The 1,153,433-nt window shown below is 43.9% G+C and overlaps 10 protein-coding genes and 4 pseudogenes across 27 annotated transcripts; 12 read left to right on the top strand and 2 right to left on the bottom strand.

Annotated features, from left to right (window-relative positions):
- Positions 1-20,658: 20,658 nt before the first annotated feature.
- On the top strand, positions 20,659-21,548 carry LOC308503649 (small ribosomal subunit protein uS2-like; annotated as a pseudogene). The gene has a single exon. The product of its transcript is annotated as a small ribosomal subunit protein uS2-like (transcript).
- A 94,339-nt stretch (positions 21,549-115,887) lies between these two features.
- On the top strand, positions 115,888-136,983 carry API5 (apoptosis inhibitor 5). 2 transcript variants are annotated; one of them, XM_081061897.1, is made up of 14 exons: positions 115,888-116,119; positions 120,834-120,995; positions 122,073-122,166; positions 122,626-122,691; positions 123,211-123,362; positions 125,009-125,215; positions 125,915-126,019; positions 127,160-127,249; positions 128,170-128,351; positions 129,353-129,446; positions 130,674-130,730; positions 131,452-131,528; positions 132,047-132,183; positions 134,852-136,983. In XM_081061897.1, exons 1-14 carry the CDS (start codon positions 116,051-116,053, stop codon positions 134,932-134,934), a joined length of 1,575 nt encoding a protein of 524 aa, XP_080918023.1. In that variant the 5' UTR covers positions 115,888-116,050; the 3' UTR covers positions 134,935-136,983. The 2 variants fall into 2 exon arrangements, with proteins under 2 accessions (XP_080918023.1, XP_080918024.1); XM_081061898.1 differs by having other exon boundaries at positions 115,894-116,119; positions 134,857-136,983.
- Positions 136,984-144,407: 7,424 nt separating this feature from the next.
- On the top strand, positions 144,408-238,496 carry TTC17 (tetratricopeptide repeat domain 17). Of its 2 annotated transcripts, XM_081061896.1 has the most exons (25): positions 144,416-144,580; positions 164,864-164,953; positions 170,837-171,006; positions 171,660-171,771; positions 171,997-172,128; positions 175,133-175,242; positions 176,038-176,182; positions 176,660-176,799; positions 178,260-178,420; positions 180,361-180,473; positions 181,281-181,427; positions 183,248-183,363; positions 183,521-183,686; positions 184,852-184,929; positions 185,065-185,289; positions 192,001-192,187; positions 204,188-204,358; positions 214,349-214,608; positions 215,071-215,224; positions 221,673-221,793; positions 223,737-223,896; positions 224,795-224,878; positions 234,889-235,008; positions 236,591-236,734; positions 238,307-238,496. In XM_081061896.1, the coding sequence occupies exons 1-25, from the start codon at positions 144,422-144,424 to the stop codon at positions 238,436-238,438; spliced, it is 3,597 nt and encodes a 1,198-aa protein (XP_080918022.1). In that variant the 5' UTR covers positions 144,416-144,421; the 3' UTR covers positions 238,439-238,496. The 2 variants fall into 2 exon arrangements, with proteins under 2 accessions (XP_080918021.1, XP_080918022.1); XM_081061895.1 differs by lacking the exon at positions 204,188-204,358 and having other exon boundaries at positions 144,408-144,580.
- LOC308504140 (glutathione S-transferase A3-like) lies at positions 163,425-164,090 on the top strand (annotated as a pseudogene). Its single transcript has one exon. The product of its transcript is annotated as a glutathione S-transferase A3-like (transcript).
- LOC308504139 (large ribosomal subunit protein uL1-like) lies at positions 229,378-234,826 on the bottom strand (annotated as a pseudogene). Its single transcript has 2 exons — positions 234,817-234,826; positions 229,378-230,056 (listed from the first exon to the last, which is right to left on the bottom strand). The product of its transcript is annotated as a large ribosomal subunit protein uL1-like (transcript).
- A 19,987-nt stretch (positions 238,497-258,483) lies between the features above and the next one.
- LOC308503369 (large ribosomal subunit protein uL10-like) lies at positions 258,484-259,351 on the top strand (annotated as a pseudogene). The gene has a single exon. The product of its transcript is annotated as a large ribosomal subunit protein uL10-like (transcript).
- Positions 259,352-381,781: 122,430 nt separating this feature from the next.
- HSD17B12 (hydroxysteroid 17-beta dehydrogenase 12) lies at positions 381,782-519,400 on the top strand. Its single transcript, XM_081063862.1, has 11 exons — positions 381,782-382,084; positions 428,042-428,088; positions 430,431-430,506; positions 465,641-465,748; positions 482,052-482,116; positions 482,975-483,019; positions 499,418-499,452; positions 506,503-506,584; positions 508,176-508,241; positions 517,547-517,696; positions 517,954-519,400. Exons 1-11 carry the CDS (start codon positions 381,925-381,927, stop codon positions 518,056-518,058), a joined length of 939 nt encoding a protein of 312 aa, XP_080919988.1. The 5' UTR covers positions 381,782-381,924; the 3' UTR covers positions 518,059-519,400.
- Positions 519,401-530,778: 11,378 nt separating this feature from the next.
- ALKBH3 (alkB homolog 3, alpha-ketoglutarate dependent dioxygenase) lies at positions 530,779-668,920 on the top strand. 4 transcript variants are annotated; one of them, XM_081064396.1, is made up of 10 exons: positions 530,779-530,855; positions 531,941-532,088; positions 532,455-532,558; positions 533,549-533,583; positions 535,957-536,004; positions 536,908-537,011; positions 538,535-538,623; positions 543,734-543,943; positions 560,677-560,775; positions 561,717-562,041. In XM_081064396.1, exons 2-10 carry the CDS (start codon positions 532,010-532,012, stop codon positions 561,807-561,809), a joined length of 861 nt encoding a protein of 286 aa, XP_080920522.1. In that variant the 5' UTR covers positions 530,779-530,855; positions 531,941-532,009; the 3' UTR covers positions 561,810-562,041. The 4 variants fall into 4 exon arrangements, with proteins under 4 accessions (XP_080920522.1, XP_080920524.1, XP_080920525.1 ...); XM_081064398.1 differs by lacking the exon at positions 561,717-562,041 and adding an exon at positions 561,023-561,687; XM_081064397.1 differs by having other exon boundaries at positions 530,790-531,083.
- LOC308503720 (uncharacterized protein C11orf96) lies at positions 588,420-590,187 on the top strand. The gene has a single exon (XM_081063327.1). The coding sequence runs from the start codon at positions 588,831-588,833 to the stop codon at positions 589,551-589,553; it is 723 nt and encodes a 240-aa protein (XP_080919453.1). The 5' UTR covers positions 588,420-588,830; the 3' UTR covers positions 589,554-590,187.
- Positions 668,790-679,054, top strand: ACCSL (1-aminocyclopropane-1-carboxylate synthase homolog (inactive) like). Its single transcript, XM_081064395.1, has 14 exons — positions 668,790-669,307; positions 670,569-670,628; positions 671,082-671,152; positions 671,525-671,594; positions 671,843-671,909; positions 672,864-672,961; positions 673,218-673,295; positions 673,602-673,702; positions 674,796-674,885; positions 675,610-675,655; positions 675,755-675,896; positions 677,477-677,619; positions 677,705-677,858; positions 678,625-679,054. The coding sequence occupies exons 1-14, from the start codon at positions 668,825-668,827 to the stop codon at positions 678,780-678,782; spliced, it is 1,761 nt and encodes a 586-aa protein (XP_080920521.1). The 5' UTR covers positions 668,790-668,824; the 3' UTR covers positions 678,783-679,054.
- Positions 679,055-683,497: 4,443 nt separating this feature from the next.
- Positions 683,498-700,852, top strand: ACCS (1-aminocyclopropane-1-carboxylate synthase homolog (inactive)). The gene is made up of 15 exons (XM_081064946.1): positions 683,498-684,082; positions 685,143-685,433; positions 688,342-688,401; positions 690,288-690,358; positions 691,503-691,572; positions 692,065-692,131; positions 694,139-694,236; positions 694,743-694,820; positions 695,593-695,693; positions 696,321-696,410; positions 697,391-697,436; positions 697,551-697,692; positions 699,760-699,902; positions 700,013-700,166; positions 700,305-700,852. Exons 2-15 carry the CDS (start codon positions 685,143-685,145, stop codon positions 700,400-700,402), a joined length of 1,509 nt encoding a protein of 502 aa, XP_080921072.1. The 5' UTR covers positions 683,498-684,082; the 3' UTR covers positions 700,403-700,852.
- A 3,522-nt stretch (positions 700,853-704,374) lies between these two features.
- EXT2 (exostosin glycosyltransferase 2) lies at positions 704,375-830,918 on the top strand. The gene is made up of 14 exons (XM_081062596.1): positions 704,375-704,505; positions 714,094-714,659; positions 715,626-715,715; positions 719,794-719,910; positions 729,892-730,087; positions 731,885-732,024; positions 734,783-734,876; positions 766,054-766,185; positions 789,386-789,575; positions 797,833-797,999; positions 819,709-819,852; positions 821,599-821,727; positions 823,457-823,539; positions 830,197-830,918. The coding sequence occupies exons 2-14, from the start codon at positions 714,124-714,126 to the stop codon at positions 830,333-830,335; spliced, it is 2,157 nt and encodes a 718-aa protein (XP_080918722.1). The 5' UTR covers positions 704,375-704,505; positions 714,094-714,123; the 3' UTR covers positions 830,336-830,918.
- An 18,926-nt stretch (positions 830,919-849,844) lies between these two features.
- Positions 849,845-891,697, bottom strand: ALX4 (ALX homeobox 4; the record flags this gene model as incomplete). Its single annotated transcript, XM_081063326.1, has 4 exons — positions 849,845-850,361; positions 852,804-852,932; positions 858,904-859,214; positions 891,238-891,697. The coding sequence occupies 4 exons, from the start codon at positions 891,695-891,697 to the stop codon at positions 850,032-850,034; spliced, it is 1,230 nt and encodes a 409-aa protein (XP_080919452.1). The 3' UTR covers positions 849,845-850,031.
- A 204,617-nt stretch (positions 891,698-1,096,314) lies between these two features.
- On the top strand, positions 1,096,315-1,148,896 carry CD82 (CD82 molecule). Of its 9 annotated transcripts, none has more exons than XM_081063082.1 (10): positions 1,096,352-1,096,399; positions 1,117,845-1,117,914; positions 1,123,462-1,123,544; positions 1,128,302-1,128,374; positions 1,133,166-1,133,290; positions 1,133,403-1,133,477; positions 1,142,504-1,142,605; positions 1,145,356-1,145,559; positions 1,146,271-1,146,354; positions 1,146,652-1,148,751. In XM_081063082.1, exons 3-10 carry the CDS (start codon positions 1,123,482-1,123,484, stop codon positions 1,146,727-1,146,729), a joined length of 804 nt encoding a protein of 267 aa, XP_080919208.1. In that variant the 5' UTR covers positions 1,096,352-1,096,399; positions 1,117,845-1,117,914; positions 1,123,462-1,123,481; the 3' UTR covers positions 1,146,730-1,148,751. The 9 variants fall into 9 exon arrangements, with proteins under 9 accessions (XP_080919205.1, XP_080919210.1, XP_080919208.1 ...); XM_081063083.1 differs by lacking the exon at positions 1,096,352-1,096,399 and adding an exon at positions 1,096,862-1,096,971 and having other exon boundaries at positions 1,117,857-1,117,914; XM_081063081.1 differs by lacking the exon at positions 1,096,352-1,096,399 and adding an exon at positions 1,096,870-1,096,971.
- The last annotated feature ends 4,537 nt before the right edge of the window (positions 1,148,897-1,153,433 follow it).

Raw genomic sequence — 1,153,433 nt, 5'->3', positions numbered from 1 at the left:
CTCTGCCTGATTATACATCCAAGCAGCTCAGATACTTTGGAAATTCTGACTCCATCCCAGCCCCAATTTACTCAAATCAATCAGCATATTCCATTATCCTAGCCAAAATGATTGGATTGGGGGTGGGGGGTGAAGGGGGGCGACCTAAATAAGTCTATTAAGGCATATGTCACAATTCTCGCTTGGAATGCTAGTAGAGCCTGGTGTGCAGATGAAAATCTGGAACTGCTGCAGCCTTTTTATGATTAGGTGGGAAGCATAGTCTGAGATGAAGCGAACACAGTAAAGGGCAGAATGAAGAAAAGAAAGAAAAAAGCTGGATCCGCAATAACAGCATTAAATTGCTAGATCAGCCAAATTTGTGTCTGGATTTTGCTGTTGTGTTAGTAAATAGTCTTTATTATATAAGGCAGTGAGACTTTTGATATTGTTTCATGATATAGAATTTGGTGACAGAAGTGGAATAAACAAAGTAATAAACTTATAAATGTAAGATTGGCTGAGAAAAGAAGGTAACAAGAAGAGCAGTAACAACCCATTGATCTCGACCTGGAAATTTGGTGATCTTGGTAACCTGATTATGAAACAACTGGTTATACTGTATCCTATTAATGAAATGGTTAGATAGTTTATTGTCCAAATAAGAATGCATTTGAGAATGAACTAGAAGTGCCATTGTTAATTATGTCAACATAACCACTCACTGTTCAGATTTTAACCCACTTTTTTTTTTTAACCCTTACAGCCCAGCAATGCATTTACAATACATATTTGTTGTAATTTACCCAGGTCTATTTTACGCTCCCCCTCAAAGTATGCAGTGTACAGTAGAGACAGGACTGCGTCACTGTTCATTATGACTAGACTGAAGTCGCGTGTAGGGAAGGGGCAGGCCAGGAGAACAGAAAATTGGCAACAGACAAATCACAGCAAGCTTTTTTTGCGCGCAAGGGAAGCAGACTTGATGTGAAGGTGATGGGAAACCACTACGAGAGTTTAAGAAAAGTAGTAACCTATCAACCTTGAGTTGTTTTCTTTTAATCACTCTTTTACAATGAGGAAGACAGAGAAGGGGTGAGGAAGCCATGGGTAGACTATTATTGCTGTAAGAATAGCAACATGGATGAAAGAAGGAGACAAATTTGAGAGATTGAGAAGCAAGAAGGGAGAAGACCAAATCATCTGACACCATTCTCATAATGATACATTGGCCTAAAATTCTTAATAACAAACTAGCACTTCAAAACTGATATAACAGTTCCACCCCATTTTGAGAAAGCCCCTCTTCTTTCAGGTTGCTTTTTCTTCTTCTATGTTGTTCAAGGACCTTTTCCAATTTATCTGCGGGCATTTTCACATTTACCTCATATGGCTCCTTGGTGTTTAAGGAATGCAGTGCATTTTGTACACTAAACATTGGGTATAGCCTTCTTTGTGTGTCCTTTTCATTCTTTCAGCTGTCTTTTCCCGTTATGCCTACCACTGAGCTTTTCAAGGATTTTTGTTCAATCAGTCTAAGGACACATCTAAGTTTCATTTTTCTAATAAGTGTTGATCACATTTGTAGAATTCCATACGACTTCCCTAACTGATCCCTTTTGATGGTTCTTGCCTCTTTCTTGCTGGATTTAGGTGTACGCTTTGCATCTTCTGAGTGCTAAATGGATTTATTAAGCAAATTAGGTCATATCTAATATTTTCTCATGTTTAGCTAAATATGACCTTTTATACAGTAGCAATCAATGGATATATAAAAAGTATTTTTAGCTCCACTGAATGAGTCAATGTGTATAAAGTGCTTATAGCCTAGTATATACGCCCGGCATGGGTCTACATACTAACATGCTTACACATCAAGTCATTTAATCCTCACAATAACTCAATGAATTGTTCCTTTTATTGTCTTCATTTTACCAATCGAGACTCTGAAACACAAAAAGCTTGAGGAAATTACTACCCCAATCACACAGTAAGTAGTTTGGCCAGTGTTTGGACTCAATCTTGCTCCGAGTCCACCCAATGAATCCTACTATTCTGCCTCCACTGACAGTGGAAGGGACGTGACAAGTGGAACTGGAGTAAACTGGGGGACAGTCAGGACGCTGTAACAGCCTGGGGCTTCAAGGAGCTCACCGTTGTGTGTCCCGCTCCCCCACCTATAGTTGCTAACTCATAAAAAGACGCCTCTTGAAGAACCAGACGCTGTAAGACATTTTTCCAAAGGTGACAAAAGACAGCTGAGCTGGGTGTGGGATTGTTGAAAACGCAAAGTAGATAGAAGCCATTTTGAGCTGTGCTGGGCACTTCCTGGCCGTAAAGTTAATTTTGATTTTCCTGAAACAGACACCGCACCCGAACTCAAAGGACCTGGGTTTGCATCCCAACTCTGCCAACAAGCACTGGTCTCTTCACTTTTCTGAGCCTCAGTTTCCTCAAAGGAAGAGGATCAAATTCATAAAGGCCTTCAAATCCCAGCAGACCTTAAGTCTATTATGACTTTCTTTTTTACCAATTGGGAACAAAAAGAAAGTTGCAAAAAATTAAATTGTTTAATTCAATGGCTTTCAAAGTATGGTCCCCGGACCAGCAGCAGCTGCAGCAGCCCCCAGAAATGATTAGAAATGCAAATTATCAGGCCTCACTCCAGACCCCAAAATCAGAAACTCTGGAGGTAAGATCCAGAAGTCTGTTTTAATAAGCCCTCCAAGTGATTCCAATGCATGCTCAAGTTTGACAGCCACCGACTTCATCAATGTCACAGCAAAAAGTAAGGGGCTTAGCCAGGACGTGAACATAGCTCTACGACACCTTTCTAGTTGTCCTATGGACCTGGTGAAAAGAACCTGATAGGAACAAATACATTTGAAGACATGATAAGTCCAAAAAATACAAGCAAAAGAGCAAAACTAAATCCTGAGTAATATTCTTTAAAAAAAATCTCAGGGTTCCACAATTGAGAACCTTAGATCCCTTCACTTGAAGCTGACCTTTGTGCAATCTCTGACACAGCCATCAGAACTTTTCGTTGGGATATTTCACTGAGCTAGAACAACTGTCAGGTGGTAACCAAGGAGTCTGCAACTTGTAGGTGAGCACAGTGCCGCAGAGAAAGAGAGGGCATTCACTGCGCAAATTCAGCATCTGCTTTTTTTATCTCTGTTATTTCTTTTAACATATAAATATATGTATTCAAAACTGCATGAGCAAGATAAATTCATGTATGCTCCAAGTATTTTTAGATCCATATTTATTTCCCCTTCTCCTTTTATTTCCTTGATTCCTACATCCCTTCTTCTTCCCTACTCCCACTCAAATAATGCATGCTAATAACCTAGTATATTTTTTACCATGGTCATATAATCAAATACAAATACACACACTTTCACACACATATCTTGTTTTACTCACACTTTTTATAAGAGTTTAAGTGTTTATAAGAGTTCTTATAAACTCTTCCACAACAAGAGATATGGTACAGTTCTCATCCACACTTCTAAGAACTACGTAGTACTTCCAGGATGTGAGCCCACAATAATTTCTACGGGCAGTCCCTGACTAATGAAATTTCAACAAGTTTCCAATGTTTTACCACCTCAAGTGTTGTTGTAATAAATAACCTTCTACAGATGCGTTATGTGCCTGTGTAGTGGCGAGTTTATCTGTATAGGATAGATTTCCTAGTGTGGAATATTGAGCTCTACGTACTTTTAATTGAATAAATATTGTTACATGGCTCTTTGAAAAGGCCACAATTTACATTTCCAGCACAATGTATGGGAGTGCCCATTTCTGGCATTCCAACCAGCAATAAATCTTAACTTTCTTTTTAATTTTTTTTCATCTTTTAACATTGGGAATTGTCATCTCATTGGTATTTTAAATTGCAATTTTCTAATTTGAATTTGACCTTTTCAAGTGTTTGTTGAGTATTTGAACTTGTATTCTGTGTCCATGCATGTATTCATGATCTTCCCTCCCTTTTTTTCTCTTTTGGGCCTTTTGTCCCATTTTTATCAATTTTTACAAGCTCTAGATATATTAGAATATTAAACTCAAAATAACTTAGATCTGGCATTGCATTTCTCCTCCATCCTGTCCACCTGCCCCACTCACATGACGAAACCACTATCTTGAACCTTATAGCTCTTGACTTTTTAAATATAATGTTATAACATATACACATTTACATATAAATGTAAATAATTATACAGAGAGAGAGGTGTTAGATGAGGCCTTTTTGAGGTGATTAAGTCATGAGGACAGAGCCCTTATGAATGGGATTAGTGCCCTTATAAGAAGCTAAAGAGACCAGTATTCTTCCCTTCTACCATGTGAAAGCACAGCAAGAAGGTAGCCGTCTATGAACCAGGATGCAGGCTCTCGCTAGACATCTAATCTGCTGGTGCCTTGATTTTGGACTTCCCAGCCTTCAGAACCGTGAGGAATAATTTCTGTCATAAGCCACCCAGATTATGTTACTCTAGTCTAGCAGCCTGAATGGACTAAGACACACACACACACACACACACACACACACACACACACACACCTAAATTCTTTTCTGATCAGTGCTTCTGAACCTCTGTCACCCTTTCAGTCTGTAGATTCAGTCCTTCCTGATCTTAAGGAAATATTTATTGCATTATTTGCTTGCTTCCTGACTTCCCTTTTTCTACTAATCTAGAGCATCTATTATCCTCATGTTAGGTTTCATGGCTCTATCCTCTAAACTTTTTATATTTTTCCTCTGTTTTCCATCTCCTGACAGTATTTGTTCAGCACTTGAGGAGAAATGTCTTGCATTCACTCTTCCAAGTCAGCTATTTCCATCTTAATAGTAGTCATTCTGCCTCAAGGCAAATCATCTAAATATGTAGGAGTTATTTTTAGCTCCAAAATGTCCTTTCACGTTGCACTTGAATTTTTCTCTTTAAGTTCACTTATTTTTCTGTCCAAATTGTCACATCTCCTTCAAGAGCTATATTTATGGCTGTCTTCTGTGTGCTCTGCTACATCTTGTGATCTCTGGTGATTTTTCTTGGTCACTAGGACTCACGTGTTGTTGGTGGTGACATTCCCTAGCCGGTAGCAGTCCACACGTGGAGGAAAACAAAATGGTCTTCTGCGGGAACCACCCTGTTCCTCAAAGGCAGAAATGACTGAGCCCATACTTCTGGCTATTCCTTGGTATCTCAGATGTCATGGAAACCTGGAGCACACACACACACACACACACACACAGCCATCAAACTTCTTTCCCAAATCCAGAAATCTCTTTGGGCCAACCTCTTCTTAGCATCCCCATTTTGTAATCTCTGCTTCAGGGCTCTCTGTCACCAGCAGCTAGGCCAGGCCACAGAACAGAAAACCCTGCACCAGTACTCTCCACTAGGGCTCCCACACAGCCCAGGGTCTCATTTTCACTTAGTAACCTGCAGGCACCAACTAGTTGACTCAAAAGAGGAAAATAAAGTGCTGACAATTAAGTTCGCAAACTTGTTGCAACGATGCTGCTAATCGTTTTTTTTTTTTTTTTTGCATCAAAAGGATTATTCATTATGAATTTGTACCAACTGGACAAACAGTTAACCATGTTTACAATTTGGAAGTACTGAAAAGCCTGCATGAAAAACTTAGACAGAAACGACCTGAACTGTTCACCAACAATTCATGGCTCTTGCATCACGATAATGCACCAGCTCACACGGCACTGTCTATGAGGGAGTTTTTACCCAGTAAACAAATAATTGTATTGGAACACCCTCCCTACTCATCTGATCTGGCCCCCAATGACTTCTTTCTTTACCCGAAGATAAAGGAAATATTGAAAGGAAGATATTTTGATGACATTCAGGACATCAAAGGTAATACAATCACAGCTCTGATGGCCATTCCAGAAAAAAAGTTTGAAGGGTGACTTTGAAGGGTGGACTAGGCACTGGCATCAGTGCATAGCTTCCCAAGGGGAGTACTTCGAAGGTGACCGTAGTGATACTCAGCAATGAGGTATGTAGAACTTTTTCTAGGATGAGTACTTGAACTTAATTGTCAGAACTTAATTGGAGTTAGTTGATGTTGAATAGAAAAGAAAGTTGGGTTCATGTTGCTATCTTTCCAGAACCTCCTTCAGGATCAGCATCTCCATCCAACCTCACCCAGTGAGCCAGTTTCCCCCACCACAAGGCAGCAAGTCCTACTGAAAGATCATCAGCTTTGGAGACAGATCTGTGTCCAAATCTGCCCCTTACAAGTGCAATCTTGTACATGCTACATAACCAGTATTTCTGAGCCTCAAGTCCTTATTTATAAAATGGTACTAATCATGAGGAGTAAATGAAGTTACATATTTAAAGCACGTTGCCCAGTGTGTAGTACATGATAGGTTTTGCAAAAATGTTAGGCTCTTTTCCCTCTAGTTTGATTTTCAAGAAGTGATAGTTGACCAGTTGGCCTCTCTCTTGGTTTGACATTTTAGCAATAATTGTCCTCTTTAGTCACCGTTCCTTACACTTGTTCTTACTCAATCCGCACCTTGAAGTATCTAGGTTAATAGTCAATGTTTCAGGCATCTCTGTGTCCCAATGCCTTCCTGGAAGTAGCAATGATGCCTTACAAATTATGAAAACCACATATCACAAAGGGGGAATCACCACTGACCTCGGGCATAGCGTTAGAGGCCAACTGGGAGAGAATGTTCAGAAATCAGCTCTGACAACAAAGTTGACAGCATTAAGAACATAATTATCCTTTTAAAGGTTATCACGTAATTGAATCTCCATTTTTCTTGAATGTAGATTAATTCATTCCACTGAGATCCCCAAGGAAAAGCTATATCCCCAGAGCTCTGCAGGAAAGCCAAAAGAATTTTTAATTGCAACAAATTACATGAAGAGATTCTGCCATATGAAAGGGGAAAATATATAGCCAACCTTTTGGGGATAATTAAAGTGAAAAATATCAAAGACCTGTTAATAAGGGCCCTAAAACCCATGCATTGAAGAATAATGTCAGTGTCCACATTTTGGGAATATCCATCTCTCTACATGCATGTAGAAAGAGTTCTCTCCTTCTTTTACTCCCTGCACCTCCTAAAATTGGGCAATGTTTTATTTTCTATCAGGAAACTTCTGGGCAGACTGATCTTTAGGTTGCCCTAGCAACCTGAGAGTTCATTTCTAGTACTATTTTACACAGAGTAATTGATTTGCTTAAAATCTTGCAGTTAGTAAATGAGGGATCCAATACTCATAAGAGTCTTTCTGACTCCCAGGCCAGTCTTTTATAGGAATGGAAAGGATGGGGGCAAAACAAGCCCCCATTTGGCAAAATGTGAGAGATTAAAATAAAAAGTAAAAAGGGGCAAATCTGAAAAATGTCTTCTCGAAGCCCCAGAAAGAGTCAAACTCAAAAAGTTGATCATTTTAATTCACACTTTCGTGAATCAACAATACATCAAACAAAAAAGTATTTATTGAACTCTTATGGTACTCTGTGAAAGACACTATGTTGGTGACAATTAAAAATGGAAAAGAGTAACCACTAAACTATTGTCTGTGTCTATGAGTTTTATTTTCTCATTTGTTTGTCTTGTTCTTTTGTTGTTTTTGGTTTATGGTTACCAGAGGGTAAGGGGGATCAAATATATGGTGATGGAAGGAGAACTGACTCTGGGTGGTGAACACACAATGAGATTTATAAATGATGTAATACAGAATTGTACACCTGAAATCTATGTAATTTTACTAACAATTGTCACCCCAATAAATTTTTTAAAAAATGGAAAAGAGTAGTTCCCCTTCAGGTATATGCAATCTTCAATAGGGAGGACAATGCTCTTTTATTGATTCATACTGTCACCACTGGCCTTGAGAGGAACTCTGTATGGGGCTAAGTGAAAGGGGTGCTAAAGAAACAGGCAATAAGAACCCAAATGGAAAGGAGAGAAACAAACTAATTTAGAAAATCTCTTATTTGTGCACTCAAACCCACTTCCTTCCTTACCTCTACCCTAAACACATATACATGTACACACACACTCACACACACCTCTCTCTTTATTCGCTGTTTTGCTAATAAAATTGAATGGGAGGAGCAATTATGCGGGAAGTTATTTCCTGATGTCATTGGTAAGGTCATCCTAGAGAAGCTAGAGGATTCTCTTGGCAGTGCAGCCCAGGATGTGGCTCTGCCTGCCCAGAGGCAGCTGCTCACGACTGGCCAGAGCTTAACCCATCAAGCCTTTTCCTTGTGCTTGTACTAACTTGGGTCCTTCATGACTCTTCAAATGTTATGTGCAAACATACAATAGAACTTCTGCACCCGACAATGAAAACACTACCAATGGAAAATTATACAGAAGGAGAAATTTATAGATTTCCTTCTTCATTTTCTTAAAACTTAATTTGAATTGTTGGGGCCATGACAAATAAAGGGATAGAAAAGAAAGAAGCAAACATGGAAGACTACTGGGAGGCATCCCTTTGAAGATGACTAACATGCATTGACAGAGAGGAGGGAGAGAATAAAAGAAAGAGGTATTGGTAAAAAATAAATAAATAAATAAATAAATAAATAAATAAATAAATAAATAAATACAGGGGCCACATGTGAATACACACTGAGTGTTAATAAAAAGTGCTGAGAATGGGTGGTGCCTCGAACCTTGTAATACTCCTCAGCAATAAAAAGGGAACTACTGATACAACAATCTTCAGAGAATTATGTCAATTGAAAAGTGCCAAGCACGAAAGGTTACATGCTGTATAATTCCACTTATATAAAGTGCTTGAAATTACACAATTATAGAAATGAGCAATGGATTAGTGATTGCCAGAGATTAAGGAGAGGGTGGAGACATGAGAAAAGTGGGTGTGGCTATAAAAGGGCAACATGAAGGATTCTGTGGTGATGGAAATGGTCTGTATGTTGACCGGGTCAATGCCAACATCCCAGGACGTTGGTACAGTGCTATAGTTTTATAAGATGTTACTGTTGGGGGAAACTGGGTAAAGGGGATAAATGATTTCTCTGTATTGTTTATCACAGCTGCATGTGACTCCATCATTATCTCAAAATAAAAAAATTTAACTTAAAAGATAAGGAGGTAAAGTTCCAGAAAATAAGTAACTAATAGAATTAAAAGAGGTTGATGTTTAGAAGTGGATAGCAAGGGTGGAGAATGATGGGGAAAAGGAGTGTTCATTTTCATTAAAAGCTAGGAAGAACCACTGATATCTGTCGAGTCAGGTGAGAAAAATTAATTTGCTAAGAGTGCTGAGAGATACTATTTTGATGAGACTAAAATGGAATGGACTTAGGAGGCTTCACCTTTTTCTAATGAAAACAAAATTAACATTTATTGAGCACTTGCTATCTGCCCACCACTATGCTGGGCATTTTATATGCACAATTCTCATTTAGTCCTCAGGACTATCAGGACATAAGTGCTAGCTTTCTCTCCATTTCACTCATGTACAACTGAATTGCGAAGAGTTTGTGGGATTTTGACAAGATCACATAGCTAGTAAGTCACACAGTCTAGTCAGACATTCAGACTTCAGAGCCCGTATTCTTAATGACACCCCTTCGAGAGGGAAATGCAAGCTGCCAAAGTCTCTTGGTGCTCAGACCTACTCCTGGGTAAACAGAGGAGAATTTGGGGTAGGGACAAGACTGGCCTTGAATCAGACAGATCTTCATTTGAGAACAAATTCTACAGATTATAGTTATGTGAACTTAGGTGGGTGACTTAACGGTATGAGCCTCTCATCCACATCTACAATGCAGAACAATAATCCTACCCATCTCAGAGGCCTGTTGGGAGAATTAAATGAGATAATGTGTATTAAGTGCTTGGTGCAGTGCCTGAGAAATAGTCAGTTCCCAATAAGGGATGGGTATTATTGCTTTGGTTATTATACATTTTGACATTGTTATTTCTCATAACAGGTTTCAGGTAAAGCTCTTTCTCCAAACCATATACAGAGACTGTTGAACTTTCCTTTAAGATGACACTGAACTTTATGGTTTTTATCAGATGAGAGAGCAGGAAAGAAGAGTTGACTTTCATAAATGACCTTAGTGAGAAAAACACCAGGGATTCTGTGATTGCTGAATTCTCTTTTCGTATCCAGGAGACTCAGAGGGGAAAAAAAGCTGCCTGGATAAGTAGCCACTGCTTTTTGCTTTGTTTTGTTGTTTTTCAATGAATTACATCAAATATGCAGAAAAGGCAAAGACTATTATAACGCCCCATCTCTCAGATTTCACCAATACGAACATCTTTCCATATTTGCTTCATATCCTTTTGTTGAGAAATAAAACATTAGACATGCAGCTGAAGGTTCCTCTCAGCCCCATCTAGCTCATTCTTCTTGCTCCCCAAGTGCTAACTTTGCAAGGCAGTTGTGAATGGGTCTAGGTTACCAGGCCATGACTCAGGCAGCTCACTTCCTTGTCATAAGGGCAGACAACACATATAAATCCACCCACCAGGAAGTTATTTTTGAGCGTCTGCCCAATGTTAAATATGAGAGGACCAACACTATCCTCCCAATAAGAACTTACCATAAAAATACGGTAACAGATATTGGAATACACATGTGCCCTGATTTCTCTTTGGGGAACCCCCTGGCCACATGATTTGACTAGGGCTAACTCTACATTCTGTCTCCAAGGGCTGGACAATGAGGATTCCCCCAGGCTGTAGTCTTTGGTTCACAAGGAGACATGTGATCTGAGTTGGACTAATAAAAGCAAGCTCCAGAATTTTTTTTCTGGGGATAACAGGAAAGAGGTGTTATCTAACCGCTGGAGTGGGAAGATATAAAGCTAATGCTGGAGGGGGCACCACAGATAGAGCACCGACTGTGCTGGGAATCAAGCCAGCACAAAGAAAAAACATTGCTGAGTCACACCCCCAGGTCCCTGGACCTATCACTGCACTTCCCAGTTACCACTAAATTCCCTTGTGATGCTTAGATGTGTTTGAGTTGCATTTCTGTCCTGAATAATATAAAACAAAACAATTAATGAGCACGACAGAACATAACAGCAAGCACTTCTGTGGTACTTACTATGGACACTGCATTTTTCTAAGCATTTGACTTGTAGAAACTCTTACGTGTCACAAAAACGACCTAAGGTGCAAGGTCTCTGGTGGTCCAGGGAAGTAACTTGCTCAGGAACACGGAAGTATTAAATGGTAGAGCTCTGCTTCAAATCCAGGAAATCTGCCTCGGCATCATACTTGTTAACCACTATTGCACAATTCAAAAACAATGAATGGTTATTGGAATTCATGATAAAAGAAAAAAAAATGGGAGCTGTACTTATCCAAGAAAATATATTTTATAAAGGCTATTGTGCTTTTAACTGAGCTTTAAAGAATGAGAAGCATAAATGATAGATATAGAAAGGGAAGGAGACTTCCAGGGAGGATGAAGTCCTCAGCAAAGGGAAGAAATGAACACACAGTGCTGTATTAGGGGAAGATTTGATATATTTAATTCTAGGGAAACAGAGAAACTGTATGTAACATTTAATGTGTACCATCCTACCCCGATTCTACAATTATTATTTCAGAATACTAATGGGAAGAGAATGAGTTTAGCCAAATCCCTGAGAATGTTTGAGTTGGGGCAGCTGACAAGGCAAGCCCCGGTTACCTTCTCTATGAATCTCCCAGTCTCTCGAATCACATCAGAGCCTCACAGAGCATATTTTGGTATCTGGCTAATGGTTAAGAGCTTTAGAATCAGATAAATTGGGTTCAAAATGCAGCTCTGCAACGTACTAGTTACGTGACCATGGGCAGTATGTCTGTGGCTGTTCTGTCATCTGTAAAATGGGGTTAAGAATCTCTAAGTCACGGCGTTGCTTACAGTTTAAATGAAATCATTTACATACGCGCTTACAGAGTTCTTGGCACAAGTAAATCTCCAATAGATGGTAGACACTGCCAGTAATATTATTAATGTCAGAAGAGAGTAAGAATAGAGGGGCGTGCTGTTTCTTGGTGCTGCAAAGATCCAGGCCATCTGGCGGGATCATCTACGCTGTCTGTCCCCCTGGGAGGTGGGAAAAGGAGCCATCAAGGCCAAGAGAAACCACCTATCACTTCCCCTTTCCAAGCCAGCTGGAGTAATTTTTCAGCCACCGAAATAAAGAAGATGTTCAATCTGCTGATAATTTGATTCTAATTAGAACCTTCACCCACAATGCTGGAATTGCAAGGGGGTGGGGAAGAAACGGAAATGAAACAGCAATTAACCTTTGGTTCCGAGCTTTATTTGCTCCTACCCAACACAGGTCAGTTGCCATAGAGATTATACCTACGTGATCTGCAGGTGTGACCAAAGCTGCCTGGAGGCTCTGAACTGGCCTTCTCTCAATGCGGCTTCAGGATAATTAAAAATCTGCTAAAAAGAGAGTTAAAAGTTGATCCGAAACCCTAATCCAAAACTGAGTTGAATGGAAGTGCAAGGAAATGGTGGGGGTACCGGGGGGGGGGGGGGGGGGGGGGGAGGGGAGGAGGATCCTGAGTCAGAAAAAAAATTAAAGAATACTTATTACTTTGCCTAAGTTTGAAAGAAAGCCAGTCTCTTGCACCCACAACTTTCCAAAGTCTGACTGTGGCTTAGGAGGGACTGATATGATGAGGAGGAGGAAATGAGGGATGTGAAAAGTTTGTCACTTCTATTAGAAGGGGACTTTTTAGCTTCAGACATAGCCATGCCTCCCCTAGCCAGAGAAGCTAGAGGTTATCCCCAGGGAGCTTTCCAGTCTAGTCTCTAGAAAAGTGGGTGGGGATGAGGCAATCAAGCAAAAACAGTGGGTGGTATGCAGATTTCTTGGTCTGCCACATACCATCAATAGCATGGTAATAACTGCCTGGACCGTGATAGCTATTGTGAAAGAACGGGAGGCCAACAAGCCCAGAGCCTGGAATCTCACCTCCCTTCAGGGAATCCATTCCCCATTTGCCCACTGGATTCCTTCATAGCCAGATGGAGCTTCGTCTATATCTGTCTCCACTACCCAGCTAGATCCTGGCCTCTTTCGTTCTTTTTGACTCAGCACTCACAAAATCAAGGTCAGGCGGATAATTAAGTTATTTTCCCCTCCAAATCTATGAGCTGTTAATTACCCAAGACAGTGCTAATCACTATTAGGGAACAAACTAGTGCCTGACTTAAGTGGATTCTAATTAAAACTTGAGTAGTATCTCCTAGAGCAGTGACTTTGAAAGTTTTTCTTTCATACACACAAGATCTATGACATCCTTAGAAGAGGCCCCATTCCCTGGGGTCCCCTCCTCAGGAAGCCTTCTCTGACCACACTCTCCACAGTAGCCCCCCATCATTCTCAACCACATCATCCTGTGATGAATAAAGGGCTTCAGAGAACTTATTACTTGCTGGAATAATCTTGTTTATTTGTTTGCTAATATTTGCTATAAGTTTCCTAAGAGCAGGGAACTTGGTGCCTTGCTTTTAACTGTATTTCCATGGCCCCAAACAGTGTCCAGACACAGCAAATACGCGGTATGCTTTTGTTGACTGAATAAATGAATGCTCGCATAGGCTTGCTCAGTTTATGTGCAACTTACAGCAAACCAGTTATCATTCCACCCCTTTCTTTCCGTCTTTAGGAAGTATTTCAGAATGTGTGAATAAGAGTGACAGAATTATTGAACTATTATTCTTTCTCTCCACAACTACTTATTGAATGTTTACTCCATGTCAGGTACTGCGCTAGGTGCTAGCAGTAAAATGAGAAGTTAGACGAGGCCGTGGCCTTATTGCGGTTCCATTATAACAGTGACAGTAGATGCTGTACATTGATACACAAGTGAAAAGTAAGATTTCACTTGTGATTAATGATGGTGCACATTGCTATTGGGGGGAACCAACGGGGTGATGTGATGGAAAATGACTGTGGATGGCAAGTGTGGGAGGCTATTTCAGCTCAGGTGATCAGGGAAGGGGTCCCCCATGAGGTAACATTCAAGGGCCCATGATGTAAAGAACTGGGATGAAGGAATTCCAAAGAGAGGGAATAGAAAACACAAACTCCCAGAAGTGGGAAAGAAGTCAGCAATTTCTAGAGCTCAGGGGTCCTGATCCAAGGGGGAGAGGAAGAGATATCCGTGAAAAGGTGCGTTCATTGCATGCAGGGCGTTAAGGATTGGAAAGGAATTTGTATTTTATTTTTAGTACAAAGGGAAGGCACCAGCCGACTTAAGCAGGAGAATGACACGATGTGATTTACATGGTAAGAAAATTACTCTGGCTGCTGGGTGGAGAATGAAAGGAGGGGCCAGGATAGATGTGAAAGAACAATGTGCAGGCCTCTGCAGTGAGATGACGTCTAGTGCTTTGTCGTTGGCTGGTTGCAAAGGCAAAGAAAAAAAATCGAGATAACCTCATCTCACTCTAATATATATTTTTATTAAAATTTTAATAAGCCATTTGCAAATATGTGTTCTTCACTATAGAAATAAGTATCATACCAATTAGGACATACAAGCATGCCATGATGTAATGACTAGGAGTTGCTGTTCTGGAGAAATTTACCCAGTAGGACAGGCTGAGAGGAAGCCTAGGAAGCCCAGGGTTTATATACATGCACCTTTGGTCCTGTAGGTACAACTGCTTTGCCATTTCCTGCTGGCTAGTATTGGATTTGTCATCTCTCGCCAGCACATGTCAACCTTGAACCTGACCTCATTCCATATCCAGAATGATATGACCTCAGCAATGCCTCTCCGATCATGTCCGTTCAGGGTAGAGTCCATGGCTACTGGGTTTGTTGGTACCCTGACTCCACTGTCAGCACTCACAAGTGATCAGTTTTACCTAAATGAGTCACTAGAGACCCACTGGCTGGGAACCCAGTTACACTGAGACAGAGGTCGGGGTGGACAGTGCTTCACCGTCAAAGTCATCTGCCTCCTAGGATTGCAGGGTCCACTGATTCTCAACCTAGCGGCACAGTTACAATCACCATTAGCTTTTAAAAAAATGTTGCAGATGGGGTGGCCGATTAGCTCATTTGGTTAGAGCGTGGTGCTGATAACACCAAGGTTGCCAGTTCGATCCCCTCATGGGCCACTGTGAGTTACGCCCTCCTAAAAAAATTGCACAGATTAGAATCCCTGGGTTCAGAGATCATTATGCTTTTATATCTCCCCAAGTGACGTTAATGGTTTGAGAACCACAGGCCCTGACCCAACTGTTTTATCTATCACGGCCTACTTTATTTAGGATCCTATGCAACCTCCTCCTTCCCAGTCCTCATTCCTATGTTGGACTTTGACACAGGAATACACTCCAGCAGACGTTACCATGTGTTTGGTCCTCAGCGGAAGCCCAGGAAGGTGGTCAGAATTTTACCAATAGTGTATCATTTCACCCTCAAAACTACCCTCTAAAGTAGCAGCATCAAGAGAGGCTGAGAAAACTCTGGCCCCAAGAAGTCACGTAAACTGCCCAAAGTCAAGATCTAGTAAGAGACAGGTCAGGGTCCACACCCAGGTCTCACGGTTCCACAGCCCATGCTCTTCACCATGAAGCAATTGTAACATTGTCCCTGAGAGAAACCAAGGTATCAATCCCATTCGGGCCCCTTACTAGCTGTGTGATTTGGGGTGAGTTCTTTAACCTCTCTGAATTCCAGATCCCTCTCTATAAAGAGTTTTTTGCCCATGCCAGCCCTCCCCTCACCCATACTTTCTGTGCTAAGACTTATTAGTTCTCAAAAGCATTGCATCATCCTGCTACCTGCCTTGGTCTCTGTCTGTCACAGCCATCTCACCGTGGGACCCTTCAAGTCTTGGCAAGGACTCCTAGCACCTAGTAGAGATCTTGGCCCAAACTAAGCAGTCAATGTCCATTGAACTGAGTGATATAGCCTCCCATTGGGATATGACACATAATCTGGAGATTTGGGTTGTGCTCTGGCATTCGGCCAAAACCTCCCACAAAAGCTACATTGACCCCCATTGATCTCTCCTATCAGGTGACCACGGGCACTCAGTGGAAAACTGCAGAGGGCAAGTTGTCTGTGTGACCTCCGTGACTCATTTAGCAGGACCAGTTATATTTGCATAACTTTGCATATATTGTGACATATTTATTCAAGGCCAAGAAGCTGCAGCTGTAGAATACCAAAGATAAGAGTACTTTCCCATGACATACCACACAAGTGTGAGACCATCATGCAATTCTACAGCCCTCCTCCCCATCACAGCCAAAGTTGGGGCTTCCATGTTATCAAAAGGTGACCTTTGCCAGCATGAAAAGGAGGGTAAGCCTAGGTCAGAGGTAAAGATTACAAATCAAGGAATTTGATCAGCATCTTTACTCCTACCCTTTTACTGCTAAGAAACCTGACGGCTACAGGAGAGGAAGGTACAGAGCTCACTTTGGCATCCAAACCCCTTGCAAAGCACCAAGAGAGTAACAGCAGTTTGAGGACATTTGAATAAGAGAAAATCAACCATCCCTTCAATCTCAGAAGAGACTTTTCTTTAAAAGGTCTTTGTGAGATGCCAAGTGTTTACTATAATAGTTTTATAGTACTGATTCTTGTCTTTATTCATTTATTCATTCAGTAAACATTTATTGAGTACCCACTGAATACCTTTATCCCCTCCGCTGTGCATGGAAATTACAGGGGAGAATATGATGAGATCCCTATTGATACAGAATTCACAATCCAAAGAAACAAAAACAGTCAAACGCTACATGAACTTAAGCGACTTTATTTTTGAGCTTCAATTTCTTTATCTGGAATATGAAGAATAAAATGCCAATTTTTCATGATAGTCTCAGTGTGGCTTTTGGCACATAGTAGGCTCTCAATTAATGAGAATCATCACAATTATTATTTGTATAAGGGGATAGGATGAAAGTATCACGGAATCAATCACAGAGAAGAGAACACATAACTCTGTGGAACTATTCAGTGGGGGAATAAAGGCATCATGTCACCAAGTCAACACCATACGTCAGGGTTTTACAGCATCTCTGTTGTGTACCATTTAGCAACTCCTGAATGCCTATTAACTTGTCATTTGGAGACCTCAGCTCAGGACTTTGTATCTCTTTCTGTCCACAGTGACATGTGATGTCTAGCTCTTTACTTTCCTGATGGACCTGGGGGTCTGCTAAGGAGAAAAACACAGGGACATTGAGAGTTCATAACCATTAAAATTAATTGCTCACAAACATTAGAATCCAGACACCCATTACAGTCATGAAATATGGATAAGGACTTTCTGAAAGCCATTTATATTAAATTACTTTTATAATAGTATTTAACTTTTAAGCATTAAATATTTAGTGTTCCTCTTTGTCATTTGCAAAGAAGTTTCCAGCCGTTTTATAACTGAAGGAATCTATGCCCATCCTGTCTTGAGAGCCTAGAGAGCTGAACATCAGACCAGCAGCTTTGAGAGTTTAGACCAGTAGATGTCAGTGACTCAGCATCAACTCTCATTCATTCAACAAAAATTTATTGAAGCCTTTGGTGTCCCAGATATGGGGATATACACGTATATAAACCACGATCCCTGAACTAAATACTAATAAGACAGACACAAAAACCAGGCATTACGAAGTATTGTCTACATTTCCCCCACTCTCATCCCCAACAAAATTACTTAATAGTTTTGGAAATGCATGTTGCTCTTTCTCACTTCCATGTCTGCCCGTTCTATTTTCCCCTGCCTTACACAGCTCCCCCTCTGCCCAGCCGTCTCCCAGTTCTCCTTATAGATGTACTTAACTGATACTGGTGTCATCTCTGCCAGGAGGCTTTCCTGGGCACCACCTGCACTGAAATTTAGATGCCTCCATACAAACCCTCCATCCATCCACCCTGTGCACACTTTGCCATAACAACCATCACGTTGCTCTGCAAATGTTGATTCACTTCTGAGTCTCCCCTACCAGCCTGTGAGCGACTCGCACCAAATTCTTCATTTTATGCCTGATGTCCTCTGTGGTGTCTGACACAGAGTAGGTGCTCAACAAATTTCTGCCAAGCCAAGAATTAATTGAAGAATTAATTTCATATAAACGTTATAATAGATGTATTGACTCAGTGTAATGCAGGCATACACAACCAACAGCCTGTGGGGCATCAGTGAGAGGGATGCTATCAGGAAACACTTAGAGGTGATCGTGACAATAGAGCAAAGTGCTGGAAAACCTGGGTATAATTATGAACATTAAAAAACTGAAATTACTTAATTATCATTGTGCTTTCAAAAAACTACTTCAAATATTTTCACATCTAATTAGCATTGCATGGCCTCTGGTTTTCTCCTTAGCGTATCATCCATTACACCAACCACTATCACTTAACCACCATCAGCACCTTGAACACCGAAGGACAAGTATAAACAGAGGAAATAACAAATAGTCTTGTTTTCCATTTCCTACCTACTTTAGTTGGTGAAAAGTCCACTAACTGTTAGCCCTTCTTCTAAGGTCTACAGAAAGAATTCCAGCCATGCACCCGGCTGGAGCCTAAGTTGCCTCATAGGAAAGTCACCGTCCCAACTCTCTGATTCTGATCCACAAGCTCATTAAAACCCTCCCCTTTTCTGGGTAGAACTCTTAATCTCTGAGATACTATAGCAACAACAGGATTCACAGAGACACCAATTTTCCTCCTGACTCCATTTCAATACCTCAGAAAGTTCTTCAAAAGGCACAGGATTGAAAACGTTCTGGGATCCTCTAGCCCTAAATTCAGTGGAACTCTGTGATTATCATTTCCTAATATAACCTCAGTTCCAACCACCACAAAATAAAGTTGATGATTTGTTAAATAGGAATAGAAACCTAACTTTTACTATTTCTAGGAAAAGTATCTTACGTAAGAAAAAGATAGACTGATCTCTGAACAAAGGGGCAGGACCTTTATCTACCTGCTCTATACCTTTGAGTTCATTTGGCTTGGCAGTGCCCTTGAACCTCCATTAAGCATACCAAGGGAGAACACTCACCCCTTGCTATGTATGCAGGCCTTGCTTCAACTGCAAATCCCTTTGACCTCCACCCAACCTGTACTTGGAACAGCCCTGCTGGGTCCTCTGGAATTTTTAAGATAAAAGAGTTGGCATTTTGCATTATTTGGGTAGCCTAATACCTATAGAAATAGATCCAAAAATGGTGGCCAAAAACAAAAAAAAAGTTTACATGTAGTTTATGTAACCGTGTGGGCAGGTGACTGGATTGTCAGTGAGAATGAGAGGTGAGAATGCCCCACAATCATTTAGGGAACTAGACTGACAGACTGCCATCTTTCCCATGTGGGTTCTGTCACCTCAGGGAAAATCTCCATTACATTTAGCTTGAAAGAGAGGAACACCTGGAAGTGATACATATCTCATCTTCTGCTCATCTTCTATTGGATAGAACTCAGTCACATGGTCACATCTACTTGCAAGGGAGGCTGGGAATGTAGCCTGGCAGTGTGCTGCAGAGGGAGACAGGAACACAAACTTTGGTAAGGAGCAGCTGTTCATGGAAAACACCTTGGATTTTCTAAAGCATATTCATGCAACAATCAGCCTATCTTCAACAATAGCAAAGTTAGGGCTGCAAAGGCAAGAACACAGTAGACCTGAATTCAAACCCTGGCACTCCTCTTAGCTATAACTCTCTCTGAGCCTCAGGTTCTTCATCCCCCAAGCAGAGATAAATACTGATGTAGGATTAACTGAGCTAATGTGTGTAAAACACCTATCACAGTGCCTGGCACATAGTAGGTATTCAATAAATGTGGTGGTGTTGGTGGGAATTTGCAGGCAGTCACTATTCATGGGTAAGAGATTAACATTTGCAATATGGAAAACAACTACCAGGCTCTAGGTTGCGCTGGGGGAATTAGCCACCAGTTCAGTTCACACTTTCCTTCTCCCACTTCAGCACTTGCCTCTGTGGCCCCTACACCATCAGCATGGAAACTTTTAGCCCTTAACGGGGTCCAAATGGCCAGTCCCTATGCTGAGAGTGTTCCTGTTCGGCCTTTATCTGCAGCCCAGACAAACTACTTGGATCGTTCTGCCTGTCACAGCACAGAAAATTCCAACTGATGACATTACACTCACCAGTGGGTGCATAAATGCACACTGGCTGGAAGGAGGTCTGATTGCCCAGCAAGTCCATTTGTTCCTGGCTTTAAAGTGATCAATCATTTACTCAGGTTTCAGTGAAATACCCTGAAACAGAGAAGGAAAAAAGAACCCAGAGTTTGGACACAGGAGATTAGAGGCGAGTCTCAGCGGTGGTGCCCAGCAGGCAGCCACATCAGGAACTGCAAAGCCCTTGGGCTCTGGGTTTCTCAGCCAGGAGTTTGGGGCAGGGGGTGGAGCGTGTTTGAGTTTCAGCAGGGATCTGCAGCTCTGGCTCCTGCTAAGCTTAGGGTACAGTCACTTGCCAAGACAGTTAGAGCTTTCTCAGTTCAAGGTCATTCCTGGACTCCCACCCTCAACTTCTGGAGCACTGGCCCCTTCAGTTCATTTCAGGCAGCTCTCCTTCAGCAAGTGCCAAGAAATACATATCAAAAACCTTTAAGCTTTATCCACACTACCCTGAGCGGGTAGTTCTTTGTTCCCACATAACTTAAAGGGAGTCTTTCACAATGTCCGGAGCCCTTGATGTCCTGTAAATAAAGGAGGAGGATGGCCTCAAATTCCTTGCAACAGGAACCCACGTAGGTGGCACCAACCTTAACTTCCAAATGGAACAATATACCTACAAACAGAAAAGTGGTGGCATCTACATCACAGATCTGAAGAGAATCTGGGAGAAGCTTCTGCTGGCAGCTCGTGCCATTATTGCCATTGAAAACCCAGCGGATGTTGGTGTCATATCATCCAGAAATACCGGCCAGCAAGCTGTGCTGAAGTTTGCTGCTGCCACCGGAGATACTCCTATTGCTGGTCACTTCACTCCTGGGACCGTCACTAACCAGATCCAGGCAGCCTTCTGGGAGCCGAGACTCATGGTTACGGATACCAGAGCTGACCACCAGCCTCTCACAGAGGCATCTCACGTTAACCAACCGACCATTGCTCTGTGTAACACAAAGCAATGTGTTATGTCCTCTGTGCTATGTGGACATTGCCATCCTTTGCAACAACAAGGGAGCTTCACTCTGTGGGTCTGAGATGGTGGATGCTGGCCCGGGAATTTCTGGGCTCGCGTGGCACCAGCTCCTGCGAGCACCCATGGGAAGTCATGCCTGATCTCTACTTCTACAGAGACCCTGGAGAGATTGAAATGGAAGAGCAGACTGCTGCTGAAAAGGCTATGACCAAGAAGGAATTTCAGGGCGAAGGGACTGCTCCAGCTCCCAAGTTCACTGCTGCTCAGCCTGAGGTCGCAGACTGGTCTGAAGGCATACAGGTATTCTCTGTGCCTACTCAGGAGTTTTCTATAGAAGATTAGCGTGCTCAGCCCATCACTGAGGACTGGTGTGCAGCCCCCACTGCTCAGGCCATTGAATGTGTAGGAACAACCACTGAGTGATCCTAAGCTGTTCTGCCACAGACTCTTAAGAAAAATGGAAATAAGGTGGACGGAAAATAAAGTTTCTAAAAAAAAAAAAAATTCATCCATTAACCACCTCTGACCCAAGAACTGTACCTTTCGTAATCTATCCTAATGAAATAATAGTAAATATGGAAATAGCCGTAGGCACAAATATGCTCACCAGCAATATTACAATAACAAAACATTGGAAACAACCTATACCATTGGTTGGAATACTATTGCCAGTCCAACTGCAAGGAATTCATTTAGAATACAGACCATCAAGACATTAAAATACATGTTTACTATGAATTTCTGATAAAGGAAAGTGTGTCAACTATAATGTTAATTGAGAGGAGTAAGAAACAAGAGCAGTATGAGTACAGCTCTGTGAGAAATAAATAAACAACAGAATCATATCTTATACGATTATATAAGATATCATCATTGGATGAAAGGTAAACAGAAAATCTTTATCATTTTTGCAACTTCTTATGAGGCTATTTTAAAACAGAAATTGTTTTTTTTTTTTTAAAGCAGAAACAATTGTGCATGAGGAGGCAGCATAAAATAATGGCTAATAGCACATGCTTTAAAAAAAATAAGCGTAGGGGATCAGTTATGGAAGGACCTTTAAATCCAATCCATCGTTTCCATTTAATCTGTGCTTATAATAAAGATTCCATAAGAATCCTTTCTGAAAATCCCTTCTCCTGCAGCTACCATCCTATTACTTCTTAGCAGCGTAGTCCAGAAACCACTCCTAACACAAGAAGTTGGTGCCTTAAAACTTCACCAGAACAGTTGTAGCATTTTTTAATCATTTTCCACTATATGCCAGTCGTGTGCTAGGGGTTTTCCAAAAATTGATGTTTACAATCTTTAAAAGCTGGACATTATTAATTCCATTTTAAAAGTGAGAAAATGAGATTGAGAGAGTTCCAATGACTTCTAACAGCTAGGTTAGAAGCTGTTAGCTGTAATCTAAGCTAGGTTACTTATTACAGCTGGTAAGTAACCTAGGCAGGGTTTAAGTCAGAGCCATTTAACTTCAAATCCCAGGCTCTTTTCAACATAAAGTATTTATCAATTATCTAATTTTTTTTAAATTTCCTGATCTGATGTAACAGCAAATGTCCCTCCAGGACCTCAGCTCCCCATCTGTGAAATTGAGCTATTAGATGGAGTAAGGCCTATAGTCTCCCTGGCCCCAAGACACAAGGATTTCCTTGCAACTTCAGTTGTCTCCCTGAGATGTCTCCTAGCTCAGTAATGCCCAACCACTTAGGGAGCTTTTAATCCCAAGGCTGTGACCTCAGACCCGGAAATTCTGAATTGTCTAGTCTGGGATGAGCTTGGCCATAAGTATTGTAGCCAGGGTTGAGAACCACCGTTTTAACTTGTTGACCTTTCTCCTTCCCCACTCCCCGCCCCATCCCTTAACCCCCCACAAACCCTCTTGCCCACCTTTCTAAATCATGCTTCCCAGTGGAACCAGAACGATCTTCCTAAAACAGGTAGGACAGTGAGGTTCTCCTGTTTTTGCTAATTCGTCAGCTCCCCAGAGCTTCCTAGAGTCCTTAAGATGATTCTCAGGGCCATTCCCAACCTGGCTCTGGCACCCTCCAGCATCACACAGACCAGCATCCCCACAGATTACCTGACATTTCCCAAACACACCATGCACTACCACACCTGTTTCCCCTCATCTGGAAGGTTCTCCCAGCCCCTGTTATCTTCTTGATCCGTTCACTCAGCTTTCAAATCCACTGCCCACCTCCTCACCGGCTTTCACCTTCACACCTCACTGCGTCATCTGAGAATTCTTCGCTGATTCCCTCTGGCAGAGCTAAGAATTCTGTCATCCGTGTTCCTCTATGGGTCTTAGGCAGGTATTAAAACCCGAGCACTGGTTTTGCTCTCCTTTCTGTGAGTTCCTTGAGAGCTGTACCATGTTCACTCTGCACCCCTAGAGAATGATATATGTCTAGAATAGCCCCTCAATATTTGTTGAATAATTGAATGAATGAATGAACAAACGAACAGAATGAAAGAATGAATGGACAGAATGAAAGAACAAGCCAATGCTGTGCTCAGATTTCACTGAGAAAGGTCCAAATATTTCCCAAATGGCTTCTTCCTCAGACCAACTACAAGGTCTCCAGATTCACAGCCACTTCCATTGAAACCGAATAGGGCAGAGTGGCAAGGAGAAGTAAACAAAAAGTAGCCAGAGCCAGACTTCTCCTCACAGCTTAAGTAAGAGTTCACAAACTAGGAGCCCACATATTAGAAGAGCTCACAGAAGTGTTTTCTTTGGCCCAGAAAGTGTTTTAAAAATTGGGAAATTTCACAGAAAATCCAGCTTTACACTTTCTCCTGAACTATCAGAGAACTGGGCGACTCTTGACCTGTATTCCCACCAGGCTCCAATGACTGGATCTGGGTAGCTGTTGCCTACCTCTGAGAAAGCACAGTGTGCTCTTAAGTTTGCCATAAACCCCCCACCCCCCTTTCCCCCAGTCCCTACCGTCCTGACCCAGCTCACCTCTCCCACTAATGTTTCCAGCTTGGCCCCTATAGGCATTTGAGCTTGCAACCCCTGGTTTAAACAACCTGTTTGGTTTAAGGAATTAAAAAGCCTGTGTGTGCTCATTCTTTGCACCAAAGAATAAGAGAAAGGATTTCTTCAGCTTCATTTCTTTCCAGGCTAGGTTGTTTAATAAAGCCCCACTGGTGCTGCATCGATTTAGCCCTGAGAATGCCAAGGGCCAGGGCTGTGAAAGGAGAACAAGGCTGGGGAGTGGGCTAGGTGTGACAGAAAGAGGCTTTCTGGCAGTGTGACCTTGGGCTCCACCAGGCTGAGATAAGCTCCTCGGTGGGACTGTTCACGTGAGGTGATGAAGGAGCTGGGCACACACCAAAAGGAAGACTGATTAGGCAGGAATTCCCAGGCAGGTCTGCAGGACAAGCAGCTGTCTCATGAAGCTTTAGCTCCACTCACTGGCTGGTTATAAATCAAGCTCGGGGAGTCCACAAAGCTCTGCGAAGCTTCCAGGCAGCCCCAAGGCACCAGATGGAAAGGGAACTTCAGTCCATGCTTTAGCAGAGCCCCTTGAAGAGAGTCACAATCTGTGTCAGAAGGGGGTGGGCCAAAAAGGGCCCCCCTCTACTACCCATGCCCTGTGGTCCGTTTCTCACTTTATTTCCTCATCTTCTTTCTCCTTCTACTCCTGAGACTCCACCATCCCAGAGAGGGGACAGCTCACTTCTTTTGAGCACCCACTACAGTCAGGCTCATAGGCTGACCCAGGTTTGAAGATTATATGATTTCAGATGCCCTGCTTTTTAGAAAAAAATATCTATAAAATCATGAATACAAAGTAGACTCAATTCCTTGAAAGGGAACGTTCATGGTAAATCCCCCTCTGACTGGCCATTTTCTAGGTGCTAGCAGAGATGGGCTAAAATGCTGACTCGGCCCCCTCCTAGCTGGGAGACAAATAACCTCTCTATGCCTCAGTTTTCTCTTCTGTAAAAGGATAACGCTGGTAACTAGCTCATGTTCTTGTTGGCAGGATTGAGGTAATACCTGTAGATGATATTTGCTAAATGAATGTTAGTTATTATTTTTACTTCATTTTATCCTCATGACAGTCATGCTCCAAGATGAGTTTTTCAATGAAAACTAAGGTATTTTAATATATACCACTACCTCAGCATCCATACTAATTAAAAAAAAAAATAGAAACTTGTCCACCATATAAAGGTTCTTATTTAGAAAATAGAGCATAAATGATTCAGGTGAAGGTGCATCTGAACTAGAAAAATTACCCCAAAGGATACTACTGAATGCTGACAAGACTACAGTATCAGAGCCTTCTCTAACAAATGGTTGTTTAGATGTACACATTTCTTAAAAGCATGTAGTCAAGGAGAATAAAAGTAAAAACTTATCCTCATTAGTAGGGGATAGTGGGAAAAGCCTTACATCTGGAAAAAAGAAAAATGGGTTCAAGCTCTTAATTGCTGGGTAATTTGGGTCAAGAAAATGACCCTTTTGAAAACTCAGTTTGCTCATACGTAAATTGGGAATAATAATAATACCTACATCACAGGAGGCAATGTGAAGGCTGTTTGAAAAGTGCAAATCCCTATTGTACGTGAATTACCAATCCATAACGCATAAGAGAAAATCAATTGAAGAGCCTAGAACAGTTTCTGTCCCTAAGGGTATGTGCATTTTAAATGAGAAAGCCTGGAGAAGATGTCAGTTAAGGAAATGGATCACACACTGATTTTATGTTATTTCAGCATTTCACCTATCATGCAACGGCAGTATTTGGGGATTGTTCCAGCTGCATTTATGTCTTACTAGAGAAAAAGCCTCCTGATCGAGATAACACCTCTTTTAAACATATGCAGGTTCACCACTTATAGCCACCTAGCCAGGGGTATTACCCAAGAGCTGGGGTGTCAGTCACAGCAACTGTGATACACTTGGCACTTCTTAGGTTTAGGCAGTGTGCAACCTGCACACCAGTAAACCTCCGGTCTGGTTGGGTGTTAACAACAAGCTTATTTGATCAAAATGGATTTTCCCCACGAATTCCCAAAGGGAAACATGGGGAATAAAGATCACCTTCTACCCACTTGGATGTGAACCTCTCTCCTAAAGAGCAGCACAGAAAGCATCTGCTTCCATGCAAGGTTGGGTGGGAACCTGGTTTCCCCACTGTGTGAAATGAGGCCACATGGCTGTTACAAAAATCACTTCATGTGGATGTTATAAAAATCAAGTGACAAAGACAAGGAAAATCCTATGCACAGGTGAAGAACTGTCATTAGTGGGGAAAGGGGGCTCACATAGGGCCCCACGGAGGCTCAGGTTTAGGTTTCCAATTTTAACAGACAGATGATCTGCCTGGGAACGCAACCTCTCATCATCTCTACGTTCCAAGACAGTGTCACTGCTATAAAACAAGTGTGAGCTCACCAAGGCTATAGCTCTCAACCCTTCTATATTTCTGGACACCTGGGAAGCTTTCAAAATATATCAGTAAGGAGCTCCTCCCTCCAGAGTTTCTAATTTAATTGATCTGGGGATAGGGCCCCGATATCAGTTGTTTTGTTTGTTTGCTTTCGTTTGTTGTTATTTTAGCTCTGCAGGGGATTTCAAGGTGTAGCCAGAGTTGAGAACCACTGCACTAAAAAATTATTTCTTCAGGCGCTCAGCTGCCTCCTGAGTCCCAACTGTCTCAAATGAGGTTTATCTGAGAAGACAGAAATGACAGTGACAATCTCAAAAATATTCCAATATGTGTAGAATGGGTAACAATCACAAAGCATTTGCACCAACCCAGCTTCCTTTGGTTTTCACAAGAATGTGGGGAGGCAGGTATTAGCTCGGTGATCTATCTTCCTTTCGTAGTTGAGGAAGGAGGATGAGCGGCAGGACTGGAACCCAGGAGACCATGCCCACAAGCCAACAGCACAAATGTCACAGGGTTAAGAAGGAGAAGTCTATGAGGCACCAGAAAGAGCCCCGGAAGGCATCAGAAGATCTGCTGGCAGTTTGATCTTGGGCCAGTCATGTGCCCTCTCTGTGAGGCAGCACTTGTTGCATTTATAACACGAAGGGTCTGACCCTCTGAGCTCTAAGCTCCCTTCCACTGGCATGCTGTGAGATAGGATCTCAAGAGTCTAGCCCCAGGTTTCTCATTAAAGTGTGACTTTCAAAACTTTAACTTCTCTGAACATGAAACTCTACACCTGTCAAATCAGGAGAGGGCAGTGGAATAAAAGAATGAGATCAAGGAGTAGTGGAAACCATATGCTCGCTCTCCCTATGATTTTGTCAGCCAGTAAAACAGCTTTGGGGCATATTTGGTAGAAATTGTTGCTCTCTACACTTTTCATTGGTTTCTCCTCCCAGGAATAGGAATGATTCATCTAACAGGTGAAGTGGTAAGAGGCAGACATCCAGTCATCCACATTTCTCCGCTGGGGGAAGGTGAACATGTTCCAGGTCCCTCGCGTGAAAAACCTTCCTCTCCTGGGCTCCCTGCGTTCACATGGTGAGAGGCAGCTACATTCCTCTGCTCAGCAGGCTACAAGCCCAACCCTTCCCTTCTTGGGAAATGCAGATCCCCAGGTCCAGCTGCAGCAGGAATGGGGTGGGCAGGGTATAAGGGAGGGCATCTGTCCATAAATCCAAGACTTGAGATCCAACCCAAGCAACAAACATGAAATTTGAATCCTGAGTGTTGTATATATTTTGCAAAAGATCCAGGATTCAAAAGAATGGGAGATCTTATTAATTGGCCACTAAAATCACAAAACAAATCCCCCCCCCCCATATATCGCCAAAGGGTCATTATAAGGAGCTGAAGAGATAACGAGTAAAACAGTTTTTGCTTCTCCATCACAGTAGAAGAAGGGGCATGTCTTAGACAGTGATCACCCAGGCTCCCAGGCAAAATGAAGACCACCACTTACTCCAGGGCTTCTCTTAGAAAGTCAACCTCATGTTTTAATCATGGGCTTCACTAATTGCTTAATTAGCATGGCATTTTTACCTCCCTAGTGCTACTGCTGTACACTGAGCCGCAGAATTCTAATGGGAATTACTCCTCCAGCCCAGTTCACGCCTCGCCTTTCAAGAAAATGCTCAAAATGGTTTGGGCATTCACTCTATATTTTGGTAAAGGGAGGAGGAAAGCAGAGCCATAGTGAAGCTGTCAACTGGACAGCACAGGAGGGAGAAGGGTCACATAGTGGTTAAAGACTATCAGCTTTGGAGCCAAGGGGACTGGGCCTGAATCCTTGCTCTATACTAACTGACCGCCTTAGTTCAGGCTGCTAAAATAGAGCACCATAATTCTGGAGGCTGGGGAGCTGAGCGCTTTTGCTGATTCACAGGTGGCTGACGTCATGCTGCATCTTCTCATGGCAAGAAAGGGCAAGGGAGCGATGGGGGGGGGGGGCTCCTTTATAAAGCAGGCATAAGGGTCCACCCTCATATGCTAATCACCTCCCAAACACCTACTTTTTAATACCATCACATTTGGGATTGGGATTTCAACATATGAATCTGGGGAAGACACAAACATTCAGTCCATGACACTGACTGCATGACTCTGGGCAATTTGTTTCATTTGACTGGGCCTCTATCTCATGACCATGAAATAGTAAAAATAGTGGTATCTTTTCTCTCCAGTGGTATGAAGTTTCCATAAGATGCTGTGTGCCCAGCATCCATGACAATTCCATCAATTTAGTGACTGTTTGACTTTTTGATTAGCCTCTTACTAATAGCTGGGCAATATACTTGGTCTCTCCAAGCTTTAATTTCCTCCTTGGAAAACAGAAATAATAAAATGTCTACATGGAAGGGTTGTCACGAGAACTGGAAAGAGACTAGCATCGTATCTAGCACTTAGAAGGTACTCAATAAATATAGCTATTATTAAAATGATCATAAAACTTGGAGGAAATTAAATATAGGTCTTCATCAGGGAACACTTTAGGATGAGCTTTTTAAAAGCTTCTGCTCGACAATCAGCTATTCAAAAGAAGAAACTGTGTCTCTTTCATCTCTGCACCCCCAGCGCCTAATGCCTACCACACAGTACGCACTCAGCAAAATCTTAAGTGAACTGGATGAACTCCGTAGCCTATCCCTCAGGCTTGACTTCTTGGGTTAGCTATTCCAAATGTTCAGCCAGCAAAGAAACATTCATTAAAATATCGTTTCTAAACTCTGTAACCTTCTTCCAAATGTAGTGAGAGTTCATGCAGTTTCCCCTTGTAATATATGAACAAGAAAAGGCCCCAGACCTTTCATTAATCTCACCTGAGTTCCCTCCTCCCTGCCACCTTTTCCCCACATTTGCTCCTTTCACACCTCACCCTCAGTATATTCTTTCCTGGTCATTCCATGAGCCCATGCAGGTGCACTGTGCTTGAGACTCACAGAATCAAGGCAACATAAAGTCATATGTGTATTTGTCAACTAGAGGCAATAATGCCCTCTACAAACACTCCTGCTAAGTACTCACCCAGACTGGCTTAAACACCTCAGAAGATAAGAAACGTACCTCCCCAGAAAGCAGTCTAACCCACTTTTGGTCAGCTCTGCTTGAAACTTACATTTAGCAAAGACTTTTCTCTACCACTTCCTTGGCTAAGGTGTGCCTTTTACAGTCTTACAATATGGGGTGACACTGCCTTCAATATTACAAACTTTGAATTTAACTTATGGTGCATATATATCCTACCCTCGCAACCAGATTAAAAGTTTCTAGCAGGCAGTCACCATGTTTTATGTTCTTTGTGCCCAATAGGTGCTTAATAAATAAATGTTGGGAACACTTCTTTGCTATGTTGCCTCCTTTCTCTTGGTCAGATTCATTTCATCGGGGCCACCGTAAACAATTTTTTTCCCTCTTCGGGTGTTTTAACAGCAGAGTCACGTAATGCTGAGTAAATGGAAAGAGAAAAGGAAGGAGGAAGAAACATTTTTTAGAATTCCATCTTCAGGTGCACCAGGAGGCAATTTTCTTTTCCAGGCACATTATTTGCAACTCTGACAGTCACATATCAAAGTAAGGAACCATCTAAGTGCTGTCTGTTTCCCTCCCAATATGCATGAGAGCTCACATTATATCCTGATGAGCTATGAACAAATGGAAAGAAGTAGAATGTATTTCTGATTGCTGTTTGCTTGGATTATTTTGAAAGTGGTCAGAGGGCTTTGAACTTCGCTGAGTACTTTATACGATACATGCAAATTTCCACTGAATATTTAAATGTTTGGTCCACATTCAAGCATTTGACAACTGGTTGAGGTTTTAGTAAACCAAAAGAAGATAAAAAACCCACACTTCCTGTAGAATATTGAAGAAGGCATTGTTTGACTAATTTAATACCACCTAGGGCAAAGGAACTCAAGGTCAGATTTAGAAAATATTCTAATTTTTTTTTATAAAAGAATGATCAGTGTTGTGTTTTGTATGGGGGTCTGGGGAAGTAATGCATTATACAAATAATGGATATCTGACCATATCACTTTGTAAGAGAATATTAAAATGGCACTGTCTCAGTTTGGACTGAAGCCCCAGGGTTAAGAATAATAGTTACCAATTACACCCACACAACAGAACAGGTGCTAGGCTTGCAAAGAAGACAGTCCAAAATGGGGCTTAAAAATCTCAGCCCAACAAACTTGATCAGCCAGTTGAGTATTGATCAGGAAACCTTTGGTGGATCCCAGGGAATTTCCAGGTACGGAGGAGCTTCAAAATGAACATTTGGAGAGCTTCACACTGGCCCCGGCAGTTTGGGATAACACAAAGAGAGTTAAGTGAAGTATTCCTGAAAAAGTCTAAAAATTAGAGTTTGGTCATAATGGCAGATTGAAGAGTAGTTGAGGTTGTTTGAGAAACAACTGCACTTTGGGCGTTTAGTGAGACAGGAAGCCTGCCTCCCCCTGCAGGCTGCCTGCTGACTCCTCCAGCCCTGAGTCTCCTTGGAAAGATATTTATCCAAAATGACCATGTGGGGTGAAAGGTGAGCCCAGCAGAAAGAGGCTAAATATAAACCGACAGAAGTTAAGGTTTGGAAGTAGGTGGGGGAGATCATTAGTGCCCAGCAAGAGAGGCACTGTTGGCGATAAGGAAACTGCAGGTGCATTAGAGACATTTTCCTGGAAAGGGATAGCCTCGTCCCTCCCCAACCTCCAACCCTGGAGGAGCCAGAGATAGCACATTCTGTGGGCAAGAGGGAGGAGAAAAGCAATGCGGGGAAGCTGCTGACCACACCAGTACTCGAAAGCAAATCTGAAGGCTGCCCTAGGCCTTGGCTGGAGGAAAGAGAATTTTATAATTGGATGAAAATACGGAGTTTTGATATTAGACTGAACCAGATCGTTCATCACCTAAACAAGACAGACAATTTATGTCTAAGAGGGATCTGAAAAGTAATGCTACATAGCCAAGATCTCATCCAGAATCTAGGAAAAAAATGACAATATAGCAAGTTTAACAGAAAGTGGTAAGAAAGAAAAACGTTGCTTTCTGCTTGTATCACTGAGTCCAGCTGGCAAAATATGTTAGTGATGAGTGTCTTATTCAAAAAACAACAACAAAATATTACTTTTAGGGGAGAGCCCCAAATCCTCACATGGCATGTGCTTGTCTATAACGGCCCCTACCAAGCTTTTGAACTTCATTTCGTGCCATTCTCTGCCTTTCTCATTACCTTCAACTACCTGGCTTTCTCAGAGCTCCAGAAATACAAGCAGCTTGTCACCTCAGGTACACACTCTTCCCTCTACCTTGGAACTGCTTGCCTCCTCTCAGCCTCTCCTGGCTAATTCCTCCTTGTTCTTAGAATACTCTGGTTGTAAGCAACAGAAACCAGCAGGAAATGCATGTATGGTAAAGCTAGGAAGTAGCGCACACAAACATTACAAAACACAATAGTTTAAAAAAACAGGTGCAAAAGAATAGAAGCCAAGAAAGTCTAAGGGGCTAAAATGGCAGGAAATGATAGGCAGACGATTCTGGCAGGTGGATCATCCACAGCTATTTGTTGTGTTGTTTTGTTTTGTTTTGTTTTGTTTTGTTTTGTTTTGTTTTGTTGGTGAATCAGTCCTAGGTCAGGGCAGGGGAGAGCAGAGTATTTATGTACAATAAGAGAACATAAATCCCTCCAGAGAAAATGAAGACACAATTAACACAATAATGGTAGACAGGTAAAACAAACAAAATTCATTCCATTTAAGGACCACTTTAAATGTTTCTTCTCTGCCAGGTACCAGTCGCAGACTCTTGAGCAGGTTACTTAATAGTATCTGTGTCTCAGTTTATTCATCTCAAGGGAGTAAAAGTACCTACCTCATAGATTACTGGTGAAGTTAATGAACATATGTAACCTCCTGAGCACAGTGTCTGCACGTAATGTTAGCTAAAGCAACTTTTTAGCAAAATTTTCCATGACCTCCCCAGACTCTGATATGTCAGTCAGTTCGTTATATTCTCCCATCCCTTCTTATAGTTCTCCTTCAATCATGTATTATAAATGAACTTGCAGAATTATTTCTGTAATTTTCATTTAGATGTGTGTGCCCCGTAACCCCACAAGGGCAGAAGAAATGTTTATTTTTTCACCTTGCATTTCCAATGCGTAGTACACAGCAGCGTGTAGTAGGCTAAATAATAGACCCCCAAAACTATCCGGGTCCTACTCTCTGGAAACCGTAAATGCTAAATTATATGGTAAAAGCAACTTTGAAGACCAGATTAAGTTAAGGATCTTGCAATGGGAAGATTATCTTGGATTTTCCAGGTGGGCCCCAAATGTAATGACAAATGTCCTTATAAAAGGAAGGCAAAGGGAGATTTGACTACAGACAAGTAGAAGGCAATGTGACATCCAAAGCAAGAGGTTAGAATAATGGGAGAAAGGGCTCACAAGCCAAGGATTGCAAGCAGCTCTCAGAAACTACAAACAACAAGGAAACACATTCTCCCCAGAGCCTCTAGGAGGAACCAGCCCCATCAACACTTTGACTTTAGCCCAGTGAAACTGAGTCTGGACTTCCGGCTTCCAGAAATTTAAGAGAATAAATCTGTGTTGCATTAGCCACCACGTTTAATTTGTTACAGCAGCCATAGGAAACTAATGCACAGGCACTGAAGAAATATTTATCAAACAAATAAGTGAGATTTAGAAAATGACTGGAAAAGAGTGTAAATCAAAGCCATCGAAGAAGCTGAAGTACAGGACTAATTTTCATGAGATACATGGTACTGAGTAATTTATTTTAGTCTGTACATCTAAAATTTCTTTGTAGGTGGATCAGTTAAATACTGCACATCCCAGTATTGTCAAGATTCCAAGTTGAAAATTGAAGAAGTCATCATTGGCTGACTGAAGCAAGGAAAGACATTTATTTAAAGGATAGTGTGTGTCTCCGACTCACCGGGATGACAGAACTAGGTTCAAAGTTAGCCATGTATGTTGTGCATTGCAATATGGTAGCTGTGTTGAAGCTATACAGCCAGGAGCAATATACAAAGTATGCCACAGCGTTGGTCTGGGGAAGACCCCATTGGCTCTGCCTCCAAACACAGCACTGCAGCACAAGCATAGTTTGCACCAAATATAAGGCAGCACCACGATCACTACAGCTTCTGGTCTTCCTGTAGCACTACAGCCAGCGAGTTTCTGAAGAGTCCTAACCTGCAGTAAAGGCTAGGATTGAGCATCTTCAGCTACCGTCACTGGGCAGCTCAGCCTCCTAACAAGATTCGAAATGGGGACAGAGGAGAGTCCCCAAATATTGGAATAAAGGGTTCAGGTGATGAGAAACCACAACGGAAAGATAAATATGAACTAGACCTTCATATTCAAACCTTACAGTGACCTTATTTTCAAGTATCAGACTTTACTATGAATTCACAAAATCAGAATATAGAGTCACGCTTCTAGTGACCGCCTATGTTCAATCACTTCTAAATTCAAAATAAAGCAGGTGAAAGAAACCAAAATTTTGCCACTCTGAAGCTGACTTTTGCGATATTGGTTTTAAGCTGTTTATTAAGAAACAAAAAGACTCAGAAAGAACCTTTGACCCTCCCCACCTTTCCTGCCCAAGACAGAAAAACCTGCCTTGTGAAGGGAGCCTTGGCTTAATCACTTTAAGAATCTTCACCGCAGCATTAGTCAGGAAGACTCCAAGCCTGTTAGCTAGATACCCCCTGTGTCCCATTGTTTCTGAGTTGCCCAAGAAGGATTTGCCTGCCACATATGTTCCGCTTTTCCTCAACTACCTGTTACATGTAAACCACCCATTCTCACTTCTGAAATCTAATACCCCATCCCCCACTTTTCTCCTGTGTCCAAAAATGTCTTATATACCTCTATGTCGCCTCAGTGCCTTTGGGATCTTCATGCCTATGTAAGCTCCCCATGTGTATATATTAAATATTTGACTTTCTCTTGTTAATCTGTCTCTGTTATTTTGATTATTAACCCAGCTAGAAGAATTTAGAAGATGGGAGGGAAAGTATTAAATTTTTTAGCCCCACACAGTTAACAGAATATGGAAGCTGCTTAGATCCTCTTCAATTTGTAATTGGATCCTTAAATGAAAATGCCTTAAGGAATTTAAAAAAACTGATTTCCTTGTTCAGATCACCAAATAACATGATCAACAAAGACATTCCTGGTTTTATTTCTCTATCACATTTTCCCATTAGATTAAATGAAAGCCATGCCAACGACCTGTCAAAAACATATGAGGTATCTTATTGGGGGCAACCAAATACCTAGAGTTTGGGGTAAATATTAGATGTCATTATAATAAAAGGAGAATAAAAATCCCAGACCTTGGGTTACAAAAGTCTACCCCTTAAAAGATCCATGCAACTAATAATTGCCTTCTGTATCAGGCATAAGCTAAGCACTGAGTGTTTTTTTTATTATTAAATTTATTGTTTAGTAAAATTATATAGGTTTCAAGTGGAGATTTTTTTTAATGATTAAAAAGGAATCCCTGAAGGAATTTCTCCAGAGACATATAGATAAACTAATTATAATAATAATAAAATGTAACAGGTGCTCTAACAGATGTGTTATGGGTTGAACTGAGTTCCCAAAAAAAATCATATGTTGAAGCCCTAATTCCCAGTACTTCAGAATGTGACCTATTTTGGATATATGATCATTGCTGATGTAATTACTTAAGATGAGGTCGTACTAGAGTGTTATGGGCCCCTAATCCAATATGGCTGTTGTCCTGATAAAAAGAACATCATGTGAAAAGACAGACAAACACACAGGAGAAAGCCACGGGAAAATTGGAGTTAAGCTACCACAAGTCAAAGAACTATGAGAAGCTAGGAGAGACGCCTGGAACAGATCCTTCCCTAAAGCCTTCAGAGGCAGCGAGTCCCAAAGCAGCATGTCCCTGCCAACACCTTGATCTCGGACTTCTCACCTCCAGTACTGTGAGACAATATACTTCTATTGCACCCAGGTTTGGGGACTTTGTTATGGCAGCCTAGGCAGTAAAGCTGCAGGATAGGAACTCAATATGCAAAAATCAGATGTGTTTCTATATCCTAACAATGAACTATTGGAAGGAGAAATTAAGAAAACAATCTCATTTACAATACCATCAACAGAATAAAATACTTAAGAATAAATTTAACCAAGGTGGTGAAAGATCTGTGCACAGAAGAAGCCCTCAAACTCCTAGAAGAAAACGGGCAGTAAGCCCCTTTGCATTGGTCTTGGCAATGATTTGTGTGTCGGGGGGGGGGGGAGGGAGGATGTTAATTGGTACAGACTTTATGAATAATAGTATGGCAGTTCTCAAAAAAATTAAAAACAGAGCTACCGTACGATCCAGCAATCCCACTTCTGCGTACATATCCAAAGGAAATGTAAACAAGCTCTCAAAAGGATAGCTGCACCGCCATGTTCACTGCCTCACTATTTGCAATAGATAAGGGGTGGAAACAACCTAAATGTCCACCAATGGACTAAGAAAATATGGTATGTAGTTTCAATTAGGATATTATTCAGCCTTAAAAATGAAAACAAAAAAGGAAGGAAATCCTTTTTCATCCATTTACAACATGGATAAACCTTGAGGACATTATGCGGAGCAAAATAAGCCAGACACAGGAGGACAAATAAATACTATATCATACCACTTCGATAAGGATTCTAAAACAGTCAAACTTTTAGAAGCAGAGAGTAGAATGGCGGTTGCCCAGGGCTGGTGGGAAAGAGAAATGGGGAAGTATTAGTCAAAGTGTACACAGTTCCAGTTATGCAGGACGAGTAAGTCCTAGGAATCTTCTGTAGCATGGTACCTATAGCTAACAGTGCTGTATTGTATACTTGAAAATTTTCTGGGAGGGTGGACCGTACGTTGTGTTCTTTTTACAACATAATAATAATTATTGTCATAAATAAAGAAGGCAGGAGGAAACTTTTGGAGGTGATGACATGTTTATGGCATAGATTGTGGTCATGGTTTCATGAATGTATACTTATCTCCACACTCATCAGATTGTATACATTAAATATGTATAGATTTTCTATGTCAATCAGACTTCAATAAAGTGGTTTAAAAAAATAAAATCTGAAGATATACCTCACACCACCATGCTCAATAAATAAGCAGAAATGATATAATTATCATTAACATAGGACCATATGAAATGCAAAATGTTGCCTTAGTGTAGTTTTAATCATTACAAATTAGGCATTCTTGCTGAACGACTAGACTCACACTAAATCACGAAGAACATTTTTGTAATTTGGAAATTTACAGCTAATGGTGTAGAGTTCCCAAACACATTCTGTCTAAGTTAAAAAATGGCTAGCACAAATGTCTACAGATGGTCCATTCGTTAATTCCACAAATATATTGAGAGAAGCTTTGTACAAGGCATTGACCATGACAACAGATAAAGCTTTACCTAAAATAGTGCTCAGTAAGGAAGATAAATTAATTATATACTAAATGGAAATATTTGTGATTTAGACAGCTGGACAACTACCTAATTCAGTTTTTTTACATTAAATAGTTCACATCCAAATTAATCAATAAGTCCAATGCATTGCTAATCAAAATCCCAACATAGTTTTTTATAGAACTGATAGGCCAATTTTGAAATTCATATGTAAGAGTAAAGCACCAAGAATAATAAAATTATTCTGGGAGAAAAGATGGGAGACTTGCCTCACTAGATATTAAAATATGTAAAGCCATAGTAGTTAAGACAGTATAGTTTTGCTTCAAAGAGGAATAATACACTAAGGAAACAGAATGCAGATACCAGAAACAGGACTGTGCACATGTGGAAATGTGATAGAAGACAAAACTGGCATATCTGATTTCTGGGGGAAGGACAGACTATTCAGTAAGTTATTTTTGGAACTTTGCATATACAATAAATTATATCCACTTATGGTCATATAAAAATTTCTTTAAGTTCCAGATAGATGAGAGACATAATGTAAAGAGCAAAATTTTACAACTATTAGCAAAAATATATAGGAGAATATCTTTGACTTTAGAGTAGGGAAGGATGTTTTTAGATGTTATGGCATCTAAACTTGATCATGTCAAAGTTAAAACTTCTGCAATGGGCCAAAGCCACCATAAACAAAATTAAAATCCAACCAATAATTTGGGAATAGACTTTTGCATCATATATAACAAAGAATTAATTATATGAAAGGATGCTGTCAGGAAAACCAAGGCCTGGCTGATCCAAGATCTACATATTCAAGGCCAGAAACCTCTACAAACTGTTGGGACTAGTCACTCCTTTCAGACCTTGCTGAGAGGTGTAGTTTCAACAGAACTGACACTACCATAACCCCTAAACTCTAATTTAGATCGTTGGAAGGAAGTTATAAGTTGTCTTTTGTTTGTAAATAGAAGCTATTCTCCCTGCCCCCTCTTTCTCAGGGAAAGCAAGGGGTGGGGTTCCCTCTCACCAAAACCAAGCGTACACTCAAGACAATTATTAGTAAACTTTAAGGATGCCTGCAAGAGGTCATACTGCTTCTACTTTGCACATAACTTGCTTATCTGCCTTGCACTAAGGGAGTAGGAGAAGAGAGGTTTGGGAGCAATGGCACCCTGGGAGAAAGCAGGGCAAAGGGAAGGAGGGCAGGCCTCTCCCATCCCTACCTTGAGTTCAGGTTTCCAAAAGGAATCAGATTTCGGGCTATTGTCTTTCTGGCAAGAGTTACATCAAAAGGCATAGAGGCACTCAATGCAAAGAAAGGCCCTGCAAAGCTGCCAATTCAGAATCAGTGGAAGATGTAGCCAATCGTGTAAGGAACCCCAGTACTTTTAGAAGCAGACTGAGAAGGAGGTCATCATCAGTTGAATCTGTCGCAGCCATTATCATGCCCTATGGAGCCCATAGACATCAAGCTCAAACACCATTTAGAGCCAACCAAGGAAAGAACTAAGACTCAACACCTGAAGAGCAGTGGAGCAGGACAGAATGTGCCTCACTTACACTCCGGCCTGCCCAACAGCCCATGGTGTGTGAGAGGAGACATGTTTCTCACACCCCCACACACCACTCCAAAATCCTAGCACTGTAAGACTCACCTATTCAGAAAGGACATCTAGAGGCTTTTTGAATCAAATAAGAGGTTTAGGTTTAAAATACACAGGGATAGATATTAGAAACTGTTATTAGTCTGTTAATAATGGAGTGTGGCTGAAAAGTAATGAAGATGATAAGATACTGTCCTAGCGGAAAAGGAGAGTTCAACATAATACAATTGGTAGCAGTTATCAGAATGAATAAAAGTATTTGGGTTTATACCTTGATGAGTTGAGATTCCTCACTTAAACACTAGTAATTAGTATCCATAATATAGAAAGCATGCTTTCTAATTGATACCAAAAAAAAAAGAAATACCTTGGTGAAAAAGGGATGTTTTGATTATCTAAATTTAGTGGTTTAAAACAACAATTATCATGTTTTTGCTTTTGATTCTGCAATTTTGGCAGGGCCAAAATTTGGCAGGGCTCCACTGGGGACAGCTCATCCATTCTCAATGTGACATTTGCCTACCATCCCCACTGCCAGAGCCATTACAAATATGTAGCCTTAGAGAGAAAGGTGTTATTGAGACCATTTGGACTGAATACGTGACTGAACCTAGTTAAGGTCTCCATATAAACTTTTAAGGTTCTAGCTGGTGAGTACAGAGATCTACGCATCTCACAGACACCCAAAACAAGTCTTATAAGTAAGCTCCCTTGTTTATTAAAACTGCCACCGATGAATGGATAAAGAAGATGTGGTATATATACACAATGGAATACTATTCTGCCATAAGAAAAGATGAAATGGTGCCATTTGCGACAACATGGATGGATCTTGAGATTATTATGCTAAGTGAAATAAGTCAGACAGAAAAAGTCGAAAACCATATGATTTCATTGATATGTGGGATATAAAACTGAAAGCAACAAAGGAACAAGACATACAAATAAAGAAACAAAAACTCCGAGACATAGATAATAGTTTAATGGTTACCAGAGGGTAAGGGCGTAAGAGGGTTGGGGGGTAGTAGATAAGGGTAAATGGGATCAAACATATGGTGATGGAAAGAGAACTGACTCTGGGTCGTGAACACACAATGTGATATATAGATGACGCAATACAGAATTATACACTTGAAACCTATGTAACTTCACTAACCATTGCCACCCCAATAAACTTTAATAAAATAAAAAAACTGCCACATACCAATCTAGAGAGGTCTGCTTCTTTCTTCGGTCTCTCCTTGCCCTTCATTTACAGAGGGTCAGTTTGCAAACCAACACCCTACACAAGCTAAAAACCATAAAATCAGAAGAATTCATATTTAAACCAAGCCAGGTTCGTAAGATACTAATGATTATGAAAAAAAGCTAACTTATAACAATAAAACAGCTTTGTACCTCAAGTACAATGTTTCTTAAAACACTAAATGTCATATTTAAATTTTTATCACAAAGAAAAAAAACAACTACCTAAGACCAGAATATTTAAAAGTATTCTAACCCATAAATATCCTATACTATAAACAAAGTGCCATGGCATGAAATAAAATGAGCTATAGATATTCTTTAGAATTAACTTCAATACAAATTATGAAGCATAATAGCTGCTAGAATCTTTAAACAACTCATAATGTATGTTTTATTTCCTCATGTGAATACAAAAAAATTCAAGATACCATAAAAAAGGTTTTTTTAAAAGGCCTATGTTGAAACTGCAAGAATGTCAACCTGAATTCTGACATAAGGATAATGATAATGGATAGTTACATTAAACTACTCGGCCTATAATACACATAAAGCATTTTTACATGCAAAATATTAAAATTCTCAAACAACTTAGAAGTCAAAAATTATTCAGACATGTACTATGTCCCTGTCTAACTACAAAGGACTTCTTAGTACACAGTGACTGCTCATTAAATATGATTATTGGCGCATCCCAATTTTGGGTACCCCCTTCTCGAAAGTACCCCCGTCATACATATATATATATGATTATTATGGTGTCTGAGCACTAGACAGGAGTGTGAGATAGAGGGAAAAGCACAAGTTTTGAAGTCCAACTTCACCAGATTTGAATCTCACCTCTGCCACTTTATAGCTTGATGATTTTTAGCAAATCACAACTTCTATATACCTCAGTTTCCTCACTGGCAAAATGAAGGTAATAATATCTAAATTAAATTTTAAGTGGCGAACACTATGTCTGGCACATAACAGAGTCTGGCACATAATGAGTCTCAATATTAATTCTTTAAGTCCTGAAGAGTTTCTACTTCATATTTAATAATCCTAACAAGTAGATAAAACAATACAGATTAGTGCAGCTTTGACCTGCAGTTTATTACATGCCAATAATCTTACTCCATAATTGTTGGTCCTCCAAAGAAGGCCATGGTTGATTGAAGCCAAGGCCATGGTTATAAGAGGAAAACATTTAAGTGTGCTATCTCTTACCTAAGTTCCAGGAGAAACATTTATCTTGTGTCAGTTAGGCCATTATAGCAAACATCTAACAAATAGAAAGGAAATATGTTACAATAACTTTTCTATAAGTAATAAGACAAAAGCTAGGTTGTGGCTTTGATAATAGGAAGAACTCCAGGCCAGAAGTTAGCACAGGTAAGTTATAGTTCCACTAATAGTTGTGTGACCTTAGGAAAGTCATATACCTTCTATTAATACTATCTAGGTCTCAGTTTATCTGTCAAAGAGAGTTTCATTTATTCTAATATTTATTCATTTTTGTGTGTCTGTGTGTGTGTGTGTGTGTGTGTGTGTGTTTGTCAGGCTCAGGTATTTTTATAAAATGAATCAGGGACAATTCTTGCCTGTGGCCGACGCTATTAGTTTTCTTTCCTATGGCCATTGGCCCTTCTGTACCACAGTCTTTCCAGACTTCAGGTAGGGAGGAAGGAAGGAAAGAAAGAAGGGAGGGACGGAGGGAAGGAATGAGGGAGAGAGGAAGGGAAGGAAAGAGGGAGGGAGAGAAGGAGGGTAGGAGAGAGGGAGGGAGGGAGGAAGGAAAAGGAAGGACCCTATTTTTTTCAGGCTTCAAGGTGCTCAGCTCCAAGAGATAAATTATAATTTTTTCCCTTTACCAAATGTTCTCTTTTCCAGCCTCCCTTGTAACTAGAGTGGCTACATGGTCTAGTTCTGGTAAATAAGGCATAGGAGAACATCAAGTGAGCTACTGGAATAACTTATATTTACTAATAAAAGGAGACCTTTTCCCACATATTCTCCCTCCTTCCTGCTTTGGATGCTAGGGACACAGTGTCTGGAAGTGTGGCAACCATCTTGTGATCATGAGATTACAAACACAAGGAAGATGAGTCAGTGCACTCAGGCTGATGGGAAAATCTTGGGTCTTTAAAACTATCATTGAGCTACTGAATATTACCTCAGAACTTTTACTAAATGAATAATATACGTCATTATGATTTAAGCTACTGTTACTTGGGTATTTGTTACTCACAGCTAATTGTATTTCTAACTGATACACTCCACTCATCAGAGTTTTCCATCTGGTAGAGGAAATCATTATAAAAGTGCTGTAGGGTTCAATAATTACTATAATAGAAGTACAGATACAGTGGTACCTTGGTTTTCTAACGTAATCCGTTCTGGAAGTCTGTTCTAGTTCTGAAAAGTTCGAAAACTAAGGTGCAGTTTTCCCATAGAAAGTAATGCAAAATGGATTAATCCATTCCAGATCGTTAAAATCAAACCCTAAAACTGCAAATTTAGCATGAATTTTACTATCTAATGATACGATAGATCCATAAAATTTATGGGATACCAAAATGTTCATCAATGGAGATGTTCAAAAACCGAGGTACCACTGTAATTATTTCCATTTTTACCTAACTGACAGGTTACTGTAAGGACAAAGAAGAAAATAGATATGAAAATGCCACTGAAAAAAAAAAGCAGCAGTTCAATGTAAAAAGTCATGTTGGTTTTAAAATATGAACTGCATCAAATATCCAGAAATGCCAAAATTCTAAGAGAGAAGTGTTATAATAACGATGATCACAGCTAACTCTTTTGTTTAAAGAATATCTCTATGTATTTATTAAAACAAAAGTAATGAGTTGAAGTTAAATGATCATCAGACATTTTGAAAATGCTTTATGGAAATTATTTTCTCTCTCTGCAATGGAGGATATCAACATTTTTTTTTTTTTTGGTGGAGTGTTTTTTAAAAATAAGTCCACTTAATGGCTCTGTGTCCTTTCCCTTAAGTGTTTGTTACTATATTTGACAAGTAGGTTTTGGGGTAACTTTTATTCGTGTGTGTGTGTGTGTGTGTGTGTGTGTGTGAAGAACACTTCACATGAGATCTAGCCTCTTAACAAATTTTACGTGTGTAATACCTTATTGTTGACTATACATACAATGTTGTATGACAGATCTCTAGAGCTTATTCATCTTACTTAATTAAAACTTTATGCCTGTTAATTAATAATTCCCCATGTCCCTCTCCCCTCCAACCCTGGTAATTCCGATTCCAATCTTTGATTTTATGAGTTTTACAATTTTAGATACCTTATGAATGGAATTTTGTAGTACTTGTCTTTATGTGTCTGGCTTATTTCCCTTAGTATAATGTCCTCAAGTTCCATCCATGTCACTTTTGGCAACATGGACAGACCTTGAGAATGCCTTTTTTAAGGCTGCATAGTATCCCATTTTATGTATATAGGACATTTTCTTTATCCATTCATCTGTTGATGGACATTTAGGTTGTTTCCACATCTTTGCTATTGTAAATAGTGCTGCAATGAACATTGGAGTCCTGCTATCCCTTAGAGACCCTAATTTTAATTCTTTTGGACATAGACCAGACATGGGATTGCTGGATCAAATGGTAGTTCTATTTTTAATTCTTTGAGAAACTTCCATGCTGTTTTCCATCGCAGCTGTGCCACTTTACAATCCCACTAAAAATGTACAGACTTCCAGTCTCCGTATCTTTGCCAACATTTGATCACGACTAACTCTTATGGAGTGCTTCCCTTGGCCCAGGACCTGATCTACGGTCTCTACATATATTAATTCATTTAATTTTCCAAACAACCCCCTGAGATCAGCTCTATGATTATCTCCATTTTACTGCGGAGAAAAGGGATACGCAGGGGCCACCGTTCACATTGTAGCTTGTGTGAATGGCACTGCCTAGTAGAGTATGGCAGCCCTGATGACATCCACCATGCTTAATCTTCCCTTCTCACCATATTCCTCATACTTTACTGGTACTTTAAAAATAATTGAAGTATTCAGCCAAGTCGTTTTGAACCAAAGTAACAACTAAACATATTCATACATACACAGACACACAAACACACACACACACTCAGGTTCAAATGACCACAGTGGCACATGGATTGTGTTTAGGAATTTTCCCACTCATTACTGAGAACTCAGTTTATCTTATTAAAAAAATGGACTCAAGGCCATCTTCTGTGACATTACCATCTGGATTCAACCCTCCAAAGGAGAGTCATTAAAATACTTTATCTAGACTCTCAAGATTTATTCTGGTGTCTCAACCAGTCAGGACAAGTTCAGAAAGTTTCTCAGGAACAAGGCAGTAAAAGCTTTGAGTCAATCTTGTAGTCAACAAATGTGGTTTCTCAGTTTCCGAGTATATTTTTCACTGTACTAAATGTTTACTCTGTGACAGGCATTGTGCTGAGTGCTCTACATACATTATTTTATTTAATATCCTCTGGGTAAGTGACACATGTACATGATACGCATGGAAAATTTGAAGCTCAAAGGAGTTAGCAAGCTGCAGCATATACTATTGATTTTCTATCCCTTGTTCTTTTCTAACAGAGCTCCAATGTTTTTCGGGTATCCATTCCTCCCTCAAATTATTCAGTGTGGTCCTCATCTCAAGCTCCCAGAGATCTTTTTTAGCCTAAATTAATCATAATAATATTATCCCTCTTGTGATTGATTTAGAAATGGGCCTGTAGGCTTCACTGGCCAATGAAAAGTGAGGAAAAGTGTGCTGTAGGGCTTTTAGTAGGAAAGGTTTTATAACTCCTACGGAAGAGCCACAGAAATAAACTCATCTCTCTTCTTCTTCTGGAGACTTCCATGCCTGAAAGTGGTACCCAGAATTGCTGCTCCATTACTTGAAAATTAAGCCAACTACCTAAAAGGGCAAAACCAAGAGGATCACAGAGAGGTTGGCTAGCAACCTACCTTGCCTCAGTATTTCCTGAAGTGTTAGACAATAAATATTCTTATCCTTAAATCCAATCTGAGTTGGATTTCCTATTAGGTGCATTTGACAAAACAAGTAGAAGTTCTGGGATTTGAACGCTAACCTGTCCATCACCAATGCTGGAGCCCTTCACGATGACATTCACTTCCTGTGAGAGCTGAACGCCTCTATAATGTCTGAAGCATAGGCATAGCATTTCCTCATATCCTCCCAACATACACCTACAACTTTGTCTACATCTATGAAGCTTAGCTTTTGACTCTCCCCTTATCCCCAACGCCCATCATTCATATTTCCAACTACTAGAATGCCTTCAGAAACTAGCTTATGTGATGCAAACAAATTTATTTAGCTCTTAATAACCAGGTCCAGTTCAAGGTACAAGCCCCATCTCGACTCTCAATCACTGGAATGGCTACTTCTTCGAACCACCATCACCAGTACCACCCCCAAGGGCTGATCACTACAGTCTGAGATGTACTTACATTTTTGAGTACATGCAGATGTCATTCCGCTTGTATCTGCCACCATGTTTGAATGATCTGCTGTTTCCTGCATTGTCTCTCATCCCAGATGATCTAGAGTATTTTTCTCAAATAAAATGTTTCCCTGCACTGCTATATGCTCTCTTTAGAAAACCAAAATATCAGATCTTAGAGGTACTGTCACTTGAAAGAAAATGACAAAAAGTAATACAAGAAAAGAACTAAGAATCATACTTTGTCGTTAAGAATTACCGCTGCCTTCTGGAGCATGAAGACAGAATCCACTGCTATTCAAAGAAGGAAAGGAAAGTAGCATTAATTGACCATCAATGCCAGGCTCTGTGTTAAACGTTTTATATTATCTCATATTATACTCATAATAATCCTATGAGATAGATATTGCTAGTTGCTCAATTGACAGATGAGCAAACAAAAGTAGCATGAAGTAACTGCCTTTAGTCAATACAACTGGTAAATTTAGAGTGAGAGCTGGAACATATGTCTCATGGAGACTGATCTCTGCAAAAAAAGAAGGCCACCCATGAGTACTCTGAACCACCCTGGCATACTTCTCTGATTGCATAAATACATTTACTGGGTCTTAGCTCCAGCTTTTGAAGTTATTTTAGCCTGAGCTGGTGCCTGTGTTCTTCTTATCAGACACTTTGCCGAGTGCATTGGAGAGGGGGAAGCATAATAAGAAATTAGGTATGACTGTTGTAAAAGATTTAATAATAGTCATGATTGCAGAGAAAGAAGTAATCTGCGTCATTTTCTACCTTAAAAGAAAATGCAGGTCAGGAAATAGCTAAAGTTAAACTAAGTCTGGGACTCATCATAATTCAGCACCACGGGCAGCAAAAGAGGGGCAATAAAATTGAAATATGAGACAGACAAGAGATAAAGGGAGAAGAAAGAAAATGCTTAACTCCCAGGTTCCTCCAGTGGAAATTCAAACTGTGGAGGGTTTTATTCACCCTTTCATTCAGAGCTATTTATCTTTCTTATGCTATCCAAGCTCTTCCCTACAGGAAAGCCATTCTCCCTCATACCTTTGACAGGGCAAATTACTTCCTCTAAGGGGTCCAAACCAGTTTGTTTTAGTTCTTAAGTGGCTTTACTGGCACAGGTGTCAACCAACTTTCTAAGAAGCATTTTGAAGAGCAGAAGCTGGGGGATGATCGCTGCCTCTTCTGGGAGAGGTCAAACAGCACCTAGCACCAGGAAGAATGAGGCAACAGGCTAGTCTGTATTAGTTATGCAAGCAAACATTGTTTCCATTTGACTAATACCACAGGGAGTACGTGAAACCTAGGGAAGTGGAAACTATGATAAAAAGCTCAATATGACTCTACATTCTTCACTAAACTACAGAAACAGCCCTGGAGCTACATCAGGCCTAAGGAAGGGATATTGGGAACAAAGTAGAGTGAAATAGGAGTATATTGTAAAGGCAGGCAATGATGGAGCTTATCCAGGAATGCACATTAAAGACAAAAATGAAATTTTCTGGAATAGAATAGTGCATTCACCAAATGATTTGTAAAGACATTCAACCTATTGTGAGGCCAGACTGAAAATTTCTAAGAATATACTCAGACCAGTCTTAAACAGTTTCTCTAGTGTTCACGTGCTAACGGATCCCCAATGCCACTAAGATCAGCCCCATGCCACAATCCTCAAAGGGATCACCCTGCCCTGTGCTTACACTGTTCTTTGAGGATTATGCTATTTGTATACGATATTATTATATACTTGCTATTATAATATTATATTATATCATTACACTACATATATTATTACATTATACTATTATACACACTACTATATAAATTATTATAGTATACATATTATATTATACTATTTTTTGAGGATTATACTATTATACGATATCATTATACATGCTATTATAATATTATATAATACCATTACACTACATATATTATCATACTATAGTATTATAGTATATGCTACTTTACTATATATATATATATACATATATATATATATATACACACATTATTATACTATCATACTACATTATACTATTCTTCGAACTTTATTGAGCAAGGGTACCACAACTTTCACATTCCTAACAAGTTTATAAACAAATGTGAGAATCAAAGTTTCATGTTCCCCCAAAAATGAACCTAATAGTAACAGCACATTTGGATTTTAGCAGAAAAAGAGAACTAGTTTTAAACTCTTTTCCAAAGAAAAGTTTTCTTCCTCCTCAGGAGAAAATTGTCCTCCTCAGTGAAGTAGAAAATTGTACCTGAAGCATGGTAGAAAGAATAGAATTCCTACCTAAGCTATCAGATCAGCCAAACAAACCACAGTGATAGCTATCCAGAGGGTGACATATATCATGAGCTGACATATACCTTCAGTCCCAGAATTAAATCCCAAGCTGATTTATGAATGTAAGGAGAATTTACATTCAACAGTTTGGACTAAAAGAGCAACTTCCCATAGTGGGATACTAATTGATATTATTGAAAGGGCACTAAGTTTAGGAAACCATGGGTTAAAAAAATAAGAAAGCAATTTGTTACTGCAGCACCTCTGAGAGACTTTAACCTGCTCGTCTGTGTTGTGCATTTCTGAGTGTGATGGTAAATTATGCAGAATTTTCCAAATAAAAAATAGTGTGTTTGGAAATTCATTTAACATGGGACAACTTTCTAGACTCGTGTTCTGAGGAAACACTGGGAAATGCTTGTGCATGAGCCAAAGAAAACATTATTATTTTGAAGTTTGCACTTAACCATAGATGTAATAACCAGATAATAAAAGGCATCTTCACTGATCAAAACAAAAAAAAAAAAGACAAGGAAGAGTTAAGAGGATTTTCTTATTTTTTTTTTTAGTTTTATTTTATTTTATTTTATTAGAGGATTTTCATACCTCTGATTTCTATGACTCTGATGTTTGTTGATGTATCACGTGGAGATGGTGTAATAGTTAAACAGAAGATAATTTAACTGAGAGAACAGCTTCAAAGCCTGTGACTATGATATGAGATTATCTGAGATTGACTGAAAGGTGCAGGCAATTATAATTCTTAGTACAGATGAGGAACATGGGCTTCTTTATGTAAAACTAGCCAGAACGAAAACCTCTTTGAGGAGATACTGCTATGTGCTGTCCAATAATTAGACAAAAGAGGTGGTTTATCAGAGAGCTACTTTTATGCAAATTATCCTCTTTTGGAAAAAATAATCATGCCCTGAGTCCTACTTTTCTTCCCTAAAATTTCAAAACGCTACTTCCATATTGAAGTTCTAAAGTGTTAAGTCTGGTGCAAGAGCCATGTACCAATGTACTGCTTTCAACTTAAATCACTGAGGCATTTTTATTACTATTCTGTTAAAATCAGGATTTTAGTGCTTGCCATCACCCAATGAGAAGTTAAGAAGCAGCCTTTCTGTGGAGAGTAAGAATAATCGTGTACAAAGTAGAAAAATATCCAATTATGTGACAACCTTTGTGTAATAAAAATTTGTTTAAAAAAAATAAAAAAATAAAGTGTTAAGTCTGGTTTGACATAGTACCCAATGTGAAAGACAAACCCTGTGACAATTCAGTACCATTATTACCAAAAACAAAATCCCTGCACATTCCAGATAATCACACTCAAATTAATTGTATTATAGAAAAAAATAAAGAAGTAAATCAAACAGCACATACACAGAGGGTGCCATAAAAATGCATACACATTCTAAGAAAGGAAAACTGCATTAAAATTGTAATGCTCAATATATACCCATAACAAAAGATGAATACAAGTCATTGTTGACTTCTGGACCATCAGCGTCCAGACACTTCTGATTATGACAAACTACTGCTTGAGCAATGTTGACCAAAGTGTCCACTTGTATACATTTTTTTGGCACCCCCAGTATATGCATACCATTCCTCTAAATATTTATCTGTTGCATAAACATGCTGTTAACAGAAAAAGAGGGAATTAAAACTGTCCCTAATGCTGTGGATGCCTGGTCATGGCATTGTACACCAGAGACTGGACATTAATGAATGCCAACTATAATTTTATGTGTATAATGTGATGGGGTGGTGATGGATGGGGGGAGGGGGGTTCACGGTGTGAGGGATGTAAAAATAAATAACTAAATAAATAAAATAAAACTAAAAAATAAATAAATAAATAAATAACTACTTTAGACATAAAAAAAAAACTGTCCCTAAAAGTCAATATGCATCGTCATGCAACAGATACACATTTCCTACGAATCCAAAGGAAACATTAAATTTTTCTTCGATGATAATTCCTCTATAAAAGTTGATCAGTTCTAATTTAGCTTCTTCCTAATACCCTTCCTCTCTATTACACAAAACTCTCTCTAGAAAAGATAGAAATTCTGCCACTATTGGTCAAAGTTTTGAACACTTGTGTACCTCCTTTTTAAAATGACATAATAAGGCACTTAATGCCTTCAGACCAAGAACAGGCTTAGAGAACAGCCAGGATCTCATTCCTGTCATACCCAGTTAAGGGGCAGGAAATGAGTCAATATAGCCTCAGGTCTCTTCACTTATGAACCTCAAGGTAGCAAAGACATACGCATCTCCTCATGTCACTCTTCAGACATAACTAGTGGCTGACATTAATGTCTTCCTCTTGGAAAGAACACTGTGTTTCACTTCTGTTTCTAAAGCATTTCTGCCTCGCTGGAGAGTAAATCTGCGGTCTAGTCTAAAAGGAGCAAAAAGGTAGAACTTTACAGTTGTACTCTCCACCATTCCTGCATATCTAAGGTCTCCAAACATACTAGGATTGTAACCTACCCTGAGAGGCCACCTTTGATTCTCAACAGCTCAGTTATTATACATTGGAATTGTTATTTAGCACAGCGTCTGGCACATAGTAAGTACTCAATATGTATTTGTAGAATGAAGGACAATACCAGAAATGGGGGTAGTTTTACCAAAACTAACTAGAATAGCACCAACATTTCCTTCACTCCTTTCATTTATTCATGATCGAAACATATTGCATAGTGCTAGACACTAGAAATACGTGTAGCTCATATAGACGGGGGTAAAAGGGATCAACTATATGGTGATAGAAAGAGAACTGAGTCTGGGTGGTGACCACACAATGGGAGATATAGATGATGGATTACAGAATGGTACACCTGAAACTATGTAACTATACAAACTGGAGTTTTCAAAGAATTAAAACAAGGCCAGTGTTTCTGTACCACAAAGATTAGGGAGAAGTACAAAGAGGCCATATTATTATAGTGTCTCTTAAGCCATGTTACAACCCTCTGTATTGTTCCTAAGAATAAAGGAAATCATTGACATGCTTTAAAATAGGTGAGAGAATTAGATATGACTTGTATTTTTTTTAAAAGAATCCCTCCAAGTCACGGTGTAAAATGGATTGTTGGAAGGCAATAGAGGGTGCAAAATTCCAGTCATTACTAGATTTTCCTACAGAGGATGAGCTCAGAAAGTCCTATGTCGTAACTGAAATGCTCCTAGCAAGTCCAGGGTGATTTTATGGGCACCAAGATAATCCTCTTGCCTAGGAAACCCCCAATCTGCAGTTTCTGTAATTGTATTAAACACAAAAAGGCTTCTAATTCTGTAATTCAAGAAAATCTTTCAAATTCAAACATCCTTGGGAGGCCTGTTTTGATAAAGTAGAGTAAAGGGAATTGAGGGGGATGATAGTGCTCCACAGGTAGGGAAAGGGGGTGAATAAAGTAGAAGTATTGGGAGTGGCCGGATGGCTCAGTTGGTTAGAGTGCGAGCTCTGAGCAGCAGGGTTGCTGGTTTAATTCCCACATGGGATGGTGGACTGCTCCCTCCACAACTAGATTGAAGACAACGAACTGCCACTGAGCTTCCAGAGGGACGAACAGATAGCTCAATTGGTTAGAGTGCGAACTCTCAACAAGGTTGCCGGTTTGATTCCCACATGGGATGGTGGGCTGTGCCCCCTGCAACTAAAGATTGAAAACGGCAACTGGACTTGCAGCTGAGCTGCGCCCTCCACAACTAGATTGAAGGACAACGACTTGGAGCTGATGAGCCCTGGAGAAATACACTGTTTCCCAATATTCCCCCTCCAAAAAAATTAAAAAGATTTAAAAAGTAGTGGTATTAAACCACACTTCTACTACTGCCCAGTTTTACCTAAGACCCACCCTGGTGCCTTTAACCATAGGCATTTCTTTGGTCTGAGAACCAAAATCAAGCACCTTGATGTGAAAAGTCCCCCATCTCTTCGAAGGCTCAGAATATGCTTTCTCTGATCCCATTTCTGCTCGCTTCCTTTTTATGAGTTAAGACACTTTCACTGCTTCTGAAATTACATTGTTCTAAACACCATAAAACACATTTCTACATTAAGGGAAAATTAATAAGCCAACTTTCATGTAAGTTAATTTCCTATTTTTCCTTCGGCTTTTCAATGTTTCGATTGTATTCATAAAAATAATATAGAGAGCCCTCCAAAGGATAATTAAATAAATTACTTTAGTTTTTACCCAGTGACTATGTAGTCTGCAAAATAATTTCTCTTTAGTAGCCATGAATTACGCTGGTCTGTTCACCACAGTCTGTATATGGAGCATTACTGATAGTCTCTCTTGCAAATCTTAAACTACAAAAACATTCTCTCTATGCAAGATGATCTATTTGATACAGGCTCAATTAAACCTGGAATTTGTTTTAAATGAGCTAGGGGCACTTCAGGCAATTGATCACTGGGTTTTGTTACAACTTAGCAGGTGGCCTCTGCTCTTGGCTACAGAACAAGATCGCCTCAGTTCCATAGATACAGCCTGGCTCCCACCTCAGTCTGTACAGCATATATGTATTTTCAACTTTTGTAGGTCTCCACAATTCCTAGCAAATACAGAAACTCAATGCTAAGTGTAAGAATTATACTGTTTAGATGTGAGTGAGCAGTTAAGAATCAAGAGAGTACCTGATTTGCCTTTTTAAATAACAAATGCAACTTGTCCAGAAAAGTAACTAAAATGTTCAAGAAGTCAAGCATAGAAAAGCCCTGCGGGAATTGTACTTTCTTGAAAAGATGTCCAGTTGAAGGATCTTCTTAGAAGCTGAGAACCAGTTACATTTCATTCCTCCATCTACTCTCATGCTATCCTAAGGTACATGCATTATTTCTTGGGATTTCAACTCTTCTCAACAGATATTTATTAGAGTGTAAAAGAGCCTCTTTGAACTCTGTCAAACTAAACCAGAGTTTGAAATATTTTTTATCTTATTGTAAGACCCACCGTTTCCTAGGTCTTAAGATATTGGTCAAGTCTGAACTCTAAGGTAGTTACCAGGTTGTAATCATAAACCTTAGTTGAGACAATGTGAAAATATCCCTTCTAAAAAACAGGAAAAAAAATCCTAAAGATTATTTTATCAAAATGACCAGATGTGATATAAACTAGTATAAGCCAATACAAAAAAAAAAAAAATTCTGCATTTTCATTCATTCTGAAAGCAGGAAAGAATATAGGCTTAAAATCCCTTATCAGAAATACCTGGGGCCATGTATGTTTCAGAATTCAGGAATTTTTACATTACGTAAAGATATTAAATTGCACACTATGTAACTCCTCTAGCAGGATCTTAGCACAAATATTCAAACACATATTTATACCTACGTAAAACCTATGAATATTCATATTGAGTAGGATAAAGGCTATAAATAACTTCACATGATCAGTTAAAACTTTTCTGCCAAGTGAGCTATGATCAGACAGTTGAGGCTTGTCAAGAAGGCTTCGAGAAAACAATTTTCTTAACATTTGGATTCCAAAATTTTGGATATAAGATTGTGGACCCAGATTTATTGAGCAGTAGGCATTACAGATGCAGTAAAAATTAATACTTACAATAAACCACTGAGGAACATTTATTATTTCCATTTTATAGACAAGAAAATATAGGCTCAAAGATGTTAAATAACATGATTAAGGTCACACATCAGTAAGACAGGTAACCAAGAATGAAAGGAAGTCTTCCTGCTCCTAACACCAGTGCACTTCCTGTTGTACCCAGCATGCTACAGCCCCTCCAAGAAGCACCACCATGACATGTAATTGGATGTCATTGGACGTAATTGGAGAGTCATTCCTTCTGTTGCCATTCCATTCAGGCTCAGAGCGTAGAGGCAGTAATTGCAATATTATTTTTATAAGCCACAAATTGTAACGAGATTTCTCACACTTCACCGAACATGTTTGTAGCAGAGAACTTTATTCCACTTTATCCCACTTCAAGCATGAGAAATGGGTCCAGTTCCTAACATTGTCTCGTTTCAACACCTTTGCTAAAAATCAGCTTCCCTTCTGATTTCAAGTGTGTAGTGAATATTATTTGATAGTCAGCAATTGCTGAAGATCATAAAGTTCTGCTTTCTGCAACTGGTGAGAAATGAATTAGCGACATTTCCTGGAATCCACCCAATTTTGCCCCCCCTAAAAAAAATTGTTAACATGATCCCAGGTCCCGAAATTTCTCTCAGTGTTGTGACTAATGGAAAGTTTTAAAGAACCTGAGAGATGGCAAAGTCTTTAGTTATCATCTAGCCTAACCCTTAATGTTATGGATGAACAGTCTGAGACTCTGATATGTATTTTCTCTATCACTTTATAGGGTTTACACTGAATTTAATTATGGCTATTAAAGAGAAGTAAACCAATATTTACCAAGAAAACTAAATGTGATGATGTATTTATCCAGCATCATCTTAAAGTATTATTCTCAAAAAAAAAACAAGCAAACAAAGAAACAAGCAAATGAACACCCCCCACACACACACTCAGAAGGAATAGAGTTTGGGAAACTACAAGCAGAAGGGGAAGTGACCCCTAGCCAAACAGTTCCCAAAAAATTTACCAACATGCATATAATGTGACAGCATTGCTATCAGGCTAGACATGACTTCACAGATCACTACATATTTTTTAAAAGGAGCCAATTTCTCATGTACGGACATCGATTCCATTTGCATCACTGGCTTTTCCAGTTACATTTGCTATCATGAGGATGTTACTATCCCCCAAACTGGCTGCCTATTTGGCCAAGAGAAGTTCCATACTGTTAACCTATGCTCAAGACAGATGGAACTGCGCAAAACCAAACAAATGCCATGAACTGAGATGTACCCGTATGTTAAATAATACTGGACTTGACCTGGTGTGTGCGTCAGCCAAAGGACAGCGACATAGAGAAATGGTTTCATACAAAAATGTCACTGAGAACACAGATTCCCAGCGAAGGCCAAGCCTAGACCCCCACTTCTCAGATCAGCATGACCTTAGGCAAGTTACTTATCTATTGTTGGAGAATTTTGTATGTTGATTTTGTATTACTTTCATGTAAGAAAATAATTAGGTCTATTACCTGAAAAATGCTGTCTTTACCATCTATGACTGAGTTATACTTCATATACACATTTAGGGCAGCCAGAGGTCAGGAAACGTGATCAAACCAATATAGGGGAGAAAATTGTGTCTGAGAAAGAGTATGAGCTAGCACTGCCCTTCAGAATCTGTCATTACTGTGCCTTTCAGTTTCCTCATATTTCCTCATCAGAATATCTATCTCACAGGATTGCTAAGATATTTGTATTTTTACACATCCAACCTTGTACCTAGTGCATAGTATATTTTCCAAAAAATGATAGCTATCATTTTTATGGTGCACATAAGGCCTATATATTTTCTTTAAACCTTAATCCTAGTAAGTTCACACAAAGATTGTGAGGAGTGATACTTCTTTTTGTCCAATTTATTTTTCTGAACACATTAAACCCCTAACTCTGTCCTCCTGTAGGGAACACAGTCTGTTAACTTTGGATCCCTCTGAACCGAAACAGCCTGTATCCAGGTGATATCCAGGATGTCTACTCAGGAGGAACCCAGACGAGGAGGAAAGCCCAATCTGGTGCTTGGGAAGAAGTTGGCAGGCACAATAATATACAGGGAGCAAAAGAACTACACACAAGAAGCACAGTGTCCTGCTGTAGGGGAAAGCCACTGAAGGTACAGCGGCCACAGTCAGATGACGATGATGATGATGATAAAGAAGATGTCAACGATGGTGATGAGAAAACTGAATCACAGAGCAGTTAAGGGAATTGGTCAATTTATACAGCAGGGAAGGGGTGGAATTTAAATTCAAATCTTAGAAATCTGGCTCCAAAGCCCTGCTTTTAACCCCAAAACAATGAGGTAAGGACAATTCCTAGTCTCATTAAAGTGGAACGTCAGCCCACTTCACTGCTGTGGGAACAGGTCCAGCCATTTCTGTAACAAACCTGCCTTGTGCCCAACCCCTCGGAAGTTGGTTTTCAGACTCAACCACTCCAAACCATTTTTTCTGACCCTGTGCAAAGTAACCAATCCCGTCTGTAACGATTTAGGTAAAGCACTTCCAACAGGAAGGATACCCTGGCAAGGCCCTCTCTATCCCTATAATCCTAAAATGTAATCAAACATTAAAAGGTGAATATAAACCAAGCCTGATTTTATGTCCCTGATAGCTAATCGCTCATTCTGAAGTGCGTAGGTGGACAATAACCTTGACTTGTTCCCAGTATAATTACAGCCTGCCGCTTGGATGAAACAGAATTTGAGGAACAAAATGAGTTTTTCTGAACGACAGACAAGGAATGTACGTGTGCATGGAACCATACAAACGCACAGGATCTGATGGACATTTCTGCTCGTGCATGTGGAAAGATAGAGAGAAAGAGGGTTTCTTTGAAAATGTGCCACTAAAAACTGGAATGGGGCCAGCGCTAGCCCCCCCACGTTTCTGTTGTACAATTAGAAAAGATGCCCCTTTGGGGTGACGGCAGCCACCAGGGAACGCAGCTTGACCAACATAGGTTACTTCTGGGTGAATTAGAAAAAGACACCTCTTTATCCAGACGGATACGACTTTATGACAGGGTACATGCCTTGGCAAGCAAACCATAGAGCACAGTTTAGCTCCCACTTTCACCTTTGGTTAGTTGCCCTTGTGTATGGCTCGATCTGCACAGCTTACACGCTGACCCACCTAATTGCCCTGGAGATTAAATGAAGAAAGAGTCAACTATGCAAATGATGTGGCAGTCTGGGGAACCAGTGATGTTCAGACAGAGTATTGACAGACAGACATAACATACATGCACTGCATAGGACATACATGCACTCCAGCCCTAAATACCTCACCTTCATGTCAGAGACATAATTGCCCAGAGTTCGTGAAGAAAAGGCTCAAGATCCAGACGTAAGGACATCACATCAGAAATATTAGAAAGCACTCCCGATTCCTTCTCACTTTTTCTACCAACCCAGATAAATCTCCTCAGTTATACCTCTAACATTTATCATCCAAGTTGACTCCTAGGATCATTAGACCTACAGAGAACCAAAGAACACCCACCTAGACCCAGAAGAGATTCAGAGGTCAAAAGAGACATTGCTGATGGAAGCCAATTAAGGGTTAGAAAAATGACAATTAAAAAAAACAAGTCCCTGTGGGTTTTTTTTTTTTTTCCTTTCTTGCGATGTTGAAATGTCTTCTGGCATCCTATCATGTTCCTGGGAGGCTTCAACTTTTCACAACAGATCAATTCATTGGCTATCATAGTACAGCCTTCACCTTTGTAAGGAATGGCTCCAAACGCCTCTCCTGAGTTGGCCTTTCCCGTTGGCAGTGTGGGCTGGGCCTGGCGTGGCATGATTTGCAGGACTCCAGAAAGGTCTTCGCACTAAAACTATCTCCCTCATTGTCATCTGAAATGCCATTATTAACATTTTATTTCTCTGAGTGGAGCATTTCTTCCCCCCAGTTTTCTAGCAGTGATAAGAGAGCACATTCCCTCGCGTACCTACTCAGCTCTCTTCTTCACCTCCTGATCTTTGCTCTGATGGTACCTTCTCTGATGACCCTACTTAAAATTCAACTCCACTACAACCCCACCCCTTTCTTGCTTTATACTTTTCCATAGCATTTATCACCATCTGTTTTATGCGTGCTTTATTTTTACTATATTTACTAATTTACTAACTCCTTCTCCCTTCCAACTTGAATATAAACTCCATGAAGGCAGAAATTTTTATTTATTTTGTGTACACCTATAAACAAACAGTGCCTAGCACATAGTAAGTGTTCAATAAGTATTTGTTGAATTAACAAATTAATCATCAATGAATAAATAAATAATATACTTGATGTAAATTGGTCTAAGGGTTTTTTTCTTTAATAGAGAGGACCAGGCAGACTGAGAGCCCAGAAACCTGGAAGAAATAATTTTAAAAATAAAGTGAAAAATAGAGAAAAGAACTAAAAATCCCTACTCACATCTTTTGGTGAGATTTTTTTCCCCAACATTGTATAGGAGTGCCTAAAAACCACAGGTTTTATAAATCAGGGGAAAGATAAGATTATCTTCAACAGATGTGACCCATTAAAATTGAATTATCCCCCATCAATTGTAGGTCCCAAGGAAAATATTTTAACATTGCTTCCTTCAATGATGCATGTATTAATTCTTGTATCTTCCCACTGCTTCCTCTATATCTGTATATGTGACAATTGATGTGTCCCCTTGCTCATTTAAGGTTCCATTTTTTAATTCCTGTCCCATATCTTTCCTTCAACCTCTCAAGCCAAAGCCACGCATCCAGATCTAAAATTCTGGGGGTTCTACCAAGAGCATAACATGAAGACCCATAAATAAAAGAGGCCTATGCAGTCCCTCTTATGGACTGTGAGAATGGGATCTATTAGAAACATAAAAACCATTTAATCCAAGACATTATTTTCTCAACTGTCACTGTTTTGAAATTGTTAGGTCCAAAATTATAAAGCACTGAATACTTTGCAAGGTTTTATGTACATTAACCTTACTTAGGTCAATTTTCATGCTCTTTAATTATAATTAATGTATTCCCTTTATGTGTATTTTTTAAAGTTCTCTGTTTTGTTTAATGTGATTTTATTACATCTTGGAGCCATGTATTTCCCATAAGTGTTCCAGGTTCCAGGCTCAGCCCTCTTCTCCTTTCTCTTCATATTAGGGAGGAGCCTATTGAAATAAAAAGCATCTAAAAAAAAAGGCATCTATATGCTAAAATCACAGACTGGAATGGTAGTTTGCAGGGGCCGAGGGGGAGGAAAGAGGTGTGGGGAATTATTCATTTGAATGAGACAAATAAGCTCTAGAGATCTGTTATATAACATTGTACCTATAGTCAACAATAATGTCTTGTACAGTTCATATTTGTTAGAGGATAGATCCCATGGTAAGTGTTTTCATCACAATTTAAAAAAATGTTAAAAGAAAGTATCTCTATGTTGATTAGTTCCCTAACATTTATCTCTAAATCTCTCTCCCTGAGTGCCTAGCTCATGGATCCACTTATTCCCTGGACATCTCCCCTCAGATATGTAAGAAGCACCTCAAAGGTAGCAGGTCCAAATAGAGCTCTTGATTTCTGCCCAGCATTAAACAGTTAACCAGGTATGTTAAGTGCAACGTTTTTCTGAACCATTCATAAACTAAAGTTGTAGTTCATTTCCAAGGATTTTCCAGACTTGGAAACACACTTGAGAAATGCTGTTCTGAAACCAAACAGCTGTGAAGTAAAACCTATGGTTTTCAATTAGAATCAGCCAAATACACTGCCTGGAGTGAAGGTATTCCTAGAAGCATAACATGGCAAAAGGAGGCTGGACTGCCTACACAGGGCTGATAATTTGATTTACAGGAGCCACTGTGGTATAATCAACTTCCATTTACAATAATAATTAATAATAATGAGATGTGTTAAGAAGAGTAAGTTGGGATCTGATCTGATGCCTTCATTCCCAAACATCGCCAAGGACTTACAAGACCATCAAGATTCAATTCTGGGTTAAGAGAAAAGAGGCAGACAGCCTCACCCACCCTCTATGCTGAGAGTGTATTAAAGACACTGCTGCTGGGCAACCTTATAGTAACGTGCATTCTGACATCTTGGACTTCAGGTTTAAGATGCACACTTTCAAGATTTACCGAGGAGCAACTTGATGAATCTCCCCACCCACTTCATAGCCCCCACTCTGTCAGTGCCTTTCCCCTAGGCTTGTGAAATGTCTACCATTCCAATCTCCTATGAGTTTTTAAATGAGGACTTCTGTCTTGTAGCTACACCGTGAAATCATAAAAATGGGGAGGTGAGGGCATCCATGCCCTTGCTTCTTCCAGGAAAAAGTAAGAATATTCTTACAAAATGACGGTAGCAGTGACTCAGCAGTCAAAGGCCACTATCACATTAAGAATCTCATTGTAGATGAAAAGAACTGGCCCTGGAATCAGGCCGACCTTGGTTCCCACTCTGGTTTAGTGACATACGGATTCTGTGCCCTTCTAAGTAAGTTACTGCTATGAGTCTTAGTTTTCTCATATAGAAAATAAGGATGTCCAAACCTACATGAAAGGGTTACTGTGAGAGCTATTAATTTATGTATTCCTGTATTTAAAGTGCCTAGGCAGCACCTGTCCCATCACAGACCCTTATTATTAGATTAACGTGTAAGCCCCATGGTATACTTTTAAGGCATTACTGTTTTCATATTTACTACATGTTGGGTCCTACAGGAAGCCACCTCCAAAAAGGAGAAGGGGAGATTTATCACCTGAATAGATTCGAGTTTCTCATAAAGCACAATGAAGCATGCAAGGGGCTCTACCATAAACCATAAATAAGCCACATGTATATATTATGCACTCAAATCTAAATTTATTCATGTGAGAAAGGAAATCAGATGGGGACAGTCCAAAAGAATGAGTAATCTTGAAAAACACCTCTTAGATTTCTCTTGATGTTTGCTTCGAATTCATTTATATGTGACATCTAGGAAAAGGGAACTATAATATATGTTCCATACAAAATTCTGACTCAGGACAATCAGTATGACCATAGCACTTTCCTACATCTCCACATAAGAACTAAGCACATCCTCAGTGAGGCCAATTCAAAAACAGCAGAGTAAGCCGAGCTTTACTCACTCAAACTTCCCCAGCAACAGAGCTAGCTTCATCTCTTGGATAAAATCTGCATGCATGGCAAGTGCAAATAAAGTGAATATGGAAATACCAACAGAGCGAGTGTTTGAGTCACGTCAGTTAAATCAAAACATGTGTCATTGAGACATAGATAATGAAGAGGTGAGTGTGTTGTTGTTTGGCAATATTTCATGGTATTAGTCTTGCAATGACAGAAGGCCTAGTGATGACGCTAGTGTGGTCTAAGAACCAAAGAGAACATGCATGAAAACACAGCCCCATACAGCACTTGCACTGGGCATCGATTGTATCAGGGACTGGCGACAAAGAAGGCACTTCATTCAGTCCCATAGAAACTGCTCAACTTTAGACCTAGATTTTAAAATTCCTTTAAAAAAAAAAAAAAGCAGTCTAGCATTTTCCTCAGACTTGCAGAAAGTAAACCTCAATTGACAAAAAAAAAAAAAAAAAAACCTATCCCAAGTGAAACATAAGTCTTCTCCAGGCTGTCAAATATTGCTTGTAAAACAGGGTCTCAAGTATCCCCCTCCCTATATCCACACTGTGATTTTGTAATTCCTCCCACTTGGGAGGAGTTTTTTCCCCATCCTCCAATAAGAACGGGCCTCGTGACTTGCTTTGACCAATAGAATGTGGCAAAAGAGACTATGTGCAAGTTCCAGAATCTAAACTTTCAGAAGTCTTGCAGCTTCCACACTCTCTGAGAATCTTGTGGTCTGTCTTGTGAACAGCCTGGGCTAGCCTGTTCTAGGATGACAGTCACACAGAGCAGAGATAAGTATCCCTGCTGAGACTATACTAAGTAACCGGCCACAGGACAGTCTGGCAGTTGACTAAGATAAATGAGTGAGCCCAGTAAAGAACAGCGAGGCCACCTAGCTACACCTGGCCCAAATTTCCAACCAACAGAATTAGAAGGTAAATAAATGGTTGCTCTTTTAAGCCACCATGTTTTGGGGTGATTTGTCACACAGCACAAGCTAACTGATACACCACACCAGGAAGAGGTATTTGAAAAACAAGCTTCATTCAAAACATAACACGAATGACCATGGGTCTGAGAGAAGGATTTCTGACTGACTGGTCAGGGTGAAGGACTGACTATTGAGATTAGAGCTAGGGGTTTCTGAAGATGGGGTGAATAACACCAAGGCCTGGCATCACTTCATGAGCCTCTGCATAGCATTTCACCTCAGAACATGGTCATCACTAGAGGGGGCCAGATTTTATAGTTTTCCTAAAGGGCTACCATACGCAACAACTGTATTTTTACTAAGAGGTAAAGTCCAAAATCTGTAATCTCCTGCAAAGTGGCTTCTCCCCGTTCAATACACTTCATGGGCTCATAGAAGTTTCCCAGAGAAAGACCTGACTGGAGGCCTCTGAGTCTCTCTCACATTGAGACTAATTTCCTCACTTCTTAGATGTGATGGCAACAACTGCTGGGAAATATCCGAGGACCCAAAATTGGTCTTAAATGACCAAATTGCTTTCATCTTTACTTAAATCTTCATCTGTAGATTCCCTCAAGAGAATGAAATTAGTTTGACAGTAGTGGCACTTCACAAAACCATTTGTTAAAGCAACTCATTTCAGTCTTACAAGTTACAATTTAAAAAGAACCGTCAGAGGCCAACATAAGCCTTTAAAATCTTTTATAGGCAACAGACGACAAAAAAATCACAGCACATTGTTTCTGTTTCTTTAAAAAGCAAATTACTCTGGACCCAGAGAGAATGCTGGGCCTCAAGTTCAGGAATAGAGGACATGGGCAAAAACAAAGTGATCAGTGATACCTGCAAAGTAGGTACCTGTTATCAAGCTGGGAATAAAGAGAAATTCACTTTGGTTTAGAACTCAACTATGGGGATGGGGGACAGAAGTTTGGGGGTAAGTTTTGAATGCCGCAAATCCCGAAGAGGATCAGCTTAGAGAAGACCAAAAAAAAGACAGGAATATGTAGAAGGAAACATAATTCTTGAAACATAAGTCAGTTCAGACAGAGGCCCTGGGTTGGTCATTTCTGCTCTGTGGACTAAGAAGAGAAAGAAAAAATTGGTAACTGAAGAAAGAGGTAAAAATCTTATTCCTTTAGTCCTAAAAAAAAAAAAAAGAAAAAGAAAAAGAAAAACAAAGAAAAAGGACACCATATCCTTTTCCCCTCATGTACAACAATATTTAGGGCTTTACTCCCCTTTCTCTGCTCCTCACTCCAGACTGACAAAAGCCATGATTTCCAAGGGTACCTGCCACCTGCCAGACCACTCTAATCCTGGCCAGCCAGGAGAGGAAGAGCTTAGAGCTAATGGTTCTTGGATAAAAGCAATTTGATAGAAAGAAGGAAATGACAAGAGAGCTGTGTAGTCCATATCAGGCTCGCCACGACACAAGGACAATGAGCATTTGACCTTTTGGGTGGCTGCCTCACAGCTCATCTCTTGTCTGAGCGCCAGGTCTCAGCTGCTCTCTCAGAGTTAATACATCAGAACAGCTCTCTGTTCAGGCAGACAGAAGAAACACAGTTCTCTCTTGACGGTGCCCTCCCTACCTTGTGCTCTTCTGATGCTGTTCTCGCTCCTGCTGCTCCCTCTGATGCTCAAGTGTCATTTCTAGGGCCTGATGGAAAAGCTGCCATTTTATGGAAACATCCACACAAGACCCCAGGACAATACAGTATAGATCATGGCCAGTTAATTCTGCCGGCTAGCATAGTTCAGTGGTTAGATCCCACAGATAATGAGGCTCAGAGGAGGAGGGTGGTTCCCCAGACAGGCTGTCACACAGCATCATCCCAGCACCACCTTGGGTGTGTCAGGGTGAGAGACTCAGTGCTGATCCAACACAACAGTGAGGAAATGAATCAACCAGCGTGTCCGAGGAACAGCAGGCCAGGAGTGCCATCAACTCAAACAAGAAACAGCTCGTTGTTACAAAGTATTATAGTTCCTTTCCCCATTCAGATAGCATGCCCTTCTCCACCTACGAGAAAGGTGTAAGACTTCACCCACCTGGAGTCTGGATTTGTTTCTGCTCATTAATTTCTGAAAATTTTTCCTAGAAACCCCGAGAATGTGTCACCACAAAGAGCAAACTTTCAAAATAGTCGAAGAGGTACTGATCTCGTTTGCAAGTTTTTCCAAACCCAACATGAACGGTCCGTGGAAACAGGTCTCCTTGGAGACAGTCTCACGGCTATGAAGTTGAAGAAACTGTCTTAGGTCCGTTTCTTCCAAAGGAAGCCACATGGGCAAGGCAACGGCATTAAGTGCTCCGGTGTGTGGATGTGGATGAGTTTGGACAAAAAATTCTGTCCATATTTTGGCAGACACATCTTTTTTAAAAATCTACCGTTCTATGTCCACCCGTCACTTCTAAACTTTCCTCTCTGTGACTTCATATTGGAAAAGTCATCGGCAGTTTTCTTAGATACTACTCCCTCTTTGTTGCTTAATGCCAGACCTCCCTGCTGCTCTCTCTTCATCCATCTAACAGCTCCAATTATGCAGCACTTGCTGTATACCTGGTAGTGCACTAAGACTTTATTCACAGTGTCTCACTTAATCCACAGATCTATATAGCATACATAATTATCTACTTTTAACAGATCGTTAAAGAGCTCAAAGAGCTAAGATCGTAAGAGTAAGAAATAACAGAGGTCAGGACTCAGAACCTTGTCTAACTGGCTCCAGAACCAAGTTCTCAAGGACTGTCCTCTATCATCCTTTAACTCATTCACCCGCTGAATCTACCATATCCCCAAAGTCTTCCTGGGCCCACTGCCAGCCTCTGTCACACTGGCTATTGTCATCCTAGGAAATCACAATAGGCGAACTGGCTGAAAGGCACTGCCTCTTGCTCAAGGTCCCATAAACTATTCTGACCACAAAGTCCAGGAACAGAATTCAAATGTGTCCTGTCTTCTTAATGCCCTCGACTCACCTGTGAGACCACTACCAGTGGGTACTTCAACTGAAATCTAGATCATTTCGTGGTCACGTTTGCCTGTGTAGAGGCAGTCACCTCTGGATTAGAACAGCTATCCCAACATTTACTAATGGCAGGCTCCTTTATTTCACTAATCTCAGTTTCCTCACATGTGAAAGGAGAAGTCCACAGACCCACCTCCCATAGGACAGTTTAGATAATTAAAGGAAACGATACAGATGAAGTGCTTAACTGGGATTTCACCTGACACTAAGGGTTAGCAGATGGAACTCAGGTATGGTGTTAAAGGTCAACATTTTTCCACAGAGCAAATCAGATGTTCAGAACAAAACATTCATTTGCTTTTTTATTGGATATTAAGTAGCCCCATCTCAGGTGACACCATGCCATTGATGACTGAGGAAGCAGTGGAGTGGAGGAGTTTCTGTCTCCTCTGCTCTCTAATCTCTACAAGAAGGGCTTCTACTTCCCCTTCCTGTTGGGTAGAATTACCTATACATCATACCTTCCTTCATCCTTACTTTGTGGACAATGCTGCTTGAGGCAATCCTCCCCTCTTCTCTCAGGTGACAATAACTTTTATGGCAACCTCAATGGCAGACAGGATGTAGGGAGAGAAGTGGACTAATCAGTAAGGCTCTCGAAATCAAAGGGTATTTCATAAACCACCTTCTTAATTTAAAAAATTCTATATAGAACAGAAATGAGATCCATTTTATATTTGTCAGATTTGCAAATTTACAAAGTCTGGGGGAACACCAACATTATGGAATATGTGGGAAAATAAAAATTCACTTAAATGGCTGAAAAAAGTACAAATTGGTATAATCACCTCAAAAAGGTATTGTTATAACCCTCTACTGTATGATTCCAATTCACCTCTTCCCCATCTGTTTGAGAATCACTGATCTTTAATACTTAGAATGTACCTGGAGCTATTCTATACTTGTATGTACATATATTCATGCATATATACACACATACATATATACACAGATACATACATAATATATATACAGGTTGATAGTTTTATGGTAAAAAGTACATTCTTGAGAAAAATCAATTCTGCATTCTTAGGCCCCAAATCGGTCCGAGATCGTAATCCTCAGGTGTCCCATTGGTCTAGATAATGGAACATTTTCTTCTTGAGGTAATTCAGATGGCTAATTGAAAATTTGATGTGTGTCCAGGCATTAAGGCACAACAACTGATGTGCATCCAGATATTGATGAAGAATTGGGAAGTTCAAAAGTATAAGTTCCTAAGTCAGTTAAAATAAGAGTAATCGTTTCCTTATACATCAGCCCACTTGAAGTTAATAATTCAACAGCCTCACCATAGTGACTCCATTTTATTTCTTCACTCCCTGCCTCAAGTTCATTAGAAATTTGATGTTTAATTTTTAAATCTAAGAATGAGTGGCCTTTTAGAAATAACTTCTAATACACAATTAATGAGGTTTCAAAATAGGTGAACTAATTTCTTAATACAATGTCTACATTTTCTCATAAACTCATATACCATTGCCTGCAAGAGACTCGAGACATATGAGCAACTTCTCCAATAACCCTCCTCTTTGGATCTTTGTTAAATGTTAGTATTATAGGCAGAGTGATAACTTCGATATAGCCATAACTTGCTATATGTTGTAAAACAAAGTTAATGGAGTGGGTTCTGGCAGAAGAGATAGTCTCTCACCACCGTCTCCCACACTCAGGGGAACTGGGCAGTAGAGTTATCATTTAATATAAAATGAAAAATGAGCAATTTAAATCCACTTCTTCACCCAGGCAGTGTAGAACAATGTTTAAAAGAGTGAGTTCTGGAGTCAGCCTGACTTCAAGTGCTGGTTGCACAGATTACTAGCTGTGTGGTCCTGGGTAAATTATTTAACTTCTCTGTGCTTCTGTATCTCAAAATGTAGGTATTATTGATGCCTCACGGGATTTTTCAGGATTAATCAGGATAACAGTGGAAAGCATGTAGAGCAGTATTGACTCTCAATAAATGGTAACTATATTTACTATCATACCTTCCCTCCCACTATTTTACTGAGGTGGGAGGGGCTGCTTATGAAGCAGGCTGGCCTCAAATCAGACCCAGCAGAAGTGAGAGAAATGAACACTTGCTTAAGGAAAGCTTCAGGAAATATATTACCACATTTACATAGGCACGTTAAGTTATTTGAATGATTAATTTCAACACGTACCGTGTACTTTAATAGACTGATCATTGAAGTCCATTAGAAGTAAAATTCTAGAATACTGCTCCAGTTTGCAAAATTCTAGGCAAGTGGTTCCAGGACTCTGAATGTGGCCAATGTAGAAAGAACACTGGACTAAGAGCTCAAAAACCAATAGTCTTGTTCTAGCTCCACTGTTACCTTCCGTATGCCCTTGAGCACACTGCTTCACCTCTTAAAATCTCTGCTATCTCATCTAGGACATGAAAATCATAGGTATCTATGTAGTACATACTGTATTATGTATATGTACTTGTATGTATAACCGGTGCTTATGCAGAGAAAGGGGGTATTGTGCGCAAAAGCTTACTACATTGTACAACACCATGCAAATTTGACTTTTTCACTAATATTACTCTCAGAATCTTTCTTTGCCTGAGTTGCCCCCTAAAAAAGCCTGAAGGAAAGGTTCATTATGTGTGCCTAGTTCATTTGGAAACATTATCTGCAGGAGCATGAAGAAAAAAGGGACAGGGGAAGTAGAATAGAAGGAGAGGGAAATAGAAGAAAAGATCAACACAAGGCTGTGTTACTGAGTTGACCACCAGTTACTACCAGTTACTGGGTCCCCCAAAACCTCCCTGGACACCTACCAAAGTGCATCTCAGAACCCTCCACCAGGAAAATAAGGGGGGGCATTTTATTGATCAGTTTCTGCCTCCCATTGCTCATGAGAGGGACCATAGGACATTAACTCCTTTACATTTGAGGGTTGCATCTATTCCCAGAGGTAGCCTCAGTCGGGATACCAGAGAGGTCCATGGTGAGAAGTGTGAGAGGAGAAAGCTCAGGGGGCCTCTGCATGGAGCTAGTCTAAGCCTGCCCAGAACTCATTGCTACACAGTGGCTAGAACGAAAGGCTTGAGATGATTTGAAGTAGTTAGTATACAAGGAATGTCGTGCAGAGCCCTACCGAAAGGTCCTAACCTTTATTATCCTTCTCTGGGCATAACAAAGACAGGCAAGCACGCAGTCATTGCAGTTGGAAGGACAGAGCTCTAAATTACTTCTGTCTCTTGTCTTGTCAAACAGATAGTCGCCTGATCCTCTTTTGCCAAACCTCTGCTGATCTTCCTTACTCCTTCTGCTTCCCACTGCCCCACCCTAAAGCTACAAGATGTAGCTTCAATGTAAAATCCACAGTTCGAAGATGTTTCAGAACTCAAAGCTGGCTGGCTTTGTGTGTGTGTGTGTGTGTGTGTGTGTGTGTGTGTGTGTAAAATGAAGTAAAAAAAAAAATACATAATTGGAAGGCCTGATGGCAGCATGGGCACGATTTCTTGTCTTCCCAACTGTGGTGGAGAGGTAATTCAGCCATTCTGAACTGGCACTCTGATGCAGTCAGTCCTGATCTGTAATCAGGTTAAGTGGTGCACAAATTAGTAGTTCGATGGTTTTGTTAGCCACATTTGAGGGAGAAAGGTCATTGCATCGTGTTGTGCAGTGGGACGTACACAAGGTGTCATGCACAAAGATTCCTTTTCTTGATGTGGTACAGATAGCTGAGTGATCTTAACACCTCAACGTCGGTCTATATTTTCTCATCTGTAAAAAGAGAGCACTGAAACCTATGTCATACAGTCACACGGTGAAGATTAGAAATTAGAAATGATGTGTGTTCTCACCTAAAACAATGCCTAGAAAATAGGAAACAGTCAATAAATAGCCATTGTTACTATAATCATCACAACACTATTATTACTATTAATCTTTACATTTCTGATGCGTCTTACAGAAAATGTAAGCTAATGTTCTCAGCTCCAAATTTGAGACCAGCAGCAAGCCAGAGAGAAAATTCGTATCTGCCAAAGAGACACTCCAGCTCAGGGGTGTTTACCAGGGATAGGAACTCAATCCATTTAAGAAACATTCGTTGGGCACCTACTGTGTGCCAGGCACTGTGTTAGGTGCTGTGGAGTGTACAAATGTGGCGAAGGCTCACAAGCTGATGGACAGACACCCAGTCTCATCTCTACTACTGTTCACTTAATTGTTTTTAAATTTACCATCTTTGAGTTCTCTATTTTAGCTACATTCTATAACAAGAAAGTATAATCATGAAGTTATGAGTTTGATATAATAGTTGTACATGGTTCTAACTCAGTTAATACCCTGTTAATAAATAATGTTTCAGCCTTGCACTATGTTCAAAACAGAGAGAAAATTACAAGAACCACATAGTTGGAAACATGCACCGAGTACATTGCTAAGTACAAAAACTTGCCAATTGGAAAAACAGGTGAATAAATGAATGAGAAAATCAGTCAATCACCCCTGACTCTAATAAGAACCCCGCTGGGAGATGGGAGGGTCTCAGATTGACTTCTGAAATTCCTTGCTGAGGTAATTCATTACTGCTCATTAAATGAATCAATTAATCAATCAACCCCATGCCTAAATCTGGATCGAGCTAAAGAAAAGCTTGACTTGATCACATGGACAGAGTGTGTTTTAAAAGAGAGGCATTTGTACTCCCCAGGCAGCAGTTTAAAAGCACCTTCTTTGGCTGCATCTAAAGTTGTATGAACATCCTTCCTCTCATGGTCCATTAGTTTCCAGGAAACTAGTGAAGGCAACTGTCTTTTACTTGATCTTTGCTTCCCTCAAAGGGAGGAAAGTGCTTTTAGGCTGAACTCTGGTAGAAGTGGAATCCATCTCTGCTTTGGTCATGTTAGTCAACACCCTTAACCCTCCCAAAACCAGCCACTGCCTGAGCTCTGTCTGAGCTGAGCATTCATAAGAGAGGAACAGGGAGCATTCAGGAACAAAGAGGGGATTCAGACTTACTTTTTCCTGCACAGCTGCCATGTGCTGTATACTGCAAGTCTCCCCGTTAAATTTAAATGGCCTTTCTTTTTTTCTTTTGCTCACAATGTATACTTACTAGTTAGGGCCCACCTAACTAATATACACATATGCTCTGGTACAGTGGAAATACCATGACTGTTAGAATCAGAAAAAAAACCAGTTTTAATCCTTATTTTGCCACTTACTCCTTATGGGATCTTGGGTAAACAATGAACCTCAGTGAACTTCCATTTTACTCCCATAGACGAAACTTAGCAGGATATGATCACCCAATCTGTTTCATTATGAAAACCCAACTTTAAGGATTTTCCCACCTTTATTTTCATTTCATTAATAATGGCACAGATAAAAAAGCAATTTAAGATAAAAGAGCAGTTTACTCACTCAGTCCCTAACTCCCCCCTATCGTCCCCAGAAGGAAATACTTATTTGCCTCCTGGGCAGACGAGAATGGTCCTAGGTTTTTGTTTTGTTTTAAGATTGAGAGGGATTTCCCTCCAGATGCTAATGATTTGGGATGTTCACTCTCTCTCTTACTCAACAGAGAACTTCTCATTGTATGCACGTGAGTCCCACCATTAAAGCCAGTCTCTAAGTGGGAGGAAACTTTGTTGCACCTAACACCCAACAAGAATGATGGTTGGCCATTTCCACAAGGATTTACTCTATACAGGTACGTGGCTCCCTACAAAGTTCTAATACAGCCAACCTGTTTAGGAAGGAAACTTGCTTGCGTTGTGAGAATGGTTAGTAAATGATACTGTTACAGGAGGATAATCCCCCCTGCCCCTAAAAGGGTCTTTTTCTAAAGCCTCCCTTAAAGATTCCCTTAAAAGGGTCTTTTTAACATTTAAATCAGATAATGGACAAAGAGCACAAGATCTGTTTGATTATTCACATCTTCTTCCTTTATCTGTACGTCACCTACCCTGAGTTTTGCCATGGCCAAGAAAACTATTAAATTCAACACACCTACCCTCCAACATTAAGTAATGTCATCTATAATTAAACCAACACCTTTTTCTCTTTGAGCTGGAGAAAAGCCAACCCCAGTAATTCCAGGAGTGAAGCTCCACCATAGTTTGCTTACAAATTGAAAATGAAGTATGTCCAAAGAAATTTGTTTTCTATTTTTTTCATTCTTTTGTTAAGATATATTAGCAACACTTGAAACTGGGTTGGTGTAAACACAGAGTATCCTTAAGGAGGGGAAAATGGAACTATGTTTCAGAAGTCATTGAAATCTTCTGAACTTGACTGTGAAGGGGGAGGAGGAAACATAGGAGTCTGGGGGATGGCTCAAATGAGAAAAATTGCCCAGTAGATTCTGGACATTTCTAAATTTAATATTTGAGAGCAATAGAGAAGGTCCAGAATGTGGAATACACCTAAGGCCATTCAGCAAGAATTTGAAACATGGGCCAGTGGTGTTCTTTCTGGGCCAAGTCATTCAGTGGGTGAGCTTTCTGATCATTTAGCCTCTGCATTTCAAGGCCACCACTTCTCTGTATTCAATGACTTTCATGGAATGATAAAAGAAAAATATTGCTTGGTGACAAGGAAGCCAACTACTAGTGCTGATGTTGGAAATACAGAGGTTTATGAAAGCAGGGACTAAGTCAGAAAATAGAGCTAGTGGATAACTGAAAGAGTAGGGAAAGCTGGTATCAGCTGCAAACCAGCAACTCAGGTATGCTAGAAATGTGATTTTAAACTTACTTTCTCTTTCAATACACCATTCCAATCAGTAGTAAAAACAGTCTCATAATATTTTGAATATGTTGGGTTAAGTTAAACTGTATCATTAAAATTAACTTCATCTGTCTCTTTTTTACATTTTTTTAGTGTGGCCATTAGAAAAGGTAAAATTACACCTGTGGCTCATATATTTCTATTGGATAGTGCTGGTCTTTATTATTTGGATACTTAGTTGCAGGAGTACTCAAAAGAATTATTCAGTGAGCTTTAAAAACTGATGATATATAAGATATTTTAGTATATGTCAATTAACAAAAAAAAGCTTTATATCAGCCAGTGTTGGATTCACTCCCCCCACCACCACCTAATACACATAAATCCTCTTTTCTAGACATCATGTCTAGGTTTCAGAAAGTTTTCATGGTGTCAAGAAGGCTTTGGAGCAAGAAGGCAATCAGTCTTTGGTTGCCCTATAGTCAGACAGGCATGCACTATGACTCTCCATCGTTTTGTGTGGTCCTCAGCCTGTAATTTAGTGGGTAATTGTCAGGTTATAATAATTTGAGGATCCTTTCAAGTCCATCTCTTGGTGTTACCTCTATGTGATGACCAACATCACGGGAAATACAGAGGGTGCCAAAAAAAATGTTTATACATTTTAAGAAAGGAAAAAACTGTTAAAATTGTTGTACAATGAATGACGCTCGCATTCATTTGATTAATGCCATCTTTTGAGCGAACATCATACTACACAGTGCTACCTAATTCAATTCAATTTCAAAAAGTAATACATAGATAACATCTCTTAAAATGTGTATACATTATTTTGACACCCCTGGTATTCCTATGAGATATGGGTAAATTGGCAGACTAGTTGAAGCTTTGCTGTCTTCCAGACAAACAATACAACTCTTTGCTGCTATGGCAAGCTGAGGTCTTGCCCTCTCTTTGGGTTCTACTCAGAAAAGGGGAGCATGATCAGTTGCATGATTGGCCCAATTCTTTCTGTCTCCCTGTAGTCACACCTTCTGCTGTGTCTTTGCAGTTCCTCCAGTAGACTATACTTCTCTGTCCCTTGATTATGATTTGGTCACATGACTTTCCTTGAATAATCGAATACGATAAAAGATAGTGTGCCAATCCAATTTCCAACATTCCAGGCTTTAAGAGACTTTGCATGTTTCCACTCACTCTCTTATGTCTCTACTATGTCCCTGAGAACGATATACCCAGGCTAGACCACTGATCTGTGGAGGATAAGAAACATGAGAGCAGAGCCAAGCTTCTCTAGTGATTCCAGGCTAGATGACCTGATCCCAGCCAGCATCCAGACGTGAGGAAATAAGCCCAGCTGAGATCAGCAGAACCACTAAGCTCTGAACAATCAATTTCAGCCTGCTCCCAGCCAACCCACAGATGAATGAGCTAAGTAAATGCTCATTTTTTGCGGTGCTTTGTTATACAACATTAATTAACCAACGTAACACCACAGTTCCTCTCTCCAGACAGTGCTCCAAACTTATCTACAGCAGTTTTGTTTGTTTGTTTGTTTGTTTGTTTGCCTCCAGAGCTCAGCAAAGGGTAGACAAGATACAGAGTCCAAACAAATGCCTCTTTCTAAATTTTCCTCTCTCCTCTCCAACTCTCTTCCTCTCTCCAGTCCCAGACATCTTGTCCCGGCTGTGGCTAGACATTTTTGTCCTCACTCATTATTTAATCCCTTTGAGACCTAGATTCTTTAACTACATTCTGTTGTGTCAGCCCTTCACCAAGGCCGTACGCATGACATGCGTTATCTGAGTGAATGGGGATGGGGAGGCCCTAGGAATATAAGGAATGGAAGATGAAGGGGGAAATCTCCCTTAATATTTCATACTAGTCCCCAATCATATTTGCTGTGGTAGAATTAGCTAATATGGGACTTTTATAATAGCTCAAGACCTTCAAAGTGTCAGTGCATACCAAACTTCTGAAATGATGGCCCCACTTGCACAACAGGTAGATTTGGAGGCTCTCTCATTTTAAAAAATCTCTCTCTCTCTCTCTCTCTCTCTCTCTCTCTCTCTCTCTCTCTCTCTCTCTCTCTCACACACACACACACACACACACACACACACACACACGAAGACAGCAGACACAGCTTAAGTGAGAGACATTGAAAGTCTCCTTAGTCCACAAATGTCTTCCCTGCTTGCTTATCTTTGAAAACTGAAATCTTTTTAACTTTTTATTTAAGTGTGTTTTTCCTGGACTCATCAGCTCCACATCAAGTAGTTGTTTCAATCTAGTTGTGGAGGGCGCAGCTCACACTGGCCCATGCGGGGATCGAACCAGCAACCCTGGTGTTACAAGCGTCACGCTCTGACCAACTGAGCTAACCGGCTGCCCAAAAAACCCTGAAATCTTTTTATTATACTTTCCTCCTTTTACATCTCTATTATTTTTTTCTTCAAGAGTCTTAGGGTGATGATACTATCTCAAGCCTTTATCAGAGATTAATTTTCACTTGTGTACAGCATCATCTGTGGTCAAGAGACCCAGTCCTGGATCAGCGACTGACCAACTGGAAAATATACTTGAAGTCCGTCCACGTTGGGGTCTGAGATTCCCTATCTATAAATGAGGGATCTGAAATGCTGCTCCTTATTTGTAACTCTAACGTACCATCAAGTCCTAAAATACTGTGACTTATAAGACAACTGATCGAGCAATGTCTTTGAAAGAAGAAAATAGGATAGATTGTAACTTGATGGGGATGGAGTGAGTACAGGAGCAAGAGAAGACAGGATGCAGGAAGGCTTTGTAAAAAGTCAGGCCAGAGAGCCTCCACATTCAAGCTTTGCCTATTTCCTAATTTCATCCCTAGCTACTTCACCTCTCCTCTCTCTATCCCCTTGTCTTCAGCTGCAAACACAGGTATGGGAGCCAGAGATGCAGATGGAGGGGTTGACACGTGCCACCTATTCTGATGGCTGCTTCTACTCCCCTGCTCCCACCTTTTCACAGTACTCTGGCCACTCTGAATCCTCTGTGGCCTGTATGTCATGTTTATAGGCTCAGGTACTAAAAAGCAGGAAATTATTAAAGGCCAGGTCTGGCAATTCCACTGAACTTGACAGATCATTAAGAAGATTCATTCTAAATACATTCACATCATCTCTGGCACCTTCCCTGAAAGATAGGCTCTAGTCACACAGGGCAGAGGAAAGCTGGCTTTGTCATATCAGCCCCCTTTGTCTCTAAGACTGTCAGGGACTCCTGATGGGTTTCTTTGGCATACAATTCCCAGAGCAAAAACTGGAATTGTAAATGCTGGGATCCAGTCCTCCTGGCATGGGGCAGCTCTCCTGCAAAAAATCGTTTTCACATGTCTTTAGTTGCATATGGTTTGCTTAATTTTTGCACATAATTGATGTTAATTTATTGTCAGTTTTTGGTCACTTCTCAAACTGATGTTTCAGTACTATTTTTCCTTTGAGAGTATGTGTCTTAATTGTATTTCTTATAGAATATATATTATAAATAACCATAAACCCCTTTATATCAAATGTAAAGAGCAGAAGTCTGGAAGACGAGCAAAGCCAACAGATTTTTAAAGCTACCTATTCCATTGGTGTTCTGCCTGGTACTATATAGATAGCTCTCAATATTCTTTGAATGAATGAATGAATGAATGAATGAATGAATGAATGAATGAACAAATGAATACACTCTTAGTCCAAATGAGATCTTAGCTAAATGTATCCCTCACTTGCTGCTGTCTTATAAACAACCACAAAAAATAGTGTTATAAAATAATTAGTGTTGATTATTAACATGTATCTGACTTTGCCTCGTGTGTCTCACTCTGGGGATCAAGCTGGAGGAGCAAAAGCTAATTTGGGGCATATTATTCTCGTGACTGAACTTGGAAGCTCCCAGTGGGGTGAGTAGAAAGAGCAATGCCTCTTTAAGGCCTCGGCTCAGAAACAGCCCTTTGTCATTTCTACTCACATTCCATCAGCCAAAGCAAATGACACAGCCAAGCCCAACACCAAAGTGTGGGTAAATTTCTTCTCCCACGAAAGCAGAAGGAGGAAAGGAATGAATATTTGCCCACATAATGATCTAATCTATCAGAGACTCCAAATATAAAATAGGAGCTTCCCTGGTTGATGGTTGGGACAAGCCAGCCCAGAATCTTCTCTAGAAACCTGCTGTCTATCTCCTGTTTTCTCTAGGGATTCCTGGGGCACTTCGTCAGAAACCAGGACCCTACAGGACCAATTTTAAAATAAAAGCAAGCACTTTTACTTGCCCTGGATATGATATCAAAGTACCCGGTTTACGAGTGGGGCTGAGAAAATGAATGGGATAAACAAAAGATGCATTTTTTAAAAAACATGTTATCCCTAGCACCAAGTACCATCCTTAGCACCTTGTAGGCACTCATTAATTCATCTTTGACAAAAATGAATAAAAATCACAGTGACGACACAGACTCAACCTAGCTGAACAGAACTGTGTATACAATTTCCAGCTGGGTCTCCAATTTAAATTTAGCATCAAACACCCTTGATACTTCACCCCAAGGCTGTCAATGGGAGTCCATGTAACTAGGACTCTCAAGATGCAGATAGACTAAAGCTTGTCCGGGAACCATGACCTTAAAAGCAAGAACCTCACACCTGCTTTGTTGGGGAAGATCAGAGCTGATTTCTAGGATCCTAAAATACACTGAGTGATTACTAAAGAGGTATTTAGGCACAAGTAAAAAGCTTAATTATACCCATTACGCATTTCATCCTTATGGAGCAACCAGACCCAGATTCAAAACCTTAGTCCAACTATTGAGCCATTCCAGATCTTGCCTCTTGACCTCAGGGCCCCTGGGCTGGTTGATCCACTTTCCAAACTATTTAGCAACTACTCAGAAAATTGTTCATGCACGAAGACCATAGGGCCATACACTTCATGACCGGCTCACTCTTCCTAGGTATAATAACTAGTAACAATGAGGTTGGCTGCATTTATTACTATTGAGATGATTTCCAGGTAAGTGAAGCCACTGCGGTAGAAGTTCCCTCCCAGTTAGCTCAGTGCAGCTTTTAAAATCTGGACAATTGCCCCGCATCCAAATGGGGCCACTTACAGTTTATCATCCACTGATAGGAAAAGTTATCTGCACAGCTGTGGATCCACATTAGTTATGCTCTGTGCAGGACAACACTGTAAATTATTTGCAATATGCTGGGACTCAATACAGGCTGAGTTTATAAATATGATATTAAACTCTTAAAAGGGAGTTGCAGACCTTTTACAAAGCCATTAATTTTTAAAGTGGTTTAGAAGTCCAAATTAGCAGTCGGGTGTGGGTGCCAGCTTCCAAAAACAGATGGCATTGGCTTTTCTAAAAGCAACAACAAGATCCTGAGATCAAATGGGAAGATCAGGACACAGATTCCTTTTGAAAATGTATTTCAAAGCCCTGGATAATGAGTAAGATTCAAAGTCCTTTCTCCTAGATGCTTCCCTGAGCACCCCAGTTCACAGTCTGAATTTCTCTCTGGTCTCCTATTATGCTGGCTGCACGCTGTACTCATTTTAAAACCAATTACATACAACTTTGTATTTTATTTTATTTATATTTATATATAAATAAATTTGTATTTATATTATATATAAATATATATATATTGTATTTATATACAGTATGTCATTTATATATAGTATATTTATATATATAGGATGTCATATATTATGTCACTATATATATAGTATGCCATTTCTTTCATTTATATCTTATTATTTCCCCTGACTAAATACTAACTACTAAATAAATACTTCAGTTTACTTCTAGATGTGTAGCACACCAAAAGAAAAAGTCTCCCATAATTTGACCTCACAAAGGTAACCACTATTAACCATTTGAGGCAGAGTTCTTCAGGTATTATTTTTGGTCCATGTACTGATGTATATGTATCTTTAAATAGAAATTACACCATTCATTTATTTTATAGCTTTCTTTTTTCATGTTTTCCCAATGGACAAGTGTAAATTCCTTGAAGGCAAGGATCCTAGTTCAATAATTATTTCTTCCGCATTTATTAACTATCTGCTATGTATTAGGTGCTACCCGACATAAAAAGGAATAAAGCAAAAAGCCTCAGATTGAAGGCACTTACTTACATGGCAAGAAAAAAACCACGAGAAATAATTATTATACAACAATGTGACCCAGGCTGTAACACAGGTCTCTGTAAAGTGCCATGAAGGAAACTTTCAGCCTGTGAGAAGAGAGGACACATATCTAATTCAACCAACAACAAAAAGATTCGTTTGGAATGGGACTCAGCTCCGGACTCTCCTCTCCACATGCCTAAACCTCAAAAATATTGGCTCTAAATAATTTCTTGGAGACAGTTGACGTGTGGTGTGTGTTAAAAACTCTTGTTCTCTCCTGCTTAGCCGACCACACTGACATGGAAATGTAATATATTGCTACACACCTGAATCTAACGTTGGGGATGCCTGCACTCTCTCTGTAGGAGACGTGATTCTGAAATGTTTCCACCAGCTAGATCTCACTGAGACCACCTCCTACACTTTCCCAGCCCTGGTGTCACCAAGCCACCTTTTTTTGATGTGCCATCTGGTCAAGTCACTTCACGTCTCTAAGCCCCCCTATAAAGTGAAAATAAACATTCTGCTTCCAACACTAAGAGAAAAATATTGCTCTCCTCAATTCTGGTGATTTAATGAGATAATATATATGACCACTCCCAGCTTTTACAGTGTCTATTCAGTAACTGGTCAGGTGAGAGGTATATAAAACAGGCAGAACACAGGGAATGTAATCAAAAACTTTATTGTATTTTATTCATCCCAATATCCCTTTAGAATACACTTGATAAAATTTCAAATAGATCCCAAGTCGTTTCTGCTCTCCAGAGTCCTAGGGTTACATTAAGATGTAAACGTGGTCTCAACTCATTAATTCTAATGTCCAGTCCTGTGACATATTCTGATATCCAAACCCAATTTAACAACAAATCTCCCCTTGCCCAACTGGGGCCTGCTGCCAAACCGCCACTGTCAGTGAAAAGGGGGCTGTTGTCTTTCTTATCACCTTCTCCACACTGCACTTCCATCCTACTTCCTCTTCTTGATATTCAAGGTTTCTGACTCCATCCCAATGGTGCTGGTGGGTTGGGAGGTGGAAGGTGGAAACAGGGCAGCTAGGAAGTGTTAGAGGGTTAGGAATATTCTTACATGACTGGCATACACCGCGGACAGTTCTGTGCAGTCTGAGCCTGACACATGTTTAAAGCTGACTTTCCCTCATAGCGTTTTGTTCATCCTTCAGAGACCCCTTACATCACCTTGACCTATCAACTTTAGCACTATCAACATTTGGAGTGAATACTTCTTTGTTGTGAAGAACTCTCTTATGACTTTGACGATGTTTAGCGGCATGCTTGTCCTCTACCCATTTGATGCCCATAGCATCTCCCCAGGCTACAACCAAAATTGTCTCCAGACATTGCTAACTCTGCTGGAGGGAAAAATCACCCATGGTTGGGAATCACTGTCTTAGGCCAATACATTCTATTTCAGAGTTGCTTCCCCCCTTGCTAGCCCACAAACCCAGCATCCATTTCCAGCATCCTTTCTATCGAGGTACAGTTGCCTTCTAGAGAGCCCCTTTGTACTAGATCTAAGGTGACCCTAATACTGGCTGTTTTGCGTGTGAAATTCACATTCAGTCCATGGAGGGAAATAAAAACACTCTCACATGTGTTTCTTTAAAACCTTTTTAAGGATTATATGCCAGTTACAAAATACAGCAAGTTTCCAGACTACTGTATCAAAGACTCACCACTTACCCCTTTCACTCTGGATTTCCTGGGGAAGATTGAGGCAGACACCAACCCACTGTGCCCTACAACTTCAGAGAACATGGATCGATCTCTCCAAATCATCCAGTTGAAGATTCTTGCACTAAACCTGAGGGAAGAGGCAGGTACCTCAGTACAGTCTCTCCCTTGGAGAATAAGCTCTAAGAAAAGGATCTTTGCAAATTATTTCCCTATCTCTATTCAATATGCTTTTATGCTCTCAGTCTGGTAATATCGAAGTAATTTCTAGGACCTCTGCTTTGAACTTTTTGCTGGTTGGTTTATATCACAACTTCTGTTGGTAACCAAGGGCTATCCTATTTCTTCAATCAAAACGTCCAATTTAACATCCTTTTATATTGGTATCATGCCCTTTATCTTTCCTTTCTAACCAATTCCAGAGGCTACATAAAGATAGTAAGAAAACAACTAAAACCAAACCACCCATAACCCAGTGGCTTAAACAGTAAACATTTATTATTGCTCATGGGTCTGTGGGTCAGCTGAGTAGCTCTTTTGGTCTCATTTGAACACACGGGAGCACCCCTGGTCAGCCATGGGCTGGGTAGGCAGCCCTGCAGATCTTGGAGTCAAACTTCTATCACAGCTTGTCTAGGATGGCCTTTGTGATGGAAATGGTGGTCAAGGAGAGGGCACAAGCTCTCTTAAGGCCCATACTTGGACTGGCACACAGCCACTTCTACGATATTCTACTGACTAAAACAAACACCAGCCCAGCCCAAATTCAGGGGATGGAAAACCAGACTTGATCTCCTGATGGGAGGAACTTCAATATCACATTACAAAGAATATGAACACAGGGAGAGGTGAAGAATCAGAGCCATTTTGCAAATAATCTACCACACTGTGTGGGGTGGAGAATCATAGCTGTCCATGAAAATCCACTCTCCCTTTTTCCATCGTAATAGAACTGCAGCCAGCCACCTTTGCAATTAGGTATAATTATGGGAGAGTAAGTTCTCATCATGAACTAAGTTTTCACCAATAGAATATGAACAGTGAGGCACACCAGTTAAGTTACCAGGGAATGTCTTCTAGGAGGCTCTATTCGACCTTCTCACCAGCTGGAATCTTGATGTAGCAACCACCTAGCCTCATACATGCAGCTGATAACCCTCTCCCAGAGGAAGGAGGAGTTATGACTTGTGAGGAACTTGGCATCTCAAGTGAACAAGATAAGCAGAGCTTTCCCTTGACCTGAATTGCTTACATCACAAATGTTATGAGGAGGAGAAATGGGTCTTTTTGTTCTTTACACTGCTCTGTGGTTGGGTCTCTTTGTTGCAGCAAACTACTCTCTCCTAACCAACACACTGGGGCAATTGAAAACATAGTCTCCATTTAGAAAACTGAGTCAACAGGTATTTCACTCTGGACTTTTGTAGAAAGAACCCAAAGATAGTCTTAAGGTGCCCGCATCCCCACAGACCAAGGCTTACGGGAAGAAAATAAAGCAATGGTCTGAGTACTCTCTCGGTAGATTTGGGTTAAGAAGACAGAGAAGGGAAAATAGCACTCTGCCAACACTTTGTAAATACATTCATTCACACAGAACCTGGTAATTTTTTCATCTGATGAATTCACATCATGTATCTTTAACCTTTGCCTGAAGTACTTTTGATTATGATTGCTAGGGTTTCATAGCACTGGAGCATTGAAATTCTGACATCACAACTCCCTCATGGAGGATCTGCCACTGGCTTTACTTCCCTCCCAGCTGGGATCTCTGAAAATGAGGTGAGATGGTAGAAACTGACTTAAAGAGTGAACAAATAGAATTTCCAAATTAAGAGGTACACCGTTATTGGACTTTAGGGGAGCCTAGCAACTAAAGGGTAGGATATTTCTCCTCCATTTTTAAAATCTTCAAAGAACTTCTAACCTAGAACCTTGCACAAGGGCTGGAAGGCCCTGAATGATCTGGCCCTTCATTCTACACAGCCTCAGTTTCCTCCTGGCTTGTTTCCTTCCTTTGTTCCTGCCTCACTTGTATTTTCCCTATTTCTCTATTGCACTAAATTTCTTTCTGCATTTCTCTCTGCCGGTTTGGTTTTCTCTAAATCCTCTGCCGAAGTCCTGTTTATATTTCCGATCAAAGTGGCACACAATTCCTCAGGGAAATCTTGACCCCTCAGCCCTAATCTTGACCCTAAGACAGCCCTCGTGTCACACTCTCATAGGACCCTCCCTAGTAGAACAACAATTATGTGAATTAGTATGTCTTTAATGTGGGATGTTAGACTAACCGTCCTTTGAGGACAGGAACTGTAGTCTGCTTTCACCACGGCTATATCCCAGAACCTAATACGTTATAGTAGACCCTCAATAAATATTGAATGAATGAACACATAAGCAAATAAATGAAGGGGCAGTGTCTAGGAGGTAAAGAAGCAGAAGAGATACAGACAGAAAAAGGACAAGCAGAGGATCAGCATGCCTCCTGATAGAGTGATTCATATGCCAATCACTCCTGGGGGCACACCTTCCACTCCCTGTCCCCAGGAGAGCCACACAACAGAAATGGGTATTGCGTGGGTCAGCTGAGTAGCTCTTTTGAGGGACATTTCCATGTCCCACTAGAAATTTCAGATGTGAGCGAACTCACTTCATTCTCCATAGAGCCACACAGCCCTGAGGAATTGGAATACACCTCACCCCACCCCACCCCCCATTCCCTTGGAATAGTAAACACAGTGAGTTAAATCAGCAGCCCGGGGTTTAGGGACAAATTGCATTTGGAAATTGTAGATTTATATATCAAAAACCTAATTACTTCCAAGTTCTACCTCAGTAGTACTGGATGATTTCATTATTGGATCTAACTGCACTTCTATTCAGGATAAGAGTTTACTGTCTTTTCATTGATAATGGAAATTGAAGATACAGATATATGAATGGCTACAAGGCCACTTTCTTTAGCTGATTTCTGGCCCATGGAAAACAAAATAGTCTTCACCAATACAAATATTTGTTTTCCATATATCTGTTTTCTATGTGTTTGGTGAGTTTTGGGGGTCTGCTGGCCTTGAAAGATTAGACACAACAGTTTATGCCCACTTTTAGGAATACACCCAAATGGCATAAGCTTTCAAACAGAAGTGCTCATTTCCACAAAACCACAAATAGCTTATTCCTACAAACATCCACCATTCTTCCTCTGACATAAGACGTGGGGCAATGGAAAATACATTTTTTCATAACCAGTTGGTGTGTGGGTTGGTGCCACCGTGCCTAGACTCAGGGCAGCTCCATTTCCAGCTGGAATGGAAGAAGCTGCAGGCGAGTCTTATAGAGTCACCAGCAAGAGAACTGAGGCAGGATATTTTGCCCACTCACCAAACGCGGGAGTAGCAGGGTCATCCATCCCACTGGGTCCTGCCCCATTTTAATGAAGTAGAGTTCTGGATTTTTCCTGTTTATGTTGTTTCTAATTTGTAACTTTACTGAGTGGTGAAGAAGGCAGATAATTAGTAATTGAAGCATGAGAAAGAATCTAAACTCCCAAAATCTAGCAGGAAGATCCCTATAATGCAGGGACTCAGCTCCTGCTCCCCACACAAGAACACAGGAAATGGTGAGGCCAAAAAGGAACAATAATGGAGCCATAGGTAAGGGAGTCATACCACTATATTCTCGATGGCAGCTGGTCGAGACAAAAAAGCAAATATCCCCCAGTACCCCAACGAGGGGTCTTCCTGCACCCCAGTCTTGCTGGCGGCCGGGCGAGACACAAGAAGTAGGATCCACACGATCTACAATGTAATCCACTTGCTAACTCCACTTGTAGCTGCAATCTGCCATCCACTTCTCTGCCAACCAACCAACCATGTCCCTAGCATAGCCACGACAGTTATATCAGTGGCTAATGGCTAACCGGTAACAGCTGATGGCCATGCAGCCACAGCGGACGGCCATCTGATCACAGCTGATGGCCATCTAATAACTAAGCCAGCATCTTTCCACATGAGGCTGAGAGACTGGAAACTGCTCTCTGGGACTGCCCATCTTGACCTAAACACAGAAAGAAGGAACCTCTCTGCTTTAACAATGGTTTTTTATTTCCAAACTATGACAAAAAACAAAAGACCCAGGACAACATCACACAGGGTTCTGGGGGTATTTTCAAAGCGGCGGCCTTCCTGCCATCTCCATCAAAGGAACAAATAGCTGACTGGGTTGCCTGTTTCCCTCTTAGGACCAAGGCCTTAGCTCCCTGGCTTCTCACACCTTTACGTATTTCAAGTGCCTCTATTTGGCTTGTCTCTTTAGGCTGAGGTCTCTGCAGTCAGTCATTTGGAGAATCAGGGTATGTAACCACATTATGTACAGAGCCAAAGCCAACAGGAAGCCGGAGGCCAAGAACACACACTCCTCTTCACACGATGATAAGGCAGGACTTCCACTCTTTACTCAAGTTCTTCACAGGTGTCACTTTCTGGCTCCCTCAAGAGGGCTGAAACCGGTGGTTTAAGCCCTCACTGCCGAGCGGAGATCGGAAGCCTTAGGCACAGAGACTAGCCGCCCCCTCCCTACCCTCCCAGAGCTCGCCCCGCCCCCACCTGCCCGGTGCTAGAAGCGATAAAGTAGCAGTGTCGGATCAAAGGACAGAATATTTGCTGCTCTGAGAACTGTGGACCGCAGACACAGATTCGCAGCTCAACTAGTTCCGGCAAAGGGGAGGGAGCTGTGGAAGCAGGACTGGCTGTGGTGGTGGTCGCCGCCATTGCTCTGGGCCACCTCTCACAAATCACCCCACCCCTGGCCCCACCTATCTGGGCGGATCCCTGCAGGAGTAAACAGAACTGCTGAAACAAACGGGCTCTGAATCTGGTGCAGAAAGAGTTTTGGAACTCCTAAAGCTCTTCGCATACCTATCAACCTGTTGCAGAAGACACTCCTGTAGATGTCTAGGAAGAGAAATAGTAAATCAGTGATTGCCATGAATAACCAAGGCAACAAGATAGCTCAGAAAGAAAGTGAAAAGTCTCCAGAAAAGGAACTTAGAGATATGGACCTTTGTGATTTAAATGACAGAGAATTCAAGATCACAATTCTGAAAAAACTGAACGAGATGCAAGAAAACACAGAAAGGCAGTTTAATGAACTCAGAAACACAATCAAAGAACACCATGAGCATTTTACAAAAGAGATTGAAATCTTGAAAAAGAACCAAATAGAATTTCTGGAGATTAAGAACTCAATAGAAGAAATTAACAATAAAATATCCAGCTTAGGTAGTAGAGTTGACCAGATGGAGGAAAGAATCAGTGACATCGAAGATAGGAACCTGGAATTTACACAGAGGGAAGAAGAAAGAGACTTGAGACTTAAAAGAAATGAAAGAACTCTACAAGAACTTTCTGACTCCATCAGAAAGAGCAATATAAGAATAATGGGCATACCAGAAGGAGAAGAAAGAGGGAAGGGAACAGAGAATATATTCAAACAAATCGTCGATGAGAACTTCCCAAACTTGTGGACAGAACTGGATCCTCGAATCCAAGAAGCAAATAGAACACCTAATTACCTCAATCCCAACAGGCCTTCACCAAGGCACATTGTATTGAAGCTGTCTAAAATCAATGACAAAGAAAGAATCCTCAAGGCAGCCAGGGAAAAGAAGACGGTAACTTACAAAGGAAAGGCCATTAGATTATCATCAGATTTTTCAGCAGAAACTCTACAAGCTAGGAGGGAATGGAACCAAATATTCAAACTATTGAAAGAGAGAAATCATGAGCCAAGAATAATATATCCAGCAAAGATCTCCTTTAGATATGAAGGAGGAATAAAGACCTTTCCAGACATCCAGAAGCTGAGGGAATTTTCTAATACACGACTTTCTGGCTCCCTCACTTCCTTGTCTCATCAGAGCAGTTGAAGTACTCTCTCCTTCTGTGTCTCTTTGTCTCAATCTTTGTTGTTTTCTGTTTCTTCTTTAGTCTTTCTTTTATTCTCATTCTCTCTCCCTCCCTCTCTCCTTCCCTCCTTCTCTCTTCCTCGCCACTCCTTCTGTCTCTCTCTCTTTTTTGCTGTCTCTTGGTTGTGTATCTCTAATCTCTTTATGTCTCCATGCCTCTTTATGTCTCTGTCTCTCTGTGCCTTGCTATTTTCCTCTCTCTCCACTTCTCTTTCTCATGAGAAAAGCAAAGCCCAGAACTTGCTGCCTGTTGAGGCTGAACCACCTTTCCACCAGCACCCTGACATCTCCACAAGCTGATGCTTTCTCCCCACCTTCTCCTCCCTAGAAATCTCCCAGAACCAGCTCCTCTCTTCCCTAGACACACCAACCCCTTTCTCCAGCTGTGCATCTCCATGCAGGCTCCACACTTTCCACTTGCTCCCTACAACCTTGATCATTTCCTCCCAATGGCTCTTCTCCAGCATCTCATGCTTCCTCCACTCCTCTGGCTCTCCAATCACTCCAATATTCTGTCTTCTGCCTGCTTTATGGAGTAACCCATCTAGGGACCCAATGCTTATGCTTTCCCAAAAATCCTGAGCAAACCACAGAGCAACATTAAATCATTATAGTGCAAAGCAAGTATGAACATTTCTAACCTCCATTTTTAATAAGATTGCTCCACTGCTTTTGGCCAGTTCAAGTAAGGAAATGCCCAAAGCTATGTCCATTTTGAAAATGAGAGATGTTACTACACAATCCCTGCAATGTCTGTGTAAAAATATCTCCCCTGCAGTTTTAAAAAGACCATTTTCCTATTCATTCTGCAAACTTTGACTGAGGGCCTACTACAAGCTGGTGTAGAATGCCATTGATATAAAAGTGAAAAGGCATGGTTCCTGATCTCACCAGGCCATGATTCAGCATCCCTGTCTGTTGCTTAATGACTCTAATTCACTCCTGAAAATCCTGCCACTACATGAAAAGTCATTAAAAAAAATAATATTTTCTTTCACTTTAATGGCAAAAATTAGAAATGTAACTTCATTCTGACCAATGATAGCCAAATAATTTACACAGATAGAGTAATATATCAGTTGAACAGGGAGGCCAAACGTCTACAAGTCATAAACAATCATTGGAAAGTAACCACCATCAGTACATGAGGTACAGTGCCATGGAGGTTTACGGCACGCCACACGGATGAAGAGCAGGTGGTAACGGGCAGAGGAGGGTGAGTGGGAGCGTAGTCTGACAGAGCTGCATTCCGCTTTCCACACCATCTGCTTCATCAAGGAGCACTCAAAGCTGTAGTCCAGAAGAATACATTTAGAGTAAAATGAAGTCCAAACGCAAGAAGGCTTCTTAACATGAGGAAATGATGCTCTTACCTAACACACTAAGAGACCTAGCAGATGTGACCTCCTCCTCTCTCTCGCTGGGCCCATATGTGCAAAGGAAAACATTTGGGGGTCACCCAAACATGGTGTATGAGTCAAACAGTCCCATATATTCTCTGACCAGAAACTGATGGTGTATCCAGTAAATTGGTGTATCTTTGCCTGCAAACGTAATGCTGGACTATCACTCCTTTTAGCATTCATTAGTGTGTTTTGAGATTATTTTAAAGTCATTATACCAAAAACAGAAACCAATGTCCATAAAGTAGAATAACATTTCAAGAGCTGTTGTGGTGAAGCGTCTTTAGCTGAACAGTTGTCGTGTGACATGTGTCTGTGGACTAGTAGCTCAGAGTCAGAGCAGGGAACATGTGGGGAAACAGGTAGCAAAGGGTGTGTAGATCCAACCTACAACTTCTCTGAAAAGGAGGCTTATCCCAAGAAGGCAGCAACATCATTAGCTCCAGAAGGTTGTGGTTAGCTTCAAATCTCTAAGAAATGAAGACTACCTCCTGCCCGTGAGAGACCACTCTGTCAGCAACACTATAACCCATAACTGTGGGCGGCAGCTCTAATCCCAAATAGCTGTCTATCAAATGCAAGCTATCAATCCTAAAGAGAAGAGAAGGCATAAATAACACTGGAACTCTCTTTCCACTAATTTGAATGGTATTGCATAAGACGCAATAAGCTGCATTACGATTGGTCTAGAGTCAAATATATTTATCCCAGAAATGAACACTTTTGCCAGCCTGCACAATGCCTTCAGGCAATTTTGAGAAAGATGTTTAGTCTGGTAAAGTCGCTTAGATGCAGCACTGAGGCCCTACTCAGGGCGTAGCAAGTACATCCCACTCTGGATTACAGCCCTCACTCACCTCTTAATCTGGGTTCTCTTGTGCAGTGCACAACACGGACATCCAGAGACAGCACTACCCACAGAAAACTGGCTCATGGAAGAGTGGCCAACCTAGCCTATGAACTCTTTCAAGGAATATTCAATAGTCACTTTTATTTAAATTCCAGGACACAGAAAATTCTGGAGTGAAGAGATAAGGATCATATACATGGCTAACCCATAATAGAATGTATAATCCTGAGAAAGTCACTTCTCTTCTTTGTCTGATCTTAATTTTCTCACCTGTAAATGGAGGACCTTGAACTTGCTCATCTCTAAAGATACTTCTGGTGTTCAGGTTTCTAAAATGGACTGATACAAAGAGTATGCAGGCTAGCATTGTTTGTAATGACAACGACAATTTTTTAATTGATAAAGAAAAGAAAAATAACCCTGACCATCACCCAAATGTCTACCAATAAAAACTGGAAGTAAACAATGGTACATCTAGGCACTGGAATAATTTGCAATCATTTTAAAATGAACAAAGTAAATGTATAGTTGATGATATGGAACAATGGCCAAGACATATTGTTAAATGAAAAAAAAAACTGTGGAAATTTATGAAGAGTGTGATTTATACACACAAAAATATCATTGTTTTTATTTCAAGTGATCTTAAATGGATAACACAGGAAACTATTTACAGTTGTTAGTCCTAAAGGATATGATGGAGGCTAAGAGATTGGGAGGGGGTCTTCTATTTTACATCCCTGTGACTGTTTGAATTTCATCATAACCCTGTTTACTTGTAATACTAAAAGTAGGATTAAAAGGAACATGCCCATAGGGGTCACTTTTACGTTTATCTGGATTTTCCTGAAATGCTCTCTTCTCCAGGTTCCAGCTCAGCCCCTCCCTCCTCAGCTTCTCCTGGTGGAAGAATAGGCACCCGAGAGCACCCTGACTTACCCTGTCTGTGAAATAGCTTGAGGGTTTTCCAAAGTAACAGCTTTATCTTCCGGATATTAATTAAGAAGCCCAGTTGCAAGTTACTATCACAAGTTCCAAACAGAAAAGTCTAATTTCTCTGACTCCCCAGAGACCTATAAAAGCATCTCTGAGGAGACTTAATACAAGCAAAGAAAATTCCTTTGAAAAGGTGAGGCCCATCCATCAGCGGGAAGCTCCAAATCCTGCCGCTGGTACATGTCAGTGGCTGACCTCACTGTAATAACACCTGTTTATGTTGAGGGTGAACTGAATTCCATCAGGCTGGTCTCAAAGCCTCGATGGCCTGTGCCAATGCCTCTCAATGTAAATCTGTTTTTTAATCATCTTCTCCGCTCCTGATTCCCCCAGCTCTGAAATGGGAGTGCCTATTCTTGTCTCTGCTGCGTTTAGGGTAAAAAGAAGTCAATCAGGGATGACCAACACACTAGGTTGTCTATAAAATGCAACAAAATAATCACAGCTATTATAACTTTAGAACCCCACGGGGACCTCCAAATCACTTGGGAAAAGCATTTTATACGTGAATATAAATCACACCATCTGTTGCTCTCCCCTCATGTTTAAATCAGATCACTGACAACTCCAGACATCAAAGAAAGAAGAAAAATAAGACCATTTTTAGCTTTATCTTACCTTTGGGTCTTTTCACCTCACAGCAGCTCAGTTTTTACTTCTAATACCTGAGTCTTCCCCCAGGATATTCATTCAGATCAACTTCACAATTGATTGGCTTTTTTAAAAATGTCTACCTCACACACACATACACATACACACACACACACACACACACACACACACACACACACACCAACCACTCACTGGGGGGTGCTTTCCCAATACTATGGGGGGGAATGGATTTCGGCTGCCAGGTAAGAAGGAAAAATGTTTTTAGAAATTAAACTAGAGATCTAATTCTGAAAACATTGATAAAACAGACCAGAAGTAAAGGACCATCCCCATATACATATATGTGTAGCCTCCTCCATCTTTATTTAATAAATATTTATTCGTCCCCTACTGGGAAGGTGTGGAACGAGCACCACCTTTGAAAAAAGAATGAATCTGGCTCTACTACTTGTTGGTTCTATGGCGTTGGGCAAGGTTCTTCATCTCTCTGACCCTTAGTTCTCTCTGCTATTACAGTGGGGATTTTAATATCTCCTTTATAGAACTGCCTTGAGAAATAATAGTAAAAGCCATGTGAGGTACCTAGCACAGTTTCTGGCATATGGGAGACTCTCCGGACAAGTTAGCTCTTCTCATTCTCTGTCCCGTACGATGGTGAGAGAAGAAGAGAATCAAGACACTTCTGGCCCTCCAAGGGTTCACCATCTATAAGAGAAACTTGCCTCCCAAATCCTTTCTTGTTTAGGGAAATACTAAGTCACACCTGGATTGGGGAGCTAAGCATCTCATCTGCTTCCAGAGCACAAACACAGCTGAGTCACACACACACACACACACACACACACACACACACACACACACACGGGAGGATCAGAAAGGAAGAAAACCTTTCCTGAGGAAAACTGGGACCAAGGCTGAAATGCAAAACTGCATTACACCAATTATTCCTGATCCAGGCTGAGGTGTCTGGGTGCAGCAGATAATTAGAGGCTGCCCCAGTCTTTGCACTGACATGACTGGTGCTATTTAATGTAATTACATTACGGTAAAATGATGAGTTTTCCCATAATTGGTAGGTACAGCATAATTGTGACTGCACAGAATATTAACACCCTAATTGCCAGAGTCTTGATAAAATATTAGCTAAGGAAATGTTTCTCTTCTTTCTGGGCAGAAAAATGAGAGAACTAGAACTTTCTAAAATAGCCTCTCACAGCTGCCCTTTTCTTCATATTCCAATCCCCTCAGACCGTTCAAGGGATCCCACTTTTACTCCTCCAAAAATATAATGTCATGCACTTTCCACCTTCTTTCCCTATTAAAACCTGCTCTGCTAACCAGCAAACATCTGACAGATTTATTTCATTTGCTAGTATTATAGAGAGTGCTAGGATTGCAGTGAGACAGACCTGGTTCAAATCCTGGCTTGCCCACTATATTTCCATGTGTCTTTGGCAATCGATGTAAACCTAGCTAAGTCTTAGTTTCCTCGCCTGTAAAATGGAGACTATACCCCTCACCTCATGGTACTAAAGCAGCAAGTAAATGAGATAGAGCACATAGTAGGCACTTAAGACATGTTAGTTGAATTTGAGGGTAACTTACTAATCAAAATTAAAAGAATGTTGTTCCCAGGATTATTTCTATTTTTAAAAATAAAACTGATACTTTGGATAAATCAACCTAGGCCATTATTCATCAGGTAGGTAAAGTATTTGAGGAAGTAGGGCAGGCTTCTCCAAAACTCTTTAAGTCCCACATAGTGTCTATCCACTTCATAGGTGTGGATGATTTAATGTACATACCACAAGTCCAGAAGGCCCAGGTTCAAGTCCTAACTCTGCCATTTTCTAGCTATGTGACCTTGGACAAGTGTCTTAACCTGTCTGTGTTATTAATACCATCTACAAAGGAGAAATAATGTTTTATTAAACCCCTGGGATTATTATGAGGATCTAGGAAGTTAAAACATGCAAACCTAACAGTAATTGGTATATTGTAAGCACGCGATAACCATTGGTGTTACTATGATTATTATTCTGAGTGCTAATCTAATTGTGCCTTCACCGATGAAAGGGATAAAATAATCACTAGAACCAGAAGACATCCCCTTGCATCATGAAAGCTACAAATGTAAACCTGGAGAAGAAATGGAAGGTTTATAGTCTCATTGCAACAATAACTCATATTCACTTTATGATAAATGCTATACTCTAGGAGTCATTATGAAACGAAAAAAACAAGCTTTCCAAATCCCACCAGTAATGTAATGGTGTTAATGTCACTCTGAGACCTCAGGCTACTCTAGGATAGACCAATGGACCGGCTCATAACCTACTGAGGGGTGTGGCCACAAACTATGAACAAACTCATCAGTAAAGAATATATTGTTATTTTCAAATTCAGTAAACTGTAGCAGGGTATAAATTTATGTTTCTCCCTTTCATATTTGACCAGTCCAATGAGATGCTTTCAACTAGCTTTTTCTTTCTTTCTTTTTTCTTTTTTTTTACCCTTATATTTTTGCCAACTTCTATTGCCTTAGCTTTGGAAAGGTAGTTGGGAATACTGAAAAACCCAGAGATTTGCCTCTTAAATTAAATGTCATCTCAGAATCTACACAGAGGTGAACGTCAAGGTGAAATAGAATTCATTTAATTAGAAGAGACAGGGTTACCCCTTATAGTGGGATTGTTGTCATTTTTCAACCCAGCACCTATGCTCTGGTGGAAATGTCACTCTTTGTCCACTCTCCCCATATGCAAACTCAAACCATGAGGTTTCAAAGGAGTAGCCACCTTCTAATAGATCCCAACCCCATGACCACTGGATTGATTGGTTCCCAGACTCAAGTAGAGCCAATAGTATCCCATCTACCTGACTACAATTGATTGGCTCAGGGGAGGCCACCTGACTCCTCCCATCCCCTCCAGCCAATCAGACACTGTCCCAGGACTGAGGCCATAGATGTGTAATTAAGTCCTCTCCAATGGTAGGAGCTATGAGACGTACAACTTAGAGTTACTGATAATGATGTTTCTCCTTTACATAAAAGAAAGAAAAGAAAAAGAAGCAGTCTCCAGCAACACAGTGAAAAACAAAGAAAGAGGGTTAGTGATGCTCCAGTCCTTATTCTAGCCTTTCCTGTATCCCAGATTTCTATGGTTTGGTTAGCCAACCTCCCTTAGATTCCATGGGCTAATAAATTCTCCTTCCTAGCAAGTTGTATTTGTGTCTCTTGCAACCAAAAACAGCTCTGAATGATATGCCCCTAAATCCTGGAAAGAAGCAGAATGGCATCATTAAAAATCATAGTAGTGACCTTTGACACCTTCACCAAAAACCTTCTCAATCGCTTTCACAAAGGGAAAGAAGAGACAGGCTGTGTGGTGTGGTCCAGAGAGCAGGAAACAGGAAGTGTGTCAGGTTTTGGGCAGAAGACATTTCTCTACCATCCACTAGTGAGTTACTTGCGCAGACCTTTTCATCTCTGTAGGTCAGAGTTTCCCCATTCATAAAATAAAAGGATTACAAGACTTTCAGACCCCTCCAAACCCAAAGATCCTGGTTTTCAGTTTCATTTCTCTAAGGCAATTGCTGCTGAGCTATCAGGGTTCACTGGTATCTGTCTAGCACAAGCCAGTTTTCAAAACTTCTCCTTCCCATTCTCCTTTTGTTAGTCCGGAAGCTGATTTTCTCATTCTCGTCCTTTCTTCAATTAAATCCAACACTTCATGAAAACTGGCTGGAAGCCTACAGCTTGGTGGGCAGAGAAAGCGGATTAACAAGAGTAGCTTATTGGCATGATACAACTAATGAAGAAAGAGTGTGTGCTGAGCACTTCTCTGGAGAGGAGTTTAACCTTGGAGAGGCTTTCACCAGGAGTGGCTGAAGACAGTGGTGCCTTTGAGAAAGGGTTGCAGACCTCAGCCAAGGGTTGTACTCACCGAGAAAGAGGGACGGAAGTAAAGTCACTTGGAATTTGCTCAGGCCAATCTGTGGGGAGCAGATGTCACCAGAAGCTTGGGGCTGGGATGTGAGCCAAGGTCGAGGAAGAAGTCAGGAAAACACTAGTGACGGGTCTGCAGAGCCGGTGGCCATGTCTGTTATAAAAATGAAACACTTGCTTCCAACATTTGCAGCCAGCTTTGCTGGATCTGAGAAGAGTTGGAAGGAAGATGAAAAGATGAAAAGCACCTGCCAAGAAGATAGCAGCCTTGTCTGTGACATCTGAAATGGCATGTTTAATCACTGCAGCACACTTTCTCCAGCCGACTAATGACAGGAAGAATTTCCTAATGAAGTGATTGCTCTGCTGACTGAATTAATGATTTTCAGTTACAGCGCTTGTGAACACACCACATTAAGTGCTCATCTATGAACTGAGCCAGCACTTCGGAGAGACAGACTCTCCTCAGCTAACTCATCGCAGGGACCAAAGTGTTGGGAGAACACAGGGCTAACCGAGGGGAACGGGCTGTGGTTGCCCAAACATTCTGAGCCTGATAAAGTATTGTGATTAGGAAAAAGAGAAAGGGAGAGAAGAGGATGAGAGCTGTGTGAAAACAGGAAGGAAGGCATCAGATGACCCATAAGGCCACTCATGTCCCTGCTCAGCAGTGGCCTCTGCCATCTACTACACCCAACTTCATACCACTCTCTTGAAGCGTTCACCCTCCCCACCTTCAACCCCATTCTCTCATCACAAACCCCAAATTTTGAACCTACGTTGTTTGCCCAATAGTGAGCTTTATACTGTGATCAAATACGTTGGACAGAAAATAATTCTCTTTTCCGAAAGTGTTTTTTAAAGTCATCAAAAGGGCATGCACCTTTAGAGGTGACAAGCTCACCTGTGGCCTCACAGGGTCCACAGCGAGGATGACACACACAAGCCAGTCTCAGAGGCGACAGGCTGCATCCCACTTCCTGTGGCTGCCACTGTTGCCATCTGTGTCTGAGTCAGTCAGAGACTGAGCACACAGCAGGCTGGCACAGTGGCTGCCAAATTACAGAGCTAGGAGCACTTAGGGCAGTGGGAAGGGGAGGGGAGGAGGAACCTAACTAACAGCTTGCAAGCATGTCTTCTAAAAAACGTGTTAACCAAACAAGCTGCCATCCTTTAATCCCTCCCACTCCTGCCTGAATGTACACTAATTGAAAATTAAGTTTTCAATTTGAAGCCATTTTCTAATTCCGACTCATTCAGGAGCAGTGAGAGCCCCAGTGTTTTGTTGAATTCCCCAAGTTCTTTTCATGAGCTCCCCAGGAAGCTGACAAAAGAGCCTTGTCAACAAGTTAGTGAGGCAGCAGGAGGGAAGGTGTACAAGGAGAAGCCAAAGAAAGGCAGGCCAGGAACAGACTAAAGATTCTGCAGATCTTGACTAGAAATGGAAGACATTTCCATGTACCTTTTCCCACCCCCTTCTTGCTATTAAACTCTAGTTGCAGCCTGGCAAATAGGATCCTGTCACTTGTCACTGTCCTGTCCCCAGTGTGTTAGGAAAGACCATAAGCTTCTTGTGGGCAGGTTCTCTCTGATCTCCAAGTCTAATCGATCTGGACCTCCAGCGAATGAACCTACTTAAAAGGAGAGCAAGACTTCCCCATAAATAGTGACAAGCAGGTTTATTGGGGACCCTCTATTAAAAACTGAAATGAAAAGTTATAAAAACTGATGCATTTTTGCTTATATCTAACCAAATTTCAGTCATGATTATTCCAGAACAAAGGTAAACCATAGATTGATTCCTTTGGCATAATTTTCCACACAATTATGTGATTGCACAACAGGGCATTCTTGGATTTCATATTTAACTTACACAGCAAGAGCAAAGAGGAGAGTCAGTTTTGGAATTCAGTCTTCCTCAGTTTTCCCAAGGGACTCTCTTAAGCATTTGACATTCAAACTATTGTCTCTTGAAGAAACTCAGACATCCTCATCCTTGGCTACTGCTTCAACTTTTTAGGGTTCTTTGCGATCCTGTTTTGCCAAACAGCATGTACGGACTCCAGACAGGCTTCTCACATCAATTCCATTGACTTCATGAAATCCTACGCCTTTTGCAGGATACCTAGGTTTGCTTTGCAATGGGCTTACATTGAATTTGTCTTGCATTTATCAGATGTTGACTCTTCACAAATCATCAAGAGCCTGACACCCACTCCCAAAGACACCAGTTGATACAAAGGAATAGAGGCTAGGACTGATCAGGGAAGGATGTCTGACTGGGAACCTCTGTGAATGGTGAATATTCATAGTGAATATTTTCTTTTGCAAAGCCTTTACCTATGCAATTTCATAGAACCCCTGTGATTTGTTAAGTGACTCAGATCTCTGCCACAGGTTGCTACCAAATGGTGATTTCAGAGTAATCTAATCTTACTGAATCGTTGAGCTATAAGGAAGGACAAAGAAGTTGGCTTTGTTTGGGAGCTCAAGTAATGAAGTCTTTCCAAGAAATCATTATAAATAAACTATGATAAATGATGTGAGCACTACATCCCGTTCTCAATGTTTATGACAGGCAAGAATTTCATATACCTTGACTTAAATCTAGGTCTGAAAATGCAAATTCTATGATTCATTGGAACTTGAGTGACATAAATGGAATACTAAAGAAACTGAAATCTTGGGGACAAAAGGAAATGGCTGAACAATATATATGAATTTGCCTGGAACTTAAGGAATGGAGGAGGGGAGTAGGGACGGTAGTGCAGAAGCTCAAGAAGCATCAGATGGCAGGTAGATATGAAAGAATTTGAGGAAACTTTAAGCCCAGCCCTGAGAGGAAAGGAAAAGAGATACAACGAGTTACCAATTCAGCTTGCTGGGAAGGGACCAGAACACCAGCTATTGAAAGTGCTGTTCACATGGAGAAAATCAGTGGTTAGTGGTTTGGGTGCTTTAGAGAATGCAATTTCAATAAGGAACTTTCGAGTTACACTTGGTTCCCCATCAGATGATGTGGTTCAAAGTCTGACACAACCTTTGCATGACCACAAGTGACCTAACTTCTCTGACCTTCTGCACCTCGTTAATAAAATGAGGCTGTCACTCTGTATTTCAGAGTTTTGGAGGGTTAGAACTAATATCCATCTTATCATTATAGACACTATATACTCTCTGTCTGCCACACATTAGTCATTCGCTAAGTGGTAGCTGCAGTGACGATGATAATTGGAAGCTGCTAAGGCATGCCCAGCCAACCTGAAGACAGACAGGTGGAACAGTGTTCAGTTCAGCCAAAAACAGTTTCTACTCCCTGATTCTGTTACACAACCGACTCTGTGCTCTACACAAATGACTAAGGAGCAAGCACGAAGATATGGGATGTCAAAGTAAAGCAGGGAAGAGCCCATAGCCGCCTATACCTCAGCAGAGTGGAGGCAGAGGCATAGTGAAGAGAAATGCTCCAGGTCTGCACACACGCTCCCAGGTGGCCAGTAGCAGAGAAGGAGAAGCTTCCTGGGGTGTGGCCTGGCCAGTCTCAGCCCAGAAATGAGTCAATGTGTGTGGGAAATCTTTGCCATTCTTGACATTGCAAAATTAATCGCAGGAAAAATAAAACATAGTTGCAGTACTGAATCATGGGAAAGGCAGGAAGCTTGGTAAGTTAATTCCTGGTTCCCTAAAAATGATAATAAGATCAACCTCATGTTTTCATCTGTGAGTCAGGTCTTCCAGAAGCAGAGCCTGAAGCAGGGATTCAGATGCACGTAACTGATGGAGGCCACACTTTCAGGAGGGGCCTGGAAGGGAGTGAGGCAATAGGAAAGAATTGAGCAAGAATGTAGCCTCAAATCAAGTCTATCCTTCGGTCAGTAAGCCAGGTGGGGAGGTCGACCTCCCAAGTATCTCCCACAAAGTGGCTCTTGTCAGTTAAGGACAATTATCCACAGAAGGTCTCCGGAATGATCTGTTAGCCATGGATCGGAAGGGGTACACCAGCTGATACAGGCGTCTGGAAGAGGTACCAGCCGTTTCTACTACACCATTGTTCCAGATAGGAGCTTTAGCTGTATTACTTCATGGCAATCCTATGAAATTCTCCTCATGTACAGCGGAGAAAAGTGAAGCTCAGGTAGGCTAAGCAACGTGCTCAAAGTCACACAGCTTATATGGCAGAGCCAGGATTTGACCCTGGCACCGTTTCTGGAACCCACATACCTAGCCATTTTTCTACCTTATGAGATATTGTTATTGGGTGAATTGTGTGCCCTGCCCCAAAAAGAAATGTTAAAGTACTAATCCCCAGGTCACAGTGCGAACTTACTTGGAAATAGAGTCATTGCAGATTAATTAGTTAAGTTGAGGTCACACTACAGTAGAGTGAGGCCGTAATCCAACATGACTGGTGTTCCGACAAGAGAAAACACAGATACGTGAGGGAAGAATGCCATGTGAAGACAGGGGCAGAGATCCAATGTATACAGCTACTAGCCAAGGCACGTCAAGGATGACAAACGAGCAAACCACCAGAAGCTAGGAAAAAGCGAGGAAGAATTCTCTCCTACAGATTTCAGAGGGAGCATGGCCCTGATTTCATACTTCCAGGCTCCAGAACTAACTGGGGAAGAGTAAATCTCTGTTGTTTTAAGCCAGTCAGTTCGTGGTACTTTGTTACAGCTGCCCTAGGATACTAATACAGGTACTAAGGGAAGGTATTAAACATTGGAGAAGAAGAGACGGGTATAATTATTAATTTTAAGCTCAAAAATAATGATTTACTCAAAAGTAGATTATAATCATAGGGAAGTGTTTTCAAATGACATGTATACAAGGAATTTATCAGCCCTCAGAGAGAGCTTAAGGTGTCGTGGCTTGGAGTCATACTGGCTTGAATTACAACTGTAGATCAATCATTTATTTAGCAGCAGCACGGCCCTGGGCAAGTGTATTGACCCCTCTGCTCTTTAATTTTCTCGTTTGTAAAATGGTGACAATAAGAGTATCCTCTCTTTAGAATTGCAAGGAGGATTATATGAAGAAACGTATTCAGGATACGGCCTGGTAGATAGCGTGCCCTGAAAGTTAGCTATCATTTCTATTACCTGAGCTCATGTCTCAGTTCTACTCCTGGATACTCCCGCAACTCCAAGCCTCCTTTCCTCAGCTATAAATGAAAAGGAGCTGAAGTATTGTTGGAAAGGGATAGCGATCAAATACATAGGACAACATGTAAATATCCTTTAGGAATAATAACACTCTTTGCCAATATGACAACACATGATGACAATGCTAGCTTATTATTCCCCATTGAATTAAAGAGAACAATGTATGGGCTGGCGGAAGGAATCATTTCCTTCTGAGACCCTGTAGGCCAAACTTGTCAAACTTTAATGAGTACATGAGTCACCTGGGTTTCTCGTTAAACTACAGATTTTGATTCCACAGGTCTGTGAGGAGGCCTGACAGTCGGCATTGCTAGGAAGCTCCCAGGTGATGCCGTACTGTGGGTCCAAAATTCACTGAGACATGTCGATGTCACGAGATTTACCAGTGAGATGGGGTTCATCTGTTAACCATTAAGAGTGAGTCCCCTCAGGAATTTCGCAAGCTAATGTATCCTTGTTCTGGGAACAAAAGAAAAGGCCTTTTGTTACAAATATAAAGTCTATATCTGTGCTTGCTGTGTTAGGGATAAACACCATTAAAAGAGCTCTAGAGAAGTCCTGCTGGGTGGAGATGGATGCCTATTTGTGCCTTGAGGGGTCCTTAATGCTTCCCAAAGGAGACCCCTCAATATGAATTGTTTCTACCACTCCAAATGGCCTCCTCTCACTACACAGCCTGTACTACTGCTGAAGAGGAAATGCTGGATCAACAGCATGGAGATGTATCGCCCCCTACTGGATTAAGAAAGAAAAATAAAGGTATAGTAAAATATTTCACGTATTCCAGCTCTTAAATCTGAGAAGGGCCAGAAAGGGGAGGCGGGGAGGGGGTATGTAGTCTAGAATGGCAAAAGACCATAGAGACTGTAGGTTCACCCCTCTGATCACCAAGTTCAGCCCTGAAACCTAAACCAGCCAGGCCTGATGCCATCTCTTCCCTCAATCTCTGCCAATTCCCAGAAGAACAACAGCTACAATAATTTGCACTTACTTATTTGAATCATATTTCTCCAGCACTTTCCAAGGGCACACTTTATGCCAGGTCTGAGTATGCAGCAGGGAACACTAGGCCACCTAAAGCTTTGCTGTCCAATAAGGTCGCACTAGCTACATGTGCTATTTCCGTTTATAAAGTCATTGAAACCAAATAAAATTTGAAATGTAGACCCTTTTTTTCCTAGCCACATTTCACGTACAATAAGTCCTCACTGAACGTCGTCAAGAGGTTCTGCAACTTTAAACCAACCGAGAGAGATAACCAAACCAGTTTTACCACAGGCTGATCTATATAAAAGAGTTATGTTCCTACTGCATCTCATCAACATTATAACAAGACAAAGTTATTCGAGGACCCGCTGTACTCAAAAGCCACATGTGAGTCTTGGCTACCATATTGGACAGTGCAGATACAGAATATTTCCGTCACTGCAAAAGTTCCCTTGGAGGATGCTGGTCTAGAAGGAGAGCAAGGCATTGAGCAAATCCACAAATAAATGGATTAAATAATTGCTTCTTTCAGTATCTCCAGAAATGGTGGCATCAGTCTTAAAAGGCCTGTGGACCCTGAGAAAGAATTTACCTTCTGAGATAGATTCCCCATGGTCAACCCAAAGCCCAAATTTTATAAATAATGGGAGTCTAGAGGCCATCTGCTGGCAGGGGCTTCTCAGGTACTCTCTTTGCCAGGTAGAATCTGTGACTGAGCTCTCGACTTCTAGTATTAGGCCCTGCTCATTATATTTCATCTGCAGTCAACTATTTTTAACAAGTTCCTGGTTTTGTCTTTCAACCAATGGACTGAGACCTGCCCCGTCCAATCAGAATTGTACCATAATAACCAATCAGGGCGCTAATACCGACTAATCAGAACTGCTCTATTGGGACCTAATTAGGAACCTGGGTGGGAATTTTCTGTATTAAAAAAAAAAAAAAAAAAGAAAAGAAAGAAACCTCCCCTTTGTCTCCATGGAGCTCACTGGGTTTCTTGCCAGAGGCTGAATCCCCTAGTCCCCAAACTGCTTACCTGAATAGAGTATCTCTTTTTTCCGCTCCAATGCCATTTGGATTTGTTTACAGGCCTCTGACCCATATATGAAAAGTTGTGCCCAAGGCTCCTTCTTACCCAATGGATTTGAACCTGGACGTGACTCACAGTCTGGGCTGCCTCCAGCAGGTTAAACCCACTGGGAAGAGCTCTCTTTCTTGAGGCAGAAGGTGCCTACTGAGAGAATCTTAGGGGGTTCCCAAATCCTAGAATTCCAATGAATCCGACTGGACCAGTATTCCCATTTTTGTCATCCCTCAGAAGGTAAACTTTCCTGGGCTTCACAGCCTGGGAAATCTAGACTCCAGTCTGGGTCCCACTATTTAGCTGTAACTTGGCAGTTATTTAGCCTTTCCATTCCTCAATCTTCTCACTTTTAAAATGATATAGAGTAGTAGTAATTATCCCATAGGGTCTTATGAGGTTTGTTTATTTTTAATCGAGGTATAATGACAAATAAAATAGTAAGATATTTAAAGTGCAAAAAGTGATAATATACATATATATTGTGAAAGGGTTCCTGCATGGAGTTAATTAACACATCCATCACTTTTTTTTTTTCTTTTTGGTGAGAACAAAATGATTTTGAAAAGGAAGCGAACTTTACAAACCACTTAGCACAATGTCTGCCACATAATAAGCATGCAATTGTCATAACAGGATGATTGGGGAGACAGTAGAATGTAGAGGTCAAAGCAGTAAGTCAGACCACCTGGTTTAAATCCTGGTTTGGCTCAGCCAGAACTAGCTTTATTACTATAGTAGGCAAGTTACCTATGCTCATTTGTAAATTAGTACCTACCTTAAAAGGTTGTGGTAAGGATTAAACGAGATAATTTATGTACAAATAATTTATGTAAACTATGCTAAACTTATAATTTATGTAAACTTAGCATAGTAACCTGCCAAGCACATAGTAACTTCTCAGTAACTGTTAGCTGTTAATACTATTAACAGAGGACGGAGTGAAGGGAGGAAGGCAACCAAGCACCCCAGCAAACAGGTGCCTCGGGGATGGAGAGTGAGCGCCATCTAGTGGCCCTCGGGTGCAGCAAACAGTACAGCCAAAGAGACCAAACTTCATTCTGAACTTAATATTCCCAAATAAGATCTTCTGTCCGCCCCACCTCCCACCTCCTCAAAGTCGCAGCCAAGTTCTAGAGGTTGATATAGGAGAAGAGGAGTGGGGGACAGCAAATCAGAGACGTAGTTTTCTAAAGCCTTCTGGGCCAGCCGTAGTGAACTACTCAAAGCCCATAAACTGTGGCTGTCAGGAAAGTCTTGAAAACTTTTGAAATGCAGAGATGAAACGAACAGAGTTCAGAGAAGTTAAGCTGCATCTTAGCCATGTTTTGTTTTGTTTTATTTTGTTTTCCCCACCATTGGGGTCTTACTCCCCTTCCCCAATGTATAACTTTCTCACTTTGGCAAAGCAACATGGAGCCTGGGAAAGGGCATCCCGCAGAGCTGAGTTCAAGCCCCAACTCTGCCCTGAGTAGCTCTGAACTTCGGGAAAGTCATTTCATCTCACTAAACCTCAAGTTCCTTATCTGTAAAATGGATCAGTACTGCCCAGTGGGAGTGGCTCCCTCTCCGATGTGAGACAGGGCTGGGTTCATGTCCTGAGCACCAACTTGGCTTTTCTGAACTGCCCATTTCTCTTCTACCTGATGCGACCAGTAATTCCAACCATGATGAGTTAAGAAAATTAAATGAACTAAAGTTTGTAAACCCCCGGACTTACAGAAGGCACTAAAAATATATCCCTCTTCATTGGTTATTCCACACGTTTGTTGTGAGGTTGAAATGAAATGATGTACATGAAAGTTTATTACAATGCCTGGCACACAGTAGAAGCTGTATGTTGTGGATGATGTGGGCACCACCCAAACCCCCCAGAAACCCTCAGTGATGATAACTGAGAGCTCACAGCTGAGACCTCCTCTGGGAATTGTTCTCAACTAAAGACAGCAGGCTTGCCCAGGGTCAAATCATCTGAGTCTGCTTCCTGGGAAATCATCCTGCAACACTTAAATATGAGTTCTTTCTTGCACTCCCGAGTCCCTGCCTCTTTTTTCCCCACCTGAAAATTGAGTATATGGAACAAGTATACTTGTCTCTTATCAGCTTCATTGGACAAGAATTAAGATTACCCAGGAGAACGATCCAAGATGGTGGAGGAGACACACCCTGTATTTGCCTCATCCCATGAACACATCAAAATTACCACTAAATTATACAACAACCAATCTGGAGACTCATCTGAAGTCTAGCTAAACAGAAGTTTTATGACTAAGTGTCGTGCTGAGTGTCCGGCAGGGCGGCCTGCGGGGTCTCTGTCCCGCTCCCCACATAAGAACGCAGGACATGGTGAGGCCAAAAAGGAACACTCACAGAGCCATAGGTAGGGAAGTCATACCACTATGGTCTCACTGGAGGCTGGGTTTACACGACGTGCGACCTGCTGTCCGCTTTGCTGCCAACCGACCGACTCTCCTCGACTCTCCTTACTCTCCTTCAGTCTCCTCCTTCACTCTCTTCGGCTCCCCTCCGTACCCGCGGCAGTTATATCAGTGACCAATGGCTTAATGGCTACAGCTGACGGCCAACCAGCCACAGCTGACGGCCATCCACTATCTGAGCCAGCACCTCTCCACATGAGGCCGAGAGCCTGGAAACTGCTTTTTGGGGCTCTGTCCCCACACTAAGAATATAAAGAAGAAGCTGCACTGAGACTTGTACGAGGGGCAGAGATGCAAAATGAACAAGCCCCAAACATCTGTATGGTGGATAAAAATTGGAAGGGATATCTCGGCCACGGAGTTTCCCCATGGAATAGCAAGGGACTCCAGCCACACACCAGGCTCCACATCCAGGAGTACTGATGTCAGGAAAGGAGCACCCACACATGTGAAAAACAGTGGGGATTCCAACTGTTAGGATGGGACAGAAGGCTGTGGGAAACCCAGACATCCTCTTAAAGGGCCCACACACAGACTCGTTTGCAGGCACTCGCTCTGGCTTCGGTGGAGGAACAGTGACCCGGGGGGGCATCAGATGCATATGGGAGGCAGACTGAGGTGAGTGGCCTTGGGGGGAAGCGTGGGGGACAGTCAGCAATTTCCCTGTGTGGGGTCACCCTCCGGTGCAGCTGGCAGGTGGATGTCATTTTTCCTGTGTTGAGCCCTCCGCCTATGCTTACGATCAAATCTGAATCAGATTGGCCTAGTGAGCTCAGAAACTCTGCCCTGCTGACTCACTAAGACCCCACCACACCCAACTTCATATCTCAGGAGGCTTTATCAGCAGCTGAATTTTACTGGAGTTGGCAACCAGCAGCAGGTCTCAGTGTTTCCTGGCTTTTTGCAGAGCTACCCCAGGCCCGGTACTGGTGGCAGCAATTCTCAGTTTGCAGCATGGCCTTTCCCACATGACTCCAGGTCCAGCACAGGTAGTGACCAACTGTGGATTGCTTTGTAGCTTCTACCAGGTAGTCCCTGACCAGTCATAGGCAGTGGCTGACCTGGGCCTGTACCAGAGACCCTCCCAGGAGGCCCCAGAACCAACATATTTGGAGGTTGGCTTCAGGCCACAGCAGAGCACTGCCCAACTAACCCCATAAGTGTCACACCCAAAGGGCGGTCCCAACAGGCACCAGAGCCCACTGGAGTGAATCCCGCTCCATGTAGTAAACCCACAGCACTGTAGCCCATAAGCTGTGGATGTGGCCAAACCCCACAGCCAGTCAGCTTGAGGATCAATCCCACCCAATTACATGCCAATAGCAATATAGACTCACATATAACAAGAGGGCACACACAACCCACACAAGGAACACTCCTGGAGCTCCCAACTCAGGGGACCAGGGAGACTGTGCCAGGGCCCCCACAGGTCCCCTACTACAGAAGGCCACCCAGCAAGAGACCTAGCAGTTCTACCTAATACATAGAAACAGAGAGGCAGCTAAAATAAAGAAGCAAAGAAATATGTCTCAAATGAAAGAACAGGAGAAAACTCCAGAAAAATAACTAAACAAATGGAGGCAAGCAACTTATCAGAGCCAGAGTTCAAAACATTGGTTATAAGGATGCTCAAGGAACTTAGTGAGAACTTCAACAAAGCGATAACAAGCATAGAAAAAGCCATGAAAATCATAAAAAAGAACCAGTCAGAAGTGAAGAATACAATAACTGAAATGAAGAATGCACTAGAAGGGATCACCAGCAGACTAGATGAAGCAGAGGATCAAATCAACGCTTTGGAAGACAATAGAGCAGAAAACACCCAATTGGAACAGCAAAAGGTTAAAAAGAATTTTTTAAAATGAGGATAGTTTAAGAGACCTCTGGGACAACATGAAGTGCAATAACAGTCACATCATAGGGGTACCAAAAGGAGAAGAGAGAAAGCAAGGGATTAACTATATAATTGAAGAAGTACTGACTGAAAACTTCCCTAACCTGGCAAAGAAAACAGACATACAAGTCCAGGAAGCTCAGAGAGTCCCAAACAAGATAAACCCAAACAGGCCCACACCAAGACACATTATAATTAAAATGGCAAAGGTTTAAGACAAAGAGAGAATCTTAAAAGCAGCAAGAGAAAGGCAACTGGTAACTTATAAGGGAGCTCCCATAAGATAGTCAGCTGACTTCTCAACAGAAACTTTGCAGGCCAGAAGGGATTGGCAGGAAATATTCAAAGTGATTCAAAGTAATTCAAATAGTCAAAGATCTATGACCAAGACTACTCTGCCCAGCAAGGCTCATTTAAAACTGAAGGACAGATGGAGAGCTTCCCAGACAAGAAAAAGCTAAAGTAGTTCATCACCACCAAACCAGTATTATAAGAAATGTTAGAGGAACTTCTCCAAGATGGAAAAAAAATAAGATCAAAATTATGAAGAATAAAATGGCAATAGCTACATATCTATCAACAATTAATTGCAATGTAAATGGATTAAATGCTTCAACAAAAAACACAGGGTGGCTGACTAGATAAGAAATCAAAACACATATGCTGTCGAGAAGAGACTCACTTCGTATTGAAAGACATGCAGACTGAAAGTAAAGGGATGGAAAAAAGATATTTCATGAAAATGGAAATGGAAAAACAAAAAGAAAAAGAAAAAAAGCTGGGGTAGCAATACTTATACCAGACAAAACAGACTTTAAAACAAAATCTATAACAAGAGGCAAAGAAGAACCCAGTAATCCCACTTCCAGGTATTTATCTGAAGAAACCCAAAATTCTACTTCGAGGGGCTGTGTGCACCCATATGTTCATTGCAGCGTTGGTTACAATGGCCAAGATGCGGAGGCAGCCTGGGTGTCTATCGATGGAACAATGGATAAAGACGAGGTGACATATATATATATGTATGTATGTATATATAATGGACTATTGCTCAGCCATGGATGGGAATGGTTCTTCCCATCTTTGGCGGCATGAATGGACCTGGAGGGTATTGTGCTGAATGGAGTGTGTCAGACAGAGAAAGACAGATGCAATGTGATTTCACTTATATGTGGAACCTAAAGAACATAAACAAACAAAACAGAAACTCATTCATAGATACAGAGAACACTTTGATGATTGCCAGATGGGAGGGGTTGAGAGGGTGGGTGAAAAATAGGAAGGGATTAAGAAGTACAAATTAGTTGTTACAAAGTAGTCATGGGATGTAGGGTATAGTAGAAGGAATATAATAAATAGTATTTTAATAGCTATGGTGTCAGATGGGTCCTAGATTTATTGGGATGATAGATGGGAGAAGGGTTGGGGGACAAGGTGAAAAAGGTGAAGGGATTAAGAAGTACAAATTTGTAGTTACAAAATAGTCACGGGGATGTAAAGTACAGCACAGAGAATATAGTCAATAATATGGTAATAGCTATGTATGGTGCCAGGTGGGTACTAGACTAGTCAGGGGGGTCACTTTTTAAATCATACAAAAGTCTAACCACTAGGCTGTATCCCTAAAATTAATACAAAATAATATCAAATGTTAAATGTAATTGAAAACTTTTTAAAGGGGGTAAAAATGTGAAGGGGAATAAGAGGTCCAAATTTCTTTTTTTTTTTTATTAGTTTCAGGTGTACAAGACAAGGTAATACTTAGACGTTCATCATTTATATCCCTCACACTGTGAACCCCCCTCCCCCCATCCACTATCCCTCTGACCTCGCACGGAGCCATCACATTATATATATAAAATTATAGTTGGCATTCATTAATGTTTAGCTTCTGGTATACAGTGCCATGATCAGGCATCTACAGTATCCCTGAGGTGGTCTCCCAAATGGGACACGTGTCCATCAGATACCCTACAAAATCTTTACAACATTATTGATTACGTTCCCCAAATTAATTTTCAAAAACCCTGAGGCCATCTTGTGGTTACCGACTGTTTTCTAATCCCTTCACCTTCCTAGGTATAAAACAAATAAGTCATTGGGATGTAACATACAGCACGGGGAATATAGTCAATAGTATTGTGATAGCAGAGTGTGGTGTCCGATGGGTGCTGGACTTACGGTGATCACTTCTTTAGGGATATAAATGTTGAACAACTACAGTGTACACCTGAAACTGACATAATATTGTATCTTAGTTATATTTTTAATAAAAAACATTTTAAAAGAAGAATTAAGATATTGAAACGGTAAAAAAAACCCTAACACTTCAACCTCACTTTCTTCCCCCTTTAAATTAAGATTATTTACTCCATGCTTCATATTTCCAGAATTTTTAAAGCAAAATCAATGAGACGTGGAGGTGAGAACACTTAAGGAAATAATATGAATATTCTATAAAAATCTAAGGAATTAGGAAACTATTGAATTGATTGCTAGTGAGTTAATTATTATAATAGCCACATTTATGGAATATTTAGTATATGTCAGGCACAGTGATAAATACATGGATGATGTCATTTAATCGTCACAAAAATCGTAAAGGAAAATACTGTCATTATCACCATTTTATAACCAAGGAATCATATGACTTAGAGTATTATGTGATTTGCCCAAGGTCATGTAGTGATTAAGTGGATGGGAGATGAATTTGCTTCCAGAATCAGCCCTGTTATCCACCAGGTCTACTGACAACTAGAACTGAAATAATTACAGGGAGGGACTCTGGTTTCTTGATGATGAACCCTTCATTATGCAAAAATTCTGATTTTTGAAGACCATTACTTAGAGGTGTAGCAATTCTAGTAGAAATTCCAGGAAATCTGAGGCTTCTGGGTAATATGTGGATTGGTGGGTCAGAAGCTACCATTTTATGGGGACAGCTGACAAAACATAATGACATAACAAGACTATCAGGCTAAATGACTTCCAGTACACTAACGTCAACTGCCTCTTACACAGCTTGAAGTCATCCTGCTCAGACTTCACGGAGCCTTGGAGTCCCAAGGCAGGAGGACAGAGACTCCACCATTCATTTGGAACTTAGGAGCTGGCACCTTCTGCTTCCAGTGAAAGGAGCATTTCCACAACCATTTCTTTTTGCCCACCTAGAACCTTTCCACAGGACGCTAAAAACACATGCTACTGATTTTTCAATTTTCCTAGTGCCAGGCCTGAGAAATGAGGGCATTCCACCCCAGGGAGCAGTCAGGAATGAAGTCATAGCAGTGGAATGTTCTCAAGAATGAGGACACCTGGAAAAATGAAAAAAATATGGCAGACTGTTTCTGTTATTTACAGCAGCAAAACAAATTGTCCCAAAACTTAGTGGCCTAAAATAAAACAGAGCCAGTAAACTACAGTCCATGTGCCAAATTCTGCTCGCCACCTGTTTTTGAAAATAAAGTTTTCTTGGAAGACAGCCACATCTATTTGTTTATGTATCGTCTATGGCTGCTGTCACACTATGATGGCAGAGTTGAGTCACTGTGACAGAAATTGTCTGACCCAACAAGCCTAACATATTTACTATCTTGGCCCTTTCCAGAGAAATTTTGCTGACGAACAGCCTACAACAATCGTTTTTGTGTCTCACAGTTATATGGCTTGACTGTGTTGTTTTACTACAGGTTTGTCCTGGGCTCACTCAGGCAACCTCATTCAGCTGTAGGGTGAGGTGGGGATGGGCTCAGTGGAGACAGCTGGGATGCCTGAGCCTCTCTCTCCCTGTGGTCTTTCATCCTCAAGGTGGCTAGACCACGTTTCTCCACATGGTCACATGGTGGTGTCACAACCCCCCATAAGTAAGCTTATCAAGCTTCTTCTTGTATCATGCTTGTTGATGTTCCATCTGCCAAAGGAAATCACATGAGCAAGCCCAACGGTTAATGTGAAAGGTCACTACACAGGTTATGAATACTGTGTGGGATGGTGTGTTAGGAGCCACCCGGACTCTAGCAAACGGCCTTCAGACTGGACCTGCAACATCGGCTCTCCTGGGTCTCCACCGGCTGGCCCACACTTCAGATTTGAACTTGCCAGCCTCCATATCGAATGAGCCAATTCCTTACAATAAATCTTTTTCTATTTAGTGTACATATTCTATTGGTTTTATTTCTCTGGAAAACCCTAAACCAAGCCCATTGCAGTTTTAGAGAAAAGGCGTCAGCTTTGGTTGTCATCTTTTCAACATTAGGACACAGAAAAGAGGAACCACTATCCTTTGATTTGCAAGAAAAAAATTTTGAAAACCTTTCACAGACCATCACCTTGAGAATCGCTTAGCCATTGAGTAAGCATCACAGCCAGAAGCAGGGGTGTCTGACTCCCAGGAACCTGTTCTTAACCCCTTATAGTCGGTTGAGTGGTATTCCCCAAAACAACATATCCACTTTCTAATCCTCAGAACCTGGAAATGTGACCTTAAGTGGGGGGAAATGGGGAGGTCTTTGTAGATGCAATTAAGTTAAGGATCTCCTGAAGAGACCACCCTTGATTATCTGAAGGACCCTCAATCCCATAACAAGTGTCCTTATAAGAGACACAGAGGATAGATTTAATAGACACCATGTCTGTTGTTTCACGCCACCAAGTGTGTGGTAATTTGTTATGACCTCCACAGAAAACTAATATACCCCTGTTTCCAATATAGGGGATACATTCAGAGGGAACAAATTGATCTCTAGAGAGTAACTTGCAGTGATGAAGGATCATTCATTCTTAAAATATATATGAATAAGACCTTAACATGGTACAAACGTAGAGAGCTAACCTTGATTGGGCACTTACTATGGGCCAGGCACTGTCCTAGGCTCTGACCTATATTATTTTGCTTAAGCTTCAAAACAACCTTATAAAGTAGGTTCCACTAAGTATGTAAAGCCCTTCTTGTAAGGCCAAAATTGTATTAGGAGTTTGGATGTGCCTGAATAAAGAACTGTGAGACTCCAGACATGACTTAACACATCTAAGAAATAAACACATTGAACCAAGAGGCAGTTATGTGTAGTTGTCAGGAGTGCAGCCATCCAACCCAGACTGCCTGGATATGAACCCCAAAACTTCTACTCACCAGCTGTGTGACCCTGGGCAGGTACTTAATGTTTCTGTGTCTTGATTTTTCCATCTCTTAAATGGGGATAATATTGGAAGTTGCCTCGTGTAAGGTTGTTGTGAGTAAGAGCATGTAAAGCATTTAGGACCAAGCCTGGCAGATAGCAGCAGTCCATAAGGCTTAGCTATTATTCTAACACAACGCTTTTAGGCACACAGTAAACACTCAATGGATATTTGCTATTATTATTATCATTAGTTCAATTAAGACCCAGCTAGACCTTAATCTTTCTCTGATTTTTCTAAAGAGTCGTGATCTTTTTTCTGCTAGAATTAAACAGACCTCCTTGGGAAAACAGAAATTGCATTAAAATAAAAGTTCTCAGGGTGTAGGCTGGCAGATTGATCCAAAGTACAAGACATATAAAGTAATGGCAGGGGAGGGGGGCAGTCCTTTAAGCCTTTCACCATATATTTAATAGAGAATTAAACCCAATTTCATAATTACAAAATAAATAGATTCAAAGATAGTCACAGCACTTGAAATGTCACAATTTTCTAGGGCAAAAGCCACTGATTATTAGGTCGATGGGGGAAAGGGATATAAGGGAAAAGAGGGAATGGTTTTCCTGAAAGTAAAGTAATAATAAAAATAAAAACAAAGTGAACACTTCCTACTGCCAAGAAATTTGTAGGAGGTTTTGCCATATTCTAATAAGCTGGTCAGAAAAGTTTGAATTCATTTGTTTATTCCTTAGTTCATTCCTTCATTTATTTAACATTTACTGACCATTATTAAGTAATTTCTAATCACCAAGTCTTAGGTCTGACAATTAAGTTCGCGAACTCATCCTAGAAAGAGTGCTGCATACCTCATTGCTGAATATCACTACAGTCACCTTCGAAGTACTCCCCTTGGGAAGCTATGCACCGATGCCAGTGCCTAGTTCACCCTTCAAAGCAAGTTGGGAACTCTTTTTCTGGAATGGCCATCACAGCAAAGTACAAGACATATAAAGTAATGGCAGGGGAGGGAGGCAGTCCTTTAAGCCTTTCACCATATATTTAATAGAGAATTAAACCCAATTTCATAATTACAAAATAAATAGATTACCCTTGATGTCCTGAATGTCATCAAAATGTCTTCCTTTCAATATTTCTTTTATCTTAAAGAAAAGAAAGAAGTCATTGGAGGCCAGATCAGATGAGTAAAGAGGGTGTTCCAATACAGTTATTTGTTTACTGGCTAAAAATTCCCTCACAGACAGTGCCATGGGAGCTGGTGCATTGTCGTGATGCAAGAGCCATGGATTGTTGGCAGAAAGCTCAGGTTGTCTAACTTTTCATGTAGCCTTTTCAGCTCTTCCAAATAGTAAACTTGGTTAACTGTCCAGATAGTACAAATTCATAATGAATAATCCCTCTGATATCCAAATAGGTTAGCAACATCAGTGCCATCAAATTTGCGAACTTAATTGTCAGACCTCATAACATCTAGTGGTGGGGTATACAAATAACTGCACTATAGGCTAGAAAGACTCGAGTGCCACAGAGAGCAAATAAAAGGGAAAAGATGTTCACAGCAGATTAAGTGCTAAACCAGATCTTTCATGTTCCTGTGAGGCTGATTCCAGACCAAGACATTGGTCACATACCACATGACCAAGTTGCCAGTATATGAAAGCTTTCTACAGCCTGATAATACTGTATATTGATATTATTGCTTTACTTTTATAAACCAAATATATTTTACTTGTGCATTTCGTTTCTTGTTTCTCTCTGTCTCCCCGAATGTAAGCTTCATGCCTGCTTGGCTTGGCTGCATTCTAAAACAGTACCTGACCCTGAGGTATTCAAAAAAACCTTGCTGAATGATAAGCCAAAACATAGCCTCTACCCAAGCATGCAGCTTGAGAGAATGGAATCTCGATGATCTTTAAATGTTCCCAGTGAGAAAGGATGCTATACCACTCCCAGAAGGGAAACAACACCTTCCTCACCGCTCCATTCTCTGGTACCAATCCCACTCTCCTCCATCTGCTCACATGGGTCCCCAACAGCCATATTTACTTTGTATGACCTTACTTTCCTGGTCTTCACTGATTGGACCACAGCAGACATAGGACCTAAGCTGAGCCAATCCAATTTCCTTTTCTGGGACTTAATTTCACCCTTGTAAGAATGAAGGGAGTTTGACAAAATGACCTCTGAACTCCTTCACACATCCAATGGCAACGAGAAAGAATATATATAAAGGTACTAAAGTCCCTGTAGAAAAGCTGGACACTATAGAAAAGCACAAAGAAGGAAAATAAAAGCACCTATTTATCAGAGTTTGTAATAATAAAAATAGGAAACACCTTATATATCCAAAGAGAAATGCATAAACTATGGTACATCAATACTAGGCAGTACTGTCATAGAAATATCTACAAAACATATTGTTAGGAAACAAAAAGGCACAATACAGAATGTGCAATCTGCTACTATGTGTTGTATAGAAAGGTCTATCAGAGTATAAACTATACTGGTAGCCATAGGTACTTCTGGGAAAGAGAGATGTGAAGAGAAACTTTTGCTTTTTACATGAAGTATTTTTATAGCATTTGAATGTATTAGGATGACACTGTATTCTTACGTAACTTGTTAAATTAAAGGAAAAAACTCAAAATTATAAAACGATACTGAATAAGAAGTACAGTCGAGTGAGACCAGAGACAAGGAAACCATTTAGGAAGCCATGGACATCGCTCAAATGGGAGGGAATGGAGGCCGTAGCTGGGGCAGAAGGCATGGAGAGGAAGATATAAATGTGTGATAGATTTAAGGTGTGGAAGAGAGACTTGTGATTTATTAGAGTGGTGAGGAGGAGGGAGTGCTCGGGGACGAGAGGCGATATACTTTCATAGTAAAGAGCATGGGCTTTGAAACTCAGCTGCAAGATTCAAAGTTCAACTCAACCATTTACCAGTAAGGACATTGGGCAAGTTAGTTCACATCTCTGTGTCAGTGGAGATGATACTCTCATGTCCTACCTCATAGAGCTTCTGTGAATCAATTCATATAAAGTCCTTAGAATTTTGTCATTGCTCAACACGTGTTGGTTATCTTTGGAATGACTCCTATTTTTATTACCATCAGCAGCAGCAGCATCATGGTCACCAACATTAGGACCAATCCCAGTCCCTCAGGTTGGATGACCAGCTGGAAGTGGAGAAAAATATAAAATGATTTGAAGAATTCTCCAGGACTGAGATTCAGAGAAGAACAAGGAAACCAGAAAGAATTCACAAGCCTGGATATTGCAGTTAACTAATAGACTGTATTGGGAAGGGAAAGAAATAGTGCTGCATGACACCGCCTGGCAAATTACGGATTAGGTTTGAAGGAACTTGTATAAATAGCTGTATCTTAGAATAGAGAAACACTGGTTGAGTCTTTTTTCGTCTTTTTAAATTTATGTTTAAAATTTTAGCTATGTAAAATTATATAGAAACATGTAAATATTAGCATACTCTTATTGTAATGAATTAAAACATTAAGTCAAATATCCCCTGAACAAACACAGCTTCACTTCCTATCCCAGATCTCTTTCTCTACTTTTACACATATACCCAATGCTACACTTAACTTTGGGAGTGTGATTAAAATACACCTTTATTATTGTCTTCTACTACCTCTTTAAAATTTATTCAGGTGACGTAATCTCATTCCAGCCCTAAAGAGAAATTCTAGCAAACCCATGACTTTTCTGCTTGCATTTAGTTAAAAGACAGTCTCCAATTCAGAAATTAAAATGTCTATTCCATGGTTATTATCAATAAAACAAGAAATAAGTTTTGGAGAGGATGTGGAGAAAAGGGAACCCTGGTATACTGCTGGTGGGAATATAAATTGGTATGGCCTCTATGGAGAACAGTATGGAGATTCCTCAAAAAAATGAAGAATAGAACTACCTTGTGACCCAGCAATCCATCTTCTGGGTATCTAGAAGAAAAGTTTGAAAACATTTATTTGTAAAGATATATGTACTTCTATGTTCATTACAACATTGTCCACACCAAGACATGAAAACAACCTAAGTGTCCTTCAATGGACGACTGGGTAAAGAAATGTGGTACATATACACAATGAAATATTACTCAGCCATAAAAAATGATAAATATTGTTATTTGCAACAATATGGATGGATCTTGAGAGTATCATCCTGAATGAAATAAGACAAAAGTGGAAGGATGAGAACCACATGATTTCACTTATATGTAGCATATAAAACAGAAATGATCAAACAAAACAAATAAACTCACTCATGAACACAGACAATGGTATGATGGTTATGAGATTGGAGGAGGATGGAGAGGATAAAGGGAGTCAAATATATGGTGACAGAAGGAGACTAGACTTTGAGTAGTGAGCACACAATACAATATACAGACGATGTATTATAGAATTGTACACCTGAAACTTATATATTAACCAATGCTACCTCAATAAATTTAATTTTTTAAACTGTTTGTTCCAACATGTGAACCCAAACTCCAAACTTGAGGTATAATCAGATCTTCTCTGCTCCAGCTGGTGCCTGCCTCCTATCATGGTCTCCGTTCCTTATTGCCTATTCAGTTTGGTAGGCAGTTTCTGAGCACTCATGGGCATACGCATTGAGAGGGGAGGTGAAAAGAGAGGAAAAATGAGTGTACATGGAAAAGGCCTTGAACTGTGAAGTACTACAGGCATTCTCTGGTCTGACAGAGACCAAGTCTTTCACATGAGCCACTCTGTGGGATCTTCAGACGTCACCCCCACCTTTAACTCCCATAAGGTACTAATGTGCTGCTCTCAAGCTGCCATTGATTCTTGTCTTGGGGGCTTTGTCCACCTCAGGCAGAAGCCCCTGGAGCAGGACTCAGAATGGATCCAGAATCTCTCTCTCTCTCTTTTACATGGGCCACCTCTGGTACCAGGGAATCCCTCTGATCTCCCTACTCCAGCAACATCAAGGAATGCAGGTCGATTTCCACATGGCCACCTCCTCTCTCATTAGTGTTTCTCAGCTACAGGGATCACGTTTCAGGCTCCTCAGAATGGTCCCAGACTTGAGGGAAGGAGGTAGTAATTGCCTCAAGCTACTCACAAGCACAGCGTCTCTTTCTCTTTAAAAAGAAAAAAAAAAAGTCATGCATTCCTCTCCTTCTACTCCCTAATCATTTTTAATATCTTTAATCTGAGGAATACAAGAGTCAGGGCACTGCTTTGTAACTATTTCATGAGGACATTCTGCACAAGCGGATCTGGCTGTGAAATTGACCATCTAGTATAGCTTGGTGTGTCAATCCTGCAACTTCAATTTTAACATCCGTTTTACACACTCGCACATAACTTTGTTTCGTATGTTTTCGTGTAAATGAAAAAAGGGAAACGTCATTTAAAATGGAGATGGGAGGTCAGAAGGGGAAGCACTACTTCTCCAACACAGCCCAATAGGAATAATCAACAGGACAAAAATGTACCTATCGTCCCTTACTACCCCAGCGAGAGGAAGGAAGATTTCCTTCCTTGCCCCGCAAGTTGGCTAATGAGAAACCATCACCACTCAAACTTCTTGCTTCCCTCCAGCGGACTTTCCTTTAAAACAACCCCTCCCAATTTCCTCCTTTTTCTCTATCATGATTCTCTCCTTTGCTTGTTAACTTGCCTATGGTTTTTGCTATAGCTTGCTTGTCCTCAATTACCATTCCTCTGCTGTCACCATGTAAACCCGATTTGCTCATGAAATAACTAGCTGTTTTATTTTTAAGGTTGGCATTTTTGTACATACATGTGATTATTTTATACCTGTTTTGCAACTTCCACTTTTCTTCATCTAAGCTTACATTTTACAGACTCTTATCAGTAATATGGTTTCATTTATTTATTATCGTCTTAAAATTAGACACAATCAGGCAGCAAGCAAAGATAAATGAACTTTTCCAGCAGGCTAAACTTCACCCCGAGACTTGTTTAGTTTGGTTGACATCGTTTTTCTTAAATGACGTTTGAATGTTTTTTTTGTTAAAAACAAAACAAAACAAAATACTGCCCCCTACTGTCAGTGATTTGTTACCTTCCTTGAGTCAGAAGGAAATAGTTTTTGACTTCTCATACAGCTTGAACTCCCACCCCTCATTCTATTTTATTCCCTTTAAGATCACTTTTCCGGTCAATGTGAGATCTTTTAAGGACAGAAACGTAGTCATCTTTGCATGTTCCTCCTCGCCTCCCAACCCCTAACCAAGAGCTCCTAGCGAAGCATATCATTCCAAAAAAAAAAAAAAGAGTTAATTCAATCTTTCTTGCAGCCTTTTGTACCTCCCAGCGTTAGAGGGCGATAAAACCCCGGGCGACGCATTGGCTGTCAGTAAAGGCCGCTCCCGACGCGCGCGTCTTTACGTAGACGTTGTGGGCGGAGCCGTCCTGTGCGCGGTGACTGGCGGCGGCACTGGCGGCAGCTCGGGGCGTTAATAGTAGCGCGGCTCGCGGCTTCGGGGAACTTCAGAGGCGGCGGTGGCGCCGGCTGGGACCACGACGACAGCAGGAGCGAGCCCTGGGCTTGTCGCTCACCATGCCGAGCGTGGAGGAGCTTTACCGCAATTACGGCATCCTTGCCGATGCCACGGAGCAAGTGGGCCAGGTAAGTCCCCGAGCGGCCTGCAGGGCCCGGCGCTCCGCGGCCTCGGGGAAGCGCGCCGAGCCAGGCGGGGGCTGCCCTTCGCCCGCCCGCGGGGTGCCTCGCCCCCGGGTTCTGTGGTCCGGGAAGGCCCCGGCCTGGGAGTGCAGACTCGGGCGTCGGCGGGGCGAGCGCGGTCCCTGGGTCCCGGGCGCCTCCGCTGCCCGCGGCAGCCTTTTCTCGCCGGGGCGTTTCCTCCCTCAGCCTCCCGTTAATCCCTTCCCTCGCCCTGCCGTCGAGATTTCGAAGGCGTTCTCCTCCTTTTCGGGGGAGCTCCGTCCCTCAGAAGAGTAGACTGAGCGTTCGCAAGAGACCCCCAGGGTGTCTTTCTTGAAGTAAAAAAAATAAAATAAAACAAAATAAATCTGTTCCGTTAGGAAGAGAGCTTAGGAGAGAGCAGTCGGGGAAAAACAGAGGAGGGGGCCGCCCGTGCAGACCTGAGTGCGGCTCGGAGTCCACTTCTCCTGGGCGTGTGCGGGGCGCGGGGGCTCCGGGGTGGAGACGCCGGGCTCTCCCGGGGCGCGGTGCTCCTGAGGGACACGGGTGGCCAAGGAGAAAGAGGGTCCTTCTGTGTGTGTGTGTGTGTGTGTTGTTTTAATGAGAGGGGTGTGGACAGCGTAGCAGGGCGGTGCGGTGGCGACGCGGGGAGGGAGCGCAGCTTTCGGTAGTTTGTCTGCAGGGTTGGCCCCGGACGCGGCTGGAGCGCGTTGTCCCGACGAGCCCTCGCGTCGGCGGGAGTCTTCAGGTCCCGGAGCGCGCGGGACTTGCGTGGACCGGTGTGCGTGCGTGTGCGTGTGCGTGGGGAAGAGCACGGGGCTCCCCGGGACGGCGTGTTCTTGCTCGTTGTGAGAACCCCGAGGCCGTGCGTTTTCGGTGCTGAGCACTTCTTCTGCGTGGGCCGTCCCGCGGGGTAGGACGGGGAAGGTCCTAGACGCGAAGGACGGCGGCAGCGCTGGGGCGCGGCCCCTTTGCTGGGCGTGTGTCATTCAGCCGGGGCCTTTCCGGCTCGTCCGGGAAAAAAAAAAACAAAACAATGTTGGTATTGGGACCTTATTGTAGCTTAATGCCGAATCGCGCGTACCCGGTTTCAAGTGTCAGGGGAGTGTCCCCTCCCTGCCTCTGTCCACAGCGAGAGCTTTCGTACAGGGAGTCTCCGTGTGAATGAAGAAGGGAACTTGATACACACACACACGTATGTATTAGATCACGAGCGTGGGTTTTCTAATTTTATTATTATTTTCAGTAATTTGTTTCTTATTTTCAACTGCAAACCGCAGTAGATAAGGTCTCAGTGAAGCATTATTTAATACCCCAAGCCTTCCAGCCCCGCCGTCACCTTCCTCGGTAACAGCTGGTTCCGCCTCCCTCGTCCGGCCTCCGGCTCCCGAACTCGGCCTCGCGCTCCGTCCTGTCCCCCCCTCTGCTGAGTGCTGTTCCTGTATCTCGCCAACCCCCGTTGCCATTGACCTCGGCCCAGGACTCCCAGCTGGCCAAAGTAGAGCAAGCCGTGGCTTACCATGATTTTACCGAAATTTTGTGAATTTACTTAAAGTTAAGATGCAGATGCTGAATTGGTTATCGTCAAAAAGGTATTAGGCTTAGCAACACCCGTTAAAGGGACCTAAAATTAGTTGGATATAACGCGTAAACTCTGATTTCTCCTGCGTCCTCTTATACAGGAGAACTCTGGCTTTTCAGGGTGGAAGAGCATACACTTCACTGACTTGTGTTCATGAAATAGCACTATTTTGGTACCTTTTTTTGTATGATTAAGGTACAGCCACAGCTCGACCAACTTGATAATCTCTCAAAAATGTTTGCTTTAGTATTAAATACAAACTAGATTTATTGAGTCTGAAGAAGAAAGGAATAATATTGCTTAGCTTATCCATTTTCTTTTTATGGCATATTTGAGAAATGTTTGTTGAGATGATATCCTTTCTTCTCTGAAATAATGATTTGTTTCTTAGAGGCTGCATCCTGGTCCCAAACATAGCTTTACGTGTCACGCTTCTGACCACTTAAGCAGATTGGTTGTGTTTTGACAATCAGCATCACTAATTTTTTCTTTTAGAATGCATCTGCTGAGTGTGGATCAAATTGTAGTTGACTTTTTACTTAAAACTATCTTGGGGATTTTTTAAAGTTTGCTTTTTAATTAAAAGCACATACAAGTACACAGTTTTAGAAATGCATTAAAAGTATCTATAATTAAAGCTTCTTAAGCGCACAAGTTTATCTACCTGACACTTGGAGTGGTGTTGGAAGAAAAAAGTAACCTGTGCTGTGTAGTTTTGGGAAAATTGTATTGCGATTGCAGTCCTACCTGTCACTAAATCACTGGGATCACCAAAAATATCACTTATATCTTGTGTCTTACTTTGAAAAGCAGAGTAATAACTACTTTCGGAAGATTCTGTAAAAAAAAAAATCTTGTCCCTGTGCTAAAGTCAGAAGTCAAATTATTCAAAGAGCTGCCAAGGAAGACTATCATTTTATTTTGCATTATTTAAAGAGTAATTAGTTGAAGTCTATTAATATTGTCTGTGAAATTATTTGATAAAATCTGATGCCTACCAATGCGAGAAACTTTGATTTTTAGTTTGAATATGTTCAAATGTCTTCACTTTCCACTTGCTGTATCTGGGTTGCTGCATTCCCAGTTTATTTTCCTGTGTGGAGCCTGTACTGCGGACTCAAATTTTACCTTTGACAGTCCTAGATCTGTCAAGCTCTTTTTTTCTCTTCTCCTTTGTTAATTAAGATCTCAGAACTTAAAGAAGCTTGGTGTTAGGTGCAGATCTTGACTTTAGAGCTCATCAGAACTATGTTCAGGTCCTGGATCTGCTCCTTAACGTAGCTTCGGACAAATTATTTTGCTTCTCTGAGACTTGGTTTTCTCATCTGAAAAACAGGGATAGTAGGAACACCTAACTCACAGGATTACTATGAGGTGTGTACACAAGGCATTACTCAGTTCATGGTAGGCTTTCAAGAAATGTTGCTAATGTTTCCTTTTTATTCTCTTCCAGATTTTTTTTTTTCTTGGCAGGGGGATGAATTGTTTCAAGTAGGGATTCTTCATTTAATTTTAGATAACGGAAGGAGCTTCTGCAAAGGGCTTTATAAGTAAATCTTTGCTTGGAGTTATAGGAAATTGGATTGTGATACCCTTCAAAACAAGGGTGTCAGAACTATTCAAGACTTTGATTTTATTAAGTCTGTCTAGGAGCTGTGAGGTAAACCACAGGAATGTAAAGTGGTAGAGAAGTCAGCCAGTGAGTTTTTGAGCCTTTGCACTGGAAAGTACATAATATACTTTAAAAGTAGTAACTTCTGAAGACTCATTTTTATGTCAGCATTTCAGGAGGAAGCAAACCTTACAGAATTTTTTTAAATGTAGGAGGTTGTGTTATGTTTAAGATAGCAAAAGGAGTTTTTATTAATCAGTTGATGGACTTTAGAACTAAATTTTAGAATTTGTTTTTTAGATAGGTTGGCAGTATATGAACTTCTAAAGTAATCTAGTAATTATGCAAATTATATTAAAATCTGTACCTTTAAAAGATCTAATTGTGTCCATAGCCTTTCATACATAGAACACTTTATTTCTGATTATTTAAAAAAAAATGAATGTCCTTAATTGTGATCGTCCTGTACCCAAATAACGTCACATCCTGCTTTACTTTTTTTCCCTTAACATAGTAATGTCCATGAAAAGAATTATTAAATTTTTGATCATTCTATAATCCGTTGGATGTTTATTAGTCATTTTATTCTTGATGGCCTGAAGTAAGCTCATGTATCTGAAGCACTTAGAGCATGGCCTTATACAGAGTAAACACTGTTATGTACACATTTGGTATCATTTCTATGCTGTTTAAGATTTTACAGTAATTCAAAGTTTTGTCCATAGGTCCAAACAGAAGATGTATCTGCACTCTCTGTGTATTTATTACTATTCTTAGCCAAATTAATTGTTGTCATTTAATGAAAGGACTGGTTTGAAGGCAGGTGTATAAGGGGGATTGGTAGCTTGTTGACTCTTCACATTGTGAGTGTCAGAGGAAGAGCACTTCGGAATTTTTTAAAGAAGGAAACATGACCTTTGGATGTATTATTCTGATAAAAAGTTAAATATGTCACCTTACAATCTGTCTTAATCCAAAATTGGCTGGCTATATAGAATGAATTATTGTTTTCATATTCTAAAGTATGAGGCAAAATAAAGAGTCCTAACCTTCCTGGTATTGCACAATTTGAGGAATGCATTCTCTTCACCTCTTTCAAGATGCTCATTGGAAACAAATATATTTAAGTAATGTAACACAATTCTTTGAGAATTCTACAACAGTCACCACTGTTTTTTAAATTGGGACATACAGTCACAAGGCGAGGGTCAGTAATCACTAGAATGAAGAAGTGTTGGTATATCAACAAACTTATTTGCTTTTTTCTCTTAAAATTATAGTCAGCCTTGTCTCTTCCCAAACCCCCAGATAACTTGCTGGGGACAGGGGAGCAGATGGTAGGAAGGTAGGTGTCCAATTTAAGCAGTAAAACTCCGAAACTAAGCCCTATTTCTTAGCCTGTATAAAGTTTTACTAATTTAGATTCAAACAAGTTTGTTTAGCTTCTCATCCTTCAAAACTGTTCCTCTTCTGCTTTTTTCTTTCAGCATAAAGACGCCTATCAAGTGATACTGGATGGTGTGAAAGGTGGTATGAAGGAAAAAAGATTAGCAGCTCAGTTTATTCCAAAATTCTTCAAGCATTTTCCAGAATTGGCTGATTCTGCTATCAATGCACAGTTAGACCTCTGTGAGGATGAAGATGTATCAGTAAGTTTATGATTGACACTTTTCAACAAGCTTTCACATGTTTCCCTTACCATTTCCAGACATTTTCTATGTGTAGCTAATATAACTAAAGTACCAATCATATCATTGCCCAGTAAAATACTGCAGTATGGTCTGGCACGATGCCATACCAAGGCTCAAATCCTCATTTGAGAAAATAGCTCTTTCACCACCTTTCAACTGTTAAAAATTCATAGGCTCACAAAATACGTTTTTTTATCTGTTACCCATTGGTTAAAAACAGGTTGTAGTTCACCATCTTTTTCATACATTGTTATATGCTGTGCATATGAAATTAGACTATTAGTTTGCAATCTGCGCTTGCCTTGGATATTAAAAATATTAGTAGTATACATCATAAAACAGTTTCAATAACCCTGAATATTTTGCATAGCAGAAAAGTAATTGGTTTGTGTAATAACTGTATGTGATTACTAGAAAAGGAAGAGATAGCTTTTCCTTCAAACAGAATTAGCTGTTAGCATTTCTGACTGCTGACACAGGTTCCTAAGAATTTTCAACTATTATTTCCTAGCTTTTCAAATGAAATTAGCAAATTATTATCAACATTTCATGGAGAATTTTATAGATATTACTCCTCTACATTTTTATGTTAAACTAAATAAGCCAAGGCCATGTATTTGGCGTCAAGTACACAATATATTCACAAATACGTATAAAGTAGTCAATACTGAAAATTCTAAAGTAAATAGTTACTAGATATGACATTGCCACTATAGGCTTTCTTAAGGTAGTAAAGTGAGTAAAACCCAATAGTTGTGTATAAGCATCGTATAAACCACTGCTTATAATCTCAAATCTGTCTACTCCAGTCAGATATAATTATATTTGATGTCCCTTTCCACCACATTTTATTTCTGTTACTTTGTGAATCTTGAATGTGAGATTGGAGCAATTTATTTCTAAAACTGCTAGAAATCTCATGTTTTATATTTTTGTGACTGTGGTTTTTCTGTGGTTTCAGTTTTCTTTAAAGGTTGGGTTTGTTGTTTTTATTGATGGTATTTGGTTAATTTTTTTGTCTGAAATCATATCTAGATTCGACGGCAAGCGATTAAAGAGCTTCCTCAATTTGCCACTGGAGAAAATCTTCCCCGAGTGGCAGATATTCTAACCCAACTTTTACAGACAGGTAAGAAATTTATTATTACCCTTTTACCTAAATGTAACTTCTCTCTGAAATAGTGACTCTGTATTTAGCTTTCTTATTTTTAATTAAAATTCTTTTTTTATTCAGTAGTTTGAAGCTTAATGACTTTTGATTACCTAATTCCTAGTTTTGTTTTATTTTTGATTCTATAAAGGCAAAATGACTGCATCGCTTTGGGAATTTTGATGCATCCTGATTTTCCCCAATTTCCTGTAGTTTCATAATTGTATTTTCCTAACATAAGAGCTTTCAAGGTATGCGAGGTCAAATTCTCTACCTTTTTAAGGAAAATGTATTTTCCTGGTACTTGAAAGAAATACTTAGTTATATGTCTCCTCCCAATGTAATCTGTGAGAAACTATGTTGAACTTAAGGTTTAAAAAGGAAGCAGATGATGTTTTTCATTTATTTTATATATTTTACCACTTTTTCTCTATCCAGATGACTCTGCGGAATTTAACTTAGTGAACAATGCCCTGTTAAGTATATTTAAGATGGATGCGAAAGGTAAGGCCACTTCTTCTGAATTGTGTTTGGTGTCTTAAAAAATTGGGGAGCTTGGCAATACTGTTTAAGGATAAAGTCTAGGATTCACCCAGAGATCTATTTTCATAAAAATTTTAAGAGTTCTTTTAAAAAAAGGAAAGCTGCTTAGTTAAATAGGTTTGTGACTCAAAACCCAGCAGAAATAATTGCAAAAACACATTGAACTTTTCCATTAGAAATCTGCTGGGGAAACTCCCTTTGCCACATAAAAGAAATTCTCCAAAAATACCTGAGTTTTATTTATCATTAATAATGATTTAAAAAAAGGAAAAATCATGTTCAACCTGATTCTGAATCCATGAACAAAGCATGTGATGACTCTTATGGTTGGAGCTGTAGAAATTTCAAACTAATTTAATTAGTATCTGATATTCAGGATTTTTATTAACTCACTTGAAAAGAAGTATAAATTGAGTTAAACTGAAAAACTTCATTACAATATAGAATTAACTTGCTGCACATGGCTATTTTGTTTTGCAGGAACTTTAGGTGGCTTATTCAGCCAAATCCTTCAAGGAGAGGACATTGTTAGAGAACGAGCAATCAAATTCCTTTCTACAAAACTTAAGACTTTGCCAGATGAAGTCTTAACAAAGGAAGTAGAGGAACTTATACTAACTGAATCCAAAAAGGTAAGCTTCATTCATCATTTAGAACTTCTCTAAAGCAAAAGAACATAGTTGAAATTAGCAGTATTCATCAGTGCTGTATGTAGCTTGTGCATAAAATGATATATCCTGTTAGAACCACTACAGAACTTTAAGCGTGTTTTGCACTTTGGTTACTTGTAATGATGAATCAGTATGTTAATTTAAAAGGATGTGATCACATTAAAGGATGTGATGAAATTCTGAGGATACGTGTTTTAGGACCCCATACAAATCACCTCTTTCAAGAAATTTTACCTAATTCCCACCCTTCTCTCCCTTCTCTTCATATTCTCTCATATTATTCTGGATAATTTCAAAATGGAAATGCAATCTCATTGCAATGACCTATTTTTTCATCCTACCTCTTCAAGAGTGAGAGACCATGCTTATTTGTCTGTGCTCCCAGATCTAGCATAGTTGCGGACACTGAGATTCTCAAGGTATATCACAATTAACTTGCACTTACAAAGTGCTAAAGCTTGGGAATAATTTACTTTTTTTATGTTTAGAAGAATTCAAAAATTTCTCTAATAGCACTGCTTACTGGTAAGATTTCTTCAGTGAGAGAGAAAGGAGCAGCTCCCCAGCTGGGAATGTCCACATATTTTCCTTATGCCCAGCTAATAATCTGGTGGAATATGTCATGATTGATTGCTCCTTTGGCCAGTGAACAGAAGGGCTTAGACCCACTGATACGGAGCACTTGCATTAAGACTTGCATGGTCTCCTATTTTGTATACAATGACCTTATTAATGTGGATGAGGCTGCTTTTTTAAATACAGGAAACCGAATTTGACTTTTAACAGCTACAGAATTTCTCAGTCTTTTTTTTTTTTTTTTTTTTTTTTTTTTTGCTGTCATCCCCCCAAAAACCTTTTTAGACATTTTTTTGTTTTGTTTTATTTTTGTGGGGGAGGGGAACAGGCCTTTTATTGGGGAACAGTGTGTACTTCCAGGACTTTTCCAAGTCAAGTTGTTGTCCTTTCAATGTTATTTGTGGAGGGCGCAGCTCAGCTCCTGGTCCAGTTGCCGTTGTTAGTTGCAGGGGGCACAGCCCACCATCCCTTGCGGAAATCGAGGAGTCAAACCCACAACCTTGTGGTTGAGAGCCTGCACTCCAACCAACTGAGCCATCTGGCCACCCGGGAGCTCAGCGGCAGCTCATTGACTTGATTCTATTTGCGGAGGGCGCAGCTCACTGGCCCATGTGGGAATCGAACTGGCTGCCCCATTACCCAGAGCTTGCGCTCTAACCAACTGAGCCACCCATCTGCCCCTTTCAACAGTTTTTTCCTTAGCTACTCTCCCATGAAATTTTAATGCCACAGGTATACTGTATGTCTGTTTAAGTACTGTATGTATATCTGAGCTTTATACATAAAAAAAGTAGAATTTTCCAAGAATCAAATTTTGCCCCATTGGAGACAATATAGCACTCCATATTGAAAATGACCGTTTATTCTGAAGCTAAATTGACTTAAGCTAGAAGTTATCCTTCATCAGTATTTCAGAAATATTAATTGCAAACTGACTTCAGTAACTGAAATAAATTTGCTCTACTCTCAGTATTGATCTTTCATTCGCATTCAAGTGATAAAGATACTTTTTCTTACTTGTCTCTTTCCAGGTCCTAGAAGATGTGACTGGTGAAGAATTTGTCCTGTTCATGAAGATACTATCTGGGTTAAAAAGCTTACAGACAGTGAGTGGAAGACAGCAACTTGTAGAGTTGGTGGCTGAACAGGCTGACCTGGAACAAACCTTCAACCCGTCAGATCCTGACTGTGTGGACCGGCTCTTACAGTGCACTCGGCAGGCGGTACCCCTCTTCTCTGTGAGCTCTATGTTTTATGTCGCTGGTATTTGGAGTACTTTGTTAGCTTGTATTTCCGTAGATATTCACTTGAGCATTCTCCTCAAACCTTTGCATAAAAGTAGCAACACAGTGAAGTCAATGTTTACTTTATGGAGCCTGAGTGTGGTTGGTGAAAGGCCAGAGCAGCAAGACATTTCTTTAAAGTCTTCGTTAGACTTTTTTAAAGTCTTGAGAATTTTGCATCGTACTTTACAGTTTGGCTGAGTTTCTAAAACACTTGTTTTAGTAATTTAACTTTTTTTCCTTAAATTTTCTAACAGATTATTCTAGGTAAATATGCTCTTTATCTGGCTTTGTGCTATCTTCTCTGGCCAGGAGTGTTCTGAGATGTACATACTGTAGTTTGAAAACCAGTTTAAAGGACCTACCTATCCTTTTTGAGAAATGTACAGTCTGAAATTCAACACTGAAATTTCCCCCAAAATTTGACCCGAGAACGGAACACTTCCAAGATGTGTAGATGTCCCAAAGCTCCAGGTTACCTTGCAACAAAGGTACATTGTCTAGTGAGGTTATTTCTGGGGTGCTCTGGGGTATGCACCATAGTGTATTTGTAGATGCTGTGGTGCTGTTAGCATTTGTTAAATGACATTCTATTATATTTAAGAGAATATGTCTCCCTTTTTTGACAACTCAATGTTCTTTGGATTTTTATAGAAAAATGTGCATTCTACAAGGTTTGTGACTTATTTCTGTGAGCATGTTCTCCCTAACCTCAGCTCCTTGACTACCCCAGTGGAAGGTCTTGATATACAGTTGGAGGTAAGAGAAAATTTCAACTTTCAGTACTGAAAAGGTATTCTCATATTTTAAGAAACCGCTAACTTAGATCTGATTTCTAAGAGAGTAAAGGCCTGATGATGGCTAGCTAGTAATCTCTCCCAGGATTAATTACATAGGAATGCTTTATGGATTCAATTAAAGGTTACTGCAATAGCAAAGCACTGCTTGTAGTTTTAATTATAGTCAGTCTCCACCTTTGTAGCCTTAATACTTTTAAATAAGTATTTAATTCATGACAGTTCCCATATCTGTCCACAATGGATGGAGCTAGATTTAAGCTGGATTAACACAAAACATCCTTTATCCATTCTCCAAGAGAATTATATCTCAGCTGTAACGTACATGTACATGTTTTACATTTACTTATCTTCCCACATTTAACCAGATTCATCTCTGTCTCCAGAATCTAGTGCAGAGCCTGATTCTGAAAGGCACTTGATTGTTGAATTGAACTGAAATATGGAAATGTGTGTGCCACTTCCCTCATAGGTCTTTGGGACAGGGAAGGTCTCACTGTGCACTAACACGAGTTTGCTTCACGTGTTCTGGGTGTGGCTCATCAGACTGGGATTGAATAGAACGGAGATGAACCTCAAAAATAACGGCAATGACCAATACTTTGAATTAGTATCCAGAGACTTAATTTAATAGCAAACGAGGCCCACTGTAAATGTTAGTAAACACTTATCTGCTGTAAAGAGTTCTTCCTCAGTGTCTCTTCAAAGTACAAACTGCCAAGTTAACGTATTTATCAGTTTTGCACTGTTATTTTGCACTATCATTATTAACCTGTAACAGAAAGTATCACGTAGATTCTTTTCCTTACTTCTACTCACAGCTATGTTAAGAGTCATGAGATTTGATTTCTAAGAGAGTATGCCTTGCCACTGACACATTTTGTGACTTTCCCAAGTCACATCAAATTTTTGACCTTCAGTCTCCTCAACAATAAAGTATAGGGCTGCATCTCTAAATATTATTCCAGTTCACACATTCTGCTTCCATAAAAGCATAATTGAAAAAATAAGCAGTCTTAAATAGTTATCTAGAATCATTTTTATTTTACAGCCCTTGCTCATTCAAAAAATAATACTAATCACAGTGAATTGTGTGTTTTAGGTATTGAAACTACTGGCGGAGATGAGTTCATTTTGTGGTGACATGGAAAAGCTAGAAACAAATTTAAGGAAACTGTTCGATAAGTTATTGGTAAGAACTTTTTTCTTTCTTTATGGTATAGTCAGTATTTAGCTCCGTAGTCTATAGTATAATAATTCTAGCAAGTGTTAGCTTGCTCAGACCACATGTTGTCTACTTCTTTAAAAAATCTGTTTTAATCTTTGGCATTCCTTCTGTTGTTGATGCTTTGCGTATGGTACAGGATTTATATAGAAGGTTTGCTATTCCTTTATCAAAATATTTTTTGCTGCAGTTCACCATTCAGGTTGCTGCCCAAAGCCAACCAGCTTTAGCAACCAGGAAATAAAGTCATTTAAGTCATAACTGTGGGGAAAATAGGGCATCTGATAAAGTCATTATTAGCATCAGCAAATGATTTTCTTGTTGGATGTGAGCAGTTATATAACTAACATAGTGATAAGCATTAGACCCATCGCAGAATTGAGACACCTAGCATCTGGTGCTCTTCCAGACCTGGAATACCTATTAGGGTGTTACAACACTGATATTGAATGCCTCTGGCAGTACTTTGAAAGAAAAGAGAGCCGATATTTAAATAACATGGTCTAATATTCAGAGATTTTTAGTGTTAGCATAACGTAGTGGTTAAGAGCATCAACTTCTGATGTCAAACCTAGATGAAATCCTGACTCTTCAGCTTACTGATTTTTTTCCCCAGAGAAAAGATACCTAAGCTCTCAGAACTCTGTCTACATTAAGTGCTAATAAATGTTAGCTACTTTTATTGCCATTGTTAGAAGTAGCAGCTATAACATAGGTTAATATGGAGAATTGACAGACTAGATTGTTGATCCAGTAGGTCTAAAAGATATCTTACCTAAATTTCTGATCTTAGTAGTTTTTAATGCTTCATGTTCTACAATTAGTTGAGTATATGTTTATAATTATTTAGAGCAGATTGCAAGCTTCTCTATATTTTCATTTCTTAGGAGTACATGCCTCTCCCTCCAGAAGAAGCAGAAAATGGGGAGAATGCTGGTAATGAAGAACCCAAGCTACAGTTCAGTTATGTGGAATGTTTGTTGTACAGCTTCCACCAGTTGGGCCGAAAACTTCCAGATTTCTTAACAGCCAAACTGAATGCAGAAAAGCTCAAAGATTTTAAAATCAGGTGATGTATGATTGAAGTAGTCCAATCCTTGGCAAAAGTACTTTGATGGCTATCTGATGCTCCCTGGGTTTTATTTTCATTTTTACGAGGGTTTTATTTTCATTTTTACGAGAGCCCTCTTTCCACCCTACCTTACCCCAGTGGAACAAAACAGAAGAGCCACAAAACAGGAATGCATGTAAAATATACAACACCTGTGGCATAACAAATCCATAGAGGAGAATGAACTTATTCAAAAATGGACTCTGGCTCTCCCCTCTTGCTTTATGATTTAGGCAGATTCCCTAACCTCTCTTAACACCCCAAATTTTCCTCAGCTGTTAAATGATAATAGCACCTGCCTCATAGAGTTGTGAAAATTACACGAGACAAAGAATGGAGCTTTGAGCACAGTGCCTAGCACATAATGGGTACGCAGCCAACTGTAGCTACTATTGTTATTAGTATCTTAGAGTGTAACTGAGGGGCAGCACTGGAAAAATCCTAAGTCATTTTCACAAAGACACTTAGTACTGAATCATTTCATTAATAGAGTCACATCTTAAAGTTTGAAATGCTTGGCCACTGTCAGCTGTCACTGTCCTCGTCTACTCTCTGGTAGGCAGAGGTGTAATGATTGGTGAAATATTTGATCAGAAGCAGGCAAGTTAAGAAATTACTCTAAAAATGAAAACAAATAAAATAAATGATGCCTGTTGTTAAGCAGAGTGCCTAGCAGTCTACAGGATGGAGTTACGGTACCACCTCTTTGTTCACATAGTACCTAGGAACAAAATTAAGAAAAAGATTACGTGGAACACTTTGAGATTTATATGAGTTTATAGTAGTAAATTCTCAACTCTGCAATTTTGTTTATTTTTAACTAGACCTTGAGGTGCAAACAGGTCAGACACTGTCCCTTGTTAGCAGATAAACACAGAGATTGACTTGTCTAAGTCAAAGTTGAAGTAGGACAAAGTTGAAGTGATGATTTGCTGATTAACAAATACTTCTTCATTTAGGTTGCAGTACTTCGCCCGGGGCCTGCAGGTTTACATCAGACAACTCCGTTTGGCTCTCCAGGGTAAAACAGGCGAGGCCTTAAAAACAGAAGAGGTAAGAACACTGGGTCACATCTGACAAGCAAATTTTTATAATAGCCCCCAGTTATTCAAATTCATGCATTGAAATGTAACATTCGACTTTATTTGAACTGGTAAAACAAGTCTATATTAAAGATATAATACGATCATAGAAAATTGTCTACATATTTAGTTATTTGCTAAGTTATATTTTTATCATTGTTGAAATATCTTGAATGTTTCCAATGTTTGTAAACAGTGTTACCAAACTTAGATACACACTGGTCTTGTACTGGGGCCTCATTAGCAGCACATGTTTAAATATTTGATTGATGGTTGTCAAATTTTTAATTTCACCATTTTGAAACCTAAATACTTTACATTAGAAAAAAGATTAAATTGCCCATTATGTACCAAACTATATGCATATTTGTGTTGGGATTTTGGTTCCCTGATCTCACCTACAGGTAACCCCCGTATAACATGCTTGTTAGGTTCCTAAAAAAATGCCGTATTATGTAAATCCATGTTATACGAAACAAAGAGCTAGTACAAAAAAGGGGGTTAGGTTCCAAAAAATTAAAAAAACATACTATTATATTTTTATAATTAAGAGAACTATCCTTATTAAAGCAATTTTCACCAAAAGTATAACATTAATATGTATTAAATAATGTTTTTTTCATCATCACTGCTAGTAAGCACCATTAACCGAGGGCATTTTCTTTTTGACAAGATATCTTCATCCTCTGAATTTAATACTCCACGAACAAAATAGATTTAAAATTCTAATAAATTTTAAAATTCTGCAGTCAAATCTGATATGACATCCACGGTCAAATGAAAAATTTCAAATGAGATGTCTTTTGCTCTTAAAAGCTCTAACGTGTCTTTTGGAGCAAAAATTAATATAAGACCCACTATTATAATTATTATAATAATAATTATTATAATTATTATTCTATTCTATTCTACCCAGTCTTATATTAATTTTTGCTCCAAAAGACACGTTAGAGCTGATTGTCCGGCTAGGTCTTATTTTCGGGGAAACGGCAACACTTTCATGTTCTAACCTATCAAGGGAACACAAAGATTTATTTGCTTTTTCTGCCATCTCTACACTATGTAGTTTAGAGTCAGAGAACAGGAATAAGCAGAAATGATTCTGAAAGAGAAGTATAATTACTCTAATTCTATATGGTAATGGAATATGCATCATAAGTTACTGGCATTTTAATTTAATTTTGTTTACCTTTTGCAGAACAAGATTAAAGTTGTTGCATTGAAAATAACAAATAATATCAATGTTTTAATCAAGGTAAGTCTTCCTTTCTTACCCAGTCTACCCAGCTAGCTGGAAAGGTAGTGTAAGAGGTTATTCCATGCACTTTGAGGTCTGTAATGTTACTATTTAAGGGGAGATGCCATTGCATTCCCAATGTTTGGCCTTTTAAAACTTAATGCTTTTTACTATATCAAGTGACATGTCTATAGTTATTACAAAATCATATGTTGTTTTATTTTTTTTTAAACTTATTGCAGAAGATACTGCAAGCAAAGGGAGGCATACAGATTTCCTCTGGCCCAAAGCATTAGAGCAGATACATTTGGATTCAAAAATTTCACTGACTTAAGTTCTGGTGGTTGTAGTGCTACTGAGTCCTTTCAAATTGCCAATAAAATCCTGCTTTGCTTATACTAAGAATGGACGAGGGCCGGCCCGGTGGCGCAGGCGGTTAGAGCTCCATGCTTCTAACTCCGAAGGCTGCCGGTTCGATTCCCACATGGGCCAGTGGGCTCTCAACAACCAAAAAAAAAAATAAATAAATAAAGCAGTATACCTTAAAAAAAAAAAAAAAAAAAAAAAGAATGGACGAAGTCCTGTGTAACACATTGAGAGCTTTCTGTACTCTAGGAAAGCTTCCTTTCCCAAAATGAATCTTTAAGATGTCTCCCTGTTTTTCACCCTCAACACCACTCCCCACACCACCAAATACATTTCAAAATACAGAAATCTTATCTAATTTTTGTCTCTTCAGGATCTCTTCCACATTCCTCCTTCTTATAAGAGCACAGTAACATTATCCTGGAAACCTGTACAGAAGGTTGAAATTGGGTAAGAAATATATTTAAAAGAGATTTACGTGTTCTAATGTTTATGATTTATAAATATGAAAATCTGAATTCAGATGTTATATTTACTGTACAAAAGATACATTGTTAGTTAAATGATTCTTAATAAGATGTTAAAATATGACTATTAGAAGCACGACTTAAAATATAAAATCTAATTCTAGTAATTTATAAAATGATAAACTGGTGGAATACAACCTTGGAATTTTCAGACTTGTTTGTACTCCTGTGACATAACTAGGCTCTCGACAAGTTTTACAGGAGTCACTTGCATGTAGTCTTGGAAGCTACATACTCTAGATTATTTTAAAGCCCTGCAAATGCCCTCTGACAATGTCTGCATAACAGGCAGTTAATCTGATGACATCAAAATGTTATTTACTTTTTTCAAGTGTGACTATCACCTTTAGAATGTCTTTCATAACTGATATGCTAAATTACCAGTGTATTGACAGCCTCTGGTATAATAGAATTTTATTGCTGGTCTTCCTACTGTTATAGGCAAAAGAGGGCCAATGAAGATGCAACTTCCGGTTCACCACCGAAGAAATCTCCAGCAGGACCAAAAAGGGATGCCAGGCAGATTTATAATCCTCCTAGTGGGAAGTATAGCAGCAATTTGGGCAACTTTAATTATGGTGAGCGTTTCCGTTTAGGAACAAGCAATATAAGAGATTAAGCAGAAATTGTGTTGTACTTGATTTGCATTATCAATTATATATAGTATCAGAGCTCCTTCATGTGATTTTTCTGACTTGATGTGGGAACTAGAGCTGTTGGGGAAAACAACTCATTCCATTCCTCTCTGACACACTCTCGTGGGCTTGCTGAATTGAGCATGCAACTCTAAGAACTTAAAAAAGAAAAATATGTTCTTGTATTCAGAGGAGCCAACAGAACAAAAAAGAAAGGAAGTTGGCATGAACCATTCTTGGTTTTCCCTTTTCTAGCTTCAAGGCAAAATACTGCATTCTCCCTCGGGGATGGAGCTGGGGGAGAGATGTGGCTTCTGGCAGATTCATGATCCTTCATGGACTTTGTCACCCTACTGCGTGTCCTCTGTCTTCTGTACTGCATCCAAAGTGAGCTCATAGAAATGGAGTCAGATGTGGAAGCATTATCTGGCAAGGAAGATGTGTCCCATGGCGGTCTCTCCCGCCGCCCAGAGCGTAGTCCATACAGCATATTAATACACTTAGTAGATGTAGATGAACATTTAAGGGTAACCCAGTTCTTCATATTAAAATTGACTCAACAACAGTTGAAAGAGTGGCTTTTAGTAGTCTGTTCGCTTATAGCTAATAATATCTATAAAGATGTTAATTTGTTGAGAGTGTTGATACTAAATTTATTGAGAAGTGAGAGTTGTATAATGAGTATGGTAGGGGGGAAATGTGCAGACGTGCAGTAGATGAGGCCAAGCCATAAGTAGTAAAAAATTGCAGGAGTTGTAGCCGACATAAAGGTTGGGACACGACCTGAAGGCCTCCAGGGTCACAGCCTCTATCACTGGGAGCATCTTGCCCTCAGACCACCTCTGCTTTTCTGAATGCGTTCACTGGGGTAATAAACGTGATGGTTTCATTTAACTGGTTTGCACACCGATCAACTTCGAAAAATGTGTCATGACGTGAGAGGTGACTATGAATGAGGTCCCATTCTATTACACAGATAAATATTGGCTAAGCCAGGGAAAGATCTAGTCAGTTTTCTAACTCGAGTTTCTGGAAAGGGAAAAAGCATCAAAATATCATCCAGATAAGGTAACAATGTTTCTAGCCACAGTGGCAAAAAAATGGATTGCAGTAGTGACTTAATAGGAATTTTCCAAGTGTCCATCATTATCGATTGAAGATAGCAACACCAGGTTCTTTTTATGGCTCCTAACAAGATTGCTGCAATAAGGAAGTTGAAAAGTTCAGTGAAGAGACTTACTCTTTGGAATTAAAAGTTTAAGACTCTTAATTCATTTACGTATGATGAAAAGTCCAGTCTTACTGATAAATTTCAATCAGTTTTCTTCACTGGAAAGACTCCTTTAAGGAATATTTCTCTGGAGCTATAAGAGAATCACAGACTGATTCTACAGTATGACTCAAGTGACTTGATTTTTCAGGAACAGATAAGTTTAATTTACATCAGTAACCCAAATACCATGTGTATTCATATCACCTTTTCAACACCACTTCTGAGTAGCTCATGTAGCTGATAAAGCAGTTAGAAAAAAACTGTCATTTTTGTGAGTCCAGGTGCTTGATATATTATGGTCAAAACAAATTGACTATCCATTGCAATTGAAAGGAAAATTTCAGTCTAGCCCAATATTTCAAAATTGATCATTGACAGCTTACAATATTTGCATTTATGTCACCAACTTTTAAAGGCCAAAAGTTTTTGTTAATTCCAGAATAAGTATAAAAATTTTGATAGTTTCATTATCTTTGGTAGTGATAGGCACAAAACAAAGAGCTAAGCAATGTAGTTATAACACTGTCACCTTGAAACATCTTTGTTAATGGGACACATTAACTGAGTACCTACTATGAGTGTATTTGGCACCTTGCCTGTGCTTTGGTACATATGAGGTCTGACCATTAAGTTCACGAACTTGTCGGAACGATGTTGCTAACCTTTTTGATATCAGAGGGATTATTCATTATGAATTTGTACCAACTGGACAGTTAACCAAGTTTACTATTTGGAAGAGCTGAAAAGGCTGCATGAAAAAGTTAGACAACCTGAACTTTTCGCCAACAATTCATGGCTCTTACATCACGACAATGCACCAGCTCACACGGCACTGTCTGTGAGGGAATTTTTAGCCAGTAAACAAAAGCTGTATTGGAACACCCTCCCTACTCACCTGATCTGGCCCCCAATGACTTCTTTCTTTACCTGAAGATAAAGGAAATACTGAAAGGAATGCATTTTGATGACATTCAGGAGATGAAGGGTAATACAACAACAGTTCTGATGGCCATTCCAGAAAAAGAGTTCCAAAATCGCCTGGAAGGGTGGGTGTCGGTGCATAGCTTCCCAAGGGGAGTACTTCGAAGGTGACCGTAGTGATATTCAGCAGTGAGGTATGCAGCACTTTTTCTAGGGTGAGTTCATGAACTTAATTGTCAGACCTCGTATATTATCCTGGTTTTACATACAAATTGAATTTGTAGATGGTGCAGCAGAATAAAAGCGCTGCTTTTACAGAATCCAGGCTACATTCAGAGCTACATGCTACATTTCTTCTGTGTTTGCTGTTTCGTGAAGTCTTGAGCAAGACCTAAACCCTTGTTCGCTTTTTCGTAGAGCAGAGAGGAGCCTTCAGGGGAAGTAGAGGTGGCCGAGGTTGGGGAGCACGAGGAAATCGTAGTCGGGGACGACTCTACTGAACAAGACATCGCATTCGTCAGCATTGTCACGAGCTTAATATACTTAAATTCTACTACTCATTGGATTGCCGGGGATGTCCCTTTAAAAGGACTGCTGCCTTCAGCTAAAAACTTAATGTTCTTTATACCTTTGTATGTATGATCTACTTTTGTATCAGACCATGGTCGTGTCCAAGGTAAAACCACAGCGATATTTTTGGATGCTCTGTGCACAGTCTTGACTTGTTTTTGCAATATCATCATTATTAAGACTTCATTTTGTGAATCTTTTAAACATCTTAATTTGTTACTGAGAGCTGTTCAAGTCTAAAATGTAATGAAATTCAGTCCATTTCTGATAACTGGCAAAGATCATCAGTTTTGAAAGGTTATTTTCCTCTCCCGTCTTATTTTTTTATTTTTAATTTTTGCCCAATATATGGAGAAGAGTAACAGTCGATCTTAACATTTTATTTTCATTGTTTTTTAATAAAGCTGCTAGGCAATGGTTCATTCCTACCTAGTGTCATAAGAGCAAAATACTTACCAACTTTTTTTTTTTTTTTTTTTACCAACTTTCTTAAAATGTAGAAATGACATTACATTTTTAGGAGAAAGTAAGTTGCTTTCCACTGCTTACTCAATTAACTCTTCTCCATATGTTGTGATAAAACTTTTGAATATGGGCTCTTACTATTTGAATAGAAATGTGTATGTATAACATACATACATGCATAAGCATATGTGTGCGCACATGTGTATATGCGTGCTGTGAAACTTGACTCCGCAACATAAATCATTTTTTTAAATTCCAGGAATGGGTAATCTTTGACATGGTGATCACCCTTTTGAGGCTGAATCCATTATTAACTTGTTATCTGTGTTTTCCTCCCAGTAGAGAGGGATTTTGAGTCAGATGTACTTACATGATTATTGTTATTTAAAACTGAAAATAAACAAAGGCTGCGTTTTCAAAGATAAGTGTGGAGGTTCTGGTTGGATAAATACAGCCAAAATATTGAATCTGATGTACATATAGGTTTCTACAGGATGACATAGAATAATTTAGAATTGGGGGATTTAATAACCAGGGCAACCCAGGAAAAGTGACTTGATAACATGGTGTACCAATAATAAGGGATGCCCCTCAGTTTGCTTTTGCCACTTTGAAGATTTTAACTTCTCAGGTTATTAATCAAAATTATTGTATAAGTTAGCTAATAGAATCTTTAGGTGAAAACAACAGATGGGGGGTTTGTGGAGTGTTGAATGTCATGGGCATTTTTAGTAGCATAGGACCTTTGCTCTGCATTTGAATGTTTCATATATTTTTGTTCCGCAGTTAATCTTCCCTCCCCAAGTTTGCTGTTCAAATCCAATTCCCTGAATGACATTTTCTAGTAGTTTGACAAATATTTTGAGGAATAGTTTGTGATTCCAATGCAGGTGTCTTCATTACTGTTACCTCTACATTGGGGAAAAAGTAAAACCCCTTTGTTAGAATTACTGCACATGTTTAAGTACTAGAATGATACCAGTGAGCAAAAAAGTTGGATCAGCTTGACTATGGAGTGGTGGCAATAATCTAAACATTCCAAAAGACTGAGCTGAACCTAAACTCCCTTGGAATCAGAACAGACATAGCAACATGGAATTGCCATTTGAAAACTGTGACCAGGTAGTCTGGGCCTCAGAGGCAGATCAGCCAGTGGCCCAAAGCCATTTCAAGTACAGAAACTATATTGGGACTACAGTTATATAAATTTGAACATTAAGTGTAACTTTTCCTCTTTTTCTTTTTTTAAGAATATTTGTAAACTCAAAGCTGAGCAGAAGTGACTTGACTTTCTTGACGTTGATACTGAGTTGACTGTGTTTCTTCCTTTACCACCTCATTGTACCCTTCCCTTTCCTAAGGCAATAGTGCACAACTTAGGTTATTTCTGCTTCAAAAATTTGAATGAAAAACGTCATGCCATGATTTTTTTTTTTGCAAGACACCTGTTTATCACCTTGTTCAAAAGTAAATGTTCCCTTATGCTTTTGAAATAAATTTCCTTTTGTAATTTTGTTTTGTGTTTTGATGTGTTATGATTATGATAACCTCAGATTCTTGGATATTCATTAAACATTTATTGGCCACTTCTCATGTGCCAAGCAGTGTGTTAGACCATAAAAATACAAAGATGGACAAGCTACTGCTGTGCCTTCAGAGAGTTCAGTCTTGCAAAAAAATATCTTTCATTTTCATCCTTTGGATTTATTTTTAGAAGCTAATACACGCCTCTGAAAAAAGAATCTGGTTTTTTTTATCAAAGCAAAACATGAGATACTTGCCAAATCATTATGAAATAAATAATTTCCATCCTCAAGTTAATATGCAAAGCAAGTTGGAACTTCTTAATTTGACTATCAGCCTATATTAAAGTCTACGTGATGTAGCACCAAAGATGGTTACGAGTATTCTACAGCCAAAGTTTAAACGGAGCAGAACAAGATAACTAAGTTCCCTTGGTGATCATATCCTGTGGCTTTGATACCATCTATACGCTAAGGACTGCCAAATTCCTATGTCCATTATTTCTTGTCTGGAGTTTCACAACAACCTCCTAATTGATGTCCCTGCTATTACACTTGACTCTACAGCCTGTTCTAAACACAGCAGCAGACATCCACTGTTCTATCTGAAGCTATTCAGTGGCTCCTCAATTCAGAATAACGAGCAAACACATTGCCATGGCTTTTAATTTTTGACCTCAGCTGCTACTCTTCCCCTCCATCACTCTGCCTGAGTCAGTTGGCTTCATGCAGGCCAGGGGAAAACACTCCTGCCTTACCATGTTTCCCCGAAAATAAGACCTAGCTGAACCACCAGCTCTAATGCATCTTTAGGAGCAAAAATTAAGACGTGGTCGCTAGGTCTTTTCGGGGAAACATGGTAGAATCTTTGCACTAGCCATTCCCTCCAGCCACTTGTTCCCTTATATCTTGCTTGCCTAACTCCATCTTCAAATCCTCAAAGATCACCTTCTCAAGGAATCCTATTTAATACTGCAATGCCCCTTTTTACCCTACCATATGTTCTCTGGCACATTTGCCAACTTCTAACGTACTATATAATTTGCTTGTATGTTTACTCTGTCTCCCCCAGTGTAATGTAATGTGGCCTAAATGCCACAAAGGTAAGGATTTTTGCATGGTGTTCACTGGTAATCACACGTATCTAAAGCAGTACATGGTACACAGTAAACTTTCAATAAGTGAAAGGCAGAGTTTGGGGCTCGGGATGTAGTGAACAAGACAGGCAAACTCATGGAGTTTACATTCTATTCTCCAGAGCCTGATAAGCTGACTTCAGAGAGCATTCTAATAGGATAAATGTGTAAGGGAGCTAGCATAGAAAGAATGGTTAGAAACAGCGTCTGAGGAATTCATCTGAGCTGAGACCTGGGTGAATATTTGGAGCCAACCTAGTGAAGATTTCAAGGAAAAGTATTTGAGATCGAGGCAACAGAACCTCCAGAACATTTGGCTTTAAGAATGCCAGACGGTGCTCAAGAATGTGCTATCTCAAAGCTTGTAGTTTCCTAACCTCGACCCGAGAACTTCTAAACTCCTCTACTAAGACAGTGAACCACTTTCAGTAACTCAAAGGGCACCATGTTCCTTCTGATGTTGAAGCATGTTTCCTCTGCCTGTAAAATTGTTCCAAGCAACCCCCACTCCACTTCATCTGGCTGACTCATCCTACAGGCAGGTCAGACGAGATCTGACCATTCACCTGTGCTCCCTCAGCTCACTATCCTCCCTCCCTCCCCATTTTAGAAACTATAAGAGGAACTCAAATTTTCAGTTCTGGGTGGGTAGAAAAACAGCAAGTGAGATTTAGTTCGAGCAAATGTAATGGAAACTGAAACTTAAACTAATTAAATCTAATTTATCAAAAATCTAAGAAATTGTAGATTTGTTCCTAGAGGTGGTACCTTTATTCCCCAAAACTAATGTAACCATAAATAAGAAAATCCAGTAAAATTCTGGTCATCATAAAGAGTTGATACTAGAAATGGGATCTGAGACAAAGCCTAGACAGAATACTAAATACAGTTCCAGTCTATTACTCAAATACTAAGTAAAAAAGGAACAGAGACGAGCAAATAAAAGATGAGGGAATGGTATTCCTATGAGGAAAAACTAAAATGTAGCATGCCATGATGGACATCAAAAAGCACAAATTCATGAAAGGTTTTAATAGAACAAACTTGGACTTAATCATAAAATCCAGATATTGAAACTTAGTGGTATGTAAGGGAGTAAAATAGTTTAAACTTTAGCTACTTATAGAATGAGTAGTCACAATACAAATACTCCACAGAACCTGTCCCCAAATATATAAACAGCTGCAAAGATTTGGATAAATTAATGGCTGGTGAGTATCTGGAAAATTCTTTGGAGGCTGACCATCATGCTATCCTCCTGAGCTCACTGAGCCCTTGGTTTCACCCACAGTAGTCCTCATGCTTCAGACTGCCTGATGTATTTGGCAAACTATTTCTAAATGGAATTCCTATGTATTATGTATCTTCTGCCTCCCCTTTGAGAATCCTCTTCACTTTGCATATGGCTGTTGGAGAGAGATACCTGTACAGCCCTTCCCGCCATAACCAGCTTTCCTCCCTACACTCCCTCTCAACCCCCATCAATTTAAAATTGCTCTAAAGGAATTAACTATATGTAGTAGGTTTCTAATAATTCCTTCCATTCCTGCTCGAACTTGCTGCTTCACTTCTCAGGATGAGTCCCTTTCAGTTTCCCCTTGAATCTGGGCCTGCCTTGTTACTTTCTTTGACCAACAGAATGCAGAAGTGAAACTGCCAGATCTGGGCCTGGTTCCCCAGGAGCCTGGCAGCTTCTACTTGAGCCCTGAACCACCATGTCAGAAGCCTATTCACTACCCTGACACAAAGAGAGACCCAGCCACCCCAGCTAAAGCACTATGCATGTGAGTGAAGCCAATTTAAGACACTCCAGCCCCACCCCAAGGTCCCAGCTGAATGCAGCTTTGAGTGATCCCCAGCCAACAGCAGGAAGAGAAGAACCACCCAGCTGAGTCCAGCCAACAAACTAAGAAAAAACAATCATGTTTTAAAACTTAAAATTTAAGCCACTAAGATTTAAGTTGATTGACTATGAAGCAAAAGATAGTCAATTAACAGAATTTAAACCAGTGTTAACTTTTTCACGTATTTATATCTTAAGTATTTTCTCTAAGGAATAAACAGAGATATTTGCAACTTTCAGATAAAATGGCCCAAGGGAGGAAATTAATAATCCAGAAAGATCATTTTATCATTGTCCAATTCCAAGCTTCAAAAATTCTGTAATTCATAGTGAGTAAATAAAGGACCTATTTGCTAAAATACTCCACGTTGAAAGACCAAATTATACGCAGTTACAGGTTTTCCCATCATTTGTTCAACTGAAAATTGAATCACAATTCAGAAAGATCAGAGATTTTGTCAACTACCATCCTATATTTCTATAGATTTTATCTAAGAATCTAAAAAATTATAATTAAAATGAAAACAGAAATATCAAGTCTTACAACAGAATAAAAGAAGAGTAACAAGTGATCTATCTGGATATAGAAAATAAGTAGCAACAATAATATTTACGTTAAATTTTTTAATTATTTCATTCACATAAAATGGGAAAGCTACCTTTTTGAGAAGGCTAAAGAACTAAGTCAGCAAATTAACCACTTAGGTATGAAAGATAAAAATATATTTGTATGCGAAATGCTTCCTGCCCTCAGATGCTAATGGTCTAAATGAACAAAGAATTAAGTTTAGCTGTTCAAAATTTACAAAGTAATATCACAAAGTAACATGGTATTAATTGTCATCTTAGTGTTATAGAAATCAGAGGGAGCAAACAGAAGTTGACAGACTTTTTCACAATCTGGGAATTTGAAATGTACTTTAAATAATAGATTTGAAAAGAGAGCAAGAAAGGGATTTCAGGCAGGGAACAGGACGAGCAATAGCACTTCTAAGTGTTACTGTAGATCTAAGTGTAGACTTTGGCAGTCAGGACCTGTGCAGGCATAATTCTAAGACCCCCAATGATCTTTGCCCTCATAATATCTTCTCCCTTGAATGTGGGGAGAACATGTGAGTAATTCCTGTGATTTATCATGTTATGTGGCAAAAGGAATTTTTACAGATGCCATTAAGGTTGGTAATCAGTTGATTTGGGGTTAATCAAAAGATTATCCAGGTGGGTCTTATCTAATGACATGAGCCCTTTAAATCTGAGCCTAGAAACCAGAGATGGAGGAAGTCAAGATATTCAAGCAGTAAAGGTTTTCCTGCATGCCTTTGAAGGAACAGATGCCATATCGAGAGGGCCACGTGGAAAGGGATGGTGGGTGGCTGTCATGCAGGGTCTCAGCTCCTGCTCCACGCACAAGAACACAGGATATGGTGAGGCTGAAAAGAAACAAGGGAGCCACAGATAGGGGGTTCGTACCACTATATTCTCGATGGTGGCTGGCTGAGACACTAAAGCAAACATCTGCCAGTACCCCAACGAGGCATCTTCTGCACCCCAGTCTCGCTAGCAGCCAGGCAAGACACAGGAAGTAGGATCCACATGATCCACAATCTGCCATCCGCTTGCTAACCGCACTCACTAGCCGCAATCCGCTTTGCTTGTCTGCCAATCAATCTGCCCCCCCCTTGCCACCGTAGCCACGGCAGTTATATTAGTGGCTAATGGCTAACCGGCAACAGCTGAAGGCCACCCAGCCACAGCGGATGGCCATCTGATTACAGCTCATGGCCATCTAATAACCGAGCCAGCACGTTTCCACGTGAGGCCAAGAGCTTGGAAAGTGCTCTCTGGGACTCTGTCCCTACAATGGCCTTGGAGTTGAGAATGCACACAGTCAGCAGCTAGCAAAAAAACTGGGACCTCAGTCCTCCAACGACAAAGATTTGAATTCAGCCAAGAACTTTAAAGAGCTTGGAAGAGGCCACCAAGCCTCAGATGAGATTGCAGCCTTGGTATCAGTCATGTAAGATACCAAGCAGAGAACCTAGCCACACCATGCCAGATGCTTGACCCACGGAAACTGAGAAGTACGTTAAGCTGCTAAATTTGCGGTAATTTATTACACAGCAATAGAAAGCTAATACAGGATCCCAAAGGACAAGTATTGTCATTTAGGGAAAATAGAGGTAGGTGGTAGATTAATGTTACAGAAGCTATGATTCTACCCCTTTATAGGTTAACTTGTGAGTGTCAAAGAAATTGCTGATGGCCGAAATATGTGATGTTGAGGCTTCTCTCAAACTCCATCCTTCATCCAGAGTCAGGTATTAATATATCTGAGTATAAATCTGAGTTCTGCTGCTTATTAGCTGTCTTATCTCGGCCAAATTACTTAACCAGCCTACACCTGGTGAATTAGCAAACATTAATAAGAACTATGCATGTACAGTGCTGAATATGATTAAACACTCAACACGTTAGATGATGATGATTGCCATTATTTAGCAGCTTTATACACAGGTAAGAGTTGACTTCTATGCCTTAAAATAAGATGCTGAGGGGTTGCCAGATGGCTCCGGTGGTAAGAGTGCGAGCTCTCAACAACAAGGTTGCCAGTTCAATTCCCACATGGGATGGTGGGTTGCACCCCCTGCAACTAAAGACTGAAAACAGCAACTGGACTTGGAGCTGAGCTGCACCCTCCACAGCTAGACTGAAGGACAACGACTTGGAGCTGATGAGCCCTGGAGAGACACACTGTTCCCCAATATTCCCCAATAAAATATTTTAAAAATAAAATAAAAATAAAGATGCTGAGGACAAACGGACTCCATCACTTGCCACTTCTCTATTTCAAAACTTTGGAACATTTCTACTGCCTATGTTTAAACTCCTTGGTATGACATAGAAGAAACCCTTACACCTGCCATCAGTTTCACCTTTTGCCTCTTATTGTTTATTCTGCCTGAATCAGCACCTTTGCTCCAAGCCTTTCACCTGGTTGGTTGCTCTCCCTTCTACACAGGAGCCCTATTAGCCTACATTTCAATTGCTAAGCTGCGAATATCCTACTTGATTGCACACTGATCAGTGGATAGATTTCCATACCCAGTGTCTAGCACAGTACTAAGCAAAAGCAGATAAGCCATACATTTTTAATGAAATGAATGTTCATTACTTCAGTCCTCAAGGAAAGCTGCTCTCGGAAAGAACAAAAACCCAATGCTGTGCATGGCTTCCAGAGCATGAATTGGTGTTTAAACACTTGGCAATTTTTTTTTTTTTTTTCCTGCAATACACCAGTGTAGGGAAGTGGTCAGGCAAAATTCTCACCCTCCTCTTCTCAGAAAGAAAACCAAAAGCATAACGAACCTAAATACAAATGACACACCAAGCTAGAAAGCAGCCCGAGATACCTAAGACAACACATCTGAACTGGAAGCTAGAGGCCGGGCTATCACTTGGCCCGCGAGTTGGTTTACGAATGGGAAGTGCTTCTCAACTTTGAATATGCGTACGAGTCACGTGGGACTCCAGTTAAAAGGTAGAATCTGCCGTGCAGGGGAAAGGAGCCAAGAATGTGGTTTTCTCACCAGCTCGCACAGGACGCCAATGCTTCTGGTCTCCAGACCTCGACCTGCCGCCGAGACCTGTGCTGCCCGATCAGGTAGCCGCAGGTGGCCAGGAAGTCCCTGAAATCCGGACAGTTTGAATTTAGACGCGCTGTAAATGTAAAATACATACCGCTTTTGAAGACTTACTACCAAAAAAAAAAAAAAAAATCTTACTAATTTGTACGGAATTAGGTCCGTAATTAGTTCATATTGAACTAATATTTTGTACATAACGGGTTAAAAGCGTTAGTGATTTCGCGCTTGTCTTTTAAAGCACGCAGGTGGTTCCTGGCTCCCAATGTATTTCTCCGGGACGGCGCGGCCTTAGACCAACACAACCGTCCAGATTCTGAAGCTTCCGCGACCGCGAGGCTTTAAGAATAAAAGATAACGCATCTCTTCCCTTGGGTGGTCCGAAAGCATACCTTTTATTTCCCAACTATTTTACACACCCAGAAATAATAAGACAACAGCTAGGGCTCTGTGTGATACGAGTAGACGGAGAAATAGTTAGATCTACTCTGAGTCCTCTCGCGTAGGGGTCGGCTCCGCCTCGCGCACGAGGTACTGTCATCTCCCTCCGGTTCCCACGCTCCGAGATCGCCTCACACACACACACACAGGAACGATAACAAGAAAGCGGTCTCCGACCCGACACCAGGATGGGCCAGCCGCCGGAGACCACGCTCCCCGGCCGCCCACACCGCGGTCGAGGAAGCCGGTCGTCAGAGGACAGCGTCCCTTCGACTCCTCCTCCTCCTCCAGCGCCGACCTCCCCAAGATGGCGGACGGCGGGGGCCCGCTTCCGCTTCCGGTGTCAGCGGCCGGGCCGGGGGGGCAAGATGGCGGCTGCAGTCGGGGTTCGCGGCCGATGCGAGCTGCCGCCTTGCTCTGGCCCAGGCTGGCTCTTCAGCCTTTCCGCCTTGCTAAGTATGGCGGCTCGAGGGGCCTTCGCCACCACCCACTGGGTCGTCACGGAGGACGGGAAGATCCAGCAGCAGGTAGTGGCCAGGACGTCCCTCTGCGCCCGCGCCCGCCCTCGCCTCAGAGGGATTCCCCGGCCCGACCCCTGCCTGTGGGGCTCCGCGTGGCCCCGCCCCCCCCGACCTTCCCACGGTCCCTGCGCCGCGGCCCGGGTGACCCCGGCGTCGCCCCCTGCCCGCGGTGCCCTGGCCCCTGCCTGGGCCACCTGCGGGGTTTCGGGCTTCCACCCTGGGAGCCGCGCGCCGCGTGGGAGCGTCGCCGGGCGGCGGGGGGTCGGGCCCCGGGGACATCTTCTCGTGCTCGGGCTCTAGCAACCCCACGTTCGTTATTTGTCGCTGCCTCTGGGGCCCCTCGGGCCCGCGCGTCACCAGCTGTCCCCGAGGAAGGAGAAGGCAGGTGGCGGCGCCGCGATGTGCGCGAGTCCCGGGGTGGCGACGGCGGCGGCATCCCAGACCCTGGCCCCCGTAATGCCCCTTCCCGCGGCCTCCGCTCCCACCCGCCGGCCTGCGAGTCCGGCCGCGGTGGTTCTGCGCGTCCCGTTACCCGGGTTAGCGACGGGGGCTCATGAGACACGGCACAGGCGCCTTAGGAAGGAATTACTTAAAGACGCCTGTGGTGGCGTTGCCAGCGTCTCCTCAGCGGTGACGGCCCGCGTTTCCCGGTGCGCTTGGCATTGTCTCTGTACCCAGTCCCCGCGACCCAGCCCCGCGAGGAGGATGTGCGATGCCCCGGGCTCTGGGCGCCTGGACCGAGGTCTCCGACGGGAGCCGGCTTTTCTCGCGTCCCTTGGTGGCGGCTGGTGCCTGCAGAGCCCGGGTGTGTGCGCCAGCGACCGGGAAGCCCAATGGTTTTCTGCACTGGAGAGCAGTCCCGAAAAGTCCCGCCGGCATTTAGAGGGTGAAGTGGGTCTGTAGCCCACGCAGGTTAGCCCACTGATGTCACTCAAATGTCCTCACCATTTTGTGACATTCCTGCGCCTTAGGGTTGTGTGTAACGGACGGTGATAAGAAACGTGAACCTCGCCCTGTGGGAAGGGAGGTGCACGTGTAGCAGTGCCCTGTGATGCCAATTTCACCCCAAGTGCAATGACTTACACCAAATGTTTAAAAATCAGCGTCGGCATTGGTGAGCGGCCGTCGGTATATCTGAGAAAAGACTGACTTTCGGGAGGGGTGGCATTTTCTCTACGCCCAACGTATATGAGAAAACAATTTCCTTTTCGTGGCCACACCAGCTGCGATTTAAACTAGATGTGCTCCCCAAACCCTGGAAAACACTGCAAGTTCATCTCGCAAAAGACTGGCGATGTTATCTGAGTCCTAGTGGCTTCTCCCTTCTTTCGTTTCTTGGTGATGGTTTTCCCCGAGGCCCCCACGAAGGCAGCCGTGGAAGTAAGTTGCTCCTGCTGCAATTTGGGGGAGCCCTTCTCTTACTCACCGGCTCTTCTGCAATATTGTTTTTGGCCACAGCTCGTTCCGCTCTGTGACATTGATGTCTCCTTCCCATTTTGGTCTCCTGCCACTCAGCTGAGAAAGTAGCCCATCTGAAAAGTGAAAGCTGGTAGAAATTGAGTACTTACATGCTGAACAAGGCAGTGGGAAACTAGAATCTGATTTGGTTTTTGTTTTTTAACAAATTCCTCTTCTTTTTCACATTGGATATGTATGTTTTACTGGGCCGACGGGTTGCTGGTAACTTGCCTCAGAAAAGGGAGAAATCAGAAGAATTTTCTGGATCTCTGCCAAGGCACCCCGACAGTAAGTAGTTAGGCTTAAAGTTAGGGAAGCAAGGTTTCTTTATCACGTGCCTTTCTTAAGGATCCTTTTCAGTGAATTTTCCAATGTTTTGCTACGTAACGTTTACTTAAGTTCAGGCAACCAAAAACATTTATACGAGGAGAAATAAAGTTGATGACTACATTGTAACGAGAGGCTAGGCAAGGAAAGTTGGATTTAATCCCAGGAAAATGCAGTACGTATAAATAAAGTAAGAGTTGGTTACCGTGGTCAGTGTCTGAGTTCCACTGTGATAGCTGTGCCTGCCTTACCCATGCTGCCCTTCCAGCAGTAATTTGAATGTAGGCAGAATCCCAATCTGTTTAAACCTGTTTAAATTAGATATGATAGGTCAGAGTTTCCATAGTGAACCTGGAGAAGTACTTATGAATTAAGAATCTGAACTGCCCAATCTGCAGACTTAAATAGGGACATTTTCCCATCCTTATAGTTACAGTTTTAAGTACAGTAAGCAGCTCTTCCCAGGAGAAGAGAGCATTCATCTGGTTTTTCTATTTCTAGCCTTAGCAGATGATAAAGATAGGCACCCACGAGTTACAGACGACAGGCTCGCGAACGTGCGGATATAGGCGACGCTTCCGTCAGAGCCAAGAAGCGGACATTCCCTCCAAGCAGCCTCCTCACAGTCCAGTGGGGGCCGCTTCTGGCAGTACGCCGCAGGTACTGCGGTGAGCACTTGGCGTGGCAGCTCAGGACATTGTTCCTTTCCTCAGTCCCTGCTCCAGCTAGGAAGCCTGTCTTCTGTGTTTTTAGGCTTCGTGCTTACTGAGCTGCCGGTGAACTCCCAGGAGCATTGTCCAGGAAATCCCGGGGCTGGGATGTGAAGAGAGTGCTCCATCGCTAAGTTCATTTGCCACTGCCATCTGGGGATGTGTAAGCAAAGGCCCCTCCTCTCCTCATCCTATCCAGCCCTGTGCTGTTCTCCCAGCTGTGGGCTTTGGCGTACTTCTGAACACCAAGTGTCCCTGTACCTGAAAACCCTCTCACTTTATTGAAGCAGAGGTCCTTAACTTGGCGTCCATGGACTTAAGGAGTAGGCTCCTAAAACCTAGGCACTAAGAGGACCTAAATGTGTATAATCAGGCGAATGTATCTTCTGGTTGACTTCATTGTCAACCAAGAGGAGGCTTCAAGATAAACATTTTTTGTTTCATTTTGGTGTTCTTTTTCCTTAATTACTAGTGTGGCAACATCTGGTTTCAATTTTTATTAAAAGTGTGTAGCAATTCACTTACATTGAAGGTTAAATAAACTTTTGTGAATTCGCCCAAGAACATAGCTACTCTATATCACATCATTTCTGTGGGAAAATTAATGCTTCCTGTTCTGAATTACCAGCTAACAGATGAACTCTTGAACCGTTACCAGTTTGTTAGTTAGTTACAGACTTGCTGAATTGAGAAGTTGTACGTCTAACACTGGGTTTACTGCCTCTGGATATTCTCTTCCGAAGTGGAGATCTAAAAATTTAAATAGAGTACCATCTTTACCAACTCTCCTATAACATTGTAACATTTATTTTCTTGCCTACTGTTTCACTCTCCTCCAATCTTAGCATAGAATTTTAGATTTGGAAAAATTCTTTAAGAATATGTTACAGCTCATAGGAGAGAAAGTCACCCAAAGTCACACAACTAATGAATGGCATTTAGTTGTAACTAATGAATGGCACTAGTAGTGAAGACACTACTAGTACGTGTCTTCTTATAAATGACCCAGGTATTGATTTTGTTTATACCGTAGAGTAGTAATAGGAACTTGGAGATATATAGAGATAAATTATAACTTTAAATACTCTTCCCAATTATTTATTGAACAAGTATGTTTTGACTACTTACTTTTCGCCACCCACTTAGCTTGGATGGATATGCGCTTTTCCATTGGCGACAGTACTTCCAGCTTCATATGACCAAATCTAAACTCATTTTCACCCCTACAATTGTGTCATGCTCTGTTTTCCCAAATTTAATGAAAGACATCACCATTCACCATCCACCCGTTGGCCCACATCAGAAACCTAATTGTCTTCTTTAATTTCTCCCTCTCCCCTGCTCCTTACCAACATCTTTCAATTGTACTTTCTAATTATTATCTTACTTCTCCCCACACCACTACCATTACTCTTGAACTAAAGTAATTCAAGAACTGTAATGAAAATTTGAATTATAAAAGTAATGCATGGCATTATAAAAATAAATATCTAACATGAGAGTATTGAAAGTCATCAAGTGAAGTCCTCTCACCTCTACCCATTCTCACTCCCCAAGGAAAACTACCTTTAACAGTTTGGTACATATTCCAGGATATGGTCCAAATTCTTTAACATGTCATCTGATCTGACCCTTCCTGCTTTCTAAGTCTTATCTCTGCTAATCCTTGAGTACCCCACCCTAACCCCAAAGTATACACACTTAACCATACTTAACTTTTGTCAACATCCCCAAATATTCTCTGTTCTCACTTGCTTCTGGGCCTTCGCACACATTCTTCCCCCGAGATGTCCCAATCTGGCTCAGTAATGCTCTTCACAACTTAAATGTCACTTTCTCAGGGAAGCTTCTGTAACGCCCAGATTTGAATAAGCCGTTCTTTCTATGTGCTTTCAGAGCATCCTGTATTCCTTTGTGAAAGCGTTTACCATACCGTGTCGTGTCTGTTTACTTACGCAAAAGCCCTGCTACCATGTTTCCCTGAAAATAAGACCTATCTGGACAATCAGCATTAATGCGTCTTTTGGAGCAAAAATTAATATAAGACCCAGTCTTATTTTACTATAATATAAGATCAGGTATAATATATAATATAATATAATGTAATATAATTAATATAAGACCGGGTCTTATATTAATTTTTGCTCCAAATGACGCCTTAGAGCTGAGGGTCGACTAGGTCTTATTTTCAGGGAAACACGGTAGATGGCTGCATGCTGCATGAAAATAGTGGCGATAGCCCTCCTCTCTGCGACGCCAGTGTCTCTCCTACTGGTTGATCACATAGGCTGCGATAGTATCTGCTGAATGGATGATATAAGGAAATGTGAGAAGAGGTTCCCGCCTTTTAGGACTTGACCGTTGTCTGCACGAAGCCTTACAATACTGATTATGCGGTAGTCATTGGAGACCAGCCGAAAGGAAGCCTCAGACTTCCAGATCTTTAAAGCTCTCAGGAACCCATCAGTGAATTAGCCCGTAAGCCTTCAGAAACGGCACTGTGCACAGGTGAGAAGAGCCATAATTTCAGCGATTACGCTTGCCCATCTACTGTGATCAGGTTGTGTGTGCACGGCAAGTCATTTGCTTTGATGCCAATGTTATATCTAAAAGGTCAACTTTACTGTTCAGACATCATAAAATATAGAGAAGCAACAAGAGACAAGAAAAAAGTGACAAACAAGAAAAGCAGAAAAAAAAATTGCAAAGGACAGAGGTGAGATGATGAGAAGTGGCAGATGCGCTGTTGAGGAGGGATTAGGACCGGCTGTTGGGTCCAGCAGTTGCTGCAGTGAACAGAAGGCAACCTGACAGTGAGGCAGAAGGGGGCTTGCCGGCCCATCAGGTCAAAAATGAGAACAACTTTGCACTCTGAAATGTAGGGGGCAGGGTGTGAACCGTACCTGTACCTCAGCTATATTCCATGATGGCGAAAGCAAGACGAATTCTGCTGCGGAGTGTCTCTTTTGTAGCCACATACCCCAAAAGAGTCGTTTGTGCTCACAGGTTCTCCTCCCTCTCTTTGTATAGGCCTCTTATTAAACCCACTCTAATCAGTCCTTCATCCCTACAGTTCTTGTCAAGATACCTGGGACGTTCCATATTGCCAAATTCAGTACTTCGTTCTGAGTCATCTTAACTGGTACTTAGCAACCCAGCATTTGTCCTCATACCTTAGTGAGCTAATTTTGTACGTGGCTTCCAGGACATACGCATTCTTCCCCCGAGATGTCCCAATCTGGCTCACTCATGCTCTTTACAACTTAAATGTCACTTTCTCAGGGAAGCTTCTGTAACGCCCAGATTTGAATAAGCTGTTCCTTCTAAATCCCTGGCCATGACTTCTCATTCTCTTGTGCTGAATTCTTGTTCTTGAATCTTAAATACTGGTGTGCCCCTTTTCTTCCCCTCATACATGTGCTCACCATATGATCTTATGCAGTCTCAAGCATAAAATACCATATACTTTCTGAGGACTCCCAAATCATATCTGCAGTCTTTCTCTGAACTCCAGACTTATATATCCAACTGCCTACTCAACATCTTAGGTCCATCCATCTGGACTTAGCTGTCCAATAGACATCACGGATACATCATGTCCTAAACTGAACTCCTGATTTCCCACCCCACCCCACCGCAACTGAATTGCTCAGGTCCAAAATCTTGGTTTCTTCCTTAATTCTTCTTTTTCTCACATCTCATATCCAGTCTACCAGTAATGTCAACTTTACATCCAAAATATATCCAGGATCAAGCTGTGTCTTTCCACCTCTATTTCTGCAATCCTAGTCCAGACTCTTTTCATCTCTCTGCTGAACCTGAGCTCTAGCCTCCGAACTGCTCTCCTTGCTTTTTGCCCCGTGGAGTCTATTCTCCCCAGGGCAGCTTAAGTGATCTTTTAAAAACCGTGAGTCTGGTCATGTCACTCCCTCAGGGGTTGTGGGGGAATGGAAGCAAGGAGCATCGACAACCTTCAGTGGTTTCCCATCACACTTAATAAAACTTAAGAGATTTCACCAGGGCCTGTATGGCCCTTCAAGACCTGGGACCTGGCCCGTGGCCACGTATCTGCCCCAGATACCACTTTCCTTCTTGTATGCTGTGCTTCAGCCACACTAGTCTTTGGGATGTTTTTCAAAGCACCAAGTTCGCTTGTTCTCGCTCCTTCCTCTCTGCCTGAAACAGGCTGCTGCAGATATCATGGCTCTTCCCCTCTCTTCTTTCATGTCACCTCTTTTCTAAAAACAGCACCTAAAACAGCATCTCCTTCCATCACTCTATCTTCTTGCTCTGCTTCATTTTTCTTCACAGCATTTATTATTGACACTACATTGTAATGTAGATTTCATTGCCTGTCTACAAGAAAGTAACCTCTATGAAGGCTACAGCTTTGTTTTGGTAACCCCAAGGCCTAAAACAGTGCCTGACATATGGTGCACACTCAGGAAATACTGAGTCAGTGAGAGGAAGAGAGAGGATGTGCATAACTGTGTACGTAATGACTTACACTTGTAATGGCTCTCATATGTCATATCAGCGTACTGAAGGGCCGCCGTCATTGTATAGTCTGGAGGAGGGACAGTGAGTCCCCTTCCTCCATTCCCTCTGTCGTGAATAAAAGGTCTAGGCAACCTGGGACTCCTCTAAGAACACAGTGTTTCTGAACCAGAGTTGCAAAATGATGCCGCAGATAATCTGCATTCCTGGTGCCTGTTTGAACATATGCCTCTCCAACATCCCTTTTGTGATATGCTCAAAGAACTCACATCTGAGATTGTGGCATTATTAAATTAATTGAATAATACATACATTTCGGTAAGTCACTTACTATTAAGAAATTTCTTTATTATAAACATGTGCAAAAGCATTTATTATAAATCTATAAGGTCATGACAATTTTATATAAGCTAAGTATATATTTGCTTTCAAGACACACCGTTAGGAGTTGACACTGGACATCACGTTGTGCCTCCCGTATTTGTTTAGTTAATAGTAACTACTTCATGCTAACTTGCAAAGAACTCATTATGCTTTTATTATTATTATTATTATTATTATTAACATCTTCAGATCTTCACTTTCTCTCTGTGGCACTCAGTTATTTTTTAATAATTAAAATCAGGTGACTGGCAAGAGGAAACCACCTCACTCCCCACCCCAAACCCCAATGGTCAATCTTTTCCACCTTGGTGGAGAGTAGCTTGGTGGGGAGTTGAGATGGGTAATTTATCTTTAGTAAAACTCAAGGGAATAGTACCTGCTAAAAGTGCCCAAAAGGAGTCAGGGATGTTTTTGCTTGAGCAAGTATTTGATGAGTGCTTTTTGTTGCCTCTTGTTACATTTGGCAGACTCAGCTCAACTCATTCAACACATATTTGAATGATTTCTTGGTTAGGTACTTGGAATTCAGCAGTGAGGGAGATAGTCCCTGTCTTCATAGAGTTTGCATTTGATACGGTCATACATGGAAGTGACTCTAATTTAGGATGTAACTTTTATTGTAATAAAAACAATTCAGTGTCTATATTTCACTGAACATTTTACCAAGTGTTTTCATATTATCTAACTTGATCCTCATACAAAACCAGTGGAATGTGGGTGTTGATCTCAGCACTGAGTAAAGAAATGTAGGCTGGGTGTGATTCAATTCTTTGTCAAGGCCATGCAGGTAGGAAGTGGCAGAAGATGAACTTAAGCTCAGTTTTGATTCTAAACTCTTCTGTTTTCTGCAGTGCTAAACACTGTTACCAACAAGAACAAAAATTCTGTAGTTCTATTTGTAAAACAAATATCAAAAGTTTTTTAAATTTTTTTCTATTTTATAATTGAACTTAATTATAAAATATATGATCATTATTCAAAAGTGTTTTTTTTTAAGTTTCCTAGTATCTTATAAAATGAAAAGTAAAAGTTTCATAAGTACTCACAATCCTTCTTCCTGGAAGCAATCACAGAATTATTTGTGTATTCTTCCAGAAAGTTCCTATGCATTTGCAAACGCATGTATAGATTTGTTTTAAACACACAGCTGGAAATATTTTGCCTCACAACTAACTTATTCACTTAATAAGACTTAAACATCTGTCCACGTCAAAAATAAAAAGCTATCCCCTTCTACCCTAAGACTGCATAATATTCAGTTCTATGGATATTCTGTAATTTATTTACCCAGTTCCCTAATGAGGGACATTTAGATAGTGTGCAGGTTTTTATTATTATAAGCAATGTTGCAGTGGTGTTCGTACATATATCTCTGAATGCTTCATGAGTATGTTGAGTGTATCCATCTGTAAGATGAATTCTTTGAAATGTAATTTCCTGGTTCTAAGGATACATTATATTTAATTTTCTTAGATATTTCCAAATTGTCCTCCTAAGGGACTGCATCCAGAGTGTTTGAAAATGCTCAGCAGTATTTGGAATATGTAAAACCTTTGTTCATAATCCAATTCTAGTGAAAAACCAGTTATTCTATCTACCGCCCTTCATTAAATTGTGTTGTGGCCATGAATAGAAGTATGAACAAAAGGGAACCTTCAGTTCGGTTTTGTCTTCATAGAAAAATTAAACCTTTGTCGCTAATGCTTATTTCACACTTGTTGGGATTGCAATAAAAGAAATTAGTCAAACCAATTTCCTTTTTTTCTCACAGTTGATACTACTAATGTTTTGATGAGTAATCAAGTTGAGCTTTATACAGTTCTCTCTTTTAGAGCAGCAATTTCCAGCATGAATACCAAATAATTTCCTGGCTGTTGAGTTTGCCATTACCTGAGTAATGATATCAAGTTAACTAAGGTTCACTTTCTGGCACTGATTTTAATGTCCCACTTCCAATATTTGATTAACATATCTGACTTAGCTTGGGCTGCCATAACAAAATACCATGAACTGGGCAGCTTACGCAACAGAAGTGTATTTCCTCACAGTTCTGAGGCTGGAAGTCCAAGATCAGTGTCAGCACAGCCAGGTTCTGATGAGGCTCTCTTTTCTGGCTGCAGACAGCTGCATTCTTGCTGTGCCCTCACATGGCAGAGAGAAAGAAAGTAAGCTCTCTGGTGTTTCCTCTTAGGAGGTCATGAAGCCCATCATGAGGGTCCCCACTTCATTACCTCATCTAAACCAAATTATCTCCCATAGACCTATTCTCTAATTACCATGACATTGGGGGTTAGGGCTTCAACATGTATTTTGGGAAGACACAGTTCAGTCCTCAGCACCCGTCTAACTAAGAATTCTCAGGCTCTCACCTGTTTTATTAATCACCATTATTTCTGTTGCTTCATACATGCTTGATTGCTATTAAAAATCTCCACAAATTGAGTGGCTTAAAACAACACAGATTTATTATCTTACTGTTCTATAGATTAGAAGTCCAACCCATATTTCACTGGGCTAAAGTCAAGGAGACAGCAGCACTACATATCTTTCTGGCAGTTCTAGGGGAGAATCCATTTCCTTTCCCTTTCCAGTTTCTGGAGGCCACTCACATTCCTTGCCTCGTGGCCCCTCTTTTTTTCACCTTCAAAGCCAGTAACATTGCGTCTCTCTGACCGTTTTTCCTTAGTCACGTCTCTCTCTTTGACCTCTCCATTCCACTTTTGTCGTGATTGAGCTGACTGCTTTTATTTTTTGTATAAAAAAAGTTTTAATTTTTTAATCATAGTTGACATAGCTATTCCACTTTTAAGAACCCCGTGATTACATTGGGCTCAGCTGGATAATTCAGGTTATAGTCTCTATCTTAATTAAGGTAATTTGAATAACAACCCTAACTTCATCAGTTACCTTAATTCCCCTTTGCCATGTAACTTAACATATTCAAAGGTTCTGGGGATTGGGACGTGGATATCTTTATTATACCCTCATTCTGTGTTCAATAAATATCTGTTGCTGGAATGAGAGTCACTTCTGAGTTACATACAGCTCTAACTATGCAGGTACATAGTTTCTGTATATTTTTACCAAAAAAAATGTTATAAGTATTCATATGCTACATATCCATGACTCTTGTGTCCTGATCCAGTGTTTCATTCTTTCCTTGTAAAATTGTAAATTGTCCACTTTATTATCTTATTTGTGTAGCTCTTGGTTACATGATTCAGAAAATGTAGACTAATAGCACTTTTATAAGAAGTTGTTCGTGTTGAAAATGAAAAATTAACTTGCTTATCAATTAGAAAAATGGTGATTGTTCAATATGAATGTTCTCATGAAATTGGCTGCAATGCTGTACACGTTTAAATCTAGATTATAGCTATAGAATACACTTCAAATACCTAGATTATTTTAGGCATTTTAGACATGACTTTAGGCATTCACAATTGCATCTCTCAGGAACTGTGAAAATAAGAAGGTAAAATCTAATTGAAGGTAAAATTTTCAAAAATAGGGATATAAGGCCATAAAAATTCATGTGATAGTCAGGACTTTTTGTTTATTTAAAGTTTATTTTTAGTTTTGATAACTTGATATCTTACAAAATTGAGACTGGTTCTTAATTCCTGACAGTTCACATTAATCGTGTTTTGTTGATCTTATACAATTAAATGTTTCAAGTAAAAGATCTGTTTAATAGTAAAGTTGCTTATTAAATTTATTTTATTTATTTTTCTTATTGGTTTCAGATGTATAAAACTAATAGTTGGACATTTACACACCTCACAAAGTGACAACCCTCCCACCCCCAATCTACCCCCAATCTACCACCCCTCCAACATCGCACATAGCTGCCACACTTCCACTGACGCCATTCTCTGCGCTGCAGTCCACATCCCGTGAATATATATGTATGTATATATATATAAAATATATATGTATACATATTATATATGTGTGTGTATATATATCTATATATAGATATATAGATATATTAAACCACAGTCAACACCCATCACTATTGAGCTTCAGCTTCAGGTGTACACTGCAGTGGTCAGGCACCTACACCGTCCATGAAGTGGTCTCCCCAATAAGACAAGTGTCCATCGGATACCCTACAAAATCTTTACAACATTACTGATTATACTCCCCAAACTGTCTTTCGTATCCCCGTGGCAATTTTGTGGTTACCGACTGTGCCTTCTAATCCCCTCCCCCTCCCCCCATCCCCACTCCCCTCCCGTCGAGCAACCCTCAATGTTTTCTTGGTATCTCTGAGATGTTTCTGATTAGCCTGTTCACTTTGATAATTATACCCAGGAGCCCCTGTAAGTCCTTCTGAAGGGTTGAGGCTGAACTGGTATTTTGTAAACTTGTACTTCACTAGACCTGGAAGAAAGTGCAAATCCATGATGATTAGCCTTCAATCCTGAAAAGAGAGTTGCATGCAAAGTGGGGCAACAGATTTTTCTGCCTCAGATTTTTCTGCCTATCCCTCTAAAACTCATCTTGCTTGCCTCTATATTAGCGCGACGGGGGTCACTTTTAAAAATGAGTCTTTCTTAGGCAATCATTTGAAAATGGCAGTGAACTAGATTTGAGATAAGGGTAAAAATCTGAGGGGAGGGTAAGGAACAAGAAAATATAATAGATGTTGCCTTTTTGAGGTGCTTTGCCTGGCCCCACATCTGTGAGAGGAACTTTTCTCTATGAATAGATAAGGAAAAGCTACAAAATTTTTCCTCAGACCTGAGTTTGTACTTGTCATTACAGTTTGTTTTTTAATGTATCATAATGCTCTAATGTTTCATTTTAACGAGCTGACCCATAGATAACATTTAAGAAATACTTTATATATTTAAGTAATATGTGTTCACTGTGGAAAAAGTCAGAAAACCCAAGAAGAGACTAACAGCTAGAGTCCCACCAATTAGAAACCACCATTCATAAAATATGATGTATCAACTGTCAGATGGATTTAAAGAGAAGCAGTAAGAAAGATTCTTTATCAGTACACAAGAAAAGAACTACATGTGGCCAACAAAGATATTACAATGTATTTACCCTTATTCCTGCTTCTCAGAGTGGGTAGCAACTCAGTGACTGTTGTTAGGAATTTAAGTTGATTCAGCTATTCTGGAGAAAAACTAGCAAAAAATATAAATTTCAAGTGCAGTCCCTTTACTTCTCAATTCTCTTTCTGGGAAGGAAATAATTAGACACCTATCCAAAAAATTTAAGTGTAAAGATATTAATAACAATATTGTCAAAAAGAGAATAACTAAAAACCCAAATTTTAGTTAGTAGGAACATGGGTAAATAACTTGAATGTAATATTAGCCACTAAATACCCTGTTTCCCTAAAAATAAGACCTAGCCAGACAATCAGCTCTAATGCGTCTTTTGGAGCAAAAATTAATGTAAGACCCAGGATTATATTATATTGTTTTATATTATATTATACCATGTCTTATAGTAAAATAAGACCGTACATTATATCATATTATATTATATTATATTATATTATATTATATTATATTATACCGTGTCTTATAGTAAAATAAGACCCAGTATTATATTATATTATATTATATTATATTATATTATATTATATTATATTATACCGTGTCTTATAGTAAAATAAGACCCAGTATTATATTATATTATATTATATTATATTATATTATATTATATCATTATACCTGGTCTTATAGTAAAATAAGACTGGGTCTTACATTAATTTTTGCTCCAAAAGACACATTAGAGCTGATTATCCGGCTAGGTCTTATTTTCGGGGAAACATAGTATGATGAACTAGATCTATATTAATTGGCAGAGAAATCTGATGAAATGTAGAGAAGAGGGAAGAAGGGAAGGATATAGTATAGTAAATATATTATGATTCCATTTTTATAAAAATGTCTACATTGCTATATGTGTATATATGCATAAAAGTTATCCTGACATGAGATATATAGATACAGATACCTATATCTGTATCTGTCTATAAAACAGCAGATATCTCTGAAGGTGAGATATCAAGTAATTTTAATTTTCTTGTTCATGTTGTCTATAATGCCTTTGTTTTTTCAGTAACATACACTTAGCTTACAATCAGAAAAAAAGTTTTTTAACGTTGAACGTTGTTAGAATGAAGTGACATAAGAACAGAGAGGGCTAACTTTGCCTGTGACACAGTGAGCAAGTTCTCAGAAATAAATAGCCACTAATTGGAGCCTTGGTTTAATAGGACAGACTGACAGTGTACAAGAAGCTGTTAACTGCAGCTTTGGAAATTGTCTCTGCCTAGAACAAGTACAAATTTATATGGGCAAATTGAAAAAATGATAATTTCATTCATTTGAATATCAGATTTCTTCAGTGGTGTAGATTAGTCTGGTAAAAATGTGCTACTTTTATGACAGTCTTTTACAGAGATAGAATTTGAAAATATAAGGAACTTTAGAAGTCAGTAGTTTGTGTCCTCTGAGTTTATAGTTGAGGAAATGGAAGCTCAGGCAGGGAAGGTTGGGCAGCCAGTCATAGACCTGTCAAGGACTCATTTTTCTCCAAATTCCTGGTGGTTTGGCCCCTTTGCCTCCTCTTCAGATAGTCATCAGTTGAGTGATAATGCCATAGGAAACGGATATGGAGCCTCCAACAGATGTGACATCAGAGCTTCATCAAACAATCAATGGTGCATTAAGTGCCTAACATGTACCTGAAAGCATACCGTGTTTCCCCGAAAAATAAGACCTAGCTGGACAATCAGCTCTAATGCACCTTTTGGAGCAAAAATTAATATAAGACCTGGTCTTATTTTAATATAATATAGGATCGGGTCTTATATAAGACCGGGCATAATATAATAGAATAGAATACTGGATCATATATATGTATATGGTCATATATATGGTCATATATATATGTGTATATATATAATATAAGACTGGGTATAATATAATATAATACCAGGTCTTATATAAATATATAATATAATATAATATAATATAATATAATATAATATAACATAATACTGGATCTTATATTAATTTTTGCTCCAAAAGACGCATTAGAGCTGATGGTACGTCTAGGCCTTATTTTTCGGGGAAACACGGTATTAAGTACTGAGGTTTAAAATTGCAATAAAAAACATTTTTGTGGCGAGACAGACATACAATAATTACACAGTGTAATAAATGCTATTAAGGAAGTGTGTATAAAGTACTAAGGGAGCTCAAGAAAAGGATGGCCTCACAAAAGAAATGCCATTTGAGCCAAGTCATTTGGCCTTTCCCAAAAGTGTAGGATAGAAATGTATTCAAGTAGAGGAATTAGCATGTGGCTCTTAAAAGAGCCACAAGGATAAGAAGATACCCTAGGAAGAGGACCCTAAGAAATGGCATCAAAAATTTTTTGTATTGAAAACTTTCTTTGTAATATTTGGACAAATTCTAAGTGCTACAGGTGTAGTTTGATCTAGGGCTCAAACACTGTAACTAAAATAGGTTTTTCTGTCTTCATTTCTCTGCTTTTTTAACCCCATTCTCAGGCCCCCTGTGAATACGAATTGGACAGTTCCCCCAAAGCTCACTTATAGTCATTTTAGTACCACCTGACCCCCTAGTTAATGTCCTGTCTCAGAAATAACCACCATGACCAAGGGAAAGGAATTACTCACTGACCAGGGCTTCCCCTGGGGAGAAGGATGTGTCCAGCCAATCGACGCAGGTGCTTTGGCCACAAGAAGGGGATTGCAGCTCCTGGATAACGAAACTAAATACTCGCTAAGTGGGGTTATTTAAAGTCCAGGTGAGATCTTGGTTGCTCTGAAGATTTTTATTTAAGTTTTCTGTCATGTTGTCTCAATATTTAAATCTAAAATTCTGAATAAAAGATTTAAAATATTCCATCTCTGGTTTCTAACTGAAGGGGAAATTTTTTTGAGATTTCACTCATCAGTTTCCATCTGCTGTTGGGAAATGAGAGAGTTCCCTGATTAACGTTGCTTTTGTGTACTCATTTAAATACCATTTTAAAACATGGTAAAAATGTGCATCATATGTGAAGAATAAGTTGCGTATAAGGGTTAGAACTAACCTCACAATAGAAATGTTCAATTTTTTTTCATAAAGGGCCGATGGAAAGTGATTGACTCAAACTTGCTTTTGTAGAACTCAAATATGTTTATACCCTTAGATTGGTTATTTTAAGTTTAAAATATTCACCCTTTATCTAATTTGGCAGTGAAATAATTACCCTCATCTAGTGATATTTCCATCCATTACCATGTGAATTTACTGAACTCACAGAAATAGGGATCCAGATTAGAGATGTAGATATTAACAGTATCTTGGTTAGAAACAACAGCAAATGAAATATCTGAAAATAAACTTAAAATGAGTAAGATATTTACTGCTATTATATGTAATTGGATACATGTACTTCCGTAATGTATTCAAAGGAAAATAAATTTGAATTGCCTTACATGATTTGTCATTTTCTTTGTTAAAATAAATTGCTACAATAACAGTAAAACTTTGTTTACCTAGAACTCTTACAGAATGAATCATTTTGGATCGTAGAATTCCATAGAGCTAATTTCCAAATACTTAGTTTTTCCCTGTAGTTTAAATTTTGCTCTAAAATATATTTCATACTTCCTCACCTTCTAAAGTAGAAGAAACTGAAAATAATTCCACTTTTTCTTTATGATTTGGGTCATTACAAGCATCATTTACTGTGCTGTGCAGTAGTGGAAGTTTGTGTGGTTGTGTGTGCCCTGTGAAAAATCCATAAAGTGATATGAGGCCTCGTGTATGCATTATGGCCTTTTTAACCTCTTTCTAGTTTCTGTCACTCTTTGCATTGGGGCATATAGCAGCCTCTTCTAAACGCTAACAATTTTGAAGGCATGTTAAAATTCCTTTTGTACATAAAATAGGAGTACATAGGCTCCAAATGTTGACTCATAGTAGGCCTGGTTCAGAGTCCTAATGAACCTTTACTGGTTGAATGGATGTTGTAGTGTTTACAGAGTTGTCAAACATACCTTCTTTGTAATCTTTTAAGGAAGAGAGGTATTTGAAAGGAGATATGTTCAAGCTAAGTGGCATTTGCCAAGGATAATTATCATAAAGTCTTAAAATTTAAGAACGTGAAGGTACCTCAGTAAAAATATATGTCAGGCTATAAATCATCTGCAGCCAACCCTTACCTGGTGAATATCCGTGCCATTTGCTGCCGTGTAAAAAGAGAAGCACAGCAGTCAGTGGACTCCTTTTCTTCTGCTAATTAACTTTATACCTCCTCTAGCTGCTCTATGTTTGTTGTACTGAAAGCTTCAGGAAATGAAAAGTATTTCCTTATATTTGAATGCTGACCAAACCCATGCTATTCAAACATGGTAAAGCCCTGGTTATCTAGTATCTTCTTAATGTAAAACTAAGATTATACTTTAAATATTTCTTTAATGTAAACCTTCATTTGTCTCATTCTTTCATGCCTCTTGCAGTTCTCCAAATATCAGGTAATCAGACTGGTTAGGTATTTTGGAATGGGAATGTCATACTCCTACATTCATTCCCCTTCCCCCAATTTTTCTTGAGAAACACCTCACTTAAAAATACTTATATAGAGTCATAGCTACCTCTTGAGGTCTGGACAAAGTTGCAAAGTAACTGGATTTTCTTTAGCTTCCTTATGTAAAGGTCTTCTGTACTTTGGCTACTGGCAGTAGCTTTTACCTTTTCTCCTGTAAAAATTTGGTTGCTGTATCACAAATAATATCACATTGTTATAAAAAACATTGATAGGCTTTCAATTTAAATTGGTCCATATTCAATCCATTATAGTAGCTTTCTCTATCCTTATATGACTCTTGGGAATATGTTAAACTACTGTGAAAAGAGAAGCAAAATTTTCCACCTCTTGTTGAGATACACCTAGCATTTTGCTTATAGGCTTTTGCTAGGTTTGATTGTTTAATAGAGAAGAGTTACAGCTCAGGTGGCCAAGTATAGGCCTTGCTCTTATATTTTTAGTGCCTCTTAAATTCAGAGTCCAGTTTTAATGTAAATTCCAGTATAGTGGAAAAGCCAGGGAGCAGTGAAGTGATCTCGTGTTAAAAGGGAGACCATGAGAGATGATAATTATGTAACTGCATAATAATAATTGTGTAGTTCAGATAATTGCAATGATGTAGGAATGGAAGTTGCTCAGGGCCAGCCTCTCTTTCCTCTGGCATCTCTGAGATGGTAGAATGAGGAGAGGCAGATGAGTTTTATCTGTAGTCACCCAACATTGTCCAGTTGTCATAGTGCATATTACTAAAGCAACCACCCATCTTTATTTCCTGTTGTTCTTATTCCCTGTTTTTGAAATAATGTTCTTTTAAAGCCTCTCATATTCACCAAGGTCTACGCAATTCTATCTTCTGCATTTAAAAAGCTAGCTCTAAAATCAGTCAGTTGAGCTAATGCCAATTTCTTAGAGGTTACAAAGAAATAGTTCGTTCTCACAGTCGAACTTCTTGAAGAGCTGGTACTGTGTTTACCCGAAAATAAGACCTGGCCAGACAATCAGCTCTAATGTGTAATATTATATAAAACCTAGTCTTATTTTACTATAATATAATATAATGTAATACACTATAATACTATATTATACTATACTATATTATACTATACTATATTATATACTATACTATATACTAATAATATACTATACTATAATAATATAGTATAATATAATATGTAATATCGGGTCCAGCTGATGGCCCAGCTAGGTCTTTTTTTCGGAGAAACGCGGTATATAATTTGACAATCTAATACTGTGAGGTAGCAGGAACTTCATCTCATCTCTTAGGTACCAAGGCCATTGTCTTAGATTTTTTTCTGAAATTCAAAAGCCGTGTGTTTGTATTGTTTTCTCCTTATAAATGTGTACATTACAAACAATTAAAAAATAATACAAGTGTACAAAGTAAAAGTGTGAATGTACCTCTCCTCTTTATCCCACTTCCCAAAAGATACCACTTTAAACCAACCAAAATAGTTTTGTGCATGATACAGACATGTATATATCTATAAAAATATATACATATAATTTCTTTTTTAAAATCATAGTATACTTACTATCCTTGTTTTAGTTATCTATACATTGTGAACACCTTTCTATGACCATAGATCTAATTTTCTGTATCCCCTTCTACTGGATAATGGATTTCCCTATTTCCTTATCAATGGACTTAGGTTATTTTGCTTTTCTTTTTTTCCAGCTGAAAGTGTTATAGTAAACACCCTTGTATGTATCTGCGTACTTATTTAAGAATGTCTATAGGGATTTGGACCCCACCCCTTTCAGAGGGAGAGGGTTGTCACAATAGTAAAGCCTCTATGCAAACATCAGAATGTGACGTGGAGGAGCTGAGCAGAGAGACAGCCTGGGCTTTAAATAGAGAAACCAGGGGCTGTATCATGGTGGGGAAGCCCAAGTTTCACTACTTCAATGGACGAGGCAGAGTGGAGTCTCTCGAGTGGCTCTTGGCCGCAGCTGGAGTAGAGTTTGAAGAGAAATTTACAGAAACTCCAGAAGACTTGGGAAAGTTAAAAAACGATGGCAGTTTGATGTTCCAGCAAGCGCCAATGGTCAAAATTGATGGGATGAGGCTGGTACAGATCAGAGCCATTCTCAACGACATTGCCACCAAATACAACCTCTGTGGGAGAGAACTGTGGTTGACATGTATGCAGGAGGTATGACAGAGTTGAATGAAATGATTCTGCTTTTTCAGGATGCCCACCTAGTCAAAAAGATGGCAGGATCACCCTGATCAAAGAACAGCAAATGTTTATTTCCCTGCCTTTGGAAAAGTGTTGAAGAGCCACGGACGAGACTACCTGGTTGGCAGTAGACTGAGCAGGGCTGACATTCACCTGGTTGAACTTCTCTGCTATGTCGAAGAGCATGACCCCAGTCTTCTGGTCAACTTCCCTCTGCTGAAGGCCCTGAAAACCGTAATCAACAACCTGCCTACTATGAAGAAGTTTCTACAGTGTGGCAGAAAATTTTTGAGTTTAAATAAAGCAGGCATGGACACCCAGCATATGCAAGACCAATATTCTGAAGTTTTCCACCAGTGAAGTTCCCTACCTAAATTTAGACCTTGACTCTTGTGAGACTAAGAAGCTTTTCCAAAGTAATTAAATAATCATCTCCTGTGAGCAGGGGCAAAAAAAGAATATCTATGGGATAGTTTACAAGAGTGTATATTGCCAGATCAAAGGGCATACACTTTTAACATTTAATGTTGTCAAATGACCCTCCAAACAATAAAAATAAATTTATAAGCATGCTACCAGCATATGAGGGTTCATTTTTGCTGCATCTTTAACATGGTCGCTTACTTATAATCCAGAGAACATGAGTTATAAATAATCTGAAAATTATTTATATTATCTTTCATTTATGGCTTCCATAAATAGCTTTCAGAAATAGCTCCTTTTAGTATTTTCCTTTTATTCCTTCCAAACCTGTTCAGCTATGGAATGTGCTATCAAGACAAGACAATCCCTTTTTATTATTACAGGTGTGAAGTATCTTTTAAGGAATTTATCATTCATTGCCAAACATTTCTCTTCTTGAATATTTCTTATATGACCAGTCAAGTTAGAATAGTCACATCAAAACCTTGCTCTTTCAAGGTGGAGTTCAAGGGACAGCTATTGAACCTGTCGTTCTCTTTGCTGAAATTTATATATGATCATTTTTGAAATACCCCTTGAGTTTTACTGAGCACCTAACACTGATTATAATGGTGATTGAACAATAGTTCAATGCATATTAAAGGAAACTTTGTTAATCCAAACAAATGTTAATGAAATCTAAGCTTTATTTATTGCTTTCTTGCTTGCAGGTGGATTCACCAATGAACTTGAAGCACCCCCATGACTTAGTCATATTAATGAGACAAGAAACAACAGTTAACTACCTCAAAGAATTAGAGGTGAGGCACCTGGGCACACAATATGCAGCTGAAACTTGTATTTCACAGAAACTGTTGTATTAAAAAAAAAATTAAACATTATTTCTTAAGCCGAATTCTTTGACTTTTACAAGAATTTACTGCTTTTAAATCATGTTTTTAAAAATAACATCTAATTAGAGTAGCCTTTGAGCAATAGTAAGAGAATCAGACTACCCTAGCCTGGGCTTTATGCCTGATTCTTGACTCACTGTATCCTCGAACAGAGTTTCCATGCAGAAGTTTTTCCATTAAGTATGAAGAGGAATAACCTCTGGGAAGATTTTTGGAAGGAGAGTTTGGGTAAAATATGAAAGGAAGAATGGTTTTAACACCCTATAAAAATACAACTTTTGTTAATTCCCAAGCAGTAAAAACTAAGGTCTTGCCATTGTGTTCTTATGATTGAGGTGAAAAGCGTTAATCACTTTGCACCTCGAAAACTTGAAATGTATTAGTGCTAATGAAATCTGACCTTTTTGTTTCTGTCATTTATTTCCATAAACTGATTTTGCTTGATAACAAACAATATTAGTTTTTTGAAAAACTAATTTTTTTTCTCATTAAATCTGCTTAAAAGTTACAGAGTAAATTGAATCCAAATTTTAAGGGAACTATAAATTGTGAAAAAAGTGGGACCAATTTGCAAAATCAAATTTAGAAAATTATTGGGAATAATAAGAATGGTAAGAGTCGGATTCGAGTCTTGAGAGGTAGAAGCAATCATAACAATCATCCTCATTTTAAAGGCGAGGAAACAGACCCAAAGAGAGTGAATTGCCTGATTTCACATACCAGTAGCAAGTTGTAGCAGAACCAGAGGCAACCACCTGTTAAACCAGGTAGCCATTCATTTTCTAGTTATGTAAAAATCCCGAAATTCACTTGTATCAATTCAAACTAGTACATCTATCAATGGAAATATTTATCATTATATACATTAGTAATTCCTGTGAATTAAGAAGGAGGAGCTTTTAGAACATATTAACCAGCTCTGCATAGGTAGTATTACTTTTACCGTATTTATAAATCTCATCATTTTTTAAATAGTCTCTCACCTGTTCCTACTAGTTTCATCACTTACATATTTGGATTGTTGATTTTTTTGATACTAGAAATAAGACAATAAGTGTATAGATAGATAGATAGATAGATAGATATAGATGGCTTCATTCTTGGAAACTTGATCTGTTTTTATTTAAGCACAGTGTTCAAAAGATGCAGTGGTGCAGAAAATAGTTTTTATTTTCAGATGCATAGGCATGTTGTGTATGTTTAATGCTATCCGTTTTTTAGGGGGCAGTGTGGTATAAAGAGAAGGAGACTTAAATTAAAGTATATATAGGGGGGAAAAGCCATTCACCAAGTCAGTGAAAATGCAAATAAAAAAAGTTAAGTCCTTCAATTTTTGGTTAAGATAGTGTAATGACTGTATACTTAGTACGCCCCTTCTGCTTCATATACACATTAATGACAGGTAACATGCAAAATCAAAATCAAATGGAGCCAGGCCTAAAAGCAACATAAACATCCCCATGGACCAGAAATGGACCGGAAACACTAAGTTGAGAAAGTGCCTGAAGCTACAAACCTGCTGACCGTGAAGGCCAGACCAGGCTGTGTCTGCTGGTTCAGCTCTGTGGAGTAAAGGGGACTGATAATACTCATGCAAGACAAAATAAAGGAAGAGAACTAGGCTTACTGCTTGAAGCCTGGGATGGAGCCATTCTGCTCATGAAAAAAATCTGGGTGAGGGGGTGAGGGTGGAGGCAGGGGAGGAGCCGATAAGACAAAACAAAACCTGATGACCTAAAAAGGAACTGAGCCATTCAGTGGTTCAATAATTGCATCTTCAACTTCCTGAATACCATTTCAGGGCAGAATATTACCTTGGGGTAGAAACCCCAAACCAAAATTTTAAGATCTGTTTCTAGACTGCAGAACCAGATAGCACCTGGAAGCAACCACAAAACTGCTAGACACAGGAAATTGTCATGGAGTGGTTGGGAAGAGAGAGACAGACTAAGATGGAGAGGGATGATGGATGGATGACTCCAGGGTTTTTGATCCAAGAGATTGAAAGGATGGTGTTGACATTAGCTGAGATAGAGAAGATTAACGGAGGTGTAGGATTGGGGAACTTATGGAAATCAATGATAGTTTGTTTGGCTTTGGTATGTTGAGTTTGACATACCTATTAGACATCTAAGTGGACATTGAGTAGGGGGTTGGTTCTTCAAGTGTGGACTCGGGTAAAGGTCTGGCTGGTAAATTTGTCAATCATTGATATACAGACTTAAAGCCATGAGACTAGATAATACAACTTATTTACAAAATAGTGACAGCTGGATAGACTTCCTAGATATCAGAAGACAATGGAGGAATAACCAAAAGTACTAGGAAAATCAGTCAAACTAGAATTTTATATTTTTTTAAACCATTTAAGAGTGAGGGCAAAGCAAAGATGTTTTCTGACGTACAAAGAGTTTACTAAACACAGACTCTCACTTAAAAGATTAAATTAAACATGTACATTTGCAAGAAGAAAAGTAAACCCAGTCAATGCTGCATAGAATGTATAATGGTGTGTAAAAACATTGATGAAAAAGTTACTAAAGTTATTTAACTATTTTTTGTGTTTTAAAAGGTAAAACTAGATAAAATTAACTATATGGGGTTGGGTTGAGGCATGATCAGTGATTAAACTGATTGTGTTAGACTCTTGTGTTCAGGTGAAAGTAAAAGTAACTGAATTAATTAAAATCCTGTTGAAATATTTACGGGCAAACATTAAAAATTTAGGGATATTGCCACATTTTAAGTATTCTTGCCAAAAGAAATATGAATCCATTCAAACCACAGTATAATTTGTTTTTCAATATAATTGGTTTCCTTTGTCATTTTAATATTTAATTTTTGTTTTACAAGATTATCCTTAAAAAGAGTCCGTAGGCGTCATTAGATTGCCAAAGAAGTCCATGACACAAAAAGTTAAGAACTTGTGGATCCTGCTGTCAATATTCAGGAAATACGGAGGATACAGGAACACATTAAACGAACCGAGGAGATACAATTAACAAAATCTCAATTTCTTTAACAAATAAAAGGGTGTTTTTTTAAAAAAAAAAAAGGAACTAGAGAAATAGCCAGTAGATTAAAAAATAGTTAGAGACAAATTAACCAAGTGTGTGCTGACCTCACCAGATTTTGATCCAAACAAACTGTATTTTAAAAAAAGGGAAAAAACAATTGGGAATTTGAGCACAGACTAGATATTTAATATTGAGGAATTAATATTTTTTAGATGTAATAATGGTGTTGTATTTTTTTAAAAAGAGTACCTTCAGAAACATACTGAAATATTTGCTATGAAAATTTTAACCAAATGTGCAGTAAGGACAAGCACTAAAATAACAGAAATGCAATCTATAGTTTACAAACCTACCAATTAAGAGAAGGTACAGGAGGAGGGGAGGGAATGTAAGAAGTGTTATCACACACATGACAGGCAAGAAAAGGGAAAAAGGTAGCAAAGCAAAAGAATAATAATCCCAAAGTAATATGGTTGCAATAAATCCAAATAGATCAGCAATTACAATAAATAAATTAAACTTACTGATTAAAACTGAGACTGTCAGATTGGATTTCTTATTTAGACCAGTTGTATGGTACATGTAAGAAACATGCCTTAAATAACACGAAGTGTAAACATTAAAAAAACAGTTGATAAAGTTGACCATTTCAATATTAAAAGCTTCTCTTTAGCAAATGACACCATGAGCAAAATTAAAAGATAAGCTACAAGCTGGGAGAAGATATTTATAATGCGCATAACTGATAGCAAATGAAGTCACAGAAGTACTCTTTTTCATAAATTTCTACAACTTGATTTTTTAATAACTTACTGGGGAAAATGGGCAGACTTGAGCAATCCAAAAAATATCTCATAAACATACTGAAAATATATTCAATTTTATTAGTGATTGATAAGATAGTCTACATTTTGTTGCTGAATAAATCAACATTTATATTGGCAGTAAACAGCCCCCAAAATCTCAGTGCTATTCTCATGAAAGAAGGTGGAAGCTCAAAGAAAAACAACTAAACAATATAAACCTGTTTAAAATTTCTGCTTAGAAGTGACATACGTCATCTCTACTCACACTCCATTGGCCAAAGCAGGTCACACAGCCACGCCTGGAGTCAGCAGGGGCAATACGCTGTAGTTTGCGTGCAGGAAAAGAGTGGGGTTGGAACAAATGATTGGAAACATTACTTAGTGACATCCTGATAATGGCTTAAAACAATAAGGCCATACCAAATGTCACTCTGATTCTTATGCCAGGACCCAGGCTGACGAACTCGTCACTGTCTGGAATAGTGCCATTCTTAGTACCTCAGGGAAAAGAAAGAACGTGGTGAAGCATACACTGGCTCTAAAAGTGCTTCCCTCTACAAGGATCAAATGGCACTTGTCACGTTCCATTGGCCAAAGCAAGTCATATTGGCCACCTCTGAGTCCAGCACAACAGTGATGTACGTTCCTCTTATAAGGAGGGGCAGCCAAATCATTAATAGCAATACAGTCTGCTGCAATAATATAGTCTCCCCCAATAATTGTAACAAGATAACATTCCATGCCCATCAGATTGGCATAAATTTAAAAAGTGTGACAAAACCAAATGTTGGTAAGTTTGAGGGAATATGGGTATTACCATAATCTGTTGGTAGAATTCTGGTTATAACCACTTTGAAGAGCAAATTGACAGTGTCTCAATAAAACTGAAAAGTGCCATCTTATATGACTCCATATTTTTACCCTGCTGGAACTTTCACACGTGCACAGGGAAACTTTTATAAGAATATAGTAGCATTTTTAGTGGAAAAAAAAATTTGAGAGGCAGCCTAAATGTTTACAGGAAGATGGATAATACATTTTTTATACATCCATTAAAATGAAGAATTTAGAGTTATACTGACCAATGTAGATAAATCTCAAAAACATAATGTTTTTAAAAAGTTGTAGAATGATACATGCAGTATGATACCATTTATATAAAAAAAATTTTAACTTTCAAAATAATGCTATATCTTGATATTGGAGATACATATGTGTGTGTGTATATATATATATATATATATATATATATATATATATATATATACACATACATATATGAAGTAATACATAGTAGAAGAGAATAGGGTAATATATAGTAATATTTTATAAGAATATACATAGAAATGATACCTTAAATAAATTCAGGATAGTGGTAACTTTGGGAAGAGAGAGGGATTTCCAAAACAGTAAATAGGGGCTTCGACTACTTTATTTTCCTTTAAAAAAAAAAAATCTGAAGTGACTATGGCGAAACATTATATGATAGACATGGGTAGTAGAAACAGGATCTTTATGTAATTCCTCTGTATGTTTGAAGAAAGAAAATTACGAGTGGTAGGAATTCACCTGGGACACAGAGCATTAGGGGAAGTTATTCCAGGTAGCAGTATCAATATGCTGGATGTCTTGAAGGACTGAAATATGACGTGTTTAGCCGATGTAAAATAGTTTCAATTGTGGAGCCATTCTGTTCCAGGGAAGTTGACAGACGCAGCTTTGTAGGTAGTCAGAGGTCATACTACGAAAGCACTAGTGTGCCAATATTGTGTTGTTACTTTCTGTGTGTGGACACCTGTTTTGAGAAGCTTATTTACGTCAATTACATTACGAGGGTGTATTCAGAATCCTTGTCTTCCCTCAGGATTCTCTGACTTCTTCAATACGTTAAATTCTCTTTTCCCTTGCTGGGTATCTAGACTGAAATATTAGAAAAATCCGTTGTGTTCTTATTTTCTTCTCAACAGAAGCAATTAGTTGCTCAAAAAATTCACATAGAAGAGAACGAGGACAGAGATACAGGACTGGAACAAAGACATAATAAAGAGGATCCAGACTGCATCAAAGCCAAGGTGCCCTTGGGGGACCTGGATCTGTATGATGGCACATACATAACTTTGGAGAGCAAAGACATCAGGTGAAGAGATGACCTTCTCCTCCCACTTCACCCCCCCCAAAATTACGTTTTCCTGAACCTTTCACAAAGCAGTAAGAAATTATTTCTCTGACAATAAGCTTCAATCACAGATAAGTTTATTGAAATTTGAAAGTTCAGAGTACATATAGAATTCTTACAAATCAATTAAAAATATTTAATACCGCCATAGAAAATTGAACAAGTTATAGTAAAAGACATACAAATGGCTAACAAACATGTAGAAAACATACTTCTCAATAATGATCAAGTAAGTACAAATGAAAACATTTAGTTTTCATCAATCAAATTGAAAAAAAGTGTTTAAAAATCAGTAACTGGTAGAAATGTGGAGAGGCTGTCAACAGAAGTATAAATTGAACAATTCTAGAAATAATTTAGCCATGTTATATTAGCTTTTAAGAAGTCCCTGATCTTAGCATTCTGTAACCAACCTATTTTCTCGGTCACCCTTGTTTTATGTTGAACTCCCAAAATGTTTGACTCTAACAACAGCTATGTGAAAAAGGTATGAATGTTGACTAATGTTGGTTATAAAGCTGAAATGTTTTGAGAATATGGTTCAGTTAGGGAAAAATTAGATATTTCTTCACCATTCATTCATTCATTCATTGCTTCTTGCTTCTTGATTTTAGCCCAGAAGATTATATAGACACAGAATCTCCTGTCCCTCCAGACCCTGAGCAACCTGATTGCACTAAAATTCTAGAACTTCCCTATAGTATACATGCTTTTCAACACTTGCGAGTAAGTAGAGATTTGGGACTTTTTTTTTTTTTTTTGGCATTTTTTAAAAATTTAGTCTCTTGCTTATAAATATCTTTTTCTTCTCTCCTTCCAGACAGCTTTATAATTTTACAAATATCTTGTATTTCTTGAGATTCCTGGAAAATAAATGCTATGAGATAACGAATTACTTGTGATCTTTTATAATCTCCTTTTTCTGTTTTTTAATGTTTTCCTTCTCTTCAGGGTGTACAAGAGAGAGTTAATCTTTCTGCACCCCTACAACCTAAAGAAGATCCAGTCTTCACATACTTATCTAAACGATTAGGAAGGAATATAGACGACATAGGGCACCTCATCCATGAAGGCCTACAGAAGGTAAGTCAACCGTGACTTGAAGAGCCAGGAGACTGTGTGAACAGAAGATATATTTCTCTCAGAAATTACCTGCCTTGCTTGTTTTTGTCTAGAGAGTGATTTTCAATCATGATTACATTAATGTAAACTGTACAGTTCAAAGCTAGGGAGAAACATTGGTAGTCCATCCCCTTCACCATGAAGGGATGCTGCAAAGTTTTACTTAAACTAAGTTATGAATAAACAAATTACAAACTAATCTAAGCAACAGAGGTTATAGACTAGATTGTATATTTTGAGTGTGAAAGAAAAGTTAATTTTAGTGTCTTAGCTGTATATACACATAATGCATAGATTATCACCATTCTCTAGACAAGGAAAAGAAGCACCACTAACAATAAAATCTTCTTGTAATTTTCTTTGAAGGGGACATCTACTTTAAAAAAATAAAATAGGGAATAATGCAACAGGACCCCAAGATTTCAATGTATCATTCAGGATAACTGGAAATTAGAAAATGGCTTTAGCTGTTCTCTGTGACTAAGGGGTGTCATGATGTAAGCTAGTTTCTAAGCAGTATTACAGTGTATGAAGTAAAATGTATAATTGCAACATTTATATACATACAGTTTATTGAACTACATTATACATTTTATATAAATATATGATTATTTTTGTAGCTAAGTTACCATCTTCATCTTGTTTTTCTGAAGGTAATGTAAAACATTGCATTCCCAGAAGTTGATGAGTAATAAGGGGAAACTGGCCTAGGATTTAAAATATCCTTCAGTAGTTCAAGAGAACGATGAAGATGGTTTGGACTAGAATGGTTAGTATTGGAAATGGAGGGACTTAAAACTATTTCAGGAAACGTTTAGAAGCTGATGAATTAGATATGGGGAATGAGGGGAAAAGAGGAATCAAGGATAATTCCTCAGTTTTTTGGCTTGAACAACATGAAGGAAGAGCAGGATTGGGTGGGAGAAGAGAAGAGGGAGTTCTGTTTTGGCCACATTAAATTTGAAATACCTGTATGATTCTGGAATTCCAGGAAGGGTCAGAGCTGGATATATAGATAGAGAATAATTGTTAAGTAGGGAGTAATTACAATCATAGGACTGGATAAGGTCACCTAGAGGACAGTGCAGTTTGAGAAGATGCCACCGAATCCTGGGTCCTCCCACAAGTAGCTGTCATCCAGAGAGGGGAGGGCCAGCAAGAGACCAAAAGGGTGTCCAGAAAAATGTGGTGTCCTAAGAGCAAAGGGGAAAAGTGCTCCAAAGGAGGAGGGAGTCATTAACAGTAACATTCGGACATTTATAGATTTGGGGGAGACTTTATGAGACATCTTACAGAAAGATTTTTTTTTTTATAGATTAATTTTTCTCTTCTAATATAGTATGATGTGTAGAGTATTCTGCTTATCCTGATGTTTTCAGTAGTTCATGTAGAGTTTTAATTCATCTTTTTGTTCCAATTCACAGTATGAAGTCTGAAAATAAGAGATAAAAATGAAAGCATTTGTTGATTTGAAGGAAACTTTCTCAAAAGGTTATCAAAAAGGAGACTGAATCCCAAGTCCTAAGTCATTTGTGAAAGAACGTAGTATTTCTTAACCAGCTGTACATAGTGCTAAAATCTTTAATTACATTGCTCAAAAATCTTATACTTTCCTTGAAGATGGAGTATATAAGGCTGATTAACAGAACTAGACCGTTTTAATCTTAAAAATAACTATTTTGAAAATAAAATAATTGGTCATTGTAAAAAATTCAGATTATTAATTAAAAAGTCTATATAAGGGAAAGTAAAAATTATAATAAAACTCACAGATAGTTACTATTTTATAATATAGTCTTTTGGATTTTTATTTTTATACATCTTTAGAGCTAAAACTTAATTATTGTCCTAGGATAAATTTTTTGTAGTGGAATTGTCGGGGTCAAAGGATAATCATATTTTTAAGGCCTTTGACATACATGTTGTCAAATTGTCCCCCAGAAACACTATACTGTACTAACCTAACATTTCTACAGTTATTATCTGAAGTTAATATACAGTGTAGCCAGTATTGGCACTCTTTTTCATGTTTACCAATTTGTAAAGGGAAACTTGTATCTTTTTTACTTCTTTTTCTTTTTTAAGTTTTATGTCATTTCACCAGCTAATTAGCCGTTGTTTCACATTTTTTGAATTATCTGTGTTTTTGTCTGTTTAGATTTTTTTTATGAGGTCCTTACGTAGTAAAGATATTAAATGTTGGCTATCATATGTTTTTCCCAGTGTATCTCAAACATGATGACTTTTTTTTCCATGCCGAGTTTGGGTTTAAATTTACATTGAGTTTTTGATATGATCCAGGTCAGTGTGATGACCTCTATTTTGAAATGTGGTTGAAATTCAGTATATGTTACGAGGCAAAAAATTCAGGCCACAAGAGAAGCAAATCTATATGAACTTGTTTAACTTAACTAAATAATGCACTTATTTACTATATTCTCAAGACTTAGTTTTTAGCAATGTAAAGGTTTGAATGAGATTCTAAACACAGATAATGAGAAAGGTTAATCTTTCACATAAGCATAAGCCTGTCATTTGCTTATGTATGTACCTCCATCCAGATATTAAATACATAGGAAACTTTGAAATATGTTAATTTCAGGAATTTCACATTGAGAGCACCTGGTATTTCCAAGTCAGTTAGGTTCTGACTTCTTAAGTTCTGAAATAAGGCCCAACAGGTTGTAGCTACTTGGTGGGCTTTTCAGCTTTGTTTGCCCCTTGGAATGATAGTGGTCGTAGGGTCACTGTGGGGATCGCACCTCAGTGCACTTGCACTTGCTCACCTGCTGATCAGGAGGCACTTTTGACAGGTGTCCTCTGCTTTATCGCTGCTATAGTAAGTCTGGCTCTTCTTTATCTTAAATTTCAGAAGAGAAAAAGTAGTCAAGATGCTCATTTTGAACATTCTGAGTTGAAGAAACTGCCTTGAGTTTGATTGTTGTTTTATTTGTTGACTCTCTAGAACTCTTCCTCATGGGTACTGTATAACATGGCTTCATTTTACTGGAGAATAAAGAATGAACCGTATCAGGTAGTGGAATGTGCCATGCGAGCACTTCACTTCTCTTCCAGGTAAGTTTCCGACTCTTCTGGACCTTCTGATTTTCCACATAACTCAGGGCTGCTAACGAAATCATACATAAGAAGCATCGTGTTGTACTTACTTTCTCCTTCATTCCTGTTCAAAGAAATTAGTCCCATCACAAAAAATGACAAATGACAAAGACGTCATAATAGCATAAAAGTGATAATAGCATAATATACATCTGATTTCCATTAGGAAAAAAATACATCATGTAAGTGCCCTATGATCCACTTGAGGCTTGAATGCAAGGGCCTTGGCTGAAGAAATTACCATAAATTAATTTTTTCTTAAAACAAATATAAGCCCTAAATACATTTTAAAACCATAAAATATTTTCAAGACCTTATTTTTGTGGTAAAACTTATGGCTACAAGCACCGTCAATTATATAAAAATGAAACGTGATTTTCTTCAATTATTTTCTCCATCTGTAAGTATACTCCAAGTTATTTCCCTAAGCTCTGTAACTTGGAGTGTAACTTTCCCTTGCTGGGTAGTTATACATACCGTGTTTCCCCAAAAATAAGACTTAGCCAGTTTTAATGCATCTTTTGGAGCAAAAATTAATATAAGACCGGGTCTTATACTAATATAATATAATTAGTACAATATAATAATATAATGTAATGTAATATAATATAATATACACCAGGTCTTATGTTAATTTTTGCTCCAAAAGACGCATTAGAGCTGATTGTCTGCCTAGGTCTTATTTTCAGGGAAACGGTAATTGTAGAACACATGCTTCTTTCCTAATATACAGCTCTGCTCCTTCTCTTTTAGGCACAATAAGGACATTGCCCTGGTGAACTTGGCAAACGTCCTGCACAGAGCGCACTTCTCTGCTGATGCCGCCGTGGTGGTCCACGCAGCTCTGGACGACAGTGACTTCTTCACCAGCTACTACACTTTGGGAAACATATATGCAGTAAATACAACTTCCTGTTTTCATACAACTTCCTGTTTTCATGAGCCAAACCAGCTGCTATTTTTTTCTTTTTTTTTTCAGTCACTAAAGAATACCTTTTTTATTCCTGTTTTGGTGTGAACAAAGGAAAGCGGTGGAAATCATTAGGAGGGAAAACAAAAAACCTCAACACAATAATGTATCATAATTGTCCCAGCCACTTACCCAAAAAAAGAAAAATAATGAAGTTGATAGGAATATTCAATTTCTGCAGAGTACCCCTCTTAAGATATTAATACCTTCCAATGAAGCGCTCCTCTAGCATGTTTTCTTGTGGTGGAGATTTAGCCATAGATCAAAATAACATTCACTGAGATACAGTCCAATGAGATATAGGTGTGATCTCATAAATCATTGGGGGTTTGGACAGACGCATATGGGCTGTGGCTAATGTTTTCTCCCATGTGTGTACGTGTGTGTTTGTTTTTGTCTCTTCAGATGCTTGGGGAATATAACCACTCAGTGCTCTGTTACGACCATGCTTTGCAGGCCAAACCTGGGTTTGAGCAAGCTATAAAGAGGAAGCATGCTGTCCTGTGTCAGCAAAAACTTGAGCAGAAATTGGAAGCTCAACATAGGTAATTGGGAGGAAAAATTTCACTGAAGCATTGGCACCATAAAACCTTAGCTTAGACCTGTGAAGGGTACTGTCAGTATTCATTTGATCATTAGAATTAAGAAAAACTTGACCGCTGCTAGTCCTGTCCCTTTTCTCCAAAGCCAGGAGGTTTAGCACAGTTTAGTGATTGTGTAGAGGAATCGCTTCAATAACATAGATTCCAGGACCTAGAGAATGTTGGCAGTAAATGCTGTCATTTAGAACTTTGCAATGTAACCGTTAATTATTTTTATGAAGTCAGATGGAGGCGGGAATGCTGTTGGATACTCATTCTGTTGATTCCATTTTATTTCCATGGAATACACTGTCATTAAAATCACTTGCATGTGCTATATTTGATCTTTCTCCCCTCAGGCTCCTAGGGTTCGGCTATTATTACGTTAGTCAAGTGAGATTGAGAGACATTATTTGGCCCACATTTGAATCAGATTTGTGTAAGTTATACAGTAATGGGATTCTATTGTGCTTGGTCCTTGCAGTATACTTAATAAAAAAATAAAATAAAAAATGATCCCATAAGTTAGGGATAACTCAGAAGTGAATTGTTCATCTCAAAGAATTAGTCTTAATGTTTTGAGTCTACTACTTTGAGTATTAGAGAATTAAATGGCGATTTGGAACTCATTAAATTTCTGTATTTGCCCTTATTTTCCAGTCTGTTTAAAGCATAAAAGTAGTGAAAAGGAAAGAATGACAGATTGTTGTTTATACCTGGCTTCTGTTATACCTGATCAGAACTTTCCCTGGTGGAGCTTCTTCCAATATCATGCTCTTAAGAATCGAATTGATTCTCTCGTATATAATCTGTACAGCTCCTAAATCTCTATATGTCACAGTGTAATAAGCAGTAAAACTTTTGTGACCAGATATAATCAGGCAGCTGATTTGACACCAAGTGGTAGAAAATAATCCTCTCTAAAGCAGTTTCTGTAGTTTCTCCCAAAATCTGTAAACCAAGGAGCTAGAGTGTGAGAACAAGGTACTGTGGCCCTTGCTTTTAACCTCTTTAGGCAAGAGTCAAAGGCAAAGGTAAAAAGGAGGATTCTAGAAAGACTTGGACTGTTAGTGGAACTAACACCAACTTTGTGGAGGGAAATAGAGTTGTTAAATATGTAAAGCTTTATAGTAGATTGTTATGTATCTTTTTTGACACGTGAAAAGTAGTTCAACACACCATTTACTCTCAGGCTAGTTATATTTAAGGGAAGAATTTCGCATCCATCTTTTTGCCCCCAAGTTTTAAAACAATAATATTTCTCTAGCCCCATTATTCTTGAACTTGTGCTACAGTGATTGTATGTTAAAAGTAAAAAACCTGGCAATTATTACTGAGAACCATAAAATCAATGCGTGTAAGTGGGTTTCAAATTCACAATTTTGAATTTCTGTAACTTTTCCCTGGTATTAAAAAATATTAAGATCCCTCCAGCGAACACTGAATGAGTTGAAAGAATATCAAAAGCAGCATGACCACTACCTGAGACAGCAGGAGATTCTAGAAAAGCATAAGCTGATTCAGGAGGAGCAAATCTTAAGAAATATCATCCATGAGACACAGATGGCAAAAGAGGCACAATTAGGTAAGTACTGATTCCAAATAATTGCAGACAGGTTAGGAAATACACTTCTAGTGTGTTTTACTTTCATAACTTTGATGTAGCCATAAAGCAGTACAAAGTTGTCTTTGTGACATCCTTTGATCTTAAAATCAAGAGTCGTCACAGTGGGTGGAAATGTAATGGCTCGGTGCGATGTCAGAGGGATAGTGGATGGGGTTAGGGGGGTCCACACAGTGTGAGGGATATAAATGATAAACGTCTAAGTATTACTTTGTCTTGTGCACCTGAAACTAATAAATAAATAAATACATAAATAAATAAATAAAATGGATGTTGTATCCATTTCAATATATAGTATATTCAATGCATCAAATATTGTATGGTTCCACTTATATGAGATACCTAGAATAGGCAGATTCGTAGAGACAAATTAGAATTATGGTTGCCAAGGGCTAGAAAGAAAGAGGAATGGGGAGTTACTGTTTAATGGATACAGAGTTTCTGTTTGGGATGATGAAAAATTTTGGAAATGGAAGCAGTGATGGTTGTCCAACATTGTGAATGTACTTAATGCCACTGAATTGTATACTTAAAAGTGGTTAAAATGGTAACTTTTATGTAATATATATTTTACATAATACAAAAAATGGGTGGGGAAAAAAAAGAGTCATCACAGTGGGTATACCAGCAGGTCTGGGGAGTTGGTTTGGTCCCTGTAGCTTTTTTTTAAATTCACATTTTAAAGTAAAAGTTAAATCTTTTTGATCCTAGTCTTAACAGTGGTTGTTTGCCCTCTGTGGTCTACATTGAGCTCCTCCAATTTTAACATGCATGTCAGTCTCCTGGGGATCTTGTTAAAATGCAGATTATGATTTAGTAGGTCTGAAGTGGGGCCTGAGATTCTATATTTCTAACAAGCTCCCATTTGTTTCCTGTTGCTGCTGGTCTGAAAAAACACTGTAACTGGACCCTACACCAAGTAAAACAAGCCAGACACACCCTAGAAAAAAAGCATCTGCCCTCTTTAGTCAACACTGGCAATAAGGCTGAATAGCCTTTCTTTCTTGCTCTCTTAAAAACAGAAGTTTTATTTTAGAAGTAAGATTTTAGATTAGAATTTATCTCAAGCAGAAATCCTTAACCAAGGTCAGTGGATTAGTTTCAGGGAATTCTGAAATCCTCCCCAAAATTACATGCACAATTGTATATGTGCACAATTTTTTTTCTGGGAAGAGGGTATATAGCGCTTATTAAAATCTCTTACTGTCTGTGATCTAAAAGTAGAACCAGCAGTCTAAAGGAGTTTGGATTGACAGGAGATCAGTGATTTGGTTATAACCAGAATGTTTCATTTCTAATTAAAGGGAGCAGATCTGGCACAAAAGAATAAATTAATAAAATCCTTTATATTATACCTTTTTTTCTTGATAAATATATTGATCTGGAAAGCCTCTTAACCTTTTAACCTTAGCTGTGACCATTCACAGTTCATTTTATGATCCACCTAACAAGTTTTCTTTGCTATTTTGAGTGTAAGGAGTATGTTGAGTCCTTGGGATTATTTAGTGCTCCATCTGTTCTGAAATGCAACCAGAGCTCTTGTATATAAATTTGAAACAGGATTATGAAGTACATAAAGCAAAATCTCTCCAGACAGATGGCTAGAAGTCTCTTAAAAAAGTGTGATCAATAGATTTTTACAATCACAGAATGTAATTGTCAGAAGATATCTTAGCGATTATTTCGTGGAGCACCTTTGTATTATAGGTAGAGAAACCAAGGCTTTTTTAGAATGATTTAGTTTAATCATTAATGAGTGTTCCCTTGTATAAATGCCCCCTGTATAATTACTCTGCCAGGCTCTGAAGAATACAGGGTTAAAAGTAAATGCTGTAGATTAAGAAAATCATCTTGGCATTGCTGATCTTTCTCATCAGTTGTAATTTCCTTTCTTGTGCCAGGCAATCATCAGATATGCCGTCTGGTCAACCAGCAGCATAGTTTACATTGCCAGTGGGACCAACCTGTGCGTTACCATCGTGGAGATATCTTTGAAAATGTGGACTATGTTCAGGTTCTTTTTCTCAGTTTCTTGTAGATCTTACAAACTTTTGCATATCTAAGAGTAATATTGTTTCCCTCCCTCCCCCACCCTTGTTGTTCCTTGTATGTTTGATCCCTAAAATTTGTGACTGTCATTTAAGGTTTTGAGTATCTTATGTTTATAAAGTCATATTTTATAGAAAGTACCCAATTCCTCCATGAATGATATTTCTATTTCCCAAAGAATAATCATCATGTTCATTCCTCTTTCTCATGTCTTTCCTACCATGTCCCGTCCTGGTCCCATTCTTTTATCTAACAACATTTCAGAAATATTTAAGAACTATGGTATCTCATGAGACTATCAAACACTGTTTTACTTGGTTTGGAGGAAGACTATGTATATTTGGAATTAATTGTTAAATAGTCTATAATGCCTAAATGATAGCTATGTTAAACTCTTAACACTTTCTTAAGTCCCCTTGCTTCTGTCGACAACACACTAATTTTATAGAGTAGTGATTATTTTAGGGGAGTGAAGTAATGAGCCAAACCTCTAAATCAGCTAATCATTAAACCTAAAAGAGACTAAATCATAGAAAGGAAAACAGTCCAATAGCATAGTTGATTGAAAATTGCTGACTATGCATTATCTGTGAGAAAATGCTATTGGGCATAGTTCTGAGAATTAAAAGATCTGATTGTTTTATTACTGACATGCTCTCTTATTTCCTACTATTTTGAGTATTCGCTAAATGTTTTCGGGGTAAGTTAAATTTTAGTCACAACTCCTTTCCCACTTCCAGATTGATTGTAAACTTTTCTTTTCATTTTCTAGTTTGGTGAGGATTCATCAACTTCCAGTATGATGTCTGTGAACTTTGAGGTTCAGGCAAATCAGAGTGATATTAGTGACTTGGTCAAGTCTTCTCCAGTAGCGCATTCTATTCTCTGGATCTGGGGCAGGGACTCTGATGCATATAGGGTAAGTTAATAGATGGAATTTTCTCAAACAGACAAGCTCTTTTAAAGCAGTAGCCCTCAACCTCACTGATTAATATGGCCCCTATCAGTGTTCAGCTTAGTTCAGCACACTTATTAAACGTCTATTACTGGAAGTCATTCTGCTAGGTAGTAAATAAGTAAGGCCCAGGATCTGCCTTGAGTTCTTCCCAATCACGAAGAGCAGCTAGCCTTCCTGATTTCAATTCAAGCTCTGAGCTCTGAGTATAATTACCATCCCTAACAAGTTCCTCAACTTGACCTCAGTGTATGCTTGTATATACGTCTGTTTAATCAGCATTTTTTTATTGAGCTCCCAACTGTGGACCAGGCTGGGTCAATGAATATAGCACACACAAATTCCTGCTCTGCTGGGGCTTACATTCTAGCGGAAGATACAGACAGTAAACAAGTTAATAAAGATGTATTTCTCAGCTAGCTAAGCACTAATTGTGTATTGGCCAATGGAAATACCAAGGTATGAGGACAGAGACCAGGTATTTTTTATTCACTGGTAAATTTTCAGAATGCAATTGTTTTTATTCTAACAGAATTAATGTAGCCACTTAGATTTAATTATGTGTACTGTAAATTCCCCAGAGTTGATAGCTTCAGGATATGTTTAGTGGGGCCAGCCCGGTGGCTCAGGCGATTGGAGCTCTGTGCTCCTAACTCCGAAGGCTGCCGGTTCGATTCCCACATGGGCCAGTGGGCTCACAACCACAAAGTTGCCAGTTCAATTCCTTGAGTCCCACAAGGGATAGTGGGCAGCACCCCCTGCAACTAAAATTGAACACAGCACCTTGAGCTGAGCTGCCGCTGAGCTCCCGGATGGCTCAGTCAGTTGGAGCGCGTCCTCTCAACCACAAGGCTGCCGGTTTGACTCCCGCAAGGGATGGTGGGCTGCGCCCCCTGCAACTAGGAACGGCAACTGGACCTGGAGCTGAGCTGCGCCCTCCACAACTAAGACTGAAAGGACTTTGTTTGACTTGGAAAAAAGGCCTGGAAGTACACACTGCTCCCCAATAAAGTCCTGTTCCCCTTCCCCAATAAAATCTTTAAAAAAAAAAAAAAAAAGATATAAGTTTACTAAGCCTCTGGTACGTGTTATTTATATTTAGGAAAAATGAACAGTTTACAAATCAAAAACAAGTGTTAAACTTTGGCATTGGCAAAGAAAAGGTCTTAGTTCGGGGAAAAATCATTTTCTGTGCCAGTTTTAAAAGCTTATGTTCAGGTACAATTAATTCATAGACTTCACCTTAAATTGGCTTAAACCAAAGAAAATTCGCCTTATATTAGAAGAGGTCCAGAGATAGGGCATGCTTTAGGCTTGGTTGATTCAGTGGCCTATGGATGTCATTAGTCACCCATTTCTTTCCTTTCCTTAAATTTGCCATCATGGTATCAGTTTCATCTTAAAGCTTGTCTTACTCATGGTCATGAGATGACAGCTCGCAGCAACTAGAGCAGCACGGTTTCGGTCCCTTAGTGGCATAAGAAACTAAGACTGGCTTTTCTTTCCCAGATGTCCCAAGCCAGCCTCCCCTCGTGTCTCATTGGCTCACCCGACCTTGGCCTGCCCAGCCCTGAACCAGTCTATGATAAAGCGGGTGCAGTTACTGACTTAGACTCAAACTCTGCAGTAGAAGGAACATTATAGAATCAACCAGTGTCTACATTTATCTTAAAATACTAAATTGTTTAATTACCCCAGTATATTTATGTTCTTGTAGAAGTGCATGTAGCATGTTGAAATACTGACTCCAACGACATTTATGAGACACTTTCTTCCTTTATTAGGACAAGCAGGATATTCTGTGGCCTAAAAGAGCAGACTGTGTGGAAAGCTACCCGAGGGTCCCCACTGGCGGAGAATTGCCCACGTATTTTCTACCCCCGGAAAACAAAGGACTCAGGCAAGTGCTGGTGGATTTGACAAAGCACTTGATTCTGCCTGATTGGCGTCTGACGGTTCTTTGAGAGCACCAGCCTTGGACTTGAAAGGTTTAAGTCTTTATCTTGACATCACCCAAACTTTGAAAATATGAATCTTGTTCCTTTTTCTTGTGCCAGGATCCACGAACTCAACAGTGATGATTATTCTTCCGAAGAGGAGGCCCAAACCCCTGACTGTTCCGTAACTGACTTCAGAAAAAGCCAGACTCTGTCCTACTTAGTCAAAGAATTAGAGGTCCGCATGGATTTGAAAGCCAAAATGCCAGATGACCATGCACGAAAAGTAAGGCTCCCTTAGGCTGGTGTTTATTGCCGTCCGTTCCGGGTGACTTCACAAGCCCCTTAGGTGGAACAAAAATCTGGTAGAAGGCAGTGGTTGAGCTTTAAGTTTATAAAACTGAAGAATAGAGTTAAAGAATTGGTGAACACCTTAAGAAGTCAGTCACGCCATTGAAAGAGTGCTTGGAAAGTGTTCCCTGGGGCTGTGGTTCACTTAGGCCCAAGTGCTGTTCGTCTCTCTCACTAAGAAGGTGACAAAGCTGAGTAACACAGAATTCTCCACTTACCTAACGGAGGCCATTCTGACCACTTGCGGTCGCATCCTCCAAACCTCCAGAAGGTCCTATTTGAAAGCTTGAAGATTCTTTCACTGGCCTTATCAACCCTGCTTTGGACTTATATGAGGTGCTCATGAAATTTGTATTGATTTGCTAACCACTTTGCAAACATTATAAATAAGTTCTGTTATGTTGTTTACTTTAATCCTGTTAGTTATGTATAACTAGGAGTGCTTTATTATAAGCATAAATTCTATATTTCATGCCATTCCAAAGACACAAATGAAAAAAATTACCTTTTTATAAAGAAAACAGACCATCACAACAAACTTTTTTTAAATTTAATTTAAAAACTGTAAACAGTTACTACTTTCACTCAACAAACATTTACTGAGGCAGAAAAACATGTGCCAGGGAGTGTTTTGCATGCTGGGAATACAAAGATAAATAGATTGGGGTCCCTGCCTGAGAGTTGTTCTCAGTTACATGCATGCTGCAAGAACGTGAAGTAGATTCATTGAGGATTTGGTGCTTTTCCAGCTAAGAAAGATAGCAGGTATTTTTATTGCATCAGGTATTGCATGCTGTGGTTTTCTGAACAGTTTCTCCATTGGTTCTGGACACTTAGGTTGACTCTAATGGGGTGTGGTAGATCACCTTAGTATGTATATGGGGTATGTGTCTTTTCATGGTTATAGGAAACTAGGGCATACATGTGAGCAGGTCAACACCTGTTGGTATATCAATGACCTCGTGTTACATGATTATAAATATCTATTCAAAATAGCTGTTCCTGAGGAGCTCACGTAGAGACTGCTGTCTGTAGAAATTCTTTTCAAATGTCTTCCCTATTATTTTCAATTGAGTCAGTCTTCCTTTTGATATTTTCAGATTTTGCTTTCCCGTATTAATAACTATACTATCCCAGAAGAAGAAATTGGGTCTTTCTTATTTCACGCTATTAATAAGGTGAGCCATACCTCAGACATCTGAAATTTAAATGCTTAGTAACTGCAATTAAAAATTAAAATGCACATATTAAAAATCCTTTTCTGAACAAGTACTGTATTCTTCTGTTAACGGAAGTGTTTTGGGGTTTTTCAGCCCAACGCTCCTATCTGGCTGATACTCAATGAAGCCGGACTCTACTGGAGAGCGGTGGGAAATAGCACTTTTGCTATTGCTTGTCTTCAGAGGGCTTTGAATTTGGCTCCACTTCAATACCAGGACATCCCTCTTGTGAACTTGGCCAATCTTTTGATCCACTATGGCCTTCATCTGGATGCCACTAAGCTGCTACTTCAGGCTTTGGCCATCAATAGCTCTGAGGTGAGCTTTTATGTTTCTTTGTAGCCACACACACCATGTGGGCGGAACTCAAATTCAGAGTAGAATTGGCATATTTTGAGAGGGCATAAAACAGATTTTGTTTTGTTTTCTTTTTGATGTGTTCATTGCTTTATTTTTAAATGAGTGAAATTTATAATTATACGGTTAATTTTTCAGAAACTTAACGTACATTTAAATAAGAATCACATAGCTGCTAAAGATATACAGCCACGTTTTTATGTCAGTCTGATCTGGTTTATACTTTATCCTACTCATTGCAACATGCACACTACTTAATATTATGCTATTTTACAACTTTAATTTATAGATATTTGTCTACCAACCAGGCCAGATCACAGTTCAAAGGTTGTGCTGATAAGAATAGACAGGTAGATTGATATTTAAGCCCTGAACCTCCCCCATGCAGTCCGTGGAGTTAGCGTCGCTGCTTTTCTGTTAATTAGTCTATTTCATAGTTGCTAAGGTACCACTTTTCTTTTCATATATTAACATCTCTGAAATAAGAATGCATGTCCCAATTGATGACATCTTAGGGTTGATGAAATACAGTTATAATAAATACAAAATTAAATTACTTCTGTACCTACTGTCTAAATGTTTGTAAGTTTTATATCCAGAGAAACTTTCAGAAAGAGTGTGCAGGAATGGTTTCAGTTTTATTTGATGTAATGAGAAGAAAATATTGCCTGTTAAGAGTGTCCTTTGGGGAAAAAAAAAAGTGTCCTTTGAAATATACAAATTCACACCTGGCTTTTAAGCAAAAGTTTACAATCGCTATGCTATACCATAGGTCAAGTTACTAAAGACGTACCTCAAATATGTCTCACATTTACTGTCTGCCAGGTGTGGGTACAGTGGGAACAGATGCTATCTATGTAAGGGATGCGATGAAGCAGGCACCCGGATGGAATGCTCAGTGCAGCTGTATTTGCTTTCTGTTGCCACCAGCCAAGGCAATTAGGCAGTGTTCTTCTGAAGGAAAAAAAGTTCCTTTACAGAGTAGTTGCCTCTCTATATTTGAATGTTAAACTCAAATTTCAGTTGTTAAAAACTGTGGTACTACAACAAGCATAAAAAGATAAATCAATGGATCAGGGTAAATACCCCCCAAATAAACTTTAATCAGCACTCCACCCCCCAACTGTCAACATTTGGAGGTATTTTCTTGTAAGCTTTTCTTCTATGTAAGTATTTCATAGTGTTGCAACTCTACTGTATTGCTGATCTTTAAAACTTATTATATAAAAATAATTTATTACTACATAGTTTTTACAGCCATCAAGGTAAGTGGTTGTATAAAGGTTCAATTAACTGGTAGATCACAGCTTACTCTAATGTTGGGTATTTAGGTTACTGATAGTGCGTAGCTATCACCAATATGGTTTCCTGCATAAGACCTTTTCTGTATTCCAGATAATTTTCTTAGTAAAGATTGCTAGCACTGGAATTACTAAGTCAGTAAGAGAATGAACATTTTGATGGCAGTGATACAAAATGCAAATAGTCCACCAAAAGATTTGGACTAATGTATATTGCTATAAGATCTAAAAATATTATTTTCACTTGTATCTTCACCAGAATTAAAATAACTGCTAACTTTTATTGATTGTTTGCTAGAGCCAGGTATCGTACTGAGCACTGTACATGTAATAATTCATTTGATCCTCACAACAACCCTATAAGCTAAAATCTACCCAGTTGATAGATTAAAAAAAAGACTCAGAGATGTACCAAAAGTCAGAATTTGGATTTGAACTCAGGGAGATGGACCACAGAGCTCACACCTTTAGTCGTGTCTCACTGCCTCTGAATTTACATTTGTAAAACAAGTTTACTTTAGAAAAATTTACTTCTCTATTGCAACATAAATTTATCTTTTAATTGTATTTTAAACGTAAAATTTCATATGTGCATTTTGCTCATTTTGTTAGAATTTCGTTTTTTTATTTTATATGAACTCTTTATACAATAAAGTCTTTAACTCCATCTGTCATATGTTAAAAATATTTTCTCTCTTTGCCTTTGTATCATAGCTTTTTAAAATTACCTTTAAATTTGTCTATCTTTTCTCTTTTGATTTCTATTGTTAGATGTAAGATGTCCTCATGAGAAAAAAAATCAGTTCTAATTTGTGTTTTCTATGACTTGTCTTTAAATATTAATAGTTAACTCTCAAACATACAAAGATCTTTTCCTATGTTGTCTTCTAGATGTTTTATAGTTTTGTGTTTTACGTTTAGGTTTATGATCCATTTCAAGTTAAATTTTCTTTATGATGTGAGGTAGGGATCAAAGTTCATTCATCAAACTTCCTGTCCATAATAGATACCCAGTTGTTCCAGCACCGTATCTTGAGAGCACTATTATTTCCTGTTCTATTACGTATCACCTTTGCTCTGAACTCAGATTCCTTTATTCAGGAGTTTACTTGACAGCTCTACTTGGATATTTAAAGCACACTCTAAAGCTAAAGGCCAAAACTAAGCTCCTTAACATTGTTCTAATTTGTCCTTCTCTGGCTTCCCCATTTGAGAAAATGCTGGTAACTCAGGTCAAAAACTTAGAGCCATTCTTTATACCTTTCTTCTTCTCTCAGGGCAAATTCAGTTGATTAGCTAACCTGCTGATTCTATTTTCAAAATATACCTAGAATTTTAGAATTTCACTATTTATCATCATCTCCACTGCTGTCTGATCCAGACCACCATTATCTTTTATCAGAATTATTCCAGTAGCCTCCTAACTAGCTTCTCTATTTTTGGCCTGTGTCTCCTTACGGTCTATTCACAATACAGCAACCAGTGAGAATCTTAAAAAAAATCAGATGTCATCTCTGTTCACATCCCTCAGTGGTTCTCCATGTGACTCACAGTAAAAGACATCCCTCATTGGTTCTCCATGTGACTCACAGTAAAAGATAAGAATTGACACAACCACCTCAATCTGGTCCTGTAGCATGATTCGGACATGTGTAACAGTATTCTGATTGTTAGAGCATAATGTTATTCCTCTGTGGGGAAAAAAAGTTTAAGGAAAACTAATAAAAATCTATTTAAAGCAAAGAAAAAGAAAAAAAAGAATTGATAATGGCGTAGAAGGTCCTTCATGACCTTGTTTCTTTTTTGGCCTCATCTCCATGGGATCATTCCTTTGCTTATTCTATTCTAGCCTCACATGCCTCTTTCAGTTCTTTGAACATGCTAGCCAAGCTCCCACCTCAGGGCCTTTGCACTTTCTCTTCTCTCTGCATGGAATACTTCACCCCGCCAAGAGTCTTCATAGCTTGCTCCTAATCTTCTTAAAATCTTTTACAAACGCTAACTTCTCAGTACATCCTTCCATTACTACTCTATTTAAAATGGTACTCCCTTCCCCACTGTAGGACTCCTGATATCTATTCCCTGCCGTACTTTTCTCTATCACATCTTCACAATTGTGTGACACTAGACTATAAGGTCCACAAAAGTGGGAATTTATCTCTTATTTTCTGCTATATCCCCAGTGTTTAAAACAGTGTCTGAAACATTCGTGAATATTCAGTAATTATTTTCTGGATGAATTGATGAAAATTCATCTTTGTTTTCAAAATGCATACTAGTTTGTCTCAATACAAGATATTTGCACAGCCATCATTCTGATCATAGGGATAGTTATAACATTTTGTTTCTGTATGCAAAATATAAGGACACTTTTGAATACAAAATATAGGATTTAATTTTGTATTTGGATGTAAACCACTAAATAATCCTTTCAATGTAATCTGAGAGCTACCTGGATCAGGCCTCTTTAATCTGGAATATTTTGTACACCGTGGCTTATTTATAGTGAGACATTTTGGATGACCTAATAGCCTGAATCAAAAGCAAGTAGTCGGATAAATTATAGGCGTTGCTTTTTATAGATATATGTTGTGAATTTGAGAATAAAACGTTCTTAGATCTTTTAAAATATTTTTAATGATAAAGTAAGTGTGGAATAAATGTAAGTGGAATAAACAAGCAAATACAAAATACTATGTATTTCCACTAAAACAATCTAAACTCAATACTTTGGGCTGTTTATTTAAAAAAGCTTCAACAAACAATTGGAAAATAGAATACAAAAACTATAATAGCATCAAAAAAATCTGATATGTAGAAATAAATCTAAAGGAAAATGTTCAAGATTTCTAAACTGATTACAAAGCATTGCTAAGAGGAAGATGGCCTAAATAAGTGGAGATCCACATCGTGTTAATGCACTGGAAGATTCAATATTAAGATGTAAGTTCTCTCCAAATTGATTTAGAGATTCAATTCAGTCCCAAACTCCCAGCATTTGCATGTATGTGTGTGTATAAATCGGTAAGATGATTCTAAAATCTACATAGAAGTGCATCTAGAAAAACCAAAAATTTGGGGGATGAGGAGGAAAAATAAAAGAGTTGGAAGGCTTACATTACTAGATTTCAGGAGTTGGTGTAATTAAGTCAGTATGATATTGGCACAAGGATGCTCAAATATATCAACGGAACAATAATAGAGAAATAGAAGTAGGCCCGTACGTATGTGTTCACCTAATTTATGACAAAGGCACACCTGTAGTTTCGTTGGTGGTGGAAGGACGTTTTGGTTTTTCAATGAGTAGTGCTGGTGTACTTGGATAGCCACGGTGGAAAAGGAACTGAACCTTGACTCCTACCTCACGTCATACACAAAGTTAATTTGAGATGAATCATGTACCAAAATGTGAAAGATAAAGCAATAAAGCTTCTTGATGAAAACAGGGAAAAGTCTTCATCAGCTTACAGTAGGCAAAGATTTCAAAAAACACTATAATTTTTTTTGGCTCTACTTAAGTTTAATACTTCAGAAAATATTAGAAGCAGTGAAAACAATTCTATTTCCTAAAAATACTTTTAATTTTCTTTCATTATGAATTTCTGTATTTTTTTTATTAGTTTCATGTGTACAAAACAACATAGTGATTAGACATTTATACCCCTCACAAAGTGATAACCTACAAGTCCACTACCATCTGACACCGTACATAGCTATTACAATACTACTGACTATTCCCTGTACTGTACGTACCATTCCATGACTATATGTTTTTTTAATTATAATTGACATTCGGTATTATTTTATATTAGTTTCAGATATACAGTATAGTAGCTAGGCATTTATATAATTTATGAAGTGATTCCCCCATTAAGTCTAGTCCTCATTTGACACTATACATAGTTTTTACAGTATTATTGACTATATTCCCCATATTGTATTTCACATCCCCGTGACTGTTTTGTAACGACCAGTTTATACTTCCTAATGCCTTCACCTTTCTCACCCATTCCCCCACACACCCTCCCTTATAGCAGCCAACACTAACTATAATTAAAGAAAAAATATATAAACTGAACTTCATTAAAATTAAGAATTTCTATTTATTGAAAAATACCATTAAGAGAGTAAAAATACAAGTGATAGAATAGACTGGGAGAAAATACTTGCAATAAATATTTCTAACAAAGCACATATATATATGTGTGTGTGTGTATATATATATATATATGTATGTGTGTGTGTGTGTGTGTGTGTATATATATATATATATATATATATATACATATATATATAAAATGAACTCCTTCAAATCAGTAAGGAAAAGACAATCCAATTTTTTAAATGGGGAAAACAACAGGCACTTCAGAAATGAGGATATCCAAATGGCCAATAAATACATGAAAAAATGTTCACCCTCAATACTAATTAGGGAAATGTAAATTAAAGCCACAGTGAGATGCCACTTCAGCGTCTCACTAAAACAGCTAAGTTAAAAAGACTGACACTATCAAGTAAGTGAATGCTCTCATACTTGATTGTAGGAGTGTTGGTTTGTACATCCACTTTGGAAAACTATTTGGTTGTGTCTCCTAAAACTAAATATATGCCCACGTTAAGACCCACTGTTAACTATATACCCAAGGAAAATGAGTACATATGCCTATCAAAAGACATTTATAAGAATGTTGATAGTAGCTTTATTTATAATGGCCCAAAACTGGAGACAGTCCAGATCGCTGTCAGTAGGAGAATGGATGAAGAAACTGTAGTATATTCACATGTTAAAACATTACACATCAATTTAAAAAAAGAATGAACTACTGATACACAAAAAATACTCAATTCCTTGAATCTTAGTTATTGTGTTGTGTGAAAGAAGCTACAGAAGGGTACCTATTGTATATACACATAGGAGAACATGCTGTTTAATTCCATGTATATGAAGTTCATGAACAGGCAAAGCTAATCAATGGTGAAAGAAGTCACATCCTCACAACAGTGGTTACCTCTGGGGTTGGGGTTGAGTTGCCCAAGGGAACTCCTGGAGTACTAGAAATGTTTTTAAACGTTTTATATCTCGAGATGAGTGGTGTTTACAGAGATATACATAGATAAAAATTCATAGACCTGTGCACTTTAGTGTATATTACACACTATGTATTTTCTATTTCAGTAAAAAGGTAAAAGATAAATTTATATTTGTGTTATGCAATTTAGAATTGGCCAATGTAAATAAAATGGACAGTTAGCCATTAATTTTTATGTGGTAACCAAAAGAAAAAAAAAGCCAAAACACCTGCACTGTAAAGGTTTTGTAACTCAGAAAATACTAATTTATTAACATTTTGCTGATTTTTTTCTTTTCCAGCCCCTGACCTTTCTGAGCCTGGGAAATGCTTACCTTGCTCTGAAGAATATCAGTGGGGCACTTGAGGCCTTTAGACAGGCTTTGAAATTAACTACCAAATGCCCAGAGTGTGAAAGCAGCCTGAAGTTGATTCGCTGTATGCAGTTTTATCCTTTTCTGTACAACATCACGTCTTCTGTTTGCAGTGGTAAGCAGCTGTTCAGTGCTGGCAAAATGATGAGTTCAACCAGAATTCCTATTCTGATCAACAGAATACAGAAAATGATTTTCTTAATTTTTCTCAAGGATTTTTACATAACTAGTATAATTCTAGATACAGAGGAAGGAAGTTACTCATTACTTACTCTGTAGATGCCTCCGGGTGTTAGGCTTGATTCTCTCCCGGTACCCTAGTTGAGAAAAGCTGGCTGAAGTATGTTCATCTGGGATTGGTAGGCTGTGAGATTTTCTTTTCTCTCCGCCAAGTCTCAGACATTTTATAATGACCGATATTTGTGGTAAAGGATATTATTTCTGTCCATGAATTCTGACTGTGTAATGAGAGTTGAAGCAGTTTTTCTAACCTCATTCACTAAAATACAGTCCCTTACATTTCTGGTGAAGGTGATGCAGACCTTTAATGCACCTTTAAAATAGTCACCGGACATTAAGTGGTATCTGCATTCTTCCACTTTCTCCCACAGCTACAGTGCATATATATATATGCATGTCAATCCACTGGGGTCAGAAATGTTTGAGTTAATATCTAAACTATTATAAACTCATCAGTTAGAACTCTTTTTCTAAGATTTCCATGATGTCTGGTTATTGTTTAACCTTCACTACAAGACAAAAAATGAGTTGGACTTGAATTACGTACGAGAGGCGAGGTTTACATACGAGTATGTGCGGATCCTCGGTAGCTAGCCGCTGCCGAGCGCATAGTGAGTGACCATTCGTGTTCGGATTTGATTGTAATGTTCAAGCAGGGGCCTATCCAGTCAGCTCCTTCACTTTCACTTCTGATATTTAAAAAAACAAAACAACACCCACTTGGCTAAGTGACTTGTCTAAAAGATAGCAATAATTACTAGTAGATTTGGCACCCAAAACTGATTTTCCTGATCCCTATACTAGACGGCCTTAGGATTTCAATGCAATGACAAGCAGTAATATGTAGTGCTTACATTTTTTTTTTTAATATCAGAGCCCAGTTTTTCAGTGAAGAAACCAAAACTCTCTCAGCATCATAATTCCATAGCTCACTTGTGGATCAGTGCTGAGCACAGTGTCACCTAGTCTTGCATGAATGGTGAAGGTCAAAGACAGTGCTTTAGCAAGGCGGTATGTGGAGCGGCTAGTGCTAGTCACCCAGATTCATGAGTGAGTCCTAGCTCTGCCGTGACTGTCTTTCCTCTCCCAGTAAAGTAACTTGTGTCCTCATCTAGAAAATGAAAGAATAAAATTTCTCATATACTTGTGGGGAGGATTCAGTGAGATCCTTATAACGTAGTAGGTGTTGGGTAAAAGTAAGTAGAAATCCATAATGTTTACAGAGTAGTCAGAACTTGAACAGTGTGGGTATGGATCTTCATCATATTCTTATTTAATCCTAGAAAATAAATATGTTGTGGTCTTTTAAATTCTGTAGGTTACCTGAGGACAGCCTTGTAAACAGGATTTGACATTTTTCAATGAGCTGCTTATATGTTAATAGAATCTCTTGTTTTCTTTACCTACTGTTATCTCCCTTCTCTCTTGGTTTCTTTCTATTATTAGGAAGAAGATTTTTGTGGGCATATAGTGACCCTTTTCTAAAAAGCCTTTCCTTAACATTAGTTTTATATGCTTTTGCTTAGTATTTCAGTTTCTTGAAATTTTATGTCACTCATGTCAAAAGAAGGAATTCAACTGTCTTAAACTTTTTCCCCAGTACATAACTTCAGCTATCCCAGGAAACTAATAACTTGAAACAGACCTTTTTAAAGTTGTAGTAGCTGATAGTCCAGATTATCCGAAGAATATTATTGGATCCAATACAATAACATTAAAAGAAGATAATTTGACTTGGGAAGAGGGAATACTTTTTTTAGTTCTTAAAGAGAGAGTTCATTAATAAAAAATAATTTTTAAAATGTATCTCTTTTTACATTGTAATTAACTAGTTTAGAAAAGAATCTAACATTTGCTAGCCCCTAAATAAATACTGATACCCCCTATTGGAAATGTATGCTATATGCATTTTGTTGGTTTAATAACTCATTGATTTAATTAACTCACTGAATTTCAGTTTTCAATTTTTCTTTGACAGTATTTTTTGGATTGCTTGTTTCCACAGTAATCCTGCTCATTCACAGTTTCTCTACTGAGTTCCAGCTTTGAAAAGCTGAAACTTGAAAGAAACAAACATGTCTATACAAACCATGAACTTAGAGTATTTGAAAACCTAAGTAATTGCACCTGCTCCAATTATCTCTGAGCTTTACTAAATGGCTGGTTAAAAAAAAAAAAGACCAAAAAAACACTTCTGAATAATGATTAGCATTTCTGTACCCTCAGATGATCCTGTCTGCTTTTGCTTTTTCATTTTTGCAATATGGAAATAAGCTTCATAAGTTATGTTATTTGTCTGACATTATCTGTCTGAAGTTTTTATTATGACAGTATAAAGGTTTCAAAAGATTGACAAGGCTCATGATTCGTTTTCCATATAATAATCAAGGAATGCATATTGGTTTTTATTAGACAAGAATTTAAGTTGCCTTTAACCACTCTTTTCCCAACCCAAATAATTCTCTTATGAAAGTCTATTTGAAAAACTACCCATTTAAAAGTTTTTCAAATAAGCTTTTCAAGATTAAAAATACTTAAGTACTCTTGGTAAACCTTTTTAAATTTTTCTGACCACTGTTGTTAATCTTAAAATAATCAAATTATTTTCTTTGAAGATTCATGTTAGTAACTATTTTTACAGCAACTGTAGTATAATATAATTTCGTGGGTAGTATGAACTTAATGGGAAAATTGTAGTCAGTATGTCATCAAGTATTTTATTACTTTTCATATATAATCATAGAATTTTTCATACAGATTTTCAGTTTAAATTTCTTAGAATATCTGCACATGTAATGTATTCTGTTATCTTTGAATACTGATTCATTCAACTGAAAAATAAATAATCACTATGCTCACAAAATTTTCCTAACTTATAGAGACTTTATAGCTAAAAAATGTATCAATACAGAATTATTTACCTGACAGTTTTCCATGTTTTTATTAATAGAAATCATTTTATTAACTGCCATTTATTAGGTGTATATGTTCTTATAGGAACAGCTTATCATTCTCATCATCATTTCTCTCTCCCTTGAATACCATTTAATACAGCTTCTTTTTTATAGGTAGCTTTCTTTATATTGCCACTGCACTTTCAAGGATACTGGGGAGGAAAACTTAATAGATTTTTTTAATTGTCCACTCTCAAGTTGACTGCAAAAGAAAAGCTGGTGTTTCTAATTTTGATAAAAATATTTCATTTTGGCAGTTTTGAAATATGTACTGTTTCTCCACATTAGTTGGTTTTATTTTATAATTTGATTTAACCTAAATAGAACTGAATGGGTTATTTTAACAAACTCATTCTTCAATAATGACATAATTGGCCCTTTTTAAAGTAAAATGGAATCTGTTAAATAGACATCCTTTTAAGTCTAAGTAAGGTCTCTGAAGTGCTCAACACTGAAAAATTCACTTCTTTTAATTAGGAAAAACAAAGGTGTCAGAGAATGAAACTTCATGAAGCAATAATGAATATCTTCTCTAGTGACTAAAAATGGAAAATAATTTTTAATAACAATATAAGCAGAAAAGCAAAATATATGAGGTATGGGCAAATAATACGGTGAATGTTTAAATACAAATATTATTATTATAAAAAACACATTGCCATTAATCCCCCTCAAAATACTCCCCTTGCTTCTAACACACTTATCCTCTTGTTCTTGCCACTTCCTGAAGCAGTTCTGAAAGTCCTCTTCCATGAGTATCTTTAGTTGTGCTGTCGTGGCTGCCTCGATGTCCTGAATCGATTCAAAGCGTTTCAAAGCCATGATCATTTTGACTTTAGGGAAGAGCCAGAAGTCACACCGTGCCAGATCCAATGCATAAGGTAAATGAGAACACACCGTAATATTTCTGTTTGACAGAAATTGCTGTACCAGAAGTGATGTGTGACACGGAGCGTTGTCACGATGGAGGATGAAACTGTTTGCCCATTTCTTAGACTGGGACACTTCAAAACACACCTTCTCTCAACCGTAGCTCACATCTGACTGACTGCACCAAATAAGTAGAAACTTGTCACACACTGTTACTAAGGTTCAATGCACCAGTTCCCTAATTCAAGACCTGGCCTTTCCAGTTGGATGGCACTTGGCAGCAGCATTCACCATATTTTGTGATCACAACGAGAAAGGCTCCATGTCACACATCGCTTCCGGTATGGCCATTTCTGTGGAATGAAAACATTACGGTGTGTCCTCATCCACCTTATTCATTGGATCTGGCACCATGTGACTTCTGACTCTTCCCCAAAGTCAAAATGACCATGGAAGGTAAACGTTTTGAATCAATTCAGGACATTGAGGCAGCCATGGCAGCGCAACTAAAGATACTCATGAGAGAGGACTTCCAGAACTGCTTCAGGAAGTGCCAAGAACGAGAGGATACGTGTGTTTGAAGCAAGGAGGAGTATTTTGAGGGGAACTAATGGCAATGTATCTTTTACTATAATAATTGTTTTTCTTATTTAAACATTCACCGTATTGTTTGATTACAGATACTGAATCTGTAATATTCATGATAGTGGATTTTCCTAGCATTTGTTACTCTAAAATGTTTTCTAAATACCTTCGTCTTTCAACTTCACTAATTTGCAAATTAGAAAGTTACATGTAGCAAAGATATTTTCTACTACTTAAGCAATCTAGATTATTCTATTATTATGTCTGTTGTGTAATTTTACTTTAGTATTCTTCACTCGTTTTTCTTACTTTAGAAAACATAAAATCAGCAGTAGGTCGTATATATTAGACTTCATTTACATGACCTGTTTACAGGTATGCCATTAACAATGGCATTGGATATTTACTGAATATAATTAAGCATCAAACCCAGGATTTCTGAATCCTGGCCTTTTCTAATTCACAGAAACACGTGCCCACTTAAAATTATTGGCCCAGATCTTTAGAAATTATGAATGAATGTTATACAGAAGTTAGACTTTAATATCTAGGTATGCTTCAAATGTTATACAAAGGTTTCCCTGTAATATGTATTTGAAAGTTTTTCCCACTGTAGAAAAAAAAAAGGATTTCCAAACCATGTACACGAGCTTCAATATTTTTCAATGTGGAGATTTAGCCTGTGTGTGTTCTCAATGTTTCCGTATTTATGGCATCTATTTACCTAATTCTTACTTCCTTTTATAATTTGTTTCATTGCCTGCAGTTTTAGTCTGTGTTCTTCAACCTAAATTTCTGTAGATTTATAACTTGTAGCTTAAAGTAGTTTTACATGGAGTTCAGATTTTGAAGGAAAAGAAATCCTGCATTTTGCTGCCCTCCTGTGGACTATCCAGCATATGATACCTGCAATTAAGGACCTTTGCTTTATCACATTCTTCATAAGAATTAGTGAAGATACCTGCTTTTAAAAAAAAAATTATAGTCTTACAGACCCAGTTTTTATAGCATTTTTGATATGCTACTAGGTAGCTTACCTCCATTTATTTTTGTAAGAAGAAGTAAAACTGGGTAATTTATTACAGATTTAAAAATCCTGAAATGCAGGTGTATCCTGCAGCAAAGTATTAAGAATTGAGTGAAGTTGATTCCCTGCAAGAGTGTGTGGTTGACTCAAAGATGTGCTGAATTTAAGCTCACTGACTACATAAGAACTTTAATATCATTCTGCCCTTTGCAAAGTCCATGGAAATTGTTCCAAATCGTGATACGTATATGATGATGGTATTGTGAATAGCCTGTTTCCTACTACGTACATCCTGCATTCCTGGGTCCATGTGTTTGTTCATGTTGTTTTCTGCAGCCCTTCCGCATAACATTCGCCCTGCAAAATCCTAATCTTACCCATCCTTCGAGGCCCTCTCCTGCCATATGCCCCACCTGATCCCTAAATTATAAGTATGTGTAACCATCAGTCTACCTGTGTCTCTCCTTCAGCTCCTGTGACATGCCATTATAGTTATCTGTGTACAAGACACAACTCTCCTACGAGACTTCTCTAGCGCGTTGAGAGGAGGGACCAATCCTTTTTTTTTCATCTTCATACCCTGGCCCCAATGTTTAGCACATCAACTGTACCCAAATGACAAATGAGCTGATGATATTTCAAGTTTGAACTACTGAAAATACTTAGTATTAAAGAGTAATTAACTCATATCCACCCACTGTTTACCCGGAATACTTCTACCGTACCCCCACTCAACATGCATATATAGCTACTGATCTTCTTTTAAGTTCTGCATCTCCCACGCCATAGGGAGAAGATAAAACCAGTGCAGCTCTGAACTCTTAGGCAAAACAGATTCTCCACCATGTGTGAGTACAGTGTTCCCAGGATAGGATGCAACTCCAGAATATGTAGTAAAAGGGAAACACACACACACACACACACACACACACACACACACACACACTTATTTGTATTTGAGGTCACATGCTTTTCTTTCAGTTTTTCTTTCTTAAACTTGCTCTGACTCATTCACCTCACTAGGAGAAAATTTCTGTGTAATCCCAAGGTTGTGATTTCACTTCTTTAATATGATCTGTGTCCTAACTGGCATTGCACTCTTAAGGTCACTTAGTACATAACCGTTGCTTTAAAACCTGCAAAGGATTTCATTCAGCAGTTACTGCTGAATGAGAACAAGTCTTAGGAGCCATTCTTGCTATTGAAATTATTTCTCTTGTCTTTCCCAAGTAGAGGACAACACAGGGCAAGAGTGAGACAGCCTTGTTTGTCTCTCAGATGCAGTCATCAGCAACCCAGTTTCACCCAAGTTCAAGGTACTCTGTGTGCTTATGTTCGCAGTGGTTTCATGAGTGGTGTTTCCTCTTATAGTAGGACAGTAGTTTCTCTCTCCATCAAGATTTCAGATAAAGAACCTAGACACAGAGAAGTAAATTGATTTGCCCAAGTTCATATGGTAAGGCTGCAGAAGCCGCAATTACTTTTGCACCAACCAAGTAACGTGTTTTCCCTGAAAATAAGACCTAGCCGGACAATCAGCCCTAATGTGTCTTCTAGAGCAAAAATTAATACAAGACCCAGTCTTATATAAGACCGGGTATAATATAATATAATACCGGGTCTTATATTAATTTTTGCTCCAAAAGACGCATTAGAGCTGATTGTCCAGCTGGGTCTTATTTTGGGGAAAACAGGGAAATAGGAAGCACAGGAGTATCACACTTATTTGTTGTGTGGGGGGAAAGTATGGTGGAGGGAGTAAGATATGGGAGAAGACGAGCAAAAGTAGCAACCTAATGAGGGTTGCTGAGCAACAGAGGTAAGTGCTGATTTAACTTACATATGGAGGCTGTTTTCATATTGTGAGACTGAATTTACTCTGTCTACTAAGAATGTCCTTTAGAGAGCACAGAGCTGAGTATGAGGCTAATTTCAAAATGTACTAAAATATTTTAGAATTTAGATATGCTGAGCAGTTTCACCTGAATTAATTTCTATTTTCTTCTAAAAAAAAAAAAAAAAACTTGGTAGAAATTAAATCTGGATGCCTCCAGCATCTCCTACACACACACACACACACACACACACACACACACACACACACACACAAGAAGTTGAAATTAGACAAATACCTCGATAACTTCTAAGAGCCAGTGGCTCCTACTCGAGATTCTGAGTTGCCTATAGCTAAAAGGCCTGTGTTAAAAGAGGTGATGTTGGGATAACTTCTCATTTCTTTACAACTTTTCAGGGAGACAACAACAATAATAGCAACTTGCCATGTATGTGCCAGGCAATGGTGAAGTTCTTTACATTTAATCTCAACAACCCAATGAAATGGGTACCATTATGGAAATCAATTTGCAAATGAGGAAACTGATACACAAAGAGGTTAAAAAAAACTTGCCCTGCTTTACACAGCTAGAAAGTAGTAGGAACAGGATTCGAACTCACTTAGTCTGGCTCCAGTCTGTGCCCTTCCCCGCTGTGCTATAATGAGAAAAGAATGACATGAGTTTTATTTGGCCAACTCTAGTTACTTGGCTCTCACAAAGTTCTGATGCCTCTCAATTTATTTGTAGCATTTCTTTAGTGTAACTAACCCTTAAGGATCTTAAGGTACCCAACGAGGAATCTCTCACAACTTACAAGATTCAGAAGGTAAGTATGCTTTTTTAAATAAGTAAGTGGTTACCCTAATCTAGTTAGAAAATAAGTGTTCTTCTAGGACCTTTGCAAACAGAATTAATATGAGACGATAGGAGATTTCTTTAACCTTAGTAATGCTAGGAGTTTCTGAGAACTCAGTTTACTCTGAAAACCTATTTAGCCACAAGATAAATTGTGCCTTTATCTCTTCGGAGACTTATGCCTTGACAAGGTATATTAAATATTTAGTTGTTTTCGAGACACCCTTTTAGGATAAGTTAATATTATTAACCCAATTTATGCAGGTGATACTTTAACCACGGAAAAGGATGTCGAGATGCCTAAGATTTCATAGGCAGTTCCAGAATCAGAAATAACCGCCTTGGAGTTCTATGCTTAGTTGGTATTACCTTGTAGTGTCTTACTTCTAAGAAAAACCAAACTGCCAGGATTTGAATTAGCTGCTAAATGCTTTGCAAGCAAGTACAGAGTATCAAGCCCAGAAAACTGTTCCCATTTTCACTTGGGACCTTGTTATCCAAAGCATTTCATTTAAATGACACAATTCCTTAAAAAAACAATTTGTACCTCTCAAGGTTAGTCTAAGCCATCAAATCTCATTTTTGCATTAGCAAAAAAATAATAGTCATTTGCATGGAAGATGATTTCTTATTTTATAGATGTCTTTCCATTTTTCCTTCTCCAACATTTTCTTGAGTTTCTCTAATGAAAACGTCATCTCCATCTCTGTGGGGAAGACAAGTAATATTTTTCCACCTAGCCAAGCTTTTTCTAGTCCCCTGTGAACTGGAGCAGGCCTATACTGCCATCCAAAGACTGGAAACTTCGTTCTTTCTGAATTAGTTCAGTTCTTCCTCAGACAACTGGAAAGAGTAATTTCAAAATGAGGCAATTAGGCTTTCAGTTATTAGCCTAGGTAATTATGTCCATCATACCAGAATGCGAAAGCAGTCTGTTAACTGTTGGCCTTAAAAAATTAATATTAACAGTTCCAATCTTAAAGTGTATAGTTTTTACTTGATCGTTTTGATTCTGCCTACTTCCAAGAAATAACCTAACAGAAACTTCTTATTCTCCCTTCTATTCCCTCAATGCTCCCTGATCCCCTCTTCTGCCCTCTTTCTCAGAGACGTTGGCCCCAATTTCCCGAGGTGGAGGACAAGACTTGCTTCAAGAGGGTGGCTGGGTTTCAAGTTCATGCAGGAGGACCAATTTTAGCTTCTGGATCTTACGCACATCGTAGTTTATAAATGATTTTAAAATAGTGCAGGTATTTAAAAAGATGAAACCAGTTAAATTTTTATAATGGGAAGAAGGTGGGAGAGAAAAATGAGACACAAAGGTTGGAGGAGGAAGTCAACTGCAGAAAACACAGCTAGAATTTTACCCGGTTCCAGTGTTAAATGTTTATCCTTTGTGTTTGTAGCATTGTTTTACTCCACCTGTGACAATGTGAAAAAGCTTTAGAGGCAAATTGACCAAAGCTGAAGGCAGAGAATATTCAGTAGGAATAATATGTTTCGAAATTATCAGCCTCATTGTCATCATTATTTTCTTTCTGCTTTTAATAGTGATGCTATTTATATCCCAATAAAGAATTGTCCCTGAGAAGTGCAGTGTTCTACATAGTAGACTTACTGTAATTGGGTGTGTAGAGTTGTTTGCAGCCATTGCTCTGTTTTATTTCAATATTCTTTGGCTTGGTTTCCCCATCCCCACACTTAGTTGTACATATTAGATGGTGAAGACACCTGGAGGCAAATCAGCAACCTCCGTCCTCTCACTTAAAGAATCTGGAGAAATCAGTTTCTATTGCTCATGGGTTCTTTTCATTTAGCCGTCCACAGGTGTGTGCACGCGCACACACACACACACTCCTTCCCTCTCATTGTCTCCCAAACACAAATGAGAATTTCTGTTGCTTTGTGCAGCACCTTGTTTCTTCCTGCATAGAATGGCGCCTTCTCTATTTTTCTGCTAAAGTGGTAGCATTGGCTGCTGGAAACCCAAAAATCTTTGTAGTAAGATAGAACTAATTGAAATCCCACCTGTACCACTTACTGGCTGTTAAGTTACTTAATTTCACTGAGAATCAGTTTTCGAATCTGTAAAATGAAGATTAATAACATTTCAAACAAGGTGTTTTTAAAGGGTAAGTGGAAGAAAAAATACAAAGCACTCAACAAATATTGTCTCTTTTTCTTGTAGTGTTCCCTTTTTTAAGTCCTCCATATTCGCAATTCAAGTTCTGTCTACTCAAAGCTTGTTCTCTGAAGGACTTATTTGGCACAGTATGCTACCTCCTTAGTGTCTGTTTTTTTGTGTTTACTGTCTCCCCAAGTTGCTTGCAAGTTTCTTAAGAGCTAAAACTCTCCTGAAACAAAGACTCCTCAGTTTCAACATATAGCGTTGTTCAATATGGTAGCCTCAGATTTGTGATAAAACTGATTCCAATCCCACATCTGCCACTTACCGGGTAATAGTGAAGAATGGGAATATGGAAAATGACTCCCTACACATGCAGTCCCCTTCTTCCCAACACAAGAAGTTGGGAAAGTTTTTGCGACCATTATGTTTCCCTGGCACAATAGGGAAATGGCCTGAGAAGTACTTTCCTAAATCGTGGACTCGAAGGGAGTCATCCAATCCAGAAAGAGACTTCTCGTACTTCCACTGCTGCAGAGAGCTTGATTGGGAACATACATCTCTGAGACAACATTCTCTAAAAAATAAACTTTTATGAGACTGACGCGCTACCTACTGCGCTAACGAGGCACCTTTAAAAATAAACTTTTAGAGCATGCTTGAACGTTCCGGTAAAGGAGGGAAGCTACTTACACACTCTTTCCCAGAGAATTATCCTGTGAAAGGAAAGTTGTAGGCTTCCACTGACCATGCTTCTCAGCGACTGCACGTGGAACATAAGCGAGGAAGAGGAGCCATGTTCAACTAGCAGAGCACTGCCACAGCAGATGGAACAGCAAGCGAGTTAGCTCCTGACCTCCGTCATGGCTCTTTATTCATAGTAACACACAATCCCTGTAGGGTCAAAGGTCTTCAAATCACTGGCAAAATTGTAGTAAGAGGTCAGGCTCACTATACACATCAGAAAATACCGAAGAGTTCTATGATTACATTCAAGATGTGACATTTATGCTTAGGTAAATCTTTTAGCTACGTGACAAGTACTTGTTTTCCAAAAGAAGCAGTCACCTTTGTGATGTTGCAATCTTAAATGTGGATTGTCTGCTACCATCACCCCCCTTTAAGTCCTTGGTTTTAATTTGTAATCCCTTATCTTTTAGTATATCTTTCATTTTTAAGCGATGATGCAAAAATGGTGTATTTCTCTGCTATAATTCATCTAGAGATTTATTCAGATATTAATCGGTCATTTCTCACCTTTGAATGGCCAATAGAAGGAAAACTTTTTTTCATGATGTTTTTGACTTTCAAGGAAGTGTTTCACATTCATTATAAATGGAATGAGATCTTGGAACTTGATCTTTGTTGCTATAGTTTTTTTCCCCAAAATATTTGGTTCTCACAATAGTCTAGCAGGTGAAACTTAAACTTCAGTACAAAGTCTTGACTCATAATAATGATCTGGCTTTGGGCTCCCCAGCTCACTGATTTTTTTGTGTGTTCTGCTGGAGAAAAACTGACACTGTCACCTTTCTGCTCTTCTTGATATTTGGGGACCCTGAGCCATGGGACTTCAGAAGAGAGATGTTTCTAATGCGCTGTATCTGTGTCTCTTGTCATTGAGGTGATTGTCATGAGAAAACCCTGGACAACAGCCATGACAAACAGAAATATTTTGACAACCCACTGTCACTGGAAGCCGCTGAAGAAGAGCCCTTTGAGACAGGAACAGAGGAGGACCCAATATTCTCTGTTGAGAATTCAGGGAAGGACTCAAATGTCCTTAGACTTGAAAGTAAGTTGATTTGACCTGAGCTGTGCTTCCGGGGTAAAATCAACTCTCAAGCTTTAAGTTTAGGCTTTTCTCTACTCTCAAGAGTTTGTTTCCTTCTTTTAACAGTCACTCATGTATTACATTGTAGAATCATGAGGGTAACCCTCAAATGGTGAGGCAGAAAAGATCATGCTCTTCACACTTCTTCTTTTCTCCCCCTCTGCCTCAATGTCTTCTTTTACTAGAACAAATTTGACTCATTTACGTACCAGTCTTTCTTCTTAATGTCACTATTGAGTAACTCATCGAAAAAAAGCAAGATAAGGTGTATTTGTACTACAATACAATTGAAAGATTTGATCAGTCATTTCCATAATTGCCAAAAAGAGCATTTTAGTACTAATCCTACTACACTGCTTCACTGCATTTGGAACTATGCACAACTCCCCACTTCTGGAAATTCCTCCTCTTGGCTTCTGGGGTATCACTTGCTCTTGGCTCTCTTCCTGTCTTCAGAACATCTTTTTCAATTTCCTTCAACTTCTTTTTTACTTTGCCCCTTATTTGTTGGATTACCTAGGATCTTAACTTTGGCCTTCTTTTCTTACCTCCTGTATGTGTTACCTGTTGGTGTCCCACATACCTTTCAGTATACCAGTGACTCCAAATCTTTGTTTTCAGCTAAGATATTCTCTACAACTCCAGATATCATTTCCACCTTTTTGGTGCTCTTTTTATCTAGAACTGGCACATGCACTTCAAATTTAACATATCCAGACTTGAACTTGTCTTCATTCTCACTGTATTTCCTGAACTGCTTCTAATTTTTGTACTCTGCTTTCTGGTAATGGCTTTGCAACTCTATATCCAGTCACCACTATATCCAGTCAGTCCGTAATGCCTTTTGAATCTATTATCTCCGTCTATTCCTCCTGCTCCTGCCTAAATTCAGACCGTCTTTGTTTCTGCCTGGGCTATAGCAATGGCCTCATAATAGGGTTGCCTATTATCTAGTCTTTTTCTTCAATCTGTATGGAGAGTGAGATACGGAGGGAGAGAGGGAGAGGGAGGGAAAGAGCGAATCAGAATGAGTAGGCAAGAGAGAGATATAATACATGTAATAGTACAAAATTTTAAAAGTAGAAGCAATCAGCAATTTCTTGTGTGTCCAGAGAGTTGTTACCTGATCTGTTCAGGTAAGTTGCCTACATTTAAAAGTTTCAATGGCTCTCTATTACTTATAGGAAGAGTTCAAACTTCTTGGTGTGGGGTATGTGATGGTTTGCCCCTCAGTTTCATCTTCAACTGAACTCCATACTAGTACTCTACATAGCAGGAAGTACAAATTTTCACCATTCGCCTCACATGTCGTGCTGCTTTGAGCCTCCATGTTTTTACACAGGCTGGGAATGACAACTCCTGTACAGCTCCAAGATCCAGCTCAAGTGTCACCTCCTCTGTGAAGCATTCACAAAGGTCTCCAAGCATGTAGTTGCTCCATCTGCTGTCTTGTTTCCACTTTCTGTTAAGGCACATTTCATACAATATTAATTACTTGTATGTCTTACCTCCCATCAGACAATGAGCTTCTTATATACCATGTCCTATATAACTTTATATTCCTGTGTACAGTAAATATTTGTAAAAGTAAGGAAATGTGGTATTTGCCTTCCTGTGTGGGTTGGATTAACATATTTAGCAAGTACAAAATCTTATGTTTCCTTCTCAGTGGAATTATGTATAAAAAATGATGTCTAAGAGAAGCAAGCTAGACCTCAAAGGGAAGTTGTGACCTTCACCTTTGCAGGTTTAGAAAACTAGTGTCATCAGTTGTACCAGAAATTACTGGGCTTTAAGGAAACGAATTCCCATTTACCAACTCAAAAGAGATTGCGTCTTAACCTAGATGGCCAATTTGTTCATTTACAAGGAAGCTACTCCTCTCTGGTGCCTGACAGACACATTTCTCTTTCTGGCATCAGGCATCCACACAACCAAATGGACATCATGAGGTTGCCTGATAAATTCAGAACCAACACAAATGAAGCTGAGTGATGTTAAGGGATAATTTATTCAGTTCACAGAAACTGCCCCTGTTCCAGTACAGCTTCCTAGGGACCAGAAGACTTGTGACTACCAAATGAGAGTCTTCGTTTCCGAGGACAACTCAGAATAAAACCCAACCAAAATCTTGTTCTTTGTTTCTGAAGACATTGTGGCTTGAGACAAATTATAACCTACTGCTTCAGTTAAGTTCTTTAGTTCCATGTCCCCCACGTAGTTCCGTTCTATCCCCATACTGAGGATATAGACAATATGGCTCCCTCCCTGGCTAAGACTAGGTGTTGTCCATCTCCCTTCAGCATCATGCAAACTGTCTCTTAGGGTGGATTCTGTTTCAGGTTGCTAATTTCATCCATGACACGATGATGACACTTACTAGTTTCACTCTCAGGCACTAACTTGCGTTTCCCCTATGTCTAAATTCTGGGAATACCTTCTTGTGAAATTTACCCGGACACTGACAAGTGCATGAGGACGGCAGCCGTGGTGTGAGCTAGCATGTTCCTACCAGCAGACTTCCTATGGTGCAGTTACCAGAGTCAGGAAAACGTCATTTTTTAAATACAAATAGTGTTATAATAAAAGCCAAACATAGACATAGAATTTTTGAAAACTATAGTTTTGGAGGAAAGTTTTAAAGCTATAAATAGTTTAGTCTTCTCTAGTAGAAGACTTAAACTATTGTGACGATCACTACCTTGTTTTAGTACTTAGACAATTCACAAAGTACCCTGAATTATGTACTAACCTTGTGAATTTCATTACTAAGCCTATGTTATAGACGAGAAAATTGAAACTCAGCGAAGCTAGGTACGTTGCCTAAGATCTTCAGTAGGTGGCATAATTCAAAGAATCCTCAAGCCTTCTGACTCCATAAACTGTATCCTTTTGCCTGTGGTTCTCAGAAATAGGAATTTGATGGATTAGAATTTTATTTTTTTAATTGGTACGGTCATTTTTAAAGAAAACTAGCATCTGCTATCACCATTTTATAAAGCAAAGAACATGTTAATGTCAAAAAAGTACAAAGACAATCCTAGAATAAAGGTTAGTCTTTCTCAAAACTGGATAGTTGGCAAGTTTACACCAAGAAATGTGTATCTGGTGTGTGTGTGTGTGTGTGTGTGTGTGTGTGTGTGTGTGTGTGAGAGAGAGAGAGAGAGAGAACTTTATATACATGTCTTTTTTTTCTTTCTCATTTTGTTAAGGATGGGTGAAAATTGTGTCTCTGATTAACACTTGAAAACTACTGTTTTGATACATCATTATCTCATACAAAACTCCTCCCCGGTAGACTGTACATGTGGAAGGATTAGCGGAGGTTTTGTAGTCAGAGATTTTGTTATTGTGTCCTGGCTCCACCACATACTAGTGGTTAAATCTTGTGCAAGTTACTTAATTTTGCTGAGCTTTTTTTACCTCATTAATTTAAAAATAATCAAAAAAATATCTGAGAGTGGTTTTGAGTACTTCAATGAAATAACTTGGGATAACACTTATTTTAGTGTCTGGTACACAGTTGAAACGTAGTTAATTATTCATGTCTACAAATATAGGCATGGTTCTGCTGCATCCGAACTTAGAGGCTGCTTATGAGCCAAAGTCCTCACAAGCCGGTACACACATAGTACCTGCTCAGTAAACATCTGTTCATCGCCCTCAAAGGGAGCCCCACCGTATTTGCACGAGTTGTTACAGGAAAGAGTCCCCATTGGCTTTTCTAGGTTATTGTAATTCTGTTTTCTTTTCCAATGCTGGCCTATTTTAGATAGAGAAAAAGCACCACTGGTGCAAATGAAAACTCATGATTGTTCTCGGAAGTGAATTATTTCCCTGCCTACCTTAGTCTGAATGATTTAATCTAAACCTTTTGAGCTTTCTCATTGCTGGCGTGACATTTTATGCCATTGTTCATGCATTAATTCTTAAGCAAGTTGATAAGCTTTACACTCTGACTTCAAAAACAGATCACTGCCTTGTAAAGAAGACTCTAGAACTCAAGACAGAATTGCCCAAGGTCCTATGGTGGTGGAGTCCTAATTTGAAACCAAATTTGTCTAATTCCATACATAGTATACTCTTTCTGTTCTGTGAGACAAAGGAGCACATTCCTCTGTGGTACCATTCATAAAGGTAGAATGTGTCTGCTTGCTTTCAGAAACCACAGTCTAGTCCTCAAACCTGTTGACATTAATCATGTAAGACTTTGTGGAGGAGATGTTTCGAGTCACATTTCAAAGGCAGGACTTCTTTTGCTGATCATTTCTTTGAATGTATGATATTTACCCCTGTTTATTGACCCACTGCTTTGTTTTGAATGTAGCACTCATCTCTTCATCCTCTGTTCCCTAAAAACTCTTCTCAAAATCTCTCTTCCAAGATGATTAATACTGCTTCTTATCAGACATAGTCACCTGCTCTCAATCACCTTCTTATGCTCTGCTCCCTCTCGGGAGTGTCCCCAAGTCATGGCCTGGTTTCCGCTTCTGCTCCAGGCATCAGGATGTCTGTCTCTCCCTGGGTAGCCCGTTCCATTTTCCAACCATTCAAAAGTTTCCTAATATTTAGCTCAAGTATGACTTCTTGTTTCTAGTCCTGCCCTCTGAGGATAACAAAGTCAGACTTGTAGCTCATAAATAATCACACTGCCTTAGATATTTGCAGATTATTACTGCTCCTACCCACCCCCGCCCCCAATGTTTTTACTTCCTTTAGGGCTTCTAGTAATATCTCTGGAATTCTACAAAATCATTCTAGCAAAATATTTTTTAAGCCTGATTTTTTTTGTGTGCAGTAGGTGAGCTACTCTTCCTGCCATGGGGTCACCCCTGGTTTCTTCAACCCTTCTTAATTTAACATGGTTTTGAGTACTTTCGCCAACTTACTTTTTGATGACTGTGCTCTGCTTTGAAAATCTCTTAAACTGAGGTGCCCAGACTTACAACTATGCATCTCCAGGTGTGTCTGGAACATTGCAAGATGGTACTGAACTTCTTTTTTCTCTTTTTTCAATTTCCTTTGCACCCTGCCCCCCAGCTTTTTGTTTTTTAATCAGTACTACACACACTTCTCTCTGTCTCTCAGTACTTCTCCCTCTGATTCTTGACAGATTACCAGACATGGCTCAGACTCAACTGTAGGTTTTTCCAGAACCCTGGGATAGGATTCATTCATGTGAAAAACCATGAACTCGTATCAGCCTCACTATAGATGCTCAGTTTCTTTACATGTTGAAAATTAAAGAACAGAGATATGGGTCTCAGTCTCTGGGGTTTCCATTTACATACGATTGGTCCCACAAGCAGCAAGCCTAATATTTACTTTTTCTTCTTGCTTCAGGCACAATTTAAGATCCTTCTGCAGTCCAGACTACTCACCAAACCTGAGTTCTGTATTTCCAACTGCTTATTGAATGTCTGGAGATGTGTTCCTCCGTGCATTCTAGCCTAGACTGTAAGCTCCATGGGTTGTTGTATTCCGAGACCTCGGTAGGGAGGTCTCGGAATACAAATGCTGAAATGAACTCATGAATAAGTGTCTGAAATCCCATCACTTTATCCTAGCACCCTTTCCTAAGTCCATTGTCTTTGTAAATAGCATTCTGTTTTCATCGTCACAGATTCCAAAACAACATTCACATAGTAAAAAGCCCACTGTTTCACCTTAGGCTTTAAAATCTTGAAATTATCTTTAAACTTACCTTATTCATGGCTATTAGATCCATTTAATCACCAAATTCTATCAGTTTTTCTCCATTGAAATTTCGTCACATACCTCTTTCCCCTCCCTTTTTAAAAATTCCCTTTACCCTCACCCTAAGTCAGCCCCCCTTTACATAACTCTTATATAGATTATTGAAATACCTTTCTTGTTGGTTTCTATCCACTGTCTTCTCCTCCACCCCGCCCCCCACTCCCAAATACACCCACTGATTTACTGCTCTAAACTTCATAAATATTATGGCTCTCATCTTGTTATTCTGCTTAACAAACAAGAGGCTCCCTTTGCAATGAATCTGCTTCCTGACTTTCCCAGACATTCTCAGTAACACCCACTTTCCCTAAGTATCTTATTTGCTGATGTCATCTCTCTATTTTTTTCTAGTTAATTTGAATTTAGTAGTGCCTTCACACATACCTTCCTCATGCCTGTATCAATATGTATGTATGTGGCTATGTGAGCATGTACCTACCTGCTTTTTTAGTGTTGTCACACTGGGAGTACCCTCCCCGGCCCTCAATTCTATCTAAATCCTGCCTCACATAGTCTGTCTTCCTTTAGGAAGCATTTTGTGACTGCACTCAAATATATTTTCTCTAGAAAAAAAAATAAATGGACTCGTTTTCTCACTGTTGAATGCTTATAGTTTTGTGTCTTCAACTTGATTATAAATTAACGTAATTGCTCAGGGTCAAATTCCTGAGGTTCATATTCTTTTTTTGTTCTGCCTGTGTGGCTTATAGCATGTAGATGGGCACGTAGTAGGCTCTAAACAAGTAAAGACTGGTTTATTTGTCTTCTCACTCATAGCACATTTATGATATCCCTGTTCCTCACCTTTATTTAGTGTTGTTTTTGTGGGGATTGCTGTCACCTTAACCCCAGCAGCCTTTTAAAAGACCTAATGGCTGCCAGCAGCGGAAGCCTACAGCAAGTTCCACAGTCTCTCTGGATTTGAATATTGATTTCCATCAAGGAAAGCCCCTTTCTCTAAGAACTTTTTAGTACTCTTATATTACCCAATGGTCAGGACACAGGGAAGCATTAACCTTTGGGGACTCTTGGCAGCTAAACAACATGACTGCTTTCTAAATAATGGCAGTTACTGAAAGGAACTAAGGCTTCCAAAATGTATCCATAAGCAGTTCTAACTATACACTGGCGAATTAGTTACCTGCAATCTCCCTTTGGTCAAAAGCCAGTTTTCTTTAAGCCCATATTCTTGCTGTGGCCAATTCTGTCAAAAAAAAACAAAAAAACCTTTCGTGTCTCAGGAACGAGGTGCAAGGAATCCAGTGGTGTCCATGAGAGAAGGAAGGAGAGGCAGCTAAAATAACGTGGGGAACAGTAGGGACAACAGTGTCACTACAAGTTAGGTGCCAGGCAGTTCCTCCAATTAAGTTGCTGTGTGGGGTCCCTAGAGCAGCCCTGTCGAGCTGCTCTCCTGGGTTAGCGACTGAGAAATTTGTGAATGACGTAGAATGCAAGTCACTATGCTAAAAGACAGACCTGCCTTTCTGACGCTGACCATTCTGCTGGGTTGACAGTACCTTAACACGTGGCAAGGTCAATCTTAGAGTTTCAGAAAGTCTCGAATTACTAGCAGGACAAGGCAAAGATAGGAGTAGCAGATTCTCAAGAACCTCACAAACCAAATTATTTCTGAGCTCTCATTAATTCATTCTGTGCCTTCTGTGTGCCAGGTACGATGTTGGACAATCGGAAGATAGTAACAGACAAGATAGAAACTGAAAATTAAACCTTTTGTCAACCCTACATTTGTATTACTGGCCACATAATATAAGCAAGTAACCAAACCATTTTTGTCTGAACAGCTGTTGCAAACCCCCATTTTACTTGATGCTTGTTTGTTGTTAATAATAAGCAATAGAAACAAACAGATTGGTTCAGAAAATCTAAAAGAAACTTACTTGAAAGGACAGTAGCACATTTTGTAGTCATTTGTCACAAATAGAAGACCCCTGCAGCTTTTTCAAGAAAGATTTCCGTTGGTAGTCTGGGCCCGACAACAGAGCTTCCCATTTTCTGGAATAGAATGAGGGATGGAAGATAGCGATGCCACCAGAGCATCTTTCCTGTGAATCTTCTGTGCGTAGGGCTCAAAGCTTTAAGTTACTTTTAGCCGTGGTAGTGAGCCATCTTACTCACGCCCAGCTTCCTCAGAGACTAATACTGTGCATTTCCAAAATGGGTTACCACTGTGGCTGTAGGTCTAGTTGATAAGGAAATGAGATTCCTGACCTTAGTATTAGCCTTTGTTATACCATGTTCTGAATCACTGAACAAGCCAGAATTACCAATTGAAGATTATGGGGATAACTTAACCAGGATGATGTAGAGTAGCATTTTGTAAGCAATCAACCTGAAGCTCTCAGGTTGTCCACTGGGTACCTATTACAAATGAAGGCATTCCATTTTGTTACTTGTTTTTGTACCCCATCTACTTCCAAAAAGGTTTGGAGGTAATGTTCATGGAACATACAATATGAGATTCAACCATCAGCTCAAACTTTAAAAAAAAGTTAAGTAATAAAAATTAAAAAAAAAAAATAGGACAGCACTCTATTAAGAAACTCAGACTAATTTTTCCCTAAGTGTCCTAGTTACATAAGCATAGAGGGAACTTGTAGGGCTGTGTAACCATTAGCACATAATAATGGAAACATACTTCTCAGGAGGGAGATACTTTTTTAGTTTTTGGGGGGATTATTGGGGAATAGTGTGTCTCTCCAGGGCTCATCAGCTCCAAGTCGTTGTCCTTCAATCTAGTTGTGGAGGGCGCAGCTCAGCTCCAAGTCCAGTCGCAGTTTTCAATCTTTAGTTGCAGGGGGCATAACCCACCATCCCATGTGGGAATTGAACCAGCAACTTTGTTGTTGAGAGCTCCTGCTGTAACCAACTGTGCCATCAGGCTACCCTCTGGAAGCTCAGCAGCAGCTCCTTGTCTTCAGTCTAGTTGTGGAGGGCGCAGCTCACTGGCTCATGTGGGAATCAAATCGGAGCTTGTGCTCTAACCAGAGCCGTCTGGTCGCCCCAGAAGAGAGAATTTTTACTAGGCCATTGTTCTGGGAAACATCCATGGGAGTTTTTACATAGGAAACGTGAGCAATATAACAAAAAATATCTTGATAACCATTTTCGGAAGAAGATTATACTAGTATATTGCCATTTCTTATTAGTGAAAATGGGAGCCTTCATGTGGAATTAGGATAATTTCCCATTAAACAAATCATTGTTCACTTAAAGCAATCAAACTATATGGTCTGGACATGCAACTCTGATATTTCATGTGCTATTTGAATAAAGCTTGAATAATCCCACATATTAAATAAGTAACATATCATAATAAACTTCATCTTTGCCATCTATGTCCTGTGTCTAGAGCAAGTTGATCTTTTCAAACAAGTACATGTATAAAATAGCCATCTTCCTGCTCACTAGGGTCGGATGATTACCTGCTGTCTAACTGCTGCCATTGTTTTCAGCCAGGCTTTTGACAAAAGCCACTTGACAAAGATGATATTTTATTATGACTTTCAAAGATGCTGAATGGTATTTTTATGAAAGTGGGCTAGAGAAGTGCCTCTAAGCAGAGCCAAAGCTTTTCTCAAGCAACATTGGAGTCACTCAAATGCTTGCATGAATACTATGCAATTTCCTTTGGGGTGGGGGCGGTAACTAGAGAAAAAAATCTTTCCCCAAAATTTGATCTACAGTTAAAGGTAAAACCTTTCTTTAAATTTTTTCAATTACAGTTGACACTCATTATTTTATATTGGTTTCAGGTGTACAGCATAGTAGTTAGACATATTTATATTATTTACTAAGTAATCCCCCCCAGTTAGTCTAATACCCACCTGGCACTGTCCATAGTTATTACCATATGATTAACTACATTCCCTATGCTGTGCTTTACATCCCATGACTATCTGTAACTACCAATTTGCACTTCATAACCCTTTCACCTTTTTCACCCAGGCCCTCATCCCCACTTCCTGTCTGGCAACTATCAGTTTCTTCTCTGTATCTATATGCACCTTTATGTTTATTGCAGCACTAAAGTAGCCAAGATATGGAAGCAACCTAAGTGCCCACCAATAGACCATTGGATAAAGAAGATGTGGTATACATATACAATGGAATGTCACTCAGCCATAAAAAAAAATAAGACTAATTTTTAATAACATGCTGGCACTTGAATTTCAGGTACAGTGGTTGAGGAAAGCAATGGTTCTGATGAGATGGAGAATTCAGATGAAACAAAAATGTCAGAAGAGATCTTGGCTTTGGTGGATGAATTTCAACAAGCATGGCCTCTGGACGGCTTTGGGGGAGCACTAGAGATGAAAGGACGGCGTCTGGACTTGCAGGGAATACGGGTACTGAAGAAAGGTCCCCAGGATGGAGTGGCCAAAAGCTCTTGCTATGGAGACTGCAGAAGTGAAGATGACGAAGCAACAGAGTGGGTAAGAGTTGCCAATTTAATTCTTAGGAAATTGTAGCCCAGGTCTTGCAGGGGTAGGGGTTTCTTAGTTTACAAAGGGTAATGTTTCTGCTGGGTATGTAGCAGTATTTTACTCCATACTCCAGTCAGCCTTCATGTTGGAATTTCATGCTCCTTCTGTATTGCTAGCTCTTCTGGGAAGCAGAGGAAATGGGATAGGAGTGAAGCCACACTCAAAACCTGGAGATTTGGAACGGCCCACTTGAGACATCTTAATTTTCAGTTTCCTCTATATACTCTTCAGGGCTAGGTTATTATGTTTATTTCACTAAGCATTTTTTCATTTAGACCCTTAAGAATTAAACTGAAGGACAGAACTTAACCTTAGCACAGGACTGGCTATTCTTAAAGCCACCAATTTCCACAGCCATTGACAGATTTGATCATTGGTCTCACTTGTCACTAACATGTTTCCATTTCCCAGATCACATTCCAGGTCAAACGTGTAAAGAAACCCAAAGGAGATCATAAAAAACCTCCTGGGAAAAAGATAGAATCAAATCAAGCAGAAAATGCACATCGTTACCAAGCAAACCTGGAGATCACTGGCCCAAAGGTGGCATCTCCTGGGCCACAAGGTAAATTCGAATGTTTTAAGAATATGCCAGGTTATTCTTTCAGTTTCCACCATCTCCTTTCTCACAAAGGATGTGTTTGTGACTTGTGTTTCTGTTCATTTGGGCTAAGTGAACAAGAAGCCAGTCTTTGGTATAAAAAGTTTGATAGTTACTTCGCTTTTTTACCATTGGCTGTTTGGCTCATATTCTTATTATCCTATTGATTCTTAACTTAAAAGTCTAGGTTATTGTTTAAAACTGTGGGTTTGAGACAGGCTTCCTGGGTTCAAAACCAGTTTTGCCATTTAGTTCCGTATGCCTCGTTTTCCTTATTTATAAAATGGAATAACGGCATCTATCTTATAGAGTGGTTATGAGTTTATATGAGTTTATACATGTAAACTGTTTTAAATGAACTGGGCACGTAGGGCTCAATACATATTAACTATCTAGTAATATCTTGTGTGTCCGATGTCTCTTTAGTTATTGAAAAAATGCTTTAGAACTACTCCCCAGAAAGAATGCATATACATCAAAACTTGACATGTGCTTTCAGGGTTCATAGCTGTTCCAAAGTCCATCTCTGGACTCCAGGTTCAGGGCCATTGCTATAGGTCCAGTTGACTTTCTTTTCCATCAATGAAACAGTGGTGGTAGAATTTCTTTTTAAAAAAGTCTTTTGAAATAAAAAGATATTTTTACCATCTTGGACTTCAAAAACTCAAGGTCCCTTCCTGAAAATGTGTCTTATTTAATTTGGTGTGAGTACTTACCAAAGCTCAAAGCAGAGGGCACACAATCAAATAGCTAAATCCCAGAATGAACTGTGACTTGTGAAAAACAGTAAGGACACCAAAAAGGACATTTTGTCATGACTGGAGCTAAAAGCGTGAAGTAGCTTTACTGTTTAAGGAACATAGCATGTGTTAACAGGTCACAAAAGAAACTTCCTCTGTTAGGTGTGTCTTCTGTAGCAAGGAAAAAAATGTTCAAACTGTAAAACACCATTATGGAAATGAACACTGCAATGGATTAAATAGTAAATGTAATACAATCATAAAAGAAGAAAATTTTGATGGTTATTTATATACATTTAAGGGGGAAAGGACTTTCTAAGGCTGAGAGAAAAAAAAGATAATTGTAGCACCAGAAAATACCACAAAATAGAAAGACAAAGGACTAACACAAAGTATTTTTTGCAGAATATTTGTATATATGTACAGACTATATAATAAGCAAAGGATATCAATATCATTTTAAAGAGCACCTACAAATCAATAAGAAAAAATACAGCACTTCAATAAAATATGTACAAGTACAGGGACAGTTCATCAAATACATACACACACACACACACACACACACTCACAAACAAATGGCTGCTAAACATGTGAGACAGTGTTCAGCCATCACTGGCAACAAAATGCAAACATAAACAGTGATGTACCACTTTTGCTTATCAAATTGTCTTTAAATGCGTAATAAACCATGAGACTTAATAAAATGAATTATGCATTTGGGGATAGTTTGAGTAGATATATCAGAAAATTAAAAAATATACCAACAATTCTACTTCTAGTAATTTACCCCAAGTAAATCATCTTCCAAACCAAAGATAGAAGTACAAAGTTATTGATCACAGGCTTGCTTATAATAAAAGTTTGTAAACAACCTAAATGTTGTTAATTGCCTAAATAAATTACAACTGTACTGCACAGACAAGATGTTTGTAAATTTGTAAGTAAACAAAGCAGTTTACAAAACATTATACAGGCATACCTCTTTTTTATTGTGCTTCACTTTATTGCACTTTGCAGATACTGTGTTTTTTTAACAAATTGAAGGTTTGTGGCAACCCTGCATTGAGCAAGTGTACCGTCGCCATTTTTCCAACAGCATTTGCTCACTTTGTCTCTGTGTCACATTTTGGTAATTCTCTCAGTGTTTCCAACTTTTTCATTATTATTATATTTGTTATTGCAATCGGTGATCAGTGATCTTTGATGTTGCTATTGTAATTGCTGGGGGGAGGGTGACATGAGCCCCCAAATAAGATGGCAAACTTAATCAATAAATGTTGTGTGTGTTCTGATTGCTCCACCACCTGGTCGTTCGTTTCCCCATCTCTCTCCCTCTTCCTCTCCCTCTCCTCAGGCCTCTATTCCCTGAGACACAACAATATGAAATTAGGTAAATTAATAACCCTACAGTGGCCTCTAAGTGTTCGAGGGAAAGGAAGAGCCCTATGCCTCTCACTTTAAATCAAAAGCTAGAAATGATTAAGTTTAGTGAGGAAGACGTGGAAAGCCAAGATAGGCGAAAAGCTAGGCCTCTTATACTAAACAGATTGTTGATGCAAAGGAAAAGTTCTTGAAGGAAATTAAAAATGCTACTTCAGTGAACACAGGAATGATAAGAAAGCGAAGCAGCCTTATTCCTGATATGGAGAAAGTTTCAGTGGTCTGGATAGAATCAAAACAGCCATAACATTCCCTTAATCCAAAATCTAATCCAGAACAAGGCCCTAACTCACTTCAATTCTATGAAGGCTGAAAGAGGTGACGAGGCTGCAGGAGGAGAATTTGACGCTAACAGAGGCTGGTTGAGGTTTAAGGAGAGAATTCACTTCCATAACATAAAAGTACAAGGTGAAGCAGCCAGTGCTAAGGGAGAAGCTGCAGCAAGTTGTCCAGAAGCTCCAGCTAAGATAGTAATGAAGGTGGCTACACTCAACAACAGATGAAACAGCCTTATATGGGAAGAAGATGCCATCCGGGACTTTCATAGCTAAAGAGGAGAAGTCAATGCCTGGCTTCAAACCTTCAAAGGACAGGCTGACTCTCCTATTAGGAGCTAATGCAACTGATGACTTTCATTTGAAGCCAATGCTTATTTACCACTCCAAAAATCCTAGGGCCCTTAAGAATTATGCTAAATGTTATCTTGTGCTCTATAAATGGAACAAGAAAACCTGGGTAACAACGCATCTGTTTACAACATGATTTACTGAATTAAGTCCACTGCTGAGACCTGCTGCTTTTAAAATTCTTACTTCTCATTGACAATGCACATAGTCACCAAAGAGTTTTGATGGAGACATACAAGATTAATGTTTTTTTTCACACATGCTTACACAGCATCTATTCTGCAGCCCATTAATCAAGGAGTAATTTCAACTTTCTCATCTTATTTAAGAAATACGTTTTGTAAGGCTACAGCTGCCATTGATAGTGATTATTCTGATGGATCTGGGCAAAGTAAATTGAAAACCTTCTGGAAATGATTCACCATTTTAGATGCTATTAAGAACATTTGTTATGTTCTTAATACATGGGAAGAGGTGAAAATATCAGCATTAACAAGTGTGGAAGAAGCTGATTCCAACCCTCATCGATGACTTTGAGGGATTCAAGACGTCAGTGGAGGAACTAACTGCAGCTGTGGTGGAAATAGGAAGAAAACTAGAATTAGAAGTAGAGCCTAAAGTAGAGACTGAATTGCTGCAATCTCATGATAAAACTTTAATGGATGAGGAGTTGCTTCTTACAGATGAGCAAAGAAAGTGGTTTCTTGAGATGGAATCTACTCCTGGTGAAGATGCTGTGAAGATTGTTGAAATGACCACAAAGGGTTTAGAATATTACACAAACTTAGTTGAGAAAGCAGCAGCAGGGTTCGAGAGGATTGACTCCAGTTTTGAAAGAAGTTCTACTATGGGTAAAATGCTGTCAAACAGCATCACATGCTGCAGAGAAATTGTTCATGAAAGGAAGAGTCAATCAATGTGGCAAAACTTCATTGTTGTCTTAATTTTTTAAATTGCCACAGCCACCCCAAACTTCAGCAACCACCACCCTGATAAGTCAGCAGCCATCAACATCGAGGCAAGACCCTCCACCAGCAAAAAAGGTTATGACCTGCTGAAGCCTCAGATGATGCTTAGCATTTTTTGGCAATAAAGCATTTTTTAATTGAGGTATGTATGTGGGTTTTTTAGACATAATGCCACTGCCTTAACTATACATTTAATAACCTACAGTGTGATGTAAACCTAACTTTTATGTGCGCTGGGAAACAACAAAAATTGTGTGATTCACTTTCTTGCAGCATTTGCATTACTGTGGTGGTCTGGAACCAAATCTACAGTCTCTGCGAGCTGTGCCTGTTTGTAGAGAATAGATCTATTTTTGTAAAATAATAAATATACTGTATTTTGACTACATTTTGTTTCACATTTCAGTATCTCTGCAATTGAGATTAATCTTAAAATTGATGGTGTCTTAAATAATAATTGGCAGTGTTTTTCTTTCTTAAATCATTATTGCTTGCACCTTAAAGTTTATGACATCTTAAATTTGGTGAAATATACTAAAGTAGACAATCACATAGGAACCCAAGTGTAGAAGAGAATATGCGACAGTGTTGTAAGTGGTCATCACTGAGTGCTGATCGGGAAATAGGTGATTTTTTATTTTCTTCTAATGCTTTTCCATTTTCTAAATACTTTATAATAAGCCTATATTACTTTCACAAACTACACATTTCTTGTAAAAGTGAAAAGTAAAGCTCAGTATGATTGAGAAGATAGGAGAGCACTTAAGCAGTTTTAATTGGATTCAAGTAGGTGGGCCCAGGTGGGGCACTGACTATACTTCAAATGAGAACATGGAACTACTTCCTGTCACTGAAGTGAAGCGTTCTAAAGCATGGAAGCATGAGAGAAGAATGGAGAGGGGCAGTGTCCCAACTTTCATGTAAATATGGATTCTGTCCACTCCAAGCAATAAATCCTGACAAAGTTCTCAAGCACATTAAAGTCCAAACTTCCTAGTGTGGTGTGCAAGACCCTTTATCACCCAGCCTCTCTCTGCCCTTCAGCACCATTCTCTGAACCAACCTTGCTCTTATGTCATCTCCTTGCCTTTGCACACACTATTCCCTCTGCCCAGAATGCCCTTATGCCGCTTCCGAGGTGCTAAAATGTTGCTCATCCTTAAACTTCAAATCAAGTGCCATTTCCTCCTTGGTACTTTCAGGCAGAATTAGCTCCATCCTCTGTTCAATTATTCTATACCTTCACACTAGCACTTATCCTATTGTATTCTAATTACTTGTTTATGCTTAACGTTCCTCATTAGACTGTGAGCTCAAGGTCAGGCCCTCCTATTATTTCTCTCTATGTCCATGTTGTCTTAATACAGCCATTTATAGCTTATAGTAGATGCTCAATATTTGTCAAGTGAGTTTCTTAAGCATAAAAGAAAAATAAGCTTTATTGTAAAACTTACGGTTTAATTCTTGAAGTTATTTATTTAAACAGGGTTCATTTGAAATTCTTTCTACCATCTATTTTATTAAAGTCTAAAGCCCTGCCTTTATCTCAAACAATTTTCTGTTTGGTGAATTTTGGTAAATTCCTATAGTACAAAAAGAGCTATATTGAACCAAAGTTCTCCTTCCTGTCCATTCCATTGTAATTCCTTCAGAAGAACCACTCCCAGACAAGACTTGCATCTGCTCTTTTCTTGAGGACTCAATCAAGTGAAGGGCCTACACCAAAAGGTAGTACCTGTGAAGGGTATCAATAAACAGCTCCAAAAGCCCTATTTCGCTTTAAGTAGCATGGTGATTGGAGCCATGCACGTTAGTCAACAGGCCCGATCCTAGCTCTGCCACCTGCTAGCCAGGTGACCTTGAGCGAGTCACTCGATCTGAGTCTCCATTTCCTCACCTGAGAAATGAGGATTAAAACCTGCCTCATGAGGTTATGAATGTAAAGCACTTAGCACAGGACCTGAATACATAGGAATAGAAATAAATGATGACCTTTCATTATCATTATTACTCCCCATCCCGCAGCTTTTCTTTGTAGCCGTGGTTCTCTCTGTCAGGAGTGATTTTGCCTCCACCAGGGGACACTGGCAATGTCTGCAGACGTTTTTTTGTTTGGCACACCTGGGGAAGGGGTGCTACTGGCATCTAGTGGGCAGAGGTCAGGAATGCAGCTAAACATCGGGCGGGGCACAGGACAGCCCCACAACACAGGATTAGCCAGCCCACCGTGTCAGTGGTGCCAGGCTGAGAAACCCTGCATTGGAGATACGTTTCTCCTAAGTTAGAGCTGCCTTTATAAAATCAAAAGGCAGAGGGGTGAAAATTCTGTTTGGTACAAATGTTAACATTGAAGAATACCTTACCCTTATCTCATGTTGATCAGTCTTAAACCCAGCGAAGGACTCATTCATTTTTTTCATCATCTGTCTTTGAGAACAAGGCTTTACTCAAAGACGATCTTTATTCCGGTTGCTACGAATGACAAGATTTTAATTAGTTCTCAATATGGTAGAAATTCTGAAAACGAGAAAATGATTAACACCCTTAAATACACCAATCTAGGTGAAACAGTCACCAGAGCAGAAGTCACTGTTCCTTTGCAGTTGTGTCAACTGATGACATACTTTCGTTCCAGGGAAAAAGCGTGACTACCAGAGTCTGGGATGGCCCAGCCCAGACGAGTGCGTCAAACTCCGCTGGGTAGAGCTGACTGCCATCGTGAGTACCTGGCTTGCAGTTTCTTCAAAAAATATTGAGTGAGTATCCTAAACCTCTCCCTCCTTGATGGCATCTGTGTCCTGGTGACCACACTGGGCCTCCACTGACTTCAGGGATGCCTTTCCTGTCAGCAGCTATTAGGAGACTCGTCCTTTTTAGGGTTGGCGGGTCCGAGGATAACCATTGGTGACCACAGCCCACAGACGAACTCAGACCATTGCCCTGAACAGCGCATGTGCCCCCTTCTCAGTGCTTTCAGCCACTTCGTCAGCTGTCCAGAGTCATGGATCATTTACTTAGTTTGAATCTAAGACTGGATCCCTCTGTTTAGAAGCATAAAACCTGTGGTCTCTCACTGACTTCGAGGGCTGGCAAAGGGAGCAAGAGCAAATGCGGATTTACAGAGCTTTCAAAGCACAAGCCAAGCCAGGTCGCCTCTCTGAGAACTGCTTTTTCCTCCTTGGACACTCATTCTCTTTTGTTGGCCCCTTTTCTACCCTTTTAGTGCTGGAGTTCCCCAAGATTTACCACTAAGTCTTATTTTATAATCACTCTTAGTCAGGCTGATCTACTCCCAGAACTTTGGTCACCATTGACGTATTGACAATTCCCAAATTTGAATCTCCAGACCAAGCTTTCTTCAAATTCCTGAACCCATCTCTTCTGTCCAGTTATCTACCTGGCCTCTCTGCCTGTATCTCTCAGGCATCCCACATTCAGGAAAATTAAAGTCATCATTTTCTTGCCTGCTCTCCTTCCAAAAAAGCATTGGGTTTTTTTTGTTTGTTTTTTGTTTTTGGTTTTGTTTTCTATTTATTATTCTCAGTAAATAGCTCCAGCGGTGCTGAGCCCAGAAGCCTGGGAGTCATCTTTAACAGTCCCTCTCACTTACCCCTTGAATCCAGTGTGTTGCCAATTCCTATCACGCTTACCCTCTGAGTATTTTGCAAAACCATCTACTTTTTTCCATCTCCATTGCTGCCTCCTTAAACTAGATCACTATCATCTGTACTTAGATTCATTCAGAAGCCTCCTAGCTGGTCCTCTTGCTTTTTTCACTCTTGGTTCTATTCAGTTCATTCTCTCCACAGTACTCAGAATTCTTCTTCAAACATAATCAAATAATTCTTAAAATGCTGTAATAACTTCACTGCTACTTACAGTGATCCATAAAGCCCTTCACGCTCTGTTCCTGCAGTGTACTGACATTGTACCATGTTTTTGTCTTGCATAAGTTAATAATTCAGTCCCTTAATAGCAGGGACTGGGCATGTTTTGTTAATTATTATAGCCCTGGCAATAAATTGGGCAATGCCAGTTTGCCATGTCAGTATATATGATAGTGCATAATAACACTTAGCCTGTATATAGCAGGGAAATGACCATTGGGACCATTGTATCTATATATAAGATGTAAGGGAAATTCTTACATCTTACATATAGATACAATGAACAGCTGTTTCTGTATAAAATTTACTATCTAAATTTCAGGTGACTTTTTCTGTGGGAGCAAGTGTGTTTCTGTGCATAAAATGAAAGTAAAAGATAGGAGCCAATTGTGGGAATGTATCGCTATCTATACCCTGGAAAAAGAAGTCCAAAAAGAAAACCTACCTGGTTTGAAACCTCCTCAGTAAGAAAAGGTGGCCAGAAGCAGTGAGCCAATCAGACATCATGATGCATAGAAAGGAGGTAGCTTGTGTAGATGGGGAAAGACATGGAGTTCCGGACTCAGAGCCCAACACTGCTGCTTTGACCTGGGGTGTAATCCTGATTCACACATTCAACAAATAGTCATGGCCAGGCCCCAGAGTCCTCGCGCCTGTAACATGAGAGTTCAGACCAAATCGCTTCTGAGCTCTGAGATTCTGTGCTTGCAGACAATGCTAATAACGTAGTGACGCCATCACCGGCTGATTATCAGGACTCTGTCGCCACCCACTCAGTTTCCCCGGCTCATGTGGTCATCTCCGTCTTTCAGCATCACAGAACACATAGACTTTGCCACTCCAATCCAGCAGCCTGCGATGGAGCCTCTCTGCAACGGTAATCTCCCCACGAGCATGCACACCCTGGACCACTTGCATGGGGTTTCCAACCGAGCCAGCCTGCACTACACAGGCGAGAGTCAGCTAACAGAGGTGCGTGCCCCGCTTTACTCAGCCTGTCTGTAGTTTTTAACCCCACAGTTAGGGTGCCGTTAATAGCAGAATGCACAGTGGTCAGGCCATATTTTTTTGCCTTTATTTTTGGTTGGCTGTCATCTAGGTGGCTTTAGGCTAAACCTAACTTCTTTCAGTCCCTGAGACTAAGCTTATGCTTCTTTGTGTGGACAGGAAATTTTCATTCTGATTCACTCCTCTAGGTGGGTAGCGTTCTGCTTGCCAGACAGAGGCTCTTGCAAGAAATATTTGGGGCAGTTAATTCTCCCGTTGGCATCTAAAGTAGGAAGGGAAGGAGGGCAGACCCAGCATACATACCAAGAATATCAATAATATTGCAAGAAGAATTGGGAAAACATGCCACAAATGTCTAGCAATAGGGGGTTTGTTAAACAAATGTCAGTGTAGATGTAAGATACTAGTATACAGTGGAGCCATCAAGAAAGATGTAGTAGAAATACACTTTCCGGCATGAAGAAATGTGAAGAATATATTATGTGAAAATGTAGGTGACAGTATACAGTGTGATCCCGTATTCTGTGAGAAAATTAATATGTGTATACATAGAAAAAAGATAGATATATAGAAAGATATTCAAGTAGTTGTGTCTGGGTGACAGGATTATAAATGGCTTTTTCTTTATTTCCTATAATGAATGTGTTTTCCATGTCTATAATTTTTGTTAACTGCGAGAGGACTAAAGGGATGGTATAATGGCCTTAAATGTGTCTTCCACAAAATGCCTTACCAACAGGACCTCAGCGTGTTCCCAGAGAGATGATTTGCTTGTGAGGTATAGTGCCCAGCTCAGCATCAGCAGTGTCATCTAGATCCTGCCTCGTTTTCATTGCTCTAATCTACCATCTTCCTACACCAGGTATTGCAAAATCTCGGCAAAGACCAATATCCACAACAGTCACTTGAGCAAATTGGCACCCGAATTGCCAAAGTTTTGGAAAAGGTAAGTCATCCTGTAGTGAAGCTGGAAGCTAGTGCCACCCTTCTAACTTTTCCAGATTATTTGCCACTAAGTGGCTCTAACCGCTTCTAATAGTTACTTAGCATTTGGTAACTTACGGGATAACTTGAAATAACCCCACACAGAATGTTTCAGTCACTTTTCCATTCACTTTTCCATCACTTGGTTAGTATTTTTGCTGCTTTACTTACCTTCTATGATGAAACCTACCTAATGCATTTTCTCGTCCTTGCTCCAGCCTGGGTGTATGTAGGTGGTGGTACTGGGAACATGGAATCTAGGTACCTGAAATAAGTCAGGTATTCTTCTAGTGGTGAAGAATATTTGGTATTTCAGATTGTGGGTGGGAACTACGTCTTTAAATATCTTTTTCTCTTGAAATCATGAAACAAAATATTTGCAAAACTGCATCTTCATACAGCCTACAGAAAATGTAACTGAGAGTCTCTAAGACTACTCTTCTACCTCTATGTGATACTTATGTAGAGCGGGGTTTTTTTGATTAATTACTCTGTGGTTAAGTTTCTCTCTACTTTATTACTACATAAAATTGAAGAGGTAACATAACATAGTTCTTAAGAGAATCAGCTCAACTTCCAATATGACATGAAAGGATGGTAGGGATGAGATAATAAGTTTAAAAGAAGACATGGAAAGCACATAGCAATCGCTTTCCACATCAGTTCTGAAATCTATCTGACATATTCTGAAATATGTCACCAGTTCCCCCAATTTCAGAGTAGGGGATATTTCTAGCAATTGAGAAAGTTTCATTTTCTAACGCTGTAAATCCAAGCTTGGAAGCATTTTCTCTAAATTCTGTTCGAAAACTACACAGTTCCTTGTTTAGTTCTTCTCTTTCTTTTAATACCTTATTATACGTGATATTTAAAAAAACCATTTGTCATTTTCAGCATTCTCCTAGGAAGTGTTCCTAGCCAGGTGCATACCTTTGTTCGGTATTTTGTCTATATTCCACTTTACAGCCTCACCATTTGTTTTGTAAGAGATAACAGTGCCTCTTCTGCAGCCTCCAACAGCAATTTCCTCAGTGCCCTGCCAGCCTCTGTTAATAGTCTCATTGCTGCTCAGCCAACCCTTCCCAAAACTGATGCCACATGTTTTAAGTTTCTATCATGGCAACACTCCATCTTGATACCAAATATTATTTCAGTTATCTATTTCTGCCTAACAGAGCACCTCAAAATTTACTCACTCAAAACAAAGCTATTATTTGCTCAAGGTTCTGCAATCTGAGTTGGACTGAGTTGGGCATTTCTTCCAGTCTCACTTGGTGTCATTCATGCAACTGCAGACATGTGGAGACTCGTCTGGGGCTGGCCAAAAAGAAGGCTTTACTCACATTTCTCGTGCCTCAGCTAGAGTGGCCAGAATCACTTGGGGCACAGCTGGAAATGTTCACTCCCCATGTAATCTCTCCAGCAGAGTAGCTGGACCTTTTCACATGGTGGCTCAGGGATCTGCGAGGGTGAAAACAGAAGCATCCAGACCTAGAGCCTATGCACAGAACTGGAGCAGCACGACTTCTGTCCAAGCAAGTGCCAGCATCTGTTCAAAATCAAGGGCAGGGGAAATGTCTTCCACCTGCTAGTAGTGACAGAATGTGGGGCACATCTTTACTCTATCACAGTTCCCTTCAAAGGAGCAATGCGGCTCTCAGCAGAAATGATAGAAACCAGAAGCCAATGTAACAACATCTTTAAAGCTGAAGAAAACTATAACCCTCGAATTCTATACCAGCAAAAATATCCCTCAAATACTAAAGTGAAATAAAGATGTCTTCAAACAAACAAAAATTCAGAGAATTTGGCACCACTAGGCCTGCATTGAAATAATAATTAAAGGGAGTTCTTTGAGAAAATGGTCCCAGATAGAAATATGAACATGTTAAGAGGGCATGAAGAACACTGAACAGAAAAATAGAAATGAACAGAAACTGTACAAAATAGTAACTGTAGTACCCTGTGGAGCTTCAGTTTTATATACACTAAAATTCATAGTAATAGTAACATAAATGATGGGGAGAAAATAAGTGGAGTTTAAAAGTCCTAAAGTTTAATTGGTATCAACCAAATAGTAAAAGTAATAATTCGCATTGGACTGTAATAAGTAAGAATGCATGTTTTGAGGTCTAAGCTAACTACTAAAAATGGTTTTAAAATTGTAGTTTAATAGAAGGAAAGTGGAATAATGTAAATCATTTGATTAATCCAAAGAAAGCCAAGAAACATAAAGGCACATAAAAATAGAACACAAATAATAGATATAAACCCAAGTATATCAGTAGTTAAGTACAAAAAGATTACATAATTTAAGCATTTAATATGGAATACATTTTTTTTAATCCAACTGTATGCTAGTTATAAGAGAAACACTTTAAATATTAGGGTACAGAGGGTTTAAATTACAAAGATGGAAAATAATATACCATGCAAACAATGGTATAGCTACACTCTTAGAAAGAATAAACTTGAAAGCAGGAAGCATTACTAGAGGTAGAAGGGCTAAAATGAAAGATTGATAATGAAAAATGTTGGAGATGATAATGGAGCAACCAGAACTCTCATAATTGCTAGTTGGAGTATAACATGGTACAATCATTTTGGAAAACAGCTTGGTAGTCTTATTAAAAATTAAGCATATATGACCCAGTAATTTTATTGCTAGAGATATGAAAACATATGTCCACAAAAATCTTGTTTAAAAAATTCACAACAGATTTATTCATAATAGCCAAAAGACCTGGAAAGTGAGATGCCCATCAATAGAAGAATTGATAAACAATGGTATATTTATACAGTTGGTGCTATTCAGCAAGAAAGATCCAAGATCCCGTATTGATGAATCTCAAAAGTATGCTAATAAAAGACATTGGACACACAAAAAAGTGCATAGCGAATGATCCCAACTATATGAAATTCTACTACAGGCGACACTAACGTAGGGTGATAGGAATCATATTAGTGAATGCTTTGTGGGAGGAAGGAGTTGACTGGGAAGCAGCTTGAAAGGACTTTCTGCAGTATTAGAAATGTTGTCTTAAATAGTCAAAACTGAATGTTACACGTAAGATCTGAGCAGTTCTTTAAATGAAGGTTACATAAAGATTTTAGACCACCAAAAACTGAAAAATGTATGTTACCAAGAGACTTGCAGTAAAAATCACTAAAAGGCCTTTTCACGAAGATGGCACCAAAAGTGAAGAAGGAAGCTCCACCCCTCCCAAAGCCAAAACAAAGGCTTCGAAGGCAAAGAAAGCAGAGCTGGAAGGCATCCACAGCCACAAACAAAAGATGATCCACAGGTCAATCACCTTCCGAAAGGCCCAAGATACTGCGGCACCCCAGGCAGCCTAAGTATCCTCAGAAGAGCGCCCCCTGGATAAACAAGCTTGACCACTGTGCCATCAAATGCCCGCTAAGTACTGAGTCAGCCACGAAGAAGATAGAAGCCAACAATACACTTGTGTTCATTGTGGATGTCAAGGCCAACAAACACCAGAGCTAACAGGCTGGGAAGAAGCTCTATGACAGCGACGTGTGGCCTATGTTAACACCCTGATCAGGCCTGATGGAGAGAAGAAGGCATATGTTCTGACTAGCTGCTGGTTATGATGCTTTGGATGTTGCCAACAAAATTGGAATCATCTAAACTGAATCCAGCTGGCTAACTCTAAATATAAATTTTTTTCACTAAAAAAAAAAACAAAAAACAAAAAATAAACTAAACTAAATAAACTAAAGGGATTTTTTTTAGGCAGAAAGAAAACTATCCCAGATGGAAACTCAGAAACACAGGAAAGAGTGAAAAGCAACAGAAAGGGTAAATATTAGAGTAAATATAAAAGAGTATGACTATACAAAGTAATAACAGTAGTGTCTTCTGAAGTTAAATTTGTGACAACAGTCATACAACAGGCAGAAGGGAGTTGCATTGACCTCTGTAAATAGTCTTAGGTCCAGTTAGGTACTTCACACTCACTTGGCTCGGGCTACACTCAGAAGGATAGTGGGAAGGAAACCACAACAGTGTCCAGGCGCGTATCTCCCTAGACTAGTGTAACCTTGAAAACAAAATTAGGCAAAGACATTATGAGAAAGAAAAATTATAGGTTAATCTCGCTCATGAATTTAAGTATCAAACCCATAAGCAGAATATTAACAAGATGAATCCAATGGCACCTTTTTTTTAATGCATCTTGACCGAGTTGGTTTTATACCAGAAATAGAAAAATTGTTTAACTTTGGGAAAACCTTAAATTTCATTCACCAAATTAAAGAAGAAAAATTATGAAATCATTACATCATTTCAGTATTTTGCATTTGACAAAATTCAATACAATATAAAGCTAATGGAAATTAAAAATAAACAAGAACTTCCTTAATCTGATGAGAAGAATCAACAAAACATCTACATAAAAGATGATTTTTTAATGGTAGCACGGTGGTTTAAGTTCTGCCTTAGTACAGGCACTGGGGCTTTCCCGTGACCTCTTGCTAAATAAAAGCCCGACATTCTGTCAGTTGTTTTTCAACAATGACAGCAGGAAGTTGTCAACTAAGTGGATGTTGTACACAAGCTCATCATCTGTCATCTTCACGTGGCCAACAGCCACTGCCAGACACAGCACCTTCTTCCTCTGGAACCTGACTGTGGACTTCACTTAATCAATGTTGACCACCATGTTCTCATTGTGGGTCAGCAAGGAAAGGAACTTGCCAGTCTTACTCAGGCCTGGGCCCAAGATGTGTGGGATCTGCTTGGTCAGAGCTTCTGAAGCCAAAAAGGCATCATACATCTTGGCCAGCTTCTTGACCAGCTTCTTGGCCAGCTTCTTATCGAGTTTCTTCAGCACTTCACTGACCATGTGGGGGATATCCACAGCCTGGGCCTCGTCACAGTGCTGCTGGTCTCCCAGAACACATACGGAGAACTGGGGGGCAGGGAGTGGACTTAAGCCTGCCTGTGCCGGAGAAGCGTTTGTCCTTCTGAGGGTCATAGTTCTTCAAGCTGATCTGCAGCCCCACCGGCTCCAATACCTTCCCGCGCATGCGCTGGTTTCCGTGCAGGGCTTCCTGCCCCCCTCAGAGAGGGTGTCGCGGGAGACTTTGCTGCTCTTGTTGCCTTGCGCTGCAAAAACTGGGAAAGAGCAAAGATGATTCTTAATGGGGGAAATAGTTAAAATAATTATTTGCAATCAGGAAAAAGAAAGCCCCCCATCGCCACTTCTTTTCAACCTTACACTGAAAGTCCTAGCAAGTACAGTAAAATCAAGGGGTAAAAATTAATAGCATAAATATTAGGAAGAAAAAATATTCAGAAATGATATAATTACATAGCATAGCAAACCCAAAAGAATCTACAAATTTTTAGAAATAATAACATTTTTATCAGGGTGGCTGCCTGTAAAGTCAGTAAATAAAAATAAATTGCACTTCTATATAGCAGCAAAAAAATAGTAGAAAATATAATTTTAAAAATACATTTACATTGATACAAAAATGTAAAGTTCCCAATAATAAATCTAACAAAAAATTTGTAAGACCTGTGTGCAGAAAGTGATAAAAACTTATTTAAAAGCATTTTAAAAGACCACCTAACTAAACAGAGAGATGTATAATGTTCATGGATAAGAAGACACACATCATAAATATGTCAGTTTCCCCCAATTTGATTTATAGAGTCATTGCTACTGTAATTAAACTACCAATAGGTATTTTTATGACACTTGAAAAGCTGATCTTTACATATACTATATATGGAAAAGTAAAAAATAGACATGATACTCTTGAAAAGAAAAATAAGATTGTAAGAATTGTCTTTTATAAAAAATTATAAAACACGATATTATGCCATTTACTCAAGAATAAACAAAAATCACGATGGGAACTAAATAGAAGGAAGCCCAGAACAGACTGTAATGTACATAGAACTGCAGGAGGTCAGTGGGCAGAGGAGGACTCTTCCGAAAGCTGTGCTGGGGCAACTGCTTCGTTAACGTCAGTCCTCCGCTCACATCTGACACCAGAAATCAATTCCATGTGAGTTAAGGACTCAGGTATCAAAAAACTGAGCTTTAAAAATTAGAGTAAGATGTGGTAAATGTTCTTTTCTGTTTTTGGAGTACAGAAAGTTTTCTTAAAGAAGATATAAACACACTAGCTACAAAAGAAAATGTTAATAAGTTCAACTACAGTCAAGATTAAATTTCTGTAATTAAAGACATTTTTAAATTAAAGATAAGCTAGAATGAGAAAATATGTATGACACATTTAACGTATAAGGATTAATATTCAGAACGTATAAATAAATTGATGAGAAAGATAATAAAACAAACATGCATAGGAGATATGTCTGACCAATAAACACAGGAAACAATTCTCAACTTCATTAATAATCAGGATATGCAAACTAAGACGTCAGTAAGATACTGTTTTACCTCTATTGATAATACCGAGGATTAGAAAGGAAATTGATTAAGGGGTATTTTTCAGCAGTGGTGGTGGGATTGTGAATCATCATAACATCTTTAGGAAGCATTTGACATTCTCTTGTTAGGTTGGATATTTGCATATCCTGTGACCCAGCAATTTCACCTCTAGACAGCTACTCCAGACTAGAGAAACTCTGCACATTTATTTGCAAGAGGAGACTTAAAAACAGGAAATAACTCAACCCCCCCATCTCCTCTACAGAAAATAAATAAAGACATTATAGTATAGTCCCTTAATGGACATTTAATTGTGCAATAAGGAAATTGAATGGACTAAGGCTACATACAACAACATGGATGAATCTCTGAAAGAGCACTGAGTGAAAACCCCAAGTCCCAGAAGACTTCTTAAGGAATTATACCATTTTTACAATGCACAGGAAGAAGTAAACTACATATTATATTGTTGAAGCAAATTATGTATGTGAGTGATAGAACAGTGTTTACAAAGAGCAATGGAATAGTAGATATAACATGGAGGATAGTGCGTGCCCCTGGAGAAGAGGCCAGGAGCTGGAATAGTGTACAAACATAGGTAGACGCAAGTTCCTTCCTTGGTAGGGTGGCAGTTTCTGTGATGTTCATTGTTTGGGGCGTTACAGCATAAGTGTATATTTTATATAATGTTTATTGTATATGTAATTGTGTAAATATGTTCTCTTGTATGTGTCAAATATTGGCATTAAAGAAAGATTATTTTTTTAAAAAGAATCCTTTGTGGGAAGCCAGTCAAAAGGATCAAGTCACTAAGAAAAAAGAACAAATCAGGCTGGCTTCAGACTTGTCTGCGCAGCCTTCCACACCAAGAGGCGATGGAGCAATGCCAACAGATTATACAAGGAAAGAAAGAATGAGACGATTTTATATCCAGCAAGCTGTCCTTCCAGTTGGAAAGCTGCAGACAGAAAGTTTTGAACATATATGATTGTATTTGTTTGCTAGGGGTGCCATAACAAATGCCACAGATTTGTGGGCTTAAACAATAGAAATTTAGTTTCTTATAATGCTGGAGGCGAGAAGACCGAGATCCAGATGCCTCTGCGTTGGTTTCCTCTGAGTCCTCTCTCCTGGGCTTCCAAATGGCAGTCATCTTGCTGCATCTTCACATGGAGTCCCTTGTACTCGTGACCTTGATGCTTTTCTTCCTATTCTAGAAATCCTTCATACAAATCCAGTCAGGTTGGATTAGGGCCCCATACTAATGGCCTCATTTTAACTTAATCCCCTCTTTAAAAAGGGCCTTATCTCCAAATACAAGTTACATTCTGAGGTATTAGAGGTTAAGACTTCAACATAAGAATTTCAGGACAACAAAAAGACTTTGACAACTATCTCAAAGACTATTGTTCCCATGAATTCTTTCTGAGGAAACTACTAGATGAACTTCAGCCAACCAGGAGGTGATTGGGAAGACCACACAAAATCAATGTCAGTGATAAACGAATACATTTAACTGTAGAACCCATACAAAAACAAAGGTGAGAAATAGGGTGATAGAACCAAATATAAATACTATATTTCCCAACCATGAAGAATGACAAAATAAGCAAAAAATTAGACTGGAAGAAAGAAATAAGATAGGAAGCATGGTAAGTGTTCTGACAGTCACATCTGTAATTGCTGGGAGTTAGAAACCATCCCTCAAAAGTGGCAAATGAAATAGATAGGAAACTCCAGAATTACACCTAAATTAATACAAAAATTATACCTAAATTAAATGCTAGAATTTTGTATATGGTAAAAGTAGCATCTCAGAGGGAGAGATGAATCATTCACTAAATATTATTGGGGCAACTTAGTAGACATCTGGAAAAAAATAAAATTGGAACTATATCTTTTACTTTACACCAAGTTAAATTTCAAATGGATCAATAATTTAAATGTGAAAAATGAAACTATAAAAGTTCTGGGGAAAAAACAAGGTAAAATTTCTTGATAACCTTGAAGTAAGCAAGACCTTCCTAACTACAAATGAAAACCCAGAAGTCATCGGAGATAAATTAATAAACTGAACTATGTACGAGTAGAAACCAAAACCTGTGTTGCACCATGTAACCCAAAGGTGGACTTCAGAAAACCGAGGAAATGTATCTGTAATTCACATAACAGGCAAGGACTAATCTCCCTAATATGTAAAGAGCTTATTCAAATAGATGAGATAAAGACCTCACAGAAAAATTAACAAAATGTAAGAACAGATACTTGGGCTGGCCCGGTGGCTCAGGCAGTTGGAGCTCCATGCTCGATTCCCACGTGGGCCAGTGGGCTCTCAACCACAAGGTTGCTGGTTCCATTCCTCGACTCCCACAAGGGATGGTGGGCTGCGCCCCCTGCAACTAACAATGGCAACTGGACCTGGAGCTGAGCTGCGCCCTCCACACACACAAAAAAAAAGTGAAATAAAAGAAGAAATACTTTACAGAAAAATACAAAAGGATGTCAAACATGAAAGGACAATAATTTCTGCTCATAGGAAGGGAAATGCAGATTTATACCACATTTTTCACCTATCAGAAGTTCCAAGAGTTTAATAACAGAGGCTATAAGGAAACAGGGACATTCATATATTTTTGGTAGGAGATTAAATTGTTATAATCCTGTGGATGGCAATGTGATTTCTATTAAAATGACAATTGTGTATCCCCTTGATGTAGCATGTCCACACCTGGAAATGTATCCTACAAATGCACATGCACAAATGCAAAATTACACCTATACAGGGTATATTTGCAGCATTGTTTGTAATAGTAAAAATTGGGGGAGAGAGGGATATTGATCAATAAGGATCTAGTTTAATAAATAATGGTATATCCATACAATGAAATACTATGCAGTTGATAAAACAATGAGGTTTTCCATGCAATGATGTCGAAAGATCTCCAAGGTATATTGTTTAGTAAAAAAAGCAAAGTGCAGGTGACTGTTACCTCTTATATAAGTAATAGCTTACCTTATAAAAAAAAAAAAAGAAGAAGACTGGGAGTGTAAGTTTGTATTCATATTTGTTTTTATAAAGCAGAAAATCCTAGAAGGTTACATAAGAAACTAAAAATAGTGTTTACTTATATATGCTTAAGAGACAAGGATGGGAGGGAGACTTCTCCAGTATAATTTCCAGTTTTTGAAACATGTGAATGATTTACCTGTTCAAAAAGTTAAATAAATTGAAATTAAAAAGAACATACCCATGAAATACAGTTCTGCTATTTAGTAGTTGAGTGGCTTTGGACAAGACATTTAACCTCTCTAAATCATAGTTTTTTGAAAACTCTGTAAAAAGGCTGAAGTAGTGGAATCGAGCTCGCAAGATTGTTTTTAGGATTAATGAGAGGATGAACAGGAGGTAACTTGACAGAATGCCAGCACCAAGTAAATGCTCAGTTAAATGGTCATTGACATGTGTTACTGTCCTTCATCTTGGTAGTAAATTGGTGTGTTATTTAAGAGACTTCAGCTTCAGTCGCCCCTTCCCTTGTAGAACCAGACATCCTGGGTGCTTTCCAGCATGGCAGCCCTCTACTGGAGAGTCAGAGGCCAAGGGAAGAAGGCAATTGACTGCCTGCGGCAGGCCCTCCACTACGCTCCACACCAGATGAAGGTGAGCGGGACCGTGAGACGGGATTTCTGTCCCTTGGTCCTTTCCATTACCCAGTGGTTTATTCTGAGGTTTCAACTCGCTTTCCTCACAGTCGGCCAGTAAGAAAGCCTCAAAACGCTAAGACAGGGCAGAGAACCTGCGACCCTGCTTGTGCCCTCTCAAGCCTGAGAGTTGTACCCACTCTAGCGCCTTCTCTCAGCAAGCTGGAACACAGGAAGGGCTTCAAGATCACTGGAAGAGATTACGTCATTTAATAGGCCCGCCCCCAACTGTAGTCGGCGCCCGGATGTGGACAGGTAGCAAATACCCTGGCCTAGGCGGGCCGTCTGCTGGGAGGCGCTCTGGATTTAGCAGCCCCTGGGCCTGCAGGCCTGTTACACTCGTTCTGTGTGTGTGTGTGTGTGTGTGTGTATATATATATATATTCCTGACCTAAGCTTGCTTCTACACACAGACGCAAGAGCAAATTTCCATTTCTTCGTGTGCATCAGCCCATTTCTGTTATTTGACTTCACCTTGAAACACACACACACACAAAAAACCAGACCAGTAAGTGTTATGATGACAGAGAACGTACAGTTTCTTAACAGGGCATTTGTCACATATGCCTAGCTCTGCATTAATCTCCAGATCTCACACTTCCTAAAGACACGGCGGATGTCATCTTTGTTCATAAGGGCAATATATGGGATGGTGGAGGGGCACCAGCTCAGAACCCTTGCTGAGTTCTAAATGCACCTCTGCCTCTTACTAGCTTTGTGATTTTAGGCAAGTTATTAGATTTCTCTGACCTCATAATGACATGCACACTAATGGGTGTCCAGTTAGGATAAAGATGGGTCCTTTTTTTTCTCTGTTTCTTCTGAACCTGGTATAGTGTGATAGATAGCAATTGCTTGGATAACACATTTAAAGGGAATAAATATTTGTGATGATGATTTGCTACTTGTCCAACCCATCATTCTGTGCCCTATATGGCCAACTGATAGGGAAAGGCCAAGTTTTTAGATCAGGGCCAGAGAACTTTTTCTGCAATGAGCCAGATTACAGTTTAGGCTCGGCAGGCCATACAGCGTCTGTTACAACCACTCAGTTCTGCCATGGTAGCGTGAAACAGCCACAGAAATACGGCAAGGAATAGGAATGGTTGTATTCCAATAAGATGTTACAAAAACAGGCAGCTTTGGCCTATGGATTTAGCACTTCCGATGTGCAGTGGTCCCTGAAGAAAATACTTCCGTTCTGTGACAGCACTACTCAGAGTGTGGTCTGTGGACAGGGGTCAGCCTATTAGCTATTTATTACCAATCTGAAATGAGGGGAGAATGTAAACCCACAACTCCCTCAGCTGGGTTATTTACTCAGCTGACATTTTTGTTTTGTCTGTTTTTTGAGGCAAGATTTTCTCAGTGAAAGGAGTAATGCATTGGTTTGTATTCTGGTGCAAGCTCATCTATCACAGACCAGTCGCAAACAGCAGACTAGCAAAGCAAGTTGCATTACTCCACCATTTCCCAGGAAACTCCAGCTGCATTGTTTAGGATCACAAAAACGTATTTCTTCCCTCTCCCTCGTCTCCCAGGACGTGCCCCTCATCAGCCTGGCCAACATCTTGCACAACGCCAAGCTCTGGAACGACGCCGTCATAGTCGCCACCATGGCAGTGGAGATTGCACCACACTTTGCCGTGAACCACTTCACGCTGGGCAATGTCTACGTGGCAATGGTAAGGTTAGCATGTGAGCAGAGCATATACCATCTGCCACTTCCTCTCAGTGGCACATCTTTGGTTTCAAAACTTACTTGACTATGTCAGTATCCTCCAGTTTCCTGTAAGTTTGGTGTCCAAAACTGCTAGCTCCACCAAAGGTAAATTTTCAGGATAAGGGGTTTGTGAGTTTTCTAAAATAATACATGAACTTCATTGAAGTATTTGCAACTGTGTAGTTCCTCACCATGCGTTTAACACTAACAGTAGAATCAGATTTACTTACAGTTTTCTGGAGACTCCATCTGTTCCAGAAAACCTGACCTAACACCCTGTGTGGACATACTCGTGCCCTTGTATCTCTGGCTTGGGCTAGGTACCTATCATGGCTCTCATGATGCCCTGTGCATATTTTTGTTGCTGTATTTTCACCTTGTTTTATAATTTTTTGTTTAAATATTTGTCTCTCCCCCAGACTAGTAGCTCCTTAGGGAAAACACTGCTCTTCATCTCCCTATTCCTAGCACTTCACATGTTTGGCACATAGTAGGTGCTCACCAAATGTTTAATGAATGAGGAAATGCCACTAGTTTCATGGGGTATCCCATTTACAGAGAACATGACAAACCCATCATCCAGGATCCTCATTCTGGTCAGAAGCAAGGACTGATTTCAGAATTTAAAATTCCAGCGGGCCCCCGGAAGCTGTCAGCGAATTTCACAGGAGAATCATGTCATCCACTTTCATCTAAAGCTCAGTGTCCCAACGTGGGGCTATTCCCAGGGTACTCCCAGTAAAGGTTCATAGGATGAGTGGCTTCAGGCTATGAGTTTTATGTGTCATCTTTGACTTCAAAGGCAGAAAGTATAATTTGGCCGGATAAGTATTGCTGAATATGTGGATTTCCCTCTCTGCTTCTTAAAACTGAAGAATCTGTCTTCATCCCCAGTAAATACAAAATTTTCTGCTGTAAATGAGGAATTCTTCCTCTCATTTCACTAGAAGGAGCCATTTAACCAATTGGTGTGGGCTCTTCCTAGTCTAAGTAAAAGATTAACACCTTCACTGTTGCAGTGTTCATTTCCAAACCATGTTCATAGTTCTAAATGTTAGGGAGAATGTAAAACAGTTTCAAAATTTACACGTCTAACTGAGATACCTGACTTGACTTCCATAGTTCCAGCTACCGTAGAAAATTCAGGCAGATGCATGATCAGCATTTGCCAGGCATAGTTCTAGAGGTTTCTGTGAGGGCTACATGGAAGCATTCCGCAAGCCGGGAGCCCAGTGCCTGGCGCACAGCAGCTGCTCGGGCAGGTAGTTCTCACTCCCACAGTCCCTCCCGTCGCTCAAACCTCTGTGAAGTTCATCTGCCATAGTTTTCTTTGTGACGTTGTGGTTGGAGATGAGGTGGTGGTTTCCTCACAGACCTCAGAGTTTTCCTCGGCGATTTACGTCCACCGAGAACATACTGGAGGATTGTCACCAGCACAGAGGTGCTTTTTGAGAGGGGAGGAGGACGAAAGTCCCAGTATATATTTAGCCCCGTGGCTGTGCCCCTCTCACAGTTGTCCCTTTGCCCCTCACAGGAGGAATTTGAAAAGGCGCTGGTGTGGTACGAATCAACACTGAAGCTGCAGCCCGAGTTCGTCCCTGCCAAGAACCGGATCCAAACCATCCAGTGCCACTTAATGCTGAAGAAGGGGCGGCGGTCTCCTTAGCGTGCCCCTCCTCTCTCTCTCGCTCTCTTTTCTCATGCTCCTAAAAAGAAAAAAAGAATCAGAAAGGAAACCAATCATTGTCAGTATCTACTTTTAATGATGTGTGTGAAAATAACTGAGTAAGACTTATCACAGGACGTTACATATGTGGGAATTCGTTTGTTTTTGTTCCTACGCGCCTTCTTTTCCCCCAGCCAACCTCAGAAACACAAATTTCTTAAAAGGAAAATGCAGCTTAAAGAGATTGTGTAAATACTGAGCCAAGACATTTCCAGAGCTGTGCTCTGGCTCCAAAACCTCCAGGCCTTTAGGGCTTTCCTCAGTGGTCCAGCCTCCTCCTCTGGGCGGGGGAGGAGGCGCTCGCGCACATTCCCTGCTTCCCGTCGCAGAAAAGCCCACCCGGTGCCCGCCGGTGAGGGGCAGTGGTCAGCGCAGCCCCCATCCCATCTCCGAGCTGTCCCAGCCTTGTCCGTTCCATGCTGCTCCGTTACAAACTCTCAGAGGTAGTTTGCAGGGGAGGAAGGGGGGGGATGATTTTAAACACAACATATTTACAACAGCAAAAACTCTTAGGATCACCTGACCTTTGTAATGTTATTTATGTTGGGGAGGGAGGGGGGCTGAGAAGGGGAAATCAGCAGTGTACAACCTCTGTATCATCTGTACTTTAATTACAAATCACAAGGAAACCAATAAGTTGAAATCCTATATAACAGGTTTATATATATAGAATATGTATATTTGAAGCCCTCTACAGACCGAGTCTGTGTTTTACTAATTCTTTGTTCGCTGTATTTCCCATCTTGGAATAAGGAGTGAGTGTCAGCTCCCTCTCCCTGAGGCCTTCAGACTTAGCTCCTCAGGAGAGAGCCATGAGCGAAGGTTGAGTGTTTCTGTACAATGCTGTTACCTCTGGTCCCAGGAGAATCAGAAACTCCAGACATTTTGGAATCTTCAAGGGCACATACTGAGAACAAAAATAAAAGTTGTTTATGAGCAAAATAGGTCTGTGGCGTGGTTTTTCTTTCGAGCCAGGCTAACTCGAGCAACTGCAAAGCCTACCTAGAACGCTGCTCTTTTCACGTCCTAGGTTGTCGTTACCGTTCTTTCCACACCAGCAAGGTGAGGGGGAAAACCATCCAGCCCTGGGCTTTGTGGATGATGAATTTATTAGTGTGATACGTTCGACCAGGAAAGATGCACACCAGCAGATGATCCGAGTTGGGTATATAATTGACCTTCCTGGTAAAGGAGCCGTAATGGAAGTCCCAAAGTCACGTCCCCTCCGGTGAGCACTGATTCTGAAGTTCATCTCAGTAAGCTCCATGGAGGACCTCGGTGCGAGGTACACCAGTACAAAACGGAGCATTCCCCGGGGAACGGGGCTCCACTGAAGACAGGCTTCCTGTGGAGCTTCATAGAACGCAAGCTGACTTTTCAAATGCTGGGCCACTGGTCCTGCAGCAGCTGGCTCTAGCACAGACTATGTCAGTAACTAGAAGCAGGGGAGCAATCAGAATGGTGCACTCCATCCTCGATGCAGCTAGAGTCCAGCTAATTCCAACCAATTTTATCAGCTGTATTTTGAGAACAAGCTCTTTTGTTGCTGAATAAAGCGAGCTTTCTAAGTTAACGTGTGTCTAAGTGTATTCCTTGCTTCCCCACCTCTCCACAATTTGACGTTCAGGGTTTCCTGAAACAATCAACAGTTGCTTTTTGGTGTTAGTTTTTTTTATTTTAATTTATATACAATGAAATTCACTCTCTGGTGTACAATTTTTGATAAATGCATAGTCACACAGCCACTAAAACATCAAGATACAAAACTTCCATCACACCCAAAAGACTTCCTCATGCTGCCCCTTTGTTGTCAAATACCACCCTTGACCCTTGGCGATGGCTGGTCTGTTCTGCCTGTAGTTTTCCCTTTTCCATGTTGTCATGATGGAATTCTGTAGTGTACTCGTATCGCCTTTTGAGTCTGATTCCTTTCATTTAACGAGGCGCTTGAGATTCCTCCTTGTGGTTGCATGAATCAGTTCATTACCCTCTATGGTTGAATAGTGTTCCATCGTTTAGTCACCTGTTGGAGAACATTGGCATGTTCCCAGCTTTTGGAGATTATGAATAAAGCCACAATAAACATCCACATACAGCTTTTTGTGTGTGCATAGGTTTTCATTTCTCGTGTAAATAATTCAGTGGTCGTTTCTCTGTTGTAGATGTATTATGTTCCTGCATTTTCCATGGGATAAAACTCATTGAAGCCTCATGCCACACCAAAAGTATAGGTACTGTTATTTGGATTTTCAGAACAGGAAAATTTAAGTGACATTACATAACTTGCCCAAGACCACACCTGGGAAGTGACAGAGTTCAGGTGTGAGTGAGCCCAAGCAGTCTGACGCTAGAGCCAGCACTCCCACACACCGTGTTGTCCACATCCATTATCTCATTTAATCCTCACAACTCCAAAATGGTCCTCCAGGTGGTACTACCATGTTTCCCTGAACATAAGACCGGGTCGTATATTAAGGTTTGCTCCAAAAGACACATTAGGGCTCGTGTTGAGGGGATGTCATCCAGAAAAATCATGCCAGAGCTTATTTTCCAGTTAGGTCTTATTTTGGGGGAAACATGGTATCCCTATCTTACAGAGAGAACCAGGGCTTACAGGTGTTCATACTATGTTCATCATCACATAGTATGTGGTGGAATTCAGATTCAAACCAAGCTCAGATGTGCCTAAAGTAGTGTGCCAACTGAGTGCTCTTAACTGCTCTATAATACTTCTTCCGTGTATAAACTATTTCTAGTGAGTACTTTATTTTTAATTGTTCCCAGTTGGCTTTCAGGTGTGTTGATCTTGTCTCTCATATGTGTTCATATGTCACGTGTCTGTGTCTCCTAGCACTGACTGCACTATGTTATATAGTAAATACTTAAGAAATGCTGAATGATTGACAAACAGTGCAATTAATATGTTCCTCTTCTTCCTGCTGCTGGAGTTCTGAGGGCTTTCCACCCACATCTCACAATTTTTTAAGAAACCAATCAAAGGGAAATGAAATATCTTGCTTCTCTACAACGAAACTTGAAAACGCACACACACACACACACACACAGACACACACACACTGCCTCAGGCTCCCTTCTGCCTCAGGCTCCCTGCTCTCAATCCAGCTAAGAGCCTAATAGAGGGAACTAATGTACCCTTCCCTGCACCACTGGTTAAGAAGGTGGGGCCAGCCTGGTGGGGCCAGCTTTGTGCAGAGTTAGTTCCCCCTTTGCTGGGCTTCCAGCAACTCCACTTTGATGCCTCTGCCTGCTGTCATCTCCCAACCAGTGGTTAAGCCAGAAGCTGGAAAGACTGGCTTCTAGCTTCAGCTTTTGTGGTTATTCTAATGGTCAGACACGTCTTGCCTAGATCCACTGCCATGTTTTTCCTCCCTGTGGAGAATGCAACCGGGTATCCAACACTGTGAATGAAACATGAGATGTAGTTTCTGTCCTCAGAGAATCACAATCTAGTTATAGACAGAAAACTGAAAGAATTAGAGGACAGAGTCCATGCCAGCAGAAGCTGAATGTTGAAGACCCCAAACCAGAGTTCTCTGAGGGATCCCCTGGGACAGTGTAGACTTTCCTAGGTGCACATACCTCGAAAAGTTTGGACACTCCACGCAGAGCCCTCCATGGCTCAGCCCCTGCCCATCTTTCCGTACTTCCCTTCTGCCACTCATTTTTTCATTCAACAGACATGGCTCGAATATTTCCTGTGTGCCAATCACTGAGCTGCCCACTGCAGGCAATTCTACACAGCAGAGAGTAGAGTGGGTGGGAGAGGGATGGAGACGAGGCTGGGACGGGGTCGTGCACGCCATAAGCAGAGCTGAGGCGTTTGGGCTTTGGCCTGAGGGACCTGGAGAGCCACTCCCCAGCTTGTACTTGAGACTGCAGTGTAGTGTTTCCCACAGGCATCAAACCTCCACATTCCGTGCCTGGCATCATGCTATTCCCACAACTGAACGCCAGCTCCTCTCACTCTCCCCCTTTTCTTCAGTTATTTAATTACCCTGGTTTTCTGAGGCATTGTCCATGTGTTACCAGGTGTCACGCTCCAACAGCCCCTGTGATAAGCCCTTTAGTGACACTCAGCACACCGGATGGAAATGAGCGACGTATCTTGTCTCCAACCAGAGCTTAGATCCATGTCTAATGTCTATATCCCCTTCTCCAACAACATATGGGCCTGGCACAAAACATCTGCTTGACTGAAAAAAAGGTTACTGAACTATTGAACGATTGGTGAACAGACCCAGAAATACCCTAGAGAAGTTATAGCAACGTCAGGGAGAAGAGACTAGAAATAGGTAGCTATTGAAAGAGAGAGGGAAGCCTCAGTCAGGGACAAGTCCAGGGGATGGTGGAGCTGTTCTCCTCTCACCTACAGAGGTGCTGCCAGGTCTCTCAGCCCCGCCCTGGACCACCCACTGCTCCGGGTCCTTGTAAAGCCCTTTAAACAGGGACAGGCACACACTAGGCAACCAATGAATGTTACCTCTTCTTATTAGCAGAGGTCTTCACTCCTGCCACAAAATCTTTTTCTAATTCCAAAATAAATTACCTTTTCCTTTTTGTTAAGGGTTTTGTTCCATTTCTGAACCCTGATTCCAAAGATTGAGTGCATAGGAGAGTGATTCCTAGCCTGGAAGGTAAGGAGTTTGCCCATGACAGCATTCAATAAAACTACCTGAGGAAATTTTTATCTTTCTATTTTTCACTTTGGTGGCTTTCTTCTAGTCTATCTTCCATGTCACTATTGGAAAACAGAGCCCAGACCTCTGTTGAAACTAAGGCCCAGCCAGACGCTTACCTCCTGCTGACTTCCTAAAAATGGCAGACAGGAGCCTGGGGCTTCTCCACTGAGGCCTCTCCCAGAGTTCGAGACTGTGTCCAGAGTCCTTCTCACCAGTCATCCTCGCTACAGCCAGGTGCCTTGGGGTGAGGCAGTAAGGATCAAGGGCCCAGGGATAAGGGATCGGGCCAGCTTCTGCCCATTGCTCCCCAAATCCTGCAGGTGGCAGCTGGACACAAGGCTGAGCCTGTGAGGACCAAGCTCTGCAACTGAGGGGCGGAGACCTGCGCTGTCCAGCACGGCCGCCGCTGACCATTCTGCCTGTTGACATGTGACTTTAAATTCATTAAATGAAATAAAGTTAAAAATTCGGTTCTTCTAGTGCAGTAGGCACATGGGGCTACCGTAAGACAGCGCAGAGAGGAAACAGTTCCAGCGTCAGAAAGTCCCATGGGACAGCGGGGCTGTACACCATGAGCAGCACCCCCAGACCCCAGATGGAGTCTGAAATGGAACTCACCCCCAGAGCTCGCCCATGCAGAAGACCCCAAAGCATGGGTCCCTTGAAGCAAGTGTCTTCTCCTCTCCTTGGGAAATCAGTATTGCTCCTGGAGGCTTGATGGGACTTGCGGTTTAGGGCTCTGGATGAAATCAGGGTGCAATGGGACAGCACCTGGTTCTTTTGGGTAAGAGAGTACTTGGAAGTGTTTTGAGGGCCAACCACAGGTCCCACCCCTCCGTGCTCCTTCGAGACCCAGTGCCTTTGAATACAAGGTCACCTCTGCCTGGGGTGCCCTTTCCATCACATCTACTTATCAAACAGAGGATACTGTGTCAGGGCTGTCTGTGCTGTATGCCCTCAGCGCTCACCTCTACGTGCCCAAAGCTGCTGGCCACGCCCGCTGGGACTCTGCCTGGGGCTTTGTTCTGGCTGTGGGAACACATGTGGCCCTTACAGTATCACCTGGCCAGAACTGGAGAGGTAATGCCCCCAGCAGATGGGGTGTTGATGGATAGATACTTGAGCGAGATACTCAGGCCTGTTCTATGCTTTCTCCCAGAGTCCCCCAGGGGATTGAGTTTCAGTGGCCCCCAGGGACACCTGACTGATAGGACCCCCTTCATTGGCTTTCTCCACACCCCTTGTCGAACTCCCCCCACTTTCCTACTGGTGTTTCCTCAGATCACTTGCCAAATAAATAATTTTCATTAGAATTTTTAGAGTCTTCATCTGGGCAACTCAAGCCAGGACAAGGGCCTACCCTATGCCAGACACAGCAGTAAGCACAGAGGAAAAGAGATTTTAAAAAAACCAACTCAGTTCCTCCCTCAGGAGTTTGCAGTGACATGGGTGAGACAGGCAGGTAAAGAGGCAATTAGGAGGCGGTGGGATAAGCAGAAGGTGTGAGGAGCCCCAAGGAGAGACATCTGCCCAGCCTGTCTGGCCTTGGGAGAGGCTTGGGAGTGGTGTCTGGAGGGAGGAGGGTGGAGTTCAGCTGAGGGCAGAAGGGTGAGGGAGGGATGGGAACTCCAGACAGAAGCATTCCTGAAGACAATGAATGGAGAGCCATTGACACTTTTCAGGCTGAGAATAATATGATGGGCTTGACCTCTGTGGTGTGAGAATGGACCAGAGCTGGTGAGGATGCAAGCCAGGTGACCACCAGGAGGGTTGCTGTGAGAATGACAAGGAGAGATGGAGCACCAATTAGGCAGGGCCCAGGCCCTAGGGAGGGGCAGAAGGTGAAGGATCAGAGGAGGGTTGAAGGATCAGAGAGTTGCCAGGACCTGGACCTGGTGATCACTTAGCCGCAGAGGCTGAGGGAGACTTCAGGCTTCTTGAGGGTATTTCACCTGTCATTGCCCTTTGAGCATGGTAAATGGCAGATGCTCAGTAATATTTATTGAATGATGAATGAATTTCCTTTATGAGCAGTGCCTGACCGTTCATATAGCTAAACAAGGGAAAATTTACTGAACTCTCTGACAAAAGGAACTTTGTGTCAGTCAGCTATCACTGTGTGACAAACTACCCTGAAAATACAGTGGCTTAAAACAAGTAATTTATTATTATATCTTACCTGTCTTTGGGTTGACTAGGAGTAGGCTGATCAAGGCTGGGTCAGGGGTTCTGCTGACCTCATTGGGGTCACTTCTGCATCTGGAGGTTGGTTAGGGTGTTCTTCCGTAGACAGGGTTTGGCTGGATACCTTCATTGGGAAACTGTGCCCCACAAATCTCTCACCCTCTTCCTGGAACCAGCAAGCTAGCCCAGAATTCTCTTGGCTACCTCAGAGGCACTAGAGAATAAGCCCAATCATTGGAGCAAGCACTTTTAGACACCGTGCTTGTGTCATAGCTGCTAATATCCATTTTCCAGGGGCTGCAAATTACGACTTACCCTCAGTGGGTGTAGCACTGCAAAGTCACATGACAATGGGCTTGCTGGGGCTATCCGCCCAATCTACCACAGCCTTCTTTCAAATTATGCCTTCTGTGGGGCAGACAGACCGAATATTTGCTTTGTGCTCTCTGTCCATTCCATGGTCCTGGAAGGACTTATTACTTTGGGGTGAACTTTGGGTGAACTTCTGGGGGTTCACTTCCCCAGTTGTGCCTCTATTATAACATGGTCTATACTGTTCTATCGCTGGTTCTTTGTGTGTCTGACTCCTGGGAGCTCCTGTCTTATTAATCTAAGGCCCAGAGTGGATGTCAATAAATACCTCTTCAATGCTGTATGAATGATGGCACAGGCCTGGCCACCACCACCTCTCCATTCGCTCACTTTCCACTCATATTCCTGTGACCCTTTATCTCATCTTCTGGGTATTGCTAATTCATCTGTTCTGCTTACAATTCATTATTATAAAACCACATAGCTATCCTTTTACTGATCTATCAGACATTTCAAAGTAGTCACCTCCAAAACTGTACTTTTATCTCCTCTCTTCCCACTCTGAGTTCTGAAGGAAGTTTCAGGAATTCCTGCAGTAATGCTGCCCTGCTCGTTTGAATACTCCTGAGGGTGACAAATCTTTGCCTTGTTAGGGTGGATGGAATTTTTGGAAACAGCTAATAGTCAACAGCTTTGGATCCAAAGCTGGTGACTAAGATGGGTGATCAAGCTGGGTCATTCTGGGGACAAAAACAAGATGTAGTCAGAAACAAATGAGCCTGAGATTCTCCCATACTTTAAAGTTATCCCTGAGGACAGCCCAAAGGAGCCCCTGATGGAAGCCGACGGTATCATTTGAGCATATTTACCCGAAGTGACCTTTATGAAGGGGCCCATACAGCATTGGATGAGGAAGTCCTGCTTTCATTCACATTTGTTATGGTTCTTATTCTTTTCAATCCTTTCAGAATCTGATGAGAGCTCTGGACCCTCTGTCCAGAAAAATGCTCATGAGCCTATAGTTTGCATATAATTTCAGGGGGTAAGAACTTCCATTTGGAATGAACACACTAACTAGAATGAAGGCACTAGAGAGCACCACGTATGGTTTTCTTAGTTTCTGGCACACCCCAGAGTGAGCCCAGCCCAGAGCTACAACATAGCAGATTCTTCAGAAATAGTATGTGAACGACTTGTGCCATCTTCTTCGCTCTGATTACTATGGTGGGCGATATGTCGGAGGCTGCCTTGTCCCGTCAGCCCTCCCACCTCAGCTGGGCAGTGCAGCCCGAGTGTGGTGAGGTTCTTAGAATGGCTGCACTTCAACCTCCACAATGTTCTTGCTTGGGAAGAAGCAGGAAGGAGTCTTGCTGCTCCAAGTAGACTCGGGGGCCAGGCCAGGGAAGACTGTCCTTCAGGCGCAAATGGTTCAGGCCAGGCCAGCTCCCGCTGCAGTTTAGCAGCCAGGCCCCCTCAGTGCCTGGACCCAGCTCTCCTTGGTGCCCCTCCCTTCAGACACCTATTGGGTGCTCTGCATCTGTCAAGGGCACAGGGGTGCGAAACAGCGGCTATGAGGCTGTGCAGCCACAAGAGGGACCCATTTGTTCTGAAAGGACAAGGCGTCGGCTGGGATCGTGACTCCCGCCTTCATCCAACGCCCACGCAGGCTCCCGGGGGTGTTGGGTGCTGACTGCAGACTGGAGACAGAGCATGGGCACAGGGCCGGGCCTCAGCTCTGGGTCCTGACGCATGTGGGCCCCGGCTGAGGCAGGTTCTCCCTCAGCCACCTGCTTCTGCCCAGGTGGGTGCCATGGGCAGATGGCCCAGGACACTCCCTAGGCAGGCATAGCCACTCCCAATGCCTCTGAGCTCTCAGGCCTTTCAGAAGGTGTGCTTCGTCCCCTCTTAAGGTTTTCTTTTCTTTAAGGCAAAACAATCCAAATGCAAAGGGGGGAATAGGAAAATTTAGACATGCAGAGGACACCTGGTACCAGGCCATCTCAAGGACGACCCAAATCACTCTCACCGGGCCCATCCTACAAGGTACCCTCACACGCTAAGCTCCTCAGGAGGCTCTCAGGGGGGTGCATTTGTGTCTATGGGATATCTCAGCAGTTGTGTAGAGCCCGGGCAGATGCCTCTAGGATTTCAGATCACAGGTACACGGGGTGGGGGAAGGTATGCTAATCCACTCGGAGCTATGCTGTGCCCCCACCCCCCGTGCGTCACAGGGGCACAAGGGCCACCACCTCCATTCATTATGAACTTGCTAATCATTCCTGCTTAACAGCTAGGGAAACTGAGCCTCAGAGAGACAAAGTCACTTCTTCAGGGTCACGCAGCCAGTGAGGGACAGAGCCCAGATTTGAAGCCAGGACTGTCTTGCTCCAGAAGCTGACATGTTAAAAATCCCCAGGAGATTTTTATCTCTCAGGGGTCTGTGCTCAGGCTCAGAGAACGCGGCCCCATCCTTACAGCCCTAGCTCCCCATTCCCACCTGCACTGACAGCATCCACACACGTCCAGCCCCAAGTTAGAGGGCCTCCCGTGTGGTGGGACCCCAGGTCCTGATATAATAGCCCCTGCCCTAAAGCAGCCCTTAGGAAGCCTGAGAACAGGAGGGGTGGGCATTAGGGAAGTGTCCACTGCCCCCTCAGCAGGGTCTCACTCTGGGGTGAAAACTGTTCTCACTGGGTCTCCCTCAGCGACTCTGGAGAATGGGTCCACAGAGACTCTGACTCTCTTCCCCAGAAAGGAGCCCCTACTGCCCTTGGGGGGTCAGATGGCTCTGACAACAGGCACCCCACCCACCCCTTCTGTTCCTGACCTCCCTTTCTTAGGACACCTATTCCCAGACTCAGCCTTGAGGCCCAGGGAGAGGCCTCCCCTGGTTGCCAAGGCAACAGCTCCATTGTTCCCACTGCAGGAGTTTAGCAGCCAGGCCCCCTCAGTTCCAGGACCCAGCTCTCCCCACTATTCTTGAGGCAGTGGCGCCCGCAGGGCTCCATTCTACTCCTCAGGGCCTCTTTGTCACATCAGGATGCAGAGGAGGGGAGACAGGCTGACTGGTCACCATGCCAACATCACATTGCCCACATGGAGGAGGGGCTGGGGCAGCCCGACATGCAGCAGTCTAGTGAGCAGTTGGTCAGTCTCTTGGGTCACCTGTCCAAGGGTCCCTGCTACTGGCCCAGCCACAAGTCTTATGGACCAAGTCTTGTGGGAGAGGATTTTGCTAGCTCTCTGTTTTTTCACACAGTTTGCTCCATTTTTGCATGGTTAAACAAAGTTTGGGGTTTGGGTTTTCCTTTGCCAATACTCATTTTCAGGCAGCAGGCCAGGTCTCAGCTGTGGAAGAGGAGCCAGGCTGTACCCCACCACCCAGCCTGAGGGGGGCAATGGCCTCTCACCCATTCACTCATTCACTCCCTCTGGATCATTCACTGAACAACATTCACTGAGGCTGACTCAAGACCTTCCCACTAGTTGCACGTTATTAAAACCACTTTACAGAAGGAGAAACTCTTACTCAAAAAGTCAATGGCCCTAGGAGCTCAAAATATTGTCAGAGGCAAGATGCAATCGCAGGTCTGCCTGGCTCCAACATCACTGCTTTAAAGTCAAGAAATTACGTTCTCCGCGCCACTGACAGTATCTTGAGTATCTGTACACAATAAGTAGATTGTTTATCGACTAAAAGTAAAGTCATTACAAGGAAGTTAAGGGCAGGGTTCCTGAACATAGTATGCAATAATGGATGGATGGATGGATGGATGGATGGATGGATGGATGGATGGATGGACGGACATAGTGAGGGTAACTTCTCAGAGTATTAAGGGCAATAACCTGGGAGATTCCTTCACTAAATAAGTACTGAGAATGTGTATGTGCCAGGTACCACAGTGGGTACCAGGGACATGATGGGAACAAGACAGATACCTGGTTGCATGTATGGTGGGAGAAGCAGACAAGTAAACTGCCCATCACAATGCAGTGTGGTGAGATATGACAGTCCAGTCGAAGCTGACCTCGATGGCATTTCTTGTCTTTTCAATCACTAAGTCACAGACCCTTTGCACTGAAACATCGTACAATTCCTCTAGGACAGTTGTTAACTGCTTTGGTTACGTCATGTACTATCATCACCATTTTTCATCATATCTGTATACCATCTGCTGTTATTTCACTCATATGTTTCTTTAAACTGACTCACTTACTAAGCTCTTAAAAACTTATGTAAATCTAACATGGAAACTTTGTATCACTACCAGACATGGAAGATCAACATCATGGGTAAAATCAATTCATTGCAATCAAAACAATGTTATTAAATTCTGGGGAGATAGTGTTGCTGCAGTCTGATTCTAAGACCCACTCTCTTATTTAAAAGGGAAATTCACAAGCGTCAGTGAGGTGTCAGAACCACGGGTCCCAAGTGATTCCTTCTCTTGGAACTAAAAGGCTTGAAAGAGAATTAAAAAGGGAGGAACTGTTCTTAATGGGCGATTGAATGTTATTCAGGGGCGAGCAGGCTGTGATGAGCCATTTAATGTTATCTCAGGAGCCTGTCTGTGCTCCCACTTGGACAAACACTGATGAGCCCTGCCAGTTCCTGTACAGGTTACTATGTCCCCATGTCCCCATGTCCCCATGGAAGAGCTGTGTGGGTTAAAGGAGATGCAGGGGCTTGCCGATGGCCCCTCTATGCAGTTCTCTGGGGTAGTGCTATGGGCTCCACTATGGCGTCCCTGCTCTGCACCCCACCTGCCATCTCCACATCAGCAATGTCTGGTCTATTCCATCCACTTCTCCACACAAGCATCTGCTCTCCCCCTTGAGAGGGGAGCCCCAAGGACAGAGATTCCCCCCTTCCTTTGTGCAATGCTCAGCAGGGCCTCAGCCACGGCAGTGACTCACTGGCCTTCTCCAGGATTCTGCAGCTAATTGGCTTTTGACATTTTCCCTTCCAAGCATGTTATAAGAGAAAAAACACACGGGCTAGCATTACGCACAGAGGAGGCAGGATCAGAATCTCCACATCCTCCCTTTTCCCCTAATACACGCGCGCGCACACACACACACACACACACACACACACTCATCACTGTTGCTAGTCCCTGAGAGTCTACCATTAGTGCTTCATTCCTTTTCATTGAAGTACTATTCCAGTTAAAACAAAAACCAATTTAAGAAGACACTTTGCTTATCATGTGTTCTGATTCCATTTATATGAAATATTCAAAATAGGCAAACATAGAGGGACAGAAAGTAGATTAGTAGGTTTCCTAGGGCCAGAGGTGATGGAGGATTGGGGGTGATAGCCGAAGTAATGGGGTTCGTTTTTGAAGCAATGAAAATGTTCTGTAATTGATTGTAATGATGATTGTACAACTATGTAAACATACTAAAAATAATTGAAGTGTACAATTTAAGTGGGTGAATTGTAGGACATGTGTATTATATCTTGCTAAAGCTGAGAGAGAGAAACAGAAAGAGATCACACGGAATCCTTTTTCAAAAATGTGGCTTTGGCAGAACAAATGGCAGGTGCCACAGCACAGTGTGAGCGCCATGAAGAACACAAGGGCTACGAGGTAGACTGGCTGCTGATTACCATCCGGGAGAGTTTAAAGAACTAGAATAACAAGCTCTGGGCTTTAAATTAATGGCTCCAAGACACAGTCAGAGAACCAAGGACTTCCTATAACTGCCCTAAGAGAACGTCTTAGGATTGTCCTAAAATAAAACCTCTTACTGGGAGTGAGGTGATGGAGCAAAAAATCAGATATGGATTCTTATCCTGGAGGTTGCTGCCTGACAAAATAGATTGAATTCAGAGCCTCACCAGATTTCTTATGTGAAATTTAGGGCAATGATTAGGAAAGATCAGAGTCCCCCAAATTAGAATAGTGATAGTCAGGAGAACCCAGTTAAATCTGAAAACTTGAACCTCAGAACCCCACCAAGCATGTCTCACCAGTAGAAACAGCCCCCCCTGCTCTGCCCCAGGAGGCTGGCCCGGCTTGCTTGAGGCCTCTCTGACTTCCAGCCTCACACGTTCCCCAGACCCATGGCTAAAAACAATCCCCATGTGCGGGGGTGCCAATTATAAAGTTTGCCAAGTAGATGCTTAGATGCCAACATTTCCAAATTTATAGGTATATCAAGGAAACCCTGGGGAATGTTCACAGGGATAGGTTTTGACCATGCTAGAGAAGGGAGAAAAGAAGGTAGTTTTAAATCTGGCTGGGTTTTTCAGTCGGGCTGTGCTTATGAAGTTGGTGTGTCAGCTCAACAATCTGGTAAAAGTTCTACTGTTACTTCTTCAGTTGACAAACTGAAGCCCGAATTCAGTGATAGTCAAATGAAACTGAGAGGCAAAAAAATTCCCAGCTATGATGTAGAAGAAATCCAAAGATTTAGGAAGTTAGGTATGGTGAAGTGGATTTATCACATGCAACTGGCTCACTCATGCTTTAACTACTGGGGGCGTCCAAAAATTGTACACAAGTGGACACTTTGGTCAACGTTGCTCAAGCGGTAGTTTGCCGTAATAAGAAGTGTCTGGACACTGATGGTGACCACTGTGTAATTGCAGAAGTCAAACGTGACTTGTCATCTGTTGATATTGGCGTATATTGAGTATTACAATTTTAATACAGCTTTCCTTTCTTAAAATGTGTATGGATACATTTTGGGGGCACTCTCTGTATATCCCTTGAGAGGGACCAAAGGACTCTCCTGTCACCCAAATATAGAGATACATTGGTGAGAACAGCTAAGTGGTATAGTTGCAGTCCTCTGTACGTGGGGACAGTGAAGACACTTCCATTGAAATGCGTTCCTGGGTTTTAATGGGGATGAGATCCTAGCATTGGTTGTGTAGTAACACTTAGTGACCATAAGCAAAGTGGACAGAGGAGGCAGCTGGGCCAGAGTGAGTCAGAATAGACTGACTCATAGGGATCTTTGGTGATGGCTAATTGATTATGAATACCAAGGACTAAATATATATGGAGTATTGTGTTAAGGTCCCACCTGATCTTTATAATTTAAAAAAAACTGGAGATCTAGAGATCTGACAAAGTCTCAGGATATCAGAGGGTTATAGGTTTTCATAAATTCCCAGACCTGTAATTCCCAGATGTTCACCTGTAAGTCAGGTGAATAGAAAAACTGTGTACTCTGTACCATATGACATTGCAAATTTATACCATAAATCTTTGCCCCAGTTTTCCCCCAAGGGAATTGTGGTCATTTAGTAGAGTGAGTGTGCATTGGGAAAAGAGACACACCAGACTTTTCAGGGCTTATTCCTGCCTCTGAGAGAATTGCTATTCCTGGTCATGGGTTGAATGGGAATTAACGAGAGTTGGGAAATAGAGTTTGGGAGCAAACCATTTCATAGTGAGCCAAATTGAGCCATAACCATGTTGTCATTATTTCTCTAGGTCCTAAATGTATAGTTAAATGTATATACTCAGCAACCTGCCTGACCTATGGATTAATAAGGACTTTCATGATAGGAAGGAGCAAGTGAAAACACAGGGTGAGCGTCTCCCTAACAAAATAGTAAATCAAAATCAATGCCGCGTTTCTCAGAGAAGCACAGAGATTAGTGCCATCCCAGAAGATGAAAAACTCAAGGTTGGTGACGCAGTGCTGGGCTGTCCTGGAATCAGCTTGTCCAGGCTCATGGGAATTGTTATCACTTATCCACAACTGTTAGGAGAAGTTAACATTACCTCATCACTTCATCTTCAGTGACGTCACTTTGGTAGCTCGAAATTGGCCATGGTGGGACTATTTGAACCATGGAAATTGGCAAACACTACAAATTAGAGACTTTTGTTCCCTTCGGAGAGCCAGTTTAGCAGCAAAACACTGTTGTTCCCTATCACGTCCTCATTTAACTGACCTGGGCGGGTGTATCTTGGACTTTGAGAATGATGGCAGATTACGTAAGAGCAATCAGACTGTGATTTCAATTGTATACTTGAAATTTACTAAGGGGGTAGATCTTAAGTGTTCTCACACACAAAAAGGAAGAAAAGAAGGAAGGCAGGGAGGGACGGAGGAAGGAAAGGAAGGAAATTATAACTATGTGAGATGACCAATTACTTAGCTTGATCTTGGTGATCATTTCACAATGTGTACATATGTCGAACGTCATGTTGTACACCTTAAATAAATACAACTCTTATTTGTCACTTATACCTCAATAAAGTTGAAAAAGAAAATTATTAACAAGGCTGAAGTAATTACTTCCAGCCTCATATAGACAGATTAGCATACTGTCCAATGGAACTGAATTGACCCATAACCTGTATTGTTTATTGTGTATTATTATTGAATGTAATGTAAAACCCCATTCTCTCTGATGGACTGTAAATACATTTGGATACTAAAGTTCTTTGCAATTAACATAATAACTAAAATGTATATGCTACTGTACCAATGGAGACTTCTATGTCAGCTGTAAAATGAAAACAGTAACCCGTATGTATGTCCAGCTCACAAAATGATGATCGAATGAAATTGTATATATAAAGGAGCATTATACCGTGTTTCCCCGAAAATAAGACCTAGCCAGACAATCAGCTCTAATGCATCTTTTGGAGCAAAAATTAATATAAGACCCAGTCTTATTTTAATATAATATAAGACTGGGTCTTATATTACATAATGTAATGTAATATAATATAATATCATACCGGGTCTTATATTAATTTTTGCTCCAAAAGATGCATTAGAGCTGACGGTCCAACTAGGTCTTATTTTGGGGGAAACAAGGTAAACTTTAGTGTCCTGTCTGGCTAAACTTGGTGCCACTTCCTCAAAGAGGGTTTCTCTGATGGTCCACCCTTTATCAGCCTCCCGTTAGATGCCCTCAGAGAAACTTGTAGCTATTTTGCAAGGATTTGCCCTAGTTTCTACCTGCACATCTACATTTGTGGCTATGTGATTCATGCCTTTCTTCTCTACTAGATTAAAAACACTGTGAGAGTTGGACGTTCATCTGCTTTGCCCACCACTGACTCCCCAATCCATAACAGAATACATACATACAATAGAAACTCAATAAACATTTCTTTAAATAAATGAATGAACTGAGTTCTATTCCTTGATCCCTTGCAATTAGACCAATTTATCTAGATGAAGGGAATCTTTACTACCATAGAATTCATGTCATAAGTCTCATCCAATCAAGTCTTGATGACTGCTCTGAGCACATATTAACTTCATGTTACAGTTTCAACTGTATGTCATTTATTAAGATCATCCAACCTCTGGATGACTATCCAGAATGCTTCGTAGTGGTCAGGGTTCCAGCAACAAGTGGGTAGCCCTCAGATGGGGTGATTGAGATTTCAATAAAGGGGCTGGTTAAATAGCGTGGGCAGGATACCATCCCAAGCCCTGCATGGGCAAAGGGACGGGTAGACACCAGGATGTGGAGAGAGATGCTGTAGCAGATTGCCACCTGACAGTCTTTAGAAGAGGGAGGCAGTCAGCACATGGAGACTCGGCTGGGAGAGAGCCACAAAACACCCCAACTTCACTCTTCTCCCACCTTCCAGTCTCCTGTTGATTGACACTTGTTGGCTGAACCTAACAGAAGCCGAGAGGGCCTGAGGGCCTGAGAGCCCACAGATGCGTCCATAAAAATAGGCCTCCAAGCAGAATGGTGAACGGATGGAGAGAGGATCAAGAGGAAATAATAAGCTATCCAGCCCAAATCTGAGCCCCCCATAAACATCGTTACTTAACTGAGAACGTCTTTGCTTTTTCTGTTTTCCACTGATGCCAGGCCTGTTCTCCACAATATCCAGTAGTCATTGCAGATGGATGTTTTCCCTCCCTTTTTCCCTCAAATTTCAGTTTGAAGTTACGTTGATCAGGTGGGAGACTTTCCTGCCAAGCACTGTTGGCATGATCCCCTTCAGATGTGCTCCGCCCTTGGTAACAAGTCCATTTTAATGTAAGTCTTACTTCAGAAGACCCAGTTCTGATCTTTAACCCTACCTGAGCAGTCCCCAGGGCTTGCTTTCTCTGTCAGAATTACCACATGCAAGAGTAAGAGAGATGCAAACATCATTTGGTCTTGCCATTTGAGGTCCCACCTCACCCCCTGTGATTCCTGCAGCTTCCCAGGGCTTCCAAGAGCCAAGGTTCCACTGGGAAGTAGCCATTACCCATTCCCATCGTCTCCCTAAGGCCCAAAGTATACAAGCCAACTGTAAGCTTCCATCTCAGGGACGCAGGGCCAACAACACCTTTCTTGCTCTTGAGGACAGGTCCCCTACATACTCTCATGCATCCCCTTCCATCTCTGGAATTCAGGGTTCAAAGTCTCTGTCTCCTCATCTCTGCCTTTCTGGCCACAGCGCTACACCCAGGCCACCTGACCTTTCTCTCACCCGACCTCACTGCTCAGCACCTTTTGCCTCAGACCAACAACTCTGACATGAAGCCTTCTGGCTACAGAAGATTCTGACCCATATAGTCATAGGCTGAATATGTCCTCCCTATCCAAGTTTTAAGATTTCCTTTTATACACTTAGGATAAACGTCTAAGCCCTAAATTGTTATTGAGTAACTCATGCCACTTCTTTCCTCTTTTCTGGAACCTAACCTCCATTTTCCTCAGGGGCAGCGGCATTGCTCTTCCCTTGTTTTCAGAGAGACTGTCTTTTTCCTCTGCGCCCTTCCCCACTGGATGAGCAGAGGGAAAAGGATGCAGGGACCATGGGATCTCCTTGCCTTCCAGCCCAATAGAGGTTCCGACGCTGTCCAGGAGGATGGTGTGTCTGGGAGAAGGGCTGATGGCGGGGTGGTCCCTATCAGCAGCTGTCCTGAGTGACCAGTGCCTGAGTGGGTTTCCAAAGCCAGAAGCACATTTGCGGAGGTTTAGGTTTGGGGGTTCAGGGGAATGTACTGATGGGAGGGGGGCCAGGTAAGGAAGCCGGCCCTGATCTTGGTCTAAACCAGAGACACTCCATGGCCCCACCCAACACCCCAAATTCCTGCCTGCTGGGCTTTGGGAAGCCTCCCCATCCTCTCACTGGGATGAATTCTTTTCTCCCCCTAAATCTTTTAAACATTGAAAAGAAAAAGCCAAAGCCAGAACTCCAAATACAATAAAAAGCAAAGACATGAGGAAAAATAACTAGGGATAAAAGCCTTCAATCCCAGCTCCAGACAAGATGCCGCTCTGACGTCCTTGGGCGCCCTGAGGGATTAACCCTCCGCTGCCCGCGGGAAGCCACCTCCCTCCGGGCGGGGGGCTCCGCCCCGCCCCGTTTCAGCGGAGAAGGGTGGTTGTCGCCTTCAGTCGGTGTCTGGATACACGGCTTTAGTTCTCTATTTTTACCCAACCTGCCCGAGCTCATCTCCACCCCACCCCCACCACCAAACCTTTTGTCTCAGCTCCTCCTTCCTACACCAGAGTCAAAGAAATCTCCCCGGTGAGACTGAACCGTAAGCCAAACCCTTTGGGGGCATGAAATGGATGCCTCGTGTGTGCTTCTCACCGTCCCAGACCCTCCATTAGCGACACAGCCAGCGCGCCTTCGGCATCCCATCTTTGTGCCATTAATGACAGCTTTTGTTGTCGTGTGGGCAGAAAGCAGTGGACAAAGGACCCCAGATGACGTAAGCCACACCCCTTACCTCCTCCGAGAGCCCGAAGAGAGGCTCCTCTACGAAGGAGAGACCAGGGAATCCTTTTAGAGCCCCCATTTTCTAAAGCACATGCCAAGTCACAGTACAGTTTACCAAGAGCAGCATTTTTACCACTCCAGTAAAACTACATTTGTCTCCGTTTTTAAACAAAGGGGAACTTGGGTTGAGGTTCCTGAACCCCAGGACAGCACTGTGCGATAGCAGGACCTGCAATCACGCAGCAGACTAGAGATCTCTAGTGAAATCTGGCTTGAGGGTCCCCACCCCCAGGCCAGTGGCACCTCAGCGGGTCTCACACACCAGCCAGGAGCCAAGTGCTTCCAGAATTGCAGTGAACCCTGGGGTGAGTTCCAGTGGAGCCACACATGGGAGGTGGTGTATACTCCTGGGACTGTGGACAGAAACACTTGGGAAAGCAACCTTTCTCCGGCCTGACTGAGGCTGAAGTTGTTATCATTTAAGACACGGATGGAGACCAGCTTGTTTGTTCAAGTCCCTCGGATGGGGAGTGTCTAATAGATGGAGAGAGAGATTTGGGGAAGGAGAGAAATATGTATTAGACACCAGGAGCTTATTCGAGAGGCTCTGTTAAAGTGTAACACGAGCACAAACACACACACACACACATACATTCATTTATTCTTTCCAAACATAGTGACTACACCCTAGTCACTTATCCTGAGGAAATATTAGTGATGGAGACAGACCCGACCCCTATTCTCAGGAGTGTTAGTCTAGTGCAAAGGACCACACTCCAAGGATCTGGCTTCCAGCCCGTTTCCAGCCTTGACCTTCTGCTCAGTTGCTGCATCTGTAAAACGGAAGTACCAGGTGCTCTTTACTGCCTTATGGAGCATTCGGAAGAAGAACGAGCTGGAAGATGATTTGAATTAAAAATACGTAAATTTGCCTATTGTTTAATTTTAATTAAAATACAACAGGACTGTATATGCCCCGAAGAACTGGAAGCAGGGACTCCAACTCCTTTCACCAGGCGTCCTCGTGAGAGTGACATCGTCTTTAAACCCTGAGTGGCAACCCGTGACGCAGAGCTGGGACGTCCAGGGAGGCAGGGTGACCTGGAAGACCCACGACTCCCTCAAGATCATCCAACCTCTGGAGACCGATCCAAAACGCTTCGTTGTGGGAGCAGACAAGGTGGGCTCCAAGCAGATGCAGCAGGTCGGCGCGTCACTCTGCGGGAAGGTGGTGGTGGTGATAGGCGAGACCACCGTGACGCACAAGGCCATCCGAGGGCATCTGGAAAACAACCCAGCTCTGAGAAGCTGGTGCCTCATATCCAGGGGAATGTGGGCTTTGTGTTCATGAAGGAGGACCTCATTGAGATCAGGTACATGCTGCTGGCCAATAAAGTGCCAGCTGATACCCGTACTGGTGACATTGTGCTGTGTGAAGTCACTGCGCCATCCCGGAACACTGGTCTGGGGCCCACGAAGACCTTCTACCAGGCTTTAGGCATCACCACTAAAATCTCCAGGGCACCACTGAAATCCTGAGTGATGTGCAGCTGATTATGACTGGTGACAAAGTGAGAGCCGCAAAGCCACACTGCTGGAGATGCTGAACGTCTCCCCCTTCTCCTCTGGGCTGATCATCCACAGGTGTTTAACAACAGCTGCGTCTACAACCAAGGCGCCTGACATCACACAGGAAACTCTGCATTCTCACTTCCTGGAGGGTGTCTACAGTGTTGCCAGCATATGTCTGCAGATTGGTTACCCCTTCTATCATCGATGGGTACAAGTGGGTCCTGGCTTTGTCTGTGGGGACTGATTACACCTTCCCACTTGCTGAAAAGGTCAAGGCTTTCTTGGTTGATCCCTGTTCATTTGTGGCTGCTGCCCCTGTGGCTGCCACCACCACCACTGCTGCCGCAGTCCCAGTCAAGGCTGAAGCACAGGAAGAGTAGGAGGAGTTGGACGAGGATATGGGATTTGGTCTTTTTCACTAATCCCCACAGCGCAACCAGCTCAAACAGCTTTATTTGTGAAACAAGGAAATAAAGACTTATTTCTCTTTAAAAAAAAAAAAAAGCAGGGACTCCAACAGATACTCGTGCATCAATGTTCACAGCAGTATTACGCAGAACAGGCAAAGGGTGGAAGTGTCCATCAACAGATGAATGGATAAACAAAATGTCTATATGTACAATGGAATAGTATTCAGCCACGAAAAGGAGTGAAATTCTGATATATGCTAGAACATGAATGAACCTTGAAGACATTGTGCTAAATGAAATAAGTCGGACACAAAAAGGCGCTTTTGTATGATTGCTGCTATGTGAGGTTCTTAGGATAGGCAAATTCATGGAAACAGAAAGCAGAACGGAGGTTACCAGGGGCGGAAGGGGAGGTATTGTTTAATGGGTACAGAGTTTGTTTGGAATGAAAAAGTTCTGGAAATGGATAGTGATGATGGTTGTACAACAAAATGGTAAATTTTATGTGTATTTTACCACAAAAAATTCAAATATATGTATATATGATAATGTGATGTACAATAAGAAATGTATGTTCCATCCTGTCCCCTGGCACAGAGCTCCTAAAACTCTTGGAATTTCCTAAGTGATAAGAGAAATAAAGGTAAAAGAAACATCTTTTGTTATTCAGAACAAGTCCCTAGGAACCACTCCTGAGTTTGTTAATGAAGTGACTTTTGGGAAACCCCTCAGAATGGGAGCTGGTTGCCAGGGGAACCAACTTTGAGATTAGAGGGTTGGAACTTTCAGCCCCTGACCTGACTTCCTAGGAGAGGAGACGGGCTCCAGGTTGAGTTAATCACCAATGGCCAATGATTTAATCAATCACGCCTAAATAATGAAGCCTCCATAAAAAACCAATAGTATGTGATTCTGGAAACTTCTAGAGTGCTAAACATGTGAAGGTGGTGGGAGGATGGCATGCCTGGATTGGGCATGGAAGTACCAGGCTCTTACACATACATTGTCCTGTGCATCTCTGCCATCTGGCTATTCTGAGTTATATCTTTTTATAATTATCTAGTAAGTGAACTGATTGCCTGAGTTCTGTGAGCCATTCTAGCAAATTATCAAACCTGAGGAAGGAGTCATGGGAACCTCTGACTTATAGCAAGAAGGCGAGAAACACAGGTGACAACCTGGCTTTGCGATTGACATCTACAGGCGGTTGGGCAGTCTTGTGAGAACGAGCCCTTAACCTGTGGGGTCTGTGCTAATTACAAGCAGTTATTGTCAGAATTGAGTTGTATTGAGGGACACTCAGCTGGTGTCTGAAAAATCAGAGAATTGCCTGGTGGGGAAAACCCTCCACACATTTGGTGTAAGAAGTATTCAGTGACTAGTGAGTAAAGGAAAGAAGTGCTTTCCTTTCAATATTTAAACTTCTAGCGGAAGTTAGCGAGGAGGAAAGCACTTGTTATGTGATTTTCTCAGCAGGACCTTTTCACGTGAAGATGGGACAATTGTGAATAAAGCAATATAGGCCATTACTATTACTTACTAATCCTATTACTGATCTCACTTTTTGCAGCACTGGGATAAGCTGGATTATTTTTTTCAGTATATTTCTCTGCCCACTGATAGTGGACTTGGCCTTGTGACTTGTTTTGACGGAAGGAATGTGGGCGGAGCTAATAGCTAGCCAGTTCTGAGCCAAGGACTAACTATATAAGGTTTAACTCATATAGTCCAGGAATCAATAACACCTATTTGTTCTTGCTTAGCAGCATTTGAGGGGATGTTTGTCACTTAGGCATCTTGGTCAAGAGGTCTCCCTCTTTGAATACCTAAAACAGGATAGAAAGTGATAGAAGAAGAGGGCAGAAATGATGCCATTATTGACCAGGCTCACCAGGAAAAAGAGGCTGGGTTGCTGAGACTCTGGTGGCCATCAAAACCATCTAGAGACATCCCCTGAAACTGCTCCATGAACACAGGCTGAAATCTGAGATGTGACCTCTGCAGCCGCCACTCTAGCAGCCCCCATGCATAAACATAGCTGTCCAGTCTCTAAGGCGTCAAGAATGTCATGGCAATCTGCTGATTTTTTTGGTCTGTTTTCCAGTATTTATGGGGTAACTTGGGTCCATTCTCTTTGGGAAGACATTTAACAATCAATCAGTGTCCTTCCCCCGGTGACAACCCGTGAAACAGGGCAGGGGCAAGCCCCTAAAAAAAGATTCACATGTCAGAGGATAAGATGGAGAATGCTGCCCTACATTATGCAGATGCAAGGGAAATGATGTTAAATGGGAGGTGACTAGGTTTTCTTGACTACACCAGGCAGTTTTATGCCTCTTGACTGTGGCCCATGAAGCTGCAGGAATATTCTCCCTTCCTTGTAGGTCCACCTGCCCCACTTCTAAGCTGCTTTTGCAATCAGCCCAAGCAACACCAACTCTGGGAGGTTGTGGTAGGTGGTATTATGGGTCAAGATATTCACCACCCCTCTTCACTGGCCTGATCACGTGGAAAGATTATACTTCCTGCTCCATGTATGGCCAACTTAATCACATGACTTGCTTTGGCCAATGAAATGTGAGTGGGAGTGACATATGACACTTTGCAGCAGAAGCCATTACAGGGCTCTGCCATCTCTATTTTCACTCTAACATTGAGACCAGCCAGTCCCACACAGAGAATGCACCTTCACCTTTGGTCCAGAATGAAGAGAGCATGAAGCGGAACCACAGGAGACCTCTGGTAGACCTTGATTGTTTTTGCTACTTGAGATGTTGGAGTCACTAGTTATTGCAGCATAATGTAGCCCCAGCTGACTGATGACTCCCCAGGGCAGATTCCAGCAGCTTCTTCATTCATTACACCCCATGAGCAATCCAGTTATATCAATTATCTCACTGAGAGATAATAATCGTTCACTGTCTTCTCCATGGACCCCAAACTCCCCACCATCATAGCCCTGTATTATTTTACCTGGGTTCCCCCAATGCCTTGCACAAGGCATGGAACAACAGTAAGCCCTCAAAAAACAGGACTGAATAACTAGTTTGTCAAACGATCTCCACTGTCCTCTCCTCCTCAAGGAATGCAGCCCTCTTCTGAGACCCTTTGCACATAAATCCCTGTCTTCAAGATGATATCAGGTGACAAAATTAAATCAAAGAACTAGCGGCTGTTAAACTGTATGAAATTGCTATCCTGAGTAACAGGAATTCTGAGAAGTGAGGCCTGGAGGGTAGAGGACTTTCTAAAGGATGTCCTCAAGTTCCTAAAGTTAAAGGCAACCAGATTCAACACATCCATTAGGCTGCAGCACAGGAGGGACCAGGGGAAATTGAGCCATCTGCTCAGACTTCTGTTTTGGGGCCGATAGAGCTTGTCTGCAAGGCAGTTGTAAAGAGCCTATCCAGGTCAAGCTCTCAGATAATGGCTGTCGCTGGAACCTGGAATGTGAAACGCCCAACTCAGAAGTCCAGTCCTGTCCTCGCTCACCTGGTAAAACTTCAGCTCAGACAACTGCCACCTTGGAGAGAGGGCCTCAAATCTGTGTCTCAGGGGTTCATCCAGAATCAACCTCCAGATAGGGAGGGGCAACACAGCTCTCACACAGTCCCTCAGAATGAGCCCACACTCTCTAGTGCAGGGTGTTACCAACAGGAGGGCACCCAGTCTGATTTCCGAGTACCTCTTGCTTTTCATAATATTTATTTTCTCACCCTACCTCTCTGTGTGTCCAACAACACACTGCTTTATCTCAGACCCTGCGTCAGAAGCACTGCATCCCAGCAGGGAGAGCCCCAGGCCAGGCCTTGCTGCCCAGTTACCAGGGGCAGCAATTGCGTCTTCTGGGTGCTGAGCGGAACCAAACCACAATATTTACCCCGGGGGCGGACACACGTGCTGGGTGATCAACGCGAGGAAAGTGGAAATGAGCTGATGTTTTGGCTCCATCTCCTGCAGAGTTCGTGTTTGTTTTTCCAATGCCCTGTTCCAAGAGGGTGTACACTGAAGGGGCAGTGTGTACAGTCTGTGTTGCCCCACTTCTCTCACCATTCCCTGCCAGCACCCATGAGGACTCCAGAGGTGGAGTGTGGGGGCCCAAATTAAGTGATGGGCGCTTTCAATGCCCTTGGGAGCAACCAGGTGCTGGACGGAGACACAAGACAATGTCCTGTAGTGTGGACAGGGATACACAGTGGCTGGACCTGAGAATGACCTGGCGTGGGAGGCCACGGTCATTGTGAGTGGAGGCAGGTAGGTGGGATGCCCAGTGGCTTGACACGCCCGAGAATGGGCACGCACAAGGGGGCAACACTAGGAACCAACCCACCCCTTCCCCTCCCCCCTTCCCCTCCCCCCACCCCAAAGCGCACGCTGCGGAATTCTGCCAGCACGAAGCAGAGTCACGAGCAGAGCCAGAGCAGCGGAGCGGGCAGGACATCATCAGCGCTGGGAGAGCACGCGCGCGTGGGTGGATGGGGGGAGGTGCTCGCATTCGCCTGCACCCCGCGCCTCCACCAGCACCTAGCTCTATCCCGCATCCGTGCGTCTCCTCACCCCAAATCTACAAGAAACCCGGGGGGTCCCGGAGAGCCTTTGGAGGGGCTGGGGCAGGGGCTTCCTGGGGCGGAGCGCATCGCGCACCCCAGGGGTCCGCCCCCCCAGCCCGCGCCGCCTCCCCCTTCCCTCTCCTGGCCGCTCCCGCTCCCTGGTCTCCGCGGCCCGCCCCCGCGCGGGAGCTCTCAGGGCGGAGGCGGCGCGCGCAGCGGTGCGGGGGCGGTGGCGCCCCGCGGGGCGGAGCGGGAGGGGCGGGAGCCGCAGAGCGGGTGACGGGGCGCGCGGGCGGGGGCGGGCGCGGGCGCCAGGATCCTACGCAAGCAGCGCGAGAGGGGATCCTGGGCGCGGGCCCCGCCCCCTCACGTGCCCGCGGCGCAGGGCCGCGTGCCGCCCGCGTGACCGGCAAGCCCCGCCGGACCGCCGCCTCCGCGGCCGCGCGGTTTCCAAGCGTGGAAGGGAGGCCCGAGCGGTGGAGGCGGGCCGGCCTGGGGAGGCTGCAGGAAAGGCTGCCTCGTGCAGCCGCCCCTCTAGGCCTTGGGACCCCCGGCCCTACCGCCCAGGAGTTGGGTGGAGGGGCTGCTGAGCTTTGCGTGCCCGAATTTCGGGCAGGGGAATGGACCTCGGGAAAGGGAGGTCACCCTTGCCTAACCTGCATCTGCCCATGCACTTTAATAAGGGAAGTGAAGAGCAGGATCTAGACATTAAACCTAAGCTTGGCTTGGGAGAGAGGCGGGGAGGAGATTTTGAAGTGGGGGGTGGGATCTCCACAGCACCCTTAAGTCTCCATTGTGCTGCTGCCGTGGCGTCCCCTCTTGGATGGGTTTCCACCACCAGACTCTTGATTTCGTTTGGGTCAAGTGCTCTGCCTTACTGAGCCTAGGTCCAGTGCTGAGCTCAGTACACGAGCAAGAATCGGACATCTTCATGTGGGTCAGGGACCTCGCTGCCTCCCCGACCCCCAAACCCTCTCCCTAAAATGGTTGATGGGATATCTGTCAAGAACCAGTGAGCAATAGAGGCCAAGGACAGGCCAAGCACCAAATTGAGTGTCCACAGCAACAGAGAAGGAAACCCATCATCTGTGCCTTTGCAATGTGTCCTTAAGTGACCCATGTTCTGCAAGGTGTCAGGTGCTGAGAGCATCTCCACAGCCCTGCTGCTATCTTGAAACTTGTGTCTCACTGGTTGCTACTTCCAATGGCTGGTGAAATGGGGTGGGCACTGCCAGAGGGGAAGAACTCTAGAGTGGAGTCCCTCCCCTAAAGTTAGTAAAATGTCTCCGTGAAAAGTGTATATAGAATGTGTGGCAAGGAGCCTGGAAGGAAGGAGCCAGGGAAGCCACTTTTTTTCTGCTGAAAAAGGAATAGGGGTGTCAGGTGTGGAGGGGAGGACACTGAACCTGACCCAGGTCCACATTCCTGGTCTCCATGTGGGAAATCATGGGCTTGCTGTGTCCTCTCGAACATGGATTATTTTCCCTATATAATCCAAAAGTAATTTCCCAGGATGGTTGTCCTATGGAAGGCAAAACACAATATGTCCAGAACTTAGTGTGTTCGTGTCTGGAATGGCCAGGGAGTGGAAAGGGGTGGAGGCAGGAAGATGGGTCCCCTTTGACTATGTGTCAGTTTGTCTGGACAACTGCCTTTCTACCATTGGCTCTTCAGGAAGCCACTTGGCTCTGATCACTCATTTATTAGGTATGTATGAGTGTGGTCAATATAATTGAATGGCTATTGAGTGTCAAACACTATGGAGAAAACAAAGGAAATGCCAGATAGGATCCTTAACAGGAAAGAATTCATATCTCATGGGGAAAGTCCTACATTCTTGAAATACATACTTAAGGAAATACAAGTGGTTATATGAGGTTAAGAGCCAACATGAGTGGTGTAGACAAAGTGCTTTGCTAGAAGGGAGAGAGCAACAGAGGTCAAGAAGCCAGAAAAGAATGGGAGGGATTTGAATAAATGGACAAGAGCTGGGAAGGCGCCTAGGTGCTGAGAACTATGTGAACAGAGGGAGAGGGAAAGGGATGTTTGTGACCAGTTGTGGGGACAGAGTCCCAGAGAGCAGTTTCCAGGCTCTCGGCCTCACGTGGAAAGGTGTTGGCTCTGTTATTGGATGGCCATCAGCTGTGATCAGATGGCCCCATCCGCTGTGGCTGGGTGGCCATCAGCTGTTATCGGTTAGCCATTAGCTACTCATATAACTTCCGTGGCTACGCTAGGGGCTTGGTTGGTTGGTTGGCAGAGAAGCGGACCGCGGATTGTGGCTAGCAAGTGCGGTTAGCAAGCGGATTGTGGATTGCGGGTCGTATGGATCCTACTTTTTGTGTCTCGACCAGCTGCCAGCGAGAATATAGTGGCATGAACCCCCTATCTATGGCTCCGTTGTTGTTCCTTTTTGGCCTCACTATAGTCTGTGTCCACCCGCCGAGAGCGGGACCAGAGACCCTGCATGACACCAGTCCACGGGTCACAGAGAACGCTGGTCTGGCTGGAACAAAGGATTCAGGATCAGGGAACGTCAAAGATCTCCTTAATGAATGAATCAACCAAGCCCCAAAGCAGAAGCTTCTGGGTTCCCATGCAGCCCCAAGTTGCCCAGTGTTGTCAAGCTGAGCTCTGCTCTCCTTTGCCCATACAGCATCATGGCACTCCAGGCCCTTTGTGATTTATCCCAAATCTACCTGTTCAGCCTCACCTCCTATTTCACCCTTTCAAGCCGACCTTAAAGCACAGAATGACCCCTAGGCCCCAAACATGCCTTCTCCTTTCCTTCTTTTGTGCCTTCACTTTTATGCTTTTCCCTTTCTTTGAAATGCCCTTTCCTCCCTCACCATTTCTGCCCACTCAAAGACACAGCTCGAGTGCCAGCTCACCCCTCAGCCAGATGTAATTTTCATCTGAGTTCCCACAACGTCGTGTCTGTACTCTGTCTTGGCACCCCACATTCTACATCGTATTATGGATAGGTAGCAGCATCAGCTTTCCAAGTCGGTACCGCTAATTCAACCATTTTTCGTCCTCCCCATCCCTGACAGCCTGGTGCAAGCCACCGTCCTCTCTTGTCTGGACTGCTGTGCTGGCCTCCTGACCAGTCCCATTGTTTCCCTCTTGCTCTTGTCAGTAAGTTCTCCACACAACAGCAAGGGTGATCCTTTCAAAACATAGATCATGTCACCCTCCTGCTTAACCCCCTGCAGTGTTTTCCTATCACACTCAGATGTAATTCAAGATTTACCATGACATTCAGGAACCTATGTCATCTGGCCCCATCTACGTTTCACATGCTCACTAAGCTCTAGCCAACCTGGTTTTCTTTCTAGTTTTGAAATACTCCACCTCAGCCTCAGAGCCTTTGCTCTTGTTGGTCCCTCTTAATGGAGTGTATGTCTCTCAGAATTTACGTGGCTCACTCCCTCACTTGGTGCCTCTGGTCAAATACTTTCTCCTTAGAGAAGTGTTCTCTGACTACCTTATCTAGACCTTCTTACAAATCACTCTTCGTTTCCTTATTTTTTCTTAAGAGCCATCACCGCTATCTGAACCATATTACGTTTATTTGGTTATTTATTTACTGCCTGTCACTGTCATGAGAGGGTAAGCTTCATGAGGTCAGGAAATGGTCTTGTTCACTGATGTAGGAATAGTGCCTCCTCACACATGGTAGGTGCTCAGTTTGTTAAATGAATAAATGCGTGAAAGAATCTTAACTCTGCTATTCAACCATAAGCTCCTTGAGGGTAAGCGTCATGTTTTATACATTTGGGTTCCCATCCCCAACTCCTAGTTACTTACACATAAGTCCACTCAAATGCTTGTTGAGTAAGTTTCAGATTCTGTGGAGACTATCTCCAGCTGACCCCTCCTCTCCCCGCCCCCATTAATGTGACTACACCTGTTTAGAAGACCAGGAAATGGTCTTTACCTATTCTGTCACCTTTAAGGATATCCTCATTCCAGGGAACCCTGGAAAGTCCACAAGATCACTGTTCTTCCGTTCACTGGTTGTGACCCACGTTTTTTTTTTAATGAAATAGAACAAATGAAATATTGAAGTGTAAGGCTAAGTTCTGTTGTCTTTCAACGTATTTTGTGTGTGTGTTTATCTTTGGGTCATGATATAAAATCAATATCCCATTGTTGGCAATGGTTCAAAAACTTTGAAAGTTCTAGATGCCCTATTAGATGGCCATCTGTAGAATGTGTGCTTATAATCTTAATAGTTAAATAGCTAACATTTGTTGTGAGTGAACTCTGTTGCAGGCACTGTGTTATACACTTTCACACACATTGACTCACACAGTCTTTATAACAATTCTAAGAGTAGGGTGCTATTATCATTCCCATTGTACAGAGGCAGCAAGTGAGGCTTAGAGAAATTAAGTGACCCGTCCATAATCACAAAGCTGGTAAACAGCTAAGTTGATGGTCCACTTTCAGAGCTCTCCTTAACCATTACTCTGCAATATTTCCAGCAGCATCTATTTTTTAATTTCATGTACTTAACTGAAAAGCTCACCTTATTTATTTTTATTTATTTTTATTTTTTTTCCACCTTATTTTATGTACATAAAACAAGCATTCTGATGGGAGACTTTTTCAGGTAGCCAGTAAGAGCCAATGAGGCACGTGGATTCCGGGACTTGTGTCCTGTGTGACTTTTGTTACACACGTAGAGAGTCTGAGAATCGCCAGTCTAGATGCATTCATACACACACACACACACACACACAAACTTAGAGCTGTAAATGTAGGTGTTCAAGAGGGCCACCTGACAGGAGCTGTGACCTTCAGTAGAGGGACACAGCGACAGACAACCCATAATTTGGCCGGGAGGGAGATAAAGGAGTAAATACCTCCAATGTGCTCTCCTGTCCTCAGTTTCTCTGTCAGGGCCCATTGGCTGACCCAGAGATCAGGAGTCTGTTAAGGAAGTCCACGGATGTCAGCCTCTGGGGGCAGAGAACAGAGTGTAGAGAGTGCGGAGTGGATATGGAGGGCCAAGTGGAGAATGTGCAGCGCCCCATCCTGGGTGCGCAGACGACAAGGACGCCCAAGGCCTCGGAATGCTAAGTGTTGGCTGCTGCCGTACTTGACAGCTCTCCACACTCTCACCTCTCCCCAAAAGACAAGATCTGAACGGGCCAAGTGGGACATTATGGTCTTGGGCCACATTGCAAGCCCCTCCCTTGGCTGTCTCTTTATTCGCGGGGCTGCCAAGTGAGGAAAACCAGGCCAGGAAAAGAACTGGCCCCCCTCATCCACCGAGGCATGTGCAGCCTGGCCAGTATTTGGGCGTCTTTCCCATGACCTAATCATGGACGAGGTCAGTGGGATTTTATACTGGCTGAGGATTCGACCATCTGAATGGCAGAAATTTATTCCTGCCAGGATTTTGCACACTTCAGAGCTGAAAGCCCCTGGGGGAAGGAAACAAGGAAGCAGAGCAAATAGTGAGTGTGTGTGTAAGAGGGGAGGGGTAGAATGCAGCCTTATAAAGGCGTGTTCCTGCTGTGCACACTTGCCCAGCCTTTGCAGGCGAAGGCGTGGCCGCAGTTGTGGCTAAAATATGAATGAACGTGGTTGTGTGCAGGTGCATGAATGACTGGAAGTTTCTGTGAATGAATGCTTTTGTGACGAAGGGTGTATGGGAGCCCTTGCAAGCCGGGGTCATGGTTTGCAGGTGCCTGGCTGGCTGGAAGAATCAGTATCTTCACCAACATCTGTAAGTGCTGGGTAGGGGGGAGAGGAGGGAACACTACGTTTTTCTCAAAGCACCTTCCTTTTAGCAGCTGCTGCTGCTACTCCTGTGGCTACACGAACCACTGGCCATTGCCTTGTCCTCTCTAAACCCTCAGAGAAGAAAGGGGGGAGGAGATAAAGGAAACCACGTGGTCAGTCTGTCATCAGTTGAAGTTTCCTCCAAACACCACAATTGTCCTTAGATAAACTCTAGCCCCACAGCCTCCTGATTCACCCTCAATGCTCTTCCTTGGGACTGAGCAAGTGGCAGACGGGTAGGAGCTGGGGTATGATTTTCTCTGCCCTCCACTCCCCTGACCTACTAGCCTGGCATGGTAGAATTATGCATATTCTGTCCTTGTCTGAAATGTTGAGATCCAAAAGATCTTACCATCTCCCCCACCCCAACTCGATTTCAGGGAATGAAAGGAAGAGCCTCATTCTTTTAGGAAATAGTGATAAGCACAAATGATTGGGTGATTACGAACCTGACCTGGTGAGTGTGTCATAAAAACCCCAAAAAACCCCAGGCCCTCTTTTAAGTCACATGATTTAAATACATCTTGGGCTCTCCTTGCCTTCAACCAAGGCCCCCCATATCCCTTGTCATCTGAGTGGCCTCAGACAGGGGCCCTGAACACAATGGCCCTAATTAGTCCCCTCATTAACAGTCCCAGCAGAGGCCAAAGACTGGATGGGTCAGAGAAACCAAATTCTTTTATCACCTAGAAGCACAAGTGCAGCACATTTGAGGAGAGTGGGTCAGGGAGAGAGGGTTGCAAAGCAGGAAATGTGGGAAATGAAGACTATACAAAACTATTGTAAACTGCTTCCTCTGAAAATAGAAAAATCTAATATCCTTCCTTCCCAAACACTTTGAAAGTGGAGGGTATCATCACCCACCTGGCTTCCATGGGGGAGGCACTCTCCATTCATGTCTATAATTCACAGGTGTATATAAAAAACGTATGGTTGAAAAATTGAAGGGGGTAGTTGCTCCACCAGGAAAAGCAGGTTTTAAATAAATGCAGATGTTAACAATCCAATCTCAATATCAGATTGCATATTTAAATCCCCCAGATTGCTAATCCCAGGTTGGTGGGTTTCGGTGCTTTTTCTGTCAAGCAGCCAAGCGAGGAAGAAAGATCCAGAGCCTTTGCTTATGAATGTACTGTCTCTCATAAGTGTGAATGCACCGGTGTTTTGTGTTTGTATGAATGGGGGTTGCATGTGCTGGCCAGAGGCCACGTGAGACACGTGGGGTGGGAATTACATCCTAAAAAGATGAATTGGAAAAACATGAACGGGAGAAGTATGAATGGCATAGATCTCTCCCATGGCGCCCCTGTCCTTTATTACCCACCATCACAATAAGGCACACCTGTTTCATTAAAATTAATTTCTGGTTTTGCAAATATCAATAGCTCGATATCTGTACTTGTGTTTCAACCTTCACTGAGACCACACTGCTAAAAACAGAGAGCTGCAACACAAAAGATACCGCAGTCAGCTCAAGCAGGGGTTATTTTTAGATCAGAAAAAAGAAGGGAAAGAAAAAAAAAAGGAAGCAGTTCTGGGTTTTGCAATCTAATTTGGTCCCTTTTCTTAAGGAGGAAAAAAAAATCCCATCAATGGTATTTTCCATACAATCTGATTTCTATTTGGCTCCTAGAAGAAGAAATCTAGGGCTGAAAATTCTGGAGTTTTATGGCTGATTCCAGCTAGTAGCCTTTCTTCACCAGGCTCCAACTGAATTAATTTGATACTATTTTTGAAAGTCAGTGTTTCTAAGGGAGACCTAATGACGCGCTGACGTCAATGCAGGTCAATAGCACACACTGCTGGAACTGGGCGTGCTACACCGAGCCAGAGCTGGAGCCTTTTCAAACAGCCCCAACTCTGCAAATATCCCAGCTTTGCTGGGGGGGGTGGGGGGTGGGAGTGGAAAGCCAGGGTTTTGGAAGCTTTGAGACCCCCACCATTTTCCCCTAATACCTTAAAAATTGATGCATGTTTTCCTGATGCAAAAAAAATAAAATAAAATCCAAACACATATAATCAGAGGCACTGCAGTGCAAAAAACAAAATAAATAAATAAAAATCACACCTGTCAAAGAAACGGTATGTAATCGGCACACGCACATGTACGTTCAGAATGCGATGCATATCATTAGGGTCTGTCTATAAATAGACCCCGAGAGTGAGTGCCTCGGGACTTCGTCCCTAAACGGGGTTTTCGAACGTGGGTGAGGAGTTTTTTGGCTCTGATCTGTTACTCAGGAGGTGCCTGAATGTGTGGGGGTGGGAACGTGGGAGGGGGGCCTGCCTCCTCGCTCTCCTCCTTTCCTCTGTCTCTCCCCCTCCTTTCTTCTCTCTCTCCCCCTCCCTTCCCGCTCACCGCCCCTCTTCTCCCTCTATCCGTCCCTCATTTCCTCTTTCTCTCTTCTTCTATCTCTCTCCTACAGGCTCCCCCCACCCTCTTTCTTTCTCCCCACTCCCTCTCCCTCTGCCCCCCTCCCTCTCTCTTCTCCCTCTCCTTCCAAGTCTGGCACCGAACGCGAACTGTTTGCTTTGCTCCGGGAAGAGTGCAGACACAACGTGAAATCCCGAGCTTTTTGCGTGGTGCATTGAAAACGCTTCCTTATTTATATTACCCTCATTCCCTCACCTCTCCCACCCCCTCACGAGTCCTTCCAAATTTCCCTAGAAATCTATGTGAAGCGTGCGGAGGGGAAAACATTTGCACAAAAAGTGAAGGAGCTCGCCAAGGTAGGTTATACCATGCACTGTCTCGTGTTTGGCTTTTGCAAAGTTTATGATGTCAGTTGGTGAATGTTTGAAGGAGTAGATCGGTATGACTGGCCATGGTTACTGTCTTTTCATTGAACAATTATATTTGTACAAATTGCCTAGACTTCGTGAGCAGGCTTTCCTGTGGTTATGTGTGTGTGTGTGTGTGTGTGTGTGGTTTTTGCAGGAGTCACGCCAGCTGGAAGACAATCCTGTGGTGATAAACTGGGGAGCGGATGCTGTCTTGCCTTCCCCACCGTGATATCTGGGGTGTGGGGCCGGTGGGAGGTGGAAGTGGATTCTGTAGTGGGCAAATGCTTCTTCTACTTTGCCATGTTTTGGATTGATTCTCATTCACTAAGTGTCTTCATTTTTGTAATTAGTTTGCACATGACAATTTAGTTCCAAAAAGGCTTTATGAAGTCAAGGCAAAGTGGTGGGGGAAGAGAGTCAGAGCTTGGTGGTGGTGGTGGTGGTAGTGGTAACATTTCTTGCATGAAGAATTTAATCTCTCTTCCCACTATGTGGGGAAAATGCTAAGTCTTTCGTGGGTGCAAGCAAAACAATGTTTTTTTGAAAAAACCTATTAGTGGGTAAAATGAAATTTAAAAAGGAAAAAAAAAGAAAACCAACCACATTTCTGTTGCAAGAGCAAAAACTGCTACAGCTCACAACCACCTGTAGAGGGAAATCTTTATGCATGATTTCTTAGGGCCGTTTGTGTAGAGAAAACCGCCTGAACAAGCGCCTGGCAAACTTTGAAGCATGAAGAGAGGCTGAGCTCCGCAGGGTGGAGGGTTAAATCATGGGGGCGGCAGAGGAGGGGCTGGCACCCAGCCAGAGTCCCTCACGGTCTGGGAAGCTACAGGACTGGCATCCTTGCTTTAGGAGGCTGGTGCAAAGATGGCCCAGCTTGAAGTGGAGAAGCTAAATGGGAGCTGGAGCTTGCAGGGTATATGGTGGGGGAGTCTGGGGGGGGGGGCGTTCTATGAGGTCAGGAATTGTGTGATGCCTGGTGCCATGTGGAGTTCCGGAGGTCAGAGGCCCGTTTTTTCCAGCCGGGCCCTGTGTTCCCTGCTGCCTCACAAAGCAAGGTGGTTATCAACAAGTGTTTCTCCTGAGAAGATTAGTTTTGACAGAGACTTCAAGGGGTTCTTTAATCTGGGTAAATCCACCAGGGCTTTATTGTGTGAAGCAAAGAGAGTCCTTCTTTGTTAGCAAGGAGCTTGGGGAAAAGGGGTGGAGGCATGGACAGAGGAGACTTTTGAACATCAGCCATTTGACCTTGGGGGCCAGAGTTCAGATCCTCCAGAGGGTTGAAAAGGCTGAAAAGGTATGTCACCCCTTCTCCCACCCGTCCCGGCATCCTTCATCCTGAGCTTTATGTTTAATGGGAAAAACTGAGCTCCAGGTGTTGGTCAGACCTCAGTCAATGGGAATTCCTTGTCTGAGAGCAGGTTTTTTTTCTTTCTTTCTTTCTTTTTTTTTTTTTAAATCTAGGGACTCAGGCAGCACTCTCAGCTGTATGTAGTACTGTAGTTTTCTCCTGCAAATGATCTCGAGGAAAAGCTGAATCACCTCCACTCTGAAGAGCTGCCACTTCTGGGAGGTGGAACACAGGTCTCTTTGGAGGGGGAATACCTCCCCCAATGGTTTTGAAATATAAAGTGGGAGCATCATGTACATGTCTGGTTCAAATGCACTTGGAAATATGAAGGTAAAAGACAGTAGTTCTTTGATGGGGGCTGGTGGTAGTGAAGACCACCTAGATGGGGATGTGATTCGGAAGGAGTCAGTTACTGGCTTTTTTCTCTCAGAGTGGCTGGCTGGTTTACCAAATTCCCATGAGAAGTGAATCTCCTCAAGCTGGGGATTGGGAGATTTGGGGAGGGTGCTTAGAAATTAGAATCAGCTGCTGTTGTCATGGCTCCAGAGGTAAAATAACCCAAAGGCAAGGAGTGCAGACATAGAAATGGGATTGGAGGTGAGAGGGGCACAGACTGGCACAAAGCCTGCTGTAGGTATGGTATGAAGTGGCGTCCAGCTAAAGAAAGCAGAGTGGATGGCATGTCCATCCTTCGGGACCTGCTGGTGTGGCGGCAAAGCAGGTCAGCATTCCTGGCAGCCACTGTCTACCTCATGGAACGCCCTAGTCCAGGGGCATGCCCCCTCCCTTTTTGTCCAGTGGTGAAAGGAGGATAGTCTTTCACAGCCTAGGAGGCAGTAGGGTCACTTGTGTTACTCCCCTGAGAAGGAAGTTGTTTCTGTTCTTTACCTAAGTCAACAGGTGTCTGTCTCTTTTTTATATAAAAGGAGATAAAAGTGGTTTCAAGAAAAGTCTGGTCCTACAAATAGCGCCGTGTGTCTCGCATAGTTCCCCAAACCCGCCAGTATTGCTCTCCGCTCTTAGCTGTGGTCTCTTGTGGACTAAGTGCAAAAGGACACCATTTGCACCCTTGCCTTAAAGGCATTTCATGTCCGTCAGCCAACCCCAAGGTCCATGTGAAGACACCCCCTCAAGTTCCACCAGGTGCCCAAGCACACATCACATGCGAACACATATATGCAGTGTATGTGCACATACGTGTAGCAAGACCACAACAATATGCATATGTGTATGCACAGAAGTCTCTCCACATGTGAGCACATGCGTGAACACAAAAGAGCAGACCATCTTCATCTTCTATCAAGCAGGAAGATGCCAGTGGAGAAATGCCATATCCGGTTTTGGGGTGGATCTGACGTCCCTGAGTGTATGTGGTGAACCTGAATTTGCCTTGGGTTTCCTCATATTCATTCAGGAGTGTCAGTTTCCCCTTCACTCGACGTTGGAAAGCGTTACTGCAAGCGGCTGTCTATCCACTTATGAAAAGAATGAAGTCCAACTTGTCCCTTCATCACTTTGGACGAGCCCTGGTGCTGCCCCTTTGTTTCTCAAAAGAAAACTAAGGGCAAGAGCAGGGCCAGTTACATAATTCATGGCATCCAGTATAAAATGAAAATATAGGGCCCCTTGTTCAAAAAACAGGAAAAAGGACCGTTAAAGATACTAAAATATAAAACTTTTTTCTTTCTCCCAGATCTCTCTCAAGTTGTGATTTAAAAAATTTGTTTAATGTGCTAAATAAAAATAAAACATTTAAATTATTAGCTTGAATGGTACCATACCTCTGTATATTGTGCAATGATTGTTTTAAAGGCAAATATAAGAACATTTAATTGATTTGCAGAATCACAGAAATTACACAACTCGCATTTCTTAGGTGGTACACCCATATGTGTTTTGTTCTTACCAGTACAATGGGAACAGTGAACAAAATGAATGCAACTGCTTTTACAGTATTTCACTTCTTAACGTGCACACGTTCTACCACCACTGTCTGACCTCAGCTTGCTGATGAGTAAGGAAGGACTGAAAGGAAAAGGAACTATCTTCCCTTCTATGTCATCATTTTGGGCATAGGTGGTTGGCAAATACAGGGAAGGAAAACGAATAAGAAATGATATGATAGGGGTTTTTGTCATTAGTGTTCGATAGAACCCCACTGCCTCCTTTCTGCATTCAAAGCAAGTTCTGGTTCAAAGAGCATGATCTCTCGGTACTGCCAGTGTCCCCGCTTACTTAGTCATCGGCCTACCTTTTACTTGCTTTGAGTCTCACTGAGCTCCCACTGAAATTCTGTACTCTTAGGGGACTGCCAACACTGGGACAGCCAGCAACAGTGACCACGCATCGTGCCCATTATCTTTGCTGCTCAGGCATTCTCCATTGTCCCAAACTTTATGTGCAAAACCCAAGTTCAAAGCTAAAGTTATTAAGAATCTCAAGACAATGACGGCAGAGTATTAAACCGAGAACGAAGCCCTTCTGAGCCCAGGGCCATGTGTGACCACATAGGTCACACACCCATTCAGTCAACCTGGGCAGGAGGAGGTGAGAAGTAACCCAGATCCTAGACTGAGAAGCCTGCTGCTCATCTTCCTTCATCAAACAAATAGTCCCACCTGCAGCAAAAAATTTCAGCAAGCCTCCCTTTTTGATCCATTGGGATTTTCTTCTCCTTTAACCGAGTCCCACGCTGTGAAAAGTCCACCACTTTTTGGTGATGGTGTCACAGCTTTGAAGAGAGAATTCATCTGCTGATCCCTTTGAGGTCTGCTGAGGCCTTGAGTTGGAGCCCAGGCCTTGGAAATTAAGCATCCATCCACTCCCTCCCCATCACTTTTGAGCTTGGCTCCATGAAGAAGACCTTCTGCCTGATATGTACTTAAGTTCCACCATCTACAAATGAATAATATTTAGCTTGCTTCATGAATAACTGTATTAATTATTTAGTACTTATTTAGTTATTTATCTCTTCCCCTGAAGTCGGCCCAGGAATCTCTTGCTCCAGGATGACAAGTTCTTAGAAAAGACTTTGGCAGTAAATGCAATTGATGTTAATATGGAAGAAGTAGAACCTGAGGCTCAAAGGGTCCAGAAGAAGACAGCACTGTATTCCTGATAGACCCCAATGGAAAGCGAGTCTTTCCTTTCTTCATCAACTGCCTGCTTATTCTCTAAGGAGTAAAGCTAGAGGGCACCTCAGAAATGTGAGGTGGACTAGAGTGGAAATAGGATGGCATTAAAAACGCATCCAACATAGAGAACAAGGATAGTTCTGAACCTCCATCCTTGGTTCAGGGAGTTTAAATAAGAGTTGTTGCTTTTCAGTCTTAATCTAGTTTTTCTTTACTGCCTGGTCCTGTAGGTGACAGCACCATCTTTTTGCGAAATATTTAGGCTGAACTTAAGCTACCGAGAATACATAGAGAAAAGAGGGAAAGGAATTGCTCTTATTTATTCTTTTAATATAAGCTTTACTAGACTTGGAGGCTGCTTCAGTGACAGCCCAGTTAGTAGACGGGAGACCAATCCATGGAGAATTATTTACTGTTTGTGAATGAGCCTAGAACAGTGCTTGAGCCATGGTGGGTGTTTAATTAAGTGCTAGCTGAGTATGTCTCATTATTGTGGCAGTCTGTTATAGTGAAGAGCCATGGATTTGGTGTCGAACCAGATAGATTCAGGCAACCAAGGGGATGTATGATCTTAGGTAAATGATTCAGCTTCTTTGCAAACTGCTAACCTTCCCAGATCAATGGGAGTATTCACCTACCCCACTGAACATGACATGAGAAGTGAGATGGCTCATCCAAAAGCACTCGAGTGCTCTACATACATGATACATGTGTTTGTGCATTTTGTGTGTGCAGAAGCAGATATTAATTTTTTTTAATCCTGCCTTCCTCTTTCCCATCTTACATGGAAATAGAGGTAGACATAGGTCTCTGATAGTCTAGAGTCTCAGTTTCCTGAGTACAGTATGATGGTGAATAGTTCAGACCTTGTAATCAAACAGACCTGGGTTCAAATCTTGACTTCTGTATTTGACAAGTTATTTAAACTTGTCAAATAACTTTTGACAAGTTATTTAAACTCTCAAAACTTCAGTTTCTCAAAACTTGAGAGTAATAATAGTACCTACCTCAAAAGGTTGTGATTCATGGAGTTATTTGCAAAGGGCTTGGCACAGTGCCTAGCACATACCCAGTGTCTGATGTATTACTATTATTGTTTATTGTTGTTTTTATTATTATACCTCTGGCCATTGATGGGCCCAAGAAAGCATCAGAAAAGTGACTTGGGAGCATCTTCGAATGACATTTCTGTTATACCATATACCTTTCTTTCGTGGATAAATTTTCCCTTTTCTGAAGCTAGCAGAGTCATTCTTAGACCTTTCCACATACACAGGGACTCCTCTTGGGAGATGCTGGGTAAAATCTATTTCCCCACTCCTTACCATACTGAAAGCCAAAGGAACTGTTCTCCATTGACCCTGCCAAGTCAGGGACACTCCTGGGAAACTTCCCTGGAGCTTTCACTTCAGCTTGAAGCCCATAAACCCTTTTCCCCAGTCCCCAGTCCTGAAAGAGGAGGCATCTAGGTAAGGAGAAAGGGACCCAGTCAATGCATAGCACTGGTCTTGACCCCATGACTATGGGCAAGTAGATCATCTGCATTTGACTTGCTAGAGCCTAAAAGGCAAGACTCAAGTCTCCTCCTCTCCCCTGGGGCAGATGTTCCCAGCCCCCCTTGGGCATTGTGAGAGTTCCTCAGTGATTCCTTGGAGGCAAGTATGACTATATGTTCTTCATCCAGATCTTGAGTTCCAATGACCTCCTTCCTGAGTGGAGAACAGAGGAAAGTAATCCCTTACCTGGTCCTCATGGCCTCATTCAAATTGGGGACTCAAAAATTTATGGAGGATCCACCAGGTAACAGGCCACATACTAGGTTCTGAGGATCCAGGGATAACAAAGATAGAGATCCTGCTTGCCACCATGACATTCGTAGTCCAGAAGGTAAAAGAGGCCTTTAGCAGCCCACAGTCTTCTTATGTAAGACCCTTCCCAGCCCTAGGTTTTTATAAAGCCCTTGCCTGACCAATCAGTCACCGTAGACTTCCTTTCCTGTTCCAAATGTATCTGTCCTATGTCCCATTCTATCAGAAACCCTTTCATCCATGAGTTTATATGAGTGTGTTCATTGGTGTGGAGGTACCAGTTGGGAAAAGACAACAGATTCCATCCACAAAGATCCAGATTTTTCATTCCAGAGACTCTTGGTAATATTCGGCGAGGGGGCCAGGCTTTGATGGCAGTTCATCTTATTGGAAGCCCATGAGCTAACTGTTAGGGTTCACGGGTCCCAGAACTATAGGACCTACCCTGACCACCACATCTTGGGTACTGAGAACCACCAAGCTTTGCAGGTAGTAGCCTCAAACTAGCCTCAGTCTGGGGCAGGAGTCAGGATTCCTGTGAACAGGATTCACTATGGGCAATGTTTGCGTCAGTTTCCTTTTCTATATTGAATTCACACAGATTTGGAAAACAAATTGTTCAGGGACATGATGGAAGAGAAAAGGGAAGAGCAAAATAGCCACTCACTCCCTGAAAATTCCTTCTTTAGCCACTTCCACCAAGGCAAGACGCCTTCTCCTATTCTACATTAACCTACTGATCTAGATATAAGCTCTCAGATTTTTAAAAGCTTAACCACCTACATTGTGTTCAGGGAATCTGATGAACTGGGTATTTTGGGAACAGAAATCAATGAGTTCATTCCCTAACTTGGCCTGTGACCTGGGGCCAGCTGACTCTTCTTCCAGGCTTCAGTTCCCCTAAACCGATTAGAGAAATATCTCCTTTTCTTTTTCTAGATGGTAGGGTCTTGAATAGCAGTAGTCTCCCTCACCAGCAAATACTACGTTCTCTTATCTCTTCCCTCAGCCTTCAGAGACCCTGTGATCAGAGACGTTGACTGAACTAGAAGTCAAACCCAGGGGTCTAGTCCAGGCTCTGCTACCCTAACCCAGAGAATGTAGGTGATTCACTTGGCCTCATCCTGAAACAAGGGGATCAGAGTTAACCAACCCCACAGTGTGTGCAATCTCATGACTGTTGCATAGAGCAAGCTGAATAATTCTTGTCCTTAAGGAGCTCCTAAGGTGCTTGGAGGAGTGGACACGTTTGAGGTCAAGGTATTGTTATCATCACTGTTTTCACAGTCTTCTTCCTTGGCCCTGGGAGGGAGTGGTCAGTGTTGCTCAGGCCTCAGACAACAGGGTCCTCTGGGCCCATTAATCCTTGATGTCCGCATTCCTTAGATTATCCACAGCAAGCACAACATCAGACTGAATAAGGATCCCTTTTCATTCAGGGCCCATGTATAGGCCCAGCGTGAGAGAACCCTGGTGATTCTATCATCAAGAGGAGAGACTCTAATGTAGGACTCAGGGCAGGAGCCAGACAGCCTGGATGAAAGTCAGGCCTACTTAAATAGCTCCGAGACCTCAGACAAGTCCAGTGATAATCTGTTTTATCATCTGTAAGATGGGAACAATAATAGTACCTGCCTCCTAGGCTTATGATGAGGAATAAATTAATACATATAAAGGGCTTCAGACATTGCCTATTGTGCGACAAGTGCTCATTAAGTGCTTGCTATCGTTATGAGAGGTTCCCCATTCTGAAGGCATTTCTGTCCCGAATGTCCACCCTTCTGGGTCCCTCTTGGGAGACTGCCATGTGTTTGCAGGGGATTTCCAGAAAACCACACTCCGTAACTAGCTTGGCTCTGGAGGGCTGTAAGAGGGATGCAGAGGGAACAAGTTGCAGCATGATACAAGCATGTCCCTGCTGAGAGCTTGGTGCAGCCCTACAGGGCCTAGAAGTAAAATGGCCCACAAATCCCTGGTCGGAAGGGACTCCTCAAAGTTATGAGCCCCAGACCCCATCAAAACATGAGTAATTCTCCTGAGTCACAATCCAGACCAAAGTTGTGTTTGATTTGTAACCGAACATCCCATTTTGAACCAATTGGAACCTATATATTTGCCGATACTGGTGGCCCAGGGCAGCAAGTACTCTATGAATCAATACATTTGGTGTCCGCCCTAGAGATGAGGAGATGAGAGGACAGGCCTGGGTCTGAGTCCTCTATTCTTCCTGTAGCCAGTGGTTCCCTAGCTCTTTATGGCAGTAGCTCCTTCGTTTTTCCCCCTCCTTCTCACCGGACAGCTTTCTTCTCTTGACTTCAGGTAGTGAAGGATGAGTAGGAGCAGTTAAGCTCCTGGGGTGATTGAAGGCAGGGTCCTTGTCATTTACAGTTAAGGAAAAGTGCCACTTCTGATGTTAGCTGTGCCGCCTCTGCCTTCCCTACCTGGTCCAATCCCTTATGTCAAAGGAGCCATCACTGACTGTTAACCCAAGGTGGGTGAACAGAGCCCAGAAAAGTTACAAATCAGGGTAGATGGGGTCAGAACTTGAGAGCTGTTGATAAAATCCATTACCTACCTTCCTTCCCGCCTCCCCCCGATTATTTTTAATGGCAGTTCCCCAAGTCCTTCCTTTTCAGGTATGGGACCTAAAGAATTCTACTCTTGAATTAGGTCCCCAGCTGTCAGTCTTCTAGTTCATTCCCAAATTATGAAAGCCCAATGCATTTTTCAAAGACGTAATGAGTCCCTCTTGTTTATCCTTGGCTGAGTGTCTGAGGGATTATCTTAGAGAGGGAAAAGATGGTAAACTGCTTATCCTATGGTAATTTTTCCTCCTGAGGCAGGTCGTATTTGCCCTGTGAAAATGAGACAATGGAACGAGAAGGAATATCAGGTGTTTCCACGGTCCTGGTTGGGACTTAACAAGGTATGTCCCACTACCCAGGTTCCCCTTACCCTTGGAAACTTCTGCTAATGCTGAAGGGAACTCCACTATTGATTGTGTGTTCTGGAGAACCCAGTTAGAGCCTAGATTGGGGCTGTTCTGTATTTCAGAATACCAACTAATATACTTAGCAGCTTTTTGACTTAGGGCAGGTTATTTAGCCTCTCCAAGTCCTACCTTTTCAACTTGAAAATGGAAATTGTAATAGGAACAGTTTCATTGAGTTGCTGTAAATACTGAATGGAATAATGTATATATACCTCTTAGTACAGCACCTGAGGTTAGTAAATACTCAAATGCCAGCTATTGTTACTCTTGAAGTCATGCCAGCCGAAGATGAGGGAGAGGCACTCTTATATGTTTTTAACTTTCCTGGATGGCAAGCCTTCCCCTTATTTTGGGTTCCTCCTGAGATATGTATCCTCCTGTAAGTAGGTGAGGCACAGAGCCCCTTGGATGCCCTAAAAGAAACAAGGCCACTGTTAATCAAAATCAAACTGTGAGCACATGTTAATTATAAGAAAGACTGGAAAGATCTACCATCTCTTGAGGCTCCTATTATTGCATTGATTAACTATGAACCAGAAAATAAGTATGAGAAAAAAAGGTTTGTATTACCTGGTTGACCTGAGGAATATGAGAAACGAAGGAACTGTGGAAAAGCTTGGCTCAGAGCCTCAATAGTCCATCTTGCCACCTTTTGTCAGCCATTTTAGGTCCTTCATCTGAGAAAGAGTCCATGTCCGTCCTTTGGTTTCTCAGATGCTTGCGTTTAAAGGCTCCTAAGAGCAGGCAAGGACTATTTCCTTTACTCTGCTGCTAACAGTATCTAGGCTCCATGACTGCCTTATCTCAAGCTTATAATAAAGATCCTTTCAGTGACGACAAATCGAGATATTTGTGGGGAAAGGATGACTACAAAGCTAAAGCATATTCAAAATTCCAAGGGCCAAAGAAGTGTTGTTTCAAAGCCTCAGCCCCAGATCTCCTGGGATCAGCCCCATGTGGGAACTACCCTTTTTGTTCCAAGTTGCAACCAGAGTCCAAGAGTTGAACCTTGGCTTGGGACTCAAGCTATCTCTAAAGTTCAAGAACCCCTGGGTTCTCTGAAACCTGGATTGGGTCCAGGTCTTTTGCTCAGGGCTCTCATTCTCTGGTAGAGAAAAAGTCCGTGGCTTCTGGACAGAGATTGGTTTTAAAGAGAAATAAAGGAAATGTGGACCAGAGAAGAGAAGCTTTACTCAGGAGCTCCCTCTACTGGCTCTTTGATAGAAATTCCAAAGGAATCATTCTGCCCTGCCCGGTGGGTATGGCTTTGAGGCATTTGAGTACCTTGGTGCCTTGAACCAAGGAGAAAATAAGGTCTCCTGAGGCACCAAGGAAGATGAAACTCCAGAGGTGGGTTTCTTCTGCCTCCTTCATAATTTCATCTAACATTTATTGGTTGCCAACACAGTGCTAAACATCTTACTAGCATGTGGCAGGGTTTTACAAATGAGGCAGCCAATACCTGGAGAGATTAACTTCCTGGTGTCACCAGGGACTAGCAGACCACTTCAGACCACTCATTGTTCTTAGAATTCTCCTGCGAGAACTCAAGAGAAGCAAGTCCCAAAGGACAACATGAAATGGGAAGTGAAACTTATTCCCATCACCTAACATCCGAGGTTTGACAATTAAGTTCGCAAATTGTTGCAAAGATTTTGCTAATCTTTTTTGATATCAGAGTAATTATTCATTATGAATTTGTACCAACTGGACAAACAGTTAACCAAGTTAACTATTTGGAAGTGCTGAAAGGCTTCGTAAAAAAGTTAGACAACCTGAACTTTTCACCAACAATTCATAGTTCTTGCATCACACAATGCACCAGCTCACGGTCTGTGAGGGAGTTTTCAGCCAGTAAACAAATAGCTGTATTGGAACAATCTCCCTACTCACCTGATCTGGCCCCCAATGACTTCTTTCTTTACCTGAAGATAAAGGAAATATTGAAAGGAAGACATTTTGATGACATTCAGGACATCAAGGGAAATATGATGATAGCTCTGATGGCCATTTTAGAAAAAGAGTTCCCAAATTGCTTTGAAGGGTGGACTAGGCTGACGTCGGTGCATAGCTTCCCAAGAGGAGTCCTTCGAAGGTGACCGTAGTAATAATATTCAGCAGTGAGGTGTGTAGCCCTTTTTCTAGGATGAGTTTGTGGACTGAATTGTCAGATCTTTGTAAGTAGGTTGTGCTGGCTTTGGGATTGCTCCATAAACTTCCTGGGGCCTAGAACATTTCAACCTTGCTTTTTAAAAAAGGCTAGTCCATGAGGCAATTAATTCCATGGCAGTGCTTGTCCAATCTGTGCTCTCACTGTGATGCTCAGACTGAAGAAAGCAGCGTAACCAGCACAGCAGTGACTAAGAAGAATTGCCATTACAGAGGTGAGGCCTTATTTAAATTTGTTAAACATGTTCACACATATGTTTTTAAAATTAAAATCCTGTGAGGTAGGTAGGACAGGTAGCAGTACACCCCATTTATATGTTGGGAATTTAGAATGTTGAGGGACATGTTCCAGATTTTGGTTTGGAGCAAATGGCAGGGTCAAGACCAGAATCTTTACTCTCAGCTTACCTTCTGACATTCTGCTTGGTGTTGGTTGAAACCGAGGTGTAGACTGGGCCTTTTAACTGCAAAAAATAAAGATTGTGAAACCACCTCCTCGATTTATAGACAGATCTTGTCCTGAGTCACTCCTGTCTGTTTCAGGTTGGTTCATAATTGAATTCCCTTGATATTGAGTCATTTGGGAATTAGAAATTACACAAGCTACTTGTCTTTTTAAGGTTGGTCTCTCATTTTAAAAGCAACTAGGTCCCTGGGAGAATCCCAAGTACTATTTAAACTCTCCTGTACCATGCAAAGATTTCCACTTCATGCAGGAGAACCTCAAAGCATTTCCATATTGGTTCTTCCTGGGAATGTGAGATATGGGCAAGTCACAGGAGGATTCCCTGTCCTATTTGGGGTGAGTACTGGTCTCCAATTTCACTGCTGTGTCTCTGTGTCTATACAATGGGACAGCAGCCACACTAGATACCACCTAGCACGCTTCTACCCTGACTCAGGACCTCCTACTAACTTCCCCTTCCCCTATAGGCAGAGTGATGTCATAATGGGATCAGAATGGTACCTGCAGATAGTAACACAGCAGATATAAGAGCAGGCTTTCTGCAGCACCTCCTGGGCTATTGGGCTGTCAATGTCCTAAACAGAATGTTTGAGTTAAAAATATTTGTCCATGATGTAACCTCCTGGCCCTCAGCTACCAGTGGAAGCAGCTCTCTCTCTGGTTTGACTTGTTAATACCACAAACTCTACTTTGCCAGAAATGTGACTTCTTGATGAATAGTTGGTCCAGATCTGCCAATTTGGAATGAACTTGTATTTGGCCACCTGCTGGTAAGGCTGAGCATCTCTTTACCTAACTACAGCCATGAGTATCTCCCCCTCGTGTCCCTGACACGACTAAGGAAGCCAAAATGATATCACTGAAAGGGGAGGGGAAAGCCTGGAACTGGCTGCTCACGGGGAACTGTAAGTGATGGAATGTAGATTGCTGACACCATATCCCTTTCATTCTTACTTGTTGTAGGATCGCCAATGACCAGGAGGAGATCAGATGAGTTTTCAAAGCAGTCCTCAAACACCCAGGACACACCTCATCCTTTGCCTCGTGCTTCCTGCAATGTTGCTACACACGTTCATCTTCCTATTAACCCTTGCCATAATTACCCCTTCCTGATCTCCATCCTTTCTCCATTCACTACCCACTGAGCTCTTTCTCCGAGGTGACCCTGTCAGGGCCAGTGGCTTTGCTCTCTGTTTGGCAGGTTCCCCTCTGAGTTACATCCAGGTGGCCAACAGTAGTTTCCCTTTCTCCTACCTGTCTCATGCCAGACTCAGCCCAACACTTAGCCCCCAGGTCAGGAAAACGACAGCAAATCCTACCTTTTCCAAAATGAAGTCGCAAGACTCTCTGCCAGAACAGTCATACTCAATGCAGGTACCCAAGGTATCTGAGTGTGATATAATTGAAACCAGATGAAAAGACCAGAAATCCCTTAATCCCAGTCAGATACAGTGAAAGAGCTTACTCATGACTGTTCAGAGTGATTGAGAATGTGGAGGTAGAGAGGAGAGAGAGAGAAAGAACCTCAGAATTAGATTGCCCCTGAACATAGGATGGAATCATCTAGATTTTTTCCTCCAGTTAAATTTACATTTCATTCTACCACATTGCAATGGCTTCACTCTAGACATTTTCATGTGAGACCCAAGGCTTTTCTTCATGGTTTCTGAGCCACAGGTTCCTGGATGGTGAGGTAAGTGACATTTGTCAGCACTATCTAGAGTGATTTATAGTGATCTCAGAAACCCAGTGCTGATGAGCCAGACCCACCCTGTTAGGATGTATGATTTGTCCTCTATTGGTTCCTACTGACCTGAATGCCCTTCGGTGACCCCCAGCCCAGCCATGGGTGTTAGTCCAGCCTCACAATGTCAATCTAGACCTCTATGAAACAAAACAGCAGGATTAACCAAATAAGACATGTTGAGGTCATAGTGCTCTCTTTCTCAAAGACCATCACTATAAAACGTGTGGTTCTCAGAAAACCCACTATACCCAGAAAGTGTATATTCTCTCCCCCACTTTTATTTCCACTTTTAGGGGTAAGCTAGAAGATGGAAGATGCCAGGTTTTCATATGTGAGCTGAAGGTCTTTCTTCTCATGACAAGATTCAGACACAATTTGTTATGTTAACTCATAGCCTTGCTACTAAGAACAAAATAACAAACAAACAAAAAATCCTGGCCAACCCAGCAGATAGATTAGCCCATTCTTCTTCTTTTCCACAGCCTGTATTTATTGGACTAGGAATTAAAGAAATGGCAGTACCCGTGTTTTACTGTTGGCCGATGAGATACAGAGATCCAAGCCAGTAGACCAGCCCCTGCTTTCAGGGCTGTTTTAATAGTGAAAGGATACAAAGTTCAGCTAATTCAGACCAGCTAGCTCCTTCCCCATGAATTTGTGATTGGGCTCTCTCTCTGCCCACTGAAGTCAAGTGAGGTAGACAACTGTCCAGCAACCACAAGATTAAGGCCAAACTCATGTAGGTGTCTTGAAACACCCTTAGATTGTTCTTTTCTCCCCAGGGTCCATGCTTTTCAAGCTCTGATCCTTTTCTGTTTAGTGCTTGCTAAACTAAAACACACTGGCATCCTGAGCCCCACCCCACCCCGACCCCTCAACCTCTGCCCCCTATCATGTGCTTGCTCTGGCTTCCTTGTCTTTGCTTAGATCCTCACCATGAAACCCACTCTAGATATTCCTGGGTGGCTCCCTAAGTCCCCATTCTCCCAAATGTGGCTTCTGTTGGCAAGGCATGGGAAAACTTGTTATCTGGTTCTCCAAGGTGTTCAGTAGTTAGAGTGGTGTAGGGAGGGCATTTGACAGAACTTGCTCCTTTATAATAGAGGTTTACAAAGGGAAGACTTTGCCTTAATTGTTCTGAAGTTGAACGCCATGGTTGCTTTCAAGTAGATCGAGTTGAGACTGCTGAGTGCTGATTGCAAGCCAAAAGGGTGGTGATGGAATTCTAGTCACTTTTCTCCAGCATGCAAGGGGTCCTCAAACCTCCAAATATGCTGGCTTGTAAGAAATGTTTCCCAAGACTGAATGTACCTCCTGATCAGGGTAAGTGATGGAAACATGTTATTTAACAGGGCAAGGGGATCATGGAATAGCTTGTATTATACATGCTGTGACTCAACTCCCCCACTGTGCTAATGGCTGAGTCTCTAAAGTTTTCAGAATCAAGAAAATTGTCAGAGATGCCAGTTTCTAAAGGGGTGAAGGAGTACTCAGATGACTTGTCAAACCAAATTTGGATTTGCTGCTGTTCTCACCTTAAGACAGCTTTCTTAGAAGACTGGACTGGGGAATTCCTAACTCCTCCTTAGTGCTACCGAAGGGGTTTCCTCAATGGAGGTGAAAACATAGTTGGTTGGGTGTAGCAGTCTAAATGGGCATAAAGTTCGCTGCTTATTCATTCTACACTGGCTGACTTCAGACAAATCCTTTGAGTTTTAGATGAGCTGGGGGCTTTTCTTGATAGAGGATGGAGGGTGTCTCTTCTCAGGCAGGTAGCATTGTGATGGGGCCCGTGGTGGGTTGGGTGATGGTGTCTACTGGCTAACGGGCTCCTTAGGAGGAATACATTGGTTTCATTATTCAGGTCACTACTGAGAAAGTTGCAGACGTCTCGAATTCCAAATGAGGGAGCCTAGAACTGTAATATATAAGACCAGATATAGGAATAAAGACAACATGATAGAGAGGTATGGGCATAAATGTTGGAGCCATACAGACATGCACTTGATTGGATCCCTAATTGTACGACCTCAAGCTCTAAGACTTTTGGACAAGTCACGTAAGCGACCTGGTCTCCACTTCTTTAGCTTTAAAATGGGGAAAATAATAACTACTCTTTTTGAAGTGATTTCTGTGCTTTACAACCCAATGAGGTAGGTAACATCATTATGACACCCATAGTACTGCCTTAAGTATTATATCAGATGCATGTAAAAGTGCCTGGTACAGTGTCTGACACATAGTAGGTCTTCTCCTCCTACTCCATCCCTTACTGAGGCCAAAATAGTTCTTCTTTATGGAGACAACTTTAGGCAAAGAGGAATCTCTCTCCTCAACTTTCCTTCTTCCCTGTTCAACTATTGGTTCTCTTTCCTTCTTCCCTGCTCAACTATTGGTTCATTTCCTGGGAGCTGAGGTGCTTTTGTTGTTGTTGTTGTTGTTGTTTTCCCTCCTCCAACCCAGTACTTTACCTACTGGCATTTTTCTTGGTGCTTGGAGAAGAGACAAGAGACACAGGCGGGACATTTCTGGGCTTCATTGACCCTGAAAGAGAGGAGACTTAGTTCTTTTCAAGGGCTTTGTGACAGCAGCCTATCACCCACAGACTCCCTGGGGGAGTATTAAGAGAAACTAGTCTTCATGCTTGGGATGCCAAGGAATGGGTTGGCAATGCAGAAGGCAGTTTTCATCTTGGACAGGTTCCACGTCAGTCTATTTTTCCCTGGGTCCTTAGCTTGACTGCTCTGACAGGAATTGGGCACCACCACCCTTAGCAAAGAATGGCAGAACAGCTCGGAAAGCCAAGGTCACCAGCTCCAATCCAGGAATACAGCAGAGGACCTGACCGATATGTAAGGAAAATGGAGAAGCTGAACCTCCGGAGGCTTAACTTTCTGCAAATGTTCCTGCTGAGCTTCCTTCTCCCCACCCCAGCATCTAACCGGTCAGTTTGATTACAGTGGCCACATAGGGACAAGGCAGAGGCACGCCCTCTTCTGGGGGGGAGGAACAGAGACCCTGGGTCCAAGGTTAGATTAGTATAATTTTGGCTGCTGTCCTCAGAGTTTTGAGATGTAGAGTCTGAGCCCATTTCTTGTATTTTCAACTCTACTTCATTTGTTAGGGTTAGATTCAGGGTTTGCTGGAAGCTGTTAGGGGACCCCCAAAGTGGTCTTAAATGAATCTGCGTGGATCTCAATACCAGACACAGTAACACCCAACCACCATAGAAAACACAGAAATAGAAAGCAAGTCACATTATTTTAAATTGTCTCTTCTATACATATAGTTTATATACAAATGTATGGTTTCTGTGAATGTGAATTTATGCTTACCTATACCTAGTCTCATATCTCTAAAAACATTACCTACTCTGCCTTTAAAAACATGTTTAGCTTGACATTGTCATTAATCCAAGAAGACATCATTGAAACGCTGTCGAAACGTGATGGGAAAGCTTTCCTGTCTGTCGGGCCACATCTGATGATCCCAAGTGATAAGCCATCTTCAATGGAAGAACCAGGGCCACCTACCTCTCACTGATATTTCTTCTGACTGACGGCACACCTCCCCACTGCAGCAACATTCTCACATGCATACATACATGCATTCATGGAGCTAAAAATAAATAGCTGCTGATGGGCTGCCAGAGGGTGTCCTTCCAGCTGAGCAGCTGTCCTCTGTCTCCCTTTAGTGGGCAAGGCTGAAGCCACAGACAGGAACTGAGGGTACAGGACGGGCTTAAGGTTAACCTAGAATCTCTGAGGCAAGTTACAAAGAATAGGAGTGCTTAAGGAGGGAGATGGAAGGGTATTAAAAAATCACACTGATTAAATATCAGCCCCAGGATCACTGTCTCTCCCAGGCTTTATGCCCCAAATCCTAGTGGTAACCTCTGGAAAATTGTTTATTGGCATCAAGGAAAACCATTGTCAAGGAAAGCTGATAATTAGGATTAGTAAAGGAGACAAACCATGCATCAAGCCATGACTGTAAGTAGCTCTGTGCTTTCCCCTCACCCTTCAGGGCAGAGGTTATGTGAGGTGGATGTGGGAGGCTGTGTAGATTTGGGGAGGGTGATCTCTGTGCATGTGATTTTGTGCAGACCTTCCAAATCTGCAAGAATTCTTCCCACCTCCATCACTCCACCAATCAATAAACTCTTTGTCATGCTGAGGTGTAGCATGTCCTCTGCTGAAAACCTCAGATTCAGATACAACACTCCAAGACACTTACATTCACACACCTTTTGTCACCCTCATGAAGCAAGCTCCATTCAGATTGGTTTAAAAATAGCTCTAATGCATTGAGCTCATTTTTCAGGGGCATTATTTTAAAAAGAAAAAAGATCCCCTGGTCTTTGAAAGGGAGAAAAAAAGAGTACACTGTCACCTAGTCTTAAAAAGTCCCGCTAATGTCTCTAGAGACTTAAGCATTTGCAGTCTCTTGAATTTTCTCCTCTACCATTCAACAAAAGTTGTTTATTCGCTAAATATCCTGCTATCTGAGTATTTATAGAGGTGGGTGTCCTTTTCGGGTGCTGAGGAGAGGGAAAAGCTGCAGCAAGCCCCGTCTTATCCCTCTTCTCTGCACACCCACCCTCCCTCCCTACCCCCGTCCTCCCCCCCTTGCCAGCAACTGACTCCTTGAGGCAGGTGGATTTATGAACCCTATTCCCCTCCCCCACACACAGGGCAGCCCCTGAACGCCGCTGGCCACTTGCAAAGGGCTGTGTGTGTATATGTTTAATTGTAGGCTTATTTGTTCCTGCTCTGGGAGTCTGTCTGTAACTCGGATGATTGCTCTCTGGGAAGCTGTAGCTGGCTGATTCCGTGGGAGACCAAGCAGTATGCGTGGGCGCAGGAAACAGAAGAGGGGAAAGGAGGGAGCGAGAAAAAGGGAGCAGGACAGAGAGCGGGAGCCGTAGAATCTGTTATTTGCGTCACTCGAGGAACCCGGGCTATCAGCCCGACAAACACACAGAATTAATCTGTTTCTGCTACAGTGGCCAGTTGCGAAAGGGCGGGGAAAGGACGTTTGCGCGAATGTGAGGAGCCGAGTTTGCACTGGGCGGCGGAGGACGTTTGGGAAAGGGGCTGTCCTGCTGGGCACGCCCTCGGGGCCCCGCACGCCCAGTGCGGACGAGGCTGCAGCCTCCTCTGCAGCTGCCCAGCCCTCGCCTGGGGTGGCGCCCGCCTCGGCCGCCTCGCCTGCTTAGTGGCTGCGCCGAACACAAAGCTCTGTCTCCGAGCAGAAGCCTTTTCCCGGCTGAAGCAGACCCACCAAAGAGGAGAATCTGCACGTGACGTCAGTAGCTGATGACTGACGCAGGCTGGCAAAGGAGACTCAAGGCGGCTGCTCTGCACTGCCTTCTTGAGTCTGTTTTCTCCAGCCCCTCGTAGTGAATTACTAGAACGCAACACACACACACACACACACACACACACACACACACACACACACGCAGCTTTCAAAACATACATTTCCAAAGGCGGTGTGTTGCAAGCACAGCGCGATTTTGCAAAGCATGGGTGGGAAACGTGGGAAGGGTACGGAAGATTCTGTCCCCCCCCCCGACATTTGGGAATCTCCATCGTGGATAGCATTAGACTCTAGAGCTTTCTTGGGAAGCCCCTCTGAGAAAGAGGACTAAGCACCACCACCCCTTCCCCATCACGTAGGGAATCTGGTCAATGGAGGCTTGGAGCTCTAAAAGAATACAACCACTCCAAAGCCTTCTGCTCGGGGAGAATGCGAAGAGCTTGCAACAGGCAGAGGCAGACGGGAGTTAATGGGAGGGAGGGAGAATATAAGAAATATTTGGGTATTTTCCTGCTTTGAAAAACATCATCTGCAGTAATGCAAGTGAGGCTGATGGTGCAGAAAAAAGTGAGGAGGGGGCGCTTAATGCACATTTAATGTTTTGGACGTAACGTTCCAGCGAAATGCCTTTGTGTGTGGAGGTTTTTTCAGTACTTGCTAAAAATAGCATCAGGGTTTGATCGTGTTCCAGAAATAGACCGAGGGCTGCATTGGGATAAAAAGCCAGCGCGGGTGGAAGAAAACCTGGACATCACCGCATCCCCCCTCCCCACGATGTCTGGAAATTAATTGTTGGATTTTTCCTCTCCTCTTCTGTCTCCTTCTCTCTTTCCACTTTCTCTTCCCTCCCCCTACGTTTCTCTTTCTCTCTCTTAAGGAGTTCCCGTTTGGGTAAGTAATATTATGTCATGTGCATGCCGCAGACTGTGAGTATGAGCCGAGGCTTACTTTATGCATGATCTGAGGTTCTTTTTGGCTGCCTTTTTACCCCTTTCTAAAGAGGAGGGTGGGACTGAGTAGAGGGTGAGGGGTATAGCTGTGTGTGTGCATAATGAATTTTGGGATGCATGCAAAGGAACTGAAAGAGGAAATTCTTGCAGAACCGGGAATCACCCTTACGAATCTCTGAATCAATAGGTGCTGCAACTCCTTTTCTCTTTATGGGTCGGCGCTGTTGAGCCCGGTTCTCCCTACTGTCCCCCTCCCCTCCGCATTTTCTCTGTCTTAAAGGGTGCCCAGATACGACTTAATGGACCCTCTCTCTGCGAGATTAATGGAGACGATGCGATATAGATTAAAATTGCATGGATGGGGCTGGGAGGTAAAGGGCGGGGGGGAATCCCTATTCCTTTAACAAACTTCCCTGTGCGCTCCGGTTGGGGAGCCGGAGAACCGCGACCCTGGTCCCGGCCGGCGCAGGACGCGGTAGCTGTCCATGGAAGGCAGGTGCTGAAAATTCCTTCGTCCTCGGCGAGTTCAGCTCTGAGCGCCAGGGGGCGGGATTGGTGCCAGCTGCGGATAGCCCCGCCCTGGATGCAGAAGGAGGATGCGGAGAGGAGGGGGTTAAGGATGTTCAAAGGGGATAGTCGTGACTTCGGTGAGAGCTTTGGGGAAAAGGAGGGGTGAGTGGGAAGGAAAGGAAAAAAAAATTTAAGGAGGGGGAGCAAAGTGTTAGATTTGAGGATGAGCCAAGGCCCAGAGCTCCAGGAACCGAGAGCTGTGCCTCACTGGCTTTCTCCGCAGAGGCCAGGCACTATCTGGGTCTCCATTCCCAGGCGCCCGCACCTTCCCGCCAGTGGGTTTGAAAGATTTCTCTCCCGTGATGGTGACTCTCTAAGAAGCTATAGGTTGCTTTATTCGGACTCTCGTCCCCTCCCACTTCATGCCCCCCCCCACGCTCCCACATTCTGCAATTCTTGTGAGGTGTGTAAGGATGTCTGTGCAGTATGGCTTTTTCTCACTATTCACCCTTCGCGTCCTAGTCAGAGGAGACCCAAATGAGTTGCTGGTGGAAATATTGAATTAGAGGCCAAGGCACAGGAGTTTTGGTGCGATGTGCCGAGAATCCAGGCTTGGGAACACCTCAGGGCGCCTTAAAACCAAAAGCCAAAGGGTTTCTGAAAACCGGCTCCGAGGGAAACTGGGGATTGCGGAGGGGGTGGGGGGAGTTCTACTCCGAGTTGCCAGATGTTATTAGGGAAACTATCAGCTTCCTGGGATTATGGCCTCGACCTAGAGTGAGATTCACTGCAATTAGCTCCAGACATTTTGGCCAAACCTGTAGCCAGACAGGTGAGGAGGGAGGAAGGTTATCAGAGGCCAGAGAGGGGATGGATATCATGAGCACACAAAGACTGATTACCTCCAATTAAATTAATACTGATGAACTCCTCATAGAGGAATAATAAAATTTCATCTTCAAACTGGCCCATAAGGGTGGGCTGTAGATGGTGAGGGAAATGAGGCAATCTTGAGGACCTGCAGTAAGCTTATATGCATGCAGAGATATTTTCTATGTAAGTAAAAAATAATAATAAACTCGGGAAGGTGAGGTGAAATATCTGACGAGGCTAGCCTTCAGGCGAAAACGAAGAGCCCGGGTACTTTCTGTTCCCTCTGCCCCATCCTAAATCCAGCAACAGCCTCTGGTTTTAGTGACCTGACCCCCATGCAGGGCATCCGAGGCGCAGCCCTGGGAGTTGGGGGGAAGGAGGATGGGTCGAATTATTTTTAGCTCAGAAGCAGTCCCTCTCTGGGAAGATTCCCTGGCTGAAACAGTATTCCTCAACTCATAATAGTAACGGGCTGTTACTGATATTGTGGGGAATAACACAAATAACGCATCCCACACTTTGTCTTGACAATTCAGCTCAAACCAAAGCTGCTCGCAGCCTCTCGGCCCACCCCTCGGCCTCTTCGTCATTCATCCGGACCTACTCCTTCCCTTTCCCAAGCCTCTCCCCTCTCTGCTCCGCAAGTTGCGTGGTTGTGTTTACAAATTCTGCCACATTTGCAGAAGATACAAATGGGGATGGGGGGGGGAGTGGTCGGGTCGGGAGGGGTGGTAGCACAATAAAACACTTGCAACACGTGGAGTGGTGGTGGGGTGGGGGGTTGTCCAAGAGTCAATAAGGGGGAGGGGAGAAAGCCCTATGACCTCATTTCGCCCCCCTCCGTCTCCTCTTCCCCCCCATCGCTTGATACAATGCACAAGTTTACCCCCGAACTAGAACCTATTAAATAATTCAATGGTAGCGGTGTAATTTTGGTTGGAACCAGCACGGATTCCCAAGTCGTGACTGCAAAAAGTGAGTAATGCGCGCTGGCTGCGTCATGGCTCTAGTCACAGTTCATTCCGAACTGAGAAGGAATCGTGACTTCGCCTGGAAACGTCCCCTACTTGGGAGACTTGAGGGGGGGGCACCAAGTCTGGGGGGACGGGTGTGCGGGGGAAAGACCTATCCAATGAAAACCGCTGCCAAGGGGGCATTTGAACTCCGCCGCTCGCTGCCTCGCTCTCCCGTCGCTGCCCGGTGCACCTCTCTCCCCCTTCCAGCCGGCGCGCTCGCTGGCGCGCACGCTCGCTCTGTCCGCGACCCGACGAGCCCTCAACAAGTTGGAGCAAGGCAGGAACGCAGGGGTTAAGCTCGGAAAGCCGCAATTACCAAGATCGTGACCCTCCCACACAGTACAGTAACTTCTATACTTACCTGGAAGAGTCTGCTTTGCCGCTGGACGAATGCCCGTGGGGGCGGGGAGGGGCGCGAGAGGAGCGGGCCGGTTGGAGAGGGGCTCTCTCCAGCTGGCTGCAGTGCGGACGGGACCTGAGCGCTCCAGGGGCCTCCGGACCGAGGTAAGGAGGACGGGGGGTGTGCACTGGTCGGCCGGTGGTCGGTAGGCTCACTGGTCCTCTGAGCAGAACTTTTCCCCCCCCAGTTGCCCAGCGCCCGGCGGGCGCGGCCTGTGGAGCCCCCTTTGGCGCCGCGGGCGCGCAGACGCTCGGAGGGTGTGTGCGTGCGTCTGTCACTCTCCGAGCCGAGGGGAGGCGGTGGGAGAGTGGGTGGGCCGCAGAGCTGCGGGAGGGTGATGGATGGGCGGAGGGGTGGGTAGACATTGACTTGGAGACAGTGACTACTTCACGTAGCTGTCTTTTCTCCGGGCGTGCTGAGCAAGAGTGTGTGTGTGTGCGCCCGCCCCTGTCCGCACGTCGATTCCAGGGTGGCAAGGAACAAATATGGCAACTCCACCCTCCCCCCCCCACCCGCAAGTTCTTGCAGTGTTTGCAGCATCCCACCCTAGTTGTGTTTTTACCCACTGGGCGTGTACTGCTGGGGAGGGAGGCGGTCAGAGCGTTCTTCTGCCTACCCCATTCTCGGACACTGTTGTGACGAGGGTGGGGGGGGGGAGACAAGAGAGGCCAAGGGAAGGGTGGTGCTGCCCTGGGAAGTAGGAGTACAACCCCACAAAGTTTGAGTGAATAAGATAGTTAAGGGGGCCTAGAGGGAGAGAGGGAAGAGGGAAGGACGGTGAACGAAGGAAAAAGATTTTTCTCCTCCTCCTATCCTAGTCTCCCGTCGTCTCCCCTCTCCTTCCCCCGGCAGATGCTGGAATCTCCCGTGGTTGTGGGAGGCGGCGGTCTGTGAGGGGCTCGCGCCTTGCGCCTTGTTGTTCCCCGCAACATTCTGCAGAATGGGTAGGGAGTGGGGGGAGGGGCTGCAGCAATGAAAGGGCACCTGAGGCGAGTGGGCCGTTAGACACCCAGTATCTTGACGGGTTTGGGAAAGGGTGTTGAGGGAGGAGCTTCACCCTTTCTAATAAGCATTCAGAACTTTGTGTGTGTGTGTGTGGGGGAATTCAGATATTCCCATGTTTCTAGAAATAAGATGACTAGCGTGGACTTGGGGTTTATTTTATGTTCATCTGTGCCTGTCATTTTCTGTCTGAATCTTCTGGCTTGGGTCCCGTTGGGAGAGGTCGCTCTCTTGAACCCCGTTTGCCCAGTATCTCGCTCCCCTCCCCTTACCTGGGCTGGAATAGGGGTCCTGGCCAGCGTTTCTGCAACAACAATATTTTAACGTGTTCCAGTCTGGATTTTGTTGAATAATTAGAAATGGAAATATTTTTTTTCTCCCTCCTCCTTATGAAAAAAAAGAAAAAAAGAAAATGTGAGCTCTCTCCTGATTGGTGGGTGACGATTTTAGTCCTCACCAATGAGCTGGCGGCCTCGTCTGTATTTATTTAGTGCTCTGGGGGAGTTTTTCTCTTTACGCAGCGCCTGTAGTCACGGCTGGAACCTCGGTTGGGGGACTAGGAGGGACAAGAGGGGTTTTAGGGGGAACCCGAACTGTACCTGGTCAGGGATCCACGACCTTGCAGCCGGGGCTGCTGGAGCTCTCATAGAGGAATGGGGGATATAGGACAGATAGGCGGAGAGGTTCGGGGTGCTGGGGCTACGGGAGAGGGGTGGAGGCTGGGCAGCGGGATCCCTGGTGCCTGTCCGCACTCTTCTTCTCGCCCTCCACACACCTCGCTGGAGGCTGTGCGGGCTGAGTTGGGGGATCGCGGATGGTGCGGAGAAATCGAGGGATGGGTCGGGGGCGCGGAGAGGGGCGGAGAGGGCGGGTGGCGCGCGTGGTGGGAAGGCTGAGCCGCGTTGGAGCGCGCTGGGGAGACCCAGCCTGCTCGGCGCGGAGGTTCGGAGACATCCTGGGCTGAAGGCGGCGGCGGCGGCGGCGGAGGACCGAAGAAGCCAGCAGACTCTGCCCTTCGCGAATCTTTTTGCGGTCTGGGCTTGCTGTACCTAACTCAATAGCCGGAAGCCCTTACCCCAAAAAGCATTCGCGGAGGGCGCACTCGTCGAGAAGACGGCCAGCGGTCGCCGAAGCCCACACCTTCCCGAAGCGGCTCTGTCCAAGCCTTTCCCAGCCTTGTCCCCGTTTTCCACGGAAGAATTCATCCTTTCCCTCCCGTCCTTCCCGCGCTCGCCGAGGCTTTGGTCACCCGCCTGTCCTCTGCGCGGATTCCCCCGCCCCCAACTTTTTAGTCGACTTTGTATCACAGGGGGAATTGTAGCAGGCGGTGTGCATGTTTTCGGAGAAGTGGGAAGAAGCTAAAATACAATAAAAGTTTACAGAAGTTGTGTCTTCCCCCCACCCCCGCCCACACCTCGAATAACCGCATTCACCCGCTGGAAAAAAAAAAAAAAAAGGACCTGGTCTTAGGACCAAGTCAGTACCTGGAATACGAATCAGTTGAGGGCATTTGCTGGTCTTTTTTGACCCTAATAATCCAACTCTGCAATATGGGGGTGGGGGAAGCCCTAGAGGGAGGGGCGGGCGGGAGGCCCTCAGTGTCCTCTGCCCCAGCGCGAGGAACCTGGAGGTGAGGCGAGCCGCGGCGAATTGGGTGGCTCCGAAAAGAGGGAAAACACCCAGGCACCGCCTGCTCTCCGGAGTCCTTTCCCTCCGCACACGCTTCCAACCTAATTTGGGGCGTTTTGCAGCCTCGGGTCCTCCCCATCTGATCTTTTTTCAAAACTAAGTAGCACGGAAGGGGGTAAAACAGGAGAAAACCCAGGAAACCCCCGTAGAGAAGGAGCTTTTGAGAGATGCGGTTGCACCCGACTCAGAAGCTTAGCAGTAACAGCAGCAGCCCTGTCCTGGCCTCTCAAGGCATCCGGTCCTGGGGAGGGAGGCAGGGCTGCAGGACTGGGGACAGTCTGTGCGTCCCCCTCTTCCCCTTCCACTCCTTGCAGTCGTGACTTTAGTTACAAGTGGCACAAATCAGGCCTTCGCCATGCTCTGAGCCCAGTGCCCTTCGCCAGCTAGAAACACTGCTGGGCGCCCTTAGGGACTGGACCAGAAGGACACACAGACACACACGGGCGCACCCAGGGATGGACACGGGTAAAGGATGCGTGTGGGGATCTGAGAGTCTCAGGCCCGAGGGCTGCGAAGCTACCCATTTTAGGGGAGGGCCTGAACTCCCTCCTCCGCACCCCAATCACCGTTCTTCCAGCAAACTAAACGCCCACCATCATTCCCCTCTCGGTTAGCTGAGCACACAGACTCTACCTTCTTCTGAATAAGGGAAGGGCTGTGAAGTCGGAGAATGCTGGACAGAGTCACTCTTTCTAGCTCAGCCTGCGAGAAGGCACCCAAGGCGAGGACTCCAAGCTTTAGGGCTAAACCAGAGCCCCTCTCCCCAGATAAAGGAGATTTCTCCTCCCTGATTGCGTGTTCTGAAAGAGTAAAAGGGGCTCGAAGACCTGCAAAGAAGATGGAGTAAAAGCAAAAGCCCTGGGGGGGTTTCCTCCCTGCCTCTCACCTGGGGCCGTCTGTGGAGCGATAGCTTCTCCCACGGAGAGGTAGAAGAGCCACGTTAGATTAAAAATAGCTTCAGCCTGTGTCCCTTCAGCTTCTCTTTGTCTTTTGCTTCTTACACCCCCCTCCCTTCCCCACCCAGAAGAAAGCCCTCCTCTCTCCAAAAGCCTGATCCCTCCACCAGATTTGGGAGAGAGGTGACTTAAGAGAAGTGAACTTGCACTGAAGGGGTTCAGCAACTGGAGCGCAGGCGGCTGGGGGTTACCGTGTCCCTAGTCCCCTCACTTCTCCCACAGGGGCTCGCTTTGGGGCTAGGACTCCAGAGCCTGGGAGCACCCGGCCGAAGCCGGCGTCGTGCACGGCGGTGCGAGTCCTCGCCTCGCCTCAGCCAGACAACTGTTGCTGTCTTGAGGAAGCCACTGCTGCAGCAGCACAGCTGCTGGGGCGCATGCCGGAGCCAGGGCTGCCCCCTTTGAACCCGGGCGGGGGTGCTCGCCGAGAGGGGTGTCTCGTTCCGGGGGGGGGCAGTCAGAGGAAAGGACCCCCTCCCCTTCCCCTTCTCAAGTAAAAATCTGTGCGTTGTGCGTCTTTCCCTCCCTCCTCAGGGCGGTTGCGTCAGCCTGAGGCCAGTGGGAATTAATCTCCCCTTTCACCCCTCGGTGCTTCAACCGGGAAGGAGGGCAAGGGGAGGTAATCTCCTGGAACCCTCAGACTAATAATGCACACCCTTCTAGAAAAAAGCCATTCACCTCGTAAGCCAGGGGCCTGATGGAAACTTCCACGCACTTTCATCTGAAGTCAACCCCTAGAGCTTCCATAGGGAAGGGGGGAGCAGCTCTAGACCCTTCCCCACTCCAGTCCGCTTCTCCCTGGGGAGTGGGAAATGTTCAGGAAGCTGCTGAGGGAACTTGGTCCTTCCAGTTAACTAGCTTAGCTTTTGCCTGTGTTAGAAAATCAAGGCCAGGGGGTGCTTCTGGAGTGAAGGAAGGGGTGAAGGCACCACAGAGCCCTCTCCCCACCACCTGCCCTCTAGTGGCTGGACCAGGCTAGGGGCTTCTGCATGCTCTTACCCTCAGGCTCACTTTCGCAGCTCTGCATCTGCACCCCTCCGCCTCTGCCTCTCCTCCCCTGTCCTCAGCTAGAGCCAGGTTGCCTCCCTCTGTCTGGTCATTTTGCCCTTTCTGTCCTCTTTCCGAGACTTGTGGTTGCTTTGAATCCCTCTGCCTTACGTGCCTTAGGCTGGAGGCAAAGGAGGGGATTGCGTCGTCAAAGTTCTGAACACACTTGCTGCAAGGTCAGACCAGGAAACCTCTTTTCTGTCCCAGAGACTTCTCAAACCTGAGTGGCTTTGTGGGCACCTCTGAAAAGCTCTCTTCTCTTGCACCAGCATCCCTACCTCGTAGCCGGTGGCCCAGGCAAGCCCTTCTGCTCCTTTCCTTCCCTTCAGCCTCCCCACTCCTTGATTTCCTGCAAAATGTCCCAGCCCCTAATCTCTTCTAGTCTCCTTCTGGGCCAGCAAAGTAAATTTAGCCCTCTATTTGCTCTTTCAGGTGGTCAAACCTGTCCTGACACCCGGAGGTCTGCGTGAGGGTCGGCCACTGGAGGAGGGGGTCTCAGAGGCCACAGGAGATGAAGTGTTGAGACAAATGAGCTCCAGAATCCCAGGTGAGTGCACACACCTCAGCCCACCACCCCTTGGCCTGGGCAGGCCCAAGAGGCCTCCATACAGTTCCTCACTTGTTGATGAGACACAGGGGAGCTAGGGATCCAATGCTGGGGACAGTCCTTAAGGGCTTAGCCTTTGGCAAAGAAAGGCACCTATCTTAGCGGTCATAAGGAAGGACACAGTATCCCAGGAGGCACGCCCCCTTCCTGTCTTATTCTCTAGCAGGACTTGGGCCTAGTTGTTTGGAGGCTTGCAAGCGCCCAGTACTGAAGGGTGCAAGCCTTACTCATGGGCTCACAGTTCCCTTTCTACCCTGACTTCCTGGGCTACTTCAGGCCTCTCAGGGGCCCATTTGCTAAGGTCAGTTTCTCCAAGGAAACTAAAACATTGAGTTGTGTCTTCTTAACTGGAGTTCGGCATAGGATAGTTGGGAGTAGTTTTAGGTTATGGATTTTTTTTTCTTGAAGGATAAAGTGTTAAACTCTAAGTACATTTACTTTTTCTATTAACCAGCAAAATCCTTTGCCGCCGCAGAGCTTTTGTTTAGCTGCCTTTCTGAGCTTCAGTGTCATACTGTGTTTCTTATTGGGAAATTCGGTTCAGAGCTTGGCAGAGAATTTTGAAACCCCAGGGCTGTTAGGTTTGTGAGGAAGGGAGAAACGGAGCTACCTGGCTAATCCTTGGATGTTATGTGAGCAAAATGTAGGAAGCTGCTAGGAATCTTAGAGGGAAACTAAGGCAGAACAGAATCACGTTACATGGAAGACCTTCAGATCATTACAAAACAGACTTATTTGCTCTATTAATCAAATGACTGCTATGTGGGCCTTGTGAAATGTTTACATTTTGAGAATGGAAATCAATTAATAAATTAACTGGAATTCTCTATGATACCACTATATAAAGTGAAGGCAAAGTCTTCAAATCATTGGCGGAAGCTATCTTTTATAAAAATTCCCCTTTTGAATGTAAGGATCTGAAGTTTGCAGCATCTGGCTTAGAGCAATAGGGTTGTTCATTCTAAGAGATTAATATCTCTCCCTTCTCCCCTTTACTTGATATTTCAATTGCATTGTAGAGAAATCTGAGAAAATAATATGGGCTTTTTGTTGTTGTTTTGCTGAAGGATAACCTCTTCTGATCAGGTTTGAAAAAACTCTATTGATGGGTTAAACCTCAATCGTAGATATTATATGTAGCATGCAAAAGCTGGAAAGAGCTATAGAAGATTCGTATACCAACACCTTTACTTTATAAATCAAGAAACAAAGATTCAGAGAGGTTAAGTGATTTTACCAAGGTCACACAGCTGAGGCTTGAACCCAGGTTGTTTATTGTTTACTCTGGGTGTTTTTATTCTCACTAAATAGTTTCTACGGCTCCCAAATAACACAGATAATCAACAAACACAATCCAGGGCATTGTAACAGTTTCCGTTCTAAAATGCCTTGCATTTAGGATGCCAGGTTTGAAAGAAGAGTTTACCGAAAGTTTCTTCTGCTAATCAATTGGCATTCTGGGGTATCACAAGGTTAAGAACAGCTCTCGTCCCTTGCCTCTGACATGGCCTTGACTTCAGAGCCTCCATGTCGGCCTCAGTTTGTTGAGAGCATCACCAGCACAAGAAATTTGCTGTGTCACAGAATCCGAGTATTGGTCTGTTTCAAAATCTCTCCTCGCATGAAGGAGCTCCATGAGGACTAGGCCCCTCTCCCTATTTCTCTCCTCTGGGTGGCAGTTTGAGTCTCATGCCTCTTGCCTACTGGGCTGGATTGTGAACTGTTAGGAGGGTAGTCAGGCCTACTTTGAATTCTCCCAGGATCTGCGAATTCCTGTACAAGCAAGGAAGGCCATCAAAAGGAGCGTTCAAACCAAGCGGGAATCTGTTTGGTCTTTGTCCCTCGGATATCTTTTAGAATGCTGCAGATCACCTGCTTATAGGACAGCTGCTTAGCCCGGTCAATTTAAGCTTAAAACTTACTGCCACGCCCTTGATCTAACTTCACTACTTCCCCTTTATATATTTCCATCGATAACAGCCATTTCATGTCCTTAGCACATAGGAATGGTAGCCATGCTGTCTGTGCGATCACAAATAGATTATTCTGGTGGTTTTTTTCATAGACTCGCCCTTACTCTTTGCTCCCCCACCTCCCCTTGGGGACATGCTTGAGCTGGCAGCTTCTAACTACGAAATAAGATGCATTTCTCTGCTTAACAAGAAATGGATTGGGAGGAAGAAAAATGAAATGGAGTGAAAGACACAATTAGGTGAAGGCAAAACAAGACTAACTAGCAGTGGAAAGAGTTAAAAGAGCTAATTCTAAGTGATCTTGACTACTGAGGCTCATGACCTTGAAGAAGTAGTTATGTATCTTTTCAAGGCCTCCATTTCTCCATCTATAAAATTAGGAGCTTTAGAGCTCAGACCCCTTCAACCATTTATTTATTCAACAAATGTTGAATGCATTTTCGGTAAATGTTTATTGAGTCCCTACTATGTATCAGGCCTTATTCTAGGCTTTGGAGATACAAATAAATTATCCTCCCTTTGATAACCTATTGAAGCTATGGACCTTCTTCCCAGAAAACCAAAACAAAACAAGAAAAGAAAAACAAACGAAACCACAGCTACTTTACATACAATTTCAGGGAGTTTGTAACCTAGTCCCTAGACTCCATGGACCCCAACCTAAATTTTTTTCATCTAGTTAGTCTCTAAGGCCTACATTTTACAATATTTTACAAGGTTGCATTGTCAAATCTTGATTTCTAGCTGCTCCTTACTTTTTTTTCCCTCTAGTAGCATTTTGTTGCATTTTTATCATGCTTTTTGGTCCCGCTTTTTTGGAGAACAAGTATTTGGAACTTAGTTAATACGTAGCATATGGCTAGAATAAATGTTGAACAAAAAATAAGTACCTGAAAGGCAAGGCAGTCATGGAGCTGAGGGACAAAAGCAGATGGGAAGTTTTAATGACCAAACCTAACCTGGTCCTGTAGAACTTCAAAGAGATACTCTATCTTTTAGGCTAAAAGGTTCTTGGCCAAGTCTGGTGCTTCGGTGGCGGGGAGAGGTGTTTGTGCTGGAGCTGCATAGTGTAAGGTCTCGATGCCAGGGCTCTGAGCAAGGATGGACTTCCTCTGGGGCTTTAGACCAGTAGGGAAAATCACAGCTAGACAGGACAGGGATTCCTTGAGAAGAAAAGGAACAGTCCATTTGTTGGATTGTTAGTTTGGTGGACTGGCCCAGTTGGGTTGGCACACTGTCTGTAGCACAGCCAGGGGCTCTGTGGCAGGCAATTCTGCTGAGGTCTGCAGTGAAGGAGAACCTGGGTGTCTTTAAGGCCCAGAATGGACATTGAGAGGTCAGTGTGCAAAGGTTTCTTTCTAGACCCAGTCTTTCAGAGCCTCTTTCTTCCCTGCCCTCTGGACCCTCACAATTCCACATCACAATGAGGAAGGCCTAAGCGTTTTCGTTTAGGATAAAGGGCATTTACTAACTGTAGTACTGTAGTACTGATCAGACACTGATGCAGACTTTACTTTCAGGGAGAGCGAGATGCTCTTTTTTTTTCTGTGTTATTTTATTTATTATCCTTTGTTTGTTTGTTTTCTTTTCTTTTTCTCCAATCCGCCATCTTGGACCTTCTCCTAGATACTCTTATTCAGTACTTCCAGGGTGTACAGCCAGTGGAAGTCACTGCTGGGAGATGACCCTGGAAGTGACAGGCCTGGATTAAGATCTGAATTTGTAAAGACTTTGTGGTTTGATTGTGGGAATATAATATGAAGTGTGTGAATTTCTACTTAAACAAGAAAGCAACAGATTGCTGCTACTGAGGCTAAAATATACAAAAATCCATGTAATTACAAACTTGATCCTTTTCATTTTCTCAATTTCCTCATCTGTAAAATGGGAATAATAATAGCAAGCATAAGGTTCCGGTGAGGATTAAACGAGATTTTGCGTGGAAAGTGCTTTGTACCTAGTCTATGCTCAATAAATGTTAGTTATTATTATTATTTCTATTATTATTATTATAGAGTTTTTTTTCCTCCTTGACCACATAACAATGGCATATGAGGCTTAGATCACCGAATCAGTAGTTACAGGACCAGAGCTATTCCCCGAGTGACAGATAAAAGATAATCTTTTCTGGAAGCATCTGTCTGTTTGCTCCATAGCCTGTCAGTACCCAGGATTACTCGGCTGGGAGCAAATCAAAAGGACTGATAGGAAAATTTTTTTCTCTACTTCATGCGTCCCTACACAAAGATGATCTCTTTGTAGTTTCATTTCCCTATAATTCCTTCCTTTCAAGTTCTTTTTAAAATCTGTGAAATTTAATCACAATTGTTTTTGCAAATCACTTTCTTTACTTTTATTATTATTATTTTTTTAAATAAAAACACTTTTTTGATCAGGGAGAAAAAGCGATTCACCTAGGATACTTGCCATTTACCTTTTATTTTTCAGCTCATATCCAGTCCTGAATTTTCAGAGCTTAGGTGACTCCCACCAAGGAAAAGGTAAAGGAAAGATAGAAGGGCACTATTTGCTGTCACAAATGAGGTTTTCTCTTTCCTTTTTGTACATTTTTAATATTCATTCTTTCCTTCTTCCAGCTTCACTTTTCGCAGTCTTATAAATCTTTTTTTTTCTTCTCTTACCCCTAAAAAAACCAAAACAAAACAATCTTTGCTCTCCTCCCTTTGATCCACTTAACTTGTCCTATCAGGCATTTCTTTTAAGTCTTGGCTGCAAATTGCAGGGGTGATTATAGGAAGAATCTGATGCCTGTCTCTATGATTTAGGGGTAACAGTAGGGGAAAAAAAAGCCAGGGCAACCTTTGTGCCCCCCCCCCCCCACCTATCAAGCACGTTTGAGGCCATTCCAAAGAGAAAGGAAAAGACATTTTTTTTGTTTATTTATTTTATTTAATTTTCATAGAAACTGGAGCTTTTTCCACAGAACTTTTAACATTTGAACACAAAGCCTACCTACCTATTGCTTCTGTTCAGTGACTCTTCTCTTTCCTTTCTTTAAAAAAAAAAAACATAAAGAAACTCAGGGACGTGTCAAACACAGTCTGTACAGTGATCCTTGCCTTCTCTTCTTTGCAGCCTCTTAACAGGAGGATGAAAGCAGCGTAGTTTGAGGAAGCAGTAAAACCTAATGGTGGAGAACTGTGGGTTCTGAAGCCACGGAGACCTAGTTTTACTCCCCAGTTCTGCTCTTTTCAGCTGCATGTTCTTGAGCAAGTTCTATCTCTGAGTCAGTTTCCTCATCTGTAAAATGGGATATTAAAGTACCTCTTTCACAAGGCCGTTGGGAAGATGAAATGAGAGTGTCAGTAAACACTTCCTACATAGTTGAGGCATGTGGTATGGACTCAGCTGATTTTAACTGTAATTGTTAAGACGACTCCCTGCAGACCCAGGATAGATTTAGTCCTGGAATAGTTGCGAGAGTTGAAATAGGAATAAGGAAGCAGAAAGTAAAGTCACTAGGAGTCATAAGGTCAAAGATGAGTCTAAAGTTAAGGAATATCCGGATCATACCAAGATTTTTCCAGATGTGGAAAACCTACCTGGAGCTGAACAAATAGCACATAAGGGAGCTTGCTCAGGGCTTCCTGGCCCCTAAGGAGAGCTGGTCATTCAAACTTCGTTGACTTACACCACACTGACCCTTTGCTATCTCAAGAAACAAATTAACCCTGTAAGGAGTCATGATCCTCCGTGTCAACTCATCTTTAAGACTCAGATCTTAGGTTAGTAGAAAAAAAAATCAAGTAAAGAAATAGTTTTACTATTTGTTTCAAGATGGAATGAATTATTATTATTATTGTTTTGATTAAGGAGACTCCTCCACCCTTTGAATTTGGGGCAAGAGTACTGGGATAGGGATAAGAAAAAGAGCAGAAAACCTGCTTGCTAGAGGTGGGGGGTTCTATGAACCAAAATGAAACTATCTGGAAAATTCTATATTTCTCAAATGTTTAAGAGCAGTAAGTAAATTGGCAGCCTATAAATTAGTTAAAAAGAAAGAGTGAATCCAATCTAACCCTCCGAATTTTATCCTTTAGATTTCCACCACCTCTGAATGTTAACACCATGTTTAATTAATTAATATTTATATAAAAGAGGAATACAGTTTTTCCCTAGTGAATTTTCCTGTGCTAGCTTTCTTTTCTAATTTTAAAATACATATAGGTGAGAGAGCACAGCTGTCATTTATAACAAAAGTTTTAGAAGAAAGAAAAAATTTTATTGATAGCTTTCTGAATTAAAATTTGGTCATTAAAATGTTAAGAATTAAAATGAAACTGTTAAGGAAAAACACTATAGGCTGTAACACTAATCAACTATTTTCATATATTTGCAGGTTTATAAAACCCTCCGATTCATAGATATTTCCCTCTCCAAGTTATCCTTTAGGAAGTTTGTCCTAAAAAAACCTATTTTTTTTAGAAAAAAACCTATTTATAAGAAATACTTGCATTTAAATATAAAGCAGTCATGAAAGCAGTTGCTATCTTTTCAAATAACAAACAAATATTTAAAAAATACAAATACAGGCTTATTGCTGTTTTGAGGATTAGCTATTAGCTTTTAAATGTAGTTTTTCATGATTCTTTAGAATTCTGAGAGAAAGGAAAATATTTTTAAAAGAAGGGAAACATTAAAAAAGACATTTATTTTTAAATGTATACATTTTTTTCATTTTCTAACTGAAAATCTTCTTTCTCATTGAGCTACCCCTCAGCTACTTTGAGATTTAATATGAAATTTTCTTTTTTTGTTTGTTTTCTATATAGTCTACAACACTAACGACAATTTATACCAGTAAAGATTATCATTTAACCAAGCTTAAATATCTAAGATATTTTATTTATGAATATAAAACATTAATTTTTCATGTGGCGCAAAGGAAATATAACTTTCCACAGAGAGATATGTGATTTCATTAATATGCTGATTTTGGGGAGGTGTGCCACTTTATCCTACTATTCATAAATTCACTTCTTATTTTGAAAACAAAACCTCTTTTTGAGTTAATCTTCTTTAGTTAGAAATATAATTTTTAGTTAAAATATTTTTCCAGATACAATTTTAAACTGAGAGCATTTTTTTTTACTAACATAACTTTGAAGAGTTTATGTTTTAGCACTCAATTGATTTCATCTCTTTTTCCTTTCCATGTATGTTCAAGGATTAGAAAATTTTAGATCTTAATACAACACATCAAAATAGGTTGTTTTATTTATAATAGTTATAAAAGGATTATACATGTCACTAAGTAGGGACTTATTTATTTACTGCTTTGCTTTTTGTCAAAAATGTTTTCATTGTGTTGTGGTTTTTTTTTAATGTAGGAGAGCCTTATAATAAGTTAAAATAATAGATTCTGGCAGTTGCTTGAGGAGTCATAGTAGAGAATGAAATGGAGTTTATGGAAATTTCCAGAAATTATTATAATTGAAAAAATCATGTATCAAAAAGGCATGAAAACCCAGGTTACAGAATTGCTCCAAATTAAATTTTTTTTCAAAATTTCATGAATCTTTGTGTCTCATACCTTGCATGTGATCACCAACCTGTTGCATTTAAATGTACTATGTCTGCCATAGAAAAAAGAAGAGACATGAGGTGATTAAATGACTACACACACACACACACACACACACACACACACATCTCTACACACAAGTTTTTTTTCATTCTTCTTGTTGCCTGTTAATATGCACCTTATGGGCTAAAATATGGCTTATAAAGCTATCTTTTTTCAAAATGGAGGTCTTATGGTAGTCAGGAAGGGAAGTTGATGCCTGTTAATTCTTCTTTCTCTTCAAGGGGGTCAGAATTATATTTTTGATGTCATGTACTCTTCGAGGATAAGATATATTTACTAAAAGTAGGGAAGGGGAGATCCTCAGAGGATGAGAGAAAAATATGTCACCAGCTAGGAAGTGACTCGGAGAGGACAGGGTAAACAGAGATATAGAGAGTTTATTCCAACATTAGCTCTCTGGTGTCATGAAAACCCTGAAATTGTATACCTGACATCCATCCACATGTTGGTGATTTCATTATGGTGTTTTGTTTGTCCAGGCGTATGCATACACACGCACATTATATACTACCACAAGCAGAGCTGCTAGCCCATCTTTCTCACCCAGAAGGTAGAAGTTAACCATTTGTATCTGAAGGGACCCTAAGGTTCAAACATAGTCACAATAGCTTAGGCTGACTGGTATACTAGAAGCTATGAATTACTCTAAGTTTCATTTAGAATTAAAGTGGAGTCTACTGTATAAGCTAAATATTGACATTATTTTTGACATAAGATAGTCTGTTTTTTTCAAAAGCAAGTTATCCTCAACTCTGAAATAAACCTTAGAGCTCGTTTTGCCTTCTTAAAAAGACTGATTATGGAACTGTGGAGTTATCAGTGTCTGACAATGCTAAATCAAAACATCTTTAAGTAAATACAGTTTTAATCTCCAACTTTGAATATGGGGAAATCCCAGCTATGATGTAGGAAAGGAAAAATCTAGAATGGTTTAGCATCAGTATCATATATATAAAGGACATTGTCAAATTTCTAAATTCGGTGAACAGAAACAGAGAAACAACATTGATTTTATTTTCTCTTTGTAAGCTACCTTGAGATCCTTAGAAGGAAAGCCATAGCTAATATAATTATAACCTTCAATGTTGCTGTATTGCCATTATTTACTGATGATTTTGTTATTAAAATATTGCTAATGAGCAAAAATATACCAGGATAATTAGAGAAAGAAAAAGTGAAATGTAAAAAGAACAGGGAAAGAAAAGAATCTGACCACAGGAAATTAAATTTAGAGGACTATTAGAGGTAGGTTTAAACACAGTATAAATATCAAATGAAATTCTCTGTGCTACTCTCTTCATAGAGAAGCACACATACATAAACCTAAATTTTATACACAGGAAGTATTTTTTTAATTGCTATGTCAAGCTTATTTAAAACTTCACTGCTGTTAAATTTGGCCATCATATTTTGGTAAATATAGAAATCAGTATTCTGTGAAAGAGATTTCTTTTTTTCAAACTAGAATCAAGATTGAAAGGGGGAAAGGTCAGTTCATCCTTCACCCTAATAAATGGATTAAGGGCTTTCTGAGTCATAAAGATGGTTAACTTTTTAAAATGTTAATTACTCCATAATGACACAATCCTTGAAAAAGTAGTAATCATTTTGAAATATCCTGAATAAAAATAAAATACAACTTTGGGAAAGGATCTTTCAGGAAAAAAAAATGCTAGCAATTTATACAAAACCAAACAAAAAGGTTGAATTTATTTTATTAATAGATTGGAAATATAGAATTGGAGGGAAATGTTCTTTTGGGAGAAATCTTCAGTAAAGAAAATAAATATTTTATTTTAGGAAGGCATTCAATATAGTGAAAAAAATGCTCTTAAAAGGATACTAAAATAGAGGAGAAAGTTGAGTCTTAAAAATATTTTATTGAATTTTTTTGCTTAAAATTTTTTACTAAAATAGAGGAGAAAGTTGAGTCTTAAAAATATTTTATTGAATTTTTTTGCTTAAAATTTTAACTGATTTGCTTGTCTTTTTTTAAAATTGTGTTGATTTTAAAAAACTGATCTCTAAACTGTGCCCTTCCTTGTAAACTGGTTTGGTTTGGCTTTCTCAGAGCTAAGGAACTGACTGTATTTAGCTGGAAATTCCCTGTTTGACAAAGAGCCCTTCTGCATCTCCCATGTTTGCATTAAAAATGTGTTTTACTGTGGAATATACATCAGTCCTTGTTTGTCTTTTCCCCTTTCTTTCTGGATATTTGCTTTTTCTTTAGAATTTCACATCATACTATCCCTACCCTCCCCAAGAGTACCCAATCAAAACAAATTTTTTCGGTCTCCTCCCCTATTTTTTCCTTTTCTTTTTCTTATTTTTTTTAAAGATGTATTTTCCCTGCAGAGCAAATAAATACCTTTTACTTACATCAAACTAATGGTCCTTATATAGTGAGGGCCTTTTTATTGGGACCATTATGGCATTTCTACGTTTGAGACCCACTATTGTGCAGGTTTGGGTAAAACAATCTTGGTGGGAATATAACAAATGCACAAAGTAAATATTTGATGTAAACAAAGGTGTGAGTCTGACCCTGACCCTAGCAGTGTGGAAGCCCCGTGTGTATTGGTTTCCTTTGACATGTATTGGTTTCCTTTGACAGCAGAGGGGACAGAGGTCTCCGTGTGTCCTTGGAGAGAGAGAGAGAGATCTGTGATGGGCCCCACCAAAATCAAGCTGAAAGTTCTCAGGTTTATGTTGCTATTTGTATATGCACAGACTTTGTGTATAAGTTTCGTGTTTTCACCAAAACTTGCCAGAGGGGAGGTTTAATCCAGTCTAATAGATGGTTTTGAAAACAGTAGTTGAATTCGGATCAGCTGGTTATTAAGAAGTTAGTGATATGCTTTCATTGATTATCTGATGAAAATCAGTTGTTCCATGCTTCCTCTCCCCCCTGTAGAAGCTGATGCAACACTGTGGATTTATTCATTCATTTATCCAACAGAAGATCCTTTTGCATGATTAGTTAGATGTTAGTTGTAAATGAAAAGAACTTACTTGTTGATGTTGATCATTGAATTCTATTGGTCTGTGGATTTTTTAAGCAATCCTCAATTGTGAGACTAATGTATTTAAAATTAACTCTTATTAGTATCCTATTAACAAAAACAACAAAACAGTAACGCCTAGTGGGGAATATCCAACTGAAGTGTTTACTAGTTAGGTATTTATTAGAATAAATTTAAAAATTTCTTGAAAATATTCTTTCATGGATTGATAGCTTTCCACCTCTCCCCCAAATGCACACACAGAGAAAACGTTCAGAGAACACATGCATACACACACGGAGGGAGGGAGGGAGGAGAGAGAGAGAGAGAGAGAGAGAGAGAGAGAGAGAGAGATTGCCGTTTATATAATGTTCCATATATTTTGATGTTTGAAGGTTGGCCTGAGGAATGAGCCAGTTCCCAAGGCATTTTGTATAGAATTCTATGTTCGTTCAACATAGAATCTTAGGATTTTATGGAACTGATAGGGACCGTTGAGGTCATGCGGCCCAAAGCCCTCAAACTCCTCATTTTATACAAGTTAAAACTAAGGCAGTGTGAGGGGCACCGTTTTGCTTCAAGTCCACAGACAATTAGTGACGGGTCTAGCGTTAAAACCATCTAGTGGGATGAGGTCCAGTTCTGCAGAATAGATGGGATGCTGAGTTTCTGCAAGCAAAACACGCAGAAAAAAAGATGGTGTCTTTTTTTTTTTTTTTTTTGGCTAGGGTATTTTTCTAAGACAGACTTAACAAAGACTAAATATTGGTCACCCTGTTTCTAGGCCATCCAACTGAGTTGATCAGTCTAATTCTTTCTCATTTCTTTCAAGTCCCCTAAAGGAGACATAGTGACCTCTCATCTGAAGTTCAGAAATCAAACACCTTCTTTTCATAGAGTAACACAACAAACATTAATGAACACCTGAAATGTGTGAGCACTCCGCTACATATTAGCAACAGAAGGATAAATTAGATCACGTCTATGAAAGTGCCTGGCGCTCCTAGTAGATGTTCAATAAATGTTCCGTCACTTCCTTCCTGTAAGGATAGATTTAAATCCAGACAGACTGAAACAGCAACTAATACAAGAGAAAATGAAATGAGTCTAACTAGAGGTCAAAACAAATTGACGTGGCACTGAAAGGAAGGGCTGCTTAATTCTGATGGGAGTTCAGTGGGAGTGGGGAGCACGTGAGCTGTGCCTTGCAAAATGTGTAGGACTTTGATAGAAAGATAATGAATAAAGGCATGCCTGGCTGTGGGAGCTTCACAATAAAGGTCTGGAGTGGTGGGTGCATGGTGTATTCTGGAAATGTCAGGGAATACATTGGAGCACTGGGTGATTGGAATGATGAAGAGGAAACGAAAACTACAAAGATAGGGGCCAGATCGTAGAGAAAGTTAAGTACCAAGTAAGGGACTTTGTACTAAATTTAGAAGGCATTACAAAGCCATGCAAGGCTTTAGACTAGGGAGTTGATCCCTGGGTATAGTATTAGAGAGTGGTTTGGAAGAGCAAGAAAATGGAAACGGATCCTGCAGGTGGCTCAAATTAGTTCTGGTCATTTGGAAGGATCCCTGCCTTTTTGGTATTGCTTCAAAGGAAGTCGAGATATGGTGACAATGCTTGACAGAAACTCGATTAGGGAGACACCATGTATGTGATCACGGAGCTTGGTGGTCTGAGGAGTTCTGTGGGCCTTTGTTAGGTTCCCTTGTAGAACTCAGGGTACCCAGTACCAGTCAGTGCCCTCCAAGCAGCAGCCAAGTAATTGGGCATACTGCTGCGTGTGTGTGTGTGTGTGTGTGTGTGTGTGTGTGTGTGTGTGTGTGTGTGAGAGAGAGAGAGAGAGAGAGAGAGAGAGATGAAGTGTCCCTCTGAGGGTGGAAGAGGCTCGTGTCTTGGGTAAAAGAATGGCCTGCGCATATCCAATGTCTTTACCTAGAGTTATGTTATGTGCCTATGTGTCTAGTCTCCCGGGTCATTTACGCATGCTCCTTTTGAACTGCACGTAGAGGAGGCCCTACCTTCTCCCCCTGCAGAAGCTTCAGCTTCCTCTAGGAGAGGATCCGTTTTTTCCCCTCTAAACCTGATCTCAGTGAAGTTGATTGGCTCCCCTTACATCCCACGTTTCTGTTCGTGCCAGTCCATACCAGTTGGAAAAATGTCTTTGTGTGGGCCTCTGACCCTTCGTTTATTTCATGCCACCCTGCAGCTCTCTTCTTCCCTTCTTGCTCTGTTTGCTTGAACTCTGTGCCCACCTATTTTTCCCTTCTGTGCCTTAGTGCTCATCTCGTTATCCCGAAGCCCTCTTCCTCTTGTCCTCTTGGCTTTAACTGCCTTTCCTTTGGAAAATTTTCTCATACATGCGTCTCATGTCTCTGATGTCCCCCTCATGCCTTCCTTGTCAGAGGGGGGTGTGACAAGTCAGGCAAGGGAAACACTTTTTGTGGGTGCAGACAAGACTCAGCCAGACCTCGGAATGATGTAGGACCACCAGGCGAGTAGGCTGTATGGATGTGTGTGGGAGGCGGGACTGTGATGTCACATCCACACAGCTACCCCCCAGTGTATGTACCCAAAGAAGCAGGTATACCTCAAGGCATAGACCTGAAACCAGATGTTTAAAAATCTGGGTCTGATTTCTTACATCACTTTGGACAATATCATGGTTTAGGAATTAAGGGGAATCTTTTTGTTAGTAAACAACACATATAATCTCATTCCATTTTTATAATATTATTTCTATCGACTCAACTATCCATCCATCCACTAATTCTTATATCTGGATATTTCGGTAAAAATTCCCTGCAAAGAGGTTCACCTAGTGGTAATCATGGTTGTTTCTAGATAAGAGGACTTGGGGTGTTTGTTTTTTTTTAACTTTCCTTTTGATGCTTTTCTGCACTGCTTAAATTCGTAATAGGAAATCAGAATACAGGAATAGAATGAACTCTGGCTTAGATCACAACAGACTGTGTACTGTTAAATACCTTACTACTCAATCTTACTACTCAATCTTACCTTACTACTCAATCCTTTTCTGTTTTTGTTTTGTTTTGTCTTTTACCATGTAACAGAGGAGGAGATTTTAAAAGTCCCATCCAGGTCCTAAAATTCATGATTATCACTTTATTTCTCTCTATAAAAATCACTTTATTGTTTTTGATTTTAAAGGTAGTTTATGCTTTTAAAAAATAGTTTGTGATTTTAAAGATTTCCTAAGCACGTATAAATAGAACAATGGATGGATGGATGAAGATAGACACTCAGATATTATTACTCACGTATAAAATGAGATCATACTGCTACTTTTAAACAGAATTAATACATTTCATTTTACTTAAATTGAAAGAAGAAAAAAAGTGAAGGATTGCTAAACTTCGAATAAACATTTCTTCATCATAAGAAATATCATTTCTTAAAATATCCCTTCTAGCATTAAGAAGAGACTATGAAGTAGCTTAACAGGTTGTAGTCATTATTTTTTACCCTAAATATTCCATTTTAGGCAGTATTGATATATTCCCTGCCACGCAAGCACTCTTTTTATTCCTCCCACATCCTTCTCCCTTATTTTGATTTTTATTGTTATATCATTTACATTATTTTGTTATTGTCATTTAGTTATATTATTATTATTTGTACATTATCAAGTTTTGTATTAGTTCTATAGCCATAATTCATAGCTATTGTCTAGTATGTGTTCTTTTTATTATATTCTTTTACCCCAGCTTCTCCATTCTTGAGTTCTTTATTTGGATTTATTGTTTAATTGGCTGGATTTCATTGTAAACATTTTTTTTCTTCTGAAATAGCTCATTAGAGTTTCACTGAATTCCTTTATATATGTTTCCTTTATATTTGAATAAGCATACTATTCTGGGTCACACTTTATTTCTAAATAACTATGTGGTTATTTCTCAATTATCTTTTTGGCATTGAATATTATTGTGGATAAAGGTGTCAGCATGATAATTTCCCATTGTAAGTGATTTACATTATCTGACTGAATATTTGAAAACTTTTTTTATCCTTGATGCTATATTTTTGCGTTGTGAGTTTTACATTCAATTTCTAGAACCCTGTATGTACTTTTCAGTAGACATATATAGTTCTACCTGGCTGAATATTATTAACTGTAAGACCATATCCAGGTTACTTAATCTCTTTATGCCTCAATTTCTTTATCTGTAAAATGTAAGTAATTATATCTACCTCACAGAATTGTTGGGATAGTTGGAGTTAGTATATCTAAAGTGCATAGAACAGTGTGCCACATAATAAGCACTATTTTAAAGGTTGCTAATTTTTTAGGGATATTTTCTTGTGTTAGATCTTTTCATACTTTTTCCTGCTTTATTTGTTGAGTTTGCTCCTTTAAAGATATTTATTATTATTATCATTATTATTATTGATTATCTTTATCCTCCATGTCTATTGGCTTCTCCCTGATTTGCTTTTTAATGTATGTATACTTTGATTATTTCAATCCTTTACTCTGTCACTGTAATTTATTTTCAACTGTGTCAGTTCTGTCCTTTGGTACGTTTATTTATCTATTAATTTTTTTCAATGCTGTTGCTTTGGGATCCATTTGTTTCCTTATATCTGCTATTTCTTTTTTCATCTCGTTCTGTTGTTTTATCATCTTATGAACTCATGTTCTTATTAGGCTATTCTTTTTTTTCTTTTCCCCTCCCCCATCCCCAACTCCTGTTCAAGCCGTTATTCTCAGTCTAGTTGTGTAGGTAGTTGTATAGGACACAGCTCCCTGGCCCATGTTGGTATTATGAGCCTTGAGCTGCAGTCGTTCACAAGCAGCCCCTTGCTGGCTGTTGGTTGGCCGCCCACGGCTGCCCACGACTGCCCACGCTACCCCTGGCAGCCAAGCCAAGATTGTGAGTCGTTGTTCACAATCTTAGCTGTAGAGGGCGCAGCTCACTGGCCCATGTGGGAATCAAACCTGAGACCTGGGGTTAGGAGCACAGCTCTCTAACCACCTGAGCCACCGGGCCACTCTAGGCTATTCTTTAGTAAAAGCACATGTGATTTTTCTTCTTTCTTGAGTTGTATTTTCTAGGCTGGCTATTTGTGTATCTTTTGCATGGTGAGTGTGTGTGTGTGTGTGTGTGTGTGTGTGTGCGCGCACGCGCGTGTGTCTTATAAATACTTGCATTGGTGCCCTTCCTTTTATTTTCTTTAATTGAGATATAATTAACATAAAACATTATGTTAGTTTCATGTGTATAACATATGATCCGATATTTGTATGTTATTTCTTTTTTATCTTGAACATTCTTTGGTAGGTCTATCCATATTATACTTTCTATCTATTATAGTGTTAATATCTTGACTATCATCTCAGTATCATTTGTTTTTTCCTTAGGGGCTACCCTTTAAGAGCTATGCACTTTTTTCTATAGCCTGAGAACAAGGGGTCTGGGAGGATTCATCTAAGACAGGCTTTGTTAGACAGCTGGGGCTCTGCTCTCCCTTCAGAAATTTTGCTAGTTGTCTGTACCAGAGTTCACGGGATCTGGTTTGCATGGGGAATGGATCTCCTTTTGATGGAGAGATAAGCTCTGGCTTCATCCATGCCCCATTCAGGACATAGCCCTGAAGTCTTGACTTTGCCAGAGGCAGCCTCCTTGTCCACTTCCTCTGTTTCTCTCAGACAGCTGTTTGCAACCGTTTCCACTATTTGCCAGTGAAGAAGAAAAACACAGAGATGTCCTCAGTTTGCTTCCCACCAAGTTGGGAATTTTAAGTGAGAATTCTCCTGATTGGCTGGACTGATCACCAGAGCTTTTGAGAAGTCAGAATGCAGTTAGAAGCCTTGTCATTCTGCTGCCAACTCTGCCCCAGAATTGATGTCCTTTTTTTAGCTGCCACTTTTTAAGCCTTACTGAGAGTATTGGCTATGCGCCTTTCCTTGTTAGTTGCCACCAGACAACTTTGTTGTCATTTTATTAGGTATTGGGAGAGGGGTTTCTGTGAAATACTTTCCTTCCTCTTAACTCAGGGTCTTTCTCTGGACCTCACTCACTTTCACCTGTCTTGTTTCAGTACCTCAAGAATATTGAGGGGCTGATAGTACAATTGAAAAAAACTTTCATGGAATTATATTTAGTTACAAAATTAATACATGTTCATTGCAGCCAGTTAAATAATATAGAAGGATATATAGATGCTAAGTTCATATTTTCCTCCCAGCAAATGCCCCATTTTCATTTTTGTGAGGTAACACAAATGTGTGTAGATGTGGGAGGTAATGTCTTTAAAAACACAAGAATCTGTAGTATCAAGGTAGCGCGTGAAGCCATTGTACTATTGTCATTTTGTACAACTAGTTAATTTGGTGTGGTCTCCCAGTGTGGTCGTGGGAGACAATAACTTGAGGAAGAATGTAAGCTCCCTGAGAGCAGAGATTTGCCTTCCCCACACCCTCCTATCCTCAGTGCCTACAGCAGCGCACGGCATACAGCAGCACTCAGTACATTTTCGTTCAATAAATAATGAATGCTTCATTCAAAGCTAATGAATGAATGAAAGGCCTCGGGTGTTTTTGTTTTGAAATGCATTTGAACCGCTTGTCTTCATCAGCTCATGCTGCTATAACAAAATACCACAGATTGGGCGGTTTCAGAAGCAGACATTTATTTCTCCCAGTTCTGAAGGCTAGAAGTCCAAAATCAAGCTCCTGGCAAATTTAGTTCCTACCGGGAGCCAGCTTCCTGGCTTATAGACAGCCACCTTCTTGCTGTGTGACCCCATGGCCTTTTCTGAGTGTGTGTGAACATGGAGATATCCAGCTCTGGTCTCTCTTCCTCTTCTTATAAGGACACTAACCCCATTATGGAGCTCTACTCCCATGACCTCACTGAAACCGAATCACCTCCCAACGGCCCCACCTCCTAAAACCATCACATTAGGGGTTAGGGCTTCAGCATATGAATCTGGGGGGAATACATATATTCTTGGCCCATAACACCATTTGAGGGTGTTGGGTAAGGACTGGAAAATATGAATAACTCTAGGCTATTTGAGTTAGTGTTTGTAATCCAGTTGTATTATTTTGATTGTTATAATTGTGGGTTTGTGAAATGGATGGGAAGAAGCACAGGAACATGGATCGAGGTAGAGATGTGAGTCTGGGTCTGAATTTTTTTCCCCATCAAGCAGAGATCATTTCCTCTCTGGCCTAGCCTTTAGGTTCCTTGTGTTCCAGGACTCGTGTGTAGGGTCAGGATGACAGATGCAATCCTGGATAGGTTGTTTCATTTCCAAGACAAAATTTTCATCATCAAAGCCTTTAGGAAGCTCATTTGTCTGGGGGTGAGACTGTGGACGGCATTGTCCCCGCCTAGCTCTACTACCAGAAAAATGACGCAGAAAAGTTTCAAGATGGGCAAAATCCTAGTCTGGTCAATTTAAGGAGCGCAGCTTCAATCCACTTTAGTTTTTCTCCTAAAGATACATATTTTTTGAATTTCTTGGTTCAGGAGGACAGTAATATCTGAAGTATACGTTTGCTATTAATCAGATTCCATATTTTGTTTGTGGGAATGAACACATATATCAGTAATGAGTGAAGCAAATCTTAGTTTGGTGAACTTTGAAATCTTTTTTGAGTGAAAAATGCTATACAAATGTGATTTTATTTTTATTAACCTTACTACTAAAACTTAGGCTCTAATTTTTTTTTTTTAATGTGTGGTTTCCAAGCATCTTATCCTGTTAAAGTAGCATGTCTTTCGTTCTCTTTTTAAAAACATAAAAGAATTATGTTAATTTTGGGGGGAAATTCATTCCCAGTAGAACGGATACAGAAGGCAATGTATAAATCTGCTGGGATTCCCAAAGCACACATTTGTTGGCCAGCTTGAAGAAGAATATTAAAAGTGATGGCTTATAAAAACAAATTTGGAATAATTATTATTTATATTTTGATAGTCCATGGCTTAATCTTAAAAACAAAGGCTTATTTGGTTTTGATTTTGTTGCATTTTGTTTTCAGTTTTTGTTTTTTGAATCACATAAAATCTATGCCCCAATTATGCCACTTTAAGCTTATACAAAACTTTAATATGTTATTTCTAATAAAAAAATTCTTCAAAGATTCAATCCAATATTTTTCAGCCCAGTAGTAAAGAGATATAAGAATTTAATCCAAATTTGTCTCTTAAAATGTAGACACAATCTGTTAATACGGAGTAATACATATAACTGGTCTACTAACATGATAATTTGGTGGCCAACATTTAAAATTGTGACAGTGTTTTGAGAAATATTTGAAATAAATGAAATAACATGGAGCTTTTGTGTATAAAACTCATGATTATGTAACATAGACTTATTTTGAATTGCAATATTTCAACTACATCTTTCATTTCTCTTATCAATTTCCAGATATATCTTACCTTATAATATTCACTGGACATGAAAAAATACATGTCTATTATTTTTAAACAAACCACAATCATGAGTATTGAATAATTTCTTACTTTTTTTTCAAATTATTGAGATATTTATATAGATATTTATTTTGCCCTAGACTGGTTGAATTTTGCGATGCTCAAAATATTCTGAGGCAAATAATTTTAAATTAAGTTAGGTATTCTTTACCTAACTTAAAGAAGGGCACTGTTAAAACAGCAATAATGGGTTAATTTTACTAACAATTGTCACCCCAATAAATTTAAGAAAAACAGCATTAATGGGTTTATATGAGTAAAGGTTCATTTTATTTAGAGTTACTATTGTTGAAATTTTGCTATTTTGTCAGTGTAGACTTATCTGAAAATTGTGTACACTAGCTTGTTTTTGTGATTTTTAATGTGCTTTTATTTTTTAAGGGCCCCAGCTACTATTGTTAACAAAATGGTGTCAAAAAATTGACACACGAAATGGGAAAAATTGTTAAAACTAAGGTTTCCATATTCATCCATTACTGCATCAAATACTGGATTTTTCTATGAGTTAGTCTCTTGTCATGATTGCACAAGCCCCTGGATCTGGGATGTGTACCAGCTCACACTGGAATAAGAATCTCAACTTTCTATTTTGAATGTAGTTCTGTGACCTTTCTTCTACCTCCTAAATGTGACTTGAAAATGGTTTAAAATTGAAAACTTGTCAATAATGTTTTAGAAGTTATGATGGATGCTACAGGAATGCCATTTTATATTTTTTATCTATCAGAAATCAAGTTGCAACTGCCCTTCTGCATCCTTAGTGGACTAATTCTATGAGCATTAAGGCAGGATGGAAACTTGGGTTTCCTAGAGTTAGGTCTTCCGTCTAGGGGTAATCTTTGCAAGAAGATTCTGGGATTTGCTGTTGGGAACTTCTGTGTAGGGGAGATTCCCAGGTAGGGCAAGAGGAATACTTCGCCAGGTTTTCTCTGGTCAGAATGGGCAGAATGTCTTGTTACAAGAAAGCAGATCTAGCTTAGAGATAATTACCAAGGATTTGAGGGAACTGGAAGGGTAGATAGCCTTGTGAGCACTGGTCTGGAATTCCTTACCCCTTCTCATCCCGTTTCTGTCTTAGGTGGTCCATGGAATGAAAGTGAATTGTTTTTCAGTGACTGGTAGGAAACGCTCTGGATCCAGGGGTCAGCTCAGTTACTGCTTTGGCTGCGTTATCTCAGGCAGCTTGCTAAACCTCTTTGTCTCTGTTTCGTCTTTTGTAAAATATAGACCATAATAATTGCCTATTTGTATCACAATAGTGGTACTGAAATCTAATCAAATAGCGTCTGTTGGAGAGTATAAAGCACTATATAAATGTATTTATTATCATAAGTAATATGTAGACTTTTCTGGAGAAATTGAGTGCCACAGTCCCTTACATTCTGAGGTATATTAAAATAGACACGTATTCTTTGGAGGCTGTATCATTGAAAATACACCCCAAAAGTCAGACAGTCTTGATGAGTTGTCTTTGGTATTTTGAATGCAGCCAATCTACTGGACAAGGAGCCTAGAGCATCTATATGAGAGTGCTTGGCAACCCTGAGCAAAGAACTCTCATACTAGAACGTCATAGCAGTACGGAAGTGGGAAAGACCCTAGTAAGTCATTGCATCCAAGCCTCTGCCTCTGGTCAGGTCAATTCCTGAAGCATTTAAGGTGGAAGGACGTATTCTATTTTTAGATATCTCACAAAAGGACTTCTCAGAGTCTCTATTTAATTAATGGTACCCATTGTTGCTACAATTCAAGCACATTTCTGTAGACTGGGTGTTTTGATGGACAGTGAATGGAGGACAATTCGCTGCAGCCTGATGGAATCTGATTCTGAGCACTGATGTTCTCAGCCCAGACTCAGATGGCCAAGGCCGCTATTCGTGGAAGTGGACTCAACCATCGCTGTGAGATTACAGATGGGTTCATCAGGAGGGCATGTTTTTTCATTAAACAATAATTCTACCTCCTGTCTGTAAGGTTCATTAGGTTTTATAAGGTAGTTTCTCCAACATTAGTACATTTGACCCTCACAACAAACTCAATTGTCTCCCCACTTTGAGTAAGGAACCTGATGCATGAAGAGTTTAAATGAAATCACTGTGTTCACCCAGAAACCAAGGATCAGAAGGTAGAACTCAAACACAGGACTCTTGCCTCCAACTGCACAGCGCTAAGCAGGGGTCCCTGGAAAAGCTTCTTGTGTCCCCAGTGATTCCTCAACCAAATTAGGATAGCCAGTGCTCTATGTAAAAGGGAGAGGAAGTAAAACCAGGATCACCAGAGACTTCTCATTTGAGACCAAGCTATTCATACTCATTCTTCTAAGGAGTTACAGGCACCCACGTAACAATAGAATGACTTAAAAAACATACGCCTTCCAAGCATTGCATTGGGAGTCAGTGTGAACAGTGCTATCTGATCTTGGGCAAGTTATTTCGCTTCTCCAGGCCTTGTTTTCTGTGTCTGTAGAAAGGGAATCGCAGTAGTTTGTCCTTCAGGTGATGGTTATGGAAGTTAAATGAATTAATACATGTAAAGTGCTTAGCTCAGGCAGGAGTATGTTCCGTGCGTAGTACCGTATTCCCTGAAAATAAGACCTAGCCGGACAATCAGAGCTAATGCGTTTTTTGGAGCAAAAATTAATGTAAGACTCAGTCTTATTTTACTATAAGACCGGGTCTAATATAATATAATATAATATAATATAATATAATATAATATAATATAATATAATATAATATAATATAAAATACTGGGTCTTACATTAATTTTTTGCTCCAAAAGACATATTGGAGCTGATGTCCAGCTAGGTCTTATTTTCTGGGAAATACGGTATATATCTTATATATCTTTGTTATTGTATTGATTTTGCTTCATTATAAAAATGTTTTGGGTAGGATATCATTTCTAAGTCATATTTCTTCCTTTTGTGAATTTTTGACTAAGAGAATACAGGGGATCACAGAAGACACAGAAGAGGAAGGGTAATGGGTGTGCTGACACATATGCTGTGTGTGTGTCTGTGTGCGTGTGTGTATGTGTACACTGTGTAGCACCACCTGGATATAACAGGCCTGAGAACCATGAAGTAAACCAGAAAAGCGTCCAAGAAGAGAAGATAGAGGTCAGAGATCGTTCCATATTGCTTAAACACTTTACTTGTGTCAAAGCCCTTTAAGATTTGATTCAGAGCCTAAGTACTTTTTAAAATTTTACTCTAATAATTTATTTTCTTTAACAAGGTCTTACTCATTATTTAATATGTGCCAGACACTTTTCTGAGTGCCCTACAAATAATAACTCGTTTGATTGTTACAACTATGTGAGGCAGGTACTTCACAAATGAGGAAACGGTGCAATACTATAAATATAATGCATAAATAAAATAAGATAAAAAATCATGAAATAATAATTGGAGCTTATATATTTGTATAGTACTATATACTTTCTCAATGACTTTCACATACATTTCTTTTATAAATGATTCTAAATTTTGATGATCTAATTTCCCAAACCACTTCAGATGACAAGCTGTGAGCTCAAAGTTGGGGGGGGTGACATTGATGGTGACAAAATGGAAGAGCTGATTTTGAGATAGTAGATAGAAAAACTATCAAATACAGTCATCAGAAATCAAAGGGCACAGTGGTCCAAGATTGTTTAATGGAGGGGAAACAAGCCCTACACATTTCAGTACATCCTAAGTGCCTAGCTCCTGTCTGGGCAGTAATAGGTTCATGCCGATGACTGAACCATCAGGAAGATGCAGTGATGTTCCACTGAAGATGAGAGAAAGGGATGCGTATTTTTTAAAAATTGAGATATAATTGACTTATAACATTATATTAGTTTCAGGCGTACAAAATGATTCGATAACATGTATACATTGTGAAATGATCACCACAATAAGTATAATTAACATTCATCAATGCACATAGTTACAAATTTTTTTCTTGTGATGGGAACTTTTAAGATCTACTCTCTTAGCAACTTTCAAATATACTATACAGTATTATTTACTATAGTCACCGTGCTCTGTATCCCCAGGACTTATTTATTTTATAACTGGAAGTTTGTATCTTTTAACTACCTTCATCCACGTTGCCTACTTACCAACTCCCACCTCTATCTGTGAGTTGCTTTTTTTTTTTTCAGATTCTACAAATAAGTGAGATCATACAGTATGTCTTTCTCTATCTGATTTATATCATTAGCATAATGCCCTCAAGGTCCATCCATATTGTCACAATGGTAGGATTTGCTTCATTTTTATGGCTGAATAATATTCCAATATGCATGTATGTATGTGTGTGTGTGTGTGTGTGTGTGTGGATATCTTCATCCATTCACTCACTGATGGACACTTAGGTTGTTTCCATGTCTTGGCTATTGTAAATAATGCTACAATGAACATGGGGATGCAGATATTTTTTCAAGTTAATGTTTTCATTTCCTTTGGATAAATACCCAGAAGTGGAATTGCTGGATCATATGGTAGTTCAAGTTTTAATTTTTTGTTTTGTTTGTTTATTTTTTTTAAAAGTGTGTTTTTCCAGGACCCATCAGATCCAAGAAAGGTTGTTGTTTTAATCTAGTTGTGTAGGGCAAGTTTTAATTTTTTAGGACGCTCCATACTGTTTTCCATAGTATCTGAACCAATTTACCTTCCCACCAGCAATGCACAAGGATTCTTTTTTCTCCACATCTTTGCTAACACTTTTTATTTCTTGTCTCTTTGATAACAGCCATGCTAACAGGTGTGAGGTTAGCTCATGGTGGTTCTGATTCTCATTTCCCTGATGATTAGTGATGTCGAGCACTTTTCATGTACCTGTTGGGCATCTGTATGTCTTCTTTGGAAAAATGTCTATTCAGGTCCTCCGCCCATTTTTTAATTGTTTGGGGTTTCTTTGCTATTGAATTGTATGATGTATGCATTTTTAAAAAGTAAAAGTAGCATTTTCTTTGGAAAGAATTAGAAAGTACACTTAAGCAAAAAGAAGAAAAAAATCCCCCAAATCTTACCACTCAGACATAGCACCTTAATGTGTGCATTTGTGTATAGTTCTGTTTGTTTTACAAAACCAGTCTCATATGTGCATTTTTCACTTCATATATTGAGAACAGTTTTTCATGTAATATCTGTTCACTACAACATAATTTTAAATGGCTAAGTAGAACTATAATACATGCATGTGTCATCATAGAGTTAACCAATCCCTTATTGTTGGAAATTTTTCAACTTAAAAAAAAAATTTTGGCTATTGTAGATAATGCAGCAATGAAAATATTTGTAGCTAAATCTTCGCAGAGATCCCTAATTATTTCTTAGACTAAATCATTGCCAGATTGCTTTTCAGAAAAGTTGTTCCAAATAGTGAAGCACTTTGGAAGGCCTTGCATTAAAAGCAGTTGAAATAAGAGTTAAAGGAAGGGGGTAAGAGGATGAGGGCACAGCATAAATGGGTCTGCTTCAGTGAACTGACAAAGTCCCTCTACTGAGGAATATCTCATTTCCAAATGAAGCTGGGCGTGTAAGGTCCTGCTGTTCTCGAAGGCCTCAAAGAGCTGGTTTTTGTGTATTATTCCTTTTCTCTGCCTGCTCCAAACGCAATGTGTAGGAATTACGAGGGTAATGGTTGGAGTTAAAAACCTGGATCTACGTTCTGTCTCTGCTGCATGCTGTGTGTGAAGTTGGGAAAATCTTATGACTTCTCTGAGTCTCACTCTCCTCATCAGTAAAATGGGAATAAAGGTATCTACCCTTAGTGCCTCATAGGGGCCCGCTGAGGTGTAGAATCTCAGAATAGTAAAGATAATGAATGTGCAACTCCTTTATAGCACAGGGAAAGCTTTTACCCTGTAAGCTGTGATGAATACAATTCAGGATATATTTAACCGCCTACGGATTCTGCATTCCTGGTCAGGGAAGACAACCTCCAACCTGTCAAGGAGGCATGCGTTCTGATTCTACTAACGAGCCACGACAGTTTAAACAAGTCACTTTCTCTCTCCTGAACTATCTCCCCATTTATAAAATGAGATGGTTGCGCCGTATGGCTTCCATCAGCAAGATTTTGATATGGTCCTTATTAGCAACTCTGAGAGACTCAGAACTGGAATTATTAGCCCCATAAGGAAAACAAGATCTGGAAAGTTTAAGTCCATTACCTATGGTTGCATTGCTTGTGTTTTCATCTGCTCCTTTCTGCAAGGCTAGTAGCAAGGCATAAAATGAGGGTCCTGTTTCCTAATTGTTACTAGAAAGAAAATTTTGGAATATGGTTTTCCCACCCCTTTTCTTAAAGGATTCCTCTCTCAATGTATTTTTCTCTTTTAGCTACTTGGGTTGTTCCATTATTATTTGGGTAGATTGATTCAGATATGAAGGGATTAAAAAAATAATTTGGCATAATAGAGACCCAGCATAAATCTGAGTTCCTTACTACATGATGAAATATTTGAAACTAGGGGTACGTTTATGCGTCTGCAGTTCCCCAGTATCCAACACAACGTTTGGCACATAATTGGTGATTAATGATTGTTTTGATTAAAGACAGGGTGGTAAGCAGACAGGAGTCCACAGAGTATACGGTCTCTGACTTCTCCTCAATTCTTGGTTTCACGTAACCAGCTCAGTAGCTGTCTTAGGAAGTACTTAGAAGATACTGGTACTTAGGAGGAAGCCTAATGGAGACAGAAGATGTGGGTTGAAATTCTGGCTCTGACACTTACTAGCTGGGTGACCTGAGCCTCAGTTTCCTCATATGTAAAATGGAGATAATAATACCGAACTCGTTGTCATGGTTATATACATACGCGTATAATACTAGTATATGGTAGGGGCTCATTACAGAGGATTTCTTTTCCAGGAAATAAGACATTATGAGATGCTTTTGGTGGACCATGAGCAGCAGGGGAGCTCTTTGGAAATTTTTGTTCTTGGGCATCTTTAAATTAATGCTATCAAAAAGTGGCATTTTTTCCCCTCATTGCTGCATCCATCAGTGGAATGTGCACATGAACGTGCATGAATACACTGATGTGTGCACCCACTCTTAGGAACTCATTGATAAATAATCCCTGGGGAATATATAAGGTCTTCTAGAGGGACATGGTGTTTTTCCTTCTGTGGGCATCCTTTAGCACTTCAGAGATTGCCATTTGGCAGACAACGAGCACATTTTCTGGAAAATTCATTAGGAAAGTCCAGTGTTCCAAAATTTTAAAATTTGGTCCTTCCTAAAGCCCGTTTGATTTTCTGTTATCTGCATGCTTACTGCCTATTTGATCCATAATAATATCAGATTGTGAATCCAGCTTGTCTTCTTCCTGACACCTAAAATAAATCCCGAAAAATCTTCGATATCTTTAATTGACATGCTCAGGGAATGCGCAAGTTATTTTAATATCATTTTTTAATAAAAAAAAGAGCAATAGCTACAACATAGAAAACAGTACCAGAAAGGTAAATCTACTTTAAAAATATGTAGATGGAATACCAAATATTTCGTGTTATCCTGTGCTTTTGAATTACTCATCCCATGGGAGTAATCTCATTACCTATCCTTCCAGATCCAGCTCAAATGACATTTCTTTTATGAAGCCTGCCCTTCCCCCAACTCCAGATTGGTTCATGAGTTCTTGCTTAGGGCCAGTTTTTGTGGCATGTCAGCAACATTCATTTGTTTAACAAGTGGATAAAGCATTACAATTAAGAATTTACTGTATAAAATTTATGTTTAATGGAGTTGTGAGTGGTTTTATCTTGTTTTGTTTTAATCCTTTAGAACTGCCCACTCCCAGATTGGGCATGAAGCCTCACTGACTCTGGCATAGCAAGGATACCAGTCTCCCCAGTAGTCAACACAGCTCTGGTCAGGAGCAAGTGACATCTGGGCTGTGGCCACCACTTGAGTTTGTTGCCAACAGGCTCCTCTAAGGTAGCTGATTTCTGGTAACTTAAAAACTGTAATTAATATTTTTAATTCTTCCCATTTACCAACTACCCATTGTATATTATTTCAAACTCTGACAACTATGTAAATTTTCACCATTTTAGGAACAAGAAACTGAGATTTACAGAGGCTAGGTTACTTTCCCAAGGCCATCCATCATATACTGACTCTGAGTTAATTGTATGGTTTAACTTAGTCCTGCTTGGGCTCATAGTAGGTTCTTAATAAAAAGTTATTATTATTATTATATTTTAAAGTGATGAATTTTAAGTAAGTCTTCTAGAGAATTCCAAACCCCATGTTCCTTCCACTATGTCAGGGTCCCTTTGTCATCTTCTCTTTGAATGACTCCTTCCTGGTTGAAAATAATGATAGAAAAAGATGGCCACTCTCTTGGTTTCAAATTATATAATTCATGCGAAAGTACTTTGAAAACTGGAAAGTATTCATGAAATTTTAGCTATTAAAATTATGGTTGTTATTCTAATAATTATTACAATGTTATAATATTGTAATGATAATTATTATTATTTTTGATCTATCTTCATCATTAGATTGTGAGTCCTGCTGGGTAGGAATCTTACCCTTTGCATCCACAGAACAAGTATGAGTACTTAGGTGATGCTTAATAAACATATTATTGTGCATACATCATTGCATTTGTTGCTTTAAGAGGCAGACTGAAAAAAGTCTGGGTTTGGTCTGGGCTGACCCAGAGGCAGACTGGTCGAGTGGCAGCTCAAGCAAGATATAGTCTGAGAGGGTGGAGCTCATTCATTCATTCATTCATTCAAACAGGTCTATTGAGGATCTAATGTATGAAAGACACTGCTCCAGACAAAGGGAAATAGTTGTGAACAAGAGATAAAGTCTAGTGAAGGCAGCAGATAATGTGTAAGTAGGAAAATCACCAATTGAATTGAAAAATGGAGAAAATGAAAATGGCTAAAGTGAAGGAGAGTTTTTAGATAGGGTGGTTGAGAGAGGCCTCTCTGAAACCTGGGTGAAGAGAAGGAACCGGCCGTGTCCAGATCTGGCAGGAGAGTGTCCCAGGAAACATCAAGGCCATGAAGCAGAAACAGGATTGGCATACTGGAGGAACAGTCAGGCCAGTGCAGCTGGAGGGTAGTAAGCAAGATGAGACAAAAGCTCAACGGTCAAGTTAGAAAAGTAGCCAGGAGCCACATTTTATGCCTTATTTTCCTCAGTCAGGAATTTGTGTTTAATTCCAAGAGTAATGAGAAAGCCATTGGAGGGCTTTAAGCAGAAGAATGATATGCTCTGACCTAGTCTTAAAAATGTCTCTTTGGGTGATGGTGGAGGATGGATTGAAGAAAAGCAAAAGTGTAAACAAGGAGACCAATTAGAAAGCAATTGCAAGTGAGAGATGACAGTGGGAGATGGCGAGAAGCAGATGTGTCTTTGGTATATTTTTGAGATAGAGCTCATGGAGGCTAGGTTCTCTATAGTCTCAGGACCCTGGGAATGATGGAGCATTGTTCCTGCTACCCTAATTTTGTCTAGGGCTAGAAGCTTAATGAACAAATATTTGCCTATTCAGGACCAAAATTGGAATCTTATGGTTGGAAATGATTAACTTTCCCATTTTACAGATGAAATTATAGCGGCAAAGATGAGGTGAAGTGACCGATTAAAGTCACAGTTTCTTACTGGCAAATTTAGCAAAGGGTACTGCTAGCCCAGGTTTCTTTCCTTTGTGGAAAACAATTCCTTCATAGCAGTGTTCTTTGCCCTTGTTTTGGCCTGAATCGTGAAACGTCAGGCCCAGACTATGAGGGGGATTTCCTGACAGTTGTCTACATGGTTATGTGGTTTGGTGACTGGTAACACGGTCAGTAATATGACTGGATCTGACCCTTATTTCTAGTATAGATGTTATCCATGAATAAAGGGTTTGCCCTTTTTTTGTCTTAAACTGTGTGGTTTTTGTTTCTTCCCTCGCTTTTTGCCCTGACTAGGACATTCAATACAGTGTTGAGAAATGGTGAAAACAGACATTGTTGCTTGTCCCAGAACTTAGCAGTTAGTTGGGGGAAGTTAGTTGTAGGTGATTCATAAATGCTCTTTATCAGATTAAGGCAGTTCCCTTCATTCCTGGTTTACTGAAACTGGTGTTTTTTTTCCCCATGAATGATCATTGAATTTTGCTAAGTTCTTTTTCTGCATATTTTGAAATGATCATGTGACTGTTCCCCTATATTTTGTAAATGTAGGGAATTACATTGATTTTCAAATATAAAACCAATATTGCACTCAGGAATTAGCTCTGTTTAGTCCCAGTGTATTATCATTTTCATATATTGTTTTTTTGTTTGTTTTGTTTTGTTTTTAAACTATTATTTATTTAAGTGTGTTTTTCCAGGACTCATCAGCTCCAAGTCAAGTAGTTGTTTTAATCTAGTTGCGGAGGGCACAGCTCGCAGTGGCCCATGTGGGGACTGAATTGGCAATCTTGTTGTTAAGAGCACCTGGCTCTAACCAACTGCGCTAACCGGCCACCCCTCATTTTCATACATTGCTGAATTTAGTTTGCTAAAGTTGTGTTAAATATTTTTGACTATGTTCAAGGAAGTTATTAGTTATAATTTTCTTTTCTTGAAATTTCCTTGGCTATTATCGGGGTTATGCTAGCTTCATAAAGTAAATTGGGAAACATTCCTTCCTCTATTTTCTGAAGAAATGTATAGAAGATTGGTAGAATTTAAATGGTAGAATTCACCGGTGAAATCATCTAAGCCTGGAATTTTCTTTGGGGAAAGTTTTTAATTCTTCCCGTGGAGGTAAAGGATACAGGGTTATTTGGGTTTTCAATTTCTTCTTATATCAGTGTCTAGGACACAAATTCTATTTCAACTAAATTTTCCAATATATTGTCATAAAATTGTTCATAATAATCTTTTATTATCCTTTTAATGTTTGAAAGATCCATAGGGATGCCCATCTTTCATTTTTTATAATGTTAATTTGTATTTTCTGTTTTTTTCCTCGATCAGTCTACCAAAGAATACCTTTATTTTATTGATCTTTCTGAAATAACCAATATTTGATTTTCTTAATTTTATGTTTTCTGTTTTATTAATTTCTGTTCTTTATTATTATTTTTGTTTCTATGTATTTTGGCTTTAACTTTGTCTTCTTTTTCTAGCTTCCTACATTGTTTATTTTAAATCTTTTCCCTATTCTAATATAAGTTTTTAAAAAAAGCTCTAAATTTCCCTCTAAACACTGCTTTAGCTGCATCCCACAGCTTTTCATATGTGATTTTAAAAATTATTATTTATTTCAAATTTAATAAATTTGGGGATATTTTAGATCTCTTTTTGCTGGTGATTTATAATTCTTTTGTGGTCAGATAACATACTGTATGTGATTTTAATCCTGTGAAATTTTTTGAAACTTGTTTTATGTCTCCATATGCGTTCTACCTTTGTGAGCATTCCCTGGGCACTTGAAAAAAAATGTATTCTGAACCTGTTGGATTTAGTGTTCAGTAAGTGTTAATTAGATTAAGTTGGTTGATAGTACTGTTCCAATCTTATGATATTCTTACTAATTTTTTGTCTACTTGTTCTATTTATTACTGAGACAGGAGAGTTCAAATTTAACAATAATTGTGGAGTTGTCTAATTCTCCCTTTAGTTCTGTTTGTGCTTCATGTATTTTGAGGTACTGTGATTAGGTGCATGCTCATTTAGGATTATTATTTCTTCTTGATGAATAGATTGTTACCATTATGAAATATTATTTTTTATCTCTGTTCTATTGTCTGTATTAATCTTGTCTAATATTATATCATGCTCCAGCTTTTTATGATTAGTATTTATGCATTATATCTTTTCCCATTCTTCTTTCTTTTAACTAATCTGTTTATGTTTAAAGTAAAACTCTTTAGCATATAATTAGATCTTGCTTTCTTATCCAGTCTGACAATAACTGCCTTTTCACTGGAGTATGTAATCAATTTATATTTAACATAATTGTTAATACAGTTAGATTTAAGCCTACCATCTTGTTATTTGTTTTCGATATGTCCCATCAGTCTTTGTTTTTGTTCTCCTTCTTTTATAATAATTTAGAATTCTTTCTCACTGTTTTATGCCCTCTATTAGCTTTTAACTATATATTTAATTTTCATTTTTTCTAGTTGGTCAAGGAATTATTATTTCCATTCTTAACTTGGCATAGCCTCCCATGAATTATTAGGATGCCATTTCATATGTATTGCAAGAATGTTACAATGTGATATTTTATATATTTTATTTCTGCATATATAATAAACCAGACTTTTACACAATTACTTTTAAGGAAATTATGAAATTAATAAACAAAAATTCTTAGATTTGTCTATATACATATACTACGCTCTTTGCTCCTATGTGTATACAATTTTCCTTCATCCTGAAGGACTTTCTTTAATACTTCTTATAGTGCAGGTCTACTAGTAAATTAGCTCAGCTTTTCTTTATCTAAAAAAAGTTATTATTTTCCCTTCACTTTTTCAAACAGATTTTCACTGGACATAGAATTTTCAATTGGCAAGTTTTTCTTCTGTTCCTTCCAGCACTTTAAAAATGTGATTCCATTGGATTTTGTGTTTCATTGTTTGTGATGAGAAGTTGGCAATATTTAAAATTTTTGTTCCTTACTATGTGATTGTCTGGCTATTTTAGAGATTTTTCTATTTATCTTTGGCTTCAGCAATGTGACTACAATGTGTCTAAGTGTGGTTTTGTTTCTATCTTCGCTTCTTGAGGTTTGTTAACTTTCTGGTATACCTAGGTTGACATTTTTTATCAAATGTGGAGGGAAAATTGGTCATTGAGTCTTCAAAACCTTTTCTGACTCAATCTCTTTCCTCTCCTCTTGTTTCCTCTCCTCTGGACTCCAGTTACATCTGTATTAGGTCATTTTATATTGCCTCTAGGATCTCTTCATTTTTTCAGTCTTTTTTCTTTCTGTGCTTCAAGTTCTTTGGTTTCTTCTTCTGCAATGTCCAATCTACTGTTAAGCTCACTCAATAATTTTTTTTTATTTCAGATATAATAATTTTTACTTTTAGAATATTCATTTTGGGGCTGGCCGGGTTGCTCAGATGGTTGGAGCGCCTTGCTCTTAAAGCTGAGGTCACCAGTTGGATTCCCACATGGGCCAGTGAGCTGCGCCCTCTACAGCTAAGATTGTGAACAACAGCTCTCCTTGGAGCTGAGCTGCCATGAGCAACTGGGGTGAGTGGCTGGCAGCCAGCATGAGTGGCTGGCAACCATTGTGAGCTTTGTCCTACACAACTAGACTGAGAAACAACGGCTTGAATTGGAGTGGGGTGGGGGAGGCGAAAGAAGGGGGAGAAGGAATATTCATTTTGTACTTTTTATAGTTTCTATTTCTGCACTGAGGTTCCTCATCTGTTCACTTATTATGGCTAGTTAGCTTTAAGTTCTTGATATGTTTTAAAGTCCCTGTCTACTAATTCCAACATCTATGTTATCTCTGCATCTGTTTCTTTTGACTATTTCTTCCCCTCATGGCTATAGGATATATTTTTCTGTTTGTTTATATACCTAGTGATTTTTTTTTCATCCTATACTGGACATTGTGGGTTTTACATTGTTGCAAAACTGGATTTATTTGTCTTCCTTTGAAGAGTCTTGACTTTTGTTCTGTCAGATGGTTTATTTGCTCACAGATTAGCTTGACCTTCTTGAGGCTTGTTTCAAAAGATTTTAGGAAGAGAATAAAGTAACCCTTATTCTAGAGCTGGAATAGCTCTACTAAGATTTTGCTTTTCTAAGTTTGCAATTAAATTCCCGTACGCACAATGAGACCTCTCTATTCTGGCTGGTCAAATCTCCAGTGTCTCCAAGACATATGCAATCTCTGGGATCTTTGTTCAGCTCACAGTTTCTCAGTACTTGTTCTCTGCCATAACTCAGAGTCTTTCCCTATGCATGCATAATTTAATGCTCAGTGAGACTTTTATGTCTCAAAAGTTTCAGGGATACTTTTATTCATATTTCTGGAGCTCTCTCTCTCTTTGTCTGTGCGGCCTCTTTCTCTCTGGTAGCCAATGCACCTAAGGAACCCTGAACTCCAATCTGTACTCCAGCAGGTCAGTGAGATAATTCTGCTTTGCTTAAGCTACCCCTTTATGCACCACAGTATAGAATGTACTTCTAGGTAAAAAAATCACCAAAAAAAAAGAAAAAGAAAAGAGAGACAGAAAGAGAGAGAGAGACAGAGAGAGAGAGAGAGAGAGAGAGAGAGAGAGACAGAGAGAGAGAGAGACAGAGAGAGACAGAGAGAGAGAAAGAAAGAAAGAAAGAAAGAAAGAAAGAAAGAAAGAAAGAAAGAAAGAAAGAAAAAGAAAGAGAGAGAGAGAGAGAGAGAGAGAGAAAGAAAGGCAATTATGGGGCTGACATCATGTGTTTTCCTTTTCTCAGGGATCACATTGTTTCTCGGATTATTGTCTAAAGTGTGAAAACTTGTGTTTCGGTTCTATATTCATTTATAGCAGGAGGACTAGACTGGTACTATTACTCTATCACGGCTGAAGGTGTAAGTCTCTAGTACAATTGAGTGATTCACATTCAGTTGTTCATTACCCTCCATTTTAGGTGGCTATAGCTTTACCTTTGAGAAATGGGATATCTCTGAAAAGGCTTGTGAAAAAATGTATTTTTTAATAGACAAAGAGCATGGCCAACGTGATATGTAGAATTTAAGGTGTTGTTCAGAAACTCTGCTTTTCCTGTAAATGTGGTTGTGGGCTTTTGTGTGTGACTATAAGTGAGAGAAAATGAGTATCAGAAGAGGAAAAAGAGGGTCAAGCAAATGTAAAAGTAGGGAAGACACACCGGAACGGTCAAAAATCTTTATGTTTTTTAAAAAAATACTCAGTATGAAAGTAATTTAAAACTTAAAAGAATTAACTCTTCTTGCAATATTAGCTAAATTTCTGAATGTGTATCATGTGTTAGGCATTGTTTTAAGTGCTCTACATATTTTAACTTATTTAATCTTCACAACAACCCTATGTGGTCGGTGCCTATATTATCCCCATTTTACAAATTAGAAAACTGAGATATAAAGAGATGGTATAACTTGCCCAAGGTTACAATGTTAATAGTAGGAGTTGGGATTTGATCCCAGGTGGTCTATACCCAAAACTCTACATTTTTAACTTTTACACTGCCTTCATATCAGAGAAGGATTTTGTTATCGTCTCTCTTTTATTCCCTCCGTCACTCCCCTTTCCCCCAAACTCAAAAAGAAAAAAAAAGAAAAAGATAAATCCATGTTAAGTTTTGGAGAGCTATAAAAAAACTTTACTAGGATTTGGTGGTGGTGAGACATGCTTGACAATGAAAGAGACAGGCATTCCATTGGTCCATAGGTGTTTCACTCTGCACTACTTTAGCATCTTCCATCTCATCTGCTTCAGTTACCAATCTCTCTTTTGGTATTCAAGTGACCTTCAAGAATGGACAAAACTTGATGAGTGACTCGGAGATTTTCAGTGCCTAATCTAGACTGCTTAAGAAACCAGGTGACGATTATGATGACCCATGACTCTTGAGATACAGGAAACTGTAGATTAAAAAAAAAATCACTATCCTAAATTTTCACTAATTCTTAGCAGAAGACTTTCAGACTAGTTCCGCTACTGACTTGGGGGTGATGAGATTGGGAGGGTTGGTAGGGATCCTGACGCAGACTAGAAGCAGTGGGTCTCTCTAGGATTTTGTTTCCACTGCTCTACCTGAGAGTTAATCTCTCAGGAATGAGTTCTTCCTGTGATCTTTGAGATTTCAGGAAGGAAGGAGAAACAGATTGCAGGCTGTTATTATGGCAAGATCATTTCTCTTTGGCCACCAAACAGTTGTTCCCTGAGTCATGAACCACTCCATTCTGTGGCTGTCGAACTAAATAGCCTTTGAAATTCAGAGGAGGAAGTCTGTGTATGCCAAAACCAAGCCCCTGAGTCACCCAGCACCCAGCAGGAAAACAGCAATGAATAGGGTTGGAAGTAGAGTCAGGACCCGTGCTTTGCAGTTAGTGTGGACCATCAAGGGCCCATTCTACACACATCTTTCCAGGTCATGAAATCTCATGTCCTCATAGACAGGAGGTGCCATTGTCTATTCTCTCTGCTGTTTGCAAGGTTCCTGATTAGTGAATCATCTCCTTACGTATCTTTTTTACACGGATTGAGCCATGTACTCGGGAGATCATATTTTATTTGTAATATCTAAGGAAACTGCCTTAGACATTACAGTTTATGAAACCAAATAGGTGGACTTTGCGTTTGGAAAGGTAACATCTTATTTACTAGGAAGACCTGAATTTGGACGGATCTACCCGGGCCCATTTTAAAATCAGAAAACGAGTGTCCTTTTTCTCTTGTCAACTGGAGTTCTGTAATTATTCTGTATAATTGTTATTTTTCTTTTCTTTTTGGAAGGAGTCTCCTGCTGAAGAAAGAATCTAAAGAGATGCCTAAGTTCCAGGGAATTTTCCTCTAAGATAATAACATCAAGCTAGTTTTGATTTTATTAATTTATGTTCTTTTTTTTTTTCCACATGAAAAATATATGCCATCTTCAGAGATCCTGTGTTAGAATTTTTAATTTTCCTTGTACTGGTTGAAGAAGAATCTCAAGCCCTGGTGGCTGTTCTTTTTTGTTTTTCGTTTTTAATTTCGTGAAGAATTTCAGATGGTACTTGACAACTATGCCTCCTATAAAACCACAAAATATTTTTTACGCTGTGTATGTTAAAGATATATTCCCACTGACATTTCTCCAAACAAAGAAATTGAGCCATCTTGCACTATCTATTTTTGGTTAAATATTTGAAAGCTATTGTTTTGAAAGTCACCCATAGTAATAATAGCCAACTCAAAAAATGCCCTACTGATGGGTGACTTGAATTTTGGCTCTATTTCTACATTTATGTTCCATCTCTCTTCATCTTTTAACCCTTCCAGAAACAAAACAGAGTATCCCTCCCCGGGCAAACCACTTGCACAATTCCATGTAAGAAAACGCTGAACTTGACATTGTGAAACATCACTATCAGTTTCTGAGGATTCCAGGATTAGAATGTGACCTGAAACTATAATTTAGGGCTCAAGAGCCTAGAACATTAACTTCTGAGATGGAATGGCACTGGCTCCAAGGTTAAAATGAGAGGGCCACGGTTTTATTGCGTGTGATTATGACGTATTCCCCACAAACATTAGTGGGCTCAAACATGCATTGAAAGCAGCCAAAGGATAAATAAATTAAACTGAAGTGACTCAGAAAGCACATAGGGAGCAGAGATGTGCAGCAGTGACAAGGAACTTTGTTCTTGAGACCAGCCCCACTTAGAACTCAAAGGAGAGAGCCGCATTAGAGAACTCAAAGAACCGTAGTACCCAAATGAGTATCATTTATAAGCTTTCTCTACAGCGTTGGAAAAGAATACATGTATGATGATTTAATGGGACTGGTATCTATGTTTGGAAGTTCTGGACACCATACATACAAGCCAATGTACTTGTCCTTTGAAACCAACAGAATAGCTGGATCATGTGTACTAAGTATGTCTGTTTAAAAAGAGAAACTAAAATTTGTTCATGTAGAAACCTTGAGACTTTCTTCAGTCTCGCTTACCAGCTTGCTTCTTGGAGCAGCTTTCTGCTGGGGGCACTGAGCTACTCCTGAAGCTCATCATTTTGGCATATTTTTTCTCAGTGGTTTGCTTTTATCAGTTAATCTTGCTGCATTTTGCTGTACCAGGACAAGTTCCAGTTGTCCACTGACGTTCATGAAGGCATCTATGGATGGTTTTGACGTCCACTGGTTACAAGGAAAAAGTGCTTTTGTGTTTGATCAGTATATAGGCAGAAGGTAGTTAGGAACAATGCTGAGTCACACTTTAAAACAACTGCATTGCAAACAAAGTGAGAGAGCTTCATCCTTGGCTCTGAAGGCAGCTAACCTGGGGCCTGGCCTTCGCTACATCAAGGACGCACTTCTCAATGTCTCTAAGCTTTGTTTACCTTCTCTTTAAATACCAACATTTACTGAGCACTTACTTTGTGCCAGCCACTATACTCGGCACTTTGATGCATTTTAACCTCACAACAGGTTAAATTCTGTTTAATCCTGTGGAGTAAAACAACATTATCATCCCCATTTTACAGATATGTATACTGAGGCTCAGAAAGCCTGTGAAGCTTGTTCAAGATCAGACAGCTAAAAATTAAGGGGACCAAGATTCTAATTCTCATCAGTCTCATTTGAGAGTCTAGGTTTTTAATTTCCCTGAAATTGGGCTAATAATAATATTATTACTGACACATATCAAAAGAGATACTGTTTGTAAAAGCACTAAAGTTATATATACCTGTAAGCTGTTATAATTGTTAGAATGAGATCATTTAAGAAAAGGGAAAACTAAGAAATAGTTACGTGACATGGTCATGGAAAAGTACTCTCAAATGCTGATACACCAGTATTGTTCGGTGTAAATCAACTTAGTATTTCCTGAATACATTATTTTTCTTGACAGACCCATCAACATATTAAATACGTATGTTACATAAAACAGGTATGATGGATGACCGTTCCACTGTAGACTGTATCAGTTTTTCGAAGGCTGGGCAACCTAAAAGACAGAGAAGCAGCTGTGGTCCATTCGTTACCTCTGAGCCAAGCTACACTGGTTTACTTATTTGTTTAAGTTATCAAGACATTTGCACAGAAATTTAGCTCAGGAACCCCAGGAACAATAACATAGGTTACCAATAATCTAGAAAATGTTCTTTGTTTGCTGGTAGGACATAAGAGGATCAGAGTCTATGAAACAGACATAATGTTCCCTAAATCACGACCACAATAAAATAGACACAATTCCAGGTTATTTTCACTTTCAAGTAGAAATTTAAATGGACACTTACAAACAATTATTTAGAAACACAGTGATCAAATTGCTTTGTAGACTTACAGTTAAAAAAAAACAACCCAAGCAAACGACAACAACAACAATAAACAAAGATTTTCAAAAGATTTATTCAAGTTCCATATGCTCTTTCTCAGAAATGCATAAAACCCAAATGTTTGGGCCAAAAAACCAAAGTATACTTTCCCCCTCTACTGGATCTGTAGATTCCTCAGATCTGCAAGGGCCACCGTGAACACTCTATTTTTCGTGTTTGGGCCAGTCTTGTATAGTCAGAACTCTCTTACTAGGTGGTGTGTGAGGTGGTGAAGAAGACTGAGGTCCTTCCTTCCCTTCCTTCTGTTGGCTGTGTCAGGGAATCAACAGGAGCCCTTCAGGTCATGGCTACATGGGTCAACCAGATGGAATCTGTTGTGTGAACAGCTTCTGAACAGAATTCAACAACTGGCTTGCCTTGTTCTAGTCCCCATAGTATTGACAGAATTGATGAAACTGATTGGTTATTTTAGGGTTATATAGATGGAAATGAATATATAGTAATCGATCAAGAGTAAAGGGACTGGTCACCAGTGTGTCTCAAAATGAAAATGTGCTCATACCCTGGTTACCAGACAGTGTACCCCAGGGGAGCCTGAGGACTGAAAACTTAGAATTCATACTTCTATCCCTTATAAAGAAATATTTTCCAAATTCTTAGGCTTGATGACAACAATAGTTTCCCAACTGTTAGAAATGGGGATATTTTTATCTGAATGTCCTTTTCCCTGAATTATGAGTCTGTTGATAGGCAAAGTCTTTCAGTTATAAATTTGCATCACATTTAGTTCTTGTTTAATACTTTGTTTTTATTGATAAAAATAACATTTTCTGAAATTGGGACTGCACTAGAAAATCCACACTGAATGGTCTCCGTACTTATGGGTTATCTTAGCCCATATCCATCTACTGAGTTGTAAAGTCTTCCCTTCTGAAGACAAAAGGTGCCTCCTACTAAAGGAAGCATGTAGCTGGTTATGTAGCTGGTGCTGTGGTCTTCCCCATTTATTCCAAATAGAGAAGGGTTTGCACCCTGAACAATTTGAAGTGCTTTTGTAAAGTTGCATGGGCTCTGTCCTTGGAGACTGTAAACCAGAAGTTGATTATCTTAGGAAGGGAGATACAGGTTCAGGTAGGTGAACACACTGCACAACGTTTGGGGAATAGGGAGTTTTCTCTTTTGATCCCTATTGGAAAATTGAATCCTACTGGGAAAATTTTTGTGGGGAGAAAGGCCTATAAGAATTTCTCTAGGTGCACCCAAACCAAAATGATTTAAGAAAGGACCTTTTCAAAAGGCAATCTTATTAATTTTAACTTTGGGATGGGGTTTAACAGTTCTACAAGGTTTATGATCAAAATTTTTTTTGTTTTGAATTTCTGTTTACTCTTGGTTAGCTCAATTTGATTAATAATGAACGGGTCCCATTCGTGATGCCAAAGTGTATGATTTCCAGAAGCCATTCTGAGGGTCTCAACAAAAACTACAACAAGAAAAAATAATGTTGCTCGAGTAATGAGCAAGATTCAAGGATGTGTACAGTTTTTCTGGATTTTGTGGCTAAAGCTTTACTTTTCAGGTTTTTTATCTGGAGGGAGAATAATTTATTTAAAATGGTTGAAAAATGAAGGATTCTATGGAAGGTCTTGCTTTATCCATATAGCAAATTACTGGAGCAATAAGCTGACATTTATGAGAGATGATTTAATCATACATTTTGTTTGTTATTTTTCAGTTTTATAATTGATATGATTGATGGACAGCACTGTGTAAGTTTAAGGTGTACAGATAATGATTTGACATACATATATTACAAGATAATTGCCGCAGTAAGTTTAGTTAACATCCATTACCTCACATAGTTACAAAAAAAATTTTTTTCTTGTGATGAGAACTTCCAGAATTTGATCTCTTAGCAACTTTCAAACATACCATATAGCAGTGCTAACTATTGTCATTGTGTGCATTACATCCTCAGTAATTATTTGTCTTATAACTGGATGTTTGTACCTTTTGACCACCTTCGTTCAATCACATTTTTAACTCTTTCCAGTCTGCCATTAGTCATTTGAAAGAATGATGAATAAAGCTTTAGATTTCTTTTTGCATATTTCTTCAACAACATAATTTTTAAAGACAAAAGCCTGGTTTTTGACTTATGAAATGATCAATAACTTTTTTTAAAATGGGTTTTAGCAAAATGTAACTGAACAAATCTTATGATTAACAAATTAAACTATTCCTGGATCCCGTTTTCTTCTCTAAAGAGAGTTACCTTTAAGTATCACCTTTAAAGAGTTATAAACAGCAACGTTTATAAAACTACAAATACTTTTTCTTTGTGTATAAAAAGATAAAACTTTTATTTGTTCAGGAAAACTGGGTTTTGAGGGGAGATAATTCATATTTTGCTGCATATAAGTGCCAAATTAAGAAGATCTGTGGTGGGCTTTTAAGAGGAAAAGTAAAACAGACCCTGGTAAGTTTTAAAACATGTATACGTATTTCTGGATAATGACTGCTGAAAACATCACAAGATCTCTGGAAGGCCTCAGATACAAGCTGTCAGTAAGGTAACACATGGAAAAGAGTAAGAATTACAATTTAAAATGCAGTTCCAAAAAAAAAACAACAACAAAAAAAACCACGTTTTAGAAATCACAGTCCTCCCAAGCCTTATTCAGTCTAGTTTCCTGTCTAGACATGCAAATTGAACTGAAGAGTTGTAGCAGTTATTCAAATAATTCGAAGGGAAAAAAATGTTTTCCTCACTGAAAAAAGATTGGAGGAGCCTGAACTATGTGGATTGTTTGTCCTCACTGATCAATTCACCAGATAATAGAACTTCACCCTGAGAGTTTCAAGAGGACTGCAGGATTTGAGTCAGGAAGAAATTTTATGAATATTTCTATATTTCTTTTTTTTCCCTATGCATTCAATCTCAATGAAATGTATATAATTTAAAGGAAAAAGAATAAGATTCTCAGAGAATCCTCTTTCAAGAAAATCTAAAGTTATTTTTATGAGGGGTAGACAAATGTAGTAATGCCTCCTCTCTCCCCCCAAAAGAGTTTCCTCAAGACTAACCTTCTAAGTACCTTTCTTTTTCAGATGAGATGACAATTTTAACAGAAGATGAAAGGAAACTCATTAAGCTATCTGTCAGCTGGATGTGATGCCCTATGGTTCTGTTCACGTGGTATTTGTATATTCTTGTGAATTACATAATTTAAATAAAGGAAGGCATTATTACCTGTGTGTTTAGTACACACTAGGGTAGTTATTGATAGATGCTGAAATAACAACCAAGCTATGAAATTATAAAAGTTCAGAAATTCAAAAGTTATCACATAGATCCGGTCAGCTAAAGATACTTTTAAAAATATTTTAAAAACCCATTATGAATACATTTAAAATGTTTTAAAGTAAATATTCAAATAAAACCGAACTGGGCTGCAAATTTAAAGGTAAAAATTGGATAGATTAATAGTCTATGAACTATATCAGATATTTAAAACAAAATTTGAAACTCATTCATGCCAGAAATTACTACTGCCAAAGCCTGTCATATGTCCCATTAGAAAATTAGAAGCGTAATATTTAAACCAGCATTGGTTAAATGAATATAAAAAGGAAGCTTGTTATTTATCTCACGTGTTCTTCAAATATGGAATACATTTTATATTTGAATGTGGAATACATTCAACAGAATCACATTAATTCTAATACTGCTTTAAAGAAAGGTTCTGGTACACACAAAATCTAAAAGACAGTTCTACAAACTAAAATAGTATCAAAACAATGTTTTCAAATATCAGACATGAAATGGCTGTTATCTGTTTATAGAAAGCCTAGACTTTATGAAACTAGATTGACAAAATATAAAAAGAAAACAAAACCAAAAATTAAAATTTTTCCAAATTTAACTTTTAAGATCTTTCATTACAGTTTTGTTATTTTTGAAGATTTTTTTCAAGATGACATAATTAAATATTTTAAACTCTTAACATAAAGCTTTTATAAAGCCTGTGGCAAAACACTGGACTTAATCACTAAGTGCTAAACTAATAGCTACTGTTTAAAATTATGTAATTATACTTTTTTAACTTAATGTATTTTCAGAATTAAAGTAAAAATAGATGATTCTAAAATAATCTGAAAATCTAAGTTTAGATTATTAACAAGTAATCAATTTGGCAATTGATTTATAGTTCAGAAAAAAGGAAGATATGACTAAAATATGTTTTTTAAGGAATCATATCTTATAAATATGTGGTAAGCATGCAAGACATTTTATCATCTGTTTATCTGAACCTTATTTTTTAAAAAAACAACCAAATTATAAAAAGAGACTATTATCCCTACAAATTATGTTGTTTAAATTTTTGCCAAACAGGAACATTTTGATGAAAGCAAATTGACAACTATAGAAGTTCATTATCAATTTAGTCCTGAAATTTGTGTTTAATAATTCAAAAAATATTAAAAAGACCAAAATAAACAATTTTGGACTAATAGTTAACATATGATACTGTTAAAAACCAATATAATCCTTTATTTTCTCCCCTAAAGAATCATTGACAATTTCTAAATTTTAATATGAATTATTTCTAATTCACAAATATTTTTACTAGGGGTAAAATTGTTATAAATATTTTAAACTCTGCTTATGCTTTTAAAAACAGCTTAGATTCTTGATATTTGAAATAGTAAATGCAAGTGGAGCTAATTTCATTAGTTAAAAGTTTTATTTCCATGAAAAGCAAGGAATTACTAAGAAAATATTAAAGGCTTAGATTTTTTTAATTTAAATTTTTGAAAAATTGATAAAAGTACATTATATCTATTTGTAAAACAATGGAAACATTTACATTCTGGATAGAAATTTTATTTAAAAACATTTGCTAAAAATTAAAAGCAAACTTAATTAAATATAACAAATTTTAAATTATTTTAGTTAAGCTCTTTTTAGATTTGTAAAGCCGAATAACAAAATTTTACTTTGAATGCCAAATATTTAAATAAGTTAGCATTTTATTGCTCAGATTTTTGTATCCTTTAGTTGGAATATAAACCCTTTATTTACTTCAATTTGTTTATAAATTCTAAAGATAGAGTATACATTCTAGAACTAGTCACGTATTCATTTATTGGTTTTTAAAATGCATATAAAAATAATGCATTTTTGTTTTACATACAAATACATGAAGTAGTAGCAAGAAACAGAAACTATATGGCATATTGAACTTTTTTATTGTATTTTATTTTTTAAAAGCTGCTAAAACAATTATTTCAGAAAAAGGATTATTTTTATTTTATCTGAGACCTGTAGTATAAGTAACGTTTTCAAAGGAAAATAATAATACTCTTTTTAAACTTTCTATTTTGCCATCTCTTAGACTCAAATGAAACAGCTGCAGCAGGTTACAATTTTAATGCAAAATGTAACCCAAAACATGGTTTATAATTATATCATATTAAATTAACCATTTACATTGGTATAGGAATAAATATTGTATGTCTTATGGGGTAAAATAATATTGATAAAAGGTATTACACAGAACATAGGAACTACTGTAGAAAAAAATCAATAAAGAGCTAAATTTTAATACAATTTTAGAACCTTCAAATCCATGATTAACCAGCTGCATTTACTTTATTTTCTGAATTAATTAATCTCACAGTTTTGAAAGTTAAAGAGGGACGGCTCGGTTTTAGAGGGTGCTAAAAGGTTATATGACTCAGTTCTAGCTCTGATGTTTACAAACATTAGCTGTCAGACCTCACCCAGGCAACATAGCCCTCTGCAGATTTTTGGTTTTCATACAGATACATTGACATTATAAAAGCACAGTAATTGTTTTCATAGTTGATTACATAGAACTATACCAACATTAAGATAAATTTTAGGAATAAGCTCAGTAATCTCCTGAAATTCCTATCTAAATGTATAAGTACAAATCCTCAATTAAAAAAAAAATTAACCCAATTACAATGAACTGCATTTAAGAAAAAAAAAGTATATATTTCTGAGTTAAAATAAAATGACATAATTTAACAAAAAAATTTCTAGTGATAATTTAATAAATAGGAACCATAGGTGAAAACTAAAATGGCCATTTTTACTGTTTTAGTACTATTTATTATTATGCATTTTCTAGATATTTAAAAAACATTTTAAAATAGTGATAGTATATCTGTTAGCATGTAATTTTTAATTAACTTTTAAAATGTTTATAGTATTTAAAAATCTATATTCTGGTCTCTTACAATAGTTGCCAGAATTAAGAAAAGCTTAACAAGTAAATTGTGTTTATTTCTAAAATATATTTTTAGATATTCTAAATGATATTCTTTTCTTTAGATGTTGATTGAAGAATTTTGATATGCTAACCTTTAAAATCATGAGCATAATAAATAAAGCTTTAAGAAGTTTTGTTCTTGCCTAATGTTTTAAGATTTTTTATGTGTTTTTAAAAATTATTATTAGAAAAAATTAAACAGCACTGGCAAAATTTTCTTTCTGCTAATTTTAATGTAATAATAGTGTTTTAAAACTCTCAATATTGGCTCATAAGTTTTTGTCTTCATAACATTATTTTTTTTTACAAAATGCCATATTAATAAGAAATATATAATTATAGTTTAAAATGTTTGCAACATGCCACATAAAATAAATATTACAAAGTAATGATTTTTTAAAAATTAACAGAGCAATTGGACCTCATCTCAATGAAACTTTCTTTTCTCTTGTAAACAAAAATTTTTCTTTATCTTTTTTTCTGTCAGCTTCCCATATCTTGTTTTTATAGTAATATCCCATTTTGCTGAAAAGCTTTCTATTTGAAACTTACCCCAAATGAAAAAGATTTAAGCATTCTCAGTGACATCATTGTTGGTTTGTGCTTGGCAACTTTCGACTATATCTCTTTTGCTATCCAAATGATACAAAAAAAAAAAAGAAGAAAGAAAGAAGGAAAGAAAGGAAAAGAAACCACACACAATAACAACAAAACAAATATGGCATTAATCACTTTTCACTGTCACTATTGACTAGAATTTTAAAAGCATTTTTAATTCTCAAGATTTGTTAGGCATTCCGATGAGGAGCAGCTTACAACTTACAGATAGAAATCAGCTACCCGAAAAGATGTTGCTCAAGGTAAATGTCAATAAAAATGGACAAGAAGACCATTTCACCCCCTAGCAATTTTTCAGATTACTTTGATTTAAAAACATTGTGTCCTAATACAGATTTGGCTGGGTTAGAGCTAGTCTCTAGAACTGTGTTAACTTTGTAAACCCCTTTTTTAAAACCTCCATGACAGCCGTGGTGGAAGAAATGAGAAATAAATGAATGGATGGAAGCATACACTTATATTCTTTCGGTTTTGTACAATTGCTGTATTTATTGCTCAAACTAAACTGGGATACTGGAGTATGCTATTGGTAGAGGTATCCCAAACCTCTTTTATAAAGATGTGAGGTTCATCTAAGGAACTTTCAAGCAAGTATTATTGACTTTTGCAACAGTTTTTGACTGGCTTAATCAAAAATATTATGCGCTATAAAATACGAGCATTTAAGAATGTCGTCACATCTTTATTGATGATAATCCATACCATTAATCACGTAACCACTTTTCACCCAATGTCTGGGTCTATGTTTATAATTGATACTTGGCCAAACATGACCCTATCCCTACCCAATTTTTTTTCCCACATTGATGGATTTGGACCTTGGTTTACCCAGGGGTATTTTTCTGGGGAAATGAGGATGAAGGGTAGGAGGGGGAGAGGGTAAAAAAAAATCTTTATTCCTCTCTGTCCACAAACCTGGAAATATCTATTTAACTACCAGTTCTGTCAAAGCCTATTTGCAACCCCTTTGCATTGAACAAATTATGCAGACTTCTTGGCAAAATGTAATAATTTTTATAATATTGCAAATTCCCAAATGAGCAGTATCAAATTATTCTAATGGGCTCCTATAACGTCTTGGTATTCAAGTTGTGGTCACCTGTGGTAGTTTTGTTTGTAACAGGAGTATGTCTGGTTTATTATTTCTGAATGTATCTTGAGAAAGTTACTATTATATTTTTGTTGGTCCTTGGTATTTGTTCAATATTCTCTGCTTCTAAGCTTTAAATGTATGGGATGACTCTAGCCAACAGAGATTGCGGTATCTTTAGAAGAGCTTCATGGCAGATGGTTCAAACCCCTTGGTGGTTCCATTCGTGGAATTTATTGAGCCTGCTTGGCGATGTTTTCCTCCTCAGGTATCACTTCCGTCTAGGTGTGCATGGAAGGACGTACAGCCTTGGTCACAGGCTCAGTTTCTTTTGGTGAATTTCTAATGGCTGCCGCTTCTTTTCTGTACGGAATGATCACCTTGTAGCACCCTCTAAAACAAAGGTAGTCCTTAGCCTTTTACTTTATTCACCAAAATTTTCCAGAAAAATCAATAACTTAGTTGTTGGCCACCTCCCCTTACTACTCCCCTGAGTAAAGCCTTTAAAGCAAGAAAACTGGCAAATACATAAGACGTAAAGAGCTGTAAAGGATCTGCGGTGATGTAAAAACTTGGCAATCCATCGCTGACTAATGACGTTGGCTGCAGAGCCAGTCAGCATGTGTGCAGATGGACAGAAAGGCTGTGGACGTGTGATCATCCCTACTGATGCCTTTCTGCCCTCATTCTATGGGACGTTAAAGGAAACAACTCTTCTCTTCTGAAAAGTTGTCAGAAAGTACAATTCTTAATCTTTTAGTCGTGGTCATTGTCCTGTATCGTGTACCTGACTTTCTGTTTGGCAGTTCCTTTTTTTTTTTTTGAGCTCTTCGCTACATGTTGAAGAAGGTAAATAGTTCAGCAAGTCGTGTGGCCTTGGTGAGTCATTTTACCTCTCTTGTCTTTGCCTGTGGAACAAATAAATTGAATTAGATGATCTCTGAGGACCCTTCCAACTTTAAAGACCCATGTTTCTATTATCAGGGCATGTAGAGGTGATAAGTATTTAGTAGGTAAATGATGCCAAGATTCTGTTTCTTAGACAGTGCATGCCTATGAAAGATGGCATAATACAGAACTGTTTATACTGTGAACTTCATTTAGAAAGAAGTTCTTTAGAGGGGGAAAATAAAATCCCTTGTGTGTGTGTGTGTGTGTGTGTGTGTGTGTGTGTTTATTTTGAGGTTGTTTGGATTCTGCTTTCCCAAGCTGTCCTTTGGTCCCATTTTGGAAGCAATTCACTTTGACTTCCTCTACCTAAATGATCTCATCAAATGTAAACTTTTCTACACATATGTTTTTGTAAATGTACGCGTGGGCATATTGGCATGTCTTAGAATGAGGATCTTAAGGGGTATAGCTGATCTTAAGGCACATAGCTGAGTGATGATGGGCACGCCTTGCTCAATTCTGATACAATCAGTAAATATTTTCTGCTTCACACTTTTGTTATCATTTCCTTATTTAAAAAGAGGGGGAAAAAACAGAGAGAAAGCATAATGGAATATGCTTTGGTTACAATGGAAAAAGGGAGTATCTTTATCTTTCCCCATATAGTTTTACCTCAGTGAAAAAAACAAAACAAATTTTTTTTATTTCCTTAACTAGTTCAGTAACATGTAAACCAATAAAAATAACAATTAAAAAATAATAACATAGCACATATTTTTAAGGTGGATTCAGGGAGAAGGGGACATACAAAAGGTAAAGATTAAGAAAGGATGTTGTTTAGCCCCTTCAAGCTATGGTCTCACCCTAAATAGCAGGAACAATAGCTCTTGACTGTCTTCCCTTGTTTGCAATAGTTTTTGAAAGATTCATATATAGGAGACTTGATCATTTCTAGAGAAACAAGTAGCTTGCAGCTTGAAGAGAAAAGATGATCTCCGTTAGGTTACCTGTTTTCTCTATTCTTCTTATTTCCTACAAAGGGACAAGAGAGATCTCTGCCATAGTCTTTAAGACTGAGCATAACTTAAAATGTATGTCAGCTCAGTTTCTTGTCTTCTTCCCCTCCCCGCCCCAAACCTCTTGATTCCTTAGTGCTAGAAAATCTAAATAATCCAGTTATCCCACCCTCCCATGGATTATTATAATGTCACATTTACCGAATTAACTAAAGGATTGAAGGAAAAGTGAATTTTTTTCGCTGAGTTTCAGTGAAATTTGTTCTATAGAAAATTACCACGTTTGCTTCTTATATAGATTGAGCTACATAGACCTATACTGAATAATTAGGCAAAAGGACCTCATTTTAAACTATGACTATATTTAGGGTTTTGTGGTCCCTTGTCCCACACTCGTTGCTCCCCAGTGCACACTGATTATTGAGGGAAAATATCCATTGGAAATTCCACAGGAACTTTTTATCCAGTTCTGATCGGTGTTTGATTTAACGTGACATTTCCAATAAGCATAAGGGCAAGATTAGAAGGCATCCAATGGTCCGTGGAGGAGTTCAGGGAGGACATTGCTTCCTTAGCAAAACTGATTGTAGCTTTAGAGGTGGCTTTTATTTAAAAACACATGTCACTGACAACAGAATAGAGAATTAAGGATATAATCGAGAAAATTAGATTCCAAGGGGAGATATTGAAGTATGGCCTGAGTAGTGGGGAATTATTGTTTATTTTGTCAGAGTGATAATGGCATTCTGGTATGTAGGAAAATGTCCTTACTTTTTAGACAGGCACAATGAAGTATTTGGGAGTAAAATGCCATGATGTCTCTAATTTCCTTTAGACTACTTTCGCAAAGAAAAAAAGAGATTACGCAAATATGACCAAATGTTAATAACTATTATAATAAATAGATAACGTATGCATGACTGTTTGTTATAGTTTCTATTTTTCTTTGTTTGAAATTTTCCATAATAAATAGTAAAAATAACCAAAAAAATAAAAACCTAATTGAGATAACATTTTTTTGTGCTTTCACAAGAGAGAAGCATGGATTTAAAATTTCTCTGAACTGATAGGCAAATTTGATAGTCTGAAGTGGGGCTTTAGTTCTTAGAGTATGGTCAGTAACTCATACGCCAGTAGAAAACCTATGCAAAAATACCTGTGCATAAACCTGTGCAAAAATACTGTTTCTTTAATTTTTTAAAATGCATTTAAGATTTAAAAATTGAAACTACAATTAAATCATGATAGATATTTAAAAATAAAGACATACCCTTTTTTTTTTTAACATGAGCTAAATGCTGAAAAGTTTGGGGTTCTGACCTCAGGGCGAGGTGGAATGTTTCTTGACGCAGGTCACAAAAATACAGAACTTTAAAGACATTGATTCTTGGATAAGAACTTGAGAAGAAATTAGAGTAGCCAGTATCATGGTATCAGCTAACCGAATGGCTGAAGCTAATGACATGTTATGAAAATATAAACTGTACGGAGATTATTTGATTTTAATTGTCTTTGGAATTACCAGATTAATGTGCTTCTTAAAAATGCTTCTTTCGTCTTTTGAATAGTTATCGCTATAGTAGTTATGTTCTACCCAAGTAACGTAATACTTTTTTGATATGTTAGTATAGTTTACCACAAAATGTGTGTTTATTTACTTATTTATTGCCAAGAGGTCACGGAAAGAAAATACACCTTCCACAGTGAAAGGATTGTTTCTATTGTAAAATTCTGGGAGAACTCAGCTCCACCTGGGTTGACTTTCGGTGCTTTGATTCTTTCTGTACACAAACGCATGCCCAAGTCTACTGTTATCATGACATTTGATATATCACATTGATTTAAAAATATAAACATTACCTTCACAATCCTTGCCCCAGATTTGTTTATAAAGGGAAGAAAACCTTTCCTTTTAAACACCTATTTATTTTTCAATTAATACATATAAGATGGGCTCATTTTGCAGTATGGGGTCTCTGGTAAGAACTACGTTTCACCAAATCAGTATCACCATTGGAAAAGATTTTCAACCTATACTCAACAAGGAGGTGATTTTTAATAGACTTAAAGCCTCCAGTCAGCTTACTCTTCCAAAAACAGATGTTGTTGATTTACTGGTAGCAAAGCCCAGCTGAGTGCCAGAGGAGCAGGTGGGCAAATCCAGAGTCCTTGGTTCCTTGAAATTTGTCTTTCAACAAGAGAAGGAGTGAGGTTCAATAGATAAAGTCCTAGACTGAAAAACATAAGATGAGGACTATTTTAAAGTCTGAAATATAGATGTGTCTCTGAATTTAGCACTGCATTAATAAATGGTATTTTTAAAAAGTGTTAAGGGGCACTGCTTCTAGGTTACAGTCCTTGTTTTCCCCTAACTACTGACTCAGTGTCTTCACCTGCAAATTAAGAGATTTCTCATTAAATAATTGCTGACCTTTCTTCAAACTTTTTACTCTGTGGCAGGCACTGTTTTGAATGTTTTACAGTACATTTCCTTAATTCTCATCACAGCTCCATAAAGTAGATATTTTGATTATGCCTAATTCATCAATTAGGAGATTAAATATTCTGAGATAATCAAGTGCTGGGTAATCGGAGAATTTTAGAATTGGGAGGGCCCATGGAATTCATTTAATCAGAGAGGCAGTGAATCATGGTGGTTAAAGGTGCAAACTTTCTGCCCATAATGTGTGGCTTTCGGACTTGGATCCTTCACTCATCGGGAATACACCTTGGGAAACTGACTTAACCTTTGTTTGCCTCAATTTCTCCATCTGTAAAATGGGGGTGATTATAGAATCTGCATTATAAGGTTGTTCAGATTAAATGTGCAGTGTGCTTAGAACAGTGTCTGTCTACTAGGAAGTTCTCAGTAAATATTATAAATGAGGAGGAGAATGACGATAGTAGGGACTGGATAAGTAGACACTATTGTTTTACTTCGAAGAACGTGTTACAGTATTAAGAGATTAGGTCAGAAAAAGGCTGCTGGTGGTATGATGATTTTGATATAAAGAATGAAGTTACCATTATCGGTGATACAGAATGGCTTCTTAGAGAAAGAAAGGAATTAGGTTGAAAAGCAGAGCAAAGGGGATTGCTGGCCTCAAAAGTCATAAAAATGTGTGTTATATTATAATTCAGCAAAAAGTGTACAGAAACACAGTGACAGCCGTGACACATACAGAAATGAGGTCCAAATTTGGGTGCTTCCATGGAGTTATTCCAGTTTCTCTGGATCATCATAGACACACATAGAATGTTAGAGCTAAATGGGACTTTGGAGACAGTCCTGCACAACCCCCTCATTTTACATTTTACATTTTCTATGAGGATATAGACTTTGATGAAATTTGGCCGGTATAGTAGTACAGTGAAACCAAGGAAACGTGTGGGGTGCCTAAAGAGGGATTTCAAATAAGGATGAAGGGAAAGAGAAAGTTCCTTCAGTTTTAGAGTGATGACCAGGTAGGACAGCAGAGTAGAGAAGGCAGTGAATTTTCTCAAATTAATTAAAAGAGGGAGGGAAGGAGAGAGAGAGAGAGACAGAGAGAGAGAGAGAGAGAGAGAGAGAGAGAGAGAGAGAGAGAGAGGAGGAGAGAGAGGAGAGAGAGAGAGAGAGAGAGAGAGAGAGAGAGAGAGAGAGAGGCTAATTTTATGCTAAACATTGTTAGGCTGGATTTGTAGTTAATGTTTAAAAGAAAATTCTTTTTTTGTTTTTCATTATTTCTAGACATTTGATTTCCTAAGATGGAAAGGAAGTTGGGGGAAGAGTTTGGCAGCATTGATGGTTCCAGAAAATGAAGAATCAATCCAGCTGATGTTGAAACTGGTAAACTGTTTATCTGTTACTGTTAATCTGTTGACTACATCTTGGCAGAAAAAGAAAAAAAACTTTTAACTAAGTTTATGCTTAGTGCTCTCTTTTAAATAACGGAGTGTCTCAATAGGAACTAATGAGTCAGATTAATTTGGTGTGGCGTTCTAAGCAGGGAAGGGGGCAGGAATCCTCTTTTGGAACACTAAAAATGCCTTGCTGGGTTTCCTTTACAATTCTTGAAGCCAGGGTTGGGTTGGAGGGAGTTTCTCCAAGGGGTTTAAAGGTTCCCCAGTGTGCTTGCTCCCTGGTTACAATAGCATTGAGTTGCTGAATGAGGACTAGATTGTCTGTTTACATGGAGAAAAAGAAGCCAACAGCATGGAGGCTGAAGGAAAGATAAGGTTTAAATAGCTCTGAACCCACTTGTGTATTATTGTTTATAGAAAGCATTTACCTACCATGTCACTGTTTTAGAAAGAGACTTTTAGTTTGGCACTTCTTTTAATTAAAAAAAAATGCTGTTATTTCTGACCATATTATTGACTGCATTGTTGTAGGGTTTGGGGACATCGGAGGGTCTGCATATTGTACCCCTCAACCTTGTCCACTATCACAGGCCACCTCGATTGCTAGGAGAAAGGCTTCAGAGAAATGGGTACAGCTGAGGAATAGATGCCATGTTAGTTCAAGTCTTTCTTCTTTTTTGCCTTTTGATCTTGACTCCCCTGGCTGCTCCCAGGGGAGCACCACCTCTTCTTGTTGTGTTGGGTGATGGAATCAAGTTAGAGACGAAGAAACTGAGGCACAACATAGTTATGTGCTTATCTTCAGTCCTTCAGGAGAACATGACAAGGTGAAATGAGAGGCAGAACTTAAGCTTTGAGTCTGGATGAAAACCTCAGAGGTCACATTGCTTCGGCCCTAGAAATCGGTTGGGCCTGTTGAATAGCCAACTCTCCTACCTGCGAAAGAAACCTCCATTTTGCACTTGCAAAATTGTTGGTACCAGAAAAGGTCACATCCTTTGAAAAAATGGCTTAGAAAATGGAAAGTACCCAAGAGTGACCTAAGAAAAAGGAATTTTTTAGTGCTCATGCGTATGAATTTTATAGGCTCTAAGTTGTTCTAAAGCATCAAGGTTAGTTATCAGCAAGATATTTTCCATGATGTGAATGGTGATATCTGTGGTTGGCATTCTTCCTTGTGGTTCTAAGTCACCAAAGTCTCCAACTTTATTCATCCATATGCGAACCCCAAATGGGGTGTCCTGGTGAAGAACAGGAAATAGCTAGGGTCTGGGGAATGAAAGCCCATAGGTCCCTGGTGGGGAATGAAAATATTTGTTTGGAGTATGGAAAGGTAACATTAGCCAGACTCTGATATATGTATCAAAACATGCACACACACACAAAACAGAATATGCCTTCGAATGTTGGGGAGAGGAATGTTAGGCAACTCTTGGTGTGCTGAAAAAAAAAAACCTAAGTGAGGTATGCTGAAATCATATAGAGGGAAGAGTTAGAAAACAAGTCCAGAAAAATAAATTTGGGGGTAAAATCATATTTAATAACTCATTTCCTTCTTCTAGAGTTTGAAATAGTAGATCCTTCTGTGGAATTAGGGAAAATGTAAGGAATCTGACATTTTTCTAAGCAAAAGATAATTTTTCTGTGGAGAGATGGCATGTGAGTTAATGAATGTAAACCTGCTTTAAAATGGAGAGAAAATTATGAGCAGAAAGCGGGAGAGGGATGAGCAGGATATTTATTTTTAAAAATTCAGCCTATATCTTACTCTATCTCAAAGTATTTAGTGTTCCCATCTTAGAGTATGTAGTGTTTTAAATGTCTCTTTTTGAGGAAATTGATTTGAAGCTAGAAAAGCCTTGAAAGTTAGAAAGTTTAGGGTTTAGATTTTTTCTTTCACATGTTCATTGAAAATTAAGACTATAAAAAAAACTATAAAACAGGCATTATGTATTAGAATACATCTTAAAACAGATAAGGATTGTTAATGACTTAAATATAATGAAAGAGTGTTAAAGCTATCGAGTCATAAATAAGACCCACAAGATATGTCAATGGCAGAATAAAATGCAGAGCAACTGGATATAAGAAATGACTACCTGTCATGGTTCTGTGATGAAATTTAAAACAGGATGATTTTTTTTAATTGGCAGACTTGATTTAACTTAGTATATTTAAGCCTTGTTGTCTAAAATTAGAACTAAAAAAATTCAAATATCCATCATCCAATATTATGATTTTTTTTCAGAGATGTGATCATAATTATTAACCTGTATCTTTTTCATTTTTATAGGAATATGTCAAAACTTTTATCTCCTGAAGACTCTGGGAGATACTTTTAAAGGTGAAACTTCTCATCTTTAGGTAAGGAAATGTTTTCTGTTATTTATCCATCTATTGAAAAGAGAGCATTTCAGTTAGAGAAGAGAAGTAACATATACTTAAGTTTTATTTATCCTAACTGATGTAAAACATTATGAAGGTGACAGAAAGCCAGATTTTGAAATTAAATAAAATTAATTGGAAATTTTTCATTTAAAAAGATAAATTTCTTGGAGAAAAAAACAAGACCCTTTTTTTTACTAATAGACTGACATAATAATAGTATTCCCATCATCCATTTTTTCTAAGTGTTTAAGACATAACAAAATTAAAATTATATTTAGCAAAATCAAGAACTAGAGATTTTTCAGATGTGAGAATATTCTTAAACATAAACGTAAACATATGTGATAATAAAAAATAGACTATGCTGATAAATTTGAAAGATTGGTCACTGCTATAAAAACAGGCCCGTGAATTAAAGTGCATTAAAATTTGGGCAGTAACAGAGAAGCTTAAACTCTGGGATATAATTATATGCTAGGAAAATATTATTTTGGAGGGTCCTAATATAAATATAAACAATTTGCTTAATCAGGCAAGAAACTATCCTTTGTGTGTGACCTCTTTTCAGTTTTTGTTTGGGTCATCCTGGTAATGTAAGAAAAGAAAAGGAACTAACTTTTTCAGCATATTATAATATTAGCAACTCATTCTATTTTTGGCAGTAATTTAGTGCAGTTTACTTGCATGAACAGTATAAATTACATATATGAAAATCGGATGGTTTAAAGCAGATAAACTAAAAATGCAATTAAAACGTCTAAATATTTAGAGATGCTTTGAACTATTTTATGAAGTTAAAAGAAAGTAGTTACAGAAATTATACACAGAATCTGTTGTAAGATATGCAAATTTGTGCATTCTAGCTTTGTCACTAATACCACATTTGGAAAAAGAAATAGATTACAATATTTGTCTTCTATTAACATATATTCTCAAGAGTAAACAAGATTTCTCCTAATTTTAAAAACATTAATACAGGTACATATGAATACTTTTAAAAACCAAAATATAGAGGTTTAGGTTTTTAAGAAATACATGTAAAAATTCATGTGGTTAAATAGAATCTAAAAACTTTGCAAGAAAAATGCAAAGTTATTTTGTATGAATTTGAAGAATTTATTTCTAGAAGAATTTTGTTTTCTCCTTATACAGACATTCATATTTAATATTAAGCATATAGGTTAAGACTTACTTAAATTACTTAATTAAGATATAGTAAATTTCTAAGTTATTTTTAAAAGAATTATTCTAATCTGAAAAAAATTTTAAAATATTTCTAATGTAATCCTTAAATAAAGCCCTTCAATATATCAGTTTTTAAATGTTATATTTTGAAGGATAAAATAAAAGAAAAAATGGCTAACCTAATGGAAAATATAATCTCATAGCACTGAGAAGAGAGTTGTAAGCATGTAATAAATATATGAGGAGATCACTTTCATTTCTGACTTGTTTTTAAGCCTTTCTTATGAATCATATATTTTAACATCAGGAGAATAATATGTAAAACATACATTTAATTTTTATGATCGGACAGCTATTAAAAAATAGAGGGGGAAAATGGAACTTTGCCCAGCTAAATTATAACTAAAGTGTTAAGTGAAAATTAGAAAAATACAGAAGGTAAAATAGTATAATAAATTAAAATACAAAATATATGTGTATATATAATTTTTTGTGCCTTGGTATATAACATTTATTTTAATTGCTAATGAAACTACATACTATACAACATGAGTGAAAAAATAGATGATGGAGAAGTATTTTCTCATTGTAGGTTACTAGATCAAAAATTTATTAATAAGCTAAATGTAATATTAAGGGACACATTTAAAACAAAATTTTGCTTAAGATGTATCTTTCCAACAAGGCTTTGGGTTTTGTGTGTGTATTAGGATTTCTGAGTTTTATGATTTGAAATTCATGACACATTTTGAGTGCCCTTTCAAATGGCAAAATATTTCCGTGGAAAAATTAGACATTGTGTACATTTTATTTTATATTTGGATACGAGAAAAATAGCAGATATTTTGGGAGAATTCCAGTTGTTTTAATGCAAGCATCAAATACCAAACAATTATTTTGTCTGTCAATCGCTGATACATCTAAGCAAGTTACAGTTTGTGTAAGTACATTGTAGACATTTAACTTATATTGATGATACAGTGATCTCTAAATGTGATTGTCATTTTTTCCTGAAATTATGGGCAATGTATGTAAAAGAAACGCATTTTAAAACTTATTTTTAATTAAAATGAGAGAGACTTTAAAGGAATTCTTTCATGAGTAAACTATGTGATGGTGCAGTTTTCTGAAAGAATGGCCCTTAGTTTAATTTTCAAAATATATTAAAATGTTTCTTTCCTTGTTGTTTGCTGATATTTTAAAGTCAGAAATGAATAAAGCAGCATATGCTATTTCTGATCATCTATCAGTAGAGAGGGAGAAAGGGAAAGTAAAGTATGTTGGCACAACAGAGTTTTCCCTCTAAAAATTTGACTTGAAATTAAAAAGATATGTTGCCCATACCTAATTTTTCTCATTAGAACTTATTTGGAGTTGCATGAATTTTCCGAATCAATATGTTTGAGGAAATTTGTCTTATAAAATGGAGAGATGTAGGACATTGTCAGACACAGAATAGTCTTTCTCTCTTGCTGATTCCAAGAACTTAGAAAACAGATTTTAAATTAATAATATTGAGTACCAAACTCTCTGGGCTATAATCATCTACAAAAAATGCCAGGAAATTATAAAGGCGAAGGGGAAGATTAATTGAAGTTAAATGGACTCTTTAAATGCTAAACATTTGGGACTAGAAGGAGTGCTCTGCAGATAACAAATAGTACTGTGTCAGAGATAATTTTTCTGGGCAGCTGAGGTTCTTTGTGTGATAAAGGAAGGCGGCGAGATGACATAACTGTAAGTGTCTGACAAAATTTGCAAAGTTAGTTTCAGAGAGCGAGGGTGAAAGTAAAAGCAACAATTGGGCGTTGGGAGGGGGGAAAGGAGCAAGGCTTGCCAGGTCTGGCGCCACGACAGGGTTAATCGCGGCGGCGCCCGGTGCACTCTGGGAGTTGTAGGCCACGGGCATTGTGGGAGTTGTCGTAAAAGTTTGCTTTCTTGCTGTAATGGCCGCCGCCGGGACAGGAGGAGAGGGCTTCTTTCACTCCGACGGCTTTGGGGGGCTTTCTGCGCCGTTCGAAGGCCAGCCGCCCCCACGGTGTCGAGGACCTGTTCATTGCGTGCCTGGGAAGGGGTCGAGCGGCCTGATGGGTTAATGTTGGGGCCTGCTATCGCTAGGTTGGCAAGGGGGCCTCTCTGGCGCCCACGGGCTCGACGAGGGGACCCATCCTGATGGACCCTGGCCGTCTGGCCTTCTACTTTCGAAGGAGCTGGGTGGCCAGCACCTGAACGTTTTGCGGTGTGCTTTAGTTTTGTTTTAGTTTTTGGTCCTGCGCCCCTCCCCCCTTTTTTACAGCGTTCGATTCTGTCCCCGTAGTTGTTCGTGTTCACGACCCTACTTGGGCTTAGTTGGGCTCGTTTTCTTGGGTCTGGCGGGATTTATGCAAGAGCTGGGATTTTGGAAGCTGTCGATGGCAGTATCCTGGGTGTTGGTCTGTCTTGATTTAGGCTTAAGAAATTGCGTGAGTTACGAGCGTGTCGGTGAGTGTGATTTCGCTTTCTCTTGCCACGTGGTGACCCTTGCCCTTGTTTGCTAACGCTGAGAGGTGGTGTCAGGCAGTTGTGAGATGTTTTTCTGTTAACTTGGATGTGTGCTTAAAACTCGGGAGCCTCCCGAAGGCTGTTTTGCAGTTGTTTGTAGAAAGATGTGTGTGCAAAACTGCATTTAAAACAAATGCCAGCATCACAAGTACCTTTACTTCTAGGGAGCAAGGCCCTTGGGCTTCTCTGGTGCTGTGAAGTTGTTGGGGTACTTTTATGAAAATCAGGTTTCCTTTTCGCTGTGTCACCTTAGTCTTGGCTCACAGAGTTGCTCTGCATGTTGGGACACTTTGGTCTTTGTCCCAAAGTGGGAGTACCCTTGAGGGTGCTCTCAGGGTGAGGCAACGTGAGACACTGTACTGACATGTAACCACGTGCAGAATCTCAGGGTAACACCAGATTGCCAAGCAGGTCAGTACTTGTCTTACCTGCTTGTGCAAACGTGGACTTCACTTTTCTGACACCATCGACAACTGTATAAACTATGCTTTATTTCAACAGTGTGGTTGTCTGTAACTTGAGACCTTACTGCTCGTGAAAAGCCATGTCGCAGACAATACTATTTAAAGGCTTTTTTTCCCCTGCAAGTAGAACTGGTGTCTAGAAAGTGGTTTTTTTACTCAAGTTTGCTGAAGTAGGGGAGTTTAAATAAGGTACAAGAGTGGTTTTGGAAATCAACTATCATTGTTTAATTTGGGGCAGGCCATGTGATGATTGATTTATAGAGGGAGTGAAAAAATTGATATTCCATTTTTTTTCTTGGTACGTTAGAACATAGAAAACCTGTTTGTGTGTCATTGCATTGGACTGCGTTCACGTATCATTAAAAGGCCCTTTGATGTTTTGTGATGAACTAGGTTTTCATAATTCCCCTCCTGTCTGAGTTTGTGTGGTAATTGACTATTTGAAGGTATAGTAACAGTAGAAAAAGAAGCAAAGCTGGAAAAGGTGTATATGTGTGTTTCTGCTGAATGTGATTTCGCGTATAGTTTGATAGACTAATATTGCTGGCATGCTAGTCAGGTCTTAGGAAAGTGTTTCCTTCCCTCTGACCTGACCCCAATGTGTCTTAGAATGTTAACTAATTTGCCAATTGAAAAAAGGTTGGGAAACCTATTTTAAAGTGATCTATGTTGTCCATATTTGTTATTGTTTGGTGATGTGTTAAAATACTGTTGAGTTTGTTTTGTATCTTAGGAAAACTGGATGGCTAGAATTTGTAGATTTGTAGTCATTCAGAATCATTCAAAACCAACCATAACCACATTTCGCTTTGAAAGAAGATGTATAAATTTTTAATTGCCAAGTTATCTCTGACTTAAGTAGAACAAATCCTTCATTAGAAGGTGCTTTAAGCGGATGGATACTTAGTTGATAAGTTTAAAGATAAACTTACCTCTGTATTTGCAAATAACTTTTCTGGGCATTTATGAGTAAACACATCTCTCCAGGAAATGGTGAAGTTTTACACCCAAGAATCTTTAACGTTTACTTCCTGCAGCCTTTATTTGGTACTTTGCTTTCCACCTCCATCACTTCATTTCTGCTGGGGGTGTAAAATGTTTTTTGGAATACATAAAGTCAAATGTAGTTTCAGAAAAAAATGTGGTAAGATCCACTACCTTTTGGAGAAGATGATTCCTAAAGTTGTGTGTATATATATTTGATGGTTATGTCAAAGGCTGTCTTTTTGAAATTTAGGCTAAAAAGAAATTTATGCTGCATGGTTTCGATGAAAGAGAAATAACACGACAGGGTTACTCTCTTGTCCTAGGTGTTATAAATGAAAGCCTTTGGTGCTGGTGTTCATTCAAAAAAGAAACACAAATTTACCTCCAAATTATAGTTTGAAAGATAATAAAAAATTAAAGTTTTCATTTTAGATTATAGCCAAAATTTGGAAAAACTTGGGGGAGAGGGTTGAGTAGGAAGGTCTGTATGAGGCTTTTATTCAAGTCCTTTCTAATTTTGTTTCCCTATAGATAAATCTCCACATTGCTGAAAGTAAGCATTTCTTATTAATGCATTTCTGAATCTGTGAACATTTGTGAGTGGTAACACTGCATATGCAAAACAAAAAATCACCCGTTCAGAATTTGGCCCTTATTTTTCAATTTGAAGAGGAAGAATTATTGATTGTACCTTGTGTACTTGCTTATGTATTTTATTTTCTTAAATTTAATACATTTGTTTTTAGATTGCAATACTCTTAAACAGCAGATGTATCTCTACTCCTTCACCTCTACCTTCCTGAAGGATCAAGTTTCTGGGAGAAAGAGGAAAAGTCCTTAAAATTTTTCGATGCCTGTCAATGATGATTTTTATTTTCTGATTTTTCCTACATATATTTCTAGGACACAATACATTATATCTGCTCTGCTGGGCCCTATTTTTTAAATTAAGACTGTTAATGATTTTTATGGGCAAGACAGCAAACCAACAGTTACTTCAAAATACTGTATCTAAATTAAAATATATTAATTTCCATTAGAAATAAAACAAGATCATATGCATATATCCTGCCACCTAAAGGATTCTACCTATAGCTTAAGGGTGCAGAAAATCTTGAGATAATTTTGCTTTGTCCTCTGCCTTCCTTATTTTTCTTTTTGTTGAGTTTTTCCCCTCACTGTGTTTGTGTGGTTCTAGAACTTAAATTACATTTTTTGTTTATTTTGGAATTTTTGACCCATAAAATCATGAGCAAAATAAAGTAGTTTGTTTTAAACTTCGGAGGTTTTGGGTGCTTTGTTATGTATGTATCAACAGATAATGGGGAAAAAAACTGGGAAAAAATTTCATAATTTATAATAGATGGCAGTATAGGAGAATGTATTTGCATGCCTAAATCTGACAAGGGACTAGTATCCACAGTACAACAAGGAATGCCCAAATCATCAAACAAAAAATAAGAGCCCCAGTAGAAAAATGCACGAGGTTATGAACAGGCTAACAACATGGAAAGATGTGCTCAAACTTATTAGTAATCAGAGAGGTTCAGATTAAAGCCACAATAAAATATCTCTTTATACCCAGTAGACTAAGAAAAATTAGGAAAATAGACAATGTCAAGTTTTGATGGGGATGGCGGGCAGGTAGGAACCCTCATGTACTGTTGATGAATGTGTAAAGTGTTGGAGCCATTCTGGAGAGCAGTTTGGTAGAATTTAGTTTAAGAAATACAGATATTAAAGTATTTCTGGGTGTATGTCCTCAAGAAGTATTAGGTCTCTAAAGGAGCAAATATGAGGATACTGATCACATTGTTTTGGTAGCAGAAGCTTAGAGTCAACGTGGTGTTCTTAATCACTGAGTGGGGGGGCAGATAAGTAAAATATGGTGGAGGCATACATATGGTACTTATACATTAGTTAGAAGCAAAGGACTACATATATCTACCACACATGCATGTATTTAAAAAATGGTGTTTAGTGAAAGGAATAAAAAATGGAATCTATAATAAAACCATTTGTGTACATTTAAAGCACATGGACACAAAAATGTCTTGAAAGAAAATTTCAAAAACATGTTGAACACATTGGAACGGTTTCCTAAGGACAAGAAAAAAGTTGCCCATAAAGAGAAGGAGAGAGAAAAGTAGTGTGGAATGAGGTAAACTAAATTAAAAGGCCACTGATGATGGTGTACTATGAACCAAGGCATGTGATCAAACTTTTTGTGCCTAGGTCCCATAGTACTCCTTTGACCCAAGAAGAGAAAATTACAATTCTCCAATAATCAAAGAAAGTAAATTGAAAGAATAGAACTATTTTTAAAATCTGCCACACTTGGAAAAGAATGTTTAGATAAGATTAGTACTTAATAAAAGTGTGGTCAAACAGGTATTCTCACATTTTGTTGGATATGTAAATTGGTACGACCTTTAAAAAGAACATTTTCTTTTTACCAAGAGCCTTAAAATGCTCATGTGCTAGCAATAAACAATTTTAAGTTGCAGTTAAGAAAATAAAAACCATTTAAGTAGTATCACTATGGCATAAAAACAGGTGAAATAGAATAGAATAGATCAATGGAATAGAATAGAGAGCATAGAAATAAACCTTCACTTATATGGTCAATCTATGACAAAGAATGCAAGGATATACAATGGAGCAAAGACATTGTAGACATTGATAGATTGATAGACTAATATTGAAGTACATACATCTTTTTGAATGAGTGTTTTTGTTCAATTAGTGGTGCTGAGAAAATTGGACAGATAAATGCAACAACAAAAAAAATGAAATTGGACCTCTTTTTTACACCATGTACAAAAATAATGGATTAAAGACTTGAAACTAAAAAACTCCGAGAAGAAAACATATGCTGTAAACTCTGACATCGGTCTTAGCTATATCTTTTTGGATATGTCTCCTTGGGTCAGGGCAACAACAAAAATAAACATGGGACTACATTAAAATGTTTTGTGCAGTGAAGAAAACAAAATGAAAAGATAATCTACCAAATGGGAGAAGATAATCATAAATGATACATTTGGGTTAATATCCAAAATATATAAGTAATGCATATGACTTAACACCAAAAAAGTAATCCAATTAAAAAATGGACAGAAGACCTGAAGACATTTCTCCAAAAAGGACATACAGATGGACAACACACATACGAAAAGATGCTCAACATCACTAATCATCAGTGAAATGCAAATCAAAACTATAGTGAGCTGTCACCTCTCAGCTGTCAGAATGGCTATCATGAAAAAAAAATCAACAATAACAAGTGCTGGAAAGGATGTGGAGAAAAAGGAACCCTCATGCACTGTTGATGGGACTAAATTGGTGCAGCCACTATGGAAAACAGTATGGAGATTCCTCAAAAAAAATAAAAATAGAGCTACTGTACAATCCAGCAGTTCTACTTCTGGGTATTTATCTGAAAAAAATTATATATATATACACACACACATATATATATATTACATATATATATACTTTATATATATGCACAAATATATATACATGAAGGTTGAACAATTAAGTTCGCAAACTCCACCATGTGCTTACACATTGGAAAGTTCGTGAACTTAATTGTCCAACCTTTCATATATGTATATATACGTTTTATATATATGCACAAATATATATGTATATATATATAAAATGGAATATTTGCAATACAAATCTTGCCATTTGTGACAACATGGATGGGCTTAGAGAGTATTAATGCTAAGTGAATGTCAGACAGAAAGACAAATGCTGTATGATTTCACTTATATGTGGAATCTAAAAAAGCAAAGCGAATGGATAAACAAAATAGAAAGAGACCACAGATATAGGGAAGAAGTTGATGTTTGCCAAAGGGGTGGGGAGATTGGCAAAGGTGGGGGAAGAAAGAAGTTTCCTCCAAGGTTCAATTTCTGCACACTTGAACCCACCAGAATACTGAACTTTAGTTGTTCTGATTAGAAATAAGTAAATAGCACCAGTAAGCATGAAACACTTAGGGATATGATTAACAAAGTATGTGCAAGACCTGTATGTGGAAACTATAAAACATTGCTGAAAGAAACTAAAGAATACCTAAATAATGAGAGAGATACTATGTTCATGGATTGAAAGACTCAAGATTAAGATTTCATCTCTTCTCAATTGATCTATTGATTCAAAGAAACCCCAATTAAAACACTAGCAGCCTTTTAAAAAAGAATTACACAGTCTGTAGCTAAAATTTATATGGAAATGCAAAGGCTCTGGAGTAACCAAGACAAGAGGAACAAAGACGAGTTGCACTACCTGATATCAAGACTTACTTTAAAACTGCAGCAATAAAGACAGTGTAATTTTAATTGTATTTGTGTGTGTGTGTGTGTGTGTGTGTCAATATTGTATACATATATATGTCTTTTGGAGAAAAAATATAAGACATGGTCTTATTTTACTATAATATATTAATGGGTCTTATATAATAATATAATAATGGATCTTATATTAATATTTGCTCCAAAAGACACATTAGAGCTGATTATCCAGCTAGGTCTTATTTTCAGGGAAATACGGCATATATATATATATATATATATATATATATATATATATATATATATATATATGCGCACCTACCAGGGATGCCAAAAAAATGTATACACATGACTTGTATTCCTCTTTTGTTACCGGATTATATCAAGTATTACAATTTGAATACACTTTTTTCCTTAAAATTCATTATGAATTTGTACCAACTGGACAACAGTTAACCAAATTTACTATTTGGAAGTGCTGAAAAGGCTGCATGAAAAAGTTAAACGAAAACGACCTGAACTTGTCGCCAACAATTCATGGCTATTGCATCACGACAATGCACCAGCTCACACGGCACTGTCTGTGAGGAGTTTTTAGCCAGTAAACAAATAACTGTATTGGAACACCCTCCCTACTCACCTGATCTGGTCCCCAGTGACTTCTGTCTTTACCAGAAGATAGAGGAAATATTGAAAGGAAGACATTTTGATGACATTCAGGACATCAAGGGTAATATGATGACAGCTCTGATGGCCATAACAGAAAAAAGTTCCAAAATTGCATTGAAGGGTGGACTAGGCACTGGAGTCAGTGCATAGTTTCCCAAGGGGAGTACTTCGAAGGTGACCGTAATGATATTCAGCAATGAAGTATGTAGCACTTTTTCTAGGTTGAGTTCACGAACTTAATTGTCTGACCTTGTAAATAATTTTCAACAAAATTGCCTCAAAAAATTCAAAATAGAGCTGCCTACAACCCAGCAGTTCCACTTCTGGGTATTTGAAGGAAACAAAAACACTCATTCAAAAAGATGTATGCACTTCTATGTTCATTGCAGTGTTACTTACAATGGCTAAGTCAGTCAGCAGGGAAAAGACAATCTTTTCAACAAATGGTGCTGGAACAGTTGGATATACATATGCAAAATAATGAGCCTCTACCTGGCCTCGTGCTATATACAAAGATTAACCTGAAATAGGTCATAAATCTAAACATAAGAGATAAAACTTCAAGAAGAAAACAAGAGGAAAGTTTTTGTGATCTTGGGTAATGCAAAGATTTCTTAGATAAGACACAAAAGTAGGAAGCATAAAAGAAAATTGATAAATTCGACTTCATCAAAATTAAAAACTTCCTCATTGAAATACACTTAAGAAAATGAAAAGGTAAGCCATAAACTGAGAAAAAATAGTTTCAACACATTTCATGAAGGATTCCTCTTCAGGATATGTAGAGAACTCTTAGAACTCGATAAGCAGACTGAAAACCTAATTAAAAGAAGGAGCAAAAGCTTTGCTATATATAAATGTGCCAAAGATGGTCTCTGTTTTATTGGTTCCAAGTTTATTTCTTCACTACAGATTGAGACCTTTTAGCTCAAGATGCAAACTCAAGTTTTTATACTTCCCATTATTTTATAAATAGCCTAAACAACTGAATTTTTAGCCATTTAGAACCTGCCTGCTTTGTATACTCTGGGAAACCTAACCACACATCTACCGGGAATAGATAAAATAGGCCCTGGGCCATAAGGGCCCCAAGGCTTTGCTGCTGCCCTTCAAAGCCCAGATGCAGAGACTCTGCCCTGTTGCTTGAGCACGTCACCGAGACTTGTAGTCCTCTTTCCTCCAGCAGTTCCTTTTCCTTCCTCCTCATCACTGTAAGCCTCCAGACAGTCTCAGGCTGAGAGACCTCATGCAAACCTGAAGACTCATGCAACTCTTTTCAAGTGCTAAACTGTTGCAAAACTCAGCTCAAGGCATAAACACCCTGGAACAACAACTGTGAACATACGGACTTGACCTCCCTTGTTTGCATATTAGGACTAACCAAGCCCTGTAAACCTAGCCAGGGCAATCCCCTATTTGCACGAAAGAATTCCATTTTGTGCTTTTGCCTTTACAAACCTGCCTTTCTTTGCTCTCTCCAAAGCAGTTTGGATTGCCACCTGAATCGGCGTCTTCCAGGTTGCAACTCTTTTAGCGCAAATAGATGCTTTTTATTCTTTATTACAGCCCATCCCCTGCACCCTCACTTTTTTTGGTTCACATTACGTGGTAACATTTTTGTTTGACAACATGATCAAAAATCATTAAACCCTAAAATGAAAATTTGTGAATTTTACATTATCCCCAAAAAAGAAGACTAAGAAAAAGACAAAGTATTGATACCTTTTAACTCAGTATTGCATTTCTAAGAATTAAATATAAAGAAATAATCAGAAATGCGTGTAAAATATACTAGTGTTCATTTCAGCATTATTTAGACTAGCTAAATACTTAAAACAGCTAAAGTTTCAGGAATAGAATATTGTTTTGATCTATGACACATTCATACATGGAATCTATCGAGCCATTAAACCTATAGAAAAAATAACTTGGAAAAATGTTTACTATTTTAAGTAAAAGCAGGTTTGCAATATAGTATGTACTCTTTTTCTTTTGCTTTTGTTTTTATTTTGAAAAGAGCAGTGAATAGAATAAAAATTGTTCTCTATCTCACTGATAAATGAAGGGCAAGTGGGATTTTTTGTGGTATTATGCAAATGAGATCTGAAAATCTGTTACCTCCGTACGTATTTTTTTCTTCTCAATGGAAGTGGAAGAGATTAAAATTTTAGACCAACGTTCTTTAGAAACAAAGTAGGCCAACTCCTTCATTTCCTTTCGCTATAAAACAGAGATTATATATACCCTGTGGGATATTGACTAATATTTACAAATCCCTGAACTTGATGCCCTTAGCTTTGATTTATTATCTCCCTAAATTAGATGAGAGGACACTTGTGTGTTTGTATCTCAGATCAGAAGAGAGTTGAAATAAGGTTTCAACATGAGCAAAATTGTTCAACAGTCACAGTGTATTGTAATGTACCCTCAACACATTTCCTGGGATGTGGAAGCAGTCAGAATGTCTCATCCCACCTAGAGCCTACAGGTAAAATTTTGCATTTCCTGGCTGATCAGACCCAGAGCAGGAGTTCAGGAACACTTAGACTATTGCATATTCCCACCTTGAAGCAGGGAAGGTAAAAATGGTCATCTGAGTAGCGTGTGAACATAGATTCAATGGGGAATAAAAGGCCTGTGAAATCCTTGGATTCATCTCTATCTTTGTGTCCTGAAATTGTCATTTCATGATTAACAGAAAAATGGATTAACTTAGAGATCTCCAACTTTGTACCTCCGATTCTGACAGACTCTGAAATAGCAAGGAAGTGCCTAAACAGGAGAAAGAACTATTAAAATAGTCAGATATATTTTTCAGTATCAGTTAACGTTTTTAATATATATAAATTTTTATTGGGGAATGTTTGGGGACAGTATGTTTCTGCAGGGCCTATCAGCTCCAAGTTGTTGTCCTTCAAACTAGTGGTGGAGGGCGCAGCTCAGCTCCAAGTCCAGTCGCTGTTTTCAATCTTTAGTTGCAGGGGGCGCAGCCCACCATCCCATGTGGGAATCGAACCGGCAACCTTGTTGTTGAGAGCTCGTGCTCTAACCAACTGAGCCATTCAGGCACCCCTCCGGGGGCTTAGAGGCAGCTCGTTGTCTTCATTGCAGTTGTGGAGGGCGCAGCCCACCATCCCATGTGGGAATCGAACCGGCAACTCTGTTGTTCAGAGCTCACGCTCTAACCAACTGAGCCATCTAGCCACCCCTCCGGGGGCTTAGAGGCAGCTCATTGTCTTCATTGCAGTTGTGGAGGGTGCAGCCCACCATCCCATGTGGGAATCGAACCGGCAACTCTGTTGTTCAGAGCTCACGCTCTAACCAACTGAGCCATTTGCCATCCCAGTATCAGTTAACTTTTTGACAATTAAGTAGAAAAATGTTGTTGGTAATAGTATTCAAACATTTTAAACTATGTTTTATATATACTTGAAAACCTGTAGTTAAAAATTATAGTCTTGTCCACAAATTTTTTTGTTGTTGGTTTCACTACAAATGTGCAATTAACTGGGTTTCTATAAACAGGGTCTTTTATGTTTATTAAAGCCCAGTTTATTAAACATTTTGTATGAATAAGAAATATTCTCAGTTTTGGAAGGAAGTCTTTAAAATTCCCATTTTAATGATTAAAATATCTCATTCACGAAATGATGTATGAGCAGCTTATTTATGAAGAACTTATGGAAATTAAAACTGGGCTCTTTGGTCTCTCTACAAACCAGACTAAAAAGAGATCCATGTTAAAGAACTTACAGAGAGAGTGTTCATTCACATCCTCATTAACACATATACACATATTATAAAATGCAGAATATAGTTATAAATAAGACCATTCTAAAGGAGGAATATCTGAGAGAAAGTGGATGGATTGAGAATAGAAAACAGAACCCTATAACTACTTGTGTCATGTATATAGTTTGGTTCTCTCCAACTGAAACTAGAGTTTCCAAATTTTATTTCCAGATGATCGATGCCAAAGAACTATTGTCATTTGCACCCACATTTTGTTCTTTCCCTCTGAATTTCATCTACTACAGGTATTAGATGGAGCCATGAGCAGTTTTTTCCATTATGTCCAACTATAAATCAAGACCAGTTTGTTGTGTTATGCTCCAAGAAGGAAGCTATGTATTTCACCTTTAGGATAGTCACGTATTCTTTTTTTCTCCCTGTGGTATTCAGAAAGTGGAATGTTGTTTCCTAAATAGACTTGGTTTGTACATGTTCTGATGATTTCTTTATTTACAGTGTGTCTAATTACTGATTTTACATCTGTTTTCAGCAACTCACTTCCAGTAGTTCTTTTCATTGTTAGCTAGTTCTCTATTTTTGCGGCTGACTTAATCAAAGTAAACATATTTTTTCATGTAATCCTGCTTTCTTGTTCGCTTTTCCTGTTCATCAAAATGTTCTCTACTTGATGAGTCTTCTATGTATGTGTGCTTGAAAGTTTGAAAGAGAAAAAATATATGTGGTGTGTGATTGATTTAGAGGTGCTTCAAATGAAAGCACATTTGTCATATCAACAATTGCAAACAGACCCTTTTTTTAAAGGACATAAGAAAATTAAACATTTGGGAATATTTGACGGTATAAAGGAACTATTATTAATTTTTAGGTAGGATACTGGTACCGTGTTTCCCCGAAAATAAGACCTAGCTGGACCATCAACTCTAATGCATCTTTTGGGGCAAAAATTAATATAAGACCTGGTATTATATTATATTATATTATATTATATTATATTATATTTTATATTATATTTTATAATATATAAGATCCAATCTTATAGTAAAATAAGACCGGGTCTTACATTAATTTTTGCGCCAAAAGATGCATTAGAGCTGATTGTCCGGCTAGGTCTTATTTTGGGGGAAACAGTATTAAAGGAGGGTGCAGCTCACAGTGGCCCATGTGGGGATGGAACGGGCAACCTTGGTGTTATTAGCACCACACTCTAACCAACTGAGCTAACCGGCCACCCTAGTATTATGGTTTAAAAAGAGCCATTAGGAGTGGCCGGTTAGCTCAGTTGGTTAGAGCATGGTGCTAATAGCACCAAGGTTGCCCGTTCCATCCCCACATGGGCCACTGTGAGCTGCACCCTTCTTAAAAAAATATATTTAAAGAAAAAGCCATTATAATTTTAGAGATACACGCTAAAATATTTACAGATAAAATTACATGTTTTCTGGGATTTGCTTCAAAATAATTCAGGAGAGGAGAAGTGGATGTTAGTATAGCTGAGACAAGAGTGGACATGCATTGATAGTTATGGAAGTTTATTATTGGTGGGAGTTCATTATATTATTCTATGTATGTTTTTATATGCTTGAAATTGTCCATAATAAAAGGCTAAGTGCATTTTGAAAAGGGTTAATAACCTTATCCAAACCACCTTGTAATAACCTTTTACAAATCATTATGAAAAAGATAAATATACCAGTAAGCAAATGATACAGTGTGCAAAAGAATATATATACAAATGGCAAATAAGCATATGAAGAAAATTTCAGCCTCAAAAAATGCAAATTTAAAAAGTGCACGATGTTTTGACTTATAATAAGAAACATATATTTGTTCTTTGTCTGCTGTTCCTGGCTCACAGCTCCCCAAACCCTTGGAAATTCCTAAGTAAAAAGAGCAACGGGAGCGTCACGTGTTATAATATTTGCTCTTTTGTAATCAGTTCTTGAAATAGCTGGAGAGCCATAAAAGTGAAAGATGTTATTCACAACAAGCCCCTTGCAACCACATCTGAGTTTATGTTAATGAGGTGACTTTTAGAAAGCTCCTAAGGATGGGGTATCAACCATGATGGGAGGATTGGAACTTTCAGTCTCACCCCTCCCCACACCTCAGTAGAGGGGTGAGGGGTGGGAAGTTGAATCAATTGACAGTGGCCAATGATTTCATCAATTGTGCCTATGTAATTTGCCCTCCAGTAGTATGGGGTTCCAGGAGCTCCCAGGTTGATGAACATGTGGAAGTGCTGGGGGGATGGTGGTGTGCCTGGCAAGGGCACAAAAGTCCCACACTCTGTCCCACATACTTTACTATGGATCTCTTCCATCTGGTTGTCCCTGAATTGTGTCCTTTTATAATAAAATGGTAAGCGGGTAAGTAAACTTTTCCTGAATTCTGTGAGCCACTCTAGCCAATGAATAAAATGCAAGGGGGGAGTCGGGGGAACTTCCGCTTAAGACCCAGTTGGTCCAAAGCACAGGTAACAACGTGGACGTGTGGGACTGAGCCTGTGGGATTTGATGCTATCTTCTGGTAGGTAGTGTCAGATTTAATTTAATTGCTTGGTGGTGTTGGAAAACAAACAGTGGGAAATAAGATACTTTTTTCCACCTGAAGAACTAACTGACCAAGAAAAATGTTTAATGATAACTACTGTCCATGACAATGAAGTGAAGCAAACAATCCACTGGAAGTATAAATCCAATGGGTCCCTCAGGTTTCTTGGTGGTCATCTGTCTTCTTTGAAAGGTAGACATTATTTGCCATCCCTATTTTACGTGTGAGCTAACTAAATAGCAGAATTGTCCAAGGTCACACAACCGAACACTTCTTCTTTTCCTTACACTACCAAGAAAGAAGATTCTATCGATGAAATATTTTGCAATATATATGATAATGAGTTGCCTAGAGTTATTTTTCTGACTTGGGTGATCCCAGATGATTGAAAAGCAGAGCAGAGGAGCCCAGCCCATGGCCTGGATGAAAGCCCAGCGGATGCCACCCTATGTTGGCCAAACCCGGGTCAACACATGGAGGTGGGAGTGAGAAGTTAATGTAGTTTATTGTAGGTCAAGGAGGTGAGGGGGTTGTATGCAGCCACTAGCCACCTGAGACCTCACCTCCTTCGTTCCCTTTCCTCCCCTACTTCCCTTATACTCTGGTCGGGCTGCTCTTTCTTCTTTCCTCAACTCTTCAGCTTTACAGCACGCTCTTCTGTCAGTTCCCTCAATACCCTGGGGGCTAGGAAAGGGAGGCTATTTAGTTCTCTACTCTCTGTTATCTTGTTTCAAAGAACGTTTTGGGAAGGCTTATTAAAATTCTCATAATGCAAAATTAGAAGGGGGTTGGAGATAGGAAAATTTTAGATCCTCTATGTAGATAACATGAACATGGTTCACTAAATAGTATCTGTTTCACAGAGGTATAACCAGTATTCTGATTTTTCAACGCCTCCTGTAACTGAGTAACTTGAGGTAGTTTTCCTAAAATCCAATTACTCTTGAGTAAGAGGTAACAGTGAAGTTGGTAGGCCTCCTAGACAAGTCTGAATGGCATGACAAAGAGGAACCAACTAATCGTGCTTTAACACACTGTTTTTAACAGCTTGCTTTTTCCGCCTGTGAGTGGTAAAGAAATTGATCTGGGCTAAGTGAAACAATAAAGTGTGGCTTCTTTCCATTGTTATACAATTTCAATTCTTGGTACTATAAAGGAAAAATCCAGGAGTTATCATTTCAGAAAAAAGTAGACCCAACAGATATGCTATATAGTTTTAAAACTGTGAATGATTTTATTTTTCAACTGACAGTTGAAAAATAAGCCACTAACTTTTACGCTTTTCCTTCTCCAATAATAATCCATTAATTCACTTCATGAATGCTTATTGAGAGCCAACTCTGTGTACCAGGGCCACCCTGGTGAATAAGACAAACAGACCTTTACAGTGCTTAAAGTATGATTGGTGTAGGATGGACCTTGGTGTTTTTAAAGAGTATAGAGGAGGCCATTATGGCTTGAGTGTAGTGAAAAACGAGAGGAGAGTAGGGGCCAGAGCCAGGTGTGCTTTCTTACACACACACACACACACACACACACACACACACACACACACACCCCATTAGTATTAGTTTTGTTGCTATTACAAATTGTCACAAATTATTGGCTTAAAGCAACACACACTTATTTTCTGATAGTTCTATAGGTTAGAATTGCAACATGGGACTCACTGGACTAAAATCAAAGCGTTCCTTTTGGAGGTTCTAGAGAAGAGTTTGTTTCCTTGCTTTTTTCAGCTGCCTACGTCACTTGGCTCAGGGACCCCTTCCTCTGTCTTCAAAGCCGAAGCACTGCATCTCCTGACTATTCTTCCATAGTCACATCTCTCTTTCTGACTAAAGCTGGGAAAGGTTCGCCAATTTTAAGCACCCAAGCAATTAGATTAGGCTTACGTGGATAGTCTCCCCATCTCAAGGTCCTTAACTTAATCAGACCATCATATATGTTGTCATACGTATAAGGTAACATTCTCAGGTTCCAGTGGTTAGGATATGGATATCTTTTTGGGAGAGTCATTATTCTGCCTAACATACACATATACACGTACAAAGATACGTAATGAATTAAAATATTTATTAGGTCGGTGCACAAGTAATTGCGGTGTAAAAGGTTAAAGATAATTGCAAAAACCGCAATTACTTTTGCACCAACCTAATATAGAAAATTTTCTCAAAAAATCAGAAATAAAACAAATATAATAGGACTGTACCCCAAAACAAAGGCATAATTATTTAAAAAGAATAAAGTTTTTTTGTTTATATATTAATAAGTCTCTGAGGAGATATTGATATTAAAGAAAAAAGAAATGGAGAAACTGTAAACAACTTGATTTATTCTTAGAAATATGATGAGTAAAAAGAGCATGTCCCAGAAGACTACTTGAGTATGTGTCTTAGGTCCATGCATGCGTTCCTGAGTGTTGCTGTAATAGTTCTACAGGCTAGCGTCCAAAATCAAGGTATGGGCAGGGCCAGGCTCCCTCTGAAGGCTCGAGGGAAGAAGCCGTTCTTGCTTCTTCCTAGCTTTTGGTTGTTTTCAGCAATCCTTAGCACTCTTTGGCTTGTAGCTGCATCGCCATATTCTGCCCCTCATATGGCCTTATTTTGTCTCTCCGTCTGAGGCCCTCTCCTCATAAAGACACAGTAATTGGATTCAAAGCCCACCCGGATTAAGTATGACCTCGTTTTAACTTGATTACCTACATCTGCAGACTAGATTTCCAAGTAAGGCCACGTTCACATTCATAGGTGCCCGGGAATCGGGAGGTCAACATGTGTTTTGGAAGGGACACTACTCACCCCCAAACAGTCAGGTTTCCCAGGGAACAGATGCTGAGATTGAGATTTGCTTGGAAGGCACTTATTTATGATGTGCTCTGCGGAGCATCTGTAAGGGAGGGAAGGAAGCCGGGTTAAGCTGAGGGAGAAATTGAATTGCAATGCAGTTGTAATGAAGGCTCAGCATATCCCACGGGGAGCTCTGAGGCTAGGATGGCCTTTCAGAGAGGTCCATAATTGAGATAAATGGGCCAGCCTTTGTATTCCTGTATCAATGAGGCATTGGATTCAGGCTACTTGTGGAGAGTGGGCAAAGCAAGTCCCTTTGGCCAAGGACAATGCCCGAAGAGGGACGCAGCTGTGAGCCCTCAGTAACTAGCACTCTCCGCCAATGGGGGAATGAATGTCTTGGTCCTGGGGTTGGCTGGGTGGGGGGCGGGGAGTTTCATACTCCAGCATTGCTTTATTATGGTTATTGAGTTCAAAAATACGCAAAACTAACAATATGTTATTTCATTTAAATTTGTGATGACATATATGCTTAATATATATGTAGGGTATTTATATACTATATATACTTTATATATTTAAAAGCAGTAAACGATACATAACATTTAGCAGTAGAATGATACCTAACATCCCCCTCCAGAGGATGGGGTCGGTTAGGTTCTTGGTTTTTGTTTCTTGAGTTGGGTGGTGAGTTGTCAGTTTTCCATTACATGACTCTTTATAACTAACGAGTGTATTTTATATAATCTTTTGTACGTATCAAATATACTTCCAAATATAATAAAGGTAAGAAAGAAAAGAACTAAGCAAAAGCAATAGAAATTAAACTAGCTGGAAAGTTGAGGAAACAAATATGAGTTCATTGCTAAAGTAAGTATTCAGGGGAAGAAAAACTTCTGAAATTCCCCCTTTATTATTTACCTGAAGTTTGCTTGCATAACCACCCCAAAGGTTGGTTGTTTTTGGCTGGAAGTATGATGTTGCCAAAATATCAGTTTACTTTCCCTTCCACCTAGTTTTAAATTTGTTTGTTCACAATGGCACTTTTTTTTTTTAAGAGAGTATTTTGGGTAAGGCTGTTGGCATAATTATTACGTCAGCTGGTGAAATAAAGAAATCCAGCTAATATACAATATTGATATATAGAGATTTCACTATGGTGTTTTTAATGGTATATCGACAGGACAGAGAAAGTTGTTAGGTTATGTTTATATGATCACAGCTTTTATTTTTAAAAAAGTGTGTGCATGTATGTTGTATATATCATATAGTTTTACACTTACACAGAAAAAGAAATGGAAGAATATACTCCAAATTGCCAGGTGTGATTAGTGGGAAGAGGAAATGGGGATGGGATACTTTTTCATTTTATAAGCTTCTGTGAGCTTTTGCAAATAAAAAATAACATATTAAAATTAGAGTTTTAATCAGGTGTTTCAAAATGACCGGTTTCAATTTTATATGTTTACAGAAGATCCTATGAAATATGAGCTTAAGTTCTCTTACAAAGTAGAAAGAGCCCTGGATTTTGAGTGCAGACACCTTGGTTTTAAAACCAGGCCAACTGCACCAGAGGGGTTCTTAGGCAAGAAGTTCGTCTTAAAGAGTTTGTTTCCTTGTTGGAAAACTGGGGGTGTCATTGTGATGTTTGAATGGGATAATGTATGTGAAGTCACTTTGAAAATAATGTTGCAATATTTAAGCATAATAGATACTAATGTTCATTTTTATGGTAACATTGTTTGTTAAAGAAATTAAACATTAACCTTTTGGAAAACCTCACAATTTCTAATGCCAAAAATTTCAGTTTATTTTACATTGGTTTGTTCCTCATGGCACTATTTTTTTTTTTTAATGCAGGATTGAACACCTCAACTGAATTTAAAGAAGTGCAATATTTTGAGCTACGTTTAAATGAAGATGAGATAGAAGAAGACCAAATTGTTAAAAATATGTAAGTTTTATTGTACAGCCAAATGAAGGATTCAGCTCTATTCCACTGGTATTTTAAAAAAATTCTTCACTTCTGTCACATTCCCTATTTATGGAATTTTCTTTCATTACATTGAACTATTCCTGATTTCATCATGAAAGTATGACCTGGAAATCCATTTATAGAAGTACTGAAAGTGAATTTAAAATTACATAGGAATGTTTGTATACTAATACGATACAATATGGTTGATTCACATTTTTCCATATTAAAGGCTATTCTGAGCTAATCTTTTAAATAAATGAGACTGAAATCCAACGTGGTTGTTTCTGTGTATGTTATTTGTGTAACAAGCAGATGTATTTATAGAGACTCTTCTACTCTCCCTTAACCTTTTTATGCTGCCTTCTTTGGCTAGTTCTTGAGATATCATTCCATCACCACACCTTTTTAGTTGAAATCTCAATTCTGCTTCCTATTCTGTATGCGTCCATAGGAAAGTTACTTAAATGGTTTAAGCCTCAGTTTCTTCATCTTTAAAATGGGGATAAGAGTAGTACCTACCTCACTGACCACTTAAAACCTATCTGTCTGTCAGTCATTGCTAAATGCTTCAGTAATAATCTCCCACCTGACAGATGTAGAATTTGAATGTTTAGTACTAAAACCACACAAGATCATACATCTAATAAGAGGTAGAACTGGGATCTGGTCCCAGATTTACCTGACACCAAAGTCAAAAGTTTTAGTGTTGCTTCCTCTTTGGAGAGCAATTAATAGTTCCATATGTTTGGTTAGCATGGCTCTGTCGATTTGTAGGAACCCCGGTCTATATGTTAAGTTTTAGCGCAGAATAATGCTGAATCAGAGTAGGTCATCATTACCTACTACATTACCATCATGTACAGGTTCTTGTACACATTAGAGTTTTTAGTGGTTCATAAAATTTAACCAGAGACAAAGACTTGTTCAATTCCAGAAGTGTGTAACTATCTGAACCCCAAAAAGCTTATCTCTGGTTCATACCACTTCACTTTGTGAAGTCACTGTTGTTTTCTTTTAGTCAACAGAATAGTTATTATTCCTCAAAGAAGGCTGAGGTGATCAGAATAAAAGCATGCATTTTTAATAAAGATTATTCCTGTTAGTTGCATAGATAATACCCAACTTTATAGAAAAAGAATCTATACCAAAATGACATGGTTTAATTTTCAGTATTTCTTTAGTTAAAAATAACATTCGACATGAATTCTAACAGCAATGGAAAGTCCATTTCTAGGTTAGCTGTCCTTACTTATTTATTTATTTATTTATTGTCCTTATTTATTTAAAAAAAATCAGAATCAACAATTATTTTGTATGCTGTTTAATTTTATGTCAGACGCCGTAGGTGTTAGAGGTGCATATGTGCATTTTTCAAAATCAAAACAAAACTGTTGATGAGTACTTGCTGCTCTCTCCTCTCAACCCTACTCTACTCTTTGCCAGATTAATTTCTACTTATTCTTAGCTCCTAGCTCAAATGCCAGTTCCTAAGAAAGGCATTTCAGGGAAGTCTCCTCTTCCCATCCAATTAGGTCTTCCCTTTATATTCTTTCCTTAAGTCCTTTCTTTTCTTCTTTGTACTTATTACAATTTTTGTCATATAATTAGTTGGATGTCTCTCTCTCTCCCATTAGACTGTTTTTATTTATTCATTCATCCAACAGGTATTTATTGCACAGGTAACCTTTGTATAATATGGTTGTTAGGTTCCTAAAAATGCTGTGTTATGTGAATCTGTGTTAATACAAAACAAAGGACTAGTACAAAAAAAAAGGGGGTTAGGTTCCAAAAATTAAAAATACTATCATATTTTTATAATTAAGAGAACTTTATTAAAGCAATTTTCACCAAAAGTATAACATATTAATTATCAATATATAGTAAATGCTTTCTTTGTCATTGCTACTAAGAACCATTAAACCAAGGCCGTTTTCTTTTTGACAAGATATCTTCATCCTCTGAATTTAATACTCTATGAACAAAATAGATTTAAATTTTAAAATTCTGCAGTCAAATCTGATACATCCATGCTTGAATGAAAATTTTCAAATGAGATATCTTTTGCTCTTAAAAGCTCTTACTACGCTCCGTGTTGTTTGGAGATTTCTCGAATTCTCAAACTGTGTTACAGTGAAACCGTGTTCTGGGATGCTGTGTTGTACGAGGGTTTTCCCCAATTCTCGAACCATGGTACAGCAAAACCGTGGTACAGAAGTGCGTGTTACATGGGGGTTACCTGTACTTACTAAGTGTCAGGTAGTCTTAGGTGCACATCTTAGGTGAAGACACAGTGGTGAACAAGAAAAGGTCACTGGCCTCAGGAACTTACATTCTATTGGGAAGATGGACTAAAACCAAATAAACAATTCGAAAGCATTATGTGTTATAAGAAAAACAAATTAGGGGAAAAGGATAAGTAGTGACAGGGTAAAGGAGAAGAGGCTATTTGGGATATTTATGCAGGGCAGTCAAAGAAAACCGCTGAAGGGGACGGATCTGTGAGTAAAAGCCTAAATAATATGAAGGGGTGAGCCTTGTAAAATAGGGCGCAAGGGGTTCTAGGGAGAGGAATCAGGAAGTAGAACTGCTTTGAGACCGGAATAAACTTGACTTATTTGAGGAACTGCAGGAAGTGTGGATAAAATCAAGTGAGCACAGGCGAGGGGGCTCGATGCTGCTGGAGAGGTGAGGGCAGGTACACTAGGAGGACTTTCTTTTTTTTCTTGTTTTTTTAAATTTTATGTTGGGAACAGTGTGTTTCTCCAGGGCCCATCAGCTCCAAGTCATTGTCCCTCAATCTAGTTGTGGAGGGCGCAGCTCAGCTCCAAGTCCAGTCCCAATCTTCAGTTGCAGGGGGCGCAGCCCACCATCCCATGCGGGAATTAAACCAGCAACCTTGTTGCTGAGAGCTCCCGTTCTAACCAACTGAGCCATTTGTCCACCCCTCCGGAAGCTCAGGGGCAGCTCACTGTCTTCAATCTAGTTATGGAGGGTGCAGCTCACGGCCATGTGGGAATCAAAGAGGCAACCCTGTTGTTCAGAGCTCCCGCTCTAACCTACTGAACTATCCGGCTACCCCAGGACTTTCTTCTTAATGTGATAAATGTCTTTAAGGGATTTGAGCAGAAGAAATAATATCTAATTTACTTAAAGAATGAACACTGAAGTTCCTTCCTGGAGAGTCATCCCCAAGACAGCTTTCAGGGAAACCAGTTAGCAGGCTATTGGCGTACTCCACTCAAGAAATGCTTGTGGTTTGCATGAGGTTGATAGTAACAGGAGTTGGGAGAAGTGTTCAGTGAAGATATATTCTGGAGGGAGAGTGAACAAGACTTGCTGAAGGATTGGACATGGGAATGTAATGGAAAAAAAGAAAGTCAAGGTTGACCTCTAAATTTTAGGGCTTAGAAGAAAGTGGGTAAATAGTGGTGCTTTTAATAGAGATGGGAATAAGAGAGGTGTGTGTGTGGTGCTGGTAGAGTTCTGTTTTGAAAATGTTTAGTTTGAGATGTTTATGTTTATTTTATATCTGAGTGGAGATATTGAGTAGGTAGGTAGATACACACACACACACACACACACACACACACACACACCAACAGAATTTTGAGCCCGGCCACAGACATCTGGAAGTCATCAGCTTACAGCCGATATATAAAACCACGGGACTGGATAAAATCATGTAGGAAGACTGTAGAGAAGTAAAGAGAGCTGGGTTCTGAGCCCAAGGGTATTGCATCATTTAGAGGCCAGCAAAAGGAGGGAACAGCAAAAGACTCTAGGAAGGAGCAGCTGGTGAGGAAAACAGTGGCCACCCATGGTTGAACGGCAGAGTAGGATGAGGACGAAGAATTGACATTTGCTCACTATTGTATACCCAGGACCTAGCTCGTTACTGGTACATAATTAGAACACAATAATATTTGTTGAATGAATGAATCTTCACTTTTACTTACTTGTCAGACATTTATTGAGGGTCTCTAGGTCCTAGGCACTATTCTAGGTTCAATGGATTCATAGCATATTGCTCCCAATAATCATAAATTCTAATGGGGGGCATAGACATGCATACAAATGCAACAAAATATGTATTTTTAGTTTATAAGATCTCTCTTCCCCTCTTTCCACTTTATCCTAAGGAGAATGGGACTTAATATTTGGAGTGCCCTTTGTTGGTGAACAATAATGAAATGGATGTGTACATTTGGGGCTGTATGTAGGTAAAGACTTTGGCAAGAGGAAGAGGCTGAGGGAGAAGAATGGTAGGACTTTAGTCGAATTGGACAGGCAGCCTCAGCCAAAGGTATCAAATTCCATTGAAATAAAATATGGTGCCAGCTCAACTTACATGGCTGAATTATGCTGGACAGTTATCAGTTTATGAAGAACAGTACAGCCTCAGGGTTACACTTAATTAATTTGGTAAATGTCAAACAAACGCAAAAGGAGTCTGGAGGCTTTGGCTAGAAATAAATGACAAAGATCTATTTAATGGTCTGAGAGTTTGCAAACTGGAAACACAACTGGGCAATACCCACAATGTTCAAAGAAGAAAGAAAAACTAAGGGTTCTTACAGTAAACAGTACAGTCCTGCATTCGTCACCTCTGGATTGGTTGAAGATAACCATCCTCTAAATGACTGGTGGTCTGGATAGTAGATGCCAGATGGTCCGGATACATGAATATTCTTTCCTTAGCCCTTCAGGGGATAACCAGAGGGTTATCTGGAGGTTTGATGTATATCCAGGAATTGATACAGGACTGGAAAATTCAAAAGTTTAAGTTCCCAGGATAGTTAAAACAGGAATAGAACTGTTTCCTCATGCCTCAACCTACTTGATTTTAGTAATTTGTCATGTTGACTATAATGACTCCATCTTATTTCTTCACTCTATTCCTCAAAAGAGAGTGGAGAAAGAATGGGAGGTATCTCTCCCTAGCAATAAAGAAAAAATTTTAGGTACCTTATAAAAGGCCAAATCCATACCAGAAAAGGAAACAAAAATTGATGACAGAATAAGGGTGAAGCATTGTATTGCATTACACAATTCCTTAAACTTAACCTCGTGGTCTTTCTCCTCCGGAACTTGGGTGAAATAGTTCCCATACTTCTACTTAGACTGCACACTTTTGCGCCTCCTCTCATCTCAATCCCCCCACCCCAACAACAAAAAAAAGGACGTGAAAAAAGAAAGTAAAAGAAAAATCTGTCATCCTTTAAGGCCCAATTAAAACATGGCGTCCCTTTCCAGAACTAATTGCTCATCAAGCGGTTAATATATTTTTCATCCATCATACATCTCTTATGCCATTGTGTATTAGTTACTTGTCTCCATGCAATCATTTGCTTTGAACTGCAAGAGTTTGGGAACTATGTTGTTTAAATAATAAGTGACTATAACCGGAGTGAAGGTGCGCTGCGGAGAAGGCATAGAAACAGGACATGCAAGACTTCACCCGGAAAAGTTTACGGCAACAATAACAGCATATTTAACAATGATATAGAAGTATTTAATAAAGAGGTGAAAATAAAACCAGAGTTCCACGGCCATTGCTTACTACAATCTTGCTATTCACCAGTGGCTTCTCTGATCCCATTCCCCCTTCAAACCCGAGCTCACACCAGGCTGCGTCTCATTGGCCAATTGGAGTGCAGTCTTCCGCAGACGGCTGCAGCCAATGAGAGACCTGGGCTATTTCGTAAGGTGAGACGTGCCGAAATCCTAAGGGCGTGGCAGGTGAGCAATCAGTCTCCCTAGAACGGAAACACGGCCGGGCGCGCACGGGGGCGGGGGCATGGGCAGGGCCTTGAAACTGGAGTCAGCCAATCGCTGACGCAGTACGCGCGGAAGCAAAGATAGATCACCAATGGCGGCACGGATATGGCGTTCTGGGCGGGGTTTCAGCCAAAAGCGGTACCGGAGCAGCGCCTATTAGAGTTGTCCTCCCCGTCACGGCCGGTTCCTCTTCCAGGATCCATTCATTAGATTTTTTTTCATTCACGAAAGTAGTGAGGCCTGGTTGAAAGCCATGGAGAGCGCTCTCCCTGCCGCCGGTTTCCTGTACTGGGTGGGCGCGGGCACCGTGGCCTACCTGGCCCTGCGCATCTCGTGCTCGCTTTTCATGGCTCTTCGGGTCTGGGGTTTGGGTCACGAGCCTGGGGTCGGACCAGGGCTCGGTGAATGGGCAGGTGAGTCGGATCCAGCGCCGTCCGTCTTCTGGCTCCCGCGGCGGGTCGCGCGGCTCGCGGCCCCGCATGGCCTGCGCCGATCACTTCCGGGCCCAGCGCGTGGCCTTCCCTCTCCCTGCTCCCGTCTCCTTCGTGAGGCCCCTGCGTACCCGCCTAGCCCCTTCTCGCCATCTCCGGCTTGCCTAGACTTGTAGTTTCTAAATGCTAAATACTTGGCTGGCCCAACTCAAGCGCATCTAAAGAAGAAAGCTGGCCTGCACTCCCGGGGGCTTGTGTCCTTTGAGCCATTCCGGGTTCGGGGCTCGAAGTCAGTCTGTGCTGCCTCCTCAGTCACACGCTGCTCACCTTTGTTCACCCCTTCTGAGTGTTTTAAAAATATTTTCATTGGATTTGAGTAGTGGCCCTGTGTTAGAGATGAAAAGCATTCTGCTCGCTTTTTTGGGGTGAGGCTGAAGGAGGAGGACGTAGAATTTCCGAAGGCTTCCTGCTTTGTGGAAACTTACCCCTCCAGTTCCTCGCGTGCAGCCAATGTCATGTAATTTGCACAAGCTTGAAAAGAAAATGTTCGCTAAACTGTTGGGAGTCCTCGTGAACTATTGCTTCTGCTAAACGGTAACTCTTCATGGAAACATCAGAAATACTTTTGGTAGAAGGACATTTGTAGGAAAAAGTATCTCCACAAAGAGCGAGCTACACAAATGGCTCTTGTTCCATCCAGTCGGAGGATTTAAAAAAATGGAAGAGAGAGGTCAGATGGGAGAAGTTGAGAAAATTGCCTGCAGGGAAGTTTTGCGCTTGGTTTTATTTTTCCGCTTTATTGTTGCTTTTTTTCCCCCCTTTATTTTTCGTTTCTCTTACTTTTTTTTTTTTTTAAAGTTAAGTGATACGCTGTGGTCGTTCTCTGATGTGATTATTCTGCTGTTTTATAATTTGAATGCTCACTTCGAGCATTTTATTGAATTTTGGGGTGGTTTGGGGTTGTTTTCAGACTAGGCTCAAGTAAGGTGCACAAATAATATTACTCCATATTCTTTATTCATTCAGAAACATTTTAATACCCTTTTGGGTCAGCAGTATAAAGAAAAGAGACTCAAGTAGGGAATGGATATATAAGAGCTCTGTCCACGATGTGAAGCAGCTCTTAACAGAGTACGAATTAAAAAAAAAATAACCTTTTAAAAAATTATTCTTTGAGAAAGCAAGTGTTCAACTTGATTATAATCAGGATTATAATTTCACAATTGGCTTGCCCAAGTTCTTGGTTGTGAGGTTTGGAAAACTTGTTGTTGGACTTTTGAAATAGTTACACAAGACTCCAGTGTCTTGGGAAATCATACATCAAGATGAAGTTTTGTAATTTGTAAGCAAAGATGGATGTTAATAGCTTTTAAAAATGTATCGAAAATTGACCATAGTGGCTAATAACTAAAATGGTCCAAGTCATCTCTGTGAGTCCATAGAAAAAGTCAAGTATGTGACATTGTCATTTTGTAAGTAATACTTGTATTGAAAAGATTTGGTGCCAGAAGAAAGATTTTTGATTAACTAAGGGACATGTTTAAATGATTTAGAAACGAAATTGGAACTAGAACACTGGAATATAGCAGAGAGGATTATAGTGTCATAAAATGAAATATTGTTGAGTTCAGTTTACCCTGGATTGTTGGAAATTTTCTCTTGTTTAAGTACTTAAGCATAAGAAATGATCAAGTTATTTGTAACATTACTTACATGCTTGTATGTGGTAGCCTGGATCTTAAAATACTTCCATTATCCTTCAAAATTCAGGGAATCTTTGAAAAACAAAGAACATTAAGAATAGCTCATCTTAAACAGGTTCTTTGTGTCAGCTGGACAAGTGAACTGAAATACTTTGAAAAACAAACCAGCAGAGACGATACTTGAATAAATAGGATTAAATTGTGATTAAAAATAAGTGGGTAATTTGTTCAACAAAAGTTAGGAGTCCAGAATTAATTTTGTCAATAAACAGTACTAATAAGTTTTCTCGCCCTTAGAATTGCTTACTTAATCATGTGCAAACTTTGAATAAAAGCAAGTAGCAGACAGTACATATTATTAGGGAAGTATTGCCTACTTTCTAGTACTGTTGATTTGACATCTTCCTCTCCATATCAATTAAATATTTTATGTATTACATAGTCATTTGTGTTGAGTTAATAGTATATTTTGTATTCTTGTTTTTCTTAAGTCTCTTCATGTGACTATGTTTCGTTTTTCCTCCTCAGATTTCGGAATCTGAGAGGCAGGGACTGTAGGTCCACATTTTTTTGTCTTTTCCCACAGTGACTGGCACATTGATCAGATAAAACCTGTTCTAAACTTAAAAACAACAACTTGGAAAAACCCTGAAATACAGGCATACTTTGCAATCAGCAAAAATATTCCAGACCACAGATTCCTTAGTCTAGTTAGGTTTTTACGACCATCCATTACTTGCTCCATACTCTAGTTTATCTTCATCTCCTAATCAAGAGCGAGGTCGTCTCTTCCCAAGTACGCTCCAATAACATTCCCACTCCGTGAATTACAGTGGTTTCACCAGGTCCCTAGCAGATGGGTTTAGCCAGGTTAGTAGGGAAGACTGTTTGGCCTGTCATTGTTATGCGATACTTCCTGTATTTCTTAGGAGAACAAAGAGATCCTGTGAAAGTGGAGCTTCAGTTGTTTGAAGGTCACTGTGGCAAGTAATCAAAAGAAGCTGCTAACAAAGGTGGTCAGTTTGTACTAAATAGAGAACAGTCATTGCCGTGGAGCAATAAAAAATGATTTAGTTTGAGCATAGATAAAATTTGCATTTATTTATCCTTGCATAGATATTTTGCAATCATTGGCGTTTATCTAAAATGACTGATTCTGAAGTAAACTGGAGATGAAATATGCAAAGGCAAGTTAAGTATACTTCCAAAGCCAAGATATTTTGTAGCTTTTAACTCAAGTCAGCCCTCTGAGCTCTTATTTTTAGTTTTTAATGGAGAGGATATCTCTCTAGGTAGGAAAGGATAAAGGAGCCACTAATCAGTTAATGAGTTAGATTTTAAAAATAGCTATATTGAGATATAATTCATATAGCACACAGTTTACCCATTTAAAGTGTACAATTCAAGGTTTTTATATTTACAGGGCTGTGCAACCATCATTACAATCTAATTTTAGAATGTTTTCACCCTCCTTAAAAGAAAGACTGCACCCATTAGCTGTCACTCCCCAAACCCAACCTCAACCCCAACCCCTTTAAGTCCTACTCAACCACTGATCTACTTTCTATATGCGTATACCTATTATGGGTATTTCACGTGAATGGAATCCTACAATACAAAGTTTTTTGTGACTGGCTTTAGCACAATGTTTTCAAGGTTCATCCATGTTGCGGCATGTTTCAGTGCTTCGTTTCTTTTTATTGCTGAGTAATATTCTGTGGAGTGAGTTTAGATTTTTCCAAGGGTCTTCACCTCTGCATTTTGCCCTCTGCCCATCTGTATTAGCAGACCCGTAACATTTTGCAGCTTTGATGCTGCTGGAGCTCATTTGGCCCTGTACTATTCCAAAGATGAGGAGGATTTTAAAAGGGCGTGGGCTGATGGGGTCCTCCTATAGAAAAGCTATTCTTCAAAACTGGCAGTGCTTAGTTAAGCTCCAAAAAATCACAGGACTCTCTGGATCAGATGTGTGTAATTTCTCTTTTTACACTGCATAACTACACAGCATTGGTCTAGTTACCTCAGATGGTTGAAAGGTACTTGAGTAACCAGCGCCCATTGACAGTAGGTTCCTTTCTTTAACTAGATTTTGAGGTATCACATGATATAAGGAATTACGTATGAAATGTTAATTATTTAAATTGGCAAACCTAGAAGAATATTGATAACTACCATTTATTGAATGCTTGAAGTGTTCCAGGCACTAAACATAGATTTATCTTTTTAAAAGATTTAAAAATATTTTTTTTAAAAATCTTTTTTTAAAAGATTTAAAAATTTTTTTCTGTTCTTCTTTTCTGTAGAGGTCAAACCTGAGACAGTGGAGACTCAAACCTAGACTTGAATTCTAGCTGCTCTACTTACCAGCAGTGTAACACTGAGTAAGGTAGTAAACCTCTGAGCCTCTCTTTCCTCATCTATAAGATAAGGATAATACTGGCTCCTGTTTCATAGGATTGTTGTGAAGGGTAAATGTGAATACTTATTCGGTATCAAACAGATAGTACAGTGCCTGGCACATAAATGCTTGATAACTTATTACTATATATTATATATATTTATAAATGATAAATTATTAGTAATATTATTAGCCTTAGTAGCGTTATATACTAATCAGCTAATTGATGAGATAAGGCTTAGTAAAAAAGAGTTAATATCTAGGTGACTGCATCTTCAGAAAACAGATTACCATTGCTACTGCAACTGAGTATTGGGCTTCAAAACTAATTTTTTGTTTGTTTTGGTTGGTTGAATTGAGAATAATTTCAGTTTCAGAAAGAAAATGGTTGAAAGATTTAGATAATGAAATATATCAGTTCAGGATACATGGATAAGATCAGTTCCAATGCCATTAAATGTCATTTATAGATAAGGATAAGATAAACAATTTTTTTAATAGTGAGTCTTCGTTCTTTTGGGCCACAATACCAAAAACACTGTAGGCTAGGTGGCTTCAATAACTATTTCTCACAGCTCTGGAGGCTGGGAAGTCCAAAATCAAGGTGCTGGCAGATTCGATGTTTCTCACTGTGTCCTCACATGACAGAAGGTGCCTGGGAACTCTCTGTAGTCCCTTTTATACGGGCACTCATCCCATGGTTTCACTTTCATGACCTAATCACCTCCTAAAGTCTCCACCTCTTAATACTATTACACTGGGAGTTAAGATTTCAACATGTAAAATTTGTCTATAGCACATAAATCCAGTCTGTAGCACAGTGGATCCTTTATTTCATTTTTCTTTTAATCTTTAGTGAAAATTAGAATATGATAGTAATTTGCATCCATTTCTTCTGGGGTAGATTCATTTAAGACCGGGAGACAGGGTACTCAGTCTTTGCTGTGCTTGGTAGAGTGTGATACAACACTAACTCATTTGTCCATCTTCCACCAAAAATACTATTGAGTGCTGATCACCGACTTTATTTTATTTTTTAAAGTTTAGAGCGTATTTTTTTTTATTGGGGAAGGGGGACAGGACTTTATTGGGAACAGTGTGTACTTCCAGGATTTTTTTCCAAGTCAAGTTGTTGTCCTTTCAATCTTAGTTGTGGAGGGTGCAGCTCAGCTCAGCTCCAGGTCCAGTTGCCATGGCTAGTTGCAGGGGGCGCAGGCCACTATCCCTTGTGGGAGTCGAGGAGTCGAACCAGAAGTGTTGTAGTTGAGAGCCCACTGACCCAAGTGGGAATTGAACTGGCAGCCTTCGGCATTAGGAGCACTGAGCTCCAACCGCCTGAGCCACTGTGCCGGCCCCTGATCACAGACTTTAAAATAGACCAATGGGTTGGCCAACAGTAATCAAATAAATGAACTATGCCGTGTTAATGGTGGAAAGAAAACGTGCTTGGTTCTATGAGAACTTGTAAGCGAAGGTCAGAGAGGGATGCCCTGGGGAAGCAATGCCTGAGCTGAGGTCTGACAGGAAGTGAAGAGGAGGAGAAAGAGCAGAGGCAACAGCAGGTGCAAGGCTCCTAAGGCAGGACAGATCAGGGCCCTCATAGAATAAGGCCTAGTGACGAGAGCCAAAAAAGAGTGGGCATGATGTAAGATGGGGGTGGGAGGGAACAAGGGACCAGCAAGCAGGACTGTTTAATGTATCCTAAGAACATGGGAAACAATTGAGGGCATTTTAAGCAGAAGGGAAATGTCGAATTGCAACTTGAAACAGAATTCCTTGTTTCTGTGGTCTTCCTGAAGTTCTTGCGTTGCCACAGAGATATACCAGGGCAAGTTATTAATATAATCTCAGTTAAAATTGCCCCCTCCCTTTTTTTAAAGTGCATTCGTACTTTGTTATAAGGGAGGGCACTTTTGGGCATTTCCTAGTTATCATCTTTCAGAGACCATTTCTCCCTGAGGGAAAAATCTAATCTCTATGGCATGGGAAGTTCTACTCTTACCAGAGACTAGATGATAGGATGTGGTTGAATGGGCCCTGACACTGGGTAATTGCTTTCTCAAGGTCACTCGGTGAAACTCTGGTGTGATGGCTGTGAAGCCTGCCACAAATCCGAATCAGGGAATGCTTTGTTTTATTTTTTCATTTTGTCTAGTGAAACAATGCATTTGCCCTCTCACTGCCAATCCCAGGGAGACGATCCAGTTTCTGAAGTTATCTTTATCACCTTTAAGGGAAGTTATTTCTATTTAAATGATCTAGTCATTGGGGGAAGGGAGGGAAACCTAGAAAACTTAAGATTTTGAACAGTCACTGCCTCTCAAGAGTATTATCATATTGGGAAATGATAGAACTAGCGGAAAGATGGGCTTTGGAGTCAGTGCAGCATGGGTGAACTTTGCCACTTGTTAAGCTGTTTGACCTTGGGCAAAGATCCTTAGCCTCTGAGCATAATTGCCTGAAATATTAAATAGAACTGATTCTTTTCAGAATTATTGTGACAAGGAAATGAGATGTAAATGAGGTTCTAGTGTCCTCTGAGTGTTTTGATGGATACCAAGTAACATATATTTAAGAATATCTTTATTGGTACCAATTACTCTTATTTGGTGAAAAGAATTGTTGAAACCAAGAAATACTGTAGTTTACTTAGCAGACATTCTATTGGAAATCTGAAGTTGTGAACAGATCAATTGGCAGGTAATTAAGTGCTGCTGCAGCAGAATTCTTTGCTTTGTGAAAAGATATGCTAAGTGGTTCCATGAAATAAATGTTCTCCTTGGTGAACCTAAGGTATGATGGACTTAGAAAAATTTGGTTATGTGCAGCTTTTCAGTTATGTTTGTAAAAACCTTAGAGTTACCTTTGACCCTCTTCTCTCTCTCCATAGATAGTCTATTAGGGAATTCCATGGTTGCTAACTTGAAAATATACGGAGTCCAATCCTTTCTACCATTCTGCTGTAAGGCAGTGAAATTTCTTGCCTCGATATAACCGCCTCCTGTCTGTCTTTGATTCCACTATGGCTTTCCTGTAGTTGATTCTCACACAGTAGCCAGAGGGATTCTTGAAAAGTTCATGTCAGATCAAGTGATCCTCTGCCTGGAAATCTCCAAGGCTTCTCATCCTGTTCAAGTTAACATCCGTAATTCTTCATGTGGTTGACAAGGCTTTCAGCCACATGCCTTCTGCCTTCATTTACCTCTGCCCTCATCTCGGCCCACTTTTCTTCTCCCTTCTAGGCACACTCGTTTCTTGAACATGCTTCTGTGAACTGAACTTCCTTGAATGCATGGCATTGCTGCCTTGGGGCCTTTGGTTATTTCCTCTTCCTGAATGCTCTTCCCCACATATCCACATGGCTAACTCTTCTTACTTCCTTCAAGTCTTTGCTCAAATACAACCTTCTCAATGAAAGCTTCCCTGCTCCCTTGAAACTCACAATCCTTTCTTCTCTACCCACTTCTGATCCTCCTTACCCTGCTCTGCTTGTCCTTTTTGTCATAGCAGATGTCACCGTTTCCTATACCCTTGGCTCATTTATTTGTGTTTCTTATTCTATACCCTATTATTCTATACCCTATTAGAATGGAAGCCCTATAAAAGCAAAGATCTGTCTTTTTTGTTGACTTATGTTTCTGAAACACCTAGAACAGTGTCTGCACATAGTGTTAATATATATTTCTTAAATGAATGAAAATATCTATTTAAAGTAAGGTATTGCAGTATTTTTTTGAGATTAAGGGATAATGTATTGGGGGATTATCTTCTCTTTCTACATTCTCTTAAGGTATTAGTTGTAAATCTAGGAAATATTAGTGATAAATCTAGGAAATATTAGTCTTCCCACCTCAAAAAGTGAAATTATTTAGTCTAAAAACAAAATACAGATTAAAATCTCAGGAAGAAATTCTCATAGTACAGACTGTGGAACCAGACTTCCTGCTTTGAATTCCAGGTCTGCCAGTTAGAAGTTATATCACCTTAACTTCTGTGTGCCTCAGTTTCCTCATCTGTCAAATTTGGATAATAGGTTTGAAGTAAATTTAAATGAGTTAATGGGTGTGAGATGCCAGATATTGTTCTAAGTATCTGGCATTTAAATAGTACATGCTATATGAATGCTATCTGGTATCATTATTATATTTGCTATCATTTTTATTTGTGAGGTAATTCTTATTTCTATCTATCTATATACATCTTCTCTCTCGCAGACTTTTTTCTCAAATTTCTAATAACTTACTGCATATTCCCTTCTGGATGGTTATTAAAGATCTCAATCCTAGCTAGCATGTCTAAAATTCATCTTTTCTACTCTCCCCAACATGTTTCGGACTTCCTTATTTTTGCTAATTTTAGAGTCACCCAGCCTCTAAATCAGGATGGCAAATTCAGATGTCTCTGGCAGATAAAGTAAACGAGTGAAGTGGACTGTGTGTAATGCATGTCCAGATGTTATCTGGGTGATCAGTTGTGGTTGACATAGTGTGGTGACTACTTAGACAGTTGTCGCCCTTCAGTGATATGGGCCCTGTCCTCGAATTTTACCTAAAAAGCCCCAAATATAGATTTTCTTGTGTAAAGTTTCTTAATTTTTTAAGGTTGATGCACATTTCTCAATTTTATTCTGTGGGCCAAATAAATGATGCCAGTGGGCCAAAGGCAGCAAGTGGCCAGTTTGCTCCATTGTCTCTTGAGTCCTAGATCTTGCTTTTCTCTCCATATCTAGACAGGAAATTGCCGTATCTTACTGAAGCTAGCGTCACAGTCTCTCTCCCATCAGTACCTCTCTCTAAATTCCCCTGATATTTGGCCTCCCTACCAGAAGTTACACTCTGGTGCAAGTTACATCTTCTGAAAAAATCTCCAATTAAACTATCCCTTATAACCTTACACAAAAAACTTCAGTTTCCCAATGTGTATGCAAAACAGACATCAGACTGGCCCTTTGGATCACGTTTTTATGTTTATTTCTGGTCTCCTTTCCGAATGTGGCCCTTTAGGTATCCTCCCTTGGACATATAACTGCCTGACTTACTAGGTCCTAGACGTGCCTGTACTTTCCAGTTTCTTTCCAGTTCTGTGTGTTTTTGCCTATGAAGAAACATTTAGTAGTTTCAATGGTTGTCGAATGTTGATTTCACTCTGCTTGGAGTTCTCTTCTATTGCACACTCTTCCTCACTGTTTCATTTTGTTAAGTTCTACTCACTTTTCTGAGTCCAGCTTATGAATTTTTCCTTGCAGCTTTCAGATGGAAGCAATCGTGTGCTTATGGTACTCTGATAGTGCTTGTTTTGTTCTTTTTTGTTGGCTTTTTCTCACTTTATCCATTAGTGTGTGTGTGTGCATGTGCACCCATACATGTATGTAAGCATGCATGTGTATGCATGTATTACCTTGTTTGTTCTAAACTATAAGCCCTTTGAGAGTGCACAATAAATAATACATGTATATAATGAATGAATGTTTTTTTTCCTTCACGTTCCGGTATATTTCAGTTGGGGGTGGGGTGTTTTGGTTTTGTGTTGCAAAATAATTTGTACACCTTTTTCCTCTTTGTTTTAATAAAAAACTTCAAGTGACATACCTAAAAGGTTAGATTGAAGGCTGGTTAGATAAAGACTGGTTACAAAATTATTATAGCAGGGTTGGGATAACAGTTTTGAAAGTGTGAAATGCAGTGAGATAAAAAAGATGTCCTTGAGTAGCATTGGTAATAACCTTTCTTCATCTATGGTTTAGGAAATTGTTATAGGAAACTAACAACTCTGCCACATTTAATAAACATTTCAATATTAATTGAACTTTTGTTATTATATTTATTATTCATTCCAAATCTTTATAAAATTGTTGCAAATAGGTTTTTTTGTAGTAAGAAAGACTTTTCCAATTTGAAGTTTCAGCAAAACCTTGCTAATTGGTAAGGCCAAGATGTACTAGTGAAAAATTAATTTCTAGGCACTGTTGACCAAAATGTAGTTTTGTTATTTTGAAGGCCTGATAAAATGAACCCAAGCCTTCTAGAACCTTCAGACGTTTTGGATTGTTGGAGACATTAAACCGAATTCCCAAAGGTAAATGTAAGACATAATCGGAATCACTTCATAAATTATATAAATGTCTAACCATTATAATGTATGTCTGAAACGAATATAATATTGAATAAATGCATATATTTAATAAGTGCTAGAAAGTTGCACACAGAGCATTGAGTATATATAGTTTTTTACTTCATGGAAAAAAGGGAACACTACAGTTGGTTGACATTCTTTACAAAAGTTTAGTCCGCCATTTTGTGAGAAACTTGAAAAAACTGAAAAATCATTGGGAGGCCGAAGAGAATAATGATACAATAAGGAAACTGGAAAGGCTGTTGGTGACTTCTTCAGTCGAACTATTGGGGAAATATGATGGAAGAGACAATGACTTGCTCGAGATCATGCATCTAGGTAGAGAATGGCTGGGCCAGACAGGTCACTGGCAAAGGGTAGACAATGGGGCATGCATCTGTGGTAGACTGATTAAAAGCCGTGGTAGGAGTGTGAGCAGCAGGCTCTGACAGCAGAATGGAAGCGATTTGTTGGAGATGAATTAAGAGAGGAAAATCGGAGGAGAAGCAGACGTGATTGGTGGTAACAATGAGGACGCCAGCAGAACTAGACTTCGTCACATATTCTGCAAGTGCTACGGGGCCAAAACAACCCTCTTTGTCCAAGAGCCTGAACTCTCAAGGAAATGACATGTACCTCTGTAGCCCCTGAGGGTTCCATTATGCCATGCTCTTGGCACACTCTTACATGGACATTATGACTGGGGAACTTTTTCATTGTATATCGTGCTACAGGTTAAGTGGGTTGATCCAGTGTCTCTTACCTATAGTCTCAGCCTTGCCTGTACCCCAAACTACAGATTCTGTTGATGACACTGAATTGCCAAGGAAGTACTGTTTTGTTTTAGTATATGCTTCTCAAAGGGGCAGGGAAGGACAGTACCTTTGGGAGGTTTAAATGCCAGTTTTAAAGTTCCCTTAATATTCCTAGTGTGTAGAAAACTCTTTCTCCAGATTGGTTTTACTGCAATGATTGGCATTCACTTTAATGCCACCAAGCTAACTTGCAGTAGAAATATTGCCAAGCTTGCTTTAAAGGTAGCTGAAACTCCAGTCTTGTCACATAAACAGAGCTAATACAGTGAACAAGCTCCCCTAATCTTGCCTATTCAGTCTAATAATTTTGCTGTGGAACAGGAAGCTGCTGCTTATCTGTGTGTTCCAATACCTATCATTGCCTGTCACGTGAAAGGAGGTGATGATCTCTTTATAGATAAACTGAAAAAACCCACAGTGGGTTAGACAATGATGTTTACACATTCTGAATTAGAGGAGATTGAATTAATGAAATTTTACTGTAACGATGACATGACATCTTAATTCACAAATTTGCAAGTATTCTCAAATGATTTCCACAACAACCTCGCCAAGCAGGTTAGGGTTGGTTTTGTTCTTTCCACATAATATACCAGTACCAGAGGGAGATGCCTGATGTAAGAGTTACACAGCTAGTAAATGGCAGAAGAAATTGAATCTAGGTTTTCTGACTCCAAGCTCCATGTACTTTCCAGTTTCCTGCCCAAGTTTCCGATAACGATGACTTTAAGGTAATTTGGAATACCTGTACAAGGGCTGATAAATTGGAAAGTTCCTCAAATGTTGTCTGAAAGTGAAAGGTCTCTTTATGCCACAGCAATATCCAAACTCACGTGGATCATAAGAATCAACTGAAAGTGCTTGTTAAAAATGTAAGTCTAGGGCTTCACTACAGACCTACCAAATCAGAATCTCTTAAGAGAAGAACATGGGAAAATGTATTTTTAATAAGTAAGATAATTCTTAAGATCACACATTTCAGGAAACACTGGACTGTGGTCAAGCTAGCCCTAGAAGAAGACAGTGGACTGTACCTATCCAGCCTTTTTAGCTGGATGTCTTTCTCGGTACCAGGGCTTGGTTTCTAACAGTGCTAAAACTTCCAATGATTTCTGTGTTAAATGTTTACTCATAATACGACAGTTACATAGAGATTGTATTTTAGCTAGTTCTGTGTTTGTGCATTTGAAATCGATTAGGAAATAGAAAACTTTGAATATGAGTATGTTGCTATGCAATGAGAACCACAAGCATCTCCCAGTCTTTACTAATTGGAGATTGGGGGTGAGAGAGGGGAGTGAATAAAAATGGATTTTGGTAGATGCAAATAATAGAAAATTTCATTTGCTTTTGGTTTAAGTAGGACCATAGGAGGATAACTGGAGACTTAATTTTTATTACATTTAGAGAAAAGAAAGTTTTAAGTCTGCTTTTTTTTTATAGGTGGCTTTAAAATTTTTTTATCTTTATTGTGAAATTAATGTGATACTTATTCAAAGCCAATAGACTAAAGAGGATATTCTACTTAGCCTTTTTCTTTAAAAAAATATTTTTTTAAAGTCCTCCAAATGATGAGCAAGAAAGAAAATGGGCTTAAGTTTCACCAGGAGAAATTTAGATTTTAGTTGGCTCTCCCGATGATCTTTGTAGTGATTAAACAGTGGATTTAAGTCATTGATTCATTCAGCAGATAAATATTCATGATGTGCTATGTGCCAGATACAATATGGAGTATGGGAGCATAATGGTAAGCAAGAAAGCCATGGTCTCTGCCTCCATTAGTTTAGCAGAGGACACAGATCATGACATAAGCAGTTCCAAAAAGTGTAATAGGAGCCAGCTACGGGGGCCCTAACCTCATTCAAGGGCTTACAGAAGGTTTTCTGAAAGATGTAGCATTTAATCCAAGGTGTGGAAGAAAAGAAGTAGAGGACAGATGATGATGATGTTAATGCCAGTAAGATATAATGTTTATTAAAAAGGTTACCATGTCTCAGATACTTTTCTAACTACCTGAATTATTTACTCTTCACATAATCCAATAAGATAGGTCCTGTTAATATCCCATTTTGCTGAAAGCGCAGTTTTCCCAAAGTCACGTAGCTAGTAAGTGGAGCAGCACCTGGGATTTGAACTCCTGTTAACCAAGGTGCAAACTGTGCTGATGAATTAGAGATGGGCAGCGAGGGGAGTTGGAGGACGGGAATATTTCCAACAGAGGGAACTCTGGGTGAAGACCTTGAGGCAAGTGAGAACATTCAGGAACTTTGAGTTGAGAGTCCTTGGGAGGAGAGAGTTATGAAATAAGAGTGGGTAGAGAAATAAGCAGGGGGCCAGTCATAAACAACCTTGAGGCTATGGCGAGAGGTTTGTTTATAAAAACCTAAGGGAACTGGGAAGTCACTGAAAGATTTGAAGCAGCAGCAGATGTCGTGATCAAGTTTATATTTTGGACAGTTTACTCTGGCAGTTTGGAGAATGGATGAGGAGGGAAGCAACCCAGAAGATAGGGAGACCAGCCGGAGATTGGTGGTGGTGGTAAGCCAGGCATTTGATGATGGGGGGCATGGACTGAAGGAGGGAGTCAGATGAGAGGGAGGGAGCTGGAAGTCCTGGGCCTCGTCATGCATAGGTTGTGGGGGTGAAGGAGACACAAAGTCAGGGGAAGCTTTGGGCAGGTTCTGGCACTAGTCACTGACATTGGAAACACAGAGAGAAGGAGCAAGCTTTGGGAGGGAAATAAGGAGTTTGATTTCTGACAGGTTCTGTGTGAATGTCTGGCCAGCTTACTGTAGATTGGCACCAGGCTGTACCTCTGTTCTGAGTTCCTTCGGTTCAGCAGTCATGTATAGTTGTCATAAATTATGTGCTATATTTTATGTTCTTAGAAAAGTTTGAAGCCTCAGCATGTAATATTTTAGGAAAGGAAGAACTGTTTGAGTGTATCCTATGTAGCACTTTGTGCCTTGGTTTGGTAAACAGTTGTGATTTTCTTCTTAAACAGAAAAGCAGGGAAGTACAGTGGAAAGTGCATGGGACTATTAGAAGTCCTGCGTTCATGTTCCACCTTCCTACCTTTGACATGTTTTAGCTGTGGAACCTTTGGTCAGCCATTCTGTTCATTTGATCTATCAAATATGTCTAAAAATACCCACTTTGTCTATCTTCAGAGATGTTAAGAGTCTCTGAATGGTCTTTGGAAGCACTATAGAAAGTACAAAGCATTACAGAAACAAGACGTTGGGCCTTTCCCCCCTTCTGTTCTCAGCTAGAATCCTAAAATAGAATTGCCCTATGAGTTGATCAAATCATTTGTGTGAGGTTCAGATTGCTTCAGAGATTTATTTTGGGATCTGTTGCAGCTTTGTCGTGATCAACACGTAAGTCTCTTTTGATGTGATTATTTAATATATGTCAATTTTGGAATGTACTGAAAACTTTTTTTACAACTTTGTTAACATAAGCTGGATTTCTGAATTAAGAGTTAAACTAATTTAACCACTAATTGTGTTAATTTTAAAGAAATACTTTAAGCTTCAACTTCATTTTTAACATATACAAACACTATGGTTAGGTATACTGGATTAAGGATCTAGCTAAATTATTGGTAGTGACGTGTCATTTCAACTGTGATACAATTGAAAGACTTTCAAGCTTGACATAACTGTTTAAAGTCCCATTATTGTATTATAAGCATTGTTATAAGAGATGATAATAAGTTCCCATTGTTTCTCACTCACTGCCCCACAGTTCTTATCTCAGGTTTAAAGACTCTTATCTCAGGTTTAAAGACGTATGGTTCTTTTTCTTTAGTTAAAGATTGTGTATTGTTCTCTTCGTTAAGCTTGATGTTTGTGAACTATGACATTGATAAATAACAGTACCTTTTAGATCTCTATAGCAAAAGTATCGTCTTTGAAAGGAGGAAATATTTTCCAGAAGTACTTTGAATCAAATTTTTAAAAATATAGCAAAGATTAGAACTATATATAAACATCCAAGTCTAATAATATTTGCTTCTAAATATGAATTACCTTTTTTTTTTTTTGCAATTTGTTAATATTAGTACAAATAGAAACATTTTGTTTTCTCCTTTTGCATTCCTATCTTTGGCTTCTCCCAGAAGCAGATGTTGAGAGACAAAGATGCAAGTGCAGTCGGTTTATTTGGAAGATGATCCCAAGAAACACCAATAGGGAGGGATACAGGGAAGGGAACTCAGCCCATAATGGGGGCATCATCAAGCAGTGTGGTCCACTGGAGCCGAATCCCACTGCAGAACTCAGGAGCTGTGCTTGACGCAAGTTTCGGAGTTACTTCATCTGGGGCCAGGATGCTCCATCCAGTATTTACACAGCGACAGCCATCACTCACTGGTTGAGGGCTGCTACTGGGGAGGAGGAGCATTAATTTGATACCACTTCTGTCCTCTGTGCGATTGGGTGGTGCTGGTTTCAGCCAGCAGAGAAAATCTTGGGCCAAGAGTTGCGTCTGAAGGTACAGCCCAAATGGATATGGACAGGGCACCACCAGCTGAGCTGTAATTCCCGTCGCAATATTTGCCCTTGGTTTCATTTTCTTTAGACAAAACAACAAAATAAGACCAATGAGAGTGTAGAGAAGAGTTAATTTCTGGAAATCAAAGAAATACAGTAGATTTGAAGCATACATTGATGTACGTTGCAATCTTTAATTGTGGGTAGAGGTTTTGCCGGTTCTTAGGATGGTTGATGGATTGGCTTAATTCTAAGTATTTTAACATTTTTTTAATAGATACAGATGACTGACTAAATACGGAATGGACCTCACAGGTTAATGTTTCCGTTAAAAGTAGAAGTTAATGTCTTCCTTCTCAAAATTTAATTCTGCTCTACTGACTGGGAGATGATTTCCATAGTCAAGGTGTGGTTGCTTGCTTGTTGCCAGAATGCCAGATTTGTATAGGTATCGGATAACCATATGCTTCAGGGGAGCTTCACTCCCTCCTCAGCCCCAGGGGGCACATCTTGAGTAGTTGAAGCTTAATCAGGAATGAGACTTTCCCCTAACTAGAGTTTCATTTAGGACTGAGCCTGTATCAGTTCTGACCAATGAGATGTGAGAGGAGAGCTGCTGAAGGGTTTCTGAGAAGGTTCTCATCACCCTTAAAAAGATGGAGAATGAAGGGCATTGTTATGTGAGGATGCGATGCCTGCAGCCATCTTTGGGACCAAGGGAACAAACGAAGGAAAGAACCAGCACACTGAGGATTGCAGAGCAGAAAGATGGAAGGCACCTGGGCCTTTTGATGCTGTCCCTGAGGCACTGAATTCACCCACTCTGGAGATGCCTTACACTTCCTGTTATTTTGAGATGAAAAAAATCCCATTTTTCTTAAAGCTATTTCTGTTACTTATAGCTGAAAGCATTCCAACCTACAGACTCACTAGAAAGGAGGGGAATTTTCTCGTTTTGAATAAAGTTTTATAATTGATTTAAAGTGCTATAGATTTGGGTCAACTTAATATATTGTTGTTCATTTGAATACTGACATGGTATGGGAGATGACTGCAAATCTCACTAAAGAAAGTCTCGTTCCTGATTATGCTGGTCATTGAGTTCTTGTCTGTATTAGGCCGTTACATAATTGTAGTGACCAGGTCTGGAGTTTACAGCGTCAAAGAGAATAGTTGTGTGAGAATTGTCTTATTGCCAGTATTCTTTGAGAATTATTGCCAAATGATTCAGGAATATTGGGTTTTCAGTTAACTTGCAGTAAATTTCTTAGGATGGTCAACTTTTAAGTTACTCTAAGTTGCTATTTATTTTTAGGGAGTACCTGGTAATCTCCGGACCTTGACCCAAGGTAGTTCAACTGAATTAGAAAGGAATTAGGACTGGGTATGAAGAAATGAAGGTGGGGTGGGTATGTGTGTGTCTGTTACTGTCCTTCGTGCATATTTCTCTCTCCCATTCCAACACCAGTAAGAACTCAATTGTTCATTATCCTGGTGGTAGGTATAGTCTTGGCACTGCCATTCCTCCATATTAATGTATTATTAAATATAAAAATTGTGAAATCCATTTCAGATATTTCTGATTTGGGGAGATAATTAAGTATAGTTAGAGATTCAGTGTTATTTAAATTCCTTTAATTTTAAAGTCCAAATGGTAGGGAAATGTGTCATCTGGGTCACTGGAAAGCTAGAGAAAAGATACATGGAGCTTAGGGACATAGATTCTTCTTTGTATCCCAGGTTGGGGATATAGCCTTACTGATGCTGAGTTTGTGAGCCTGATGTGTGTGTATAAATACATTGTTTTAAAAAGAAGCTAGAGATTGTTTATCTTGAGTAGCAGTAATGTAAAGCCCAAGTCTAAAAGGAATGTGGTGCAATAAGAAATTAAGCCTCTTAGGTCTGTCCAGACTGATTGGCCATACTATTATTGGGGTTTGGGGCTCACAGGAAGCTGTGATTCTTTGTGTGGGAGTGTCCCTTCTAATAAGAGAGATTCAGTAACTCAGTCCAATTTTGCCCTGTGAATGTGTGTATGTACCCAGTGTATGTGTGTTTTGTGTGCATTCTTTTTCTGTTTTTCTCTTTTGTAGATGAAACACTCATTAGTTTTGGAAAGATGACTGTATTTAAGGAACAGGTAAGGTAAGGTGTTTTTGCTGATTAAAGAATTTGATTCTTTGATAAGATGAAAGGCAAGGACAAAAAGACTAGGACAGCTATTGTTACCAGTTTTGATTTTGGAGTTTTTATGCTTCATTTTCTTGTTTAGTTTTTTGTTGCATTTTTATTTCACTGCCATTTCTGCCCTTTATTTAGTATTTGTACCTCGTATCAGGCTTATGACATAGGTCATGGATATATCCTCAAGGATAAAATGTAATATCAGGGAGATTGTATCATTTATTCTTGAGCTTTCGCTATAGTCCCATAATTTTGCTTTCACTTAATTGATTCAACAAATATTTGATCACCTTTGGTGAACCAGATACTTTATTATGTGCTGGGGGGATAGCAGTGAACAAAGTGGACAAAGTCTTGGCTCTCATTTTAATAGGGAAGGATGGACAATAAGCAAACAAATATTTGGTAAGTCTGATAGTGAGATGTAGTAAAGAGAAATGGAGCAAGGTAGATGATAGAGAATAATGGGAGCATGGAGAAGCTGTTTCATCCCTGCTGTTTTACATAGGATGGTTAGGCAAGGTTTGTTTTCTCGTTAGGTGAAATTCGAACTCAGACAGGAATGGAATTTCCTCTCCACTACAACCATGCTGGCCTCTTCGCTGCTCCTTGTTATCAGACAAATGGAATTACTTCTCTTAGGACTGCAGAGGGTGGGTCCGGCTGCCACTAAATTATGTAGAAGACCCTAGCTGGGACTTTGGGGTTTCTTTGGTGAATCACTTTTAAAATAATATGAATAATTTATTTAAATATACATGATGTTTAGATGATCTTTTTAAAGACATAATCCCACCGAAGTTATTTTGCCCCATTTGCTACTTAAACAAAATCAACTTGGAGCATCTATAACAAAAAAACTAAGTTATAATATTTTGTCAGTTCACCTAATAAAACATGATGTCCTGGGTAATATCCATAGGGAAGGATTCCTATCATATTGCTTTCGACAATAAAAGCTTAGAAAACTTACTGGTAAGTTGAAGCCCAATAATAGTTTTTTCTTCAAAAGCAAGTTTTAAAACAACAAAAGATTGTTATTTTATAAGCTCCTCTGAAAACTGTACATTTACTGACTTTATCTAGGAGACACACTGTACCTGTGTCTCTTTACTAATGTATTCCCTAAACATACTGAAAACATTTTGCATTACATCTTTAGGATCGCTTAGGTTTATAAAGAAAAGGCAGCTATGAATGAATTGCTGAATAGCACCCCGTATTATTGGCTTATCTAAAATAATAATGCAAAAAATAGAAAATAAAAATAAATTTTTTGCAGAGCATATGATTCATGTCATTGCAAAAGAACTGAGTCATTCAGTACCATATTCTCGTGGAGATGCCTCGTTGGGACTGCAGGAGTGTGCATGCACATGTTGAAGAGGAGAATTTCTGTTTGCATATACTCAGGTTATTCTGTACCCAAAGTGGATCATTTCCACCATTTTTCTTTGTAAAAAAAAATCATTCTTTGTTTTCCACCTCATCTTTTATTTATACTTTATAGATAGTGATGTTTGGAACACTTTTTTTTTTTTTTTTGTCTTAGCTGTTAGCCAATTAGTGATTATCTTTTATAATAGTTTTCAGGGAGAACAGAGATAAGAGAAATGGAGAAATATTACTGCAACATCTTTTCTGATGGCAGCTTTCACCTCCTTTGTCACCCATCCTCTTTCTGGAACTGTAGAACAGACCCAGTTAGGTTTCACCAAATTTTCCTTTAGCTAACTGTGCCCTCCAGTGGAGAAAACACAGGGCAGTGAAATAGCCCAGGTAATGAGCAGCAGAGAGGAGAGGATGTGACACATCCAGGTAAGAGCCAAGCTGCGTAACTTCTTCTATGGAAAAGAAAGAGCTTGTTTTCACCCTTAGTAAACAAGAATATTAGGCGTAAGTTCTCCTCTTTATGAGTTTGTTGAAGATCCAAAGAGGGATTATTAGCAGTGCTTTGACTTAATTGCCTTTAGCAGGGTAGTTGATGTAACACTGAGGCATTTTGTCCCCTTTGGAATGACATATTCAGTTATGAAACATTAGGCATGTCTAGTAAGAGGAGAGTAGGGAGTAATTGGATTTTTTCCCCTAGAATGAACTCAGACGATGACTTTTTTTTTCTTTTTTTAATTATTGAAGAGACAAAAGAAAACCCGAAATTAATTTAGTGGATGTAAACAAGAAACATTTTGCTGCCACACCTGTGTATATTTAAAGCACTCGGAAAATTGTGAGGTGACCACTACTCCCTTCTTTTCTGAATAGAAAGGGCTGCTGTCTTGTGCCCTGACTGCTGGCCTGACCGTGGTGTCTTGGTGAACATGGGGCTTCCTCGGTGGGAATGGTGACTGCGTGTGCCTGAGCCCCCGAGAGTAGGGCAGAGGCGCATGCTCAGAACGCGCGCTGCTGGTACATCGGCCGCTCTGGGCCGGGAACCAGCCAGGGCTCCGAGGTGCTGAATTCTGCTGCAGGGTGAGATGAACACTGTGCCAGCAAAGTTCTGTGTCTCTGCCCTTCCAGGGAGGGAGGACTGGATCACCCAGTGAAAGGGGAAACACAGATTTGACAGTAGTTTCTGTGTTGGTGGAAATTTGGAGATATGTTTCACCAAAAGAATTTAGTGGGTCATATCTGAGAAATAGTAAACACAGGCTTCCTATTTCTTGGCTCTTAGAAAAACCAGGTCCAACTGTTCTTCCAATGAATTGTCATTTGAAGTTTTCTACATAATTCAAGAAATATAAGCTTCCATCTATATATTATTTTACTGGAGTATATGTTAGGTAAACCTTTGTACATTTAGAGTGATTCTTAAAATTTCTGCATATGGAGGACAATTGGAAATAAAAATACATGACTTACAAAACCTTAAAAATACAGGTTTTTCAGCAAGGATCTTTGCATAGTAAACTTTAAAAGGCATACTGTCTCATTTGAACCATCTTCTGCAAAACATCATAAATACCTTAGAAAGACACTGCCAAACTGGGCATATTAAAAAGAAGCACATGTGGCCTTTAGAGGGGGATTTTGAAATTTTTGAGGGAAAATTATAATATGTGATTTAACTTTCTTAAAAGCTCTTTACCTTTATCACTTTTATTTTAAATAATGAATTATGTTTTAAGATCTGGTTCATTTTGGACTGTAATAACTGACTCTAGAGGGTGCTGATGAGCACCAAAACACTAAAAAATTTATATCGACAATGATTTTTATTAAAATGATGTTTCCTTTGGCTTTTAATCTAGTACTTGAACATAAATACATATTTTGCTTTTCAAGGGAGCCCAAAGCAAAGCTAACTTAGGAGTTTTTTAAACTGGATAAATGCTTTACCATTGTACTTTGAAATTCTTTGAAAATTCCATTGAATTTGTGCAATTTCTGTAAACCATCTGTCAATCCGCTTTTGGAAGCTTGTTTGATATTTCAAAAGAAAAGAACCTATTCTATGGATATAAAATATAAAAGTTACTACTGGGTAAATTGGTTATCTTTTAAATTCTGATAAGTTTGCAAAGATACTTATTTTTAGGAAGAAGCTGTTTAAAAAGTGTATTCTAAAGTTAGATTTTATGGAATTAACATTTAGCTGTTAGAGTCTCAAATAACATATGCTTTATTATATATTTTAGCAGATAGAGTACTTTAGTGTGATGTGTCAATTTGAAGAAAATGATCATACTTTTAAGATGAGAAGGCTTTTAGAAAATTGCTCCTTTTACCCAAACTCCAAAACTGGTGACGACGATGTACATTAAAATAAAGGTGTTACAGGAAGAAAAGTTTGCTAAAACAAAATGAATTGTCATTAATGGGAATATTAGTCAGTTCAAAAATAGAATTTTCACATAAACCTTTGCATCCTATCAAACTATGAAAAAATGATGCATTTCTTGTTTCTCTGACGACCCCTCTATTGAACATTTCTTCTGAAGTATCACACTATTTTAAATAATCATTACTGCAGGCAGAAAGCCACATTGGAAGAACTCTAGTAATTTGATGTGAAACTGTGTTTAATTTGTTTAAGGCAACATGGTCCAGTAGAGCTTTCCATGATGATGGAAATATCCTCTATCCATGCTGTACACTTTGGTAGCTACCAGCCATGTGTGGCGACTGTGCGCGTAAAATGTGGCTAGTGTGACTGAAGAACTGAATTTTCAGTTTTGTCTAATTTTATGTGGCTTGTGACTGTGTTGGACAGCAGAGATTTAAAGTGCCTCTGCTAGGTGATAGTGTGTTAGGGATTGAATTATGACTGGCGGCATGGGTGCTTTCTCACTCAGTCCTCTGCGTTTTTATAATCTTGCCTGAGATACCATTATAGGTAAACATCTTGATTTCAGATAACCACGTTCACGTGAAAAGAAGAGGAATTGTATCCTGAAAACTAAGTTGGTAAGGTTTAATCTGTTTAGGTCTAGAATCCTGTTTGTGACTCTTAAAACCTACAAATTAAATTGTGTTTGCCCTTTTGGGTGTGTCTCAGACCGTGGAAGTTTTCTTTTGTGTTTTTGAGTTAAAATACAGGTACACAGGATATGACAAGTGACTGCAAGACAGAGTGACTGATTAAAACAAAACTAGAGAAACAACAGACTGGAACATGTACGGGCATAGGAACTTTATTTGGGAGTTGGTATCTTTTTCCTAAAAGTCTTAAGTGTCGCAAGTCTTCTACTGTGAAAGTAAAACTGAATATTGGAAAGAGGAAGTTTGTGCTCATGTCTGATAAGTAATGATAAAAGTTTGAATAATGCTTTATAGTTTCCCAGGCAGTTGCAATTCCATCTTGTATGATTAGCTCCATTTTACAGGTGAGGGAACCGTGATTTCTTTAAGGTTTTAAGGCCCATTCATTCAACAGACATTTATTGTTCATTTACTACTATATGTAGATTTCTATGTTAGGAATGAAAGGACAATTCCTTTCCTGGAGGAACTAACAATCTAGTGGGGGCAATTAAACAAATAAATAAGAAATAATATGTATACCCAGTATTATGCCATACAGATGCATAGGATGCAATGCAAGAGCTGGAGAAGCTCCTGGAGTGGGGTAGTTTGATGGCATCAAGAGTCCAGGTGAGATAGGTGGTGGGGGAAGGGCACTCCAGGAAGAGGAGACAGCAGGAGCAAAGGTGTGAAAAGTTCTAATTTTCTAAATCAGGCAATAAAGTTAGTACACTGAAGATACCTGAAAATTCAGGAGCACAAAATTTGGTCTTCTATCATCTTGACCTTGTTTTTCTTTTGGCTGTTTGAGGAAGGGCTGGGCTAAAAATAGCTCCTGGTACAGTGATAAAGCATCCAAGTAACAATTTCAAGGAGAAAGTTAAAACTAGATTTAGTTACAGCATTTGGCAGACACTAACTTACAATATTGATAGACTAATTAGAAATCATTTTGTTTATTACAGCAGATTCCTAAAGGCCTCTCCTTGTTCTCCTCACTAGAATATCAGCTCCACAGGTCTTTGATTCACTGATGTTTTCCCAGGGCCTAGAACAGTGCCTGCCACATACTAGGTGCTGAGTAAATATCATTTAGTGAATGAAGATAGGGATCCTAGGTTATTATTCTTAAAGTTCATGAATATGAAAGTATTTAATACTTTTAATAAAAGTATTAAAAAAATTTTTTTCTAAATTGAAAGATTTACACATTTCATTATTCAGACTGGTCTTTTCCTCAATGTTTCAGTTACCTATTGCTATATAACAAACTCAGTGGCTTAAGAAAACAGCCAAATATCTTATTGCTAATAATTTGTGGGTCAGGAATTTGAGCAGCGTTCGTGGAGACAGTTTTTTCTCTACTCCCTCTGGCATTGGCTGGGGTTTCTCCATTGGGGCCAGAGGGAGCCTCAATTTTCCACGTGGTCTCTCCGGATGGTCTCTCCTCATTCACCAGACTAGGTTGAGCTTCCTTACATGGCCCTGAGATTGTTCCAAGAACATAAAAACAGCTGCAAGGAATCTCGAAGCCTTGACCTGGAAGTCAGTGTCACATTTGCCACATTCTGTTGGCCCAAGCGAGTCACAGGACCACCCCAGAATCAAGCGGAAGGGAAAAGATTCCACCTTTTGATGGAAGAATGGCATATTCCCATAGCAAAGGTGACATAAGAGGGGAGGTATTGTTGCAGCCATCGTTATAGGAAATGCTCTACTATAGTCAGCTATGGGAGCATAACAATTCACATCTCTTCCATGTGCAAAATACACCAACCCCTCTCCCAGAAGTTTTATCCCATTATGGCATCAACTGGACATCCAGGATCTTATCACTTAAATAATGTCATGACGCACGTGAGGATTCTCAGGCACCTGCGTTCTGGTGAAGCCTGTGGTCTGGAAGCCTGTGGACTGAGAGGACAAGTTGCCTGTCCCTACCGTGCCACCTGCCTGCTCCCAACACATGGTGAGACAGAGACAGAAAAACCGGAATAGGACTCCCATTCAAAAAGAGGAAGAAGGGGAAGAACATAGCTGCCACTGGTTCATAGCAATTTTGAAATCCAGCCGGGCATGCGTCTCCAGTTCTCTTACTCCACATATTGAGAACGTTCCTTGATTCGTGCCCAGTTCTGCTCCTTGGGAATTGTTCCCTAATACATTGTTTTCTGAGACTTTTTAGCTCTACCCTTTGGTCTCTTGGCTTTCTCCTTTGCTGCTTTTCTTTCTCATATGAAATGAGTCATGTTTGCAGCTGTGGAGCTTTTTCAGCCTGCTTCCTATCTATACCAAGTTGGGATCCACAGACATTTCTTTTCATTTTGAACTTTTTCTGTCTTTTTTAAGTCCACGCGTTTGGTATTTTTTTTAACACTACAATTTTCTTAAAAACTTTGAGGGTTTTTTTTATGATTTTTTGGGGGGGTTCGATACCATGTCCCAAAACCCACATCTGTAATTCCTTTCCAAGACAGACTTCTCTGCTGTGGATTAATCAGATTGTTACAGGACAAGGTCCTTAAGATTCTAAGAAGTCCCTTTGTGTAGATGAGAACGGTCTACTAGGCAATACCGTAAATCTTTCCAAGGTCCCAACAAAAACTTTTATGGACAAACCCTTCTTTTGTTATTTACTCTTGAGTCCATTTCTTCATTTGAGAATCTTTGGCCAGTTGGAGAGACTGTCCTCTGCGCTGTCTATCTTTCAATTCTGCCTGAAAATTAAACAGGTCCTCCTTCAGTTTATTTCTCTTTTCCTATACTTTATCATATGCAGTTAAAAGAAGCCAGCTGGCACTTTTAATATTCTATCTGGAAATATCTTTAGCTAGAGTCTCTAGTTCATTAGGTAAATGCTCTGTCTTTTATGTTACTGCAGGCAACATTCTTGCCAAGCGTTCCAGCACTATGTTACATGGCTTGCTCTTTCTCCTGCCTCTACTAGCAATTTTCTCATGGCTCTTCTGGCCTTTGCTGACAATCTACTTGCCACTCTTCCAGCCTCTGCCTGTCTTTTGGTCCCAAAACCAATGCTGCATTTTTAAAGTTTTTTTTTCTTTTGACACCTCACTTTTAGGTATCAGTTTCTGTCTCCATTATCTATTGCTGAGAAACAAACTACCTGAAAATGTAATTGCTTAAAATAACAGTCATTTCATTCCTCCCAATTTTGTGGTCTGGGAATTTGGGCCAGGCTGGCTGGGATGGCCGACCTCTGTACCATATGCAGTCAATTAAGACAGCTTTGCTGGGGCAGGAGGATTCAATATATGCACATGTCTGGGCCTAGTGCTGCTCTGGAATATTCATCGAACTAGAAGATCCAAGAGGGCCTCGTTCATATCTGTTGTCTCAGCTCTCCTCCACATGCTCTCATTATTCAGTGATTTCCTTACATGACTGCAAAGCCTCCTAGGCATATGAGGTCTGCCAGTGGAGTTCGAACTTGTGGCAATGATGTTGTGAACCTTTTTTGATATCAGAGGGATTTATTATGAATTTGTACTAACTGTTCAAACAGTTAACCAAGTTTCCTACATAGAAGTGCTGAAAAAGCTGCATGAAAAAGTTAGACGACCTGAACTTTTCGCCAACAATTCATGGCTCTTGCATCCCGACAATGCACCAGCTCACACGGCACTGTCTGTGGGGGAGTTTTTAGCCAGTAAACAAATAACTGTATTGGAACACCCTCCGTACTCACCTGATCTGACCCCGAATGACTTGTTTCTTTACCCAAAGATAAAGGAGATATTGAAAGGAAGATATTTTGATGACATTCAGGACATCAAGGGTAATATGACGACAGCTTTGATGGCAGTTCCAGAAAAAAGAGTTCCAAAACTGCTTTGAAGTGTGGACTAGGCGCCGGCATCGGTGCATAGCTTCCCAAGGGGAGTACTTTGAAGGTGACTGTAGTGATATTCAGCAATGAGGTATGTAGCACTTTTTTCTAGGGTGAGTTCGCGAACTTAATTGTCTGATCTCGTAGGTCAGAAGGCACAAAGGAAGTCGGTCATAGCAAGTCACCTATCTAGCGGAAGGGAAATAGAATCCATCTCTCGATGGGAGGAATGACATTGTAAGGGTATGCAGAATGGGGGCAACTTTGTGGTTGTCTTTAGAATAACTTGTCACACTATGTCTAGATTTAGGAGATTTACTATAGGTGAGAAGTTAACAAATAGTGGCCTATCTACATATGTATCTGGCTCAGATGTGGTTTATTTGACTTATACAGAGTTTTAATTTAAAAATAGAAGCACAATAAATTGCCAACATTAAACAATTGGAAGATTTCATCTAGAAGGTTGTCTGTCTGACTGCTCTTGAAAAACAGTAAGCTATTGTACTGGGCCTGCATGACCACAGTAGGTGGAAATTGCTGCGTTTACTTGCTTGCGTTACCCGTCTGCCTTCTATAGGTATTTGAGTTTGTACTTTGTTGCTGTAGATGATTAATTTATGCATTAGGTGTTTTAGGGGATAAGTGATGTGTAAGACGTAGAGCTTATATTCAAGTAGGGAAAGATGGACAATAATCATCTAGACCCATAAATGATATAATCATGGATGGTGGTAAGTGCTCTGATGGAATAAAGCAAGCTAAGGAGGATAGAGAGTAACTGCTACGTGTGTGAGTAATGGAGTGGTGGGAATATTCTAGATAGGGTGGTTAGGGAGGCTTCTCGGAAGACATGACGTTCAGTGGAGACCGTAGTGATGGGAAGGAGCTCATCTTGTGAAGCTCTGGGGTGAGATTGTGCTAGACAGTGGGGAAGCAGGTAAAAAGACCCATGGCTGGGACTGGGCTTTGTGTGTTTGAGGAAAGGCAGGGACTTGGGCTGTGCTATGTGACTACGTAGGTAGAGAGTGTAAGGGGGAAATGGTAGAAACGGTCGGCATCAATGGGGTCATGAACGATCCCATAGGACATGGAAAGGACTTTAGCTCTCATTTTGAGTAATGGGAAGTCCCTGGAGGAGTTACAGAGGGGTAGTGATGTGATGTTATTTACTTTCTGTAGTGATGACTCTGGCTGCTGTATGTAAATAGACTGGAGTCGCCAAGGATGGAAGTAGGCTGGACATTAAGGAGCCTTGTAATCATCTAGGGGAGATGTGAATGACGGTACCTTGAACCAGGGTGTGGTGCTTAAGGGGATGAGAGGTGCTTGAGAGCGTAGACAGGTCTTGTGGATGGATTACAGATGTGGGAAAGAGGACTCAAAGCTGACTTCTAGGCTTTTGGCTCGATCTGCTGAATGAATGGATGTTCCCATGGGGGATTCTGACAGGAGCAATCTTGACGTGGGGATCAAGTGTTTTCTTAAGTTGTGATGCCTACTATGAAAATAAAATTGATGATAATAAAAATTAAATTTTTTTCTTACTGCTATATATATGTATAGTAAATATATATATATATATATATATATATATATATATATATATATATTTGTTTATTTTTCATTAGGAAACCTTGCCATTATTTAGATTGAGATGTAAGCTGTAATAGAGGGAGCGTATGGATGTGTACTGGATGTTTTGAATGTGTAACTATTTACTGTGAAATGAGTGGCACAACTGAATAACGTCAAGAATTAGGTAGTGTTTGCTGTACTGTGTTGTGAAAACTATTGGTCCCTGAAGTGTTGATTTTTTTTTCCTATTTATTCCAACTGGGTGTGGTTATAAAGGATCAAGTGTAATTTGTTATTAACATTTTATTGTTATGAAGAGTTAATTCATTTTTACTATTAAAAATGGTGGCATGACAGTATTCAAAATGTAGGAGAGCCTTCCAGAGATTTGTGACTCTTAGAGTTGAAATCACCATTTAGCAAAGATCAGAATCATATTAACCACATAAGGCAGGATTGAGTAAGGTGAATGGATTTGATGAATTACAGTGCTGTTTGTGAAGTGCAATAAATTCACTTTTGCATTTTAATTTTGGCTGACAACCTTTTATTGTAGCGTTCAGATGCAAAATAGGATGGTAGGTTTTTTTCATCCATCTCCAGAGTCTTTTAGAGATAGCATTTTGACTAGATCTACCATGCAAGTCAGGATGGCTTAGAAACAATTTATCGCTTTATTTTTAAATTGAGATTTTAGGATGTTACCACAAGATGGTCATAATGCCCATTTATTTTAGTATAATTAGGCTGGGAGGAAATAATCTTTTATATAAGGTGACTTAATGGTTTATTGCTGTTACCATTAATTTTACCTTTTTCAGTAAGTGAAAATCATTTAAATTCAAATTCAGATGTATATTATATAGAGAGCATAACTAGTTTAAAACCATGTAAAATATCTTTCTTTGCTAACAAAACATTCAGTTTTCCTTCTTTGTGAAACCTTGAATCAAAATGTGCTAGTGAGTGAGGATGTTTGTATTCCAGTGGTGTTGCTGAACCAGACAGGTCTGCAGCGCAGTGGTTTATTTTTAGATACTAGGTTGCCATTTTTATCCTGCAAAAATATTCATCAGTGTCCTGTCAGGCCATCAGTTTTATAAATGTGTCACACAGACCAGATCTTGCTCTTTGTCTCATTTTTCCCTGCAACTCTTTTCTTTTCCCTTGATTTGTTCATACAGCTGTTTGGAGGAGGAGAATGTTTTTATTTCAGTTCATGTATTAGATACTTCATAGGTTTTCAGCATCACACAGTTTGTTCGCTTAACTGCAGCTGCTTATACATCTCTACTTGTCTATATGGGAAACTTACAGATTGCTGCGCTGAAGGCAAGGAAAAGAGAAACATGCATTGGAAGTTCTCTTCCTGGGTCCATTCAGTTTTTGCCTGCCTTCTCCAATATTTTATGTATGAATGTGTATGCAGTGTGTGTGTGTGTGTGTGTGTGTGTGTGTGTGTGTATTTCCATTGCCTTGTCTCACCCAACTGGGGACTGACGTCGTTTTGCATGAGCAATAGCTGCCTAAAGGCCTAGGGGTTACCGCATGTGGCAGGAAGCCTACTAGTTTGCATTGAAAATAAGTCCGTCATTATCTCTAAATACATACAACATACCAATCATTTAATTTGTTAGGGGACCCTTTTATCATTCTGGATGCTTGAGTGGCAAATACAACCATAACAGAAAGAGAATCCCTGCAATTAAGAGAAAGCAAGGGGAAACCCATAAATATAGTCAATTAACTTTTTTAACAATGTATATTCCTGTCTTATTTACTGAGTAATACTTAAGGGCCTTAACTCATTATTAGTAGCTTTGGTGGATACTACAGCTTAGAAAACAGGATTCTTGACTTGTGGAACTTATTTTAAGGATAGAAGATGTGTATGGATAGATCACAGACAAGGCAGTATAGTATGCTAAGTAAGAGTGCAGACACACGAGCCAGAAATTTGGGTTTATAGCTTGTCCTTATAATTTTTAGTTATGTAGCTTCGGGCAATTGTTTAGCTTTTCTGAGCCTCAGTTTCTTCATCTATAAAATTGATATGTATCTCAGAAGTTACTGTAAAGGTTAAAAAAGATGATGCTTGTTTAGTAATATGACAGAAATACAGAGTGTCATGCCTAAAACATAGTAAGTACATAATAAATGCTAGTTACTTTATAATAACAGTAATACAAATAACAGGGATAATAATATTCTATGACTATTCTGTAGCGCTTTTATAGTCGGGTATATTCTGCTGTAAGTAACAGAACACCTGACTATGGTGGCTTAAAAATAGATAAGGATTTATTTATCTTAACAAGAAGTCTGGGGTAGGCCAGATTGCATATTCATCATTCAATAATGTTTATTGAAAATCTACTATATGCTAGGTACTATTCTAGGTACTGGGATTCATCCATCAATAAAATATAACAGTCCCTATCCTCATGAAGCTTACATTCTAATTGGGGAGAGAGGCAAAATAAAATAAAAATGTAAGTTGTTCGTATATTAGAAGTCGAGCCTTAGTAAAAGCTTCATAAAGGAGCACCTATTTAAACTAGTTTATAAGAACAGTAGAGTTTCAGTAAACGAAGGCTAAGTAAGAGAAAGGCACAACAGAAGAATACACGTAAGGATGGCAGTGCCGCCCTTACAATAGACCCTCAGTGAGAGAGTACTGTGTTAGTCAGCAAGTAGCCAGGAGTCATGAATACGAGTTTCGTACGATTTCTCAATTTAAAAAAATTTTCCATGTTATTGTTGTTATTCTGACTTTATATAACAATTAGTAATCAGATACTTAGAAGAATAGCCGTGATACTAATATAGAGTGCTTTTATATCAAACATTGTTCTAAGCAATAATAATAATCAAACGTAATGGTTGACGCTTACATAATGCTAATTATGTGCCAGGAACTGTTGGAGGATTTGATATCCATATTCATAGGCTAATCTCCGAGTTAAGTACCATTACTATTGCCTTTTTATAGAAGAGTGAATTGAGGTAGTTAAATAAATTGGACCAGGGTTGTTTATCTTTAAGGACACGAAGGACAGGTAACCAGAGAAGTAGCACTTACAGAATATAATTTTATTTGAATTTTAAACTTAATAAAAACATTGTATAAGAAATACATTTAGGGACAGCGGATGGCTCAGTTGGTTAGAGCACGAGCTCTGAACAACAGGGTTGCCGGTTCAATTCCCACATGGGCCAGTGAGCTGCGCCCTCCGCAACTAGATTGAAGACAACGAGCTGCCGCTGACCTTCCGGAATGGTGGCCAGATGGCTCAGTTGGTTAGACAAGGTTGCTGGTTCAATTCCCACATGGGATGGTGGGCTGCGCCCGCTCTAACTAAAAATTGAAAACAGTGACTGGACTTGGAGCTGAGCTGCGCCCTCTACAACTAGATTGAAGGACAACGACTTGGAGCTGATGGGCCCTGGAGAGACACACTGTTCCCCAATATTCCCCAATAAAATTTATAATACATAAATAATAAATACATAAAATGTGAAAATCATTCTTTAAAAAAAGCTTTAAAAAAGTTTAAAAAATACATTTGATTATTATAGAAAAATTACACAGTGCAGCTAAGTAAAAGAGGAAAGTAAAAATTACTTACAGCCTTCTACCTAGAGGTGACTGCCGTTAACTAATTGGTCTCTGTATGACCTTTTAGACTTCTTCCAGTATATACACAAACATGCACAGATGCGTGTATGTGTACATTTAAAAAATATATAATACAAAGGATGGCAACTGTCCTTGTTACTCCTACTGCATCTGGGAAGTGGCTTATTTATAAGTTAGGTTTTTGATTAGCTTCTTTTGGCTCATTAGATAAGGGTCATTGCAAATTCCAACTAAGGGTCTTCAGGAGAAATAAACATTGTTAAAACAAATGTCAGTTTGGCTCCATGCAGTATTGTTCCAATGTTTCTTCACTTGGCAATATATCATGGACACCTTTCACTGCCAATAGCTACTCTTTGGTGCGATCATTTTTGATACTGCATTGTGTTTCCATTGTATTGAAATACTCTTCATATAATGTAGCTATCTTATATACAATATATAGTATAGATATATATGATATACTATACATACCATAATTATATACTATATACACACTATATATAGTCTTTAATTATAAATTACAGTTTAGTGGTCCTTTATTGTTGAATGGTTTCAGTTTTGCTATTGCAAACAATGCTGCAGTATGCCAGCATCTTAAAGGTCACGTTCATTCTGAAAATCTGAAAAGGAAAGGCAATAGAGCATTAAGTCAGTAAGAGCCAGCAGATGGCATGGGAAGGTGTGACATTTAAAGAATTGGTTCAGACTTCCCTGCATTTTAAGGATCAGTGGCCAATTAAGAAAAACAAGGCCTACTGAATACTGAAAATTTTTAAGTTGAACAGTGAGGAATCCTAATCTTGTGAGGAATTGAAGGTGTTTTCAAAACGGTAAATAGCAAATATATTAATGCTTCCAGCATAACCTGCCAGGTAGGTGAGTATGTCAGTAAATAACACAACTTTAACTTTAGACCTCAGAGACATTAGTTTTTTTCTCCTTCAGCTCTAGTTCAGACAGTGAGACTATTAAGTTATGTTTTAAAAAGTTGGGGAAACTTGCATTAGAGACCAGTGAGTTTCTACAACTCCTTCACAGAATAAAACGAGTTATAAGTAAATAAATGAGACCACTGAAAAGTACCTAAAATTGCATTTTAGATCAGCCTTTTGTGAGAAGTTGTTTATGAGAGGTCCTTTCTTGAAGGGAGGAGAGTGCTTCCTTTGCTTCCATAATGCTCCCAGACATTTGTGCAGGCTATCTCACCACTGCACCTGGGATAGTGGCTCATCCACGAACTTCAGTCAGGCTGCAATGACAAGCCTAAAATTATTTCACTGGTCTTGACGACTTCCTCTCCCCCACAGTGGTTCACAGGTGAAGTAAAAGTTACACAAACAAGCCTTATGTTTTCTGCCTTTTTTGTTAAAAGTCTCTGGAAGAAAAGTTGAAAATAGATTTTTGGATTCAGTTTCTTGTGCTCTGTCTTGAATTTGTGAAGATGAGCTAGGTGTAGGTTTGTTTGTTTTATTATTTGAAATCACAGTTTTGGCTTACACTGTTTCTGAAACTTGTGGATGTGTGTGTTTAAGAAATTAAAGAAGAGAGAGGTCATTACTGTCACTTTATACTCATCATAGTCACAGAATCGTAGGGTCTTGCCCCCCATACATTTAATCTGTGACTACACTTAGGACGCTGAAACTGAGACTCCGAAATGTTAATTACTGGTCCAGATTGATTTGCTTCGCAGAACCAGGACGGAACGTAGGTTTGCTGACTCCTAGTCAACTCACCACTATATTCTGTAGAATGTAACCTCTGCAGCAGAGGAAAATAGTGTTGGATTACATGGAGCTCCTTTAAAAAGATTCTTTTGGAAATGTATTGCTCTGAGTGTTCATTTTGAAAACTGTGATAGTCATTCAGTTGCTTAGCATAATTTCATTGGCAGTCTTGGGTTTTCCTAAAAAATAGAAAGAGGATCCAGCCAGATGTTGTCTGACAGCAGGGATTCGTGCTTCCATGGTTTCGGCTCTTCAGGGATGAGGAAAAAGAAATACTGTTGGAGAGAATAGATTAGCATTGTTTATTTCCTTCCTCAAATTTGTTGTTGACAGTCGTCAGTCTTCAATATCTGCGTCGTAAATTGTTTATCAAACTATCTGTTGGGGTGGTCTCTTTGGCTGAAGCATCAACATTTAGGCCTTAAGGGAAGTATTTCATCTTTGAAGAAGAACTTATTCACAAGAGACTGGAGCTCAAAATACGACTTTATTGTAGTGGTACTGGGATAACCCAGTGGCTTAAAAGCAGAATAAATAGCTTCTTAGTGGGGAGGGACTTATTTATCAGAGTAACTGAAATCCAAGGTCTCTTTCTTTTGGAGGAATTTACCCACTTCTTATCTGAAGGATATTATTAAAAGCTTAAACTGGATGAATTAGGTTGAAACAAGCCAAAGCTACACTTGACCTTCCCTATATGTTTACCTGTCTTGGTGTGTATAAATTCGGACCATTGAAAAGAAGTTTATTATTGGAATTACCAGGTAGATCCCATTACAACTCTTTCACTTTTATCAGGCTGGAGTTACATATTTCAAGGACACTCATGTAATGCAGGCTCTATAAACCTACTAGTGTGTTTGTAAACCGTTTATGAGCGAGGGGAATGTTTGATTTAGTTATTACTCTACCCATTAAATGTGTGCAATCGTAAGTTATGTCAAAAGCTACTGTTTCTTATGTCGAGCTATAGGACTCTTCCAATTTGGACTTGTTGAAGTAACTTCGAACCTATAGGCATTTACCAGAGTAAATTTCTTACATAGGAGTAGAGGGAATGTTACGGTTTATGTTGATCATAAAACAGTTGCAGAGGCTGCACAAGTCTCATTTGAATGTTAGCTACTCCACATTAAGAAGAAAATAAAGCCAGGATTACACTGCATATCGGAGATAAGAACATAGCATCAGCTCTTTCCTTGCCATATTTCATGATTTAATTAATCATGGATTAAGGACCAGATAAAAAGTCAGGCTCTGCTTTCAGTTATTTTGAACTTGTGTACATTATTTAGCCTCTGCTGATAGGGGGGCTTTGATATCCTAGGGGCTACATAGCCAGACTTAATGATTGTTGTAGTCAGTAAAGCTCAGCAATTCAGGTTATCGCAAGGTGGCTGATGGGGGTGGGGAGTAAAGAGAAATGTCATTCTCAATATGACGAGTGACTTGGGCACAACATGGAGCTGATTTCCTGTCATGTTATATTTAGGAAACACCAGACAGACTTTGGCTAGGGTTAGGAGGCTAGGTAAAGAATAGGGAAAAATAAGGTTGGATTCTGCATTATCAGATGAATGAGCAGGGAACTCTAGTATTTGTGTAAGTATGCACTATGCATTGTTGTTAAATGTGATTGTTACAGGTATAGTTCCAAATTTATAAGCCATTGTTCTGTTGCATTGTGCGGTCACGTTCTGGTGATTAGGTTTAAGATGATGTGAACACTGGCAAGTCATGTAACTTCTCCAACATAGTTTCTTTATTTCTAAAATTAGATACTATAATAAGCTCTTGTTATATATAACCCTCATATAGTTGCCAGGGCGGTTACTAATTGTACCTAACAGAGTGTGGGGGCAATTAAAACAGATAGTGTCTGTTTGCTACGTATTTGGCATATATTTGGTATTCAGTAAATTTAGATTCGTGTAAAAGCTGTTCTACCCATAGGAACAATCCAAGCAATACAATCCTCTGTATTCTGTTATGTAAATTGAATGATGTATTTACTGGTTGGGGTTTTACTTCCTGAATTCAAGGGATGATGCAGCCAGAGAAATAACAATTGCTTTTCCTTTCTTGATCAAGCTGTTGCTAAAAAGCGAGTCTTTACTTTTAAAAAATGGTTAATTTTAAAATTAACTATTTTAAAGTGTCCAATAAGTGGGATTTAATACATTCACAGTGTTGTGCAGCCATCACTTCTATCTAGTTCGGAGACATTTTTATCACCCCAAAAGGAAATACCATACCCATTAAGGGAGTCACTCCTCATCCCTCTTTCCCCAGCCCCTGGCAACCCCTAATCTTTATTTCTCTATTGCTTGACTGCTTCTGGATGTTTCATGTAATTGGAATCATGCAGTCTGTGCTCTTTTGTATCTGGTTTCTTTCACTTAGCATAATGTTCACACATAAGGCTCATACACATTGTAACGTGTATCAGTGCTTCATTCTGTTTTATGGCTGAATAATGTTCCATTGCATGGATATGGCAATGTTTATCCATTTATCAGATGATGGGCATTTGAGTTGTTTCCACTTTTTGGCTCTTGTGAATTGTGCTGCTACGAATATTCCTGTACGAGTTTCTGGTTGTATACCTGTTTTCAGTTCTTTTGAGTCTACGCCTAGGAGTGGAATTTATAGGTCAGATGGTAATTCCATGTTATTTTTTTTGAGGATCTACCAAACTTTTCCTCAAATGGCTGCACCATTTCAGATTCCTACTAGCATTGTGCAAGAGCTCCAATTTGTCTACATTCTCACTAACACTTGTTATTTTCCATTTTCGTTTTTTAAAATTATGACCAAGCTAGTTTGTCATTGTAATTTTGATTTGCATTTCCCTAATGATGTGGAACGTTGTTTCATGTATATGTTAACCATTTGTATATCTTATTTGGATGAATATCTGTGCAAGTCTTTGCCCATTTTAATATTGGGTTCTTTTTGTTGTTGAGTTGTAAGAGTTCTTCATGTATGCTGCATACTGGACCCTTATTAGAGATAGGATTTTCAATTTTTTCTGCCAGTTCTTTGTGTTTTTTTCCACTTTCTTGATATTGTCGTTTGGTATACCAAAAGTTTTAGTTTTGGTGAAGTCCAACTTACCTGTTTTTTCTTTTGTTGCTCATAGTTTTGGTGTCATATCTACCCTTAGCTTTAAAATTTTCCTTTCTCTATACCCCTTCTACTTTCTGTTGCTAAGTTATTTTGCGTTTACTCTGTGCTGCCAAGTCCAAGGCTAAGTACATTATTTATATACATTGTCCCATTTAATTCTCAAACAATCCAAACAATCTCAAAAAATCCAGGGTGTATTTTTTTAGATCTCTACAATGACTCTATGGGACCGATATGGTATCGTCTTTACAAATAAAGAAACTGAGGCCATACATTTGACTACATAGCTTCTGATAGATGGCAGAGTTGGCATTTGAACCTAAACTTGGCATTTGAATCTTGCTGGTCTGATTTTAGGGCTCATGTTCTTAACCACTTTTACATACTCGGTGTGGACTAACATAGCAAAACCCTAACGTATTTCCCCTGTGGTGTTTCATTAGGCCTGGGATTCAGAAATAGGATCTTTGTTCCCAGCCAGAATTTCTGCTCTCATGAAGCTCTCGTGAAGCCCTTTCCGTGTTATCCCCACATGTTGGGTATTCCCAAAGGAAGCCACTAAATCACACTGAGGCACAGGATGGGTAGATTTTTAATTCTTATACAAGGGTTTGCATGTTTAAAGAGGATGTGGCATTCATTGAGATTCATCATTATCTGGAAAGGTTGTCACTTAACCAAGTAAAGTGAAACAAATCAGACAGAAGATGTTTTGGGGTTTTGGTGCCACCAGAAGGCATTACCAGTCCTTGCCTGGAAGTCAGCCCACGGTTTTAGCTGCCTTCAGCCGATCCTGCTGTTCGGTTTCTTCCTTTTCTCTGTTCTGAACTGATAGGTTGTTTTGGAATGTTATTGTTGTTGTTGTTTTCCTGTGTGTTAGTTTTTTTTTTAAGTGGCTTGCTATAACTGTTTGCAGTATTTGGTTGGGTCAAGAGAAGAGAAGGGAAGGTGGAGAGAGGTCTGATCAGTGGGGAACCTGAGGGGGCCGAGTGGGAGAAGGGGTCCCTATTGGGATAGTACATTTGTAAAGCGGGCATTTTCTCTACAGTAACATACTGTACTTGAAAAAAGCTGTGTACTTTCCCAAATGCCCACAATATCTGGGTTTATGCATAATCTGATTTCCCTGTAAAATTATTTTTTATTAAAATATGATTAGGAGAACAAGTTACAGTTGTTTTTGCTTATTTTGCATCCCGTTCACTGCTTCTCTTTTAATAAAAATGCAGGAAGTTGCTGCTGTTTTATTAACTTGCAGCCTGCATGCTTCTCTTTGTTCTTTGTTAAATATGAGCTGGCATGTGTTAGACTACGTTAGCATTTGCTCTTTGGGACTTCAGTGGTTTCTAAATTCAGCACTGCTAAGCCTGTTCCCTGTTTGCTTGAATCAATTGAGACTACTATTTTTAGCAACAAAAGCGAATTGAAATAGCAATTTTCTTTCCATGTAATAGATCCCCAAGAGGAATACTGATGCAAGCTCTCTGTCATTTTCTATTCCTCCCCCCCCCGCCCCCAAGAAGCACTCAGAGGAAAGGCAGCTGTCATGGTTTGTGGCAGTATTAATCTTTAATCAATCGAGTGTTTTCTGCATTCAGGTGTTCAGGGGGCAAAAAAAGGGTCATGAGAAGGAACCTGCCTGGAATAACTAAGCTCTTATGCATGGGCTCTGCAGTCAGAATTTGGTGGGTAGTGGCAGGGAATAGACAGAAGAACTAAAAATAGCATGTTTGCTTCCAGTGTTCCTCTAGTCTATTTTTGATGTTTGATTTTGATAAGGTTGATTGGGTACTTACTAAAAATATCTGTTCCTAGCAAGTTGAGGACAAAAAGAGGTAGAATATTTTTAACCTACAGAAACTCAAGTATTTTTGTTGACTGTATAAAAAATCTGGAAGCTGAGCCCTGGTCAGTTGCCAGTATTTTATGTAATCGGTAACAAGCTAGACACTTCTGGATGCCAAGTTGGGCTATTCCTTATAGTTGTCAGTTTCCATCTTCTCAAAGGCTTGCAAATTTGGTTTCTGATGTTGTATTTATATATGAAGACATAAGCTTTTTTTATTTCCTTCCCCCACCCCTTCTTCCTTTTCTCTACCCTCAGTTCTGCCCTTGGCCATCACATGTGCTCCTACAACCCATAATACGTGAGGCTGTTCGGTTATGGGTGATACCTGTAGGTTTTTTTTTCCAGTGTATTGTTGAAAACGATAATAACCTTAACTTACCCACTTACTCCATGAAATCTGAGAACACCCAGTGTTCATTGAAGAGGGAAATCTTAATGATAAGAAAAGTGAACTGTTATGATTTTGGTAATTTGGCATGCTTTGCTAAACCAGAATGGTTCATCTCTCCTTCCTCCAATCCTGCTTTGAATTTGTCCACTTCGTATTCACCTGGCACATTATGAGTGCAGTAGTTCTCTCTAGCACTGAGAATCTTCTCTTTTGGGGTGGCTGGATGGCTCAGTCGTTTAGAGCACGAGCTCTCAACAACAAGGTTGCCTTTTCAATTGCCACACGGGATGGTGGGCTGGGCCCCTGCAACTAAAGATTGAAAAACGGCGACCGGACTGGAGCTGAGCTGCGCCTTCCACAACTAGACTGAAGGCTAACAACTTGGAGCTGATGGGCCCTGGAAAAACACACTGTCCCCCAATATTCTGCAATAAAAAATTTAGAAAAAGAGAAAATCATCTCTTTTTTTCAACTGGATAAAGAAGATGTGGTACATATATGCAATGGAATATTACTTGGCCGTAAGAAAGAATGAACCATTTGTAACAACATGGATGGACTAAAGGGTATTATGCTAAGTGAAATAAGTCAGACAGAAAGACAAATACCATATGATTTCACTTATATGTGGAATCCAATAAACGAACAAACAAAACAGAAACAGACTCATAGATATAGAGAACAAAATGATGGTTGCCACAGGGGAGGGGGATTGGGGGGCTAGGTGAAAAACATGGGGTTAAAAAGCACAAGTTGGTAGTTACCAAATAGTAGTGGGGATATAAAGTACAGCATAGGGAATATAGTCAATGATATTTTAATAACTATGTATGGTGCCAGCTGGGTACTAGACTTATTGGGGGGATCACTTTGTAAGTTATATAAACGTCTAACCACTATGGTGTATATCTGAAACGAATGTAATACTGAATCTCAACTGTAATTGAAACAAAACAAACAAACATGTAATTAACAAAAAATAAAAATATGGTATATTAAACATAAAATAATAAATTTTTTTTCAAGGATAGCCTTAGAATCCTTTGAAAATATATTACCTACAGGACAAAGTTAAACTTCTCTGTTAAATTTCTTAAATTGTATTTTAGATCACTGATTCTTTATGTTGAGAGGGGCTGGGGAGTATTTGAGGTTTGTGTACAGTAAATGATTGGGCATTATTTCCAAAAATATTGTGGATAAAGCTGTGGATTGTGTCTAAGAGCCTAGCTTTCCACTCATAACCTCCTTTTATTCATTCACTCATTTATTCATCCATCCAAAGCTCACTAATCAACTACTTTTTGCCAGGCACTGTGCTAGCAGTTGCCTGTGGTGTGAAAATGAGAAAAAGAAACCTCCTTTTAAATGGAGTCAGGAGGCTTGAATGGGGAGTTTTCAGGCACTACCACTCCACCTCAGTTACCCCAACAGGAAGAAGTGTCAATTGCAGACCCAAAATGAAGAGATGTACCTTGCAATCCCAATAAGATAGGTCTCTACTACTCCAGCGGGTGGAAGGAAGATTTTCTCCATGCCTAGCAACAAGCCCAGCCAATAGGAACTCTCACAATGCAGCCAATGAGAAGCGTCACCACCCTGAACTCTCACTCTCCTTCAATGGACTTTAATTCAAAACACCCCCTCCCAAATTCCTCCTTTTTCTCTATAAAATAACTTTCCTTTGTTTGCTGGACTTGCCTGTAGGTTTTGCTATAGCAAAACTATAGCATGCTATAGCATGCCCCAAATTTAAAATAACTGGATGTTTTAAGGTCAACGGTGGTGACCCAGACAATTTTATGGAAATCTATATGATGAATGTCATGAAGAGGAAGTACAGAGTACAATGGGGGCAGACAGCTATGACATCCTGTTCTAGAGGTCAAGGAAGGCTTCGTGGGAGAGGAGATACTCCAGTGAAGACCTGAAGCATGAGGGAGACGCTGGTTGGAGTAAAAGTGGGAGTAGGGGGAGAAGCATCTGTGAAGAGAGACCATGTTATCTTGGAGGGACTGGAAACATTTCAGCATGACCGGGGTAGGAGGAAAGTGATGGGTGTTAACGTCAACTCATGGAAGACCTTGTAAAGAACAAGGGCAGTGGGAAGCCATTGACAGGTTTTATTTAGGCAGGGAAGTGATGTCAGATTTGACATTTGGCGTATCTCCTTGGCTGCAGTGTGGAGAATGAATTGGAGAGGAATAAGAATGGGGGCAGGTGAATGAATTAGAGGCGGTGGCAGTAGTTGTGGTGGGAGATGAATGATGGTCGCCCCAGGTAGTGGCATTGCGGAGAAGTGAATGGATTTACGTTTCAAGTTCTTTTATATTATAATTGGCAATAGGAAAACGACGTCACTGCTTGACAGGAGAATGAGATTATAAAAATAGTGTTTGAGAAAGATAATTCTTAACTATGTGTAGCATGAATTGAGTGAGGAGGGACTGCAAGTTTCACTGCAAATCTGTATGTTTTGAGATGGTAGCTTAGATTGCAGTGATAGCTGTTGTGAGAATTAATTGCATAACATCAGTGAAATACCTTGAGCAAATACTCTTAAGATGTGAATACTAAATATTTTGTTTTAATAATTTGCTGACAGCTGACTCTCGCTTTCCTGGCCTTATAATAATGACTTTCGCAGCATAGAAGTGTTTTGTTTTTTGTTTCCACCCAGTTTAAAGAAGACTAAACTTTCTGTGTATGTCTGATTCACTGTGGTAAGCAGTTAAAAAAAAAAAAAAAAGGTTGGTTAAGAAAAAGTGGCATGGTAATTCCATGGAGTCATCAGGAACCTTGGTTCCTATGAGTATGTTCCTTCATCTTAGTCCATGGCTTCTACCCTCAAGGTTAGTTAGTTAGTTACTTCATGGTTCAGGACTGTTCGATCTACAGCCATCACTTGAATTGGCTCTGTGAAGAGCAAAAAGGGGCCTCTCCCTGCTGAGTCCACTTCCTTTAAGCAGCCTTTCTCAAAATCCCTTGCAACACTGCTTGCAGCTTATTTCTAGAACTTAATCACATGGCCACACCTACTTGCTAGGGAAGTTGGAAAAGAAGTCTGTATTCCAGGCCGTGATTGCTGCAAAAAAGGAGGGGAAGAATAGATATTGAGGAAGACAGTAGGCTCTGGCCCAGATGTGCGCATACGTAACATATGAAGGATGGGTCCCTAGGGTTGTTTTTGCACATTTCATTCTTACATCAGTGTGGCTATGCGCGCTTAATTTTTTCATTTTAAGAAATCACAAAAAAATAGCCACAAGCAATACTTCTAATTTGGATGATTTGGAAGTTGGCCTTTGTTTTATTTGCTTTTCATTGCAAGGTGGTAGGTATATTAGAGTGATAGTGCTTAGGTTAGTGTTTCCCAAAAGACAAACCAAGAGATCATTTTAGGTACTGCATCGATGAATATTTAAAAATGTTAATATATATACATATATATGCACACATCTTACACTAATACTCTACTTTAATTGGAACTGATGATTTTTTACTTATAATCAAATGATTAAGTAAATAGTAATTAAGTAATTGTATTCTATTAACTTTTATTTAAATATCAGTTTTAAGAAAATATTAAGTGATTTCGGGAAACACTGATTTAAGTAATGCTGCACTGGTTTTTCGGAAACTGGAAATCGAAGAGTCCATCAAAAGAAGGAAAAGACTTCTTTTTTAGAGAGGCAGTACATGCACACGGTTAATAGTAAGAAGAATAAAAGTGAGTTATCTCTTTCCTGTCTTGATCCTTAGCACCCAAGAAGCAACCACAAAAGACTTTTGATTTAAGATGGTGTGCTTTGGTTTGCTTCCTAAAATTAATGATGAAGAGTTGACTCCCCAGACAATATGCTAGCTTCCCAGTATTGAGAATAACACTTTTATTAATAGAAATAAAAATTTATTGAACTTGATTAGGGGATTTTTCTATCTAATGATGAGCAATTGTAGCTGCTATTAGTGTTGGAAGATACATAGCTTTAAAGCAAGGGTGTCCAAACTTTTTTCAACGTTTTTCACCAAGGGCCATATGCGGTAAAAGACACAAACAGCCGGGCCACTCACTCGAGGGGAAGTACGTATTGCCTCACCTGGTTTATTTAAGTAAACTAAATATAGTTTTGGAATTTGCTGCGGGCCAATAAAAAGTAGATTGCGGGTGGCAGTTAGCCGGCGGGCCACAGTTTGGACACTCCTGCTTTAAAGCAAAGGATACATCTTGAACAGCAAAAGCTGGACATTCTTTGTCGCTACCCTCTGTGTCTTAAATAAACACATTTAAGTACTTTTTGCATTGAGTTAAACTTTTATAATTAACTGAAGTTTAACAGGTGACTTGGTTATGTTTGTATGTTATTGCAAACATACTACCTACCATGTGACAGAGAATGTAGACACACACACACACACACACACACACAGACACAGCGCACACACACCAGAGTCATCTGTATTCTTTTGAAATATGTATATTTCAGGCCCCACATTCTGGATATGTTACATGGAGTGACTTTATTATAGTTTAACTCTTGATAATTTTTTTATTAAGGGATTTTAAGCACCTAATCTGAGAAATCTGGTATTGCTGTCAATTCATTCCTGTAACCATGTATAGGATTTGCTTGCTCCACAGTTGTAGAGAATAAACAGAATAATCTTTTTACAGGTACCACAGACTCTGTAAATAGGTAGGTAATTGGCAGGTACATTATGGGAGTGTAAGGTGCTGTACTTGTAAAGGGAAGAACTTTGAGGAACCAGGGTCTCAGGGAAACAGTCTAAGTGTGTGTTTTGCAGTAAGACCCACTAAGAACTGAGTTTCCTTCATGCAAGTGACTACTGAGCCACCTACCTTGTGCATGTCACATGGGAAGGAGCCTGGAATCTGCTAGCAGAATTAAGGCATGCACTCGTGAGGAAATACAACCCATAGTAGAGGTTGGTGGTGAGTGCCAGAAGAGAAATGCATGTAAAGCACTGTGGATATGAGAGGAGAGAAAAGCTTCTTTTGTTTCAAGTGATCTGGAACAGTGGAGTTTGTGGAGTTCATACGAGGCGGGGAAGGAAGTGGAGAGGAGCTGAAGTTCTGGGGGTCTTGGAGAGAGCAGAAAAGTTTATCACAGAAGGAAAAGGAGAGAATTGGAAACACTAAAAAATATTTATCCTTCATGTGTGAAACATTAGTGAATCAGTAATAGGAGCATATTGTAAAATTTGGGTCCCCATGCCTCCAAAATACTCAGGAGATGAAAAGTTACAGAAATGTGCAATTGAATTGATTACGAGATTGGAGGGACTTTGACGTGCTGCATGACTTGCATACAGATGGGCTCTACCACAAATGGTTAAATCCACAAATTGTATCTTATAAACAAAACCACAACCATGAAAACCTGGGTTACCTTTGGAAGATGCTAGGGAGCCAGTTTATTTTGAAAAGTGGTAAATAAAGGAGAAAAACAAACATTTATTTTGTGTTTCCAGGCAAACTCTGTATTATTGTAACCAAATAATTAATAAGGAATAATTTCTCTATGGAAATATTCCAGCTAATAAATGAAGATGGAATGATAGAATTTAAATACCACGATTTTGCAAACTGTAATGAAATAACGTATCATCAAATGGCTGCTAATAAAGCAAAAAGAAAGATAACCAGAAATATGCATCCTGATGCAAGTATGCAATATTACTTAGTAGAAAGTATACTTACCAAAAATCAAACCTGCGTTTGATCAAACATCGATAGCCAACCACTAGGGGACAGAAAAACATGTTAAATGACATCAGGGAAATGGAGTCAGCAAATGCCAGGCTGAGAAAGTATAGACATATGACCCAGTATCTTCAACAAATAAGGAGGGGATGAAGGGAGTAGGAACGGGGAGGGGAGAGAGAGAGATGGAGATTAAATAGATATAGATAGATAGGTAGATGGATAGCTAGAACCTATGGATTAAAAGAGATTTAACAGACATTCACCAATTTTAAGTATGGAACTTACTGAATCCTGACTCGACCAAATTATTAGGAGTTTTTTGAAACATTTGGAGGAAAATTTCTATACTGCTTAGATGATGTCAGGGAATTTATTATTTACATGTTAGGAATGTGTTAATGGTATTGTGGTTATTTTTAAAAGCATACATATTGAAATACGTATGAATGAAATGTGATGGTAGGGATTCATTTCAAAATTATCTGAGATGGGAAGAAACTGGTGGGGGTAGAGATAAAAAAAGATGAAGCTCGGGTTGATGGTTGGTGAAGCTGAGTCATGGGTACATGGGAGTTTGTTACACTGTTCTCTTTATTTTTGGATATGTTTGACTTTTTTAAATTCTAAAATGTTTTTTGAAACTGGAAAGATGAAGGCCAGGCAGGAACATGATGAAAATATATGAGATAGTGAATGACATGGCTAGGAAGAATGTGAATGTGTCTCATATATTTCTGAATAGTAAAAGGGAAGGGGCCATCTTGTATAATTTGAAAGAAGTGGTTTTAGAACAAATGCAAAAAAATCCTACTTTACATCATACTTTGTTTTCCATAATCTGTAAATGGTTTGGAAAAACTCTTAGAGAAGTTTGGGGAGTATCCCCAAACTGAATTTGTAACAAACATGATTTCAGTATTTCAGAGATAAGATAACTATGGTGTAGCCTGACCCATTATAATTTTCAAATGTTTCTGCTGCCCAAGTTTTTTGAGCTTATAAGAGAAATATGTTTCTTCCCATAGAAGAAATAGATCTTATTTCACTACCCATAATTTTTAAAAATTAGTTTATTGAGATATAGCAGTGAGTACCTGAGTGTACAGCTCAATGAATTTTTACACACACGCACGCACACACACACCCACACACCCTCCCCCCATGATACAGAATGTTTTCTTTATCTTGAAGTTTCCCTTAATGCTTCCTCCTTGTTATCTACCCCCTTACCCAGAGGTAACCAATATTCTGAGTTCTGTCATCACAGACTAGTTTTGCCTTTTTTTGACCTTCATAAATGGAATCATAACAGCTTGTACACTTTTATGTAAGGCTTTTTTCACTCAACATGATACCTGGGAGATTTGTTCATATTTACACATGTCAGTAATTTGTTCTTTTTTATTGCTATTTCGTATTCCGTTGTATGAATCTACTTCAGTTTACTTACTAATTCTCCTGTAGGTTAATATTTGGGTATGCGTAAATAAAGCTACCATGGACATTCTTTTGGTAGACATGCATTTGTACCTTTTGGGAATTGCTAGGTCATAGGGTAGGCATGTGTTTTATTGTGGACATAATGCCAACTATTTTTTCCAAAATGATTGCATTTTGGAAAGACAGTGCCACATGCCAGCGGTGTGTGAGGGTTCCAGTTACTTCACATCCTTGCAAGCACTTGGTATTGTAGTCTTTTTAACTTTAGCCATTGTGGTGGGTATTCAGCCCTACATTCGAACCACTGATATTGCTCCATCTTTTACGTCAAAGTATTAAATAGGTCTTCTTGTGTCTAACTGGTGGTCCTAATTGTGTGTGATCAGTTCTTCAATGTAATTCTTAAACTAAACTGTTACTTTTTTTCTTTCCTCAGTTGTCACAGGTAGTACTGATGGAATTGGGAAAGCATATGCAGAAGAGGTAGGTCATTTTCAAAACCTTTCTTTTTGGTATTAAAAATATAAGGACAAAATGAATATAAAACTTTTCCTGGTAAGTTGAAATTGTGAAAAGTTTAGTGTAATTTTATTTTATAGTGTGTAAGTATGGACACGCCTTGGTTTTGAAAGTTAACTGTTTTGAAAACTATTTTCCAAAGGTGAATGTATTACTACATAGTGGTTACATTTCCAGGCTAGTCCATGTATCACTGACACAAGAAGGGCTGTGATTGACAAAGATATTGACAGATGCAGGCAAATGATTCAAGTTCTCTGTAATGTCGTTAAAGGATAGGAAACCATAATAGTTTAAAGACCATGGTAGGAAACTGGAACCTTGGCAGTGCTCTGAAGGCAAGCTTCCCTGCCTGCCACTTCCATGAAGGCACCCATGGCCTCTGCTATTGACCAATTGTGATAAAGACCCGGGCAGATCCATTAACTCTCTCGTTTGTTTATTTTGAATATGAAAGCTACAGAAAAGTTGCAAGAAAAATACAACGAATGAACATATACCCTTCACCAGATTCACCAATTGTTAACATGTGCCACTCTATATAACTCTATTATTATAATTATAATTTGGCTGGATCGTTTGTGAGTTACAGACATCATAATAATTCACCCCTATATATTTCAGCATGAATCTTCTAAGAATTAGAACACACCCTTATAACCACAATACCGTGGTCACATGTTGAACTTGATACAATACTATTATATAACATACAGCCCATTTGCAAGTTGCCCAGTTGTCCCCATAAAATCTTTATAGCTCCTTTTTTTGGTTCCAAGATCCTGTTAAGGATTATGCATTGCATTTAGGTGTCATAGTTCTTGAATGGAAGAGTTCCCTGGACTTTTGTTTTTTCTTTTATAACAGTGGTATTTTTGATAAATCCAGGCCAGTTGTTGTGAGAAGTTTCTGAACTTGGATTTGTCGGATTGTTTCCTCAAGATTAGATTCAGGTTAAACATTGGTTTTTATTAGGAATGCTATACAGGTGTAATTGCATCATTCTGAATTTATCTTACCACGAGGCACAAGAAGTCCACTTGTTCCATTATCGATTATGTTATTTATGAACATGCTGTCCACCATAAGTCCCCATTTTAAAGGTACTTTCCACTTCGTACTTCATAAGGAAGATGTGGGATTTCAGTTTGGGGATTTGATATTCATATTTGAGACTACGGATATCCTATTTCCCCCCAAATTTTCACCCAATGATTTGAACATCCATTGACAATTTTTTTTGCCTTAAAAATTAGTTATTACCATGGCGGTTTAAAAATGGTGATTTTTCTAATGATATCTTTCCTTTTACGTTAGATGCTGTTTTTCTATAAACAAGAGCTTTTACTTGTTCCTCCTCCTCTGTTAAGTAAAAAATATATATCTATCAGTATGGATTCATGGGTCCCTTAGTGGTTTTAATTGCAGATTAATTTAGCAAATTATTACCAACCTTTGTTATTTTTATTTTTTAAAATGTTCTGTGTGTTCTCATTTGCAGTCACTCATTACTTAATAAAAATTGACTTTAGGGTTTAAAACTGGAATATTTATTTACTAAATATCTTGTAGTTCATAGCAGCTAATTTATTGCTCATTTATCTACTGTCTGGAATAGTTCACTAAAAAGGCTTGTGTATATCAGTGTTTTTTCCTCTGCCCCTATATTTTTGTGTCTTGGTGGGGTAGAAACCACATTCCTGTAAATCTTACTCATTCTTTGCGGCACTTACACAGTGCTAGGTAAGTACATAGGAGGTGCTCCTCAGGAAATTCTTTATTAATTTATCCAATTAACTATCTTAGTTTGACATTTGCCTTTGTTGTCCATAAAATATAATGTTTAAATAAAAATTTTAAAATTGATTCTATTTTTAGGATTTCCTAACATTTCAAATACAGTTTTTGTTGTTGTTGTTGTTGTTTTTGCCAGTCCTCTGGTCTTTATGTATGCAGTCTGAAGAAAAACTTTTAAAGTTCATTTTGAAATTATAGAAATAATAATAAATAATTATGATTTTGAAAACTCAAACATGCAGATGGGTACGAAATGGAAATTAACAGTGTTCTTCTAAAACCCTTTGATATTTATATACTAGCTTGATTTAGAAAGAGAACCCTTTGGGGAATCCTTTTGTAAAGTCTTCCTTTTGGATCGCCCATTTATTACACTTGGGTTTATTTGTTTTTTAATTTGGATTATCATATGGCCAGGTTTTCTTAAAATGAGGCTATGTCTAACTTCTGTTTCCAAATGAAATGCACAGGTGTGATTTAACTGTTTGGTGTCTCTTTTATTGTTTCAGTTAGCAAAGTGTGGGATGAAGCTCGTCCTTATCAGCAGGTCACAGGATAAACTTAATCAGGTTTCCAGTGAAATAAGTAAGTTCTCACATCACCCTCCCCTCCCCTCATGATTATAAAAGCAAGACGGCTAATCTGAGTTTAATGTTTTCAAGCAGATATCTAGCAGTGACATATGTATGGTTCAGAAAGCTTCTTTTTCATGTTGTTAATGGGATATTTTAAAGCTGGATCATCAATTTTTTTCAAAGTATATAATTATATAGGGCTATTGTAATTTGCTTAAAATGTCTTTTACTGACTCATTTAGTTTCTGTTGTCAGGAGTCAAATTCTCTGATTATTTTATCATGTTCTGCTTAAATCTTTTCTATTGCTTCGTTTTCAATATTCTTGCGTGTCTTCTTTTTAAATGAGGAATTTAATAAAGTTAGTATTAATTAAATTTAGGCACATCAAAATGGCATTACAAACACTTTAATGACAGCAGATGCTAAATTTGTGCACGTTACAGACCAGAATATAATGAATAAAACTCCATCCAGATAACAGATAAAAAGGCATCATTTAACAAAAGTAAATCTGATTCAAGTGGCTAAAGAACTCAAGCCCCCCGTTTTGATAATTACATACAACTTTCAATGTAGTACATCTTAACCCTGGCCCTAGTCAGGGCACTATTGAAGACTACAGCATATCCAGTGACTCTAGTGATTGCAAGATTCTAACACTTTTAAACATTGATGTCAAGAGACATCTGGTAACAGGTTCATTATGTAAAAACTCAAACAAGAATATGTAAACATTCTTTGTAAACTATACCAATGTTGTTAGTTATTGCTATTGTTACTGTTCAGTGAGATTTCACTGAACTTAAGGAAGACTAGTCTGTATAACTGACATGTCTGGTGTGTTTTTTTCCTCTTTGACTTCATTGTCTCTGAAGTGTATATCTTACATGATTGAGGAAAAATTCAAAAGGTAGCATATATGCATGTGACAGGGAAACTGTTTTGAACTTTCTTCTTAGTTAGCTGTGCTTGAGACCTGAATTAGATGATAATATGGCCAAGACTCTTTTAACTGACATCTAATGAACCAGCCAGATGGATAAGCACCAGTGCTGTCCATTTCCTTGGTAAAACAAACTGCCTTATGTTCCTAGTATGCTCTTTGTGGTTGGTCGGCTTCTCAGTTTGATGCTTTATGCACTTTCATGCCCACAAATTGTTTACTTATTAAGAATCAGTTGTGTTTGCTCCCAAACTCACTTACACTGAAAGTATTTGTTATTAAATACTCTGTATACTGATGCAATGTTAGTGTAAAAAGACTTGTTTCTACAAAAACTAAGTAGAATGCTCTGAAAAAAAGTGAGAGAGCAAATTCTTTCAGAAATTGGTTGTCAAATTAGGGGTGAACAAAACAAGTGTAAAATATTGGAAATATTAAAAATAAAAAGAAAATTGCTCTCTGATTGTTTTATACATATTGAAGTTCTTGCTGCATTTTACAAGAATTGGAACTGCAATCAAAAAATGATGCATTTTGGGTGTGGTTTATTGAAGAAAGACGGGGATTCCGGTCGGCAGATCAGAACTCAAGGATAAGATCTTGGCCCTAAACAGAGGACTAGTGATTGAATCATATGAGGTTTAATTGAAGTAAATGGTTACAATGTATATTTATCATTTTCTAGGATTCCTTGCTTTAACTTTTCTGAGTAGCCAACTAACAAACTGCCCTAATTTAGATGAGAGAGGATTTCTACTGCTTTTTATTATTATTTTTTCCAGCTTTATTGAGGTATAATTGGCATATAAAATGATGTAAGTTTAAGGTGTACAATGTGCTGTATTTTACTATTTACATTACCCCCTACTACTCACATTTACGTAGTGATTTATTATTTATTTAGTCCCTCACATGTATTATCTCTTTTGAGCCTTCAAACATCCTTGTGAGGTATATATATTTGTTGTTATTTCTTTCCAGACCATAGCTGATCCTACTGGACAGACTACATGTAGATGCATTTTATCTTTAGGTGAAAACCAGATCTTTATAGATTGCTAAGATTAAGTGTGTTAAATGTTTTTGTTTTGTAACCCTGCTGCTGCAAGCACAGATCTTTACAAAGGTGAGCATGTGATGTATGGATATACAATAAATCTTTGGCATTTAAGGATTTTAACTTTCAAGGTTTCCACTATGTAAGTGCAATCCTGAAGGTCCAAGACATACAGTATTTTGCAGTTTTGCTGAGGTGTGAATTTGAATTAAGCTGTGACATTAATGAGCGAGGTGTAGTTACTTAGACAGTAGTTGAACTTAGCGTACTGCCTGGATCTTAGTACTGTTTCTTTCTTAGTTCCTTCTAGTCACGTGTCTAATAACTCTTGATAAAAATGTGCAGTGTGTGTTGTGTGTGTGTGTGTGTGTGTGTATAAAATTGCTTGTTAATGAAAGCGTCTACTAGTTGCCAGAAGTAAAGGTTTCATATGCAGAAATAGAAGCTTTTGATTAAATGGAATGCTGTATTTTGAAATTCTGTGATATGAATGAATCCACCATCTGCTTGGTACAGAAACAAGAAAAGCTACCTCACGATAATCTTTCAGCAAGTGTTCAAGCAAGTACAACAATTACTTAACGAGTCAGAAGATGCGCTTTAATGATATTTGAGAATTTGGTTAACTTGTGAGGTAACATGTGACCGTGGGCAGAAATGTGATTCTGGAGTAAGACAGGATCCTGTTCAAACGTTTTCATCACGGCACAGATGGTGAAGGCGCTGAATTGGCCTTTATTATGAAGAAAGTTTTTTTTTTTTATTCCCCCTTATTGAAAATTTTGCAAAATTCTTTTCTGGGAATGTAAATTTAATGGAAGAGGTGATATCAGCATATCAGGTCATCTGTTCTAAGCTGAAGAAATACACAGAGATTTATAAGTTTGTACAAGTTTTCAACTCAGATGTAAATCATCTCTTTGGGAGGAAAATGTTTTGTGGACATATCTATTTCAGGACAAGAAAGGACCAGAATTTAGTGTTAATAAAGACAGATGAATTTTGTTTATGCCTTCAGCACATCTTATGGAATGCCTGTGTACCAGGTACTGTGCTAGGCAGTCAGGATACAGTGGTGAACGAGATAGATTCAGTCCTCGCTCGCAGGGAATTTATGTGCTAGGGGAGGAGACAGAGAAAACAAATCAGTCAAAAACCAAACATAAACAAAACAAGAAGACAGACACATAAATAATTGCTGTTTATAGTAAGTACCACGAAGGAAACAAACAGGGAGCTAGAGAGAGAAAATGGAGAGGTTCTTATTTTGTAGCAACATGGTGAATTTTGTGACTGTCAGTGTTAAAGGGCCAGACTGATAACTTCTGGCCCACATAATAGCAGCCTAGTTCTGAAGCTGGAGTCAGTGCAGGAAGTATCCCTTGGGCCCTTTGGGTCTAGTGATGGAGGGGTTGTGTGTGCAAGTTACATGTGATAAGTCCGTTCCCACATTCCCATTTCCTTAAGCCCTTGGATCCCTGCCTCTTCTTTCTGCCAGGGAAATTGGGGCCTCCCAATCTTATTAAATGTAGGCTAGCCTTGGTGTCCAAGTTTCAGTCAGCCAACAAAGTTAACTCTGAGAGTTCTTTCCATTTATAAGCTAACCATGAACTCCTAAGTCTCTGGTAAGTCGTTTATATTTAAAAAATAAATAAATAAAACAGCCCAATCTGTTGTTATATTTTGTTTTCTTTGGTCTAACACTTTTAGAATCCATTCTCACAGATTTCCCAGGTTTCTACCAATAGAAAGTAGCAGAATTTTGCAATTATTTTTGTGTATAAGTTACTACTCTGTGGATCAGATTGGACTTATTCCCCAAAGAATGCCAGGACCTAACCCTGTTACGGGTGGCAGTGAGGGACGGTCCAGTTGGATTGCGAAGAGGAATTCTCTTGCAAGGAAACTGCCCTTAGAGTTATGGTGAAGTGATTACAGGTGCTTCCAGTCAGGAAAAGCTAATTTCTTCAGACACAAGACAGCAGGGTATGTCTGTGTCCACTGGCAAGGGAAGCTCAGAGTAGCGTGGGGGTTCAAGATTCTCAGCTTCAGCCGAGGCTACAGAGGTATCCCAAGTCTCAGGGTCTCGCTCTTCCTCATTCAGGGCTTTCACTTTCCTACATGAAATATGGTGAGTCTGAAATTCAACTTACATTGTAATTCTCCGACTGGCACAGTTAAATCTGGTGTTAACAAGGTGAGCTCTGTGACTATAAGACATAAACGTTTTAATTAGGGCTGCCATAGAAATTCTCTGGCTCTCTGATCATAAATGTGAATTGAAAGTTTAAAGAGCCAAGTTTTTGGTAAGTGCTCCAATGGATTCAGAAGAAGCTCTGTCATACCAAGTCTGAGTACTCGTCTTTTCTGCCAAACTCAAAGGTGGCAGCCACTTGGTCCCTTAAGGCACTTCTTCAATACTTCATTCTAATCAGCAACCAGCGTTTATCTGAGGAATGGTGATGCTCCTGCATCATGGATGAAACCAAACCCATACTAAAGTCTTTTGAGGTCTATTTTTTGGGGTCCTACTCCTGATGCCAATTTCTGTATCAGAACTCAGGCTAACAAGGTAGTTTAACTAGGCTAACTTGTCTATTGTAGTTCAGCACTTAAATTCACTCCAGTGAGTTAAACTCATCCCTTCTTCTTCCTTATTTGTCTGAGAGAAGCAAAGAAGGAAGGAGGAGATTGAAAAGGAAACCAGGTGCCAACTCAAGAAAAATAGGGGACTTCTTGGCTCCTCTCACCTTCAACTCTCCACCATTATGCCATTATGTCAACTTGGTGATTCAATGCCTTTAGAAGGAATTCCTTGTGAGTGTGGAGTGCAGCCTACTCATCAAAGTCAAAGTTTTTCAGAAAAATAATGTAAAAGATTATATATAATTTATTAGGGAACTAAATATTTTGCCAACAGCGGGTAAGTGCTTTCTCAGGATCGACGGCTTTGATGAAATTACAGGACTTTGTGAGGATACCTGCCACCTGCTGAATTAAGGCAAGCTGAATGTCATCACACATATCATAAGCTAATTCTGTTACCGGGTTAGCCAGGATTATTTATATATTAAGTGTTTCTGTCCATTTCACTTTGTCAAAGAAAAACTCTTGGATAGTTTTTGAACTTTGAGCTGAATTTTTACTTGCAATGAAGCCCAGTGCAAGGGAGACTGACTAGCTTTCAGAACAATTGGTTTGTACACTGTAGAGGTGGTGATATGTACAGTTCACATGTGTTAAAGCTGACTGTATACAGTTTTTAAACAGCTTCGATTTTTAAAAATGCACATTTCTGTCTTTGATTAAAAACAAACAAACATGATGTTTCTCTTTTGTAACCTATCTCAGGTATAAAACTTTAGGATTGTCTTGTAATTCCATTGACTCTCTCTTGAAATGCAAAAGTTTTAGAAATGTAAGTTTTATAGGCTTATTATAGTAGACAGATGAATAGGGTAAGGTAAAAAATTTTTCCGTCCTTACGTATGATCAAATCTGTGCACTTATGGTATGGATTTGACCAAGTGAGTTTGTTCCACAATTTTCTGAAGCACTCTCAATATTATTAATAGGATGTTTTGTTAAATTTAGCTTATTTCATTTACGTAAGGACAATGAGGCAAGAATGAATACATAAAAACTTTTTTCTTTTATGTTTAATAAAACTAGAATCACATGTTAGGATTAGAGGGTTAATCTCATGCAGCCTTTAGAGTCATATATATTGTTCTATCTCTTCTATAGTACTAGAAATATTTTTATTGACCTTAAACTTTGCACAGTCCAAGGATAGGAACCAGACACCATCCAGTTGGCCTCTATTGGTTTTGCCTGTAGTATCTATGACTGTAGAGTTATTGTCCTCTTACTTCAGATCCCCAGATTCTTCAATGTTCCTGGCCTTCCAGAAAGTGACATTCTTTGCTATCTATAAAGCGATACAGCGATAGAGGTACTAGGAGCATTTCGGGGAGGGCTTTGAAGCATTGTTTCCACATAGTGGAGTGTAATCCTTACTCCTTACTACCGTGTTTCCCCGAAAATAAGACCTAGCCGGACAATCAGCTCTAATGCATATTTTGGAGCAAAAATTAATATAAGGCCCAGTCTTGTATTATATTATATAAGACCCGGTCTTATTTTACTGTAAGACCAGGTCTTATATTAATTTTTGCTCCAAAAGGCACATTAGAGTTGATGGTCTGGCTAGGTCTTATTTTCGGGGAAACACAGTAGCAAGCCTGTCATGCCTAATTAAATGTGATTTACCGTTAAATGAAATATTTCTGGCATGATCATGGTTATAAATTTGTTTTCTCTGATTATATCCTGGTAGGGTGAAGCATAGATTCATACTGAGCCTATAAGGAATTACATTGCCATGTAAAATAAAACTCAGTAAAGACATGTTGTGTAATGTTTGACCATTGTTCTGATTAGTTTTGTAGATAAGGCCAATCAGTATGTGTTGTATTTTCTACACAATTTCCATCTTTAACTTGTCCTAACAATTTACTAGTTTATGTTTCAGTTACTATTGCTGCCTAAGAAACTACCTAAAACTTATCAATGTGAAATAACAATTTTAGATGCTCATAAATTCTGTTGGTTGGGAATTTTGCCAGGACTCAGGGGGACAATTTTTTGCTCCTCATGGCATTCCCAAGGTCACTCAGTGATACTCAGCATATGGATAGTCTGGTCTGGAAGATCTAAGATGGCTCTTCTTACCGGTTTGGTGCCATGGCAGGGAATGACTGGATTCAGCCGTGACTGGTGAGCAGCGTTCCTCCATGTAGCTTCTGTGGCATGGCCATCTCAAGGGAGTTGGACTTCCTACATAGAAACTATCTTCTCAGAGTGAGTATTCCAAGAGCAATAGGCAGAAGCTGATGTCTTTTTGTGACCTACTCTCAGAATTCATAGAGCATTACTTCTGCCATTCTCTGGTTTTCAAAGCAGTCATGAGCCTGCCCAGATTCAAAAGAGAATAAAAGACTCCATCTCTTGCTTGGGGAGTGACTTGGTAACTAGGGAGAACATGTGGGAAGGGAGATATTTTTTGAAAATAAAATCTGGATTTGGAAAATATAATCTGCTACAGTTTGTAAGTTATGTTAAGGTTTCCTAGAGAATATTTTTTCCTTGAATTCAAAGGGATCAGTAGAAACAATATAGCATTCAAAGAGTGTACCATTCTAATTTGCCCAAATGTAGCCAGACACAATGAGCGTTAGTAGACATGAAGAGGAAAGAAAATAGTGCTTTTCTCAAAACCACTATTAAATTTTTCTCATTGGTTCCATTCAGTCTTGCAAAGTTAGTTCTTGTTTCTTTGAATCTTGGGTCAGCAGCCCGATTTTACAGTGACTGATTTTTGAATCAAAGAGACCTGTAAATTCAATCCGTTGTCATTGTCTGATGGTCTGCTTTTGGTGGTGCTGCTGGGTTCCACTGGGAAGGAAGCTTGACCCATCAGTTGATTCTCTGAAGCATCTGTAATAGCCAAGTGTACTGATACAGACCTACACTCAGACTATTATTCTTTGGGTGTTTCTTCCTACAAACTTATTTGTTTCTGATCTCCAGCTTATGGCTAGGGCCTTTTGGAAAGCTTGAAGGAAAAGTAGGAACCACCTGTTAATAAGACTGATGGTCTCTGGTTAATTTATTATAGTAATTAACAGTGTCAGACTAGAATCCCCTATTGGGATATAATATAGAGTTAATTAATGATTTAGTCAATGGTTGTCATGAGGGCATGAGCTTTATGATGGACACTAAAGGCGCTGATAAATCTCCAGCGACTTCTGTAGAGTGTGTTTTAAAATTGCCACCAATTAAGAGTATTTTATATTTAGAAACATAATCTTAGAAATCATTTTGCTCACGTTGTGCCTTCCGTCTTTGCTCATGAAATCATGAAATATGAATATGTCTTTGTCAACCCTGAAAAGTACACAGGTGTTGAATTATATTCATTAATAACGTGTTTCCCCGAAAATAAGACCTAGCCATACAATCAGCTCTAATGCATCTTTTGGAGCAAAAATTAATATAAGACCCGGTCTTATTTTACTATAAGATCAGGTCTAATATAATATAATACCCGGTCTTATATTAATTTTTGTTCCAAAAGACACATTAGAGCTGATTGTCTGGCTAGGTCTTATTTTCGGGGAAACAGGGTAATTACAGCTTGACTTTTCCCATATTGTGGGCTTGGTAGACAGGGCTGCTCTCATAGGACAGTTGAGTAATTAAAGATACCAAGAGTACGCTATATATCTAGTTCTTCCCAATATCCTCCTTGCTTAGTAGTGCTACCTGGTGGCTATCTGGGAAATACCAGAGATAGTTTGAGTATAAAATATATCTTAACACACAATTTTATTATTCTTAATTTGGGGCCCAAATTTGTGAAGTCCATATCGTAAAGAATTGCCAGGAGACTAATGATTACAGCAAAATATGAGCGTAAGTCATAGGTGTCCAGGACAAAAAATGATTCCAGTCTTGGTTTAGAATGACAGTAATTAAAATAAAGCATAGCTACAAGAAACACTAATTATTAGGGCATCTACCTTTTTCAGAAACAAGAAACTTTTGTTAAAAATGACTCAAGGGCATGACAAAAGTCAACACAAAAGCTCAAAAAGTTAATAGGCTGTTAGGAAGTGAGAGTGTTCTGGGGAGATAAGGAACCATTGCTGGCCAGGCTAGACACTTACTGAAGGCACAGAGTAATTTCTTATAGCTTTCTCATTAAGATCATATTATCAAAGATCAAGTTGCTTCTGAAGAATTGGTTTCAAACTATTTAATTCATTAGCTTTCTCTATTGATTTTAATATAATTTACACATGTATATTTAGATGACAAGTTAACACACTTTCACCTGTAGCTCAAAAATATATTAACAGTGTGTTTTGTTGTTCTGTTAGAAGATAATGGACACACCACATTGAATTTGCCATCCTAATTGGAGTTTTCTTTAGGAATTTTAGTCATTAGAAATTGTCCAAGTGACTAAAGATGCCTCATTCCTTACTGCAGTATCAGTATAGTATCTTACAGTCAATTAAGAATCATAGAAATTATATTTACCTTGACATTGCAGAGCAATACAGCCATTAGTGGTAGCAAGTTTGCCAGAGAGATGACATTTGAAACTTATGCACAGAGGATGGGAAGAGTAATTAGGATCAAATGATTTGCAGCTTTGTCTTTTTTCACTACCTGCTTTTGGATTGGTAGCATGTTTTTATTGTTCCATATTATTTCCTTTCTTGGCTTATTGGTTGTACATCGTTTTTCTTTGTACATCTTTAAGTTGTCACAGTGCACTGCTTATGGAGAGCATATGAACCTGACAACACCGTATTTCCATTCCTCATACATCTATTCTTTGTGTTATGAACTGTATAACATTATTTTTGCCTTAGTCAACTATATTTTAAAAAAGAATTACATTTATTTTTCAAGTCTTTTATATTTATACACATAATATCATTTCCAATGTTCTTCATTGCTTTCTGTAGGTAAAGATTTCAATGAGAAATCTTTTTTTTTTTTTCCTCTCTGAAAGACTTAATGTTTCTTATAGTGCTGGTCTGCTTGGTGGTAAATTATTTTTGTATGTCTGAAAAAAACCTTTATTTTTGAAATGTATTTTCTCTGGGTATAAAATTTTAGGTTGACAGGTTATTTTTATTTCTTTCAGTAGTTGAACTACTTTTCTTCACTGCCTTCTGGCTTGCAGTGTTGACAAGAAGTCTGCTATTATTCTTGTTACTGTGTTTGTTTTTTTCTCCTCTTGTTACTTAAATTTTGTTTTCAGTTACAGTTGACTACAATATTATATTAGTTTCAAATTAAAAATGGGGAGAAAAGGTGAATGGGAATAAGAGGTCCAAATTTCCAGGTATAAAACAAATAAGTCATGGGGATGTAATATACAGCACAGGGAATATATAGTCAATAATATTGGCTAGTGTGTTATGGTGTCAGATGGTTGCTGGTCTTATGGTGATCACTTCTTTAGGTATATAAATCTTTAATACCTATGGTGTACCCTTGGAACTAGTATAATATTGTATGTTAGCTATTTTTAATAAAAAAATCTTTAAAAAATATTATTAGTTTCAGGTGTACAACATAGTGATTAGACATTTATATTGCTTACAAAGTAATCACCCTGATAAGTCTAGTACCCATCTGCCACCATACATAGTGATTACAACATTATTGACTATTCCCTATGCTGTGCTTTACATCCCGGTGACTGCTTTTATAACTGGCAATTTGTACTTCTTAATTCATTCCCCTTTTTCACCTATCTCCCCAGCCCCCATCCTATGTGGCAACCATCAGAATGTCCTCTGTATCTATGAGTTTGTTTCTGAGTTTTTTGTTTTGTTTTGTTTTCCCCATTTATTTTGTTTTTTGGCCCTCTGGTTACTTTTAAGATATTTCTCTTTATCACTGGTTTTAAGTAATATGTGTTTTGTCCCTTGGTGTAGTTTTCTCCATGTTTGTCCTATTTGGATTTTGTTGAGCTTAAATATAATTTGTGTTTATTATAGTTTTCATCCTATTTAGAAAAATTTTGGTCATTAGTTCATCAAGTATTTTTCAATCCCTCACCCTTCTTTTGGGACTCCAGTTATACATATGTTAAACTGATTGAAGTTGTCCCTTAATTCACTGATGTTGTGTTCTTTTTTTTCTTGGTCTCTTTTTCTCTCTATTTTTCATTTGGGGTAGTATCTATTACTGTGCCTTCACATTCACTAACCTTTTTTCTGCAGTGTCTAATGTGCTGTTAATCCTGTGTGTGTGTGTGTGTGTGTGTGTGTGTGTGTGCAGACATTGTATTTTTTTTCCTCTGTATATAAAAATGTAGGTCATTTTAATATTTTCCTTATCTCTTCTTAAAATGTTTGCCCTCTACTTTTTTAAGTGTAAAGAATTATAAAGATGAACTGGGACTTGAAGGAAACTGATCAGGCTGGGAGGTGTATAGGAGGAGCTGAGCTCATGGAAGTTCATGGGCTCACCTAGTTGAACTCTATGGTCCTAACTTCCTTTTCATAAGACTGTGGCCCTAACTTCCTGTCTCCCTGCCTTATGTATCTTCCATCTTAGCACACAAGCCACTATGTGCCCATGGCTTGCTAGATCTACACATGTAGATTCTGGGTTGCAGCCCTTTTTCCTTTTCCTGAATAAAACCTTTTTGGTGATGGACTACTTAGTCGATATTCTTTTTCAATCGATAAGGATATAGCATGTCTGTCTATGTCTCTGTCTTTCTTTCTTGTTCTATGTCTGTGTCTTGTCTATGTCTCTTGTCTTTCTCTCTCTCTCTCTTTCTTGTTCTCTCTCTCTCTCTCTCTCTCTCTCTCTCTCTCTCTCTCTCTCTCTCTCTCTCTGCGCCTGCTAACTCTAGGGACTCTGTCTTTCCCAAGTGCTCATGTTTTTTTCCTCAGCTAAGGGGAGAATGCTGGTCTTGACTTGAATTCCTCTCTCTTCTTGGCCTAGACAATCTTTCCTGGCAGTAAGCTAGGACACCCATAGAGCGCACCTCATTTGTTTGCCTTTTCTTGGGTATTGCTGTCCTGAACTGTCTGTTGGCCAACGTCTGAGAACCATTGCTTCATGCGTTTTGTCCAGTTTTTGAAGTTTCAGTCAATAGAGTAAAGCTGGTCTCTGTGACACCATTATGGCTGGAAGCAGAAGGCTTCCTTTTTCTTTTTCTTTTTCTTTTTTTTTTTTTTTTTTTTACTATTATAGATTTTCTGGTAAATATAATTATTATCTTTGTATGTGTCTATAAATGTTTGTTCTGCTTTAGACTTTAAAGAGAAAAAGGGCTCAGTTCTTTTGCAGATGATTGCATAGGGCCTGGCATAGTTTAGGAGGATATGCCCACTTAGCAAGTGTTGTTTGGGTGACTGAAGAGCCATTGTGAAACCTCATTGTGGTCTTAATCTTGCACAGAAAGATACTTCTGAAATTTAGCTTACCTTCCAATTTCGGCACAAGTGGTTTTCTAAGCTAATGTGGGATCCTGTTAGTAAAGCTATCCAGCTAAACAATTTCACCGAGTGTAGATTATTTCAACTTCATTACTGTTTGTTACCAGTCGTTTACTCTGATAGAGAACAACATCTGTAATATGGGTGGATATTTTGTTAGAAATGTAGCATACCTACCAATTAGCTGGCCTAGCCAAATTAGCACGCGTTGGTCTGCATCTCCAATTAAGGCAGCTGCTTGAATGTTGCTGTTATACAGCTGGCACGAGGCCTGTGGGAGAGTACCGCACCATAGCCAGACACTAGCATTACCTCGTAATTAAAATATTTGCATGGTTTCTTTAAAACAGTAAATGGTCTTTCCAATTGCATTATTGATGGTTCAGTGACTTTTGTATAAAAAACTTTGTTTTTGGTTGGGGAAATGTGGGACCAAGGTGTTCTGAAATGAGTCTCATTTAAGTAAGTGATTGGTGTTTCTCTTCCCACTATTAAATTGTTAGTTGTTCTAAGTGGATAATTGTAATTTGGGGGTACAGCCTTCAGCTATCAAAGAATCTGTAGAAAGACATATTCTTTGAAACATTTATAAAGTTCAGTACCTTTGCATAGGGATTGCTTCGTTTTTCATCATGTAGAGAAAGTACTTTGAAAGTTCTGTGGAAAAGGTTCACTTTAACCTGACTTTTCTATGAAGTGAAGTTATGTCTTTTCTTGCTAATTATCCATTGTTTTGATAATGTCATTATACTATTACTTATTAAATGCATAATTTATGTTATATGCTAATTTTTCAAATAACTGCAAATCAACCAGTTTAAATTACCTAGTGCTATGTCTAATACTAGAATCAAGGAGAAGATGAGTCCATTAAAACTGAGAGGAAATTTCGTAAATTTTGCATTACTTTATTCCTTTGCTGTTTAAAAAAGCCAATAGAATTAATATTTAATGACAGCAGGCCACTACAGAAAAAATATTGGTATACAATCAACTTTTACTGTGCTTCCATTCTGTTTAATGCTGTAGAGATGCACAAAATCTAAAATGCAATCACTTTTCAATAACTGATAAAAATATTAAGCCACAAATGTAAACATGTTCACCTTTGTGGAATGCACAGAATTATGTTTAGGCCTATGTAGCTTGGGAAACACACTCCATACAATTTTAAAGGGCATCCATGTTTAGGAACTACTGATGGTCTAAAACCCTCACTTTATAAATATGGAAACTAAGTCTGAGAAACCGACTTATCCCTAATTAATGGCAGAAGTGCACAGAGTTCAGATGCTTGGCTTTTTTATTATGGTACAGATACTCGGCTTCTTCATACTCTTAAAAAGACTTCCAATATTGTACTGGGTAACTGAATAAAAAGGTATATCCCAAAAGGGATCTTGGAGGTATATCCCAAAAATATAACATAGTATCAGGAGAATGAAAAAATTTACTAAACTGAATTTGCATCCTGACTGTGTTTGAATGCAGTTGCCTATTACAGTTATTATCATTGGATCATTTAAAGGACCTGCGAGCATTTTGATTAAAATGTGTATATTTGTTCCTTTTCATTTTTAAGGACACAGCCATGTCCAGCTGTGTATTTATGGATGACTTTGAATTAGTAAAACCCTAGCATTACTAAATAAAAGTGTTTATTGATATTAAAACAAGCTTTGATTAAAAACAAATAGCCTTACAGGCATATTTGAGATGTTTCCTGAATAGGTAATGAAATAAATATCCATTGTTGATTCTGGAGAACAATTATGAGGACAACCTGGCAAGGTTACCCGAGATCCCACAGTAGGCAGGAAAGTGGACCTTCAGTCGTGGGGCATCTAATTGTAGGCCTAGTTCTCCTATTCCCAGGTGGTATTTCTTGTGATATTTCTAACTATGCACCGCCTCTCCCTAATTGTACTTTATGATATCAATCCAGAATCCCAAGGTGCCTTGAATATGTGCCTTGTTTCCCCATCGTGAATCACTTAGAATTCGTGTTTTTTTTTTTTTTTTAAAGATTTTATTGGGGAAGGGGAACAGTGTGTATTTCCAGGACTTTTTTTTTTTTTTTCCAAGTCAAGTTGTTGTCCTTTCAATCTTAGTTGTGGAGGGCGCAGCTCAGCTCCAGTTGCCTGTTGCTGGTTGCGGGGGGGCACAGCCCACCCTCCCTTGCGGGAGTTGAACCAGCAACCTTGTGGTTGAGAGGATGCGCTCCAACCAACTGAGCCATCCAGGAGGCAGCTCAGCTCAAGGTGCGGTGTTCAATCTTACTTGCAGGGGCGGAGCCCACCATCCCTTGCAGGACTCAAGGAATTGAACTGGCAACCTTGTGGTTGAGAGCCCACTGGCCCATGTGGGAATCGAACCGGCAGCCTTCGGAGTTAGGAGCATGGAGCGCTAACCGCCGGCCCTAGAATTCGTGTTTTTGACGAGTCCCATTTCTGAATTGCATGGAGGATGCTGCTGTCATTACCCAATTCTAGAATACTTTATTCATCCTTTGTGTGTCTTTTAGTAGTGGTTTGTGTAGCTGGATGTCGGACCACCAGCAAGGTAGGGGCACCTGTATAAATGGGACTCCAGCTTTCCTACTGCCTCAGTGTTGGTCACTCTGCTTTGAAGACTTTGTACATTGAGTTTTGTGTTCTTTTGATAAAAAGGTCTATTGCAATCAAGTTTGAAAACCACTGCTGTAGAGATCTTCCCACGCCTTCTGTGCCATTTGTTATTCTTTTCCTTCTAACAAAGGACCTGTTTTACTCTGCGTGTGTCTCTCTATGCCTAGCCTTTCATCCTCTTTAGAGGAAGAAATACGTTCTCCAAAAGCCAACCTTTCGCTGGTGTCTTGATCCTCAATGTCTTCCTGGTTCATTAGGGACTTGTTGCCGTAGGAATCTTTGCCTCTGATAACACAAACAGATACATATTAGACAAGTTTTGTTTGTCCCTCTTTTTGTTTTTAAAATCAGCACGTGTTACTTAATCACATAAATCTTTAATGTATGTCTTCTTTTGAAAACCCCAAAGATCTGTTAACTTTGGGCCCGACCTTCCTGCAGGGCAGCAAGCAGCGGGAGTTGTGAACCTGCTGCCTTTTAGGTGGGGCCTGCCCTGTCGAGTGGGACACAGCCCCTCCCCACTCATGCATAGACACTTTTATTAAGCCCGCTTCACTCACTTGAGTGACATGCTTAGCCCTTGAGGACAATTGAGTTTGCAGCCGCTGTTATCCTTTACAGTCTTTCTAAGCAGCACACCTACAGAGAAATTCTATTTTATTTGCAAGACATGTAGAATATTTTATCACTTGGATATGCCCTGTTGTCAGTGAAATATATTTCTTCTAGTGTGATATGAAACTATAAAAATACACATGTACAGAGGTTAGTGAGTGATCATAAGCTGAGGGAATCATATGTTCCCTCCCAATCACTACTACTTCTTTCCTCCCTAGAAGTAACCACTGTCTTAATTTCTAATATTTATTTTTTGAAACTTCTTTGGACTTTTTGTACATTGCATAATAAGTATTCCTTTGAATTTTGGCCTCTTAACTCAGCAGTATATAGCTTCACCTATATTTTTACATGTAGCTTTAGTCAATTTATTTTCATCCTTTATGAATAGACCACAATTTAGCTATCTGTTCCATTGTTGATGGACATTTGAGTTGTTTGCAGTTTTTGGTTTTTATCCGTAATGTTACTAGGAATGAGATGTCTTTTGGAGGACGTGTGCGTGCATTTCTGTTGGATTTGTACCTACAAGTGAACTTATTCTTGAGACATCCTGACAGGCTCTTTACCATACATAAGGCATTGCTTTTTCTTACAGGGTCTTTGGAAAGAGATATCAAATATATTTCTTAAGGTCATGTTGCAAATATAGTAGAAGACTCGCAAGCAGCATCTAGACCTTATTCTTTCTGTGCACTGCACAGGAAACAGAAACAAAACAAAGGAAAGCAAAAATCAGTTTATGAGACTGTAAGGTAACTCTTTATATTATTTTATATGAATTTTTATGAATTTTAAACCTAAACAGACACACAAAAAACCTGAAGGTACATATATTTTGAAAGCTGAATATCAGGTCTTTTCACTTAACTGCTTTAAAAATTTTCAACCTGCAAAGATTATAAATTGGTCACCTGGCAGTTTGCCTTCCTTGGGCATGGTTCTAAGGGGTGAGTAGTAAATAGTGAGGCAAGAACACACATTGGAAGTATTTTTTTTTGGCTTTGCCTTTGTTCCATCACCCTTTAACACACAATGCTAAAACGTTATTAATTGCATTTTCTCCTGGCACAACTACAAGATGATTTCTGTAAGAAGGGCTTAATGTTACTTAAATCATCATTTATACATAGCAAATTGCCTCTGGGACTTTTATACAGTGCAGCTGCTTATGATAGATGAAGAAAACCAAGTACTACTGCACAGACTTTTAGGAATATTAATATATTTTTAGAAGCAAGTAAAATATCCTATGTACTAGCTCATGATCTTGTATGAATGGAGAATAAATCCCTAAGAATGGTTACTTTTTCTTGAATAGAATGGAGCATGATGGGAATGTAGGCTGGTTTTGATCTTTTTTGTGAATGCGTTTTCAGTTGTCAGATTCTTATGAATGGTTTTGGAGGAAAGCAAATACTTCTAAGCGATTTTGAAGATGTTTAGAAAAATTAAAGAATATTTTAGGGAGAATGTGTCATCTTACTAGATTTAAAAAATGTTTTGTAGTTTATTTTTTTAAATAGACTTTATTTTTTAGAGCAGTTTTAGGTTCATAGCAAAATTGAGTGGATCTTCCCCTATACACACAGCCTCTCCTATTATTAAAATCCTTTGTCAGAGTGGTGCATTTGCTACAAATAATGAACCTACCGTGTTTCCCTGAAAATAAGACCTAGCCAGACCATCAGCTCTAATGCATCTTTTGGAGCAAAAATTAACATAAGGCCCGATCTTATTTTACTATCATATAAGACTGGGTATAATATAATATAATACAAGACCGGGTCTATATAATATAGTATAGTATAGTATAATATAATATAATATAATATAATATAATATAATACCAGGTCTTATGTTAATTTTTGCTCCAAAAGACACGTTAGAGCTGATTTTATTTTCGGGGAAATACAGTAAGTTGATACATCATTATCATCCAAAATCCATAGTGCAGTGTAAGCTTTTCATATACTTGGAAGGCATAAATTTAAATCTCAAATTTTTATTGTTATTCTGCCTACAAAATATTTCTCTTTGATGTCTGCATTTGAACTCCTCCTTAGCTTTTCCTCCTTGACTTTTAAAAAATGGTATGGAAAGTATATTTTTTGCTTTTTGCCCTTTTATTTTTTTTAAGTTTAACGTTTAATGTTTTCAAAACATACATTTTACTATATACTTGTCCTTTCTGTTTCTATACTGTGCACAGCATAGGCTAAAAGGGATCAGTTTGGCTCCCAGGTCAGAAATGCATATGCTCACAGAGACCATTCATTCAGTGGAAATGAATCAAGTGGCCCAGGGTGAGGCAAGAGGGAGTGGTGAGGTTTGGAGAACCAGAGCTTTTGGCCCACGGAAAGATGTCAGCTCTAATGGTTACTGTGTGGCAGTGCAAGCCAGAGGTGCCAGGTGTTCTAGTTATGTGACAAGAATTTAAAAAGGAAACCAAGATGTTTCAGGCAAAATGTTACAGTTTTACATCAATTCAGCTCTAATTGGGGCCAAACAATTTGAGGGCCCAACAATCTGTGGGCTACTATTTTCATGTATATATTTATCAAGCTATTCTGTAGTGATTAAGCGTGCTGGGGACTGTTCTAAGAGCTTTATAGAAATCAACGCACTGAGTCGTGAACAACTGTGAGATTGGTACTTTCATTATCCCTGTTAGAGAGATGATATAAATAAGATACAGATCAGTTCAATGACTGCCAGTTAGTTGGCTGGGTTTCTTACCTTTAGGATTTGTGAATTGGTTTCCTCAAAATTCCCAGTTAGACTTCCTAAAAGTCTGACTGAAAATACATATATAGAGACATGGAATCTATTAATGTTAGACACACTGTGTTTTATATCTTATGTTAAATTGTGTGACATTTGTCAATTGAGAAAACTTGAAGCACTCATTTTTTTGGGGGGGTGGCTTAAAAATAATTGAAAGGTATAGAAAAAACAAGTAAGTAAAATTCACTTAAGGATTCAACATTCAATCAGCTGTATAATTGGATCCATTCATTACCTGTGACAGTACAAATTTGTTGCACAGTAGGACTTGACATGGAAATTTAAATAGAATATTGTACCAGTTTTAACAAATCTGGAATAGGCAGCTTCTTAGCTTCCCAAAATATTCTTATTTTTAAAGAATTGTTGTGTGACTCCCTGTCCCTCGCACCTTGCTTTATTGTTTTTCAATGGCATTTATTACCAAGTCCAATACATTACATTTTTATCTGTTTCTTTCCTGTCTCCCCCCATATACTCTAAACTCCAAGGTAAGCAGCTTGAGTTGGGTCATGGCTAATATCCCATTCCCTATAACAGTGCCTGACCCATGGTAGGCACTAAGTAAATATTCCTTGAATGAATGAATGTCCATGCCATCAGCTGCCTTATAAAGAGACTTTGGAGGATATGCTTCTTACCATCAGGAGACTATCCAGACTTGAATTACTTTTATCCACAGAAGGAGATTAGCTAGGCTTAAGAGTGTTAAGGGCCATGGTTCCAGATATTCACACACTGAGAGTTTCAAAAGTAAATGTGTAAGTTAAATGTAGTGACAATCCTCAGCAAGGCAGAGTAATTCTAAAACCGAAAGTTTTGTTATTTTGTTCCTCCCCAAAAATTGGATCTGAACGAAAGGCTGCAGGCCCCAATTGATAAGGAAGTAGCACCTGACATCATTAAGAGATAGTGTAGCTGAGAGTAAGAGGCCTTTTCCGGTGCTGGACGGCTGGGTTCCCATCTGGTCTCTCATAGCTTTCGGACGCTGGGCAGCTATTTCACGTACATTTCCTCATCTAAAAATGGAGACAATCCTCATACTGTGTTCTAGGATTGTTGTGAGACTTAAATGAGAGAATTCCTGTGAAACAACTTAGCACAGTGCCTGGCACATGGTAGGCCCTCAAAAGTTGGTATTGTGAGTTTTTTAAAAAGAGCACTGTGAGATGAGAGAAATATTTAAGTCAGAAATAGGAAAACAGAGTTCCCAATTGTAAGGAGCATACTCAGCTCCAATACCCAGTGTGGGGTCTGGCCTGTGGATGAGGGGCTGTGAACGAGAAGTGCCTGCAATGATGAATTAATGATTGCTGCCAGAGACCACAGGCCTAGGTGGGGGGCACAGAGAGTCCGTGTGCCTCCAAGACAGAAAGCTTCAATTCCACAGTTAGGTCCACAAGGGGACTCTTGGAGAACTGACCAAGATTTAGGAGCTGGCATATAAATTTGCAGGCCCTGCAGCCTGCTTTTGTCATGAGGATATTCATGAATATGTCTTTCGAGGGTAAACTTGCATGAAACCAAGTTTTAATAGGCTCATAAACGAAATCAAATGCCCTGTTTTGTTTTTATATTTTAAAGGAAGTATGACTGTGGTGCCTGCTATAATACTTACCAGTATAACTGCTCCCTGTTGGCAGATGTACAGAAGAAGCCGAAATAAAACCATAGGCTGGCTCCCTTCATGAGCGTGCCATCTATTGCCCAGAGAGTTTGTACGTTTAAAGGCATCAAACGAAGAGTCTGGCATCTCCATTTTCATGATAGGAACAGCCTTGCCAGGAGACCAACTGTTTGATGCCTCTGGCCAACTTCCCCCATCCTATGCTTGGATGCACATTTCCAAGACTTGCCCCTAGTGACTCTGAGTTTTCCTACATCCAGGTCTCTCCAGCATGCCTCTCTTCTGATCAATAGCACTGTTTCTTTATATATTTTATTACTTGCAGCCTGGCCCTCTTTATAGTTCTTGTAGGCCTGAGAGCCGGGCTTGACTAAAGGGAGTATTTCTTCTTTTAAAATGCCAAAAGTGCTACTTGTTTTCTGTAATTAGCCAACTAATTAATTCAAACTGTACAGACCTCTAAAAAGTGATACTTTTTTTTTCTTGTACCCAGTCTATAAAACTCACATACCCTTTGATCTGACTATTCTGCTTCTTGAAATTTATCCTATAGAAAAAGCTCAGGTTAACACAGTATTGTTTGTAGTAATGAAAATGGGCAGCTCCCTAGTCCATCTTCTCTTTGAGCAGAGACAGGGCCAGGCCCTCACTGGAGATGGTGAGAGCTAGATTACATGTTACCACACCAGTTTTTACACAGGGCAGTGGGAACGTAAGCTTCTACCTCTCGATCAGAGCTTCCTTCCAGACCTTGATATGGATTAATAAAACTACAGTCATGTGATTTATCACCTGTCTTGACCATAATTATGGGGGTAAAATAGGCGACTGGAGTCCACAGTGCTTTTGAATGCTTTGGCCCAGTGTGGCTCTTAAATACGTTGCTCAGATTCTGTCCTTCCTGACTTCATGGCTTTTTTGCCCGTGGTACAGCCTTTCCCAAATTCATCCCCAGACCTTGCCCCAAGATGGGCTTAACTAGGCTACATGTGGGTTATGATTTATTTTACACACTTTATTTGTATATATATATATACATTTTTTTCTCTTTTAGTATTACATCTTTGTCATGGGCAAGGGTCCTAGAAGCGGGGGCCTATGTGTGTGGGGGGCAACCTAGTTGCACCCGTAACTGCCCTGGTCAAACTGCTCTTGGCTTTGTTGGCGACAAATATAAACATGCTGTAGTTTCCTCATCCTTATTTTGTCTTTTAAAAAATAATACTTTGGTGACCTATTAAAGTTCCTCTGAATTCTTTGACATTCTTCTAACTTGCTGTGACACATTCCCCTTCTCCAATACAGTAAATTCTTCCCTTGATCTGTGCCTACTCATACTGTGTCTTGAATGACTGATTAAATAAATTCTGAGCCAGCTATGATATGTAATTTCAAATGTCTATCTGTATGTACTAACACGGAAAGCCGTCTTTAGTGAAAAAAAGCAAGTTGCAGAGTCGCATATTTCAAGGAAGCCTAGTCTTTTGTTAAAATGAAAAAGAACGTTTCACATATCACAAACAGGAAACTCATGAACCAGCTGTGTGTGTAAATAGCATATGTAGACACGCGTCAAATAGGTCTGCAAGATGACAGCCCAGACCATTCACAGTGGCTATTGGTGGGGAGTAAGTAAACCAAAAATATATGGGTCGTGGACTTTTTGTGAATGTAAATGATTAAAAAAACTTAGCCCTATTAAAAATATGTATATGTCGCAGGATTTCAAATAACGTTGTTTCGGTCAACATTGTTCTGTTACAGCATTGATGAGATGCTGTAGGAAATTAACACTTGTTTACATCAGTTAATCTATGGTAAAATTGGTGTCATTATCTATCGTTTCACCTAAAGTCTCAGAAACTATCGAAGACATTAAGTGAGGACTTATGTATACAGAATATGTTGCGTACAATTTTAAGGAGTTCAGGGACTCTTCTAATTAATAACTACTTTGATCCAACCAATGTGTATCAGTATTACAATCTAATATCAATCTTACTGCATCTATTTTTTAGTCCCAAGGAAACTTCTCATTTTGGCCTTCATGATCCCCATATTCTAATAATATCTCTGGAGATTCTACGACATTACTTTGAGACAACTGTAAGGGCAATGGAAATGGCACTGCCCTGTTTATTACAGAGAAATTTGTTAATGTAAAAGAAGGTTTAGCTTATACTTCCTTGAACTTAACATTTTTAAAGGCCTGTACTGTCTGAATCATTCTCCTAAATTCTAAGAAGGCAGTTTTATTTTATATTAAGTGGGATTAACAAACATGTTTTAAGGCAAAATTTATGATATGATAGTTACATTTTTTATATGCTACATATTTTATAGTAAATTGGGTCCTCAAGATAATCAATAGTGGGAGCATAATTTTACTATTTTAAAATTATTATAGAGGCTAATGGTATTGTATGGTTGCGTATTTATGTTATTGGGCTTAGCTATGATTGATTTTAGTAACAAATTCCAATTATAAAATTTTTTCTGTGGGCAAATGAGATCTACTTTTCAATATCTGTTTAGTACACTTTCTGGAAATGCTTTGGGCAAAGTACGGAGTTGCTTATATATCTTTTATATGAAACTCAGTAAGTAACCAAGAGCTTGTTTCACCCAAAAAAGCTCCAATATTTATTTAGACTTTTACCCACCAAGTAAAGGCCCCAAATAAAGTTATCTGTTCTTACACTAAGGCTTAAATTATAGCATTTTATCCGCCTTTATCATGCAGTATATCCAAGGCATTTGTATGTTTAGTATCGAAGTTGATTTACAGTGATTTAAGCTCTGGAGGAGAAAACCCCAAGGCCTACCTACTGCATCTTTGGCTCCTGTCAAAGCATCTCAGGTGATGTGTTTTAGCTGGCATGTAATTCCTCTGTGGGACGCTACCCAATAGGTACTTGTCCTGTGCCTATGACACTGCACAAGTTGGTTGCTAAAGTTATGGTCACCCCAATCACCGTGAGCAAACTCAGCACCCAGATCTTGGTTTCTAGATTCTGTTTTCTGATAAAGGATCTGGGGCTCCTTGGAGACATGGCTTGTTCTAGGACTAGGGAAGGGAGAATAGAAGATGAGCCTGGAATATCTTGTGCCAAAAAGCAAGAAAGTAGTCAAAGAAAATGGGGACATATCTAAAGACACAGAAGCAAGCTTGAAGGGACTCCCTCCCATTAACCAAATCTGGACAAACTGAGCATTAAAATTAAAAGGATGGAAACAAATTGTAATCTATTGAATGAACTAGGAAACCATGAGTCCATACTAGTAATGATAAATAAATGCATAAATAGAAATTTTGATAAGGAATGGGATTTTAGGTAGTCTTAAAGTATCTCCCAACCAAATACTAAAATCTTTGTTAAGTGTACAGAGTTGGTATAGTGGTGAGCATAGCTGCCTTCCAAAATAATTCCAAAGGGAATTTGTAATTACAAAGGGAAAAATAGTAACTTCACAGTGGAAGAGCCTGGAAGACACCATGTGAGTAAGACATCCACGTTACCTTCATCAGTAATGAGACTTTTAAACTGTGTGCTACCTGATAGAGTGCAGTGAGAAACACAGCTTCACATCCATGTGAGTCCCTCTAAGGAGGCAGAACCTGAATTGAATCATGAGGAAACATACAAACCTAAATTGAGGGACATTCTACAAAGTAAATGGCCTGTAATCTTCAAGGTGTCAATAGTCACAAAGGTCAAGAAAAGTCTGGAAAACTGTTCCAGATTGATAGAGGCTAGACAGACATGGTGGCTGAACACAACTGGAGATTCTGATTTCGGTCCTTTCGCCTTAAAGGACGTTGTTGGGACAGTGGGCCAAGTGTGACAAGGCTCTGAGGATTAGGAGGCGGGAGTGTATCCATGTCAATTTCTTGACTTTGGTAGTTAATTATTTAGGAGACTGTTTCTGTAGGAAACACATACTAAAGCAACATACTTAAACTTTTTAGTTTTAAGAAACTTTTCTACTCTTAAAAATTATGAAGGGCCCCAAAGAGCTTTCGTTTATGTGGGATACAGCTCTCAATGTTTTTTATTAGAAACTCACACTGAGTAATTAAAAAATAATTATTTAATTCATGTGAAAATAATAATAAACCCGTTACATGTAGAGATAACACATTTTTAGTAGGAAACATAGATGTATATTCTGAACCAAAACAATTCAGTGAGAAGAGTGGCATTGTTTTACATTTTTGTAGATCTCTTTAATATCTGGCATAATAGAAGACAGTACATTTGCATATCTGCTTCTGCATTCAGTCTGCTGTGATATGTTATTCTGGTTGACGTATGAGAAGAAAATCTGTTTTTACATGGATATGTAGTTGGAAAAGAAAATGATTTTAGTGGTCTCTTCAGGTGGTTGTGGATAATCTTCAATACTACATCAAAGAAAACTTCTTCACTGGAGGTTTCTTAAAGGTTAGTTGCAATATAGAATCTGAAAACATGAATGAATTTTTCATACTCAGTTCCATTAAAATCCATTTATGTACCTTGCACTGTGAATTGGTCTTTTACCCATCATGATTTTGTAAGTCTTTGCATTGGTCATTGGAAAATACTGGGTTCTTGAGTTTTGCAGATCTTTTTTTTTTAAAAAAATATAGTTTATTGGGGTGACAATTGTTAGTAAACAGTTTTGCAGATCTTTGAAATATTGACACAGTACAAAAAAAAATCATAATTACTAATTAATATCCCCCTCAATCTCATCAGAAACATCTTTTCTCCCAAGCTCATGATGGTAGACACAGATTGTTCCAAAATTCTGAATTTCACTGACAAGTACAAATACTGTTGCCTGTTTTCTTAAAGTGACAAATTCACTTCATTCATTTTTTTTTTTTTTTTTTTTGCATATGTCTGCCAAATCTGAATAATCATTTTTTCTGTCGGTTCTTTCAAGTAAAATGGTGCTGCATGGAAAAAAAAGGGGACTAATTCAGGTCATGACTCAATTGCACAAATGTTTTCCTCAAGACAGCCATTGTATTAGGTACCAAGAAAAAGTGTTGTATGCATACTTATCATTTTGTTAGAACATTAAACAGATGTGTACTCAAGGGTAGAGATTTAATAACATTAATGATTTTACTGCCTCATCAAGGGACATTCTTAAGTGAAACTGACTTTTTTCTTTTTTACTACCTTGTTTCCCCGAAAATAAGACCTAGCCAGACCGTCAGCTCTAATGCGTCTTTTGTAGCAAAAATTAATATAAGACCTGGTATTATATTATATTATACCTAACATTATATTATATTATGTTATATTATATTATACCCAGTATTATGTTATGTTATGTTACGATACATTACATTATATTATATAAGACCCAGTCTTATAATAAAATTTTTGTGAAGAATATGACAACTTCCAGTATAGTTAGGTGTTACTGCTTTGATTCACGTTAAGTTTCTAGGAGTTTTACCCACCGTTTTTTTTTGTGCCATCAGTCAACACACTGAAACAAGCAAATAATGCCTTAGCTTTTTTTGTCTCTTAGGGGCCCTCAAGGTCATGGGCCACACTTCGAGAACCACTGTATTGATATACTTACTACATCTTATTAGCAACTGAATCTAACATGGTTCAGGAAAAAAAGTTACTTGTACGGTATTTGCAAGTTTTCTTTGCTTGAGATTATTATTATTATTATTTTAGAAAACATATTTGTTTTTTTTCCCCTTTAACTTTCATTTATTTAAGTGTGTTTTTCCAGGACCCATCATCTCCAAGTCAAGTAGTTGTTTCAATCTAGTTGTGGAGGGCACAGCTCCCATTGGCCCATGCGGTGATCGAACCTGCAAACCTGGTGTTAGGAGCATTGAGCTCTAACCAACTGAGCTAACCTGCCACCCTTGTTTTGTTTTTTAAAGAAATAAAATCAACTCTTAAGCCTTTTTTTAAATACCAAAGTGAGAGACTCAGATCTTGTAAAGAATACGTTTTCCTTTGGCAAGATTTCACAAAACCAGAATGGAATCTTGTAAGAACAAAGTGACAGGTTAGATAAAAGAGGTTATTAAAAAAAAAAAAAAAAAAAAAAAGCTCAATCAGCAGTTTTAGAAAAACAGGACTGGGTGATATTTGGCTTCTAATTAATTTTAGCTATCTTTCTCTTTGAAAGAACGGAGGAATATTATGGAGGGTTATGAGAATATCTTTTTCTTCATTTTCCAACTTGATTTTTAGTTCACGGTCGTCCTCTGGCCCAAATCTCATTGGTAGTAATTTCAGTTTTCAAGTCAAAAAAGAGAAGAAGTAAGCTACCTCAAGAAAAAACTTGCTTTACTAAAAAATAACAGAGAAACATTTTATGTGATAAAAAATGCTGCGACATGGTTATAGCACCATTGCCTCATACGCGAAGCTGTGAAGCCTGTTTCAGCTGTGAGATACGATGGTTTATTTACCAGAATTCTCAAGCAAATGCATAAAACCATCGTGTCCCCTCCCTTGCAGAAGCCGTGTGTCTCATCAATCATAAAATCCTTCAGAATCTAACTCAAGTCTCTCCCAGCTGGCCTGCCTTTCATTTCTGCTGCTGCCTCTTTCCTTTGGGCCCTGTTCTCTCACGGAACTAATGCAGCAGCTGCTGTGTTCTCTCCCTGCCACTGTCACTTTTTATAACACTCTGTGTGTCCTCTCCTCTCCCACTAGGCTTTCCTTTCTAAAACACAAGTGTGTTCTTGTCACTTCCCAGCTTCAGAGCCTCTGCTATGTACTTATAACACGGGAGGAGATGTAGACTTCATAGCTGTTCACACAGGGCCCCATGTTTAGAAGGGCCCAGGCTTCGTTTTATGCTCTGCTGTCGCCATCTTGAAATTCTTAATAATTTTTTAACAGGGGGCTCCTGGATTTTTTTTTTTTGCACTGGGCCCCACAAATTATGTAGCTGGTCCTGCGTGTTATGTTGGCACTCACAACCTCCAGCTTCCTTCTACAGAGTATTTTCTTTCCATTTCTCCCTATGTGCCACATATTCCATCCACAGGGATTTTTAAAACATACTGTTCCCTTTCTCCCACTGTCTGCCTTTGCCTACTTTCCCCCCTTCTCTGTGTGGCCAATTCCTACTCAAGGACTCAATGCAAATATCACCTCCTATTTAAAATCCCACTCTGCATGTGCGAATTGCTTCTCTTTGCATGCTTTATTCATATTTATTAGAGCAACAGTTGGGTTCACTCATAATTCCTTCACCAAAATATGACCTATTTGGGGGTATCTGCTATCATCCTCAGGGTAAAGTCTGACATGTGGGCACTACTCAGTGTGTACTTTTTCGATTTATTCAGTTGAAACATATTTATTGAGCTCCTGTAGTGTAACAGGCACTGTTAGACTCTGAGTGTATAGTGGTAAAGAAAAAAACATACATGGACCCTGTTCTCACAGAGCTGACAATTTAGGGAGTGAGGTGCTTTGCCTGGTTGCAAATGCCTGTGCCCCTGAATTAATCAATGAGCATAGGCTAAGGTTTTAGGGTCTGAGTTAAGAATGGGAAGTATTCTGCCTTCTTGACTAGTGGTGGTGGTGGAATATTATAAGCATTGGAATACCAGAGAATCTTGCATTTGGAAGCTGTCCTCAGTTCATTTTGTGACATTAAAGAGAATGGTGGACATTAGCAAGGTTCTATGCTTCTTTCATCAAATCTGAGACACCACTGATCATGAAACAATGATGCAGCTTATAAGCAGTAAGAAAGAACAATACCAGTTAAACTGGTATGCCATTAGTGATAGAGCATCCTGATTTCAAGTATGCTCTCAATAAAAATGTGCATCTTGGACTAGATAAAACATAGTAATTCAAAGGTTAATCTCAAGCAAATTGAGTCAGAAACACTTGGACACTAAAGGCATGGGTAAAAATAGTATATATGACAGTTGATTCTATGGATGATACAGTAATAAATAAATCACTTTTTAAAGCAGAGTTGGATATGCATGGTCAACTTGAAAAAGGATATGCAGCTGATGCCAAGAGAAAAGATTTAGTGACACAGATAATGCTTACAGCAGCCTGTGCTGTTTAGGAAAAAATAACCAACTATATATGATGTAGCCGTCCTTGTAGATATTGGCAGATACAAGAAAACATTTGTATAAGACTTTACAGTTTCTAAAAATACATTCTCATGTGCTATGACATATAATCCTCTCAAGAACCCTACAGGGTGGGTGTTATTTCTTCTTCTAATAGAATTCCTCAAGGTGAACAAAGCTTGAGTGAAGGGCCCTCGTCCATCAAGGGATTGAGCTGGCACCCAAGTCCAGGGCTGCTAATTGCATCCCACGCTTTTCCAAACAAACTCTGCATCTTGGTCAGCTTGGGCTGCCATAACAAAATCTCATAGCCATGGTATCTTAAACAACAGATCTTTATTTCTCTCAGTTCTGGAGACTGGGAAGTCCAAGATGAGGCACTTGGCAGACGCAGTTCCTGGAGAGGGCCCACTTCCTGGCTTGTAGATGGCTGCCACCTCGCTGTGTGCTCACATGGCCTTCCTTTGGTGCCTGCCTGTGGGGAAGAGAGAGCTCTGTTTTCCTCCTATTGTGAGGACACTGATTCCACCAGGAGGGCCTCACCCTCATGACCTCATCTAAACCTAATTATCTCTAGAAATACCATCCTGTTGGAGGTTTGGCCTTCAACATACAAATTTTGGGGAGGCAAAAGCATTCAGTTCTATAACACTCTGCTTTCATACTTATTAGCAATGTCATCTTGGAATCTTAAGCATAGTAATGTAGGGATTTTTTTTTGCGTTTTTCTTAACTCAGAAAATAAAATTCCATGTTTCCATTGGCAGGCCTACCCCGAACCCCCACATGTAGAAAATAAATATCCTTATTTGAAAATTTCTTCAAAGGTGCCTTGTCCAAATTTCTGCAATGCCTGAACCAAGGGTAGACCTCTGAGTTTTCAAAAGAATCGGACCTATTCTTGCCCTATCAATAGAACAAATTCACGTGGCATAAGGTTTTTTATTTATTACAGATAGGTGTTCTAGTTAAATAGGTTGTAATGAATAAAGTATAATAACCTTGGCTTAAAATAAAGAAATACTTGGTTTGGGATGGAATCCTGATGATGCTATGATTAATTTTCTGATTTGACTGAAAGTGGGTCTCTATATGAGATTAAAATTGTCATGAATATATATTTGCAAGGGCAGTGTAAAAAGGACCATTATTTGTATGGCATCTCTGATAATTATAATTAAATGGGCCTTTAAAAATGGAGCCAGATGAATTATTCCCTTCTAGGTCACAATCACCTTTTCTCTGGAGCTATATAAGGGAGGCTTTCTCTGTGGAAAGATGTCTAAACCCAAGGTGTCAAGGGTGGAGGGAAGTGGTAAGGCCTGGGGGAAATAAAGAAAATAAGGAAAGGAGGGAAGTGGAGAGAATTTGGTTAGGGGACTTTTTATACTTTGTTTTCCCCTAAAATTAGAGACAGCACAAAAGACTCATTTTACTTTTTATGCCTCTAAATATTGTAAAACATTTTATATAAAAATGGAGGGGTTTTTAAAAACATCCAATATATTTTTATAGTTATCAATTGAATTTAATGAATTTAGATTTAAGAAGATAAAATTGGTAGGCACTGAATATAGTACTATTTCCCCATGAGTTTCTTCTCTCTCCCTAATTGTCTTTTTTAGGACTGGGGATAGGAGAGTGGTCTACTGCTCAAATATCTTCATCCTTCATCTCCATGCCCCTGAGTTAAGCTCTTGGAGTACTTTATTCATGAGACTGATGGTTTCTCACAACTCTAAAGTGTTTCTATTTGTATAAGAATGATAGTGTCCGGGTAAGACAGATGAAGAACTGACTTATTTCTCAATTTATCTTTAAATTGAGGCTTTAAAATGCCTATAGTCAGTACCTTGTGTTATTATGTCTCATGGAGACATCACTTATCAACGTGTAGTTTTATTTCTATACAGAAGAGTTCGAGAAATATTGAGAAGATGATTTTAATGTGTTGGCCTAGATGTGTTTACTCATTGAACAGATATCTGAGTGACCTCTGCTATATGCCAGGCATTGTGCGAGGTGCTGAGAATACAAGATGACAACAAAGAACGATTTGTGCTTATTAGGAAATAGAAGCTCTTTGAATACCATGTTGTGGTAAGTGCTTAATAGGGTTATATGGAAGCTCTGTCTTTAGGAACAAAGCTGAGAGAGTAGCTTTACTTTGGAAGGAAATGGGAATCGTGAAAAGTCAGTCCACAGAGGTGGTGACACAGTTTGAATCTTAAATGATGAAAGTTATATTTGGAAAAGATGGGCAAGGGTAAGTGTAACAGGAATTCATAATGGATAGTACCTGAAACGTAGGGGGGAAAACAGATTGTTTATTTGGAGCAGATGTAGGGACAAAGGAGAATCTCTGTATTATTGTTGGTTTTTATTAGAAAATTTGTAAATAATGCATGAGTTTATGTAGATTAGACCTATTTTCTGGCATTCTCAGACTTAATATCCTAGACATCCAGGGGAGAAATGTGGAAAGTGTTTCCATGGCCTCTAAAATTATTCTTTGAGAAAGACTGTTAAACTTAAAGAGATGTCAATTTGTTGAGCAACATGAAAATAATGATGGGAAGACCTAGAAGTATGTTAAACATACAGCTATTCTGAATATGTTCCTGACCTTTCTAGGTCTGAACCTAAAATTGTGTTAGTTTTAATATTGAGAGGTGCTTTTGCAGCATCTTGAGACTACTTATGGGTGTAGTTCCTTCTCTGTCAATTCCAGACTTGACCTTGAACTAATTCAGGATCCTCTGAGGAAAACTGAGCAGTATGACCGTAGGAGTGGGGCACCCATGCTTGGAGGTGATGGAATGGCTTGAGACAGTGGGGACATTCATTATCATATAGCTCTATGGTTATGAATAAGATTTGCTTTCTATTATTCCATAATTGTGGTTATGTGGTTTTCAGTGGAATCGTAGATAACAAGGGAATGGATGGTATCATCAGTTTAGCTATTTCTTAGCTTCATTACCTACCATTTAAGCCAGAGTTGATTTTTCTGCCTCCATTTCTAGTGAGTTGACTGCCTTGAGCACTCATGTTGATCATCAAGAGTGTTTCGCTTCTTAGTGTTTGGTCTAAGCCATTAGGCTGATAGACAGTGGGCCAAGAGCACCTCGGATTCATTTCAATCTGAAAAACGAGAGGGGAACATGATTATTTTTGGCCACAACTGTAAGTGGCAGGATGCCAGACCATCCAATTTCAAATACTGAATGGTTTAAATCAGGAGGAATAATCAACAGTATTGAGTATCTTTGCATAATGGGGTGTAGTATTCTAATAGGGGAATTCTTCAGTTCTTTATTTTCTTTAAGAATGTACAACCACAAGATTTTCACTGTGAGACACTGACTAAATGGAGAGCCTGGAGGGAATGCCACATTGTCATTCTTCAGAAATTTAATTGAAATGTTCAATGCAGCCTCAATAAAAACTGAGACTAAACAAGTAAGGATAACCAATAAACTTGAAAAAGAGTAATAATAAAGGAGTCTTGCACTGCCAGAAATATTAAAAATTATCTTAAAGCTAAAATGATTAAAAGTAGGGCATTATGAAAGAACAGAAAAATAGTCTAATAAGCAGACTGTAACTTGGGAATCAGAACCTGCGCGGTACAAGCCATCCACTGCCTTTGTACTCCCACCGCCATCAGTCCTTGGATGTGGATGTCATGGTCAGGGCATGGTCTTGGTTCAGGCGACTCTCTGAAGCTGAGACCCTCCCCGAAGGGGCTGATCCATGAAAGCTGTCTGCTGATGATACTCCGGCTCTGGGGCCACCAGAATTTCTTCAAGGGGACAAGTTGCAACCTCCAAATTCACTTCTTTGTATTCTTTACCCTACACATTTGTAAGAGCATTGATTTTAACTTATCACAGTTCCTACTGTGGAAGACAGACTTGACAGAGGCTGTCATCCCTTGAGCCTTTGTGGTAGGCAAGGATCAGAGTACTCAGAAGTACCTCTCCAAAGGCTTTGGTAAAGTCCTTCTTCCCCAGCAGTGGGCTGTTGCTGAGTTGTGGGCTGGTGGTCTTATGAAGAGCCTTGGGTTGGGAGGTGGTGAAGGTGGAGATTATGTGTATATGGTACTATGTTGTATTATGTGGATATGGTACTTATTTCTGTTCTAGGTGCTTAGTACATCCTTGTGCTGATGTTGAAAATGAGAGGACTCATTCATCTGGGTTGGCTTCTGTTGGTAGGATCAGATGAAGGCTGATAGGCTCTGGGAAGGAGGAAGATACCTAGATTTATTTCCCCAGATCCCAAGGAAGCTAGCTTCCTCCAACCTCAGCCTTTTAGAACACCTGTCATAGTTCTCTTCTGATTGCCTGGGCTCAGAGAGAGGCATCTCCTGTCCTATTCTTAGATATGTGCTGCTATTTTTGATTCGCACTCAACTTGGTGGTGGCAGTCGGAATCCTTGAAGCCCATCCGTGGGCCTTGTTAGGAGCATGCATCCCATAATCCTGGGGAAGGACATGTGAGGGGAACCTTCTGGAATCTTCTGGGGGTTTTCCTCATCATATGAGGGACATATAATGGAGAACACCCCATTTCTATCTCTAAACATTGCCGACAGCACGGGATGCTTGAAACAGCAGTGGCCCCCTTGAAACCAGGAAGGCAGTCAGCCTAAGGGGATAAGAGAGGAGGACAGAAAGACCCCGAGTCCTTTGTCACATTGTTGAGCAACTAAACAGAACAGACCCAAGTCCTTGCCTTTACAAAACTTAATTCTAGTGGGAGCAGATGACAACAAACACATACATTATTAAAATACATAGTGTGTTGGGGGTGTGGGGTGGGCATGATGACAGCATAAAATAAAGCAGGGCAGGGGACAAGGAATGCTGGGGAGGAGTTCTTGCTTTTTTTAAAGGGTGGTCAAGGACGGCTTCTCCTAGAAGGTAACGTTTGCTTAAAGACCCAGCAGAGACAAGGGATGCCAAAGAGCATTCCAGGCAGAGGGAACAGTACTGTATTTGGAGAACATTCTGTGTTTAAAGAATTGCTAGGGGCCTCTGTGCCTAAAGGTGGGGAGCAACTTGGGGAGTAAGTAGGTGGAGATGAATTCAGAGAAATATTAGGCTGTTGTCAGAGACTTTGGCTCTTACTGTATATGACATGGAACTTGGAGGTTTGTGAGGAGGGGAGAAAAATGTTAAAAATGTCAACATTTTTGTTAAAAATGAGAACACTGGGTGGCCGGATGGCTCAGTTGGTTAGAGTGTGAGCTCTGAGCATCAGGGTTGCCAGTTCGATTCCCACATGGGCCAGTGAGCTGCGCCCTCCACAACTTAGACTCAAGTACAACGACTTGCAGCTGATGGACCCTGGAGAAATACACTGTTCCCCAATATTCCCCAATTAAAAACAAAATTAAAAAGAAAGAATGCCCACAGTAGAGGCACTGAAGATAAGAGAAAAATAGCAGTGTTAACTGAGCTAGAACATGATTCAGCGTAATCTGGGTGTAAGTTTAGAATTCTGCTTTATCTTGAAAAACTTGCATCAGAAGCCGTTTTGCTTCTTCTAATGTGAACACAAAGAAAGAACTTACTTAAGGGATCTTACTATATAACATTCTTTCCAGAAAGGTCTCAGGATTTTTTTTTAGTTGCGTATCTATACCAGACTCCACAATATAAGCATACTCACCAAAATCCTGTGAGATTTAAAAGAGTAAATTTGATTCAGGGATTCTGAGGGGGCTTTTATTACTAGACAGAAATTTTCCTAAATGTCAGTATATGGTGCTAGTATGGCAACATACTTATTGCTTTTCTCAAAATAAAGAGATAAATTTGTCTTATTCCTGAATAAAATTTTACATTTAATAAAAAATATCCTTCAGCCTTTTGATTTTTTTTTTCTTGTGAATTTGTGGCTCTAATAAAGGCAGAGTTCTTTACTTACTTCTGGTAAATTCTGTGAACCATTTCCAGTAAACACATATGGGACCAGCCGTTGTGAAATGACAGCCCTGTATCTGTAGCTCCGTTACATGAACACACATAATAATCCACTTACATTGGAAAGTAAGTATTCCTCTGACACCAGGTCAGTTGTTTTCCAGGTCAGTTATTATCCTCTCTAGTTCATTCATGGATTCCTACCCAAGGTCAATACTTCTCATTGAGTCTGACTAAGCATCAAATCTCTCGTGAACCAGCTCTTCAGTTTTAGACATAAATCCTTTTAGATTGAGACCAGAAACCTCCTTTGTGGATTAATGCTTCATATTCCGTGGTGAGCCAACATTAACTTCTAATGAAGAAAAATTTATTTTGGAAGCTGGATTTTTAAATTAATTCTTTTGAAGCCTCATCAAGTTACAAAGAATAAGCTTTCTTAGCCCACTGAACTTTCACTAAGTAACGTGAGAGTGGGGTTAGTCCAGGAGAGAAAGAGGGAACTGACATGTGTAGAGTGCCCCCTGTGTGCCATGGGTAACACCGGAGTCTCACACCCTGAGTTGAGTAGCCTTACCTGCATTCCCACAAGCCAATACGAGGCTCGTGGAGGATGCCGTGTGACAGGCTCAAGGAGGACATGTGACTTGCTCAAAGCCATTTGACAGATAAGTGTGGAAATGAAATTGGTACCCACGACTGGGTGACCTCACAGTCCATGCCATCTTCTCAGAGGGGCTCACTAGTGAAGGAAGCAGTAATCCTTATCGTCATCTCAGGTGAGATGAGCTTTGTTTCTCCAGGGTCTCATTTCTGGACTTGTTATTTCCATGAGCTCCGTCTGCAAAGGAGAACACTGAGGTCTATCTTGTGTCACTTTGTAGCTTTATTACTGCAATTTGTGTGGATTTGTAAATGTAGTGACTATGAACTATTAACCAAGTTCCTCAATTCCAATACGATCGTATTTGTTTTGTTTTCATTTTAGTAAGATGGACTTTTTGTTTTAACACTTCACATACTTTCAAATATTTTACACCGTAAAGACTTTTCCCTGAAATTCGGAAGCATCAGTTTGCAATTAAAATCACAAAACCGGTGATATTTAGAGTATATAACATTATGCTATGAATCATGTTTTGTTATTTGTATCTAAGGGTCTAAAAAATAGTCATTGATTTATAGGAGAACTGATTAAGGAACACTCAGCCAGCTCTGTGACAACATTGGAGTTTTTACTGCAGATCTATTGTATTGACTCTATCTCATCTCTTAGATGGTGTCATGCTCTAAATTATCCAGCTCTAAATTTCATATCAAATTGGGGGGTGGAGAGTTTGAAAGGAGAGTGCCATCAAATGTTTATTCTTACTTACCATGTATTAATTTTTCTCTCTTTCTCTCCATTTGTGTTTTTTCCCTAGGAGAAAAATTCAAAGTGGAAACAAGGACCATTGCTGTTGACTTTGCATCAGAAGATATTTATGATAAAATTAAAACAAGCTTGGCAGGTCTTAAAATTGGTGTTTTAGGTTTGTATCTTTCTTGCCACATTTATAAATGCTTCTTGTATTTATCATTTGACTTTTACTTTTTACTTATTTTCTTTTTGGATGTTAGGTGTTCAGTTGGTAAAATGACTAGTGAGATGAAAATTGTCTTAATACAATTGATCATTACATGGTGTTAATCTACATATGCTTGAACCTTTGTGTTTTTAGTTATATTTTCATGATTGTTTTATAATTTTGGTTGTTCTCCCTGCCTGCTTTATTTCTAGTCTCTCATTCTCTCTGAATATATTTAGAGATAGTTATATCATAATAGTCATTTAAAGTAGATGATGCCAACTCGTATTTACAGTTGAGGAAACGAAGGCTTAAAAAAGTGTTCCTCAGCCTTTTACTCATTGTCACCCCCTGCCCCACGGAGCCTTTTTAGACGTTATTTTCCCCTAATCTTCCCTCCCATGAAATTTTAATAACACAGATACACTGTATATCTCATTTATGTACTGGATGTATATCTGTACTCTGTACATAAAAAGAATAAGATATCATACTCCCCACTCCTGAACCAATTTTTATCCCCTTAGGGGAGACATCCCCCCACTTGAAGGAGTGGCTTAGAGATTAGAGACTTGCCTAAGGTCACGTAAAGACTGAGTGGCGCAGCTAGGATTGAGCCCTCTTATTTTCCTTTTTTTCCAAGTCTGCTACTCCCTTTTGTTACACCTGAGCTACCTCACTCTTATTACCAAACACTGATGTTTTTGCTGAGATACGGAAGGGTCGGACCTTGCTATCGAAAAAAACTCAGATTATAAAGGAAAAAATGGGCTTTGAAAAGTTACCCACCATTCTCTGAGTCTTTTCCAAAAAGAAACGGGCATCTAGTTCAGAAAAACTTGGCTTCTTGACTGCATCTCTTTATCTCACTGCCTAAATTGATGTGAACCTGGTAATTGCCATTGTTTTCTTTATGGGGCTATAAAAGGAAGAAAAATGGAAACCCTTTAAAAAAAATGTTTCCTAACATTTCTTCAGTCAAGACCCTACTTCCCTTCCTCATATTATAAAAGGATGGTCTTTTATTTAATAAGACAATTAAAAAAAAAAAAGTTAAACACCTATAGCCCTATGCAGTGCCCTTGGGCCCGAAGCTTTGACATGCCATCTTTTTCTGCTCCTACCTGGTCCATACCACATGTCTCCGTGCCCCACCCACCCACACTGCCATTTCCCCACCTATAGGAGCGCCACTTGCAAAATTGGAATGAAAACACAGGTCTAGTTTTTGCCTCGTGTCCACAAGTTCTTTTCTAATCCTTACTGTATTGCCTGGAGTCTTGCACAAGTTCCTCTTACTTAGCTTCGATCTGGCATACTTACAGAACCAATAACATCTGTAAAATCCTTTTTAAACTTCCAAATTAGTGGCAGCCATAACTTACTAGGTAGGCTAGATACTGCCGTAGTCTATCTTAATGTCTCTCAAGTGGTCGTGGACCGGAGAATGAAAGCTGGCTTAGGCAGGGAGGTGCATCGAGGGGCCCTAACGAGAGAACACTTACCTTCAACTTGTGTTCTGAGAATAACCTTCTTTCAGACGCAGTTTAGTTCATCACAGTGGTTCTTAGCATTACATACATGTTAGCTGCTTTTCACTGGGTAACTATAGATACTCAGGGACTATACCACTGAGATGGAAAATGTTGGGCATCAGGTTGCTGCAGGATGGGAGGGTTATAAACGGTACTGTTCATCTGGTCTTCCTGAGTCAGTATATGGAAAGTCTACAGTGTGTGCTTGGGTACAGTCGGTAGATCTGTTAAAGGTGAGAGCCCGGGGCACATGGTTCCCAAGCATGTTTTCGCTCCTTCTAGAATCCTAGGACTTGAGTCAATATATAAGCGTTAATATTTAGATAGACATAAGGATTGATATTTTCCTAGGCCACATATGCTAATGGAACCATTGTTGTTGTTGTCCAGCTCTTCAGTAACTGCAACCTGTGAGTTAGCAGTTTATCCTTCCCTCCCTCCCTCCCTTCCTTCCTTCGTCAATGAATGAGATACAACAATGAACGAGAAAGCACCAGACTTTATGAAGTATAATATTTTAATAGGAAAGACTGAACAAAAATATTTATCTGGCATGAGTGTTGAGAAGGGAAGGGCGGGTTGTAACAAGAATATAAAAGGAAAGAGGGAATTGATATGGGAACAAATAACAAGCCAGTGGGGTGGAAAAAAGGAAGACTGAAGAAATATTGAGAAAGTCGATGAAGCAGGACTGTGAGAGATTGCCAGTGGGATGAAAAAGGGAGAACTCATGTATGACTTTCAGGTTTTTGGCCTGAGTGTCTGTGTCAATAGTTCTGTTTACTAAAATGCAGAATCTGGGAGGTGGATCCTTTTGGGATTTGTCTAGCATGTCCAGGTGGGGTTGTTAACTTGGTAGTTGGCTGTATGGATCTAGGTTTCAGTAGAGCTCTAAACTAGAAGTAGAGTTTGGAGATAAGTCATTTGTGAATAGTAATATTGAAGCAAATGAGACCCGAGATAATCCAAGGAGAATGTCAAGAATGTAAAGAAAAACCTGAGGACAGAGCTCTTTGTCATTAAAGGCTGCCTGGAGGGAAGGAGGGATAATTTTTTGCACAAGTTCAGCACTGTCCATTCGAAATATAATGCGACCCACAAGTATAATTTTAACTTTTCTAGTAGCCACATTTAAAAAAAGTTAACAAATGAAGTTAGTTATCATAATGTATTTTATTTTAACCACTTGTATCCAAAATAGTATTACTTTAGCGTGTAACCCATATGAAAATTACTGAAAAATTTTGCATGGTAGGTCTTTGAATCCAGTGTGTATTTTACATTTACAGCATATCTGTTACATTTTAAGTGTTCCGTAGCCACGCGTGCCTACTGACTGACTTCTAGCTGTAGTTCGTCTTGACTGTCTCTCATCCTTGGTTGTGTGGGAGAGGCACAAATATAATTTCTAGATTTTTCTTAGGCTTTAACGTGGCTTTCAACCAGGGGCAGTTTTGCAGTCTCTGGCAATGTCCAGAGACATTGCTGGTTGTCACTAATGGAGCAGCGGGAGGAGGAAGTTCTTTTGTCCTCTAATACACCAAGATCAGCGATGCTGCTAAACATCCTACAATGCATAGGCCAGACTCCCACAGCAAAGAATGATCAGCCTAAAATTTCAATAATGCTGTGGTTGAGCAACCCTACTTTAAAGTTACAGTATAATTAAACAGTTCTGATTGAATGCTTATTGAGACAAACACACACACACACACACACACACACTCACACATTATTTTTGTTTTCTAGTTGGTTACAGATCAATAATACAAATAATTGTAGGTGATATTTGCATAATCCTTTAAAGTTTATAGCAGTCCTTCCACATATGTTCTTATTAGCTGGCTATATGTTTAGTTTACTTCCCACTCTACCGCAACTGTCTCCTTAATCATAAGCTTTGCATAATTATTATTGACAGTTATTAGCAGATATCTTATATTGCATTGTAGTTTTAGTTTGTCAAGATTTTTTAGGGAACTATTAAAACACTTTTATGAGCTAAATTTTATCTTATTGCTAGGTCATATTTCAACTCCAACTCTTAGTTCCTTCTCTTGTGTGGACGTAGAACTTGTGGGGCCTGGCGGGGGTGGGGGGGTTGATGTTTTGTTACGATTACTGGATGTGTAGCCCCTTCACCTTCTTTCTTCTCTCTCTTCTCCTATACCCCCACCTCTGTCTAGTAAGGGGGAAATTATTTATTCTCCTTCCTCCTCTGCTCAATGTCAGTCTTGCGTTTATAACATTACCTAAAATAGTAAACGTATGGCTTGATTTCTAGTAAAATCTAGCAATCCATATTAAGTCGTAGGAAGGATTTTTTTTCTACTGAATGTTAACGAAACCCATGATGATAAAAAGAAAAATAAATCACCAAGGTACACTCTATTTGTTTGAATAGCATTAACCACCAAAGTATAGTCAGTGCTTAATAAAGAAAATTAGTATTTTCAGAACTTCAAAGTGAAATGCTAAAGCCCTTTGTCATGAGAGAAACATTACATTTTCAGTAAGATAAGTGGAAAGAAAACAACCATGAATTGTGTGAATTTATACTAAAAGGTCACCACAACTTGATAAGACTCTATAAATACGTAAAGTTGATAAGTTGAAGAATAATTTTTAATTCTGTTATGTAAAATAAGTAAGCATCAGCTGTCTTATCTCAGGCAAATGCCAAGAAACACAGATTTGAGAAAGCTTAAAAAACTTCAATTATTCAGAGAAAATGACATCAGTATTCCTTTGAATAAGCAAACAATTGGTTAACAAAATGTGACTGCTATAATGCTTACTTGATTCCTCAAGAGAGACTCTCATGTGTGCTCCAAATTGGTTTGGAGGACTTTGCACAAACATTGCAGGAGGCATAATTTACCAAGGCCAAAGGAGTAGCCTTGGATTTCAAGTATGCCACAGATAAGACTTTTTTCAAATTCCACGACTATGACTTTTTAACTTTGAAAAAGTGATACTCTTTATTCTAGAAAACAAAATAGAAAGGCCCTCCTGGAAAAATATAGTTACTTGTGATTCACTTAACAAAAAATCAACTATAGCTTTATCAAGCTTTTAATGTATCCTATCCCATACCAAGAATTTCCCCAGGTCAAATTCTGTCAAGGTCTTTTCCACCCATATTGTTATGGTTTATATTAGTTGTAGAAACAAGAGAATCATTTGGTACAGGGTGACCTGTGGTGCTGTGCTAGCTTAGTGTATTCAGGCCTAGTTATTACTTTCAAAAAGCAAAATTCATCCTAGTAAATTTGAATATCTAATTGGCTTTATTAAGCAATTCAAGAATTGGGCAGTATCCCATCTAGCACCTAAAAGGGAGCCTAGGGATTGTACAAAATGCAAGATGTTTATAGGAGGAAGGGTGAAGCTATTAACAAAAGAAAAGGAAGGATTATTTTTAGACCAGGATATCTTCTTTTTGAGGGTAAAGGAATGGCAAGGGTTTTTATCATGCAAATAACCTTTTTTCTATGGGATGGGGTAGAAATGGAGAAGACCCACTTGAAAGATTACCTGGTACTTGACCAAAAAAATTCCAGACTCCTTTATTATCATTGTTTCTGGGAGAGGTTGAAACAGCAGTTAGGTCAGAATTAAATGTAGGTTTGGTATGGGTTTTAGCACAAGTGATGCCATTTTGGGCCAGTGTTTTTTTCTTGAACATTTGCCCATCGACTTTTGTCGATTTGTATACAGTGCTCATAATTTCACAATATGTATAAATAATAAAAGTCTGTTGATTGCAAAGAATTTTTAATTGCAAAGGCTGGAATAGACCTTACTATTCTTTTTTCTTCCTATACCGTTTATAAAGTGAATACTTGTTCCATTAAAGTACTTATTAGTTTATTTTTTAATTAGTATCCTTCCTTTCTCCTCAGCTGAATGCAAAAATATCTTTTGGTTATCCTGGCCTAGGCAACCTTACGGTTGATGGGAAATACTTGGAAAGTGTATTCCGTTTTTCCCTCCTAAAACCTACTATTTTCAAGAATGTTCTGGGATGGAGAATAGTCAAATGTTTGGAATATGTATCTTAAAAGATAGTTTGAGCAGAGATGAAGAGTTAAGATCAGACTTTTTTTTTTTTTTAAATGGTTTCATTTGTTTTCTGGTTACATTTCTTTTTTATTTCTAAGTTTTCAATTACAGTTGACATACAATATTATATTACTGTCAGAGGTACAACACAGTGTTTAGACATTTATGTAACTTATGAAGTGGTCATCTTGATAAATCTAATCCCTATCTGACACCGTACATATTATTGACTATATTTCTTATGCTATACTTTACACCCCCATGACTATTTTGTAACTATCAATGTGTACTTCTTAATCACTTCCCTTTTTTTCACCAACTCTCCCAACCCCCCTCCCATCTGGCAACCATCAAAATGTTAATTGTATGAGTCTGTTTCTGTTTTGTTTGTTCATTTATTTTTTCCTTAGATTCCACATGCAAGTGAAATTATATTGCATTTGTCTTTTTCTGTCTGACTTACTCCACTCAGCAGAGTACCCTCTAGGTCTATCCATGTTGTTGCAGATGGCAAGACTTCATTCTTTAGGACTGAATAATATTACATTAGATATGTATACCACAATGTCTTTATCCATTCATCCATTGATGGACTCCCAGGCTGCCTCCAAAACTTGGCTCTTGTAATAATGCTGCAATGAACATGTGGATGCACATATCCCTTTGAAGTACTGTTCTGGGCTTTCTTTGGATAAATACCTAGAAATGGGATTACTGGGTCCTTCTTTGTCTCTCATTATAGCCTTTGTTTTAGTTTACTTTGCTTGGTACAAGTATTGCTACCCCAGCTTTATTTTTTCTCATTTCCATTTTCATGAAATGTCTTTTTCCATACCTTTATTTTCAGTCTGTGTGTGTCTTTCAGTCTGAAGTGAATCTCTTGTATGCAGCATTTGGACGGGTTTTGTTTTCTTATCTATTCAGCCACCCTATGTCTTTTGATTAGATTATTTAATCCATTTACATTTAAAGAATTGTTGATAGGTATGTAGTTATTGCCATTTTATTATTCATATTTTTTTATCTTTTTTTCCTTCTTAAAGAAGTCCCTTTAATATTTCTTGTAGTATTGGTTTGGTTGTTTGTTATGAACTCCATTTGCTTTTTCTTGTCTGGGAAGCTCTTTTTCTCTCCTTCAGTTTTAAATGATAGCTTTGTTGGGTAGAGTGATCTTGGTTGTAGGTGCTTGCTTTTCATCACTTTGAATATTTCCTGCCTCTCCCTTCTGGTCGGCAAAGTTTCTGTTGAAAAAAAATCAGCTGACAGTCTTATGGGAGCTCCCTTGTAGTTAACTAACAGTGTTTCTCTTGCTGCTTTTAAGAGTCATTGTCTTTAACCTTTAGCATTTTAATTATGATGTATCTTGTTGTGGGCCTATTTGGGTTCATCTTGTTTAGCACTCTCTGAGCTTTCTGGGCTTGTATGTCTATTTCCTTCACCAGGTTAGGGAAGTTTTCCATCATTGTTTCTTCAAATAAGTTTTCAATTCCTTGTTCTGTCTCTTCCTGTGGTACTCCTATGATGCAAATGATGTTTCATGTTGTCCCAGAGGCCCCTTAAACAGCTCCCACTGTTTTGGATTTCTTTTTTTTTTTTTTTTCTGTTCTGATTGGGTATTTTCTGCTACGATGTCTTCCAAATTGCTGATTCAAACCTCTACATCTAGTCCACTGTTGATTCCCTCTAATGTATTCTCTGTTTCAGTTATTGTATCCATTTCTGAGTGGTTCTTTTTTTTGTTTTCTATCTCCTTTTTGTTTTCTATCTCTTTGTTGAAGTTCTCACTTAGCTCATTGAGCATCCTTGTAACCAGTGTTTTGAACTGTGCATCAAGTAGATGGCTTGCCTCCATTGTGTTTAGTTCTTTTTCTGGGGCTGATCTTTCTTTTGGGACATGTTTCTTCATGTCCTCATTTTGGGTACTTTCCTGTGTTTGTTTCTATGTATTAAGTGGAGGTGCTGTGTCTACCTGTTTACACTCAAGTTTTCAAGCTTCTAAAAAAAAGACCCAAGAGCATTGGCTTCCAAATGGCAAACCAGGTAATTAATTGGGTTGGGATCCAGAGATGGCTTCCTTACTGCTGTCCTCAAAGTACCAACAGAAGAGGAAGTAGATGTAGGCCTAGGAGAAGGAGCCATGGGGCTGCAGGAGATGGGTTGAGGAAAACTTTTCTAGGATCCCTGGGAAGGAAGGAAACTTGAGCATACCGGGCAGTTATGTGGCTTCCTAGTTCCAATTGATGAAGTTACAACTAGAAGAGCCTGGCTTCTTCAGAGGATTTAGAAATACATAAAGCTACAGATTATCTTGCTATTCTCAGGAATTTTACTAATTAGAAATTAGTTTTCAGCTTCCTTCTTTTGAAATGTAAATATCTCTGAAAGGGCTAGTAACATCTTTATGTATATCTTATTGGGATTAGTATAATATATTCAGTTATTACCTGTCTACTTGCTGGATCAGTCAGCCTGAGGAAATGGCTATTTTAGTTACGAAAGACGTGGAAAAATCATTTGAAATGGAAAAGGTGAGTCTTAAATGGGAAATTGTAGTGGTAGGTTAGTGATCAGTGGGGTGCTGAGGGGGGAAAACTAGAAGGGCAAAATAAAATTAGTTAAGAGAGCATTGAAGATAAACTTCATATGTTTGGAAGTATTCCCCTTCCCAACCCCAACCCCCATCCCTGTTTTTGTTTTGTTTTGTTTTGTTTCTCTGTAGCCCAGATACAAAATATCTCAGGACAAAGAAAGCGCAGAGGCTATTAGCCTAGGTGCATAGGAAAGGATTACAAGAGTATGATAGGATGATAGTCTGTGGAGATGGTGGAGTTTCCCTGTTACACCAGGATATGATTTTCATGCCTTCTAGGCATTTAGAACACTTCCCAAACTTACATTTTGTAAAGTAGCCACATTCTCTCCCTAACCACCCAGAGGCAGTGTAGACTCCATAAGTTCAGGGGCACAGTCCCCACCAATATTGTCCTTAAGACACCACTTACCAGTTTAGGGGTCCCAAGGCCACCTGCACTTCTGACCAATTGGTTATACATTTGGGGATTCCTATGACCCCTTCAGGTTTAATATTTGCTAGAACATCTTACAAAATGTAGGAAAGTAGTATACTTATGATTACAGTTTTATTGTGAATGATACAAATCAAGACTGGTCAAATGAAGGAACTCATAGAGTAAGGTCTCAGAGGGTTCTGAACACTGAACTTCTGGGCCCACTTGTGGAGTCAGGACTTATCGCACATCTGTGTGTTCACCAACCAGACAGCTCCACTGAGCTTCAGTGTCCAGAGTTTTTATTGGGGTTTCATCATGGAGGCATGATTAATTGAATCATTGGTGGAGTGATGAAACAATTTCCAGCACACCTCCCTTTTCCAGAGGTTGGGCTAACTCAGAACCCCAACCCTCTAGTTACACAGTTGGTCTTTTTGGAGACTAAAAAATTCTGATTCTTCTCATTAGTATAAACTCAGGTGTGATCCAGAGGCCCACCATGATTAACAAAGACATTCCTACTGCCCTGGGAATTCCAAAGGTTTAGAACTTCCACCCCAGGAGTCTGGGACAGAGACCAGACAAATTCTTTATTATACAGCAGCTCTGCTTTCCTATTTGTTGATTGATGGATTCAATCGCATACTGATTCCTTCAACAAGTAAAATTACAGAGATATAGCAGTAAACAAAGTTGATACTGTTTCTGCTTTCATGGAATACAGCCATTGAACAAGTAATGGGAGTATGTTGCATGTAGTGAAAGTATGTTACTGAGAAAGCTAAGAATGTCAGAAATGATCTCTTTGAGAAAATAATACTGGGGGTGCCAGAAAAATGTATACACATGACTTGTATTCATCTTTTGTTATCAGTATATATTATTACAATTTTAATACAGTTTTTTCCTTTCTTAAAATGTGTATACATTTTTGGGGCACCGTCTAAATTGAGATCTGACGGCTGGTTAACCCTGGGAAAAGAGATGTGGAAAGGATTTCTAGATATAAGAAACAGTACGTACAGAAGCCCTGAGGTAATGTGCTTGGCAAACTGGAGGAACTGACAAAAGATCTGTAAATCTAGAGCACAGATTGCAAAGGACAGTGGCTATGTCACCGGTGTTGTAGTTCTTGGGTTGCCCAAGATAGAAATTGAAAGGAAACCACAGACAAATCTCTGGACAAATTTTATTGAGCTTATGCTCGAGCACAGGGGAGGTAGCACAGAGGGAAGGAAGGTCCTCCAAAATGACTGGCGCTGGCTCTGCTTGGCTGCTTTTATAAGCTGGGTACAAAGCAGGCTTGCGTGAAAAGGCGGGCTTTTTGAAAGTGGCAGGCTTTCGTTGCCTGGTAACTGTGTTGCCCTTGTGCTTTGGGGGCAAGATGGTGGACTGCTCGTTATCACCACCCCAGGAAGGTCATAACAGCGGTCAACTGCGCATGCAGATCAGTGTTTTCCACATCTGCAAGGGAGTAAGCCATTAGAAGGGAGATAATGATCAGCCACTTCTGCACTTTTGTGTAGGGAATGGGGGTGGTGGCATTCTTGTGGTCAGCTTATCCAGCATTCCTCCTGGCCATCCGGCATTCCTTCCTCCCCAGGCCCATGTCCTTATGTTATTTCCTTAATCAGACCCAGATCACAAATGGCTAATGCATGTGGGCTTTATTGGAAGGACACTGTAGACACTGTAGAGTTTTAAGCAATGAATTGACATCATACTAGAGAGATCCTTCTGACTCCCACATTGAAGAGGGCAAGAGTTGATACAAGGAAAGCACTAAGGCTGTTTCAGCAATGAAACGTAATATGATGATGGTTTATTAGCATGATGGCAGTGGGAATGGATAGGAGTGGATTGACTGGAGAGATGTGCAGCAGATAGAAACAGGACAAATTTCTGATGAAAACCCTCATCAAAGGTCTTGTCTGATAGGAGTGAGGAATAATAATAGTAGCTGTTTTGTTTTTACTTATTGTTACCAACATTCATTCAGCATTTTTGCATATGCCAGGCACCATGCTAATGAATCTCATTAAATCCTCAACAATTCTATGAGGTAGATATTAATATTTCTATGCCCATTTTACAGACAAAGAAGTAGGCTTACAGAGGTTAAATACATTATCCTGGATGATACAATTAGTATTTAGCAACTTCCAGATTCTGACTTGAGCAACTGAGTGCTTTTTCCCTGCAATAGGAAACCCTGGATCAGGAACAAATGATCATTTCACTTTGGGATATGTTACACTTGACAGGACTATGAGAAATCCAAATGGAGATTCAAGTAGACAGTTGGATCTCTGGCATAAATGCCCTCCTTTGTGTTGAATGAGGCAGAAGCCTGGTGTAGCCAATCATGGAAAGCAGAAGAGGTACATGGAATTTTTTTATTTTTGTAATACTAGGAGACTCACCAGGAACATTATCAGACTGAACTATAGCTTCACTTAGATGTGTTGAATGAGATTGGATTTCTAAAGTTAGAATAAGACTTGGAATTCAAATGTGTTTCCTTTTAATAGAAAGCCACTAATAGTATTAATTAGAGCAGAAACTTTAACTTAAAACTGGGTAAATGACCTGTGATTTCAGAAACATAAATAGAACCGTAATTCATGAAATTGATAAATGTTCCTCCTGTTAGCTAAGATTTAACTATCAACCTCATGTCATCGTTCTTTCCTCGTCCCCTCTTCCAAGTTTATGTATGGCGAATCTTACCTAGTTTGTAATGAGGATCACATAGCAATTTATAATTAAACAGTGGAAATGAAACGTTCTGTTGTGTTACTTCTGACTCAATCTTAGTTTTTTCAATTTCTGATTAAAGGCACTGAATTTAAAGCCTTGTAAACTCTGTTTTATTTAGAAATTGCGACTCACAAGTGCATGAAAACTGTGAAGTTTTCAAAATGTTTTACGTGGTATTCCAAATATCATCTGTCAGAGTAGGAACATGTGCTAGCTACAGCAATATGTTAAATAAGGCAAAAAAGGAATTTTCTTTGCATCACTTTCCACACTCTGGTAGAGAAGCAATTAAAATAAATTTCATCAGTATAAACAGTTATTCTGGTTAACTGTTGCCCACAGCTCTCTTTCAGAAAGAACTCTCCACTTGGACACTGATCATATGTAATAAAAGCAGGGATCTTGCCTGAGCTGCTCCGTCCCCAGCACCTAGAACAAGGTTGAGCCCAAAATAGGAGTTCAGTAAATGCTTGTTGAATAAATGACCACACTACAATAGTACTTCATCCTCCATTTATTAACATGTTAGTATGTTCCAGGCGTTGGGTTACAGATTTTATGTATATTATCCCATTTAATTCTTAGATTATTATCCCTATTTGACATGTAAGAACAATGGGGAAACATGCTTATTGGGGTGAAATCACTTGCCTCTTGTTTGAAGCTGGTGGACTAGAGCTGGTGGACTCCGAGATCCATTTCCTTTTGGTTCCAAAGTTTAAGACAGAAGAGGGTCCTCCCTACTTTTGGTACACACAGTTATTAACGGAGACTTTTAAAAAAGTTCAGTTTATTCTGAAACATAATGAAGTGGCAACATTTTTTTTCTAATCCATTTTTATTAATGAATTCTAATAGGTTTTCCATTTCTCTTTCCATTTCTTTAATTTGCTAGAACTGCATTAGTGTATAGAACTACAAATGTGACTGAAATGTAAACTTAATATTTTCTACTTTGATCTGATGAGAAGGAAATGGAGAATACTTAGCATTATGCGTTACATTTGGGAAGCCCAACCATTAGGCGATATATTTTTAAACCACCTTAATTTCTTATGCCTCTGATTTATCTGGAAAAAACAGCAGGTTGAAAGTGATCTGTGTGTGCAAGCCTGTATCTGTTATTACTGTGTTTGTTCAAATGGATTTTTATTTTCTAGTAATTTATTGTTATTTGCTCCTGCATCATGCCCAACCCAGTTACCAAAAATCTAATTTTCTAATGACGTCATTATCTCTATAGCAGCTGGTTTTGATAAAGGATTCTAAAAGTCCGGTAGGTCAGCAGCAGCAGCAAATGAATGGAAAAGAAACAGAAATCTCGTGTATATCCTTTTTTTAAGTGTAGGATGTGGAAGTGATTTTTAAACTTTAGCCTGATATAATTTAGAACATTTATATAACATTCAGAATTAACTCTGGATTTTCGGAGTCTTTCAAATGCAATCCTTACCGATATTAGTGTTTTCGAAAATTCTGGATGGGGCCATGGTGAGCACTGCAGAGCCTGGCGTACTGACCGTTCTCTGAGAATCGCTTCCGTTTGGATTGCTCCTTCGCCCTCCACTCTTTCTCTTTCCACTTACCTTGACCTTATTCTTAGTCTGTCTTCACCTCTCTGTTCTCTGCTTCATCTCTTCTGTTGAGCTCTTCCCAATCTTAACATTTCAGTGAGAAACTGATGGAATAGGTTTTTCATCTATTTGCGGTCCAGTGATGAATAGTGAGGTAGAGGTGGTTGGAATTCTGAGATTATGTAGACATTATTTGTTTTCTGAAAGACATAATGTGTCACACGAGTAAAAGGGTTTTGTGAGTTCGTTGAATATAAATTTTAAATCTGTCTCTGGTGCCTGCCTCACTTGAAGAATTTAAAAAAAACTCTCACCAATGAACAGATATTTAATGCCGATTTAAAATGCTACCATTTAGAAAGGATTTGCAACTATCTGAATAATGTTGGGACAACTTGTAGCATTGTTTGGTTTGGTGAGTCCGATAATGAATCCTATGATATATAAAGATGGCATTGCATGTACCAATTCTTAACAAGATTAAGTTATAATGGAAATATTTCTATCCTTCACTCCTACCCAAAGCCTGTTTTCCAGTTCCCTGAAAGCTTTCTGCCCGCTTTTTGGTTATTGCTGCCACCTAATGTCTCCAAATAAAATTGCTGCAGGTTTGCCTTTTCCAAAAGATCGCAAGTTTATGGAAATAACAGTTTGAGAGCAACAGTTGTTTTTCCTCTGTACTCTTAAATAATTGCGCTCTGAAGTGGTTACTTATTGTGGAGAGATTACGGGGAACATATATTCCATCAGCAAAAGGTGCAACTAATAGCACAGGAAGGGATTTAAGAGCCCTAATCCCTACTATAGGACATTTTGCCAAGTGTTCAGAAAGATCTGTTCCAGCTTTAATGTTTTTTTTTTCTTATGTGTATTTTTGATTATGAAAGTGTAGCCCTTATACACGATACTATTTGTTTATTTGGGCTGAAGTTCTCAATGTTGACTAGGTTTTCTTACAGAGCTGTGTTAAATAGATGGCTCACGTTTCCATTGTGTGAGTAGATAGGTAACTTTGATGGCGTCCCTTTGCTCAGTCAGATCTGAAGACTGTTGGCAGTGCAGCCTGAGCTGTAGCAACACCACTTGCTTGCTTAGTTGCTAGTTCTTCATGGGCTTTCTTGACTTTGTAATACATGTTGCAAAGATTGCAGTCTACTATGCTGCTTGCAAAGTTCCCAGCTTTTTGTTGTTGTTGTTTAAACCAAATCTGGATTTTAAAAGATTTGTATTTACGTCATATACTTTTCTCTAGCATTTTGAAATAGAGCATTAATTTTACCATGGGCTAGGAAGGAATCTGAAAAATAGACAGTTTTATAGATATGGAAGAGTGAAGGGGGAGGGAGTTGGCTGCACGTGATAGAAATTGTTTTTTAAATCCTGATGAAGATTACCATTTGGCAAAACCTTTCTTCAAGGATTCTGTTATCTTAACCTGACTTTGTAAAGAATATTTTGTTCATGTGTAGCATTTTAACAGGTATTTTGGTTGTTGCTATTTTTCTTAGTCACGCTGTAATTAAGTTATTCATCCTTTATAATTCTGTAGATGGTTAGAGCAAAGACAAATGAATATAAAGCCTTACCTTCAACTAGCTTTGACTTAATTGTTAACAGATCTTTTATACAATTGATTCCTAGAACCCTGGTGGGTGGAAAACCTATTGAGTAAAATAAAAATAGATTTGGACCTGCTGTTATTAATTACGTTTAGATACAGCCCCTATTCAGATGGGCATGAATCCTAGTTAAATACAGTTTACTTGGCCATTATCCTTTGCTTACAGATTTTCAGACAGGTTTCAGTGATCTTGTCCAAGCCATCCTGACCAAATTGTGCAAGGAAAATCTTGAAACTCACAGCCTCAAGTGACTGGCTTTCTGCTAAATATAGAACCCTTATTGAGTTCCTTTGAACTGTTAATTTTGTTAGCCTATTGAAAAAGTTACTCTTGTTACTATCAGGTTTATCTGGCACAATTCCTTATAAACTTTAGCAGACTGATCATAATTTCATTATCTGTTTGCTACTGAAACCTTTTTTCTAATACTTTACAGTTTTATTAAACATTGCTATCAGATTTCTGTTTATTATCCAATTATTACCGATATTGTTTTCTGAACTGAATACTGGATGAAGGCCCATGATGACTTTCATGTAGTGGTTAAGAGCCCAGCCTCTGAAGTCAAATTTCCTGAGTTTGAATTCTCTGTAACCTTGGGCAAGTTATTTAACTGCTGTGAATTCCAGTTTCCTAATATGTAAAAGGGAGATAATAACGGGCACTACTTAATATAGTTGTCGTGGTTATTAAATACAGATAGAGAGATAGATAATCCATTTCATTATTTATTTGGTTAAAACAAATTTTAAGATATTTATATTTTGATTCCTACAAATGTTCCTTTTTGTGGATTTGTCTTTGTCTTTCCAAGGCTAAGGAAACCATAAGATATCTGAGTATTAATCATATACCCAATTATACGTACATTTTCTCATAGCTTCCCTATGGTCTTGTGGTGCCAATCTTACGTTAGGTGGTTGAGGAGTGGGGTATGAGGAAGGCTAACACCCGACCTGCAGGTCTTTTAAGGCCTATGGTCTAGTAGGGAAGAATGGTTACTGGAGGCATTTAGTCTGAATCATTCCCTTGGCCTCCACCAAGAAGCCTTTCCTCACTTCCCGAACGAAATCAGACTTTCCAGGTATAGGCTCCCATGGCACCATGTATTTTGTAATGAAATAATTGTTTAAATTCTTTTTGTTTAGTGCCTTTCTCCTCCGACTCTATTGTATGCTCCATGACACCAGAAACTGACTTTTCTTTCTAGTTTTGTTGAATGGTTAAATGAGCTCTCATTTTAGAGATGAAGAGACTGAGATGCGTATCATACATGAGTTTTCCTAAGACACATTTTCTGAAATTGTTGAAAGTAAAACTCAAGTTTCCAGTCTCCAACACTACAGTACTCTCCATCTTTTAAAATTATACTATGAAAAATTAGGATCTAGAGGGGGTTAAGCAATATCTATAAATAACTGTACCACAGAAACGGAATATACATATTCTAAGGGGTATGGAAATCAGGAGGTAAATGTAAGTTCCTTTGTCAGGAGTCGGGTTAATGACGGAGCAGACATTTGAGCTGTACATACAGGGATAGATTTTGGATGGAAAGGTGTGGGAAGGGTCCTTCCAGCCATAAATACTATTTGATGTCATCATACTTATCATTTTAGCCTTGAAATCTTTCATCTCATTATTTCAGTAAATCTATAAAATACGTACGTTAGCCAGCTAATGATCTTGTTTTATTTCAGTGAACAACGTGGGAATGTCATATGAGTATCCTGAATACTTTCTGGAAATTCCTGACTTGGACAATGTAAGTCTTTCTTTGTATATTACAGTAACAAAAGGAATGCACAGGAACAGAGGGGGCAATATGACATAATGGCTCAGGCTGTGAGCTCAAGGGTCCAGCTGCCTGAGGTTCACACCCTGGGTCTCCTACTTGCTACCTGAGTTACTCTGAGGGTGATCTCAACGATGCTTGATATCTGTTCCCTCGCCCATAAAATAGACAGTTTGTAGGGATGTTAGAAGGATTGAATGAGAAAACATGTGTACCCTCATTTGTACAGTGCCAGGTTCAGTAATAGCTCTAGTTTTATTCTTATTTTTATTATATCAAAACAGCTCTGTTTTAAGTATTAGGATTCTAAACACCAATTTAAAAATCATGAATGTGTTAATATATAGCAGTGTACGTGTTGATTCAGGTAAACTAGCTCCACCAAAATTAAAGCTGTATCCTGGATGCATGCATAATTCTTTAATAAAAACTAGAAAAACATATCATTGAAGAAATATGTAAATTTTTAGGAAATTGTTGAAAATCTTAGATTCAATCATTTCTCCTTTCTATATTATCAGGAAGGAAACTGCAGTTTTCATATTTATTTTAGATTAAGTGTGTCTTTTTGCTTTCAGATTTTACTTGCACATATACCTTGGGTTTTGTACATTAGCATGAATTGCTGCTTTTGTTAGAATAGTACTCTAACACTGACGGTAAACTAAAATCACCTCTCCACCCCAACTCCTGTCATTTCCCCAGGTCCGTGCTGTATCTGGGGAAACTTCCAATGCGTCTCTAGATCACTGACATATATGTATATCTAATGCAGTCATTTCCATGATCAAATCTATATAAAGTTATCGATATATATTTTTTTTGCAGGCCATCAAGAAACTGATAAATGTTAATATTCTTTCTGTTTGTAAGGTAAGCAGCTTCTTTAGAAATACATCATCCTTTTCGGTTCTTTCTGTTTAGGAACACTGACATAATCTGTTTGTTCGTCTCAGTCACCTCTTGTTTCGATGTGTGTATTCCAGATGAATGCGGTCTATTTCCTTAGGTCTTTAATTGTATAATTTTACTTTTTAACAACTGAAGATTTATTAAATTCCTCCTATATGCAAACACGGTGGTAGGCCCAGGGGCTATGGAAACTAACTTAGGCTGAAGATTGATTTTTTTGAAGTTTTCATCTACGTGCTACACATCACTGATAAATTGTTTCCATTTTATGTTTCCTGTGACACATGTAAGTTGACTTAAATGTTGTGGTAAAGTATTGTATAGCAAGTATGGGACTGTAAAGTAATGAGAGTGGTTTTTATTAGCCACACATAAAAACTACTCAATTTCCTAGTTGCTAGGCATGCATTGTACCCGTCATTTGTATATACTGACAAAAGACACCACAGCTAATACATACTAAAAGGAAGACCAGCTAGCAAATATGAACACCTGAGTGTCATTTTTCTTTGTATTTTAAGCAAATATGAACACCTGAGTGTCATTTTTCTTTGTATTTTAACCGTAGCTGCAATAAGATAGCGTACCTTCATTATACATACCAGACCAACAGAAAATATTGCCTGAGGCAGAATTCCCATGGGCAATGTCAGATACTTTAAATTTGAACAGACTGATGGAAAAGCCAAATCCACTTTCATTAACTCTTATGTACTAGTCTAAGGAAATAAAAAAATACTTAACTCAAAATGATTAACCAGATAAATACAAATAAGAACTTCATTGTTAATTTTCATTTTATGGCATAGTCTTGACCTTTTTCTCTCTTATGAATGTTTAAAGAAAAATTCTCCTTGTGTCTTCTTGTTCTGAGAAATCATAATCCTTACACAGGTGATTTCAAGTCCAAGGACGCTGAAGTCTTATGCCTTATCCAACTTTTTAGGGATGGCTGTGTTTCTCCTTGTGTGATATATATGTTGCTTTTCAAGTGTGTAGTTAATTCAATTTTTACATGGTTTCATATGATTTTATCAATATGGTTGATTCAGGTAAACCAGATCTACCACAATGAAAGCTGTGTCCTTGATGTGTATCACGTAACATTGGTAGCTTGCTGCTTAAAGCCACCTCAAACAAATTATATTTCAGTGTGACAAATAATTTTATAAAACAAGTAATCACCATCTTTTCCATTGTTGTTATTAAGCAAGGTTTTCTCTCTTGTAAGATTCAGTTTAAGCAAGGTGACAAGTAGATCTGTGGGTAGATTTGGGGCAAGAAGAAAAGCACAAAATTGATGCTTTTAAAACATGGGTAGTATGAATATATTTATATAGTTCTAAAGGTATTTTTCCTTGGAATAGTTATATAAATGTAATCATTATGAGGTTTCAGTTATCTGTATGAGGTTTCAAGTTAATCAAATAACTCCCCTATTTACTAGTTATATGAGCTTGAGCAAATTATTCTGTGCTTCAGTTTTTCATTGATGAGTTGAGAATGATGGTTCTTTTTACCTAACAGTGTTGTGTGGAGAGTTGACGTGATAATACGTCTAAACTCTTAAAATAGCATCCAGATCACAGTAAGGGCGCTAAAAGAATGTTACTATTATTTAATTCAACTCAGAGCTGACAAAGATTTTTAGTAAATTATGTGCAACTATAACTTATTTTTACCAAGCGAAGTTTTTTAAAGAAAATATTACTTCCGGTCTTTTTATGTTTCTTGGTTTTGCCTTTTGAAATTACTGAGGTGTACTATTGTTTTGATAATCTTTTCTAGTACATTTGGCCAAATGCTTAAAAATAATGAGAGTTAAAACTATGTCCATGTGCTTCATAACATATTGTAAAGAGCTAATGATGAAAAATATGTTCAAGTGTTTGAATTTTACTTTATAGAATTGTTAATACTAGCTACAAATTAGTCAAGTTAGTTTCCTGACAATTTCAACTCCTCTGTCAAATAAACTGTATAACGTGTTGCTCCAGATATATTAGTGTTTTCTCCTGCTTGTTAGTACTTCCGTGTTTGTATGACTTTATAGTATAAAACCCTGGAGCCTCCTCTGTCTCTCAGAGCGTGCATTTGTTTGGCTGGCAGTACACAGAACACTAATGATAAAAGGCCAAGGTCCTGACCTTGGTCTGTGAGAGCCAGTCAGCTTGCTGTGCCCCAGGGCCATACTCTGCATTTTTCAGGCTGCATCTGAGCATAGACCAGCGTGTGCTGGTGGTGCTCACCTCATATCCCTGTGTAAAGATGAGTAGTGCAGGGGGAAATGTGGATAAAGAGGCACAAATCCAGTAGCATTGTAGGGTACCTTTCAGTTTGTTAACAAAAAAAAAAAGAAAAAAAAGAAAAAGGTGAAATAAGAAGAACCTACCAGTCCTAATATCTTGACAAATATAAAACGCTTCTTTCACCTCTTTGTTCTTTCTTTTCCGCTTTCTTTTTTTCACATCGGCATAAATACTTGTTCCCATGAAATGAGTTAGTGGAGACAAATGCTAAATTATTAAACATACCATGTCATACCCTGTGAACCATATTGATGGGAAGTATCACCCATAGAACTGGACATATGCCTAAAATTTTTGTATGTAAACCAACTTTTTTGCAAATCAGATCTCACTTGCAGAGCACTTAAGAGAATTTGCTATTTAAAACATGTGTTGCTTAAGCCAAATAACCGTTCTTTATCTTTAGTGTAAATATGAATTTTCCTGTTCCTTTGTGATAGGCACTTTTAGTAGAAAAACCATTCCAAACTCTTGATGTATTCATCATGGAGTTAGCTTCTGGAAGACAGCCAGCTAGTTTTTGTTGTACAATAGGCAGGCTCAGTGTAGTTACCATCTCCATAGCACAGTTGGCTTGTGACTGTTCAGATAAGAAAATGGTGTGACTCAACACCAGGCTGCGAGTGGTGTGCCCGAAGGCCAGAAAGGGAAGTTAGGATGGGATCGTGCAGGCCCTGACTGCTGGGCTCAAGAGGATGGAGAGCCACAGAAAGCTGTAAAGTAGAAGTAAGGTGTAATCTGTTCTACATTTCAGAAAGGCAGTTCTAGTGGCCCTGTGTTTTACGGTGTATGTGTTTCTCTTATTTATACTGAGAACAGGACACTCAGCTTGATGAGGTTTCCCAGGTTTTGTGCTCTTTCGTGCTGCTGTCATTTGCCCTATGGCACATTTTGATGAATTGTTCCTATTGTCCTTTCATTGACTATGTTGTGTCCCCAGGGCCAGCGCTACATTTCCAGTAGCAGTGGCTGTTTGGAGCCCTGGAGTAACTTAAAAGAAGATGAGAATTGGTCTGGCTTTAGAATCTTACAGGGTTTTATGGTGGCTGGACATCAGGGGAACTGGGACATGGATGTCTGCAGCCTAAAGCCACAATAAAAGCATTGAAAAGGTTCATATAAGAAAGAGAACTACCCCTTCCCACCGTTAGTGTCAGTCCAAGTGTTATCTCTTCACCAAACCACACGATGGGGGATGACTGGCAGTGAAGCTTCCAGGGAAAGACTGGAGAAGTCGGCCTACCCTTGTGACCTTGGGCTTGTGCCTCTGATTTGGAGATGGTTGCTGGATAGGGCCCCAGCATCTTGTCAGTTCTGTGCTATGCCACGAGCATTGAGTGACCCGGCTTTACACTCCTTCAGGTCCAGGATTATCGCTTGATCCACGTGCTCCTGTCTTCTGTATCAGAAGGTCAGGTGATTGTAAAAATCGCATAAGTCCCTTATTCCAACAGAAGGAAAATACAAGTGAAATACCCGGACCAAAGGAACTGCAGGTCGTCACCCGACGAAGTGGTGGGGAGTGGTTCAGAAGGATATTGGGAAGAAATATTAACCGGAATGGTTTTGCCTTTTGATCCTGATGTTTAGTCATAGAGTCCGGTTTAGCTCTCCTGGGCCACTGAGCTCTCCAGTTCCATCTGAGCAGTTCACTTTTCATCTTATCTAGTAATTTAGATTTATTTCTCTCTTCCCTCTCCATGACTTACTTCCCCGGGCTGCCCCTTTACCAGCCATAATACTGTAGTGGAGGCAGCCTAAGGGATATTTAGAAGCCTTGTTGCTTCCTTTTCCAGTTTTGCTCTCAAATCCTTCAGGGTTAAGTTTAGTCTTGTTCCTTGCAGAGCAGATAAGTGCCGAGGTGAGAAGAGCCGGGGTGTGGAAATTCTAAACAGGTGACCAATGTGGCAGGGGCATTGGCTTTAAACTAGAAGAGAGGTCCTACCTGCGAGGGTTTTTTTGTTGTTTTTATTTTCCTTGTGATTTCAGACGCTCTGTGACTAAAATCTAAGATGATGACCGTCATCAGAAATGGTGTTTAGAGATAATTAAACCTCCAGATATTGAACCATACTCTTCTAAAATAGTTCCAGTTTTATGCCTGGAGGGCTTTCCATCTTGGAATACTGAGAGAATTGGCAAATGAAATTATTGTATTGATTACTATTAGACAAATCATGGAAAAGGGGAGAAGTGCCACACTCCAGAGACAGATAAATATAAATCCTGTTTCAAACAGTATACTGAGCTTCACACCAAGCCAACAAGTTCTAAAACGGATCTGGTGTTGTTTGTTTCTGCCTTGAGATCTCGTTTTAGCGTTTGCCAGATTTGGAGTCGCCTGCCTTCTCTACACCTGTTTTTGGATTTCTCTAATGACCTCACAGTTTAGGATCTCAAGACTCTATAGACTCTTCACTCCTTTTCAGATGGACACTGCCCAAACCTTGTTACCTGAACTGCTTGTAGCTTGCTAATGGTGGGAATACCATTCCTTCTGATGGTACTGGACCCTGAAGCTACTATGGGGCTGGGTACATAGGTGGTCAATGAGCAGTAGCCCTTCCTACTCCGGAATCCCTTAGGAAACGTCCCAGGCTACCATTCTGACAAAAGGAGGGAATGTTCCAACCTTCTTTCTTCCCTTTCTTAGAGCAGAGAAGGAAGTGTGTGAGGGTGTGGCCTAAGGGAAAGTTGATGAACAACCTCCACTTACAGTGAAGTACCACTGAGTTTTGTTTGCTTTTTGGGGAGATGGAAGAAGGAGGCTTAAGCAGGAAATCATAATTTTGTTCTTCCTTCATCAGATATTCAACCAAAGTGGGGACTTGAAGTGATGTCTTGTTAGAAATGCTTGGAAGAACTAGAGATACTTAGTGTGAAGGAAGGAAACGTGACGTCACACACACGCTCGCACACTCACGCACACACACAGTTACATGCACACTCTCACACTCACAATCACACACACACACACACACACACACACACACACACTCACATCTAATCAAGACCAGTTAGTTCTACCTTTTAAGTATTTCACAGCCTACTCAGTTCTTGTCATCCCCAGTGATACCTTCTAAATCTCAAGCCCCTAAATTTCTCAGTGGGAACTACTAGAATAGCCTGTCCGGCCTTTTCCATCCCTCTTCTGTTCCTCCAGTCCAGTCTCCGTACTCCAGCCAGTGTTACTTTGCATCAGATTATATCACACTGCTATTAAATCCTTCAGCGACTTCTCCTTTTCCTCAAGTCAAGACCCTTTAACGTGCCCTACAGGGAAGGACCCACCTGATCAGGCTCCGACTCACCCCTCCAGTTTCAGCTCAGGTCTCTCTCCAACTCTGTGCTCAGGTCAAAGCACCTTCAGTCAATCTCTTGAACCTAGTGCTTCCTCAGGTGGGCCCTTCTCCGTGGCCCTTCTCCCTCACCTCCCACTCTGTTAACTTATCCTTCAGTTCTCAACTCAAGTATTAACATTCTTGGGGGTGGGCTTCCTGACCCCTGCAGACTAGGTTAGGTCTCTCAGCCATGTAGTTTCAGTGCCTACTGCATGTCTTGCCTGCACTCAGCACGCCATTTTTAGTTTAGTGTCTACAGATTGTAAGCCCCTTGATGTATGGTACCATGTCCTTTTCATGTCTCACCATTTCCTAGCCCCAAGGCTTGCGTATGCTGGGTATACAACAAATGATTTGGGAATAAAAAGAAAATGAATGAGCTAAAACACTGAAGATTCTACTTCTTTGGGATTAAGGGTCACAGTTACTGTATGTGGCCCTGGAAGGCTGGACTTATTTGCATTGTGGATATTTACACTGAAGTAAATGAGACCTTCCTAATCTTTGGATCTGCCAGAAGTGGAATAGGCAGGAGGTGAGTTCGCTTTCTGATTCTGGGTCAGAAAGCAAACCTCTGTGGGCGGAATGTGCACAGCCGACCAACATATTTCAGTTGGCTCAAGCAATGTTCCCAACACTGGGATATTTCACACCCAAATTGCTGGCTTCTCTTGGGAAAAATCTGCCAATCAGGTAACACGGACCTGAACTGCTGCTTGGCAACACGTTGTTAGAGCTGAGGATGCTGAGTAGTTAGTCCTGCACTGTCCAGATTACCCGAGTCCCCACAAGGCCCTGTTGTCTGACTTCCTGTACTCATTTATGTTACCTACCCGGCCCTTTTAGGCATTGAGTTTGCGTTCCTCTGTTCAGATAACTCCAAGTATTCAGTATATTTAAACTGCATAACTTCTTAGTGGAGTTGAAGAATTAGGATGGCTTTGACAGAAGAACTCTCTTCCATCCCTATGATTATCTGATTCCAAAGCACTTGGAGTTTGAGGCCCTTTACATGCTTTTGAAAAGCTAATTTTTTCCCTTCTGATATCACGATGTATTCATTGTATATCACTCAGCCAGAAGTGGGTAATGCCATGCCCTGCCCATGAAGTAGATAATGTTTGGAAGGATGGACAGATGGATGACAATCATCGGAGAAACATTTGTTTCCTTTTACTTACATGGATTTGCCTCTTGCATGTGACACAGAACCAGTAGGGGGAGCCCTCTATTAATTTGGAAATCTGAGAACCATCCCTGTTCAGTAGGCAATTTAGGGATCATGCTAAGAATTTGTCCCCTCACCCTGCCCCAAGAATTCAAGTTAACAACATTAGGAAATTGATAAATTGTAGGAAGGAGAGTGTGACCTCCACTCAGGGATTCTCTAGATGAAGACATTCCAAGTTAATATCTAGATTGTTTTAATCCTTTTGGAAGTAGCTATCATTATGCTCCTAAACATTTACAAATTATTGGATACATTTAGCCATCGTAATGGGCTGCTTCAGAGATAAACACAAAATGAAAGGTTTGCCAAACTGCATGACAACTACTCTTTTGATAGTTTTCGCCTTCAAAAAACGAGGAAATAGTTGTAGATTGGTTTTAAGGCTCTTTAAAGCTCAGAGTAAAAGTTTATAGAAAAATGCCTTATACAGTGGTACCTCGGTTTTCGAACGTCTCCGTTGACGAACATTTCGGTTTACGAATGCTGTAAGTTTTATGGAACTATGGTCATTAGATAGTAAAATTCATTCTAAATATCCAGTTTTAGAGGTTGATTTTAAAGGTCTGGAACGGATTAATCCATTTGCATTACTTTCTATGGGGAAACTGCACCTCGGTTTTCGAACGTTTCAGAACTTGAACGGTCTTCCGGAACGGATTATATTCGAAAACTGAGGTACCAAATGGGAGAAAATGTAAAAATCTCTTTGAGAACTTTAGGGATTCGTCTCTCTTCCCCAAATCTGTCACTTTTTTGAGAAGTCAGCTTATTGGGGAAATTTAAATAATGGAAACTCTTAGCATATTATATAGTATGCTAAACTTGGAGAAGCAGTATATGGTGGTATATGTATCCTTTTTACTTTTTTTTAGAGTTCATTAAGTTATACCTTTAGATTTATTATTAATTTGCATGTAGCCCTCTTTTTTAGAAAGTTTTTTTCTTTTGTTAAATTACTTTAACATATATCTGACCAGACAGAATTAAAATGTTTTGGTTTCTATGTTGTAGGGTTAAATTTCAGGTTAAGTAACATGGGACAGGGGAATGGCAAGAAGGGATCTTAATTTCTACAAAGACTTAAACTTTAATAAAGAGGGAAATCAAATAGTATTCGGAGATCTCAGAGCACTCTGTAAGTTTTATCTAATTAAGCTTTTCACCCCCTGCACAGCAAATACTCTGTTAGCCATACAGGTAACATTAAGCATTTCTAATTAAGTTGTATTCTTGGTACCACAGAGCTCAAATTACACTGTTTGCCAAAGGAAATGTGTGCTGTATCGTTCTAGTACAATTTCCAATCGAGCTACCATCTAATTTCTTGCAAACAGGCTTTGTATATTACTGTTGTTACTTTATGTAATTCTTTTCACTATTGTGCTATGATTTTTTAAATTATTGTTAATGATTCCAATTGGAAACTTGTTTAGGCATTTGCATCTATTTTCTTTTAATTTGTGTGGGTTCATTTTTCAGTTGTTTGAATTCAGATCCTGTTTACTCCAAGCAGGTTTCTCTGGGGTAGAGGGCAGGGCAGAAAGGAACAAACGATTATTTGTGGTGTGCTAATTATTTGTATGAATAGCCTTGATTCTTGGGGTTTTGCCAGGGTTCCAGGGCAAGTTGTTAAACTTTATTTCCTGTTTATGTATAATGGTGATACAGATGACAATATTTGTTTCCTTATTTTACTAAATTATTTTTAATTTTAATCTTCTCGTTTGAGTTTTGGTTGTCTTTTTGAGAATTATGCAATAGTGTTTTCTTTATACTGTTCCTTCAAAAAAATGACCAAATGCCAGACGTTACATGATACAAAAATAATTTCCTTGTTAAAATAAATTATGTGCTTGTAAAATAATTTGTATAACTTGTGTAATTTGCTTGTATTACTGCTTTTCATACTAAACTAAAAAGTGGGAAACCTAGTTGGCTTCTGAGTGTAAAATAAAGTTCCTTATATAAACTCTTGGTTATGATGCCAGAAAAGTGAAAGAGGAAAAAAAAAATTGTATCCATGTTAATTTCTTTTAGAAATAACGTTAGTTGTGGGAGTTTTTCTAATTACAAAACAATGCAAGCAATTGCCAAAAATACGAGAAATATTTAAGAACACTGAGATGGCTACATTTTAATATATTTTCAAGGATTTTTCTAGGTTAGCCGGTGCATTTTTGAGATAGGTATCTCAACTAAATGGTCTAATAATACTGATTTTGATATTTTTATGAACTAAAGGAGCCTCTTATTTATTTCCCATCCAGAATATACTTAGGTATGCCAATAATTACCAGTAAATATTTCACGCCTGAGAATAAATATGCAGTGTCCCCAAAAGGAATTCTAAATTGAGCTGTCATTGATGAAGATGTCCCTATCTCTTTGTACATTTGTATACGTTATAGCCAGCTTGCTTACAAAGTGATAACAGTATCTAGGTGTGGTATAACATATACTGACCTTACCTCCTTTGATTTTAGATCTCTAGGACTTTTTCTATGGTGAGGATGAATGAAACTGTCACTAAAAAAACATATGTATATAAATAGGAAACATTTGTGTGTTTTTCTAAAAGGATTTGGAGCTCTCATTATCGTCGAGGCACTATTGCAGCAACTTTACTTTGCAGGAAAGAATTAAAATTGTTTGCTGTATACTTCTGGAAACAACCCCAACATAGAAGAAAACAAGTATAGAAATCATGCTTACTACACCTTTTTAAATGTTCTTAACCACTGAACTTACAAGTTATAGTAACCTTATTTTCACAATATCTTAAGAGGAACAAAAAACTTCCTGGTACAGCTTTTATCACCTGCAGATGGCCTAAAATTAGCACATTGAGTTAACTCCAGAAACAGCTTGTGAGCTGTGAAATGGAGTTTAGATAGTGAGATTTCACAGAAACGCTTGTTGTATGGTATAAATAACCAAATATCAATCGATGTGTACAAAGCAAAATGAGACTACTAATAGCTTAGTGAAAATATCCTACGTAAAACTTGAAGGAGAATTTAATTTGATGAGAGTGTAGTGAAGCTTCTCAGCTTATGCGTAGAATATTAAGAATTATTTGTATACACATACCCAAACAAAGAAGGCTCGAAATTGAGTTTATGATGATTTGTAATCCGATTAGGAGGAACGATAATTTAAGTATTGATGAAGGTATTAATCAGCTTTATAAAAGCACGCAGATTCCAGGTTAACTTTTCTCAGGCTTTGAAATGTTTTTATTTGACAGATCAATAAAAGATGTTCCATGTGATGGCAAGGAGAAATAATTGAGAGTCAGAATTTAAAAGGAGAAGCCACTAAACAACGCGAAATAATGTAACATTTTCCTGAGAGGTCTTAGGTCTTTGCTGATGGATCATTTGATCAGTGGGCATTCAAGAAATATTTCTGGTCCTTTAATATTATAGCCAGGCACTGAAAACACTACTTCTTTCTTTGTGTTAGTTTATTAAAACTTCTTGAGTTTTAATGCACATGTATAAAGAATATATTTTGGTGCTTGCTTCAGCAGCACCTACATTAAAATTGGAACGATACAGTGAAGGTTAGGTCCTGCGCAAGGACGACGCACAAATTTGTGAAGCATTCCATATTTTTTTATGTTAACTAAACTTAATGTAGTAATCTTTTGTATATATAATATGTATATATATCAAATCATTATGTTGAACATCTTAAACATAATCATATTCAATCATATTCATATTAATACAAAATCATATGTCAATTATATCTTAATAAAACTGGGAGAAAAGAGTATATTTTGAACATGCCCAGACATTGAAGACCATCAAAAACATATTTAATGTTTAGCATGCTGTTGATGTAATTTTGTGAGTAAGATGAGACCTTATGGGGTTTTGTTTTGTCTGATCCATTTTCTGGATAATTTTTGCCATTCAAAACGGAGACATTTGATATATGACATGCATACAGTGTAAGAAAAAAAATAGCTCCCAACATATGCATTTGTATTGCCTCACTGTCCTGGGTTAAAGTAATATTTCTTTTTTCTTTTTTTAGATTTTATTGGGGAAGGGGAACAGGACTTTATTGGGGAACAGTGTGTACTGGCTGTTTAGCTTTCCTACACAAAAGGAGAGGAGAAGGGACAGGCTTTGTAGGCAGCCATCCAGGACTTTTTTCCAAGTCAAGTTGTTGTCCTTTCAATCTTAGTTGTGGAGGGTGCCATTCAGCTTCAAGTTGTTGTCCTTTCAGTCTTAGTTGTGGAGGGCACAGCTCAGCTCCAGGTCCGGTTGCCGTTGCTAGTTGCAGGGGGCACAGCCCACCACCATCCCTTGCAGGAGTCGAGGAATCGAACTGGCAACCTTGTGGTTGAGAGGACTCGCTCCAGCCGGGAGGCAGCTCAGCTCAAAGTGCCATGTTCAATCTTAGTTGCAGGGGGCGCTGCCCACCATCCCTTGTGGGACACGAGGAATTGAACTGGCAACCTTGTGGTTGAGAGCCCACTGGCCCATGTGGGAATCAAACTGGCAGCCTTTGGAGTTAGGAGCATGGAGCTCTATCTAACCGCCTGAGCCACCGGGCCAGCCCCCAGTAATATTTCTTATTGGACTGTATTTAAATGTGTAAATGGATGTTTTGGAAAAAATCTGAATTGAACTTTAAAACTCTGCACGACCACTTATTAAATTTTCATATAGATCACTGATCAGAATAAAAGAATCTGTCAGCAGATATTGTAGACTTTCCTGGCCGTTCTTTAGTTAGATTGCTGCCTACAAAGCCTGTCCCTTCTCCTCTCCTTTTGTGTAGGAAAGCTAAACAGCCAGTGGCCACCCTGTGAACTCCACTTAGCTACTTTACAGTTTACAGGTTTACAAGTCTCATTTCCGTATTACAAATGTGTATTACAAATGTGAGTGTGCACATGCACACTCACACGCACACGCACATACCTACCTACCCTTGGGCGAAAACATTTTCATTATTAGTCTTCTCTTTCCTTATTCTGGTTTTGGTGATCTGAGGACTTTGGGGAACTGAATAATAGCTTCTCTTCAGAAAATGCTTGGGGACTTCTTTATAAAACATTAGCTAAGCATTATGGTCCCCTGATGAACTGTGCTAAATAAAAAATGTTTTTAGATATTGCTAAAAATGCATATAATCTATCCTTAAAATAAAATTACAACGGTTAATATGATGATGTATGTCTGTTTGGTACGAGCAGGGGAAGCTGTCCATGATGTAGTATGATACGCAAATCGCCTGACATATATTATAGTATGCACATACTTCTTTTTATACTTCATCCACTCAAAAAAAATTTCAATGCATCACTTCCATAGCATAGTTTTTGGTAGCTATTTGCATTTTTGCATCATATTCCTTCGACTAGAATTTTTCTTCTACCTAGGGAACTCCTATCTATTCTTCTAAAGGTAATCTGTGAAACTGTCCTATTCCCCAGACACAACTAGTCCTAAGCAGTGATACCCTCTGCCCTGGCCCTATTGTACCACTCATACCACTCAAATCATGTAATGATTTGTTTATATAAATATCTGTTCTCCTGAGAGATAGTGAGTTCTCATTACCGAGCCTGGGTTCGAGTACGTCCCTGGCCTGCACTGAACGTAACAATGGCCTCTTTATTGCTTCGTATTGCTCTAGGTCACGAGTTGATCTGCATAGAGCATTTGGGGGAGCTCCTGTGGTTGATAAAGTAACATCACATGTGTTTCCTGATTCCAGTTCTTTAATTCTTATCCATATGATTATTGAGATTTTCTTTTCAAAAACAGCTTTGAGGGATAATTTACATGCCATAAAATTCATCCATTTTAAGTGTACAATTGAATGAGTTTTAGTAAATTTATAGAGGTGTGCAATCATCATTACAATCCAATTTTAGAACAACTCTATTACACCAAGAAGATCCCAACTGAGATATTTTTAAATATTGATGGGACTGTCCAGAAACTTCTGTGTAGAGAGTTGAACTGGATGACCTTAAAAATATGTCTTTTTTTTTTTTAATTGGGGAATATTGGGGAACAGTGTGTTTCTCCAGGGCCCATCAGCTCCAAGTCGTTGTCCTTCACTCTAGTTGTGGAGGGCGCAGCTCAGCTCCAAGTCCAGTTGCCATTTTCAATCTTTAGTTGCAGGGAGTGCAGCCCACCATCCCATGTGGGAATCGAACCGGCAACCCTGCTGTTCAGGGCTCGCACTCTAAACCATTGAGCCATGCAGCTGCCCCTGTCATTGTTTTTTTCTCTAAACTGTGTAGGGCACAACATGCTTACAGGAGGCCTAGATACTTATGGTGCCGCATCCTTAAAGAACAGTGCATGCTGGCAATAAGGGACATAAATTTCCTTTCAGGTACATAGTCTGTGATGTGCTCTATGCTAGGTCCATTATATACCTTAACTTATTTGAGATTCAGAGTATGTTAACCTGTAACATAGATACCTGCTTCATTTAATATATAAGGACTCTGCAGAGGAGGACAAGAAACTAACTTGAGGTCACCCCGCCAGTAAGTAGAAGAGCCTGGATTAAAACTTTGGCCTGACGACATGCCACACTGGCCTTAAACATTCAGTAGCTATGTATTGAGCAATGCTTATGCTCATATAAAAAGACAAATCTTAGGAAACGTATAAGCAAGTTTGAAGAGTTATTATTTAATCTGAGAAGAAAAGAGGTGACTGTGTTGAAAAAATAAACTCTAAAGTCAGCTTTTTCTTTGTCTTTGTTCCACGTAGTTTAGTTTGAGGCCCAGTGGACATATTCTGAATTGGGTCAAGCAAACCTAGAAAAAAGAAATAGGATTGTGTTTTAAAAGCAATAAAATATTGAGGCCATTTGGGCTGTCAGCATAATTTCTGATTGAGTTTGCTTTGGGGATTATTTCTTTTTTAAATCTTAAAACATTAACATTGGTTGGTCTTTAGCAGTGCAAACGGTCAATTATATTAGTTAGAATACTGGTTTGGCTGATCCAGGAATGGAGATGTAGTATTTCTCAGATAAAAAGCTGGGTAAGTAATCACAGTTCGGCATAGTAGCTCCACAATCAGTAAGGATCCTGCCTCTTTTTATCTCATTGCTCTGCTTCTGTTAGCACATGGCTTTCTTCTTAGCTGTTTTAGCTCCTTCTATCACATCTATTTTCTGGCCATGAAGAAGAGGAATAAGCCAAGAGAGGGACATCCTTGTTTTTTTTTCCTCCTTGACAAGGAAGTTGCATGTATTTTACTTGTATTCACATCTTCTTAGATGAACGCAGTCATAGGGCCACATACTCTGAGAGGAAGTAGAAAATGTAGTTTTTATGGAGGGCACTGTGGATAGGAAAGAGGCCATATATCCAACAGAAAATTCAATTTTCAGATATTATAGAAAGAATGAATGTTGGAGGACAATTGGCAATCTCTGCACCATAATTCTATGAAGATGAATTTAATATGAAAAGCGCAGACTTAACATGTAAGAAGGAGGGAGGTACGGAGTGCTTCAGACCAAACTCTTTCTTACGGTCTCTTCTTTTTCATCTGTGCTAGAAGATGTGGCCAAATCCAGGGACTTCTGTTGAAATGATTCTCCTAGGCTTTGAAGATACTTCTTTGTTTCAAAGTGGGCAGTCTATCTTTTATGACGCATTGTCAATTTGAAATTGTGTTTTTGCTAGATAAGAGTTTGCTACATTTTCAAGGTTGACATCTGGGTTTGGAGGACTTTATCTTAGTGTAGTCTGGATGCATTTTTTTTCTTTAAAATATTTCTAGCTGAGTGGTATTCCATTGTATATATATATACTACATCTTCTTTATCCCTTCATTTCTTGATGCTTAGGTTGTTTTCATATCTTGGCTATTGTGAATAATGCTACAGTGAACACAGGGGTGCGTATATCTTTTTGAATTAGTGTTTTCATTTTCTTTAGGTAAATACCCAGAAGAGGACTCGCTTGATGTATTTCTTGATATAGTTTTATTCTTAATTTTTTGACGAACCTCCATACTGTTTTCCATAGTGGTTGCACCAATTACAATCCCAGTAGTAGTGTACGAGGGTCCCTTTTCTCCACATCCTCTCCAACACTCGTTATATCTTGTCTTTCATAATAGCCATTCTAAAAGATAAAATCTGGCCATTTGCAGCAACATGGATGGTTCTTGAGGATATTATGCTAAGTGAAATAAGTCAGATGGAAAAGGACAAAAACCATATGATTTCACCTACATGTGGATTATGAAACAACAGAAACAAATGAACAAATAGGAACAAATTCATAGACAGACAACAGATTGGTGATTACCGGGGAAGGGGTTGGAGGAAGGATCAAATGGGTAAAGGAGGTCAAATACATGGTAATGGATGGAAACTCAAATTTTGGTGGTAAGCACACTATATAGTGTATACAGATATCAAATTATAGTGCTGTACATCTGAAACTAATGTTATTAAGTAATGTTACCTCAATATAAACACATACATACATATATACATACATACATACATACATGCATACATACAGCCCGGGGGGTGGATATTTCTAGGAAAAAAAATTTATCTTATCAGAATTCTGTTTTAATTAACAGACTTAATGAAATAACAGAATTAATTAATTTAATTAAACCTAGTATTCAGATAGAAAGCTTAAAATTCCTCTGCTTAGCATACATGCAAACTTTTCTGTGACAAAACAGCATTTGTTTCTTAGAGAAGTAGTGATATCTAGGAATGAAGAATTCCTGTTTTAACCTCAGGATTTTATGATGTTGCCTTGACTAAGCCAATGGATATCTTAACTTTTCTTAGTCAATAATGTCGTAAAACAGTTTAGAATTAGTGTCTCTCATCATCTTCTATGTATTTAGCCAACAGTTATGAAGTCCTATAAGAATGCAAGTGTCATTATTGGTAATTTGAGATCACAGATAACCTCAGGTTTCTTTAAGGCTGTTTTACTTACAACTAGCAAGAGCAACAAGAGAGATGAATGTGAAGATATGCTTAATATTTACAAACACGTGTGACTTTATGGTATTCTTCTGAAGGGTTTTTTTAATAGGAAAAGATTCTTCAAGCTCTTGAGATTAGAAAATTTAAGTAATCTCGGTAGGAGGGATATTTCTTGTGATAACCTATGTCCTTTTCTGAGAATGTATTTTGGGACACGTAGATGTCAACATAAATCCTTAATTATTTGAAGATCTCTGTGCCAGTATTATATACCATTAGGTAAGACTAATTTCAGCCAAGTTCACTGAAAGTATTCCCATTGTTATCTCCAGTAATTTCATCTGATTCCTTTTCTCGGCATAGCCAAATTACTGGGTACAGACTATACAAAATAAACTGCTGTCTATAGAGGTGATAAGTGGTTTTGTGATGCCTTTCTTGTTTGTGTGGGTGGGTCCTCTTCACTCTTTATCTATTGCATCCTCAACCATCACGAATGTTTTGTTTTTCTCTTTTGCAGATGACAAGATTGGTGCTGCCTGGCATGGTAGAAAGGTGAGTCACGAGCTCACACAAACAGTAGAGAGACAGAGCTCATGATTATTTATAGGGAGAATCCTTTCTTTGTAAAATTCACTGAAGTGACTAATGAACCTACCCTCCATGTCTTAGGGACAGAGTGATGTGCTGGGTGAGTCACACAGTAGAGCATGAGTCATCTGATGGTGGAGGCTTTTTCCACTCGATTCCCTTTTTATTTCCCTCTCCAGGGTTGTGGTGGTTCCTTTAGATCAGGATAAAAAGTCTGCCTGAGTCACCATCACTAACTCAATTGCCTGCTAGTCTGAGGGGGTGGATAGAGTTCCTGGGATATTCCCGGGAATACCTTCTTAGAGCTGTATGCTCTCAGAGTCAACCAGTGGAGTTTCATGAAGCAAGACCCCATCCTCTAGTTTTTCAGTTCTTATTGGGAGCATGGATGTATGAGGCATTTAGGCGTAATATAAAGTGATTATAAGATGTCAAACCCACTCTGAGAGGAAAAGGCTATGTCCACTAGACTCATTGTTCCAGTTTAAATTGGGTTTCACTAGGATACGCTGGATGTCTTCATTTTCCTTGAGAAATGTGTTGTTGATTTCCTACATTTGAAATAGCATGAAGCGTAAAATTGTAATTAAGCTCTTTTGCTCCCTTGGAAAAGCCCAAGTGATGGCTAGACTTTAAAAAAAAAAAACCTGTTGAAAAGAGCTGGGCTGGCATCTTCAGCTAGCTTGACCATTTGCTAAATTTAGAGCTTCACAGTCATCCTGTTCTGCAAAATAGCTTTGAGTTTGGAAGATATCCATAGGAATCACAGCTTGGAAAGGGAAAACTCAATGACCCTACTTCTGTGAAGAAACCTCTGTGACCAGCTTCAGGCAGGGATTACAGCTCATGTTTATTGAATACATATTGCGTGCCAGGTGTACTGAGAATTTAATATGTGTTAACTTGTTTAACTTTGATAGTCTCCCACCATTGTACAGATGAGGAATCCATTTTTTGGGGGGGTGGGAGGGGCACATCTACAGAGACCAGTTGAGAAACTGCTTCTTAGCAAGGCTTTTGTTTGTAATTCCATTTTATATGCAGTTTTGTATATTGTAATTGCTTTAATTGAGTAGAATTTCCCTTTAAAACCTTCAGACTGCTTGTTGTTGGTTGATCATGGGAGTGTGCCATGTGTGTCAGATACGGAAGTGACAGTGGTCAAACCAGACCAGAGCCCAGAAAGGTGCAGAGAAGTACAGCAGACAGAGTAGGACCCAGGAGGGATCAAATTTGGGCTATCATCTTAATCCTAGTTTTGACATCTGCAAGTGACTTAGTATTAATTTAGGATAGTAAGTCCATCCATTAAAAAATACTTACAAACCACAGAGGTGTTGTAAAAGGAATTTTTAAGTGTGTTGGTATCTCAAAAGAGATAATGGTTGTGAAATCATTTGCAGATCACAAAGTATTGGATTTAAAGAGTCATAGAATTTCAGTACTTTAATTGTAACCCACCGCCCCTCATTTGACATAAAAAGTGAGACTCAAAGAAATTGAGTGCTATGAAACTATATAATTAGTTAGCAAATGCACAAACATAAGGTACTAGGAGCTCAACTCCTCTCTCTGTAGACCTAGCAGTCATGGTCACGGTTGTAGCAGTCATGAACACAGAGAAAAGGATGGGTGCATTCAACAGGTACTCACTGAGCAGAGTTTTTCATAGCACGGGCAGATGCCCTGGATCTTTGCCTTTTAGAAATCAAGTTGATTTTAAACTGAGATTGAGAAATGATCTGGGGGAAAGCTACCATAGGCTGTATTGAAACTGACGCGAAAGTGATCGTGGCACTTGCTAAGAACTAGTAAGAAATGGATGACTAGCACTTTTGTTAGGAGAAGGAAGAGCAATGGCTGCTTGAACTAAAGGAGTTACAGTTGTATCACTCAAGGGAGGCCGACTGCTGTAACAGATCACACCAGAATCTCAGTGGCTTTGTACCATAAGGGTTGATATTTTTCCCTTCACATCACAGCCAGTGTGGATCAGTGGTCGGGACTCTACTCCACCCAGTCGTTCCGGGTCTCAGGCTCCTTCCATCTAGCGCTTCTGTTCTTCTTCCCTTGGGTCTGCTGCTCTCTGCTGAGTCCTCTGGATCCAGCCAGCAGATGAGTTAGGATAATAAGGATGATTTTAAGGGAGGTTTCATGGGCCAGGCCCAGAAGTGGTGTACATCACTTCTACCCATATTCTGTTGTCCGGAACTCAGTCAGAGGCTATACCTAACTGCACGTGAGGCCAGAAATATTGTTAGTTGGGTTCCCAAGAGGAAAGAAAAACTCCAAGTTCACAGATCGTCTGACAAGCCTCATACACTGTAAGTGATTTTATTATAGCCGCCCTTTACACTATCCAAATGGTATATTGACTTGTGGTGGTTTCCATAGGATTCGTATCGCCATTGAGTAACAGCAGAGTCCTTTACAAAGATCCTTTGTTGCTGTTTTCTCCTGTCACTGAGATTCTACCTCTGATGTATGAGATTTTCCAAACCCTCTAGAACTATAGCTGAGGGTCAACTGACCATCACTAAACAAGTATCTATAATCAAACTAAGGTATCATTACCATAGAGGTAGATAGTACATAATTACATTATAGAGGAAACTTGCTCTTTCCACTTCCCTGGAATTATAAACATTGTGTACAGCTGGAGCCAAGGAGGTGGTTGCCATGACAACCATGCAAAAGCTAAAAATAGCCTCTTTCATACTGTATTGCTTAAGGTGGAATTATGACATGTTATGGTGTTTTAAGGCAGGCGATTCTCTTTCATGTGGTAAATGTTTGCAAACTTTCTTCAACAAAGCCATATTTGCATAGTGTACGTGGATTGCTAGTTCTAACTATATACCTGACCCCTGTATTCCAGGATTCTTTCTGACATTGAATTCTGTTTTGATATGTTTCTCAGTCTTTTTGAGTCTCTTGGGAACTGTTTGTTCCAATTTCAGTATTATGTTTAAGCTTAAAAAAAGAAAAAAAGTAATGGTTATCCAAGAGCTCACTTATGTATTCCCTGATAAGAAATGGAAGTATGAAGAATTGGATAGAGTCTTTTTTTACACAGTCTCCCTTGTCTGCCATCAAAGTCTATGTGCAGTTCGCTGTCCACAAGGGGACTGAGCCCGTGTTCCAGTTCTTCCCAGCATTTATACCTCCCTACTCCTCTCTTCTCCCACGCAGGATGGGGCAGTGATGAGGTTCCTGACGAAGGCAGAGATCAGTGACTTATTTCAAAGGAGACCTGTCACTTCCTCTATGACAACAGTATATTTCTAGAGCTGTGGACAAGGATATCACAATAGTTTGAGGGAATAGTGGGACATTTATAGAAGAATAAAAGCTTGGCTTTTTTTTTTAAATCCAGGTGACAACGAGTGAGTGTTGTGACTGGGAATTTCACAGCACTAAGGGAATTCTGCTGGACAGCACAGCTATAGGAAGCCATAAATGCAAGCTGCTGAGTTTTATAGGGTTGGGCGAGTTTAACGTTTGGCTTCTGCAAAGGCTAGTAATAGAAGAGAAAAGGGGCTTCCTTATCAGCTTTGGTTGTTTTCTGCGCTGTTTTCACAGTATTTTAATTCTAGTAGATTCTCAATAATTCACACCCCTGAGACACCATCGTGTGGCTGTTAGCAAGTATGCAATGTGATGAATTAAGAATGTTGTATCACAGAAAATATTACTTGTTTGTTTGGATTATGTGTCATAACAAACTGGAAATATCCTGAAATATGAGCAATATGAGTCTTCATTATGGAACTTCAGCAAATATTCTTAATGTACCTTCCAATCTTAGAATTGTTCCCCAAGTCCCCGGAAAATGAGAGATTAATCAGGGTTTGGTTTTATGTTTGTTTCTGGGTGCAATTAAGCGCAGCCCATTTTGTCCTTCTGCTTGATGTAACAGAGTTGTCATGAGTCTGGCTGTGCCATGGAAACTGGTTTGACGTCACTAGCTCTGCTTAGATAGAGGATTAGAGCTCGACAAGGTAGCTGATTTTAAACACGAGTCTTTTGTGCTTCACAGTCCCAAATGTGCATCCCCATTTCTGCATAACGAATAGACCCTGTATACTGTACAAGGATTAATGCAGCTATCCCGGTGTGTTGTTTATGATTCAGACAAAACTAAGTTGAATATTATTATCCTTGGAGAGAAAAAGAATTTTGTGCTGTCTTGTGTATGGGCGTGGGAGGAAGGCTTTTGCTAGACAAATAAATACGTGTCTTCTTAGTAGCACGGAGATTTTGTGGAAGGGGTGTTTTCTCCACTGTCACTTTAGTACAGTTATCAATGCTTTCCTTTTATTTACTTAGGTCTAGTGCATTCTCGATTTATACTTCGTTGGTCTTGGGTTTGTTTTTAATAATATTTTAGAGTGCAGATATTGTGTTTTGAATAAAGTATCCTCAAATTCTGTCTCTTAACTCATTCAAACTAATGCTACCTCCTAGAAATTTTAATTAGGGTACAAATATCTGAGAAAGAAACATCTCAGTTTCTCAAGGAATAAGCAAGGAGCGTACCTGCATAATTGTGACCTATTTGATTACTGGTCTACTATTTTTGGAAACGGGAAAGAAGTTTTTGTTACCTTTAAATGAATTTTCCTGTATTGAAATCATTGCTTTGGTGAGTGAAGTTTTAAGAGTCTATTTTGGTGAAGTCAGGATCTACGTTTTACAATGAATTTGATAACATTAAACTTTAATTTTGGAAGACTTTTCAGTTGTATTTCATTTGTGAGGAAGGAAATGAAAAGATTTGTGTTCAAGGGCACATGTAGCAACCCCAGCCAGTTTGAACATAATGGAGCACATGATCCAGCTGATAAAACCAGCAGTGATAGGCTTCAATGAAAAACATCATCACCAGCAACTATTTCAAACTGGCTTTTTCTTCACTTGCTTGGAATCAGTGAGGACAATTCCTGGTTATATGCAAAAAGGTTAAAATAAAACACTACCTAATCTGACAAGGACAGTTGGGGCTCAGAAAAAGAGGGCGGGGTGCAACTTGTCAGGATTTTGGGTTACTTCTCAGAAAGCATATTGTGTTATATAAAATACACTAGCTCTTTTAGCTTTCGCTTGATTGGGGTCTGCTCTGAGCTTAGAGGTGGCGTATTCCAATATATCATAAATATATTTCTCTTTCTCCCCCCCTTTTTTTTTTTACAGATTTATTGAAATACATTTTGCGTACCATAAAATCCACCCATTTATAAAGTGTACAATTGGTGTTTTCTAGTATATTCACAAAGCTGTGCAGCTTTTTTTTTCCACCACATTCTACAATTGGTGTTTTCTAGTATATTCACAAAACTGTGCAGCTTTTTTTTCACCACATTCTAATTTCAGAACACTTTCAACATCCTAAAAAGATAAAGCTATTTTAAACTTCGTATATTAATACTATATTAAACGTGTCCAGTAACAAACGTGGTTTTCAGTCCATTTTGATCAAAGGAATATGTCACACATATAGATGAAATGAAATTACTAGGTATGCATTGCTAATTCACTAGTTTTTACCTTGAGTGATTGGTTTCTAACTCCTGATGGACACTGTTACCTCAAAATTTAAAAAGAAAAGGTTGTTTCTATCTCTGTGAGAGACACAAGGACAAAATACAAGAGTGATACATCAACTAAATTCCAATTTTCTTCAAAACCTGAATTTAACATCTTTAAATTTGAGATTTGATTTCTTTGACCGAAATGTTAATAATGGATTTCACTGCTTAAGCAAGTATGTATTACTAATAAGGACTTCAGTTAAAAAAACCAAACCAAAACAAAAATCTCGTTTCCAGTGACACATTAAGCTGAGGATTCAGACTTCCATTTGTCGGTTGAAGTGGCATCTAACCTAGAGGCTGCCTGGCAGATGGACTAGGTGACCTTTGGGGATTATTTCTTTTCAGATTTATGTCTAAAATAACTTAGGTGCCATTTAATCATATTTCTCTTATTATTTTGCATAAAAAGAGTCTATAGAGTACCTTTTTTTCAATAGAGAAAAAATAAGCCTTAAGGGAAGTACATTCAGACAAAGAATAATGAAAAACTGGGTTGAAGGTCCAAGGGATAGGTGGGGTCAAGTTGCAGTCATTGAAGAAGGGGACCGACGCCCAGGGGAAGCATGGATTTGCAGGGGCGAGAGTGGATTGTTCATTCTGTCTAAAATTCCTAAAGTCCTAATTCCACACTTTACCCAACCCATACATGCTTGATAGGATATTTTCCGCATTGCTTTCCTCAAAGTAATTTTCATTTATTTGTAGAATTAGTAATTCCTGGTAACTTTCAGTAGTCTCTAAAAGTTACAGTAGAAATTGAGGTTTGCCTTTTGGCAGAAGAATATGTATGGTTTGATGAGTGTGACCGAGTCGCATGATGTTCAAGTCAGATATCCCCTCGTTTAGCACCTGAATATCTACAGTGCTGGGAAGATAACCCTCATTCATTGCCCCAAGCTTTTATTACGTACCAGTTAGTTACTTGCTCAGGATTACGCTGAGTGCTTTGAGGAAAAGTGAGGACAAGGGCTGTGGCGTCCAGCTTATGGTTTTGTTGAGGGAGAAAAATGTTTATATGTACAGAATGATTAAATCCACAGTGAGGTGGTATGTGATGCTATACCAAAATAAAAGCATGCAAGGAGTGTGAGTGTTTCTAAGAGTAAGAGTTCTTGGTGCTGTGGCCAGAGAAGCCCGATAGGGTAGAGATCAAGTGGAGGAGCCTGTAGGTTTGATCTGGTCATGCCCTACATGACTAAGACTGAGAAATGAGCTAATTGCAAACAAGAGCTATTTTTAGTTGATTGAGTTATGCCTCATTCACTGACCAAGCACATCACATGCTGATGAAAGGCAAGGAGAGATGTGTGTTGGAAAAACAGCTGGGTCATTCTGTTTCAAATCTATAGCTCCATCTGTAATTTACAGACAATTGTGTATCTGATTTCATTCTGTTTACTTGGTACATTTTCCTTTTTAGATCTAAAGGGACAATTCTGAACATATCCTCTGCCTCTGGCATGAGGCCGACTCCACTGTTGACCATCTACTCTGCAACCAAGGTGAACAAGTTTTGAGTAAATCATGTCGGAATAACAATGAGTACTAATTTTCAGTCTCAAAAATGAGCACAGAACTTTCTTGAAGGTATTTTCTTGGTAGTTTTCAAATGGAATGAGAAGAAAAGAAAAATCCTCAACACTAGTTTTCGGGGAGCCAGAGCCAGTTAGAACTGATGGGTATAAACTGTACAAATGGGACACCAAGATCTCAGATCCACGGATGCTTTTTTTCTCCCTGGGGTCTACTGGTGGTAACGTTGATATTTGTACTTTTCAGAGAGAGCTGGCCGAGGCCAGTTAGCTCAGTTCATCAGGACATGATGTTAATGGATCTAAGACTGGGGATTTGGTTCATAAATAAGTCACCTTCATACAGCATCAGTTCCAAGTACCGAGTAGAAGGATTGCAGCTAGTTAGCACACAAATACACCTGGTAGGTACAAGATAGACTGGGTGAGAGTGTGGGTACTTTGCCACATTATTCAGAATTCACAGGTGTTTATTGTCACTTCTGGAGCGACGCAAGAATTTTCCAGAACTCTCTGTTAGATGTCATAATTTTATACATCACCATTCACCTCTCCACATTACGACAAGAATGCATTTCCTCCTGCCTGCAGTCAATAGCAACATCTTCATGTACCTTGTTGAGGCTTAGGATACATCTCTGAAATTAAAATAACCTAACCACTGAGATGCTGAAATTAAATAAACTTTTTTGGGGGAAAATGAGCAAACTTCAATACCCAGGAACAATGTGTAATATATCAGGGAAGGAAAAGAGCAAAACGCCTGCCTTCTTTTTCATTTGGCTTTTTGTCCATTGGCAACACGTGAACTGGGACTACTGTCTTTTGAGAAAGCTTGGCAACAGCCCCCACCCCTGCAAATCTGCTCGCTTTCTTATCTCTGAAACATACGGTGGGCATGTTTAAAATGAACACCACGTTTGCTTGAAGTGGTCGGTGAACTCCAACTGCTTACCTATTCTGCTCCTCAGACACAAGACTAATTATGGGGCCATTATTGATACTTGGCATTTCAAGACTGAGGTTGAGTCCACATTTAAAATATGGTACATTATGTTTTACAAGTAGATTTAAATTTGTGCTGTTGGAAGATGGGCTGTCAGGTTCATGTCGGCACTTCTTGGTTCCCATAGGACCAAGAGGGTACTTGCTCTTTTCTTCTCTTTATTGACAACAAAATCCCCGTAGAACAGAGTTGAACAGAATTTATATTGTGTTCCTGTTTGAATGGTGCGTGGGGAGGAGGAATGCATCCTTCATTGTACAATAAAATATTTCTTCTTGGAGAGTAATTTTCCGAAAAAAGAAAAGGAAAACCTTTCCCAGTTAAATCAAAATTTGATCTGGATGTTATATTTGGTAAGAGAATACTTAATTTAGTGGCAGATAAAACCGACTTGAGGTGTTTTTTTAAAGGTCTCTTCTGCATTTGAAATAAAAAAAAAATGATTAGAAACTATAGCATTAAATGGTTAGTTTATTATGTTTGTTTCCATGGCTACAAATCAGGCAGATGGATGTAATGCATCTGTGGTTTCTTCTCACTCCCACCCCCTCCCAGGCTTTTGTAGATTTCTTCTCTCTGTGCCTCCACGAGGAATATAGGAGCAAGGGCATCTTTGTGCAGGTGAGTAGAGTTTGTTTTAGTTAAGTATTCCTGTTTTTGTGTGGTTTCCACAGCAACTGTTGCCATCTAGGCAACGAAAGAAAATCCCGTTTCTAAGGAAGTGAATGTGACGTTAGCACACTTTCAAAGACATGGTGTCTTTTTTCTCCTTGCACTTTAAGTCTAGATTTTAAGAAATTATTCCCTAGAATTTTTAAGTAGGGATCCCCACAGTAGAACTGAATGTAGTGTAATCTGTTGAAGCATAATTATTGTAAGTTCTTACAGTTTTATTCTGAGAGAATTAGACTATCAATATCTCTCAGCTGCCAGGTATGTAAGTTGTGCCGTGACTTCCAAAGCCACTGTGTAATAGCCACAAGAGAGGGTAGAGGGCTGAACATAACTGTCTTTACCACAGCGAGGATGACGGCATATGCCGGGATGATCTACATATGGTAGTGATTTTTAATTCTTTGAAAATTGTAGTAAAATATACTTAACAGAAAACCCCATGTACACATTTTTAAGTGTTCAGTTCAGTGGCATTGAGCACATTACATATACACTGCTGTGCAACCATCATCACCATCCGACTCCAGAATGTTTTTATCTTCCACAACTGGAACTCTATCTAGTAAACTCCCCATTTCCCCTTCTCGCAGCCCCTGACACCTTTCTGTCCGTGAATTTGACTACTCTGGGTACTTCATGTGAATGGAATCATACCGTATTTGTCTTTTTGTGACTGGATTATTTCACTTAGCATGATGTTTTTAAGATTCGACTGTGTTGTAGCACGTATCAGAATTTCCTTCCTTTTTAAGGCTGAATAGTATTCCCTTTTGTAGGTAGAGACCACATTGTGTTTTTCCATTCATGTGTTGATGGACACGTGTGTTGCTTCCACCTCTCGGTTGCTGTAAATAATTCTGCTCCGAACATGGGTGTACACCTGTCTCTTTGAAACTCTGCTTGCAGGTCTTTTGTCTATGTACGCAGAAGTGGAATTGCTGGAGCATACAGGAATTCCTTTTTTGAAGGGGGCTGGATTGCTTTACTGTTCTCCATAGCTGCTGCCCTATTTTACATTCCCACCAGCAGGGCACAAGGATTTCAGTTTTTCCACATCCTCAGCAATACTGTTATTTTCTGTTTTTTTCTTTTGTTGTTGTTGTTGTTTTAAATAATAACCATCCTAGTAGGTAAGAAGTGGTATCTCATTGTGATTTTGATTTACATTTCTCTAATGATGAATGACGTTGAGCACCTTTTCAAGTGCTTATTGGCCATCAAGTCCTTTGCCCATGTTGAAATTAGGTGGTTTGCTTTATATTGTTGAATTGTAGGAGTTCTCTATATAGTTTGGATATTAACCCTTTATTAGAGAATATGTTTTGCAAATATTTCCTCCCACTCTGTGAGTTGCCTTTTTACTCTATGGGTAGTGCCCTGGGACGCACAAAAGTTTTTAATTTTGATGTAGTCCAGTTTATTTTTTTTCTTTAGTTGCTTGTGCTTTTTGTGTCATATCCGAGAAATACCACCGTCTAATGTCATGAAGCTTTCCACCAATGTTTTCTTTCAAGAGTTTTATAGTTTTAGCTTTTACATTTAGTCCTTTGCTCCATTTTGACTTCATTTTTATAGAGACCTTTGATTTTTATTATGTAGCTACCAGATATAATGCTGTGAAAATACAATACAAAACAGAGGAGGGAGCAAATGTAGGAGTTTTTATGGGTCTCTATCTCAAATCAGCTATTGTTCAACACAAAGAAATAATGGGTCACAGTCTTTCCATGCTCAGGCACATTTTGAACAATGTCTTGGGAGAAGTTGCGTTTCTTACCTCTTTTCTGCTCCTACCCACCACCTGCCCCCACCTCTTCACACACCCAGTGTTCACTACGGCTTTCCTTCCTGTCGGCTTTCATTACTGTTGCGCTTTTTGTACCCCGAAGCCCCAGACGATCAATCATCATAGTAATAGCTAATATTTGAGGGGATACTTCCCAGGCACAGGGCTACGCACTTCATGTGTACCCATTTATTTCCTTGCATCTCACAGTGATCTCATAAGGTGGTGTCATCATCATCATCTTCACATTTACGGAAATTGAGGCTTAGAGAGGATAAGCCACTTGCCCACCTTGAACCAGGACTCAGGCCCGAGTCTGTCTGGCAGCAAAGCCTGTGCTCTTACCCACATGCTCCAGGCCCTGGGGACAAAGATGAGTTGGAACCAGCAGGTGCCTGACTGCTTAGCTCCTTTCTTCCCTTGTATCTTTAGACAGTCAAGAGGGGCCTAAGTGTTATCTAGATGTAGCTTCTAAACCTTTTCATTCTTTGAGTAGATACTGGTGCTCCATCACCCACAGCAAGAGGGGCTAGTAGTTAGAGGAAGGGTGCGGTCAATGTTTTGTCATCTTCCTGGGTCACCTTAGAGCCTGCTTCCTTTAACCCCAACCCCCCCCACCCCCCCACCTGAGGTCTTGCCCAAGGGACCCTTAGATGTCAGAGCCCTTTGGTGTTATTCTGACTCGCAACTGCTTGTAAACAGAGGCTGCATTGGGGAGGACAGGGTTTTCGAGAACCATGACTTTTGTACTAAACTACCACGCTCGCCCTTGCTCCCTTCCTTGACACCAGTCATTTCAGTGCTAGTAGCTCAGAGCTGTAGAATGTGTTGTGCTTTGCTAACAAGAAACAGTAAAGCATTCATGGGAGGTAAGACATCAATGCTGCTTAATGTCATGCCATTTTTTCATTCTGATGAACCTATTGTGATCATGCTATTAATTTAAAAAATTTCAAACACCTACTGAGACTAGGCAGGAATCCTTTAGCCCACTGGCCGTGTGACCAGAAGCTGCAACTGTTTCAGTGACAAAAGGAAATATTAGGCTTTGTGAGCACAGATGAATGATTTCTAAAATTCTATGACTATACAAGACTGATTCCTCTCTCATTCCCACAACTTATTTCTCTCAAAGGTTTTTTCTCCTCATTTACTGCCTGTGAATCTGTTGTGATTGGAAGCTACTACAAAAACACATTAGCACTTGTTTTCCAAAATACTGTATTTTGATTATTTTCATTTTCCCTAATAATGAAGTATGCATTATGTAATTTCATCGATCATTGTCTTCCTTCATATGAATTCATTCAGGGTTTAAATTGAGAATGAATTTGGTGAAAAAATAGAACTTCCTATGTTGGTGAGGGAAAGTACAGTTGTCATTTCTGTGTGAACACATCAGAATGCTGAAGTCTCGTGTCAGTTCTGACCAGACGGACAAAAAAAAAAATCCGGTCTAAATGAAGCTTAGGGTTAAAAATGATTGGTTCTTTGGTGGTGTTTTATGTCTGCACAATTTTTGGACTAGGAATCTTTACCAGCTCCTTTCCCCTTCCACTCCATCCCACATGCTGTTTCCTGAGTTATCTCGATACAATCCAAGTCAGGTAATGTTCCTTTCCTTCGTCATCCTCCAGTGGCTACCCATCATGTGGAGGATTGAATTCAGACACCATAGGGCCATCGCCTGTCTTGCCCCTCCATTATCCCACCCTGTGCTCCAGCCAGAGTGGACAAAGTGGGGTCTAGGACTTGCCCCACCCTCTGCAGTGCCAGTGGCTGACTCCTCTGCTGGCATGCCCTTTCCCGAACTCCTCTCTAAATCTACACTCCACCTATCCTCCTGGTCCATTCACATCTGAGCCTGTGATCCCCTCCATCTTTCCAGACTCAGGCCACAGTTCACCTGCTCTGGGAAACCTTATCTCACCACTTGGCACATTTGGTTATGCCCTCCCTTCTGCTTTTGTGTTTATTGAGTACCCCTGCCTGACGCTCTCTGGCCCTGCCCCCCACCCTGTTCATTGTAGTCTTGACAGCTGGGCTGTTTATCTAGTCTCTGTGTTGCTAATTCACGGCACATTAGAGACCTGCCTTTTGCTTGACGTCACGGAGGACTCCGATTACACATGGCCATGCTTTGCAGTACATAGGCATCTGTTTTGAAGGCCTTTTAAGCTTCTTGTGTTGCTCCCATATGCCTCTGGTCTTGAGTTTTCAACCTCTATATCTAGAGGGCTGCCAGGCTAACGCTATGTTGCCAAATTTCAGTTTCTTTTAGTCTTGGGAAGGAAAGCTATCTTTTTCGGCCTACCTCCATGTGAATGTACATCGGATTGCTCTTTGGGGGAGAGGAAGAGAGCATGTTCATCAAATTCTAGGTGGTTCTATGTTCAATTCGTTATTACAATGTTTTTCCTTTGCTTTTTCTCTTCCCACCTTTCCCTCAAATTGTTTGCTATAACTTTGTAAGAGCATTTAAAATTTCCTTCATGAATTCAGATTTGCCATTATATAAGCATTTCCTAGAAATGCAAATGGAGTAGCACGTGATATAAATTCCCTGGAAGTGAATTTGGGCCTGATAGGCTCTATTGATTTTTGAATAGAGGATAAGAAGTACATTCTTGTAAACCTTATCAGGAGTGTGCTCTGTCGGGGTGGACTATCTGTTCTCATTATTACCCTATAATTAAAGCACAGTAACAATTATGCTTTACTCTTTCAAAGGGCAAAGTCGTAAGTCATCTGACCGGCTAGTTGATGGGCCTCAGTATTAGACTCCTCTGTGTCCTGTACCAACTAGCCGTTAATGCTGAACACACAAGAACTGGCGAACACTAAGATGGCACCCTAAAATTATACTTCTTGAATTCTTACTCCGTAAAGCTTTCACAAACCTTCCTGTTGCTTTAGAAAGTTTCTATTTGAAAATAATTGCAAATCTACAGCGAGTGGTAAAGATAAGAAGAGTACAAAGAGCACCTGAATGAATACGCATTACTCGGAATCACTGATTGTTAAAATGTTTCACTCCATTTGTTTTATCATTGGAAAGTAAGTCGCATATCTCATGGTTCTTTACCTCTAAATACTTTAGTGTGTATTTCCAAAGAATAAGGAGAATCTCTTCTACAACCACAATACAGTTACCAACTTTAGAGTTAACATTGATATACTATTTTTATCTAATTTTCCATTTGTATTCCAACTTGTAATCCCCATAGTATTCTTTAGAGCATTTTTTTCATCCTAGGACCAGGTTTTAGATGGTCGTCCTGTGTCTCTAGTTTTCTTTAATCTGGACTACATCCACAGCCTTTGTCTTTTATGACATTGATCATTGTGAAGAGTACAGAACTCCTCCCTGCTCTCGTTAATTGACTACATCCTGAAGTGGAAAACGAATACAGACTTAAGGAAGAAAAGGTTCCCTCGGGTGCCTCATAGAAGCTGCAGCCTCTGCTTTAAGAATCTGCACCGGCTACACTGGTGAATTGAATGCTCCTAAAAGGCAGATTCGACGCCATGTCTAGAATACCATGTTGTGCAAACAGATTGTAGCCTCTCGTTCCATGTTTTCCAAAGCCTGGGTGTGAACTGTCCTGGTCAGTTTTTAAATTCAAGAAGGCATGTGTAGTCCACAGATGACTACAGGAAAGAGGCTCTACCGTGTGAAGTTCCAGGATCCAGTGTTTGATCCTTAAATACCCGCCATGCACCGCTGGGCATCCATCTTTCCACTACCCCATGACATTTAAGTCATAGTAGCCTTTCCGTTCTGAATCAGGGTCCTTCTGAATTGTTCTGTGAAGGCCACACACCTCAGCAGGCTACTCCAGTGGGTGAGAGAAAAGATACCAAGCTGTCTCCAGGGATTTTTTTTTTTTTTTTTTTAATGAGCTGAACAAGGACAAGACATCAGCTTTGCCTTGTGGCTTCGTTAATTATTTTCAGTTTAGGATTCTAATATGAAGACCAAGACACTTGCCCACATCTGTAGCCCACATCTGTCAAGGTCCAGGTTGTTTCAAGCTGGCAGTATTTATAATGGCAAATTGTTGGGCTTTAAGCAACTTCGAAAATTTGTTCGGCCCAGAATACTTCCTATAAAAGTATAGGTACCTTCCTGACCTATTCACTGTAATGTTTCCCTGCGTAAGCAGGAAGATGGAATAATTATTGCTTGTTGGGTTTTTGTTTAATTGCATAAGGATGTACCTGGATGACATTTTGACATGTAAGGTAGTTCTTGACTTTTATGTAACTTAAAATACTCCTTTTGAAATTCTGGGCAAGTAGCTAGACCTGTAAGTTGGCCTTTGTTTAGACAGATGATCTTGCTTACACTTTAGAGTATTTAAAATTTTGGTTGAAACTCGTATATTACATTGTCCACTTTCTGGTATCATTAATTTTTTAGACCACAGCAGTGGAACGGGACCCCGGTGTTATTTTTCATCGTTGTTTATACCAAAGTGTTCCGTTGCTGATTTATTAAATAGTTCTTCTTTGTGCTCCTATCACGTACTAGATACCTTTCTGTTATTTCTTTTTTAAATTGTTTTAATTTTATTTTTCAATTATAGCTGACATCCAACTTTATTTTGTATTAATTTCAAGTATACAGCACAGCGGTAAAATATCCACATAATTTACAAACTGACGCCCTCTCCCCCCCATCAGTCCAGTGCCCACCTGGCACTGTACTTAGTTACTACAGTATTATTGACTATATTGCCTATGCTGTACTTTATATTCCTACAACTATTTTGTATAAAGAACTCAATACCCTCCCTCCAAAAAAAAGCCCCAAACAATCCAATTAAAAAATGGGCAGAGGACCTGAATAGACGTTTCTTCAAAGAGGACAATAGACACATGAAAAAATGCTCAACATCACTAATCACCAGAGAAACGCAAATAAAAACCACAGTGAGGTATCGCCTCACACCTGTCAGAATGGCTGTCATCCATAGATACCGTTATAAGCATTGGCAATGTAGCAGCAAATACGAGCGTGTCTCCACAGAGCTTACGTTCAAGCAGTGGATGTTGTTCAGTGATTAGATTTGGTTTTCGGTACTGCCTAGCCTTCCTCCTGCCACTCCTTCACACATACCTGATGTTCGAACCATCCTGAACTGCGTACAGTTCCCTGAGAACATCACACTCTCGTGTCTCCTTTTCTTTGCTCCTGCTGTTCCCAGCATCCAAAATGTCCTTTCCTCACTTGTTTACCTGGCAAACTCCTCCGCTGCTTTTAAGACTCAGCTCCAAAGTGACTTCATCTCTGAATCCTTTCCGTCCTCTCCTAGGGCACGCTAATCACCTTGACGTTAATCCATTGTGGAAAATAGATACCCTTTTCAGAACAATTTACATTTCTTAGTTGGGAAAACCTGACTTGGAATTCCTGGGTATGTGTCTTGTCTCCACCTTCAGAGCCAGGAGGCTCTCTGGGCTACTGTCTGGATGGTTTAGCTGAATGATGAGTTAACTTATGGCACCCTCAAGTGGTTCAGCCAGGCAATGCGACTTAATTCCTCTACAGGATCAAAATAGTCCAGTTTATGCCATATGTGTGGGGGAGGAAGAGTTAGAATATCATTATGTAATTGGGAGGTATCAGACCATCTTAATCTCAAGAAAGCGCCAAACTTTACAGTACCCTTAGCAGGTTTGTGATCTATATATGGGAACAGTTTTTTAATCTTCACCTTTTTGTAACCAGGAAATCTGAGGCATAGAGGTATGACATGGTTTTGCTTACGTCCCTTCATTGTTTGAGACAGAGTACATGCATATGCTCTCTTTTGTTTTGTTTGCTCCTCAGCTTGGTGAGCAAACTTTTCTTCCCTTACCCATTGTGAGAGAGTTATTGAATTCCCTGCACTTCATACTATGTGTTAGTTGGAGATCTCTCTTTGGTTTGTGCTCTCATACATTGTATCCTTGCGGCAACATGATTTTAAAGTTAAAGACCTTTTTGACAAAGGTTTTTGCTCATTAAGTGAGGGATAAGGGTGTAGTGGTGATTGCAACAAACAGATTCTCCAAAACCAAAAGTCACGTAATCACAGTTGGCTCAGGTGTGGAGGTACATTGGGAATGTTAATTTACTTGGGGTGGGTTTGTGGTTGCAGGGACTAAGGGAGAGAAAGATGGTGAGTGACAGTAGTTAGGCCCTTAGGTTCTTGGTTCCTAACAGGCAGGCTGAAGTTCTAGCTCACCTGTTAAGGAGGGTCGGTTGTATTTCTTGACCCATTCTTGGAAGTAAGAAAAACACAAAACATAAAACAAAGAAACAAAAATCTTAAGAGGCATGGGAAGACTCCTTCCAGCTCTCTCAGCAGGAAAGAAATCCATAGTGTGAAATACATCTCAATTTTACTTCTACCTCTGGTGATAATGTTTTTGACTTTGACCGTCATGTGTTGGAACAGATACTCTTTAATAGAAGTTTCGTTGTAATTCATACCCTTTCTTGCCACACGTGAGATTAAACACAATACAGTCGCTTTGGGGTGAACATCCATACTCAAGTTATTTCAAACTATGGAAAGAACCTTTTATATCATGATTCAGGACTCGTTTTAGTAGGGTTTCCTTATTAAAGGGTTATGCATATGCAAAATGTCAGAAGCCTAAGCAATCAAGAACCTAACAATAGGTAAGTTCCTCTAACAGGGAATGTTCAGATTTGTCATTCCACACCACTCCTGTCAAGTGTCTTTTAGTTATTTAAGCTGTTTCCATGTTGTTATACTCTCTCCCCAACAAAGAAAAATGAAGTAAAGGGAGGTGGTCCTCTCTTATCAGCAAAATTTATAAAACTCAGAAGCAGTTGTACACCTGAAATTTATATATTATTAATCAATGTTACCCCAATATAGTAAAAAGAAAAGAAACTCAAAAGCAAATTGGTAAGAAACTAAGGAAGAAAAGTGGTAGCCCAAGGCTGAGAAAGTGAAATGTTTATTGTATAGGGACCAAAGCGATAGAACAAGCTTAATTAACCGTAAATGAGGGAGAAAATTAATATTCTCTCTTTAGGAGGATGAGAGGTCAGAAACCTCCTACTTGGTGGTTCTGTTCAGTCAGGGTAGAAAGAGCAGCGTGTCCTGAAACTGTGCTTTCTAGGTTTGTGTAATGCCTTCTTTTTAAAGGTTCAGAAAGTATTTTCTGCTTGTTTTTAACACTTTCTCTAGTCTCAAATTTTGTTTTATTGAGAGATTGATTTATTACAGTTTGTTTTATGTCGTGTGTTCTGTCACGCTAGCTTTAGATAGCTGCTTCTCTTTTTTTTTTCTCTCTAAAGACACAAACTTTATATTTCATCCACTGAATGGATGAAATAGATGTTTCTGCCACTCAGAGCAATCAAGCATCACTGTGAATTCCAAGTTTATGGCCTTGTTAATCAATGGCTTTTTTTGGGGGGGTGGGGGGGTTGCCCTTCTAGAGTGTCCTGCCGTACTTTGTAGCTACGAAAATGACGAAAATCCGAAAGCCAACTTTACATACACCTTCTCCAGAGACGTTTGTGAAGTCTGCGATGAAAACAGTGGGTTGGAAAACCCGAACCAATGGATACCCGGTCCATTCTCTTATGGTAGGTAGCTTTTTAAGTCCCAATCAGTATGTGGGTTTGGGGTTTTCTTTCCCATTGAGTCACAAAATAGCATGTGATATAACAACATGTATACATTGTCTAGACTTACTAATGAGTCATCCATTTTATTTTAAACACTCAAGAACTTTAAAAATCTACCTATAAATAAAACAGTGTTATAGTAAACCATGATCGTGTGCTTTAATTTAGCTCTAATTGTAGGCTACAATTACGTATCTCTCCATTTCTTTTCCTAGGGTACAATCATCTCAACCTTGCCTTCCTGGTTATATCTTAATGTCGTCATGCGTTCTGTCAAGTCTACGCGGGCTCGCTATCTGAGGAAGGCCAAGAAGAACTAAGCATTGATAAGCGCATGGAGTGACGTGGCTAGATGCTCCAGCCTGGGCACGTTCACTGCGAGTCGCCCACCAGCTCCAAGAGCTTCAGCTGTCATTTTAATCGTTACTAATAAGGCGAAATGTGGTCAGAATTGGGAAGAAAGCAGAAGTTTCTTTCAGGAGTTCCTGACATATATTCTGGATGCTACCAGGAGTTGTTTTGAAGTTTAACATAAATGCTCATATCAATTGGATATAGAATTAATATTAGCAAGAACAGCTTAATAGGCAGAAGCAGGATGATAACAAATCATAGATTGATAGAGTCAGACGTATGCTCCACATTTTCATCAGGCCCCAAATGCCAATGATGATGATTCTTGTATTTCCTCTGAAACATTCTTTAAAAAGTCATGGCCAGCTACTCTTTCTTGTTTTTAACACTTTCAGGGGTGGAGATCAATTGATTCACTTATGGGAGGACATACTGCAATGTACATGGCTCTTTGTAAGGTTCTCTAAAAGCATGTCCCAGTTTATACATTTATACGGAACTGTTCTTTCTCAAAGGTAGCTAATGACACAAAAATAATTCATGAAATAGGGAATTTTTGACACGAAGCCCATGAAAATATGGTTTTCTCTGATACATTTTCTTCTCAGTTAAATGTATGTAAATACTGAATGCTATATGTTATGATTTACAAAGAAAACAAGACAAAAGGTACATTAGACTGGCAGCCACCGATGGTGTCGCTGAACCCTGACCCAGGAAAGTAGCCTGCTTGGACCTAGGCACCTGGTTTCCACACTGCATTAATACCGCTTACATCTGTGACAACAGGCTACTCATAGAACAGTAATGATATCAGAGAAGTGGCATTATATTTTTAAATTGGTACCCTATAGATACTGATATAATTACTTCTAATGAAAGATGCTATGGAGTTGATTGAAAATATATTTCTTTGGTGCTGGAAATTAAGAACCCCTTTTACACTGGCTTAATGGAAATTAAGACTTACTTTTATCCTGCTGCATAACTTGTTTGGGGAAATGGCCAAGAAATAATTCAATATTGAGAAACATGCAACCGAGAAAGTAGGTCTTTACCTAGGCTGTGGTTCCAAGGCTCTGGGTTTTCAGCATCAGTAAATTCGGGGGGGCAAAAATTAAATTGGGTGGTTTATGTGTTCCTAGCTTTTAATTTTGTCAGCTAACGACATAAAACAAAAACAGAAAAACCAAATTGCCATCATTATATAAAACACAAGACCTTTTAGCATACAGAAAGTAGGAAGAACATAATTTCAGAATAAGGAATAGTCATTTAAATTGAATAAATTTAACTCTATGAAAAACACATTGCCTTTCTCTCTCTCATTTTGTTGTAGACATGGTGAAACCATAGTAACCTGGACAGTACTTCATTTGATTTCACGTAGTCGTTGGTTGGTTGGTTGGTTGGTTGGTTGGTTGTTGTGATGCTGGCTATTCGTGGAGAGTTGGTAGAGGCCGGGAGGGATTGGTTTACAAGTATTCGAAATTCTTTTTATCCAGTTAGAAAATAATTGTATTCTGGTTAGGAAATCCCTTAGCAATCTCAAAACTTCTGAGCTATGATTTGACTGCTTCAGCTTAGCAAATAGCCTCTTGTATTTGACGCTCAAGGTTAAAGATGATGAAATGAAAAATCTATGTTTCCAGGCACATGAAGAATAAGTGTACTAAAAGAAACTGGTGTTCTCAAACCCTTCGAAAGAGTGAAACATAATTTTTAGACTTAACTTTATATAGACTTGATTTTATAGTCTGATGTATGCTAAAGCTTGAACCCAATGAGTAGAGCAGAAAATAGTATTATTGATTATTTATGTAGAATCAGCTCACCTCACAACATAGAAAGCAGATTTTAATTTAGTGTTCTTTCATTGCTCTTTCAGTGAAATAGTAGGGGGGGTACATGAGAGGAACTGTCCCGCACACACAATGATCTGTGCCATTCTGATTTGTCCTTGTGTCAGCCCCACATGCATGGGGAATAAATACAAGGTGTGATCAAACAATACAGTGAATGTTTAAATACAAAAAAAAAATGTATTACAGTAAAAGACACATTGCCATTAATCCCCTCAAAATACTTCCCTTTGCTTTGAACACACTTATCCCATCGTTCTTGCCTCTTTCTGAAGCAGTTCTGGAAATCCTCTTTCATGAGTGTCTTTAATTGTGCTGTCATGGCTGCCTTGATGTCCTGAATTGATTCAAAATTTTGACTTTTCATGGTTATTTTGACTTTGGGAAAGAGCCAGAAGTCATGGTGCCAGATCCTATGAATAAGATGGATGAGGACACACTGTAATTTTTTATTTGACAGAAATTGCCGTACCAGAAGCAATGTGACATGGAGTGTTGTTATGATGGAGGAGGATGTACGGCACTGAAAACACACTTTCTCTCAACTGTAGTTCACACCCAACTGACGGCACCGAACAAGTTGAAACATGTCACACTGTTACCAAGGTTCGACACATTGCTTCCTGTATTGAAGATCCCTGCCTTTCCGTTGGATGGCACTCGGCAGCTGCTTTTGCCATATTTTGTGATCACAATGGAAAGACTCGTGTCACACATTGCTTTTGGTACAGCAATTTCTGTCAAATAAAAACATTACAGTGTGTCCTCATCTACCTTATTCACTGGATGTGGCACCGTGCAACTTCTCACTCTTCCCCAAAGTCAAAATGACCATGAAAGGAAAACGTTTTGAATCGATTCAGGACATCGAGGCACAACTAAAGACACAAAAGAGGACTTCCAGAACTGCTTCAGAAAGTGGCAAGAACAATGAGAATAAGTGTGTTTGAAACGAAGGGTAGTGTTTTGAGAGAGATCAATTGCAATGTGTCTTTTACTGTAATAATTTTTTTTAATTTAAATATTCACCATAGTTTTTGATCACACCTCGTAAATGCTGAAGGTGATATTACTGGTCTCCATTTCCTCAAATGTGGTCCTGCCCTGAAAAGATGAATTCTGATTTCTCATTTGATGTTTATTGCATTGAAATATAGTAGAACTGAACTTTATATGGAGTGAACATCAATGCTGATACCAAAACAAATGGTGCTGATTCAGTATGGAAGAAAAAAAATATTGTGATAATGATACCTTAGAATGAAATGAGCTTAAATTAAATTTATAGTACTATAAAGTACTATGGTACTTAAATTATAGTAGTATAATTTCTTAGGTCTACTGGCATAAAAAATTACATGTGATTTAGGTGGTCCTGGATTCTGCTACTTTGCTCTGTAGTTTACCAATGTCAAAACAAATGCATCAAAGCTTTTTTATTTAATATGTTGGAAACTAAGTTAATTTTAAAAATTCAATACTCACTACTTTGTGACATTCTAATATTTTAGATTTGCATGTTTGTGTCAATCATCTCATGTTGCAAAATATATAAATATGGACAGAATTTAAATTTCCTTGTGGAAAGGTAATTCTTTTTTATTGAGATTTATATAAAACATCTAGAAATGGAACATTGTGTCTGGTGTGAGCCATTAGATGAAAAATTTTAATGGAATGAACAGCATGTTACAACTTTGTCCACTTTCCTTGTATGTGTGTCATTGAAAACTAAGCAAGCTGGGTACTACACAAGGTGATCCTAAAACGATATAAGGCAAGCTTGCCTTCCTTGTCACCTAAGTTTCTGGACATGCTGTTGTGTGTGTTAATCAAGTACCACCCATTTGCCATTTACTCTTCTCGGTGCTGGAGAAACTGCAGTGAACACAGCAGACAAAAATTCTTGCCCCAATACTTCTTACATTTGAGCTGGGATGTGGGGGGGGGGGAGCAAAGGAGGGAGGCCGATAATAAGCAAACGGAATGATAATGTAGTGTAAGTGCCATGTGATACAGAAAAAAATGAAGCAGGGTAAGGAGGATGGGGAATGGATGCGTGTCGGTGTGGGGGTGGGGGCTTGTGATTTTGAATAATGAACTCAGAGCAGGCCTTCGTGTGCGCAGGGCTTTGACTAGATAGGTTTGAGCGAACCTTTCAGTTACCTGAGGGAAGGGCATGTCAGGAAGATCTGCCCGTGCAAAGAGCCCAAGGAGAGAGAGTACCTGGTATGTTGCAAGAGGAGCTAAGAGTGCATACCGTATATACTGAAGTATACGCTAGGTGATCTGTTCCCTGAAGATTTCAGAGAAATTGCTTTAGTTTGGCTGTGACTTTCTAGTATTAAATTACCTTTACATTCTTGGTCACATTTCACTGTCTTTATACACTGCTTAATTCAGTTATTAGGAATTTTTACATCTGTATTTAGGAAATTGGCTTGCAGTCTTTCTCATACTTACCTGGTTTTCACATCAAGTTTATAACTTTGTTAAATGAGATGGGGAGTGTTGCCTATTTTTCTATTCTCCGAAAGAATCTGTAAAAGATTGGAACAATCTTTTCTTTGAAAGTTGGTAAGAACCATCTGGCCCTAGTATTTATTTGTGGGAAAATTTTACACTGATTGCTTTAATGGTAATAAGACCACTCAGGGTTTCTATTTTTCCTTGAGTCAGTTTTAAAGAAAAACATTTTTTAAGCATTTACTCATATATTTTTCAAATTTATTAGCATAAAGTAACTCAAGGACTTTCATATTTTTTAAGCTTCTGCTGGATATGTACTTATATTTACATTTCTGATATTTTTTGTGTCTTCCTTTTCCTTGACCATTCTGTCAAAAGTTTGTCTATGTTATTAATCTTTTTAAAGTACCAACTTTTGGCTTTGCTGATCTTCTCTGCCCTTTTCTTTTTATGTGCTCCTGCTTCCTGGGGGTTTATTCTGTTCTTTTTCTTTTTTCATAAATAGGACATGTAGTTCATTCATGTTCAGTGTTTTTTTTATTCTTACATTGACATCTAAGGCTCTAAGTTTAATTGATTATCTTTTGCTACACCCCACAATGTGTGTGTGGGGGGTCCACAAACGTACATACACACAATTCAGTGCTAATATTTAAAAATTTACATTATGATTTCTTTGACCTATGAATTATTTAGAAATGTGTTTTTAAAAGCACAGATTTAAGTTTTTATAAATGTAGTTCTTTAAAAATAACTTGTATTAGTGTCACCATTAATAAGAATTTATGCGCATTCTGATATGATGGACTGAAGATATAACATCACTTACATCGTACTCCTGCCACAAATGTATAACCTGGACCTAACTAAGGAGAAATATAAGAAGAACCTAAATCGAGGGATGTTCTACAAAATAACAAGCCTATTATTTGTCAAACATTTCAAATTAAAGAAGACTAAAGAAATTGACACGTAAGTGCAGCACTTGATCTTGGCTTGGATCCTAGTTGAGGAAAAAAAATTTTTTTTTTTTTTTGTACAAAGGACTTTTTTGAGACAATTGGTGAAATTGAGTAAGGTCTGTAGGTTAGATAATAGCCCTGTAGCAATGTTAATTTCCTGAGTTTGATCATTGTGCTGTGGTTATCTAAGGAAAAGTCCTTGTTTTTTAGGAAAGGCATACTAGAGTACTTAGGGACAATGACACATTCTATATGCAACTTAATCTCCAAAGGTTAGAAAAAAATTATGCATGCAGAAAATGATAAAGCAACTGTGGTAAAACTAACATTTGGAGAATCTAGGTGAAGGGTATATGGAAATTCTTTGTCCTGTTTTTGCAGATTTCCTGTAAATCTTAAATTATTTCAAAATAAAGTTTTTACAAACCCCATTACTGATTTTTAAATAATTGCACTGTGGTCAGAGAACATGGATGTTATAGCTTGGGCAAGTTATAATCTTTCTCTGCCTCAATTTCTGCCACCTGAAAAATGGGAATACTAATAGCACCTATCTCAGAGGTGGTTGTAAGCCAAAATTAGTGTTTTTGAAGTGCTCAGAATCCAGTTTGGCACAAAGAAAACATATGCTTGTAAATGTTACTTTAAAAAGGGTCTTTGCAGATATGATTACCATAGGGATTTTGAGATTTTCTGAGATTGTCCACATGGGACCTAACTGCAATCACAAGTATCCTTAATAAGAGAGAAGCGGAGAAAGATTACACACAGAAGAGGACACAGTGTGACCAGAGAGGCAGCTACGGGAATGATGCAGCCACAAGCCAAGGAATGCCATCAACCACCAGAAGCTGGAAAGAGGTAAGGGACGGATTCTCCCCTGGAGGTTTTGGAGAATGCAGGCCCTGCCAACACTGATTTTAGCCTAGAAACTGATGGACCTTTGGCCTCCAGAACTGTGAGAGAATAGCCCTGCTTTACGCGAGTTTCTGGTGATGTTATAGCAACCATAGGAAACTAATACAAATGTAAACTTTTATTACCTATTTTTAGAAATTTTATGAGACTACCTATATATCTTGGTATCACCAAATTTTTATATATACCATATTTGCTTAGAACAATGTTTACTTCTATTTTCTATATATGTCCATTTCATCAATCTTGTAGTGTTCAAATCTTCCCACATCTTGACAAACTTGTTTGCCTGACCTATTAGTAATTGAGAGGTGTTTTGAATTCTCTAACTGTAAGCATGAATTTGTCAATTTCCCATTATCAATTTTTGCTTTATATGTTTTGAGGCTATCTTGTGAAATGAATAAACTTTAGAATTCTTATGTATTCCTGATGAGTTCAACTCTTTTTTTTAACCATGTAGTGACATATTTATTGCTAGTGCTTTTTACATTAAAATTTGTTTTCTGTGATATCAATAGAGCTACCTCTGTTTTATTTTGATAGTATTTAGCAGTATGTATTTTTCAAAACTGCCTTCTATTTTTCTAGGTGTTTCTATTTTAGCTTTGTCTCTTGTAAGCCAAATAAACCTGGATTTTTAAAAATTTTGCAATCTGCCTTTTATAGGCAAAGTGATTCCAATTGCATTTATTATGATTCCTAAAACATGAAAACTTATATTATTTAGTGCTATTGGTTACTGTCTTTTATGCTTTTTCCTCCCTTCTTGAGTGGTTTGTTTTTTTATTCCATGTCTTCCCCTATACTAATTTGAAAGTTTTGCACTCTATTTTTCTTGTGTTTTCTGCTGAACTTTTTCAGTGCATACTCAATCTAAAGTTATCTGGAATCATAACCCCTTCTTTAATAATACATGGTCTTCAGCACATAATTCTGACCAACCCTTTCCTGACTTACTTGTTTCTGTGGACTAGTATTTTGTTTTTTTCTAGCCCCATAAATTAGATGTTACCATTTTATACAAACATGTTGGTATAAAATAAATTACCACAAGGTTACTTTTCTTTGTACACCTCCCTTGCATCTCAGACCTTCCTTCTGGTGCATGTCATAGTTTAATTAGCACCATTTTTTTCTTTGTTGGTGCTGTCTTTTATAAGTAATGATGTGACTTAGAGTGAATGGTATCTTAACGTGAATGAAGTACCTGATCATCTCCCTGACTGGCTTCCACTGTTGGCGTTCAGAAGTCAGTGTCTATGGCATTTTTTATAGGTGATGTAGAATATGTCTGATGACTTTTTTAAGGTACCTTTTGATTTGGTGTTGCTTAATATTATGACAATGTATCTCCGTGTGGAATTTTAAAAATGTATCCTTATAGGTTTATATTATGCTTCCTGCTTCTAAGAATTCAAGTCTTTTGTCACGTCTGAAAAATTCTGTCTCTGTCTGAGTCTCTAGTTATGTCGTCTTCATTCTGACTCTTCACCTTCGTCTTTTCCACCGTGTCTTCCTGAGTCGCGTGCCACGTAATTTGTTTGCATCTACGTTCCATCCAGTTCTGTCATTCTTCATATATTTGATCTGCTGTTAAAGGTATTCCTTGCTTTTCATTTCAGTTATGTTTTTCATTTTTAAAAGTTTTAGTTGCTTCTTGTTTAAATATGCCTGGTCATTCCTGATAGTTTCTTAACGCTGGCTCATTTTTTACATTCAGTTTTAAAATTTTATGAAAGTATTTTATATATTGGTATTTTATATTCCATATCTGATGATTTTCATTATCTGAAATTCTTAGAGTGTAAATCTATTGTTTGTATTTCTTCTGACCGTCATTCACAGTGGTTTGTTTTCTTCTGTGTTTGGTATTTTAATTTTGAAGTCCTGTTTGGTTGGTTTTAATCTGGAGAAGAAGCATGAGGACTAAGTTGGGATGTTCTTCAAAAATAATTTTTTGCTTCTTCCAGCAGCTTCGGAACAATACCAACCTGCACCATTCTTGCTCCACTGGAGGTACCTGCCTCAGTGCAGGAGTCTCAGGCTTAGTTCTCTCACCTCCTACTGATTCCAAGACTTACTCTCTTGCTCCAAATGCTGGTTTTGGTGTTTCTCCAAAGGGGCAACACCAAATTTTTGACCACCCTCCAACAAGGTGCAAAAATTTCTTATTTTCTTACTGCTCACTGCTTCTAGCTCTGATTTCAGTTTCTCATACCTTTTTTCCCTTTTGGTGTGGTTTTTCTTGCCTTTGGAGATGTCACTTTTTATGACGCCAGCCTTGTACTAAATTGTATGGAGTGGTTACAAATTCATTTTGCAAGACTTTGGTAATAACTTGTTTTACATTTCTTCTAGGTAGGGACTCGGTATGATGTAAGATAATAGGTATGCTATGGAACAAAGGGAAAATTTTAACTTTCTGCCGAGAACAGCGGAGGCGTACACACAACTTCTAACTGGCATTCATAGGGACTTGATGATCAGTCAGTGTGTTTGTTCTCATTTAGCCAGAATTTTGTTGTATTATTCAGCCATACTGCTAGAAGCCTCCATTGGGTTTTCCGTCTTTTTTCTCTGTGTGCTTCAATTTGGATATTTTAAATTGACTTTTAAAAAAATTACATTGTATAGTTAAGAGTTGTTTTAGGTTTACAGAAAAATTGAGCAGAACATACAGAGAATTCTCATATTCAAACCCTTCACTTTTGAAGTCATTGAAAGAAATTAGCTTTGAGGTTTCAGGAGATGGCTCCATATATCATTCCAGGAACAGTCCTGTTTTTCCTAGTGTGGCTTTCATACTGCCCTGTATTTGCAGTGGGATGGTGGTGTCATGTAGTGTTATGGTTCAGTTTTCTCCTTTGTAAATGGGACTAATATTTAGACTACGTATATCATAAGGCTGCTCTGAAAATTAGATCAGCGTCTGCATGTAAGTTATTAGAATAGCACTTGGAATGAAAGACACTCAAGAAATGTTAACGTTATTTGCTATTGTGTAGAAATAAGAATGGGGAAATGTTGCCTACTCTTTTTAAGGGCAGTGTCCCTATCAGAATATCTTTGAGCCATCTGAATGCTACATACTTTCAAATCTTGCCATAACTCCCAGTTTGCCATAAAAATTTCATCGATGACTATAACCTCTAGTGATCTTGCCCTGTCCCGGATTTGTGTCTGCTTTCCACAATTTCACATCCAAGTACACTGTTTAATTGTACCTTACATAGTTTACACTGTGGTTCCTGGAAGATTTTATCTCTGGCAGCACCTGCAATCTTGCTGGCATTGAACAGGAGGAGTTCCTGTCTGGAATCTGGGGAAGCATATTCTCTCCCTCAGTGTTGTTTAAAGCTGGCCAAAACTTGAAAGCCTCCACACAAATACGCTGTAGAGTTGGCAGATTCCTCTCCCACCTTCCGTCCTCAAGATGGGAACCACTAAGCCTTTGGCAGTGAGACACAGGCTAGGAATTTCTCTATGTGACACCTTCACTGAGAGCTATTAGCATGATGTGCCATTATTTTCCCTGGATTGCATTTTCTCAGGAATTCAGCAGCAGGCGCTCTGCAAGTGGCACATGATTGAAACAGGTAATGTTCGGCAAGCGTCTGGTGTGAAAATCGGCAACTGAAAATAGGCTGCAGAGTGTAGCTTACTCAGAATAATTTCTCAGAGCTACCAGCACTCAGAGTATACATCAGCTTCGCCATCCAGGGGATGAGATAACTTGAGTGGAAAAGTGATCACCTGGAGAAAGCAGGCAGCTGGGCAAGGCAGAAAGAACTCTTGGAATGTTCTTGCAAAATGAAACAAGGCACTGGAAAAAATGCCAATTGCTTGGCCCTTCCCCAGACCCATTAAGTCAGAATCTTGATGGGGGCCTGGAATCCATTTTTTAATAAGCAAGCCCATGTGACTCTAACGCAGATGGTCTTCCAACCATGTGTTGAGAAACACTTGTGTCAGAGTAGCAGTGAGGCAACGAACCAGCAGAAACCACTAGGACTTTAGGAGTGCTATGTCAGGTAAAGAAACAAGAGGAGCACTAGAGCAAAGGGCCAGGGATCATAGGGTTCAAATCAGTGGCAGAGCGATTACTGACAGTTTAAAGGCTAACCCTGGGGCCAGCCACTTATGGTCATTGCTCCCAATCCCTGACAGCACAATTATACCATAACAGTAAGGACTCAAATAGAATACAAACTATGTAGAAATTCAAACAGGAATAAACTAGTAGCCGTGATAGGGAATTACCTACAGGGAAAAAGGAAAACTGAAAATACAGAAATAGCAGACAGCGCAGCCACTTTAAAGTAGCTCTAAGATAACCTACCTCTAGGCAGCATTAAGAAAGGCACAAATCTGGAAGCACTCCCCCGTCAGGAAGTATAGACGTAAGCTGTATTTTTCAAGTCATCTGCTCTAGGTGAGGGTTTCACAGGGTTTTCAAGCAAAGAATGACTAGTCTCATGACATAGGATTGCAGGCTACTTCCACTGCCAACGGAAACTCAGGGTAACTTGGGTGTTCAAGATTGTCAGTTTCATCTAGGCCCAAGCAGATGTCCCTATTTCAAGTCTTGGGATCCCACTTCTTCCCAATTCATGCTTTAACTTCACAAGAGAAACTTAACAAGGCTGTAAATTTAAGTAACATGGCCATTCAGCCCACAGAGAGGTACATTTGCAAAGCCTCCCACAGAGAAGAGCACACTGGAATCAGGAAAAAGAACCCTTTCCTCCTATCCCCTGTCCCTCCAGCACCCTCCACTGATGAAGCTTAACAATGGGCCAAATTGCAAAGGAGAAATGTTCCAGTATCGCAAGCAGTGCAGTGAATAATAATTGGCAACACACCTCACTTCCATTCCCTCTCCATGGTCTCCATCACCACCTCCTAATAAAAACAAATCCTGCAAACAGAAATGAGGAAACCCAGGATGCCAAGATGCATCAAAAACATGTTTCTAATACTATATACTCACATGTATCTAGAGTAATCAACAGTTTGCCCAGGATTGTTCTGGCTTTAGCACTTAAATGTTTTGTGTCCTGGGAAACCCATCATTCCCAGACAAACGAGAACAATCTGTCACCCTACAAATGTCTGAAGATTTTCAAACATTCTGTGTATCAGGGTCACCTTGGGCACTTGGTAAAACTACAGGTGATTCTGTTAAAAGTGCATTTATTTTGGATGCAAGTGGGCCATGTATTGATTGTTTGAGAAGTGTTCTACTTGGAGGCGTTAATCACTACTTTTAGGGACTTCTCAATCCAGACATCTTTGTTCCTGTTCTCAACAATCATTGAAAAGGAAAGAAATTACATCCTTTGGAAGATAAAGCCAAGTTTTCTGAATCAGAAACAGACACTGACAAATTACTAGTTGATGGGGGGAAGGAGGGGTGTAAATTATAGTCTGGCCTTGCTCCTGTTCTCTCCTTTCAGTTCTAGGATAAATCATTTTTCCTTCAACGTCACAAAGTATAACAAAGAATAATGGGTGCTGCGAAAATTAGATTTGGTAGTAGCAACAATATAGGTACATTGATGGGTTACACCGAACTCCCTGCAGGTGGGCAGTGATATAAACAAAGCTTATTTTAAATACTTTCACAGTGACTAAACTTTGATAGATCTTAAAGAATAACTTACACAAAATAGTTAATTCAGTGCTACTTTTGATATTTTCAGAGTAAGACACATGGTTTACCGTGGTCACTTTAAAGATATTTCTCAAGAACTCAGATGAGGTGTAGAGAAGACACTCTTAACATTAAGAGTTTCTATTGCGTTCCATGCATCATGCTAAATTCTTTACACACACTATCTTATTTAATCCAACAGGAGGTATGCTCATGTTATAAAGAAAAAGAGAAATTGCCCTGGATTATACACGTAGTAAATAGTGGCGTCTGGACTGAAACTTAGGTCTTTTCACTCAAGCAAAATTTGCTTAGCACTGGAGAGCCACGAAGAACAGGACGTGCTCTTGTTCAGTGCTCCTGATCGAGGTATGCACAGCCTGCAACGGGAACACAGGAGGTGCCTCTCAGACTCTCAATGGCTTTCAGGACAAAACACATGCTTTTGTTTAGCACCTGGTTCCCCAACTCCCTTGCCCTTCCACTAGCTGGTAGGCGGAAAAAGATGCTTGGACGCCTGCAGTTGGCGGGGGCCGGATATCCAGAGGGATCTCGGCCTAGGAAACACGTCTTCATTCCCACCTTCGCCATATCCCGGCTCCTCACGGGGCTCTATCGAACCCTCAAACCTTGTGTTCTCCCATTGCGGGCCACCCTTCGGCACCTTCAGAGAACCGGCCCTTTGCGAGCCGGGGACGCGGCGCTGCCCGGACTCCAGCAGAAGGCGCCGGAAGTGGCGATGGCGACGCGTGGCGTAAGAGGAAGTGCCGGACGCCGCGGCCTGTAATTGGGAGTTGCTGGAGGCGGTGCCGCACTCTTACGGTTCCCCTGACTGCAGGCGGCGGAGCAGGTCTGAGTGAGCGGTTTCGAACCTGCGTGCGGGGCTCCCCAGGCAGGTGCGGCCTGCGGGGTTACCGCTGGGTGCCTGGGGCGGGGATTGTGGGAAGCGCTCCTGTGGTCCCTTCCCAGGCGACCTGCGGCCCCTCCTTCCGAGCCTCTTGGAAGAGAAGGGACTAAAGGAGGGAAAGTTGCTCAATCGGTTGAGGACCAGTTCTCTCTCACCCGTGAGGCTCGTTTAATCTGCAGTTCAACCCTGACAGAGGAAGAAACGGGGGTTCAAAAAGGTGAAGGTAGCTAAACAAGCTACAAAATACGTCTGTTACCTTTGAGGAGCTGACATACGACACTGTCTTAGATAAACCCATAAAGCAATGGGTCATCGATTCAAAACATGGGGCCTGCACCTCCCTGTGGTGGTTTTTTTTTTATTATTGTTGTTGTTTTGTTTGTTTGTAATTGCATGCTCCCGCATATGCTGTGAACTAAAATTTTACCGGCAACAATGTCAAGTAAGTATTAATGGCCGTTTCACATAGCAGAAGACTGGACCATAAAAAAATGTGAATGGTAATCTACCTGCGCTTGATTTCCCGAGTGATTGTGAGTGAGCCCTGTAACCGTGGTCTCACACACACCTGCTTGTCATCATCTCCCACACGCTTGTTGCAGAGACAAACGCCTGTGTCCATCCTACATCGGCTCTGACACAGGCGATGGGTGTTTTTAACAAGCTTCCAGGGAAGTGTGATGCCGCGGCCCGTGATAATGGGGTATGGAAATGTTCTTGGAAACCGAGCCGTAGCCTATTTCTCAGTGTCCGTGTAGGCGCAGTATTAGTTTCCTTGTGTTGCTCTTGGTGCCCGATAAGAGTAATGTTATTTATAATCCTGGTTTTAGAATTTCTTAACGTGCACTTGCTTGTGAATGAAGTGAAAATATTATAAGATGGCAAATGGTAAACCGTCAAGCCAGCAGCCCTAAAGATTCCTTGATTGACATGTGGGGCTAACAGAAGTTGGTTTTGTGTAGAAGCTCTGATTGCTATTGAGCCATCTCTTCTGCCTGAAAGGATTATAGTTGCCCCTTAATAGTAAAAGTTCTCACAACTCCAACTAAAAGAATTTTTTTTTTTTTTAAACAGATAACCATTGTGTGGTTTGAATCAGAAATGAGATCTGAAAGTTAAGAGCCAGAAGCCTTTTTGGTCAACATGGACGACAGAAGACGGCGAGCCCGAGTGCAGGGAGCCTGGGCTGGCTCTGCTAAGAGCCAGGCCATTGCTCAGCCAGGCAAGAACCTGTGGGGATCACACACATGTGTGAATGTGGATAATTATCACCCTCTTTTATTTATATTCCTTTGGTTTATAAAGGACTCCCATTTCAGTTGATGCTAAAGGATTATTTAAAATGTGGCTGATAGTTTTTCTTCTTTTGTTGACAGTAAGCTAAGAGTTGATCTTTACTGTTCCCCATATTTAGTCACGACTCTCACACCTTTCAGTTGTGTGTTGAGGTCTTCGATAGACTTTACTAATTAATTTCTAGATGTCATAGGGGTCATACAAGTGGATTGTATTGGTCCCTGCTCACTACAAGGTGATGAGAGCAGCCTTTCCCCTGGTTTGATTCTATTCTCTCTCTCTCTCACTCCAGCTACCACTGCTAAGGGCCATCTCCACCAGAGAACTGGTCAGACCTGGACAAACCAGGAGCATCATCTGTCAGACAAACAGTTTGTGTTCAAAGAACCCCAGCAGGTAAATTGTTTCTCCTTCAGTAGTACCAAAGATTTGTTTGTAAAAGCGATGTTATAGTAGACACTCAGATAATAACTGAATAAATTCACTAATAAAAGGAGACTCAAAGGACTGTAATACTTCTTAGTATGTCTGTGAATTCTGTGTAGTCTGCCCCTAATTTATGGGCATATATAATTCCCACGTTTTTGGCAAGGAAGCTATACCATGACTAGAGGTTCGAGTTTATACCATAACTAGAGCTTGCATTGATTAAGTTCTAATGGTCCTAAAACCACGCTGTCTCCAGTGCTATTGTAGCAGATGTCTCTGGAATTGAAATTTCGGCTACTACAATGCCTGATTTTTTAGCTTTTTTTTCACTGAAGCAAAATGCAAAACATAGTGAAGATTCACTGTTGTTTTGGTTTTCTTTAAAATGTTTTTTGGTGGGGGGGAATGTTAGGGAACAGTGTGTTTCTCCAGGGCCCATCAGTTCCAAGTCAAGTTGTTGTCCTGCAGCCTAGTTATGGAGGGCGCAGCTCACTGCTCCATGTGGGAATCAAACCACCGGTAACCCTGTTGTTCAGAGCTCGCACTCTAACCAACTGAGCTATCCAGCCACCCCAAAATGCACTGTTTTTAATAATGTGAAAAAAAGAGCTGAAAATCAGGTGTAACACTGTAGTAATGATTTTATAAATAATGATTAAAACCCCTTACTTCATAGCATATCTTCTATTTTTAAAAATCTCCTGGAAAGAAGGTTTTCTCCTGGCTGTTAGTAAAATGGATTAGTTCTAATTTCATCATCTTTTAATACCCACTAGTAACTGTAAAGTAGTTCTAAGAAAAACAGAAGAGTTTCTGGTGCAATAGTAAGAGCTTGGAATAAAAAAGGGATAGTTTTAAACCTGATTTATTTTGACGAGAAATGAGAGGATATGGTAATCCTGCAAGTCCCCGAGAATAGCACCGTTCCAAGAGTAAGATCTGCCTGTTTTCTTGCAGGTAGTACGCAGCACTCCAGAGCCACGAGTGATTGAGTAAGTAATTTGCTGCCTTCCTGTAACTATTGCCCATGCTGAAATGGAAAGCCCTGGATCTTTCCCGAACCCTGGTTTTTTCCATATGGAATGGATAACAGCCCAATTAGTATCTTAATTTTAGGCTGAGATATTCCTATCTCAGATGTCTTTAAACCTGGTTTTTTGAGAAGCCTTTCTAAATTTGCTGATGGTATGGAAAATGCAACAAGATATCCGGACATTAAACTCTGAGTCTCGTGTAGATCTCCTGACCCTATTTCACTAATACGTCTATAGCTAAAGTACCTCCTAGGTAAAGACAGAAGGGGATTTTCCTGAGTCTTTGAAACATGGTCTTTGAGAAGCCTTTAGGTACCCTTTTACTAGCAATGCTTATGAAAGCTGCTAGAAATCTAGATGATCTTACAGTCCATTTCTTAAAACCACATAATTATTCTAGAGCAATTGAATGATAGGAAACATTGCTCTTATATTGATTTGTGTCTAAAACATTCTTTTCAAAAATTGACGAAAGATGCCTTGACTCTTTTCCTGCTTTTCAATTTCTATCTGATGTCGTAGATAAATTGCCAGTAGAAAGCATCCTCTTATTTTAGCAGTTTAGCATAATGTGTTACATTGCTCATGAGCAGTCTGTTCAACTATTTGGTTCTTTGCAGGTTGATGTATATATCTTAGAAAAATTTGGAACTGACACAAATGTCATCATACTTTCAGAAAGGGTATGTTATAGTGGGCTTGCCACTAGTTAGCTATGTAACTAGTCCTTAGGTGAGTTATTGCCATCTCTCTGGACTTTAGTTTCCTTGTCTGGAACATTAAGGATTTGGACTACATAATCATGTAAGACCCGATATACTAGCTCTAACAGCCTTTGTGTTACACCTGATGTGATGTTGCCTCCATTTGCGGATAAAGAAAATAAACAAAATCATGAAACTTGTTACAAGGTATAGATGGGACATTCAGGCTGAAAAAATGAGCAACTGTGAGTTTGCAAGTCAGAGCAAATGACAGAATTCATTCCTACCTGACCCTACCTGGTTTGTTAATTCTGGTTATCTAGAATTAGCTAAGCTGGATTTTTTTTTTTTTTTTAAAGAGCCAGAAATGTGGCCCACATTCGAAGTGAGCCAGCATCTAAGTGTGGCCCAAAATATATCTCTTTGAAACATTGTATTCACACTCTGGGAAACTTTATAGGCGACTCATTTAGAAATGTACTAAATATATCTGACAATAGCTCTGCCTACATTTTAGTTCAGAGGGGCTCACATTTACCTAAGAGCCCAGCTTAGAGATCATGAACTACTAACTCATATGGCAGAGAGTGGTGTGAAAACTGTTCCTTTATATTATCTTCTAGTTTTGTACTTTTGCACATTTGATTAAATTCAGTTAGCTTTTATTGCTCATCTACTATGTGCTGGGCACTGGAGACAATAATAGCCCATTCCCAGCCCTGCAGGCGCTCACAGTCTAGTAAACGAAGTAGATATGTAATCAGGTAAATTGTAATCCTGTATATCGTGAAACAGTCCAATTGTATGTAAGGTCTAGGGTAGCACAAAGGATGAGATGTTAACAGTTGGGTGAATTAAAGGTCAGGAGAAGTTTATAGAAGGTGATGTTGAACTGAGATTTTGAAGGATGAATTAGACTTCCCACTGGACCAAAACTGGGGTGCATTAGTTTGGGGATGCTGGATGGTGGGGAGGCATTCCAGCATGTAGAAAAGCACACGATTAGAAGCACAGAGGTACATTCAGGAGATTCCAAGCAGTAATGGTTGCTGGAGGATGTTCAATCAGCGGGAACTGTCAGCAGGTCAGCTACATCATGGGAACCGTAAATGCAATGCTGAAAAGTTGGTGGGGAGCCTTTGGCCTTTGAAGAACTTTAATCAGAGGAGGCACCTCATTAGACATGTATCTGAAAGCAACAGACGCTCAGCCTCGAGATGTACTTGCTACCTATTGAATGTGTCCCTATTTCAGAGCCTCCAAACGGGTGCTCTGTTTGGCACCCCTTTATGTGATAGATTCCTAGATTATATCAGCTTAAATTATGGGTGAAAGATAAAGGGATAGGATTAGAACTTGTTTTATTACAGTCTTCATCTCTGTCATGATTCTATTCCCAATGCCGTCTTGTCCCTTATCTTGTACCACCATCTTGTCCCTTGTACCACCATCTTGTCCCTTATCTCAGTGGCAGAAGAAGGTGGGCCTGTGTATCCCGCATTGTACACCCTCCTTGTGAATGACTTTGGTGAGCCAGGATTTGGGGAACTCCAAAGGATAGCCCTTCCACTGGGTGGAGTGTATTGTTTTGCTTGATACTAACAAGTCTGTTTTCCTGTTTCTTTAGCAAAGAGGGTGTGTATGAAATCAGCCTGTCACCCACAGGCATATCTAGGTAAGTGACATCAGTCATTGTTTTAAAGCATTTTGAAAGCATCACCTTAATGCATGAGTATACTAATTGTCACTAGAAAATAATGAGACATTTAAAACAAATGTATCAGAACTTACATATCTGCTTAGAAGCAGTCTCTATAATTAGTCCAATGGCGCAGCCATTGTTATAACCCTTTTTTGAACCTGCCTTTTAAAGCAAGTTTAACAGTCACACAAGAAAACCAGTCACATTATTTTGGTCACATCTCACTGCTAATCACATACGGCTTCAGGTGAGCTTTGGCTCTTTGAAAAAAATCAAATGCACCTTCAGAGTGTCAAGTTCAAGAGAGTGTGCCAGGTGCTTTCAGAGCATTTCTTAAGGATATCCAAAATGATTTTGAGCTGAGTTTGCGTTGTTGAAATACGTGTATATTCAATGAGAGAAAAAAACCCTCGTTTGGATATTTTTATTTTGATACAGTCATAAATGATTATTTTCCCTACATTGGCATAATCTCAGAAGACTACCAGTTGTTAAAATAACACAGTGCCAGGCATTTTATTATTCTACTTTTCACAGTGATCCTATGAGGTGGATATCCACTTCATGTCACAGATGAGAAAAACCAAGGTTCAGAGAGGTTGCCCAAACTTTCACAGCGAAGCAGGGCTGGAGTAATACTTAAACCATGTCTGTAAGGGCCCTCGGGCATCCTTTTATCCTTTGTTATTTGTCTTAACAGGAAAGGAATATATTTTACAACGGGAGCATCATGACCTGGGTCACACTAGGCTCCGGTTGCTGTGGGAGGAGTGGTCAGATGATTACATCTGCACATGAAAGGAACATCACCTAGATTCATTTACTCCGCTAACCGAGTCTGTGGTCTTTAGTTAATAATGGTTCTTTCTGCTCAAGGGTGCGCCTGTATCCTGGCTTTGTTGACTTGAAAGAAGCTGACAGGGCATTGGAACAGCTTTGTCAAGATATTCCCTGGAAACAGAGGACTGGCATCAGAGAGGGTAAGTCAGTCTCTGACATGGCAGTGGTTACCTCCTGCTCTCTCTTTCTGAAATGTTTTCTAATACCACTGCCTCTTCACCACAGCCAGTCTTAGAGATTCAAACTCTACCTGAGATGCCGAGATTGAGTAGGATTTAGATAGTCGAAGGGGACAGAAGAAATAACAGGTGGCTCTTAGAACATGGCAGGCGTATGGGATAGGAGTTCAAGGAACCATGGGAAGTTCTGATTGACATCCTTATCTCCCTTTATGTTTCTTCACTATATTTATTATTTTAAATGGTGTCAGCTTTCCTCTTTCTTCATAGAAACTTCTAGAGCTTTCGTTTTTCTGGTTCTATTTGACATGTTCTTTCGTGATCCTTCTTGTAGGCTTTTTAGTCTCTTTTTAGTTTCACTGAAAGAGTCCAGTCTTCTCTTGGTTCAGCATCTGTACTCTTCCTGAACTTGAAAAGATTACCTGATTTGGAACCTGTTCTATGTGGGCATCCACAAGCAACAGTGCCTGCTATACCAGAGGTGGCCGCTGGGGGGAGTCTGTGCTCTAGCACACAATTCCTTCCTGGCACATGAAGTGAAATTTTCTGTAAAGAAAGAGGCAGACTGGCTTCGTTTATGTGACTCAGACATCAGAATAGGAGTCAGCTTTTTCTCCTAACTCCCAGCCTGGCTTTTGGTGACAGACTTGGCTTTGCTGACTCTCATTCAAAGTAATTAATTATAAGCAAATTACAGTAAAACGATTTTCCAGACCTTGGTTTTCTGATCTGCAAAATGAAGCTAATAATAACACCTATCTTTTAAGGTTGTTGTGATAATTAAATGAGTTAATGCATAATCAGTACTTAATAGAATGCCTGGTATATAGTAAGCCTTCAGTGAATGTTAGCTGCTTTTATTATTATTGTTCTTACTATTGTAGTGGTTGATGTCAATTGTGGGAAAAATAGATCTGTGGAAAAATAGTTATCTATAACTCCCTTTCTAAATCAGTTGTACGTAAAAATCTTCTGATTAAAATCAGCTACGTGCTATGGTTGGTCACAACACTTTTTTCTTCATTCAGAAGCAAAGGGGCTCATAAAACGGTGGCACGTTGGTAAACAGTTTATCTTGTTCCTTGTTCCTTGTATGGGTGTTGTGCCACAGATTCCTATCAACAAGGGTTCAGACTTCATATCCTGCTTATGAGACCCTCCTGTCTGAACTCTACTGTTCTGCAGTGTGACTCATTCACTCTCATTTATGTCACAACTGACACAAATAAATGACACAGTCTCACCTTAGAGCCTTGGCTCAGACTGTTTCTGCCAGGGTACCTTCTCTTGTCTTCTTCCTTTTAGCTCTCACCCATTCTACTTCTGAAATCCCATGTCCTCTGTGAAGGTGGGGCTTTGGGTCCGAGCCCATCCTTTGTATTTCTCATAACTTTTGCACATTGCCAGGCATAGTGGTTGGCACTCATTAGGTACACCTTAAGTAGCATTAAACCGTTTCAAAGGCCCTGTATTTTCTTCCTTAGATGTAACTTACCAGCAACCAAGACTTACAGCCTGGTATGGAGAACTTCCTTACACTTATTCAAGAATCACTATGGAACCAAATCCTCACGTATGTTGGAACGTTGTTGTATTATATGGTTTTATAGACTATACATTATAAATGTAGAGCACTGTAAAATAACATAAAACACCTTACAGAACTGCATGATGGTTCCTTGTTCAAAAAACTCTTTGGGTTCAAACACTGAGTCTTTGTGCTTTTGATCCATAGATGAATTCTGAGGATGAGAAAAAAACTGGAACTACCCTAAAGTAGAACCAGACTCCAGGATTTCAGGAAAATGAACCATTTCTTTTCCTAGTCTCCCTCTTTCCCAAGCTTTTCTACCTGTAGCCCTTCTGTGTATTCCCGGGTACACATTTGCTGTGGGGCCAAGTCCTTATGACTCGCCAATGAGGTCAGAATGTCTCTTTTCATTTCTCAGGCTCTTTTGCCATTTGTGAAAAAAATTGGCATTTTTCTTGTTGACTTTATATTTGTTCTATGGCTGCACTTCTCAGACTTCCAACTTATCATTTCTTTGGCTTGTTTCTACTGCTTCTTTTATTTTTAAAAATTTCCATGACAGTAGACAAAGATTCTAGCATATAAATTAAACTTGTCCAGAGGATAGAGTTAAGATCCAAGAAATAGCTTTCTGCTTAGTCCCTGGAATCTTGCCATTGGCAAATAGTGTTATACTTTATGGAAAGAGACTTTGAAGAAAATGGAGTTTTGCTTACAGCATTGGGATAAACAGAAATGTGACACATTTTAGAACTTCTAGTAATTTGTAATCATAAACTACCACTTTACTAAAATAAAAGATAAAATATTGACGGTGGGAGAGTACATGGCTTTTCATATATGGAGATAACTGAATGTTTTGGTGTCTAAGGCTGCATTTAGAATATGATCCAGGGAAGTGTTGAGACCTTTATATGTGAGGTTGATTTGGAAAAAAAGAATTGAATTAGGTGAATCCAACATAGACTGCTGGCCGTGTTTCTGTCAGAATTAGTTTACCTCCATGTCAACAGTCACAGCAGAGAAGTTGAGGATTAAACAGGCTGTGGGCAAGTTCCTTCTCCTTTGTTTTAGTTAATCTTTTAGAACAGGATTTGTCAAACTTAGTATTACTGACATTTTGGGCTGGATGATTCTTTATTGTTGGGGCTGCCCTGTGTGTTGTAGGCTGTTTAGCAGTATCCATGACTTCTACCCACTAGATGCCAGAAAACACCCCTTACCCCATCGTGATGACCAGAAATGACTCCAGGCATTGCCAGACTTCTGCTGGGGGCAAAATTGCCCCAATCGAGAACCACTGCTTTATAATAAACATAAGGCACATAAGACCTGAATACAATGGCCTTTTATGCTTGGGGGGACAGTTTGGCAATACTTCAAAAGAATTTTTTATAATGACAACAATCCTTTTCTTAGAATGTAAGTAATATGTGTTTATTGAAAATTTAGAAACTTTAGAGATGCATGAAGAATACTAAAATTTTGCATAATTCTTCTACCTGATGTTTTGGTTCCAGTATTTTTTTATTTTAGGCAAATATATGTAGAGAGTAAAATAAATTCTGTGTACTACATTTCATTTAACTATATCATTAGTATGTTTTAATATCACTAAGTATTCTTTCTCAGCATCATATTTAATAGCCGCATAGTATTCCATAATCAATGTGTACCAAAATTTATTCAAGCAAGCTTCTTTTGTTGGATATTAAGGTTGTCAAATTAGAATTCTTTAATTTAAATTTGGCTAGCTCATAACCTTGTGTTTATCGCTAGTAGATTTAGTTTATTCATACACCATCTTAAACAAAATCAAAGGAGATGCTCCTTTCTCAGATTTTTTAAGGGGAATTCACTAATGTGTATATGTGTGTGTTAGGGATACTTGTTTAATTTTGAAATTATTACCTCAAGCTTAAGATCCTGTAGCACAGGAGCAGATTTAATCATAGGTTATTCAACTTCTTTTAGTGTTTGTTCAAACTAAATCTTACATGAACCCAATACATGAACATAGAAGAGTCTCTTGACTGGCTGGGCCTTTCCTTTCTCCTGCCATAATTCCAGAGGTACCTCTGTGGTACTTAGGTCTTTACAAAACACTGTTTGAAATCCACTGAATGGGTCCTTTTACTTCTGTGATTCATATTTTCTCATACTCTTTTCCTCAAATGTCTTTTAAGGATAGAATGTCTTCACCAAACAGTGAGATGACGCTGAATTTTAATTTAGACATTGAGTTCTGAGGAGTCTGTATATAGAGTGTTGGTTGGAGAGTCTAAATTAATCCTGTAGTTCATTATCCTCTTTTTTCTCCTTACTTCACCACCGAAAATAATGAAGAAAAAACTATATACCCGCTGAGAAACATAATGCAGACTTGGTGTGATCACAGTACTCAGTCCTTAAGCAAGTCAGGGAAGTGCTAATTAGATTCTCAGTCACATTACAGAAAAGATAGCTCCCTCCTTTACATTCTTGTTTTTCTTGTTAAGAGTGTAATTCTAGCATCTGATCTTTATCTCCATGAAGGTAAGCTTAAAGCCATAAAATCAATAGGAAATACAGCTTGCTAACATTATAAGGGAATTTCACTTTGAAATTTATTCTCTTGAACATAGGTTAGTGTAATCATATTTCTGTTTTATTGATCTAAGCTTTGTTTGTTCTTATCGCATTTATTTTTTAAAAATCCTCTAGTTAGAATCTAATGCTAATATCCATAACAAGGAATCCCAGCTTTACCATGGTTTCCCCATCACAGCAAAGCTGGATGATTCCCACATATGCTTCCTGGCGGTTTTCCCTGAGAATAGCCATGGGATATACTTAATATTACGCTTTCCTTTGCTGCACATCCATTCCTTCACTACCACACATAGAACGTGAACTTTGAAGGGGTTCTCTAATGTGGCCGTTCTTAAAGTATAACCTGTAGACCCTGGAGGGGATCCACAAAATCATTTTTGGGAATCCACAAGGGAAAACTATTTTTATGATACTAAGACTAGATGGCCTTTCCACTGTGTTGAATTTGTACTGATGGTATAAAAGTAATGGTGGATAAAACTTAGTTTGAATCGACATTGTCACCAAGTGGTGCTAGTAACCATTGTATTCTTCACTGCCATGCACTTCCAGTTTTTAAAAGGAATGCTGGTTTCCTTTCAGAATGTCTCTTGATGAAGCATTAAACATTAGTTTTATTTAATCTTGATTTTTGAGTGCATGTCTTTTTAATAGCTTGTTTGAGGAAAGGGAAAGTATGCGTAAAGCACTCTTGCTACAAACCAAGTATGATGGTTGAGGAAAAACACTTTGTGATTGTTTAAGCTGTAAGTTGAACTAGCTGCTTTTTTCATGGACCATTTTTACTTGGAAGAACAACTGGTAGGCAAACCATAGTTTTTCAGAATTGAGTATTTGCAGACATTTTCTCACAAATGAATGAAGTGAATGTCAATTCAAGGGAAACAATGGACAGGATTTATTACTAATGATAAAGGTTGAATTTCAAGCAAAAATTAAAATTTTGGAAAAAGTCATAAGCACCAGGTTGTAATAAGAGCGTGACCTCTTCCCATGACTTAGCCTTTTCTGATGAGCTCAGTGGTAATGTTGATGGACATGATTTTTTTGATATTGTATAATGAAATGTGTCAACAGTTGAAAGATCTGCATAACTCATTGAACCAATATTTTCCAAATGACCAGTGCTTAATGTTATGGAATCAGGCAGGATCAAAAGATTCAAAGTGCAAGCTGGACCAGTGGATTTAAATGTAACTGGATCTGAAAAGTTTGTTGATATAGTTTCAGATTCCACATTGCAATTAACCTTTAAGAAATCAGTACTTGTTGAGTTTTGGTGTAATATCAAAGAATATAATTATTTGAAAAGACTATAAAATACTCCTCCCTTTTCTAACTACGTATCTGTGTGAAGACAATTTTCTTCATATACTTCAACAAAACAACATACTGTAACAGATTGAATGCAGAAGCAGATATGACAATGAACTCTCTTCAGTTAAGCCAGACTTTAAAGAAATTTGCAAAGCAGTGCCACTCTTCTCACCAATTTTTTTGTATGGGAAAATATAGTTAGTATTCATAAAATGATACTTTGTTAACATGTAATGGGCTTGTTTTTTAAATGAATTAACCAATAGCTTCACTTTTTTTCAGTTTTAATTTTTAATATGGTAAATATCATAGCTGAAACCCATATAAACAGAAGTTCTATGGGGTCCTCACGAGGTTTTGAAATACAAAGTTTGCGAACCACCATCCTAAAGGAAGCTCTGTAAAGCACTTGAGATTTCTTGGAGGAAAGACATATAATTCTAACAAGAACCAATACAAGCTATGCTGATTGTAGCTCCGAAGTACAACCTAAGGTCAGGAGTGATAGCTTCCTGTAGTATATGTAGCAAGACAGTGAGTTCCAAAGTGTAAACTATATAGATGAAGTTGGCACACAGGAGTCAGGGCTATGGATGTGTTTAAATCTTCTGTAGTTCACAGACTGTACACTAATCAAGGCCATGCCATGATTCTATTCTGCAGTAATATTAAAATAATATTAAAATATCTTTCCCCTTCAGATTCTGTTTTTAGGAAACTGGCCACTCCGGAAATATTAAATACCTTCTTAAAAAAGTAGTTCTGCCATTCACGATAAAATAGAAGTAGAATGAACACAGGGCCACCTAGCAGGAAAGTTGTTTCACTGCTCAGAATTTAGTCTGTATCTGCTAACTACCTGGCAGCCTGTCAGTTGTGGTGGCAAACCATACTCTGCTCTGCTCACCACCTTTCTGACTTACCAAGGTCACTGCCTGAATATACCGACTGTTGCTTCTTTTCGAGGGTCATGTATCTAACATGGAAAAGATGAAATGGCTAGGTAGGCCTGGTCCTCACTGCATTGTTATGTCAAATTTAGTACCTGAAAAAATTGCAGGCGTCAATTTCCTTCAACATAGAAACAATGGGGGAGAATTAAACTACTCTTCTTGCCTTCTGTTTATTGCACACCAAGTGGTCTGCTTATTCTGTGCTCCTGCTTATAATGTGACTGACTTGGTACTTTCTGTTTTTCCACGTGGCCGCCACCGTGTGTCTTAACGTGAACTGTTGCAATCAGTGGCATCCTGTGCTGTGCACACTGAAGAACCAAATTGAAGAGAACACCGGCCATACCTTCAACTCCTTGCTCTGCAATCTTTACCGAAATGAGAAGGACAGCGTGGACTGGCACAGTGATGATGAACCCTCGCTAGGGAGGTGCCCCATCATTGCTTCACTCAGTTTGGGTGCCACACGCACTTTTGAGATGAGAAAGAAGCCCCCACCAGTGAGTATTCTCTTTGTAAACATGTTTATATTCTTCCTGCCTCCTGTTACTCTGTGAAGAAAGTAGAGCTCCTGGGTTCAGATTTAGAGGATAGGAGTGTGTGTTTTATTGATGAAATGTGTTGAACTGATCGCTCACCCCATGGTTAACTTGTGGCTTCCAAAGTGCCTCTTCATTCCTTTACTTGCCTATAGACATTGTCTGCCATGTGTCAGGTCCTGGGAGCTCATTGTCATCGGTGGAAAGGACAGGCACAGTCCCTGCCCTCATGGAGATGGGATAAACAGCTATTAGTAATTACTCAGATCATTACAGTTCTCATAATGCTCTGAAGGAGGACTTATAAACGGAGGGTCCAAGCTAGTGGGGGCGAGAAGGGAAGGAAGGAGGCTCAGAGAAGCGGCTCCTGAAGATTTTCCATGTTCTTCTCTGCAGTGTTGCCACTTTTCCATGAGGAAGCATTCCATGCATCCTTACTGCCTTCTCTGCCTTCTCGTGAAATACTGATGAATCTGTAGTTCTTTCAGAGACAGGAAATTAAAGCCAGATTGTCAGAGGTGGTGGTCTGTCCAAGTTCAAGTTCAGAAGCACTGACTAAACTGACTGTATAATAACTTCAGTATTCCATCCTAGCTCTTACATTACGTGACATTTGAGGGCCACAGGCTGTTAATTTTTTAAGTCAGAAAGTATAGAACCTTAGGACTAAGATAGATAGAAAGATAGTAGGAACTCTAAGAAACAAGCAAACCTCTATCAAATTATCGTATTTCCAGGGCTTGTGTCTTTTTCTAACGGCGGTTCCCAATCATTCAGTTTATAACATTAAACCAGTCAGTGTGGAAGGCCTGTAAGGCTGTAAGGCTCTTGAATATGACTTAATCCAGATCACGTAATTATTAGTTAGTCCAGTGCTCATGTCTGTTGTTCATCAAATATACTTCTCTGAGAACACAGTTAATGGACTGGGCTGTTTTCCTGACATGTATTTGGGTTTCCAAGCACAGGATTTTGAAGCATACTGTGTTATTTTTCATTTATGTCATTTAAACACCTTTTGTTGGTTTAGATTTTCTTTGCTTTATTTACACAGAACCTTTGGTCTCTGTTAGTGTGGGATTGTCAGTTATTGAGTGAACCTGCTCCCTGAGCTCTTGGAGTAGGCTTCACAGTTTCACTGGCATTCAGCCTTCTCCTGTGCCCGGGAGTACCACTCGAGTAGCAGACTACCCACCCTTTGCCATATCCTTTTTAGGTCTGGTTATGCTTTGAATATGCAGGCTTTCACTTCGTTAAATCCCAAGTTCACACATGTGACGAATTCGTCCTGCCCTTAGTAAGACTCCTGCTATATGAATAGCAGAGAGACACCACGTCTCATTTTTAAGTACAGATCCTCTTCTCCAGCCAGGTATATGGAACCCCAACTACACGCTAGGTCCTGGGGGCTAAGGCTGTGGTGAATGAGTAAGGTGAAGTCATCTTTCAACTCCGGCAGCTCCTGGTCTGACATGTGCCTTCCTCCTGGAGTCATCCTTCCATCCTCTGACTGGCAAATAAGCGATAGTACATCTCAGATAATCTTTACTGTAATCCTAGTCTCTAGTCCTTCCCAGTTATTTTCTTTGTTGCCTACTGTTTCTTTACACACGTATACATACCACCCCCTTTTTAAAAAAAAAAAAAAATACACACAACTTTTTTGGGCCTATTTATAGATTTGAAGCTTAGGAATTCCCAAAGCATGCTTTCTGGATAATTAATTTTACTCTGTGAACAATTTCCAACTAGTACTAAGCATTAACAGTGTTCTGGAAAACAAAACAAAAAAAAAAAAAAACAGTGTTCTGGTGCCCAGGATACACCCCATCCTTTTCCCCTCCAGGGAGCTGAAGGTCTTCATTTTCTCATATAAAAACATCATTCATGGTGATCAAGAGCTGTTTCTTAGTAGTGTCCTTCAGTTATGTTATAGCTCAGTGCATGGATGGAGAATGTAACTATCTCATAGCATTGTTTCTCAGGGCTACCATTTGGAACAAAATCTGTTTAAGAGGGACGCTGCTTTTTTGAAGCTCTGTTTTCTCAAGGCTTCCTGGCCTGGAGGGAACATGAGTAAAACAAAATATAGGTTGTGAAACACTAAAAATGGGGTAAGTCCTTTACTTATCTGCCAATAGCAACGGAATCTGCACTATAACTGTGGTAGATAATTCGATAAAGTTACAGCTCTAATAAGTAAGAACATTTGAGATATTGAAACAAATGTTGACTGAGGAAAGAGATTGGAGAAGAAATACAAATATGTCGGTGCTGCAGGTTATTGACTCTAACAGTTTTGGCTTCCATAGTCTTAATCATGGTTGAGTTTGATGCAATTGTGTATTCCTTCAATTCTGGCATTTAAGATGGGAAAGTTGAATGTTAATATATTTGAAAATGTAAGCATGAGTAAGTGAATACAGTTTAAAAATGAATTTTTTCCCCAAAACTTATAAGTTCCATCCTTGGGTAAAGAGTACCCATGTTTGAACTTTTTGAAAGACTCCTTCAAGTTTCTTTAACAGATAAAGATCTGGGGCTCTGCAAATCTACCTAAACTAGAAGTTCAGAAGCCTTTTTTTGAGTTGACAGCCTTGGAAATGTATCTTAGAGTACATCATCTTCATCTTGTTATAATGATCCCTTTTCTGAAGGAGTGAAAAGAAATGGTTATTGTAGGTCTGTCTCTATTTTCCTTTCTAAACTCCGGTGATAGCTCTGAGAACATGATTCATACAGCCCAATGTAAAGCATAAATTAAAAAGCATAAATTCAATTAGTCTTCTGTGTGGGTTTTGTAGGAGTCTGACTTTCTGTAACTCAGGGACCTATCTCGGTATTTACCATTATAAGTTGTGATTTTCCTGTCTGTCACCAAGACATTCCTAGTGTGCTAGAGGTTGTGGGAGAGAATCTTTCAAAATCTAGTTAGTTTTTACCTATCAGAAGGAAAACTAATACCTTTTTGAGTTAAGTCACATTTTCTCATCTGTAACTGACAGAGAAAAATCATGAGATTTCCTGCACTTACTTCAAGTAATGCAGTGTTTTAAGACCAAAAAAAAAAAAAAAAAGCATCTGTTTTGGGCCACTTTCAAAGAGAATTATAAGGTTGTGTGGTTTATTTTGCATTCAAACTCCTCCACCCCTGCAGCAGCTGTTTATTTTGGTCTGGCACCTTAAGCAGATCTCTGTAGCTGCTGATCTGAAAGCTGCCCCGGTCCACACATTGCATTCCTAACCATTTCTCCCTGTGCGGAGATGGTGAGGAGATCTTTGTTTCTTCAGCATCAGGGCCCCTCTGATTCATGCAGTTGGCTCAGTCAGCTTCATGCATGCATCGTCCCCAGGACTAAACATGTCACTTCTCCAAGATGCCAGTCCTTGTTCACTGTCGTCTGGTCCCAGTCTGTCAACTCCTCATTCGTTTTTATTTCAAATTACCATTTTCTTTAATGATAACGAGGTACTTGGAAGCAGTTACACTTGCCTGATCTTGCTCTTCTATTCAAGTCTATTCAAGTAGACTTGCCCTATCCCTGCTTTTGTTAATTCCATTAAAGACTGAGTGAACGGCACCATATCGATCTTCCGGCCAATGTCAGGATACACTGTCTTAAGACAAAAGTAAAGCTTACTAAATATATCTCAGCGGACATTTTTTAGAAACCAAGAACCTTTTGTAAACTACCAAGCTGGGCTTGTTAAAGCTTTTCTATACTCCTTGTCCCAAACCCAGTTGTACTTTTCAGACTGCGTCGTGTCCCTGTTGTAAAGATTCGTCTGGTTCTTTTCTCAGCCAGCTTTGATTCTATACTGAAAAACAAGCTAGAAGAGGAACTACAAAAGCTATTTGGCAGGCTGCTATTTCTTTGTCGGTTACCATGGAAACAGTGATGGCTGAATTGGGGGGTTATTAGATAATAGCAGGAAGTTTGGGATGTACTGGAGATTGAGTTGCCAACAGCCTTGTTTTTCTAGCAAATTACTCCTGGGTAAGCTCTGTCCTTGATCAGCTGGATCCTGAGAATGGGAGGGGCTTCTCTCCACCTCGAGCTGATTGAGTTGAAGCAAGTTGGGCATTCTCTAACCACTCCTCTCTCTAGCGCCTTCTGAAGGATGTGAACCCTGTTCATCTCACCACTTCTCATAGTGGAGGCTCCGAGAGCTCCCACAGAATTGGAGCTCCTAGTGCTTCCTTGCTAATTGTTTTCTTACACACTGCTGGGAAGAATGGAGCATAAAAAGGTCAGTTTGATCATAAATACTGACATTGTTCCAGAACTTTAGAAGACATGAGGATATTGAAATCCAAAATGATATAATACTGACTGGCTTACCTTTGAAAATTGGGTAAACCATGTGTAGTATTTCCTGGAGTCGTGCCGACCTCCACGTGAGCCAGCTCCTGCCCCCACTGTTGCTAGGCCTGTCATCCGTACTTACTAGTCCATCTTCCGGTTCTAGCATCTGTCCTGAGAAATGTTAATACCTGAAAGAAATGGTTGATAACCATTGTCTTTTTAATACATACCCTAATGAAATTTAAAAAATCAGATTTCGTTTCCTGTCTCTATCACTGATGTTGGTAAAAAGCACTTACATGCCTCATTTGTACTTACTCCTTTTTTGTAAATGGGGCTGATAGTGGGTAGCTATGATGGGAGTAATAGAAAAGTTTTCCCAGGAAAGACACTGTGAACGTTGTTGTAGTAATCAGTGAATTCTTAAGTGTTATAAATGGTAGATGTCATGGTGACTTTTCAAATGTGGAAATTGAAAAAGGAAATGAATAGCAGTGCAGCTGAACTGTAAGACTCCCTTGGCCTGTGAAATGGCATTCATTCAGGGAGTAGAGGGGAGACTTGGGGAGAGTCAAGTGGCTTGGGGATCAGGAATGGTGATTGAGTTTTTGAGCTCTCATCTCTGGAGTCGTTTATAAATGGTTTGGAGAGGCTGAGCGAGTGAGTGATGAGTATGTGCATGTTTAAGTGGATAAAGCCAAGCAGTCCTGGGAGGGCTTGAATTACCTTCAGACTTGACATCCTTTGGGAAGTTGGAATCATTTGCTTCCTTGGGGCCTTGTCTCAGGCAAGAATCCATGCCCTGACTGCCATTGGGTATAATTAATTTTTGCAAAGAGCCCTCCAGTTTTGTATGGCTGGTGACAGTACTTTAGTCTTAGGAGAACAACCTTTTCTAGTGATTTGTCGTGTTTGTGTTTGTCATGATTGGACATGGGGGTCTGCTTACAAACTTGACTTTTTTAGACCATATCCCGATGGTAGGGTATTTTCCCCTCCTGTTTGCTATACTCATAAGAACTAGTTCTAAGCCTTCTAGTGATTTTCTCATTTTTCACAAGTCACATGTTCATGGGGCATGACTGCTTAGCTGCGTCAGAAAAGAGCTTGGTGAGTTTGAGGAAGAAAGAGGAGGCCCCATGCTGGAGGAGAGAGAGCAAGGGAGGAGAGTAGCAGGGAATGTGATGGGGAAAGTGGGCAGGGCCAGATGCAGAGACTCATGAGCCTGAGGAAGGAGCAGATTTTATTTTAAGCGCGTCAAGGAGCCATTGCAGTGTGTTAAGCAGAAGTGTAACATGATCTGATTGATAATTTTACATGGTCAGTTGCTACTGTGTGGAGCCTGGACTAGAAAGGAGCAAGAGGGGAAGCCAGCTGACCCGTTAGGTGGTTTGTTACACCTTGTGTATACCTGGGATCAAGGCAGAGAAGGAGAGAGGTGGATGGAGCTCAAAGGAGCAGGGATTTTTAAGAGGGCCATGGGAATGATGGTCTGAAAGAGTTCCTGAGGAGTGTTGCTTGTCTCTGAGCTCCACTGGATGTGGGGGACGTGCTCACCTTCCATGTGAGAAAGTTTCAGGGAATTTGGAATCTTCTGGAGACAGGTAGGTTTTAATTAGGACAAGGAAGTGTAGAGGGGACCTTCAGAGCACATGAGGTTGAGGAATTGGGGGTATTTGCTTGTTACTGAATGGGAATTTCAAAGGACACTGTGGACGGGTGCCTGAGGAGGAGTGGGGAGGGGTTCTATCTGTCAGGCTGTGTCCAGCACGGTTTGAGAATGAGTGTTCTGGAATTGATGGGTGACTGCAGGGTCTGTGCTTTTGCTGGTGATTGGCATCAACTGGATGTCAGGAATGGTGGAGTTTGTTCTCATAAGCTCTTAGAGGAAGGAGAGCATTTGTTTTTGGTGTTACAGTCTTAGGTGAAAGCTCTTTCAAGATACCTGTTCCTTTAAGTTGCATTTCTTGGAAATACTATATTGCCCAGAATGGAATCTTCATCAATCAAGCTCTTCTGATGTCAAATGCACATTGAGTATAGCTAGAATGTCTAGGACATGAGTATAAAGCCAAGTTCGTTTTTGCTTAAATTCAGCAACTTCTCATCTCTCTCCCACCTCCAGTACTGTATCAGCAACAAATCTGAACAGCAAACACCACCAGCAGGTGTGTCACACTAAACTTCATCATCCTTGACCGTGTCCAGGCTGGGAGGAAAGCTGGGAGTCCTCATGCTGGGCTGTCTGCTGGGCTGAGCTTTAGATGCCTGCAGAGAGAGCCTCAGCTGCGGTGGACGGCTGCCCAGACCTCCCGGGCCCTCTTCTGGGAGTGAGTGAGGCGCGGGTGAGGCCGGCCTTCGTGCGCTTTTGAGAGCCCTGGGTGGGTGGGATAGGGTGACGGACCACACTTGCCGCTCCCTTGTGCTTAATGTTCTTATCTCCCTGGAACCAAATCAAGGCCAACAATCAGGGCAGAGTGTCACAAAAACCCAGAGGTGGTACTTGTATGTGGCAAGGAAGTGTAAAGCCATTTTGAACAGATAACCTCAGAGATTTCAAATCCACACGTTTCCAGCCAGCCTCCTACGTTAGCAGCTCTTATTTCAGAAACAATGGCTTCTGTTTTTAAAGTAATGTATTTCAGATCGATGCTGAGGATGTCATTTAAAGTGTGGTTTGAGTCAGCAGAACAACTGTAGAGATGACTTTGTAGGGTCCTAGCTTTATTGTCTCTCCATAATTTCCATAACTAGTATGTTTTTTTGGTCAGATTTCAAAACTTCATTAACCACTGCGGACAAAGTCCAGCTGTATTCTTGTATCGGCGCTGTAGGAACAGCTTTGCAGTCCAAATACAGCAGCGAGGGTAGATGATCCGCGAGGCAGCCAGATTCTCAAGGGCAAGGCAGCACAACAATTGGGGGGCGGGGGGACCTGAAAAGAAATGATTTTAAAAAGGGGGGACTGTTGGCCTAGTCATAAGTTGGAAGATAGGGCAAGCAAAAGGACAGGTGGCCTCAGCAGGTTCCTCAGCTGGAGCGCAGGCCAGCATTCAGTTTTCCAGCATCATTTCAGCCTGCGAAAAAGCCTTGACCATTCTTCTCAAGCAACCCTCCATAGGTATGATTCTTGGACCACACAGCCGGGGGACTCCTATTGTGTCTGTTGCCATCTGGAGGAAACCCTTTGCTTGACCCTGCGGACATTCTGAGTTACAGCTTGGTGTTTTCTTGGCTTTGAGCATGACGTCTGGAATAAGTTATCTCTGTCTGCAGTTTCCCTTTCCTCATAGCCTCACTCACTCTTGAAAGACCCGCCTAGACACATGCCCACCACTCTGCTGGCGTACGGATACCGCTGACACAGCCAACACACCGGCCTGTTCTCAGTCACCATTCTCTTGTACTATTGGTCAGCACATCCATCACCTCTCTGCTGAAACCCAACCATCTACTAGCTGCCTTTTCTGTCTCCTTTTGGCTTCTGAAATACTATATTATCTTCGTTATTCGCATACTTTCCTCATTGCCACTTCTCTACCTCCTTTGAGGTTTTTTTTACCTTTTTACCTTCAACCCCTTAAATATGGATGTTCAAGATTATCTTTGATTCTGTTACCTTTGTCTGCATTGTTTTTTGGAGGTTATAAACTGGCACTAGATTGTAAACACCATGTGGTCAAGGACCATTTCTGTCTTATCATTATGGCCCCAGCATTTAGCACCGTGTGTGTGTGTGTGTGTGTGTGTGTGTGTGTGTGTGTGTGTGTGTGTGTATTTGTGTTTGTACGTGTCAGGATCTTTTGAAGGAATAAGTTTATAAATAAGGTCTCCTTTGTTCTTACAGCTTCAGCCACTCCTTTGGTGGGATGAGTTCTGAATCTCTTATTTCCAGCTTTGACTTTTATCTCAAGTTCCAGTCATCACTTTCTACATCTTCATGAGATATTTCCACTTATAACAGCGTATGTGACTTCTAACTTGAAATTGTAAAATCAGCTCTATTATTCTCTCAGAAAAACCGTAATTCCATTTGCTGATAAGTCCATTTATGTTCTTATCTCACTATTCTCTTGGTCAGTTTAAAAATATGTTATTTTCAGTTCTTTACTGTTCTCTTATTTTAATTGTTTCAATTCCTAAATTATCTCAGTTTTTTCTTAGAGTGACTAAAGAATTCATCGCACTCACAGCTGCAGGCTTCACCCTAGACTCTTTTTACCATGTGTCTAAAACTAAAATGACTTTTTTCTACCCTGATGTCCTTCATTCCAGTCTTTTCTCCCTCAGTTTTGTCTTGATACCCAGATGTCAGATATTTTCAGAACTAGTTCTGGAGTTCTCATTCTCTGTGTGTGTGTGTCTCCTTCCCCCTCCCTCCCCACCCCCAAACATTGATTGCGCACCGGTGGTGTACGAGGTCCTATGCTCACTCTGGGGTATAGCTCACTTTGGGGAACATGACAAATATGGGTCCTGCCCTCTTGATGTGGGGATGGGGTCACAGGAGCAAGGTAATAATCAAATGAACAGAGAGAAATAATTGTTCTGAGATCTGAGTTTGGATTTTAAGTACGGTGGGCATGAGATTGTGACATGATCTGGTTTATATTTTAAAAGATCACTCTGGCTACTGTGTGAAGAATAATTTGGGGAGAGGCAAGAGTAGGAGACTAAAGAAAAGGTGGTTCCAGTATCTTCAGTGGGAGATGTTGGTTTGGATTAAGATGGTGGCAGTGGGGATGAGGTGAATGAATTTGAGGTATGTTTTTGAGGGTGAACCAACAGAACTTGCCAGTAGTCATTTAGACGTGAGGGCAAGAATCAAGACTGACTCCCAGGTTTCTGGCTTGCGCAGCTGGTGGCGTAGGTGCTGTTCACTCAGGTGAAGAAGGAGCAGGGGTCTTTGCCTTTGATTGTGGTCTGTTGGAGGTGGATTTGTGGAGGGAGTCAGAGTTCCGTCTGCATGCGAGGTGAGGCCTGAGACTACGTGAAATAGGCCGCTGACTAATTAAGTCTGGGGTCAGATTTCACTTGGGAATTGTTAGTGATAATAGTAAAGTGATGATGGTAAATACAAGTGTATAGTGCTGGCTCTGTTCTGAGTGCTTTCCACATAAGCCTCCAGGAAGCATATGAAGTTGATACCGCCGTGTCCCCATCGTACAGACGAGCTGGGTGCAGCGCAGTGTTAAAGCACGTGGCCAGCGTGGCTCATATCTACTTGTTGAATTGAACTGAAACTAATAATGTAGATATTAGGGAAAGCTATGGAATTGCACATTATCATTCAGGGCAAGACAACAGAGAAAGAGGAGCAGACAGCCAAGAGTGAGCTCACTGCTTTCATCACTTTTTCAACTCAGAAGTCTTTATTTGCTCCTCCTGGGCCAAAAGATAAAATGTAAACCCCATGGCCAGATTGTCAAATCTTCACATAATCTATGCCCAACCTCCTTCGGTCTCTTACTGTTCCCTGCACGATTGCACCATTTTACTAAATTATCTCTTTGCTCCTTGGGCATGCTGTCCACCTTCCAATTAACTTAAGTCCTGTGTGGGCCTCGGTGGCCCTCTGTAGCCTTGAAGCCTCCCTTGATGCCTCCAGTGCAGAAACCAGTAATAGTAACCTCATGCCAAGGGTTGGCTGTGAGCTTGGGAAATGAGAAACAGGTAGCAGGCTTCTATTTTGCTCATTTGTGTTTTGTTTTTAAAAGCATCTTCGTAGTAAAAAAGATGGAACATGTTTTAGATAAGTAGCTCATCTAAGAGACCAGAGATGATGTGGGAAACTGAATGTTTCTCTGTTGAGAATGTCTCAGATCATTCCTTTGGAAGTATATTTTGCTTTCAGCGGCCTTTTCTGATTCCGTTGGGGTCACTGAGATGAAGAATATGATTCTTGAAGATGAAGTAGCATTTGTGTCCTGCTATTTCTATCAGGCACTACCATGGGGAATGGCAAAGGGGGAATCAAAGAAGCCCAGCGAATGACAACTGGCTTTGCTTGAGCATTTACCAGCCAGCGAGGATGACAAGACACGCTCATAAGAGGAGGAGACATGTGACGGGTCCATCAGCAGCACAGCTGGGCAGCTCTTGAGCTGAATCTGGTCCTCAGCCTTATTTTGTTTATATTACCCAGTGTTTTAAAAGAAACTGAATGAGCTGCCAAAATGTATAACTCAGGAGCTTTCACGTAAAAATCTCACTTAGCAGCTTCCCTGGAAAATCCAGATCAGGCACCGCGGGGGAACTGAGCTGGCGCTGCAGAGCTAGTGCTGTCCGGTACTCCCTGGTCGCCACTCCCCGCTGTGGTACACGAGGCCCACACCCCTCATTTATGCTGCCTGCTGGTGTTCGTGACCCTTACGGCACAGTCAGGGTGCCGTGCGATTAGGACAGGCACTGTTACAGGATTTCAGACGGAACAGGTCACTTCAGAGAGCACAGTATAGTGGAAAGTATACAGGCTTTGGAGCCAGGCAAACGTTAAGTTCAAGTTCTAGGCCTGCCTGCTTCCTGCCGGACTGTCGCCTTAGAAACGCACTTTCCCTCCTTTGCCTAAGATGAAATGGATACTGTCGCCTCCATTAAGAGGTTGTAGTGAGGAGTAGCCGTGAGGTAGTAATGGTACCTAACATGACCACCCCTGAGCGGCGTGAACCAAGGTTGGTCCGGTCCAAAGAGTCCAGCAGGTGCCTTGGCTTAAGTAGCTGGAAATTGTTGTGAAAAGAAGCCTAAAAAAAAAGGAAAGAAAAGAAAGAAATCAAACTCCAGGCGGATTAAAGAGTTAAATATAAAAAATGTAAACTCTTTTTTTTTTTTTTTTTTTTTTTTAACTAAAAGGAAATGCAGTTGTATATTTAACTTTCCTCAGGATGGGAAAAGACTTTCTAAGCATAAAAACTGTGGAGAAGAGCCAAAGAAAGGCCAGTAGAGTTGACTCAAATTTTTTTAGCTACTCTGTTAAATATAAACACAGTTAGCAGGCAAAAGCAAATGAGAAAATATTTGCTGAAAGTATGACAGACAAAGGGAAAATATCTTACTATCTATGGTTACAGATCAGTAAGAAAAAGGTGTTAATATCCTGTAAAATAGCAGACAAAGGATATGAACAGAGAGATCATAACAGAAGAAATGCATACAGGAACTAGGCGTGTAAAAGATTATTGAGCTGCGTTATTAATAAAGAACTCCCATGTTTGAAGAATGAGTTGCTATTTCTCCCTAAATTTTTTCATCATTGTCAGTTGATAATGTTCAGTGTTGGTGATGTGACCAGAAGATAGGTACTATGATACTGTTCTGATGGAATCATAAATTGCCACAACCTTCTCAAGAAGGCAGTTTGGTAGTGAAATTAAAGTGCCCTAAGGTTCATACCCTTGGATCCAGTAATTCCATGTTTAGGAATATATCCTAGAAATAGACTCAAGTGTTTTGCCCAAGACCTGCTTGCAGTAGCTTTTTCTTTCTTTCTCTTTTCTTTCCTTTTTTTTATTTTTTTAAAGTAGTGCTGCTATCTTAAAATCTCAGTCTCCAACCATGCCTACTTCACCGCTATACCCGTAATCCTAGCACAGTGCCTGACACAAACAGGTGGTCAAAAAGTGCTTGCGAGTTTAAAGGAGGAAGGATATGTTCATACAAAGGAATATCATATAGCTTTACTTTTCAAAGACATAGAAATTTTTAAGACAGAAAAACACTCACAATAGAATGTTATGATGAAGAGTCCATAGTTGTATATGTAGAATATTCCCTGTATGTGTGCTGTAGGAATTCTGGATGATTGGATGAAAAGTGGGTTTTATATTTTCTTGGTGCTTACCCTTAGTCATTCAGCACATAGTTATTGATATGGGTGATAATGGGCACTGAGCATATTTTGATAGGGCAGGACAACATACGAGGTCTGCCAATTAAGTTCGCGAACTTGCCACCATGCACTTACATCGGCAGCACTGTACAAACAGCTCAGTAAGGTTTCATAACCCTGGTGTATATATCAGTGTCTCACAGCTGTGTTCCTGTCGACATGTGGAGGTGTCTTGCTGAGTGGCGTTCATTATTGTTGCGTGTTTTTGTGCGCTGTCGCGAGAATGAGCTTGAATTACAGCAACGAACAAACATTAAATTTCTTGTTAAACTTGGCAAGAGTGGAAGTGAAATCAAGGACATGTTAGTCCAACTTTATGGGGATAATGCCATGAAGAAAATGGCAGTGTACAAGTGGACTAAACGTTTTTCTGAGGGGAGGGAATGCATCACTGATGAAGAGAGGTTAGGGTGGCCAGTAACGAGCAGAACTGACGAAAACATTGCAAAAATCTGTCGAATTGTGCGTCAAAATCGTCAGCTGACTGTGAGAAGCATAGCAGACCAAGTAAACATCGATAGAGAAACAGGAAAATCTTAACTGAAAATCTTGGCATGAGAAAGGTGTGTGCAAAAATGGTCCTGAAGGAGCTCACTGGTGAACAAAAGCAAAGAAGTTTGCCAAGACCTTTTGGAGCGGCAAGACGATGTTTTGGGCCGTGTTATCACTGGTGTTGAAACATGGGTGTACCAATATGACCCTGAAACAAAACATTAAGAAGTTGATGGAAGTCAACCAGTTCTCCATGACCAAAAAAGTTCCGTCTATCCAAATCCAAGAGTCAAAACACTGTTGCTAACCTTTTTTGATATCAGAAGGACTATTCATTTTGAATTTGTACCAACTGGACAAACAGTTAACCAAGTTTGCTATTTGGAAGTACTGAAAAGGCTGCATGAAAAAGTTAGATGAAAGCGACCTGAACTTTTCACCAACAATTCATGGCTCTTGCATCACAACAATACACCAGCTCACACGGCACTGTCTGTGAGTAGTTTTTAGCCAGTAAACGAATAACTGTATTGGAACACCCTCCCTACTCACCTGATCTGGCCCCCAATGACTTCTTTCTTTACCCAAAGATAAAGGAAATATTGAAAGGAAGACATTTTGATGACATTCAGGACATCAAAGATAATGACAACAGCTCTGATAGCCATTCCAGAAAAAGAGTTCCAAAATTGCTCTGATGGATGGACTAGGTGCTGGCATCGGTGCATAGCTTCCCAAGGGGGGGGAGTCCTTCGAAGGTGACCATAGAGATATTCAGCAATGAGGTGTATAGCACTTTCTGTAGGATGAGTTCTCAAATTTAATTGTCAGACCACATAGTCATCCCCTCATCATTGTCAGTTGATAATGTCCAGTGTTGGTGATGTGGCCAGAAGATGGGTACTATCGTATTTATCAGAGTGGGAAGGCAGACATTGAATAAGTAATTACAAGTGCGTCATTTACTTTAGTAAACTTATGTTACTTTTATAGTAGAAAGAAAAACTATGCCAATGAGGATTTTCAAGCTTTGATGGTTGTAATTTCTAAGATGGCTTTTCAGGACAAGAAAGGAGGAATTATGTGAAAAATCTACGTAGATCTCATACAGTGTGAAGTTACCTTTCCAATGGAAAGAAAAATGTATAGATTTCCTTTCTGTTGGGTGGTACGGTAGTAAATGACATAACAAGAAGTACACACAGGCTTTTCTTCCTAAGCAGCATTTTTCTAAAGAACAGAGTAGGCTCATGTCTCGTGAGGTGGACATGAGAATTGTGGAACTTTGCGAATCCCTGCCATTCCTTGGAAGTTGTAATTAAGCATTCAAGTGAACTGGCTATGGTTGGGAGGGAGGGCGATGTTGATCAGTACTAATATAAAAATACATACTTTGTGCTTTTTACATCTACTTGTGAGGTTTCAAATGTGGGGCAAACCCAAGAGCAACAATAAAACCCACCCTGTAGACTGATTGTGGCCCTAAAAGCCTCTTCCATCAGGGATGGAAAATTTTATCCTAAGCCATGGTTTTGTTTTGGTTTGGTTTGGTTTTTTTTGGAGGAGGGGGATTGTTTTGTTTTGAAGAAAGACCTGAGTAAATCAGAAGGGTTCCAGAGCCGTGTCTGGGTAACTTAACCATGCTTAACTACCACGAATGCACTCTTCTAAACAGTCTGACTTGTGCTTCCACTGTTGCTTATTCATTTTTCAACTCGAGCCTTTATGCACAGCCACGTGAGCTCCTCTGGCCTAAGTGGAAAATGTTTCTGTGCACCTTCTTTAAGCTCACAGTGGCACTGCGGTGTGTTGCCCCTCGGGCCCCAGGAGAAGGAAGCATTTGTGAGCTCTGTGTTGCCTTGGTAGACTCCCTCGCCCTCTTTTGTATCTATCTCCTGTAAGTTAGGAATGCATTTTCTAGGCCACGAGTGTTGAAAGGAACAAATAACAAGCAGCAGAGTGACGGCATCACCTTTCACAGTGGCAGCACTGTGTGTACTGCTGTTTCCGTTTGGGACTGATGAGAGCAGCTCCCTCCCACGTGAAGGCTCATCCTCTTCTACTTTTTGGCATAACTAATGGCTTTATTGGACGTAATGTGTTTAAACCCACCCAAGGCTTTCTCTCATTCGAAAAATTCAGATCTTAGGAACATGAAAGGAAGTGTGGATCTGCTGCACTTCACTTTACATCAGTGCTGGTATTTCCCTCTTACCCTTGGAATTCTCTTTCACTTGCTAGGCCTATTTCTGCGTCATGTTTCCAGGTAGAATTACAGTGCTCACCTCTTTTGTTCCATCGGCCTTAGCACCCCCTCCTCCCCAATAATGTTTTTAATGTTCTACGAGATCTTCGTCTCAGGATTGTCTTTATGTTGTGGTTACGTGTCGTTCCTCTGTCCTTCATCCCACTCCCTGCCCTGGTATCTGTGCTTGGTACATGAAGCACTCTCTGCTGGTATGGAGGGCAGCAGAGGTCCTGCCTCTAGCTGCGAGAACCTTGATCTGGTAACTGACTTTCCGGCCCAATTCCAGGAGCTTTGAGCCCTCTAATCGCTTGGACAGTGCACTCCCTTCTGATATCTTTCCTCCAGTATAACAGACATCTCCTCCGTCTGGAATACTTATTTCAGAGAGCGCAACCTTTTGCTTTTCTGAGATGGAGCTGGGCCACCAGAGGACAGAGTCACCTTCCCACTGCTGTCTGGTTGGCTGAGAGGTCAGATGTGAACGCTTTGGTGTGTACATACCACTGGAAGAGAAAAGGTGACAGACACAATTAAAATCAATCACTGAAACCAAAAGTTATTTCAAACATTACTTCTTATCTTCTGCCTGTGAAAAATAGGACTGCTTGACAAACTCACTGCCAAGTGTTGGGGCCTAGAACTTAGACTGTTTATGCAAGTTCATTATTTTGATTTGGATTTTCCTGGGGGGTAGCATTGTAAACAGTTATGTCCTCAGAAGCGCCCCTGCAATAATAAACATAAACACAGTATTGCGGTGAAGTCCATCCTGCAGTAACCCAAATGCAATCCCTTGCATCAGACGTGAAGCAGATACTGAATGAATCTGCCCAAAACGGAATGAAGAACTCAGGAAGCTCGGCTCTGTCCCAGCCCCGACTCCCCACAGGATCTTTGTTGCTCTGAACAAGGAAGTTGTTTGATGCACCCCCTTGTCAGCCTTGGAGGAGGAAGGACACCTGTTGGCTGCTGCACAGGCTGTGCTGTGAAGCTGCTTTCCAATGTTAGGCATGAATTGACTTTAAGCTCCCTGGAAGAAAGGGCCGGTGTAAATACCAGGCATTTGCATCCTAATTGTTTCGGAGTTGCGGTCCATTCTCCAAGGCTTAAGCGGTAGGTCTCAGTTTGCACCACTGTTCTGGTCAATCCAGAGCTCACTTTTTTGAGAAAATGTTACTGTTGACTGCTCTGGAAAGAAACAGGACTGTATCTCCAAAACACCAAAGCACTATGGGAAGAATCGTAACTAGTTTTAACGTAGGTACCTATTAGTGAATTAGCATAAATTGTGATAGGTTATCAGAACTCACATGTCTTGTTTAAAAGCCCATTTTCCCACACTCTGTCAAAACACAGAGCACAGCATAAAGCAGACATAAAGAGTTTTTATATAAATGCATTTTAATTCCTTCATAGGCCAGAATGGGCTTTTCTGCATCTTGGAGGCTGATAATAATAATAGCACTTATCTCAACTTAATACGTGCCAGTCTCCAAATGATTTCCACATGCTGTTTCCTTTGAGGCTCACAACAGCCCTGTGTGGCAGGTGCTGTCATCATCCCCATTTCACAGAGGAGTAAATTAAGGTACCAAGAAGTGACTAACTGGCCTCAGGCCAAATACCTACCGAGTGACAGAGCCAGTCAGTGACCCTGCGGTCTGGCTGAGGAGAGGCCTGTCCACTTGTTTGACCCAAGTCACGTTCTGTTGCATCTTGGTCACAAGCAGAAAAGTTCAGTGCCATGAATGCTGTTTTCTAGGAAGAGAATGGAGACTACACATATGTGGAAAGAGTGAAGATCCCCTTGGATCACGGCACCTTGTTAATCATGGAAGGAGCGACGCAGGCTGACTGGCAGGTGAGACTATGCGAGTAATAGCGATTCCCTGTCCTATGGAGACAGCTTGCGGACTGCCTTAAAATGGAAAATCTAAACTCCATAAAATGTAGCCAAACTTAACAACAACAACAAAAAATGACAACACAGCCCTCGTATAAACAAGATGAGTAATGTAAACTTGTTTTACACGATATAAAATTTTTTCTTGTATTTTCTAAGCAATTTGAGCAACTCTAAAATTATTATTATGCCTTACGGTGATTAGTGTCTGCAGTCAACGTGCTGTGAAGCAAGTGGCTTTTGTACTCAGCAAGAGGCAATAAAATGACATTGTTGCCGAGGAGTTTCGATGCCGTGGCCATCCCGGTGGGCCTCTCCAGCTGTGCCCCACAGAACTTCCTGCAGTGATGGACACGTTGCACATCTGTGTGGCCCCATGTAGGAACCACTAGACAGCGTGACTGGCCCCTTAAAATGTGGCTAGTGTGCCGAAGACCTGGGTTTTAATTTGTTTACCAGCTCCGGTAAGCAGGGGCTGGCATACTAAGCCGCACGGCTCCACAGCTCCGCCAGGCCATTTGAAAGCCGGGTCATTTCTAAGATGTGTAAATTAATGTGAGGACATTAGCGTGAGAGCAGGATCCCATGTCTTTCTTTGGTCTCAGCCATTTATGTGTTTTCTTATGAGATGTGGGGAAATGGCAGGAGGCTGAGAGGAGTAGCAACAATCAGAAAAGATGCAGCTCTCTCGCTGGGAGGGTCCTGGCATCACGTAGTGAGCGTGGGGGTGGGTCTGTTTCAGAGACGGAGACCTTTTCTCCACGAGACTCTGAAGAGCTTATTTAAGGGGGGGATAAACTCGAGATCTGTCTATGTACTCATAAATACGTTTTAAATTGCTGTGAAATAAAAATGTGTGTGTGTGAGTTTATGTCAGAGTTATTTCTGTTTCCGTTTAGCATCGAGTGCCCAAAGAGTACCACTCTAGAGAACCGAGAATAAACCTGACCTTCCGGACAGTCTACCCAGACCCTCCAGGGGCACGCTGGTGATACGGAATCTTTGGGAGAGAAGCTGTGCTGACACTGAGCAGACCTTCCACCGCGAAGGTGCTTTGAGAGGCTGGTCCAGCTGGTGGCTGTTGGGAAGATGAGGGTGGGCTTGGCTTCCGGTCCTGGCAGGTCATAGTCATAGTGTTTACTGTGGGAACAGTTATCTCTAATCCTATTTGAAATCACATATTTTCTTTAGGAGAATTAAAAACCCCATGGCTCTGTTCACGGATGATGGTTTCCATACGCGCTTTTTCTCCTGCTGTCCCCCGCCTTATTTAAAGAACTAGGAATGGACTTTGCCTCCGGGGTAAATCCGCACGTGTTTGTTGTGTTTGTTCCTTGTGACTTGCGTGGCGATATAAATATGCGTCAGGGACCCTGGAGCCTTCCGTAGGCAGACAGCTGCTGAAACCCAAACAGAGGGGGTTTCACAGAGCTAGACTCCTTAACATCGTCACCGTGTGCTGCTGCGATGGAAAGCCGGATGTTCTGGGAGCATTTTCGTCAGCTCAGTCTCCTTGCCTGTCAGTCTTCTCGGGACACAGACGGGTTACAGGCCTCTGAATAACGAGTGAAGGCCAGCCATCCTCAAGCTGCCACACGGACTACTTGTGATGTAAGAGAAAACTGTCCCCTCAAAGGGAGAAGTACTTGAGTGATGTCATGAGAAATTTAGGCTAAGAGCAGCAATGCCCTGCTAGCGACAGCTGTTCCACATAGATTCGTTTCCCCTAGAGAATGGCTTGAGTCATTCAAACCCAAGCCAGATAGAAACAGGAGCAGTCCTGTAGGGAATAGACTCAGCTACCTAATAGTTCTCTTCACTTTAGATTTCGGTAGTCCTGTGACTAAGGCTTTCTTGTGACTCAGTGTCCTCAAGAGTCAAGGGTTAGTTCATGTTAGTTCATGTTGTCACCGAAGTTCCCCAAACAGCCCAGAGTGGCTGCCCCTTATTGCATCATAAAAGCACGTGTCTTCTTGACCCCTTGACTTAGGAGCAGTGTGCCAGATTAATCTCAGACCAAGATACAAAAAACCTGAGAGAAAGCGAATGGGTGAAAACAGGGCAAGAGAGTTCGAGTTTCCCTGGCTGCCTGTGGGGAAAATTTACAGAGCCTTCTTGCTTTTGATCGTGTTTCCATTCCATGCGGTAAGACTGATGATCCCACGTTCATGGCCACGTGCCAAAGCTAGGCAGGCTCTTCCCAGAACTCGAATGTAACGCCATGCCTGGCCAGGCTCTGGTCTCTGACAGGCTCTCGGGCTTCTTGCATTGGAGTCGCTCCATGATTTTTTGGTTAATGTTGCACATTGCATGTCTACAGCTCCTTTCTGAGAGCTCCTAAATGCTTTATAAAATCTGAGCATTATACCAAGCCTTCCTGTGAGGGAGGTACAAATCACCATAAAAGTAAAATAAAATCTCTTTGTAATTCCTAGCTTTTCTCATATTAAGACAAACAACACTTGGCCGGGGTGGTACAGCCAGCTTGGTTATGACTTTGCCACACGACACAGGGACATTCCTCGTCCATCCCGCACACGGCAGATGGGTGCCAGGCCTGCAGCACCCTGCTAATGCAGGGTCGTGATCTCCCCTTGCGTCAGCTGCACATTTCGCCTCTTCACTCATCACTGCCACATCTGTCAGGGAAACAAGTGCCCCCTTGACAGCGGACAGCTCGGGCCACCACTTGGGTTTCTTCTTCTGAGAGAGCAGTCTTGGGTTTTGTTTCTTGCTGTCTAATGCCAGAACTGCCATTTTCCCATTGCTAAGGTAATGTCCCTTCTGAAATAGGAAGTAGATACTTGCCCGTAGAGTAACCATGTATGGTTTGGAACTGGACAGGACTTCCCGGCCCTGACCGAGGTTAGCCACGCTCGGAGACGACACCAGCCTGTGTAGGGCCCTTCTAGGGATTCGGGTTGAACCTGCTTTTGTTGACACTGTTTGTAAAGTAGGGGAGGCAAATATGATGGCTGTAAGGATGAGGAAAAAAACCCGAACAAAACAGATTTCGTGTTTTAGCTGCCCTCTTGGTGAGCTGTAATCCCCTAGCGAGCAGTGTCCCTAATCCTCCACGGCCCTGTAAGAAAAGTGCTGTCCTACTGTAGAGACCAGGCAGCTGAGTGTCCAAGAGGTTGAGTAATGCAACAGGACTTCTAAATGGCAGAACCAGAATTCAAAGTACAGCCTGGTCCCTAACTGTCCTCTTTCCTCTGCCATACTGAATTTAGGCAGAACAGTCTACTCAGCTTGCCCGGGACCCTGAGCCTCACGGGCTGGGTCCTGCAGGCCTGCTGGCTCACTCGCCCTAGACTTCAGGCAGAGCTGACTTCCAGGCCGCCTTGTTTGTCCCCTGGCTTTCCACTGAGTCAGGCCAGGTGTCTGCACCTCATTGTGCCTCATTCTGTTAGGTGGGTGCAAAAGTCATTGCGGTCTTTGCAGTTATTTTTGACCTTTTAAACTGCAATTACTTTTGCACCAACCTAATCCATTAGCATCTCCTAGTCAGAAACCATGCTGCCAAATGGACCAGTAATTGGCCATTTTACTGGGGAAATTCATTTTGGAGGGACAGAATCCGGTTTCTGGCGAGTTGGGCAAATTCTTATCTGACCTTCCTGGCAAGTGAGTCAGAACAGGGTTTCCTGATCACATCTAAGAAGCTTTCAGAGCTGGATGAGTGGTCCCTTCCTCTCTTCTTGTCTGTTGAGTGCCATTTGGGGGCTCTGAGTGACGCCCAGACTCAGCATCAGGCTTCTCTGCAATGCCTCACTGCCCCACAGCCCCAGTCAACAGACAGCCCAAGGAATCGGCTCGGGTTGCACACAGGCAACTGGCCTCCAAGCACAGGTAAGAATAGTGTGTACCTGGCATCAGACTTGTCCCCGGTACCGGAATTGTCGTTGGCTGGACCCTTAACTCAGGGGGCGCTAGTGATTCCTAAGAAGTACGTCATAGCTCATAAACCTGCGATTTCCTTGTGGCACTTACTCCGTGCTGCCTCCATGGCTGATGTGACGCTGCCCTTGTGGAAGGCAGCTTGGTCTGGACCTGGTCAGTGATTGACCCTTTCTCTAGCTCTGAGAGAAAGCCCTGACACACCATGGGTCCCTGTCCTGCTGGGAATATTTCTTCCTTAAGTTCTGGCAGCTCGTCCTGGGCTGCAGAATATCTAAGGCCACTTTGCCTTTTCTGGTCATAAACACTTGTGTTGAATCTGAGTTCTTGATTATTTTTCTTAACAAGACCTTTGAAAAAGCCGAATGTCTCCATAGTGATGCATTCTGTTTGTTTAAATCTTCACTTATATATGGTTCCATCCATATGCTCTCCTCAGAGGGACCTAGTCTACAACTGTCTCCTCCCCCTCTCCCTGTTTTCTCTTTGGAAGGAACCCCCATTTGAGGTCCCTGTTGGTGTTGTGCTGCTGGACTCCCTTCTTAGGTGTGATGATTTCTGTGTCTGGGGGTCAACAGGGAAAGGACTTTGATGTTTATTTTTTAGAGTGGAACACAGACTAGTGGTTCCTTTTCCAGGCGTGCCTGTTACTGCTGCACCGAATTACAAAGGCTCCTCTCGCCTGTGAACGGAGCCCCATGTTAGGCTGTGCTACTTTTTAGTGTCAAAGCTGGGCATGGGGGCTGCTGGTGTAGGAAAACAGGATCAATTAGGCAGAATTACCTAAAAGATTGTTTTCTTAAAATGAGCCAATGTGCAGCTGACCAAGGTATGTGTGACAGCACTGTCATTGCAGTTATTTTTATGCTATCACTCCCCCTCGTCGTAATGCTGATGTCACATTCCCAGGACACCAGCGTAAGTCCCCATTCTCATGTGGCCTCCGGGAGCGTGGACATGCTCAGGCAGGATCCTGGCCTCTGACCCAACTAGCTTTTAACTCGACACAAATTCTAGGTTTCTGAAAGGGATGGAAAGGTGAAAGCTGGGAGGAAGGGTGGAGTATTTGCTCGGTTTGGTCTATTACATCCATCATCTGATTTATTCCTCAAAGCAACCCTAGGAGGTGGGTTGGTCATTTAATTTTAGCAGATACAGAGATGGAGGTTCCTAGAGGATTGATCAGATCCCGAGATCAATGACCCAGGTGGGCTGGGAGAATCGTAAGTGGTTCCTTGTCAGCAGACATTCTGTGTGGTCTCTGGGCTCCTCCAGCCCTAGGCAGGGGCAGCCTAGGCAGCCAGAGTCTCCTAAGGCTGGAGGACTGTTTTCTTGGCTCCCTCACCGGGAAGCAGGAGCAGAGCCTCTGGTCTTTGCCTGGGAGCTTCTCTCCATGGGGCCGGAGGCTGGAGGAAGTGGTAGGCTGGGCACGGGGCTCTGGAGGGCCCCGTGATCAGGTTGCAATCAGCCGCCCACTGCAGGAAGGATGTGGGCGAGCTAGTGGAGTGCGTGGAGACAAGTGCCTGCAGCTCAGAGCCTGTGATGACCCAGCTGCCCCTGGGAAGGGATCGGGAGCCGCACAGCCTCGCTGCTGCAAATGGCTAAAACCTTCCCTGCGGCAGTTGGTGGTGGAGACAAAAGGGCTGCCTGGCCCTTCCAAGAGGCTACGCCAGGAAGGTGCTCCCCAAGGCCCTCCGCAGGCTCTCTGATGACTGAGTCTGGCCTCTGCCACTGGCTCCCTCCCTCCCTGCCCTCCTTATCTGGACTTGGAGAACGGGCATGATGGGTGAGACCATCTAGGCAGGGAATCCACACCCTCCGAGGCAGTTCTGGGTTGAGTGCTGTATCCTGCCTACCTAAAGCATCTTTGTGGGATGGGTGGATGAAGGGTATCATGGGCCGGGGGCAGGGAGGTCCCAAACTCTGGCCCAGGGGTATTCGGGCTGCTGGGACCACCCAAGTGGGACTCACGGATCGGAGGGGAGCACCACAGAAATGTCTCCCTCGTGTCCTCATTGGTTAAAGAAAAACTTTTCTGAAATGTTTCCTCTGAAAATGTATCAAGAGTCACCACCCATTCCGACCCTGCCTGCTCCTCCCCCCCGAGGATGGCCTTTAGCCTCTATTCACTGGGACTGAAGGGGAAACGGAAGACAACTATAATAGCTTAGAGGTGAAAATCCAGGGGAAGTCTGAATGTGTGGCTTCCCTCCCTCCCAGAGCCCTCTGTTCCCCCAGTCTTCCCTGTGCTGGGAGGGGGTTGACCCCAGAGGAGAGCTAGTGAACTCTTGTGCACACCCTGCCCTTTGTCTCCCCAGAGTCCTGCCAGAATGTGGCTTAGGACTGCTCTCCCCATTGGACAGATGAGAAAACTGAGGCCTGGAGGAGTTAAGTGCTCATCCGAGGGCCATCCAGGGTGTGAGGCAGAAGCAGCACGAAGACCCATGTCGGGTGCTGAGGCCAGTGTTCCTTCCAGCACTCTGAGGTTCTGTGAGCTCCTCTGAGATCCGCAGCTAAAAGCAGAACCTGGTGACAAGAGGGGACTTGAGCACAGCCCCAGAAGGTTGCAGTGCCTACTGGGGCAGCCCTCCAAGAAGTGCTATTGACAGTCTCGGTGGCGCTATACGTGGCGCACAGCCCTGCTGCAGCTGGAGGTAACATCCTCCTGCTGAAAATCGTGTAAGCCGCGCCCTGCGCCAACTGATGAGGGGAGTTAGCTCGACACCTTTAGGCAAGACTGGTCCAGATTCACCTTCTCACTGGGGGCTGGTCTCCTCTTACAGTCACAATGCTGCCCTCAAGGGTGGAATTAGGGAGCAGCTGTGATACCCCCACCACAGCCCCAGCCTTCGTATCTGTCAGAATTATTGCCAGAGCCCTGTGGAAAGAGCCTCAGCTTGACCTGGGCTTCAGTTTCACTCTGCCCTTCCTCACTGGGCCACCTAGGACTAGTCAGCCGGCCCCCAAGCCTCAGTTTCCTCAGCTGTAAAATGGGCACAGAAGCAGCCACCTCTCCCCACGTCTCATGAGGATTGAGAGCATGAATGTAACATGCCTGCCGGTAATGTGCTTAGTACTGTAATTGTTTTAAGTGGAACATTCCACACGCTCATGCTGGGTGGGTGATCCCTCTGTGGTTCACGGATGGCCCTGTGACCCTGCCCCTCCCCTGGCAGGCTCCCCCAGTGCCCACACCTCTGTTGCAGTCAGCAAGGGGAGGCCCGGAGGCTTTGGGGAGGAGGGGCAAAATGAAAATTGGGCACGAATGAGGCTGTTCACATTAAGCTCTCACTGCACTTAAGTGTCTCTTGGGAAGTTCTTTAAACCAAGTTGAAGAGAGCTTCCAGATGCCAAAGTGGCCTCAAATCGAGGCTCAGCTCTCTCTCGGCAGCCCTACCACATGCTCCCCAGGTAATTGGTCTCCTAATGCACCGTCCCTGGCCTGATTCCATCTCCTCTTCCCCCTCAGGTCAGTTCTTGACGCCTCACAGTGAGCGGGTCACCTCCCAGGCACAGATACACCCCCGCCAGTCACGTTGTTTCCTTGTCCTTGCAGGCCATTTGTAACTCCTGTACAGAATGGCTTGGCCTGGAAGATTAAACAAGATTGTCAGGCTGGAATTCTGTTCCAGACCAGGGCTTTTATTTCCAGAGATTGTGTATTAGAGGTGGGAGAGGGGGAATAGATGAAAGGAAGACACGCTCCCTGCTTTTACAGATAGAGGGAAACCAGCGTGGCTTTTATTTTCTTTCTCAAAATTAGTTTTTATTCCTAACTACAAAAGGAGTGTGTTTTTGGTAAGAAATTAAGAAAAGATAAGAAGAAAAAGGAAGATCATTTCTAACTTTACAATCCAGGGATGACAGTCCTTTGCGTTTCGTGGTGTATTTTTTTCTAAACAACTGTACACTTGAGAAAAAGTAACTCCATACTGCATTCAGCCTCTCGTGGCCTTTTTCTCCTTATTTTGTACGTTGGTGCATGACATCACTTGTTGTTCCATAACATGCTTTGGAGTGCCTGCACAGTATTGTGATGTCGTTATGTAACCAGTCCCCTTGCGTCGTTACTCACCCACATTGTGATGTTGGGTTGTTCAATTGATTCTGGAAATCATGAGAGTGGATGGTATGAGGCAGGGGGGTGTTATAACTGAGAGCCCAGGACTTGGCTTCTTTCCGACCTCAATTCAAACAGTAAAAAGAAGAGGTCATATTTTTATAGAGCCCTGCGTATGATGCCAGGCTCCGTGTTAAGTGCTTCACATGTTAACTCATGGTTTATTAACCCTCACAGTGGTCCATGGACCAGGCACTATTTTTATCCCCGTTTTACAATTGGAGAACAGGTAACCGGAAGCACAGCCCCTCCATGTACGCAGCCGTCCTGGAGCTAACCTCTGTGCACATTCTGATTGCTTCTTACATTTCTAAAAGTGGGGTCCTAGTCCAGATTCCGAAGGCTCTGCAAATTTAAGGCCTTGAGTACATTATGTAAATGTCTTTCCAGGAAGGTCGTGCCAACTTATTCTCCTACCAGTGGTGTCTGAGCATATCTGAGAAACTCAGGCTGTGCTTTGAGCATTGAGAATGCGCCAGGCCCTGTGCTCATATGGGATAAAGTTTCTCTGCACAGAGTGAGCAAGCACGCAGCACATCTTAGCCAGCATTATATCGCTGTTACATTTTGTGTTATTTGTTGAGAAAACAAGGCACACATCTGAAGAACCTCAATAACAACGTGAGTGTGAGATGCGTGGTCCTCACAGTGAGTGCTGAGGAAGATGGAGGAACATGAGTTGTACTTTGGGGCAGTAGTCAGGGAAGGCTACATGGTGGAAGAGGCACTTGGAGAATGGGTAGAAGGACCCTGCAAAATGATACCCTGAAGGCTCATGAGCAGTGGGGGCCCTAGGTGGCTTGTGTCTAAGGCTTGTGGAGGGGGTGTTGAGCTGAAGGAGAGACAGTGAAAGAGGAAGCCAGGCCCAGGTCAGGCCTGGGGGGCACCTCAGGAAGAGGGCTGTGTTGGTGGGGAGCCACTGAGAGCTGAGAGGCGACATAGGAAAATGTATTTCTTAGGAGAGAGTGAGGGGATGGGAGTGGACGTGAGAAGACCTGTGGGAGAGCATGGTAGGAGCCCAAGCAGAGATATCTGCGTGTGTGGCCTGGTAGGTACCTCTGGCAGTGGTGAAGAGAAAAGGTGTTGGGATGCCTGGCGCTGGCAACACCCCGTCTTCCCAGATTTGGGAAGTGAAAGGAAAAACAGACACAGGACTCAGCTACAAGGTCAGAATATCAGTGTTATTACTGAGCAAGCTGGACGGGAGACCTTGGTGTGGGTCCGTGACCACAGTCAGATTTCTTGATACTCCCTCACCATGTCTAGGCCTTGGGGCACCGTGTTCAAGGAAACAGCACAGCAGGCCCTGTCTCTACCAGCTGCCAGGAGAATGCTGCCAACCAAGCCTCCCGAGCCTGGGCGCGAGCAGTGGGGGAGGGGAGTGGAAGAGGTGGGCCTCCGGACCTGCTTCCAGCAACTGGACGCTGGCTCTGCCCTGGTGTCCCCTCCTTCCAGGTGGGGACATAGGAGCTCAGGACACGAGAGGGATCTCCCATCTCCCAACCGAGTTCTTTCTCCCCAGCCCCCTTACCAGAGAAGTTAGCCCCCGTCCTCCTAGGGAAGAGCGTGGGGAGTGTTGGGAGAAGGGCGGTATTGCCTGTCGTGTGTTCTTCCCTCCTGCGTTGGAGCCTTCCTTTTCTCATTGCAAGTAAAGCAGGAGATCCCCCCCCCCCAACCGTCCTCTCCCAACCAGGATGCTCTGGAGGAAAGGCTGCCAGGAATCAGCCAGGCAAAGGGGTGCCAAGGTGTACATTTTGGTGCCACATGGGCCTGGTCCTAGAGCCAGCTCCTCCACATACTGCTGCATGGCCTTCGGCAAATTTCTTAGCCTGAGTTTCTCCACCTCTAGAACAGAATCGCTGTAAGGATTGAATGTAACCACGCATATCTGTCCTAGTACTGGTAACTATTATTATCAAATAGTGTGTACATGTGAAGGAAAGTCCTGCGACCTGGGGGGCAGGATGGGATGGGACTCCCACAGGGCTTTGGGCAGATCTCACTGTGATGGAGATGAAGTGACTTCTGTGTAGACATGTCTAGGACAAGGCCTTGGGGGACAGAGGGCTCCATGGCCAAGAGAGACCAGCAGGCGGCTGTACAGGGGCCATTGTGGAGGCAGGTGGGAGGGAGTGTGCAAAGGGACCTAACTGTGGGGTGTTCCCGCAGAGGGGAGGTTGGAGGAGGGAAAGGAGGCAGGGAAAGAGCCAGAGGAGCAGCCTAGAGGAAGGAGGATCTCAAAATGTTCTGTCACAGCACCCCGTCGCCCCACCCCCCGTATGAAGCATAGGAAGCCCTGGGTTCTTCCCTCCCCAGCCTGGGAAAACAAATAAGCGTTGGCGAGGCTGATCATGGCTCAGATTAACAAAAGAGCAAGAAATTGGGCTTCTAGAAGGCAGCCTGGGGACACTGGGCCAAATAGTGTCCCAGTATCTGAGAGATCTGGGTTTTCATCCTGCCTCTGGCCCCCGAGCAAAGCCGTCTCCTGACCTCGGCCCCAGTTTTCCCATCTGCAGAATACAGGGGTTGAACCAACTTAATGTTGTTTGTAGCTTTATTGACCACAACCCACAGTAAATAGTAGTTTGCATTTAACCAAAGCTAGAGCTTTACGAAACGGTACTTTATTACATGTGTTTACTCTGATCTGTTCTGTTTTATTGTGCGTCATTTAAAAATGCCACCCCTGGTCCCCCAAGCAATTGAACGGCCCACTGATGAGTCCCACTCCTTGCTCGGGAAACACTGACCTAGCTCATGTGGAAGGTTCCTTCCTGCTCCGGCAGTCTGCAGTTCTGTTCCACTTCCTCTGGCCTCATGACCCCCCTCAGCGGAGCCTTTGTGGTTGTCTTCTTTACATTTGCAAACACTAGTTTCCAATCGCAGATGCCGGAGACTCTTGACTGAAGGTACAAATTGCTGTGGTCTCGAGGCTATGTCGCTGAAGCAGGCTGTCCCTCGTGCCCTTCCACCCCAGTTCATGGGATGAGGTCCTGACTCAGCCACTGTCTGGCTGGGTGGCGCCTGCTCTGTCTCAAGTGCTGCGGCATCCATGAGTGGGGAGAAGCCCCCATGTCTTTTCCTGCCATCACTTTGGGAAAAGGAGCAGATTTGCATGTCATGCACACTCCCCTCCCCACCACACCCTGACTCTACTGCTTAGGACACGGGACACCAGTCTTGTCTCTGGAAAAGTTGTTGGGAAGTGGAACCTGGCTCCCAGTTAGAATTCCAAACTCTCCCCTAGGCCCAGCTCACCCTGTCCGTCCCCTCCTTCCAGTGAATCCTCCCTAGGCAGGTCCAGGAGTCACTGTCGTGGAAGCTGCTGATGGATAAGAACTTTGGCAACCAATGGACCTGGGATCAAATCCCAGCTCCATTTCTGCCTGGCTGTGTGGCCTTAGGAAAGTTCCCTAACATATCTGAGCCGATTGCCTCAACTAAAGCCTGATGACAATAGCACCTGTCTCAGAGGATAAACTCAAGGTTGTGAGAATAGGCACAGATTGCTGTGTGGGTGACTCGTATAACATAGGTTCTCAGGATAAACACACTCTTCTTTAAATCCCATCCCTGGTGTATGCCTGTGAGGGAACAGCTGGAAAAATTGCAGCTAGTGCTGCCCTGAAGAAAGATGGAGGAGCTGCCTCCCATGGGTCAGTGACAGGCAGGATAACATCAGAAAGTGGTTGCCTTTAGTTGAGTTCCCTGGGAACCCCACCCTCCCCAACATGTCCAAAATGTGCAAAGAGACTGGGGCATTCCGTGTCAACCAGGCAGCCCAAGGCAGTTTCTGAGGAGGAAGACATGCAGATCTTGAGGAGAACAGACTCTCTGGGCCCCCAAAATGGGCCAGAAGCTATTTACAAGCCTGATGGTATGTCCCCTCTTGAGGCCAGGCCCGGGACACATTCTAGACGTGGCATGTTTTGACCCTAATTTCTTGGAATCCATTTAAAAATTCACCCTCCTACAGGTCAAGTTTAACCTCAGAATGTTCTTAGCAATCCTCTGGTTCCCTCCGTATAACCACCACCCCGAGAGAAGCATGGGGTAGGCACAAGGCTTCCACAGTCACGGGGTAGGGAGAAGAACTTTCTAGCAAACACCAGAACCAGGGTATTCAAGCCATCAGTCTTGGGATGCTGTTTGCTTATTCTCATGCTGTTACGCATTACCAAGATTGTATGAAAGGCATCTTTGTGGGCTGTTTTCAGAGCCCACAGCACTTTGCTTGGTTCTTCCTCCTATGATGGTAAATAATTCAAAGGTAGATCTGAGCCAAGTTGGAGACAGGCTTCAGGGCTCCTCTATTTACAGGGACCGCTGTTTCGGGCAGCTGCTTCCCAGAACTTGGAAAGCGGTTTCTCCCAGGGCAACTGTGGCACTTTGGCTCTCAGTAGCTGTAGAAACTGGGGCTTTGACAGCTGAAATGACCTACCCAAGACCACACAGCTCCAGCAGCACAAGCCAGAAGGCCCTTTGCCAGCTGGGCGTTGGCACTGCCTGGGCGAGCCTGTCACCTCCTGGCCTCGGTGTTCCTGGCCAGCTCCAACTGCCCTCTGCTCTGTTTGGCCAATAAGCAGAAGACTCTCCTTCCAAGGCAGAGGCTTACACTTTAACCTTGGAACATCAATATGATAAGTCCCTGAAGCTTATTTATGGAACGCATGAGGCTGGCCCATGGTTCAGGAGAGGCAGTGACGTGTCAGGATCTAAGGCTGCAAGCCCTGGCTGTACGCTTACGAGCTGGGGGATGTCTCTGGGCCTCTGGTTCCCTGTCCATGTATGAGGAGGTGGTGCCACGTGAACCCATTCCACAGAACCTGGCCTCTCTGAGGGCAGCGATGGGCTGCGTTCCACCCTTACTCTGCCCCTGCCTTGTTGCCTGCTGTGTGACCTTGGTCTAGTTCCCTCTCCTCTCGGAAACTCATCTAAAAACACAGCAGAGATATTCCTGCTTTGTTGAAGTCACAGAAGGGACACTACTTTGCAAAGCTCAAGGGTCACAGATTGTGTGGGATTTTATTAGGTTGGTGCAAAAGTAATTGCAAAAACCGCAATTACTTTTGCACCCACCTAATATTCTTATTATTTTGCTATTTTAAAAAATTAGTTTCAGGTGTACAAAACAGTGTGATAGACATTTATCATTTATATCCCTCACACAATGACAACCTTCTTCCCCCCATCCACTTACCCCTCTGACATCGCACACAGCCATTACATTTCCACTGCCTCTATTCCTAATGCCGTGCTCTGCTTCTTGTAAATATATATATATATATATATATATATATATATATATATATATATATATATATAATTATAGTTGACATTCATTATTGTTCAGCTTCAGCTTCAGGTGTACAGAGCAGTGATCAGGCATCTACACCATCCCTGAAGTGGACTCCCTAATAAGATACCCTACAAAATCTTTACAATATTATTGATTATATTCCCCAACCTGACTTTTGTATCCCCGTGGCAATACTGATTGTGCTTTCTAATCCCCTCACCTTCTCCCTCATCCCCACCTCACCTCTCATTTAGCAACCATCAGTTTTTCCTCTGTATCTCTGAGGCTGTTTGTGATTAGTTCGTTCATTTATTCTTTTCTGTAGATTCCACATATAAGTGAGATCATATGGTATTTGTCTTTCTCTGTCTGACTTATTTCACTTAGGATAATGTTCTCTAGGTCCATCCATATTGTTGCAAATGGTAAGATTTCATTCTTCTTTATGGCTGTGTAATACTCCATTGTATAAATGTACCACAGTTTCTTAATCCAGTCATCTACAGATGGGCATTTCGGTTGTTTCCATGTCTTGGCTATTGTGTATAGCGCTGCAATAAACATAGGAGTGCATAAATTTTTTCGAATTAGAGTTTTGGATTTCTCCAGATAGATACCTAGGAGTGGAATTGCTGGGTCATAAGGTAGTTCCATTTTCAGATTTTTGAGGTACCTCCATACTGTTTTCTATAGTGACTGCACCAATCTGCAATCCGACCAACAGTACACAAAGGTTCCGTTTTCTCCACATCTGCGCCAGCACTTGTTTGTTTGTTTATTGATGATAACCATTTTGACTGGGGTGAGGTGGTATCTCATTGTGGTTTTTATTTGCATTTCTCTGATGGTTAGTGAGGTTGAGCATTTTTTCATATCTCTGTTTGTCATCTGTATGTCCTCTTTAGGAAAATGTCTCTTCATGTCCTCTGCCCATTTTTTAATTGGGTTGTTTGTTTTTTTTGGGATCCTTTGAGTTGAGTGAGATTTTTATAAATTTTGGATATTAACCCCTATCGGATATATCATTGACAAATATCTTCTCCCATTCACTAGGATCCCTTTTTGATTTACTGATGGTTTCCTTTGCAGTGAAAAAAACGTTTTAGTTTGATGTAATCCCACATGTTTATTTTTTCTCTACTTCCCTTGCCCAAGGGGATATATCAGTAAAAATCTTACTCTGGGTAATGTCGGTAAACTTTCTTCCTATATTTTCTTCTAGTTTTATGGTTTCAGATCTTACATTTAAGTCTTTACTCCATTTTGAATTTATTCTTGTATATGATGTAAGGAGGTGGTCCAGCTTTATTTTTTTGCATGTGTCTGTCCAGGTTTCCCAGCACCATTTATTGAATAGACTGTCTTTACTCCACCATAAATTCTTGCTTCCATTGTTGTAGATTAAATGACCATATAGGCATGGATTTATTTCTGGGCTCTCTATTCTGTTCCATTGATCTATGTGTCTGTTTTTTTATTCCAATACCATGCTGTTTTGATTACTGTAGCCTTGTAGTATAATTTGATGTCAGGTATTGTTATACCTCCCACTTTTTTCTTATTTCTCAAGATTGCCTTGGCTATCCCGGGTCTTTTATGGTTCCATGTAAATTTTATGATTATATGTTCTATTTCTGTGAAAAATGTCCTTGGTAGCTTGATAGGAATTGCGTTGAATCGTATATTGCTTTAGGCAATGTGGACATTTTAACGATATTAATTCTTCCAATCCATGTGCATGGTATGTGTTTCCATCTATTTGTATCTTCTTTAATTTCTCTCTTCAGTGTTTTATAATTTTCTGAATACAGTTCTTTTACTTCTTTAGTTAAATTTATTCCTAGGTATTTTATAGTCTTTGAGGCAATTGTAAATTGGACTGTTTTCTTAATTTCTCCTTTTGATATTTTGTTATTGGTATATACAAATGCAACTGATTTCTGAATATTAATTTTGTATTCTGCTACTTTACTAAATTCATTTATCAGTTCTAATAGTTTTTTGGTGGAGTCTTTAGGGTTCTCTCTATATAATATCATGTCCTCTGCATATAATGACAATTTTACTTCCTCCTTACCAATTTGGATGCCTTTTATTTCTTTTTCTTGTCTGATTGCTATGGCTAGAACTTCCAGAACTATGTTGAATAGAAGTGGAGAAAGTGGGCAACCTTGCCTTGTTCCTGATCTTAAGGGGAATTCTTTTAGCTTTTCCCCATTGAGTATGATGTTAGCTGTGGGTTTATCATATATGGCCTGTATTATGTTGAGATATGGTACCTCTATTCCCACTTTCTTAAGAGTTTTTATCATAAGTGGCTGCTAGATTTTGTCAAAAGCTTTTTCTGCATCTATTGATATGATAATATGATTCTTATTTTTCATTTTGTTAATGTGGTATATCACATTAATTGATTTGCGGATGTTGAACCAACCTTGCATACCAGGAATTAATCCCACTTGATCATGGTGTATGATCTTTTTAATGTATTGCTGAATTCTGTATGCTAATATTTTGTTGAGGATTTTTGCATCTATGTTCATTAGGGATATTGGCCTGTAGTTTTCTTTTTTTGTAATGGCTTCATCTGATTTTGGGATCAGGGTAATAGTGGCCTCATAAAAAGTGTTTGGGAGCCTGGCCTCCTTCTGGATTTTGTGGAATACTTTGAGGAGAATAGGTTATAATTCTTTTTTGAACGTTTTGTAAAATTCACCTGTAAAGCCATCTGGTCCAGGGCTTTTGTTTGTTGGCAGCCTGTTGATTACTGATTCAATTTCCCTGGTAGTATTCAGTCTATTCAGGTTTTCTGTTTCTTCTTAAGTTAACCTTGGAAGGTTGTATGCTTCTAGAAAATTGTTCTTTTTTTCCAGATTGTCTAATTTGTTGGTATATAGTTGCTCATAATAATATCTTAAATTTTTTTGTATTTCTGTGGTCGTCACTTTTCTTTCATTTCTTATTAATTTGGGTCCTCTCTTTTTTTGATGAGTCTGGCTAAAGGGTTGTTGATTTTGTTTGTCTTCTCAAAAACACAGCTCTTGGATTCGTTGATCTTTTGTATTGTTTTTTTTTTTTTGGTCTCTACTTCATTTATATCTGCTGTGATCTTTGTTATCTCCTTCCTTGCACTCCCTTTGGGCTTATTTTGCTGTTCCTTTTCTAGATTCCTTAAGTGTAAGGATAAACTGTTGTGATTTTTCTTGTTTCTTTAGGTAGGCCTGCATTGCTATGAATTTCCCTCTTAGGACTGCTTTCGCTGCATCCCATACATTTTGGGTCATCGTGTTTTCATTTTCATTTGTCTCGAGATATCTTTTGATTTCTTCCTGGATCTCATGGTTGACCCATTCATTATTTAGTAACATGTTATTCAGCCTCCATGAATTGGTGTATCTTCCAGTTTTTTCCTGTAGTTCATTTCTAATTTCATAGCACTGTGGTCAGAGAGAACAATTGGTATGATTTCAATTTTCTTAAATTTATCAAGACTTGTTTTGTGGCGTAACATGTGGTCTATCTTGGAAAATGTTCCATGTGCGCTTGAGAAGAGCATGTATTCTGCAGCTTTAGGGTGAAATGCTCTGAAAATATTGATTAAATCCAACTGGTCCAATATGTCATTTAAGACTGCTGTTTCCATATTTTTTTCTGTCTGGAAGACCTGTCTCGTGTTGTCAGAGGTGTGTTGAAGTCCCCTACTATGATAGTGTTACTGTTGATCTCTGTCTTTATGTCAATATCTGTTTTATATATTTAGGTTCTCCTATGTTGAGTGCATAGATGTTTACTAGGGTTATGTCCTCTTGTCAGATCAATCCCTTTATTATTATATAGTGCCCATCTTTGTCTTTTAATATGTTCTTCATTTTAAAGTCTATTTTGTCAGATATAAGTATTGCTACTGCAGCTTTTTCTCATTTCCATTTGCATGAAATGTCTTACTCCAGCCTTTCACTTTCAGCCTGTGTGTTTCTTTTGATCTAAGGTGAGTCCCTTGTACACAGCATATACAAGGGTCTTGTTTTCTTATCCACTCAGTCACCCTATGTCTTTTGATTGGAGCATTTAATCCATTTACATTTAAAGTGATTATTGATAGGTACATAGTTATTGTCATTTTTTTATTTGTAGTTAGATTGCTTTCATCTTTCTTCTGCTTACAGAAGCCCTTTTAATATGTCCTGCAATGCTGAGTTGGTGGTAATGAATTCCTTTAGCTTATTTTTTTCTGGGAAGCTCTTTATCTCTCCATCAACTTTAAATGATAGCCTTGCTGGATAAAGCAATCTAGGTTGTAGGCCTTTGTTTTCCATCACTTTGAGTATCTCCTGCCACTCCCTCCTGGCCTTCAATGTTTCTGTAGAAAAGTCATTTGACAGTCTTATAGGACTTCCCTTGTATGTAACCTACTGTCTTTCTCTTGCTGCTTTTAGGATTCTCTCTTTGTGTTTAACCTTTGCCATTTTAACTATGATGTGTCTTGATGTGGACCTGTTTGGGTTTATCCTGGTTGGAACTCTCTGCACTTCCTGGGCTTGTATGTCGGTTTCCTTCACCAGGATAGGGAAGTTTTCAGACATTATAACTTCAAATATGTTCTCGATCCCTTGCTCCCTCTCTTCACCTTCTGGTATTCCTATGATTCACATGTTGTTGTGCTGATGTTATCCCAGAGGTCTCTTAAACCGTTTTCATTGTTTTTTTATTCTTTTTTCTTTTTGTTGTTCCGTTTGGGTGATCTCTGCTAACTTGTCTTCTAAGTCGCTGATTCGATCCTCTGCCTCATCTAACCTGCTGGTAATTCCTTCAAGTGTGTCCTTTATTTCAGTTATTGTATTCTTTAGTTCTAACTGGTTGTTCATTATGATTTCTACATCCTTCTTTATGTCATCACTAAGCTCCTTAAACATTTTTATCATTAGTGTTCTGAACTCTGTCTCTGATAGGTTGGTTACCTCTATTTCATTTGGTTCCGATTCTGGAGGTTTCTTCTGTTCTTTTATTTGGGACGTGTTTCTTTGTTTCCCCATTCTGGCTGATTCTCTGTGTTTGCTTCAATGGATTAGGTAGATCCCCTAGGGTTCTCGGTTTTTTTCTGGGTTATCTTATGTAGTATGTGTCCTTTATATTTGACTTGCACCACTTCCCTATTCTCCTCTGTGTGTGTGCTCCAAAGGTGACTCTTGTGTTGTGTATGTTGTCCTGTTAAAGCTGAGCTTTAATTGTTTTTGGCTTGTCAGTAGGTGGGATTGACTCCTAGGCTGACTAGTTGTGAGACTTGGCTCTGCCCACAGTGGATGATCTGCTCCATGAGGGTTGACCACTTAAATGAGGCTTGGCCCCACTGGGCTCTTGTGCCTGTAGAGAATTCCCTCTGGGTGTGTCACTTGTAGGTGAAACCCGTTAATACTCTGTTTGGTCTGGAGTTGGCCTCTGGGTGTGTGGAATCTTGTGCCTCTTGGGCTGGGCCCTGGTGTAGGGCAATTTCAGAACAAAGCAAATCACCAAGCACAACAACAATGACAACAAAGAAAAAACCAAATACACTGACATGTAAATACAAGCGATAACCCACACTCAACACAGGCAAAAATATCAAAAATCCAAAAAAATAAAAAATGAAAAATAAAGCAGCGCCAGTCCTGGCTTAAGCCCACCAAGTAATCTCCAGGTTGTCCTCTGCTGTACCAAAGAGTCCTCTGTGTATTGTGCAGGCAGAGCCAGCCACCTGGTGCCCAGAGTGACCCTGGCACTGCAGTTCTAGCTGCGTGGGGCTATGGGGTCTGGATGGTAGTTTTTACAAAGTCAGTGCAGTTTCTGCTCTTGCCTGCACATATGCACAATGAGAGTAACACAACCAGTCCTGTGTCCAGTACTCCTGAGTCTTAGGGCACTTCTTCCGTTGGGGGTGGGGTATGGAGGGAGTGAGATTTCTGAGCTGCTAAAAGCCCAGAGCTGCCTCTGCTACCTGCTGCTGACCCCTGGGTGTATTTCCGCCATTGTAGTTGCCCTGCCCTAGGCAGCCCAGAAAAGGTAGGGGCTGGGGATGGAGGAGTCTTCTGTCTCCCAGCCCAGCAGTGTCACATTCTTCCCAGCATCTTCCCTGGGTCACAGCAGCTGCAAACCGGGTCTTCCCAGATTCTGAGCGCTATGGTTCCTCTGTAATCTGACACTCCTCCTCAGTATAGGGGCCAGCTTGAGTCTCTGGAAGGGCAGGGGTAGGATTGTGAGAGTGGGGGGAGGGGTCTAGGTATGGTGTTTACATCCTTTGTCCCACGTAGGGCCCAGCTGGAGGTCTCAGCAGAGGTGACTGCCTCGAATGCTGGATATGCTGCTCTCTTGGCAGGACAGATTAGCTGTAGGACCGCAGGGAGAGAGCCTACCTTCTGGCTCTTGTGATCTCATGGCTGTCTTGGGGCCCCCTACGTTTCCACTCTGCTCCCTACCCTCTTCCCCTGCTCGCCCAGTTTGCCCACCTTCAACTAATCCTCATACAAGTCTCTTAGCTGTTCTGTGTGATGAGCAGAGAGTCCTTTGATGGGTTATAGATGTTCAATTTGTGGTAAGTTCCAGAGGAGAACTCAAGAAGACCACCTCGCTGCCGCCGTTCAACCACCTAATATTCTTATTGTTAGTGATTCTCAGACTAGTAGTTCCACAAGACGGGCCCTCAGGCCTGCAGGGAAGCACATGGGAAGGACTGAACCATAGAACCTGGAACCCCAAAGCTGTGCCAGGAAGCAGGCCTTGGCTGGGCAATGTGTCCCCATTACTCCCATCAGCATAGCCAGGCCCACAGGCTGGCATGATTCTTGGAAAGGGGTCCCTGAGCTCCAGCTCCCTTTGAGTCCCCAAGGATCTCCTTGCCCCGACTCTAGCCTAGTGTTCCCGGGGCTCATCCTAGGAGTAGGGGTTGCCAGGGTGCCTTCCCCACTGGGACCAGCCCAGCCATGCTAGCTCTGGCAGCCTGCCTGCCTGCCAGCAGCTGGTATCCCATTACACAGTGTACAGTGAGGCCCAGATTAGACAGTGAGCTCATCGAGACATGAATGGGGCCACTGGGGCAGGGGCCCTGGCGGCTGAAGGTATGACTTGGGTATGTCACTGGGGTCTCCCTGGATCCTCTCCCTTTCTCTCTCTGTCTCCTCCTCTGAGTCTCTCGGACCCTCTTGCTCCCTGTCTTTTTCCAATGCACACACTGACACCCTCTCTTGGAGCTTGCTGAAGATTGTCATGGCAACCCTCCAGCAAAATTATCAAAACACTTGCTCACAATCATACCAGACGAAGTGCTAATTCTGAGTGGGGCAGGCGCAGTTGGTAGGATGCTGAAGTCACCGGCTTTGTGTGGAGGGCCCGCTGGGGATGGGGGTGGGGCTCCAGCCGGAGGTGAGGGTGGTGCCAGGGGACAAGACCACCAGGAAAGGCCTTGTCACCTGCCTGCCATGGACACTGTTCATTGCAGACCGTTCCTCACCCCTTACATCACCTTCACATTCTTATTTCACCGCCACACACCTGAATGCACACACGGTATCTGGACCAAATACCCCCAAAGTGCTATTGACCCAAACAGCAATATCTGTTAGGTTGGTGCAAAAGTAATTGCAGTTTTTGCAATTATTTTAACCTTTTAAAGCACAATTACTTTTGCACCAACCGAACAGAATGACTAGCACCTCATTCAGCATTGGAGATCTGAGAGCCACTCGGGGGAGACTTTTTGGGTGAGTGTGAGGGGACTGCCAGCTGACCCAGGCTTCTAGCTGGCAGTAGGTCTGTGGAAGGTGGCAGAGCAGCCACAGGAAGGGGCTGGACACTTTTGTTCCCCCTTGCCACCACCTCTCAGAAAGCAGGGGAGGACCTGTGAACAGAACTGCCCCACTGGTTCTCCCCCCGGCTGTGCGGCCTGGGTGCATCCCGGGACGCACTGGGCGTCCCTACTCCCACCCGACCTGGCCCGGGTACCGCAGACTCCCTTGGAAACAAAGTCCTGCTAATAGCTGAAGAACTGGTGTTGCTTTCCTTAAGCCCTGGCTCTCCCCATAAGCCAAAGAGTGGGTGGGGATGGTGGAGAAGATGGTCTACTGTCATCCTCCTGCCCCACCTGGTCCCCCAGCAGCCCCTCCATGGAAGCGAGCCTCCCCTGCAGCCTCAGCCCGGGCTGCTTGCCACTCTGTGGCCCAAGAGGAAGCACCTACTTCCTCTGAATGGGTTTCCTCATCCCCACATCCTCCTGAGGATTCTAGACAAATCAGAGCCTAGCCTCCTTACTTCATAGATGGGGAAACTGCGGCTCAGAGACGGGAAGCAATGGTTCAAAGCCACAGAGTATGTGGGTGATGGAGCTGATACTGCGGCCCAAGCGTCTGACTTCTATCTGGTCTAGTGCTGTTCCCGTTACTTCAAAAGGACAGTGAGATGGGGTGGTGCAGGTGATGAGCACTGATTTCAGAGTCAGGCAGACCTGGCTGTGAGTGCCAGCTTCAGCACCCGGTAGTGAGGGTGACCTTAGTAAGGTACAAAGCACCCTGAGTCCTTATCTGTAAACTGGGGGTGATACTAAGGTCCCACTCAAAGGATGCCTTGAGGATGATTTAGCACCATTGGCACTGCACCAGCACATAGTAGGTGTTCAACACGTGACATGTCTATGTCCCTCATCTATAGTTTCAGGGCGATAGGCCTGTTGAGGAGAGGGACCATCCCCTTTAATAGCCACCCTCTGGCCCAGAGTGGCCAGGGGAAGCCACTTAGCCTGTTCCGGAAAAGCCAGCATTGACTCTACAAGCTCAGAAAGGCCAGGGGTCAGCAGGAGCCAGACCGTGATGTCTCCAGGTCTCCCTACCTCTCCTTGTACCTGCGGTCCTCACTGGCTGTCTTGCCTCATGAACCCTACAGAAGAAAAGGCCTTGGCCTTTTGACCCTTGGGGGAAGGTAGGTGTGTGTCTGGATGTATCTGTTGAAAGAGGCTGATATCCCGGGAAGCCCCCTCGGACCTCCTGTGGGCAGTAACACCCACAGTGCTTCCCCTGAAATTCCATGCCTGGATACATTACTTCGAGCTCGACATTGCTCTGTCTAGCTTCCTCTTTTATACTCTGAGTCAGGCAGAGAGGATAAGTCTCCCAAACCCCAAATGCCCTCTGGAGCAGGAGCTTTGTGCCACGTTTCCCTGACATCTCAGCCATGTGGGTAGGTTTGGGCACGAGACAATGAAAACAAAAGGAACTCGTATCGCATGCTTAAGACACTCTGGGTACTCTGCTAGGTGCTTTCCATACAGCAATCGTTGGCTGCCAGGAGCACTACTTAGGAGCTGAGGTGCAGAAACTGAGTCTCAGAGAGTTGGACCTGCCCAAGGTCACAGAATGGGCCTGTGGCAGAGAAGGGTTAGAATCTAGGTCTGGGTAGCACTTGGCTGACTCCTTCCGGAGGGCACAGGACCATGTGGAAAGGCTCCCTAGTGTTGGGGAGGAAGCCGTGGATGGGAAGGGTCAGACTGGGAGCAGGAATCTAGGCCGTGTGGAGCTCAGGTCCCATCCTTGAGGGGAGGTGTTCATCTCTCCACTCGCCCCTCTTCTCTTCCTCCAGGCCCTTTGTGAGCAGCGCCAAGGCCAGACTCCCAGGTGGGGTGGAGGTGAGGGGGCCTGATCTTCATTCTGGCAGTGAAGCAGAGGCCTCCTGTCCTGGTTTCATCTCCCTCGGCTGGAGAAACCAAGAGGAATGACCTAGGGTACCCCAGTCCCCAACCTGGGAGGTTGGGGTCCAGAGGAGCTGTATGTGTTAGAAAGGAGGCCCTCAGGGACATGGTGTAGCTTCCTCACTGGCTGCCAGGAGCTGTGGGAGCAGGGTCGGGGAGGGGTGCAGTGGGGTGGTGGTGGCACACTCCACAGGAACCATGAGCTCCTCCTGTGTGCCAGCGCTGGCCTGGCGACTGGGGAAGGCAGACAACACGGATGGGACCAAATTAACAAGAAGGCCTTTTAGATAGTGGTAAGTATGCTAGGAAGGGAAGGGGGACAGAGTGAGGGGCAACCTTAAGTAAGGTGGCCAGGGAAGGCCACTCTGACGAAGTAGCATTTGAGCTGAGAGCTCTGCAGTGCAGAGAGACAAGTGGCTTTCCCCAGGCCACAGAGTAAATTCAGGTAGAGCCAGGCTAGGACCCATCTCTGGACTCCCATTCTAATACACTTCCTCCTTCTAGAAACATCCTTCTCTTGGATTCTGATATGGACATTGCTTCTCTGAGTCCTTGATTGGCTTGCCCTCCTCCCAGTGTTGGCTGGTCCCAGCCCGTCTCTGTCTGGAAGGTGGGCTACACCCTGATAACTCCCAAAGTGCCACCACCATCATTCACCTCTCCCCTGAGTTCCAGTGTCCTGCTTGACCTCTCTACTAGATGTCTAATACTTCTTGTGGTGGACAATGCTAAGTCGATATAATAGAGGCCTGAAACTGGAGTCGTTTAAAAATCTTCAGTTGATTGCTCTCTCATACGACAGCTCCAGGAGAAGTGTTTCAAGCTGGTAGATCACTCAGCTCCACGAGGTCATTTAGGGACCCAGAAGAACGATAGTACTGCTGTCTTTAACCTGAAGCTTTCACACTCTCTGGTTATCACTCTTTTAGCCAGTGTGAGGGGAAAACATGGAAGTCTGTGGCAGGAATTTCCTCGCAAGCAGCTGAGGTAGAAGTTGCACATGTCACTTCTGCTCCTATTCCACAGATGAGACTTTAGACATATGGCCCACCTAGCTGCAAAGGAAGCCAGAAAATGTGACTCTGGGTGGACAGCTCCAGTCTGCACCACAGTCCATCCTCTAGAAGTGACTAGGTGAGGGCTTCCCTGCCCTGGTGGTGGAGGAGGTTTTCTGGGGGTGATCCCTCATCCTGTGTCTCCCTGGTCCTTGGCTTTGCCCTTTGAGAAATTCCTCCTTGTCTGTCACTTTCCATTACCACCCAACAGGATGTTGAAAGTCTGTCCTCCTTGGGCACTTTTTTGGGCTGGTACAGTCCTAGGCTTTTGAAGTCCAGGCTTGCACATTTGTTGGTAAGAACAATTCCTTTAAAAACTTAGTCGGCTTCAGGTCTGCCCACTTCTAGTCAGTTTCCTATCCAGTAACTGCACCCAAAGTTCCTTTCTTGACAGAGTTATTAAGTCTGTCTGCCTTGCCCAACCCATCTCTTTCTCTCTTATTTTAAATGAAATTACCCTAAGGACATCTGAAATAATAGGCTTGGATGACAAGGCAACACCCCCACGATACTTTGACACAGGGGCGATCCCTTTGTTTGGCTTAATGTTTGGCCTAATAGACAGGCTTTGAGAAAGGCTCTGAGCCATGACAGTCGATCTCCTGTTCTTTGTACAACACCAGTGGGCATCATCCCTGAGGACCTCAGTTTTCTGGACTCTGTTTATCTGTCCCTCTAGTCTTGCAAACTAGCCAATCTCTTTCTTGTAATATCTTACTAAAAGCAGCATAGAACAGCCAACATGCAAATGTTTTTGGCTCTTTCCAACCATTTTTCTAGAATTATAGGCTCAGTAAGCATCTGTTTTCCAAATTATCACGGGTAATATTTTTAATAAATGTTTTGTTACAGCATAACAAGGGTCACCAGATCCCCATTCTCCAATATTCGTTTCCATATTGCTCACCACCCATTGGCTAAGCCGATGCCACACAGTTTAGGATTTTTATACATGGCAGCTTCCCATTCCTGATACCGATTTCTGAGTACAGTCATGTGCCACATAACAACGTTTCAGTCAGTGAAGGACCTATAGGACAGTGTTCCTGTAAGATAATGGAGCTGAAAAATTCCTGTCACCTGCTGACGTCGTAGCCATCATAACGTTGGAGTGCCTACACGTTCCTCACGTGTTTGTGGTGATGCTGGTGTAAACAAACCTGCTGTGCTGCCAGTCATATGAAATTACAGCACATGCAATTGTGTGCAGTACATAGTACTTGTTAATGATAATAGACTACATTACTGGTTTATGTATTTACTATATTACACTTTAAAAATCATTATTTTAGTGTATTCTTTATATATATAAAGTTTGCTGTAAACAGGATTCCCTGTTACACCGGCAGCCGTCCCCTACATCTCTTGTTTACTCTGTCTCTTGATCGCATCATTTTCTCTTGTGCTGATTTAATCCCGTGTTGTTTTGCACAGTAACATGCTGCACAGGCCTGCAGCCCAGGAGCAATAGGCTCCACCACACAGCCTAGGTGTGCAGGAGGCTGGACCATCCAGGCGTGTGTAAGGTAAGTGCACGCTCTGATGTTGGCATGGCGACAGAACCACCTAACCACACATTTCTCAGAATGCATCCCCGTTGTTAAGCGGCACATGACTATGTTGCCAAGCTGCTGTTAAAAGGAACTCCAAACTACAGTGGCCTTAAGATTATAGAAATTAATTTTTCTCTCACATAATCTAGTTCTGATATGAGCATTTCAGGCCTCACCACAGTGGGTAGTGGATTTTAATGGATAGCCAGAGGGCTCCGCAATGGCTCTCCCCTCCCCATAACTTTTCTTCCCCATAACTTTCTCCTTCAGTCAGTGGCACCACATCTAACACTTGCTCAGGCTGAATACATAAAAGTCAGGCCTTGATTCCGTAACACCCCTCTCCCACCCTCCCACTCCCGCCGTCTAATCTGTCAGGAAATCCTCTCAGTTTTACCTTCAGGCAAATCCCAAATCTGACTATTTCACTATATCTCCATTGTCTTCACTCTAATCCAAGTTTTCAGTGTCTTGCATCTGGAATCAGGGAATAATCTTCCAAGCGGACTCCCTGCCTTTCCCCCCTAGTCCTTTTTCCTGTGTATGCTCTACACGGCAGCCACAGTGAGCTTTTAAAAAAGATAAACTGAAGCATGTAGTTCCTCTGCTCAAAACCCTCCAGGGCCTTTCCATTGCTCTTAGAATCAAATGCTGTCTCCTTAATACGGCTGGCAAGGCCTTCTGTGACTGTCCCTGCTCCTCATGCCTCTTACCTCTCTGCTTTAGCCCCCACGGACTTCCTTGATATTCCTGAATAAGCCAAACTTGTTCCTGATTTAGGGCATTTTCACTAGGATTCCATCTACCTGAAACACTCTCCTCCCAGGTGGGCATACGCTGGTTCCTTCCTTGTCCTTCACAGGGCAAATGGATTTAGTGTAGTGGATAAGAGGGAAGACTTAGGAGCTAAGTCACCTGGGTTTGAATCTCAGCTCTGCTGCTCGCTGACCTTGCTTGGGACTAGTTGTTTAGCTTCTCTGTGCTTTGGTTTTCCTATCTGTAAATGATAATAAAAGTACTTGCTACCCAGGGTTGTGAGAGGATTAAATACAATGGTTAACACATTAAATGAGTTAATGCATAACAAGTACCTCAGAGCATGGCACATATTAAGCACTTTGTGATGCTATCCATTATTGTCCTTCAGCTGTCACCTTAAATATCACCCACTCTGAGAAGCCTTTCCTGACCATCCCCTCTGCATGTCACCCCCTATCACACCACCCACAGCACATGTTCTTGTTTCTGGCTTTGTCTTTCCCTCCCACAAGAATGTAACTTCCCTGAGGGCAGGATCTTTCCTGGGCTGGTACACTGTAGGTTCTCAACTCTTTGTTGAATGGCTATAGAGAGAACTGGGGCCAAATCCCATCAATTCTCTCCTTTCCCAGTGACTCTGGCTGGGGCCTTCAGGCCCTCGGCAGCACTTCAGGACAATGCTCATAGTTTCCTCTTGGGAGTTGGGCACCCAGCAGAGGACTTACTCTAAGAAGCCCCCAGGGCGCTGGTGGGTATCATCCCTTAGCAGGGGACTGCAGAGTATGACTCTGGAGGTGGCCCCACTGGGTCCATCAGTTACTTATCCTCTCTGTGCCTCCATTTTCTTATGTGTAAAATTGGGAGAATACCGATTACCTCACAGGGCTGTTAGGAAAATTAAGCAGGATAATATATGTAAAGCAAAGCGCACTGGCTGCCTTGGAGTACAACTCTCCAGATGGTAATTGTTGTTGTTGTTGTTGTTAGTGCCATATCCAAGTGTCATTATTCTGAGCGTGAATGGGGGTGCCCACGGGACTTGGTGGGGTTGGGGTAGTGAGGAGACAAACACAGAGAAGCCATTTAGGGAAGAGAAGAACTGGAATGGAATAATCGGTTGTGTTTGTCTCCGCGCGCTCGCGTGTGTGGGGGAGGTGTGTGGGGGGGGAAGGGGGGAGGTGGCAGGATCCAGACCCAACTCTTCCTTCGAGCTCAGTTCTGAGAGCCGGGCGCCCTGACGCTCCCGCTGCAAGGACAGCCTGGAGCTGCTTCCACACGCCCCTCCCCCCTCCACGCACACACCAGGCAGAGCCCACGGCGTTCAGAGTGTGCGCCTCAGAGATTAGGGGCCGGAGGAGGAGAAATCTATGCCCCCGCACCGCGGTTCGCACAGTTAGGGATCCCAGAACGGACAGTGACATCCCCGGAGCCCTGCTCCCCGCCGCCCCTGCCTCGTGGCGTGCTCGGGAGCCTCGGATGCTCCCGGAACTCCCGCGGGCGGGGCCTGCCTTCCGGAGCCGGGTTGGTGGGGGGCGGGCGGCGCAGGGGGGGGAAGGGCTGTTACTTTCCCAGAGTGGCGGGGCGACGTCAGGCGGAAGGGCGCGGGGCGCGCACGCTTTAAATGGTGTTCGCTGTCATCCGAGCTCGCAGGCGTGTGGGCAGGAGCGGGCTATATAAGCGGGGGTCTGGACGCCGCGGGGCAGACGGCCACGGCGTCGGCAGCGAGCACCTCCGGTGGCAGAGCGGAGCCGCGCCCCCGGAGCCGGAGCCCCGCGCGTCCCCACGGGCCCAGCTGCCCGCCCTCCCCAGGAGCGCCGACCTGGCCCGCGAGGGCCGCTGCCACCCCCCAGCAGATTTGGATCCCCCGACCGGACAGCCCCAGGCTGCTGCCCCCCGGGGGACCCCGGCGCAGCGGCCGTCCCCGGAGAGCCCCGCAGCCCCCCCGCCGGGCTGCGAAGACCCCGGCAGCGCCATGGCGGCGGCCAAGCCCGGCGAGCTGATGGGCATCTGCTCCAGCTACCAGGCGGTGATGCCGCACTTCGTGTGCCTGGCGGACGAATTCCCGCAGCCGGTTCGGCCCGCCAAGCTGACAAAGGGCAAGGGCCGGCTGCGGCGGCCGCGCCAGTCCCGCTTCAAGACGCAGCCCGTGACCTTCGATGAGATCCAGGAGGTGGAGGAGGAGGGGGTGTCCCCCATGGAAGAGGAGAAGGCCAAGAAGTCTTTCCTACAGAGCCTGGAGTGCCTGCGCCGCAGCACGCAGAGCCTGTCGCTGCAGAGAGAGCAGCTCAGCAGCTGCAAACTGAGGAACAGCCTGGACTCCAGCGACTCGGACTCGGCCCTGTAGGGGCGCCGCCCGCAACAGGGACTCGCGCGTCTCCGCGCCCGCCGGGGACAACGTGCGACCTCGAGGTGGCCCGCGTCCCAGGGGCCCCTGAGGACCCGAGACCGGGGGCCCTCGCGCGCGCGCTGGGATTCTCGCCCGGCCGCGAACTGCTCTGTGCGCCCGCCCGGCGCCGCGCTCGCCCTGGATTCCCGCGTGCGCGCAGGGGCACCAGGGAGGGGGCCGCTTTCTTTGCCCTTGTAAATGTTTATTTTTTAACTCTTCCTATTACAAACTCTGCTGTGACTGTGTGCGAGAGAGAGGGCGCGCCGGCTCTGAGTCGCCCGCTTCTTCGGGGCTGGAGAGCTGCTCCGCGCCCTTGTCCGATGGTTCGCAACTCCGACTTGCACACCGCCCCACCACCGTGCCCCCCAGCGCACAACCGTTCACACTCACGCCAACACACTGTCGCTGAACACTTTTATAATTGTTAGGCGCGGCGGATGGGACTTGGGGCACAGCGCAGCTCCTGCTGCGACCCGAGGATTGATATTTATTTTTGCATTACGATGGCTGACTGCGTTTATTTAACGATCTTTTTATCTGGATATGTCTGAGCCTCCCAAACGGAGACAAATAAAGTCAATATATTTGCACAGTGCTTTTCTCCAGGCTCTTGATTTCTTGAAGCAAGACTGGGGGAGGTGGGGAAAGAATGTGAATGGAATGGGAAGCTAGGGATCCCGGAGTGGAGGTAAATCCGCAAGCTTCAGTCACTGGACCGAGGTCACGTCCCTGGTGCCCGGGCCCGTTGCCGGCCTCCTCAAGTTGAGCCACACCAGGCTCAGGGCGCTCCTGCCTCCCTGGTCTGTTCCCCATCGCTGGCGTCCAGGATGGAGTGAAGCCGCTTGTGAGGCTAAGGTCTGCCCTGTGAGGACGGAGGAGAACACCCTCCTCGGGTCAGTTGACCGCTCAGGGAGGCTGGGTCAGGGTCGTCGCCCGTCACACCTCCGGCAGAAGACCCCACTCACTCGCGCGCGCTCCTGGCAGCGGGTGGGGAGATGCCCGAGTTAGCAGTGGGAGATTCAAGCTGGTAGGACCCGAGGGAGGACTGGAAGCCCGCCCGAGCTGGGTGAGATTGTGGGTGCGACCTCACTGTCGTGTGCAGGGGAGGGCCCGAGCCCCCTGCACTGACCCAAAGGAGTGTCAGGCAACCCTTTGCGGTGGGAGCAAGTAGCCCTTGTTTTCATCGCCTTGTCCAGCCCTTCTCTATGCTCTCTTCAGGGTTCTGCAAAGAGGGTGGGGCATATCTTTGGTCAGAGCCTGAAGGGTGCTTGGGTACTACCGAGTCTCCCCACCCCTTCATTTACAGATGAGAAAACCTAGCAGGTAAGGAAATGTCACATAGAGAGTCGTGTGGGAGGCGCAGCCAGCCCTCCTGACTGCGTCCAGTTCTCCTTCCATCACATGAGTCCAGTGCTTTACAGCAGCTGCCCACACCCCTTTTCTGCCTTAAACTCTCTGGGTTAGCAGTGTAACAGTGCCACGTGGCAGCAGATGGTGATGGGATAATAAACAACATTCGGTTGAGGAGGGCAGGACCCCCACATTTGGGGCCCCTACCGGTCCACTCTCCAGGATTACTCCAGAGTGGACCCGGTGCCTGGCTTAGTTCAAAGAGGCACAGAGAGCTTGGGTGCTTTTCCTACTCCTCTCTCCAGGTTGCCCTATTTCTGTGCTGCAGTGCCCTCTGGTGGTGGGGGCTGGTGCTCAGCTCAGCCCCCCAGGGGATCTGAAATGCCTTTTAGTCTTCACACTGCACCTCTCCCAGCCCTGGGCTCTGCAGAAAACCCCAGAGAGCAGAGGAAATTAAACAGAAACAAAAATAGAACCTACAGAGCCTGAAAGAATGTCCTTCTCACTGGCTCAGAGAGAGGAGGACTGGCTCCGGGCCTTGGAGCCTGGGATCTTTGGTGCTACCCTAGTCGCTGGGCACATGCTGGCCATTGCAGCCCCCACGAGGTCAGTCCCACTGTGATGGGGACTTATGACAGAAGGCTCTTACTTGGCAGCTGTGGGTGGCTGCTTTGATTCCAGGCTCTGCCATGGCTAGGCTGGTTGAACTCCTTGGTGTGGGAGGAGAGTGGCCAAAGCGCTGAATCCCCACACTCCTATTCTTTACTCTCATCCTGCTTCCCCACCCCCATCTTATTTTACATCTTTAGTAGTAGCTCCTGTTTCTACTCTTTAAGAGCTGGTGTCCCAAACCTTCCTGGTGGGTGTCACGCACTGCAGGGCTGAGATTCTGGCTCAGGCATCTCTCCTCTTGGTACCACACCCCTGCCTTGGTACCACACACCCTTTTTCCCACTAGAAAGCCCCCTTCTCTGATCTGCCTTCAGCCCCTTCCCCAATATCCCTAACCCCCAATATCTGGGGGTTGTGGTAGGGACCACATCCTGTCACTCCAGTTCCTGCTCAGCCACTGGCAGGGCCCAGCCCTGAGTCGGTATGTTTGTTGGATTAAAATGAGTGCGGCGGCAGTGAGGAAGATTGGTGTTCATCTTGCCTACTTCCTGGTTTGTTTTTAAATTATTTTATTCAATAGATGCTCCACATTTAATTAAGCCAATTCCCCACTCTAATATAAAAGTCATATCCTATGTGTCCCAGTTTCTTCGTTTTGCCTGTAATTGGCAGCTAGTTGTAAGGGTTGGATATAGAAAGAAGTTTAGAAGAGGCAGTTATGTGGACAGAGAGGGGCTGAGCGATGGAGGGGGAGGTTGGGATGCTGCAGCATTAGGGACAGCAGGCTGGTCTGGGGTGCTCTCTGGTGCTGAACATTTCTGCCCTGCACAGAGGAGGAAGAAAGGGACATGGGAGAGGGCTCCTCTGAGGTCCCTATGGAACTGCCGGGGCTCAGCTCTTCCCTGTGACTTGAAGGCATTCCAAGGCAGTACACAGCTCCAAGGAGGCAGCTGGGCTGGGCTGGGAGGCCAAATGGTGGAAGAAGGAGAGACATGGGTTGTGGGAGCAAGAGAGCCTGAAAACTAGAAAGATGGAGAGGAATGTGACCCTGGGGGAGACAGGAAAACTCAGATCATGGAGAGATGGGGAAATAACAGAGAGAGTCAGGAGCCAGAAAATGTCAAGTGACCAAGACGAATAAGGGACACCCTTAGAGAGAGAAAGGAGTCCATAGAGAGCAGGAAGGAGGGAAGGCGAGACAGAAAGTGCTCTGGAGAATGGGCATTGGAGGAGAGAGAAAATCCGAGTGAGAGTGTCTCCCCAGGAGTTGCAGAGCTGGCACGTGCCTGGGGTGGGTAGGAGCCGGCCCAGCTGTCTTTGGGATTTACAGGCAGCTGGGATTTGCTCGAGGAGACGCCTCCTTCCTTCCTTAACCCGTCTGGGCCCCAGCCCACAGTCTTAGCTTGGGTGACCAGCTTTCAAACAAGCTGGATCCCAAAGGACATAACAAGTGGCGTGGCAGCCCTGGCCAGCAGCCTCTTCTAAATATTTCTCTTTGGCCCAGGGGGAGCTATTTATCAGGGTGCTTCTTGGACTGTTTGGAAAGCCAGCTTGGCCTCTATTGCCTAGTGTGTGCCAAATCTGGTCACACAGGGAAGGGCAGTCTGTGGTCCCAGGGAATAGGGTCAGCCGTGGACTTGAGCATCATCTCTCAGGAAGCACATTTGGGTGGACTGTAGGTCTACTGGGCTCTGACAAGATGGAGAGGGGATAAACACCACCATTTAGTGAGCACGCCTATGGGTATTCTGCTTTCATCCTGATAATGTTTCCCAGGCATTTTACAGATGAGAAACTGAGAATCAGAGGGGTTACTTGTCTTGCCCAATGCCACATAGCTCGTCAGTGGTGAGCTGGGTTACAACCCAGTATATATATATATATATATATATATATATATATATATATATATGTATATTTATATATATTTATTTATATTTAAATTCAAAGCCTATCCTCTTTCTTGACTAAGACCCCCTGGTCTTACTGTAATCCCCATGGTAGGCCTGAGAGGGCCTTGCAGACCTCCCGTTTCAGGGGGTATAACTGACCAGAACAGAGCAGTTCTGGCTTTGAAATCCATCCCAGGCCCCCCGTGGGTTGTTGCCCACCAATGGCTGTGTGCACTGTTCCTGGGAGACATGAGATTTCTTCATTGGTGGACTTTGGCTGGAGGATTTCCCCATGGCTCTGCTGAAGCTTTGTTAACCTGCAGGCCATCTCTCCCGTCTCCTTCTCTCAGGGTCCCTCTCTGTTTCATTTCACACAGGCACGTCTCATGAAATGCTTGCACGCTTAATCCCACCTTGGCATCTGCTTCTCAGAGAACCTGGGCTGGCACACCTTTCCATCTCCTAGGAGGTAGCTGGTGCCACCGTGCAGCTCCTTCAGGTGCCTACTGGCACAGGGGAGAATGATGGGCATCACTTTAGACAGGACTGTGGGCACATGGCAAAGTTACCAAACAAACGTGTTATGCTGGTCTGCTGGCCCTGTGTCCTGGAGGGGGAATACGCTCGCCGTGGCCTGTGTGTGGGGTAAGCGACTCCCACATTGACAGTTGTCCTCTCAGCCTATCCTCAAGGCCACAGGACTCATAACGACTGCCTGCCCGGTCAGCTCCCAGGCCCATGTTGGAGACTGCTAATTGTCCACCAGCATTGACTTAGCCATTCCTCCAGGGCACACAGCTAGATTCTGTGTCCCAGATGCTCTTGGACTTACGAGGTCTGACAATTAAGTTCACCAACTTGTTGCAACGATGTTGCTGACCTTTTTTAATATCAGAGAGATTTGTTATGAATTTGTACCAACTGGACAGTTAACCAAGTTTACTATTTGGAAGTGCTGAAAAGGCTGCATGAAAAAGTTAGACGACCTGAACTTTTCGCCAACAATTCCTGGCTCTTGCATCACGACAATGCACCAGCTCACACGGCACTGTCTGTGAGGGAGGTTTTAGCCAATAAACAAATAACTGTATTGGAACACCCTCCCTACTCACCTGATCTGGCCCCCAATGACTTCTTTCTTTACCTGAAGATAAAGGAAATATTGAAAGGAAGACATTTTGATGACATTCAGGACATCAAGGGTAATACAACGACAGCTCTGAAAAAGAGTTCCAAAATTGCTTTGAAAGATGGACTAGGCACTGTCATTGGTACATAGCTTCCCAAGGGGATTACTTCGAAGGTGACCGTAGTGATATGCAGCAATAAGGGATGTAGTACATTTCCTAGGATGAGTTCGCGATCTTAATTGTCCTAGTAGGTCTATTGATGATTAAGTTTTTGCCAATGGCTAGGGTTTCCAGGTGGGAATTTCTGCCTGTTCTCAGGAATTTTTTTCACTTTCCCGTTCCCGAATCCCGAGAAAAGTTGGTCAGGAAATCGGGAAAATCGGCTCCTTGAACCCAGTAATACCTACAATGGGAAATAAACATACTACTCACAATGTATCTCTTAGACATTTTTCCTATTAATCGCTAGGGTTTCCGGGCAGGAATTCCTGCCCATTCTCAGGAATTTCTTTCACTTTCCTGTTCCCGAATCCCTAGAAAAGTTGGTTGGGAAATTGGAAAAATCGGCTCCTTGAACCCACGTGGTTGGTAGTATCGGCTGCCACTTTGTGGAAACGATTCATCGTGGAGAACAGAAAACAGTTTATAACTCGGTATTCGGGAATGGGAAAGTGAAAAAGATTTCTGAGACCCGGCGGGAATTCCTGCCTGGAAACCTTTCCAATGGCATGTATTGGGAAGAGAAGTGTGTTTCTCCCAGGCCTCGGCCTTAAGGTGTACCCCTCTCCCATCTCCATGTTCTCTTTCCCCTTTTCAAAGCGGGAAAATGGACGTACCTGCAACCCAGCGGTGATCAAGCCGACAAGGCGACTGGCTTAGGGGATGGCAGAGACATAAGATAGTAGGACCCCAAGCTCCTGAATGAGTTTGTGGAACCCAGCCTGCCAATCTGAAATGAGCATCATGGACTATTACATGTAAAAGAAACACACTTCTATCTTCTTTGAGCCACTAAATCATTATTGGGTCTCTATTATAGCAGTCTTTCATCACCCTAAATAAACAAAAATTAGTACTGGCGGTGGGGTTGCTGTCGGAACAAATCCCTACAACATGAGGCATTGACTTAGTGGTTTGGCTGCATGGCTGAGGGTATAGACGTTGTATGCTGAAAAGTTGGAGACCCTTGTTATAACTTGGAAAAAGCATTTGGGTAAAACCATTTTTATGACTCTTTGGAAGGCTGAGCGTGCAGTGACCGAGCCCATAGCTCTAGGAGACGTGGTTGGAAAGAGCTAGAATATTAGTGTACATTGACTGGTGCTCTTCGTGACTTTTAGCAAATTATTACATGAACTACATGAGAGATGGAAAGGAATAGAGAGTATCTAGAAATGTGGGTTCTCACAGAGATGAAAACCACCCGCTTTGTAGCCCACACAGAATATCAGCTACCGTGGCTCAGAGCCTTTCTCGAAGGCCAACCAGGAAGTCCGACGTAGGACCCAGCCCTGGAGTAAGGTTAGGTTAAGGGTCATGTCTTCCCAGCCAAACTGACTGCTTTTAGAATCCCCCCAAGGTAGCCAAAATTAAAGCAAGAGTGCTATGCCGGAACAGAAATAAAATAATAAAACGGACTTCAGAACTGTGCTGAGAAAACATTCTGGGTGTGGTTACTGGCACCTGGGATGAGCTGGAGCCCCGAGACCAGATGCCTGTTTAGGGAACTGCCAAGGAAAGTAGGACCTGGCCAGCGATGAGATTGTTTGAGCCCCGAGGCAACCTTTTAACACCTGCTTCAGACGGTCCCAGAGGATGATGGGGAAAGGAGAAGCTTCCAGGAGTAGGTTGGTGGAATTAGCCAACTAGGAACGAACCGCCTCTCCCCGTGGCCTGTTGCTGTGCACCAGTGACTTTGAGTGTTTCCCTCTTTCCCTTTTGCACCTGGGAGTATTGTGGTTTTCCTCCCCTTGTCCACCACTGCGTTGGGGTGTGAGGGAGGCAGCTGGGGTGGTGCTGGTGGGGGTGCAGATGACTGTCTTGCAGTTTATGTGTCACTAGACCATGAGGAACCATATGTGGCTCTGGAGAGTACTTCCTTTCTTCCAGATACCCTGCACTTTGATCTGGAATTGGAACTACTACTCGATGGAGTTTGGGATCGACTTCTTAGAGAGGGGAGAGTGTGTTCTATTGTGGGAAGGAGGATGACACAGATATCTAGTAACCAATTGGGCTGACCACAGTGGAGACTGTGAATGGGCCACTGACATTCGTTTTCCACATCTTCCTGGGCCCAGGGTTAGGCCCATCTCTCCGTTTCCTCTGCAATGAGCGCGGCCATACGCTGAAATTCTCTGCGAAGGGGAGAGCAAGCAAGCATGCACGCCACGCTGGACCTAGGCCCAAATGCCCTGGGCTTTTCACGCTTGTTCTTCCCAGAAGACAGACCATGGGCACACTTGTGGCCTGCGGTTGGCCGCTGCCCGGGGACCGGATGACACTGCATTGCCAGTGGACGGTTGTGGAATGTGGACTCAAGATGGTCTGTCAGCTGAGAAAAAAAGAAACTCCCGTCTTCCTAAAACCGCTGTGCTCCTGCTGTGCTCCTCGTTGCCGCCTGTCTAATACACAGTCCTTTCCCCCCCGCCTGCCTCAGAGCAGGAAGGGGATCTCCACCAACCCCTCCCAGAGCAGCTTTCTCACGTCAGGAGAGGGTCCCTGTCACCTGAGTAGGGTGCAGACATGAGACTGTCACTCCAGTGGTTCTCCAGCGGTGGGGTGGGGTAAGCTGGAAGTGGCACAGAAGGGGTGCTCAGTGGGGACCGGGACATGCCAGACGCTCGCCCCGGCTCTGCTCCTCCCTGCTATGTGGCCTTGAGCAAGACACTGCCCTCTCTTTCCCTGGGGGCTCTCCTCAGCGGTATGCTCTGACATTTCTAAAAGGCCCAGGGCACCTTAGAGCATCTCAGAGCCTTCGGATCCTGGCCTTGGGGCTGTGCCCAGAGGCAGCGTGCACACAAACCAGGCATTCAACTCCCTCCTGTACAGACGTGGAGATGGAGGCGCAGAGAGCCGGCGGGGTCTTCTCTGAGACAACAGCATCTACATCCCTCCTTTCTCCGGGTGGGAAGAGTCGCAGAAACTCTGGGCTGGGCTGGGCTGGGCTGTTCTGTGCTGAATAATTCCTTCCAAACCCAACATGCCACCTGCTGCAGGCTTGGGACCCCGGCCAGTGTGCCATTGCCCCTGGGCCACCTCCTGCCCCACCAGGAGCTGTTCTGGACCAGCTGGCTGGCCTTTAGGTAGCCTCTGACCTTCCTGCCGAGGTTTTGGGGTGGATTCTGAAAGAGCTGCCTCCTTCCCTCATCGTCCAGAACGTGTGAGATATTCCAGGAGAAGCCAGACCTATAAGCCTTCTACCCCCAGGTCCATAGCCCAGACAGCCCATCTTATTGGCTGTTATATGTGCCCTGAGGTTTACTGATTAGCTGTTCTTTGGTCTGCTGTAGAATGCAACCCCATAAAAGCTGCTGGGCACACTGAATCTGCTTTGGACCATTAATGAGTAGCCACGTGAGGGCCCAGGACCTGCTGAGCTGGGCCCTAAGCCTGTAGGGGATACAGTCACTGACCCTAAGGAAGCTGGTACACACACACTCACACGTACACTCTCATACACACACTCACACTCACACATACTCAACAGTCCTTACCCTAATGAATATCAAAACAGGTACTGAGAGGGGGTTTCTGCCATTACTGAAACCTAGCGGGCAAGCAGCATTGATCACCAGCATTGTGGGCTGGAAATGTGGGGACTCTGGGCCAAGCAAGAGGTGAGATTGTCTCCTTCAACAGCCTGAAAGGCAGATCTGTGTGTAACTCAAGACGTTGGGAAGAGCTGGAAGGTTAGTGAGCACTGGCTGCTCCTTGTCACTTCTGGCAAGATGTTCAAAGAAAAGAGATGACCTCGGCAAGCATTGGCCAGTTTTCAAGCAAAGATGAAAGAGTATTGAATGTCCAGAAATGTCGGGGCTTCCCAAGGTTGAAACGGCCACCTGCTTCTGTCATACAAACATAGGAGATCCAACAGGTGTGGCTCAGAGCCTTTCTCAAAGACTATCCATCAAGCAAAACATTCATACAGGGGATCTGGCCCCAATGCAAGGATCAGACTAAGGGTGCTGCTTCTCTCTTAAGCCAGTTATTTCAGTAGGCCTCAAAATTGCTGCCATTAATGTCAGGAGAGAGGTGTGGCTAGAGAGAGGAAGCAAAGAAATGAAACAGGCTTGAGAACTATGTGAGAAAATAGCATCAAGTGTTCATGAAATGACTAAGCAAACAGGCTGATCCCTAATGAATTCCCCAGGGAATTGTTTTTCCCCAAAGAAACCATACATGCCCTTAATTGTTTAGACCCCCAAACAGCCTTCAAGGAAGACATTCTGATACCCACTTCCAATAAGAATAGTAGACAAGGGAGAATTTTTCGGAGGGCAAAACGAGAGCAACCAGAACCTTCACTGCCAGGACAAAGGTCCTCACAATTCCTGCCCTGGGACAACTATGTGTTGGCCGTACTGTCTCTTCTGAATGGGGATGTTTGTTGTGGCCTCACTTTCTCTGTTTCATATTGTCCATGAGTCAGGTGGGTGGGGCAAATTGTCTTTTAGCTGACAAGTCACTGGGCCACAAGGACACACATCTGAACCTGGTGGAGAGCTCTGGGCATCACTGAGATTTCACGTCGCCGTGACTGGATGGACTGGTATGTCCCCATGGGGAAAGGCTGAGTGTGTCCTGCTCATGGGGGATTGAGCACACACGCGTATTTAGTGGCCAGACGGATGGGCTGTGGCATAGATTGGTAGTCATTCCCTAAGCTCTGTTCTATCCATTTTCCTAGGCATGAAGCTCGGCCAGTCCCTGCCCATCCTGCTCCTTGCATTTGGGCTTATCTAGTACCAAGTTTTTCCCCATAAAATGTGAGTGCAAATAACATTTCCCACTCCTGGACCCAGGCCTGAGATTCGGGGTATGGCAGCCCCACAATACCTCCTCCCTTCTACCAGGAGCAACCTGGACACGGGGGTAACTTGGCTTCTACCAAGCAGGTGATGACATGGGCTTAGAGGATGATGAAGCCACAGCTTGGAAGGAACTTGGGTCCCTCAACTACTGAGTGAGCAGAACTGTTTCCTCTCATGGATTGTTACAGGAGAGAAGAACAAAGTTGTTTCTTCTTTGTTTCACTTTACACACTATCCTTGCTTTCCTGTTCCTGAGACCCATCATGAGAGAGATGCATGTCAGTCTCCTACTACCCACGTGCTCTTATTTTCCTTGCATGGCTGTAATTAGTCCTGGTGAATGTGGCTGCTTGGTTATCTGCTACACAGATATTCATGGTAATTGTATCTGCATCTGAATGGCACCCTGAAACGTAACATGGCTTTTAATGCTCTTTAGGTTGAATTGCACTTTGATAATTAAGTCATGACTTCTGCTAATCATCATTAGTTTTTTTTGTTTGTTTGTTTTTTTAATTTGCTTGGTAGGCCTTTGCTTGTCTTTTATTATAGTTTCAACCTCTTAAGTTTGTATTAGGTATGTCTCTTGTGTACAGTGAAGAGTTGGATTTTATTTTGAGAATTAATCTGAAAATATTAAGAAAATAAATACAGACCTATAACAAGTAAAGAGATTGAATCAGTAATCAAAAACCTCCCGATGAAAAAAAGTCATGGCTTCACTGGTGAATTCTACTAAACATTTAAAGAAGAATTAATACCAACACTTCTCAAAATTTTCCAAAAATTAGAAGAGGAGGGAACACTTCCTAACTCATTTGATGAGGCCAGTATTACCCTGATACGAAAGATAGACAACGATACCACAAGAAAAAAAGAACTAATATCCCTCATGACTAATGAAAAAATCCTCAAAATACTAGCGAACTGAATCCAACAACATATTAAAAGGATTACGCACCATGACCAAATGAGATTTATCCCAGGAATGCAAGGATGGTTCAACAAATCCAACACTTTTTTCATGATAAAAAACACTAAAAAACTAGGAATAAAAGGGAATTTACTCAACGTCATAAGGGACATTTATGAAAAACCCATAGCTAATATCATCCCCAATGGTGAGAGACTAAAAGCTTTCCCTAAGATCAGAAACAAGACAAAGATGCCCACTTTTGTCACTAGCATTCAACATTGCATCAGAAGTTCTAGCCAGAGCAATTAAAATTTTTATTTAGGAAGTCTTTTTTTTCTCTCTAGTGTTTACCTTCATGATTATAACATTACATAGAACCCTTAGCTCCCTACTTGATTAGGTAATATTATTAGTGTCCCAGAATGAACAATGAGAAATCAGCACATTTCCCCATCCCCCCATCCCTTTCGTCAACACAATGCAAAATGATCTCTACACATGTTTACATATATATTATTAAACATGCTATATTAAATATATTAAATATACTTCTGTTATTTGATTTCTCAGCTTTTGATGATGTTCTTTAACTCCTAGCTCTTACAGACAGGGTCATCAGGGAACATATTCTATTCTTATCTCTTTTCTATTTTCCCCTCCCATTTTTTATAAGATATGTCATATTTACATTGTCATAGCATATGCAAATTTACATTCATATGCTCACAATTTTTTTTAATCTTTGCTCTACATTTAAATATATTCAGTGCTTGCTCCTGGTCTTCCTTTTGCTCTGGTTTCCCTGGTCACCTCTTGATGGCATGAAATTTGTTCTCTGTTAGTTTTCTCAAGAAGGGTTCATGGGACAATACTCACTGAATTCTTGCATGTCTAAAAATATTTGTGGCTTTTATACATGAGGAACAGCCTGACAGCGTATAAAATCCTTGGCTCACACTCTTTTCCTTAAATATCTTGTAAGTATTGTGCCACTGTTTGGTACTGAGTATTGCTGGGGCTAACTGGATTTTATCCCATTATTAGTGACTTGATTTTTGGTTTTTTTGGCCTGGCTGCTCGAGGATATTTTCTTTATCTTCAAAGTTTGATAATTTTATTAGGAGAGTCTTAGAGTTGGCTATAGTAGGTCAACTTTCTCTGGCACACATAGTACCCTCTATATTAGATTCAAATTCTTTATTTCAAGAAAGGTCTCTTCAATTCTATTTTAAAATGTGTATTGTGTTTCATTGTTTTATTTCTCTTGTCTAGAGACTCCGATTTTGTATATGTTGGCTCTATTTTATCTTTTTTCTGTATCTATCATCTTCTTTATTACTAAAAAAATTTTATTTTGTCTCATTTTATTCACTTTATTTCTATCCTCTCTTTTTGTGTTCTGTGTCCTTCCAATTGTATTCTCATTTCTGAAATTATTTTGTTTTTTTCTTATCCTGCAGTTCTTCCAGCCCTCATTTTGTCTCCTCCCGCTGTCTTGCTATCTCTTCACTGAATTGTTATATTTCTGCTTTGCGGTTTTCCCATGCAGGGTCAATTATTTTTATTAAGTTTTGTTAATTCATAGAACAATGTTTGGTCAGATTTTTAATTTATTCCATGGTAACATTTTTTTCCTGGCCATTGTTCTTTACCTGGTAGGTTTTATTGACCTTTCCCACTTTTTCTCTAGCATCTTTGTATTGATTCTGTGCTCAGTTTAAAAAGTTACACACCATGGAATGAGTTGGATTTTCATGTCCCAGCTATTTGTAGAAGATTTTTTCAGAGAGTGTAATTTTACTGGCTCTCTCTCAGAGTTGCTGCCAATGGGCTATTGTGATATTTCCTCTGTACATTTGTTGTCTCACCCCACCTTCCACCACCTGCAACGAGGCTTCTCCAACCCCAATCTGTGCTTCTCAGACCTGTAGCTTGTGTTGTGCACGAGGGATCTAGGTTTATGATTTTAGAGTGGTAGTTCCCAACCAGGGTTAGTTTTACCCCTTAGGGGATATTTAGGAATGTCTTAAGACATTTTTAGTTGACCAAACTTGGAGTGGGGTTTCATGCTACTGGCATCCAGGGATGCTGCTAACCATTCTACAGTGCATCAGCCCCTACAAAAAAGAATTGTGTGCCTAAAATGTCAATATTGCGGAGGTGGAGAAACTCTCTTCTAGTGGCAGCCCTCAGCTAAAGGTAAAATATTTTTTCTGGAGTTTTTCAAAATTGGTCATTCCCGAGCTGGCTTGTAATTCAGCTTTTCCCCGGCCCCCACCAAGCAATTTCTGTTGTACTTCACCTTTGTGGCTTTTGTGTGAAAGCTTTGCTTTTGCCAGTCTTTATGTACTTTTGGCATCTATGGGCCATATAATACAATCTGCATTGTTTTTTTCTGTTTACCTTTTTGCTTTATGAACACCCTGGAAAAGAAGAGGGAATTTTCTGCTTTCTGCTTCTACGTTCATACCCAAAATCTCTGGTGGGTTACTTTAATCTAAAACTTCAGCTTACGATGTTTGAGTTTAACCAGGAAATGTGAATTCAGGCTTCAAAATCCCTGACAGCCCATTTGGGGTTATGAATTCTCAGGGAAAATGCTCTCCCTCTCAACTCAGTGCTAAGATTTCTTTGTAGGTTTTAGTAGGGCTGGTGAATGGTGGGTTGTGCTCCTAGCTTCTCCCTAACCTGATGGGGGAGGCCACTAAAGATCTAGTTTTGTGCAGGGCTGGGTCTTCCATTAGTCTCCCACCTGGGGTGGGCTCTGGGGGCTGACTCTTCTGTTTCTCATCTCTATCCGTCCATGAGAACCAAAGGCAAGGTTCACATGAGTTGGCAATGCCCTTGAGGTGAAAGGCCATCTCTTGTCCTGCTCACCTCTCTGGGTTCCTGATTTCTCTTATTTTTTGGCTCCTAAGTATTCCATACTTTCTTGCCAGAGCATGGATTAATTGAAAAAAATTATTTTAACCAGCTTTTAAAGTTGCTCTCAGCTTAAAAGACAGTTAACATATTTAACTATTCTACTGTACTGCCCAAACAGCGTCTTTGTCCTTATCTCTTTAAACCTCTGTTTTGTCATCTCTAAAATGGGAATAATAACAGAGGTTATCTCAAAACTCTGTGAGGATTCGTGAGGTAACATATGTGAACCACCCAGAACAGTGCTTAGTGGGTAGTAGGTGCCTAGCAATTGTTTGTTTTTCCCTTTCCTTTCTTTCCAGTCCCTCCTTCCCCTTTCCCTGTGGTGGGAGAGAGCCCTGGGGCAGTGAATCCTTGGTCCACAGCAAGTTCTGCTGACCCACAGATCCTGCCCGGACCCCACCTCCTGCCCACACCTCCTCTTCCTGGCGCCACTCCTCAGGGACCAGTTCCTCAGCCTTACAGAGCTTTCACCGTTTCCTGTTGTTGTTTCCTCCTGCTGGAAAAGGGCCAGAATAATGTTTCTCGCTGTCAGCACCCTTTCCCAGCCAGCTGAAACAACTGTGTCTAAGAGACATGGCCACCTGGGAGGGCTTGCCAGTCAGTTCTACAGATTCAGCATCAGCTCTCTCTCTCTCCCCCTTCCTTTTCTCTCCCCTCCCCCAACAGGCATGGGGTTAGGGTCGAAATTTTTCTTGACTTTTTTGGATAGCTTTTAATTTTAAAATAATCTCAGATTTAGGGAAAAAAGTACAAACATACAAAGAACTGTATATCCTTAATCCAAATTCCCCAAGTGTTGACCTTTTAAATCATTTGCTTTATTATTTTATCTGTTGGTTTATCTATTTGTATGTCTCCACACATACACATTACTCTTATTATTATGATTTTTTGGACCATCTGAGAGATCGATGCAAACATGAAGGTTTTATACCTCAGTACCCCTTAGTGTGTGGTCCTCAAAACGAGGACATTGTCTTTCATATCCATAGCGCAGTTATCAAAGTCAGGAAATTAATGTGCATCTAATACTATGATGTAATCTCTAGACGTTCCTATTTTTCCAGTTGTTTCAGCAATGTCCTTTGTGGCAAAAAATAAAAAATAAAAACTTTTTTAAAATTTCCTGTTCCGGGATCCTACCCAGCATCACATGTTGCACTTAGTTGTCAGGTTTCTAATCTGGAACAGTCCTTCATTCCGCCTTTGACTTTCATGAGTACAAACCAGTTCTTTTGTAGAATATCCTTAAATGTGAGTTTGTCTGCTGTTTCTTCATGATTCAGTGCAGGTTTTGCATATTTGGCAGGAACATCACAGCAGCAATATTGTGCACTTCTCCGTGCATCGTATCAGGAGGCACGCGATGTCACTTTGTCCCAACACTGGTGATGTCACCTTTACTCTCTGCTGTAAGGTGTTGTTTGCCAGGTTTTCCTACAGTATGACGTGATTTTCCTCATTGTAAGTAATAAGTATTTTGAGAGGTAACCCCCGTATAACACGGCACTTCTATAACATGGTTTGAGAGTTGTGGAAAATCCTCGTACAGCACGGCGTCCTAGAACACGGTTTCATTCTAACACAGTTTGAGAAATAAAGAAATCCCCACATAACACTGAGCGTAATAAGAGCTTTTAAGAGCAAAAGATATCTCATTCAAAATTAGGGAAATCCTTGACAACATGGAACATAATAAGAGCTTAGTAGTGATGACAAAGAAAACATTAATACATATTAATATGTTATACCTTTGATGAAAATTGCTTTAATAAAGATATTTCTCTCAATTATAAAAATATAATAGTATGTTTTTTTAATTTTTGGAATCTAACCTCCTTTTTTGTACTAGTTCTTTGTTTCATATAACACAGATTCGCATAACACGGTGTTTTTTTAGGAACCTAACAACCGTGTTGTAATAGGGTTACATGTATGTAAATATCCATTCCTCATTAAACTTTCATTCTGTGGTTTTAGTATCCATTGACAATTCTTGCCTGAATTGTCTACTACTATGATGTTTGCCAACTGGTGATTTTTCAAAAACTCCATCATTTCCTCTACATTTCTTAGTCGGCATTCTAACATAACTAGGAACCTCCCTATTTCCTTATTTGTGCATTCATGTATTTATATCAGTATGGACTCATGAATTCCCATTTTATTTAACCTTATAATTGTTACTATCAAATATCTGGAGGCTCAAATTGTCCTGAGCCCCGTAGCATTTTAGCAGTTCTCCCTGCATCTAAGAGCAGGGCCTGTGCTGGTTTTGCTCTTTGCCAATCCTAGCTGCTAGCACAGTACCTGACATCATTTTTCAAATGAATGATAGCACCCTTTTCTATGAAGTGTCAGTAATAATAGTAACTGCCATAGGGTTTTTGCAAGAAGTAAATGAGCTATTACAAAGTGCTTAGAACGCCGGTGATATTAATAGCTAATGTTTATCTCCTACTTATTTTGTGCCAGGTACTGTTTTAAAATCTTGACATGGATTAATTCATTATTACTGATCCCAGGAGCTAAGTAATAATTATTTCCTCATTTCACAGAAGAAGAAACTAAGGCTGAGAGAGATGAAACATCTTACCCAAGGTCAAATAGGCAGTCTGCAATGGATCCAGGGTTTGAAAGTAGGTCTGTTTGCTCCAAAGCCTGCGTTCTGACCGCTGTGTCACAGGGACCCCTTATACATGTCATGAGAGTGAGACAGATAAACTGGTGAGCATACGATGGAAAGGGTTTGATAGACTGAGGATGGGAAGACATCCAGAGGGACCAGCATGAGGGATGTCACTCAGATGGAGAGTGCAACGTGTGAAAGCCCAGACCCCTGAATTGTCCTCCCCACCCAGCTTCCTGGGTGTCAGCCCTTTGACCTAAACTGTCCTCTTCTAGTGTCACCCTTCCAACCTCTGTGTTGCCTTCTACCAGTCCTGCTACCACTGCCTTCCCTCAACGCGGCAGCTCTACACTCTGCCGGTAGCTCTGTGTCAGCCCTCTCCAGTGCTCCTCGACAGGTGTGGACCCTGCCTGCTGGTCCACAATGCAATTTCAGTTATTTAGTCAGTTCATGTCTGTGTATCCGGATAGACTCTGAGCTCCATGAACACGCCATCACGTCTGCTTTTGCTGCCATTGCATCTCCTGGGCCAACCTATACATACTGGACACTCAATGATACTTGTTGTGTGTATGAGTGACTACAGCCCTTTACTTTCTCATCCACTCTTTCATTGACTTTCCCCCAGAGTCCTGCGCTATAAAGTGTCCTGAGCTATCAAGAATGAGGGTACTCTTTATGGTTCAGAGAAAGAAAGGGCCCATGTCTAAATTCCCACAAAAGGCGAGGAGCAGAGCTAGAATCCGGGCTCACTTTGCCTTCATGACTTGTGTCCCGCATTACGCTTCATTTCAGTGTACAGCTTCCTCGCCCTGTGGAAGTAGCTCTGGGCTCCTGGAAACCCATGCGGAGGGGCTGTGGATAGTAACCAGTTCTCAGGAAAATGAAGTTACTGATTTTCCTAATACTTCATTTTGAATGTTATATGATTCAGGTGTTTTTGGTGGTTCATTCTGATGGCGGGAGTGGCCTTAGAACCCATCTCAAACTGACAGCACAGTCCTGCCAGCAGCCAGAAGAGACCTGTCTGAGAAGATGGTCTCATGCTTCCCAGGAAACCTGGACCTACCTGGTAGTCGTAGGTGACAGGCCTAAACCCAGAAGGTTAGGGGACATGCCCTAAGGCACAGGTGACTACGTGTCACTGACAGGAACAAGAAAGTAGTTTCTGTGTCAGGTTTACCAATAGGGCCAAGTAGAGGGTGCTTATCGGTTATTAGCACAAGGGAAAGGTCACATGTAGCCCAAGCAATGAGACAGGACCGGGGGAGGGTTTCTCTGCATCAGAATCTCCTTGGGAGCTGGTTAAATGCACACTTGGGCCATATCTCAATAATGCCAAATCGCAACCTCTACAAAGAATTTTAATCTTTTATAAGCACCATCCACCCAAAGGAATGCTGATGTACACTAGACTTAGAGATACAGTGTGTTAGAGAAAAGACTGCAGAATGTGAGACACGTGCGATGCCAAAAATGTGATGAGAACACAGATTTTGTGAGATAATCCAACGCTATTTATCCCAGGCAGCCAAGTAATTGTTGTACATGTTCTGTGCACAAAATGATTCTGAGTGGTAGTTTTAATATAAATATTCCATTTATAGATTTCATATGCATATACATCATGGAGGGTTCTTTTTTTTTAAAATGCAGATGACTTGTTCTGTGGTTGGTTTTGATATATATGCTGGAAGAGAAACCTCAATATATGTCGTAATAGTTTCTAATACTTAATCAGATACCTTCACCATGTTATTAATAGTCCAAAGAATGACTTTGGTTTGCTTTCAACCCCTGTGATGGGCAAGGGTAGGGCAGTTTGACTGCAACTGATATAAAAGGGAGCTCCCAGATCAGAAGAGAGAGAGACAGAGAGAGAGAGAAACATCTAATGAAAGGGAAAATGTGGAAGAGCGTTGAGGCGGGTTTCAATGAGTGTTGAGGGAGCTGTTCTCGAATCCTCACATAAAAAATGAGGTCGTAAGGATAACTCACTCTCCATGGTTCTCTTGTTGTATTTATTCATTTATTAAATGCAACCTCCAAGCCTAGAACTTTTCATCGTATTTTTCCTCGAGTGGCTATATAAGATCATTACGTAACATGGGAAATTTGAAGGAGCCAAAGTACCAAGTTACTGAACTGATATTCACTAGAATGCAAGCCCCACTAAGACAGAAATGTTTACCCCTTGTTCAATGTAGTGTCCTCAGCACTGAGAACAGTATCTGGCAAATAGTAGGTGATTGATACGTATTTGAGGAAAGGCCACTGTGAGATTCCAAAGGCAAATATAGGAGGAGGGTTCCATCTCAAAATATACACCTCTGAATTCAGAGCAAGGATCACGTTGATGATCTGACTTCCTGTGGTAGCCAGCTGTGTTAAGTGTCCTCCAGCTGCCGTAAGTCCAGGTGTTGGCAGGGTTGGTTCTTTCTGGAGGCTCTGAGAGAGAATCTTTTCCACGCCTCTCGTCTAGCCTGTGGTAGTTTCCAGCAATCCTTGGTGTTCCTTGACTTCTAGACACCTATGTCTAAAATTCATAAGAATACAGATAAACTTCCATTTCTCTAAATGGTAAGCTAAATTATTTGGACAAATCCTCCTACCGGTGACAACTTAAAGGGCTTGGTAAAATATAAATTCATTTTGTTAAAAGCATTAGAGAGTTGACACGATAGACAAGATAGTTAGGAATATTGGGCCAAAATCTAGATGGAAACTCAGAGAAGAAAGCTCAGCACTCAAAATCATGTTTGCCATAAAGTCATTTGCTAATCTAGCAGAATCAGTTACAAAACTGATAACTCTTCTCCTTTAAATTGGAACCTCAAGTATCTATACCTTAAGGGTAAGGGTAAACTGGAAGTAAGCCAGTCAGTCAAGTTTGCTTTATGCAGTGGCCCAGGGAGTCTCAAGCCTTGACCTCAATTAAGGTAGTTTCAGACTGTTAGTACATCAAGGTGTTCAGTAGAAGTAAACAAAAATCTTTTCTGAAGAAAATCTTTTGTGAAGAAAAGTAGTGTCACATTGGTCTCAAATTATCCCTACAACTAATTTTTCATATACAATGTTTGGCATTTCAAGATAACCAAGTGCATAAGGAAATATGAAATCAGAAGTGAAAACCAACAGAAACAGACCCCCCCCCCAAAGACTTGAGATGTTAAAATCATTAGACCCAGAGAATAAAATACTGATGCTCACTGTGTTTAAAGAAATGAAATATGGGGTTGGAAATATCTGCAATAAATAAGAAACGATAAAATGTATTGTAGACTATTTGAAAAAGAACCAAATAGAATTTTGAGTAAGAAAAAAATGCAATAACTAAAATTAAATAACTCAATGAATAGTTTAATTGTAGATTAGACACATCAGAATAGGGAATTTGTGAACTCAAGATAAGTCAGAAGAAAATATCCAGAATTTAGCAAGGAAAGATGAAAAATATAGAAGTAATGATAAGAGATATAAAGGGTACAGTTAGAAGATTTAACATATGTTTGAGTCCCACAAAGATAAAAAAGAGAAAGAGTAGGAGGCAATATTTGAAGAGAAAATAGCTGGGGATTTTTCAGAATTGATGGAAGATCCAATCTACAGATCCATAAAGTCTAAATAATTTCAATCAAGATAAGTAAAAAGAAATCTCTACCGAGACATATTATAGTGAAACTGCAGAAAACCATTGAAAAAGACAAAAGCTTATTAAAAATAGTCAAGGAGAAAAGACAGATTACCTTCAAAAGAGCTGCAGCTAGACTGCATGTTGACTTGTCAGCGGTAATAATACCAGAAGATTTTTTAATTCCCTCTGCAATGTGGTGAAAGAAAATAAATATCAACCTAGAATTACATTCCCAGTGAAAATATCCTTCAGGAACATTGAACCAATATCCTTCAAGCAAAATAAAAAATGCAAAAAGACAAAAGTACCAGGTTATTCATTATAGTACTATTTGTAACAGAAAAAACTGGAAACAACCCAAGTTCCATCAATAGGAGACTGGTTGAATGAATCGTAACACATCCACATAGTGAAGGACCGTGCAACTGTAATAAAGAGTGAGGACTACCCCTATATGCTACTCCAGTATGATTTCTAAGGCATTAAGTACAGAAAATTTGTATAGTATCTACCTTTTATCTGAAATTGTGGAAGATTTTATATGTGTGTGTGTGTGTGTATATGTTTATATTACAAAAAACGAAAATCATATATTTTAAGAGATTACACATAGGGACACAGTGGAGGGAGGACTAGGAAGTTAGAGGCAAGGAATGAAGAACTGCCCGAACAACAACACCACTGTTTCTAATAAACATATTGTTGGTGCTAGTGTTGGAATTGTTATTCTAAGATTACTGTGTGTGTAGGGTGAGTTCAGGATCAGGACTACGGCTGAGGTGAGTAGGGCAGAGAATTTCCGGAGCTACCCCGTGCCCCTGCACCACTCTGATGCTGATGCCTCCTAAATTTTGTAAGGTGTGTGCCTCACCCTAGTCCTGGCCCTGTGTAGGAGAAAGCAAATGAATAAATATGTTAATGTCATTAAGAAACATGATTCTTGGTGTGGGAGTGATTGATGAGATTAAATGAAACCCCCATTTTCCTGAATTTGAGTTGTCAGTGTCAGCATCGATTCGCAATGCTTTTCTTCTTGATACATTTATCTGAAAAATAAGAATGCATTTCCTAGTTCTGTCCACTGAAGTCTGGAAACAATGACTAACCCAATAGTAACGAGCTCCCCTGGTGCCCAGATCGTGGTCTTTACATACCACTTGCCACTAACAGTTACCATGGATCTTTGGAGAAATGTACAGGGTGAGCCTGGAATATCTTTTCTCACCAGAAATCGAAGAGGCTATTAAAGACTGATAGCATCCGTGAAAGGGACTCAGGAGCCAACTTGAATAAGCTACCATTGACCATCAATGGAACAACTGGAGCGTCAACAAAGATAATAACTACAATGGATTGAAACACTTTACATATGTTTAATTGTATAAATCTATAATAATACCAAAAATCTCGTTAATCATCTTGGGAGCTACCAAGGAACTAACTCATTTTGGAAATGCTAAATATAGGGAAAGAATAAATTATTCTCCCTTTCCTATATAAACTGTACTTCAGGATTACCAAATGATTGATCAGGGAAGTTTCTTTTCACAGAAGTATTTCAGCTAACTAATGAAGAAAGACGCTAGCATTAGAATGTCACCGTTTTCTATCCTCTAATGAATTCATGGATCCAGACCTCGACTTATCAGTTTCTATTTACATCCCCAAAGAGACACAATCAGACATCATGTGCTTCCTGATGGAAGAACAGCACCTTACCTATGGAGTAGTCTTGCCAAATAATTGAACCTGAACTTGATTGTCTACAAATGCAATTATAAATTTAAAGGAAATACAGAGAGCAGAGAAATGGGTTAAATGACAGTAAAGGGATACAATTAGCAAAATCCAGACTTGTTTCTTCAATAACAATAGCAACGATGTGCAAGAAAGAGAAAAGATGGAGAGAACGTCTATAGGATGGAGAAATTTGACAGATTGACAAATGACAGTAATCATTTGTCATTAACCAATGACAATATAAAGAATTCATTTGCACCCAAGTTTGAACAAATAAGCTGTAAGAACAACAATTAATAGGACAATTGGGGAACTGTGAACACTGATAAGATATACTATGATATAAGGAGTTGTTGCTCATATTTTTCCCCCCACTCTTGTTTTTTTCTGGTTTTATTGAGATATAATTGACATATAATATTGTATTAGTTTAAGGTATACAACATAGTGGTTTGACATACTTATCTATTGCAAGATGATTACCACAATAAGTTAACATTCATCAGTGATAATTTTTTGGTGAATGATGTGGTTGTGTTTCAAAGGGAGTCCCCTTCTTTTAAGATATACACACTAAAGGGTTTACAGGTAAAATGATAAAAAGTGTTAAAAGAATAAAGTAAAAAAAAAAAAAGGTTTTTTTTCAGGAAACAAACAAACAAACCCTGTAATCAAGGAAATTGTAAAGGAATTTCAGGTAGAAGGGAGATGATTATATCCAAAAGGTTAGGAATGCAAGAAGGAATGAAAAAGGAAGAAAATAGAAAAGAAGTAAATCCAAACAAACATTGACTATATGTAAAATAATATTAACAATGTCGTATGTAGTCTTAAAATTACAGAATGAGAACACACATCACAAAAAAATACCATGTAATTGAGGAGTTGAATAAATGGAGGTAAAGTGCTCTAAGGGTCTCGCCTGGTCTAGAAAGAGGATTTGGTATTGAGTTGTGTTGGGCTCTAGGAAGTTTTGGAGGCAGGTTACAATTTCCAGGATAACAACTTAAAGAATATGAGAAGTGCATAATGCCAGCCAGTAACTGTGGGGAAGGGAAATGATAAAGAAAATAGCTCAATTCATCCAAAGGGAAAAAAGAAGAAAAACGTAAAAGAAACTAACAGGTGGGCTAAATGGAAAGCACAAAGATGGTAGGTTTAAACCCAAATATATTGGTAAATGTATTAAAAATTAATAGGATAATTAGTTAAAAATAAGGATGTCAGACTAGATTAAAAAATCAATCAAGCAGTTTACAAGAGATGAGTCAAAAACATAAAGACATATTGAAAATGTAAGAATGAAAAAATTATTCCATGTAAATACTAAACAACTAGTGGGTGTAGTTATGTTACTATTAGACAAAGTAGGTGTTAAAGCAAAAAAAAAAGAAAACATTAATAGAAATAAAGAGAATCGTTAAAGAAGGGCCAACATTTTGATTACAATGCGAGTCCCATAGTGCCTGCTTCTTGGTGTGGGCGGGGGAGGGGCTGTAATAGGGAAGGGACAGGTGGGACTTCGGTTGTCAGATAGTGATTTAGTGATTATATGGGTGTTTGCTTTACAGTCGGATATAGTTGGATGTCCTGTGCCTTTGCTTTATGTCTCCTTTTGTGTCCTATTTCACAAAAGAGTTGGTTTTGTTTTTTTTAATGAACGAATGATGTGGGCAGTTCTATTTTGACATCGAAACATAAGCCCTTCTTCACATGAATCATGTGTTTACACGTTACCTAATAATAGGTAAAGCTCTTTATACGTGTTAGCGTGTTTAACCTTCATAACGACCCTCTGAGGTAGATTCTATTTTCCATCCCCATTTTAAGATATGGAAACTGGGGCACAAACGAGTTAAGTTCAAGATCAGAGAATGAGAAAGGGATGGGCCAGAAATCAAAACCTGTGATCTAGTTCCTGAGCCTCTGTGCCTGACCTCTCTGCTATCAGACCACTTCCTGATCATTGAGACACTCTGATACAAAAGAAAGAGGCTTTGGGCTGTACAGATAATATTTTTAAATCTCCTAATATATCTGTGCTCTAGGATTGGGGGAAATTCACATTGAAGAGCAATTAGCCTAAAAGAGCAGACAAGTTTGGAGAAAATGGAGAAAACGTCCTATAAGACACTAATATTTATTAAAGCAATAATAATTAAGCGCTGTATTTTGGGGGCGGGGGTAGACAAATAGACCAGTATAATGGAATTGCAAACCTAGAACCACACCTACATAAGCATGTGAGTATAGAATAAACAGAGAAGCGTTACAAGTCAGTGAGGAAAATACGGACAATTTAATACGTTCTGTTGGGAAAAAATGGCTATCCATATGGAAAAACATAAAACTAAGTTGCTACCTCACACCACATGTAGTTATAAATCACAGACAGATTTTAAGGTTTTTTTAAAGATGAAAACATAGGGAAAAAAATGTGTTTATGACTACATTGAAATAGAAAAAAAAACAAAACATCATACACAAAGTATAAAGAAACGCGACAGATGGGGAAGAAATATTTGGAACTCATAAAACTGACCACTTATGTCCAGAATATATAAAGGCCGTCTCCCAATTAATAAGAAAAGAAGTCAATAGAAAAACAGGCAAAGTATTTGAGTTGGCCATTCACAGACTTTAACAAATGAAAACGCAGGGTATACAAACAACAAATAATTTTTTAGTATGTGTGTGTTCTGTGTTCCTAGTATATGTACATGCTGGGCTTCCTGTCATTGATCTGGCAACTCACTGAAAAGATGCTCGACCTTACTAGAAATCAAAACATACAAATCACAACAATAAAATTTCACATCTATTCAGCAAAAACTGATCAAGTCTAATTTGCTGCGGGTGTGTAAATGGGTGCAACCGCTTTCGAATTTTGCACTACCTTCTGACGTTGAAAATGTTCCTTTCACTATGGCCCAACAATTCTACTTCTATGTATCTATTGAGAAACTTTTGCATTAGTGCATAATGAAACACATACAGGGACATTAATTGCACACTATGAAAACAAAAAAATCAAAACAAAAACAAAAAAGGTGCAGACATCTTTAATGTTTTTGAGTAGATCAAACCTTTGTGGTTTAATCATGTAACATAATTCTGTCATCATAATCACATAATAAAAACCTAACAGTAGTTAAAAAGTGAATGAACTAGAGCTGTAGATTTCTACATGGATCAATTGCAAATACATTATATTGAGTGATTAAGGCAAATTACAAATGGCTGCTGCCAGTAAACCTTAGATACTCAAAATCATAGAATACAAGGTCAGACAATTAAGTTCACGAACTCATCCTAGAAAAAGTGCTACATACCTCATGGCTGAATATCTCTATGGTCACCTTGAAGTCCTCCCCTTGGGAAGCTATGCACCAATGCCAGCACTTAGTCCACCCTTCAAAGCAATTGTGGAACTCTTTTTCTGGAACTCTTTTTCTGAAATGGCCATCAGAGCTGTCATCGTATTACCCTTGATGTCCTGAAGGTCATCAAAATGTCTTCCTTTCAATATTTCCTTTATCTTCAGGTAAAAAAAGAAGTCACTGGGGGCTAGATCAGGTGAGTAGGAGGGTGTTCCAATACAGTTATTTGTTTACTGGCTAAAAACTCCCTCACAGGCAGTGCTGTGTGAGCTGGTGCATTGTCGTGATGCAACAAGCCATGAATTGTTGGCGAAAAGTTCAGGTCGTCTAACTTTTTCATGCAGCCTTTTTAGCACTTCCAAATAGTAAACTTGGTGAACTGTGCAGTTAGTACAAATTCAGAATAAATAATCCCTCCGATATCAAAAAAGGTTAGCAACATCATTGCAACAAGTTTGCGAACTTAATTGTCAGACCTTTGTATGTTATTTATTAGTATATATATGTACAGGTATACTGGAAGTTAAAAACTAACATATCTGTGAGTGTGTGTGTTGGTGGTTACCTCAGCTGACAGTGGGAGAGGTGAAAGTACAGATGAATTTTCAGTTGTATTTATTCAGCTTTCTTCCAAAGAAGAAATAAGGAGAAGCAAACCCAGTGTAATGTTAAATCTATTTAACCCAGGTGATGGAGGATAGAGGGCAGCTGCTTTTGACATTTTCTGTATATTTTAAATGATTCAAAATTAAGAGTAAGAAGTAGTTTTTGAAAGGCAGTAAATGACATGGCAGTTTCCACAATGGCCAGGTGCTCTTCTAGCTCCAAGGTAGTATTTGGTGTCTGTCAAAGGGTCAGAAATAGCTGAAGTGAAACCAATGAATCATAAATAGTAATTGGTAAAAATGCACTGTGCACACACCAAAATGACAGTTGTAAACCAGGGAGCACTCAAACCAAAGCATGGAAGGAGGCTTAGGGGTATGTTGTTATAAAGCGGTGTCCATAGTGAGAAAGCAATCCCTGTTTATTCGTCATAGTAACTGGTTATAATATTAAAGTTTCCTTAAATGACAAGGAATTGATCAGCGGTTACCTCTCACCAACCTTGGGAAACAGTTCGAGTTTTGTTTATGCTTTCCAGAGGTAGCAGCGAGAAATGACAAGTTAGACTTACAAAAGAAAATCAGATTTGCTTATACGTCTAAACTGCTTTAGTCTACTCGGGGATTTTTCAAGGCTGGTCTCCACTGGTTTTTAACATGTCAACTCTGTGTCAGGTTGTTCATCTTGTGGCCCTCCTTGGGTCACCTCCAAAAGGAAGGGTGTCATCTCTCCCGTGACTCATTCCCAATCTACCAGCTACTGTCAGGTACAACAGGGTGGGTAGGTAGCATGGACTGCAAGGATGGCACAGACACACCTTTCAGGTGTATCAGTCCTGACAGAACTAAAGAGAATGGATGGTGTTGGGAAGTCCTTTGTTCATACCTTAATTGTCTCAGAAGGCTTTGGCAGAGGGCAGGGGCTGTCAACCCAAAAGCCTGTTCTGGCCTGCCCTAACCCAAGCCAGACCTTGGTGTCCTACGCCGAGCTGGATCCTATACCTCTCAGCTCCCTCCTCCCTTTTAGAACCTGACAGTTCTAGGGCCACTGAGGCCAAGTCTCACCTTGACCCACGATGCTTCATTGGACCCGCTTTGTTTGCCAAGGAAAACCATGAGTCCTAGTAGGAGGCACATAGGAGTGTTGGAAGGGAGGGGACCCAATGCTGCAGATAAAACTTAGAGCCGCCACTGGCCACACCCCTCAAGTCACCTGCCTTCATCCCCGGCTTCTGAGTAAGCGCATTCGTAGAACAGGTAGGCAGGGCGCCAGTCTTTGCTCTTTCACTGCATGAATTGATTTCAAGTATTTTTTTGAAAATGTGTCAAAAATCCACAAAAAATAAAAAGTTGATATTTTGACTATTTTAGGCATGCAATAACATTTCGAGCTACTCTGTACAGAAATGACATTACTTTTTAAAAAAAATCTTTGTTATATGGTAATACCTTTACCATTATATTGCATTTTAGCAAAAAATACTCAAAACATACTAAGAGGCATCAATTAGATCATGCAAGCCACAGGGAAACATATCCAAACATCACAGCCAAAGAGTTAAAAGGTTACCTTTTCAGCCAACACCTGCATTTAGTAGGGAAGAACTGTGCTTCACCCAAAGAAGCGAGTCCTGGTTAACTTTATGCAGCATTCCAGATCTAAACCTTCAGTGGTTCCTAAATTGTCTACTGATTTCAGAACAGACACGCCCCCTGCCATTCAAGGCTCCCACCGCACGTTCCAGCCTTCTCCCCACTGTCTCCTACCTCAGCTCTGTGCTCTAACCGAGCTGCCACTCATATCCCAGAGGCCGGGTGTGGAGTTGCACCTTGGGCGTCAGACACACCTGAGTTCCAGTGCCAAGCCTACTGTCTATTCATAGTGGGATCTTGGGAAAGCCACGTCAAGTCTCAGAGCCTGTTTCCCCAGCAGTAAAACGGGGTAAAATAGAACTCAAATGTCTTGGAAGAGTCTATAAAATGACATCCAGGGTGTAGAAACAGCCCAGAGCTGGGTGTGTAGTTATTCAATCACCTTCCCCAGTTTCTGTTGAACTACCTCTTAACTTCTCTCAAAATCTGCACTTACTGCCCATTCTTCCCTTTTCCTTTTTGGTATTTTTCTCATTCGAAACTTTTCTTTTTTTTCCTGCCATCGTTTATGTTGTAGCCGTTGGTACTAGAGTTAGTCCTCTCTATTAGCCTTAAATTTTTCTTATTGTGCTAAAATATGCATTACATAGAAGTTACAATTTTCACCATTTTAAGTGTACAGTTCAGAGGCATTAAGCACATTCACATGGTGCACTTATTAGCACCATGTAGCTCCAGAGTTTTTCATCTTCCCAAACTGAAACGCAGTACCCATTAAACACTGACTTCCCATCCCTCCCCCACCCACCCACACAGCCTCTAGAAACCGCCATTCTACTTTCTACTTCTATGAATTTGACTACTTTAGGACCCTTATATGAGTCGAACCATATAGTATTTTCTTTTTGTGACTGGTTTATTTCATTCTGCACAATGTCTTAAAGGTTTATCCATGTCGTAGCAGGTGTCAAAATTTCTTTTTAAGGCTAATAATGTCCCATTGCATGTATATTTGATGTTTATCCATTTATCTGTCAGTGGACACTTGTGTCTTTAGTCTTGGGTGTCTGGAGGACCAGGCCGGATCTCCTGGCAAAGTATGGTGCACCGTAGGTAATATCAGTCTTTCAGAATTACAGAGACCACCTCCTGAACTTAAGTACAGGTGAGAGAGGCCATCACCACCCCAAGGAAGAAGTGGGTGAGAGCAGCTTCCCACCTGGCCCCACTGCCTCCGCTCCTAGTCCGCCAGTCTCTCTTCCCAGTTGCAGCTAATGTAAAAATGATCATGTCAATCCATTTTCACGACCTTCGATGGTTCCCTCATATCCTCGGGCTAAAGTTCAATCTTTGTATGGTGGTCCACAGAATCCTTCATGCCAGCCTGCATTCTCTTAGCACTCCTCGCAACCGCTGAATTCAGCTTCTTCTGAGTCATAAAGCACGTCATGTGCAGAGGCAGGCAGCTCGGGCTGTCTGGAACATTCTTGGGACTGACAACCCTTCGTCCTGCAGAGTCTAAGAACTCTTTTTGAACCCTTGCCCCACTGGGCAAGGACCAAAGGATATAAAGCATGTTTTTAGCTGCAATGGTTGGACTATACAATATGCAATGGTTGATCACAAAGGACTGTTTGTTGTGTCACATGACAGGAAGTCAGGGATAGCATCCAGGATCCAGAGGGCCTCCATCTTTCCTCTCCACCATTCTCAGATAATAGGCTTGTCCTTTTGGCCTGGCTCCCCTGATGGTGTCAAGATGCTGACAGCAGCCAGGCAGGGTCCGGCCTTGTGTCACTTTTTAGGCACAAAGCAAACCTCAGAAGCCTCCTATCGGATATGCCTGAACATTTTTTTGGCCAGTCACATGGCCCAGGAAATGAGACCATGCTGAATACTCTGACCAGTAGAGGACCTGTACCCAGGATAATGCATGGAGGGTGAAAAAAGGCATGGTCTTTTAGCAAGGAGGGAAGGGAGGAACGGCTCTTCCTTAGTCTCCTCTGTATCCCCGTGCACAGCCAGTGCTTGGCACTAGTGGGCATTATGAATTCTTGGTTAAATGAGGACACAAGCCCAAATCAAGGATGTGGCTGGCATTCTTTATCCTGCTCTAAGCAGCGGTGAAGTGCTGTCACCAGATGTGGGCTCTGTGATGGGTCAGTGATAGTCATTTGAATAATTCTGTGGCATGACGTCCTTCAGGACCAACCCGTTCCCTAAACTATGATTCTATGCTCACCAAAATACTTCATGTTGAAAGCAGAAATACAAGCCACCGGTGTGACCAACCCATTCCCTAAACTATGAATCTATGCTCACCAAAATACTTCATGTTGAAAGCAGAAATACAAGCCACCGGTGTGACCAACCCATTCCCTAAACTATGATTCTATGCTCACCAAAATACTTCATGTTGAAAGCAGAAATACAAGCCACCGGTGTGACCAACCCATTCCCTAAACTATGATTCTATGCTCACCAAAATACTTCATGTTGAAAGCAGAAATACAAGCCACTGGTATACCTCATGAACAATGCAGGGTACCCAGGCATTCCAAGACAAATGAGCTACCATATCTTGTCTAACAAGTGGGCAGAGAGGAGATAGCTTGATGGCACATAGTCTTGGCAAAGGTTTAGGGAAACAAGCACTTCCATTCACTATTCATTAGAATTGACATTGATACAAACGTACAGGTAGGTAATTGGATGATAATCCTTCAAAAGGAGTGTGTGAGTCTTTGACCTTAGCAGTTCTCCTCGTAGGAATATGGCCTCCAGAAAGCCTCATAAGGGTGTGCAAAGATACGTGTGCCGGAGCACCCGTGGTGAGCTATTCATAATACTAAGAAACTATCATTATTTGAAGCATCCACGAGTAGGGGATTGGCCAGGTAAATTCCAGGGCAACCTTACCCAAGAAATTTGATGCTGTTAAAAACAACAACAACAAAACACTAGGTAGATACTATACTTCATCTTAGCCAAAAGTCTGAGAAGCAATAGTGGCTATAGTTAACAATACAATATTGTGCATTCAAAATTTGTCAAGGAGGTAGGTCTCATGTCAACTGTTCTTAACACATACACACGCAACACAACACAAAGGAAACTCTGAGAGGTGTTGGATATGTCTATTACGTTGATGATTTCACAGGTGTTTGCATATGTCCACACTCATCAAATTGGACACATTAAATATATGCAGTTTTTTGTATATCTGTTATGCCTCCATAAAGCTGTTAAAAAATTGAGTAACTCTACCTGTACGGAAAGATGCCGTCGATCTACTGCTAAGTGAAAAGAACACATTGCAAAATAGCATTTATATCAATATGCAATTTCTGTATATGCTTTATATTTGCCTGGTATAAATCATTCTGAAAGCTTTAACAAAACTTCAGTGTCTAACTATTTAGTACGGTAGTGATAGCTGGTGTAACAAACTGCCAAAGCTGCCTGGTGTGCACAATAAAACTTTATTTCTGGCTCTTAACATCAAAGACAGGCGTCCTGACCAGTTCCCTTCTCTCCTCCAAGCAGTGATCAGAATTCCGGTTCCCTCTTGAGGCCCGCCATTTTCCATGTGGGGTGTCTCAGGGGGAGGGCCTGTGGGAGGTTTCCTGGGGCCAGGCCATGCCACATGGCCACCCTGGACCAAAGGGAAGGATGGGAAAAGAGGGCCAGCTGTGTGCTCTGCGAGTGGGATACAGCTTCTGATGAACACATTACAGTACCTTTCATACTGTAACGTTTGAATGTTTGCGTGATCAGGTCATACTCTTGTAATAGTAAACATAAATGAGACTGGGTAAATCATCCTTGAATTGGGTCTTTCTGACCCCCTCAGGACCAGGGGGGGTTGCTTCCCACTGTGATAAATTAGTGATGTCCCTAGCCTAGAAATCAGCCTGTTGGACATTTTGGTCAGGGAGAACCAATTACCAAACCCCTGTGAAGGTGAAAACCAGGTGCTGGGGTTGATGACTCCATGAAGGTGCTGTCTCTGAGTGTGGTAGGCAGAATAATACCTCCTCCCCCACCACAGTGTCCACGTCCGAATCCCCAGAACCTGTGACTAATATGTTATATGACATGGCCGCGAGGGGGGATTAAGGTTGCCAGTCGACTGGCTTTACAATAGATTCGCCTGGATTATCTAGGTGTGCCCAATGTGATCACAAAGGGCCTGACAGAACATTTGTGATCTGTCAAATGGGGGCAACAGGGAGGCAGAAGAGTGAGAACAAAGAGATGACTTTGTGAGAAGAACACAGTCGGCCATTGCTGGCTTTGAAGATGGTGGAAGGGGCCACATGCCAAGGAATGTGGGTGGCCTCTAGACCCACCAAAGTACAAGAAAATGGAATTCCCCCAGAGCCTCTGGAGGAAAATGCAGCTCTGCCAACACTTTACTTTAGCCCAGGGAGACCTATTTCAGACTTCTGAACTCTCAAGTAATACATCTGTGTTGTTTCAAGACACTTGGTGTGTGGTAATTGGTTACAGCAGCAATAAGAAATGAATATACTGAGCCTGCCACCTAAGGAATCCAGCAGGATTGTTTGGAGACATCTCTGAATCTAACAGGAGTCTCTAGTTGTGGAGTCAGGCTGACCTGGGTTGGAGCCTTGACCTCACCACTCACCAGTTGTGTGACCTTGAGCCAGTCCTTCGTCCCTCTGAGCCTCACTTTCCTCATCTGTAAGATGGGGGCAATAATGCTCTTATGGATGTTGTGCGTAACAAATGACACTGCTTTTGTATAACATGTAGGATACACTCCATGAATAATGAATACATATGACACTGGGTGAGAAGACTCCTTCCTGCGTTTGCCTCTTGGAAGCTCTGGCTCAAGCCAATCAAGGCCTGCCCATGGCCTGCCATTTTGTCAACGTTTTGTAAGGCACTCATTAAATATGGTTAGAAGACACAAGTATCAAGGTACTACAAGTCCACAGAGATCATTGTGTGAGTAACAGAGACCCTTCTGAGATCCTGGCAGGGTGGAGGGAGCAAGGGGCCCAGAAACTCCCTCCTTAGACTCCCCACTGCCAAGGTGCCTTCTGCCTATGCCTGCAGGTGGGTTTGGTGCCCACCTGGACAAGGACGCCCCTTATCACCCATGACCCCAGCCTTTAGAGGTGGGGAGACTTGTTTTCCTCTCTCTGCTTCAGACAATGTTCACAGGGGTTGATAAAAAACCTGACCTACTTCATGCCTCAAAAACCCACATGCAATGGATGAAACCTCCTGATGGAGAAGTTGGGTGGGGTTTTTACCAATAAAAAGAACGACTGCCCTTCTCCCGATTCTGTGCACTTCCTGTTCTCCAACGTGAACTGGTCTGGTAAGGAGTTTTATTCCTTCAATTACCCAGCCCAACTTCAGCCCTGAGTGGAAGAGACTGTGACTTGAGGTTTTAATGGGGAGAGACTTTTGGTACTAATTATTCTTGTAATTATTATTATTGGGGAGAAATGTTTCCAATTGCTTTCCCTGAAATATGGGTAAGGGGCCAGGGATGAGCCCTCATGAACAGGTGCTGGATGGTTTACATCTAGCCAAAGTAAAATTGCTCACCGTTTCCATTTCATGGAAACCTAATCCAGACAGAAGCTTCTTCAGACATAGCAGCGTCTCAGACAGTGGGGGATGGCGCCCTGCGTGTTTGTGGCAGTCCTGGTTTTTGCCACCAGGAGAAACGCTGCAGGCACACAGAGAAGGTTTAGACCTACCTAACGTGCCCTCTGTTTGATGTACATATTGGTATAAAGAGGTAACTTTTGGAGAACATTTCTCATTTTATCCCCTGAAAGATAAGTCTCTGCCGTGAAAGTTCAGACCACCGCAACTTAATCACATCTCTTTTTTAGTTCATATGCTTTGTTTCTAATTATAAAAGAAATATTTGCTCGTTGTAGAATATATGAGAAATACAAAAAAAAAAAAATTTAAGTAAGAAAGAACAAAAACCAGTCACCAATGTACCACTCCTGTTAATATTTTGCTCTTTTTCTTCTTCCAGTTTAGTTTCCTTGATAGGAATCATTTTATATCCTCACCTTATGGTGCATGTACTATTTGATGAGTTTTCTGTACTTAAAATGATGGTGTTGTGGGGCCGGCCCTCTAGGTGGTGTCTGGAGGATACAGCCTGTCCCGTGTGGTCTTGGGGGGCCTGGTGATGATGCTTGGCAGTGTCCTGCCAGCTCCAGAGAAATGGGAGGTGGGATCGGCGTGGATGCTTCTGGTTCAATGCCTACTTCAACATTTTAGACATTACAGGAATGTGTAACTTAAATGTGCAAAATCCCTATTATCCTAACTTAGCCTCAGAAATAACCACCACTCGTTGGTGTTTGTTATTTCCAGATTTATCTAGGCAATTGTAAAAATTTACAAGGATGTATATAAAAGTATTATTTGATCAGAAATGCAGTCTTGCTATCGACAGAATTGTGGAACTTCTTTTTCTACCTCATAACTCTCATCTCGACAGCACATGTAAATCTCTCATTCTTCCTAAGGGATGCCTAGAATTCTACTATTTGGATATACCATAATTTATTCATTGAATCTCACCCCATTGGCCATCATTTGGGTGTTTAAAACTTCTTCTTTATGTAATGTTGTAATGAAATGTTCTTGTACCTGAACCTTTATGCACAAGCGTGGGATTTCTGTAGGAGAAATTCTTCCAAGTGATTTGTGAATTTGAGATTTGAATAAGAACTGCCGACCTACCCTGTAGAAAGGCTGGAGCAATATGAGTTTCCATGAGCTGCCTGTTTTTTGCCTCATCATGTGATGTTATCGATCCTTTTAGAATGTTGCCAGTTGGACGTTTTTTACATGACTGAATTATTACGGTTTTCTTGGCATGTCTTTAATTATTAGTGAACTTAGGTTGAACATCTTTGAATGTTTATTGGGGTCCTTTGATTTATTCTTCAGTGAATCACCTGTTCACATTCTTTGCTGCTATTTGCAGGGCAGTTTAGTCTTTCTCTTCATAACTTTTAAGAGTCCTTTGCATATCAGGGAAAACAATCCTTTGCTTGTCGTTTGTTGTCAATATTGTTCCCCAACTTGCGGTCTGTCATTTAGCTCTCTGTTTTTGGCCACTGATTAATGTTAGCTGGTAGTTTTTGAGTATTTACCAAGGACCAGGTACTGTGAAAATTGCTTTCCATGAATTATCTCATTCAATCCTTACAAGGGACTATGGATGTAAGTACTGTTATCACCCCCATTTGACAGGTGAGGAAGTTGAGGCTCAGAAGTTTAAGTCCCCAGATAGGGGAGGGTGAAGCCAGGATGTGAGCCCAGTCCCCACTACATGGTCTCTTTTACAGAATGTCATCTATGTGGTTGTTTGGGGTTCCCCCAAAGTGAGCCCTGAGACAAGGATTTGAGTGCAGTTTATTTGGGATGTGAGCCCAGGAAAGAGGAAGGGGGTGGGGAAGTGAGACAGCAGGAAAGCAGTGTATATTGCGTTCATGGGCCTGTCCCCACTGTGGGCAGCTGCCCTCAGTCCAGCAAGGAATCTCTGGGAGACTGGGGAGCAAATACCTTCGTGTCAACCTGCAAGGGGGGCAACAAGCAGGGTAGTAGTCACACACTCCCTGTATCACTGGCTGAGGTCGTCTCTTCGAGAGCGTTAACTCCCTGGCACTTCTTACCTGCCCCAACACTGGACAAGTGCTTTCTTCATGCTGGAGGAGACCCCCAGACAGAAGCACAGACGCTTGCCGTATGAAGCTGCCGGTTGCAAGTCAAGGTATATAGGATACGGGCAGGAAAGGACAGGGTGTGCTACAGTAGCCAAGTTTATCTTTTTCTTTTCTTTTAAAATAGAGGCATTTTTAAAAATCAATGCTTATACATTAAAGAAAAACTCCTTTCTTCTAATACCACATTAAATATGTCCCTGCCAGTTTTAGCCAACTCCTCCTTCCTACCACCCCACCGCCCGTGGGTATTACATAGAAAGGAATTCATCTTTCTTGCTCTTACTGTGGGAAGTTGCATCCCGAGGTCCGGGAAGCCAGCCCAGACGCCAAGCTCTGGGCACCCTTTGCTCACAGCCTCTCCTGGGATATTTTGGCACAATGCCCAGGCTGGGCAGGGCATCGGCTTGGTGCCTGTGCCCGCAGTCAGTTTGGGGCAAGATGTTGAGGGAGGCGAGGCTGGCTCTCCTCTAGCCCAGCCCCTGTCCCTGCCTCCGGCATCTTCACACTCTTCTCTGTCCACATCCATTCAAAACATTCTCCCTGCAAAGGAGCTGAAAAGAGAGTCAGTTGTGGGGTCTTGGTCTGTTTGTGACATTGAAGGTGTGGAGTAGCCAGAACCTGTTTGCTGAGAAAGCTTTGGCAAACTTTGGTGACACACTCAGCTCACGGAAGCATAGGGGAGTCATCCTTGGGCCTGACACAGGCTCCAAACCCCCTTCCTGCTTCACAGGGTGGCAGAGCCTGAGCTGCACCCAGCAGGACAAGCCCAAGAGCTGTGGACCATGACGATGCCCTCAGCTGACCCCATCCTTCCCCTTCATCTCCCTCATAGAGGGCTTCCCACGACCACCCAACTCACATGTCTCTCCCTCCCCACTTCCCCGTTTCTAAACTTGTCTTCAAACAACTGATCGCCACTTGAAACTATCGGTTTTCTTGGTGTGCATGTGTGGCAGAGTCTCGCTTGGGGAGGGAGTAGAGATGTGTCTTCTGAGCTTAGGAGTGCCCAGCACTCATCTGCACCTGGCGCAAAGCAACCTGAATCCTCTAATGGCGCTCGGGAGCCAGGGGTCCTGGGCTCCCGTCTCTACTCGGCCACGGAATTGCCGGAATGGAAGCTCTTCCTCCTGTCGTGGGGGATGTGGTGGCCTTGCAGTGCTGTCCAAGGGCCAAGGGGAAGGCCCTTATCCTTCGTCAGTCAGCTGGTGGGTGCAGCAGCCCAGGATGGGGCAGGATGTGGGGAGGAGGACCTCTTTGTCTGAGGGGCCCCCCAAAGGAGGCTGATGGCTGAGGGTGAGGGGATCAGTCCATCAGCCTTGAAAGGAGATTTGAGTGGTATCTCAGCGTCCACCCACAACTCTGTGTGCCCCTTTGGGCCCATTCCTCGATGGGGATGATCGTATCTCCTCTCCCCCAAGCCCTCAAGAGACTTGAGAAGACGTCGAACAGAAGAGTGTAGGTTAAAGGGTCTTAAAATAAAGGTGATGCAGGGAAAACTCATACTTGGAATTGATTAGAAACAGAGGCCAAGTTTGAATTACAGAATATTTTTAGGACAAAAGAATTTCACTGCTTTAATTTATTTATTGTGGGGACAGAGTCCCAGAGAGCAGTTTCCAGGCTCTCGGCCTCACGTGGACAGGTGCTGGTGGGCAGTAGGTGGCCATCAGCTGTTACCGGTCAGCCATTAGCCACTAATATAACTGCCATGGCTAAGATAACAAGCACGAGTGTGCGTTGCAGATTGTGGATTGCGGATTGCAGAGAGGCGGATTGCAGTTAGCACGTCAGGTCGGTTGGCAGAGAAGCAGACGGCAGGTTGCGGATCGTGTGGCTCCTGCTTCCTGTGTCTCCAACCCAGCCGCCAGCGAGAATATAGTCCTATGACTCCCCTGTCTATCAGTCCGTGGGTGTTCCTTTTTGGCCTCACCGTGTCCTGCGTTCTTACGTGGGGAGCGGGACCAGAGACCCCGCATGACACCCTGCATGATATATTCATCCAGAAATATCTATCAGGCACCTGCTGTGTGCCTTTACAGGGGATGTGGTGCTTGCCTCCATATGGTACTTCTGAGGGAGAGAGGAGGATTGCCACATAAATATGCAGGATCCTGTTGGCTATCGGTCAGCACCAAGAAGAGAGAAGGGAAGCACTGAAGAGAAGGACAGGGCAGGGGAGCTACTTCTGATGCTGAGGCAGAGAAGACCCGAGTGCAGGGAGGGAGAACCAGGGCCGGAAGCCGGGTGGGGAGGTGGGGGGTGCTCAGGCACAGGGGATACTATGGACTGAAATCAAAAGGGACACGAGTAACTTCTTAAGGAACACGCCGAGAATGGAGATGTCATGCTTGGGTCACTTCCGTGAGTCATGCGTTAAATGTTGTTGTGCTTAAAAATAATCATGGGGGGCCTGGTTGGGCAGTAGGGAGAATCAGAAAGACCTGGTCTGGATTCCAGCCTCTCGAGCACTAACTACAGCAGGGGTGATTCTGTAATCACGTGGAGCCTCATTCTCCTCGTCTATGACACGGACACGAATTACCAAGATCAGGGATGTAAGAGTGGGCATACGTAACTAGAGAGCTAGAGACGTTAAACGGGGAAGGGAATGCAACGAGCAGCTTGATGCCAGGACATCTGAAATTCTTTGAAAGGCAAAAATTGCAACAACAACAACAAAATGGATTCAAGAAGAGGCAGAAAACTTTAATTGCCTTAAAGTAATTAAAGCAATTTTAAAAAATCCTCCTTGCAGAGATGCTGTGAGAATGAGAGAAAACATGTATAAAATTGCCAGGCCTGTTTCTGGCACATGGTAGGTGTCCGATACACACAGTTGTTAACGATGCATTTATTCTACACAACAGTGTAAATACTCCATGATCTTCAGAACCGCCTCACATTGTAAGAAGAAGAAAAAAAAGCTCCATGTAGCCTTGCCATTAAAATCTCTCTTCCACCTACCTCTGCTCCCACTAGCCCCTGATGTTATCTGCTTACTTATTAGACTTGACACTAAATGACTTTTCCTCGATACTAAAAATACATTACTTGCTTGCCTGGGAGAGGATGCCCAGATGATTGAATGTACTGCACGCCTAGACCGCGTCTGAGTACAAACGAAAGGTTTGGGTATGCAGAAACCAGAGGGCTAGTTTATCCACTGCCCCTGCAACTCCACGTGTACTTGACAGTAAACTAGGAGGACTCTTCAGGGGCACCGCCGGGACACAACACGACGGCCAGGCTCTGAATAAATCAGCAGTGACCCGCAGCTAGTGGTGTGTTAAAGGACATTTGTCTGTGAGCCTTGCCAAGATATTCATTTCAAAGAAGGCCCTGGCTCCTTTAGGCGCCTTTCCAGTCAGCCACGTGCCTTCCCCTCGCAGGACCATGTTACACAATTGGTTTTCCAAGCAGAGGTCAGGTCTTGTCCCTTTCCTGTCACAGCTTTGCTCAACAGAGTGAAATTGCTCCAAGCCTGGGGCCACAGGATTTGGATGTGGAGAGCAGGTGGTGTGCGTCTGCTGGCCTGAGCAGAGACTGCTGGGAAATGCTAGGGGCTCCTGTGGCTACCACAGGGGCAGGTGTGAGGGGGGCATGGAAGGTCTTCAGATCACAGCCTTTGGATTGTCTGGAGGGAAGCTCAGAGCTGGGGGTCCAGGGACTTTCAGATAGAGAGACTACATGGCTGCAAGGGACCCGCCAAATTTCCATTTATCAGATGAGAAACTGAGGCCCAGGAAGAGAAAGGGAGTTGGCCAAGGAAGCACAGTGTGTTCTTTCCAGCTTCCTCCACAGAACCTGTTGCCAGAGCTAGTGGAGTTGTCTGGTAGAACGTGAGCCTGGAACATGGACTATTATGGAACATGGAGGGAGGCTGGCTTTCCCACAGACCCCTACTCAAAAGTGGAGAAGGGCTGTGTGTAGGGAGGCTCCCTGCTCACTGCCCCGGGTGCCCAGGGCTTTCCCCAGCCTGCATTGTCCTTTGGCCAGATGTCACAAGGCTTGGAATGCTACTGTTAACCCTCCTTCTTTGGGGGGCTTCTCTGCTGTTCTGTTTTAAATGCAGTCAGTGTCCTTGGGGGACAGAACCTCTCAGACTCTCCCAGAATTCTCGTGAAAGCAGGGTGACAGGAGACCCACGTTCTAATCCTGATGGTGCTACACCAAGAGCATTCCACCACTGTGCTTCCAACACCCCGGAGTGGCAATTGGGTATGTCGTTCCTCTGTTACCTGGTTGATTGGTTGTCTTTTTCACCTTGTCTGGGAGATCTAACAGCACCAGTCCTGTGGTCAGCATTCGCTATGCCCCAGTGAACTTTTGTTAACTAACTGGGTTCCCTCACCACCCCCGTTCCAGCAGAGTCTAAAGCAACAGCTCCTTTTAAAAAGAGTCAGAGGGGTAGTAGATTGGTAAAGGAGGGTTATCACTTTGTGAGGTGGGACCACCTGGGCTGCCGGGTGCCTGACTCAGAGCTGGAGTGAAGCTGCTTCTTGGCCGGCCTCACTCACAGCAAGGAGACAACAATTGGTTTCCTGCCGGCCCGTGGTTCGTGTCCAGCCCCACTAGGGTCTGGGAATGGAGAGAAGCGGGACAGGAAGTGAAATTTGGGTCACCAGCTCACAAAGCCTCTTTCCCTCCACCACCCACGTTCCCAGGTTCACTCTGCCTCCCTCTGTGCCAAACTTCTTGCCCGCCATGGAGGCCGCCCGGGCGCCACTCAGTAACTCTCTATGGGAGGAGGGGGAGCCCAGAGCAGACTTCCAAAAATAGGCCCAAATCTCTTCTGAAGTGAACGGAATCAAAACAATCCAGCATTCTGAAGTCCAAGGTCAAGGCAGGGCGGAGGTCCCTGCAGAAGTGGGTCTGAGGCTGGGATATGGCGGGAACAGTGAAGCGCATTTGGCAGGCAGAGAAGATTTTTCCTTTCATGCCCTTCCAGCGGATACATCTTCCCCTACCTCCTGCAGGGAATTTCCTTGGGCCAAGGACCAGCAGACCCTGGAAGAATATGCATGGAAACTGGTTTCCCTGGTTTCTGCTCCAGGGTCAGATCTGTGTCCCCACACCCATCTGACAAATCAAAACAGGAAGGGTGAATCCCCTGATGCTCTCGCCTCAGGCAAGAGTTTTCCACTGTGTGAAACCCTCTCTCCTAGGGACTTGGTCTTATCCCTAGAAAGCTTCTCCCCTCCCTTTTAAGGACCCAGTAGTTCATGCAACTAATTCATACTATGGTGTGAACAACTGCTCTAGGCATTGGACTTTGAATTTCTGGAGCACAGAGGTCTGTTTTATTCCTCTTCATAGTTCTGGTGCCAAGCACAGGGCCAAGGGCAAAGTTCATGTTGTGTGGAGAATAATAGTGATGACAGCAATAGAATAATAATAACAGCTAACAATTGCGGAGTGTTTTCTAAGGCACACTCTCTGGTAAGTGCTTTACATAGATTAGCTCATCTTCACCCTATGGGGGAGGTGGTGTTCTTAGTCCCATTTTACACAGGACTCCAAAGCTCATGGAGGGTAATAACTTACCCAGAATCAAACAGTCGTGGAGCCAGGGTTTAAATCAAGGCAATCTGCCTCCACCTCTTACCCAACAAGCTCAAAACAAGATTTATCAGGCTCTCTCTAAAGTTCTTCTTTTATAAGCTAGCGCTTAATCCCGCCAAAATGTCACTAGTGGTGGAATTTTAAGCATGTTTGTAGATTTCCACAAATGCCTCCTTGGGATCATTCAGCACAGGGTGTTCAATCATGTGTTTACTTGTGCGTTCCCTCCCACCAGGAGGTGTGCCCTACAAGACCAGGATCTTTCCTGTTCTCCAGAGGATCCCCAGGCTCGGGAAAAGGGTTGGGCGCACAGTAGGTCCTTAGAAAATGGCACTGGTATTTGGGAAGCTGGCCCTGAAGCCCAGCTGCCTCTCCTGATTCCAGCCCCTCTGGGGCCCAGAAGCTGAGAAAAAAAGTCTTGCCTGGGATGGCCTTCACCTAGACCTCTTCTTGAAAGGGAAGCACACAGAGGTACAGCCACAGTGTGTGTGAGCTGCAGGCTCCCCACCATCTCCATTACCTGGCTGGCTCCCCTCCTCCGGAAGCCCTCCCTGGTGAGCCCCACCCACGTGCGCTGCTCCTGCAGCTTGGTTCCAGGAGGCTGTGGGCAGCCACACAACCCGTGCTCTCCTGCTCTGGGGAGAGCCCTGGAGAGAAAGACTTGGCTTCTTTCGGTTCCAGAACTGGGCTGCCAGTTCGAGATCAGTTCCTCCTCTCTCCCCCTTTTTCTCACACACAGACTTTCCTGTTTATCTTTCCTTCTCCCTCTCTTTTTCTTCTTTTTTCTGTCTTGCCCATTTTCTTCTCTCTAGCTCCCCCCTTTAGTTCTTACCGCTACTCCGACCTCGTTCCCGGAAGGACTTGGGCCACTGCTGCCTTCAGCTGCAGGCCTTGCTGTCCAGCCTCATGGCTGTGGGGATGGCGTAGCACTGGTCTCAGCCCCACCCAGCTCTGCTGCTTGCCAGCTGTGTGGCCTCAGACAAGTCACTTGACCTCTCTGAGCCTCTGTTTCCTCGTTCTTCACCTGACAACAATCCTTGTCTCCACTGGTGCCATAAGAGTCCCCAGAAGATGAACAGAAAGCCTGGCAGGGAGAGGTGCTGGGTGAGTGGTGGGCGCCTGCCTGGCTCAGGGCTGACAGGCAGTCGGGCTCGCCCCTCCCCCGCCTCTCTTCCGGCCCAGGCTTGGCCAGATGGTGGGAGCAGAGAGATGCAGCAGAGCTGCACACTCCTGGTCTATTTTGAGAAGCCTCCTGTTTCCTTTCCTGCCTGGGGCCATGTGGTGGCTGCGGGTCTCTGCTCACAGGATGGGCTCAGAGCTGAACCTTGCCCTTCACTCCCAGCCCTTCCCCGCCCTGTGGCCTGGAGCCTGTGAGCCCCACACGCTGGCTCCCAGCTCAGGTCCCACAGCCCCTACCAGGCAGCGGAGGAGGCCAGGCACCCAGAGGGGCTTTGGAGTGGGAGCTGGTCACTGGTCTGTAATATCAAGAACGTGGGGAGCTGGAGCTGGAGCCCGTGCCAGCCCAGGCCCTGCGTACTCAGAGTCTTGCCCTCAGAGGCCATCAGCATCCCCCGTCACCCAGCAGCACTACTGGGGTTGAGAGTTGGGTAGAGTCATCTGTAGTCCACACATACCTTCCTTCACAGCCACCTCGGGGTCCTGCAGGGAGACACGGCCACCCAGAATGCTGGCCCAGCCAGGAGGTCAGGCAGGCCCCTGGTTCGTGGCCTGGACCATGTGAATTCCAGGCCATCAGGGGACACAAAGGCCCTCCATATCTCAGTCACCAGCTGGAAACCTGGGAGTCACCTCGCCCCTACTCCCTCCCTCCCTCCTCCTATTGGCACAGAGCTCTGACCCTGCATGCCTGGCTTTGAGTCCCACATTCCTCACTTACTGGATCTGTGACCTTTTACCTCTCTGTGCCTCAGTTAACTCATCTGTGAAATGGAAATAAGCAGAGTCCCTACTTCATGGGCCTGCAGGGAAGAGACTGAATCAATTCTGGTAAAGTGCTTAGGACAGTGCCTGGTACATAGTAATTGCTCAATAAATGTTAGCTCTTATTGCCTCCTTGGTCAACAAAGTCTGCCCACTCCAATTCTTTTCCTTGCTCTGCTTCCTCTGATGCCGCCCTGGTCCAGCCTCTCCTGCAGTGCTGCCGAACCTCTTTGTTGGTTCTACCACCTCTGTTCTCCACTCCGCTAAAGCCAGGGACACCTTTCTAAATAAATGAATTAGATTCATTCATTTATTCAGCAAATATCTGAGGGCCTACTATGTGCTATAGCAATAACCTAAACAAAGTATGAAGCTTATATTCTAGTTTGTTCAAGTCCCAGCCCTGCTACTGGGTGGCGTTGGGCAAGTGCCTAACCTCTCGGAGCCTTGATTTTGTCATCTGTAAAATGGGATCATAGAGAACTTGCCTTTTGGGTGTGCTGTGAGGATTAAGAGAGAGACTGTGGGTGGAGCACACAACTCCACGCACACAGCAAATGAAATGTTTTCCAAGTGGTAGCTCTGGGACGAGGACCGTGAGGGTGGTACCATTCCATTCCTCATCACCTTCCAAGGTTCATGTCGGACTTGGCATGGCATTCCAAGCTCTCTGCGATCTGGTTCCAGTAGACGCCTCCCCTCCCCCACCAGCCCTGCCTCTAAGATGGGCTGTCTCCATGATACTCGGGCCACCTCAGCCAGCTCCACGCGCCCCAGACAACTCAGACCTCTCATACCCCTCACCTTTGCACACACCGTGCTCCTTTCTTACAATCTGTTGCCCTTTTCCTCTCTTTTCTTGACAGCCCCTTCCTCATCTTTTCAAGGTGGGCTTGGTTACGTGCCACTGCTAGGTAAAATCTTTCCAGTCTCCCAGACAGGACAAATCCCTCCTAAACCTGTATTCTTCCTGCCAGGTATTGATGCCTCTGGCACATCCCTTCCCTTCCCGTGGCGTATCGTTACTATGTGGCCACAGGTCTGTCTGTCCCTTCACCCCTTGGGCCAGTATGTGCCACATTTATCGTTGTGCCTCCAGACCTTAGCACTGGCTGAGCGTGGTATGGACATTCGTTGGCATTTGAGGAGTGAATGCCTGGATGCTGAGATACCTCTGGTGGGATCCATGTTCGAGAGCCATGCTCCACTGGAAGGCAGATGCCATCCCCCCTGCCAGCTGCAGCAGGTGTGACCTGAGTGTCGCCACAAGCTAGTGTCATGGAACGTCTTAGCTGCTGTAGGCTGTGGTCACAAATAGACCAGAGCACGGATAATGGCGCAAATACAATAGAAGTTTATTTCTCAGAGGGGTGTTCCTGGTCTGCTGGTGGCTTTCATCCGTGCAGTGATTTGGGGAGTCTGGCTCCTTTCATCTTGAGGCCCCACCGTTATTTAGGTCCTTGTCATCTGCGACCAACTGGCAGAAAGAGAAAGTGAGAATGTGGAGGAGGTACAGCTGCTCTTAAAAGCCTTGGCTCAGAATCGGTACACGTTGCTTCCACTCATGTTTCATTGCCCAGAACTCCATCCCATGGGCACACCCGAGAGCAAGGGAGGTGGGAAATGGAGGCTCGTTGTGTGCGCTGGAAGAAGGGGAGAGTGTGGACTTGGGTGAACACGGACCATCTCTGCCAATAGATACACCGCTCTGACTTCAAGATCTTTCTAGCTCCTTTGTGTGTGGAGACCGGAGAGCAGAGCCCCCCAGGTTGGAGGGTTGGCTCCTGGCCTGGCTGCCCCCACTTGCCAGACCATGCTGGACTGAAACAACCTGAGCAGTTGATGAGCTCCAGCCCCTTTTGGCCTGTTGGGCACACAGAGCTGGAGAGACTGACCATTGGTCAGGTCGAGGGTGAGGCAGCTCAAGGAAGCCCACTGGGGGTGGGAGAGGGGCTGGAGGTCAAACCCGCTTCTTGGGAGCCTGAGGCTTTCAGGGTTGTGGGACAGGGTTTTGCATCTGGAGGAATCCTGACCTCGCAGGCTGTAGCTCTTCTTCCTTTGTCAGGAGGGGCTGGGCTATATCCTGAACAAAGTCCCGGGCTCTCAGACGGTCACAGCTGCTTAGAGCAGAAATATCTGCAGCCCCAGCACCCTCCAGTGAGCTGAGACCAGGCCTACTCCCACAGCCAAATGCTCTCAGCTGCAGTTTGAAAGCCTCTTTGAAAGTTGAGCCTCCCTTTTTCCCAACACTTCCAGCCACCGGAAGCGGTAACCAGCCCCCTGGCCAGCCAGGACACCTGCCACCCCAGCTGGCTCCTAGGCTTCCTGCCCACTCCAGTGCCTGCCCCCTTCTCAGCCAGCCTACACCAAGACCAAGAAACTCAGGAAACCCGAGCCGGGGGCGTCCTCATTGATCATCGAGGCCAATGGTCCTCAGCAGAGATGTTTGGAGTGTAGTGGGGGCATTTGGGACTGCTGCAGTGACTGGGGGGGGGGGCACACCAGCCAAGGATGCTACGGATTCAGGGCTGTGCAAGAACTGTCCTGCATCCCACACGTCTCCCGCATGCCCAGCTGTGTATTTCTGCAGGGCAGTGCTTCTCAAACTTGAACACGCAGGACCTGAAAACAGATGTCTGGGCTCCACCGCAGAGTGCCTGACCCATCAGGTCTGCAGTGGCAGAAGAACGTGCATTTCTCACGGTTCCCTGGTTCCCGGGTGATGATGGTCCTGCTGGTCCCCGGACCACACTTTGAGAACCACTGTGGCGGGGGGCGGGGGGGGGGGCGGTGCGCAGGGAATCTGTTTTTAAGCATCCGAGCCTAGAATGTATTCTGTTTTACATCTAAATGCAAAGTATTTTGTGCATCTTTGTATTCACTTAATTTTTCTGGATTGCAGCGACTGTTCAGATCATCTCTTTTGTTCTGTTCGGAACTTTATCAGGAGTTTTCATCTCAGAAAGTAGAGTCCTTGCTGGCAATGCCGTTGGAGGTGTCTGAGCCACCAGTTTAACACTCTGTAGCAGTCTGCATTTGCAGCTGTGACGTCCGTGGTGACCTCTCGAATGTGTGCCAGTTTATGACGACTTCATCGGCTCTTCAGCGTAGTCCTACCATTATTCACAGTGGTGGAATTCCCAGATTTCAATCTAAATTATCTTTCTTTTATTTCTGTCTACATTAGAGTTAGAGTAGTGTGTGTGTGCGTGCGCGTGTGTGTGTTTCATTTTAGTGGTTGGGTAGTTTCTCGTTCCTAAGAGTTTCATTTTGGGAGGGAAAGGGGGTGTCACTATATATTACAAACAAGAGGCCATCGCATCTGTCAGAGTTGAGATCACTGATTCAGTCCAACTCCCACATCAGACAGGAGTGGCTTGGGCATGGTGGCCTGGGGAGCGCCCCCGGCGCCCCCACCCCATTCCCTGGCCAGACTCCTAGTTTCCTGTCCTTTCCGGGCAGAGAATGAACCTCCATGAGAGCCTGCTGCATGCTGGGCACTGCTGGCTGTTATGGAGGTGGGGGGTCATTAGGCCCCTTTTCAATGAGGACTCTGTGCTCATGAAGTTTGGGGACATGCCCTGTAGACACGTAGCTGTTAAGTTGTGGCTTTGGGATTCCCACCTAAGACAGATTCCACAGCCACTGGGGAGGCTGTTCTGCCTCCACGTTGAAGGAGGACATCCTCAGCGACTGCTGTTCTCAGCAAGCAGTTAAGACTCAACACATATTGAGAACATGCATGAGACCCTGGGACGACAGCTGTCTACAGAATTGATTTAGTGTCTGTTTTGAGGGGGGTTACATTCTGGTGGAGAAGAAGGGTTCATTGCATAGTTCATTGCATCCTAGGTGTTGTCGCAAGGTGCAGAGGACAAGGAGAAGGTGACCTAGAGAACATGGGCTGACCTGGGAGTGAGGGCAGGAGGGCTAGGAGGGGGTTTGGGAGGGCCAGCAGGACTCGGATTGACAGGCAGGAAGAAGAGAGTTCTGCGCCCAAGAAGACAGTGGTAGGTGAGTTGCAAGGAACCCAGTGCATCGAAGAGGAAGGAGGCCAGAGAGCAAGATAGAGAACAAAGCAGAGGAGATGGTGGGATCAGACCCCCCAGGGATACAGTGGCCGTGGGAAGTGTCCGGTCTTTATCCTAAACACAATGGGAAGCCATGTGTGAGGGTTGAATGGTGTCCCTTCCCCCCAAAAGACATTAAGGCCTAACCCCCAGCCCCTGTGAATGTGACCTTATTTGGAAATAGGATCAAGTTAAGATGCGGTCGGGCCCTAATCCAGTATAAGTGGTGTCCTTATAAAAAGTGGAGATTTGGACACAGAGACAGGTACATAGTGGGAAGACCATGTGAAGACACAGGGCAGCCGTCTACAAACCAAGGAATGCCTGCGGCTACCAGAGATCAGGAGGGAGGCGTGCGGCAGATCCTCCCACACAGCCCTCAGATGGAGCCAATCCTGCCGCAGACTCGATCTCAGCCTTGTGGCCTCAGGAATGGCCGGACAATTCATTTCTGTTGTTTAAGCTGCCCATTTTGTGGTACTTTGTTATAGCAGCCCCAGGAGGTTACATACCATGGGTGGCTTTTAGCAGAGGAATAACACGACTAGATTTGTTTGTTTGTTTGTTTTTGTTGTATTTTGTTTTGAGATGTTCTTGCTTGGTGTGGTGCAGAGAATGGACCAGAGGGCCTTAAGTGGCTATGGGGAGACCTGCCAGGTGGAGACTGTCACGTTCTGGTGACAGTTGATGGTGGTGTGACATGGCTCTGGCTGGTAGAGATGGATGAAAGTGGACAGATGTGGAAGACGTTTAGAAGACAGAGTTTACAGGGCAGGTGAAGGATGAATCCTAGGATGCTGGCTTCTGCTAAAGCGTGGATGACAGTGTCAGACCCTGAGATGGGGATGACTGGGCCAGGTTTGAAGGTAAAGATCATGAGTTTGTGTCTGAATTTGAGGGGCTTTTAAAGCATCCAGTGGACCTACAGGTTCAGTCGCTCAGGAAAAGTGTGGCCTGGAGATAAGGTATGGGTCCTCATTCTGGATGTTTCCAGAAGCCTCTGCCTTGGGGACCTGTCTAGGGCAGCTTTGATGGGCCTTGGTGCGGGAGACTCAACGTCTCTCTGCAGAGATTCCCAGCCTTGGTTTCACATTATACTCATGTGGGGAGTTTTAAGTACCCCAGGGCCCAGGCCATACCACAGACCAGTTAAACTGGAATCTGTGGAGGTGGGACCCACGCATCATTTTTTTTCTTTTTTTCTTTCTTTCTTATTCTTTTTTTTTTTTTTTAGCTAAACAGAGGGAACCATATTGCGGCTTCACTCCGGGGTGGTCTGAACTGGTTTGTGACAACTTCTGGTGTTAGTTTCATTTAAGATTCTCTGTTCCAAAGAAGTTTCTCCCTGTTTCCTCCCATCTTCTGTGAGGGTGGAGTTGGGTGGGAGGGGCAGGGGCAGAAGGGGGTTGCCCAACTGCGAGGAATGGAAAAGGGGACCTGGGACTCTGCTTTTCTAAAAACTTTCAACCAGTCACCTTATTTCAGTTCTCCTCTACCTCATCCCAACTCCCACTTCCAGATATCCTGGGAGCTGTCATTTCCAGACCCTCTTGGGATTCTGGGGTGCAAATCAGGTGAATTCTCTGTTTTTCCCCAAACGCTGGCTTAGGATTCAGCTTTCTGGCGTCTGATAAGTCAGCTCTGACCTGTCTGGCTAGTTACCAGCTGTGGATGTTTTCAAGCTGTTTTTCCTGTCCTCTTCTCTTGATCCTTGTAGTTTTATTCCTTAAAAAAACATCCTTTGACTATTGTTTCAGAAGGTTTGGGGAAGAATCAAAAGTACATGGATCTGTTTAAGATTTACCCAGCCAAGAAACGTGTGTGAACACCTTGAGGTGCGGATTACCTGCGTGTGCTAGAACGAGGAGTGGCTAAAACAAATGTGGCTTTGTTTGTCCCACACAGAGGCTAGAATTAGCTGCTGAAGTCTTTGGTTTGGGGGCTCAGTGGTGCCAGTGGCTGCGGCTCTCCAATCCACCTGGCTTTGCCTCATGGGAAGAGAATGTCTCCCTTCTCCAACTTCTATGGGGGGAGCAGGCAAGAGAGAAGGGTGGGGAATGGGTGCTGGGTTAGCCACCCAATGGCCTTTCTCTTAATCACCAGTCTCCACCCGCATCGCATAGTGGTTCAAAGCATGGCATTTGGAGTTAAGCTCACCTTGGTTCAGAGCCCAGCTCTGCAGTTTCCTAACTGTTTGGAGCCTCAGATTCCCCATCTGTGAAAAAGGGTTGACAGTTGACCTCACTGAACAGGGAATCGTGATGGCCGAATGCGATAAGGTATGTAAATGGCTTAGCCAGGGACTGTCACATAGGAGGCACTAAATAAACGCAGGTGTTCCACGTCATATGACTGGCAGGTATAAATGTTAGCCACGTTAGAGCGGGCTTGTCCCATTCACTTAATCCTCCAGTTGACCCTAGGAAGTAAATGCTATCAGCCCATTTCACATATGATGAGTCTGAGGCACAGAGGTTAAGAAACTCGGGGCTGGGTTCACACCCAGGCAGTGTGATTCTGGGGCACATCCTTACAGCCTTTACACTCGGCTGCCTCCTTGAGACATGGCGGCCCTTATTAGTATTATTCAGACCTGAACTAGGCACCTGTTTCCTGTCCTGGGCATGAGGATCCCTGTAATGCAGAAGGTACAGTCCCTACTCTCAAGGAGCTCCATTTTGTGGGGGACAGAAACATAAGCAGACACATAATACCAAGCACCGTGGAGCCCAGGAACAGCTTACCAGCAGAAAAATTAGTGAACGGGACTCATTCTTTGCATGCAAAATGAAATCATGGAGAACGGTGCTTGCCTTTGGGAGCAAGGCAAGCGGCCCAGCTCTAGGAGGGCTCTTGTTCCCAAGATTCCCCACGGTTCTTTTCCAGCTCTTTCTGTTCAGTCTTTTGCTTGCCCACAACAGCAACATGCATCCGAGGTTCTAAAAAAAAGTGGAGGACAACTATAAAAATTATTAAAATTGGGAAATGTGGTGAGATTTGGGAGCTAAGAACGTCTGTAAGGGAATGGGAGTTGGTGCAGCCTCTGCTGGTGGCTGGCCAGTGGCATACTCTAGCTTCTGTTTGTCCATCTGTGAAATGGAGATACATTCACGCTTTCCTGTACTCATTCAAGAAAATGAGAGGGTTCCACCCACCTGCCTTTGGAGCTGAATAATAAATGTACTGGTAAACTGTAAATGGCACGAGGAATTACAGCAAAGGAAGCCCAGTCTCTGCCTTAGAATCATGGCTCCAGTGGGAGGCCAGGAGGAGTGGGGACGAAGGGGTGAGCGTGTGTGTGTGTAAGTGTAAGAAGGAGGCCAAACTCTGTTTCCCCACAGGCTCCTTCCTCCATCCTCAAGAGATTGAAAGCTACTCAGAGTCCCTCTTTCCCCAGCATCTCCTCACCGTGCTGTACCCTGGTGATAGGACCTCTCAGAGCCAGAATGGCACTTTCCCACTATTAATGGCTCAGGGAGGGGGTCTTGGTGGCAGGCAATCAGGAAGAAGGAAATGTGTTTGCAATTGTAGCCTTTGTGTTGTCGGTTTTCTTTATCTATAGGCAAGGAAGAAAGCTTTATCCCTGCTCCTTTGTCCCTGTTCCTGAGCCAGGTGACACAAGCCCTCCTCCCTCCTGTGGCCCCAGACTACCTGGGCGGGGGGCAACCTGGTGGGGCAGGAGAGGTGGTAGGAATGAGCCTCCCTACACTGCTCTGGGCTTTGTTGGAGCCTGATGTCGAAGGATTCATCCCTCAGACTCTTCCCCAGCCCTGCTCCTCCCTGCTAGGTGGCCTAGTTGCACCCAGGTAGAGTGCACAGGAAGCCCCAGGAATGACCCACTCTTTGGAAGTTCAGCCGCCCCAGATGGTTTTCAGGGCAAACTTATGATGTGAGGGTCTCTCTGACAGTTGAGCAAACATGTTTCCTCTGGCCCCTGTTTATAACTAATCCAGACACAGGAGGGCCAAAGTCGTCTCTGAGGCCAACTCATGGTTCTACCATTGACTTCCCCAAGAGACTGGGCCTTGGGAACCACCAGTGACTACAGAGGATATAGTCAGGTGATCACTCTCCAAGGGCCACCCCTTACTTGGGGTAGGTGGGAGGGGCACTCCCAGGCCCCAATTGACATCTGGAAAAGGGCAGTGTGGGACTCTGCCTTCCGTGGGTCTGAATGCTGTGTGACGCCAGGCAAGATATTTAATCTCTCTGAGCTTCAGAATCCTCACTGTCACCTTATTACCTGGCCGTGATTTTTGTTGTGGAGAATAAATGAGATAATATGTAGAAGCTCTGACATGGTGCCTGGTGGGGAAACTATTCCATAAAAGGGAGTGGCAACTGTGGCCTTGCCCAGGGCTGGAGGGTTTGGATGGGGCACTGTGATGCTGACCCCTCTGGGAGTGGGGAAGAAGATACCACCCTGCAGAGGTGCAAGGAGGCAGCAGCTGCTCCGGGGATGTTTTCCGGTTTAAGCTGGGTGGGTGTACTCGGGGAAGACCTGTTAGCTTATCTGAATTATTTCATAAAAAACACTTTTAAATGTAAAAGGTTATTACATTTTGCAGAAAAGTAATTCAATTACTAGAAACCTGTTTTTTAAAAGAAGGAGAAAGAAAGAGAACAATCACAATAGAATACGATGGTCTGGGTTTCAGCGGAGAGGGGCCTTTTCCGCCATTACCAGATTCTCCCCTCTGACTTTTCATCTGCCCTTCAGGTTCTTGGCCTGGAGAGGCAGCCCAGGTGTCATCCACTCCTCTGAACCTGACTGCTGCCCATGGGCTGCTGGTCTATGTTCTGCCAGGGGGCACCTGTTACCTGGGAGACAGTGGGTGCCTCAGCCAGGAAGAACCTCGCCCAAGGCTCTCAGGCTCTGGGCAGTGGCTAGCTGTCAGGCATTACAGGCTAGAGAGAGGGCTGGAGAAAAGTGAGGGTTTCTGGGAGACACTGCAGCAGGCTGAGCAAAGCCAGGCCCCTGTCCTGGGAGAGGCTGAGGTCAAGGTCACAAGACCAGGCATCCCAGACCCTGAGCAAAGACTCCCTAGAGACTTGCAACCAACCTCTAGTTCTAATTGGTCCTGAGAACCAGGGTTGGGGCTGAGCTGACAGGTGGGAGGGGGAAACTGAGGCCAACGGGCTCCCAGGTATGAGTCAGCTGAAGGGGAGGAAGGCATCCCAGGCAGCTAGAACCACTATATAGAGGCTTGGAGCTGAGAGAACCAGAGCAGAAAGTCCGTCCGGAGTGCGAGTTGGGGAAGGGGCTTGGATCAGGTTGCCCTGGGCCAAGCTCTTCTTTGTGTCTGCCCACCATCGGCCCACCTGGGGATCCCCCAAACCACCTATGGACCCCAAGATCAAGAAGTGAGAGAAGCAGTTTCACCAGTTCCAGAATTTGAGCTCAGCCTGATTCTCATCCCTACCCAGGGGGTGTTCTGGGCAAAGCTAGTCCCTCCCCATAGAAGCCATTCTGCAACTCACTAGGGTGTGTTTACAAATGTCGTCCCTTTTCATTCTCAGTGCAGCCCTGTGATGCCAGCGTGATGTCCCCTCTTCTCTGCATTAGGACAGTGAGGCTCTGGGCATTGAGGGGGCTTGCCCGATGTCACAGAGCAGGAAAATGACTTCATGGGCTGCCCCTTCCTTCTGCCACCCCATCCCCAGAAATGCATCTGAACCTCACTCCTCAAAGTGAGTCGTCCTCAAAATGTATCGCCCAACACGACGACATTGGCAGCATCTGGGAGCTGCTTGGAAATGCATGTTTTCAGGCCCATCCTTGATCCTCCAACCCCCGAAATGGAATCTACATTTTAGTAAGAACCCCAGTAATTTGAAAGCACTTTACAGTCAGAGAAGCGCTGCTTTAGAGAAATTCTTTCCCATTTAGATGATCCAGCTTTCCCACAGGGAGAGAACACCCACTTCGAAAGGGCAGAGACCTAATGAAGGACGTTGGGACACTTGCAGGAATATCTAATTTATGGGGGGTACACTGTGGTGATGAGGGTGGCCTTGTCTTCAAAGATCGTTCCCTCCCAGTCTGCCCTGTGATTTTCCATTCCTAGCAAGTACCCCCACCCCTTTATTGTACATGACAGCTGTAGGGGGGTGGGGTAGCTGTTTCAAAGGCTGCCTCCCCAGACTCCCAATCTTCCCTACCCCCCTATCACCCTGCCCAACCCCCCGCCTGGTGAGGCTGATTGTCCCATTCAGCACTCCCTCCCCACATTGCCTGATGGGCTTTCAAACCCCCTTTAGCTGCCTAATTACCGCTGATGGGGGCTGCACGTGCAGGCTTCTATGAATAAGTGATTCTGTAATTACTGCTGGCACCCAGCCTGTCTCTATTGGGGGAGGGGAGGGTTCTGAGGACAAAGGGGGTCCACTGTGGGGAGGGGAACCTGGGGGCAGCACTGGGCTTTGTTCTGCTCCTGAGCTTGTGAACTCGGGTGGCAAATCCCCTGCAGTGAGGCAGGGCGGATGGAGGGAGCCGCAGCTGAGGAGTGGGCCTCTTCGTGCAAACAGTTTTTGTGCAGTGAGTGTGTTCTAAGCCAGGCTCTGAGCTCCGTGCTTTGCATACGGGATCTTCACAGGGTGACAATCATCCAGCTTTCCCAGGACATTCCCAGTTTTGACACGTGCCCAGCACCCCCCACCCCCGCCATCCCCACCAGTCCCAGGCAAACCTCTGGGTCACTCTGCATCTAATTCTCTCAACAACTAGAAGAGATGGTAGACCCAATCAGACCATTTTACAGATGGAGAAATCAAAGCTCAGAGGGGCTGAGGATTTTTCCCAGGGTCAAACAGCTGCCACGGGGCAGAAGCTGGTTTGGACCCAGGTCTATCTAATTCCAAAGATCCACAGTGCAAGAAATCTGCCCACATGCCGAAGTGCAGGGGAGGACTAGTGTGTGTGCCCCAGTTGGCAATGTAGCCCACCAGTTCCGTTTTTTCTCTGATCTCAGGGCCCCACCCACTCCGCCCCCCAGCTGCCCACAGCGTTTCCAGCTGTTCTCTGTATAGACTGTCTCTCCTGGATCCCAGAACTGGACCAGGCTCAAGAGGGGTGGACTGTATAGAGCCAGGACTTGGCTAGACCCTCAGGAACAGGGTGCTCAGGGGAAAGGGTTGAGCTCTGGCCTTGGAGTCGGAGTGATCTCAGCCCAGACCTGCCACCAAAGTGCAGCACAGGAGGCCCAGGCTCCCTTGTGGGCTGGATGGCTCTGCTTGGATGCAGCCGGAGACCCCTTTCAGCTCTGGGTGCCAGCTAAATGCAGCTCATCTGAGTGGCTGAACACCAGTGTGCCTGGCTTTGCAGCCCCTCGCTCACTGTGACCTTGGGCAAATTACCTAACTTCTAGAAGGTGGTTGGTGGAGAACAGGAACGATGTCACCCACTTCTTTAAGGTCTTAAAGAGACAATAATATATGGAAAGCTCTTAGTAGGATGCCTGGCAGAAATAATAGCTAGTTATTGCTATTATTGTTGTTGTCATTATTATTATTAATTTTTAGCGATCTCCCTGAGGTTGGGGAGTCAAGCTGACCCCACCCCCCACCCCCAGGCTGCATCAGGGGTCCTGGCAGGCCTGGCTGATGTTTGACCCAGTGAGAGATGAGGGGAGAGACTGATACTATCCCCGGGGACTTAAATAGAGAGAAAGCTGCCTCCAAAGCCAGGCTTGGCAGGATGGTTTTGCCCATACAAGGCCAGAGTCGGTGCCACCTGGCGGCCCCTTGGGGCAGGGAGCTGCAGGGCAGACTGCCTCAGGCCTGCTCTGGGTTTTGCCAGATCTGCATGGGGCCGCCCCAGGAATGTCACAGGCTCCTTCTCCCTCAGATGGATGGCTTTCTGGGGGCTGAGTTTTATTTGAAATCAGTTTGAGAGAAGAGGCCCCGGCTCCAGGCCCCCCTCCCTGTCAGACATGCCAGAGCCTGGTCAGGAAAGAGGCTCCAAGGCCCGAGATTTCCCAGATGCTCCTCTTGGAGGTGGAATTTGGAGCTGTTGCTACTGGGGAATATTTGGACAAAAGCCAGGGTCTTCAAGATGCCAGACTTCCAGGCAGCTGTGTAGTCATGGGCTACCTAGGTCCTCTTCTTTGTCCCAGAATGAAGCTGATCCCACAGACCAAGTCCCTGTTGCCTCCTAGGGTCAAGGCCTTGGATTCAATCCAAGAAAAGGCACCTAAGTATAAGGGAGAAAGGCAGCTCTTGAACCTTGCCTCTGCCACAGAGCTATGTGACCTTGGGCCAGCCACTCAACCTCTCTGAGCCTCAGGCTCATCCTCTGGAAAATGGAGATAATAATGCTTGCCTTGCTGGTTTGTGGTGGGGATTCAATGAGACAATGGAAGGATGGAATAACCGAGCTCAGGTCTGTTTTGTACATGCTCATATTCCTTTGGTCATGAGATGATATGGGTGAGAGTTTGGATGGTGCAGCGAGTCTGTCTTGACTCCTGGAAACGGCACAGGGTTCCGCTCTCCCCTAAGGTGGGTCAGGCATTTCAATGTAGGAAGAAAGTTCCATCGTGAGTCCACGTCCACCTCTTGTGTCCCCTAGTGCAGCCTGGAGGCAGTATGGCGGCTGATCCTCCAGCCCAGTTTCCAGGCCTCTTATCTCATTGTCCCCATCAGCCTGGACGTGTCAGCACTTCCCTGCCCAAAGGACAGCTCCCAAAGGCTTCTCACACCCCAGGATGAGTCAGCCTCTATGGCTGTCACTTCTCCAGGCCACAAGAAAATGCTCAGGGACTGCTTTTGGTGGTGGCGGTAGGGCCCTTAACCACTGCAGGAATGAGACACTTCCTCCCTGGAATGTGAGCAGATTGCAGAAAGCTAAGAGGTGACCCAGCAGGCACGGGCAGCGTGGCCCAGGACCGGGTGCCTGGACTACAGCGCTCAGTTCATGCTCTGGTCACTGGGCTGCTTACCTCTCGGTGACCTCCTGGGGCTGTCAGGGCAGAGAGCAGTGTCAGCGGAACTGATCAGACCTCAGGAGCCGTCCTTACTCTGTCATTGGCATCAGCAGGACTTGTCTGAGCCTCGTTTCCCTCATCTGTAAAAGGGGAGTTTGTTTAGACAGGGAGCACAGTGATTTAGAAGATGGATTTGGGGCCGGCTGCATGAGTTGGAAGTGTAAGCCTCCCACATATGACCTGTGTCCACGTGGGCAAGTCCTTTAGGCTCTTCTGGCCTCAGTTTCCTCGTCTGTAGAATGGGAGTGGTGATAGCACCTGTATCCTAGTTTGCTGCTTTAAATGGTCTGAGACACCTGGTAACACATGCTGAAAGCCTACCAGGTTGCAGGCACTGCCTGAGCAGATATCCTGGAACAGCGGGTTCCATCTTCCTGACAACCCTCAGAAGTAAGTGCTAGTATTAGTCCCCATTTATATGAGGTCCAAGGTCATATACCGAGTAAGTGTCAGAGCCAGCATTCAAAGCCAAAGGGTTTCTTAACAAAGAAACGTTAGCTTTTATTGTTGTTGCGTTATTACAATAAAAACAATGCCGGGGGCTCCATACGTGCAGCTGCTATTGTTATTGGGCAGGACAAGTGTGGTGTGGTCTCAGTGTCCCCAGCCTTTGCTTCCCCCAGCTGCTGAGGCGGATGACGATGTGTCTCCCCTTCCCCACCCCCACAGGAGGGTCTCCAGGTGCCAAGGACCGTTCCCCGGGTCTAGGCTAGGGCTTGGATTAGGAGAGTCAGGAGAGGAATGCCAGAGAATGGAGGGTGTGACACAAAACTGGGATAAGATGAAAACTGCACATAAAATGTGTTGCACAGACTTTATGAACTGGTTACTCCTTAAGCACCTTTTGAGAAATGTGAGTTTAAGAAAAGCTATTAAATTGCAAACTGTCAAATTGCGCTGTTTGAATCCAATGCCACTTAGAGACTGAGCCCTGTGGGTGCTGCCATCAGCAGGGTTACATTTGGTGTTGTCCAGGCTTCAGGGAAAGCTTTGAATGTCTTGGGAAAGTGAGGGAAAGGGCTGACTTTTAGTGCTTCAAAACCACACTTGAGTCTGGACAGTATCACCCATGCCTTCCCCCTGGGGGAGACTAACCACTCCACCTTCCCTTCTTCTCTGGCCTGCTGAGGTCCAGAGGGCTCAGGCCCCAGCTGGGGATGGTACACGGAAAGGGGTTTCAGCTGCGTCCCAGTGAGGGCTGACGCAAACCCCCCTCCAAGCAGCTCCTGCTGGGCAATGAGGCTGGAGGCCAGGGCTGCTGGGGGCAGTGGGGACCCACTCATGTCTGGGTCAAAGGCCCAAAGAGCCCTTTCCTGAACACTGGTGCAACCCAGTGGGGATCACTAAAGACAAACAGCACTGGGCAAGCATAGGGTGTGAGTGTCAGGGCAGCAGACAGCAGCGCTGATCGCGGGGGGCCAGCACACTTGCGTCCACACTGGCAGGCCAAAGGTCATGGAGGGTGGATGTGATGAGACGGCTGAGTGATGGGACAGTGTTCTTAAAATGAATCTACTGTGTATCTCCATCAGTTATAAGACACACCATGGACTTTCTCCTAGGACTTTCAGAGATAAAACAATTCTGCCTTTTAAATGTGCATATCAATTGGAAGGGTCATTCAGCTATCCAGACTGAAAATGTGAACAAGATGTGCGTCTTGGGATCAAGGGACTCTGGCTGCTCACAGACAGGCCCCCTTGTTACTTTGAAGGGACAGTCGCTCTCCCCAGCCCTCAGCTCTCTGTTCCCTCTGTCCTTCCTGGTCATAAAGATCTTCTTTCTTATTAAGTGACGCTAACTATGAGACTAGAGCTCCCTGCTCCGAATGACTGTTCGGCGATGGAAGACCCAGACTAAGGGGACCTATCTATAAATGAGAGATCCCAAAACATCCTCTCATTCATTCATTCAACAAGTATTTACTGAACGCAGTATGTGCAGGCACTGCTCTGGGTACTGCAGATACAGGGGTGAATGTTCCTGAAATAAAGTGAACATATGGTTCGAGTTAATTCAGGGTTTCAGAGGGGGCTTATTCTATGACTGGCAAAATTTAAATCCATCCCTCTCATGTGAGAGGAAACATCTCCCTTCTCTCTTAAGCTCTCTTTGCTGAGTGGTTCCACTAAGTTCACGTGTAACTCGCTGGCAGGTCACCGAGTGTGACGGACAATGTCGCGATTCCCAGGTTGTCAAACCTCTGAATAGAGTCGTACGTGGTATGACGCCGATAGCCAGGAACGACTGATTTACTTCGTTATCTGAACTCAAAACCCTCTCCTGTGTCTCCCAAGATGTTGTCTGGTCTGGAAAATAGCAAGAGAAAATTGGAAATTCGCAGAAGGAACAAGAAGTACAGACAACAGAATAAGGTCTCGCTGACTCAAAAGCCGGGGTTGAGGAGTTTGCACTATATTTTTAACAAGGATTTGTAAACATATCCATGTACGTTACCTCTCTCCGTAGTTGGCAAGGGTGACTCAAGTTAGGCAAATTGGGTGATGGAAAAGCTGTGAAACTAAAGTCCAAATAAGTTAAAATATTGTGTTGTGTTCCAGGCCCATCAGCCAGGAGCCCCTATCCTTTCCTCTCCTCACCACGCTGTGATTTTCCCCTCCGAAGTATCTCTCAGATCTCTTCACATCTGCCAGTGTGCCCTGCTACCTCTTTGGACAGTGCTACCTTGCCTCTCGCCTGGACATCTGCTCAACTGGCACATCCGCCCTGACCTTCATCTCCCCCCCCAACCAATTACACTGAGCAAGGTCCTCACCATACATTTATTAGTGAACTTGTCTAAGTAATTGCCGCCTCCCCCACTTCATTATAACCTCGTTGAGGGCAGGGAGCACATCTGTTTTTGCTCATCAGGCTGTCCCATTGCACTCAGTGCAAAGCTAGGAAGGAGGGTGAGACGTATTTTGACCAAGACTTTATAAACATAGCCATATAAGTTAGCTCTGTCCTTACCCTTAACCCCCCGTCTCTCCTTATCCTGCGGCGTGCCAAATGCTCAGCAAGTATTTGCTGAATGGAGGGATACATGAATAAAAGAGCCTTAAATATAAAAAAGAGATCATTTTCATACCTATGAAATCTACTTTTCTCTTCCCCCCACCAAACACATGCTAGAGAACTATTTCGAAATTGTCCATTTGGAAGGGCAAACTGGCCTGTTCAGAGCTCACATGTGGGCCGGGGAGACCCTTACAAACCGTGTGTGTGTGTGTGTGTGTGTGTGTGTGTGTGTGTGTGTGTGTTGAAAAGAATATTCTCTGCTGGAGACGGGATTCTGATTACCTTTTAAAATACAAATATATCCAACCGAGAGCCCTGGAACCTCTTACTAAGTAAGGTCCTGCTAAATACTTGTGCACTGAGTGCAAACGTGAGGGAGTCACTGCCCGGGCTGGTGCTCTAAGAGGATGCAGGAGAAGAGACAGGAGCCCCCTGACTGTCTGCTCTGTCTCCAACTTGCCAGGGTCTCCTTCTGGATGACTCTGTGGGCTCCTGCGAGGAGCTGATGGCCCAGGAAGGGGTCTTCTGTGGTCAGTGGGGCTGGTGTTTGGCTCTCGACACAGTCCCCCTTTGTACCCACTCTGGGCTCAGCCTTCCAACGAGTGTGGTGCTGGCTAGGTATGGAGAAACAGGCTCTCCTAAATACTCTTTTTTTGGGAGTAAATTGATCAATCTTTGCAGGGCAATTTAGCAATATCTGTCAAAAATGTAAAGACATGTGCCCTTGACGGAGGCAAATTCCCTGGCTGTCAATTCCCTATAAACCTCTCCTGGCTCTGAACTCATCTCTGTCGGTCTTTATATCATCCCTGAAGAGAAGGCCTCTCTGCCCCTATTTTCACTGCTGAGAAAACAGAGGCCTAAACAACTATAGTGCCATGCTGAGGGGAAGACAGCAGAAAAGTGCCCTTTTTGCTGTGACCTGTTGGGTGCTGGCGGGGGAGGGAGCATGTGTTAGTTATCTAGTGCTGTGATACAAAATGTTCCAAAACTGCATCTTAAGACAACAAACATTTATTATCTCACAGTGCCTGAAGGCCAGGGTTTCAGGAGTGCTTAGCTGGTGGCTGGTTCAGGGTTTCTCAGGAGGTTGCTGTCAAGCTGTGGGCATGGGCTGCTGTCATCTGAAGGCAGGGTCACTATGGTCATTGGCAGGCCTCGGTCCTCGGTGGCTCTTAGCCAGAGACTCAGTACCTCACCATATGGGCCATAGGCTGCCTGAATGTCCTTATGACAGGTCAGGTGGCTTCCCCAGGGCGATGTGCTGAGAGAGATAGAGATAGATAGATGATAGATAGATAGATAGATAGATAGATAGATAGATAGATAGATAGATAGATAGAGATGGTAGAATCCAAGACAGAAGCTGCAGTCTTTTATAACCTAGTCTCAGAAGTGACATGCTGTCACTTCTGCTGTATTCTATTGGTCACATAGTACAGTGTGGGAGGGACCTACACAGGGTGTAAATACCAGGAGGTGGGTCACTGGGGACATATTGGAGGCTGGTGACCACAGGACAGCTCCTGGCAGAGTCTCACTCTGAAAGCCTGTGTTCCATCTTTGGGTGGCCCCTGGAGTGGGAAAGGAAGAGGACTCACTGTAGTACAGTGGGCAGCACCATGGGGAGACACCGGGGAGGGAGGAAAGGGTGTGGGCCCGGGCACCTCCCCGGCTCAGGCTCCTGCTCCCATCCTAAGAAATCACAGGCAAGTCTTTGTGACTTGCCCTCAGTCCTCAGTACCCTCCACCCAGGGCCAATGGCAACTTGACTGCCCTCACCCTCCCTCCTCTCCGGGATGTGGTGAAACGAATGCAGGGGGCGCCCAGGAGCCAGCGGTGCTGGCGGGGCCAGAACCACTGGCATGAGCGAACCGCTCTGGACCGATGGTCTCACCGAGCTGGCCATGTGATAGGAGCTCGATACGCACTTGGTAACAGGCTAACGGCTCATTTCTAAACACTCGGATTGAACGCTTACTGCGTCCCAGGTCCTTGGCTAGGTCTGCAATTCATGCATTGTGTCAGTGTTTGCCCCCTCCATGCACTATAAGGTTGGCAACAGCCCCATTTCATGAATGGGAAACTGAGTCTGGGACGGTTCAGTACATTGCCTGAAGCCAAATGAGACTTATACGAGGGTCGGTCTTGCCTCCGCTGCTGCACTGCCTCGCACCCACTCTCCCCCAGTAGAAATCAGGGCCATCTAACAAAGAAAACATGAGTCTAGGACCTGGAAGCCACCTGACAGGCCTCCAACACCTCCATTCCTCATGAAAGAGGTGGAGAAGCTGCAGTCCCAGGACAGGAAGCAACTTCCTTCCATGAGTGTGGGACAGAGCCCAGATCCCAGGCCTCCTAAAAGTCCGACCCGTCTCTTACTTCTGTCTGGAAGCCCAGTCCTCACACCAGCTCATGCAAAAATACTTCTGCAATAAGCACGAGAGTGGGTTCATTTTCAACGTTGACGCTAATTCCTAGCAAGGTAGCATGCCAGAAAGATCCTGGGCCATGGCCAGAGGCAGATCTGTGTTAAATTCTTGGGCAAGTACTTAACTTCTGAGCCTCAGTTTCCATATCTGTAAAATGGGGGCAGACCACTAATTTCTAAGTTAGTTGTGAGGGTTAGGTGAAACACAAGATGTCTTGGTACATAAGAAAATACCTGGCATGTAGTAAATACCAAAGCATATTTGTTTCTTTGTTTCCTTTAGTCCTTTTTGATCATATCATAGAAACTCCGACTTCCCCTTCTTCTTTGAGTTATTTCCCGTGTGGCCTTAACATCCCCAAATACTTCTTTCAACCAATGAAAACCTCCCCAGCATAGATGGGTCCTTTCTCTTCTGTGCCTTGGTAAAGCCAGACCTGAAGCCCCAGGAAAACGGAGCTTTGATATAGCTGGCTTAATTTCTGCTAACTGTCCCACTGGTGGTCCAGGTCAAGGGAAGTTCCTGCAGGATTCTGAAGTGGAAAAACCCCAGGTTGCTGGGTGGTGGCTGCTGCAGTACTGCTGGCCGGCTTAGTCACTGGGAGCAGGCCTGGAAGGTGGTTGGATTTCAGCAACTGAGGTTCCTTGGGGAGTAACTGCTTCTGTCATAGCTGAGCTGGGGGAGGGGACATTGGAGAGCAGCCATTTTCAAGATACTCAGCTAGTCCACAACAGAGTGGAAAGGATACTAAATCCTCTCCTAGCTACTCTGGCCTGAGCTTTCAGAGGGAGGAAATCAGGCTCCAGTAACTCGCGCCCTCACACATGGCGATTTCATAGAACCAGAAAAGGCTAGTTATCCATTCAGATGGGGAGTCTGGCTCGGGGCAAAAGTTGGCTGGCCCTCAGGAACTGGTGGGTTGTTGGAACAGGCCTCGATGGTCATTCCCAATCCTAAAAATAGAGGACTCTGCGATTTGGAACTTTCTTAGTAGATGAGAATGGGGACTCATAGGCAAACCTGCTGCAGCATTTCTGGGGGGAGAAACAGGGCCACGAGCTAAGACCCAGGGTGGCCAGTGGAAAGAGCACTGCACAGGGAGTCAGAGCTCTGACTAACCTCGTGACTCCAGGCAAACCACTTCCCTCTCTGAGCCTCAGTTTTTCCACTTACAAAATGGGGAGGACAAACTCTTATAGAGACACCACCAGCTCTGAAACTCTCTGATTCATTTCTGGAGTTTTTGAGTCTCTCTGGTAATCTGGACACCTGCCAATGCACAAATATTTATAGAACCTTGGCATCTTGTCAGGTGAGGTGGGAGAAACAAGTAATTTCAAAGCCAAACTCTGCCCTCCTGGAGCTTACCAAGGACACTTAGATATACACAGGCACACACACAGAAGTGTGCCCAATACCCAATGGGAGAAGCCTATCTATAGCAGACCAGAGGAAAGGAGACCAAGGTGGCCTAGGCTGATACAGGCAGGTTTCCAGCAGGAGGTAGAATTTGAGCCAGGCCTTGCAAGATGGGCAGAATTCACTAGAATGGAGCAGGGGGTGCCATGCAAGGGCTGCTGAAAAGTCAGGGCGCACACATACAGCTGTATGGGATGTGCACTGAACAACTCCAAGAGGCACTAGTCACAATGTGGCCCTTGTGTCTAGCACTCCCTGTGTACAACCTACCTAGCCTTATTCGAAAGGCTGGAGAAAGTGCTGGGCTAGGCGTCTGTCAGGGCTGCAGGAGCAGGGAAGCGTAGCCCCTGGCTGCCCCTTTGCCCCTCTAGCCTGTGAGGTGGTACTATTCTCCCGGCCTTGGGGCATGAGCTCTGCTCATTCCCTGAGCAAGGCTCCAAGTGTTAATGAAAAGAGTGCATTGGGGGCTCCGTTGCTTTGTGGGATCCGCTGAACAGTGCCTCTATTGCTTTGTGGGATCCTAAGCAAGAGACATGACCTCTCCAGGCCTCGGGCTCCTCCATGAAAGTTGGACTCATAAGAGTTCCGTTCTGCTGGGTTGCGGAGGAGATGAAAGCAGATCCTGTATGTACAGTGCCTAGCCCTGGGCTTGATAAATGATACATGTTATGGTGATCGACATGGGGAATAAAGAAGGAGGATGGGTGGAGTGGTTCCTGGAAGCTACTGGGTGCTGGGGAGGGGAGGGGAGGGGCGAAGTGGGGGTGAGCAGCTTGTGGTTGGGCTGGGCATCAGCTACTGCCAAATAGAGATGATTCTGCCATAAACTTTTAGATGGCTCCCAGGGCACCAGTAGGGGCTTCTGGGAGAACTGTTTTAGGAAAAATGTTTTACGAAGAACATTGGAGCCAGAGACCCAGGGGGCCAGAGTTCTTTTCCTTGCTCAGCAGGGACAGTGGGCCACTCCCTGCATCTGGGCCTTTGTCTGTTCCCCACCCCTACTGGAGGAAGGAAACTTGGCCACCCTGGGCACTGCCCACCCCAAGCCTGGTTAAGAACACCAAGCATGCAGATACCTGGGAGGGGATGAGCTTTCCAGGGAATATCACAACTCCAAGCAGACAGCTCAGCCAGATTGGGATGTGAACTGTCAGCAATGGGGTCTGTAACAGCCAGTCTTAGCTTCATGCTGCTTACCCCAGCTCTGCCGATGCAGGGGACCAAGGAGGTCCCGACTCAACCCAGCCCCACTCAGGTTTCCCCTCCTGACCCAGGAGCCTACTAACCGTCAGGACAGAAGCTTCTCTCAGGCTTGGAAGCAGCCCAGGCTCAACTTCCTCTTCCATTGGCATGTGCAGCCAGAGGGAGAGGGGGGGCCTTGGCTTGGTGGGGGGGTACCAGCACCCCTGGTGCTTCAGGACCCGTTCTAGAAGGATCCGTTTCTAGGCTTGGGGCCAGGATACTGACAATAATAATAAACTGCTCACATTCTAATAAAACAGCTTTATTGAGATACCAGGGATGCCAAAAAAAAAAAGTGTGCACATTTTAGGAGATGTTAACACTTTGGTCAGCGTTGCTCACGCAGTAGTTCACCGTATTCAGAAGTGTCTGGATGCTGATGGGAACCGCTTTGAGCACCTCTTGTCATTGCAGACGTCAAACGTGACTTGTATTCATCTTTTGTTATTGATATGTATTATTATTATTTTAATAGTTTCCTTCTTTAAAATGTGTATACGTCTTTTTGGCACCCTCCGTTTTGTTCACAGATCATCAAGTTCACCTTTAAAAAGTACACAACTCAGTGGTTTTAAGTATATTCGCAAAGTTGTGTTGTGCAACCATTGATCCCTGTTATCCGTTCCGGAACATCTTCACTCCAAAAGAACCTTGTACCCATTGACAGTCACTCTCCATTCCTGCTTCGCCCCAGCCCCTGGCAGCCACTAATCTACTTCCTGTCTCTCTGAATTTGATCATTCTAGGCATTCCACATAAATGGAGTCATCCAATATGTGGCCTTTTGTGACCTTTCACTTAGCATAGAGTTTCCAAGGTTTATTCATATCGTACTGTGTATCACTGCTTCATTTCTTTTTATTGTTGAGTAATATTCCATGGTACGGATGGACCACATTTTGTTTATCCATTCATCAGTTGATGACCTGGGTCATTTCCACTTTTTTGGCTATTATGAATAATGCTGCTGTGCACATTTGTGTAGAAGTTCTTGTCTTCACACGTTTTAAATTCTCTTGGGTATAGACCTAGTAGTGACATTGTGTCATACAGTACCTGTAGTTTCACTTTTTGAGGCACTTCCAGACTGGTTTCCAAAGTGGCTGCACCATTTTAGAATCCAACCACCGGGTATGAAGGTTGCGATTTCTCCACACTTGTTATGGTCTTTTTTATTCTAATCATCTGAGTGAGTGGGAATTGGTCTCTCATTGTGATTTTGATTTGCATTTCCCTAGTGACTAATGATGTTGAACAGTTTTTCATGTACCATTGACCATTTTTATATTCTCTTTGGCAAAATGTCTATTCAAATCATAGACCCATTTTAAACATTGGGTTATTTTTCTTTTTATTATTGAGTTGTAAGAGTTCTTATTCTCAACACTAAATACTATTCTAAATACTAAATTCTTCTCAGGCATATGATTTGCAAATATTTTCTCAGATTCTGAGATTGTTTTTTGACTTTCTTTATAGTGTCCTTTGAAGCAAAAAAGTTTTTAATTTTGACAAAGTCCAATAATTTTTTTTTCTTTTGTTACTTGTATTTTTGGTGCCATATCTAAGAAACCATTCCCTACCACCAGCTCCTGAAGATTTACTTTTATATTTTCTTCTAAGAATTTTATGGGTTTAGCTCTTATATTTTGGTCTCTGATCCATTTTGAATTAAGTTTTGCAGTTGCTATAAGGTCAGGGTCCAATTTCACCCTTTTGCATGTGGATATCCAGTTGTTCCACATCCTCTGTTGAAGTCTATTCTTGCCCTCATCTAATTGTCTTGGCACTCGGGGCGGCCGAGTGGCTCCGTTGGTTAGAACGTGAGCTCTCAACAAGGTTGCCGGTTCAATTCCCGCATGGGAGGGCAGGCTGCGTCCACTGCAACTAAAGATTAGAACCAGCGACTGGACTTGGAGCTGAGCTGCGCCCTCCACAACTAGACTGAAGGACAACAACTTGACTTGGAGCTGATGGGCCCTGGAGAAACACACTGTTCCTCTATATTCTCCAATAAAAATGAAAAAAGAAAGAAAAATACTATTTAAAAAAAAAATTGTCTTGGCACTCTTGTTGAAAATAAATTGACCATAAATGCAAGGGTTTATTGCTGGACTTTCAATCCTATTCCGTTGATCTCTACATCTGCCTTTATTCCAGTACCACATTGTCTTGATTCCTGCAACTTTGAAGTCAATTTTTAGCTGGGAATTGTGGTGAGTCCTCCCTCCATCTTTGTTTTCTTTTTCAAGATTGTTTTGGCTATGTAGTAGGTCCTATACATTCTCAAATGAATTTTAGGATCAGCTTCTCAAGTTCTGCAAAACAAAAAAGGGGGGGGGGCGCAGCTGGATTTTGATAAAGATGGTGTTGAATCTCTAGTTCAGTTCAGGGATTATTGCCATGTTAACAGATTGTCTTCCAATCCATAAACATGAGCTGTCGTTCCAGTTATTAGCTTCTTTCAGCAATGTTTTGTAGCTTTCAATGTACAAGTTTCATACTTATTTTGTTCAATTTATTCCTAAGTATTTTATTCTTTTATATTGCAAAACAAGTATAGAATTGTTTCCTTAATTCCATTTTCAAATTGTTTATTGCTAGCGTGTAGAAATACGATTGATTTTTGTATTTTGATCTTGTATCCTGCAACCTTGCTGGATTCATTTATTAGCTTTAATTGTGTGTGTGCACATGTGCACTTACACACATGAATTTTCCTCACGATTTTCTGTATATAAGGTCATATCATCTGGAAACAGTTTTGCTGCTGCTGTTACTGCTGCTTCCCCTGCTTCTCCTTCCCTTCTTCCTCCTCCTGTTCCTTATTCTCCTTTTTTCTTCTTCTCTCTTATAATCTAAATGCCTTTTATTTCTTTTTCTTGCTTAATTGCCCTGGCTAGAACCTCCAGTACAATGATGAATAGAAACAGTGAAAGCAGACATCCTTTTCTTGTTTCTGATCTTAAGAGGAAAGCTTTCAGTCTGTCACGAAAATGCCATTAGAAATGGTGTTAACTGTGGGTTTTCATAGATGCCCTTTATCAGGTCGAGAAAGTTCTCTTCTATCCTAGTTTAATGAGTGTTTTTATCACGAAAGGGTGAGGGATTTCGTCAAGTATTTTTTTTAATTCTATTAAGGTGATCATTTGGTTTTTGTCCTTTATTCTGTTAATAGGGTGTATTACATTGATTGGTTTTGGGATGTTAACACAATGTTGCATTTCTGGGATACATCTTTATCATGTGAGGCCCCTGAAGTCTCTGCTTGTTACCCTACTAGTCAAATGATGATTAGACAGAGATTTCCTTAAACGCTTAGATCCCATAAGTCTCTCAGTCTTTCCCAAGGGGTTCTGCATGTATGTGTTGGCGCATGTGTTCAATGTCCTGGAAGACAATTTACAACTTGGCTTTGGCCTTCACTTCCTTCTTGTGTGGAGGCTCAAAGTCAGTCAGAGGAGAGAGGTCAGGGCCTTCTTAGATGTCTCCTGGGCATACTCACAGCCCTGTGCATGCGTGTGGAATTCTAGATTCCCAGAAATCTACTGACACTTTTCACAGCCCCCTGTGGACATTCCATTCCTGTTTTACTAACTTTTTGGCCCTGAGTGGGCCTGGAGGAGTGAAAAGGAACTAACATTTGATGAGCACTTACCATGCCTGAATGACTTAGCCTTTCTGTGCCTCAGTTTCCTCATCTGTAAAATAGGAATGATAATGCCTGCCCAACATATCTCATAGGCTTGGGGTGAGGGTCATGGAATAAGATGGAAAGAATGTTTTGTAAACCACTGAGTAGGAGAGAAATGAAAGCATGTGTTTAAAAAGTATTTTCGGAATGGATGCGTCCCCTGGAACAAGTTTGTTCAGGCTGGGCTGGGGTGTGGAGCTGTGGTATGAGTGAATTTGGGGTGATGGAATCTGACCTGTAACACAGCCTTGACCTGGGCTTTCCTGTCAGTCACGTGGCCTGAGGCTGAACTCGGGTGTGCGCTGTTCCGGACCAAATGAACCACATGATCTAAGAAAGGCCCCAGGGAATGAGTTCTGACTCGAGGCTGGATCCACACGCTCCGTCCCCATCTTCCCCCAAATTTCCTCCTCCCATGGTTTCCCCACCTGAGTAAATGGCAACTCAGTCTTTCCAGTAGTTTGGGCCAGGGCCAGGCAGTCCAGGAGAGTCCCTCGTGTCTTTCTCTCCCTCTCATGCCTTGTCTCATCAAGCAGCCAATCCTGTGGAGCAGGCAGCAAAACCCCTTCTCTCCATCCTCACAGGACCACCATGTTATCACCGCCTCACCGCGGGGTTATTGTAAAAGCCTCCTATGTGGCCTGACGCTCTGTAATCTTTCCCACATTATAATCAGAGGCATCCTTTTCAATGTTAAACCAGATCAAGTCTCGCTCAAAACCCTGCAAAGGCTTCCTGCCTCACAGGGGAAGCCAACGTCATTATGGTGGCCTGCAGAGCCCTCCTATTCCATGTCTGATCTTGTGGCCAAACACTCCACTCGAGCCACCCAGCCTCTTGTTGGTCCTTGAACACACGAAGCCTCGGGGCCCTTGTACTCACTGCTCCCCCTGCTTCCAACGCTGTCCTGCCTGGTGTCCTCATGACTCACCATTACTGCCTCTAGGTCTCTGCTCAGATGTCACTTTTTCAGAGAGGCATTCTGTGTGCACTTAACCCCACTGAATGCCAGCATACCAAGGACAGTGCTGGTACACAGCAGGTACTTAATCATTCTTGTTGGATGACTGATATTCTGGCAGCTGTGTGCTGCAGCGGTGCTGGGTTGGGAGTCAGGAGACTTGCTGTGTGACTCGGACAAACTCTCACCCTCTCTGGACTTCAGATGCCCCATCTTCACTCTGAGGCTTAAATAAGGGACTGGACAATCTCAAAGCGTCCTCCTAGTTTCAAGGAGTCTGTGACCCTAAGCTCCTGAGAATCCCGAGTCTGTTTGCATGTTTGCCGGACGGCTCGGTGAGGTGGCCTCCAAACGAGCGCTGGACCTTGGGCTGGCCAAGGGGTTGCTCAGGAAGGAGAAGGACAGAGTCTAAATGGGGGCCCCTGGGGCAGGACAAGGGGCTTCTTGGAAGTGGCTCCATTGGTCTGGGTTCATTTCAGATACTCAAGTCAGGCTCCCCTGGGCCTGTTCTGTTTTGTTTCCTTTGCTGTACTAGGGGCTCCTTCTGGTCTTTCTCATTTGGTGGCATGGGGATCTATCAGAGTCTAGACCCCGCCTCTTCCTTTTCTTGCCCCTCAAACAGTATTTCTTCAGGACTCTCTGGCTCAGTGAATTTGGGAAGTCCTGACCTCACCATGTGTTCCTCCTCTTCACCGGGAAGTCTCATCTCCCACCTCCCCCTCAGCGCTCAAACTGCAGTGCTGCACCCCTCTCCTGTTTCTCAAGGACACAGGCGTCTGGGAGCCAAGGCCCCCTTCCCTCCATCCATCCCAGTTTCTTCCCTAAGCCCCAGAAGGGGCCACTTTCTGTTTGGCTATTTTTATCCCAGGAGCTTTTTCAAGGAGAAAGCAGCGTAGTCCCTGAGCCAAAGCACGGGACTGTGTCCCTATGGAAAACCTCCCCTCATGGGGAAAGAATCCAGGGGATTTTTTTTTTTTTTTTTTGGGTCCTGGCTTGGAGCCTTCAACTTTTCTGTGTCCCTCACTAATTTATCAGGATTTCGGTTGTTGATGTGTTGTTTTTTTATAGAAATAAAGCAACACTGTATTATGAATCAGGCCTGGACATTGGCTCTTATGCAATTATGATCAGCGTGGGTTTGGGTTTTTGAAAAGTCCTGACCTTGTTTGTGTCGATAGCAGGACGGAAACGACTGGTGTCATGGAAAACTGTTAGACTGGAGGTGGAGGTGGGGTCGGGACAGAACTCCCATGTCCCTAGGAAGAAGGGACAATGAGTGTCCAGGTTTTATACACAGGGAAACTGAGAATCAGGGAGGTTAAGAAATTTGCCCAGGGTCTTCCTAGAACGTATGAAAGAACAGGGACTTATATCCAGAATTTGGAAAGCACCGACTGCTCAGCCTCCACCTGGGTTTAAGTCTCGGCCCTGCCACACAGTAGCTGTGTGACTCGAGGCCAGCAGCTTCACATCTCTGAGCTTCATGTCCTCACCTGTAAGTGGGGATTATAATACTGGCCTTGTGGGCATGTGGAGGGTTCAGTTAGATACCGGGAGTAAAGGGCGTGGGACAGAAAAGAAATGTTAGCGTGTCATCCGTCATCCCTTTTGTGGAGGCTCCTGGCTCGTGTCAGGTCCTGAAGAGCCCGGTGTCTGTCTGGCTCCCCCAGGCGTCTCTGTGGAGGTTCCTGCCCTGTTTTTCTTGTCCTTGCAGTTTTCCTTTTCTGTGGCCTTAGAGCCCCTGAGGTCTGGACGGTCGCCACCTTTGAAGATGCCTGTTTTTCCTGAGCGTGAAAGTGTCTCAGAGAAACAAAGGAAGTATCAGGTAGAGGTTCCATGGGTTTGGGCCTCAGCTTTCTCACTGTGTCAGTTCATGTCCTCTGAGAAGCAGACACCAAAAGGGGGTTCAAAACGCAACCTAATTGTTGGGGAAACACCTGTGGAGAATAAACGGGAGGGAGTGGAAGGAGAAATTTCAGATTCTGTGATCCTGGTAGCAAAGAGAGAAGGAAGGGGGATTGGGGCAGGAAGAGTCTTGCACTGCAACACAATTCCAAAATAGGCTCAGCCGGGCCCAAGAGGAGTCCTTGAGCCAAAGAAGACTGATGCAGGAATTGGGGGACTCCTAGGAACTGGCCTGTGCTAATCACCCTGCTGCCGGATCCCTGGCTGGCAGCAGCCCAGGAGGAGCAGAAGCTGCTCAGTGAGAATGCAATGGTGGATCCAGGGAGACAGTGGCTGGGGCCGTCAGTACGTGATGCTCCCACAGTAGGAGATTCCCCTGGTACGTTTTCACAGCCTCCACATTTGCTCACGCACTGGGCAACCTTGGGAAATGCACTTAAGTTCTCTGAACCTCAGTCTCAGCATCTGTAAAATGGGATGATAATAATGGAATCCAGGACTTGGGGTGTGTTTTTTCAGTTGCTGTGTAAGAATCATCCCCTAAACTTCTTGGCTTAAAACAACATTGATGTGTTATTTCTCGTGATTTGTTATGACTCACAGGCCAGTGGGGCTCAGATGGGCGGTTCTTTGGGTTCGTGTGTCATTGCCAAGTTGTTCATGTGGCAGAAATCAGATGGGCAGCCCACTGGGGCTGGAATGTTCAAGATGCCTCTCATCCTGCAGGCTCCCCTCCACGTGGCCTCTCCTCATTGCACAGTCTAGCCAGAGCTTCTTTACAGCATGGCAGCTAGCTTCTAAGGGCAAGCATTCCAAGAGGACAAGGCCAGTGCCAAGCACTTGTCAGCCTCTGTTCACATCAGGCTTAAGTGCCCCATTGGCCAAAAAGGTCACATGGTCAGGCCCAGTGTCAGCTTGGGAGGAGACCACACAGGGCCTTCTTGTGGCCACCAGTGTTCCAGGTTGCCACGGGGTCATGGGGGACAGATGATAACGTTGCTAAGTGCTCACCACTTAGTGTCTGGAGGACCTCAATACACATGCCCAACAAGCAGAGGATGGGCCACCATGAAACTGCTCTCTGAAAGGCTTTGGGGGTGAACGGAGTCCCCTCTGACTCTGAGGTGAACTTCGCAGAGTTGGCTGGTGGGGGTGGGGCGGGTCTTGGGCCTTGTGTCTGCCCAAGAATTTCTAGGAAGAAGGGAGGTGGCGAGACCAACTTCACAGAGTCTGTTTTGGGGGAAGATCCAGGTCAACAGAAGCCAATAATTCAGAGCAGGACTCTCGGGGGACAAGGAGAAGATTTCCTGCCAAGATGTTTCCCAGGGGGAAGGAAGTCGCAAATGTGCTGTGACTGGAACAAAGATTCCAGTGGAAACTCTCAATTCGTCATGTCCTAGGTCTCCTAGGTGAGGATGAGAAGAGTCAGCTCCCTCCAGAATGCTCCTCCTAATGGCTTTGGTCTCTGGAGACTGGCGAGCACACAGTAGGTCTCAATAAAAATGGATTGAAAGAACGAGTGTTTTAAGGCTCAGGTGAAGGAATGGTTTGGTGGATAGCTGGACGGAATTTGGAACGAAAGGCTCAAATTTATATTTGTTATTTTCTGTAATCCTCTCAATTCTTTTCTTCGCATGTCTCTTCACAGACAAGAAATTGATCCCAGAGATGCTTAACAACTTACTTACAGCCACACAGTCTGTAAGTGGTTAGGCTGGGACTTGAACTCATGGCTTGAACCCCAGACCCTTGATAACAACTCCATTTACATCACACTATACCATCCCCCATACACAGAAAGGGACATCTCAGGGGATCAAAGCGATCAGGTTCAGACAACAAGCAGACATGTCCCATGCCTGCCGAAGCCAGACAGCACCGCCCCCCAGGGAGCCAGGCCACCAATCAGCAGTGGGGACTGCTGCTGTCTGGCCTGTCCTCCCCCAGCACACCCAGGCCAAGGTCACTTGGTCTCGCTCCCAGGACCGGGGCTCTTGAAGGGGCCCCTTGGCTTTGAAGTGTGGGTGACGAGTAGATAGTGTCCATGGGAAATGAAACAAAACTCTTTTCTTCCTAAGCTGTATACTGAGTCCTGGGCAGCGGAGGACAGAGTGGCTGGACAAACTCCTCTGTGACAGAAGAAGCAGGAAGGCCTTGGGGAAAAGCAAACAGAAAGAGCCCCGAAAAGATTGACTTAACCGAGCCACAGCTCTGGCAGGGAGAATGGCTTATTCATATTTCAAGAGGTATTGAATGCTGGCAGCATGCTAAGTGCTGGAAGGAAGGGAGACGTGCCATCAAAATAAGTCTGGGCAAAATAGTGAAAGGAGGAGCCAGAGCTGAGGCATTGGCAGGGGGTCGGCAGCGCTGCGGAGGGCCCAATCGGGAGGACAAAGGTGGCATTGAACACGCCAGGTCCTGGTCTCTAATCGTGCTTTCCCCTGTTGGCCATGGAATATGATTCTGGATCTTTGGGGGAGTCCGATGAAAGCGATAGTCCTTCTTATCCCTTTAACGCCATATGTACACGCAGATGATATTTGGGGTGGGATGAGGGACCTCGCCACAACCCCTGGAAGACAGTGGTTCTTAATGAGTGGCATTCATCCCCTGGGTCGGCGAGGCAGAGGTGGCACTTGGCATTGGTTTGGGGGGAAAGCTTTCAGGATGACTCTGAGGTGATCCTGATTGAGCGTGTCGTCCTGGGGCTCCACGAACTTCAGATAAAGACGTCTGGCTTCCTAGAAGCAAAGTTCCGGATTTCTGGGATCTATTCTAGCAACGAGAACCTATGAATCCAAGCCAGGAACAGACCCCCCGTAACCCGAGGTGTCCTGACTGGTTTGGGAACCGCAGCCCACTCCACCAGGCAGTTAGTCACTCACATACCTGTCTTCCCACAGTGCTCAGAATAAAAGCCAAAGTTCTTATCAAGGTTCTTCAAACCTTGCATGGTCCTTTCCTCAACTATAGCAAATCCATGCTCACACCTCCGGACCTTTGCACTAGCTGTTCTCTCGCTGGAACACTATTCCCCAGAGATCTATGTGGGTTGCTCCTTCCCTTCGTTTAGGTGGGTTTTTGCCTAACTACCTTATCTATATATGGGATTTGAACTTGTGACTCTTGGTTTCGATCCCCTACCCAGCTTGGGTGTTATTCACAGCAGTTGTCCAACTCCACAGATTTATACATGCTGCCCATTTTCTGTCACCTGCTCTAAAAGGTACATTGCAAGAGGGCTGTATCTCTTTTGTCCCCTTCTGTGATGCCAGGGCCTAGAACGGTGTTTGGCACATAGCAGTTGCTCAATAAATCTTTATGGGATGAAAGAATCATGCTACCTGCTCCTCCCTGTTGTGCAACAGGACATCATTTTCAAATTTGGTTAAAAACTCCCTGGAAGTGTTTTGGATCTGTTTTCCCATTTCAGGAGTAAACAAGCAAACAAAAAGCAGCTACTTGACACCTACTGTATGCTCAGCCCCGGTAGGCTAAAGGGAGGTATGAGCAAAGAGCTGGTCTCTCTCTGCAAGAGGGACTTATAATTCAGTTGGGTTTGAGTGCCGAGGTCGGAGAACATGTAGTGGGTGACTGCTCAGAACCTTAACGGTGAGTCGAGCTCTGAGAGGCTGGAGTATCAGAGGCTTTCTGGAGGAGGGAACCCCTGCAGTCCCTTTAAGAACAGGACCTGCAGCGTAATGGCTTGGGAGAAGAGGGCAACCAGATGGCAACCAACAGTGTCGCTGGCCCTCAGGTCCTGCCGGAGGAAGATGAATTGAGTGGGCTGGAACCACCAGACCCCACACTTTCCCCAGCAGGAAAGACAACCCAAAGCTTTCTACATGAGACCGAGCCAGACGCTGCACCTGGAATCTTGCTTGGCCCTTGGAACAGAGATGCCAAAAGGAGCTCGGTTGGAGGGCGAGTGGAGGAGGGACCAACTGCATTCGCCAAATCTGGAATCCAATACTTTCACTGTTGTTTTCCAGCTGTGTGACAGTGCCTAAGGCACCCTGCCTCTGAGCCCAGGGTCCTGTCTGTAAGACAAAGATCCTAGGAGGCCCTAAGAGCTCAGGGGTTGCAGTTAGAAGAGGATTGTATTGCCTGGCACAGCCAGGTGCCCAACCCTTGCCGGTGATGCTCCTCAGGGAAGGGGCACTTGAGGCTCTAGGAGGGGGCCTGGCCATTCCAGGTCTTCCCCTTCTTCTGTCACCCAAGGCTTCTCTCAGTCTTCAGCTGTGGCTGCCTTGAGTTTTCTGGGCCAGGAAGGAAAATTAGGATTTAGCGACCCCTCTTGGCGAATGCATGTGACAGCAGCTGTGCTGGGAGGGGGGCCCACAGTTAGCAGAGGGCATCCAGCCGAGGCAAGTTGTGGGAAATGCAGGAGGTTGAGGAAAATGAGGGTTTTCCTCTGGGCAAATCTTCATTCCACCGTCAACATTCACTTAGGGCCTACAATTGATTGATTCCTTCATTCCCTCTTTCAGTCGCTCATTGGTTAGTTACCGATAATAATCAACAAACGCTATCCAAAAACCCAATCTGTGCTTTGGGACTATAACAGAACCCGAGAAGCCTAAGGTCCAGAGGGGGACCCAGACCTCAGATAATTGCATGATACCATGAAATTCTACTTGTTCATCTACTCGTTCATCCATCCATTCCCTCGTTCATTCACAAATGTTATTCAGCCAAACATGGTTCTTTGCATCTGAGAAACATCAGTAAACAAAACAATCAAAGATCCTTGCTCCCATGGAGTTTAGAGGGGGGAACTGAACATAAACAATGCGCATAACAAATACGTAAAGTTACAGTACATTTGAAGGGAGAAAGTTCTATAAAAAAATGAAAGGTAGAACGGGGGAGGGGAACCACAGTGTGGGAGGGTGGAGCAGCTTATGGCATTAAGTAAGTGGTCATATTGGTCTCCAAGAGAAGCTGATTTGAGCAGACTTGAAGCAGATGAGTCAGGCAGGTACTGGGGACAGAACAGCGCAGGTGCTGAAGCCCAGGCAGCGTGAAGGCCCAGGGAACTGCCCGCCTCGCGTGCTTTATACTGCAGGCTTGTTTCACAGTGCAGACTCCTGGGCCCAATTGCAGACCCAATTACAGAATCAGAACCCCTCAGAGGGTCCCAGGCATCTGCACTTTGAACAAGCACCCACTAAAGTTGGAGAACAGTCCGAAGGCAGGGTGTTCTTATAGGCCTTGCTTCTGTTTGTCCCCCCGGGGCAGGCAGGACAGGAGCTGCCCAGGCTGAAACACACATGGTCCTGGACTGGTTCTACATGCCCTGCCATTTTGACAGGTCCTCCTGTTTAGCCTTCCCATCACCCTCTGTGACGTAGGTTTCATGGCCTCCCTCACTGTAACACGAGAAACCGAGGACCCTGGTCAGGTGGGTGTGGGGGATTGGAACCAGCCCTTCTGGTGGTCACTCCAGTGCTTCCTTGTCAAGTTGTCCCTCTGCCCTAGGCTAACCCATTTCAACCTGCCCTCACTCATGGCCTCCCCTGAAATGGGGAAAGTTAGTAGCTCATTTGTGATTTAATTGAGATTCACCGCTTCAGTGGTTCTCAAGCATTGGTAACTATTCAGATTACCTAGCCCAGGCCCTCGCCTATTTCCAAGAGCCTTCGCGCACTTTCTTAGCTCTCCTGGTGATGCCAATGCTACCAAAGTTTGAGAACCATGGCTGCAGTGCAGGGTGCTCTCAGGTGTGGGTGTTGCTGACCCTCCCTCCATAATGGTGCCAAGAAAGGCCATTTTAGGTAATAGAGAGCTCCTGGGGAGATCCCCTTGGAAGGGAGAAACCACTTTGTGCATAAAAGCAGGGCTGCAGGCCCTCAGCAGTAAGCAAACTGAATGAGAGGAGGAGATTGGGGAGAGGTCCCTGAGCCCTGCTGGTCCGGGCGATTTCACGGGGCATAGCATTTTACACCAACGCAGAAATGAGTGGAACCAGAGTCGAAGGTAAGTGCTGGTGGCAGGGTTAGGCGAGCTGTGGGAGGTGGAGTGAGAGAGGCTTCAAGTGGGTTCCTGGATCCCCAGTGGGGTTGAGCCGCCAATGGACTTACGGGGCTTATGGATCCCCAAAAGTGAATGTCAAGCCTTGAAGGTACATGCACCTTTCAGAAAGTTACGAGGCCCTGGGGAGGGATACCTGAGTGTGGCTTAACAGGTATATGCTTGGAAGCTGAGGAATATTGAAACCAAGGGTCTAAGCAAGAAGACTTGAGGAGAGGGTTGGTATATTCCAACACCAGACGACGTGGGGACATTATTGCCTCCTTGGAACAGCAGCACCCCAGTAGACTTTTCCCAGGGAAAACATAGGTCTTGGCAGGTCCAACGGCCAGGTTTCCTCTTGGCCGTGCCGCATACTCGATTTCCTTGCATCAGAAAACATTTTACCAGGATCACACATGTCTTTCAGTTACTTGACTTGGCCCCCATTTTCTGCTCCATAAACCTCCTCCAGTGGCCTTGTAGAGCCACGCTGGTCTCCAGCTTCCCTACCCCATCTTGATCCCTGTTATCCGTGTACCCGGAGCCACAGGCAGAGGGCTGGGTGGATGGGACAGAGTAGTGGCACCGTGGTAACAGCAAGGACTTCCAGGGCAAGATGTCCACGAGAGCCTGTCATCCAGCCTGAACTGGAACAACTGCTTCAATCCTAGGGCCACGTGCTGCTCTAGCCGACATTACAAGCTGCCACATCTTTGATTTCGTTAGTAAGGTGCCATGAAACAAAGACACCTATTATGTGAGAGCCCAGCCTTGGAAAAAGGCAGAGCCGCTGGCAGAGCTTCTTGCCTGTTGAAGGGAGTTCATCTCCACCATCTTGGCCGTGCCTGCCAGACTCCTCAGCACCAACATGGATGATGGGCACCACCTTTGGAAAGGCAAAAAACCCAAAGAAATCCGACTTGACCCTTGAACTACCCCTCTCTGCCGTCCAAATATCTGGAAGGACAGTGGGACCTGCATACTCCCCAGGCTGACAGCCCCACTGAAATGACTGTCTTGTATCTAGGGGAAGGAGTTTGGGCAAGAGCAATGCTTTTGTTTGTGGAAGAAAAGGTCAGTCCGGGCATAAGAGCTCATATTTGTTCAATTTCTTTCTAAGTCGTATGTTTCCAACACTGGTGAGTGAGGTTCTCTGTATCACTGTCAATAAAAGGTAGGCAGCCTGAGTCGGGATTTGGTACGTCTGTGTCCTGTGGCTTCAACGGGCCATTGCTCCATGTCCCATGGCCAGAGTCCTAGTTCATGGCTCATGTGTTCACTGACTCGGCAACATTCTCATGGTTATGCCTCTCCTACCAGGTACCTATGTGCCAGGCACTGTGCTAAAAATACAATGATGAAGGCGGACCTCGACAGATACTAAACAAGTAGCAGTACTGAGTGCCATACAGGAGAAGTATAGGTTGCTATGGGAACATCACAAGCAGGCCAGACATAGTTTGGAGAGGTTGGGCGGAGTGTCTGGTACTTTGAAGTGCTGGTACCACACTTGTAAAAGAAGTAACAAGGTTTTACACATGTCAGGGGGATGTGACTTAGAAGAATATGGAATTTGGTGGAAGGGGCATAAATCTATATTCTTAGAAAAAGAAGTCTCGGTGTCTGGGGAAATGAAGAATTATATGAAATGTAAAGATGAGAGGCAGCTGTTGGCCTCAGATTTTCTTATCTTGTGGCATCTGCTATCTGATTGTTGTTTGGTTGATTCTTTAAGACTTTAAAAAGGTGTTGCTTAGGTCTTATCCAGCATTTTGACTTCTTTTTGGACAGGAGGTTGGTCTGAAGAATCAGAGGTTCTCAAAGTATGTACAGTCCCAGGTACATGTCAGAACTGAAAATTCTCAGGTCCCACTACTGAATTGAAGTCTGGCAATGAGGCCTAGCCATCTCTGTCCTAACAAGGCCTCTAAGTGATTCTTACGGACTTTGAACTTTGAGAACCAGGTGTCTATCTCACGGTTACTAGATGGAAGTCCAAGGCAACTGTCACAGTGAGCCAGTGTTTACAGAAGTGAGAAGAAAGGAGGATGGAAGGGCTGAGTGCTGCATACCTGGTATAGCTAACTTGGAAACAACAGGCAAAAAGAAGGGCTGACATTCTCCAATAAGGGGTGGTGAGCTTTGTCTGTAAAGGGTCAGATAGTAAATATTTTAGGCCTTGTGGATTATATGGTCTGTGTTACAACTATTCAACTCTGCCATTGTAGTATAAAAGCAGCCATAGATAATATGTAATACAACCAAACAACGGTGACGGTGTTCCAATAAAACTAATTTTACAAAAAGAGGTGATAGGCTGGATTGGACCCTTGGGGAATAGTTTACTTCATGCTATTCTAGCAGAATGATTTACTCAGCTTCCCATCCTGTCCCAGCAGCAAAATCCTTTACTTCCTTAGAACTCTATAAAGCAGGGTTTAACTCTGGTTGAAGCACGGGGTGGACTCAGAGCCTGTTCAGTTTCCTCTTTTTCTCAAAGTGGTCTCCAAGGCTCTTCCTCAGAACACATTTCAATACCAAAAAGTACAGAGCTCCACTGTCTGGGCTCGGGGGCCACTTAGGTATTGCCCTGAAATGAGAAGGTAACTCTTCCTGAACCAATTAGGGCCTGTAACCAAGGCATGGAGGTGGGGGGAACCAGAGGCCAGCCTGAGACCGAGTCTGGACCTCCCAGGGAGTTCCCCCCCCCCCCGCAGGGGGAGTCCCCTTTGCTGCCCTCATGGTCTCTCTCTCTCTGCAGGTTCAGGGCAACCTGCGGAGACGAAAAGAAAGACCCAGATTATGAGTCACCAGTCAGAAACCCTGCACAAGCGCCATGGCCAGCTGAGGAGCCAGGGTCTCAGGAACCAGGGCACCCACACCCAGCTGCTGGAGGTGATGCTGCGTTTGCAGCAAACCGTGGAGGACTGCATCACGCAGCTGAAGCCCCAGCACCTGCAGCCGGACGCGGGGCTGGGGCAGCAAAGGCACCGTCAGGCCGCCAGGGAGCAGGAAGCCACCCTGGTCCGCTTGATGTGCCAGGTGGTCAACCTCTCACAGGCTTGCCCTCCCCTGGACTCTAGTGGTCATGTTGGAGGTGGGCAGCCGGCCCAGCCATCCAGGCAGCCTGACCAGCTAGGCCACCACCGGAGTGATTTGCAAGCTACAGTCGTCAGGTATGACCTGTCCAACCGTGGCAGCGACATTTCTGCCTTATACCGCTCCAGCTTCCAGGACTACAAAACCTACCAAGGAGACAAATACCACGAGGACAAGAACCCCTTGGTGAGAATGGAGGGGGCACACTCGAGAGCCCCGATTACTAGCGTTTACCGAGCCCTGTGCCAAGTACTATGCTCTCTCGCTTACTCTTTCCATTCCCATGACGGTAGGTGCTACCGTCTCCTTATAGATTAAGGAATGGGCACAGAAATGAAGTGACATGCCCAAGAAAGGTCAGAGCTGGCTCTGGGTTCCCGTCCTCCTCTGCATGCTTTCCCTACAGACCCGCTCTTACCCCCCGGGAGTCACTGCCCTCATGGAACTCAGTCTGGAGATGAATGTAGTCAGCCACTGGGAAATGACATCCATGTTCTTAAGAACACCAAAGGGAGGCCTGCTCTGAGTGGTCTGTGAAGATGTCTTAAAGACTATTAGCCAGCCTATGGTGGTGATGGGAAGGCGGGTCCTCCAGGAGGGGGAACAGAATTATGAAACTTTTAAGGTGGGAAGGGCTGGGAGTGATTGAAAAAGAGGCCCATGTGGTTAGAGCACTGTGACAAGAGGGGTGGGCGAGGTAGGCCATTGGGAGGGGCTAGGACGTTCTCCTAAGGGTGACAGGAAGCCAATGAAAGGATTCCATCAGGGAGGTTCACAACAGGTCCCCAGCCAGACAGTGGAAGACAGCACAAGTCGTACCTTCCCTTCTGTTTCTAGCTAAATGACATGTGGTCGATGGCCATCTGCTTTTCTGGGGGCCAAGTGAGTCAGGCATCTCTTGGGCCTCTGAGGGACCGTACCTCCTCCAATCACTGGATGAGCCCTTACAAGGAAGTGGAAATAGCAGAGATGGCAGGGCCTGTGGTGCCCAAGGATGGAGGCTCTGGGGCCAGGTGGGTGGAGTCTGCCCATCACCAAGGTCACACGGCTTGTAGATTACTCCACCTGTCTGAGCTTCACTCCCTTTAAAGCAGGGATTGTTAGGAACTTTTTTTCTCAGGAGTTGTGAGACTAAAGGCAACTGACATGAAGCTCCTAGTCTAGTGTCTGGTACATAATAAGAGCTCAATGACTGGTAGCTGGTACATACTATAACTATTTTCTCTGTATGGCTTTAGATGAGCTAGAATAGCTCATCTAAAGGAGAAAATTACATGCTGTAAGCTTTGGGGTTTGTGGAAAGTTTTCTAATACTTTGAAGTTGTCAAGCATGGATTGAATTGCCTCGTGGGCAGTGAGCTCTCCATTTGAAATCATCTGTGACATGTTTGAAGGGGTCCATTGGGGGCTGGGTAGAGGACTGATGTCAGATTCCTTATATCTCCAGGGCTTCATTAACCTCGGTGTCAGTGAGAACAAGCTCTGCGTTGATCTGATGACTGAAAGGGTAAGCCGGGTTCCAGGCTGTGCCAGGACCCAGCTGCAGGCTCAGTCCCCTTCGAATGTTCCTCAGCATGTGATAGATACAGGAGTGGGACTTATGAGAGTGGGGAAGCGAGTGGGGGAAATAGCTTCTAGAGTAGCTCATCTAACCTTCTGAATTTGCTGTGTTCAGAGGTGTTCTCTGGATGGACGATGGCGGGCGGGCTGCCAAGGGGGCCTCGGGTCCATGTGTAGGGTTGAGGAGATTCTTAAACACTTCCCAATGAGTTATCTGTTTGTGTAATCTGTGATAAGAAGATTGGGGTCTCCACTCGTTCAGGAGCATTCGGCATGTGTCCCCGTCAACCTTCTGGGAGGCCCTGTGTTACAGGGCAAACACCCACATGCATCCTGGGAGCAGGATGAAGATTGTTGGGCTTCCCTGGTCTGGCTGACCTCATATTCTATTCGTCAACAGTTGAGTCGGAGTGACATGAACTACATTGAGGACGCCCTGTTGCAATATGCTGACTGGAGAGGACAACCATTGTAAGTAACCTCCAGATGTATGGTCTGCTGGTCTCCAGGAACCTGACCGCATGCAGGGGAGGACTCAAGCTGCCAGACGCTTGGTTGGCTATCTCCATGTTTCTTTGGGTAACACTTCTAGAAAATGCCTAGAGCAAAACATCGTCAGGAGGCAGCCTGGTGTACTCGAAATAGCACTGCCCTAGAATTCAAAAGGCCTGAGTTCTTGTTCAAATTTATTCTCTGTCACCTGGCGAGTTGATAGCTTCTTGTCAGTAGTCCTGTAACGTGAGGTTGGATGCCTTCCTCTTTGGAAAAGACTGAAGTCTAGACCCTGAATGTGGAATGGCCCCTGGGCTTGGGAACCACAGGTCTCTCTGGGTCTGTCCACAGCCTGCGTGAAGAAGTGGCCCGGTTCCTGACCTACTACTGCAAGGCACCTGCCCAGCTTGATCCAGAAAATGTGAGTCAGTTTCCCAGCCTCACTGCCGTGCTAGAGGAGGGCTGTATTCTGGAGGGACTCTCTGCATTTTCTAGAAGGTACAGGGAGAACCAGTGGAGATCCTCATGGCCAGGACAGAGGGAAAGCCAATGGGTCCCAGTAAGGAGGTTCCTGGTACCTGTCCCTTCCCAGGAGTAGGAAGATGAGGGACTAGCCCTTCATACATGGGGATTAGATTTTGACTTCTGCCATCGGTGCATGTTTTTCAGGTGGTTGTTCTAAATGGCTGCTGCTCTGTCTTCTTGGCGCTGGCCATGGTTCTGTGTGATCCAGGTGGTAAGTCAATGGGCTGTGCTCGCCCTCAGGGAAATAGCAGCATGTGGGCATTGGGCCCTAGGGACGAACAGCGTCTTGACTCAAGGCCTTTCCTCTAAAGTGCTGGGAATCGCCTACACGGATCAGAACAGCTCTATACTATTTCTGTAGGAGCAAGGGATTTGGATTTCCATTTAATAAGAAGAAAATCATGTGACAGTTCCCAAGGAGGTATGCCCCAGGAATGGTGACAATGGGGCCTACTCATTATATTATTAGCTGGGTTTGGGGGATCAGCTCCAATACAGAGAGAGCACTGGTAAACTGGCTTCCACAATACAGAATTTCAATCACCTCATCCTCCACCTCAAAAATAAAAGTAGTTGAATTAGTTCTAGACCCAATAAGGCTGAGAGATCTGTTCTCAGTGTCCCTCTTAACAATGCCCAAACAAGAGTCTCAGATCTTAATGAGCTCGGGCTGCACGGAGGGAAGTCACCAAGATGGCCAGTTTCATTCAAATGAGTTGGTCCTTGGTTAGCTCATCAATGAATCCAAATGGATGGGAAGAAACGAACACATGAGATCACCAGGTACAGATAACCTGAGTCATGTGCAGAGATGAGAGCCCTCCCTGTGCAGGGAACGCAGCCTTCAGTGTTTGGCCTGGACCTGACCGGACTTGATGCTCCTCCTGCTTGTAAGCCCGGTTTGATTCGCACCCTGATTTCTGAGCCATTCCCAGCAATAGTCTTCCCTCGTCTTCTTCTTTAATGTACCCCCAGAGGAGAAATCTGAGTTGTGTTCCCCAAATACTGTTTGTTTATAAGAATGGATAATTTGATCGAATCTGAGCCCAAAAGCATTAATCCTGAGTCAGAGGGATTGCCAAAGTAACATGCTCTGTTGGTAGAGGTTCTGACAGGTTCTGACTGAGAGACCCAGGACTGATATCTTTGTTCCCTGTGCTTCCAGAGGCTTTTCTGACCCCCACTCCCTTCTACGGTGGCTTCGCCTTTACTTCCCACCTGTATGCGAAAGTGGAACTGATTCATGTCCACCTGGACAGTGAGGTCAGAATGGGGCCCATTCCCCTGCTCAGCTCACTAAGGCAATGGGACATTCCGGGGCATTTGGAAGTTGTAGGGGACATTGCATTCGTCCCGTATAAGTGATGGTGACAGGGAGGATGGAGAAATCGGGCAAAGGGGGCATGTGGGACTGGCGCCCTGGGTATGAAGGCGAAGGATTATTTGGGGTTTATAGGAATGAGGAATGAAAGCTTAGAAGCTTTCAGATAGGCAGTCCTCAGCCAGTGCTGTCTTCCAGGTCACTGATACAAACACCTGTCCGTTCCAGCTCACTGTGGGCAAGTTGGAGAAAACCTTGCTTGAGGCTAGGCTTAAGGTAAGGAGGGCTCTATGTGTTCAGGGTGGGCCGTGCTGCCTCTGAAAGGGCTTCAGTACTAAAACTCGGCTACAACTTGCTCACCAAGTTGGTGTGGGCTCCTTCTTCAGAAGAGGCAGCGTCCCCTTGGAGCCCTGAGTCCTGCCTGGCAGCCCCCAGAGCTCCTTCCTGTTCCTCCTCTGTGGATGTTTCGAGATCCTACCTAGGCCTTCGTGAGGTGTGCTGTGTTTGGTGTCCAGACTGACCTTGGCTGAACTTGAAGCTGTAAAGGATTTGTGTTCACCGGGTTGTTTGTTTTTTTTCTAGGGGAAGCATGTCAAAGGCCTTCTGCTCATTAACCCCCAGAATCCTCTGGGAGACGTTTACTCTGAAGATGCACTGAAGGAATACCTGGAATTTGCCAAAAGGTAGGGGTTCGGCCCTTGAGACTAGACAGAGACCCTAAACAGGGTTCCTCCCATCACTGGTGGTCAAGAAGTCAGAACCAGAAATAATTTACCCTAAATATTCTTGCTGCTTACTGTACTCTGCAAAGCAGTGTAGAACTAAATGAAATTGGGACAAAGGAATATGCACTCACATGCTTATCGCATGGAGCAAGCTTTTCCTGCCACTTCCTTTCTAGTCTTCTTGTTGATGTGCAGACACCTCCATAACAATCATAACACAGTCTTGTTGTTTTTCCACTTGTTTGTGGAAGCACTTTCTCCCACCATCCATTTCTCAAACTAATTGGCCTGAGGTGCCGAGGAAGACAGACTCTCAAAACTGGGGGGTGAAGATGAAAACGTGTCCCTAAAGAACTTTCAATTCCCATTCCTGAGATCATGTTCATATCACACATCGCAGAGTCCTGAAACAGCCCTATTAGGGTAGAAAATCTTCTAGTTTCTAGAAGAGAGGCACTTATTCAAATGGCATAGTTAACCCAGACCAACGAATGGCACAGCAAGGGGGCCAGAGGAAGAATGCTGGAAGTCTGGGCTGGAATTGGACCGAACTAGGTTCATATCCCAGCTCCAAAACCTGCTAAGTGAGGGAACTAACTTGACAGAAACTTTGTTTCTTCATCTGTGCGATGGAGATAACATAACAGTGCTTCAAGGGCTGTTCGGAGAAAAATATGATGTGCACAAGCTCTTAGCCCACTTCCCGCCACTATGATTCAGACTCGGGGTGGGAGTTCCTGACTGTACCTACCACACGAAAACTCTCTGGGATACCCAGCGACTTCCCATGGGTCTCTGCTTGATAATTGAAGTGTTTGTCTTAGGTAACATGTTCTCATGCGTGTCTTCTGCGTTCTATTCCTTCCTACTCCCGAGCCAGATCTAGAGCTCCCTTCTGGTGTTCCAGCCACTCTACCATTACCATGACCCTTGGAAAGGTTGGATGGGCTGCTGGGGCAGTGGGAGTGTCTGTTCTGTATCCAGAGTTGACCATGAAGCATGTGAGTCAAGATCATGGAGAGAACCTGGATATTGTTCTCCTGGTTTGCAGGTACAACCTCCATGTGATTATAGACGAGCTGTACATGCTGTCTGTGTTTGATGAATCCATCACATTCCACAGTGTTCTGAGCATGGAAAGGTGAGCTGGTCTCAGCTGCAGTTGGAATGAGAACTCACTGCTTTTGTGCGATGAGTTCATGTGCCATAAATTTAATTGGCTACGTGCTAGGAACTGAATTAAATGGGAAAATGAGCAAAGTAGGATCTTTCCTCCCAAATACATTTTCATCTAAATGCCATTTTGTACACAAGGTGACTTGAGGGCAATGTAGAAAGTGCACTTCTACCTTGCCCTGCAGTGCACTCTCAAAACCCCTACGGAAGGTCAGGGTAGGAAACCTCTTGATTAGTAGAACACAGAAGGAGAATAAAAACAGGACTGAAATTTCTTAAGGGTAGTATTTGCCCTTAATTTAGGATCCCAGCAGCCAAAGTAAGGGATGGGCATGCCTGGGATAAGGAACAGCTTTACCAAAGGTGGAACATAAGAAATAGGTGACCACCTTTTAGACACGTTGTATGGAGTCAACTGCCGAGGAGGTGGCTTTGGACCCACTGTAGGAAGGCCGCCAGCCAGGCTGAGGGTCCTGGATTTCACTCAGTGGAGCTGTCCCATCTCGTTCCCCCAAATACCTTCTGTTTATTCCTGGGGCAACTGTTTCTTGAACTTTGGGCCTAGTTCAAGTTCTATATCAAGTTCCTGCTGTCTTGGGAAGGACCTCAAATCCACTTTCCTCTGCGTAGAACCCAAGTCTTCATTTCTCTAATATTTTTCCATCATCTTGATTGTATTGTTTTTTCAGTTTGCCTGACCCTCAGAGGATTCATGTGATCTGGGGCACCAGTAAGGTGAGTCCCAGCAGCCTGGCCTTGAGCAGGGGCGGAAAGGGAGCCAGGATCAGAAGGCAGACAAACCCGGTATTCCCTCCCCTACCTCTCTGCTTCTAGGATTTCGGGATCTCTGGCTTCCGTTTTGGTGCTCTGTACACTCAAAACAAGGAGGTGGCCTCTGCCGTGAGCTGTTTTGGCTACGTCCACGGCATCTCTGGCATCGCCCAACACAAGCTGTGTCGGCTGCTCCAGGACAGAGGTACTGAGCTCCATCTAGGTATCGTGGCGGACTCACAGCCATGGGGAATGCCTGGGTCGGCTTGGGCCCCTGACACTGACCTCTTGTTCACTGTGACAGTGTAATAGGGAAGGACAGGAAGTTTGAAGGAGGGCAGGATACAACTCAATGGTGCAGTAGGGTAGACAGGAGAGGGGCACGTGCTTGTCTAAAACACAGGATGGGCTTTAATTTCTGGCTGCCTGGTAGCTCATGCTCTGCCTGGAAAGGGATAATCAGTCGTAACCTGAGCCTTAAGGTGGGAAGACAGAAACCTGTGTTCATGTGAAGGTCTAGTTTTCCTCCCTAAAGCCCTGTTTGCTCATACAAAGATTACAAAGAAATGCCCTGATGCCTCAACTATGACTTGACTTCATCTTCCAAGGTGGCCAAAGGAGAGCTGCTTTAGCATGTTAGTGTGGCGACACCTGTGGCATCTGGATTCATCTGCCCTCTTGCATCTCATGTGAATGCTGGCTTCAGAGAGAACTTCCCCGTTCAATGCCGTGGCTCAAACTTAGATAAGGCCTCCTTTCTTTAATTCCTTGTAGGAGAGCAGGTGCTAGGCTGTAAGATTTAAATTAAAAGCTGCTCTATAATCAATAAACCAACGTAACCAGATAATGTTTAAATTGAGTAAAAGGGTAGATATTGTGTTTCCCCGAAAATAAGACCTAGCCAGACAATCAGCTCTAATGCATCTTTTGGAGCAAAAATTAATATAAGATCCAGTATTATATTATATTATTATATTATATTATATTGTATTATATTATATTATATTGTATACCGGGTCTTATAGTAAAATAGGACCGGATCTTATATTATAGTAAAATAGGACCGGATCTTATATTATAGTAAAATAAGACCGGGTCTTACATTGATTTTTGCTGCAAAAGACGCATTAAAGCTGATTGTCCAGCTAGGTCTTATTTTCGGGGAAATGCGGTAGGACAAATCCAACTGGATGCTTTTCTGCATGGGCCCAGGCTCTTTGATATTTGGCAGAAGCTAGGTTCCCAGGCCCTTAAACACTGGTTCTCAACTTTGAATGCCCATGGGAATCACGTGGAGAGCTTAAATAGGGATGTGTGGGTTTCATCCAAAGGGAATGATTTAGACAAACTGGGGCTCTAACCTGGGCATTAGGACTTCCGAAAAGCTCCCCGGTCACTTAGGTGCGGCCAGTGCTGAGAGCAACTGGGCTAAGATCCTCCCCACGCATACCTAGGTTCCTCCAAGCCCACTGTGTGCGGCAGGAGGTGGGGGGAGCTATAAGTGTCTGCTACCTGCTCAGCTGATGACAGCTGTATCACCTGCTACAGGGGATAGTCTCAGGAGTGTAAAATCAAACAGAACACTCCTGCTGGTTCATTGAGAAGCCCACGGTCTCCAGCAAAGCCATAGGTAGGAGGTGAGTTGTTGGGTATGGATGGCATCAGCTCAAATAGAATACAGATCAGTCTTGGAGACAATAGCTGCCAGGAGGCCCAGGTACGTAAGGAACCCTTGGCAGACCTCTCCACAAGACCCGTGACAGCATTCTTCCCCCACCCATCCAGAATGGATTGACAAGGTGTACCTGCCCACTAACCACTCCCGGCTGCAGGCAGCCCACAAGTACGTCACCAACAACCTGAAGGCACTGAAGATCCCTTTTCTCAATCGTGGCTCTGGCCTCTATATCTGGATCAACTTGAAAAAGGTGAGCTCTGGGAGTGAGTTCAGGTGTGCTTGGGCACACGGGCTGATGGGTCTTGGGCTCAGCTCTGACCCTCTGCCTTCCCCAGTACCTGGACCCGTGCACATTTGAGCAAGAGCTGCTCCTCCATCGCCGATTCCTGGAAAACAAGCTGTTATTGGCCTGTGGCAAGTCCTACATGTGTACGGAGCCTGGCTGGTTTCGCCTCATCTTTTCGCATAAGCCTCTCTGCCTAAAACTGGGTGAGTGGTGCTGACCCCCCAATCCTGGCATCTCTCAAAGGTGCCCCATCCTCTCCTGTACCCCAAAGACTGAGTCTTTGCATATTGGCCTTTAGCAACCTATAGCACAGGCTGTCTATACCACAGAAGATTTACACTCTCACACTTTGATTTTATTCCTTTGCAAACAGGGAGTATAGGCGCCTGTCGTTGAGCATGGCATTGGGACTATAAGCTAATCGGAAGTGGTACTCTGCCCTGTGTGGCTTGCAGTCCAGCAGGTGACATAGACAGTTAGATGATCAAGGGCGTTCAGATTCTCCTCTAAAGGTTATGGAGAACATGACATTCATTATAACAATGATCTCTCGCATCTCACCACCTGCTGGACACCATCTTAACTGCGGGAAATAGAGCAGTGATAAGAGAACGTTTATACTACAGAAATAGATTCTGAGCGAATGTTGAGAATAGACTGAGTGAATGAACACTAGAGGCAATAGGAAACGTGATGAGGCTAAGGCCACAGCCACGTTACAGGATTTGATATGCAACATGAAGGTATCTGGCCGGCAAACAATGTGACAATGAAGCTGAAAAAGAGCCACTGGGGATGCAGTGGGGAGACTTAGAAGTCCATCCCAAAGAAGGGTGGGATGAAGGTCAGCATCCCTCAGCGAGAGGTGTCGTGATGGTCTTCCATGACCTGGGGATGCTTGCAGCCCACAAGCAAACACTGTCTTTCTCTCTCTCTCTCTCCCTCTCTCTCCCCATTTGGGCCCTGCAGGCATGCATCGGTTCTTTCAGACACTAGGAGAGCTGAAGCAGGATGGGACAGAGAAGCAGCTGGAGGAGGAACTGAGGGAACGAACAGTCTGCCTCCAAACCAGCAGCTCCAGCCAGTCACATGCTCGGGAGTCCCCGGCATCAGCCTCTGGTCCATAGGGCTGGGGCATCCACCTGGTGCTATAACAGCAAACAGTGGGCTCCTTCAGAAATGGGCTCAACTGACCGTGGCATTACCCTCGTTAAGCTGAGCACCTGTCATTTTTAGAAGCCTCGCCTCTTTTTCCTCTTTGCTAGCCATTGTGTGTGGGCACAGAATGATTTTTATGGGGTCATGGTGGGAAAAGCTAGAGAAATGAAGGGAGCTCTCTGCGTCCCTATTTAGATGGGTTTATTTTTGTAATCAATACCCAATAAATTCTGTAGTCTCTTAAATTCCAGGCCTGTTTTATTTCTTCCTCATTCGTCATAATCGCCCTTGGAAACTATTTAACTTGTTTGTCCTTCTATTTTTAAATTCTAAGGCAGGTTGTATGTGAAAAATAGTTAATTCATTGGATGAATGAGGGAGGGTATGGGACCAGAAGAGAAGAGGAAGATGTGAACCAGAGATGCTCTTGGGAATCTCTGTAATGGTAGTTAATAGACAGTCCTCCAAGGCAGTTGGTTATACACATATCATATGTACGAGTATATCCTCAGAAAAGATAGCCTAAAACAAAGGCAGCCAGTGCCCCTGCTTCCAAGACAGGCAATAACATGAGAGGCCCAGGAAGAATCATCTCCTGACAGTATTTGTGACCTTGCTAAATTCACTTATTAGCCCTTATTGTTTTGGGGGGATTTATTTGAATTTTCAATGTACCCAACCATGTTGCCTATAAAAAAAAAAAAGATAGTTTTCCTCCTTCCTTTTCAGTATTTATTTCTTATTTTTCTACTCTAATTGCATTGCCTACAACCTCCAACACAATGTTGGAAAGTGAAGAGAGGGGACAGTCTTGCCTTGTCAGTCTTAGCAGGATTGAGTTCAATCTCTTAAGTATAACGTTGCTGTAGTTTTCATACTGGCTTTTACCAGATAGAAAAGTTTCCTTCAATGCTAGTTTGATGACAGTTTTACCATGAAAGGGGTTCAGTTTTGTCAGATGTTTTTATTTCTACTGCTAGAGATAATTCTTTTAAAATTATTGTGATAAATTACATTGATTTTTTTTTAAAAAAAAAAAGGTTAAGCCAATGTCAGATTCCTGCCATAAACTCCATACAGTTATGTCATTTGATATTAAGAATTTTACATCTATTTTCATGAGGGATATTGTGAGATAGTATATATATAATATGTTTTATAATGTATCATTGGTTGCAGTGTCCAGGTAAAACTGACCCCAAATGTTTTGGGATGTGTTCCTTTCTCAAAATTCTGAAAGTTTGTGTCAAATTGATTTTTTTTTAAATATTTAATTGTTTGGTAGAATTCACCTGTAAAGTCATCTTTGTTTTCTTTGTGGAAAGGTTTTTACTTTTTTTTTTTTTAACACAATTTTTATAACAGATATAGGGCTATTCACATTTCCTATTTCTTGTCAGTCTTGGCAATTTGTGTCTCAAGAAAAATTTTCCATTTCGTTTAAGTTTAATTATTGACATATAAGGGAATATTGTAACAATTGTATCCCTTTAATATCTGTAGGATCTATAGTGTCCCTGTTTTTCTTCGTTGATATTGAAATTAGTTTTTTGATCAGTTAACCTCAATGTTTATCAATTGCATTAATCTTTTTGAAGAACCAATTTTGGTTTTCATTGCTTTTTCCCTATTTCTCTTCTGTTTCATTTTCCACTCTTTACTTCCTCTTATTTACTTTGGGTTTAATTTGCTCTTTTTCTAGCTTCTTAATGAGGAAGCTTAGATCAATGCTTTTAAGCGGGTTTTTTTCTAACATAAGCATTTAAAGCTATTTCAAGCATTGCTTTAGCTACATATAATATTGATGTGTTGGGTTGTTATGATAATTTAGTTTTCTAATTTCTCTTGTGATTTCTTTTTTTTAATCTATGATTTTTCTAGCATATGTTACTTAGTTTCCAAATATTTGGGGATTGATTGTTTAGCTATCTTTGTTAATGATTTCAACTTTAGTTCCATTGTGACTAGAGAACATAAAACTATGATTTTAATCCTTTGAAAGTTATTGAGACTTGTTTATGGCCAACTATATGGTTTATTTTGATCAATGTTTCATATACACTTGAAGTGAATTCCGCAGTTATTGGGTGTGTTGTTCTACAAATGTCAATTACGTTAAATTGTTTTGTAATGTTTAAATCTTCAGATCCTGTCATTTTATCAATCTTTCTATCACTAAGAGAGGGGTGCGAAATTTTCCAACTATAATTGTTGATTTGTCTATTTCGCCCTTTTGTTCTCTCAGTTTCTGCTTCACATATTTTAAATACTTGTTATTAAAGGTATAAACATTTAAAAATCATTATTCAGGTGAATTGATTATTTCGTCATGAAATGTTTTAATTTTTGGTAATTCTTTTTGTTTTGAAGTCTACAATGTCAGATATTATGAACATGTCAGCTTTCTTATGTTTTCCTTTTTTGGCTATTAAAATACACCTAACATGAAATGTACCATCTTAACCATTTTTAAGTGTATAGTTCAGTGGTATTAAATACATTCACATTGTTGTGCAGCCATCACCACCATCCATCCCTATAACTCTTTTCATCTTGTAAAATTGAAAATCTATACATATTAAACAATAATTCCCCATTATCTTCTTCCCTCAGCCTCTAGCAACTACCATGCTACTTTCTGTCCCTAAACACCTCATATGTGGAATCATACAGTGTCTGTCTTTTTGTGATTGGCTTATGTCACTCAGCATAATGTCCTCAAGCTTCATCCATATTGTAGCACGTATCAGAATGTCCTTCCTTTTTAAAGCTAAATAATATTTCATTGTATGTATACAACATTTTGCTTATCCATTCATCTGTTAATAAACACTTTGGTTGCTTCCATGTGTTTTAGCTACTGTGAATAATGCTGCTATGAACATGGTGTACAAATGTCTTTGAGACCCTGCTTTCAATTATTTTAGGAATATATCCTGAAGTGAAATGGCTGAGTCATATGGTAATTCTATATTTAATTTTTGGAGGAAACGCCATACTGTTTTCTGCAGCAACTGTACTATTCTACATTCCCACCAGCAGTGCACAAGGGTTCCGATTTCTCCACATTCTTGCTAACACTTGTTTTCTGTTTTTTGGATAGTAGCCATCCTCTTATGATTGTTATTTGTGTGGCATATTTTTTCCAATGTTCCTTTAATCATTTGTCTTCTTATTTAACAATGTATCTTGCAAATACCATATACTTGAATCTTTGTGTTTTATCCAGCCTGATCTTTTCATTGGTCCTTAGTCATTCTGTTTAATGTAATTATTAATATGGTTGAATTTAAGTCAACTATCTTGCTATTTGTTTTCTATTTGTGTCATGTGCTCTTTGTTCATTTTTCCTTCTTGCTGGCCTTCTTTCAGATTAATCAAACATTACTTAGTATCCCATTTTATTGCCTTTTTTGGCTTCTTAGTTATACCTTTTGATTTAAAAAAAATTGTTCTAGGAATTACTACTATATATACATTTCCAATGTCTGCAGGAGAAGTCCACAGTCCTTATCACAGTTTATTTACAAAGATTCATGACCTGACCCTTGCTTGTATCGATCTCCAGCCTTTCTCCCAAACCTGGAAAGCTCCAGAGGTACTGGATTTGTACTGTATATTAATGTTCTACACTGACTCTAACCTTTAAGGGTCTGTGAAAATGTTCCATCTGCTCTAACACCACCTCCTACCGCCCACACCCCACCCCCTTCCCCAGCCAGCTAGCCAACTAGGACCCATCCTTCAGAACTCAACCTAAGTGTTGAGGGTGAACAGACTGTGTAGGGTTTCCTGTGTGGGGACAATGCATGTGTTCGTGGGGTGGGGTTAAAGCATACCTGCTGTATGCTACCATGGCACTCAGCAATCCCTTTCTTAACAGTTGTCATGTGTATGATCAACCATCCAGGCCTGCTGTTTGATTTGCCTATAGCTGTGTCTCAGGACTTTGCAGAGATCGGACGCAAAACAAGCAATAAAACTACTTATCTGAGTTAAATGGAACACTATGGCTTAAATGGAGAAAACTGTCATATTTTACAGAACAAAACACCAAGGATGGAAAAAGTTAAGAGAATTGCTCGAGGTCAGATGGCAAGGCTAAAGTGAACACAAATGGAGTGCTCAGAAGACAGCCAAGTCTTCCCAGCCACACTTGTATTGATGGAATCTGCTGATGTCCTTTCATGAGCGAAGGAGACTCAAGGCTCTGCGCATGCCTGGGCCCTGGATCATCTAACTCACTGCCCAAGCCCCAGAATATCTAGGGTCATGGCCGAATTTAACAAATGTTCCATAGATCCAAAGGAGGAGAAATTACAAACTCAGGTGCAAAACTCCCATATGGGAAGGATGTTTTAAGGAAGCTCTCGCCTTAATATGGAAAATCTTCTCCGTGGGTCACGACCAGGCATGTATTTGCCAAGAAACCTCCGTGGCTCTAGCGGCCTCAATATTGGGGAACTGAGGCCCGGAGGCAGAGGAGGGCGCCCCCACGACCCAGCTGGGGAGACCAGGGCCAGGAGGTGGCCCCAGGCGCTCGGGCAACAGAGCGCTGAGATGGCAGCGGGCTACCCGCGCCTCTCAGTGGTCTCTGCCCTGGGCCTCTTCCCCTTCTCCGGCTTCTCCTGGGGCCTGGGCGGTCGGCGGGCACCGGAAGGGCCGGGGGAGCCCGGGTCCCCCCGGTGCAACCGCGTGTGCGCGTGGAATCCTGCGGGCCACACGGAGGCGTCCTCCGGCCTCAGTCGCAAGGGGGCGGGCTGCTCTTTCACCGACCCGGGAAGTCACGGGGCGCAGACGTTCCCCAGCCCCCCGTCCGGCTGCCTGCGGGCTGCGTCGCCCGCGCAGAAAGCACCGACCCTGGCCTCGCGTCTCCTGAGTGTCCACGTCGCGCCTCCAGCTCGGCCGGGTCGGTGTGATCCCGGTTGTGCAGACTGGGAGCCCACCCTTTGTGAAGGGCTCGAGGACTCTGCAGAGGTCTCTGTCCTTCCGTCTCGAAGCCCAGTGCCCCGAACACACTTCCTCCTCTTGGAACCTGGGGCTCCGCGCAGCTCGCCGCCTGCAGAGGCCCCGCGCGTTCCTGTCCGCCGCCATCGCCTCACCGGGGGATCTGAGGCCTGGTCGCACTGGGGACTCAACGCTGCTCCGCCAGAAGCCGGAGCCGCCCTTGGCTCCCGCGCGGCGGCGCAGAGCTGGTGTCAGTTCACCCCTGGCCCCAGGCTGCGCGGCCCTCGGCCCTTCCGCTGGCCTGGGCTCCGGAGGTGCCCAGGTGAGCGCTGCGATGCCCAGCCAATGAGGGAGGACCCCAGGGGTGACTTCGTGGAGCAAAATTTAATCGGGGAGCCCCAAAGTCTTTAAGCTGCTGGCTGGTCCCCCGTCGTTTGGTGTGTCCTGAGTTATTCTGCGGGTGGGGCTTGTGCGTTAGGACTGGGAAAATTTGGGAAGAGTTATATATTTTACTGAACTTTGGCCCTGAGCCAGGATTTGTTTAAGCGCCTTTATCTACATTAACTCATGTTCTTATATCCTCACTGCTACCCTATGAAGTATTATGGTTATACCCATTGTGCAGATGAGGAAACTGCTTTAGAAAGTGGAGGAGCTCCCACCTGCTCTCAGGATAAGACCACCCAATCCTGGCATCCCACCACTGGGAGGGAAGAGTGGGCCTTGGAGCTCTGCCTGGGTGCCTGCACTTGCAGAGATCCCCACTCTCCACCCCTTAGGCCCCACCCACGGTTTACTTCAGACCATCTATAATCTCATCCCACCCATTACCCCTATTTACATCAGTCACTATAAGACCTTTTGGGACTCCAGGCTTTTTCAACTTTAAGCCAAAAAAATTCTAACCTGGGTGTTTGAAATTCAGGTCAGCAAAAATGGGAAAAGACAATTGGTGACCCCTTAGGCTGCAGAATGAAAAACGCAGAAAAGTCAAACAAACACCTATATAGTAAAGTCATATAAAAGTAGCAAGCGCAAACCCTGGCACGGAATCCATCCTTAACAGAATGTGCTTGAAGTGATTGCACACATGGTTACAAGTAGTCAGGGACACAGGATGCAATTAGTGCATAAAGTTAAAGGAAGGGCAGATAAGGAAGGGGGAGGGCCCCATGACTCCCAATTCATTTTGGGGGGGAGTGGATGAGCGAGGGCACAGCTCACAGTGGCCCATCTGGGGATCTAACCGGCAATCTTAGTGTTATTAGCACCACGCTCTAACCAACTGAGCTAACCAGCCACCCCCATCCCAATTCATTTTTGATGGCTTGGTCCTGTGGAAAGTCCTTGATCAGGCATTGAGTGCTTTTGTCTTTTTGCAGATGTTCACCCACCCTCAGAACGAATCCGGGGCACCTACCACCTGTCTGGACCCAGCTTCCACACAGGGCCTGGACAGTAACTATGGGGATGGTCTGGGAAGAGACTGCGCCAGGAAACCAGACCAGAAGCTGCCGAAGCTCTATGGAGTGGGAGATCCCATCGCCACATTCTCCTCTGACAGCTCCCACCTGTCCTCGAGAGGAAAAATCATTAAATGGTTCTGGGACTCTGCTGAGGAGGGCTACAGGACCTACCACATGGATGAGTATGACGAGGATAAGAACCCCAATGTGAGTGAAGTCCTCCTCTCCAATAAAGGACTGCAGGGTGGGATACCCGACCTTGACCAATGGGCGGCAGCAGCTTGCTCTTGTCAGGTTGGACCTACTGTCCTCTGATCTACAAGAGGGCTTCTGATTGTAGCTTGGAGAGGCCCTCGTTTATTACCTGGATCAGAAAATGACCCAGTTATAATTAAGGGGACCTTGATTTGTGAGGAATTCAAGAACCATGGAATGCTCTAATATGGATTCTGACCCACAGTGTATCAACTAGTCAACTTTAGAGCTGGGACGAACTAAGGCTCGCAGCTGTTGGCACTAATCTGGAACTAATCGCACTAATCGCTCGAACTGCTCGAACTAATCGCAACTGTTACTCTTAGGGGTTGTGTATTCTTTAGCTAATTGTTTAACCTCTTTAAACCTCAGTTCATCTCTAAAATGAGATAATGATACCTGTTTTGTAGAACAGTCACAATTAGATGAAATCAGGTCTATAAAGTTATTAGCATGGTGCTTCCACATAAAGCATTCAGTAAATGATAGCTGCGATTATTCTTAATGTGATATGTTAATATATATAATGTTATAGATATATAACGTTATCATTAGAATAATTAATGTTATTATAAGTTATTAGTAATATTTTCAGAGGGCAGAGAGCTGTCACAAACAACCTTTTAATAATCTTTATTTCTTGAGCATCTCCCACGTGCTGGGCACTGTTCTAGATGGCAAGGTTATAGCAATGAACAAAAATAAAGTTTCTGCCCTCATGGAGTTTATAGTCTAGTGGGGAACACCATATATGCATATGGTGGCAAGTGCTATAGAGAAAACGAAAGCAGTGTAAAGAGGATAAAGTGATGGGGTGGGCTGGGCATGTTACTATTTTATGTGAGGTGATCCCAAAAGGCCACTTTCATAAGGTGACATTTGAGCAGAGACCTGAAAAAAGTGAGGGTTTTTGTTATCTGTTGCTGTCTAACGAATTACCTGAAATCTTACCAGCTTAAAACAAACGTTTCACGATTTCTGGGGCTCAGGAAGCTGGGTGGTTGCTTCAGGCTAAAGAGCTTCCGTGAAGTTGCAGTGAAGCTGGGGCTTCAGTCTCCTCTGAGGACTTGGCTTGGCGGGGGCAGGGGCCGCTTTCCAGCCCACTTCCATGGTTGTTGGCAGGACTCAGTCCCTTACCACATGGGCGTCTCTGCAGAACTGCCCCATGACCGGGCAGCTGGCTTCCCCCGGGCAAGTGATCTCAGGGAGAATCACAAGTGCCCCAGAAAGAAGCTGCAGACTCCACAACCTAATCTTGGCACTGACAGCCCACCACGTCTGCATATTCTGTGCATGAGAAGCAGGCCACTAGATCCAGCTCACACGCAAAGAGAAGGCATTCCACACGGGTGTGAATACCAGGACGTGGGCATCTCTGGGAGCCATCTTAGAGGGAGCCAGCCATGCAGATCCCTGGAGGAGAACACTCCAGGCAGAGGGAACAGTCAGTGCGAAGGCCCCAGGGTAGAACTGTGTTTGCTGAGTTCCAGGGACAGCACAGGGGCCACTGGTTAGAAACTGGCATGAGGTCAGAAAGGTGCTGGGGGTAAGGGTGGTAATAGATCCTGTAGGGTCTCATAGGACTTGGTGAAGCTTCTGATTTTCGACAAAGCGGGATGGAAAGTGTTCAAAGGAGGAGCAATATGATCTGATTTTGGTTTTAAAAAGATGATTTGGGGGGCGGCCGGATGGCTTAGTTGGTTAGAGCACGAGCTCTGAACAACAGGGTTGCCCATTCGATTCCCACATGGGCCAGTGAGCTATGCCCTCCACAACGAGATTGAAGGCAATGAGCTGCCGCTGAGCTTCCCGAGTTGGTTGGAGCGTGAGCTCTTAACAACAAGGTTGCCAGTTCAATTCCTGCACACGATGGTGGGCTGCGCCCCCTGCAACTAAAGATTGAAAAGGGTGACTGGACTTGGAGCTGAGCTGCGCCCTCCACAACTAGATGGAAGGACAATGACTTGGAGCTGAGGGGCCCTGGAGAAACACACTGTTCCCCAATATTCCCCCATAAATCTTTTAGAAGAAAAAAGATGACTCGGACTTGGACTGCCGTGTGGAGATTAGACTCGGGGGGAGGGTGAGCGAGTGGGCAAGAAAGGAAGTAGGGAAGCTATTGCTATCATGTAGATAAGAAATGCTGGTGGTTTGACCAGGGTCTTAGCAGTGGAGGGTGAGAAGTGGTTGCACTGTGCGTGTATTCTAAAGGGAGAAGTGACAGACTTTTAGATGGATTAGCTGTGGGTCGAAGAGCCTATCAGTTTGCTCCCAGGGCGCAAAGGAGCACTGCCTTCTAATTGTTTAGGTCATTTCAGCTCTACTCTTTTATCCATTACCCTCAATGACTCAGGGGTCAGGACTTATCGTGCATGAGTCTCTCGGGGACCCTCAGGGACAGCTTGGGCTGTGCCTTTCCCCCTCCCTTTCCTATGAGAATAATTTCTGAATGGGGTGGGGATCAAGGTGTTGTGTGGTGTTCCTCAAGTCTCTTGGGGAGCCTTCCCACTAGCACAGAGGCTCTTCTTGATTACATTCACCCTTGTTTCCATTCCTGCCAGAGCACCAGTTTACCTTGTACATTCTTTCATCTCTAAACATGTATTGAGTCCTAGTAAGCCCCTGAGAGATACAGTGGTGTCTAGACATGCGTCCGGCCTCCAGGGACCTTACCATCTAGTGGGGGAGATAAAGCATGCACCGCAGTCCCTGTGACCTAGGCAGAAACTGGCCAGCGCTCTGAAGGGGGACAAACAAAGAGCTTGCAGGGATTGCAGAGAGCTCCTGCTTTGCTGCTTCCTTGACCTTTAATTGACGCCCTTTGCCATGCTCATCCTGCCTCTGTATCTCTCCTCTCCAGGGCATCATTAACTTGGGCACCAGTGAGAACAAGCTCTGCTTTGACCTACTGTGCAGGCGGGTAAGTCCCTGTTCACCTCTGGGTCATAGCACTGGCTCGGAGGGCCTGTCTTCTCTAGTACTCCCCAAAATGCTTCCCCCACAAGAGCCTGCCACTTCCCTGAGCGGCCCTGGCCTGGGAGTCAGGAGTCCAGGTTCCAGCTCTGCCTTGGGGACAATTTCCTATGTGGTTTTGGGCTAATCACCACCCTCCTCTCCTCTTGTTTTCTCATCTCTTCAGGTTCTTCCCCTCACTCAGTCCCCCCTGCCAGCTGGGTCCCTGCTCTCAGGGGAAACACTCAGTGGAGTGTAGTCAGTATTAAACAATGGGCTCAGGGGTGGACGGTGCAGCCCTGATTTGTAGCTTTTGCCAATTCCCACGGTGTAAATACTCCTAGCAATGGTTAATTTCAAGCTACTGATGTGACATCCCTGAATTCAGAGTTTGGAAGAGAAGCACAGTGGCACATTTATATCATGTTCCCCTTCTAGACACATAGACGGAAATAACCTCAGAAACAGATCATAGCAAAATGTGGTAACATAATCAGGAGCAGTCCTGTTTGAGTACTTACCACCTTTCTTGTTAGGATAATTTACTTATATAATTGACATACAATGTGTATAATTGAACTTTTGCAATGGCTGTGTTTTTTTTTTTTTTTAACACAGCTTGAAAAATTCCTGAGAATTTAATCATCAGATTTCTTGAACTGGCATGAGCCATCTGTAGCAAACCACTGGAAATACCTGATAAATGTGTCTCCCAAGGCCTAGGAGTCAGAGTTTGGGACTGTGGGGAGAGTGAGGACTAACCCAAGGGGACATGTGTCAAAGGGTGACAAATCCAAGCCCAAGAGGAGAGGGGTGTAGAGAGCAGGTTTGAAAGGCCTGTTCTACCTAAAGCCAGCTCCGCCCACCCTCCCACCCTGCCTCAGGCTGCTCAGCACCGTCCAATAGAAATAAAATGTCAGCCACATATAGAATTTTAAGTTTTCTATAAAATAAATAAAAAGAAATTGGTGAAATTCATTTGAATATTTTATTCAGCCCAATATAGCATATAAAATTTGATCATTTCAACATGTAATCAATATTATTACAAAATTGTCAATCAGATATTTGACATACTTATTTCCAGATCAGGGCTTCAGTATCCAGTGTGTCCCAATTCAGACTAGCCACATTCCAGGCACTCAATAGCTACTGTGGTGCATGCCCTCCCCAGTGGACAGCGCAGCTCTAATGGATGAACCAGAAAGGGAAAGTCTGCAGTTAACTGCACGTGGCTCATTACCTTTCTTGTTCTGGTGCCACTGCCCAAGGCCCCTGCCTTCCCTTGACATGGTGTGTGAGTTGCCCTGGGAGTCACGAACCAGCACCAGATCCGGTTGGGGTTGGGGATGGTCTAGAAATGGCCACATTTCCCCAAGGGTGAGATTGAGCTGAGGCTGCAGGAAGGCGGTGGCCTGAGACCCTGCAGAAGTTGGAGCCAAGACCAAGGTGATGGAAGCCAAGTCTGGGACCTCTTCTGTCACCGCGTGGAGAGCTGAGTAGCACTGTCTCCCATGAGCACCTCTGCAAACCCACCAGTCGGGGTTGTTTTAGGTGGCAGTGCTGTGTAAAGACCACTGGACTAGGAGTCAAATATTCTGGGTTATGTCTCAGCATGGCTGCTTGTTAGCTCTGTGACCTTGGCTGAGTCACCTTACTTTTTTGAGCCTCAGTTTCCTCATCAGCAAAATAGATATGAGAGTGCTGTCCCTGCGCTGCCCCCTCACAGTTTCTTTGAGGAGGAGACCAAGCCGTTGGCTTTAGAGACCCTGCTTCTGTGTGGATGTGGGTGGCAGTCCTGGCCCTCACGGTGCGGGTGTGACCCTCGTCCTGCTCTTCCCTCTCTGTCCCCAGCTGAGTCAGAATGACATGCTGCAGGTGGAGCCATCGCTGCTGCAGTACCCTGACTGGAGGGGACATCTGTTGTAAGTAGTTGCCATAGGCCTGTGGCGCTCAGCCCCAAGGCAGTTTTGCTTCCCAAGGGACATATGGCAACGTCTGGAGATGTTTTGTGATTGTCACAACTGGCATTTACTGGGTAGAGGTGAGGGATGTTGCTTAACCTCTTACAATGCCCAGGATAGCCCCCCACAAGAAAGAATTCTCTGGCCCCAGTTGTCCATCGGGGCAGGTTGAGAAAGCCTGTCCTAGGCCGAGGGCCTGCTCCTGGAGTCCTGGTGATTGTGGGTCTCCTGGCGCATTTGCATGGAGCTGGTGCCTCCCACGTTCCCGCCCCAGCTCAGGAGCTCACTGGCTTGGTTCCTCTGGGTCTGAATCACGGGAAGGGCTTCAGGGGAGAAGTCTCTGTCCCCGCTTTCTCAGCAGCTTTGGAGGAGCCAGAATTAGCTTAAGTGGAGCTGGCTGGGGCCTTCTCCTACTGGTAAGATGGGAGAAGGTAAATAACACCAGTAAGAGTTTGTGCTTACTGAGCACTTCCCAGGGGACAGATGCGGTCCTAAGGGCTTGGTGACCAAGGAGGACTTGATTCCAAGAGACATTCCAAAGCACGTGCTCTCATAGTCATTAGGGTGGTGGGCCCCTGAGGGAGACCACTGGGCTCGGGTGTGGACCGTACTTACCAGTAAGTGACCGAATTCCTTCAAGTCTCAGTTTCTTTGTGAAATAATAGTAGTAGTTGCATCGTAAGGTTGCTATGAGGATTAAATGAGTAAAATTCTCCAAATAACACCTGTATAAGGTAAATGCTCAATAAATATTAGCAATAATAACTATGATAATAGTTATAATAAAGTTTATCTTTATTATTGTTATTATTAGCTAGATCTACATATAAAGTGTTGCTTTTGATGTCCCTGAAGTCTGCTGATTTGGTGGGGTTGGCTGTCCTAGAACTACTGAGAATGAAAGTTTCTATGCCTGTGGGTAGTGCTGGGGCTGGGCGGGGGTGGGGGTGGGTGCCAAGGAGTAGAGAGAAATACTAATCACGTCCCCCTCTTGGGAAACAGGGAAGGGTAGTGGCAGCTGTCTGAAGATTCACCAGAGCAGCTTTGGGACTTACTGGGGGTTGAAGACCCTCTGACAAGTACTGCCTATCTGTCTCATCTCCAGCCTCCGGGAGGAAGTGGCCAGGTTCCTGTCTTTCTACTGCAAGAGCCCCGCACCGCTTAACCCAGAGAATGTGAGTAGCCCCCTCCTCTGCTCTTTCCTGCTCTTCTGCCCCTTCCCCCAACTTTTGGCTGGCCAGGGTTAAGGTGGGTTTGGGATCTGCCTTTCACTTAGTTTCGATTTACTTCCAAGTGGAATTAGGAACACCCCTTCCCTTCTTTCCCCCTCATCCTAGATATTTAGAGTTTGGATATAATTTCTGCCCCACTTTGTTCTGTGGCCCCTCTTTGCCTCTACACCTTGGGGCAAGACTCTCTGAGTAAGCAGCTCCCTTTTCCTTGCTCAGTTGATGTAGAGCAGGTCCCCATGAATGAGCCACATGAATGAACTTGACTCTGAGTCAGAAGGAGCCTTCAAGTACCTCCTGTGGCCTGGCTGTGACAGCCCCAGAGGGCACCGAGTTGCCACCTGGCTCTCCCTCTGTGCCATCCTGAAACAGAGCCTGCAGGTTCTTGATCCCTCCTTAAACTCATTCATCTTTGTCCCGTGGATGTGTCACCCTCAGGTGGTTGTGCTGAACGGCTGTGCCTCCCTCTTCTCTGCTCTGGCCACGGTGCTGTGTGAGGCGGGGGGTAAGTGGACTATGGCCCGCTCAGCCCTGGGAGCTGCCCTGTACCTGCACTGTCCCCAGCTGCCTATCTTCAAGCTGCATCCGAATGCTTTGGGCCATAAAAGACTACTGGACTACAGGGGCTTGAATAAGTGGCTGGACAAGACCCTCAGGGGTCAGCAGTTCCCGGGGAAGTCAGTGTGATGCCCGGGTTCGGGGCTCTCGCTCTGTGATGACCTTTGCTTTTCCTCATGCTCACAAATGGCTCGCTGGCGCATCCTCACATGGCAGCGTATTCTAAAGCAGGAAGAAAGGGAGGTTGTGCCTTGCCTGTCTCTTTTGTATTGGCTGGCGGGAATGGAGATATTCTTTCCCAGAAGCGTCCCAGTTGAGCTCCCCTCGCATCGTAATGCCCAGAACTGACTCACAAACCCTGGCAAAGGGGAAGAAACACATGGTTGTTTCAAGCCAAACGTGATTCATCCCCCAGGCTGGGGGAAGGCCCGCCTTCCTTGGACTCATTGCGGGTCATATCTGAGAAATCTGGTGCTCTCTTAGCAAGGAAGAAAATTGGAATGGCTGTTCAGTAGGCAGCCAGAATACCTGCTATAAGAACCATGGTCATATGAAGAACACATTGGCCGTGGTCATGGTCAGGGGTGTTCATTGTCAGGAACAGAGACCCACTCAGGCTAGCGTAATTAATAATGATAACATTAGTAACATTAACTGACCACATACTACATTCCAGGCACTGGCCTAAGGCTTTATGCAGAGCTGTCATTTAATCCTCACAACAGCCCCTATGAGGTAGGTTCTTTGGTTATTTTCATGTAAAAGATAATAATATTAAGGCACCGGGGGTTAAGTAACTTGTCAAAATCACACACAAAGAAGTAGTAACCAGGATTTGAACCAAAGAAGGACGATTCATTGCCAGGATGTAATAGGCAATTGCCTATCCATTCTAGAACACTCAAGAACGGGAATAGCGTCACACTCTATCTCTCCTGGGGTTTGCAGTCTCCCTCCCCCCTCTTTTAATGCTGGCCTTTCTCTGGACCTTCCTCAGCTCTTGTATGGCCCAGGGGTGCTGGAGCAGCTCCAACTCCCATGACCCTTCCACTCAAGTGAACAATCTCATCTCACAGTGTCTGTGCTTCTTAGAGCAAAGTCTGGAGAGAGAGAACGTAATGGGTTTCTGGCCAGTCAGGGGATTGGCTCCCTTGGGCCATTTGTCTACCTCTGGTCCATTCCCTGTGGCCAGGGAAGGGAACACGTAGGACAAAGGCTGCCCCTTGAAGAGGAGGGTGGACTGTGCTAAAGGGAGGTTGGGAAAGGAGAGCAGCTTGACCTGTGTGTCCTCTTCACACATGGAGGGATGCCTTTAGCTCTGCGTTAGAGTAGAACTTCCGGGTCATCTCATCACCCCCCCCCCCACCCCCATCTAGTCTCTGTGTGACATCCTCTCCCTACCAAATGGTCTCAGCCTTTTGTTTGAATGTCCCCAGGGGTGGAGAACCCACTCCTCTTGAAGCAGCATATTCTATCTCTGGGCAATTCTCTGTGTTGTCAAGATTTTCTACTTGTTGAGCCCAGATGATCTGAGCCCAGATCACCAATCACCCTGCTGTTTCGACTCATGGATCCAAGTTTCCTCGGTCAAGTGTTTCAGTGGGATCCTGTAAGCTTCAATTTCCTCATTGGCAAAGTTAGGATGATACTAGTACTTAACTTCACAGAGTGACTGTGAGGCTCGAATGAGATAAAATGCAAATCAATGTTTAGCACAATTCCCAACATGTAGTAAGTGCTCAATAAGTGTTAGCTACTAATTATTAGAAAAGGGAGCGATCTCAATGGATCTAAGATTTTTCGAAAGAGTTTTGGGAGCTGAGACAGGGAGTACTCGTATTCCCCAAATGTTTCCCAAGATCATTGAAGGCTTGCAGAGGTGTGGGGCCAGTAGACAGGGTCTCCGGGTCTTCGAGCCATAGGATGACAGACCCTGGCTCACTCCTGTCCCCAGAGGCTTTCCTGATCCCTGCGCCTTACTATGGAGCCATCACGCAGCACGTGTATCTCTATGGCAACATCCGACTGGTCTGTGTCTATCTGGACAGTGAGGTAAGAGTTCCTGGAACCCCAGGTAGGACCTTCGCTTTCCTGCCCACCAAGGCTTTCCTGCATCTGAATTTGAGGGTGAACATGGGAGGATGTCCATGCTGAGGGCTCAGGGGTGACGTCTAAAAGGGTTCTGTAAGCATGGCCCGTGCCTGGGTTCCCCAGGGGCTCCCAGTCTCTCGGCTCTGAGATTTCTGGGGTCAATGTAGAAGCTAAGGCCAACCCCAGGGAGAAATAGTGGGGTGAGGATGGAGCAGAGCAGACCTCAACGTGGATGTCTTTGGACCCCAATCAGAGGACGTCTGGGGCCTCTTCCTGCAAGCTAAGAGTGATGAGGGTATCCCTGATGTGATGGGACAGGGGTGGGTTGCAGTGAGAGGGGGGTGACACCACCTGAATTTTCCAAAGACTGTTTTAAGGAGGCTGGAGATGACAGGGGTAGGAGAGGCCCCCAGAGGTCAACTTTTCTGGCGGGGAGGTCACTGAATTTGGCTGTGGATCTTTTCCAGGTCACTGACCTGGACTCTCACCCCTTCCAGCTCACAGTGGAGAAGCTGGAGATGGCCCTACAAGGAGCTAATTCTGAGGTCTGGGGATCAAATGAAATCCAAGGCTGGGAGTGGATGGGTCTCAGCAGGGCATGGACCCCTCTTCCTGTGGCTGATCTCCTCCTGGGTGGTGTAGGCGCTCCGTGATGGGGACCAGGGGTCGGCATGGAACCACTCTGGGGCTGAAGCAAGAGCCTGTCCATGGAGGGACTTCCCACTAGAGAAGGGCTCTGAGACCTCGGTGTACAAATCAGAATCAACCAGGGAACTTGATTAAAAATATTACCCCCCCACCCTTTCACCTGATTTTGATTTAGCGGGTCAAGTGTGGAACTTAAAAGTCAACAGTCTCCCTGGTGATTTGAAGAGGTGGTCCCCGCACTTTGGGACTCCAAGGCTTCCTGAAGAAAGGCAGAGTCCAGTAATCCTCCGGTGGTTCCTATACAGTCCCCTTTTCAAAAATCCTTCAACTTAACTTTTTTTTTTTAAATTGTCGTTATCAAAGCAGTACATGCCCACTGTGGGAATTTTCAAAGGGCACACCACCCCATAATTTTCCCAACAACGGGAACCCCTGCTGGTGTTTGGACATATTTCCTTTTGGGCTTTGTTCTCCGCATTTGTTTTCTTTCATGGCAGACACGATGCTGTAATATAATTCTGTGCCATCGTTTGCTTCATGTTGAGGGGTAAACGCGGTCCCATCACATTTCCCTGGGAGCCTGCCCAGAGACCAGCCCCAGCCCTTAGGACCATGTGGCTCTCGCCTCTGGGAAGAGCTGAGGGTCTCCCGCCCCGTTGGTGGTTTCAGGGAGTGAAGGTCAAAGGCCTCATCCTCATCAACCCCCAAAATCCTCTGGGCGACATCTACTCCCCAGAAGAGCTTCAGGAGTATCTGGAATTTGCCAAGAGGTGAGGCACCCCACACTCACCCTTCAAAGTATCCAGCAGATCAAGGTCTTGACGTGGGCTTTGGGGCAGGTCCGCCCACCCTTTTCTCTCTCCAGCTTTGGCCCTTCCTGGCAGTGAGATGGGGAGGTTGCTGGGATGCTAGTTCGCTCTCTCTTTCTTTTCATAACAATAGCTGTCGTTTATTGCACACTCTAGGGGCCACACACCCTACTAAGCAGTTCACATGCTCTTTGTCATGTAATCCTCCCAACAACCCTATTAGGTACAGATACCGTTATTACCCCTGGTTTACTGAGACTTAGAGTGAGGAGAGAAGCCAGACTTGACTCTGGGTCTGTTTGTATTTAACTCTCTTGTACTTAACTCTGCCCTTCCTCCGTGGGGGTGTCTGAGGGCTCCGCCTCTCCCCCACAGGGCTTCAAAAGCCTCACTGTCATCTGCTTTCTGTACGCGGCTTCCTGTGTGTTTGAAAAATATAGTCAAAAGCAGGTTGTTCCTGGATAAAACAAGTTTGGTAATCCCAGGCTAGACCCAGTCCCTCTGAATTTCTGATACATTGCTACCCCACCCTGAAGGATGCATTTGGCCTATTAACCAAGCTCTCTCCTCCCTGCCACTTGCCACCAGGCATGAGCTGCATGTGATGGTGGACGAGGTCTACATGCTGTCCGTGTTTGAGGAGTTGGTTGCTTACCGCAGTGTCCTAAGCCTGGAAAGGTGAGGCTCCCCCACCAGAGCTGACTCCCACCCAGGGTGCCCCGGCCCCTCTGTGGCTCTGCCCACAAGGCATAGCCTGCCCCAGAGTGATTCCTCTTCCATCAGGCTGATCCCACGGCCCTCGGAGCTCCTAATGAGAAGATGGGAGGGCTGGGCCACATCAGTGGTTTTCATATTGTGCTGTGGAGTTTCTGAGAACTCCAAGGGGAGGCCCTAGGATTCCTCGAGGGAGGGCTGAGTGGGCGGGAAACTCACTCACTGGTTCATTCAGCAACGATTCCGGAGACTCTTGGATGTGCCCCACACTTCCAGCTGTTTGAGCTTTTTCATGAGATTTAGTTTGAGCCAAGAATTTGTGGCCAAAACACCTGTGGAAACACTTGGACCAGATGATCTGTCAAGTCTGTGAATCTGACATTCGGAGATTCTAACAGTTCCTGATGTCTGTTCAGACCTTTCAGCCCTGCTGAGTCATTTCTCTCAGCTAGTCCTCCCAAAGCTCTGCCAAGTCCATGAAACACGGGCTGTTACTCCCTTCATTTATGTGTTAGAAAAGCGGGACCTAGATAAATAGTGACTTGTCATCTACTCTGTACCAGAGAAGGCCTGTTTGACAGAGTGACTCTTGAGCTACGCTCTAAATCAAATATTTTTAGATCCAGTGGCACATATGTTAGGCTTTACAAACCACATGGTCTCTCATCCAACTCTGTCATTATGGCACAAAGCATCACAGACAGTAGGTGCACGAAAGAGCATGGCTGTGTGCCGTTAAAACAGTTTACAAAAGCAGGCCGGATTTGGCCTGCAGGCTGTGGTTTGCTGACCCATGCTCTAAAGGATGCATGAGAACTGATGATTGAAGAGAGAACACCAGGGTTTGATCAAGAACCAGATTCAGCCATCCATCGCCTGGTGTTTGACTAAACGTGTGAGCTCTCACGGGTGTGTGTTGTGTTTGTTCCCTGTCTTCCCTGCAGGTTGCCTGACCCCCAGAGGACCCATGTGATGTGGGCCGCCAGCAAGGTGGGTTTCTGGCTGGCCTCGAGGGTCTCAGGGAGGTAGAGGGCAGAGAGGTTAGGTGGAACCGGCTTCCTCTGTGGAGGGATGGCCACCACCTAAAGTGCCTTTCTCCTGTAGGACTTCGGGATGTCCGGGCTCCGCTTCGGCACATTGTACACAGAAAACCGGGATGTGGCCACCGCAGTGGCCTCCCTCTGCCGCTATCATGGTCTCAGTGGCTTGGTCCAGTACCAGATGGCACAGCTGCTCCGCGACCACGGTGACTACCTGGGCCTGGTCACCTGAGAATATGAGGAGGGTTGTAGTCAGTGTGGCACTGGCCAGGGATCACGGATGCTTCCCACATGAGAAGAATTTAAGGTGGTGTTTGAGAGGAGCCGCTGGGGGCCCAGGCTAGGGTCATACGTTACTCAGTCACTTCCTGGCTGCAGGGCACATTCCTTCACCTCCTGAGCCTCTTCCCTCATCTGTAAAACAGCAATCGTAATGGTATCTGTCTTGTAGGGTTACTAAATGTGATTTGTCATCCAATCAGGGTAATATCTGGCCTATGAGGTGTGATCAAAAAATATTTAATGTTTAAATTAAAAAAATTATTACAGTAAAAGATACATTCCATTGACCCCCCCTCAAAATACTCTCCCTCACTTCGAACACACTCATCACATCATTCTTGCCACGTTCTGAAGCAGTTCTGGAAGTCCTCTTTCGTGAGTGTCTTTAGTTGCACTGTCATGGCTGCCTCGATGTCCTGAATCATCTTGACTTTGGAGAAGAGCCAGAAGTTGCACGGTGCCAGATCTGGTGAATAAGATGGATGAGGACACACCATAATGTTTTTATTCGACAGAAATTGCCGTACCAGAAGCGATGTGTGGCATGGAGCATTGTCATGATAGAGCATGAAGTCAAGACATTCACTAAAGAGGACTTTCAGAACTGCTTTAGAAAGTGGCAAGAACAATGGGATAAATGTGTTCAAAGTGAGGGGGATTAATGGCAATGTGTCTTTTACTGTAATACATTTTTAAAATGTAAACATGCACCGTATTTTTCTATCGCACCTTGTATAATAGGCACTTGGTCCGGGTGAACTCATTATTATTAGCTCAGAGCACTTAAAAGAGAACAGAAGCTACTAAGGGAAAATTGTCCTAGTGGTAGTCTCTCTCTTTATGCAGATCTGTTCTGTTCCCAGGTTCAGATGGCGAGTTTAGATGCCCAAAGTGACCTGTAATTGCCACCATTTATTGAGCCCTGTCAGATGTTCTGAAAGTACCATCTCATTTGTCCTTCCCCAGAATCCTAGGGAGCAGGTATTCCTGTGTTTTCCCCATTGTTTTATAGATGAGGAAAATGAGGACCAAATACTACATACCTGCTATGATAGCCAAAACTTTTAAAATAGTGACAGCACCAAGTGTGGGCAAGGATACAGAGCAGCTTCAACACTCCTTCACTGCTGGTGGGAATGTGAGATGGTACAGCCACTTTGAAACACCACCGGCAGTTGCTTATAAAGTGAAACACACACCAAATGGCCCGGCAGTCCCACTCCTAGCTAGTTCCCCTTATGGTCACACAAAATCCTCTACGTGAATGTTCACGGCTGCTCTACTCATCACCACCCAAACTGGAAACAACGCAAATGTCCTTCACAGATGAATGGCGAAATAAACTGGTACATCCACACGGCCCAGGGCTACCCGGCAATAAATCCCAAAGGCCTTAGCCTGAGTGGAAGAAGCCAGTCTCGAAAGATGCTATTACTGTATGATTTCACTTTTATGACATTCTGGAAAGTGACAAAGAGCATACCAGTGATTGTGGGGAAGGGGATGATGGGACTATAAACTGCCCAAGAGTGTTCTTTGGGGTGAGGGAACGGTTCAGTTACACAAATCCGTACATGTGTCAAAATTCATGGAACGAGATAGACAAAAAAAAAAAAGTTAATAAAAAGAAAAGGGGGATCAGGGAAGCAAAGTTGCCCAAGGCCCCACGTCTGGTCAGTGGGCCCCTGGGATCTGAACCTCAGCCTGTGTGACTGGGAAGCATTGCTTTTTGGGTGGATTAGCCTTTGTTTAGGGTCTGCTTCCTGAGGGGCTTTGTCTACAGGCCCTGGAGCTGCAGAGCCAAGTATCCACATTTAAGGTGCTTTCTACCCAGTACTGAATATTCTGATTGCCCCAATCAGCTGGCTAGAGGCGGGGCTCACCCAGTCTTGGCAGCTCATGGCCTTTTTCTTTTCAGCATTTTAGGCTCGTGGGACAGAGTGGAGGGTTGATGGGAGATTTATTTTTCCGTTTCTCTTTCACCCAAACAGACTGGATCAGCCAGGTGTACCTGCCGGAGAACCATGCCCGGCTCAAGGCTGCACACACCTATGTCTCTGGAGAGCTCAGGGACCTGGGAATCCCCTTCCTGAGCCGTGGGGCAGGCTTTTTCATCTGGGTTGACTTGAGGAAGGTAACACAGGTGGAGCTGCAGGTGGGGAGGGAGTTTAAGCCTCCCACCAGTGGGTGAGGAGCAGGGGCGTCTTCCTCTGTCTGCATCCTGAGCTCCTTCTACCCTCCCAGTACCTGCCCGAGGCCACCTTTGAGGAGGAAATGCTGCTTTGGCGCCGCTTTTTGGACAACAAGGTGCTGCTGTCCTTTGGCAAAGCTTTCGAGTGTAAAGAGCCCGGGTGGTTTCGCCTGGTCTTCTCAGACAAGGCCCACCGGCTTCGCCTGGGTGAGCCACCTGCCTTCTCAGCCCCCCTCCTTCTGCCCGCCCTCTTCTGGCCCCACTTGGGGCCCCAACAGCCTCAGCTTAGTCCTCCCCACCCACCTAGCCATCAGTGCTGACAGGATCCTCACTTCCCTTTCCCAGGAATGCAGAGGGTCCGGCGGGTGCTCGAAAGCAAATCCCAGATGGCAGAAGTCCCCCCTTCCTGTCAGACACAGGAGCTGAGGGGCCAGCACAGGTGAGCTGGTGATTGCCCCATGGCCTTGTGGCCACAGGGCCTGGCAGCCACTGCTGACCTGGGCCTTCAGGGCTTCGCAGACTGTCTGTGGATGAGCCATTTCCTGGGAAGATAGCCCTGCCCCTGAAGAACTTGCCTCTCTTGGTGGCAGTGGGAGACTCCTTAAGTTGTAGTTCAACTTGGCCCAACTCCCACCTCTCCCCACCCCCATTAAATAAAACTGGAAGAAACTAGAAGCCTCTGTTGTGGGTAATTTACAGAATGGAGGAGTTGTGACTTCTCCTTCCTAACCACAGCCCTTAGCCCCCTGTGTATGTGAAAACAAACAACCTTTCCTTTTTTTTAGTAGCGCTTTCATTCTTCCTCCTTTGTTGCCAGGGAAACAAGTCAAAGGAACAACACATATAAGAGAGAGTATGCACCCCAAATAAAAAAGAGTGATAATTCCCAAACTACACGGAAAAAGGAGTTAATTCTACATGTTCATGTTGTTCACACACTTAGGATGTGTGGCCCCCCTAGCACACCTGGGACCTGGGACAAGGTGAACAGGACCATGGGGGTCTTCTCTGACTCCGGGATGCTCTTCCTTCTCCTCCTTCCTGGGAAGGAGCTGCTTTCACTGATGATCCCAAACCAGAGTCACTTAGCCATGGCTTTGGGGATAGATATGGGGCTGGACCCTGAACCGAGGCCTTTGTGGAGACTAACTCACCTTTCCACCCTGAAAATGCAAAGGACCACCCACCCCATCCCCAGGGGTGCTTTAGTTCAGAGTCCAAAAGAGCTTTCTGATCTGACCTTAAAGCCATGTGTTGAGGTCCCTTCTCTGGTGACGACACTCCAGGTTAGTAAAGCTGTCTCTTTCCGTGATCCTGTTTTAAGAGAATGTCAGTGAAATCAGTGTTTCTGTAAACCATGCTATTTGTTTTAGGATTTGTTTTCCTCTTTCTGTCTTTCTTTCAGTCCTCCTCCCTGTCTTTTCTTGAATACCTTCTATGTGCCAGACACTGTGCTGGGTTAATTACATGTATTGGTCCTAATTCTAACAACCCTGGGAAGCCGACATTATTCCTCATTTTAGAGATGAGGAAACTGAGTCTCAAAGAGATGGAATGACCGTCCCAAAGTCGCTAAAAAGTGGCTCCAAAATATCAGAGCCAGGCTTCAAAGTCAGGTTGGTTTGGTTCAAACTCCTGTGCTCCTTGTGCTCTGATGATGCCACTTCCCTTGAAAGCCATGCCCTTTCTAGCTCCTAATTCCACATTTTCTGATTCACTGGGTAAGTGGGTCAGTGTGCCATCTTTGCTTTGTCCTGTACCTTCCAAGTGAATAACATCTTTCTCCAGCCTCTCCTCTTTAAAGCACTGAATACTAGGACACTTCTGTACCTTCTCAGAGATTCCAGGTCTTGGCTCCCTCTCTTCTCTGGCTCCCATTCAGTCACCCTCAGCTTCTGTGGCATCAAATAGATTCTAATATCACAGCTTCTGTACTTTCTCACTTCCAATGACTTGCATGGTTTCTACCCCTAGAAATGTAACTATACTGTTTTAGCCTCACTAGATTAAAAAACACTTGTTCTTTCTGATTGCTTCTCCTTGATCACATCTACCTTTGCTCACGACTCTTTTCTTTGCTTGGAATGCCCTATTCACCTCTCTACTGGTCAAAATCCTGGATAGCCTCCAGGACCAGCAAAGAGATCCGTCTTACATGTTGTCTTCCTATATCTTCCCAACTGGGTGTGACTGCTTCCTCTTTTTTTTTTTTAATTTCAATTACAGTTACATTCAGTATTATTTTATATTAGTTTCAAGTGTACAGCATAGTGATTAGACATTTATATAATTTCTGAAGTGATTTCCCCCCCATTAGTCCAGTACCCACCTGGTACTATACATAATTATTACAATATTATTAAGAATATTCCCTATGCTGTATTTTACATCCCAGGACTATTTTGTAATTACCAATTTGTACTTCTTAATCCCTTCACCTTTTTTACCCAGCCCCCACTCCCCCTCCACCAGGCAACTATCAGTATTTTCTCTGTATCAATGAGTCGGTTTCTGTTTTTGTTTGTTTGTTTGTTTGTTTGTTTTGTTCTCTAGATTCCCCAATTGCTTTCTCTTTTGAACCCTGTAGCATTTTGTTTATATTCTCCTCTGCCACTTTTCACCTTCTGCTTTGGCTAATCTTACCTGTGAATTTCTCTTCTTTCTATTGAGCTCCCACAGCATCTGGGAACTCTCTATTTCATGCAAAAAAATACTCACTGAGCACTTACTATGTGTCAGGCACTATACATACCTAGAGTTATAAAGTGAATAAGATAGGCGGGTTCCTCAAAGGCTATGGTCTGTAACACAGAAAGTCCTCATTTAATGAAAGAATGATTAATTCAAAACATTTAATACAGATAAAGCAAAGGAGAAAACAAAATGCTCTCCACTTACCTAGTTCTCAAGTGGGGTTTATGTGTGCTAAATGTCCTATCCTTTTTTGGGGGGTGTGGATTTGGAGGGCAGGACAACGCTTTTCCGGATGTGGAGACGCAGAATGTGGGTTTCCCATCTCCAGAATACTCTCATCCCAATCTCCCTGGATCTGTGACAAGCAGGCTGTGGGAACAGAGCCCCAAAAAGCAGTTTCCAGGCTCTCGGCCTCACATAGAAAGGTGCTGGCTCGGGTAGTAAATGGCCATCAACTGTGATCAGATGGCCATCAGCTGTGGCTAGTTGGCCGTCAGCTGTAACCCGTAAGCCATTGGCCACTAATATACCTGCTGTGGCTACGCTAGCAGAAAAAATGGGGGCTAGCAAGAGTGGATTGCAGAGAGGCGGATGCCGCAGGTGAGAATATAGTGATATGACTCCCCTCCTTATGGCTCCGTGGTGTTCCTTTTTGGCCTCACCGTGTCCTGCGTTCTTACGTGGGGAGCGGGACCAGGGACCCCGCCTGCCGCCCTGCACGACACAGGCATTAACTCACAAGCATATTTCTGAAATCAGTGTTGCTGCTGGAAGCCACAGGGAGCCTCTTCAGACTCAGACTCATCTCCATGAACATTTAAGCTGTAAGGGACAACTTCCACCAGATGGCGCTAAGGAATGCCTCGGACTGGAAATGGATTTGGATTCTGCAGCCGGTACCAGCAAACCACGTAGGCTCAGTGGGGTCATTTCATTACCCCGTCAGTAACATCAAGCTGAATTTTGATTGCATTTTTTAGAGTCCACTTACTGCCTCAGGACAGGGATTTTACTGTGCATGTAGAAGGCTAGGTCACGTAAATAATACAGAAACAAAATGAAAATCGAAGTCTCTCTTCCCCATTTCTGCTTCCACAGTTTCTCACCACGAAACTTAATTGCTCTTGGAGTTCTTCCAGGAAACAATATTATACACATGCCTGAATATGTCCATATCCCTTCCAGTTATATAGTTATATAGAAGGGATCATACTTGCACACTGTTTTGGACCGTGCTTTCGTACGAACAGACGCGGACGATACTTCCGAACCAACACTTCTATGTACACTTGCAGTATTCCAATCATGTTCATCATTTATTTTGGCTGTGTCCAGTTTTCACTATTATTGGAAATAGTACTGCAACGACTATTTTTGATAAATATTGTTGAGACTATCTATAGGGTAGACTCCGCACAGAGGGATTGTTGGGGGAAGGTGACCCCGTTTTACATGTGAGGGATACTGCCAAACTGCCCTCCAGGGATGTTGCACGTGCACCAGTACGGATTATAATCAAATGTTTACATTGTTTGTCAGTTTTGTAAGGGAAGCACGCTGCCTCGTTGTTTCGGTTTGCAGTTTCTTTAGTTAGGACCAGGGCTGCCCGGCTTTGAGTTGGGTTGGTCCCGAGCTGGAGGTGATGCCCTGACTCCTCCCGTCCAGCAGGGGGCGCGGGCCCGGGCCGCTCCCGCATGCGCAGTGCGCTCCGCGTCAGACGCCGAGCGGCCGCAGCGCCGGCGCCGCCCTCTCCGCTCGTCCGTGCAGCCCCAGCCGGGCGGCGGTGGCCGGTGCCCTGCGGCATGAACCGGTGACCGAGCGCGGGGCCGAGCGGGAGGCAGCCGTGGCCGAGGTAAGCGCGGCGCGGAGGGGCCGGCGGTCGCCGAGGTGGGGCTCGGACCGCCCCGGGCCGCGGCGGAGTCGGGGCCGGGCTGCGGGAGAGGAGCGGGCGGGTGCAGGCCCCGCTCGGGGCGGCGGGCCGCTTCTGCAGCGCTGCGATTCCCGTCCGCCCGTTCCTTCCCCGGCCCGGCCCGCGCGGGTGCCCACCCGCCTCGGCTGCCCACGCCGGCCCTCCGCCCGCTCCTTTCGCTTCCCCAGGGACCCTCCGCGGTGGGCACCCCACGCCCTTCCCACGAGCCAAGGCATCTGCTTCCTCCCACGGGGCGTCTCGTGCCCCGGGCCTTGAGGGGGCTGTGGGTCCCCGCAGTGCCGGCTGCCGTGCGTGGCATTTGGTGCACGGTGCCCCCCCCGCCCCGGCTCGGGAACAGGCGGGGACAGTGGCCGGCGTGCCCGGGCGTTTGGAGTTTTCCCGCTGCTGGTGGCCGTCCGATCAACGTGTACGGTTTTGAGGCTCGTACTTGCTTGGGTCACTTGTAACTCTGTGCCCGCCGGGGGCTCGGAGGGTTCCAACTGCCCTTGGTTTGCACGTTTCGGAGCTCCGAGGCTGTTCCCGGTCGTAAAATGCGTGATTCACTTCCCATCGTTTCTCACGTCCGCTGGCTCCAGCCTCCTGGTTGCAAGACGCGGGTCCGTCGGGTTATGCAGGCGTTGCTAACGGAGGAGGGCAAAGGGTGGTGTCATCCTGGCTTTTAAAGGTCCTCGGGGGAGGCGGTTTCCCCTGCAGGAGCCCAGGCTCCGGGCTGCACGGCTCCAGGCCCGGCCTTCACGTCTTAGCACCTGGCATTGCTCCTGTGTGCTGTTGGGCAACGTACTGAGTCTTGCTGTTGTTGCCCTTTTCCCCCGTCTCTAAAATGAGGGTAGTAATAGCTTCGCACGTGGCACCGTGCGGAAGATTAAATAAGTTAACACAAAACGCTTAAAACTGATCCTGGCGTGTAGTAAGTCCCCGGTGAAATCGAGCTATTATTTAGTTATGTGCGTTGTACTGAGTAGAGTATAATCCCACAAACAAAGGGGCCCAGGTTGTTTTTTTTTAATTATTGGACACCATTTTTAGGGCCGGTTAGCCATAGTATAACTAATTATAAAGGACTCTATCAGGTAAGGCAGCTTTTGCTAATATTTGATTCCTTTGTTTTCAGGCACAGTTGGGTTAAGAGGTAGTGTAGCAGTGGTTAAAAGGTTAAAATAAGAGATTGTGACTCAAAGCATTGGACGAAGTGGATTGGATATAGCCCACAGCACCAAGGAAAGGTTATTCAGGCAAATTTTAGGAATAAGGAATTCCAGGAACAGAAAATGCATCTCATCCTGACAGTACAATGGGGTTAAAAGATTTTTCCAGTGACTCAGTACTTGATAGCTAGCCAGATAATGCCAGTGTCTTGCAGGGACAGGGTTGATGTGTGTAGGGCTTGGTTGTGAAATTCTTGTTGTGATCCAGGTTATGGTGGTAGAAACATTCGTTAGCAGGAGATTCCTCTTGGTCTGTCCTCTTCCGGGAAGTGCTGCTAGGGGAGAGGAGGCTGTTTAGGGGGCGGCATAGAAAATCAGTCTGTGGAAGTACTTAGCCATTTTCCCTCCTTTGGAAACTGATTCAAGAAAGAAAATTATCAGAGATCGTCACTGTGTAACTTGGACCCTGAACAGAGTGTGCACTGATGGAACTGGGAAGGTTAGAGACATTCATTCAACAAACATTTATGGTTATAAGAAATGAGTTCTAGACATGGTATCAGGCGCTGGGAGTACTGAGCACTCTGACTACAAGGAAATCATAACCAGTAGAGGAAACAGACTTACGATGACTTAGCTAATTAATATAATATGGCAAGAGCTGTAATGAAGTATGAAAAAGGTATGCATGTGGGTGCTCATAGCCAAGGTTGTCTGTCTCTAACTAAAGTACCACCTAGTAAGGGGCTTCTTTCTTCAGTTCTCATCCTTTTCTTTTTCATTTAAGGCTTTTCAGCTCATCTCTTTTATTGTTTTTATTCTACCTCAAGCACTCGCCATACCTCTCAGCCATTTGGAACAGACTTGTGGGAGCTCGCTTAGCCTGTGTGGGATACCTCAGAAATGTGGGTGTACATCTCTGGGGGTAACCCTCAATAAGTAGGGGATGGGCTTCCGTGGATGAATGTCACAGCTCCGTATCTTTCAAAGGGACCATTCTGAGGTGTATTTTTCAGAGGGACCCCAGCAGGACTGAGCCCCATTTATTTGCCCAGCTTAGGGTACACTAACCAGCTCTACAATGCACTTTAATGGCTTTTCCCTGAATCCTCTCCTTACTCCCTTACTCCGGCTTTCCAGATACACGTTCTGCAAGAAACTTGCACACAAGTCACTTTGTCTTAGTTTGGCAGAACATAAACTAAGACCGTTGGTCTTAGAAGTAGCTCTAACAAGCAAGCCCTGGGAATGGGATCACTCATCTTCGGATGGCAACAAGGACCCCTGTGCTGGTGGTAAGTGAGGTGTAGATAGCTCCTGGTACTCTCTAGCATCTTCACCAGTGGTGGGTTGGGATGAGATTCAGGCAGAAGGGACAGCATTGGCCAGTACAGTAGCTCCAGCACTTGCCCAATATGTGGACAATGGCAATGATAAAGACGGTGGAATGGGCTGGCTCTCCTTATGTCCCTTAGAAGCCTCGAGGTCAGATCAGGCTCAGTTCACAGAGATGTCAACTCAGGACACAGTGAAACACTGAAGGCTCCTCGATAGCATCTGTAGCTGGAGGGCAGACTGCATGGAAAACCAGGCCCAGAATTTCATCATCATTATGGCAGAACTGCAAAGGAAGCTGAATGCACAGCCTTGACAGGGGGCTTCTGCTAAAGTTCAGGCGTGAGACCTGCGATGGAGATATTTGGGTGGGGGGCAGTGAGAACCTTGAACTCCCATATTTCCTTAGTCCTCTGGGCCAGCCGAAGGCTCCACCTCTCAACTGGAGAGGAGAACAACTCCTTGCCTGGATGCTCTGCAGAGACCTCACTTGAGGCAGATGCCTTGCCACATGTTGCTTATCCTCAAAATCTGTCTCCTCCCCTCGGATCTCAGCGTTGCCTAAGTAGGCAAGGATGGTCCCTGCGACACGGGAAATAGCTTTTGTACTGAAGGAGTTGTAGGACCTGACTCATATGGACCAGCTGAAACTGGAGGAGCACATGTGGGAGTGAATCGTGAGCGTGTTAGGCCAAGAGGGGGGGTACCGCTGGACGAGAAAGCTGGATGGGGGCATTCTCTCAGGATTCAGGATTTAAGGACCTAGCAAGGAGAGTGAGAGCCGGTGCTGATAAGCTGCTGGGCAGGCTTCTTAAAGCTTGGACATGGCAATGACCAGTACCACTGGTTCTCAACTGGGGGCGATGGTGCCTCCCCAGGGGATATTTGGCAACGTCTGGATATATTTTTAGTTGTTGCAACTAAGGATTGCTTCTTCTATTGAGTAGGGATGCTACTAAACTTTCTACATTGCACAGAACACCTCCCCATGAAAAAGAATGATCTGGCCCAAAATGTCAGTAGTGCTGAGGCTGAGAAACCCTGGCCAGCATTAAATGAGGTGGAGGTGGCAGAGCTGCCTTGGCAGAGTATTGAGGAAAAACTCGGAAGGAGATTGGAAGTACAGATTTGACGTAGATTCATTTCTTAAGGCCTGAGATGCACTCTGTGCCCAAGTTCCCGGGAGGGCACTGTCCCTTCTCTCCCGTAATAGGAATGCCCGTGATGGGACCGGCACCTTTGGGAAGCTCGCAGTGGGCTGTCCTCTGTAGGCCAGGATTGACTTTAGGAGATATGACCATGGAACTGGGATCCCAAGCATCTATGAGGATGAGAGGATTCTGAACTAGCAGAGGCCGGGTGGTGCCACTAACCACCAGAGGCCAGGTAGACACAATACCCAAGTGGCATCAAGACCCAACTCGCAACCAGTGTGTCTTGACCCCCGGTGATGCTAATAGAGCATGGTCTTCCTAGGAGCGGTATAGACAGATGGGCGGCCAACGAGGGTGCTGCTTGCCTTGTATTACCAGAAAAAACCAAGAGCTGGCCAGCAGGCTAATGTCAGCTGCTGCAATGGAAAAATCACTGTTTGTCACCAGGTTTTCAACTGTGAGCTCTTAGACCCATGTCCCATGGATTGAGAAGGAGGCTGGATGTCTTTGAAGGACTTTGTGACATCCCTGCGAGAATGGACAAATGTCCCCCTCTTCCGCCCCCCAAGGGAACCACAGCTCTTTGTCAAACTAACTGTACATCAAGGAAGGGCTAATATCCCGACCTTTTCAAGGCTGTTGACTACAGGGTCTGAGCTGATAACAGTACCAGGCAATCCTCAAGCAGTAGCAGACAGCAGTGGGCAGTTAATTGCCCAAGCCTCTCATCCTTCCGAGGGGCAAGACATAGTCTACATGGTTCTTCGGAGGGTTCCTAGCAGCCCTAAGGGCCCCTGTAGCCCACAGCAGCAGCAGGTTAACTCATTCCTTCATGGCCTTCCCTTGTTTCCCTGTCTCTCTCTTCTTGCTCGGTCACTCTAGCTTTCTGAGATCATCTCCCAAGTAAGTAAACGACATGCACCCCCCATCCTTGTCTTTGGTTCTTCATCTGGGGAGGGGTGAGGACGGGGGACCCAAGCTCTGATAGGTAGGAAGCAAAATATGATGCCAGGACTCTCAGCCTTGCGGGATCAGCCTCTGCGGTATCAGCCTCCTCTCTTTCCAGCCCTTCCGATGACCACCTGGGCCCCTGTGGCCAGGTCCTTCTCCTGCCAGGAGAGCTGCTGCGGCTCTGTGTCCCCACCGACTCTCGGAGGTGTCGGACTCTTCTGTTTTCCCACGCTGGTGGGTAGAAGGTATTTCATTGTGGCTTTACTTTCCCTGACCATAAACGAGACTAAACAGCTTTTCAAATGTTCATGTGCCATTTTTGTTTCCTCTTCTGTGAAATTTCTGTGTAAGTCTTTTGTCCAGTTTTCTACTTTTTTGTTTATTTGTTTATTTGTTTTTTGCTTTGTAGGAGTTCTTTATTCTGGTCCTTATTGGTTTTATGTATTGTAAATATCTTTAGGTTTGTAGACTGTCTTTTTACTTCCTTATGCTATCTTTTGATGAACAAAAGTTTTCAATTGTAACCCTGAGTTTATCTTTTTATGGTTTGCACTTTTTGTATTGTTTTAGAAATCATTCTCTGCTCCAGAGTCATAGATATTCTCTGCTGTGTTCTAAATATTTTATAGTTTTACCTGTTACATGTAGCTTTTTAATCTACCTTGGATAGGTTTTTTTTTTCCTCTGGCTGCTTTCAATATTTTTCTTTGGCTTTCTTTTTAGTGGTTTTACTTTGATTTACCTATGTGGGGTTTTCTTAGTATATATTCTGCTTGGAATTGAGCATCTTGAATATGTGAGTTGATAGTTTTCATTATTTTTGGAAAAGCTTAATAGAAGACAGCTGGATTCTCATATTCACTTCTGCGTTGACTCTCTGCAATGTCAGACATCATGTAGCCCCTGGAAAATGAAATTGAAAAAATAATGTCAGTATTATTATGAAAACAGTTCAGACCCTTTGAAACGGTTGTGGGGGCCCCCTGGAGTCCCTAGTCCATACTTTGAAAACCACCGGTCATACTAGCCTCCTAAAATAAGCTGGGGAGTGTTCTCTCTGTTTTCTGAACTCTGGACTAATGTGTGTAAAGTTAGAATTATTGTTTCTTGAACGTTTAATGTTGGAAAATCTTTTGGGTCTGGACTTCATAGGAAGATCTAAAAACTTTTGATTCAGTTTCTTTAATGTTACAGAATATTCAGGTTTGCTATTTCTCCTTGAGACTTTTTTTTTTAAAGATTTTTTTTTTTTTTATTGGGGATGGGCAACAGGACTTTATTGGGGAAAAGTGTGTACTTCCAGGACTGCTTTTTCCAAGTTAAGTTGTTGTCCTTTCAATCTTAGTTGTGGAGGGTGCCGCTTCAAGTTGTCCTTTCAGGGGGCGCAGCTCACCATCCCATGTGGGAATCGAACCAGCAGCCTTTGGAGTTAGGAGCACAGAGCTCCAACCGCGTGAGCCACAGGGCCGGCCCCTCCTTGAATCTGTTTTGATAAGTTATATTCTGAAAGCCTTTTTTCCATTTCATCTCAGTTTTTAAATATATTGGCATAACTTCATTGGTGTCTTATCTTTTAAACATATGCAGCATTTAGAGTTATGTTTTCCCCTCCATTCCAGATATTTATTTGTCTTTTTTTTTAACTTGATTAATCTTACCAGAATTATGTCAAATGTCAGTTTTATTCATCTTAAAAAAAAAACACCCCAAAACTTTTATCTTTGTTGAGTCTTTCTATTTTGCTTTTAAATTCATTTCTATTTTATTTATTACTTATTTCCTTCTATTATCTTTGTGATAATGTCTTTTTTATAGTTAGTCAGCTACTCATGAGAATTTATAAAGCTCATGTGGATGGATACTATTTTTCTTCCCTTAATCCCAGTTTTGTTAGCATGCAGATAGTATTTTTCAGACTTTGACCAATTGGTATAACTGATCTAGTAGGTTATGGCCAGAATTTTTAAAAAAGCAATAGAATAAAAGAATAGAAAAATACAGTGTTCACCAAATGTTCTATGGCTAGTACTGTATTCTAAGGTTAAACACTGTTTTGTGAAACTTTTTTTTCAAATACATACATGCACACAACACACACATCTGTGTCTGTATTGGGTCACAATATAAAATATGTTTCTTATTGTAGCTTTTAGCTGAAAAAAGAAAAATTTGAAAGATACTGTATTAAAAGGTAGTTTGTCTAATTTTAGTGAAGATTTTAAACCTGGTTGCACAAAATAAACATCTGAGGAGCTTGCTAAAATGACAGGTTCTTTGACCCTAGTTTAGACCTACTAATACAAACCTCCAGTGCTGGGGCTAAGGATTCTGTTTTAAGAAGCTTTCTGCGTGATGCTCAGCCTTTAGGTGCTTGAGAACCACTGATGCAGGACATACACAGACTCTAAGTGCCTGCTGGGAAGTTCTGACGTGGAGCAGTGGAGGGTGCAAGTCCTTGCATGCGTTTGTCCCGAAACCTCTTGTCTCCAAGTTCTAAGAGACACAGAAAGTGGGTGGGGGTGGGGGCTGGAAGTAGCTCTCATGCCTGAATTTCTGTCATAGAATCAATTAGCACCTATTGAATGGCTGGTGTATGTACCCAAAGATGCTAATCTTTAGGTTTAATGTATGTGGACTCTCATAAATTAGTCTGTAACAAGCAGATTTCTTATGTGTCAACTCATGATCTCAGAAAGATACAAGTGGAAATCATTCATGACTGTTCACATTGTACCCAAAAAGCTGAGAGTGATTTCCCTAGACAATCCCTTGGAGGGAGGCCGGAAGCAGGTTTATAGTGTGGGCAGTGACTGGGGAGAGCTCTGTTGAACCAAAGTAAAAATGGTTGATAAACCCTAAGATGGTCTGTGAGCTCTTCAGCTATTTCCCTTTATATCAGTAGCTTTTCTGAAAGATTGGTGAATAGAATGAGACCATTTTGTAGATTGGGACTTTGACATGCTGAATGCCACAGTAGATTGTTGTAGTAACATAGTTAAGTCTGTGACATGTGATGCAATCCCACGCAAAGCTCTACCTTCCCGACGTAGGGGAAGGTAGGCATCAGATGGGGGATTTGTTTGGTGTGGATCTTCCATTGTGATCTACAGGGGAGCTCTGCATTTTCAATTGAGGAGTAAGAATTTTCATTATATCAATCAGTGATCCTCACTGGTTGTTTCATTTAGCGGAGTAGCAAACCACCCCAAAACTTACTGGCGTAAAAACAACAGCAAGGGGCTGGCTCGGTGGCCAACTGCCAACTGCCCAGGCGGTTGGAGCTCCATGCTCCTAACTCCGAAGGCTGCCAGTTCCATTCCCACATGGGCCAGGGGGCTCTCAACCACAAGGTTGCTGGTTCAACTCCAGTCTCGCAAAGGATGGTGGGCAGCGCCCCCTGCAACTAAGATTGAACATGGCACCTTGAGCTGAGCTGCCACTGAGCTCCCAGATGGCTCAGTTGGTTGGAGCGCGTTGTCCTCTCAACCACAAGGTTGCCAGTTCGACTCCCGCAGGGGATGGTGGCCTGTGCCCCCTGCAACTAACAATGGCAACTGGACCTGGAGCTGAGCTGCGCCCTCCACAGCTAAGACTGAAAGGACAACAACTTGAAGCTGAACAGCACCCTCCACAACTAAGATTGAAGGGACAATAGCTTGACTTAGAAAAAAGGCCTGGAAGTTCCCCAATAAAGTCCTGTTCCCCTTCCCCAATAAAATCTTTAAGAAAAAAAATATATTAAAAAAAAAAAAAAAGCAGGATCCTGCAACCCGTGTGCCGCCTGGTGGGATAGTTTATGTTGGTGTCACCTGACTTCCATTGGGCTCTCCCTGAGGTTGCCTTCAGCTGGCAGCTCCACTTCCTTAGAGAGTGGCAGCTGGGTTTCAGGAGGACAAAAGCAGTGGTTATCGGGTCTCTTAAGGCCTGGGCTCGCAAGCCCTAGAATGTCACTGCTGACACATTGTCTTGGTCAAAGCGGGCCACTGTCTAGCCCAGATTCAGGAGGAAGGAAAATCGATTCCACCTTTAATTGGAAAAGTATGCACATTCACTGATGAGAAGAATTGTTGACATCAGTCTTGGGAAATTGATTCACCACACTGGTCTCCTTCCCTCCCTCCTCCCTCCCTCCCTCCTCCCTCCCTCCCTCCTCCCTCCCTCCCTCCTCCCTCCCTCCCTCCTCCCTCCCTCCCTGCCCCCTCCCTCCCTCCCCCTTTCCTCCCTGATTCCTTTTTTCATTCCTTCCTTCCATCTAAATGTGTCAACTATCACCTTCATATAAAACATCAATGTTTATTTAAATTTAAAAGTTAATCTTTTCTTCTCTAATACCCTTGCCACTTTATTGATATTTTCCCGGTGATATTTTTATATTTTGCATTTTATTAGTTTTGTGTGTTTCATCTCTCTTATTGGAATATAAGTTTCTAGTCTAAGGGAGGGCCTTTGCTTTCTTCTGTGTTTCCTTCACAGTACATGGTAGGTGCTCAATAGGCGGTTGAATGAGTGAATGAATGAAAAGACATTTTAGAATAACCAAGCATCACTTTGTCCAGATGAAGCGTCAGTTTATGTTTGGCAAGTATTTAAAAACAAAATGAAACAACTGTCTTTAGCTATTCCATTTATAATTTTTCTTCCTTGGTCAGAGCCCTCCTCCTATGCCCTATACATGTGCCAGCTCATGCTTTCGGTGAATGTATATTTCCAGGATACAGTTATATTTTTATTGTGAATATTTAGTAGTATATAAATATTAAAGATAGAGCATATACTTGTGTTCATATATCCAAAGAAGGATAAACAATTCATTATTTCATCAAATACTTAAGGGAAAGAAATAGATATATTAAACGTCAGTTCCTTCAGCTGTCATTTGCCGCCCTACATGCTTCCTTTTTCTTGTTTCCGTGCCCGGTACCCAGGCGTGTGAGGAAGAGGCTGCCTGTGTCATTATGTGTGCGGCGGTCAAGTACAATATCCGGGGTCCTGCCCTCATCCCGAGAATGAAGACCAAGCACCGAATCTACTACATCGCCCTCTTCTCCGTGGTCCTGCTGGGCCTCATTGCCACTGGCATGTTCCAGTTCTGGCCCCATTCCATCGAGTCCTCCAACGACTGGAGTGTGGAGAAGCGCAGTGTCCGCGACGTGCCTGTGGTCAGGCTGCCCGCCGATAGCCCCATCCCCGAGCGGGGTGATCTCAGTTGCAGAATGCACACGTGCTTTGATGTCTACCGCTGTGGCTTCAACCCAAAGAACAAAATCAAGGTGTATATCTACTCGCTGAAAAAGTACGTGGATGACGGTGGCGTCCCGGTCAGCAGCGCCATCTCCCGGGAGTATAATGAACTGCTCACGGCCATCTCCGACAGCGATTACTACACCGACGACATCGCCCGCGCCTGCCTGTTTGTGCCGTCCATCGACGTGCTCAACCAGAACACGCTCCGCATTAAGGAGACGGCTCAAGCGCTGGCCCAGCTCTCCAGGTACCTAGTGCTTGGACGGCGCGGAGCCGGGGCCTTCAGGGAACTGAAGGGAAGGCGCAGGAGAGGCCTGTTTTCCTCTTGAGCTGGCTTCCAGCTTCTGTCTTTTTTTATGGGAGGGAATGTGGGTGTGCTGTAAGCGGCTGGCCCTGACTGGTGAAAACCAGCCTGCCAACGTGCGGCCGCTGTGGGCTCCCCACTTCTTAGAGTTTAAAAAACTAGGGATGATTCCTCTTCCCATACTTTTCCTTTCAAATTTAAATACTACGCCCCCCTCCCCATTACTCATATAATATGTGTTCTCTGTAAAAGGGTCTGAAAATACAGGTAAACAAAAAGAAGAGGGTAAGACTCATTCCATAATCCTGCTTCTAAGAGATAACCATTATTATGTTAGTTATTTTTAAGTCATTTTTACATAAAAATATATATGCACCATATATATATTTTTGTATATAAATATGTACATATGCATATATATGTATATACATCTTTGTTAAGAACGGGATCACACAGTATATACTCTCTTGCTGCCTTTTTCCCTTAATATGTCTGGAATACATTTTCAAATAATTTCACATTCTTTTACTGTATAATTTTAAGGTTTGTATAGTATTTCATTTTGCCCTTGTTCCATAATGTATTTAACCAGCCTTCTCTGTTTTATTTATTTTTTGTTCCTTTAACCAAACGGTGAACATTGAGAGAGTTTTCAGGTTTTCCTTACCGTAAGCAGTTCTGTGGGGGGCAAGTTTGAAGTACATCCACATCCACCCATTTTTCCTTTCGTGGAGCCAGGCCTAGTGCCTGATGTCCTGCTGAGTTTTCAAGGAACTCCCTTTGCATGCCTGAGAAGTGGCCCTGTGTTGGGTTGGGGATACTTGCGACTTATCATCCAATAACTGACTCTTGTTTTTGTTTCTTCATCGTCAACATGTGCATTTTTCTACATGTTCAATTTCTTAATAGATGGGATCGCGGTACAAACCACCTGCTGTTCAACATGTTGCCTGGAGGCCCCCCAGATTATAACACAGCTCTGGATGTCCCCAGAGACAGGTAGGTGTATTTGGGGTTCTCACTGTGGTGGCTTTCTGTTTATGTGAAATCATGTTCCTAAGCCTCCTCGGACTTACTGTGTAATCAGAACTGTTTCTTTGTAAATAAAAAATTGCCTGGGCATTTCCCTCCTCGAGACACACAATGATTTGAGACCTGCTTACATCTGTTGTGAGAACCAATTGGAGCTCATGTTCTAGCGTAGCGTCTTACAAAACCTTTTCCTCAATCTGGGTGATGCTGCCCTGAGTGTCGCAGCCCTGCCCCCTAAGGCCTGGGTCACGAGTGGCTTGTGACAGCGGTCTGTGGATTTGGGAGCTTTTGCCAAAAGCAGAGCCACAGCTTACTGAGGGGAGGGGATGGATGTGTGAAAGTGATGCCTGGAGCCTGTAAGATCAGGAGACAGCAAACGAGGCCATTCTGATTAGCATTCACGCTGTTGTTTCAGTCAGTGTGGTTCTTGCCTTTCTTCCTTTTTTCTTTCTCTCCTTCTCACCCTGCCCCTTTTCTTCCCTCCTAGTAAAACCTTCCAAATGGGTAGATGTGGTGTAGGGGGGACTAGGCTTGCATGATTATGCTTTTGAGTCACTTACTATATTTCTCAGCCCTTTTATACATTGACTGACCCACTGTGGCTGGAGGCTTCCTGGAAAGCTTGGGAATGAGGAGCCACTTAAGGTTCCTCTCCTAGTACTGGGTTCAAGGCTTTGAGGAGAGCAGAAAGTTTGGGCCCAAGATAAGGGTCCCGGGCAATATGCTGAAGGTATAGGATGTTTTAAGTTTGTATATGAACTCATAAACAATTTTATTACAGTTGATGTTTAACTCTTAAAATCACTGTTACTGAAAAAGGTGGACGAAAAGCCTGAGACCAGCTAAGTGTTCTCAACTTGTGAGAGGCTAACGTCATTTATGAAAATCTACTCTTAGTACTACTTTTTCCCAGAAGAATAGACCTAAGCCCTCTTTGCTTTAAGGATTATCTAGAGTCAGTGTTGTGTTTTGATCTGGAAATCCAACTATCGCTAGAAGAGAGGAACACACCACGACCACTCCTCAGTTTTGTTGTAGAAACCATTCTGGACGGCAGAGGGCAGTCAGGCCACACAGGTACTGTAGAAACCAGCTAAACACAAAGTGAGCCTTACTTGGCTCTCAGCCCCAGTGTTCCTGAGTGGGCTACTGTTTTATGGATTTGGTTGTTCTGGGAAAGGGGGAAATACTTTAGAGAATAGAGACGGGAAGGAAAAGAGCTGTTAGGAATGCAATGTCTTCACCTGCTGTTCTGGGTTTATTTTGAGAAAGGCTTATTTCTGTTTGGGACATTTTGCTTTTTGCTGACATTTTGGTATATGTATCTGCATGGGAGAAGGATTTTATTTTTATCAAGTGCACATGTTAAATGGGGTTTCATTTCTCTGCAGGAAAGTGTCAAGTGGTCAGGGGAAACTTTTAAGTTCTTGCTAGTTCCTAGGTGTTAAGGATCAGGGAGGTGAAATTGTTTTCCCTATGCAGGTATTTTTGTAAATGATTAGAGGCAATCTTTTAGCACGTAATGAATCACCAGATAGTGCTTTATCTTTGCATGTGGGAAATTTCATTTTGAAACCTAGGTGGTCTTCTGGTTGGGGTAAGAAATTATGGATTTGTTTGTTAATTTTTCCTATTGTTTGTCCTTGCTCCTGGATTCAGAGGAGGCAAGAGCCTCTCTGCTTTGCATTTTGCATTTTGTAAGTGCAGTGAAGCTGGCTCCAGGTCTGTCACCTGATAGTCACCAAACATCTAACCGTTGTTCACATTTACCTGTCTCATAGATATTTTTTTACGGTTTATTGGATTCAGTAAATCAATATGACCAATAAAATTGGTAAAATTGGTCGTTCCCCCCCCAAAAAAAAACCTGAAGCTTTATATTAGAGGAATTTGCAGGCCTGAGTGCACACATAGTATAAAAGAAAGCAAAGGATAATCCTTCAGATGAAGTGTGTTTAGGCACTGTGAATACTCCTAAACACACTGAGCTGTGAGAACATCTGAGGAAAGACGCCGACTAGCGACTGTGTAGTAAGGAGGCCGCGGGGAGGCTTCAGTGACAGGAGATGACCTAGGGTCAGGAAGTCTTGGAAAGTGCTAAAAATGCCAGAGGACACGTTGAGTGATATAACACTTAGCCTGGCATGAATCTGATCATCATAGTAATACTTTTTTAAATGCAAGATTTCTATCCAATCTCTTGCACCTTTGGAACTGATCTCTGATTTGCAGATACATAATGGGAAAACAGAATGTGCTTCTCAGAAATACCCTTTTCAGTCAATGTAAAACACGTGTTCCGTAGAGCAAGGGATGCTTACAATATTTTCTTCATTACAGTGCTATGGGAACACTGGTAGAATGTTCCCAGGGGGTAGGGTGGGGGCTATGCACTGGTAGTAGGAAAGCATGCAGTCTGAGGCATGTCACTTAAAGTTGAAGTCTTGTCAATAGCAGGGCCTGTGTAAGGCCTGTTTGACTAATTATAGTCATGGCTCTTTCCGAGATCATAAATGGAGATCGCATGTGTATGATCTGTGACATAAGACATGCTTCAGATCGCATGCTTTCGTACTACCAGTGCATAACCCCCACACTACCCCCTGGGAACAGAATAGCAGTAAAAGTTGGTATGATATATACCTGCTTCCTTTCTCACCACATATGCACACCTCTCTCTTCTGAGGCTGTGGGTGTAATTACCTAATCACTCACTATGCTGGCTTACCTGGCCTGCCCACTGCCTGTGTATTGGATTCACGTTTGCTTCTCTGTACATAGGTCATGGGGGCCCATACAGTCTGCTTGCCATCATGGCCAACTCATGTTGGATGGATTCATTGCTCAATGCTAATCAAGAAAAATAAGACCGTGTGTTGGTACTAAGGATAGTCATTAAGTTTTACAGAGTAGACTGGCAGCCGGAGAGATTTTTTGCCTGCACATTACCTCACTAACCAATTCTTGGTTTCATAAAGCTTAAACAAACAGATTGGGATTTCCAGGGGTGGTTTGAAAATCTTTGAACTTTAACTGGTCATGTTAGAAGGGAATGTACGCTGTCATCAGGGCAAGGAGAGGATTGGTAGCAATCAATACTGCAAAAAATGTGGTTTCTTGGTTCAGACATTTTGGCTCAGACTATGCAGTGTGTGGAACTGGCAAAACTCTTCCCCAGTAAGTGATTTAGATGAGGCTGGGGCCCCAAAGACAGAATAGCAGTAAAAGTTGGTGTGATACACACCTGCTTCCTTTCTCTGATGAAGTGTCATTATACTACTTGCTGGATCCAATTAAAACAGTGTGTTAACAGCTTTCTGTTTAAGGAGAATGAAAGCTAGGACATGTAAACTGCAAGAGAAGCACTGAGGGTCCAATTCTGGATTCTGCTTCCTGTGCAGGGAATTGGTTAATAAGACGGAGTAACTGGAATGGATGGTGATTGCTGGTAGAGGCTACATGATTGACATGTAGCTCTGGGATGACAGTGTTCCTCTTATTGTGCAGGAGTTGAAGAGTAGGGTATGACTTTTGGGAGAGGTGCGTGGGGTCTGGAAAAGGTAGCGGTGGCCTATTCAGAGGGTGTCCTCTGGGCTGTGATATATTTTTAAAAATGGAAAATAAGGGAAGACTACTTCGGACTCCAGAGGAAGGCTGGTGACTCAGGGAGAGAATGCAGCTGGAGTCCAGAAGATGCGAATGTAAAACAGCACAGCATCTGTAGAAAAACGACTCCGTAAACATTAGCTGTTGTTGATACTAAGACTCAATCATAGCCGGTTCTTGAATAATGTCATTTCGTTTGTTATATATGTCATTTTGTCGACTTTGTTTCGTTATAACATCAATGAGATGCCTAGGAACTTAATTCTTTATATCAGTTAGCCTGTAGTAAAACTGGGGCTGTTATGTGCTGTTTGCTTCAAGTCGTAGAACCTACCCACAACGTTACGTGAGGACTGACTTGTTGTACTCCTATCCCTTGCCACAGAGCCTATCAGAATGAAGGCCTTTCTCATTGTTTGACAAAATGTTTTGCTTTCAGGGCTCTGTTGGCTGGTGGTGGCTTTTCTACGTGGACTTACCGGCAAGGCTACGATGTCAGCATTCCTGTGTATAGTCCGCTGTCAGCTGAGGTGGACCTTCCAGAGAAAGGACCAGGGTAAGGTGCATTCAGCACAGCCAGAGCCAGCGTGGCAGGTATCACAGCAATCACTGCATCGATTACAGGCCAGGGTCCTTGAGTGTGCCAGCTTTCCCACCCACCCCAATCCCGTTGATCCTTCATTGTTCTCTATCTCAGTAAATTGACACTGCTGTCTACCACGCTTTCCAAATCAGAAATCTACATGGTGTCCTTAACTCCTTTCACTCCCTCACTTCAATACCAAAAGAATAAGTCCTATTGACGCGACATCCTGAATATTTCTTAGATCTGTCTACTACTCCATCTCTTCTGCCGGTACCCTGTACCAGGTTGCTGTCATCCCTTCCTTGGGTTGCTGAAATGGCCTCCTATTTGGTTTCCCGGCCTCTAGTCTCGCTGCTCTCCAGTCTGACTTTACATTGCCCTTAAGGATAAAGCCCAGATTACTCACAATGTCTTTCAAGACCCCCTATCACATGACCACCGTCTCCATCTTTAGCTGTTTTTTTTTTTTTATAAATTATTATTATTTTTTGTAATTTTTAGAATGAGCTTTACTCTCTCCATTTTTCCAGGCTACAAAACTCTCTACTGATTGGAAATCTTTTTCCTTATTTTCATCAGACTAATGACTGGCTTGTTCTTCAGGTTTCCACTTGAATACCTCTTACTCGAAGGGCACTTGCTTAGCCCCTGGATGACCCTTCTGCTTTATGCTCCCATCGCAGCCTGCACTTCTGCACCACCCATTAGGCCCTGTTGTGATGAGTTGCTCAAAGCCTCTCTGCTTTGGATTTTGTAAGTGCCGTGAAGTTGGCGCCAGGTCTGTTTTTTAACTGCCATGTCCTCTGTGCCTGGCACCATTGGCTCTGATTTTTGATATGTGAGTGAGTAAATGAGAAGAGCTGACAGCATGGATGCAGGAGGCATTTTGGTCTCCCCTTTCTTACTATAATCTATTTAAAGTTGTGCTAATACACGGTGCGATCTCAGTGAGCTTTAAACAAACCTGATGACAGTAACAGTATGCTTTACATGTGTGCTAAGGGCTTGTGTGTGAAGGTGACTGATTTGCATATTGCCACCCTAGAAATGTCATACTGGCTGAGGATGAAAAGCCCACACATAGTATTTGGTCTCAGAAATGAGTCTCAAGGCAATAGTTTGCTTACAGAACATTAGAACCACTCTCAAAGCAGCTCAAACTTCCTCTTACAAGCCATTATGGATTAGAGAAGAACTTCTCCAAGCTGAAGGCATTTCTGTCCCGTGTGTGTGTGTCCTACCATGTGGTCCGGGACCAAATTCTGATCTTGCTTTAGATATAGCAAATTACGTGTTATTTAGACAGTGTCTAAAGCCCAGGTGATATCGAAACATCTTTTCCTCTACCCGTAGGCAAGTGCAAAGAAGTGCAAAGAAAAGACTGGATCTTTCATGAACTTGTTGCTTAGGTCAGCTTTCTGAATTTTTTTCTGTTAGAGGACTCCCAGAGCTGACTTAGTGTATTTTATTATTGACACATAATTCATATACAATAAAATACACTCTTTTAAAGCATGTACTGTTCAGTGAGTTTTTTAAAAATTGAGATATGATTGACATATAACATTGTGTAAGTTTTAGGTGTACAATGTGTTGATTTGATACAATTCACTGGTTTTTAGTACATTCACAAAGTTGTACAATTGTTGTTATCACTACTACCTAATTCCAGAATATTTTATCACCCCCAGAATAAACCTAATACTTATTAGCTGTCACTCTCTCTCCCTGCCCTCAAAGTTCATACCTACTGCCCCCAGCAACAACCACTAATATACTTTGTCTCTATGGATTTGCTCATTCTGAACATTTCATATAAATGTAGTCATACAACATGTAGCCTTTTGTGTCTTCTTTCACTTGGTATAATATTTTCAAGGTTTAGCTGTCTCGTAGCATGGAATCAGTACTTCATCCTTTCTTGGCTGCATAATATTTCACCAGATAGATATACCACATTTTGTTTGTCCATTCATCAGTTGACAGACATTTGGGTTATTTCCACTTTTTAGCAATTATGAGTAATGCGATCAACATTTGTGTACAAGTCTTTATGTAAACATGTTTTCAATTCTCTTGGATATATACCTAGGAGTAGAATTGCTGAGTCATGTGGTCAGTCTCTGTTTAACTTTTTGAGGAACTGCCAGATTTTTTTCCAAAACGGCTATACCATTTGACCCACCAGCAATGTATAGAGGGTTTCGGTTTCTCCAAATCCTTGTCAACACGTGTTACTGTCTTTTTTATTGTAACCATTTTAGTGGATGTGAGGCGGTATCTCATAGTTTTGATTTGCATACCTCTAATTAGTAACGGTGAGTATCTTTTCATGTGCTTCTTGGTCATTTATATAACCTCTCTGAAGAAATGTTTATTCAAATAATTTGCCCACTTTTAAATTGGTTTTTATTTTTATTGTTGAGTTGTGAGAATTTTAAAATATATTTTATATACTAGACCCTTATCAGATATATGATTTGTAAATATTTTCTCCAAGGCTGTAGGTAGTATTTTCACTTTCTTGATAGTGTCTTTTGATGCACAAAAATTTCTAATTTTAATGAAGTCCAATTTATTTTTCCTTTGGTTGCTTGTATTTTTGGTGTCACACTTAAGAAAACATTGCATAATTCAAGGTCATAAAGATTTACACCTGTGTTTTCTTCTACGAATTTTATAGTTTTAGCTCTTACATTTTGTTTTTTGACCCATTTTGAGTTAATTTTTGATATGGTGTGGGGTAAGGATCCAACTTCATTCTTTTACTTGTGGATATCCAGTTGTCTTGGCAATACTTGTTGAAAAGACTATTCTATTCCCATTGAATGATCTTGGCATGATTGTTGAAAATCAACTGACCACAGGTACGTGGGTTTATTTCTGAACTCTCAGTTCTGTTCCATTGGTCTGTATGTCCTTACGCCACTACCACACTGTCTTGATTACTGTAGCTTTGTAGTAAATTTTGAAACTGATAAATGTGAGTCCTCCAACTTTGTTCTTCTTTTTCAAGGTTTTTCTTTTTTTGTTTGTTTTGTTTTAGTTATTTTCATTTCAGTTTTAATTACTTTTTTTTATAATGCAACTTGAATAATTACAAATAAAAAATGATCTAAACTCTGCTTATACAACTACAAAACTAGAACATTTGCACATTAAATACAAACAAATCTACAAAACTAATCACATTCAGGCTAACATAACATGATAGCTGGGACTTTTTCTTTGAAACTGAATTTTCTCTTTCCAGGTGAATATGGAGTTAATTATGGTTTTTGGGGGTTCAACATGCCTATACTGCTGCATGCTGGGTGATGATGTACTTCTCCCTACCTCTTTTATTATTTGGACAACCAGAAGCTTCCTTTTATATAACATATTGTGACGTCATTTATCTTCATCTGGTACAGATGCATGATTCATATTTTCCCTCAACATTTTATTAATGAAAATCTTAGAGCAGACAACAAAGTTTAAAAAGTTTTACAGTTGCGTTCTTAATAAAATGTTAATTTTAGAGTTTCAAAAAATTTTATAACAAACAGATGTATTCCCATCACTTAGATGCTGGCGTTAGCATTTTACTATCCTCGCTTTACATGATTTACATTTTAAGTCTTCCCCTTTTCTCATTAGTCCACTAAATACAAATTTGAACAATGAAAACTTTTAATGGTATTCAGCACTAATTATGAGCAAAATATATGCCTATACTATTTTTTTTTTGGCTCATCATCAAGATGCAAATACAAAAATAATTCTTATAGAGAATTTGTAATTGGAGAAAATGATATGTAGCTCAATGCCATGCTTTGAGGTTGGATTTCCATAAATTGAGAAAGGGTGACCTGTGTTAGCCCAGCTTGTACCCTTTTGGGTGGTACAAGCTTTTGGCATGTACCTAGGATTTTAATTTGGCATATTTATGAAGCACTAGATATGAATAACTATAATAAGTAAAGTCAGTTGAACTTTAAAAAAAGATTTATTCCTGTGCTTGCTGTTTCTGTGAACATTTACTCAAATTTAAATCAGTTGGGTGATTTTGAAAATTTTTCTAACGCTTTGCCTTTTTGCCTTTTTTTCTTTATTTCCCTGAAGTTGTTCCAGAAATTGTTTTATTCAGTTCACTTCAGTTCAACTAAAACTTTTATTGAAGACCTATTTGGACCAAGTATGGCTATTAGGCTGGTGGTTCTCAGCAGGGGAGGACAGTTGATTTTGTCTCCCTGGGACGTTTGGCAATATAAGGAGCTATTTTTTCCTGTCACGACTGAGGTTGTGTGTGTCAGGAGTCCCTACGACCACCTCCGATTTGCCAGGAGGACTCACAGGAGTTAGCATATAGGTGCACTCATGCTATGATTTATCACAGCAAAAGGGTACAAAGCGTAGTCAGCAAAGGGAAAAGGTGCATGGGGTGAAGTCCGAGGAAACCAGGTGCAAGCATCCCAGGGTCCCCTCCCAGTGGTGTCACACAGGATGCGCTTAATTCTCCCTGCCACAAATTGTGACGTGTGAAATGTGCGAGGGAAACTTGTTAGAGACTCAGTGCCCAGGGTTTTTATTAGGAGTTAATCACATGGGCAGTCTGTGCTTGCATTTGCCAGAATTCCAGACACCCAGAAGGAAAGCAGGTATTCACCATAAACCATGTTGTTTATACACACATCTGGGCACAGTTCTTATCAGTTCTAGGGATGGTGGAAAATCTCCCAAAATTGGAGTTTCCAGTCACCAGCCAATTGCCAGCCTGTCAGAGGATAACAGTCAGGCCTGTGACGTTAACTCTTCTGCGCAGGGAGTTCCTGGCATCTGCTGGATGGAGGCCAGGGATGCTGCCAAACCTCTGCAATGTTCAGGTCAACTCCCACAGCAAAGAATTACTGGGTCCAAATGTCAGCAGTGCTGCTGTGGAGAAAGCCTGGGTCAGGCAGAGAGAGCCAGTGAGGAGCAGGTCTGTGAGGTCAGCTCAGCTGCCTCCGGGCCTCTGTCTTTCTTAAGACCGCTTGAACTAAACTCTATTTATTATCTATAATCTCTCTAGTATAATCTAGCTCTCTTATATTAGTTTAAGACTCTTAATTCCGTTCAGATTTAATCCAGGGAAGAAAACGTGCTGAAAAGAAGAGATTTGGTAAACATAGGAGAACAAATCACTCTGAACAGTCAAAATTATTTTCACAGATTTAAATTGTTATATTGGTAGTAGTTTTCTTAGTAACTTAATCTAATTAGTATGTATCATTAGACTGAAACTGAGATCGTTTCTGAAGTTCTGTGGTTCAGTAACTAGATAGAGTAACCGTGTATCTTCTAGTGTATTAGAAGAAAGTCCGAGCCACGTTGCGCATGATTCTCCCTCTGCTGGCCAGTTGGTGGATTTCTGCATCTCCACTTAGATCCACATTTCCCCTCCAGCCTAGCCTGCAGTTTGGCCCTGCAGCTGTGGTGTTTCTTTTATAAACCACACTACCCTCCCTCCCCACTCCACCCCCCAAGAAAAGTCTAAAAAGAAAAATAAGGCGAAGTCGGGCTCCAGACTCATCATCCTTTCCAGAGACTTGGGAGGAGGCAGGGTGGGTGACCTTATGGCAGCATTTTGGATTGTTGCTCTTTGTGAGAGTTGCTTTTTAAGGGAATTCCCACATCTCTTGAGGGATCCAGAGTAGCGAGAGCTTTGTTTTTATTTTTATTTTAAATCTCTCTCAATATTTTTTCAATGGGAAGCTGAGGGTTGTTGCTATTGATAGCTTCTTCTCACAGCTGTGTTGGCCTCAGCTGGAATTCTTGTCATTTTCTCTCTAAAAGGAACTAAATTGGGAGTTTACAACGGTTCCTATTGAGGGAGACTTTAAGTTCTCAGCATGATTTTACTTAAACTTAGATACCAGCACTGCTGGGAGGAAACATGAAAGTCATAACTACTAATTTTAGTCCTTAAAAGAAAAACAAATCCGCCTTAAAATTATGTTTGCTTAAAACTGAAATGGTCGTCCTCCACCAACCCTCCTGAGGTCAGGGAGAAACAGCATGCAAGCAGGGGGCGAGCCTTTTTAGACTCTTGTTCACATCTACGCATTTGTGTCAAACATGGAGGAGTCGTAAGAATGGGGATCCAGTGGTCCTGGTGTAGAACTTGGTTTCTTAACAATGAAATCTGGACTCTGAGCCAGAGTCCTTCCTTACTTGCGAGTTTCTCTGGGCACCACACATTAACATCTGTATTTATTCCTATAAATATATCTATGTAGATGAGTCTCTATCTTTCTCTAAATGTATGTATATTAAAAACCATGCATTCATATTGATATCGCTAATTCCAGCCAATGCCGCAGGAGCATTCTGGTTTTCTCCCTTTTCTCCAGCGCCCCCCACACATTGTGCCCTGCTGTCCAGCATAGATACCCTCCCGACGACTGGGGCACCCTTTTCAGCCTGCGCATGCTCTGGCACTGTTCTGGAATTCCCACATGCCCTCCTAACTTCACTTGAGCTCCAGCGTCCCATGCCTGGTTGCCATAGCTACCTCTACCCCTGAGCCCAGTGCGGAAACCTTAACCACCTTTTTAGGGCTCTCATATGCTGCACTGGGCCATCTCCCTGCCCTTCCCAAAGTAGAAGGTCTCACCCCACAAGGCTTCAACACTCCATGTGGCCACCCCATCATGCAGAAACGCCCTCTTCCCTCCAGTTCGCCAACACTGTACACCCTCCTGCATGGACGCCATCTTGGAAGCCAACATGTCCATTCTTACTCTAGACAGTGTAGAGCACCAGTTTTATGTTGGCAGCTCTACTTAAATATAAAGTCTCCAGAAACATCCAGCAAATACCAGGTACCAGTGTCTTAGGAATTGGAAAGATCTTTAGAGACCATTTAGCCCTAACTTATACCCTGTATCCCCCAAAATAAGACCTAGCTGGACAGTCATGTCTTTTGGAGCAAAAATTAATATGAGACCTGATCTTTATTTTTTTTTTTTGAGACCTGATTTTATATTGTATTATATAAGACCTGGTCTTATAGTAAAATAAGTAAACTATAGTAAAATAAGACCAGGTCTTATATAATACAATATTATATAATTACTTATTTTTGCTCCAAAAGACTCATTAGAGTTGATTGTCCGGCTAGGTCTTATTTTTGGGGAAACACGGTACATAACTTTTCACTATAATTCCTTAATGAAAAGTTTTCTGATTTGTGATAATAATAAAAAAACTCTTACAGTCCATTTCATTTTTAAATAGCTTTATTAGTTAAGGTGGTTTTCCTGCTTGTCTTCTGAGTTTGACTTTAACACTTTCTCCTATTTAAACAGACAGGTTTGATTACAGAAATAGTTTGCAGTGATCTGAGTGCTCCCTCCCTGTATGCGATCGTCCTATCATGAGGTCCTCCCTCTGAAAGTGAATGCTGTCACAAAAGAAAAGTTGCTGAGGCTCAGGGCTGGGAGTAGAATCCAAGAGTCTGTTTCAGTGTCTAGAAGGAACACTTGGCTATAAATATCCAACTTATTGTTCAACAAATTATAATTTAGGGGGAAATTAGCCAGGACGAGGGGAACCAGTCTGTGCAGCTAATTCCAGCTGTCTCCCTGGCTAGTTGCTGTTCCACACCTTTCTTATCTCCACTTACCTTTACCCAGGCCTCTGGGTCTGAACTATCGGCCTGAGTAATTGTATCATACAGACCTTTCTGCAGTGAGGAGGTGACCTGTATTTGTGCTGTCAGGTACCCACTAGCCACATATGGCTACTGTTCACTTGAAATGTGGATAATGTGACTGATGAACTGAATTTTAAATTTTGTTTAATTTTAATTAATTTAAATGTAAATGGCCTGATGTGGCTAATTGCTTTTGGACAGTGAAGTTCTAGGGAATCTGTTTATTCATTTTTTCCTTCACTGTGGTGTGGGAAATGCCCTTTGCTTTTTTTTTTTTTTTTTCCAGAAATTACCAAAATTTCTTTGTACAAAGAAATTACCAAAAGAAGTGGTTTTAAGGATTTAAAAGCAATCTGGCTGTGATATGTGTTGCTCTGTTTTTTGGAGTTTAAGTTTATTTAGCTGATCTGACTGGGTAGGCCAGTGTTCTCCTTCTCCACTCATTTCTCTGTGTGTTTGGACCTGAAGCTTCATGCTCGGTTAAAGATGACTTCAGTTAGAGAATGATTGATTATTCTTTGGCAGTGGATGTGTGAACCTCTACATGAGTCTAAGAAACTAAAGAAAAATAAAACAATTACGCTTCCTTTCTCTCCAAAGCACAAAAGGGAAAGAGAGAGAGAGAGAGAGAGAGAGAGAGAGAGAGAGAGAGAGAGGAGGGTTCACAGAGTATAGGTTTTTGGTTCTTTCTTCTGTATAGACTTGCACTACCTTGCCTGGGGACGTTGCCTGTGAATTGCATCGCCCTAGTATTTCCCTGGTCTATGCCAGTTAGAGGTAGATTTAAGTAAGTCCTACTTCTAGGTGTGATGTGTGTTTCGTTTCTTCCTGGAACCTGCTGTATATTATTTTTTTTTTGGCATTGGTCCCTAGTGGTATCTCAACCTATACATAGTGTTTATGCTCCGTAACCTCTCTGTCTTCTGGGAATCTTGCCTTCCAGGAGGGAATTATTTACCGTCCGATCTCCCCAAATCTTCCCCTTGACTTCCGGCATACTAACTTTGTGTTCACATTTTTTTGTCTCTTATGGAGATCTAAATGGCACTAGACCCTTGGGAATCCTTTTTTCACTCCATTTTCTTTTGAGCAGCCTTGCTATCCAGATGTTAAGACTGGTTCCATCTTCTGGTGAACATAGTTTTTTCCACTTGTTCTCAGTTACCACTTCGGTCTTCCTAATGTCCAGGTGGTCTTGACAACGAGGGCTCTCTTTTCCTGGAGCTTCTTCATAGCGTAAGGATGCCACTCAACAGCCAGAAGCCATCTTTCTTCTATTCTGCTTTTGTCGCCAGTGCTGCCATTCAGTTTCCCTCTTATGTGAAGGAAGCAGCAGCTCTCAGTTCCTTTGCAGATCACTGAACTCAGATCTAACTAACGATAACATGTTGATGTTTCTCCCCATCAATCAACCTTTCACTCAGTTCCTCTCTGTTTACACACACACACACACACACACACACACATACACATACACACACAAATACACAAACATAACACACATAACACACATGCGCATACACACACATGCACACATACACACACGGACAATGTGTGATCCAAAAATGTGAATGTTTAAATTTTAAAAAATTTATTATAGTAAAAGACACACTGCCATTAATCCCCCTCAAAATAGTCCCCCTTGCTTCACACACACTTATCCCATCGTTCTTGCCCCTTTCTGAAGCAGTAAGTCCTCTTTTGTGAGTGTCTTTAGTTGCGCTGTCATGGCTGCCTCAATGTCCTGAATCGATTCAAAATGTTTTCCTTTCATGGTCATTTTGACTTTGGGGAAGAGCCAGAAGTCGAACGGTGCCAGAGTCAGTAAATGAGGTGGATGAGGACACACCGTAATGTTTTTATTTGACAGAAGTTGCCGTACCAGACACGATGTGTGACACAGAGCACTGCCATGATGGAGGATGAAGTAAAGACACTCACTGTATTTTTTGATCACACACGTATTTATAGTATGCTCTCTAAGTTTGGCATTTTACAAGCATTTGAACAATGCTTGTTCAAATATTCAGAACTTTTCCCAAATAAAATTTTTAACAATTGCATAATATTTCACCATGTAAATGAGTCATACCTTACCTTCTTACAGTATATACTATTTTAAACATTCAGCAGTGCTATAGGTATAGTTTCTCCAAAGAGCAAGGCATGTGAAGACTGGAGAGAAAACACTGCCGTATGTTTAATATCACAGTTTGTCTTACCTTAACTAACATACCAGCTGCAGCTTTCGAGTCACCTTCTTTTCTCCCTTACAGTCCCCGGCGATACTTCGTCCTGTCATCTCAAATGGCTCTCCATCCCGAGTACCGAGAGGAACTGGAAGCCCTCCAGGCCAAACACGGGGAGTCAGTGTTAGTACTAGATAAATGCACCAACCTCTCCGAGGGCGTTCTTTCCATCCGTAAGCGCTGCCACAAGCACCAGGTCTTCGATTACCCCCAGGTGTTACAGGTGAGTGTCATTTATTACCTCTCCAAAGGTTCAGTAGAGTCACTTCCATGAGGTAAAATTGACCTGGACAAACAGGCGTTTTCTCCAACTGCAACTAGGAGAATTCCCCAGGGGAGAAGAAGCTGTAGCATTGCTTTTTCCTGGATATGCAGACCTTCACATGCTTCAGTGTCTGGTAGGTTGTGCAGAGCTGCTTGGCCTATGAGTGCTCATATTCCTTTTAAATACTCATTTGATAAATTTACAAAGAAGCCACAGACGAAGCAGACAAATGGATTGTGCTTTTACCCCCGTTTGCCTAAGCCCGTCCAGAGAAAGTTTCTTCTTTAAGGTGGCAGCTTGTATTCTCCGTGCTGGCTCACAGGCCACAGTCAGGTTTTCCTGGGAGTGGAAGGTTTTTACTTTTTTTGTCTTTGGTGTTTTGCCATCCTTACCATGTCCTACTGGTAGCACTTAAATCATGGGAATGGCAGTGCTTCCATAACCACAGGCAAAGCAGTCCTTTTGGGGATGTTTTTTATAAACAGGATATTTGACATTCCAAGGGCATGGGGGCTAAGAAAGGAGACATGAGTTTTGTTCACTTAAATATTTAAAATACACACAGGTTAGTTCAAGGAGAAATATCAGGGATCTAGTGTGATATTTTTATTTTTTTTTAATCTCTGGATTTAAAAGGAGAACTGGCCCATGCTGAGATTGTTAAAATACTTTCTCTCAAAAAGTACTGCATCTCCTCTGGAATGTCTGACTGATAACAGTGGTGATGTGAACAGGAGTATTTATAGTAACCTTTGTCTAGACAGGAAGATTGGTTATCAGCATGAGTGTCCACATCTGGATGCCGATTCTTCAGGGAAGCTTGGGCTGTCCACCTGCACCACCGGGCACCATGACCGAGTCTCTCCTGTGACTCTCGATACTTTTCACATTTATCCCCAGAGGAGCTGGGCATATTGAGTTGCTTTATATTTATTTCTGAACTCTCCTTTTCTCTAGCTTTAAAGATGAAGTGGTGTCTTTTTTTTTTTTTTTTTTTAATCTTTACTCTCCTGAAGAGGCAAATTGGGAGAAATTGAGTGTTAGAGATAGGGCCGTTTCTTATGTTGGTTTACCTGTTGCAACTGTTTTTTTCTCCTATATATCTCTTATTTTCCTAAGTATTCCCCACATTGAGGGAGTGAATGGGGAAGAAATCTTTTCAGATTTTGCTTTTTGTTCGATTTATTCTTTCTAAATAGAATACATCTGTCTTAATGTGTTTTCAAAGGCATTGGATTCATGAAATGAATATCTTCTGTACTCAGAGCACACTGCTAGATACCTGGGGAATAGAAAGATGAAATGAGATTTGATACCTTCCCTTTGGGGGGTCCTCTAGAGAACCCGATAATGCCCAGACAAAATAATTCTGTAATAAAGTAGGTTGCAGTATGACGTTCAGCCACTGTTCCACGGTGTATTTACGTAGTACACTAGGCCTGAAAGAACCCAGTCTGTGGGAAGTCATATTGTTGAGTGTTCATAGGAAGACTCGGGCGTGGGTGTTGAACATTTTCAGAATGCCAACAGTAGAGGCAGTGAAGTAACACTGAAGAGTGGAAACGTAAAACACTGCAACCAGTTAAGCTTGTCAAGTTTTACTGGTGTGAAGCTGTTATCTCTTAACATTTTTGTGTCAGGATGCCTCAGTACTGCTTGGCTTTGGCCCCTGGGAGAACTTCATGGTCTGCAGGATCAGTCAGCGGATCAATGAAACTGGCTTGTAATCCCCAACATCTGCTTGTGTTCCTGCAGGAAGCTACTTTCTGTGTGGTCGTTCGTGGAGCGCGGCTGGGCCAAGCGGTACTGAGTGACGTATTACGGGCTGGCTGCGTCCCAGTTGTCATCGCAGACTCTTATATTTTGCCTTTCTCTGAAGTTCTTGACTGGAAGAGGTTGGTGTTACCCTCTAATAAACTTTACACTAATGGTTCTGCATGTATTAGATTTTAAAAGTCCTTCTCCTCCCCCGCCCCCCCCGCCCCCCCAGTAACGGTAATGCATACCTAAGTTTGAGAACTACTCCTTTAGACTGTTTTGTGTATCCACTGGCCTAGAGAAGAGGTTGGCACACTGAGGCCTAGAGGCTAAATATGGCAGATTGCTGGTTTTTGTAAATAAAGTTTTATTGAAGCACAGCCACACCCTTAAATTTACATATCGTCTAGCGCTATTTTTGTGCTACAGTGGCAGAGGTTAATAGTTGCCACAGATTATGCGGCCCACAAAGCCTAAAATATATATATTACCTGGCCCTGGACAGAAAACATTTACCAACCCTTGGCCGAGCACTGTGGTTCCTACAGACTACAGATATACTCACCTGGAGAACTTAAAAAAATACCTGGGCCTTATCTTCAGGAATGCTGAATTTTAAAGCTCCCCAGGTGTGGTGTGTAGCCACAGTTGAGAACCACTGCTCTGGAGTCAGGACTGAATTTGCGTAATGCGCCTAGCTGGGGGTGGAGTGTCTCAGACTTGTATGCAACCTTAGGAACATTCGTAGTGCGCACAGGGCCACATGCAGGTTCTGCTCGGTGATGGCTGTCAGTGCTGTAGTGAAAAGAATAGTCCGAAAGTCTCCTGTGCTTTCATTTCCATAGGACTTTGGAGGTTAAAAACTATTGAAAATTAACTCCTTGTGTATATACTTCTCAGGCTTGACTTGATCTTAAATGCTGAATTGCTTTCTCCTCTCCCAACTTTTTTGATATTTCTATCCAAATCTGGTCACCACAGATACTTGAACATTCAGAGGTGTATTCATTCATGTCACATTTATTGGAAATAATTACTGTGAATAATACAGTCTCTGCTCTTAAGGAGGCTAGACTCTAGTGAGGAAGACAAACCAACAATCATAATATCGTATGATAAGTGCTGTAACATGCATGCACAGGGGGCGCTAGAAGCCCGGAACAGAAGAGGGAGCCTGAAAGAAGAGGATGTGCAGTTCTTTATTATAGCTTAGAGAACTGATGAGCCACTTCCAGTCATTTCCATATCCAGGCAAACATTTTTTGAGTGCCCTTTATTTGCCAGGTACTGTGTTAGGTATTGGGATGCAAAGATGATCAAGGTCAAACCTTGCCTGCAAGAAGCTCATAGTCTAGTGGTGGAAGATAGACAAGTATACCAGCAATTACCAAATACTGGGGTGAGACTCAGCACGGGCTGGGTGTGGTATGCGGAGAAGAGTGAGTGAGCAGGAGACATGCCTTTGTGGCAGTGTGGCTTCACAGAGGCAGTGGCCCTGAGCTGAGTCTGAAATGACAGAGAAGCTACGTCTGCCTGGGTAGTTGTAATTATGGATAGGTGGTAGAAAGGCTCTGGATTTCATCAGAAGGCCTGGGTTCAGATAACCACCTCTATTACTGGCTAGCTTTGTGATCTTGGCAAATCATTGCATCTTTTTTGAGCTTCAGTTTTCCCATCTGTACAGTCGAAATCATTTATTTATGTAACAAATATTTATTAAGTGCTAACTGTGTGTGCTAAGCAGTGTACCAGGTGCTCAGGATATGCTGGTGAGTGGAACCCAGCATGGTTTCCATCTCAATGGACAAGTCTAGTGTGGGGAGGGGGTTTCAGATTTTAGTAAATTAATTTATACAAATAGAATTACTGAACTCTCCTAAATGCCATAAAGGGGAAGTCATTGTTGCGTCCTCTCTTTCCTTCCCCGCCATATCTAATCTGTTAGCAGATCCTGCCGGCTCTCTTCTCTCGTCACTTTCATCAGTTCCTCCCTCATAAGCCTCTCTTGCTTGGCTTTTGCGATGGCCTCCAGCTGTTCTCCCTGCGCCTGGTCTTGCCGTCTGTAGTTTGTTCTAACACTTTAGGCAGAGTGATCGCGTTGGAACATAATCAGATCACACCATGCTTTGCCTAAAACCTTCCAGTGGCTTTCTGTCTCAGTAAGAGCCTAAGTCCTTCCAGCGGCCTGGAAAGCCCTATATGCTTTGCTGTGACCCTCCCTCCCCTGTTTCTCTTCTTTTCCTGGTATTCTCCATCTTCTTTACTGTTTGCCTGCCACACTGGCCTCTTTACTGTTGCTGCAATATTGCTGACAAGCTACTTCCTCAGGGCCTTTCCCTGGTTAGTCCTTCTGCCTGGAATTCTCTTTAATCTCAGGTGTTCTCGTGGCTCTCTCATACTCAGGCCTTCCGTGTCTGTTTTGCTCACTGTCGTATTACCAGGCCCTCATGCCTAACAGGGGCTCCATAAATAGTACATGCTGAGTAAATGAATGGATTTAGGTATGCAGTGGAGCTAAAGGAGAAAAGTCATTGTTCCCTTGGAGCGGGCAGTGGAGAGTGAAGAAGAGTGGACCAGGTCGGAGGGACTTCACACAGAGGCCGTGCGCTGGGCAGAGCCTGGTGTGTTCGCCTGACTGAAGGGGTGCGTGTGGCTGGAGCACACTGGTGGAGTGGAGGGAGGACAAAGATGAATGCAGTAGTGAGTGGGAGGTGAGGAAATGGTCGGCCACGAGGAAGGGAGAAGGAAGAGGCACTGCTCACCAGAAGGGCCTTGTGGCTGGAGGAGGTTTTGGGTATTGTTGTTCCTGCTTGTGAGAATGAAACAAGCAGTGTATTCAGAAGCGCTTCGTGAAAAGGGCTGTACTTACATAAATTGTTCTGCCATTGTCTCTAGAGCATCTGTGGTTGTGCCAGAAGAAAAGATGGCAGATGTGTACAGTATACTGCAGAGTATCCCCCAAAGACAGATTGAAGAAATGCAGAGACAGGTAAGAGGCCAGGCAGCCCTGTCGGGGAGGTGACCAGGGTGATAGGAAAGGGTGGCCTTGACCGCTTACATACAGAGCGACAGCAGCTGAATGCGTGAGTGGGGTTCATTTCATCCACTATCAACCAACCAAACAGAAAAGAGGAGAACAGTGTTAGGTGAGTTGGTCAAATAAGGTTTGATATAATAATGATCAGAGATTTAAAAACACTTCTGAGGTTTTAAGGTCATGCCATAGTAGTGTGCTAAGGACGCAAAGCTCAGCCTCTTTGGACGGTGGTTTTCACTAAGCAGGTGATCGTTCTAGTGACGAAGCCAGCCACGGAAGCTGGGACATTTCAGGTTGATGCTTCCGAGTAGCGGTTGACCTTGAGAATGTTGTTGTACAAGCTGGCCTGCGTTCCCAGTTCCGATGGCCTCCTCTCCCCTGGAACACTTCCATGCTCCGGCCCCCCTTCCCGGTTTTCTCTTCCACCTTCTGACGGTCCTTTCCCTGGGCTGCTGTCGACCAACGCACTCCACTGGGTGTCCCGTTTAGTCCTGCTTCCATTTCCTTCTCCTGAAAGAAATTTAGTTGGGCTTAAATGTCAAGCAAGTTTTAAAAAAAATGAAAAAGACTATCCTGATATTGGTAGTGGGCTTAAAAGTTTTTATTTTAATATTGAATGTCAACTATAATGAACAAATAGTCACGGGGATCTGGAGTGCAGCATGAGGAACATAGTAATGTTCTAATAACTGTAGTGCTGGGGGGTAGTAGACTCGTCGGGGTGATCACGGTGTGAGTTATGTAACTGATCACTACTATGTATGTTGTTCTGTATGCCTGAAACTAATGAAAAATTAAAAGTTTTCATTTTTATCAAAATTGTCTGTGTGGGAGATCAGCAGGAGACAGGTTTGGAGAGTTCTCAGCATTGCGTATGTAAGTGTCCCACACATCCCGATTTCGGTTTGGCACCCCACCCTCAGGCGGAGAGCCTGTATAGAACCTCGTCCAGAGAGCACATCTCAGGCCTCTGTCCAGGTGAGGGCAGGGTGGTCACCTGGCTGTGTGGAATGGGGAGGGGATCTGGGCTTCTCACTGCTTCTTAAATATATTTCGCGCCGTTAGCCCCGCCTTTAGCCCCGCCTTTCCTCACTTGGGGTTGTGCAGTGGAACTCAGGTTTTTCTCAGCCGATTTAGGATACAGCTCTCCGGGGCCTGTAGAGTCGGCCTGCACTTCGTCTCCTGCTATTCAGCTTCCACATTTTGTTGCTGTTATCTTGTCTCCCATTCTCTTTAGAGCGATCGTGCCTTAATTTTTAAAAATTTCCCATGCCATTTTCGGATTTTAGGAGAGAGTGCAAGTTAGCGAATGTGTTCAGCCACCCAGTTTATTAGAGTACTGAGCGTCGTCAATCCAAGAGATGACCACAGCACACAGTGATGAAGTCTGTAGGTTCTTCTCAGGCTGCCTGTGTGGAGTGCCAGCTCGGCCCGTTACTAACTCTGTGCCAGGAACTTGGCCAGGAACTTGCCTTCTCTGGACCTCAGGAACCTCGTCTGTAAGACATTTGGGCATTTGGATTTGAAAACCCATCACAGGTTGACTTTCGTCTCCCTATAGTTTTTTCATAGCATACTCATGTTTGTTTTCAGTTTCTGGGCTTCTCAGTTGTTCCTTAACTGCTGACCTCATGAGAGTTTTAGTGAATTAGAAAATCAGTCAAGAGATCTCTAGAATCTTGTGGTTCTTACCACTCAGGCAGAAGAAAACGCTCCTGGAAGAGTCCTGGTGTCTGTGCTCTTTGTGTTTCCTTTTCCGGCATCGTGATATATTGACATAACTACATAGAGAATCGGCTGCTAAATCAGATACCACCTCTTACTAGACTCTAGTCTTAAAAAAAAAAAACAAGGCGAAAGAACCCCTCCACCTTCATGTTGTGAGAGAGAATCATTTGGTTTTGGAGCAGAGCACCTTTGGCTAGCTTACAGGAGCATGGCTTGGGAGCCACAGGTGAGACGAGCTTGGCTGGTCATTTCCAGTGGCAGGCTCAGAATCGTAGAGCCGTTGAGAAGGGATGAAGAAAGGCCATTTAAAACAGTGTTCTTTTAGGTTACTTGGGTTCAGAGAGACATACTTGGAGTCAAAAGACTTGGGTTTGAGCCCTGGCTCCGTCCCTATTAATTGTACGACCATGACAAGTTGCCAAAGCTCCCCGGGCTTTCATTTCCTCATTTCTGAAATGAGGAGGTTGGCTAGATCATCTCTCATTTTTCATCTTGCTGTTTGAAAACTCTTTGAAACGCTTGTCCTTAACAAGAGCATTCCTCTCCTTGACAACATTAATAATTAAATAGTCATCTCTTCTTCTCCTGAACACCTCTAGTCACGAGGGCCAGTTACCTCCTCTGGGGTGAGTACCCTACATGATGTCAACTTACAAAAGAAAGTTCGTCTTGGCACTTTCCTGCTTCCCTTTCTGAATCTCTTGTCTGCTTTCTGATGCCCCTTCTCTCTGTGCTACTTTCAAACCTTCTAAAGCGCTTCGCTGCAATGCCCCATTTAGTCTTGCTCCCTTTTCTCTGAGTATTCTGTGTTCTAAAAATGACCTCTTTTCTTCTCCCAACCCCAGCTTTCTAGACTGGACTGATCTCAGCTAGAGGTGAGATCATTTGGTTGAAGTCATTCCAGACAGGTATGAAGGATGACTAGGTTCAGCTACTAGATGCCAGGAGCATACCCTCCTCCCAAGTTGTGACAATCAAAAGTGTCTGTCCCCCATGGGACAAAATTGCATTGATGGGGAACCGCTGTTCTATTGATAGTTAAGGTCTCATCTCTCTAAGATTAGAGAGAGTTCTTCTGTAGGACCCTTTCCAGAATATGCTGGACATTCTGCCCTCTGTTTACCATTCATCAATTTAACCTGGCCTTGACAAGAGTAACTGAAAGAATAGCATACACGTGGTTCGGGGAAGTTTTTACACCTTAATGGATTCTCTTCGGGGAGGTCAAGTTCGGATCTTTTTGTAAGACAGACAGGAACTTTTAGGGGAAAACCTGTGCACCCGTAGTTGATCCAGAGAGCCCCTGGTTGTGACTTCAGCATGACCTGAGACTGAGGAACAGTGATTTTCTTGCTCAGAATGACATTAGCTCAAGGAGCTGCATGGGCACTTGTAGCCAGCAGAGGGCTCCATCCACTTCTAAGTGACATTTTTGTTTCAACTGTGTTCCGTGTTTCCAGGAAATCCCAAAGGCCATGAGCTGCTCTGCTGCTTCACCCTGACTTTGTCCTCATAGCCGCTCTCTAGAGACTTGTTCTTTCACAGGAGGAAGCAATAGTGCTTAGCAAGGATTTCGCTCTCCTTAGTTGGAATACAGCCAAAGTTTCTGAATGCACCCTAACACTGTGGGGTGGGATCTCGGTGATGAAGGCATTGCAGCAACATTTTGCAGCTCAGAGTTGAGGATCAGCAAGGCTACAATCTGACCGATGTATACAGTGGTCCAGGTTCTTAGTGTGACTTGGGAATTAGCATGCACCAAGGCAGAAAGACATTTTGCCTGATAAGAAGTAATTCCATTTTCCTCCAGACCTTAGATGTGGTGAAGCGGCCATCAAGTTAAATACGGGGCTAAAGTCTAAAGTGAGTAGTTCAGCTAAGATTTTTGAAGAAAAGTGTGTACAACCTGTATTTCTGTTATCTGCTCCTGACGGCCGACGATGAGCGTGCTGACATTCACGGCATTGGACAAACGGGGTGGCTTCCAGGGTTTTTTGTGGGTAACTTAAAAGCCAGTTCCTCCAATTAGTGTAGGATAATCTTACCTAAAGCTAACTTATCAGCCGGCCTTTTATTGTCCTATGAGCTCAGTGATCTAGTTAATTAATTTAGTGAAGCCCTAATTAAGTGTTTTTTGTTTTGTTTTTCAGGGGAGATGATGGGAGACAGTAAGAAATCTGTGATCCTCACTCCCCAAGGCCTGTCGGTCATCTTGGAGATACATGGGTATAATAAGCACAAAGAAAGTTGAGAAGATGGTGCAGATTTTCCCAAGTACATTAGGGGTCTGACATGGGAGGAAGATGGTGTGGCACAGGGACACATCTATTGGGGGGTAGCATTTGTGGTGGGCATTACAGAGGGAAAGTCCCACCAGCCATCTTTCTCACAAGGGAAGGCAGAAGTATGCGACGATAGTCAGATCACTCATATCTCCAGCCTCCCTTGAATTACAATGAAAAAGCAATCTAGGATTTTAGAAGACTGGATAGACAGCAGTCTGTCTAGTTAGAAATGTTTGTGTGGATAGGGAGAAAGGTGTAAATGGATCCCCAGTTTATCTGTTGAGTGGAGTTTCCAAACATTCTTTTATTGGTCAGTGGCTCCACGAGCAGTGACCTCTGACCTCAGCCACACTGGGAGGTGGAAGTCAGGAGCCTGCCTTGCCTTTGAACTCTCCTCTGTACTCAATTGACTCGGAGCCTTTGAGGTGGCAGAAACTTTCAGCATCCTCTTCTGTCTCTGGCCTCTAACGCTTGGGTGAGTCAGAGTATCACTTTCTTTTCAGTCCCTTGCACTGGCCCATCTTGGTTTGCCATCGTATTTCCCTACCAAGCATACCAACTAGTTGTGCCACGTAGGAGTACTTGACAATATAATGGGCTGATTAGGAAAAAGACAGAATGCTTCTCTTTAAGGAAACAAACTCCAGGCTTGCGGTACCCTCCCCTACCCAGACTATAGTTGGGTCTAGCAGACTACAGAACAGCAAATGTGTGTGTATACACCAGCGTGCAGGCGCTTCCTCTGGAGGAGAGCCCCTGAACTAGGCTCTTATTTTATCTTGTGTATACATAATCTCAACACATTGAATTACCCCATCTCCATAGCCATAGTAGTTTAGAAGTAACAAACTTGAAGGGGAGAAAGTCCACATGTGAGTGTCTCTGAGATGGCTCATCTGTCATTCTGGCATGAATGGAGAAAGTTGGAAAGCTATTTGAAAAATAGAACTCTCAGCACATTAGATGTACAGCAGACAGCTTTGTAGGCTTCACTTTATCCTATATCCTGGGTGTATCATTATAAGAAGGCAGAATCCCTCGATTCAAAGAAGTACATGTTTGTTTTGCATATTTTGATTTCTTACATCCAAATGAGTCTCACCATCAGTTTGAACACTGAATATAGTTTCTACTTCTTCCTCCTAAAGCTGTTATTAATGGGACATCTTAAAATGGAGGAAATACAGAAATTGCTATTCTTGGTGATGCCCCGAATCTTTAAGTAAAGGGGGTGTGTGTGTGTGTGTAAGTAAGTATCTTATATATATTTAATATTGGCTTCTATATAATATATTTTATAAAATTTTCTGTCTAAAATGTTTAAGTTTTCATTTTTAGAAATTGTTTGGTGATTCCCCTAAAAGTGTAAACCCTTAGACGTCTGGAAACATCAGCAGCCCAGACCCCCCTGTATTCTCTGAGGGTCCCCTGTGCTTGTGGCTTGACTCTTATGTCCTCTGACAGTTACAGAGCAGCCCGTGTCCCTTTCTCCCTCACTCCCCCCACCCCTACCACATACCAGTTTATAAAACAATGTCTTTAAGCAGAGTAGTGACATGAGCAGTTAGAAGAAGAAGCTGAATTTTTTAATGTGAGGAAACTGAGGGTAAAGAGACCGAAAGAAACCCTCCCAGGACCACACAGTGAGTGAGGGACAGACAGGAAGCACAGTCTGTTTTGCTGCCCACGACTTTATTCAAATCTCTGTGTGGCCTGGACTGAGGCTAAAAACCAAGACGCACTTCCCAATAATTCAAGCTAACTACTTATTGGATGATCTTCTTAAAAGAGTGGTTACTTGAGACATTTTAGACTGGACACATCCCTGGAAATACATTATGAAGACTGTGGAAGAGGTTTCACTTTTGGTTTCCAGGATCGATATTGTAATGTCTGTCATTCTTATTCCTGCGGCTGTGAAATTGGAAATTTTTTATGTACGTAAACTGAACTCTCAGGGCTTGTAAAAGATGCCTCGTATGCCCTGCCTTTCTTCCTCCCTGCACTCTCTATTCCCAGCATGCCACTCCAAGCTGTGTTTCCCAATCTCTGCTTTCGTACTTGCCCTAAAAAAAAAGCTATTGGATTGCTTACCCTTAAACCAAACACATTGACTTGATCCCTGGAGTTCTTCCTGTGAAACAGACAACCATGGTTCTGATACAGAGCCAGGCTCCTTGGCCAGTGGGAGAGCCTTGGGGATGAGTGTAATAATCACTTTATGGGATATTTTGAATTTCATAATTTTTTTCAAAAGTACTGTATACTCTGTGTTTGAGTTTTCCTGAATGTATAAATCCATATTGTAAAGGAGACCGGCCAGTGTATATTGTTTAAAGCAGGATAAAATAAGGACTCATTTAATTGGAACTCTTAAGGAAGAGTAGTTTTATGTGTTTTAACTTTTTTTTCCCCAGCTATAATATTAAGAACCTTATTGGAAAAAGACTTTTGCCAAGTATCTGATGGGAAGCCAAGAAAAGCATTTTAATAGAACTGTCTTAAATTTATAGTGCACTAGGGCCTGTAAATAAATTTTCCTGTCTTTAAGGTTTGGGCTGATTTGCAGTTATTTTGTACAGCTTCTGAGATTTAAATCCTCCCAACCAGATGGAGGGACCATAACGCTGCTTTCCTTGGCAACCTTGGCATACCTTGTCCATGGCAAGCATAAATGAGGAGTATGTGAAACTTAGTTTGTAAATTCTCACTTAATCTTACTGTAATACCAGTTTTGTTTTTGTGACATTTCCTAGAGCAGCCCACCTAAATATTTTCTAAATTTAGGAGAATTAGAATCCTTAATTTGATAATGCAAAGCAAATAAATATATATTAAGCACCTGCTTTGTTCCTGGTATTATACAGTCATATTGAGGGAGATTTAAAAGGTGGAGGGGAACCTGGACTTCTAAGAAAGTCCTCATGGAGCTGGGGAGAGTACTGTCAGTAATAAACAAATTAAAGGGCCAGCAGTGCTGTGCAGTCAGTTCTGTTGTGGGGGGACATGGTGGAGGGGCAGGGAGACGGGCTCAGGAATGGAACTGGAGGTGAAAGGAGTCTTCAGGACTGGATAGTCTCAGATTGGAAGAGAGGATGCTCTGGTAGGGTACTGACCTGGGGGAGGGGGGGTGGCTTCTGTGAAGAATCAGTAGGTAAGATGGAGTAGATGGAAGGTGGGGGGACTTTGAATACCAGCAGCAGAGAACTCTGTAGAGAATTGGAAGGAAGAAGGAAAGGATGTTAAAGGACAAGTAAAGAGTAATGAAAAGATGTGTGATGAAAGGGGAAAGCAGTATAAATTAAGAAGATTTAGGAAAAAAGAAATCAAAGTGCTGGAAGGGACCTTAGAAATTATTCTACCTTTTCCTCGTATTTTACAAACCTCAAGTAAGCCCTAGAATTTAAGTCATCCTGAGAATGAATTGTTAGGGCCAGAATTGAGCTTAGCTAGAACCCAGGTCTCCTGGCTCCCAGTCTGATGATTTTTGTTTTTTGCATTGTCTACTGTCCTATTTTCCATACTGAGGGTCATGATTCATTATTTGATCATGACATTAAATCACTGGTTCAAGACAGGCATTTTATTTTTTAAAAGTAAAATATAATACAAAGGAAAATATCAGTATGTTACCTAGTAAGGGTACATATTTCCTGAAGTCTTTGTTTCAGTTATGTGTGTATATGTGTAGTGAGTGGCAGTATAAAATGCGTTTATGTGTTTCTTCGTGTGGGTCCCCGTCTAAAAGAGTGAAAAATGTTGGTAGTGGGAAGCACACGGTTCTTGGAGTTGGGGACACCTGCACTCCAATTCTCGGCTGTGCCGTCTGTCCACCAGCTTTGTGACTGTGGGCAAGTTACTCAACTTTTCCAAGCTTCAATTTTCTTATCTCAGACCTGGGACTCATAATCCTATAGAGCAGTTGGATGATGCACTGAAGTTATTTTACTTAAAGCGTCGCGATTCGGGTCTGCGTGCCTCATACCGGCGGCGATTTCGGGGAGCGCCGCCTGCGTCTGTGTTTGAATATTGGAAGGAGCCTCCTGGCATGGAGCTGGGTCTGAGGGAACCACAGTGAATTACCGACACGGATGTATTATGCATTTGCTTCTGGGCTTGGAAACTGGAAACAGAACTTACTCCTGTGGGTTTTTGGTGTACTTTCTACATCTTGGCGTGGAAGGCGGTTCACCTCTCTGTTTTTCTGTTAGGATCAGAATGGCTTATTAAAATCAGTGGTTTTCTAGCTGGCCTTTAAAAAAAAGATTCATTGGCACATTTGGATAAAGTCCTGTTACTTTTTCCCCTTCCCAGTGAGAAGAAATTTTATACTAAGTCTTTTTTCCCCCTGTCTTCCAACGTGTTCTCTGCCAAATCATGATTTTATTCATTTTGTAAATTAAAAAATAAACTTACACAGAAAAGTTAAAACCAGAATTGACATTCGGGTGGTGAACAGTTGAAAAATCTGAGTTTACTAAATATGAACTAAAAATAAAGGAAATTTTTATGTGAATTCAAGAGGCCCGGTCAGATATCTTTTAGAAATCACTGATGGTCAGATCCTACTGAACGGAGAGTGAGTTCTAGTATGTGATTTTCCTGGTGCTCTCTGCTTCTTCCCTTGTCCTCTTCTCCTCCTGCTACCTCTGCCTCCCTTCCCCCATTCCCTTCTAGCCAGCTCCATCCCATATTTGAAATCCCGCTGGAGAGCAGAGACGAGAGCTTCATCCCAGATGATTTGGGCCAGGGGCTAAAACACTGCCATAAATCTGCAGCTCATTTTAATGCCACGTTAAAACAGTGTGAGCGGCTGGTTTCCGTGGCCCCTGCCCTCTTTCTTTATGGGCTTCTTTGGCTCTTCTTTTTAAAGAGGCCCTGCGGAGTCATTTTAAAGTTCTTATCAGTTTGCTGACAGCTATATGGGTCTTTCTGCCGAGTCCAGGAGCTCAGGCAGGCGTGTGAAACTTCTGATATTAAAATTGAAGAAAAATGCCAGGCAGAAGGGATTGGGGTGGTGCAGCCATGATTTGGAGGTAAAAGACTAGCAAGGTAATTAACCTGTGCAAGTCCAGAACTTCACCATTGGCCCAATCAGTTTCTCTTGGTTGGTAGGGGCAGGGCAGTAAGGGTTAGGCAAGGGAGGACTTTGCAAGGGCTTCTATTTTTATCCCCTGATTAGAAATGCCACTCTGTTGACAGTTTGTGCTTTCAAGCTTCAGCAAGTAAGTTGGGCAGCCCTGAAGAGTTAGGAGAGCCAGGTTTATAGTGTATTTTTTTCCAAAAGGCCGTCTGACTGGCTAGACCTCTGCTCGCATGTCTGCCAGCTCCAGCTTGCTGTGTCTGTGTCCACAGCTCACTGCTATCGAATTTAAAGCAACTTTCATCAGTCTGCTTTGCTGTCCCTTTTAGACCAGGTTGCTAACCCCTGGTAGTCCTCCCAGAGTGCTCCATGGAAACGTCAGGCCCTCTATAAATGTCAGCCTGCGATGCTTGGCCCTTTGTACCCTCTCTGTTGCAGAGAAATGGACTGGAAGCTGCTCCCCCTTTTCCCCTACCACTTTTCCTTTCTTTCTTTGCTGGAAAACTCTTGCAGCAGACAGCTGAGGGGAAGGAAAAACCATTACCTGGATCCAGGCCAGCAGCTTGACGGGAGCTTCAAAATCTCTGGCATCTCTTGACCAGAATGAAATTTTTCCAAGCGTTTCAAAAAGTGCCTCCTTACCCTCCTTCTCCTTCCACCTTTCCAGCCTTGATTTCCAAAGGGGCTGGGATGGGTGGAATATGCCCTCAGAATGTACTTTGTATCTGCCTGCTCTTTTTCTCCTAGCTAAAGCTTTTAGGAAGAGCTTAGTGGAGATAAGCAAAATCCAATGGATATATATTTTTAACTGCTCTGTACCCACTTGGCACAAACAGATTATTTTTCTTTTTTCAAATAGTTTTGGACATGAGCAGTTTTTTGCAAGTGTGTTCAATTTAACATAGCCGTTTAACTTGAGGTTGAAGCAAAAGCAAGGAAGTTTTGTAGTAAGTTAGTGAAATTATATAGCTGCTGATCTAGGATTGATGATTTTCATTGAGCAAACAATAAAAAAAACTGGTTTGTTTTATTACTCATGTAGCTCCTGTGGGGAGAGTAATTAGGTATAAAAACCAAACGAGCAATAAAACAAAATGCCCCAAACTCCAAAGCGATAAAACTACTTTTTCATACATTTCTGGGGACTAAATCGATATCCTATAATTAGTTAAGAAGTTTAATGAGCTAGGTGCTATTACTTGTGGTATAATTTTAACAAACTTTTAAAAACATTTAACAAATAACAAGTATATTGGAAGTTCTCAGTAAATATATGATTATGAATACTCTTCATTACACAGCCTTTTCAAGGGGTCAGGGTAGAAGGAATGGTCCCGGTGTCCTCTGTGGAGAGAAGGGGTCAGGGTAGAAGGAATGGTCCCGGTGTCCTCTGTGGAGAGAAGGGGTCAGGGTAGAAGGAATGGTCCCGGTGTCCTCTGTGGAGAGAAGGGGTCAGGGTAGAAGGAATGGTCCCGGTGTCCTCTGTGGAGAGAAGGGGTCAGGGTAGAAGGAATGGTCCCGGTGTCCTCTGTGGAGAGAAGGGGTCAGGGTAGAAGGAATGGTCCCGGTGTCCTCTGTGGAGAGAAGGGGTCAGGGTAGAAGGAATGGTCCCGGTGTCCTCTGTGGAGAGAAGGGGTCAGGGTAGAAGGAATGGTCCCGGTGTCCTCTGTGGAGAGAAGGGGTCAGGGTAGAAGGAATGGTCCCGGTGTCCTCTGTGGAGAGAAGGGGTCAGGGTAGAAGGAATGGTCCCGGTGTCCTCTGTGGAGAGAAGGGGTCAGGGTAGAAGGAATGGTCCCGGTGTCCTCTGTGGAGAGAAGGGGTCAGGGTAGAAGGAATGGTCCCGGTGTCCTCTGTGGAGAGCTGTCTCTAAAGTCAATCATGGGTTAATCCCTCGTAATGAGTCCCCAGTATGGGGCATTGCTTCAGAAAATGACCTCTCTAATAAAAGTGTTAAATATTAATTTGCAGCCTGTATAAGAATTGTCTGACTCTTTGGGGCTGGTTTCCCACAGGGTAGGACTATTGGTGAAGCATTTCTGAGAAATAATTGCTCATTACAGGAAACGCTGTGCAGGTTTTGTGAATTCATCATATACCTACTTAGAAAAATATCTAGGTTTGTTTACAAACAATAACTTATAAATTATTAAGTGTTGATACACATGGTAAAGAATTCATTGTTTTCAAGTCTTTAGTAAGGGTTAAACTGATCCATTGGTTTTCTGCTTGTATTATTAATATAGATTATTATGTGTGAATTTTTAAATAAATTTTATTGGGGAATATTGGGGGACAGTATGTTTCTCCAGGGCCCATCAGCTCCAAGTAGCCGTCCTTCAATCTTAGTTGTGGAGGGCGCAGCTCAGCTCCAAGTCCAGTCGCCATTCCCAATCTTTAGTTGCAGGGGGCGCAGCCCACCCTGGGGGAATTGAACCGGCCACCTTGTTGAGAGCTCGCACTCTAACCAACTGAGCCATCTGGCCGTCCCTCTGGAAGTTCAGCAGCAGCTTGTTGTCTTCAGTCTAGTTGTGGAGGATGCAGCCTACTGGCCCATGTGGGAATCGAACCAGCAACCCTGTTGTTCAGAGCTTGCGCTCCAACCAACTGAGCCATCCGTCTATCCCAGATTATTATGTATTTTCACATATTTTGTCTCCCTCAGCATTGCAGAGGTTGAGGTAATTTGGAATTGCATAATTTTTGGCATGGCATAATTTTCAGTTTTATAATAACACAATCTTATAATTCCATGCTTCTGTTCCTGAGAATGTAAGACAACAATCACATACTCATTTATCTTCACTTAAAGAGCTCTCATACTGAATTAGACCAGGATTGGTACAGAAGTCGCTTTATATAAACCATTTCTGACAGTGCGGTTACCTCTCTTCATGTAACTTAAAGGCTAATTTGTTATATGTAAATGTGTACTTCCCATTTTATTAAGGACTTTACTAGTAGGAGGGCAGTTCACGTGTTACCTTTCAGATTCCAGTACTTTTATTAAAAGGAGCAAGTGTTTTCTTTATTTGAGTATTTGAAGTCATGTACCTGTGTATTGAAGTGTTTCTAACTTTCAGGTGAGTTTGACCAGGTCTTGGTGATCTTCTATATGTATCGTTTGTATTTTAGAAAGATCTTGGAGATTCTGTTTTGAGCTGCAGACTGAGGGTTGAGTTCTGCAGTGAGGCATTTTGGCATTTGATGGGAATGAGAAGACCTAGAAGCTGGTGACAGACTGAGGGTCAGAATAACATACTCAAGGATTGCAGTGCAGTGCGGAGGGAATAGTGGACCTGACCATATTCTCTAGTTTAGAATAACCACAAATCAGGATTCCCCCAAATCTCAGCCTCGCAAGTTGTAGGTAACTTTCCATATGGCATAACAGCAAGCATACTCTTTGGAAGTCTTTTTGGTGTAACTTGAAAATTGGAAACTATAGAAAAGACAGAGTTCAGCTGTTTAATCAGCTACCATACTTAGCAGTTTTTAACTGTGAGATGAGGAAAGGATCATAATTCCCTATGGGGATTTTGAAACTTCAGATATCTTTCTCACTGCCACTCAAATTCTCAAATGCTTTCTGGGGAGGGGGATGGGGACATGGCCTTCTCTTGAGAGTCCCTGCCATGATGCATTTCCCTTACTCTTACTCATAGGCCTCTGTCGTCCTTCAGGTGAGAAGGAGCAGGGGAACAAGCTGAGAACCCAGTGACATGGCATGTGTAGCTATTTCAAGCTTCTCCCTCTGTTCAAAGTCCCTGTTTGGGTAACAGTACATTGGGGTTCCTGCTCAGGATCAGCAGGAGAGCTTATCTTCATAACGATCAGAAGATGGAGCTTTCCAGCAGCAGACACCGAGTAGAGGACGCCTGTGACTCGTCGGTTGGAACAGTGACAGACAGCATTGCATGCACACTGTTCCCACATTCTCTTCTTCTAGGAGTGGATAGGGACAGTGGAAAGGGCTCCCATGACCTGACTGCTGAGTTAGTATCCACAGCCCAAAGTGAAGAACCTGCCAAAGAAACCACCTTAGTTTTCTCTGGAATCCTACTCCATGGGAGGCAGAGTAGAAGAGAACATTGCCCTTACGGGGCATGGCATGATAGCTTTCGGGGTGAAGTGAGCCTTCAAGTTCTGTCCTCGCAGTCCCTCCACAGAGTGTGTTTGTGTGTCTGTCTTAATTAAAAGGGGCAGGCCTTTCAAGTGTGCCTGGTTGGAGAGAGGCTTGTTTTATATTTGCCTTCCCTAATCAAACAAACTATGCTTGCTTTCTCCTGGCTTTAGCACAGCAAACATGGGAAATCTCCTCCCAGGCAGATTCCTTTGCAACAGGTTGACCCAAGCAGTGCTCTTATTTATTTATTTTTGATGGCGGATCTTGATTAAAGGTTTCCAATCCACCTTTCAGCTATTCCATGGAACCGACCAGAGACAGAGCTGGTCAGCTGCTAATCACCAGAGAAGCTCCCTGATCTGACCTAGGAAACAAACAGTGTGACTCAGAGGCATGGATAACTCAGAAAACTGGGGACAGCAGACATGAGTCTCTAGTCACTTTGCTGAGAAGGTTTGACCAAACACGGTTTTATTGGTCAGTGGCTCCTGCTTTAGTAACCTTTCACCCCTATGGCTCTCAGAGGTGCAAGCCACTGGCCGGCCTTGCCTTTGAACTCCTCATGGCTCCTGCCACCTCAAAGGCTCCCAGGCAGAGGCTGGTGTTTTGCTTGGGAACTCTCCTCACAGCAGGATGTCAGCAGTTGGGAAAACTGATCCATCCTTAGAACATTGACATATTTGAAGGTGATACCCCTGAGAATTGAAACCTATGGCTTTCTATTTCAGGAGCTGTCTGTCATATGTCAGGAAACATGACTCAAGCTATCCCGTTTTCCTCCTCGATCCCTACTTGTTTCCCATAGGACAGGCGCTCATAATGTTGGAGCATTCCCTGCAAGTACTCACAGAATTCTCCCCACCTTCAAGCTCTTTTACCCTTTTTTATTCTGACTTGCCGCATGTCGCATTTATTTTGAAAGAATCTTTCTTTTAAATAGGATGGAAACATGCAAATTGTAGTCATCTTGGGTATCTGGGAGTGTAATTGTGAAGATGGCGTAGTGAAAATATTACAGGTCTTATATGTTCAATCCTAATGCTTCCCTATCAGACGAGCCCTACTTGTAAGGCAGCCCTGCTGCACTTTTCACTGCCTCCTTGATTCCATTCTACCTTCTAGAAAAGCTAAATCTTGCAAGAGGACATAGAAATATCATGGATTGCCCTCCGACATCTTGGCTTCCTGCCTAAGGAATAGGAGTGAACGCTTTAGTATTGAGAGGCAAATCCGGGGACCCATGGATGTTAGATGATTTCAATATAGCTCCTTTGGCAAGAAATCAAACTTCTCATTCTAAGAATATTGAGAGAGAGATAGTGCCTCTTCTACTCATATTGCCTTTAGCTTAGAAAAGGAGCAAATGATCTCCATAGAGGTCCTCTGCTTTTCTAGAATTCAAATAGAATGTTACTGAAAATCTTGAGCAGAAGGGCCCCTCTGGCAAGGTCTTTTTCTGGCTCCAAGCAAAGGTTGAAGTTTTTAGCAGGTACTCAGGTACCGGAAGAGCCAGACCTAAGTTTACTACTGTCTTGTTCTGCGGCCCTGACCTTTTATTTCCCAGTTGGCAAAGAAAGAGGAGAATTAACATTTCTATTAACGCCTGTGTCTGATACTGTGTTGGGAGCTTCCTCATGAAAACCTGACGAGGTAGTTATTCTGATTTTTATAAAGGAGGAAAGCGAACGTTAGTGCTAATAGATGGCCTCAGGTTACAAAACTTAAGTGGCCCACTTGGGATTGGGAAGAATTTAGGGCATGTGATTAAAAAGTATCAAGTTTATTTATAAAGCTCTGTTTTTCTTTGTTTAGAGCACCTTTTGAACTATTACAATCATCTAAAGTATTTATAAGATGCCCATATTGCGTAAGATACTGTACATGATTCAGAACTGTATAAACAAACTATGGCCCTTGTTCTCAATCAAGTAGCTGACAGTCTTGAATGGGGAGGTGTATAATGTCTATTAACGTCTGTATTAGTTTGCTAGGGTTGCTCTAACAAAACACCATAGACTGGGTGACTTAGGCAACAGAGATTTATTTTTTCACAGGTCTAGAGGTTGGAAGTCCATGATCAAGGTGTCAGCAAGGTTGGTTTCTCCTGAGCCTTCTCTCCTTGGCCTGTGGATGGCCGCCCTTTGCTGCCTGTTTCCCTGTCATCCCTCTGTGTATGAGCACCCCTCATGTCTCCCTGTGCGTCCAAATTTCCTCTTATAAGGACACCAGTTAGATTGGATTAGGACCCACCCTAAGGACCTCATTTTAAGTTAATCACCTCTGTCAAGGCTCTACCTTCAAACAGCCACATTCTGAGGTACTAGGAGTCAGGCCTTCAACATAAACACTTTGAAGGGACACAATTGAGCCCATGCCAATGTCCGTATAAGGTGCAAGAGCCAAAGCCAATAGTTGTCATTTAGTGGCTCAACTTCTCAGGTGTTTTTTCCCCAACCTCATTCTCAGCTTCTTACCGGGTGTGAGCAGTAGTAGTAGTGTAATTCCAAAAAGGGGGTGAGAGTGGGGAATAGTAATGCTTTCGGTACCACCCCACTCCACTGCTCATCGGAAGACTGAGAATTGGCCTGTTGGGCTAAACTCAGAATTTGTAAGGTGACTTGCCCAGGACACTTGTGAGCTAGGACTTATGTCATGGTTCCTAGTCACAACAGGATGACACGTGTTATTAAAAGAGTTGATTAACTGAGCTACAAAAGCTCAGTTTTTATTTTGTTTTATTTTGCTTTATCAATGGAAAGATTCTTAGAGGTGAGATTTTTATTTTCATTGTAAGTTTGAATGTCACAATTCATGTTTTAATTAAAGGGAAGGTTAAGAGTATAGAAGTATGAACTAGATTGAGAGCTTTAGGACTTTAAAAATGCTTGAGAATTTTAAAGAGATTTAATAATGCAGAGAACCTTTGGTTTGTGTTAAAAGTGATTCCTCATTCTTAAAGCCTGTGTCACTCAAGCGGGTCTATTTGGGGACAGGAGGAATGGAGCGTGGTAGAGGAAAGAAATCTATGAAAATAATGTGTTCCTGTTTCTAAAGAGAGATTATTAACTTATTCTTGTGACCGACCACACATGCTGACTCACCTACATACATTATCCGGACCAACCCCACCCCAACTCCTACATACACACCTGGCCCTCAGAATCAGTCCGGCTGATTGTGAGTTTCATAGTGAATTGTCATAAAGAAGAAATCCGTTGAACAATTTTTTTTCACTTTTTTCTTTTTGTTTTTAATGATATAAATCTGTCTCCTTGGTCAAGATTAGGTTCCTGGCCTTAACTACTGTGTGTGTGCATGTGTGTGTGCGTGTGCATGTGTGTGCTTGTGTGTGCGTGTGTGTTTAGAGCACTGGGTTCTCCTAGAGCATAAATTCTTTAGAAAATGGAGAGACAGAGGCTTCTCTATCTTTTGTGAAATATGTAGATAATCTCTCCTGAAGGTTTCCCTGTTGATCCATAAGTAGACCAGAGTTGACTGCTACCCCACTCCTTAACTCGCAATCCGCGATAACGTGCGTTAAGTACTAAAGGGCTAAGCCTGGGACAGGGGTAGGATGTCTGTATTTTACTGACTTTTTTGTTGTACTCTGCATTGTTTTTCTATAGCAAATCTAGTGCCACTGTTGGGGCATTTAACATCTTATGTTTTTGGACCTAAGAGATGAGTTTTATCTTTAATGAAGTAGTTTCTTTCATCTGAGCAGTGAAGCTACTTTTCAGGTGATGACACCACATATACCCTCCAAATAAAGTAACTCTCAAGGGAACTGTGAGCTGAACATGAAGGTTGGAGAAAGGTACCTCTCAGTACCAATAACAGGATGACAGGGAGTGGTTTGGTAGTTGTGTACGTCTGTTTTCATTCTGTCCTTTTCACTGATTCTTAGTTTGGGGCTTTGGGCAAATCACTTGCCTTCAGATGTCTCCATTTATCATTGTTTTTATAACCCCTAGTAAGGGCTAACTCTTATTCATATTATGATTACCAATGAAAGAGATCAAGGGTGAAGGTGGATATTATATTGTCTAGACAGCTACTCCCTAAATGTTGTTGAGGAGACTCTTGGATATACATTTATTCTCAGAAGGGTCTTCCAGCATCACTCAAAACAAACTTATAACAATTCTTTCGACTGTGTTGGGTCACAGTTTAAATGCCTCTCTTAAATTTGCTGAAAGCATACAGGGCTATCTGTGGCTGGGAAAGGCAGGCTTCTGGAGAAGTTGAGCTTCGAAGAGGGTTAGGAATCTTGAAGTCATTGATTCCTTCCGTAAGCTGTGCCTGACCCCTGCTCAGCACATGCTCCAGTTTTATACGAGGTAAGTCAGGAAGTCTAGAGAAAAGCAGGACCACTAACCACAAGAAACCTTTCAGGGCTCCATTTTTCTCATCTGTAACACTGGGATAATGTCATTGAATTGTGAGGATTAAATAAGTTAATATAGGCAAAGCTCTTAAAATAGTGCCTGGTACATAGCAAGTGTCTGAGTTAATCAGCAAATATTTTTTGAGCTCCTACTTTGTCCTGGGTACAGTGCCGAGTGCTGGGGATGCGCTCCTTAGAAAAAGAGATGGTGGTTCCTCCCTGCATGGAGCTTACATTCTGCTGGAGGAATTGTTAGATGGTGGTGATGGTGCTGGTGGTGGTGATGATGATGGAAGCAGAATCTACTGTGAGCATCAAGTTTGCTTTTATCACCCTTTCTCCAGGGACATGTGCCTTTTACACTGAGATTAAGCATGTCTTTGGGGACATTCCTATATTGATGGTTTATGGGTTACTTCTCCTTGCCTTCATTTTCTGTTTTCCACCTAATTGCAAATTTACTTCTCCCATTTTAAATCCTATTGTATGACTTAGAAAAAGAAAGGCATTAGAAAACACCATTACTTACTTGCCTTTCTTTGTCCTACGTTCTAGTTCTTTCTCTGTATTCTTTCTCTGATGAGAACTCAGGTTTTTAAACTTTCTAGGAATCAACCGTGTAATCTGATGCCATGCTAGCTTACAGGGAGCTTATAGATACTTATTGGCCCTTGAAAAACACACCTTGTCTAATTAAAAACTCTGTGAACTTAAGTGAGCACACAATTTTGCCATTAGAAAGCACTGCCGTGCTCTTCATCACTCAGACATCTTCGTTACAATTTTGTGATGACTAAGGAATATTTGCTGTAGCCATTTTCTCTGGTACCTACAAGTGGAACTAACGGCATGATAAGTCTTTAATCACTCCCCATAAACATAACGACTGAGACTGGAGGTGAACAGGAGGAAATCTGTGCTTCTAGATGGATGACATTCTCAGATACGGGCCTTTGGGAATTTTCCAGTCAGCTCTGTTTCAGAACAAAATTTGGAGACTGGTCATGTACTTGCTTGTTTTCCTAACCTTTGAGTGACTCATAGTTTTGGATGTAAGAATAAGATCTAGAACTCGAGAAATGAAGCCACACAAAGAGGAAGTTGTGTCTTCAGCTATTCATAGGGGATGAGGCTGCAGCTGATGGTGAAAGTTCTCAGAAATTGTTGGGAGCATGCTAGGGAGACATGGCTTGAAAGGCTGTGTAAAAACTTCTTCATCGCGGTGCCAGGAAAATGGGGGGAATGAAGAGATGGTTAACAAAATGCTAGGAGTGGAGAAAGTTAGACTTAAAGGAGTAGGAAGTACTCTGCAGCCAGCTGAGGGGCAGGGTTGTGAGCAAGATCTCAAAGTCCTGAGAAGGGTGAGAAAGAGAAGAAAAGGGTCCACTTAGTATGGCACAGAATTTCATAACTCTGTTAATATTAAGGTGATTTTTTTCCTTTTCATTTCCTGTGTGCCAAATGGGTAGAGACACTTTTAAACAAAACAAAATAACAATCTACTATGGATTTTAAATTCTAATATATTTTTGAAGGCTGGGAATGTGGTATGAGGTAAAAATAAAATTGAGATTAATCCTAGGAGTTGCTAATTCCTAGTGGGAATCATTCGATCCTATACGGGATCCCAGGAGAAGAGCAAAAATCTGTTCACTGGCGTGTGATACATTAGATATTGCACTGGGCAGTGGCTGCATTTAAAATGGTTCATAGCTGTTCCCTTGGAGCAACACACCTTAAAATAGGGACACTACTGGTTAAGCCAAGTCTAGTCCTACTTTGTTGCTGCCCTTTGGAAAAATGATTTGTGACTTTGAGATGGCATTCTATTAATACGTCCTTAATCCATTCTAATTTCCTAAAACATTTGAGCCTTGCTCTGGGGGAACTTCAGGACACCACTATAAAGAAGCTGTGAGAACCCACAGAAACCCACTGCCCTAAATCTGTAGTATTTATGGCCCGGTTTCTTGAATCCTTGCCCTTAAGTGGGGTCTAGTAAATTTTTAGTCTAGCTGGGAAGATAAGTTCCCCCACCCCATAGAATAACAAGGGGGCAGAGAATAGATGTGACTTTTTGTATAAAAATGGTTAAATGAATTAGAGAAACAGATAATGAATGTTGGGGATACAGGTAACATCTATCAGGACTAAGAATAATCTGGAAGTTGGGGTACGGGAAAGAGCTCTGCCACTAATTCTTGTGTGTGTGTGTGTGTGTGTGTGTGTGAGTGTGGCTGTCGGTGTGTATATAAAATCTCATTGGGTATTGCTGGGATAGAAGGGTTTGGGTTTTTGTTTATTTAAAAAGTTATTTTTGTAGCTGGCTACTTTACAAACATTTAATTTTAGCTGTTTTAGATTTTTAGTTGATTGTCAAAGATTTTCTTAATAGCCAATCTATGGAAAGCTCTTGGATTTATTTTCAAATTTCTGTCTTTTTTCTGTTTTCTTATTAATTCTTATTTTCTTAGGCTTATTTCATGCTTTTCAAGATTATCAAATTGGATACTTTATTTTTGTATAGTAAGTCTGGGTCTATATCAGAGTAAAGTTGAAGTATGAGACTAGAAGCAACTGAAATTTTAGAAATATTTGAGGGCTCAGTAAATTTCACCTCTAAGATTTTAAATAAAAAGTGGCTATATACTTTTCTCTTTTAAATAGATGAAATATGTTATCAGGCTTTAACTTAACATTTAAGGCAAATGTCAGATTTTTCATTTTAATGAAATTACTAATGAAGAAAGAAAATGTTTTAATATCTTCTACCAGCCACAAATCCCCATAGATTTGATTTTAATAGAATACCATACTATACGTACATAAATTAGGTTTAAAAAAAAATCATGATACTCAGTAAATACAATTTCATAGTTTTGTTCCTTTCAGAGTATACTAAAATTAGTGTGCTCAATTTTTTGGTACTTCTTCATCCAAGAGGTGGAGCTTAATTACCGTGTTTCCCTGAAAATAAGCGCCAGTTAAAGATTGTCAGCCAGACGGACACATTTAGTGTGTTATGACGATGTTGCAGAAGATGACATGGCTATATTTGAATAAATGTAGATTGTTGTACATGAAAAAATAAGACATCCCCTGAAAATAAGCCCTAATGGAGCAAAAATGAATATAAGACCCGCTGTTATTTTCGGGGAAATACGGTATATTCCCCTTGCATATGGACTAACCATGGTGACTTGCTTCTAATGGACAGAGTATGGACTGAGAACCGTCAGGAGAAACCTGACAGACCCCACCGTAACCAGATGGTCAAGGTTAACGTCACCTGTAACAAGTAGTGGTGATCTGTATCCTCTGTGGGGTATGAAGAGAAGGGTACCTCACCTCCGTAGTCTTCTCCAAAATCCCTAACCTCCGTCCAATAATTAGAAAACATCAGACCAACCCAAATTGAGGAACATTTTACAAAGTTCCTGACCAGTACTATTCAAACGTCAAGGTCATGAAAGACAAGGAAAGACTGAGAAAATGTCACAGGTTAGAGGAGACTAAGGAGACCTGATGACTAAATGTGGTGCCGTGTCCTGGATTAGACCCTGGAACAGAAAAAGGACCTTGGAAGAACGCTGACACAGTCCGAAAAGGAAAAAACTGGTCTGTAGTTTAGTTAATAGAACTAACTAAATGTTAACTTCTGCGTTTTATTCATTATACCATGTGACACAAGATGTTGACGCCAGTGTTGGGGGGGGCTCTGGATGAGGGGATTTGGGGGCTCTCTGTACCACCAGTGCAACTGTTCCCGAAGTCTAAAATTGTTTTTAAATGAAAAGTTAAAAAGAAAGCAGTTCCAACTTTATGTGGCCACCAAATAAAGAAGTATATATTCATACTCACCCAAAACTTGTGAAATGGACTCTGCTACTCTTATGTGAACAGATGTCTGTGGTTTTGTGTAAAAGTCCAGTGAGTGTGATGTATGTGTGTTCCTAAAGTGCCATGTTCAAATGATTGAGATAGTGAGGTCGGGAAAACTGTACTGGAGGATGGAAAAGTACCTCCAGGGCCACCAGGTGCTTCGCTGGAGGATGCCTGTGGAAAGGGCAAAGGAAATCGCTTCACGAGCAAGGGAGTGATACAAAGTCCTTTTCTGTTTTATGTAGTATTTTAAATGTAACTAAATTAGCAGAATAAATATTTAAGGGGAAAAATGATGTGCTGATACATCCCAGGTATATGAACCTTTTTTATTTCAGAAATCCCTTTTTATTTTAAAGAAGGGTAAATTCTACTTTTGTTTATTGAATCCTTGAGTAAAGGTGTACCAAATGTTTGTGATGTGAACTTGACTCCTCCAGAAAAACTAGTTAACATCAGCATAGTACAGTTTCATAAAACTTTTGGCCCATGAGAAGTGCCTCTGAGGGGTTTTGTTGATATTCTTTTCCCTAATATTAAGTTGCCATGTAATTGTATGTGTATAAAAATGGAGTAAACAAAAGAATAAACAGAAGCAGTCTTGCTTGCATTAATTCTCAACTGGATATCAGTTTGCTTGGGTTATATAATTTGACCCCACCACTGGGTTTTTCAGCTGTCGGGCAGAGATTATTAGAGCCTGCTACCTGCAGGCTGTGGTGAAGTTACCTGTGAGGGGCACTGGTCTCCCTGCTCTTAAACACTCACCTTTACAGCAGGGTCGTGAGGACACAACCTAGAGGAACCCTGAGGAGGCTTTGGAAGGGCAGGGATGCTTTCCGGTTTCATTTTGTCACAGCAGACAAAGGAAAAGGACGTAACACGCCTTTCGTACATGTGTTTGGAAAGGCTTGGAATCCCTTTGGAAGTTTCAGATTCATCTTCAGACACAGCTTTGAAAAATTAATCCATGAGGTGTGGAAATATTTTCCAGCCCTTCGCCTGAAATAAATGGTTCTGTCAGCGTTAGTGCATTAAGAGAAAATTTCCTATCGCTCAGATCTCTTGCATCTACGAGGTTGCTCAGAGGCAGAACCACGTTTGCATCTTGAATGGTGCAGCTGGTTTTGAAACTTTCTGAGGGAGAAGGTGAATCGCTTTATTTATCTGTCTTGGTTCTCTGAGCTTCTTGAGTCTATGTTTTGTGGTTTTCCATTAATTTTGGAAAATTCTTAGCCGTTACTTCTTTATATCTGCTGCCTTGTTTCCCACCCCAATTCAGGTGTGTTAGAACATTCCATATTGCCCTGCAGTTCTTGGATGCCCTGTTCCGTTTCCTTTCACTCTCTTTTCTCTTTGCCTTTCGGTTTGGATAATTTCTTTTTCTATTTCCAAGTTCACTGTTGGTTTCCTCTGCTATATGTCGTATGAGGCTGTCAAAGGAATTCTTCCTATTATGATATTATGTTGTTTGTATCACCAGCATTTTCATTTGACTATTTTTTAAGTTTCTATGTCTCTACTGAAAATTCCCTTCTATTCATGCCAGTTGTTTACCTTTTTCACTAGCTTCTTTGACATATTAATTATAGTTATTTTTAGGTTCCTGTCCGAGAGTTCTAACATGTTGGTCATCTTTGGGTCTGGTTCTGTTGACAGCTTTATATTATGACAGTGGGTTGTTTCCTCTCCTTCTCCCCCACCCCCGGTGAATTTTGATTGAATGATGGACATTCTGTGTAGAAACACAAAAGAGACCGAGGTCAATGTCATGTTCCGAAATGGGCAAACCTCTTCTTCTGTCATGCTGTTCGTACGGGAGGTTGACTCCATCTGGTTGGCAGTTGGGGTGGGCTTGGGTTTTTCTGTTGCTAGACTTACCTCAGCACACCACAGGCTTCAGATGCTGCGAGTGGTCAGCGGCTGTTACTGTTACAGCTTGAGGCCCAAGGGCCTGAGGTCTTTCTCAGAGTGCCCACCTCACCCTCTGCTTGCAGGCCTTTCCCCATCAGCCACAGGCTTTTCATCGTTTGTATGTGGTGCTAGGCTCTAGGAGGGGGCTGTGGCATTCTCCATTCCCGTGGTCCAGCCTCAGTCTCAGGCGGGCCCATTTGCTGGGACCTTGGAGGTGGGGCTTTCTCAGCGTTCCTGCTCCTTCTCCCTGGGGCAGCTGTATTCTGCTCTTTATCTGTGGGGGGTCTCGAGTTGGAAAGAATTTCCTGCCCCTCCCTTAGTGGTAGCTGACCTCTGCCTTGTGTCAGTGCTGGAGCCTGACCTGAGTACTTCTCTTGCTTGTCTTACAGGGACTGATGCCTTTTGCTTCTGCTCCTCCCACAGGGCTGTGTACTTTTGTCTGGGATTGCCAGTGGGAGGGTGTCCTGCCCAGTGCTAGGTTTAGGGTGCAGGTGCGAGAGTTTCCTCCCTCTCCCTTAGGAGGAGAGGCTTTTGCTTCCACCCTCCCCGGAGGCAGGCAGCCTTTCCACTCCTCCCAGAGGTCGTGGATCTGTGACTGGATCTTGAAGATTTTCTGTTGCTCCCCCAGGAGTTTAAGGCTTTTGCTTTGGATGAAAAACAAGTCCGAGAAATGTGCAAAGCTTCGTGCCTGTGTGCTGTTAAGGGGGTCTCTCTTTGGGTTCCTTCCTTGCCCTAATCTTTCTCAAGAACAACCAGCAGAAAAGAGCTTGCAAGTGAATGCCAACTCCCCTTGTGCCTGGAGATTTCAAACTGTTCTGCTAGCCCCATACGCAGTTTTAAGAACTTGTTAAAATTTAGCTGTTTTCTTTGGCTGCTTTTATGGCAGCCAACTCTTCCTTCTGTGCTGTTTCCAAAGCTGAAATAATTTGTGTGTCCCATCACTCCTGGAGGAGCTAGTCGCCCTTTGAAATTTGGTTTTTCTCCCTTAAATCCACTTTTCCCATCTTTCACCTTTTAAAATTCTGTGTAGAAGATGCAAGTCGTTGTTAAATGATGTTTTGCCCCTTTAACCTCGTGGATTGGAACTTAGAAGGTTTGGAAAGTTTTGTGAGATGCCAGTGGTGCCTGTGCTGCGTTGTGCCCATGAGGCAGTGCTGTTAGGTGGATTTATTCTTTCAACAAATGTTTGACTGCCTCCTGTTTGACAGGCACTGTGCTAGAAGCTGGGAATTCAGTGTGAGCAAAACCAGATGTATTCCCACGCTCATGGTTTCTGAAGAAGTACTATGTTCTTCCTTGGAAGCTTAGAGATGAAACTGGAAGGCACGTGTTATTGGTTGCTGTACTTGTCATTATAGAGTTCTGTCACACTCCCATTTGATGTATTTTTATTATTTCTAGCTATTCTCTGACCAGTTGGATTTCTTTAGCGTCTTCAAGAATTGAGATGGATGGAGTGTGACAGTGGGATCCCATTCTATCCCTCCTCTGCCCCTTTCTCCAGTCCCACCCCAAAAAGTCTCCGCGGTATGGTACCGTAAGTGACAAAGACCCTCAGGGGACAGGATGGATGAAAGTGTTGAGACAGCTGACATTTTCTGATCGTGTATTCTGCACTGGCACTGAGCGGGGAGCTTTATAAACCTCATCTCATTGAATCCTCACAGCTTCATATGACAGGTGGGATGACCTCCATCTTACAGATTCAGAAGACAGAGAGGTTAAGGACCTTGAAATTGGGCCAGATCCTCAGAGCCGTGGCTCTTTCTACTGTGCCGCACTGGCTTCCTGTAAACCCTTGTTATTGCTAATCCTGTTGGCTTTATGTTACTAAAAATCCAGGAAATTAAGCACATTTAATTGATATATAAACTGAACTAGCAATTTCCATTGGAAGTCCCTATGTGCTTGTGACAGTTTTAAGTTGGCCCAGTCCTTGTTCTTTAGGAGCTTTAGTATTCTCATGTTTGAAAGCGTCATAGGGACCTTATTGTTTTTGTGCTTGGAAACCTGCATGTTTTGTACAATTATGGTGGTATCAATTTAATGAAAAGTTAAATGCTTTCTTCCCCGTTCTTTTGGTGTGACCAATTCACATGTGACTTAACTCTTCAACTTTATAGCTTCCACAGTGTCTAGTGACTGGGGAATTTGCATAGCTGCTGAAGAATCTGTCATTTAAACTTTCAGATAGAGATAAATGTGGCCCATGTTTGCGGGGGGAAGAAAACCCCGGACATAATAAAGCTTTTGCATTTGCTCACTGGATGAGAACAGTGGTGCTTTCGAGTATGCCAGTGTAGCTGAAAACTCCTTCCTCTGCCAACAAGTGGCTGACAGTGCATCCTGGAGGGCTGTGAATTATACTACCTTCTAAGCGCTTCAAGGTGTTACAGAGGTCCTGCAGAAACAATTAAGGCTGAGAAGTTCGCTTATCCTCAGGCTGAGACACTTCAGCTATGATTATTGGCAAAGTTTGCTTCCTTTCCCAGTGACTTGCAATTTGGTGGACAGGGTGAAATGATTTGAGACGTCTTAAATTAGAGGCTCTGTCCTACAGTTGTGCCTTTGGCTGGTATTCTAGGCGGATTTGTTACCAATCATTGTTTCCTATAAATCCCAAAGGCTGCTGTCTCCACTGTGATTAAATGCAAACATAAAGCTTTGAAATGCGTAAGTTTGAGTGCTGTTTTGAATCTGATTTAAAAGAAAAGAACATATGATGATGGACTCATTTGGGTAGAAAGGCAGGTAAATATTCAGGATGTGTGTGTTTATGCTTCTTAGTGAATTTTTACACCTTTCAGTTTCTTGAGAAAGGACCATTTCCTAAAATGCACCCTTGTGCTGGTACTCTTTAATTCTCTAGAAAGGAGAGGGAAAAGGCCTGCATTTAGAGTTAGGATTCATGGGTTTGAGTTGTGACTCCGCCACTTAACATCTTTATATCTCACGTATAAAGTGAAACTTGTATCTGTCCCAAATAAGGGACACGCTAGTTATAAAGAGCAAATTCAATCAGAGATACAAAGGTGCTTTGCAGCAGATAAAATATTCTAACATTTGCAAGGATGCTAATTTTAAAAAATGCCAATTTGTACCTCCAAGGAACTCGTAATCTAGCTGGAGAGAGAAAAGTGATCCTCTGAAATAACAGTAAAATAATTATAGAACAGTATATAACAGAAATAACCTACAAGGGAAAGGCTATAAGTACTGTGGGATTTCATAGTAGGGGGAGATTTTTGTTATTTGGGGTGATCAGTTAAGGTTTCCCAGAGAGGATAGATTCTTTCAAGCTTTGTAAATTGTAAATATTTTGGCTGGATGACAGGAGGGAAAGCAGCAACATGGATTTAAGCAGGAATGAGATTGGAGTGAGTAGGGCAGCGGCAGGCAGCCAGCAGGCCCCCAGGCTGTACCCATGTGGGAAACTACAGGACAGCTTAAGTCAGATGTCCTTGGAGGCTAAATCTGTTTCAGCTTATCACTGAGTAGCAGAAATAATCATTGTGATGCTGTTGCCTTTTTCATATAATTAGTGGAAAGAATAGTCGTTCCATAACTCGGAAGTTATCCTGGGCTTTAACTAATGAATAGAGAACTTACCCAAACAAACAGAACCAAAGCTGACAAGTCTAGACTAGAAAGTATCTTTTTCCTGCACCTCTTTTGGTTATGCTTCCAATTTCCTCGTGTTAAATTTTCAATATGTTTACCGCCTTGTGTGAACCCTAATAGTCTCTGATTTTGAATGGAATCCTGAGTCTGAACAAAGCTGGGAAGGTCCTCTGGACCAGCATCCTGCTTTTGGTAGGAACTGAGTTTAAACTCTGCTTGGATAAGAAACTATCTCCTTTCAAAAGGCTGTATTGGACTATGACAGAGTAGCTGGTATTGAAGTAACCCTCTTGCCAAAAAAAGAAAAAGAAGTACAAAGGCTTATTATAATAGATAAGACAACAGTTTAGAGGCATTGAAAAGCAACCGATACAGTCAGTACTTGAGGGAATGTGATTCCTGAGAGAAAGGAAGCTCATTGAGGTGAGCGGTTTTTTCACTCTAGTTTTTTTCCCGAGGGAAAAAAATATGTTCTAATTCACAATACTGTGAATGGAATGGAGTTGGAGCAGAAAGCAGCAGAAATCACAGGGCTGAGAGATTTGAGTTAGGAGCTACGAAAGTATCTGCAATTTAAAGGACAGAATTCCAGAAAAAAGGGGACCACAGGAAAGTAAGCAAAAAATGTGCATGTGCAGTCTTCCCTTAAGGTGTTTGCCAGCTTCCAACGTGCATGTGATCAGAATAAGACTCTAAGAATCCCTGCAGAAAGAAGCAGCTGGGTGCCTAACTAGCTGTGCAAACCTTCCAGCCACCATATAGAGTGCTGATGAGATAAAGGTTGTGTTCAAGGGCTGCCGAAATGAGAGCGGAGGGGTCCTGGTAAATAACCCAGGCTTTCACTGAAGGATCCAAAGGGCCCCATCTTAAGAGTAAGGGAAAGCTGAAAAAAATTGGCCCTAACAAAACATAAACCAACCACTAACACGATTAAAGTGGTCTGACTGCTTTCGCTGAGAATACATTACACTCTTAGGAGGTAGATAATCTGGGTCATCCAGAACCTCTACAATTTTTAATACAGAATGTCTGGCATCAAATGAAAAATTAAGAGGCATGCTGGAAATTGAAACCAAGCGACCAAAATGAAGAGAAAAAAAGATAGTAGAAAGAGACCTACAGGTGATTCAGATATTGGAGTTATCAGTCAGGAACAATGTTCAATAAAATAGAAGAAGGGATCTATTTTTTAAAAAAGGCAAGTGGAAATTTTGGAACAAAAATATAAGAACTGAAATTAGGAATTCAACACATGGGTTTAATAGCAGTTTAGACACACAAAAAAAGAAGAGAGGATTATTGGACCGTGGAGAAAATTGGTAGAAAATACCTAGACGGGAACACAGAGAGAAAAAATACAGAAAAGAGAATAAGAGACATATGGGACATAGTGAAAACATTTCATATATGTGTATTTAGAGTCCTAGAAGAAGAGTGTATATTTAAATATTTAAAGAAATATTGGCTGAGAGTTTTCTAAAAACAGTGAAAGACATCAAACCACAGATTGCAGAAGCTCTGCCCTCCTTAGTGGGATAAATGCAAAGAGCCATGCCTAGGCACATCATGCTGAAGTTCTGTAAGCCAACACAGAGAAAGCTTAAATGCAGTCAGAAACAGAAGACGTCTTATCTTCAAAGGAGCACCAGTAAGGCCAACAGCTGATTTATTAGTAAAAAATGGATGAAGCCAAAAGATAATGAAATTGTATCTTGAATATGCTGGGAAAAAGATTGCTAGCCTAGTATTCTTTACCCAGCAAATATGTATATCCTTCCAAAACAAATGTGGGAAAAAAGAAACTTTCAAACAAACAAAAACAGAGAATTTGCTATCAGCTGACCTGAAACAAAAACAAGTTATTCAAGCAGCGGGAAGATAATTTGAGATGGAAGCTCAGATATGCATGAAGAAATGAAGAATACCAGAAAGGGAAACCATGAAAGTAAATATAAATGGAAATTTACTTTTAAAATCAATAATAGTGATGTCTTGTGGGATTTAAAATATATGGAAGAAAAATATTTGGCACTAATAACACAACAAATGGGAGAGGATAAAGAGAAGTTCTTACATTGTTTGGTAAATTGTACAATTACTAATTTGAAGTATAATATCATCAATCAATGATGCTTTGATTGCTAGGATAGCTACTAAAAGAATAACAGAAGGCTGAAAAAACCAGCTAATGAAGAAGAAAAACATGGGATAATGAAATTTGTTTGATCAATTAGAAAGGCAAGAAAGGAGAAATGAACAAATGAAACAAATCGAATGATCACATACTTAAACTCAGCTATATCAATAATCACATCAAGTGTAAATGGGACTGTATATACAATTGGAAGCCAAAGATTTTTAGATGGAAAATGTTAAAATCCACTTACATTCTTTTTACAAAAGACAATCTTGAGATAAGCCTTGAGGACACAAATTTGAAAGTAAAAGTGTGGAAATAAACACACACATGCATACATATATGTACATGCACACACAGGCAGAAATCAGTAAGGATATAGAATATTTAAACAGCACTAATAATCAACTTACTCTACTTGACAATATAGAACATTACACTCATCAAATGCAGATTACACTTTTAAAAAAAGATTATTTACAAGAATAAACAATGTTTTGGGCCATAAATCAAGTTTAAATAAATTGCGAAGTGTTGAAATAACACGTATGTTCTCTGACCATATTTGTGCAAAGTACAAATCAGTAACACATAAATAGAAATTCCCCAAATGTTTAGAAATTAGACAATATACTTCAAAAATGACCCATGAGTCAGAGAAGATATCACAATAGAAATTAGACAATTTTTAACCTAAATTATAATGAAAATATGTAAATGTGTGGAGTGCATTTAAATTAGTGCACAGAGGTAAATTTATAGCTTTTAATGCATATACTAGAAACAAAGACTGAAATCAGTTATCTAAACTTCAATCTCAAGAAACTAAAAGCGAGATGAATTAAAGTCTCGCAAAATAGAAGGAAATAATGAAAACAATATCAGTTCGGAATAAAATAGAGAAAAAAATATATAATAAAGAAAATGAAAACCAAAAAATGTTTTCTTGAAAAGTCTAATAAAATTGATAAACCTCTAGTAAGACTGATGAAGTACAAAGCGAAAACCAGATTTATCAATATCAGTAATGAAAAGTGTATTACTACGGATTCTGTAGGCAGACTGTCTGTAGGCAGACAGTTAATGTAGACATTAACACAGTTTGCGTCTAATAAATTTAACAATTTCTATTCCTTAAAAAATACTACTTACAAAACTGACACACACACAAAGATATATGCATAATCCTGTGTTTATGATTTAAAACCTTTAATCCACGATTTAAAACCTTCACACACCAGGGAACGCCTAGGCCAGATGGCTTTTTTGATGAATTCTAAACCTTTCAAGGAAGAAATAATGCCAATCTTGCATAAAATTTCTCAAGGAATAGAAAAAGAAGGAACACTTTTCAGCTCATTTCATGAGGCCAGCATAACCTTGATACCAAAACCTGATTTAAATATTATAAGTATTGAGCAAAAGAAGTCATAAAAGAGTACAAATTGTTTTGATTTCCATTTATGTGAAATTCAGTAGTGGGCACAATAGAAAGCAGGATAATGAATGATTCACTCTTAGAGGGGTAAGATGCTGACTGGGAAGCGGCATAAGGGACTCTTCAGGGGTGCTGGAATGTTCTATATCTTTATCTTGGCAGTAGTTATAAGCATACGTACATACGTAAAAATTCACTGAGCTGTACAGTTAAGAGTTGTACACTTTATTTTATATCTTAAAATAAGACTATAAAAACTTGCTTTGGTATGACCATGATATTTTCATCATCACATAATTTATCTTGCATCCAAATTGAATGCACTATGCACTTTCCTTGTTTACGTTCTGTTTTGACTGCATTTGTTAAATGAACACTTGAGAGGGATCTGGCGTGAGCAGCAGGGAGTGGGTGCCATAGGCTTCCCGCTTTTGGGGAATAAAGGAATTGCCCAGACCCAGAGATGGTGTGATAGAGCATCTAGTTCTCCTCTGTCTCGCTTGCTTACTTATTACAGTGTTTTCTTTGCAGGCACGGTGGTTCTGGGAAGCATACTTCCAGTCAATTAAAGCCATTGCCCTGGCCACCCTGCAGATTATCAATGACCGGATCTATCCATATGCTGCCATCTCCTATGAAGAATGGAATGACCCTCCGACTGTGGTACGTGAATTCCAGTGCTAGCAGGTCAGCCATGGTCCAGCTGTCAGGAGGAGACAAAGGAAAAATGGGCTGAATTTGTAAAGGGTGTTTAAAGTCTAGCTCTCTAAGCTGAAAGTGTGCTGTTGTACTTGGGTTCTCATTAGGCCAGCTTAATTTTGAAATGATGACAAAAGTAAGAAATACGGAAGCTATAGCTTCTAGTTTGTTTGAAATGTGCTTCGGAAGACAGTGTGTTTATTTATTGCAGAGTTAAATGGGGAGGCTTGGGTCTTGTTGGAAATCAAAGACTTCCCGATGAGTTTTGCAGTGGCGGTGCTTAGAACTCGTGAAAAGATTCTCTCAGCTGCTTACTACTAATAGTTTGTATTTTAAGTGCTTAGGGACTGTGCTGAGTACTTTCCATGGATTATTTCAGTGAACATTTCCCACCCCCTGTGAGGAAAATAATCAGCCAAAGTGATCTAGAGGCATTATGGATTGCCACAGTCACTTGCTCGACTGGCTGAAGCCCCTGCGTATTTCCATCAGAGAGGGAGGGAGGTCAGAAGCTGCTTTCAGGGCTTCTTCCTTGCTTGAAGGAGTCACGAGACGCTTGTGGCATTGTAGGGACTGTGGAGTGGCCCCACTTCTCATTGAAAAGGCCTGAAACTCTGGGGCAGGCAGTTATCGCTTCCTTTGCATACCTGGCTGTCTAGCTCACAGACCTCAAGGCTTTCACGTGAGGTAACTGGACTCCATTCTTCATTCCAGTCCCTCTCTCTCTCTGGCCAGCCCTCCTTGTCTCCTGATTCTCAGTAGTGCTGCATTCTGCCGCCTGGTGATCGTCATAGGAGTATAGGGACTGACTCTCCCTCCAACCTTTATTAAGCAGTTTGTGTGTCAGACACTCTACCAGGTGCTGAGACTGTAGAAAAAGAAGCCAATCCCTGCCCTCAAAGGAACGCTCCACTAACTTGGGAAGCCAGCAAGTAAGGCAACAATTGTAGGAGAAGTATTGGGAGACGTGCTGTAATAGAGTGGTAACAGAATGCCGTGGGAGCACAGAGGGAGGCAGCACTCCTCGCTGGGAGGGGTCAGGACACTTCCTCAATTCAGGGGTGGGGGGTAGGGGTGGGGGCGGTGCCTGCGAGGACGTAAAATATATGCTTAGGGTAAAATCAAACAAAACAACAACAAACATCTTTCTGTTTTGCTTGAAGTCACGTTTCCTTGTGTTCATCTCCTCCCTTGAATCCATTGCCAAAGGTAGCCTTCCAGAATGTTTCTGTTTGCATAAAAGCATAATTACAGAACGCAGACGGGATCATACTACATGCATCTTGCCATTTTTACTTTAATAACAAGTTATGGACTTATTTCCATTTCATTCTATACAGTACACAGTCTACCAACATATCTGCAGGTTTGAATTCTGTGAGTTTGTATCATGGATTCAGCCAACTGCAGATCAAAAATAGTCAGAAAAAAATCCAGAGAGCAAAACTTGAATTTGCCACTGTTGAGCACCAAGTTGAATCTGTGCAAATGAAGAGATATTTAGGCATACCCTGCTGTAGCCTGTATGCAAATATAGGTCATATGCGTATGCAAACACTATGCCATTTTATATAAGGGACTTGAGCATGTGCAGATTTTGGTATTCAGGGGGGGTCCTGGAACCAATCCACCAGGATACCTAAGTATGACTGCTTCAGTTTACGGAGGGCTGTATAGTATTCCATTGTTTACGTGTATCTTACATAGCCGTTCTATTATTGCTAGAGACTTAAGTTGCTTTTTTTCTATTTTCAAACAGTAATACAAAGGACATACTTTCATATATATTCACACATAAATGTGTAACTACGGAATTAATTTCAGCTGAGAAATTGCTTAAAGAATATGTACATTTTGAATGTTGATACATATTAGCAAATTGTCCTTTCAAAAGACTATACCAATTTCTAGTTCCACCGATGACATTTTGGTGATTCCGGTTCTCCGTGCCTTCAGTATTCTACTTGAATTTTTGCTTATCTGCAAAGTAAAAAATGATCTTATATGTGTGCATTTTTCAAGTGGAAGGTGGATATCTCTGCCAGTTTCCCTCACAATGTAAATATAAATCCCGTTTGTATTTTGATTAGTCACATTGAATTTTTAGATTGTTTTAGGTTTTTATTCAGTAGGTACTTGTTGAGTGCCTACCATGTTTGCGGCAGTGTTCTTGGTACTGGAAATGTATCTGTCAGTGAACAAAGCAGAGAAAGATCCAGGCCTTTTGGGAATTTACATTGCAATGGATCTTGCTCTCTGGGAGCAAGATTTGTCTTTCTACTAGATTTTTAAAGTTTTCCTTATATAGGTCTTTCACAAGTCTTGATAAATTTTTTCATGGATATTGTATCTCTCTTATGCTTTTATAAAGGAATACTTTCTGGCATCATAGTTTCTAACTGGCTACCATTTGTATAAAGATATGTTATTGACCTTTGTATATAAATTGTGAACTACTCTTACTAAATTCTTCAATTGTTTCATTTTTTTAGTTGATTCTCTTATGTTTTCTAGATATACAGTCGTACCTACAAGTGCTAATTTTGCTTCCATTTTTTGAATTTTTTTTAAAAAAATCGAATCGCATTGGCTAGTACTTCTAGAAAAATGTTAAATGATCTGAGTGTTAAAAGAGAAGGATAGGTATTATCTAGGCAGAGGAAGGGGGAAAGTTAGGTTTCATCCAGAAGGAACAGCAAATTCAGAGATGCAGAGGGACGAGAGCATGGAGGTTTAAGGAACTTCAGGGAGGTCAGCGTGGCAGCAGTAGAGGAGGCCTGTGAGGGAGCTGCAGTGCACGCAGCCTGGAGGGGGCCCAGATCACAGAACTCCTTGTGTCGTGCGCAAGGTGTTGGAGTGTTGTCTGTGGGTAACAGGAAATCACTGAAACATTTAAACAGGCTGGTAATGTGGAGAGATGGCGTCGGCTCATTCTGACCTCAGTGTGGAGAATGGACCATTGCAGTGGTAAGACTGGAGGCAAGAGACTATTTCAGGAATGCAGGTGAGACTTAAAAGCGGATGCATTTAAGCACTGTCCAGAGTAACTGACTCTGGAGTGGAAATGAGGGAGTTTCGGATAACTGAGGTATGTGGTGTAGTTTATCCAAATGGAGAATGTGGGCGCATGGGGGTTGTTGGTACGGATGCTGTTGGAGTCTAAACTCAGTTTGACTGCAGGGCCTTCCGCAGTCTGCCTCCGGCCTCCCTTTCTAGATTTACTTCCTTCTGCTCCCTTGCAGGGAGTTCTAGATTTCTGGCAACACGGCTTTGTTCTTCCTGTGAATAGCCCATGCTTTGTCTTCTTGGTGCCTTTGTGACTGTTGGTCACCATTGCCTTTTAATTGTCCACATGTTATCTAAATTTCAGTGGCCTGCTCATACACCCCTTCCAACGTGAGGTTTTGCAGATCCCCTAAGCAGGAAGTAAGCTTTCCTCCTTGTAACTCGTAGAGCATATTACCTGTGTTTGTTTCCTGTCACTTCACATGCATAGAAGTATAATTTCCTGTAAAGTTTTAACCTTCTTAAGGGAATTTCTGAGTTATCTTGGTATCCCTCATGATACCTAGGACAATTTAATTTGGACTTGATATATAAGGGGGTGGGCAGAAGATTGAGATGCCAGGACTTGAGCTCTCCAAGGCTCATCACAGACTGACGTAACATCCGTTATTTTATTTGACCTTTACTATAAAGTGGACATAACGAGACTCACAGTGCCTGATGCTTGTCTGAGGTCATATAATTGGCAAGTTGTGTAAACAAGTGAGAACCCAGGTCTTCTACCTGTGATGATTTTGAATTGTCTATAGAGTTTTACGGGAGCCTTTGAGCCTCCTCTGGGCTGAAACATTTCCACTATTCCACGCATGTCTTACAAGCTTGAGACAAAGAGCATCACATCTGTTCCTCTGCAGGAGAATTCACACAGGTGGGGTGGTCACGACGCAGCCAGAAAGTGTGCAAACAGTGGGACTTTATTCTGTACTTTTATCTAAAGCTCTAAGAAACACTTAATAAGAATAAATGGTTGGAATTTTCATTCTCTGTCTGTCAAAGGATTATAAACTAGGAGAAAACAGTACGTGAAATTTTGCAGTTTTGAAATAGATGTCTTTTAATTTAGGATAAAATGATCGAAGAGCTGGACTCTATCAATTTGGGAGAGATCATAAGTATAAAAGGCATAGATCTGGATATGCAACTGGAAAACATATTCTATATTTTTTCTTTAACTCTTTCTTAAATAGTCCTTTTTGTGTAATTTAGTGGCTACCCTATTTCTAAGTGCTCAGGTGGTGAGAGCCTTGATTGAAAGCTGTGGGTTTTACATTCTGCATCTTCATTCACTGAAAGCAACTGGAGGCCCCGAGTAGCACTGATTTATTTATAGTTGGCTATGCCCCTCCCCTTCAGGAATATTTAACCCACTCTAGATGCGATTACTATGAGTCCAACCTGCAGGGGAGTCGCCCCTCTAGATTCCATTAAATTTATAATATGAGAGACTCTGAGGTGGGAGTAGATGTGGATCTTGGTCAGTAAATCAAGGGATGGTCTGGGTTTTTCAAAGCTATGCTATCAGGGCCTCCAGCCATGCACTGCACTTGCTCAGACTGCAGAAGAAGGGGTGAGAATAGAGCCCTATTTGGGCCAGATGCCGCTGCCTTAGTTTTTTGTTTTGTTTTGTTTTGTTTTGTTTTAAAAGCACCTATTTGTGGACTCCGAAGATAGCGAGGGTGGCTTTGCAGAAACCAAATGTTCACGTCACCAGATGCTTTGCCTGCAGATAGGAGACCAGTTACATTATGCATGTTATACCACACTCCCAAAACTTGAAAAAGTTTGACAAAATAATTCTTGAGCATAACTTGAAAGTAGCAGATCTGTGTGGTTGGGAGACATTGGCCCTTTATTTTGAATCTTTTCTTTGGAAGGACTTGTTCACCAAGTTAAGGTTCCTTATGAAAGCATGAGTTTGTTTTTGTCATTAATTTTCTTAGCAACTCACATCAAGGCTGCCTGTATTTTACAACCTTTCAGTCTCTCCACGCTTTCATTTTTCTCCTTTTTTGCAAATGTCAGCAAAAATGTATCATCTCCCCAGATGCCCTTCACCTGTATCACTTATAACGTTAGTGACATTTCTGGTCTTGCCTATTGGCAGGCCTCTTCTCCACATCTGGACCCACCCTGTGTAGCTAGGGGTCTCCTCGCACACCCTCCCTCGCCTTGCTTCACCTCGTCTCTGGTTCTCTGCCAGATATGAGCATGTCTGGAGGACAGAGACTGAGCAAGTAAGCGTTATTATGGCATGGGCATGGGCATGGGCATGGGCATGCAGTGGGCCAAGAACTGAATTTTTGGGTTTCTGACAGGTTGCCAAGACCGTATTTCCTCAGCAATAATTTTTTAAAAACTAAATGTAATATAGTCCTGCACTCATGTTGTAGGGTGGTATATTCTCCCATGTTACTTTTCTACAACATGATTTAAAAGATTCTACTTCTTCTTAGCAATGTTATCATTTTATTTACCCAGTCCCTTTGACAGTACTTTCCCCCCAACTTTGCTACGTGTTTTCCTGAAAATAAGACCTAGCCAGACAATCAGTTCTAATGTGTCTTTTGGAGCAAAAATTGATATAAGACCCTGTCTTATAAGATGTGGTCTTATACTAAAATAAGACCAGGTCTTATATTAATTTTTCTTCCAAAAGGCACATTAGAGCTGATTGTCCTGTTAGGTCTTATTTTGGGGGAAACACGGTATCATAGATAACACCAGTAAAAATACTCTAGATTGGTTTTCTTTTCTGCATTTGACCATATCAGATCTAGAATAGAAAAGGGGAGTAGCAGGGGTCCCATAGCCATTGACAAAAATTGATGAGAAAAAGAGAGGAAGTGACTTAAAATGGTTTGTTGTACCCAGCATACGAATGAGGTTGAAACACAAGAGCAGAATGGCTACTTAGCTGCAAGAAAGGCCTCAGATGACAATTATATACGTACTTGTCTGGGCTTCCTGTAAGCCTCAGTCCAAGTCCAGTTTTGGAAGACAGACAGGGAAGGGATCACTGGGTTGGAGTGTTGCATAAAAGCGCTTGATTGGCAGTCACCACCCATGAGGAGCAGGGAGTTGTGGGTAAAATGTGGCAGTTTGCTGTAGCCCCCTAAGTTCTTAGGAAGGTGGTTCTCCCACTGTTGAATGCATCAGAATCTCCTGAAAGGCTTGTTCAAACACAGATTGCTGCCACTTTACTCCAGGTTTCAGATTGAGTACGTCTGGGTGGGGTCCTAGAATTTGCTTTTCTAGCAAGTTCCCAAGTGGTGTTGATGCTGCTGGTGGAGGGAACGTACTTTGATATGGGATTGATAGACTGTGTATGTCCTGATTCCACGACTGGAGAAGGCCCTCCCTCTCTCCCCATCCAGTTCCTCTTCTGGGTCCCTAGGGCTTAGGTTAGAAGCATCTAGATGCTGGGTTGAGACTACATCTGTCTCAGCTACGTTAAAAACACCGGGCTTCTTGTACTTAGATGTCCAGACAGTGGCCCTCACTCGCAAAGGTTATAGTTGTACAAGTAGCTGAAAATACCAGTTAACTGTAAACACTGACAAGCAATAAATCACCCTGCAGGCTGAAGGAGCGCAGGCTCAGACGCATGAAGCAGAACTCTAGGCTGAAAAGATACCAGGTTAACGGTCTGTTGAACTCAACTCAGTGCCCTTTAACTGCCAGGTTGTGGAATGTTTCTCTGGAATTTGAAAGTCCACCCTGCCCCCCAGGAGGCCTTCTGGGCTCATTCTCCCCTTCTTCCTCCAACTGCTGAGATATGACTAAAGTATGTGTGGAATTTAGAAATTGTAGCTTGAATTTTAAGTAAGTTTAAGCTTTTTAAAGTCTTTGTTTTTAGGGGTATCACATTGATAGGATCACAGTTGCACAGGCAATCCAGTGTACGACCCTGACCTTTCCTTGAGTAGCCTTTGCTTTTGAATTGTGTCCTATCTGTAGTTCTGTGGAAACAAGCTCGAGAGTCTCCAGCAGGTCAGCAGCAGCCAGGGACTAAAGAAAGCTGAGTTGCGTCTGGAGGTGGAGAGATGCAGGAAGATCTAAAGAGCTTGATCTGGGGCCCCAAGCAAAGAACTGGGCCGATTCTGATGGTCTGGTAGAAAATGGAAAAGACGAGATCACCAGCCAGATCCAGACGGGGAGGATATGGAAGGAATATGTAAAGACCAACTCAGCGATGTTGTTAAGGTGATCGTGTCCACAGGTCTTTTGCACAAGCTTCCTAGACCCTTCCTGGTGGAGAGGGACCCATGTGCCTGGGTGCTGGTGGCTGAGTCTGCACACACTGTGTCCCCGGAGTCCCTCCTCTGGTGCTGACGTAGAGTCCGCTGTTCCGGCTCCAGCATTCATGAATCAAAACCTGACTGCTTCCTTCCCTCACACAGCTCTTAGGGGCGGTGTGTAGAATAGTTTTCTGGAGTCTGTGGGAGCTTGGCCTGGCAGCAGATTCATTAAGAACATATTGAATGTTTGGCCAAGTCGTTCTTCGTGCCCCAGCTATCACTTAGCAGCACATCAGATTCCCTTTTCCCTTGTTTCAGGGGCCATTTTCATTTCTCCCTGAGGTCTGCTCAAATGATTCAGTAGCAGGTTACAGGAAAATGGAGTTGTTGGGTATTTCAGTTTCAGGATAATGGATTTTGTTTTCTATTTGTAATATCCTGTCCTAATTACGTGCCTCCCAAATAATTAATATTTAAGTATAATTTTCTAATAAACAGTCATTACAGATGCAGAGTAGAAAATTTTCCATGTAGCTCCAACTACAAGGTGGATTTTTCGTTTTTGGTTCCCTTATTTCAGCTACATTTCTTAATTTTATGTTTTAAAAAGTAGTATGGTTTTAAAATTCAAATAGTAGTAAATAAAGCATTAGTAAATAAATAACTGAAATGAAAGCTGTACCCAAGGAGCAACTGCTTTCACCTCTTAGCTTTCCTCTGGCACTTACCTTCCTATCTTCCTGTAAATGCTTATAGTGCTATTTCTGATTCCTCAGTCACAGGCATTGTCTTTTTACTTCCTTTGAGTTGGTGCTTTTTCTCCTACCCTCCCCTCTGTCTCTATGCACTTCTCTTTCCCTCATCTTACTCATATAGCTATGTCATGTTTTATTGAAGTGGTACTGATTGTGTATAGTGTTATTGTTATGACTGTGTAAATAATGTTTCCAATTGAACCAAGTAGTAAACCATGATTGTTTCCTTTCTTATACAACTGTTTATTTTCCAGGGAGTTAGCAGCCTTTTTTTTCCCTCTTAGATTTCCATGTTCCTATCACTAATTAATTTTTACTAAATTTTCCAAATGAAAGAATAAAATGGCCATGCACAAGTGAATTATAGGATCCCTTCCCTCCTTCCTTCCGCCCCTCCCTCCTTCCTTTCTTCCTTCCTTCCTTCCCTTCCCTTCCCTCCCTCCCTCCCTCCCTTCCCTCCCTCACTCCCTCCCTCACTCCCTTCCCTCCTTCCCTCCCTCCTTCCCTCATTCCTTCCCTCCCTCACTCTCTTCCTCCTTTCCCTCCTTCCCTCCTTCCCTCCCTCCCTCCCTCCTTCCCTCCTTCCTTCCCTCCCTCACTCTCTTCCTCCTTTCCCTCCTTCCCTCCTTCCCTTCTTCCTTTCTTCCTTCCTTTCTTCCTTCCTTCCTTCCCTTCCCTCCCTCCCTCTCTCCCTTTCCTCCCTCACTCCCTTCCCTCCTTCCCTCCCTCCCCTCCTTCCCTCCCTCCGTCCTTTCCCTCCCTCCCTTCCTTCCATCCATTCCTTCCCTCCTTCCCTCCTTCCCTCCATCGCCTCCATCCCCTCCATCAGACCCTCCCTCCCTCCCGGCCTTTCTGGCTCCAGTCTGGGTTTACTGTGCTCTGTCTCTCTCCGCACTGGTCATCCTGACCTCAGTTCAATGTGATTTGGGATTTCCCTTCTCTCATCTTTGTTGGATTCTTTATTTCCAAGTTCTGACATCTTCCTCATTTTGGGTTTATTTTTTCCAGTAGCTTCTTAAGAAAGGGACTCTTGGAAGATACGTTTTCTTGCACCTTGCACGTCTGAAAATGTATTTATTCTATTTCACATTTGAGTAATAGTTGGGCTAGTGTATCTGGTTGAGGTGAGTTTTTTCAGAATTTCTTCAGAATTATTCCATTGTCTTCTATGCTTCCCATTTTTTATGTCAAAAAGTAAGGTGTCTCCTCATTCCTGATGTTCTTTATGTAACATTTTAATGTTCCTGGGAAATTCTGTGTTCTGAAATTTTATGATGATAGAAGTACGCCTTGGTTTGAGTGCTTTTTTGTTCACTGGATACCGATTTGGGCCCTTATAAGCTAGAAATTCATGTCCAGTTCTGAGAAATTTGTGTTTTTTATATCTTTGATTATTTTCTTCCTCTGTTTTCTCTTTCCTATATGGAACTTCTGTTGCCTGGATGATGAATGTGCTAGATTGATCCTTGTTTTTCTTATCTTTTCTGTCCTATTTATTATCTTTTTGTTTTAGTGGGTTTTTTTGTTTGAATATCTTAGATATTTTCTCAATTTTGTCTAATAACCTTTCTTTTGATTTTTTAAAATTTTGTTAATTTTTATTTCTAAGAGGTTTTATTTCTAAGAGTTGACTTCCAGTTAATCTTTTTTTATAGCTTCCTATTCTTGTTTTAATGCTACATTACTTTTTGCTGAAGATATTTGTGGTTTTGTTTTAATTTTTCTTCAGCTCTTTGTATTGTTTCCTTTTTCAGTTCTTTATTTTCTAACTTGTGTATTGGAAACTTTCTTCAAATACCTGATGTTTCTCAGTAGTCTGCTCTTATTTAAAAGTGAGGCACTGAAAGCTCATTAGAAGCTCTTTGTAGGTGGATAAGGCTTGTCAGCTGATGGGCTTTCCTTAGGATAAGAGGTTGGGGACCTGGTCCTTTGTCCAAATGTTGGTGTTCATGGGTTACTTCTGTTGGATTGGTTCATTGGTCCAGAGAATAATCTTTCTGCCCTTGGGAGTGGGGGAGAGGGTGGATAAGTCTGGGCTTCAAGCATTTTGGGAGCTGAAAAGGGGATGGAGAAGGGTGCTTTTATAGCTGATCGCTTAGGCTCTGTTCATTATAATGCCTCGCCCTGCCTTCCATGTTTAGAATCTCTAATTCATTTTCTCCAGAGAATAAACTTCCCTTCTCCTGCTGCGGGGGCAAGGGAAGGGAGCACAGCAAGAGGGTTATAGTCTGCCTGTGCTTGTGGGTTTAAGGGATCAGAGTTCCTCCTTTCTGGACACCTAGTACTTCCAATTTCTGAGTCTTCTTATTATTATCGTTGGTAGGTTTAGCTTTTTTTACATTCTTCTATCTGCGTTTTCTTTGTTTGCTTAAACAGACCTAAAATTCTCTGTATTTTTTTAGTTTGACATAATTTCAGACTTAAAGTTCCAAAAATATTAGTTTCTGTATACCCTTTACCCATATTCCTCAAATGTTAATATTTTGCCACATTTCCTTTATTCTTTTCTATGTGTATATGTTATGTACATGTATATGTGTGTATATATACAATACATATTTTTGATCCATTTTCAAGTTACTTGCACCTTCTAAATACTTATATAGAATCACAGTAAAATTACCAAAATCATCTAAAAATAAACATTGATATATTATTATTTAATCTGCAAACTTTATTTAGATTTTGCCAATTATCCTAATAATGTCCATTACAGCAAAAGAAAATTCCTGGCCCTACATTGCATTCAATTGTCATGTCTCTTTAGCCTCCTTTGGTCTACAATTCTTAGTCTTTGTCTTGCATGACATTGACATTTTTGAAGAAAACCTGTCAGTTATTTTGTAAGATGTCCCTTGACTTGGTTTTGTCTGATGCTTTTGCATTAAATTATGCATTCAGTTTCAAATTATTGAAATTCAAATTACGCATTTTTGACAGGAATGTCACAAAAGAGTGTGTTCTCAGTGTATCACATTGGAGGACCCATATCAACTTGTCCCATTACTAGTGATGATAAACTTCAGTCTAACTGGCTTTTGAGAGTGATTTTTCCTTAACCTTGGGGTTCATGTCTTTAATCAGTTTTGGAAAATTCTCATTTTCTTTTTGAACATTACACAGCTGTCATTTTCACTAATCTTTCCTTTTGGAATCCTAGTAAATGTATGTTAGATCTCTTTCATTCTGTTAGTATGTGTCTCAGGTTGTTTTTTTTTTTTTTCCCCTCATGTTTTCCACATTTTTATCTCTCTTTAGTGCATGCTGCATAATTTTTCACATCTCTTTTGTTATTTTCTTCAGCTGGGACCAGTGTGTTTTATCCAGCCATTGAGATTTAAATTTCAGTGGTTGTTTCTAGAAGTTACATTGTTTTTCAAATCTGTCTGCCCATTTTTTTCATAGTGTCTTTTTTCATATGTTTTCAATTCATTTTTTATATCTTTAATTATTTGAGATACTCAATATTTTCCAATTATCCAATTTTAAAATTTCTTGTAATGTCTAATCCTGTCATTTATCTACTGCCTGTTACTCTTGTTACATTGTTTCCTTATATGTTTTATAATTTTGGAATGTGAGTTCATCTTTAGTGAGGTTTTCTGTGGAAATCTTTGCCATTGGGGTTAAGAGGGTTTTTCTCCAGGGAGTTTGTTTGTGCTTGGGGTTTTTTGGTGTGTTTTTGTTTGCTTGCTTGCCTCTGACAGGTGTCCTTGAGCTATTGTAAAGCTAAATCACTGGTTTTAAACATTAATTTCTCAGTAGGAGTTTTCCATACTAGACAGGTAGAATTCATTTAACCCCCAAGTAGAATTTTTATTTACCAGGCCAGTGAAGGCTTCTCCATACTGTAGCCGACCTCTATGGTACAGTCAGTGAGCTGTCAGCACACATTTTTCTGTCCAGGTCAGAGAACAAGCCTCTCTTTCAAACTGTTAGAGTATTTCAAGTATGGGATAGTCAGATGACATTGTAAATGTGTTTCACCTCTCCTGAGAAATAGTAGTTTAAGCCACCATTAACATTCTTGAACACTGGATTATAGATAAGCCTTGTTTGTTTGAGTCAAGTAAGTTGCTCGTCTTTTCACTGAAGCATTTCTTTTAAGTGTTTTTAGTATATTTATTAAGTAACAGATCCAGGGGTGATGATTGTGTATTTGAAGACCATGTTCTAACAATAATCCAAATCTTTTGCAATATCAAAGAACTGAACCATTATTTTTAACATACCAAATTATGAACCAGTATAAATCAGTTATGTGTTTTTGGGCTCCTACATTATTGTATTCACCCATTTAATTGATTAGACAGTCTCTTAAACCATCTTACCATAGATATATTTAGTGAAATTTATTACTTGCAGACTGATGTAACTCATGAATTATTAAAAGCATCAACATATGGAACCTACTCTTTTCTCATTCCAAATTCTTTTAATATGGCTTATGTTGAGCCATTTAACTGGCTTCTGTCCATCCCACTGATGGAAGCCGCAGCCGACGAGGGTTCTTATAAATGATTGGCTTCCCTTCCACTCAAGAGGAGGATAAAATGTCAACTTTTTCCTTTACTACCTGAAAAGCAATCAGTGGCAACCCTTCCTGCTCCTCTTGACAGTAGTTTGGCTTTATAGAAGCAGGGTGGGCATTTAGCCAAATGTGAATTTCGGTGCTATAGAAAGAAAAAATTTAAGTAGCTAAACCTCAACTACTAAATGGAATTTTCAGAGCGGCATTCAAATGGGTTAAACCTATAAGCCTATAGTAAGCTAACTATTGCTCAGAAATTCCTGAACTGTAAGTTTTGATCCCTTCTTTCCTGGTGATGATCCGAGGTAATTTACTAAATCCCTCTTTGTAACAGTTTGCTCATCTGTAGGAATGGGTTTAGGGATAATAATAGTTTCAGAAGAACAGTGTAACAATTAGTACTAATTTCCAATTATTATTCAAAGCCATTGAAAAGGACATTTTGGATTCAAACCTAACTTCAAGACTATTAGCTTGACCTTGTGCTTTATTATCGCTTTGAAATTATCTTTATCTGTCCAATGGGGGTATTACTTATTTCACAGGATTATTATTAGATATTAATGAAAAAATATATGTGGAAGCATTTTTAAACAGTGTAGTGCTATAAAAAGTTAAGTGTTGTTGACGTAAGGCTATCAGTGTGATGCTTTATCATGTGGAAACATAAATTTTAGAATTGGATGGGACTCGGGAGGAGAAAATTGACATTTACAGGAGGGTGCTTTTGTACCCAGATAGGCTCTCTATTTTGTATTTTCTGTTGTTTAATCCTTACATCCCCAAGAGTAGCATTCTGTTAGCTCCATTCTTACAGATGAAGAAATTTATTTTTAAGATCTACCTCCCCATCATCCTATTTCATAAATGAGGAAATGGAAGTCTGAAGAAGTATGATGACTTGTCTAAAGCATAGATTCTCAGTTCATTATTCCATCTATTTTAACGTACTGCCATGTTTTCTTAATGTTTTTCTCTTGTACACAGACTTGACCCCACAATTAAATAGAAAACACAATAGCACCTGATTAGATTTACAATGCAGATATAGAAAGACATCTGTCACTGGCTTTATGATGGATTAGATATGCTAAATGGCCTTTCCACCTGAACAACTGAAATACTGATGAAGTATTATAAAGCGATTTTAGCCTGTTGCTAAGCTGGCATGAAAGTGTATTTGTTGACTCTAAACAAAGTGAAACCTGTGATCCTGGGAGGTGAGTGGGAGCCAAAGCCAGCTTTTGCTGTGGAGGCTTTTACAGAGTTTGGTTACCTGATAACTATGAAGTAGGGAACAGGGTTGAAAGCCTGTGAGTTGGAGAATCTAACAAGAGCTTCCTGGATGAAGCCAGGAAATTAGAAGACTGTGTCTTCGATGGAAGAGTAAAGAAAAGTAAGTCGAATAGAATTACCATATGACCCAGCAATTGCTCTCCTGGGTATCTACCCAAAAAATTTGAAAGCATTTCTCTATAGAGACACATGTACTCCAATGTTCATTGCAGCTTTGTTTACAGTGGCCAAGACATGGAAACAACCAAAATGTCCTTCGATAGACGAATGGGTAAAGAAATTGTGGTATATATACACAATGGAATACTATTCGGCGTTAAGGAAAGATGATATAGGAACATTTGTGACAACATGGATGGATCTTGAGAGTATAATGCTAAGTGAAATAAGTCAGACAGAAAAAGCAGAGAACCCTATGATTTCACTGATATGTGGTATATAAACCCAAAACAAGACAAACAAATGAGAAACAAAAACTCATAGACACAGACAATAGTTTAGTGGTTACCAGAGGGTAAGAGGGGTGGGGGGAGGGAGATGAGGGTAAGGGGGATCAAATATATGGTGATGGACGGAGAACTCGCTCTGGGTGGTGATTTATAGACCATGTAATACAGAATTGTACACCTGAAATTATGTAATTTCATTAACAATTGTCACCCCAATAAATAAATTTAAATTAAAAAAAAAAAGAAAAGAAAAGTAAGTCATATGCCACCCTCACATGGTGAATGGTCCAAATTCATACAATTGTGGTCCAAATAAACCTTACAAGGAGAATTTCATTGAAAGTGCCCCTGAGTTGATAGTGAACAGCAGAAGCAGACACAAACCTTCTCTTGAGAAACTCAGTTTCAATCCGGATCTCAAATAACGCTTACAAATAAAGTATCTTAGGAAAATGAGCAGCTCACAGTTAAAAACCACAAAACCATAAAGAAATAAGGCAACATCATGAGCGAGAACCAGCAGAAACACACCTCCAAGAACTTCACGTGATTAGATTAGATTATTAGATTTAAAGAAATTATTCTGCATACATCCCAAAGAGAAAAAGAGATGGAAAATGCGAAGGAATCGTGGAGTGATGTGGAGAACAGAGGGCCAGGGTCCAACATATGCCTACTCAGAGTTCCCGAAGAAGAGAGAGAGAGAGAAAAAAAGAGGAAGAGAAGGAGAAAAAGAAAAAGAGAAGACCTTAAACCCATCTAGAGGAAAAATGCTAATAGTAGAAATATTTGGCCTCCCCTATGACTCTGATTTAGTCTCTATGGCTCAGTTTCTTTGGACGGCAGAGGCCCAGTACCTGTTACGTCAGTGCACCTAAATGTAGTTAAATACATTCCAGCCCTACCATATAGAAAACTTATTTATGAACAAACTACTGTAAATAAGTTATTGGGATTCTAAGTTGATGATTTATCCTCTCCCTTATTGAGTTTGCAGCACTGAGGGGATTTCTGGCCTTTGATTTTCTTCATCTTTCATGTGTCTGTTTAATGCAAAGTCAGTGAGATTTAGCCATCATTGTTATCTTTGTTTTCAGAGCAATCAGTTATTTTTGTTGGTGGAATGAATTAAAGATGTAATGCAGCAGGTAGGTGTCAGACTCATCCTGAATCTTTTCTCTCTTGATCGAAGCTCCCACACCAGCCATCGCTAGGCCTCTGTCATTCTCCGGTTTCCCCAGGCCGTGCTTGCCCGGAGCAGTGTTCTGCTGCGAGGAGTTGGGCTGCAGAAGTTGAGTGGTTAAGGCAACATGGGCCCCATTACTGATTGCCCCTTTCAAATCTCCCAGCAACCATTAACATAAATATCATCTCACCATTTTGGACAGGGGACACCACCCTTATGCACGACAGTAATATGATGCTAATGCTTAACCCTTTCATTGCTTTGTTTGTTTCAAAGGCCTGGCTATACATCCATTGATAGGAGTCTGTTTGAACCTAGAGGAGAAATGAAGGGGTTAACTCCTTTTGGTTTTGCCCTTTGACCACTTCAGGATGAGAGGCATGATGAAATACTTTTCAAAGTCTTCAGTGGAAACACATCATGCATAATTGGAGCAAAAAAGAATAAATCAAAGCTTTTTCCCCCCTTTTAGTCTGGTAATTCATAATTGAAACCACATTGAGGTAAGGGTTGATAACTTCAAAACAACCAAGAGAACTGCCCTTTCTATCAAGGTATGGATAGGTGAGGCTACTCATTACCAGGGGCTCCAAAGCTTCTGTATGGAAGGCCTGTCCTCTCCTCTCTTCCTTTCTTCTCTGACTTCTCACTTTTCTACTCAGGCAAAATACCTTCATTTAAATCAGATAAGGGTTTACTCAAATATCTGCTTAATTCTCTTCTTGTCACATGAAGTTATATCTACATAGTGACATTTAAAACATTTCTGATATGGTGAGTAATCGCAATTAAATTTTGAATCTCTTTTATTGAATTTGGTTGATTCAGAAAGAATTCTGTAGTTGGTAATGGAATGTGGTTTTCTTCACTCTTGATTTTATAATCATCAAGTAGTTCCAGCAAGACCATTTCAGAATGATTAGCTAAGGTCATTTGTTCATCGCCTTCCTTGGCTCTTTGTACGGTAGGTAACTTTGACTCAATGGTTTGGGTTAGGCTCATAGGGGGCTAACCATCACTTTTCATCTAAAAAAAGCAAAACAGGATTGCAGAAAGGGCCCAGGTAACTTCCTTTGTGTGAGATTGCCAAGGGCACACCTAATTGTTTGAGTTTGAATCTTTTTTTGAAGGAGAAAACCCCTCTGAATTGGTAGTTGATGCTAAGCTTGGTCTCCCAAGGCCTTTGTTTCAGGGCATCCTGAAACCTGAATCCACAACTCCCTCTTGCTAGTTTGTCGGCTAGCTCCTAGCTCCTTCACCAGAAGAAGCAATATGAAAGAACTTTCTAAAGCTGGCATTGTGACCTAACAGTTATTGTGGCTATTATGGATTACTTTCAAATGATTGCAATCTGGATTTTTTACTGAAGCTTCCATAATGAACATTAGTTGTAGGAGTGAGAAGCAATGGGTGGGCAAGATGTGAACAAGGTATTTTGGCGAAGTGCCTGTACTCTGTCAGGATGACACATACTCCTCTTGGTGTATCTTCCCCCATCTTTGAGTCAAGTTTCCCTGAGTGTATTTGAGAGTTGTATTGATAACCAAGATTCCGAGGGTGCAGCTGCAATAGATGGGCTTTTTTCAGGGCTCTGTTGCTGGATGCCTGGTTCCATGCCCGGTCTTGCCATGATGGAAATTTAATCAGGCCACACAGTTAATTGCCAGCATTGTTGGCTTTCTCCCTGGCAGAAGTCAGAGTCTTGAGTAAATTATGGAGGTTTAAATTTGCTTGATTTCCTGCAGAAAGTGAGGTCAAGAGGTCCCAGACTGTAGACACTCTCTTTGGTCAGCCAGCAGGGGGGCAGGTCTTAAAGGTATTTCAGAGGTGACTAAATGCCGTTTTGAAATGTCCTTCTCCGTATGTTTTTTTCTCCGGGGGTTAGTTTGTTGACCTTACTCCAGTGGAGCAGAGAGTCTGTGTGAAGGCACACCCCCCAATTAAAGCTACCTTTCTCCACGCTCCAGAGGCACATGGGGTGATGTGTGAAGAGGGAAGGAGCAACTGGCACGGAAGCGTTGGTGCAGAGCAGCTTTTCCTACTTCTGACCTTTCAAACTAGAACATAAAGGTAGCAAAATCCATGTATCAGTAAAACAATATTTAGGAAAAGAAAGTTTTTTTAAAAAAGCAGCATGAAGCTAATCATGTTGACTTACAAAAACCAAAAAACTTGTGTCATATAGGGCTTTTCATGATGTGGCTGTAGCCTGCCTGAATCCCTCTCATTTCTTCTCTCCCTGTGGCCTCCTCCCAGCCACTGGAACCTGGTGCTATCTCCCTGCCTTGTAAGCCAGTCTCAGCACCGCTGCTCAGCTCGCCTTGCGGCTTCTTTGAGCAGCACTCCTGCTTCTCCTTGAAGACTCTGCAGGGGTCCCTCCTCATTTCCTCCAGGGAGACAGAGGTGATCCTGTCGACCTTCATGTCCCCATAGAACTTTAATACCTTGTTTTAGTACTTGTTCTTTTGCACTGTAATTTGTCCTTTTACCTGGCTGTCTTCCCCGGTAGATGATGAACATTTGGAAGGGAAGGAATTTGTTCGTCTTTGCAGCTTAGTATGTGTTCAGGAAATGTTGACTGAATGAGTGAGTACCAGCAATAATACTGATAGGAATGATTGCTGACTGTCTAGTCCCATTGTCTTAGCAGGCAAGAAGAATATGAACTGGGGAGAGCTGGAAGGTGTTTGTTTGTTTTAAGCGACCGTTCGTGGAGTTCCGTGTTGAGTTCTCTGCTGAGTGCGATTGTGTGCAATCTCATTTAATCACCTAGGAGATAGATGCTGTCATGCTCCCCATTTTACAGGTGAGGAAAAGAACACTCTCAGAAGTAGCTTTCCGTATCATGAAACTAGTGCATGACAGGGCGCAGATTGAAACTCTGTTACATGCCCTAACCCCACACTTCTTCAGAATATGTACTTAGCACAGTCAGATTCTTGGTAACTACTTTCAGGTGAAGGAACTAAGTTGGAAATGATTTCGGAGTTCGTGAGTGTACATCCGCTATTCTCATCCATACATGAAAAGGACAGAAAGACATGACGTGGATCATTTGGGTTCAACTTACTCCTCCTTAAACAAGTTTTTATTGGGTAGCACTAGGCACTGTACTGGGTACTGGATGTTACAACATTTACAGCTCCTGCTTTCGTGGAGCTTTCAAGACAGTTACACTATAGAGACGAGGAAGGAAAAGAAAATCATAAATCAAAACAGTCTATTTGGAGAAGAAGAAGTAGAGGTAGAGAAATCAGGTAAACCAGCACTCTACAGCATGATAAGGGAAAGGCAGAGAGGAAGAGGATTTCATGTTTCTTGGTGCTGGAAGAGACCTCACGATTGCCTAGGCTACTCCCACCCCACTTTTGAGACATGTAGACAGTAGAGCCCAGAGAAATTGTTAACTCCCACGAGGTGACCTATTGGCTGTCATTTTTCAAATGCTATCATGTCAGGTATTTTACATATATTACCTATTTACTTTTATTAAAAGTAATTAAAACCTCTGGGTTGGTAAATAATAATTAAGAAATGATAGTAATTAAGTAATTGCTATGTCAAGTCATACTACCTAGAAAAGCAGTATTATCACGATTTTCTAGATATGGAAACTGGGGTGCAAGAGAGGTTGCCCAGGTCTCTGTGCTGATAAGTGGAAGAACCTGGATTCAGATTAAGGACTCGCGCTTCCAAAACTGATTCCAAACATGCTGACTCGCTTTTTGACGTCATTTCATCAACGCTGGTGGTATCCTACAGTAAAGCCCCAGTCTGTATCAGGGTGAATATGTGCTCAGGAGCTCATACGTTGCCTCCTTGTTCATCTCAACGTCAGTATTTCATGGGAAAGTGCTGGCAAGATTTCACTCCTTGTTATGCTCCTTGACGTGCTCTGTCTCCCCAAAATGCAGCCTTCTCTGCTTCTCCAGTTGTCAAGCCCTATTTGGTATGCAAGTGAGTAGTGTGGAAAAATTTGAGCACCAAGATGAATTACTGTCTGCTTCCCACCCACCCATTCCTTCCTCTCCTATTTTCCCCCCGCCCACCTCATAACCCGAAGGGAGCTGGTATACGGGATGAGACCAGATCTGTGCTCTTGCCAAGCCTCTGGTTAGTTCTGCCTGGCAGGGCCTTGAAATCAGAGCTCTGGTGCCTTTGGGGGGGGGGGTGCCTCAGTTTAAATCCCAAGGGATTCGTTTAATGAAACCACGCTCTGCAGCGCTCATCCCAGGGAATTTTCCTGTCCTCTTAATGTGACAGAGCATTCAAGTGTGTTGGACCTCATGGATTTTCTGTTTTCTCTGCCTGTCCCTCAAAACAGACCCTATTTTGTTGGAATTTTAATAGTTTTTCCTTCTGTGCTAGAGGTGTGTTTACCTTTTTTTAGTTTACATGCTCCTTTTGTGTCAGTGTTAAATATTTGGTATGTTTTTATTCCATGTACCCTCTGAAATCATAGTTGTGGGATGGGTTCTTAGTTATTAGTGCAGATATGATTGTGAAGGGTAAAGAACTTTTAGCATTTTTGTCTCAGAGAAGAGCTAGAAATAATGACCACTGGAGTTACCCACAGTTCCACTTTTCAAAGTCTGTAAATGTGATGCTTACCCCAGACTTGGAATAGGACGCTTAGGAAGGGCCATGAACCACCACCATCTGGTGTCGTGCAGTCGGACGGAGTGGCTGTTTCGCTCTTCTGTCACTTACAGGTTGTGTAACCTTGAACAGCATTCACCCCTCCCTCTCCATCCCTCCCTTCTTCCTTCCTTCCGACTGGTAAAGCAAATGATTAGACATCACTCATTCTTTTTCATTCTATAGTTTCGTCATCTGTACAAAGACTATCTTGGGGGTTGCTGTAAGGCTCAAATGAAATAATACATGTAAAGCAGAGGGCCTAATACTTAGTAAGTATGCGCTCAGTTAATCTGGACTGTTTCAACATCACACTTTAAATTATTTTACACACTTCTTTTAAACAATCTTTTTTCTTTTCCATTTAAATGGTGTTTTTGAAGCACAAGAGAGTACTGTTATCGGAGGAGTAGGTGACTGGGGTGGGATGGTGATGGCACAGACTGTTGGGGATTCATTGTGACATTAGCATAGGACTGCTTACTGACCTCAGTGTTCCTAAAAGTCAGGAACATAGGAAGAGTAAGATTTGGGGTAGGAAACTGAAAGGGGTTCCTACAAATGTAATCAGATGCTGAGGTACACATACTAAAATCCAGGCCTCTTCCTAACACTGCAGCTGAATGAAAGCGTGGTGTCATGGAAACAGAAGGTCAGCATTGAGAAGATAGCCTTTCCTAGTGTGTCTCTTGGTTGTGAAATCTAATTATGGCCTGTTATGGACATGTTGGCTTTAATATCCTGATTACATTAGGACTCCAGGAAAACCACTCAGTCTCCTTGAGTTCCCATCCCATGTGTATTCCATGTGTTTGTGTACATTTCCTGTCCCACACAGTTACATCTGGCAAACAGCTGTTGTCATATATGTGGTGATGGGTGTCCATCAGTGATATGGCTGAGGTTGATGGGGGACCTTGGGAATCCAAGTCTGAAAGATGCTAGGAAGTGTAAGTGGCCAGAATAACAGATAGGACGTTTCACATTCGTCCACCTCCTGGCAGAGATGAAGTTAGGTCCTTTTCACATTATAACATATGCATGTGAAGGTAATTAATGCCACTGAATTGTACACTTAAAAAATGGTTACAATAGCAAATTTTATGTTATATTTTACCACAGTTTTTAACAACTATACATAATATACCAAAAACCATTGTATACTTTAAATGAGTGGATTGTATAGTATACAATGAATTTTGCAATGAATTCTATCTCAATATAGCTGTTTTATAATACAAGAATGTTTTCACAATCATTTTCTATTATCAACACAAAAATATTTTGGCTTACATTGCTGCATTAAAAATTACTTAAGATTTTAATGGTAGCAAAGAAATTGAATTTCCTTCATTACTTTTGAAACTTTATTTTGAAAGAAATTTAAACTTACGGAGCTGTAAGTTGCAAGAATTCGACAGTGAACTCACAAGCTCGTCACCTAGATTCACCCATTTTATGTATTCATATTTACCTGACACTCTTTATTCCCAGTATTCAGAAGTGATGTGCTTTGATGGGCTGTGGTTTTCATTTCATTGATTTGTTTTTGTCTTTTTTTTTTTTTTAATTCCATGTGCTGATTGCTTATTGGGCCCTTTCAATCTAAAAATTTGTGTCTCTTATATTTTCTTTTCTGAGAACTTGCTTAATTTCTTTGGTAGTTTCATTTCTTCCATATTCTCTGTTTTCTTTTTCAGGAATCTCCTATTAGATGGATGTTGGACCTTCTGGATTTTCTTATCTTTTCTATCCTATTTTTCTTCTGTCTTTTTGTTCACTGGACTGGAATATGCTGTCATCTTTGTCTTTCATACCTGCCTTTTACAAAATTTTAAGCTATCATGTTTTTAATGTCCAAGAATTTTTTTCTGTTTGATAGATCTTTTAAAATAAAAATAGTAATTTATTTTTATTTCAAGGATGAAAGATCTTCTCTCTCTGAGGATATAATTTGTTGTCGATGTTGTTTTAATTTCCTTCTGCTGCTTCTATTGTCTTTGTTTCCTCTGAGTTTCTGTTTATTCATTTGGTTTCTGTTGTTCATGCTGAAGATGTTCTTGAAATGTCTGTGATTCTAGGATCTGTTCATGATTAAGAGGGAAGCACTAAGAACCTGATCAGAAGTTCTTTGTGTGAGGGCAAGCTTACTGCCTGGTGGGCTTTACTGTAAGATGGTGGAGTGGCCAGCGAGTCACAGGGCTGCCAACGTTTTGGGAACTGCAGCGGGAAGAAGGCTGTAGGGCTCATCATTCAGAATAGAGATTTTTCACCTGTGTTTTCCTCTCAGCTGTGCCTGTGTTTCCATGTCTGGAGCTTCAGTTTCCTCAGAGAATAAACCTCTCTTGTCCAGCTCGGGTGGGGTGTCTGAGTGGACAGGTAAAGGGAAGGTTTGTGAATTGGGGTCTCTCCCTGTTCATTACACGTGTTTTTAACCATTCCTCCTGCTTTCAACCCAACCCTCCTCTTACCCTCACGAGGTACCCACTGAGCTCAATTCCTGAGCCTTTGTGGGGTTCAACAGTTTGACCTTTTGTCTTTGTGGGTACTTAGGTTTAAGCTCTCAGTCTCTCTCCTTCTCAGTTGCCACTTCTCCAGCCCCTCTCAGTCTTTTAGAAACGTGTTAATACTGCTCATCAGCGGCTTTCTCTTCTCCCATGTCATTGTTGTTGTAGATTTGTATATTGTATTTATTAGCTGTCATTTCAGTGGGTTGGGGAGGGAATAGAGATAAATGCATGTGTTTAATCTGCCATGTTTAACTACAAATATCTCCTCAGCTGCAAAAATTCTCCGCTCTATGTTCAATGGTACCAGAGCCAAACTGAATTAAAGAGAGCCAGTACGAATTTTGAGGAGGGGAAGACTTTGAACAGTTACTTAGCTCTTGGGTTGGTGAAAGCCACCAACGTCCCATGTTTGGGTTTAGTGATGATGTTGGGAAGGACGTCAGCTCCATGGTTACCGGATCCCTGTCTGACCCACACTAATCTGTTCTCTCGTAGAAGTGGGGTAGCGTGAGCAACCCACTCTTCCTCCCGCTGATCCCACCACAGTCGCAAGGTTTCACTGCCATTGTCCTCACCTATGACCGAGTGGAGAGTCTCTTCCGGGTCATCACTGAAGTGTCCAAGGTGCCCAGTCTATCCAAGTTGCTGGTTGTCTGGAATAATCAGAATAAACACCCTCCAGAAGGTAAGAAAAGTGGGGAAACGTTGGGTTCAGGAAAGGCCTGGTTTGGGCGTTAGTGTAAATCTCAGCTGGATCCGTTATGGATTGCCAAGTTATTTGCGTCCTTTGTTTTTGATGCATTTTCCTGCTTTGTCAGCAGTGATGCCATTTCTGAGGCAGTATGAACCCAGTTTTCTCCAAAATTTTATTCTTGTTCTAGGGTGGCCCATATTACTCCAAGCCCATGGCCTGCTCTGTAACCACAAGTGTTTGAGGGCTTAGGAACCAGTAGGATCAAAGGCTGTCGCCTTGGGAAAACAGATCTCAGCTTCCCTCAGCCCTCTCAGCTGATTTGTTTACATGAAAAGTCAGTTTAAAAGGCATTAGTTTTCTCCTTTCTTATCTCTGCTCTGATACTGTGTTCTTCTTCAAAAAAGAGGATGGCCTCACTTCTGGTTGGGAAAGTCAGCAAGGCATGCCCTCTCTAGGCTTCAAATCGTTCCTTAAGTGAGCAGTCGCTAGGGGTTCCCACTGGTTTATCCTTAATCACTTTGTTCCTTGCTGTGGCCACCCCTGCAATCTACTGGCTGGCAGCTAGGGTTGAGGACTATTTGATTAATTGGATTTGTGTTTAATTCAGGGTGCGTAGAGTACGTTCCACCTGCATTTAGTTTCTCGTTCAGTCCGTCTATTACTGATCCTAATCCCAGGGACTTCAAAGCTCCTGCCCTTTATAGCCTATTAAAGCCAGGAAGTTTCTGATGGATTAGAGCAAGGAATGAGTTTGAAGTTTGTAATGTGCACCACTATCACCGATAAGGTCTAGTTTATTGCCTGACAGTAGTATCTGCACTTTTTATGGCTATTCCCTTTTAATTGGTTATACTGAAGTTGGGGTAGTCAACCCTGCAAACGACCAGCAGTAGCTCTCCAGTCCGGGCTGGAAGAAGACCACATTTCTGTCTGGTAGGCCAATCAGAATTTGCCTCAGGAAAATTCTTCAGTTCCTCCTGAGACACTTAAAATGTTTTACTCAGTGGGATTTTTATGCTCTTTTTAGATTTAGGGAGCCACGGGGTTTAAGTGAACAAAATAGCATTTTAAATGAAGGTCCTATATGATGCCCTGAAGTCACTGCTTTTTTAAAAATAATCTTTCTGTCAACGGTCTTTTTATACCAAGTTTTTTGTTTTTTCTTCTCAACATCTAGTTTTGTTTGATGCTCAGTAAAGGAGAAAGAAATGGGTAGCAGAAAAAGGAAGGTGTTGGCACCATCTAAGGAGGGAGGAAGAGACTGACAGCCAGGAACAGGTAGAGAAGAGCGGAGCTGTGAACAAGGGACCTGGGAGGGCGTGTAACAGCCGCTTGGGTTCCGCACTACCAGTGGCCTGGCCCGGAGTCCAGTGACTGGGCGGCACCGCACTGCTATAAAGGGTGGGTCATGTGCCAAGAAGGAAGGCTGTGCCCCACGGCAGCCTGTTGTGTCACTCATGCATTTGCTCCTGCTCACCAAGGCCACCCGCTCTCAGAAAGCGCCTCTCAGCCCCCACCTTTCCCACCTGTCTCCTGCCCAGAGGTAGAGGTGCAGTCTGGTGCTAAAGCAAAGGAGGCTTCTCCTCAGAAACCTGGCTTAGCCACTTTGGGCTTCCAGTGCAGTATTTTCTTGTGAATGTGAATCACTTATTTTGGCCAAGTATTGTTGCAAACTGTGAGAAAGGAGAAATCTTTTTCTTCCTTCTTGGTCCAAGCCCCCACACACAATAACATAACTGAATGCAATAGGTTTTGGAGCAGGGTACTCAGTTTTAATTTTTGGTAGGCCCTACTAAACTGTAGCGGTTAATTTTATGACCAAGAGTTTAGTTTATTTTTGAAATATTTTGGCTCTAGGGAGGAAGGAGAGCCCTCAACTGATGAGGGCCTAATTTTGACACATTTAGAGGCTGGACCCACTTTTTTCTACCAGTGGTTTTTAGGTCAGGGCTCCAGCTCTCGCGATGCGGTTGTTTTGGGAGAACATGAACTATGTTTAATCTTCTGTGGGGTGTTTGTTCAGTTGGTAAATGGGGCTGTCAGCTCTGGCCCTCATGCCAGCAAAGGCATCTTATTTTTCATGTACAGCATTAGTAACATATATATTTTTAAAAAAGCAAGTCCAAGGCTTTGAAATATTAGAGGCCAAAGTGATGTTTTTCACTTTCTCTACATTTACTAAAATAAATATTGTGGTTAACATGTCTGCTGCTGGGAGGATTAGTGTAGGCAGAAATCCTTCTCCCCCTTTTTTTTCACTTTCCAACCCAACCAAATACTTTTTTCTTTTTGGTTACATTTAAGTCTAAATTGCTGGGTTTGAAGTTTAAGTAAATACTTAGACTAGGCAGTAGAAATTTCCAGTGAGCTTTCGTCACGTTAGTTTTGAGCTCTGTCAGAAAAAAAGGCAAGTCAGTGCCTCCCTCCTCCCCAGCTCTTCAATTTCCAAACTTGATGGATATAGGAGTTATTTGGCCTGGCCCCTGGCGTCAGTCTGAAGGAAGCAGTTACACTGTCCATTTCAGATAGGTTTACCTCAGCCTTCTTTTTTTTTTCTTTTTTTTAAAAATATTTTTATTGGGGAATGTTGAGGAACGGTGTGTCTAGGGCCCATCAGCTCCAAGTCAAGTCGTTGTCCTTCGGTCTAGTTGTGGAGGGTGCAGCCCACCACCCCATGTGGGAATTGAACCGGCAACCTTGTTGTTAAGAGCTCATGCTCTGACCAACTGAGCCATCAAGCCACTCCCTACCTCAGCCTTCTTTTTGAACTGACTTCAGTTTTAAATTTGCATTGATGCCAGGAGCCCCCCAGCTTCAGCTTGTGACCGTCATAGTTCATAGTATGCAGGATGGGATCGGCTGAGCGTGTCAGGATGGCCAACCCAGAAGAGGCAACAGGAGGTAGACGCAGCAGGTCCCTTCCTGGTGAGCGGCATTCTGGGCCCGTGGGAATTAGGGTCAGGGGGACCAGGTGTACACCAAGCAGCTTGAGCACTGCTGAAGTGAGTTCACGGTTAGCACGGAGGTGCTCCCATCATTTATTTTGTGGATCTGTGGTTGTGTGTGTGACCGTGATTGCCAGGATGGGCTTGGGGTCATCTTCAGTCAACCTGAACATTTTGTCGTACCTTTGCCAAGTTGGAGAAAAATTCTCTTTGTTCACATCTCTCTTGGCATCCAACATGGAGAAAACCATTAATCAATACACATTAAAAAACAAAAATCCTTAGTACAAGGATTTTTTTCTCCTTCAAACTGGACTAAAGCTCATAACTGAGATTATCTGGTCATTTGGCTCAGCTGTTTGTGTTTCATAAATTTAGTATGTTTGGAAAATCTTATTTTTTAGACTTCTTTGTGTCAATGGAAGGTGACGTGTCTGTTTTGCCAACTACAGAGGCACAGGATGAGACACAAGATCCAAGGGCACACTGTTCCATTTAGAATTTAAAGGAGTAAAGAAAGAGACCCCGCCTGGGCTAAGCAATGGAATTAGAGCCTGAAGATTTCTCCCTATGGCCCTGTTTCCTTCTGCACCCTACGGGCACACCCCATATCCTTCTGTCTAGACCTCTTCAAGTTGTCAGTAGAGAAGTTAAGTTCATAAGACTTGACAAGAATCCATTGGTGAAGAGGATAATAACACAATGCTTTTAACTATGTGTCGTGTACCTTTTATATCCTGGGAGTAGGAACGGTGCTAAGTGCTTTACATATGTTAGCTCCGGTCCTTAGCACAAACCTGTGAGAAAGCTGTGTGTATCCCCGTTTTACAAAACGAGGCTCAGATGAGTTGAGTATAATTTGCCTGCATCACAACACTGCAAATGGTGGAGGCAGCAATAAACATAGGTGTCTCTGGATCTAAAACTCATGTCCTTTGCACTAAGTACCACTATCTCTGTTTAGATTACCATTTAGAGGTAGGAAAATCATCATCCTTTGTCAGCTCTCTGATTTGGGATTATGTAGAAGAATTACGGTAGGTCCTTGTCAGGGACTCAAAGAGAGACAGAAAAGTAAATCTGGTCTTTTGAAAATACCAATGGAAAAGGGAAAGGGAAAAAACGAAAAAACAAAAACCTCTTCTTTCTCACCTATATTTTTCTTTCCTGCCTCATGCTTCTGTCCTGATTTTTTAAGTAGAATCAAAATCCCATATCAGAATTACCTGCTTTAGGGCAGAGAGTAATTATAATGCTTATTCTTTGATTGCTGCCTCCTTATCCCTGCCCTCCACAGAAGGGATGCTAAAGCCTGAGAGAATAGTAGCTCCCTTTCTTGGAGGTCTATTTTATTTAAAAATGTGAAAGTGAGAAACTGGGAATTCTACTTAGACTCCTGTCTTCTCGTAATGATGGTTCATAGAGAGCTGGCCATGAAGATGGAGACTCCTTTTGTCAAAGCTGACGTTTGGCTACCCAGGCCTAATTCAGAACAGGGAAAATTAATCAGTTTCCAGAAAAGCCATGATTCATTCTCCAGTTCCATCTGTAGCCCACATCAACCTCTTTGGCCCTCATCATTCTCTAAAACTTTCCCATCAAAGACTTTACAGGGGCAAGTTAGTTCTTTATGGATGTTGTCTCATGTAATTCTTTAGATATTTGTAGGCAGAGATTGTGGAAAGCTGTCTGGGTTGAACACACTGTACACACTAGCCAGCGGTAAGTTCAGATCTCATCCGCAGCACAGGAATGTTTGTATTTAACCAAAGCAGCCAGCCCTTCTCTATCCATATTGCTAAAAGAGGAGCTGTTTGTTACTTTGTGAAGTTACCTTGGCAGAAGTTCCGTTCTTCTATTTCATTGATGTGCTAGATTGTCTCAGCTCTGGAAATGGCCGGGATTCTGTTGATCTAACAGTAGATGTGGAAGGTACAGTCACTCGTGGAGAAATTCTGTCCTGGTTCCATCGTCATAGCCGGAGAAACAGGCTAAGGTCACATGGCGAGGAAGGGGTACCCCAGGGTTTGAAGCTGTTTCCCAAGACTCTTCCTCAGATACATAACTGCCTGGTCCCAGAACCTCGGGCATCGCGTTCCGTCTCTCCTCTGATGCCTAAGCTAGTACGTTTCAAGCAAAGGGGCTCATTGTGTTGCTGAAGGCATTTCATTCCCTCTTAAGACAGTTTATACCATCAGAAAACCCTTCACTATTTTGAGTTGAAGTCAGTTTTCCTGTAACTTTGACCCAGCCGTTGCTCTTGGTTCTGACTAGGAGACAGAAACCATACAGTAACTTGAACAGGAAAAAGTGTAATGTAAAGAATTATTAACTAGTAGCAGGAGACGGGTGTCTAAGGGGTAACAAGAACTCTAAAGATTACAGGAAATGTAACAACTTTGGAAGAGCCCCTTCCCCAGCTGGGTCTGAGATTCAACCCTGGCTGGAGAGAGTGTGATTGTGTCCTACTGCATGCGTGAAGTTTGCCGAGGCGCCGCAGGCCAAGTGTGGCCAGCGACAAACCAACTGTCCCCTTGGGTACTCGTGGAGTTCAACAGGAAGCTGCCCAGGAGGTGTTGCTTAACTTTCGGGAAGACAGGGCTTTGGTGGAGCGCACTCAGAACCACCTATGGGCAGAACCTCTGCAGAGTTGCCCTGGGGGTGTCCATAAAACTCGCTGGGAAGCTGCCTCCAGAGGTGCTGTTGAACTCACCGGGAACCTGCTGGAAAGCTGCCCCTGGGTGCACCATTTAAACTTGCTGGAGATAAATGCCACTGTCTGCCTACCTGCTGGCCAATAACGGAAGGAGCAAGAAGTGATACAAGCACTCCAGAACCAGGAAGAAAAGCCCCCTTCCTCCTGCAGTGTCCCTCCAGCACCCTCTGCTGACAAGCTTAGCATCGGGCCAGCTGGCAAAGGAAATGCTTACAGGATCCAGCTCCAGTATCACAAACAGGGTAATGAAGGGTGAAATTGAATCTGAGAGGCAATAAACTGGCGACTTGCCCATTTCGTTTCTTTAAGTATTTCATAGAAATTCTGGACTTAAGTACCCACACTATCCTCATAACTCCTTCCAAACTGTTTTCCAATTTCTTGGTACTTTTCCCGTATTGTGATATCCAAATTGGAACACAGAGTCTAGTACAGAGGTTCTCAAAGTGTGGTCTAGAGAACCCTGGACATCTCTGTGATCTTTTCAGGGGGTCTGTGAAGTTGAAATTATTTTCATAATAGTACTAAGTCACCTCCCTTTCACTTCACACTTTTTTATTTTTTCACAAGTGGGCAGTGGAGTTTCCCAGAGGCTACATGACGTGAGATGACATCATTCTAATGGCTAATGGAATATTATGTGCTTGTGTATTCTTGTGTTTTAAAATTTCCTCAGTTTTAATTTCTGATACCATCAATTGTGTGTGTGTTTGAGAACTGATGGTCTAGTAGGTAGGGCTATAATCTCCTTTATTTTAGATATTACAGTTAATTCATGTTTTATAAGGATTTGGACAGATCTGAGACAGGTTTTATTTATCTGGAGTGGGAAACAAACAAGAATAAGGATGATTGCTGGAGAAAATTATTGAACTTTGTTGTTTTGTTCCTGATCTAGAGAAACATGAGATTTTCAAGCTGCACTAGATGGTACAGGTTCTATTTGGTCTTTGATGCTAAACAGACTTAGATATTAACTTTATCATTTATTAGCTCTTCCCAGTCAAGTTACTTTAACCTCTCTGCGCCTTGGAAATACTGTTTTGTAAATAATTTCTGTCCCCTAGGGTTGTCGGGGCTTGAATGACATTGCTGCTGTAAAGTGTCTGGCATATACTAGCTGCTTAATGCAGATCCCCTTCTCTGTCTCTGCTTATTTTTACACTGAGGAGAAGGGACTTGCCCAGGATTCCAGAGACAGTGCTGAACTGCGGTCTCCAGTGTGTCAGTCCTGTGCCTGTCCTTTTATTCCAAAGATATTTATTGATTGTGGAGTTTTGTGCCAGAATGAAACTATAGTTAACTATTGTTATTGATTAAAAGACAGTGGCATGTAGAATCATTTTTGGTCTCTGGTTCAGTTCTTCCCTAAATATACTTCTTTTCTAGGCTCTGTGCTTTTTTAGGACTGTGACTGTCTTCCTGTATCCCAGGGCCTCTCACTTGCAGGGCTTTCTCTGAGACCCCGGTAATGCCCGACCATGGGGTACATGGGTTTACTATAGAACACACAGAAGTAAGGTGTTTTGTTTGCAGCCTGTGAAGACAGCCTTTTTCCCTTCTGACTTCCCCTCTGTCCTGCTTCTCATCAGTGTGGTGACTGTGGAGAGGCCACGGGCATTTGGGGGCTTGAGGACCCACAAAAACTACAGTGACATGAGCTTTCTGGAAGCACTGTGATACCTGGGTTTCCTGTTCTCATTCGACAAATGGTGTGTGAAGAACAAACTGCCCTCTGTAAAGAACCCTGAGGTCTATAGACATGGGTACTGTACCAAACAAGTATTCATTTCATGCTATGCTAAATACAGCATTTTAAAATAAGAAACCTGCGGTTGGATTGCTTCAATCATTGCAAAGTAGAATAGGGAACATGTAAGGCAAGTCATGGATTGGTGTTTCTTTACTATACTAGAAAATCCCACATAATTGAACCTCGAAATCTGATAGTTACTCTGCAAATTGAACATGATGAGAAACCAAACCCTGTAAATCATGGGGGTGGGGGCTGTCCAGCAGACACAGTGCTAAGTTAAGGAAGCTGCTATACCATTCCGTGAGACAGTGTTGTGAGGGGAGGATTTTAGCAGACTTGATAGCTGTTTGTGATTGCAGTTTGGAGGTGGGCACGTTGGGGCAGACGTCTTCAGTACATGCATTGTATTTCTTAGAAGAGCTGCAGGCAAGTGTTGGTCTAGGGTGCACCTATCTGAAAGTACGTTGCAGAGATAGTAGAGTTGTGATATTATGAATAAAACCATGGGCCTAAGTATAAGGCAGTCCACACTTGATTTCTTTTCTCGTCATTGTGCTCGTGGCTTTTTTCCTTCTCTGTCTCACATTTGTGAGTCGAAGCCAATTTGTACATTCTGATTAAGACAGGATTGAGAATTATTACAGTAGTCTTGTAAGGACTTGGAGTGGATAGACGTATTCATAATATAAAGTATTGTAAAACTGCATTGATAAGAATTTCCCTTGCACACTTGTACGTGTAGATTTAATTGATTCTTACATGTCATTTGTGATATGATGCTTTCACCACTTTGTTGGAGGAGTAAATACCTTGTTTGTTTGTTTTTTCCAGAGTCTCTCTGGCCCAAAATCCGGGTTCCGTTAAAAGTTGTGAGGACAGCTGAAAACAAGTTGAGTAACCGTTTCTTCCCTTACGATGAAATCGAGACAGAGGCCGTCCTGGCTATTGATGATGATATCATCATGCTGACCTCCGACGAGCTGCAGTTTGGGTATGAGGTAAGGAGGCTTTAAACAGTATGTTTACATATTTAATAATTATTGCCTATTGCTTGTTTTTACCAATAAAGAGTATTATATTTCACTCTCTAAAGTCATAATTTTTAAATTCTAGTAGCACCTTGAAGCTGTGCATAGGAGTGTGGATTATGAAGCGGTTGTTCTTAAAGCTTTGGGGAAACCCTATTCCTAAATGGCAGCTGTGCCCTCCACTAGTTTTGGGAACTCCCAAGGAGAGTCCCAGGGGACATTTTCAAAAGAGCGTCTATAGCATTTAACAAGCACTTAATTGATGTCTCCTTTTGAATAGCACTTCCCCTGATTTGAGCAGCTGGGCACCGCAACAATAAAAACATCAGTAAGTGAAGAAGTTGGCGACACTGACAAACAGAAAGCAGACCCTGTTGATGGCTTTCTTTCTGAGTTTTAAGTGGAGAGGCTGGCTGCCTGTCTTTAGGGAGAAACATTCTCTATCACTGTTCATTCTGTGCGGCTGATGGATTAGGCTGGGTTCAAGGGTTAAGTATGGAGACCAGTAAAGGTCTCCCCAGGGGAAAGTGCCAGAGCCGAGGCCTGGTGAAAAGCAATAGGAATTGATGAGCTCTGTCAGGGAGGATGTACGTGGGATGCATGATGGCTGCAGGGGCGTACTGGTGCTATCAGACCTAAGCAAAACAGAGTGTATAAATCAATTAGCTACAGCTGGCACAGGGGAAAGTGCTGAAATTTATCCCCAGTAGTTATCCTGCCTTTGGGAGAAAGGTAACCATCTTCTTTAGTTGACTCAGGATTTGTTGAACTTGAGGTTTTAAATCATGAAATTTTATTAAATGAAGCCATATTTGGTACATGTATTTATTATAGAAATTTATTTTCTAACCCTTAAATTAAAAGTGGAATTTAAGGGAAGAAATAAGAATCCCTCTACTACCGCCACCACCGAAAATTAAAAGCTCATGTTTTCCAGGGGGTTTTGTTGTTTTGGTTTTTTGTTTTTGTTTTTGTCTCTAATGTATATGTTTGGGTGTAAAAGAAATCGTTTTGAAATAGGCTGGTGTCTGATACCCTGGTTGATACAGTTAGTGCCCAGTGGAAGGCATGGAGGTAGCCAGTAAAACATACATTCATCCTTTTGGATTTATTTCAGGCATAGAGATGTCTTTCGCATCACCACACCTACGGTGCTGGATGATTTCTCATATGCTCCCATTCCCATTTTTTAAAGAAGTAAATTGCCTACTTGTTTCTCTAGCCAACTCATGGCAAAAAGATCCGTTTTTTCTGCCAGTGTTTTCTCTCTTCATTGCCCATAATGGCTTCAAAATATACCCATGTGTTTATTTTTGTGGAAAAAGGGAACATTCAGTGATGTAGCCACGCCCCAGCGCTCTCTCTTCTTGCAGAGTCCCAGCTCCACTGTCACAAGCAGGGTTGGGGCTGCGAGACAATAGCTTACTAAGCAGCAGTCTTCCCCTGGCACTGCTTCTCGTCCATACACACCCTTCTGCACAGATTTGAACCTCCACACAGCAATAGTAACGACTTTATTCTTCCGCTAAAAAGATGCAACCATCCTTCATGCAAAGAAAGACCTCTGATTCCTTCCCCCGGAAAGGGAGACACAAAGTCCTGGTGGTCACAATATCAGTCTCTGGGTAATTATTAATTCCTTCTTTAACTTAGTCACAACTCTACTTGAATATTCTGTCACTTAATGAATAAATTGTAGACTCGTGTACACACGAGATCAAGTAAGCACAAGGCACCCTATTCCCGGAAAAAGCAGGCAGACTGGCTAGGAACATCAGGAGTTGAGGGAGATCCCAGCAGTGAGTTCCCTTAGGTTTTGTTCCCCTCCCTCCCTCCCTCCTTCCCTTCTCTCCCCAGCCTCAGTGCTAGAGCAAGATGTAATACCTACAATCACAGATAAAAACAAAAACCCGAAAAACCCTCTTTCTCTTGCCAAAGACTGGGAAGAGGGCAGCCCTTGCAGATGGAACCCTTTTGGCTGTACCCACTCTACACCAGGCAAGCACCAGGAAAGAAGCCACACATCCCCCTGCCAACAAGGTGCTGTGACCATGGAAATGTCATGCAGAGCCCTACACTAACAGGACAGGGGTGGAGACAGCACTCCTGTTCCACCCCCCTCCGGTGTGGAGACTGGGCTAGAACCCAGGTGACCATCCCAGGCCCTGCACTGAGTGAACTTCAGCAGAGGGGCAGCTGCAGAGACTGTGGGGAGGGTCGTGTCCACTGGTCCCAGATAGCAAAGGGGCAGTCCCTTCCCAGCTAGAGAGCAGAGGGAAGGTTATGGGAAGGAGGAAGCTAAAAAGGGATTCCTTGAGTCTGCCTATGAAGTCTTCGGCACACTCCCTTCAAAGCGGCCCATGCACATGACTGACTAGATTCAACACAGCAAAAGCTTTGAGAAATATAAACTGTGTAGAATACTGCCCAGGTTTCACGTTAGCCTCCGGGTAGCACACAGGTTGAGCAGACCGGAATAGCGCTCGAAAACTAAATTGTTGTTCGGTCCACAGCCCACAAAAGGGGTCTAGGGCATGCATTCTGAACGTAAACTCTTGGCTAAAATAGAGAACTTAAAATGAAACACCATCTCATAATAATACTCAGAATGTTCAGGGTACAATCCAAAATTGTTTATCGTACCAAGAACCAGGAAGATGGCAACTTTAATGAGAAAAGGTAATCAACAGATGACACAGATGTTGGAATTATTTGCCAAAGATTTTAAAACTGCTCTCATAAATAAATGCTTTAATAAGCAGTTATGAGTACTGTTGAAACAAATGGAAAAATAGAAAGTTTTGGCAAAGAAACAGAAGATATAAAGAAGAACCAGACGGGGATTTCAGAACTGAAAATTACAATAACCTAAATTTAAAATTTACCTGATGGGCTCAGTAGGTGAATAGAGATAACAGGAAAGAATTGGTGAACTTGAGGAAAAGTCAATAGGAATTATTCAGTCTGAACAACAGAGAGAAAATAGATTTTTAAGAAGTGAGCAGAGCCTTAGAGACCTGCGAGACCAAAAAAAAAAAATCACAGAAGATACAACATGCATGTCATCAGAGTTCCAGAAGGAAAAGGAAGAATGTGGGGCTGAAAAAATATTTGAAGAAATAATGGCTGAAAACTGTCAAAATTTAACAAAGGACATTAAACTTATGAGAAAACCACAAACATCCAAAGAATAAGTTGTATAAATTTATGTCCGTTGTATAAGCTGAGTAATTGATATAATAATTGCATAATTGTTATATCCAGTAGGAGATGGAAAAGAAGAGGAGACAAATAAATTGATGTATATATATACATATATAAAGGAAGGAGAAAATATGCATCGTTGCTACATTCTTTGCTTCTGTAGCTTGGTCATGAGACCATAATTGGTATTTGTAACTTTCTTCTTATACTATCTATTCCATGTTCCCTTTGTTCTCTAGCATATGTATTACGGACCAATTTCTTTAATGGCTGCAGTACTACTCAGACTTTCTGTTTCTTCTTGTGTTAGTTTTGATAAGCTGTGTTTTTCCAGGAATCTGTTCATTTCATCTGAATTATAAAATGTGTTGCTATAGTCATTTGTAATATTATCTTCTTATCATTTAAAGTCTGTAGGATTTGGAATGACGTGTTCTTTTTCATTCCTGATATTGGCAATTTTTGTTTTCTCTTTCTTGATCAGTGTTGTTTGAGGTATATCAATGTCATAATCTTTGCAAAGAATCAACTTTTGATTTTGTTGACTTTCTTTTTTATTTATTTATATATTTATTTATTTTATTTTTTAATTTATTGGGGTGATAATTGTTAGTAAAATTACATAGATTTCAGGTGTACAATTCTGAAATACATCATCTATAAATCCCATTGTGTGTTCACCACCCAGAGTCAGTTCTCCTTCCATCACCATATATTTGAGCCCCCTTACCCTCATCTCCCTCCCCCTACCCCCCTTATCCTCTAGGAACCACTAAACTATTGTCTTTGTCTATGAGTTTTTGTTTCTCATTTGTTTGTCTTCTTCTTTTGTTGTTTTTGGTTTATATACCACATATCAGTGAAATCATAGAGCTCTCTGCTTTTTCTGTCTGACTTATTTCGCTTAGCGTCATACTCTCAGGATCCATCCATGTTGTCATAAATGTTTCTATATCATCTTTTCTTACCGCCGAATAGTATTCCGTTGTGTATATATACCACAACTTCTTTATCCATTCATCTATCGAAGGACATTTTGATTGTTTCCATGTCTTGGTAATTTTGTTGACTTTCTTTATTGTATATTTATTTTGTATTTCATTAGTTACTCTTTCCTTAATTTCTTCTACTTTTCATGAGTTTAAGTTGCTGTTATTTTTCTAGTGTTTTGATTTGATAACTTAGATCTTTGATCTCAATATATTTTTCTAACATATGCATTTCAAGCTGTAAATTTCCCCTTGATTATTGCTTTGGGTATATTCCCAAATTTTAATTTGTCATATTTTTATTATCCTTGAGTTTAAAATATCTTCTAATTTCCAATGTAGTACCTTCTTTGACCCATAGTTACATACAAGTATATTGCTTACTTTTGTTCTTATTGATTTCCTATTTGATTCCACTGTGGTCAGAAAACATACTCCACGTGATTTCAGTATTTTGAAATTTATTGAGACTATGGTTCAGTAAAAGGTCTATTCTGTTAAGTTTCCATGTGCACCTAGAAAGAGTGTACTTTCTGCACTTGTAGAGTTAATGATCTTACTATATCAATTAGGTAAGGCTAGTTACCTTGGCAATTTCAATTTCAATATAATCGAAATACCGCCTTGCTTGTTCCTCTCTAAAATAGGCATCTCTATTTCTTCTGTTTAGTTTTTACTATAGCCTTTGTCATCTATGTAATCATTAAATTCATTATCCTAGTTTAAATAAAAAATAGTTTAAACACAGTATTTAATATGTGAGAATCCAAGAGAAACCATGCAACGGACCTTTCTTACTGTGACTCCAAAGAATTTTTAGAGAAATCTGGAGAGACAGAGGCATCTTCTCCACCTGGGAATTTTTCAGAAAGGGGAGGCTAGCAGTCTTCCAGTAGTTAGAGGAGTTTTACAGAGTGGAGACAGAACAGACCAAACGACTTCCTGAAATCCCTTTGAGTGTAACAAATATAAGGGATCAGAATTCCAGGCAAACCTATATGATATGGTTCCATGTGGAAAAGTACCAGACTTCTACGCATACCACGAGTGAAACTCCTTCACTTCCCTGTGAAACCCAGAAAGATGGCATGTGTGAGGATCCAGGAATATATGGAGGCAGTGGCCAGCAGCACGTTAGGAGCCAAAGGCGAATACGGCAGTTACTTCACTGGAGGAGGACCAGAGCTCCGTACCGTGAACACCGCCTGTTCTGATCGTGCTTCTGCCAGTGCCTCTTCTGTGGCCGAACATGCAGATTCAAGCACTAGAGTTACAGCATGTGTTACACAAACATGAGGGCATTTTAAGGCAGTGCTTCTGTTAGAGGATTGGAAGCATTGATTTACAGATTGGCCGTTTTAAATCCACAGGCTCCATGGCTTGCTTACGGGTCACAGAGCAGATAGTAGAGGGCAGCTCACAGATTACACTCTTCCCAAAGCTATGAGACGGAAATGGGGCCATCATATAAGAGCTAAGAGGTGTGAGAGGAATGGTGGGGGAAGATCTCCCTGGACTGTTAGCCTGTCAATGGTAGTGAAGCCTAGAATCCCTTTCCAGGAGGGAGTTGTTGGAGCCACAGCAGTGCTCTCCCCAGCTTTTGTCAAACCGTAGCACAAACTGGAAATGGGAATGCTGTGTGCTGTGCAGACACGGCTGCTGCACCAGCTGGAACCACCCGCAGGCTTCTCTGCTGGCCTGGCTGAGAGGATCAGAATCTCCGCGTGCCTGTTAACCATTCCTGGCACTCCAGGGCAAAAGCTCAGAACCTGAAGGGACCTAGACATCATCCTGCCACTTCATGCTGTATTGCTGAGGGTACTGGGGTGCAAAGAGGTTACCACCTGAGAGTGTCAGATGTACATTGACTAGAACCCTTGCAGGTCCACCAGAGCGAAGGCTTGGTAAGGAAAGGCCAGTCCGTGTAGGGAGGGCCTTTTTCTTCCAGTGCCTGTGACTGAGCACACCCACATTGGGAGTAGAGCCCTAACACTGGGATCATTATTTATTTAATTGGAAGAAAACACAGGGGTCATTTGCCTGTTTACATGGGTCATATTCCCTGTTGGAATGCAAAGAGCTTTGGGAAATGTTACATTCCCTCTCTAGCCCCAAAATCAGGAGCTAAAGAATGATCTTCTCTGGCTCTGCGTGTTTCTGACTTGTTTGACAAGCTCTAGTGAGCTACCAGATGTTGAAATTCTTTTCAGCCTGGAATAATTTATTTATCTGTTTATGTATTTTACCAGGAAAGTATCTATTGAGTTCTTGATACTCATTTGCAAGGAACTCCTGGGGGAACAGTAGCAGTGTATAGTGTTACTCGAATGTTTGATTCCTCCCACCCCCAAGTCTGTCTGCTTTTATTTCAGACCTAAAGAACTGGGAAATAAAATGCAATTTGTTCCTCCTTCCCTCCCCCACCTTTAAGGGAGACCATTTAAAACATGTGGCAGAAAATGAGCCATGCAGACTTGGCTGAATGTATGAACCTGTGAATTTATTTTTCCTTTCATACTTTGATCCTCATTTCCAACCATAAAAATTATTAGTAGCACTGAAGTGTTGTACATTTTTCACCTGAGAGATGTGAAACACTCTTGGCTAGTCATACTGCTTATAAAGCCCGTACTTCACTAAGAGCAACTGTATGTTGCTAGTTAGGTGCCCAAATGCTGATGCCTCCTTCTACTGCCTGGGGATCCCACAGGCAGTAGAGGCTGGTCACACTTCTTGGGTGCTAATAAATTATGAAAATTTATTTGTATTGTTTATACCTCTCCAAGGCAATGGCAAGTATGTACTCTTCAAATACTCATGGGAAGAAAGCAGAATAGCTTGGAATGCCCCATCTTTTTCATGAGAACATAAAACCATCTTTGAGTGAGTTTTCTTGGTGTAGGAAGCACCAGAAGAAAAGGCGCCCAGGTGAGCATGAGCTTGTTACGTGTGGTCGCAGAGACGTCAGAAGCAGGTAGCGGTGATGAGGGCGGAACTTGTGTTTGGGTTAACAGTGGAAGTGCAGTTGGTTAGGCAGTACAGGGCCAGCTGCCAAGTTCAAAGTGGTAGAGAGGTATCATAGTTTTGTAGAGAGGTGTATGGCCATAGCAGTCAGATCATAGGATTCGTTACAGATGACAAAGACTGAAGACAGGAAAGCCAGTTAGGTGGTGGCAGTGGAAAATCTGTAAACTTAATATTCAAATGGATTGAAGAACCAAGAAGGAAAAGACAGCTTACACATAGCTCAGATTTAATTTGTGATGAAGGAGCTCTGCTAATTGGAGAATTCCAGGGCTGAGCCTCTATATAAATAGTTAACGTTTTAAGTGTAATTAGTAAAATTTATAGCTATCTGTATATTCATCCAGGGAGAGGGGGAGAGAAGATAAAATCTGCGATTCTAAATAAACTATCCCACTTTTTCTCTTCTCACTATAAGAGCTAAAAGATAGAAACAACCTATCATAGAATTAGACTTCATAACAATCTCTTTTAAAATAAGCTAGGCGATAACTTTAAGGGGGAGGGGGCAGCTATCTCTGTCCATCCTTCTCTGAGCCTTCTGCCAATGAAAAGTGCCACGGGTACCAGGTCTGGGGAACAAATAAATGTAAAGCAAGTCTTGGATTGAGTCTAAAGATTGTTTTTCACAGACTTGTGGTAATGATTCTTCTGATAGAAAATTAACTGCTTTCCTCACTGGATTTAAGCCTCAGAGTCCTAAATTTGAAAATGTGCTCAGTTTTGTTGGGAATCCAGGGCGGGTCTCTTCTGAAAGGGTTTTCTTTATGGTACATGGAACCACCGATCGCGTCCTGCCATGGGCTCTAGAGCAGGCTGACTTACCCTTTAAGATCATCCAGGACACCGAGAAACTCAATTCTCTGTAGCCAAGAGCATCCCTAAAGGAAAGCCCAAAATGTGAGGGACATCGCTGCAGTGGACGGCTAAGCCGATTATTGGCAGTGTCTCAGCCTTCAATGAGAAGCCCAGCACCTTAGATTTCCATTGCTTGACCTCTTGGCTGACTCAAGTCCTTGAACCTTCACGGGAGCTGAGCCAGTGGGTGACTGCAAGGATTGAGAATTCAGGTATCCCCTCCTTTTGTCTGGATGACGGACTGTGGCAGGAGTGCCCAATGGAGCCAGTTCAGGACTTCATGCACATGGCTGCCGGGGGGCTGCAGGCACCCAGATTCTCTGTGGGATACCAGGCCCACTGCGGGCATGCACAGTCAAACTTTGCCAAAGCTGTTCTGGCTCAGCATTTGCTGGGTCTGACACTAACGCTTTACAGTGTAACTAGACCCATTTTGCCCACGTCGAGCTTTGTGAAAACTAACTTTCTTGGGACTTGTGGTGTGCCCTCTTTATTAAGTCTCTGAAGAAGCTGATGGCTATAAGTGCTCTTGGAGCTTGTCTGTTATATCTGAGTGAGTGGCAGTCCCCCTGAGTGCCCTTCAGTACAATATTGAATATTGTACAATATTGAAAAGGACGTCTGTCTGTCTTGACCTCCGTTTTTCACTTTAAAAACTTGGAGAGTTGCCGTTATAGAGACTGTGGTCTTCAGAAGACAGAATGCGCCAAATGGCTCATTTCTGTGCGTGTCCCCCCGCCCATAAGGTATCGTCAGAGATTCCCTCAGAGGAGACCTGTGGAAGGTTACGGCCAGAGGCACACCATTCTTAGAGACTTCTTTCCCTGGGGTCTTTTCCACGGTGCTTCAGGCTCCCTGTTTCCAGCCCATAAGAGAACTGAATAACCTGTTGGGTCAGTCCTGTGTCCAGCTTGCATTGATTTACACCCCCAAGACTCACGGGACCTGGAGGGAAAATAGTTCATGTGTGCGGCCGCTGCAGCGAGAACTGCTGAAAGAAGATGAGGAGCAGTGGCCAGGAGCCCACGGAGGTGCTGAGAGAAGCTGCGGTGAAAGCTGACCTCTCGGAGCGCTTCTAAAGCACCCAGTCCCCATCGGAGAATAAGTCAAACAAATATTAAGGGAAGGAAATCGAATATGTATGCTGAACTGTGAAATAACATATGATCGCTTAAAAAAGCACCCAGTTGGGAATTACAATAGAGTGACACTTTTTTCTTCCCCACTGAGCACATTAAAAATAACAAGCTCAGAATTTATTTACATAGCCATTAATGAGACGGCAAATGTAGGGCGAGCGGCCCATGCTCCCCTAGAGAAGGTAGCAGCTTCCTGCTGGCACATCTCCCCATCTGGAAGGGGGCCTCCTCACAGACTCCCATCCCAAGTAAGTCAGGTGAGTGGGTTTCAGTATATTTTCCATAAGTGCTTATTTTGTGCCAGGCAATGTTGGTGAGGAAAGAGCTCTCCTGAGCTTTCCACTCCCAGCCTCCGCTGCTCCCCACTGGGCCTCCATGTCGTTCCTGCCTGCAGCGCCACCAGGGCCACCTGGCTTCGTAGCTTCATGTCTCAAGATCAAGTGCTTATAATGTGAGATAGTCACTTTAAAGAGGTGTTGTTACCCCTGATAGTTTAAAGAATGCATACATTCCCTCTCCCCATTCAAAAGAAGATATCTGCAATGATATTCCAACCCTGAAAGAATCCATATGTTTGAAGATTATTGTTCCAAAAGCTGCCTGTTCTCTCATTGGGATTGATTATAGGCTTTCGCTGCTCCAGAAATTCAGAGCTTCAGTATTTGGCTTCTGCTTTAGGGATATGGGGGATTTGTCTTGCACGGGTTGCTTATCTGCCTTGATTCTGATAGAGAAGCTTAAAGGAGATGTGTGGGCAGGACTTGGCCTAGGGCCAGAGGAAATAAAAGCCACAGCAGCATCCAGGCCCCAATTTCCTAGCAGCTCTCTCTGGAGGGCAGTGCCTATAGCTTTCCAAGGAAAATTCTCTGTTACTCCCTAATGTTAAGCTGCGCTGTGTATTGCCAGTTGTAAAACTGCTTGCAAAATCGTGAGTTTGAGGCAGTGCTTGGTGATTATTAATTGCAATAGCGACCCTACATTTTAGAAGAATAAAAAGAAAGAAAACTTAAGGGATCAGAGTAGTCCCCTGACCTCAGAAGTGTCACCATTTGGAAAATGAGTCTCTAGAAAGCACGGTAAACTAGTCAGTGTGATGTGTATGGTTCACCTCTTAGATCACATTGATTGTTTCGTGCTCAAAAGTTGGTGCCTAGGGCTCACATTGTGATGGCAGTATATTTGCCGCTGTCTGTTGCCTGGTTTAGGTCAAGAGTTGGCAACCTTTATAGGTCGTATTTCTTAGTGTTGGGCTGAAGGTTTGAGGGGTGGGGCAGAAGTCCTGATTAAATGTTGACACTGCTCTCAGAGAAGGAAGAAAGGGACTAACTTTTGACAACCAGGGCCCTAATTAAATTAACAGCGTAGATCTGGGGCTGGATTGAAAAACATCCCCTCTAGAGCTGTCCATTCAGACTGGTTTTATCTTCGTTTACTATAATATGACTAGTACTTGATACTTAGTAGATGTTCAGTAAATATGTGTTGACTGAATGAGTGAACTTAATGTGTTTGAACATTGAATTTTCTCCTATTTCATTTCTATGAGTGAAATTATAAGGAGTTGCTCAAAGTTAAATATTTCCCGATTCTGTATTAGGTGGGAGAATCTGGTTCTTCTGTTTCTTGGCCTGCTAAATAGACAGCAAAGAGTAATTTTGTACTACTTGCTTACCTGGTTGGGGGCAATGAGAATCTCAGTCTTAACTTTGTAATTTTAACTTTTTATTCCCTTTCTTCCCTTAAAATGAAATCCGTGAAGCATTGTCCTTATTCCCTGCTTTCCCACCCCTAACCCAGAAGTAATCTTACTATCCTCTTAACTCTTTTTCATACTTTTTCCTGTGTCCTTGCTTTGTTTCATCTCTAGCTTTTTATTCATGTCATTAGCTTTTCTAAATGACAAGCTCCGTAGTAACAAGATACATGCTTTATGTTCGTATTCACTCTTTGAAGTGTAAGACGGTTCCTAAAGATAGTTGGGGCACAACTGATGTTTGACAAAAGGTGCAAACATAGTTTAGTAGAGGAAACATAGCCTTTTTAACAAATGGTGGTGGACAAACTGCATATCCATAGGCAAAAATTTAACCTTGGTCTAAACCTCACACCTAGTTAAAGAAACCGTAGTACATCCCTACCATGGAATACTACTCAGCCATTAAAAGGAACAAACTATTGATACACAGAACAAGTGAAAAATTAACTGAAAGTGAATCATGGGCTTAAATGTAAACATAAAGCATTTAGAAAAAAAACTTGAGAATATCTAAAGTCTCTCAGCCTAAACAAAGAGCCCTTAGACTTGACAACAAAAGCATAATTAATAAAAGGAAAAATTGATAAATTGGTCCTCATCAAAATTAAAAACTTCTGCTCTGTGTAAAACCTTTTGAAGAGGTTGAGAAGACAAGCTGTAGAATGGGAGAAAATACTTGCAAACTATATATCCAACAAAGGACTAAGCATCTAGGATATTTAAAGAACTCTCAAAACTCAACGGTAAAAACCAAACAATCCAATTAGAACATGGACAAAGGACGTAAACAGACATTTCATGGAAGAGGATACACAGATGGCAAATAGCACATGAAAAAATGTTCAACATTGTTAACCATTAAGAAAATGCAAACTAAAACCATAATTATGTATCACTATGTACCAATCAGAATGGCTACACTAAAAAAAAAAAAAAGTGACAACATCAAAGGCTGGTTAAAGATGCAGAGAAGCTGGATGACCCATACAGTTGCTGTTGGGAATGTAAAATGGTGCAGCCATTCTGGAGAAGCAGTTTTGGCAGTTTCTTATAAAACTAAATACACAACTACCATATGACCCAGCAGTTGCACTCTTGGGCATTTATCCCAGAGGAATGAAAATTTATGCCCAAATTCAGAGCAGCTTTATTTGTAATGGCCAGAAACGAATCAGCGCAGATGTCCTTCTGTGTGTAAAAAGTTAAAGAAACCATAATACATCCATACCATGGAATACTACTCAGCAATAAAAAGGAACAAACTATTGATACACAGAACAAATTAGATAAATTGTTAGGGAATTATGCTGAGTGAAAAAAAGCCAGTCCCAAAAGATTACAATACTGCATGATCCCATTTATGTAGCCTTTTTGAAATTACAAAATGATAGAAATGGAGAACAGATTAGTGTTGTCAAGGGGAAGCTGGATGGTGGAGGGTGTCCATAAAAGAGCAACAGGAGGGACCTAGGTGGTGATAGAAATACTCTGTATCTGGACTGTATCAGCATCGATATCACAGTGGTATCACACTATACTTTTGCATAGTATTGCCATTGGGGGAAACTGTAAAAAGTACACAGGATCTCTGCAATTTTTTCTTACAGCTTCTCTCGAATCTGCACTTATCCGAAAATAAAATGTTTAATTAAAAAATAGTACTGCAGCCAGTATGGAAGGCAGTGTGGAAGTTCTTTGAAAAATTAAGAATAGAATTACCATATGACCCAGCAATCCCTCTCCTGGGTTTCTACCCAAAAAATCTGAAAATATTTATCCGTAAAGACATACGTGCTCCTATGTTCATTGCAGTTTTATTTACGGTGGCCAAGACATGGAAACAACCAAAGTGCCCTTCGGTAGATGAATATATGAAGTTGTGGTATATATAAACACTGGAATACTATTGTGCCATAAGAAAAGATGAAATAGTATCATTTGTGACAACGTGGATGGATCTTGAGATTATAATGCTAAGCAAAATAAGTCAGACAAAAAAAATAGAGAACCATATGATTTCACTGATATGTGGTATATGAAACAGAAAACAACAAAAGAACAAGACAAACAAATGAAGAAACAAAAACTCATAGACACAGACAATAGTTTAGTGGTTACCAGAGGGTAAGAGGGGCAGGGAATGATAGATGAGGGTAAGGGGGATCAAATATATGGTGATGGAAAGAGAACTGACTGTGTGGTGAACACACAATGTGATATATAGAGATGTGTTACAGAATTTTACATCTGAAATCTGTGTAACTTTATTAACAGTTGTCACCCGATAAACTTTAATTTAAAAAGTATACCAAAAATTATTACAACTGATAAATGAATTCAGTAAACTAGTAGGATACAAAATTAATATTCAGAAATAGGTTGCATTTTCATATACCAATAATGAATTGTCAGATAAATTAAGAAAACAATCCCATTTGCAGTTTTATCAAAAAATAAAATAAAATACCTAGGAATAAATTTAACCAAGGAAATAAAAGACCTGTACTTGGAAAATTATAAGATTTGAAGAAGGAAATTGAAGAAGATACAAATAAATGGAAGCATATACCATGCTCATGGATAGGCAGAATTAACATTGTTAAAATGTCCATACTGTCCAAAGCAATCTATAGATTCAGTGCAATCCCTGTCAAAATAACAGTGGCATTTTTTACAGAACTAGTACAAATAATCATAAAATTTATATGAAACCACAAAAGACCCCAGATAGCCACAGCAGTCTTGAGAAAGAAGAACAAAATTGGAGGTATTGTAATACCTGATATAGAAAAGAAATAATAATGGTAGTTTAATAAGCATCTGTGAGTTGCTTGCCTAAATGAATTAAATAAATAGGAATACTCAAATCTCTCCATCCCTAAACTCTGTGACTTTAGCTTGCTGTTGGATTGCCTTTCTAGAATTTGATATTGGGATTAATATTTTTAAGATACATAGACTGTCTCTGGTGGATTTTTTTTTATTTTTTTTAATGCTGTTGAGGACATGATCTGTTTTGACACTTTATTGTAGTTTTTGCCTTTTATTGTGAGCCACCCCAAATCATTCTTTGGGAAATAGATGGGATATAAATAAATAATTCGAAAGAGTCTGTCTGCTGCTTGATTCTCTACCAAGAGATTCTAGGGTTTAAGCACACACACAGGGCACTATGATGAATTGACTCATTAAGAAATTATATTGGAACCACATTTATGCTTTGAAGTCAGCCAGGATTACAGAGTTTGTGGTCAGTGCCATTTTCCCCCCTTTCTACAGTGAGAAGAAAACAAAAAGCCTTGGCCTGTTTTGCAATAGCATCCCTGACTACAAGTGATGGATGTCACCAGGGCAGTGACTTGAAGTAACGAGTTGTTATTTTGCTGGACAAGAACTAATTAATATCTTTGGTCCCCAGTCATTTAAATTGAGCTTCACCAAAATCAACTGGAAATTTTGAAGGCTCAATAATGGGTGTTTATAAAAACTAAAGTCTGTTTCCACTTGTGCAGGATTTAAAGAGAATAGCCATTTGGCTTATGATCACTATTCCTTTAACTTCATTAAACAATCCCCTGGGAGCAGACTTAGAAATCGTATGCTCCCCCCAGCCCCGCAGTGGAACTGAGCTATGGAAATAAAAATGATTTCATGTTTAGTGGCACTTAAGGAGCACAAAGTTAGAAAACCCGTGGCCCGATCCTGACCCATCTTTTCATCCTCCCATCTCCTCAATCTCACGTCTCCTCTTTCCTTCTTTATTATCTCTCTAGGGGTTCATTGACTCATGAAAAACAGTAGTTGAGTTTAATCTTTTGTTCAGCTGCTTTTTGCCGGTATTTCCTTCTCTGCCCCAGAGCCTCACAGATGACAAGGTACCAGTAGGCTCAGGGAGGTCATACGTGGAATCTCGCTAGTTTGCTACACAGCCAACAGGAGTTCCTTCTTTTAATGGTGTGAGCATGTGGCTTTCTTTCTGAAATGAAAACCACATTCATGAAGAGCCTTCAGCTTTTAGAAGATGAGCGCTGCTGGGAGCAAAGTGTTTTCTCGTTGTCTCCCATCTCCTCTCCCTACCCCATTCGGTTCTCAACTGGTCATTTGGGGGTGCACTTGTGACTCTTACCATCTTGCCACTGGCATCTCAGAGCCAAAGGACATAACACTGAGTGTGATTTAAGACATTATCTAGCTTTGTTTTGTAAGAGAGGGATTGAGCTTGGGGAGATGAGGTGCTTCTTAGAATCAGAAGAGTGGGAAATCGTGACTTCATGAAGAGAGGACTGAACTGGGCATGAGGACCCAGCTTGAACTCAGGACACTGCTTCCTCGCCAGCTCTCAGCGTTCTCACCTGTACAGCGAGGGAATGGGGTCAAATGATCTCTGTCTCCCAGGTGACCTCTGAGTGCACATCTGCAAATCAGAGAGAGTGTGGGCAGGGATCAGCAGCTCAGACCAGCAAAGTGTGTGTCTTCTTACCACCCACAGAAGGCACATGGTTATGCCATCTGGTGAAATGGTATAGATACAAGGAGGAGGCGAATGTCTTAAATCCACTTTCTTCAGTTGTGTCTTCCTGATAGTAGTAACGGGTGAAAGATTTAATAGCAGACGTTCTTCTGTCAAGTGTGGCCAACCTCAGTCTGTCTCTCTGCCTTCAGCACTGCCCCCGCCCTAAAGCTGGAACGTGAAAGGCTTGTAGATCATGTCCCTTGGCACCAAGGCACTAACTTCCAGCCAAATTGGGGCAAATAGGATTGCTGCCAAAACCCCAGAAGTCTTCCCATGATGCTGGTTTTCCTGCTTGGCTTATATTAAGCAGAATCCTGCCTTAGGTTGGTGAGGTCGCTGATAGGATCTAACAGGTAAATCTTAATACATAACACAGCATGTACATGTATTTGTCAAAACCAGTCAGCGTTAGGGAACGCCAGGTGATAACTTCAGGGTTCCCTGCTCTAGATGTCTAGCATTAGCATTTAATTGTATCCAATCGTGGACAAAGAACCCCGTTGACAAAAACTACCAACCACCAGTGTAATGAAAAGCGTGAGCTAAAAATCAAGCCAATCAGTCCCTTCATTTCAGGAAATTCCAAATATAAAAGGTGAGCTTTGTTCCCAGAGGGCTGAGAGTGAATCCGATAACTGGCTCCTCTGTGGAAACCAGCTAAGAATTGGAATCTAGCCAGCTACCCCTTTCCCATCTGGGCAGCATGCAACACAAGGCTGAAGGGAAGAAGGGCCAGTAACTCAAAGACGTTGGCAAGTTGGGTTCCTTGCAGTTCTGCCTCGGCTGAAACAGGCACGTGACCACAGCGTCTGGGCTGGTTCCTAGAGTTCTGTTCCACTTTGATGGTTAGGGATTGACAACACCCAGGGGTGTGTGCAAGGAGAGAAAGAAGCCATGGCCCAGCCTGGTGCACCTTGGATCTATATTGCCCTACCCTTCACCCCACCCCCCGCCACTTACCTCACCACTTCTTAGTCCATCTCTTGGCTCACGAATCCTAATACATGTGGCATCCTTCTCACCCAGTAGCAATATTCCTGTGGAACTGTGCCTTTGAAAGTGTGATGACTGTAGCAGCCACTTCAGAGAGTTACTTTCCTCCTAGAGCTGACCCATGATTTCCTAATTGTATATCCCAGATGGGCACCACCTGTGGTTACACCTTCCCCCTTTTCTCCCCCCAGTCAGTTTCCTGAATCTGATTGTGGTTAGCACACACCCTGAGTTTAAAATGCACTCTCTGAGCCAGCTAAGAATCTAGTGCATTATCCTTTTTTCAGGAACATTGAGTAAGTACCCATATGTGTACGGCATTTTAAAGTTCAACAATGTAGGCCATGCTATTTAGAAATCTACACCTTGCAACTAATCACATCCAATGAGTTAGTTTCCTTGGGAATAGGTTAGTGAGGAAGAAGATGTAAGATTTTAGCCCTAAAAGGACATTAGAGTTCATTGAATCCAACCTCTCATTCTGTTGATGGCAAAAATGAAAGCAGGACAACTTGAGTAGGTCCATTGGACGGGTCCTCACTGGCAAAAGCTACTGCTGGGCCTGTGTTAACTATGACCATGCTGCATTTTCTGTCGGAGGCTGCCCCCTCCTAACCTAGGCTGCCTCATGTGCCTTTTAAACAAAGGTACGAGATCTCAGTTTGATGCTCTAGTCATGGGAAGCCACAGAAGACCTCAGAAAGCTTAAAAATTTTTTAAATTAAAAAAACAAAAACAAAAACAAAAAAACTCCGAAGACATCCAAGTGACCATAGCTGGGAGTTCAGAAGAGGAGATTTCCATAATCCTGGTAAGAGGTGGTTAGGACCAAGATGATAAACATTAGATTGGAAGGAAACAGTTGGAAGATGGCATTTTGTTGTTATAACCTCTGTTTGAATAGTGATTTGGAATAGGCCCCAAGTGTAAGAACTATTCAAATTATTGCTAAGCCCCTCACCAAGGCATAGAGTTTATTATAACAGACATAGGCTTCTGTCTTCACAAATGTGTGCGATTAAAAATAGCGGAGAATACTGTATATGGAGGACTTCAGGAGGATAAGCAGGCGATTGAATGAGGGCTTTGTGACTGGAGATAGCTATGGAAGCCCTGTTACTAGAAGCACAGGGATATAATGTGAAGTTTGCAGTGCCCACACTACAATACAGAAAGGCATCTGCTAGTAATGTCAGAAGGCTGACCCCAGAGCATTTTCCTGAGGTAAAAAGAAAAAGTTGAATTAGAGTAGGAGGTGGGTAGACATGAGGAAGGGGGGTAGAATTTGAGTTCTCGCTCTTCTGGCTGGGAAAATGCTTTACTATATACATAATCAACTTCGTACTACACTGGGGCTCGGTGAGAGAGGGCCCGTCCCATTCCGTTGCACTCCGTTTTGATCCTGGAGTCAGCTGCAGAGTTATAGATGAGGTGACAAGGATGGTATCTTGATTGTATCCAGCTGCCTAGAATAAGTCACGGGCAGGGAGGCCCCGCATGAGGAACAGCGCTCACCAAAGGCTCCAAAGGAATCTGAAACTCAGGACACCTCGGATACTTTCAGAGCAGGGTGGTTTAGCATTCTGTGACCCAGTGTCACCCCATTAAGTCCCTCTGGAGAGGACGCTGATACGTGGCTTCAGCTACCAGGGAGAGGATTGAGATCTGAACAGCATCCAACCCTAAAACAGCCAATATCATTATTGCGGCAAATCGGAGCAAGAAAAGAAGAACCCCTTAGGAAAGTGATTTGAACTTCCTTTGCCCGAATTACAGAGCTGTGTTGAGTCAAAGTAGATGGGGGTTTGGGGGGTGCATCTTGCATCCGGACAGGGGCCAACTGAGTAGATGCCTCCCTCCAGCCCCCAACCCTGCCGCCTTTCCTCCACCTTGCCCACCCCTGGTGTTTAGTTAGTTGCTTGAGCTCGGAGCCCTTCAGAAATCTCTTTCATTGTGTTGAGGTGAATCCGTGAGTGTTGCACTGGTGTGACTTGAACAGGCAGGTGCTTGGCGCTGGGAAAAGGAAACTGGTGTTTCATGGAGTCCGCCCAGGCCCACAAACCGAACAGGAGTTATGGCTCACATACTATGTTGTTGCTCTGGGCTCTATAAAACTGTAATAGTATCATATTATTTTAATCTGCTGAAATACAAACCCCAGAGTAGAAAACACAGCAGTAGCATTACACATCTGAGGAAATGTTCGACATGGGTTCATTTGTCTGCAGCTATTACGATGATGTCTGTGGCCGGTTAACTCTGTTGGTTACAACATGGTGTTAATGAGGCCAAGGTTATGGTGGGAGAGGCCTGTGAGGTGAGCTGCTCTCGCACAAAGGAACACTCTCTTCCCAGCTCCAGACCACGCTCAAGACCCGGGTCAGACATCACATAAAAGCTTGTAGATGATCATAAGGAGGACTGGGCAAGACAGTGTAATGACTCAGCAAATATCCCTCTGGCCGCTTCTGGAAAAGCAATTTAAAACATGTGCTTCAGTGATGGTGAGTTCTGGCTGTGATCTGCGCACACAAAGGATATCACATTATTATTAATGGTACCGGCTGATCGATACTGTTGCAGACATCCTTTCTGAATTAAGGAGTATACTGGCTCTGGCTGTGAAGAAGAGAGGAAGGCTCTTTGGTCCCGTTCTTTCTTTCTCAGCGTTTGCCTGCTGAGATTCTGCCTGTTCATGCGTTCAGCACGTTTGTGTGGAATGCCGGCGTGAGCCGGCACTGTTCTTTGTGCTTCAGACAGCACAGGGTTGAATAAGACAAAGTCTCCGTCCTTTGTCTCCTGGAGTTTAAAATCTACAGGAGGAAAACAGAATAAATAAGGAGACAGTAGATAACCAAAACAATTACAAAAAATGAAAGTTTGGTGAAGGAAAGCATGGTGTGAGGGGGTGGGATGAAGAATGACTGGTTGGGGGATGGTGTTTACATGGGTAAGAAAGTCTGAAAAGGCCTCTCAGAGTGGATACGTTTAAGCAGTGACCTAACTGATGAGCGGGAACCGGCCTTTCAAAGAGCTGGAAGGACATTCCAGTTAGAAGAAATAGCAAATACAAAGGGCTTGAGGTCTAGTCATGGTTAAAGAACAGAAAAGCCACTGAAATCTGAGACAACATGGTAAGAGAAGAGATTGGCTAGTGGGTAGGCCCTTCAGGACATTCTGAAGAGTTCGGATGTTATTCTCAGTCAGTAGGAAGCCATTTTGTTTGTTTTGTTTTGGGGGTGGAACATTTCTTAAAGATTTGGGGGAGAAGGGGGATTTTATGAGTTGAAGTGTACCCCCTAAAGAAGATAGGTTGGAATCCTAACTCTTAGTAATTCTGTTTGGAAATGGGGTCTTTTCAGAGGTTATCAAAGTAAAATGAGGCCCTAATCAATTTGACTAGTCCCCTTCTAAAAAGGAGAAAAATTTGGACACAGAGAGGGAAGAAGGCCATGTGAAGACAGGTTGGGAGCAGTGCATCTGCAAGCCAGGGAATGCCAGGAGTGACAGCCAACAACCAGAAGCTCAGAACAGTCGAGGAAAGACCCTTGCACTACAGGGCTCAGAGGGAGCGGGCCCTGCCAACACCTTGATTTCAGACTTCTAGATTTCTGTTGTTTGAAGCCACCCAGTTCGTGTTACTTTGTTCCAGCAGTCCTAGCACACTGAAAAAGGGAAGTGCCAGCACACTGGCCCTGCCCTTGGCAAAGCAATGAAGCATCCTCCCTGAGCTCAGGGGCACCTGGGTGATGTAGCCTGTGACTTACTTGTATGGGTAAATATGTAATGAAAATAACATAAAGTTAAAAAATTATATACATATGTATATATGGCAGAGTCCACTCGTTGAATTATCCTGTAAAGCACACCCTAATATTCCCTTAGGAATGGTCCTTTTAGGGCCACCCTTTAACAATGGTTTGGAAAAGCAAGAGTGGAAGCAAGGTAAGTTAGAAGCCTGTTCCAGTAATCTAGGTGAGAGACGATGGTGGTTTGAGCTAGAGAAAGTAGTAGTCGAAATGGTAACAGGTAGTTAGAAGTAGAGCCGGCAGGAATTACAGTGGACTGCACGCCGGGGGAAGAGGGAAAGGAAGGAATAAAGGTTGACTCCTAACTTTTCTTGAACAATTGGTTAGGTGATTTATTGAGATGGAGAAGATTGAGAGAATGGCTCATCTGGGGATACAGAACCAAGAATTATGCTTTGGACATATTAAGCTTGAGACGCCTAATTGTTTATTCAGTTGAAGGTATTAAGTCAGTTGTTGGTTACCTCAGGAACATTCAGGGCCAAACATAAATTTAGAGGTCATCAGATTATAGATGGTATTTAAAGTGATTGAAACTGCATTACATAGATTACATAGAGCGTTTAAAGAAGAGAACAGGGCCCTGGGCTGGGTCCCCAGGAACCCTGTTGTTTAGAGGGCTGATAAAGGATGAGGAATCCTGGTGCTGAAAAGCTCCTGCATGAACAGCTGGCAAATTGTCAATACTCATTAATGGTACAAACTTCTCTTTTAAACGTTGAACTAAATTATGTAGAAATACATGGGGAAAAGTATTGGAAGTACCCCACCTCCAAATTGCCAAATTTTGTTTAACAAAACTGTATCTAAGAACTTTTTCAAATATGAAAATCAAGTTTTTGTTTTCAATATGTTACAGATTATAGAATCAGATAAATTCTCTGTACTTAAATTAAGGCTTCCAAAAGGCTGTAAGAATGACTGTGCTCCAGAGAAACTTTTTTTGTTGTTGCTAGAAACAGAGACTTTGTAAGTTTTCAGTCACCAAAATTTAATATAAATCAGGACAGTTGAGTTAGGTGCAGGGTTCCATTTATTCCATTTATTCATTTGTACATTTATTAAGAATGGAACCTATTTCATTAATTATATGTTAAAAAAGATTACCCACCCTTTGCCCAACTCAGTAAAGTATTGCTCAGCAGTACTTGAAATTTTCAGGCAAGCACAGGCAGTTTTGGAGGAAATGAGAATCAATATCTATATTTGAATATGGTGGAAGAACTAGCACCTACCTGTTCAGTTGGACAGCTTCAGAAGCATACTCTAACATTAGTTTGTGAAGATGTAACCCTCAGGAGTCTGTTGACACCTGTTCGGATAACTTAGTACTCACTGTGCTTAGTTGTGTCACTGAACTGGGAATGACTGTTTTGATGTGTTTCTGTCCTTAGGTCTGGAGGGAATTTCCTGACCGCTTGGTGGGTTACCCGGGTCGTCTGCATCTCTGGGACCATGAGATGAGTAAGTGGAAGTACGAGTCTGAGTGGACTAATGAAGTGTCCATGGTACTCACAGGGGCAGCTTTCTATCACAAGGTAAGGCGGGAGCGGACTCGGGTGGGTGAGTCCAAATTGATAAAAGGGAGAGTATGGTACTCGTTTTATTGGCTCGATTGAATTTTTGCTGCATTTAGGGAAAATGTTCTACTCAGAGGGCTTAGAAAGTCCATGGTGTGTATTTAAAAATAATAATAAAGTTATTTTTCTAGTTAGAAAAGAATACATGCTCATAATAGAAAATGTGGAAAATTCAGAACAGATTCTGTTGTATAAGAAAAGTTACTTGTGCATGACTTAGAGAGAACCGTTATTAGATGTTCATATGTTTTTTCCAGTTTGGCTTTTATTTGTTTGCTTTTTCACATCCACATAGACGTTTACAAATATTATCATTGGCCTGCTTTTTTCATGTATTATGCTGTAAGCATTTTCTCACGTCATTAACATTTCTTCATAAATAATTTTTTTCTTGACATACTTGCTAATATACCATTATACTAGTATTCCAGAAATTATGTGTAACTATTATTCTATCATTGGGTATTTAGGTTGTAACTGTTTTGCTACTTTAGATAATGCTTAATATCTAATGCTTAAGTAATTATTAATACTCATTTTTCATAATTGTTTGTACTTTTGATGATTATGATAGATTCTTAGAAGTAGAATTCTGTCAAAGGGAATGGACATTTTGGGGAGGTTTTAATAGATATGTTTGTTGTTTTCAGTATTGTTTGTGCCAATGTACAGCCCCACCAGCAAAATATAAAACTATCTTACATACCCTCCCTTGCATGAGATGCAAGTGAAAGTGGATCTTATTATTTTAACTGCTTTGGTTACTAGTGAGATTGAAATTCCTTCTGTGTATTTATGAGCCTTTTGTATTTCCTTCTAAGAATTGTTGCTTCATGTTTTTGACATTTTTAATTAGGGAGTGATGGAAGGGTACGTATTGGATTTCAGAATATTTGGTTCGATGATAGAGTGTTCCCTGGAAGTGTACGGTTTAATTGAATAGCGAATAGCAATAACTTGTATGTTGTCGGCAGTGGCATAAGGAACTGATGTCAAGAGAAAGATCTGTTCAACCCAACATAGTTCATTTAACTTAGCTATGTCTATATTGACTGCTTATAATTATCTCAACACTGCTGCCCTCATATTTTTCAGGACTCTAGATCCAGAGATGATTTTTTGTTCTTAGCAATAAGATTTATAATTCTTAGGGTTTATGATAGTAGATTGTGTACACTTTTTTTTATTTTTGCCCATGAGTTTCTACACTATTTACTACGTGTAGATTATGGTTGTTTCAGAATTTCCTTATTTTTTTGTTTTACTTTTAAAAAGCATGTACCTTTGCTATGTCAATCCACTGTTAATTTATCTTTGTTTCTATTTGCAATCTATGGAAAGAATAGAGAAAACAGGATCGAGCATTGTGACGCCAGGGGAAGGATTTACTAAAGATCAGTATGTAGTGTGTCTGTGAACAATATTTGTAAAACACACGACACATTAATCTGTCCGAAGGGCCTCCATCCCATAGGGGCTTCATGTTGTACCTCTCCTCTGCTTACAATAGGTGATTTTGAAAAGAATGACAAAATAAAAGATCTTGGTCACCTGACCAAAAGCATTCTAATACTTCCTTTGACCCTTCTTGTGGTTTGTCTTCGGAGAGAAAGCTTATGCCTGTGCTGTGACAAAGCTGCCCTTTACCTGTCAGCCAGAGGGTACTGCTGTTTGAATGATTCTTCTTTTTGTCTCACTTAATAGTACTTTAATTACCTGTATACCTACAAAATGCCCGGGGATATCAAGAACTGGGTGGACGCTCATATGAACTGTGAAGACATCGCCATGAATTTCCTGGTGGCGAATGTCACGGGGAAGGCTGTCATCAAGGTAGGAGACGTCCTTGTCCAGCCCTGCCACTAACTTGCTTTGTGCTCTTGAGCAAGTCTCTTTTTCCCTGAGCCTGAGAAGTTCTCATCACTCCAAACAAAGTATTGGACTACATGAACTTGAAGCTCCCTTTTCGCTTTAAGATTCTATGATTGACACTATCACATGGTAAATTTGAAGGTAGGCTTTGACAGTTGAAACTTATTTTCTGTTTTTATACAGTTTATAGTTTTTAACCTTCAGCATCAGAGGTCAAGGCTGTGATGGTCAATCCAAAAATCATGTTTTTAAAACAATATTATTCTCAAAGCTGATTTGGAATCTAGTTTTGTTAGCTAAAAGATACAGTTTATGTCTTTCTTAAGGTAGCAGTTTTTTTTAATAGATGTTGAGAAAATAGTGTACTTTATACAAACTATTGTTGTAATTATTGTAATCGTCCGAAACATTGTTTTTAAATATCAATTACCAGGTTTCAAAAATGACCTTTTCTATAATCTGTTAAAAGCTGAGAGTACATAAAGTTCCTACGAGGATAGATATCTGTTCTTGAAATGTAGATTTTGCTCAAATCAGATCCCTAGATATGTAGGGAGAGGACACGCTGCTTTACATGCATGGACCCATCTTGACATTTTCTCGTTTGGATGAGAAGTTTATGTACAATAATGGATGGTACTTCTAGTCCAGATGCCTAGGACTAGAATCTTCCTACATTGGAAGTTTGTATTGGAAGCATAGTGTGATATTTCCCCACTGGCTCCTCATACTATTAACTGATGAGAGAAGCCAGATTAAGCCAAAGTGACTCAGGAGAGAGGGAAAGTCACTAGCTCTGTTCTCCACACTCAACCCAATCTTCACCCTATGCCCCAGCTCTCAAAAAAACTCAGTGAACAGCTCACTGCCAGGAACATTAAAGAATGTAATTTACGAAACTCATTTTAAGGGAAGTTTATCTCCAAATTTGCTTTCTGACATGCTTCGAGATGTGTTTAGCTGTGCTTGCTTAGTCTGGACAGTAATTCCTGGTGTCTGTGTGCTTCTGAACCCTGCCTTGGTTAGTTATCCAGCTTTCTTCCCCTCCCATCCCTCCACTGTTTACTTATCTTCACTAGGTTAGGATAGCAGCCTCCCCAGAGTTTGCTAGAAAAGACATTAGAAGTTTAAGGTTTGGAAGGGTGGGGGAGAATCAAGGAAAAAGATTCAAGGGGTGAGGGACCATTGGACTTTTTTCCTGATTCAAGGGAATTGCAAAATAACCTGGCATCTCCAAGAGCTGCTCAGTATTTGCCGTTAGCTGGAAGGAGGAGAAAGAGCGCCTGTTGGAACTAAGGTTACTGTGAAAGTTATGGGAAGCTGTATTTCATCGCCCTTATGGCTGCAAGAACAAATGGTGTTTATACAAGGACCTTGGCAGTGAGAAAACAGTCATTAAACAGGAATTAAGGGGCTTGTCATCACCACTTCTTTCCAGTTACAGAAGGCAAAAGCCCTCCAAGCCTTTTTATTGGGCCCTTGTGAGTTCTGCCGTTGGCCAGGCCAGACAGAATGGAATGGAGGAGTGGTGAGGTGTGTGTGTGTGTGTGTGTGTGTGTGTGTGTGTGTGTGTGTGTAGAGGGAGCAGGCATCTCCGCTTACAGAACAGAAGCATGCACAATGGACTCACAAGCATGATTGTATTATCCTTGGCACTGACAGCCGGGTATATTTTTTGCTCCTCTGGCAGGTAACACCACGAAAGAAATTCAAGTGTCCTGAGTGCACAGCCATTGATGGGCTTTCACTAGACCAGACACACATGGTGGAGAGGTGAGTGAGCCTCTTACAAACGTCCACCCTCGCCTCTGATCCCCATTTCTTGCCTTGGGCCTGTTTGTGGGACTTTTTTGGAGATGTAGGGAGCGTCGCGGGTAGCCATAGTCACCTCCCTTCGCACTGTGGGAATTGGGTTAGTTCAAGCCCAGGTCAGTCAAAGGATTAATTTGGAAAGCTACTCGCTCAATTTGTAATGGCTCGGAGGGTCTTAAATATATGGCTGGCCTAAGATCCAGGAGCCATATTTTCCATTCGGATTGTGCAGTTAACCATCCACAGTCATTTGAGCGGAAGCTGGTTCATTCCAAGGAAATACTGGGTTGTTTTTTAGGGTAATATCTCCATATTACACTAAAAGTATGATTAGAAGGAATTGAACCAAACCCACCAGAGACAAATTACCTTTGCTGACACTCCTCAAACACCTTCCAAGAACAGAATTGAAAGCACAGCTCTACATTACAGACAGAGACGAGCACGGCAGCTCTGAAATATACTGTTTCCATTCAGTCAGTTCCCAACAAACACCTTGGTGTAGAATATAACACTGGGCCTTGTAGGTAAGTATGGAAGGAGTGGATGTGTATGTCTTCCCTTAAGACCGTTATAATCTTGTATGAGACCTAGTAGTTCTCACTTTTATCCCAAAGGGCCCCTAGTTTCAAACCTCATGAATCAAACCCAATTCTTCCAAAAGGCAGCTCCTTACATGAGACAACAAGCTCCGACATCCGGTAGCTCTATTGTCAAGAGATCAAAATTCACTCCGAGAATGTTACAGTAGAATTATAGAATGAGGTATCTCGTTCAGGTTTCCACAGGTCTCAGATGCATTGTTTGCAGCATTCATTTCTGAAATCTGTCAGCCAATCCTTCGAGCCTAAAGGAGTTTTTTGTACAAAAAGTTGTTTCATTTGGCCTGGATTCTTATGTAATGCTTTAGTCCTTCTTATTCTTACTCTCTAAATAATCTCTTTATCTGTTTCATATATAAATATCTTATGCAAATGTCCTGACTTTTACCAACTGTCAATGTGAAATAATATATTGTGATTTTGGAAATATCTGTCACTGGGATCGTAACTGTTACACTGTGAAGGGCAGTGACACTAGCTGTCGGAGCGTGTTTGGAAGAGACCCGACTGTAGTTCTATTGGAGCACATGGAATTGTCATTTAAACCCACCAAACATTAAGCCATTGGTTACGCATTGGGCTAAGTTAAAATGGTGGTGTTATATGGTCCAAGAAAGGAGTGTTAGGTAGAAAGGCTGACCTGATACTGGCCTTGAAATTCATGCTAAGGCCAGATAAGTCTTCTCTAGCACCACTGCGATCGTAACAAATGTAAATAGACTTAAACTGCAGTGAGAGATTTAAATGTGAGATACATTTATTAGTAAACGCTGAAAAAAGGAACTAAGGGAGATGTGGAAGAGGCTTTGAAAATAGAATAGGCAGCTGCCCAGATGTCTTTAGGCTCAAATCAGATTACATCAGAGTTTATAATTAACAACAAATATATATATATTAGTAATGCCTGTGTGTGTGTGTGTGTGTATAACTTAATCCAAAGCTATATGTGTTAAGTACCATAAGAGAGTCTCAAAATGTTATAATTGATCAGAGGAAAGAGAAGTGGCTTTTTGCTAAGTTGATTATTAGGAATAATTTTGTAAAAGAGATGGCGTTTAAAGTGAGCCTTTCAAGATCACTAGTATCCCACCAGTGAAACTCTGAGCAAGAAGAGGAGATCCTGGGCAAAGGAAACTGGATGGGCAGAGGTGCCGACCAGCATGTTCAGGGTGTATTTGGCAAGCAGTTAAGAAGTTCCCTTTGGCTAGAGCATAGAATACTGGCCTGTTAGTACCAAACTGCAGAGGGCCTTGACGTCCCGTTAAGGGGCTCTTCAGGCTCTGGTAAACCACGGAAGGTTTTTGAACGGGAGTAGCTTGATCACAGTATTGTTTTGAGATTAATTTGCAAGTAATGCATAGGAAGGAATGAAGGTGAAGAGACTGAAGGAAGAACAGTTAGAACACTTGAACTAAGTTGAGTGTGGAAAGGAGGCAATGAATTAAATTGCAAGAGATTCCCCCCCCCCCCCCAAAGGAAGATGTGCTAGAACTTGATTTCCAACTAAATAGTTATGGGAAGGTTATGGTGAAGGAGTCGACAGAGGGTAACTTTTAGATTTTGAGTCAAGAAAATCGTAGTACCTTTAAAAGTATAAATAATATAGTTAGGAGGTGCAAATTAAGGGATAGGTGATGTGAACAGTTATACCTTTGACAGTATAATTAATGAGGACAAGAGATTTTAATCATGGGTGAAGCTGAAGAGCAATGAGGTAGGTGATTTGGGGATTTTGCCGATACGCAGGTATAGATATGGGGCAAGCAGTTGGAAATGTGTAACTAGAACTGTAGAAAGAAGAGTAAAACAAGAACAGATGTTTGGAAATTGACTGAAGAAAAGCCAAGGACAGAATCTTGGGAAATGCTGTCGTTTATGAGACAAGGAGTCACTGAAAACAAGCAACCACTGGAGAGGCCAGGAGAGAACCAGGATGTACAGTGCTCAGAAGCAAGGAAGGAGCAAGGAGCACGGAGACTGGGGAAAGGCCTTTGAAATGAATGGGCGCTGGTGATTCTGAAAAAAATAGTGGCACAGAGTGATGGGGCTCAAGAGTTACCGAGGGTGAGTCTGTGGTGAGGAGGTGACGTTAGTGAATCTGGGTTACCATTCTGAGAAATTTGACAGGGACTCCACCTTGAACTCAGTTAGAAACTGAGAGTCAAACTGCATTAAAGACTGGATCACTGAATTATTAGACAAGGCACTTAAATTGGGATGGAGGAAGGCATGATTTAAGCCATTGTGGGCAGGCCAAAATATGGAGTTTGAACCATAGAATTGTCCATTTGTTTCATTTTTGTTTTTTGTTTTTTTTTAAATTGGGGAAGGGGAACAGGACTTTATTGGGGAACAGTGTGTACTTCCAGGACTTTTTTCCAAGTCAAGTTGTTGTCCTTTCAGTCTTAGTTGTGGAGGGCGCAGCTCAGCTCCAGGTCCAGTTGCCGTTGCTAGTTGCAGGGGGCGCAGCCCACCATCCCTTGCGGGAGTTGAACTAGCAACCTGGTGGTTCAGAGGATGGGCTCCAACCAACTGAGCCATCTGGGAGCTCAGCGACAGCTCAGCTCAAGGTGCTGTGCTCAATCCTAGTTGCAGGGGGTGCTGCCCACCATCCCCTGCGGGACTCGAGGAATTGAACTGGTAACCTTGTGGTTGAGAGCCCACTGGCCCATGTGGGAATCGAACCAGCAGCCTTCGGAGTTAGGAGCACGGAGCTCTAACCGCCTGAGCCACTGGGCCGGCCCTGTTTCATTTTTTTTTATAGTTCCTTTGCAAAATGCACATTTTACACACAACAGTGAAAGGAGTTAACTGCTTTGCAAGTTATGACCTTGTGTGGGGTTTTGTGATTCAGTAAGCTTACTTATTCTTATCTTTGAGTCCTAGGATCAGAAATCTCAGTTGTGTAGGAAAGTAGCTTTTACTACCCAGCATCCATTTCCAGGATCTGCTGTTAGTTCTTTAAGTACCAGAAGAATTTGTAACTGCTCATTTTGACTCATAGCTTCAACAAGATCAAGGAAATATGGTGGACGGATAGTGTTGACTTAAGAAAAAGAACGTCATTTTGATTCCCGCCAATCTTTGTTCAAATTCTAAATCTGCCACTTATTAGCTGTCTGACTTAAGGAAATGGACTTACCTGAACTTCCATCTTTTCATCTCCTAAACTAAGGATATTAATATCTATCAAATTATAGCATCCATTCGTAGGTTCAACGAATATTTATTGAGCATCTTTGTACCAAACACTATGCTGATGAATGAACGAATAATACTTGAAAACTTATACCATACTGCCTGGCAAGGTTGGTTTCCCCAGCATTAGTCCTAAGGCTCCTGGTTGCTGTAGGTAATTGTATATGTTTAAAAGGAAAACAGAAAACCCTTGGTCGTTTCTCCCCCAGATCCCTCCAGCCTGCAGAGACAGACGTTGGGAGCTCTTAGCCTGTTGCACTTAATTAGAAAACCAGCCCAGGGGAGCAGGGACTGACAGGGTCGCTGGGCCCCTCCCTGACTGAACTCAGGACAGCCACCAGCAACAAGCTGAACTCTTTATGTGCCCTAACCTGTTCCCCAACTCAGACCCACTGTGTGAAAAGGAAGGAGGAAACATTGTCAGTACCTGGCGGGAGAGTTAGGACCTTTACAATTCAGCCACTTCTCCAGTGCAGGCTGTGCAGACAGAAAGAAGCACTCACTAAACCTGGGTTAGCCAGCGGCAGATGTCAACAAGTCAGGCTGGCCCGAGCCCCAGCGGCCTCTTGCCTGTGGCTCAGTCCTTTTGACAAGTCTAGTTGCAGAGGAGACACTGTCCTCCAGATTCTCCAGGGAGCCGTGGAGTCTCTCGACTCGTCCAGGAACTACAATTCTTCTTTAATACGTACTCACTGGTACCTGTGCTGGGCACGGCTGGCCGCAGTCTATGGCAGCATGACTGGAAACGAGAAGGATCGGGACATGATTACAGGCAGAGCAACGGTCAAAAGTGAGACCTTGGAGAGATCTGACCTTGTCTGCCACCGCCTCACCCCGTGATGTGAGGAGAGGGGCGCTGTTGTCCAGAGTGCGCTTCATACCGTTGTGTTGAAACTCCTCAGTCTTGCCCCCAATCACCTCCATTGGGATCCTAGACCTCCTGACCCCGAGAAAGGAAAGCCTGTCCCCTGTGAGTTATGGGCAAGGTCGATGAAAAGAGCGAAGGCTCTGTTGCCAGTACGAGTCTGGTTTGAAACCCAACTCCACCTCTTTTCCAGCCCTGGGTCCTTGGACGAGGTGCTTAACCTCTCTCAGTCTTCATTTCTCAGCCCCTAACGGGAGGCTGCCGTAAATCTACCAGTGGGTGTGTGGGGGGGGATACTGTCAGGAATCCGTAAGATGGTGTATGTAAATTCTTTGGCATGTAATGGGTGCTCAGCAGTTGTTAATTTCCAGCCCCTCACCTTGGACCCTAGAATTGTGCTAATAAATAAATGTATATCATCTCCTAATTAAGACTTGAGCCTCAGGAGCCAGAATGCCTGGGTTTGGCCCTGCCTCTTACTAGTTACTTGACCTTGCGACATGTTCCTTGGCCTTTCTGTGTCTCACTCGTCCCGATGTCAAATGGGAGTAATGGGACCTGCCCCTGGGGTTTTTGTGAGTAAAATGGGTTACTAATACCTGTAAAGCAGTTTTAACACAGCCTGGAACGTACAAGTATTAGCTGTTGATTTGTGGTGGTAGTGGACACGATGATGCTACCAGCTAGAAAAGTTCAAAAGGAAATGGTAACACTGATTTTAGAAACCTAATGACCGATAGAAAAGGATTGATAATGACTGGCTTCTTTATTAATTGGTTTCTTCCTAAAGCTCAAAGCACTCAAATAAAACCTTGATTAAAATAGTCTGAAATAAAGCTTCCAGTAGCTCTGAGGACAGAAGAGACTTCTGGTCTGCGTCTTGAAATTCAGCCCCTTCTTGGTAAACGGTTCTGCCTCTGATTAGTTTGTTCTCATTGTAGCTCTCAGGTGGGGTGGGCCTAGCTGAGGAGAGAGAATACTGACCTTTTTGAAATCCATCCTTGAGGTCCCCTTAACTTCAAAAGCGGTTTTTACGGGCTTGCTTTTCCCCACTGGTCTGATGCAGAAGTGTCTTCATTACCAGCTGTCACACTCAGTTGGCCTGATTGAGCAGAACCGTTTCCCGCCAATGTGCCTGACCTGCTCACCTCTGAGGAGGTTGCTCACTGGGATTCGGGATTCGGGGGTGGGGGGGACTTAGGAAACTGACTCTCCCCTCTCCCAGCGGTGCTGGGCTCTTCTGTCACTAAGTGGGTTGTTACTGCTGGTTCTAGCATGGAACTAGCTCAAGTTATGAAAGCTGTCCTATGTGAACTCCAGCTTCCATAGAAGAGCTTGTGGGGCTTGGCGGGCACTTCCCAGAGATGGCCACTTACAGGCCTTCAGTGAGTGCTGGCTGAAGGGATGAAGTGTTCCCTGTCTGAATCGAGGTTCACTGCCCGTTAACCTCCTTTTGCTCCATGCCTAAGAGCCTCCTTTCTGCCTTTCAGACTTCAGTAAGCTGAAGCCCAGCTCCAAGTGGCTTTTTCCTTTGCAGCATTTACCTTCTCTTTAGCTGGCAGAGATGGGGTTAAGAATTGTTGGCAGCTAATCCACCTGGGTTTGAGGTCTACTTCCCCCCCCCCCTCCATTCTGGAAGAATGATTGGAATTTAAGGGGGAGGGGGAAACATATTCTGACCTCTGCAGGCCTATCGCCTGCAAACAGCACTCCCGGCTCACTTTCTCCCACTGACTGAAGAGAGTACCCCAGATCACTTCTCTCATCCACACCCTCCCAACCTGGTTAAGACCCTGGGCGCAGGCTGCGGCTGCTGGGATTCCTTTCTTTTGTTGCTGTTAAATATTATGTATTTTGCTCTCATCTCTCAACCCCTTGAACATTTTCTCTTCCCTCCCCCCACCCCTCCCCCGCTCATCTGTCCACTGCCCTCCTCCTTCCCCAACCCCCCAGGTCTGAGTGCATCAACAAGTTCGCTTCAGTCTTCGGGACAATGCCTCTGAAGGTGGTGGAGCACCGCGCTGACCCCGTCCTGTACAAAGATGACTTTCCTGAGAAACTGAAGAGCTTCCCCAACATTGGCAGCTTGTAAACCTGCGGCAGGTGGAGGTCTGAGCGCTAAGCCTGGACAGAGGACGAGCACACGGCTTCCATAGGCTGGATCTTGGCCTATCCCCCCCCCCCCCCCCCGACCTGCTTCCTTAAGAACAGGAGCCCAGAGAGGCTCTAAGCACCCTGAGCTGTGCGCCCTCCACTCACGTGTTTCTTAGGGTCGCCGACGGGGGCTTTTGCAAAATGCCAAATGGAGGTCTTGGTGGCAGGCTCCAGGTTTCCGTCCAGCATAACGATCCAAAGGGAAACTCCACTGACTGGAGGACTGCTGAGGAGAGACACCTAGCAGCCCATTTTAGGTTTGGGGAACCATGGAACAGGTACCCGTATCTCACTTTCAGTTACGTCAAATCAGTGAGTTCTTTGGAGGAAAAGCCCAGCCCAGAATTTGGTGCAAAATGCAAACCGTAATGGGATGTGATGTGTGCCTTGGGACCCAGGACCCTGGACTCAACGCCCAGAAGAGCATCACCTGCTGAATCAGGTCCTGTCGGCTCTGTGAACTAGTCCTCTCTGGTTTGACCTTTTGATATGATTAAAATTATTTTTCATTCCTTTTTCCACTATGTGTTCAACACTGATTATTGGTAGTCCAATGAACTATCTTTCTTCTTTTGTGTGTTAACTCTGTCTTCTGACCTTAACTCCAGTCCACTACCCATGTCTGAGAAGACACCTAGCTGGGAGGAGTGCCTGGTGCCATGTGTACCAAGCAGAGGAGATCTCCAAACTCAACATTCGAGTAGATGGCTCCCAGAAGCTCCAAAGAAATGTGCTTCCTCATTAGATCCAGTCAATCTTTCATAGGTATTCTCAGGGCAAAACACAGCACCTCTAGTAGCCACACACTTAGTCACTCTAGCAAGTACCGTGTTTCCCCGCAAATAAGACCTAGCCAGACCATCAGCTCTAATGTGTCTTTTGGAGCAAAAATTAATATTAGACCCGGTATTATATTATATTTATATTATATTATTATTATATTATACAGGGTCTTATATTAAAATAAGACCCAGTATTATATATTTTATTTTATTTTTTTTATTAGTTTCAGGTGCACAAGACAAAGTAATACTTAGACGTTTATCATTTATATCCCTCACACTGTGTGGACCCCCCTCCCCCCATCCACTACCCCTCTGACATCGCACAGAGCCATTACATTTCCACTGTCTCTATTCCTAATGCTGTACTCCGCTTCTTGTAAGTAGATACATACACACACACACACACACACACACACACACACACACACACACACACACATATATAATTATAGTTGGCATTCATTATTGTTCAGCTTCAGGTGTACAGTGCAGTGATCAGGCATCTATACCATCCCTGAGGTGGTCTCCCAAATGGGACATGTGTCCATCAGATACCCTACAAAATCTTTACAACATTGATTACGTTCTATATTATATATTATAATATGTCATGTCATATCATGTTAAAGACCCAGTCTTATTTTACTATAATTTTTGCTCCAAAAGACACATTATAGCTGATGGTCCGACTAGGTCTTATTTTCGGGGAAACACAGTACACACGTTGTAAAAGTTGAGGGAGTTGTGAGCCCACCCCAAGGGGATGCCAAAATTTCCCTCATTCTTTTGGTATAAACGTAACGTTAGCCCGGGAGGTTCTGGCTAATGTTAAATGCTGCTGTAACAACTGCTTTGCCATAGTTGCCGGTATATTTAAATCGTTAGATTTCAGCATTTAGTAATACTGCACATGTGTGAATTATACCTCTTTAAGCCTAGTTGATGAACAGATCTACTCTGGCAAATGTTAGATGTTACGGATTCGAAACAGATTTATCTGGCTCTAATATTAAGACTAGGCACAGTTGGGGCTTTAGCCATAACATATGTCCCCAGAACACAAAATACATAACAATTTGCTTGGAATATGGATATAATTACTGAACCCTACTTGTGTGCCAGTCAAAATCACTAATATACCACCCATTGTTCTGTTGAGTGACATGAAGGTAAGCAGTTATTATGCTGTAGTTTTTAAACTTGCAGTTTTAATAAGTGTCATTTCAAATGTGTCCCCACAGACTTTGAGGGGTCAAAGAACAATTTTAGAAGTAGTAAAATTGGAAGTGGAAATCATGAGAGCTTCATCTTCTTTCCTATTAAGGAGTGACAGAATCACGGGCTGTTCCAGGTGGGAGAGAGGAGAGGTCATCTCATTCAGTGCATTCGTTTTGTAGCTGCAGACACTGAAGCCGTGATTTGTTCGCCGTAGGCAGCTGCAAACACAGGTGCTTAATACAGACTTTGGATTTGGATAATTCTGTACTAGACAGTAGGGGATATGGGAAGGCATTTTGGTCTCAAATTCATAACACTGGGGACCGAATGATAGAAACCAAGAGAAAGGGATTTCTGTTGTCACCCAGGTATCTGTAGCTGACACAAACAATGAGTACTTGTAACCTTTCCAGGGGTTCTCTAGCTTGTTTTAAAATTTTAAGGCAGGTGAAGGGGAAGGGCCTCCCATTTCAATCCTTGCTAAAGCCAAGAACTGTGCTAACGTTATATGTATGTTATGTCACCCTCAGTGTTCTTCCCACAGCCTAGCTTCTTCAGACGTTTCTTCCCTTTTTCACATCACTCAATGCACTACCTTAGTGACTGGTTTCTAATCCAGGTCTTTGTCTCAAGGGCACATTTTTTTTTCTTCAACTTGTTAGCCCTTTGATCCTGGAAGAGGAATTTTAATCCGAGACCATTGGGAGCTCCAAGGAGCTGTGTTAATGTGATTTTATCACCTTCTTAGGAGTCATTGGCCTCCTAACGGCATTAAAACTCCATTTAAAGTACCTCACTACCCCCAGACATATTGAGAGTTAGATCTTACAGCATTGTATAGAAGAATCAATGTTATAGAATGAGTATTACATCCTAGGTACTTGAAACAAACTTCAAAGTTTCTACCCTATGAACAGAATGGTGGTGCAGACCACAGGGAGAAACTGAGGACAGGAATCTAGGAAATGCCATTCGGGGATTCAAAGGGGTAGTGGCTCCACCCCCTAATTAGTGTTTTTCTGAGCTGCTCACCAGCAAGCCTCACCCACGAGATTGGGTCGGGATCATCTGCCCTTGGGATGCCATAGAGCCTGGTTTCAGAAGCAAAACAATAATGCTAATTAAAATGTCATGTCCTGGCCTACAGCAGACAACAGCTGGTCTTAGATTAAGAAATCTTTTTTAAGAAACTGCATCCTACTGGCCCGTGCAGAAGACGAACCTGAGCTGCCCTTGGCCCATATGGCAGCAAGTGGCCAAATGCCCTTGGCCACTTGCTGCCCTCTGGGGCCTAATGGGGAGGGGTCTGCTTAAATGCCAAGCCTGGACACACTTTTTTGCTGGTTGACATTAGATAGTTGTTGGTAGTCTTATGTATTTTACTAAGCCTCACCCATATTTAGGCAAAACCTCCTTTTCTGGGAAAATTAAGGAAGAAAATACCAGTTTTTCTCAGAATCTCTGGGTCTTTCCTGCAAATGCTGCCATACTGTCTCCTCTTTTTTGTTCAGTGTCATGATATCCAAAACTCTGAGTACTCTGGCTTCTCTGCCAAAGCCTTACGTACTTCCAACTGGGCTTCAAACTTGCAGTTCCTAGGGGCTCGTTTCTCTGCTGCCGTTGGAAAGAAGTGACCACCCTACTGGCCTGTGTGGATCGGGCTGCAAGCTGGAGAAGGCAGGCTGCCTCTGCTCGCATTCGCTGAAGGAGTCCCTAATAAGCCCGTGGTGCCAACTGCTTCTGGGATGGTAGCCTCCGGCTGGAGTATTCTTACCCCTGAAAGGTAGCAGGTTTCTAGCCACCAGCTTTAAAGATATGATTGCGGGGTTAAAATCCCAGCCCCTTTGATGGTTTTCAGCCAAGGTAGGATAAAAAATAGGTGAAGCAGAGAACGGGTTTGGGAAGTGGTTCGGTTCTGGTGAGACGTCCTGGCGCTGCCGTTGGCAGATCTGTGGGAACCCAGCTAAGAGGGGGGTTTCCCGTCAACCTCCCATCCCGAGCCTGGTGGGTTTCCTTTGCTTTGGGGACTGTGGTTTCTTTTGGGGTTAGGGTGCTTTTTCCATTTCTCTTGGCCCAGGTAGTCTTTTCTGTTGCAGCTAAAGAAGCCACAGCAGGCTATTCCCCGAGCAGCCCTGGCACAGAGGCAGAGACAGAGAGTGCTAAGCTGGCCCCAAGCCTCTTCCAGCCACTTCCTGAGGAGCAGTTCTGGCAGGAGTGCTGACCATATTGGCAGGCAGCCGCCATCCAGGAAGGCTTTGGACCAACTGGAGCTTTCCACTGCAGGGCCTGGAGGCTCATGAAATCTTTGGGGCCTGTCAGCTCACCTCACCCCAGGGCTCTGTCCCAAGCCCCGGGGCTCCCATCCCAGGCTAGTATTGGATAGTCACCATTTTCTACGTCTAAGTAAAATCCAGAACAGTTTTTGGCCCCATTATGCTTCCCATGAATAGACTGACAATCTGAACAGACTTCACTGAGCTGCTCCTGGCAGAGGACAGTTAAGCAGTCAGGACTCCACTCAAGATTTTCCCTGTCTCGAGGGTGGGAGCCGTCTAAGCTAAAAGCACAACCATTCTTCCACATCCATTAAATGCACTCTCAGGGATCCTCAGCTTCAGGCTTTGTGTCTTCCAGATTCCCAGGGACGGCCTGGGTATGTACTGGCGACTTCGTGCCATGGCTTGTTAGTGTCAGGTTCACCATTGCTGGCAGCACAGGGAAGGTGATGGGAGAGTTTGACCCCACCCCCACCCCCAACCCCACTTTTCCAGGCTCCTTTCCTTTTCAAGAAATAGGTAGAGCCTTTGCCTTTCTTCTTCCCAGTGATTCCCAGTGATCCCAGTGAGAATGGGCCCCTGGTCCATTCTTCCCACTCCCCCAGAAGGGAACAGAGCTACCGGAAGACAAAAGGAAGGATGTTTGGGTGGCTTCCAGGAGCGACCAGGCAGCCGTGTCTTCCTCAGCAAAGTGCCATTTTGAACTTCTCAGGAGCAGCACAGGGTGACAGCTGCCAGTAGAGCAGGGACTGTACCCCCTATGTCTTAGACCCAAGCCATCAGGGCGTCCACGCCACCGTATAGAGCCTTCCCTTCAAACACAGACAGTCGCCGACTTAACAGTGGTTCGACAGACAAGTTTTCAACTTGGCAATGGTGTGGAATTGATACACATTCAGTAGACACCGTACCTCACACTTTGAATTTTTATTTCTTTCCCCTGCTCGCAATAGGCAGTGTGATGTTCTCTTGTGATGCTGAGCAGTGGCAGCAAGGTGGTCTTGCCCAGCTACACGCAGATGTCAGTGTTCTGAGCACGCGGAAGGTAGGCGAGGCTGCGCTATGGAACTCCGTAGCTTAGATGTATTAAATGCATTTTCGACTTAGGACATTTTCAGCTTTCAGTGGGTTTATCAGGACATAACCCCATCATCAGTCAATCATTGCATACCTATTTGGGCTTTTATTTCTAGCCAGCAACATACACCATTAGCCACCATACCCAAGGATAAATTTAGTGACGTCTGGTTTTCTGGTAATCACAGCTACAGAACAACCAACTAGTTACTGATCTGGGAGAGGTAAGAGCATTTATTCAGTCGTTTACTTTTTCTAATTGTTCATTCATCAAAATAGAGTCTTTGCCAGGTTCTGTGCTGGGTCTAGGAGACAGAGAAATGAAAGAGACACTGTCTTGATCTCAGGGATCTCCAATTCTACCAGGAGTTCTTGAGCTCTGAGATGGTGTGAGCCCATCAGTGGCCCAGGACTCTATACACATACGTTTTTAGTCCCAACTGTAAACGAGTCTTCATTAATATGAACTTCTTTGGTGCCTGGAGGAGGCAAGGATTTTTTTATTTACCTTTCTCATGGCACCATCCCTTGAGCTGGATTTCCCTTGGCCTTTAGGGAGTCCACTCCCATGCCTTAGGTTCCTCAGCCAGAAATTGGAGACAGCAAGAGCATTTAAATTCAGGTTAGTGAGATGGAATGATGTATCAGATCTCTCCTCCTTCTCTTTACCAGAGCCTTTACCTTTGTACCTGGTGATGCTGGTGGCCAGCCCTCTTCCGGCCCCTATTTCTGCTCACCCTGTTACCAGAGAACTTGGGGGTCTGGATCCTATCTGGCCCCGTCAGGGTGGATTACAGAATGAGCAGTTCTTTTGCCCCAGTCCCTTTCCTGTGCTATAAATAAGCCCCATGTTTATTTTCTTATGTTATTGAAATGAGCACTTGGGATTTGGGCCTCTCGACGAGTCCAGAGAAAGTCCATCCGGTGCCTGGTGAGGGCCCTGCCCGCCTGGCTGCTGTCTGAAGCTATTTGGAGTTCTCCCCCTGTGTTTTGGATGGGGCTTAATTTCAATAGTAAGGGCTGTATGCAGCTCTGTATCTGCTGATTTTCAGGTTTCAGCTTTCTGCCAGCCTCACTGCCTGCTTAGAAGTGAAGTTGTGTTTCTCATTAAGGGGATAACAGCCACAATTGAGGCAATTAACGAAAATTGTGCATTGGTGGCAGCAGCTCCCATAGGATTTCCAATAGTCTTTCTCTAGTAGATCCTGAGAGGCTTACCTTTATCTCCTCCCTTCTGCCTACCCTGCACCCAATCTCTGTCCTTGTTTTCTGGATGTAGACCCAATAATTTCACTCTGAACAACCTTGTTCTTGTAACCAGTTTGGTTTGGTGTACTGACAACTTGGCCAAATGAGGATGCCATTAACTCCATCTTCTCCAGTGCGTGGAAGATACAAGGACTTTTCCCCCTCTCTCATATAGCATCTTACAGTTGCGAGTTGTACCTTGGCCCTTTTTTAGAAGTTATCGGGAGGAATATCCATCAATAACAGAGTGGTGCTCCGTTAGTCCCGTGGCTGCACCAACTCAGTGGACAGGGTGACCTATGACAATGTTGGGATAAAAGGAAACATCTGGTAGCCCAGTGCAATACATAATATGCTGTATGAAAATCTTGGAATTAGGAAATGTTCCAGGTTAGCAATTCCTAAGGAATGATTTCTGGTTTCTTCGGGCTTTAACAACACATCAAAAGTCTCCACTGAGACTATGAGCAGGACACGGCAATGTTTAGTAGAACTTGGGCTAAAGATCGTTATCTACTCGGGACAGATTGGCCTGGTGAGTCACTCAGTAGAGAAATCTGTTTGTGGACACAACCTGAACCTCGAAGTCTATTAATGAAGAGAATTGCATCTAACAACGAGGTTTAATTCACTTTCAGGAAAGGAACCAGGAGAAAGTAAACTTTCACTCGTATTTTTAGTTTAATGATTCCTAAAGATTCTTTTCCCTTAAAAAAATGAAAAGTTGGAAGGAGAACTGACTCTGGGTGGTGAACACACAATGGGATTTATAGATGATGTAATACAGAATTGTACACCTGAAATCTATGTAATTTTACTAACAAATGTCACCCCAATAAATTTAAAAAAATAAAAATTAAAAAATTAAAAATTAAAAAAAAAAATGAAAAGCCTGATGTGGATTCATTCTATCGATAAATATTTATTGAGCACTTACTACATGGCAGATGCTGCTCGTGTGAGGATACTGCTCGTGTGAGGATACTGCATTGAACAAAACAGTGCCTACTCTCATCAAGTTTACATTCAAAGAAGGAAGACAACCAAAACAAGTAAGTGAATGCAATTTCTTTTTTTTTTAAATTTATTTATTGGGGTGACAATTGTTAATGAAATTACATAATTTCCGGTGTACAATTCTGTATTACATCATCTATAAATCCCATTGTGTGTTCACCACCCAGAGTCAGTTCTCCTTCCATCCCCATATATTTGATCCCCCTTACCCTCATCTCCCTCCCCCCACCCCCCGTACCCTCTGGTAACCACTAAACGATTGTCTGTGTCTATGAGTTTTTGTTTGTCTTGTTCTTTTGTTGTTTTTGGTTTATATACCACATATCAGTGAAATCATAGGGTTCTCTGCTTTTTCTGTCTGACTTATTTCGCTTAGCATTATTCTCTCGAGATCCATCCATGTTGTCACAAATGCTCCTATATCATCTTTCCTTAACGCCGAATAGTATTCCATTGTGTATATATACCACAACTTCTTTATCCATTCATCTATCGAAGGACATTTTGGTTGTTTCCATGTCTTGGCCACCGTAAACAAAGCTGCGATGAACATTGGAGCACACGTGTCTTTATGTATAAATGATTTCAAATTCCTTGGGTAGATACCCAGGAGAGGGATTGCTGGGTCATACGGTAAATGAATGCAATTTCTAATTGTGATAAATGCTAAGAAGAAAATAGAGTAAGGGGACACAGATAGTGACATGGGCATGAGGAGGTATTTTAGATGGGTTGGTCAGAAGTGACATTTAAGCACAGACCTACATGTTGAGAAGGAATGGACCATGAGGATACCAGGCAGAGGGAAGAGCTAGCATAAAGGGCTTGGGGTAGGCACAAACTCAGCTTGTTTTAAGAACAGCAAAAACTCTTGTGTGGCTGCAGTGTCATGAGTGTGGAGAGTAGAGTTGATGCCAGAAAAGTAGGCCAGGGCCAGTTGTGTTAGGACCATGTAGCCCAAATGGATTCTAGATATTTATTATGAGTGTGATGTGGAGACACTGAAAAGTTTTAAGCAGAGGAATGACATCTGAATGATATTTTTTTAAAAGGTCATTTCAGCTACTATGTAGAGAATAGGCTGTAGAGAGCAAAAATGAAGGAAATCGGGAGGCTATTTTAGGGAGCCCAAGTGAGAGACAGTGGTGGCTTAAACAAGGATGGTAGCAGCAGAGGTGGTGAGAGGTTACATTGGGAGTAGAATCTATTAAAATTACTGATGAATACACTTGAAAACACTAGAGGATTCACAGCTAACTCCTAGGTTTTTGTCCTGAGTAATTGAGTGAACTGAAATGTGGCAGACTGGCAGCAGTGAGGGCAGGGAAAACAAGAACTCTAGACATACTAAGTTTGAGATGTCTCTTGGATACCTAAAGGGTAGGGTCATTTAAGCACTTAGATACCTAGAGCTTAGTTAATACTGAAAATATAGATGGGGTTTAGAATCATAGGACTAGATGAGATACCCAGAGAGTTAGTATAAGAAGAAAGAGAAAAGGATGAGGACCTGATTACTGGGCCTACTATAACTTTTATACATAGAGAAGAAAAGGAAGAACGAAAAAAGGAGACTGAGGAGTTGCCAGTGAATTAAGAAAAAAACCAGGAAGATATCTGAAAGATAGATTATGATAAAGACGCACACTAAAAACATTTTCAAAAGAGGCATAACTAATAAGCCAAACTGGACATGGAATACCAGAAAAATATTCAATCCAAAAGAAGGCAAGGAAAGAAGAAAGAGTAAACAAAGAACAGATGGAAGAAATGAGAAACCAAGAGGGTAGACTTAAACCCAAACATAAATTATGTTAAATGTAAATGGTCTAAACATTCTAATTAAAGGGCAGAGATTATTCTCAAACAGCAAGAGCAATTATATCCTACCCACAAGGGAAACAGTAAAATACAGTTTAAAAAGTAAAAGGGTAAATGGGGCAGCCAGGTGGCTCAGGTGGTTGGAGTGCTGTGCTCCTAACACCGAGGTCACTGGTTCAATTCCCACATGGGCCACTGAGCTGCACCCTCCACAAGGAGATTGAAACAAGTACTTGACTTGGAGCTAATGGGTCCTGGAAAAACACAAACAAATTTTAAAAGTTTTTTTTTTTTTTTTTTTAAAAAGAAAGTAGGAGTTACTATATCAATAAAGAATAAAATAAACTTCTAAACGAGGAATATGGCTGGGGTGAAAGGAATATTTCATAATGATAAAGGAGTCAGTTCAAGAACACAGAACAAATCATTCTAAATGTGTAGGCACCAAGTAACAGTGCTTCCAAGTATATAAAGCAAAAACTAACAACTGAAAGCAAAATAGAAAATTCACAATTCTATTTAGATGTTTCAACACTTCTCATTTAGTAGTGGATAAACAAGTTAATAAAAAATCAGAAAGATATAGATGGCCTGATAACACCGTCAACCATCTTGGCTTACTTGACACGTAATACTTCACCCACCAATAACCCGTATACATTCTTCAGTGTACATGCAGCAGTCACCACAAATGTGTTACACCCTAAAATGTCTCAATAATTTTAGAGGAAATGAAAGCATAAAAAGTATGTTCTCTTACACACTTTTACAATGGAATTAAATCAGAAGTCAATAACAGATACCTGGGAAATCTCCACTAATTGGGAATAAAATAACGTATTTCTAAATAATGGGTTGATAAAAACAAAATTAGAAAATATTTTGGGCTGAATGAAATTGAAAACACAATTTATCTAAATGTGTTGAGTGGAGTACTTGGAGTACTTGAAGCTTGAAGTGCTTATATTAGAAATGAAGAAAGAAATAAAATTAATGATCTAAGTTTCTACCTTAAGAAACTTGAAGACCAAATTAAATCCAAAGTAAGTAGAAGAAAGAAAGAAGAAAGATAAGACTGGAAATAAATGAAATAGATAATGGACAAGGGAGAAAAAGCAAACAAAAACTGGTTCTTTGAACAGATCAATAACTGCTCTAGATAGACTACCCAAGGGAAAAAAAAGAGAGAAGATACAAATTACCAGCATCGGGAATCAGAGACGGGACAGATTCTGAAAGTAGTAAAAGGGGAATATACATGAACAACTATATTGGTAAGTTCTACATCATATATGAAATGGATACAATCCTTTAAAGACACAAAACTGCCTCAAGAAGAAATAGAAAATCTCAATAGCCCTGTATCTGTTAAAGCAACAAACCTGTAATTTAAAACTTCCCACAAAGAAAACTCCAAGTCCACATGGTTTTACTGGAAAATTCTATCACAGTTACGGAAGAAATAATACGAATCTTATACAAGTTTTTGCAGAAAATAGAAGGGGAAGAAATACATCCCAGCTCATTTTATGGGGTCACCATTACCATGATAGTAAAGCAAACAAAAGTTACAAGGAAAAGAAACTGCAGGCCAGTAGCCCTCCTGAACATGGACACAAAATCCTTAACAAAATAATAGCAAACTGGGCCGGCCTGGTGGCGCAGGCGGTTAGAGCTCCGTGCTCCTAACTCCGAAGGCTGCGGGTTCGATTCCCATATGGGCCAGTGGGCTCTCAACAAAAAAAATAAATAAATAAATAAATGTATAAAAAAAAAATCTTAAAAAAAAAAATAATAGCAAACTGAATCCATCAATATACAGAAAGGGTGATATAACACGACTAAAGAATACAAGTTTGGTCTAACATTTGAAAGTCAGTCAATATAATTTGCAATATTAGAATAATATTAGAATAAAGGAGGATAACCATATAATTATTTCAACAGAGCTAGAAAAGACATTTGACAAAATTCAACACCCGTTCATAGCAGCTTTATTCACAATAGCCAAAAATGGAAAACAACTCAAATGTTTAACAACAGATGAACGGATAGACAAATTGTGGTACATCCACACAATGGAATACAAAAGCAACAAAAATAATGAACTAGTGAGACACACAGCATGGATGAATTTCCAAAGTGAGCAAAAGAAGCCAGAAGCAAAAGAGTACATACTGTCATCATACGGAACTACTCTTATATAAATATATTCCACTTATATGAAGTTTTACAACAGGCAAAGCTAATCTAGAACGACAAAAAGGACCGTGTTGCCCTAAAATAAGACCTAACCCCAAAATAAGCCTTAGCATGATTTTTCAGGATGACATCCCCTGAACATAAGCCTTAATGCGTCTTTTGGAGCAAAAATTAATATAAGACCCGGTCTTATTTTCAGGGCAACATGGTAGATCAGCAGTTGGCTGGGGGTGGGGATTGACTGGGGAGAGGCACAAGGTAACTTTTGGGGGTGAGGGGAATGGTCTATATTTTGATTGAGGTGATGGTTACATGTGTGTGTATATATTTGTCCAAACTCATCCAACTCTACACTTAAAATTGGTGCATTTCATGTTATGTAAATTATACCTCAATAAAGGTGATAGTTTTGTGAGTGGTGGTTAAAAACTTATATTGTTCCTTGGTTTTGTCGTGGACCAGTATCCCTTTCCCTCCTTCACCTGGATGGTTGCTTAGGGCCTCAGGATGTAGGCTGCCTTCAGTGCCATTGCCTCCGTTTAGTTTTTTGTTATGTTCCTGATGTGGAATGCAGACTTGCCAGCCATCTAGCTGACATTTATTAAGTGCTTGCTATGATACTATGCCAGGTGCCACAGATAGGTAAAGAATAGTCACCTATTCTTATAGATGACACCTATTTCTGCCTTCAAGGAGCTTATGATCGTTGTAATAAGTACAGGAGATGAGCCACCTATAGTTATAGCTACTAAATAAGACAGTGCACCATGAAGGGTGAATTGCACACGGTCCCCACTGTGGAAGGAGGAAGTGATCACTTTTGTCTCCGTGAAGGAGGTGGCACTTGAGGTGGGCTTTGGAGAATTAATAGGTGGAGATGGCTGGGCATTAGGTGGGTAGGGTTGTGTGGGGGACAAGCGCTCGGACCTGAGAGGCATGAAAGGAAACAAGAATGTGGGAAAGTATAACGGAAGTCCTGGATTTGCAGGAGCACGGAGTCCAGGTGGGGGAATTAGAAAAGATGAGGCTGGATAGGAGTTTAGGACTAAACAACAGAGCTGAAATGTCTGTCTGTCGGCAATGTGAAGGCTTTTCAGATGATCATTCTGGTGAGGGAGGTAATCAGAGCTGGTCTCTGGCCCTGTCTCGGCATCAGTAGTGGTGATGGCGTGGAGCTGGCAGGGGCTAGGAGTGGGACGGAACCACTTAGCAGTCGCCCAGGTAGAAAGCAACAAGGCACTGAGTCGAGCAGATGCTCGGGCCATCTGGGATTTTGCTGGGACCCGCTGAGACCCTTTGGGATATGGGGTGGAAAGAATGATCGCTTGTCCATTTCTGCGCCTTGCCCTCATCCTTGGAACTCATACCAGCCATGCTGCTTGTTACAGACTGACTTGTGTCCCCCAGCAAAATTCATATACTGAAGCCCTAACCCCCCAATGTCACCAGATTTGGAGATGGGGCCTATAAGGAGGTAATAAAGGGTAAGTGAGGTCATAAGAGTGGGGTCTTAGAAGAAAAGAGACACTAGAGCTGTGTGCATAACAGAAGAAAGGCCATGTGAGGACACCAGGAAAAGGCCGCCATCTCCACGCCAGGAAGAGAAGCCTCGCTGGAAGCCGAGTCTACCAGCACCTTGATCATGGACCTCTAGCCTCCAGGACGGTGGGAAAATAAGTATCTGTTATGTAAGCCAGCCAGTGTATGGTATTTTGTTACGGCAGCCTGAGCAGACTCATACACCATGCCTCAGCAGCTCCTTCACCAATGCCCCCCCGGCCTATACCATAAATATAATATCGGGGGTTCCCAGTGCTTCATCGTAGGGTGACACACTTTGTGAAACAGTATCCCAGCCTTTGGCACCCTGCCCTGAGCCATTGGAGGGAAGTCAAGCCCCATGGCTCTTCCCAACTACCAGAGTGCGTGATTCCTCTTGTCTCGACAGCCCTTCACCATTTTCAAATATTTTAACTCTTTTGGACTGCATACCACCTTGTGAGATGAGCAGGGAAGAGCTGGCATCCCCACTTTACAGAGGAAGAAATTGAAAATCAGAGAATTCTAGTGGCTCGCCTAAGATAACGGCAAATAAGTTGCAAAGTCAGTTCTTCCACTCACGTCTCCCATTTCTCACTTCACCTTATGGCTTCCCTGCCAGCGCTTTTCCATGCTCTCATCCAAATGGAGCTTTCTGAGAAACCTATCATGGAGAGGAGATATAGGCTGGCTTTGGGCTTCATCCTTCCTCAGGCTTGTCCCTTTCCCTGGTCCCCCCAACATACCTGCATACACACATACGCGTTTATTTTCATTCTCCATAGTGTAGCTTGGCCTGCATGTCACAGCAACAGAACCTGGAAATTAGGGAGTGTGGGTAAAAGACAGAAGGGATGGGAGGGGGCTTGTGGGGCAACCAAAAGGGAAATTCCAGAAGGTGTGGCAGGAACACTAGCCTGTGCACATCTGAGCCACACGTAGACCAGGGTGCCAGGGAGATCTCACAGTGGGTTTGCTCCCAACTCCTGAAGACAACACCTTAACACGTGGTGTGCTTATGGTCATAAACGGAAGCCCCTTTCAGAAGTTTGCCCTTCCTCAAGCCTGTTGGTCTGTGTTGAGCTGAAAAAAAATCTGTTTGGAATCACAGAATTCTTGGGAAAATGTCAACTCTCACACCCATTGTCTCTGGAGCTGGCAGGCATCTTCTCGCTTCTGAGTGCACAGTTTACGGTCGGCTCTATTTTGGGGAACGAGCTATTTGTGGAGGACCTTTTGTTCCTTAGCTGCTGAGCATGCGTCTGGGCCTGTGTAAGGAGACAGACCACCACTACTGCCCCACCCTACTCCCCACCGGCCACATCGAGAATTTCTGCTATAATGACACATGGACAGGCGAGCTCATGTGTGTCATCCCATTTAATCCTCCCCTTGAGTTGGCAAACTAGGCAGGCACGGGCTTATTCCCCTCCTTCAGATGTGAGAGCTGAGTGTCAGGTGGTTTGGGGAACAACCCCTCTCGCCATAGGGGTCTCTGGAGGATAAACTGCCTCTTGCTTCAGTCACCATCACACTGGAAAGCAAGGGGCCACCTATTCTGCAGCGGCACCTGGGCCCTCCCTGTTGGATCATTTGTTTGTAGAGCTTTGCTTGAAAACTCATGTGGCTGTACTGCCTGAGGGTTCCCTCAGTCACTAAGTGGGAGCGAGAGGGTCGGGATCAGCCTCTCCTGGAGGTCCGTCCTGTGCTCTGTGCAAGCAGCCAGGCCTTCGTGCCCTCGACCTACAGGACCTGGCTCTCCCTCTGCTTCCAGAACAGCCCCTGGAGACACACACTGGCCCTCAGGGGCACGGAGGGGCTGCCCTGCCAGCTGTGACGAAGGCAGAGCTGCCCTGAGCACTCCCAAGGTGCAGGGGTATTAAGCAGCAACTGTGGTGACCCCTTGTCGCTGCCCGAGAAGTGGACTTTGGCAGCCCTGCTCCCCCCACCCCAGCTTGCCTACTGGGGTGCAGGCAGACTGTCCCAGACCCTGGCAGGCCACGCACCCCTCTTTGTGCAGGAGCCCTGGCCGGCCACCTGTTGTTAATCTAACCCTGGCAATCCACTCTGTACTGTGTCAGCAGTTCAAAAGGGCACTGTTAGTATTTTTTGCCGACTTCAATTAACGTGAGATTTCAGAGGCCCCTCTGATCACATTTCATCTGTCACCAGTCAAGAACAAAACAGACAGGTTCCAGTTGAGAGGAGAAAGGAGCAGGAGTTTATTGCAAACAACAACCAAATAGACAGTTTGGGCCCTGCCCAGCCAAGGGCGCTTGGGAGCGTCCAGCTGCTTCTGCTCTCCAGGTGGCCCCATGACTAGGCCCCGAAGGCCCCTTCTCACCAATGGCCCTCCCCTCCCAAAAAAGATGTAAGTGCAATAACTTACTTTGAAAGGCAAGAACGCTTCTATTAATAGTTTGCTATAATGTAGTTACATGGTGGTATAGGCAGTAAAACTTTATAGAACTGACCTCATTTTTTTATACATTTTTCTGAATTTTTAATGTATTTTTAATATATATATATTTAATATCCACCCCAGGCCATTAAGCTAAAGGAAAAGTTGCGTTTATACAGGGTTAAAATATCTTACAATGAGAACAGTAAGTATCGGTTGAGGTTCATGTTCCTTCTAGCACTCAGCTCTCTTTCCAACCACTGCGCAGCCAGATTGTTAGACATGGAAAACTGTCCTTCAAAATCAGTAGTATAAAGGCCTAGCTCTATGTATGTAAGAGAAGGGGGGCGAGGGGGCGGGCAAGACTGGGTAATGTTGTGTTCACTGGAATACGTTTCCTCCCTACAGCACCCTTCGTGAAGTGACACGGGTGAGGTTGGTGTGACTTTGAGAAGTAGGGTTTTCGTTGCCTTCTCATTTTTCTTTGTTACGGTCATGGATTCTTATCCTGGAGGTCTGTTTGCCAGACATCCTCCGCCCGCTGGGCAGGTTTGCCTCTGCACCTGACAGTCAGGACCATCGAGCAGTCAGGAAGCCCCAGAGTGTCTCCCAAGCTATCTCCTCCCAACCCAGCCCAGAGAGAATGGCTGCGTAAGCAGGATACACGGTAGTTTTCCTGGCAAAGTTCCTGTTGTCTCCCCAGCCGAAATGAGGGCAGAGGGGGCGCTGGAGCTGGGCCCAGTGTAGCCACAGCAACGTGTGCTGGGCCCCCACCTCACGACTGCTGCCCCCCACCCCTTTGCAGTGTCTTTGAACTAACCTGGCCACCGTGCTTCCCAAACCTGGAGGCACGGGAGTGAGAGCTGAGCATCAAGTATAGTTGAAAGATCGCAAGAAAACATTACAAAGCCTATGCGTGTCCTCCAAGTGCCCTTGCAAACTTGGGGACAAGCCTCTCCATGTGCCCCCAGAGCCCTCTCCTCCCAGGCCCAGGAGCAGTGACAGCATCCGAGGGTGGTAGCAGCACCTTAGTGTCAAGCCTTGGCCGCAGCCGGATCAGAGGCTCAGTGTCGGGGAGGCTGCCCATTGGTCTGCCGGCTACCCAGCGCTTCAGGTTTTCATCGCCATCTCCGTAGAGATCTTAGGCAGATAGCCGAAGGAGATCCTCGCGTCTTTTAGCTTATTCGCTTAGCAGTGACATACAGAGCACTGTCCACCTGCCTTCCTAAGGAAGCCAGCCGGCCTGGAGTCATCCGAGCTTGCTTCTTCATCGATGAGCTGTTACTGGGCCTCCTCCGGCCCTTGACGGCAGAACGCCTGGGCCTAGCCACCCAACGGAGAAGGCTGAGGAGATGGTGGCACTCAAGCAGACAGCTGAGCTGCTAAGTGAGGCATGATGCCCACTGAGGCTGCTGTCAGAGCCTGGGTGGCGTGTCCAGGCTCTTCTCTCAGCTTTGCCTCCGGTCAAAGGGGGCTGGGCAGTTACTTCTCCACTGGGGCCCGGGGTCGTCCCATGTCTATTGTGAAGGGATTGGACTGACAGGGTTTCTAACCCCCCCACCCAGCTCGGTGGTGCTGTGGTTCTCAGAGTGTTAGTTAGGCAGGTCCTAGAGAGCTGAGGCAGGGCGAGGACAGGCCTGGCACTGGGGAGCCCCCTGTGGGGAGATGCACGGGGATGTTTTCATCATTGACACTGGGCTGTGTTGGTAGGACAGGCAGCCAGAGCAACAGCTTCTTTTTCTACCAGAGGCTTTTTCGTCTCAGGTGTTTTAGTTGAAATTTGCCTGACTTAAGTCTAGCCCAGCCAGAAAGCAAATACATTGAGGATTGAGCACCAAGCGTTCCTTCCAGAAGAATCCACTTCATGCCCTCTCTCTCTTCCCTCCTCTGGGGCTATCCTAGTTCTCTTTCTTTATGCACTGATTCTCTCCTGGATGAAAACGTACTTATGGTGAAAGTTCTTCTCGGATCCTTCCAGCCACTAGAGCATTTAAGGAGGAAGCAAGGACTGTTCCCAGCCTTAAGCAATTTTCTTCTCCCCCTGGCTCGATTTGGGGGAGTCTGGGTGATTTCAGTGAACCTCAGAACTGGACAAGGCTTCTGAAGAGTTCTTGCAAGATCCTTAAACAAATGAAACCCTTAAAGCCAAACCTTCCAGAACATCTAATTCAATGTCTAAGACCCTTGTCACTTCTAGAAGATCAATTTTAGAGCTACGGTTCACACAGAGGTCTGACTCTGATTAAGGGAGGCCAAAGCCAGATCCTATCCCCAGTCCTGTTTCCGGATTAGATGAAAACATGAGGCCGAGGGGGAGACTGCGGTTTCCTGTAAACCCTGAGCAGCTCAAGGGCAGAGGATCCCACTCCCCGCCCCACCCCAGGGGCTGCCCTGTGCCCAGGCCCCCCGGCCCTCCTCACTGACCGGGTCAGTGAGGTAGAAGGTAAAAAGGGCCTGGGCTTCTCCCTGGGGGCTACTGCAGTGGACTTCCCAGGGCCTGCAAGACTCGCCTCAGAGCACAGACCCTGTGTGCCACAAGCTTCAGTGACGCGTAAGACCCAGGGCCAAAACCCAAGCTGCAGGTCTCAAGTCAGGCCGGTGTGGAGTGCCCCGGCCCCAAGAAGGAGGCCCCTTCTTACAGTCAGGGAAACCTGCTTCCAGAGGGCATCCTGCCCCCCAGATGTGAGACAGAGCAAGTGACCAGAGGAGCTAAGCCCCACAAACCCTTTCAGAGGCCAGAGAGAGGGGCTGAGACTTCTGCTCCCCTAGAGAAGAAGTGTCAGGGCAGGTTCTGTCTGCCCTACGCCTTGAGGACCAGAGCCCCCACCCGCCATGGAAAGCTCTGGAAGGTATGGTGCTATGCCAGGGATGGCTGATGACAGAAAGGCAGTCTGAGGCAGCGTAAGGGTCCATCTGCCTGCCTGGAGGCTGAGCGTAGGCCCACGTCCGCTAGTAAATCCTGTACCCTGCTCTCGACCCGCTTCTGCCATGACCCCAGGCTCTAGCTTGTGTGTCCCAGGTATAAATCCTTCCACACCAGGACACTGCTCAGCAGCCCCAGTGAGTGACCAGGGTGGGGCAGGGGAAGGGAGAAAGAGCCTCCTGGAGGGGTCTGACGGGTGGAGAGCAGAGCTGCCCCGACCTGCCCACCATAGCTGTCATCCTGCCTGCAGCGGGATCAGGCGAGCTGAAGGGCAGAAGTGTGTGCGTGATCCCGTCCCCACCTGGACACGTCTCTGCAGCCCTTTCTCCCTCTAGAAGCTTTTCTTCCTCCAGCACCACGGGTACTGTGGGTGACCTGTATCCACCCCTGCAGTGTTCACCCAGATCCAGGGTGCAAGGGCGTGGGAACATGTCCCATCCTCCTGGATGCCAGCATTGCTGGGTGACAGCAGGATTCTTTGGCTCCAGCTCCTCTCCTCCTCTGCTCACTACCTCTGGGTGTGTCCAGTACAAGGGACAGCCAGGACGGGGACTCCTCCATTCAGGGAGCGGCAAGGCAGGTGCCCTGGTCCAGGAGGCCGGATTCCATGGGCTTTCAGGAAGAGAAAAGGAGATGGGAAGGCAGGAGACTGACTGCTGAGCAGCCTGTTCTTCAGACACAGTCAGGGGCCTGGTGACCAGGGACCACACAGAAGAGGGAGGGATGGAAGTGACTGACTGTTGCTGCTGCTGGGTCTGGATGGGGATCAAACGCGACTCGCCGGTTAAACCAGGCAGGATGGAGGAGCAGGAGTGGGGAGAAAGGTCTTCAGCTTCAAATGGATGCACGACTGCAAAACTCGGCCCTCCAGCTTCCTCCACTGCCTCTAGCCAGGAGCAGGGGTCTCGGCCTCCATGCGGGGGAGGGTCAGGGGCCTGCTGCCCCCTCTCTCCCCACAGTCACGGGGCCTCAGACGTGGGGCGGCTGAAAGTGCTGAGGGTCAGGCCCTGGCCCAGGCCAGGTTCCTAAGAGGACAGTCGAGTGGGAGGCTGGGGGCCTGGAAAGCATGGGCATGGCCAGTGCCCCAAGGTCGGGGAGGGCGCGGGGATGGGACCGCAGGGGCCCTGTCAGGTAGCCCAGGAGATGGCTGCACTGTGCTCCTTGGCCTTCATGCGGAGGGCAGCAATGCTCGAGGTCTTGCGGTCTGGCTCGCCGTTGAGCTCATAGCCATTGAGGCCTGGGCTGAGGCCCGCTGCTCCAAACAGGCCACCCATGTGCGTCTGGCCCACGTGACTGCCAGCCCCAGAGACACTCAGGAAGTCGGTGACGCTGCTGGCCCCAGAGCCAGGGGGGTGGGCATGAGGGGACATGCAGGCTGGCACCGGGTCGCAGGGGACCACGCAGGCTGGAACGGGTGAGGCAGCCCCATTGTTGCCAATCCAGGACGGGTTCTGAATCTGGGGAGATGGAAGGGAAAGAGGTCATAGGCCGGGTGGGGTGGAGGTGACGGGGGTCCATAAGGGGCCTCCCCTACCCCCTAAATGACCTCTCCCTGCTTAGCAGTCCATCCCTATGATGAAACCGTTCTCGAACTTACATGGGAGCCTCTCAATACTTTTAAGGCCTCCAGATGCTCTCAGGAGGGCCTGGCTTTTATGCTTTGGCTCCTGTGTGCCCAGGGCCAGGCTCTCAGCAGACAGAAATTCCCTTCTAAGAACTGAACTTCAGACTTCATCAAGGTCCAGTGAAAGGGCTGTCCTGGGGCCACAGCTAAGCAGCTGAGGGCAGCCCCCACCCAGCCGGCTGGCTTCCTGATTGCAGACACTGTTGCAGGTTCCATCTCTGCATGCATGGACTCCTTGAGGTCAGAGGCTATGTCTTCCTTGCCCGAGGCCCCTCCCCAGGCCCAGCGCCTCCTAGGTACCCGATAAATGGGAGCTAACCCTAACTTGGAGGCTTTGGCGTTGGGAACATGTGCTCTGGACTTACAGGTCGTGGTGTGGAGGGCTAGAGATAGGCAGTGAGGGCCTCAGTCTCTCAGAAGCCAAGGTCAGTGGCTGAGATTCGAGGCTTCAGAACCACTGAGGCTTCAGAACTCACTCAGGATGGAAGGGGCTGCCTCGGGGGGTGGTGAGTGCGAGCGAGTAGATGGATGGAGCCTGGTGGATGTCCACATGCCTCAGGGGTGTGGCGGGCGCTCAGGCAGCAGTGAGGGCTGAACGGGGCATTTTGTCTGCCATCCATGCAGCTGTAATCCCTTCCCCTCCCCAGCTTCCACCTCTGGACCCCTTTTTCCTCTAAGCATTTATGGGGAGGTAGAGCTGGGGACTCAGCAAAAAAAAAAAAAAAATACATCTCTCCAAGTGTCTTGGGTGGAGGGACAGGGTGGGCAGGACGAGCTCTGAGGAAGAGACTGTGCACCTCTCAGCCAGCACATCGGATTCTCGGTGGCCCTCAGGCTGCTGTGCTGGCCTGCCTCCCGGCGCCAGGGTTTGGAATGCACTCAGGGAAGGCATTAAAAGCAGAGTGAGGAGGGAACTCTACCCTCAAATCCCACAGGTATTGTCATGGCAACAAGAACGGCTTGCAAGTTGGCTTTGGTTCGTTGGGTAATGGGGCATTGGTTGGCTTTCCCCCACTCCCTCTTTCAAGAGGTCTGGGGGGTGCAATATGTGGGTGAGAGGAATGCATGAGAGGGATGAGTCCTCCTGTGTGGTTTTTCTCCCTTCAGCATGCAAGCAGCAGAGATCAAGGCCAAGGAGTTAGGGCTGGAGGTCCACGCTCCAGGGGACAGCGGGATGCTGGGTTTGGGGAGGGAGTAAGGGGAAGAAAAGACGAAACGACACAGCAGGAGCTGGGGCAGATGGTGTGTGTGTATAAGACACCCCACATTCTTCACCCTCACCCCCAGGCCTGACCCTTGACTCATTCCACATGAATCCTGGGGGGGGGGGGCACGGCTGGTCTTGGTGAAGTACCCAGATATGCCAGTATGGCCCTGAGACAGCAAGAAGTAAAGGGGACTCAGGAAGGTCTGTGCCGCTGGGTGGGGCTGGACTTAGAGGCCATGACAGAAGGAGGACTGAGGGGGAGGAATGGCCACCTCTGCTGGATAGATTGAGGGGTGTCAGGAGTGGACTCGGCCAAAAGTAGGTTTCTCCCAGTATCCTGGGTACCTGACATTACTCATATTATTTCTTGTCCCTTTGCATCTCACTGAGGACTCAACAGCCACTAGAACAGGGGGCTGACAGATATCTACAAAGATGCTCGGTGGGGACAGAAGGCCAAGATGGGACACAGACGCCCAGGGGAGCTGGCAGCCCACAGAGCAAGCGTTGTAAAAATGTATGACTCACACAGTATTTTTGCGGTGTCCAGTTTAGACCTTACACAGCCTTTCAAAGGTGTTGGGACAGGGACTTTTATAATGTCCATGTTACAGATGGAGAAACTGAGGCTCAGAGAGCTTGTGATTGCCCAAAGTGAGAAAGATTGGGGTGACAACCTGTCCTGGGCCTCAGAACTCCGTGTTCATTTAAGTCCTCCAGATGCCAGCACTGCCTTTCCTGGGAACACTGATGGTTCCTGATGGCCTCAGCCTGCCTTGGTTCTGACGCCCATAGCAAAAGTGGCAACAGCAGTAGAGGAGGAAGCCACCCTCACTGCCCCAACGTTCCCTTCCCTAAAGCCCAGCCAAGCCTGGGTCAACATGTGGGACAGAAATTGCTCTGGGTCTCCTACACTCTGTTGTCTACAGGCACACACCTGAACTGGGCCTGAAAGGACCTTGGAGCCGTTAGTCCCTTCTCAGAGAACCTAGGTCCTTCTCTAAGGTACTCGTTCTCAGAGCGCGCGGGGCTGGGGGTCGGAACAGGCAGCTCGGGGCAGGGACTTACCTGGGCGTAGTTCTCAGCTCGGGTGAGGAGGGGCAGCTCATAGGCTGTGGAGAAGTGGGTTCGGACCTGCTGCATCTGCCCAAAACGCTCCCTCTTCCTCCACTTGGCCCTCCGGTTCTGGAACCAGACCTAGAGGAGAAGGCAGTTGTCACCGGGGTCAGGCCCCGAGCTGGAGGCTTCACCGTCAGGAGGTGCAAGCCGACCCCTTGTCCCTACCAGCAGGACATGGGGCTACAGATAAGCGCTGCGTTAGTCTTTATCCTGCAGAGCTTACAATCTAGAATGACCACCCGGAAGTCAGGAAGGCAGCTTACCCCAACTAGCCATGGGTATGACCATGGGCCGGGAACTTCATTTTTCCTAAGCTTCAGAACAGGACAAGCGTCACACATACATGAAACACATCACTGGCCACTTAGCAATCATCCAATCAACCCCAACACGTAGCCCAGTCTGCTGAGGGCTACGGACCCCTGTGGAGAGCCTGACAAAGGCTGTGAATGCTCCTCCAGAAAATCCTTCTACTGGAGGACCTCTCTCTCTCTCTGTCTCTCTCTCTCACACACACACAGTTTTCCAAAAGGTTCATAGCTCCCCGGGGCATATTGGCCCAGATTCCCTACCTTCCTGAATAACTCTCTGCAGCCTTCTTACTGGAAACAGTCTCCCAGCTCAGAGCCCCCTATGTTAAAGGTTCTGTGGACAACAGGGGTTCAGCTGGGCAACAGAGGCAATCGGGGATGGCTTCTTGGAGGGGAGGACTGGAGCTGGGCCTTCAGTGTTGGTTAGAGGGAGGAAAGCCCAGGCCTGAGTTTAAAAACAGTAGGGCAGGCTCAGGAGGCCTCAGGAGGCCACGCTGCCCTGTTGTGGGGAGTGGTGGGAGAGAAAGAAGGTGGAAGCAGATAGCAGACTGTGGAGAGCCTTGAGTACCAAGCGAAAGGGTTTGCCCTTGGTGCTATCAATAGAGGCGTCCGCTGCAAACTCTCCATGCAGGAGAGTGCCTGATACTGAGCAGGAAGGGAGCCCACCTGTCACTGATCGGGGTGGGTTGACTGGGAACCCCATGAGGAGGGTGGTCTCCGAGTCAGGTGAGGGAGCCGGAATCTCTGGGGTGAGGCGGGTCCATTTCCTTTGCTGGAGCATTTCAGGCAGGCTGAGAACTTTCCCAAGGCTCGTAGGAAGAGCTCACCTTGGGGCCTCCTGCCCTGTCCGTGACTTGGGATCACAGGATGGGACAAGAGGTGAAGAGGGATCAGCTTCCTGGCCAGGGATGGCTTCAGGCTGAGTCCAAGGCAGACCTTGGAGCTCCCCGGAGGGAGATTTCTGTCAGCTTGATGTGTGCCTGACAGCTGACTAAGGGGCACGTGGGCACAGCTGGAACAGCACACCATCAGTGGCCTCGAGGATGGGGAGCAGGGAGCCATGACAAAGAGCTTGGATGTTAAGGCCTAAGCACTGAGAGCGCCGGCTTTCCTCAGGTGCAGTCCCTGCCGCATGGGTGGAAACACTTCCCGTCCATCATGATCAGTGCTGCTGCAGAGCTAAGTAAGAGGGGTCATCTCCAGAAACAACTGTCAGCTAGAGCACCAGGCTTCCTCATAGGAAGGAGCTGGAGCTGGGCCTGAGGCACAGCCAGGCTCCCCACAGGGCAGCACGGAGGCTGCTAAGCCTGAGGAGGCTTCAAGTGTAGCCAGGAAACGGAGCGTCCATTGGAGCACTGGCATTGCCAATGGCCTCAGTTTCTGCATCTGGAAAATGGGCCAATATCTGTATTGACATCCCCATAGGGGTGGTGCCTCATAGGGCGGCAGGAGAGATAGACATGAAATTTTGTCACAGGTTTTAGAGTACTTCACACTTGTTTATTTATGGGTCCTGAACTTTCTTGCTATCTTTTGCTAGAGGAAAGGAGTCACAAAAGCTGAAGTATGTGTGTCTTATGTTAGTGTGGGGAGGGTGGGGGTGAGGAGGGAGTGTGGGACTACACCTCATTTTCCCTCCCTAGTCCCAAGTATACATGTTCACAAGAGTGTGTGTGCGCGCGCGCACACACACACACACACACACACACACACACACACACACACACTGGCCAACATTTATTTCAGAGTCACTCCGTCTCCCCTCTGCACTCTGTGGCCTCCCTGGAGACTGGCCCTCTCCTGGGCTTGGGGTCTCGCCCTGCCCCAGAGCCTCCTGGGGCCCCTTCTTCCCTGGGGGCTTTGGGGTCCAGGCCCAGTCCGCCCACTGGGAACCAAGGGCATATCGGGTCTCCTTTCTGTGCTGCTGAAATGGGATCCCCCTTTATCAGTGGCCTGGAATGGGGGACTGGGGGCAGGATGAGAGACTGCATCAGAGGAGCTTGTTTTCATTTCATGTTTAATTTCCTGCAGGCTTAGCTCAGTCTTTCCGCTCCTTCCTCCACCTCCCAGGGTTTTCTGTGGGGGGAGTTGGGGAGGAGGGGAGAAGCCCCCTGGAGGCATCAAGATGGCTTCTTTCTTTGGGGGTGGGGAGAAGGCAAGACAAAGCTTATGTTGCTGCCACTGCAGGGGTTTCCCTGAGTCTCTGTGGGCTTCAGTCACTGTATGGGAAATGTGAAGGTGGAGAGACACTGGTGGAGTGTCACATAGGTTCTGGATGGGCTGGGAGGATCACAGAGCAAGGAGGAAGGAGGCCAGGGTCCCAACCAGGGCCTGGAATTGAGGGGCGGAGCAGAGTTGGGGGAGATGGAATGTAAGGTGGGGGGGCTGGAGCTAAGTGTGGGGGAGGAAGAGGCGGGGAGAGGGGAGACCTGGTTATCTAGGAAGATGGATGAGCAGGCGTGGGAGAGGCAGCAGAGATAGCACTGTCTTTGGGAAGGGAGTGGCTTGGGGTCAGGCTGAGGGCTTTATTTGAGGGCTAAAGATGGAGCTTGGGGGAGGCGGCCCAGCTGTGGGGGAGCAGCCCAATGGGAGCAGACCTCCCCACCTCCTTCTCCGGTTCCTTCCTCCCTGGGCCTTACCCTATATGCAAAGCTGGAGCTTTTCTGCTCAAATCAAAGCTTAAGACAACTTAGCCTCTCGGGTCTTCAGTGTTCTCACACATAAATTGGGTGATGGCAGGGGTATCCTCACGGGACCCCCCTGTGCTGACATTCATGGGCCCTGAGGCTTCGAGTTGCCTTCCATTTCTGACCCCTGGAGCTCGGGACTCTGAGACACCCCCACACGCCCCCGCCACAAATGCTCTGTGCCCCAGGCCTGTCTCCACTGTACGGCCCTAGGCAGGAGAGTGGCCTCCAAGGTCCCGGCCTTCCATTCTGCGTGTCTCACCCCAGGACCACCCCAGCATAGGCCCAGTCAGCACAGGCCTCTCCCCAAGGAACCAACTGTCTTGGCAGAGGCCTTGCTAACCGCAGCCCATCTGGGGCCAGGGTGGGGTGGCCCAGAGCGAGGGAGGGAGGGAGGCCTCTGTCTTATTGTCTTCAGACACCAGCTGCGGAGATTGGAATCCCAGACAGCAGAGAGAGGCCCCTTCAGCCCTCTGGAGCAGGGCCAAACCCCGGGCTTCTTCCCAGGAAAGGTCCATCTCGGCGTCCTCATCGCCTCCTTCCTGTCCCCACCGCTACTCTACGCCAGGCACCTGGCTTCCCACCAGCTGAGTACGGCCCCGCACTAACTCAACAGAGGTAGGCAGGGGGTTCCATCAGCACTCCCTCCACCCCCCAGGGCACTGTGGGGCTCAGGGCTCAACCCAGAGGTCTGACGCACAAGAAGATCCCACCCACCCTGCTGCCTTTATACAAAGAAAGTCTCGGAACAATCTGGCACGTGTCCTGGTACAGCAAACTAAAGTGGAAGAAGCAGTGGGATGGAAGTCAGGAGTCCTAGATTCTAGTCTCAACACTGCCAGTGAGTCACTCCTCCTGACTCGCCTGATCCCCGGCAGTCGTTTCCCACCTCTGAGCCTCTTCTTACGCGTTATCAAACAAGAGGAGCAGGTGATCCTTTCCAGCCTAACATTCTATAATTCTGTGATCCTCCCCTTAGATGATAAGATACACAACCCATTCGGGTTTCCCTTTCTGCCGTGGCTGCCAGGAAGCTCAGGGTTGCAATTTGTGCTCAGTGACAACTATGATCCTAAGCCTAGATTTTTGACATAATTACCTTTCCATTTCACGAAGTTGTTGTTCTTAGATGAAAATAAAGAAAATAGTAAATCTTTCATTGTAAGCTGCCTCAGCTCCATTTTTGGATGTAGGCATAAATTGTGTGTGTGTTTGTGTGTGTGCACGCGTGCAGACAGAATACTCTATTTTAGGTGGTGACTGAAAAATGCTAGATATGCTCCAACGTCATTTCCACGTCTTGTACTAAAAGAGCCATCCTTCTTTCGATACTAAGTGAATTCTACTCCTGGACATTCCCATCCATTTGTTAGGAACACACACATGCACACATATATGTATACACGTCCCGCACAGGAAAGGAACTGGTTTGTCCCCACCAGCTTGGCATTGGAGAGGAATAAAACAGACAGCCTGCTCTCAGGAACTTATGGTTAAACAACCTGACTATTCAGAATTACTTTGGGTACCTGAAGTTAATGGATGGCTACATATTTACTGATAACTGTTAGACCTTTTCACAGTAGCTTATTGTAGATGAAAACGTTTCTGGCCTAAATTATGAATGCCTCTGCCTCAATAAATAGAACATGGTAGAGAGTGATGAACCTTTTATTGATGCCTAATGCAACAGGGGGCACCCTTGGGCCTGCTGAGTAACCAAGGGCTTTGTCCTGGCACTGAAAGGCCCACTGAGCTGAGCTGAGCTGCTTTAAAAAAAAAATAAATAAATAAAATAAATAAATAAATAAATAAATAAATAAATAATAGTATTTTTCTTAAGCTATTGATTCCCTAACCCACTGGAAGGGAGGGGATGGGGACGGGGAACTGCTATTTAACACCTTATTTGCTATTTCTAACATGCTCTGGGGTGGAAAAGCAGACTGAGCAAGATATTTATTTTGTGCTAAGCTGAAGCTTGAGCTCTAGTGTGTGAATTTTGTCACCTGTTTTAAGGTATTCAAAGTTCTTGGCTTCCTTTCTGATTTTTTCTTTGCTGAATTTCATGCATGGTGGGGGAACGCACCTCTGGACAAAAGAGGTCAATTGGTCCACAGATATTCCTTTTTTGCCCTTGTCGCTCTGAGTTCAGCCTTCTCTAATTGGTAGAAATACAGTGATGAAACTAGACAGTACCTGCCCTCAAAGACTCACTTTCTAGTGGGAGGAGACAAGCAGATCAAATACTTTAAGCCAGTTATAAATTCTACGAAGAAGATAAAATAGGATAATGTGGTAGTAGGTAACCTGGTTTGGTTATGTTGTGTTGTGTTGTGTTGCGTTGGTATACATGTGTTGTGTATACATTGTTGAGTTGGGTTGGGTTGGACTGTGTTGAGTTGTGTTGCATTGTGTTGGTTTGTGTTGACTTGGGTTGAGCTGTGTCGGACTTTTTGGGTTGGGTTGGGTTGGGTTATGCTGTGTTGGATCGTGTTGTGTTGGGTGGCTGGGTGGTGGTAGGGACTAGTGCTTTTGCCATGGTGGGCAGGAAGACTTCTCAAAGGAGGTAAATCTAGTTGGGACCTGAACGATGGAGGAGTAGGCGGCCCATCCTGGGCAGAAAGAAGAGCTGGATTATTCCCTATTTCTCCCTATCAAGCTGCTGTGGATGTCTTTAAGTTTATCCTGTTTCCTTTCTGAGAGCCAGGCCTTCCAGATCAGAAATCAGACATCTTCTTCCTGAAAGGGCCTGGACTCTCACACCACGTAGAGCCCAGAAATACAGTTAACAGGCTTCTTGCCCCTCCACCGAGGGCCCTCCTTTTTTCACCTCTGCTCCAACCAGAGCAAAAGCCTGTTATTAAGATGGATAAAAGCAGACTCGTCCTGGCTGGAGCAGGGATGTGAGGGGCAGGCTGGGAGCCTTGGAGGCTCTCCTTGGTGAGGTGAAGAGCGTGTGGCTGAGGGACAGTCAGGCAGTGTCAGCTAGAGCCACCAGCCCAAGGGCAGGCTCTGCTCTCCCTTCCCACCCCAGACACACTCACTGACCTGCACGCGGGCCTCGGTGAGGTCCGTCCTCATGGCCAGCTGCTCCCGCGCGTACACGTCGGGGTAGTGGGTCTTCTGAAAGACCTTCTCCAGCTCCTCCAGCTGGTAGCTGGTGAAGGTGGTTCGGTTCCTCCGCTTCTTGCCCTTGTTGCTCTCCGAGTCGGCCTTCTCCAGCGGGCTGGGGAGGTCAGCGCTGGCCCGGTCCTGGGGACCCTTCACCCCAGCCTCCTTCACACTGAGGTAGCTGTTGTCCATCCCCACGGTGTCAGAGTCAGGTGGTAACTCTGGCTCACTCAGGGAGCTCTCCTTGGCTGAGGGAGTAGGATACAAGGTCAGAAACCAATGGCTGAATCGAGCAAGAGAGGAGGGAGGGACGGGCAGCCATCTCCTGCCTTTCCCCTCTCAGGGGGTATACATTGGATGCGAGGTCAGGAGGCCAGGGTTCTAATCCTAGAAGTCCATGAATATGCTGTGTGACCTTGGCCAAGACTCTTTCCCTCTCTGAGCCTCTTTGACATTATCTCAGAATCTTTCCGAGACCCTTTCAGCATCAATGTTATGTGACTCTGAGTCAACCAATCTGACCTCTATGACCTTTAATTACTCCCCACTGACCCCAGGCTCATCCCTAGAGAAGGATGCCCTTTGTCAGAACTTCTCCTTTGGGCATCGAGGATGCTGACCCAGTGCCTCATATGCCTGGGGTGGGAGGAAAAACTTATTCAGCAGCCATGTCTGGCCCATCTGCGCCTGGGGTGAGGAGATGAGGCCAACATCAAGGCAGATAGAACGCCCCTCCTTTCTTGGCCTGGTTCTGTCTGGGGTTCAGCAGGAGCTGTGGAAATTCCTCCCCAAGAATCCAGTGCTAAGGAATTATAACCCCTTACCCCCCCCCCCGCCCCACTGGTCTCACCTATTGGCCAAGCAGTGTCCTGCCCCCTCCACGTGAGCACTGCTAGATTTACACAAAGCTCGAGGCCCAGGCCCACAGCCTCTGCCAGTTGACAAAATAGGGCTCTGCCTCCCGATTCCTAGAAGCTTAGAGCTGAAGAGACAAGTCAACCCATGCAGGTCAAGGATGAGGAGGAAGCGGCCAGGGTAGAGGGTGGAATGGAAGCAGCTTGTCTGTGTCCACCAAGCCCACTGAGCACCTTGGGCAGACACAGTGGCCTCCGAGCCAGGCACCAGGGTATGACTCCCACAGGGACGATTCTCCAGCTGTGTGCTTTGGATAGTTCACTTAACCTCTTTGTGCCTCAGTTTTCTGCTCTGTAAAATGGGGGTGAAGATGCCTGTAGGATAGGTATCCTCATAGGGTAGTTGTGGGATTAAAGAGGCCAACATGTGAAGCATTCATCACAGTGCCACTGGCTGGGTTTCTGCCAGTGTCATTCCCAGTACTGGCCTGGACTTGAGAACAGCAGAGGACTCGGACTCTGGAGAAGTCCTCCAAGTGGGCAGACCCTCCCTGGAGCACCTGAGTGCAGGAGCACGGGTGGCACTGTGGGAAGGGCACAAGGCCGTGTCTGGAGATGGGTGTGAGCCCCTCTCTGAACCACATTGCCTTGTCTATGACTCTTGTGAAGTGTGAAGAACGTTGACAAGACCTTTCACATGCACAAGCGCTGATCATCACAAGCATGAGGGTCACTCTGACCCTCAGTTTCCTCTTCTGAGAATAGGTCCAAACGATGGGCATTAAGTGTCAGGACGATGCCTCTAGCCCAGGTCTCCTGACTCTGTCCAGGTCCTGGGGGCCAAGGCTTCAGGTTCACTCTCATCCCTGGCTTTCTGTGTACACTGGGGGCTCTCTTCATGCTGGGAAAGCTGAGTGGCACATTTTGCTTCTGTCATTCCCATTTCCCTCTCCAACGTACCAAGGAAAGGGGGTGGAGGTGAGTGGGCCTGAAAGTAGCTTTGGGAGGACATTTCTGAGAGTCACTACCAGTGCTGATGCCATCGGGATGGTGGGCTGGCCCGCAGGCATCACGCATGACACCCATGTGAGCCCAGGCACACGCAGATTGCCAAGGCTTCAGTGACAGCACCATGCAAACTGCCACTGTCAGCCGGGCCAAGAGCTTTCAGCAAAGATATTTATCTTCCTGGCAGACAAATAAGTTTTATGTCTTGGGTTTTTTGTTTTTTTTAAGAGAAGAAATCCCACTCAGCCTCACCAAAAATAAACATCTTTGTTATGCAACTTCCTGGAGGCCAGACCTGGAGGGGGCAACCCCTACCCCTCCTGCCATAGCCCTGCTCCCCAGACCTCATCCCATGACCCTGAGGACCCTTCCAGCATCCTCTGGCATCCATCCTGGGATTGGGACCACCCCACACAGCCGTAACGGCTGGGCTGCTCAGAGGGAGCTCTGTTCTAGAAACTATGAGTTGGTAGGGACCAGCCCCAACCCCTAGTTTTCATCGGGAGTTGGGAGAGGTGCGGACAGAGATCAGAAAGCAGGGAATACGTATGTGCTAACTGGCGAGAAAGTGTGGCCTCTCAGCTCCTGGGTCCCTTCTTCAGGGAGAGCAGTAAAGGCAAAGGAACCCAGGGGCCTCACATAATCAAGAAGGCCTGCTGTGTTCATCCTGGGAGCAGAAGGACCAGCCCCTGAGGATGAGGGATTAATGATGCAGCACTTGAGAGAAACCCCTCAGCGCTGAGCTGGTTCTAGGCTTCCCGAGTCCAGCCTTCTATGGCGAGAAGTAAGAGTCCAGTTTCCCCACCTCCGGCCACCCACTGAGACCCAGCGAGAACAGGTGAGATGGGAGACGTGCCAAAACCACCAGACCAAGCGTTGGGAGATCCACTCTCGGTCCAAGCTCCAGCACAGTCTGCCCGTGACTTCAAGTCACTCCGTTCCCGTGAGTCTCATCTGCACAGGGGAGCAGGCATGTGCCATCTGGAGTGGGGAGAGCAGGCAGCGGTGGTGTCACACCTCCGCCCAGTAGAGTGTCCCTCCCCCTTTACTCACCAGTAACTTCCCTTAGGATCTGGGTGGGGAGAGGGATGGGGCCTGTGTGTATCCAAGCAAATGTCAGCTGACTGGAAAGGCTGAGAGATAAATGGGAGTGACGCTTCTGGTCTCAAAGAAGAAACAAATGCCTCCTAATCTCAGTCTTGATTATTGGTCATCTTGCTTTAAATCGTGAGGCTGGGTCCCTAATTGAGAGAAAAAATAGAACTCCCCCAAGGTTCTGTGGCCCTCCCAACCGGTCAGAATGGCAAGCAAGGCCCTCTCAGGTACTCAGTCCAAAGACCCCAGACTGGAAGGCACCTAGTTCAACCTCCTTCTACCCCATGGCATCCCCCCCAAGTGCTGCAATCCAGGCTTTGGTGCCAGAGAGCTCACTGCCCCCAGGACAGCGGAACCATTCGTCCTTAGGTCCAGCCCATGTGTGTCGCAGGGAGGTCTGGCTCATTGGTCCTGGTTCTAAACGTCCAGCCCCTGCCCCAGGACAGCCCTGCAGATGTTTAGAGCAGCTGCCGCGCCTCTCTGAGCCTTCCTTGTCCTGACTAAGTAGCTGTAGTTCCTACTGTTGTTCCTCAGGTGGCCCCTCGCTTATCGAGCCTGTTTGAGGCCGGGTGCCAAGGGTAGGCTGGGTGACAGTGCTGGGCGTGGGCAAAGCCAGCAGATTTCTCTCCAACGAGATGATCCTGAGGGGCTGGGTGGAGAATCAGCATGGTGGCCTGAGCCTGGGTGCTGTGAGTGTCCAGCTCGCTCTGCAGTTCCCTCCTCAACAAAGACGACCCCTGAAAACAGGTTCCACGACTCAGGCGGAATTCCTGCAGACCAAAGGAAACCACTGACTTCCTGGGTCCCCCTCACACCCACCTCCGGCCACCTATCTGGAATGTCCCTTCTTTCCAGCTGACCTTCAAGTCCAGTCAAGCGCCCGCTTCTCCAGGAAGCCTTCCCAGACTGCAACAGCCATAGAGATCCCTCCCTCTTCTGCTCAGCGGCTCCAATTGCTAGTTTCTGACTAGTAGATAATCAAGCCCTGAATGTCCAGCTGCTCCGATAGCATGTCCCGAGGGCTGGGACCTCATGCCATTTGTCCCTTTTCAGCCCAGGGCTTAACCCAGGATGGGGCAGGTGGCAGACATGCAATAAGAAGTTGCTGAAGAATAAACGGACACTTTCTAACAGACCTATTACTGAGCACTCACTCTGTCCAGCTACCTTTGTGCACCTACCATGTGCCAGCACCCTACGGCGAACAGGAAGAAAACATTGCTGAACAAATGGATGAACCAATTCATCCTGGCAGACGATGAGGAGAATGGTGGCTAGGACACATGAAAAGGAGGCCCATGATGACTGATGCCACCGTTAAAGGTTGACAGCGGAAGTGGGAGGAGGAGATGAGCTCACCGAGGGAGAGCGGGTAGAAGACCAAGGCAGACATGCAGGGAGGAGCAGGGAAGCAGGGAGGGGTCAGGAGGCAGACGGAGAAGCAGAGGTAGGCTTCACGGAGGAGGCTCGGGCATTTCAATGTCCAGGACACCCAGTCCAGCATCCGCCAGGAACCAGCTCCACACCCACCATGCTGCACACCGGGGTAGAAGAAAGGCCACTGGGAGACTCAGCTGGCCCAGCTGCCAGGTTAGCTTTCTTCAGGCCGATGGCACCCAGTGCTGGCGTGAGGCTGAGAAGCAAAGAGCCCCACCTGGGTCCAGGCCCTCTGCCTGCAGGTCCGGCGTCTCCCTGCCCTCCCGAGGGCAGCTCCCATACACACTCTGTCCTGGTGCTCTGCTGACGCCCCTCCATTGTGGGCTTTGTCCGGCCCAAGACTCTGTGATCCCAATCTGCAATCCCAGTAGAATCTAGAAAATTCTACTGTAATCCCAATCTGCAGAATCCCAGATTACATCTACTCTGTAATCCCCGTCGAATGTCTTGATGTGGAAATAAACCCCAGACAACCCAGAGGAATCAAGTGAGGTGCATAAAAGATCAAGAGTAATCCCAGCCTGCCTCACAGAAGGTACGCAGGCCAGGGTGGCCCTGACGGTGTGGCACGCCCTTCAAACAGTCCTTGGTGAATGTTATTTCCGTCCACCACTTCTGATGAAGTGGGAAGCATTCAGTTCAAAGTTACGTTCTTAATCAGGAGCTCCAGAAGGCCCTTCGGCCTCTGCCTGAACCTCTTCTGGGACCTGCCTGGGCTGCGGCTGGATGGTCCTGGCTATTGGATTTCGAAACAGAAAACCTTTCTTCATTCCCTTAACCTCTACCCATTTGTCTTGGTTCAACTAAATGGCGTCACTCCAATCTAGTCTAACCTTTTTTTTTTTTTGACATGAAAGCCCTTAAGAGATTTCCAAAGGTGACTGTGATTTTTTTTTATGACTGTGATTTAAAGAGAAATTATTTTTATGACTGACTTATTTAAAAAGAACAAACTTCTGAAGCCATTTGGGGAGAGGGTGCCGGAGGCATCTGTGTGTGTATTCCTTCCGAGTGCACAAGTGTGTGTGCCCTCGGGCATGTGGCACGGTCTGCAGCTGTGCACGGGTGTGGGGAACATATGTGTAGTTGCCTACAGTGTATGCATGCTTGTGTGGTCAAGTGCAGGCACACAAATGGGACGTGTGCTATTGTGCATATGTGTGAGCGTGCGTTGCTCTGCAGACACACGTGGGTGGGTATGGACATGGGTAGTGTGTGTGTGTGTGTGTGTGTGTGTGTGTGTGTGGAGTTGTGCACAGGCCCTTGCATGTGGAGTATATGTCGAAGGGGTCTGAGTAATTTTATCCTCCATGGTTTTGATTACATCTATTTTCCCTCCAAACATCTGCTTTGTGGGGGACAAGCCGCTCGCTCTGTTCTTGGGTGAGGTGGCCTCACTCACCCTATGGCAGAGAGCACAGCTCCGATGTAATCTCCTTAAACAAAACAGGCCAGCATGGGGCCCTTTCATGCTATTTAAAGGGCACTGACTAAACCCACTGCTGTCCAAACAGTCGTGGGGAGGTGGGGGCGGAGGTGAAAGGTTAGCCATTGATCACGTCTCCAACCCACCTCATCTGCCACTGAGCTCTGTCCAGAGCTCAGCTTGCTGTCCCTAGGTTAGCTCCAGGCCCCATAAATAAGGCTGAAGGGGCAGCAGTAACTGGGGTGACATGGCAGTGAACGTGCATGGAATCTGGCTGATTGCACCGGGGGAGAGAGTGTCCCTGCCTCAAGGAGCTACCCATCTGCAGAGGAGAGCGGGGGGACAGAAGTGTGGGTGCTCGGGCCAGCCACCCACAAGCTGACCAGGTGATCCTGTTCACCAGCGTGCACAATCCAAGCCCTAAACATGCTTCTCCAAACAAGGGAAGTCCAAGAAAGCGTCACAGACCCCAAGAGGCTAAGGAGACATGAGGACGAAGTGTAACGTGGCACCCCGGTGAGGTCCTGGAATAAAAGGACAGTTGGGAGAAAAGAGTGACATCTGAAGAACGTGTGGTGGAATTTAGTTAACATATATATAAATATATATATATTTTTATATATAATATATTTATATTATATATATATAATTTGTTTTAAAGTGGGCAAAATATTTGAACAGACATTTCACCCAAGAAGATATACGGGTAGCAAGTGAGCATGAAAATATGCTCAACATATTATCCACTACGGAAATGCAACCTAAAAGCTCAACGAGATATCACTACACACCTCCTGCAATGGACACAGAAAACCTAACGACACCGAGTGATGGTGAAGATATGGAGCCACTGGAACTCTCCTACCTCGCTGGTGGGAAAACAGGGCGGCAGTGTCTTACTTCATTAAATATGCACTAACCCCATGACCCAACAATCCCATTGCTAGGCATTCACTCTAAAGAAATGAAGACATTGTTGAGGGCGGGGTGGGGGGGGACACCAAACTCGCATGCAAATGTTTATAAAAGCTTTGTTCATAGTCACCGCAAATGTCCTTTAACAGGTGAGTAACGAAGCAAACTGCCATGCAATGGGATGCTAGTTAGAGATAAAAGGAACAATAATTGACACAAGCAATGGCATGGATAACTTGCAAAGGCAGCATTTGGTCTGTAAAAGAAGCCAGTCTCAAAATTTACGTGATGTAGGACTTCACTTATGTACCATCTGACATTCTGGGAAAGGCAACAGTACCAGGATGGTGAACAGCTCGCTGGCCCGGGCCTGGGGCCGGGGTGGGTTTGACCACAAAGGGCTACACTGGTGTGTGGAACCATCCTGTATTCCAAAGGTGGTGATGAGTACATCAATCTGTATGGGGAGGTGTTAAAATTCATAAAACTGTACACACCCCAAATTTTAATTTTACAGCCTGTTATTTTAAAAGCAAAAGAGATGTCAACTATAGAGAAAACACAAAATTGTGTTTAAATATAGTAAAGAAAACCTAAGTAAAAAGTTTGTATGTCTTTAGCCAGACATCCCACTTCTAGGAATCTGTCTGAAAGATAATTATATGGGCACAAACAATTAACCAGCGAGAAAGTTCATCATGACATTACTACACAGAAAAGCTGAAAATAACCAAAATATCTGGTAATAGGACATTGATTAAATAAAGGATGATATTTCCATAAATGGAAGATCCATGCTGATACTCTTTATTCTGCAGACTGTTTCTTTCTTGGAATTTAGTACTTATTAGTATGTATTTATTTAGTTTTCCCCCCTTTGTTTATTGTCTCTCTCTCCCTTCCACCAAATAGAGAATATATCTGAATATATTTGCTTTGTTCACCCCTTCTGTCTGATGCCTAATATCGTGGCTAACATGCAGTAGGTGTTCAATGAACACATTTGATAAATGAATGAAACTGATACTACAGAAGAATAGCATTTTAGTACCTAGAAAGATGTTCATGAATTATTAAGTAAATATTATCTTGAAAAAAAGAGGGGGAGGGGGTAGCATCCTTAGAAAATACCAGAAGTTTCCAGGGGTAAGAATACAGGCACAGGGGTTCCTTTTGTTCATTTTGGCGGGGGGAGGGGGGGTGTCTGAATTTTCTATTTGTCCTACCATGAGCAGGAATTGCTTTTGTCATTTTAAAACACTATTTGAAAGCCGCAGTCAGAATCCCAAATGATGCTTTTTGGTTGGGTGCTGGACTCTGCTGTGTGATCTGAGGAGTCAGGAAATGAGCACCACTTGGAGTGGAGTAGAAGAAAACTTCAGAGAAAGGCCCCTCGTGCAGTGGGCACTGACCACTGTCTTTGCAAAATGGGGTCCCCATGACTCTGAGGCCTCTTGGACACTGGAGCCTTCCAGAGCTCAAGCTCAAGTTCAGACCTTCTAATGGCTTTCTCTGCCCTCAGGCTCACTACCCTCAAATACAAGAGAGAGAGCCTAAAACTCACACATCTGCTCCTATCGTGACTCGCTCTCAAGGTTTTCACCGACTCCCAGAGCCCTCACCGGGACTGTTAGATACAATACAAAGTGCTTAGTTAAATTAGCATTGCAGAGAAACAGAGAATATATTTTTTTTATTATAAGTACGTCCCAAATATTGCATGGGAAATACTTCCACTAAAAGTTATGCATTGTTTACATGAAATTCATATTTAACTGAGTATCCTGGTTTTGTTGTTTGTTTTTTGCTAAATCTGCCAACCTTACGAAATAGGCTTACGTGGCCTTCAGGATTCCCCAGGTAGGACAGACTCCCGCCTGCTTCACACACTTACCTCCTCCTGGCTTCCAGTCCCACAGGACAGCTTCCACACCCCAAAGCACAGTGGCCTCAGGCTTCCACGTTTCTGCGTGCACCCTTCCTCCTAACTGCTATGTCTTTTGCCCCTCAGACGTCCGGCTGCCTAACAATGACTACCACCTGTATGTCATTCTCTGTAACTTGTGTGGCTTCTTTTTTCTCATTACACACACTTATCTATGTTCTATATGAAAAAAAAAATTGAAAAACCAAGACAAAGCAAAAGAACACGATCACACACGCGCGCGCACACACATGGGGAAATTTTTTGCATATGTTTTGTTTTTTTAACCGACACTGGCCTGTGTACACCTCTCTATGCTCTTCTATATTCTTCATAAACATCATGTTTAATGGCTGCATAGCATTTCGCCACATGGGCAAACTGTTCTATGAAATCACTCACCTACTGTTGGACACACAGGTTTCTGATTCTTTGAAATTATAACCGGCCTGTGACAAGCATCCTTCTGGTTAAATCCCTCAATACATTCATGGTGATTCCCTTAGAAGAAGCTCCAAGACCGAGAAATATGAGTTCAATCACATACACACCCTAGGACCTCTGATAAGCACGGCTAAAGTGTCTTCTAGAAACGTGCCCCTTTCCTCAGTAACCAGCAGTGTGCCCGCCTACTTCAGGGCCAGAACCAGTCATAGTGTTTTGAAAATCTTTGCCAGTGTGATGGAGGAAAGTGAAATCTTGTTTGAATTTGCATTTTTAAAATCACCAGTGAGGTTGCACCTTTAATTTGTTGCATGTCTTCTTTTGTGAAGTGCTTCTACTGGGCTTCCAAGGCTCAGTGTGAGGGGCACAACTTTACCTTCCTGACCTCCGGGCTGGGCTTACCTCTTAAACATGGAATTCCCTGCTTTAACGCACTGGTTTACCTGCTCCCCACTAGACTGTGAGCAGTCCAGAGCAGCACCTCCCCGAGCCAGGGCCTAGGCTCCTACATTTGGTAGCACTGGGGCAGCTTTGCACACCCTGCTGAGGGTGACAAAATACCTGTAGGAAAGGGACCCAGGCCTTGGTCCCTCAGTACACACTGCTTGTATGCGGTGGCTGTGGCATGGGGGTGGAAGAGTAGACCTTGCAGGATGAGGGGCCTCAAGGAAACCAGCCATCGGCCAGGGCATGAAGGACGAAAGGCAGCCCTGTGGCTTGTGTGATCGTGGATGAAACTTGGCCATTTGTTTCCTCAGTTCAATCACCATTGCCTGAATCCCTGCCAGGGATGGGGAAAAAGGGGTTATGGAGAGGGCACGGCTTCTGCAGGGAGCCAAGACTGAGGGGGAGTCACTGGGTGTTGGGAGACTCTGCTCTCCACAGGGCGGGTTCCCTGGCCCCTGCAGGAAGGTTCAAGGGCCACACACACCCCGTTGGCCAGGATCAGGGCTGCAGTTTCTCACACTGGCCACCAGGAGGCACTGCAATCCCAGTAAAGTTCTGGGCCCAAGGTGGTGCCCCGTGGCCCCAGTTCTGGATGAGGTTTCTAGAATTTGGTGAAAGACTGGACCCTACCTGGGAGGGTTTGACAAACAGTTATTCAGCCCTACTGCGTCTGCTGCTGTCCTAGCGCAGAGTTGGGTGAAGTGGGTGCCTACTCTTCCCCACAGAGCTCTTTCCTCCTCTAGTTCTGAGGGTCTTCACTTTCTTCACTCATTTCGATCCCCTCAAAATTCCCACATGGTGGCCCTCATGAGCATCCTCATTTTACAGATGGGAAAACTGAGGCTCAGAAAAAAGGGACCGTCTAACAAAACCAGCAACTGAGTGGCAGGCCTGACCCGAGCTCCTTTATTCCTCAGAGTTGCCTCCCTTTGTGGAGAGCCTGAGGGGTCCTTAGCTTTCCAGCTGTTTGCAGATAAACTGAGCAAACATTCCCCACAACCCCGTTTCTTGGCCCCGTTGGCTTTCCATGTGACTGGCAGATTTGTTGCCAACTCCTCTGTGGGTTTTTCCCTGAGGGAGGCATGAGCAGAGGCAGGGGGATAGTCTCCTCCTCCATCACTCCACCCTCAGACCGCTCTCTCTGTTATTCCCACAGAGGGGTGTGTGGGGGGGGTGTTTCTCTGATCCAGAGGATGGAGGGGGCTTATCTGGAGCCAAGGAAGGAAAAGAAATTAGCACTGAGCTCTCCCTAAAAATCAGGAATTGTGCTTCGTGCTTCACCCAGTACTAGGATATCTATCATGCCACCACTGCTACGATTATTGACTCTTTACAACAACCATGTAAAATACCCCCATTTCACAGCCCAAGAAACTGAGGCCAGAGGGAGTAAATGACTAGTCTAAGAATATACAACTGGTAAGAGGCAGAGCTAGTATTTGAACCCCAAGCCTGAGGCACTTCCTCTGGACCCTCCTGAGGGGATACCCTGTGTGGGTCTGGGGCAAGACAGCCAGGAGATAGGCTCAAGGATTAAGGAGAAAAGCTTGGGAGTCACAGAAGAATAGCTCCTCTCAGATGCCTCTAAACTGGTCCATCTCATCTCATCTTCAGTGCTGGCCCTGATAAAATTGCCCAGGTAGAACTTCATTGAACACCTGGGACCTCAAATGTGGACCAGTGCCTTTTCTCCGGACTTGTTTTCAGGGTCTCTTCCATGCCCCAGCTTACACCCAACTTTCTTGTTATCACCCTGACACTGTCTTGGTTTGCATTCATTCTCCACTAAATACTGAAATATTTAGAGGTAAAGAGGCATATGTCTGCAAGTTTCTCTTAGACAGCCCCGAAAGAAATAACTTGTATATGTGTATATGCATTATATCAATACAGATACAATATATACATAGAGAGAAAAGGCAAGAGATTGATACCGCAAATATGGTAAAATGCTAACATTTGGAGAATTGGCATAAAGGGCATCTGGGAATTCTTTGTACTTGTAACTTTTCTTAAAGTCTGAAATCATTTCAAATTTTAAAAATGTTTATAAAGAAGTATGTAGATAAATGGGAAGAAACCACTTCATCCAGAAATCCCAATTCTGAAGCATTTGTAGTAATTTGATGTGGACCCAGACTGGAGTTTAATTAACAACTTCCTGCCTATCCCTCACCATCCAGGGCCTCTACAAATGGGCAATCAAAATCACAAGGTAGAGAGCGGCTGGGTGGCTCAGTTGTTTAGCACATGAGTTCTCAACAACAAGATTGCTGGTTCAATTCCCACCTGGGATGGTGGGTTGCGTCCCCTTCAACTAAAGATTGAAAATGGCGACTGAACTTGGAGCTGAGCTGTGCCCTCCACAACTAGACTGAAGGACAACGACTTGGAGCTGATGGGCCCTGGAGAAACACACTGTTCCCAATAATTTTTTTTTTTTTTTTAATCACAAGGTAGATGCCAACTTGGGGAATGAACCTGGCTCCCCCAGCCCTTTGGAAACATTTCACTTCCATAGAAGCAACTGGTGATCCAATTAGAGAACATGGTTCCTGTAACAGCTGCTCTGAGGCCTACAGGAGGCAGTATTTTGTTAGCTGAGGTCAAGCTACTGCTGGAACTTCTAAGTAAAAAAAGTACTTTATGTTTAAGCCTATTATAAAGTCGGCTTTCCTATAGTTAGTCTAAATGAGTAAGGTTTCCTTGTGTTTAAAAAAAAAATGTTCAAAAGAAAGCCCACCGACAGTAGCTAAAACATGGCAGCAACCCAGGTGTCTATCAGTGGGTGAGTGGATAAGCAAACTGGTACGTACAACACAAGGGCGTATCAACCAGCTGTAAGAAGGCAACTGACACATGGACAAACCATGAGGATCTGCTGAGTGAAATCAGCCAGTCACAAAAAGACAAACACTGCATGATTCCACTCATGTGAGTACCTAGAGCCATCCACTTCATCGAGACAGAAAATAGAATGGTGGTGGCCGTGGGCTGGGCGTGGGGCGTGTGTGGTTTCCTGGGTACAGAGGTTAGTTTTAGTGTTTAATGGGCACAAGACGAAAAGACTTATGGAGATGGATGTACAACTTTATTAATATATTTCATACCACCGAACTGCATACTTAAAAATGGTCAAGATGGTAAATTTTATGTTATGTGTATTTTACCATAATTTTTAAAAATTGGAAAAAGAAAAGAAACCCCCGTAGCCAGCGTCCTTAGGGCCTTGGTCCTGCCTTCAGGCCCCATGGCCCACTCCATCTGGGTCTCTATCCCCAGCTTATGCCCCGGAATTCTTTCTCCTTGTCCTCGCCTCCGCACTGTACCTTGGGTTGCCTCTGTTCATTCCTTGAGTCCCTCATCTGTTCATTCACCGAGTGCCTCCCCTAAGCCATGGCCTCATGGTCGAGTATGAGGGGGCCTGATGGGCAACAGCTCTGCATCTCAGGTACCGGGAATCCACAAGGAGGAGGCAGTCCTGCTGGAAAGGGTGAGGGGAGGCTTCCTTGACGTCACGGGCTTGAACTGAGTATTGAAAACCAAAGAGGTCCTGGCAAAGTATGCTCTATTTTTGGTAAAACGGGACACTCCCATCTCCCCAACTGCGCTGGTTGTAAATTACCGAGTCGCCTAGAGGCCTCCCACCAGGGCTGGTGACAATAATACAAACAACAATAACATAATCCTTTGTGTTAGAGCAGCGCTGACCCATCCACTCTTGCATTTGATCCTCCCCAGATGTCCAGGATGTTACCCATTTTACAGAAGAAACTGAGGTCCAGAGAAGTTTAAAAACTTGCTCAAGATCACCTAGCTAGGAGGAGGCAGAGCTGGGAGTGAACGCCAGTGGCCCAGCTCCAAGCTCAGGGTCACGTATCACCTCTCATGGCTCTTGATGGGCTTTTGGAGGGAGCACAGGCAGGTTTCATCTTGTCACAGAAGACACAACTGAGCCCCAGGAGTCACTTCCATCTCAGAGGACTAATCTAAACCTAGCTTGAAGGTCACCATGGAAAGCCCCATTTATGACTAACACTTGAACATCACCTCCTGATGTTTACTGAGGTAGGTGGGGGTCATGACCTCAGTCAAAAGGACTCTAACTGCTCCTGTTTGCTACTCACCCTGAAGACACTGGAAGTTTCCCAGCTGCCACCTTCCAGGCCCAGGCCAGGTCTCATCCCCAAGCTTTGCCTCATGTGGCTGCAGGAGGTCCTGGTACCTTGCAGGGGAAGGGGGGCTGGCCCAGGTGGAGTCCACTGCCAGAGAGGCAGAAGGAGCCAAGGAGCCTCCCACACTCGGTCTTCACCCCAATAATAAGCCCCAGAGCTCAGGGGCCACTCCCCATCCCTCAGGCAGGATACGGAGACCCAAGTGATCACAGAGCATCAGTGGGAGGACTAGGTCTCCCAGTTTCAAATCATCCCTGGGTATGTCACCCCTCGCTGCCTCCACCAAACCATGTGGCCCTGGACATGTCCTTAAACATCTCCCACTTAATCCCTCTGCCTCCACTTCTCCTCTGTAACAGGAAGAAAACCCACATCCCCAGGCACCCCCCAGAGACACTGTAATAATAGCACTTTCGGAGCCAAGGCAGGTGAGACAGAGAAGCTTAAATCCTGAGCTGGATGAAATGAAATGAATGAGAAATCTTTGAAGTAAGACAGGCTTGGGTTTGACTGCTGATTCTATTACTTATTTGCTTTATTCATTCATGCATTCATCCATTCATTCATTCATTTATTCATTCATTCATTCAGCAACATTTTGGAGCACCCACTGTGCTGGGCCAAGTACCACGTGGTGGGAATACAAAGCCCGAGAAAGCATGGCCCCTTCCTTCAAAGGTTCACCCTCATGAGGGAGACAGTGATTGTAGTGCAGAGTGGTGGACAGAGCAGGGGCATTTAGGTCAGCCAGGGGCAGGGGCTATTTTCAGGGGCAATTCCAGATCTCTATATAGGAGGGGCTTTGGGGCAGCAATCTACTTAGAAGTGTCTGTTGAAGCTGTGTTTTGCTAGCACCTTAAATGGGACAAGGAAATGTCCATGTTCCCCATTCAAGAAATGGAGGTAGTCGAATGGAGATTATTGAGGAGGCTCCTAAGCCACCCCGTGGCTCTGCCACCTATGGATATCCTTGGCAAAGTGACTTGCCCTCTGTGTGCCTCGGTTTCCTCATTTAAAGTGAGGCTGATAATATCCACGTCCCAGAATGGTTGTGAGGTTTGAATGAAGCTGAATGTGAGAATACACATCCCTGGCTGACACCCAGCTAGCTCTGTACCAATGGGAATCGGCTCTGATATGTTGTTAATATTAATGTTATTATTTGGGGGCAAGTTAGGCCAGGGCAGCTGCAAGAGCTCAGCAAAGTCACGCAACCTATAAATGTCTCATCCCACATGCCCTTCCTTCCCCAGGTGCTGTCTCTTCTGCTCAAGTGTTCCCCGCTCCCGCTGCCCACAATGATATTTACAAGCCTCTCTCCAAAGTTGCCCCCAGGGTCCCATTCTAATCAGGGCCCATTTCACATCTACATAAAAAAGACTGTAAATGCGGGGAAACATTTGGCACCATTGTAAAAATAGGATGTTAACTTTACTTTTTTTACATATATTTTTAAAACTTCTATTAATAGTTTATTTTAAAGAAAGGCTTACATAAATACATGTTGCCCTAACTGAGGTTGCAACTTGAAGGCCTAACCATGGAATGAACATTGTCGGGTTTTTTTTTGTTTTGTTTTTTAATTATTATTATTATTTTTTTTTTATTGGGGAAGAGGAACAGGACTTTATCGGGGAACAGTGTGTACTTCCAGGACTTTTTCCAAGTCAAGTTGTTGTCCTTTCAATCTTATTTGTGGAGGGCACAGCTCAGCTCCAGGTCCAGTTGCCGTTGTTAGTTGCAGGGGGCGCAGCCCACCATTGCTCCAACCAACTGAGCCAGCTGGCACTGGCCCATGTGGGAATCGAACCAGCAGCCTTTGGTGTTAGGAGCACAGAGCTCCCACCGCCTGAGCCACCAGGCTGGCCTCGGGACATTGTTGTTTTAATCACTGCATTGAACAGTGTGGTTCACAAACCAGTTGACAAAAGTTCAGGTCACTTGTGAACTACGTATAAAAACCTCGCTCCCACTTATATTTCTGGCGACATCTGGATGTTTAACTGCTCAAGAAGAATCTTCTCGGTGGGAGCATCTGAAGCCCCGCCACACATCATACCACCTGAAATGTGTCTGGGGTGGGCAGGAACAAGGGGGTCCATTCCAGAAATGTGCCACGGCTACTGTCATGCAGAAACTGACCTCAGTGACTCAGGGCCATGGCCGGGCCCTTTCTGAGCCACAGGTCACCTTCCAGGCCTGAGTCTAACATCACCTCCTCCCTCCCTGGGGATTCCCTGCCACATCCTCCTCAGTGCTCCTCTAACGACCCCTAATAATTAAACCGCTTATCACAAAGTACTGCAAGACTGGATTTATGGCAGCCGCCGCCATAAGACCATACGCTCGCCACTGACGGGGCAGGTGTCTTACCAAGCTCTGTTACCCACATCTGACAGCCAATAAACACCTGTTGAATTGAATTAATTTTGTTCTCAGTCCGCAGAAGGACCACTTCAGCCTGGAGAGAATTTGCTTCTTTCCCCAAAATCAAGGGTATTATTTCTCACCGTGTGCATGCTAACCTCAAGAATCCTTTACAAGCTGAAAAGGCAAGATTTTTCTCCCCTTGAACAAGAAGAGAAAAATAATGGCTGAATGAATTGCAAGGCAGCCAGTTCAAGTTTTCTGAGATTAATAAGGATAGATAAGATTACTCGATCTTTGCTTTCAAAAAAAATTTTACCTTGATAACTGTCAAATGGTTAAAAAATTTTAATTTCTAGAATATAATTATATCTCAGCTGCTAGAGTTTCCATCTAAATGGCTAAGGTTTGGACTGGGTGGGTTCCAAGTCTTTTGCCTATCACATGTAATATGCAATAAATATAAGTTTCTGCAATATTCAATATTGCAATATTTACAACTAACATGTTGATTGAAAATGTTTTCCCCCCATTGGCTTCTGCTCATCTGCACTGAAAAAATAATTCAAAGAAGTCTCTGTTTTGCCTTAAGGGCATGGTGTGTGCTTTCTATGGAGAAAAATTTAATCCACAGAAGATGTATGACAAGCACTTCTATTTTCAACCTGCTACTAGGTCTTGAATCAGCCCATGAAACAGTGTGAATGTACTTTGTGTCACATGAAAGTGGCTCCTGGGGAAACACTTCTCTAAGGGGCTGAGTCCCATAGAGCTCACGAGGTAAAGCAAGGGTCGGGTGTGGGCTTTCCAGAAGGAAGCTGGGCCCTGGCTGTCCACCTGCCTCGGCTCAGGCAATTTTTCTCCGAGCCAGGCCCCTCCTCCCTGGTCCAGACGCTGATGCTGAGCAAACAACCATGAGGCCGTTTCACATGCGGTCACTGATCACCAGTTTAGGGAGCGGTTTGTCGGCTCCTCCTTCCTCCCCCATGGGGCTGCTCCCACACACGGGCCCTGCCCTGGGCTGGTTCTGAGGATGGCTCTGAGAGGAGGAGGGAGATGAGGCTTAGGCAGTCAGGATCTGGGGTCCTTAGGTCAGTAGTGAGAGGAAGATGGCACACTGTGCCCTGAAAATCTCTCCCAGGTGCACCTCACTCCACAGTTTACAGAGCTCTCTCATATGCTTGGTGGTGTCCGATGCGCACACAGACCTGAGGCCACCAAAGCAGTTGGCATTAGCCCCAGGGGCGCAGAGTGGAGCGGAAAAGTTCCTCTGGCTTCAGGACATCTGGGCTCAATTCACCACTGGGACATGGACAGGTTCCTAGCGCTCTGTGGGTCTCACCTCCTTTACCTGTCAATAAGGGGTGCTAATACCTCCTGAGAGGTTTGAGTGAAAGATCCTGGCCCAGGTGTGGCCTACGGGCAGCACTCACCAGATGCCCCATCGTCACAGATGGGCAAGCTAGGGTCCAGAGTGGGTGCAGGAATTCCCTGACGCTGTCTGTGTCCAGTCCTATGCCAGTGCAGACGTGAACGTAACACAAGCCCGACCCTTGGGGACCTCCTGGTCTGAAGCTTTGGGTCAGACGAACACAGAGAACAGACATGCGGAAGGGAAAGGGAGAAAGTTAGGCCCAGCTCATGATACCTGGGCACAAGCTGCAGCAGCCTGGGGAGACATGGCCCATACAGTCTGAGGGACCCAAGGCCCCCTTCTCCCCTCCTGGCAGGTGGCCAGCCTCCACCCTTCTCATCACTCATCCAGGTAAAAGATTTTGTCAACCATGCAACATAGATTCAGTGATGATTTGTTCATTTTCTAATTGTATACACTGAAGTCAACTATAACTGTCAAAGTTTCTGACAAACCTCATATAGTCGGGGTTCCAGCAAAATCCTAACAGCTAACATTTATTGAGGACTTACTCTGTCCCAGGAACTGTTCTAAGCTCCTTACCTAGCTATATTCCCTTATTTAGTCCTCACAATATTCCTAGAAGGTAGATACTATTCTTATCCCCACTTTGCCTCAAATAAGGAAATTGAGGCAAAGAGCTCAACCAATTTGCCCAAGGTCACTCAGCTGTACAGGCTGAAATCTATTTCTAGGTCCTGGCTACACCGACCTCTCCAAACCAAAGGCATCTGAAGTGTCAGACAGCCTGCCAGCCCAATTGTAGGATGAACAAAGTTCCTATATGATTCCAAGAACACTAGAAATTGTGCGTGCAACTTGCCTTTGGGCACTTGGCTGGGAGACTTGGCTGAAGAGGCCTCTGTTTAATCACCTGGGTTGGGGATTAACAGGGAAGGAAGCACTGGCTTCACAAGTCAGCCCTCTGGGGCTCCCCAGTTGCTCTACTAGAAGCGACAGCCCCTTCTCCACAGCCCCTCTCCCCGACTGGAGGCCCAGAATCTAGCCCCAGGAGCCCCAGCCTCTAGCCCGATGCCCCACTCACTGGACGGCCAGGGTGGAGTACAGGGAGTGACAAGAGCCTCTTACGGAAACCAAACAGAAAATATTCAGGATACAATAGTCTCTCCTTATCCAGGGCTTTCTGGGGTTTCAGTTACCTGTGGCCAACCACGGTTTAAAAATATTTAATGAAAAATTCCAAAATAAACAATTCATAAGTTTTAAATTGTGTGCCGTTCTGAGTAGTGTGATGAAATCTTACACCATAACCCTTATTTTACTGATTAATGGCTCCAAAGCCATTCACATAACTTTTATTGCAGTATATTGGTATAATTATTCTATTTTATTATTATTAGTTAATCTCTTACTGTGTCTAATTTATAAATTAAACTTTATCATAGGTGCATATAGGGAAAAACATAGTACATATAGGGTTCAGTATTATCTGCAGTTTCACGCATCCACTGGGGGTCTTGAATGTATCCTCCATGGATGGCTGGGGGGGACGACTGCTCTCACAGGGCCAACAGCACAGAGCTGGTGGGGGATGAAGAGCGAGCTTCCCTCCTGGAGTTCCTGCAGCTCCACAGGGAAGGGGCTCTGGGGTCATCTTACCTAAGGAAGTGGTCCCAAATTTGGGCCTCTTAGGAGGTAGTGTGTTGATTCTAAGAGATGTGAGAATTTCCCTCAGAGCCATGTTCACACAGGAGGGTCAACTGATACACCTGGGGGCTCCTAAACAGCTGGGACCCTAGTCAGAGGCCAAGGTCATGGCTCTGGCACCCTGGCCAGTGGCTCTGCCCTCCACCCCTTCTCACCAGCTCTGGTTCCTGGAAGACAAATATGTCCCTGATCTGAATCTCTTTGGCATTCAGTCACCGGCCTGGAAGCAAGGGCCTGGACAGGATGACTTACAAGGTTCCCCATATTCTGGGATTCTGGACTTTACGTAAGAAGGCATGTCAAGGACAGCAGAATAGACAGCCTAGAAATAAACTCTCAAATATATGGCCAACTGATTTATTATTATTATTATTATTATTATTATTATTATCAGTTTCAGATGTACAAAACAATACAATACTTAGACATTTCATCCCTCACAAAGTGATAACTCCCCTCCCCCAATGTATTGCCCCTCTGACATCTTATATATCTGTTACAATTCCATTGACTCTATTCCCTATGCTGTACTCCCTATCCCGTGAGCATATTAGATTATAGTTGACATACAATATTATTCAGCTTCAGCGTCAGGTGTACAGTGCAGTGGTCAGGCACCTACACCATCCATGAAGTGGTCTCCCCAATAAGACATATGCCCATCTAAACGGCCAATTGATTTTTGACAAAGGTGTCAAGACCCTACAATGAAAAAAGGGCAGTCTTTTTCAACAAATGGTGCTGGGAAAACTGAATATCCACATGCAAAAAAAAAGAAGTTGGACCGTTATCTTCTACCATATACCAAAATTAACTCAAAATAAATTAAAGACCTAAACTTTAGAGTTAAAACTATAAATCTCTTAGAAGAAAACGTAGGGGAAATTCTTCATGATATTGGAGTTAGCAATGATTTCTTGGATAATCAAATTTTAAAACTTTTGTGCATCAAAGGACACTATCCAGAGAGAGAAAAGACAACCCACGGAATGAGAGGAAATATTTGCAAATCATGTATCTGATAAGGCATTAATATATAGAACATATAAATAACTCCTATAACTCAACAACAACAACAAAAAATCCCAATTTGAAAATGGGCCAAGGAATTGAACAGATTTTTCTCCAAAAATATACAAAAGGACAGCAAGGATTTTCACGATCATAAGCCTCTCGGATACCTAGAGTAGGAAAATTCATAGAGACAGAATGTAAAATGGAAGTTTCCAGGGGCTTGGGGGAGAGAGAGATGGGGAGTTATTGTTTAATGGGTTTGTTTGAGATGATGAAAAAGTTCCAGAAATAGATAAAAGTAATGGTTACACAACATTATGAATGTACTTAATGGCACTGAATTATACACGTAAATAAAATGGTTAAAATGGTCAAATTTTATGTTACATGTATTTTACCACAGTAGAAAATTTAAAACATTGAAATATTTTTTAAAACAGAACATACTGAGTTGCACAAAAAGCACTCAACTTGGGATCTTGGCCTCTCACTGCACTGCTCAGAGGCCTCCAGGGGCTTCCCCAAAGTCTGAACCCCTAGCAAACAGTAAACGTCCCTCTTGGCTTTGCCCCTGCCGTTCCTCAGGCCCCATCTTGCCTGAATCCATCATGACCCCTGCACACGACACACTTGCTCTTTCCCAAACACTCCACAAATTTTCTTTTTAAAGACTTAATTTTTTTATTCTTATTTTTTTTTTAACTTTTACAAAATTTATTTGAAGTGTGTTTTTCCAGGGCCCATCAACTCCAAGTCAAGTAGCTATTTCAAACCAGCTGTAGACCGCACAGCTCACAGTGGCCCTTGTGGGGATGGAACCGGCAACCTTGTTGCTAAGAGCCTGGTGCTCTAACCAGCTGAGCTAATCAGCTGCCCCTCCACATATTTTCTTGACCCAAAGCCCTTGTTCATGCTGTTTTCTGAGTCTGGAGTGCCGTTTTCAGCTACCTCAGCTGGTGAATTCCTATTCAACCTCCAAGGTCCATTCCAAATGCCCATGTACACGAAGCCCCAGTTCATTTGCACTTTCCTTGGAGATTCCCACTGCAGCACATTCAGCCCTTTCCCTGCCAAGTGCTCCATACCTGCCTGACACCAGGTAGCAATCCTGTGGGATTTGTTGGATGGGAGGAGAAGCCTTTGGCAAGGCACTTTTCAGAGCTTTGTTTATGCCCAATTCCCTCTCTAAAGAGGGAGAAGGACTCCTTCCACCAGTCTCCTCCAGCTCTCTGTCCACACCATCTGTAATGGTGGCCATCAGCCCCTGAGAGCTGACTATATCCAACACTGAGGTCTAAATGCTTCATATAGTGGGTTGTGAGCTGAGTACGATATCTTGGCCAGAACAGAGTGCTGCATACCTTTGGCGGGGTGTGGGGGGTGAAACTCAGTTTGTGTGATGGTGGGGGATGGGACTGAGTGGATAAGGTACCCAGGGAGGAATGCCAGCAGCTCTCAGGTGGCCCTACTGGGCAGGCAGCAGGAAAGAACAAGGGGCCCAGAATGGTGCCGGTGAGCGTGCGGTGCAGGCAGGAGGGACCCAGAACTCACTTCTGGAGGAGACCTGAGGGGAGAAGACAGGAGAGAGGAGATTGGCCATTTCACTAGAGCCAGCCCAGGGGTGCAGCAGCAAGACTTTGTCTCTGAGATGACAGTGAAGGGGGACAGTGGAGAAAAGGGGTGCTCCTCCAACTGCCAGAGTCTGAAAGACTTCCCTGCTCTCACACCCATTCCCAATAGGGATCCTCACAGGAAATAAATTATTTTCCACTAGGGTACAAGAGAACCAGAAGTCAGGTTCTCATTCTAGGCCTCAATTCAAAGGAAGGAGGGAGAAAGAGAGGACAGCAAGATTTTCAGAGTTCCTAGCACGTTCTCATCCTATATCATTCATGCAGACCTTCATCAACAAACATTTATTGAGCACCTACTATGTATATCAAGCCCTGCTCCAGGGTCTGGGGAAACAGATTGAAACAAAGCAGACAAAAGCTCCACTGTAGCTCTTCCTCCATAGGAGGAAGGTAATTCTCCACATGTTTTGTCCCACATGCTTTCCTTAGCTCCATCCTGTCCTGACCAGAGATTCTGGCAAGTTCCTGGGGACTCTGGAAATCCAAAGAGTAATCCCTCATAACAGTCATGAGGCAGCTGTCCGTGCCTGCCCTCTGTTCTCATCGCAGCCCAGCAGGACACTTGAACAGGTGAAGAAGCAGTGCCCAAGGTCACAGATTCAGGTCTAGAACTCTGACCTTCCAGACACCAAGCCCACCCTTGAGCCCCCGCTCCCTTCCCAGCGCAGCTCCAGATGGGAAAATGGGAAGAACTCTTTGAGGGCCGTGTTTGTAAAACTCAGTCTTTCAATCCCATATCATCTGGGATAGGATTAGGATGACCTCAGGGCTAATTAGGATCATCCTGTAAAAGAATGCCTTTGAGGTCCTCAGAGCCCTTGGCAGTCCAGAACTTGTCTTCTCGCTTTCTCTTGGACCCACCTAGGGCAAGTTCCTCATCCTCTATGGGTCTGTTCTCATCCGGGGAATCAGGATGATAGACTGTCTCATAGGGCTGTGAGCGATTCAGGGAAACCATACACAAGAAGCTCTTGGTACACAGCTTGCCGTACCAGCAGGCGTGTACATGGTGCTGTCAGCACAGAGGCATTGCTCTGCCCACTCTAACCCCCTTCCGCCTCGCACCCCATCCACCTCACTTCATTATCGTCCCTGACGTGTAGATGGAGAAACTGAGGCAGGGAGACAGGCAAGGCATACCAGACTCTTCCCCTTTGGCAGATTGGACCAACTTTCTGCCTCCTCAGGGAGACTCTCTCGGCAAGAATGGGGCAGAGCACTGGGACCCAGGAGCCTCCTAACGATCCCAGAGGACCCATCTGCCACTCTTGGTGCCTCGATCCCAGGCCTGGAATAGCACAGAACCCCAGGGCCTCAGAAAGCAACTAATGCAGGGGTTTAACAGATGGGAGGCCGAGGCCCCGAAAGGGGACCTGTGCAGCAGAACTGTGGGTATGCTTGTCTTCTTCGCCCAACGGGGAGCTCTTTCCTTGAAGGTGAAGGCCATGGGGCTGTCCCAGCTCAGTGATGGGATGTAAGCCAGATGTGAACGCCTGTGGCTGAGGGGTGGGGCTGCAGACGGGGCTGGGGAGACCACTGGACACGGGGGAGGCCCACAAATCTGAAAGGGCCCTAAAGTCTCCATGTCCAATCTGAAATCTGATCAGAACCCCCACCAGCACTAGTTGAAACACCCTATCACCCACAAAGGGTCGATAATGAGAGTGGGTGGGGCCCTTAGTCCTCCCGGGGAAGAACTTGACCTTGCAGGATGTACCTGCAGGCATATTTCCTCTGTGCACCCTCACCTCTCCCCCGCTCCTCTCCCTCATAGGACAGGCCTAAACAGCCCAATTTTGTACAGGAATTTAGAGGAATCAGAGAAATAAGGGGACTGTTCCAAAGGCACATGGCTATTTCCATGGAAAAGTCAAGACTTGAACTCAGATCTATTGATCTCCAGAGAAGGCATGGAGGGAGAAAAGGAGAAAGAAGAGAAGCAGCGAAAGGCTTTTCAGCTACCAGAGAATATCCATTCGGTCTGTGGCAATTCCCAATTTCTCTCAGCTTCTCTGGGCCCTCCTCTTACTGGGCAAGGTTACCCCCACCTGGGCATGGGGTCTTCTAACACGCGACAGATCCTGTAGACAGCCCGTCAGCCTTCCCGCCACAACACACGACACACCCTAAGGAAAGCCCAGCCTCAGTTGGGGCTTCCCTGTTCCGGCATCGTCTGGTGAACTGGAATTGCCAACTTACTAATCTGTCTCCCCCTCTGGACCTGAAGGCAGAGGCTGTGTCCAGCGCTTCTCAGAATCCCCCACAAGGCCTGGCACAGTGACAGGCACAGTTTGGTGAGTGATGAGTAAGTGGATCAGGCATCTCAGTCCCCTCGACTGTAAAACAGGACATCTGGGCTAGCAGACATCTGGTGTCTCTTCCAACACTGGGTGGGACACCCAACATGACACCATGACCCACTGTGTGTAGGGGGGCAGTACCAGGGCTCCTGGATGCCACTGAGACCCCTAGGCCTGGCAGATGGTCAACGGAAAGAGGCGGAAGGTCGTCATGTGGCCTCGTTAACCCTCTCAGACACGCACTCTCATGGTTTCCACCACTTGGGAAAGCAAACCTGGCTCAGGGAGCCTGGCAGAGAGCAGGAGTCCCAGCTCTGCCTGGTCACAGGCAGGATGAGTCCCTCCTATCCTATGAGAACTCCCTAAGTGCTCTCCTGTTATCTCTGTAATCCCCAGGAATTCATGGTGGAGTCCACCTTGTTTCTGAAGTGGGAGGACTCCAAGCATCTACCCTATTTGATCCACAGAGAGAGTGCAATGTACTGGAGGGCTTACAATGAAGGGAGAGAGTAGATAAAGATGAACCTGAGCAGGTATTCCCCAAGACCATTTTCCTCCTTCGTCCCCAGCAGTGGAAGGAGGAGAACCCAGCAGTAGTTCCTGCCTTCCCATTCACCTGTCTGTGGGGCCCCATTTCTCTTGGGGCCTCAGTTTGCTCATCTGCTAAATGGGATCTGTAACACGTATAAAGATGGTGTGGAGGAGGTTTCCTTGCCCACAGTGAGCCATACAGGACAGAGGGTACACTCAAGAGCTGGGGCTTGAGGGGAAGCCTCGCTACAGTGTGGGTGGGCTGGGTAGACCCAGTGAGGGCCCCAGGAAGACACTGGGGGCTGGGGGCCACCCCCACAGGCCACAGGAGCACTCTTCCTACTCCTTGATGAGTCAGTCTCACCAAGGAGCCCCCACTATCAGCAAGGAAGGCCACAGGCCATGCGGCTCAGGCACGGAGTCACGGTCTCCCCGGCATAAAGCGCAGGTGCTCTGTCTCGCAGGCACACGGCTCACATACGCGGGGACACAGATGCAGGCATTCGGGCTCGCACCTGTCTTTCACACAGAAATGCACAGCAGTTAGTACACTCGGCCCCCTGAAGCACACTGGGATGGCGGAGCCCGAACCCGATGAGTATGGGTGGGGCACCACCCCCTCCACACTGTGCACATGCTAACACAAATCCCCAGGCCTCCACCCACAGACAAAGGTACTGGGACACGCTGGCAGCTGACCTTAATCTGGGTCAGGCCACACTCCCAAGTCTTCATTCATCCTTCCAGCAAGTAAACATTTATTATGCCCAAACCCTTACTCCTGGAAAGATGCAAGCTATAGGATAGCAGGCAGGTGTTGGATTTGTACTCCTGGTCTGGCACATAGTAGGTGCTCAGTAAATGTGGACATAGGGACGATGAGTGGAGACAGGGAGCATGAGCACCCCAGAGGGGCTGGGACCTTCAGAGCCTTGGTGTAAGCCTGGTCACTTGCGAGCACAAGACACCCCGCAGCTCCCCCCCCTCCATATTTAAGCCCCAGCCACCAGCCTACACCCTGCATTCAATTGCAGCCCTCCAGGACTGCCTCCAATCCCTACCCACTTTGTTGCTGCGCCTTTTAACAGACCCTAGGGAACCCTCAGGACCCCTTTCTGCTTCCAGGGAAGTCTTTCCTGTCCACACTACCCGATTTCTCCTGGACAAAAATGTATGTAAGGATGAGGAGGGCAGGTAAACCGGTTAAAGGCAGGTCCAAACTGGTACTGGCATACTAGAAACCCCTAGAGGGTCTTTGGAAATTGTCCAAACTCCAGCATTTCGCAGAGCTACAATTCCCACCCAGGAAGGGAAGGGACAGGGACTTCCCCAAGGCCACGCGGGCGGAGAGACGGCAACCGGAGACCAGCGGCAATCCCCACCCAGATGCTGCACCCTGCGCCGCCCGAGGGCCAAGCCGGGCCTTAGCGTCGCACCCCTAAGCTTCCACAGCCTCTAATCGGCTCTGCCACGGCCCTCGGAGCGCCGGGAGCACCAGCTGCTTTGCCCCGACCCGCGTTGTGGGCAGTGCGCCCGCGACGCGCTTGGAACAGACGCCCACGCTCCGTGGCTCCCCGTTTGGAAGGAGAACCGTCTCTAAAACAATCTGCTTTAGGGATCCGATGAAGCACGCACCAATTACCTCTCTTTCTCGAGCAGGTATCGGCGCCCGCGCCCAGCAGCCCCAAACCTGCGGTCCCAAGTACGCGCCGCACGGTCTCCAGGAAAGACAGGTACTTGGCGTTTGCGGCGCCGCTGTCACACGCCCCTCCCCCGTGGCCACAGTATTTCCCAGTAACCCTCCTCTCCTAAAATGCACGCTGGGTGCCTCGGAGCACCACGGTGACCGTCCTAGCTGCCTCTGGAGCCAGACTCCGGAACTGCCCACCGCCCCACATCTTCACCCCACTCCCCAGCCTTTCGCTCCTCTGAACCTCCCCTTTGCGCATCTCTTCTCTTCACCCAGCTTCAGCTTCCTTTCTACTCCTTCTCCGCCTGGTGCAGGCAGTCTGGGGTAGAGAAGAGGGTCTTTGCTAAAGATACACAATGCGCTGGGGATGGGGGGGGGGGGGTCAGGTCTGGTGTGTCTGGGGCCGGGGACACCTCTCTGAACGCACCAGAGGTTTCTGTTGCACCCAGTCAGCCTTTCTGGGGATACCAGCTTCCAGGCAGCACAGAATTTGCTGCTCCGGAGCTGCTCTGCACCCCTGTACTGGGAAAGGAAGGAGCATCTTGCATGGAAGCGGGGGTGTCGTTATATGCACACCTGTCCATGAGAGAAGAAGGTGCAGGGCTGTACCTCTGGAGGGGAGGTCTGAGGGGGCCATCAGTAACTCCCATCTCCGAGAAGTACCACCCTGTGTCTCCGAGGGCTTGCTATCTGGAGAGAGGTGCCTCTTCTTTCAGCAAAAGGGCCCTTTTTTGAAGAAGGGCCTCTTCTCACTGTCTAGTGCAAACCAGCCAATGGTGTGTGGTACCCACGGCTCCTGAGCGAGAGGGGACCGGTGGCTTTCATTCTGAATTTATTCGCTGGGCGATATCACCACGTAGCCCCGGCTTCACTGTCTTGGTTTCCTAATCTGACCGCCTGATGGTCACTTTAGCGATTCCTGGGGAATCCCGTAGCTGTGGGAGCACGTGGCCAGGTGGTGCCTGACAGGCGGAGTCAGGCACATGACTGGGCTCTCACGGCCCCATCCAAAACAGTGCCTGGCCTTAGTCCTTTGGGGTCGTGAGAGCTGAGGACGCTGAAGCTCTGGGTGTAAGGAATTCTCTCCTGCCAAGCATTCTCTCAGAGCGCCCCACCACTACCAACTCCCCTCTCCTTGCAGGGAAAGGCGCACCGCTGGAGCGTGGTTTCCCGTTTCCCCATCGTAAGCCTGCGGTGCCGTGAGCACTCTGGGCAGTTTTCCCCTTCTTTCCCTGCCTGCTGCTTCGGGCACCCTGCTGGTCCAGGGGTCATCGGAGTAGCCTGAACCCCAGACGCACACGCGGGACTACAACCTCACCTCACCCCCATATCTGCAAAGACCGTTGTATTTCCATTTCATATTTCCGTTTTAATTTGCCACCCAAACAAAGCAGTGCGCAAAACTGCCGGAAGGGAGAAACGCGCTGAGGCCAAGATAAAGGCACCTCTCCGGAAAAGTGCATCCAACTGCTCTCCAAAACGAAAGTCCTCGGGGACTTTGGCGACATTTTATGTATGGTATTTTAACTTGTTTTCCTACCACGGCCCCATTTTGCAGCTTGCACGGCTCAGGGCTTTGGCGACTCCGGGACAGCCCCGCGGCCTAGCGAGGTTACTGGTGCAGCGGGTAGTATACCCTCGCTTTCTGAGTCGGGACCATGCAAATATGGGGAGTACAAGGTCACCCTATTCGACAAACACCACCGTGCGGCACAAGGTGGGGCCCGCAGCTCTCCCAAGTCTTTTCTGCAACTTTCTTAAAACAACTTACAAAAACATTCTCCCCCCCAAAGGTTTCGTGTACATACACTGCGTATAAAGGGGTATCTTGATCCAGCTGGTAGTTATACTAGTGTTCACATATGTAACAATTCTTTGTACTTTCCACATAGCGGTGAGCCGTATATAAATTATTTATAAGAAAGAAAACTTTCTACAAATCGATTGGTTTAAAATAACACCAGACCTTTCATCCAGGCCTTCTGTTTTTTAATTTAAGAACGTATGCGTTTAGGCGGGGTTGTTCCAGTAGGCTGGTGGCGATCGAAATTAACTAAGTAAAAAATTAAAAGCACGCTCTTTCCCAGGCCCCCCACCAAACAAACTGACCAGGGGTCGGGGATGTCACAACTCCCAGTTTTCCTTCGAGGATCTCCAATCCCCCGCCGGCTCTTGCTGCTTCTGCCCTCATGTCCGTTTCTTGATGTCTTTTTTGGGGCCCATTCAAAAACACACCCTGGTTCTTTGACTAAATTCGAATACGACGCGACCCGGGAGGAGTAGATACATTTTGTGGGGTGTGGATTGTGTCGGTGAGTGGAAATAAATATCCTTAAGATTCAAACACTGCGTCTAATTCGATAAATCAGGACCAGCCCCAGTGGCGCCCTAGGGGTCTGCGGCCTGGCCCGCGCGTCTCCCCAGACCTCTGCTCTGAGAGCGTGGCCTTCCGGGCCGGGTGTCTGGGAAGGTAGCAATCCGCCAGCAACGAAAAACCTTCTTGCACCGAATCGAAAGCGAAAGAGAAGAGGGAGCAGGGCTGCTCCCCGAAGCGTCCCGGGGCGCATGGCTGAGGCCTGGCGCGCTGGCGGCGGCTGGGGAATCGGCCCAGGGTTTGGGGGCGAGGTGCCGATCCCACAACCCGGCAGCGAGGAGGCTCTTGGGGCAGCTGAGAAACGTCAGGTCACCAACCTGGAGTGTCTCCTGGGGCCCACTCGGCCAAAACACGGGCCAGGGACAGGCAAGGGCTTCGGAGGGCCGAAGTGCGCACCGGAGCCTGGAGAGGTCAGGTTTGCGGCAGGAGAGAGCCGGCTGGGGCTCTTTTGTAACCACGCGAAAATCTTAGCTCCGGAGAGGACTGCCTACTCCTCTCCTCGTCGCCCTTTTAGTACTGATGGGGAAACGGAGGCGCAGTTAGGAGTCGAGACGACTGCAACCGGGGTGAATTTCTCACCTCCACTTTGGCGACTCGGAGAAGGTCCCGCCCGCGGAGTCCAGCGGAGTCCAAGGCGGCTTCTCGGCCGCGCGCTCCCTCGGCTTTTCACTGGCGCTTCCCCAGACCCGTACCTCGCTGGCCCGTGACCCCGTGGGCCAGGGGAGTGGCTCCCGGGGCTGCGGTCCCGGAGGAAGCCTCGGAGCCTTGCCTCACGCTCTGTGTAGTTACGAAGATCAAGGAACTGGCTTCCGGCCCCGGGACCTACAGAGCCGCGAAGGAGAGTCCGAGGTCCAAGCTACCTGCCGCTGGTATCCAGACCGGCCGAGGCCCTGCCCAGCCCAGCGCCGAGGCTGGGTCTGCCCCCACTGTCCCCAAACTCCTGGGAACATTCCAAGGCTTTTTCCTTGAACCCCATCTCTCCCCTTTTGCATACACACTCTGACAAGCATGGAGAGAACAGCTGTGGACATGTGCCTCGGTTTCCCCCCTTGCTGGCCATCTAGAGAGCCAACTGCAGAAGCCCTTTCCCCAGCTGCCCCTATAAAGGGCAGAGCCTCATTTTGGGGTGCCTCGGGTTCCTCATCTTGGACCTAACGTGCCTAATTTCTTTTGTACAAGGGCCAGAAATCTCCTAGCCAGTGAAACTCAGTTGCTGAGAGAAGGAAAAGAATAAACAAGAGCTGTTTGTTGTTTGTGGCTTTGCCCTGAGAAATGTCTCCATCCTGGGCAGGGGAGTCGGGTCCTGTCCGTTATTCCAGGCTGCCTTTTGTCCCAACCTGCAGCTTATGGCTTTGCCGAGAGCAGGGGCAGGCGCTTGTCCTGTCTTCACAATTGGGTGCTCACAGGTTCCCAACAGCACTGAGGCTGATGATGGAAACACTAAGGAGGGTAAGCTAGACTCCTGCTCTCTCCGTTAGATTCCTGCTTTCTCCTGGTGGGAGCATACATCCAGTGAGGCCGTACCGTTATCTCCTACGATGCAGATGGGAGCCAGAGGTAGTTACTTTCTCACCGGTAACACTCTGGGCAGCCCCAATGGCTAACACAGCAGGGGAAGGGCTAGGCTGGCATGTGCAGGCCCAGTAGAGCTCAGAGGGGGCCAGCCCTTTCCCCTTTCCCTCTGAACCTGAAGGCATCTTCCAAACAAGAGGGAGGAAGCAGCTTAGACTCTCAACTTGCCTAAAATCTCTCAGCCTCCTCAGAAATGTCAGTGGTGAATTTCTTTAGAGCGTGAACATCCAGTGCAATGGGAGAGAAAACACACGAGTCCCCTGGCTTTGCACAATGAACCTTCATGGGTCCCCCAGTTTGTGACTCACTCTAACCCAATAGTCCCAAATGACATGGACAGGAGGGGCCTGGGTGAGGCCAGGAGGCAGGCCAGCGTGTGTGTGTGTGTGTGTGTGTGTGTGTGTGTGTGTGTGTGTGTGTACAGGAGGGAGAGCCCCCCACTGCCTGGTGTGGAAGGAGAACCTGTGTGGAGCTGCGAATGTCTGTGACCTAAGCGCCTGATCTCATTCTAACAGGAAGGTGGAGGGGAAAGGTGTAGGAAGCGGGAAAGGCCACCGGAACTTTCTAAATCTGCTCTCAGTGCAGTCCCATGGGTTTGGGAGTGTGTGACTATGTGCTAGGCCCCATGAGTAAGTATACTTGATGTGTAACTCTGTTGGCTCATGAGGAAGAGGTTTTTTTTTTGTTTTTGTGTCTTTGTGTGTGGAATGCCAGTCTAGAAGGCATATGATTGTGTGAATGTGTGTGTCCACAACCACCTAATGAAGTAATTCCGAGGCGGTGGGAGAGCCAGTTTGAGTATAAGAAAGTGCTTGCCATGGGCTGTTTTCCTAAGGTTATTGCATCTGCCAAGGCCTCCCCCATGTCCCGCCTCTGTCCCAGGCCTGGTACCTCTCCATCAGGCCTGGACCAGCACCAGCTCATCTCCATGATCCTGCCTGAAGGCCAAGGCCTCAGGGGGAGACTGTGTACCTAGGTCTTCAGGTCCAGAGAAGATTTTCCTCTCCCTTTTTGGTTTCCCTCGCTGCCCTGGGGGCTCACCCATCTTGATTCTGGGGAAGGGAAGGCCTAGGCTCCTGAGCTGCCCTGGCCTCAGGCCGCCCTTGAGAGACTCTCTCCTCGACTATGCTCGTTGCGCTGTGGGGGCCCAGGCCTGCGTTCAAGGGGGCTTGGAGGTCATTTGGGCCTCGGGTTCCCTGTAGGCCCAAATCAGGACCTAGAAACTTCCCTCTTCCCCCAGCACTGGGCCGCCTGGAGATTTGCGGCTTCCTGCCTCCCTGCGGAGCCGGCCCTAAACCATTGTTCCGAGGTCAGCCAGCGTCTCGGGCTCGCTTACAGAAAAACGCTCGGAAGCTCTGGCCGGCCCTCCTCCCAGCGGCAAGCCGCGCTTCGGGTCCCCGGGACTTGGGAGTTTCGCGGCCCCGGGCGTCTGTGGACCCGCGTGCGCGTTGTGCCCCTGTTCCACGGCCTCCCGGGCGCGCTCCGCCGCCTGCGCTTGGGGCTCCCAGCTCGGCTCCGCACCTGCGGCGCTGCCACCTGTGGCGAGGCCGGAGCAGCCTCCGAGCCGGCGGGGAGCGAGGCCCCCGCAGCTGGGAGCCCCGCGCGGCAGCCCCGCGCGGCAGCTGTTCCCTCTGGACGCCGGGAGCCGGTGAGAAGCACCCGCTTTAAAGCGGCCGCGGTCGGCGCAGAACGAGCGGTCGGGGAAACGGCGAGGTGCCGTGCAAACAACTCCAGGTCGCACTTCACAGCCAGAACGCTTCGCGCCTCCGGCCTTGCGCCGCGGGCAGCCGTGGAAGAGGCGGGACGAGCACCTTGGTTCCCCTCGGGGCACGGGACGCCCATTCCCCGATCCGGAGTCACTCCCTGCTCGTCCCCGCGTCTCCCGAGCCCAACGCCTGCGTCCCGCAAGCCTACTGGGTTTGGGGGGTGACGAAGCCACGCGCCCTGGGGCCCAGCCCCAAAGGACCCGCACGTGCACTCACCGTAGCAGGGGACCTGCAAAGCCGCGTTGTGGCCGCCGCTGCCTTCCTGGAGTTTGAGGCTGCCGTCCGGGGGCGTCTTGCAGGCGCCTCGCTGCAAGTAGAGGTGCTGTTGGGGCGCGGGCGGCGGCGGCGGCGGCTGCGACTGCGGCGGCGGCGGCTGCGGGGCTGGCGGCGGCGGCGGCGGCGGGAACTTGTTAAAGGAGCCCCGCGCCGCGGCGCCGCTCTCCAGAGGTGCCGCCAGGTCCTGCGGCCCTGCGCCGTAGCGGGCCCGGCTCTTGGCGTCTCCGAAGCCCTGCCCTTTGGTGGCGGCGGCGGGCAGGAAAGTGGTGCCGAATTTATCGCCGCCGGCGTACGCCCTAAAAGGCGACGAGCCCTCGCGACTCTGCGACACCGGGCTGTAGTAGGTGTCCATGGCAGCGGCCGGCGACTCGCTGTAAGAGACGCAGGTCTCAGCATTCATGCCTGGCGGGCGCGGGCGGCGGGCGGGGGCTCCGGAGAGAGCGCGAGGACGCCACCGCGCGCCTTGGCGGGGAGTTTGGAGAGGCGAGGAGGCGGCGGCTGCGCGCCCCGCGGGGGCCTGCTCGCTCTCCCTCCTCCTCCTCCTCCTCCTCCTCCTCCTCCCTCCACGGGTCGCTCCCTCTCCTCTCCTCTCCTCTCCTCTGCTCTCCTCTCCTCTCCTCTCCTCTCCTCTCCTCTCCTCTCCTCTCCTCTCCTCTCCTCTCCTCTGCTCTCCTCTCTTCTCTCTTCTCCTCTCCCCCCTCCTTCCCCACAGCTGGCTCAGGGAAAGAATCGAGGGCTGTAAAAAGAGTCAGATGTTTCGGAAAGTTGACCAGATCTTTCAAACCCTCTTAAGGTTTGGGAGGGGGTGGTACAGGAGAGTGAATTTGTTTTTTTCCTGACCCTCTCCTTCCTTCTCCCCTCCTTCTCACCCTCCTCCTCTCTCCCTACTCTCCGTCCAATTTCCCCGCGTCTTCTTTTCGTTCTCTTACGGAGATGCTACTAAATCGCTCGCAGAGGATTCGCCCCCGAGGCGCCCTGCGGCTTTTCCGATTCTAGGCTGGGCGGGGAGGTGTTGGGACACTCAGAATGATCGGGTCCCAGCTTTGGCCTAGGGGAGGGGGGCATGCAAAACACTTCAGTAACGGATTTAAGGGGGGAAAGAAAAAGCCTAACAGGTTTTGCATTCGGAGTCAGAAGGGCCACTAGCCTTAGACTGCAGGCGAGTCGTTTGCACACTTGCGCGCGAGTTGGGCGGCGCAGCCGCGGGCCTCCCCACTGGTGCCTTTTCCTCTGTGTTTCCAACCCCTCTTCCCTATTCTGTGTCTCCATGAAATTAACACACACACGCCGCAGTCGTCCTGTGTATGGCCACTTTCACGTCTGGTTAACTATTTCCCTCCCCTGTAAGGGCGCTGGATAGGCGTGCGGAGGGGCCTGTGTGCACTCAACCACGGCGAGAAACCTTCGCCTGGGCCAGTCTTCAGAAACGTTAGGGCGCTGCCCCCTCCCCTGCCCTCCGAGCCCGGGACCCAGACGCGGACTCCTCAGGTCTGCGCCCAACCCAGGGGATTTTCTGGCTGGCCAGTTGGGAGTTTGGAGACCCGCTGGCCGCGCCCCAAGGTCGCGCTGTCACCTGCTCACTACTCGGGGTGGAGGTGAGGCAGTGTCTAATGTCTGATTTGATGGGTTGTGGTTTCACTCACGGACGCGCGCCTCAGGGCCCTGGGACCCTCCACAGCAAGGAGAAATAACTTTTACGGCTCGTCGAGCCCCTTTCACACGGCTAATTATCGACTGCGCCTCACAACATCCGTGAGTGGTGCAGATTGGGGTCCCCAATTTTCCGATGAGGCTCAGAGAGGTGCAGTCACCTGGCCGAGGTCACACAGCCCATAAGTAGCAGCGCCCGCCTGGACCCCGTGCTAAAGGTAGTTCCTCCTCCCACCTGGGATGACGTTGCCGACAAAGAAAACGCAAAGAACCAAAGAACCGAGCAAACGGATTTCGACTGCGGCATGACTCAGTTTGAAGGAGACTGGTTAGAGCAGCCCTCAATAAACTGCAGGGCAAAGTCCGCGGTTGGAGGACAAACCTCAAGGGAGTCTGGGACTGGGGTGAGAGGTGAAGGGGCAGAGTAAAAGGAGAAAGGGCCTGAGTGCCCTGAACCTAGGAGTGCGGGTCAGAAGTCAATCTTCTGCACCTAAGGTCTCCCAAAGAAAAAATATCAGGGGGGTCGTGCTTCTACTCCCAACCTCATCCGGGCTAATCCTCACCCTCACCCCACTCCCTTGGTATCTCTGCTCTTAGCTCTGCCTCCGACTGCGCGATCCCACATCTGGTTTCCATCGCGGCTTACCTTGAAGTGCTCGTTAATAAAGATATTCCGCAACCCCTGGCCGGGGGTGCGCAGGTCTGAACCCCTCCCCCGCCTTTCTGGACCTCGCCTTTCTGGCCCGCAGACCTAAGCCTCGTGAGGACTTTATATTTATTGAGGGCTTATCCTACCCGAAGCCATCCCTAGGTCTTTCTCCCCACCACCCGCAACAATCTGGCGATGCTCGTCTTATCATGCCCACTTCGCAAGCGGGTAGACTGACACTCAAAGAAACAACTAATATTCCAAGCTCAGATAGCAAAAGGTGGATGAGCCTGCCATCATCCCAAAAGCGCTTGTCCAGCTGAAGTTTCTTTCAGTTCTTTGAACCTGCCAAGTTTTGAATCCCCTAATCTCAGCGCTATGCTTTTGTCTCTCTAATGATTTGGGGTTCAGCCTAGAGTCTCTTACTTCAGAAAGCCTTCCCATCTGTCCCAGTCTGATTTGGTGCTTCCATTTGCCACGTCTGTGTCCTAGACTTCGTGGTTATCTGGATGCTGGGGTGGGTGTTCATCTCAACCTCACAATATTTGTGTCCCACAAATATTTGTGGAATAAAATATTAAAACCAGGGCGGTCAGACCCTGGGTCCTTTCCACTGCCCAGTGAGGCACCAGTTCCCAATGTCTTTGGTTTCCTCTAGCCGAGGACAACGAGTTGCTCTCCCTCTGCCTCTTCATGAATCAAGTGACAAAATTAAGAGTATGCTGACCTCTCCCAGGCTGCAGGAGAACAGCGAGTTCTCTGAGAGCAGGGGCCAGGCCTGTCTTGGTCACCACAGGGCTCGCCACAATGTAAGCACTCATTAAATGTGTGTCGAATGAATGAATGAAAACGCCTTGTAGTCCAGGGCTTAGAGGTGCATTTTTGCCAGGAGTTCCAAGCCAGCAAGCTACTCTGGTCCCGTGGGCCCAGAAGCTGCCTGCAGGCACTCAGATGGCGGCAGCACCCCCTCCTCTTCTCCTATTTCCAATTCCAGGTCTAGACCCAAGGGGAAGACTATGTGAAACGAAACACAGGGGGTGGTGTGGGGTGAGGAATGATCCCAAGACAGGCACAATTGCACTTACACAATATTCTGGGTAACCTCTGCAGTGACTGCACTCAGTGACTAAGAAGCTTTTTTTGAGTGCTGCCTCTCACCACCTACCCATCCCATGCTTTTATTACCTGTGTAATTACTGCTTCAGCCACCGGTGCTTGGGATTTGAAACCAAGCACTCAGGAGCAGCATTTGATGTCCTCATCCAGAATCCATCCTGGTGCACTGAGGTCCTGTGCCCTTGGAACCAGTGCGAGGGCCTTCTACCGTTTTTACATTATACCTTAGAGTTGGACTCAGAAAGCGTGAGCGTGTGCCTGTGAGTGAGGAAGTGCCTGTGGCTTTGCCTGCAACCACGTGAGAACATTCTGGGTATGTCATATACCTCACAAAACCCGCCAACAACTCCCTTTCCTAAGTCCCTTCAAACACACACTTCTGAGGATAATGCCAGTACGCCCGTAGCTGGTTATTTCTATGTGCGTTCAATCATTTGTCAGTCCATTGGCCCATCCATCCATAGTAGAAAACCAAGCCACTCCCACTCATTTCCTCCTGGAGGGTGCAGGGAACCCTTGAAGCTTTCTGGTGACACCAAGGGTACTGAAGCTTGGTTCTGGCTCTGGCCTCTGTGGGTGATTTCTCCCAAAGCTAAGGCTGCCCCTGGTTTACTGTTGGTCTCTAATTCCACCCCTCACCCCCACCCCCACCCCCACCCTTGACAGGCCAGGCCCTTCCTTGCACTTCTGATTACTTCTCTTAGGATCAGGAATGGTGTGGGGCAGCAGGGCCTTCTGCTTCAAGTCCTGCACCCCCACCCCCTGACAGGCAGCTTCTTGGGTGCCCCCTTCTACCTCTCTTTCACATCGACTGCTCAGCCCTCCTGAAAGCAGCTTCCTCCTTCCAGGGGGCTCCGCACAGGGCTGGGGAAGGGCAAGTGATGAAGAAAAATCTTTCTTTGTCAAGGCCAAGTGCTCAGTGTCACCTCCTCCGGGAGGCCTTCCTTCACCACCCTCACCACTGCTGTCCCTTCTGCCTGTTTATTTCCTCTGCAGCATCTATCCTGATCTGACATTATCTTCCACACTGATTTAGTGTCTGTCTTCCTACCAGAATGCGAGTCCAAGGCTACTGTCTCCCAGGTGGGAAGTCCAGTGTTCGGCACACAGCACTGCTCAGTAAATATCCGTTGAGTGAATAACTAAAGGAGTGAATGAACCGAGAAATGAATGAATGAACGAATGAATATTGGAGGAGCATTGTCTCAGGTTTGGAGATTAACTTTCCAGTCCCCATGGTTTAGGGCTGCAGCTCTTGAGGTCAGGGGTGTAGGACTGAGTTGCTTAGAAGGCCCCTGATTGGGGTGGAGGGGAAAGGCACAACAGATACTGGTTTTTTCCAAAGGGAAGACAAATTCAGAACCCTCTTCTCGGGTGTAAGCTCCCTCCACCCCTGTCTCCCAATGCACTCTCTCCCTCCACCTTTTGGACAAACAATGGAGCTCAGGGCTGAGGGTACTCCAGCTCCACCCCGCAGACCCACTTATCTTCTCTGAGACCTCGTCTGATCGCCCCACGCCCCAACTTCCCGTGTGGACAAAATGGGACCGTACCCACCTCAGCGAGTGTGTGTCCTACTTAGATCCAAGTCGCCACTTTGTAAATTCCAGGAGGCAACGAAGACTGCTCAGAAATTTGGGCATGCTCAAAGGACACTTTGGACAACTGCAGAGGGGTCAGGAAGAGTCAAGATATAAGTGGAGGTGGAGCAGGAATATTGTGCAGGAACCCCCCCTGCCCCTCAGAGCCGGGTACACAAACCGTACACTCTGGACATAACGTATTATTAGCAATCGTGAACCGGACAACAGTTGCAAGTCAGCCCTTCACATTGATGTATTTGCGGGTCTCTCAATAGCCCTATGATGGTGCTATTATCATTTTCCAATGATTAAAAAATCGAACCACAAAGAAGTGAAGCAATTGCGTATGGTCACATAGCAAAGCTGAGGATTTGGGATTCGAACTCAAGTGGTTTGACGTCAGAACCCATGCTCTCAACCACTGCGCGTCCCCAGGGCTCTGTCTCTACAACCAAGGCTGGTTCTCAGAAATCCCTGGGGACCAGCGGGGTGAAAGGTTCCAAATCCCTCACGGCCCGGAGGGCACGTGGAGAAGCTCGCACTTCTCCAGCGCCCTAGGCGCTCGGGCACCCCAGCGGCAAGTCGGGCCACAGACTCGGAAGCTCCCCAGTCCCGGCCACACTCACAGACCCCCGTGTCCTCCGAGGGATGGAGGACGAGGCCATCAGACCACGAGGTCGGCGCCAGCGCACGCCACCCGCACCCACCCTTCCATACCCTGCCCCGGTCCGCGCGGCAGGAGGACGCGGCCGCACCTCCCGGCGCCCGGCTCTAGCGTCCGCACGACGCCAGGGCTGGCCACACCCCCGGTGGGGGACCCAGGGAGCCAGGCGCTGCCCTCGCGAAGTTCTCCAGGGGCTGCGGGGCCGCGGCGAGTGTGGGCGCAGGACCGGGCTGGTGCGGTCCAAAGGGCGCCCAGCTGCCCTGCAGAAGGACCCCTGCGGCGGTCGCTTAGGTGCTTTGAGCCCCGCGGGAGGATCTTGCCAGGAGGGCCGGGGACTGGTCCAGAGCTGCCCAGCAGGGCCCCGGGAGGCTGTGTCGCCCGCCCTTCCTCCGGGCCCACGGCCCGCACCTCACAACCGGACCTGGACCCCGAGTGTAGGGGCTTAGCCCCGGCCCCCGTCGGCCCCTGGCTGGGAGAGGCCTTAGACGGCATCCACCTTCCCGGCTACCATTCCGTGTGTCATAAGGCGGGGTAGCCAGGAGGTGGAAAGGAAGCCTGCGCTCAGGAACACGTCTCCATTCGCCTGCGAATAGCGCAGTCTCCCTAGTGCCGGGTCATCGAGGCGCCCTAGGGAGTTCTAGTCGCTCACACACTGGTCTTGAGAATCAACGATGTACAAAGAGGGATGAATGGTGTGGTTTTTAAAAATGACGCCCCCCGCCGCTCGCTCCCGCAGTAACGCACGTCTTTGCCTCCTCCCTCACCTCCACGCCTGCTGCGCTTTGGGGACCGACCTCCTGGTACTTTGGCGCTGGGGCTGGGGTTCTGGTCCGAAGGCGCAGGCCGGTTGCACCACCGAGCCTGGTTCATTGCCCCCCTTCCCTCCTCAAGGGCGGGGAAAGAGCTCCCGGGGCGGGGGCCTGGAGAGCTCCGTGGAAAATCCGGCTCGAAAGCTCGGGAGACTAGGTCTCCACTCTGCCCTGCGACCCCTTTAATCCTAGATCGGGGAGCAAGTTGTTGGGACCAAAAGGCCTCCTCTGAGGTCCAAGCCGGTGCACCCCTTGAATATCCCTTACAGCTCAGGAGAGCACAGATCATTTAAATCCATGCATAATTACTAAACGCCATTAGCCAACCCCCCAGTCAGGTGTTTGGAATGAAGCCCCCGTCCCTTCCTGTTTTCTGCCCTGTCCCTCGTCTCCTGGAAGCAGGTCCTCTAAGACTTTAAAATGTGGCTGGAAAAGATTGACTGTGGGAAAACCGAGGCCAAAACACACCACCTCACTTATATAGGGGTCCGCAGGCACCTCCTGGGCAGAAATGGGGGGAGGACCTGCCCTTGCTCAGTCTTAGTTCCAGGGAAGTATGTAGGAACTTTCCAGCCATTTCTCCCCCCGGAAGATGGAAGGCTTCAGTAATGGAGGGAAAGGAGTGTTGATGGTTAGAGGGAGTGAGGACCTCGTCACACTGGGTGTCTGCATGTGCCTATCTCCGGGGAGAGGGTTCAAAACTTTCCAGAGTCTCAGAGGAGCCCCTAAACCCCAGAAGGTTAAACTCAACTGGTCTGGGGCAGAGCTGGCCCCTTGGGGAAGAACAGGGCTCTCCTCAAAGTGCTCTCTGTTCTCCCAGAGTGGACATCACCCCTTTTCTCCCAGGCACCCTTTCTCTCTGCAACAGAGAGGCTGTCACACCCAACTGACTGGCTAGAGGATCTCTTTCAGGTGGGTGGCACTGCTATCTAGTAAGGGGTGGTCTTTCCGTCTCACACCCAGAAAAACAAGCTGGAGATGTAGAGAGGTAAGGAGGCAGGCTTCTATGCGGGCAGGGGAGGGCTGTCTTCCTGATTCTCTCCTGCTGGTGAGCCTTGAACGCAGCCCCCACTTTCCTGTCCTTTCCCCACTCCCCACTCATCTCCTTTCCTCCCATCCCCAGAGCCCACTGACACATCCGCACTCCTTCAGAGCCCTGGCCTTACTCTGCTCCCGTCACTGGGGAGAGCATGGCTCATCATGCTCTCTTCCAAGGTTTCATGTGTCCACTTGCTCCCTTCCCCAGCCCCAAGAGTTTGTGGGCAGCCGGTGGTGGCAGCTGTGCTGATCCCCATTCCAATCCTCCCTCCAGTGTTGTCCTCATGCATGGTGGGAGGGGGCTTCTGGATTCTCTCAGAGGCAGAGCTGGGTTGGGGAGTCTGTCTGTGACAGTGGGGAGACCTCTGGGGCTGGTAAAGGGGCAGGGGAAGGAGGCAGCCGCAAAATGCCCAGATAAGAATTCTATTACCGGGCAACAGCCCAGCTTTAGATTCAAGTTTGAATCCCAGTTCTGCCACTTTTTGGCTGTGTAATGTGGGCAAAGTGATTTCCTTCATGGGCCTCAGTTTCCTTTTCTGTAAAATGGGGATACCAATAGTCCCTACTTCATAGGATAGCTGCAAGGATTAAATGAGATCATGCTCACTGAAGGTATTTTCTAGCAACAGCAATAATGACCTCCTTTCCATATCAGAGACTGGTGTTTAAACATCACGGCCCAGCCTTACAGAACCAGAAATGACCAGTTGGAGTTCTTGTCCTTCAACCTTTAGAAAATGGGTCATTTTCATCCTTGCTCCTCTGACCACAGCTCCTCCCTGAGTCAGGGTCTTTTCAAAGCCTCAGGAATGAAAAGGCCAAAGGAATCTGGAGCTCCCACCTGCTGGTCTGCCCTTCCTCTCAGCTGGTGCAGGCAGGAGATGGGGTGTGTGTTATGTGCGTGGGTGGCGAGAGGGAGGTTTGAGGGGAGGAGATTCTTGCTGTCCTCCAGCTCCACCCCACCCAGCACTTGAAGCAGCAGCGCTTTCACGTCCCTTGATTCTCTTGGAAAGCTCACTACTGCCCTGTGGAGTAGAGTCCACGTTCCTCTTTTACAGTCAGGGAAATGGAAGCCCACAGAGGCGACGCCCTTCGCCCAAAGTCACACTGCGAGCCAGAGGTCAGGTCTGGTATCTTTGTCGCGGGAGCCACGGTACTCAGGGACCTCACGATCGGGGGCGGGGCCTGGCATTAGCATCCCTGCCTGCACCCCCACCCCTGCGGCCTGCCGCCTGCCTCGGGAGGGAGAGGTCCGGCCCCAGCACCTGTTTTAGGAGGCAGCCGGATCGCACATTCCGATCCCAGTAATCCCGAGGCTTGTGATTGGCAGGGAGCAGGGCGGAGAGGAGGGAGGTTAAGTGGAGAGTAGGGAGGAAGGGAATGCAGCAGAGGTGTTCTTGAGTAACCTAGACTCTGGAGATAGAAGGGGAGCCAGCTACAAACAGCGCTTGGCACAGTTGCTGGCACATAGTAGGTGCTTAGTAAGTGGTGGTGGTGTTTATAATTCCATTGCCTCCATCTCTTTCTACCTGCCTGTCAGTCTTCCCAGCCCCTCCATCCGGCCTGTCGTATCTGAGGATGCCGGTGTGCCGACCTCTACTCTCTTCCTCTCTAACTCACCTTTCCTTCCCTCCTTGGGACCTGTGGGCACACAGCTGGCCTCGCCACACTCCCCCTGCACACCCAGAACCCGGTCCAGAGCGCACAGCTGCGGCCAGACTGGGGACACTTCTCCCAGAGCCCACCTGTGGGCTCCAGGCCCAGGAGTGGAGGTGGGGGAAGCAGGGGCCTTGACCGCCGCGCCAAAGGCGGAAGCGCAGCGCAGCCGCGCGGTCCCTCAACCCCTAACCCTTCGGGGGCCTAAGGCGCGCGTCCCCAGACCGCAGCGAATCGGCTTGAGAAACCAAAAAGGCAGCTGTTGAGATAAAAGAAACAACCAAATCTATCGCCTTGCTCCAGGCTGGGCCACCAACCACCGAGGGTCAGAGACAAAACCCCAGGAACCGGGCTGCGGATCTCTCTGGAAGGTGGCGCCTTCGCTGCATTTATTGGGTGCCAGTTCAGGGCCCTCGCGCACCTCTGCGGATCCGCGCGATGCCCCCTCCCTCGATCCTCACGCGAGTGCTGAGGGAGGCAGGGCCAGCTCACCAAGAGGAGCCACCCAGGGAAAGGCAACCCCTGCAGAGCTGGAGGTGGACGGAACCGGCGCCTGTGATATCGCAGCCTCTGCGCAGTGATGCGCCGTGCGGTGTTGGACTGAACTTCCTCTCTCAGCCAGTCTCCTCCAGGTGCCCAGCCATCCCCAGGAGCGCGGGGACTCCTAGCTGCTTTTGCAAAATTGAATTCGTTTGCAGATCCTATCGAGTTTTTCAAGGGGTGGTTGAAACCGCGTGCTCTCTAGAGCCAGGCAAGGCAGGGGTGCTAATCAACACCGGCAGCGAGTGGTGTTATCTTAGGCACGTCTTTCTCCTCTCTGTGCCTCGGTGTCCTCATCTGTGAAGTGGGGGTGATTATTTCTATCTCCTAGGGGAGTTGTGAGGAATAGAGATCACACAGATAGGTGCTCCCTTCATCCACGCCCCTCCTTACGCTTATTGGGGACAGTGCAGGCTTTGCGGGGGCTTCAGGAACATGCAGTTCTTGCCACACTGACCTGTCTATCGGGTTCAGATTACCAGTCGCCAAGGTTCCGGAGTCCCTCATCCCCATCGGGATCCTCAGGCCCTGTGACTGGCACTCGGACGGCCCCTAAGCCCCCAAGTGTGGCCAGTAGCCTCCTTTCAGGATTTGTCTCCTTTGGAATAATTCACTGGTCTCGCCAAGACCCCGGCCAAACTAACCGACAAGTTTTAAATTTCTTGAGGATGAAGGTGGGGAGTAAAATGAGCTTTGCTAATTATTGCACCTAGAATAACAAGTGATACCCATTTTCCGTTGTTTAAAGGTGAAATCCACGAAATGCAAAATTTGCCATTTTAAAGAAAACAAGTCAGTGGCACTTAGTATGTTCTTAATGTTGTACAACCACCGCTTCTGTCTAGTTCCAACACATTTTCATTATCCCAAAAGGACCTATTTTCCTTTTTCAGCTCTGTCTCCAGAATTGAGCTGTGTGCAGGCAGACGAGTTAGACACCAGGACTCCATGACCTTTCAGCTCATCTTTTCAATGCCTTTAAAAAGAGTTCAATTTCCCAAATGATTTGCAAAATTGACCTCAGACGACTAGGGAGCCAAGGAGATGGAAATAAGGGGGATTCGGAACCCAGGAATCAGTGTGTATAAGAGCAGGGAGGGGGGATGATGGGGCAAGGTGCTGGAGAGCCAGGCCCAGGTAGATGGTCTTTGCCGGGCCTGCACATGCCAAATTACGGGTATTATTCTTATCGTGCAGGAGGGAGGGCTCTACACATGTAATTTCACACAAACATTTATATCAGTGGCTTTTATCCACTTTCGGCGCTCACTTAACTGTTAATCTGATTAAAGCTGAAGACTCTTTCTGGAAGACGCAGATAGGTGCTTTATTACCGTGTCTCCCCCAAAATAAGACCAAGCTGGACCATCAACTCTAATGCGTCTTTTGGAGCAAAAATTAATATAGGACCCAGGCTTATTTTACTATAAGACCAGGTCTATACTATAATATAATATAATATAATATAATATAATATAATATAATATAATGTAATATAATATAATATAATATAATATTAGTATAATACCGGATCTTATATTAATTTTTGCTCCAAAAGATGCATTAGAGCTGATTGTCTGGCTAGGACTTATTTTCGGGGAAACAGGGCAGTTTTATAGGGCTGTTATAACAAATGACTGAAAACTTAGTGGCTCATAAGAACAGAAATTTATTTTTCACAGCTCTGGAGGCCAAAGGTCTGAAATCAAGGGGTTAGTGGAGCCGTGCTCCAGGAAGGTCCTTGCCTTTCCAGGTCCTGGTGGCTCCAGGCTTTGTGCTTCATGACTCCTATCTCTGCCTTGGTCTTTACATGACCTTTTTCTGGGTGTCTTTTCTTCTGTCTCTTACAAGGACACTTGTCATTGGATTTAGGGCCCACCTGGAGAATCCAGGATTATCTCATCTTGAGATCCTTTATTTAATTAAACTGTAAATATTCTTTTTTTCCAAATAAGGTTACATTCACAGGTAACTGGGGGTTACGACTTGGAAATATATTTTTGGGGGTCTACCATTCAACCCAGTACAGGTGTATACATCCAATTCCACATACTACTTAGGTGCTCCCAAAGTCTGACTTGACATCACAAAGAATTCCTTGGATGTCGCTCTTAGAAAGGTAGAGAGAAAAGCCATCATTCCCGGTGGCCACAGTTCTCTTTAAGGAAGGACACGCCCACATGTGGTTAAAAGAGGAAAATGAACCCACCATTCTGCTCCTGTGATATCATCTACCCTTTTGAGGAAGGACATTCCAGAACAGAAGACTAGAGACAGAAACGGGTTGCCTTTTTACAAAGAAGCCCTTGAAAAATGCAGCATCAGCCAGAATCTAAATTTGTGAAAATGGAGCAACAGGAAATTTCACCCTGTCAGACAAACTTCACAAGGACCCTGTAGGGGCTCTACTGCTCAGAGAGGCCTTTTAAGAAAATTGCAACTTTTAGTCAGACCCTGAGGGAAGTCTCACAAAGATCTTTACACCCCTTCGTGGCTTCTCCCCCTGAGGGGCAGAATGGGTGAGGGAATAGCAAGCACTTTTTCAGGAACGGAGAGGGGTGTGGAGGAGGAGGAGAGAGACTAGGGCTGGGGAGAGGCTATTCCCAGAGCCAGGGAACAGGACAGGCCCCAAAGATAGAAGTGACAGCTTCCTCAGCTGAGTCCCTGGGTCGCCACCTGTGTCCTTCCTGCAGATCGGATTTATAGAGTGTAACATTTTAATAAAAAACACACACACCTTCCCATTTTGGTACATTAAGAGATTTCTAACAAAACACTGTAATGTTGCTATAAATTTTTCTCCCAGCACCCTCACAAGTAATAACTCAGCTCTGGCATTTTGCATTTAATGTTTATTTTGATGGCTACATTCCAGCTGGAGTAGGGGCTCAGGGTGGGGAGAGAGAAGGTTAAAATGCCTCCTCTTTCCTAGCCATTAACTGTGTGTTTTTAATAAAGTCCCCACAAATTGGGGAGCCGACACTTGGAGGGGAAGGAGGGAAATCATGACACCTTAGCAGGAAGTGCCAGTGGCCTCAGTTCTAGGAAGTAGCTGGGGTGAGGCCCTGGCTGGGTCCTGCCAATATGGGTCCCCAGAGGGTTTCTGGAACGTCTCCTTTGCCTATGCCATGTGTTCAGCCTGAAACACCCTTCTCTCTTCTCCCTCGCCACTTCGGAATTACAGCTCAATCCTAATCTTCTGGAATTTTCCCCATGCCCTTTCTGTACTGGAGTTATGGTCCCCTCTCCTGAACAGTATTCATTCTATGCACTTATCACCTGTAATGTAAGCTTTGTCTGAAAGGGGATCAGGCAAAGAATGTTCAATGAAGGAAGGAAGGAAGGGACAAGTGAACCAAGTAGGAACTGGTTGGAAACTTCTGTTTCACTACATATGAGTTACCTCCATGAAGGCAGCTCTTTTGGGAATGGTTAATTGTTTTCCCATTTACAAAAGAATCTGAATAGTTCAAAATCACATGGAAAGCAGTTCACAACCCCCTTTTCATGCCAAGGTGCTGTATTCCAGTCATCTTACACCCAGGACACAGGTCAGGAGAGAGGTCAGTTAGGTCTTCTAGTTCACTCCTTTGCCTCCAGGTAAAGACAGAAGGTGGGATGCTCTTCCAAACTGTTAACGATGTGGGGGCTGCTTCCTGGAGGTTGGGGCTGAGGGGCCTGATACCTGGTTGAGGCTCAGCCTCCCCATGCCTGGGCTGTGGGGACTCCCTAGTGCCCTCTTGGTACCAGTATCTCCTTCTTAGACCCTCACAGCCCCACCTGCTTGACTTCCCACGGGGTCCCTGATCGAAGCCTGGGTTCTGAGTTGCCTTATTCCCAAGGCTTGCTCAAATCATCAGCGGAGATAATGAATGGAAAAACGCGTGTAAACTTCAGAGGGCCTGGGACGCGAAGGGCGGTACTTAACACGGTGTGTGTTTCAGTGATTATGAGTCACGTGGGGAGTGAGTAGGTCAGACACTGCAGTCAGAATGATTTGGGCTGTGCCACTGTTGCCTGAGACCTCAGTTGCTCATCTGTACACTGGGAATAACCTTAGTAATTGGGTCTTGGGGAGGAGGAGAGAGGATTATTTGAGAAAGTTCGTGGGACATGCTTTTGGTAAATGCCTCACTCTCACTGTCCACGGTGGGACAGGAGCTGGCTGTACACCTGCCATTCCCTGATCTCTGAGCATGGTTAGCTGGCTAAGCAGGGGTCTCCTTTTTCCTCCACTGCACACCCTCCCGAGAAGGGAGGAACAGCATCTTCCAAGTTGCCTTACTTCTCCTTTATAGGTAAAAATGGCCCTTTCCTCCAAGGGTTCACATCCTGCCTCTGCTCCTTATTCACTGGTTGACCTTGGGTGAGTTACTTAACCTCTCTGGGCCTCTGTTTTCTTATTTGATAAATGAGGACGATTATGCTGTCCTTGATTAATTGCTACAAGGACTGAAGAAGATGATGGGAAGGCCTTATACCTAGCAGGCACTTGAAAAATGTTTTTCTGTTCCTTCCTTTCTCCAAGTAGATGATAAACAGATACTGTACCTACTCTTCTGGGAGTCTTTCCTGCAGCCTACACACAGACAGTGCCTAATGGCTACTGCGGATGGATGGGCTGGCAGGAAGCTGCCTTGCCCCATACTGGGGAGCTCTCAGGGAGACCACGTCACTCATCCCAGCTCCGAGGACCATATGTACTTTTCCCTTTTACAAACTTTCAGCCTGGCCCACGGCATTTTAAAGCTGAGATAAACACTTCCAGGATAAAGCCAGGGATCAGGGCTGATCTTGGCTCTTTCCAAAGTGTTTCTGAGCTTTTTAGGCAGGATCCCAGCCCCCACCCTGCAACCTCTCTAGCTTTAATGGGTGCTGAGCACTTTACACCCCGTGAAACCCACGGCAAATGGTCCTTGTCTCTGATGTGCCGGCCTGGCCGGCAGCAGGGCGCTGGCACTCAGCCGCTGCCGCCTGAGGAAATGAAAGCCTGATGGGGGCTGGAGGAGGAGGTGGGCAGGAGCTTCCAGAAACAGCATGGCAGTTGGAGGGAACCAGGCCTTTATGCTAGCTGGGCCATTCCTCAGACATCTCTCTCTCTCTTCCCAAAGACCTGCTTCTGCTCAGTCAGCTCATAGAAACGCTTCCTGATCAAGCTGTGCAGCTGACCCATAGTAATAATAAACAACAATTAGCACCATTTATTGAGCACCTATTAGGAGTCAGGCCCAATTCTCAGACTTGTTCCATAGATTCCCCCTAATGCGACCCCCAATCCAAATTAGCTCCTTCCCCAGCGACTCACTGTCACTTACCTTGCTTTAATTCTTCAGAGCATTTATCACTAGCTGTAATACCTAGTTTGTTTATTTGTTTACTTGTCTGCTGTCCATCTCCCCCATTATAATCTCGGGCACTTTATGTGTTTGTTCATGCTCTATCTTGGCACAGTAAAGAGAGGCTCAGTAAATATTTCATTTTTTGTCTGAATGAATGAATTATCTTCAGAGCAATCTATAGGAGGGTACAATGATTATCCCTATTTTACAGATAAAAAAACTGAGGCAGAGAAAAAGCCAGGAGCCTTGAAGAGGGCAGCACTGGCATTGCAACCCTAGAACGTCTGACTAAAATCTGTGCTGTTTTCCAACTCCACACCACATCCCCTTGGCTACCTGGCTTCCTGAAGGTGCATATTCTGTAGGAAACAGAAGTCCTTGTCAAAAATAAAGAATTGGGGCAGCTGGATGACTCAGTTGGTTAGAGAGAGAGCTCTGAACAACAGGGTTGCTGGTTCGATTCCCACATGGGCCAGTGAGCTGCACCCTCCACAACTAGACTGAAGACAACGAGCCGCCGCTGAGCTTCCGGAGGGGCGGCTGGATGGCTCAGTTGGTTAGAGTGCAAGCTCTGAACAAGGTTGCCAGTTCAATTCCCACATGGGATAGTGGGCTGCGCCCCCTGCAACTAAAGATGGACTTGCAGCTGAGTTGCGCCCTCCACAACTACATTGAAGGACAATAACTTGGAGCTGATGGGCCCTGGAGAAACACACTGTGCCCCACTATTCCCCAATAAAATTTGTAACAAATGAAGACACATGGCCCTTATGTTTAAAGAAACATTTCCCAAATATTTGTGTTCACGATCCTGCAATATCTTTTCTTTCATTGTTGCAGAAACTCGTCAAGTTGTTATCATTATATACCATTTTATAATAAGGAAATCAAAGTTCAGAGAGGTTAAGAACTTGCTTAAAGACACACAGTGAGGAAGTGGCATAAACTGGCATTTGAATCTGGATCTGGCTGGAAAGGCTGCATACATCTCTTCTCCTAGGCACATGGCCTTCCATGGAATCTGAGTGGTCCGTCTGGTCTCACACAGCCAGGAAGTGGTAAAGCAGAAATCGGGCTACGAGGTCCTGGGATGCCACTCCCAGTTCAGTACTGTCGCCTGGAAGCCAGGTGGGCAGAAAGCAGGTATAAAAGCCTTGACTGAATACATGGTATGGATACCCTGAAGACCAAGAATTGGCAAAGGGTGATGGACCCTTTATCAAGGAAACTCACAAGATCATTTGTGCACACTCATAAGTGTTGTAAAATACTAAGGCCTGAATAGTCATAGCCTCTCACCCCACCCCCATCGCATCCCTACTCCACCCCACCCCACCGTGGATCAGAGTAATTGTGGAGGTATGAGGAGGGGCAGAGTAGCTAGAAAACCTGGCTGCATTTACATGGGAAAGTCTGCAGAGATATGGAAAGAAGGAAAAAGTATAGAAAGGATGAAAGTGCACTCTGGTTTGGGGGAGTGAGGTTTTAAGGATCTGGAGTCAGAGAGAAGGGAGACTTGGAGGAAAGCTGCCAGGTGGAGGAGCTGGGGGAGAAGAGGGCAGAGTGTCTTTAAGTCCTTAAGGTGTTTTCAGTGTTATATATTATGAATATAATCTCCCTTTTCTTGTGAATTTGCAGTAAACAATTAAATGGAATTTCATGTTCCTTCTGGATGCTGGCCAATGTTTCTTGAATTGAAGCTCTGTGTCTAGTGGGGCTATGAGCTGGCTTGGCTTTCGAGGGTTAATGTGTCTGTGCGTTCTCTACATGTGTGCACATGTGTGTGCTCGTGTGCATGTAGGAGGTCACTCTAATTGAAGGCGTGTGTGCATGTGTGTGTAGGGACACCAACAGCTGGTCCATCCCCAATGTCCAGTCCCAAATTGTGAACACAGCCCCCCCGCAGGCGTGGAGTCAGATCAGTGAAAGGGTCCAGAAGATTTGAATCAGGAGAATCTCCCACCTCTGCTTTTGGGGAATTGGCATTTGTCATGGGATAGAGCAGGTTGTGGGGAGACAGGTTCCTACGGGCAGAAAACACAAAATGGCCTCTAGGGGCATTTAGCTGAGAGAGGGACAGAGAGCAGAGAGGGAAGGAGCCAGGCCAGGAGGTGGTCATCCTTGGGACAAGAGTGGAAAGACTCTAGAGGTGGCGAGGTACTCCCGGGAGGCTGTCCTTGCCTTTCCTCTGTCCTCCCACCCACAACTCTCAGAGCCAGTGGTTGTGGGGCCCTCTGGTAAACAGCAACAGTGTGGGCTCTGCAGCTAAGGTGATGGGCACAAGGAGAAAGTCTTAAACTTGGACCCAAGAAACTGGGTTCTCATCCTGGTTCTGCTCACACTGACAGGCTATGCAACCTTGGGAGAGCCACTTGGCCTCTCTGAGCCCAGGTTCCTCACAGTGACACCCACCTGTGGGGAGCTGGGAGGATTATGTGGGCTGGTGAGTGGGAAAATGCTCTGTGAGCTCTGAGGTGGTGGAAGATTTGAGGGGGTGGGGGTGAGGGTCTGGCTTTCTTACTGTAACTGACCCTGCCCTGGGTACCCAGGGAATTTTGGGTCTGGAGTTCAAGAAAGTGGGTTACCTACAAGATTGTCTCAAAAATTCTCTCAGCCTTAATCCCATTGTATTTAATCTTCCTGAATTTGACAGTCACTCTAACTCTTTTAGGAGGCTGGTCTAGGTGCCAACCCAAGTGTCCAGCCTGGGTGCTGTCCAGTGCCAGGGAGTGGTTAATAGCTGTTTCTGCTGCTTGCCTATCTTTTTGGTGTTAACTTGACAAGGCTGCTCTTGGTGTCCCCTCAGACCCAACTCTTGCGTCTCACCTTCTCCAGGTCGGATACCATGCCGGGTGTCCTCCCCCATGAGATCCGTTGACTGCACTTCTGTGCCCTTGGCAGTGGGCAACACCATCGCCACTTGCAGGAGAGGAAACTAAGATTCATAGTACTCAGCTAGGAAGTGGCAGGGCCAGTGGGCTGGACTCACTGCCCTCTGTCTCCTGGTCCCGTCTTGGCCGTGAGACTATGTTGATGATGAAGTTCTTTGTCAACTGCCTTACTCTTGGCAAACATAAATCATCCCCAGCCGACATCAGTGAATGCACTTGTTAAACTCTGTTTTTCTGGCCGTGCTGACGGACGCACCCTGTTCTGAAACCTACCACATGAGGGTCACACATGACGAGCCTCTGGAGCCTTGGAGCAATCTGTTCCCAACCCCACTGCTTTACAGGGCTGTGTGTAGCAGTAGCTTGAGCCTTGCTCCTTCCTGCCTTTTTTCTATGCTGCTCCCTCCCTAGTCCCTTCCATCTCTTATACTTCCTGGACCCTCCCTCTCCCCCATGTTCCCTCCCCACCCGGCCTTTTCAACCTGGACTGCCCCCTTCCTCCCTCTCCCCCAGGCCAGCTTCTGGGGCCAGAGCCTTGGTTAGGATGAAAGCCACTGGTCAGGCCCATAAATCAGAGGCCTGTGCCCCTTAACCTTCCCCATTAACCTCTCACACTGGCAGGCATTAGGTGTTACACTTGGCTGCCATAAATTACTCGCCAATGAATTTATGAGTGCTCACCCTTTAGGGACGTGCTTCCTCATCCTCCTCCCCTTTTCCTCAGGGCCTTCAAGAGGTCAATCCCAGGACTTGCCAGCTATGCCTGGTGCTGGCCCATGGCTGAGTCTAGTTCTGGCCAGTGACTCCCCATTTGGTGCTCTGCACCTAACCCTGTATTACAGACAGGGAGTAGAAGGCAGAAGGGGCTGAGGGAGGGGCCAGGCATGTGTGGAAGTGACCCCTTAACTCCACTACCTAACATTGCTCTCCTCAGAGGCCATTACCTGCAACTTCCGCACATTTACCTCAGAAGGTGAACTGATCCTGCATAATGATAATGCCCACTATCATTTATTGTGTTTTTGCCGTGTGCCAGACTCTCATGCTCGCTGTCTCTAATTCTTTTAATAACCCTGTGGGATATGAATTACTGTCTCGTTTCACAGGTGAGGAAAATGTGATGTGAAGAGGCTCCCGGGCTGACAATGACAGATGGCAACAGTCACTACACTCACCTTTCTTCTAGACCACAGTCTGTGAAGGGAGGAGGCCATTATACAGATGAGAAAACTGAGGTTTCCAGAGGTCAGCTGATCTGCCTTAGTCACACAGCTCATAGGGGCAGGCTGGGAACCACCAGTGTTGAGAGTTAACGGATGACAGTACATTCTACTCTACAAAAATCCAAGTACGTAAACACAATTCCACGAATGTAAACCATGGTATCTGTGAACCAGAATCTGTCTCATTCGCCTGTCACTCTGTAAGTCAGTTTGCAGTAGTAATAAGCTCTCTAGGATAGTAATGATGACAATGACGATGAGGGGGACTGACACATACAGGTTGTTACCGTGTCCTTGTTATGCCCGGTGTTTTACGCGCAGAAACCTGCTGCATTTTCACCATCGTGTGAGGCAGACACTATTGTTATGCCCGTTTTACAAAAGAGGAAATTGAGGCCAAGAGAGGTCAACAAATTTGTTGAAGGTCACCAGTTGGTAAGCGCCAGGCCCAGGAGTCAGACCCCAGCACAACTACTCTTCATTGCTGGTAGAGATACTAATAACAAATGTGATGACACCACAAATAATTACAGCAACAGGAGTTGAAGAGACACCTCCAGTGGCCAATGCCTTTCAGTCTACTGGCATTTTGGATGGGGGTAGGGGGGAGGGCAGGAAAGTCTGTGGGTTGCCCAGGGGATGAGGCCTACCTGGTTTTCGCTCTTCCCCCCCTTTCCTAGGTGGCGTCAAGAGCCAGAGCTTCAAGCTTTTTTTTCCGAGATGAGCCCAGGGCCACTGAGAGTACCTGTCCCTGGAGGTCGCTCCAGCTCTGTCCCCCTGATTCCTGAAGCCATGGGGCCGCCACTGTAGCTTCCTGAGTGTGGTACTGAAGAGAGGGACAAGTGTCTGGATGATAGGGAGCAGCTGGAAGGGGACAAGGAAGGATGGAGGGAGAGGAAGCTGTTTTCCTGCGGTCTGAGGCAGAACATGGCTGCAGAAGTCTTGGAGGAGGCCTGTAGGCCAGCTGCCACCAAGGGCCATATGTAGCCCCCTCCTGTTCTTCCACCCCCAGAGCTCTGACAGGTGCAAATGCCCCCTGTGCAACTTGGCCACACCTCTAAGAAAGGGTAGACAGCTACCAGTGTTCCTCTTGGTTGTGCATACCCCCAACATGGAGGGAAAAGTGTGGGTCAGCCAGAGGGTTCTGCTTCTACCCGCAACGTTGAAATGGAGGACTCAGGCCTGGTTATCCTGGAAAGGGCAGATGTGCTGGAGTCATGCTGACCTAGTACAAATCCCGGCTAATTGAGTTGAACAGTGTCCCCCCAAAATTCACGTGTATTTGGACTTGTGAATGTGACCTTATTTGCAAAGAGGGTCTTTGCAGATGACATTAATTAAGGTGAGGTCAGACTGGATTTGCATGGGCTCTAATCCCATGGCTGGCATCCTTATAAAAGGAGGAAAATTTGGACCCACACACAGGGGAGAAAGGCCTGTGAAGATGCAGGCAGAGACTGAGTGATCTCCAAGCCAGGGGCCAGCACCACAAGCTAAGAGAGGCAAGGAAGGATTCTTTCCTTAGAGCCTTTGGAGAGAGAATGGCTCTGCCGACACCTTGATTTTGGACACGTGGCCTCCAGTTTAAGTCATCCAATTTGTGGCACTTGGTTATGGGAGCCCTGGGAAAGCTAATCATGCACGAGCTCCATCACTTATAAGCCTGATGACCTTGTGTCGGTCACTAGCCTCTCCAAGCCTCGGCAGGCATCCTCACAGCGAGGACGAGAATTCTTCGTTCCTGGGGTGTTGTGAGAATTAAATGAAATAATGTACACGAGCCTGAAGTGGTTCAGTCCACAGCAGTGGACTCTGACATCAGCATGTTTAAATACCGCAATTCTTCAGAGCTGGGCTCCCAGTTGCTTACGGAGGAAGCGAAAGCCCCCTGTTATTGTTTATGGTTAATTTTGGAAATGCCAACTTAACAATTAGGGTGAATTTGATCATATTTATGTGATGTTTATTAAAAGTATCACAAGTTGTATATTCAACATTTTGAAGAAGATGGAAAAAAAGTCATATTTTTCACTCTGTGCACACCCGGATTACATGCTTGTACCAACCGAATGAAGAGTTTATGCCAGACACCAGCTGACTGACTGATGCCAACTGGAAATAAAGTTATGTGTGTATATACACTCTATAAACTGATCTCTAACCTTGTATATAAAACCATATGTGTCTATCTCTTTATGCATATTGGAGGCATATATATTCATAACAAATGTATAGATACATATCTCTTCAACAATTCCATCCAGCAAATATTTATGCAGTGTTCACTCTCTACAGAGCATGTGTGTGTGTGTGTACAGTTATAGAGGAATATGTGTTTGTACATAAATAATATACACACATAGCTGATTATACTAGAAGCCAACCAAATATTAGATGCAGGGAGTAGGGGCATCGCCTTGCAAAGCAGTGTATACTCCAAATTCCCTGGTTGGGAAACATGCCAAAGCCTGGAGGTAAACACTGGCACCCACATGAGAAAAGAGGCAGCACCCAGCAGATGGTGGGTGCGGGAGGGAGGGCCTTGGGTCCCGTCTAATATGAGCGAGGTCAGGCTCAGGGCTACCAGCCCCTTCAGGTCAGTTGCACCCAGGCTGCAACTGTTTCTGTCTTGGTGGGGAGACAGAATGAAGCACCTTTTGAGGAAAGTAGCATCTGGGGAGCATGGCCCCTGCCTCCCACACTGAGCATCTCATCCTGGACGCAGGTGCACCAATGCTCTCTGGAGCCGTCCTCCACTTGCTAGGCCTCGATGTATCCCACTAGTCCCACCTCCTCCTTAAAGGTACTTCTGTGCACGAAGGGGCAGGGGTCAGGCCAGGTAAGACTGTGTCAGAGCTTGCAGGGGGCTCCTGTGCTCTCATCTTTCCTCTTATAACTGACGTGATTTGTTCTTCCCCTGCCTTCCCTACTGGACTCCAAAGGGGGCTGTTGGGTCTTGTTGGTGCCCCTGGCCCTAGAGCCTAGCACAGAGCCTGTTCCTCCAGGAGGCCCTTGGTCAAAGGCTGGGAGCACGGAGGCTTAGAGAGGTGTAGGCGCTTGTCCAAGGCAGCCAGGCGGTGGAGGGGGGCTTGTGTGCCCACGTCCCTGACTCCTCAGACTCACTGCTGAAGAAATGGAGCCGTTCTTTGCCCCTTTGCACACACAAGTGGACCCCGCTCGTGTGTCCTAGTCTGACCCTGCCCACCAGCATGCGAGCTTCCGGGAGCGGCCTCTTATCTGGCTTTTTCACACCTGAATTCCCAGTGACTAGTGCACCAAGTCCACTAACTTGCCCACAGTAGGTGCCCAGCAGGTGTTTGTGGAATGAATGAATGACTTAGAGGCCTGGGGACAGAGCTCTGGGCCTTAGCGACTCCAAGAGTGCAAAGGGACAGCGTTTTTGCCCAGGTGGACAGAGACTTCTCCCGCCAAGGCACTGGAGCCAATACTGCGTCTTGGGGGAGAGAGAGGGTGGGCAATCAGCAAGGGGCAGGAGTCTGCTGCAGGGTTAACTGAAACTGCGTGGGATTTTCCCGTGCCAAAGGGGCTCCTATAATAATGAAACAATTCTAAAAGGACTGTCCCTAAATCTTAAACACAGTAATTCAGTTTATGTACAGGAGGGCAGTTCAAGGGTGGAGATTATTTCCAGGCAAGATTGGGGATAGGGAAGACAGGGAACGATCTTCTTTAAGTGCTGTGAAGACGGACCACTAGGGACTAAACACACTTTGTCCTAGTATGGGACAGCTGGAATGACCTCTATTTAACGGATGAAGAAACTGAGGTTCAGAGAGACAAAGCAACTTGCTCAAGTTCACACAGCCAGGATGTGGCAATGTTGGTCTGACTTAACTCCTATGCTGGGCCTTAGGGAAAACCACCGCTGCTCTTGCTACTGAATCTAGCTAAGGGTTATTGCCTGCTTTCCCTCTGCCCTTTGTTTTTCTTTTTCTATAAGGATTTTTGCTTTTCCTTCCCAGAAAAAAGTGATACCTTTGGGGCATTTACACTTTGGGGGCTTTTTTTCCCTATGGTATACCATCTAAGAAGGATGTTGACTCTGGCCTCTTTGTCAGAGATAAGGGCTACATAAGAGACACGGGCTTTTGGCAATGCACCCCCACCCCCCACTCAATCCCACCTCCCCTGTCCTCTCAGAAGAGCTTCCTGATGCCCTGGGAGTGACAGGGATGGTTTCTACGGGTGACCTCCAGTCCCTGTCAGCTGACGCAAAAGTCAACCATTGACAAACTTAGGTGCTGGAAACATGACTAATGGCATTTAATGTGGGTCCCTTTATCATAATAACATAATCCACACACACCTGGGGACTGATCCACACAGGTCTGTACAGGTGAACTGAGACTGTGCCGGTGGGGTGGGGTGGGGCTGATCTCAGGGGGTGGCCCCTAGAATTCACACTCGCATACGCCCCCAATCCCCGCTTCATGGTTAAACATCTAGACAAAGAGCCTGGTTTAGTTATGATAGGCAATGTCCTTGACTGGAGCTGCTTTGTCACAACCCACATCGACTAAGCTTAGTAGCTAAGTGACCTCCCGTGTACGTACCTGGGTGCCCTTGGGCAAGTTACTTCAGCTTTCTCTTTCTCAGTTTCCTCATCTGTTAAATGGAGATAGCAATACCCACCTCCTGTATTTGCTGTGACATTTCAGATAAAGCACTCAGCACAGAGCCTGCTACCTGGTAAACTCTGAATAAATGCTACCTGTTAAGACAACATTTAGCATTGTCGACAGAGCAGCTATCAAGGGTGATGGAGGTGTGGTGAGCAGAGGCGTGTGTGAGTGTGCGAGGGGTGTGTGTGACCTCCACCTCTGCTTCGGGGTACAGAGGCCTAGGGCAGACTCTGGAGGCACAGACAGTCTCCTGCCTGGCTGGGCCCTCCAGCAAGGAGCCGTTGCTTCCCACACTGGCTGCCTCCCGCTAGCTCTGTCACTGGGGCTGGCCGCCTGTCCCTACCCTGGCAAGGGCAAAGAGGAGGCCCGGCCAGGGGGCCCTGGCCCCAGGCAGCTCATCCTGAGCTGGCCAAGGACTCTCTGTCCTGGGTTGTTGCAGCTGCTCTTTCTGGGAGGGGCAGGAGGAGCCCTGCTCTGCCCTCCTAGCCCAGGGGTCAGCACCCAGAGGGACACAACCCCGAAGACCCTCCTGTCCCCTCAGAGCTGCTTCCTCCTGTTCATTTGCCCCAGAGACCTGAGAAAATGAACCAAGTCCTGGAGAAGTGGGGCTCCAGCTGGGGGCCTGGTTCTTTTGACCCCAATTACTTCTGGTTGGGGGTCTGTCCTCTTGAAGATTCTCTCCCCTTTCTACCCTCCCACTCAGGCCAGGGCCGGTTTTCTACATTTGTCCCTTTCCCACACTCCTTCCTTCGTGCTCCTTCACACACCCAGTTTTTCTTAAAGGGGCTCTAAGAAGAACGAATTTCCTATGAACAGAACAATGCCCTATTAATCTTATGAGGGATTTGAACTTGGCAACATTTCAGCCTTTGATTTAAATATCATTTTGGTAATGGGAGAGAAAAAAAAGGCTGACTTTTGGACAACACTGAGTTTCCAATACCTTCTGAGCATGAGACGATTTCGAATATAAATTAAATCTCCCTCCCTCCCAATCCCCTTCCTCCCTCTCTCCTTCCCTCACACAAAAGCTCACTTCCCACATACTTCATGGGGATATTTCAAGTTAAAGTTTTGTTTACCTTATAGAAAAGTTAATTAGTTCCTTTTGATCTCACAGGGAAAACCGCACAGGAAATTTTTCTTCAGAAAGTGTACACACGAAGGCACGCTTTACCCTCATAACCAGAGATATTCATTAAAACAATTCGTTTCGATTTTTAATTTAAAGAAAACATTTTACGTTTTCCCTATTTATTATTAAGAAAGCAGTTGTCCCTGGGGCAGAGCGAAAAGGAGGTCGACTGCAGTGTCTTTGCTGTGCTAGCAGCCAGCGTTGGGCAGTTTATAATCTGTCCCTAGTTTGTTTTTCTACTTTGGATAACTAGAGACTTCTGCAGAGACGCAAACCTTCAAACATGCCAGATTTCGGTCGCCAAAATATTAAAAATCCGGGGTTTTGGAGATGGAGACTGTATGGTTTAAATAAAGATATTTAAGTTCTGAAATATAAATATTCAAGATCCCGAGAAAACATATCGTTGAATAAAAATCTGAAACAGGCAGTGGGTGAATCGAGGGGAGAAAATGTTTACTTTTTTGAGGTTTATCTGATGAAATGTAATAAATAGTACATCAGCCTCTTTTTTTAACCCCTAGAGATATTTAAGCAGTACCTGGATTTGTACAATAAGCTGCTTATCAAAAGTCGAGAAAGAGAAACGCTTGGATTTTCAAAATGCGATTTTCAACCCTACGCCCATTTTCCACATCTTGTATTGTTATAGGATAAGGGATTGCCCAGGACTCTGCAAATTGTGGGATTCATTTCCAGCCCAGAGCAAGTGAAAAAGAAATAGTACAGCTTCCCCAACGTTGAAAGAACAAATTTAGAGATATTGCTGATGGAGCAGCCAAAAGCTATGGTCCCCATTACTGCAAGGAAAAAAAAAAATCTTACATATAGAGATAGTAGGGACAAAAAAACCCGTGGAAGAGATGTTTTCACCAAAGAAAAACCACAAAAACATAACAGCTCTGCAGAGTGGTGTTGACATCAGTATATAATTTTGAGGATATTTTTGGGTGCGTATCCCTTTCCTGCCCCTGACACAAATATTTGGAGATTGGGACTGTCATTGTTGATAGAAATTAAATTGATGCCATATTCAAAAGATATAAAAACCATGTTAACATATGGGGTGACTTTGATGATGTTCTGTACAGCAAAAGTATAAGAATCTGATGACATTTTATTGTCACCAATTTTGTGTTTTAATCTGCACCAACCATTGCCTTTAGAAACAGAATTCTTAATATAGATTTCTTTTTCAAAAGTTTTTACCTGAAGGTAATTTTTTTTAGTTTAAATATACCCCACTCTTTTTTTCTCTTTTTTAAATGATGAAGGTGTGTGACAATCCATTTGTGAAGCTGGAAAAGAATGCATATATTTTGAAGAGGGGTTTAAAAGTGTTGGCTGTAGGAGCAGATTCTTGCAAACGAACAGCCCTAGGGAAGCCGGTTATTAAAGCAAGTTTCCAGAATCTTTCTGTTCGGAAGCAACGTCCACAGACTTTTTAAAAATTGTTCTTCTATAACACAGTTATTTTCATTCCCTTTCTAAAATACCTTGGAAATTTTCTTTTAAAAATATATTTATGCTTTTTAGAGTTAGAAATATTCTCTTTCTCTTCCTTTCTTTTTTCCTTGAGGAAAACAGTTTAATGTAAAGTTCAAGGTGGAGAGAGACTCACTGAACAAAATCAATGGAAAAGAGAAGCTTCAGATGGATACCCAATTCCCTCTTTGGATTTGCCAAATAACAACTAAAAATCAAATACTTCCCAGGAAACCATAGACGGGATTCCTCCCAAATAAATATTCATCTATTTTAATTTTCATTAAAACAAATAATTTTCTCTGTGGCTAGCAGTTTTGAGGACTGGGGACCCTTATTTCTCTAGGGCTCTCTGTTGGAATCTTGAGATTTCATTAGACATGTATATATATAAACTTTTCCTTTCCATGAATTCCCACAAAGTTGACACTCTTTCTCTAGGGGGAGAGTGGGCTGGGAAGAGTCGGAACCCTGGGTCGATACTTCATTGGCCTGAATGCAAGAAGGAAAGGGGTAAAAGAGCTGAGAGAAAGACATCATCCAAAAGGAGAAAACGTTGGCAGAGCGATAAAAAGAACAAGAGAAGTAAATATTTTTTTAGCGCGCTTCCAAGTTAAAACCAACGAAGCCACCCAGTTAAAGAAAGGAAAAACAAAATTCGTCCCTACCTTTGTCAGATGCAAAGTAATGGGGGAACTTGTTTCCACAGTGGTTATGACCTACACAGAGCTTCTTACCTTAAATCTATACATTTTGAACAAAAACAGCTTGGAGCAATTCTCTCCAAACAACCCCAAATGTTAACCATTCCATCTCAAGATCAGGTTTCTCCTTCAGCCTACCCGGCGATATCAGTTGGGTTTTTTCTTCTCTTTCTTTCCTTTTCTTTCTTTCTTTCTTTTCTTTTTTTTTTTTAAATATGTATTCTTATGTTTCCAATCCTCAAACGTACTTTTTTTCATCTTTGTTACACTCCTTCTAGTCGTTGGTTGGGATGGGAGTCGTCAGGAATCCTTCTTTTCAGGACAATTAGCCTCCTACTTGATCATTTTAAGACAGAATGATTTGTTATGGTCACTGAGTCAGGGCTTTCCCCCCCTCTCCTCTAATATTGTTGCAGATACGTAAAGTTTACTGCGTGCTGTAAATATGTCAGCTTTTGCCAGGGAGTTTGCTAATAAAGAACTCAGAGGTATTATTGATGGAAAAGATAATGTTTTCAATAAGACTTGCCGGGCCTGTAGTACGAGACATTCCACACCCAGCAAAGCACAGGCGTTTGAAACGCCGACCCGCTGGCCGAGAGTGCCGCACTGGGCCTGCCGGCCACAGGCCAGGCAGCTGCCCATTTTTTGGCGGTCACTGTGACTCTATTTTTCAACACTGCTTCAGCCTGACTGGTTTTAAGAGCTCTGTCCTTTTTGACCATCTGCAATAGCTGAGCTTATCAGAGAATCACCAGAGACCATTTTCCCAGTAGATCCCTTTTGCATTCTTGAGCTCACCCTGTTGATAGGAAAGAAAAAGAAATCCAACCTTTTGCATTTGAATCTCACTTGTTTTAAATGGCAACTTCTGAATATAAATTGGATTCATTTTTTTTCCCTTTACATTCATTTGTGGATTATTCTTCTGCCTTCTTCCCTTACAGAGACTAAAAAAATCGCAGAAATTTGGTCTCCATCCACGACACAGCCCTGGTCTCACAATCACACTCGCTGGCTTGCTCTTGGTTTTTGTCACATTACCCCACACGACAGTTTCATCTGGTGCTAATGTGGCCGTCACATGGGTTGGCCCTCAGAATTCCATGCTCATTTACCATTAATCAAATGCATCATTATGAATTGTGTATGCATTTTAGAGCAGACCCGAGTTCGGTATTGAAGTGCATTTTTCATTCATGTTCCGCAAGGAAACTCACATCTGCTGTGAAGATTAATGGCAAGGCCAAAGCGACATTCTTCGTGTTTTCCCAGCTCAGAAATCCACAACCCTAAATTACCGGTTGGTAAGCAATGTCCAGGTAGCATTCGTTTTTCCAGATAATTCTTATTATTACTTATGGGCTACCACCATCACCCCCAGCAAGCTGACACTGATGAGAGAGAGGCCAGACAAAGCTAAGGGAGAGCACCGTCTAGGTTTCCAAGAGGCGTGGGTTGGGGGTGGGTCTCTCCTTTTGACTGGGGGGATTTTAGTCTTAAATTGCATTTAGTCAAAATGGGGACTTGCCATTCTAATTTAGAAGAATGTGAAATATTTGCAGGCTGAGCTCGGGTGGTTGGGGGTGGGGGCCCAGGACAGTGTTAACGCTAGACGCCTTTGGGAACTAAGAACTGCTTTCCTGGGAGTCAGTTGCCAGTTGGGGCTCTGTGGGAGCATTCTGAGTTCCAGAACCTTTCTTGGGAGGCCTGTCGGGGGACCTGGAGTCTCCTGGGTATATAAAAAGGGTTTTCACTGAGGGTTTCCACTGATCAAAGTCTTTCTTGAGGACGGGGACCATGTTTCAGGTAAAAACCCTTTCCTGAGCTGTCACAATAGTTCCAGGAGCAGGGGCCTGGTGCCTGAGACTGGAGGGCCCCATCCCTGACCTCTCTCTCCCAGTTAGGCCGGTGACACATATCTGACTCCGGGTCAGCTCACATTCTGATGTCTCCTTGCCAGCAATCCTCAGCACACATCAGGAATATGGAAAGAGATTCATCTCAGCAGCGCAGCGGTGAGGAGAGGTGGGCTGCAGGGCCTGTGGAGTTGGCTTATTTTGTGGCATTGTTATTCTTTTTTGCCCTCCAAGCAAACAGCTGAGCCTCCCAGGGAGGTGGGGCAACTCTTGCCCCAGGAAAAGGTCTCTACTGTGAGGCTTTCCTGGGCGACTCCAAAGCTCATGATATTAGAGAACCTTTTTAGAATATGCTGCGTGTGGCAGCAGGTCTTAGCCTGTGGTTGGAGAGGCTCAAGAGAGGCTGAGAGTTACAAGGTGCTGTGTGGGTTCCGCACCCGGGTGCTGGGCTCTCTCATGTGGCCTCCTGGACAAGTTTCGGGAACTGTCCTCCCTCGGATGCCTCTGTTCCTGCCTGGAAGGTCTGGGCCACTTCCCCGTAGGGAAGTTCAGGAGCACCAGAGCACCTCTTTCCTTCTTCTCCTGGTCAGAGGGAGGCATGGTGCAAACACTTGGTGCAGAAGCAGCCCCCGAGAGCTGAGCCAGATGGCAGCTGCCAGTGGAGGGTTCAGTGGCTGGAGGTGGCCCCTCCGCACATGCATGGAGGAGTGTGTGAGTGACGATGGGGGTGAGGGGCTTACCCAAGGCCAAGCCGCAGGCTCTGCTTTTGTCCTGTTGGGCCCTCTTTCTCAGTGGGGGAGTGGTCCTGATACTGCTGTCAACTAGGCCAGGCCTGGAATAGAATGGGCAGCTTGAGGCCAGCAGGTCTGACCTCAGAGGGGAGGACAGCTGGTGGCAGCACTGTTTTCCCTCCCACCTCAGTGACCTTCAGGACATGGGACAAGGCAGCAGTGTCCAGGCTCTGGGCACAGGCTTCCAAAGGGCTTAGAAGAGGCCTGTGGGACAATGCTTTAGGGACGCTTCCTTCTGAGGCCTTCAACTCCTCTAACCAGGACGCTGGCTTCCCTTCAGCATGACCTGGGACTTCACCAAGGGGCTATGGTCCACTGCATGTCCACAGCTCCTTGCGGACCCCCTCCCCCAGTCTCACAGCAGTCCTAGGAAGTGGTACTCCAGAGCTCAGACTCAGAAAGGTTTATCACTCATCCAAGGTCACCCAGAACCCAGGCCTTTCTGAACCTTGACCCCAACCTCTGTGAATGATGCTCTATCATGTCACTTAGATATTCAAAATGCACAGCCTTGAGATCTTGAAATAGGCCTTCTCAAACAAAGACTTGAGGAATGGTTTAAGTGAGGTGCTTATGAAAATGCGGAGAGGTCTGCTCCCGCTTTGAGCAGGCTCACTCAGGCTTTTAGGGAAATAGTTCTGGTTCCCTTGACATTTTGGTTTTTTAGAAAAACTAGGATTTGGGTCATTTTGGTTTGAGGTTCAACAAATCAGCGTGGCTTGTCTGGTTTTTTGTCTGCCACCTGGTCTGGTTCAAGGACAGAGAAGAGTTTCTGTTTATAAAACATGCACAGACGTGGCTGCCGCCGGTGGTTGTGTCATTTCTCTCGGCTTCTGCTCCTTTTCAAGGAAGCTGGTAATCTGGTCTTGTCCATCTTGGGCTGATCATTTAAATAGGCCCAGCTCAGGACACACTGTAGGCAGCTAGTAGAGGTGCCATGTAAATGAATATTATATGACATGGAAAGACATTCCCTCTATGTGTGCATTGAAGCTCATTTTTAATTTACAAAAATAACACACATACCTGGTAAGAAACTAAAACTCCACAGAAGTATTTTTAAAGTAAGTGAAATGAGATAATACTTTTACAATGCTTAGAAGAACTGTGCCTGGAACATAATAAATACTCTTCGACGTCCTTATTAAATAAAAATATGTGAAAGTAGAAGTAAGTTTTTCTCACTTTAGAGCTGCTGTCTCCCTCTCCAGAAGCAACGAAATTAATAATTTCTTGGCTATTCTTCCAGAAATTTTGTGTGGGCACGCACAATAATTTTATATTGTAAAATGAGAAGAGAAAGTTCTAAAACACCTTTGACTAGTATGATCCCATTTTGATAACAAGCAAACAAACAAAAACAAACATTGTATAGAAAATAACCTATCAGGCATGACTGAAATCATGCCTATCAGAGTAGGAACAGTAGTTATCTCCAAAGGGTGAGATTATGGGTAGATTTTCTTTTTGACTCCTTTTTCTCACTGCTTTTATAGTGCTGAAAACTAATAAAAGAGGAGTGCATATAAATAAATACATGAATGGACGAACATGTGGACGCTGGGGTTGTAACAGGGCTAATGTCTCCGCTGGGGGCCCAGGACTCCCCATCATGGAGTTTGCCCAGACCACCTTCCATTTGCTCCCTGGGACCTGCTCCGCCATTGCCGACCCTGGATGCTGATTTGCATTTGGCTCTGCCCGGTGGCTCCAGGACTCCCCTTGGGCCCCCTGGACTGATGATCACACCAGGATAAAATGTCCAGGGTGGTCCTACACAGGCTTCCAGCTTTTGCTATTGTTTGTTTTGCTGCCTCCATACCCGTCCATCCGTCCATCCAGGAAGAGACCTTCCTCCCCGTGCCAACCCCTCCCTGGGAGGCCTGCCAGGTTACGCCTGATCTCCCCATCAGGGCATGAGAATGACACCCGTTTGAAGTGAACCTACTTATGTGTCCATCCTGAGACTCCGAGTCCCACGCCTTGGGTCCCTTGGACCTGTTAGGCAACCTCCTCTGTGTGTGTCTGTGAGGTGTGAGGAGGCAGGCCAGCTCGCTCTCCAGCTTTCTGGCCTGCTTTACTTGAAGCCCAGTGGCCAGTGGAGCAGGGGTCCTGGCGGAGTATCCTGAGTGGGCACAGCTGACTTCTCCTGACTCAGTATACAAATCTGGAGTCCAAAAGACAGTGGCTACCAAGCAGGTACAGTTGTTTACCAGCTATGGGACCTGGAGCAGATCAGCTCACCTTTCTGAGCCTCAGTTTCCTCTTCTCTAAAATGGGGGCCATATGGTACTTTCCTCATAGTGCTAACATATCTTCATTCTCAACTCATTCCTTTAGTACAGATTTTTTTCAAGGGCCTCCTGTGTGCCAAGCTCTTTACTGGACCTTGTGTGGGCTGCAGACATATAAACCTCTATGTAGGAGACCAGGTAGAAAAAAAGAAATGCTTTCCAGTGGTGAAAGCATGGGGAAAGCAAGGGAGGCTTCTTGACAGATGGGTAGGAGCTCTGACCTGGGGCTTGCAGTTGGGAAGGAAATCATAGGACTTTTCACAGCACTTCCATGTTTATGACTTTGTCTATTTCTTATAATATTCTTAGAATTGGACTTTTGCTGAGAGGAGGTGAGATCGAACTTATTTTTCAGCCAGGTTGAGTTGGATAGTAAATAGAAGGGTATATGCCAGACAATATGGAACAATCCTCAGAGTCTAATCCATCCTGTCCCTGGGAACTCGTTGCTTCAGTTTTTTGAGGCAGGGAGAGCCTGAAAGCCACTCCAAAGACAGGTTTCCCTGGAAGACTCCCCTTCCACTTTTCCATTGCTGCTGTCCACAGGGTTGGAAAGGACAATATTTTGTACAGACCAGGGTCCAACCCTGACTCTGCCACATGCACACTGAAGATGTTGGGCAAGCCTCAGTTTCCTCATCAGGACAATGGGTATAAGGGCAATACCCACCTTGCCAAGCTGCTATGAGGATTCCAGATGGTGCAAAACACCCACTTAATGCCTAGCACATGGCAAGACATCTGAAGTAGGGCTGGGTCCTCTGCCAGTGGGGCCCAGTGTCTGGACTCAAGACATTGTTCTCCTTATTATAAAGCCACACACCAGGTCTTAGCTCATCTGGGGCCCACGTTTACCCTGGGGCTCCGGAGAAATTTCATCCTTCTATTTGCTTTCATCTTCCAGACCCTGGCTGAATGCCCCCACGCACCTGCTGCCCCACCAGACCCCCATCGGGCAGAGAAATTGGTGACCCGTCAGAGCAGAGGGAGAAGGAAGCTGTGAGAAAGAAGCCAGGAACAGAGGTAGGTTTGCAGGTGTGAACCTCAGGAGTGATTGGGACTCCAGATGCTGTGTCTAGGTGATGGAACCTTCTGGGTGACAGGGCCAATCACAAAACCTGCCCAGGTGCTCGCCTTTCTTCGACACTTCCCAAATCAAGAAGGCAAAGCTGGGGGTGGTGTTTTTTCCCCCCTTCCTCTCATCTGTAAAATTGAGACATTACAGCTCCAAAATGGGCTTTGAGCCTGTAGAAATTAATCTGGTTTGGCAGGAGGTCTGCAAATAAACATATTGTTTCGATTGGTGTTGACATTTGGATTGTGAGAAGGTTTGAAAATGTAACTGTAGTTGGGATTTTCCAGCCGATCCAAGTTTTTCCGTGGAGGGGCTCAACAAGCATAAACTGGTGACAGGGAGAAGGCCTTCTTCAAACTAGCCTTGGGCACTGGGCGAGGCTGGAGGTGTCAGGGCTCTGAGCCTGCGCTCCAGGAAGCAGCCCGTGCTTTTTTGGGGGGAGGGGAGTAGACATTTCAGGATGCCAATCCCCTTTGGGCAGCTGGGGCAACCAACCACTCCGGGACTGACCTAAAACCTTTAGAGCACAACCATGTGCAATCTCATTTAGTCCTCCTACTAGTGGGCAAAGTATGTGCTATCATCTCCATTTTACAGATTGGGACACTGAGGAGCTGAGAGGTTAAATAACATGCCCAGACCCCATAGGAGTAAAGTGAGAACTTGAACTTAGCCCTTTCTAGCTCCTGATGGCTCTCCCTATACTACCTACTTTATGCCAGGAACATTCCGGAAAGATATCTCACCAAGAGAATGGCTCTTTGTCCCAAGAAAAGGGCTGCGTCTGGACTGAAGTTACGTAGTTGGCATTGTGTTGAGTTGTCAAGACTGCTAGCTCCCTCCCATTTCTGGGTCCCTTGTGGATTTAAGTCCCTCTTTACCCTGCTGCCACCACGGAAGGGGGGCTTGTCCCCTACCTGTACTCCCTGCACTGGAGCTCATCTGTCAGGGGCCTCCGAGATGCCAGCGCGTGCCCCTCCCACCCAGCTCTAGCCCCCCCCCCAGTCAGGCCCCAGCAGGGAAGCAGCCTGGTTCCCTGTGGGAGGGGACAGCCCTGGCAAAGTCCCCTGTTCAGGGTAGAGGGGCACACAGCTCTCAGCCATGAATCCAGGATGCTGGCTGGGTGGGAGAGGCAGGCACCTTTTGGAAAGGCTTGAATTTCTGCACCTGGCAACTTGTGTGTGTCCCACATCTCATCTCCCAGCTTCTTAGCTTCTGAGCTACAAAGTCCAATCTCCAGTGCCTTCAATCAGCAGGGCTCCCTTCTCTTGTCTCCTTCCCACAACTCTGCTCCTGTTTCTGCATGGCTGAATATGCCTGGAAACACACATACCACCATGCGGCCTGGTCTCACTTTAACTTCACCCTCGGGACTCCCCTGTGGGCTGGTAGGGCTCACAGAACACCCTCCAAGTCCATGCTCAGACGACTGTTTGACCAGGCGTCAAAATTAGACCAGATGTGGCAAGAGTCCTCAAGAGGCGGGGAGCTCAATTCTACCTGGGATGCAGGCTCCCGCACCTGTACCTCCACCTCCACTGGTTTCGCCGCCTGGAGGACAGGAAATGGGGTTTGCAAGATGGCAGCCCACGTCTAGTCCCACTCTGGCTTCACAGTGGGGGGTGATCCCATGATTGACCACGGCCTTCCTGGTGGCCATTTCTGCTCCCTCCTCCCCTCCTTGGGGCTCTGGGAATAACTGGCAGCCTCTTAGAGGAAAGCACTCACCTTATCTGTTCCTACAGATGAGGAAGTCTCTACCACAGACCCTGAGGCTGAGAAAGGCCTTTTCTCTGCACCTTAACACATCAGGGCTTCCTTTTCTATGCCCCACACCCCCAGTTTCCATTTGGTTTGACTCTTCAGCACCTTCTTTCTTACATTCAAAGGCTCGAAACCAGGACCAGAAATTTGGGGGCATTGGGTTTGGCCTGACATCATTCTGGGAGCAAATGTCTGGGCTTAGATCCATCTGGATATTTTTGTTTGTGGTCTTTGTCTTTAGGAGGTGTAAACCTCCGACTGGGTCTGAGGTTCTGGAAATCAGGAAGGTTTGTTTTCAAAGTTCAGAAAATCACTGTGGTGTGGGGTCACGGTTGGGTTGGATTGGCGTACTTAATGGCAGTGGTGGCCTGGGGGCTCGGAGTTAGGCCTCCGCATGGTCCGGTGAGATCTGAGTGAGAGACTCTCAGGTGTGTTCGTCTGGGTGGGGCTGGCCCTGGACCAGGTTCAGGTGGCAGGGGCCGAAGGGAGGGGCACGGCATGGTTCTGGGGAAGTGAGACAGAGAATTTGCTCTCCCTTCGAACTTCTTATCACAGAGCATGCCTGGATATGGTGTTCATGGACAGTGGGAGGTGATTTCGGGGGAAAGCATGAAGAGAGAGTCAGGCTGGGAGTCGGATGGCCCCAGACACTGTGCTGTGAGCTGGCAACCAGGTGTCTGCTTGGAGGCCTGCCTCTGCCCCACACCTGCTGGGTGACTTGGGGCAGCTCCTTAACCTCTCTGAACTCCCGTTTCCTCATGCCTCTTCCAAAGGCAGTTCTGAGGGGTATAGGGGACGATGTTTGATGAAACTCACAGAGGAGGTCAGAATATTAGTTTTCATGAGCTCTACAAAGAGGCTATGCCTCATTAATCATGTCCTTCCCAAGTTAGCACAATGCTTGGCCCTTTTAGAAGCCAGACGGGAACCGCTCTCAATGGCTGTTACTGTCAGTTTTAACAGCAAGTCTGTTTCCCTGAGTGGAGCTCTGAGGTGGAGTCCTGAACTGCACTGGAAGCAAGTCCTGACTTGCTCTGGAAGGAGCTGTTCTCTCTGGGCACAGCGGTCTTCCTGCAATGGATACTAGTCTTTGGTCACCTCCCACGGGTGTTCCCCATGCCCGCCAAGGCCTGTTACCTCCTGCCTCTGAAACTGACTCAATCCATTTCCATTTTCCCAGGACTGGAGGAGCCTGATTTCCCTCCCCAGTCACAGGGAGTTCCCACAGTCTTTGGGTTATTCATTTTTGGATCAGCATGCCGGAGCTTGAGGCCCCTTGGGTTTCTATCTATGGTTTAAAATCCTCAGTGCCATTGTCCCTATGAATGTCAGCCTAGTAGCCTTGAATTTTGGTTAGTAAATAATAATATTGGTCTCGATTTCCTGACTTACGCGACTTTCTGTTCCACTTATTTAATTCTCACTGCTACCCTGGGGCGTTATAGCACTATCTCCATTTTACAGTTGAGGAAACAAGGCTCAGAGAGGTTAAGTAACATGTCCAAGTTCACACAGCTTGCAGTGGCAGAGCTGGGACACAAAGCCTGTGACCCAAGGTCTCCCGCCCCATGGTGAACCATCTATTCTGTCCCAAACCTCGTGCACAGATTGGAATAAAGGGAAGCTGGTGTCCAGAGGACCCCTAAGCCTCTAACTTAGTCAGTGACCTCAAATCTCTTGGGAGCTCTTCCACATTGGAACAGGGAGGGTGAGGAACCCCTTAGCCAGCAACCCGTCTCCAGCCTTGGAAGACATGAATGGCTGGCTGCTTTGCCAGTGGGTCCTCACAGCCTGTTCAGAAGGTGCAACCGGTCATGAAAGGTGAACTGTTGTGAGCAGAACCGCCTGGGGCTGTGTCGGAGGCTGCACTGATTAACTCCCCGTGGCCCCTTTCAATCCCCCAGTCTGTTCTGCCACCAAAACCACGAGCCTCAGGACGACAGCCACACGCCCCTTCCCTGGCAGAGAGGAGCCCAGGCCCTGGTCAATGCCCCAGTGTTCCGCTGGCGTCGCCCATGTCAGGGTTACTTTGGCCTCTTCAAAAGGGATCTGCTGCTACCCCGTGGGGACTTTACAGGCTCAGGGCTTGCTGGGTGGGAGCACAGAAGGTCTTTTGTGGCTGATTGGAAGAGGCCCTGCCATCTTTGAGGGTAATAAATCACCTTTGACGAGAGAGTCACGTTTGCATACGGAAGGACACAATTTAACTTGTCAAAAAACATTTTTGTTTCCTTTCACCTGGTTGGGTGGGAGTAAAATGATGCAGGAAGATGTTTATCCTCCATGTCCATGCTCTCCTAGATTTCTTCTCCTGCTTCCCTCTTCCCTTTTGCAGGCCAGTCACCCCCTAGCTGCCCTGAGATGTCTCACTGAATCTACTGGGAGGTAGCTTTTGAAACGCGCCTGTCTGTGTTTCAGTCTCTCTGCCAGCACTTCTCACTGAAATGAGCCTGGTGCCTGGTGTCTGGGCTTCCCCTCCTGACCGCCATGGAGCCTCAGAGTGGCCAGGATGACCTTGAAAAACACCACTCTGATTCCATTGGCCTTAGCTCCCTCCTGTCTTTCCATTTTCTGCTCTGGTCTCCTCCAGGCAGATCTCTGGCTCAGTGCCTTTGCATGCACTATTCCCTTTGCCTGGAATGCTGTTCCCCCAAATATCCACGTGGCTTCCTCATCTCTAGGTTTTCCCAAGGTGACTTTCTCAACAAGACCTTGTCTGTCTACCCCATTTCAAATGGTAGCCGCCTCCTCCAGCACTCCTGTTTCCCCGGCCTCCCATGCTTCATTTTTCTCCTTCGTACTGATCACCATCTGACCAGAGGTGGATTTTCCATGAAGCTAAAGAAGCTTCAGCTTCCAGGACCCTAACCAGCAGTTTCCAAGGGCCTACACCTAAATTAATATTTATAATTTTTCTTTTTTCTTAAAAAGTCCACTCTGCCCCCGAAATTGCATAAGCTTTAGGTGCCACCAAAGCCTGCATGTACCTGCCCCTTCGTCTGACAACTTATTGGTTTTTATTTTATCTCTCTCTCTCTGCTATTAAAATATAAACCCTATGAGGCCAGAAATTTTTGCCTTTTAAAAAAAAACTTTTATTGATTTTAAGTGTGTTTTTCTAGGACCCATCAGCTCCAAGTCAAGTGGTTGTTTCAATCTAGTTGTGGAGGGTGCAGCTCACAGTGGCCCATGTGGGGATCAAACCGGAAACCTTGTTGCTAAGAATATGGCTGTGTCGTGCGGGGAGGCATGCAGGGAGGCCTGCGGGGTCTCTGCTCCCGCTCCCCACATAAGAACGCAGGATGTGGCTAGGCCAAAAAGGAACACCCACGGAGCCACAAGTAGGGGAGTCAGACCACGACAGTCTCACTGGAGGCTGGATTCACACAACCTGCGACCTGCTGTCCGCTTTTCTGCCAACCGACCGACTCCCCTCCACTCGACTCACCAACCAGCGTAGCCACGGCAGTTATATTAGTGGCCAATTGGCCAACAGGCGACAGCTGACGGCCAACTAGCCACAGCCGATGGCCATCTACTACCTGAGTCAGCACCTTTCCACGTGAGGCTGAGAGCCTGGAAACTGCACTCCTGGCTCTGTCCCCACAGCTATAATGCAGGGTCTCAGCTCCTGCTCCCTGCACAAGAACGCAGGATATAGTGAGGCCAAAAAGGAACAATAATGGAGCCATAGAGAGCGGGTTCATACCACTATAGTCTCAAAGGTGGCTGGTTGGAGATACAGGAAGCAGGCTCCACACAATGTGTAATCCGCCGTCTGCTTCTCTGCCAACTAACCAACTCCACTTGCTAGCTGCAATCCACGCCTGCTAGCTTAGCCACAGCAGTTATGTCAGCAGCCAATGGCTAACTAGTTACAGCTGATGGCCATCTACTACCCGAGTCAGCACCTTTCCACGTGAGGGCAAGAGCCTGGAAACTGCTCTCTGGGACTCTGTCCCCACAGTGATGCTCTAACCAACTGAGATAACCAGCCGCCCCTTGTCTTTTTTTTAAAAGACTGTTTTATCCTCAGGATCCCGTGGCTGCACATAGTAGGAGCTCAATAAATGCTGCTGTATATATGTAGGTCAATCTCAGTTTCATGCTTCTTTCAGGGCTTCATACATCTCTTAAGATAAAGATCAGCCCCTTAACATACCCCCAAGGCCCTGCCCTTCTGTCTGCTCCCAGATGTGCTAAGATTTAGACTTAGGGCCTTTGCACACACTGTCTTCTCTCCCTGACGTTCTTCCTCTCTTCTTGTCCTTCTCATCCTAGGTCTCTGCTTGAATTCCACTTGTTTACCCCTGCTCAGCCTGGCTCTGGGGTTATGTGCCCTCATTGGACCTTGGAGTTCTTCTTGGTAGCACTTGTCACCATCTGTGCCGTTGTTGGTTTAGCATGTATTTATTTCCCCCTAAGGACTGGAAGCTCAGTGAAGGCAGGGCCTTGCTCACCTTGGGTGCGGCTGTGTCCCTGGCATGATGCCTGGCATACGGTGCTTTTCACTGACTCAGTAAATAGCTGCTGAGGAAATCAGAGAAATTAAAAACAGTTGGGGGAAGACAGGAATCAGGCACAGTTAATATCAAAATAAACAGAATCATAGCATTCAGGGCATGTCAGAGCTGGGAGGGTGTCTAGAGATGATTGAGTCCACAACTGGCAGACGGGGCTCCCTGGGGGTGTCCTACCAGCTGCTGCTGCACATGTGCAAGCATGTGTGCACGTGCACACGTGTGCAAGTGTATGTGCACATACGTATGTGGGGGTCAGGGAGGTGAAAGGAGTGGCAAATGGACAGGTCTGAGACTCCCATTTCCACTTCAAACCGACGAGTTTCATTTTTATCTGTTCATATATTGAACGTCAGCTTCTCATTTTGTTTGAAAAGAAATAAGATTTCCAGCCAAAATCAAAGTGGGAAACTGCCGGTCTGCTCACACCCCTCCTTCCTGTTTTATGGATGGGTAAACTGAGGCCCAGAGAGGTAGAGGTACTTGCCCAAGATCACCAAATGAAACTTGAACCCCAGCCTGGTGCCTGTTCCCTGACATCCAGCCCACTCTTTCTGGTTTTGGCAGAGCGTCGTGTCATCTCAGCTGTGACCAGGTGGCAGAGCACTTGGGTGCCCTGGAGCTCATGGGAAAGCTCTAGAGATCACCAAGCTTTAATCTCACCATGTGGAACAGGAACCATTTTACTTGTAGGAGACATGACTTCCTAGGTATATGCAGTAAATATTATAACTTTGAGTACATATATCCAGGGGAAATTCCCAACATAGAAAACTATTAATATTATAACTTTTTAAAAAGTCATTCAGGTCATATTTATTGGCCATGTTCATTTATATGATTGTCTGCAGGCGATCCTACCTAGCAGACACACAGCAGCAGATACCAAAGGTTTTAGAGAACTTTGTGGAAGCAAAACTTAAGAGGGAAATAATTCTGGCTGTTAGTTTCATGGTGTGTGTGTATGTGTGTGAACGTGAAAAAAACAATGAAAAGGACCCTTTCCATATATTTGATGCTGGAACAAATATCTGTGGCTATTGGGATCTCTCTGAGGGAAGAAGAACCATTGTTTTCCCTTCTTTAAAAATAAATCTTTAATTTATTCTCTGGTTACAAAAGTAATAGGTACTTCTAAAGAAGTAGAGTATTATAGAAATATACATGACTTAGAAAGTGGAAGTGTTTCAATGTTGTGTGCCCCCATATTTGTTTTTAAACCCACTGAGTGTCAGATTCCATTCTAAGCACTGAGAAGGCAGCAATGAACAAACACAGATGTCATTTGTACCCCCATGGGACTCATGGTTGAATGGGGATGAGATATGAAATCATCACACAATTGTAAAAATTCAATTGTGATTTGTATTAAAAGGGAGAGATATGAAGGGGAAAAGGATCTTGATGAGGAAGTCTGGGAATGCTTTGTTGAGAGAGTCAAGATGGAGTTGTAATCCATTAAGTATGTGAAGACGGGAGGAAAGAGTGGTCAAGGAAGAAGATATATCTATGCAAAGGCCCTGTGGCAGGAAGGAGAAAATCAGTGTTACAGGAGTAACTCGTTCACAGTAAGGCAGCAGAGGCATCTGGCGATTTGGGAAGACCATAGTAAGATTTTTGGGTCTTTGTCCTAAGAGTAATGAAAGCCATAAACTATTTTAAGTAAGGGTGGGTATGATTAAATTTGCACTTGATATCTATTCTTACTGATTTTTCTTAGTGCATATGTACATTCCTTAACGTATGGCTTCAGCAAAAGAGGTATTTCGTTATTGGCTCACATGGCTGCAGCTTGATCTAGGGGCTCAAACAATGTCCCCAGTTTCCCTGAGTCTTGTCATCTGTCCTGCTAAATCTATTTCTAGGCTCTACGTGGGGCTTCCTGCAGCACCAGGTGCTCATACACCATCTTTCTACCTGCACTACAGTGAAAAAAGTGCCTGCTACTGCCAGCATGTGTTTCAGCCCTGCTCTGACGAGTGTTGACCCCTGAACCAATCACTGTGTTTCAGGGGGCTATGATCCTCTGATTGGCCAGGCCCGAATCGCATGCTCTTGCAGTGGGTATAGAATCAATTCTGTCCATGAGCTCATGGCTTGGCAAAAAGCAAATCCATGTGATCGAAAAGCAGAAGAGTGGTTACCTCTGGGTTAGGGGGTGGGATTGACCAAGAGAGGACACAGGGTGTCTTCTGGGAGAGTGGAAAATGTCCTGTATCTTGATCTGGGGTGTATATGTACATAAATATATGAAACTGACACTTAAAATGTATACGAGTACACTGTATTGTATGTAATCTACGAGGTCAGACAATTAAGTTCTCAAACTCATCCTAGAAAAAGTGCGACATACCTCATTGCTGAATATCACTACAGTCACCTTCGAAGTACTCCCCTTGGGAAGATATGCACTGATGCCAGCACCTAGTCCACCCTTCGTAGCAATTTTGGAACTCTTTCTGGAATGGCCACCAGAGCTGTCATCATTACTTCTGATGTCCTGAATGTCATCAAAACGTCTTCCTTTCAATATTTCCTTTATCTTTGGGTAAAGAAAGAAGTCATTGGGGGCCAGATCAGGTGAGTAGGGAGGGTGTTCCAATACAGTTATTTGTTTACTGGCTAAAAACTCCCTCACAGGCAGTGCCGTGTGAGCTGGTGCATTGTCGTGATGCAAGAGCCCTGAAATTGTTGGTAAAAAGTTCAGGTCATCTAACTTTTTCACACAGCTTTTTCAGCACTTCCAAATAGTAAACTTGGTTAACTGTTTGTCCCGTTGGTACAAATTCATAATGAATAATCCCTCTGATATCAATAAAGGTTAGCAACATCGTTGCAACAAGTTCACGAACTTAGTTGTCACACCTCCTAGTCCAAGATTTTAAAAGTACCTGGCTAGAGAGTGGGGAAGAGAGTGTTCTCAGAGAAAAATCGGGATACTATTACCAAAAGGAGGGTGAATGGAGGTGTATATATACACATATGATACACAGATGATTTTTAACATAGTGTGGATGTTACAGCGCACCCTCCTGCATATTTTCTTTCTTTTTCTTTTTTGCTTAGTAAATCTTGGACATTTTCCCATGATGACCACCGCTTTATGCCATAGATTTAATTTCAGAAGAATAGCTTTAATTAGGCAAATGAGCTTGTCTCCTCAGCACTCCTTGCAGGAAGGGACACCCCAGAAATGTGCTGGGGACCAGCCTCCCCAAAATGCCCCATTGTCTGCAGAGGGTTGGTTCTTGCTTGGTCAATGACCTTAGGCCTTGTATGCAAACTGCCCTCAGTCTGGAGCTGGGCCCCTTTCTCTCTCCTGGGATCTCTTGTCACTCCCTCTAGGCTTGCTACTTTCTTCCTTTCCATCTCTCAAGTGTGCCCTGCTCAAGGAAATATGTTCTCCCTCGTGCTTGGTTGTTAATGACTGTTAATGTCTCCAGAGTGCCTCTTCCTGCAGCCAGACACAACATTTTCTCTTTGTAGCTAAAACAATGAACTTCTGAAATAGTCTCTCCTCCAAATGCAGGTGCATGATTTGGAATGGGACTCTGGCTCCAGATACCACCTCACCATTGGCTCCCTGTGGGTCCTTGGGCAAATGATCTGCTTCTCTGTGCCTTGCTTCCTCCTCTGCATATGGCAAGGGTCATAGCAGAAGAGGATTAGCGTGCCTGGCACACAGTAGGAGCTTTATCTGTGTGGGTCCTTCCTACAGCGTGGTGTGGCTGGCCGGTATGGGCATGCAGGAGAAATGGCTGGGCGCATTCCCAGCTGTGTTCTCAGCGTTCCTTCCTCCTCTGGTTCTGGCCCACTCCAGTGTCCTCCTCTTTAATCCCCATTGTCTGGTTTCTTTTCCTTTTATTCCCTCTTCCCGGGGCCCCTTTCCCTGGCAAGGAAGGGAACGCTCCGGCTGTTCTCTGGGAGGCTGCCCCAGAAGAGTGCCCTGAGCCCGCATGCTTGTGGATAGACACCCCTGGAGTCTCCCCTGTTACTCTGTGGCCTAATGGCCACCCAATCTCTGTTTGTGCCTCTCTTACCTATTAGCATAATTGGTATAAAGGACCCAGGCTTGGAAATCAGACAGACCTGAATCCAAACACATTTCAGAGAAGCTTCGCTCCTGAAGGAATCTCAATTTCCTCAGTTGGAAAATGTGGCCCATACTGCACCTGGCAGGGGTGGGAGAATGAAATGAGGTACATATGTGTGCCTGGCACACAGTAGGACTTCAATACATGCTTGTTCTCTGTTTCTTCTGCCTGAGTGGTGAAATTTGCTTGGCAATGTTGTTTGGGTGTGTGGTCCAATTTATTGGTCGACGAAATAGGGGCTGTGTTTGTTTCCTGGAGCTGCCATAACGAAGTACCACAGACTGGGTGGCCTAAGAACAGAGGTTTATTCTCTCACTGTTCTGGAGTCTAGGTCTGAGATCAATGTGTCGGCGAGGTTGGTTCCTTCTGAGGCTCCCGTCCTTGGTTTCTAGATGGTCCACTTCTCTTCCCAGTATCTTCACATGGTCTTTCCTCTGTGCCTGTGTGTTCTACTCTCCTCTTCTTATAATGACACCCATCATTGGATTAGGGCCCCACCCACATAACCTCATCTTATCTTAATCACTTCTTTCAAGGCCCTATCTCCAAACACAGTCACATTCTGAGGTGCTAGGGGTTAGAACGTCAACATATGAATTTTGAAGGGACACAATTCAGCCCATAACAGGGGCCTGGAACCAAGGCAACTTGCCTGCCTGTTAGTCGTCATTACAGTTTCCTTGATTTGCAGCTTGAAGGTTTTTGAGCTTCGGGAGTTCCCTCTGCAAAGGGACCTGTCTCCAGGATGGAGCCCCCTCTTACCGGCTAGCTCATAAGTAAGAGCAGATATTAGCCGAAGCCACTGGGATGGGTGCCAAGGAAGACAGAGACCCAGGAGGGAAACTCCCTGGCTAGGGCAGATGTCTGACCATGGCAGAGTGTTACTACATGTGTCTCGTGGATTATAATGGCCCCTGGGCTGCTCGTCCTGGGTCCGGCCATTTCCTGCAGGATCTCTGCAAAACCAACTTTGCCATGTCGTAGGCTTGTAGATGCCAATCTCATTTCTCACTTGCTAGGCTGCCAGGCCTGGGTGTGGGGCCTCGGGGAGAAGATGGGTGGACTGTTTTGGTGAGACAGGCAGACTGGCAGACATCCCTGTGGAGTGGGGTGGGATGGCATAAGCTTGAGGCTAATTTTTTTAGTAGCCACATCCTTCATCTCCTGAGGCTCCTCTTTGCCCCCCACCCCCCAGCCCTTGCCCACAGCTGATACCTGCTCCCAGGCTGAAAGCACTGTAAGCATGAGCAAGGCCCAGGCTTGGCACCGATCTCTGGGCCTATGGAGATGCTGCCATGGGCATCCTGGCCATCTCTGACAGGTCCAGCCACTGACCTGATCCATGCGGAGGGCAAGAAACTTGAGTCTCTGTGAATGCATTTCCTCTGGCTGTCAAATGAGCAGTACTATAGGACTGCATGACAAAGAAGGTCTATTGTCCTCTATGGTGATTCCCGTGCTGGGAACAGATGTGTGCCAGCATAGGTATGAGGTGGCTGATGCACACAGTGCTTATTTCATGAGAGAGGGACTCAGCGGTGAGGGCCAGGGCCAGATGGAAACACTTCAGAGATTACTAGGACACTCTGGAATGTGAGGATTGACCAGTACTCTGGGGCACATGATATGGGGACACGGAGCCACACATTAGTAGGGTTTGCACCTTTCACTTGTGTGTAGGAGCTGAGAAACCAAGGAATTTGCCCAAATAGAGGTCTAATCATAGACTTTTAATCTACACTGATGTGCGAACATTTCAAGACTTCCTTTTTTATAAGCTCTTGTATAAAAGAAAGCACATGAGCTCATTTGATCATCAGACAATACGAACAAAACCATTTGTCAGGTTTCCCTTTTCACCTTGGCAACCAGGAAGCTCTGAATAAGATCCGGGTTTTTGTTGCTATCTTTTGGATCTCCAGTTTCAGATACATTTCCCTCTTCTCTTCCCTTAGTTAATAGTTGTCACTTAAATTATGTACAAGTGTTAAAATTAAAGGAGATATTATACTGCGTGACTTGGTATGGAATCTGGAATATGAGTGTGTGTGTGTGTGTGTGTGTGTGTGTGTGTGTGTGTGTGTGTATGGGTGGCAGGGAGTGATACTTCTGACATTTATCCATAGGGACAAAGAATGCCAACTTACACCATTTACAATCTGATTTTATTTAAAAGCCAGGTGGTGTTGAACTGCTTTACAAATGGGAGTTTATTTCATCTTCATAACAACTCTGGGAAGTGTGTACCATTCTCATCTCCAGTCTATCGATGAAGAAACTGAGGCAGATGGAAATGAAGTAACCAGCCGAGAGTCACATGGCTGTGAAACGGCAAAGCCAAGATGTGAGTCCGAGTGGCCTGGCTCCAGAACCCATGCTCTGGGTCAGTGCTTCAGGATTTGTCTGGGTCGTCTCACTGTGCAGCCCTATGTGGCTCCCGAGCCCTCAAGATATGCCTAGTGTGACTGAGGAATTGAATTTTAAACTGAATTGAATTTCAGTTTTCATAGCCACCCGTGGCTAGTGGTGACTGTGTCAGACAGTGCAGCTCTGACCACCATGCTTTGCGGCTTCTCTCCCATTCCTGAGGCTGGTGGGAGGGCAACCTGGGGCCCCACAGTGGAGTCGATTACAATTTACACTAAGTATCAAGAGCCTTCAAAAATTCCCCCTCCTCTTCCTCTCGCTGCCTTTCCTTCTCCTGTGTCATCAAAGCTAACATTTCCTGAACACTTAAGATTCGCACTAATACTCCTCCAAATTCTTGGATGAAGGTACTTTTCCTGATATACCTGTTTAACAGAAGAGAGACCCAGCACTCAAAGAAGGTACGTGCCTTGCAGGGAGTCACACAGCCAGTAAGTGGCAGAGCCAGAATTTGAAGCAAAGTCTAAATGACGCCAGCACCAAACTATGTTTCTTGGTTTTTCTGTTGTTGTTGTTTTAAAGTAAAATGTGCTCCCCTCCTGACTCCTCAGGCCACAGACCTGTCAGTTCCCTCCAAAGTAAAGTTTCTGTTGTTGACTAAAGTCAGCATTTTTGAAGGAAGGAGAAAGGAAGACAGAGGTGGTGAGCAGAGGCGGGGGATGTGCTAGACCAGCACAGCCGTGAACAGCTGGCCAGGAGAACATAAGTACATTGCAGTGAAGGTTCTGAGGCCCCGAGGAATCGCCAGGATGGTGCCCAGGGAGCCCAGGGCCAGCCCCACCTCCATCGAGAAAGGTCTCCCTCTGAGAGAAGTGTCAGAATGAGACACCTCAGTTTCCTTGTCTCTCTAATGGGGATGAGGATGATTAAACAAGACAGGGCTGAGACCACGCCTGGCAGATAAAAGGGTAGTGACCCTTCCTGTCTCAGAGCTAGTCTCTGGGGTAGGAGCTCTGGGGAGAAGCCTTCCGGGCGCAGTGCCGTCTCTACTGTGGGCGAAAGAAGGAAAACAGCTTGTTAGCTGAGGGGTCGGGGTGGCGGCGGGGGCTGCAGCGCATGGCTGTCAGCTGAGATCACTGCTTCACCCTTCCAGCTGCCTGGGGATATTATGAAGTTGCAGAGACAGGGAGAGGAAGCTCAAGCTTGGGGGCCTCTTGGGGGGGCTGGGAGGAGAGTAGAGAAGGAGGACTTTAATGAAAAAAACATTCCTCGTTCAAGGTGACTGAAAGGGTTTGGGGCTGGTGGGGTCAGGGTCTGGCTTTGTCTAAAAACAAGTCCCCCAGATGTGGAGGGGCCAGGCTTGGGACAGCGCTGAGGAGGAGGCTAGTGCACGCCAAGCTGACAAACCGTCTCAGGGGCTGCCGACCCCCAAAGACCCCGACTCTGGAGAGACACGACTCTGGAGAGACACCTGAGAAGGGGCAGCTGTGAGGTCCTAGGACCAGAAAATCCTGATGAACTAGGGTTGTCCTGTCTGTAGCCTTCCTCTCGCTTTGCAAATTCCACACCCTTCTCACTGCCTGCCTCCGGACTATGCTGGACCCAGCCTGAGAGATGGAAGAAACTGCCAAGATGGGAAGGCAAAGGTGGGTTTCGGAGAGCAATTCATAACTCAACTCTTCACTTTACCATTCATTAGACAATTCCTAGCCTTACAAAGAGTACACAATATCTGACAAGCGTCCAAATAAGGGCCCCTTCAAATTAAAGAAAGCCAGCCACAGAACTCGTCTTCACAACAGACTTGTCAGGCATTCTCATTTCACAACTGGGGAAACTGGGGTTCAGGAAGGTTAAGATCTTAAGCCACTCCATTGAGAAAGGAGCAGGGCTGAGGCTCAATTTCTAATCCTAGGGGAAGGAACCCCTTGCAATTTATGCCACCTCTCCCCACTTCCTTTTGAAGGCTTGGAGACTTTGAGAGAGAGAGTCCCAGCCTGCAGGGCAACATGGAGGGGCAGAGCAGAGGGGTGAAGGGCACCCGAGATTTGTCCCCAGGCTCCTTTGACAAAAGGCCAAGGTTCTATTTCTTAGAACTAAGGCCTTGGGAAGCTAAAGGAATAGATCAAAGCCACATGGAACCAAGAACAGGCCTGGCTGATGCTGGGACCCTCGTTCCCTCTTCAATGCTCGATTTCATCATAACTGGCCTTCTGGCAGTATGTTTTAGGACACAGGGAGCCCACTTCATTCCCTTGGGAAATTTGGTTTTCCTTGGGAATGAAGCTATGGTTGGCTATGCAGACAAATGTATCTTTCATCTCCTATAAGCCCCCACCAGGGCGAGGTCCAAGTTACCCATCTCCTGACTACATCAGCATTTCCAGGGGTCCAGCTGCCTCGGAATCTTGCAGAAGATGCAGACGACTGTGTGCTGGCTCAGATGGGGATGCCCAGACTCTGGAAGTCCCCTGTTGGGCATCTGAAAGCCTTTATGGGCCAGATGTCATCTCAGGCCTTCACCGGCTCTGGGAGAGACCCTGGGAATCATCTCACCCAACTCCCTTATGGCACAGATGGGTACACTGAGGCCCAGAGAGGAGAAGGCACTGCCCTAAGGGGGACTGGAGCTGGGCTCCTGCCTCCAAGGTTGAAGAGCCTTCTGGTAGCCCACAGTCTTTCTGGTGAAGAGCCGATGTGGATGGAGCAGGAAGTGGATAGCCAGGGGCCTGCTCAGCGGAGCCAGCTCCTGAAATATTCAGAGACAGCCTCTCGGCTTCCGGCTTCTGAAAAGGCCAGAAGTCCCTCTTTCCCAGGTCTTGTTTGGCTCTGTTGGGTTCAAGATGAGAGGAAGCACCCCATTCTTCTCCTGTTTAGGGAAGAAAAAGGCCTTCGTGTGTCAGCTCCAAAAACGAGAACATTCAGCACAGAAGGCCTTATCACATCTCCAGTGGGTTCCAGAGAAAACTAGACAGGAGTGTTCTCAGGAGAACCAGGCCCCACATCACTCTCAGGACCTGACAATGATGTCCTTAACACATGTGCTATTTTCAGGCCATGGACCGAATATCACACCCATGTTTCCACGGGTCACCTTGACTCCTCTCGGAGAAATGGAGGAAACAGAGTGACACAGGTTGCGGTGTCTTGCCCAGGTGCACAGAGCTGGGAATTGGAGAGGGACAGGGCAGGTAGCAAACCCAAGTCTGTCCTAGACGCTACACCTCCTGCTTCTCTTGAAAACAGTGATCAAACCAGCACTTCAAAACAAACAAACAAACAAACAAAAAAAACCCCAACTGTCCATTTGCGTTCATTTTTGCCCACTTCAGAAACACTATTCTCTTTCCTTTTTTCCTGTTTTAAATTGAAGTTGTAAATCCCTACCTCCCCCCTAAAAACCTGAAACCCAAACCCCAAAAAACCCCTCTAAGACCAAGGAGATAAGATGGCCGGGACACCGGGCTCCTGTATCTTCTAAAGTACAGGACTCCCGTATTTCTGTTCAGAAGCAGAACGGCTTTTTTTTTTTCTTAGACAATGTGGTTCTAATATATATCAACAGAGCCAAAGAAAAGGCCTTTTTTTTTTTTAAAGAAGTTAACTTCATTTCAAGAACTTGTGTGTTTCTCATTAGTAACGCTGTCTTTTGAAATCCAGCCGAGGCAGGCGATTCCAGTTGAAATCAAAACTGATACGCGAGGTTTTGACTCAAATGCTGCTCTGTCCCCAGCTCTTTGCCTCGCTGGGGGCTGATGGCTGCAGTGATGGGACAGACAGGGCCGGTGGCCAGCTCTCTGCTCCTCGACCCATGGTTCCATGTCTACGATGGGTGTCAGTGTGTCTGGGGAGACCAACAGGCAGGGGGTCATTCAACCTGCATGCTTCTTACCTGATGAAGGGGTTGAGACTAGACTTGAGCCTTACCACCTCGAAGGAGGGAAAACAAGACCCCCTGGCCTGGCAACTTGGACGCTGGGGCCCTGCAGAGGGCTCCAGCCACGATCAGAGCCATGAGCTGAGTAAATCTTACAGGAGAGGGCATGATCAACTAGTCCCAAGAGGAGCCACACCGACCCCCAAGTTCTATTTTTTGAGCTGTTTTAAGTAGGAAACTCCCACTTTTTACTTTTTTGGGGCCAGTTTCGGCATTTATTCTCCATGAGACCAGGCCTCCTGGAGAACATTAGGAAAATGGAAAAATCTTCCCACGGTCAGGCAAGGGGCCTGCTCATCCCTCCTGCTGGGGAAACCACTTTCTCCAGACGTGTCATTTTTGGGATGGATGAGGAAGGTCAAGGGCATAGTCTCCCTGCTCTTCTCTTCTGTCCACTGATCCCAAGTTGGATTTTTTTTTTTCTCTTAAAAGCTGTCTTCTTCTTACGAGAGCTGATGTGGCCTGCTCTACACGTCAAAGGGATTTGTTTCAAGGATGACAGCAACCAACAGGATGGTTCCCCTCACCCAGTCCCCTAATCAAATTTCCCCCATCCCTCAAGACCTAGCAATGTCCTTCCTTCCATGGGAAACCTTTCACCTCCTGCCGTCCCTTGGTGAGGGCTCCAGCCTCAAGATTCAGGCTGAAGCACTCCCTTTACAATTAATGCGGGGTGAGAGGGTGCCTTTTCTTAAAATCAAACTGTGCCTTCTTGCTTGTATTATTTAACTTTCCAGACATCCAGACATTTCTGTCTTGTCTCCTTAGCTAGGGCGTGTGAGTTTCTTGAGGACCTGAGCCTTTTTCATGCAGGCTTAGCACAGAGTTAGAAAATAATAGGAGCAATGAATAAAATGACTATGAAAACCTTTTTTTTTTTTTTTTACTTTAACCCTGTGTTCTTAAATGGCCCTTTCAGTGGTGATTCCCTTAGAAAAATAAAAAAAAGTGTTCCCAAGAGATGACCAGAATAATGATCAAGTCACTTTCTCTTGAAGACCCCTGCTGGTCCCAAGCGTTGTGATGCTTGCTATTGGTTGGGCAGTCACCACGTACTTGGCCAATCTTGAAAGCTTTCTGATGCATTCATTTGTCTAAAGAAGTTACGGATCTATTCTATTCTCCACAAGAGAGATGGAAGGACCCTGTTTTCCCCACTCTGCTCTTCCCAAATTTGGTTTGGGGAAACAGGAGGCAGCGTGTTGTGGAAGAGAGCTGGCCCGACCTGCCTGGGTTCAAACCCAGCTCCATTTCACAACTGCAATGGGAGCCTCTGGTCTTCAGTGTTTACACCTGTAAAGGGGATCCTTATGGTGCCTTCCTTGATGGTTATGGGCTAGATGAGCCTGCAGTAACATTGCTCTCGCTACCATTTGTTGAACTTTGCTAGGCCAGGCTCTGTGCTGAGCATTTGACCCAAAAGTAAATGTGAGAAGTTCAAATATCAGCTATTCTAGAAGTCTTCCCCCCAACGGCTCCCTGCTGGGTCAGCTTTCTCTGTGATATACTCTGTGTCTTTCCTTCACAGCCCGGACCCCAGTTTGTATCTACTGTGTGTCCTGTGGGTGGCTGACATCATTCTGTCCCACTTGAAGCTCCCAGAGAACCAGGGTCTTGTCTATTTTTACTCCCACTACTGATCCAGGGCCTACCTAGGTACTTAATAAACATGAGTTTCTGTCTCCCTCGGGTCCCTTTTCTGAATTAAATCCAAGCTCCCCTTGCTTCCCTGAGAGGCTTGTATCAAGGACTAACAACAGTGACGACTGCGTGGGATTTGATGTCCATTATATGGGCACTGGAGCCATGCTGGGATGTTCTTTCCTGATCGACACGTGTAAGACCCCTGTGTCCTTGCTCCTGCTGAGAGCGTGGCATTTGATGGCCATCTACACTTCCACATGACCACCTTTAGTCCTCCTTTAGGGGTGTGCGCCAATGCCGCCTCCTCTGAGAAGCCTTCCTTGACTCTCGATAGACTTAGAGAGCTGACAATAGCACAGGCAAGTTCTCACTAACTGGACTGCAGCTCCCCAGGGGCTCACTGGAGCTTTGACTTCCCAATGTCGTGACCAGTAAGTGCTGATTGAATGAATCCGGTCGAAGCAAAGTCAAGCCCAAGTCACTCCCACACTGTCTTGAAAAGGCTGACACATGTCCTTGTGATGCACACAGCTCATTTCTTTCTTAATTCATTCAAAAAAAATATCTGTTGAGCAACCGAAGTGCTGCCAGGCCCCATGGTGGGTGCTAGGGAACCCGTGGTGCATCGAGCAGACTTGTTCCTATGTCCTAGCCGCCCTGGAGCTCCCTGTGCACTGGATTCAACCAGGATGTTGAAGGACACAAGCCTCCCCGTCAGACACTGCCTAGAAACCACCATCTCCGAAGAAAAGGATGAACATGACAGCCGTCTGTCCACAGAGGTGCACGGGTCTGGCTTCTTCCCTTGGCTGCAGCACCTGGGGTCCGGAGTAGCAGACAGGCAGGGATGGGACAGTCCTGCTCCTCAGGCAGGGCTGACCTCTGACCTCAGGGCCGGGAGGACTCAGTCTACCCAGAACCAGCTGGGGCCATCCAGCTGTGGGCCGGCACCGCTGAAAGGTACTAATTAGTTCATTTCCCCAGCCCCGTGGGCAGCAAGCAGGCTCCCTTCACCTTTTGCCCTGCCCCATCTCACCCAATTTAGCAGTTCAAGGTTCACCATGGTGTCAGGGTGGGGACAGGAAAAATGTCCCCCCACTCCCATGCCATTAAATAAAACCATGCCATTGCAGCCAGCTCCACCCCAAAGATTTTGGAATCCCCTCCTCCCCAGCCTGGTTCTGATGGCTGCATTGAGGGGCGAGAATGAGCAACTGTGTGGTTCTGAGGAAGTGATTCACCCCACTTTCTTCAATGACAAAGACATTAACACTTCACTGGGTGGTTATGACGATTCAGAGATAAGGCCTGTGAGGTAAAGGGTACAGGGCTTGGATGTAGCTCTCCATTTCAGCCCCTACTCAACTTGCCCCCGACTGTAAACCCCAGGGGGGCAGGTGCAGTGTCTGCTATACTCACCGTGGTATTTCTAGCATCTCCCAAGGTGGTGGACATAGCAGGAGCCTCCTTATTCCTTTTTTATTCAGCAAATATTTATTGTGCGAGGCCCTGGGCCCAGGCTGTATCTGTTGAATGAATGGATGTTTTCTTCCTTCTCCCACCCCTTCTGCAGGACGGAGCCCCTGAAAAAAGGGGGGAGCCTCTGACAAGCAAGTAAGACATTGTAGATGGAGCATTGGACATGGGGTCAGGAGGCCAAGAAAGAGCTGGAACTCTAAAGGTTGGTAGCTTGACTCTCTTAGGAAATGGGAATTAGCTCTTTCTTCCCTGTCCCCACCCATGCATGCCCATATTCCCAACCTCAGGGGCTGATGGGTGAGCCATGAGCTCTCAACCTGACCATGATACTGACTGAAGTCTGGAAGTGAGATGGGAGTGAGGACCGGGAGAGCCCAGTACAGTGCCTGGCCAAGAGAGGAATCCATCGTGGCAGCTACCATCTGTTTAGCCAACGCAACAGCAACTTATATCGCAAAGTGTGGTCCTCAGACCGGGTTGCTGGTTGGAGACAAAGAATCCCTGGGCGCCACCCCAGACCCACAGCATCAAAGCCTCATTGGAGAAGCCCTGCTCTACTGAGTGCCCTTGAGCTAACCACCACTTCTCTGTTTCTTTTCTTCCGCTGTAAGTTAGGATGATGTTAATAATAATTGTCCGGCCTTGGCATAAACCAAACAGAACGAGGAAAGCCAGTCCACGTTAAAAAAAAAAAAAGAAAAAATTGGGATGGCATGTTTCAAAGCCAAATAGAAATGAACTGAGGGATTTTCTGCTGGTCTCTAGGCCACAGCTCTGTTAGTCACTGGAAGCAGATGGAACCCAAGAGCAGGGCTGGGAACCGGCGGTGGGGTCATCTCCTCCATCCTGTGTTGGGTTTAAAAATAGAGCTAAGGGAGCATTATGCATCTGGATGGGTAAAATACCTTCTCCTGCTTCTCTTTATTACAGGGTCTGTGCCGTGAAGGTCAGGAATCACACCCCATCCTGGGTTTACAGGACCTTTCCCTAATAAAGCCTAGGGCCGGGAGGCTTGTGCATTCCAGGGGAGGTAATTAAAACCACCGAGGGTTATTTGGAATAACAGACCGTTTAGTCGGAAGCACTTGCCATGCTAATTCAAACAAGGTGATTACAGGCGATTAGCGAACCTAATGCCTTTAGTTTAAAACCAGCCCAACAAGGTATGAGTGAGTGGCCTCTGCTACTTCCTGTGGGTGGTGGAGGGGACTGACCTGGGGCTGAAATTTCACAAGGTCAGTGTCAAGTGGGGCTCCTGGGCCCCCTACCTGGGTAAGAAGCTCTTCTAGTACAAAGTCCTTCCCCGGGGTGGAGAAGACAGACCTCAGGGGAGAGGGTCAGAAATAAACCAACGCCTCCATGTCTGGGAGACAGATTATTGAGCACACCCCACAAAAGCTGACCCTGCTTACCTCTTCAGCCCCACCCCCGTGGCCTCCTGAAGCAGGGGCCGGGTTGGTCTCTGCATTCCGAAAAGGAAACTTGTATGGATGTACCTATGCACCCTTCACAGTGATATTTTATTTAGTACTTACCATGTGCCAAGCCTTGTGCTAAGCAGTGGATACACATCACCTCATTTAATTTATGTCAGCACTGCTGTTGTCCCCATTTGACTGATGTGAAGCTTGAGGCACAGAGAGAAATCTACTGCTCCTGGACAGACTGCTGGAAAGTGGTCAAGTTGGGCCTTGCATCCAAACCCACCTGACTCTCAGCCCTGCCATTACCTCACAGAGTGTTTTTATTCAGCGCAGTGGGCGCTCTTGCTGTGATTCCATCTTACAGTTGAGGGGACCGAAGCTCAGAAAACTAAGTGACATGCTAAAAATCATCAGCTGGTGAGCAGCAGAACTGGGATTTGAGTTGTAGGAGGGATGAGTACATATCCCCCCTAATAAAATGGGGTCCTGCCAGGAAATAGCAAGGGGGGATATAAGTAGAATGATGTGCACATTTAAAAGGAAAGGGCGTGTCCTTCCCTTCACTGGCTGGAACGTGGCTTGCTAGTAGTGAACCAGTCTTGACCGTGAAGAGAAGGGCAGCTGGCGAGGGATGGCAGAAGAGCAACAAGACAGAAGGAGACTGGGCATGTCAAATCAGCCCCTGGAATGCCTGCAGATTCAGATGGTGGGGAGACATAGAGCTAGAGAAAGATAGATAGAGATGATAGAGATAGATAGAGATAGAGACAGAGATGATAGAGATAGAGAGACAGGGATAAAGAGATATAGAGAGAGGCTCCTATCAGCTGAACTTGCATTCTAATTGAGTCAGCTCCCCAGCCCTTCTTCAGCCAGAGTAGGTCCTCTTTACATATCAGGGTGCATGTCAGACTTTACTAGAGAAAAAGTTTTGCTGCTTAAAAATACTTTGACAATGATGGATATAGTCCACCCTCCTCAATTGACAAACTGGAAACGGAGATCCAGCAAGGGGAAGTGACTTGTCCAGGACCACAGTCAGCTGGTGTCAGAACTGGGACCAAACTCAGACTGCCCAACAGACATAAGTACTGAATTCTTAGATAGTTCTGATCAGGCACATTCCTATTGTCATCTAAAAACTGTGCGATATAGACAGAAAGTGGCTGATTCCAAGCCTCATGGTTCCTGGGCATTCCATTCTCATGTAGTCACTCCAGGTTTTACTTTGTTCTCCTTGTTACCCTCTCCAGGGCAGTGTAGACCTAGGCAGGGAGATGGCAGCCTCCTGGCTTTTGTTAGCAGGTCTTAAACTTTATGCTAAGAATCGCCTGGGGGCATGGACTGTAATGCAGATTCTTGGGCCCTTCCCAAAAGATTCTGACTTAATAGGTCTGAGGTCAGGCCCAGGAATCTGCCTAGAAATTAATGTCTTAACCTGTAGAAGTACTGCAGGTCGTCCACAGCTCTGAGAAACACTGGCCCAAAGATTCCGAGGAAAGTTCTCTTCTTGTGAAAAAAACCAATCCCACAATCTTATCTGAGGCTTGATATTGCTTTTCCAGGTGTCAACCCTTTGGTTACACTGGAGATCAGATTTGATACCCGGGGAAGAGGGGAGTTGGGTTGTTATTATTTTAATCCAAGCTGTGAAAATAATTGGAGGTTAAATAGTCTTTCGTGAGAGGTCTTGAAGGGAGCTTAAGACGGTACTGCTTACCTGAGAGCCAGGAATAAAGGACATGGCTTCTCCCTCATGGGTCTGCTTTATGCAGCCCGCTCTACCTGGCCTGCAGCAGAGGAGTCCAGGCATTGAACCTCTTTCTTGCTGGAGCAACTGTTTTCTTCACCTCCAGTCCCCAGGTCCCTATCTACCTCAATATTTGGCTTTCAAAATATCTCCACGCTGAGGGAAAGAAGCAGCTGAACTAAAACAACAACGACGACAACAATAACATCTTTTGACAAAATTCACAGTTGGAAAAGTAAACAATAAGTATGTCGGTATTTTGACAATTAAGATTTCATAGTTCTATGTAAAAGAATGTTTCTCCTAAAGCAGTCAGGTCCTGACATTCCTTACCTCTGGCTTAGAGTTCCTAAGGTCTGGGTTTCAGAAGCCCACCTAGCCACTGCCCTGCTTACCTGTAAACAGGAATTCAGGTGTCGCTGGCTTCAGGTCTGGCTGGATCCAGGTGCTCTGTGTTTTTGTCTCTTCCACCACTTGACTCTGCTCTCCTCTGTGTGGCTTCATTCTCAGGCAGGCTTCCTCCCCGTGGTGGAAAAGACACCCACTGAAAGCCTACGGCATGCGGGTGCTGACAGCTTGGGATCCTGAGGAGGACACACCCTTTCAGCATCCACACAGCAAACCTCATGGAGGGACGCTGATTTGCCCTGTCTGGGTTATATGACCAATTCTTGGCACAATCACTGTAGGCTAGAGGATGGGGCTCCGTGATTTGTGTGTGTGGACTCTGTGCACACCTCTGTCATCTGGGGGTAGGGAGGGCACTGAGATTGTCCCCCATGAGCTGTGGAATCATGTGAGGATGCCCTGATAGACAGAGGCTCCTGCAGATGAATAAGAGCTGCCCACCCCTGGAAGCAATTGGCCTAGCATCACTCTAGTGCTAAAAAGCAAAGCCCGAGTCAGCCCAGTGTCATTATCTATGGTCCAGAGCTCTTCCCATCATGCCACTGGCCTGCAGAGGACACTGGGAGTTTCCCGTTGGGGCTAAGGTGTCTATGGAAGAAGAATATAATGGGGTTAGGGTGAAAGTGGTCAGGGTTTTAGCCACCACCCCTCTCAGGCAGCCATGATGTAATGGGCAAATCACTGGGTTCACTATCAGGGATGGATTTCTGCCATTTACTCTATATTTGGACTCTATCATTTTTTGGTAATTGTGGCAACTTAGTTAACTTCTCCAACTCTCAGTTTTTTTCATCTGTAAAAGGGGATAATAAATACCTATGACTCTGTACTGAACAAATTATTAAAATTCCTTGTGTGGAGTGAGAAAGGGGAAGGGAGAGGAGCTCCAGCAAAGACTGGCTTGGCACAGGGGTAAAGGGACAGAGGACACAGATGTACCCTGACCCCTGGAGTGGCCTTGGAAGGAGACGGATTGTGTGGGGCCTCCCTTAGTGGGCTACTACCTATGGGCTAAGAGGGGGTTTGCAAGATTCAGCAAATAAGAATATAGGACACCCCATTAAATTTGAATTTCAGATACTCAGCAAATAATTTTTTTAGTATAAGCATGTCTCATACAATATCTGGGATATACTTATACTAAATTATTTTTTTTTATCTGCAATGCAAATTTCCTGTATTTTATCTGGCAACACTAGGTCAGGGGACGATAAGTGTGAAGATCCCACTGGTTCAGGCTGATGAACCTTATCCCAGGGGTGCCACCTACCCAGAACTCTAATTATGCCATCAGGAATTTGTCTCTCTTTGTCTCTTGATTTCTGCTTTCCTCTGCTTTGGTTCATTTCCAAGTAACACAAAGGTGGCCACTGGCAGCTCCAGGCTCTCCTTCCTAGCAGCTTAGCAAACCCAACAGAAAAAGCATGCCTCCTTCTCCCACATCCCAGCAAAAGTTTCAGGCCTGACTCTCATTGGCCCAAATTGAGTCATGTGCCTTATCCTGAACCAATCATTGTGGCCTAGGAAGATGATGTCTCCTAACTTTCCAGACCTACATCATTTGCCCATACTAAGGAGGATGACATATGTTCTGCTCATTCTACCTGGACTAAAAGTTGAGGAGTTCCCCAAAGGAAAATTGGCCTGCTGTTCCCATAAGAGGAAATAGGTCAGAGGAAGGTATTATCAGTGTGAAAATAGCAGGTGCCTACAATGAGGTCCCACTTCCTCCTAAGGCCTTGTCCCAAGGGGCAGGCCCGGCTAAGCCCACATGGCCTCCTGGGCAAGTCTGTGTTCTTGCTGCTCCTGGAGAGATCTGGGGTTACCCCAGCATTGTGTTCTTTTACCTCTCTGTGACTTAGTTTTCTCATTGATAAGTCCCTTATAAACGGCGACATTATAATGTTACCAAGCAAGTCGAATGCCTGGCACTGGGGCTGGCACTCAGTACACGGCAGTTCTTGCCCTTCTGGAGGTCCTTTTAAGGGAAAAATGGCAAAGATGTGATCCCTGGATTGTAGGGAGTATCATTCCGTCTTTGGGTGGGTAAAATGTTTGAAGGGCTAGTCCACTGCTGTTCCTGCCATTGAGGCTATTTATCGAGGGTGGGGTAAGCAAGTACCCTGGAGGCCTCGAACCTGGACACGTCCCACCCCACGGGTCAGTCACGTCAAAGTCATGCCGAGAGACACAGGGACCAGAATGACTCAGGAGACCTAATGTGGGCTACTCCCCTCTGGGATTCGTAACCATCCGGTCTCATCCCAAATGGATCTATAGAGGCAACCTATGGTGTTTTTTTGAGCAGTCCCTAAAGCCCTGAAGTTATCCATTCTCAAGTGTACCACATGCTTGAAATGCCCTATCATGGCTCCATGCCTTTAGGTTGAGACTTTCATCCACTTCAAGATATAAATACAACTCAGAGGGGTTCAACTTTAGGCAGGTAATAACTGTTGACACCTCTCTGTGAATGAAGGCCGTGAGAACAAGTTTATAAGGGAAATGTGAGAGGAAGAGAAGTGGGGATCGTGTAAGAAAGGAGGTGGGCTCAGGCCCTTCCAATAAGGGAAATGATTAGGGCAGCCCCTCCATCCAGCACTGACCCCGAGGGCCAGCTCCTCAGACTGCCCTGCTGCTTCCTGCCGCCTGGGGAACACGTGATGGGGGCAGCGAGTGAGCGTAATGAAAAGAAGGTAGGCTCTGGAAACATTCAGAACTGGGCCAAGAGTCCTGACTTTGCTACTTAAACATGATGTTTGGCCTCAGGCAAGTGACTTAACCTCTCAGAACCTGAGTTTCCTTGTTAAATGGGGATCCTACTGTCTCCGAGACAGGGTTTGTATTGGGATTTGAGAATTATATTTCAAGACCCTGCACTTGGGTGTACCAACTTAGACTTTCTTCAAAGCAGTTAGGTGGCTCTAGATCTTTCCATGTTTTCATGCAACTCCACCTGAGGGATTTCCACCCCCCCCCCCCGACCCCCACCATACACTTCCTGGGCCCCAGCCCTGACTTCAGAGACAGAACCAGGCAGCCCATCAGACCCTTGAGGAGAGGCTAACTGAGTAAGGTCCTGGCTTGCACTTCACCACCAGGTCCCCCGAATCAGGAGGTATCTTGTACCTCCAGCCCCACCCCCAGCCATTCTAAGCTCCACCATTTTGCCTGTCAAGGAACTTAGGCCCACGTAGAGCTCAGACAATAGTGGCTTTGTTCTTTCTTAAAGAATCTTAATTGACTGAAGAAGAAGAAAAAAATCTGAGCTCTTCCTTAAGAAGTTCATAATTTAATAGGTGAAATGTCAGAGAAAATCAATGCCAGGCTGTTTCCTGGCGGCCTCATTACGCCGTCCATTAAACAACTTTTATGTTTTGTTTATAGTTGTTCGTTTTTCCCCCCTTTTATTCCACCCCCTTCTTTTTTTTTCTTTCTTTTTCTTTTTCTTTTTTTTATAAAAGAACATTAAAAAATTTATGATGTTAAAAAGGGACATGGGCTGAGAAACCGAGTTATAAGAAACCTACTGGTTGTCCCTGGCAGGGCTGGGAAAATCTGGCACCATCGAAAGGAGATGTTCCCAGAAACACACGCCGCTGAGGGCCGGGGCCAGCAGGATGGTTACAGGGTCAGCACATTCTTAGCATTTTGCTGATTTTGAGGGGTCTTCTGAGGTAGAGAGCTTCATTAGGTGATGATCAGAGAGGCCCTGATGGTCCAGGGGAGAGAAGAGCAAGTGGACCCTGCAACTTTCCTTTTTATCAAGTAGAGAAACTCCAGGCCCCGTTGTCTGGCAGGACCTGGTGGGTCAAGAGAGGCGCTAGTCCAGATGTGGTCTTGTTTACAAGCAACTCAACACACAAAGGAAAGGCTTAGGAAATAAGGCCTCTGGCTCCATCAACTGGGTCCTGCTCATTGTCAGCCATGCTCTGGCCACAAGCGTGACCACTGGGGGCATCCCAGTATGAGAAATGACCCAGGTTCAAGAGGAGGCTGTCCCCAGCCTGACGGTCTCTGGCTTAGGTCAAGAGGCTGGGCAGAAGTTAATCTCTCAGGAGTTTCTAGATGACGTGTTTGTGCCCAGCCCCGACTCCCACCCTGGGATTCTGCTGAATCAGCTCAGACATCAGGGTCTGGACCAGATCCTGCCAGGCTATTGGGAGAGAAAAGGAGTCCTTTCTAGAGATGGTGGAAAGTCTATTAGCATAGGTTTCCCCAGAAGCAGATCCAGAGGCAAGCAGTCAAATACAAGTAGTTTATATGGGAGTTGATTCCAGGAATCACCTGCAGAGTGGGGGGGGGGGGGGAGAAAGAGGAAGGGGGGGAGAGAGAGAGAGAGAGAGAGAGAGAGAGAGAGAGAGAGAGCGCTAATATAGGGAGAATTATCAAGTTGATTACCGTTGTGGGTCACTGTGGCTTAATTCTTCCAGGAAACACTGTAGCACATGCCTCAGGGAAAGGCACAGGTTCTGGGGTCAAAGTTTCCTCTCTCTCCATCATTCCCTCCATCTCTGCCCTGGGCCAAGCTCCTGTCAGGCAAAGGATTCAAGGATGGAAGGTGGAGGGGACATAATCCCTATCCTCCAGAAGTTCTCAGCGTACCAGGAACCAGAAAAGGGAAGCTCTACCCTGGGGGCCAGAGCGGCTGCTGTGAGCGCACAGGGCGGGGGCCACACTCACTGTGCTTCTTACCTGCAGGGCAGCTAGGGCTCAGCTCTTGGATCCTCAGGCTCTTTGTCTGGTAAGAGGGAGGTCATCATTCCTACTTGTGCTATGGCTGTAAAGGTTCCTGGCATAGAGATTAACTCTGTGTGCTGGACTGAATTGTATTTCCTCCCTCCCACCCACCCAAGCTCATATGTTGAAGACCTAACTTCCAATGTGACTGAACTTGTAGATTGGGCCTGAGGTCAAATGAGCTCATAAGGGTGGGGCCCTAATCTGAGGGCACTGGTGTCCTTATAAGACGAAGAGACACCAGACGTCTCTGTCTCTGTCTCTCCGCGCACAGAGCAAAGATCATCCGAGGACACAGTGAGAAAGCAGTGTCTGCAAGCCAAGGAGAGAGGTCTCACCACAGACCGACCCTGATGGCACCTTAATTTTACTTAGGCTTCTAGCCCCCAGAACTTTGGGGAAATACATTTCTGTTGTTTAAGCCCCCCAGCCTGTGGTGTTTTATAATAGCAGCCCGAGCCAACGAAGGCAGTCCTGAACCCTGCAACCTGGTCATGGAGGTGTGAACCCTACCACTGTTTACATGTAAGCTGTGGGACCTTGGGAAGTGTTTACTTATCCTCAATTGCTTTATCTGCAAAATGGGGAGAATAATGTTACCTGCCCCCATCAGTGAGCTATCACCCCACGGCTCAGTGGCTGAAGACGAGAAGCATTGGTGACTGCTCACGAGTCTACACTCCAGCTGGGTGGCGTTCAGCATCAGCTGTGGTTGGGGGGGCAGCTCTGCTGATCTCAGTTGTGTCTTCACATATTTGGGGGTCAGCTGACTATGAGCTGGTCTGGGATGGCCTCAGTTGCCATCACACACGTCCCTATAGGGACAGACGTATGAAGATGCTGTACACACCACACCTGTAGGGCAACGTCTCTCATCCTCTGGCAGGTAGCCCGGGCTTCTGCACAGAGCAGTGGCAGAGTTCTACCGGAGCAAGGGCAAGCTCCCGTGCCTCCTGAGGCCCAGGCTTAGACGGGCGCTAAGTCACTTCTGCCACATCCTCCTGGCCAAAACGAAAGTCCCAGGCCAGCCCAGATTCAGGGGGAAGTGAAAGAGACTTCACCTCTGCGTGGGCGTTGCTACCAAGTCATATTTCAAAGGGCACAGATTCAGGGAGGCCATGCAGGGGCCATGGATATAATCATCGGGCATTTCGAGGATGAAATGGGGTACCATGTAAAGTACTCAGAAGGGCTGTGGGGGAAATGATGCTCTCCTATTGTCTTTCTGAACAAACCAGGAAGCTGTCAAGATAAGACAGGATGCCCAGGGGTCAGAATCCAATTACTTCAAAGCCATAGCTTCTGCTCGTTCAAACCTACCCCTCAGCGGCTGAACACAGGGGTACACATTTCCCACCCCCCATGCACGTAAATGCACACGCTTAACACGTTCATCTGCAGACACACGCTGATGAGCTGCTCACACATGCCTAGATACACACATGTGCAAATGCACACAAATGTTGTGCTCCCTAACCCATGAACACCCCACATTCCACACGCATTCTCACACATGCAGCGTACCCAGGCACAAACAACACATGCAGGTACACGTGCTCTCACACACCTGGACACGCAGGTGGAGCAACAAATACACCTCACTCGCACACAAACACGGACACAAGTGTCCCCTACAGTGAGTCCTCAATGCCTCACTGCTGGTATCCACCCGGCCATGTTTCCTCTGGGCCTTCCTGGGAAGGCCTCTTCAAAGGGGTGAAGAAGAGGAGAGAGTGGGTGGAGTGGGGGGCAGGCGTGATGACTATTCTGGTCTGGCCCCAATGCCTACTAGGTTCTAAGAAACAGCGGAAGTGGGCTGGCATTAGTGCCCGCAGCGCAGGCCCCAGGATACCCTGTAGGCAAGGTAGGGGGACAATGAGTGTTGAGAAGAGAGATGACCCTTCCTAGTGTGAGGCCCAGGACCTGAAGGCCAAATGTTCCCCTCACCAGCTCCCACGCCTGTTCCACCTTGTGGGAGGCTGTACGGACCCCACACAAAGCGGGCTGATAGAAGCTACCCAGATCGAGCAACTCACCATCAGGCGTTTATCAGCAGGAGGTTTGAGGTGACAGTGATAACAAAGGTCCCCCCACAGCTTCACACATCACATAGACTGTGTCACAGCTTCTTGGCCACCAGAGCCCTGGCAGCTGCGGCCCAGGGTACATAGAGGGTGAATCAGAGGGCCTCCGAGGCTTAGTCTTCTGCCTCTGAGATGGTGATGGCCTGGCAGGCAGCAGAAAGTCTTTCTGCAGGTAGTGACTGTGGCTTTTGAGGGATTTATTGTTTCTTGGGGTTTTGCGTCACTCGGGCGTTTCCATCCCAGAATTCAGCCTGGATTTGGGGTGTGCTGGGGGGACGAGCAGGGGGTACTCCAGGAGGCTGAGAGAGTTGTCTACAGGGCCTGAGGACAGACTGGTCCTTCTGATGAAGTCAGCCCAGCAGAAAGACATGCAGATTTGCATGTCTGCCCCGAGGGATTGGGTCTAAACCCTTCAGATAAAGAAAACTTTCAGGGCTACAGGGTGAAGGTGGAGGCTGGCAGCTATGGCCACACTGGGTAGGTCTGTGAGACAACCTGGAGTTATCTTCCTGTTCTTGTTGTTTGTGTTGGTGGTGGTGGTGGGGGGTGATGGTATATGGGCAATCTTGTGAACATGCTTTCCTCCAGGGGTCAGCCACCTGTGGCCTGTGTGCTAAGTCTCACCTGCCGTCTACTTTTGTAAATAAAGTTTTATTAGAGCACAGCTGTGTCCACTAGAGTGTGTATCACCCATGGCTGCGTTAGAGCTGTCACCACAAAGAGAAATAGTTGTGACAGAGGCCTGATGGCCCACAGAGACGAAAAGTATTTACTATCTGGCCCTTGACAGGAAAGTCTAGCAATCCCTGCTTTACTTTATATCTTAAGAAGAACATGGGCTTCAGAATGAGAAAGACCTGGTATTGAATACCACTTCCTAGCTCTGTGACCTTGGGCAGATCACTTAACTCTCTGAGCCTCAGTGTTCCCATCTGTAAAATAGGGATAAGCACACCGACCTCACAGGGTTATGCAGAGGTTTAGAGCACTCAGCCCACTACCCTCAATTGCTTGGTAAATGGTTAAGTGGCTATTCATTCTGTGGTTTATTAGAGGCGCCTTTGTCAGTGTTTCCCCAGGTGCCTGGTGATAAAAGTCTCTGGTAAGGAGGCTTGATAAAAATATACAGCCCCAAGCCTCACCCCAAACCTGCCAATCAGCTATGCAGAGGATGTGACGAACCAATCCGAAAAAGAGGGCGGGCCCGAGTGGAGGTGGGTTTGCCTTAGAGCCACCAACTCATCCCCATTTGTTTGGGACTAAGGGGCTTTCCCAGGATGTTCACAACCAGGAAAGTCGTGGGCAAACCAGTCGAGTTGATCACTGTAAGTGGCTCATTATGATAACTATCCAGTGAGATAGTTTGGCAGGCAGAGGCCTGGAACCCCGGGTACAGGTCAATTGAAGTGACTTGCCCCAGGTCCCAAATCACTAGAGCCAGGGTCTTTAGAACTCAGCTGGAAGGAGCACTTCACACAGCATTCATCCTAGATGGTCTTACCCCACCCACCTCCTTCCTGCCTGTCTCCTCCCATCACTTTGTTATGCATATTTCTGTCATTTTGGGGGTCTCACGCCTCCCGTGTCCCCATCAAGATTGACTCTCAGGAAAGGGTGAGCTATCAGTTATTAATACCTTGGAACTAATTTCAGTAAGTGAGTCGCCTTTCCGGCTTCGCATTTGAAGCTTCCTTTTAAGAGTGGAAGGAACAGCTTTTTGGGGGGAAGCGGGAGAGATTTATGCAATTAGGTGTCAGGCACAGGAAAGAAAATGTCTGGACTCACACAGAGCAATAACTCCTATTCCTGCAAAGCATGCCCCAGGAGTGCCGGGAGAGACACAGGAGGGTGTCTTGTCACCCGTAGGGGAACCCCAGGTCCCAGGCTGCCTTGGCTAACCTTTGTCTCTCCTCTCCTGAGAATGGTGAAATCTTAGCTTTTGAGCCAGGAATATTGTTTTGAAAAAATGAAACGCCCCAAGAGTCCCTATAGTCCCCAAACCTCATTTTAAAGGGATTACAGCAGCTGGCTTGTAAATCCTGTTTCTTATGGTGGGGGGCTTAGAGCAGGGCTCAGGCAGGGACTGGGGTGGGAGAAAGAGGAGGTCATTTCATTTCCTGGAGAGGAAAGCGCAGGTTCGCCCCACTGTGGTCCCTGGGCCTGGGCTTCCTGCCTCCACTGGGGAAAACCGAAGGGGCAGAAAAGGGCCCTGAGCTTGGAGTCCGCACCAGGGTTCTAGTCCCAGCTTTGCCATCAATTCATGGCTGACCCTGGGGCTCCTCCCTTACCTCCTCTGGGCCCCTGTCTCCTGAGTAACTACGATTTGAAAACAAAGCCGAGTTTTGCCATCCTCCCTTCTTTTTTACCCTCCAAATAGGGGTCCCTCAGGGGTCCCCCTGATGTGGGAAGGCCTGACAGGTGAGTGAAAGGAGAACTGGGTCAAAATGCTCTGCCCAGAGAAGGCGTGAAGCTTTCCAGGGACAGCTGTGTGGCTGGGAGATTTTAAAAACTTTAATTTTAAAAAATGAGGCTTACTTGGTGGAAGGGCTGGGTAGAATGGGGGAAGAGATTTTACATCTGCCAGGAAGTAGGACTGGGATGGAATGGGGGGGCGGGGGGGGGGGGCGGGGGGGGGGACGGACAGGTATATCATGTAATTCCCCTCCACTGAGTCCCTACAGAAAAGCTTCAGTTAAGGTTGACCAGCCCCCCTAGAGTTTTAGAGTCAGATTAATAGTTTTTTTGTATGAGTGTCTATGCAGATCCAGGCCTCATGGAAAGAACCAGAAAGGCCCACTTCTAATTGACTGGTTTTTCTAGAATGCCAAGACCGGTCCAGACTGGTGACAGTCCGAGTGTGGGGCGTGAATCACTAGTGATGTGTGAGGTGATTTTGGGTGGGACACAGGTGAATTAAGAAAATTTGTATGTATTCTTTTAAATAGGTCTTGGGAGAAAACAACTCACACATCAAACCTGCAATTTTGAGGCTATTAATGCTTAGGACAAGATTCAAAGAAATTTTTCTGTTAATAAAATGTGAGTTGAATCAAGGGGAATATTAAGTGATCCTCTGACCATGAAGTCCATGGCGAAAAGGCCCGCAGCAGTCACTAGTAGGACAGGACCTTGGTGGGCATCAGCTAGGCCACCTTCAAAAGGCCTGGCTGTGTGTCCACTGCCCACCTGCACGCCTCGAGGTTAAAAGCCCTTTCCCAAACAGCCAGTCACTCTCTTAAAAGACGGAGGGAAAGCTGGGGAGGAACTGAAAAGAGTAGGTAAAGAGAATGAGTTGAAGCTAGGAGAGAGTTAAAATGAATAGATTGGAATGAATTTTAAGTCAGACCGAACAAAACTCAGTTTCTCTCTCTCTCACCCTCTCCCTTTTTTACCTCCTCCTTCCTTTCTGCCCTTCTTTCCTTCTACCCACTGGGTACAGGCTCATAAGGGAATTTAGAGTAATTTTAGAGAAATAAACTACATGTTCTTGACAACATGGAATAATGGTGCCACTAGATGATGTTCACACACACATAATGGTCATCATCTTAAAATAAAATTTTGGTCAATAACATCCCATGGCCTTTTCCTGGACAGTCGCAATATGGCGTGTGCAAATTTAAGGTTCTGAGAAATCCTGAGCATAAGCAGAATACACTTGACTATGAGCATTTCTCAAATGCGTTTAGCTCTAGTATGTTACTTCCCTATAACATCTGTTAATATCCAGCCAAACTGGTTCCTGAACAACCCATTTTGAGAAATGCTGAACTGGAAGCTGGTGAAGGTGACTCCTATCCTGACAATTTATGCACTGATGATTCAAACGTCCCATGAGACAGCCAGCCAGCTCCCCGGCCAGCCTCTCCTGGGTGGGCAAGAGGATTGGCTCTTCTGTGGGAGGCTTCCAGCCAAGATAATGTCCCCAACTCCATCCCTGTCTTCACCAGGGAGAAGTCAGAGTGACCTGCCAGCTGTGGGGTGGGGTTTTTAGAAGTCCCAGTTTCTAAATAATGCCTTCCCACTGCCCAGGCTTCCTCTTGCCTCTGTAATGGGGATTAGAAAGAGAACATCAACCAAAATATAAAACACCAAACAACAAAACCCCCAGACTGAACAATACCCCAAGCCACATCAGAGGAGCCCTTTCTCTGTTGGCTCCACGCCTGTACAGAGTTGGGATGTCTGGGTAAGGCTCCCAGCTCCCTGCCCATGGCCAAGGCCAGTGTACTCACTGGGGGCCTTGGTTTCCTCAACTCTTCCCTCGTTCTGGGCCACCCTCCTTGGGTGGTGTGAATGAGTGGGAGGCCAGGGCAGGCCCCACGGTGAAATCTCAGCCCTGACATGGTGGGAAGCTTTTTATTTAAATATTTAAAATTCTGAACAACTTGAATACTGCGTAATCACAATTTGTAAATGATCATCTGTTCAGCATTTGACAGTTTACAGAGCAGTTATGTAGTCATGCCCAAGAAGAGCCCAGGAAGTTACCAGCGCTTCTCCACTCCATCGATGAGGAAACAGAGGCACAGAGAGAATACGCAGCTTGCCTACATTCACAGCCAATGTGTGCCAGAACCAAGATTTGTACGTTAAGACTACTGATTTTAAGCTGGGAGTTGTTATAGAGTAGAAGACATAGTCCCAACCCTGAGAGTTTTTAATCCTGCTTAGAAAATGAGGCTTATTCCATTCCATTTTCTGTTGTCTGTTTTTTTGGATGTGTGTGAATAAATTAATCTGTATGAGTATTGTAGACACCGTCTCATTCAGGAGATCTGAATTTAGAGAAAGGAGATATCCTGGGCTCTGGTGGTGAAGGGAGGCTTCCTAGAGGAGACAGACCCAGAGCTAGGCCTTGAAGGATAATACACAAAGCATAAGAAAAATGTCTGATATATCAGTCATTTACACCATAGTACAAAATCCATTTGGTACCCATCTCTAAATGCAGGATGAAAGCAAGGCTTTTTAATTTATTCATTCAAAACAACATTTTGAGCCATCACTGTGTGGCAACCCTAGGCTAGGTGCTGATACCAGCTTGTTTCCTAGAGTGCGCCTCTCAGGACTACGATATGACTCTAAAGGTAAAGAAGAAGGAGGCAGGGGTCCCCCAGGGAGAGTGGATCAGTGGCTGCCCCCAGCTCTCAGCCTATGCTCTCAATCCACTTCTATCAAAGTGGCTGACCTGCCATCTTGGGGAGCAGTGTCCAGAGCTCAGACAGAGCTGACGACTCAGGCCCTGGGTGTGCGGTTTTGGTGGGAGGATTACAACATCCAGGGACCCAGGATTTGAGCCTTGGGATAGGGGAGCTTGGAGTAGAGGCAAGCGGGAAGAGGTGTCTACCTGCTTGGTCCACCAAAGAGGCAGAAGAAGTGTTCTAGAGCAGAGATGAGAGAAAGCAAACGCAGTCAAGAGGTCAGGCAGGATCCAGGGGAGGCTGAGCCTGTAGGCACCGAGGGAAAGAGCTGTGAGGGTCCTTGGTCACATGCGACAACCAACAAACAAGTTGTGTTTCTAATTACATTTTTGATCTCAATCTGTTTGTTTAGTGAGTGAAATGAGGTAGTGATAATAGATGGAAAATTGCTCTGAAAAGTAGGACAGGCTTTCAATGGAGAGTGATGTATGAACTCCTCGTTAGGGGCTGTTTGCTCATCTCTCTGCTATTTCTGAAGTGTAGCTTGCAAATAGGGCACTCGTGCCTGAATTTCTTCTTTTTGCTTCCTTACTGGGACTCTTGAAAGCAGGGTCGTCCTGATGTTTGCTCACCGCCCGGCTGATGGTTTCCCGTGCTACGGCTTTTAATGTCCACCTGTAAGCTTGAGTTTCCCACGTGGCCTCTCTAACTCTGGGCTCCATCTCGATTGCCACCTCTCCAGTCCAGACCCCCTCGACATTACCCCCATGTGGTCTCCGCTTTTCCTCTCCAAGTTCAGTCCAGCCCCTCCCCTTGTTCTCCACCCAGCACACACACTGGCTTTTCTGTTGCTTAACCATATCACGCTTGCTTTCACCTCTGAGCCTTCGCCTGGGCTGTTCCCTCTGTCTGGGATGCTTTCTCCACACCCTCACGTGGCTGACACTTTTCATGTAGGGCTAAGTTCAAAGGTTACCATCCAAAAGGCCTTCAGTGACGTCCCATCTCAAGAAGCGTCCCACCAACACGTCAACTCCCATTTCCTGCTATATTTTCTTTATGGTGTTTAACGATATGAAATTATCTATTTCTTATTTACATTTTTGAGATGTAATGTCTATTTTATTAAAGTTATCTATGTACATGGCTTTAAAAGTCAAATAATTAAGTTTAGGTATACATTTATATTTAAAAAAAAAACCAGTCTCCTGTCCCCCTTCTCTCTACTTCTCAGAAGCAAGCATTTTTAGTTCTTTGGAGCCTTTCTTCTATTAAATATTTTATTTTAGCTCCCATTTTTAATTTCAAAGAACTGTTCCTAAATGTGTTCCTTTTTATAGCTGCCTATATTTTCATGGATGAACTATGTTCCCATATGTTATTAGGATGTAAATAATTGTTTGACGTTTTCTTCTGCTCTGTGAATTATGTTTCCTCTGATCTTTTTTCTCCTCCTCATCTTCCTCTTCTTCGGTTTGTTTTGTTATCTGCTTTTCATGTTAGAGGATTCCTCAGGTCCCTGGTGGTTGTGGATGTCTGTGCAAGAGTGAGCCTCGGTACAGCTGACTAGAAGTCTGTATGAATGAGCAGGACGTGCGTGGGGTTACAGGACAGGGACCCAGGAACTTAGCTGGGAGCTCTCCAACTCCATATCTCCGGGTCTCTTCCCTTGGCTGAAGGTCCCTAGAGAGATGGGTCACCCAATCTTTCACCTGGTGAGGAGGGAGGGAAAGAGTTGGGATCCCCGGATTCTGAGAGTTGAGTGGGGAAAGGGAGCTGGAGGTTCTGGCTGTGGACTTGCATATCATCTTTTTTCTTGCCTCCCCAAGTCCAGAGTTTTCTGGGTCAGTTTTTCCTGAGTGTCATCCCCACCTTTAGTCATACCTGGTGCATCTAATTCCTGACCTTTCCTGGATTTGGTGGGTCACATTGGCCTGTTTCTTTCGGACACTCTTGGATTTCAGTTCCTCCAGACGACAAAGTCAGTTCCCACTATCCTTCCACTTCTCATCTTCTAAAAGTGTGTTGGCCTTTGGCTCTTGGTGGCCTGGCCTCTTCCCATCTCATTGCCCTTGTTTGACTGGCATTTTAGGAAGGAGTGGAGATAAACTCATGTATTTACGTGGATGTCCTCTATGCTCTTGCCTGCCTCCCTGCTCCTGGGCGCCAGGAAGGGATGGAGCTTGTCAGTTTGTTTGTGGTTTTGTCCCCATCTGAACGGGGCAGGGCTGTAGTCAAGGTGTCAGCTGGGGATACAGTCATTGCAAGGCCCCACTGGGAGTGGGTCTACTTCCAAACTCACTCACTTGGATTTTTGCCGGATTCAGTTCTCTGTAGGCTGTTGGACTGAGGGTCTCAGTTCCTCCCAAGGGGTTGGCCCAGTTGGTTCCTTCCACAAAGCAGCTCCCAACATGGCAGGTGACTTCACCAGAATGAGCAGGTGAGAACAAGACAGAAGCCACAGTCTTTCCTAACCTAATCTCAGAAGTGACACCCACCACTTTTGCTGGTCAGAAGTGGTTAGAAGGGCGTCCCTGAGGCCAGCTCACTCTCAAGGGGAGATGATTCCATAAGAGTGTGAGTCCCAGAAGGCTGTGATCTCTGGTCACGGGGAGCGGGGAGCCGTTTTAGAAGCCCCTTCCACACCCGGGTGAGAATGAAGGGTTTGGAGTGAGTATATATATCCCGCAGAGCTGGAACCAACAATGTGAGGGGTAGAGTGGGGAGGGAAAACCTGGAGAATTAGATGGAGGCCACTGAAATTTTTTAACAGGTGTCTTAGCTTGGGCTTTCAGAACACAATACAATAGACGGGGTGGCTTAAACAACAAACATTTGTTTCTCACAGGTCTGGAAGTTGGTAAGTCCAAGATCAAGGTGCAGGCAGATTCAGTTCCTGGTGAGGGCCCTCTTCCTGGTTTGCAAATGGTTGCCTTCTCACTTTGTCCTCACATGGTGGGGTGGCAGGGGGGGGGAGGGAGGGGGAGAGAGAGAGAGAGAGAGAGAGAGAGAGAGAGAGAGAGAGAGAGAGAGAAACTCTCTGGTGTCTCTTCTTATATGGGCACTAATCTCATCATGAGGGCTCCACTCCCATCACCTCATCTAAATCTAATCACCTACCAAAGGCCCCACCTCCAAAAACAATTACCTTGGGCAACATAAATTTTGGGCGACCACAATTCAGTCCATAGTAACAGGTGAGGTTCATGATGGGATAAGTTTTGGACGATTAGCTGAGCTGCTTTGAGAGGTTTAAAGGAACCAGATTGCAAGACAGGGATGAGTTAAGTCGAGAGAAATGGGCAAAAAAGACCAAGAAGGGGCAGCCAGTGAGGTCAGAGAAAACCCTGGCTGGTGTGGTGGCTTGAGGCCAAGGAGGGAAAGAGTTTTGAGGAGGTAGAGCACAGGTGTGGGTCACCAGTCCACCCATGCCAGGTCAACTTCTCTGTGAGCTGTCTCTTGGCCAAGACATCCATGATTCAAAAACCCTGAAAAGCAACTGCTTGCCTCCAACCCCCTCATTTATGACTTAGGACACTGAGGCCCAGAGCAGTGATTTCTGGGGGCAGCAGGACTGTCTGGTGCTGACAGGCCAAAGGTCACATTTGTTAGCACCATTGTTTCCAGGTCCTCTCAAGCAGGCAAATTTGGGTTTGCCTACACTCAACCTGTGATGGAAAGCTCATGATTTTGTGTGTGAGAAAGAAAGAGAAACAGAGAGAGAGAGAGAGAGAGAGAGAGGAACAGTGAGAAATATCTCTGCAAGCCTTCCAGAACATGAGCCAATGTGGTTCTGACGGGGCCTTAGGAGATCTCCTTCAGGGGGACGCGAGGGGAAATAGAGCCTGACAGAAGGACAAGCTTTGGAGATATTAATTGTTCTCCTTTCAGGGCTCCTGGCCACAAGTCCTCGTGCCCAGCGCAGATGAAAGCCCCATGTTGCTGCAGCCTTGGGCCTCCAATGAAGAGATTTCCAACAATGCAAAACCACTAATGAAGCAATCCTCATGGAAGGAGTAGGTCCCCCTCCCTGCACCCCCCTCCTGGGTCTTGGCTTTGAAATGCCATCCAGCAAGGGGGTGGGGGAAGGGACCATGGCTCTGTCTGGAAGCCCCCTCCCCACCGTGCTGGTGTTCCAGGACCAGCCAAGGGTGGGGAGCTCTCCCTGGATGGGGCTGGGCCCCTCCCGACGTCCTGCACTTGGCTGTGCTGCCACGAAGCTCAATTTCTTGGCAGGATTCATCTGTTCCAAGCGTCAGATCCCACCATGGGAACCTCGCTGGTTGGGGCCACCTTGCCAAATTGCACAAGAGTTTACCACACGCAGGCAGACAGGGAGTAGCAGCGGGATTCCGCTTCCTTCTCCTCAGAAGGAGCAGGAGGAGCCACTGTCACTCTGCCTGGGCTTGGCAGGAGGCCAAGGCGACACTTCAGGGACCCCTTTCCACACCCGCCTGGCCCACCCAGCCTTGCCTTGGAGCTGCCAGGCTGCTGGGTGTCAGGATGAGCCACAGAAAAGTGGGGCCCTGTGCTAACTCCCCACCTCAAGCTATGAAGGAGTAATGGAGGGGAGTCTCTACAGAGCATCTAAGCAGGGCCAGTCACTCAAACAGGCTGTGCCCTGACCCTATACTTCAGGCTCGCTGCCCTCTCAGTGCCTGGAGGACTTGTAGCAGGACAGGGACAGAAACCAAGCAGTGTGGGGAGACCCTAGTGTTCCCACTCCTCATGACCTTCACGGTCGATATAGGAGGGACACTGAGGCATGGCCCTTAGAGAGGGATCAATCGCAAACTTTCTGGGAGCCCATGTGTGATGCCATGAAAAGGAGCTTATCCTTACTGCCCACCCAGCCCACAGGGCAAGAGGCCTTGTGGTCCAGGGGCCAGCGGAGGAAACTGTCCCCATGTAGTTTTCCTAGCAAAAGACTGTGGGAGGTTTTGAACCTTCTGAAAGACGCCCCATATATTCTCAGGAGATTCAGGGGAGAAATGAAAGTATGTTCGCTATGTATGAAACACATTACATTCAGTGTCGCCCTTAATCCTTCCAGAGCTCTGTGAGATAAGTGCCACAGTTGTCCTCATTTTATGAATGAGGACACAGGCACAGACACTAAGGAAGGCTCTCAAGATAGTACTGACAGTACAGAGTTGGGACTCGAGCTCATCTCCCCTCTTTTGTCTCTCCTTGGGCCCCAGGCTCGCCATGGCTACGTGCCCCCCAGAACAGGAGGCCCAAGAGTTCTGCATTCTTCTCATCTCCCCTATACTCCAGCCGCCTCGTGCCGTATAGGGGAGGGGTTTCTCAGAGAGAAAGAGGCAGACGTTCTACTTCCCCATTCTGCTGGTTCTGATGGCCGTGCCTTGAGTTACAAACCACTGCAGTGATGCTGTGGAGCTGAACTGAAACCCAGGAGGTCTCCTGAACCCTAGGGCAGTGCCCTGGCTAGGATCCAGCCTCTCTGGAAGCGCCCCTCTCCTCCCCTGTGGAGTAGCTGTTGGAACAGTTCAGAAAGGACTCTGGGCCCAGACGCTGCAGAGTCCCTAGGCGGAGTCTCCAAACATAAGTTTCTCTCTGCTGACTTACTCCCACCCCAACACCACACACACACACACACACACACACACCCCACACACCTTTTTATGACCCTTATTAGCTTCATGATCTTGGGCAAGTGACTTTATCTCTCTTAATCTCAGTTTTCTCATCTATAAAATGGGGATCATCACAGTACCTAATTCTCAGGGCCGTTGTGAGGGTTAAATGTGATGATGTGTTATTTTCATTTTCTTTCCTCTTTGCCCCAGACCAAGCTTCCCTGTCACTATCATTCTCCATACACTGTCATCCTTTTGGGGAGGGGGTGGTGTAGGGCACAGAGCCTTTGGCTACTGTCCCAAAACCTCAACCCAGTCTGGCTTAGTCACATGCCAATACCCAATGTAGAAGTTCGTGGATGTTCCTTAATTTTCCTGCCCTGCATTATTTTTGTGCCCCCCATACCACAACTATTTTTTTTTTTTCTGGTACTAAAATTCAGATTTTTCTCTGGGGAGCCATTGGTCCAGGAGATTGAGATAGACCTGACTTTGTCTGGATTCCAAGACGGGCTGTGCCTGCCCAATCAGAACACTGCATGCTCTGGCCATGTGATTGGTTCAGGGACAGTCATCCAAGCTGAGCCAATGAGAGCCTTAGCTGGAACTTCTGCAGGATTTATCCACCCCCTCTTTCCTCTGGGATTGCTAAACTGATAGAATGTAACCTCGAACAGGCTGACAGATATCTTTGCCATTATTTGGGGAGAACATTGCCTGAAACTGAAGCCATGAACCCACGTGGTTGTCTTCTCAACAAGAGGGACTCAGATTAAGATAAAGAGAAAAACACAGATGGGAAGATTTAATAGCTGTGGCTCTAGACTATAGAAAATGTGCTCCTGGTTCAATAATTAAAAAAAAAATTTGTTTAAAATTTTTATTTTGCAATAATTTTCGACTTACAGAAAACTCGTAAAATGTACAGAATTCCCATACACCCTTCACCCATCTTGCCCTGATATTAACGTCTTACATAACCATAGAACAATGAATCAAACAAAGAAATTAACATCCGTACAATAGGAGTAACTAAACTACAGGCTTTGTTTGGATTTTACTGGTTTTCCCACTAATGTCTTTTTACCTGTTCCAGAATCAAATCTAGGTTGTCACATCACATTTAGTTGTCATGCCTCCTTAGTCGCCTCCAATCTGTGACAGCAAGTCTTTGGTTCACTTTTTTGGACAACTGTATAATATATCACTCTGTGAATTCATCGCGCTGATCCACATTTGGGTGAATGAGCATTTGGGTTGTTTCTGGGGTTTTGCTGTCGTGACCAGTGCTGCTATGAAACCACTCATACCTATGTTCTGTTGTACCGTTGCAAGAGTTTCTCTTGGATGAATACTCAGGAGCTGAACATTCTAGATCATAGATTTCAATGTGGAATATTCTGGATCTTAGGCTTACATGTTCAACTTTAGGAGACAATAATGCCAGAGTGATTGCACCAGCCTACACATCTACCATCATTATGAGTGTCTATGACCTCTTTGCTATTTAATGTGGCCCAACTTAATATTTGCCCATTGAATGGGTCTAGGTAGGCTTGGTTACTCTTAGAACATGCACTGTCTTCTCCCCTTTAGGACCTTGGGAGAAGTTCTCTCCCAGTGAGCATGCCCCTTCTTTCTAGCCCGCCCCTGGTCCCAGGGAGGCCTTCCTCCACCACCCTCTCAAGGCGCCCCGTCACCATGTAGCACCTTGTCTTTTCTCTCTGACCATAGTGTCAGCTCCACGAGGGCCGTGATCTCATCACTCTTCCCCATCCCTGCGCCCCAGCTCTGGGCACAGTGCCTGCGACCCAGTAGATGTTCAACATGTGTCTGTTAAATGAATGAATGAGTGGATGGAGCTTGTCTGTACAGGATGCTTCCTATTGAGGCTCACTCTGGCCCCACAGCCAGTAAAAGTAAAAGCTTCATCTGGTTTCCAAACCCCAGCCTCCTGTTTTCACCAGCAATAATTTGCTGCAAACCCTGCCAGAGAAGGGCAGACCATTTGGGATGCATAAAGCAAAATGGAATCATGTGCAAGATCTTTGGGGTGGGTCGTGCTGCTAGTCCGAGTCTGGGGAGCCACAGGGGCATGAAACCAAGCTGGAGGAGGAGCTGGGGTGGTGAGAGAGAGGAGGTGAGGGAGAAAAGCATCCGTCCCCTGTTTGCCTCCTTTCTCTCTGTTGGAGAAATAGGGGAGGGAGGAGAGTGAAGGGGTGTAGGCCCTGCATATGGTCTAGAGATCTCCCCTTCTAGTGGGAACTTCTCTGATGGTGGGTGGTCTTCTGGACAGCCCTGCGGATGGGGTGGGCTTGGGCACGAGCTGCTCATGACTGGAGGGCTGCTGGGAGTGCTGGGAGAATTTGTGAGGTTCCATCAGGGCTGTTTGCTGATCTTTTAGAAAAAATACTCACTATTGCCCTGTTTGTTTTCCCTGACTGTAAATAAAATACATGTGCATTGTAGAAAGGCTGGAAAAGCCAAAGAAAGTAGTAAAATCATTAAACTGCCTCCCATCACCCAGAGATCTCCCTGGTTCTATGCCACCATCTTTCCTTCTGGCCTTTCCTTCTCCTCTCTTGCTCACTTAGGAGAGACTGGAGAGTAAAGTGATTAAGAATATTAGTTTTGGAGACGAGCGAGGGTGTGAGGGGGGACGGATGGCTCAGTTGGTTAGAGCACGAGCTCTGGGCAACAGGGCTGCCAGTTTGATTCCCACATGGGCCAGTGAGCTGCACCCTCCGCAAATAGAATGAAGTCAATGAGCTGCCGCTGAGCTCCCGGGTGGCCAAATGGCTCAGTTGGTTGGAGCGCGGACTCTCAAGCACAATATTGCTGGTTCAACTCCTCGACTCCCGCAAGGGATAGTCGCTGTGTCCCCTGCAACTAACAACGGCAACTGGACCTGGAGCTGAGTTGCGCCCTCCATAACTAAGATTGAAAGGACAACTTGACTTGGAAAAGTCCTGGAAGTACACATTGCTCCCCAATAAAGTCCTGTTCCCCTTCCCCAATAAAATCTTTAAAAAAAAAGAATATTAGTTTTGCAGACCCACAGCCGTAAGTTCAAATCCTGCTAGCTACATGACTACAGGCAAATTTCTTAACTCCTCCCAGTGTATTTTTCAATCTACAAAGTAGAGCACTAGCCCACCAATAGGGCTCACATCTCAGAATGCTTGCAAAGAGGTCATGAGCTAATGCATATAAAGCACCTGGCCCATGGTAAGCACTGAATCAATGTTAGACATTGATTGACACTGTGGTGCTAGACTCATTCAGCCAGGCAACAAACGTTACTTGAACAGTTACAGTGTGCCAAGCACTGTTTGAGGAGCTACAGTATACAGGGGTGAACAAATCCAGCATGTTCCCCGCCTTGGAAAGAATGCTTTGGTGTGAGGCTGGGGGCAAACACAGTCCAAATAATATGCTGATGAATTTATAGTCACACGTTGCAATGAGCTTTATGAACATAAAGAACAGGGTACTCTGAGATACTTACATTACTCTGAGATACTTACATTTCAGCACAGGCCTGAAGGACAATGAATCAGACGGAGTGAGCAGGGAGAGGTTTCTGGCAGAAAGTGGGAAGACTCAGCTAGAATGAGGGTTGGGTGTGCTGAGTTGCTCACGGCCAGCCTTGTGGCTGAATGGAGCTGAGCAAGGGGACAGATGAGCAGCATAAGGTGGGGCTGGAGGGGCAGCCAGGTCAGAATATGCAGGGTCTTGTCAGGGTCCTTGAAGATTTTTAATACAATTCACATGCAAACAGAATATAAATTATAGGCAAATGTGTCTACAAAGAGGTCATCTGTGCCTACCATTCTGTGCCCTACTCTTTTCTCGCTTAGCATGGAACACAACTCCTCTAGAAAGGGCTTGTATGCATCATTTTAAATTATTGTGTAGTATTCCAGTGTATGGATGAATGCATAATGATTTATGTAGTCAGCTCATCCCTCCATTCTTGGAGGTTTAGGCGATTTCCATCTGGGGTAGCTAGCGGCTTCTCTTTATGCTCCTGGTAGCTTTCCATGGGGACATAGCCCAGGGCCGTTTCACCATGGCACAGGGGCCCTGTTAGACTGAGGAAAAAGGAGTGTGGAGCTACCTCCCTGCCCAGGCAGGCTCGGCTCAGCCTGGCCTCTGATGTCATGGAAAGTTGGCTGGCAGCGGTTGGCTCTCACCGGAGCTGGCTGACCAGGCTGGCATCCGCCCCTTGACCACAGCTTGGAGCCCAAATGCTCCAACAGGACATCAAGGGCCTGGGCAGGGCCTTCTGGGGCCTCATTGCTCCATCTTCTGACTTCTCATTTCGTCCCTTTGTTCTGTCCCTGCAGTCCCCATTCCCTCTCCCCAGCCCTAAGCCCCCACACGATGGGTGAGCTGGGGAGGGGTCTCTGGCCTGGTACTAATTATTTACAAACACTGCTTTGGACCGAGTAGGTCAGGGATAGACACCAGTTCTTCTCTCACTACCCTGCGGCTCCTGCAGAAAGCCCATTGCAGGGGCAGGAGCAAGGGAGCACGTGTGGGACCTGAGGCGGGGGTTTCTCTGGAGGGACGAGTCTTTAGGGAAAGGTCCCAGAAGGGATTGACATGGGACCTGGTGGGCCAGTGGCAGGGGCCCCTCCCCAGAATAAAGATATGGGGCGCTCACGTTCATGTTTTCTTTCCATTCCTAGGGCCATCCTGGGCGTGTGGCAGCAATAGGAGCTTGATAAAAGTTTGTGTGAATGAAGGAATGAAATGACCCTTGGACTCAGAATCACAGGCTCTTAGAGCATGAAGGATACTTGGAGATCACCTAGTTTCGTGTTCATAACCTTTCATGGCCCAGGTACTTTTAGAAAGATCTGATCAAGTTTAGGGTCCTTTCCTCTAGAAACTTATTCTTATCCACACACACTCAAGGCTTTTAATACGATTTGGAAGAATCTCAAACCCCGAGAGTCTTTCCATGGACCCCTGACTGCCTAACCATCTCTTTTTAAAGATGGTGAAACATGCCCAGAGAGGTCCAGGGATCTGCCCAAGTCCCCAGGAAGTGGTGACCACGCTCCTCTCATCCTCTTTTTCACCTTAGTGCTTGGAGCCCTGCACAGCTGTGATCCCGGCTCTGCTTTTCACCAGGTGTGAGATCGTATCAAGATACCTGAGCTCGGTGGGCCTCAGTTTCCTCATCTGTAAGTGGGGACGCACTCCCAGGTCTTTGTTTGTACTAAGCAAGCATGAGCGAAGGTAGAGCATGGAATGTCCTCCCTTGGCTCATATGTGAGTCCCACACATCTCTGTGCCTGTCTCCTGGGGGTGAGCCTCTTCACACCATCAGAAAACTTCCCACGTTTGCGTTCAGGGAGTCACAGGCAGCCTGTGTGGCACTGGGCCTCCAGCTTCTCAGCCATTGCGTCCAACGAGCAGTAGTTCAAAGTTCCCTTCCACGTTTAGAATGCATGCAATTGTTTCTTTCCAAAAAGACATTGTTTTACCACCTGGCGGAGTCATTTCCCCCAGATCGGTTGGCTATAAAGACAGCAGACAGACAGTGATTTGACCATCTCTTTTGCTGGGGATGGGTGGGAGTGGGCAGAAGGGAGCGTGACCAAGGATCTGCTGTAGTGACTAACCAGTGCTAAGTGGCCTTCAGTTTGAACTGTACTACAAGGGAATTACGTGAGGGACGGCATCGGTGTGATAACGAGGTGGGCAGGAAAAGTTGTGGCACTTTCTGGGGGAGTACAATGTGGAAGGCTAGGTCTAGAACATGGGACTTCACGCCCCTCAATGCCTGGGCTCCTGTTTCTTCTGTGCCAACTACAAGCTTCGTGAGGGCAGGAATCATGTCTCATTTGCCCTTTCGACCCTGTGCAGGGCCTAGCGCATAGTAGGTACTCAATAAATATTTGTGGAGTAAATGAACCAACTGGACTGTAGTGGTATAGACCCTGCTGGCCCCAGCCCCACCTGAGAGCTTCATTAGAGAGAGGACAGAGGCAGCGCCAAACACAGGTGGCACCCACAGATGTTTGTGCAGTCACCCTGCTCCCAAATCCCTTGGACGTGCCCATTGGCATTTGGTGTATGAAGGCATCCTCTGGGCCACTGAACGCTTTCCCATACACGAGGCCCCACGGAGGCCCCAGGGAGCAGGGCATTGTCCTGCCCAGAAAGCTTCCACTTGGGTCATTAATAATAGTGTATTTTATTAAAGGAAAGCGGGCTTCAAAGAGCTGTGGGTTTATGGGAAGAGACTTGGATGGAAGTCATTATTTTTGCTACCCCATCTTGCCCCTCGTTCTCTGTCTCCTCTGTCTTCCATTCAGCCCCCGTTTGATCTCCTGCCTGTGCTTTCTTCTGCCCGCTTGGGTCCGGGGGGAATGGGCTATTGTGTCCATGGCGGGAGGGGTGGGGAAACCCTTTGAACTGGCTTCTGGTTGGGGAGAACCGACAGGCATGGAGGGATGGGGTAGGAGGGGCTCTGAGAGGTGTCTGGGGACGTGAATTGAAGGCAGGGTTAGTGGTGAGGATGGAATGGAAAGCTCTCTGCCAGGTCAGGTGAGGGGGCGGGGGAGGGAATGGGAGGAGGGGCTCTGGTTTGCAAAAGCCTGCCTCAGAAAGGGTCTTTCTCAGAATTTTTGTGCTCCACCATCTCTAGGAGATATATTAATAATCACAGTGATGGATATAGTCATACTTACTGAGTGCTTGCTATGGACCAGGTCTGTGCTGGACAGGGACATTGCTTTATTTTGTTGTCACAACAGCTGCCCCCCATTTCACAGATGAAGAAACAGAGGCTCCAATAGCCTGTCACTTCTCTACAGTCACACAGCTGACACCACTCCTCTGTGTGACCTGGGCCATGATGCCTTACCTCTCTGAATTTGTGTTTCCTCATGTGTAAAATGGAAGAGCTGAACTAAGTATATCTGGTTCTCGGTATGAGTCACATGAACTCTGATGTAAGTTTTGTTGGGTTATGGCAGAGCAAACCACACAGAGGTATTCAGCATCATTGTTTTGGCAACACAGCTTCCGGGTCCCAAGGGAAACACACGGAAGGGGGTTCTTCAGGAGGTGCCTTTCCATAGCATGTGAGAACACCTGAAAATAAAGCTATAGTTTGAGGATGAGGTCTAGCCTTCACTTGTCATCCATCAAATGTGGCTATCGAGGAAGACCATCTATAATGGCAGCAGACTGCCGCTCCCTCGAGGAGGATGGAGTCTCGTGGATAGCCAGAGACTACAGACCCAGCCTTGGAGAGAGAAAAGGAAGGAGAAAGAGACAGAGGAGAGAACATGGGGGAGGTAGAGACAGAGATGTAAAAAGATAGAGCTATACGGCTGTACAGAGAGATGTTGAGGTAGTGGGTGAGAGAGAAAGATAAAGAGAGAGGTATCAGAGAAAGACAGAAGCAGAATAAGAGAGGAAAAGAAAACAAGACAGGAGATAAAGAGCCAGAGAGACGGAGAAAACAGAGTACTGTGGAAGCTGCCCAGGGGGTTCCAACTAGGACCCGGCTGTGTCTTCCTGTAACTGTCGTTCTGACGGTCCAAAGCCAGTCGCTGAGGAGCAAAACTCAGCACACCTCAGAGAGGCATGGGGGACAAGGCCTGGAAGGCCATCCCGAGATGCGAGGCCTCAGAAGGTGTGGGATGGGGAGAGAAAAACTTGCGGTTCTTTTGGTTAAACCAAAATTATGATTGTCTGCCTCAATTTCAGGCACGAGCAAGATGCCCAGAGCAGGCCTCGTGCTCTTTCTGTGTTTTATGGGAGCTGGAACGTTGCGGGTGTTAAGCAAACACACTCTCTCAAGTTCAATCACGGGAGGAAGCTGGATGGGAGCTATTAAACAGAGCAGCTCTCGCAGCTGGAAAAATAAATCCACGGGCTGAGGCATTGCCCAGTGGTGTGGGCCAGGCCCCTAATCAGAGATGGCAGGGGGAGCCCTTCTGCTCTGCTATAAAACGGAGCCTTGGGGTGACCATCCAGCCCAGGTCTTCACTTGAAATCTCAAGGTCAGGGATGGTCAGCAGCAGACAGGCTCTTGGAAATGAATAATAATAGCAGCTGCCCTTAAGGAGGACTGCTGCGGAGCCAGCCTCATCTGGTGCCTTACAAATATTCTCTTTATGCCTCAAAATAACCCTATGAGGTAGTTACTTAACCCACTTATTTACTACTGTTTAACTTTTTCTTTCCTGGGGTAGCCCCCTTTTACTGGCAGAAAAAGTGGGCCCTGCTGATTTGCCCAAGATCACAGCGAGTAAAATGGCAAAGCCAAGACTTAAATCCCAAGTCTCGCACAGTTCCAGCAATTGCTCTCCAGGTGGGTGTGATGAGATCATGCAGGTGCTTCCAACGGGGAAGGCTGTGGTTACAGAACCCCACTCCACTACCCCATGGATTGCCGATAAGAAACGGGCCAGCTGGAGAGACTGTGTCTGCTTCCTAAGCAATAACTTGGGAATGCAGCCTTGCCCTTCTTTCTAGACACTTTCTTCCTTTGTAAGTAACCAGTACCTCCAGAATCTCCTTTAGGGGAAGTGAAGTAGGATGGGCAGGTGTAGCCCAAGAGGCTGAGAACTGGTGGTGGGGTAGATTATGGACAGCTACTAACTTACTGGCTCAGTATCTTTTTGTTTCCCCTTTCACTGGTGCCACAGTTTCCTTTTCCTGCAGAGGTTCTCTCCCACTCTGTCCCATGTGATTCTGGCCGGAGATTTCCATCCCCAAACTCTCCCCTGCCCTTCACAGTGGCTTGTTTCTGTTAGGAGTGCTTACATCTGCAAGTAATGGAATTCACAACTAACAGTAACTTAAAAAATACAGACATGTAATTATCTGCTAGAAGAAAAAAAATCTGGAAGTGGAAATTTCTAAGTTTGGTGTAACAGTTACACAATATCTTCAAAGCCCCAGGTTTTACCATTCTCCTGGTATTACTATTTTCGATATTTATGATTGGGCTTGTTACCTTATGGTGGTAAGATGGCTGTAGTGGCTTTTGCACTTTGAATGCCTTCAAAAGCAAGGCTGCAAGAATCTTTCTTCTTGCTGACCTGGCTCTTATCAAGGAGAGAAAACCTTTTCCAGAAGCCACCAGCATACTTCCTTTTATATATGTAAAATTCAGGTTTTCTACCTGCACCCCTAGCTAGCTAGCTAGTTATCTGAATTAAGTTAACATGGCCCAGGTGTACAACCTGAATTCTTTATTTTTGACGTGGCTAGTTACAGGTAAAAATCCAGTGGTGTCTTGCCCCATGGTGGAAGTGAATTAGCTACAGAGTGGAAGGTACGGAAAGAAAAGGCAATGTGTGGGACTATGTTCCTTAGAGATCTTTTGAAATAGGATTTGTCATGCAGGGTGGCATGCGGGGTCTCAGCTCTCGCTCCCCACATAAGAACGCAAGATACGGTGAGGCCAAAAAGGAACACTCATGGAGCCATAGATAGGGGAGTCATACCACTGTATTCTCGCTGGCGGCTGGGTTGGAGACACAGGAAGCAGGAGCCACACTATCTGCAACATGCCATCCTCTTCTCTGCAATCCACAATCCACAATCCACCTCCTGCTAGCTTAGCCACGGCAGTTATGTCCGTGGCTAATAGCTAACCGGTTACCGCTAATGGCCAACTAGTCACAGCTGATGACCACCTACTACCCGAGCCAGCACCTTTCCATGTGAGGCTGAGAGCCTGGAAACTGCTCTCTGGGGCTCTGTCCCCACAGGATTGTATTGTTTTTTGATTGCTGCATAACAAATGGCTACACACTTAGTGCTCAGATGGCATCTTTGAGAAGGAGACATTTAAGCCAAGTCTCAAAAAAAAAAGAAGTCAGTTATTCAGAGTGGAGTAAAGAAGAATTTAAATGAGATAGGTTTTTGAAACATCAGGCCTGTCACATAGAAAGTCAAAGGTAGCTGTTGGAGCCCTTGGAGTCCAGGAGATAGAACAATAGTGATTATAGTGATACGTCGCATGGGAACAGCACTTTACAGTTTGTAGAGTGCTTTGATATTTCTTCCCCCACTTGATCAGAACAGTTCTCTAAGAGAAGGCAGGTAGTAATGTGCTGTCTCCATTACACAACTGAGAAACTGAGTCTCAGAGAAATCGAGGGATTTGCTCAATGCTCCCACATCAGGAGGGTTTGCCCTTGTAGAGCTCAGGAAAGCCTCGTCCTTCTCCCAGCTTGTGCATGTCGGGGAGAGAGGCAGACATGAGGGACACTGTTCTGAAGGGGAGACACCCTTGTGGTTAACCAGGCCACATCGAGCACATCGGGCCAACCCACTTGCCCACCAGAAAAAGCAGCCACACGCCCCCAGAGTATGACAAGGACATTCCTCTCCCTGGGTTACTCCAGCCTCAAGACAGAGAGGAAACCAAGTGGGTTTACAAGCTGACGCGACAAGAGACACAGGCTCGTAAACCCTCTCCTCTTGGTCCCCCGGAAGGCTGCATTCGTCAGAGTCTGTCTTTTCGCATTTTTGTTCCACTCGTCTCCTGGCCATTAATCTGCTGGCTTTGCCAAGGTGGTCAGGTTCCTCTGTGACCTCCTACCCTTCCCAGGGGCTTCACTGGGACAGGAAGGTCATCCACTCACTCATTTCTTTGTTCCTTCTTGCATCCATCCCTCTGTTCATCATTTGTTCATCCACTTGTCCATCCATCCATCCGTCCGTCCGTCCGTCCGTCCGTCCATCCAGCCAGCCAGCCTCAGAGTCATTACTGTGTTCTGGGGTTATAAGGATGGACAAGAGGTAGCCCTGCCCTCATAGGCCTTGGTTGTTGTGTTATGTCCGGCGCCATGAAGAGAAGGGATAGCCTGGCAGAGACGGTTATGATGATGTGAGCAGAGGCTTGGGACACTCCACCTCAGGCTCAGTCTCCCCAGAAGGCACTGGAATTGTAAGGGAAGGAACTTGCTTCAGAAGGTCAAGGGGAGATGTCAAAATACCTTCTGGATTTGATGTGATGCCGCTTCTCCCCTGAGCTGGCGACCTTTTCTCTCAGGGAGAGGTGTTGGACGTATAGAAGCCCCAGTGCCTTAGGAAAGGTGGAGGCTGGCCTTTAGACATGCCTTCTCACCAGCATTCTGTCTCAATAGCTCTCCCTCTCCAGCCTCAGAGTGGTCCTTCTAAAGCACAAATCTGACCCTATTCCTTCCCTCCTCAACAACTTTCTGTGTTGAGGAGACGTCCAAGCTTCTCTGCTTTGCCCACGGTGTCTTTCCAGTCTCCTTTTCCACTGCATTCTTCCCAGAACCGTGTGTTCCAGCTTACCATGGACACTCACAGGCCTCCATACTATTTCTCACTCCACTTCCTATTCAAGTGGTGTACGGGTCAAGCAACTCTCCAGAAAGGGGGGAAAAAAAGCCCTGATTTGTAGTATTTGCCAATTTCTGTGGCATAAGTTCTCAAACCATGGTCGATTTCAAATTACTGATGACATCACTGACATCTGAGTTGGGAAGAAATGCAAAGTATGGGTTCTTGCAAGCCCTTCCTCCTTCTTCCAGCTGAGGCAGTACAGGGTCCAAGTTAAGAATACTGCATTCCCAGTTTCCCGCTGTGTGACGTTGGGCAAGTACTTAGGCTCTCTAAGCCTCCATTTTCCTTTCTCTAAAATGGGGATAGGGAGAATATCGCCTTCATAGGACCCTTATAATAATGAGATGAGACAACGCAAAAACGTGCTTAGCACAATGCCTGGTGGGGTAAATGCTTAGTAAATGTTGACCATCACCGTTGACCTATGAAATGCTTCCCCATCTCTCAAATTCAGCTCAAAGCCACCCTGGAGCCTCCTCTGATTTCTTCATTGAAAAAATTCACTCATTTTATACACCAAAGTACATTGCTCAATTCTTTCTTGATCACTGAAGTCATTTTACTTTGCAGCACGATTGTTGTGTCGAAAGCCTCACCGGATGGCCTGTGCCTAATTCCTTGCTGTATCTTCAGGCTTTGGAGAGGCAGGCACACAGTCGGTGCTCAAATCCATCTTCAAGTGAGCTCCTGCATGAAGCAGGTGTGTGTGTGGTGGGGAGAGTGGGGGCAGGAGACAGAGATATGGATGGACGTGTGTGTCACCGGTAGAAAGTAGCAGGGAGAGGCACTAGTGGCATATGTTGGATGGACTTAGTACTTGTGCATGACGAGCGAGGACATTTGGCCAGGTGTGCCCACCTGGAGAACCGCGTGGTCCTCATTCCTCATGGCTGAGAAGGCCACGGCCCTCCCAGCTGGAGGAAAGGAGCAGGCTCCCAGGGATGGGCTTGTCTGTGATGGCAAAGCTGGTGGGCTGGTTATTAGAGAGAAGCCGGCACAGGGCCGTGACTCAACGGAAAAATAAATCCCCATCACGCCAGACAAGCCTGGTTCCAGGCTGGGTGAGTTAATAAAGTGGCTCTGAGGTGGTTTGGAGCCACTGTGGTGAAGCTGGGGAGGAATTTTCTTATTTCTCGTAAAACCTTAATCAGTGTTAGTCACTTCAAGTGATTACGAGGGCTGAAAATAGCCACCAGCAGCAAGCTTGAAGGACACATCTGAGGCCGTTTCGCTTCTCTAGGGAGAAAAGCTGGGCCTGTGAGGGACACACCTCTGTCTGCTCGCTGGACCACGAGTGACCGTGAGTTCATTGAGGGCAGGGACAGCTCTGGCTGGCCGGCGTGCCCCCCTGCCTGGCACAGTGCCTGGGATCTGAGTGGCTCCTCAAGCCTTTGCTGACTGCCGTGAACTGACTAAGGGGCTCTGTCAGCCGGACTCCGATCCCTGGTTCATTGCTCTCTTAACAGTTCTCCACTTGCTTGCTTTTTGTCTGTTTTTCCCACTAGAATATCAGTGTTCTGTTCACTGCTGTATACCCAGGGCCTTGGACAGTGCTTGTCATGTGGTAGGAGCTGGATGGTAGGATGATTGAGATGGAAATCATCTTCAAAAGACTGGTTCTCAGACTGGCCACTGAGATACTCAGGATAGTACCAGTATACCACCCCACGGGCCAGCCCTCGAGACCCAGCTCCTCAGAGAGGCCTGGGACCTGTTTCCAACCAATGTGCTGGTGCCACACATTCCTCCCCAGGCACACCATACTTCCCTCTACCCCTCATAACACCTGGATAAAAATGCCTCTGAGGGAAGGATCCCAGAGCAGTCATTGACACTGGAGTATGAATTTCAGGATGTGTCACCTCCTCAGGTTCTTTGTGGAGGTCTTTACTCTCACCAGGGTGGGACTGCCTCTGTAAATTCATCTTGGGCAGCAGAAAGAAAGGGGGAGGGCTTAGTCCCAGCTCTCCTTGAAAAAGCTGAGTATGTAACAATTAAGAAAATAGGTTTTATTGTCAGGCTGCCTAGGTTTAAGTCCTAGTTGCTCCTTCCTGGCTTTCTGACCTTGGCCTTCTCATCTGAAAAAGGGGGTATTCTACAGGATTCATGTCACTGAGGTGTTGTGAAGAGCAGAAGATGGGACATAGAAGTACGTAGTGGGTCCCCAGATGGTAGCCATCGTGAACTTGGCTGTGGGACCTTGGGCATATTCCTTTCCCTCTCTGAGCCGCAGCTCAAGCCCAGTGGGCACATGCTGCAGTGTCTAAGAGCTTAGGCTGTGGACTATTACCGATGCCTGAGTTCATTCTTCACACCTACCACTTTTGGCTGTGTGGCCTTGGCCAAAAGATTGACCTTCTCTGATCTCTGTTTTCTCATCCATACAATGGGGAGAGTCAATCCACCTCATTAATGACATGATGCAGGTAAAGTCAGGACCCGCTGCCCAGTCGTGCTGATCACGTTGATCAGCTCCCTACCTCTGAGTGGAAAAGGTGGCCCAGCTTGTCTCCCAGGCCCTCCCACCCCCACCTGTCATGGTCGCTTCAGGCCAAGACTAAACGTGAAGCAAACCTTTTGCCAACTGAAGACCCATTCTTGCCCCTCGCCTGCCCAGTGTGCCCGTTCCCTAACAAATGCTCCCTCTCCCCCAAGACCAGCCACATCTTAGTGGATCAGACTCTGTGTGTGTTTGTATTTGGGTGCGGGGAGGTGGTGCTGGGACAGTTCCCAGGTCCTTGCCTGTGAAAATGGAGAAGAGGCTACTGGGAGACCCCACGACAGCACATCCATCAGCTGGGGCAAAAACCATTCATGGGTCTCCTTGCACGTAGGATAATGTCTAAATGCTTTACCTGTGAGGATATTACCTTCCCCTCTGCCCCCACTGACCATACTTCTGTCACACTGGATTTTCAGGATCATCTATCGATCTTGTTCCTTCCTGCTTCATGGCCTTTGCACCTGCAGTCCCCTCTGCCTGGAACACCCTTCTGTCTATCTGGTCAATGTCTACTCACCCTTCAGGTTCCCTCCAAAATGTCACTTCCTTGGGGACCTCACTTCCTTGATTAGGGTACCCCAGGCATTTTAGGGTCCCTCTGTGAGACATGGCCATCATGCCCTCTATGACATTTTCATCGCCTTCATCACGAATACCCTCCCTCAGTCAATCAATTATGTGAGTTAATGAGCCTGTGTTCATCAGTGGTTTAATGGCAGCCTGCACCCGACTCTGAGCTTCACAAGAGCAGAGACGGCATCTGTCTTGTTCACTTAGTAGGTGTCTGAGAAGCAGTCATTGAATAAACACAGGGACTGCCTGACTCACGAGCGGCTAGATCTGCTTTTGTTACTAGGCAAGGCTGTTTGAAGTGAACACAGCATGCATATGCATTCAGCAAACGTTTGTTGAGCGTCTGTTTATCTCAGCCAGGTAACATGCTTGTTTCCTGCCCTCAGGCGGATGAGAGTCCCGGGATCCAGATTGACGCGGTGGGGGACAGCTGAAGAAGAACTGCACTGGAGGAATATTCTAAGTGTATGGGATCAGAGCGGAAAGGGTGACAGCGCAGTATGGAGGATGGCTTGGTTGAGGAGGAAGTACAGGCTGGGAAGGCTGGGGCAGGCAAATCAGAGTTGGGTCTTTAAGGATGCATAGGAGTTTAAAGATCATTCCAGGCATGAGTACAGCCTGTGCAAAGGCCCTGAGGCATCCCAGAGCAAAGTCTGTTTGCACATAGAGTATTTAATTTGATTAGAGCCTAGGGTATGTTGAGTGGGTTGATGGAAGAAGAGGCAGAAGAATGAATGGCACCAGAGCTTGAGCTTTATCCTCTAGGCCAGCACTTCTTAAGTGAGGATGATTTTGCCTTTCTCCCACCTTTCCCCTCTTGGGCATGGCTGTTGGCCATGGGTGGGGCTGTCTCTGTGAGAAGTCCAGGGGCACTCAAGACCTTCAATTCATGACACCCCGAAGGCCTGTCTGGCTATGGTTAACGCCTCCTTTAGTCAGCTGGCAGCTCTGCCCATGTTCTTTCCACTTCCTGCTCTCGGGCTGGGCAGGGGGCCAACGGAGAACACCCATACAGTCAGGACAGAGGCTACAGGGTGGCCACTCCATCTCACCCCAGCAGGCGAGATGGAGGGCTCTTGGGCCCTGCCAGACTGTACACGGTTGAATCCCAATTCAGCCCTGACTGCCTGTGTGAGCTTTGGCAAGTTATTAAAGCTCCCTGTGCCTCAGTTTCCCCCTCTGGGAACCTAGCCTGCTTGGCAGGACTGTTGTAAGGATGAAATGAGAAGAGGAAGGGAGTGTAGGTTAAGATCCTTCCGTGGATTAAGTCCCGGCTCTGCCACTCACCAACTGTGTGACTTTAGGTAAATCACTTCATTTTCTAGACCTGGGTTTTGTCGTGTGGGGATCCAGGGATACATGGAGGCAGTACTGCCTCCATGTGTCATTCTGAGGACCCTGCACTGAAAAGAGCCCAGCCCAGTACCTGGCACACAGTGAGCACTTCACACTGCTACTTGTGTGATCCCAGGGCCAGGCACGAAGCCTGGCACATAGGAAGTGCTCTGGGGTGTTAATTCCTTCCACCCTTGCCTCAGTCAGGCATGGCCCCTGGGGAAGCGTTGGCCTCTGCTGGGACCTTTCTGTTTGTGCAGCTTGCCTCCTGTCCCACCCTCTGCCTGGGCTTCTGGTGAGGGGCAGCCACCCTAGGTCAGGGCAGGGCCTGGAGCAAGGCAGGCCTTCAGCTTTCAATTTCTGCAGCTCCCCCTTCCCTTCCTGAGCCCATTCCATCACTATTAGCTTCCTGGCTGCCCCAGCTCTTCCTCTCCCCTTTGAAATCCCTGCCGTTGTCCTGGGTCCCTCCAGACGTTGCACAAAGGCCTCTTGGATTCCAGCGTCAGCCCCAGAGGCCAGCTCAGTAATTCAATTACTGCGCGGAGGCTTTCTCCTTTCTTTTTCCCCCTCTTCCTCTCCCTTCCTTTCTTCCTTTTCTTTCTTTCTTCCCCCTCCCCCTTCTTTCTTTTTTAGATCAAAAATGAAAAGACAGACATTGTGACCCTCAGAAGACGCTATGACTGAAAATTCCCTTCTGGGCTCCAGCCCCCACTAATGAAATACCAAGAATTTTCTCCTCTCAGAACACGTGTGTACGGCATTTGATGTGTGTTCTTTGTTTGGGGCTTCTTTCTTGGGTCTCCCGTTCGATGCTGGGGACTCATATAAGTTCCCTACCAGAGACATGACGGCTGTCCCTCTGTCTGCCCAGCCTTGCGTTGGGCGGCCTTCCGCTGGACCCGGGAGGAGAGGCTGTCCAAATAAGGCCTTGCTTCATTTCTGAGCTTGATGTTTATTCTTTGCAGACTTCACACGTGTGGGTGGGGTCATTGCCTAGAAGAGAGCAGGCCAGAGGGGGGGGGGGGACGGGCAGTCAGGGGCTGAGCCTGTGCTGTGACTGAGGCAGGTTGCTGGCCTTGCTGGCTCTTGTTTTCCTGTGGACAACAGTTTTGTCTGCAGTCCAGCGGATGTGGGCTTTGTGTCCACCAGGTTCCTGGCTCTGTGCTAGGGTGTGTGGATAGAAACAAAAAGCAATTACATCCTGGACCTCTAGGAGTTTGGAGAAGATGGTGTTGGAAGCCCTTTCTGGCTCTTCCATGCTCAATGCAGCCAAGATAGGCTCAAAAAAGACACACAAACTGAGTACGCAAGGGCTGACCTGAAACCCGGTGGCAGGGATAGAAGATTTTCTGTTTCTTTTTTAGTGAATTTTCCAAAATAAAAGAGTCTTAGAGGCGAAAGGAGTCAGAATTTGGCTGCCCCAATGCCTCACCAATTAAGGAAGTCTCTCAAAAATGTGGAGGTCGAATTCTTTTCTCACCTTGCGGGGGAGAGACAGCTGCCGGAAGGGGGCAGCACAGAGCACGGCAGTAGAGCTTGGCCTCCCGGAAAGCATCCCGGACTCAATCCACCCTGCCCCTCAGGTCTCAGACAGAGCCTAATCCGTGGTCCTCCATCTCCCCCTCCCCCTACATATATGGTAAGATGGTGGTCATGCTTCTGTAAGGACCCCTTCTTTAGACTGAACTTCTCTATCACATCCTGAGTCCTGACTCCTGCATTCAGGGTCTCTAAGGGGGCCAAGATGACTAGAAGAGGAACATGATAGACAGGGCAGGGTAGAGTGACACTGGTGAGCAGGAATGGATCCATGTGACAGTTTAAAGATCCAGGAGAATGCTGATGGCCCAGGTCTGCACATCTCTGTGAGAGCCCTTCACCATTATGGAGGATAGCAGAGAAGAAAGTCTCCTGTTTCCGCATGGGAGGAGGAGTCCAGAGGATAAGGGAGCTCTGTCTTTTCCGACCTCTTTACTTTTGCTTAAGTTCTTCCCTTCCTCCTGGAATGTCCTCCCTATAACTCTGCACACTCATACCCTGCCCACTGGTCACTGGCTGGCTCAGATGGCACCTCCTCCATGAAGTCTTCCCAGATTTCCCAGGTAGGAGTTGCTTTTGTCTCCTTCAGATTCTCATTGCCTTTTGCCTGGACTACTCAAGAGATATAAAGACTCCTTTTTTTTTTTTTTTCTTTTCTAAGTGTGTTTGTACAGGAAGATTTGGTTGCAGACTACTGGGATGGCATTGATTCTGTTTTATTTACTTCTAAATTCTCCATAGCATTGAGCACAGAGCTTAATGCTGTTTGTAGAATGACTTCGTGAGAGACATGTAACAACAATCAGCCTCTGTAATAGGTGCTTTATGTGCATCATCTCATTCCATCCTCACACAACCTGAGAAACTGTGGACTCTTGTTTAATCACTTTGCAGATGTGGAAACCAAAGCCCAGAGAGGTTCCATAATTTTTCCAAGGTTGCAAAACTCATCTGTTGCAGAGGTCCATCTACTCTTTCTCCCAGAGCAGCTTGCTCTTCATATGTGGCCCAAGCAATGTTTTTTTTAAATGCTTGGAACCAACTCCATTGGAGATGATTTAAAAAATTTATATATTTACTTCAATGTGTAGTAGAAAAAATACAATCAACACAGTGAACCTGTTTTTCAAATAAACGTTATTGCATAAATGAGGCCAAAAGAGATAAATGAATGTTGTTAAAACTCAGAGGATTAGTGGTGATGAATTTTAATTATTAAATACTAATTAAATAATACACATGGTAAAAACTGTGAGTGTGATTTAAAGGTGACTGGAGTCTGAAACACTGGTATAAGTGAATTCATGGCGTACAGAGGTGTTTTTAAAAACTTCAAAAAATCATGAGGAATAGTAACATATTTAAATAATAACAATATTAAATAGTTACATATTTAAGTGGAGAAAAATTGGACAATTGAGATATGCCAGAAAAGTTAAAATATTCTTCCACCCCACAGGGGGGCGCTGTGTATAAGTGTTAGCTTGGGGTGGGGGGGTTGTGGCTCAAGCTGAACCTGGGCCCAAAGGTGGCACTTCCCAGGTGACCTTGCAAGCACACTCAGAACCTGACCTCTGCTGATGCTGAGATCTTTGGCTCCATGACATCAGCCTGCCCAGTGGCTAGGAGATGCCAGGTCCAACGCTGCAGATCATGGGGTCATGATTTGGTTTCCCCCATCCCCTGCCCCAGGTATTCAGTGTAGACCCCAAGGACTGGTGCAAACTTCTTTCTTCTGCTCCCACTTAGCACTGCTGCCCTCATCCCTTTGTCGACTTTTGTGTGTGAGTTTATTTACATGTCTAACATTCTCCTCCAAGCCCCTATAGCTCTTGCAGGGTCTGAGCCATGCAGTGCAGGGCATAGGGTATGACACACAGTAGGTACTGAATAAATACACCTTTTGCATCAGTGCAGTTCTGTCTAGAGACCACTGCATGGCAGATTAGTCCTGAAACCCAATGGCCTAGATCAAAAATTTTTGAAGAGTCTTTACTCTCCAACCCTGAGACAAGTTGTCTGTCTTTCTTATTGTGGTCTTCTTGGCTTTTTCTTTTCCTTAAAGTAATTACTGGCTATCCATCCGTCTGTTTGGCTGTCTGTCTGTCTAGATCTACAAAGAGGACAACTTTGTTCATTTGGGACACCTAGAGGATGAGAGCAAACAGTATAATTTACTATAATGAGTAGCTATTATGCTTCTGACTCAGGTTACTTGTTGCTTTTTCCAGTTTACATCATTTAATCATCGCACTTGTGCTGAGGTATAGAGTATTCTTCTTCTTCCTGCTTCTACAGAGAGGAAACTGACTCCCAGAGAGGACAAACACTTGTCCCAGGAGGCTGTGCTTGTCATGAGTGCAGTTCACCAATGATTTTGGTTGAACTCTATGATACTGGTAGGCTCGTACTTCCTTTAGAATTATCTATGGTCAAGTACTTGCGTTAGCTGATAAAATGTGGGTGTCTTATCCCCTGCCACTGCCCAGGCAAGCAGTGGCATTTTGGATGGTGAAGATTCCTGATAGAGTCTTGGCACTGGAGGGTGGACATATTGGAGCGAGCCTTCCCGCAGCTTGCAAATTGTCTCCCTTTCTGGACATGCTGAGTGAGTGGAAGATGGGCCTTGTTTTAAGCACCTACGTCTTGGGGATGTTTGTTATTGCAGCACAACCCTGCCTTTCCTGAATCAAAGAGTTACAAAGCAAGTTAGTTGGCAGAGCTGGAATTTGAATCTCAGTATGTCTGCCTCTAAGCAGCTGTTTCTGTTCCGACGATTCCCATAGTCACTGCGACCATGTTTTGAAGGCGCCTGGACTCTCCTATGGTGTGACCTCAGCTCCTTTGTTGTATTGATAATGTGCACACGGGAAAGTCTCCTCCCTTGTAAGCTCTAAGTTTTCCTGATTTTCAGGTGAGTCTGCCACAAATTAATTTTGGTAAAGAGGGTTGAGAGAGTAATGGGTAGTATAAAAATCACAATACCAGTAATAAAAGAAGACAACTAAAGTGGGTGCTTACTTGGCAGCACCTATTGTGTTAGGTACTTTAGATCTTTACAACCACCCTCAGCAGTAGGTACCATTGTTTTATCCACTTCACCAATGAAGAAAACAGATCTAGAGGGATTTAGTAACTTATCCAAGTTGATACATCTTTATATCACGGAATGGCTTCGTAGTCGTCAAGGCAAAAATAGAAAGCAACAGATTACATCCTTCCCACTATGTGTTGAAAGGAAGCATGTTGGAATTTAGTGCTGAGGAAAAGTCTGATTTACCAAGAAAATTAAAGCTGTTCCATGGATTATTTTATAAAGAATACTGTGGAGTGTATGCCTTGGACAAAACCTTATATTTTGAAATAATTTCAAAGTTATAGAAAAGTTGCAAGAATAGAATAAAGAACCCTGTGTGTCCTTGACTGAGATTCACCTTTGTTAATGTCTGCTGCATTTGCTTTACGAGTCACTCTTTATACACACACGAGGTCTGATAATTAAGTTCGTGAACTTGTTGCAATGATGTTGCTAACCTTTTTTGATATCAGAGGGATTATTCATTATGAATTTGTACCAACTGGACAAACAGTTAACCAAGTTTACTATTTGGAAGTGCTGAAAAGGCTGCGTGAAAAAGTTAGACGACCTGAACTTTTCGCCAACAATCCATGGTTCTCGCATCACGACAATGCACCAGCTCACACGGCACTGTCTGTGAGGGAGTTTGTAGCCAGTAAACAAATAACTGTATTGGAACACCCTCCCTACTCACCTCATCTGGCCCCCAATGACTTCTTTCTTTACGCAAGAATAAAGGAAATGTTGAAAGGAAGGCATTTTGATGACATTCAGGACATCAAGGGTAATACGACGACAGCTCTGATGGCCATTCCAGAAAAAGAGTTCCAAAATTGGTTTGAAGGGTGGACTAGGCGCGGGTATCGGTGTATAGCTTCCCAAGGGGAGTCTTTTGAAGGTGACTGCAGTGATATTCAGCAATGAGGTGTGTAACACTTCTTCTAGGATGAGTTTGCGAACTTAATTGTCTGACCTTGTATGACTGTTAGTTTTCCAAACCACTTGAAAGTTGCAGACATCATTCCCCATCCAGAGTCCAATCCATGCTCACACATTACATTTAGTTGTAATGTGTCTTTAGATCCCTTTAAGCTAGGACAGTTCCTGGGCCTTTCACTGACATTTTCGCAGAGCAGCCCATTGATTTGCAGCATGTGTCTCGTGTTAGTCTGATGTTTCTTTCTGTAGCCTCGGGCTATGCGTGTTTGACAAGAATATCACCACAGGAGGCACCCTGTGCTTGTGTGCGCCCTTGTTGTGGAGGTGGACCTCTTCCTCATGAATAAGGGGTGTCCACCAGCTTTCTCCAAGGGAAAGTTACTCCTCTCCCTTTGTAGTTAGTGAGTGAGTGTGGGGAGGTACTTTGAGGCTCTGCACATCTCCTACGAATCCTCAACCTTTCGCACACTCATTTGAGTATCCCTTGATGACTGTTAGTGCAATTATTTGTAATAGAGGTTTTAGCGAAGCTAAAAATAAATTCTTCCCCTGGCAATTTCTCATAAAGAACCACTGTGAACACCTGCGATATCACCTCTGATCAGAAAGACCATTTTCAACTCACTGGACTGACTGAGGGTTCTTGATATTCCTTGCCTACTTTTCCCAAGAGAAGAGAGGGGAAGACTGTGGAGAACCTGGTGTCATTCCAAGATTTGAAGGTGAGCAAAGGCCACGTGTCTTTGTAGGAATAGGTGACAGAAGGAAGGAAAGGTTCACATCTGGAGAGCCAAACCTGGTGCATTTGCTAGGACTGCCTTAAAATACCCCAGACTGGGTGGGGCTTAAACAACCGAAATCGATTTTCTCAGAGTTGTGGACACTGGGAGTCCAAGATCAAGGTGTGGGCTTCCTCTGAGGTCTTGCTCCTTGGCTTGCACATGGCCATCCTCTCGCTGTGTTCCCACACGGCCTTTCCTCTGTACACTGGCATTCCTGGTGTCTCTTCTTATGGCACCAGTCATATTGGACGAGGGCCACTCTTTGACCTCATTTTACCTTAATTACCATATTAAAGGCCTTATCTCTAAATACAGTCACATGGGGGTTAGGGCTTCGACATATGAATTCGGGAGTCGGGAACAATTCACTCCATAACACTTGGATAGAGGAAAACATCAGGAAGACTAAAGAATGACCTAGAAGTATAGAGGTTCCTCTCTACCACCCCTCTGCTCCCTGCACTCAGTGGGACTGTTTATAACTATCATGAATGAGCAGCCCACACTAGGGCAGAGCTTCACGTTTATTTCGTCAGGTGATGTATCCAACCAACCGGCCACCCCAGCGTTATATAAATCACTCCTGTCTACTAGTACTGATTGCTTGAAGATTCTCCCATGTCATTCTAGTTTCAAGAACAGACACGGACAGTGGAAACCCACGGTGCCCCGCGAGGTATCCCCCCAGGTAGTCATGCATTAATCTAGCTTGTACTCAAACCAGCTTGTACAGATGTGTCCACTCAGGGCCGACTGAGAACTGTAGGAATATTAAACCTATAGGAACCAATCCCTTAGATCTCATCATGTTTCTTTAACCTGGCCCCTGGTTCTCTGCACCCATTGTCTATACCTTCTTGGCATTAACAGGTCCATCTATAAAGAGAAACCCCTCATGTCCAGCCATGAAGTCTTTTCTCTTTGTTGGAAACACTCCCCTTCTCTAAGCTCCACTCTCAAAGAGCTCATCAGTGACGCATGTTGGGGAGGGTCCTCCCGGTATTCTTAGCTCCTTGAGTCTAAAGGACCCCTAAATATTGCTGTTGTACTGTTTTAACTTTTTCCCCCAGGGCATCAGCTGCAGCTACCTCTGCCCATTTCTCCTGCTTCTAAATTCTGTTGTTCTTCCCTATATAGCCCTTCACTGCGTCTGACGCATGAAGTCCCAAATCCACTTGGGCTCAGTCCCAAGAGTTTTCTCTCTCTTCTAGACCCTCCAGGGTGGTGCCCAGTGGGGGGAGGTGGGACGCAATTCTCCGCTTTCCTGCAACTCAGCAAATTGCAATTTATGAGTTTCAATCCACATGAAAGGACCCCCAACTAAGTCTCTCTGGATTCATTTGGAATGTTGAATTAATTTGGAAAACAAGGGGAAAAAAACAACTTGGTTTCAGCCCAGTGAAGGATCATGACATTTTACCAAATTGTCACCCCTCTGCATTTCCTTCATCTCCTACTTAAGTACCTCCTTCTAAACTTACAACAGGTAAAGTGGGGATGATGGCAAACTTCTGTCCTGTTGTGAGGGTCATCGTCCACCCAGGAGAGGGGAGAGAGCCCTGGACCGGGCACAGGACACCTGGGTTCTGCTCCTGCTCCTCCCTGCTTACCTTCCCTGAGCTTTTCAATGTCCTTATGCTCTGCGTGATGTCAAGGCCCCAGAATGATTTACTCACAGGGAAGTGGCAGCTGCTGACAATCCCCTTTCTTCAAAGGCCTTCTCCTATACAGTCTAGTACCTGAGGTCCATTCTCCGCATGGCTGCTGGAATGGTCTAGAAACATAAGTTGGATAACCCCACCGCACTGTGCTTAAAGCCCTTGGCAACTCCCTGTTGCTCTGAGGATAGAATCTGCCATCGTCCTCATGGCTGGGGATCCCCCACAGGGCCCAGCCTCTGCCCACCTCTCCAGCTCCTCTCTAGTCATCTAGTTGTCTCTGTGCCCGCATGCCCACTGCTCCCCTCCAGCTCTACTGCCTTTGGATATGCTGTTTCTTTGTCCTAGACATGCTTCATCACCTCTTTTGGGGCCCAGTGGACACCTACTTTTCCTTCAGCTCTCAGCTCAGTCTTAACTTCTTCCAGGAAGCCTTCCTGGATGAAGTCAAATCTTACCTTTGTTCTCCCGACACCAAGTTTCTCTCCTTTGAAGCAGTTACCCAGGAGTCATTCTACATGTGTGTGTGTGATGATTTCATGAACGTCTATCTCTTCCAATAGACAGTGAGAAGGCAGGGAACATGTCTGCCTTCAGTATCCGATCTCAGTGCTTAAAAACAGTAGCTGAAACGCAGTAGGCATTTGGGAATAATTAGCGAATGAGTGAGTGAGTGAATGAATGAATGAATGAATACAGCCAAGATATTAGTTCCCCTTGTTTAAGTTATTGGCTGTAAATGACCCTACATAGTTCTTTAGGCAAGACCAGATGTGTCCTGCCCGAGCATACAGGTGTTCCAAAGGCAGCAGCCAGGTCAATGATGCCTCCCGAGGACAGGTTGCAAAGCCAAGGTAGGGACCAGCTCCTGCTCATCTCATCCACAGGGCTGTGGATGAGATTAAGTGAGAAATGCTATGTGTGATGGTTTGCTCAGTGCCTGGTGCAGCACAAGTGGTCAGTGTCTGCTCTTCTTTTCAGTGTCTCCTTCCTCCCATCGACTGCAAACTTACTCCTCTGGAGTAAATGACTCTGGAGGCCAGGACTTCAGTCCTGCGTTTGCCTGCACACTCCTCCTTTCTTCTGTCTTACAGATGTCAGCGGGGGCTCTCGTTGGCCCCGCTGCTCGGACCTGCAAGGGCTGTTGCTGTCCACATCTTCGTGTTCAGGAGTGTTAACTGGGCGTGTCATCCTGGATCAACACCTGAGATGTGGCAGTGGGGCTTTTCAGAAATAATGTCTGGTGATCTTGGTGGCCACTGAGGAGTTGGGGCCTTTGGACATCTCTGCAGAGAGCAAGTGAAGCTTAAGAGAAAAGAATCTCTAATAGGGGCATTCCTGGTATTCAGGAAGCATGAGCTTTGAACTTGCAGGCTGATAGACCTGCATTCAAATTCTGCCTCTCTGCAGGAAATACCTGTCTTGACCATTGCATTTCCAAAGAGCCTGTGGGTAGGGCTAGCGGGAGGATGACAGAAGGTGCTACCCCCCAAATGCGCCCTATATCGGCTCATTTCTCTCCTTTAGTGCTCTCACCTGAGTTCATCATAATCTCTCTCCTTTCCTGCTGCAGTTGCTGCTGGTCTCCTTTTCCCACTTTCCCCACCCCTTCTCCCCACCCTCAAATCAATTTTTCACGCAGCAGCTAGAATCATTTCAAGATGTAAATCAGATCACATCTCTGCTCTGCTCACCACTCCATTGCTTGTCCTCACACCTGGATACGACTTAACCCCCTTACTCTGACCTAACAGGTAATAAAACCTGGTCCCTGCCCTCCCCTCAATCTCATCCCCTTCCCCTGCCCCGCATCGTCCCTCTCTCCCTCCAACCACTCTCCCTTCTCTTTGCTCCTCAAACTCCAATGCTCGTTTGCCACTTGCTATTCCCTCCTTCTGGAACCCTCTTCCCCCTTCACCTGCCTGGCTCCTTCTGATCATCCAGGTGTCAGCTCAACTACCCCATTTTCAGAGGCCCTCCCTGACCCAGCAATTTAAAGAAATGCCCCTCCCCACCCCAGTCTGTTTTGTCTTCATAGTTATTACCAACTGAAATTATTCTCTCCATTTTGTTGGGTTTTTGTTTTGTTTATTTTTCCACTGGAATGTCAAATCCATAAGCACTGGACTTCCTGGTCTTATCCACTCCTGTATCCCCAGTAGCTGGAAAGGGGCCTGGCCCCATAGTAGTTGCTCAACAAATTGTTTACTAAATGATAGAGTGATCAAAGAGGGGACAGAAGCAGACAATGGGACCCTCTCAGCAACGGACTAGTGAGGGTAAGGTCAACAGCTGGAACAAAGAGATCCCAAAATACAGTGGCTTAAACTACCTTGAATTTCATTCCTCTCTCATATAACATTCCAGAGCTGATGGGACAGCTTCATTATCTTTAACTCTTGGATCCCAAGGAGCTGTTCCAATTCCAGTTACCTCCCAGCCACAAGGGTAGAGTGAGGGCAGAGAGCAGGGCTCTACACCCAGCCCCTTTCAGGGCAAGACTCCGAAGCACACTTTTCACTTTTGCTTGCATCCTATTGGCCGGAACTTAGTCCCACGGTCAGACTGAATTGCAAAGGAGGCTGGGAAGCGTAACCACGTGTCTGGTTACAATTATATCACTATGGAAAAAGGGAAGAATGGATGGGAGGTGGGGGCAAGTCACCGTCTGCCACCAGTACCCAGAGCTGTGCTCTAGGGTTGTGGCACCTCTTGCTCCGCTTGGTGACCTCAGAGTAGCCTCACATCAATGTCGGGGAAATGAATGAGAGGATGGGGTTCAGAGAGAGAGCCCTCTCTGAATCTGACTGAAAAAGCGAAAACTCAAACTGTCTAGTTTTCCCTCAAATCCTAGTTGTGGGACTTGGGCAAGTTGCTTAAGCTCTGTGTCTCTATCACTTCATCTATGGGATTAATAATCATACCATACTCAGAAGGTTGTTTGAGGATTAGTTCAGAGTGTAAAGTGCGTAGAGCCGTGCCTAGCACGTTCTGAGCACTCAATACGTGATTGCTACCAGTATTGTCATTTTAATATTCTTATGATTAGTGCTACCGATGTACTTCCTAACTCTCTAAGGATTTAGTGTCTCACAGGGTGCCGTTATATCCAAGGCTGTCTTCCTATCCAAGGAATGTCCTTGAGTGCCCCCATTTCATCCCCTGTCCTTTGGGAGTTCTGTAGAGAGTTCCAAAGAGCATGAGATTTAGTCCAATGCATTGAGTACAGGTCCCAGCTCTGCCATTTAATTTCTGTGGGATTTTGACCAATAAACAAGACCTCTCTGAGCCCCAGTCTCTTCAAACGGGACATACTAATAATTTCCCATTGTTGGAAGGGTTAATGACACGCAGCACATTCTCAGTCAAGTTTTTCCCCCCGGGGGGGGTCCAACTCTGCCCCTGCTGGAAAAGGAGTCAGCGAGGGGATTCTGGTCTCCCTTGGAAGGCAGGCTCCTTTAGCCCTGCTGCCAGGAACTTGCCATCTCTGAAGAAATTGAACATTCCAGGGAAAATGGCCAGGGTGCTAATGTCCAACAGCCATCAGAACTTGGCAGCCCCCACCCCCCAACTCCTGAGTTAGCTGGCTTCCTTCCTGTAGTTCCTGTCTCTCCCCACCCTGGGTGCAGCGAGGAGGGGCAGGGACCACATAATAAAATCTGACAAATAGCTGCTTGCCCACAGCGAGAACTGGTTTACACCTCACTGTGGACCAAGTGGCTGATATCAGCAGAGGGTGGTGGTTAAATTCTCCGAGTCTGCTCCAGACATTAGATTCACATCCTAATACCACCATGTAGTTGTATAAACCAAGGGACTCCAGTCACACTGAATCCCGTCAGTGGAACCCGGAAAGCAGAGATGACTATGCTCCTGGGCTTGTGCAACCAAACCTCGGTTCCCTCATCTTTAAAATTAGTGAGGAGGAGAGATTAAACCAGACCAGGTATGCAAGGAGCTGAACATAGTACGTGCTCAATAAATTGCAGCTGTGGTTATTGTTTCTGTGTCTTTCCCTCTCTGAATCTCCTTGGGACAGTTACCTTGTGTAAAAGCCCCGAGAGCTCACTTGTCCAGAACAATTTCTCCCACTTTGGTGCATTGTTCTTGAGCTCTTCATGAATAAACGAACCCTCCAGTGTATCTCTCCAGTAGAAAATACGCAAGGTGGCTTCCAGTTTTTCCTCTAAAGCTTCCCTCCCTTCGTTCTTATGATTGTATTGGGAGAAAGTCTCTGTTGGGTGATGGCAATGTCTGCCACAGAGGGCCTGTTTCAGTGGCAGGATTTCACCAGGGAGCAGCTGCAATTGGAAGAGGGTGGTATGGGACTAAGGAGCCAAGCGGTGTAACGATCCCTGACCTTGAATCTCTGATTGCTGACACCCTTGAGCCTATTTGAAAGGTGAGGAGAGGGGAGGCCTGCTGACTGCCCCTCCGCAGCGCAGCGTTGGTGTCTGGTGTCAGTGGATGTCTCAGTGGCAGGCAACCATGTGAGGCGGGGAGGTGAGGCCTGTGTTTGCTGGGAATGAATCCATGGAAAATGTTGCAGTGGGGTTCCTGCCTCTGGAGCCGCTGGGACACCGCAGACCTCAGGCTGGGAGCAGCAGACGGCAGTCCACGGGGCGGGAGGCGGAAACTGGCTGTGGGAACACACAGAGCTGATGGGATCAAACTGACTTTTTGACACATTTCCGTGGGAAGGCGTCCCTGAGTGTAAAGCTGGCTCCCGGAGCAGCCTGGGACCTTTCATGTGGCGCCAGGGCTGATGTTGGCCCCCTTCATGGGAAGGCAGGGCCCTGGGGCAACAACAGCACGGGGTGGCAGAGGGTGGGATGGAAGGAGACTAGAGGGGTACACCAGGAGGCCCGAGGCCCCAAGGGAAAAGCTGAGAGTCAACTTCTTTCTACCTCCCGCCCCTGCCATCTCCCTCACCTAAGGCTGGAGCAATCTGTGCCCTGGGTTCAAATGCTGACTCTGCCATACACGAGCTGTTTAACTTGAACTTTCATTTCCTTATCCGTAAAACAAGGACAGGTCAAAAATGAAGCCAACAGATTGGAAAATACTAGCTGTTGATGGTACAGCATTTCAGGCAACTTCTGGATCCTACTTTTTCATTGAAGTATATTATTTCACTGAAATAAATTACATATATTATGATTTCGTTAAATCGGAACAGTCCTGCAAGGAAAGATTACGAAGCCCATTTTGCAGATGAGGGCACTGAGGCTGGAGCCTAAGGAACACCCAGACGGTGAGGGGCATAGCTTGGATGCAAACTAGGACCGTGGGCCTCCAAAACTTGTGTCCTTTTTACTAGATCTGGAAACTTCTCTAGTTAACATTATTAATGAAAACATTTTTTACATTTTGTTAGTAGTTGATCATGAATACCTGGAGTACACAGCACAAAGCATTCTCATGGCCCTGTCATTGGAGTGTCTGGACCTCCCCCGTGTGGCGGGTGCAAATGTCCCCATTTCAAGGGGGAACATGACATTGAGGCTCATAAGACCGGTAAAGGGATCCAATGAGGACAGGATATAGGCAGCTTGCTCCAACCAATGGTGCAATGTCTAATCCTCTCTTTTTCTCCCAGAACCATGCCAAGTCTGGGAACCAGGCGGGCTTTGGACAATACCACCTGAAATTAGAGTGGACAGGCAGGAGGGGTCTGCTCCTCAGCCTTCCTGATGCTCCCCACATAGCTGGGGGATGAATCACACAGTCCTGGGGGACTTCCCTAATTGCCCGCAGGTATGCAGGGCCCTGCTGGCCAGGCTCCCTGGGGCTTGACAGAGTCCAGGCTCAAGTGCAGGGAGCTGGGGAGCACAGCGGCTGGAGTGGCTCAGCCAAGGTCAGGGAGGGTGGCCATCTTTGCGCCACCTGCCCTGAGACCCCCAGAGTTCTGTTGATCAGAACAGGGATGGAGTAGCTGAGGCCCAGGCCAGGCCAGTGCCCTGGGGCTACATGGTGGAACAGTCAGCTGGGGAGACAGAAGGGCCTTGCGTTCCATTCTGCCACTTACCAGCTGTGGGACCTTGGCAAACTGACCCACCCTCATGAATGTTAGCTGCTGCTTCTGAGAATAGGGATAATAATGGCACACTCTTAACAGGGGTGTCGGAGGACCCCCAATATGACAGTGCTCACAGGAGGGCTTCGCACATGGAAACACTCAATATGTGCCAGCTATTCTCCTTCTTGTTATTATGCTTAGCCCACTTTCCAGAACCTTCTGCCAGCTCAAAGCACACACTGATAGGCGGTGCCCAGGGCTGGTTTGATTAATCAGTGAAATATGTAACTTCATTTTGGGGGCCCCGAAGGTCTCTTGTCACCAGATTTATTTTTTATTTGGGAACTTGAAGGATTTCTGGTCTTTGAGGTGTTCCCTGTGGAGAAGCCTGAGCCTGGAAAGGGGCAAACTATCCACTTTTATCAGTGAAGTTTTTGTTCGATGAACGAGGGATGGGGTGAGGGGCTTCCAGAGGAGGCAGTCGGGTGGGGATGCTGGCTGGTAAGACCTCTCTCCTCTCTGGGTCTGAGCCCCTTCCTTGTAACAGGCTGGCAGAATCTGGAAGGACTGGTACCCTCTAAGCAGTGACCCCTGGGATGGCATTTTGGGGCTTGGATTTTAAATTATCCAAATTTTGTGTCCCTCTCCTTGATGGGTCCCCTGAGGGCCACCGACAGGACATGGCCATCTTTGCTGCTGAGATGTGGTGGCCTCCGAGATGCTAGAGCGCCATGGGGTTCACTCACAGCAGGCTTTGGGCCTCTCTAGGCCTCAGTGTTCGCCTCTGAGAAATGCATAGTGGCTCTCTGGCTTCCTTTGCCTTCCTTGGAGAAGCTGAGGCATTTGGGGAAGCTGGCTCTGGCTGGTGAGTGTACCAGGAAGGAGCCAGGACGAGCTCCTGGTTTGATCGGGAGCCACACTGGACTCCCCGAGTTGGTGGCCTTGTCCACACCGCTGAGGGTGGTCAGCACACACCAGGTCTCCGCCTGAGCTCAGCACAGCCAATGGAGTCCCCTGCTCCCCGGGAAAGGAGTGAAGATTAATTAAAGTTGTCAGAGCCTAAGTGAAATCACCAATGTCAATTTCCTCCCTTTGGTTCTTGCTGTCAGAATAAATTGGACAGTCATTACCTAATACTCAGCCCTATTTTCCTAATATTTGATGGATGCCGAAGCGCTGATGGGAAACAGGGAAGGGAAGTCGCTTCAGCGTGGGAGAGGGAGCAGCCGTGAGGGGCTGAGCTTGTCTTGGCAGAGTGACCTTGCCTCAAGCCACTCCCTGGGACTGCGGCCTCAGGAGGGAGCTCAGAGGACAGTCCCCAAGGGCCAGGAATTGACCCTCTGGCCACATAGGTCACTGTTCTGACCCAAATAAGACAGAAAAATGGCTGACTCCTTCACACCTTCCACCAACAGTGCTCAGCAGCCTCCTGGTGCTGCAGCAACTGGTACCTTTACGGACTTTCATTCCAGACCAGGCTCAAAGAGAGCCTCAGCTCCTTAATCTGAAAAATGGGAATGAATGAAAAAGTATGACTGATAAAAATAGACAGTTTACCCCTGACCAAATGCAGGCATCTCCATAGGGGATACTCTGAAGACCAGAAATCCTTCCAGTCCCCAAATAAGACCTGAGGCTGGTGACAATCGCTCTTCAGGGCCTCCCACATGGGATTACATAGCTCATTGACTTATGAAACCAGCCCTGGGTACCACCCTTCAATGTGTGGCTTTGAGCTGGCAGAAGGTTCTGGAAATTGGGCCAAAGATGATAACAATTATAGTCAGCACATACTGAGTGTTCGCATTATATATTTAAGAGCTTCTTAGTTGCTGGTTACTTTGGGGAGGACATTGGTTGGGAGAGGGCAAAAGAGAATCTTCTGGGGTGCTAGAAATATTTTATTGTTGATCTGAAGGATGGATCCACCGACACAAACAACATAAACATTCACTGAGCTGTACACTTAGGATTTGTAGGCTTTACTTCGTGTATGCTATGTCTCGCTAAAAATTTTGAAAAGCAAAATGACTCAGTTATCATTAGGAGCTGGGTGTTGATTTAACAAGTAAGGAACACACTGTAAATCTATGTCCCTTTGAAGCAAAGGCTCTTTACGGGGCATCAGCCTGGAAGGACCCCGGACGAGCTCCTGGTTTGATTGGGAGCCACCTGGATCATGCACAACGTGACAGCGTTCCATGGCCCCTCATATTTTAACCCTCTTGGTAAGTTCAGGATGTAGGGGTTACCCTTGCCAATTCAGGGGAGGTGATGTGGTGTGGGATTGAAAGGGCCAGCTCTGCAGCCAATCTACTCAGGTTTTCACCCTGGCTGCCACCTCTCCCCTGGAGGGCCTTAAGAAAGCCAGCCTCAGTTTGCACATCTGTGACACAGAGGGTGATGACAGAACCTGCATTAGAGGGCCATCGTGAGGTATATTGTTGGTGGGAAAGTTACATGGAATAGGCGCTGTGGAAACAATATGGTGGTTACTCGAAAAATTAGAAAGCAGAATTCCCGTATGATCCAGCAATTCCTCTTTGGGTATATACCCAACAGAATTGAAAGCAGGGCCTCAAAGAGATGTTTATATGTCCATGTGTACACGATCCAGAATGTAAAGTGCTTGGCTCAGAGAGAGCCAATAAATGGATGTTATAATGGCAGCCAAATAGCTTTCCTTCTCTGGGCTTTGGTTTTCCCTATTTGGCGGGGGCCGGGGGGGGGGGGTTGGTCTTCCCTGCAAGGGTTGTAGCCACTTATAGGTGTCACTGAAACCTGAAGCCCCTTGACCTGCAGCTCTTGGGAGTGCCCTGCCATGAGGGATGGGAGTGGAATGTTTTCTGTAAAGCAGGGCTCTGTGTTGCCCTTTCAATTGGAGCCTGAAAGGATATTTACTCTTACACTTTTCAAGTTCACAGCCAGCCCTGAGACCTTGTAAACCCCACCAGGCGAGACTCCAGATCACCATGGAGAGGTGCCCTCCATCTGACAGAGGCAGCTCAGGCCAATTCTGGATGGAGGGGGCAGGTGCTCATTTATTTTTTTTTACACTAATATTTTAGAGTTGTTACATGTGCTGGGACCTGCATTGAGCTTCACACAAGTTACAGACAACATAAGTCAGGGCTGCCGCCTCCAGGGAGCACATGAGTGACCAGGATGTCAAGTTTTACCCTCAAACATCCATTATATAATACCAAAAAAAAGTGACAGAGGCTGTGAGGAAGGGATGGATAGAATGAAACTGGCAAGGAAACTCAGAGCCGCTACCACCAAATCTTAGACAGTAATATTAGTCTGCGCAAAAGATCTCTTGAGCAAAGGGGAGCTTCTATCACACGTGGACAGCAAACTGCCTGAAGATCTTTCTAGACACTCATGCCCCATCTTCAGGGTCCCCTACAGCATGGTAGCTCTGCATCAGTTCTCTCTCTCCTTCTCCCATGATTGTCACAGGACAAAGGACTCAAGAAGCTGGTTGGAGTGGGGTCGGGAATCAGGAAGGGAGATATTTCAGACTCCCCAGCTTTGTGACTCAACAGCAAGTGAATTTATTTTCTGAGCCCTCTGCTTGCTGGTCTATAAATGCAGATTCCGTGCTTGGGACCCTGCCTGTCTTGAACATCTCCCAGAGTATAAGCTCCACCAGAGCTTAGGGTTATTCACCTCCAATCCCCACAGCCCAGAACACAGTGAAGAGTGGGGAGCACATATTTGTTGAATTAATATGTGCAATAAAACTTGGCATGGGATGGGACCCTGAATAGTCAAAAAACAATCTTGAAAAAGAAGAACAAAACTGAAGGACTCACACTTCCTGATTTTGAAACCTACTACAAAGCTACCATAACCAAGATAGTGTGGCAATGGCATATAGACAGACATATAGACTAATGGGATAGAATAGAGAACCCAGAAATAAACCCTCACGTATATGGTCAAATGATTTTTGACAAGGGCACCAACACTATTCGATGGGGAAAGGACAGTCTTTCCAACAAATGGTGCTGGGGTGTCCACATGCAAAAGAATGAAGTTGAACCCTTACTTCACACCATATACAAAAATTAACTCAAAATGGCTCAAGGACCTACATGTAAGACCTAAAACAGTAAAACTCTTGGAAGAAATTATAGGACAAAATCTTCATGACATTGGATTTGGCAATGATTTCTTGGATGTGACACCAAAGGCATAGACAACAAAAGAAAAATAGACAAATTGGACTCTATGAAAATTTAAAAATTTTATTCATCGAAAGACACTATTCACAGAGTAGAAAGGCAATCCAAAGAACAACAGAAAATATTTGCAAATCATATATCTGGTAAGGGACTAATATCCAGAATATAAAGAGAACTCCTAAAACTCAACAACAGAAAAACAACCCAATTCAAAAATTGGCAAAGGACTTGAACAAACATTTCTCCAAAGAAGATATAACAATGGCCAATAAGCACATAAAAGATGCTTGACATCACTAATCATCAGGGAAATGCAAATCAACACCACAATGAGGTATCACCTCACACCCATTAGGATGGCTACTGTTAAAAAAAGAAAAAGAAAAAGAAAAAGAAACCCAGAAAACAAGTGTTGGTGAAGACGTGGAAAAATTGGAACCCTTGTGCACTGTTGGTGGGAATATAAAATGGTACAGCTGCTGTGGAAAATAGTATGGAGATTCCTTAAATAATTAAAAATGGACCCAGCAATTCTACCTCTGGGTATATTCCCCAAAGAATTGAAAGCAGGATCCCAAAGAGATATTTGTGTACACCCATGGTCATAGCAGCATTATTCACAGTAATTGGAATGTGGAAGCAACATAAGTGCCCATTAACTGATAAATGGATAACCAAACTGTGGTATACATATGACGAAATATTAGTCAGTCTTAAAATCAATAAAATGCACCCCAGCCATCAAAAACAAAACAAAGGAAGGAAATTCTGACACATGCTACAACATGGATGAAACTTGAGGACAGTATGCTGAGTGAAATAAACCAATCACAAAAAATAAATACTGTGTGATTCTACTCATATGAGGTACTCAGAGTAGTCAAAATCATAAAGACTGAAAGTGGGATGGTGGTTGCTGGGAACTCAGGGGAGGGGGAAATGGGGAGTTATTGTTCATTAGGTATAAATTTTCAGATTTATAAGATGAAAAAAGTTATGGAGACGGATGGTGGTGATGGCTGCATAACAAATGTGTATGTATTTAATACCACTGAACCATACACTTAAAATGGCTAAAATGGTAAATTTAATGTGATGTGTATTTTATCACAACAAAAAAATCACGCATGGGAGAGTGCTTTGTAAACTCTGAGACTAGACATTTTTACTCCTGGGTTGGACTCTGAAAGAAAGATTGGGACTCTTGCTCAGTTTGGTTTGGGGTATATATGATGAGGTCAGAGGGAAACCTCCTAGGCAGGAGGAACAGCTTACGCAGACTAGAAGTGGGAAAGGGAAAAGTGGTGATGGAAGTTTGTATTTTTTTCTTTCTAAACAGTATGTGGGTCTCGAGTAGACACGGTGTCACCCTGGTCCCCGAGTCCAGTGACACTAGTCAGAGAGTCCAGCCTTGGTGTGGACATGGACACACCACATTGTTGTGTCTGGAAGGCCCAGTTGGCTGCTCTCTCTGAAGGCCCCAACATTCCCAGGGCTTCACAGTATTGCTTAATTCCTCCCCCCAATACAAGCAGCCTTTAATTTGTGGGGACACGGTAGTGGCCCCAGGGTCTGAACTAGGAATCAAAGCAAATAGGCATCATTTACCATAAACAGGCCAGTCCCTGGTGGCTTGTGAGGCCCAGGGACGAGGAAATCCCAAGATCCTTGGGTACTCACAATAGAAGCCACCAGCAGACAGGGATGGCGTCCAAGGTTCAGACCAGGAGGTCCCTCCCAGCTCCCCTCTTGGAGGAGCCTCTGAGGAGTGGGAGTGGCTGAGGACAATGGGGGGTGGAGCCCAATGGCTGGAGGGGGAACAACGGGTCCCAATCAATTCAGGAGACTCCTTCTTTGTTCTCAAGTGAGTCCTGGAGGTTTGGGGGTGGAAGTAAATCCCACTAGGAAAAAGCAGCCCCGATTCCCTGTGTCGGGTGTGGGTTCTGCCCAGAGGCCCCATTGCAGCTCCCCAGTCCTGCAGGGCAGTGGTGGGCTTGGAAATGATTGACAACCAGCTCTGGAAGGCAACAGCCCTGATTTGTGTCATTTGCTGATTTCTATGGTGTAAATACTGTGTTTCCCCCAAAATAAGACCTACCCCCCAAAATAAGCCCCAGCTAAGATCGTCAACCAGACAGATGCATTTGGTAGGTTATGACGATGTTCCAGAAGAAGATAACATGACTATGCTTGAATAAATGTAGATTGTTGTACATGAAAAAATAAGACATCCCCTGAAAATACACCCTAATGTGTCTTTTGGAGCAGAAATTAATATAAGACCCGGTCTTATTTTCGGGGAAACACGGTAGTCCCCTCAAGGCCAATTTCAAGCTACCAAGGTGATAGAGGGAGTGCAGAGCTGGGAAGAGGTGTGCCCTCGTATGCCATTGTAGTAATTCCACTACGCACGTGCCATAGATGCAAATAACCTCACGGGCATTGATAAGAATAAAAATGTCCGAAAATGCTTAGGACTTGAGTTTTGATTCTTCATCACCTTTGTTTTTAATATCATTTAACTATTAACATATGTTTCTATCATTTAATTTTTTATAATGGCTCACGAAATTCCTGAAACCATAACGGGGAGGTCTCATGAGCTGGAACAAGTTTGTATGAGTTGCTGTGGCTCCAACACACCACCAAGTACAGGGGACCTGGGCTAGGCCAGTTACCACCTCCTTTCCAGCCACTGGACAACCCTGGACAACGCATGGCCCTCTGAGGGCTTCGGTCCCATGAGCTTGTGAGACTTGGATACAAATGGGGCTGCTTCTGAACCGCCCCTCAGTGAGGATTGGACATCCCTGAGGGGGCAGGGCGGGGAGAAGACGCCAGAGTTGCCATGACTTGGGTTCCAGCCCTGATATCCCTGGGCACCCCGTCTTTCCCCAGGTTCCTGCTAAGGTGGGGCCCTGCCTAACCCCAGCCTCCTTTGTGGGGCCTGGCTCTTCCTGCAATTCCCCTCCCCCCCGCAGCAGGTTATTTGAACAGGGTCCCCACTCTCCTGGCTATCCAGCTGCATGTAGTTCTCACAGAAGCAAGATTCCACCATTTTATCACGGTGGGAAACCTCTTGATGTGCCCCATGATGCTTGTGGTACCCAGTCTGCCCACCCTGCACCTTGCCTACGATGACCAACAGTAACAGCTCACTTTTAATGAGCATTAACTAAGTGCCAGGCACGGGGCTACCACAATGTGATGCTGTGCGGTAGGAGCCACATGGTCCCCACTTTGCAGAGGGACATCCCTAGGCACTCAGAGTGGTGGGGTCCCTTGCCAAGGCACCCCAACACATGTTACAAACCAAAGCCTGTTATCGAAAGCAATTATTTTAGTTTATATTTCCACAAGAGAGTGTTGTTTTTATTTTAAAGTTTGCTACAATTGATCTTGCCCCAGTTGTGCCTATGGAAGTCCTGGATGGAGGTGGGGGGACAGGGAGAAGCTGTATGGATGGGCAGAGGAACAGAAATTGGCCTGTGGACAAAAAAAACCAAGTCATTTGGCCTTTCTCCCTCCGCTTGCTCCCCACTGGGGACATGCTTCCCACTAGGGAAGTGGGGGCGTTTGCCTAAGAGACCTGGGTGCTAGGTTTGAGTCCTGGCTCCCCCGTTGCCCAATGATACACCCTTGGGCGGGTCGGTTAGCTTGTCTGAGTTTCCTCATCTATAGAAAGGAGAGAGCAATCATACCTGGCTACACAGGGTGGCGATGAGTCAGAGCAAAGTGCTCCCCCAGCACAGTGCTGGCACGATGCCTGCTCACTGATGTTTACTTTTGTCATTAGCTTTGGGGTTCAGATGACCTGGGCCACAGTCACCAAGGCCTTGGCTGCACTGCTGCCCAGAGGCTCTGGCTCCTGTCTGCACCCCCTCCCTGGCACCACTAGCAGACAGCTTCTCTGGTCTTTTGCCAACGAGATTCAAACCCAGTCTGGGTGCATTTGTTGAAAGCGTTAATGAAGCTCCATGGGGAAGAGTGGCACCCCCCCCCCCAGGGCTGCCTGGTTATTGACGGAGTAAGTGCTCATGTGAAACACCCAGTCAGCTCACACTTCCCAAGCTCTCCGTGGGCCCGGCTCTGTGTTTGATCACTTCGAAAGGGCTTGACACAGACAATCCAGGTTTGGAAGCTGACAGGGGAAAGAGCGCTGAAGATCAAGCATTAGGTGAGGCACCCCTGGGAACCCAGGCTGGACCAGGGAGCCGGCTGAGCAGCCCACACTAGCCTGAAGCTTCTCACTAGACACAAACCAGGCCCGAGAATGGGGGAGGGTGACTAGGAAGTCAGCCTGGCCAGGTGCCAAAGAATCCTGGGGATCTCTGAGAGGGGTCCCTGGATCTCTGTTGTCCCTGCTTCCACCTCTGCCTGTCAGGCTACAGCCTTCACCCACAGGGGCCAGAACAGTGACGGGAACAAAAGGTATAAGCACGTCTCTCTTCCATAACTTTGCGATAGATATCATCACCGCTCAGTCACATTTTCTGATGTGGACCCCTTGGCAGTTTTGCAACATCAAAGGCTTAGCTCATGGCATCCTCACAACCACCTTTGGAAGGTGAGAAAAGGCCCACTTCACAGATGGGAAAGTAGAGGCCCAGCAAGGTCCAGTGGCTCAGCCCTGAGCTGTAGTCTCTCCACTTGATTGGGTCTTCTGATTCACAGTCTAGTACTCTTGCAACCAGGCCACCACGGTTCCCATGAAAGTGACTGGATGTGTGGCACTGGGCAAAAGGAAAATTCCTTTTCATCCTTCTTCCATAGGGGCCATGGCCACCCCAAGTCTGGCAGCTTTACAAGAATAGGCTTGTAAACTCAGCAACACCCCATAATCCTTTTTATGGGGACTGCTGTGGTAATGGACATTCATCAGCTCTCTCAGGCTAAGCTGAGTGGGCCCTGGGGGTGAGGGACTGATGGGAGCCAGGCCCCCCATCCTGCCACCCCCTTGGCTGGGTAAATAAATGGTCCCAAAGGAAGGACAGAGCCCACAGATTTCTGAACAATGCCAGGACTCTCTGCCAGGGGGCGCTGTGCAGCTAGGGCAGGAACCAAGCTGCAGAGGCAAACAATGGGTCAAAAGCCCTCTCTGGACACCGGCACTGGCATCAACTTTGTGTCCACCCAGGAGCTTGGGTGGGCTGGGGAGAGGGAAAGCGTTGTCTCAAATTCAAATGTCCAGCCTCCTCTCCAAACCTCCTAGTTTAGAATCTCTGAAGGTGACCCAAGGAACCTGCATTTATTAGAAGCCTTTGACGCTGCTAATGTTTCATATCCACTGCTTTAGGAAGAGCCAGAGAATAATGGCAGGGAAGTGTGAGGTGGGTCAGATAATTAGGTTATTGTAATGCAGGGACTCTGCTCCCACTCCCCACACAAGAACGCAGGACACGGTGAGGCCAAAAAGGAACACCCACGGAGCCATCGATGGGGGCTTCATACCACTATAGACTCGCTGGCTGCTGGGCTGGAGACACAGGAAGCAGGAGCCACACGATCCGCCATCCACCATCCATTTCTCTACCAACGAACCCACCAACTAACCCCCCAACATAGCCACGGCAGTTATATTAGTGGTTAACGGCTAACCCGTAGCAGCTGACGGCCACACAGCCACAGCGGATGGCCATCTGATTACAGCTGACGGCCATCTACTACCGAGCTAGCACCTTTCCACCAGGAGCTGAGAGCCTGGAAACCGCTCTCTGGGACTCTGTGCCCACAGTTATTCATTCATAAACATTTGCCAAAATCTGGCCTGGATCTTAGGCAGGTGGGCTGCCCTTTGCTTCCACATGGGCGAATAGGTCTATCTGCCCTATCCTGTACAGCAACCTTGGACTCTTCCCCTTCCTTCTCTGCCAAAGCGGAGTAGTGCTGCAGTCCCTGCCAGCTCTAACACCTTATGATTCAGTCGGGAAGTAGATAATTAACCAGGATTATCTTGTATCAATTAGCATCCTGGGCTATTAGGGATTTGAGAAAATCCTGGGGAGAACTTGGACCCAGGGCTCCAGGCCAAGGGCCTTTCACCACCCCTTTCCAGCTGCCTACTCCCCCCAAGGGTGGACAGACCGCATGGCAGGGCCTCCCTTCATCTAAGCAGAGCTTGGGAGGGCAAGCAAGGGGGTTCTGTAAGGACTCGCCTGGATGTCTAGACTTCACCATAATCGTGAGGCCCCCCTATACAAGAATATTGTTTGTTGGGTCCTACTTGAGTTTTGTTTAGTCAAATTTGAGTTTTAACATGTTGCTAAATGATATATGCACTATGTCCACATGTTTGTAAACTGTAGATGTGTGTGTGTGTGTGTGTGTGTGTGTGTGTAAAAAGTCCAGATCAATCCTTCTAAACTTTTAAAGCATGTCTTACTTTCCTCATCTGTAAATTGGGATAATAATAGAATTTACCTCAAAGGTTTATGGGTAAGATTAAATGAAATAATCCACGTAAAGCATTTAAAACCTTGCCCGGCACATACTAAATCCTCCATATTGTTATTTGCATGGCACTTTGGCAAGCTTTGTCATACCTGAGTACTATCTATATCAGGGGTGTCCAAACTGCGGCCCGCAGGCCAACTACGGCCTATGATCCATTTTTTATTGGCCCGCAGTAAATTTCAAAAATACATTTAATTTACTTAAATAAACTAGGTGAGGCAATACGTACTTCACCTCGAGTGAGTGGCCTGGCTGTGTGTATTTTACCGCATATGGCCCTTGGTGAAAAATGTTGAAAAAAGTTTGGACACCCCTGATTTATATCATTATTTACGTAATACATTTTCTCAAATCTGTCTTTTTTTCTTTTTTACTTAAGGAAATTTATCTAAAAGGGAAATGTTATGTCATTACTGTAATTGGGAAAAAGTATCAATTGCGTGAAGAGAATGTAGTAGTACAAATTAACGAAAGGAAAACAGGACATTGTATTAAAACCTAGGCAGGTCTGGATTGTAATAGTAGTTACAAGAATCTGCACTCAATAAAGCAACATACACGTGTTGTACCAATGTCGATTTCCTGGTTTTGACATTGTATTTCAGTTATTTAAGATGTAATCATTGGGGGAGACTGGATGATGGGTACACGAGACCTCTCTCAATTGTCTTTGCAACTTCCTGTGAATCTGTAATTATTTAAAAATAGAAAGTTAAAAACAAAATATTGAGCCCATATGGATGCTTTCTCCTAGGCTGAGGTTGTCTCCCTCTGTTTAAAGAGGGACTGGTAAGTGTTGGTATCTGACAGCCTAACCCCATACCAAGACTTTCTCCTTGAGTAATCAGAAGGTTAGAAAGAAAATTCTGGAAAGAACCACACTTCCTCACGAGGGGAGTCAAAATCACTAAACATTAAACCATCTCACACGCCATGAGTGTTGTGTGTACCCACTTTGGGAAACACTGGTTTTGCCTCTGCTGTCCTGCGTGAGACAGACAGCTAGTAGGCCTGCTCCGTGACCAAGAGAGCGTCTGTTTATCCTAGAGTACCACAGAGCTGCGGCACCAGCCCCACCCCAGTCAGTGCTGTCCACACTCAGGAACCCACACATGCAGACTATGCTCTCGCCCGGTGCCCCCCGTGGGCTAGCACAGCATGTCCTGAAATCAGGATGCCCAGGTCCTAGTTGCAGCTCTGATTGCATGGTTACCATGTGGCTTTGGGCAAGTCCGTTGTCCTTTCTGGGTCACTCTGTATCTGTAAAATAGGATCAGGGGTTCCCCAACTAAGAATTGGGAGAAGGCACCAAATCTCCTTAAACTGTAAGGCAACTGTTGTCTGTGCTTTGTTGTGGGGAGAAGGTGTAGAGCTCTTCTCTCCAATCCAGGACAAGCAACCATCCAGGTTTGCCCTGGATAAAGAAGTTGTCCAGGACATGGGGCTGTCAGTACTAAAAGTAGGAAAATCCTGGGCAAACAAGAACAGCTGGTCATCCTAACTATGGCAGACAGTAGCCACATGTGACTACTGAGCACTTAAAATGTGGCTAGTCCAAATTAGACGGTCTGTACATGTAAAAGACACAGCAGATGTTGAAGACTTAGTGTGAAAACAGAATGTAAAATATCTCATTAATGATTTTTTTATTATGTGTTGAAATGATGATAATTTGGATATGTTTGGTTAAATAAAATGTTAACATTTAAATTATTATTAAAATAAAATTTCTTAAACTTTTTTTAATGTAGCTATTTAAAAATTGTAAATTATATATGTGGCTCACATTATATTTCTGTAGAACAGCACTGCTCTAGAGCCTTCTGCAAATTCCCAAAGGAGTCTGGTCTGTGACTCACAAAATGCTCCAGCCTTTCTTGATAGAAGATTCCAAGGTTCCTTCCAGTTAATGATGGTGCTCGGTGCTTTTCTGGGTAGCTGCCTAGCCCTGTCTTTGTGGAAGGCACTTGTGTACTCACATGTCCACAGATGGAGACCTCCACCAGCTGACCCTCTTCTCTCCTGATGGCTGCCCTGCCCCTGTCCTTTTGTTAAAAGACCTCCTGAAAGCACAGGGCTGCCTCCTGCTCTGCTCCGTGTGATTTTCATTTGTCTAATTAAAGCTAATCTGATAAAGGCAGGAATGACAGAGATATGTATAAGCTGCAGTGAGCGTAGGTCGTGGCCTGATCCAAAGAGGGGCCTCTGTCTCCCCACCCGTGCAGTGGCCAGCTGGCAACAGGTCACCCAGGGGAGTGGGCAGAGGAGCCAAGATCAAGGAGGTGGTTCTTCTGGGACGAGTTGGATTGATATCACTGTGCTGACCATTTGTAAGCAAACAGAAAGAAGCCAATGGAAAAAAAGAAAAAGAGAGAAAACCCTGAAAATCACAGGAGAAAAAGCCCTGTGAAAACAGTGGGCTCGGAGAGCTAATTGAGGCCTAGATTCCTGGCCTCTTGTCCCTTCACCTCACTCTTCTGGCCAGTGGATGCATTTAGGCGAGAGAGGCCAGGATTAGAGTCACTGCTCCAAGCAAAAGAGGAGGGTCCAATATGGTTGACACGTATCCTGTAACCATGGACACCGGGTCCTCCCAGGCCTTGGGGTCTATCTACATTCATCCCTGACACCAACCTCGAAGGGCTCCCCACAAACATATTTTTTCTTCAAAAGCTAGGACCCCTGAAGCAGCCTCTCTGACCACACAGGACATTGTGACAACCACCTACCCACTCCCTCCCTCCAAATGCTGGGAATTCAGAGATGAACTGGACAGGGTCTGGAATATCCATGATTTTCTGTTTGCTCAGCTCTTCAGTTTAAAATTCTCTACTTCTCCTAGATGGAGGGAGGTAGTTCAGTGGGGGGGGGAAGCAAAAATGTTGCTGGTCAAATGAATTAATCGAGTTAGAAGCATTTACCCACGAGTTGGTGTGTCACTGGGCCTCTGCTGGGAATTTTGAGAGAGAGATGAGAAGAAAGAAGGAGGTCCTACTCTGACTGGGGAGGCGGAACTCACATACAAGCACAACTAAGAAAGATGGACACACTCAATTGACCAACTGAGCAGAGCACAGCCAGGGATCTGAGAGACGAGAATGGGGACAAAGGGTGGACCTCTGGATGTGGGCTTGGGCTGGCCTCATGAAATGAGGGCAAGGCCAATGGAAAGAGGAAGACAGTGGCCGAGGAGGCCTGTGTTCTCCCAGGATCTTACACCAACTCTGTGGGCTTCAGCACCTCAGCCTCTCCCCTGGGCCTTGTCTGCCTTGTCTGGAAAGTGAGAATGGTGACAGGGTCGGCATCGCTACCGACCATAGTAGTCTAGGCTTTGAAGCACCAGAGAGGAGCAGGTGAGAATTCCAGGTGGGAAGAAGCATTGGAGCACTTCTGATGGGACCGAGAAAGAACGCTGTCAGTAACGGGAGGAACCATAGCCAGAGATTCTGGGAACCGCTCCTCAGTGCTGGGGCAAATGGCTGAGATCTTTTGCTCATTCCAGCCCATCTCAGGGCAAGGAAGGTCCCTGGCCTCATTGGGGTCTCAAACAAGTGGCTGTATTGTGTTATGCCCCACTGGGGTGCGGGCCAGGGCGGGTGTCATGGGAACTGTCCCTCTGCTTCTGAGGAGAGAAGGGACATGTGGCCTCTGCGACCTCGCTTGGCGCCTCTATTATTTGCTGACAGACTTTGGGCCACTTCCCCAGAGCCCTTCTATGGCTGTCTCCATCATCTTCTCAAGACAAACAGAACCCCAAGTCAGAGCTGACGGTGCAGGGGATACGGGAGAGGGTCACAGGTGGACTCTAGAGAAGTATTAAAGGTGACTTCTGCCATTTTGGTTGCATCTATATTGGACCTGAGTCCTGGGCCTTGTTACACCAGCACGCGTTCAACGTAGGAAAACCGTTCAGGAAGTTCAGTAATGTAAACAATGGCGAGCTTTATTTCTTGCTTTGTTCTTTCAACCGACCAATCTGCACGTGGTTGTGAAAGGCTGTTGTGTGCCCAAAACTGTGCCACGTGGCCCTGTTTTATCGTCTCCTCGGACTCATCACTATCCAAAATTATCCCACACATTTATTTACTTGCTCACCATCCCTGTCCCCTGCCCTTCTCCCCACATTCGCATGTATGTAGTCTGCCCTGTTTACTGCTGTATCCTTGGTGTCTGAACAAAGCCAGACACCCGGCTGGTGGTAAAGAAACATTTGCTGAATAAATGAATGTGCAGACATGGGCGTGGGGGAATGTGATTAAGCAGAGCTGTTATTTGACCTGGCATCAGTCATCTGCCAAGGTCCTAGTGGGAAACAGGGGACACCCTCGGGAAGGTTAATAGAGGGGAGTTTAACAAAGGGCTGTCGATAAAGGCACGGTCAGTGATAGGGGAAGCACAGATAAGGGACAGAGAAGCACAAGGGCAGGGGAGCAGGAGGGTATCAACCCCTAGGCTTGGAAGAGTAAGAGGTGGGGGCACTTACTGGGGCCTAGAAAGCAAGCGGTCCAGCGAGGATAGCCTGATAGGAGCTGTGGCCTTTGGTTGAGGGGCTCTGCAGACCACGGTGACCTGGGAGGAGGGAGTTAGGGATCAAATACTCCAACCTCCCTCTCCTTCTTCGTCACTCTCTCCTTGCAGTGCCCCCTATTGGCTGAGCCCAGCTGGCAGCCAGAGGCCAGGAGAGTCCGCTGATGCAGTTCACAGATGGGGAGGGTGAGTCAGCCTAGTGGGGCCCAGACAGAGAGGGGATCTGGAGGGGCAAACAGAGAATGTCCAGTTCAGGTTTTTATTGCCATATAACAAACCTCCCCAAAACTGTGGCTAAAACAATTGCACTTGGTTTGGTACCTTTCACAGTTTCTGTGGGTCAGGAATTCAGGAAGGTCTTTGCAGGGCCGTTCTGGCTTTAGGCTTCTCACAGTTGGGGACAGATGGTGGCTGGAGCTAGAGTGCTGAGGCGCTGGAGGGGCTGGGTGGGAGCTAGCCAGGTATCTCTGTTTCTTCTAGAAATCTCTGGCCTCCTGTGCAGTCTCTCCATGTGAGCCAGTTTGGGCTCCTTAAAACATGGCCGCCTCGTGTGGCAGAACACTTAGCGTGGGACTCGGGGCTTTGGCACCAGTGTTTGGCGAACACAGCCGAGGCAGCTTCGCCTTCCCTCACCCACTTTTGGAGGTCATCAAGTGTCACTTCCCCCACAGTCTAGTGGCCAATCCCTCACTATGTGTGGCTCCGATTCCAAGGGAGAAGCTGTAGTCCCCACCTCTTGACAGGAAGAATGTGGAAGAATTTGAAGACATGTCTTAAAAGGCTAGAGAATGTGGGGCCACTTGCATTTATAATTGAATATTACTTGGGTGTTCGCCAAGGAAGTCTATGACATGGTGCTTGGAGGAAGCAGGACAGGACAGAAGCTTGCAACATGGTTAGGAAACGGGATCTTTTGAATTTTTCCTATTCTGGAGCTGAAGGACGGAGGCTCCGAGAGGGAACGTGACAGGTCAAAGGTTAGGCAGGGCATCAGGCTAGAGGAACAGGACCCTTTCCTTGGTCTGGAGGTTCTGTGCTCAGTAATAAAGAAAACTGGGTAGTGGGGGCAGAGCCAGTCCCATAGGCCTCTGGGGCTGTTTCTCCAGTGCTGCAGAACCAAGGCCAGTGGCTTTTGGCTAATTTGCCTCCCTCATTCCCCTCCCAGACTCTTGCAGCCTCCCTCCCTGGAAAGAAAGGCAATTTGGAGACTATCAAAGCGAATGGCTTTCACTTTCAGGGAGCAGGCTGAGGAAGATTGCTTCCAGGTGGCCTCTTCAGGGCCCCTCCCAGCTGAGCTGGGGCAAAGGGTGGGACTGGAGGCGTGGGCAGTGGGCCTGGAGAGCTGGATGAGTGGCTCCCGCTGCCAGGACTGCCTTTTTGCAGACCCGGTCAGGGCTGCCGGCTTCTTGATCAGGTCTCAGCACATAGGCTCCCTCTTGTCCACGGCCTCCCCGACCCCCTAAACTGAATGAGCAACCCTGCTCCGTGGCTCCCTACAGCCTTAGAACCTGATTTAGACGCCCTGCTCTGGCCCACCTCTGACCGTAGTCCTGGGGTGAGGAGTCCATGGGCCAAGGTGCCGTGCCCACCTGGAGAATACATCCTCCTTTCTGGACCACACTCAGCGTTCTGAGAACTCTGGAATTCCCTTCCAAACATTCTGAGCCTGTGATCAGGCATGGGGACCACTTCTCTTGGTCTGTCCTCCAAGGGCCAACTATGTGCTTGTGTGAGCACCCCAAGGCCTGAGAAGTGGCCCCAAGGTGCTGTGTGGTCTGTATGGTAAAGGTGGGGAAGAGATGGACAGAGCTCTTAGGTGACCACACACAGCATGGGAGGCCTCTCAGGACAGGGTCAGAGAGACGGGGGTGTGGGCTGGGACCTGCATTTGTACTTGTGCTGGGCCCCACAAATACCAGGGTGTTCCTGGCTTTCCATCATATCACTTTGTTTTATTTATTCCTAGTGTTTTTCACTATCTGAAATTTGTTACCCCTTTTTTCCTGACCCATCCCCCAAATGGAATATACCTTCAGAAGGGGCCAGGGCCTTGGGTTGCATGACTACTTCTCCATTGGGGTCCCTCCATCTCCTTGGCATGGGGTGAGGGTGTTAATCTGTGAGAATGTCCCAGCAGGAAGGGGCCTTTAAAAGACTTAATTTTAAACCACCCATTTTATAGATGTGTACACTGAGGCCCAGAGAGGAGGAGGGATTTGCCCAAGGTTATCCAGGTGGTATGTGACAGGAGGGGGCATGTCCTAGATGGTTATTTTTTGGCCAGTTGACTGAGCAGCTGTGCCCTAGCCACAACAAATCACTGGAACTCCTCAAAGCAGACAGAATACAGAAGCCCAACCCCGTGTGTCGCAGTGCAGGGTGGCTGCAGATGTCTATGTTCCCAGCAAGCACCACAGCCAGGCTGGGGGATGCCCAGCATTGGGAGGGAAGGGATGTCACGACAACCCTGGGCTTCACAGCTGTTGGTGCCAGGAAGTGCTTCCCGGGTTCAATCCAGATGTCTCCACTGCCCTCGCCCAGTCTCTTGTGGGAGAGCATCAAGCCTTTAGCTGAGAGTTTCTGTCCCCAAAGCCCCTGAGGAAGCAAGGTGCTTTGGCTCAGCTGTGACCAGAACCCCAGGAGAACAGAGAATGGACATGGTTAGGCCATGAGCCATCTCTCAGGCCACTCGCTCACCCCTCTGTTCCCTTCTCTCCCAGCTGCTGCTGCCATACCCTGAGGCACAGTGCAGGACAGAGGGGACAGGGCCAGTAGTCCCTTCCTCTGTCCTTGGCTGAGATCCTATAACTGTTATTGCACACAGGTGGGAAGATGTGCAGCCTGGGGTCCAGAGACCTGGGTTCTGAGTCCAGCTCTTCTATAAGCAAGTCACTCAAGTGTCTGCGACCTTAGGAATAGCAGCACCTTCTCTTGCAAGGAGGATGTGACAGACAGGTGATCATGAAGCAGGTACCTTGAGAACTAGAATGTAGTGCCCACCTGAGGGGGTATCATTCAACTTAGCAGGGACCCCACTGAATGAACAGTATCCAACTCAGCTTCCTGCTCTGAAGGGCGTCATTTATGCATGAAAAAAAGTAAACAATGTATTTTTACTCAGTCAGATGAACAGTATGGATAAGAAGAGGGTAAGGAGTACAGAGGAAGATGAAATAAGGATAAAAGAACAAACAACTCCAACTTAAGGAGCCCTTATTACAGGTCAGGCATGATGTTCAGTGCTTTCTAATCCCGTGAATCAGGTACCGTTAAATACTCATCTCACAGACAAGGCAGCTGAGGCACAAAGAGGCCACAGAACTAGTAGGTGGCAGAGCTGGGATTGGCGCCCAGGACAAAGCACTGTAAGAGTACCTGGGCAGGAGAGGTGAGGCCAGGGGCACCCCAGCCTTTGGTGGAGCACAGAGAGGGCCTCGGGGAATTTTGCTAAATGAACGGGAGAGTGCAGGCCCTGCCCTGGCCCCCGAGGAAAGGGAAGATTTCATCAGGCTGACGGATCCTCCACCAGCAGGAGTGAGCGAGATGCTGGCTCCCAACCCTTGTGCCGAGACGCTCCATGCTGGGCACAGCACCCATGAGGGTTTCTGGGATTCTGTGTCCCTAGGCCTTGTCGTGCTGGGGGCTGGGATTGGTCTTCTGTCTCTGGCTCCCATCCCACTCCCCATAATGTTCTGCCTGGCTTGACACACAGCAGGTACTCTCAGGATACTTGCTGTCCCAACAACTGATTGGAGCTCCTCTAAGTAGGCAGACTACAGAAGCCCAGCCCCATGGTGGGATTGGTACCTGCTCTAGAACCGGCTCTCCAGGGTGGGGAGTGCGTGGAAGGCCAGCACGGGCTCATCACAATCTCTGTGACGCCCAGGAGACCATCCCGCTGCCCTGGCCTCCTGCTGGCCTGCTTGCTGCCCACTCCTCCTTCCCGCACGGCCCTTCCATTCCCCCACCAAGATGTCCAACAGCGCCTTCTCTCCTTCGAGCCATGTGGGGGGCCCGGGGGTAGGTAGGGCGGAAATGGGGGATCCAGCCGAGGGACTGTTTCTAGGGCAGCTGGTGATGAGCTCTTCCCTGACTCTGAGCTTCCCCATTCCAGGTGGCCTCCGCCAAACCTCATCTTACCTGCCAGCTCCTTTCAGGTGCCTTCTCCCACCCTGCCAGCAGAGGCCACCACCTCCTCTGTTCAACGCACACATCACCCAGCTCACACTTTATTGAGCCAACGGACAACTTGGCTTTATTTTTCAGTTGTGGTAAAATATGCATAACATAAAATTTACCATTTTATACCATTTTTGAGTATATAGTTCAGTAGCGCTAAGCACGTTCACACTGTTGTGAAACAGATCTCCAGAACTGGCCGTCTTACAAATCTGAAACTCTGTACCCATTAAACAACAGCTCTACATTGCCCCCTCCCCCCATTTCCCTGGCAACCCTCATTCTACTTCCTGTCTCTACGGATGTCACTACACTAGCTACCTCATATAACTGGAATCACACGGTATTTGTCATTTCGTGACTGGCGTATTTCACTTAGCATAATGTTTTCAAGGTTTATCCATGTTGCAGCGTCTGTCAGAATGTTCATCCTTTTTAAAGTTGAATAATATTTCATTGTATGGGGATAGCACATTGTGTTTGTGCATTCATGCACTGGTGGACACTTCCACCTCTTACCTACTGTGAATAACACTGCTAGGACTTGGGTTTTTATCATTCAGAATCAGGTGCTTTACGTACGTTTCTAAAACACTATCGCTGTCTCCATTTTGCAATGGAGGAAACAGGGACCTCAAAACATTATGTCACCTTCCTCAAATCCCACAGCCAGTAAGCTGCACGGCCTGACTTTGAATTCACATGTGCACCAAACCCTGCTTTCTGCTACCTCCTTCTCTGACAGGTATTTTTTCTCATGTCTTATTCTGCTGGGGAGCTGTGCAGGCTGCAGGCGCCCACCTCTGAACCCAGGCCCAGAGTTTGGATGGGACAGTATAGTATAGCCATTAAGATCAAGGACTGAATCTAGACTCCCCAAGTTCAAAAGTTGGCTCCTCTCATTTATCAGCTGTGTGACCTTTGCCAAATTACTTAACCTCTCTGTATCATGATTGATTAGTGATGTCTGCCATGGGCTCAGGATAGGGTACTTATGCCTCATATCTGCTTCACTGGACAGAAGGAAAAACTCATCTGAAACTGCTCCCCACACCCTGGCTCCTTCCAGGTTCTTGGTCTTGGAAGCAGCAATGTTTCCTGCAGAACTCAGAAGAGCAGAAAGGCCCTGGGGGGCTTTGGTTTCCGTCAGAGTGGGAATGCCTTTCCTGGCTGTCAGTCTACCCTGCAGCGGGGTTGGGTCCCTGGCCCTTGAGGCCAGCAGACTCCAGGGAAAATCAGAGTAGATGGGGACCTCTGCACACTCTGCGCCCTGTCCATTGAGTTGTTTCTCATTATCCAGGGCCTGCCTACATTTCTAATGCATTTATAAGGTCCCTTATGGTTCCTTCCCCCCAATTTCCGAGGTCCTCAGTTCTGTCTGCCTCTCCTCATGACACCCCACTTTGTCAAAGCAGTCTTCATCTGCGATCCCGGGAGAGGTGGCATGAGATCTCTGCTTCGGTGTTGCCCTGACACACACGTCGACCCTGGGTCCTCAGTGGACAAGGAGATGGGTTTGCCGGCTGTGGGGTGATGGGGGATGTGGCATGGGGTAAACGTGGGAGGGTTCAGGCTGGCCTGAGCACCACTCAAGGTGACAGGAAAGAGCAGTAAAAAGGCATCTGAGTACATGTCACTGTGGGTGACGGTGTGACTGTGGATGGTTGTGGGTGACAAAATGACTAGGGCAGAATTTGGAGGAGTGGTGGTTTGAGGAGATGGAGCTGCAGTGGTTGTGAGGCAGGAGGGGTGACAGCGTAGGTGACCCTATGCGTGTCACCACGAGTGACTAACAGACCCGGCTGGTGAGGATTCAAGTGAGTGACCTTGTGAGTGGGTGAGGATGTCAGTGACACTGCAATGGGTGACAAGGGAGCAGCTGAGACACGAGGCTGGTGGTGGGTGGGGAGAGCGAGAGAGTGTGTGAGAGGGCGACAGCGTGGCAGGCGCCGAGACGCTGGGCTGGTCGGAGCCACTGTCGGGCCCCTGGCTTGTCTCGTGGGGACATTGTACATGCCGGAAAGAAAAGAGCGAATGTGTTTTCTCTGCCTGTTGAAAATGATTCTGAGCGAAGGGCCTTGCCTCCTGGCCGGCGCAAGCCTGACTCTGCTGTGTCACAAGATGATCTTTCACAGATGCTGAAAAGTTAGGAAGTGTAATTACGGGGAAATTGCACTCCGGCAAACGAGTACAAGCCAAGGGCTGCCAGGCCCCATTCCTCACCTGAGCCCCCTGATTGTGGCCGACAGCCTCACATCTGTATGTGCTTTGCAGCCAAAAGAGGAAAGAAAGAGGAAAGCAGAAATGGTTCGGGGAGGAGAGGGGGAGGTGAGGGGATCTTGAGCTACTTTGCCAACTGCTTCCCCTGCTTCCTCGGGGAGGAGCTGAGGGCAGGCTGAGACCTGCAGCACATTCCTGGGTTCTGAGGGTCTTCTGGGGTGCCCTCACTCCTGGGGTGATGGGGAGGAGCTTGGGCTGGCTCTGGGGGAAGAGAAGGGAGGCTGAAGCCACTTCCATTCCACCTTCCTCGTTTCACTGGCAGGGAAACTGAGGCTGGTGATACCGCCCAGATCACGTAGTGAGTTAATGGTTCAGGCAGGATCCGACCCTCAACCTCCTGACTAGCCAGGGCTCTTCCTGCACCCCAGAGCGGGTTGGGGCCAGATAAGGAGCTGACCTGGTGAGCAGCAGGGTGCCTCTGCCCGCTGCCCAGCCTCTAATACAGAGCCACCCAGCAGCCTCTGCATTCCTCAGATTCTTCTCTCTCATCTTCTCACTTTAGTTGCTGCCGCTTAGCACCAACCAACCGGCTGGCGAAGCTGGGAGGCTCCCGGCAGGAGGGCCTCTAGCCCCTCCCTTGCTGTGGAGACCACTGACCTATCACTTCACATGGGCCCCTTCTCACGTGGCTCCCTCCAGCTCCTGGGCTGGCCCCAGAGAGGGGGAATGCCCCCGCCTTGTTCAAACCCTCCTGGACTAACACAAGTGTACCCTGATTCCCACTGCTCCCCGTTCCTAGCTCCCTCCCCTGGTATGTGGAAATTCTTCTTTCCATTGGGCACAGGGTTTGCTCTCCATCTCCATTCTTCTGGTAATAGAAGCCCTCAGGGGTGGGGACAGGCAGACCCAGGCTGGACCAATCATCCCACCATCCTCCTGGACCCAATGATGGGGCTGATGTGTGACACTCAGCGTTCTTACCTGATAAGGGCCTCGGAGCAGGAAGCTGGCTTCATTCTCACTAGACTTGATAGACTGGGAAGTTTCAGTCTTGGGAACCCTGGAAAACCTTTCCTTTAGCTTGTGGAGAAGCCCATCCACAGGAGGCAGAATGAGGCATGGGCAGAGATTGGGAGGAAGGAGAGGAAGAAAACCAATTACTGCTAGCATTTTTGAATGCTGAATTCAGTCCTGTCTCCATCTCACAGCTCCCTGTTATATTAGGCAATTATTCCATTCCATTCCATTCCATTCCATTCCATTCCATTCCATTCCATTCCATTCCATTCCATTCCATCCCATTCCATCCCATTCCATTTTGCTTGCTTTCAGTACAATCCAAAGAGAGCCAATCAATGCAGCTGTCAAGGATTTGGAGCTTGAGTGCCTTTGGAGGTGCTGATGATGGGTAAGTTGGCAGAGTTGAGGTAAGACCAGTGCCAGAGACAACAGTGGTCACCGCCTGGCTGGGAGGGGTTTGGTGGAGGCAGTGTGGCATGGTGGAAATTGGCCAACGAGTAAGGAGGCACAAAGGAATTAAACAGTAAAACCCCAACTCAGAAGGAAATGGACAGCTTTTCTGTCTAGGGGCAAGCCCTGAGGGGGTGCTTGTCTTGGGGAGAGAGGAGGCTCCTACCCCAGGAGGAAAGGCCATTTGAGGGAAGGCAATACTCAGCCTTGATGGCATGCTGTGACTGCCCAGCCAGGAGCGGTCACTGGGAGTCTCCTGGGGCAGCTGCTGGGATGTTTCTACACAGGGACGGGAAGAGGTGAGAACACGACAGAGAAGGCCTATGCAGAGCACAGCACCGACATCCTTGCAGCCCAGCCCAGAACCACGCGGGAGCAGACCGGAAGCAGCCTGAGTGTGGGAGCACCACTCATGGAGGACAGGAGGTCCCCTTGAAACTGAATTTTAAGGAATTGCAGTGGCCTACATCTGGCAGGTGGGGCTCCAGTTCTCAGGAACGATGAACAATGTGAGATACAACACATGGGCCAGTGGGATCTGATCAGGGCCCCACTGTTTTCTGGCTGCCCCGGCTCACAGTTCCCAAACCCCCAGGGAGGAGGGATTGGGACTAACTTTATAAGGAGGCTGTGGAGTCTCCTTCACATCACTTTGCGGGGCAGGTTCGGTTCTCCTGAGGGAGCATGATATGGGGGGAAAGATCAGGAATAGAGACACACAGATTTGCCACTTTCTAGTTCAGAGAACTTGAGCAAGTTACTTAATCCCTCTGAGCCTTAGTTTTCTCATCTATGAAATGGGAATAATAATATCTCCCCCTGAGGTTGCTGTAGGATTAAATGAGATCACATATTTAATGTGAATTAAATGAAGCAAAGGTATGGGAATTTGCCTGGCACATTCTAGGCAATTCCCAAACACTCTCTTTTCCCCTGATTTGCTGTGGTCCAAGACAAGCCCGTCAGTAATAGGAACCAAGGGCTTCATTAGGGCAAGGTACCAGGCTGGAGACACATTTCCCTCACTCCTCGGTATTCAGCTCTTGCTGGCCAAGCAAGTGTCTCCCCACCTCTTACCAACCAGTGTTCCAGGCAGACTTCTTCTTGGGAAAGCCAGGCTTACTGAAGGGGCATAAGACTTTGAATAAAGTAAAATGGGTTCGCGGAGTTTGGGCTAGTAAATGTCTATTATTTCTAGCATCAGCAGGCTGTACACTGGTGAATCTCAGTGGCCATGAGAGCCTACACTGCTTGCCCACCTTGCCCTGCTTTTTCCTACTCCAACTCCTGCCGTACACCTCAGCCCAAGACATGCCAAAACCCCTGCTCTATAATCTTCAATGGCTCCCTCTTCCCTGGGAATTCAGGATATTTTCTTGACATGGCATTTCATGCTACCCACCATCTGACCCCAGCCACCTTTCTAGCCTTATCTCCTTCTATTCTGCTTTGTGCTCCTAATTCTAGTCAAATTGAACTATGCATTTCCCTCCACCTCTATGCCTGTGCTCAGCTGTGTCCATTGCCAGGTTTGCCTTTCTACCCTCTTCTGTCTGTGGAAATTCTATGTCTCCTGCACAGGACAGGGCGAATCCCATCTCCTTCATGACCTTAACCAGATGTGATTCTTTCCATCCCCTTTCCCTTGAATCTCATCTTGGGAACTACTGGAAACCCACTTTACCACCAGCTCCTGTGAAAATATCCAACCCCCAAGAAGAATTAATCTTTCCCACTCCAGGCCTGTGATAGGCTATTCTCAGTATGTACCTAGGACGAGTTGTTTAAGTCTGTTTTCTCTACCAACTGGATCTTGCCCACACAGCTCTGTGCCCTCCCTGGAGGCTCTGACACGCTCAACCCATGTTTTTCAGAATGATGGCTGATGGCCCAGAACAGTGGCTATTCCTCTTTTCTGTGTTTATCTAACATGCCTGGGGTTAGCATCATGGGAGTAGCTGCAAGAATAGGACCAAATCTGCCTCTCTGCCCCAAGCAGCCAGGGGCCTTCATGTCTGTCTTCCCTTCTTGCTGTCAAAACTCCTCTGCCACCAAGCACTTAAACTTGGGTAAGTTACATCCCCTCTCTGAGCCTTGATTTCCTCAACAGGAAGATGGAGACATTGGCCAAAATCATCTCTAAAACCTCCCTCAACCTAAAAATTCTCCCAGTGGACTCTCACTGAGGGAAACTAATAAAAATGGTGGCTGTAAAGGTAATAATACTGTATCATAGACTTGAAAGTTGCTAAGAGCATAGATCTTAAATGTCCTCACCACTAAAAAGATATGCTAATTACGTGACATCATGGAGAGCTAACGCTATGGTGGTAATCATTTTGCAATATGTGAGTGCATCACCCTGCTGTACACTTGAAACTTACACAATGTTATATGTGAATTTTATCTCAAGATAGCTGGGGGAAAAAATAATGGTGGATAAACACTTGAATGGTGGATGTCTAAGCACCCCAACAGGCAATTGAAGCAGACAAGAGTAATCGGGCTGATGAGAGTATTGACAATGTTGTTAAGATTTATTGTGATCATTTATTAGGCCTTGTTATGTGCTAGTGACTTTGTATTCAGTATCTTGAATCCTTCCATTGACCCTTTGAGGGAATACTAAAACCCATTTTATAGATGAGGAAACTGAGGTTCAGAGAGGTGATATGACTTTCTCATCCTACTAGCAAGTGGCCAAGGCAGAACTTGGAGCCAGGCCCACTGGGCTCCCCCTCATGCTCCTCTGGCACATTCCAGGCAGGCCCAAGTGGCCAGAGCAGTCCCCGCCTGCCTCCCCTCCTGCCCTTTGCGGCTGTTTCACATCCTGCTGGATTCCTGAGGTGTCAGGCCTCATTAGAGCCCTCGTCCCAGCAAGCGCCGAGAGGCAGTTGACAGGTATACAATCTGACCACGGCTCCCTTCAAATCATCAAGCTGTCTTCAGGCAGGAACGTGCCGGGAAGCCGGGCAGAGGCCCCTGGCTTGGCTGCATAATCTGATGCACATTAAAAACATCTTTCGGACGCCTTTGCCTGGCTGCATGCTCATTCTCACTCTCCCGGTTTCTCTTTTTCTCCATCCAACAAAAGCTGACGAAGTTAGCCAGCTATGCAGCTCTCCAGCCGAAGCAAGGTCGCGCTGACTGGTGGGCCACCCAGGAATGGCTGACATTCTCGGTGTTTGGCTGGCATCTGGGTGAGAGCGCCTGTGACATTGGGCCGTGTTCAGGCAAGTTTCATCAGGGACCAGGAGCTCTGCCTCCCCCTCCAGTTCTGGGGAATGGTTACAAATTTACCATGGTCATCAGTAGAAAGCCTGGACTCATAATAATCATGACTGGCATTGAGAGAGTACTTAATTTGAAGGCTGAACCCCTTTCTGTGTTTGGGGTGTTCCCCATGCCCTGAGTGAGGAGGGGGAGGAGAGCCAGCCTTTCACCAAAAACCGAAAAGCCAGATCCCAGCTTTCCCAGGGGCCCTTGCAACAAGGAAGTGAGCATGTGACTGGAGGCAGCGAATCTGACAGTCTCACCCAGCACTTGATTCAGCCCAGGAGCTGGGGAGTGTCTGGTCCATGGCTGCCAGCATCCTGGAGTGGCAGAGCCACAAGTGGCAGCGGCCGGCTTTGAATACGTAGGGCTGGGGGTTGTACCCAGAAAGCCTCATTGAGCAGGTTTCATAACATGGCTTGGGCTGTGGTTCTGGCTGCCAGATCTCCCTTGTTCTGGCATTTTCTGACCCTACATTTCCAGCCTTCCTGTTGACTTTATGAGCTGCTACTTTTCTGCTTAAAACAGCATAAAGACAGCTTCTGTTGTTCCTAACTGAGGCTCTCAGACTAAAACTCATAGGATATCTTTGTTTAATTCTAACAACCCCTGAGATAGCTTCGTATTAGCCTCACGTTATAGAGGAGGAAACTGAGGCACAGAGCGATTCAGTAACATGAGGTCACACCATAAGAAACTGCAGGATTCAAACCCAGGTCTGTGGACATCAGAGAGCTGGGCTCTCAATGACTTTGGAAAGAACTGGTGGTAGGCTGAAAGATGGCCCCCCCAAAGATGTCCATGGCCTAATCTCCAGAACCTGTAGATATATGACCTTACATGACAAAGGGGAATTTTCAGGTATAATTAAGTTAAAATTCTTGAGATGGGAGTTATCCTGGATTATCCGGGTGGGCCTTATTGTATTTACAAGTCTTTCTAAGGGAAAAAGATGTATGAACAGAAGCAGAAGTCAGAGAGGAGAGAAGATGCTACGAGGTTGGCTTTGAGGGCTGAGGAAGGAGGCCGTGAGCTAAGGAAGGCGGGCAGCCTCTGGAAGCTGGTGAAGGCAAGGAAACAGGTTCTCCCCAGAAGGAACCAGGCTCCTGACACCTTGTCTTTAGCCCAGTGAAACTGACTTTGGACTTCTGGTCTCCGGAAGTGTAAGATAATAGATTTATGTTGTTTTCAGCCACTAAGTTTGTGGTATTTTGTTATGGTAGCAATAGGAAACTCTATGGAGCCATAAAAAGGCTTACAGTCATCTCCCCTTATTCAAGGGGATACGTTCCAAGCCCCCCCAGTGGACGCCAGAAACCGAGGATAATACTGAACCCTATATATACTATGTTTTCTCCTATACATGACAAAGTTTAATTTACAAATTAGTCACAGTAAGAGATTCACAACAATAACTAATAATAAAATAGAACAATTATAACAATACACTGAAATAAAAGTTATGTAACAATGGTGTGCGGACAGAGCCCCATGGGGCAGTTTCCAGGCTCTTGGCCTCATGTGGAAGGGTGCTGGCTCGGGTAGTGGATGGCCGTCAGCTGTAACAGTTGAGCCATTGGCCACTGATATAACTGCCATGGCTACGGAGGGAAGCCAAGGACAGTGAAGGAGAGTCGAGGAGAGTTGGTCGGTTGGCAGCAAAGCGGACAGCAGGTCGCACGTCGTGTAAACCCAGCCTCCAGTGAGACCATAGTGGTATGACTTCCCTACCTATGGCTCCATGGGTGTTCCTTTTTGGCCTTACCATGTCCTGCATTCTTATGTGGGGAGTGGGAGCAGAGACCCCGCAGGCTGCCCCGCACAACATATGGTGTCTGTCTGTCTGTCTGTCTCTCTCTCTTTCTCTTTCTCTCTCTCTCAAAATATCTCATTGCACTGTACTCACCTTTTCACTTAAAGGAAGTGCTTTATGACTTCTCTTCAGCATATCCAAATTACCAGCCTCACTACTCTTGCATGTTGAGCCCATTATTAAGTAAATGAAGAGTTACTTGAACACAAGCACTGCAATACCCTGATAATCGATCTTATGACTGATTGGGTGTCATGCAGGGTCTCAGCTTGCTCTCCCTACATAAGAATGCAGGATGCAGGATACGGTGAGGCCAAAAAAGGAACACCCATGGAGCCAAAGATAGGGGAGTCATACCACTATATTCTTGCCAGCGGCATCCACCTCTCTGCAATCTGCAATCCACAATCTGCCCTTGCTAGCCGCCACTTTGCTGCTAACGTAGCCACAGCAGTTATATTAGTGGCCAATGGCTCACTGGTTACAGCTGACGGCCAGCTAGCCACAGCTGATGGCCATCCAATCACAGTTGATGGCCATTTACTACCCGAGTGCGCACCTTTCACGTGAGGCCAAGAGCCTGAAAACTGCTCTCTGGGGCTCTGTTCCCACATCGGGCTACTAAGTGACATACATGGGTATGTGGGTAGTACATACATGGTGGAGATGCTGGACAAAGGGACGACTCCTGTCCCAGGTGGGACAGACAGTGGAAGATTTCATCACACTACTTAGAACAGTGCACATTTTAAAACTTATGAATTGTTTATTTTTAGAATTGTCCATTTATTATTTTTGGGCCACAGTTGACTGCATATAAACGAAACCATGGAAAGTGAAACTGTAGATAAGGGGTGACCATTGTATATCCCTTGTAATTCTCGTTGAAGGTGGGCTATTGAGAAAACAGAGCCTGTGAGAAGCCCAGCACTGTGCTCCCAGGACCTAGCACAGGGCTGCTGTTCAATGCATTGTGTTGCATGAAAGGACAAATGAACACAGCCTCCCTGCCCCTTGCCCTGGTCTGCCAGCCAGGGAAGACAAGACGAGCAATACCTTACTGTAGCTGTTGCTTTGGCCCCCAGACCAGCAACAGGCTCCAGAAGGCTGAGGGGGGTCACACAGCTGTGCTGTTTCCTGTTTGAGCTCGCTTGTAAAAATTTCTTGCTCAGGCTCTCCGTGCAGGACACAGGCCCGCAGAAGTAGCCTTGGCCTGATTCCATGATATTTACCTCTTCCTGTCACCTTTCCATGGGATCATGGTTGGAGGGAGTGTATCTGGGGATAACTAACATGATGGACATCTTTTGTGGTCCCATTGCCTTTGTCTCATTTCTGAAGGTATAGCATCTTCTTCAGGCATGTGTTACAAAGTCCAGGTGGCACTCCCATCTGCTCTGTCATGCCCAGAAGCTCCAATGCCTCGCCCTGTGCCGGGGCAAACTCCTATTCATCTGTCAAAACTAAGCTGGCTCAGTGCAGCCTGGTATCCAGGATTGCATGCTGGGTTGGGAAAACCGGTGAAATCGAAACAAAAGATTGTATTTTAGTTAATGAGATTGTACCAGTGGTAATTTCTTAGTTTTGATGAAGGTAGCACGGATGTGTAAGAGGTTAACATTAGGGGCAGCTGGGGAAAGAGTATATGGGAACTCTCTGTACTACCTTGGCAGCTTTTCTATACATCTAAAAGTATTACAAAATAAAAAGTTTATTTTTAAAAAATGAGGCTTGCCTAAGCTTCGCCATGAGTAGGAGTCCCTGCTGTGTATACCTGGGTGCCCTGTTCTTTTCCCCTGCTGTGGCTTAGATCATCCCAAGGTTTGACCGTCTTTCCCATTAGACTAGAAGCTCATGAGGGAAGGGGTTGTGTCTTACCGCCCTTTCTGCACGATCACAGAGAACTTATGAAGCACCAGTTACTGTGCTAACCACTTTATATACTTTCCATCTATTAACTCCTTTAATCTTCATAGCAGCCCTAGGAGGCAGGGACTCTTATTATCATCATGTCACAGATGAGCAAACTGAGGCTTAGAGAGGTCAAATAATAACAAAAGTCACAAAGCTAGGAAGGGGTGAGCTAGGACCAGGCAGTTTGGCTTCAGAATTCATGTGCTGAACCCTCTGCCGTGGGAAGCCATATGGCCTGTGGGCTGGACACACCTTTGGCATCAGGATAGCATCCCAGCTGTACCATACGCCAGCTGTGTGACCCTGGACAGGTGACTTGACCTCTCTGAGCTTACTTCTCTCATCTGCAAAATGAAGAGAAGAATAGAAACTACCTCACAAGGAGTAAATGAGACATGTAAAGTGCTTAGCACAGTGCTGGACACATAATAACCATAATAATAATGGTAAATGGTAACCATGGGGGTGACGATAAAGGCAGTGAATGGTAACTATGTGATGATAAGACGAATGTGATGATGATGGTGATGATGATTTAGCACTTGCTGACTGAGCAAACAGTGCAGGGGGGGAAGGGAACTATTATCATCAGTCCAGACACGATAACCTGGGTGTTGGAAGAAGAGTAAATAGCAGCAGTGGGTAAGTGACCATCAGTCCAAAGTACAGAGAGAAGAGAGGGAGGGAGGATCCCAGTTGCAAGGGAACATGGCCAGTGGACAGTGGGGGTAGAGAAAATGACCCCACCTGAAGACCAGCGGCAGACTCTTCAAGAAAGTGGACATTTCTACCATGGCCTCCTGTTCTGCTGCAAGCCTGAGAAAAATGGAGCAAAGCAGGCAGAGACCCTGGGCAGCCCTGCCTCTCGTTCTGCTGGAAAGGGCTTGGGCTGTTGTTTGTTCCACAATTAGAAACGGCTCTTGTCCCTGCCCTGAGCAGGAAGCTTTTGTTTGGCAGGAGGAGGAAGAGCCAGCGATGCAGGAGAAGCCTCCTCCCCGTCGCCCCCCCATGCCACATGCTCTGTGTTCCTCCTACTGCGCCTGCCAGAGCCCAGGTGGGCGTGGGGGACTTGGAAGCCCTCGCCACCCAGTGAGCGAGGCTCCAGAGGCCTGGCATCACCGGCAGAGGTGACGGCTGTCAGCGCCGAGGAGGAGAGCATTCCGAGGCACAAGAATAGCCTGACCACAAGACAGGGCGGCGCTGTCTCTGAAGCATGGCCCTCCTCCCTGGAGCAGAAAAGACCACATGTTGGGAGGCCCCGGGGTTCCTGGAATTGCTAAGAGCAGAGGCCAGATCCCAGGTAGACAGATTTCCCTTGCGGAGGCCCAAAGCCCTGTACGTGCAGTGGGTACCCTCATGAAGGGGGCCCGAGTTCTGTTAGAGACACCGTCGTCCCCTGAAGCTGATGTCACTGACGAGAAAGTGCCATTCATGCAACTGCCCATCAAAAGATAATCCACGCTTTTTATGTTTATGTGAGAGCTTGGGCCATAAGAAAATGTGGACAGAGCCCGGATCCCACTGTGAACCCCAGAAAACGTGGAGACTTCAGCTCTACCCCTGGGCGCACATCCTTATACATTTAATGCTTTGCTTATTCAATATCAATTGAACACCTTTGTGTCAGGCCCAGTTCTCGGAACAGGGAAGTAGGGGGTGGAATGACAAACAGGACAGGCCCCTGTTCTCACGGAGTTTACATCTAGGAGGGAGAAAAGAGACAATGAACCGGGAAATAAAGAAAGACAGCAGACACTTTCAGGTAGCAAAAAGTGGTGCAAAGATCATGAGTATGGTTATAGGATGGAGATATCTGGCCTGGGGGCATGAGGCTACTGCTTCAGTCGAGTGGTCAGGGAGGTTTCTCAGAGGAGGTACCATTGGAGTGGATTCCTTGGAGGTGAGAAGCAGCCAGCCATGCAACGACCTGGGTGAAGAGTGTTTTGAGCACAAAACCCATCAAACTGCAAAGGCCCTAAGAAAGGAGCAAGCAGGAAAGGGCGGTGTGGCTGAGACGGAGTGTGAGCCGGGGAAGGGGCAGATGGGCCTGGCGAGACAGCAGTGGCCGGGTTGTATAGATTCAGAGCGTTATAGGTCAGGGGAGGGATTCTGGACTGGATTCTAAATGGAATGGGAAGGCACTAGAAAGCTGTGAGCAGAGGCATGGTGAGATCTGGCTCTTGTTTCCAAAAGCCCGCTCTGGTAGAGCGAGGAAAGTGGGTTGGTAGAGGAGCAGTAGGAGGACACAGGGAGACCTAGCTGACCTATTTCAGTTCCAGCGAGAGACGATGATGGCTTGGGCTAGAGAGGAGAGCAGTGGGCAGAATCAAGCTATATTCTGGAAGGTTGAGCTGACAGGAACTGTAGGTGGAATAGATGGAAGATGTGATGGAAAGTAGAGGATTAAGATTTGGGGCTTGAGCAGCAGGATGAATGGTGTCCATTTGCTGGGGGGTGGGCGGGTGTCGAGGGAGTGCCATCTTCGACAGCAAGCCGGACGTCAGGGGCTTGGGCTAGACTCAAGTTCTCACGGAATGTTCAGGAAGGTATTACCAGGTTCATGGAGCTGCCACAAGATGTGGGGAGGTTATGGGAAGCATCCAATCTCAATTCAACCACAATGACTCCTTTTTTTTTTTTTTTACCTATTTTGTAGATAAAAATGTTTTTCACTGAATGAAAAGCAAAACAACAGTTTAGTTTCGTGGTTAAGACGACAGCCGCTGACATCCGTGTTTGTAGCCACATTATTCAGAGTAGGCAAAAATGAAAACAACTCAAGTTGTCTATCAACAGATGAACGGATAAACAGAACGTGGTAAATACATACATTGGAATATTATTTAGTCACAAAAAGGAATGACATTTTGATCCATGTTACAACACGGGTGGACCGTGAGAACTTCACACTAAATGAAATAAGTCAAATATTTGTTCCCAGAAGGAGAAATATTATATGATTCCACTTATATGGGTATCTAAAAGAGGCAAATTCATAGAGACAGAAAGGAGAATAGATGTTACCAGGGGTTGGGGGGAAGTTAAAAGGGGAGTTATTTAATGGGTCCAGAGTTTTTGTTTGGGATGATAAAAAAAGTTTGGATACAAACGGTAGTGATGGTTACACCAGATCTGCCGATACTTGGCCTCAGGCCCAGGCGGATCTGCTTTCCTAAGACGAGTGTCCTCAGGTGGAGGTCCCACCTGGAAATGCCTTGCCGGAGTCAGCTTGGGCTGACATAACAGAATATCATAGACTGGGTGGGGCTTAAACAACAGACACTTAGTTCTCAAGAGTTCCGGAGACTGGAAGCCCAAGATGAAGGTACTGGTCAATTCAGCTCCTGGTGGGAGCTCTCTTCCTGGCTCGCAGAACTCTCACTATCCCCTCACCTGGCAGACAGAGCACGTGGGCTCTGTGGTGTCTCCTCTTACCAGGACACTAATCCTATCAGATCCAGGCTCGGCCCTCACGACCTTATTGAACCTTAATTCCTGACTCCAAAAGCAACCACACTGGGAGCTGGGGCTTTAAGATATGAATTTGGGGGCGGGGAGACAGAATTCAGTCCATAGCAGGCCTCAGCCTCAGTGTGGCCTAATCCAATCTGTCCTCCTGCCCCCAAATCAGGGATTCATCCTCACTTCTCTGTCCCCCTGGTGGCAGCTCTGGGCTCCCAGCCACTCTGTGATGCATCCTTCTTCTCCCGTATGCCCATGCTCCACCTGTCACCTGCTGTCACAGAGGCCTTCCTGAAGCACCAGTCAGACCATCCCATCCCTTCTCTCTCCCCATCACCCATGCTCACATGCCTTCGGTGGCTCCCTATTGCCAACCAAATGACATTTAAGTCTTTCACCCTGGTATTCAAGGCCACCCCCTGTCCTCTAGTCAACTGTTACACTACTTTTCCACCCCTCTGTCTTTGCTCAAACCATCCCTTCCGCCTGCTATGCTTTACCACCTCCTACCGAGAGGACTTACCTCCTCCTAAGTCAAGTTCAAGTTTAACATCCTCTGAGATACCTTCTCTGACTCTTCTAGCTAGAAGAGACCTCCCCCTCTTTGACCTCTTTTGCTTCTTGCCTTAGTTAATGGTACCTTTGATAACACACAACAGAAGTTCAGCTCACATGAGTGTAAGCACCTAAAGGGGAATTGATTGGCTCAGATATCTGGGAAGTCCAGGCTTGGAGCAGGTCCCAGAAATGAAGACATCAGGAATCTCTTGCCTTTCATCACTTGGCCATTCGTCTCTCTGGAGCCTGTTTCACTCTTTTCTACTACAGATGGAGTAACTCCGTATAGTGGGGGGCACAAAGAAAACATGGTCGTGGGCAGCTGCAGGCTCCCACCATCCCCATTTAATGGCTTCGCACGAAAGAGAGCATCTGCATTCAATCCTAAGGGCTAATTCTGATTGGCCAGGTATGGATGGGGCGCCATCCCAGGTCAGTCACTGAGAGCAGGAGACTAGGACACTGTGATGCCCAGGAAAGAGTCCCATAACCACCTGATGGGCCAGACATGGAATTATGGTGACTGGCAGCTTGCCAGCAATGAAGTCAGGGAGAGGCTGCTTCCCAAAGAAAGGGATGTGTGGCTGATGAAAATCAAGTGTCCATTATGCCACTTGTCCTCATTACATACTTTTGGTATTTGTAATACCCTTTATACATGTCTATGTGCATCTTACATGCCAGACTTAAACCTCTTTTATTTATAGCCCCACACTTGGCTTAGGGTCGGACCCGTAAATGCTCAATAAATGCTACTAGCTGTACATAGAATTGTCTTCTTCCCCCTACGCTGACCTTTCAACTGAACTTTGGTGGGGGAAGGGAGACAAAGCAGGGGGACTATGCTCTTCAAACGGTGCCACATGACTCCCTAGGAGTTCTGAGACATCTCCTCGGGGATCCTACTGAAAAGGGCAATGAATCATCAGGCTTCGGTATGGTCCCATCCCTATTTTGATCTGTTTCATATAAATTGAGTTTTTAAAAAATTTTTTCTGGGGGAATATTGGGGAACAGTGTGCTTCTCCAGGGCCCATCAGCTCCAAGTCGTTGTCCTTCATTCTAGTTGTGGAGGGCACAGCTCAGCTCCCAAGTCCAGTTGACATTTTCAATCTTTAGTTGCAGGGGGTGCAGCCCACCATCCCGTGCGGGAATTGAACCAGTAACCTTGTTCTGATCTCGCACTCAAGCCAACTGAGCCATCCCGCCGCCCCGTAAATTGAGATTTCTTGTAAAAAATAATTTGAAGAATGTATCTGTGGCTTCTAAAAAATTTGAAAACCTCTGTGCTGAGGAAGGGAATTCCATGGACCATTGGTTCTTTGAGCTGCTCCTCATTGAAAGATTCCATTGTCAAATGAGTTTGGGAAACTGTTCACTATAGCCCCTTCTTGGAAATAAATAATGTATATTAACATTAAATGCTCTGAGAAGTCCTGCAACAGAGAACATCTACGATTTTTTTTTTTTTAAAGATTTTATTGGGAAAGGGGAACAGGACTTTATCGGGAAACAGTGTGCACTTCTGGGACTTTTTTCCAAGTCAAGTTGTCATCCTTTCAGTCTTAGTTGTAGAGGACGCAGCTCAGCTCCAGGTCCAGTTGCCATTGCTAGTTGTAGGGGGCACAGCCCACCCACCATCGAGTCAAACCGGCAACCTTGTGGTTGAGAGGACGCGCTTCAACCAACTGAGCCATCTGGCCACCCGGGAGCTGAACAGCCGCTCATTGACTTCATTCTAGTTGCGGAGGGCGCAGCTCACTGGCCCATGTGGGAATCAAACCAGTAGCCCTGTTGCCCAGAGCTCGTGCTCTAACCAACTGAGCCACTTGTCCACCCTTAGATTTGTTTAACTCACTGATTCTCAAGATTATTTCATCATAAAATTCTTTTGTCTAGTAGCAACAATTAACACCCTGCAGAACCAGTGTCCCATGGAACCCAAATTGGGAACTCCTGGGCTAGGATCTCTGAAGCTGCTTTCAGCCCTGTCACTCCTGGATCCGTATGAGGAGTGGCTGAAGGACCTGGGGACAAGGAGCCTGCAAAAGGGGACCCATGGTTAAGGTCTCCCAATCTCTGAAAGGATGTCATCGGAAGAGGTGGATGTTTTGTTTGAAGCGCTCCACCCCCAACAATGCCTACCTTGAAAACTTAGCTCTCCTAACTTACTGGTGAAAGCATGAATTGGGTCAGCTTTTTTATTTACATCATGTTAGCAGCAAATGCCTAAAATCTTAAAATGGTGTGCATCATTTGCTCGAGCAATTTCATTTCTGAAACTTTATTTGAAGGAAATAATGTCACAAAGGCAAGGGGAGAGTATGAACAAAGACATTCCATCAGCTATTGCTTATTATCTTGAAAACTGAAAACTATCTGAATCACCAGGACCGGTAAACAAAACTGCAGAGCAGCCATGCCACGGAAGGGAGCAGCCAGTCAACGCAAGTGACATGGTAAGGGACAGATATAAATGACGACGGGGTGGGGAGAAGGCTACAAAACAGGATTTGAACCCATTTTTATTACAATATCTATATTAGTGCTTCTCCAACTAGCTATGCTGAAAGACCACTTGTGATTTCCAATCTGTGACAAGCCGATTCTTCTGTAAAACACAATAAATAAAAATGTGGTGGCCGTGTCAAGTTGCTGTAAAGTTTCTAAATGCTTATTCTTGCTTTTCATACTTATCTCTTCATGACCCAGGACCGAACAGTTCATAGACAAAAGCTGGAATTGCCCTGTTCCATATATTATATAAAAGTCTGGGAAGAAATGCAATACAAGACCAAGAGTGATTTTCTCTAAATAGTAAGTTAGGGGTGATCATTTGTTTTCTCTTTTTTTTTTCTTATCTGTATTTCAGCGTTGCTACAATAGGTATGCAGTCGTGAGTAATAAGAGAGAGCTTCAAGTGTCTGACGTAGGGCTAGATGCATTTAATAAGGAGCTTGGACAGGCTATTCTGGCACAGGGTGGGAAGCTGGGAGCAGATGGCCAAGGCTTCCAGTTCTCAGACAAGACCCGTGGCTGCCTGTGTAGGAGGAGACACCAATGGATCAGCAGATTTTGCAGGCAGAGCCTGCAGAGACAGAAGGCTTCGGGTCTCTTCTGGGTCGACAACACCATCCCTGGCTCCCATCCCTGCTATCCCCGTTACTCCATCCCCATCTGTGGGCACGGAGCCCTCTGGCCATCCTTCCCCTGGCCAGGCCAGCCTCATCCAAGGAAACACGGAGCAGCACATGAGTGTGTCACCTGCACAGTGCAGCCCTGCCACACCAGCGCCAAGCCACCAGACATCCCTATTGGAGGCTGAGCGTGGAGGAGGCATTCTGAGTGAAGGCCTCTGCCAAGGCCCCGGGCACCGTCTGCCAGCTCCTCAGCTCCGGCTCCAGGGAGTTTTCCCAGAGACCTCCACCCTGCTGGTGGCCAGCTGGAGGAGGGAGGAAAGGAAGGGCAGCACAGTTGTGGTTAGTGTGGGGGGAGGGGCGGGAAAAGCTCTCCCCCCACTATTCCTGCCTGGTGGAGGCAGCTCTGTCCCCCAGGACAGGAGTCTGGCTTTGTTGTTGTTGTTTCCTAAAGAGAAGAAAGGGCAGAAATGAGTTTCCAGACGCCCAAAATCAGGAAGAATGTAATCCCCTGCTGGGATGACAAGGCCTTCCCTCCCATGGTACCCAGGCCTGCTGGATGCCCTAGGGCCAGAGGACCTTGGCAAACAAAGCTGGTTGCCCAGAGCACCACTTATTCAGGTCCCCAAAAAGAGGGCAGGGTGACCTTGGGTGACTGTTGGTCTCTCTATCCCTCCCTAAGACAGGGCACATCATGACGGTTAGAGCACAGTTCTGAGGATTCAGACTGTTTCCGAGTTTTGCATCAACCCAATGGGACAGGTATTCATGTTATCCCTGTTTTACAAATGAGGAAACTGAGGCTCAGAGCAATGAAGTGGTTGGATTCCACAGAGCTGGGGAGCGGGAGGGACTGGACTGAAACCCAGGCTAGGCTAACTCTCTAAGACTCCATGCTCTCTGTGCCAGGACGTTCTGTCTCCTAAGATGGTCAAGTGGGTGAGTCTGATTCTGGCTTGCACCCCACCCCCTTTGAGACACCCTTGCTCTATCCAGGTCTTCTAATGCCTAGCGTGTAGACTATGGCTTCTTCCAGGCCTCCATTCCTATTGGAAGGTACCAAGGAGCCAGTTGTCAATAGGCTCACTTCAATAATTTAAGAAGCTTCCACCCAGAAAGATTAGCATTTTCGTCTCCAGGAAATCCCGAATCGGCAAGGACCAAAGGAATGAACGTCTAATAGTGGAATTTCAGACACTGTGGCAGGTCTTCGATTATGGGTCCTTCCTAGAGCTTTAACTTGTCCTCTGCTCTGCATATATCTAGCCCTGCCCCCACTGATCTGCCTTGAACTGGATCAGAAGATCAAGGTTCTTACCTACAATCTGGCCCCCACCAACTATGCAATGTTGGAAAGTCCCCTATCCTCTCTGAGCCTCAGGAAACCAAGGAGGATGTACTAGAAAGTGACCCAGAGCCCACCTGTTTCAGAACCATTTGCGAGTGATGTGATCATCGCAGGTTCTCGTGCCTCACCCGGGCCTAATAGATGAGCCAGGATGGAGGATGGCAGCTAGGAATCTGCCTTCAGAATAGATTCCTCCGGTGATTATTCCTCCGGTGACAGGCACTAACGTTAGACAATCCCTGACACAGAGGATGTCTAAGGTCAATTTCAGGCTTTGCACGTGACCAGAAGGTTGGTGAGCACTGTGTGTCTCTCTGGCTGCCACCCTACCCCCAACGAAAGTTATCGTGTTGAGGAAAAGCAGCATAGAGGTCCTGGCATGCATGGAGCTGGGCTACAGCAGGAGCTACAGAAGGACCGCCGTGGGTGAAAGGCTGGAGCGTGGGTGCTGGGGCTCCAGGCTGGATCTTCTTCCAGGGCTCGCCGGGCCTGTCTCCAAGTCCAGAAGTCCCTGTGGGCTGCAGCCTGGGGGAAGCCATTTCTCAGTCCACATTGCCCTGCTCTGCTCCACACCCCTCCCTCCCACAGCTCTGCAGGGCTCGCCATGGACCTGGGGCTGTCTGCCCACACTTAGCCCTGCTAAGCCAACCTGGTCCTCTGTCAGAGGACAAGGGCCAGGTACGGGACTGGGAGCCAGATAAGGGTGAGAAACTGAGGCTGGGGTGTCTCATCTGTCCCAAACTTGGGAACCCAAGTAGAATCCTAGAATTCTGCCTGGGTGACTGGAGCAACTTGGAATTCAGATCAAACACTTGGAAAGACCTCAGCAACAAGTCAAGTAAATAAAAGCATTTTGTAAACTAGGATTTATAGAGCGATCCCATCTTTTTAAATATGTGCATTTCAATGAGCAATATATGTGTGAATCTGCATCTCCATTTACGTGGACCTGGAGTTGGGCCAAACTTTGCAGTTAAGGGCATGGTCCCGCTCAAGACTGCCCTCACTTCCAACACCAGCCACAAGTTTGGAGGTCCTCTGGGCTACCTTCCCCTCGGACTAACTGGCTACAAACTTAGAGCTCCCCACAGATTCCCTCAGGCGCGATACTTCACCAGAAAGACTCACAGAGCACAGGAAAGCACTTTAATTATGATTACTGTTTTATTATAAAAGAAATGATGCAAATTAGGAGAGCTACATGGGGCTAAGCCTGGGAGAGTACCAAACACAAAGCTTCCATCGTCCTCAGGACCATGGTACCCTCCTGGCACCGACGTATGACAAAGAGTACTGCCAACCAGGAAGTCACCAGAGCTTAGGTCCACAATTTTCATGAGGCTTCATTATATAGGCATAATTGGTTGAACTCAATCTCTACACCATTCCCCTCCCCAAAGGTTGGGCAGACAGCATGCAGCTCAAAGCCCCAACCTTCTAATCACTTGGTTGGTGTTTCAGGTATAGCCAGCTGCCACCCGGACACATCCTGTTAGCGTAACCTATCAGGTGTAGTCCCAGGGGCCACCAGGAAAACGTAAGGTACTTTTATTACTTGAGAAATGCCAAGGGCTTAGAGGTTGGCTCTCAGGAACTGGAGACTTAGGCTAGCCAAATTCTTCATTATGAAAAATGCATATGACATAGAAAAAGGAATGGAAGGAGATCCCTGAAAAGGTGAATAGTGGTTCTCTCGGGATGCTGAAGTCAGGTTGTGACAGATACCATGGTGTTCACCAGAACCCATTCCTCTTCTTTGTAAAACACAGTTAGACTACATTTCCCAGCCTCCCTTGCCATCAAGTGTGGCCATGTGACTGAATTCTGGCCAATGAAATGTGAGCAGAGATAATGTTTGCCTTGTCCGAGCCTAACCCATAAAACCTGCTGCACAATCTTTACTCTCTTTTTTCCCACCCTCTGCCTAGAGACAGAGCACCCAGGGCCTTAAAGGATGATGCAGTCACAGATACGAGGATTCTGAGTCCCTGAGTCATCAAGAGAAAGGCCATGTAGCAAGCACTATCACTGGCCTTTTGCATGAGCAGAAAAAATTCTATTATGTTAAGGCACTGAAATTTGGAGGTTGTCTTTAACAGCAGGTGGTCTACCCTAATTAGTGCATTGGCAATTTTCTTTTTTCCCTCTTGTGCTAATTTTCTTAACATTCTGTAATACATACTTATTATTTTTGTAAGAAGAAAAAGCAAACATCAAAGTTGTTTTTTAATGACAACATGCAAAAAAATTAAATTACATGGATAGAGTGGAGGGTGCCTGAATAATTTTTAAATGTTTTTAAAGAAAAATATAATAGAAACATTTGATAGCAGAGGAAGAAAACTTTGTTCTCCTTGATCCCTGAACCCTGAGGGGCTTCTCCCCTCTCTCAATGACCCAGCCAGCAAGCCTCGAAGTAGCTTTCCTCCATGAGCCCTGCTGGGGTTAAGGACATGCTCCCCCAAGGGGTTCTCTCCAGCCTGCTACTAAGGTTGTAACCTCAGAGCTGCCTCTGCTCCTACCCAGTCTCCTCCACTTGTGTCACTGCCCTGCCCAGCATACCCGAGTATCCACACTGGCAGGTACCTTAGAGATTATAAAGCCTTCGCCTATGTTACACATTATATATGGGTAGACTGAGGCCTAAGGATACAGAATGAAACTCAGGCGAGGATGAAACTCAGGCCTTTGGGTGTAGAAAACCATCTGGCTCCATCTGGATATGTCAGCAACCTCACACAGCAGCTTTAGCAGAAGGCAGGAAAGCTTCACCAAGAAGGAGCTTTCCTGCCTTATGCTGAATCTGTTGTGGTTTTACAGAGTAGCCAGACCCAGATCTGGGACTGGTCCCCACCCCCTAACCTTACAACCACAGAGGTTTGGGGCCCCAAGAGTCTACTTCCTGATGATGCACTTCCTGTTTAATTCTAAAGAACCCTGCTAAGGACTCTCCCTTTTCTTTTTTCATCTATGTGGTGGCTGGCACGGGACGTACTTTTTATCATCAACGAATATAGGATACGCATCAGTCAGGGTTCTCCAGAGAAGAATTCCCTATAGAGTGTGCATTGTGTGGAGAGAGAGAGAGATTTTAAGAAATTGGCTCAGGTAATTATGGAGGCTGACAAGTCCAAAATCCACAGAGTTGGTCAGCAAGCTAGAGCCCTAGGGACTAGCCGTTATTGCGGTTCAAATCTGAAACCCATCTGCTAGCAGAATTTCCTCTTGTTTGGGGGAGGTCAGTCTTTTGAGCTATTCAGCCCTTCAACTAATTGGATGAAGCCCAGCCGCATTATAAAGGGCAATCTGTTTTACTCAAAGTCCACTGATTGAAATGTTCATCTCATCCAACTATACCTTCACAGAAACATCCAGAATAATGTTTGACCGGATATCTGGGCACCATGGTCAGTCAAGGTGACACATACAATTCACTATCACAGGATCCTTCAAAGCCTTTAGGTCAGTTTTCCTTGGCAGGTAAAACCTCACGGCCCAGGAGACAGCCCAGGGTAACCATGTGAAACAGCCACCTACTAAGTGCTCCCGCTTACTCTTCACAGTGTCAGCGTCATGACCATCATTGCTGTGATTATTATTGTTAGGTCTACTTTACTGAGCAGGTGCCCGAAGTTCAGAAAGGTCCAGTGACTTGTCCTAGATTATGTAGCTGGGAAAGAGAGGAAACTGGGTTTCAGCTCAGACGTGAAACCCAAACCTGTGCACTTGCCATTGTGCCATGCTGTCTCTCCTCAAGCAAACACACACACCAACCATTTCCAATGAGGCATGGCATTGCTCTGGGCACCGGTCAATATTAACTCGTTAAATTCCTACAATAGCACGATGACATCCGTAGCTCTAATACCTCCATTTAACAAATGAGAAGAGGCAGGTGGGGTAACTGGCAGCACAGCCGAGCTGAGGTTTGACCTGGGCAGGTCCCAGAACCCACAGCTAACCTCTGTCTTATCCTGTCCCTCCAGGGTCCCTCTATCCTTTCCATGCCACACAGACTTTTATTTTGAAAGAAACTTTATAGAAAAGAAGAATCTAAAAATGATTAGGCTCCAGTTCTTTGCAGCCTTCTAAACTCTGAGCCTGAGCCTCGGAGATACGCGCTTCTTCTCATGACTGCGGCCACCAGCTATCTGGAGCTCTGCCATTTGCACGCGCATCTGCAGATGTCCCTGTATCCACAGAGTCCACGTGCTGCCACCTCCGTGGAAGTGTCTCCCATTCTGCCTATTTCCCCCAGCTGTTTCCCAGCACCCTCTCACCCCCACCTCCCCACCGCCAGATTATTGAGGGTTACTAAGAGTGAGCATCTTCCAAGAGCCCATGCTGGACCAAGCGCTGGGTTAGGTTTATGTGCATGGACTTCTTGAGTCCCCAGCAACCCTGTGAGGTGGTACTTTATCATCCCCATTATACAGATGAGATGACTGAGGCAAGGCAGTGCAGCTACTAAGTGTGGCCCAATCCAGTGTGTCTGTACTGCACTCCTTTGCAGACATCACCTGAGGTCCCATTATGCACCTAGCCTCAGCACGTGCTGGGAACACAGATATAAATGAGATGCAGGCCCTGCCCTCCTCTGGCTCACCATCTAGCCAGGCAGAATAAAAATATCTTATCTAATAAGCAACCAGCTTTCCACAACCCCACCTTTCAATCCCTGGTCAACCTTACAATTCTATAGTCCAGCCTAGCAACTTCAAGGCAGCCGCCCAGTGCCAAAGCCTAGCCTCAACTGGAGGGCGATGGCATCTGGTTCTGCTTTGCTTGGAAAAACAGCTCAGTTTACAAATATTTGGACTGTGGAGCTTCTCTCCCCACTCAGCCTCAGCTTGGGCCTCAAATGAAGCCTTCCTATGAGGGACCTGAGACAGGGCTACCGGCCTGGAAAGGGCAGGGGGCTCTGTTTAAGTCCTCATTTTCCCTACTGGAAACTGCACTCCCAGCTCCCCCAATCTAGCAGGGCTGCTGGTGGTCTGGAGCCCCAAGGCTGAGGTCCCGCACCCCTCCCCATGACATGTCAGCAAAAGGCCTTCGACACTCTTTTCCCATAACTCCCCTCCCAGGTTCTCCCTCCCACCCTCCTAGTTCTGGCAGCCATCTGGAGCAATGTGGTCTGGAAAGTAGGTGACCTGGGAACAAGGACCTAGCTGTATGGAGACCAGGGTGGTTCTTCCAGCAGGGAGTGCCAGGTATTGTCAGGGCAGAGTTGTGTCGGAGCCAGGAGTCTCCCCTAAGGACCCACAGGCAAGAGGCAGAGCAGTTCAACGTTGCCAAAAGACATGATTCATTCACTCACCAATTACTGAGTTCCTATTCAGGCCCAGCTCTGAGCTAAGACCTAGCGTACCTGAATCCCTCCCTTCCTAGTGGAGGTGAAGAGAAATCACACTTATGGTAGGAATTGAAACTAAGGGAAGTGCTGAGGGGAAGAAGAGCTTGATTCCATGAGGCCTGAAACAACGAACCAGATGGGAGTCTGAGAAGACTTCCTGGAGGAGGTGATGCTTGATTCTTCTGTCATATGAGTAACAGTTCACCTAGGGAGGAGGCAGAAGAATGAAAATCCCAGGTTTGGATAAGCTGGGAATTTGGGAGAAAATGAACAGAGTCCTGGTCAGTGGGAGAACACAGATGAGGGGGAAGATTGTAGGGGATGAACTGGAAAACCGTGGAGGAGGGCTTGGGGGAGGCAGACCAGGCTGAGCCTTGAAGGTGTGTTTTGGATCTGGGTCCTGGCCACTGAGGAGCAATCCATGTCTTCACCTGCGTCCGTGTGCCTATTGGGCAACTTGCCTAATGACCCGAGTGTCTAATGTTCACTTCTCACTGGAGGAGTTTGGCATTGTATAGATTTTTATTTATTATTTATTTTATGTATTTTTGCCCATTCTTGGGGTATTTTAAAGAAATGTTAAATGATTTAACACGCGATAAAAAGTTGTTGAAAAATAGAAAAATGTTTCCATAGCAATTTTTTTTAAAATCCTATTATTTATAAAATTTCATTATAAAGCTACTACTATTGGGTCTAACAGTTAAGATCAGGCAGACTCGGGTTTGAATACGAGGTCGGTCCTTCATAAGCTGAGTGTCACTTCCTCTCCCCAAAACTCATTTCTCATCTGGAAAATGGGAAAGTATCTATTTCACAGTATTGCTGATAGTTAACGGAGCTAATACAAACCAATGGCGAGCACAGTGTATTAAATTAATGATAGTAATCATTGTTATTGTTATTCATGAACTTTTAATCTCCTCCCACCAAGACCCTGTTTCATCCTCTGCATTTCTCATCTTGAAAAATAGCCTCACCATTTATCTACTATTGTTCAAGCCAAAAATCCAGGACTCAGATTTGATATCTCGCTTTCTTTACCCCCCAAGGGCTGATCTATGTGCAGATGGCACCACTTCCTAAATCTGGCCCTTGTCAGCCATGTCGCTGCATTTCCCTCTCTTTCCCTCCTTCCAATTCTCCATCATCACCCCCTTGGCTCTGCACTGCTTCCTAAGTGGTTTTCCACTTGCCCCTGTCTCCCACAGTTCTTTCCCCACACAGTGGCCTGAGTGACCCTCAAGCCCTCACAGCTCTGGCTTCTTCTTAACATTCAGGTATAATTTTTTTTCTTTTTTTTAGGGTGAAGAATTTTTTTTAATTTATTGGGTGACAATTGTTAGTGAAATTACATAGATTTCAGGTGTACAATTCTGTATTACATCATCTATAAATCCCATTGTGTGTTCACCACCCAGAGTCAGTTCTCCTTCCATCACCATATATTTGATCCCCCTTACCCTGATCTCCCACCCCCCACCCCCTTACCCTCTGGTAACCACTAAACCATTGTTTGTGTCTATGAGTTTTTGTTTCTCATTTGTTTGTCTTGTTCTTTTGTTGTTTTTGGTTTATATACCACATATCAGTGAAATCATAGGGTTCTCTGCTTTTTCTGTCTGACTTATTTCGCTTAGCGTCATACTCTCAAGATCCATCCATGTTGTCACAAATGGTCCTATTTCATCTTTTCTTACCGCCAAATAGTATTCCATTGTGTATATATACCACAACTTCTTTATCCATTCATCTATCGAAGGACATTTTGGTTGTTTCCATGTCTTGGCCACCGTAAACAAAGCTGCAATGAACACTGGAGCACATGTGTCTTTATGGATAAATGTTTTCAGATTTTTTGGCTAGGTACCCAGGAGAGGGATTGCTGGGTCATATGGTAATTCTATTGGTAATTTTTTTGAGGAACCTCCACACTGCCTTCCATAACGGCTGCACCAGTCTGCATTCCCACCAACATTGTATGAGGGTTCCTTTTTCTCCACAGCCTCTCCAACACTTGTTACTATTTGTCTTGTTGATGATAGCCATTCTGACTGGGGTGAGGTGATATCTCATTGTGGTTTTCATTTGCATTTCTCTGATGATTAGTGATGTTGAGCATTCTTTCATATGTCTATTTGCCATTTGTATGTCCTCTTTGGAGAAATGTCTCTTCAGGTCCTCTGCCCATTTTTCAATTGGGTTGCTTGTTTTTTTGTTGTTGAGTTTCATGAGTTCCTTGTATATTTTGGATATTAGCCCCTTATAGGAGGCACTGTTTGCAAAAATCTTCTCTCATTCAGTTGGTTGCCTTTATATTTTGTCGATGGTTTCTTTTGCTGTGCAGAACCTTTTAAGTTTCATATAGTCCCATTCGTTTGTTTTAGCTTTTACTTCTGTTGCCTTTGGAGTCAAATTCATAAAATGCTCTTTGAACCCAGGTCCATAAGTTTAGTACCTATGTTTTCTTCTATGCAGTTTATTGTGTCAGGTCTTATGCTTAAGTCTTTGATCCATTTTGAATTAATTTTGGTACATGGTGACAGATAGCAGTCCAGTTTCATTCTTTTGCACCTGGCTATCCAATTCTCCCAGCACCATTTATTGAAGAGGCTGTCTTTTCTCCATTGTATGTTTTTTGCTTCTTTGTCAAAAATTGTCTGTCCATATTTATGTGGTTTTATTTCTGGGTTCTCAATTCTATTCCATTGGTTTATGTGTCTGTTTTTCTGCCAATACCATGCTGTTTTGATTATTGTAGCCCTGTAGTACAAGCTAAAGTCAGGCAGTGTGATACCACCAGTATTGTTCTTTTGTCTTATGATTGCTTTGGCTATTCGGGGTCTTTTGTGGTTCCAAACAAATCTGATGATATTTTGTTCTATTTCTTTAAAAAATGCCATTGGGATTTTGATGGGGATTGCATTAAATCTGTATATTGCTTTGGATAATATAGCCATTTTAACTATGTTTATTCTTCCAATCCATGATAACAGAATGTCTTTCCATTTCTTTGTGTCTTCTTCAATTTCTTTCAAAAATGTCTTATAGTTTTCAGCATATAAATCCTTCACATCCTTGGTTAAGTTTATTCCTAGGTATTTTATTCTTTTTGCTGCAATTGCAACAGGAATTGTTTTTTGTATTTCTTTTTCTGAGATTTCATTGTTAGTATATAGGAATGCAATGGACTTTTGTGCATTGGTTTTGTAGCCGGCAACTTTACTGTATTCTTTGATTGTTTCTAAAAGCTTTTTGGTGGAGTTTTTAGGGTTTTCTATATATATAGCATCATGTCATCTGCAAAGAGTGACAATTTAACTTCTTCATTCCCAATTTGGATGCCTTTTATTTATTTCTCTTGCCTGATTGCTCTGGCGAGGACTTCCAACACTATGTTGAAAAGCAGAGGTGATAGGGGACAGTCCTGTTGTGTTCCTGAACGTAGAGCAAAGAGCTTCAGTTTTTCACCATTAATTATGAGATTAGCTGAGGGTTTGTCATAGATGGCCTTTATTATGTTAAGGTATTTTCCTTCTATACCTATTTCATTAAGTGTTTTAATCATAAATGTATGTTGTATCTTGTCAAATGCTTTTTCTGCATCAATTGATTTAATCATATGATTTTTGTTCTTTATTTTGTTTATGTGATGTATCACATTGATGGGTTTGCGGATGTTGAACCATCCTTGTGCCCCGCGGATGAACCCCACTTGGTCATGGTGAATAATTTTTTTAATACATTGTTGTATTCGATTTGCTACAATTTTGTTTAGGATTTTTGCATCTGTATTCATCAGAGATATTGGTCTGTAGTGTTCTTTTATTGTGTTGTCCTTACCAGGTTTTGGTATCAGGATAACGTTGGCCTCATAAAATGAGTTAGGGAGTACACATTTGTCTCTTCTTACCTTTTTCACCCTGAAGTCTGTTTCATCTGATATCAGTATGGCTACACCTGATTTTCTCTAGGTACCATTTGCTTGGAGTGTCAATTTCCACCCTTTCACTTTGAGTCTATGCTTGTCTTTGTAGCTGAGATGTGTCTCTTGGAGACAGCATATGGTTGGGTTTAGTTTTTTGATCCAATCTGCTACTCTGTGCCTTTTTATTGGTGAGTTCAGTCCATTTACATTTAGGGTGATTATTGATACGTGAGGATTTCCTTTCATCCTATCTTTAGTTTTCTGGTAAGGCTGTGTCTCCATTGTTTCTTTGCCTTTTTGTTGTTGCCTATTATTTCTGTGTGGTGGTATTCTATGATGTTTCCCTCTGTTTCTTCTTTTATTACAGTATATATTTTAGTTCTGGATTTTTTTTTGAGTGGTTACCCTTAAGTTTATGTAAAAGAAAGTTTGATATTTAGAGTATTCCATTTTCTTCAGCACGCTTACTTTCTCCATTCCCATATTCCGGTTCAGGCCTTTACTCTCCCCCTTTTTATGTTTTGGTTGCCACAAATTGTCCCTGTTGATGGTGGTCAAATAGCCTCCTTTAGTATTTCTTGTACTGCAGGTCGTGTATTGGAAAATTCCCTCAGCTTGTGTATGTCTGGAAAGGTCTTTATTTCTCCTTCATATCTAAAGGATATCTTTGCTGGATATATTATTTTTGGCTCATAATTTCTCTCTTTCAATAGTTTGAATATTTGGTTCCACTCCCTCCTGGCTTGTAGAGTTTCTGCTGAAAAATCTGATGATAATCTAATGGGCTTTCCTTTGTAGGTTACTGTCTTCTTTTCCCTGCTGCCTTGAGGATTCTTTCTTTGTCGTTGATTTTAGACAGCTTTAATGCAATGTGCCTTGGAGAAGGCCTGTTGGGATTGAGGTAATTAGGTGTTCTATTTGCTTCTTGGATTCGAGGATCCAGTTCTGTCCACAAGTTTGGGAAGTTCTCATCGACAATTTGTTTGAATATATTCTCTGTTCCCATCTCTCTCCCTTCTTCTTCTGGTATGCTGTCTGCTGTGTAGGGAGTCCTTTGTGGAGTTATACTTGTTCGATTAGTAGTAAATTCCAGGGGAGATTTACAGAGGCTCACCTCACACCGCCATGTTTATGACATCTTGACATTCAGGTAGAATTTAATTTCAGCTACTTGAAGACTTTCCTGACCACCTGTCTTAAGTCCCTCTTCCCCACCCCTTGTGTTCTGCCCCTCTATCTCATCTCATCTCATCTCATCTCATCTTATCTTATCTCATCTTATCTTATCTTATCTTATCTGTAGCACTTCAAAATTTGAAATTATCATTTCCATTCATTTGTTTACTTGTTAATGGCTAGAATGTAAGTTCCTTGAGGGTGAAGACCCGTTTATCACTATATCCCAAGCACATAGTAAAGGCTTGGTAAATGTTTGTTCAACAAAGTAATTAATGTCAATACTGTTCATATAAAATTAATTTGGAAATGCCTCAAATGTCGTCTCCTCTGAAGCCATCTCTGATTTCCCAGGGCATTTTGTGCCCATAGACATAGAGACAATGGCCAGCTGACTTAGGGCCGAATTGGTTTTAGGTAAGTTGGTCCAGAGCTGAGAGAAGCTGTAGGGTTTTTCTGAGAGAATAGCTCAGCCCCATTGCCTTAGAGGTGTGGAAACCCCGCTCAGGAACAGACTGATGCAGGCAAGGAGCTTCCATCCCCACCATGCCACTGATGGGGCAGAGAGCAAGAGGTCAGTATCAAAAACTAGAAACAATTTTCAAAAGAGGAAGAAAACTTTGACCTTTGACTTCAATGCAATGAAATGAGAGAGATGCCCAGAGAAAATTTGCACTTGGAGCTGAGCTGCACGCTCCACAACTAGATTGAAGGACAATGACTTGGAGCTGATGGGCCTGGAAAAACACACTGTGCCCCAACATTCCCCAATAAAAAATAATTTAAAAAATCAAAATAAATAGACAAACAAAAACTGAGATCTTCGAGGGCCTGGTAGGAACAAGTCCATGTCTGATAGACATAGCGTGATAGACGAGCCAGGTCTAAGGCCGTACTCTGTGCCTCCAACCTCTCCCACCCCGATTTTTTTCTAGAGAATAAACATTCTGAAGCATAGATCTGGGAGACAAGAAGATTATTTTCATTTATCTGGAAAGAACAAGACAATTAATGGAAAAGCTAGTATCAACAATAAGACATCTTGGTATAGTGTCTAGTTGTAAAATAGATATACAAAAATCAGTAGCTTTCTTATGTAGCAACAATAACCAGTACAATGGAAATAAAGAATCTGTTCACAAAGACAATAACAACAACAAATAAAATATTGGGAATAAATTCGATAAGAACTGCGCAGATTTACATGAAATATATATATATAATCTCCAAAAGCATAGATAGGAAGACTTGAGTAAACAGGTATGTATCTTGTTCTTGTCTAGAAAGACTCAAAATTATTCAACAGTCAATTATCTTAAAATGTATTAAAAATTCAACCCAATCTCAATCAAAATTCCAGTGTGATTTTTTTTTTTTTTGAGCTTGTCAGCATTGTTCGAAATTTTATCTGGAAGAATGTATAGGAGAGAATAGATATCTGGGGCAAAAATAGGAAAAGGGAGAAGTTGCACTAGAAGATATTGAGAAATAATATAAAGGTAGAATAAAATAGATGCTTTGATATGGGATTAAAAATAGACAGGTCAATGTAATAGATTAGAAAGTGCAACTTAATATGGGAACTTAGTATGCTGGAAGAGACACTTCTAATCAGAGGAGAAGAATGTATTATTTAATAGATGTGGGCAACTGGCTGACCATTTGGAAAAAAAAAAAGATGGGTTCATACTTCTCTCACCAGAATAAATTCCAGCTGGAAGAAAATTTAAATGTAAAAACCCAAACCATAAAAATATTAGAAAAACTATGGAAGAATCTTTTAGAAGGATAAAGCCTTTCTAAGTGGCAAATGAGACCCAGAAGCTCATTTGGAAAAGATAGACAGTTTGCGGTTTTACAGATTTTATAGTAAAATACATTGCAAATAAAGTTGACAGATAAGCTTCACTTGAAGAAAAATATGACAGCGATAAGTTGACTATCCGTAAGAAATAGCTGCTGCAAATCAATGAGGAAAAAAGCAAGGAACATTGAACAACATTCAAAACGAGGAGCGACCTGCCAAATAATAAAAGAATTGAAAACCAGAACAATAAAACGCTTTTTCCCCCCATCACACTGACAGTTTTCAAAGATCAAATACTCAAAGTTGGCTAAGAGGTTGGGAAATAGGCATTTTTGTACATTGATGATACAAGTATAAATTGGTTCAAGCTTTCTGGAGAGAAATTTGGCAATATCAATCATCATTTTAATGTGCAAAATGTGTAGAATACATGCCTATCCTTTTGGGGGCCTCTTCCATATCTTTTCATGTGAGGAAAATTGTGGTGTGGTAAGTAGATGCTGTGGTGTGCCTCCCCAATCCACCTTGAGCTACTGAGAAGGTTGACAGCTGAGAGCTCAGAGCAGGGTACCACCCATCCAACCACACCAGGGCTTGCTCTTGGCCGAAAGGAAACATCTTGCCTGAGGGGTAACCTGCATCCAATGACTGATTACTGGAGGCCTCTAACCTAACCCTCTTGCTCCACTTTGAGGTAACTGCACGGTCATCCCAGTTTCAGAACTCCCTGTGGGATTGGCTGAGGCTTCTGTTGTGTCTGTATGGGGCCCAACTTCTTTCTGTGCCCAAACATGCTTCCTTCACTCCCTTGCAGATGTGCTTGCTGAGAGCATCTCCCAATAAAACTTCCACAAATAAATGTCTGTCTCGGCGTCTGATTCCCAGGAAACCGAACCTGTGATATTTGGTGCCATGAGGGATCCAAGAAAGCAGACTTTAGAATGGGGTTTGGGAGCTGGTATTGGCTACCAGACTGTCAATGAGGACCCCATCACTGTTGGTATGGGGAGCACTTCTAATCACTAGAGCACTGTAGCAATGAAGTTATTAGTCTTTGACTAACGGGAACTGGGATGGGTTGTGAGGAGAAGGGAGCAGATGGTTTGGACAATGTAACAAGACTGTGACAAGTATTGGGGAATTAATCATTCTCAAGACAATGGAATTGAACAACTGTTGCTAGGGACAATAGATGCTTTGGAAATAGACAAGGAAAGGCTGAGGATGTTTAATCAGCAATTAAAGGCTAATTGTGGAAGCCAAGAGGGACTCTTTAGTAGCCCCCCAAAAGAATCTAATTTCTTGAGGGCAGACGGCAGAAAAAGCTGAAGATCGGGTCCTTGACTTAAGAGATCTTGAGGAGAGACTTCTAAGAAAGGGTTTTCTGTGAAAGGTTAGACCTTTGTGAAGGAGTAGGAGGACCCTGAGATATGAGACGGGATCATCTGGATTGATGCACTTGAAAATCTTCTGTCCCAAGATGACTCTGAGTCTTCCACCATTGCTCGAAGGCAATGAAGAGGCCTCTGATTTCCAAGACAACGTATGTTTTCCTTAGGATGTGCCTCTAACTCCCCTCCTGGCCGTCAAACCAATAACTAGGATTCATTCACAACATAACTCAGGGAGGAATGTGCTGTGTAGGTAAGGGAGGAAAGGGACAATTCTCTGAAATATAGCCAGCCAGAGTTGGTTAAGAGAACATAGCATCACTACAGTTAGGTGGGCAACCAACAAAGGTATGTCTTAAATTCAAGAATGAACAATCAGGAGTCTGACAGCAGCCACCCTAATAAAAAGCCATAATTTTTTATATAACCAGTTTCTGATCCTGAGTCAGTTTTCAGACCTAGAACCCATTGGCTGGAGCCGAAGCTGGGTGTCCAGCTGAAAGGAGCCTGCTACACTGTGGCATGTGTATATGATAAGGATTCCCCCAGCCTTCTGCCTGAGGGACCTATAGCCATTTATTTGGGTGACTGAACAATGGGGAAAGGGATATTCCTAAACATTTTGAGGACTGTTAGACACAAGGCATGAATTGACATTCATACTCAGGGACTCAAAGAATCAAAGAATCATCATGGGCCTCCTGTTAAAATGGGGGCATATGGGAGGCAGGCCAGCTCAGTGTGTCCATTTGGTCTACGGTCTCAAGATCATTTGCCCAAACCCCAAATGTATCACTGGAATGTCTATATTTAGAAGTTGGCAAAACACATAGGTTGCTTAGCACGGGGAGTATGATCCAAGTGAAAACTTTTGAAACTGTTTCCCTCACCTTAAAATAGTAAACAAATAAATTTTTAAAGAACCCCACAATATTGTGTCCCAGAGTTGGGGTGAGGGATGGAGAGTAGCAGCAATTGGTGCCATGCTTAAAGTGCGAAAGGATGTGTGGATGGTGGTCTCCATCACTTTTCCATTCAATTCACCAGTCGGTCCCTGTAGAAGCCAGGTAGATCCTGGAGGATGACAACGAACTATTGCAAACTTCACCGAGTAGCCTGTCTTGTAGCTACCGTCCCACATGTGATTTCTTTGTTAGAACAGATTCCTATGGCCTCCATATTAATTACATCCAACCAGCCCTTTCACCATAGGGACCTACAGCCATTTACTTGGGTAGCTGAACACTGGTGAATGTGTGCTTTTCCCCATCTGTTGGGAGAAGCAGAAATTGTTTGCATTCCCTTGGAAGGAACAACTGTATGTGTTTACTGTCTGGCCCCAGGGCTATGTTAATTCTCTACCCTCTGTCATAATACAGTCTGAAGGCAGTGGGCCATCTAGACATTCTGCAGAACATTGCATTAGTCTACTGCGCTGATGACATCACGTTAATCAGACTAGATGAACGAGAAGTAGCAAATACACTCAAAGCCTTGGTGCAATGTGTGCTCCAGGGAATGAGAGGTAATTGTGGAAGATTCAGGAGCCATCTTAGTGAAGTTTTGGGGTCCAGTCTGGTCCTGGTCTAGGGGATTCCAGGACCTTCCCTCTAAAGTAAAGGAGAAACTGTTGTACAATGCTGGTAGACCTCTTCAGTTTCTAGAGGCAGCTTATTTCACATGTGTTCCAGCCCATGTATCAAATAACATAAAGAGCTGCCAACTGTGAGTGGAAACCAGAGCAGAATCTGTCTGCAGCAGATTCAAGCTGTAGTGCAAGAAGCCCAGCTGCTCGGGCCATACAACCCAGTAGAGCCTATGGTCTTGGAGCTCTCCATGGTGAGAAAAATGCTGTGCAGAATTTATGGCAGGCCCCTCGAGGAGCATCTCAGTGTAGACCTCTGAAGTTCTGGAGCAAGGTCATGCCATCTGCGGTGGAAAATGATATACGCTTCAAAAACAGCTCCTAGAATGATACTGTGCCCTGGTAGAGATAGCACATGCTGCCAGAGCTGTCCATCATGAGCTGAGTTCAGGCAGTACTAAAAAGCTGTAAGTTTGGGTCGGTCCCAACAGGAACAGGGGGTACAAATAAGCTGCTCAAGGAAATAACTGGGATCCCCACAGCACCCAGCATTGGTCCACCGGCATCCCTCCCTCAGCTCTCATCCTGTGTTTATATGTAGGGTCTCTAATAACCACGTGAGAGAGGAGGGAATATATTCACACGTGGGTTAGCTTGCTGTATGCATCCACGCTGCAGATGGACGCTAACTGTATACGGCCCCACTCAGGGTTAGTCCGGGAAAAGAGTGATGAGGGGACATTGCACCCCCCGGGGCAGAGTTTTGGACATTGACCCGGTTATCCATTTACTGCAGAAAGAGACATGGCCCAAAGGTAGAGTACATATGTACTTGCAGGCAGCGGTGAATGAGTCAACTGGCTGTTCAGGAGCCTGGGAGGAGAAAAGTTGGAAGATTGGCAACAAGGAAGTCTTGGGAAGAAAGATGTGGATGAAGAACATGAAGTATGAAGATCTTTCCATTGTATGATCAATCCTGCCAGACAGTGTCTACCTCAGCAGAGGCACTAAATAACCAAGCCGACGGAGTGACTCAGCCACTGACCGATGATGTCAGCATCCCAGAGTCTACATAACTGGCACTTGAACGGAGCAGTCACATGGCAGGGATGGAAGCTATGCACGGCAGGGATTCTGCTCCTCAAGGCTGAGCCAGCTATGGCCGCTGCGTAATGATTAACCTGCCAGCAAGGAGACCAACGCTGAGCCCCTGATGTAACACCTTTCCTCAAGGAAGCCAAACAGCTGCTCAGTGGCGATGACTGCCTTGGCTTTCTTCCGCCCAGGAACAGGCAGCTTTGTCTTGACTAAAATTGATACATACTCAAGGTATGAATTTTTCTATTCTGCCCACAGAGCTTTAGCCATCGCCTCCTAGTATTCAAGTAAGTTCTAGCTATGTTCGTCCATCCACACAGGATCCTGCAAAACATTGCACAGGCAGACGAACAAATCCTCGCTAGAGCAAAGGAGGTACAGCCTCCTTCCTCCATCTTCAAAATGCATCGTTCCAATCTCTGCTTTGATCATCACATCTCTCTGATTCTGATCCTCCTGCATGCCTCTTCAAAGGACACTTGTGAGTATATTGAGGCCACCTCAATAATCTAGGATCATCTCCCCATCTTCAGGTCCTTAAGTTAACCACACTTCAAATTCCCATTTGCCAAGTAAGGTTCTGGGGGATTAAGATGTGGATAACTTTGGGGAGGGGGGAGCATTGTTCTCTCTACCACAAATGGTAACCCTGGCAGCCACAGTGAGCAAGATAGCCAAGTATGAAGTGTAGGTAGGGACCTAGAGTTCTTATACACTACAATTTGAAATCTGGTAAGTTGGTCTGCTGATCTTGGCTAGGACAGAGAGCAGAGCAAAACCATGTTAATTTAGAGCCATAGAAAGGCTAATGGCTTGGTGAGAGCTGAGGGCTGGAGACAGCGGTGATGTTGGGCAGGGAAATTAGCCCTGAGTCACTGCACAGGTTGGCGATGGAGAGTGTGTGACGCAGAGCTTGACAGAATAGCACTGCTGTGTTGGTAAGACAGCACCAATAATCAGCCTTCAAGCCAGAGTCCACAGTGGACTCCAGCAACCTTGCCAGCACAATGAGAACACAGGGGCAACTGCAGCTTCTGAGAGCCAGTGCTGCAGCAAGGGGTCATTTCTCAGGGCCTCATTGCTCAGGGATAGATGGAGTGATAAAAAGGATTCTTCCTCCTGGAGCTGCCATAAGCATCCATGAATGATGGCTATAAAGGCTGTCACATTGTACCAGGCACATAATACGTGCTCAGTGAGTGCTAACCACTGAGGCAATGGCAGCCATTTGTCCACAAGATTTGTGCTCGCCTTCCAGAATGCAGAGTCATTGCTGGCAAACAGCAGTCCAACCAGGGACTACATTTCCCAGCTCCCTTGCACCTGTGTGTGGTCATGTGACTGGTTCTGGTCACTAGAATGTGGACGGAAGTGATGAGTTCCTTCCCGGCCAGGCCCATACAATCCTGCCCGCTGGTCCCCCACATCCTCTCTGTCCTGTCTGCTGGCTGGATGTTGATGCCCAGGGCAGCCTTTAATCATAGAAGGTGAAGCTGGCAGCGCCTCCATACACCTGGGTCCCTGAGTACACAGAGCTAGCATCTCCCTAAACCCTGTGGCCATTTAGACTTTATGTACATGTTAAAGCACTAAGATCTTGGGATTTACTCCATCTGTAACATCAACTAATTTTACCTTAACTGATCCAGTTACTTGGCCACGTGGTTATGCTGAAAATGCAACCCAAGAGATAAAATTGTCATGAGGCTGAGAGAGGAGACTCAACACATCTGAAAATAGAGGGAGGGGGCAGTGCATCTATTATAACCCTCAGGTGTCAGGACTGACCTTGTGGGGACAGTTTGGGGGCATACAGGTTAATTGTTGTACCTGGGGTAAATGGACCTGTTCATGATGACAGCTCAAAATCATTAAGCCCTGCCTAGGGGCTAACACTTTCCTTGCTTTATCTCATTAAACCTTATGAAGCAGGTACTGCGTTTATGTCCATTTTACAGAAGACCCTCTGTAAAAACCTCACAAGGATGTTGTGATTTGCTCAAGGTTGCACAGCTAGAGAGCAGAGGGGCTGGGATGAGAGTCCAGGGCGCCTGACGTCAAGCCATGCTCTCAACCCCTATGCTCGTCTCCCTCCACAGTAGGGTGGTATGAGATAAGTGGATTGCCAGACTCATAAGGAGATTTTTAGTCTCAACAGTGAACAATTGTCCTGATATGGCTAAAGCCATCATAGTAAGATGCTTATAATCAGATTTATATAATCAGCAAAGAAGATCCTAAGAAGAAGGCTCTAATTTATGATTCTGGGGCCAAGAAGTCTACAAGATTTGGGTTAGAAGACGGAAAGAGAGGGTGACCTGGCCTATATCCCAATCCCACTTCTTCTGTCTGGCCAACATCATAATGTTTCTGGCATTTTTATTCTTGGCTCTTTACCTTAAACAAAACAAAACAATGAAGCTTATTTACTATATTTCAGTTTTTGAGATTTATGGGTTCACTGCTAAATTATCTTGGGGGATTAGGACACGGGTGAACTCTCATTACAAACGTCAATATCTTTGGGTCCCAGATGCCCAAAGTCCATTTAAAATAGTCTGTACTTCCTAAGCAAGCATCAATACTACAGCATAGTAAAATCTGTATCCATTGTCCATTGACACAATAATGCTGAGTAATAGCCAGGAAGAATTGGACGCACGTAATGATAAATGTGTGTTTGGCTCAAGGGTCTGCAGGGTTCTGCTAATCTGTGCTGGGCTTGGCTACCACGGGTTGCGCTGTAGCCAGCTGTAGGGTGTCTGGATAGTTCTACCTTGGCTGGATCTGTGCACATGTCTGGAGCTGGCTGGTTCTCCCCTGATCCAGGAGGGCCTCGTCTGCAATGACTGGGCTGACTCACTGCTGCACAGATTGCATCCTTCCACAGGATGGCCTGCACGCAGTCTCGTGGCAGGTGAAGAGATGCGAGGGAGAAGAGGAAATACGCAGGTGCTTTTGGAAATATGTACTTGAGTCACATCTGCTAACACCCTCTTGGTCAAAGCAAGCCATGGTCAGAGAGGAAGGACAGTAAAAGGTACAGAGGGTGAGGATACAGGGAAGGGTACAGCATCTGGCAGCGGGGGAAAGGGGAGGTGTTATCAATGCCATTGATCTATCGCAATACCTATAATTTATTGTGCAATTACCATGAGCCATATCTTGTGTCCGGTCCTTTATACACATAATTTTCTTTTTTTTTGATTTTTTTAATTAAATTTATTGGGGTGACAATTGTTAGTAAATTTACATAGATTTCAGGTGTACAATTCTGTATGACATCGTCTATAAATCCCATTGCGTGCTCACCACCCAGAGTCAGTTCTCCTTCCATCACCATATATTTGATCCCCTTTACCCTCATCACCCACCCCCCACCCCCTTACCCTCTGGTAACCACTAAATTATTGTCTGTGTCTATGAGTTTTCTTTCTCATTTGTTTGTCTTGTTCTTTTTGGTTTATATACCACATATCAGTGAAATCATAGGGTTCTCTGCTTTTTCTGTCTGACTTATTTCACTTAGCATTATACTCTCAAGATCCATCCATGTTGTCACAAATGCTCCTATATCATCTTTCCTTAACGCCGAATAGTATTCCATTGTGTATATGTACCACAACTTCTTTATCCATTCATCTATTGAAGGACATTTTGGTTGTTTCCATGTCCACCGTAAACAAAGCTGCAATGAACATTGGAGTACACGTGTCTCTATAGAGGAATGCTTTCAGATTTTTTGGGTAGATACCCAGGAGAGCGATTGCTGGGTCATATGGTAATTCTATTCGTAATTTCTTGAGAAACCTCCACACTGCCTTCCATAACGGCTGCACCAGTCTGCATTCCCACCAACAGTATACACATAATTTTCAATACTCATGAGTATTTTCATCCTGTCCCTGATTTAGAGCCTCAGAGAGGTGCCCTAACTTGCCCAGGGTCACACAGCTAGTAAACAACAGAGCTGAGATTGGAATTTCCAGGCCCTCTGACTGCAGCAAGTGACCTTTCCATGCCAGCACATGGCTTGGGTATAAATATTTGAATGCTAATTTTAAGGATGAATCACACCATAAATGCTCAAATATCTAACTTAAGCAGAAGATCAGTGCAGAAGGTTTGAGCCTTTGTTGGTTTGTTAGTGGGAACATTTTAAATATAAAGTTTTAATAGAAAATAACAAGAAAAACAATAATTGCAATAAGTAACTAGAACTGATTATGTAACAAGCACTGTGCTAAGAACTTTCCATGTATTACACTTCATTTAGGCCTTGCAGTTACCTTATATGTAGGTATTATTTCTCCCTCCATTTTGCAGGTGAGCTAGGAGAGGCAGAGCTGGGCTCTAATGCAGGTAGATGATGCCAGAGCTTATGTTTCTGACCATCTTGCTCAATGGCTCTCTTCCTTTGTTATTAAGTAGAATTTACGTGTTTACCTATCCACTTTGGGGACAGTCAGTCTTATCCCTGTGAGTCTCTCCCGCTCTGTCTTTAGGGCGGCCCTCTTTTGCTCAGGTGGTTGATCTCCCTGGGCAGGGATGAATGAACCAAGCCTGAGGTGGGGATGATGGCTGGGGTGGAGGGGAAGTTTCCAAAGCTACAGCTGGGAAGTTGTGCAGGCAAGGGGTTGGGGGTGGGGTGTCCTCCTTATGGAGGGAACAGGCGCTGGCCGCAGGGACCTGGATTCCTGGCAGTGTAGCCCCCAAGATGGATGACCATGGCCTTCAGGGCTGGACAACCTCTTCTCAGGCCTTTGATGCTGAAAGCAGAACAAATGTGAGCCGGCCGCCCAGCCACAGCTGCCTCTCATTAGGGCCTGCTTCCTACAGCCCAGGACAAGGTGGACCCTCGAGGTAAGCCAGGGCAAATGCCAGATGTGTCTGCCACAGCTGGCTGCAAAACCTTGCTCTTGACTTCTCGCCCTCAGACCTACATCCCAGCCCCCCACCCAACCACCCCTGGTTCTTCAAGCAGTATCTGAAGTCTGAGTTGGTCCCCCTTCCCACTACCACCACTTTCCATCACATAGCCAATCCATCAGCGAATTCCATCAGCTCTGCTTTCAAGATTTGTCTTCTGGCTAACCACGGTCTCCATCTCCACTGATGTCACCTGACCCAGGCCACATGTTACCTCTCCCGGACAATTGCAGTAGCCTCCTGTCATGGGCTCAATTTTTCAAAAACATTTTAATTCATACGTAGGAGTCCTACCCCCCCCCGCAGTACCTCAGAATGGACTTGATTTGGAAATAGGGTCATTGTAGATATAATTAGTTATGATGAGATCATATTAGAGTAGATGGGCCCCAAATACAGTATGACTGGTACCCTCATAAAAATGGGAAATTTGACGTAGACAGGCACACAATAAGAGGGCCACATGAAGATGGAGGCAGAGGTCTGGGGGAAGCTTCTGTGAGCCAAGGAACACCAAAGCTTGCCAGCAAACCACCAGAAGCCAGGGGAGAGGCATGGAACAGATTCTCCCTAAGACCTTCAGAGGGAACCAACTCTGCTGATCCCTGGATCTCAGACTTCCAGAACTGGGAGACAATAAATTGCCCTTGGCTAAGCTGTGCAGCCTGTGGTTCCTCATTGCGGCAGCCCTCGCAAATGAATACACCTCCAAACCGGATTCTCTGCTTTCTCCTTTGCCTCTCTCCCTCCTCCCCCCATGCACATTATACTCCACAGAAAGCACATATTTTGGAATTCCAATTTGGACTGTGTAATTCTCCTGCTTTGAATTACACCCTGGAGGACCTGGTCCTGTCGAGTTCTCCGCCTTCCTCTCTTCCTCTCTCTCACCAGCCCATTATGTGCCACTCACACCAGCCTCCATGTCTTAAACACACCACGTCCTTCCAGCTGAGGGCCTTTGCACATGCTATGCCCTTGCCCCTCTTCCAAGTCTTTGCATGGTTGCCTTGTTGAAAGAGCCAGAGAGACATGGACACCAATGACATCACTATGACGGGGAGGAGGACACCGATAGAGAAAGGGGAGGGGCAGGGAAGGAAAGTGCCAGCAGGTTGAGCGGCCTGTGCCTCTCTCACAGCCTCGGAGAGGAGAAGTTTGTTCTCCAGATTTTCAGGTTTTCTTGTGAAGACCCAGACTCTTGCCCCGACTCTCCTCTAGGGAATTGTGTAACCTTAGATGAATTTCTGGTATTGTGAGGTGGCCCGCAGTTTACCCCTCTGTAAAATGGATCTGTACGTGACCTCATTTCATTCTCCTGACTAAGAAGCTGGGCCCTTGACTGTTCACATCTATAATATGGGCAGATCTCTGTGGAGGTGGGGTTACAAGGTGTTGGGTGTATCCATCCAGTGTAATTCCATGGAGCCTTTCCAAAAAGTGAAGTCCACCTGGATTTAATGCGGGTAGAAAAGCATCTGACAAGCACACACACACTAAGTAATTGCACACTGAATACATCGTGTGCCCTCTGCTGTGTGGCTTAAGCAGGGGAGAAATCCCAAAGCCACACAAACCACACCCTGCATGCTCTCCCCAGATGGTCAGTGGATGCTGCTCTTGGGGAGAGGGATAAACAGCTAGTAACCTCTGAGACTTTGTCAGGTGGAGATGTTCTCATGTGTACCTGGGCTCCATGTTTTCAACTTTATAGCAGCTCTGGGTTTAAAAAAAAAAAAAGGATAAGCAAGATCACAGAATCAATGTGATTGGAGCAACATTTCAATCTACTATGAACTGCTTTAAAATATTACTTATTACTAATGGGAAGTCCCAATACAGCTGACCTGTCACCTGAGAATAGCAGCTATGAGCAGCAGCCAGCCTGTGTAGGGTGCCAAGCTCTGCGCTAAGACCATCACACACACGTTCCAGTTTAGCTCCCAAACAACCTTCTGAGGGAGATAGCAATATTCCCATACCCATTCTACAGAAAAGGAAACTAAGCTCCAGCATTGGTGGACCAGGGAGCTCACACTTGTCATCACGCCAGGATCATAGCAGGCCGATGTGACATCTTTATTAATATGTTTTTCTATAACTTTCTTAACCCTTTGACACTCCCCACTTTTCATCTGCAAACACTGTGACTTTGGCTTTAAGTACCTTTAGCTATTATTCCCAAGGGGGTATCACAAGCAACTGAGAAAGAACACAGATTTCAAAATTCTATAATTCACTGCGATTTAGGTGAATAGTTGAGCAACTTGGGAAGAGGGTTTGTTTCAGGGACAGCAGAGGTTGAGGGAGGTAGCAGAAGGCTTTGTCTCAGAATGGGGGCTGTACCAGTGATGGGGCAGAATCTGGACAAGGTGGGAAACACAGCTCCCTTTACCCTGGAAGATGGGCAGGCAGAAAAAAGCAGTGCCATTCTTCGAGGGGGAGGGGAGCACAGGCAGTCCTGGAATGCAGCCCTTTGTCCCAGCAAGCTGTGACAATGGCTGCTTGAGGGGTCCCACACTCCCTGGCCAACTTCCCCTGAGCAAGCAGGCTCAGAGCAAGGGCGCAGAGCTAGCTATGTGAGGTCTTCCAAGGCACCAGAGAGCTTCTAGGGGGTTTTCCAGGGACACATCCCCACTGCCTCTGCGAGACTCAAGTCAGAAGACGGAAGACGGAAAGACCGTGACCCAAAGTGGGGCCTGACTGGTATGCGTGGAGGACTGCCAACCTGCCTCCACAGCACGAGCCTGGGAAGGATGGGGCCGTGGACCCAGACTGAGTCATTCCTGCATCCCACTGTGGCCCGGTAAAAGCCTGAGAAACTTATGCTGTCCGTGTGTCTGCCTGGATGTGACGACATTTTATTGCATCAGCAGTGAGTGTTCCGGGTAGAAATTTAAGGTTCATCACGGAAAAATAACGATGTTACATTTATTTGCACACTTGAGTTTATAGACTGTAAAATTTATACCTGCCTCACTGTTTCCCCTTACACCATGAGATGGTTCCTGCTAGAATGTCCAGTTCTCTGCACACCCACCTACCCGCCCCCCTCCACACACACACACACACACACACACACACACACACACACACACACTCAGGACAGTCTCTCTCTGGTCCTGTGCGATAGACAGAAAATGTCCATGTCCTAACTCCCGGAACCCGTTACATGACAGGAGAATTAAGGTTTTTCTGGCAATGGGCAGCTTTGGACAGGGGGGACTCCCAAAGTCCAGTTCCCACGGGGCAGGACTGGAGCAGGATGTCGCTTTCTAGGCCTCCTTAGTCTTCTCTGCGGCAGGGCCCGTCGCCACCCCCTTACCCTGCCTGCTCCTGCCTGCAAGCGCTCCAATGTGGGCTGGGAGCAGGAAAGGGGGTGGGGCGGGGCCCACAGAAGGTAGCCGAGTGTATTACACCTCGTAAAACCCTGCAAACCGGAGCGCAGAGAGGTACTGCCCGCAGCACTTTCATCTCCTGTCAATAAAGCGTTATCAGCACTGAGCTGGGTTTTCGGCTGTTAATTCCAGATGTGGCCTGAGGCCCATCCCCAGCAGGGCCCCTTTCCCTCTGCCCTCTTCCCACGCAGGCCGCTCAGAGTGCGGCTGGGCCAGATGAAGGAGAGGGACCAAAGGCCTTTCGGGATTGTGTCCTGGGGTCGCAGGAACCAGGTCAGTGCTGTCAGGCTGGTGGAATGTCATGGATGCCGAGATTCCTGCCTCACGAGGCAGAGAAGGAGCGGCTAGTGCATCCAAGAGTCTGTCCGTCTCTGCCGAGATGTGGGGAGTGGGGGGTACACCCTGAGCTGGGTGCTGAGATGCCTGCACCCCAGGGATGACCTTGACCTGAACAGTGATCTTGGGTAAGTCAGTTTCCTTTTCTGGCTTCAGGACTCTTTATAAAACAAAACGCGCTCCAGTTTCTTTTGTTACTTAGTCAGTAACTATGCATTAAGCCCATGGTGCATGATGGTTTCTGTTTAGTCCTAGGAGATGCAGGGTAGACAAACAGCAGGGCTCTCTACTCTTGCAAAGCACTCATTCTAGTGGGAAGAAGCATTAAATCCCACGTAAACCATAAAGAAGGAAAATGCCCAGACTGTGAGAGATTCTGGGCAAGAAAGGAAATAGAATGACATGAGAGAGGACACCTTACGGGGAGGAGCTTGGTTAGTTAGAAAAGTGGTCAGGACGCCCTCTCTGAGGAGGGAATATTTGAATGGAGCCAGGTGGGAAGACATAGAGAAGAGCATGGTAGGCAGAAGGAACAGCAAGTACAAGAGTCTTCCGGGGGGAAAGAGCTCAAAGCATTAGAGGAACAGAAAAGCTACTGAGCTGACATGAAGTAAGGAAGAGAGAGAAGGGTAGGAGGTGAGTAAAGTCCCATAGTAGGCGTCATATGTCCTAGTATTTATTAGGACCAAGTCAGGTGCATGGCAAAGAAGTCCAGAAATAAGTAGCTTGGTGCTGGTACGGCACTACACAGTGTCACATTCCCAGCTCCTTTCATATTTCTAGTGTGCATTCTTATGACTCCCTCCTCAGGGTCCAAAATGGCTGCTTGAGCTCCAGACATTAAGTCCACTTTCCAGTTATGTAGGAAAAGAAAAACAAAGGAAGGCAGCCTTTCTCCTGTTCTGGGCACTGCTCAGTAGTCAAACACAGCATTTCTGCTTACATCTTATTAGCAGGGATGCTGGGAAATGTGTTCTTTTATTCCAGTTGGTTACATGCCCAAATAAGAATCACGGGTTATATTACTCAGGAAGAACGGGAGAATAGGTATTGAGGTAGACAACTCATCCAGAGCCTCCCTGCTGGTTCCACCACACAAACCCACACCCAGTGATAAACTAATCACTCACCCCCACAAACCTAGTCTCCATTTCAGGAACTGGCACCACTGTCCAGTCAGTTCTTTAAGACAGAAATTTGACAACTCTTTCCCCATCGTCCACAAAGACCCACATCCTATGTATTACCAAGTCCTGCCCATCAACCCCCAAATATATCCTGAATCCATCCTCTTTTCTCCATCACCCCTGTCACCACCTTAATCAAAGGCCCATCTCTTCCTGTGTCTACTACAGTAGCCTCCAGACTGGTCTTCCTGCTTCCCTACCATCAATTTTCCACAAAGCAGCCATGGCCATCACTCTAACAATCACTAGTTCTGTCTAAAGTCCTTTAGTGGTTTTCAGGATAAAAATTATAAAGTCCCAAATCCATAACATGGCCCTGCCATCACCAGGCTCTTACTCCCTACCCCCCTTTTTCTGTCCCCTCCTGCCATGTCAGCCTTCTTTCAAACACTTCAAGCTCCTTCCTGTGGCAAGACCTTTGCATGTGCAGTTCCTTCTGCCAGGAGTGCTTCCTCTGCCTCCTTTCTCACTGGATTACACCCTATTTAGGAGGGCTTTCCTACCACCCTACCCTCGACAATATTATTTGCTCCCACACCACCCTGCACATCTCACACATAAAACGCATTGCAATTAATTAATTATTGGCTGTCCTGCCAGAACACCTGCTCCTGGAGACAGGAAATGTACCACGTTCACGGGGCAGGGCAGTGGAAGTATCCCAATAAATACTACATTGAACTTCTCTGTGTATCACTGCACACAGCCCTACACCAGCTGATGCTGCTCAGTCCTGAAGAGAGACACAAACATCTAGGAGTTGTATGTGTTAATGGTGGGGCTCCATTCGTGTGATAAACCATATGTCTCTTTGAAGGGGCCTTAAGAGTTTCGCGAAGCGCTGGGTTCTCAGCCACACACATGTGGCAGAGCCCATCTCTGAGTATCAGCAATAGGATTAAACTTCACTTGTGACCTCCAACAGGCAGAATTTCAGAAGGCGGTAGAGGGGGGTGTGGTCAAGGACCTGGGAGAGAAAGGGGCTTCTCAGCAGGGTTCAAGGGAAGCCAGGTGGATTGACAGTGAGCTCACAGAGGCAGGCAACACCCAGGAGACACGAAGCCCAACCCAACTCAGGCTTTCTTTAGGCCTCTTTTGAGAAACAAGTGTCTTGAGCTTTTAGAGTATTTTTCATTGAAACTTGTATTTGATCAGAATGGTCAAGATGAGCTGCAGATCAACAGGCCCAGCCACGGAACTCATTCATGCATTGCTCTATTGCCATATTGAGCATGTTCCTTCCACTCTCTGAGCCTGCCTCAGTTTCTCCATCTGTGAAAAGCAAGTGATTGAATACAAAGATCCTGAGAGTCCTTGCAATTAGTTCTCATGTTGATAAAACTATGAGCTCTTGATTATCTCTGAAAAACGCAAGAGAACTTTTTAGGTGTGAATCTGTTATCATGTTTCCCTGAAAATAAGACCGGGTCTTATATATTAAGTTTTGCTCCAAAACATGCATTACATGTTCAGGGGATGTCCTCCTGAAAAATCATGCTAGGGCTTATTTTCCGGTTAGGCCTTATTTTCGGGGAAACATGGTAGTCAGGCTAGGTTACGCTGTGCTGGCGTAACTGATAAACCCTGGTATCTCAGCAGCTTAGCACAATAACGATGTATTTCTTGTTTGCATGAAGTCTGCTGTGTGTTAGTGGCATCATCTGGAACATGTGGCCACCAAGGTCGAGGGGCAGGATAGAGAAAGACGAGGAATGGACATAGGCTCTCATTGATTCTGCCTGGAAGGGACACCCATGAGTTTCCACGGGCTGAAGGAGCCCTGTGGCCCCACCCTAGCTGCAAGGGAGTCTGGGAGACCGAAGGAGCACTTGCAATAGGTGGTGGGTCCACCTGTCTTTGACACAGTTCGTTACATGATGTTGGGGTGATGAGCATTTGGGGTAACACATAAGCATTCAGCATCTTTCTGGGTGTGCCCCAAAGCTGGGCTGCATCCCAAATACTCTCCTTTGCTCATACTCGCCTGTCAGCTGACACTCCCAACCTCTCCCAACCTCTCACAACCTCTCTTCCACACCCAGCACCTCTCAGCTGAGGATCCAGCACCTCAGAAACAGCTGGAATCCCCCCGTCCTGGTGGGAGACATGGAGATGGCCACAGATGGTATCTCCTCAATTCTGGGGCACCTTTGGTATGATTAAGGGGACATCTGTTCTCCCTTTGTCTAGAGCATGGTCAAAGTGAATGAGCAAGGAGAGCGGTCATTCAGCTGGAGAGAAACATCTGAAATATGTAACTCGCTATGTTTGTCATTCATTCTCCCACCACAGTCCATCTACCCATCAATTCAGTTATTCAAGAGTCATTTCACATCAGACACTGGATGACACTTTGAAGGGTAGTGCCCCTAAAATGTGCAGAGTATCGTTTAGGGTACAAAGCACAGTATAGGAGACTTGTCCTTGGGAATAAGTCTAACCAGCTTGCTGAGACTAATAATAAGAGAGTAACCATAATGACGATGAGGATGCGAAAACAGCCGCCATTTCCTGAGTGACTGTGTGCGAAGCACAAGGCCACTGTGCCGAGGGCCTTACAGATATGATTGCCTTTCACCTCAAAACAACCCCAGTGAAACAAGAACTATTACCCCTCTTTCTTGATTACTCAGTGTCCAAAGCCATGGTATTGGCATCGGGAAAGTTGGCTATGCCAGGTCTGCTCAGGGAAGATGGTGCTATCTCCACGGACCAGTTCCACAGTTTAACTGAAGCATTGTTCCTCGTGGCGTAGCTTCTGAGCCTGGTTCCAGCTCAGGCTTGTTCTGCTTAAATTAGCCACATTTGGGTTCTGTAGCTTGTCACCAGCAGCTCTGTGTAGTTGGCATCAACCAGTGGGGAAATGTTCCAACAAATATGGGGAGGGGCTCAACAGTCCTCAATGGGGCCATCTTTTCCTTCCCCTCTGACTCTGCTTAGGTCCAAGCCCACATCCACTCTCCCAGGATTATTAACACTGCATCTGCGTGGTAGGTCTCCCTGGCTGCTTCACACGTCATGCACACAGTCACCAGAGGGTGCTTTCTAACATGGAAACTGACCCTCCCATCCTCACCTTCAAAGCGGGGTGACCTATAGGACAAAGGATTCCTCCTCCATCAGGCCCTGTAGTCTCTTCCCACCTGCCACGACCTGCTTGTGGCCACAGCTCCAGTCCTGCTTTCTTTTGGCCACCTCTGGACTGCTCTCCAAATGTGCCATTGACCCCCAGCCTCTGAGCCTCTGTCCCCACTGTACTACCCAGGAAATAGCTGTTGAACGTTGAGTCTTGTGTTCGTCTTGTCAGCATCCAGACTGCCTAGCACAGCGCCTGGCACATAATGAGCTCCCAATAAATGGTCATTGAACTAACTGAATTAAAATTAGATGGGCTCCTGAACAGTCATCTCGTTCAGAGGTCCCCAGTATGTAGCCCAGAGGCTGGATTCCGTCGGCATCATTTAAAATCCTATGTGAACCAACTGTCAGCATTTTTAGAAAGGGGGATTGCACATAGGAATGAATCTCACGGTCTGACTTCTCTTCAATCAGCAGAAGAGCTGCCCAGTCCCCTTCCCAGGCCCAACTCTGACAATCATCCCACTGGTTGGAGCTGAGTGGCAGCCACTCCTTACAAACAGGGTGAATGGTCTCCATTTTTCTACAGCTCCTACCCAGCCCACTTCTCTCACTTTTGTAAAACCTGTCCTGGGCTCCTGCAAGCGTGGACATTTCAAACCTCCGATCCATTTGAAGCCTTATTTTATTAGTGGACATAGATGATCTGCTAAGGGCTTGTGCAAGCCTGCGTTTAGTGGCCAAGCTGGGGCGGGATCAAGGTCCCTGGGTTCTTGCTCGGCTCCCCCATCTGCCTCATGTTCTCCACGCACCCTTCCCCGTACAAGGAATTGGCCCTGCACACACCACACGTGCTTGGAATCTCCGTTTTGGATTTGCCTTAAGCTCCTTTTGCTACAAGGTTGGGATGTTTTAGGGCCTCCTAAGTCTACATCAGCTCCTTCCATTACCACCCCCAACGAGGTCCCCAGTGCCCCTGAACTGGGCGTCCAGAGCCACATCCATCATGGACACTGGGCTGTCAGCACGACCACGCGCCCCCTCAAAGGCCTGAATCCAGAATGGATTTATCCCAGGGGGACCTTGTTATGCTTTTATGTCTTCAATTCATTAGATTTTCTGTCAGCAGCATAAATCAGGGCCGGACCCTCTTCTTACACACTCGGGAATGGGGAAGACACACAGGGAACAGATAGAAAACGCACGGAGGGCGAGACGTGGCAGACAGCGATTATATCGCCCCTATATTTATTCCTTTGTTTTTTTATTTTTAACCAAAAAGAGATCTCAGAGAGATCCTTATCGGGAGGAAAAGAAGGGGAGGATGGATGGGGAGACTGAGGCTGAAATTGCTGCTCTCCCCATAATCGTATCAGGTTGCCCCTAATTTCCCCCAGTCAAAAAATCTCCCCTTCTTTTCTGCCCTAGTACACCCAAGGGGAGTTATCTTTAAAATTAAAAAAAAAAGAAAATCATTTAAACCTTCCATGGCTCCCCATTGCAATTATTAAAAAATCCAAACACCCTACCAGGGTCTTGCAGAATGCCCATGGTCTGGTCCCTTCCTTCTCTCTCATCTCACCTTGTACGACCTCCCCCTTTGCTGGATAAATTGCAAAAATGCTTTTCATTCATTCACTTAGTCCTTCGTTCATTTGACAATTGCTTAATGAGCACCTGCTAAGTGCCAGATAGTTTTTTTTTTACAAGGTGGTTTTTATTTTTAGAATAAGTAGTAACTAGTATGTTGCATGTAATAATTGTTTTGGCACCAAATATTTTTATAAGCCCTTGGAGCGCCGTAGGGAACAAACAGACAAAAATTCCTGCCTTTACAGAACTTATATTTTAGTGCAAAAGGGATGACATTACAAACAAAACACATATATTATATATCAGATTGTGATGGAGGCTATAAAAAGAAAGCGCACTAAGGGATAGAGTGAAAGGGAGCTATTTCAGATGGGGCGGCTCAAGGTGACTTCTTTGAGGCCATTCATTAGGGCCTAGACTAGAAGAAAATGAGGGAGTGAGTCCCTTGGATAAAAGGAAGGAGAGTGCTCCAGGGAGAGATAACAACAAGTGCAAAGGCCCTGGGGTGGGAGTGTACAAGGTGTGTTCAAACAAGTGCAAGAAGGCCCATGTGTGTGTCAGGCAAAGGGCAGGAGAAGACTGAAGTCGGAAGAAAGGACCAAAGCCAACTCATGCAGGACCTGTGGGCCACGGTGGAGACTTCGGATGTATTCTGGGTGTGCTGGAAGCTCCGATGGTTATAGCTGGGGAGTGGCATGCTCATCTGTATATTTTAAAAGGATCACTCTGTGTGCTATATTCCCATGGGACAGGCCACAGGAGGGCCCGTGTAGGTGTTGGGAGCAATGGAAGCTGGGCTTCAGCTGGGGCCAGGAGAGACTGGAGAGGGAGGAGCAGGTGAGGAGGGGGAGGGGTTCTTGCATCAAAAGGATCCAGACTCAAGTTTTATACCTTAGGTATTTGTCTGGGGCACACGCTGTGACAGTACACCTCCGCTACTTTTTGATATTATTATCACCTCCATTGAGCGATCCTGCTATCCAGAAACCCCCACGGGCTTGGAGTCCCATATCACCGTCTAATTCTACCACCCACATTGGTTTGTGCGTCTGAAAGAGTCTTAGGTTCACGCCAGCATGATGATTGACTAGATGGACAAAATGCTTTTCTAAGAATGGAGGACGTAACGGCAGGAGTTTTGTTCCTCGTTTCCCCTAACTCGTGTCAGCCAATCAGCGGCCACTTCTAGCATGTGGGCTCCAGCCCAGCACTTTCCCCCTTGACTCAGAGCCTCACCCTCCCATCCTTTAGAGCAGAGGTGTGCCCCTCCCCGTTCATATTTGAAGCCCTAACCCCCAATGCGATTGTATGTGGAGATAGGGCATTTCGGAGGTAATTAAGGTTAAATGGGGTCATCAGGATAGGATCCAAATTTGACAAAATGGGTGGCTTTATAGGAAGAGAAAGAAAGGATTATCCCCACCCATGAGCACACAGGCCATGTGAGGACACAGGGAGAAGATGGCTGTCTGCAAGGCAGGAAGAGAGCTCTCACCAGGAGCCAAATGGCCCACCTTGATCTTGGACTTCCAAGCCTCCAGCACTGTGAGAAATAAATGTCTGTTGTTTAAGCCTCCCAGTCTGTGGTATTTTGTTATGGCAGCCGAGCTAAAACAAGGGGTCTGCCAACTCTTTTGATCCCACACCTCTCCTCAGCAATAAAAACACTGAGCACACACCCCCTCCCCCACATTGTATGTATAGCCATTTATAAATTTCATACATACACCACATATCTGCTATCAATCTATACATAAAACATCAGAGCAAATGTTAGTTTCTTACTGCCGTAAGATTGAGAAATAAAAATCAATAGAAGCTCTGCTGTTTTCTTGATGTTTCCCACTGGATCCTCCTGTCCACTCTATTTCGGAGACATCATCTTAGAGCGCAACCCCTGTTCTTCAGGATCTGATCTACAACTCATTCATTCATTCACTAAACAAATATTCGTAAACAATCTACTAGAGACTGCATCAGATAGTCAGGGTTCTGCTCTTGAAGGCCACAGTCCAGTCTTGGCAGGCCGTCCTGTAATGCATTCTCCTCTGTGATTAGCTGCAAGTAACTAAGTGTTTAATTACCTGTTTACAAGACATCTGTCTTTCCTGCCAGAGGACAGAGGGGACAGAGAGTTACGTGGCTGTCCTCATTCACTGTCGCATCTTCTGTGCTTGGTGTATAGCAAACCCTCAATAAATAGTGAATGGATGAGTGATGAATCCTGAATGAATGAATGAATGAATGAATGAACGAAAAGTAGATGACTGAGTTGACTCCCCCTTTTTTCTCCCTTTTCCTCAGGGCAGTCTTGCCACGGAAATATGTTGAAGTAGTTCAAGGGCAGGCAGACTGGCCGGCAGAGTGGGAGCGAGGGGGAGAGATTTGTGAGCAGGGCCAGGTTAGCAGTGGTTTTATTACATCCCATTAAGCATATGGTCATGATTATAATAAGCGCGTGAGTTATGGCGAGTGACATATGTTTCTTTAAAAAAAAGAGAGAGAGAGGAGGAGGAGGAGGAGAAAAAGAAACACAGCAAGCCCCCAGAACACACCAAGCCCCTGAACGGCTGGGCAGGAGAGTGGGCTTGGAAGTGGGCCTGCTCTGCCCCCTGCTTTTTAACCCCTTCCCATCCCGGGTGGGGTATACAGGGAGAGAGGGACTCCTGGAGGCCAGTCAGGGTCCAGGGGCTCCCAAGAGGATCTTGCCCACATGTCTGAGAGCCACCAGAGGATAGGGAAGAGGTCAGCTGAGCTTGCTGGCCCCAGTGTCCTGGATTGGTGGGGGGCGGGGGGGTGTAGAGAGAAGGAGGATGGAAGGAGAAAAGACAGAATCGAGGAAGGAAGGAGGAAAGGAGGAAAGGAGGGAGGGAAGGAGGGAGGAGATTGGAGTTTCTCTGTGCACATTCGTTCATTCAATCAACAACTGGGCTCTCTCCTGCACACAGCATGGTAAACCCTGGATGGATGCGGTCAGGACACCTGGGCTCCTCCCTGGTCTTCACTATGCACATCCTGCGTGGCCTTGGGTGACTCATTTTCCTTGTCTGTGTCTTATCTGCAAAAGGAGGTGGTCACTCGAGTTTCTCCTGGTGCTGACTTCATAGGGGCTACAAGTCTCAGGGTGGGAAGGGGCACAGAGACACCTGTCTCCTGCGCCAGCCTTGGGAAGGACCATACCAGCCCTCAGCGGGACGGGTCCTAAGAGAGCATCTAATCACCTTTCTCGTCACACATTTTACAGGTGTGGAAACAGAGACCTGTGTGTCTGTGCTGCCTAACGCTAAACTCGCCAGTTCTCATCCACCCCCTTTCCTTCTCCTTCTCTCTCCAAGGTCACAGGGGATTATAACCAGAGAATCAAAGACACAAACATCTTTTAGGCCATCCTCTGTGACAAATGAGATCTCCACATCTGGGAAGCAGCCCAAGACAAGGGCCTGTGTCCTGAGACGCTCCTCCTCACCGTGGCAGCCAGGCCATGGCTCTTGGCATTGCAGCTGCTGATGGAGGATGTGGGATCGGGGCCATGGACCCTCGGGTATCAGGAAGTGCCAGGCCCCATCTCTGAAAATGTGCCCTGGAGCCAGATCACCTAGAGACATGCTCTTTGACTCACTCAAGTGGTTTCACACCTTCTTTCCAGATGGGGAGATGTGGTTTGCTCAAAATCTCCCAACAGCAGGTGGCAGAGCCAGGCAGGGATCCAGGTCTGCCTGACTCCAAAGCTAGTGCTCGTGTCCTCCTCCTTAAGGCCTCTAACTCTGCAGAGTGGACGCCTGGCTTTGCCTCTGCCATTGTGATCATGGGCAAGTCATGTCACCTCCATAACTCTCAACTTCCTCACTATAGATGGGCCCAAGCTCAGAGAGCTGACAGAAGTCTCTGACACAAAGCTGCGACCGGTGCATGAGGTTTGGGGCTGGGCCATAGTAGAGTTTCCTAGCCTGTTCCCCCAAAAAGGTAGCTTTTATTAGCCTATGATTTGAAAGATCTTATCTCTTGAATAAACTTTGTCTTAATGTAATAATTTATTCCCCCTTTCTTATGCCTCAGAGACGCCGATGGCCATCCTCTGAGATGACTGCCGAGTCCACAGTGGGCTGTGAGAATTCAATCCCCTCCAAGACAGAATGCTGTCTGTCCAGCCAGGATTCCCTGAGCAGAGGCTGTAGGGGTCTCAGAATGGTCAGGGCTATGGATGACACCCACGGCCATCACCCTTCTGAGGACCTCAGGGAGAGAGTCCCTAGGAGGGTGATTGTGAGAACAAACATAGTCACGGGCGTTCGGTGCCCTGCGGGGTCCCAGGACATTTCCATGGGTTACCTTGCAGGCTCTGCTACTTGTCCTCATTCTGCACAGGGGGGGGGGGGCGCTAACCCTTGGAGACATCCACAGCTCCCTGTGGTCACCAGCTGGGACATGGAGAATCAGGGGTCACGCCCTGTGTGCTTCCACAAGGACCGCTCTGAACCGAGCACTAAGTCTCCATCATATGCCTGACTCTGGGATCCTGAGATTGGGCTGGGGGTCTTGAGGCAGCTTGCGCCCTGCCTGGAGGACTTCCCAGTCTAGCAGAGGACATGGACATGAACTGATTTGCCCAACCCTACAGGGCAGCAATGCAAAGGCTCCACAAGGCCTTGCGTGATTTGGCCAATGATGGGCCACTGGTACCTGTGGCAGAGGCAGACAGCCAGGGGAGCCCTGAGCTGAGGAGCTCCCCTCTCTGTGCCTCAGTTTCCCTGGTGCAAAGCAGAGACACTAATGCTTTAAAGGGCTGTTGTAAGGCTGCCAAGAGATAGCAGAAGTCCAAATGCACAGCAAGCAAGGCCTGTGACTAAGAGAAATCGCCCTGGGTTGCAGTCCTTCTCTGTGCATTGCCAGGTGGGGGTGGGAAAGGAAGCCAGAGGAGGATCGCATTCTGAGGGCCTGTCCTGAGATCTGGGGCCAACTCGCAGAGTGATGGCCACAGGGGGACGAATGCGAAGATAAATAGGAACAGTCCACGTGAGCAGGAGCTCATCTTAACACTAAGCAGAGAGGCCTGGGGCTGGACTTGAAAGCCTCTGGCCGAGATGGATGGGCTGCTGCCGAGGTGGGGGCGGCTGGGCGTGGGGGATGAGTGATGGGGTGTCGGGGCGCTCAGTCACCGCCAGCCAGAGATGCCGGCCTCTGTCCGGCCGACATATGGGGGGGGGAGCTGCCCCACCCACCACCCTGCCTGGGGATTTATGGCTTCGTTAAGGCCTGGAGTGCGGCTGAGGCCAGGCCTGCGGTGGGAGGGTTTGATGTCAGCCTTGGCTGCCCCGCTGGATTTCCGCCCTGCGCACTAGAGGGGAAGCCAGGCCAGGCCCCACGGGGCAGCGGTGACTGGGGTCACTCAGAGAGGGGCTTGAGGCCTGGCCTCCTTCCTTGTGTTGTCGGCCCCCTGAGGACTTCTGGGTAGAGAGTCTCCAGGTGACTCCCTCTTTTGCCTGCCCTTAGCCAACACGTGTCTCAGTGCTGGCCTAGCCCCACTTGCTTTTCCAGCCTCCTTGCTTTTACCCACGCAGGTCCCTCTGCCTGGTGCCACTGCCCTGGAGAAGTCCCACTCCTCCTTGCAGCCTTGGTGTCTGTGCCACCTGCTGTTAGAAGGCTTCCTTTGTCTCCCCTGCTCCAGCCAGGCAGTGGGGGGCTTTTTCCTCAGAGTCCTACCCCTCACAGTCCTTACCAACCTCTTCCATGATCATTTGATATTTGTCCCGAAATAACCATGAGCTTGAGTACAGGGAGCCCATTTTTCTTCATCTGGACACCCTCAGGATTTACCCTGTGATATTAACCAAACAACTATATTGAGCTCTTCCTGTGTACCCACGGCTGTGTGAAGTGTTTTAACTATTTTCGTCTATTTTATAGGCATGCAAACTGAGGTTCAGAGTATCATTAGCCAGGATTCAAATGGAATCTGTCTGATTCCAAAACACAAGTGCTCGGCTATTCAGTTAAGCACCAGCCTGGGAGAAAAAAATCAGCAAGCACGGAACAAGTTTTCTCTTTTTCCTGGGTCCACCACGCATGGCCTACACTTTGCGTTGGCACAAAAATGTGGCTTCACATACGTTCTCCAATTTGATCCACATAGCCATCCTGTGAGGTCAGCAATAGTATGATCATCCCATTTTACAAACTGAAAAATGTGAGGTCCCCATGACCCCTCAGCTATGCCCACACCTTCTCCCTCTCAGGCCAATCTCAGCTCCGGAGAGCCAACCTGGGGGATGCTGGGACTTGGCGAGTGAGCCCTTCCGTTGGGGGAGGAGAGGAGCCTCCCCAAAACCTAGGCCCTCACGAACAGCCCCCACCCCAGGAGGGATCTGTCCTTTTGATAGAATAAAGCCTGGCCACCAGCCAACCTATCTCTCCTGAGCTCAGGATGCTCCCACTTACAGCCCTCCGCCCACTTACAGCCCTCTGTGCTGGGGTTGGAGGTGCCCGCTACAGTCCCCTTCCTGTCCAGGCCTGCAGCTCCAGAGTCGGCACAGATGTTAGGAAGCAGCCTTCTCCCACCACCTCAGCCTCCCTGGCGGGGGCTCCGCTGCAAATAGGGGTGTGGATGATGGCCCATCGAGGCTGTCTGGGAGGAGCTGGAGCAAGGCAAACCGGTCCTGGCTCCAGCTTTCCCTTTCGGGCCTCCAGTCCCTAAAGCCTTGCTGTTTGCTGGATCTCTTAACTGTCTATTTTGGGTCCAGATGTTTAATAAGTTGGGATTCTTAGCACCTGTCCCAAAGGATCAGTCAAGTTTCCCCTTCACTCACTATTTGGGAAGGAAATTGACATGTCTGCAACCTCTGAGGAGCAGCAGCAAGGTTAGAACTTGAGACTGCAAAGATTTTCTGCCTCTCCCCTTCTTTCCTTCGTCACACATTCATTCATCATTCATCCATTCATTCCATCATTCAGTCATTCATTCACCCATTCCCCTACTGTGCGAGACACTGTTGAGGACATACTATGTGCGAGGCCTGTTTCTGAGCATTGAGATACCATCATGAGCAAGACAGGCCAATGTTTTGTTTCCATGGAGCAACAGTCCGGTGGGAAAGACAGACATTAGACAGATCACGAGAGAATAATTAATTCATGCTGGGATAAATCATTTCCCTGACAGTTCTGCTCAAATGTCACCTTCTCAGAGAGACTTTCTTTGACCCCCAAGTCTAAAATACCACCTTTCCATTTCTATCCCCTTTCTTGATTCTCTAATGAGTATTTTGTATTCTGTCATGTATTCCTTTGTTTATTTTCCTCTTTCCCAGTAGGCTGTAAGCACCATGAAAGTGGAGATGATAACTGTTTTGTGATTGGTCTCCAGCACATGGCATATAGTAAATGGTCAATAAATACCTGTTGAATAAGAAATGAATGATTGAATGAATGAATGAAGACAGAGGAACAACCGTGTGTACAGAGCCCAAGATGCCAAGGAGAACTGATAAGGCCCCTCTTGATGGTCCCGTTTAGGTTAGTTAGAGTGGCTGTCTAAAGGGCACGTGAGGGGGGCATTACCCAGGAAGCCTTTGGTGGTACCACAGTGGGCTCTCAATCTTTGGATTAAATCTTGGATCTGCCACCTCCTATCTGAGTGATTTTGGGCAAGTAGTCAACCTCCCTTATCCTCAGTTTCTTCATCTGTAAAATGGAGATGAGTATGGCATCTACTTCATGGGGTTACTCTGAGGACATATGGAATGATAGCTGTGAAGTTTTTTAGATGTTGAGAGTTTAATAAATGCTGGCTGTGGTAGCCCAGAACTGCTTCTTGGCTTCCACAGAAAATTAGGCGAAGGCGTTTAGGATTTTAAAGAGGTGGCTCCTGGTTGCTTTCAATCTAGGAATGGGGTGGAAAGACGGAGAGTTAGTCCATTCCCAGGATCTGCCTCAAACAAATCATCCGCCTCTCAGCCTCAGTGTCCCCCTCGGCTCGAGGAGGAGGCGTGAGCCAGCTTCTCTCAGTGGCTGAGGGTCCGTCCCCCAGCCCCTTCTCAGCCAGCTCCCTGTTCCCTGAGGCCTTAACTCCCTATTGGAGACCTTGGGGGCAGGCACAGCCCGGCCTCCCCTCCTGCATGAGCATGTTGCAGCTTCCCCCAGCCCAGATGTCCTGGAGTCTTGCCTCTGCAGCTCTCTCTGGGCCTGCTCTCTGTCCCTGTTGGCTCCTAGCCAGAAAGCCATGACCCCTCCCCATGTCCCCAGCACCTGTTACAGGAACCGTTGTGCCCTGAAAAGCCCCCAGGCTCCCCAACATCCACATTCCCTAACTCCCACCCGTGCATGCCCTCTGCAGCAGGAGGTCATACCCATACTTTCAGTTATTAATTGTAGGACGGTTGACTCCCAGTGTGGGTTGGGGGCTCCTCTAATCTTAGAAAGGGCCTTATTTGCCCCCACCTTCTACTGCAGGGGAGACAGACATCAGGTAACTGCACACACAGACACACACACGCACACAAGTGCACACACACATGCACACACACACGGCCTCAGGAGGTCTGCAAAGCTGTCCCCTGAGACAGAGAGTGAGTTTCAGAAACCCAGGACAGTGGGAAGGGGGTCACTGAGGGGGCAGGCTCTGGCAATGGGCCCAGAACTGTGGTTTCAGATGCTGCCTCAGCCTTGGGGTTGGAGGGAAGCTGGGGAGGGGAGGAAGAGAGGAGACAAAACGCTGAGTCTGCAGCTGAGCAGTGACATGGAACATTTCACAGGGCAGAGGTGGTCCTGGGATCTATGCCGAGACAGGGTAACCTCGCGTTTCCTGGTTTGGCAACTACGAGGAAGCCATTGTGTCCTCCAGAACCATTCCTTCCTGTGGGAAGTGTTGCTTCCAGGCAGTAGGGAGCGTGACCCATGCAACGAGAGGGCTGGTCCAGATCCCATCACAGCCCAGGCCCCTCAGGGCTGTGCGGCTGGTGGTAGAAGGGCTATGTCTTGCTGGGCCTTCATCCACGAAAGGAAGATAGTGACCCTACCTTGTCAAACTGCCACGAGGTTGAGAAGTGGTGCATGGAAAGCATCTAATGCAGTGCCTGGAAGACATATCCCTTCCTGGGGGCGCCTGCCTGACCCCGGGGGTTATCCAGACCCCGGGGGTTATCCAGACCCCCTGGCTAGAGCTTTTTCTCACTGACTCTGTGCTGTCTATAACTACATACGTATTTATGTGGCCATTGGGTGAACGGCCTTCTTCCCCACTAGATTATAAGCTTCTTGAAGGCAGGGACTTGAACATGACAAAGAGGGGCTTCTATTAGATCCAGTCAGGAAACTAAAACTCATGCAGGTATTTCAACAGAGGGAATGTAGTGCAGGGAACTCGCTCTGTTGGGGTTGGAAGGGCTAAAAGGCCTGAATGAGATGGTGAGGCAACTCAGGGACAAGGAACAGCAGGAAGCTTCAGCATTTCTGGGACTAGAGGGACCACGGAGGAAGGGATGACACCAGAAGTCAGGAGCCATGATCAGTGGGGGGACCCTGGAACCACAGTCAAGCAGGGGCCTTGGAGGGAGGGCCTGTCTCTAGGACCTAGAACAGCAGAGGTGACCCAACCACTGCCCAAGATGCCACCAAAGCAGAAGGGGCGTTGGGGTGAAGGATCCCAGCTCTTCCCATTGTCCAAGGCTGACAGGAAGCTGGTTGGCAAGGGAGCCTGGGCGATGTCCTTTGGCAGGTATCAGCCCTGAGACACAGCGTAGGATGAAGAAAGAACAGGGGACAGATCTGAGTTGAACAGACAAATGGCAGGCCCAAGCCTTGACTTCTTCATTCACAAATGCATATGCACCTAGTATTCACTAGGCACTGGGTACTAGTCTCAGATTTTTTCACACAGATGAACTCATTTAATAAGGATTTGTTTAAAGTATAAACAGTAAGTGCTCCATAAATGCTGCCTGTTGTTTCTGATGGGACTGTTGTTGTCCGATGTGCTCTAAAGGGCTCAGACATGCTGTGATTCTGGGACTTTCCTGTCCCTGACTCCAAGACCTCCCCCGGGGCCCTGGCCTCCAGGGACCCGGATCCCCAGGCTCTCTCAGGCTGAAAGCAGGGGAGGAAGGGCAGAGATGGCTGGCCCTGGAGCCCCAGCCCCTGTGGAGCCCCTCCATCTCAGCCCTGAGCTCTGCGGGGAGCCACAGCTCCCTTTCTGCGCCTGTCAGTCAAACCCAGTGCTTGGAAGTTCAAGCGTGGCCAAAAGGAAGCAGATTTCAAAACACACCTCTGCTTGCCCCCCTTTCCTCTCCCCACCCCCTCGTGGCCTCTGCTCCAGGCTCCCTAGGGGCTCTGTTGCCTCTGGCCTGTCCCAGGCAGAGCTGAAACCAAAAGGGTCTGGGGCAGAGGTGGGGGTGGGGATAAAGGGGGGCATGTGGGGAGGGAGTGAGAGGTACTAGCACATGCTCACAGTGTGGGCCTTAGTCCCATGCGGGCCTTAGTCCCACGCCTCCCTAGGGATGGTTCCTGGTAGGTGGAGAAGAAATCAATCGGAGGCCGATCAGGGGCTGCCCCTCTTTTAGTGAAGAAGGGCCCTGGGGGTGGCAGCCAACAGGAGCCTGACCCCTGAAAATCAAAGAGGCTGGGTAATGTTTTCATTACTTTATCACTGCACTAGCACAAGCCTTGGCTTCTAGAAGATTCTCCAAAGTATCTGTTGAATACATGAAAAATGAATCCCCACTAAGGAGAACTTGGCCCCACATCGACTGAGGGTAAAGAGGGTGTCGGTGTGGAGGGGCCCCCTGGCTGCCGGCCAAGAACCAAAGCTCAGGCGCCTCTTCCCCCTGTCAGCTCCCTCCCACATCCTCTCGGCCAGGGGTTCCGGTCAGAGCACCTGACCAGAGCATCCTGACTCAGTTGCCTTCTAGCTGTGTGACATTGGACAAGCCAGTAGCCTCTGAAAGCCTCAGCTTTCCCCACCTGTGAAATAAGGAGACCACCCCCTCCATCGTGTGCTGGGAGGCTTGAATTGAACGAGGCCTGCACATAATCCCTAACACAGCCCTCGTATGCGGTAAAAGGCTTCACAGATATCAGTGACCTTGGGAAGTTAGCGAATGAGCCAGAATGTCTTCCCGTGGGGTTGTCAATAGAGTTAAAAGCATGGCCGAGGGCTCTCACAAATAGCTATTGCTTCTTGTAATTTCTTTGCCAAAGCAGATGGAAATGAAGCAATGCCTAGTCACGGAGGCTGATTCTGGAAGGAACGCCTTGCTGGTGGGAGTTTGCCCTTCCCGGTTGGTTTGTCCGAGGGATTTTCCGTTTTTGTCTCCTCCAGCACTCCCTCCCGACTCAAAGCCCAACCATAAAAGCGGTGACAGCCAGGACCACACGGTTCACTTTATGGCCGTGTTGGTTTCCATTTGGAAAATCTCTCTCCAGAATGTGCTTGAAATTTTGAAGAAGTGAGTTAATATATCGATGATGTCTTTATTGTCAGGACACTTCCTGAATTAGAAATAAAAGGCTCTGCTGAATTCAATAAAATGACATGAGGAGACTGTGTTCCTTTCTCAGGATGAAAGCCCTCCTTTTGTGGCTAGCTTGGTGTGGGTGGGGCCAAACTTTCTGAGGCTCAAAGCTTCCTCTGGAAACGCAGGAGCCCAGCTTCCCCAAAGGCACAGGAGAAACCTCTGCCTGCCCTCCTGGGAGCAAAGAGCTGGGGCAGTGGATGCCCAAGGTGTGGGCTCGGCTGGGAGGAGACACACTCTGTCCTTGGCGCCGGCACCCCAGAGCGCCACTTCCCTTCTCCAAGTCCCACCAGCCGGCACCCTCATCCACTTGGCTCCTGCGACGCCCCCACCCCTCACCTCCGCGACCTTTTTTGAGTCTGAAGTCTGTCTCTGCTTCAGAGGTGGACGACAGCGTGGACTGGAAGGACAAGCTTTGGACGTGCACCCATAAGGACTCGTGTCTCCATGGTCTCTTCCCTGCTGTGTGACCTTGAGCAAGCGATTTTACCGCTCTGGGCTTCAGTTTCCTCAGCAGTGATGGGAACCCCCAGCACAAGGCCTGGTAGCTATTGTTGCTACTTACTCACTTCCCTAAAGACTTCTGATCACTGGGGAAGAAGGAAGTTGGGAGATGAAGGAGTCTATGGGATATTGACAACAGGACGACGGAGGCAGCAGAAGTTTACCATCAAGAGGAAACAAATGAAAGGGATAACTATTTTAAGGAGCCACCTACTGTGTGTTGGGTATACAGCAATCCTTATTCCCTGAGGCTCAGAGAAGTTGTTACTTGCGCAAGGTCACACAGCAAACCAAAGAGACTCAGATTCATATGTATGCCCGTCAGGTCCCCAGTTCATGCTTAGTTTACTCCACTCTTGAGAATGCCTCTCCAAAAGCCATGAATGGTGGGGGCTCCATGAGTGGGTGGGTCAGAAGAAGCCCCTCGGTCAGAATCTTGCTGTGAAGGATGGGAGGGTGGAGGGAGGGGTCAGCAGTGATGGCAGAATCTTCTTTCACCTGCCACTGTTATGTTGTTGGCAGTGCCACTTTTCCCTGAGGGAAAACCCGTGTCCTGGGAACATCTTGTTGACTCAGATGCCTGAGAGAGGTCTGTTTCTGGGGGTCCCAGTGTTTCTGATTTCCTGTTGATGGATTTGCCCTTACGTTCGGCCCTCCTGCCACTTTGAGCCTCTATGATCCATTCTCCACGCCACCTTGGTCCCTGTTAGGAGCCCAAAACAGGAAGCTGGGAAGAGCTGAATTCATTGGCCCATCTCCTCTGCACTGTAGTAAAGGGCATGAGGTGGAGCTCCTATGGTTTGGGACTCCTAGGCGGGTGGAGAGAGAGAGGAATTGGCTGGAGGGGGAGGGAGCCCTAGTCACCCCTCATCTGCATACTTCTCAGGACGGGCCATGGGGTCAGGTCCTGCTCAGAGGCCCTGGGCTGGGGGGCCGGGAGGGGACACTGGCCAAAACTACACCTTCGTTAAGGAAAAGGGAGGCTCGGGTCTCAGCATTCAGAAACGTCTTCTTTCTCCCCAGGTCGCCTGGGAAGAAACCCAAGATACCGCGTTCATTTGCTGTGAGTCCATCCAATTGCTGCAGTTCTCAAATGAATGACTGTCCCTCTCTGTATCTTGCTTTTCCTACATGAAAAACGGGAGGGATGATACCTTTCCCTATCCACCCCTTTGGGACTGTAGGATCTTCTCTAGTTTCATCTGCTAATCTTTCCCCTAAAATAGGACTGCCTCCCTATCCCTCTCTCCTCCGGCAACCCAGTGTGTTTTGCCATGAAACTTTCAGCTAATCTAAGGAAAACATGCCACCCCTGCATTTCTATGTCAGCTCCCTTGCTCCCTGAGAACATGAATCTCCCAGCAATGGCCAGCCCTGGGGGGCCAAACCAGGCTCTATGGCATCCCAGCCGGGGCCCTCGGCAGGGTGTCTCAGGTTCCTTGTGTGCGTGACAGCAACGATGAACCTGGTCCACAGTGTTGTTTGGGATATAACCCGAGCTGCCACAGTCTGAGTCATCCCCCTTCATGCCCAGTCATGCCCAGTGCTGACCAAGAGCCAAGAGACCAACTTTTGGTTTCAGACCTGGTCATGAAGTTGCTGTGTGGTCCGGGGTACATAACTCTACATCTTTGTGCCTTGATTTCCCCATCTGAACCATGAAAGGGTCCCTCCTCTCCATCCCACCCACTTCTCCCATTGTCCCAGAGACTCAAAGGAGCCAGCATGAAAGGGTTTCAGAGGCTGCTGCCTGGGGGAGAACAGTCAGCTGGCCTGGCCTGGAGGCCCCAGGGAGGGTGAGGAGGTGGGGAGCAGGCCTTGCTGGTGCGGCCCCTCTCCCACAGGCACATGTGCAGCTCCATCTGGAGCAGCCGGGCCCCACCCACACACATGGTCCTGCAGCCAGACCTCCAGCACACCCCCACCCTGCCTGGCTGCCTTTCCTGCCACCCCCAGATTTGTACCCATAATCTGCATATTTAGCAATTCACCACGTTGCAGGCCAAACCATAAATCCTCCTTAGGCGGGGCCCTGGGAAAGGGCTCCCCATGTTTCCACAGAGCCCTGAGGCCTGGCTTCTGAGATCCTGTTCCCCAAGTCTTCAAGCAGTCAGGGGTGTCTATTTTGTCCTCAGGTGTCCCCTGGCCTCCTGAGGCTGAGCCAGGCAACTAAGAAATCAGAGTAATCAAAATAATTAGACGAGGATAAAAGGAAAATAAGAACTATTTCATTGGAATGAGATGAAGCGGGCAGTCCCTTTCTCCCCGTGGGGCAGAGGGGTAAACTGAGGCTCCGGTTCAGCCCTGAGTCATTCAGGTCCAACTCGGCAACAATGCCAGGAGGAGCTGTCATGTCTCAAATGCAAGTGAATTTCTAATTCTTGAGTCTAGAAGCAGCTAGAGGCTCTGGGCAGAACACAGAGTGTGGGACCTACTCACTTGCCTTCCAATCCCAGCTCTGGCCCCTACCAGCTGTGTGGTCATGACAATGGGTTTGATCCCTCTGAGATATTTTCAACTTCCTTTTACTCCTGGGCCCGCTCCAAACTCCTGATTCAGCTTCCCAGCCTCCCACTTCCCTAGCCCCAACCCCAAAGGGGCAGGACCTTTAGTGTCACTGATTCTCCTCAAAGAAATGAAAATAGACACCCTTAGAAAATTGTTACCAAGAAACGTGCATAGCAGACAGCCTGGTGCCCTTAACCCATCCTTGAACCTGACCCCTACCCTGAAATACCAGCCATCTAGGGACCACATGATACAGCGAGCACTCTGGAGAATTTCTCATTCGGTCTTGACTTCAGCCCTTTGAAGAGGGAGGAAGATGATGAGGATGATGGAGATGGTGTCGGTGAGCGGCAGAGGCTGGACTCCAAGCCAGAGCTGTCCAATGCGGGGACGGAGTCTTCACCCCCATGCTGTACCGCCCACAGCCATGGCGTCCTCAGGAGGAAGGAATCCTCCCACTTTCTGCTCTTTGTGCTCCTGCAACCCAGTCGGCCCCATGTGGCCCAAGCTCTCCCCCTGGTCACAAAGGGCATGCCCAGCTCCCCAGTGACAGCACCCACCTCCTCCATGGTTCCTCTGTCCTGGGGCACGTGCCCTCTGTAGGTGACCTCCCTCCATAGCCCGACACTGCTGCTGTAGGCCTCTCTCCCCAGCAGCACTCGGTGTTCAACGGGTCTTCTGTTCTCTCTTCTAGTCCTGCACCTAACAAGTGCGTCCGGCCAGGCACTATTCTGGCATTGGAGATAAAGTCATTCTAACATGTCCTCAGGCCTATCATCTCCAGTACAGGCAACCCCGGGTCCCCCTTATGTATCCACGGATGGGTGAAACAGAGAATTTAGGAGGGACATGGAAAAGCCACACCTGGAATCAGAAGACCAGGGTGTAAGTGCTCCCCTTGTCATTACGTGCTGTGTGACCTTGAACAAGTCACTCGGCTTCTGGGCCCCAGCTTCCCCATCTGTCACATGGGAGGCCTGGACTTCAGCAATCATGCCGCCTCGGCCACTCTTATCTCACTTTCCTGATTTTTGCCATGTCCACGTACCCCCTGTAACTCTATGAACTGAATATTAGTCTTTAAATAAATGTCCTTTCCCCAGTTAAATACATTTGTTTTAAAAGGAAATTTTAAAATCACTTCCACAAATGAAAACATTCAGTATCATTTGCCATAAGAAATAAAAGGTAACTGGAAAAATAAATACAATGAAGACAAAATAATGTTAATAGCATCACTGGACAGTGTTTCCTGCCAAAGGCTGCAGCCCTGCTCTCTCTTCCAGTCATTCATCTAATAAATGTTCCTCGAGCTCCTTCCATGTGCCAGGCATGATTCTGGCCCTGGAGATGAAGCAATTAAAAAGCGATAGACAAAGTCCCTGCTCGATGGAGCTCTTGCCCTGGTGGAGTGAGACAGAAAGTAAGTAAAATAGACACAGCGTGGTAGAGGCCCAAGCTCTGGAAGCAAAGCAAAGCAATTGGAGGAAGGGTCGCTACCTTACCCAGGATGGTCAGGGAAAGTCTCAGTGTGAGTCTGAGCAAAGCTCCGAAGAAAGCGAGGGCTTGAGTCATGCAGGTATCTAAGAAAAGAGTACTCGGGTCAGAGAAAACAGCAAGTGCAAAGGCCCTGAGGCAGCAGTATGTCCATGTGTCTGAGGAATTGTGAGGAGCCCAGTGTGGAGTGAGCAGGGGGATCCTTGCTCCGTGGGACTGCCAGGACTGGAGAAGTCAAAGAAATCAAAACCTTGAGCTCCCGTTTGGGCTGTCATCAGTGTAGGGAGGCAGCTCCCAAACCCCTTTTCCCAAAAGGATCCAAGCTGGGGGAGGGGAGGAAGGAGAGGTCCAGGGCTGGGACCAGGATGAGCAAGCCAGGTGTCCAGGGCAGAGAATTGAGGGAGGCACTGCTGGCAGGGTGGGCACTCGCACACACAGAGAGAAGTGCCTCCTTACATTTTGCTCCCCAGTGTCTAGCTTGCCTCACTCCAGTCTGGCCCTGAACTGGGGCCCATTGTCTAGCTTTACCCAGAGCGGAAGGAATCTGTCCACCCGTCACTGTCATGCAGTTCAGTGCTTCAGAGCCTCAGGCTTGCTGAGCTGACACTGCTCATGAATCAGGTTCCATCTACTTTCTGTGTGATCTTAGGCCAGCTCCTCCTCTCTCTGAGCCTCAGTTTCCCCACCTGCAAAAGTGGAACTAGAGTAAACAGTCAGAACCACTTAGGACACAGGGAGGGGTGGGGAGAGGAAGCTACAGATTTCAGGGCCCCACTCCAAATCTACTGAACCAGAGTCTCAGGGTGGAGGGCCCAAAAATCTGTATTTTGAGTTGATGGACCATCCAGTCTGTGAGCTACTTCGAGCTTTCCAGCTCTGACTCGTTGGGTTTATGTACCCCTAAGAAAAATGCCATCCGTGCATTCATTCATCCATCCAATCAAGCAACACATATTTCTTGAGCAGTTACTGAGGGCCCGGAAGTGTTCTAGGTTCATAGCCAGAGAAGGAGGCAGCCACAATTCTGCACTCACAGAGCGTACACTCTAGTGGGTAGGTGAGAGACAAGAAACAGCACACATGGCAAGAGCTGTGAGGAAAAGACACAGTGGTATGAGACTGGAGGAGGGGCAGGGGCACCTTAGGGTCCTTAAAGGTGCCTCTTTGAGAAGAGACATTTGAGCTGACACCTGGATGACGACATTCTGGAGGAAGCGTGCTCCAGGCAGTGAGAACAGCCATGCAAGGGCCCTGGAGCAGGAACAAATCCGGTGCATGTGAGCAACAGAGAGGCCAGTGCAGCTGGAACATGGAGAGTGGGAGGTGACAAGGTGGTGAGGAGAGCAGGGGACAGGGCATGCAACGGGAGCCTGGGCCAAGCGTTCAGCGAGTTGCAGCAGGATGGGCTCTTCTTCAACAGATTCTGGCTGAGAATGGACCGGAAAGTGCACTAGAGGAAGCAGGGAGGCCACCGCAGTTGTCTAGATGGTGAGATGGTTCGGTAGCTGGGCGGGAGGGGGGAGAGATGGCATGGGGGATCCGACCAGGCATCCATTGGGAGGGAGGATCGATAGGAGTTTGCATGGACCTACCTTGCTCCTGTGGATGGATTTACTGGGGGGGGTGGGGGGGCTGAGCAACTTGAGGGCAGGGCTGGGTCTTACTGGGCCTTGCGCGACCCTGAGAGATCTGGCAGGTGGGTGTGTAAGAAGGTAACTAACTAAAGAGCCTGGAAGCCCAGCAGAACATAGATAATTCCTAACGTGTCCACAAGATGGCAGAATTCCAGAGAGTATTGGGGAATAAAGCAGATGACTAACTGGTCAGGGCAGAGAGGAAGGGTGTTGTGGTGTGCTGGGCTGAGAGTCAAGGCAGGTCTGCTCTGGGCTCTGCCTCTGCTTTGCTGTGTGACCTTGACTTGGATCATCCTGCTCCTTCTCTGGGAAATAAAAGGGGAGCTGGAGGAGAGCCCTCCATCCAAAGTAGGGAGAGATGGGCTGGGTGGGGCTGGCACCTGGAGGATGGTTCACCCCTGCTCTGGGGAGTGAGGGGGTGGCAGGAACAAGGTCCCAGCTCTGGGGCTTCCTGGGAGCTGTGGGGGGCCTGGCCTCGAGTTAATTAGTCACTGGGAGGGGTGCGTGAGGGCGCTGACCTTCGGAGGCAGGCCTCAGCACCAGGCCCAGCACCCACAGACTTCCGACCTACTCTCAGACTGGCCTGGAGAGAGGCTCTGCGGTGAGAAAACAGGGGTGGGGTGAAGGTGGAGAGAGCCCAGCTCAGACCTGGGAGTCAGAAGACCTGGCTTCCAGCCGCAGCTCTGCCCCAGGCCCTGGTGACCTTGGACTAGATCCTGCTCCCCTCTTGATAAGTTTCCCCAAATATGAAAGGAGATGGGTGAAGCTGGTGGTCCCTTCCACGGGCTCTCTTCTAAGCCTCACATTCCCTGGGCCTGTGAGTGTGGGGAAAGGCCGGGGGGTGGGGGCATGGAGGGAAGGTCTGGGCTGTGGGAGGACAGAGGTGAGCCCAGAGAGGACCTGCAGAATCATCAAGATTTGCACTTAGAGGGGACCTTGGGGGACTGGCCCATGGTTTGAGCTATTGGAGCTGCTCAGGGTCCCTGCAGGAGACGAGTGGTCCGAGGGGGTGGACCCAGACAGCTTTGCTTTATCTACTTCCACTTCAGACTCCCACAGAAAACCCAAAACAGGTTTCCACAGCTAAAGATCAGCTTGAAAATTGCTGACCTAGGCCCATCCCATTTCACAGAGAGAACAGCCGGAGGAGAAGGGACTTGCTCGAGTCACACCGATAGGGCGGTTATCCCATTAACTCCAGCATGTTGTCCTCTTAAGAAAGATCATTAGTCTCCCTGGGTGGGCTCATGCAGCCACAGAAGAGTCACCCAGAAATGTGGCCCACCTGGGCCACTGGCTCTCTGACATTTTTGGGGAATACAGATAATCTCATCTATTTTTCATTCTTTGTCCCTGCTTCCTCAGAATTCCAAGCTGGTGAATTTTTCATTTCATTTCCACTCAGAGAGCCAGAATCGGTGAGGTAGGTGGTCTGCAAATGCCAGGCCTTCTATGGTAAACGCAGGTGAGAGGTCAACTTAAAAACACGTCAAGAAGCAAGGAAGCAAATCAAACCCTATGGACTATCAGATAGGGCCTACCAACCTACCCTAGCATTATTGCTCCCACTTGACAGATGAGGCAACTGAGGCACAGAGGGGTGAATGGACTCTCTTGGTGTTCCCAGCTGGGACTAGAACCCAGGACTTGAGACTCCACAACCCTCGTGGCCTACTATGGTGGGGCTTTTCCTACCTCTCCCAGTGCCTCCTCCTGCATGCAGACCCACCCCTCCCTTGTCCCCCATCTGCTGGGTCAGCATCATCCTCTGGTGTCATTTGTCCCTCCTGGCCTGTCATGAGCCCGGCCCTCGGCCGGTAGGACCCGGAAGTGGCCAATTTCAGGGACAAGGGCGACACCTGGTGTAAGATGATGACATAACATGCTGATAAATAGGCGAGTTGCCCTGGAAGATGCCAGGGCCTGTTCACTTCCTCCCTCAGTGCATATTTACCCAAGGCCTACTATGTGCCAGATACAGTCCAAGAGCTTAGAAACACAGAAATAAACGGGATCGTTTCCCTCAAGAAACATCCAGCACAGGAGAGAATTTCCCCTCGAGAACCCTTCAGCATATAATATTGTTAGATTATATAACAACAATAGCAATCGCCACCATCACCATTACCAGCCAGCATCATCAGTGTCACCGCTGATGTCATCAGAGTCACCACCATCACCATTCTCACCACTCCTGTTACAATCTACTGTCACCACCCTCCTAATCACCACTACTGTCCCCATCACCGTTAGCATCATCACGTTCCCTGTCACCATTACCACCGCCACCACCATTGATGCCCTATAACCAGCATCATTATTCTCCTTTGATTTCCGTCTTCGGGGTTTTGTCGTTTTCCTCAGATAGATTTTGTACATGTTTTTTTAGATGTATTCCGACGTATTTCATTTGGGGAAGGCTAATGGAAATGGTATTGGGTTTTTCATTTCAAATTCCATTTGTTCATTGCTGGTATTTACTTTTGTGTTATTCACCTTGTATCCTGCAACCTTGTTATAATTGCCTAATAATTCCAAGGCTTGTTATTGTTTTTATTCTTTTGGCTTTTCTACATAGATGATTATGTCATCTATGAACAAAGACAGTTGTATTTCTTCCTTCCCAATCGGTGTACATTTTATTTCCTTTTCTCATCGTATTGCATTAGTTAGGACTTCTGATATAATGTTAGAAAAGAGTGGTGAGAAGGGACATCCTTGCCTTGTACCTGATCTTAGTGGGAAAGCTTCAAGTTCCTCACCATTCAGTATTATGTTAGCTGTAAGGTTTTTTTTGTAGATATTCTTTATGAAGTTGAGGGAGTTCCCCTCTATTCCTAGTTAACTGAGAGGTTTTTATTTTTTCATCATGAAGGGGTGTTGGTTCTTCTTCCTCAGAATTCCAGGCTGGTGACTGCTTTTTCTACATCTACTGATATGATCATGCGATTTTTATTTTTTAGCCTGTTGCTAAAAACATTCCTTGATTTTTGAATGTTGAACCAGCCTTGCGTACCTGGGATAAATCTCACTTGGTCATGTTTTATAACTCTTTTTATATATTGTTGGATTTGATTTGCTAATATTTTATTAAGGATTTTTACATCTATGTCCATGAGAGATATTGATCTCTGTAGTTTTCTTTTCTTGTAATGTCTGTGTCTGGGTTTTGTATTAGAGTAAAGCGGACCTCATAGAATGAGTTAGGAATGATTCCCTCTGCTTCTACCTTCTTTTACTTTTATTTATGATGAAATTTGTAACACAAGTGTCAAAAAAATGTACATGTCCACTATAAGGATAATATTAGAAACAAATGTCTGTCAAACCAAGCTAGGAATTGTGACCTTGGGATAATTAGTCAGTCTCTCTCTTCTTTCTCCTCATCTTGAAACTAGCGTCAATCATAACAAACATACTTATCTAACTTATAGTCCTGTTTCAAGTATAAAATAAATCACAACATTGTAAAGGCTTAGCACAGTCCCAGGACATGGAAAGACTCATTAATTTTAGATATCATAATTGGGTCTTTAATTTTGTACATAGAGGTATGCCTCAGGATAAAAATCTAATCCAGGCCTGAAGTGTTAGATAGTAAATTTTGCATAATGAGGGACTATATTCTTCTTTTTTTCAGTGAGAAAATAATGCATTCCTAACCCATCCAAAATTCTCAACCAGTTCCCCCAATATTATATAAACACATATAATAATCCACTAAGGATTTCTGCGTAACATAAAGCAGCTAAAAGACCAATTGCCTAACTACTCAACCCCTAATGGACTGAGTAGTGGGTCTGTTTATCTGCTGGGCGCACACTGTGTAGACACGATGAAAAGGGGCTCCTTTGGTGGATGAAGATTGTCAGCCAACCACTCATCTCTTTCTCTAATGTTTTCAAAACCACCCTATCGTGCTCAGGAAATGCGGTAATACATTCCAGAACCAACAACATATTTATAATCGTTCTTTACTTTCTTATATATGAAAAAAAATATATGCATAGTAGATGGAAGCACGTTGTGGTCCTGTGAATTGCTTCATTCGTTTCTTTCTTTCATTACCAAACTTTTCTATTAGATTAGATTTTCGAGTTCCTTTGACTCCCCTTCTTTCTTCACATGCTTTATCTCCTTGATAGAAAATATTTACTCTTAATAATGTGGGGAAGATGATTGTAGTGGTTCATGGCCGATTACACAGTGTAGGCACTGGACGTGGATCTCCGGGAAGAACCGCTGAGATACAAACCCTGCTCACACAGGAGTCTTCTCACTGGATCCACTCACAGCAAAAACATGCTTATGCCATGTTTTTCCTGCAGAATCATTAGAGCAGGCTTTTTGTTCATTAGTCAGAGAGTGAGTTTTGGTTAAACACTTTTTTTGAAGCCTGTGTGTGTGTGTGTGTGTGTGTGTGTGTGTGTGACACTTTCTTCAGAAGAAATCTTATTTTGATATATACAAAACAGTTGGGAACAGAGCTCCTTGAAGAAGGAGCTAGGGAGACCCAAAGCCCCCCCATTGACCCACCATGGTGGATTCCAGGCACATCCGCAAATATATAAAGATGTATATCACCATCAGGCTTGCTTTGAAGAGCACTGAACCAGATTACTTTTACATTTCCAGCATTGCAGTGGCTACCAGAAAGCCCAGGACTCCGTTTTGGGCTCACTTGTCAGAGCTTACTGAACTGGGCTTTTTACAAAATATCATTTCCCTTTCCCTCTAAGGAAGTCAGGGCTTCCAAGTTTTTGCATTTGTTGGTGGTATTTTCCAGTCTCCTCCCATTGTGATTGCTGGCTGCAATCACAGTCACAATCAATAAATGTGTCCTGAATACTCCCTGGACCACTTTGCTCCAGGGGAACATCTGCCTGGATTAGTTGTAATGGCCTCCTCACTGGTCTCCTCTCTAAGGTCTGTTCTCAAGCCAGCAGCCCGAGGGATCCTGTTAAAACACAAGTTGGATCATGCCATTGCCATGCTCAAATCCTTCCCTCTGAGTAAAAGCCCAAGCAAGCCTGTCAGACCATCTGTCATTGGGCCTTTGACACCTCTCTGGCTTCATTTCCTATTACTTGTCCCACACTCAACCTATTCCAGCCTTGCTTCAGCCTTAGGCCCGTTGCACATGCAACCCCTCTGCTGGGATTCTCTTCCTCTAGATATCTTCAAGGTCTCACTCTTTCACTTCATTCAGGTCTCTGCTCACATGTCAGATGTGTATACTGCTCAGATGGGCTCCCCTGACTGTTATACGAAACAACTTCCCTCTTCCTACCCTTTACCTTCCATTACTAGTCTCCTGTTCACTTCCTACCATCCGCCATATTATATATTATTGCCCGTCCTTCACTGGAAGGTAAAAAGCTGAAAAGGAGAGGGCCCTTGACTGTTTACTACTGTCTCCTCAGTGCTGGAATATTATCCAATACACAGGAGGCACTCAGCAAATATCTGTGGAATGAAGGAATGAATTGTAGTAAATGTGAGTATTCAGTGTGATGTATTACATTCAGTTGCTTTGTAACTGGTAGAGGTGGTAACTCTGCTACCTGGAATCCAGTTACCAGTGCTGGAGGGGCTGGTGGCAGAATGTCTTTTGTTCCCAATTATCCTCTCCCCATCCCTGTAAGATTAGATTGTCCTGCTCATTGTCATGGGGTTGGCTAACCTGAGAGAGAACACTTTTCTTCCCAGCGGTGTGGCAAGAGTTCAGCTGTGTGACTTGCTTTTAACCAGCGGAATGTGGGCAAAAGGAACAGACGCCACATCTGAGCAAAAGTTTTGAGAGCCATCATGGAGCTTGGCCGTTGCTCTTTTTCCTTCTCCCACGAGAGCAGTATATCCCAAATAGGGGCCAACTTTTCATCTTGAATCTGGGAATGACGAAGACACAAGGAACAGAGCCTCAGTTGACCTACAGCAATCCTCATTTAACATAAATGAGAAATAAACCTTTGTTGTTCTAAGTCAATGAGATTTTCAGGGTTCTTTGTTACTGCAGCATACCTTCACAAAAGCTGACTAATAAAGGGCTACGGGGTAGCACTGGAAAAGTAGTTAGGTTAGGTGACCTCTGAAGCCCTTTCTGTGCCCTCATCCTAGACTCCGTGGCCCATTCTTAGCAAATGGGATGTGAGTTCTGAAAAAGGAGGCTCTTTAGGGAGGCAATATAGCATATTTATTGAGTTTTAGAGGCCTGGCCTGCTCCCGCCTTTGCCACTTACCAGCTGTGAGATCTTATTCAAATTACTTAAACTCACTAAGCTTTTGTTTCTTTCTCAATAAAATGGGGATGGTAATTCTTCCCACCACAGTGGGCCAGTGTGAGAATCAGATGAGAGAGTGCCCAGTGCCTGGCATGTAGCATGCCCTCCAGCAGTAGAAGCTGTGTTGGACATCTGTCATATTCACAGCTGCATATTTTGACTAGTCTTTCTGTATTTAACGAAATCCCCACATTACAAGTTCTATCTCCCAAAGTGGGCTCTGGAACTGTAATTCCCAGGCTCCCTGGCAGCCAGCTCGGCACAGGCAGTGGCCTCTCCTCCTCCAGTCAGACGCTCCCATGCAAGCCTTGGATCGGGGGGTTTGGACATGGGGGGAACAGGCTCTGTGAGGCACTTCTGGGTTTTGCTGGTGTGACAGAAGTGAACACCTGGATTCCAAAGTTGACTTCCTGGGACAAATGGGTGTCAGATGGAGGAGGAGGAGAATGACAGTTAGGCTAGTTCTGCATGTAGTTTGAGGCCTTATTCCTGAAAACTGAGCTTGAGCCTGACTCTCCAGCCAACCCCAACCCCGTACTCAACAATTCAGTGGGCTTTCCAAGTGCCTTTGAGTAATTCTTTCTGCATTAACAACCAGATTCCACTTCCTACGCTTATAATGCCTGCTATAGTTAATATTATTTCATTACCATTATTAAATAAGAGTAATGGGCTCTTGAGGTCTCTCCACCCAGGGGACTGTAAGCTAGGTAAGCATTGGTTTGTAACTGCCATAGCTCAGGTTTCCTTGGGTGGGGAATCTGCAGTTGGAACCTGCTAAGGAGACCTAATTCCATGCCTATCTTCACCTGACCCTCTTGCCAGGGCTCCACTCTGCTCCAGCGGCCTGAATTACCTAAGGCCAGAAGGGGGTGGGAATCCTCTCCTCTCCCTCCCATCTCCCTCCAGCCTTTCCTCTCCTAGTCTCTCTCCAGGCTTCTCTTGATTGGCTGCACTGAGCACTGTGGACACCAGAGGGCGATAAATGCTCATTTTGGAGGGAAGAGTGGAGAGGTTGTTTTTTAATTTTTATTTATTGTTTTCCTCTCTCCATTTCTGTTGGTGAAAGTAATGACTTGGAGACAACTAGCCTGTCTTATAACTCCAAAATAGCAATGTTGCATGTGCATTGCACGCAGCTTACAGGTGAGGAAACAGACCAAGAGAGATGAAGAGGTGTGCCTACGAGCACCTGACTAGAAAGTTAGCAGAGCAAAGACTTGAGCCTAAACCATCTCTCACAGGAGGGCTGTATTAACACTGCAGCATTCATAGGGAGGATGGTGGAGAGAAGGACAAAAAAGAATGCGGTGTCCCTGTCTTCCTGCAAAGGTCTGTAGGGCATTGCTGCTACCCCGAAAGCTCTCGGTATGAAGGCCAATTCAATCGGTATCTGATGAGACCAGGATTGCAAACTCAGGGACGGCGGGGACCAGACAGGTCACAGAAATGAGAGAAGCAGGTTGGGTGGGCAATAGGGAGTGGTGGGGACTGTGGCCAGCTGGAGGATGTAGATCACAATTAAAAGGGGCAGCCACACTCACACCTAGCCAACTGTTGCCCTGTCAGAATACACATTGGGCTGTTCGGATTTTTCTGTTTTTCAACAGAAGCTGTGAATTTAAATGTTCATGTGAAATTTCCTAATTTTGAAACGCTGGCGACAAATTCAACACCTGTTCAACTCAACTCTCCGAGCCTTGGTGTTCTCAGCTGTACAATGGGAAAAGGTCCACAACATTGGCTTGTTGGGCCACAGCAATGTTCTTTTTAACCTTGGGCTAATTCAGGGAGGGACTTCACCCTGGTTTTGTGCAACTCCACCCAATGGCAGATCTGAGAACTCCCGTTTCTGATCCCCTTTCTGCAGCATCTCCCCATCCATCTCAGGGACTCATGAATCTCTTGAGACACTGAAAAAGTGTTGCCCAAAGGCACTTTCTCTGTTTTCTGCTCCAATAACTCTTCCTTGTGGAAATGGAGGCCATGGTAGATGGTCCCCAACGTGATCTACTGGAGTTCAAGGAGAAAAATAATAGAATTTCTTTATTTTTAGTTTTGTATATATTGAATGCTTTCAATAACATTTTAATTTTGTCTTTTTAAATTTTGTTTTTGTGTATGGTTCAAAGGATGCAAAATGGCTAGCAAATTAGTGCATACGTCTCAATTATAAATGAATAAATTTGCACATATTGGAGTGTGGGCTCATGACTGAAGTACCCAACCCCTATCACAGGGTTGGGCTGGTACCCCAAAAAGTGAAAATAACAGGTGTAGCAGAGAATTATCGATGGGAAGACATCATTTGATAGTTTCAAATAGTTAACCAAAACTTCATAATATGTGAAGTACGATACAAATGTTAGTTATCAAATTAATTAAATATACTCAAATTCATCTTTAAAATATCTAGCACATGGTAACAGCTTATTTTAAAACAAGAATGAAGGCTGCTATTATTGTTAGTGTCTCAGCTATTGTTATTGTAACATCGCAGGGCACCGCTGCACTGGTTTATGGGTCAGTTTCCCCACTGTGCTGAAAGCCCCCTGAGACCAGGGCTGGGTGGGATTAACCCTTGGACTTTCAGATGTAGCAGGGGCGGGTGGGTCAGAGCAGGGGTCTAAATGATCTTCCTTAAATGACTGAGCCTGGAAGGAATCAATGGCTCGGTCTCTTTGGTGCGCACTTGGGTCCTGTTCCAGCTACAACCCAGCTGTAATGGGTTTCGAGTCCAGATCCTCATTCAGGCCTTTGGAGAAGAAAGTCAAAGTTGGGGTTCTGCTGAGCCTATTCAAATGCAGGAATTATCATGCTTAGCAATAAACCCAGGTTTGAGGAAATGCTTTTAACCACCTGCGGGCCAGAGACTCAGCAAGAGAACAAAATGCAGGGCAGACTTGTGCTAAGGGACCAGCCTTCTTTTTGCTTCTCTAACAGGACGCAGGGTCCTTTGAAGACTCTGGGGGCGGGGGGTGGAGATTTTTGACCAGTGTGAGCCTTTAGGGATAGACCATGGGGCTCTCTGTTGGGTGCTCAGAATCTGGGTACCTATGTCCTGCCCAGCTTGGGCCTTTCCCCTGGGACTCAGTTTCTGGGACAGAAAACTAGGTTGGCTATCAACTTTCATTTCTCTTTTTTCTATCACTTACTAGTTTTGTGACCTTGGGTAAGTTAACTTCTCAGTGCCTCCATTTCTACATCTTGGAAACGGGCGCTATAATTGTCTGCACCTCATAGGGTCATTGTTATGAGGATCAAATGAGTGCTATTTAGATGTATAACTTTAAGGAAACAGTGCAGGTGGAGGGGAGGGAGGTGCTAACTCCATTCTGAGAACTCTGAAGAAGGAAGATAAAAAACTCAAGTACTGAAGGCTCATTGCCCACTTGGCACGTATTCATTCATGCACAAATGGTTGTGTGAGAAATATTATCTACCTCTTTCTTTAAATCAGCTTAATTACCTCTTAATTCTCATCAGAGGTATCTCTACTCCCGTCATTCTGAGGACCTATTTGGAATAGGGTGTATTTTCTAGATTGAAGCCCTCGCCAGCAAGCATGTGTGCAACCATATTTTCTATCCTGCAAGCTCTTCTAGAACTTTGCCACCCCCTCATTGAGACAGAGAGACGATGTCCCCTTCCCTTGAACGGGGTGGGCCTTTGTGATTGTCTCCACTAATAGAATACAAAGGAAGCGATGCCACACGATTAAAGACTAGGTCAGAAAATGCCATGGGCTTCTAGCTTGTTCTCTGCTCCTGAACCCCAGCTGTCTTGCAATGAGGACGCCCTGCAGAGAAGCCTCTTGGAGAAGAACGGAGGTGTTGGTCTCCAGCTCTGGCTGAGCGTCAACTTGCTAGCCATGTGAGGGCACCATTTTGAGAATGGATCCTCAACCTGCAACTCAACCAACTGACATTGCACAGGACACAGATCAGCCTGTCCCACTGAATCCCCCTGAAATGGCAGATTTACTGGCTAAGTGATTGGGTGGTTTGTTACAGAGCAACAGGAAACAGATGCAGCACTCTCCCTCCCTCCCGCCTTCCCCCCAGAGTTGGGTAAAAGCCTTGGAGCCTCACCTAGCCCAGGCACCAGTGAGACCCGGACAGCCGAGTTCTTGCCCACGAGAACCTTCAGGTCTCTGGCTCCACCGCTCCTGGGCCACATTTCGGGTGGGGGCTCTTCTGAGAAGCTGGGAACGCCATGGCCATATCCTTTGAGGTCTTGCCGTAGGAGCTCCCCTGTCTCCAAGTTGGCCATTTGATATCTTCTCTCAAGGCTTTCCAGAGTGGTTCTTCTTGCCCCTTTTCCCACCTCCAGACCTCCTGGCTTCACCTTTGAATGAACTGAAGAATTTCACAAAAGATGGAAGTAGTCTCTCCCTCGAGGCAGCCCTGCTCTGTACCTGGCCAAATGCCCAGGGTGAGCCATGACAACTCTGACTCCTGCTGGAAGAGAAGAAATGCTGGGAGAAACAACCCAACATATTTCTTTCCCCCACCTTCTCCCACCTCCCCCACCTTTCTTCCGCTTCTCCACTCCAGTTCAAGCCGTTGTTTCTCACTCTAGTTATAGGACACAGCTCCCTGGGCCATCCTGGTATTAGGAGCCTTGTGCACCCCGGGCTGAGGCAGCCAGTCGCCAGTCGTCGGTCGGATGCTCACAGCAGCTCTCGCTGGCTGCCAGTCACTCACGCCGGCCACTGGCTGCTCAGGCAGCACACGGTAGCAGGCGGCAGCCCAAGGCAGCCCAGCTCCAGGGAGAGCTGTTGTTCACAATTTTAACTGTAGAGGGCGCTGCTCACTGGCCCATTTGGGAATCGAACCGGAACCCTCCAGCGTTAGGAGCACGGCGCTCCAACCACCTGAGCCACCAGGCCGGCCCCCAAAAGGATATTTCAGTAAAGAACTCAGACACACATCTACTCAATGACTGTCCCTTAAGTTTTCAATTTGTGCAGGCATTGTGATAGGTGCTGGGTATAAAAAGGCAAATGGCATAGACATGGGCAAAAGAGGTCACCTGTGTCCCACTCATGCTTTAGGTTTCTAAACCCCTGGAAATCTCTGCCAAATGACCCAGGACCAGTTTTAGGGCATACACAAGCACCAGGTCCATCCTTCCAGGGGTACAACATGCCCCTGTGTGTACCCTTAGAGGGGTGACTGAGTGGTAGCTGTGGGCAAGGTGTATGGACAGTCTGGGCACTTGGGCTGGGTGTTCACATGCCTGGGTTCTAGGCCACTTGTGACACGGGACAGACAAGGGGCCAGGAAGAGAATCAGGGTGGGTGGGCTGTGGGCTGGAGTCAGGGCTGACCCACCACCTCACACTGTCATGTTCCTGCATAGAATTCCAAAGAGTCCAATAATTCTATATTTGAACACAGCCTTCTTGGTCATTATAAAGAATATTTCTCAAGGCAGGAGAATAAACATGTTTTATTTTCCAGTCTGTTAAATATTTATCTATAAGGTATGTCGGCCTTAATTTGCACTATTAACATGCTACGGTCATTCTGTGGTATAGGACCAGTGACCCAGGCTATAGCGAGATCCTCTTCTATGGGGCTGCAGAGGATGGGGGAAATTCCAGAAGCTGACTGCAGAGAGCCCTCCATGTTGCCACAGCTGCCCCCATCTCTAATCTGGAGTGGCAGAGACAGGAAGGGGTAGCAGATGAGACTAGTGTGATCAAATGTCTGCCTGGGGGAAGGAGGGGCCCATGGGATCCAGCTGTTTTGCCAACTGCCAATCACCATCACAAACACCCCCAGCTTGAGGGGAGGAGACCTGGACCAGAGTAGAGGAGGAGAGCACTTTATGCCCATTTTACATAGGTTGGCTAGGAACTCAGCCCAGGACAGACTAGCACAGTGGTTCTCAAAGTGTGGTCCCTGGACCAGCAGCACTGATGTCATCTGGAGCTTGTTAGGCTCTTGGCCTCTTGCAGGATAGATGGTGTCCCTCTGTGGGAAGAACAAGTTGGTGTGGAAATTCTATGAAGAAGACTTTTTACTGGAAAGAAAACATTTATTGAGCATGCACAGTGTCCAAGAATGGGCTAACGCTTCATAAACAGTATCACATTTAATTCTCAACAGCTACCCTCAAGACTGGTATTATTATTATTCCCTTTTAAGGGCTCATCACAGAAAGGTTAAGCACTATGGTCAAAAAAGCGGTTCTATGGAAAGTAAACTCACAGGGTGATCTGATCCTAAATTCCTAACTGGGCAGGTCATGGTGGGTAGTCATGCCCCAGGCCTATAACTTCTTTAGTGAAAAGTTTACCTTTGTCTTCAGCAAGCCCTGTCCATTGCTCCTGTGCATCTAGGTTAACACACCTTTGCAGTAATTGTAACCACCCCCAAGAGAGCACATAATCTTGGTAACTATCCTGTAATCCAACCCCCACCTGTCCTTTCTCCCTCCTTCATGTAATCTTCCTCAAGTTCCCTCCTTAATTTGAAATGTATAAAAGAAACTGCAAAACTGTCCTTCTCCAAAGCATTTGAGATCTTGCTTCCTGGTAATTGTCAGTTTTGGCTCAAATAAACTCATAAAAATTCTCTACAGGTTTGGATGTTTCTTACATCGACAGTACCTTATCTTGCCTTGGGCCACAAGGCTCCCACGGGTCTACCTGGTTTGTGTGATTGTCCGACCACCCGAACTTCTTCGCCATTTTGCTAAACAGTGAGTGTTTCTCAAACTTGAGTGTGATTCAAATCACCTGGAGGCCTTGTTAAAACAAATTGCTAGGCTCTTCCCCAGTTTCTCATTCAGTAGGTCTGGGGTGAGGCCCCAAAACACACATTCCTAGTAAGTTCCCAGCTGCTGCTGCTGCTACTGCTGCTGCTCCAAGGACGATGCTTTGGGAGACTGTGCTGGGCTGGGATCCAGTTCCCACCCGACTTCAGCCATGCAGGGAGGTAATAATCATACCATCCCCACAATGACATCCTTGTGAGATGCCAATGAGATAATGGGAGTGAAAGCTTTGTCAGCTGCACAGGTGAATGGCCCTGGTAGGTAACCTGTCTGAGGTTGGTCCCTGGGGTCTAGCACACAGGCTGGGATACAGGTTGGGGCCACCAATCACATCTGGAGACCTTTTGCAGCCCATCTTAATTCTGGGCCTCTTCTCAAGGGAGAAAGCCAGCTCTGAGGGCCCAGGCCAGCAGCCCCTCCTGCCACCCCCCGCATCACCCCAGGCCTCCTCCGTCACTGCAGGCAGCTTGCTGGGCACTGCCCCAACAGCTGGCTGGCTTGGGCCGCTTCTCCACGGGCCGGCCAGTCGAGGCAGGCTGGGGCAGCATCTAGCCTGTGATTCAGGGCCTGGGGCTGGATCCCACTCACCTCCAGTGTGAGACTCAGAGGCTATGACTTCCCGTCTCTCAGCCTCAGGTTGCTCTTGGGTAAAATGGAGGCAGTATTTGCATAGAGTCGTGCAAATTCAAGAGCCAGTAGTTTTTACAGCACATGGCATAGAGCCCAGCCCCTGGCGAGAGTTTAATCGGTGGTAGCTGTTAATATTTTCAAAAAGTGCTTGGGCCCTAGCCGCCGCCTGACAGAGGTCGGGACGTGGAAGGCAAACCGCTCCCACGCCGTTCCGGGTTCCCAGGTTGTACCCGGACACACCCTGGAATCCAGCGTGGGGGCCAGGGCCTGCCCGCCGGGGTTGGGGTTGGCAGGACAGGGCAGGTTTAGGAAGGTGCTGAGGCAGGGAAGGGGCATGCCTGGGGCGTGGTCTCTCTCTACGAGGGCCTTGGGGCCGGGACAGGCGGGGAGGAGAATGTGATGGGGGCGGTGCGAGGGCCTGGGGGGTACGGCCAGCGGCCTGAGAGCGGCCTGGGAAGTACGAGGAAGGACAGAGGTGCGGGACCGTTAGGTATCGCTGTGAGAGGGGCTTCCCATCCAGCAGAGCTGGGGCGCAGGGCCGGGCCAGGCCGGGATTCAGGCTTTATCCGGGAAGGGCCGAGGGGCTGGAGGCGCCCAGAGAAAGGGCCTAGGAGGCGGGCCCAGAAGCGGACCTCATCTACTGCGTGCCTGGGGGCGGGGCTGGCGCGATCGATTGAGAGGGCACAGTGGGGCGGGGCAAAGGGCGGGGCAGGGGGCGGGGCCCCACCCGCAGCAGGTCCCAGGGCGGGGCTGGCCGCGGTAGAGTAGGGAAGCCGTGGTGGGCGGAGCCTGGCCGGGCTAGGAGCCAGGCTACGTTCCAGCATCGCTCGGGGGCGGGGCTGGCGGACCTGAGTCTGGAAGCCAGGGGGCGTGCCAGGGGCGTTTCCTCAAGCGGGGGCGGGGCTGGCTAAGGCCGTTGCTTTCCCTGAGGGCCGCTGGGGGGGCACTGTCGAGTGACTGAGCCCAGCGCTGCGCAGTCGGACTCAGACTGGGGCGCGAGCGGGCGAAGCCAGGCTTGCAGCACCGAGCAAAAAGCAGAGCCAGCAGGTGAGAAGGGACGGGGGGAGGCCGGCTGGACAACCAGTAGCAAAGTTAGTTTTCGCCCCCACTTCCAAAGCGCGCGTGGGTAGCTTACTCGGAACAAGTGGCAGGTCGGGCCACGAAGTCAGCTGGTGGGTGGGTGAGAAGGAGCCTAAGTTCTCCAGGTCCGCCATGCACCAGCTGTGTGACCCGGGGCGCGTCCCCCCACCCGGCTTTGGACCTCTCGGGTTCCAGTAAAAGGAGGAGGTTGAACCAGGTGAACTCCCCGTTTGCCCGGGGAGTTGCCCTTTCTCACTAAAACCCCGGAAGGTGAGGGCTGGCAGGTGAGAACGACTGCAGTTCAGCCACAGGCATTCAGATCGCGCTGCCCAGGCTGCAGTTTCTCTGCCTGAGTAGTGGCACTGAGCAAAGCAAAGTTTCTGTGAGCATGAAGCGAATTGCTTTAAAGGTCATGCTACTTATTCAGATGGGGCTTGAACCCATAAGCCCAGGGGGAGTGGAGCCCAAGTCAGGAAGGTTTCAGTCTCCCTTTCCCCCCAACTCTGAGAGCCCCATATGACTTCAGGCCAGAAACTCAAGGGGGCTTTTGTCCCCCTCCAAGGGCTTTTCCAGGTGACTTGGCTCAGGAGGCCTGGGGTGGAAAGCAGGGAGCAAGTTCTCATCTGGGTGAGCAGGCAAGAGAAGTGAAAACCCTGCAAAACTTTGGGCCTAGAGTGAAGCCCAGGGCCTGGGGCTCTTGCTGCGTACCCATGGTTCATTCCTGGGTCTGGAGGCTTCTGTTCTTGGTGGTAGCGGGGGCTCTGTGCCAGGGTCATGGTAGCTGGGCAGCCTAGTTCAGTGGTCATGAGCTTGGGCTTTGGGCCCAAACTGACTTGGATTCCACTCCCTTCCCAAGCTTCAGTTTCCCCATCTGTAAAATGGGGATAATAACAGCACCCAATGGCAGTAGTGAGGACTTAATAGAATAATGGGTATACAGTACTTAGCAAGGCGCCAGGCGTCCAGCGAGGCCTCACCACAAGACAGCTGCTCTGATGTGGATGGGCAGGTGGTGGGCTGGCTTCCTGCCTGGGAATGAGCCTGTTTTTGGAGGGTCAGAGGCTGGCTGCATCCCCTCCTGACCTGTGAGAGCCAGAAACTGCTATTTGCCTCCAGCATCACTTGTCCATTGCAGGGGGGTTCAGAGTGTCATCTGGACCAAAGAGTGGCTGAATTTTCTGTAATATTGCTTGAGGTTGACAGCTGTCCAGTTAAGTAAACCCCAAAATATTTACTGAGCACCTATATATATTAAATGGTGCTCAGGGATACAGAGGTGAACCATCCAGAGCTGGGCTCTGCCCTCATTTTGAGTTGCTGATAGTGAGGTCTTCCCATCCCCTCCATGCCCCTGCTGGAGAGGATAAGTCATACCCAGGGTTCTGGGCTAAATGAGATTTCATGGGTCTGTACTGCTCCGGTGGCTTGAATCCAGCCCTTCTATTGCACACTTGGCTTGGGCTGAAGCTGAGGGGCAGTGTGGGCACCTGTTATCTGTTTGATCAGGGTTGGACACTGAAGGAGAATGGAATGCTGCATGCCGGCTCCCTGCATCTCCTGGGGAGACGAGCCCTGCACTTTAGAACCAGCTGGAAAGTACTATGGGACAGAGTCTGACTGAAGGCTGCATTATGTGGAGGAGAGAGAGTGTGTGTGTTTGTGTGCTTAGAAGCGGTGCTCAGAAGAAGTGAGACACTGGAGTTGGTGGGACCTGAGCAGAACTTTTTGTCTGGGCTCCCAAGTCCTGGTTGAGTTTGGATTAACTTGGGGTCACAGACTCCCCTCTTATAGCATTTGGACGGCATGAGATTAGAGTTTGGTGCGGGAGGGAGAGGGTCGGTAGGTGGTGCCTGTTGGGGGAGTAGGTGTTCATTTCAAACCCTGCTTACTGAACATCTACTGGAAAATCCTCCCCACCAGCCTCCAGCCCACGTGATGAATGATAAACGATGACACGTTGATCCCATCCTTAGTTGTTTACCGTCTGGGAAGGAACTAAGACAAGGGCACCAGTGACTGTGATAGGACTTGATGAAGACAAGGTGAAAGGGTTCTTCAGGAAGGCTTCATGGAGGAAGTAGAATTTTGGGTGAGCCATAAGGATTGAGAGGCTTTCCGCAGCTGCAAGAAAGACAGAGGGAAATGTCTAGGCAAAAGCAAGGAGGTTAGAGTATTCAGGGAATTTTTAAGAAACTGCCTGGTTTCTCAGTCTGGCTGAAGAGTTGAGATTGTGCAGGGATGTGAAGGGGAATGGTAGGTTGGATCAACTCGGGGAGGGCCTTGAATGCCAAGGTGAGATGTTTGGATTGGATCTGATTTTCAGAAAGTGAGAGCCACTGAAGGTTTCTGAGTAGGGGAGTGACACAGTCAGAGTGGCATTTCAGGAAAGGCAGTCTGCCAAGCATGCTGGAGTGGGTGACCCTCTGGTCAAGGGGTAATGAACCGAAGTTGGTGGTGCCAGGGAAGGAGGGCTTTGGAGATATCTGTAACTGGGGGATAGAAAAGGCACCATCAGGGAAGTGGGAGGGGACCCAGAGCGTGGGAGAGGAGAGAGTGTCCTAGTGTACGCCCTGTGTTTCTTTCTGTTCCCCACCCAGCCTAGACCATGGTGCACAGCAGGGCATCAAGAAGGTGCTGGATTGGGTGGGTGGGGAGGGTGATGAGTGCTAACGACTGATAGAGAGGGAGCCGCCCAAGTTGTCCCTGTGTTTGCCCATCATGGTGAAGCACCTGGGCCAAATGGCAGCGCTTGAGCTGGTCACTGGTAGGTTTGGGAGCAGGGTGGATGGGAAGTGCCTGTGGCTTTCCCCCTCAGACCCCTACCCAGGGAGGACCAAGGTGAGAGGTTAGACAGTGGGGGTACAAATTTCCCATGTACAGGGATGGGGTGGGGGTGTGGATTTTGGTTCCCCAGGCTTCCTCTGAAGTTTCTGCCATGTGGGGCAGTCCCCTCTCGCTTGAGGCCTCACACTTTTAAGCCTGTGCATGGAAGCTTCTCCTCCCTATTACTCCCAACCCCTACCTCCCACCACCCTGAGACTCAACTCCTGTTCCCCCTTGAGGACCAGACAGCTCTCTCCTGGCACAAGGATGAGCCAGGCCAAGCCCTGAGTATTCCTTTCAATTTGGAGCATCTGGGGCCAGCTGGCACCCCCTGGTTTTGGCTTGTCCTTTACCCCTTGCTCCAAGCTGTTAGACCCACTTCCTCCAGCCCATGGGAAACTCAGAGGGGGTGGTTATGATTTAATCAAGGACATCAAACCATCAGGAGTTGGTTCTGGGAGAGGCAGGAGGGAGGGAAGAGCTGAGCCTCTCTGTGGAACAGGGCAGGGCCAGGAGTGGTGGTAGGGGGCTGGTCTCATCTCAGTGGGAACTGCCCTGCCCACCACTCTCCCCTTCTAAGACAGACCTGAGGTGCCAGGAGGGAAGCGCAGAGGTTGAAAATATCGGTGTGGTACATGTACATGTTGCTTCTCTTCCCTTCCCCCTGATGCTGTCTCTGAGGAGTAGGCCAACCACAGGCCCAGTTGGTATCTGGTGGCTGGCGAGTTCCTGACTCACCCCTGGGGTTCCCCCTACACGGTGGATTTCCTGTCAGCAGCTGATTCACTCTGTGCTGACATGGAGAAGCAGCTGAGGGGTGGGAAGAGGCCTGTATTCTGGTGAAGTTAGTTCCAGCTCCTCTGTTTACAGGCTCTTTGACCTGGGCTTCCCTTCCCTGCTCTGCTAATGGACTATTCTTTACTTGGCTCTCGGGGGGTTCTGTGACTCAGGATTTGTCATTTGTACATGAGGGCAAATGGGAGCGCACGCCCACGTGCATGCGTGTGTGTATGCACGCACACACACATACACAACACAGGCTCTCAAAACAGAGTGGAAGTGGGTGTCTCCTCTCAAACATGTAACAATCTGTCCCACCTCCTCGCCCTTGCTGACTCCCCACCAGAGCACCTTCTTCTACCGGTCTGCAGAATAGGGACGTGGTATACAGCATGGTGGTAAATAGTTGGACTTGGAGCCAGAATCCTGGTTCTGCCCATTCCCCGCTGTGTGACCCTTTCTGAGCCTTAGTTTCTGAATCTGAAAATTGGGGGTAATAATGGTAACTAACTACCTTGTGGGGGAATGTGAGATAAGACCAAAAAGTGCATGTGAAGCTTGGCAATTTTATACCCAGCTCACAGTGAGTGCTCCATAAATGAGAGCTATTCTTTACCGCCTCTGACCCGTCTTTCAAAGCTTGTACCAGGCTGCTTCTTAGGCCTCCAGGAACATTCCCCAGAGCATCTATCTTCTGCGTGGGCCCTCTCCAACATACGCGTGTGTGTGTGCCACAAGACGCTAGTCATTTCCGGCTGTGTGATGCTCCTCGGCTCTTCCTGGGGGTAGTCGGGCCTCCCCAACATGACGCTAAGTTTCCTGAGGGGGGAAGTACGTTAAGTGTGAACGCCAATGGCAGACTTTCTCCATACCCCCTCCTTTCCCTTCTCCTCTCTCCTCTGTGCTTGTCTACACGGAGTACTTTCCTCTTTGCTGCTGTTTTGTGGCCTATGGAGTGTCTCTGTGAACCTTCCCAGTCAGGGGCTGCCCTGTCCATCTCTGTATCCTGACTCCTGGCTCAAGGCCTGGCACACAGCAGGTACTCAGGAAATGGTGGTTGAATGAATAAGTAAGTGATTCTCCTCAGGGCGGCCCAGCAGGACCCCGCTTGGTGCCAGATCCTTGGTGACTCTTTGGTAAAGGTGGAGCCAGGAAGCAGGGTCTGGATGCCCCTGCCTTGTCCTTTAGGCTGGCTCCTGGAACCTGGGAGGAGGTCTGCTGGCCTGGAATTGATTCAGTTGGGGCTTTGGCTCTGGCTTTCCTTGTGAGGTCTGGCCTTTCCCCTCCTAAGAGGGGAACAGTTCAACTTCCTCCAACCCTGCCTGGTGAGGGGTCACTCTGGTCCTTAGTGAACTCTGACTCAGCCAGAAAAGGCACTTTCAAGTCAGCAGTTATTTGTGGAAGGTGCTACTGCTCTGTGAGGGCATGGGCTCAGGGCTGGGGGAATGGGAATGTGCCCTCCAGAAGGCCCACTCCTGATATTGTCACTCCAGACGACCAGGTAGGAAGTTCTGGGAAGCACCTCCACTTCCCCTCTCTGGCTGCTTTCCCTGCAGTAGGGGCTTCTGCCCCTTCTTTGGGCCCCTCCCCTGACTTTCCCTGATGTATTCAGGAGTGATCTTGGCTGGAAATTGTTGAGAATTCTGGACCTAGGTTCATAGAGTCGATGCAGAGAAATGGATAAAGTGCTGGCTGGGCATTAGGAAGCCTGGTTTCAAAGTCTGTCTCTGTTGTAAAGTTGCAGAGTGATTTTTTCTAGGGAGGTGACCCTCTAGACTGGTTTTCTTACTCTTCAGGCCGCAAGTGGTCCAGAACCCTGCCTGGGGTCCAGCTGGGCTTGGCCCAGGAGAGTGGGGAAGGAACCATAGGCAGTATCATGGACTTTGGAACCAAACTGCCTGAGAATGATTCCCACCTCTGCTACTTTACTGCTGGGTGTGACCTTAGGCAAGTGTCTTAACATTTGTGTGCATTAGTTTCAGCATCTACAATGAAAATGATAACAGTACATAACTCACAGAGTTGTTTGAGAATGCTATGAATGAGTGTATGGGAAGCATTTCTGACGTGTGCCTGGCACTGAGTGCTATCCGTGTATGAGCTGTTTTTGGTGGGGTTGCTATTATTATTAGGAAGCAGGATTTAAGTCTCTGGGGGCAGGAAAGCTTGGTGAATAGCTTTGTCTGAGGACCAGGAGACCTGGGTTCTGATCCTAGTTCATCCTTTCCTTTCCATGTGACTTCGGGCAAGTTACAACCCTTCTTGGGCTGCAAAAATATAATTATCCTGCATTTGCTGCACTTGGCATTTGTAAACGAGGCACAGTGCCACCGTGGGCAGTGCAGGGTTTTATTCACTGAAAGGACGTCTGGGTGCTGGCCCATCCTCCTGCACTGAGACAGCCACTGTCACCGAGACACTTCAGGCACAGAATGGCAGCGCTGCCCCACCCCCGACAACTGTACTCAACAAGGCCAGAAAGTCGATGAATCCATTTAAATATACACATACCAGTGGGATTATACAGATCAGATGACAGACCTTTATTTATTTATTTTTTTTTACTTTCCTCTATTTTCTGCATCCTCTGTAGTGAGGCCCTATTATTGTTATGCTTAAGAAAGGACACACTTAACACAATAAAGCTACCGAAAATCTTACTCGACGTCCTTAAACTAAAATGCATTCTATGAACTTGGGATCGCATTGAGCTTGTCGTTGTTAATCAAGTGTTGTGTGCTGTTGGGTTTTTTTTTTTTTTCCAAAAGGGGGTGGGGTGTTGGTTTCAGGTGAGTATATCAATTTGTCAAGCCTCAAAAGACTGCGGGAATGTGTGTGGAGGGCGGGGCTGCGTCCCCCGCCTGGAGACAAGAGCCTGCCGGGGATGGGCGTGTCCCCCAGCGCCCCTTGTGCTGCACCCCGGGTGCTGCCTGACGTTTACAAAGCTTTTCAGCAAGCTTTCCAGCAGCAGTGGCACCGACGGGCCTGATTTCCTCATGCTGACAACAAGGAAAGTAATACCTAATTCAGGGGAGTGCTGTGACGGTTGAACGAGCTTACCCCATACTGAGGTTTTGCAGGGAAACCCTCTCTCCTGAATTTTGAACTAAGTGGAAAGAGTTGACAAGGACGGAGCTCCACACTTCAGCAGCATCACTGAGAAGGCAGGCCAGGGAAGGTGGCGTTAGGGGCGGGGCCCAGAGGGCTTGCTAAGCGTCTGCCCGGCCCCGGCACTGCTACCTGTCCTGGCACAAGCGGCTTTTGAGCGGGGCCAGCTACCTGCAGAAGCACGTGGTAGCAGCAGCAGCAGCAGCAGCAGCCCTGATGGGAGACTCCCAGCAGGCACTGCGCTCTCCCGCGGCGGGGCCCCACTGAGCACGCCCACCGCTTGGTCCACGTGAAGGGGCGGAGCGAGGCCAAAGGTGTTCCTCCGGCACAGGTCCCTCATCGTGGAAACAAGTGGACAGGGGAATATGTGTTCCCACCCGCAAAGGGAAGGCACCTGAAATGATTCCTGGTGTGCAGTAAACACTCAGTACATGTTCATGTGTCGTTGCTGATAGGGATGACGAGTGATTCTGCTCCAATGGTTGGAAAGTGACTCTTCCACTCACTGTCGTAGGGGATGGACTATTAGAATGTTGTCGCAATGGGGGCTGAGGAGACATCCTCCCAGGCCGAGGAAATGCCAACTCAGTGGGAGTGGGAAGAGTGAGGTGCACGAGGCCCTGTGGCGCGTGCGTGCGTGGGTCGGCCCTAGGTCACTGCTGGCCACGCGCACAAGCGACCTCCTTGACCTCGGGCGTCTGATATGCAGCAGAGAAGCAACTGGAGCAGGGGTGCTGTGCCACCCAACCTGGCACCTGGCACCTGGCAGGTAGAGGTCTCCCACATCCTCCCCGACGCCCTTTCCCTTTGCCCCACGCCCGGCCTGGCCGGGCCCGGCTGCGGGTTCCTCTCTGCCAGGAGGCCATAGCGGCGTGTCGCCCCTCCCACTTGGTGCGTGTCGGAAAACGCGGGGAGGCGGAAAGCGCGTGGAGGGGGCCCCGGGGGCCAGACCTCGGCGCGGCCAGCCCTTCCTCCCGCTGTCTGCTCGCCTTCGGGCAAGTTTCTCAACCTCTCGGCGCCGTGGTTTCCTTACGCGTGAAATGGAGCACGTAACGGCACTTCTCCGATGGGCTTGCGTGGGGAGTAAGTGAGGAAACGGGTGTAGGTAAAATGCTTCGTAGTGGCCCCCGGTTCAGAACGAACGCTTTGCACGAGCTCGCGGGGGATGATGATGAGCAAAGGCTGCTCCTACTACGCCTTTGGGGAAAGGACAAAAAGTCCTCCTGCCCGCAGACTAAGGCCCTTGATCTGGAGTGAAAGAGATTTCCAGGACTGTTGCAGCTCCCTGGGGGGTCAGAAGGGTCCTAGGCCTGTGTGGGCTTAGTGCTTGAGTAGACTGTGTGAGCCTAGCCTTGACCTGAATGCCCTTGGCTGAGAGGTGAGGGCCACCTTGGGTGCTTGTGACGAGAGGAGCGTGGTCTTGTGAGCAGCTCTTGTGAGCAGTCCATTGAGTCAACCTACCTACCCAGTGTGATCCCGTGGACAACACCCAGACTCGCTTACATACCTCAAGGCTTGGAGAACTCACTACCTTTCCTTTCTGGACAGAACTAACTCTGAAATAGGGTATAGAAGTTGAGCCAACCCTTCTTCCCTTAGCTTCCACTCGTTGATCCTGGTCATGCTTGATGGGGCCACATTGAATGCAGGGCCGCCCCAGGCCAGTGATGCTAATGTAGGAAAGAGCTGTTTCTGTAAATGTTTTAAAAAACTTCATCTCTATCTGAACCAAGTGAGCACTTTAAAAATAACTTTCTAGTTATCGAAGAAATAGTTTTTGTCGAAAAATGTGGAGGGTAAAGAACAGGTGCAAAGGAGGACATTACCACTCAGAGATAAGCAGTGTGAACAGTTTTTTGTACACACACACACACACGCACACACACACACACAATTGGTATATCATCGTATGAACCACTTCCTGTGCTGCCGCTTTTCAGTTAACATCGTAAGGGAGGATTTTTCCACGTTATTCAATATTCTTCCACAGCGTGGTTCCTTGTTCCTTAGCATCATGCCACATGGATCTGCTGTGACCTAGTTAAGCATTCCCCTGCTGTTGCACATTTAGGCTGTTTTGAATTTTTCATTAGTATCCACATTGCTACAGTGACTACCTCGTCCAGACGTATGCTCCGCTCTGTGCTCAACTTTCCACAGAGTGAATTGCTAGAAGTGGCATTCCAGTCAGGTGGTTTTTAAATTCGAGGTCTGAGAGCCACCTTCCCAAGTAAAAGCCCTTTGCCTGACACTCACCAGAATGTACCCCACACTTAGCTTCAGCCCCCTGGAGGAAGGGACAGACAGTACCCCTCAGTGCTAGTTTGAAGACCCACAGTAGCAAGAGGGCGGGCTCTTTGAGGTATGTTATGTTTGTGTGTGTGTGTGTGAAAGAGACAGAAAGGTATGGGGGAGCTTTTCCTCTTCAACTGTAGTCTGACTTTTGACCCTCCTTTCTGGGAGCCAGTGGTGTCATTAACTAATTATGGGATCTCGTTACTATTTAATGACCTCTCTCCATGTTGACTCCTTCCTCCCCAGCAGCCGTATGGGAGGCAGGGAGTGGGAAGAGGAGTCTGTGGGAGGAAGTTTCTCTGGAGTAGAATGTGGGTCATGGCGTGGTGTAGTACTTCTCAAACTCTGACATACGTCAGTTTCCTGGAGGGTTTGCTAAAGCACGGATCGTACCCTGAGAGTTTCTGATTCTGTTGGTCTGGGGTGCAGCTGGAGAATGGACATTGCTAACATGTTCCCAGGAGATCTTGCTGCTGGTCCGGGGACCACACTTTGAGAACCAATGGAGTAGTGGAATGGCGGGTGTGTGTGTGTGTGTGTGTGTGTGTGTATGTGTGTATGTGTGTGGTGATTTCAGCTTCTGGTGCTGCTGACAGTAGGAACCTTGAGAAAGGCTCGTGTGAGACCTGAACTCACCTTCCCCAGCCCCCACCTCATTACCCCTTCTTTAGTATGTGCTATGTATAAATTTATGTGCAGGAGGATAAGATGATTATCACCATCCCTATTTTACAGAAAGGAAAACTGAGGCTCTGACAGGTCTCCTGAAAGTTGACAGAAGCACTGACACAGGAACTCTGGCCTTGTCACCTCTCTTTGCCGTCCCCTCACTCTGGGCTTCCCCCAGGCAGGAGTACCTTCCTTGAACACTGTTCCTGCCCCAGCCGACCCTGAGTGACAGGGCTGGGAAGGCAGGTTCCCCCACACCATCTCTGAGCCAAGGTCTGGCTCTACTTTCACCCCCCACTAGCCATTTAGTAACGTGATCTTCTTCCAAGATCTAGTGTCCTCCAGCCAGTTTATGTTCCCAGTTATTGTTCTGGGCAGGTTTTCCGGGAGGTCGGAAACTTTCTCCTGCAGCCTGGGAGTTGCCTGGCAGGCACAGCAGAGGGAGAGGAGAGAACCTCATCTGTTGAGCATCTAATGTGAGCTAGACCCTGCCCTGGGCACTTTGCAGCCGTGACATCAGCTCATCTTCCCACCAGGTGCCCCAGGTAGAGGTTACCATTAGCCTCCATTTACAGATGAGGACACTCGGGGTCCCAGGGCTGAAACTACTTGCCCAAGGTCACAGCTGAAAGTCACAGAGCTGGGCTTTCAATCCCAAACTCCAAGGCTGGGTCCCCTCGTCTGGAGTGGCAACAGGTCTGGACTGAAGGAGCTGGCATATGGGGGAAGCAGCTGTGCTCCCCCCACCACCCATGCAAAGAGGGTCAGCTTGAGGGGCAGGGCTCCCCTGGGATTTGGGGTGCTGCACTGGGAGGGCCCTGGCCGAGCCATCAGGATACCCAGTTCAGATCGAGCTTTGCTGCCACCTGGCTGTGTGACCTTGGGCAACTCACTCCCCTGCTTGAGGTGTCTGAGTCCTCATTTCTCATAATGATACCTTATACTCTATAGCTTTTAGCAGTGGATGTTTTCTCACATAATTAGTCCTGCAAGCTTTCCAGAACCTTGTGAAATAGGCAGGGAGAATATTATTATTGAGCCCATTTTACAGATGATGAGAGAGGCTATGAGTGAGACGCCCAGGATCGTCCAGCTGAGGAGGTGCTGGAGCCAGCGCTTGAACCTATGTTGTCTTTGCTCCCTGTCCTGCGCCTGCTCCCTCACTCCACCCTGCCTCCTAAGTAAGGAAGGAGAATTCTGCGCTCCTCTGTATTCTCAGCCTCAGGGTTAAGGATTCCAGGGCTCTTAGTTGGGCTGAGGGGGTCTTGGGTGCAAGGCACCCAGATTTCCAGGAAAGGCTGGCTTGAGATTCTTGCTCTGGGCCAGCAACCAGGAAGACAGGGTGGTCCAGGCTGTGTCTGTTACTGGCTGCTGCCCAGGCCTGGAGTTTTGAGAACCTGGGTTGTGGGGGGAAGAGAGGTCTAGCCCAGCTCTCTCTTCCCACCTCAGTCCCTGGCTTCCTTTGGGAACTGTGCCTGCCCTCCAAATGCATAGTACAGAATTTTCCAGACTCTCAGACCTCAGTGCCCAGGCCCTGTGGTTCGGCCTGAATGCCCTCACCTCCCCTTCTGTCTCCTGACCTGACTCAGTCTTCCTCATTCTTCCAAGCCCAGCTCCAGCCACCTTCTTTCCTCGGGAAAGCCTTGGTGCTCTGGCCAAGCCAACACAGTTGTCTCAGGTCTGCCCAGTGGATGAACTGGCTATCACAGTTAATTAACTCCCCAGCGAGGCCGTGAGAGCAAGGGCTGTGGCTGCTGTGGGTCCGAGAGCCCCTTGGGGTCAGCCAGGTTGGCAGGGTTCAGGCTAGGTCTCGTGGGCTGGGGAGAACTGATCCCTTCAGGGTCAGCCTCAGACCTGTGCTTCACACTTATCTTCTGTGACCACTGGCTTTGTTCTCCTGAAAATATGAAAGCTGCTTTCCTCACTGACCCCTTGTGAGGCTTGCACGAGATAAAGTGTGCAAAACACCTACCGCTGACCTCTGGTGGAGCCCAGGTACTCAGGAAATGCCGATTCCGATCCCTCCCCTTCCCTGCAATCAGCTCAGGCTTCATTCCACCTCCACCCACCCAGCCCCCTTGAGTGGGGTGTCTGGTTGAGCCTTGGTTTAAGACCTGAACTCTATCTGCTCTAGCAAGGGGTATTCTAGGCGGATAATGGGGGAAGGATTGGGCCGAGGGACAAACTCAGCTCCTAGCAGGCTGTGCCAGTTCCGAGTGGTGACCTTGGGCATAGCATTCGATTGGTGCAAAAGTAATTGCAATTTACCAGGTTAGAAAATAATTGCAAAAACTGCAGTTACTTTTGCACCAACCTAATACCTTCCTGAGCCTCAGTTTCCAGATCTGTGGAAGGGAATCCATATATCTCCTGTGTTCTCAGGAATACATAGGGCTTCCTGGTAGAGCGGATGAGTAGGGATGGGAATCCAGGTGACCTGAAGCCCTGAGAGCCCGTCCCAGGGACCTGGAGTCCAGCCAGTAGTGGTTCATTTACATCTCCATTTTCCTACTGCAAAGCAAACAGTCGCCTTTCCCTCTGGACACCCCGAGGCTCACTAGACTGTTGTGCTCTTGGTTCTGGGCCTGGCATGCTGGGCCCCACTTCGGGGAAGCAGCCTCTCTCTGATCCTGTGCAGGCCTGAGGCCCTGCCTGACTTTCTGAGACCCACGTGATGCTCCCACTGGCCCTCCTACTGAGAACTCTTGAAACCCCAGGCCTGGGCCCTGGAACCCCGTGCCAGACTCCTTCCTAGGGCACCAAGCACATTTCCTTTCTGTTTCTGTCTGTGTGTCCGTCTGTACACTCCCCCTCCTCCCAACTCACTGGGGCCCGGAACCTCTCACGGTGATAATAGTCACCACACTTCCCTCTATTGTGCCAGAGCGTTTTCGTTTCTCAAACCTCACGCCTCCCTGTAAGGTAGGAATGAACTGTTGTTGTCCCAGAGAGGGAAGGGGACTTGTGAAGGCCCACAGCTGGGACTTACCACCTCTCCACCCACCCCCAAACCCCCGACTCAGCGCTGCTCATGTTCTTGGCAAAACGTTGCCCTCCAGGGGCAGGCCCCTTGAATCTGGAGTGGGAAGTGAATTGAGAGGAGGTGAGGGTGGTAGAGACCTAGGTCTCCAAGGTGGAGGATCCTAGATTTTCACCCTGCCTTAGGGGCTAGCACAGGGACCATTCCCATTGCACAGACAGGGAAGTTGAGATTTAGGGAAGGGGAGTGATGGATGACAGGGTAGAGCCAGCTGGGCATGGTCCCTTTCTTCTTTTCTCCCCAGGGCCCCCGAGGGCTCCAGTTGGGGAGATTCCATGGGGCTGTTTGTGAGCTGGGTGCTCATTTTGGCTTAGTTGCTGCTGGCTGAGGTCAAGTCGCTCTCCCTGCTTCAGCTCCCTTAGGGGCCTGTGAGTGACTCCAGCAGCTCTTCTGGTACTAAAGACCCAGCCTTCTCAGGAATGGGGCGGAGGGGGGCGTTCTGTCCAAGGCACTGCAGTATCTGGGGCAGGCCAAGGCTGAGAAGAATGGGCTAGGCCATTTTTGATGTCTGGTGGGGGGAGGATGGTGTAGGTAAGAAACAGTGGGCTCTGGCCCCTCAAAGAGACCTACCTACAGAAGAGGGTGAGGATTTGCATTTGGGGTGGTCTGGACTGGCTCCCAGGGTGGGATCCCGCCTGGGTCAGCAGGGCTGCATTCCTGGGCAGGTTTTGCCTCAGGCTCCCCTGGGGGCTTTCCATGGAGACCAGAGAGGGCTCTGGATTCACAGGAGTCTCCCTTCACCTGGAATCTGTCTTTCTGTCCCTCTCTCCCTGTCGTTCTCGGTCTCTCTTTCCTTATCACTTTGTCTCTGCCTCTCTTACTCTCCTTTCCCCATCCTCCCCTATTTTTCTTTTGACCTCCCACCAATGCCCCCACCCCCCACCCCATCCGTCTCCCTTTGAAGCTAGAGCATCTCAGGAGGGTCTAGCAGGTGCTACGGCCCGAGGCCACCTGGCTGAGACCAGGCTGAGGGGGCTGGAGCTGCCCAGGCCCAGCTCCTCAGCAATCCCAGAGGACCTGAGAGGTCCAGGCCTCTCTCTCCCTGGGCAAGGAATCCCGATAGGCTGTGCTGGTCTCCTGTTACCCTTTTCCTACCCCAACTGTCAGGTGTCTGGTTAAATGGCCACTGCCTTGCTTGGGAATAGAAGTTTGGGCTCTACATGCCCCATGGATGGTGCAACCCTTTATCCTAGCCTCAGAGGGCCTGGAACCCTGCACTTGACTGTGGAAATGGATTGTTTGGGGCCACTCCTCCCTGGCACTGGGTGCCTGCCATGGAGAGAGCAGCTAGACTGCAGCCAGGCCCTGTGAGCTGGGTGAGGTGGCCTTGGACACTCTGGATGTTCAGAGGCTCTCAGGATGTGAGAGGGAGACAGTTGAGAGATGGTCTCAGAAACAGGAAGAGACAAGGCAAAGGGGAAGGCTCAGGGGAAGCCACTGACAGAGACAGAAACATATACAGAAGGGAAGAGAAAGGTGGGGGAAGAACCGAAGGACAGAAGGGTAATCCCCCAGAGAGCCCTGTCCTCTCCTCACCTGGGTCTCAGCCAGGAAAACTAACCCCCAGCCTCCTTCAAGCTCTTGGAGTTTAGAGTCATCCCATCTTCTGTCTGTTTTCCTCCAAGAATCCATGACAGAGAGAGTCCCTGTACCTGTATGTGTAGCACTTTGTCTTGACTGTGTCTCACGGACCCTCACCCCCACCCCTCTCCATCAAATACCCCTGAAGCCAAAGTGCCTCTCAGGCCTAGGGAGGTGTTGATAACGACAGCCTTGGGAGGTAGGAAGTATTAGCCCATTTTACAGATGAGGGAACTGAGGCTCAGAAAAGTTTAATGACAATTAGGGGTAGACAGAGGCAGGATTCGAACCCACAACCATCTGAAGTCTGCTCTAACTAGGACTGTCAGTGCTCTGTGAGGGTCTGTGCAGGAGAATGTTCTAGGCAGGTTGCTTGGAGGAAGTGGCATCTCAGGAGCCCCATCTCTTCCTTCCTGAGCCCAGTGCCTGGGGAGGGTATGTTGTGACTGAAGAGCCTGCCTGCTGCCATGTGGGGTCCCTGATTAGCACCCCCTCCTTCTTCCTAATCATCTTGCTAAGGGCCCACACCCCGTACCCAGCCTCCATTTCTTAGGACCCCCAGCTCTGGCCCAGATGTTAACCCTTTGTTATCCATTTGTCCCGAGCTGTCCAGGCTCTCAGCTGGGTGTGCAAGCTGGTCCCTGCTACCTGGTGCAGCCACAGAATGTCCGCAGTTAGTTGGGGTCAGAGGTCAGGCTGTGAAATACAATTGAAGTAGGCTGGGCCTTGGTGAGGTTATTTTAGTTATGTATCATTTATAACTTTGCAAGCGGCATAGCATGACAGTAAAACACAGGGGCTCTGTTGGGGTTCAAATCCCAGCTCCATAAACTGTAACCTTGGGTCTTGGACCTTGAGTCTCAGTGTCTCCAACTATAAAATGGGGTTAAAAGCAGTGCTTACCTCAGAGGGTCATTGCAAGGACAAACTGAACATCATGAAGGACTTAGCACAGTCTCTGGCAAGTAGTAACTGTAAAAAATGTTAGCTTTGTTATTAAATACTGGAAACTATGTTCTAAAGAGCCCATCTTGTCCCTTAAAAGGAAAGCTGGAGGCTGGAATCAGCATGGTGCTTTATGACTATTTTGGTGTATAATTGCTCATTTTCGTGTCTCTGTTCCTTCAGTTTAGGCACCCTGGGGGAAGTGATGGGTTTCATTCATCCATTTCCTGCATCCAACTCGGAGTCCACTTAAAATGGGGATTCAATGAACTGCAATGGGCAGTGGCTCAGGAAAGAAACTCTGGGCAGAGGATAGCCACTTGGGAGAGCCCCGGAATGGCAGCGCCTTAGGCCTTCTGTGGTAGGAAGCAGTGTTACAGAATGCTGAGGATCTTGGGCTCCAAAGTCAGAGGGTCTGGAGAGCAAAGCGTAGCTGGGCCACTGTCCCCCATATGACCAGGACAAGTGCCACCACCTTCCTAAGCCCCAGAGGTCCTGCTTATAAAACGGGAATGATGAATCCATGCTCTCCATCTGGCAGGATAGTGTGGGGCTAAATGAGATCATGTGAGTGAAACCACTCCCGTGGGGGTGCTTTTGGGTATATTCATTTCATTCATCAGTCCTCCCTCCGCTCAACTTCCGTTTCAAGCCCTTAGGTGATGGTAACCTTTCCTGGGCAGTTTGTAGGAACCTGAGTGTGTCCCATGTCTCAAGCGTCAGCCTTTATGCATGCCCTCCTCCTGCCATGTGAAAAGGGGACTCTTTGCTTAACACGACATCTTCCCAGAGTGTTCAGTCTCTGTCATCCTCATATTCTGGAATTTGGCGAGCTGATTCCGCCATCTTCCTGGACAAGCCTTGATATCCCCTTTTTACACATGAGGCTCACAGTGGGTTGGCAACTTGTCAAAGGTCATACAGCGCTACAAAATGGGATTAGAATTAGGTCTCTCTCAATTCAGAGTCCATACTCTGATGTGGTTTATTATTCTGCCTCCTGCCATGGGGCTGGGGAGGGGTCCTCAGAAAGTGGCTGACTCTTGAGAACCTACCTGGGAATCTGAGTCCTCTCGTTAGGGCCCCTGGAATCTGAGACTCTTGGGCAGCCTCTCATCTTCCTAAAGATGCCTCCAACCTGGGGCTTCCCAACTGATATGCCCAAATGGATTACCAACGTGTTGAGGTATCTCAGCCCTTGGGGACAGAACCCTGGGCCCATCACTTCAGACCAGGTGCAATCCTGTCTCTCCACCCCAGTGTGCTAAATAAATATGTATACTTCTGTATGTATCGTGATGTGCAACAGGTTGGGAAGCACTAATGCTCTAACCAATCCCCTCCCTGCCCCTACCATACATACCGAACATACACTTTCCCCAGAACATGGGCCTCTCTGGGCCACAGTCTCTCGATCTGAGAAATGGAGACTGAAGTAGGTTATGTCAAAGGCCTTTCTGGCACTATGAATCTAAGTGTGTGAGCCTTAGTACCCGGTGTTGGGAGGGAGTAGGGTCGGCATGGAGTCCAAACAGCCTGCCAAGAGAGCCAAAAACAGTTGAGAAAGGGAGCCATGGGAAAGGAGAGACCTGAGGCTATGGCTCCACCTCAACTTGAATCTTTGGCTACAAGGGAGCCAGGTGGGAAGCCTGAAAGGCTCCAGGTGTTTGCTGTTCCCCATGATGCAACCTCCATCAGAGTAGCCTCCTTCTTCATGCTGAAGGCCCTCTAGTCTCATTGCTTGGGTTTCAGAACAAAGCCTACTGGGAAAGGCCATATCTATCAGCCTCATCAACCACACTGAAGGAATATCCTGGCCAAATTTGGCAGGGCTGATCGTTTCCTTCCTGACAGGAAACCAAGAGTCAGGCTACAGAGTTGGGGCAGAATGGAGGCCAGGCAGACAAACAGAGGTGTGGTGGGTTGAGCTGGCTCCACCATCCACCTCGTTCCCTTAGGCAACAGGTAAGAAGGAAGGAGTTCTGGTCTCAAGTCAGACCTGAATTTTAATCAGGGCTTAGCCACTCACTTGTGTGGCCTTAGGCAAGCCACTGAAGCTCAGAGTCTCAATTTCTTCATCTGTTAAATGGGGAATAATAATATCTCAGGGGTGGGATGTTAGAGAAATTAAATGAGGGAGAATGTGAATGGCATGATACAAACTGTAAAGCGCTGTCTCTCCTCTGCCACAGTATGGCTAGGGGTGGCTACTGCCTGCATTCCTCTGGTACCTCTGGCCCCACTCTCCAGGGTGTAAAGTACTTAGGAGAATGGGAGCCTGTCACGCCAGCTCATGGAATTCCATGGCAGGAGCTGGTTTTCATTGGGCCTTGGGTTCCTCATGTATAAGACAAAAAGGACTTGGGGCTCTAAATCTCTTGATTCCTGGGAGGGTCATATCTGGATGCGTTTCTTCCATGATTGCAGTGGTGGTGGGATTTGCTCACTTGTATTGTGAGCACTGACAGTGCCCCCAGAGCTCTCTATGTACCTTATCTCGGTCCTCCTACAATCCTGTGAGATGGGCCCGGCGAGCTAGTGTCCCCGTGTTAAGAGATGAGATGCTGGACTCAGGTGCAATAACTCCCTTGCTCAAGGTCACAGCACAGCCAGTAGGAAGCAGAGCTGGGATTCAAACCGAGGTCTTGGCGGAAACTTAAGATCCCAATCACGCCTCATGATTTTCCTGTTGCCCAGAGTGACAGCTTTTTACTTTTGCTTTTCTTTTTCCTGTTTTAATAACAACAACAACAAAGTAAGACCAGAGGATGAAAAATAAGATAGTGAGGAGGTCAGCAAGCCAGCCCCTGGAGTCAGCCGGGGTTTCAGGAAACACATCACCTGTCACACATGAAAACAAACACAGCCAGTTGTGCCCAGCCCCTTTTTGTGGGCAAACCTGGCAAAGTCCAGAGGACTGGAGGGGCGGGTGGCCAAGAACTGGCTTGCAGATGGAGCGCCTGTGGACGGGCAGGCTTCCACAGCAGAGCAGCCAGGCCAGGCTCTCTCAAGCTTCCACGGGATCAGTTGTCCAACTCGCCAGACTGGCTGGACCTCCAGGCCTCAGGCAGGCCCCTGGGCACAACCCAGAGGCTGAGACATAGGCCCTGCCCAGGTGGAGAGCAGAGGCCCCCCTTTCTTTGGCAGCTCAGCCCAGCCCTGTTTACCTTAACGCCTACTCCCTTGCCCCAGAGCAGCAGCGGTCACCCTCTGGCACAGAGACCTCCAGATGAGGCCCCCATCTGGAGGCTGGATCAGTCCTCCAGGGGGCTGCAGACTGTGGGTCAGGAAACCAACAACCTTAGGATAGTAATCATTATCATAATTGGTAGCATTTATTTAACATTCACTGGGTGCCAGGCACTTTATAGATACTAACTCTGGTAAGCCTCACCATAACCCATTATTAAGTCCATTTTATAGGTGGGAAAGCTGAGAAACAGTGGTGAAGTGATTGTCCGAGGCCACACAGCCCGTCAGATGTGTGTGGCATATTTGGCATTTCAAGCAGGGAGAGTCGGAGTGGGTCAGGGTTACAGCATGGACTAAAGTCCTACTGCGTGCTAGCCTGATTGCAGGTCACCTTCACACCAGGGTGGGGTGCGTGGGGTTAGTGTCCACATTCACTGATAAGGAGGCAGCTCTGCGGTGTCTCCCAAGGTAATATAGCTGATATGTGGCAGATCCAGGGCAGGGTCACCAGGTGACTCTGAGTTCAGCTCTAACACCTCTCTAAGCCAAAGGCCTGGTGAGCTGGGTCAGGGCAGCAGGTGGAGAGAGAAGAACTCTGGGCTCAGAATCCTCACGTCCTCCGCTATGTACGCAGCCCCGATCTTCCTGTGTGACCTGAAGGCTCTTGCTTTCTTCGTCCCCGATGAAAAAAATGCATTGATCCCAAAGGTCTTCTCCTGTACAGTGGACATTGCTCTGGAGTTTGGTGCCTCCAGGAAGTCAAGGATGGAGCAGAGGTGCCAGGAGCTTCATGTGTGAGATTCTCCCAGGCCAGGCCCTGAACAGAGGGACTGAGCCATGCTGGGTGTCACACATTAGAGTCCCCAGGAGAGCTTCCAAAAACCCTGGTGCCTGGACTGTACCTCAGGACCAATTAAATCAGCATCTGGGAGGGACCCGGGCACCAACAAGTTTTAGAGTTCCCGGCGTAGTTCCAAGGTGCACCCATGATTGGGAACCACTACTCTAAACAAATGGGAGATGGGGAGAGTAAAGACCTCCGAGCCTTCTGGGGTTAATGGACCCCGACCTGATGACCGTGTGCGCCTGCCCAGCTGTGTGCCTCTTTCTTGGGAGATGGTTCACAACTTCCCTCGGCTTTTCTGACCCAAAAGAGATTGAAATCCAATCTTGGGGGGAAGCAACCCCCTCCCCACAAGCCAGCAATGTCATTTCTAAGGACACGAAACCTCCAGTTGCAGGATCAAAGTTGGTTTATCTTGTCTTCTTTCAGAAACTTTTCCAGACTCCCCCCTTCCTTTCCTGCTTTCTGCAAATGCATATCGAGTACTTGCTACATCCTAGGCACTGTTCTTGGCTCTGGGATACAGGGTGCATGAGACAGACGCAGCCCCTCCCCTCAAGGATCCTTATTCTAATGGGGGGGCTCCAGACACACTAGTGAACCAATAAGATAACTGCAGTGCATGGGGCACGTGACAGGCCCAGGTATCAAGCTTCTGCTCCTTAAGAGTCGCTGGGATTCTGATGAGGTGGTGGGGCAGGGATGGGGCCCTGGGCCTTGGCACATTTTGATGCACATGTGCAGCTGCAGGTGAGGCCCACTGTGTAGAGCAGGTGTTCAGGGAAGGCGTCTGGGAGGAGGGAACTCCCTACAGGAGGGAAGCAGCCAGCCTGGGGTTTTGGGAGAGAAGTGCTTTTGGAAGAACCACAGGTCAAAGGTGCTGATGTGGGACAGGGCCTGCTACTATGTACCTGAACAATAGGAAAGAGTGGCCTTTGTGGCCTGAGGAATGGATTGTATGGGGAGGAGGGAGGTGCTGGACAGAGGAGGGGCCGGGCAAACCAGGCACGGCCCCTCCGGCCACATGAGAGCGTTAATTCAGTTACATTCAGTATGTCAGTTACATCACCATTGCAGGGTGGCAGGCAGGGGGGTAACAAGGTCCAGTTTGCATATTTCAAAGCCCTTCCTGAGGTGTGGTCAATGGATTGGCGAGTAGCAAGGGCAGAGTGGAACCTGTGACCAGCCAGTGAGCTGTACTGGTCCAGGCAGGAGGTGAGGCGTGGGGCTGGGGGAGGTGCTGGATTGGGCTGTGGGATGAGGGGGATGCGGAAGAGGGAGACGCCGCCGAGGCTCCTAGGCATCCAGTCGGAGCGTGCTGGTGGGTTGAAGGACCATCTGCTCCCCTCCTCTGAATCCGCAGCACTTAGAATCCTGTAGTGCCAGCCCCCAAGGACCTCGAGCCTGTGGTTTGGCATTTCCTAACATGTGTTCCATGTGGTGTGGAGGGCTAGTAAGTGAAAAACGGTTTTAAGTCAGCAGTGCTTATAGCTTAATGTACAGTGACTCGGGGAGGAGAATCGGTGCTCCACAAAGGGCGATAGCCACATTTTCTGTTAACAGCACATCTCCTAGGACTCGTATTCTGAGGAACCGCTCGGGAAAACACTGCTGTGGTCCTGTCCTTTGACAGGTGAGGAGGTGGCGGTCGGGGGCAGTCACCGGTGCTGGGTCTCCTGCTGAGTGTCCCACCAGATCAGGTGCGATGCCGCTGCACCACTCGGGTTCCCCAAGGCTGTGTGGGGGGATCCAGGTTCTAGGGTCCGGCTGGAAGGCTCCTCCCCCATGCTCAGCGGAGGGACAAACCAAATCTCCTACTCTATGGCTGCAAACTCACAGGGGGCCAGCACAGAGAAGGCGTTCTCTTGAAGACACCAGCTCCTCTCCAGTCCCACTTCCTGTGCCCAGGGGCTCTGGGGAAGGTGAGGGCGCCTTGGCAGTGGGTCTTGGGTGAGCCGGCTCCGGGTGCTCACCCTACACGACCCCGTCCCCACCTCTTGGGCAAGGACAAAAGAGGTCTGAAAATAGTCTCAGCTGAAGTAGGGGCAGGGGCTCTCAGACCCCCTTCAGGTGGCTGAGCACTTAAAAGTCCTGGTAGTCTACGTGGACGTTCCCCCCCTCCCCTTCACCTCTCCATTCCTCTATCCCTCTATCCACCTGTCTTTCAGTCGGCAACATTTTCTGGGAGCCTGCTTTGTTCTCATAAATAATACAGTGTCTTTCCCCTCAAGGTATCACAACCCATAGGGGAGATGGACAAGTGAGCAGAAAATTACTGTACAGAGCATCAGGAGTGGTAACAGTACCTCTATTTATTGAAAGCCTACTTCGTGCCAGACACTTTACCCACATTATGTAATTTAATCTCTGGGTAAATCTGCCGGATAGATTTAATTTTCCTTTTTTCACAGATGAGTAGGGTGAGGCTCAGAGAGGTTAAGTCGTTTTTTCAAGGTCACACAGCTAGGAGGTGATAGCATTACATTCAAATGCAGGCAGTCTGATGCCAGAGCCTGTTCCGGGTCCTGCTCCAGCATCCAGTGCTATTGGAAGGAAGCAGAGAGGGAGCGTGTTGGCGGTGGTGAGGGGAGGAGAGGGTGGCGTGGCGGTGGTGACAAGGCTGGCTAGAGTGGGAGGTTTCCTGGATGAGGCGGATGTCTGAGGTGAGTATGGAAGGATGAGTAGGAGTTAGTAAAACATTAGTATAATAGTTTCCCTGTACAGACTGATTCGGCACAAAATTATATATTTGGTCCATTTAAATTATAGTTGCTTGGGAATGGTCACTTTACCTGCTATAAAGTACAACAGAAAAGCAGCACCTTCTTCCTACCGCTCACACGGCTGGTGACGGTTAATTAGTGACTTCCAGAATTTTCCAAATAAGAGGCGCTTGTCTTGTGGCTGTCAGGACATCTTCGTAGGACATCATCGGCAGACCCCCCCCCCCCAGTATTTACCGAAAGTGTATGCCGGAAAGCATAACACTGGGAGATGTTCTCTATGTTTAATTTCATCTGCAAATGAAACGTTCACCCTCACCGCTTCTGGAAGTACTTGATAAAGACGCTTGCCCCAGGTCCCGCTCACTGAGCCCTGACGGTGCCGGGCACTCACCTCACTATCTCTGTAACAGGGGGTTCAGTTGGGAGCCCCTCTCTACCCGTGAGGGGAATGCGGCCCCGTAAGTCCCTTCTCTGTGGCCACGCACTTGTCTGGGGCCCCTGCGTCACCACCATTTGATCGCCAACACCAGGGGCCGGCAAACTTGTACCGTGAGGGGCTGGGCAGTAAATGTTTTAGGCTTTAGGGGCCAAACAGCCTCTGGCGCAACGGCCCCACTCGTCCGTGGCCATGCCATAGCATCTGTGGTCACGACAAAAACCAGTGGGCGTCTGCCAGCACAACTTTATTTATGGATGTTGACATTGGAATTTCATGCATTACAAACTATTCTTCTTTTAATTTTTTCCAACTATTTAAACATATGAAATCTGTTTTTAGCCCGTAAGCCGTACCAAAAAGTAGGTGGTGGGTTGGATTTGATGCACAGGTCCACTGACCACACCCTGCCCTGCCCCAGACCTTATTCCTATCTAAAGGTTGAAGACACTGAGGCTCAGACCCCTCAGTATGGGTGGATGGAGCTAGAAAGTAACCCCAAGCCCTCTGATTCCAACTTTGCGGTCTCCTTGGGGCATGGTGGTGGTAGTGGTGAGGGGCTGTCTAAAGTTGATGCCACACCCCATCGTGGGGCAACCTGGGTGTGTTCCCTGCCTGAGCTGACCCCCTGCCCGTCTTGGAACTGCCCGTCGTCTGCTGAGTGTGGAGAAGGTTGCTCATCCCTTGCTCCCTGTGGCTATGAGGGGGAAATGTCTGCACATTTCTGAGGGCAGAGAGATTTTGTGTCCTGGATCTTGGCCCACGTGCCCTGGAGCTGTCCACCCCAGGCTCTGGCTCTCAGTACCTTCTACCTCAGGTGATTCCCACATAGCCTCTGGGTCTGCCCCGAATGGCCAAGCTGCCTACCAGCCATGGGGCTGCCTGGCTCCTGTTCTATCGTCTGAACGCACCCAGCTTCCTCGAGAGGATGGGGTGGCCTAAGGAGCTAGGCGTCCTGGGCTCTGTCCTTGCCAGTCCACGTACTGTTGACCTTGGGCGTATTCCTTCACGTCTCTGTGCCTTAGTTTGCTCATGGATGCTAAAGGGCTTTGCCCAGTGTCTGGTACAGTTTACGTGAGTGACCAATAGGCCAGTGAGGTAGCCTGAGGTCTGGAGTATCGACATGCTAGCCCAGCAGCCTCTGTGTCCTCCTTGCCCACCCAGCCAGGGCTCCTCTGAGCAGTCCCCTCGGACCTCACCACCTGCTTGGACAACGGAATCCCAGCCATGTCCCGATCCATTTACACAGTGACGGCCACTCCCCAAAGGCAGCAATTCACAGTAGAAAGATCTCGGGCTCTCAAGCCACCACTGCTGAAGGAGCTCGTGTGACTTGGGCGAATTACTGCACCTGCTCCTTCCTGATCCTGCCCTCCCGCTGCCCGGGATAGGAATACCTTCCAGGCAGGTTGTGAGGATTAAAGGGGGTGACTGAGGCCGACGGCTGCCTGGAATAGGTGCTGTTCACAGGCGACCCCTCCTTCTTCTTCGGCAGGCCGGGTACTCACGCTTGTCTAAAAGCTGCCCCATTCCAAACAACCCCAACCCGGCAAGGCTGGCCTGGAGACCTGGCCTGAACAGAGGAAGTGGGAGCAGGAAGGTGGACAAACTCCCTTCCCAGACTCTCTAGAACCATGCGACAGTGTGGGCCTGCTGCAGTTGCCAAAGTGCTGTTTCCACACTTCTCCAGTTTCACAAGAACCCACTGGCACAACTGCTCCTGCCTCTGGGCTGCTCAGTCACTAAGAGGTAGTTACTGAACTTCTTCTGGTGAAGGGATGACTTATCTATGGGCTGTGTCAGCGGAGCCTGCTGCAGCCTCAGGGCGTCCCATGTCATCTACTGGATGGAGATGCAGCCAGGCGGGTAGGTCCCTGCTAGGAAAGAAAAGCATGCCTCCCTCCGTGAGAAGGTCTTACCTCTCTTGCTGTTTATTGCACACGTTTACGAAGTGCCTGTGGTCTGTCAGGCACTGTGCTGAGAGGGGAGAGAGGAAAACCGTAGCTCTCCTGTGTGTGGACCAGCCCCGGGCTGGCCTTACTCAGATCTCTAGATCTCCTGACATGGGGAGGCAGGTATTTTCTCCCCTCTGGCCCCAGGCAGAGTCACTGAGGCCAGACTTCTACGGTCCCTGAGTCACTGCTGTCTCCGCATTTCTCAGAACAAGACCTCGGGCCCTGGTAGCCTGGAAGAGCCATTCAGTCTAATCTCCCCATGTAGCACTTGAACCCCCTCCCCTTAAATCCTTATTCAGATTTTACTTCCATGCTACTTGTGACAGAAGCTCACTACCACCCAGGTAGCCTTTATCGTCTTTGGACAGCTTTCCTTCACATTGTACCCAAATCTGATGCACAGAAAGGCAGCTAAAAAAATCCCTTCTCTAACAGAGATATCAGAAAACTGAACTGGACCCCTTAAGAGGTGGTGAGCCCTCCCCTCCCCCGTTACTGTAGGTGTGTAAAGTTGAAGCTGAGCTCCCATCTGCAAGGATGATGGAAGATTGGTATTATGTCCAGAGAAGGTGAGGGACCTCCGTATGGATGGGGAATAGTCCCGTACTTAGGACTGCCTTTCACCCTGCAAGGAGGAGGAAGGGGTGAAAGCCACACCTGGGGCCTCAGGTCCTCTGTTCTCTCTGCGCTGTGGCCCCTCCCTCCTCCTCCCCCTCCGTAGGGCAGTGGGAACATGTCTGGGTCTGGTGTCTGCCCCCCTAGCTGGGCTGTGCCCATGCAGCTGTCCCTGGCCATGTGTCCTGGCCCCAGCTGCCTGGCGCTGGTTCCCTTCACTCCACAGGGCCAGAGGCCCGGCTGCTGTCATTCCTGGGTTGTCTGGCCTCAGAGAGGGTGCAAGGGCGGCCAACTTCCAGCTTCCCCCCTTCGCCGAGTCCTGCCCTGGCCTGGGGTCCTTCCGTGTAGAGGGATACGTCATGTTCAAATATGGTTTGCGTTGTTTCAGAAGCATGAGTTCTGTCATCCAGAGTGACTGTGAAAAACTGGAAGCAACCTGTGTATTTGATCTAGAGTACTGATGAAATGCTTTGTGGTGTAATCTGGGACTCTAACCTGAGGACCTTTGGGGTTCCTGAATGGTCTTCATGGGGTCTATGAACCCCCAGAAATTATTTGCAAAATGCTACCTATACATGAGTTTTCTGAGAGAGTCTGTGACATCCCCCCCAAAAAATGTTAATAAATACTGATCAATACCGTGGAATCCTATGCAATGTGTAAAACTGTGTTGTAGAGAACGGTTTATCCACATAGAGATAATATATTGTAAAATGGAAAAAGCAGGCAACAAATCACAGTATGAACCCAGTTTTGTTTAAAACCATTTGTTACACACACAGATGTTGGAAGTATAGTTACGAAACTGACAACCGTTTTTATAGCTGGGGTGAGATAAAAATTTCTGTTGCATTTGTGTCTTTCTATATTTGTTGGATGTTCCACAATGCTTATTTGTTCCCTTTGCAATAACAAGGTGGAGAGAGCGCTCGACCCATTTTTCTGAGAAGTCAACCCTCCTCTCCCTGCAGCCACCCCCACAGCCCCAGACCCCGAGGCCCAGAAGGGATCTGAAGATGTGTGGAAAAAGCCACAGGTCCCACCTTTGGGTCTCCAGCAATCACTCACTAACTTCCCGGCCTCCCGGCTTCTCCCAGTGGCTGTCTGGGCAAGTTTCAGACCCTGAGGTTCTCCTGTATAATTTCCCTCCAGGCGTGGTCCTGGTGGAGTGGCTGACCGAGAGCCTAAGTTCTAAGCATCAAGCAGCTGAGAGTTCCTAGCCAGGGGGCTTTGGGCCAATCAGTTTATCCTCTCTGGACCTCAGGGTGCCATAAAATAGGATGTCATGTTAGTACCTACCTAGCTCCTGGGGTTGTTGTAAGGGCAAGTTGGGAGTATTTGAGGCCAGCAGATGGTGGTTGCCCGTCCACCCGTCCGCATTGGTTCTCCCCTCCCCGGCCCCGCCTTGTCCCACCAGCACTGACCTGTCTGTTCTCTCTTCTCCCAAGGGAGCTCCAGGACCAGCAGGATGGGATCAGCCTGTATCAAAGTCACCAAATACTTTCTCTTCCTCTTCAACTTGCTCTTCTTTGTAAGTATGACCAGCACCTCCTGACTGCCTCCCACAGAGACACTGCTGGGGGCATCCCAGCCCGAGACCCTCTGGAGATGCTAGGCCTGGTGGTGGGGTGTGGTTGGAGGGAGGAGGGTGGTGAGAAGATTCCTGGCATTCCCAGCTGGCTCCGTGGAGCATGTGCTCCAAGCTCCCAGAAGGTGGGGAAGAGGAGGCTGGGCTCTGGGCCAGAGTGGAGACATAGTCCCCCTTCCTCAGACCCAGCCTGGCAGGCCTCCCCAGGCCCCTGAGCCAGGGGGACGCCCAGCTGTAAGCTCCAGGCACATCTGGAGCTGGTTTTCCTGCGGCCTTGATTTTCCTCTCTGGCCTGGCACTGACTGATTCCTGCTGCCTTGGAGTTGCCAGGATGATTGTGTGTGTGTGTATGAGTACCTGTGTATACGTCTGAGGAAGTGTGTGTGTATGAGAGAGAATGTGTGTATGAGAATGTGCGTGTGCATGCACATGTGTGAGAGTGACTGTGGGTGTGCAATGGGGCTGGGGTTCAGAGTGGCCTCCGTAGCCCCACCGTGCTGCTGGAGGCTCTGGCCTCTCCACGTTGTTCATCCCGTGCTGTTAAAAAACCAGGTTGTGCAATGAGATGTTTGTTACGATCCAGTTTTATTTTTAAAATTGTGCATAAACATAAATAGTTTTGAGAGGAGAAAGAAATACCTCTAAATGTGAACGTTGGGATTCCTGGGAATTTTGGTTTTATTCTTTATGCCTCTGCATTTTCCATATTTTCTATAATAGACATGAATTACTTGTGGAGGGGAAAATCAGTTTACGTTACAAGTTACATAGGATTGTGGAAAGTCTAGAAAATAAAGAATCATTCTATATTCCCCCCCCATAACTTTAACCCAACACACAGATGCTTAAAAGTGTGTTCCTGGCACATGCAAGCACACATGTATACACACGTGCACATACACAGGCACATGGACAGCCCTGGGGCTACCTGCCCTGCTGCTCGTCCACCCTGGCTCCAGCCCAGCTCCCTCCTTGAGGACCATGCCGAGTCCGTGCTGTGGCTGTAGCCCTCCATGAATGGCAGCGAGGTCCAGAAGCCACCTCGGGCAGGGCCTGGGTACCTGGGCTGCCCCAGCTTGGTGGTCAGGTCCCTCCGGGCTGGCCCAGGCCTCTGGAAAGCAGCTGCTCAAGCAGCCGGAGCCAAGCCTTCCCTGTCAGGCACTTTGGTCCCAGGCCGAGGCCTGGCTTCAAGGGCCTGTGGCCAGAACTGGGGGACAGGGCGTGGGAGTCCTGTGGCTCCATTCCTGGGGGCTCTGGGGACTGGAGAGAGGGGGACAGGGCTTGGGATTCAGGGCTGTAGAGAGCCCCTCTCCCCACATACAGTGGGAGGGAAGGGTAGAGACTGTGGAGAAAGGGAGCGGGATTTATGGCTTTGGCCAAGGTATCCTTTTCTGTTCTACTTCCAGGCTGCCCTATAGAGCCAGAGACTAGGAAACTTCTCTGGGCCAGAGCTCTGGGGGCTGGTATCGGGGGCTTGGCTTCCTCCCAACTGCTCCAGAGGGCTGGTGGGAGTCAAGTGTTAACTCTCTGTGTGCTGGGACCCAGGATGGGCCATCAGGATGTGTGTGTATGTAGGGAGGGTGAGGGTGGGGGGAGCTTTTATTACAGGAGGGCGAGAGGGAAAGGAGTTAGAGGCAACAGTGTGTGTTTGTTGTTCATTCATTCACCAAATGCCTATTTGACACCTCTGTGTTTTCTGACCCTATGGGGGTGCCAGGTAGACACTAATCAGCAGAAAAGCCATGGTTTCTGCACTTATGGGGCTTGTTCTGAGGGGTGGTGGTGTTCTGAGGCTTGTTCTGCATGTTCTGAGGGGCGGTGGGCTGCGATCAAATACTTACTCAAATGGATGCTAAAATGACAGTTGAGGTAGTGCTGGGAATGAAGGGCATGGCCCCTAGGAAAGTAGATAATAAGCCACTTGACCTTGTCAGAGAGGTCAGCAAAAGCTTCCTGGAGTGACCTGTGGCTGGGGAGAGAGGGGTCCTGGAAGCAGACACCTAAGTCCAGGGAGGGAGTGGGGCAGAGTGTCTCTCCAGGGCACAGGCCTGCAGACTTCCTGGAACTATTCTGGTCTTTGTTTTGTGCACAGTGGGACGCGGATACACGATCAGACTTGTGGTTTGGAAAAATCTCTCTGACTGCCATGTGTGCTCATACATGCACGTGTGCACGTGTCCATCCTTGCCTACATGCCCTCCTGACCCCAGATTCCCCAGAAAATGGTCCTGTCAGCTTTTCTCACTTCCAGAGAAACCCTGAGGCTGCTGAGGCTGTGGCCATCCTGGGGAAAGACGCTGGCTGTGAGGGTCCCAGCTCCTGGCGGAGCCCTGTGGGGAGATTCTGGCAGGGCTCGGGGTTAATGGGGGGCGTGTCCCAGGGCCTCAGGCTGGAGTCACAGAGCAAGGGCGCACTATGGTGCCTTCCCCATTCTGGTCTGCTACCTGGCCGGGCCTCCGTCCAGGCTGTCCCGTGACCTGGTGGCTGATCCAGCCACACCTGACGGTCAGGCTGCGGTCACCAGATCTGCAGAGAAACTGAAAGGGCAGCACCAGGGACTTCCCTCTGGGTTTCTCTAGGTGAGCCGAGGAGCTTAGCTGGACATTCCGGGATTTCACTCTATTAGGGATTATACTTGCCCAGAGGGAATTTTCTGCTCTGCCTCCCATTCCTTTTCGGACGGGTATTTCTCCCCCGTGCCCTGCCTTGTTATTGCAGGAGGTGGGTGGGGCAGAGGTTCTTCCTCGTGGGTCTGAGGTGATGGGAGCAGACTCTGGGCCTGACCACTGGCCCTGGCCCAGCTGTGTGTAGTTTGGGGTGGGGTGGGCAGGGGAGCAGGAATCTTTAGGAAACTAACTGCTAGGTCCTGTAAAGCATCCCCCCCTCCCAGCAAACTGTGCAGTCTGAGGTGCCCCCACCTGAGGATGGACCCTTCCCCTCCCCAGGGTCTCAGGCGCCTTCCTGTGCCCTGAAACTGGCTTTCTAGGTTAAAGCCCAGGACGGACTCCAAGTATCCCTGCATCTGACATGCCACCATCTGGCCCAGACTAGTAGTCAGAACTGGCTGTGAGCCCCTGATGGATGAATTGGGTGACCTTTAACAAGGTCAGGGCCTCAGTTTCTCCATCTGTAAAATGAGGACAGTAACAGGGCCCATCTGCCAAGAAGAGAGGAGTGGACAAGTGAGCTGCTGGAAGACAGTGGGGGACAAATGTGGGGTGGTCGTCACGCCTTCACCTTTGTGCTGTTGTCTTTAAGAGGCGCTCACTTCGGGATCTGAAACAGCGCCATACTGCCCCACATTGGGGCTCCACTCCTTTTCGAAAGGAAAAATCAGTAATACTGAGCCTGTTTTTATTTAAAAGTTTGATGTTTTGTCCATCATGGATTTTTTTCCCCCAGTATTTTTTATTGAAAAGAAAATGATTGCTATAAATTATTTATCTTGGTTACTGAGTTTTTAGTATCCCCTTAATTTTTACACCTGAAGCAAGTACCCTGTTTGCCTTCCTCAGGGTCCCAGGTCTGGTCTTAATGACAGTAGATCAGGGCTGATCAAGACCCTGGGCCAGGTGCTCACTCCAGGCTGAGGGCTTATGGGCAGCTGCTGGCCTTGCACCTGAGGCAATGGGGTGATGGCTGAGGGGGGAATCCAGGACTGGTGGTAGAGGTGGGTGGTGACATGCTGGGACCTTCAAGGTAGATTATCCCCCAGGTGGGCCCAGGCCAGGTAGAGGCCGACCTTGTAGGCTGATAGAGCACACCCACACCCAGGAGAACCTGTAGTTTTGCCCAGACCGTATGTACTTCTCCAGGCTTAGTTGCCTGGGTGGCATGGTAGATCTTGGCTGGGGTTCTACCTGGGGAGGTGGAATGAGGTTGTAGGCCTGCCCTGGTGGAGGGAGAGAGGCAGAGGATTCCTTGGTCTGGGCTTCTGGCAGCACCCCCATTTTTTTGCCTTTCTACTCCTGCATTTATAGTTGGGTTTATGAACTCATTCATTCCCTGAGGCCTCAGCCCCTGGTGCTAAAGGCTCTCAGATACAAGCTGTGTGCACCCCTGCCCTGCCCTCCTGAAGCTCACAGTCTAACCAGAGAGACACACATGGTAGTTAAACTCAGCGGAATGGCTAGTAAGAAGGAGTCCACAGCGGTTGCCATGAAGTAGGGTCCCCTCAGTCTGCCTAGGGGAGTCAGGAAGGCTCCTGCCGGAGGTGGCCTTGGAGCCAAGCTCTGAAGGACAGGCTGGGCTTTGATGTTCAAGTTCATGGAGGGTTCTCCCCAGAGACTGGCTTGTTTGGGACACTCCTAGTCCCCTGGAGTGGAGGGTAAGAGCACTGAGCACGGGAAAGGACCAGGATATAAGTAGGAGCGTACCCCTGGCAGGAGGCCGAGCCCCACAGAGCTGGTAGGCTCAGTTTGTGGCCACACATGGGCATGGGGGGGTGGTGAGACTGGGATCAAGAGGGACTCCCCACATGTGGTCCTGGTGTCTGGATTGCTGGGGTTCACTGGGACTTGGGGTTCTGGGCCTGAGGCCACTCTGACATCTCTGGGTCGGGCAAAGATGGAGGTAGCTCCCCTGCGTCTCCCTGGCCCGGGCTATAGGGACAGCTGGGTAGGTGTCCTCTCACCTCCCCCCTCTCTCCCCCCCTCAGGCTCTCCCCCCCACACACATTAACTGCCCCCTTCTCCTTCCAGATCCTGGGCGCGGTGATCCTGGGCTTCGGGGTGTGGATCCTGGCAGACAGGAGCAGTTTCATCTTTGTGCTACGTAAGGAGCCCTCTGCTTCCCCTGACCCAGCCCGCTCTGGAGGGGAGGGTCAGGCAGGAGGCAGGGCTGCCCCCACAAGTACTTCCGCCTCAACACTATTGGCCCCTTTTCCAGCTGACCTCAGGGCCCTACCCAGGTCCTGCTGCTGACCTCTGCAGGGGGTTCTGGGAGGAATTTTCTTTCCCTCCCCAGACAAAGCAGCTGTTGTCTAGAGAACACTGGGGGATGGGGAGGCTTGTTCTCCCATCCTGGCCCCTTCCCTCAGCCCTGACCTTGAGAAAGCCTTACATTCTCGGCCCCTCCATGTTTTTCTTCAGCAAAATGTGAGCAAGGGTCCCTCCCCTTCCCAGTTCAGAGAAAGGTAAGAAAGGGTCAGGAAGGACAGATTGTCCGGTGTTGATGAAGTGCCTACTGTGGGCTTGGCACTGGCTAGGTGGGTTGGACACGTGCACTGAGGAGGAAGGCACCAGGAACAGCTTCCACTGTTCATGCTCGTGGGGCTCAGCGTTTTGCTGAGCCATAAAGTAAATTATCTTGATCCCACAACAGCCCTGCGAAGTAGGAATTCTCCTATTCCTGCCTGAACAAAGGAGGCTCAGAGAACTGATGTCCTTTGCTCAAGTTCACACAGCTTCTGAGTGATAGGTGTGGGCCCTGAGAGCGTGGGTCCTAAATGCTGCACAGGGTGAGGGAGCAACAACGTGGAAGCCCCTTCTCACTATTTAGCAGCAGGAGGAAAGAAGCCCAAGGCACTCCTGCCAGATGATAAGAGCCTTTCCGAGTCTACTCACAGTCTCCTCCAGGACGCCCCCTGGGCTTGCTGCACTGACCTCTTATGGAGGGACCCTTGTGGTAGGAGACAGGCCTAGCACATGGCTGCAAGTAGTAAGTACAGTGAAGCCAGTCTCCTCAGTGAGTGCGTTGTCCTTGGCTCACTTCCCTTCCCAGCAGCTGCCGGAGGTAGCAGGTTTGGACACAGGCCTATGACAGCTGCTTGATTTGAATAAAACGGAACCAGCATAAGATGGGTGATAGAGGGGCACACCTGTCACTGTGGCCCCAGGGGGCTAGGCCTCTTCTCCTCAGAGGGGAAGAGAAGCAAGGATGAGCCACCCTCTAGCCACCTCTGATGCAGCCTGGGGCTGTCAGTCTTGCCTCCTACTCAGGGGTAGCAGGCTGCACCCCCATTCTGGGGCTAGGGCCTGGGTTTCCAGCCTCAGCTGGGTACCCATACTCCCCGTGCCCTCCTGACATGGGACCCATCCTCTTTGGCCCTGACCAGGCCCAGGCCTCCTGGGCCCTGGCCCACACCCAGTGGGCACTGCCTCACAGAGCAAAGTCTTTAGGCCCAGCCCGCCCACTGCATTTTTGCCCTCTGCACCCCGCCCTAGGTCTCCAAGGACTGCCCGCTGCTCCTCCTGACTCTTCCAGCCTCCTCCCTGTTCAGGCCTGAGAATCTCGAGCTGGCCAGACTTTAGAGGCCCCCTCGATGTATCCTGAGTGGTTTTACAAATACCAGGAACCGACTCTTGGTGTATGTGGGAGCCTTGAAGCACTGTGGTTTTTATAACGCTCTGCGGGGTGGTTCCCCAGGCCGCCATGGTTCAGAAACACCGATCTGCCCTGCTAGCCCAGTCCCTTTACCCTTGGGTAAACTGAGGCTCAGCCAAGGGAAAAAGACTTGCTCAGAGCTCTATAGCAAGTGAGGGTCAGAGCTGGGAACACAAGGCTCCTGAGCTGCTAAGTGCCAGGCTGCGTGACACAGCTCCTCCCTTTTACCTAATTGAATCCTCACTGCCTTACTGTCCCCATAATAGAGTGGAAGAAATTGAAGCAAAGGGAGGGGAAGTAACTTATGTAAAGGGCACGGAGCTAGAAGGTGCGGAGCTGGGATGTGAGCCAGGTGGCATGGCTCCTGAGCCCTCATTTCCTGAACCCCTGTACCATGGGGTTCTGTGGCACGCCACAGGTTTGCACCATAACGAGCAGAAGTAAGCATCGTGCTTAAGAGCATAGAATCTGGAGACAGACTGCCATCGTTCAAATGCTATTAGCTGTGTGATCTCGGGCAAGTTATTTCACCTCTCTGTGCCTCGTTATCTGTAAAATGGTGATAATAGAATGCCCCTCGTAAGATTATTGTGAGATGTTAAATAATATCTGAAAAGAGTTTAGAACATCTCCTAGTGAATAGTAAACCCTACATAAGTGATTGTTAAATAATAATGTTTATAATGTTATGATTGTTAAATATGTTTGTAATACCATCTAATCCTTATGACATTTTTGAGAAGTGGGACTTACGTAGTTCCATTTTACAGAGAAAGAAATAGAGGCCGGAGAATGGCTTGCCCAGGCTCAGAGGCTGTTAGTAGCAGAGCTGGGATTAGAACCTATTTCTCGTGATCCCCGGTCCCTTTCAATTTAGGCCACTTCCTCCCCCTTCACTAGTACCTGCTCGGCTCCGTGAGACCAAGATGTTTCTGCCGTGCACAGTGGATGGGTCACCCTAGGGTATGTCAGTTTCTCAGATTTGGGCTGGCCTAAAACCCTGGGCGAGGACAAGGATGGGTGTCCCCGAGAAGTTCTGAGAAACCGACACCCTGCAGCAGGGCAGGTCTCCCAGGGGAAGGGCCTGAGTTGGGGTCTCAGCCCTGGTCCTTGACTGCTGGTCACCTCCAAGGCCTCTCAGCCTCTCTGGGCTTCTGGGCCCTTAGGGACCTGCCCTCATGGGGCTCTTGTGGAAGTTAAGCAAGATGATTCAGAGAAAGGGCCTTGTTGAGGCTGGCATACAGTGGATTTCCAGGCGGTGCCAATTCCTTTTCTCTGGGAGTGGTCACTGGGAGAACTTGTTTGAACCCAAACCCAGGAAGTTTAGGAAAAGTGAAATTTAAAGGCTCCTGCAGCCCATGGTGCTTGCTGAGAGCCAGAGTGGCGAGGGCCTGGAATGGAAAGGAAGCCCCACCCTCACCCAGCAGGAGCTCTGCCTGGATTCTTGGGGGCTCCTGTGAGGAGCTGGGCAGAGGCAGACCTGCCCTGGCACCCCGAGAGTGGGGTGGGCCAGCCAGGGCTCTTCCTGAGCTCCAGAACATTCTGTCTGTGACCAGGAAGTGGAGCTGGACCTCGTCCCACCCACACTCCAGCTTTGTAGTTATTCCCTAAAGGGGTTAACGCCCCCTTGGTGGCAGCACGGGGGTCGCCGAGGTAGGGATCTCAACCTCTCTCAGGTTCCCCAGGGAGCCGTTCTGTGCTCTCTGCTGATGGGTAACCGCCAGCCCTGGCTGTGCATGAGTCATTAGGGAAGCACACTGAAAATGCAGATTCCGGGTGGTCTCCCAGGAAAATCTGTCCAGTTGTGATGGACCCAGGAGCCTGTACCCCTAGGAGCTTCCTTTGATCCGCTGATGGGCTCCAGGCTGCCCTCCGGCCTTCTGAGAACAGTCCTCCCTGGCTGCTTCCCAGGAGTGCTGGAGCTGTCATGGGAGTGAGCTCACAGTCCCCTGCCTATGGGCGGGCACATCTGCCCTGGCCCCCCTGGAGTAGCGCAGCCTTGGGGTAGAGTGTACCCCACACCATCAGGCTGGCTGGTGGTGGACATGAGCTTTGCCCTGTGTCATCTGTTGGGCTTCTTGGGAAAGGCTGGTCAAATGCCTGCCAGCAGCCCTGCCATCAGGCTCCTCTCTCTACGCCTCAAAATACTACCTGCTACACTCCTCTCTCACTCACACTGGTCTATTCCTCGCCTTCTTTCCGTTCTTCAAAGACATCAAGCTTACTCCTTCCTCAGGCCTTTGTACCTGCTTTTCCCTCAGACCTGCACTTGGCTGACTTCTCCTTTCTGCTCTGACCAGCCTTCCCAGCACCGCAGCCGACTCCCAGCAGGCTTCAGGCCCTCACACAGCCACAATCGTTTACTTGTTGTCCCCATTCCCCTCCCCACATCATGCCAGCTCCTTGCTGTGGGGACCTCATCAGCCTGACTTCTGTATTCCCAGCAGCTGGCACAGGATCTGGCACGTGATAGGCGCCTAGTGAATACTTGTTGGTTGAATGAATGAACAAGCATCATGGCAGTACATACGTGTGCCCTGAGCATCCGTGGAAAGACCATGGCGTTGGAGGGCCACATGTTTCCAAATCCCAGATGTGGCCCCTGCCGGTGCACCCCTCTGAGCCTCAGTGTCCTCATCTGTGAAATGGCCACGCTAGTGCCTGCCAGGCAGTTATGTCGGAGCTGGAGACAGTGTGTGTGAAGCCCCTGGGGCACAGTGAGTGGGCAGGAGAGGCTGGTGCTTACTGTGGTATGGACGAGGAGGAAGGCAGGCCTGCGATGTCTGTGGCCCCAGGAGAACCCACTAGTCTGTGGTTTGTGAATTCAGCAGATGTCCATGCAGTACTTTGCTGTGCCCGACACTACTCATGGGGCCGGGGGCTTAGCAGGAGCAAACCCACGGCCTTGCCCTGCTGGAGCTCACATTCTTATGGGGCTGCAGACAACAAGCAAGACATATTAGTGAAAAGCAGTCTTTTCCATCCCAGTCAGTGCTGAGGAGAACAACTAAAGCAGGGCTAGGGTGAGAATAGATTGCTGGGGGGGGAGGGGCACATCCAGGGGAGGCAGCCTCCAAAGGGAGTGAGCGGCAGGTTCCTTGCTGGGGGACTGACCCTAGCACCCCAACTCCAAGGAGGGCCTTCGGGAGCTGTCCTGGACCTTTGGGCCCTGCCCCTGATTTTGTACTTTATGAGAGTGAGATAGCCAGGCTGGATCAAGCGCCTTCTTTCCCTCCCCAGAGAACTCCTCCAGCTCGCTGAATGTGGGGGCCTACGTCTTCATTGGTGTGGGGGCTGTCACCATGCTCATGGGTTTCCTGGGCTGCGTGGGCGCCGTGAATGAGGTCCGCTGCCTGCTGGGGCTGGTGAGTAGGCCCTCCACCGCTGCCCCCTCAGACTGGGGGTGGGGGGAGACTCAGAGGTGAGTAGGACCTGATGGGGGACCCCCAGCTGACTCTGCCCACTCTGTGTCCCCAGTACTTTGCCTTCCTCCTCCTGATCCTCATCACCCAGGTGGCCGCTGGAGTCCTTTTCTACTTCAACATGCACAAGGTAAGCACTCCCTCCCTCCCTTCCTCCCCCCTCCCCTTCGCCACCTGTGCTGGACTAGCTGTGTGAGGGTTTGGCCTGGGGGAGGGGGATGGACAAGCAGCCTCTTCGTGGTGCAGACAGACCCAGTAGGTGCCAAAGCATCCTCCCTGCTACCGAGTGGCAGACAGATAGTAGGAAGGTGGCGTTTGTGGGCAGTCACTGCTGGGCCTGGACCCCTCTCTACCCCACCATGTTCTAGCTGTGTGGCCGCTGTGTACAAGCTACTGGCCTCGCTGTGCCCATTGCAACTTCTGTAAACTGGGGACAACGATAAAATTTAACTCTCTGGGTTGTTGCGAGGTTTCAGTGAGATTATGTGAGTAAAGCACTTAGCACAGTGCTTGGCACAGCAAGGACTCAATAAATGTTTGTTGTTCTTGTTATTATTAAGGCACCTTAGCAAGTATTAAATCCATGCTACTCATCCACAGATGAGACCCAGGGAGGAGACTATCAATGAAAACATTAGTCCTGTGTCAGAGGGAAGGTGCTCAGCTTTGAGGACTAGAAAATCAGACTTACTGTGTCTTAAAATCTAAGGACACTTGAATCGAAGTCAAGTTTGGAAGCTCAGAGACCCTGCTTCTAGCTGTCATATTTAGCATCCTCATCCTGATGGCTTTTCACCTCATGGTCCCAAGATGGTTGCCACTGCACCATCTTGTGCTGCTGTGGCCCGAAGAAAGGGAATGGGACAATGCTAGCCATGCCATCCCTTTCCTCAGAAGAGCAAGTCCCCTCAAAGTCTACCCCAGACTGGGTTCCAAAGGCATCCCTGGCTTTAAGAGAGGCTGAGAAAGTATCTAGCTTTCAGACTCTACATACAGAGGCACAAGAGAGAAAGGAGCCAGGAATGGCTGTTGGGTGAGCCGTGACTGTCACAGTTATCTATGGAACACCTACTACGTGCACATGGTATCTTCTAGAAGCTTTACACACATTTTCTCATCCTCACAACAGCTCTGTATGGTAAGTGTTATGTTGTCAGACAGGGAAGCAGGTGCTCAGAGAAATGAATAACAATCACAACACCAATAACAGTAACTCTAACCCCCACCATCCCAACATTGGGTTGGCCCACGCCACATACTGGGTATAGTGTTGGCCACTTTACCTTTATTCTTTCATTACAAACACTCTCAAGATAGTGTAAGAATCCTTGTCCTACAGGTGAGGGGACGAGGGCACCCGGCCCATTAGTGGCCAGGCCAGGTGAGAGCACAGGCTCCCTAACTCCAGTGGGAGTTTCCCTGTGGCCCAGCTGAGCGTGGGGGCCTGCATTCCTCCAGTGCTACAGTTCTTGTACACCGAGTGGGTGACAAAGGCGGCACCTGGTAGGCTCCTGCATTTTACCACTTGAAGGTCAAGTTGCTCCAGATCCCTCTTAAAAGTTGAGAAAACATTACCCTGTCAACAACTAACACTTAATAGAACTTAGAACATTACTAGCATTAAATGCTGTGCACATACTGCATTTAATATTTGGTCCTCACAACAATTCTGTGAGGTCATAGATACGAATACCCTCATTTTCAGGGGTGGAAGCTGAGGCACAGAGAGGTTAAGCAACTTGGCCAAGGGTCACACAGCTAGTAAGTGGCAGAGCTTTGATTTGAACCCCAGCAGCCTGGCTTCTGGGTTCATGGTGGTGAAATTTTCACTATGGTGGTTCCTACCTGAATCTGCTTTACTTATTTATAATCCACACCTAGCCTGTTTCCCAGGAGAATTGGAGCTGATGTCCGACAGGCACAGTGTAGATAAAATCAAAATGAGAGAGATCAGAAATCAAAATCAAACTGAGAGAGAAGAAGACCATTGTTCCTGAAGCCAGGGGATGAGATTCTCACGCAGCTGAGAGCTAACTTGACACTGAACTTCCTGGCAGCCAAGGCAAAAGGGGAAATATGGTTTCAGGAGCACAATGAAGCTTGCTTGGCTATCGGATAGGAAGCAGATGTTTAGGAAGGGATACTCCTTTCCCATAGAAAGGGTTATAGGGTCAGGTCTTCATTTCTGCTCTGCGGCACCTGGGCTTCTCTGGGACCCAGTCAATATCATCAGGGCCGTCAAGAACTGGGCTCCAGTGCGCTGGTCCTATGACTCAGAAGCTGATCAACGCCGCAGGGGTCTCGGGCCGTCCACCTTCTCACCCCGTGTGCATTTCCCCATCTCACAATAATAAAGATGTCGCCCACCTGTGGACACCAACCACATGCCAGGACCACTTAGCAACCTGACGCATGGTTCCGTTTTACAATCATTTTCCATTTTAAGAAACTGAGGCCCAGGAAATCAAAGTGAGTTTTCACTGCAGTCACACACAGTTCGGAGGCCTCAAAGTGGAGATTTCCATCCTGGTCCCTCTGCCCCAAAGCCCATGCCTCCCTGTACACGCTGCCTCCCCACGGGCTGCTATGACCTCTGCTTGGCTGACGACCAGGACCTACGTCTCAGAGGCACCCCACAGCCCCCGAGCAGGGCCTGTGCAAAGAATCAGCTCTTCTGACTCCAGTCTACACTCTGTCCCTCATACCCACTGTCGTGCGGGGTGGCCTGCGGGGTCTCTGGTCCTGCTCCCCACATAAGAACGCAGGATACGGTGAGGCCAAAAAGGAACACCCACGGAGCCATAGGTAGGGGAGTCATACCACTATATTCTCACCAGCGGCATCCGCCTCTCTGCAATCCACTCTTGCTTGCTCAGCTACCATCTTCTTGCTAGCCCCCATTTTCCTTCTGCTAGCGTAGCCTCGGCAGTTATATTAGTGGCCAATGGCTCACTGGTTACAGCTGACAGCCAACTAGCCACAGCTGATGGCCATCCGATCACAGTTGATGGCCATTTACTACCTGAGCCAGCACCTTTCTATGTGAGGCCCAGAGCCTGGAAACTGCTCTCTGGGGCTCTGTCCTTACACCCACTGTCCCCTTCTCTGCCTCCCCCGCCACCCCGAGGCTCCACACCTCATGCCCCTGGGCCCCAGCCCACCTCACCTTGGCCTGCCTCTTCTTCTGGAAGGCAGGGGGAGGAGATTTTCTGGCTTTGCTAGGGAAGTTCTGGCGCCACTCTATCCTCCGAGTTGGAATGAATGATTTATTTTTTCTTTCCCAGCACATTGTAAATCCTGGTGGAAGACTAAACATACCCTTGATGGTGTTTATTCCTGCAGATGAGGCCCAGCTGGGGAAGTGGGACTTGTGTGCGCCTGAAGGGAAAAGGCCTTTTGAGAGGTGGTGGGCCCAGTCTTCCCCCACTCTCCAGAGTTCGTGGGCAGGTGGGAGGGACAGAGCTCCTGGGCTCCCCCGAAGTCGTCTCCAGGCTGCCATCTGTTCTTCCTGCCCCATGCTCCCAGCAGCCACTGTTCCCAAAGCAGCAACAGGGGGCAGCTGGGGACCTTGGACAAGGCACGTGGCCTCTTGAGCCTTGGGTTCCTCAATTATCAATCAAGGAGAATAAACCTGCCTGGTCCCCACCCCCAGCCAGAAGCATAGACTGCAACACGTTTATAAAATATAAAGTGGTCACCAAGGGTCTAGACTCCAGAACCGAACTGCCCACGTTGGAACCCCTGTGCTAAGACGCTTGGCAAGTTACTCAGCCTTTCTGGGCCTCAGTTGCCTTGTTTGTCAAATGGCAGTAACCATGCAGGTCCACACCCCATGTCTACAATTCTGAAACCCAAAACCACTTTGGGAACCCCCCAAAACCATTTGCAAGTCATTTGGTGGTGGAACGGGAAGGGAAGGGAAGCTATTTATGACCTTTGTGTATCCCATTCTGGTGTCCCTCAGGAAATGGGAATGGGAGAGCTTGCAGGCTGTAACACACTTCCTAATTCCTTTCTCACATTGGAGCATTTCTCAGTGCCCGAGCACACTGGCCCCAAGTGGCGAGCGTGGTGGCGAGCGTCAAGAGCAGCGGCATGTGGGAAGGGCATAGTGTAGTGGCCATGTTTGCTGGCGTCATGCGAGTATTATGGTCATCATCATTACGAACTTTATTAATGCCTAGTAAGGGCTCAATAAATGGCCTCTGTTCCTGTTGTTGTCAGTATTAGTATTAGCAAGGGCAGTGGGGAACCAGGAAGTGTGAAGTTAGGATTCCTTTGACTGCTTCCTCTGTTTATCCAGCCTCCATTTAGTGGACAAAGGGCAGGTCTGAGATTCAGGGGCCCTGTGTTCTAGGATGAGCTCTGTCACTGATTGCTGTGTGTCCTTGGACAAGTTACCCAGCCTCTCTGAGCCGCAGGTGACCTCTTGGGCCATTCTGAGCTCTGCTACTCTGGGATTCTGACTCGTTCTCTCCAGGCAGTGGAGGGTAGGAGGGGTTGGGAGGAAGGAAGTGAGCAGCTACTGCTCCCTGTGGTGTGCTGGGCGCTGGGTTTGCTGCACTCCTGCAGGCCGCACAGCTAACAAGGTTGCTGAGGCTCTGACAGGTTCTATCAGAGGTTTGACCAGAAAGCCTGAGGGCTTGGAGGAGACAGGGCTTGCATGACCTGGGTGGGAACTGGGGTGGGGCGTGGTGACAGTGGCTGGGCCCACTGCTGTGTGCTCCCCAGAGAAAGTGATCAGCAGAACTGCGACTCCCTTTCTCCTTCCTTCTCCCACCTGAGAAACCAAGATAGGCACTGTGCACAAGGTACAGGTGGTAAAACGGGTTCCTCGAGGACAGTGCGGTTCTGTGAGATGTCTGCTGGCTGAGATGGAAACTTCCTGATCCACTGGCTTGGAGGCAGCTGGAACCAGGACAGGGAGAGGTGAACTTTCTCTTCCCTTTTGGGAAGGGGGAAGAAGGCACTCAGGCTGTCCCTCTAGAAAGGGATCATGGAGAGAAATGGGACAAAGACTTGTAAGCACCTGCTTGTGCTGGGCTGCTTGGGAGGCTCCAGTACGGCCCCCCCTCCCCCAGGATCTTTACTGGGTAGCTGGGGGGACGTGGCGTGGCCTCCTGCTGAACTCTGGGTAGCTGGTTATTGGATTGCAGCCTGACTTTCAGGAAAGACTTGGGTGGTCACTAAGGGTAAACATGCCACCCCCTCCACATTCAGCATTGCGAAGGGTCCTCATTTCCTATCAGGACACTAGAATTAAACCTCAAAGCATTTGGCAGTGGTGGCCTGTGGGAACCCCGCAGACAGGACAGGAAGATTTGGTCCACTACTCTGCATTTGGGCACCTCAATCTAAGCGGGTTTGACACATTAAAGAGCATGGAGAGAGATCTGGACACCATCTCAAGGGGTGGTCAAAGGAGCCTGGCAACTTCCCCTGGAGAGGAACACGTAAAGGGATACAGGGTCTGGTCTCAAATAATCTGAATAATGTTTGTCCTGGAAGAGAACAATTTGGTTTGGTCTGTATGGTCCCAGTGGGGACTTGTGGGGTAGGCGGAGAATGAGAACTAACACAAATGAGCAAAAGTCATTTGGGCTCAATTTAAAATGCACTGCTTGTATCACGCGCCCCCCAACTGTGTAATGTGCTATTTCTTAAGATACTGAGCTCCCCATCCCATGGAACATTTAAGCAGAACCTGGAAAAGGATGGGAAGGATTCTCACAGTGGATGATATGCTGGACTCAAAGTTCTCATTCTACCTGTCTGTGAAAAGTCACACTCAAGGTGAAATAAAAGCACAGCATTGGCGAGAGGAGAGGAAAGTTACTCTGGAGGATGCTGGGATCTTGGGTCAGGTGGAGATACTGGGAGGCTTGATGTGGTTGAGATCTTAGGGTTCTGGAGCTGCACGCATTAGGGTTATGGTCACATCTCCGCTACTTGCCAGCTGTGCAATCTTGAGAAGTTGTTCTGAGTCTCTGGGCCTCCGTTTTCTCTTCTGGGAAATGGGGAGGATGATATCGGGCAGGACCAGGGCTGGCTTCCTAGGCATGTGACCTGAGCAGTCACACAGGGTCCCACACTTACAAGGGTCCTGTGCTTGGTTTGAGGCTCTGCTGCTGTCTTGAAATTCATTTTTAAAGAAGGGCCCTGCATTTGCATTTTGCTGCAGCTTGTAAATTATACACTTGGTCCTGGACAGTAACCCAACTAAAAATAGCCAGGCTGGCTGCAGGCTCAGCTGGATCCAGGTTTCCAAAGGCTGCCACCAGGACTCTGTCCCTCTCCGTCCTTGGCCCTGCTCTCCTCCGTTGGCTCCCTTCTCAGGCGGTCCCCAGTAGAGCCCAAGGTGGCCACCAGCAGCTCAGGCCCTCCTCTCAGCAGATTTATGGAAAGAGAGGACCCATGTGTGTGACCTTGGGACACGTACTCATCCCTGAACCACTCACTGTGCCCACGATTTGGAAGGCGTTCAGTGGCAGCCAGGCTCTTTGCTTGACCACTGCAGTGAGGGGGCAGAGCTTCCCGCCACATGGAGGGACTGGGGAGTGCTGAGCCCTAAGGAAAGGAAGAAGGGAGAATGGGTGCAGGGCAGTCGGAAACCACAGAGGCGGCCTCTGCAGGGATGAAGTGAGAGGGTGAGCGTCGTCTCACTCTCCCTCCCTGCCCCTCCTTGTCTCAGGAACAGCCTGGTTGCCAGGGTGACGTCCCTGGGCTCCTAACACAGCCTCCTGGGCATTGGGATCTGAAGGCATCAGCTCCGAGCTGAACCGGCCCCTACAGCCATGGTCCCCGTGGCCGGGCTGCGTCCCTTAGCCACATTCTGAGCTGGAGGATGATGTAGTGTTTCCATGGAAACCACCCAACCTCAATGGAAAGCACACAGTTTCCATCCCCTTCTCATTTCAGGAGGGCCTGCAACAGGAATGTCCAGGCTGCTGTGGCAACCACACTGGGGTATAAATACAGCCTAGGTCAGCGCAGAGGAGGGCCGGGGAGAAGGATGGGGGAGGGGTGGCTCTCCAAGCAAATACCTCTGGGGAACTCCCCCTTCACACAAGTCAGAGACCATCTGCTCACTGGGGAGCAGAGAAGGCTGGGGCAGAAAGAGTCAAGATCTACATGTGGGCAGCCCCGCTGTGTGTCATAGGCAAACCACTTGGCTTCTCTGCGCCATTCTTAAAAGTGCTCTGACCTAGGAAGAGCCGTGTGGTTTAAATGCTGCTAGAGTCCAATGGATGAAAACTTGGGTTCTGAAATTAGACAAGCCTGAGTCAAAACCTCAGCTCTTCTGCCTGTTGGCTCTGTGACCTTGAACGACTTAATGAACCTCTCTCGTTTTCTAAATCTCTAAAATGAGGGCATGAGGTCAATACCTACCTAGGCCATAGGTCTGCTCTGAGGATTAAAGTGAGATTAATGCATTAACAGTGCTTACTTAGCACAGCGCTGAGACAGAATAAGCATTTGATCAAAGTTAGCCACTCTTATCGGTGCGGTTAGTTACTGACAGGAAAGCTTTGTAAATTGTAGAGCTATGTGTAAGACAAAAAGCAACATGCTAAGAGTTTTTATCAGAAGGTAGAGGGACAGAGCAAGGTCCTGGGGAGCTGGTTTCCCCAGGTTGGCGAGGGGAGGGGCCAGGAGCCAGGGCTGCTTGTCAGCTCAGCGGGCTGGTGGAAGGAAGCCCCAGCACAGGGTTTCCAGCCAGGCTCTGAAAGCCCCTGCCTGGAAATACCTGTCCCCGCGCCCCAATTCCCCTTTGTCAGAAACTGAGGGGCAGGTGTGCAGCTGTGCCCTGGGTGCCCCTGCCCCTCTTGGGCCCCTCGCCCTGGGGTTCCACAGTGACAGCAGATGACCACAACCAGCCTGTCCATGCTTGTGTGCCGAGAAGGCCTCTGTTCAAGGTCCACGGGAGAGCCCATGTGGGGACAGGCCAGGGCTGGCTCTGGGGGTTCCCCTCCCACCGGGGGCCATTCTCGCTACCAAGGAAGCCCTGTCTTCAGCTCTCTAGGCTGGTTTCAGGTTGGCCTCCCTTTGCACAGCTGATGTTCCTAAAAAGCTGCTGTAGTGAGATGGGCTCTGCTCTGGGCTCCAGCAAAAGGCCTTTGGGGCTGAATCTTTTTGATCCCTGTGTCCCTTGTCTGCCTTATTTGTAAATCAGTCTTTTCTGCGTTGTGTTAGTGAAAAGCTGGTGCGGTTCTCTCTTCCTCAGTGACAGCTCGTCAGAATGTAGGCTTGGTGGAGCCCTGGGGCAGGCATGAGGGTTACCTGGGAGAATGCATGAGGATTTCCGTGGTGTGGGGCACAGAGCGGTGGTTTTGCACATGTCCCTTATTCATGTATACTGCACACCTACTCTGGCCAGGCTTTACCAGATACAGTCCCCGCTCCCACGAAGCTGACATTCTAGTGGGGAGAGAGAGGATGGATCCTGAAAGCACCTGAGTATGTGATGACAATGCTATGAAGAAAATACAGCATGCTTACCCTTTCAGGATAAGGAAGGCCTGGGAGGAGTGGGGCGGAGGGGGGAGGATAGGGAAGGGGTGGTATTCTGTAGGGTGTTCCAGGAAGGTCTTTCTAAGGAGCTGATGTTTGAGCGGGGCCCTGAGGAAGTGGGGGAGTGAGCCGTGTGAATATATGGGAAGAGGATTCCAGGCAGATGGAATAGAGAGGGCAAAGGCCCTGAGGCAGGAGTGTGCTGAGCACAAAGTGAGCGAGGAGACCTGTGCAATCGAACCAGAGGAAGCAAGAACAGAGGGAATGAGGTGTGGGCAGCGCAGGGGCCAAAGGATGCAGGGCCTTGTGGGCCACCGAGAGGACACCGGCGTTTTTCCTGAGAGTGGTGGGAAGCCACGGGGAGGTTTTCAGCAGGGACATAGAAAGATTCATATGTAAAGGGTCACGTGGCTGCTGAATGCCAAATGGACTGTAGAGCAGGAGTGGTTGGTCCCGCCTGCACAGGGCCTAGTGTGGTGACCAGCAGGAAAGTGGCCGGAGTGGAAAACGAAAAGCGTTTGCACCGGTGAGCATGTCCCCAGGTTTGGGGGTCAGAGTGGGGAGGGGCAGTTTATGTAGATGTGGCCCGAGGTGGGGCCCGGGTTTCAGGAAATCTGACCTTGACCCTTGCTCTGCCGTCTGCAGGTGAAGCAGGAAATGGGCAGCGTTGTGATCAAGCTCATTCAGAACTACAAGGATGATCAGGAGGACAGACTGCAGGAAGGCTGGGACTATGTGCAGGCTCAGGTAAGGTGCACGGGGAGGGCAGGGCAGCTGAGGTAAACGGCCTGCGTGTGTCTGTGCGTCGGGGTCTGGTCATCCCTGTGTCTGTATGTGCCCGACAGGACGTGTGAGCGAGTGTGTGAGCGTGTGTCTGAGGGGAGCGGGGGCCCCCGAGCAGTCCCCCTGCCTGGCTCCCCCGTCACCACCACAGTTCTGTGCTCAGGGGGCCTCGGGTCTTGGAGATGGCTCACGGTGCTCCCACCTGTGGCCAGAGAGGGTGGGCTCAGCTCTTGGCCCTCTCATCCCAAGCCAGGCAGGCGAATGTTGGGAGCTCCACCCTGGAGGTAAAGAAACAGGCTTCCAAGGCGCATAGGCTGACACACGTCTGAGAGGAGGCTTCCTCCGGGGAGGTGCATGTTGGAACCTTCTGGGGTGAAAAGAATGCTCTATTCAAATCTTGATCCAGATGGTGGTTATGCCACTATGTGTATAAAAATTGATCAAGGCGGATTTGTACATTTTACTGTATGTATATTCCACCTCGGTTAAAGTGGGAGAGCCACAGAGCAAGCAACTGACTCACAGAATGAATGAATGAATGACTGAATGAATGAATGACCATTTCACTGGCTTCCCAGCCTACCTTGATGGTGAACCAGTTACACCCACACTCATTGCCCTCAGTGATCAGGTCCTGGCTGCCCCCTCTTTTGTGGTCCCAGATACCCTGTGCCCTTGGCGGGTACCTGCCCCCTCTGGGCTGCAGCCTCTTCCTCTCTTCCATCGGGGTGCTGGACACAGCAGTCACATAGGACCTGTTGGCACTAACTGACAGCTGGAGAAAACCTGCCATCAGGAGAGTTTGGAGACTATCAATGGACTCTGTCCAGGAGACATGGGCATGTCCATTTTCTGAACTGTGAAAAGGGGAGGCTGATGTTTTCTGGCCTACATACCTCACAGATTTTTTTTGGTGAGGACCAGATAAGGCCAGGTAGGAGGGCTTGGTGCACACAGGAAGACGTTTTCATCACACCTTTAGTTTGACCCACAATACCTGAGGCCCTTTGCTAACATTAGAGAGAGACAGATGTCCCAGGATGAACAAATGCCTGGGGAAGGGGTGGGTCCCTCGCGAGATGAGGCACAACCCACCGTGGGAGGCAGTTGGCTGGCTGGGGGATTCCTGCAGTAGGAAAGGCCGCTAGATGATTCTGATGTCTGTCAGATGCTGCTTGGGATGGTGGTTAAGAAAGCAAACTGTAAGTCAGGCTCCTGAAAGCTGGAATACTAACTCTACCACTTCCTGGTCAGATCTTCTCTAAGCCTCAGTTTCCTCATCTATAAAATGGGGCTACTGATCCATGCTACTGTGAGATGGACTTTTAAAGCCCGTGGCACTTAGGCAGCACTTATCATGCAGTGACGTTTTACTAAAACACAGGGTGGGTAGTGACTGGGGGCAGACCTTGGCACGAATCAGGCCAGGAGGCCCTGGAGAAGAGGGCTCTGCCTGGTGCAGTAGAAAGGCCAAGGAAAGCTGCCTCATTTCGCTTGGGTGTGAGAGGTCTATGTGCCAGCCTTGCTGCCAGAGAGGCGGCAGCCAGGCAACTGCAACATAAAAAGTACAACCGGGAGCCCGAGAACCCCGGAGCATGCTTGGCACGCCCCCTGCTGGCCACTGAGCTACTTGTCAGGGACTCGGCCACCCTGAGACGGGAAGGAAGCAGGTGGGGAATTGACCCTGTGCTGGGCAGGGTGGCATGCAGCTTACCCATGCAGCCCATTTAGTTCTCCCAGGGACCCTAGCATACTGGTTATTGTGATCCCATTCTCCAGATGAGGAGACTGGGGCTCAAAAAGGGCAGCGGCTTACACATACACAGGGCAGGGCCAGGATTTGAAAGGAGCCCTTCCCCCACTCTGTCCCACCTTCTGGAGGCATTTCCACCATGAGCCCAGTCCCTGAGATCCCAATTCTGTTGGGAACTCAAGCCCACATGTGATCCGAAGCCTCTCGGGCTCCCCTTCATGAGCCCACGGAGGCCCCTTTTAGCACACAGAGTCTAGAAATGCTTTCTTGCCCTCTGGAACTAGAGCATTTTCTCCTCTAAAAAGGCAGAATGGACCCCATATCTTTTCCACTTTGGCCACCAAGAATCTCAGAGGCAAATTGCAACTCCAGCATGTGTTCAGCTGAAAAGTGGAGCCGGCCTTTTCCTGAGCAATGACTGTGCCCTCCAGCCCCGCGCTGTGGGCGCTGTCTGCCTGGGCCCGTTTAGTTCTCATAACCGCCCTGTGAGTTAGAAATCTTGTTACCTCATTTTGCAGATGAGGAAACTGAGGTCAGTACTTCGACCAAAATGAAAAACTGGTAGGTGGCAGAGCTACTGGGATTTGAACCCAGTAACCTGACTGCAGACCCCACACTCTTAACCGTGTGTGCCATCTGCCTGCCTGTATCCTCCACACCTGTGTTCTGTCTTTCAACTTGAACTTCCCTCCTATTCTGCCTTATAAATTGGCTGCTCCTGATTTTTCCTTCCTACTGTTTAATAGTTTGTGATGCGTGTTTTCTGAAAGCCCCTTTAAATACTTGGTGGCTCACAGAAGCCAAAATGAATCCTAAACTCAAATCCTGGTGGTTTGGCTGGAACCAGGGAGGCCTGGAAGTGGCAGATCTAAGCCTCTTTCCGGGGAGGCCCCTTCTCTGCCAGGAGGGGGCCTGCCAGAATGGGCAGTCGGCATGAGCAGCCTGTCGCCTCTTTGCCCAGGGGAAATGCTGTGGCTGGATCAGCTTCTATAACTGGACAGAGAATGCTGAGCTCATGAATCGCACCAACGTCACCTACCCCTGTTCTTGCGAGAAAAAGAGGGATGATGACAGCCACTTCGTGAGGAAGGGCTTCTGCGAGGTCCCTGATGCCAACAGGACAGAGAGCGTGAACAGCCCTGAGGACTGGCCTGTGTACCACGAGGTATGCGGGGTGCTGTGGGGTCACAGCCTTGGTTTGGGGGTGCCCATGGGTTCAGGTACCTGGGCCACCCAGGCTTGCCTGGGCTTGGGCTCCTCCCTCCCTCATTGCCTCCCTCCCTCCCTCCCTCCTTCCCTCCCTCCCTCCCTCCTTCCCTCCCTCCGTTCCTCCCTCCCTCCTTCCCTCCCTCCCTTCCTCCCTCCCTCCTTCCCTCCCTCCCTTCCTCCCTCCCTCCTTCCCTCCCTCCCTTCCTCCCTCCCTCACTCATTGCCTACCTCCCTTCCTCCCTTCCTTCCTTCCTCCCTTCCTTCTTCCCTCCCTCCTTCATTGCCTCCCTCCCTCCCTCCTTCCCTCCCTCCGTCCCTCCCTCATTGCTTCCCTCCCTTCCTTCCTTCCTTTCTTCCTCCCTCCCTCCGTCATTGCCTCCCTCCCTCCCTCCCTCCCTCACTCATTGCCTTTCTCCCTCCCTCCTTCCTCCCTCTGTTCCTCCCTCCCTCCCTCCCTTTCTTCCCTCCCTCCCTTAGCTGTTCCTGCCTTTGATCCATTTGTTCCCTTGTCGTTGGTATCCTCCTATGCATTCATTAATTTATCCGTTCAAGGAGCATGCAGTATACTGCAGGCCCTCTGGGCTGGGGGTGGCCCCTCCTGGTGGTTATATGTGACGAAGTGAGGTGGCGTGACATGGGTTGACCTGGCTATACTCTCCCCTTGTAGGGCTGCGTGGAGAAGGTGCAGATGTGGCTGCAGGAGAACCTGGGCATTATCCTGGGCGTGTGTGTGGGCGTCGCTGTCATTGAGGTCTGTGCCCCCTTCCCTGCAGCCCTCCCCACACTCTGTCCTCCCATATTGCCCCTGCTCTGCGGCTGTGCTGGGGAGGCTGGGGCCTGCCTGTCCGCTCCAGAGGCCCAGCAGCAAGCCTGGCCTGAGCTCTGGCCCTCCCTGGCCCCTCTGCTGCCTGAATCACAGGCTGGTCATGAGGCTCGACTTGAAGATCTCCTGAATCTGGATCAAACCCTGTGTGTTGACCTGGACACCAGGGGACTCTGGGGGACTGGGCAGCCCTGCTCCTCTGATCCTCACCTTCTCCCCCCACAGCTCCTGGGGATGCTCCTGTCCATCTGCTTGTGCCGGCACGTCCACTCCGAAGACTACAGCAAGGTCCCCAAGTACTAAAGCAGCTGCGCTCCCCGCCTCCCTGCCCGGGGCTCCCAGGGGCCTCCCTGGCCCCTCCTCCAGGCCCATCTCCCACCTCACTGCCAAGGCCCCCTGTCCATCTTGTGCTGGCTGGAAGTGGAGGGCTTCCTGGAGCCTGGACCCCTTTCCCTGCCTTTCTGCCTTCGTCCTCTGTGACTCCTCAGCTCACTGCCCACCAGGGTTCTTGGAGCGACTCAGAGAAAATGCTTCCCACAGCATGTCTGGCTTTCTCCCTGCCTTCAGGGCTGTATATATTGTATGTGGGAAAGTGTATTAAAAATAAGGGGTTGGGGGATAAGGCACCCTGGGCTGTCAGGGGACTGCCCACTGCGTGGGTCAACATTTTTTCCACTATGATACATATATCTGTGGTTTTTACGTTTTCATGAGAGGTTGTGGGAGAGGGTGGGCTTTAGCTGACATTAGGTGTGGCACCCATTCCCCAGGCCTGACCCAGCCCCGCCCAGGCAGCTCAGGTCTGCCTGGGCCACGAAGTAGAGGCAGGGCCTAGATGAGCCAAGTCAAAGCAGGGGTCTGGCCAGGCCCTGGGCTGCTTAGGGAATCGGAGAGGTACATCCTCGCCGTGTGACTCAGAGCTGACCCTGCCTTCATTCACCAGGACCCTGAACTGTTCAGGGAAGCGGGGAGGATGCTTTCCCCTCTCTTCTGTCCCCCGGGGAGTGGGTGGGTGAGGCTGTGCCTTGTCGGGGAGTGGGCAGGGGCTCCACGCACAGTTCTGTAAAGCATACTCAAGATTCGACGACTGACTATTAAAGAGGATTTATAACAATCCAGCCTGGTGCCTGAGGAGCGTGAGGCCCGGCTGTGGTCCCTCTGCCTGTCTGCAGCCAAGGCTGGAGTTTGGTTTGTGGGTTGAAACAGGTATAGATTGTACCTCTGAGTGAGGCCAGGGTACCGGTGTCCACAGAAGGTACACAAAAGTGGGCTGGTGAAGTGTGCTCAGTGAAGCCACAGGAGAAACTTGGGCCTCTTTCTAGAGCATCTGTTTCAGACGAAGGAAGGAAACGTTTTTGTATTAGAGCAATGTGATAGAGTAAGATGTGCAGAACGCAGGAGCTTCAGAGATGCATTGTGAGACTTGAAAGGAAGCTCTCACTTGCACACAGACAGTGAGCCCAGCACCTGCCCTATGCCCAGTGTCACGAAGCCCAGAGGGGTTCAGACTCACTGCCTTTCTCTACAGCTGCTTTAGGGCATGTGATGGGGGAAATCCCTCTAGGGTGGGGTTGCTATGGAAGACGAGGGGAAAGGCTGACCTAGGGGGACAGTTGCCGTGAAGCCTCCAGCTCTCTGATCTCCGGGGCCTGGAGGAGGAGGAAGGGGTGAGATGGGGTGGTGGGGACTTGCCTCCCTGCCTTAGGGGTCCAGGGCAGCAGAGAGAGGGGTTCCCAAAGGATCCACCAGGCGGCGCTGCTGCCCCAGCCTAGGAGCCCAGCGCTGTGCCAGTTACTCGCCGTGCCTCACCAGCCCTAGGCCTGTGGGTCTCTCATTCCAATGGGAACACTGGTGAAAATGCATATTCCAAAGCTCAGGAATTCTGATGCAGTACTTCTGCGCTGGGGAGAAGTCTGCATTGTTAGTAGACGTCCTAAATCATGTTGCTTTAGATTCTCAGGCCCCGATAAACTATAGACACGGACAAACCCCCAAGAGAGATGGGATTGGAGGGCCCAAGCCAGACAGCCTTGTCTTCAGCGAGGATGGAGGGGACACACCTTAGTGACGGTCTAACTCTGGATCCGAACCTAATTAATTTCTTGCAAGAAGTTTTCTGTGGCTGAAATCCAGGGCCAACACTGGGGGCTGAGAAGCCTGAAGCTCCATGGGGACTGTTCTCTGCCACCATCAGGGACCCTCCCTGGAGCTCTTATGATGCTCAGAGGGCTGAGGGCTCCGAATGAAGCCGTTCCAGCTTATTTTACTTAAAACCCACCTTATTCCACAAAGGAAGTATACGTATAATAAAATGTAAAACATAACAGAGAAAATATAAATTTATGAGGAAGGGTGGCTTTGGATAAAATAAACACAGCTGAGTTGCCCAGCCTGGTGATGGCAGAAGCACGCGATGCACACAGTGTGCCCTCCATGGCTGTGCTCAAAGCGGACATCACTGATCATGGATAATTGCTGTGTTCTCCTCTTTCTTAGCCCAGATGCACCCTGGGCATGCTTACAGCTGATATCACTCACGGCAGCCTCAGAAGCCTTCTCTTCTCAGCACGTACTGATCAATCTGGTTGGAATGCAAAACAAAAGCAGCGGCCATCCTTGAGCTGTTGAACCAATTTTGCCTTTGAGCTTCCCAGTGGTCAAAGCAAAAGAGGAAACCTTTTTGTCAGTTAACTAGCTCTGGTTTCCCAAGGATTCCTCATGCCTCGCTACTGGGAAGAATGTGGCTGGCTGGAATGTAGAATTCAAGACCAGCCTCCAACACACAGACCTTGAGAGCCGTTCATGACTAAAGCAAAAAGCACAGATGAGCCTATTGTGTGCCTGGCCTCGTGCTGATTATTGGCAATGAGGACAGAAGTTGTGCGTCTGCCAGGGAGGAACCAGCGAGACCTAGTGAATCCACATGTAACAATTGGGCGACCGTTTTACACACAGTTGGTGCTTAGGTAGCACTTGCTCTGCACTAGTCCCATCGACATATTAACTGATTTGCCCACTGCAATCCTCTGAGGTGCATGTTCATCATTATCCCCACTTTACCGACAGGACAATGAAAAACAAGAAGTTAAATAATCCTCAACATTCTGCATCTGGTTGCAAACAAGGAGAATCTGCGGCTTCCGCTGGCCTTGGAGCTGTGTGGGGCAGGGATGAGGTCTGATTTAACTTCGGGGTCCTCGGTGCACATGCAGCAATTCCACATCGCTAGGTCTCGGAAGGGGTATGGCCGCCCATTCCCTTTACCCCGAGAAGGGCCCAGCCCGTGGGTCAGGCAGACCAGAGTTCCAACAGAGGCTCTGGTGTTTTGTAGCAGGGTGGCCCCTGGGGAACCCCTTCTCCTCTTGGAGCCTTCCTTTCGTCATCTGAACACTGGGATGGTGACAGGATTGTGCGAGGCTTGGGACATTGTCACGCGGGGGACCCTGCTCTCTGTGCCTTTTGTCATGCAAGGAGTCATGCGGGGTCTCTGGTCCTGCTCCCCGCACAAGAACACAGACATGGTGAGGCCAACAAGGAACACCCACGGAGCCATAGGTAGGGGAGTCACACCACTATGGTCTCACTGGAGGCTGGAGTCACACGACGTGCGACCTGCTGTCCGCTTTTCTGCCAACCGACCGACAACTCTGCCTTCCCTCGACTCTCCTCGACTCGACTCCCCAGCGCAGCCGCGGCGGTTATACTAGTGGCCAACGGCGCACTGGTTACAGTGACGGCCAACTAGCCACAGCCGATGGCCATCCGATCACAGCCGATGGCCATTTACTACCTGAGCCAGCACCTTTCCGTGTGAGGGTGAGAGCCTGGCAACTGCACTCCTGGCTCTGTCCCCACAGCCATGGAGGATATGCAGCCCTCAGCAAGCTGCCTGTCCCCCGGGAACCCTAAACCAGAGGGAGCAACTGCTTCCCTTGGCTTGGTCCACTTCACGTACTCCCAGGCAAGCAGACATCTTTCCGGTCTCTCTCTGAGACCGTGGCAGCGGAGGGCATGGGAGTCCTCGCGAGGCTGAGGTTCTGCAGGATTTGGGGACTGAGAGTCACAGGGCCCTCTGGGGCAGGTGGCAGGAGAGTCTGGGCTGCCAGATGGCTGTTTCCTGCCCTTCAGTGACACCTGCAGGTAGCCCCCGGCATGACGCCAGGGAGAAGTAAGCATGAGGGAGGTTTGGGGGTTCCAGACAGGGGGTTCTGCTCAGGCCACCTCTCAGGGTTTCATAAGGTCCATGGAGAGGGGAATGGTACCCAGGTTGGGGTCCGCAATCAGATGAGCACAGACAAACTGGGGTGGCCCCTTTCCCCATGTACATTTTTCCTCCCCAGCTTCTTAGGTCTGGGTGGTGGGAAGCATAGGGGTGCTAGGATGGTTCAGGAAGCTGAGATCCTCCTCCCCAAAAGGAGCAGCAGATGTTAGCTAGCCAAAAACGGAGCATGGCATTTGAGTGGGTCAGACCCTGATGTCCAGGCTCTGGGGCCGAGTCTAGGTGTGTTGAGAAGATGGGGTACAAGGAAGACCTGAGGTAACCCTGTTTCAGTCACCTACTGACCTCCAACTGAAATGGGACAAGCTGAGGGGCATTAGCTGAAGGTCCCCTCTGTGGCCTTGGCCACTTCCCTCAGGTGGTGGAGAGAAGGAGTTTCTACCCGGCCTGTTCTCATGGGCTATGTCACCGTGGTGGATCCCCAGCCAGCTTCCCCCTCAGGGAGGGCACAGGAGGCTTCTCAGGATGGCTTTTCATAAAATGCCTTGTCATGTGGAGCCAGGGGATTGGGGTTTGACTCTAGCTCCACCTCTGTCTTTCTGTGTGGCCTTGGTCCACATAGACTGTGTGTGGGGGAGGGGGGGGCTGAATACTGTTTGCTAAATACTTGGAGGAGACTGAGAAAATGCCAACAGTCACTAAAGGGGTGGGCTCAATCCCCCAGCGTCTTCTTCTGGAAGGTCCACCTTGGATGGCAGGTCCCACGGCCTCACGCCTGGAAAGCGCTAGAGCCAGGATTAGAACCACATGGACCTGACCCTAAAGACATCCTTCCACCTCACTGCCTCCCACTGCCACCCTAGCTTTTCTGTGCTAACCCCAAGGTCGTACTGTGTTGTCAGCCCATGGCTCTAACTTTTGTGAAATCTGGTCACTAAGCGCTGCTCCAAGGGCCCCTCACTCCTTCCTCCTGGGGAGGACCCTGTTTCAGTTTGAAGTTCCACAGGGTGGGACCATAGTCCAGCTTTTCTAATTCCTGAACTGGCCCCTAAAGCTGGCCATCCATCCAGACCCCGCATGGGCCTTCCATCCCTCTTGCTGCCCTCCCTGGGCTACTGGGCCAGCTGAGCTGCTACCACGCCTTCTGAGGGGGTAGGGAGGGGGTCGGGGCCACCTCTAGGCTGCCGTTTCTTCCACCCGTGTCCAGGCCAAGGGACATGCTGTTCAGAGGTCTGTACATGGGCTCACGGTGGCCTGGCTACTGAGAAGTGGGCAGAAGAAGACAAGGGTGCCCCTGGGCAGTGCCCACCTACAGCTCCCTGGAGCAAGCAAGAAGCATAGGTGGGTGCCAGCTTGCGCTCTGGTCTTTTGGGGAGCCAATGGCAGTGCTCTGGAAGTGTCTAAAAAGCTGGACTTTGAGGGGCTGTGTGACGCGGACCCTGACCAAAGGGAATGGAAACCAACTTGAGCTGGACTCCTGTGTGGATTGGCCGGAGATGCGAGGCCACCTAACGGTTGGCCTGGGGGATTGTTGTCAACCAGCAGAGAAATATTTCAGTCTTTTAATAATTGACTGTATGCGTGAGCACCACTGAATGTAAGTCCAGTATTGCACACATGTATGTGCACACATGTATGTGGGCACGCATGCATGTGCACGCATGCATGGGCGCGCATGTATGTGCATGCATGTATGTGCACGCATGTATGTGCACACGTGTATGTGCATGCATGTATGTGCGCGCATGTATTTGCACGTGTGCATGTGCACGCATGTATGTGCACGCATGTATGTGCACGCATGTATGTGCACGCATGTATGTGCACGCATGTATGTGGGTGCGTGCGTACATGTGAGCACACTCACACACGCCCTGACCCCCCTGAGAGCTCAGTCCATTTGCAGGTGTGAGGGATCCCAGCTCTTCTCCTATCAGACTAAGCTGTGGCCAGCGGTGAGCAGGAAAGGCCAATGTCTTCCAGCCTGGAACGTTCCAGGCCTGCACTAGCAGAGCACCTCAGCCGCCAACCCCAGTCCTACCTGTTTCCTAGCAGAGCCCCCTCCAGCCCTGTCCTGGGGTCTTCCAGATGAGCCAGTCTCCCAGGCCAAAGAGCAGCAGGGTGAAGGGGGTGCACTAACGACACTGGCGTGTCCGGCCACCAGGCCAACACTCCCAGGCTAGAATTGTCACCACCTCCTTCTTCCGAAGAGGGACAGAGACCTATGTGGCCACACTGCCTCAGGGCAACTATCTGGCTACAGTCTGGGGTCTTTGCAACCTGTGGGTTAAGGTTCATTTCTTCATTCATTCATTCATTCATTCACTCATTCATTCCATGAATACTTAATGGACACCTACTATGTGCCACTTTGAGAGTACAGCAGTGAAGAAACCAACATGGCACCTGTGTTCTGGTGAATGTAGGGAGTCTTGCACACTCACCTGGACACACCTACACAATAGACACATGCACACACGCAGTATACACATGCAAACAACGGCCAACTGCTGACAGCACAGCCCATGCTCAGTGTTGCTGCCGGACCCCTGAGGCCCATCTAAGCCTCTGGCATCCTGTGGAAGGAAGTAGAATAATGAACAGCAAGTGGAACAAACAGGAAAGGGGGTGGAAGCACTCATCACTCAGCCCCCTTCCCTTCTAGCCACACTGCAGAATCAGCTATTCTCTTGGCAACTCCCTTCCCAACTGAAATTTTTTTAAAAAGAAGAAAAAAAAGGAAAATCAAAACAGCGATTGGCAGAGTGACTTCACCTCTCTTAGTCTC

This window comes from Rhinolophus hipposideros, assembly GCF_964194185.1.
Source record: "Rhinolophus hipposideros genome assembly, chromosome: 10".
Classification (NCBI taxonomy): Eukaryota; Metazoa; Chordata; class Mammalia; order Chiroptera; family Rhinolophidae; genus Rhinolophus; species Rhinolophus hipposideros.
The sequence above is the reverse complement of the archived record's forward strand: the minus strand, read 5'-3'. Positions and strand labels throughout refer to the sequence as shown.

Coding starts and splice junctions, on each gene's coding strand:
- API5 (XM_081061897.1), top strand. CDS start 116,051: ATGCCGAGCGTGGAGGAGCTTTACCGCAATTACGGCATCCTTGCCGAT. Junction 116,120..120,833: donor CCACGGAGCAAGTGGGCCAG/GTAAGTCCCCGA, acceptor TTTTTCTTTCAG/CATAAAGACGCCTATCAAGT. Junction 130,731..131,451: donor ATATCAATGTTTTAATCAAG/GTAAGTCTTCCT, acceptor TTGTCTCTTCAG/GATCTCTTCCACATTCCTCC.
- TTC17 (XM_081061896.1), top strand. CDS start 144,422: ATGGCGGCTGCAGTCGGGGTTCGCGGCCGATGCGAGCTGCCGCCTTGC. Junction 144,581..164,863: donor ACGGGAAGATCCAGCAGCAG/GTAGTGGCCAGG, acceptor TCTTGCTTGCAG/GTGGATTCACCAATGAACTT. Junction 221,794..223,736: donor GTTTCTTCAAAAAATATTGA/GTGAGTATCCTA, acceptor TCCGTCTTTCAG/CATCACAGAACACATAGACT.
- HSD17B12 (XM_081063862.1), top strand. CDS start 381,925: ATGGAGAGCGCTCTCCCTGCCGCCGGTTTCCTGTACTGGGTGGGCGCG. Junction 430,507..465,640: donor TCAGGTTTCCAGTGAAATAA/GTAAGTTCTCAC, acceptor TTTTTTCCCTAG/GAGAAAAATTCAAAGTGGAA. Junction 465,749..482,051: donor TCTTAAAATTGGTGTTTTAG/GTTTGTATCTTT, acceptor GTTTTATTTCAG/TGAACAACGTGGGAATGTCA.
- ALKBH3 (XM_081064396.1), top strand. CDS start 532,010: ATGGACGACAGAAGACGGCGAGCCCGAGTGCAGGGAGCCTGGGCTGGC. Junction 533,584..535,956: donor CCAGAGCCACGAGTGATTGA/GTAAGTAATTTG, acceptor CTGTTTCTTTAG/CAAAGAGGGTGTGTATGAAA. Junction 543,944..560,676: donor TGAGAAAGAAGCCCCCACCA/GTGAGTATTCTC, acceptor GCTGTTTTCTAG/GAAGAGAATGGAGACTACAC.
- LOC308503720 (XM_081063327.1), top strand. CDS start 588,831: ATGGTGTTCGCTGTCATCCGAGCTCGCAGGCGTGTGGGCAGGAGCGGG.
- ACCSL (XM_081064395.1), top strand. CDS start 668,825: ATGAGTCACCAGTCAGAAACCCTGCACAAGCGCCATGGCCAGCTGAGG. Junction 670,629..671,081: donor TTGATCTGATGACTGAAAGG/GTAAGCCGGGTT, acceptor ATTCGTCAACAG/TTGAGTCGGAGTGACATGAA. Junction 677,859..678,624: donor GCCTCTCTGCCTAAAACTGG/GTGAGTGGTGCT, acceptor TGGGCCCTGCAG/GCATGCATCGGTTCTTTCAG.
- ACCS (XM_081064946.1), top strand. CDS start 685,143: ATGTTCACCCACCCTCAGAACGAATCCGGGGCACCTACCACCTGTCTG. Junction 691,573..692,064: donor CACCGCTTAACCCAGAGAAT/GTGAGTAGCCCC, acceptor TGTCACCCTCAG/GTGGTTGTGCTGAACGGCTG. Junction 697,693..699,759: donor ACAGCTGCTCCGCGACCACG/GTGACTACCTGG, acceptor TCACCCAAACAG/ACTGGATCAGCCAGGTGTAC.
- EXT2 (XM_081062596.1), top strand. CDS start 714,124: ATGTGTGCGGCGGTCAAGTACAATATCCGGGGTCCTGCCCTCATCCCG. Junction 732,025..734,782: donor GAAGTTCTTGACTGGAAGAG/GTTGGTGTTACC, acceptor CATTGTCTCTAG/AGCATCTGTGGTTGTGCCAG. Junction 789,576..797,832: donor GAATAAACACCCTCCAGAAG/GTAAGAAAAGTG, acceptor TGTTTTTTCCAG/AGTCTCTCTGGCCCAAAATC.
- CD82 (XM_081063079.1), top strand. CDS start 1,096,324: ATGGGGGCGGTGCGAGGGCCTGGGGGGTACGGCCAGCGGCCTGAGAGC. Junction 1,133,478..1,142,503: donor TCTACTTCAACATGCACAAG/GTAAGCACTCCC, acceptor TGCCGTCTGCAG/GTGAAGCAGGAAATGGGCAG. Junction 1,145,560..1,146,270: donor ACTGGCCTGTGTACCACGAG/GTATGCGGGGTG, acceptor CTCCCCTTGTAG/GGCTGCGTGGAGAAGGTGCA.